The following is a 1,130,153-nucleotide window of genomic DNA, read 5'->3' on the forward strand; positions in this document are numbered from 1 at the left end:
AGGCACTGGGAGAAAGTGACTAGGCTTGAGCCGCAGGTGGTGTTTAACTCTGCAACACTTCCGTTGCCTGATGACACACCTGTGCCCCATTCAGTCACCGCCACCGCAAATCTCTGGGGAGTGTCTCGTGATGTCATGCTTTACTTTTGCGCTGCCAAAGGGTCACACACACACACACACAGGCACTCTGCCACTCCCATTGAGCATTGAGGGAGGAGCTGCCTTGAGCACTAGGCTGTTCAGAGCTGCAAAGGAACTAGCTGGTGGAGGTTTGGCTGCTCCTGTGGCCCAGAAGAGGAGGGGAAGAGAGAAAGTAAGGAAGAGGAAAAGACTGCAGACAAGTGAGAGACAGAAAGGTGAGCAGGAAAACCCGGAAAGCCAGTGCCAGCCTGTTTATTTATTTCTCTGTCTTCTCTTCTCGCCCTCTTTCTCTCCACCTGATTCAATCCATTGCTTTCTCTCTGTATACTTTGCCTAGAGGGAATAGTTGCCTCACTCTTCTTCATGTAAGACAGAGAAAGACGGACAGGGAGGCTGTGTCTACACAGTACATTTAAGGCAAAACCTGCCCCACCCACCCTCCAGGCTGGGAACTGTAGTTTTGTTAAGGGTGGTGGGAACAGCTGTGGGGAGTGAACTACGGTTCTTTGGAAAGGGGGAGCATGCTTTGTGTGTTTTGTAAATATACGACAGGCACGCAGTGTCAGTACACTTTGATTATCTTTATTGAATCAGTTTCCTCATTCTTTTTTGCCTAGGAATGGGCGGCAGGGGGTGGAAATCTTCCAGCACTTTGAGAGGCAGCTGATTTATTGTGGTCCATACCTGAGCCACAGCAAATCCTGTTAACAGCACAATCTTAGCTACGTTTACTCAGAAGGAAATCCTATTTGGTTTAGGATGGCAGCTGTAGCACTTTGAATACTCTTTTTAAATTTTTTTTTTAAAAAAACCTTTGCTGTCAGAGACACATCTAGCTACCCCTCTGGCATTTGCCTCTTAAATTTCTGTGTCCTCAGTTCTGTCCCCATTTTTTAATCTATCCCTCCCTCCCTCCACTCAACATTGCCATATCCCTCTCCCTATTCTCAAAGATTGAGATCAGGTAATACTTTTACATCAAACAGAAATGCAGAACCATCACCAGAATTATTATTATTATTATTATTATTATTATTATTATTATTATTATTATTCACAGTTTAGATATGTGCTAAGGCGATTTGCAGACATACAATGAAAACAGTATCCCCCCCTCCCCAGAATATTTATTTATTCCAGAAAATTTATACACCACTTGATTGTTTAAAAAACACACCAAAAAAAAAACCCCAACAACCCTCAAAGTGGTTTATGAAAAGATAAAACAAGGAAAGGAAGCCTTACTTTAAAACATACAAAACTTAAAATACTAAAGCGGATTAAAATTACCTCAGCTTTCTAATCCTCTGGGTGGACTTGTCCAAACAGGAGTGCTTTTAGCTGGTGCCGGAAAGTGTACTGCGAAGCTGTCTGCTTAATATCAAGTGGCAGGGAGTTCCAAAGCCCAGTCGTTGCCACACTTACAAAAGCAGAACAGATACTATGGGGGGGGGGGGGCTTAGCATTTATGTTTGTTATTATCCTGCATATTTATGTGCTCTCATATTGTAAACTGCCCTATGATCTTCGGATGAAGGGCGGTTCAGAAATTTATGGATAAATATTATGTAGGCACCTACAGTAGTGCCAATCCCGCCAACTGGAGCGGTCGGTTGGGCATGTGTGGGGCAAGGCGATCTTGTAAGTAAACTGCTCTCAAGTTATTAAGCGCCTTATATAATAACTGCAACACCTTGAAGAGTAGCACCCAGTTGCAAATCAGGAAAAACGAACACCTGAGGCCCAGCTAGACCTTTCTGCCCAGCTAGAAAAAAGCTTGCCTGAAACTATTGCTCCCAGAAGGTATAGATTGTGGGTGCAATCCTTGCTCCCCACAAATTGCACACCCTCCAAGTATCCCTATTTTCCAGGGACAGCTCTGGAAACCGTCCCGGTTTCCGATTTCCAGGAATGTCCCGCTTTTCCTTAGGACGTCCCTATTTTCACTGGAGAAATGTTGGAGGGTTTGCAGTTATGCAACCCCTGAGCCAAAGAGATAAGTAACTAGGCAACCTTTAGAAGGTATCTGAAGCCAGCCCTGTATGGGGAATTTAAAAAAAAAAAAGTTTTATTATGTTTTTGTTTGCTGGAAGCTGCCCAGAGCGCCTGGGACAACCCAGTCACATGGGTGGAGTATAAATCATAAAATTATTATAATTATTATTATTGTTATGGAATAGGATGTCCCTATTTTCATCGGAGAAATGTTGGGGGGGATGTTATTTATCATATTTATTATCAAGGAGTGCAGGAAAGCAAAGAAAAAGACATCTGAAGGCAGCCCTGTATAGGGAAGTGTGTTTTTTCCCCACAAAAAAGCCACATGTTTAATGTTTTATTATATTTTTATATATGTTTGAAGCTGCCCAGAGTGGGTGAGGCAACCCAGTCAAGTGGGTGGGGTATAAATTAAAAAAATATTATAATTATTTTTATTGTTATGGAATAGGATGTCCCTATTTTCATCGGAGAAATGTTGGAGGGTATGAAATTGGAGGGGTGGGGGCTGTTTCTCTCCCTCTCTCAGTCCTCACCCTCCTCGTCTCCCATCCTTGCTGTGTTCCAGCCAGCTGATGTGCCCATGCCCAAGTTAGCTGCAAAGGAAAAGCCTCTTCTATCGCAGTCCCTTCAGATGGCCCCTTGGTTTTTCCTTTGGTGGTTGTTGATGTTCCGGACATTCCTCGACCTTTCGGGTGGAAGGACGGATGGACAAAATTAGTGGCTCTGGGAGAGAGCCTCTAGGGATGGGGAGAGAGGACTGGGCTGGTTTGGCAGTGGGCTGTGTGCCCATGCGCACAGGACGAAGATGTGGAAGGAGCATAACTGTCAACTTTCCTCTTTTCTTGCTAGGAATCCTATTCAGAATAAAGGAATTTCCCTTTTAAAAAAGGGAAACGTTGACAGCTATGGGAAGGAGAGAGGGCAGGCAGGCATGTAGGGCACCAGCGCTGGGCTTCTCCCTTCCCTGCTTCGACTTTTCTGCAAGCGCATGATTTACGTCTCGGCAGAGACATAAGCCAGAAACTCCGTCCCTGACCTTTTGCTTCCCCGTGGGGTACAAACATGCATTAACTCTTCTTTCCCTGTAGTGACAGCAGGCTGGCTTGTCCCAGAAAGGCGAGGGGACGAGGAAGAGGAAAATGCAAATTGGCGGAATGCAAAATGCGCACCCGTTTATAACCAGTGATTACTTTCCAGCCACGGATTTGCCAACCTAACCCGCTTGGGGAGGGCGTGTGTGCATGCACCGCCCAAGTCCTTCAAATGGTGGCAAACCAGTGTGCCATGTGCCTGGCGAACCAGGGTGCCATAAGCTGCAAAACAGGTGCACCACAGATAGATAGGGCAGGACTCTGTGCAGGCGACTCAAGCAAGTGAGCCAAGCTGCATGTTACAGTGGTACCTCTGGAAGCGAACAGGATCCGTTCCAGAGCCCCGTTCGCAACCTGAAGCGAATGCAACCCGCGTCTGCACAAGCGCGGGCTGCGATTCGTTGCTTCCGTGCATGCGCGTGATGTCATTTTGAGCGTCTGCGCATGCGCGAGCGGCGAAACCCTGAAGTAACACATTCCGTTACTTCCGGGTCGCCGCGGAGCGTAACCTGAAAACGCTCAACCTGAAGCATATTTAACCCAAGGTATGACTGTATAAAGGGACACGGGTGGCGCTGTGGGTAAAACCACAGAGCCTAGGACTTGCCGATTAGAAGGTCGGCGGTTCGAATCCCTGCGACGGGGTGAGCTCCCGTTGCTCAGTCCCTGCTCCTGCCAACCTAGCAGTTCGAAAGCACATCAAAGTGCAAGTAGATAAACAGGTACCGCTCTGGCGGGAAGGCAAACACCGTTTCCGTGCGCTGCTCTGGTTCGCCAGAAGCGGCTTGGTCATGCTGGCCACATGACCCGGAAGCTGTATGCCGGCTCCCTCGGCCAATAAAGCGAGATGAGCGCCTCAACCCCAGAGTCGGCCACGACTGGACCTAATAGTCAGGGGTCCCTTTACCTTTATGACTCTATAGGGGATGGCAACACCTTCCCACCAATGTTTGTGTGTGAGTGTGTGTCTCCAAGGTCTCAGGCAGGGTCCGCCCAAGACCCATTCGGCTGCAGGTACCCACAGCTGGACTTCGCACCTTCTGCATGCAGGGACCTGCAGTATGTATAGTTTGGACTAGGATGGGGGAGACTTGGGTTCAAATCCACCGTCAGGCATGACCTTGGGGCTAGTTGCGGATTGTTGTGAACTCTTCGGGGAAAGGAACGGATAGGCATTTACCAAATTCTGCCCTCTACCACTGAACTCTAGCTCTTTGCTGTATAGAGCAGGTTCCAGGGGTGAGTGGTCTGTGCTGTGTTTATTTATTTGTTACATTTATTTATTTGCCCAGGTAGCTCAGTCAGTAGAGCATGAGGCTCTTATTCTCCGGGTCGTGCGTTCGAGCCCCACCTAGGGCAAAAATTCCTGCCTTGCAAGGGGTTCAACTAGATGACCCTCGGGGTCCCTTCCAAGTCCACAACTCTATGATTCTAATTCTGTGATTCTGTATCCTGCTCTTCCTCCAAATGGCGTCTGAGGCCTTTACAGGGGCAACTCCCTGGTTGCAGAACACTTTCCTCAGGCATTTCATTAGCTTTTGGAGAACTGTTTTAAATATTTTTTATTACAGTGGTACCTCAGGTTACAGACGCTTCAGGTTACAGACTCCGCTAACCCAGAAATAGTACCTCAGGTTAAGAATTTTACCTCAGGATGAGAACAGAAATCGTGTGGCAGCAGCGGGAGGCCCCATTAGCTAAAGTGGTACCTCAGGTTAAGAACAGTTTCAGGTTAAGAACGGACCTCCAGAACGAATTAAGTTCTTAACCCGAGGTACCACTGTACAGTCATTTTAAACCATTACCTCTGTTGTGTAATAGCGGTTGAGATCGTGTTTTTTAACTTTTCAACTTTTAGCTTTTCTGATGTGTAAATGTAAGATGTGGTATGTTGGCAATTTCTTTATTCTTTTGTGCTGGTTTGGCTTTTCACGTGGGTGATGTATACTGTATTCACTGCTGTTTTATATATGTGTGTGTGTATATATACAGTAGTACCTCAGGTTAAGTACTTAATTCATTCCAGAGGTCCATACTTAACCTGAAACTGTTCTTAACCTGAAGCACCACTTTAGCTAATGGGGCCTCCCGCTGCTGCTGCGCCGCCGGAGCCCGATTTCTGTTCTCATCCTGAAGCAAAGTTCTGTTCTCATCCTGATTTCTGTTCTCATCCTGAAGCACTATTTCTGGGTTAGCGGAGTCTGTAACCTGAAGCGTATGTAACCTGAAGCGTATGTAACCTGAGGTACCACTGTATATATGTACACACTCTTTTACTTAGTTTTGCATTTATATTACCTAGTGAATCTACATGATCAGGCAGCTAATAAATATAATGAATGGATATGTAAATAATACGGAACGACAGCCAACATTGCCTGAGTGGAAGTCCGCCTGTGCAATGGGACTTCCCGCTTTCACTGTCAGAGGCAATATGTTTCCGAATACCAGTTGCTGGAAACCGCAGAAGCATGGAGAGGAGCTGTTCAGCTGCTGTTCTGCTTGTGGGTCACCGTGAGAACAGGACTCTGTGGGAACAGGATTCGTTTTATCTTATATTCTTAGGATCTCACCCCATGTGCCTCCTTAAAATTGCTCCTGAGAGTCAGGAGCAGATTGTGGGGCACAGGTGTTGCCATGGGGGCAGGGGAGAGAAGTATATTATTATTATTATTATTATTATTATTAGTGCTATTTTTCTAGAAAAAGAGGTGCTGAAACTCAGTTCCTGTAGGTTCTCCCTGAAAAAAAACCCTGGTGGTTGTTGTTGTTGTAATGTATTATTATTATTATTATTATTATTATTATTATTATTATTATTATTACCCCGCCCATCTGACTGGGATGCCCCAGCCACTCTGGGTGGCTTCCAACATATAGGAAAGCATAATAAAACATTAAGCTTTTTTTTTAAAAAAAAAACCCTTCCCTAAAAAGGGCTGCCTTTAGATGTCTTCCAAAGGTTGCATAGTTAAAGGTAAAGGATCCCTGACCGTTAAGTCCAGTCGCAGATGACTCTGGGGTTGCAGCGCTCCTCTCGCTTTAATGGCCGAGGGAGCAGGCGTTTGTCTGCAGACAGCTTCCAGATCATATGGCCAGCATGACTTAGCCACTTCTGGTGAAACCAGAGCAGCGCATGGAAACGCCATTTACCTTCCCACCTATTTATCTACTTGCACTTTGACGTGCTTTCAAACTGCTAGGTTGGCAGGAGCAGGGACCGAGCAATGGAAGCTCACCTCGTTGCGGGGATTCAAACCACCAACCTTACGATCGGCAAGCCCTGGGCTCAGTGGTTTAGACCACAGCGGCACAAGAACCGTTTTATTTCAGAAGCAGTTCTTCATTCTGTTGGTGGATAGACAACGTCTGGTATCTCCCAAGGTGTTTTTGTGTGTGTGTGTTGGACATCCTCTTGGAAGCAATGTTGTCTGTGTGTGCGCACACTCGTGTGTGTATTTCCCACACATGCAATAGCATATGGTTGTGTGGGCAGTTGTTCACCTGACCTCCCATTGCTCATGTCGCTGCTGTATACAGGGATGGGAAACAGGAGTCAGGCAGCCATGAGGTCAGCGTGGTGCAAACACACCGGCAGAGCCAACCCAGTGTGTTTCCACTGTGTCGCCTCTTCCTTGTCCTACTCACCCCTTCTCCCGCCTGTTTCAGTATGACACAGGTGACCAGAAGCCAGGCCAATGCCCTCCCTCTGCTATCACATTATTGTTTAAAGCCCTAAATGACATAGGGCCCTAAATATCTAAAAGACCCCGCCTTCCCTATAGACGCTCTTGGTCTAAGGGGGCCCTCTTGGTGGTTCCCCCACCCATAAGAGTTCAGGTGTTGGTGGCCCCAATATTGTGGGACTCCCTCCCCTCAAAATTGCATCTGGCACCTTCATTATATCGTTTCCACTCTATGCTGAAGAAGACACATCTCTCTGCCTTAGGTTTTTGGGTTGTTTTTTTCTAGGATACATTCCATTTCTATGGCCCTAATTTGCTTTAACTGTTTTTAATATGGTGTAGCCTTATGAGGCTTTGCCCTCGGGTGGGGAAAAAGATTGCACCTGGGAAAGGGAAAATGGGAGTCAACAGACCCTCAAGGAATAGTTTCGGAGAAAAAGCTTTTATTTCTACCATCCATGAACTGGTAGAAGGAGCAAGTGTGATAACTCACAAAAGGCATGCACGGGTTCACAGTCATGTGCACAGAGCATATATACCCCTTCCAGTTCCCTCCCCTTTCTCCTCCTTTTCCAGGAGTCCTGCCCCATGAGTTCCTCTGAGCATGTACAGAAAGCTCCTGTCTTGGGACTCTTTTGGACTCTTGGCGCCCTTCCCAGGAAAGGGGGGTGAGAGCCAAGGGGACGAGGAGCCCTGGTGGTTCAGCATGTCCAAGATGTTGCAGCTAGAATGAGATAAAAGTCAGTTCTCAGGCCTGCTCTGACAGAGTCTATTCATTAGCTTTTTGAAGCCTTCTTATACTGATAAAAGAATAACATTTTGCCTATGTGAGAATCCACAGAAAAGCTGTAGCTGTGAATTTTTAGAAGACAAAAGGAATTTTGGACAGTTTTGAGGCCTGGGGTGATTTCACAGACAGGATTTGGGTATCCTGTCCCTTCAATGGAATTTTAAATCTCTGCAACCAGCCTTGGGACCTGATGGTGAAAGGTGGTACTAAATGGAAATAATAACAATACTGTAATAAAATGATAATAATGTACATATACAGTCATACTTTGGAAGTTGAACGGAATCTGTTCCGGAAGTCCGTTCGAATTCCAAAACATTCGGAAACCAAGGCACAGCTTCCGATTGGTTTCCGATTGCACAGGCGCACTGGAAACAATAGAATCATAGAATCATAGAGTTGGAAGAGACCACAAGGGCCATCGAGTCCAACCCCAATAGCGGAAGCCGCGCCGGACATTCAGCTTCCAAAAAAAAGTTTGAAAACCGTAACAGTCACTTCTGGTTTTTGATCATTCAGGAGACAGAACATTTGACTCCCAAGGCGTTTGGGAGCCGAGGTACAACTGTACACACACTGCCAACAGTTAATCTGGTAAAATTTGACCTGAGGTAAAAATTCTCTCCCGCCCTCCCACCAGGGGCAATACTTAGTCCCCTAGCCGAAAGGTGAGCAAATCTTTCACCCAAAGAATCTTCCAGAAGGAACTGAACACAGGGCAGGCGCGCATGTTTGTTTGTCTTTGAGGGTGTATGAGAGGCCAAGAGTACCATCGACATTTAAAACTTTCCTCTCCACTAAATCAGTCCACCACATCTGAAATGTCTCGCAAGCTGAGGCTGTCCGCGCTGCACTTAAAGAATGATGGAAATCAAACAACAGGATTAAAAGGAGGCGGGAAAACATTCCTGACTTCAGTTGGCCAAAATGGAGGCTCCAGGACACGAGCATATACGGCTTCCTGCTACCGAGTCAAACCATAATGCCCATTTATGATCTGGCAGCCATTCTCTGAGCAGGAGAGGAGACTTTGGATTTCATTTTAATTTGATCTGTTTTTTATAAGCTGCTCTCTTTTAAAGTCCCCAGGGCACCCCTCAGAAAGAATCCAATTTCCCTGCCAAAGGGGCTTCTATTTCCCCTTTCTCAGGGCGTTTGAGGATTAATTTGTTCTTGTTGTTTAGTCGTTTAGTCGTGTCCGACTCTTCGTGACCCCCTGGACCAGAGCACGCCAGGCACTCCTGTCTTCCACTGCCTCCCGCAGTCTGGTCAGACTCATGCTGGTAGCTTCGAGAACACTGTCCAACCATCTCGTCCTCTGTCATCCCCTTCTCCTTGTGCCCTCCATCTTTCCCAACATCAGGGTCTTTTCCAGGGAGTCTTCTCTTCTCATGAGGTGGCCAAAGTATTGGAGTCTCAGCTTCATGATCTGTCCTTCCAGTGAGCACTCAGGGCTGGTTTCCTTCAGAATGGATAGGTTTGATCTTCTTGCAGTCCATGGGACTCTCAAGAGTCTCCTCCAGCACCAGAATTCAAAAGCATCAATTCTTTGGCGATCAGCCTTCTTTATGGTCCAGCTCTCACTTCCATACATCACTACTGGGAAAACCATAGCTTTTAATATACGGACCTTTGTTGGCAAGGTGATGTCTACTTTTTAAGATGCTGTCTAGGTTTAGTGTTTCTTTATTACTTGTGTGAGGGGTGGGGTTTTGAACTTACTTTGTTTTGGTGAGGGAGCTGAAGGTGCGGGTGTGTTTCTTCCTTCCAACTAAACATTTCTCCAGTGTTCAGCAGCCTCCCCAGGTGCCTGCGCTTCCTGATCTGAAAAAGTCTGATGGGAGGGTTTCTCTCCCGTGCACCCAGGAAGGCTGCAGAGGGCAGACAAATGGGAATTTTTTAGACACTCACACTGTTGGCCACCTCAACAGTAAGATAAGCATAGTAGCAGCCAGTGGGGCGACACGGGTGGGATACTGCTGGTGGGGCTGCGTTGATTTTCTGGCTTCTCAATGCCATGCATCACTGCTGGTTATTGAGAGGGGAGCTGGCAGGAGAGAATTCAGCATGGTGCAAGCACAGCACCAGAAATGTCAATTCGGCTTGACTGCTGTGCCCACAATACAGAATGCAGTTGCAGCCATAAGCAGAAGGGACAAGATGGGACCATAGCTGTCAAGCGTCCCTTATTTGGCGGGACAGTCCCTTATCCCAGCGCCATGTCCTGCTGCTGTCCCTTATGGATGATGTCCCTTAAATAAGCTACTGAAGGTAATGGGGCCCTTTCTATGTCCAGCTGTCCTTTGTCAACAACAAATTGTTGCTGGTTTTTTTGTGTTGAATATATGCTATATGGTAATTTATGGACCTAATAGGTATCTAAAGCCATTTGCACGCAACAAAATATGTATTTTATCAAAGTAATTGTTGATCCCTTATTTTGGCTGCTGATCCCTTATTTTCGAGGCTGCTGGTCCCTTATTTTCAAATCTGTAAGTTGACAGCTATGGATGGGACCTCTCCCAAAAAGCACCCCCAAAGCTGTGGCAGCTCTCTACAGTTTTACAGGTAGAAGGTGTGTGTGTGTGTGTGTGTGTTTTATTTAAACAAGGACAAAAACTGGCAAATAACAAAGACACACATGATTAAAATACGCAGTTAAGCAATTTCATCTGAACATCTGAACATAAAAAAAGAAAAAGATCCGCCATTAAAACGTACAATAAAATAAGCCCATAAAAACAGTGAACAATAAAAAGAGTTAGAACAGCCATTAAAAGCAATAAAACGCAAGAGGTTCAGGAAATGGGGGGGGGGGAGGTGTGCCTGTCCAAACTGCTATGTCCTAAACAGATGAAGTCTCCTGGTTATTGGCAGGGAAGATGTTTCGCAGTGTTGCTGCTGCCAGTGGAAAAAGCCTATCTCTCTCTGACTACAAGCTGATAATCATCAGGTTGTGCAATTAACGTGGGTTTGGGGCTCTTTTTACCGCGAAGCGGCTTTTGAAATCCAAATGCACGCTCCATAAACGGGCTGCCTGGAAGAGGCTGTGTCCCCTGCCTCGTTTTGTAAAGTGTAGGGTTACTAAAGGCATAACACAACCGCCACACTGTTCTGCAATAGCAACCAGTGAAGTTGAGTCTGGAGAGAAAGAGGGGAGAGCAGGGGAACTTGCAGAATAATGACATCATACCATTCACTGAATGCCCCACCACCACATTAATTGGGGTGGGAGCGTAGCTGGTAAGAGGAGCCATGGGAAGACATGCGGCAACGCTTCATGTTCTGCTGTAGAAGAGCCTGGATGTTTATGACAAAACCTATTTATCTGTAGGATTTATTTGTAGGATCATAGCATTCCTTACCTGCCCACCCACCATCGGAGGTGGAAAGGAGCAGCAATGAAGGAGGCTTGCAAAGCATGGGCCTGGCTCATAGCAGTCAACTTTTCCCTTTTCTTGTGAGGAATCCTATTCGGAATAAGGGAATTTCCCTTTTAAAAAAAGGGGAACGTTGACAGCTATGGCCTGGCTATGTCACTGGGAACCCCGTGCAAGGGATTCTGGCCGGTGACATCCCATCTGTCAATCATATGGTCTCTTAACGACATCACACGATTACAAGGCGAGTTGTCCAGTCCACCTGTCAAAGTTGGCCAGTGGGATGAGGGCACTGGGCCCCAGGTCCAAAAGGGTTCTCCAGTCCTGCCTTGAAGTATTCTTTAACCAGCTTCGACCCCATTTTGCTTGGACAGTCATACCTCGGGTTACAGACGCTTCAGGTTGCATTTTTTCGGGTTACGGACCCGCTGAAACCCGGAAGTACCAGAACAGGTTACTTCCGGGTTTCGGGGGTCGCGCATGCACAGAAGTGCTAAATCGCGCTTTGCGCATGCGCAGAAACGGCGAATCACAACCCGCACATGCACAGACGCGCCGCTGCGGGTTGCAAGCGCTGCCAAGCAACCCAAGCATCTACTGTATTCATTTTTGGTTCACATTTGTCATGGCCAATGACTAGTAAAGGTAAAGGGACCCCTGACCATTAGGCCCAGTTGTGACCGACTCTGGGATTGCGGCACTCATCTCGCTTTATTGGCCAAGGGAGCTGGCATTTGTCCGCAGACAGCTTCCGGGTCATGTGGCCAGCATGACTAAGCCACTTCTGGCGAACCAGAGCAGCGCACGGAAACGCCGTTTACCTTCCTGCCAGAGCCGTACCTATTTATCTACTTGCACTTTGACGTGCTTTCGAACTGCTAGGTGGGCAGGAGCAGGGACTGAGCAATGGGAGCTCACCCCGTCGTGGGGATTCAAACCGCCGACCTTCTGATCGGCAAGCCCTAGGCTCTATGGTATAACCCACAGCGCCACCCGCGTCCCTCCAATGACTAGTAGAATAAAGTTATTTGGATTGTATTGAGAACCGGCTTCAACTCTCCACAGAGATGGTCTGGCTGGTTCCTTCACTGTTTTGCTGGTATGATTCCATCATATACCAGCAAATTCAAGCTATAGCATTTGGAGTAATGGAAGGGACATAGCTCACCAGTAGAGTACCTGGCTTTGCATATGGAAGATTCTAGGTTCAATCCCTGGTATCTTCAGGAAAAGCTGTGAGAGATCCTAGCTAGATATTCTGAAGAGCCTCTGCCAGTCAGTGTAGGCTAGGTGGACCAATGGCCAGACTCATCGTAATGCAGTTTTAAAAAAATGTTTGCCTGCCCGCCTCCAAAACAAACTGGAACAGCGGGATTTTTGTGGTCAGATAAGTGTGGGAAGATGCCCTTGAAAGTGTGGGGCAACCATGACATCACTCAGTGTCAAGTAACCTGCACGCAAACAAAAAAATAGCATTGCCATTTAACCTCTGCGTGAATTTTGTGCTGGCAAATCAGGGCGAACGGTCCGGAAACAGGATGTCTGGGTGAGGCCCCTGCTTAAAGACTTGAGGTCCTTGCCCTAGCCTTGGTTATCTGTCAGGACAACCAATGTTGTTTCACGGGCAAAAACCGGGCCAGAAACTAGAGATGGTTTGGAATGATTCCAGATCAAATGCCTGCGTGGCCATGAAGCATCTTCCACAGGCGGCCTTGATCTTATCCGCTTTCGTCAGCCTAACTTCTGGTGACTGGTTCTGTTTGGGCAGTCGGTGGAGTCCAGGAATAGTTGAATTCTCTTCCACCTGCTCCCTGCTATGTTCTGCAAGGGCAATGCTGAGTTGAAGAAGGAGGAGAAAACAGACAGGCAGTGGATGTTAGAATTCCTGATCTATGATTGCAGTCATGGGATTGTTGTCACCCCATGACTGGTTGTAAGAAGGCAGGGAGGTGGGACCCCAGGCTGAGGTTGGGGGGGCACCACCCCCATTTACCGTATTTTTCGCTCTATAAGACGCACCAGACCACAAGACGCACCTAGTTTTTGGAGGAGGAAAACAAGAAAAAAAATTCTGAATCTCAGAAGCCAGAACAACAAGAGGGATCGCTGCGCAGCGAAAGCAGCGATCCCTCTTGCTGTTCTGGCTTCTGGGATAGCTGCGCAGCCTGCATTCGCTCCATAAGACACACACACACTTTTCCCTTTACTTTTTAGGAGGGAAAAAGTGAGTCTTATAGAGCAAAAAATACGGTAGCTTAACCGACCAGCCTTCCCTGTTGCTGTTCATTACGGTTGCCTCTGACATAGGTGATATTCTGGAAAGCATTCGCGACAAGGAAAACGATGGTAATAAAGGGTGGGTGGACCAAGAGCAGGAGTCAGCAGACTTTTTCAGCAGGGGGCTGAAATTGTCCCACTGTCCCTCAGACCTTGTGGGGGGCCAGACTATATTTTGAAGGAAAAAATGAACGAATTTCTATGCCCCACAAATAACCCAGAGATGCATTTTAAATAAAAGCACACCTTCTACTCATGTAAAAACGCCAGGCAGGCCCCACAAAAAATCCAGAGATGCATTTTAAATAAAAGGACACCTTCTACTCATGTAAAAACACACTGATTCCCGAACCATCCGCGGGCTGGATTTAGAAGGCAATTGGGCCGGATCTGGCCCCCGGGCCTTAGTTTGCCGACCCATGACCAAGAGGAATACAATTCATCTCCACATGCCTTTCCATCATTGATGCCAAGACCCGGCCAGATAATTCTTTAATGAGCTTCTCTCAGATATTATCTGCCTTGGAGAGATTCCCAGCGAGAGAGCAAATGGATGGGATCCCTGCAGGCCATTGTCTGACAGCGTAATGCTCTGCGCATTTCCTCAAAAGTAATCCCCACCGATTCCAGCGGGGATTACTCCCAGGAAAGCAGGCATTGGATTGTGGCTTAAGTGAAGAGAGGAAGGTATTCAGAGCCTGGGTGGCTCAAAATTTTGAGGGGCTCAAAATAACATCTGTTTCTGACTGGCCTTTAGCCTGGCGATCTAGAGAGTGTGAAGACTTGACGTGTCCCCGTCACTCTTCCCATCATGCTCTGGAGTTCACAGGGGCCCTGTGGCAAAAATAAGAGAGACACTCATGTCTCCCTAGAGATAGGAAGCTTGACAAATACTGAATTAGAACATGTGCAGAGAACACTTTGGACGATTCTTTCAAATTGATGTGTAAAACCCACCCTTGCTCGTCTCTTTATCTCTTTGTTAAAGGCACCCCTATTTTCTGCAAAGTCTAAGACTTTCCTTGTTTTCATGTTTTGTATAAAGCGTTTGCATGACCCATCAGAGGGTGGCAACACGAGAACGGGGCCTTCTCTGCAGTGGCTCCCTGTTTGTGGGACGCTATCCCCAGGGAAGATCGCCTGCTGCCTTCATTATACACCTTTAGGCGCCAGGCAAAAATGTTCCTTTTTAACCAGGCCTTTGGTTGATCTGATTGACATCCTATGCCCTTTTAAAATGTGTTTTTTTATGGGGACGGAGCTATTGGGTTGTGGTTTTTATTAGGTATTTTGTGGTTTTATATCTTGATTTTATAACTGTCCTGAGACCCCTAGGTATAGGGCGGTATATAAACTCAATAGATAATGATGATGATGCCATAGAATTCTCTGAAATTGCTTCTACTATCCTTCGTCCTTCTCCCTTTCCCCCTCAATTCTCTCCATTGTTCTCCTTCCAAACTTTTCTTCCATAGCTCACCTGTTTGTAGGACTGGTTATGTTATGTATTGAAATTCTGACCCTGGCCACCAGGGGTATCGTGTATAGAGTTTTCACTCAGGTCCACGTCAGTTAATTTAGGCAGGAAACTCTGGGTTGTTGTTGTTTCAATGTTGACCGCCGGCTGCCTATAAAAGCAGGCCAGCGGAGCTGTTTGTAGGCTAGTAGTAGGGCTACTAGGGGACGCGGGTGGCGCTGTGGGTTAAACCACAGAACCTAGGACTTGCCGATCAGAAGGTCGGCGGTTTGAATCCCCGAGACGGGGTGAGCTCCCGGTGCTTGGTCCCTACTCCTGCCAACCTAGCAGTTCGAAAGCACGTCAAAGTGCAAGTAGATAAATATGGTAGGTACCACTCCGGTGGGAAGGTAAACGGCGTTTCCGTGCGCTCCTCTGGTTCGCCAGAAGCGGCTTAGTCATGCTGGCCACATGACCCGGAAGCTGTATGCTGGCTTCCTCGGCCAGTAAAGCAAGATGAGCGCCGGAACCCCAGAGTCGGCCATGACTGGACCTTTACCTTTACCTTTGATGGGCTACTGGACATTTAAACCAAAATAGCCATAATTTCTCTCTCTCTCTCTCACAGATGCTAAGCCCCCTCCAGAAATGTGGCTCCGAAGGCTGCCTGGTAGACTGCGATTTTTTCCCTTGGCACAGGAGCACCCTCCGAAGGCGGCACCAGAGCTTCGAGGAGTCGGAGTCCGGGGGTGACCAGGAGGCTCCCAGCCAGGAGAAGCCCTCCCCTCCCAGCATCCTCTTAGAGGGCGCAGAAGTGTCCACCTGCCTCCAGATCCCCCTGCAAGACCCCGGAGGGGTGTGGCGATCCCGCAGCGAGGGCCGCCTGGACCAAAAGGGGGTGCCGTGCCCAGGGGAGACCGAGGTGGTGGACAAAACAGGAAGCGGGTGGAGCTTGCCGTCCCCCAAGTCTTTGAGGAAAGAGCGACGCCTCAGAGGGAGAGTTGCAGCGGCCAAGCAGCACTTGAGGAATCTCTTCGGAGGGTCCAACAAAGTCAGTCGGCGGCCATTACTCCTCCTTGCACGGCACTGCCATGTTTCCAGCCCTTTTGTTAATAATAATAATAAAATTTTATTCATAACCTGCCCTTCCCAGTTCCGAAAACCAGGCTCAGGGCGGCTAACAACAAACTTAAAAACCTTAATTGATGCAACAAAAAACAGCATAAAATGCAGTATAAAACGTGAATAACAATAAATTCAGAATTCAAAAATCAATTTAGGGGGGAAATCCATCCAATAGACATTAGATGATCAACAGGGCTAGCTGGCTAAATTAGTCCTATTTGGGACAGCGAGGAGACCAGGGGAGAATTAGCTGTGGGATCCCAGAGCGGGTAATCTTCATAAAAAGGGGAGGGGGAGGGAAGGAAGGGGAATAAAAGATCAGACTAAGTTCAAATTAAAGGCCAGGTGGAATAGCTCTGTCTTACAGGCCCTGCGGAAGGAAGTTAAATCCTGCAGGGCCCTGGCCTCATGGGACAGAGCATTCCACCAGGTCGGAGCCATCACTGAGAAGGCCCTGGCCCTGGTGGAGGATAGTCTGACTTTCTTAGGGTCCTGGACCTCTAAACTATGATTATTCATGGACCTTAAGGTCCTCTTACTTGTTGCTTACTGTCCATCTTTCTTCTTTCCACAAACTCACCCGCCACCGCACACCACTTCCAGGAAAAACTGCGAGCCCAGATTCTATTTTATTTTAGCTCGGTTGTATAAATATTTTAGTGTCTTTGTTCCCAATGGTTTTAATCTCTGGAATTTCCTGCAGTGAAAAAAAAAGAGAGTGAAACAGAAAAGCACACCCTGAGGCTAAATAGAAAGCTGATAATTCATTACCAAGGAAGGGTTATGCCAAAGGGCCTGGGAGTCTGGACTCCTGGGTTCTCTAGAGGGGGACCAGAGACTAATAAGCAACGCAAAGGATCTGAGAGGCAAAGTCCTTTGTCTAGTAGGTTTGCTTGGCTATCTGACACGAACGCTGGTGCCATCGTAGCTTAACTGACTCCTGTGGCTGAGAGTACTGTGAGGGGATGGGGCTTTGAGACCTCTTGTGAGTTAAGTGACTCACTGATTGAATAATAATAATCAATACAATGGAACCTCGGGTTACAAATGCTTCAGGTTACAGACTCAGCTAACCCGGAAGTAGTACCTCGGGTTAAGAACTTTACCTCAGGATGAGAACAGAAATTGCGTGGCGGCGGCAGGAGGCCCCATTAGCTAAAGTGGTGCCTCAGGTTAAGAACAGTTTCAGGTTAAGAGCGGACCTCCAAAACAAATTAAGTTCATAACCAGAGGTACCACTGTAACAACATTTATATATTAAGGGGAATTGTTTTGGATGACTTTTACAGAGGGTCCATTCCCCCACCTTTAAATTTTTCGAGAACCCTAAATAATAATCATAATATGTATATCCCGCCCATCTGGCTGGGTTTCCCCAGCAACTCTGGGCGGCTCCCAACAGAACACTAACAACAGAATAAAAACTTCAAACATTAAAAACTTCCCTAAACAGGGCTGTTTTCAGATATCTTCTAAAAGTCAGATAGTTGTTTATTTCCTTAACATCTGGTGGGAGGGTGTTCCACAGGGAGGGTGCCACTACCAAGAAGGCCCTCTGCCTAGTTCCCTGTAACCTCACTTCTCGCAGGGAGGGAACCACCAGAAGGCCCTCGGCGTCTGGGCTGGACGATGGAGGTGGAGATGCTCCTGCAGGTATACTGGGCTGAGGCCATTTAGGGCTTTAAAGGTCAGCACCAACACTTTGAATTGTGCTCGGAAACGTACTGGGAGCCAATGAAGGTCTTTCAGGACCGGTGTTATATGGTCTCGGCGGCTGCTCCCCGTCACCAGTCTGGCTTTATATCTCAAGATATAAAGAGAGCCCTATGCATAAGCTGAGGTGACTCTAGCCCTGAATTTCAGTGAAATGCAAGGGGCAGCATAAAATCCCCTGGCCTCTGGAAGCGGTTGTGGGACCCCGGACACCTGGATCCCTTGGGGCATCACAGAACTTGAACTCTTGTTTCTGTTTTTCAGTCTCTGGCGTCGAGTGTGGAATCGGATCTGGGATCAGAAGGTGACAGCAACTGCCAGGCACAACAGAGGCAAAAACGCCGCCGGTGAGTTGAGTAGCTAAAAGCAGAGCTATAATCTGCCAGATCCTAGTTTAAATCTCACCTCCTCCTTCGACTTGCTGGGTAGCTGTACTACAGTCATACCTTGGTTCTCAAACGCCTTGCGACTCGAACGTTTCAGCTCCTGAACTCCACAAACTCGGAAATGAGTGTTCTGGTTTGCAAACATTTTTTTGGAAGCTGAACATCCGTCACAGTTTCCGCGGCTTCCAATTGAGTGCAGGAAGCTCCTGCAGCCAATCGGAAGTCACGCCTTGGTTTTCAAACGTTTTCGGAAGTCAAACAGACTTCCGGAACGGATTCTGTTCGAGAACCAAGGTACGACTGTATTCCTGAGCCCGCAGGATTTCATCTAAACCAGGTGAGGGCAGCCAATGGTCCTCAAACCATTGGTGAGTTAGGGCTCCAGCAGATTGAGCAAACGGGACCCAGTGGTCAAGAAGGCCGTTTCTGCATATGCTGTAGAGGGAAGTGAGGGGCATATGGGGTTCATCAACCTGGGAAGGTAGCCCATCTAGGAGAAGGAAAACCATGATGGCCTTAGAGGTCCCAGGCCACAGGGAGGTTAGGCTGGCCTCAACCAGAGCCAGGGCCTTTTCAGTACTGGCCCCGACTTGGTGGAACGCTCTGTCACATGAGACTAGGGCCCTGCGGGACTTGACATCTTTCTGCAGTGCCTGCAAGACAGAGCTGTTCCACCTGGTCTTTGGCCAAGGCACAGTCTGACCCCCTCTTTTGGTAATCCTCACAGAACTCTAGCCCAATGGACGCCATTAATTTGATTTTGAATTGATTTTAGAATGAATTGATTTTAGAATGATGTGTTACTTTTATTGTTAGCCGCTCTGAGCCCAGCTTCAGCTGGGGAGGGCGGGATATAAATAAAAATTTATTATTATTAGATGATGATGATCTTAAAACCCCACTGCTTTGTGGGAGATCTTCAGGAGAAGAAAAGGCTAAATCTTACACAAATTCAGAGCAGAGTCCCTAAGACTGTTAGATGGTGCCTTGTATCCCTCCTTCCGGCAACTCCTGCAGCCAAGTTGGTGCCAAATGTTATCATAATTTATAATGATAATTTATTATTTATACCCTGCCCATCTGACTGGGTCTCCCCAGCCACTCTGGGCGGCTTCCAACCAAATATCAAAATCAAATACAGAGCAAAATGTTGTTGCTCTGCTTTCCTTTGGGCCAGTGGCGTAGCGTGGGTTGTCAGCACCCGGGGCAAGGCAAGTAATTTGCACCCCCTAACCCTGAGTGAGCCAGGTAGAGGCAGAGAGCTGCGAGTGCGAGCGCGCCCCCCCCAGATGTTGCGCCCGGTGCGGCTGGCCCCCCCTGCACCCCTCCATGCTACGCCACTGCTTTGGACCACAACAGCAAGGCCAAGAGGGGAGTTTTGTCCTCTGGGCAGGCCAGGAACTCCAGACACACTGCCCAGGTTGCGCCCCAGGGAAGGTCACTTTGGTGATGCTAAGGCAGCAGATTGGCTTCACCTCCCGTAGGCACAGTCCATTGTCTCTCGAGACAGAACAGATGCAGACAACAATCCCCAAGACCCCAGATCTGTAGTATGGCAACGATAAATGCTAGCAGCCTGCCTTTCAAGGTTGTTGTAAAGGTGACCGAAAGAACGTATCTACTGAGAACCTTCAGCAGGGAAAGGTGCTATAAAATGCTAAATAGATTCTAACACCTATTGCTGATAAAGTTCCGATCTTGCCTTACATGTGAAAAATGGAGGTAATACTGTAGGTCCACTTTGTAGGACTTACTGAGATAACAGGATCAGGCCAATGGCTCACCTGCTCCAGCTTTCAATACTGTTTGTTGCCTGAACATGCCTTGGGTTGGACTTACTACTTCTTTTCCAATTGGTGCATGGCCCATAGCTTCCTGGTGCAATCCTGTAACCAATGTTCTGGTTTGTTTCCCACAAATACTTAACAATGCACTAACATCAGAGGAGCACCACAGAGCAACTAAGAAAGAGAAACAATGCGCAGATGGGCCAGTATAAATGCACCTCTAATGCACTCTTGTTGCATCAATGATGTGTTGCAGAATATCCTGGGGGTGTGGGGCGGACCTCACACCAATCTGAAGGTTGGCTTCCGCTGCCTCTATGCATTTGATTTACTTTTTCTTTCTTTCTTTTCAAAAGGAGGAAAAATAAAAGAAACTTCCTAAGGTTATGGAGCTCAGGGGGTAATGAAATCCAATCCCTAAGGTAATTTGGCTCTCTTATTCTAACAAGAATTGTATGAGTGTTTGTTTGTTTGTTTGTTTGTTTGTTTGTGAGGGGGGGGTGAGGCTTCAGTGGACCATACAGTTATTATTCTGTATCTCTGTCAGGGCCGGCCCTACCATTAGACAAAGAGATGTGGGAGATATTGGGCCAGGGCAGATTATCTTCCATGAATGCAGTTTTAACACTGAATCTGTAAGTGACTGTGGAGGCCAATTCTGGATCCACACGTCCTTCCACACTGGGGACATAGGTTTCCGGGCGGGAGTTGATCGTGGTGAGGGTTTACCAAGCGTGCTTTCCTCTTACTACATTTCTCCCCAGTGTGGTGTAGTGGTTAAGAGTGGTAGACTCGTAATCTGGTAAACTGGGTTCGCTTCCCTGCTCCTCCACATGCAGCTGCTGGGTGACCTTGGGCCAGTCACACTTCTCTGAAGTCTCTCAGCCCCACTCACCTCACAGAGTGTTTGTTGTGGGGAAGGAAGGGAAAGGAGAATGTTAGCCGCTTTGAGACTCCTTCAGGTAGTGATAAAGCGGGATATCAAATCCAAACTCTTCTTCTTCTTCTTCCCTTTCGTCCTGAGTTTGAGCCCATGACACCTTTGGTAAAGGCTGTTCTCCAACTGGAGCGCTCGCAGGCCAGTGTTTCCCAGTTGTCAGTGTTTATACTACATTTTTAAAGATTTTTTAGTCTATGATTCCATGGAAAGCTCTTAGTCCTGTTACTAAATACCTGGACAGAAATGGCAAAGGAAGGCATTTTTTAAATCAAGAGGTGGAGGGACGTGGGGAGGAGATGGATTGGTAATGGGGAAAATACATTTGTAATAAGCCAGCAATGAATCACATTGTTTTTCGTTTTTAATTTTTAATCCTTCTTGTTAATCCGTCCACTTAACCTCTTCTTCCAGGAAGAGCTATGGCCATTTAGATCTGATCTGGGGCCAAATCTCTTTTCAGAGTGGTCCGCGGTGCAGGGAGTGTGTGTTCGTCTTGATGTTGTCGATTATCTGCCTGATTTCTGCGAGTGAGTCTAGTAGAGTTATGGGTTGGCTGGATAGAGACGGAGATTTGAGCTGTGGTGCAGTTATCAAAACTGGCCCGTGGCTTAATGCTCTTATGAGGAGCGGCCCTCTTGAGACATCAATACGCATTACCTCCCTTGCCTCACAATGCAGCAAGCCAGCTCTGCTGCATTTAGGGTCATTCCTGGTTATTTTGCCAAGTGGGAGTCTGGATCTGTGCCCTGAAGTTCCCCTCGGAAGGCGCCACAGGAGTTCACAGAAGAATATCAGCGTTCCTTTAGTGCAACTACCACCAACCTGTGGCGAGGGAAGATGGGATCCGTAGTCCAACAACATCCAGAATGCCACAGGTTCCCCAGTCCATGCTGTGAAGAGTAGGACCTGGGAGGCCTTATACAACTCTGGCCAAATTGCTCCTGGGCTCAGAGGGCAGCAGGTTCCCAGTTGCTCAGACACTTTCTCTCTTATAGGCCGACTCCTGAGGAGGCGCAAGAATGGGCTGAATCTCTGGAAAAGTTACTGCTCCATCCATGTAAGTGTGCGGTTCAGAACCGCTAAAAGTCTTTAGAAAAGCTGCTACAGCATATTATGTTATTTTATTATTATTATTTTTATTATTATTATTATTAAATTAATAATATTATTATTGATTACATTTGCCTACTTCCCTTTATCCACATAGAAATACAATCCCTCCTGCTTTCCCTTTCCAAGAAACAAGAGCTGAAAATCTGAAGCAGAAAACAATTACCATATTTTTCGCTCTATAAGACTTGCCCAACCATAAGACGCACCTAGTTTTTAGAGCAGGGAAACAAGAAAAAATATATATTCTGAATCAAATGTTGTTGAAGAGGCTTTGCGCAGCTATCCCTGAAGCCAGAACAGCAATCCCTCTCACTGTTCTGGCTTCAGCGAAAGCAACGCAGCCTGCATTCGCTCCATAAGATGCACACACATTTCCCCATACTTTTTAGGAGGGACAAAGTGTGTCTTATAGAGCGAAAAATACGGTATGTACAGAAATTTCATAGAATCGTGGAATTGTAGAGCTGGAAGGGAACCTAAGGGGTAATCCAGTCCAGCCTCCTGCAATGCAGGAATCTCAGCTAAAGCATTTGCACCCTTTATTCCAATAAAATAATTTGGATTCCTTGAGGGGAAACCCCTGACTCCTCCATTCCTCTTCCCTGCAGATGGACGGTCTGTCTTCCACGCTTTCCTCAAGTCAGAGTTCAGCGAAGAGAACTTGGACTTCTGGCTAGCGTGCGAAGACTACCGGAAGCTGAGAGGCTGCGACAAACTCCAGGACAGCGCCAAGAAGATCTATGACCAATACGTCACCATCCACGCCCCCAAAGAGGTAAGAGAACTGGGCTCGATAAGCACGCTTCCAAAACTATCCTCGCCCAAAATGCCTTTTGAATGAGCTGGTCTTCTTTTCTGAGGTGGAGGCAGAGGGATGGGTGAGGTTTTCTTCATCAGGGGTTGGCCTAAGACATTTCGCCGTCTGAAGCAGACCTTGAAATGGCAAACACACACACACACACACACACACACACCTCTGTGCCAGGGAAGAAAGGGTCAGGGAAGATCTGCCTCAGGAACAAGAGTGGGGGAGAAAGATTGACATCGGGATCTGCTGTGCCGCAGAACTCTGTCGCCTGAGGCGGCCGCCTCACCTTGCCTCATAGGTGGGCCGGCCCTACACACTGATGTTGTGGGTAAAGTCCTGGACTAGGACCTGGGAGACCAGGGTTTGAATCTCCACTCACCCAAGAAGCCTATTGAGTGACCTTGGGCCACTCACTATCTCTTCTACCTCACAGGGTCGTTGTGAGGATAAATTGAAGAGGAGGAGAAGGGTGTACACTACCTTGAGGTGGAATATAAACGTATCATCATCATCTGGGGGGGGGGCGGGGAAGACATGTGCTTTGACTGTATGGTGTTGGATGTTAACTGAGTCACCAAATCATCTCCCTGCCAGTTCTCCACCTCTGCTCTACGTGTTAATCCGGAATTAGTAATTTATTTTTATTTTTCCCAACTCCCTGCTTGACGCTACCTTTTTGGCCACGCCTCTCGAACCCGACCAACAGAGGCTTGTTTTCAGTGCTCCAATTCTCCCCTGTAGCTATGACTGAATTATTATTATTATTATTATTATTATTATTATTATTATTATTATTATTATTATTATTTACACCCTGCCCCTCTGGCTGGGTTTCCCAAGCCACTTTGGGTGGCTCCCAACAGAATATTAAAAACACGATAAAACACCAAACATTAAATACTTCCCTAAACAGGGCTGGGACGCGGGTGGCGCTGTGGGTTAAACCACAGAGCCTAGGACTTGCTGATCAGAAGGTTGGTGGTTCAAATCCCCGTGACGGGGTGAGCTCCCGTTGCTCAGTCCCTGCTCCTGCCAACCTAGCAGGTTTGAAAGCACGTCAGAGTGCAAGTAGATAAATAGGTACCGCTCCGGCGGGAAGGTAAACGGCGTTTCCGTGCACTGCTCTGGTTCGCCAGAAGCGGCTTAGTCATGCTGGCCACATGACCCGGAAGCTGTACGCCGGCTCCCTCTGCCAATAAAGCAAGATGAGTGCCGCAACCCCAGAGTCGGCCACGACTGGACCTAATGGTCAGGGGTCCCTCTACCTTTAAACAGGGCTGCCTTCAGATGTCTTCTAAAAGTCAGGTGGTTGTTTATTTCCTTGAGATCTGATGGGAGGGCGTTCCACAGGGTGGGCGCCACTACCGAGAAGGCCCTCTGCCTGGTTCCCTGTGTGCTAGGCATTGTTTAAATCACTGTAGCAACAGCCATTTCATGGCATGTAACCTGACCGCTTCCATCTCATGTTTGCAGGTGAACCTTGACTGCCAGACCAGAGACGTCACAAATCGGAACATTTTGCTACCCACTCGTTCGTGCTTCGAACAGGCTCAGCGGCGCATATATGGCCTGATGGAGAAGGACTCGTATCCCAGATTCCTCCGTTCCCTCCTTTACCAAACCTTGTCACAGCCTGACAGACACCAACCCAACGGGCCTGTGTAAACCAGCCATATTTGCCTTTCGTTCTTTGGAGAGGGGGCCCGTCTAGGAGAGCAGGAACCAAAGACGAAGACCTCCTTCTTCCTGGACTTCCTCCGGCGGACTGTTTAGGATGTATGTAGCCCAAAAGCGGGAGAGATGGATTGGCCTGACGTTAACACCAATGCAGGCGAGGCTGTGGACTTGCCACCAGGGGCAGAAATCTTTCATAATATGGCACCCTGCGTGAGGCCAAAATGTGGCGCGCCCAAGTGGATCTTCTCAATTATGGATCTTCTCAGTTTTGCACCCCCTTGGCTCGTCGGCCTGTGTGGGGAAACGGCCCGCACCACCCTAAATCTGGCTCTGTTGCCACACCGGCACGCCAATCTTTTCGGGGAGGAAAGAGCATGGAAAGTTGGAGCTGGTGCCCCTTTGCCCATGGGCAGAACTTTTTGTGGACTGATGCAAAAAAAGTAATAATATTAGAAGCATAGAATCACTGACCATGAGCTGCGTGTGTTTTTTGTGTGTCTGCGATCCTGTTGCGACATTGGAATTTCCACATACAGTGGTAACTTGGGTTAAGTACTTAAATCGTTCCGGAGGTCCGTTCTTAACCTGAAACCATTCTTAACCTGAAGCACCGCTTTAGCTAATGGGGCCTCCCGCTGCCGCCGTGCCACCGGAGCACGATTTGTGTTCTCATCCTGAAGCAAAGTTCTTAACCCGAGGTACTATTTCTGGGTTAGCGGTGTCTGTAACCTGAAGCGTATGTAACCCGAGGAACCACTGTATTAGGTCGGAACAGGTCTATTGTCACCATTTGGCACCCATGGGCAGCTGCCAATACCCCAGGGGCTGACTAGTACACGCCCTGGGCACCCCCTTAGAAACAGCAACACGCCATTTACCTTCCCGCCGGAGTGGTACCTATTTATCTACTTGCACTTTGACGTGCCAAATACATCTGGCGATCGGCCTTGTTTTAAATTTCCCCAGCTGCCCTTGCCACAGCATTGCCCTGGGTCATTGTGGGAAATTTAAATGGTGGGCCTGTTTGTGGCAGCAGCGGGGCCTGGAGTATGAGGGCCCCTAGAGAGGGCATGACGCCAAAGGCCCCACTTCCCACATGATGCCCTCCAGACATTTTGAACTACAGCTCCTCAACTAGTATGGTCAGAGTTGTCGTCCCAAAAAATCTGAGAGGCACCATGCTGGGGAAACATAACCTCCTCTGGCCAGCTGCATCTCACCCGTGTCTTGAGCAGAAGGTCTTTTCCATCCCTCGGTTCTTGATTCTTATAACTGGAGAGGACAGGGACCGAAACCAGGGCCTTCTGGATACAAAGCAAGTACAGTGGTACCTCAGGTTAAGTACTTAATTCGTTCCAGAGGCCCGTTCTTAACCTGAAACTGTTCTTAACCTGAAGCACCACTTTAGCTAATGGGGCCTCCTTCTCCTGCTGCGCCGCCAGAGCACGATTTCTGTTCTCATCCTGAAGCAAAGTTCTTAACCTGAAGCACTATTTCTGGGTTAGCGGAGTCTGTAACCTGAAACGTATGTAACCTGAAGCGTATGTAACAAGAGGTACCACTGTACTCAGCTGCTGAATCAAATTATGGGCCCTTCCTGGTTCTCATTGTGGCAACGCACACTCTGGCCTGAGGCCTGCCGTTTGGCACCCAGGGAATCTTCCCTACTGAGAGGGAAGGCAAGTCTTCTAGCAAGGGTGGGAAACCTTCTCGCAACCTTAGGCAGGGATAGGTGAGGCGAGTGGTGAAACTGGGCACAGCAACTGACGCGGCACTTTATTTTTGTATAGCACAGACGTGTCTCCCCATCTTGGAGAGCAAGAGGCCCCCCCACAGTTCAAGGAAAGTTTCCAGCCAGGCAATAAGTCACTCAAGGAGAGGATGGAAGAAGCCTGGTGAAGGGCAGGGGTGACATCTATGGGGAGACCTGGGACCGAGCCCTCCCAGATTTTCAAGGAGCGGTCCGGGCCCCCTAAATATTCTGTGGCCTGTGGCAGGTCCCAACAAACTTACCCACAGCCATGGCAAGCCTTGCGGGGTCTACCAACAGACCCCACTGGGGCCCCACTGGGCCTTCTCTTAATAATAATAATAATAATATTTTATTATATATTATTATATATAATATAATAATGCCCTCCCAACAGAATGTCAAAAGCACAAAAGCACAATAAAGAAGGCCACTGGGCCTTCTCTTAATAATAATAATATATTATATTATTATATATTATAATAATGCCCTCCCAACAGAATATTAAAAGCACAATAAAACATCAAGCATTAAAAACTTCCCTGTACAGGGCTGCCTTCAGGTGTTTTCCAAAAGTCAGATAGTTGTTTATTTCCTTGACATCTGGTGGGAGGGCGTTCCACAGGGCAGGTGCCACTACTGAGAAGGCCCTCTGCCTGCTTCCCTGTAACCTCACTTTTCACAGTGAGGGAACCATCAGAAGACCCTCGGAGCTGGAACTCTGTGTCTGGGCTGAATGATGGGGTTGAAGACACTCCTTCAGATATACTGGACCGAGGCCGTTTAGGGCTTTAAAGGTCAGCACCAACACTTTGAATTGTGCTCAGAAACGTACTGGGAGCCACTGGAGGTCTTTCAAGACCGGTGTTATGTGGTCTCGGTGGCCACTCCCAGTCACCAGTCTAGCTGCCACATTCTGGATTAGTTGTAGTTTCCAGGTCACCTTCAAAGGTAGCCCCACGTAGAGTGCATTGCAGTAGTCCAAGCGGGAGATAACTAGAGCATGCACCACTCTGGCAAGACAGTCCGCAGGCAGGTAGGGTCTCAGCCTGCGTACCAGATGGAGCTGGTAGACAGCTGGCCTGGACACAGAATTGACCTGCGCCTAGTGGGCCTCTTACTGCCGTGCAATGTCACACACATGCACCCCCCCCCCAAAGTTGGGCAGAACCCAATGCATGTGGTGAAGGATAAGGCCTAAGGAGAAGGCAAGTTGCCTCGGAAAGTGGCATGGCCTAGGGTCCTGAGGGTCAAACAGAGAGGCCTGGAAGGCTGCATTAGTCCCCTATGACCTGAGGATCCCCACACCTGTTGTACATAGAGAGAAAGCCCTCTGGCCAGATCCTCAACAGGGTGGGAGCTTACATAGCCCTATTTCAAACCTGCTCAGGGATGGCTTTATTGTAAACAAAATCTGCCCTTCTTCCCTTATGGGGTATGCAAGAGCCCGTATAGAGTCCTTAAGTGGGTTCCCTATCGGTAGGAGAAAATAACAGAGGCCAACCAGAGAATATTGAGAAGAAAAGCAGCTAGTAAGCCTGATCTTTATTAAAGCTCTTGCAACAGGGTGCTCCCCTCACATGCAGGAGGACGGAGGAGAACCCAGAACAAAAGTGTGCATGCCTTTATATAGACATTTTAAATTCCCTTCCCTGGAGCTCAAGACCACCCCTCCATACATCATACATACATCACAGAAGGGGTGTAACCCAAGACCACCCCCCACAAACATCATACCTACATCACAGAAAAGGTGGTCTACAACAGAAATTTGAATGTTGTTGTTTTTCCTGTCTGCCAGGTTATCTGATAATGCGTTATCTGATTGCCTTTCCTGGTAGTCTGGCCATTCCTTTGAGATGGTGATTTCCCAATTCCTGAGACAATGGGAAGGTTCCCTCACCCCCTCCCTCCTTGCAGAGAAAACATTTGGTCAGTTTGGGAGTCAAAATGGTTTCAGGGCAGTCTTCCTGTGCTGCTCCTGACATGTCGTCCACATATCTATATGGTTGGTACATTTATGAACATTTATTATATATATAAGACCTTAAATTTTTTTATTACAGTGTCACTGTGGACCTGCAGCCTGAGGCTGTCCGTTTTCTGGAACTCTCTGCACTCGGTCTTCAGAACTCCCTTTAATTTTAACTTATTAATTCTGCAATGGTATAAATTGCTTGCTGGCCTGAGGCCATCAAAGCAGCGTACAGCAAGACAAAGGTAAAATAAAATAATAGCCATACATATTCTAAAAGCATTGCTACAGATGCACAATTAATATTTCATAAATGACCGGATCGCACTTCACATCATGATGTCAGGCGCCTGTCAAATTTCAGCCGGTAATTGATTCCAGTAGGCCGGTAGCTGCAACACCGAAAGCCCCATTTTGAGAACACGCAGTACACTCAGCAGCACTCCATCTGAGGAGTGCAGGGAAATATGGGGGAGAGGCAGTTCTTCAGGTAGCCTGGTTCCAAGTTGCTTTAGGGTCTTGACATGCAGAAAGGAATCAAGATGTACGCAACTCAGTTTCAGCAACTGGCGGGCGATTTGAAGTCTTTGGGTTATCCAGGCCAGGTACAAATCCTAGAAGCCTGGCCTTTTCCCTTGAAGACACAGCAATGCCATCTGTCTGCTGCACTACTGGCGTTAATTCTCGGCTTCCATCATGCGACCTCAGAGACTCTCATGGAAGACTGCATGCCAGGCAGGAACCTAAACAAGGACTTTATTGGCTGGCTGAACCAAGGACAAGGTAGACACAGGAAACTCCTGCTTCCACCTAGATTACAACGCCACCTGGTGACTCAAGTGTATAATGACGCTATCCACAAAGTCTTCATCAGAGTTTGAATATGGCCACCCATTAAAGCTATGAGCGCTCACTGGAAGGACAGATCGTGAAGCTGAGGCTCCAATACTTTGGCCACCTCATGAGAAGAGAAGACTCCCTGGAAAAGACCCTGATGTTGGGAAAGATGGAGGGCACAAGGAGAAGGGAACGAGAGAGGACGAGATGGTTGGACAGTGTTCTCGAAGCTACCAGCATGAGTTGGACCAAACTGTGGGAGGCAGTGGAAGACAGGAGTGCCTGGCGTGCTCTGGTCCATGGGGTCACGAAGAGTCGGACACAACTAAATGACTAAACAACAACAAAGGCCCCAAGATGAACCGAGCCATCGAGTAAAACTCTGCTGGATGCTATTTTTGAAAATGTGGAAGTCTTTCAAAGGTTTCACTTGCAATTTCCCCTCTCAAAACATACTTTACATAAACATCGTTGCACAGAGATCCACTAGGGGGCACTGCATGGTCACACACTAGGGCTAACCTGGGTTTACACTAGGATTATGATTCCAGAACAAGACAGAGAGGCAAAACGCCGATTGCTGTGTGTACACCGTTGTTATCTGCAGCAGCATGGATTATGTATTTACGTGCATCCTTAAAACACCCGTGTTCACGCAGGTGGAGGGTCCTTTGCTGACAGTCCATTCATGTATGCATGCTGGCTTGCACCATGGTGTCCTGTTTTGGGGCTGCTTCATAGCTGACACCTGTATACTTACAAGTGTAGGGAGGAGACGAGTGTTTGTAAAATGTGTACTGGAGACTCTGCAGGAAATGGTGTCAGAAGTGTCAGGGATTGAATCTGTGAGCTGGGAGACGTCAGGTGGTTGTTTGGTTTGTGTGCCACCAACTGGCCAAAGGAGAGAACTACAGGCAAGAAGCCTCTTAACGGTGATAGGCCTGCAGCAGGCTATGTGAGCTTGGCATCTTAACAACATTTCCAGCCCAGGTTCACTCATCAGCCCTAGCCAGCATGGTGAATGGTCAGGGATGATGGGAACTGTAGTCCTGCAACTTCCAGAGAGCAATACATTCTCCACCCCTGATTTTAGGACTTGCAGAGCAAAATTAAAGTGGTTCTGGAGAAAGCAAACGACCCAGTGATCTGAACCAAAGATTTTTGAATTTTATTGATATTGATGCAGCATTTCATGTTGCATTTTATGCTGTTTTATGCTGTTTTTAAGGGACGCGGGTGGCGCTGTGGGTTAAACCACAGAGCCTAGGGCTTGCCGATCAGAAGGTCGGCGGTTTGAATCCCCCGACAGGGTGAGCTCCCGTTGCTCGGTCCCTGCTCCTGCCAACCTAGCAGTTCAAAAGCACATCAAAGTGCAAGTAGATAGATAGGTACCACTCTGACAGGAAGGTAAACGGCGTTTCCGTGTGCTGCTCTGGTTTGCCAGAAGCGGCTTAGTCATGCTGACTACATGACCCGGAAGCTGTACACCGGCTCCCTTGGCCAGTAAAGCGAGATAAACACCGCAACCCCAGAGTCAGCCACGACTAGACCTAATGGTCAGGGGTCCCTTTACCTTTACCTTTTATGCTGTTTTTAAGTCGCATTTTAATCAATGTTTTATATTTGCTGTTAGCCGCCCTGAGCCCGGTTTTTAAACCAAGAAGAGTGGGATATAAAAAAATGTTGTTGTTGTTGTTGTTGTTGTTGTTGTTGTTGCTGTTATTAAAGGGCTTACATCCAACATTTCCCAAGCTGCAGCGCTCCAGAGGCTGTTGGACTCCAATTCCCATTAGCCCCAGACAGTATGGCCAATGGCTAGGGAAGATGGGAGTTGTTGTCCAGTAGCATCTGGAGTGCCCCGGGTTCGAAACACATGCATATAAGACCTCTCTAAGGACTCAAAGGTTGTTCTATCTCTGCAAAACACAACACACACACACACACACACACACCAGTTTAAAAATATTTTTAAATGACTGAACTTTATATAGTTGCAAAAAAAAAAAGCCATTTAGGTTCCTGTTTTGTGACCAGGCCTACAGAAAGGATTTGATCCTGTGAAAAAGAAGCATTAAAAGTCATATGTCGTTTGGTCCCCCAACCAATCCATTACAAAGCAACAGGTGGAGGTTGCAGCCCGTTTCTGCAAGACCAAGGACAGCTCAGACATTGCTCCAGCAACAGCCAGCAAGCTTTAATTAATGGGATCTTAGCTGGCATGGAGGACGCAGGTAGTGCTGTGGGTTAAACCACAGAGCCTAAGACTTGCCAATCAGAAGGTCGGTGGTTCGAATCCCCGTGACGGGGTGAGCTCCCGTTGCTCGGTCCCTGCTCCTGCCAACCTAGCAGTTCGAAAGCACGTCAAAGTGCAAGTAGATAAATAGGTATCGCTCCGGCGGGAAGGTAAACGGCGTTTCCGTGTGCTGCTCTGGTTCGCCAGAAGCAGCCTCGTCGTGATGGCCACATGACCCGGAAGTTGTACACCAGCTCCCTCGGCCAATAAAGCGAGATGAGTGCCGCAACCCCAGAGTCGGCCACGACTGGACCTAATGGTCAGGGGTCCCTTTACCTTTACCTTTAAGTTGGCATGGAGGACATAGAATCATAGAATTGCACCAACCCCCAGCAATGCAGGAATCTTTTTGCCCAAAAAGGGGCTTGAACCCATGACCTTGAGATTAAGAATATCCTGCTCGGTAGACTGAGCTATCACTGTATGTATCCCTGCCATGGGAAGCTGCTTAATACTGAATAAGACCAACAACATCTCTAGCCCAGAACTGCCTACAGCGGCTGCAGCTGCAGTTCTCCAGGTTTTCAGGCAGCGGGTCTCCTCCAGCCTGACTTGGTGATGAAAGGATGACACCTAGAGCCTTTTGTATGCAAAACAGAGGCTCTATCACTGAATGTTCTCCCTCTTCGGAAGCTAGCATTAGCTATGCGGGACAAGAAGCTACAGTTAGAACTGGATATGGAACAACTGATTGGTTCAAAATTGGGAAAGGAGTATGGCAAGGCTGTATTTTGTCTCCCTGCTTATTTAACTTATATGCAGAATTCATCATGCGAAAGGCTGGGCTGGATGAATCCCAAGGCGGAATTAAGATCGCCGGAAGAAATATCAACAACCTCAAATATGCAGATGACACAACATCGATGGCAGAAAGTGAGGAGGAATGAAAGAACCTTTTAATGAGGGTGAAAGAGGAGAGCGCAAAATATGGTCTGAAGCTCAACATCAAAAAAACGAAGGTCATGGCCACTGGGCCCATCACCTCCTGGCAAATAGACAGGGAAGAAATGGAGACAGTGAGAGATTTTACTTTCTTGGGCTCCATGATCACTGCCGATGGTCTGAAGCTCAACATCAAAAAAATGAAGATCATGGCCACTGGGCCCATCACCTCCTGGCAAATAGACAGGGAAGAAATGGAGACAGTGAGAGATTTTACTTTCTTGGGCTCCATGATCACTGCCGATGGTGACAGCAGTCACGAAATTAAAAGACGCCTGCTTCTTGGGAGAAAAGCAGTGACAAACCTAGACAGCATCTTAAAAAGCAGAGACATCACCTTGCCAACAAAGGTCTGTATAGTAAAAGCTGATCCATTCTGAAGGAAATCAGCACTGAGTGCTCACTGGAAGGACAGATCCTGAAGCTGAGGCTCCAATACTTTGGCCACCTCATGAGAAGAGAAGACTCCCTAGAAAAGATCCTGATGTTGGGAAAGATGGAGGGCACAAGGAGAAGGGGACAACAGAGGATGAGATGGTTGGATGGTGTTCTCGAAGCTACCAGCATGAGTCTGACCAAACTGCGGGAGGCAGTGGAAGACAGGAGTGCCTGGCGTGCTCTGGTCCATGGGGTCACAAAGAGTCGGACATGACTAAATGACTAAACAACAACAACATATTTTGGTCTGGAAATTCCATTGGGAGCAAAACAGGCTGCAAACTGTGCTACCATGATCCTCTGCAGGGGTCAGAAATTGCATTGCAGTTTTGTAATGCCTGTATGTCTGGAGTTGTGCAAATGCTGCAATTTCGCAGGTTTCCTTTCAAACCCACTCGTCTGCTTTAGAATTTCACTTCCCTTCAGGGTGTGTTATAAAAAGGATCCTTGGCAGGATCGGGGGGCAAATGTTTGGTTTGCTTCACATCTTAATGTCTATCTGCCTACTCGGCGCTTTCCAGAACAACAGGCAAAACTGAAATGCAAACTGAAATCTTTCAAAATGTGCACTTTTTGCAATGCAGTTTTCTCTGCATCTACAAAAATGTAGATATCAGCAGAAAACGTGCATTTAAAAAAAGCATAGACTCGTGGAAAATGCATTCACAAAATGCATTATGTTGAGGGTAATCGCTTGCAAAAATGTGTCTGTTGGGGCTAAAGGGCTGACAAATTTTCAGGACGTCTTTAAAAAAACACACACACAGAGAGACAGAGAGAAACTGATGTGGACCTGTGGCAAACTGAACTTAAGATGGGAGAGATGAGAAATTGCTGGAAACTGAAATAAAGAGATTCACCACTCCCTAACTCTGGAAGAGTTCCCTTGCAACCTATACATGGGATGCCAGAGATTGAATTCTACATACAAAGCGCGACGTTTGGCCCTGGGCTTAAGGCCTTCCCTCGAGTGCTTGCCGGCGAAGGGTGCCCCAGTCAGCTGCCAAGGCTATGTGCAGAGGAGCGAAATGGGAAAGGGGGCAGGTTACAGCCAGCACTGAGAGGCAGCTATGTTGCATTTTAGCCAGAGAGTCAGCAGCTCCTAAGCGTGAACTACATATTACCCTTGTGTTGCATCAGCCAGGCCACAGATGGGTGGGGAGCTGCCAATCGTAGGAGCATAGGAAGCTGCCTTTGAATGAGCCAGGCCATGGGGTCATTTAGCAGAGGCAGTACTGCGTACACTGGCTGGCAGGGGCAATCTCCATGGTTTTCAGACACAGTTCTCTCCTAGCCCACCATGGAGTTGAGGGGGAATAAGCCTATGGCCTTCTACATGCCAGGGCTGGATTAACCATTAAGCAAAATAAGCATGTGCTTAGGGAATCGTGGGAAGTGGGGGGAAGGGGCACCATGGAGATTTTCCATTGCTGGATTCTTCACATTAACAGTGACAAAATTGCTCAGCTGAACATTCGTTTTCTCAGCTGAGATATATAAAAAATCCCAACAGAACAACTATGTAGCAAGGCACGGGCTGGGTGCCTCATCTCTTCTGCTAAGTGTTGGAAGCAGATGTGTTACGTAAGATTTGTTTTGAGGATCTGATGAAAGACTTTGCAATTAGAAAAAGTAGCAGATTCCCCCCCCCCCAAATATAGATAAAAGTGTACAAAAGTAAACATTGTTTTCCACCTTACTGTTGGATTTGTTTAATTTTTAATTTTTTAAAAAAAATTACGGTTGAATCTTGTTTATATTTTGAATTAAGAACTTAATTCGTTCTGGAGGTCCGTTCTTAACCTGAGGTACCACTTTAGCTAATGGGGCCTCCCACTGCCGCCGCCCGATTTCTGTTCTCATCCTGAGGTAAAGTTCTTGACCTGAGGTACTATTTCTGGGCTAGCGGAGTCTGTAACCTGAAGCGTATGTAACCCGAGGTACCACTGTACATGAGGGCACCAAAATCTTTTAAGTGCTGCATGCGAAGCAGGTGACCTGCAACGGAGTTTATTTTTCTTCTCCTTTTCAAAGCTTCCTGACCGAGGAGGCGAGAGGAAGTGCAAAGCCCTTCCTCTTTTCTTGAAACTCACCCACCCGTTTTTTCCGTGGGAGAGAAGGAAAGAGCAACACGCTCAGAACCTCAAAAGAGGAGCTTTCTCTTTTCTTGCTCGCGACCTATGGGGCAGTTCTAGCTCAGAGTTTATTTATTCCCCCCCATTTGCACAGTCAGTCATCCTTTGAAGCATAGACCACCTACCTGCCAAAGCAACACACCCCAGTCTCTTCCCCCGCAAATGCCACCTCTCTATATACATCTGAAGTTGGAGGGCATGAGATTAGGGTAGCCTAGCACATAAATAGGGACGCGGGTAGCGCCGTGGTCTAAAACCACTGAGCCTCTTGGGCTTGCCGATCAGAAGGCCAGCGGTTCGAATCGCCACAACGGGGTGAGCTCCCATTGCTCGGTCCCTGCTCCTGCCAACCTAGCAGTTCGAAAGCACATCAAAGTGCAAGTAGATAAATAGGTACCTCTCTGGTGGGTAGGTAAACGGTGTTTCCATGCACTGCTCTGGTTCGTCAGAAGCGGCTTAGTCATGCTGGCCACATGACCTGGAAAAACTGTCTGCGGACAAACGCCGGCTCCCTTAGCCTGTAAAGCGAGATGAGTGCCACAACCCCAGAGTCGTTTGCTACTGGACTTAATGGTCAGGGGTCCTTTACCTTTACCTTTTTTTAGAACATAAGTGCTCCTTGCACTGTTGCGATGTTCTGTTCCATTCCTCCAGCAACCAGACAGTGAACGTCGCTGGATGAGTTTGACTTTAAGACATCCTACAGCGCTTCAGCCACATTCGTTGTAAGATTATTTGAAAAATGAAACTAAAATGAGGAGACCTTCACAGTAAGTTTTACTGGTGCACCTTGCTTTGAGGGGCAGCGAAAGACAGACTATTGTAGACTCAATGAAGATAGTGTACAGTAGGAAAATAACAGCTTTGTGGAATGAGAGAGGGCAGGGTGAAAACACAGATGCTGGCAATATACAAGAAAGAGGGTCCCTGTTTTCAGCTCTGACATGCTGGGAAATCTGGTGAGATGTCACAGCGCAGATACGGAACCTGCTTTCTGTCACAGAGTTGGTTTTCTTCTAGGCTAGTCCTCATGATATATATATTCACATATATTCACATTTTTGCACCCCACCTATTGTTCCATACATGGGGGTCCAGCCTGAGAGGTAGGTCAGTTTAAGAGGAATGGCTTATCTGAAGCCCAGCCCATTGGAGATTTGAACCCAGGTCTCCAAGTCCATGACAGCGTGTCAGCGGCTGTAGAGATGAGCTTGGGCAGGCATAGGCAAACTCCGGCCCTCCAGATGTTTGGCACTACAATTCCCATCATCCCTAGCTAACAGGACCAGTGGTCAAGGATGATGGGAATTGTAGTCCCAAACATCTGGAGGGCCGGAGTTTGCCTATGCCTGAGCTAGGAAGTGTCTTCATCCCCCCCTCAACCCCCTTCCCTGTCTTTGTGAAAATGGAATCCAAATGCAAAAAGGGGGGGGGCAAAATAAATTTGGCACACCCCTCCCCGCAAGATCTATGCAAAGATATTCAACCTGCATCAAACAGTCCAATGGCAGAATGTTTCAGCTTCTCTGGGGCCAGAATCCGAGCACAGCAGATACACAGTCCACATCAAGCACAGAACCTTCTTCCCCTCGCTAGGAATCTCCCATTCCAGTCCAACGAAAGTTCAGTCCTGTTCCACGAACGACTGGTCCCCACTCACCGCGCCATCCGTTCCGTCCTCTTTGTTTGGTTCAGGCCTGCAGTGGCTTCCTTGACTGACCGTTTCCTTTAGCTCTGCCACTGTAGCATAGTCGTTGTTGAGAGATGCCAAAGGGGCTGGGCAGGTCCCCCCATCACACTGCCCCCTATTGGAATCGGGGAGGTTCTGCAATTCGGCGTAATGCAAGCTACCTTCATCCGGATTGCCGGCCACACCCTAGTGATGGTGAAGTATACAGCAAGAGGTCACATCGGTTAGTACCAAAAGATGAGAAGAGCGGGCCGGTTAATTCGAACCGGAACGTGAAATTCAACCCCACCACTACCACCATACCTCCTCCTCCATCCTTGTTGGCCCCTGGGAGTTCCCTGGGCACAGTGCTTGGGTGATGGCAGAAGCCACCATTGGCAGAATTCACCTGTCAGGGAGGGTCTCAAGCCCATCTCTCCTTATCTCCCCCTGTGAGGGCTATGTTTCCCTCACCTGACCTCACAATAGGCATGGATTTAGTTCAGTTTTGGTTCTCTCGGTTTCCTATTTTTCCATTCAGTTCTCCCCATTTCTGAAGCAGTTTGTTTGTTTGTTTGTTTTACAAAAAAAAATCGCAATGAAAATTATTCAGCATTTTAGTGTGAATTTCTCCGAATGTGCACATTTTCTGTATGCAGCTTTGAGCGATGTACACATTTTTTTTTTTTTTTTTGCAAGCAATTCATCCTAGCACAGTGGTACCTCGGGTTACATACGCTTCAGGCTACAGACACCGCTAACCCAGAAATAGTGCTTCAGCTTAAGAACTTTGCTTCAGGATGAGAACAGAAATCGTGCTCCAGCGGCGTGGCGACAGCAGGAGGCCCCATTAGCTAAAGTGGTGCTTCAGGTTAAGAACAGATTCAGCTTAAGAACGGACCTTCGGAACGAATTAAGTACTTAACCCGAGGTACCACTGTATTCAGGGACACGGGTGGCGCTGTGGGTTAAGCCACAGAGCCTAGGACTTGCCGATCAGAAGGCCGGCGGTTCGAATCCCCGCGACGAGGTGAGCTCCTGTTGCTCGGTCCCTGCTCCTGCTAACCTAGCAGTTTGAAAGCACATCAAAGTGCAAGTAGATAAATAGGTACCACTCTGGCGGGACGGTAAACAGCGTTTCCGTGCACTGCTCTGGTTTGCCAGAAGCGGTTTAGTCATGCTGGCCACATGACCCGGAAGCTGTACGCCGGCTCCCTCGGCCAATAAAGCGAGATGAGCACCGCAACCCCAGAGTCAGCCACAACTGGACCTAATGGTCAGGGGTCCCCTTACCATTACCTTTACCACTGTATAATACATTTTTGCATGTTCCTTTCACCACTCATTTCTATGCGCACTTTTACTTTAAATAGATGCATTTATTTATTTATTTATTTATTTGTAAATATTGTTTGATTGCAGAACTGCATCCTGGGAGTAAGCCCTATGGAACTCAACAGGACTGACTCTGCCTAGACCTGGGGCTCAGCTAGACTGGTAAAGAAAAAGTGATTTATGCACGTTGTATATGAGATATAACATTGTGCCACCAGACAGAGATGCGCAGTCCCGTTTTCCTCTACCTGTTTTCCCTGTTGACATTTGCAACGCATTAAACTGGAGCGCTTCTCTGATGGGTCTAGATCCAGCCCTGGTTCGTATTGTGTTGTGCAATTGTGTGCACTCAGAAGTAACCCCCACTGAGTTCAACGGAACTTATTCATATTTAAGTGGAGTTAAGGTTGCAGCCTTAGTCCCTTGCCTGGAAGAAAAATATCTGTATTTGGGCCTTTGCTGTATCAGTTGATTTCCTCTCTACCCACCCACTTTCTGCAGCAAGTACAAATTTAGCCTTATCACCTCCACCACCACAATTCTGGTCACAGTTCAGCGGAATTCAGTTTCATCCCACTGCTCAAATTTTATGCAAATCTAAGTCCTTTTTCGGGTCGCGCACTTCTTCTGCATTTTTTTTTTAATCCAGCTTCCTCTGAGAAGCTAAACGTGTTTCTCTGGACTGTACCAGACTTTAGATGTGCTCTCATAGGCTTGAATTATTCTCCGGTCCTCTGGACAAAAAACCCCCACCTCTCCACATAGAAAAGCAGAAGACAGGAAGAAGGTTTTCAGCCTGGTCTCCTTCCTGACACATCAGTTTTCTACGTGTATAAATATTTCCCCTCCCCCCCCCTATTTAGTCATGAGAGCCCTTGTCTACAGTCCAAAATGGTACAGTCTCAAGAAGACACTGGCTGGTCATCACTAGGGACATATATAGGCACCTATTTTCCCATTCCACCTTGGATTTGTCGCATGCAGCGCTGTTTCTGTTCCGCTGCAGTTCATCTCCCACCCAAAATGACATTAGCCATATTGCAGGACGTCCTCATTTCACGCGCACAATTTCAACCATACGTGCTTAACGGCAGGCTGGTTGAAATAGCGCAAGTCTAGTCCCACGCAAGGTGGAGAGCTCTTTTTGAACCAGGTCCACTTGGGGGCAAGGTCCACTTGGCACACCAGTTCTGGAATGCTCCCTGAGATCACGCGGGACAATCTAAGATCTCACGTGAACATCCCTAGCCTTCCATTTCCATGGCAGCAGGTGGGCCCCGTGAGGCCCACTTGGCATGCCAGTTTTGGTAATGCTGGGGTGTTCCCTCCCCCTCTCACTCACTAGCCACAGGATACCTCCAAAGGTTTGACTACATGCTTAACCCTCAGAACCGAACCCTTGCCTAAGATGAGGGAACACTGTACATTATCAGCTACATAGATTACATTGTCATTAAGTTATTGCAATGAAAAGGAAATGCAATACAAATTGGGGGGGGGGGGTAGGACATAATTAAGTGTCATTTGTGGGCTGAAAGCAGCCACAACAACATACAGGTAAAAAAGGTAAAGGACCCTTGGATGGTTAAATCCAGTCAAAGGCGACTATGGGGTTGCAGCGCTCATCTCGCTTTCAGGCTGGGGGAGCCGGCGTTTGTCCACAGACAGCATTCCAGGTCATGTGACCAGCAGGACTAAACCGCTTCTGGCGCAACAGGACACTGTGACGGAAACCAGAGCACACAGAAACGCTGTTTACCTTCCCACCGCAGTGGTACCTATTTATCTACTTGCGCTGGCGTGCTTTCAAACTGCTGGGTTGGCAGGAGCTGGGACCGAGCAACGGGAGCTCACCCCGTCACGCGGATTCGAACCGCCAACCTTCTGATCGGCAAGCCCAAGAGGCTCAGTGGTTTAGGCCACAGCGCCACCCACGTCCCTACAACAACATATACACTGAGTTGGTTTCCAATTTCTGGACATGAGGCAAACCAGTGAACACTGGTTTCCACTCCAACATCGCTAGACACTACACTGAACTCAGGCCAGTGTGCAGCTCATGGGATGAGAACTATTTTTAAGACAAGCCATTTCAAAACCACAATTATCAGCTCTAACACCTTGAATTTATCTCAGGGATGACCATCTGGTATTGATAGAATTTAGAGTGTAGAGATGTTCCTTTAGCATTATGAAGGTTGGTGATGTGAGGGTTTGCCCTAGAGCCACATGGCCCAGGCAGTTCCAGAGGCCTAGGGCAGGGATAGCCAATGTGGTGATGTTTGGGGCAGGCTGGCTTGGGATGATGGGGCGTGGAGCCCTGACATCTATAGGACTCCACAATGCCCTAGAGGTTGTTGCGCAAGTTTGCCTTAGAAGCTCCGGAGAATAAAGTTCCTTCGAGCCATTCCGCATTCCTCCAGTTCGTCTGTGGATCCTGAATCTACATGCTGCAAATGTTTACAGTTCTTCCTCACCCAACCTCCTCTGCCCGCTTGGTGATTGTCTCTAAATCACACCATACTTACTTCTACAGGTTTTCGCTTCTTTCCTGCGAAAGAAAACAAAAACACTTGTTATACCCGAAGGAGCGTCTTCACCCCTATCGTTCTGCCCGGACACTGAGGTCCAGCGCCGAGGACCTTCTGGCAGTTCCCTCGCTGCGAGAAGCCAAGTCACAGGGAACCAGGCAGAGGGCCTTCTCGGTGGTGGCGCCTGCCCTGTGGAACGCCTCCCACTAGATGTCAAAGAGAACAACAACTACCAGACTTTTAGAAGACATCTGAAGGCAGCCCTGTTTAGGGAAGCTTTTAATCTTTAATAAATTATTGTATTTTAATATTCTGTTGAAAGCCGCCCAGTGTGGCTGGGGAAACCCAGCCAGATGGGCAGGGTATAGATTATTATTATTATTATTATTATTATTATTATTATTATTATTACCATCATCATCATCATCAGGACAAAAATTGTGAGGTGTGTTTGCTTTCATTTTATATTCTTCTTTCCTCAGGTTGTGCTTTTTTTTACAGCAAACAGCAGCCCAGGAAGCTGCCTTATAACCAAAACCCAGCCACTGCATTCTCCATAATCATCACACATCCACAAGCTTGGGAAAACCCCCGAGGTTTGCAGAAGTACAGAAATACTTTACATGCAGGCACGCAAAGCTCGCATAGGGTAACCACCAATTTTTCCAGGCAAAGTCACTGGGAGGAGCAACATTGTCAAGACATTCTGTTGCTCCCAAGGCAATTTACAGCCCCCACTTCTTAAAATGTGGTTGCATTGGGTCCCAGTAGCAGCTGGACTTTGTAGCTGCTCGCACGGTGATTTTCTGTGTATACAAAAGTGATCCTTAAAAGTATTTGACGAAGTGAAATATCTGATTTATAGGTCCCTCCAGAATATTTCTTTGGAATATTCCTCCCCCAATATTTCTCCCCCAAGAGCTTTTGACAATACAGTGGTACCTCGGGTTAAGTACTTAATTCGTTCCGGAGGTTCGTTCTTAACTTGAAACTGTTCTTAACCTGAAGCACTATTTCTGGGTTAGCGGAGTCTGTAACCTGAAGCATATGTAACCTGAAGTGTATGTAACCTGAATATGTAACCTGAGGTACCACTGTATATCACTGATGCAATATATGTATGTGAGTGGTAGATGTACACTGGGTCATCCACATATCATTTTGGTAGATTTGGTGCCATCCAGAGAGGTGCTTTTACCCTACATCTTCCCATAATGGTTGGCTGGTGGTCTCTGATTTTAAAGGTTTGTGCATTTTTGTTATAAATATATATAGCTGTAAATTGCTTTGGGTTTTGTTTTTTTTAAAAAATATAGTAGTATATAAATATTTTTTTATGAATAAAAACAACTCTAACCCAGAACATTTGTGGTGTGGAAAGCCGACAGGATTTCAGTAGGAAGTGGCAAGACATGCACTGATTGTGGAAACAAAGCAGTCTGCCATCCCACAAACACCTGCAAGTCTTTTATATGCATTGGAAGCCACCAAGAGTGGCTTATTATTTATATCCCAGACGGATGTGAGGGGTATAAATAATAAAATTATTACTAAATAAAATAATTACTAAAATTATTACTAAATAAAATAATTACTAAAATTAGCGTTGAAATAATTACTAAAATTAGCGTTGAATAAATTTCGTATTCTAGCAGGGGTTTTTTAGGTTGAGATATTTCCCTGTCCATATCTGTACAGTGGTACCTCGAGTTAAGAACTTAACTTCAGGTTACAGACTACGCTAGCCCAGAAATAGTACCTCGGGTTAAGAACTTTACCTCAGGATGAGAACAGAAATCGTGCGGCAGCGGTAGAAGTGGTGCTTCAGGTGAAAAACAGCTTCAGGTTAAGAACGGACCTCCAGAACAAATTAAGTTCTTAACTAGAGGTACCACTGTACTGTTTTGAATCTGTCATGGATGCCTTTGTTGAGATTTCTGCATCAAAGCAGGTTGATGATCTTCAGGTTTCTTTTGAACTCTACAATTCTATAATTTTAGAGCTTTTAATAAATTGCTTCATCACTTTTTCTTTGCTCGCCTGCGACCCTTGATAATATGATAAATAGCATACCCTCCAACATTTCTCTGATGAAATTAAGGACATCCTATTCCATAACAACAACAACAACAAGTAGTTTATGGTTTATACCCATTTGACTGGGTTACCCAAGCCATTCTGGGCAGCTTCCAGCAAACAAAAACATAATAAAACATTTTTTAAAAATTCCCCATACAGGGCTGTCTTCAGATGCCTTCTAAAGGTTGCCTAGTTACTTATCTCCTTGGTTCGGGGGTTGGATAACTCCATACCCTCCAACATTTCTCCAATGAAAATAGGAACGTCCTAAGGAAAAGCGGGACATTCTGAGATCAAATCAGAAACTAGGACAGCTTCTGTAAAACCAGGAATATTCCTGGAAAACAGGGACACTTGGAGGGTCTGAAATAATAAATACACAAAACAAAGGATGTCTGAAAGGGGGCCTGTATCTGTGTTCTGGTCCTCACCCTAGACCAGGAGATGTAGTTTGTATGGGCACAGGAGGCAGCTTTATGCTGAGTCAGATCCTTGGCGTACTCAGTTCAATATTGTCTACACTGACTGGCAGCCTCTCTCCGGGGTGTCAGGCAGGAAGCCTTGCGCAGGGAGATGCCAGGAATTGAATTCGGGATGTGATAGGAATGTTATGGTCTTAGATATATGGTAATGTTCATAAGTGTACCAACCAAGCACATACATAGATCAGCACAGGAAGGCCAACCTGGAACCATTTTGATTCCTAAACTGAGCAAATGTTTTCTCTGCAAGGTCAAACTGGAAAAGCCTCCCCATTGTCTTTTCCTTCACAAATCCTGTCTTAAGGGTATGTCTGTGTTTGAATAGGGTGTGAGCCTGTGACATGGCCCAGGAACTAAGTATTTATCATTACAAAAGACTGGCCAGGCTCCCCAGGCAATCCAATCAAGTAACCTGCCAAACAGGAGATAAACAATATTTAAATTTCTGTTTTAGACCGCCTTTTCTGTGATGTAGGTGTGATGTATGTGGAGGGTGGTCTTAGGTTACACCCCTTCTGTGATGTATGTATGATGTTTCTGGGGGTGGTCTTGATCTACAGGGTGGCAATTTCAAAAGTCTTTATAAGGCCTTGCGCGCCATTTTTCTGGGTCCCTCCTCTCTCCTGCGGGTGAGGGGAGCACCCTGTTGCAACAGATCAATAAAGGCCAAGCCTACAGGCTGCTGTTTTGCTCCAAGTAATCCTGGTTGGTGTCTTTGTTTTTGTCCAAGGGAGCTCTCAGATTTTTCCGTTAACAGGGACCTTTTGCATATGCGACCACAGAAATCTGTCCTTTCCCCCCAAGATCAGGTCTCTTCGAAACGCAAAGCCAATAAACTTATTGAGGTTTCCAAACTGTTGGGGACCGGGACTGATTTGAGGAAAGTATTCTCAACTTTAGAACAATTCCCCACTTCCCTACTCGTTTCAGGAACAGAGGTTTAGGACCTTGCAGGCTCTCCAGCGAGGACCAACGTCTCAGCTAAAAAGGTTTTGATTTTAAAAAAGGATGTCCTTTGTTTCAGGCAGTTTTTCTCTCCTGCCTTAGAGGCTGATATTTCGCAAGGAGATCGTTACCTCTTTTGCAGACCCGGCAGAGGCAGATGGAGAGGATCACGATAACCAGCAGCATCAGGAGAATGGCCGCTCCTCCTCCGAAGAGCAGCCACTTTGTGATTTGGCAGCGATCTGCGTAATTGGGAAGATGTGACGCCATCAGTGCCAGGGAGCCCAGTCCCCCCTCTTGCCCCCCCCATTCCTCTTGCCTATGATCCCACTCCTCGCCTTGGAACCAAAACTAGCTGTAGTTCGTGTCACCCCTCCTGAGGACGTAGGCCTGAGGGGGCTGGAGCAAGACCTCTTCCACCCAGCGCCCATTCCAGAGGGTGGCATGGCTGGGCATTTGCCAGGCCACACCAGCACTTCCACTTCCCACAGAGTATCTGGCGAACAGATGCCACCTAAGAAAATTCTTTCAGCCAGAGAGAGAGAGAGAGAGAGAGAGAGAGAGAGAGAGAGGAGGCAGTGCCAGCGTGTTCCAGAGTGGGGGTTTTGTTGTTGTTGTTGTTGTGTGTGTGTGTATACACATACACACACACACACACACACACACACACACACAGCATAGCTGTCAACTTTTCCCTTTTCTTGCGAGGAATCCTATTTGGAATAAGGGAATTTCCCTTAAAAAAGGGAAAACGTTGACAGCTATCACACACACAGTGGACGCCCGGGTTGTGAACGTGATCTGTGCGGGATACACGTTAGCAACCCGCAGCGTTTGCAACCCGCAGCTGCATGTTTGCGCATGCACTGGTTGCGATTCGGCACTTCTGCACATGCGCAAAGCGCAATTTAGCGCTTCTGCACATGTGCGACCACTGAAACCCAGAAGTAATCTGTTCCGGTACTTCCGGGTTTTGGCGCATCTGTAACCCGAAAAAACGCAACCTGAAGTGTCTGTAACCCAAGGTATGACTGTATGTATATATGTATGTGTATGTGTATGTATACACACACAGAGAGAGACACACACAGTGGTACCTTGGGTTACATACACTTCAGGTTACATACGCTTCAGGTTACAGACTTTGCTAACCCAGAAATAGTACCTCGGGTTAAGAACTTTGCTTCAGGATGAGAACAGAAATCGTGCTCTGACAGCGCGGCGGCAGCAGGAGGCCCCATTAGCTAAAGTCGTGCTTCAGAACAGTTAAGAACAGTTTCAGGTTAAGAATGGACCTCCGGAATGAATTAAGTACTTAACCCGAGGTACCACTGTGTGTGTGTGTGTGTGTGTGTGTGTGTATACACACACACACACTCACAGTGGAACCTCAGTTTTCAAAAGTAATCTGTTCCGGAAGACCGTTCAACTTTTGAAACGTTCAAAAACCAAGGATCACCTGGGGGCCGGAAAAATCCTTTGAAAAATTGGAAAAACACACAGCAGAAGCCGTTCAGCTTCTGAGGCACATTCGAAAAAGCAAGCAATTACTTCCAGGTTTCAGCGTTCGGCTTCCAAATTGTTCGGCTTCCGAGAAGCCCGAAAAACCAAGGCTCCGCTGTATTCGAGTTAGGACATTTTAAAATTCAGCTTTTGTGAAATGACAGTTATTTGCTATTAAAATGCACGATTCATCATGACGCTCTTTCATCTAAGTAAATGTGTGTTTGAATATTTAAAGGGAAGATTTAACACGTGCCCTTTCACGTGCCCTTTTGAGTTTGTTCTTTCCTTCGAGGAAAAATGCTTTTTGAAAAGTCCTGCCGCCTATCCCAAGCTCCTGTTGGATGAGCTCACACAGATTGCCTGATTTCTTTTTTCAAAGCAGTCGCAACACACACAATAGGATGTTTGCCTGAGCCAATCTAAGGCCTTGAGAAAATTACCTGCTCATCTCAGTTACCCTACCTCATCGTCAAAAGCTGCCACCCAAAAACGTATTCTCCCCATTTTCCATGCCTTGGTGACATAGGTGCCAACTCCCTGGGGACCTGGGTGCCTGGGCACCCACAAAATTCCCCATGAAGGGGCCGGGCACCCACAAATTTTGGTGCCGGGGCCTTGCACACTGATGGCACTCACAGCCCTGAGCACCCACGGTTGTGGGGCCAAACAGGCACTCCTGCTGGTGATGAGAGTATAGGTGAAGGGGTCCAAGCAGAGGAGGAGAATGAGTTTTGGGGTGTCTTCTCTCGCCTTTGTGGCTCTGACGTTCTGGGTAAAAGCACAACCCAGCTCAGGGGTCCATGGGAGGTGCAGTTTCCACAGCCCCTGGGAGAACGACATTTCCTATGGTGCCACCGACCCCATGCTGAGGCACAAAGCTGGAAGCAGTAGATTGTTAAAAGCCGCCAGGAATTGTAGGCCGGCGGATAGTAAACTACACTTGCCAAGATTCTTTGGGGGGAAGCCATGTGTTCTAAATGGGCATTAACGATACGATACAATATCTTTATTGTCATTGTCCCATAGAGAACAATGAAACTGAAAAATCTACGTAAGACATTCAAAACCCCCTAAAAACTCTGAAACCCCATTTTAAAATACAATATACTATAGAGACCCCTTATACTGCGTTTAGAACCAGAATTGCATTTGGGTAGAAACGGTTTCTCAGATGGCTAGTCCTGGTCTTTATAACCCTGTACCTTCTTCCAGAAGGCAGAAGCTAAAATAGATCATTTCCGGGCTGCATACTATCCTGCGCTATCTCTGCAGCTTTCTTATGGCACCTGGCAGCATAGATTTGCACCCAATTATTCTCTCTGAAGTCTTTACAACCCTGGACAGCATTGTTTTTCCCCTGACAGTGCAGCTCCCAAACCACACACACAAACCATAAGTTAATACACTCTCCACAGTACAATGGTAAAATGTCATTAACAGGTCCTTTGAAAGATTGTTTTTCCAGAGGATTCTCAGAAAATATAACCTCTGCTGTGCTCTCTTCATCAGGTCTTTGCTGTTTTCTCCCCAGGTTAGGTCATCTCTCAACTCCATTCCCAGAAATTGAAACCCCTCTGTCCCACCTCTGCCCCTGCCCCTTGAGGAACCTGCCTCAGTCTACCCAATGACAGGGCTGGCCCCGATCCCAACCTGTGGATGAGAACATTTGACACCAAGGGCTGAAATGCACCTACCGTCTCCTTCACAATGCAAAACAAGCATCGCCAGAGTAAGAAATGAGGTGTTCTAGAACGAAACAAAAGAGACAAGTCAAAGGCATGGGATTATTATTATTATTATTATTATTATTATTATTATTATTATTTATGGTAGTAGGGGGCAGGCTGTCTCAGAAAACATTTTCTGCTGTTATTGATCTATAATTAAGGAACTTGAGAGTCCCATGGACTGCAAGAAGATCAAAGCTCTCCATTCTTAAGGAAATCAGCCCTGAGTGCTCACTGGAAGGACAGATCCTGAAACTAAGGCTCCAATACTTTGGCCACCTCATGGGAAGAGAAGACTCCCTGGAAAAGACCCTGATGTTGGGAAAGATGGAGGGCACAAGGAGAAGGGGACGACAGAGGACGAGATGGTTGGACAGTGTTCTCGAAGCTACCAGCATGAGTCTGACCAAACTGCGGGAGGCAGTGGAAGACAGGAGTGCCTGGCGTGCTCTGGTCCAGGGGGTCACGAAGAGTCGGACACGACTAAACGACTAAACAACAACAACTTAAGGAACAACAGGGTTTCCCACTGGCAGATAAAAAGCATTCCAAATGTTCAAACTGCTTCATGTACAAAATCTCAGTAAACCCTCACAACTGCCTTGGAAGGCAAGTCAGTAACATAATCATCTCTATATTGGAGATTGTGGAAGAAAGGTAGCTGAAGCTGAGGAAACAATGACTCGTCTGACAGTCACCAAGCCTGTCTGAGATAATTTTGTACCTAGAATCGCAGCTCGCATGATTAACTGCTGCACTACATTGCTGAAAAAGTTACATGGGGTGTTTTATAACCACAACAACAACTCCAAGATATGTGTCCAATTTGCACAACGCATGCTCAGCTATCACAACTGGCACAGAACCGTAGAGTTGGAAGGGGCCGCAAGGGTCATCTAGTCCAACCCCCTCAATGCAGGAATCTTTTGCCCAACGTGGGATTCGAACTCACATCCCTGAGAGGAAGAGTCTCGTGCTCTGCCAGCTGGTCTGTACAGCAGCTACACAGCAAACTCAAGTGCTGAGTGCCACCAGAATTGCAGACAAGAACCCCCAGGGCTTGCTGAAGTACAACATAAAATAAAATAAATAATAAAATTAAAATTAAAATTAAAATTAAAATAAAATAAAATAAATAAAACTGTTGAGCTCACACAGCTCAGTCACTCCACTGCTCCAGCCCTCTGAACTTTGTAGGTGACTGAAGCCTCAGACATTTCACAGGAAGACTCACTGAAATCTCTCCCTGCCCCTAATATTGGTGTCTCTCTTCATTCACCCATTATTTTGCATGTTCTCAAATCCTCTGCCCTTCCCACCACTCTCTCACAAAAACAGGCCCTAAGTGGCTCACAGGTTCCATTCAATCCCCTCTTACCTTCTCCCACTTATTCAGTTTGGTCCCAAGGGCTTTGGGGCGTCTTCAACATCCCAAGCGCTCAGGCATCCGTCCTCGGCCGTCTCTCTTTGCTTTCGATCTGACACCTTCTTGTGACAGATGTCACGAAGCAGTGAGCTGCAACTTCTGCTTCCACCAGGAAATAGGGACCCAGCACACAAAACCAGAACTTACAGAGCAGATGTTTCCATTCGACCACTGGGGCAGAAGAAGTAGGGCTCAGAAGGCCCTCACTAAGGAGGACGCGGGCTCCACTCCCACAAGAGAGAAGTCTCAAGATTGCTATCTGAACTGTGAAAAACGCAGGCTTCGTGTTCTCAGGTTGAACTTAGCCAATCCAAGACAAAAACTGGGTTAACAAACCCAGTTTGAACGACAGTCGCCAGAAAAGCAATGGAATGAAATGATCAAGGCGGCCTGATGACTTTCCCCCCAGGGTGCATTGAAATGGGTGTTTGTTTGGGTTCTTTTTAATATATAATTTTTATTAAAATTTACATTTCAAAATGTTCATTTAAACAACCTTAAATCAATGACTCCCCTTGGTTCATTTTGCATACCACACATCCCTGAATATTTTACATGAACTGAACCATTCAGTAATCCATTGTTACATCCATTAAAATTTATTTACACGGTTGAATTTATCTTAGTGCTACCAGCGTTTTTAAACGAACACAATTTTCACCCATATATTCAGTAAACATTTTCCAGTCTTCTTTAAACGTATGTTCTTCTTCTCTTCTTCTATATGTTAAATTTGCAAGCTGCACGTATTCCATTAGCTTAAGTTGTCGTTCATCTTTCGATGGGACCTCGCTCGTTTTCTGTTTTGGGGCTGGCAAAACACAGACCGCAGTAGTGGTATACAGAAACAAACTTTTTTGACACCTGGGAATTTCCATCTGAATTATCCCCAGCAAAAAGGACTTTGGTTTTTTTGGTAAGGTACTTTTAATCTCCCCCCCCCCAATTCATTATATATCATTTCCCAATACTCTTTTACCTTTTTACAAGTCTTCTACATATGATAAAACGTACCCTTAACCTCATTACATCTCCAGCATTTATATGATTCGGACTTATACATTTTAGCAAGTCTAAAGGTAAAGGTAAAGGGACCCCTGACCATTAGGTCCAGTTGTGACTGACTCATCTCGCTTTATTGGCCGAGGGAGCCGGCGTACAGCTTCCAGATCGTGTGGCCAGCATGGATAAGCCACTTCTGACGAACCAGAGCAGCGCACGGAAACGCCGTTTACCTTCCTGCCAGAGCAGTACCTATTTATTAGACGAAGTGTGTCTGTCCATTGTTCTTCACTTTCATGAGGAACTTTTAAAAAAACAAATATTGCTGTTCAGCTAGGCACTTGATGGCTGAAAGACCAGCAGCCCTGTACATTAAGTCACTATTACTATCCCCATATCAGAGGTGGGAGGACTGAGGCTGAGACTAAGTAGCTTGCCCAAGGCCGCAGCCAGGATTCAGGGCACTGCAACAGTCAAACCTTCTTTATAGCTCAGTCTATTAAGCCACTATACAGCCATACCTCAGGTTACAGACGCTTCAGGTTGTGTTTTTTCGGGTTACGGACCACCAAAACCCAGAAGTACCGGAACGGGCTACTTCCGGGTTTCAGTGGCTGCGTATGCGCAGAATCGTGCTTTGCGCATGTGCAGAAGCACCAAATCGCAACCCGTACACAGTGGCGTAGCGTGGGTTGTCAGCACTCGGGGCAAGGCCAGTAATTTTCACCCCCTAACCCGTGGATTTGCGCCCCCTAACCCTAACCACCAGGCGTTGCGCCCGGTGAGGCTGGCCCCCCTGCACCCCCCACGCTACGCCACTGCCCGTACGTGCACAGACGCGCAGCTGCGGGTTGCAAACGCTGCGGGTTGTGAACGTGTATCCCGCACACCCACTGTACAACTAAGCTCTCTGATGATTTTTTTACATTCGTAAGCTACCACGTGATGCGGCAGCCATCAAGTGACGAACCACTGAGTGATAAATGGGTGGTGTGGCATGGTCACATTCATTGAACTGTGGCGGATAGGGGTTCATGTGGCTACTTTTGTTTTAAATTGCGGCCTACTAGAAGCAATGATGGGGCAGCCCACTATTCCATGAATCTCAACTACTATGGAATTATACTGCTCTGTGCTGCAGGTATGTGCATAAATCTGGGGGCCACATTCCACTCTGGGGGCAATAAACCAGTGGTGAGTGGGGCCAGAAGCAAAAGTGGGGGCAGCAAATACATACCCAAGTGTCCTGGAAAAGCCAGAACACCCTGTACTTTATCATGACAGAAGGGCGGCCATTTTGGTTGCTGTGATCTTGTGTGGTTTTGCGGCACGATTTCCCCGGGGAAAAGGTTGGCCTCCATGCCCCAGAAAACACCTTTTTGTGGGGAATGGGGGGAACCAGCTGGGGAACCTTCCAAGGAAAGAGGGCTCAGAGCCCAGGGAGTGGTGATGAGCGGTTAGAGGTATAAGACTGAGAAGAGAAGGTGTCAGAAGCTGAAGAGGTAACAGGCTTTAGTGAGCAAGGGGAGTCTGTGGCAGAGAGCAGTCTAGAACAAGAGGCAGAAGCGGAAGGAGGAGAGGGGAGAGGACAAGAGGCAGAGATGAGTCAGGTTGGTGAAGAGTCACGGGTGTCTCCCGCTCCTACTGCCACAAGCTCCCCTCCCCGCTTGTCTCCCAGAACCAGAAGAGGCATAAAAAGAGCAGAGGGCAGCTTGGCTGCATTCAGGCACAGTCTCCGATTGCTAGGGGAAAGCCCCAGAGAGGAGGGGACTTAGATGGCTGTGACAGCAGCTTATTGTAATGGAGTAAGACCCCTGAGAATGAGCTGCTCTCCTGACTAGGCCTGACATCTGACCAAGTTTGTGGAGATCGTATTTTTGCTAATAAAGTGTTAACTCCCACTTTGAATGGTGCGATTACTAACCAGCCTGCTCCCATGACACCTGCAGGAGAGAGATATTAAAAGAGCTGCCAACATTTTTCGACTCTCCTTCTCCTGAATTTCAGAACGTGGCACAATGCCGCTGCTTCAGTTTTCGCAGCAGAAGCTGAGATTTTGCAGAACGGAAATTGAGTAGGGTGGGGTCCACCACCACAACCCACACAAAAGAAGTCGGGGGGCTCGGACACCTGACAGGATGAGCGTTCTGCTTCGCTGGGCTGCATCACCCACAATAGCTGGGGTGGGGCAACAATGTCTGCTCCTCTGAGAATACCTCAAATAGAGAAGGCCCACAATTCCCTGGGGTAAACGGTGGTGGTGGGAGGCAGGTTATCACATTTTACTGGCCCAGTAAGAACTTCATTTCCCCCAGTAAACGGATGCCAGAAACCAAAAATGTGAGAGGTTTCATCCTCCTGCTAAGCATACAAGAATATAAAGACGTTTCTATAAAAGCATGTTTTTAATATACCCCTGCTTACTACAAGGCAGCCCTACCCAACCACATGCTGTTGGACTCCAACTCCCATCAGCCCCAGTCGGTGTGAGCAGTGGTCAGGGATGATGGGAATTGTAGTGCAAACATCTGGACAGTAGCAGGTTGGGGAATGCTGCTAAAAGCGTGTGGAACTCCCTCCCCACTGAGGCCTCCATCTGTACTACACATTTAAAGCAGAAATTGATGTTGTTTAGTCGTTTAGTAGTGTCCGACGCTTCGTGACCCCATGGACCAGAGCACGCCAGGCACTCCTGTCTTCCACTGCCTCCCGCAGTTTGGTCAAACGCATGCTGCTAGCTTCAAGAACACTGTCCCACCATTCTCGCCCTCTGTCGTCCCCTTCTCCTTGTGCCCTCCATCTTTCCCAGCTTCAGGGTCTTTTCCAGGGAGTCTTCTCTTCTCATGAGGTGGCCAAAGTATTGGAGCCTTAGCTTCAGGATCTGTCCTTCCAGTGAGCACTCAGGGCTGATTTCCTTAAGAATGGATAGGTTTGATCTTCTTGCAGTCCATGGGACTCTCAAGAGTCTCCTCCAGCACCATAATTCAAAAGCATCAATTCTTCGGCGATCAGCCTTCTTTATGGTCCAGCTCTCACTTCCATACATCACTACTGGGAAATTTTAAGGCAGAAATATAGCACTTTAAAACAGGCATGGCTTCCCTGAAAGAAACCTGAGGCCTGTAGTTTCTTAAGGGAGTTGTTAGGTGGCCCCTATTCCCCTAACAAAGCTACAATGGCCAGAGTGGTTTAACAGCCAACCGCTCTTCCAGGAAACTTTTATTATTGTCAAAGGATTATTGTATAATGGGGATCGGCAACCCAAGGCCCATAGGCCACAAGCGGCCCATGGGGGTTGTTTAACCGGCCCATGGACCCCCGCCACCTGCTCAGGGACCCCTGCCGCCCGTTCAGTTGGCTCCCATGCACCGTGCTAAACTGGCACGGAGCAGAGTGGGGACCGCCTTCTGTGACGCTGGCCGGCTTCCCATTGGCTGCAGGAAGCTCCTGCAGCCAATGGGAAGCTGCGCACGCCTCCTCCACACCAGAAGGAGCACCGGAAATAGCGTTTGCGGCTTGATGGAGAGAAATAAAACCATACAGACATCAGCTATTTCACCTTGAGGAAAGTCTCAATACAGCTATGGAAATCCCAAGTATCCTTTTACAGTACACTGGGTGGTGGCTGAAAAAAATGGAAAAAAATGTATTCACTTCAGGCACATCTTTTAAATTTTTTTATTCAGTATTTTTAAACAGGCCCCCTTCTCTCCCCTCCCTCTCCTTCCTCAGCCACACTTTATCAAGCGAGCTTGATAAAATGATTGGTCTAAGTATTACTTTAACCAAAAAGATCAGGAGTTATTTTCTTTGAATAGAGGGCAGTACAGTGGTACCTCGGGTTAAGTACTTAATTCGTTCCGGAGGTCTGTTCTTAACCTGAAACTGTTCTTAACCTGAAGCACCACTTTAGCTAATGGGGCCTCCCGCTGCCACCACACGATTTCTGTTCTCATCCTGAAGCAAAGTTCTTAACCCGAGGTACTATTTCTGGGTTAGTGGAGTCTGTAACCTGAAGTGTATGTAACCTGAAGCGTCTGTAACCCGAGGTGCCACTGTACTGTGTTTTCCCCTCATGTTACCTCTATTTTCAGTTTAGGGTTTTTCTTCTCTGGGAGATGCATTACCTTTGTGAAACAAACATTGCTTTCTCCAGTTTTTCTGTTAATGGCGAAGAATGGAAATAGAATAAAGTGTTACTGATTTTGAAAAAGGAAAAGGAAAAAGAAATCGTGTTTGCGCAGGCGTGTGTGCCTACCGCAGCGTCCGCGGGACCGTGAACCGGCCCAAGCCACAAAAACTTTGCCGACCTCTGTTGTATAACAAGAGGGGGGGGGGCAACTGTGATGTAGTGGTTAGAGTGATGGATAGTACTTTGGAAACCAGAGTTGAAACCCCGGTTAAGGCATGAAGTTCACTGGGCGACCTTGGGCCAGTCACCATCTGACCTACCTCACAGGGCTGTTGTGGAGAGCAAAGGAAAATCATGCACGCCACCTTGGGCTCATTGGAGTAGAGACGGGATAGAAATGTAATCTTAAATAAAATATGTTTCCTGCCTTCCTCCGTGCCAGCCGTAGGCTTCGACTCTTCACTCTCTCGGGAGGAAGGCTCCGAACAGCCTCCTCTGACTTTTTCCTCTCTTTCTCGCAGAAAACACAACCGAAAAAGTTTTGCAATCCGAGTTCAAGAAGCCCTGTACGGGTTAGTCTGACGTCACCCAGCAAAGCATGGGTGGAGAGCTTTGTTGTCAACTGCACAGCCCAGTCCACCACACGATTACTTGGAAGCGAGCCCCTCCTGGTGGGCTTCCTTCCTTCTTTTTAAAAATATTTTTTATTGCTCAATTTTCACATAACAAACTATCAAACCATATACAGTGGTACCTCGCAAGACGAAATTAATTCGTTCTGGGAGTTTTTTCTTCTTGCGAGTTTTTTGTCTTGCGAAGCACGGTTTCCCATAGGAATGCATTGAAAATCAATTAATGCGTTCCTATGGAAACCGCTTGCCGGGCTGGCGGTGCGGAGAAGGGCTTTTCTGCGCTTCTCCTCTGTTCCCCGAGCTTGCGGGGCTTGCGGTGAGGAGAAGGGCTTTCCTCCCCACCGCCAACATTCAGAACAGCATTCTGAATGTTGGTGGTGGGAAGGAAAACCCTCCTCCCACCGCAAGTCTTCAGGACAGGTCCGGGAACAGAGGGGAAGGCGCGTTGCGCTTCTCCTCTGTCCCCAGACCTGTTCTGAAGGCTGGCGGTCCACCACCAGCCTTCAGAACAGCCATCCGAAGGCTGGCGCGGGGAGAAGGGCTCTCCGCCCCACCGCCAGCCTTCGGAGGAGGTCCGAGGACAGTGGGGAAGACGCGCTGCGCTTCCCCGCTGTCCCCGGAGATTTCCCTATGGGCTTTCGTCTTGCGAAGGAAGCCCATAGGGAAATTCGTCTGGCGAAGCACCTCGAAAAACGGAAAACACTTTCTTCTTGCGAGTTTTCCGTCTTGCGAGGCATTCGTCTTGCAAGGTACCACTGTACATTATTTCCCCTCCCCCCCCCCACTAAGGACTTCCCTCAGCTCCACTCCCTGATTTCTCTTCACCTATTTTCTCTGCATATTATAAAATTGTACATACCCTTACATATCTATCCATCATGTTATCAACCAATAAAATTGTGTATGTTTATTCAAAACCTGCCAAGGAGTCCAGTTCATTTTGTTGTCTTTTTAGATAGTTTGTAAAAAGTTCCCATTCCTCCTTGAAGTCACACTTGCCCTTGTCTCGCAGTTTGGCCAGTTCTGCGTAATTCATCAATTTCTCTTGCCACAGTTCTTTCTTCGGGATTTCCTCATTCTTCCATTCTTGTGCTAACAAGAATCTTGCCGCTGTTGTAACATACATAAATAAATTCTTTGTTTTCCTTGTCCTACAATCCCTAACAAAAATGCTTCTGTTGTTTTTTTCCAAATGTCATTTTAAACATTTTTTTTTTCAATTCATTGTATATCATTTCCCAATTTTTTAAAACTTCTCTACACTCCCACCACATATGATAAAAAGTCCCTTCTTCTGGTGGGTTTCCTTCCACGTCAGCGCCATGCAGGGAGCTGCAAACTTTTGGTGACTTGAGTGCAAACAAGTCTAGGGTGTCCTCGGATTGTGCAGGAACTGGTTGTTTCCCCCAGGCCCCTTTGCCAGTGAACGTTTGAAAGGGCTACACCTAGGTTTCGTTTTAGTCTAGGACAGGCTTCCTCAACCTCGGCCCTCCAGATGTTTTTGGCCTACAACTCCCATGATCCCTAGTGAAATAAAAAAATTAAGGTCTTGTTGTTGTTGTTTAGTCGTTTAGTCGCGTCGGACTCTTCGTGTCCCTATGGACCAGAGCACGCCAGGCACTCCTGTCTTCCACTGCCTCCCGCAGTTTGGTCAAACTCATGCTGGTAGCTTCGAGAACACTGTCCAACCATCTCGTCCTCTGTCGTCCCCTTATAAATGTTCATAAATGCACCAACCAAGCACATACATTGATATATAAACCACATGTCTGAAACCCGACAGAAAGTCCTGAAACCCTTTTGTCCCTCCCAAATCGACCTCAAACATTTCTCTGCAAGGTCGAAGGAAAATGGAAAAGCCTCCCCATTGTCTCCTCCTTCACAAATCCTGTCTGAAGGGTATGTCTGTGTATGAATAGGGTGAGCCAGTGACCTGGCTCAGGAACTAAGTATTAGTCATTACAAAAGACTGGCCAGCTCCCCATAGTATCCAATCAAGTGACCGTTAACAGGTAACCTGCCAGACATGAGATAAACAAGGCACTCAGATTTCTGTTGTAAACCGCCCTTTCTGTGATGTATTTGGGGGGTGGTCTTGAGCTACACCCCTTCTGTGATGTAGGTATGATGTTTCTGGGAGTGGTCTTGGACTCCAGGGCGGGCAATTTAAAATGTCTATATAAGGGCGGGCACACCTTTGTTTGGGGTCCTCCTCCTTTCCTGTGTGTGAAGGGGCACCCTATTGCAGCAGTTTCAATAAAGATCAGGCTTACTAGCCGCTTTGCTTCTCAGTATTCTCTGGTTGGCCTCTGTTATTTTCTCTGACCGATGGAGAACCTACAAAGGACTCTATAAGGGCTCTTGTGCTCCCCATAAGGGAATAAGGGCAGATTTTTGTTTATTACACTAGCTAGCAGGGCCAGTGGTCAGGGATGATGGGAATTGTAGTCTCAAAACATCTGGAGAGTCGAGGTTGAGGAAGCCTGGTCTAGGAGAAGCCTTTGTTGTGCCAAAGATTTTAAAGAGCAGTTGGAAATGACAAGATTTTTTTAAAAGAAACATAGGCATGTGTTCCAAATATACAGGGATCGTCCTTACTTTTTATAACCTCAGTAATTTTTTGTTTTTTGCATGCCGTGTTGTTTCCTACAAGGCCTTGTAGAGTTGCTGCTCTTTTATATTCAAGTTCCATCTTCCTTTTTCCTCCTTTTTTATTTACCGGTATTTATGATTTTGAGGTTTATACCTTTCAATAATTCTACAGTCATTTTAACATTTCAAAACTTGACTTCCTTCCCCCCCCCCCTTTCTGAGGTTCCTTAGATTTATTTTTAATATTTTCTGCATACTTTTTCTTGAACCTAATTGGTTCATTTATTCCTCTACTTTAAATACATGTTCTTATGAAACTGCAGCTTGTTACAATAATCCTGCTAATGTTCTTGTCTGTTTTCAATTTGTTTGTGAATCTTCAATCAACCATTTCCATTCTTCTATAAAAAGTCTGTTATCTTGATTTCTTATTTTTCCAGTACGTTTGGCCATTTCTGCATATCAAGCTCCATCTTCCATCCAGGCCGCTAGAATGGAAATGTACAGGTTTGTGCATGCGTGGAATGCATGTTGTTTTTATTTTTATTTATTAAATTTGCATACCGCCCTTCATCTCACAGCATAAAAATACAAGATAAAAACACAAAATAAAGACAAGAACAAGAACGAAAACAAACCAATACCCCAATACCCCTATCCCTAAACATACACACAAACAGTAAGGGTGCCTTCAAGCTGTCACTATTTTGTAGGAGGAATTCAAGTGTCTTCTTATTTCTTTGGCAATCACTCGTAGCCAAAAATTTATGGAAGATTGTCTTCCATAAACACGGTTTTTACAATGAGTCCGTAAGTGACTATGGAGGCCAGTTCTGGAGCCACACATCCTTCCACAGTGGGGATATTGGTTTCCAGGCGGGAGTTGATCACAGTGTGGATTTGCCAAGTGTGTCTTCCTCTTAGCACGTTTCTCCCTTGCGTCCTGAGTTCGAGTGTCTTCAAAGCCCATGACCCCTTTGGTAAAGGCTGTTCTCCAACTGGAGCGCTCGCAGGCCAGTGTTTCCCAGTTGTCAGTGTTTATACTACATTTTTAAAGATTTGCCTTGAGTCTTTAAACCTATAAACCTCAAGTGTATACTGCTTGGTGTAAGGAAAGCAGATGAAAGTGCTTCGTCACCTTAGCGCAACAAACCAACTCCATCATTCTTTTTAAGCAGATCTTTTGCAGCTAGGAAAGATGTAGGAAATGCACAAAAAGTGCAGGATGAATGGCTGAGTCAATGGGAAGACATATAAACACACATCCCACAAGCAAATCAGGACAGATGCTCAACATCATATAACCTCCCCATGAACATTCAGTAGGAGTCTAACCTGTTAGAATTCCTGCTCCATGATTGCAGTCATGGGATTTTTGTCTATCACATGACGGTGTATGTTTTGACTCCACAGAGTGGGAAGTGATGGAGACGGGATGTTTGTGTTGCTGTGTTCCGTGAAGTGGGACTATTGTCCTTTGTTCTTTTTCTCTTTGCTGTCTGATGCTAGAGAGAGAGGGAGCCATGTTGCAGTGCTCCGTGTGTGTTTATATGTAAATAAAGTAGATTAGCCAAAATGCTGAGTTGCTGAGTTCTGTCACGCAAGGTGCGCAAACTCTGCGGATCCCTAAGTGTGCCGGTGCTGGTCGCTGTGATGGTCGGGCTGAAGAAAGCTTTTGAAGCTGCCGAACGATCCACCAGGAGGGAGGGAACATGCCAGTCGGGCATGTGTCTCTGCCAGGGTCCTACCCGAGTGTAGGCTGAACTCAAATAACTCAGGATGAAAGTGGAATAAGCATGTCATCTGGAGGGGCCCTAAGGAACCTTGCAGTGAATGGCCTGCCTCTAAGAAAAAACAACCACAGCTACTGAGCAGGAAGCAACTGCAGTTGTGAGGGGCCGTCAGCAAAGTGCCCCTTTCTTCCATCACCTACCCCCAGTGGCAACTCCAGGCAGCTAAAAGCCACCATTTTAAACTTCCCACAGTGCTTTGTCATCACTCGGGGCATTGTGACATTGGGAAACGTCAATTACAGGCTCCATTAAGGGGCAGGGCCTTACCTTTCTGAGCCCTCAGATTCAACTGTATTCCCCCCCCCCCCCCCGAGGTTTCCCAAAATTTTGTTGAGGTCAGTGAAATCAAATAAAATCTCAATCCATTCTATGGAGAACCTTGCAGGGCTTGTCATCTCTATTGCTAACATAATTTCTTAGAACAATTATGTCATATTTGTTGGTTTATTCGTGGTGTTTACATCCCACCCTTCAACAATCACATGCACGCACATGACAAATTTGTGCTATCAGTAGAGATGGCTGAGTATTGTGAAGATCTCCTCAGATTTGCTCAGGATTTTTCCAGGGCAGGGGTCGGGGGGGGGAGGGGGAGAAACTCAGGAAAAATCTGGTCCAGTTGGAAGACTCAGAAAGGTGTTGCTCTGTACCCCTAATGGACACAGCCTTTACCAAAGGTGTCATGGGCTTTGAAGACACTCGAACTCAGGATGCAAGGGAGAAACGTGCTAGGAGGGAGGCACGCTTGGCAAATCCACACTGTGATCAACTCCCGCCTGGAAACCAATGTCCCCACTGTGGAAGGACGTGTGGATCCAGAATTGGCCTCCACAGTCACTTACGGACTCATTGTTAAAACCGTGTTCATGGAAGACAATCGGTTACGAGTGATCGCCAAAGAAGAAGGATGTCGGATCCTTAGCAGGAATTGTCAGTATTGTCTATTGGGTTGGGACATCCAAGGATAGTCTAGCAATACAATTACTGAAACTATAACATCAAATTCAGCCTGTGTTAGGTTTGCTCAGTAGCAGAGGAGTCTACAGAAGGGTTAATTCTGCTCTGTTGATGAAGGTCCTCAGATTATAAAGGGGAGGACGAGTTCTACTGGATTGAAGGGGGAAAGGAATAGAGAATGGGTCGTGGGTTTTGTAGCTGCCTCTGCTGCTGTTGTCAATTCCTGCTTGTTGCTTTATATTTGCTCTGTCTGCGGTGCAATGGCCTCTTTTGTGGAGCTAGAATAAGGAAGAAAAGAGGTAACTATTAGCAGACTGGTTTTCCAAGTGCGCAGACTGACATAACCAAAACAACAACACCTGACACACGCGGAAGAATGAAGTATCAAATTGAGGTGCATGAAAACTTCCCATTTGGCCCATGGGACCATTTTGGCCAAGCCGCACCCACCTGCCCCACACAGCTGATATTCAGGGGGGTGGAAATGTATGTTCCAGCACACCACAGATCTGTTGCTGCCACCTACAACTCCCCACCAAGGCCTACAGAGCAGTCCTCTCTCCCTCAGAGCTGCCCTGCCACCACCTGGCTTAGTTGCCTGGCCTGAGTTAGTACAAATAGCCTTTTCTTGCCCAGCTGGTTGTGAAGCGGCATCACTCACCAGTGCCGTCCCACCCATGAGACAAGGTGAGGAGACTGCCTCAGGCAGCAAAATCCACAGGGGCAGAAGATCCCGATGTAGATATTTATTGCCCTCTTGTTCCTAATGAAGGTCTTCAGTCAACCCTTCTTTCCTGACCAGGAGGGGCATGCAGTTTTGCAATTTTTTAAAACCCTAATTAAGCATTAGCCTTCCCCTGAATGGATTCAGGACTGAGACTGAGTAGGCTGGCTAGTGTTAGAATTCCTGCTCTATGATTGCAGTCATGGGATTGTTATCTATCACATGACGGTGTATGTTTTCATTCCAGAGAGTGGCAAGTGACGGAGGCAGGATGTTTGTGTTACTGTGTTCCGTGAAGTGGGACTATTGTCCTTTGTTCTTTTTCTCTTTGCTGTCTGATGCTAGAGAGAGAGGGAGCCATGTTGCAGTGCTCCATGTGTGTTTATATGTAAATAAAGTAGATTAGCCAAAATGCTGAGTTGCTGAGGTCTGTCACGCGCATGATGTGCAAACTCTGCGGATCCCTAAGTGTGCTGGTATCCGTTGCCCCTTTCCCCTTCTGACGCTCTCTACGGTCCAGAAAATGCCAGCTTCTGCAGGGGGGGGGTCTGAGGTTACTCACATCTCTTCCCATAATAAAGACGTGTCACCAAAGCAGTGGTTGTAATTCCAAAGGTACAGAGGACAGCGCGCAGGAGAAGCCATATGAGGACCATAGTATCCTGTTGTGGTGCAGAATTAGACCCTGGAAGATTCCAAACACAGGAGAATGGGTTAAGACAGGGGAACACAAAGACATATAATCAAGACCATATAACACTGGTCCTGAAAGACCTCCATTGACTCCCAGTACGTTTCTGAGCACAATTCAAAGTGTTGGTGCTGACCTTTAAAGCCCTAAATGGCCTCTGCCCAGTATACCTGAAGGAGCATCTCCACCCCCATCGTTCAGCCTGGACACTGTGGTCTAGCTCTGAGGGCCTTCTGGTGGTTCCCTCATTGCGAGAAATGAGGTTACAGGGAACCAGACAGAGGGCCTTCTCGGTAGTGGCACCCGCCCTGTGGAACGCCCTCCCACCAGATGTCAAGGAAATAAACAACTATCTGACTTTTAGAAGACATCTGAAAGCAACACTGTTTAGGGAAGTTTTTAATATTTGACGTTTTGTTGTGTTTTTATTTATTTATTTTTGCAAAAATTTTATTAGTTTTTACAATATCAGCGACAAACAAAAACATAAAACAAACAAAACATAACAAACATAAATCATAACCTTATTGAAAATAACAGTTATTTACTTTGTAAACCAACTTCCTCGTTTCCCCTTAGTTGAATTTCATTGCATATCCTTATAACGGTTTTCCAAATCCCAATTTTAATACCCTTTAACTTAAACATTAACATCTTTAAATCTTCTCCTTCTTGTATTAGACATATTATTTTATCAGTTAACATAAATACAATCCTAAGCCCATTAAGTATCTGGACACTATTTCCAGTTATTTTAGCTTAACAAATTTAGCTAAATTATCATTAAATTTCTTCCATTCTTCGTGGTGCTCCTCCTCCTTCTGGTCGCGGACTCTTCCGGTTAGATCGGCTAGCTCCATAAAGTCCATCATCTTCATCTGCCAATCTTCTACTGTTGGTAATTCTTGAGTTTTCCACTTTTTAGCTAACAAAATATGAGCCGCAGTTGTGGCATACAAAAATAGATTAACATCTTTCTTGGGCAATTCTGAACCTGTTATTCCAAGAAGAAAGGCCTCTGGTTTCTTTATAAATATATATTTCAACATTTTTTTCAATTCATTATAAATCTTTTCCCAGAAGTCTTTCACCTTGGGGCAGGTCCACCACATATGAAAGAATGTTCCTTCCTTTTCTTTACATTTCCAACATGTATTATCACAATTATGATACATCTTTGCTAATTTTACAGGAGACAAATACCATCTATACATCATCTTCATAATATTTTCCTTTAACAAAGTACATGCGGTGAACTTCACCCCTTTCTTCCACAATCTTTCCCAATCCTCAAACATTATATTATGTCCTAAATCTCTTGCCCAATCTATCATCACCAGTTTAACTTGTTCATCTTTCGTGTGCCACTCCAGCAAAAGCTTGTACATTTTAGATAAGTTTTTACCTTCAGTATCTAACAACTCCATCTCTGTTTTGTTGTGTTTTTAATATTCTGTTGGGAGTCATCCGGAATGGCTGGGGAAACCCAGCCAGATGGATGGCGTATAAATATTTTTATTATTATTCACTTTCACTGCCGGTTCTCAGAATTACATACTACCAAAAGCTATTCAGGTCATCTTGATCTGGGGCACCAGACTGGGAGCCTGAATTGGACAATACAATCCACCCATACAAAAGTCAGGCCTCCTAGATTTCCCATCAGCTTACCTTTCAGGTCTTCTCTAAGCACGTGAAGCTCAGTCCCGTTCCCCGACGTCTCCTGGAATCCAGGGATCTTCACCACGCATCGATACACCCCCGAGTCGTAATGTCTCAGATCCCGTATCTCTATGTCGGCTCTTCTCTCCAAGAGGAAGGCCTGCTCCGAGGTGGGACTCACCCTTCCCATGAATTCCCGGGTGGTCTTTCTGACCTCCACCCCTGGCTCCTTCACCCACCGGAAGCTCCCAACCTTGGGCTCTGAGGTGGAGTTGTAGGAACAGTGCAAGGTGACGGAACCGCCTTCCGTGCCTTCTGCTGAGCTGGGCTGGGAGACCATGAGGAGTTCTTGAGCCTGGGAAGCTAGGAGAACAAAGATGGAAGAGTCAGGAGGTAAGGCAGGTGTCCCACCCCACACAGCACCGATGGCTGGACGGCAATTTGCATCGTCCCCAAACGTATGCCATGCTGGTCTTGGCTTATGGTCTCTCTATGCAATGGTCTTTGTGCTTCTCCTCGGTTGTCTCCCTTCTGCCAAATTTTAGGTCATAACAGCCTTGTATTTAATCACTCACCTGGTTACTAAAGGGACACAGAAATCTCCCTTTTACTGAGGGAGGGTGTTGGTTCATCTGGCTTAGCAGTATTTACAGCTGTTATGTACTGAGTTGAATAGGATCCAAAATGCAGCAGTCTGATTGGTCCTAGAACAATAGGATTCAGAATGCAGCAGTCTGATTGGTCCTAGAACAATAGGATTCAGAATGCAGCAGCCTGATTGGTCCTAGAAAAATGCAGCAGTCTGATTGGTCCGCAAGAGCCACCCAATCCAGCTCCAGGTGGAAGTGAATCTACAACCTGATTGGCTTACAGGAGAATCCCGGAATTAGCCAATCACGTGCAGCCCATTGTGTATATAATGTATATAAAGCAGATATTGTGGGGGAACTTTCATTCCTCCTCACCACTATGGGCTGAATAAAGAGCATGAAATCCACTCTCGACTCTGAGTATATTTCAACAGCTGTCCAGACTTTCAGACTGGGGTCTCTACCAGACCTCTCTGAAGTTGCTGAGCATTGAACCTGGGCCAATCTGCCTGCAAAGCATGCATACACACAACAACAACAACAACAACAACAACAACAACAACCACCACCATACACAATCCTAAGAGGCTGTTGGCCTTTCTTCTCTATTCTGGCTTCAGAGGGAGGCTTATCTTCTTATGGAGGTAGAAAATGAGTCTCTTAACAGGGTAGTAAATATTTCTGCATGCTAGAAAGGTTTGTGGGCTTGTTTACAAGGCTGGATTGCCGGGCGCTCAGGTTTCGTTCGGCCTTTCTGAGATTATTTACACAATGCGCTTTCAACAGGTGGAATGTGGCATACAAACATTGAGGATTATTATTATGGAGATCGAAGTAGGAATCTGCATTGAAATTTGAACTGTTGCTTTTCTGCATGTAATTCTTTCAACTGATTTTTTGTTTGTTGTTTGTTGTTGTTTTTGCATTGCGTTCGTTTTTATATATGCAATCGTTTTATATAGGTTTTAATTGTATTGTGAAATCACTTAAAGATGCCTCATAGGAAGCAACTCATAAATTTAAAAACAATTGCAGTCGTACCTTTGTTTTCAAACAGCTTAGTTCTCAAATGTTTTGGCTCCCGAACGCCGCAAACCTGGAAGTGAGTGCTATATATATATTATTTTTAGATAATAATTTATTAAATTTTAGGAATAAAAAATTAAGAAAAATACAAAAAGACAAAATCACAAAATACAAAAATACAGATATTAAACATAAAAAAGAAAAAGATAGAAAGAAAAAACAAAAATCCCTCTTTTTTAATCTCTCATCTTTGATTAACTTATTTTCCTGACTTCCTCACATCTCCCTTTTTTGTATCCCTTTTGAAATTTGATTCAGCAAATTCATCAACCCTATTTAATTTATCTATTTATCTATTATGACTCCAATCTTAACCTTATTGCTAGAACCCCTTCAGTTCAAATCAATGCCATCAACATAGGTTTGCGAACTATTTTTAGAAGGTGAGCGTCCAATGGGGCTTCTGGGGCTTCTGCAGCCAATCAGAAGCCACACTTTGGTTTCTGAACATTTTGGAAGTCGAACGGACTTCTGGAACGGATTCCGTTCGACTTCTAAGGTACGACTGTATCATGATAATAACTCCTCTTGCACAATGGGACTCCCCACCTCCCAGCGCATGCACCCCATGCCCTGCTAAAATCTTCAGAGTGTTGGACAGACCAGAACAGAACCCCTGGAACAGATTGAGGAATGCATGAGGGGAGGAAAGGGGGATAATTTCCTGTTGCGCCAGCAGAAATCCTTTCACTGATGGAATGTCCTATTATTAGGAATCTGTGCGCTTTTACTGTTTCGTGCAGGATCACACATCCAGACGGGGTTTGTGTGGGATTCATTTTTTGTGAAGAGGGCTATTACCAAGGCCACACACACACACACACACACCCTCAAAGCACATTCCCTTCCGTTCCATGTAGCTGTTGCCGAATTTGGGTTTGTGGAAGAAGTTTGCAATCATGACATGAGGATGGAACATGTGGGCAGGCTGTTGGACAACGTTATGTGAGGGGAAGTAGTCGACCAACTTCCTGTTTGACGGTAAAAAGGCAAACGTGGGTAAAGAAAGCAACCATGTGCAATCTATCCCTGCTTTTCTTTCCCTCTCTGTAGATCTGTCTTTGGCTCATGTGGATCATTTTAGCCTAGAAAGGGGTGCAGGAAATTTGGAAGGCCGGGAGCAGAACTGAATCCCATGCGGCAGCTTGTCTCAATAAAAGGAAGCCTTGGGAATGTATTGTGTGGGTATCGATTGAAGTGATAACCAGCTCTGTATTTTGTTATCTAACAGCTGAGTTTATCTCAGTGAAGACCTTACTTGGGAAATAAATACAACCCAGGTGGTTAAGAAAGCCCAACAGAGACTCCATCTCCTCAGAGTATTGCGGAAGAACGATGCCAATCAACGTTTGATGATCTCCTTCTACCGGTCAACAAGAGAAAGTGTCCTTTCATACTGCATCACCGTGTGGTACGCTGGTTTGACATCAACTGATAGGAAGTGCCTGCAGAGGGTGGTGAATACAGCACAAGATATTATGGGCTGTCCCGTGAATCCGCTGGATGAAATAGCGGAAGAACGTTGCCTCTGGAGAGTGAGGAAAATTCTCAGGGATGATTCACACCCTGGCCGGCACTTTCTTGATCTCCTGCCCTCGGGCAGAAAATATAGAAGCAGGATTAGTCGCGCCAACAGAGTAAAGAACAGCTTCTATCCGTGGGCTGTTAAGCTGCTGAATGAAAAGATAACAACAGGGCAACTGACTTTTGGGTTTGGTGTGTGTGTGTCAGTAAATGAGGGGAATTAAGACTAAGAGAGCTGAGTGGGGGGTGCTCGTGTAATCTCACTGTAAACCATAGAGCCTAGGACTTGCTGATCAGAAGGTCGGCGGTTCGAATGCCCGCAACGGGGCGAGCTCCCGTTGTTCGGTCCCTGCTCCTGCCAACCTAGCAGTTCGAAAGCACGTCAAAGTGCAAGTAGATAAATAGGTACCACTCTGGCGGGAAGGTAAACAGCGTTTCCGTGCGCTGCTCTGGTTCGCCAGAAGCGGCTTAGTCATGCTGGCCACATGACCCGGAAGCTGTACGCCAGCTCCCTCGGCCAATAAAGAGAGATGAGCGCCGCAACCCCAGAGTCGGCCATGACTGGACCTAATGGTCAGGGGTCCCTTTACCTTTACCTTTACAAGTGACAATAAAGTTTTTCAAATATAAAGATGTTTGACTGACTGGGGGGGATACCAGCTCCTAGCTACCACCAGCCTGTTTTCAGTGTGGTGGGAGAGGAGGGATCAGGCCAGTGGTCCTTCAGTCCGCCATTTTGTTCTCACAACAGCCATCCAAATCCCTGTGGGAAGCCTGAAAGCAAGACCTGAGCACAAGAGCGCACTGCCCCCTTGAGTTTCCCAGCAAATGTCACTCAGAGGCATACTTCCTCCCATCAGAGCCTCGCTAGTCACCACAAATGACTAGTCTTTTGGGTCACACAGCAGCTTTCATCTTAGACACCTTCCTGTTCTCCCCTCCCTCACGGTTATCTGTGGCTTAAATCCCTCACCGTTATTTAAGCCACCTATTTCAAATGGCCACACATCACGGGCTCACTTTTATTTTTGTTCTGAAACTATCCCTTGCTTCGCAGTTTTACAAGCCTGGCCGTGTGTTGTCGTGGACTTCTCTGTTCCGTATATAATGGAAGTTCCCCTGCAGCACTAAATATATATATATGAGTTTGAGGAACTGTTAGAAACACAGGATGGTGCCGCAAGAGCCGCTTTTACTCTGACCTCATTTGTTTATTCATTTGGTAGAATCCAGATAGGGACTTCCTATTTAACAATTATTATTATTATTATTATTATTATTATTATTATTATTATTATTATTATTATTATTATATCCCACCCATCTGACTGGGTTGGCCCAGCCACTCTGGGAGGCTTCCAACATATAAAAAAAAACACATTAAAATATTAAACATTTTAAAAAAACTTTCCCATACAAGGCTGCCCTCAGGTGTCTTCTAAAGGTTGTATAGTTATTGTTACAAAAGTTGGGTGCCTCTCTCTGCAAGAGCCCATGGCGTTCTCTAAATCCCCTTTAAAAAAACAGATTTTGATTTTGCTCCAGCCTTTTAAAATGCAGCGTTATTCGTTTTTATTAGGAATTATAGGTACCAAGATTCCATAGGTTCAGAAAATACTTTTTATGTATGCGACAACTGCTGCACGGATGTTCTTAGCCCAGAGATGGGAAGAAGAAACAGTCCCGACCAGCTAAGAATGGCAAACCAAGTTGATGGACCATGCAGAAATGGCAAAATTAAGTGGGAAGTTCAGGAACCAAGAGGACACAAACTTTTAAAAAGAATGGGAAATTTTATAATTTATTTAGGAGACCATTGCGAGCAGATGAAAACAAGAGCAGGATTTTAATCTCACTTGTAAGGTAACAAAGACTATGGATAACTCAGGTGGATTTTTTTAAAAAAAATGTGGATAAGAGATTGAAAAGCAGTTGTAAATGTTGACATTTGGACCCATGGAGGGGATGGGGGGAAGTCTTGAGATTCAGAGCAATCTCTTTGTTAAGTTGTGGGCGAACATATCAGACGACACAGCGATTCTTCCAAAGCAGCTCTTTATTTGTAAGCTGGAACAGAACTGAACTGAGGAGCTCAGTCAGCCTGCTTACATAGAGCTCCACTAGAATGCAACAGTAACCATATTCTGTAACTAGCCAATCACTGAACGTCACTTTCGATCCTTCATTTGCATACAAACTATCCAATCACTGAACGTCACTTTCGATCCTTCATTTGCATAACTATCTACAGTATCCCCCTGCTGGCTCAGGGTGAAAACTTCAGTACATAACACTCTTTATATGGATTTGTAATTGATTTTGTTATTAATTTATATTTTTAAAAATCAAATAAAATCTATTTTCAAAAAAGGGGGGGAAATGCATCATGATTGGGAACCACTTTTCAACGGTAGCTCTGCAAATACAGAACTCCAACTCCATCTTGCCATTTCATTCTGATCTTTAAAGCTGCCTATACACCATACATTTAAAACACACCGTTTCCACCACCAAAGCATACCGGGAAATGTCGTTTACCCCACACAGAGCGACAATTCTCAGCATCCTATGTTTCCTTAACATGATTTTACTAATCTAGATTTCCAAGATAGCCTACAAAAAAGAGAACCATAAAACAAATATAAAACAGATCAAAAACATCAGAAACCAAAGCAATTATCATAGCAACAGCAAAAAAAAAAAGCAGTAGATATAAAATCAGTTAAAATCCTGGTTAATCTTTTCCCCCCCTTTTTTTTGTAAAACGTCTGAAACATGGTTCTCTGGGCAATACAGTCAGGTGGTGGCATATAAATAACAGTAATTATTATCACTATTATTACTATTTACTATTATTTACTATTTACTATTTATTTATTATTATTTACTATTTTTATTATTATCATTATCATTACTAACATGAGTTTGACCAAACTGCGGGAGGCAGTGGAAAACAGGAGTGCCTGGCGTGCTCTGGTCCAGGGGGTCACGAAGAGTCGGACACGACTAAATGTAATTATTATTATTATTATTATTATTATTATTATTATTATTATTATTTATTTATACCCCGCCCATCTGGCTGGGCTTCCCCAGCCACTCTGGGCGGCTTCCAGCAAAGTATTAAAATACAGTAATACATCAATCATTAAAAGCTTCCCTAGGAAAGCTTACAGAGTGACAAGGATATTTAGAGAAGGATGGGGCCAGCTGGGGCAGGACACTCCGTGGGGCCTCCGAGGAGTCAGCCTGCCTCCTCCCACTCAGCTGCCCTACAGCTGAGGGGGAGGCAGCGGGCGGACCATTTGAAGGCAGTGAGAAGCCTGCGGGCACCCACGCCACGACATCACTCCCAGAAGAGACGTGTGGCTCAAGCGTACTGCAGGCCCTGCGGTGAGTGCCGCATGTCATTTTGTCAAACACCCTCAGTGGTGACACCCGGGGCGGTCCGCCCCCACTGCTCCCCTTCCTCCACCCCTGCTCCCAGTCACCAGTCCAGCTGCCGCATTCTGGATTAATTGCAGTTTCCGGGTCACCTTCAAAGGTAGCCCCACATAGAGCGCATTGCAGTAGTCCAAGCGGGAGATAACTAGAGTATGCACCACTCTGGCGATACAGTCTGCGGGCAGGTAGGAGCGTGCCAGGTGGAGCTGGCAGACAGCCGCCCTGGACACAGAATTGACCTGTGCCTCCATGGACAGCTGTGAGTCCAAAATGATGCCCAGGCTGCTCCCCCTGTTCCCCCCAAACAGTATTTCTATCTCGTCAGGATTCAGGTTTAAATGTACGGTATGTACTAGGGATGTCAGATACAGTGGTACCTCGGGTTAAGTACTTAATTCGTTCTGGAGGTCCATTCTTAACCTGAAACTGTTCTTAACCTGAAGCACCACTTTAGCTAATGTGGCCTCCCGCTGCCGCCACCGCGTGATTTCTGTTCTCATCCTGAAGCAAAGTTCTTCACCCGAGGTACTATTTCTGGGTTAGCGGTGTCTGTAACCTGAAGCGTCTGTAACCCGAGGTACCACTGTACACTAGGTTAAAAACACACCATCTCACAAACACACACACACACCGAGGTACCACTGTATTCACTCAACATCAGGACCACATTAACTTCATACAAAGGCAAGCAGGCATTTGGTGACACCAAATTTCAAAGCTGCATGTATCTATCACAAATTAACGCAACTTGCGTTCAGTTTGTGGTGCTTGGGTGCACGCTCCATTGAATCTGGTTAAACCTATTTTATGATATTGCTTTTTTGTTGTTGTTGCAATTTTATTTTGGTATAGTTTTTATTTTAGTTATTTCATTTAGGTGCCAGCGTCGTCAACCACAGAATCCTTTCATCTCCCAACAAGACCTTTTTAAGTAGAGATCTTTATCCCAGTCTGCCTCTGTTTTCATATATGGAATTGTTTTTAAACGTTTTATATATGAAGCTATTTTTGACAATTTTTACACTTTTCTTGTTTCATTGTAACAGGTTTGTTTTTCCTGCTGTAACCTGCCAATGGGGTCTTATGGCACAGGGAGATAAGTAAGTTTTGCATAGACCATTTACCAATTATTTTTAAAACAAATACCTAAGCAGCTTACAGTATAGGTTAAAACATAATAAAATAAAAAAAGGGAAAAACCCACATTCTGTAAGGCACAGTTAACAACTAAATAGAGAATCTTCCTTGGCACCGAAATAGATATTACACATAAAAACCTGCTGCAAAAATACACTTTGTTCCAACCAGCTTTCCCAGCTGAATAATTGGACCTCTACCATGTATGTCTATTCTTATTGTACATCACTTTCAGATGCTTGCACAGATGAATAAATGGTTGATAATATTTTAAAAAAAAATAATGACAAAAATACAAGGAAGTTTCAAACAGCTGAGGAGAATATCCTCTCAATATAAAGAAATAAAACAAAATGTTACGAATGAAAATCAGCACAAAACTTATATTAACTTTTCATTCTGCTTACTTCCCTCTGTCTGTAAAGTTAGGAGTAGCATAAATAAATAATTGATAAAATAAAATTCATTTTAATTTGAATACTGAAGACACAAAGACAATTGTTTACAGACTCACTGAAATTTGACCACCCAGAAATTAAAATTCTCATTCTGGAGGCCAAAGATACCAGTCAATTCTAGTCTCTTGCATCTGCCATCGTGGGGTTAGCAGAGGATCTGACAATTCTGATTGTTTCTTGTTTTTCTATAGTCTTAAATTCTGTTTTCCAAATTTCTGCAGCAATTGGTGTGTTAAAAAAATCCCCATGAGAATTCTTCAGCATTTCAGTGGGAATTTCTTCTAATAAGCATCTCATATACACATTTTCCCAAGAAATTCCCCCTAATATAATGTATGTTGGTCTGCTATTTTCACAAATATATTCATTTTAATGCAGGCTTTCCCCTAATATATGCAGTTTTGTAAGCACTGTCTGGCTGGAGAATTGCATCACAAAATTTGGGTCTTTGTGATTGTCAAAGGACGGCGGTGTTTCAGTTCTCGCACTGTTTTGGAAAGCACGAATTGGCTAGATTTAGCTTTTAATTGAAAGTGCATCCCTCCCCCAGAGAGTTGTCTTGCCCTGGGGGAAGGAGAGAGCTAGCTTTCAGAAAGGATTTCCCTACCACTGCTTCTATCTTGCCTCTATTGAACTAAATTGTTGCTGATTTGTGAGGTTATATGGAAAAGCTGTAAGTCTAAATCCGTACAAACAAACAAACAAATACATACAGGGCCTTCTCAGTGGTGGCTCCCCATTTGTGGAATGCCCTCCCTGGCAACATGCATTTGTTTTCGCTCATTATTGGCTTTCAGGAGTTGAGAAACATTCCTGCTTACCCAGGCATTTAATGGTCAGCTGAGAGAATGCGACTGTTTAAAGATGCTTTTAGACCTGTTTTAAGAATGTTTCAAGAATGTTATAGATGCGTTTGCCACCCTGGGTTCCTTTGAGAGGAAAGGTGGAACGTGGGTGGGCTTGCTCTGGCAGGGTGGAAAGCTGTGCTACTATATTTTGGGTTTCTGGTTCCCCCTCCTCCTCACTCCTGTGGAGGCTTTTTAGAGTTTCGCTGGTACCGTCAGAAGTAAGGAAGTAAAATCGACAAAGCTTTTTGCAGAAATAAACAAAAGACATAGAGGAAATGCAACAGCTATCTTCCTGGTAAATATTGCCCCAAACAGGGATAGGGAGCATGTAGCCCTCCAAATGTTGTATGGCCACAATTTCCATCCTCCTCATCGCCTGCCGACATGCCCAATATTCAGGTTTGAGGGGAACTGTAGTCCATTAACACCACACCACCAGGTCTGACTAGCAGAAGGATCTGAGAGAGGGATCTTTCCCAGCTCAGCCTGAGATGCCAGGGATTTAATCTGGGAGTATTGGGAAATAATTTATAATGAATTGAAAAAAATGTTTTAAAGTACTTTTCCGAAACAAAAAAACAGAATATTTTGTTGGAGATAAGTCAGATGGAAATTCCCAGGTGTCAAAACATGCTATTTATGTACGCCACTACTGCGGCCCATGTTTTGTTAGCCCAAAAATGGAAAATGAGCGAGGTCCTGACTAAAGAAGAACGGCAACTTAAACTGATGGAATATGCGCAGCTTGTGGACCTGACATATAGAATAAGAGAACAAGAAGAACATATGCTTGGAGAAGAACGGAAAACGTTTATTGAATAAATGGGGGGAACTGTGTACACTTGAAAACGTTGGCATTATTAAGATAAATTCAACAGTGTAAACAAGTTTTGATGGATGTATTAATGGAATACTGAATGGTTTAGTTAATGTAAAATATGCAGGGGTTTGCGATATGCGATTGAACCATGGAAAGAGAGGAAGGGAAGTCTTTGACATTTTAAGGTTTAATGAATATTTTAAATTGTGAAATAGAAAACTCAATAAAAATTACACACACACACACACACACACACAATAATAATCTGGGCTGCTCAGTGTACAAAGCACATGTTTATCGCTAGCCCTTGCTGTCCAATGTGCCTTTATTGAGGGTGCTTCTAGATTACCTGCTTATTGAGCATTAAGTCCTGATTTATTCGCAGGGAAGTTAGATAATAATCCCACACTTTCCCCATCACCTTCCCAAAGGTCCGGTTTTTGTGGGTGGGAGGGGAGTGGGTCTGTTGCGCACCCTCCAAATTTGCCAATATGTGATTGAAGCACCCCAAATCACTGCCTCAGTGCGAGAGATGGGAACGAGGCTCAGCTTTGCTGAAAGACAATCTCTGTCAGACATCTCCTGCCCCTGAACTGTTTCTGTGTCAGCTGGTTGTGATAAGAATTACTATTTTAAGAATTGGTGCCTGTTTGTTCCCCCCCCCCTTCCCTCCCTGTCTCTTTTCCCTCGTGTGTTGCATTTTGGGGGACAAACGCCGGCTCCCTCGGCCTGAAAGCGGGATGAGCACCGCAACCCCATAGTCGTCTTCAACTGGACTTAACCGCCCAGGGGTCCTTTACCTTTCTAACTTGCATTTTTTAGATTGTAAACCTGAGGGCAGGGACCACCTTGTTTAACTGACATTAGACTAAGTTTTAATTTATATATATATTTAACTGTTGCTATATCTGTATTGAGAGTGCCATGGACTGCAAGAAGAACAAACCAATCCATTCTGAAGGAAATCAGCCCTGAGTGCTCACTGGAAGGACAGATCGTGAAGCTGAGGCTCCAATACTTTGGCCACCTCATGAGAAGAGAAGACTCCCTGGAAAAGACCCTGATGTTGGGAAAGATGGAGGGCACAAGGAGAAGGGGATGGCAAAGGACGAGATGGTTGGACAGTGTTCTCAAAGCTACGAACATGAGTTTGACCAAACTGCGGGAGGCAGTGGAAGACAGGAGTGCCTGGCGTGCTCTGGTCCATGGGGTCACGAAGAGTCGGACACGACTAAACGACTAAACAACAACAACATATCTGTATTGTCCCTGTTATACCTAATTGCAGATTCAAATGTATCCCTCTCGTGTTTTATGACTTCCTTGATATTGTATGTGAGCTGGAACTGGTCTGTGACCGAAATAATAAAATTCATTCAACTGACTGTACGTAAGCCACTCTGGGGGCCTTTTAAGCCAAAGACCAAGGTATAAATGCTCTAAATAACAACCCTCTTCCCTAAAATTCTGTAGATTCCAAAGCCTTATCAAGTCCCACTCTGCCCTGCCAAAAAGCAGGGTCTACCCGCAGCGCCAGCCCCTCACACAATCCAGACCTCCGCCTGCCTCAGGTAGCCTGCCAGCTCCAGCAGAACAAAAACTTGAGAAATCAACTCAAACTATAAAAGAAAAGATAAAAAAATTCCCAACCAGTGAACAGATGAAATATTCCTTCCCTGTTGCCAAATAAACAGTGATCAGTCAGAGCCTGAGTACAAGCAAATTCCATCCACCAGTTCTATTCCACAGTGCAAATTCTAGAGTTGCAGGCTTTGTTAAAACACACACACACACAACCCTCTACTCTTGTGTCCAACAGCTGCCAGACATAATGAAGGTAAGTAAGCGATGCTTTCCTCGTCATATTATGTCCGCAATCAGGGGAGAAAAAATGCTTACCTAATTTCCATTTGTTATGCCTGCTGTTAAAGACACAGGAACAGAGCCAGCAAAAGACAGTACACACAATTACTATTTTTTAAAAGACAGTTGGCAACCCTAGAAATCTGGATCAGAACTGCCCTTCCTTGACTCTCCAGCCCCCTCGCCTAAAGCTTTTCCTTGTGAAACATCGAACACACCTGCCTTGCTTACCTGTGATCAGAGTCAACATCAAGTGAATCGCTTTCAGGTCCATGAGGCCCATCTGAGCAAAGCCGGTGGGTTGGTGGTAGTTGTGGACAGAAATGAAATTCCTTTTGGGGAAGGTGATAAGAGATGGGGAAGTAGGGCAGTTTCTCTTGTCTCTGAAAGATGCTGGTTGCTAGTCACTCAGGCCCGGTTGAAAACAAGGCTTCCTGTTTGTGGGGCAGATGCGGAGAGACAGCTTGTAGGTTGTTGCGATGGGGTGAAGATAGGAGAGGAAAGGGGTCTGGTGGGGTAGCGCAGAGACAGAAATAGGTGTCTCACACACACTTGTTATCTTTCCATAGTCTTCAGCCATCCTCTCATACAACCTGTGTTGTGAAAGTGTGCAATTCTAGGTTCTGGATCAGAACCTATGCTTCAAGAGCCTCTGCGCGCTTCCTGGGGATGATGATCTGTCCATTCTCTCAGTTTCTCCTTGGTCCAGTTTTAAATTTAATTCACATTTTGGCAGCAATTCGCAATCCCCCACCCCCCTGCAAAAAAAAACCATTACAAAACCTTCAGCATTTTGGTGCGAATTTCCTCTAGTAAGCACATTTTGTATGCGGTTTTGACTAATATACACATTTTTGCCAGCAATTTCTCCTAATACGGTGTGTTTTTATATGTTATTTCCACAATGTGTTCATTTTTAGGTGCACTTTAACTTAATATATGCATATTATTTTGCTCTCAAACCTTCCTTTATTTAATATGTGCATTTTTGTAAATACTGGACAACTGCATTGCAAAATTCGGACGTGTGAGAATTTCGATATTTGACTGTGTTTCAGTTCTCACAACACTCAATGGCCCAATTCCTATATTGTTCAGAATGGATAAAATTGTATCTGTAGGAGACCCTCACCTGTTGAACCCAGGGGTATGTAAGGACAATTATCCTGGTCCCAAGTTATAAACCCAAACCAGCACCTTGAGGTTAATAGATTAGGTTAAATGGCATACAAAAATGAATATACATGTACAAAAATGCTGTATTAAGATACTGGTGTGAATGATAAGGAGCTTTTCTTTTTTACAAGATCGCAAACAGATGTGGAAGTGTGTTGAGGATTGAATTTAAAATTGGGACAAGAAATTTGGAGAAACTGAAATGGGCAGATTCACCCATCTCTACTTAGAAGCAAGGCCCATTGAACTGAAGGAGATGATCCCCAAACAAGTGTGGGCAGAATTGCAGCTTTTCAAAAATTGTTTTTCGGATTTGTTAAAAACACAAAATTTGAAATATTACCAAATTTGTGCCAAGCTTCATTGCTTTGTTCAGTTTAGAGCTGTTCGGGGGGGGGGGGGAGGAGAGAAGGGAACCAAACCCCAGAAATGGATCCTTTCTTGAAACCACCAGTTCTTCTCCTTTTCAAAAGTGGAAAATGTTTGCTAATGTTTCTTGGTTACCTTTATATCCAGCCTTCCTTCCTTGGGAACTAGTGTGGTGACAAGTTTTGAAACACACACCATATTTTGGAACCTCGCCAACAGCCACCAGTGACACTTAGGGACTTCTCCAGGTTCACTTGTTTCTTGAGCATTCATCCAGATTTGCTTATGCAAAAAGCTTTTTTTTTTTTGGAGCAGGGACCAAGCAACGGGAGCAGGGACCAAGCAACGGGAGCTCACCCCGTCGCGGGGATTCGAACCGCCAACCTTCTGATCGGCAAGTCCTAGGCTCTGTGGTTTAACCCACAGCGCCACCCGCGTCCCTTGTATATCACCCATATACTAACCACAAAAGTCCATTATAAAAACAAAAGAATTTGTCGTGTTTTAATTCCGTTTCTAAACTTCATTTGTTACTTCCATGATACATCAAACACAGGCAAGCTCAGTGAAGTATGGCTTTATTTGGTATGCATAACATTTGTGTTGTATTCTTTCTGTATCAGGTTGTTTTTTGTTGTAGCATCTAATGAATTGTCTATAACACCACCCAGAGAAGACTTTGGATTTGATTTGATATCCCGCCTTTCACTCCCCTTCAGGAGTCTCAAAGTGGCTCACATTCTCCTTTCCCTTCCTCCCCACAACAAACACTCTGTGAGGTGAGTGGGGCTGAGAGACTTCAGAGAAGTGTGACTGGCCCAAGGTCACCCAGCAGCTGCATGTGGACAAGCGGGGAAGCGAACCCGGTTCACCAGATTACGAGTCTATCGCTCTTAACCACTACACCACACTGGCTCTCGAGTGGCTGGCGCAACCCAGTCAGATGGGTAGGATACAAATATAATGATGATGATGTACTTTATTTTGTGAGGTAATGGTTCTGAGCCCTGGTGGGGGCTTTTTGGTACTTCTTTTCTCTCTTTTTTATATTAATTCAGCGGGGTTTTAATGACTTAAAATCGCAAACTGCCACATTCTGCATTCATATTCTCCCCAGACATAAGAACAGATTAATTCCTTTATTCTTAGCAAGAATATTATTGGCACAATAAACAAGAAGAATTACTGACGAAAGAAGAATGGCAAATGAAATTAACGAACTATGCAGAATTAGATAAATTAACAGGAAGGATTCCAAACCTGCAGGACCAGAGATTCTTAGAAGACTGGAGTAAATATTTGAACTATCTGAGAAGCAATTGTAATAAACAGATTACGCTAGTAGAACTGCAAGAAGTTCTGTAAGGAGGAATATGTGACATATTGCAAGGAAGACTATGAAGAGAATTATTAGTTAATGATAATTAAAAGTAATAGAGAAATTAAGAAATGCAGAGCAAGTGATAAAGAAGGGAAAATCTTCAGAGGTTGTTGACAGAAGTCTAAAAGATTGTATAAAATAAGAAGTTATGTTAAAGGACTGTTGGAAATGATATGTTTTTAAAAAAACTAATAAAAATGTATATTAAAAAAAGTCCTTTATTCTTTGCAGCTGTTTTCTCCACCTTATATTCCACCAAAGCAAGAGTCTTAATTGGTTCAGGAGAGGCAGGCGGCATTTTGTAAGAATCAGAAATCGCACCCGAACACTCTTCAGTGGAACATTTTTATCTTGATCTGATCTCTGATTGTTCTGCAGCATGCAAGGCCACAAGAAGAGACTCTGAGACCACATTGCATCACAGCAGAGGGGTGGGGACTCTTGGGCTGCTAATTTTCACGCGTGTGGGAAAGAGAGAGAGCAAATGGTGTGCAACGTCCATAATCCTGAGCGCTATACCAGAAAAGTCAGGGGGGGGACACACGTTGCTGGTTTTGCACAGTTTGAGCATGAAAAAGAAGTGGGAGGTTGATAGCATGCAATGGCAACAGCACGAGAATTTCCACTCTGGGCAAGACTGATGACCCATCAAGTCCTGTAAAGATGCCACTGCGAATGCTGTTACTTGTTACAGCCAACCTAGCACCCTCCAGATGTTTCAGACTACAGGTCCCTGGGGCTGATGGGAGTTGTAGTCAAAAACATCTGGAGGGCAGAAGCTAGGCAAAGGCTGCCTAGAGGTGGCAGGGCTGGAACCAGAGATCTTCTGAAAGCAAATCAAATGCTCTGCTACCAGGGATGATGATAATAATAATAATAATAATAATAATAATAATAATAATAATAATAATAAATTTTATTTATACCCTGCCCTTCCCAGTTAAAAAACTGGGCTCAAATTTAAAACACTTACCATATTTTTTGCTCTATAAGACTCACTTTTTCCCTCCTAAAAAGTATGGGAAATGTGTGTGCGTCTTATGGAGTGAATGCAGGCTGCACAACTATCCCAGAAGCCAGAACAGCAAGAGGGATTGCTGCTTTCGCTGCACAGCAATCCCTCTTGCTGTTCTGGCTTCTGAGATTCAGAATATATTTTTTTCTTGTTTTCCTCCTCCAAAAACTAGGTGCGTCTTGTGGTCTGGTGCGTCTTATAGAGCGAAAAATACCGTAGATTTATGACAGGATGTCTCCCATCCCTACTTGAAGATGCTGTGAACTGAACCCGGAATCTTCTACCACTAGGGATGGACGAATCTGTCCATTTTCGTTCCCTCAGTTTGTCTTCATTCAATCATACTTTCAGTTCTCCACATTTCTGCAGCATTTTTATTTTACTTTAATCCTCGTGAAAATCCACCAGCGTTTTAGCACTAATTTCCTCCTGGCCAATATTTTTGCAATTAATTTCCCTGAAATGGAATGAATTCTGCATTTTTATTTGTTTCATGGTCTTTTATCCTCACAGCGACCCTGTGAAGCAGACTGTATTGAAATCCGAGCAAAGCAACAAAAGGAACGCCATGAGCACATTCAAGACTAACAAATTTATTCTGGTGTAAGCTTTTGGGGGCTAAAGTCCATCAAATAAATCATTCTTCGCAATCCACGAAAGCTTATGGAATACATTTGCTACATAGCCTCTGAAGCGTCACTTGACTATAGTTTCATTTCTGCTATAAGTCAGGGATAGTTGGCGGCCCCCTTGATTGAAAGGACACCAGCATAATTTTCTCAACGCCACACAAGCAGCCAGTGACAGAGAGGAGGGTCCTTAAATTCAGCACAACAGCGACAAATGATGGAGTCTGGGGCCCCTGTAAAGCAAATCCGCCATGACAATGAATTCTCAAAACCACATCTTTTTTGCCCTGGCTTCCTTCCTCTAAAGTCTAGAATAATGTTTAAAAAAGGCACTGCTTTTCCTTCCTCTTCGGTGTCTCAGGCAGGATATAATCAATAACTTTAAAAGAAACAAGGACATAGTCTTGTGAGGTTCAGTTTACAGAAGGAAGGAAGCCCTGAAAATTAAAAACTAGAGGCCAAATGGCTCTCTTTATGAGGGGGGGGGTGTCAAATTCACCAGGAAAACCACAATGGAGTAAAATGGAAATGGTCTGCACTGAATTCCGTGCCAAAATGCCTCCTTGCCATGTCCTTATAATCCCAGTGGGGTACTTTGTAAATCCATTTGTGTGTGTTGTGGGGAGAAATCATTTTTCTCATATGCAGCACTTTGTAAATCCAGGTTTGGTTGCTTGCTTGTGGTTGTTAAGATCCATGGCCCCTTCCTCAGGTTAATCCAGGCATCCACCACCGTCTTGGTCCTCCAGAGCAGTAGAGTTTTTCATTTTTATTATTGTTACTGGAGTGGTTTCTTTGAGTACAGTTTTCTGCCCCAACTGAAGCCTCTGACTCAGGGCATTCTGGGATAACACCTGGTGAATCAAAGTAGGCATTATCCAATCATCCTGATGTGATCTGAAGGAAGACTCACTGTCTGGGGATGAGTCACTAAGGCTTAGGAAGTTCTGAAAGTATGAATTGTGTGGGACACAGGATTCTTCCAGGTGGAGCTTTATTGTGGAATCAGTGGGTCCAATTCTTTTCCTTCCACCGCCATGGTTGCCCCTAGGCATTCTGGGATTTACAGTTTGCTGATGACTCTGGTCGTTCTCTGTGAAGGTCCTTAGCCACCCTCACAGGACAGAAGTTCTTGGGATGATATTTAAATTGCTTTTAATCTGCCACACAGACATGCACATAAATTAGTTTAAGAGGGAGTTGACAAGACGCATCAATAACTTCCCCACTGAACAACACACTCATTCGCAGATTGCACCAAACCGGGAGGGGTAGCTAATTCCTTGGAAGACAGAATCCGAATTCCAAATGACCTTAACAGATTGGAGAACGGGGTCCAAGCTAACAAAATGAAGTCCAGTAAGGTTCTGCCCTTAGGCAGGAAGAACCAGGTGCACAAATATAAGATGTGGGACACCTGGCTTACTAGCGGTACATGTGAAAAGGATCTAGGAGTCTTGGTGAACAACAAGCTCAACAGGTGTCAACAGTGTGATGCAGCAGCAAAAAAAGCTAATGCTATTCTAGGCTGCATCAAGAGAAGTGTAGTGTCCAGAACAAGGGAAGTAATAGGTAAAGGTAAAGGGACCCCTGACCATTAGGTCCAGTCATGGCCGACTCTGGGGTTGCGGCGCTCATCTCGCTTTATTGGCCGAGGGAGCCGGCATACAGCTTCCGGGTCATGTGGCCAGCATGACTAAGCCGCTTCTGGCGAACCAGAGCAGCGCACGGAAACACTGTTTACCTCCCCCCCCGGAGTGGTACCTATTTATCTACTTGCACTTTGACGTGCTTTCGAACTGCTAGGTTGGCAGGAGCAGGGACCGAGCACCGGGAGCTCACAGCTCACCCCGTTGCAGGGATTCAAACCGCTGACCTTCTGATCGGCAAGTCCTAGGCTCTGTGGTTTAACCCACAGCGCCACCTGCGTCCCTAGGGAAGTAATAGGTAAAGGTAAAGGTACCCCTGCCCGTACGGGCCAGTCTTGACAGACTCTGGGGTTGTGCGCCCATCTCACTTAAGAGGCCAGGGGCCAGCGCTGTCCGGAGACACTTCCGGGTCACATGGCCAGTGTGACATCGCTGCTCTGGTGAGCCAGAGCTGCACACGGAAACGCCGTTTACCTTCCCGCTGGTAAGCGGTCCCTATTTATCTACTTGTACCCGGAGGTGCTTTCGAACTGCTAGGTTGGCAGGCGCTGGGACCGAGCAGCGGGAGCGCACCCCGCCGTAGGGATTCGAACCGCCAACCTTTCAATCGGCAAGTCCTAGGCGCTGAGGCTTTAACCCACAGCGCCACCTGTGTCCCTAGGGAAGTAATAGTCCCACTCTATTCTGCCTTGGTCAGACCACACCTGGAATACTGTGTCCAATTCTGGGGGCCACAATTTAAGAAGGATGTTAAACTGGAACGTGTGTAGAGGAGGGCAACCAAAATGATCGAGGGTCTGGAAACTGAGCCTTATGTGGAACGGTTGAAGGATCTGGGTGTGTTTAGCCTGGAAAAGAGGAGACTGAGAGGAGATATGGCAGCTATCTTCAAATATCTGAAGGGCTGTCCCATGGAGGGCGGAGCATGCTTCTTTCCTCCTGCTCTGGAGGGTAGGACTCGAACCCATGGCTCCAAGATGCAGGAAAGGGGATTCTGACTAAATATTCGGAAAAACTTTCCGGCAGCAAGAGCTGTTCAGCAGTGGAATGTACTCCCTCAGGAGGTGGTGGACTCTCCTTCCTTGGAGGTTTCTAAGCAGAGGTTGGAGGGCCATCTGCCATGGAGGCTTTAGCTGAGGTTCCTACATTGCAGGGGGTTGGACTAGATGTCCCTTGGCATCCCTTTCAACTTTATGGTTCTGCGATTTAGTTTCCCCCAGTGTTATCTCTGGTCCATCAGCTTTTGAGGTCCATGAATAACCATAGTTTAGAGGTCCTGGGCCCTAAGGAAGTCAGACTACCCTCCACCAGGGCCTTTTCAGTGATGGCTCCGACCTGGTGGAATGCTCTGTCCCATGAGACCAAGGCCCTGCAGGATTTAACCTCCTTCTGTCAGGCCTGTAAGACAGAGCTATTCCGCCTGGCCTTAATCTGAATTCAGCCTGATCTTTTATTTCCCTTCTCTTCCCTCCCCCTCCCCTTTTATGAAGATCACCCGCTCTGAGACCCCACAGCTAATTCTCCCCTGGCCTCCTCGCTGGCTCAAGTAGGACTAATTCAGCCAGCTAGCCCTGGGGATTATCTAGTTGATTTTTGATTTTTATTGTTATTCATGTTTTTATACTGTATTTTATGCTGCTTTTATAATTAAGTGTTTAAAAGTGTTTTAAATTTGTTGTTAGCCACCCTGAGCCCGGTTTTTGAACAGGGAAGGGCGGGGTATAAATAAAAAATTTTATTATTATTATTATTATTATTATTATTATTATTATTACAAAACCCTGCAAGATTGGTGAACAAGAGGAGTTTATCCGACCTCCCACCCACAGGGCAACAACATCTCTAACATCTTGTACAACCTCAAAAACATTATACGCTGTCCCTTTATTCAGCCATAGCTGCATTTGCTTTCGGGCTCAGCCAAAATGTAGCTTTGTGACAGCCGGAAGACGCTGACACCTGCCGGTAAAATGTTAGAATTGCTGCCATATCTGTGCCACCATCTTTCAAAGGGAGAGGGGTAGAATCGCTCATGAAAGATGGAAAATAGCACCCTCTGTTGCCTCTGAATGAAGTTTTTCCATCTTCTTTTTTTACTCACCCTTTCTCCCTCCTCCTCCTCCTCCCTCTTCCCTCATAAGTCTCTCTCCTTGGTCTCCAACTGTCTAAAAAAGCAAATTTTTGCTCAAGTAATTTTGATGTATGGAAGTGAGAGCTGGACCATTAAGAAGGCAGAAAGCCAAAGAATTGATGCTTTTGAATTATGGTGCTGGAGGAGACTCTTGAGAGTCCCATGGACTGCAAGAAGATCAAACCTCTCCATTCTGAAGGAAATCAGCCCTGAGTGCTCACTGGAAGGACAGATCCTGAAGCTGAGGCTCCAATACTTTGGCCACCTCATGAGAAGAGAAGACTCCCTGGAAAAGACCCTGATGTTGGGAAAGATGGAGGGCACAAGGAGAAGGGGACGGCAGAGGACGAGATGGTTGGACAGTGTTCTCAAAGCTACGAACATGAGTTTGACCAAACTGCGGGAGGCAGTGGAAAACAGGAGTGCCTGGCATGCTCTGGTCCATGAGGTCACGAAGAGTCGGACACGACTAAACGACTAAACAACAACATTTTTGATGCCTGAGGTGGGGCAGACAACACCACTGCCTATCCAAGCCGAGGTCCACCAAGTACCCAAGTCTGAAATAATTTTGATACCCGAGGAAATATATTTCACAAGCACATCTCTCTCTCTCTGTAGCAGCAGGGGGGGGCGGGGAAGGATGGGGCAGGCCAGAATAATGAGACATTAAATAGCTAACATTCTGCTGCCTTTTCATGACACAAAGAATCAGCTGCCTGAGGGGGCCACTTCACTTTGTCCAATGGTAGGGCTAGACCAGCATTAAAATATTTTAAATACGGGGGAGAAAGAATATACGACTATGTGACTGAAATAGTTATGGAAAAGTGCATGTTTCTGGAACAAAGACAAATACAGTCCTACCTTGGATCTTAAACGCCTTGGCTCCCAAACAAATTGGCTCCCGAACGCCGCAAACCCGAAAGTGAGTGTTCCAGTTTCTGAACGATTTTCAGAGGCCAAACGTCCAGCGTGGCTTCCGTGGCTTCCGATTGGCTACAGGACGCTCCTGCAGCCAATCAGAAGCCGTGCTTTGGTTTCTGAACTTTTTGGAAGTCGAACGGACTTCCGGAACGGATTCTGTTTGACTTCCGAGGTACAACTGTATAGAATCCAGGAGAACATAATATGAATTGAAATACCAATCCAGAATGTCAAAGGAGTAGCAAGGAAAATAAAACCTTTAATAAGCATTTGTATATAGCATGGAATAGCATGGATATAGCATGGGATTGTATATAGAATTTGTATATAAGGCAGGAAGTGAATAATTTTATATTATTGGGTCTTGAATTCTATACATCTCAATTGGTTATTTTTGCTGATACAGAAAAATATGCATTATCAGTATCATTATTATCATAATCATTATTACCAAAACTATGGTTGAATATGACTTGTTATTCTTAACCAATAATTTACAGCACTGAAGCAAAATCTGGAAAAACAATTTTTAAACATTACATTTTTAAACAGTTCATTCCAAGGTAAACCTTTCTTGAAGTTATGCTAAACATTTCTACATCCTTCCCATTTGTTTTTGCTTCAAGTCCCCCAAGTGGGGGGAAATGGCAGTTTTCCCATCCTTATTCCCCTCCTGGCTTTCAAGCTGCCAGAAATCAAAATCCTGCTGGCAGGAATGTACATAGAGCAGGGATTCCCAAACTGTGGCACATGAGTTTCATTCAGGTGGTCTACACCATGCCCGTGTTAAATATTCATATTGATTCTTAATTGGGGTTTTTTTATTGCTTCTTTTATTTCTTTCATTTTCCTGCATTACGTCTTGAATTCTATGGGATGCAAATCTAGCCCAACACATTACAATTGCTACAACAGACAGACAAATCATTAGGTGACCCACCCAAAAAATTAGCCATTTTCAAGCAGTCAGTGGAGGGGCCAGGAAGTTGAGGAATTACTGTAGGTTAGAGGATGACGGCACTTACTCCAAGACTATACAGTGGTACCTTGGATTATGAACTTTATTCATTCCAGAGGTCCGTTCTTAGCCTGAAACCGTTCTTAACCTGAGGCGTGCTTTCGCTAATGGGGCCTCCTGCTGCTGCCACACGATTTCCATTCTCATCCTGGGGCAAAGTTCGCAACCCGAGGTACTACTTCCGGGTTAGCAGAGTTTGTAACCCAAAGTGTTTGTAACCCAAAGCGTTTGTAACCCAAAGTGTTTGTAACCCAAAGCGTTTGTAACCCAAGGTACCACTGTACACATATCTTTTAAATTCTCCCCCCCCCCTTTTTTGTATTTTTTCTTTTATTCTTTTTCTCTTTTTTTCTTTCCTCTGTAACTTTCAAAAATGCAATAAAAATGTTTTTTTTTATAAAAAAAGACTATACACGTATGGAAGCATATGTGACCTTTTCGCTTTGACGTTTGGATTTCCCCGCCTTCTTCACGACGACCTCTGAATAATTCAGATCTGCCATTGACTCTGCCTTCTTGTCCTATGGAAAGAGTTTAAAGAATCAGTGTCGTCATTTGTGAGCTTGCCCAGATGTTTCCTGAATACTGGTACAGCCACAACACCAGCCATTAGGCCTCTAGCTCCTTCGGATCAGCCTTACTACAATCACTGCAACTACAGTCAAACCTTGGTTGTCGAACGTAATCCGTTCCAGGAGATTGTTCGACTTCCGAAACGTTCGACAACCGAGGATCAAAGGGCGGTCAAAGTCAATGGAGAAAAAAGAAGAAGAAAAACCCTAGAAGCCATTCAGTTTCTGAAAATCGTTTGAAAACCAGAGCAGCTTTTTCTGGGTTTTTGGCATTTGGGAGCCAAAACGTTCCAAAGGGAGGAATTTGGCAGCTGAGGTTTCACTGTACAGTGGTACCTCGGGTTAAGTACTTAATTCGTTCCGGAGGTCCATACTTAACCTGAAACTGTTCTTAACCTGAAGCACCACTTTAGCTAATGGAGCCTGCTGCTGTTGCCGCGCCGCTGGAGCACGATTTCTGTACCCATTCTGAAGCAAAGTTCTTAACCTGAAGCACTATTTCTGGGTTAGCGGAGTCTGTAACCTGAAGCGTATGTAACCTGAATAGTATGTAACCCGAGGTACCACTGTATTGTTTTTTCCAGGGATGTGGGAGCAATAATGCACCCGTCCAGGGGTGGCAGAGAAATTTGGTTCTCATTTCATTGCCAACATACCTAATTCCCACTTCCTAAAACAATATGCAAAACCAAAAGATAGCCGTCCTTCTAAATTTGTTTTTCTCTGAATTTTGCAGTGCAGGTCTCCAGCCCAAAGATAGCCTGGATAGATCAGTTGGTTAGGTACTGTTAAAGCCAAGGTTGCAGGCCTGAACCCTGTATGAGGGTTGGTCTAGATGGTCCTATGGGGTCCCTTCCAACTCTAATATTCTATGCCAAGTGCCTTAGGGGAAGTGGCGTACAAAAATGCACTACACTGGGGGAGACCACTTGCAAAAAAAATGAATATACAGTGGTAAGGTAAAGGTAAAGGGACTCCTGACCATTAGGTCCCATCGCGGACGACTCTGGGGTTGCAGCGCTCATCTCGCTTTTTTGGCCGAGGGAGCCGGCGTACAGCTTCCAGGTCTTGTGGCCAGCATGACTAAGCCGCTTCTGGGGAACCAGAGCAGAGCACGGAAACGCCGTTTACCTTCCCGCCGGAGCGGTACCTATTTATCTACCTGCACTTTGACGTGCTTTAGAACTGCTAGGTTGGCAGGAGCAGGGACCGAGCAACGGGAGTTCACCCCGTCGTGGGGATTTGAACTGCCAACCTTCTGATGGGCAAGTCCTAGGCTCTGTGGTTTAACCCACAGCGCCACCCATGTCCCTTACAGTGGTACCTCAGGTTAAGTACTTAATTCATTCCGGAGGTCTGTTCTTAACCCAAAACTGTTCTTAACCTGAGGTACCACTTTAGCTAATGGGGCCTCCCACTGCCGCCACACCGCTGGCACACGATTTCTGTTCTCATCCTGAGGTAAATTTCTTAACCCGAGGTACTATTTCTGGGTTAGTGGAGTCTGTAACCTGAAGTGTCTGTAACCCGAGGTACCACTGTAGTTGCTCAAGGGAGCCGTAGACTTAAAAAGGTTGAAAACCTCTGGGCTAGAGACTACATCAGTTCTGCCTCACCTCTCCAAACTCCTCCCAGTTTCCAAACTTGCCCATCTATGCTAGCTAACAGTGTTTCAAGTAGAAGCCAGTCTGCAGATCATAGGTGTCAACTTTCAGATTTGAAAATAAGGGATCAGCAGCCTCACCTGTCCCGGGGGCAGTCTACGGGATATCCAACAATTTGGGATAGCAGCGGGAAGCAGCGGGAAACGGCGCTGGAATAAGGGAATTTCCCGCAAAAAAAAGGGAAGGTTGACAGCTATGCTGCAGATATCGGGTATCAGACCTGAGACCTTTGCCATGCCATGAAGTATCTGCAACTGAGCCACAGCCCTTCTGCATCACCTCCCAACCATATCCAGCTTGGAGCCAGGTTTCTGAGCGCTACCCTTGCAAGCCTGACTCTGTTTTTAAGCTCAGGGCTTACCTGACTCAGGCGTTTCGTCCTGGATCCTCTTGCTTGGCGGCGACCTGCAAATTCAGTTTAGTAAAATGTAGCGAGCGAGATGCAATCCGAACAAATTTTCCTCTAAATATAACCCATAGGAGGCCTATCCTTGGTTCCCATCTCTTTCCTAGCTGGTGCCCTCCAGGTGTTTTGGACGTCAACATAATATCATTTCCTTAATAACAATTTATTTAACTAAAACAACAACATTATAGCATATGTATCCATGTTTGTTAACTTGATGTGGTTAAATTTTTTTATTATTAAAAAAAACTTAGAGTTTTAGCACACATGAAAAACTTAAAACAAATCCTTATTTCCTGATGAATAGCCTTTGGACTACAATGTAACTTAAATAGAAAACTATTTTTAGAAAGATTTTTCCTCCAAAAGCATTTTATTTTAAAAATCCATTTTGAATCAAAAAAATCTGATTTAAATTTAAAAAATCCGATTTAAATTTTTAAAAATCAATTTAAAAAAAATCATTGATTTTTATCCACCCTGCCTTCAACCCCCAGGTCTGTCAAATGCTCATGTCTCTGGTTTAGAGACAAGCTCCAGTCACCAGGCTCACCTTGTCTGTTCCTACAGTAGAGCACTATCAGAGGAGAAACTACAAAAACCGCCAGGGCTGAGCTGAGGCCTGCCCAAAGCGCTATGGAATGTGTGCTATTTTCATCAGGTTTCTTAGGATCTCCTAGGAGAGAGAATAAATGGGGTATTATATCATCAAACGTCAGAATCAAGGTAACAAAATGTTATAAGGCACACTCACCCACATAGGTACACAGTGCCGTAATACAGGAAGACATTGTGAGAAAATTTCAGATTAAATTCAACAGATCCTGCTGGATTGTTGTTGCAGTTTCTTTTCTTTCCTTCTTTTTAACTTTAGATTTTCCTCCATGCCTTTTTATAAACTAGCACAGAAAATCTCTTGCCTCATTGCCGCCAACAAGAAAACACAGTCTTGTCCTTTGGCTTTGCATGGGGTTTTTCCCTCTCAGACAGAACAACCAACTGTCTATTTCTCATGTAGCACATGTTATCACGCCCTGAGAATGGCCTTTCCCCTTAGCAATTAGAATATTTGGGAACATTCAGTGACATCACTGCTGCCCATCCAATCTAGCGAAGAACCTCAAAGCAACAACCGGTCCTTAGAAACTGAAACTTACCCAGAATGCGGCAGCCAGACTAGTGACTGGGAGCGGCCGCCGAGACCACATAACACCGGTCTTGAAAGACCTACATTGGCTCCCAGTACATTTCCGAGCACAATTCAAAGTGTTGATACTGACCTTTAAAGCCCTAAACGGCCTCTGCCCAGTATACCTGAAGGAGCATCTCCACCCCCATTGTTCTGCCCGGACACTGAGGTCCAGCGCCGAGGGCCTTCTGGTTGTTCCCTCACTGCGAGAAGTGAAGTTACAGGGAACCAGGTAGAGGGCCTTCTCGGTAGTGGCGCCCGCCCTGTGGAATGCCCTCCCACCAGATGTCAAAGAGAACAACAACTACCTGACTTTGAGAAGACATCTTGGCCCAAGTATACTGGGCCAAGGCCATTTAGGGCTTTAAGGGTCAGCACCAACACCTTGAATTGTGCTCGGAAACGTACTGGGAGCCAGCGGAGGTCTTTCAAGACCTGTATTATATGGTCTCGGCAGCCGCTCCCAGTCACCAGTCTAGCTGCTGCATTCTGGATTAGTTGTAGTTTCCGGATCACCTTCAAAGGTAGCCCCACATAGAGTGCATTGCAGTAGTCCAAGCGGGAGATAACCAGAGCATGCACCACATTTGGAGATGGCTCTCATTTCTCCTCCTAGTCTCCTCTTACACAGGCTAAGCATACACGTTCCTCAAATATATCAATTCCTCACCCCCAACTTACTGACCACACCAAAAATCCAGAAGCACTACATCCCAGCACTTTCTACACAAGCGGCTTCCAGTGACAGGGAAGGCCTGTAGCTGAGTAATAGAGCAGCTGGATCTTTCCTGAAACCCTGGAGAGCTGTGCTAGTCACTGCAGATTACAATACAGTGGTACCTCAGGTTAAGTACTTAATTCGTTCCAGAGGTCCGTTCTTAACCTGAAACTGTTCTTAACCTGAAGCACCACGTTAGCTAGTGGGGCCTCTTGCTGCTGCCGCGCTGCCGGAGCCTGATTTCTGTTCTTATCCTGAAGCAAATTTCTTAGCCTGAGGCACTATTTCTGGGTTAGCGGAGTCTGTAACCTGAAGCGTCTGTAACCCGAGGTACCACTGTAAACTGATAATGAGCTAGATGGACAATCTCAGTAGAAGGCAACTTCCTATGATAAAACCAGCAACATCTGAGTCTAGCCCACTGGTTTCCTAATGAACCCATCCCAGTTCCTTCCTTCCTTCTGACCAACTACAGTGGTACCTTGGGTTAAGAACTGAATTCGTTCTGGAGGTCCGTTCTTAACCTGAAACTGTTCTTAACCTGAGGTACCACTTTAGCTAATGGGGCCTCCCACTGCCGTCGCACGGTTTTTGTTCTCATCCTGAGGTAAAGTTCTTAACCCAATGTACTATTTCTGGGCTAGCGGAGTCTGTAACCTGAAGCGTCTGTAACCTGAGGTACCTCTGTACATTCCTTCCACAGAGCCCAACCTCTTTACCTTTTGCAGCTTTAAGCACATGAAGCTCAGTCCCATTCCCCGACGTCTCCTGGAATCCAGGGATCTTCACCACGCATCGATACACCCCCGAGTCGTAATGTCTCAGATCCCATATCTGTATGTCAGCTCTTTTCTCCAAGAGGAAGGCCTGCTCCGAGGTGGGACTCACCCTTCCCATGAATTCCCGGGTGGTCTTTCTGACCTCCACCCCTGGCTCCTTCACCCACCGGAAGCTCCCAACCTTGGGCTCTGAGGTGGAGTTGTAGGAACAGTGCAAGGTGACGGAACCGCCTTCCGTGCCTTCTGCTGAGCTGGGCTGGGAGACCATGAGGGGTTCTTGAGCCTGGGAAGCTAGGAGAGTGGAAATGGGATGGGGGTGAGAGAGAAGGAAAGGCAGGAGTCCCAGTTGTTCACGGTCTTGACCAGTTCGCCCAGCCTAATCTCCCAGCATAGCTAAACTGTACAGTCTTAATGATCCCTGAATGAGGCACCATTGTTCACACACAACTTATTTCCAACACGGTCAAGAGGAGGAAATAAAACTCATGTGGCTATAAATCCAGTTGCATTAGACCACAGCAGGAATGAGGGATAAATTCAATTCAACTCCTCCTCTGCGTTCCGGAGGTGCATCCCCCTCAGTTCTTGGAAACCATATTTGGTGCTCTCAGAGTTAAAGCTACTGCTCATTTGTCCAGCATGGTCCAGCAGATTCTGCACCTGCAGAAACAGCTATACAGTTGCACTTGTTTGTGTAGGGACACACAATAGTCACAATTCATTGCAATATCAATTACAGTAGTACCTCAGGTTAAGTACTTAATTCGTTCCGGAGGTCCATACTTAACCTGAAACTGTTCTTAACCTGAAGCACCACTTTTGTTAATGGGGCCTCCTGCTGCCGCCGGAGCACGATTTCTGTTCTCATCCTGAAGCAAAGTTCTTAACCTGAAGCACTATTTCTGAGTTAGCGGAGTCTGTAACCTGAAGCCTCTTTAACCTGAAGCGTATCTAACCCGAGGTACCACTGTAATGTAATGTTTCAAATATTTTGTGTATCATTGAAGTCTGGTGAACCGTTGAAGCCTGGTGGTTAAATCTGACAAAGTATTACCTGTGGAAGTTCGTACCACAATAAATTTACGGGTCTTTAAACTGCCACAGGACACAACTTCACAAGCCTTGCTACAAGTGTTTAACGCGGCTAAACCAAAAAAGTCTGGTGTGGATTTGAAATATGTTATTAGAATCATGTAAGTGATAATCTGAAGGCAGCCCTGTTCAGGGAAGTTTTTAATGTCTGATGTTTTCTTGTATTTTTAATATTTTGTTGGGAGCTGCCTAGAGTGGCTGGGGAAACCCAGCCAGATGGGCGAGGTATAAATAATAATAATAATAATAATAATTATTATTATTATTATTATTATTATTATTATTATTATTATTAATTGTAGTTGCGTTTTTACAAGAACTGCCCTCTTCTATACGGCTATTAACAGAACAAGAGCTCTGTCCTCCCTCTCTCTTGGGCACCCTAACACCGGGGGAGCCTTGGAGCAGTCAGCAGAGACCAGGAAAATGCACATGTCCAAGAAAATGGAACATGAAATAGTCACTCCTTACCTGCCCATAGGATGAAGCAGAAGAACTCCAGAGGCATCATCGACACGAAGCAGTTAGGAATCGGTTTGAACAGCAACAAGGGCCAGCACAAAACCGAGTGCGCATAGTGTACACGCTTCCACCAGTAGCTTCCGGAGAAGGCGAGCGCATGGTGGAAAATGTGGTCTGGTGGCCGGAAAGAGGTGCTGCCCGTCCACAGGAAAACACAGCTCACATTTTCTATTCCGGGAGCCACTGCAGCAGGCGATCAATCCATCCCCCAAACCTTTCCAGCCCATCCATTGTCCCCCAAAGCTTTCCAGCTTTTTCTGTAGCTTGCAACCATAGCTCAGTGAACATGTTCTGTATGTACAACGTCCCACATCTGATCCCTGGCCTCTCCAGTTAAATTAGAGGCGGGGAACATGTTCCCCTCCAGAAGTTGTTGTTGTATAACTGTAATCCTCCCTGAACACTGAGCCATGCTCTCTGAGCCAAGGCTCTCCTGGAGAGCTGGGGCTGATTGGAACTGACACTCAAACAAGATCTGGAAAAGCCACGGGTTCACTAGCTCTTGAGTTAAAATGTCTCTAATAGTAGGGATGCGGGTGGCGCTGTGGTCTAAACCACAGAGCCTAGGGCTTGCCAATCAGAAAGTTGACGGCTCTAATCCCCACAACGGGGTGAGCTCCCGTTGCTCGGTCCCTGCTCCTGCTAACCTAGCAGTTCAAAAGCACGTCAAAGTACAAGTAGATAAATAGGTACCATTCCAGCGGGAAGGTAAACGGCGTTTCCATGTGCTGCTCTGGTTCGCCAGAAGTGGCTTAGTCATGCTGGCCACATGACCCGGAAGCTGTATGCCGGCTCCCTTGGCCAGTAAAGTGAGATGAGCGCCACAACCCCAGAGTCGGCCATGACTGGACCTAATAGTCAGGGGTCCCTTTACCTTAATAGTAGGGGGTGGGCAAATAAGTCCGTTTCGAGTTTCTCTCCGTTGATCCTTTCTCCAGTCTTCAATTCGGTTTTCCGCATCTCTACATCGGCTTGCATTTCGAAACCCTCATGTTTGAAGCCCTCGTGAAAAGTTGGCCTTTAAATGCAAAGTGAATTGAAATTTTCTTCTCCAGCCCTGGGAAAGGTGCTCTGCCCAAGACTTTCGGGTACGATTTGCAAGTCAGATTACAGTCACTGAGCTATAACGTTAGAGTGTCCCACCAGAACCAGGGAGACTTTGGCTCAAATCTCCAGTCAGCTGTGGGTGGGGTTTCGTGGAGCTTGTCAACATATTTCAGTCGCCTTCACAGCGTTGTGTTGATAATAAAAAGAGAGCAATGTTTGTATCAACAATTTGAATATTTTGTTTTATACTTTTATAAACCTCTTAGAGGTTTTTAATAATCAAGAGTAGTGCTTTTTTCTTTTAAAAAAATGTTTAGGGGTACTCTCATTTTCCTACTCATATTGAAATACTGCCCCTCAACGAGGCCAAACTTACATTCACAAAATGTTTAGGGGTATGTGAACCCCTGCGTACCCCCAGGAAAAAAGCACTGATCAAGAGACGTAAAAATCTTAAAGAAAAATAATTGAATGAATTAAATTAACCATGCTGATATTTTTTTTTATCCTGAGTCCTCCACACATGTCCTTGCCAGTATTTTGGGACAATCAGCAACCATCATCTTCATTTTTTTCCTGTGACCTTATGAGTCCGCTAAGCACAGTTTCAGGTGTTATTCAAGTACAGTACAATTCTCTCAGGAACTCCTCTGTGGCAAACTGACTCAAATCCCTCTATAAACAGGCACAGATTTCCTCCCCCTTCTTCTTTTTGCAATTTTCCTTGGGGAGGGAACAGTTTGCTGGCATTGCGCAAGCTCCCAACTGGGGAAAAATCACCTCATCTCTTCAGATTCTCTCTGCTCCACAGCTGTAGCTCTGGAACTTCAGAAAGTCCAGCCCTCCTTAGAAGAGGTTGGATTTGTGAGCAAGTACCGATGCGTTTCCTCAGCATCGTTCTTCCAGGGTCTTGTTCTTTGCCAGAGATGCTGGTTTTGTAATAACATACAGCACACTGCATCCACATCTGGAGCTGGGAGATTCCACAACTTCACCACTGGGTTCAGCAAGGCGGTTCTTATCTCCAGTGGCTTTCTGGTTCTGATCTACTTCCCTCCCAATTGCAAGATATGAGTCCCTCCTGTGTCCCCCACACAGCCTGCCCTTCTTTGGATTCGCAAGGGCTTTTTCAATTCCACAACCCCATCTTCCCAGAAGTGTGTGTGTGTTTGCTTGTTTGTTTGAGAGAGACTCTTAAGTGCAGGGTCCGTGAAGTCGCAACAGAGCAAACCACAGGGCTGAGAGAGACAGGAAAGGGTTCTGCCACCTTCCAGACCACAAACAATGGCTCTTTGCGTCCACCCGAGCAACTCTAAGGAGGAGTTTTGCGGTGGCCGCTTTGATGCTAAGAGGCAACAGGCCTCTTGCACGGACGGTCACGTCTCTCTCTAGCAGCGCCATCGAGACTAAACTCTCCCCTGGCAAGCGAATGCTGCTTCTGTTTCCTTCCAAACCGCAACGCTCGTACTTCTTTTCCTGCCCCCGCTTTTCAACTCATGAGGCCCCATCAATTGTGTGAAATTGGATTGCGGGCCCGACTTTATCAGCCACTTTCTTTTGTTCTAAAAGTACCTCAAGTGGATTCCTGACCAAATATTCACTTCCTTATTTATTTATTTATTGCTTAACTAAAGACCCGCTCTTAAAACGTCGACAGCTTGTCTTCCTGCTTCCGTGTACATTACAAACCTGCAGTTATGGGCTTGATTGATTGAGGTAGCTGATAGACTCCTTCATTTTTTATTTTTTAAAAAATAGGGCACACCCGTTGAAATTAATGGGGAAAATAGGCTGGACCTCATTGGAGATAACCCTTTTTATTGCCGCAATGAAACAGGTGCATTGTTCAGAAGTGAGCATCGTCATTGTTCATAATGAGAAGCTGGGGTTTCTCAAGAAGCTCATGTGAAGCTAGCAAGCTTGCCAAAATGTCTGGAACAAAAACAACAAAAGGGCAGTACTGTATTTTTTGCTCTATAAGACGCACCAGACCATAAGATGCACCTAGTTTTTGGAGGAGGAAAACAAGAAAAAAAATATTCTGAATCTCAGAAGCCAGAACAGCAAGAGGGATCGCTGCGCAGTGAAAGCAGCAATCCCTCTTGCTGTTCTGGCTTCTGGGATAGCAGCGCAGCCTGCATTCGCTCCATAAGACGCACACACATTTCCCTTTACTTTTTAGGAGGGAAAAAGTGAGTCTTGTAGAGCAAAAAATACGGTATTTTCAGATGAATTTTAGGTCACATTCACACTGTGCTTTTAAAGCGCTCTTTTATGACTTTGGCAGTCATGGCTTTCCCCCACCCCACCCAAGAACCCGGGGCACTATAATTTGTTTAGGGTGCAGAGCTACAATTGTTGGAAATGCAACAACAGAGATCATACAGCGTGCAGCTGAAGTGTTAATTCTGCTCACGATCATTTGTTAAGGTACCACATGCTCTGATTGAATGCATAATTCTGGTGGATTTTTCCTTCTATGTTTTAGTTCAGTGTTTCCCAAACTTGTGCCTGTTTGAGAACTACAATTCCCATCATCCATGACCACTGGTCTTGTTAGCTAGGGATGATGGGAGTTGCAGTCCAAAAAGCAGCTGGAGACTCAAGTTTGGGAAGCATGGTATTAGTTGAATGCTCACCGCTTTGTACAAAGCCTGACATAATATCAGAATTGTAGAGTTGGAAGGGACCTGAGGGTCATCTAGTCCAACCCCCAGGAATCTTTTGCCCTAAGTGGGACTCAAACCCACAACCCCAAGGGTCTCAAGTTATGCACTGTTTTATTCACTTTCCTCAGTAAAATGTTATCGAGACTTTTCTGCCTGGACTCTGACTGTGTGGCTCAAGTGACTTTGCTAACAGTGGCTGGTGGGAGTTGCAGTCTAAAATATCTGGAGAGCACCAGGTTGGGGAACGCTGCTCTGCCTAGTGTGGCAAAGAAATGGAACAGTCAGTGGGATTATCTAGGGGGAAAACAGGTTCGAAGAGATAATCTTACTGAAGCTTTGCACAGCAATCTGAGGGCAATTTAGGGGATTAAAGCTGCTTATATCCAGGAAGCAGAACAATAAAAATGACAGTTAAATACCAAATACAAAGAAGTGAGAGGACACCCATGCGCACAATGAAAGGGTAGGAAAGGGAGGAGCCTTGTTAAATAAATCATATTTATTAAATAATACAGAAAAACGAAGAGGAAACACTGAACAGATACGTGCTCGTCAAGCAGAAAAAGGAAACAAAAAATTATGAACACAGCAGCGTCACAGTTTATTGAGAGTTTTGCTGAAGGACATAATATGCCTTCGAATGTGTGCGTGTGGCAGTGATCTTTCAGAGTGTCAGTCCCATCAGCAATTTTGTTCTGGGCCATTTCACCTGCCTGTCTCAATCTTGCTTAGCTAAACTGACATTTCCGTGGTAATGGGTTGCATAGTTTGCTGCCATGATCAAAAGTTAGCATTTAAAGTACCTCAGTTATACTTTTCGAAACAATGCAAGAACTGAAACACAGCCGTCTTTCAAAATTCGCGCTTCTCTGAAGTTTGAAATGCAGTCCTCCGGCCTAGTAATGGGTACCAAAATGCCGCAGTTTTTTAAATTTGTGCATACCAGTGAAAATAAATGGCGAAAGTGTATTACGTTAGGGGGAACTGCTCCTCAAAAATGTCTATATTAAGCAAAACTGAGTTTCAAAGATGCACGGAGTACAGAAATGCCGATGAATTTTCACAACGAGTTGTTGTTGTTTTAAATTGCAGGCTGATGTGGGAATGTGTAGAACCAATCTTAAGGCTAGAATGACCACTCCCCACATTAAATGGGGGGGGAGCCCTTTGTGTGGTTGTGCGCAGCCCCCTGGACCCTATGCAGCACCATTAGCACAGGCTTGGCTTCGCCTCCCCCCAGGTAGGATACCTGGAGGTCTCCGCCTACCTCAGCCAGTTGCCCAATCCCGTCTGGGGAGGTGCTGCCAAGATGATCAGGCCAGGTAGGGGGAGGGATTACCTGCCCACCCAATAGGGGGAGGATTTTACCAGGGAATCATCAGTTGGCTCCAGAGCTTCTCCCACCCTACCCACCCTCAGTTAAGACTTCTTTTGCAGCTTAACCGTTTCTCCACAGGTACATGGGCGCTGCTACGTCAAGGTCGCTGTTGAAGGGCCGGAAAGGAATTCCCCTGCATTGGCAGGTTTGCCTTTCCCGTAGCCAAACGCCACAACTTTGGCGGTATCAGGCCTTGGGCAGAATCCTTTAGTTTATCTTCCCTGAACGGAGGGGGGGTGTTCAGCAGTGACCCATGCCCCCCCTTCTTCGTGGTGGCAATACCAGGGTTCCCCGTTAAAGGGGTTGTTTGAGGGGAGGCGTTGGCCGTACGCCTAGAGGTCGTCATTGCTCTCCCCGGCGGCGGCATAATGGGGGCGGGTTCTCTCTGCTTGAACATATGTTCTCCAGAGCCAGCCCATCCACCCCCCACACTGGATAACCCTGATGTTCCCCAGATCCCCGAGGGGGTGGGACTGGGAGGGATAAACGCCCAATGCCTGAGCCAAGGTCTACCCACATCTGAAACATAATAAAGTTGTGGCCAATTTTAATCCCATAGCACATTATCTTGAGTCGTTATTCCACACGGGGGCTGCCCAGGGTTTGAGGGACTCCGCCTGTCCCCACAAAAATGAAAGACTGAGAGAAACTGAAATCGACAGATTCACTCATTCCTATTACAGTGTCCAGGATTCCCCCCGCCTTAACTGATAGGCAACGTCTTTCACAGAATTTCCTGGAGAATATTGACCAGTGAATTGTTTAATATATCCCCTCCCCCCATGATTATGATGTTAAAGCTTAAAGGCCCAAAGAGTCTATAGAGTAAACACACACACACACACGTAAGAGAATGAACTTGAAGATAAACTAAAAACTGTTTAATGTTCTACCCCCAAAATTATCTTTATTAATGCTCAGTCCACTTGGAAATTATGAGGACGATTTTCAGCTGTTGTTCAGAGATTTTTGAACTAATTCAGTGAACTTCATTAAAGTGAACTAGTTCGTTCCAAGCACTGATATGTGGCAGTGGGTGGATGGATAGGATTTAACACAGGGTTTCTCAAACTTGGGTCCCCTGCTGGACTACAATTCCCATCATCCCTGGCCACTGATTCTGTTTGGAACTTCCCGTGTATTGACATCCGGTAGGCACTTTTGCTGTATCTTTTTGGCACCTGCTTAAAATATTTTCGTTTAGGCAAGCCTATCCGGACATCTAGAAATTAGCACTTGCCCTGCTAGCTAGGGATGATGGGAGTTGTAGTCCAACAACAGCCGGGGCCCCAAGTCTGAGAAGCACTGATGCAACCAGACAAATAGGCAAATGCAAAATAAGCAAACCGTTTTTCATGAGTGCCCACTTGTCATAATTATACCATCATTCTGTATTTTAAAAGCAAATAAGGGTTTCTTCATATTTGCCAGACACCCTGGGTATATGTAGAAAAATGTTACTTGGTTCTAAAATAAACAAATCCCAAAAGCCTCCCAGTGAGGGTTTATGCATGCACAAAGCCCTCTTGTTGGGAAAAAAACATGAGACTTGGTTAAATGTTTCTAGCTGAGGTGGCACTTAAGCCCAGCTGGCAGCACAAAAGCTGCTGGAGAACCTTCTGGCTCTGGGGAGAGGAGAGAGGTGACAAAATGGCTCATCAGGCCACCTCATTTAAGCTAAAACAACAAGAGTCTTAAGCTGTCAGTTAGGCACATCACTCAGCTAACGCAAACCCGGTTTTTGAACACCAGTGCTTTTTATTTACCTTGCCCCAGGGCACTTTTTGGTGGGATGGCGCAACAATCCAACCAAACTTCCCTCTGGTGAAGAAATAAGGTGATTTCAGAAGCTGGTGGGGAAGAGCTCCCACCCTAATCCATTGTCCTTGCAGCTTGCTTGGAGTAGGGCTGCCATATTCCAAGAGGGAAAAATACGGACAAAAACTAGATAGCTCCTCCACCATTGCCACTGCTGAGCCAAAACCAGCGCCAGAGCCCAAGTCACCCACACCAGTATGGGAGAGCAATCCTGAAGCCATTTTGACTCTCCCAGTGGCCTCAAATATTCCTCTGCAGTAAGGGAGGAAAATGGGGACAGCCCTCCCATTGTCTTTTTGCTTGCAAATCCTGTCTTAAGGGCATATTTGTGTATGAATCGGGTGAGCCTGTGACCTGGACTCAGGAACTAAAGTATTAACCATCGCAAAAGAATGGCCAGGTTGCCCAGGTAATGCAGTCAGTGACCATTATCAGGTATCCTGGCAGGCAGGATTTCTACTGGAGACCGCATCCTTCTGTGATGTATGTATGATGTTTTTTGGGGGTAGTCTTGGGCTACAAGGTGGGCAATTTCAAAAGTCCATATAAGGACTTGCGCACCATTGTTTGGGGTTCTCCTCCCTCCTGCGTGGGGTGAGTTCCTTTGATAAAGATCAGGCTTACTAGCCACTTTGCTTCTCAATATACTCTGGTTGGCCTGTTATTTTCTCCTACTGATAGGGAACCCACTTAAGGGCTTGCGCTCCAGAATACCACATCAGTTTTCTTATAACAATAAAAAACAGAGGACAATGGAAGACACAGATCGCCTACAAGTGCAGTACAGTGGTACCTCAGGTTACAGACGCTTCAGATTACAGACTCCGCCAACCCAGAAATAGTACCTCAGGTTAAGAACTTTACTTCAGGATGAGAACGGAAATTGCACGGTGGCAGTGGGAGGCCCCATTAGCTAAAATGGTACCTCAGGTTAAGAACAGTTTCAGGTTAAGAACGGACCTCCGGAACGAATTAAGTTCTTAACCCGAGGTGCCACTGTAATGGTAACTTGCATCAGTGTGCTTCAGAATGTGACAAGACAATCCTGCGGTGTTTGGGAGCCCTTCTTGCTAAGTGGGGATCCGGATGTCTGCCCCAAATCTCTACTCTGATAAAAACCCAACCACTGGTAGGGTTGTTATGATCTCAACCGCAACAAGGGAATTCTTCCAGGTGTGGCACTGTCTGTCATGACAGTGTAGGTTTTCACATCGTCCTAAGAAAGAGGTGGGGAACCTCAGGGAAAATTGGCTGCGAGTCCATTTTCCTCTAACTGCAACCACCCATCCTTCGTCTGACATCATTGGTGATGTCAGCTGATGGGCAGGAGGACAGGGTTTAATCCTGAACTGGCTGCAGGTTCGTGTTCCCAGCAGAGGACAGGCCCCCACAGCCAAGGCAGCAGAATTAAATCTGCTGAGCTACTTCAAAGAGACTGTTGCAGAGGCTTTACGGCAGCGCCTCCACTCTGGTTTGCTCAAATGAAGTAAACAGTCTTAAAGCAGTTTGCCAAATCTCTCTGAGGTAAAAGGTAAAGGACCCCTGACAGTTAAGTCCAGTTGCGAACGACTCTGGGGTTGCAATGCTCATCTCGCTTTACTGGCCGAGGGAGCCAACGTTTGTCCACAGACAGTTTTCCCAGGTCATGTGTCCAGCATGACTAAGCCGCTTCTGGCGAAACCAGAGCAGCGCACGGAAATGCCGTTTACCTTCCCACCAGAGCGGTACCTATTTATCTACTTGCACTTTGACGTGCTTTTGAACTGCTAGGTTGGCAGGAGCAGGGACCAAGCAACGGGAGCTCACCCCGTCGCGGGGATTCAAACCGTCGACCTTCAGATTGGCAAGCCCTAGGCTCTGTGGTTTAGACCACAGCGCCACCTGCGTCCCTCACCAAATCGCTCTACCCCTCTTTAAACATTGGTGGGGTGTTGTTTACAGGGACGGGGCACTGCTTCAGAGAATGGCTTGACCGAAGCTCCCCATTGCTGCTGCCACAGCTACTATGCAGAGGAGAGAAAAAGCCTGCATTTCGAAATGCAGAGGTTTCCCCTTCTGCCGTCTTACAGTGGCAGAAGCAGACAGTGAGGAATGATGGAGAGAAAACCTTCAGCTCTCCCCTTGAACATCTCTTTTATACCTCTGCAGGAGGCTGTTTGAAGGTGTGCCCTCGCCCCATCAGCTGATGGACAGTAGGAAAGCACAAGTCCCCCTTCCGTGATTCTCCAAACCTCATTTGAAATAGAATCACGGAGGGGGGTGGATGATTGAAAGCCCTCTACAAACTTTCCTGCATGAGGATGTTTGCAATGGGCTGTTTCAAAGCCCTGCAGTTGACTTTTAAGTCTCTACAATCAAGGCTTCAAAAGGAAGCGTTCCCTGGATGCCACAGACGGAAGGCCCTACCCCCTGTAAAGCCAGGGGTGGGGGGAGATAAAGATCTGGCTCTTTGGCCCAAAAATAGTCTCTCTGCCCACCACCATCTTAAGGAAACAATCAGGACCAAAAAGCAAGATTGGGACAGGTATGGACTGAATTCCACATATTGTTTTTAACCAACCAGCCAGTTCTTTGGCTGCATCCTTCTAGTAATCCTTTGCCGCAAGACACAGACCACCCCAATTTTGCTCCGTTCCATTCACAGCAGCTTGATTTTAAATGCATGTCCACAACTAAGGTCATTAGGTAAGGTAAAAGTAAAGGGACCCCTGACCATTAGGTCCAGTCGCAGACAACTCTGAGGTTGCGGCGCTCATCTCGCTTTACTGGCTGAGGGAGCTGGCGTACAGCTTCCAGGTCACTTGTCCAGCATGACTAAGCCGCTTCTGGTGAACCAGAGCAGCGCACAGAAACACTGTTTACTTTCCCGCCGGAGCAGTACCTATTTATCTACTTGCACTTTGACGTGCTTTCGCACTGCTAGGTTGGCAGGAGCAGGGACCGAGCAACGGGAGCTCACCCTGTCACGGGGATTCAAACCGCCAACCTTCTGATTGGCAAGTCCTAGGCTCTGTGGTTTTTAAAAAAAAGTAGAATAGCTCTCCTATATCATTTTATAGGATGCCATGCCAATCAGTGTGTAAACAATACTGAGCTAGATTTTAAAAGGGGTGTTGTAATATGTTTGCACAAAACATTCACCTGTGCAAAGGTCTGGATTGGGCCTGATGCCAGCTGCCAAAAGCAGTGAGACTGGCTCAAGCCTTCCTCACAAATTGCACACCAACGTGCATTAAGCATAATGCGTAGTTTGGCTTCTACGTACGCAAAAAGGTACTTTGGCCAAAAACGCCAATTAATGCAACTCTTCAGTGAAAAGGAAGTATTTTGCAGGATAATGGATTTGAGACAAAGTTGGCAAGGTCCTGTGATTCTTTACAACCCATACCTGGGAATGCTTCACAGGCAAACTGGGAGAACCAGTAAATCTTTGTAAGCAAAGAACCAGAAGGCTGAACTATCAAACAGGGCTCCTTTATTCTCGCAGTGTTGGCCTTTGGTGTTGATATGTCTATACCATAGCTGTCAAGTGTCCCTTATTTGAAGGGACAGTCCCTTATTCCAGCGCCATGTCCCGCTGCTGTCCCTTATTGATGGATGTCCCTTAAATGTCCCTTAAATGATGTCCCTCAAATTTCAAAGGAAGCAGCTCCTCTCCCTCCCTCCCTGCCGGCCAGGGAGGAGGGAGGCTCCAACTGTGTTGCTTGGCTGTGTTGCTCACCCAATAAGAAGTCTAAGAATGACTGGGAGCTTGCATGCCTTGTGTGTGGCTAGTTAATGCAAGCTGAGGAGGTTTTTGAATGCTGGACGCCATTTTGTTGCACGTGCTGCTGCAAACTTTGCAGTGCAAAGCCAGGCCGGGGAGCCATCTTAAGTTGAGGCTGCATAGGCCTTGTGGTGCATGTGATTCAGATTCTATTCAGTTGAACCTCTGGTTACAAAGTTGGTTGGACAGTGTTCTCGAAGCTACCAGCATGAGTTTGACCAGACTGCAGGAGGACAGGAAGACTGGAGTGCCTGGAACAGGTGAGGCTGCAGGTCCCTTATTTTGGCTGCTGGTCCCTTATTTTCAAGGCTGCTGGTCCCTTATTTTCAAATCTGTAAGTTGACAGCTATGGTCTATACTCACTATTAGCCTTCTTTAATTATTATTATTATTATTATTATTATTATTATTATTATTATTATTATTATTATCACTATTAGCCTTCTTTATATGAGAAGCAAATAAAGCATAAAACTGATCAATGTAATTGTAAATCAATCAATGTAAAGGTAAATAATTGCTAATATAAAGGCAAAGAATTGCTTAGAAGCATCTTATTCAAAAATGCCTCCCTTACTACAGAGGTCAGGTCACTGGGAGTCAAAATGGCTCCAGGATTGCTCTCCCATACTATTTCAGACACATGGTTGATATATTTAGATATGTGTGCATTTATGAATATTTATTCTATGTACGAGACCTTAAAATTCTTACACCATGATGATGCGTTTTCTCCTTGGGGGCATTATGTAAGGGGCAGGAGCGGGTCAGCAATAAATAAGTCTTTCTTAGAAGTAGCAAGGTCTGCTCAGGAGTGGCAGGTCTTGTGAGTACAGTAACTCTTTCAGTAGTTCTTGCACCTGGGAGGCAGTTGTGGAGACTAAAGGTGCCCCCCCCCCAGCTTTCTACAGCTGCCTAAGCCTCCTCCTTCCCTCCCAGGTCCTTCCCAAGTAATCAGAGACTCTGCTGCCTCAACTGCCATTGCTCCACCCTCTTCATGCCTCTACCTCCTTCAAAATGTGCACTTATGACCGTCCACACCCCGTGCCTAGAAAGCAGGGGTCCAAGCAGTTTTCCACTTGACCCATCCCTTTCCAAAGGGAAATCTGCCCCTGAAGGCAAACTCGAAGAAAACGTTCATCTGAAGAAAACCTAAACTGCTTTTGCTCTGATTGAGTGCTACAGAGCAATTTCCTCCAGGGGAAAGCAGTGGGACCTGGGGAAATACAGAGAATAATAATAATTTATAATAATAGTTTATTTCTTATACCCTGCCCATCTAGCCAGGCTTCCCGAATATTTATGAATTTCCTGAAAGGACCTACGATACACTGGCTTCCGATACGTTTCCAAGCACAGTTCAAAGTGTTGGTGCTGACCTTTAAAGCCCTAAATGGCCTCGGTCCAGTATACATGAAGGAGCGTCTCCACCCCCATCATCCAGCCCGGACACTGAGGTCCAGCTCCAAGGGCCTTCTGGCAGTTCACTCACTGCAAGTGAAGTTACAGGGAACCAGGCAGAGGGCCTTCTTGGTAGTGGCGCTCTCCCTGTGGAACACCCTCCCACCAGATGTCAAGGAAATAAACAACTATCTGACTTTTAGAAGACATCTGAAAGCAGCCCTGTTTAGGGACGTTTTTAATGTTTGATCTTTTATCGTGTTTTTAATATTCTGTTGGGAGCTGCCCAGAGCTGCTGGGGAAACCCAGCCAGATTGGCGTGGTATAAATAATAAATTTGTTGTTGTTGTTGTTACAGTGGACGCTCGGGTTGCAAACATGATCTGTGCAGGATGCACATTCGCCACCCACAACGTTCGCACCCCGCAGTGGTGCGTCTACAGACGCGTGGGTTGCAATTTGGCGCTTCTGCACATGTGCAAAGTGTGATTCAGTGCTTCTGTGCATGTGTGACTGCCAAAACCCGGAAGCAACCCGTTCCAGTCATAGTTGTCAACTTTTCCCTTTTCTCGCGAGGAATCCTATTCAGAATAAGGGAATTTCCCTTTAAAAAAGCGAAACATTGACAGCTATGCTTCCGGTACTTCCGGGTTTCAGCGGGTCTGTAACCCGAAAAAAACGCAACCTGAAGCGTCTGTAACCCGAGGTATGACTGCATTATTATTAGGACTTTTTTTAAAACAACAACAACATGTATTTGCAAAGTGATGTGGAAAGGCAGAGATCTGAACTGAAGACTGGGAGAAAAGGAAAAACTGAGAGATACCAAAACCGTCAGACTCACCCATCACTATTTGTAAAGTATCTCCCTTTCAGCTGGGAGGTTGTGGTGCTTTGTGGCCAAGCAGTAATGGTTTGGGAGAGAGGTTTTTCCTGGAATCCTTTGCCTGGCTGCTGTATGCGTAGGAGGAAATGGATTGAACAGGTGAGGGATTTCCCCTCTTCAGACTCAAGCTATTTAACTGGCAGAGCAGAGGAAGGCACAGGATCTCTTTTCTGCCCCTGCTGCAAAGCATGTTGCTTTCCGTGGGCATCCCTGTGCTCCTCTGCCTGGGCACCGTGAGCGGGTTCCTCCCCAACCACGAATCGGGGGGCATCGATTCGACAGTCTTCACAGATGCAGACATCACGGAAAAAGGGGTCCTGCGGGCTGTTGCCCATTACATGGAGACGAACCCACTGCCTGGAAGATCTCCCATGGCCCCGGGAGAGCTGGAAAACATGAAATCTCTGACGGCGACTGAACTGTTCAGGGCCTTTTTCAAAGGTAGGCTTGGGAAACAGGAGTGTGAAGACTAGAACTAGAAGGATTGCTTCTGCTCAGCCTATTCCTGCACAAAACCTCCTTTTCTATATCTCCGCCGCCTCTTTTCACTTGTCGCCCCCCCCCAGCTCCTTACCACCCACATGAAATTAGGCTGAGGTTCACAAGCGCCTGGAGGGGACGCAGCTTGCCCACCCCAACTTTTGCATAAGTCGGTGCTGGGGCTGTTTTAAAAAAGCCCTTCCATTTTTATGTACGGATTTCAAGGTTCGAAAACCAGTCACGCAATCTGTCCCCGTTTTCATTTTCTTTATATATACCGTATTTTTTGCTCTATAAGACTCACTTTTTCCCTCGTGAAAAGTAAGGGGAAATGTGTGTGCGTCTTATGGAGCGAATGCAGGCTGCGCAGCTATCCCACAAGCCAGAACATCAAGAGCGATTGCTGCTTTCACTGTGCAGCGATCCCTCTTGCTGTTCTGGCTTCTGAGATTCAGAATATTTTTTTTCTTGTTTTCCTCCTCCGAAAACTAGGTGCGTCTTGTGGTCTGGTGCGTCTTATAGAGCGAAAAATACAGTAGTTGTTTATTAAATTTTCCATTTTGCAATTTAAAGTACTCGTTTTACGTCCTTAAGACATCAATGGCTTCCCTTCTTCTCTTCCCATGGTTCGTTTTGCATATCATAAATCCTTGCATGTTTTACAAAAACTACACCATTCAGTATTCTGTTATTGCATCCTTCAAAACTTGTTTATACTGTTGAATTTATCTTCATGCTGCCAGCATTTTCCGCTGTGTACACAACTGTTTCCCATATATTCAATAAACGTTTTCCAATATTCTTTGAGCGTATGTTCTTCTTGTTCTCTTATTCTATATGTTAAGTCTGAGAGTTGTGCTTATTCTGTCAATTTAAGTTGTCATTCTTCTCCAATTCGGACCTCACTCGTTTTCCATTTTGGGGCTAACAAAACATGGGCTGCAGTTGTAGTATAAAAAGGGTAAAGGGATCCCTGACCATTAGGTCCAGTCGTGGCCAACTCTGGGGTTCCGGCGCTCATCTCGCTTTATTGGCCGAGGGAGCCGGCGTACGGCTTCTGGGTCATGTGGCCAGCATGACTAAGCCGCTTCTGGCAAACCAGAGCAGCGCATGGAAACGCCATTTACCTTCCCGCTGGAGTGGTACCTATTTGTCTACTTGCACTTTGACGTGCTTTCGAACTGCTAGGTTGGCAGGAGCAGGGACCGAGCAACGGGAGCTCACCCTGTCGCAGGGATTCGAACTGCCGACCTTCTGATCAGCAAGTCCTAGGCTGTGTGGTTTAACCCACAGCACCACCCGCGTCCCTGCAGTAGTAGCATAAAGGTAAAGGTAAAGGTACCCCTGCCCGTACGGGCCAGTCTTGACAGACTCTGGGGTTGTGCGCCCATCTCACTTAAGAGGCCAGGGGCCAGCGCTGTCCGGAGACACTTCCGGGTCACGTGGCCAGCGTGACATCGCTGCTCTGGCGAGCCAGAGCCGCACACGGAAACGCCGTTTACCTTCCCGCTGGTAAGCGGTCCCTATTTATGTACTTGCACCCGGAGGTGCTTTCGAACTGCTAGGTTGGCAGGCGCTGGGACTGAGCAACGGGAGCGCACCCCGCCGCAGGGATTCGAACCGCCGACCTTTCGATCGGCAAGTCCTAGGCGCTGAGGCTTTAACCCACAGCGCCACCTGCGTCCCTGCAGTAGTAGCATACATACCGGTAAATATGGTAAGCTTTTTTGACACCTGTCCCCTTTTTTTCTCGCACAGCTGACGTCTCTCCCAATCGATTAGTCAAAGCCATACAGGAACTCATCTCTGCAAATAATCAAGTGGAGGTCAACTATGCTGAAAACAGTAACTACTTCTTCCACTGTGAAAAGATTGCCCCAAGTAAGTGCCCTGGGGGAGAGGGGGGGTGGAGCAGCGTATGGGGTGATGTGGGGAATTGTTGTTGCTTTAAGAGAAACACTGAACTACTTGCTAGCACAGGTGAAAGGTTTTTAATTAGCCACGTTACCTACAACAGTCCATATTTTTAGAGCTCATGCTTAGTTTATCCGTATATTATTATTATTATTATTATTATTATTATTATTATTATTATTCCCCACCCTTCTGCCTGATTTCACCAGCCACTCTGGGCGGCTTACAGCACATAGAAAAACATAGTAAAACATCAAGCATTAAAAACATCCCTATACAGTGGTACCTCGGGTTACAGACGCTTCACGTTACAGTCTATGCTAACCCAGAAATAGTACCTCAGGTTAAGAACTTTACCTCAGGATGGGAACAGAAATCGTGCTCCGGTGGCGCAGCAGCAGCGGGAGGCCCCATTAGCTATGGTGGTACCTCAGGTTAAGAACAGTTTCAGTTTAAGAACGGACCTCCAGAATGAATTAAGTTCTTAACCCGAGGTACCACTGTATAGGGCTGCCTTCAGATGTCATCTAAAAGTTGTGTAGTTCTTTATCTCCTTGACATCTGACGGGAGGGCGTTCCACAGGGAGGGTGCCACTACTGCAAAGGCCCACTCAGTGTTCGGGTTGAGTGATGGAGGTGGAGATGCTTCTTAAGGTTAACAGGCCACTACTTACAGAAGATTTGGTTTGCCTAACTCAGGTTAGGAAGCTTCTGGCCCTCCAGATGTTCTGGATATTATCATCTCCAGTAACAGCAACAACAAGAATTTTATCATTTATACCCTGCCCATCTGGCTGGGTTCCCCCAACCACTCTGGGAGGCTTGTAACACATAAAAACAAAAAGGTAAAAAGGTAAAGGACCCCTGGACGCTTAAATCCAGTCAAATGCAACTATGGGGTTGTGGCGCTTATCTCACCTTCAGGCCAAGAGTGCCAGTGTTTGTCCGCAGACAGCTTTCTGGGTCATGTGGCCAGCATGACTAAAGCGCTTCTGGTGCAACGGGACACCGTGATGGAAGCCAGAGCGCACGGAAATGGTGTTTACCTTCCCGCCAGAGTGGTACCTATTTATCTACTTGCACTGGTATGCTTTCGAACTGCCAGGTTGGCAGGAGCTGGGACAGAGCAACGGGAGCTCACCCCGTCGCGGGGATTCGAACCGCTGACCTTCTCATCAGCAAGCCCAAGAGGCGCAGTGGTTTAGACCACAGTGCCATGGGAGCTGGAATCTAACCATACCTGGAGAATCCCTGGAGAAATTCATTCCAGGGAAGAGTACATGGCTTCCAGTTAGGCTTGAGACTTGACATTTCTCCAGTTTAGAAGTTAAGAGTTCAGAGGAGGAGGAATTCAGAGGAGGAACAGGGATATAAAAAGTTCCCCTGTGTTATCTATTCCCAGGTATAACGCAGATGCGAAACCTGAGGGACTCCATGCTAAGTAGCTTAAAGGAACCTGTGAGTTCATCAGATTTGGAATCGGCTCGACAAAGTGCTGGACAAGCTCTGCACATCCTTCAACAATTCTACAGTAACACCAACTGGCCTGAGCTGGGGAAAGGTGGAACATACGATCACCTCTGTAAGTCAAAATGGATCTGAAAACCCTCTCTTGTTTTCAAAGTTAAACATAAGAAGTACAGCAGTACCTTGGAAGCCGTTCCGGAAGACCGTTCGACTTCCAAAACGTTTGTAAACCAAAGCGCGGCTTCCGATTGGCTGCAGGAAGTTCCTGCAGCCAATCAGAAGCTGCGGAAGCCCCATCAGACATTTGGCTTCCAACAAAGCGTTCAAAAACCAAAACACTCACTTCCGGGTTTCGATCGTTCGGGAGGCGAAAGGTACGAATACCAAGGCGTTTGACAACCAAGGTACGACTGTATTACTTCAAAGAAATATAGAAGCATGCAATCCATTTGCATTCCAGGTCCCCAAACAATGCTATCCATAATCAGTATAAGAAATCCAATATCAACTCATTTGAGAGGTTTCATTGCATCCTAATATAAATATCTCCAATTGCATATTTTTTATTATATAGATCATTTGTTTAAAAATAAAGAGTTTCTTGCAATTATGGTAGAATTCCTCATTTTTTGCATCCTTTCATAACTTTATTTGTCCCTGACTGGATGAGTGAGCTTGATCATATGCAAAACTAGGCAAATACATTCAAGAGAGTCGGTGGGGATCTGCAAGACTGATCCAAATCACCTTTTGCATTTTTTTTATCTACCTGGTTTTTAAAACGGACATCCCTTTTTTCCACTCATGCTCTCAGATCACCATACAGAATCATCATAAACCTGCCTGAGCTGCCGATTGTCAGGTTTACATGGAATTCAGCGGAGTCTAAAGCTGTGTACCCACCATATATTTAAAGCACATTCCCCCTCTCCAAAGATTCCTGAGAACTGTAGTTTACTCACCACAGAGCTACAACTCCCAGCGCCCTTGGCAAACTACAGTTCCCAATATTCATTTTGGGAGGGAGACACACATGTGCTTTGAATGTATGGTATGTAAAGGTAAAGGTAAAGGGACCCCTGACCATTAGGTTCAGTCGTGGCCGATATAGAGCTCCAGTACAACGTAACTGTAACAATTTTCTAAAACTATCCAATCACTGAACGTCACTTTCGATCCCTTATTTGCATAACTATCTATAGTATATCCCTGCTGGCCCAGGGTGAGAACTTCAGTACATAACAGCGCTCATCTCGCTTTATTGGCTGAGGGAGCTGGCATACAGCTTCCGGGTCATGTGGCCAGCATGACTAAGCCGCTTCTGGTGAACCAGAGCAGCGCACGGAAATGCTGTTTACCTTCCCGCCGGAGCGGTACCTATTGATCTACTTGCACTTTGACGTGCTTTCGAACTGCTAGGTTGGCAGGAGCAGGGACCGAGCAACGGGAGCTCACCCGTCGCGGGGATTCAAACTCCCGACCTTTAACCCACAGTGCCACCTGCGTCCCCGTATGGTATGTACCCAGACTAAAATAGTTTTTTTTTCCTCCCGTTATGTTTGCCCTACAGTAAACCCAGCCAGTCCTGCTTTCCCTGTTGCTCCCGCTTCTAAGGAAACCTGCCGCGACTGCAGCAAAGATGCAAGGTAAGAACCCATGGGCACCCATAGGTGATGGTTGAGAGGGAGAAACAGCTGTTGTTCTATTGTGGCTGTGCAGGCAGAAAACAACAGAGGAGTGCCACTGATTTGTCTTGCTCCGTAGCACCTCAGAGTGCCCCTGGCGCATAAGTGAAAATTGTGTAAGTGGGGAGCACCCTTCAAATGGTAAACTTATTTCTAAGCAGTGCATTTTCCAACTTCCACGTTCTCTGTTTAACAGCAACCAGTTTGTGTGCGATGGAAACATCCTAGTGAACGACCTGCTGACAAGCGGGTACAAGTTGTCAGCATCATGCAGGCGTAAACCAAAAGGTAAGGCCAGTGATTTTCTTTTCATGCCATTGAAAAATGTATGGAGGACAGGTGGACACAAGAAAGGCGACTTCTGAGTTCATTGCATGTCTGCACCTACCTCCTACATGCTGACTAAGAGACAAGGACTTCTTGGTGGTGACTCCCTGGCTAAAGGAGTTTGCTTGCCGCCCAGTCAGCATGGCCAGTGGTCAAGGCTTGTGTCCAGCAACAACTTCTGGAGAGCCACGGATTCCCCACCACTGATGTGAAGACTAAAATGTCCACCTCGTTCCCATAACTGAAGCTGATGACCCTCACAACTGTGTTTCCCTAACTAATAATAATTATAATAATAATTTATATCCCACCCATCTGGCTGGGTTTCCCCAGCCACTCTGGGTGGCTTCCAACAAGACACTAAAATACAATAACCTATTAAACATTAAAAGCTTCCCTAAACAGGGCTGCCTTCAGATGTCTTCTAAAAGTCTGGTAGTTGTTTTTCTCTTTGACATCTGGTGGGAGGGTGTTCCACAGGGTGGGTGCCACTACCGAGAAGGCCCTCTGCCTGATTCCCTGTAACTTGGCTTCTCGCAGTGAGGGAACCGCCAGAAGGCCCTCAGTGCTGGACCTCAGTGTCCAGGCTGAACGATGGGGGTGGAGATGCTCCTTCAGTTATACTGGACCGAGGCCATTTAGGGCTTTAAAGGTCAGCACCAACACTTTGAATTGTGCTCGGAAACGTACTGGGAGCCAGTGTAGTTCTTTCAAGACTGGTGTTATATGGTCTTGGGGGCTGCTCCCAGTCACCAGTCTAGCTGCCACATTCTGGATTAGTTGTAGTTTCCAGGTCACCTTCAAAGGTAGCCCCACATAGAGCGCATTGCAGTAGTCCAAGCGAGAGATAACTAGAGCATGCACCACTCTGGCGAGACAGTCTGCGAGCAGGTAGGGTCTCAGCCTGCATACCAGATGGAGCTGGTAGACAGCCGCCCTGGACACAGAATTGACCTGCACCTCCATGGACAGCTGTGAGTCCAAAATGACTCCCAGGCTGCGCACCTGGTCATTCAGGGGCACAGTTATCCCATTCAGGACCAGGGAGTCATCCACACCTGCCCGCCTTCTGTCCCCCCAAAACAGTACTTCTGTCTTGTCAGGATTCAACCTCAATATGTTAACTTAAATGATCCAGCCTAGCAATTCTTCTTCTTCTTCTTCTTCTTCTTCTTCTTCTTCTTCTTCTTCTTCTTCTTCTTCTTCTTCTTCTTCTCCTCCTCCTCCTCCTCCTCCTCCTCCTCCTCCTCCTCCTCCTTTACATTTATATATCACCTTTATTTTACAAGGATCTCAAGATAGCGTACCTGGTTCTCCTCTTCCCCATTTCATTCTCACAGCAACCCTGTGAGGTAGACTAGGCTGAGAGATATTGGCTGGTCCAAGGTCACCCAGTGAGCTTCATGACTGAGTAAGGATTCGAACCCTGCTCTCCCAGGTCATAGTCCAACACTCTAACTATTACGCTGCACTGGCTCTTATGAAGAAGAAGAGTTTGGATTTGATATCCCGCTTTATCACCACCCGAAGGAGTCTCAAAGCGACTCACATTCTCCTTTCCCTTCCTTCCCCACAACAACCACTCTGTGAGGTGAGTGGGGCTGAGAGACTTCAGAGAAGTGTGACTGGCCCAAGGTCACCCAGCAGCTGCATGTGGAGGAGCGGAGACGCGAACCCAGTTCCCCAGATTACGAGTCCACTGCTCTTCACCACTACACCACACTGGCTCTCACTTATGCGTCCTCCATTCTCTTTCCTATATTCTCTCTGTAGGCAAATGTGGACATGGCGGAAGAAATGACCCGGCCGAAATGTTCCCTACCACAGGGGGGATCAACAAGGAGACAACTGACCCCCGGCTCTCCCCGCACTATCAGTTGCATCAACAAGCAGCTGAACTGGCCATACAAGCCACAAGGGACTTCTTTGTAGGAGATGGTATGGTTCATTGACCTTTCAGCACAGGGATAAATAAGACCTTTTTCTTCTTCCAGGCCTTTTATGACCTTGATATAGTTGCAACCCTTGTGGTGGTTTTAGCTCTTGTGATTTGTTTTGGCTGTGGCTGTCACTAAATTATGGGACTCCCTTCATCTTATGGTGTTTGTTGTGCTCTGAAGGCACGCTTGTGACACATGATATAGACATGGATCATTAGACACCACCTTGTTCCTGTAATTGTTTTAAACTGTTTCTTCGCGTAGCGTTTTAAACTGTTGTGACTTGCCCTGAGACCTTATGGTGAAGGGTGTGAAATAGATAAACAAACAAATAGGCCCATGGACCGATTCCTCACCCTGGACCTATCGCTTTTGTTCTTTTGCCCATAAAGGCCATGTCACCATCCACCATACCACTCTGAGACAAGGTATTGTCCAGTGAAAATAGGGAGGCCCTATGGAAAAGTGCAAGGGACGTGGGTGGCACTATGGGTTAAACCACAATCCCCGCGTCGGGGTGAGCTCCCGTTGCTCAGTCCCTGCTCCTGCCAACCTAGCAGTTCGAAAGCATGTCAAAGTGCAAGTAGATAAATAGGTACCATTCCGGCGGGAAGGTAAACAGCGTTTCCATGCGCTGCTCCGGTTCGCCAGAAGCGGCTTAGTCATGCTGGCCACATGACCCGGAAGCTGTACGCCGGCTCCCTCAGCCAATAAAGCGAGATGAGTGCCGCAACCCCAGAGTCAGCCACGACTGGACCTAATGGTCAGGGGTCCCTTTACCTTTATCTTTTAAGGAAAAGTGTATAGGCATAACCTGTTTTTCCTCCGTTGTGGGTTTTTGTTTTTTTCAGGGTACGGCCTGCTGGACCAGGTGGGCAGTGATACCTTTAAGAGGTTTTTCAACTTGGAAGGCTATTCGCTCACCTTTGTAATAGACACAACTGGCAGCATGTCGGAGGATATCCACCATGTCATAACCACCTGCAACAACCTCCTCCAGGAATTTTCCAGCTCCCCGGATAAACCCTTTAACTACATTCTTGTTCCTTTCAACGATCCAGGTGAGAGGGCAAAAAGGCAGAGCTGGTTCTTCCCACGCCAAGTCCGCTTAGTCTGAAATTGCCTGCCTTCCTTTGCTCTGCTTCTTTTCGGAGAATCCAAATAACATTGTTGCTCACCTGTTCTTTTCTTAAGTGACTTCAAATGATATTTTGGTTAAATTAATATACAGGCAACTCCCCCATTTGTGTGGGGGTTACGTTCTGGGTCATCATGCATGTCGGTGCAGCGTAAGCCCACCCCACCCCATTCTGCCCCCTCCCTGCCCCATTCCAGGACCATAAATGGTCACGCATGCCTTGGTTGCACACAAAATGGTCATTCCCATAATTCTGTTCCGCTTGGTATAAAGTGTAAAATTGCATAGGAATAGTTAAAAATGACTGCCAAGTACTTGCAGTTTATATATTGTGTATTTATATTGTGTGTTGTTTGTTGCGTGTCGAGGTCCCCAGGTCCACCCCAATAACTCACACATCACACAGAATTTTTGTTTAAGGTTTTTGGCATAATTTTGGCCACAACTTTATTAAAATACAAATTTGTGAGTGGTTGCTTAGGCATTGGTTGCGACTATCTGCCCCCACCACGGGGGACAGACTGACATTCCGCACGATGCGAAAGTCAGAATGGGGGAATACACTTGGGGGTTACGTGGAGCAGGGAACCTGCCCTCACCCCAAATGAAACCAGGAGCTCATTGCTATGGCCCGAGCCCCCTTGATAGAGTGGACAAGCAATAGTTAGCCCCCAATTCCTTTAACGGAATCCCTTGCAGCAGCAGCATTAGAGGGGCAGGCACAGCCAATCCATGCCCCTCAACCAACCAAACCATAAACCAGTGCCTAACCGCAACCTTACAAGTTGTGACGATTTGCTATGCAGTAGGCAAAAACCAAATGGCCCCAGCCAATCAGCCAGATGGACAAAATTCCTACCAGGCCCCCGCTCCAAAGCAGACGACCCCATGACAGGCATAGCAAGGTCAAAGCGAACAACCCTATTCTAGGGAGGGAGGGACGGGCAATCCGCTGCACGGGCGAAAAGAGGAAGTCCTAGCCTCGTGCAAGGAGTTTTAGCACTTCTGGCTGTCAATCAATAAATGGCAACATTAATTTCTTCCCAACAACAAGGGAAGCCCGAATCGCATCAGTGGCCAACGATCAGTTAGCCCGCCCCCAACTTTGGAGTGTCCTGGCAGCCCCCACCGCAACACGCTTTGTTGTTGTTATGTAGCATTACCTGGCATTAGAATTCTGTGGTTTCCGCAAAGCAATTTATGTCCTTCTTCACTAGACGTACCATATTTTTCGCTCTATAGGACGCACCTTGTTTTAGAGGGGGAGAACAAGAAAAAAAGATTCTCCCCCTCTCTGCTCAGCACCCCTTCAGCGAAGCGGCAGGAGAAACAGAGCCCCTTCCATTTCTCCTCCTGTTTGGCTGAAGGGGTGCTGCGCAGCTCTCCCTCTCTGCTGAAGCCAGGAGAGTCTTGCTCTCCTGGCTTCAGCAAAAAGTACCCAAAGCCTTCGAAGCACAGCGGGACCACCCACTGCACTCCGGAGGCTTCAGGCAGCTGTCCCTGAAGCTTGGAGAGCGAGAAGGGTCGGTGCGCACCGACCCCTCTCGCTCTCCAGGCTTCAGCGAAAACAACGTGAAGCCTCCGGAGTGCAGAGGGAGTGCTCCCTCTGCGCTTCAGAGGCTTCGCGTTGCTATTGCTGAAGCCAAGGAGCCTGCATTTGCTCCATAGGACGCACACACATTCCCCTTAATTTTTGGAGGGGAAAAAGTGCGTCCTATAGAGCGAAAAATACGGTAAATTGACCAAGCAAACATTGACTAATCACAAAAATAATATCAGGTTTGAATTCTTCTCACACACACACATCCAAAAAACCCGTATTTTAAGACCCCTTGTTGAAGAAATTTGCCGAAAGTAAGTTTCACCCCAAAAAATGACATACCCTACGTGACCCAGCTTAAGGTATGTCTCTGCCTGCCAGCTCTCCATTGCAGATACTCAGTCCCTCTCATATCTATCCCTGCAGATGTTGGCCCAGTCCAAGTGACTCAGGATGTGGAAGAGCTTAAGACCTTGATCTCTAACCTCAGACCTACAGGTGGCGGTGACTGCCCAGAGATGTCTTTGAGTGGCCTGAAGTTGGTTTTGGAGCACAGCTTGCCAAGGTAATAGACCTGGCCTTTCCCGCCTTATTCCTAACATAAATATTCCCGTTACCTTCATTCCTCCATTCCTAGTACCTTTGCTTGAGTACCTAGAAGTCACTCCACTCATTCTCCCTTGCGACCTGGAACTTCTTCCCAGGTCATCTCCTTGTGGTCACCTCTATTCTTTCAAATCCCCACCACCACCAGTTAAGCCTTCAAAACTCCAGTCCTACCCCACCTGCCCCCAACAACAAGTATGTATTGAGTGGCCATGTTCCAACAATCATATCTCCATTAAATAAGCTGGGGTCGGAAGAAGCCTCATGAACATGCGCATATCCCCTTTATGTGAACCAGAAAATGAACCAGTTAATTTCCCATTAACCTCTAGAACATAAGAAGAGGTCCACTGGATCAGACCAGAGGCCGATCTAGTCCAGCATCTCACTGCTGAACTATGGGAAGTCCAGACACAAGACATGGGCGCATTAGCCCTTCCTCTGATCCTGAATCACTGCTATCAGCCTCCAATAGCCTCAGGAATTTCTCTAATCTCCTTTGAACACTACCTCTTTGTTGTAGAGAATTCCATGGTTTAGCTATGCACAGCATGAAGAAGTCCTTCATGCCCCAACGCTCAGCTTTGTTTGATGGCCTCTTGTTCTGGTATCAGGGTGGGACCCCTCCAACGGGTAGAAAAACCGCTCTCTCTATTCGCTTTGGAACATGCCTTGGTATTACACCTACTTTGAACTAGCGTTTGATATCCTGACTTCTTCAGAAGGCATTAACTATCGGTTCGGTCAAAATGGAAAACTCTAGTTAGCTTCCTGATTTGTTCTCTTCCTTGCACAAAGGTCCAAGATCTACACCTTTACTGATGCTGGAGCCAAAGATGAGCACCTGAAAGATGAAGTCCAGGTCCTACTTGATTCATCCGGGTCTGAAGTGAATTATCTTCTCACAGGGTATTGCTCTAGCCGGAAACGCAGAAGTATGTATAGCTCTTGGCAAGCAATGAGAAAGAGGGCATTTTCATTGGTGGGAGAGTGTTCCACAAATAGAAGGATGGGATCCTTGAGAAATCAGCAGGCCCACCTCCCGACTTATGCCAATATAATTCTTCTCTGGTGATCATTCGTAGCCAAGTATGATGGTCTTCCATAAACACAGTTTCAACAATGAGTCCATAAGTGACTGTGGAGGCCAATTCTGGATCCACAGTGGTTTCCAGGTGGGAGTTGATCACAGTGAGGGTTTGCCAAACGTGCCTTCCTCTTAGCGCATTTCTCGTCCTGAGTTTGAGTGTCTTCGAAGCCCATGACACCTTTGGTAAAGACTGTTCTCCAATTGGAGCGCTCACAGGCCAGTGTTTCCCAGTTTTCAGTGTTTATACTACAATTTTTAAGATTTGCTTCAAGAGAATCTTTAAACCTCTTTTGTTGACCACCAGCATTACACTTTCCATTTTTAAGTTTGGAATAGAGTAGTTGCTTTGGAACACGATCATCAAGCATCTGCACAACATGACCAGTCCAGCGAAGTTGATGTTGAAGAATCATTGCTTCTACACTGGTGATCTTTGCTTCTTCTATTACACTGGCATTAGACAGGCGAACCTTATAAGCAACTGCTGCCAAAACACCCACTGTGGTTTGCCTTTCCTCCTGTGAACATAGAAGAGGAGGAGGCCAGGTTTTGAGACAAAAACTCCATCCTTCCTCTCCACAGGTGCTGCCGAAGAGGCTTCTGGGAGAAGTTATGCTAACATCTATGAAGAACTAGCTGCTTATTCCGGAGGCTTCTATGTGAAGACCACCAAAGGCGAACTCGACCAGGTCTTGGGCATCATGGAGCTGTCTCTGAATGCCGCCCCGGTTACGGTGGCCCATAAGCAATTGGATGGGTCTCAGTGCTCCTTCCCTGTGGATGAGACCCTCACAGAAATCACAGTCTCCGTCAAGAGCTTACACTCTTTGGATTTCACCATTACCGTGAGGCAACCTTCAGGTACAGCTTGTTCACAAAACGAAGCAGAGAGCTTTCCTGCAAAAGTATGGTGGGGGAAATGAAAATTGTGGAGACTCTTGTGTGGTTTGCCATCTCATCCTCCACACAAATAAGGGTGAACACCTTTCGGCCTGAGGGCTGTGTTTCCTTTTGGGCTACCGTCCAGGGACCCCACGTCAGCGACAGGCAAAGCGAGAGGAGAGCGCTGGCAGTAAATGTTACCTTTGTGCAGTTAAGAGAGCTTCTACACACATTCACAGGCCTACGTCTCTATCAACCGTCCAGGGAAATGAGGGGCATGATCAGAGTTCAAGAACATTTAAGCAAGAGGGGTGGGTACTCAAGGAAGGCATATCCTCCAACATATCTCTGAAGAAAATAGGGACGTCTTATTCCATAAGAATAATTTTATTATTTACACCCCGCCCATCTGACTGGATTTACCCCAGCCACTCTGGGGGCTGGCGGTGGTCCCACGAGACAACAGCTGCCCCAACCCCCAGCAACAACCTGTGACATCAAGAAAGGGAATACCTAGGTGCACAAATGGGTTTTTTAACCTGAGTGCCTCCAGTGCAAGTCTGACACTCTAGCCCAGGCATCCCCAAACTCTGCCCACCTGTTCGTTTTGGGACTACAATTCCCACCATCCCTGACCACTGGTCCTGTTAGTTAGGGATGATGGGAGTTGTAGTCCCAAAACACCTGGAGGGCCGAGTTTGAGGGTGCCTGCTCTAGCCACTCTAGCCACCTGAATCATACTGGGATCTTTAAATCAAACTGGCTCTTTGGATTTAAGGGAAACCTGGGGGGGGGGGATTATTATCATTTTGTTAAAAAAAAAAAGAAAGGAGAGAGAGGAGAAGAACATAACACTGTATTTATTTTTTAAAGAACTCATGTTTGTTTGCTGCAGGGTTTTCTTTATTATTAATCAATTAATTTTTATTATTTTATTATTAACTAATTCATATTTTTCCCTATTTCATGGGGGGACCCCCCACCCAAAGCATAATACAACAAATGTATGTTAAGGGGAAGGTATGTTGAGCATAACAACCAGCTGTGGTGCACATTCACCAGCCCTCATGGAGAATGTGCATACTTCCCAGTCAAATATACTGTATTTTTTGCTCTATAAGACTCACTTTTTCCCTCCTAAAAAGTAAGGGGAAATGTGTGTGCGTCTTATGGAGCGAATGCAGGCTGCACAGCTATCCCAGAAGCCAGAACAGCAAGAGGGATTGTTGCTTTCACTGCGCTGCGATCCCTCTTGCTGTTCTGGCTTCTGAGATTCAGAATATTTTTTTTCTTGTTTTCCTCCTCCAAAAACTAGGTGCATCTTGTGGTCTGGTGCGTCTTATAGAGTGAAAAACACGGTACATAGTCTTCAACAGGGCTTGGAGAACTTGCATTTATTGAGGGTGTGAAGCAGGGGCAGTAAAGAGTGTGGCCAGAAGAGAGGTTATTGACCATGGAGAGGGACAGACAAGGAGGACTGCATTTGTCCACCGGGCCTGACATTCCCCACCCCTGCTCTGCCCCTCCTGCAACCTTGTCTGTCTTGGTGTCATCCTGTGGCAGGTGTCTCACCGTCCACTCACACAGTGATCAACACAGCCAGCCACAAGATTGTGAAGGTGTCCCCCATCCCTGAGCGGGGCATGTGGACCGTGACTGTGTCTCCCAGCGGCTCCTACGAGGTGGAAATCGGGGGCAAGAGCTTGCTAGACATATCCTACCAGATTATGCAGAAGCAGAAAGAGTACGTGCTTCCGGTCCAGGGAAAACCTGTGAAAGGTACGTTTGGGGGGATTTGAAGCAGCCATAAAGTGGGCAGGATTATCTTATGTTGTGGTTTAAGGCTAAAGGAGCCGGCGTACAGCTTCCGAGTCATGTGGCCAGCATGACTAGGCCGCTTCTGGCGACCGAGAACAGTGCACGAAAACACCGTTTACCTTCCCGCCGGAGTGGTACCTATTTATCTACTTGCACTTTGATGTGCTTTCGAACTGCTAGGTTGGCAGGAGCAGGGACTGAGCAACAGGAGCTCACCCGGTTGTGGGGATTCGAACCGCTGACCTTCTGATCGGCAAGCCCTAGGCTCTGTGGTTTAACCCACAGTGCCACCCATGTCCCTGTTTAAGGCTTACAGAGCACCTAAAGAGTTGTACAGATAGTAAAGGCCAGAGGCTCTGGCTTCCTCCGCTATTGAGGGGGCCGACGTCACGCAATGTGTCAATGTAGCATGCGTCTAGGATTCAGCCCTTGTAAACAGCGTCCTGGGGGAAATTGCTGAAACGTACGGGAAAATCCAGATGTACGGCAACTCAGGTCAATAGTGTAGATTCTGGCGGTTTTCATTAAAAATAGCTCAAAAACTCAACAACTTTGGCCAATGAAAGCTCAACAACTTTTGTGTCTGGATTTCACCTTTTGGAATATGGCAATAATATGGCAACTCTAATGGCAACCCAGTGTTTATTTACTCCCCGATATTCCTCAAGAACTTCATTTTTGGCGAGGGGGCCAGATTTTGCAAAGCTCAACAACTTTGGCCCAAAGTTGAAATATGGCAGCCCTAAGTATGCACAACGTTACTGCTCGATATTGAGGGGGCCCAGCCCCCACCTTAAGAACTTGGGGGGGGGGCAGCTGGCATGTCTGTTAAGGGCGCTCCCAAACCTGTCATTAGCAGCATGTTTGCCATGTCCCATGCACTCATTTTTGGGTGTTCATCTGCATTACATTGAGCTATGGTTTAACCTGCTCATCCCCTCTCATCCCCGTTATGCAGGTTCCCTGTTTGCAGGCTCACGATCTAATAAAAAGGGGGTAGGGGACAGGTTGGTCTCCCCCTTTGCCATGATGTTCTTCCTGGAACACCCATGGGAGATGCTATCTCCCAGTGATCCTTTTTCCCCCCCAAAAAATTAGTCATTTTATAACACAAATAAACAATACAAACAGAAAAACAAACAATGCAAACGAATTCTTGTCTTATCCTTATTTTTTCTACACATTGTTAGGTGAGCTTCCCCAAGTCCCCCCTATCTGATTTTCATTTTACCTCATCTTTAGCAGTTTCATATATCATAATTTTTAACCATTTTTTATCACTTAGTTTTACCATAAAAATCTTCACATTTTATCACTGACAAATAATACTATTCTATTCTCTTCTACTTCTAACCCTACAGCCTATATCCACTTCCAAAGCTATTCTAAGATTTAAATATTAACATATTTTTTCAAATATTCTTTAAACTTCTTCCAATCTTCTTCCACTGTCTCTTCTCTATGGTCTCAGCGTCTCCCAGTCAGTTTGGCAAGTTCCATATAGTCCAACTATCTCCCAGTGACCCTTGGTCTGGATGAGCTCAGTGGAGATACTGAAGTGATAGGTGGAGATTTCCAAGGATGTTCTTCTAACTTCCTGCATCTTTGTTCCAGGCTCCAACTATACTGTCTCGCTGAGGCTGGTGGGTGGTGCTAAAGGTGCCCGGGTCCAGCACCTGGTCCCTATCTCTGGATTGGGGAACCCCCTAGACTCCATCACTTTGAACCAGACCTCTGATGCCCTTGGCAATGTCCTGGCTATTGCCCCTGTTTTCTTGCACACTCCGGTAAGTACCCTTTCCTCATGTCATTTGCTAAAGACTGGTGCCAGTTGCAGGGCCGGCTCTACCATTGGGCAAGGGCAGGACCTCAGGTGCAGAACCAAATGCAGCTTTCCAGTACTCCTACTATGTTACTACCAAGACCTTCCCGGACTAACCCAGAAACAAATGTCAGGACACGGGTGGCACTGTGGTCTAAACCACTGAGCCTCTTGGGCTTGCCGATCAGAAGGTTGGAGGTTCAAATCCCCGTGACGGGGTGAACTCCTGTTGCTCTGTCCCAGCTCCTGCCAACCTAGCAGTTCGAAAGCACGCCAGTGCAAGAAGATCAATAGGTACCGCTGCGGCAGGAAGGTAAACGGCATTTCCGTGCGCTCTAGTTTCCGTCACAGTGTCTCAGTAGCGGTTTAGTCATGCTAGTCACATGACCCAGAAAGCTGTCTGTAGACTAAGGCTGGCTCCCTTAGCCTGAAAGCAAGATGAGCGCCTCAACCTCATAGTCGCCTTTGACTGGACTTAACCATTCAGGGGTCCTATACACACACACACATACATATATATGATAAATAGGTAAAGGGACCCCTGACCGTTATGTCCAGTCATGAACGACTCTGGGGTTGTGACGCTCATCTCGCTTTACTGGCTGAGGGAGCCGGTGTTTGTCCACAGACAATTTTTCCGGGTCATGTGGCCAGCATGACTAAGCCACTTCTGGCGAACCAGAGCAGCGCACAGAAACGCCGTTTACCTTCCCGCCAGAGTGGTACCTATTTATCTACTTGCACTTTGACGTGCTTTCGAACTGCTAGGTTGGCAGGAGCTGGGACAGAACAACAGGAGCTCACCCTGTTGCGGGGATTCAAACCGCCGACCTTCTGATTGGCAAGCCCAAGAGGCTCTGTGGTTTAGACCACAGCACCACCTGTGTCCAATATATATGATACTACTAGGAAAAGAAATGGTCGGGTATGAGGGGAGCTGTAGTCCAATGACTTCTGGAGGGCCACAGGTTCTCCTGCCCTGCTTTAAAATATCTTTAACAATATTTCTCTCTCCTCTACCTTCCAGACCACGCTGCTGAGTGTGGAAGGCCTGTCTCCAGAGAATCTGCCCTTTTCGCGAGTCAGCAGCTACCCCATCAGCACGGAGTCCGTGCAGATTCTACCTGTGCCAGACCAAAACAGTGAGTATGGTATTCAAAGGCAGACTGCCTCCAACAATGGAGGCAAAGCATTAGCTCTCATGACCAGTAGCAGCCACCTCCAACGGTGAGATGATGATGGTGGTGGTGCTGGTGATAATAATAAGAATAATAAGAATACCAATTTATTATTTGTACCCCACCCATCTGGCTGGGTTTCCCCAGCAACTCTGGGCGGCTTCCAACAAAGATTAAAAATCTTCCGACAAAGATTAAAATGTCACACATTAAAAACTTCCCTGAACAGGGCTGTCTTCAGATGTCTTCTAAAAGTCTGGTAGTTGTTTATTTCCTTGGCTTCTGATGGAAGGGCGTTCCACAGGGTGGGCGCCACTACCGAGAAGGCCCTCTGCCTGATTCCCTGCGACCTCCCTTCTCGGAGGGAGGGAACCGCCAGAACGCCCTCGGAGCTGGAACTCAGCATCCAGGCAGAACGATGGGGGTGGAGACTCTCCTTCCAAGTGCTGAGAGGTGCTAGGTGCCCCCTATTCCCCCCCTCACATAGCTACAGAATGGTTTGACAACCAATGCGTCCTCCCAGGCTGAACGATGGGGTTGGAGACACTCCTTCAAGTATACTGGGCCAAGGCCCAGCTGCCAGTACCTGCCCATGTTCTCCTATCTATCCAGGCACAATGGCACCTGGCGAAAGCCTGGAGGTCTCTGTCATGGTGGTGAACGAAGGGACAGCTGCCGCCTTCTCCTTTAAAGTCTGGGATGACTTTGGTTTCCTGGAGAGCTTTACACCAACAGAAAGTTTCCTAAATTCGGGAGAGAGCGTCGTCCTCAGGGCAACCTTCACGGCGCCTTTGAAGAACAGCAGCTTTACTTCCAGGTAGGACATCGTCACTGTAATGGTCTGGAATATGAGTGGCAGGTTGAAGTGCGACCATGGACGAGGTGCCAACATTTGGGAGGTCTATGGGCAGGAAGCAGTCTGAAGACCATGGGTCTGAAGACCATGGGTAGGCAAACTAAGGCCCGGGGGCCAGATCCAGCCCAATCTCCTTCTAAATCCAGCCACAGACGTTCCAGGAATCAGCGTGTTTTTACATGAGTAGAATGTGTCCTTTTATTTAAAATGCATCTCTGGGTTATTTGTGGGGCATAGGAATTCGTTCATTTCCCCCCCAAAAAATATAGTCCGGCCCCCCACAAGTTCTGAGGGACAGTGGACTGGCCCCCTGCTGAAAAAGTTTGCTGACCCCTGCTCAAGACGGACCAACTTTGATGGTGTCAGTCTTCAGGGAATTCTATCCCTCCCCAGTAGCAGCAAGAAGCAGAGAAAAACAAGGAAGAGTCCTTACAAATGAGTTTATTCAGTGATCACAGCGAGAGACAAAGGAATGCAGCCTGACGCCCAATAATGGCGTTGCTCCAACTGAGTTCCTCCCCGCTTCCTTCCTAGCAACAGCTCTTCCCCTTACAGGAGCTGACAGGGGCTAATTGACTGTGACTCCTTTGCTCTTGCACTCTCAATGAACGCCATGATCTGGGAGAAGGGGGGGTCAGAAACATCTCCAGTGATAATGTGTCAGCTGGCTGCTCTGTCTCTGTCTCTCCCCCCCCTTCTCCCAACACCTCCCAACTCTTCTGTTTGCCTGTCTCTGAGCTGTGACCTTCCTCAAACCACTGCTGTTATTCAATACGGTGCTACCTTGGTTCTCGAACGGCTTAGTTGTCAAACAAATCAGCTCCCGAATGCCACAAACCTGGAAGTAAGTGTTCTTGTTTGCGAACGTTTTTCGGAAGTCGAATGTCCAGTGTGGCTTCCACTTGAGTGCAGGAAGCTCCTGCAGCCAATCAGAAGCCACACCTTGGTTTTTGAATGGTTTCAGGAATCAAACGGACTCCCGGAACGGATTAAGTTCGAGAACCAAGGTTCCACTGTACTGCCTTCCTCTTCTCTTGAAGCTTCAGGAGAAGGGGGGTGGTCTCCACCATTTATGTATAAGCTAAACAAGCTATAGCTTAGGGCCCCACTCTCTTGGGGGCCCCCAAAAAAATTAAAGAAAAAAACTGGATGTACATTTACAAAATATAAGATAAAAAACAAAAACAAAACCTACATACAGCAACACTGTTTTGTGTTGTGTAGGCTCCTATGACGTAAGGAATGGGCCCCGCCTGCTGGCCTGCTCCCTAAAATATCACTGGTTTGCTCATTTCTGTATATAGGGTGCCTACATTCTGCATGGACCAGTTGCATGGCAACATGAGCAAATGGCTTTAGATACCTGTTAGGTCCATAAATTACCATATAGCATATATTCAACACAAAAAAACAGTGACACTTTGTTGTTGACAAAGGACAGCTGGACATATAAATAGCCCCATTATCTTCAGTAGCTTAGGGCCTCATCAAACCTAAATCCGGCCCTGCCACCGTTCCTCTTCAATCTCGTCCCCTTCAGATATTCCCTGACAGATGGGCACAAACAGGTTACAGGTTGCTGTTGTTGGTTTCTGTTTGTGCCACTGTGCAGTGTTTGGAGTCACAAGACTCTGTTTTGCATACCAGAGATTCCAGGCTGTTGGAAGTCTCACGAAAGACAGGAGATGGATGTAATGTTACTGGTTTTCTGTTCCTTTGTTTTCCAGTTGCTCTCTGCTTTCACAGAGAGAGCATGTATATTTCTTTTCTGTCTGCGTAGCTAGAAATAAAGCATAGCGATGTAGCTCATATTTCTCGTCCTTCCCTGCATGCTGGATACTCTGTGTAATGGGGGGACGTGCTTAGATCCTCATCAAAGGCTCAGGTCATTAATCACATCGGAGGACTCAACTGGAAGAGTCGCTCAGTCGAACGCAAATCCGACAGCTGTATCCCAAATCAGACCATCAGTCCATCCAGTTCAGTATTGCTACACTGGCTGGCAGCAGATCTCCAAGGTTTCTTTTCCAGCCCAACCTGAAGATGATTGAGCCTGGGACCTTCTGAATGCAAAGCAACTGCTCTATTGCTGAGACACAGCTTTTCCCTTGATGCACTTTAGGGCCATAGGAAGCTGCCTCACACATCGTCAGGCCAATGGCCAGTCCAGGTCAATACTGGCTGCCCTGACCCACGGTGGCTCTCCTGGGTTTCAGGCAGGAAATATTCCCAGCCCTGCCAGAAGATGCCAGGGTTTCGCCCATGCAGAGTGAATGCTCTGCTGATGAGCAATGGCTCTTACCTGGCTGGGGGGGGGGGGAGCTGGTGCAAAGACTTGTGGATTCCCTTGGCAAGGAAAGGCCCTCCAGATGTTTATGGCTGCAACCTCCATTCGCCACAGCCAGCATGGAGAGTTATGGTCCAAAATACCTGGAGGCTGCCACGTTGTTGATAGCTATGCTGAACTACCCCTTCTCATCTACACTCCTTAAGGTAAAGGTAAAGGGACCCCTGACCATTAGGTCCAGTCATGACCGACTCTGGGGTTGCAGTGTTCATCTCGCTTTCTTGGCCAAGGGAGCTGGCGTACAGCTTCCAGATCATGTGGCCAGCATGACTAAGCCGCTTCTGGTGAACCAGAGCAGCGCACGGAAACACCGTTTACCTTCCCGCCAGAGCAGTACCCATTTATCTACTTGCACTTTGACGTGCTTTGGAACTGCTATGTTGGCAGGAGCAGGGACCGAGCAACGGGAGCTCACCCCGTCGCGGGGATTCGAACCGCCGACCTTCTGATCAGCAAGTCCTAGGCTCTGTGGTTTAACCCACAGCGCCACCCCTTACCCCCCCCCCCCCAAAATGCACTCTGTTCATCATTACCTAATGTTCTTTCAGCACCGCAACGTTCACAGCTAAAAGCTCAGCAACTCAAAACTACCTGAGACTGCCCATCACTGTCATTTCTGAAAATGATACGGTGAGTTCTCACTCCACGTTGATATTCACTAATACATGATAGTCAGTGAACAATTGCCTGCTGCCTAAGAATGTAAAAAGAGATGGTTTTCTGTTCTGCCCTGCTCACTGCAATTCATCTTCCACTGCCCAAAATTATGTTATTTGTCTCTCAGTCTGCTGAGGTGAAATTATGTAGCTTGCATAATCTGCGTAATTAATTTTGCAGGTTACATAAGTTATGTTGTCATCATGTTATTCCACCCCCATTCGTTTAAAATGCAAAGGAAACACAATCCAATCCAAATTGGGGGGTTTGTGGGAGGGACATAATCAAGTACATATTTTTGTGTGGACTGAAAGCAACAGCAGCAGTGAATACCAATCTTATTTGCTGGATTGGTTTTTGTTCCAGATATGGGACAAATAAGTGATTGCAGTTTCCGCTCCCGTTTCTATTATTGTGAGAATTCTCTTACATTCCTAAATGCCTCCCATTTTGAGAAATGTTGTTGTTTAGTCGTTTAGCCGTGTCCGACTCTCCGTGACCCCATGGACCAGAGCACGCCAGGCACTCCTGTCTTCCACTGCCTCCCACAGTTTGGTCAAACTCATGCTGGTAGCTTCGAGAACACTGTCCAACCATCTCGTCCTCTGCCGTCCCCTTCTCCTTGTGCCCTCCATCTTTCCCAACATCAGGGTCTTTTCCAGGGAGTCTTCTCTTCTCATGAGGTGGCCAAAGCATTGGAGCCTCAGCTTCACGATCTGTCCTTCCAGTGAGCACTCAGGGCTGATTTCCTTCAGAATGGATAGGTTTGATCTTCTTGCATTCCGTGGGACTCTCAAGAGTCTCCTCCAGCACCATAATTCAAAAGCATCAATTCTTCCGTGATCAGCCCTTTTTAATCCGTGTGGGTGTGTTTTTAATAAAAACCTGCATGCAAATTTATATTTAAACATACACACACATATGCATATATAAACATATATATATATATATATATATATATATATATATATGCATGTATTTAAATATATAATGGTTAAATACAAATTTGCATGCAGATTGTTTTTTTAAAACACACACACACATTAATGTGAAAATGGGACTTATGAACACATGTGAAACTGACATAGACAAGCAATATACTGATTGATCCATCTGCCGTTCAAGGGTTGCCAACGTGGTGCCCTCCAGACTATAATTCTCATCAGCCAATAGTCAGGAGTTGTGTGTCCACCAAGAGAGCACCATGTTGGCTACCCAATTCCCAGCAGAAAGTGGTCTTTACAGATGGCTACTCTTGGTTCTTCCTAACCAACCTGTGCTCCATCCAAACAGAAAACAGATGAGATCCCACCAAACTACGCGCTTCTAGACCTTTACATGCCTTGTGTAGCCAGATTCCAGCACAAGCCTACCTGCTCTCGGCACATTTGGAAAATGAGGTTCTCTGCAATGGATAATCACAGTGCTGTCACGGTCCAAATCAGTGCAAATCCTTCTGGTCTATCCTGCAGCCCACGGGGGACTGACGGCAGCAAGGAGGTCATCTGTCACTATCAGTATGTATATCCGGTTTCTAGAAATCTGATGGCATGGTGCAGAAAATGACCACTGATCATGGAGCCCCACAGCGGAGGCTGATTCCTGTTTTCCTCTGCTTGCTTGCTTTTTTATTATTATTTGCATTTTATTTATTTGTTAACATTCTTATATTACATTGGTAAATGTTGTCATATTACATTAGAGGACTTATAATATAATTTCCAACATGTATACAAAAATTATATACAAATTTTATATACCTAGAAAGAAAATGAAACAAAAAAAAAGAACAAAGAGAAAAAACAAAAACAATCCCCCCCCAAATCATATGCATACCAACACACTAGACTTCCTGTCTATCCCGTTGTATATTCCTTTTTTACAAATGAATGTACTCTTATTATTGTATATTTCTTTACATTTTATCTAATATTCCTATATCAATATGTGCTCTTAGTCTTATTTCTCTAATCAAATGCTAGCATAGATAGCGAACCTTTACAGTGGTACCTTGTGTTACATACGCTTCAGGTTACATACACTTCAGGTTACAGACTCTGCTAACCCAGAAATAATGCTTCAGATTAAGAACTTTGCTTCAGGATGAGAACAGAAATCGTGCTCTTCTGCGGCAGTAGAAGGCCCCATTAGCTAAAGTGGTGCTTCAGGTTAAGAACAGTTTCAGGTTAAGAACGGACCTCCAGAATGAATTAAGTTCTTAACCTGAGGTACCACTGTACCGTATTTTTGAACATATGTTTTATATCTATCCCACTTTTCCATAAATTTTTGTTTTGAATTGCCTTTCAAGGTATTTGTTAACGGTGCCATTTCAGCAAATTCTTGTAGCTTGTAATGCCAGTCCGCTATTGTCGGGGCTTCTTGTTCCTTCCGAGCTGCGGCCGTTGCATATAAGAATACCTCCTTAAAGGCCTTCGGGATGTCCCTGCCAACAATGCTTGCTTTCTTTTCAACTAATGTTAACAATATTTCCCAATATTTCCCCATTCTTGTATATAGGGTGGGGTTTTTTGCATATCGTGAGACCATGACCTCTGAATCACACGCCCATCACAGCTTCCCTTCCTCTCATCTTTGGTTTATCGGCCTTGTGTCTTCTTTTGTAGGTCGAACTGCTGTTCTCCTTATGCAGAATTCCTGATCAGCGATGAAAACGGGAACACAAACACTTTTACTGTAGACTACAGACGATCCCGTCCTGTCGCCGCCTCATAAACCTACAACAGGTATAACACGCAGCAGTTCTCCAATGTTTGGGGCAATGTTCCCTTCCTGTAACTGTAGGGATAGGGAAGGAACTCAGCTCAGGTTGCATTTAAAGGCTTTCCTTTAAATTCACGCTTTCCGAAACAATGCACACAAAACTGAAACACAGCTACCCGTCAGGATCCATACATGCCTGAATTTTGCAACACAGTTCTCCAAACAAAAAATGATGGCAGAAATGCATGTATTACAGTGGTACCTCAGGTTACAAACACTTCAGGTTACAGACTCCACTAACCCTGAAATAGTACCTCAGGTTAAGAACTTTACCTCAGGATGAGAACAGAAATCACGCGGTGACAGCGCGGCAGCAGCGGGAGGCCCCCTTAGCTAAAGTGGTACCTCAGGTTAAGAACAGTTTCAGGTTAGGAACGGACCTCCAGAACGAATTAAGTTCTTAATCAGAGGTACCACTGTATTAGGGGAAAGTGTATGGGGGAAGGGTACATGCAAAACATTCAAAAATATATTTTATTAGGGGGAACTCTATATAATGTAAAAACTGCACACAAACATGCGCATTGTTAAATAGTGGGAAAGATGGACGAAGGACACAGCTCTGTTAGATTCACAGCTCTTTATTACAGCAGTTAGAACTGCTGCTGGAGTCTGACTCAGTGCAGCCTAGCTTTCTGCTTTATATAATACTAAGTAACTTGTAACAGTAGGGACACGGGTGGCACTGTGGGTTAAACAACAGAGCCTAGGACTTGCCGATCAGAAGGTCGGCGGTTCGAATCCCTGCGACGGGGTGAGTCCCGTTCCTCGGTCCCTGCTCCTGCCCACCTAGCAGTTCAAAAGCACATCAAAGTGCAAGTAGATAAATAGGTACCGCTCCGGCGGGAAGGTAAACAGTGTTTCCGTGCGCTGCTCTAGTTCGCCAGAAGCGGCTTAGTCATGCTGGCCACATGACCCGGAAGCTGTATGCCGGCTCCCTCGGCCAATAATGCGAGATGAGCGCCGCAACCCCAGAGTCGGTCACGACTGGACCTAATGGTCAGGGGTCCCTTTACCTTTAACTTGTAACAGTAACAACTCCCAACTAGCTAACCAATCAGAGAGCGACAGTTCTCGATCCTTCATTTGCATACTGGTGGCCCTGAGTGAGAACTGCAGCTAATCTTACATAACACGCATATTAGGAGAAAAATGCACCAAATGCTGGTGAATTTTCATGGATTCAATAATCATTCACAAATCACTGCAAAAATGTGGAGAACTTAATTTAAGACTGGGGGGAAATGAGAAAGAAGAAGAATGGACAGTTCTGTTCTTCCCTATTAGATTATGTTGCAGCCAAGAACTAGGACTCCTTGGTTCTCAGTGAGAAGAATGGATCCCAATGGGACAGGGAATGGAAATCATTTGCTAGGCCTGCTTCCAAACTAGCTGTTTTCTTTGGAACTGATATCACCATTTGGACAGGGAAATAAGATAGCACGACTGCCAAAAGCATTGCACTGGCCAGGAGTGGGGATGCTCAGGCCCAAGAGCTGGAGGTGATCTTTCAAACCTTTCTACCTGGCCCCGAGAGTGTAGGTGCAGGAGACAAAATGTAAGTATTAAACAGGAGAATTCCTGGATGCTAAGATCCAGATTTGGGGCAAGCACTCTTTGGTGAGGGAACCCCAGCAGAGATTTGAAATCACTAAATGTACCGCGAGGTGAAGTGTGGAAATATAGGCTGTTAGACCAACTCACACGTTGAGATTCTCAGGTAGACGGAGGGAACACAGACATGTTTGCCTAGTCTCTCCCGAGGTGAACTAAACCTGGCAGGACAGCTTACTCTATGGTTTTAACCCCTTCATGCATTAATTAGAGTTAAGCATGTTGGTTATATGTTATCCCACAGACAGAAGCCAGTCCCCTCACTGGCCCTGCTTCGCCCCATACCTGCTTGCCTCGGGCTGATGGGAAATGTAGTCCAAAACATCTGGAGAGCACTAAGTTGGCAAAGGCCCTTATAAAGCATCGTCAGCTTCTCCCTTAACTGACTCTTTAACTAGATATTTCCTTCACTGTGGCCACAACGTTACCGAATCAGCTCTTGTCATTTTTTGTACTCTGCCTATAGGACCTTTTAAGATCAATTTGTCCTTTAAAAAAGAAGTATTAAAAAATAACAGTTGCACTATTCAGAGGGGGGAAGAATGAAAGAGCGATTTCTGGTAGTGGAAGAAGTGGGAGCTCTGCTGAATTGGAATTGCTTCTGAATGAACATATGTTAAGAACCAGCCCTTGGGAGTGGGCTTTTGGGGAGTGTGATTTGAAATACAATTGCAAGTCTAAAATTGTGGTTTATTTACAGGTCTAGTTGCTGCTGAATGACAAACAGCACAGAGGTCGTGTGGTATAATGGCGACTGTGCTAAACTAAGACATGGGAAACTAGGGTTCAAATCCCTTTATATAAATATAATAATCATTAAAAAAAAACATTAAAAGGAGTTAGTGCTTCAGAAATAGTGCTTCAGGTTAAGAACTTTACCTTAGGATGAGAACAGATATCGTGCAGTGGCAGAGCAGCGGCAGTGGGAGGCCCCATTAGCTAAAGTGGTGCTTCAGGTTAAGAACAGTTTCAGGTTAAGAACGGACCTCCGGAACGAATTAAGTACTTAACCCGAGGTACCACTGTACAGGTCTAGTTGCTGCTGAATGACAGCAGAGAGGCCGTGTGGTAGAATGGCGATTGTCCTAAACTAGGACTTGGGAAACTAGGGTTCAAATCCCTTTATATAAATATAATAATATTTTTTTTAAAAAAAAAATCATTAAAAGGAGTTAGTGAGGGAATAACTCCAAACGCATAAGGAGTTAGCAGAGGAACAGGAGGACTGGGAGTCAGCCGAGTTGCTATCTTTTTCTCTTGACAGAAGCTGTGTGCCCATCTGACTGGCAGAAAAATAAACAGAAGCAGCTTCTCCCATTGCTGCTTCTCTAGGTCACAGTTCAAGCTGCACCTGCTGAACACCTGCCTTGAACTATGGAAGAAGCAAAGGACATATGTGGCACCCCTAAAGTCCTCCCTGGGTCTGGGGATTCGAGAGAGGGAGGACACTTTTCATGCAGAATCTCTTATTTTCTCTTTCTCTCTCCTAACAGCTGAACTGCATTATATGACTATCACAAAAGGCAATAAGCTTTGGAGAGTCACATTTCTGGTTTCGTGGTGCCATTTGAATCGGGAAGGAGATACTATCCAGATGTTCAACTGCCAAGTGGTGATCCGGCTACATTGGCAGCCTCCATTACACCCACAGCCAAATAAAACAAACTTCAGAAAGCACTTGTGCCTGTGTTTACACTCACTGTTAAGAATAATGGGCATGTCTGCAGTCTATACTAACAAAGCATCCATCAGTTTGATGAGCCAGAATTTTGGGCCCATAGCATATACAGTGGTACCTCGGGTTACAGTTCTTCAGGTTACATACGCTTCAGGTTACAGACTCCGCTAACCCAGAAATAGTACCTCAGGTTAAGAACTTTACCTCAGGATGAGAACAGAAATCGTGCAGTGGCAGAGCAGCAGCAGTGGGAGGCCCCATTAGCTAAAGTGGTAACTCAGGTTAAGAACAGTTTCAGGTTAAGAACGGACCTCCGGAACAAATCAAGTACTTAACCCGAGGTACCACTGTATAGGTCCCTCCAAACGACCTGTTTATTAAGCGTTCCTCCTGATTTACTTGCACAAAGCTTACAGGGAACTTAAACTGCATCTGGCGGCCTTCATCTTGAGTTGTTTACAGAGGTTATACAACAATAAGCACCCCGGTTTTCTTGCTGGGTGTTTACACCATTTCTCATTAAGCATTCCTCCCTCCCATGCTTTTCAAGGCTCCCCCCCTTCACTTTCCAAACCATGGAAAGTCTATCTCTCTTTTAAAAGTGGGTTTGTTGTGCTGGGGCAACAGAGCACTTTAATTGCATAAACTTTAATTTTACACTATGTGCTTGCCTCTTGGACTGAGGACTGGTATTCCTGTGTGCACATATATATATCATGCTGATGTCAGAAGCAATAGCCAATCAGCAGCATCCCACATCCACCTTCTTCTGCAAAAATACAGAACCATTCTTTGAAGAGCTCAACCTTGAAGAACAGGTGTGTGAAACCTCAAGCTCAGAGTACATTTCCGAGCACAATTCAAAGTGTTGGTGCTGACCTTTAAAGCCCTAAACGGCCTCGGCCCACTATACCTGAAGGAGCGTCTCCACCCCCATCGTTCTGCCCAGACGCTGAGGTCCAGCGCCGAGGGCCTTCTGGCGGTTCCCTCATTGCGAGAAGTGAGGTTACAGGGAACCAGGCAGAGGGCCTTCTCGGTAGTGGTGCCCGCCCTGTGGAACGCCCTCCCACCAGATGTCAAAGAGATAAATAACTACCTGACATTTAGAAGACATATGAAGGAAGCCCTGTTCAGGGAAGTTTTTAATGTGTGACATTTTTATGTATTTTTAATCTTTGTTGGAAGCAGCCCAGAGTGGCTGGGGAAACCCAGCTAGATGGGCAGGGTACAAATAATTATTTTATTATTATTATTATTATTATTATTATTATTATTATTATTAGGGCCACCCTCAAGACCTTTCCTCAAGTCACACCCTCTGCCCAACTATAGCCTTGTTGACGACTTTTTCCTGTAAGACCTATTGCAGTCGTTAAGAGTCGTCAACAGGCTCATCACAGCTATCTGCCAATCACCCATTCCCACCACCCTTCTGAGTAATACCCCTCCCCACCTTCTCACTATATAGAAGGGTCTGGTGACTTCTGTTTCAGTGTATCTGAAGAAGTGTGCATGCACACGAAAGCTCATACCAAGAACTAACTTAGTTGGTCTTTAAGGTGCTACTGGAAGGAATTTTTTTTGTTTTGGCTGTGGGTTAAACCACAGAGCCTAGGATTTGCCAATCAGAAGATTGGCAGTTTGAATCCCTGCGATGGGGTGAGTTCCCATTGCTCGGTCCCTGCTCCTGCCAACCTAGCAGTTTGAAAGCACTCAAAGTGCAAGTAGATAAATAGGTACCACTCCGGCGGGAAGGTAAATGGTGTTTCCATGCGCTGCTCTGTTTCGCCAGAAGCGGCTTAGTCATGCTGGCCACATGATCCAGAAGCTGTATACCAGCTCCCTTGGCCAATAAAACGAGATGAGTGCCATAACCCCAGAGTCGGCCACGACTGGACCTAATGGTCAGGGGTCCCTTTACCTTTACCATAAGTGACTGTGGAGGCCAATTCTGGATCCACACGTCCTTCAACAGTGGGGACCTAGGTTTCTGGGCAGGAGTTGATCACGGTGAGGGTTTGCCAAGTGTGCCTTCCTCTTAGCGCGTTTCTCCCTTTTGTCCTGAGTTCGAGCATCTTCAAAGCCCATGACACCTTTGGTAAAGGCTGTTCTCCAATTGCAGCGCTCGCTTGCCAGTGTTTCCTGGTTAATGATGCCCTGTGTGAAGAAGCACTTCCTTTCGCCTGGCCCGATTCTCCAAGCATTCAGCTTCTTTGGGCATTATGAGAGGGAGGAAAACCTTTCTATAAATTCTCCAGGTTTTGCGACGTGGTTCTCCAGACATGCAGCAACCTCTGCCAGCAGACGGAAATTGACTGTTCTTTTAGGAAAACGGTTGTTGAGCTTTTTCAGAGCAGCCCTCCTGCAGGCGAGGAGACGCAGTGCTGCACACAAGCTCCTCTGCCCCCCAGAAACAAAGCACTCAAGGTGCAGCAGTCAACATAGACCCCCATGACGCCCTAAATGCCACCTCCCCCGTCTGACACAAACCACTCTTTAAGGTCGTATTTTTTAAATAAAAAAAAATGTTCATAACTAAACTACATGTCTGAAACCCCACAGAAAAGGTCCTGAACAAATTGACCTCAAATATTTCTCTGCAAGGTCAAAGTGGGAAACCTCCCCATTGTCTCTTTCCTCACAAATCCTGTCCTTCCTCACAAATCCTGTCTTAACGGCACATTCAAGATATGAACAGGGTGTGAGCCTGTGGCCTGTGGCCTAGATTATAATAACAAAAGAGTGGCCGAAACCCACATAATGCAACCAGATAACTTGCCAGACAGGAGATAAACAACGCACTCAGATTTCTGTTGTAGACCACCTTTTCTGTGATGTAGGTATGATGTATCTGGGGGGTGGTCTTGGGCCACACCCCTTCTGTGATGTATGTATGATGTTTCTGGGACTGTTCTTGGACTCCAGAACAATTTAAGGGCTTGCAAGCATGCTCTGGGTCCTCCTCCTCTCTCCTGCATGTGAGGGGAGCACCCTGTTGCAACAGCTTTAATAAAGATCAGGCTTACTAGCTGCTTTGCTTGTCAATATTCTCTGGTTGGCCTATGTTATTTTCTCCTACCGATAGAGAACCTACAAAAGGACTCTATATAGGCTCTTGGGTACCCCATAAGGGGGAAAGGAGCAGTTTTTTTCTCATAACACCTCCCCACCCTGCCCCCGGCTACCTATGCTACTGGCCATGTAATGTTTACCAAAATACATATACTATATACTAGGGCAAAGTGTGCTTAGAAATGCATAAATTTATGAAAATAACAGGGGGGAAAATGATTTATATCAGGGGAAAGTGCTTTGCAAAAAAGTGTGTAAATTAAGCAAGAGTACATACAAAAAGGCATACATTAGGAAAAACCAAACTACAATATTGATGACTTAAAATTTAATAATTACATGCTGATGTGGAAATGGGGAGAGTTGAACTTACGATTGGAAAAATAAGAAACTGAAACTCATAAAGTTGCCCATTCCTGTGTGGACATGACCTTAATCTTGAACTCACTTTGCTGTAAACATCTTTTTCCGAAGAACTGACTTGGCTGAAGACCTGCATGATTTTGGCCTCTTTTCGGGCCAAAATATCTGCAGGTGAAGGGCGTTTCACACTAAGCAGGGCCAAAGCCACACATTCTGATTAAGGCACACACTGCTATGCAATCGTGTTTGTTTTCCAAAATGAAAGAACTACAGGCACAAGGGACTGGTGGTATTCAGAGCTGCAGTTCGCAGGAACTGGGATTTCCCCCCTTTGCCTGCAATTTGTTAAAGGGACAGCAGCAAACGAGGCATTAGGCCTAATGTGTGGTTTGTCCCCAGGGGCAGAACCCAGAGGGTAGATTTAGAGCTTGAAATACACCTGAAATAATATTCTCTGCAAAGACATTAGTGAAGCCTGGGGCTGGAGTCTCATCTCTTCAAACTTTGCACAGACAAACATTGCGTGGCATGTTCCTGCCTCCCCCTGATGGAAATAAAGACACAAGACACCGTTAATTAGGTTAATGGGCAAGAAATGGCCACAACTTTATTGGTTACAGGCAAGAGCGGTATTGGCTTGGGCATTGGTCCTATTGACTATCCGGCTTCAGCCTGCCTGCTTGAAGTCCGGGAAGGGTCAACGACCAGTAGGGGGAGTCCTGCTGATGCACATCAACTAGGAACTCCCCTGGGGTCACCACTCGGGGGTGTGCCTTAGGCCCTCACCTCCATAGGCTTCGGATAGGGCCACGCCCCCCGGAATCCTTTATCGGGCTACCCTTCAATATGTGGGGCAGGTGATGGCGCTTCCTCCCCCCTCTTTCATCTACATAACAATACCCTTACCAATGCCTAACTGCCAAAGCCAAAGAAGTTGTGACAATTTGCTACGAGGTAGGCGAAAAGCCAAGTGTATGAGCAGCATTGCACCCAGAATCCCTTGCCATTGTATAACCTGTAAGAAGAACAGCAATGCAAATAAAGTCATAAAAATTAATTTTAAAACAATGCACATTTTACAGGACATTTGATAGTCCTGTTATATTTATTCATAGGAAATAAAAGGAAGGAAGGAAGGAAGGAAGGAAGGAAGGAAGGAAGGAAGGAAGGAGGAGGAGGAGGAGGAGTTTGGATTTGATATCCCGCTTTACCACTACCCTAAGGAGTCTCAAAGTGACTAACATTCTCCTTTCCCTTCCTCCCCCACAGCAAACACTCTGGGAGGTGAGTGGGGCTGAGAGACTTCAGAGAAGTGTGACTGGCCCAAGGTCACCCAGCAGCTGCATGTGGAGGAGTGGGGAATCGAACCCAGTTCACCAGATTACGAGTCCACCGTTCTTAACTGCTACACCACATGTCCAGAGGAGGGCAACCAAAATGGTCAAAGGCCTGGAAATGATGCCTTATGAGGAACGGCTAAGGGAGCTGGGCATGTTTAGCCTGGAGAAGAGGAGGTTAAGAGGTGATATGATAGCCATGTTCAAATATATCAAAGGATGTCACATAGAGGAGGGAGAGAGGTTGTTTTCTGCTGCTCCAGAGAAGCGGACACGGAGCAATGGATCCAAACTACAAGAAAGAAGATTCCACCTAAACATGAGGAAGAACTTCCTGACAGTAAGAGCTGTTCGACAGTGGAATTTGCTGTCAAGGAGTGTGGTGGAGTCTCCTTCCTTGGAGGTCTTTAAGCAGAGGCTTGACAACCATATGTCAGGAGTGCTCTGATGGTGTTTCCTGCTTGGCAGGGGGTTGGACTCCATGGCCCTTGTGGTCTCTTCCAACTCTATGATTCTATGATTCTATTCTATGATTCTATACACCACATTGACTCTCATTGTGGCACCTCTCCCTTTTCTATCTGGGAGATTCTGGTGAACGGTGGTTGATCAATAAACACAGGAATCTGCATAATTGACTCATCTAGCTCAGAAGAGACTGGCAAGGGTTTTCCAGGGCATCAGCTGGAGTTGTTTTCCAGCCTTATCTAGACATGCTGGGGATGGCACCTAAGATATGTTGCATAAGAAGCTTGACCCAGAGGTCCAGACCCATTGAGCTAGAGCCCTTCCCCAGATGGGAGTTGGGAGTCAGGTTTTCCCCAGAAATCCTATCTGTCTGCCAATAAGTAGGAGGGAGTAGACTGAATAGATAAGAGGTTCCAGTGCAGGCTCAGCTATTTAACAAGCTGGGTGAGGAGCACACTGCAGAACATCTGCAGAAGATGTGTTCCCTTCTCTCCCCCTCCACCCAGCTTCAAAGCATGTTGCTGCTCTCCCTGCTCTTCTGCCTGGACAACGTGAGCGGATTCCTCCCCAACCACGAATCGGGAGGTATAGATCCGGCAGTCTTCACAGATGCTGACATCACGACAGCAGGGGTGCTGCGGGCTGTCGCCCGTTACATGGAGAGGAACCCGTTGCCTGGGAAAAGACCTGTGGCCCCAGGAGAGCTGGAAAATATGAAGCCTTTGGACGCTACTCGGCTCTTCAAGGCCTTCTACAAAGGTAAGCTCAGAAGGCATGGGCGTGAAGACTTCTCCTTGACTGATGCAACTGGGCCTTGTGGCTTTTGCAGAGGATCGACCCTGCGCAGCCTTGCTAGGAATCTGACCTCATTTGCTGACCAGCAGGACCAGGAGACTTGGATCCACAAATGCTTGGTCTCATTGCTCCCATCTATGGCAGCTGACAGAGCCCAGGAGTCCTTGCGAACTGCTTTAACGCAGTAGACCTCCTGGCCCCTGGTAACAGACCTGAGAGTCACGGCTGCCAGTCTGAGCCTTTCCTCTTAAAAACCTAAAGGTCTACCTACCCTCCAGGTAAAGGGAACCCTGACCATTAGGTCCAGTCATGACTGACTCTGGGGTTGCAGCGCTCATCTTGCTTTATTGGCCGAGGGAGCCGGCGTATAACTTCCAGGTCATGTGGCCAGCACGACTAAGCTGCTTCTGGCAAACCAGAGCAGCGCACGGAAACGCCATTTACCTTCCCGCCAGAGCGGTACCTATTTATCTACTTGCACTTTGACGTGCTTTCAAACTGCTAGGTTGGCAGGAGTAGGGACCAAGCACCGGGAGCTCACCCTGTCGCGGGGATTCGAACCACCAATCTTCTGATCAGCAAGTCCTAGGCTCTGTGGTTTAACCCACAGTGCCACCCGCGTCCCTCCACCCACCCTAGAGATCTAAAAAAATCCTGGTTGTCAGCTTCCCACCCCTAAGTAGTCACTAAACCCCATTTATCTTAGGGGAGATTTGGGCATGTGGATCTATCCTACTATCCCATCAGATGTCAAGGAGATGAACAATTATACAACTTTCTGAAGACACCTGAAGGTAGCCCTGTATCATAAAGATTTTAATACAGTGGTACCTCGGGTTAAGAACTTAATTCGTTCCGGAGGTCCGTTCTTAACCTGAAACTGTTCTTAACTTGAGGTACCACTTTAGCTAATGGGGCCTCCTGCCTCCGCCGCACATTTCTGTTCTCATCCTGAGGTAAAGTTCTTAACCCGAGGTACTATTTCTGGGTTAGCGGAGTCTGTAACCTGAAGTGTCTGTAAGCTGAAGCGTCTGTAACCCAAGGTACCACTGTATCTAATGTTTCACTGTGTGTTTTTTTGCATCCTGTTGAAAGCCTCCCAGAGTGACTGGGGAAACCCTGTCAGATGGGCAAGGTATATGTTAAGAAACTATTTCTATTACTATTACTAGAAGGCTGTGTGAGTGCCTATAACGTCCCCATCCTTCTCATCCTATCCTTTTTCCCACTGTCAAACCTTAAAGCAGGGGGCACTTTATTATCTTATCTGTCTGGCCTGCATGCTGCCAAGCTCATCTTTTCCCTCACCCAGTTTTCTCTGTGTCGCCCCTTTCGCCCTTCTGTTTTTCTTTCTCCATGCCACCCCCTTTTCTTTACCTCTGCCACCTCCTTTCCCTTGTTTCCCCCCACCCCACCCCCCGTTCCTTGGTATTCCCATCAAATTAGGATGAGGTCCACAAGCAGTTCAGGGAGCAGAGCATATCCACCTCTGCTTGCGCATATAAGTGCCTCGGGGATCAGGACCACTTCGAAAAGCAGCTGCATTTTCATGTGCAGATTTGTGTGGTTCCAAACTAATGGGACCTTTCCCTTTTTTCTTGCACAGCTGACGTCTCTCCCAGTCGGTTACTCAAAGCCATGCAGGAACTTGTCGATGCGAACAATCAAGTGGAAACCGACCACAAGAAGGACAATAGCTACTTCTTCTACTGCGAAAAGATTGTCCAAAGTAAGAGGCGGTGTGGCTTTTGTGGGGTGAAGGTGCGCGGAGCGATGTTTGGGGTGATGTGTTGGGGGCTCAGATCCCCACAGAGAGCAGGACTGAACCCTTTGCCAATGAGCAGGACGTGCTATCCTTCTGTAGGGAACACACTGGCAAAGCAGACCCCTCTCCCCATCCCCAGACTTGTGGCCCTTGTGGTCTCTTCCAACTCTATGATTCTATGATTCTAAGTGTTTGGGGCTGTCAAACACAGCGGCAGGTCAGAAGGGGGGAATGGAGTGAAAAGGCAGGTGGGAAAGAGAGAGAAAGTGTGCAGTGGATGTTAGGCAAGCCAAACGGGGTGATGTCCAATGGCGATGAAAGCGGGCAACTGAACCCTTCGAGTTAGGTCCCATCAGCAGGGAGAATAGTTCTGCCTGGCATTGGTTCTGATTCCCCTGACTGTTGGGCCTTATCCACAACGTACAGCTAAAGCACTATTATGCCATCTTAGCAGTAATGGCTTGCCCCCCTCCCAGAAAGAATTCTGGGAACTGTAGTTTGCTACAGCTGCTGAAAGTTGTTAAGAGATCCATATTCCCCTCATAGTGCTACAGTTCCCAGAAGAAGACGGCCACTTTGGACAGCAGCTACTGTGAGCTGGGGTGCAAAGCATGTGCCACGAGGCCTGCCATGGAAGCCCATGAGGTGGCAGAGGAGGTTTCTTCACCAGATTAAAAGTACAGTGGTACCTCGGGTTAAGAACTTAATTTGTTCTGGATCTCCGTTCTTAACCTGAGGTACCACTTTAGCTAATGGGGCCTCCCCTGCTGCTGCGCGATTTCTGTTCTCATCCTGAGGTAAAGTTCTTAACCCAAGGTACTATTTCTGGGTTAGCGTCTGTAACCTGAAGCGTCTGTAACACGAGGTACCACTGTAATTCAGCTGCCAGCCTGGTGGGTTTTGAAACCATCTTGCCTACTAACTCGGTAGCAAAATGTCACATGGCAGCCTTGGGACTGCTCTAGCATCTTAGTCCAGCCCTGGGACTCAAGCTTTTGTGATTAGTTCTGCTCCCATTGACCAACGGAGACCCTGCACCCAAACTACAGCCTCTTGACCCACCCAGATGCCAGAACCGTTGAAATTACAAATCACCAAGTCTTTTAAAAAAAGTCCTCAAATACACCTTTAGCAAAAAACCTGAAGCTTTCCTCCTGGGGATAATTGGCGAAGAAATCAAAAAGGAAGATAAAACATTTTTTCAATACGCAACAGTGGCTGCCAGAACCCTCATAGCACAGTTTTGGAAAACGTCTAAAATCCCAACGATAATAGAGTGGCAATCTAAACTATTTGACTCTTTAGAACTGGCAAAATTGACACAGAAAATAAGAAATCAAAAAAGTACAAAATTTAATAATGAATGGGACAAATTTAAGTTATATATGGAAACAGAAATAAAAGGAAAATAAAAATGTTGATAAAAAACAAATATATATTTGAAAAATCACAGTAGGTATGAGATAACTCTTACTACATAAAAATTGCTTGAAAAATGAGACACTGCGGATAAAAAATATGATAACTTTATTCCGAAATCGAGATAAAGGGAAGTCGATGAGTGTTTGTCAATGTAAGTTGAGTTGTCTATATTTTTATTACATGTTTCGTTTTTCGTTTTTTCTTTTTTTCCCTTTTTTCTTGGCTGTGTAAGTATGTTTGTGATATGTATGATATGTATGTATGTTAAAAAGCAATAAAAAATATTTTAAAAAAAGAAATTACAAATCACCAAGTCTACAGCGAAGCATACCTCCAATCTTGGATCAAAACAGGGAGGGGTATCCTGTGGCCCCTCAAAGATTGTTGGCCTCTACCACCCATCAGTCCCTGCAGTCACAGACAGCGCTCAGAGGTGAGGGAAATTTGAGCCTCAGCAGCATTTGAAGGCCACAACGTCACCATCTCTGGAGAAAGAGGTTCCAGGGAAGAGGGAACAGCATCCCATTGGGAATCTGGTGTTTCTCGGGTTTAATAATAATAATAATATTTTTTATTTATACCCCGCCCTCCCCAGCCAAGGCCAGGCTCAGGGCGGCTAACAAGCAATAATAAAAACAAGTTGAATGTGTTGTGACAAATGGCCTGGTAGGCAGGCAAGAATATCTTTGAGAGATGTCTCACTTAGCTTCGCTGGAGCAAGCAATGCCTTGGCCAGCGTGAAGATCTCAGGCCCACAGTAGCTCAGGAATGTGGCCCTTCTTTTGCTGGCATCGGTGATCCCTTGAGCCACTGCGAAGAACTCGAAGCGTTCGACGTAGTCTTCCCACGTGTGGGGCTCTGATAGCTGGAAGGGCTCCAATACCCTTGGACTCTGCATGGTCCTGTGGGCAGGGTCGTCTTCTCAGCTGGCCAGTGAGCTACAATCCAGACTCCGAGGCAGGGCTGCGCTTAACCGCTCCTCAGCATTCCGGATCCCACCTTCGTCGCCAGTTGTTGTGACGTGGGATTTGTGATTTCAGCTCTCTTGACATAATATGCTGGAGACAGTTCTCTAGTAACACTTCTTTATTCAAGCAAACAAGACTGAGACTGAGGAGGGGAAAGCTACATTTATAGGGACAGGGAACTAACTATAGAAAGGATACATTTTGGAGGGAACAATATCAGGCAATCACAGTCCTGCCTTTTGGAGGAAACCAATAAGACAGAGGATCCAAATACAGCAGCTTAAATGAACCAATAGTAGCTGTACCCTCTGGAACCAAAAGGCAGTTACTTTACCCTAATGCAAATACAGACAATAATAATACAGACATAAAATCCTTTGACTCAATACACAACAGAATGAATACAACTTCAGGGGACACAGGAGAAATTGGGGCTTTCAAATTCTTCTATTTTATTTCTTTTTATTTAATGTTGATTTAAAGCATTTTTCTTCTTTTTTTCAAAGAAATTTTTATTCCATATAATCCTTTTTCCAACAGTCCTTATTATCACAGTATAATCCCTTTGACTCTGCCGAGTCTTGACTTCCCGCCCTCTCAGCAGCTGGTATATACGTCACATACTTATTGCATATATTATTGTCATAACTCTACTATTTTACGTTGAAGGTATTATTCCAGTCCTGCTAGTGTCTTTAAGCTTTTGCTGTTCTCCTTTAAATATTCAATAAATTTACTCCAATTGTTATTGTATCTCTGGTCCTCTTGGTCCCGGATCCTCCCTGTCAATTTGGCAAATTCTGCAAAAACTGTCATCTTCACCTGCCAATCCTGGATGGTTGGTAAATCTTGTATTTTCCATTTTGGGGCCAGTAGGATTCTCGCGGCGGCTGTGGCATACATAAACAAATTCTGATCTTTTATTTTAATCTCTCTTAAAATTCTTCTGATTGCCAGGTATAAGCCAACTTCGAAACCTGCAGAACTCTATGCTGGCCAGCCTGAAAGTCCCAGTGAGCTCGTCGGCTTTGGAATCAGCTCGCCGTAGTGCTGGAAAAGCTCTTCACATCCTCCAGAAATTCTACAGTAACACCAACTGGGTTGAGCTGGGGAAAGACAAACCTTACGAACACCTATGTAAGTCCCGATGGCAATGCAAAGATATCAGCTGGTGGGTCTCACCTCCCTGCTTGGGCTAGATGTTGATTTCAGATGGGAATCGTCATAAAATCTGTTGATTAAAATTTAAGGTTACCAGACATCCCTGTTTCCCGGGGACAGTCCCCAGATTTACAAATCAGCCCCCATTCAAAATCCATTGAAGTTGAAAAGTGTCCCCGGATTCATTGGGAAAAAATCTGGTAACCTTCGATTAAATCTAAGACAACTTAGAAAGCTCAAAAGAAGCTGATGATACTGAACCTTCCAAAAATTAAATTATTCCAGTCATGGTAAAATTACTCTCTCTCTCTTTTTTTTCTTCTTCTCTTTTTTTGCAATCATTAATGCTGTTGTTTGACCCTGCCCAGTTTGACCATCCTACAGAGTTAGACAAATTCATTCCAACTAGTCAGTGGGAATCGGCCAAGGGACCCAAAGAACCTTTTGCTTTTTTTACTGAGCCAATTTTTAAAACATATAGCCTGCTTTTTCCAGTTGTGGTCTCAAATAAGTTTACAGAAGCGTGATAAATCTGTCTGAGCTGCTGAATTACAGATTTAAGAGAAGTTCATTGTTGTTGTTTTGTAGTCGTTTAGTTGTGTCCGACTCTTCGTGACCCCATGGACCAGAGCATGCCAGGCACTCCTGTCTTCCACTGCCACCCGCAGTTTGGTCAGTCTCATGCTGGTAGCTTCGAGAACACTATCCAACCATCTCATCCTCTGTCATCCCCGTCTCCTTGTGCCCTCCATCTTTACCAACATCAGGGTCTTTTCCAGGGAGTCTTCTCTTCTCATGAGGTGGCCAAAGTATTGAAGCCTCAGCTTCAGGATCTGTCCGTCCAGTGAGCACTCAGGGCTGATTTCCATCAGAATGGATAGGTTGGATCTTCTTGCAGTCCACGGGACTCTCAAGAGTCTCCTCCAGCACCATAATTCAAAAGCATCAATTATTTGGCGATCAATTTATTGGTCCAGCTCTCACTTCCATACATCACTACTGGGAAAACCATAGCTTTGACTATACGGACCTTTGTTGGCAAGGTGATGTCTCTGCTAAAACAGCATCTTTCCCCCTTTCCTGTGTGTTCTACAGTAAACCCAGCCAGTCCTGTTTTCCCGGTTGCTCCTGCTTCTAAGAAAACCTGTGACAACTGCAAAAGGCTCCCAGGGTAAGTCTCATATTCTCCCCTCACCTCCTTCCATGGGCTTTGCTATGTCCTAAGCTTGGATCCTAGAATAGGCAGGTAGGATCCTAGAATGATACAACTGATTGGCTCGCAGGAGAAGACCAATCAGGCTCCAGGAGGGAGTTAATCAGCCTATTAGGCTGGTAGGTTCGTAGAATGCAACAACTGATAGGCCTGCAGGAGAAGACCAATCAGGCTCCAGGAGAGAAGCAGAATCAGCCAATCAGACGGGACTCATTGTGTAAATAATGTATATAAAAGCCTGAGGTTTGGGGGGAAATTCCATCACTGTTTTACAAGCTGCAATAAAGAGCATGAAATCACTACAGGACTCTATTTCAGGCTTACTGAGAACTGGTTGAACCCATTGTTCTATTGTTGGCGCATGAGCTGGTGGCAACAAAGGAGCATTACTCCCTGTGTAACTCTGTGGCACCTTAATTTTTTTCCTCCTTTCTTTTGTGGTCTCCCACTGAGAGAGAGGGCTCATCCATACTTCTTTTTGTGCTGTGTTTCTAAGTGCAGAAACTCCTCTGTTTATGCTCCTCAAACCCAAAGAGATGCTACGTCCCCTACCCGTTTGTGCCAAAAAAAATGTAAAGCGGATGAATTCAATTCGTAACTATTGTCTAAATAAACTCTACTTTTTAATCTTCCAGACATATGGTAAAACCAAATTATACTTAATGCGTCCCATGCTCCGAAAGTTACAAAATGACTTTTGCCATGTCACAGAATGAAAGAACTGTAGAGATGGAAGGGACTACAATTCCCATCATCCCTGACCACTGGTCCTGCTAGCTAGGGATCATGGGAGTTGTAGGCCAAAAAAAATCTGAAGAGCTGAGGTTGAGGAAACCTGATCTAGGCCAACAGTGTCAAGAGGGCTTTTAAAAAAATATTGTATTTCCCCCCTGAAAATTGTGGTGTGTTTTTTCTTGGGGGAAACAGGAAAAATTGTGGTTCCCCACCCCCCATGGCTTCAATACTTCCTGAAATTTTTTATCTGCTATTAAAACTCCAACTCCTGCCAGCCCCAGGCAGCAAGGCCAGTTGTCAAGAATGATAGGAGTTTAATCCAACAAAGTCTAAGGATCACAAGTTCCCCATCCCTGCCAAAAACACTGGCATATACCTTCTCTCAACTATTTAGTACCGTATTTTCCGGCGTATAAGACGACTGGGCGTATAAGACGACCCCCAACTTTTCCAGTTAAAATCTAGAGTTTGGGATATACTCAACGTATAAGACTAACCCTCTTCCAACGCACACCAAATAAATTTTTTTTTAAAAAAAGTCTCCAGTCCGGCTCGGAAATCCGCTCCACTTCCCAGTGGCCGGGGGCGCGCTTAATGCTGTTGTTGGTTCCCTGCCTTTGTTATGAGCCTTTCCTTTTCTTTTACTGTGGGGGCTGCTTGGGCTGAGGCAGCGGCCACGTGTCTAGTTGCTGGGGCAACACAAGGCCACCATTTTGGACCACGTGGTCTACTACCAGGAGCAGTTAGGGTCATTCTGTTGCTGGTGATTGGGGGGGCTTCTGGGGCCAATTTTCAAGCGTATTTCTGCTTCATCTAGAGAGCTTGGTGTCCACTGATTTAATTTGCTGTCGTTTTGTCCTTTGGTGGGGAGTTGCTGCTGTAGCCAGTGTATAAGACAACCCCCGACTTTTGAGAAGAATTTCCTGTGTTAAAAAGTAGTCTTAGGTAAAGGGTAAAAGGACCCTTGACCATTAGGTCCAGTTGTGACAGACTCTGGGGTTGCGGCGCTCATCTTCCTTTATTGGTCGAGGGAGCCAGAGTACAGCTTTTGGGACATGTGGCCAGCATGACTAAGCCGCTTCTGGCAAACCAGAGCAGTGCACGGAAATGCCGTTTACCTTCCCGCTGGAGCGGTACCTATTTATCTACTTGCACTTTGACGTGCTTTTGAACTGCTAGGTTGGCAGGAGCAGGGACTGAGCAATGGGAGCTCACCCCGTCGTGGGGATTCAAACCGCTGACCTTCTGATCGGCAAGCCCTTGGACACCACCCGCGTCCAAAAAGTCCAAAAGTAGTCTTATACGCCAGAAAATACAGTATTTGGAAAAAATGAAACCTAGTGCACAGCCCTTGGTCTGGTTGGATGATGATGATTTTATTAATCTTTAGAAAGTATATCAAATGTGGTTTGGGGTGAGTGGTCATAGTGCTGAGCAGCCTTCCCCTCCTCTCAAATAAATTACCGGTAATCAAAAAACAGTACATTTACCAACTTCCACATTGCTTGACAGAGGCCAGTTCTCATGTGATGGAAACATCGTGGTGAATGACCTGCTCACAAGTGGGTACAAAGCAGGACAGTGCACGTCCAAACCCAAAGGTAAGGCCAGAGATCATTGCTGGAGTTTGTTTTGTTTTGTTGCCAGTTGTCCCCCATTTTTGCTTTATTTTAACACATGCATAATAATACTACTAATAATAATAATATTTATTTATACCCCGCCCTCCCCAGCCAAGGCTGGGCTCAGGGCGGCTAACAAGCAATAATAAAAACAAATTGAATGAATACAACTTAAAACCAAAATTAAAATACAACATTAAAATATTGAAACCTCATCGCAGGAGGAGAAAGGAAAAGGAAAAGAAAGAGGGGGAGGGAATCAAACCTGAAACTCTTCTTAACCTGAAGCACCACTTTAGCTAATGGGGCCTCCTGCTGCCGCCGCACCTCCGGAGCACAATTTGTGTTCTCATCCTGAAGCAAAGTTCTTAACCCGAGGTACTATTTCTGGGTTAGTGGAGTCTGTAACCTGAAGCGTATGTAACCCGAGGTACCACTGTATATGTATAAACTTAATATAATACAATAAAATAATATAAAATATTATAAAAATATTATAAGTATTATAAAAATTATATATATGCCTGACGTACATAGATGCAACATTGCTCTGATCCAGTCCAGCTTATTCTTATTTCCTGCATTGTCTTTGTAGGCAAATGTGGACATGGTGGAAGAAACGATCCTCTGCAATATTTCTCTCCCACGGGGGGGATCAACAAGGAGACAAATGACCCCCGCCTCTCCCCACATCATCAGCTGCATCAACAAGCAGCCGAACTGGCAATACAAGCCACAAGGGACTTCTTTGTAGGAGATGGTATGGTTCACAGTCAAAACCATAGGGGCACCTACATTTGGTGGCAGAGTTCCAGCACCAGGGAGCAGAGAGCAGTCGGGGTCGTGGCTGGCGCACACCCTGGGGGCATGGCGTACCACCCGCAGGGGCATGGCACCCAGTGCGGGTGGGAGGCAGCCATGTTGGCACCCCACCAGGATCGTGCTGTCAGGGGCGGTGCACTCCCCCTGCCCCCCTCTTCCTCCGCTGGTGCCCACATTGTTGTCTTTTCAGCACAAAGCTCATCCTTTTTTCTGTCTTCCAGGCCACTTATGATCTTGCTTTTATTTTAGTCCTTGTAGCATGGTTGGTGGTTTTAGCTCCTGTGGTTTTGGGTGGTTCTTTTCTTCAGTTGTTGTGTTTTGTTTCTGTCCTTATGTGTTGCCCTTGTTTTTATGCTTTAGGGATTTTATCCTGGGTCAGATTTTTTTAAGGTATATGGGCCCTTTTTGCATGTCACCTTAAACCATGGTTAAAGGTAAAGGTAAAGGGACCCCTGACCATTAGGTCCAGTCGTGGCCGACTCTGGGGTTGCGGCGCTCATCTCGCTTTATTGGCCAAGGGAGCCGGCGTACAGCTTCCGGGTCATGGGGCCAGCATGACTAAGCCGCTTCTGGCGAACCAGAGCAGCGCACGGAAATGCCGTTTACCTTCCTGACGGAGCGGTACCTATTTATCTACTTGCACTTTGACGTGCTTTCGAATAGCTAACGGAGCTCACCCCGTTAAACCATGGTTAGCAATGATTAAAAGGTGAACAAACATCATGATGTCCGAAATAAGGGTGTAACTTACATAGAGGTGAACAGCGTACAGACGTATCACGAAAGTCAAACAGAATCCATTCTGGAAGTCAGTTCGACTTCCAAAGCGCAGCTTCTGATTGGCTGTAGGAAGCTCCTGCAGCCAATCGGAAGCCACAGAAGCCCCATTGGACGTTTGGCTTCCAAAAGAACATTAGAAAATCAGAACACTCACTTCCAGTTTCTGATTGTTCGGGAGTCAGAACATTCGACTCCCAAGGCGTTCGGATGCCGAGGCATGACTGTAATGTCCTGGCAACTGCTACTACTTAGGGGTTTCAACTGATACATGTTTTAAAAAGGTAAAGGTAAAGGACGCCTGACAGTTAAGTCCAGTCACGAACAACTCTGGGGTTGCGGCGCTCATCTCGCTTTACTGGCCGAGGGAGCCGACGTTTGTCCGCAGACAGTTTTTCCGGGTCATGTGGCCAGCATGACTAAGCCGCTTCTGTCGAAAGCAGAGCAGTGCACGGAAACACCATTTACCTTCCCGCCGGAGCGGTACCTATTTATCCACTTGCACTTTGACATGCTATCGAACTGCTAGGTTGGCAGGAGTAGGGACTGAGCAACGGGAGCCTACCCTGTCGCTGGGATTCTAGCCACCAACCTTCCGATTGGCAAGTCCTAGGCTCTGTGGTTTAACCCACAGCGCCACCCGCGTCCCTATACATTTTTACTTACCTTTAACATATTGTTACAACTGTTCTTTTATAGTACAGAGGAACAAGGGACAGAAGGAATCATGAGGGAAGTGGTGACTGGCCTCACAGCCACATTGTGTTGTGTGTTTTTTTACATAGCACACACAAACATTGTGATTTGCAATATATCACCATGTTGAATATTATGAAACCATGATCTGGACTTCAAACCGATTTTTGACAATGCATCCATACCTTGCCCAGCCCTACTGTGTTTGTGTGTGTGCTATACAAAAAATAGCCAATGCCTCTAACATAGCTCCATCCTTATTTCAGATATTTTGCTGGCGATATATCACGACGTTGAAAACCAGCTCTAGACATAACCTGTTTTAACTCTGCATTTCACTAGGGTACGGCCTCCTGGACAAGGTGGGCAGCGATACCTTTAAGAAGTTTTTCAGCCTGGAAGGCTATTCACTCACCTTTGTAATAGACACAACCGGCAGCATGTCAGATGACATAAAACAGGCCCAAACCACCTGCATTGAGCTCATCCGAAAGTATTCCAGCTCCCCAGATGCACCCTTTAACTACATTCTTGTTCCATTCAATGATCCAGGTGAGGATGCATAGCAAAAGAGTTGATTTCTCCCAAATGAGTCCACTTGGTCTTATAGCTATCAACTTACAGATTTGAAAATAAGGGACCAGCAGCCTTGAAAATAAGGGATCAACAGCCAAATTAAGGGATTTTCAGAGCACAGGTATGTTCAACTTCTGAGCCCCTCTGAGCCAAAGGCAGAAAGCCCAGCCAGTAGCCAAACGAAGCCTCATGCGGTGGTTCCCACAGCACAGCAACCCGGCAAAGGGGATGCAGCAAGGAAAACCACCGTCACCTCTCCGCTGGGAAGCGCTGAGCAAAGGCGAGTCCCCAGGCAACGCGGCCGATTTGATCGGCACAAGGCATGCAAGCTCCACCCCTCAGTCGTTCTTAGACTCCTTATTGGGTGAGCAACGCAGCCAAGCAACACAGCTGGAGCCACCCTCCTCCCTGGCTGGCAGAGAGGGAGGGAGAGGAGCTGCTTCCTTTGAAACCCGGGAAATATAAGGGACATCATCAATAAGGGACAGCAGCGGGACATGGTGCTGGGATAAGGGACTTTCCCGCCAAATAAGGGACGGTTGACAGCTATGCTTGATCTGGAATTGCTATCCTTTTTGCTCACTCTTCACAGTGAACCCAAACAGTGTGTGAGGGCCCACGGGAACTGTGGCCCTCCAGGTTTTATCAGAGACTACAACTCCCATCATCCCTCACCATTGGCCCTTGGTGGCTGGGGTGCTGATGGGAGTTGGAGTGCAACGAGAAGGGGAGAGTCGTAGCTGGTGGCGGCGGCTGCATTTATATCCCAAACGTCATCTTGAAGGAGCCCAGGGAATGATAAATTTGAATAATTGCTATGCTGCCCTTCTATAAATAAATAAAAAATTCAGGACAGCTTGGGAACGGAACAATGAGAAGTGTTATAAAAACAACCATGACATCGAAAGACAGCAATCAAAAGTGGTACAAAGCAGTACAGATCAAATGTGAAGTTACCCTGTAATCAAAAGTTTTCTGTGTTGCCCTCCTGTTTCTCAGAATTGTTTTGTGGCACTGTTTTTTAATAATAATAATAATAATAATAATAATAATAGCTCCAACTTTAGGCTGTCCAGTGCAGACTTCCTGAATGCTTTGAGGTTTTTCAGGACAACTGAAGTCGAAGCTTCTTGCTTGCAGCTTTTGCTTCTATCACTGTTCATAGATAGAAGGGGGCGCAGCACTACTGATATGCCCCTGAATTGCACCATAATTGTGACAGGTATTTTTAATGTATACAGTCATACCTTGGGTTACAGCTGCTTCAGGTTGCATTTTTTCGGGTTATGGACCACGGAAATCCAGAAGTACCGGAACAGGTTACTTCCAGGATTTGGTGGTCGTGTATGCGCAGAAGCGCTGAATCGCGCTTTGCGCATTCACAGAAGCACCGAATTGCAACCTGCGCGTCTGCAGACACAGGTTGTGAACATGCATCCTGCACGGATCACGTTCGCAACCCGAGCATCCACTGTATTTTGTTTCATTATTAAAATGTTATTGACCCCATTCTCCCGTAAAGGGGAAGGATAGAAAGTGAACTGAATAAATAAAATACTAGAGAGCAGGGATAGCCAACCTGGTGCCAGTGTGGTGTAGTGGTTAAGAGTGGTGGACTCGTAATCTGGTGAACTGGGTTCACGTCTCCGCTCCTCCACACACAGCTGCTGGGTGACCTTGGGCCAGTCACACTTCTCTGAAGTCTCTCAGCCCCACTCACCTCACAGAGTGTTTGTTGTGGGGGAGGAAGGGAAAGGAGAATGTTAGCCGCTTTGAGACTCCTTTGGGTAGTGATAAAGTGGGATATCAAATCCAAACTCTTCTTCTTCTCTCCAGATATTGTTAGACTACAACTCCCATCAGTCCTAGCCAGCACAGCAAATGGTCAGGGCTGGTGGGAATTGTAGTCCAACGTGGAGGGTGTAATATTGGCTACCCCTGGCTTGGGGTATGTCTGTATCTACAGCGTTCGGTTCATGTCTTCACAACTCTGTCCATCTCATATGTATCCCTGCAGGTGTTGGTCCAGTCCAAGAGACTCATGACGTGGATGAGTTTAGGTCCTTCATCTCTAAGCTCAAAGCTGATGGCGGTGGTGACTGCCCAGAGTTGGCACTAAGCGGTCTGAAGTTGGCTTTGGAGCACAGCTTGCCACGGTCTGCCCTTCCTTCCCTTATTCCCGAAACAAATCTTCTTGTTACCCTTGTTCCTCCAGTCCTACTACCACCTTGGCTTGAGTACCCAGAAGTCTGGTGCTCTCTTAAATCCCTTATGCCTTGGATTTCTTTCTTTCTTTCCAAACTTAGGTTCCAAAGTGGTAAATGTTTCTGAATTATTTGTACAGAAACACTGATGGCTTGATTAAGCCACATGGTAATAGTAATAATAATAATAATAATAATAATAATAATAATAATAATAATAATGGTATTATTTATACCCCGCCCACTCTGGGCGGCTCCCAACAGAATATTAAAAACACAACAAAACATTAAACATTGAAAACTTCCCTAAACAGGGCTGCCTTCAGGTGTCTTCTAAAAGTCTGGTAGTTGTTGTTCTCTTTGACATCTGATGGGAGGGCGTTCCACAGGGCGGGTGCCACTACCAAGAAAGCCTCTGCCTGGTTCCCTGTAGCTTGGCTTCTCGCAGCGAGGGAACCGCTAGAAGGCCCTCGGAACTGGACCTCAGTGTCTGGGCTGAATAATGGGGGTGGAGATGCTCCTTCAGGTATACTGGACCGAGGCCGTTTAGGGCTTTAAAGGTCAGCACCAGCACTTTGAATTGTGCTCGGAAACATACTGGGAGCCAATGTAGGTCTTTCAAGACCGGTGTTATGTGGTCTCGAGGGCCTCTCCCAGTTACCAGTCTAGCTGCCGCATTCTGGATTAGTTGTAGTTTCCAGGTCACCTTCAAAGGTAGCCCCACATAGAGCTTATTACAGTAGTCCAGCTTGAAGCATCCAGCTTAGACCTCCTTACTGGTAGTATTCACATGGTGGAATGGGAAGAACCAAGGCTTGATAACCGTTTCTCCAAAGGTTAGGAGGAATGGCCTAGTTAAGCCTGGCAGGGTACCTTACACTATGGTCCTAACCCCTTCATACATTTATTAGACTTCAGCATGTTGGTTGTATAATAATAATAATAATAATAATAATAATAATAATAATAATAATAATAATTTTATTTATACCCCGCCCTCCTTAGCCAAGACCGGGCTGAGGGCGGCTAACAACCAATAATAAAAACAAGTTGATTAAAATACAATTTAAAAGATTAAGATACAACATTAAAACATTAGGATGCAGCCTCTTCACAGGAGGAGAAAGGAAAAAGAAAGAGGGGGAGGGAATCAAACTGATTCTAAGCCAAAGGCCAGGTGGAACAACTCTGTCTTACAGGCCCTGCGGAAAGAAATCAGATCCTGCAGGGCCCTGGTCTCATGAGGCAGAGAGTTCCACCAGGCCGGAGCCAGTGTTGAGAAGGCCCTGCTCTGGTTGAGGCTAATCTTACTTCCTTAGGGCCCAGGACCTCTAGGGTGTTGCTATTTATGGACCTTAAGGTCCTCCGTGGGGCATACCAGGAGAGGCAGTCCCGTAGGTGCTTATCTAGGTCAGTAGGTGAGGCGGCTTATCCAACAAATTGCTCGCCTCCCTGTACAGCATACTGTTCAACCCTCTTCCATAAGATCCCTTTTCATCTTCTCCAGGTCTGAGATCTTCACCTTTACTGATGCTGGAGCTAAAGACGAATACCTGAAAGATAAAGTCACCGTCCTGATTGATTCCTCTAAGTCTGTGGTGAACTTTGCTCTCACGGGTTATTGTTCCAGCCGGAAGCGCAGAGGTACGTAAATCCTGGCAAGTAATATGTGTCAGCTTCGCCTTTGAGCCGGTGCCAACGACTGGGCTCAACCTCTTCTGCCCCGACTGGGCCAGGCGAGCTGGGAAGGCACTTCCAGAGACCTTCCACTGCGTGAGAGCAGGTCTAAGTGCAACGGACTCACAAAGCGTGTTCTCCTTCATGGAGAGCACGTGTTGCGGTGGGGGCCGATAAGACACTCCAAAGTTGTGGGGCGGGCTAATTGGTCATTGGCCACTGCTGTGATTGGGCTTCCTTTGTTGTTGGGAAGAAATTAATGTTGCCATTTTGTGATTGACAGCCAAAAATGTTAAAACTCCCTGCACGAAGAGTAGAGCTTCCTCTTTTCGCTCCGTGCATCAGATTGCCCGTCCCCCCTCCCTATATTTAGGGTTGTTCGCGTTGACCTTGCTATGCTTGTCATGGGGTCGTCTGCCTTGGGGCAGGGGCCCGGTAGGAATTTTGTCCACCTGGCTGATTGGCTGGTGCCATTTGGTTTTTGCCTACTGTGTAGCAAATCGTCACAACTTGTAAGGTTGCGGTTAGGCACTGGTTTATGGTTTGGTTGGTTGAGGGGCATGGATTGGCTGTGCCTGCCCCTCTAATGCTGCTGCTGCAAAGGTATTCCGTTAAAGGAATATAGGGGCTCACCATTGCTTTTGCCCGAACCCTGTCAAGGGGCTAGGGCCACGCAAGAGCCCCTGGTTGCATTTGGGGAGGGCTGAGGGCAGGTTCCCTGCTCCGTCGCTATCCCAAAAATGTATTCCCCTTTTCTGACTTTCGCAAACTTGCGGAATGTCAGTCTGTCCCCCCGCTGGGGGGCAGATAGTCGCAACCAGTGCCTAAGCAACCACTCACATTTTTTGTATTTTCATAAAGTTGTGGCCAAAATTATGCCAAAAACCTTAAACAAAAATTACGTGTGATGTGCGAGTTATTTGGGGTGGCTTGGGGACCTCGACAAGCAACTTTGAGCTGTGAGCACCAAAGTCAGCAGAGCACAGCAGATTATGAATCACACGAACGATGGCTCTGAAGTGTAACTTCTTTATTCTATTACAGCTACTGCAAACCAAAATAAACTAAAAACTAAAGATTAATGGATTATTCTAGACTGCATGAGTGTTACAGTTTCTTATGCAGCCATCTTATCTCTACACAGATAGCACTCAGACTCCCACAGAGTCAGGCTGGAGCGGAAGAAGCAGTGAGCAGATTCCTCCCCCTGCCTTCTGAAAACATCATGAGGTTCTCACAATGGGAGGGGTGAAATATCCACAATAGGAACAGAAAATGGGGGAGAAAATGAGGTGGCCTGTGGCCCAACAGCCATGTTAGTGAACTGGGGACGACTCCTTTGTAATCAGCCCACAAAAGTTAGGTGAAGGGAGCCCTGACCATTAGGCCCAGTCGTGCTGACTCTGGGGTTGCGGCGCTCATTTCACTTTATTGGCCGAGGGAGCTGGCGTACAGCTTCCGGGTCATGTGGCCAGCATGACTAAGCCACTTCTGGCGAACCAGAGCAGTGCATGGAAACGCCGTTTACCTTCCCGTCGGAGAGGTACCTATTTATCTACTTGCACTTTGACGTGCTTTCGAACTGCTAGGTCGGCAGGAGCAGAGACGAGCAACGGGAGCTCAACCCATCGCGGGGATTCGAACCGCCGACCTTCTGATCAGCAAGCCCTAGGCTCTGTGGTTTAACCCAAAGTTACTGCTCTTTAAAGGGGTGGTGCTCATCCCAGATAGGCTGGTGAAAGGGCAGGACAGGAGGGGTGTTTTTCTCTTCCTTTGTAGCCAGCACTGAAACCAACTGGGCAGGTGGAAGAAGATTGGAGAGATCTGCCCCTCCTTCATCTTCCCACTGACTTGCCTGCATGGAATTCCTAGTCTGTAATGGCTATGGGGAAATTTGTTCAATACAAGACCATCTGTGTGATCCAATCCCATGCTGCCTCCGTAATATATGAAGCGTGGATAAGGCAGGGGCATGTTGAAGATGTTGTTCTTTTTTCCTATCGCAGGGAACCTGTGGCCCTGCAGAACTTGCTCGACTCCAGCTCCCAGCAGCTTCAGCCAGCAGGGACAATGATCAGGATTGATGGGAGCTGCAGAGCAGCAACATCTGGAGGGCCACAGTTTTCCCAGCCATGCTAGAGCAACCAAAGTGAGCATGTCCTCCAAGTGAGCCAGGGCTTCATATATAGAAATATGTGGAAGCAGCCTTATGCAGAGTCAGGTCACTGGTCCACCTGACTCAGGTGTGTCACTGACTGAGAGCAGCTTTCCAGGACTTCCAGAGGAGCCCTGCCTGGACATCCCAGGGACTGAATTTTAGGCTTTTCGCATGCAAAGCATGCATGTTCTGTTTTGTTTTCTGGTCCTTTTGCAATACAGTGTGTTATGTACTGAGTTGGCGTTCGATTCCAAGTATATTTCACAGTGGAACCTTGGTTCTCGAACGACCTAGCTGACAAACAAATTGGCTTCCGAACACCAGAAGCCTGGAAGTAAGTGCTCTGGTTTGCAAACATTTTTCAGAAGCCAAACATCCGATGTGGTTGTCGGCTCATGTTTCAGGGGCACCTGCGCCAATCGGAAGCCACACCTTGGTTTTTGAATGTTTTGGAAGTCAAACGGACTTCTGGAACAGATTACACATTCAAGAACCAATGAACCACTGTATTGTGCCAGAGCTGCCAATTGTTTCTGTCATTGTTGTTGCCTGGTTTATCATTATGGTTTGTTTGTATCTTGGACCACTTCCATATACCTGCTTTTTTGCTTTTTTGGGGTGGGAGGGATGCCTGCTAGTTCAGAATTGTTATGTACTGAGTTGAATAGGATCCAAACTGCAGCAGTCTGATTGGTCCTAGAACAATAGGCTCCAAAAGGCAGCAGTCTGATTGGTCCTAGAACAATAGGATTCAGAATGCAGCAGTCTGATTGGTCCTAGAACAATGCAGCAGGATGATTGGTTAGCAGGAACCACCCAATCATGCTCCAGATAGAAGTGAATCCACAACCTGATTGGCTTACAGTAGAATTCCGGAATTAGCCAATCATGTGCAGCCCATTGTTCAAATAATGTATATAAAGCAGATACTTGAGGGGACTTTCATTCATTCCTCCTCACCACTATGAGCTGAATAAAGAGCATGAAATCACTTTGCGACTCTGAGTATATTTCAAGAATCTTAAGTGGATTTGATGCTATGGTGCCAAATAATAATAATAATAATAGACTGCTTGCAGTAAGGAATGTGGGAGCATCCCAAGTTGTCTGGATGTGAGCCTGGATGTCTTTTTATATTGTCTTGTTTTCTGTTGCATTGGCCGCCATCTAGAGGATTATTGCTTGAAGTGACTGATATATAGTGTCATGCTCATGCACAATGCAATCTGAACGCTGAGATTTAAGGAGTTCCACAGCATAATCTGGGTTGGTTTCCTTTGAATGAGGCTAATTGGGATTGTTTGTGTGGCTTGTTTGCTTCTTTACACATATACGCAGGCTGAGCATATAATGCAAAGGTTCACTGCACTCACATAACAACAGATCCTGCGCTCCCATTAGGTTTCTAGTAAAGGTAAAGGTACCCCTGACAATTAGGTCCAGTCGTGGACGACTCTGGGGTTGTGCGCTCATCTTGCTTTAAAGGCCGAGGGAGCCAGCGTTTGTCGGCAGACAGCTTCCGGGTCATGTGGCCAGCAGGACTAAACCGATTCTGGCGAACCAGAGCAGCGCACAGAAATGCTGTTTACCTTCCCACAAGAGCGATACCTATTTATCTACCGGCACTGCGTGCTTTCAAACTGCTAGGTTGGCAGGAGCTGGGACCGAACAATGGGAGCTCACCCCATCGCAGGGATTGGAACTGCTGACCTTCCGATCAGCAAGCCCAAGGCTCTGTGGTTTAGACCACAGTGCCACCTGCATCCCATTTCTTTTGTTGTTTAGTCATTTAGTCATGTCCTACTCTTCATGACCCCATGGACCAGAGCATCCCAGGCACTCCTGTCTTCCACTGCCACCCACACTTTGGTCAAACTCATGCTGGTAGCTTCGAGAACACTGTCCAACCATCTCGTCCTCTGTCGTCCCCTTCTCTTTGTGCCCTCCATCTTTCCCAACATCAAGGTCTTTTCCAGGGAGTCTTCTCTTCTCATGAGGTGGCCAAAGTATTGGAGCCTCAGCTTTAGGATCTGTCCTTCCAGTGAGCACTCAGGGCTAATTTCCTTAAGAATGGATAGGTTTCATCTTCTTGCAGTCCATGGGACTCTCAAGAGTCTCCTCCAGCACCATAATTCAAAAATCAATTCTTCTGCGATCAGCCTTCTTTATGGTCCAGCTCTCACTTCCATACATCACTACTGGGAAAACCATAGCTTTAACTATAAGGCTTCGTTGGACAGCCACTTTGCTTTCTTGCATTTATCCCATTTCTAGGGTGCTACAAATGAAGTCTTATGTCTCTTTCCAGACTCAGTGCCAGGAATCCCTGTCTGTTGCCCTTTTTTGTGCCCACACAGACATCTCAGTGATATGCCCTCCCACAGGGGAGGGCAAAGGAAGGGAAAGCCTGCCCCCTTCCAGAACGATCCCCAACTATTTGCTCTGGTGACAACAGATCTCCTGAACCTGACCATCTTTTCAGTTGTGCAATAGCCCATCCTTGCAGCCAAGGAGAATCTGCTGGACTCATGAGGTCACAAGAGCTGTGCTGCTGGGTCATGCAGATGGCCCATCTAGGGTAGCATCCTGCTCTCACACTGACCAGATGCCTATGGGAAGCACACAAGCAACAGGACCTTTATTACCTATTGTGATTCCCAGCAGCTGGCATTCAGACACATATTGCCTCCAACAAAGGGGGCAGTACATAGCAATCATGACAATCAGTCGGGGTCCAATTGGTTTGACTTTCTTTAGCGGCCTCTTTCTACAACCAGTGTCACAAAATTTGGGCAGGACCTTTGGGAGATCATTCAGAACCAGACCCATCTTATATTGTGTAATTATTATAAGCAACTGCTGCCAAAAGCTGTGGTTTGCCTTTCCTGCTTGTGGGATGTGAAACACAAGAGCAGTCAAGTACAAGATTCCTAGAGTGAACATGTTTACACATGGGGAGCAGGTAAACTTCCTGTTTCCTGCTGGGCTGGGACAGACTTCCTCTGCATGTGACTAGAGGTGGGCATGGCCTCACCTGTGCAGGTAACGACAAAAGCACAGGGCAGGGCAGCCATCTATCTCTTTGATTACATGCATTGAAGAAGCAACATCTGCTTAGCCAAAGATGCTCTCTTGGCCTCCAGCCAAGAGAGAACAAAGGAATTGTCTCCTTATGAGATAGTTTCCAGGTATATGTTACTTTTCTAAGATAAGTCTGCCTTCTGGGATCTGATTGTGAACAGAATGTGCGTGAGTAAACTCTTTTTATACTTTTACAGGAGACTGTGTCATGTCTTATCTTTTCTGAGGGAATAAGGGGGAAATACCAGAACAGTTATTATAGAGGCTTTAGCGAGCCTGAGCAAACGCATCCGCTGTGAGTTTAAAAAGGGGAATGTTACTCTGGTAAATTATGAACTTGTTTACACAAGTTGGAAAAGCTATAATCAAACGATATATCCTCTCCTGCATCCCTGAACATTCCCACACTGTTGTGAACAGAGAAAGGGAGGAGGCCAGGTTTCAAGACAAAACTCCATCCTTCTTCTCCACAGGTGCTGCTGAAGAGGCTTCCAGGAGAAGTTATGCTAACATCTATGAACAACTAGCTGCATATTCCGGAGGCTTCTATGTGAAGACCACCAAAGGTGAACTCGGCCGGGTCTTGGGCATCATGGAGCTGTCTCTGAATGCTGCCCCTGTCAAAGTGGTCCATAAGCAATTGGATGGATCTCAGCTCTCTTTCCCTGTGGATGAGACCCTCACAGAAATCACTGTCTCCGTCAAGAGCTTAAGCGCCTCAGGATTCACCGTTTTTCTACTGCAGCCTTCAGGTACAATTTGTTATAATGCAGAGGATGAAGCAGAGAGCTTTCCTGCAGGTGTATAACTGGGGGCAGGGGCTAGAATTCTGATTCCCGTGTAAGTCACCATCCTCTACATCAGGGATGGGGAACATTTTACAGCCGGAGGGTTGCCCTTCTAAGCCACTGTCATAAGCAAGCCAGCAGTAAATCACACCAGGCAAGTTAGAGTTAACTCTTTATTAGCAAAAACAGGAGTGTCAGGCCTAGTGAGCATAGCAACTCACCTCCGGTAGGTCTTGCCCCCCAAGAAGCAATCAGAGACTGCGCCTGCAAGTCACCAATCTCTCCTCTGCTCTTTTCATGCCTCTCCTGGGTCTGGGAGACCAGTGGGGAGGGGAGTTTGTTGCAGCAGGATGGGGAGACACCTGTGCCTCTTCCCCAGCCAGACTCATCTCTGCCTCTCTGCCTTCCTCCTCTCCTGCTTCAGTTTCTGCCTCTGATGCTGGGCTTCTCTCTGCCACAGACTCTCCCAGCTCACCAATCCCTGTTACTTTCTCAGCATCCGACACCGCCTCTTCCTAATCTTCTCCCTCTGAACCACTCATCATGGTCCCACCACCTCTCCCCGGGCTCTGAGCCTTCTTCTCTTGGGGGTTCCCTGACTGGTCCTTCCCAACATTCTTCTGTGTCCAACTAGTCTGTGACAGCCACATAGCTGTCGACTGTTCCTTATTTGGCGGGAAAGTCCCGTATCCCAGCTCCGTGTTCCACTGCTGTCCCTTATTGATGATGTCCCTTAAATTTCCCGGGTTTCAAAGGAAGCAGCTCCTCTCCCTCCCTCCCGGCCAGGGAGGAGGGAGGCTCCAACTGTGTTGCTTGGCTGCGTTGTTCACCCAATAAGGAGTCTAAGAACGACTGGGGGGTGGAGCTTGCATGCCTTGTGCCGATCAAGTTGGCCACGTTGCCTGCGGACTCACCTTTGCTCAGCGCTTCCCAGTGGAGAGGTGACGGTGGTTTTCCTTGCTGCATCCCCTTTGCCAGGTTGCTGCGCTGTGGGAACCACCGCTTGAGGCTTCGTTTGGCTGCTGGCTGGGCTTTCTGCCTTTGGCTCGGAGGGGCTTAGAAGTTGAACATACTTGTGCTTGGAAAATCCCTTATTTTGACTGCTGATCCCTTATTTTTGAGGCTTCTGGTCCCATATTTTCAAAACTGTAAGTTGACAGCTATGGACAGCAACCTTCAAAGGCCTACAAAACAATAGTGTGTGGAGCAATGAGTGGAAATGTTACCTACAGCAGCCTAGTCAATCATACACGCCTCCCTATCTTCCAACCAGACCAGCAAGGGACATCATCACAATTCAAGGACATTGCACAAACACTCAAGGCAGGTGCAAAGCAGGGGCAGTGAGGGGTGTTGTCTGAAGAGAAGGGAGTGGCTGGAGAGAGCTCTGAGGGTCAGGCATCTCTCCATCTCCTGCAGCCTTGTCTGTCTTGGTGTCATCCTGTGGCAGGTGTCTCGCCGTCCACTCACACAGTGATCAACACAGCCAGCCACAAGATTGTGAAGGTGTCCCCCATCCCTGAGCGGGGCATGTGGACCATGACTGTGTCTCCCAGGGGCTCCTACGAGGTGGAAATCGGAGGCAAGAGCTTGCTTGACTTTTCCTACCAGATTATGCAGAAGCAGAAAGAGTATGTGCTTCCGGTCCAGGGAAAACCTGTGGAAGGTACGTTTTGCGGGATTTGAAGCAGCCACACCGAGGGCAGGAGTATCTGATGTTGTTGTTTTTTAAGACTTAAAAAAGCACCTATCCTTTTCCAAGAGTTGTACAGAGAATTACTGAATGTATTTTCTCTCAAAATACAGTGGTACCTCGGGTTAAATACTTAATTCGTTCCAGAGGTCCGTTCTTAACCTGAAACTGTTCTTAACCCGAAGCACCACTTTAGCTAATGGGGCCTTCTGCTGCCGCTGCGCCGCTGGAGCACGATTTCTGTTCTCATCCTGAAGCAAAGTTCTTAGCCTGAGGTAATATTTCTAGGTTAGCGGAGTCTGTAACCTGAAGTGTATGTAGCCTGAAGCGTATGTAACCCGAGGTACCACTGTATACATTTTGATAATGCATTGGAGCCAATCAAGAATCCTGCAAACTAGCTTCAGATCTACACTTTAGTGTTGGGAAAACGCCTGGGGGTTCCTGCAAGCCCCCCCGAACTCCGAGCATCCTCCGATGTGCGCAGCACTGGAAAGGGTATGTCCCTTCTTCTCCAGGGTGCTCCAGCGACATAAATCAAATGATTTATGCACACATCATAGATCTAATCTACTATTTATTTACACACTATATACAGACAAAGGCGTAATAGCGCCCGTTCTCTCCAGCTCCGAGAGAACAAAACAGACAGAAATAAACGCAAAAGTACTGTGAAACGGTCCCCGCAGCGGAAGAGATAAGATGTTCCTCCTTTCCCAGACTTGTCCCAGACAGGCATGTGATTTACAACAATCTCATCTGCAGCACCGGCTGCATGAAATACTAACATTTAGTCCAAAAGATGCAGATGGTCATCATTTGCTAGATACCGCAGGAGGGGAGAGCTGCTGTTGTGGTCAGGTTCTGTTTGCAAGCTTCCGATGGGCCTCTGGTTAGCCACTGTGAGAACTGTACAGTGGAGCAGGTGGGCCCTTAGCCTGATCCAGGAAGGCTGTTCCTGTGTACTTCACATTGGACAAAGGTCAAATTCCTTAATCATCCCTGGTTTGGCACAAGGGCCTTTCCCATCACCTACAACCAGAGGTCCTTCCAACTGAAGATACCAGGGATGAATCCTTCTGTATTCGAGGCAGAACATCTACCACTGAGCTGTGGCCTTTTCTGCTCTCATTCAGTTGGCAAAAGCTTCTGAGCCTGATCACCTGCTATCTTGGTCTTACTCGCCACAGGTGACCAGCCAAGTGGGTAGTCTAAAATCTCTGCTGTTGCTGCACAGGAAACTACAACAGAGATGAGGTACAAACCAACCACACATTATATCCAGTAAAGAAAATTCTGCTTTCCAGACTGTGAAAAATACAGTGGTACCTCAGGTTACAGACACTCCAGGTTACAGATTCTGCTAACCCAGAAATAGTACCTCAGGTTAAGAACTTTACCTCAGGATGAGAACGGAAATTGTACAGCGGCAACAGGAGGCCCCATTAGCTAAAGTGGTACCTCAGGTTAAGAACAGTTTCAGGTTAAGAACGGACCTCCGGAACAAATTAAGTTCTTAACCCAAGGTACCACTGTACCCCAATTAGCTCAGGATGCAACCATAAGTCCCAAGAGGGGAAACCCAGGAACTCAGTGGGGACATTGCATTGATAGCGGAGGAAGAAAGACCAGAGGATCTCCAGTGAAACTAAACTGACTTTCTGCATTTTTGTTGCAGGCTCAAATTACACTGTGTCCCTGAGGCTGATGGAAGATACTAAAGGTGCTAGGATCCAGCGCCTGGTTCCTATCTCTGGATCAGGGAAGCCCATAGATTCCATCTCTTTGAAACAAGCCTTTGATGCCCTTGAAAGCCCCTGGGCAATTGCCCCTGTTTCCTTAGATAACCCAGTAAGTTCTCTCTCCCATGTTTTTAGCTAAAGAAGAGATGGGGAAATCTCCAGCCCAGGGTCTGATCACAGCCCTCCAGGCCTGAAGTGCGTTGCCAAGGCAACACTGCTACAGACACTGACAGGAGCGCTGACTTGGGCTCCAGGTTATGGGCGCCCAATGGTGCCCATGATGTAACATGACATCATGACATCGTGACACCATGACGTCGGGTTGCATCGGCAGCATAGCAGAGCTTCCAGGGCCTCATTTCCAATACCTCTGACACGACTTCCAGTTTCTACCACATTCGGAGGGTCTCAGATATCACTTCTGAGACATTGAAAGCCCAGTATACCTGAAGGAGCGTCTCCACCCCCATCGTTCTGCCCGGACGGTGAGGTCCAGCGCCGAGGGCCTTCTGGCAGTTCCCTCATTGCGAGAAGCAAAGCTACAGGGAACCAGGCAGAGGGCCTTCTCGGTAGTGGCACCCGCCCTGTGGAACGCCTTCCCATCAGATGCCAAAGCGATAAACAACTACCTGACATTCAGAAGACATCTTAAGGCAACCCTGTTCAGGGAAGTTTTTAATGTGTGACATTTTAGTGTATTTTTTGTCTCTGTGGAAGCCGTCCAGAGTGGCTGGGGAAACCCAGCCAGATGGGCGGGGTACAAATAATAAATTAATATTATTATAAATTATTATATTGCCAGGTCTCGGAGGCCATGTCCCAGGCCTTGCAAGACCTCCAACGTGACTTCCGGTTTCTATCAGAAGTCGTGTTCCGAGGCTTTGCAGGGCTTCGGACGTCATCTGGGAGGTTGTGTCGGGGTCTGACACGACTTCCAGTAGAAACTGGAATTCGTGTTGGAGTCCCGCATTGTGGGCACCCATCCCCCAAAAAATTCTGGGTGCTCCCTAGAGCTGGCGCCTATGGGCACTGAAATTTGACAGTTGGAAGGTTCAGTTCTTGGCAACCCTGAAATCATTAGCTGTGAGGATATGTGAGTGTCTTGAAATGTTTTTAGATGTCTTTGAGACAAGGTGGTGTAGTGGTTAAAGCGTTGGGCTAGGACCTGGGAGACCAGGGTTCATGATCCCTGCTCAGCTGTGAAACTCATTGGGTGACCTGGAGCATTCTCTCTCAACCTAATTTACCTCACAGGGTTGTTGTGAGGGTAAAATAGGATAGGTGATTGATTTACTTTTTCTTATTTATTTTCTGCCATTTCCTGCTCTGGGCTTCCTTGGAAGTAAGGGCAGGACAGAAATGTAACAGACGGATAAATACATGAACTAGCCTGCTACCCTCAGGTGCAGTGCAGGACACTTTTCGGTGGCCCGTGTTGAAGTAAGTTTTATCTGCCAATCTGTTGGGCTTTTCTATATGGAGGGAGTCACCATCTTGCCCTTTGCCTCAAGAAGCAAAACGTATTGGGCCACCCCTTCCTGGAGCCCAATCCGTTCCGTTACTGAGAGGGAGTGGGGGCCAAGGAGAAGCAGTTGCCCCTTCTCCTTGCTCCTGACACTTGCTCACTTTAGAAGTTCCCAGGCCGCAGCAGGTTCAGACTATGGCAACATGACAACAGGCCTTTTCTGTGGTGGCCCCCTGACTGTTGAATGCTCTCCCCAGAGAGCCTTGCCTGGCACCTTCATTACATGTCTTCAGGCACCAGGCAAAAACATTCCTCTTTACCCAGGCCTTTGGCCATTAAACAATCTATGGCCTGTTAAAGCTGAGGGGATGGTTGTTATTATAAATATTTTATAATTATGCTGTCTGTTATTATGTTTTATTATTGATGCTCCATAAAACGGGTTCTTTTTAAAATATTTTGCTTACGATTTTCAGGTTTATACATTTCAATAATTGCACAGCCATTTTAACATTTCAGAACTTGACTTTCTTCCCCCTCTTTCTGCGGTTCCTTAAATTTATTTTTTAATATTTTCTGCATATCCAACTTAATTTGTTCATTTATTCATCTCCTGTAAATACATACTCTTATAAAACCAAAGGTTATTATTTTGCCAATGTCCTTAACTGCTTACAACTTGTTTGCAAATATTCAATAAACCATTTCCGTTCTATAAAAATGGGTTCTATAATGTTGCACACCTCCCTGGGATCTTTTGATAAAGGGCGGTATATAAATTGAAATCATCATCATCATCAGAGTAAAGCAGGAATGGGAGAACCCTCCAGATGCTACCGGACTACAACTCCCATCAGCCCCAGCCAACATGGCTCCAAAGTCAAGGGTGAGGCGAGATGTAGTCGAATAACTTCTGGAAGGCCACAGATTCCACAGCTGTGCTGTAACAGATCCATAGCAATTGTTCTTTCTCCATTATCTTTTAGACTACCCTGCTGACTGTGGAAGGCCTGTCTCCAGGGAACCTTCCCTTTTCACGAGTCACCAGTTATCCCATCAGCACAGAGTCCGTCCAGATTGTGCCCCTGCCAAACCAAGAGAGTGAGTGTGGTTCTCTCCCCCTTTCCCATTGCAATGGAATAATAATAATAATAATAATAATAATAATAATAATAATAATAATAAATTTTATTTATATCCTGCCCTCCCCAGCCGAAGCTGGGCTCAGGGCGGCTAACAACAATCAAAATAGTCCAACATTCTAAAAACATTCATTATAAAATTAATTAAAATCAAATTAATGGCAACCATCAAGCAAAATTCTGTGCAGATTGCCAGAGGAGGGGGTCAGGCTGCGGCCTGACCAAAGGCCTGGTGGAACAGCTCTGTCTTGCAGGCCCTGCGGAAAGATGTCAAGTCCCACAGGGCCCTAGTCTCTTGTGACAGAGCATTCCACCAGATTGGAGCCGCGGCCGAGAAAGCCCTGGCTCTAGTTGAGGCCAGCCTAACCTCTCTGTGGCCTGGGATCTTTAGGATGTTTTTATTTGCAGACCGTAAATTTCTCTGTGGGACATACCAGGAGAGGCGGTCCCGTAGGTACGAGGGTCCTAGGCCGTATAAGGCTTTAAATGTTAAAACCAGCACCTTAAACCTGATCCTGTACTCCACCGGGAGCCAGTGTAGCTGGTATAGTACCGGATGAATATGATCTCGCAGCAAAGACCCCATAAGGAGTCTCGCCACGGCATTCTGCACCCGCTGGAGTTTCTGGGTCAGTCAACAAGCCAGCAGCAGATAGAATGTGGTAACGCTGGAGAAGCATCACAGGACCTATAATAAAGCAGAATAGATCCAAGGCAATCTGCAACATGCACACACCTCAGGTGCTTCCTCGCTGCTACCAATAGCGGTGGTGTTTCCTTGCTGCTACCACCATCCAAAAGCTGATAGCTGTCTACATTACTATTGCAGATATTAATATTGCACAGCTTTGAAGCAGGAGGATGCATAAAAACTGACTTCTCTTTGAATAAAAATGGTCCAGGCCCATAAATATGATTCAGAAGCTTTACTAGACAGAACTTGCTTCAAAACAAACAAAAGAACAAATAACGATAAATTCAGATTAGTCGTATAATATCATGTGCACGTCCAGCATAGTTTCCACCTTCTTAAAAAAATGAAATAATTCCAAACAGACCTAAAACCAGAGGTCTGTCTCTCACCACACAGACTCCATTAGCCCGGAGCTGTTTTCTCTTCAGGAGACCACATCCTTTGTTCCCTGTGGCTTCCAGAGAAAAACTCAATGGCCAACTCCCCAAAGTGGAGATTTGCAACTGAATACCTCTCTCACATGATCTAAAGTTAAACACCAAGCGAGAGCTAACAGAGAACACCAACAGTTAAGTATTAACCCATCTAGGCTCTCAGAGAGCTCTTCTTAGCTTCAATATTGCCCAATGGAATTTTCCAGTTAAACCTTCAGCAATATACATACAGGCATTTTCCATTTCAATGTGAGTTACACCAATATACTTAACAATTGCGAACATTTCTTCCTTTGTCTCCAGATGCAATGTTGCCTGGTGAGAGCCTGGAGGTCTCTGCCCTGGTGGTGAACAGTGGGCAAGCAGCTTCATTCTCTTTTGAAGTCTGGGATGACCAGGGTCTCCTGAGCAGCTTTACACCACCCAAAAAATTCCTAAACCCAGGAGAGAGCACCCTACTCAACGCAACCTTCACAGCAGCTTTAGGGAGTGACAGCTTTACCTCCAGGTAGGATGGCATTGCCCAAGTGCTAGGAATGAGAGTCTTGAGCGGTCTGGGAGATGATAGGAGTGGACGTCTGGAGTGAGGAGAGGAGGTGTCAGGTTTTGAGAGTTCTCTGGGTAGGTAGCAGCCCTCGGAAGACTTGGAATTACTGTACTTGGTACCGATTATAAGCTGCCTTATACTATGGTTGCCATATATCAAAGTGAAAATCCGGACACAAAAGTTGTTGAGCTTGCTTGGGGGGGGCAAGTTGTTGCCGTTTTTATGAATATGTCTTGCTCCAGGAGGTTACCATTGAAACTGCTGTTGAAAGGGAGGAGGGAAAGCTCTATTTTAGCAGTGGTTGCAGTGGACCCCCCCTTTTTTATTGATAGTCTGTCCCAGTGCTGTTCTTTGAACCTCTGAAAACCACAGGTACAACGATCAGTGCAGGGCTGCACATCATTTTGAACCTCTGAAAACCAGCAGCCTGGGGCTGTTTGCAAAAGGGCTTTCAAACAGCCCTGCACTGCACTTTGAAGTCCCAGCAATCGGTGCTTCAAAGCACAGCATCACCTGAACAGCACAATTACATCAAGTGATAGGTGGGAGACCCCACCCACCTGTCAAATTTGGCCCACCAGGGTGGGGAGATAAGGAGATAAGGCCCACCAGCCAGAAAAGGTTTGCCAACCCTTATCTAGATGAATATTGTCTACGCCAGGGGTTCCCAAACTGGCCTGTGGATCACAAGTTGCTTCATTCAGCTGTTCCGTGGAACATCCACATTAAATATACATATTGATTTCTAATTGTGTTCTTAATGCTTCTTTTCTTTCTAACATTGTATTTTATTGTATTACAATATAAAAAATAAAATGAGCAATAGAAATACAATGAAAAAGCATCTAGCACTTCCCATTTCAATTGCTACAGGAGGCAGAAAAATCCTTAAGTGGTCCACCAACATCATCACAATTTTAAAGCGGTAAAATGTACAGAAATGTTCTGGGAGCCACTAGTCTACATTAAAGCTCTTGAAGGTTTCAGACAGTGGACATTCACAGCCCTAAGAAGGGGGAGCAGAGGAAGATGGTACCAAGAGTCCAATGTTTTCTGAGCAAAGAATTAGGAACTGGTGGATCCAGATGACATACTAGTAGATGCGATGATGCAGCACAGCTAAGCTGGATTGTTGAGGGCAACAAAGTATAGATGCTAGACTGTCCCTTCTCATTTATACCTCCCCACCCCCACCCCTGGATATACACAGTCCATAATCACTGGGTGTTCTTTCAGCACTGCAACGTTCACAGCTCAAAGCTCGGCCGCTCAAAACTACTTGAAACTGCCCATCACGGTCGTTCCTGAAACTGCCCTGGTGAGTTTTCACTCCACATTGATTTTTCATGGCCACTGCTAATATCCATATACTGAATCCCAACTGAAGGGACACTCCGTTAATCACTGTGCCATCAGTTTATTCTTAACTTTATCTGTTCATTCTCTACCAGGCCCCGTTTATGGTTTATCTGAACTCTATCACACAATTCTTGGCTCAGAAAAGTATTTAATGTATATTTGACGATGAGGTATGTTTAGAAATGAATGCATTGAGATAAAATATAGATGAACACCTATGTATTTCAGGACAAATTTCCATTGTTGTTTGGAAAACCCTTCATGTGGAAATTGGGCTTGGCAGATTGATGAATGAACAGCATGTGAAACTGACAAAAATGGACTGAGTCTCTAGCTCAGGGTTGCCAATGTAGTGCCCTTCTGATTTTGTGGACTACAATTCCCATCACCCACAGCCAGCATGGCCAATAGTGAGGAGTTATGGGAGCTGAAGTCCAAAATATCTGGAGAGTACCATGCTGGATAAAATTAAGCACCTGCCCTAGTTAATGGTGGCATTTACTGGTGGATAAAGGTAAAGGGACCCCTGACCATTAGGTCCAGTCATGACTGACTCTGGGGTTGCGGCGCTTATCTCGCTTTATTGGCCAAGGGAGCTGGCGTACAGCTTCCGGGTCATCCCATTTACCTTCCCGCTGGAGCGGTACCTATTTATCTACTTGCACTTTGACGTGCTTTTGAACTGCTAGGTTGGCAGGAGCAGGGACCAAACAACGGGAGCTCACCCTGTCATGGGGATTCGAACTGCCGACCTTCTGACTGGCAAGCCCTAGGCTCTGTGGTTTAACCCGCGTCCCTTACTGGTGGATACTCTTTGGTATTTACCAACCAACATGTTCTCTACCCAAACAGGAAACAGACCAGATCTCACCAAACCACGTCCTCCTAGATTTTAACATGCCTTGTGCAGGTGGCATTCAGCACAGACCTACCTGCTCTCAGCTCACCTGGTACATGAGCTTTGCTGCTAAGGATGCTCAAAGTGCTGTCACTGTCCGTGCCACACCAGGGGGATCTCAACTATCTTGCAACCCACAGAGGGCTGGTGGCAGCAAGGAGGTCATTTGTCACTATCGGTATGTATGTCCACGGGGCTCCTCCTGATGACCTGTTAATACAGCATTTCCCATCCTGATTCACTTTGATGTTAGATTATTGAGCCTTTACATATTTGCGTCGAAGGAGGAGGCCCCATTCCTGTTCTCTGAGGATAAAGGTAAAGGGTAAAGGGACCCCTGACCATTAGGTCCAGTCGTGGCCGTCTCTGGGATTGTGGCGTTCATCTCGCTTTATTGGCCAAGGGAGCCAGCGTACAGCTTCCAGGTCATGTGGCCAGCATGACTAAGCCGCTTCTGGTGAACCAGAGCAGCGCACGGAAACGCCGTTTGCCTTCCCGCTGGAGCGGTACCTATTTATCTACTTGCACTTTGATGTGCTTTCAAACTGCTAGGTGGGTAGGAGCTGGGACCGAGCAACGGGAGCTCACCCCGTCGTGGGGATTCAAACCGCCAACCTTCTGATCGGCAAGTCCTAGGCTCTATGGTTTAACCCACAGTGATACCTTCAGTTTATTTCCTACACAGATAACCCCCAAATGAAGGCGAAGGGGGGGGGGACCAAGCAAGCCACTTGCAGAACGTTTTATGTGAAAAATCTCTTCTGCTTATGTAGTGTCAGAGAGCACACACCTAAAGCAGGGTCCTAGAGACCAGGGAGTGATGCTCTGGTCCTCCTACTAACAGGGCTGATGGTGAGGAACAGGGACAGAAGACAACTGGATTTGAGGTCCCGGCACTCCAGACTGTAATCAGGTGGTCTCCTTAACCAATTACACACCAGTGTCTTAAAAGACAGGGCCTTTTAAGTGTTGACTGCCTGCTAATGGAATGCCCTCCCCTGAAGAGGTCGCCTGGCTCCAGCATTGCCAGCCTTTAGGTGCCAGGTACAAACAGGCTTTTGGATCTCAATTTAAGCATGAAGTGGTGTGAAACTGGCCTCATTCGGTGTTTGCTTTTTAGTGGAGAGAGACTCAAGGCTCACCCACACTTAACGCTTGCCCCATGATTTCTAGCCACGAGTCTGAGAGGTTGTTCTCTCGTCCCCCCACTTTCCCCCAGGAAAACCTGCCGTTTACTGCTGAATCGGAACAAACGTCAGTCGGGTTTTCTGTGGAGAAACAGAAGAGTGGCTGAGCATTCCATTCATTCTTTTTCAATTTTATTATTCTCAGAATTTATTCTGTGTTGCAGATTTTAAGCATTTGGGGAACTTGTTCTGCATTTTAGCATTTTCTAAGTTGCTTTGGGATATTTTGTAAAAAGCAATGAATGGATGATAATAATAATAATAATAATAATAATAATAATAATAATAATAATAATAATAGACTTTACCCCTGAAGGAACACTCTTCCGTAGTCTCCCAAGACAGACAGATGCGAACAACAAACCAGCGGCCTCAGTTTGTTCTCCTGGGAAACTACCAGAGGTTCAACCCATGACAGGAACAACTACTGGCCATGATTCCCATCATATGTGAACACAACAAAATCAGCACAGAAGACAATCTACATACACAGTTTTTTTCTTAGGTTGTCAGATGTTGAGGAAGTGCAACAGATCTCTAGCTGTCCAACAGCCCCCTCTAGAGCTTAATTTGGGGAAACTGAACAGCAATGATACATACAGTATCTGGTTACAAACTTAATTCGTTCCAGAGGTCCATTCTTAACCTGAAACCATTCTTAACCTTAACTTTAGCTAATGAGGCCTCCCGCTGCCACCACACCTCCAGCGTGCAATTTCTGTTCCCATCCTGAGGTAAAGTTCTTAACCCGAGGTACTACTTCCAGGTCAGCGGAGTCTATAACCCGAGGTGTTTGTAATCCAAGGTACCACTGTAGTGAGAATTGTTCTGTTATCCCCAAAGCTTGTTGGGAGAGGGGTGAGATTTTCTCCCTCCAGTTGTTTCCAGGGCTCCAACCTCTTATTTCCCCCCCATGCATAGAGAGAGCCAGTGTGGTGTAGTGGTTAAGAGCGGTGCACTCGTAATCTGGGGAACCGGGTTCGCTTCCCCGCTCCTCCACATGCAGCTGCTGGGTGACCTTGGGCCAGTCACACTTCTCTGAAGTCTCTCAGCCCCACTCACCTCACAGAGTGTTTGGTGTGGGGGAAGAAGGGAAAGGAGAATGTTAGCCGCTTTGAGACTCCTTTGGGTAGTGATAAAGTGGGATATCAAATCCAAACTCCTCCTCTTCTATCAATTCACTTCCATACACACACCAGAAACAGTCGCAGAGTGTATACAGCTATCACATTCCTCCCACAATCACAAATTTTCCTCCCAACCCATGTAAACGGACGGTTTTTTGGGGGGGAGGGGGTGCTTTCAAAGCTAAATGCAGCTGTGCAGCTGTAGATTGAAAAGCAAGGGTTCAACCCGCCCCCCAAAATAGAGATGGTCCAGGCAGAGGACAGAAGGGAGGCTCAAACTCCCCCCCCCCATTCACTCCCTCACACCCAAGACTAGAGAGAGGGGAGGGAGAGGAGGGTGTCCAATTGGTTCTGCAGAAGAGTAAGAATAGCTTGAGACTGGTTCACATGGAAATCCAGTGAAAGAACAAAGTGTTCAGTAAAAAATAAATAAACCAAAAGAAGTCATCATAAAAGTAACCAGATGCCCCTGCTGCAAACTAATGTTTTATTCTGTAATATGTTCTTGACACAATTATAAATTTGTCCTCCTTTTTAGGTCCAGTTGCTGTACTCCTTATGCAGAGGTTCTGATCGGCGATGAAAACGGAAACACGGATACTTTAACTGTAGACTGCAGACAGACGCATCCTGCAGCAGCCTAGAAAAACGGACAACACTCCCAGGCCCCCTACTCCCTCCTTTTTGCAACCCCTTTGTACCCCCACTTTCACCTTCGTCTCGTTTTTTCCTTCCTCCCACCTTTCCACCCTGCTTTTTGCAACTCTCCCTTGCACACACATTCCCCGTTTCCATCCTCGCCCCCCTCACTTTCTGCAACACACACACACGCACCACAATCATAAATGCCACTGTGCCTTTGAGACAAACAGACTCAAGCAAGCAGGTCAGCTTAGAGAAGGTTAAGTTCGGCTGGTGGGCGTTGTACATATACGGGTGTTTGCTTGTTAATAATGTTATGTACTGAAGTTCTCACCCTGGGCCAGCAGGGGGATACTGTAGATAGTTATGCAAATGAAGGATCGAAAGTGACGTTCAGTGATTGGATAGTTTTAGAAAGTTGCTACAGTAACGTTGTACTGGAGCTCTATATAAGCAGGCTGACTGAGCCCTTCAGTCAGTTCTGTTCTGGCCTCTGAATAGACTGGAGCTGTTTGAAGAATTGCTGTGTTGTCTGATATGTTCACCCACAACTTAACAAATAAAACACCTGTTCTAAACGACTACACTGAATCTGGAACTTCATGTTGAAGGCAATACATAGCGCCGGGAGTAAAATGCATTGCATGGAGGTACTGTGGGGTATTTAAGGGCTCTGTCTCCATTGTCTCCCTCACACAAGGCAGCTAAGGAAAGGAAGAGAGAGACGTTTGAGTATAGCAAGAAGGGAGGAACAATGAAAGAGGATGATAGTGGCTGTTAGTACAGTCAGACCTCGGTTGTCAAACGTAATCTGTTCTGGAAGCCCATTCAGCTTCCAAAATTTTCGACAACCAAGACGTGGCTTCAGATTGGCTGCAGGAGCTTCCTGCACTCAAGCAGAAGCAGTGTCCAATGTTCAGCTTTCGAAAAACATTCCAAAACTGGAGCATTTATTTTCGAGTTTTCGGCGTTTGGGAACTGAAACGTTCCAAAACGGAGGCGTTTGGGATCCGAGGTTTGACTGTAGAAGTTTACTTAAATCTCGGTTGTTGTTTAAAACCGTGATTTTTCCTCTCAGTTCTCCTCCATCACTGCGTTATTCAAACTTCTACCATTGTTTTAAACCACAATTTTTTCCCTCTCAGTGTCTCAACTTTTTTGCTCCCACAGTCACAATCTGAATTTACTTTAGGGGCTTGGGCACTCTCAGAAAATTGGCCACATATGGTCTCTCCCCAGAGTATTTATTAAGTTTAGAAAGGGGAAGGGCCAAGAACATAATCAAAGAAAGACTCCGGGACATTGAAGCCCAAAATGACTTTAATCAACTTCCGATAACTTATAAACTATACAATTCCCAAAGGCCCCATCTAGCAAACTATCTCAAAGTTCTAGATAACGCTAAACACCGATGGGCATTTTCCAGGGCCCACTTTAACGCTCTCCCTTCAGCTCTTCTAGAGGGAAGATACAACAAAATACCGATCGAATAAAGATTATGTCCCTGTAACAGCAACGAAATCGAAACCATTGGGCATGTCATCTTATACTGCCCATTATATCGAGACTCAAGAAAAGAGCTGATCGAACCTATTCTGAGGAAAATACCTCGTAGTACAGACGACACCTATATCAGACACCTCTTAGCTGACAAAGAGCCCGAAATCAACAGGCCTGTGGCAAAGTACTGTTACATTGCAACAAGAATAAGACGAGCAATGATGTCAACAACGGAGTTCAAATTGTAAACATCGAAGGAATGATAATAAACAGTAGTGACACCTGAACTGAATTCTTAAAACCTTAAAAGTCGAAACCTGGTCATAAATATAAGCACCAATTCTGTGAATTGGCCATATTTCCACTGTTATTTGTAGCACAATACTACTTATAATGTCATATTTTTTATAAATTGCTTTCTGGTCATTGACCGTATTAAAGATATTTGATTTGATTTGATTTAGGGGCTTATCCACCCTAACCTTTCACTCCACTCTTTCCAGGCAATCTTTCCCCACAAAAACCCGCTCTTTAAAGCTGAATCAGAGCAAATGTCAGTTCGTGTTTTCCGTGGATTGACGTTTGCTCAAATTGAGCTTTAAGGAACGGGTTTTCAGGAGCTTTAAAGAACGGGTTTCCGCGAGGAGTCCGAGAAAGGCAGAGGCACTTGGACATGGAGTTTTAAATCATGGGCCATGCCTGGGAAGAGTAGAGGAAAATAAGTGTGGATAAGCCCTTGCTCTGCTACACCACCCTGGCTTCATACAAAACCAGGATTGTGATGAGACAAGCATAATTCAACCAGATCAAACATTACGGTGCTTTTCCATGTTTAATGATTCACCAGAATATACTTTACATAAAGAAGCCACGCTGTTCAGGTTAGCAACAGCACACCTTGAAATTGGCAGACTGGGGAAATCTCAGTCAAGCAGAAGGGGGCTTTTGGGGGCCACTGCAGAAAATTATCACTTATTTAATGTGGTTGGTTTTCTCTCCCAAGGCTTGGGGGTTATTCTGAAAAGATTGGGTAGTATTCAACTAAGTTTTACTAAGAGAAGACCCACAAAAATTAATGAACATGGTTAAGACAGGTCTATTTATTTCAACAGTAGTGAACCTGATGCAGACTGTGGTTAAAATAGGATGAAATTCACTTTTCCTGACTGTGAGGGTTATTACCAAGGCTGCTACTTTCAGTTTAGCAGGTAGAGTTGTTGTTGTTTTTTCCCCAGAACCACATCTCCATGTTCGGAAATACAGCTCTTATTGAAGACCAACCAACTTTTTGAAAATCACAGATAATAATAATATTTTTTTATTTATACCGACCTTCGGCACCAGTGAAATATACTCGGAGTCAAGAGTGGATTCCATGCTCTTTATTCAGCTCATAGTGGTGAGGAAGAATGAAAGTTCCCCCACAATATCTGCTTTATATACATTATTTACACAATGGGCTGCATGTGATTGGCTAATTCCGGGATTCTCCTGTAGGCCAATCAGGTTGTGGATTCACTTCCACCTGGAGCTAGATTGGGTGGCTCCTGCGGACCAATCATACTGCTGCATTGTTCGAGGACCAATCAGACTGCTGCATTCTGAATCCTATTGTTCTAGGACCAATCAGACTGCTGCATTTTGGATCCTATTCAACTCAGTACATAACACTTGCCCTTCCTGGTTTAAAAACCAGGCTCAGGGCAGCTAACAGCAAATATAAAACATTGATTAAAATGCAACTTAGAATACATAAAATGCAGTATCAATATCAATAAAATTCAAAAATTCAGGGGTCATTTTTTTGGGTGGGGGGGGACTCCAGTCAGTAGACACTGAATGATCAGCAGGGCTAACTGGCCAAGTTGGTCCTACTAGGGCCAGCAAGGAGACCAGGGAAGAATTTAAATGTGGGGTCCCAGAAAGGGTTTCTTCATAGAAGAGGAAAGGGAAAAGGGAATACAGGATCAGGCTAACTCAAACTGAAGGCCAGGCGGAACAGCTCTGTCTTACAGGCCCTGCAGAAGGATATCAAGACTTGCAGATGACCTGCCAAACATGGTCGCAACCCCAGGAACATAAATTTTGCTTCTCATTTTCATGTTTCTCATTTCTCATTTTCAGTTCAGTTCTCCACATTTCCTGATGAGTCTGCAAGTCAGCATTTTAATCTGCAAATCTCCTAATAGGCAGTCTTTTGAAAGCAGTTTTGCCTCAAGCTGTTGTTGTTTAGTTGTTTAGTCGTTTAGTCATGTTTAGTCGTTTAGTCAGAGCACGCCAGGCACTCCTGTCTTCCACTGCCTCCTGCAGATTGGTCAAACTCATGCTTGGTACCTTCGCGAACACTGTCCAACCATCTCATCCTCCGTCGTCCCCTTCTCCTTGTGCCCTCAATCCTTCCCAACATCAGGGTCTTTTCCAGGGAGTCTTCTCTTCTCAAGAGGTGGCCAAAGTATTGGAGTCTCAGCTTCATCCTTCCAGTGAGCGCTCAGGGCTGATTTCCTTAAGAATGGATAGGTTTGAACTTCTTGCAGTCCATGGGACTCTCAAGAGTCTCCTCCAGCACCATAATTCAAAAGCATCAATTCTTCAGCGATCAGCCTTCTTTATGGTCCAGCTCTCACTTCCATACATCACTACTGGGAAAACCATAGCTCAAGCTAGCCGTCCCTAATAGAACACATTTCCCCACAAATATATGCATTTTAACACACACTTTCCGAACCCTGATGTTTGGAATTTTTTCCAGTAGCACCTTAGAGACCGACTAAGTTAGTTATTGGTATGAGCTAACTAACTTAGTTGTTCTCTAAGGTGCTACTGGAAGACTTTTTAATTGTTTCGACTACGGCAGACCAACACAGCTACCTACCTGTAACTAGTTTGGAATTTTGTGCATGTTATTTGGTAGGAGAACTGCATCGCAAAATTTGGGGAAGTATGAACTTCAAAGAGAGCTGCGTTTCAGTTGTCTGTTGCTTCGGGGACTGCTAATTAGGTAATTTGAATTTCTCCTGTTTCTTCCCCTCTCTTCAAATCACGTGGTAGGCCCAAAACACAGGGCTGGTGAGCTACACTTGAGAGGATGCAGAGGTCTGGTGAACAACACACACTGGTGCTTCTCAACCGTTCAGTGACTGCAGCCTCAAAGATTCATAATCTTTTTTAAAGTTTCTTTTCATGTTAACTGGAGTTGATGGTGTTGACTACACTACGTTTATTAAATTTTAAATATTGCTTCCCACAAAAGGGGGGGGGGAGTCCCAGTGCAATTTGCAACCAAAGTAAAATTAAATAATTAAAAACATTTCACAATAATGTCTCATTAAAAAGGTAAAGGGACCCCTGACCATTAGGTCCAGTCATGGCCGACTCTGGGGTTGTGGCGCTCATCTCGCTTTATTGGCTGAGGGAGCCAGCGTACAGCTTCCGGGTCATGTGGCCAGCATGACTAAGCCGCTTCTGGTGAACCAGAGCAGCGCACGGAAACGCCGTTTACCTTCCCGCCGGAGTGGTACCTATTTATCTACTTGCACTTTGATGTGCTTTTGAACTGCTAGGTTGGCAGGAGCAGGGACCGAGCAATGGGAGCTCACCCCGTCGCAGGGATTTGAACCGCCGACCTTCTGATCGGCAAGCCCTAGGCTCTGTGCATTAACCACTCTCTCTGGCCACTTCCCTCCCTGTCCAACACATCAGCCCCCTTCCCGACAGACAGAACGGCGAAGAGATTCCCTGTGCACACCTCGCCTTTTCCCGAGGGCTCTGGGGGAAAGTCAGGCCCATGTGATAGGAATTTTGAGGTCTTAGATATATGGTAATGTTCATAAGCGTACCAACCAAGCACGTACATAGATCAGCACAGGAAAACCAACCTGGAACCATTTTGATTCCTAAACTGAGCAAATGTTTTCTCTACAAGGTCAAAGTCGGAAACCTCCCCATTGTCTCTTTCCTCACAAATCCTGTCTTAAGGGCACATTTAAGATATGAATAGGGTGTGAGCCTGTGACCTGGCCCAGGAACTAAGTATTTATCATTACAAAAAACTGGCCAGGAAATCCAATCAAGTAACCTGCCAAACAGGAGATAAACAACGACAGGAGAAAAACAACATTCAAATTTCTGTTTTAGACCGCCTTTTATGTGATGTAGGTGTGATGTATCTGGAGGGTGGTCTTAGGTTACACCCCTTCTGTGATGTATGTATGATGTATCTGGGGGTGGTTTTGATCTACAGGGTGGCAATTTCAAAAGTCTTTATAAGGGCTTGCGCGCCATTGTTCTGGGTTCCTCCTCCCTCCTTCGTGTGGTGAGTTGAGGACCCTGTTGCAACAGATCAATAAAGATCAGGCTTACTAGCTGCTTTGCTACTCAATATGCTCTGGTTGGCCTCTGTTAGTTTCTCCTACCAATAGGGAACACATTTAAGGACTCTATATGGGCTCTTGGATACCCCATAAGGGAAAAGGGCAATTTTTGTTTACAAAAATTGTTTACAACTAAGCTGAGCCACACACAAAAAACACACAGAGCTGAAAGAAGGCGTGGGAAAGGGCATTGCTCTTCCAACTTAATCTGCCCCCTGCGTGTCCTTTTCAAGGGAGGAAAAGGCGGCATCACTTTGTGGCTAAGGAAGTGGATGGGGGGGCAGAGGGTGCCACTGCACCCATGGGAACCACGCTGACAACCTCTAGCCGCACCAGTGCGACACAAAAGGTGCGAACAGTCAGGCGTGCAACTCAAAACGGCAAGCAGCCGAAGACCTACGGCAGCAAAGGTCGCCAACGCGGCGCCCGAGGACCAACCCCCGCCCAGACTGTGTTTCAGCCCCCAACTTCCTTTTGCTGAAGGGCAGCCTGCAACTTCCTCTCTCTCTCTCTCTCTCTCTCAGGCCTCCCACTTTGCAGCGCAAGCCCTCTCAGAGAACCTTTCCTCTCTCCTTCTCCACATGGTCTGTGCGAGTGTCAATGAGCTGTGTGGTTTCTCAGAGCAAAAGAGGAAGTCGCCTCCACATATATATTACAGACTGAAATATCTATATGCACACAGAGAAGGAGCAGGAGGGAGCAGCGGAGGAGGCGAGACATCAGTTCAGCAGAGAAGAAGTCGAGGGGAACCCTCCGAGGAAAAGGCAAAGAGGAGACCCATGGACCCCCAAGGTATCGGCTGCTGAGGAAACCGTCTTAGTCCAGCAAAGAGATCGTAACTGTCCAGGGTGCAGGAAGATGGGAGGCTTGTGGTGTATCCAAAGGTGAAGACTATTATCGAGAGAGAGAGGTTTGGATGCAGGAAATGTTAGCGACCATAAAGCAGAGAGGAGCATATAACCAGCAGAGGCACCGAAGGCAGGGCAAGAGGGAATCTGGAAATACATCAGGGAGAAGGAACAGGGCAGCAGCCTGCGAAGGAGATTGCAGCTGGGTTGCCAAACCTGCAGCTGCATCATACCTTTAAAGCACTTTCCCACCCCTCCCAAAGAATCCTGGGAACTATAGTTTACCCTTCACAGAGCTACAGTTCCCAGGATCCTTTGGAGGGGGTGGGAATGTGCTTTAGGCGCATGGTGTACACACAGCCTTCGTCAACCTGGTGCCCTCCAGACGACTCCTATTTTCCCCTGACCGTTGGCTAAGCTGGCTGAGGCGAGTTGTCCAAAACATCATGAGGGCACCAGGTTGGCAAACTCCGGCCTACCCTATCACACTGGGAAACAACGGGAGACAGACCAACACCACCTGCGTCCTCACAGAGCTGTGGTGAAAATAAAACTGGGAGACGAGAGAGAGAACTGGGTACATCCTTGGAGGAATATAAATATCTTTTGGGTTAATAAAACTTGGGCCGCCGCTGTTGCATACAAAAATAGGTTTTCCTGGGACCTGGGAGCCTCTGTCTGAATGATTCCTAGCAAAAATGCCTCTTTTGGGGAAAGTTGTTTTAAACATTTTTTTTTTTACCTCATTATAAATAATTTCCTTTAACCTTTTTACCCGCCCACCACATATGGGGGGAAAAAGTCCCCTCCATTTCTTTACATTTCGAACATAAATCTGATTCTATTTTATATTTCTTAGCCAGTCTGCTCAGGGTTAAATACCATCTATTAATCATTTTCATGTAATTTTCTTCCAGTGTGTAACATGCAGTAAATTTCAAATCATTCTTCCAAAGGTTTAGATCTATATTATGCCCTATGTCCATTGCCCAGTGGATTATTGAAGCTTTTATCAGCTCGTCCTGTGTTTACAATTTATACATTTTAGACAATATAGTTTATCCTTATTCTGTAATAAATCTCTCTCAGATTTGGTCCGGAAACCCATTTTTCTTATCTAGTTTAAACATATCATGTAATTGATGATACTGTAACAGGTTCGTGAATTGGCTCCTTAAATCTTCCACTGGTTTTAATCTGGATTCACTCCCTGAAAGACAGTCAATGAGTATTTTTAACAGTTGTTCACACATTCTTTTTCCTTGGCACTAGACAAGATGGTCACAATCAAATCTCCGGTATTTAATTTTTCAAGGGCAAATGCAGTTGAGGTGGGAACCTAAATCTGGTCCTATCAACGGGGGGTGGGGGTTGGCTTAAACCTTGCCAACATGCCATTTTCCTGATCTGAATTCTCCCCCTCCCTTGATACTTATGTTGCTGTGCAGAGGGGAAGTTTCCCCCCCGGTCCCCATTGCCTCATGTTTCCATACTCAGAACTCCAACGCACTGAAGCTGTCACTTGTGCATGTGTTGTCATCTGCGCATGCGCAAGGGCTGCCCGAACTGCACACACCTCTGCTCATCCACAGCTTCCCTTTTCTAATCGGAAGGAAGTGGGTTGTGAGGGAGCCAGTGTGGTGTAGTGGTTAAGAGCGGTGGACTCGTAATCTGGTGAACCGGGTTCGATTCCCCGCTCCTCCACAGGCAGCTGCCTTGGGCCAGTCCCATTTCTCTGAAGTCTCTCAGCCCCACTCACCTCACAGGGTGTTTGTTGTGGGGGAGGAAGGGAAAGGAGAATGTTAGCTGCTTTGAGACTCCTTCGGGTAGTGAATAAAGCGGGGTATCAAATCCAAACACTTTCTCATCTCTGCTGCATCACCCATGACAACCTCTGCATAAAAACCTACAGTGGTACCTCGGGTTACATACGCTTCAGGTTACAGACTCCGCTAACCCAGAAATAGTGCTTCAGGTTAAGAACTTTGCTTCAGGATGAGAACAGAAATCGTGCTCCGGTGGCGTGGCAGCAGCAGGAGGCCCCATTAGCTAAAGTGGTGCTTCAGGTTAAGAACAGTTTCAGGTTAAATATGGACCTCCGGAACGAATTAAGTACTTAACCCAAGGTACCACTGTATGCTTTAAATGTCTGGAGTAGGTGTGACTAAAGAAAAAACTGTGGGAGGGAAGTTCCATTTAATGTAATTTCTCCCCTTTCTCTCTCTCCCATCCCGAAGCATTTTTTTCAGCATGGCCGGTGATTGGGGGGGATGGGATTTGGAGTCTTCACATGAGCTACCCCTACCTTAGAGTGTACCCTAAACCGGTGCTCCCATCCCCCAGCTTTGTAAATGTCCCCCCCTCACTTTCCCCACCACAGCTGCGATGCCTCAATTTGGTAGCTGCTGCTGCTGCTGCTGTTTACCTATTCCATTTCCCCTTTGCAACTGAAGGAAGGCAGGGAACAAAAAAACTGAGTCAGGAAATTTGGGCTAGGTTCCTCTTTGGTTAGCCAAACGACACTGCGAACCAAAAGCAAAGCAGTCTACAGAAATTGAAACACATAACCGCCAGCACACATGCAAGTCAGGAAATTGTGTCGGAAAGAGGAAATGGCAGAAACTGGGAGACTCCAGAGATGTTCAACGGCCATAGTGAGATTAGGCCAGCGCCATCAATGTTCTCTTCTAGATGTCCACTGGAAACTTTTCTGTTTCAGAAGATCTATCCAGATGCCTGATTTTGTTCCATCTGCTCTTAAATTTGCTTCAGATGCTTTATTGCTTTTAGATCTACTTAACAGATTTCACGGGACACGGGTGGCGCTGTGGGTTAAACCACAGAGCCTAGGACTTGCCGATCAGAAGGTCGGCGGTTCGAATCCCCGCGACGGGGTGAGCTCCCGTTGCTTGGTCCCTGCTCCTTCCAACCTAGCAGTTTGAAAGTGCAAGTAGATAAAGAGGTACCGCTCTGGCGGGAAGGTAAACGGTGTTTCCATGCGCTGCTCTGGTTTGCCAGAAGCGGCTTAGTCCTGCTGGCCACATGACCCGGAAACTGTACGCCGGCTCCCTCAGCCAATAAAGTGAGATGACCACTACAACCCCAGAGTCGGTCATGACTGGACCTAATGGTCAGGGATCCCTTTACCTTTACCTAACAGTTTTCACATGTTTTAAATATTGTGGCATGTACCCCAATCTCCAAGCGGCGAGAGACTCCAGGGGTGGCTGTGCTTACCCTTTGTTCAATTTCCTTGGAATGAAGTGTTGTGTATTGAGTCAAAGGATTTTATATCTGTATTATTATTGTCTGTATTTGCATTAGGGTAAAGTAACTGCCTTTTGGTTCCAGAGGGTACAGCTACTATTGGTTCATTTAAGCTGCTGTATTTGGATCCTCTGTCTTATTGGTTTCCTCCAAAAGGCAGGACTGTGATTGCCTGATATTGTTCCCTCCAAATGTATCCTTTCTAGCTAGTTCCCTGTCCCTATAAATGTAGCTCTCCCCTCCTCAGGCCCCAGTCTTGTTTGCTTGAATAAAGAAGTGTTACTAGAGAACTGTCTCCAGCATATTATGTCAAGAGGGCTGAAATCACAAACCCCACGTCACAACATGAAGGTCAACGGAGAGTGCAGTGTCTTCTGGATTTATGGTTTCATTTACAACCTCAGCATAGGATAGAAAGTCTCATGGCAAGACAGTTCCTGCTTCCCCATTAGGTTCCCAGAGAGACCCACCACCACCACCAAGCCTTTGGGTCCAGCACAGAGCAAGACAAGCTTCTCTGTCTCCAGCTTCCAGCATCAGCCAATAGACATACACACAGTGTCTCTTCCAGTCTATTGTCCTCCATCTTAGGATAATGTAGCATCCAGTCAAGGGGAGGCAGGAAAAGGCACGCCCCCATTTGTCACTATGGCAACAGAGCAACATCTTTAGACATGGAAATGGCAGTGAGGCCATTGCCTTACAGAGACTCTTCTGACTGGTTCAGCAGCTTCTTCTAGTAATAATAATAAAAAATATTAATAGTAGTAGTAATAATAATAGTAATAATATTAATGATTCCAAACCTCACTAGGTACAGAATCGCAGGCCTGGAAGGGACCCACAGATATGCTCCGCACTGCCACCCCCAACCAACCCCAATACAGTGGTACCTCGGGTTACATACGCTTCAGGTTACATACGCCTCAGGTTACAGACTCCACTAACCCAGAAATAGCACCTCAGGTTAAGAACTTTGCTTCAGGATGAGAACAGAAATTGTGCTCCAGCAGTGCAGCAGCAGCAGGAGGCCCCATTCGCTAAAGTGGTACCTCAGGTTAAGAACAGTTTCAGGTTAAGAACAGACCTCCAGAACGAATTAAGTACTTAACCCGAGGTACCACTGTATGTTTCTATAGTTAATTATATTTTATTTCTTACCACAAAAGTGTTCGCCTCCCTGGACCCCTTTGGGAGGAAGGGTGGGATGGACATTTGATTAAAAAAAAATATTAGGGCAAAGTCAGGGAGATCATATAATCTTAAGAGTTGGAGGGTACCCTGGGGTCATCTAGACCAACCCCCTACAATGCAGGAATCTCAGCTAAAGCATATATGACAGATGGGCCTCCAAACTCTGCTTTAAAACCTCCAAGGAAGGAGAGTCTACCACCTCTCGCGGGAGTCTGTTCCACTGCCAAACAACTCTTACTCCACTCGCCCTATTATCTAGGGTTGGCATATTTCAAAAAGTAAAATTCCTGACATTGGCAGAGTTGTTGAGCAAGACCCCAAAATTGTTGAGCTTTCATCATCATCATCATCATCATCATAATAATTTAATATTTATACTCCGCCCATCTGGCTGGGTTTCCACAGCCATTCTGGGCGGCTTCCAACAGAATATTAAAATACAATAACCTATTAAATATCAAAAGCTTCCCTAAACAGGGCTGCCTTCAGATGTCTTCTAAAAGTCTGGTAATTGTTTTTCCCTTGAACATCTAGTGGAAGGGCGTTCCACAGGGCGGGTGCCACTACCGAGAAGGCCCTCTGCCTGGTTCCTTGCAACCTCACTTATCGCAGTGAGGCAACTGCCAGAAGGCCCTCAGCTCTGGACCTCAGTGTCCGGGCTAAATGATGGGGGTGGAGACGCTCCTTCAGGTATAATGGACAGAGGCCCTTTAGGGTTTTAAAGGTCAGCACCAACATTCTTAAGGAAACCACCAAAATTATTGAGCTTTTTTGGGGGGAACTCCCCCCAAAATAGCGATTTTAAGCTTTTGGAGCTGTTTCCGCTGCTTTTTCCATCGCATTGCCATACATCTGGGTTTCCCCCAACATTTGACAAAATCCCCCCCACCATTTTTACACCTGAAAACCAGGACATTAATGCCAACCATTAACCCTCTTCTTCACCTCCTAGGAGGAAAAGCGTTTGCAGTGTTAAAAGCCCAGCAGGAGGAATTCCTGGACTCCCTCAACAAGGTAAGGCATTACGGGTAAGGAGGCTGGAACCAATCGGGAAGCTGTTTCTCTGCACACAGCTCTTCACATACCTTATCTTCTCCAGCAGGGGTGGGGGGTGTTTAAGGCCAGGGGCCACATTCCCTTCTGAACAAACTTCTGCAGGGCGAGATGCAAGTGGTGGGTAGGGCCAGAGGCAAAGGTGGGTGGAGCACATAGCTGTCAAGTGTCCCTTATTTGGCGGGACAGTCCCTTATCCCAGCGCTGTGTCCAGCTGCTGTCCCTTATTGATGCTGTCCCTTAAATTTCCCGGGTTTCAAAGGAAACATACCTGTGCTTGGAAAATCCCTTATTTTGGCTGCTGATCCCTTATTTTTGAGGCTGCTGGTCCCTTATTTTCAAATCTGTAAGTTGACAGCTATGGTGGAGCAACCAATGTCATTGCTACCTTTATACAATTTCTCCCATCCAGGAAAACAGACAAGACATTATCAGATTCCAAGGATGCATTCCAGCCAAACCACACACAAAAACCCCACAATGAGGGTGCAAGGCAGAGACAGCAAAGGGGCTTGGACTAGGAGAGGGGGTGTGGTGTGGGGAGAATCCTGGAGCCCAGATGAAGAGGCTTGGAAGGTTGCATTCAGGGTCCAGGCCTGAGATTCCCCACCCCAGAGTCAAGCTCTTTGACAAATAGTTCCACAGCTTTGTAGAAGAAGGCGACTGTGGATAGCACTGACTGGCTAGCACATGTGACGTCACCATAATTTGCATGTGGACCCGCAGAGAGTCCAGTAGCCAGAGCAGTTTTACGGCTGCTTTAAAAAAAGGTTTTTGGTTCCCCATCCTCTCAAATAAGTTAAAATGATGAATGAGCAAGTAAGCAAGGCAGGCATACAGGGAGTTGTTAAAGTTGAGGGGAAGGGAAAACTGAGTGGCAGAATACATGCTTTGCATGGGGAAGGTGTGTGGTTCTAGCCCTGGTGTATCAGGTGAGACTGAGAAAGATCCCCATCTGATGCCCTAGACAGCCACTGCTGCCAGTCAGTGCAAGCAATGCTAAGCTAGGTGGACAAACGCTCTGACTTGACAGAAGGCAGGTTTCCTGTTAAATTATCTGAAATAAGCAGGCATCTGAAACATGGGGGGAGGAGCGAGGCTGACGGACGGATTAGCTTCACAGCATGCATGCCTGGTGTGCAAAACTAAATCCAGAAGGAAGCGGAGCTCCAGTGGCGTAGCATGGGTTGTCAGCACCCGGGGCAAGGCAAGTAATTTGCGCCCCCTAACCCGTGGATTTGCGCCCCCAACCCATGGATTAGCTCCCCCTTACCCTAACCCCCAGATGTTGCGCCCGGTGCGGCCGCCCCCCCCCTGCACCCCCCACGCTACGCCACTGGGGAGCTCTTACACTGTGGTAAAGTCTTAAATAAGTCAGTCTTCCAGGTGGAGGTGTCAGTTGCAAACCTGGCATCCAGAAATTTCCGCACGGTCGCAAACTGGACCCGAGCTGGTTGCAAAAACGCGCCTGGGGAATTTCTAACATGGCCAACAACATCTGGGGACCCCGGGGTTGACAAAAGGGTGGCCTGCACTGACTGGCAGCGACTCTCTAAGCTTCATCCCTCACCCTTCAGCTGGCTTGATGTTTCCTGCTCTCTTGAGGAGGTAACTCCCTTTTTTCCTGGCAGCTGTTGTGCATCGTGACCTTACCTACTTCAGTCACTAGGTGGCACTGGGAGCGGGTGGCGCTGTGGTCTAAACTACTGGGCCTTTTGGGCTTGTCGATCAGAAGGTCGGCGGTTCGATTCCCCACAACAGAGTGAGCTCCCGTTGCTCTGTCTCAGCTCCTGCCAACCTAGCAGTTCGAAAGCACGCCAGTGCAAGTAGATAAATAGGTACCACTCCGGCGGGAAAGTAAACGGCGTTTCTGGTTTCCGTCAGTGTTCCATTGCGCCAGAAGCGGATTAGTCATGCTGGCCACATGACCCAGAAAGCTGTCAGTGGACAAACACCGGCTCCCTCAGCCAGAAAAGCAAGATGAGCGCCACAACCCCATAGTCGCCTTTGACTGGACCTTCCTGGATCTGTTCATACCCTAATCAATATTTTCCCCCCGCCTTTCTACAGGAATTTATGGATGACCCCAAATACAGTACTGACGAAGACCTACCTGACAAATTAGCAATATTTAAGAGTGAGTGCCATCCATGGAGGACTTGAGGTTGCGGGAGGGGGTGTGGGATGGGGGGGGGAATAAGCCCCATGTTGTTGCAGAAATGGATAACGAAAAAATACTTTTGAGCTGCATCTAATTCTAGCCCTGCACAGAGGAGACCCTCCTGCATGGCACGGGGTTGGACTAGATGACCATCGGGGTACCCTGCAACGCTACAATTTTATGATAATAGACATGACTAATTTAGGTCTGCAAATATTAATGGGCCTATTCTGAACATGTACCCAACCAATATTCCTTTCTATGGCAACATGGTGTACCTCAGGTTACAGATGCTTCAGGTTACAGACTCTGCTAACCCAAAAATAGTACTTTAGGTTAAGAATTTTGCTTCAGAATGAGAACGGAAGTAGCGCAGCGGCAGCGGGAGGCCCCATTAGCTAAAGTGGTACCTCAGGTTAGGAACAGTTTCAGGTTAAGAACGGACCTCCAGAAGGAATTAAGTTCTTAACCCTAGTTACCACTGTAAATACATTCAGCATCAGGGCAACATAAACAAACTCCCATTTAACTCTGGGCTCATCTAGTCATGGTGGCAGAATGATTTAAGCAAGTCCCGCCCCCCTTTTTTTTTCCAAAATGCAAAACTGCACAATGCCCATTTGGTTTCTTTTTTTCCCCCTCCTGCATATAACACCCAACATCTCACAACAAATGTAACTTATACGTAGAAAACACAACCTGAAGAGAGGACACACATACTTTTGTAAACAAAAGAAAATATTTTATAATGATGCAAAATCTGGGTGGCAAACTGGTTTTGCTTGTTTGTTTCATAACCAGCCAGCTGCCAGCTAGCTGCCAGCTGCCCAAACTAAGAAATATATTTTCAAAGAAAATAAAAAAGAATGCAGACCCCAGGCCTGTTTGCTGATTCCCAAGCCCAAGGGTCAGCAAACTTTTTCAGCAGGTGGCCGGTCCACTGTCCCTCAGACCTTGGGGGGGCAGGCTATATTTTTTGGGGGGAAGGAAGAACGAATTCCTATGCCCCACAAATAACCCAGAGATGCATTTTAAATAAAAGGACACATTCTACTCATGTAAAAACACACTGATTCCCGGACCATCCGCTGGCCGGATTTAGAAGGCAATTGGGCCGAATCTGGCCCCCGGGACTTAGTTTGCCTACCCATGCCCAAGCCCCATCACCTGGCACTCTCAGAGGAGTCATTTGGGGGTGCTTTGGACAGGGCAGGAGGGCTGAACTTTGGCAGGAGCTACATCACTGTAGCCAGAGGAGAAATTAATGTCTCAATCATATGAACTGTTCAGCGCCTTGTAAGGCAGTGTTGAGCTTTCCTTCCCTGGAGGCAGTAGGGGCTGGTCCATTTTAGACTTCCTTCTTCCATTTCAGCCAAACCTCGGTTCTTGAACGGCTCCATTGCTGAGTGTTTCGGCTCCCGTATGCGAAAATCCAGAAGTATTCCGGTTTTTGAATGTTTTTTCAGAACTCAAACGGCTTCCGAAGCACGTTCCTCTTTTCCCCCCACTGAAATTGGCGACAGCCCTTCGATTTTCGAATATTTCAGAAGTCAAACGGTCTTCTGGAACAGATTACGTTCGAAAACCAAGGTTCCACTGTATGTGCTTTAGTGATAGGAATTTTCCTCCTCCTCTCCTGCAGGTGATGGGAGCACCCTGTTGCAACAGATCAATAAAGATCAAGCTTACTAGCTGCTTTGCTTCTCAATATTCTCTGGTTGGCCTCTGTTGTCTTCTCCTACCAATAGGGAACCTATGTAAGGACTCTATATGGGCTCTTGGATACCCCATAAGGGAAAAGGGCAATTTTTGTTTACAACAGATTCCATCTGCACCATACGTGTAAAGCAATGTCATGCCGCTTTAAACCGTCATGGCTTCCCCCAAAGAACTCTGGAAATGGTAGTTTGCTAAAGGTGCCAAGAGTTGTTTGGGAACCACCACCACCCCAATTCCACACAGAGATACAATTCCCAGAGTTCCCTGGTGTTATGTACTGAAGTTTTCACCCTGGGCCAGCAGGGGGATACTGTAGATAGTTTTCACTCAGGTCCACATATGCAAATAAGGGATTGAAAGTGACGTTCAGTGATTGGATAAAACAAAAAAAATTCCTTCCAGTAGCACCTTAAAGACCAACTAAGTTAGTTCTTGGTATGAGCTTTCGTGTGCATGCACACTTCTTCAGATACACTGAAACAGAAGTTACCAGACCCTTGGATTGGATTGGCTAGTGATTGGATAGTTACAGAAAATGGTTACTGTTGCGTTGTAGTGGAGCTCCATATAAGCAGGCTGGCTGAACCCTTCAGTTCAGTTCTGGCCTGTGAATAAACAAGAGCTGTTTGAAGAATCGCTGCATCGTCTGATATGTTCACCCACAACTTAACACTGGCGACGAAGGTGGGATTGATGGACATCAGAACACAGCCAGATGCAGCCACCCTCTGAGCTGAGCTGAAACACCGAGCGAAATCACTGAACAGAACCAATTGAGAGCTGACTGTTCTGGCTAGAGCACTGTGTTCCGTTCCATCCATTTAGTGCTTCTGCACATGCACAACCCCTGAAATCCGGAAATAACCCGTTCTGGTACTTCCGGGTTTCAGCGGGTCCGTAACCTGAAAAAAATGCAATTTGAAGCATCTGTAACCCAAGGTATGACAACAGAATAATCAGAAATTTAAAGCAAACCATCACAATAAAGTTCATCCAGCAATTACTATGCAAGGGCATGGAGGGTTAAGATCAGAAGCCTAATAAATTAGATGTGATAAGGAAGGTAAGGGAGCAGTTGGACATTGTCAAAGTAGAAGCAATGCAAGGAAGGAGAGAGGCTTTGGGATGTGGAAGCTGGCAATTCATTCCTGCATATTATAAGCTTTGGGAATTTCAGGACAGGTAATTAATTATATGCATTTATGAAGACATGAAATCAACACATTTAAAGAAAAGTAGAAAGCTCTAAACAAAAAGAAGAACAAGTCTGACACTAGACAAAGTATCTGCACCCTTCATTAATTGCTATTATAAATTATAATTTTATTTTTTATATTATTATTATTATTATTATTATTATTATTATTCCTGTCCTTCACGCTAAGGTCCAAGGGCAGGTTCCACCATTAAAACACAATATTGAAAAGCAAGTTTAAAACAACTTGCAACTTTACTAAGCCCTGCTTACATTTATACCTATTAATATTTTTTCTGGTTCTCTAATAGTAAAATGGTTTAGTTTTATAAAAGTTGTAAAATCAATTGTTTATAGATTTTTTAAAATAAATTTTTAATACGTAGATTGTGTATCGATTATATGAAATAAAATTTATCTTTTTAAAGAGAAAGAAAAGAATGAGGCAAGCCCATTGAGCATATATCTAGTAACAGCTTTTGGAGAGCTAAGACTAAAACCTCCATATTTAGTCACAGTATACCTTCAAGTAGAGTACTAGATGCTAGGAACCGGACATGAAGACCGAGTCCTTTCATTGCACCCTGTTTGTGACCTTCATAGGGGTACGTAGCTGGCCATAGTTGGAAAGAGGTATTTCAGACTGGACAGACTTTGCGTCCAATTTAGCAAGGCGGCTATTGCGCACTTACGTTAACCTGTTTGTTTTGTTTTTTTCTTTCCCCCACCCAGAGAAATACATGGACTTTGATCTCAATGCACAAGGAGATATAGGTGGGTGAATTGTGTTCATAGCATGGCTTCCTAGTTGTGTATGCACAAATTTCCGCACCAGAGACATTCCTGCTCCCTAGTTCGTTAATTGTCTTTATCTACAGCATTTTTAATGTTTTTGAAATATACTCAGAGTCGAGAGTGGATTTCATGCTCTTTATTCAGCTCATAGTGGTGAGGTGGAATGGAAGTTCCCCCAGAATGTCTGCTTTATATACATTATTTACACAATGGGCCCCATGTGATTGGCTAATTCCGGGATTCTCCTGTAGGCCAATCAGGTCGCGGATTCACTTCCACCTGGAGCTGGATTGGGTGACTCCTGTGGACCAATCAGACTGCTGCATTCTGGAGCCTATTGTTCTAGGACCAATCAGGCTGCTGCATTCTGAATCCTACTGTTCTAGGACCAATCAGACTGCTGCATTTTGGATCCTATTCAACTCAGTACATAACAGTTTTAATGTATTTTTAATCTTTTGTTGGAAGCCGCCCAGAGTGGCTAGGGAAACCCAGCCAGATGGGCGGGGTATAAATAATAAATTATTATTATATTATTATTTTAGCGCACTCTACGGCAGTCCACTTTAGTTATACAGGTTTGCTGTCTCCCTTCCCCCAAGATATCATGGCCTTGAAGCGCATGCTAGAAAAACTGGGTGCAGCCAAGACACACCTGGAGCTAAAGAAGATGATCACTGAGGTGACTGGAGGTATGAGCGAAACCATCTCCTACCGGGACTTTGTCCGTATGATGCTGGGCAAGCGATCAGCTATCCTTAAAATGTAAGTACCATTAACGCACAGTCCGGTCTCAAAGATATCAGATTTTTGCCCACGCAAAACTTGGGCTTGATTTCCTTACACCATCATCGTCATCATTATTAAATTAAATTTGTATTCCGTCCTATACCTAGAGGTCTCAGGGCAGTTCGCCACATAAAAATCACAATATAAAAACACAAACTACATAATAAAAACAAAACCAAAAACAACCCAATAATCGCCCAACACATTTCACAAAAGGGCATTGGATGTCAGTCAGGCAGGCAAAGGTTGAAGAGGAACGTTTTTGCCTGGCGCCTAAAGATTTATAATAAAGGTGCCGACGAACCTCCCCGGGGAGAGCATTCCACAGATGGGAAGCCACTGCAGAAAAGGCCCCGTTCTCATGTTGCAACCCTCCGGACCTCTCATGTTGGAGGCACACGAAGAAGGGCTTCAGAAGATGATCTCAGGGTCCAGGAAGTTTAATATGGAGAGCGGCGGCCCTTAAGGTATTACATGGAAGGCTGTGGTGTCTTAGCGATACAGTCATACCTCTGGATAAATACGCTTCAGGTTGAGTGCTCTGCGGCGACCCAGAAGTAATGAAGCACGTTACTTCCGGGTTTCACCGCTCGCACATGCGCGGTCAAAATGATGTCACACGCATGCGCAGCAGCAGCGAAACACGACCCGCACACACAGAGACGCACAGTCGCGTCTTATGTTCCATTCAGAATGCTAACAGGGCTCCGGAACGGATCCCGTTTGCATCCCAAGGTACCACTGTATATGGCTTTTATTATGGCATGTAATAAACATGGCGACTATGTTCTACTTTCACTGTTGGACACCGAGCATAAAGTGGAAGGGCTCACAATGTTAACTCTCCAATAGATCCTGCTTCCCCCATTAGGCTTCTAGGAGAGGCCCTGAGCTATACAGTGGTACCTCGGGTTACATACGTTTCAGGTTACAGACTCCGCTAACCCAGAAATAGTGCTTCAGGTTAAGAACTTTGCTTCAGGATGAGAACAGAAATTGTGCTCTGGTGGCGCGGCGGCAGCTGGAGGCCCCATTATCTAAAGTGGTGCTTCAGGTTAAGAACAGTTTCAGGTTAAGAACGGACCTCTGGAACGAATTAAGTACTTAACTCGAGGTACCACTGTATAGCTTTGGATTCAGCACAGAGAGCAAGTCAAGTCTCTGTGTCTCTCCCCAGCATGGTTCAAGACTACCAACTCCTTCACAGCCACTGCTCCCTGGTGAACTTGACTTCAGCTATTCAAACAACCCAAAAGTCTTGTGGTCCCTTAATAACTTGGTGTAAGCTTTCATAGACTCAAGCCCCCTTCATCAGATGCACCTGTAGAACCATTTGCAAGAAACAGTCAGCTATCCTGGCATTGGTAATCCAATTAAGACATGCAGCATGCTTAAAAAAAACACCTTTCTCTCAATTTAACTTACAAGTGATGACTCTGCCCCACTACTGATGTTAATACAACTGATGTTAAAAGGTTTAAAGGCCTGTCTCTTCAACATACATTTAAGCTCTAATTATCACTGACTGTATTTTTTTTTGCATCTCATTAAGGTTCAACTTCCACCATCCAATGCTGTCCTTTAAATACCTGTCAACTAAGATTTAAGTTTGTGGCATCTGACAAAGTTCATGAAAGCTCGTGTTATAATAAATTTGGTTTGTCTTTTAAGGTGTCACAGTTGTTTTCGCTTGCCACATTGGAAAAATCCAGCTGTTTTTGCTTGTCACATTGGAAAATCCAGCTGTTGAGTTCTCTCTGTGGTCCCCCCCTTTGGCCCCAAGTTAACATAATAAAGCCAAAATTTAACAGTGAGCTTGAGCCGTTAACTTAAAGGGCCTGGCCTGAACACTTTAGCAGTCCTTTTATATGCAGAATCCCACATTAGATATGAAAAGCAGCCTTGAGGTGGACCCCGAAGAAGACATCTGGAATAACCCCCGAGCCTCAGACTCTTCATTATCCTCAGGTGTTCAGTTGTGACTCCCCCCTCCATTACCCGACACACCTGGTGGGTTGGGGGGGAATTATCTGGTCCAACAGAGCTCGTTTTATTTTCTTAACTGGCTACTTGTCTGATTTAAGGAGGGGCATCTCTTGTGAATTCATATTTCCTTCTTATTTCTGCAGAATTCTGATGTATGAAGAAAAAGCCAAAGAGAAGGATGAGAAGCCAGCCGGACCCCCGCCCAAAAAAATTATTGCAGATCTTCCTTAAAAGATACCTTTAACTACATGGTTGGCTCCGGCCTCCAAGCTGTTACTGGAGCTCTTTGTAAACACGAGAGCCTTTCTTTTGGAAAAATGTCCTAGAATAAGGGGTTCGTTTGAAATAGTATTTCTGAGTCCTCCCACGGCAGAACTCTGCCTCATTGAGTGGTGGGGTGCGGGAGAAGGTATTTTCCCTGTAAGGTCATATGTGTTGTTCTACTTTTTACTCTCTCCATTAAAATATATATATATACTAAATTCCTGTTACAACTGCTGATCGTAATGCCAATAACGATGGTGTAGTCTCGTTCATGTTTACTCAGAAGTAAGCTTATTCCCACCGTGTGCATGGCACAGGCGTAGGCATATTCCGGCCCTCCAGATGTTTGGGACTACAATTCCCATCATCCCTAGCTAACAGGACCAGTGGTCAGGGATGATGGGAATTGTAGTCCCAAACATCTGGAGGGCCGAGGTTGCCTATGCCTGGCATAGCACAACTGAGGTTCCTGTGGCACTTTTTTAGGCGTTGTTGGACTTCATTTCCCATCAGCCCCAAGAACTGCAATCCGGCGACTTTGTGAAGGCCAACAGCTTTCTCACCCTTGGGAATAGCCCTAGGCTGAAAATTGCAATCCTGTGCACCAGCCTTTGCCAACCGGGTGCCCTCCAACTCCCATCAGCCCCAGGCATATTTCTGGAAGGATTCTAATAAATAATGGGACTAGTGCACAATTTGATTAAACACACACCTCTTCTACCCCACCGTGCACCCTGTGCCATCTCCAAATCTGCTCTTGAAAACCCTTGAGCATTTTATTTTTTACCCCGGCTTCTCAGATCGTGCAAATCTTTCGCCTTTTTGCGTATTTTATTTGTTAAACTTATTTGGTCACTTTCTTTTTTAAAAAACCAAGGTATCTCAAAGCAACATACAATATACATTTCCGAACACAATTCAAAGTGTTGGTGCTGACCTTTAAAGCCCTAAACGGCCTCAGTCCAGTATATCTGAAGGAGCGTCTCCACCCCCATCATTCAGCCTGGACACTGAGATCCAGCGCCGAGGGCCTTCTGGCGGTTCCCTCATTGCGAGAAGTGAGGTTACAGGGAACCAGGCAGGGGGCCTTCTCGGTAGTGGCACCCGCCCTGTGGAACATCCTCCCACCAGATGTGAAGGAAAAAAGCAGCTATCCTATCTTTAAAAGACATCTGAAGGCAGCTCTGTTTAGGGAAGTTTTTAATATTTAATGCTGTATTGTTTTTAACACTTGATTGGGAGCCACCCAGAGTGGCTGGGGAAACTCAGCCAGATGGGCAGGGTATAATTAATTATTATTATTATTATTATTATTATTATTATTATTATTATTATTATTATTATAACGCACACACATACATCCTAGATAGCATAAAAGAAAAACAATGTGGTAAGGAGAAATATGAAATGTAATCCTAAAAAAAAATTTAAAAAATCTCACCCACTCAAGGAGGCCACAGATAATTAAGAACCAAAGGCCTGGTGAAAAAAAGAAATGTTATGCGTACTTAAAACTGCACACCCATATATATTCAAACAGCTCCTAGGCACCTTTTAAGATTACATCCCAGGATCACTGCCATTATGGTCGGTTTGCTTTTGCAACACGTTGCGGGAATTCAAACCTCCAATCGCCCTTATTTAAAGAAATACAACCACTTTCTGCTTTGCAAAGAGTGAGGGAAAGAGGAGCCAATTCCACAGATCAGGAGCCGCCCCGCTATTGCAAGGATTACGCCGAATTTCCAGATTCCCTTTGCAACACCTGCCCGTTGAACTCCCTCGAACCCCCGCCCGCTTCTCTGTTTTCGAACTCCCTTCCTTCGGGGTTTTGCCCCCTTAGCCCCGCCTCCCGTGCAGCGTGTGAGGGCGTGGCTTCGCCGCCGCCGCCGGGGCCTGGGACCCGGATGGCCGTTTAGTCGGTGCTTAGACGCCGAGGCTGCCACATCGGGCCTTGGACAAATTACAAAGCAAGGGGGAGGGGGGGACAGCGTAATCCGCCTCCATCCTCCGCCTAGATTTCCCTTCCGCCCCCGGGAAGCTCGTATCCGGATAGAGCGGACCGAGCCCGATCAGACGAGGTGGGTATCGGCCTTGAGCGCTCGCAGGGCGGCGCTGGTGCGAGGGAAGAGGCTAGCTCGGCTCGAGCCGGTAGAGCGCTCAGGCTTCCGCCATCTTGTCCCTTACTTCATCCCCCTCGGCCGCTCTCCCCGCAGCTGAATCCGCGTCCATCCGCCCCTCGGGCCTCTCTCCCCGCTCCCCATGGCCAGCCGTGCCCTTCCCAAAGCGCTGCCCTTGTGGCTCCTGGCGGGTATTTGCCCCACTGGAGGGCAGTCGGGCTCCCAATGGCTGCCCTCCCCCGGGGTAGAGCTACCTACAAAGGGGAGAGAGTCTCTCTTCCTGACTCTCGCCTTGGGACCCCCCCCCCCGCAACCCGGGCTTGGCTGTTCACACGACGGCGGAACCTGCGGGTTGGGGGGGTGCCATTGTCGAGGGGGCGCTAACAGGCCTTTGGGGGTTTGAGGCTTCAGGTGGAGTTCAGTTGTGACCCCCCCACCCTCCATTACCCGACACACCTGGTGTTTTTGTGGGGTGGGGGGGTACGATTTATCTTAAATTTGGAGAGGGCCGTGAGTGAGGTGTGGAAATACAAAGGGCCAAAATGGTTCTGGAGCAGGTGGGGCTTTTTTAATGCGGGGGGGGGGGAGAGAATAATAAGGCCCAGATAATCGCCTAGTATCCATCTCTAGGGTAGTATTGAGGCTGTTTTTGGGGGTGCTGGGCTTCCCTTTTCCCTCCCTAACACCACACACAACATTTTATCTGAAGCCTCTAAAAGATTTCCCTTTTAGAACCTATGATGAAATCTAAATGGATATTTCAGGGGATAAAGGGCTGGTTTTTGTGTGTGTGAGAGAGAGAGCGCACAGAAATTTGAGGCTGAATCCGTCCATTCCTTTATCCCTTTGCATTTCGCCCTCTATATTTTGCATTAACTTGTATTTTGATTTTTTTGTGGTCTAAAATACCACAGGGGGACACTTTTCTACCCAGCATACCTACAGTATAGTACCGACATTTGAGATGTTGTGGCACTATTGGAATGAGGAGGTGAAGTTGATGGAAATCCAATTTTTTTATACATAAAGGAGTTTCTTTAAAATAAGAAAGTATTAGAAGCAGCCAAATGTTTTGGGGAGGAAAGGGGAGATGTGGTTTGATTGAAACTGGTGTGTGTGTTTAGAGCATGATACTGTAAGGTTTTTTCAGGTTTGCAGCTGTATATAAGCTATATCATTAATTTAAGGCAACCTCTGCCTTCAGGTTTGCTGTAATGTATTAAAACATTTTTCTCCCCAGGAAAAATCCAAATGTCGGAAGGGAGGGGTGGAGTAGGGGACAGGAGGTGTGGCCTTTTTTTAAAAAAAGAGAGAGAATGGTTTAAAGGCAGCAGCACTACTATTTGAAGAAGGCAGCTAAATCATCGTCTTCATTGCCTACGCTAGTACCCCGTGGGATTGAGAAGATACCCTAAATAAGGGCGATATTGAGGTAGTCATGAAGTTACAGCCGTGTTAATTGCGAGATGAACCGCTGAGTTATAAAAAACCCGTTTTATTGCAGCTGCACTTAAAAAAGCAAAACCTGTTAAGCAGGCAGCTTTTATGATGGTTTGGGGGTGTTGGTGAAAATCTAGACTACAGTGGCAATATCAGTAGTTGGGTGTTATTTAAATAGAAAATCTTATCTGTTTGGGGGTGATGAATACCTCTCTTTGAAGCTAGTATTGAGACTAGGGGTGTGCCTTTGGGAAAAGGGAGAGCAGTTTTTTCATCTAAAGCCTTGTTTCTTCTAGCACTCTCAAACACAGTGGATTGGAAGGAAAGATTGATGGCTTCTTGTTGTCTATATCCCCCCCCCTCCCTTTTTGGTATTTTTAATAGAACAGCCGGAATTAATTTAGCTTAAAAGTGGAGTTCAAATTTCCCAGCATTGTGGCAAGAGGGTGGGGTGATAGTGATTTGTAAAGGGTGTATAGTGACACACACTAAAAAAAGTCAGCTAATATGGCTCCCTTTCATTTCAGAACCACAAGTCTCAAAATGGGGTGGTTTTAAAAATAATGGGTGTGTTTATGCAGCAAGAAGGGGGTCCTCTTTCCCCCCTCCCACCAAAAGGCACAACACATACACCCCAAGAAAAAAATAGGTAGCTTTTTGACGAGTGTCTTAACTGGGTCCTTGCCAGGTTTACCCGTGCACAAAGAGAGAGAGCATGGCGATTCTGAGGAAAGGGTTAGAAATGAAATCTAGTTGCCAGGTTTCGCATTTCAAGACAAGCAAATTTGCTCTTCGACTGTGCCCTAAATATTAAGCCCTTTCATGCAGATTTACAGGGTTGCTGGTGCTGGTTGTGAGGAAGAGTGAGAGCGCCCCCCCTTTCAGTTCTCCCATAGGCTTAGATCCCAGTTTTTCCATGTTCATTTTGGGGTGCTAAATGCAAGGGGGAGGGATTGCTGAAGTGATGCCTATTTGTTTCTCTGCTTGATTCAGAACCACCCTTTTTATAAAATGGTTGTTCAAGGAGGACTGTCTCATCTGGTGCTTCCCTGTTCCGGTGATGGAATTTAGGGGGGGGTTGGGTTTTTTTTCATGGCAATTACTCCAAATTTCAGATTTATGTTTGCTAATTGAGCACATAGTGTTTTTTCTTCCTTAACATGGTTTCAAACTAGGAGTGTCTTCTTTGACTTTAGAAAGCTATTCCTCTCTAATGCAGCTTTGGGATTCTGCAGATAAATTGAATATACTGTATTAATAATTAATGGTTGCTGATTCAGTTTTTGGGTGGCTTTGAGGGGGGGTTGTGCTTGTGGGGGGGGAGGGTGTTTCTTCCTTTTTCCTCTCATCAGCCAGTTTTAAAAATCCTTAAATTGAGGTTTTAATGTCTAGAATTATTAAATGTGTGGATGTATAAACTCGTTTTAATCGTGTGGATTTACAATAAAAGAACAGCCAGTCCTCAGAAGGATGGGATGCAATCCTAGCAGAATGGGGTTGGCAATCTAGATTCCAGAAAGACCGTATAAATTAATTAAATAAAAAAAATCAGCTGCAACTAGTAGGGTGTGCTATTTTTAAAACTGCTATTGGCTTGTTTTTGCTCAGGTGCCATTATATCTGGTTGTGCAGTGCTGAGGGAATTGGACATCTTAGCTATGCATTATGTAGTGAAAGTACAAAGAGGGCGGTGGTATTACACTAAATGTCTCTTCAAAAGGCAATGCAGAACAGTTCATGAAAAGAAAATCCTACTAAAATAACATCAATTCATGATTATCTTAACTCTGATAACAGAACAGTAGTAATCTATCCTATCTATGGTCAGAATCCTCTGCTTTTTAGCATAAGGCAAGTGAAGTGGTCCAAATGTTCTTAATAGATGTGCAGTATTGGATATTTTCTAAGGTAATGTGCTCATACAAATTCATACATTTTGTTTTTGATATATGTAAGTCATTTGCAAACACAATTGCCCTGATGCATCTAATGGGCACCTGCATGGTCATATGGAGGCTGTGCAAATGGTCCCAGGCCTAATCCAACTATGGTTGGATATAAGAAAATAATGCTGAATAGCATTATTTGACAGAAGAAGCTGCGGGGGGGGGGGCTACCTTTAGAGCCTCCCTCTTTCCCTGAATACTTGATGGAGTGTGATTGCTGATTGCCTGACAGGCTGTGTACACATAATTGAATTATGGCCAGAACATCTTTTTACAGCATCGGTTGGCATAAATTGACTTTAAACATTGCATGATGTTTGATTAAAATTTTCAAATTTTTTTTACACCCAAATTTTGTTGTTTTGCTTTATGAAGCATCTTTGATTCACTTCGTCATCTTTAAATAAAACAATAAATTGTGGAAGGGAAGGTATCTCAGTACGGTGAGTTCTGTGGGAGTGTTTATAAATGAATATGATTCTAGGTGACCAATAGAGTGACAGTCATTATTGATAGTGCCCCCAGTAGTCTGATGATAGTACAGTACTCTTTCAAGCCTTTATTCTTTCAAGATGACACTTTACAGCTAGGACTTGTAATTAAGCATAATTATGATTTAGATGTTAGGAGGCCTTAACTGTGACATGTGCCTGGTAATGGATTAACCGCCACTGGAATCTTAAATGTATTCCTCAGTATATCTATTAACACAATGTGTCAAAGACTCGCCCTCCCCTTTTCCTGTAGCTGAGTTACATTTTTAGGATTGACACATAAAAAGCCAGAGGTGTACATCATAGCAAATGTTACTCATTCTGTAAAAATGATGAGTCAAAAGATATAATCCATCAGTAGTCTTGGTGTTAATTTCATTTGCAAACTGACTTGATAATGTTTGCTGTCCTGCAAAGTAATTTTTAAGGTTATATTTGGGGTGGGGTGGTGGTTTTGATGTATGTAGGTAAAACATTGGTTGTCAGTGGCATTAGATGCAGAATTCACTTTTTGATGGTAGTTTTGGTATCTAGTGGCCAGGAAGTTGAGTGTGTGTTGGACCCACTCACCCTTCCATTTTTACCCTGCTGTATTGGGTAGGTATAGGAGCTGCTTAAGTGTATTATAATACCCCATGACTTGGGTGGTGTGTTTGAGTAGCATTACCAAACATCTTCATGAGTTTTCCCATAAATTCATGGGAGCTAGCTCTTTCTCTGATAACGTGGTTGTGAAGTTCCTTCAGTTTGTGGTTTCAGTAAGCTATTACAGCTTCCATGCTGTAATGTGCCCATCAGCTTTTTCTTGCTGTGATTGGCAAAAAGATAAAAACACAATTAAAACCCAGCAGCATTAAGGCTTATTGTTGATAGAGCAGGTGGCTAATATGTTAATGCACCAGTGCATTCCAACTCCACAATTCTATGATTATATGTCCCCTAAGTTCTATGATAAAGAGGTTGAGTTGGTTCTTCATGGACTACATGCCATTTCTGAAACCAATTAACAACCTCATATACCATAAAAGCAGCTGATGTGTCTACTTGAGCTGTAATACACTGAACTGGTCCAAACCCTGTTGTTTGCAGTATGAAGGAAAAGCTACCTAGACCCAGAAAGCGCCTTTGATTGGCCATGCTCGCATGTGTAATTCTGTTTGCAAGCTGTATTTTGACATGCCACCAAACCATAGTTGGGTGTTGGTTTGCCATCAACCAGGCCTGGAAGCTTCTCCCCTCATGTGTGCAGTAATAGGAGGAGGACGTGCGCAGCTCAGCTCATTCTCATCAACAAGGGAAATGAATGGGGTTCACCGAAAGAGCTGATTACAGTGGTACCTCGGGTTACAAACACTTCGGGTTACAGAAGTAGTACCTTGGGTTAAGAACTTTACTTCAGGATGAGAACAGAAATCGTGCGGCGGCAGTGGGAGGCCTCATTAGCTAAAGTAGTACCACAGGTTAAGAACAGTTTCAGGGTAAGAATGGACCTCCGGAACGAATTAAGTTTGTAACCAGAAGTACCACTGTACTCCTTCAGTATTTCTAGTCTCGGGCCTAGAACTAGATTGGGACAGATCTTAGTTGCAAATAGCCACTGATGTGTTTAGAGTTGTAAAATTTCTGTAAATGTAGAAACTATTTTTGGGGTGAAGGGACTGGGAATTTTTGGGACAAATTGAAAAGGTGCAACGCTTCTTTATTATGTACCCTATACATATTGAAAGAACTTTATTCCTTTAGGAACATAGAATTATAGAACTGGGGAGTTGGAAGGGACCCTAAAGGTCGTTCTTCCACCCCTCTGCAATGCAGGAATTGCAGCTAAAGAATCCCTGAGGAAAAGCCACCCAACCTATGTTCAAAAACCTCCAACGAAGCAGAGTCCACCACCACCTGTGGGAGTCTGTCCTACTGTCAAACAGCTCTTACCATCAGAAGGTTCTTCCTAATGTTTAGTTGGAATTCCCTTTCTTGTAGTTTGAATCCATTGGTTTGGGTCCTCTGGAGCAGCAGAAAACAAGTTTACTCCATCCTCTCATGCGACAACCCTGTTCTATCACCTCTCAGTCTTCTTCTGAGCTAAACATACCCAGCTCCCTTAACCATTCCTCATAGGGCTTGGTTTTCTCCTCTGCATCCTACACATCAAAGCCCTGACTCACGTGCTCAGTGAGAGTCACGTCTTTCTCCAGGAACGAGACCACACAGTAAGCCAGCTGGGTGTGGAAGACAAAATGTATTTTGTATAACCTGGTTTGGCATCATGTGTGGTATATTAAAAGTAGTTCATTCTGACAATACAAGGGTACCCTGGTTGCCAAACTTAATCTGTTCCGGGAGTATGTTCAACTCCCGGAACCGTTCGAATACCAAGGCACGGCTTTCGATTGGCTGAGGGGGGCTTCCTGCACTCAAATCGGAAGCCACGGCAGATGTTCGGCTTCCAAAAAACATTCACAAACCAGAACACCTACTTCCTGGTTTGCAGCGTTCAAAAGCCGATTTGTTCGGGAGCTAAGCCATTCAAGAACCAAGGTACCACTGTAATTACAAATTACATTTTATTTTATGTTTTGGTTATAAGTGGAGCTGTAAGCTGCAGTTCAGTAAGAAGCCCAGCATCTCTTTGGTTTTGCCAGTTTGGGAGGAGAAGGCATAACACACACACCCCAAGCAACCAACATTATAGTAAAACAAATAATTCTGAAAATTACGTCGTCTTCAGTCTTTCTCAGTGTCAAGCAGAAATAATAATAGCTAAGAAAAGGAGGAAGGGGAAACAAAACTCAGATGAACGCTACATGAAATTTAATCATTCTCTTTTTCTAAGCTAGCTCTATCGGTTTCTGTTGTTTCATATTTGTCATCATATTTCTCTTGCAGCTCTAGAAAGGGAAGGTTTGCCCAGATTGAAACAAACTTCTCCCCTTTCGCATGTCAGTTTGTTTCTTGATTTGGTGTGAGTACTTCCAAAAATAGACCAGTTTCTTTCACATTCTGCAGAAGTTGGGTGAATCTGAAGGGGTTGGGTAAAGACCTTGCCACCATGTTGCAAGAGAGGTATGCTTGGCAGAATCCCTGACAGCATTCCTTGGTCAAATACCTGCAGTGTTTGAAAATACCTTTCCAACACTGAGTCCTAAGTGTGCTGCTTGTTTTGTCATCGAGGCAAGTGCAGGAGCAATGCTTTCCTCGCTTAACATTGCTGCCTTTGGATCATGGGTCCAACAGATGTGCAGCAGCGCTGAATTGGATGCCAGCAAAGTTATATTCCCCTGTACTTCCTCCCATTCCTAGTTCTTTGGAGCCTAGTCCAGAAGATCCACCAACAAGAGGGAGGCCACAGGCAGAGAGAGCATTGAATCCTCCTCCCTTTTCTTGTGACAAAGGGTGTGGCCTCCAAGAGCAGAAATGCATCTTGCCCTTGCATTTGAGAGTTGTAATCTCAGTTGTAAACTCAGGACTTGTTTGTCCTCAGTGTACAGGAATTGCACTAATCTGATACTGTACATGGGCTTGCATAAAAGTCTTCCTGTTACAGTTTTAGAAATTGGGGAGAGGGGGGCTAAATATATAAGCACCTAGTCTTTAAGAAAAAATAATCATTCATAAAGCAAATAATTTATTTTCCAATTTTTGAGGGGAAATGGGGTGTTTTTTTGCTGGTTTTGGGGGAGGGCATTTAGAAGTTTGCAAATCTTTTGTGACTCCAGGTTTTTAAGGAGTTAAATGGGCAGCAGTGTGATATTCTGATTAGGGACGTGTGTTTTTCTCTGTGACAGTTGCAATTTTGCATCTTTTCAAATGTAACTTTTCAGAATTGAGCCCCGGTTTTGATTGCTAATATGTAACTAGTCACCGGCAAGGCCATCTTAACTTCAGCCAAACCAAAATTCCAAGGTAAGGGTGGTGTTGAAGTGCTGAGTTTAAAAAAAAGTTAATTTATTCCCAACACAAACTGTATTTTGAGTTAACCATAGCTTGCATGACTTCACATTTCAAGATGCAAATGCTCCTCTTACGACATTTTAAATCTTTGCCAACTTTTGCAATGGCGCATTTGTTTTCCTGCCTACCTCCTGACACTCAAAACATGCAGTTCTGTGTGTTTGATATAAGCTAAATAAAATCACCCGAGATTGGCAGGTTGGGGAACAGAAACCCAGGTATACAAGCTAATTGCCAAATGGCACCTTACATCTAGGTTACAGAGACCACAATGGGATGTCTAAGTCCCTTTTTTGTATGGTTTTTTTTATTAATTTCATTTCTATGTCACTTTATATTTAAAGAACAAATCTCAAAGTGGTTTTATAACACATTCAACATCAAACAAAACAATCCAGAATAAAACAAATTCAAGCTTCGGGGAAAATATTTCAGATCCTTCTCTAAGCAGCATTTTGCTTTCCCCAGTTGCCTACCGGGCATCCAGAGATCTCCACTTGGCCGCAGCCTGGCTAGTTTCTGATGCTGTAGGAGAGGGATGGAGAGTTCTGTGGCCCAGCCAATGAAATCCTTCCCCCTAAAAAACAACAATATAGAACTTGGTGGGAGGCACTGAGAATTTGGCCTGCTCCTATCTGCATTGACTGCCTTAGAGTCTCTTCCTCAGTCACACTACAGTGCGATGGGGTTGTAAGAGTGGGGTGGAACATTAGCCATTGTTCTTTCTCTAAATTGGTGACTTCCGCTCCGTTTGCATGGTGTACTTACTGGGATGTTTGCGTTCGTGTCAAAAGCAGTTATTCCTACAATAGTAGCAGGCACAATATGGAAAGTAGTACAGTCATAGGTGAAGGTAAAGGGACCCCTGACCATGAGGTCCAGTCGTGGCCGACTCTGGGGTTGCGGCGCTCATCTCGCTTTATTGGCCGAGGGAGCCGGCGTACAGCTTCCGAGTCATGTGGCCAGCATGACTAAGCCGCTTCTGGCGAACCAGAGCAGCGTATGGAAGCGCTGTTTACCTTCCTGCTGGAGCGGTACCTATTTATCTACTTGCACTTTGACGTGCTTTTGAACTGCTAGGTTGGCAGGAGCAGGGACCAAGCAACGGGAGCTCACCCCGTCGCGGGGATTCAGATAGCCAACCTTCTGATCGGCAAGTCCTAGTCTCTGTGGTTTAACCCACAGCGCCACCCTCATCCCTAGTACAGTTGTAAAGGTAAAGGTACCCCTGCCCGTACGGGCCAGTTGTGTCTGACTCTAGGGTTGTGCGCCCATCTCACTTAAGAGGCCGGGGGCCAGCGCTGTCCGGAGACACTTCCGGGTCATGTGGCCAGCGTGACGAAGCTGCTCTGGCGAGCCTGAGCACACAGAAGTGCCGTTTACCTTCCCGCTATAAAGCGGTACCTATTTATCTACTTACACTTAAGGGTGCTTTCGAACTGCTAGGTGGGCAGGAGCTGGGACTGAACGACGGGAGCTCACCCTGCCGCGGGGATTCGAACCGCCGACCATACGATCGGCAAGTCCTAGGTGCTGAGGTTTTACCCACAGCGCCACCTGCGTCCCAATACAGTCATACTTCGGGTTAAATGTGCTTCAGGTTGAGCATTTTCAGGTTACGGTCCGCGATGACCCAGAAGTAACAGAGCGAGTTATTTCCAGGTTTCGCCGCTTGCGCAGACGCTCAAAATGACGTCATGTACGGAAGTGGCAGATCGCGACACACGCAGACGCGGGTTGCATTCGCTTCAGGATGCGAACGGGGCTCCAGAACGGATCCCGTTTGCACCCAGAGGTACCACTGTATAGACGTTGTAGGTGAATTTGGAGTAAAGGACTAGGGGTTGTGTGAGGCAAAAGAGCCCTTTTGCAATGCCAAGTGGATGCTTTCAAACTGCCAAGCCATCCAATAACTTGTTTATATAGAAGTTGAGAGGTTTTTGATTGTTTTGGCCCCCAAAGTTTCTTCCACTTGGAACTAGAGAGCAGGAAGGAGGAATATGAACCTCCCATGTACAGAAGCCCATTTGGCCTTTGCTTGCAAACCCAGCAAATGTTGTTTAATGTGTTTCTGCCATCATGGTGGTTAGGGTTCATTGATGGGATTCCTGTTACCTATGCCACCCTAGAAAACATTCCACAAATTTGGGATTAGCAGAAAGTGAAGCTGAGACTACCTTACACTCGCAGCCGCTGACTGCAGCTGCTTCCATGTTGATTAATTATGCTTTTTCTTCTGGGAGTGGTTTTGTTTGCTCTCCCTTTAATGGGCAGTTCAGTTGCAAAGTTATGCAAAGCCCAAACAAGCAGCCAGTAGTTGCCAGCTAGCTTTATGTATTTTCAATTTGATTGGTAAAATAAAATTTTAAAAAATCACACCATCTTGACCTTAAGTGGTCCTCAAGGCATTTAATAGCAGATGCATGTGGCACAGATCTAGAAATGCACAACATCCCAGTTTTAAAGCACCTTTGTTACTTTTTATTTATTTTTTTAAAAAATATTTATTACTTTTCCAACACTCCAAAAAAAATTAAACAAGACAATACAATACAAAAACAAAAACACTACATAACACTAACACATTAAACTAACAAAACAAAACAGAAACAATTTAAGACACATCAAACAATTTCAATATCTTAACTTTCATTCACTTGTTTCAACGACCTCCTCACACCTCCCTTTTTGTATTCCACTTCTGTTAATTGTTTCAGCAGTTCCTTTCCATCTTCCTCTGTTTTCTATCCTATAATTATCTTAACATATTCTAACCTTATTTTTCCCTTTAATACACTAATAATCTATTTGTACTTAATTCCTTGTAACATTTCTACTAAAGCCATATAACTTCATTCCAACATTTTTCTTTCATTAATTTTACAGTATTTCTGTAAATAGTCTTTAAACTTTTTCCAGTCTTCTTCCACCGACTCTTCTGGTCTCGGATTCTGCCAGTCATTTCCGCCAGTTCCATATAGTCCATCAACTTCATCTGCCATCACTTTTGTTACTTTTTAAAAGGCCACAGGAGTATCAACCAATGAAGAGAGATTTTTAAAAATCAAGGAAGTCAACCAGTAATTCCAAAGTCTAGAGGCCACAGATTACCGTATTTTTCGCTCTATAATACGCACCCGACCATAACACGCACGTAGTTTTTAGAGGAGGAAAATTTGCAGGCATGCCACCCGTAGGCATTTCCTCCATAACACGCACAGACATTTCCCCTTACTTTCTAGGAGGAAAAAAGTGAGTGTTATGGTGCAAAAAATACGGTATTTTCTAAAAGCCACAATTTATTGGGTCTGGAATGGCCATCCTAGGGGCCACGTTCCATAGAGCGAGCACTAAAAAATGGCGCTGCTCCTCATATTGGCCAGCCTTACCACCAAAGGCCAGGATTCCAGAGCAGAGTCTCGTATGATGACCTGATCCTACAAACAGGAATCCACAGGTTCCTAAGGTAAGCTGAACCAAACCCCCTTGCCATGGTCAAGGGGGCACCTCCCTTTGGTGTCTTTATAATATTTTGACTAAACTGTACCGGTTATGGTCTTTTGCTCTAATCAGTAAAAATCTGACTGACCAATTATCTCTCGCCTCTCTTCACAAAATCAGGGCAGCACCTTTTGGCTAAAACGCATGCATAAAAACGCAACAATACATAACACAGTAAATTGTGCCACGTGGTTGCCAACAATCTCTCCACTTGTTCGAACAGCTCAGGGTGAAACAGATCTGTCGTGAATATTACCCTCCCACTTTGTGCAACTACGACATCGCTCATATGATGGCATGTCATGCAAAAGGGAGGGCGGTGGGCCAAAAATACATGCAGTTCCAAAAGGCTGCCAGACCACACTCCGTTGTAAATGCAGGGTTTGCTCCAGTAACTGAAGAATAATGGCTTTGTGGGTTAGAAGTTGCTTACCCCCTCCCCACAGTCAATCATTTAAATTTAGACATAGTTTCCTAATGGTGTCATTGTGCAGCTTATGAAGGATGTGGGGATCTTTCCCATCAAGGACTTCTTGAAGAGCTTGGTCATCTCTATTTGTTCTGTTATCAGGGTAGACGTTCTGGCTTTGCAAACTATGAAATCTGATTTAAACATTAGAGGCTGAAAGAACATGGCTTCCTGTGGTTTGTTTCAGATGCCCTTCGAAGGAGATGGAGCTGCAGCTTAATGGAACAACTCATCTCAAACCTTGTTGGTTTGTTGTAGAGAACTGAAAGGATGCGCGCGCACACACACCACCCCTGTGTTCGCACCAGCTGCCTCTCCCACTGGCCCTTGCTTCTGTATCATCCCAAATTCTCCTTCCCCTCTGTCTCCCCAGCCCTCCTTGTCATGCCAAAGGTCCCCTGCTCAGGCCTGGCATCTCCTGTTAAATCATCTCAGGGAGCAGGCTGTGATAGACCTGTCTGCTGTTAGGCAGAGTAGACAATGAAGGGCTGGAGAAACTATAATGGCTTGACTCTGGGCTTAGCCACACTTAAATTTCAGGCACGGTCTGCACTTTAGAGCTCTAGGTCTGAGCACTTCGCCGCCAGAGCTTTTCCCCTCGAAACCTGCTCTTTAAAGCTCAATCGGAGCAAACTGCAATCCGTGGAAAACCCAAATTGATGTTTACTCTGATTGAGCACTAAAGAGCAGGTTTTTGCATGGAATTCTCCCCCCCCCAAAAAAAAAAACCCAATTCCCAGCGCTTAGACACAGCGTTTTGAAGCACAGATCTACAGGGGGGGAAAGGTAAGTGTGGATAAGCCCACTGTAGAAGGCAGTTTCTGCTCTATTCTGCCTTGGTCAGACCACACCTGGAGTACTGTGTTCAGTTCTGGGTACCATACTTTAAGAAGGATGTTGACAAGCTGGAACGTGTACAGAGGAGGGCAACCAAGATGATCAAGGGTCTGGAAAACGAGCCTTGTGAGGAACGATTGAGGGAGTTGGGTATGTTTAGCCTGGAAGAGAGGAGAAATTATAGCCATCTTCAAATATCTAAAGGGCTGTCATATGGAGGATGGTACAGGCTTGTTTTCTTCTGCTCTGGAGGATAGGATCCCAACAATGGCTTCAAGGAGATTCCAACTACACATCAGGAAGAACTTTCTGGCAGTAAAAACTGCTTTGTCAGTGGAACGGACTCCCTCAGAAGGTGGCAGACTCTCCTTGGAGGTTTTTAATCAGAGGTTGGATGGCTGAGTGTCAGGGATTTGTTAGCTGTGATCTGCCATGTATAATCCAGTTGAGATTCCTGCATTGCAGGCGGGCGGTCGAACTCTCCATTCTGTGATTCCTTGTTAAGACTGAATTCAGCTTAGGTAGCAGGCTGGGAAGGTTGTTGCAGGTCACACAGTATGTGTACCAGGCCATCTGGATTAACAGTTGGACACTAAATCAGGCAGCTTCATTACTCCCAACCTCTTCCTTGCCCTTTCTCCGTTGTCCTTGCAAAGTGTGTGTTCCACCATCAGAGTTGTTGTAGGACTGGTTTTATTGCTGCCTTCTTCCCGGTGAAAGTGGAAGCCTTTCAGTGTCCCAGGCAAGCTCCTGTCCTTGATTGCCCCCAACCTTGCGCCCGTCACGGAGATCTTGCATTCAGTTCATTTGTCGGTTCCTCTCAACTTCACTCCGAAGAGCGAACTAAGGGCATGTTCTGATGTTGTATTGCTTTAAATGATTTGTTACCATTTGGGGGATGTGGGAAAATAAGTTTTTAAAGTACAGCACTGTGTATTATTATTTTTAAAAAGATTCAAGTTTGCTGCTGGGGGGGGGGGAGAACCCTGAAAATGGCATTTTGTTAAATTTTAGGCTTTTGGGTTATTTAAAAACTTTAACAAAAGCAGTGAATCAAAGCCTGTTTCTCTATTCAGTAACATAGGAAGAGCCCTAGTCCAGCATCCTTTTGGCCTCAGCGACCAACCAGGTGTGTTTAGGAAGCCCACAAGCTGAACATAAGGTCAATGAGACAGCATAGGGGAAATATTTCACTTCTGAGGCAAGTATTACAAGTATTCTATGTAGGTTAAGGTGTGATAGGATGAAATCACTGTTCTCTCTCCTGACCCCTGTTTAGAGTGATAGGTAAAAGGTAAAGGTACCCCTGTCCATACGGGCCAGTCTTGACAGACTCTGGGGTTGTGCGCCCATCTCACTTAAGAGGCCGGGGGCCAGCGCTGTCCAAAGACACTTCCGGGTCACGTGGCCAGCGTGACAAGCTGCATCTGGCGAGCCAGCGCAGCACACGGAAACACCGTTTACCGTTTAGAGTGATAAGCTACATAAATTCCATGCCTGGAACCTGCCTTGTGATGTTGAACCTTTGGGAAGGTGTGCGACCCTCTTAACAACGCTGTAACATGCAGCTCTGTCTCTCTAGTTCCTCTGCTTAGCTGGTTAAGAGCTTCAAGGGGGAAAGTGAGAGTCCTGTTAAATAATCATGGGTGTGTATGTGTTGGGTGGAAAGAGACTCATTTAATCCTAAAACAATCCCTGACAGATGTTGCTAATCCTATTTATGGATGGGGGTTGGCTGTTCAGATATATTTGTCCAGGTGAACTGTGATGGAAAGAGACTTAGGTCAATTGCAAAAAAAATTGGAAATTAGTTAACAGTTATGAAACACAGATTTAACAACTGTGATTAGTTTGTCGCCAGCAATGTTATGCAAATATGTGTCGTCGGTATTCAAGTGGTTGAATAGTACTTGGCTTTTTAATTGGAACCCAAGGGGATAGCTCAGTGAATTTAAACAAAGTCCATAGCAACAGTTCCTTTAGCTTGTAAATGTGATTGTGGTTTTGATAAGGGAGTAAGCTGTTCTTCAATAAGCTTTGAAGGTCCTCCTCATTGGCCAGCCTCCCAGGTGACTTAGGCTAGCAGGTGCTAGAGAGAGGAGGGCCTTCTCAGTGGTGGCTCCTACCTTGTAAGAATTCCCTCCCAAGAGACAGACGTCTGAAAATGTATCTCTTCTCTGGTTTTTAACCCAAAGGTGGTATTGTATATGCTGCTGGTGGTTTCTCATTGTCCTTCTCTTAGGTTTGCTGGGCTTAGTTATATTTTAAATTACATTTTTCTGTAACTGAGTATTTTGAACTGGTTGTTTCAACATGATATGTGGATGGCAGGGCTGTGGCTTTTTAAAAACCCCTTTTTAATGGGGTAGTATATTGTTGGTTGCATGTTGTCCTCGGGAGACTAGACTTGAAAGGCAGTTTTGAAATACCTGAAAATAAGTAAATGGGGTGGGGTTACCTGAGCTCCTGTAAAACTAGGGAGAATGGAGCCCCATCCTGTGTTTGCTGCCAGGTGCTGCAATTGAAAGTGTGGGATGTTGCCTTCTTGAAGGCATTCCTGGCTTCATGGCATGTTTGACCCAGGGAAGTATTTATTTAAAGTACTTCCACTCTCCTTTCCACCTGGAAAAGGTTCACAGGTGGCTCACAATGATCACTAGTAAATCTGTCTGTGTCTTTAGGCTAGCAATCTAAAAGATACAGTGCAAAAGAGATCGGGGGGGCGTTCATGGGGTGGTCACCCCGCCCAGTTGCACTTCTCGGTCCAGCCTGGGTGCTCCTCTTTGTGACCATAGGAGATGTCTCTACTCCGCTTGAATGGGCTGCTCTGAAATAGAAGTGCCTCTCCCCATGCTTGCTCCGGATAACGTGTAGGGTCTGTACAGGAAAGAGCTTATTGTCACTTGGCTATTAAAAGAAGTGGCTGCCGATCGATGGGGAAGGATGGAGTTGGGACTATTGAGCTTTCGTCTTCTTACTCTCCCCAAACCTCTTCCCAACAGTGGCACGTTTCGCAGGGAGCCAGGAGGAACCATCATACTCAATGACCTTACAGCGCAATGTCAGATCGTTTGGGGCAAACAGCAAAGGGGAAGGATGGAAAAAAGTATTCGTCACTCAACTTGTTTGATACATACAAGGGCAAATCCTTAGAAACACAGAAACCCACAGGTAAAATGACCTATCTGTTTTTTGGGGGGGAGGGCAAGTATTTTCTTCTGAGTACTATTCTCAAAGGAGGAGGCGGTTGCCATGATGAACGTGCTTAGTCTCTGACGCCCCCTTGATGGCACTCGCAGCGCCCTGAGCGGCTGCTCCCTCCTTGTCTGAAACTACCAATTTGGGACTTGGCAAGAAAGCTCTCGGTAGTTGCAGCAGTTCATGGGAGGGGTGGGGTGGGTAAGGGAAGCTTTGCTGGGGGAGGGCGGAGCTTTCAAGAGGGTCCCAAGGACTGTGCCTGACCCCGCCTCCTCCTTCCCCTGCAGTTACTCCCCGCCATGGCTTGCAGAGTCTCGGTAAAGTTGCCATTGCCCGGCGCATGCCACCCCCTGCAAACCTGCCAAGCTTAAAAGCGGAGAACAAAGGCAATGACCCCAACGTCTCACTAGTGCCGAAAGACGGGACAGGATGGGCAAGCAAGCAGGAACAGCCAGACCCAAAGAGGTAAGAGGGAGCCAGAGGGGCGCGGAGACTGCTTTTCCGGGTGGTGGGGAGGAGGAAGGCACGTTCTCCACCAACCTTTCCTTCAACGGGCGTCTTCCTTCCTTCCGTCTCCAGTACCGATGCCTCGACAGCTCAGCCGCCGGAATCGCAGTCGCCGCCGGCTTCACAGACGTCTGCCTCAAACCCACCGAAACGACCCCCAACAGCCCCCGAGGTAAATCCAGGGCAAGAACTGCAAGCTCCCAATCAGATGCTCTCCTCTTCTGAACAGTCGTGTGTCTCAGCTTCCAGCCTAACAGATCCTAATGCTTTTTCTGCAAAGAGCCGCGGTTTCCTAGCTCCAGTCCCTTCTCCCCTCTGTTTGGCCCCAGCAGAAGCACCAGTTCTCTCCCTATTTAATCGCCATTCAGTCCATGCATGGGTGCAGTCCTAAAAGGAGGCAGGAGCTTATCAGAAGAAGGACTCTTTCAGGACTGGCTAAGAAGGACCTCCCATCTTTCCTCTTAGAAACAGCCTTTCTCCTGCTTCTAGATTGCAATTTCTGGCATGGATGCGCTATAGTTCCTAACTGATGGTCCAGATTTTGCATAGTTTTTTTAAAAAGTTTTTTTCCTGGCATCAAAGCTTTTGCAGAAAGTTGGGCTTCATTGTCGCTCACTCTGTGACTGTTTGGGACATCGTGTTAAACTATGGCTTAGCATTACGTGCCCAAGCCTCTGGATCACGTGCTTCCTCCTCCTCCTCCAGCACGTCTGTCATGAGATTCTGGAAGCCTGCAGTTGAGTGTTCAAGCTTAGTGAGACGAAGCGTTACTCACAGTTTTGGGTGCAGATCTAACATTACCCGTGCCTTATGAAAACAAGCTAGAATCATGAGACTGTTTGAAGTTGCCTTGTTTCCCTAAAACATTGCTAAGACTAATCACAGTTTGTCTGGGTTTGGGCATAGCGGGTAACTGTGTATAACAAAAGCTTCTAGCCTCAGTTGTGGGCACAATAGAAGAGGAGGAGAAGGTTGCCCATGAGTCCAAGGCCTGCTCATTAATCCAGGGGTTGGGAAACTCTGCTTCTTTCCCTGATTGCTGCCTGCCTTGTCCTCCTTTCTCTTGGGGAGAGTGAGACCAGGCACATTTGCAAGCCAGCTTAGAGGCCCAGCCACTGAGTGTGGCAGCTGAGACATGGCTTGGCCTCGGGGCTTGAGCGTGCCTGCCAGACTCTTCTCTCCTAGTAGTGCGGCTGCATCACTGCAGGCCAGATGAAACCAGACTTCAGTCAGAGCAGACAGGACTGATCCAGCCCAGAGGCCTCCCCAGCCCTGCTTTAAACCATAGTCTAGTGCTATATCAAAACAAAACCCATGTTAACAACTGCACAGCAAGGGGCAGGGCTGCCCCATAACTCCCTAGCCAACCTTGCTACTTTCTAGAACAGGAGAAGTCAATGTGCCCCCAGATGCTGTTTGGCTCCAGCTCTCGTCAGCCCTAACCATCACTGTAAATAGTTCAGGATGATAGACATTGTGGAGGGCACTGTGTTGGCTGCCCCTGTTCTAAGGGCATTTGAGCCACGCTTGGGTTGATTTGTGGGATGTGGGTGGCGCTGTGGGTTAAACCACAGAGCCTAGGGCTTGCCGATCAGAAGGTCGGCGGTTCAAATCCCCGCGACGGGGTGAGCTCCCGGTGCTCGGTCCCTGCTCCTGCCAATCTAGCAGTTCGAAAGCACGTCAAAGTGCAAGTAGATAAATAGGTACTGCTCTGGAGGGAAGGTAAACGGCGTTTCCGGATACTGCTCTGGTTAGCCAGAAGCGGCTTAGTCATGCTGGCCACATGACCCAGAAGCTGTACGCCAGCTCCCTCGGCCAATAAAGAGAGATGAGCGCCGCAACCCCAGAGTCGGCTACGACTGGACCTAATGGTCAGGGATCCCTTTACCTTTACCTGGGTTGATTTAACCGTGAGATTTGTGGGTTTTTTCTTAATGAATCAACGTGAACCTTTAGATTGTGTCAGTTTTGGAGCTCGCTTGACAAAAGGAAGCTGGCAAAAAGGTCAGTCGGTTTTGACTTCCCACTCCTCCTCATGTTTCAGAATCCCCCTACAGTAGCAAGCGGGGCAAAGTCCTGGGCGCAGGCCAGCGTTACCCATGGAGCGCAAGGAGATGGTAAGCTGTCTTCCAACTAATTTTGTATGACCTCAGACTTTTGGAGAGGTAAGAAACAGTATGTTTCAGCTCCCACACCATTTATTTTATTATTTAAAAAATTATAACAGCATATATATTTTTCGCTGCCCCTCCTAAAACATTGTACATCAAACTTCTTGGAAACAGCAGCAGAGAAAGCTGCACGTGTATGTCCCTGGAGAAGAGTATTCCAGAAATATGGGGCCACCAACAACAAGGCCCAACCCCTGGTGCTCAACACTCTGGTGTGCTGCCATCGCCCCAGATGTGTTAGAGGCCCTTGTAAAGGACCCGCCTGGGCTTTCTTTCTCTGTCGTCAAGGTGGAAAGGGATCAAGCCTACTGTCGCGATTCTCTCGCGAGGAATTTCCGACCCTGCAGGCGGCTGGCGACCAGGACAAAGCTGGCAAAGAAAAGGACACTACCGATGCGTCGTATGGGCCCGGACCAAACCTCCGCCCCCAGAGTGAGTGGTTTTGCTCAAGCATCTGTTGTTTCTGGGCCCCAGAGGAAGCTGGGGGGGGGGGGAGCATTGCCATTATCAACCATTTCCAGAAGATTTTCTCCTTCACATGGGGACATCTAATTATTATTATTATTATTATTATTTTATTTTATTTATTTATTTATTTATACATACATACATACATACCTTGCCCTCCCCGGCCAGAGCCGGGCTCAGGGCGGCTAACCACAGTAAAATTACAGTAAAAACATAATAGGCGGAAAAACCCAATTTTGAAATACAGGTTAAAATGCAATTTAAAATGCAGCCTCATCAAAAAGATAAGGGGAGGGAAACATAAGTGTCAGACTGAGTCCAAACCAAAGGCCAGGCGGAACAGTTCTGTCTTGCAGGCTCTTCGGAAAGATGTCAAGTCCTGCAGGGCCCTAGTCTCTTGTGACAGAGCGTTCCACCAAGTCGGGGCCAGTACTGAAAAGGCCCTGGCCCTAGTTGAGACCAATTTAACCACCTTGCGAACTGGGACCTCCACAATGTCATCATTTGTGGACCTTAAGGTCCTCCACGGGGCATACCAGGAGAGGCGGTCCCGTGGGGGGGAGGGGGAGGACAGACAAAACAAAGCCCCTCTTCACATATCACATAGTTAAAAATGGGATACTAGTCAAGGCTACTAGCCATGATGGCCACATGGAGGTAGACTCCTGTTGGAGGCAGTCCGCCTCTGAATGCCAGTTGCTTGGGGGAGGGGGTCGCACCCAGATTCTGCTTTCAGGGTTTCCATGGGCGTTATATTATCTGGTTGGCCCTTGTAAGAGCAGGATGTTGGCCACTGGCCTGGTCCAGTAAGACACATCTTACGTTCTTCTCTTCCGCCCAATCTCTTGCAGACGCTACCAGTTGGCGGGACGGAGGTGGGCGGGGCACTGACGGGGAGCTGGTGCCCGAGGACGGACGGGCTGGGGTTGGCCTGCAGCCCAACATCCCGCCTCAGTTCCCTCCCTACCGGGGGATGATGCCGCCATTTGTAAGTATATTGCAGAAGGGGAGGTGCCAAGTGACCTGGGCCACCTGCTTCCTTGTTTGAGGGCAGGGGAAACGGAAGAGAGAGGGAAACCCTCCAGTAACCAATTTCTCCCCTACCCCATCTCAGATGTATCCCCCGTACCTCCCGTTCCCGCCTCCATATGGGCCGCAGGGACCTTACCGCTACCCCACACCAGAGGCGCAGAGGTAAGAGGTTTTTTTATAAAAAAAAATTTAAAAATGTGATAATGGCAAGTGAGCTTTGTGGCAGAAGGGGAAAGTATATTAGAGGAGCAGGAGCAAGTGAGGGGAAGTGCAGGAGATTGCGGTCAACTCTGCGTAACTGGAGCCAGATGTTTTGGGTTCCATGTACAGTCGTAACTTGGAAGTCAAACAGAATCCGTTCCAGAAGTCGGTTCGACTTCCAAAACATTCGGAAGCCCCATCAGATGTTCAGCTTCCAAAAATAATTCACACTCACTTCCAGGTTTGCAGCGTTCAGGAGCCAAAACGTTCGAGAACTAAGCTTGTAATTGAACAGGTGGGCAACAAAGGGAAAGCGTGTGGTTGGAGTCTCTTTGACCCGAGCGGATCAATCAGAAACTGGAGGGAGCTGGAAGTGGCATCTGTGAAATAGTGGAGGATATAGAGGGGCAACTTTCCCTTCTCTATAGAGGAGACTTTCTCTCTAGGCTTCCTGTTGCACCATCAGAAGCAGACACTGAATCAGTAGAATGCAAGACTGTCTCCTGATTTCTCTGCAGCGTGGGATACAAATATGGCCTAGAGGCCGGTGCACCACAAAACCCTAATCTTCATGCCTGCCCTCTGACTCCATGTAGGAAAAGACTGGCTGTTACACAAGGGAAGGCAGATACTTCTTCGTAGTGTTTGATCCCCTTAGTGCAGGGGCAGGGAATCTGTAGCTCTCCAGCATTTCCTGGCATGGCTGGTGTTGAGGAATGGTGGGAGTTTTGGTCCTGCAGCGCCTGGAGTGCTGCACTGCACTGCTCTGCTGGGGTTAGAGCAACATTATTATTTAGATCAGCAGCACGGAAAGTCAGAGGTGTGACGTTTCTGTCGATCTCCGTCGTCCTGTCATCTCCAGGTTCCAGCGGCTTCCAGGACCCCGCCCTTCGCAGCCTGCAGCGCGCGTGTCAGAGCCTGTGAGCCGGCCCCCCGTCCTCAAGCAGGATGACCTGAAAGAGTTTGACGAGCTGGACCAGGAGAACGATGAAGGCTGGGCAGGTAATGGAAGAGCCTAACCTCAGAGCTACCCACAGGAGCCGGGACTCTTGAAAGCGTTTCTTCTTAATGGATCTGTCAGTCGAAAGACATCCTATTTGTCTCCCACAGGGGCCCATGAAGAAGTAGACTACACGGAGAAGCTGAAATTCAGCGATGAAGAGGACGGGAAAGAGTCTGATGAAGAAACCACTGAGAACCGGTAAGATTAGGCGGTGGTATGGCCAATAACCGAGTCTGTTCCACGCAGCTTGGTTTTGTGAGACGGGTGACCCTCACCCTTCCCTCCGGTGCCTGTTGCTGAGCTGCAGCCCTGAGCCACATGGGATCATCTTACAGAAAAGTCATTCTTGCCTGGCTGCAGCTACATCACAAGAATATCTGCGCATGCTCTCTCCTTGCTCCCTGCCCCCCGCCAGCTCTGAGCAGAGGGTGCAGGATCTAAACGGCCCCATTTGACACCTCTCTCTTCACCTCTGTCCCCAAGCAATGATGAGGCTTCCGGCCCGGAAAGCCAGTCGTCGGGCACAGACACCAAGAAGGCTGGAACTCCAAAAGAGGATCAACCCCTCGTCAAAGCAGCCTGGGCCGAAAACGCACGTCCCCCGGAAGGTGGCAAAGAACCGCCGCCACCTGCTGCTGCTGCTGCAGTCCGGGCACCGCCGCCTCCGCCGCCGCCACCTCCCAACCGGGGCAACTGGGGGCAACCCAATGACTTCCCGGTGAGTCTATGCAGGCTGCAGATCCTGCTTGAGAGCGCCTGCGGTTGGCAGCTGCTATTCAGGCGGGCCAAAGTGTGGAGAACCCAGGCCCAGGTCTCCTCATTCAAGGGGCGTACATTAGATTGCATTGGGTTTCCAGGTAAACCAGTGAAACGAATGTCAGTGTGGTGTAGTGGTTAAGAGCAGTATCTGGTGAACCGGGTTCGCGTCTCCGCTCCTCCACATGCAGCTGCTGGGTGACCTTGGGCCAGTCACACTTCTCTGAAGTCTCTCAGCCCCACTCACCTCACAGAGTGTTTGTTGTGGGGGAGGAAGGGAAAGGAGAATGTGAGCTGCTTTGAGACTCCTTCAGGTAGTGATAAAGCGGGATATCAAATCCAAACTATTCTTCTTCTTGTAAAAATAGAAAACTTCCTTAGCCGGAACAACGCACGTTGGCATCGTTATTTTGATTTATGCTCTGCTTTTCGGCTAAAATAAAATAGGCATTTGGGTGACACTTGGCATCAGCCCACTCTATCTCAGCTTTAACTAGAACTTCCATGCTGAGTTATTGAAGGGGTGAAGCCGTGAGGGAACAGAGCAGCTTCCATGCGGATGTTTCAATACTTGGATTTGAGCCTTTGGGTTTCTTAGTGAGGGGACACGGGTGTGAGCAGGGACAAACTCTGCTCTCCTCGAGGGTCTCTGGGAGTTGAGCTTCCAGCTCAGGTTTCCTTCCAGCGGAACAGCTTTGAGCGAGGGCTTCTCTCTCTCTCTTTGCCACCCAGGACCGCTCACTGCGGCCGCTCCCCCCAGAAGACGAGGACGAAGCCTGGCGCCAGCGGCGAAAGCAGTCCTCCTCGGAGATCTCTGCTGCGGTGGAGCGGGCCAGGCGCCGGCGGGAAGAGGAGGAGCGGCGCATGCAAGAGGAGCGGCGGGCGGCTTGCGCCGAGAAGCTCAAGCGCCTGGATGAGAAGTTTGGAGCTCCCGACAAGCGCTTGAAGCCCGAGCCTCCCAAGGAGCCGCCGCCTCCCGTCATTGTGGCCGCTCCTCCTCCCCCTCCCCCTCCAGCTCCCACCCCTGTGCCCCCCAACCCGCCGGCTGCCCCAGTCGCCCCCGAGGAGAAGAGGGAGAAAGAGGAGCCCGTGCTGGCCAGCAAACCTCACAGTGCTGTCGCGAGCAGCAGCGGCAGGAGCAGCTTGGACTCCTCCGGCGCTGGTAAACTTGGCTTTTATTTTCAGTGTTCTTATATAGATATATTCTAAGGTAGTTAGCAACCAAAGTGAAAAATCATCGGATTGAAAATGACAAGAAATGAGGAGGGGGGGAGCCCGAAGCATGCAATAAAAGGAAACAGGAAGGCAACTTTACCTGATCTGCCTGCAGACATGCCACATTGTGTTTCTCGTGGCCAAATGATTCTTGGCCGATGGTACAAATCTCCCATTTTATTAATTTATTGAATTTCTGCGTTGCCCTCCCGCCCCAAAGGAGCCCAGTGCTGTGTGTTGCAGCAGCCATTACGTGGCAAGCTGTCAGGTGATGTTGCTGTCATTTGAGTCATAGGGACACAGGAAGCTGTGTCGTCTTTATCCTGAGTTCTTACCATTGGGTCCACCTTTAGTACTGTATTGGCAGCGACTCTCCCAAGATGGACGCGCTGTGGGTTAAACCACAGAGCCTAGGACTTGCCAATCAGAAGGTCGGCGGTTCAAATCCCCGCGACGGGGTGTGCTCCCATTGCTCGGTCCCTGCTCCTGCCAACCTAGCAGTTCAAAAGCAGGTCAAAGTGCAAGTAGATAAATAGGTACCGCTCCGGCGGGAAGGTAAACAGTGTTTCCATGTGCTGGTCTGGTTCGCCAGAAGCGGCTTAGTCATGCTGGTCACGACTCGAAAGCTGTACTCCGGCTCCCTCGGCCAGTAAAGCGAGATGAGCACCGCAACCCCAGAGTTGGCCACGACTGGTCCTAACGGTCAGGGATACCTTTACCTCCCAAGATTTCAGCTGGGAGTGAGTCTGGCATAAGCTAGGTGGCCCAAAGGCCTGACCTGGCATCAGGCAGTATCCCACGTCCCTGGTAACAAGGTCCGTGGAGCATGCAGTCTTGCCTGCTGATTTGGTGGGTGGTGCATACAGGGCTTTGGGGATATGTGGCCCTCTCGCGCCGGGCTAGACTCTGAACTGCCATCATCCCTGACCATAGGCCAGGCCAGAAATTGGGAGTCCCAGCTTCCCTGTGGAGGGCTGCAGGCTCCCCATCCAGGGCTCCAGAGATCAGCAAGGTTGAACCCAGAGTCCGCCTGCTGCCTCACAAAGCCTGCCTTTCTTTTGTGTGTGTCTTGTGCATGTCTACTACAGCTGAGCCCGCTGTGGCTCCGCCTCCCAAGGAAGTCCCCGAAGTGCGGGAAGAGCCACCCACCTTGCCTGGTCCTGCTCTCCCAGCCGCTCCTGCCCCAGCCAAGGTGGAGGCCAAAGCCGAGACGGTCCTTCAGGCACGCCAGCCGCCTCCGGCTCAGACCCTCAGCTATTCCAAGTACCAGAAGTCATTGCCTCCACGATTCCAGCGGCAGCAGCAGGTGGGTGGAGGCAGGCGCCTGGGCTGGGCACTTGCTCCTAACAGGGGAAGGGTCGGTTGGGGTGGGGCCGAGATAAGGAAGCAACTTGGCTGAGGTTCCGTTGCAGTGATGAGTCTTTAGACTAGAGTCTCTGACACCCCCTGATGTCCTCGCAGCTACCTGAGCAACTCATAACTTCTCCATCCAGCGACACACATGTCACAGGAAGTGGGGGTCTCTCATTAGGGTCTGTTGAGGTCGCTGAAAGAGCCCTCTCTCCTCTTTGCCCCCCAACCCCCTTTTCAGGAGCAGTTACTGAAGCAGCAGCAGCAATGGCAGCAACAGCAGCAGCAACAACAACACAGCCAAGTCCAGTCTCCGATGGCTTCCTCTTCCCAGCAGCAGGCAGCAGGGGCTCCTCTGGCTGCCATGGGCCCCTCAGGCAGCGTCCATGCTCAGCCTGGGCCGGCAGGGCAGCAGCAACCCCAAGCCCCGCCTCCAGCGCAGCAGGCCCCGCCCAAAGGCATGTACCCCGGCTCCATTGGAAGGCCGCCCCCCATGCCGCAGATGAACTTTGATCCTCGCTGGATGATGATTCCGCCTTACATGGACCCGCGTGTGATGCAAGGGCGGCCCCCCATAGACTTCTACCCCCCTGGGGTCCATCCTTCCGGTAAGTAGAGCTGAAGAAAAGGAAGTCCAGGCTCGCCCAAGTGCAGCCTTTTAGAAGACTGTCGGAGCCGGTAGGCCTGACTCGCATCGGGTGTGTCTTCTGTTCACCCCTCAGGTCTTCTGCCCCGTGAGCGATCAGACAGCGGGGGCTCCAGTTCAGAGCAGTTTGAACGCCATCCTTCGATCCTCCGAGAGCGTGGCACTCCGCCGGTTGATCCCAAGCTGGCCTGGGCTGGAGACGTCTTCACCAATGCCCCTTCCGGTGCAGACCCGAGGCCTCAAACGGCATCCCTTCGGCAGCAGGAAGAGGAAGAGAAGGGCTTACGGTGAGTGAACGTCTGTTGGGTTGGCCAGGAGCAAGATCTCGCAGCGGGGGGAGGCTGAGGTTGTCCCATGTTCGTTTTAAAGTTCCTTTTGTTATTGGAACCATGTAGCAAGTCATGGAGGGCCTTACAGTTTCTTGACTGCTGTAATGAGAGTGGGATGGGCTCACTGTCTTGTGTCCTATCCCTAGCGGCTGAGGCTCTCCTGCCACTTGTGGCAGTTTGGAGTGACAGCTGACACTGCTTGGGGTTGTCAGTGGATGGCCCCAGAATAGAGGACCTTTCAATCACCCTTGCTCTCCTTCCTTTAGGAGCGAGACCCCTCCGGTTCGCCTGCGTGAGGCCATCACTCCCCAGCCCTACATGGGGAACTACCAGGGTTTCTCCGAAAACGGCAACCCTGCCTCGATGCACCGCTTCCCAGTGGATGAGCCGCCGCGAGCGGGTCCCCCTTGGCAGGCCACCATGGCTCTGACGGCACCCACAGAGGTGAGCAGAAATGGGCGCCCTGAACCGCCGGTCCAGCTGCCCCGCAAGAGCGAGGAGGAGCCCCAGCTGCTGCATCGTGATCCCCCAGAAGAGATCAAGGCGGTTGAGCCTCCCGTCATTCGGCCAGTGGTGGCTAAGAAGCCTCCCTCGGAGCAGCCCAAGGAGGAGCCTCTGGTCAAAGAGGAGGTCCTGCGGCGGATGGAGAAGCCCCCGCGGCAACAGCACGAATTCCACAAGCAGCCGCGGCGCGAGTCCAAGACGGAAACGCGCTGGGGGCCCCGTCCCGGCAGCAGCCGGAGGATTGAGGAGATTTCCGGGGACAAGGCCCCACGGCGAGCTGGGCCCATCAAGAAGCCGCCGCCTCCCCCTAAGGAGGCAAAAGACGAAAGCGAGGAGATGCGCTCCGCTGGGAAGGCCAAAGAGGGGGCCGAGGCGGCGGGCAGCAAACCCGAGCTCCCTAAAGAGCCTCCGAAAGCGGGCAAGGAGAACAAGGCCAAGCCGGTGGTGAACGGCGGAACAGTGATGCCACCCAAAGAGCAGCAGCACACTGGCACACTGTCGCCAAGCCGGCGGCGCCGGGAGCCCCCCTACGAGCGTGGCGGCTACGCCGGCCGGGGGCGGGCCAGGGGCCGAGGAGAGTACTTTGCCCGAGGGCGAGGTTTCCGGGGTGCCTATAGCGGGCGCGGGAGAGGGGGGCGCGGGAGAAGCCGGGAGTTCCGCAGCTACCGTGAACCCTTCTACCGGCTGGATGACGGCGTGGGCAAAGCGGCTGGGCCTGGCTCCACCTTCCGCCCGCGCAACGCCAGCGAGACACGCAGCGAAGGCTCGGAGTACGAAGAGATACCCAAGCGGCGGCGCCAGAGGGGCTCTGAGACAGGCAGCGAGACGCACGAGAGCGCCAGCGACGTGGCCCACTCAGACAAGGAGGTGACCAAGGAGCCGGCCCCCAGCCATCGCAGCCGGGCCCCTCCTGTGACTTCTGCCATGGCCCCCTCCTCCCAGCACCCTGGCTTGCCTCGCTTTGCCGACAAGCTGCCTCCACGCCTCTCAGACCCTGGCACCCGTGGCGGGCGTGTCTTCACCCCTCGCGGCGTTCCCTCACGCCGGGGCCGAGGTGGTGGCCGTGCGCCCCCTGGGGGGTGGAGCCCTCCTTCTAAGCCCCAACCCAATAAGAAGCCCGAGAAGCAGCAAGAGGCGGTTCTGGAGCCGCCGGGCAAAGAGAAGGCGCCGTCAGGCCCCCCAGCAATGGCCCCAGAAGAATCCGGCGGTTTCCAGGCCCCCTTAAAGCAGCAGCCACCTCCGCCGCCTCTTGGCCCTGGCTCGGACCGTGGCTTTGACCGGCCACCCCGGCGCCGGCGCCACGGGCGTTCGCAGCAGCAGGACAAGCCGCCCCGGTTCCGGAGGCTGAAGCAGGAGCGCGAGAACGCGGCCCGACTCAACGGCGAGCAGAGGGCCGGCCAACCGTTCTCCCCGGCGCCTGCTGCCCCGCTCCCTGAGGAATCGGCTGCCCGGCGCGTGGCTGGCACGAAATCTCCCGACTTGTCCAACCAGAACTCGGACCAGGCGAATGAGGAGTGGGAGACGGCTTCGGAGAGCAGCGACTTCACAGAGCGCCGGGGCGGCGGGGAGAAGGAGCCGGCGCCCGGCGGGCCTCCCCCCACCGCCTTCCTCAAAGGTGGCTGCTCTGGAGCCCCTTCGGTGGGCGGGCGGCCCTCCAACAACGAGCTCAGCTTAGCCCAGAGGAAGGAGATGTCCAAACGCAGCTTCTCCAGCCAGAGGCCTGGCATGGACCGGCAGAACCGACGCTCCAACCCCGGCCCAGGAGGAGGAGGCAAGGCTGGCCGCGGAGGGAGCGGTGGTGGGCGCAGCGGAGGGGACAAGAGGAGCTGGCCCTCTCCCAAGAATCGTAGGCAAGTACTCGGAGGAGAAAGCCCAAAAGATGGGGGGGGCAGGGGATTGGTAGACAAAACTGGAATGGCAAAACACAGGTGGCATTTGGCTAATAATAATAATAATAATAATTAATATCCCGCCCTCCCCAGTCAAAGCCAGGCTCAGAACGTCTAACAACAGTAAAAATAGCACAGTTTACATAAAATCACAATCAATTGAAAGACATTCTAAAATCAATTCAGAATCAAATTAATGGCAAACGTTGGGCTAGAGTTCTGTGAAGAGTTGCCAACGGAGGGGGTCAGGCTGTGCCATGGCCAAAGGCCTGGTGGAACAGCTCTGTCTTGCAGGTCCTGCGGAAAGGTGTCAAGTCCCGCAGGGCCCTAGTCTCTTGTGACAGAGCGTTCCACCAGATCGGAGCCACAGCCGAAAAAGCCCTGGCTCTGGTCGAGGCCAGCCTAACCTTCCTGTGGCCCAGGATCTCCAAGATGTTTTTATTTGAAGACCGTAAGGTCCTCCATGGGACATACCAGGAGAGGCGGTCCTGTAGGTACGAGGGTCCTAGGCCATATAGGGCTTTAAAGGTTAAAGCCAGCACCTTAAACCTGATCCTCTACTCCACCGGGAGCCAGTGCAGCTGGTATAGCACCGGGTGAATGTGATCCCGCAGCGAGGACCCCATAAGGAGCCTTGCCGCGGCATTCTGCACCCGCTGGAGTTTCTGGGTCAGTCTCAAGGGCAGCCCCACGTAGAGCGCTGTGTGAAGTATTATTTCACCCAACAAAGTCCACCTTTGCAATGCGACTTTCCTCCGCCTAACTTTCCTGTTCCTCCAAACCTCCAGAGCAGATATAGGGATTGGGGAGTCACGACACGTGAGTTGGCCTCGTTCTGTGCGTGCAAAAGCTTGTGTGAATTCTGTCGCTTGTTTCCCTTCTCCGGTAGTATTCTTTTAAAGCATATTTGTGGAACGTTATGCCCCACTGTCATTTGGCCACAAAAGTTAACAAATCTTCAGCCCCTTAGTGGTAAAAAACAGAGGAAGGAATCTAGTTTGACCAGGGGAAATTGGGAACAGACAGGGCAGTCCTACATAAATTCCGTAAGAGAAATGGTCACCATCAAAAACTGGGAATTTTGAAGATGACTTGTTGATGGAGAGGGAGGGAGAAACAGCCCAGGATATCCCCGGTCGGCTGCCATAATGTTTCCGGCTTCCTCCTCCTCCTCTAGCCGGAACACCGATGACCACTCTCCGGGCCTGAGCCTTCCCCCAGCACCCACCACCAGCACAGTGTATCGTTTGGACCGCGTTATCCACAGCGACCCAGCTGGCATCCAGCAGGCTCTGGCTGAACTGGGCAGCCGCCACACAAAGCCAGCCTCCCCTGGCCCTGCCCAGCCTCCCTTCCTGGGGCCTGGAGGCAGCAACTCCTCTGCCCTCCCACTGCGACGCTTCGAGAGTAGGAACAGTGGCAGCGCAGGTAATGGGCAGAGTCTGTGCTTAGTAACCAGGGAATCTGGATTTCTTTGTCTTTGAAGTGACTAAATTCATTCTTGGCGATCAATTACCGTATCTTTTCTGTCTATTAGACGCCCCTTATTTTGGGGGACTCCAATTTCAGAAAATGGGGGGAGATGTATCCGTGCATAAGACGCCCCCAATTTCTTGCATTATTTGGGGGGGGTACCTAGTCTTATACATGGAAACAGACAGTAATTTGCCCATTGGTCATTATCTTACTTGGCTCAGTTGACCTGCGTGATGGGACACATGACCAGTATCTGTGCTGAGTGTGTTAATCAGCTCTTCCATTGCTCTAGGGGCTGCAGTTCTTTCAAGATGCCCGTCCCTCTCCCCAGTCCCCCACAAGGGACTTTCTAGGAGCTAACAAATGCTGCATCGGTTCTCCCAATGCACAATACAATCTTACATTTCCAAAGCTAAGCAGGGCCCGGTATGGTTTCAGATTGGATGGGGGGCTGCATGTTGAAATTCTTGCATTGCAGTGGGTTAGGGTCCCTTCCAACTCTGATTCTAAGATCGGCTGCTAATGGGCTTTGGCAGGTCTTGTTGAAGTGTATTTCCAAGTGCTTCTGGCCTCGGCAGGGACCAGATGCCTGCTCCTTCCCCACTGCAATCCCATTTTGCTGTTTTTTTTCCATCCCCCCCAATTCAGACTCTTGCTTCCTGGACAAGAACCAGCTGCTTCTCTCCAGCAGTGCCCCAGTGAAGGAGTCCAGTGCATTGGGTGGCTTTTCTGCAAAGCGCCGGGAAAGGCCCCGGAAGCAAGACCTGCTACAGCAGGTAAGCGATTTTCTCTTTCTATGTAATCGCGTGGCATGAAGCAGAAGGAAGGTTGCAGCTGCAGCAGCTCGAATACTCCTGGCCAAGGGATGGAAAGATCAGGAGGCTCCAAAAATAACAGATTGGCAGATTACAGGAATTTGTAGAGATGGCTCAATTGACTAGCAAACTCGGAGGAAACTCAAAGCAAAAATTTGCGGGGAAATGGGATGGTTATAGAAGATATGTTCAAAAATACAATAATAGTTTTGACTCCGTGCTTGCATTCGAGTGACGAAGTAAAAGGAGGTGGATAACAATTAAGGATTTATTATGTTTTCTGAATGTATTGGAAAATTTCTATGGAAAGGTTTATTGTTTCGTGTACATTCAATTGTAAGATAAAACATGTGAAGGAACTTGGCAGGAAGTCAACATATTTATTTTCACTATTATCATTATTTTCTATTTTTTCTGTGTTTGCGGGGGGGGGTGTTTTGTATGGAATGTTTGGGAGGAAATAAGACGGTAAATAACAAACAAAATATTGATGTTTGTAATTTTTATTTCTCAATTATACTTTGTGGTAGTATGGTTGCAATTTTTTTGTAACATAAAATCATTCAATAATTTTTTTTTTTTAAAAAAGGAAGCTGCCCAGCTTCTCAGTGTCTCACCTCTATCCCCTCTCAGGAACCCATTCCCTTCCCCAGTGGCCCTGGCTTCTCGGCCCCCAAAGAGGAGACCCCCGGCGAACCTCGCAGCAGGAGTGTTCCGGTGTCCGAGGGGCTTGCCCCACAGATCTGGAACCAGCTGAATTCCAGTGAGTGATTGCAAGCATGCGGGGAAGAAGGAAAGGCCATGCTCCTGGGGCAGGCTGGGAAATCAGAACTGGCAGTGAGAGGGAGCAGCTCTTGGGATCAGGGAAGAGAGAGCAAACGTTCCTGGTTCAGAGGTGCCGCTGTGTTTTGTTTCATCAGACTCCTCCCGAAAGAGCTACCGCCCTGCCTCTGTGGAGCCCTGGATCGACCCTCTGAATGCCTTTGAAGAGGTTGCTAGTACGGAGGTGAGGTCCGTTGAGATGGGATGGATCAGGTGCATGCTCTGCAGAAGCTCCCTTTCCAGGGCGGAGCCGGGCTTTGCCGATGAGGGAGCTTTCCGAGCACAATTCAAAATGTTGGTGCTGACCTTTAAAGCCCTAAACGACCTCGGCCCAGTATACCTGAAGGAGCATCTCCACCCCCATCGTTCTGCCCAGACACTGAGGTCCAGCGCTGAGGGCCTTCTGGCGGTTCCCTCACTGTGAGAAGTGAGGTTACAGGGAACCAGGCAGAGGGCCTTCTCAGTAGTGGCACCCGCCCTGTGGAACGCCCTGCCATCAGATGTCAAGGAAATAAGCAGCTATCTTGTTTTTAAAAGACATCTGAAGGCAGCCCTGTTTAGGGAAGTTTTTAATATTTAATGCTGTATTGTTCTTAACACTTGATTGGCTGGGGAAACTCAGCCAGATGGGCGGGGTATAAATAATAAATTATTATTATTTTGTGTCCCCTAACTCTGTTTGCTGACTCTGCATTGTCCCTTGCCCAGATGAGCCTGTCTGACAGCGGGGTGGACCTCAGCAGCGACTCACAGGTCTCCTCGGCCACCTGCAGTCAGCGCAGCTCTCCCGACGGGGGTCTGAAGGCCACACCAGATGCTGGGGCCAAGCGCAGCGGAGCCATCGGCAAAAGCACCGAGGATGCAGCCGCCGCCGCCGCAGCCGGACCGGAAGGAGCAGAGCCGAAAGAGCAGAGGAGGCGGCCCCCGCCATCCAGAGACTCCAGTCTGCTGAAGGAGAAGAAGGTACACAAGTAACTCTGGGGTGTCTCCACATCTTGAGTTAGCACTGATATAACACATGCAGCTGCATTGGTTTCCGTAATGCAGCAGTGGCCAAACTCAGCCCTCCAGCTGTTTTGGGACTACGACTCCCATCATCCCTAGCTAACAGGACCAGTGGTCAGGGATGATGGGAATTGTAGTCCCAAAACATCTGGAGGGCTGAGTTTGGCCACCACTGCCTTAATAGTTTCCTTTACTGGATTGGTTCCACCCCACCTTGTTTTACTGAAACAGCTCTCCCAAAGGCTTCTGGTGTGGGTGTGTGGGTGTGTTGTGCTGACTGACGTGTCCTCTTTTGGCTCTTCCACTGCCCTTCCCATGAATGCCACCTCTTGACACAGTTAATTCTGCCATCCTGATTGGGCTTCTGAAATCGCCTCTTCTCCTGGCTCAGCCCCCGCATTTCTCTCTTGAGCTCTTCTTTTCATTTTTGCTCCAGTTAGGAGTTGGTCCTCTGCCTTGGTTCGGCATTACAAATGGGGATCTGTGAGAACTGCAAGGCTGTTAGGAGGATTCCCACCTTCCAAAGATCCTTTTAGCAGCATAGAAAGCATCGCCCCTTTACAGCCACAACAGCTGCATCCTGCTCCACTTTTCCAGAACAGCTTCCCCTGCCCTCTTCTTGCTAGAAAGGAGTCCACATGTTGGTGTTTTCAAGGAATCTTATTGTGGGGTGCATTGGCAGCCAACACGGACCATGCATCTCAAGTTCTTCTTGGGATTCTTTCAGGCAACTTCTATTCCTCTTTCTGAAAGTATATTCAGGAGGGGTAGCATAATTGAAGGGCTTGCAGGTCTCTGCGCTTAAAATTTTATCGAAGCAAAACTAGCCCAGGCTTTTAACCAGATTGAATTCCATTATATACATAAATCATTTTCACATTTTCTCCTAATCTTGGGGAACTGGCAACAATCCAGGCAGGGAATGTAAGCTTCCACCCCCTGAAATCCTGCACTGATTTTGAAAATAGTACCAGGCATAATAGGGACGCGGGTGGCGCTGTGGGTTAAACCACAGAGCCTAGGACTTGCCGATCAGAAGGTCAGCTGTTTGAATCCCAGTGACGGGGTGAGCTCCCGTTGCTCAGTCCCTGCTCCTGCCAACCTAGCAGTTCAAAAGCACGTCAAAGTGCAAGTAGATAAATAGGTACCGCTCTGGTGGGAAGGTAAACGGCGTTTCCATGCGCTGCTCTGGTTTGCCAGAAGCGGCTTAGTCATGCTGGCCACATGACCCAGAAGCTGTACGCTGGCTCCCTCGGCCAATAAAGCGAGATGAGCGCCGCAACCCCAGAGTCGGCCACGACTGGACCTAATGGTCAGGGGTCCCTTTACCTTACCAGGCATAATTCTCCCCCTTACATACCTTCATGCCTCTCTTTGCACTCATAAATATGTGTTGTTTTTTAAGTGCTTTCACTTCAGCTGCGAGCATCAGTTGGTGCTAAACAAATGTGAAGTAATAGCGGCAGCACTTCCCCTCAACCCCCTTCCCCCCCCCAAAAGAAAACACCTCTGGAAAGTGAGCCTGGATACTGCCCTCTGGCTAAACTGTTTGCCACCCCCATGGTCTCAAAGGGCCCATGAGTTTCACCACCCCTCCTCCTCCTCCTCCTGCGACAGGTGAGCAGCTCCCCTGAGCCGCTGCCCCGGGACCACCCTCCCCCGGGTGCTATTGGCACAGAGCGTTCCCAGCGAGTGGAGAAAGCAAAAGACAACAGCACAGAGGGTCTGGGGGCGATGACGTCCGAACCGAACCCCCAGCTCGAGCCCCCCGGGGCCTGCCCCCCCATCCAGTTTGGCGCTAGCGATAAGGTAAGTGCCAAGACGCATGTCCTTTGCAGTCCCTTCTCGTGGGAGTCCCAGACTCAAGATTCAAATCCCCTCTCCCTGGTTTTCGCCCCCTTCAGGATGCTGACCTTCGCTTCATGGTGAACGAAGGGCCGAAGCCAGACAAAGAAGAGCTGCACCAGGGACTTGCCGAGGGGGTAAGTGAGGAAGACCTCCCAGCGCTGATTTGGGGCTCCCTCTTCTCTTCCCACCCCACCCCCTTTGAGTCCAGCTTACAGGGCTGCAAAGGAGCTTGGCTTTGCTAGCTGGGCAGTGGATGACCTTGCATTCCAGCTGGGGGGCCTGTTGTAGTTTCTGCATGTAGGGGCTGATCCTCAGCAGTCTCTTGGATCAAGATGCAAAATCTATCTTAAACTGGCTTCTCTTTTGAAAGGCCAGTCTTGGCCAGATTCCTGGATGAGAGCAGGGACATCTCTCTTCCCCCCTCGCTGTTGCTGCCCATCAGTCCACTGCATATTATTAATATTCCCTTCCCCTCATCCTAACCTTTATAAAGATCTGAGGAATGAGATCATTACCCCACCCTTACTTACCTTCCCAGGCCGCCCATCTGCGGCCACATTGTTCTTTCTTTTATCAGATCAAAATGATCAGGCAACAGCAAAGGTTGCTAGGTTTATGGAGGGTGCAGTGAGATTAAGGGCCACTATCTGAACGATAATCTTGGTCATTTGATTGCCCTTTTAACCCATTGTTGTTTTTTTAATTGTATATATTGCTTGTTTTATGTTGCTATGGCCATTGGCTAATGTGGATAAAGTTTATCTATCTATTATCCCCTCACCCTAAGGTGTCGGGGCCGGTTACAGCATGCACCTTTTTAAACCACGTATTCCACAAAAGATAAAATCAGAAAAGATACTGATGTACAAGCGATATTGGGGCTTGATTTCTGCAACCTGTTGTGCATGGGATTTCCCATGGCAGTTTTCCCCAAAACGTCTGCAGGTTAAAAATGCAGCTGTTAGACCTGGGTGATACGGAATATATTTTGCCGGATTTACTGTCATTTCAGTTTGCTTCTGCGGGGTGCAGGGGGTTAAACTGTTGATATGATTTCTCTATTAGTATATTTTTTTGCACACGGCAAGGTAGAGTTTAAATCTGTACGAGGGAAATAAACATTTGGTTCGTTTAGAGAGGAAGCCTAGAGCTTGGTTGCCTCCAATGACTCCCCTGCCTCCTCCCTCTCCGCAGCTGACCTCGGCCCCCAGGGAGTGGGAGCTGCTTCCGCCGGCCCCTCCCAGCCACCGAGCTTCCCCCGAGGCGCCTCCTGGCCGCGGCTGCGAGGCCCGGCCGTTCCCCGTAGCCCCAGCATCTTGCCTGCACAGCCTCCCAGCAGACACTTCCGTGTTCTCAGGTATGGAGGGGCATTTGGAACGGAAAGGGAAGATTGCTCACGTTATGGGGCTCCCAGCCAGAGCAGTGGTTGACTGTGCTTCTTCCTCCCAGTAGGTGAGAGGGGCCAGGGTCAGCGGCTGTACCCGGAGCTGTTTTACGGGAACCAGGTACCTATCTTGGCAGATTGGGCAGAGGAGGGGCGCCTCATGTGTTGCTCTGGGGCCTCGGGCACAGCTCAGGGGGAATGGTTTTAGCTTTCCCACCTCCTCTGAAAGGTTCCTTGCATCCTCTTTCTGCAGGTCCAAACTGCCCAGCTGGAGTCCCAGCTTCACGGCGCGAGTGGGGGCAGCAGCTACCGACCGAGCACCCCTTCTCTGCACACCTACAGGTAAAGGCAGGGGGCATATGGGGCTCTGAGCTCCCCTTGTGGCAGGGATGATGATAATAATAATAATAATAATAACAATAATAATTTATTTATACCCCACCCATCCGGCCGAGTTTCCCCAGCACTCTGGGCAGCTCCCATTCGAGTGTTAAAAACAATATAGCATTAAATATTAAAAACTTCCCTAAACAGGGCTGCCTTCAGGTGTCTTTTAAAACTTATTTCCTTCACATCTGAAGGGAGGGCGCTCCACAGGGTGGGTGCCACTACCGAGAAGGCCTTCTGTCTGCTTCCTTGTAACCTCACTTCTCGCAATGAGGGAACCGCCAGAAGGCCCTCGGCACTGGATCTCAGTATCCGGGCTAAACGATGGGGTTGGAAACCCTCCTTCAGGTGTACTAGACCAAGGCCATTTAGGGCTTTAAAGGTCAGCACCAGCACTTTGAACTGTGCTCGGAAACGTACTGGGACCCAATGCAGATCTCTCGGGACCAGTGTTATGTGGTCTTGGCGGCTGATCCCAGTCACCAGTCTGGCTGCCGCATTCTGGATTAATTGCAGTTTCCGGGTCACCTTCAAAGGTAGCCCCACATAGAGCGCATTGCAGTAGTCTAAGCGGGAGATAACTGGGACATTCACCACTCTGGCGAGACAGTCTGTGGGCAGGGAGACACCTCAGAGCCTCTGCAGCATGGCATGCATTCCCACCCTGTCTTTTGTGAGAAGCACTTTGGGTCTGGTCCACAAAGGTGATACTGTACCCATCTTTGTGCGGGTCACTATGTGGAAGATGAAGCAAGCTTGTTTTCTGCTGCTCCAGGGGGTGGGACCCAAACCAGTGGATTCAGGTTACAGGAAAGGGGAGATTCCGACTAAACATCAGGAAGAATTTTTTGGCAGTAGGAGGAGTTTGACAGTGGAGCAGACTGCCACAAAAGGTGGACCCTCCTTCCTTGGAGGTTTTTAAGCAGAGGTTGGATGGCCGTCTGCAGGGATTCTTTAGTCATGTATAAACTAGTTGAGATTCCCGCATTGCAGTTGGAGTCCCTTCCAACTCTACAATTCTATGGCAAGAGCGAAGGCAGCTCAGGTAGCAGGCTGAAAAGCTCGTTGCAGGTCACAGTATGTGCACTAGGCCAGCTGGGCAGCACCAAATCGGGCGGCTTCAGAGGTTCATCAGCCCAATTTCTTCCTCCTTGGACTACTTGGGAAGGTGGTGGACTTAGGAGCCAGTGTGGTGTAGTGGTTAAGAGCGGTGGACTCGTAATCTGGGGAACCGGGTTTGCTTCCCCGCTCCTCCACATGCAGCTGCTGGGTGACCTTGGGCCAGTCACACTTCTCTGAAGTCTCTCAGCCCCACTCACCTCACAGAGTGTTTGTTGTGGGGGAGGAAGGGAAAGGAGAATGTTAGCCACTTTGAGACTTCATCAGGTAGTGATAAAGCGGGATATCAAATCCAAGCTCCTCCTCTTCTTCCTTTGTTGGAGGTTTTTAAGCAGAGATTGGGCGGCCACTTGTCAAGGATTCTTCAGCAGCGAATCCCTGCATTGCAGGAGTTGGACTTCCATCTCTGATTCTGACCTGTGGCTTTCTTCCTTCACTAGGTCCCAGCACCTGTACCTCCAGCCCAGCCCAGCCCCCACTTCTCCTGCTCAGACGGCCGGGGGCGCTGTCTTGCCCAGCTCCGCCTTGCTTTCGGGGGTGGCCCTCAAGGGGCAGTACGTGGAGATATCGGCCCTGCAGGCGGCGGAGCTTCCCAAGCTGCCAGCCACAGGCCTGCTGTACCAGGCTCCCCCTCCTTCCTTCATCTACAGCTCAGCCTTCTGCAGCAGCCAGCTGGCTCCAGAGCAAGCCCTGCTTCAGGTACTAGGCGTTGTGGTGGGCGAATTAACTGAAGGGCAGGTCTTCTGGGAACTGGGGGTGCAGAGGAACCCCGGATTTCTGGAGGCAGGTTGGAGAGGATGAGTTTTCAATGTGGCACAAATGGGTGGGAGCCGGGAGAGAGAGCAGGGCAATGGGGAATTCAGGGAGGGGCGGTCACGTTTTGGAAGCCAGCAGCTCTCCCCTCATGCTGTGTCTATAATAGTGGGCAGCTTGGGACGCGGGTGGTGCTGTGGGTTAAACCACAGAGCCTAGGGCTTGCCGATCGGAAGGTCGGTGGTTTGAATCCCCGCGTTGGGGGGACCTCCCGTTGCTCGGTCCCAGCTCCTGCCAACCTAGCAGTTTGAAAACACGTCAACGTGCAAGTAGATAAATAGGTACCGCTCCGGAGGGAATGTAAATGGCGTTTCCGTGCGCTGCTCTGGTTCACCAGAAGCGGCTTAGTCATGCTGGCCACATGACTTGGAATCTGTACGCCGGCTCCCTCGGCCAGTAAAGAGAGATGAGCGCCGCAACCTCAGAGTCAGCCACGACTGGACCTAATGGTCAGGGGTCCCTTTACCTTACTCTTCATAGGCAAGTAGCTTTGTGCCTAGGAGCCAAGCTTTCTTTTCAGTTGGCTCGCTCTGCAGCTCCAGAGCCACAGATGTGAGGAGTGTTGCCAGTTACTGAGGATCGTGGACCGCGGGCTTCTAAATACCAGTTGATGCGAATCACGAACAGCAGAACGTTCCTGCCCTTAGGTCCTGTGTCACGGACTGGTTGGACGCAGAGAATTGGTAGGAGGCCCCAGCTTTGGGACCCCCAAAGGAAGAAGGCTCAGAGCTCAGGGAGTGGTGGTGGGACAACAATGAGTGGTCGGAGGGAGAAGACTGGGAAGAGGAGTGTTGAAGAGGTAACAGGGAGCAGAGAGAATTGTTGGCACAGAGAGGTCCAGAACCCAAAGCAGGAGAGGCAGAGAGGTGCCAGACTGGTGAAGCCAGGAGGGTCTTCCCCTCCTGCTACAACAGACCTGTTGGTCTCCCAGAATCAGCAGGGGTATGAAGTGGGAGGATCAGAGGCAGATGGGTCGACGTAGTCTCAGATTGCTTCGGAAGGACCCAGAGAAAGAGGACACTTAGAGAGCTGTGGAGAGGCAGGGACCTGTTGTCTCCATAACTGCCCCCTAGGAGCAAGACTTATTGAAGAAAGTTGCTGTGCTCCCGAGGCCTGGCACACTTCAGCAGATCCTGTTCTTCTGATAAAAATCACTCTTGTGTGATTTGCTGCCAGCTAGCCTCTGACACCCTGCTTGTCGGTTTTCTAGAGCCATTGGCTTTATGGTGGACCTTGGAACTGATCCAGGAAGGCTCCGATGTTGAGCTTGCATTCAGAAACCTTTGATGCGATCAAAGTGGGCCTCCTCCTCTGGCCCTTCAAGAAATGGACTGTGTTGGGAGTTGCCATCATCGTGTCCCTTCTCCCTTGCAGGTGCGCCAAGAACTTGCATCCCCCTCCGAGTTCTACCCAGCCGCCCTGGGGCAAGGCAGCCAGAGCAACTTCCTGACTGCCCCAGGCCCTGGCCAGCAGGTGAGCGAAGCACCGTCTCTTTCAGCCCAGCTCCTGGACCAAAACTGTCCCAGGATTGTAATGCAGCCCCTGTCTTTCTCTCTCTCTCCCTCCCCTCTGTCCTGCCCTAGGTCCTGTTGCCCGTGGTGGAGCCGCCGCAGCTGCCCCCCGTGGTGAACTTTGGCTCCTTGCAGCAAGCGCCACCTTCTGCCCCCGCCCCTCCGCAGCCGCCGCCTCCCCCCATGCCCCTGGTGTCCGTGGCCACCCAGGCTCTGCGGGCGCCTGGGCAGCTAGCCGGGCGCCTCGTCTCCCCAGCCGTGCGAGCCTTTCCTCACGGCGGAGTGGGCCGTAGCGAGGTAAGGAAGAGGGCTGGTGGGCTGGACTCTGCTCCATGGGAAAGACCTCCCCACCCGCTGGTTCTGATGTAGGGTTTCTTTTTCCCCCCACCAGCTCCACGCTCTGGAAATGAAGCCGCTACAAGATTACAGGAAACTCAATGGCCTGGGGTCTCCAGGGGCCCGGCCCTCCTCTGGGGGCAGGTGAGTGTTCTGTGTGGGGCAGAGCTTTGGAGACAGAGGAAATGTCCTGGAAACAGACTAAGGCAGGGTTCAGCAAACTTTTTCAGCAGGGGGCTGGTCCACTGTCCCTCAGACCTTGTGGGGGGCCGGACTATATTTTGAAGAAAAAATGAACAAATTCCGATGCTTTTTAAATAAAAGGACACATCCTACTCATGTAAAAACATGCTGATTCTCGGACTGTCCGCAGGCCAGATTGAGAAGGCGATTGGGCCGGATCTGGCCCCCGGGCCTTAGTTTGCCTACCCATGCTGTAAGGTCTCCAGTTATCAAGACTACCCCCCCCCCATGCTGCCTGGGGGTGCTGGCGCCCAGTTAGTATGTAGCAGACTCATAAAAGGACGACGACTGGGCCCATCTCACATTTTGTGGAGTGGACCCACATTGCCTTGAGTCAGCCAGGAAGCATAGAAAGGCCTTTCCCTAAAGCATCTTCCTGTTACTGGTGCCTTCTCTTGGCAAGTTCTCCGAAGTATCATTTCCGTTAAAAGTAGTAAGTGTCGGGAGATGGTTCCTGAGCAGCGAGAGAGAAGTGAAATGGCCCCTTTGGCTGCCTCGTCACGGAGACTTTTTCTCTCCCCTCAGGCCTTTCTCTGGAGGCTTTGGTGCCAGGCTGAAGTCCCCTGGTTCTGCCTACGGTGGTATCTTCCGTGCCCAGCGCTTTGAGGTCTACCAGCAGGTGAGGCCGCCATACAGGACTTGGTGGGATCGGGATTGAGAAACGGAGCCCGCTTTTTAAGGCAATTACAGTGGTGCCTCGCAAGACGAAAAGAATCCGTTCCGCGAGTCTCTTTGTCTTGCGGTTTTTTCGTCTTGCAAAGCAAGGCCATTAGCGGATTAGCGCTATTAGCGCGCTTAGCGGATCAGCTGATTAGTGGGTCAGCTGTTAAGCGGCTTAGCTGATTGGGGGAAAGGGGGGGAAAGGGGAAAAACCCCGCAGGAACTCGCAAGACATTTTCGTCTTGCGAAGCAAGCCCATAGGGAAATTCGTTTTGTGAAGCACCTCCAAAACGGAAAACCCTTTTGTCTAGCGGGTTTTCCGTCTTGCAAGGCACCACTGTATCTGGGTGGGGGTTTCAGGAAGGCAGCGACCTTCCTCCTCTCATGGGCTGTGTGTGTTCTGTTCCCCAGTCGGACATCCTGCGCTGGAATCCCCGCTCTTGGGAGCGAGCCGCTCCACCGCGTGACGGCACGCCAGCACGCCGCCTCGAGCCAGACGTGCGCTCCCACACTGACAAGCAAGACCCCAGTCTCTCCGGCCACCACTAGCCCAGGACGCTGAACCCTCCCCTTTTCGATTCTGTTAACTTCCTCCCCCCTCTCCTCCCCAAGATCGCGGGAGGGCTGTTTGCAGGGGTTTGTTCCTCTCCCCCCCCCCCCCTTGGTGTATCCTGAATACGGGGTGTCTCCTTAAACTCCTTTTCTGTTTGTATGGGGGGGTGACACTGGAATTTGCCCCTTGGAGTAGGGGTGTTAGACACTTAGTGGGTGCTCAGAGTGTAATTTGGGAGGGGGGCAAGGATCAGGATTTTGGGAGGCTCCCTGCTGAATGTATTTTTGCTTATTTCCTTTGGTTTCACCTGAGTTTATTTTTCTGGTAGGGGGCTCTGTTGCCCTTTGATCTGAGGGGGGAGCAGCTCTGAGGTTTGGAGTGTAAATATATATAAATATGAACGTGTCGGGGGGGTCTCTCCTCTTCCCTCTTCTATTTATGGGGGCAGGGGGAGGTGAGACTGGGAGCCTGTCTCCTCTCCTATTTGTTCCCCCGAGTTTGAAATAGGAAGCATTGAGTTTTTAAAAAGGTGGTCGAGCTGGTTTGTTTAATAAATAAAACCAAAAAAGTTGTTTAAAAAAACCAATAAAATAAAAAGTCAGACTGTGGGTTTTTTGGATTGTCATCTTGCCTGCCGACTTCCTCAGCGTGCGGAAACTTTTCACTCCATGGAAAATGAAGCCTGGTCAGGGGAAAGAATTAGTTCTCTGTATCATGGGGATTTTAGAAATTACAGGTGCCCGGGACGGTGCTTTGTGAAAAATATTGTCTTGGCAAAGCACTGGTAGTGACACTGGAATTCCATATTATCAGAGGCACGAAAGGTTATATAGAAACTGCTTGTAGGCAGCTCTGCTTCTTGAGCACTTCCATTCTCCCAATCCCTACTGGTGGGGGGGGGGTCAAAATTGCAACACACAAGCCTTCAAAACCATTCTCTAGAAAGTTTGCACATTAGGCTGGCCAGCCTCCATTTCTGTAGTGATTAAATTAAAGGTCTACTTAGTTGTGCCGCTAGAAAAAGGTAACTTCCAAGGACGGTTATTTGCCTTCACCCACACACCTAGACTTTTTTTAAAAAGCATCATGTTGTGTACCTTCCTGATAAACGCATGCTTTGCAGCAATTCGTATAACCTGGATTAAATCAGTTGTGCAGCAGCTATTCTTGCTGGAATGTGGATGGTGGCTATAAAGCAGACTTGGCCCTCCAGCTGTTTGGGGACTACAACTCCCATGATCCCTAGCTAACAGGACCAGTGGCCAGGTATGATGGGAGTTGTAGTCCGAAAACATCTGGAGGGTTAAGTTTGCCTGTGCCTGCTCTAAAGTATTAAGGCTATCAGTGGGTACCAGTCCGGGTGGCTAAAGTGCCCCTCCGCCAGGACAACCAAATGCCTCATTACCAGCCACTAGAGAAGAGCAGCACACCTGGGCTCTTCAGAGGCTCCTATAAGAACCTCCAGGCCATGAGCCTAAATTGGGACAGCGAGGTCATTTTCAGATAAACCACACCCACCCAGTTTCCTATGCCTGACAGCGGCAGTAGGAAATCTCAAGCAGCAGGAGCATGCCTCTACAACAGAGCGAGGGAAGAACGGGAGCAGCTCGACTGAATGTCAAAGGATCTGTTGCAGGCACATTCTCCAGCCATGCATACAAAAGGAAGACAGTTCCTTTGGGTCATGGGCAGTAAGTGACCGATTGACAGATGGCCTACATTGCTTGGCAGAATCGGTTGTACTGGGCAACGACATTTGACACTTAAGCATTTAATCTATTCCCGAAGAGAAGGAAGCTGCAGGGATGTCGGTTGAAGAAGAAAATCCAGTCTTGCGGCCCGTTTTTCACGTTGTGGCATCAGTTTGCTACTTGCTTTTTTTAAAAAAGGTCTTTATAAAAAATTGGCGGCCGCCTTGTGCAGATTTTCCCCAATACAAAAATCTGTGTAAGTACGTTTCCCTTTTTCTGTGCTATTTTTCACATATACCACTTTTATCCATACTTTCCCCTCATACACACGTTATCTGCTTGGAGACAGCTTTTCTTTAAAAATCTCTAACTGAACCAGATGGGCCTATTCCAGCACGTTCTTAAGTTCTTACAAGTTTTATTCCGTTCCTCATTGCCACGTTCAGACCACGCACAAGACAAAAACAAGTTCAACATACAGTGGTACCTCGGGTTACATACGCTTCAGGTTATAGACTCCGCTAACCCAGAAATAGTACCTCGGGTTAAGAACTTTGCTTCAGGATGAGAACAGAAATCGTGCTCCGGCAGTGCGGGAGGCCCCATTCGCTAAAGTGGTGCTTCAGGTTAAGAACAGTTTCAGGTTAAGAACGGACCTCCAGAACGAATTAAGGTACCACTGTACTACTTTGCTGTGAGTTTTAAAAGGAAAGATTTTTTTAAAATCTGGTTTAAATGGAAATGAGATTTACTTTTTTGGGAAAAAAGGCTATTTTAAAACAATAGGTGTTAAAACATTATTTGAGAAGTAACCTGGTATCCCAATATCACCAGAAGTTTGGCACAAATGGGGTGCAAAGGGAAGAGGTGCCTGTCCACCCCCAGCGTGGAAATGCAACACTCTTCCTCTGGCGACACCCAGCATGCCAAAGCTTACTAATTTTACTTATTTATATCCCACCTTTTCCCCCAAGGAGCTGAGGGTGACATACATGGCTCTCTCCTCACCCTGAGACAGGGTACGTGAGAGACAGTAACGGGCCGCATGGTGGCTCAGTAGGTATGCAAACCCTGATCTTTCCTATCGCAGTCCAACACAGTAACCGCTCGCTATACCCCGCTGCCTTAGACATGAAGTGTTCAAAGCACCCTCTTGTTAGCCCTACAAGTTTTATCTTTCACCTGAATCAGTGTTAAGGTGTAAAAGCTTTTCCGTATTATAACCGATCTGACAACTTCACTCAGGAATATTTATATTCCACCTAAAAAGAACTTCATTTTTATTTGATGCTTTACTGAGGGAGGGTAGCACTGGGCCAAGCGGCGCAGAAAGAACAAGAAAGGACAATTGTATGGTCTCCTACATGGGAGAAGTCTTATCAATTTGTGAACCTTGCAAACTGCCATAGGTGATAGTTACAAGGAAGCGTCTATTTGGGAATATTGTAAAGCGATTCCCTTTCTAGGTTGTTGTGGGGTTTTTTTTTTTAAAAAAGGAAAGCATGTAAATATATATATACACACATAATACATATATGAGATGTAAGGTTTGGTTGTTAAGAACGAAATAGTGTTTTTTTTAAAAAAACCTTTCATTGGTTTTACTTGTATATTATTAACACGGCTGTTGAGGAAGCGATATCAATGGTAAAGATTTAAATCGGCCTTTTCCTTGGCGACTTAAATTGCCGGTTTTAATCAATTCATTCTGTAATGCAAGATTGATGCACTTGGCTGCAGTCGCCGGACCACGAAGCAACTCAATATCCCACCAGCCAAAAGAGCACTTTGAAAACACACAAGCACCACCAGTCCCTGGACAAGTGGCTTTATTTACTGATTCGGCAGCAACTCGAGCACTCCGCTGGGGGAGAAAGGTCACAGCAACCAGAAGACGGGGTTGGGAAGGGGGGACGTAAGTTGGGAAGGAACTTAAATATTTGGCCTGAGAAGGGAGTGGCTGTCTGCATCGTGCACAAAAAAGGACAAAGAGGTGAGCCCCAGAGAGCGGGCCTCCCTATCCAGGAGGGTTTGGGGGCAGTGACCATTACAAGTCCTCGGCCACAAAGGCTTGTTGGGCGTTGGGGAACCTCTGCGGGGTGAAGCTGGGATCAGCTTGCAGCCGCTTCTGCAGATCAGATTTCAGCTGAAAGAGAGAAGAAAAAGGAGAGTGAGGGGCAGGAGTCCGGCTGCTCCAAATCGCCTGGACAGATATCGTATTTTTCGCTCTATAGGATGCACTTTTCCCCCTCCAAAAATGAAGGGGAAATGTGTGTGTGTCCTATGGAGCGAATGCAGGCTCCTTGGTTTCAGTGATAGAAACGCTGAAGCCTGGAGAGTGAGAGGGGTCGGTGCGCACCAACCCCTCTCGCTCTCCAGGCTTCAGGCAGCTATCCGCAAGCCTTCGGAGTGCGCCCCCAGCCCCGCAAGCTCTGGGAGCGGTGGCAAGGCTGTGTGCAACCTTGCCACTGTTCCCAGGCCTGTTCTGGGGTCGGGGGAATCTCGGACTGCCCCCGCCCCAGCCCCGTGGCTAAAAACGAAGCCTCTCCGGCTGGAGAGGTTGCGTGCTGGTAAACAGGAAGCCAAGACAGCCAGCAGGATGTATCCCGCTCGCTGTCTTGGCTTCTTTGCTCTTTGGGGCGGGGGGGGATATTTTTTTTTCTTTATTTTCCCCCCCTAAAAACTAGGTGCACCCTATGGTCCGGTGTGCCCTATGGAGCGAAAAATACGGTAGGTGTCATACAGCCCCCATTGGGGTATAAAAGCAGAAACTAAGGCCTCACCCACCAACAGACCCCCGTCCTCACCTGCTGTCGGTAGCCCTCCTGCAGCGCTGGCTCTGCCAGATCTCTGCTCAGGCTCTCGGCGCTCGTCAGAGGTTTCACGCCTGCTACTTTGGCCGCTTTGTTGACTGCCTCGGACAGAAGGAGCTGGGGACCATCCCCCTGCATAGTCTTCCAAGAGAGGGAAGAGACAGGTTTAGGGTTCCACGCTTGCGATTAGGTGCTGGAGCGGCAGGTAAGCCGGAGCGGAACCTGTCTGCGCTATGCGATCAGCCAAAAAGCACAACAGAGATTCACACACAGACTTCCTTCATCAGTGGATCAACCCTGCTACACACACCCAAAGGATTAGGGGAAGTTCCCACAAGGCAACTCTCCCCAGCTCTGAAGCAAGGATGAATGAAAGCTCACATGACTAGAGGCCAGAACCAATAAGAGCCCTGCATCACTATTGTGAGTCTAGTTGTAAACATCCAGGTCTGGGATGTGCTGAAATTATGGAAGCAAGCGTTAGCCCTCGCTCAAAGTTGGGGTTTGAGAAAACCGACTTCCAAAACTTTTGCTTTTTTTCATTCGTCATGTCTACTAGAGGAAGAGAGGATTTTGCATCCTTATTAATGATACCATTTCCTTTCCATCATTTATTTACTCCTTGAATTTCTTTACTGCCCTTCCTCTGAGGATCACAGGGCAACATGAAAACCACAGAAAAATACGTAACACAGTAACATCATGAAAGAAGAAGTTAGAATTCCCAAGGGAAGGGACGTTGGGTGGGCATCACAAAGGGGAGAAGACTAAAAGGGAAAGAAGCGAGGAGTTTCTCAAAACAAAAACCAAGAACATCTGCAATGAACTGGGGACATGTCATGTCTCCCAAACCAGAAGGAGCTCAAGTCAGATTTAAATCTGCCTCCACTCTACACTTCCCATTGGTGAAAATTGTCCACCATAGTCAGAGCGAAAAATAAATATTTCTTTCCCCCCAGAAAATTCACCACCTCCATATCCCATCAAAACAAAAGAGGTTTAAAGACTGTCTCAAGGCAAATCTTTAAAAATGTAGTATAAACACCGACAACTGGGAAACACTGGCCTGCGAGCGCTCCAGTTGGAGAACAGCCTTTACCAAACGTGTCATTGGCTTTCAAGACACTCAAACACAGGACAAAAGGGGAAAACGTGCTAAAAGGAAGGCACGCTTGGCAAACCCTCACCATGATCAACTCCCACCCAGAAACCTATGTCCCCACTGTGGAAGGACGTGTGGATCCAGAATTGGCCTCCACAGTCACTTACAGACTCACTGTTAAGACTTTGTTAGTGGAAGACATGTTAGAATTCCTGCTCCATGACTGCAGTCATGGGATTGCTGCCTTTCACATGACGGTGTATGTTTTGACTCCACAAAGTGGGAAGTGACAGAGACAGGATGTTTGTGTTACTGTGTTCCATGAAGTGGGATTATTGTCCTTTGTTCTTTCTCTTTCTCTGATGCTAGAGAGAGAGGGAGCCATGTCGCAGCGCTCCGTGTGTGTTTATATGTAAATAAAGTAGATTAGCCCAAATGCTGAGTTGCTGAGGTCTGTCACGCAAGCTGTGAAGACTGCGGATCCCTAAGTGTACCAATGTCTGTTGCCATCGGTCGCTGTGATGTCCAGGCAGAAGAAAGCTTTTGAAGCTCCCGAACAAAAGACCAGGAGGGAGGGAACATGCCAGTCGGGTATGTGTCTCTGCCAGGGTCCTACTTGAGTGTAGGACAAGACAATCATACTCCGCTATGAGTGATCGCCAAAGAAGAAGATGATCCCATCAAGGGAAATGAAATCGTGGACTTGCAGAATTGGAAGGGACCCATAGGACCATCCAGTTCAGCCCTCTCCAATGCAGGAAGTGCTGCTTTAAGCCCCTGGGGTTGGCCACATGAGGAGAACCTGCTGTTTAAGAGAGGCTGGGCCGCCTTTGTCGTTTCCGTGGGGCAGAAGGGCCCTCTCACCTTGCGCCGCTTGGCCGGCATGCCGCTCAGGTAGGCGTCGCTGAGGGGGGGCTGCTGCTTCAGCTTGCGCTGGCTCTGGATGTCCTCCCGGATGATGGGCACCCACTCCTTGCAGACGAGGAGGAGGGAAGAGGAAAGCATTGAGGGACCCGTTAGCAACTCCAGAGAGTTCTTTCTCCCCGCCCTCCCCCGGTTGCCGCCCGCTTCCGCCCCAGACCACTCACAGGGGGCACGGCAGCTGCCCAGGGCTCTGCGTCGGGGGCGGGCGGCTCCCCTGGCTGCGGCTCCTCGTGCTCCGGCTCCCCGTGCTGCTGGGGCATCGCCTCCTCGGCCGTTGTGGCCGGGGCCGGGGACGCGGCGCTGTCTCGCTGCGAGGAAAGGGAGGAGAGAATGGGAGCAGGGCCCAAGCAGGGTGCGTCTGACAGGCATATATCCCCGGTGTTTCAGGCAGAAAAGGGGATTGGCCCAATAGGCAGCACTTCATAATAATTAAGTTTCTCCCCATATACCAGCAAGTTGCAAAAGGACAAGCCTCTGGTTCAGACACACACATTGAGCCTTGAAGGTCCGGGGAGTGGGGAGGCAGCCTTCCATCTGCTATATGGGAACACTTCTCATCTATCTCTCTGGGTTCTTACAAAGATCACTGGCAGCAGCGCATGCTAAGGGCTTTGTATATTATTTTATTTATATGCCACCCATCCAACTAGTTTTCTCCAGTCACTCTAGGCAGGAGCAAAAAGGCACAATAAAACACCAACTATTAATAACTTCCCTGTACAGGGCTGCCTTCAGATGTCTTCTAAAAGTCTCCTTGAGGGCGTTCCACAGGGCAGGTGCCACCACCGAGAAGGCCCTCTGCCTGGCTCCCTGTAACCTCACTTCTCACACTGAGGGAACCGCCAGAAGACGCTGGGAATCATACCCTCTCCCAGCTCCACAGCACCCTGACACATTCAAAGAAGCCTGGGGCTCCTGGCTCCCACTCCGTACCTGCAGGGTTTCAGAAGGCTGCTCTGCAGCCTGAAGCTCCATCGGCTCTTCTGGTACAGGCTAAAAGGATGGGAGAAGAGAGAGAGTGCATTCAGAGGCCTTGGTGGCGATACCCAGCACCCACAACAGAGTCACGGTCTCCCCACACGCCTCCCCTCTGATCTCCCAACAAACAAGTCCCACCGGGATGTGGGCCACAAAACAATCTGACCTGGCTCCTGGTGGCCCTACCAAATCTTAGCCAAAGGAAAAATGAAGAAGGCGAGAGAAACTGCAGACAGCACCCCGCAACTGCTCTCTCCTTGGGTTTTGCATGGAATGTCTCGGCTGTGCACTGGCCCCCGGTGGAGTACAGGGTCAGGTTTAAGGTGCTGGTTTTAAAGCCCTATGCGGCCTAGAACCCTCGTACCTACGGGACCGCCTCTCCTGGTATGCCCCATGGAGGACATTAAGGTCCACAGATGACAACACTTTGGAGGTCCTGAGCCGCAAGGTGGTCAGATTGGTCTCAGTAAGGGCCAGGGCGTTTTCAGTACTGGCCCTCACTTGGTGGAACGCTCTGTCACAAGAGACTAGGGCCCTGCAGGACTTGACATCTTTCCGCAGGGCCTGCAAGACCCTGACCTTTGGTTTGGACTCAGTCTGACCCTTATGTTTCCCTCCCCTTATGGTTTCGATTTATGGGCTACTATTAAAATGAGGCTGCATTTCAAATTGTGTTTTAACCCGTATTTTAATAAACTGGGTTTTGTTTGTTTCCCCCTAGGGTCGCGGGTGACGCTGTAGGTTAAACCACAGAATCCCTGCTGCGGGGTGCGCTCCCGCTGCTCGGTCCCAGCGCCTGCCAACCTAGCAGTTCGAAAGCACCTCCGGGTGCAAGTAGATAAATAGGGACCGCTTACCAGCGGGAAGGTAAACGGCGTTTCCGTGTGCGGCTCTGGCTCGCCAGATGCAGCTTTGTCACGCTGGCCACGTGACCCGGAAGTGTCTCCGGACAGCGCTGGCCCCTGGCCTCTTAAGTGAGATGGGCGCACAACCCCAGAGTCTGTCAAGACTGGCCCGTATGGGCAGGGGTACCTTTACCTTTACCTTTAATGGGGTTATGGGCCAAAATGCTCAACACTCGGGAGACCTGGTCCAGTGTCTCCTCCACAACAGAGGAGCCTCCAAAAAGGTACGGGAAACTAGGGTTTAGTGCCTGATTCCCCCCCTGCCTCTCTATCCGATTCCAGGAGTCTTACCTGTGGGGGGTCGCCCATCCTGCGGACATACTGTAGTATTTGATCCTCTGTGACGGGCATGTGCTCCAGGATGACCTGCAGCCGCATGCTCATCATGGTGGTGAGCCAGCTCACCAAGGAGGGGTTCATGTCTGCCGACATCCGCCTCTGCCGCCCAGGCGGGCCAAGAAAGAGAAAGAGACACAAGGATGTCAGGACCCCAAACTCCCATTCCAAGCCAGCAGCCCTCAGTGAACGAGACGGCATCGCAACCTCAAAATTAGCCAGGGCAACAAGTCCTTTGGGACAAGTTAAGTGAGTTGGCAATAAACAACTCACAAATTTAACTGTTTCAATGAAAAGAGTCATTAGGGCTGAAGAAAGTGGGAGACCAGCTGAGATCATCCATTTGTTTTCCTAAGGTACTTCATGACCAACACAACTCCGATACAGTGGTACCTCAGATTATGAACTTAATTCGTTCCAGAGGTCCGTTCTTAACCTGAGGTGCGCTTTCGCTAATGGGGACTCCCGCTGCCGCCGTGTGATTTCTGTTCTCATCCTGGGGCAAAGTTCTTAATCTGAGGTACTATTTCTGGGTTAGCAGAGCCTGTAACCCAAAATGTTTGTAACCCGCGGTACCACTGTACTGGATTAGCTGTACAGGCCCTGTGCAATACAGTGGTACCTCGAGTTAAGTACTTAATTCGTTCTGGAGGTCCGTTCTTAACCTGAAACTGTCCTTAACCTGAGGTACCACTTTAGCTAATGGGGCCTCCTGCTGCTGCCACGCCGCTGCTGCACAATTTCTGTTCTCATCCTGAAGCAAAGTTCTTAACCCGAGGTACTATTTCTGGGTTAGCAGAGTCTGTAACCTGAAGTGTCTGTAACCTGAAGCGTCCGTAACCCGAGTTACCACTCTACAGAACAAAGTATGCTGGACTCTGGCTGAGGAGACTGGGATTGTTACCTATAATCCCCACTCAGTTACAAAGCACACCGGTGAGACTCTGATTCAGCTGCTCCCTGCCAGGCCAGCCGACCTTATGAGATAAATTGGGGTGGCTGACTTCCATACTTCATTCAACCGATTTGGTTCTCCAATTTTTCTGTACTATTTTTAACAAGATTATCATTGGGCAGACATTAAAGAAGGGTTAAACAGACGCACTTTGAACAGTGAAGGGCTTTATAGGGCCTTCCATTCACCAGCAGCACAGTGCAGATGCTAGTTCCTTGACCATGTTTCAAACACCCAATTTCAATCGTCTCACCCCTGGGCACATCCATATTAACTTATGCTTGCAGAATTCCAAACAGGACTTCCAGCACGCAGCTCTGCCCATGCGATCCCGACGCTGTTGTTGGGGGACGCCACAACTCGCGGGCTTCCTTTTCTCGCAACTCTTCCGTTGGCTCTAGTACCTCCCCAAAACTGCCCTGCATCAGCCCTACATCCCCTGAAGATGGGGAACGTCAGCGGAGCACAACTCATCACTCACAATGCGGTCGTTGATGACAGCAGTCAGGGCTCCCTGCTCCCCGCGCAAGCAGTAGAGGTTCAGCGCCAGGCACTCGAACAGGCCCTGGTTGCACAGCTCCAGCAGCCGATACCCAAAGGTATTATCTGGAAAGAGAAAGGAGATGGATGCTGGAGGGGGGGCCAGGAGGAGAGGCAGCCCCCTCCAGAAAGCTCGCGGAACTCAGCCCACTCCCTTACCAGTGCAATGGAGGATGTGCATTGCAATGCGGTTGAATTGTTCCTGCAGGAACTCCAGGTTGGTGCGGGTGATGTCAACGCCATCTTGAACTCGGACGGAGGCCTAGGGGGGAAATGGGAGGCATCAGAGACGAGGGGGAAGGGGGAAGTCGGGGCTATATAGCTTTTGGGCAGAAAGGTAAAGGTAAAGGGACCCCTGACCATTAGGTCCAGTCATGGCCGACTCTGGGGTTGCGGCGCTCATCACGCTTTATTGGCCAAAGGAGCCGGCATACAGCTTCCGGGTCATGTGGCCAGCATGACTAAGCCGCTTCTGGCGAACCAGAGCAGCGCACGGAAACGCCGTTTACCTTCCCGCCGGAGCGGTACCTATCTATCTACTTTCACTTTGTGCTTTCGAAGTGCTAGGTTGGCAGGAGCAGGGACCGAGCAACGGGAGCTCACCCCGTCGTGGGAATTCGAACCGCCGACTTTCTGATCAGCAAGTCCTAGGCTCTGTGGTTTAACCCTGCATCTGTTCTTGTCACATGTTGGCTGCCTACCATTGTGGAGGCTAGACCAGGGTCAGCAAACTTTTTCAGCAGGGGGCCGGTCCACTGTCCCTCAGACCATGTTGTGGGCTGGACTATATTTTGGAAAAAATAATGAACAAATTCCTATGCCCCATGAATAACCCAGAGATGCATTTTAAATCAAAGCACACCTTCTACTCTTGTAAAAACGCCAGGCAGGCCCCACAAATAACCCAGAGGTGCATTTTAAATAAAAGGACACATTCTACTCATGTAAAAACACGCTGATTCCCAGACCGTCCGTGGGCCGGATTTAGAAGGCGATTGGACTGGATCTGGCACCCGGGCCTTAGGTTGCCTACCCATGGACTAGACATTTTCAGATCAAACTATTAACCAAAAACAAAAACCTCAGGGAGGAACTCAATCTCCCGCTTTGACAATTGTTCTGTTAGTGCAGGGTTTCCCAAACCTGAGTTTCTGCTGCTTTGGAGTACAATTCCCATAATCCCTGACCACCACTGGTCCTGCTAGCTAGGGATGCTGGGAGTTGTACTCCAAAAACAGTTGGAGACCCAAGTTTGGGAAAACCTGCATCAGTGCAAGAATTTCAGCTTGACAATTGGAATGATCCCCTCTCTTGTCCATCCACCTGGTGCAGGTCTGGGGCTTTGCCACACAAAAACAGCAGTAATCAATACTATGGTCAAAGAGACAGACAAGGAATACCTAGCAAAACTTGAGACAAAGTTATGTTTTGTTTTCCCCACAGAAGACCCAACCTAACCCATCAGAGGTGGGGAAGATCTGGAGGGTAGAATGACTCCTTTCCCTAGAGAAGGAGGCAAAATTTTGAAGACCCTGTGATGGCAAGAAATACAAATGCTGGAAATGTAAAGAAAAAGAAGGAACCTTTCATCAGTTGTGGGGTATGTAAAGTAATTAAAAATTTCTGGGAGATGACTTACAAAAAAATGTTTAAAATAACTTTTGTTAAAAAAAACCAGCAGCTTTTTTATTAGGAATTATAGGTACCGAGATACCAAAGGACCAGAAAATACTGTTCATTTATGCGACAACAGCTGCACAGATACTACTAGCCCAGAGATGGAAGGAAGAGACAACCCTGACCAGAGAAGAAGGGCAAACCAAGTTGATGGGACTATGCCGAAATGGCAAAATTAACTGGGAAGCTCAGAAATCAAATAGACAATAACTTATAAAAAGAATGGGAAAAGTTTATAATTGATTTACGATACCATTGTAAGCGGGTTAAAACACTGGCAGAATTTTAACCACACTTGGAATGTAACGGAAAGTTATGTATAATTTAGAAGGATAAAAATTTGGGTAAGTGTTGATATGCAGTTGGAAATTTTACCATTAGGACCCACGGAAGGGATGGGGAGAAGTCAGGAGATTCAGAGCAATCTCGATATTTGGATTCTGAATTGGTTTTTGTTGTACAGTGGTACCTCGGGTTAAGTACTTAATTCGTTCCAGAGGTCCGTTCTTAACCTGAAACTGTTCTTAACCTGAGGTACCACTTTAGCGAATGGGGCCTCCTTTCTCTTCTCATACCGAAGCAAAGTTCTTAAACCGAGGTACTATTTCTGGGTTAGCGGAGTCTGTGACCTGAAGCGTATGTAATCCGAGGTACCACTGTACTTTTATATTTTTGAAAATCAAATAATAAAATTATTTTAAAAAGAAAATAAATACAAATGCTGTCTCGGGTACCATCTAATCATTTCAGTAACCAAGATGCCTGAGCCCATCTAAATCCTGCCCCAAGTCTCCACAGCCCACAAACACCTCGCAGGAGGAAGTGGAACTTACAAAACTCTCGCGAATGTACTCCTCCAACCCGTTGATCAAATTGTATGTGGCCATCTGGAAAAGCCGGAAGAGAGAGGGAACTGTTAGCAAGCACCACAGGAATGGACTCAAGAGGGGAAGGAGGGGAGGTTGCACCTGGAACTAGGGGCGGGTCCACTCACCCGAACGTTGCGCTCAGTGGGCTCCTGGCCATGCAGGTACTCCTCCCGGAAGAAGCGGCTGAGCTGGGGCTGGATCCGCTGGAGGGGCTGGAACTGCCCGTGCAGCAGCATCACCATGTCGACCATGGAGAAGTTCTGGCAGATGAGGGAGAGCAGATCTCCAAAGAAGCCTAGAAAAGAGGGACACAAACCTTGGAAGCTGACCCTCTGCTTAACCCGAATGGGACGGGAGGACGCAGCAGTGGATGGAAACCCCGGGAGAAAGAGAGAACAGAAGGCGATATTAACAACTCCCTTGCCCTGCCCTGGGATTTCCCCAGGGAGAAAGAGCCTCACGGCACTTCTGCCCGGCTGGAGGGAAAGGAGCAATGTCAGCTGGGAGAGGAAGTCCTTCTAGCAAAAGACGCCTCTATGGGCTATTGCTGGCAAGGAGCTCAGGCAGGAGAGTGGCCAAGAGGCAGAGCTGCAACCCAGCTTGTCCCGTTTCAGCCAGGAGCTTGTTCTCAGTCAGCCTAAGGCAGGGGTCAGCAAACGTTTTCAGCAGGGGGCCAGCTCACTGTCCCTCAGACCTCGTGGGGGGCCAGACTATATTTTTTGGGGGGAAGAAAGAACGAATTCCTATGCCCCACAAATAACCCAGAGATGCATTTTAAATAAAAGCACACCTTCTACTCATGTAAAAACACACTGATTCCCCGACCGTCCACGGGGCGGATTGAGAAGGCGATTGGGCCAGATCTGGCCCCCGGGCCTTAGTTTGCATACCGCAGGGCCTAAGGCAAGAAATTATCCCTTTGCCTCATGATGAAGCATAGCTGCCATGCAGAGCAACACAGAGAGAGGAACTGAAACTGAAAAAGAAATCCGCCCCCCTCCTCCTTGGGCAACGGTGGCAGACCAGGGCCCCAAAGTCCAGACCAGTGTTTCCCATCATCCTGAGCGAGCAAGACCAGTGGTCAGAGATGATGGGAATAGTAGTCCAAAAACAGCCGGAGAACCAAGTTTGGGAAACGCTGGTCCAGACTGTGGGAAGTTGTGGGTGACGGATATCCAAGAAAAAGGAGGAGCAAGGTTTGCAAGGGGTTCTAGAGAGGGTAGTGACCGGAGAGATCAAAAAGGTCAGCCTGCCTCTCCCAACTGGGGCAACCAAGACCCCAGAAAACAGGAGGAGACTTTGAATTAGTCAGGGGGCAGAAGGCAGCCTTCTCCAAACCAGTACGTTTCTGAGCACTATTCAAAGTGCTGGTGCTGACCTTTAAAGCCCTAAATGGCCACCGCCCAGTATACCTGAAGGAGCGTCTCCTCCCCCATCGTTCAGCCCGAAAGCATTGGTTGTCAAACCATTCTATAGTTATGTTAGGGGGAGAATAGGGGGCACCTAGCAACTCTCAGCACCCTGAAGGAGCTTCTACACCCCCATTGTTCAGCCCAGACACTGAGGTCCAGCTCCAAGGGCCTTCTGGCAGTTCCCTCATTGCGAGAAATGAGGTTACAGGGAACCAGGCAGAGGGCCTTCTCGGTAGTGGCACCCGCCCTGTGGAATACCCTCCCATCAGATGTCAAGGAAATAAACACTATCTGACTTTTAGAAGACATCTGAAGCCATCTGAAGGCTGTTTCGGGAAGCTTTGATGGCCTACTGTATTTTAATATTTTGTTGGAAGCTTCCCAGAGTGGCTGGGGAAACCCAGCCAGATGGGTAGGGTATAAACAATAAATTATTTTTTGTTTTCTCTTTTTATGATGTATGCTCTATTTTTTGCGTATCTTTGTTATCTTTGTTTTCTCTTTTTATGATGTATGCTTTTCTATGTTTTTTTTGTAAAACTTTAATAAATGTCTTATAAAAAAAATAAACAATAAATTATTTTTATTTGGTTTTCAACATCATGATATATCACCAGCTAAACACTGAGGTATATATCACGATGTCTGTAATAAGGATGGAGCTATGTAGAGGCTCTGGCTGGCTTCATGGTTTTCCCTGCTTTGTGATTTTTGCACACAATTGATTGCCAGGTCCAAAATTAGGAAGCCAATAGCACAATATGGACTTCAAACCAATTGTTGTTGTTATTATTAACCGGCAGCCCCCCCCCAGTGCAAGGGGGGCACACCCAAGACCTTCCTTACCCAGGGCCCCTTCTGTGCCTGGCTCAAAGATGTTGCTGGTGCCGCTCAGGCGCTGGATGAAGTCCGCGATGCTCTCGGTGCTGCCCTGCTGGGCGCTGAGCGACCCCATCATGGACGACAGCACCCCTTGCACCACGCTGGTGAAGAATTCGGGCGGCAGGGAGTCTGCCGAGGCGCCGCCACGGACGTTGCTGCTCCCGCCCCCCAAAGGCGGCTCCATGCCGCTCTGGGGAGCCGAGGGCGGGGGAGGAGGCGGTGGCGGGGAGGCCGCTGGCTGCGGGGGAGGCGGGGCCTGCTCCGGAGGGTGGGGAGGAGCCGCCCCCATCTGCGTCGCCTGCGGAGAGAAGGGGGGGGGGAGTGAGGCTGGGGAAAACGCATGCAGATGCAGGTCACAGTGAAGGCAGGGATGGGCCAAAAGATGGCAGGTCTCTGGGTGACACGAAGCACATCAAGCAAGGGCTTTGGATAAAGGTGAAGGTAAAGGGACCCCTGACCATTAGGTCCAGTCCCAGACAACTCTGGGGTTGCGGCGCTCATCTCGCTTTACTGGCCGAGGGAGCCAGCGTACAGCTTCCGGGTCAAGGGGCCAGCATGACTAAGCCGCTTCTGGCGAACCAGAGCTGCGCACGGAAATGCCGTTTCCCTTCCCGCCGGAGTGGTACCTATTTATCTACTTGCACTTTGACGTGCTTTCGAACTGCTAGGTTGGCAGGAGCAGGGACCGAGCGACAGGAGCTCACCCCGTCGCGGAGATTCGAACCGCCGACCTTCTGATCGGCAAGTCCTAGGCTCTGTGGTTTAACCCACAGCACCACCCGCCAGCCTTTAAAGGATATACAATTTTCAAGTATCTCAAGGGCTGTCACATGGAAGAGGGAGAAAGCTTAGTTTTCTCCTGCTCTGGAGGGTAGGAATCGAACCGAGGGCTTCAAGTTACAAGGAAGGAAGCTCCGACTAAACGTCAGGAGAAAATTTCCGACAGCTCTTGCTGTCGGATACTGGAGCAGTCTCCCTCAGGAGTTTGTGGGCTCTCCTTCCTTGGAGGTTTTTAAGCAGAGGTTGAATGGCCATCTGTCAGGGTTGCTTTAGCTGAGATTCCTGCATTGCCGGACTTGATGAACTTTGGGGTTCCTTCCAATTCTATGACTTTGCTCCCCTAAATTACACAGCTTAAATGGGCGCTGGGGGTAACTTGGAGCAGATTTTCGTGCAGAAGGACCGGGTTTGGCTCCGTTTAAAAATGCCACGCACTTTTATTATGGTTGTGAACCGCTTCAAGGCTTTTTCTAGCGGGGAGCGATATATGGATTCAACAGACAGAACCCAAAACCCAGTACAGTGGTACCTCGGGTTAAGAACTTAATTTGTTCCTGAGGTCCGTTCTTAACCTGAAACTGTTCTTAACCTGAGGTACCACTTTAGCTAATGGGGCCTCCCGCTGCTGCCACACAATTTCTGTTCTCATCCTGAGTTCTTAACCTGAGGTATTATTTCTGGGTTAGTGGAGTCTGTAACCAGAAGCATCTGTAACCCAAGGTACCACTGTATCTCCTGAAAGTATGCCGGCAGACCCTTCCTCCCCTGAGAGGAAAGATGGAAGAGGGGCTGATATGCTGCCACCACCACCCACCCCCTGCTGAAACCGCCACTCCGGGGAATGAAGCGAGGCTGGAACCAAGCTTACCTGGAGGAAGTCTGTCATGCCTTGCAGGAAAGCCGGGACGCCAGGCATTGCCACGGTGATGGTGGGGGAACCCAGGCCGGCCACACCGGCCATGCTGGAGCCGGCTGCCCCCAGGATGTTCCCCAGCAGCTGAGAGAACTGGAGCTCCGCGGCGGCCGCCGTCGGGGGCTGGCCGGAGGGGATGGGCCCTCCCGGAGCACTGGCCGAGCTGCCCCCTGCAGCGGTGGTGGCGGTGTTGGTGGTGCCAGCGCTGGCCGAGGCTGTGGGAGGGGAGGCAGAATTGCTGGTGCTGAAGGTGGCTTGGGCGCTGACAGAGGAAGAGGTGGAGGAGGAGGAGGAGGAGGAGGACGAAGAAGAAGGTGAAGTCCCGCTGCCCTGAGCTAGGAAGGAAAAACGAAGAGGTCTGCTACGTCAGTGACCAGGCAAGGGCACGGGAGCATTTGAGAAAGAGGAAGACAGATCCATCACAGACTCCTGATTTTAAAGGTTTCCTTCCGGCTAACTTGCCTGGACCACACACCAACCACAGCTGGAGTGCTCTATCTGTTTTCCAAAACAGGGTGGAGGGAAGCCAAACCCATGTGTTTAGGCCTACAGAGACCACACCATCTCACAGCAGAAACAGCCAGGATTCACAAGTGCCAAGGCTGCCCTTATGCTACATAGGGCTTTCAGGAACAGAGAACAAGTAGGGAATGTCTACTTTTCTTAAAGAGAAAGAATGCAAATCTATGCTTGGAAGCGCGTAGGAAACCTTGCCTAATCATGGAAACCAGAGGAGCTGAACACGGCTTACGGGAACTGGAGGCGGGGCTCTCCCCATCAGATTTTTCTCCTACACACAGTTTTTTAATTAGTTTGTAAAAAAACTAGTGAGGCTTTGAAAAAGGCACTTGGGCAGAAGCCTGTGGGGAAAATTAAATAGCAAAACACTCATCCTTTCCAACACCCTTGAGATACATTTTTCTTTTTTCCTCTCCTCCCAATTACCAGCTAAAACAGAATTATGGAAGTGTCTGAATTGCTGAATTTATATAGGTTGCAGAATTCAGCATTTTTTGTTTCAGAATTTAAATTTTCATAGCCTGAAGAACACATGGTCCTTAGCTATTGCTCTTGGGTCTGAAATTTGCAATTACCAGCACATCTTGAAATCACTGTTTGCATGTATTTTTTATTTATGAATAGATGTATTTATTGTTGCCACCAATAAACAGTCTGAAAGAGTTTGAAATCTTAATATAGGATTGAACAATGAAAATAACCAAAACAGCGCTGTTTGCATGCAAACCTCCATTGGACAAAGTCAGCACCCTGCCCTCTCTCTCTCTCTCTCTCATTCTCTCTGTGTCACACACAATCCCCTATGCCATTAACCATTCCAGAAGAAGAGTTATGTACTGATGAGGTCCGACTGCCATTAAGTGATCACTGCAAGACGACCCACCCACAAGTTTCCATTCCAAACACTACAAAAACGTCACCCCGCACTTCCCTACCCCCCTTCCCTCTGCCTCTTGCCACCTACCAACTATAACCGGCTGCATGAGGAGCTGCCCCACCAGCCCGCTGATCATCTGGGCCAAGGAAGCATTCCCCCCGAGGCCAGGGCCCTGCAAGAGAGAAAGAGATTCGGTAGAAGACGGCCGACGGGGAACAGAGATCCCCTCTTGGAAAAGATGCTCCCCTCTGCCCTGGTCCTCACCCCTTGTCCCGGTGCCTGGGGTGACCCAGGGTGTGTGGGCCGCACAGACGGAGCAGAGGGCCTGGCGATCACGACACGCGTCGGAGCCGACTGGAAACTGGGGACCTGCTGGCCTAGGGAACAGGAAAAGGCAGGTAGAAGTCCGCCCCGTTGAAAATCCGGGCCCTAGAGCTGCTGCCACTCAAGTGTATTCAATAAACACACAAGACGTAACCGGCTGTACTTTTGAATAAATAAGGTATAATATTCACTGCATCAAATTGTAGAATTCAACGGAAGTTCAAGCATAAGATCCATACATGTATAATAAGTATCTATTCCACCTGTCTGCTCATAGAGTCCAATAATCCACACGAAGGGCTGTTACAGTTCCACATAAAGATTTTAGCCACACTGGGAGCACGTTTCGAGCCCATAGCTACACCTTGTTTTTGAATCAAGTACTTCAAACCAAACCTAAAGAAATGATTCGACAGAACTAAGTCTAGAATCTCCATTAAAAAATGCACTGGTAGTAAAATGAAAATCAGATAGGTGGGACTTGGGGAAGCACACTTATCAATGTTTAGGAAAACAAGGCTATGACAATAATTTGTATTGTTTGTTTTTCTGTTTGTGTTCTTTATTTGTGTTATAAAATGAATAAAAAATTTGGGGGGGGGGAAATAAAAATAAAAAATGCACTGGTGGAGAAGACCGATTATGATCAACTAGCAATTCTTGGATTAGAGATTTTACTGTGTCCAAATGTACATTAGTGTATAAAGACACATCCCATGTAGCAATTACCGTATTTTTTGCTCTATAAGACTCACTTTTTCCCTCCTAAAAAGTAAGGGGAAATGTGTGTGCGTCTTATGGAGTGAATGCAGGCTGCGCAGCTATCCCAGAAGCCAGAATAGCAAGAGGGATTGCTGCTTTCACTGCGCAGCGATCCCTCTTGCTGTTCTGGCTTCTGAGATTCAGAATATTTTTTTTCTTGTTTTCCTCGTCTTTTAGAGCGAAAAAAATGGTATACTATGGCAGTGACATGTAAATTTTTGATGAGGGTCAAGGGCTTTGATGGGCCAGCGATCTGGTTCAGACTACAGCAGCTTCCTGCGTACTGACGACAACACGGAAGGGGAGGGAAAGAATCAACCGTTCCCACCCCCAAAACAGGCTCCTCCGCTGTGTTTCAGCGCCCTCCCGTGCCGTTACCTGTCGCCGCTGATGCAGCCGCTGCCATGGCCTGCTGGGTGATCTGATGGGCGACAGCCTGCATAAACTCTGGCGGGAGGCTGGGGAGCGGCATGTGAGCAGTGCCACCTTGGGGGGGGGGGAGAGAACACAAAAAAAACACAGGGCAGGCTCAACCGACAGCCCACAGCCACGATGTGCAATCTCATACAAACCCCTCTCTCTCCCCCCCCAGCTTCCGTTCTCCCTCCTTACCCATTCCTTGGGGATGCCCAGGGGGTCCGGCGGGTCCTGTGGGTGGCACTCCGGCTGAGCCGCCCCCACCCATCGGGGAACCTGAGTCTGGAAGGATGAGAGAGGCAAGCAGAACTTAAAATGGCAACAAGTGTCACAGACTCCCCCGCCTCCTCCCAGAGAAACTGAACGGCGCAGGATCCCACATGTGAACCTATGCTGTGTGTGTGTGTCAGCTTTGTTAGGAGAGATCTGCGGCACTGCGGCATCGCTCCCCCTTGAGTCCCCACTTTCTCTCTTCTTCTGCTCCCCCTTTTCTCCTGGGTTCTTTCCCTCCTTGCTACCTACGCAGAACTCAGCCAATCAGAGACCTCTGGGCCTAGCCCCACCCCACCCCAGGCCAGAAGACTACGCTGGAAGGCCCTGGGCACTCTTCTAAACCTGGGCAACTTTAAAGGTAAAGGGACCCTTGGCCATTAGGTCCAGTCGTGGCTGACTCTGGGGTTGTGGCGTTCATCTCACTTTACTGGCCGAGGGAGCCGGCGTACAGCTTCCAGGTCATGTGGCCAGCATGACTAAGCCGCTTCTGGCGAACCAGAGCAGCGCAGGGAAATGCCGTTTCCCTTCCCGCCAGAGCAGTACCTATTTATCTACTTGCACTTGGGCACCTTTAGGGAAGCTTTGAATGTTTAACAGGTTAGTGTATTTTAATATTCTATTGGAAGCCGCCCAGAGTGGCTGGGAAAACCCAGCCAGATGGGCAGAATATAAATAATAAATTATTATTATTATCATTACAAATGACCTGATAAGCCAATGCCAGAAAGGAGCCAGCATACCCCAGAAAAAGAAAGGCTCTTTGCCCTCCCCCCCTTCTCCAGGGCCCCACAATCCGTCTCTCTCCCCCCCTTTCGGCTCCCCAAGAAGGAACCTGGGCAGCGCTTACCCTGTATGTTCATGTGCATCATGACCACCGGTTCGACCGTCTGGTGAGAGATGCGGATCACGCGGGGGTGGCCTGTCTGGGAGGCCTGAGTCTGAGTCGGGGTGACCACCGGGGAAGACGAAGGAGGCGGCCCTTCGGATGGCTGCCCGGCCTCGACGGGGCTGGAAGTGCGGGGCTGGGCGGCGGGGGCAGCCGGGGAAGCAGCGGAGCCTTCTGAGCCGGCCGGGGCCCCACGAGCGCCGTTGCCTGTCATGGTGACTGTGGTTCCAACGTTGATCTGGAAGAGAGAGTGAGAGAGCAGGCTGCAGGGGCCGCTGCTCCTTTCCGTTCTCCCTCACTGAGCTGGCCAGCCTGCAGCGGATGCCTCAACCAGAGAAGGCAAAAGCGCAGCTGCCGCCGCCACCAACCGCCCAGCCACAAGCAGGGAGGGCACTCACCTGGATTGGAATGGCAGCCTGCTGCAGCACCATGGGGGCTGTGTAGTGGGACATGGGCCGCACCACGTGGAGGTGGCGGGGGGCGCTGCAGGAGAGGTTGCAGCGCAGGTCGGAGAGCGCCACAAAGGTGTTCCCCAGGAGGCGCAGAGACTCCCCCACCAGGTTGATGATGCGCTGGTCCTCTTCGCGGCCCTCCGTCTGCCAAACGCAAAAGGAAGTAGAAAGTGAGCGGCCACAGGCTTCGGATTCCAGCAGGAGCGGCACCAGCAAGTCTCCGCCAACCCCATCTACACCCAGGCTGAATCCCACCTCCCAGCTGAAACCTTTCCTGGCTGCTAAGTGCACTACAGAGGGCAGGACAGGAACGCCTTGTAATATACCGTATTTTTCGCTCTATAAGACGCACTTTTCCCCTCCTAAAAAGTAAGGGGAAATGTTTGTGTGTCTTATGGAGCAAATGCAGGCGGGAGGCTCTGCTCAGCGCTCCCTTTAAAGAGCTGCGTGGAGCGTGTGTGCAGCTCTTCGGGACTTTTCCCCAAGGAGGGAGAAGGGCAGCCCTCTTTAAAGAGAGCGCAGCTCTTGGGGGAGCCTTAGCCACGCGCAGCCTCTCCTGGGCAGGGGATGAAGGCTCCTCTTGCCCGGGAGAGGCTACGCGCGGCTAAACAAGAAGCCAGGACAGCGAGTGGGATTGCAGCGATCCCGCTGGCTGTCCTGGCTTCGGGTTTAGTCGCGCGAAGCCTCCGCAGTGCACGGGGAGCCTTCGTCCCCGTGCCCTGCGGAGGCTTCGCACGGCTATCCCTGGCTTTTGCGGGAGGTGGGGGAAGGGACAGAATGCACGGCTCTTGCGGGAGGTGGGGGGAAAGCCAGTAGGCTTACTTTTACTAAAGCCAGGAGGGCAAGAGGGATCGGTGCGCACCCATCCCCGCTTGCCCTCCTGGCTTCATGGATAGCCCCGCAAAGCCTCCTGAGCAAAGATGGAGGAGCGTTCCCTCTTAGCTCAGGAAGCTTTGCGTTGCTTTCTTATTTCTTGTTTTCCTCCCCTAAAAACTAGGTGCATCATATGGTCCAGTGCGTCTAATGGAGCAAAAAATACGGTAACAGGCTAGAAGGAAAACAGGAAGTGGGGCAGGTAGAGGCTAACAAGGAACAGAGCTCAGCTTTCGAGAAGGGCACCTTAAAAACGACCAGGACAGTGGTCTGGTGAATGGGGTGCAAGGACCTAACTCTGCAGCGCTGCTGAAGCAAACCAGGTGCGAAACTGGCTGGTTCTCTAATTAGGAGCCCCCTGGGAGCCCCATGCAAGAATGGTCACCAGTGGGGCCGGGTGGCTCCCTCCTGGAACAGTGGCGGAAAGCCCCAGGCACTCTGATGCAGTGAAGCTGGCTTGCTGTTGTCTTCACTTCTGAGATCTACACAGCAAGGCACAGCGCAGCACACCAAGCTAGCCGCCTCCCCCACTACTCGCTCCCCTTCCCAACAAACAAGACTGTCCAAGAAACATATCAAAGATAATCGTCCATTGTCTCAACCGCAGGGATAGGGGACGAGCAAACCAAACACTTGCCAAAATTCGGCCCCAGAACTTCCTCTGGGTCCAGCCCAGAAATATACAAATCGCCCTAACATTTCTCAACAAGCCTCCACCGGTCAGGATCTAGAAGACAAGCAGCTACCAAACACTGATCCCCAGACAGGTGTGAGTCCCAGGATTTGCCGTATGAGTAACACACTGCACAGAAAACAAAGTGTTGGGGGGCAGGGGGGGACATACCCAACCCCCCACGAGAAAACAGAATGAGATTCCGATCACTGCTCCCTGATCTGGGATGCCGCGACGCACACCTCCGAGTTCGCCCTTACGTTATTGTTGTAGTCTGCGGTGCTGGCCGTTCCAAGGATCTCCTCGTATCTCTGGAGGAAGGGCTGAAGCCTGCTCTCCACCCCGCGGAGCTCCCCTAAGACCTCCACGTACTCGCCTGGGGACGGGTGGCTGTGGGGAAGAGAGAAAAGGTGCTCAGATGATGCTCAGGCCTCCTCGATGGTGATCACCTGGCAGAAGCAACAAGGCCTCCCTTCTGAGCTCACCCATCTACTCCACTCCACCCTCCCCTTTTGCACCAGCCACTCTCTTGTTTTGGTGACCCCGTCCACCACCAACACGCAGCAGCAGCTCCCCCCTTTGAATGCCAGGCCACAGAAGCCAGCCGGGACCCCATTCGCCCTCCCTGCCCCGTATGCCAGCTGCTCACTTGGGCGCAGCAGCCTCAGCGGTAGGGGGCGGCTCTGCCCCCGATGGGGGCGTCTCCTCAGCTGGTGTGGGCTCACTGGGAGGCTCAGACTCGGCTCCCTCCATGGGCTCCCGTTCGGTGGGGCTGGCAGATGCCGTCTCCTCAGGTCCCGATGCAACTTGGCCATTGGTGCGGCCCTAAGAAAAGGAGGAGCACGGGAGGAAAATGTATTCCTTTACGCAACAGCAGCGGCCAGAATATTGATCGCAAAGAATTGGAAGGGGGAGAAAATACTATCATTATTAGAATGGCAAAGCAAGCTCTGTGAGTTTGTGGAAATGGCAAAATTGACGGGAATCGTTAGAGGCCATTCAAATCAGAGAATAATTAAAGAGTGGGATGGAGCGAAGGAATACATGAAAAAATATGGTTCCGGAACTGGAATGTTAGTAGATAATGTGTAAAACGTGCAGGGGTAAGCAAGGAAATAATAAAAGAATCAACTGAATAATTATTAAACTACAACAACACAAGAAGATGGAAGAAATGAAAAGAAATACTGAGATCACGGATGGGTGAAGGGGAGTGGGGGGTATAGGGGAATTTATAAACATTTCTAATATAATATTTCTAATTACGTTGCATTTCTAATTTACGTTGCAAAGGGAAGTCTATAGCAATTAGGTATATTTTAATCTAGTCAACTATGTAATAGGCTTATGTTACAAAACGAATATGGATTTTGAATTTGATGTTTGTAATTCTTTTTTGGTTTTGGAATAAGGTTAAAAAAAAGAAAAGAAAAGGAGGAGCACGTGGCGGCTGAAGCCCAGAAGGAGGTGTCCCTGCCCCACTTCTAAGTTGTTGCTATTATTATTATTAATTCAAGTTATATACCGCCATTTGTCAAAAGATCCCAGGGAGGTGTACATTAAAAACACATTACAAAGCACAATAATAAAAGCATAACAACAGATAATAATAAAATAAGTAGATTAACAACTGCCTCTCCCCCAAGCTTTAACAGGCCATTGGTATATTCCTGTCTGCATACACCCCTCCCGCCGCAAAAAGGTTTCAAAGGCCGGCTCACCTCTAGTCGGTTCAGAATGCCCTGGACGTCCCGCAGCATATGCTGAGCCATAACAAGGCGGACTCGAGGCTCGCTCTGGAACGAGAGGAGAGGAGAGGGGACCCCAATCAAACAAAGGGCCTCACCTTGCCAGAGTCCCTTTCCCCCACGTCTCTGAATCAGAACCATAATCCCCCTCCAGCCCCCTTACAGAGCTCATGCCATAAAGGAAAACAGGCTCATTTAAGACCAAATGCCATGCCCCTCCTATTCCATCTTCTGCTCAAAGCAAAAAAAAAAGGGGGGTGAACTCAGAGGGCCAGACCAAAACAGGGTTCAAGAGCCAGAATGTGTGTAGTCTTCAGATTGGATTCACCCAACCTACACCCTGCTTTCCCCAAACTGCCACCCTCCTGAACCTCAGAGATCCCCTTCATAGAACAGAGTGAGAGGTGTCTTAGGTCCCAACCAGGCCCAATATTGCCTAGTCTGACCAGAATTAAATCTCCTTGGTGTCTCAGCAAGAGGATCTTGCACATTATCTGCTTCCTGGGCCTTGTAACTCAGGGATGGGGAACCTCTGGCCCTCCAGTGTTACTGGACCACAACTCCTCTCACCCCTGACCACTGGACAGGCTGGCTAGGGCTAATGGAGCTGGGGTTCAACAACACCTGGAAGGCCACCAGCTCTGTCCTAACACGTGATGCCATGAAACTGGAAAGTTCTGCGTGCCAAGGAGATGCTCTAACAGTCAGCTGCAGCCCATTCCCGTGCCAGCAACTGCCAAGTCTAACTTCAGGGATAGGCAACGCTGCTAGCAATGTCGTGGGAGGGCCAGCGCTTTCTCAGCGGTGATGCTGGCCCTTTGAAATCCTTCCCCTAGAGACAAGCCTTTAGGAAGCCCATAAATGAGCTTTATCTTCTTTTCTTGCAACAGGCACCTGAAATGTGTTTTCTTCAACACAGAAGCAATTCATGACCATTCATTCTTTGTTTCTTTTTGCTGCAGTTTTAACTTCATGGTCCGAACGACAGCGACAGGCACACAGTGGTTTCAGTAGCATTATGCAGATTTTAGGCAGGGGTTGCTGATGTTGTTTTGGTAACAGCAATATTTAAAGACTTAAAACGCCCTCGGAAGTTCATTTTGCGATTCTCCTGGGAGTCACCGCAAACGGGCCGCCAAGAGCATTGAACCCACAGATTTGGGACACCATCCTTTGGATGTGCTGCCAGTGGAAACGTCTACGGAAAAGAGATGGTGGGAGCCAGGCGGCTGAATGGCCTTCACACAGGAAAATATCCCTGATAGAGGAAGCCCCAGACTGTCTCATGACTAGTGAAGTAAGAACCACAGATTTCAAACATGAATTTAGCAAGAGTCATGCTCTGGAGTCCTGCTGGGCTCTTGTGAGATGCTGAGCAGAGGTGACATCTCTGTTCATAAAAATTCTGGCATCTAAGGATAAGCCCCAGACCATGTCCAGAGTTCCAATGTTTCAATGGGGAAGAAGTCTTCAAAAAAAAGGTTTAGAACAAAGTGCCCCCAGCAAAGCCTATCCTTTATTAAGGTAATGCTACATTCCTTGTTCAAAGCCTGGACTGCTTCCGGGCACCTTTGCCCTCAGCCTGGCCACCTAGGGCGGCAATGTCTAGATCTATAGGTAGCTTGCCACTTACACAAGGGCAGTCTTGAAATCATAATATTTGGCTACGGTGAAATAAGAGGCTGGCTGTCAACTGACCAGCAGTCAAAGCGTGAACCCCAACAGCAACGTAGGACTCCCCAAAATTTTGGGAAGGCGCCCAAATTAGTTATAAAAATGGACAAATCAATTTACATCACCAGCAGTTCCCTTCACGGAAAATTAAACACACACACCCAAATCAAACATCACAAGATGCTACTGAATTAAATCATTGTTGTTACGCAAACACAGACGTGCACACACACACACACACACACCCGACAGAATATGTACAACCTTAAGTCAGTAAATCCCAGTCTTCCCACCCCACTTGTACCTGTATGGGAGCCTGGTCCATATTTATATGAACATCCACAGACGATCCATCGCTCTTTGGGAAGCGGGGTTGGGGGGAGAGAAAAGGAAGAGACAGAGGGGGAGGAAATTAAAGAAACAAACCAAAAATAAAGGAGCGGGGGCGGGGGGAAAGAGGATGGAAGAGAAGAGAGAAATAACAAAATGGAGCAGAAAGAAAGGCAAGGAAATCCAGGAGAAAACAATACCGCCATCAAACCACGGCTCCCCCCCCCCCCAGCCCTCAGGGTCTCTTCTGACATTACACAGCACTTGAAAGATACTGCCCCACAGTGCTGGCTGCACCGAGACTGGAGTCTGATTTTTCACGAGACAAACTTGGTCAACACACACTGCTAAACCGTATTCAAACGTTACTTCCAAGTCTCCATGTGCTAAAGTAAATGCTCTGCCCAGGCTATCCAGAGTCTGCACCACAGAAGGCAGGCACTGGAAATCGTGACTTTCTCTGCTAGTCACAAGAACCAGCACTGAGGTCTGGAGAACACCAACCAAACCCTGCCTGCAAACTGACCATCTGATTCCACTGCCCCTCGGCTTCTCAGTTCACCAGGCGCTTTTAAGCTTAACTGTCACAGCCCTAAGCGCTAGAAATGTGTGTTTTGTTAAGAAGGAAACTGGGATTCTCAGGGAGCTGAACCTGGGGGCAAAAGCACATGTTCTGCATTCTCTGGGCTCTTGAGAGTTCACAGGTTATGCAAGCTGCAGCGTTATCCCAAGCTGCACAAAGACGGTCAGAGGGAAGCAGATGCAAGCCTGACCAAAACTGGTTCATCCCTATATGTGTGTGTTTCGAAAGGCAGGCAGGCATGCACTTGGGCTGCAATCCAGTGCACACTTACCTGGAAGTAAGCCTCAAAAGGGAGTGATTCTGAAGCTTAGGACCGTGCTGTGAGACACCGATCCAAGTCATAAATCATTTTGAAAGACCTCATTCGCCAGCCGGCCAGCACACCACCGTCTGAAGTGCACTAACAAGCACGCGTCATTTCAGAAGTGGCCCTTGCCTTGCTTCCTGGGTGGCCGCTATCCTGTCACCACTGGACAAAACCACCACCCTCCCCACGTCCCCCGCAAGTCCGGCTAAGGTCATGCATGCTGCCCACACAAGCCAACAAGCCAGCTGCTGTGGGAATACAATGAAAGGTGCAAAGCCAGATAGGGATTTGTCCCCGATGAGACCCTGTAGAGACGCCGCTTCTCCTTCCGATTACCAGACCTTTAGAGGTCTCTCCCAACAGTGGCGTAACGTGGGTTGTCGGCACCCGGGGCAAGGCAAGTAATTTGTGCCCCCTAACCCGTGGATTTGCACCCCCTAACCCGTAGATTTGCGCCCCCTAACCCCCTAATGTTGCGCCCAGTGTGGCCGGCCCCCCCTGCACCCCCACGCCACGCCACTGTCTCCCAAGCAGCAGGAGAAAATGTTGCCATGGCTACTCTAAGCGGTTCCCTTGCTGATCCTGTTCCTTGCCCCCTCCCTCATCAGCTGCTTGCAAAAGGGCAAGAGGACCGGGCAGAAGGATGCATTCCTTCCTGCTAAATCACGAAGTGCCTGGGGTTAAGAAAGACAGCTCAGGTACAGCACAGCGCCCTCTGCCACTGACTGCATGAAAGCGGACCCAGCTACTAAGCCCCCACCACCGTGTTTGCCCCCCTCCCCACGTAGCGTTAACACCAGCAAATTCCTCCCCTTTTTATTGGGGGGGGGGAGAGAAGCACTAAAAGCATTACGGGGAGGCACAACACTCCCCCTTCCCCTGCAGTGCAGCAGCCTCTGGCTAAAACTCACTTGCGTGGGTGGCTGCGGGTCCATAATGCTTACTGGTAAGTTGAAGGTTCCCACCATGACGTAGCTGTTGGCATTGCGGTCGTGCACAGTTGGGCCCGTCACCCGGGGGCCTGCTCCGTTGTGAGGGACGGAGGACGAGCCGGCTCCAGAAGGGCCCCCCAAGGAGGGCGACTGGGTCTGAGGAGGCGCACGCTCCACCAGGTGGATGACTTTGCCCCCGACATCTGGCACGGAAGAGAGGACAAGCGTGAAGGTTTTGTCAAAAGGGCAACCGCCTTTTGTCCTCCCGGCAGCCCTCCAAAGCTGAGGAGTCAAAGAGCAGGTCTTGGGTTTCAACAAGGAATATCAGCATGGGCCTTCGACTGGCATACTCACGCTCTTTGAGAAGCAGGTCTCTTCAGGGGTAAAGATGCACGTAATGGGGAAATGTACATAGGAAAAGCCCAGACAGTTCCCTTTTTTAAATGAAAAGAACTTTCGCTGGGTGTATTTTAAGCAGAGAAGTGGCAGAGAGGGTGCCTAACCCTCTCTTCCGCCAGTCGTTTTCTGCTTGTCCTTATCTACTCTTAGACTGTTCTGCCCTCATCCAGGCCCACATTTCAGATGCATGTTTATGAAGATAAAAACATGCATGGAAACCTGCTAGGCAAAACGGCAGCAGCAACAACAAAACACGGGAGCAAGTATTAAGAGGGAAAACAGCTAAGCACCTCCTTCGCTGTTTAAAAATTGCAGCCTCCTCAGGCAGTTTTACATGTGTGCGTTTTTAAATTTTGGTGCTCGGTTGCGCACAGTGTGACTAACGGCAGCACACGCTAGATCAGCCAGCAATTGTGAGAGCCCTCAGAAGTAATTATGAAACAAGGAAATTATACAACGTTCCTATTCAATGCTGAGCTTGCTCAAGGGCCTTTTCTGAGTGAGGACAGCAGGAGCCAGCACTTTTCAGCGTCCCTCACAACTTAACATTTTATCCATGCCCCCCTCCCCCCCGCCCCAGGCAAGAACTCCTCAGGCCCTCCCCCCTCAAAGCCCCACTCACTGTATTCTTTCAACTTCTTGTCATCCTGAAGGACTCTCCCTTGATAGATGAGACGCTGCTTTTCCGAGGGGATGCTGACTGAACCTGCAATGTGCTCCTTAAACTCCTTCACTGTGATCTACAAAGCAGAAACAACGGCACTGAGAGGACGTAGCAGGGCAACCCCCCACTGCTCATCAGTCCTTGGCCTCTGCTCCATGTCAGTATTAGTCAAATTGAAGCACGTGAACGTAAGCAGGTACTCGCTTGGTGTTAAATAAGGATCAGGCAGACTCAGCAATGGAGAATAAGAAGGTGAAGTTTATTGCCAGGCAATAAGGACCCAGTTTGGAATCTCTTCCAAAAGGAACTGGGACCCCGATTGACAGAAATCCACAGGTCTTTATACCTGAGCAGATAGCAAATCATAGATCATGAGACAACCATGAGGCAGTCACGATATTGCCAGCGAAAATTAGCCAATTAGCAAGCTTCTTTCCATGCTACCAGCTCCTGGTCAAGCACGGAGTTCTAGTTCTGCTTTCCGTTGCTTGCAGTGACGCTCTGTCTAACCTCTCCCCCAGTTATGACAGGACAGGGAGTTTGGAGATTTTGTGGTTTTGCTCTTCCTGTTCTGTGGATTAATTTAGCCTGTATCTGACGGGATTTTGTACCAGAATCTGATTCACGTCTTCCCCTTGTCCAGGGTACACAGATGTTTTACGGGAAAGGTCGGCTCCTAATTTTGCTGTTTCAAGCAGTATGCAATTAGCTAAGGCACAGCTTCCCTTTGATTCAAAATGGATTATAAAATACTGTAAGCCCTGATTATGTGTGAGCATATATGAATATATTGATTACTGATAACTGATTATATGGATAGCATTGTTATTCTAAAGCACCAATGCTGCAGCAAGCAAAGGCTATAGCGGCCAGGTCTGCTGCTTGTGGCTGGAAAGCCAAACAGGAAGTTTGTGACTGTTGCCATGGGAACAAAGGGGCAGTCCATTCTGTACTGAGCACCGGATGTTAGCTCAGTGGGTTTGTCATATGACCTGTACAGGATGTACATGGGTGGAGAGTGGACTTTCTCTCTGTTTGTTGAAGAGAGCAGACATCTTTACTGTATGACTGCTAAAAGACACAAATAAAGACATGTAGATACGTTTCTGACTGTGTCTGATTCCCCTCCCTGGGGATATGCAGGGAGGAGGAGAAGGAGGAGAAGCAGTTGGTGTGTTTTCCTCACAGCCTGAGGAAAATCGCCGGAACGGACCTCGTATGTTTATTCCTGCCGGGAGTCGCCGGAGGGAGGTCTAAGGAATTCAGCCGGTGCCTGAACAGATAGGCACATACCTCTGATCGGGCTAGAATTCTAACAGTGGTAGCAGACGCCGGTTGCTGTTTTCATCGACCTCTGCATCAAGAAGTGGCCTCCATGGAAGCCTGAGGTGAGAAAGCTGATCCTCTGCAGCCAGAAGCTGACCAGAAGAAGCTGACAGCCAAGCAACGGAGCCCAGGTATGAGATTTTCGGGCTTAGAAGTGTGAATGCAGATTGATTTATTCTCTGCTTCGAGGGAGCAAGGTTTGAGAAAAACAGCTCCGAGAGACAAGAGCTCTGCATTCCAAGCATTCCTGTGGTTTCCTGTTCAAGGGAAGGAATGCTGTTGCTTAGCAACGAAGGCCATGCCTCAGAGAGGAGAAGTGAAAGTTAAAATGGAATGTTTTGACTACACAGTCTGAAGAGCTCTTGGAAAATTCCAAAGCAGCTAGCGTTCAGAGCTGCCAGGTGCACAGAGTGTAAACAAGCCAGCTATTGGATTTTAGAGGCTTGTGTTTGAGAGTCAATGCAAGGACTCAAAATGGATGCCAAGAGGGGGGGAGGCCTGCCTACTCCAGACCTCTTGACCAGTGACAATTATGCATCTTGGTCTATTAAGATGAAGGCCTTGCTGCAGAATCAGAGACTGTTTGAGGTGATTGAAAACCCCATCCCTGCAGCACCAACGCGTGCTTGGGAGTCACAGGATGTGAAGGCCAGAACGGCTATAATTCTGTGCGTGTCAGATTCGCAGCTGATCCACATACAAGATTTAGACCACGCGAAAGATGTTTGGGACACGCTGAGAAGGACACATCAGAGAGATGCAGGTTCTTCAGCGTTGCTGTATTTTGAGAAGCTGACCAACCTGAGGCTTGCGCCTGATGGAGATGTTCAAGCGCACCTGACGGAAATGAAATTTCTGCGTCAACAGATGGTGGAACGCAATTTCCGTCTGCAGGAGGAAGTGTTTTGCTTCATGGTGATCAACAGTCTGAATCGGACTTACAAAACGGTTGCCAGTCAGCTGGGGTCTCTCCCAGCAGCGGATCTCACTTCGGAGAGGGTCTTTGCCGTGGTTCTTAATGAACATGACAGACTTGCCGCCCTGGAAGTGAAGGACAAGGGGAGACAAGAACGGAGTTCTGACACCCCCACTGCTGAAGCTACTGGAGAAAACGCTGTAGCTTTGAACGTTGTCCGATGTTACAATTGTGACCAGACTGGGCATCTTCAGCGGTACTGTAAGAAGCCACGTCGGAACAGAGGAGCTAAGGCGAGCTCCACAAAGTCTGAGGCGTCAGACAAAGGTCACACCAAGCCAAAGGCAAAGACTGCAAAAGCTTTGATGTCGCTAAAAGCCACACCAGAGGTGGGAAACTTCTTTGTCCTAGACACGGGCGCGACGGTTCACATGACAGGACACAGAGGACTATTTTCTACGTTTGAGAAGCAAAGCTTCGCTGTGCAACTAGCCAACGGTCAAGAGCTTGAAGCGACCGGAATTGGGACTGTGTATCTTAAAAGTCTGAACTTGACTATAAACAATGTTTATTTGGTTCCAGAGTTGAAGTTCAATCTGCTCAGCGTTTCACAGATTGCCAAGAAGGGACTAAAACTGTCCTATGATGATCAGAACTGCAAGATCTACAAAGATGGAGAGTTGTATCTTTCTGCCAAAGAGAAAGATGGACTGTATTTGTTGACTTTTGATCAAAGTGATTACATGGAATGTAATTCTTGTGATTCTAACATGATTTCTTTTACAGGTGTAGCCAAGAAGAACACCAAGCAGGTCACCTCGAGGGTCGACAAGGCATTTCAGCGGGTGTATGCTGATGTGATTGGTCCTTTAGCACCATCTAGAGGCAATGCAAAGTATTACCTAATATGTGTTGATTCTTTTACAGGTTTTGTCTGGATTTATCTTTTGGAGAGACCGAAAGAAGCCTTAGAAAGGTTTAAAGAGTTTTGTGACAAGGTTAAAAATATGCATGATGCTGACATAGATTGTCTTTGCACAGATGAGAAGCCAATTTTTCTTTTACAGGTTTGCCAGAGGTTCCTGAAGAAGAAAGGGATAAGACACAAAATTGCTAGTTCCGAAGAAGCTTGGAACAAATGTGTTTGTGTTAGGGTGAACAAAGAATTGCAAAAGGGAATGGAAGCGCAATTGCTTAGTTCACATCTGCCACATGAGTACTGGGCTGAGTCACTAATGTCATATTGTTACACGTGGTTGAGAAAGTTTTCAAAAGAGGTGGGAAGTTCTCCTTTTGAGAAACTGTTCCACAGGAAACCTTCTGTTGCCCATTTCAAGGTTTTTGGGTCTCATGTGAGAACAGAAGCTCCGGGTGGAGTAAAGAATGCCAGAGGCATTTTTGTGGGTTATGAAAAGGGTCTCTACAGAGTAATTTTGTCTGAATCTGGTCAGGTGATTCTCACAAAATTTCTAGAGAGTGCTCCTGAACAGGAGAGAGTGATTGTTCACACATTTCCCACAGGTGATAATGATTCTGATGATGATGATGATGATGAGTTTGATCTTATTGAGTTCAGTAGTACTGATGATGACAGCGATAGCTCAGACAGCTCAGTTGTCACGGTCATTGAGAGGAAATCTCAGATAATGACTAGACCTTCAGAAGAGGAGGATGAACCACTGATTAAGCTTAGTACTGGTTCTCCAGAGAGTTCAAAGGCTGAACCAGAAAGCAAAGAAGAGCAGCACCTCTTACGTAGGTCTGAGAAAGCAACGAAGGGTGTACCACCCAAGAGGTATTCGCAAGAGTTTGCTAACTTAGCTGTTGCTGTTGTAAACGACCAAGGTCAGATTGAAGCTGTGTCTGAGTCAGAGACAAAGGCACAACAGAGAGTTGTTAACCAAGGTAATGCAGAAGCACTCATTCCTTGGAAGTCACACAACCAGAGAGGTACATTGGTAAAACCAGTGGCGGGTAGTTCCAAGGGTGGAACTGAAACAACAGGGAAATGTTATAAGTATAACAACTGTTTGTTTTCTTCTCTGGATGACGCTTTGCTCGCAGCACGCATTGATACTTTAGGGGGAGTATGTTATTCTAAAGCACCAATGCTGCAGCAAGCAAAGGCTATAGCGGCCAGGTCTGCTGCTTGTGGCTGGAAAGCCAAACAGGAAGTTTGTGACTGTTGCCATGGGAACAAAGGGGCAGTCCATTCTGTACTGAGCACCGGATGATAGCTCAGTGGGTTTGTCATATGACCTGTACAGGATGTACATGGGTGGAGAGTGGACTTTCTCTCTGTTTGTTGAAGAGAGCAGACATCTTTACTGTATGACTGCTAAAAGACACAAATAAAGACATGTAGATACGTTTCTGACTGTGTCTGATTCCCCTCCCTGGGGATATGCAGGGAGGAGGAGAAGGAGGAGAAGCAGTTGGTGTGTTTTCCTCACAGCCTGAGGAAAATCGCCGGAACAGACCTCGTATGTTTATTCCTGCCGGGAGTCGCCGGAGGGAGGTCTAAGGAATTCAGCCGGTGCCTGAACAGATAGGCACATACCTCAAAGTCGGGCTAGAATTCTAACAAGCATAGGGGTAGCCCTTCTTCCTTGCCTCAAAATAAATAACAAACCCTCCAAACAGCACACTGTTACTACATAAGTGACAGTGGCAAAAACACCCTATTCAACTACCCTAAATGATCCAACGCCATACCAGTAGAGTTCCACAGGAGCAACAGGACTTGTGCTCGTTCTCCCCTGTAATGGATATATGGGGTTGCTCGTGCGTAAGTTGCCGCCACTCCTGGCTAGGTGGCCTGGTTAAACCTTTCCTGGCTGGACAGCCCCTCACTTCGTGGCTGTTCAGTCGCTGGCAGAATCCGACAGTGGGCGTTTCTTCAACCTTTTCCAACATAAAAGTTGTTTGACGCCCAGTCTCCTCCTACTCTCCCTGTGCGGAAGTCTTCTGCGCAGGGAGGGCGTGGGTAGCGGAGGACCTGTGCTCTCCCCGCTGGTGTCCAGTGAAGAGTCTCTGAGCCTGCTCTCTGCTTCCCCCATTGGCCCCCCTCCATCCCTGGTGTTGCGCTGATTTTCTTCCCCAACAGGAGACCTGCCTCTCTCCCTACTTGTCCCCTCTCCAGCATCGTCGTGGAGCCTCGCCTCCTCCTCTCATTCCGATGGCAGTTCCCTGACATCCCCTATATGCCCACACACCCCAAATCTGCTGCAGAGGATACCCCGGTTCCCCACAGCTGATTATGAAGATGTGCTGGAGGAGACAGCAGAAGAACTTCTGCTGTGCTCATAGAAACCAGTTGCACCAGCAGTGCTGTGGCATTGGATATGGCCCTGTCACAGGATAAAAACTACTAGAACTGAGCTTGAGATGGCCATTCTGGAAAGGAAGAATGCAATGTGGAATGGGTCGCTAAAAATTAATCAAAAGGTTTGACGCCATCGCTTGTGGGTTGAATCGAGACAGGGCTTTTCACCACACTACATGTGTTGTGACAGCTCGTCAACGCCAGAATATCTACACCCCTCTTTTTAATTCTCCAGAGGCCTCCCGGCTTGTGTTTTCCCGCCTACCAGCCCCTGCCACTTCTCGGTCAGCAACTGGACCCAGGAATCCTCAGTTGTTCCTCCAAGGCATGAGCACTCCAGACCCCACCGCCCAGTAGATACAAATGTCCTGCCACAGTTACACCAGAGCACCTTAATACAGTGGTACCTTGGGTTAAGAACTTAATTCATTCTGGAGGTCCATTCTTAACCTGAGGTACCACTTTAGCTAATGGGGCCTGCCGCTGACTGCGGCGGCGCAATTTCTGTTCTCATCCTGAAGCAAAGTTTTTAACCCAAAGTACTATTTCTGGGTTAGTGGAGTCTGTAACCTGAAGTGTCTGTAACCCGAGGTACCACTGTAATTACCCCTCACTACCCTTCCACCTTCTGGCTGCAACCCCAGCTAAGGCCTTCTCACCTCTTCTTCCACTGTGAAAGTCCTTGTCTGAGAGTCCAAGGTTTTAACCATCACCTCAAGGTTCTCTGGTTCCGCCATGATGCCGCCTCAAAATCTTCCTTAGCTACTCCTGCAAGAAGAGGAAACATAGCAATCTGATTCTTGGCCATTGTAAGCAAAGAAGTACAATTGTGAAGGCATCAGAAACGAAATAGACTTAGGGACTGCTTCAAGAAGTGGCAGAAGGATATATCTAAATTTGTCTGGCAGGGCAAAAAGCCCAGGATAAAATTTAAGATTTTAACTGATGCGAAAGATAGAGGGGGCTTTGCCCTGCCAGACCTAAGACTTTATTATGAATCAGCAGCATTTTGCTGGCTGAAGCAATGGCTACTTCTGGAGGATACAGACATTTTGGACTTGGAAGGATATGACAATAGTTTTGGTTGGCATGCATATTTGTGGTATGACAAGGTAAAGGTGTATAAAAGTTTCAAAAACCATATTGTAAGGAAAGCACTGTATAATGTTTGGAATAGATATAAGGATTTATTGGAAAGTAAAACCCCCAGGTGGTTGTCACCAATGGAAGCAAAGGCAGTGAAAAAACTTAACATGGACTCTAATTGGCCCAAATACTGTGAAATCTTAGAACAAGATGGTGAAAAGTTGAAGCTTCAAAGTTTTGAGAAGCTAAAGCATAAAGTTCGAGATTGGTTACATTATCGTCAGATAAATGAGACATTTAAGCAGGACAGGAAACTTGGCTTTCAGAAGGAGAGGTCAAAGTTAGAAACAGAATTGCTAGAATCCAATACTAAGAATCTATCTAAAATGTATAATTTGCTGCTGAAATGGAATATACAGGATGAAACGGTGAAATCAGCTATGATTAAATGGGCACAGGATATTGGTCATGATATTATGTTTGCTGACTGGGAACAGTTATGGACCACGGGAATTAAATTTACGGCATGTACTGCCTTGAAAGAGAATATAATGAAAATGATCTATAGGTGGTACATGACCCCAGTCAAGCTTGCAAAGATCTACCATTTGCCCAATAACAAATGTTGGAAGTGTAATGAGACTGAAGGCACTTTTTACCATCTTTGGTGGACCTGCCCAAAGATTAAGGCCTACTGGGAAATGATCTATAATGAAATTAAGAAAATCCTTAAGTGGACATTTGCAAAGAAACCAGAGGCTTTCCTCTTGGGCATGGTCGGCCAATTGGTACCAAAGAAAGATAGGACATTCTTTATGTATGCAACTACAGCAGCAAGAATCCTGTTGGCAAAGTATTGGAAGACGCAAGAACTACCCCCTCTGGAAGAATGGCAGACGAAGGTGACTGAATACATGGGACTGGCAGAGATGACCGGCAGAATCCGTGACCAGAGGAAAGAGACAGTGGAAGAGGACTGGAGAAAATTTAAAATATATCTTAAAAACTATTGTAAAATTGTGGACTGATAAGATGTCAAGGGGTGAGAAACAAAGAATTACAGCTGTAAATGTTAAATCTTAAGTAAATTTAAAAGAGACCTGATTAAAATTGACTGAAGGGTTGCTTGAAAATATGATAAAATAAGGATGTGGTGAAAGGAAGGCATGGGGAAGTCAAATTTTTGTTGTATGTTTTTGATGTGTGTGTTTTGTTTTGTATTGTCTTTTATTTGTGTAAAAAACCAATAAAAATATTTAAAAAAAGAAAGAAACGAAATAGACTTAGGAAGGGGTGGCTTTCCCGAATAGATCTTCAGCTGTTGGGTATTTTTTTTAAAAAAAGGTAATATACAAAAATATCCACAAAGAACAATGCTGGCTATATGACGTTAAAGAGTACAGCTTTAAGTATGTGCAATAGTACAGTTTATATGTAAAAAAAAAAAGGAAGATAAAGTGATTTCAAATTGTAAGACAATGTAAATAAAAGAAGCAATAAAAATACGATTAAAAATCTCTCGGCATCTAGCAGCGTATTACAACTGCTACAACCATTAAGTGGTCCATCAAGACCCTCAGCAATTTTCAAGTGGTCCATGGGGTAGGGAGTTTGAGAACCAAGAGACAAATGTCATTTTGTCACATATACCGTGGTACCTCGGGTTAAGTACTTAATTCGTCCTGGAGGTCCATTCTTAACCTGAAACTGTTCTTAACCTGAAGCACCACTTTAGCTAATGGGGCTTCCTGCTGCCACCGGAGCACGATTTCTGTTCTCATCCTGAAGCAAAATTCTTAACCCGAGGTACTATTTCTGGGTTAGTGGAGTTGGTAACCTGTACCATATGTAACCCAAGGTACCACTGTTTAGCATACCCTTAACTGGCAGACAGCAGAGCCTCTAGCATTTCTAAGCAAAGCTCTGCTTGCTCTACTTTGTGCTACATTTGAACTTTGCACACACGTACAAAATGTCAGACCAAATACTTTTGGCTGTACACCCACGCATGCATATCTCCCTTTCCAAGGATAACCCTTCATGGCTCTGATTAACTGGGCTCTAGTCCGCAAATGTTTATACCACAAGGAATCTGTATGTTCTGTTGTCTTTCCCCTTCCTTTTGTGACACCGCTCACCCCTACTGGTTTACTTATTACTGATACCTATGTCTTGACTGGCTTAAAACAAAAGGTACGTGCACTCTGCGTTCTAAGTATTTTGCTTCCATGTCTACCAAAACATTATCATCACTTGCATTCTCTGCAACAATAGCACGTGGAACGACATACAAAGTATGAAGTGCAAAATTCCAAGCTAGACAAGCATTAACCACTCTCAGGTTTCTTTGCAGGCTTCCTCAACCTCGGCCTACAACTCCCATGATCCCCAGCTAGCAGGACCAGTGGTCAGGGATGATGGGAGTTGTAGTCTCAAAACATCTTGAGGGCCGAGGTTGAAGAAGCCTGTTTTATTGAATGCCTTGGGACTGAAAAGGAAGAAATGTCCCTCAAAAGTTGCAGTGTGTTTCTAACCCTCCTGCGCTAGGTTCCACTGTGTTAACATGTACAAGACTGTGCTGAAAGTACATCTCTCTTCTTCAGGAGGCAGGGGGTACAACTAACACCTATACAAGCTTTACAGGAGTCCACAATGCTACCAACCCACCAGTCTACATATGGGTATGTTTGACATTTGTGACCTAAAAGAAAGAACACATCAATGTGGTTCCTTGTGTGGAAGAAATTCTAACTTTTTACGTGTTTATAAAAATTCTATACCGTCCTTCATCCAAAGAAACAAGAAATGTTATGAATTCCTATGAGGAAGCGTAAGAAACCCATTGACCACAATATTAAAAAAAACAGCAAATGCAGACTGCAGCTAAGCACATCAATGGCCTTGCTGCTGTATAAACATGACTAGGATTGGGGGTGTTCAACCTTGGGTCTGCCTAACATGGCGCTAACTTTGAGTTTCCAAAGACTGATAATGTTTCCCACTCCTTTAGCCTTTCGCTTTCCTTTCTGTACCATTTACAAAGCATCTCACATGCAACAATCCCTCTTCCAGGAAGGATTAGGTTCAAATCCCTGCTCAGCCAGGAAGATCATTGCACAGTATAATGTGCATAGCCTTATGTGCACCTAAGATAAATATTTTAGGACCAACCCTATTCTCATGATTGTAATCTGTATTAACTGTTTTAATGTATTTTTAAATTGGGACCTCGTGGTGAAAGGCAGATAATAAATCAAATACAGTGGTACCTTGGTTTACAACCATAATCTGTCCCAGAGCTCCGTCTGTAAACCAAAACAGGTTGGTACCCAAGGCACACTTTGGCCAATGGGGCCTCCCCCAAAAAATTGTTCAGAATCCCCCCAAAAATTGGTTGTAATCCAAAAAAAAGGTTGCAAACTGGTACACGCACTTCCGGGTTTGACATGTTTGTAATCCAAAACGTATGCAAACCAAGACGTATGCAAATCAAGGTACCACTGTAATAATATTAGTGCAAGTCACAGTCTCTTAACTTATCCTAAGAGCCTGGGGAAAAAGCTATGATCTTTCCTCACTTCATCTCTACCTCCCTGAGCTGTTTTATTTATCAGACTTATGCATATTCTATCATGTGGACTCAGAGCATGTTACAGCAAGCTTTCCAAGAGAGATGTTTTTCTTGTCAATAGGCTCACAATTAGGGTTAAAGATAAGTAACATGCATTAAAAACAGCATTTTATAAACAAGCAGAAGTTTAATTTAGGAACTTAATTTTATCCAACGCCACAAACCAAAGATGGATAAGAAAACTGCTAACTGTCCTCCAGGGTACAAGCAGAAATTGGCAAGCCTCTCCTATAACTTGAACACGGCAAGCCGCTATTTTATTTATTTAAGCATTTTCCTCCATCATTTGGGTACTTGCTCACCCCTATATGCCTACCTTCTACTTTTATTTGCTTTCAGGCTCATGAAACCTGGCAGTCTTTGCTCCTAAAAGTTACAGAGTTCTTGTAACTACCAGCTGGGGAGCCAAACCCAAACTAGTCACCTTGTTTCAAAAGGTGCTGGGCTGTGGCACGTACAAGGCAGTTTACAAAGGGAACCTGGAACGCCACCAGCTGATACCACAGTTAGCAAAAGAAAGCAAGAGCAGAGCATGTGATCCAGCCACTTACATGGAAAGCCTCACAGCAGCAGAACCCCTCCCCGCCATCCCTTGGTTACATAAAAAGGTAAAGGGACCCCTGACCATTAGGTCCAGTCGTGACCAACTCTGGGGTTGCGGCGCTCATCTCGCTTTATTGGCCAAGGGAGCCGGTGTACAGCTTCCGGGTCATGTGGCCAGCATGACTAAGCCGCTTCTGGCGAACCAGAGCAGCGCACGGAAACGCCGTTTACCTTCCCGCCGGAGTGGTACCTATTTATCTACTTGCACTTTGACGTGCTTTTGAACTGCTAGGTTGGCAGGAGCTGGGACCAAGCAACGGCAGCTCACCCCGTCGTGGGGGATTTGAACCGCCGACCTTCTGATCGGCAAGTCCTAGGCTCTGTGGTTTAACCCACAGCGCCACCTGCGTCCCTCTTGGTTACATACACCAGAACAATAAGCTGAAACAGATGTCAGATCTCAGGGCCTGATCTGAAGTTTCTTGGCCTCCTTTCTCAGAGGATTGTGTGACGTCGCAAGGAAAGGAACCTGGTTCAAGAAACCAGGCTAATTTCTACCTGGCTTGGGTCCTTTTTCTCCATTAGCTTGCGACGGAACCTACATCAACGGAGTCTATCCTCACAGAACTATCCCTTGCTTCACCTCACAGCCCCAAGGATCCACACACATGCAGGTGGCAGGATCTGGTCCTCAGGAGACCTGGCAACTATGTATCCTCGTGCCACCACCCAGAGCTTGCCAGCCATAGGAAGCAGAAACATCCTCCCTTTTTCTTTTTCCTCCTCCTCGCCCCCCCTCTCTCTATATATAAACACACACACACATACATACACGCTGAACCACATATTTATTTTTCAAACCTGCCCTCCGTCCTCTCCGCTTCACGTCCGAGAGGGAGCCAATTCCAGCACAAAAATCCTACTTCCGCTCAAATGCAAGGACACTTCCGGTCAAACAAACGACCGTCCAGAAGTCGAGCCACTGATGCACCATAGAGATAGTAATGGAGGGGAAATGAAGACGAGTCCCGTCCCCCCGCCACGGTCGTCTCTAAATCAATGAGCCGGCTTTTCACACTTAACGTCCAATGCAAATAATAATAATAATAATGATACAGGCGCCGTCAGAACAGAGATGCCGAGTGGCCAAGCAACGCCATTACAAGAAAGCTTCGTGCCGCAGTTTCTATATAGCTCTATACTTTTGTAGCTCTACGCAACTCACTTGCCTCTCTCTCTCTCCCAAGATGGCGGCACTTCCGCTTCCCTCGGCGACCAGAGGGAAAGGAGGGGGCCGGTCTACGGGATTACCGGAATCTTCCCGCTTCTTGTCCCTTCTCAAGAAATTCCTTTCTGCCTCCCCCGCACCCCTCCGGGTCTACAAAGCTCTGAAGCGGCCGTTGGTGATGAAACCGCCGCCGGCCTCGCGCCTGGAGCGTCTCCTTCCTCCTGCGCCGTCGCGTTCCCCGGCTACTCGCTACGACGCATGCGCGAGTGGCCCGACAGGACTATTTACGTTTCGCTCTTCCGTTTCCCGGCGTATAGCTGGCTATCAAGAGTGCCTGCTTTGCTTTACTCGCAAGCGGTCTCCATGACCGCCTTCACGGTTCTGGTTCCCTCATTCCACAATTTGGGTCGGGATGTGCTTTAAAACAATTCCCCGTATCCGAACGGAGGCTTTATTGCTCCTAAATAAATGCTTAAAAGAGCGAAGTGGGAGGAGCTTAATGAACTCGCGCCTGCGCCCTGCTCTCCTGACGTCAGTACGTTACCCTTATGACGCAGCTTCCGCCTCATCAAGCGCCCGGCCGTGAAAGGTAACTCATAAGAGGAAGTGAAGCGCGCTGCGGAGTTTGAAGTTGGCGCAGGACAAACACCCGGTGGTGAAGCCGGTTTAGCCGCCATGTTGGTTACAGGCACGGGAATCTGCGTTGTCCGCCATGTTTGTTTAGGGCATGCTCCCCTTGTAACCCGAAAACCAATCCTGTCGCCGCCATTTTTGTTTACCTTGTTTCCTAGCAACAGTATCCGACCTGAACAAAATCCCATTTACCTAGGAGCAAGCCTCGTTAAATTCATTTGGGAATTACTTCTGCCTGGACATAGTTGGAATTCTCCTGTGTGTGAATGTAATGCAGGAAGTCCAAAATATGGGGCGCACAGACAGGCAGTCCTTGCATATTATCCCATAATAACCAATAGAAAGCACCAAAATCCTTTTTCATTGGGATAAGATGAATGCCTTTAGGGGAGTCTCTCTTGGAGGCATTATCTTTAGCTGAGGCAATTTTTTGGAGGGGGGCCTTCTCGGTGGTGGTGCCCCAGTTTTGAAACTCCCCTCTAGGATACAGTTTCCTGAAGACCTGGTTATTTGCCCAGGCTTTTGAGGGAATCTTCTGACAGCATCCATGCCTTCAGTAGGCTAGTTGTGGTGTGCCTACCTTGTTTTTAATAGCCGTATTGCAAATTTGAAACTGATTTAGTTGTCACCGTCACTAAAACTGTTTAATTAAATAAATAAATAAATATTTTTTTTTAAAAAAAGTATAGGGATTCCCACCCAGCGTGAGGTAGTGTCCCCTAAATAGGACTTTTGGTTAAGTAAAGTGAAATCTACTTTTTTATCTTTTTTTGGAAAAATTCATATTGCAGAAACACCTCTCTCTTCCTTCCCCCATGCATGCTTCAACAGCTGTTTTCAACAAGTGAGGTTCTCCGCATTTGTATGCTATGAAAAGTTGTACCGGTATTTCTTCCAGTCGTGTAAGATTAGGATGTCTGTATGTATGCATGTAATGACGGGATCTGGTCTACAAATGAGCAATCCGTCAGTTTCCATCTGCTACCAACTCAAGGGGGACGGACAGCTATTCTCTCAGCACCCTATTTGCCATATGGAGACAAAAATGATCTACCTTACAGGGTTGTGGTAAGAATTACAATATAATGTACGTGAAACATCTTGAAAAGTTTTGCATAAACTTCCTAAGTTGTCTAGAAACTTACCTGCCTTAGGTAACTAATACAATAATAATTATTAAATATTATTATTATTATTAGGCAGCCCTTAGCCACTTTGTGTGTGTGTGTTAATAAGGCTTGACCTCAACACTTGCTGTACTCAGATTTGAAATCTACATGGGTTGAAACCTATATAAATTCATTTGAATAAGCTAACAAGTAATAACTTATGAGGTACAGCCCATATTCTCTCCAAATCACTGCCACAGTTTTTGCCTATGCACTGTTTCCCACAGCAAGGCGTGGGTGTTGCCTGTCAATCACATTTTAAATCCACCCACCCTTGCTATTGGCTGAGCTGTTCTCATGTCATAATACACTGAGTCAATATGTACCCTCAGTTTAGAGTCTGAAACTCATTAGGCCTTGAGGCAGCAGATGCAGGAAGCAGCTGCATGTTGTGATACATCTGTATGTGTAACGTAGCCTGCACAAAGGATGTTGCCATGTTTCTAACTTTTTACATGAAGGGACAGGCATCCTTTTGTCCTTTGCCTCAGGCAGCATAATATATTGGGCCATCTTTGTATTGCAGAACAATATACCCTATTTTTTGTTCTATAAGACGCACCTTTTCCCTCCTAAAAAGTAAGGGGAAATGTGTGTGCGTCTTATGGAGAGAATGCAGGCTGTGCAGCTATCTCAGAAGCCAGAACAGCAAGAGGGATTGCTGCTTTCACTGCTCAGCAATCCCTCTTGCTGTTCTGGCTTCTGGGATTCAGAATATTTTTTTTCTTGTTTTCCTCCTCCAAAAACTAGGTGCGTCTTATGGTCTGGTGCGTCTCATAGAGTGAAAAATATGGTATCTCTAATAGGACTATATATATTCCCGGTTGATGGTGACCTTTCCCTATTTGTGGAATACCCTTTCTGATGAAATGTATCTGGCTGCCCCATTATAGTGGTACCTCGGGTTACATACGCTTCAGGTTGCATACGTTTCAGGTTACAGACTCCGCTAACCAAGAAATATTGCTTCAGGTTAAGAACTTTGCTTCAGGATGAGAACAGAAATCGTGCTCCTGCGGTGCGGCAGCAGCAGGAGGCCCCATTAGCTAAAGTGGTGCTTCAGGTTAAGAACAGTTTCAGGTTAAGTACGGACCTCCGGAATCAATTAAGTACTTAACCCAAGGTACCACTGTATTAACATTCAGGAGGAGTTTAAAAACTTTCCAGAGAGAAAATAACTTGGCTAACAGAATTCTTATCAGCCACCGATACACAAGAGGAATTATATGGACACATTCCCCAAAGGAGACTGTTTGGAAAACATTTCTCGGGAACTTAGGACTGACTAGGACATATTTGAGAAAGATGTGAGGTCGAAAAGGATCTATAGCTGGTTGTTCTGCAGTGTTACTGTTCAGTCATTTTTTTTACATTTGTTGGTCTCATCGCTTATTGTGCTTAATGCATAGGAACCCTCGGGGCATATTAATTATACTGTACGGTTGGCAAAAAAAAGAGCAGAAGTGCTTGGGAGGCAGAGGATTCATGAGCTCAGAAACTGAGCAGGCAGTCAGGGGTAAAAGGTAAAGAGATCCCTGACCATTATGTCCAGTCATGGCTGACTCTGGGGTTGCGGCGCTCATCTCGCTTTATTGGCCGAAGGAGCCGGCATACAGTTTCCGGGTCATGTGGCCAACATGACTAAGCCGCTTCTGGTGAACCAGAGCAGCACACGGAAACGCCATTTACCTTCCCGCCAGAGCGGTACCTATTTATCTACTTGCACTTTGAGGTGCTTTCGAACTGCTAGGTTGGCAGGAGCAGGGACCGAGCAACAGGAGCTCACCCTGTCGCGGGGATTCGAACCGCCGACCTTCTGATCGGCAAGCCCAAGAGGCTCAGTGGTTTAACCCAACGTGCCACCCGCGTCCCACAGGCAGGTAGGGGAAGACAAGCTAAAATGCACCTGATATTAACTGACCAGGTATATTTGTGGATCGAACCGCACATAGCAGGAGAAAACCAATCCCCCTTCCAAATCAATTAAATTTAACAGGGTCACTGGAGTGGCCAAACTAATCTAGAGGAAATCCCTATTTGATATCAAATATGTGCTTACTTGCTTATAATTATAGACTACGCTTCAGAGTAGTGAACACAGTATAAAACAATGAAACAATAAATGAATCCTCCTCAGACCAAGACAAGAAATCAGCAGCAAGTGTTTGAATTCCCCTGCCCACTTATAGACCTATTCCCAAACTGCTATGTGAAAATATGTGTTTAAGCTGTCATCTAAAAAAACAGTCAGGGGAAGAGGGAGTTCCACAAACGGGGGGCTACCACAGAGAAGACCTCCTGCTTCACCCTGTAACAGGCCAACCCTGCTGTTGGGACCACACAAAGGGAGGTATGGGAAGAGGCACTCCATCGGGTAATGATTATCTCTGTTTTCCCGCAATAACATCCCCATCATCAGAAACACTGCTTCCTTTGTTTGCTCTCAGGGCCCCCGGTTATGCTTGGTAGGGTCTTTCTGGATTTCAATCTCTGCTTCTGCTGTGAGGCACAGGCTGGACTCTAGACCCCAGAGAGCTAAACATTTAACAGGCAGGGGGCAAAGGTGAGCCTTGCAGGATGTTCTTTGCAGAGGTGGATTCTCCAAGTGAATTGCCTGCCGTTCCCGCAATGGAGGGTCTGTGGTGCTATCTCTTCTACTTCTACGGAGTCCTTGTGGACGCTCTCTCCTTGTGTGAGGGTCCCACGAAGCTGCATGCCAGCGAGCTGAACCGAGATCAGGTAGTTGAAGCCGATGGAGGGCAGCTGGGGTTGACAGCAGGCGGATGCCTCTTAAATGTCCTGAAGGAGCGTCTCCACCCCCATCGTTCAGCCCGGACACCGAGATCCAGCCCTGAGGGCCTTCTGGCGGTTCCCTCATTGCGAGATGTGAGGTTACAGGGAACCAAACGGAGGGCCTTCTCGGTGGTGGCGCCCGCCCTGTGGAACGCCCTCCCTTCAGATGTGAAGGAAATAAGCAGCTATCCTATCTTTAACAGACATCTGAAGGCAGCCCTGTTTAGGGAAGTTTTTAATATTTAATGCTATATTGTTATTAACACTCAATTGGGAGCCGCTCAGAGTGGCTGGGGAAACTCAGCCAGATGGGTGGGGTATAAATAATAAATTATTATTATTATTATTAAAATGCTTCTGTGTTCAAGCAGGTAGAACCCTTGAAGAACGAGGAGACCTTCATCCAGCATTTGGGAGGCGGGAAGGCAAAATGCACATTATTACTATCACTATTGATCCCACTATTATTTTTCCATCACAGTGGAATCTTGGTTCTCGAATGCCTTGGTACTCAAACATTTCGGCTCCTGAATGCCGAAAACCTGAAAATAAGTGTTCCAGTTTTCAAACGTTTTTCAGAACCCAAAGGTCTGATGTGGCTATCAGCTATTGTTTCTGGGGCTCTTATGCCAATCAGAAGCCACGCTTTGCTTTTTGAACGTTTCGGGAGTTGAATGGACTTCCGGAACGGATTATGTTCGAGAACCAAGGTACCAGTGTATTTTTTTATTGCCCCCCTAGTAGCAGGTGCATTCTTTTTTTGAACAATGAAAGCAAAGTATACAAATGAAAATTAAGAACCTGAGGAAAAGCATGCTGGAACGGATAAAAGATCCATCTAGTGAAGGGATGGGGAAACTGTGGCCCTGCTGTTCTGACTCCCAACTCCCATCAGCCCCAGCCAGCAAGGCCAAGGGTGAGGGATGATGGGAGCTGTAGTCCAGCTACATCTGGAGAGCCACGCAGGATCCCGTTCCCTGATCTAGTCTGTGCCTTCTTGTTTCTCATTGGTGCCACCTGGAAAGCATGCAAGCAGGACACAACTCCTGCCCCTGGGGGAGACCCAGAGGTGGTTTATCAGAGGAAGAAGAAGAAGAAGAGTTTGGATTTGATATCCCACCTTTCACTCCCTTTAAGGAGTCTCAAAGCGGCTAACATTCTCCCTTCCCTTCCTCCCCCCCAACAAACACTCTGTGAGGTGAGTGGGGCTGAGAGACTTCAGAGAAGTGTGACTGGCCAAGGTCACCCAGCAGCTGCATGTGGAGGAGCGGAGACGCGAACCCGGTTCCCCAGATTACGAGACTGCCGCTCTTAACCACTACACCACACTGGCTCTCAAGGATTTAAGGGAGTGCATCAGCTTTGGTCGTGCTTGCACGGAGCCTCAGGGGCACTGCAACTATTGTGTAGGATGGAAGGCAAGAGGTGGGGGTGGCGAATTTAGGCATTCCTGCTGAAAGTTGAGACTTCCACTGGTTTCAGGGGTCTCGCAGGAGGTGGAAAGGGGGAGAAAGTCTCATTGTGCAAGCAGACCTCATTCTGTACACACGTACATCAATGAGTGTCATGTTTAATTCCACCCCCTATTCGTCTGCTTTTTTATTATTTTAATCAGGTTTGGGGGGGGGCTTTGGGGATTTGTTTGCAAAGTGGCTGTTTCCTGCATTTATGATTTATAGCCAACTAACTTTTACTCAGAGTAGACCCATTAAAATTAATGTGCCTAAGTTAGGCATAGCCATTAATTTTAATGTAAGGCTGTCATATGTCCAGAATTTCCCAGACATACCTGAGATTTGTCCAGGAGAAATTTCCGAAAATCGGTAAAATGTTCGGGAAGAACCAGGCGTATGGCAACCCATGTTGGAAGTGTTGAATTTTTTGCCAAATTTCCTTTAAAAAAATAGCTAAAAAATGTCATTGGAGGGGGGTGAGGGGAAGCTCAACAACTTTTGTGTCCAGATTTTCACTTCTTGAAATATGGCAACCCTATTTTAATGGCTCTCCTCTGAGTAGGACTAACAGTGGCCATGACCCTTTGTAGGTGGGGGTTTTTAGCATCACCATTTTCTTCTTCTGTGAAATGGGTATTTTGTGGTGCCCGTTATACATTATCAGGTTTTGAAATGTGCCCTGGGCCCAAGAAGGTTGGGAACACCTTGGCAAAGAGCCACCCAAGTTAAAAGACACACTTTTTGCATGTAACATGTAGTTTGGCCCAAGGCCAAGACATTTTGGCATCTGAGGCGGATCACAAAAGGTGCCCCCACCCGCAGCCAGGGAAGAAGGGATGAGTGAAGGTCTACACCAGGAACAAGGGAGAAATTAATTGGGAACAAGGGGGAAGTAAAGATCTATCCAGTGGTACCTCGGGTTAAGAACTTAATTCACTCTGGAGGTCCGTTCTTAACCTGAAAATGTTCTTAACCTGAGGTGCCACGTTAGCTAATGGGGCTTCTCGCTGCCACCGCACGATTTCTGTTCTCATCCTGAGGTAAAGTTCTTAACCCGAGGTACTATTTCTGGGTAAGCAGAGTCTGTGACCTGAAGCGTCTGTAACCCGAGGTACCACTGTATTGAAAACAAGGTGTGGGAATCAAACCAACCTTATCCAATGGTTGGAGTGAGAATTAAAGGTCATGTCACTTCAGAAGAAGCTGGTGAAGCAGCCTTGGAGGCTGAATCTGCTGCCCCTGTGGATCCTGCCACCTGAGGCAGCTGCCTCACCTTGCCTCATGGGTGTGCTGGCCCTGCTTTGTCCCCAGGTGTGACTCAATTCTCCCCTTTGCAGTATATCGGCAGGTGGTTCTTCATTGCAGCAGCTGCGGCATCACCTTCCTCACTGGAGACGTTCGCCAGCACTGACAGCAGCATCTTCAGCATGACACAAACCAGCAGCCCAGAGCGGTTGCAACTGGAGGCTGCCATCCGACTGTGAGTTCCTTTTCCCTTTGGCCCTTTCCCCGCAAAACACACTACTTTCCCAGGGAACCAAGGCTGAGCTAAGGCTCTCTAGGGCCGGTGTGGGGAGCTAACAAAGAAGAGTGTTTCTCGAGCATGTGCAGAGCGCAGGACTCAAGATGTTTCGACAAGGCAAAAGATCCAAATGGGACTCTCTACGTAGGACTCCCCACCCGCTCTGTGGATACCTAGAGGGGAGGGGGAGTTCAGAGATTTTGTAGGAAAGGATCCCCCAAGTTGGTAGTGTTGTAGAAAAAATTGGGGTTGGCTTTTTCACTCCAACTCCCCTCAAAGGATTCAGTGTCCCCTAAGTCCGTTATCGGTCAGACAATTGAATCCCGTTGCTTGGTCCCTGCTCCTGCCAACCTAGCAGTTCAAAAGCACGTCAAAGTGCAAGTAGATAAATAGGTACCACTCCAGCGGGAAGGTAAACGGTGTTTCCGTGCACTGCTCTGGTTCTCCAGAAGCGGCTTAGTCATGCTGGCCACATGACCTGGAAGCTGTATGCCGGCTCCCTCGGCCAATAAAGCGAGATGAGCACCGCAACCCCAGAGTCGCTCGCGACTGGACCTAAGGGTCAGGGGTCCCTTTACCTAAGTCCCTTATCGGTCAGAGAGAAATGGGTGGAAGCAGGAACCAGTCTGAGCAAGGAAGATATTTATTTTTCTGTTGCAACAGTGCCTCCCCCCTTCCCGCTCCACTTTACAAGGAGGCAAGGACACAGAACAAGATGTACAAGAACTTTTAAAGGCTTTAGAAATTGCCCAACCCCTTAGCCAAAGACCAGCCAAAAGCATCACACGAGCATCACAGAAGGAGGTGGGTCTACAACAGAAATTTGAGGTTGTAACTCATCTCCTGTCTGTCAAGGTACCTGAAAATGTTTGCTGGCTATTGTTTCCTGGCTAGTCAGGGCTATTCCTCCCAAATGGTAAATACCTACTGAATACATAGCAGATTCTCTTTTGACAGGTCTGCTTTGCCTTTAACAAATACCGGTACTTGCCAGACCAATTTGCAGGATCTGCAAGTGAAAGAAAATATTGGAAAAGGTTTCCCAAGATGAGAGGAAATGGCTTCGGGATTGCTCAAATGAACTCTAATGAAGTGTAATTTTCTCAGGGCATATTTCCTAAATTTTGAAAGGCGACAGATTGGTTTTCTGTGAAGTGTGTTTCCCCAATGTGTGTGCACCCTAATTTTTAAAATAACAGTAGACACCCCCAGACCTTGCAGAAAAATACTGGGAGGAGGTCACACCAAAAAAGGCCAAGTCCATGCACTGGTACTTACAATGGAAGAACCAACACCGGGAGTTGGCATCATTGGGCATTTGCCAAGGCCCCACTGCCACTCTGGAGTTGCCTGGCTTTGCTGTTGTTGGCTAATCGCCTATGTTTTCTGGACATGCATCATCCAAAGCCTTCTGCTGTGCCCCTGAAGGTGCGCAGTCTGGGAGTCATTCTGTACTCGCAGCTGTCCATGGACAGTTGTTCACCAACTCCATCTGGTACGCAGGCTGAGACCCTATCTGCCCACAGACTGTCTCACCATAGTGGTGCATGCTCTAGTTATCTCCCGCTTGGACTACTGCAATGCGCTCTATGTGGGGCTAACTTTGAAGGTGACCCGGAAACTACAACTAATCCAGAATGCGGCAGCTAGACTGGTGACTGGGAGCGGCTGCCGGGACCACATAACACAGGTCTTGAAAGACCTACATTGGCTCCCTGTACATTTCTGAGCACAATTCAAAGTATTGGTGCTGACCTTTAAAGCCCTAAACGGCCTCGGTCATATATACCTGAAGGAGCGTCTCCACCTCCATCGTTCTGCCCGGACACTGAGGTCCAGCATTGAGGGCCTTCTGGCGGTTCCCTCGCTACGAGAAGCCAAGTTACAGGGAAGCAGGCAGAGGGCCTTCTCGGTAGTGGCACCCGCCCTGTGGAATGCCCTCCCACCAGATGTCAAAGAGAACAACGACTACCAGACTTTTAGAAGACATCTGAAGGCAGCCCTGTTTAGGGAAGCTTTTAATGTTTGATGGACTACTGCATTTTAATATTTTGTTGGAAGCTGCCCAGAGTGGCTGGGGAAACCCAGCCAGATGGGTGGGGTATGTATAAATAAATAAATAAATAAATAAATATTCATTTTCTTGGGGGGGGGGCATATCACTGTCCTTCCATAGCCCTTTTCTTCCATCTGTCCAAATCACTCTTTTTTCAAGGAAAAATCTAGATGGGTACTTTGCCAAAGATGCATGTTGTAGCTATGAGAAATCCTGGTTTTTAATTGAGTGTATTGTTACGTCAGCTGGAGTGATATTGAAAAATATGCAGAATTTAAAAATAAATTAAGAGGTAACATGTTAAGAGGCCCCCCAAGGCCTCTCAGTTGTCTCTGAGTCCCTGCCTTACGAAACCTACCTCAAAGAATCCATTACATTTGGCTGTTTAACCATCCATCCATCCATCTCTCTCTCTCTCTCTCTCTCTCTCTCTCTCTCTCTCTCTCTCTCTCTCTCTCAGGAAAACAGGCCAATGTATTCCCAGATCATGGATTTACTTACTTAAGGAGCAGAGTGCTGATCTGGCTACAGAAGGTAAGGCCGAACGTCCTTTTCTAATGGCCCCTTTGATAAGCCCACTCTCAAAGCTGAGCTCAGAACAGGACTTGCCCTCTCAGGAAGCAGAGAGAGGAGCGTTGCAGGTAGGGAGCAGCAGCAGCCAGGTGTTTAGGGGGCAGGACTGCGAGTGTCATGTGGCCTGCAGACTGCATATCTCAGGAACAGCTGAAGACACTGCCCCTGTTGTTGTTTTTCCGAAGTAGTCCTTTTTATTATTTGCTGTTCAAGTCCTTTTGTGTTTTGAAAGTGGTAACGTTCCTGTTCACAGGGATTAAGTTAAACTACAGTGGTACCTCGGTTTACATACTTAATTCGTTCTGGAGGTCCGTTCTTAACCTGAAACTGTTCTTAACCTGAAGCACCACTTTAGCTAATGGGGCCTGCTGCTGCTGCTGCCGCACCGCGGCTGCGTGATTTCTGTTCTCATCCTGAAGCAAAGTTCTTAACCGGAGGTACTATTTTTGGGTTAGCGGAATCTGCAACCTGAAGCGTATGTAATCTGAAGCGTCTGTAACCAGCGGTACCACTGTATTAAGAAAATTCTACAGTGGAATGAGAACTCCTTACAATCGCCCTCTGAAAATAAAACATTCACTTGTCACCTAGCAGAGACCTGGAGCTGAAGCAGTAAGAGCAAAAATCCACATTTCAATTAGGTGGAGAGGTGAAAAGCGAGATAAGCGCCACAACCCCAGAGTCGGCCACAACTGGACCTAATGGTCAAGGGGTCCCTTTACCCTTTACATTTACTAGGCCTGGGGTGGCATTAAATCCTGCTGCGTTTGGCTACGTGCCCCAGTTACCCAGAGGGAACTAGGGTGCGCAGCCAGACTGAGCAGTCCTGCTTCACTGTCTACGTGCTTTGCCTCCCTGCAAAGTGAACTACCTTAACGTGAGTTGAGCTTCCAGGATATTGATAAAGGTAAAGGGACTCCTGACTGTTAGGTCCAGTCGTGGCCGACTCTGGGGTTGCGGCACTCATCTCGCTTTACTGACCGAGGGAGCCGGCGTACAGCTTCCGGGTCATGTGGCCAGCATGACTAAGCCGCTTCTTGTGAACCAGAGCAGCGCACGGAAATGCCCTTTACCTTCCCGCTGGAGCGGTACCAATTTATCTACTTGCACTTTGACGTGCTTTCGAACTGCTAGGTTGGCAGGAGCAGGGACCGAGCAACAGGAGCTCACCCCATCGCAGGGATTCGAACTGCCAACCTTCTGATCGACAAGTCCTAGGCTCTGTGGTTTAACCCACAGCGCCACCCTCAATTTACCTCTGCATTCAGTTGATTGAATTTGTTTGGTATGTACCTCAGCTTGAGTAAATGGGTTATATTTTTCACCCGCGTTCTGAAGTGGTACAGTCCTGGGAAGGCTGCACCATGGAAATCTGTGCATCCCATCTCTCTTGACCTATGAACATGTTTCTTTCTCTCTGACTTCCCCACTCCAGGCCGCCCTCACATGAGGACAGAGCTGTTCTCTGGCAAGTGCCCCGACTCCATCATTGTCCAGGAAACAGACCGAGACTACCAGAGGATCCTTCTGTATTGTGAGTCCTTCATCCACAGATGTCTGAACTGGGGTGCTTGATTGGGTTAGGGCAGGGGTCAGCAAACTTTTTCAGCAGGGGGCCAGTCCACTGTCCCTCAGACCCTGTTGGGGGCCGACTATATATTTGGGGGGGGGGGAATGAACGAATCTCTGGGTTATTCCCACAAATAATCCAGAGATGAGTGTCCCCAAATATAAAATCATAGAAAACGGGAGATACATAGCCGCTCCAGCAACATATCTCTATTTCCTCACATCCAGAAACGCAAGAAGGCCTTTCACGCTTGCTAGAAGCTCAGCCTTGCCCTCACCGGTTCTGGAAGTCTCCTATAGAAGAGTCCTGTACGCACAGAGACTTTGCGCCTGCCCATTAGGGGAAATAGGAAGTCCCAAACATATATTTTAGTTTGATGTCCTTTTTATGCTGAGATTCGTAGAGACACCATTGATCCATTGCTGAAGAGGCTCGCCGATCTTTCAGGCAAGTCTAACCCAGAGATGCATTTTAAATAAAAGCACACATTCCTCTCATGTAAAAAACACCAGGCAGGCTCCACAAACAACCCAGAGATGCATTTTAAATAAAAGGGCACATTCTACTCATGTAAAAACACGCTGATTCCTGGACTGTCCATGGGCCGGATTTAGAAGGCGATTGGGCCAGATCCAGCCCCCGGGCCTTAGTTTGCCTACCCATGGGTTAGGGTAACGAATCTTGGAATTGAAATGTCCTTGCATCTGAGCTGCGCTTGTCCTCTCTCCCCAGCCCGAGTCCTCCACCCTGCTGAGGGCTGTATTTCTGATTTCAAAGGCAAAGCTTCCTGCCTTGACATGAACGAATTCCTGCTTATACCCAGGACCCAAGGTAGGTATTACTAGTGAACTGGGTGGTGCTTTACCTGTTGTTGCAGCTTTTCCACGTTTAGCATCTCTCAGATGAAGGGTGGCCACAAATGCATCACCCCAAAGAGAAGACAAAAGAAAACACAGATAGGTTCGCTTATACAGTGGTACCTTGGTTCTCAAACTTAATCCGTTCTGGAAGTCCGTTCCAAAACCAAAGCGTTCCTTAAACCAAGGCGTGCTTGCCCATAGAAAGCAATGCAAAACGGATTAATCCATTCCGAGCTTTTAAAAATAACCCCCCCAAAACAGCAATTTAACATGAATTTTACTATCTAACGAGACCGTTGATCCATAAAATGAAAGTAACAATTAATGTGCTGTACTACAAAATAAATAAGACAGTATTGTAGATGATAAAAATTAAAATTAAATGACAGTCATTGTTTGGGCAGGGTTTTTTTTTTATCCATTTCTGCAGTCACACAATAAGTAGCTGAACTGGGCTCCACACAGTGGCAAAAACAAATTAAACGAAAAAGACTCAAAAACAAAAATGCAAAAAAAAATGGTAAAAAAAATAAAGCGCCAAACTTAATCTGTTCTGGAAGTCCATTTGACTTCTGAAATGTTCGAAAACCAAGGCACAGCTTCTGACTAGTGCAGGCACCCTGCAAACAATAGCCGACAGCTGCATCAGACATTTGGCTTCTGAAAAGTGTTCGGAAACTGGAACACTTCCGGGTTTTCGGCATTTGAGAACCAAGGCGTTTGAGTACCAAGGCGTTTGAGAACCAAGGTACCACTGAATATGGATTGATGCAAACTTGGAAATAATTATTAGGATTTAGATAGCAGTACTGTACAACATGTCTCTCGCCACGGTGGGGAAGACCACACAGTCTGTTGCCCAGGTAGTAACAGCCGATGGGCAACTTCAAAGCCCCCTCCCCATGCTTCTTTCTTTTGCACCTCCAAACTGGATTTGGACTGGGGAGCTCTTCCGATGGAGGACTGTTTCAAACAGAGGACTGTCCTTTGCAATTTAGGGCACCTAGTCAACCTTAGTCAGATGTGACTGCTCCTTTCTATAGAGGCTGTTTCCTCTGTAAAATCAAGATTGTGTACCCCACACTTGCCCTAAGCAAAGCGATATCTTGTCATTATAGCTCAGCTACGACATCCCAGAGTTAGAAGAGAGCAACATTTCTTGTCCGTGACACACCCGGCTATGAAAACAACTTCACATTCCCTTCCCTCGCTCTGCCCTGCAGACTCAAAATGCACTTCTGGATTTCAAAGACCGGAGTCACAACTAACTTTGCAAACGTTTGTGTACTAATCATCATTGGCCTTCTCTCTTTCAGGTGCCTGTGAATTCCAAGCATTTTGACCTCAAACTCCTTGGGTAAGATAAGCCATCCTGTCCCCAACTCGAATACATATTTAACTTCCCTACTATCCTAAAATCACCATCTCCCTGTGGTATGAGTCAAAGCTTAGGGTGCCTAATAGTAAAGAAATGTCCCTGATCCTATAGCTCAGGGTTGGCTTCTAGATCACTCTTTTTTTTCTTATAATAAATTTTATTAGATTTTATAAAGAGAGATACAAAGACGGTGATCAAACATATTTTTTGGCTAAACAAATACGCTGATCTAGGTAAAATTAAAATATAGATCGAGAGGAAAAGAAGGGGGAAAGAAAGAAAGAGAGAGAGACAGAGAGAGAAGGATTAAAAGAGAGAGAAAATAAATAAACAAGGTTAAGAAACTAAAGCACTTCTGGTTCTTCATCTGTCAGCTATATATAAACAATATTCAACTCATCTGCTCCAATATAACACTCAGCACAACTACTTTTTATAAGCAAACATTCTCTTCAGCCTTCAAACCCAAATGTCATTAGTCATACCTTGGAAGTTGAACTCCTTGTGACTTGAATGTTTTGGCTCCCAAACGCCGCAAACCCAGAAGTGAGTCTTCTGGTTTGCAAATGTTCTTTGGCAGGTGGCGCTGTGGGTTAAACCACAGAGCCTAGGACTTGCCGATCAGAAGGTCGGCAGTTTGAATCCCCGTGACAGGGTGAGCTCCCGTTGTTCAGTCCCTGCTCCTGCCAACCTAGCAGTTTGAAAGCACGTCAAAGTGCAAGTAGATAAATAGGTACTGCTTCGGCGGGAAGGTAAACGGCGTTTCCGTGCGCTGTTCTGGTTCGCCAGAAGTCATGCTGGCCCCATGACCCGGAAGCTGTACACCGGCTCCCTCAGCCAATAAAGCGAGATGAGCGCCACAACCCCAGAGTCGGTCACGACTGGACCTAATGGCCAGGGGTCCCTTTGCCTTTATTAGGCAGAATTGTAATTAGTAGCCCCAATTTGCTCACGTTCATTAATTTTAATGGCGCTACTCTTGAGTGGAACTTAGTTCAATGCCACCCATAGGAAGCTACCTCATTCGGAGTCAGACAACCGGCCAAGCTAGCTCACTGGCTAGCTATGGCTTTCCAGGGTTTCAGGCAGGAGACAATCATAGCCCTGGCCTGGAAATGTTGGGGACTGAACCTGGGACCTTCTGCATGCAGGGCAGCTGTGCTGTCACTGAGCTACAGCCCTTCCCCAGCTTGCAGGCGAACGTCTGTGGCTCAGAGATATCAGCCTGCCCCTGGAATGCAGGGTTGCGTTGTGAATTCTTCTCCAGGGTGTGTTGTTCTCTGGGTCACAGCCTCAAGTTCACGCAGGGGAAACCAGGAGGGCCTTAGCAAAAGCGCCAGAGCTCAGTCGGTAGAAGTGTTCAAAATTATGAAGAGCACGGGGGCAGAACCGTTTTTCTCCATCTCTCAATACTGCCGGAACAAGGGCTCATCAACTTGAAGCTGAATCTCGCAAGCTTCAGGCAAGAGAAAGGGCATTTTGCTCCCAAAGGAAGTAGCGATGATGGGCAGTGACTCAGGGTGGTTGTGAAAGAGGAGTAGACGAATTCATGAAGGATGAAGCAATCAATGGCTACTAGATGAGGCTCAAAACATTTGTGTCAGTACACGTTTAACGCTGCACCATGGTTAGGTGGGGAAAGACAGAGGAGGGGAGATTTGCATACAAAGCCCAGCAGAAAAAGGATTGTACAACAAGCCTCCAGGGCGCTCCTGATCTCGTAACAGACGCCGGGAGTCACCAACAGGCAATTTTGCTTTTTTGGTATCTACTTGCCAGATCCAGTTCCTCAGTTGCTCACGAAACCAATGAAATAGGAAACCTCAGATTCTTTCAGTACCAACCCTCATTTATTCCTTCCTTTCTTGTTTTCACCTCAGCTTTGGACCCGCTGCGGCAGGACTTAACCGTACACAGAAGTCCGTTTGCCTCACTCACTGCGGAAATGGGTGGTTTTACACGTCCTGCGGTGTTGAATAAAATTCCTTTGAGCCAAAAGTGAACTTCCAGGTCTCAGACCACACACTTCCTCAAGTGCTTTTGCCTGGCTGGAATTGTCCCTGAACTGCGGAAACGCCTCTTGCTTGTCTGCATGGAGAGGTGTGTGCTTGTGTGTGTATGGATAGAAACCCAACTTTTGTGTGGCTAGAATGCAGGAAACACGGGACACGGGTGGCGCTGTGGGTTAAACCACAGAGCCTAGGACTTGCCGATCAGAAGGTTGGCGGTTCAAATCCCCGCAATGGGGTGAGGTCCCGTTGTTCAGTCCCTGCTCCTGCCCACCTAGCAGTTCGAAAGCACGTCAGAGTGCAAGTAGATAAATAGGTACCACTCTGGCGGGAAGGTAGACGGCGTTTCCGTGCACTGCTCTGGTTAGTCATGCTGGCCACATGACCCGGAAGCTGTACACCGGTTCTTAAAAAAAAGGGGGGGGGGATAATGCAGCAAACTGCACCAAACAGAGCACAAGACTTAATTGGCAGGGTTCGAGCCCCCATGTTGGGCAAAAATATTCCTGCATTACAGGAGGTTGGACTAAACGATCCTTGTGGTTCCTTCCAGCTCTATGATTCTGTGATTGGTAACATCAGTTGCTCCTCCCATTTTTTGTCTCTGGCCTCACCCACTACTAGCATGGTCCCCACAAAGGAATTCGGCCAAAAGTACCGTATTTTTCGCTCTATAAGACGCACCAGACCACAAGAGGCACCTAGTTTTTGGAGGAGGGAAACAAGAAAAAAAATATTCTGAATCTCAGAAGCCAGAACAGCAAGAGGGATCGCTGAGCAGCGAAAGCAGCAATCCCTCTTGCTGTTCTGGCTTCTGGGATAGCTGCGCAGCCTGCATTCGCTCCATAAGACACACACACATTTCCCCTTACTTTTTAGGAGGGAAAAAGTGAGTCTTATAGAGCAAAAAATACAGTATGTTCACCCCACCACCCTGCTATAGTATTTTATTGCATACAATTCCATACAATAAAACACAAAACAAGAAAATAAAAGAAGCAATAAAATGCAATTAAAAATCGGTACGAATATTTCACATGATGTATGAACTGCCTCTCATGTTCCACCACAAATACACACACATACACAGTGTTAATGAATGGAGTTTGTGGGCCCTGCTGTAAATCCCAGCTGAGCTATGAAAAGTGAAAGCAAGCCCAGCTGAAAGCAGGAGGGGCGGGAGGCAGGGACCCACAGTGCAAACTCCAGAGGAATGATGAACCCCTTTCTTCCCTCTCCTCCAGTAAAAACTGCCTGATTGCTGTCCAGGCTTTGTCCAGTTGCCATTAGAACTAGCAATACACACAACTGTAGGTCACTCCGGTTGCAACTGAGAATCGCAGAGCCTCGCATTGTTCTTTGAAGTTTCCCTTTTATTTAAATATATAGATATATAGATATATTAACACAGGTTGGAAAAATAAACGAATCCAAATCAACAGTGTTTTAAACTGTTAAAACAGCAGTCAGGATATAGAGACACAGGTTAGTTTATGCAGTTCTCCCGCCTGCGGCCACCTCCTATACACAACCAATGTGTTCCCAAGTAAAACAGGGTAATTTGGTCCCCACCCCGCCCCACCCAATGAAGAAAATAACCACTATGCTTCCAAAATCACAAACGGCAACACACTTTCTCAGGCACCGGGGAACATCTAGAGTGGTGCATGACCAAACAGGACAGGGAAGAGGTATATTTTGGCTCTCAAGGAGTTGCAGAGATGTACCGTTTTGTGGAGACACAGAGGCACCTCCTGCTGTTCATGAAGCACACACAATTATTATTATTTTCTCTTGATCTTCCCTTCACTGGCAAACTCCTCACAGTTTTCATAACAATGCTGCCTCGGGATGGAGCCTATTATAATTCTAGCGTCTCCCTCCCTCCAACACAGAATAGCACAGCCAGCAGTGCGATGATACGGGTGCATAACGTTTCAGCAGGAACATCGCAGGCAGCTACTGGCTAGTATGTGTGACGCCACTCACACCCCTCATCTTGAGATTGATTCGTACGCAATATAAATTTGCTGAGGAATTACTAGGTATCCCAAATAAGCACTCTGGTAATCCCAGTAAGCGAGACGGCGAGGTTTTGTTTTTGTTTTTAAGAGCACAGTGTTGCATTGAAACCAACATAAGAAGTCAGTCACTACTAAGAGGGTGGAACGTCACATTATGTGGAAAAAACGCAGGATTTCCAGCTTCGTCTGTTCCTTTTGGCACGTGTGCAGACAGGACACTTCCAGGGGAGGCAGGTGGAAGGCTTTAACCCTTCCTCGAGTTGCTCGTTCTCAAAATGGCCTCGCGGAATCCTTGTCACCCCCAACTCTGGCTCAGTTTGGTTGAGGAAAGAATGAGGTTTTTTTGTGGGGGGTGCAGTTGCAAGGGGAAATCAACAGATACCAGAATACTACCAAGAAAGTTGTCACAAATTCACATTCAATGATAGGTTTGCCAAGGAAGTTCTGCCTTCAAATGTTTTGGGGACTCACCCATTATAAGACTCAGTCATTTCAAAATATTTCCTTGACTCCCCTCTCCTTTCAAAAACAAGATGGGTTCCTAATCAGTTGTACAAGCGTCAGAAATCCTGTTCTGCCTGCTTCCGAGGTGTGGAGAGCTCTCTAGATCCAGCCCCGCTATAGTCCGTTCTCTAGATTAGCCCTTCTTCCGTTCGGGACATTTCAGTGGGTGGAAGGATGGCTTTGGCCCACAAGGATGGAGAACCTGTGGCCTTCCAGATGTTGTTGGACTACAGTTCCCATCATTCCCAGGTCACAGTCAGGGACGATGGGAGTTGTAGTATTAACAACAACCAGACGCACAAACAGAAGAATTCCGTAAGACTTTGTGCTAAGGAAGGATGTTTATGCTGGTGGGTTTCGTTTTAGGCTAGCTTGCGCCGCTCTGGACTGAATTAAAAAAACACAACAATATAGACCTACTCCGATGTAGTCAAGTCAATCAATTTGAGGAAACAGCTAATTCCCCTGCTAGGGCACAACTTAATTGGTGGCTCTACAGCTTCAAGTAAACTTCTTGGGGAAAATAGGGCGAAGGACAAAAGTAGACATTCCAGTACCACAGCTATATATCACAAGATGGGGTTTTTAGGAGTCCCTCGAGGCCATAGTATCACAGAAGTGTCACATCCACGATTGCTGCTAGTGGTCAGCCTAGTTAGTCAGCTACAAGAGCCCTGAGATTACGGTGGGGACATTGTCCGAAGCACCCTCCCCTTTCACTGCTCTCTGGAACGCCAGGTGAAAAACTGTACCTGGATAGGAGACCAATGTGATGTGTTCTAACTGTGGAAGGGGCTAGCTGCTGTTTGCCTCAGAGGGCCTCCCCTGAGGGCTTTCCTCAGCATTAGGGAGCGACAAAGAGCGATGGCCATTGCGATGGCCTTCTACTCATCCCTCAGCAAGAGGGGAAGATGTTTGTAGGTGAACGTGAGGGAGAAATTAAAAGGGTGTCCACTTCAGATCTGGCACACAGAGAGACAAAGATCTAGCACATGACCCTGGGCAAAGGGAACCGTTTCCTCTTGAGTTCCTATCTGAGATTCAGGGGTGGGGAGCCTGCGGCCCTCCGGACTACAACTCCTATCATTCCTAATTACTGACCGTTCCGACTAGGGCTGATGGGAGTTGGGATTCCGACAGCATTTGGGAGGCCAAAGCCCTGCTCTTCTTCCTGGAACAGGAATGCACACCACAAAAGCAGTGTTTGCCGGCACCCGCAGTGGCAGGCCAGAAGTTTGAAAGGATAGAGAAGGCATTCATTCTGCCTCAGAACCGGAACGCTTAACTTTTTTATTCTCGCTCGAGGCAGATGGCATGGGACATTCTGGCTCTATCCGGACAAGAGAGGGGTTTCACTTGAAAGATATCACATGGGTATTAGACAAAATTCAGAGAAGGAAATGAATCTGAGAAAGCTTTTACAGGAAGGGTTGTGCACAACACATTTTTGGGGAAAGGCCTTGAATCCCGAGGAAGTTTCCTAGATGAAATGGGAGTGTTTCTGCTGAAAATGAGATTGCAGCTTGCTCTGAATGTGGTTGCAATGTAGAATTATTTCCTGCAACCATTTTTTTAAAAAATGAATGATCCGATTTGCCGCTTTCTTGTCTATCACAACATGGAGATCAAGTGGATCTCAAGGAGCTAGAAGGAGGGGGGTGATCTAGCGGGGAAAGGGGACATCACAAAAGGGATTAATGAGAAAGAGGGGGATATGTTCTAGGTTCCAGAGACATGAAATCAAAGCATGTTTTATACATCACTGCTTGCGGCTAACAGAGGAGTGTTCAGGGGAGAGGTTAAACTGTATTTATGTTTGTGGAAGGAGAGAGGATCACTCAGTGAGAACATCTGGTTTGGGGGCATTCTGGGCATGCATCAGAGACCGTGGATCTTGAAGGGAAGAAGGAGGGGAGAGACAGAAATGTAAGATATATAACTTGGAAAAGACCTGACTGTGGACCTCACGTAGCTACATCATAGGATGGATTCCACACAAGAAGGTGGTGTTTGCTTTAGGAGATCACAAGAGACATACATGATCCCGACAGAACTGAAGAATGAAGTGTGTTGTGCTGATCTGGAAAGATGTGCTGACCTAGGAATGTGGAGGCCTTGCCAGAAACGAGGAAAGGAATAATGTTCCTACGAACACAACTGCCACATCCACTCCGGTGGTCCCTAGTTCCAACGGCAAGCCTGGCGCAATATAAACTTCCCATCCCCTGGCAAGAAAAACACAAACAGGAACTTGGAAGAGAGGCTGATTGGGCCTATGGCTGGCAGCCAGGATTGCAAGCCTGAACAGGTAACCAAGCTTCCCGCAGGTGAACATTAATATTCTGGGAAACGTGGGTCACCTTCTTGCGAGGCAATAGGGCACACCTCAGGTGTGTGGTAAAGGTAGACATTTGTATCCCTGCGCGGCTCAAGCACACCTGGGCCGCTGAGAGGCATGCTGAGATCCTCTCTCAATCACACCCAGATCCTTTGGGCAACACATGGCCCACACTGATCTGGTAGCATAAAATCTCAATATTGCTGAAGTTGCTTGGGCTGGGTATCAATAAAACAGGGCAAAGAACTAGACTCTCCTGCTGCTGGAAAAAGTTCTAGATGCTGGTGAGGAGCAGGTGGAATCTAGCTGAAATTCCAGGCTCAGAACTGCTTATCCCTGAGGTTTGGGACGGAGGGGAAGATCAACTTTCTAAACAGCCCACCTTGCCCCTTCAGAATAAGCTAGGGAGAGACAGTCCGTTTCTAACAGGGAGTCCTCAGTAGTCCACCTCCATCCAGATTCCTCCTCAGTAGTTTTACATATTTCCTGATACTGCCCTCCAGAAGTTCCTGAACTTCAACTCCCATCAGCCCCAGCAAGCCCAGGGAATAACCAGGGATGATGGGAACTGTAGTCCAACCATCTCTGGAAGGTTCCATGATGGGTACCCCTGCTCTAAGTTGTGGGAGGCTTTCATGACTTTCTGGAATCTTCCTCCCCTAGATTAGATGTCATACCAATTAGAACACTTCCTGCCAAACCCCAGTCCTCCCATTGGCTCCTTTGAATCCTCTTGTACAGGTACAATAGGTCTCTCTCCTGGGAACTGACCCATAGCTCTCAAATCCACCCCGCCCTAGCCTCAGATAAATCCACTCTCCGGTCCCAGTTAAGATAGGAGGTTCTTCATCCCTAGTACCCACTCGCCCCAGCCTGAGACGGGGGCAAGAAGATGCAATGTGGCATCTACTGGCCCTTCCCAGATCAATTCCCCTGCCCTCTCCCTACCACCCTCCAAAGTGATTGTCCAAAGCCTCTTGCCCTCACCTGCTGGGCCACCAGAGCAGAAAGCTGCACTTGCTTGCTGTTCAAGATCAAAGCACAACTCCCAGTGTTCTAGACAACTCACACTGGGTCTAGGGACGCCTCTGCTAAAACGAGGACCCCACTGACTGATGAAATCACCAGTCTTTGCAGATTATAGGAACTGGTTATGTGCGGATCACCCCAGCAACGCTTCTTCAAAACTGCCCGCCAAACATGCTCTACAGAGGCATGTCCATGACCCTGTCAATGAACCCTCGAGTCCCCTCACCTTCCCGCCAAATCTAGTTCCCAAGATCCACTGGGGGCAGGCAAGACAGGAAAACCAGGTTCAGACTGGTTTGGATGTGGAGTGCACCCCCCACCCTCGTGCCCCTGATTTCTTCAAGGCCCCTCTAGGTGGGAATAGTTGTGATGGTTTCCCCTCCCTTTGCTCCCCAAAAAGCCATTCACAAATGCGCACTGGGACCACCTGCGTGGGGGACAGGACATACACACATACATATGTTTTTGCAAACATACACCCGCCGCACAACACTCTCTATTCCCTCCTCTTTTGTGCGTGTCTGTCCAGCCATCCTAAATGGGGACCACATCAGCTGCGCTCTTTGGCTTCCATGACCCAATTCTACCCCGAATAGCCGCAGGAGGCGGGCCACCAGAGTCTTCCTCCTTATAGCGGCGGCGACTGCTTGCCTGTGCCGGCTGCTGACAGTTCCTCTTCCTTGGCTGGGTCGGGGCCAATGGGCTCTTTCTCCTTTGGGGGCTCTGACCCGCCGGCCTGGATACTGACACACAAGACCAGGGTCTGCAGGAAGCCGTAGAGGCAGGCAAACTGCACCAGGTACTCCTGGACCAGCCACAGGGCCAAGTACATCCCGTAAGCGGTGACTAAGAAGCAGGCAAAGCCGTGAAGCCAGACCTTCAGAGGGCCCCCGAATCCCAGGATATCCAAAACCAGCCGGAAGGCCGGGGACGAGGCACAGAGCAAACTCACCACGCACAGGTCAAAGAGGTGACGGGTGAAGTTGAAGCAGATCTGCAAGTTCTCTGGCGATTCGACGGATGCTTTCGGCGGCGAGAGGTGCTGAGGTATCCCGGCCAATAGGGAGCTCTCTCCAGCAGCGGAACTTTGGCCCCAGCCAATAGCGCCCAAGAGGCGTCGGCCGCTCCACCATCTTGGTTTTGGGGGCGCCGTGCTTTCCTCCAGCTCCCCCTGCAATTCCTCCTCTTCCTTTTTCACGTCCTTCGCCTTTCCTCGTCGCCAAGGCAGTCCAGGGAGCCACGACTTGGCTCTGCTGAGGAACATGGCGCAGGGAGAGGGTGCACGGATATATTATTATAATATAGATAAATAGATGTAAACAAACTAAAGAGCAGGTGTGGGAGCTATACACCCAGAGCAACCAAAGTTCACTTGGGACCCAAGGTTCTCGAAGATCAGCTCCCTGCCACGAAGAATACGGCCTAGCATGGCATTTTCCACTCCTCCTGCTCACATCTGCTGCTTCAGACGCCAAGGCTGGTGGCTCAGTCTTCAAGGAAACCACAATTGTGGGTTATCCATAAATCTTGGCTCTTCCGGGCTTGGAGCTGTCCTAGATGCTGGCTGCCCAGAACATGAATCTCCTGTGTCCAAGCAAATACATATGTTGGAGAACGGTTTGCTCACACAGAGGGAAGAACTTCCTGCCACATCACACTGATTTTTTCAACACTCCTGGCAAACCAGCCCTCTTAAGGCATGCAGGTCCGCTTCCCCAAATGGGCATGGTGGGTTCAGTTCCCTGTTTCCAAAAGGGTGTATTTGTGTCTCCCAAAATAAATAAAATCTCAGCTTCTTATTAGTTCAGGGGCTCCAAAGACTCGCATCATGCTGCCTCAAATAAAAGATGGGATCTTTCGCTCCAGAACAGCCTCCCCTATGAAAGAAAGAAAGAAATTTTCAGTCAGCGAACTGACCGCAGGGGGGACAGAATGGCAATTAAGGGGAGATATCTGATTTAACCTACTTCTTATCTTGAAAAATGGTGGTAATAGTGACCCGTGGGCTTGTTGCAAGGGTGAACATGGTTTTAAATGCTGAAAACGGAAGACTAAAAGGCGAATAAACTTTTAATTCTCATCCTTCATGAAGATTTTCCGTCTAGCTAGCAGGAAATGTTATGGACCCCCAAATACTGACAAGGTCCTGATATTAGCTGTGGGTTATCGTCAACTAAGTTTTACTCAGTGTAGAGACACTGAAAATAACATGAGTAACTTAGAGCCATTCACTTCAATGAGCCTACAATGAGTAAAACTAAGTGAAACGTAACTGAATACCACACTTTGTTCCCTGGTAGTTTCTCCAGGGAGATTATCATTAAAAAAAAACAACTGAACACATGATCAGTTTCCAAAACACTGATTCTCACCAATTCTCAATACTGATTTTATCCAATAATAAAATTATTGTTTCATTGATCATGTTTGTATCCTCACCCTTCACCACAGCCTCCCAGGGCAGGCTACACAAATCACAAAAAAGTGTTGAGTACAGTGGTACCTCAGGATACATACGCTTCAGGTTACAGACTCCACTAATCCAGAAATAGTGCTTCAGATTAAGAACTTTGCTTCAGGATGAGAACAGAAATTGTGCTCTGGCGATGCGGCAGTAACAGGAGGCCCCATTAGCTAAAGTGGTGCTTCAGGTTAAGAACAGTTTCAAGTTAAGAACGGACCTCCGGAACGAATTAAGTACTTAACCTGAGGTACCACTGTACTTGGTGATGGAACTCTTGAGAAAGACCTCTCCTGTTGACCATAACACACAGGCCAGTTCCGTTATAGAGAGAGGCGTTCCTTCAGATAATTGGGGCCCACATCGTTTAGGGCTTTCCACAGACCCCATTCCAAGTGCTGGTTTGGACCTATAAAACCTTAAAACAGAACCACAATGCCTCAAGGAACGCCTCTCTCCATATGAAACAATCCAGTCTCTCCTCGTTCATCATCTGAGGCCCTTCTTCATGTGCCTCCTCCGTGAGAGGTCCAGAGGGTGGCAACACGAGAACGGGGCCTTCTCTGCAGCGGCTCCCTGTTTGTGTGATGCTGTCCCCAGGGAGGCTCGCCTGTCACCTTCATTATACAACTGGATATATCAGTTGCAGCTTCTAAACTGTCTTTAGGAGCAGCCTCAGGGACAGCAGACTGCAATAATCCAACCTGGAGGTGTAACCAGAGAATGGGCAACTGTGGCAAAGCAAGACCAAAATGCAGCCCTTTGCCCAAGTGAGCTTTTGCAGGCAAGGCAGTGATTAAGAGCCAGTTTAAAATCAAATTATTATCCTGGATTCGACTACTTCAGAATGCAGGTAGCGGGGACCAATCTTGAAAGCACTGTGTGCGTGTTCCTACATGTAAAAAAGCAGCATGCTGGGAAACAGTTCAAGCTCGCCTTCTCTGTATTTGTCCATCTAACAGGAGGATTTTCAGACCTAATTTCCAGCAGTGGTACGCTCCAAAAAACCCGAAAATCCCTTTACATCACTCGAATCTGCTGTTTGCATACATTGACCCTAATCTCTGTCTCAGAATACAAATGCATTCTATCAGCCACTCCCAATCCCTTGATTGCTTTGGAATTCAATTGCAAAACTCCAAAAAAGGGTTTTGTACCTCCAGAATTTTGATTTCCCCTATCTTAGGTTGACCTATCTTAGTTTCTCTCCCCCCCCACCCCCACCCCAATAATCTCTTTTGGATGGCATGAACCCAAAATGTGCAATTAGTTGAAAACAAGCAGATGGATATCCACCATCTGTAGCCACAAAACAAGATCTGCATGGCGTAATAGATATTTTGCAACACCAAGCCGAAACCTGTTTCTATAATCGTCTATGCATTTCTGCTGCTGTAGGGGGAAATATGCCAACCAGGAGCCCTCAAGACGAACAAAAACCTCATTTAAACTCTCAGAAAAGTGACTTCCCCAACCTGGTACTGGCTGAGGCTGATGGGAACTGTAGTCCAAAACACCTGGAAGGAACCAGTCTGGGGAAGGCTCCCCCTTAGTGCATAAACAAACATGGCGGCCCTCCAGATAGGTATTAGTTGGACCACAACTCCCATCAGCCCCAGGCAGTGTGGCCCACAGAAAGGGATGATGGGAGCTGGAGTTCAATGGCATCAAGGGTTAAATACATCAGCTACCCCTGAATTACCTGGGGGGGGCAGGAGACAACATATATACCACTCTAAGTTTCCCATTATCCAACAGCTTGTATGAAACTAGGGGTCGGAGGTGAATTTAGGGGAGCCCGACTGGTTCACCCACACTGGGCACTGATCCGAGAGGGCGCCGCAACAATGACAAAAGAGATTGGGAGGGGGGATTTGGGTGTCATGCAGGGTGCTGCAGAAATGTTAGAGCCCAAAGTTCGCCACTGCTAGGGGTTCACGAAGAGTGTCCCAGAGCACCTCAGAAGAGCTGCCAATGAAAGAGAATGCCTCTGAACATGTTCAGAGTGCTTTCCTGTTCACCACTGAATAACCACAACTCGTGCTTGAGGCATGACTTTCACGCACCGCCAGATTTTCTAGCCAATCCATGTCAGATATGCAGCAGCTTGCCTTCTTTTAAAAAACTGACTTTGGAAAGCCTTGATTATCTCTCGTATTCTGCTTATTATAATGGCTGTTGGCTCTGCTGGTTCATCTTTTATCTCAGTTGTCTCTTACGTACACTGATCTTACATATGTTAATGGGGTTGTGGCCCCTCCAGCCCAAGTCAAGAGTTGGAACTACAGTGGTAAAGGTAAAGGGACCCCTGACCATTAGGTCCAGTCGTGACCGACTCTGGGGTTGTGGCACTCATCTCGCTTTATTGGTCAAGGGAGCGGGCATACAGCTTCCAGGTCTTGTGGCCAGCATGGCTAAGCCACTTCTGATGAACCAGAGCAGTGCACGGAAATGCCGTTTACCTTCCCGCCAGAGCGGTACCTATTTATCTACTTGCACTTTGACGTGCTTTCAAACTGCTAGGTTGGCCGGAGCAGGGACCGAGAAACGGGAGCTCACCCCGTTGCAGGGATTCGAACCGCCAACCTTCTGATCGGCAAGTCCTAGGCTCTGTGGTTTAACCCACAGCGCCACCCGCGTCCCTAGCTACAGTGGTACCTCGGGTTAAGGACTTAATTCGTTCCAGAGGTCCATTCTTAACCTGAAACTGTTCTTAACCTGAAGCACCACTTTAGCTAATGGGGCCTCCTGCCGCTGCCGCGCCACCGGAGCACAATTTCTGTTCTCAACCTGAGGCAAAGTTCTTAACCCAAGGTGCTATTTCTGGGTTAGCGGAGTCTGTAACCTGAAGCGTATGTAACCTGAAGCGTCTGTAACCCAAGGTACCACTGTACTGAAATGAACGATTGTGGCTAAACTTGGGGCCAACGGTTTCGATGGACCTGCTAGCACGGGACACAACAACCCTTTGCAGAAAATGAGAATGAACGAAACAATCATAAAAATGGCTTCACAACCACCCCACAAGCACAAAATACTTCAGGCACATGGAAGACGAATCAAACCTCAAAACATGCGTCTCTGTGTGTTCATGAAATGGCAAGGCTGCACCTTCGGCTGTGGTAATATTTGTGCGAGACAGGAAGCGAGGATGTGCTTGGGATTCCTCGTGAGCCACTTTCCGATTGAGTCTGGTCTAGGTGTAATTATGGCGCCATATGCTCTGGTTGGAGGATCCCATTCCCACCAGTGTGGTTTTTATTCGGCTTAGAGGGGATTGTGCCTGAGGAGATGTCGGTTATTAAGAGCGGGAGCCTCATGGCGGGGAAGATTTCTGGCGTTATATGTCATTCGCTCTCTGCAGCTCTGGAGTGTGCAGCAAGCATGACTTTTGCGAGACTAATCGGAAAAGGTGCCTCAACCGGAAAAAGGTGCCTCAACATGTGTACATTTATAGCATAATAGTCTCTTTATAGAAGCATCCTGTATCGACTGCTTTTAAGTTCTTAAAACAATCAATGTGTGTGTGGGGGGGGGGCTATCCTCTGCAGTGCTGTGCAATAAGGATACTTGGGATTTTATATAAGGCATTTCAAGAAAGCAAGATATCTCTCACAACACATTGAACTCTGCAATGTTTCAAACCGTGTGTGTTGGGGGTTGTCAACCAACATCTGGTCTATTTATAGATTTCATGAGATTCCAGGCGGAGGGAACTGCCTTCTTAGGCCTTTATTGCAAAAAAATAATAATACTCCCCCCTCCCTTCTAAATTAAAGAATCCTTGCAAACCCTCACTTGAATCCTAATCGATGCAGCCACGCACACCAAAATAAAAGCAAATCCCCCCCCCCAAGAGCTGCTCCCTTAACTCAAAGATTCCTCCCTCCCCAGGGAATCTGTACACCCCCCTCCCTAAGCGACTGCACCCAACGATCCTAATTAGGGCCGATCTCCCGATCACCCCCACCCCCCAAAATAAACCCCTCCAGGAATATCCACCACCCACTTGGAGAAGAGACCGCAGCGCTGCAACACGCGCCCTCCCTTCCACACGCACACGCGTTTAGCACGTACCGGGTGAGATCCAGAGAAGCGATGCCTCCCGAGCAACTTTTCCCCCTTCCCCTCCCTACGGATTTCTTTCTCCTTCCCTTCCGATTTCAGCTTTTTATCTTGCAGAGTAGGGCGGTTTGATTTCATTCCTTTCCTCCACCTCCCCTGGAAGGTAGCAACGCTCTTCTTTTTAATGTCCCCTACCTTGTTTTTTTAATATATAAATATATATGTGTGTGTCCAAACTCCAGCAGAAGAGGGACTTTCCGGAGGATCTTTGGCCCCGCCGAGCAAAGGGAGAGAAGGAAGGGGAGAGACTTAGCCCAGCCCTAGATGGAGAAGGAGGGGGAAGGAGACGGGGAGGGGGGAGAAAGAGAGAAGTCTCTTCCTTGGGATTTTCTGGTAGGACTGGATTAGGAGAAGCGCCACCCCAAAGGCGGGAGGAGCCTCTAGGGAGGGGTCAACTGGGAAGGAGGGGCTACCTGGGGGGTGGAGGAAGTGGGAGAACTGGAAGGGCGGACTGGGTGTCGGAGGGAGCGGGAGGGGCTGGGAGCTGGCGCAGCCCGGACTCCTGGGTTCCCTGCGAGGACGCCATGATCATTATGGTTTCATTCATTGCTGTTAGTCAAATGCAACAGTCCCAGAGGCAGTGGGAAGTGGGGTGTTGAAATTACAGTCTCAGGCAGGGGTCAGCAAACTTTTTCAGCAGGGGGCCGGTCCACTGTCCCTCAGAGCTTGTGGGGGGCCGGATTATATTCTGAAATGAAAAGAAAAAAATGAACGAATTCCTATGCCCCACAAATAACCCAGAGATGCATTTTAAATCAAAGCACACATTCTACTCATGTAAAAAAACATCTGATTCCCGGACCGTCCACGGGCCAGATTTAGAAGGTGATTGGGCCGGATCAGGCCCCCCGGACCTTAGTTTGCCTACCCATGGTCAGGTATAGAAGGAATCCTCCAAAAAACAAAAGTTTCAGGTTTCAAAAGGATTAGTCCTGTAGTTCCCAACCTTTTTTTTTTTTTTAGACATGCCCCATCTAAGCATCTCTAAAAGTCTGACACACACACACACCCCACCCGGTTTGGCATATAATTCTTATTATTCAAAAAGTGAACTCCTGTTCACGTGGAGGAAGCCTAAAAGGCCATTAACTGTTAATAACTCGTCGTTCTCGAATTGCACCCCCTTAAAAATCAAATTGCCCCCCTGTGGGGTGGGTGCTCCACGTTGTGGAACCATGGGATTAGGCTGTAGTAGTAGTAGTAGTAATGCGGTTTGGTTGAGGGGGAGGGGAGCAAGAGCTGAAGGCTCCTAAATTTTAGGAAGGAGCTGGTGGGAGCCAGGACTCCTGGGTTCCCCTAAGAAAGGGCTGGGTGGGAGCCAGGATTCTCCTAAGAAAGAGCTAGGACCATGGCAGTAGAAGTCTTTATTATTTCTTAAATTGGTATACCACCCTTTATCTGTAGATTTCAGGGCAGTTCAGATACAAAATAAAAATACAATAAACAAAACAATAATCCCCCTCCCAAGTAAAGCTTGGATTAGTTCCGGTGGTGAAAGTTTCTAAATTAGAGGTACAGAAACTCAGAGTGGCTTGTAACCAGTAAGCAACCAGCTAAGACCTGCTCACCATTTGAGCTTCCCTGGCAGATTGAAGGTGAACAATAGTCTTGATTACCTTCCTCCCAAGGCAAGTGGGAGCGACCTAGCTAAGCCTGGCAGGACAGTTTACTCTATGGTCTTAACTCCTTCATGTATTAATTAGACTTAAGCATTGGTGGGTGTATGAGGCTGGTTATCCCACATTGTTTTCTGGTTCCTGCTTGCAGTCTTCCTTTAGGCATCTGTTTGATTACTGTGAGAACACAATGCTAGATGAGGTAAGCCTTTGGCCTGATCCAGCAGACCTGTACAGTAGTGATCAGTTGGGATTGCTATGAGGAATTATAGAGTAAGCCATCTGTGTCAGCAATGAAAGCATTGCGTTGACTGGGTTTAAACTATTTTGATATGATTCTTGATCAATCCACACCTCTGCATCCCTGTTCCATTTCTCTTTCTTGACCAGTCACATACACTGCCCGTTGCTTCGCCAGGCAGGCATCCTGGGTCATCAAAGACAGTGGGCAGTTTCTTTGATGTAGCTTTTCTGATATGTTAATCTTAGGATGTTAATCTTAGGGCCAGGAAGCAGATCTCACCTGAAGGTGATAATGATCTCTGTCTTCCTGGGCATCCTTCTTATCATGTGTATTGTTTGTTTATGACCTCAGGGGTTGCCAAATGCACTCCTTTGTAGTTCTGTTTTGTTTACCCCAGAAATATGTGTGCTTAATTAGTTTTGGTAGTTTAACTTTGTCCCCATGTGGGTTTGTTGAAATGCTCAGAAGAAATCTGATTGGTTCTTACAAACACTCTGTAAAAAGTTCTTTTGTGAATAAGACGACCTGGGCCGAGGGGTAGAGGCAGGGATTATTATACGCACCCTTCCCAGAGTCTTGCTGGTTCAAGCCCCTGTGTGTATTCTTATTAATCAGAGTTCAATCCTTCCTTTACTTTGAGAACGCCTCACAGATCTTTGTTTATGTAATGAAAAGTCCATTCCCCCAGGAAAATACCAAGGTTTGGAGCCAAAAGTCATGGGTTCTCATAGGAGAAGCTGGACTGATAATAGAGTTGCCATGCCAAAAGAGTTTCTGTCTCTTTAAACCTTACAATTTGAGGCACACATTGTGAACCCCTGGCCTTCCAGATGTTGTTGAGCCATGCTGGCTGACAGGGCTGGCCCACCCATTAGGCAAGGTGAGATAACTGCCTTGGGCATCAGGATCCATAGGGGCAGCAGATCCCAATGTAGATCACTATTTCTCCCTTTGTTCACTCACTCCTTCTTCGCTGGTGGGGAAGGGGTGCCATTTTGTGGTTCTCCTCAGGTACCAAAATGTATTGGGCTGGCCCCGTTGGCTGAGATTTATGGGATTTGAAGTACATCATGGGTTCCCTTGTCCCTGCCATAATTGTTCATATATTAATCACTCTGAGGCTGCAGTTCTAAGCATAGTGGCATTGACTTTTGAGTAAGCGTCGTTTACAATAGCCTATTTATTTTGAAAGAAGTCACTTTGGAACAAATAGCCAGGCACCTATCGAGGATTTACGGCACCCATTTTATTTTTTAATTTTTTTAAAAGTCTGCTGGGTTCTGCTAAAACCAGCCAGAAAATATCCATGAACTCTTACCGTACCTTTTAAGTGCCAAGTCAGAACTAGTTCATTTCCTCATGCTTTTGGCAAGTGCTGCCTTAATGCAGCTACTAATCCATTTCTACAGTGTGAGTGTTCTTTATGGTCTATTAATTTTATCAGAAAGGCATGTCAGATTGCGAACTCCCTCAAGGGGGCAGAGAAGCAGGGTATAAATGTTTTAAATAAATAAAACGCATGTTTGTGTTTTCGGCAGCCACCTATTGGACGTTGCCAGACATAGCTGAATAAAAGGAGATGACAAATGGGCAAAAAAAGGAGGGGAAAGACCCTGTTCTGAGACAGAGAAAAGACGTTATTCTTAAAAGCACATCTCTGTAGGAATATCAAAAGGAGATCCATTACCAATTCAATGAACAGATACAAGAGCTGCAAAGAATTTTTACAGGATCCCACCTCTCTTCCCTCAGGGATCAGATCAGAGATGCTATATTGTCCCCTATTAAATAGTTTTAACTGGGGGTACGATCACAAGGGACAAGTAAGGTATTTAAGGGTATTAAAAGCATGAAGAGCTGTTTTAATAACCCCAGTGGCCTTTTTTCAGGCACTTGTTAGGTCAGCACCGAAATGTATAGGGGGCCCTGCAATCACTGCGCATGCTATTTTTGGGGAAGGGAAGGGGGGGCGATTCTGTTGCTATGGTAACCGCCTACCTTGAGGCCTTTCCCAGCCTAAGCAGAGCTGTGTTACTGTAATTAAGACAAACCCCTGTAATAATCACCTTTTAACAGCTTTGTCTGCAGGCCTGAACTGGCCATTGGATAGTTCTGGCAAATTCCAGAGGGGACCAGTCTCCCTGGGACTTTTATGCTCAGGAAGCAAATAATATCACCTTTAAAAACACACCTGATTCGCAATTCCTATGGGGGTTGTTCAAACTGTGCAGGACCACAGCCAAAAGTGGGGTACACTCTCAGGTTCTCACTTGGAGAAGGAAACAAGGATGGCCGAGTGTGAAAGAAGCAGTTTGGAAATTATGATATAATGTAAACTGCTAAAGATGAAGTATAATGAAAATCAGATAGGCAGGACTTGGGGAAGCCCACTTAACAATGTTTAGAAAAATAAGGATATGACAAGAATTTGTTTGTATTGTCTTTTCTGTTTGTTTTTTTGTGTTATAAAATGGAAAAAAAATTGTGGGGGGAAGCAGCAGTTTGGGGGATTAAATTTTCGGTGAATGTCTTTGTTTCTGTGGAGTCTGCTCCGTAATGGTTTGGAAAGGGGCAGAATCATCTTTTTCTTAAGTCAGTAGCAGGGGAATGGAGAAAAGCAGTGAAATGCTAACTTCAAGCAGCAACACACAATGAGGTTGGAAGGAAAACCCATCTGGGATACTCTTCCTTTATTTTTGATAGTTGTCAGTGGCATTTTGAAGCAACTTTTACAGACTGAATTAAGTAGACGCATTTAAACCAATGACATGAGAATCTAACCAATTGTTTACCTTCCAGCGTTTAATTTTTTTTAGTATGTTTATTTAGGATGTGAAGCCTTACACGTATTAAATCAAAATTAAGCCATGACTTTTTGATTGCACCTGCTGTCCATCTCCTTTTCATGCTGAAAAAGCTCCTCTCCTCCTATACTCGAGTGAGGGTCCTTTCAGGCTGCTGCTCCTTCCTCCTCCTCCACCTTAGCTGTCGGAAGCCCGAAAGCAGCCACCACCAGCCACTGCCTCTTAGCAGCACCCTGGGGGGGGGGAGAGAAGCCCCCTCTGCCGTGCACGCGTGCACGCATGCGCGCACACACACACACACACACACTGGCCCACCAGGTGGTTTGGTGAACCGGCTTATACTCAAGTCAATAAGTTTTCCCAGTTTTTTGTAGTAAAATTAGGTGCCTCGGCTTATATTCGGGTCAACTTATACTCGAGTATATACGGTTATTTAAGCACTAATAAGCTGGTTGACGCTGGCAACCAGTAACTGACATTTCAATCTAGGTGGGGTGGGGGGCTAGAGGGCAAGCCCTTCATCCCTTCTGTGCCCAGCTTAGCTTTTGGGAGCTTACAATGTAAGGTCGATCTAGTGTCAATTAAGTTCGCTTTCAGCACACAGGCCTTACAGCACAGAGCATTAAGCAACTGATTAGACAAAACCTAGTATTTTGTCCTGCTTCATTTGCTGTACTTTTCCGTGTAGGAGAAAAGGGTTTGTTATTTTAAAAGTATGTTTAAAGTAAAGGTAAAGGGACCCCTGACCATTAGGTCCAGTCGTGACCGACTCTGGGGTTGCAGCGCTCATCTCGCTTCATTGGCCGAGGGAGCCGGCATACAGCTTCCGGGTCATGTGGCCAGCATGACTAAGCCGCTTCTGGCGAACCACAGCAGCGCACGGAAACGCCGTTTACCTTCCTGCCGGAGCAGTACCTATTTATCTACTTGCACTTTGACGTGCTTTCGAACTGCTAGGTTGGCAGGACCTCACCCTGTTGCGGGGGTTCGAACCGCCAACCTTCTGATCGGCAAGCCCTAGGCTCTGTGGTTTAACTCACAGCGCCACCCGCATCCCAAAAGTATGTTTAACTCCGGGCTAATCTCCCCCCAAAAAAGTTCAACACCCCCCCCCCAATTTTCTTAATTTGGAGTCCCCCAAAATAGGGGCATATTATTCACAGAAAAATATGGTATATTTATTTTAAAAATTATTCTGTGAGCTATCCTGCGAACTTTAAGAATTCTTTCAAATAATGTCTCACACATTCAATGTGCATGTGTATCTTTCCAAGAAAACAATTCTCTCTCTCTCTCACACACACACATCTAACCCAGAGAGAGGGGGGGGAATGCCCCCCATACAAGAGATCCTCCTATCCTAAAGAATGAAGCCACACCAGCAAAAGGTTACTCACAAGACTAGTTTAATTCAACACCCATAAGAGCTGGGCTCCTTTATTACCAAAAAAATAATAGGGTCTCAAAGGGGGATGGGGAAGAGAGAACAAGCCACAACTAAAACATTATCAATCTTTCACTACTAGTTTACCTGCCAAGAAATATCAACTTTAAACAGGGGGATTAATTTTAACATGCAGACAAAATTAAAAAGTGATAGGGCATACATAACACACACACGCACATATACGGAAAACAGTCTTTTTAAAAAATGATGAACGGGCGTACGAAAAAATGTTTTGTGTTTTTAGTTCCCCATCCAAGGAATTCCCCCCCCCCCTATAAAACAAAATGTACTTTTAAATGTCAGGTATCACGGAGCACCCCCAACTAAACTCCCCTTTCGTACTTCCCATCATCACAGAGGCAGATCACTGGTAGTATTGATGTATGGGTGGAAGGGCGGGGACAGAGCAATAGGTGGAGTCCCAAAATCTTGTTGGCAGGCAGGCAGTGGAGGTCCATCTGAAAGGAAGTCTCATGCGGAGGCTCCAGCAGCAGAACCTTCTTTGTCATCTGAGTGCCAAGTTGAGCAAGGAGACTTTTGCCCTGAGGGAGTGCAGGATATCTGCTGATGTCAGCCCCAACTCCCCACTTTGCACAGCCTAGTGATAGATGCTCCTCTATCCCTGCCGCAGGAGTGGGGTGTGGTTTGAGTGTTCCAGACTTGTCGGTCACCTCATTCTCCATCGGATGAAATTAAAAACGTGAAGCTCCAGGGAAGCGGAGGAGGTCAGGAATTTAAACCAAGGGCAACATAAAGAGGCAAAGCCCCCTTTATCGGGTCTGTTCAACTGAAAGAGACAAAACACGTTAGGCGGAACATTGCAAACAAGCATAGGCTGCCCATTCAATTCTAATGTTTCCAGCATCTTTCAGTCTTCTGCAGAAAAGTGTCCACTATTACCAAACTAAGTACTTCCCTCCCCAATTCTACATGGCAAACAGCAACTCCCACTGAGCCAGCGGTCTGTTCACAGTGACTTCCAGAAGCTCAGTTCATAAGGCATTTTTTCCTCCAAGTGTTCTTTGCTTTCTCATACGGCTCATCAGATTCCTCAAATTTAGATTGAAGTGGAGAGCCCTCAGAACATCAAAGCACCTGGTTCAAAGGTTCAATCCCTGGCATGTACACCACCAAGGCTGGAAATGGCCTATGCCTGAAAAATGTGGCCAATAGGTGTGGACAATACTAAGCTAAATGGACTAATGGCATAAAGCAGCTTCCCAACATTCAGTCAACTTATACCTCCCCTTCAGGTCTCAAATTTCCTGCTTGGCCTCCAATAACGAGCTCCTCCAGCAGTCTAAATCTCCCCTGCTCATTCCAACCGCCATCAAAGGTCTCAGGCTGCACTTACTGTAGGAAGAGATGTCAATCTCATCAGGCAGCTCGCTGATGTTCACCTCGAAGCGGTCCTGCACTTCATTCAGGATCTTCGCATCATTCTCATCCGAAACAAAAGTTATCGCCAGACCTTTCGTGCCAAAGCGCCCAGCACGAGCCACCTACGGAACCCACAAAGGAGAAGATGGGTCCAAGTGCCTGTGGAAGTATTTCCCGGTAAACTGGTACCTTGGGTTAAGTACTTAATTCGTTCTGGAGGTCCGTTCTTAACCTGAAACTGTTCTTAACCTGAAGGCCACTTTAGCTAATGGGACCTCCTGCTGCTGCCAGAGCACAATTTCTGTTCTCATCCTGAAGCAAAGTTCTTAACCCGAGATACCATTTCTGGGTTAGCGGAGTCTGTAACCTGAAGCGTATGTAACCTGAGGAACCACTGTACTTCTCCAAAAGGAGGCTGTTCTCTCCAATGTCAAGTACTGAAAGCAAGAGGTACCGGGGCACGTAAAAACCCACCTTTGCCACGGGTGTTGCTCAGGGCTTGAAGAGACATCAAAACAAGTCAGAGACTCTAGTCTGAGCAAACTCATCAGCGCAACACCGCCTTGGACTTTTCTATCCTTTCGAACTTGGGCCTCAAAGCTGAGGTTTGGAATCTACTTTCTCGCTAGCCTCACACTCACCCGGTGCAGATAGGTGTCCGAATCCTCTGGCATATCATAATTGAAAGCAATGTTGACCCGCTCAATGTCCATGCCACGACCAAAGAGATTGGTGGCCACCAAGATACGGCGCTGGAAATCTTTGAATTGCTGGTATCGAGACAACCTGCGAGGCCAAGAAAATAAAGTGATTAATATCTCTAGGCCCCCTAGAAACCCCACCTCTTAGTAGAACACCAGAAAGACAACTCCCACCCCTTTGTTCTACCCTACCAGACAAAACTACCCTTTCAAATAGGAGGCAAAAAAACAAGACAAAGACGCACACAAATGGCCTACATCAAACATGAGCTATGCTTCCACCTCTCTCCTGGAACAGGGAGGACAAACAACTGAAGGAGGATGCTCTCTCACACAGGACTCGCTGCTTGCTTAATGCAAACAGTCCTGCCTTCTGGAGTGACTGAGAGGAGGAAGCCAACCAAGCAGTAAGACAGCCACCGTACAGAAAACACAACTCCCACACAGCCCACCAGACGTGACTGTCCTTAAAAGGCTCACATTCCCTGGTTACGAACTAGACTTTCAGCTCCTAATCAGCCTATGAAAAATTTTGTCCGCTAACCCCTCCAATGACTAGGTGTGTAAGATCACACTGACCCAAACGAGCATCTTGCTAAATGTAAGGATTGGTCTCCCAGCTCCAAAATGTCAAGCGCAAGAAAATGTTTCTCTGTACCCACCCCATCCCAAAGATTCAGATGCCAAGAAAGTGGATGTCTGCATCAACTTTACCCAGATGATTCGCATTAATAGTGTTTTCTTGTCCCGGACCCCACTCGTTAAACATCATCTCCTGCCAACAAACTACAAGAGGAGGAACTTTTATCTATGTCTCAGCAATGTAGCACAGTGACCATTGCTCAGAGCTTAGAAAAGCATCACCGAAAGAGTCAGAGACTCTAGTCTGAAGCAAACTCATCACAGCAAATGAGCCACCTGCATCTCGACCAGCAACCCCGTGTCACAGTTCTGTGTCCTTCTCACCTCTCTTCCTGGGGCATACCCCTGTGGATGGCGATGGCCGGGAAGTTCTGTTCCACTAGCAGCTGAGCCAACGCGATGCAGCGCTGCACGGACTTCACGAAGATCACCACCTAGATGGGAAAGCGACGTGTCACTCCTACACCTATTCACAGCTACCCCTTGATAGCGAAGGGATGTCGGTTTGTTATGTTCAGCGCACGCCTCCTGCAAAGTCCCCTCTCGAAAATGGTCGGAGCGGGCATGGAGCCTGCACTCATAGGAAGCCATGAAGGCAGAACCCAACTTCTCCACCACCAGGTTATCCCCAAGGCGGGTCGCTTTGTGGTCGTCATGTGGGACAACATTAAGCTTTTAATTTCAGCCCGTGGGACTCAGATCAAGCGTCTAGCTAGGAAAAGGATCGGGGAAGCAGAAGCAGGCTTCCCTCATTCTACCAAGTCAACCCTCTTAACCTTTAAAGGTGGACTGGACATTTCAAGTTCTGGTCCCTCCCACATCGCGAGAAACCCTGACCCTGGGGCAGGGTCTACTTCCAGAAGGCACCTGGTTGAACTCCAGCACATCAAGCAGGTCAAAGAGCTTGCGGTTCTTCTCGTTGTCTTTCAGTTTGACATAGTACTGCTGCAGACCATGCAGCGTCAGCTTGGTCTCGTCATCCACGAAGATCTCCATGGGCTGAGGAGCAAACCCAGGGCCGGTTAGACCAGGGCAAGGCTGACCTGGGCTCGGAGGGAGGGGGTGGGTCAGGGTAGACAAGAAGCACAAAACGGGCACAGGAACAGCTTTCCTCGCCGCATACACGGCCCTACGTTCCCTTAGGAAAGATCAGAAAAATGAAGGGACACCCCACCCCCCCTTCCGCTTTCAGTAAATCTTAAGAAGCCAAAAGCTTCCATCCAAAGGATCCTGGGAGACACTTCTCCCGGCTCAGCCATGAACATTCCCTGCAAAGCATTCTGGGGGAAAGGCTAACACTGCCACCTCTTAAGATTCTCCTCCTTTACAAAGCACTAAACATTAGCCACTTTCAAGATTAGGCAGGGTATCAAATGAAACACAAGACTCAAATGCCTTCCTTTGCGATTTCCTCCCAATCCTCCCAAAAAAGGAAAAGCAACAGCAAAGGAAAGAAGTCAGTGCGTGTTGAGCAATTTCAACCACCTAAACCATTCTGGCCTTGCGCATCCCTCACAGGCTTCTTCCTAATAGCAAACAGGGGCTCCGGGTCCAGTCATGTACCACATCCCCTGCAATTTCCAACTATCTAGTTACCCAAACTCTGGTGCTTGGAACAAAGGGTCAGCGAAGTACAATGGGAAACAGATTCCACATGGCCCATTGCCTCCCAGAAACTCATCTTTCCACCTGACCCCACAGACCCACTATCTGCCTCACAAATCCTATTCATTTCAGGATTAATTTGGCATTCGGACAGTCGCTACCTCCAGCCATGATTTGACGGCTCTTTTTTTGCAGGGGGCAGGGGAAGCAGTTTACTTCCCTCTCCCCCAGCAGTGAGGACCCTCAAGACAATCCCTTTCCCACATGGCACAGGGGTGGGGACGGGGACAGAGAAGAAAGGGGTAATAGAAAATAAAACAGCACGCTTTTCCCAGTTCAGAACAAAAAAAGGATAAAACTTCTCCTCCAGGTCGCCAGGCACGTCTGTTCCACTGGCTGCTGCCGGTCCCTTGGATCCCTCGGGGAGTCCTTCGCCGCAGGTCTCCAGAGTGCCAGCCAGTGAGTGGGCAGGGCAGGGCAAGGAGGGCAGGATTGTGTGTGTGCGTGCGTGCTGCCGGTGCGTGTGTACCCGAGCGTAATGCATGGGGGTGAGGAGCCAAGAAAACTACACTTGCCTGGGTGTGAGGGGGCCAGGATCTTCTGAACGTGGGTGTGTGTGGGCCAGGATCTTCGGAACACGGTGCTGACCAGCAGGTGGATCCCACGCTGAAGGGAGTGCAGGGAATACAGGATAAAGAGCAGGGGGGCGCCGTGTATTCTGCGCCACCCGCCAAGTGTGGAGGCGGGAAGAGGATCCTTCTGGAATGGATCCCCTCCATCGCTAACGTGGACGCTATCTAGGTCGTGTGTGCCAGCTGGGTAGAGGATGATCATAGTGTGCGGATGCTCTCTAGCCCTTTTGGGAGAGGCCTCTCGTTCGTGTGTGCAAATATGCGGCTGGCTAGCGTAACCCGAATGATCTTCCGGAAGGTATGTGCCCTACAAGTGCCTTAGGGGGACTGGGGTAGCCGGTGGGCGGCAGCGGTGCAGCCCAGGGTGCTGTAGGCAGTGGTGGCGGTCTAAGCTCTGGCCCCCTGCTCCTTCCCTGGACAGGGAGGAAGGGAGGCTGGCCGGCCGGCCAGGTGGATAAAGAAGGTAGAAGGGGTTTAATTACGTCTTGCATGAATTTGCGGCACACAGGGCGGATTTCCTTGCTGAGTGTGGCACTGAACATCATGACCTGCTTTTCGTGCGGGGTCATGCGGAAGATCTCCTGGACGTCCCGGCGCATATCTGCGAGGAAGAAAAGGACCAGAGGGTTAGAAATGGCTCTCTCCAGGAATGTGCCACCCCAGAAACCCAATAGGTCTCCTCTCCTCCACTGCCAGACCATATCCACATAAGGAAGTTATTCTCACAAACACTTAATAGCTCTTATGGTGCTTTTTTCCCAGAGGACTGAGAATTCATGATAAGAGTATGGGCAACTTTTTAAGGGGTATATGCCCATACGTTACTGTCTGCCTGTCTATCTTCTGTTGCTTCAACTGGCCAATACAGTGGTACCTCGCAAGACGAAATTAATTCGTTTTGCGAGTTTTTTCGTCTTGTGAATTTTTCGTCTTGCGAAGCACGGATGCACCCTGGGTATTAACGGTTTTAAGAAAAAGGAAACAAACTTGCAAGACGTTTTCGTCTTGTGAAGCAAGCCCATAGGGAAATTCGTCTTGCGAAGCAACTCAAAAAACGAAAAACTCTTTCGTCTTGCGAGTTTTTCGTCTTACGAGGCATTCGTCCTGCGTGGTACCACTGTAACTGTACTACTGCTTTACGATTTGTATCGTAAATCTGTATCTGATATAATCTGTATAATCTGTATCTGACGCTGTTTGTACATTCTCTGGATTGGCTCCTGACTTGCACTCTGTAGCGTTACACTCACACAATGCTTTGCTGGAAGAAGGGGGAGGCAAGACAGTTTGCAGAGATTCCCCCTTCCCCCAGCAGTCCTCCCTCCCTACAGAGCAGTAGTGGAAGCATTAGCAAAAGAACTTCCCCAGGTTCCTTCAGCAAGAGCCTCCACTGAAATAACAGCCCCTTCCACAACGTGCTCAGAAGGTTAGCATTCTTCCTCTTGTTCTGGAAAACACAGCTTCTAAGAAGTCAAAAGCATGGACACTCGGCTGACCCAAGCATTACCTTCCTTGCTGTCCAACTACTAAGCCCAACCCACATGGATCACATGCACACAGCTCCTCACCAAGCTGCTCAAGCATCTTGTCACATTCGTCCAGGATGAAGTGCTTGATGTGCTTGAGGTTGAGGCTCTTGTTGCGGGCCAAGGCCAGGATGCGGCCCGGGGTCCCCACCACAATGTGGGGGCAGTTCTTCTTCAGCACCTCTTCGTCCTTCTTGATGGACAGGCCCCCAAAGAACACCGCCACCTGGGGGGGAGGGAGAGGGAACTCTCAAATAAAGGCTGGCAGCCAGGAGAGACAAAAGCCCCACAGGTGCAAAAATGGGTAAAAATAAATGAAAACAGAGCGCAAACTCTGTCAAATAAGTAACTGACGGAAACTGCCTCCAGTGTTACTTTCATCCCCAAAGCCATGAAATCGTCCAAACCTCTCCCACCATTCTCTTAGGCATATTTTCTACTGTTCACTCCCATGCAGGCAAAACACTGTACAGTAGTACCTCGGGTTAAGTACTTAATTCGTTCCGGAGGTCCGTTCTTAACCTGAAACTGTTCTTAACCTGAAGCACCACTTTAGCTAATGGGGCCTCCTGCTGCGCCGCCAGAACACGATTTGTGTTCTCACCCTGAAGCAAAGTTCTTAACCCAAGGTAGTATTTCTGGATTAGCGGAGTCTGTAACCTGAAGCGTATGTAACCCGAGGTACCACTGTACGTGGACTTGAGCAGGGACAACAGCTGTGGCAGCCCTTCGCCTCTCACCTTGACACTGGGCATGTACTTGGAGAAGCGCTCATACTCCTTGCTGATCTGGAAGGCCAATTCACGGGTGTGACACATCACCAGCACCGACACCTGTGAAGAAAGGAGGAAATATATTTATATTATATATATTTTAAGAAGCCCCTGCTGATTACTTCCGTCACTCTAGCAGATTCTCATTCAGGTCTGTTTAAGCTGGCAGGCTGTCATGCTGCCTCCTCAACACCCACCCACCATTTTGAAAAACTGCTTTCCTTTCTGAAACATACCTGACCAGTGACTGGCTCCAACTGCTGTAGTGTAGCAAGAACGAAGACGGCAGTCTTGCCCATGCCAGATTTGGCCTGGCACAGGACATCCATGCCCAAGATGGCCTGTGGGATACACTCGTGTTGCACTGCATGGAGAATATGAAAAAGTACGATGAATACCTCCTGGCAGGTCAGGGATCTCAGAAGCACTTACATTCAGCCCTCCTTTGCTAACGTTCTGAAATATCCCCACCAGACAAGGCACCCGGGCTCACCTTCAGAGGGGTGTTCAAAGCCACAATCAACAATGGCACGCAGCAGCTCTGGTTTTAACAGGAAATCCCGGAAGCCAGAACTGTGGATGGAGACATAGGACCCCTTGACATCTTTCTTCGTTGGGACGTCCACCCCATCTCCAGCTGCCTGATTTTCCACCTCATCATCTTCGTAATCCAGAAGTTCATTGTCAACATCGTTCTCAGTCATGGTGATGCCTCTCTCTCTCTCTCTAAAAAACAAAAGGAAGACTTAGCATAAAATTGCGTAAATAGTACGGCCAAACAATATAAGATGTAACAGACTGACAATTACAGTGGTGCCCCGCAAGACGAATGCCTCGCAAGACGGAAAACTCGCTAGACGAAAGAGTTTTCCGTTTTGGAGGTGCTTCGCAAAACGAATTTCCTATGGGCTTGCTTCGCAAGACGAAAATGTCTTGCGAGTTCCTGTGGGGTTTTTTTCCTTCCCCCCCTTTTCTAAGCCGCTAATCCGCTTAAAGCCGCTAATCCATCAATGGGCTTGCTTCGCAAGACGAAAAGAACCGCTAGACGAAGAGATTCGCAGAACGGATTCTTTTCCTCTTGCGAGGCACCACTGTATAACGATTGACTCCACTGTATAACGATTGACTGTAAGCAAGTGCAGTTATCATTCACAATATCTTGGTTGGTGAAAACACAACCTTCCTACTTAAAGCTTATGTTAATTAACACCTGTATTGTTTGAAGAAGCCCTTGTCTTGCTTCAGGCCTCAACAAACACAACCAGATTTACAGGTTCAGAGCAAAGTCCCCCTTTGAAGTTTCTTTGCTGAATAATTCAACTTTTAGGTCAGCGGCAATGTGTCCTGGAAGATTACAATGTTCTTCCATTGGTTATCTGGATCCTTCTGCTGCCTGCACAGGGCAGAAAGGATGTTCTCTACACAAAATAATAACTGGGCAGAAACCTGACATCAAAAATTGAAAGATTCATGCTGTACACTTGTCTGTTCCTTTGCCACCATCTTTTCTTATATTATTATTACAGCTGCACGTATGCAAGTATTTTTATCTGCCCCTTTTATCACATTTAGAAACCAGAATATTTCAGTTTTCGCAGGACACTGTGGATAACACCTTACCTCCGAGATTTTATTTTTTTTAAATAGCTAACGATGCATATAGCTCTAGTCTTATACCACATTAAATCAGAATCTCTTAGAAAAGCACTTGGGTCTGTCACAACTAGAATAATTTGCATTCTAAAGGGAATGAGGATAAGATTCACAAGGGCCTCGTATGATTTTACTTAACATGAGCCTCCTTTATGAGGGCCAGATTGTTCATAAAGAACATGCATGAAGTACTCGAGAAGAAAGGCAAACCCTCTGAACAGCACTTAAGTCAGTTACAGGGACTCTGCAGCTCTCCAAATGTTGCCGAGAATCCACTTTCCATCAGCTCCAAGAAGGATGGCCAAGGGTCAGGGATGATGGGAGTTGTTGTCTAGCAACACCCGGAGGGTGACACATCCCACCCGCAACTTTTATGACGTGCATAAAAATTACTGATATGTTTTCATATACCACAAACACCCATGGCATACTTAATTTACCAGTGTTCATGGTGCCATGATAGTATACTTTCTTGCTATTTCTGCAACAGAGCAATATGGCTATTTCGCTGGCAGATTTTGGGAAAGTAAATATAAGGGGTGCAAGCGGGACCCCCTAAAAGTTGCATGCATTGCATTTGGACAGCAACAATCCTAAACTCACTATGCCCTGAAAGCTAATAACCCCAATCAATCCCTCCTCATCACCTAAGCCCATGAAAACATGCCTCCATGCACTTGGCTTTGTAGCTTTACATTTATGCTCATAACAGACAAGTTGGGCACCCTGAAAACACATGCTGCTATAGATGAGCATCCTCACTTCACCTCTAAGGGGAGGGCAAGAAAATGAGGGAGCCAGACACACACACACACACACATTTCCCCATTTCCAAATCCATGCAGGAGCTTTCTAAGATACTGGGATTCTCAGATCCAAGTACCATATACCACACCACCTGCAGCACAAAAGATAAGAGAATGGCACCAGGAAACTGAAATTTACAACTCCTAAGAGGATTCCCATTCTTGAGGTGCTGCCTGAAGCACAGTTGCAGCACCAAGCAAGAAGGGATTCAAGAACAGCCACCTAAAAAACCTCCTAGATAAATCTCACTCACCAGCACTGAGTCAGAATGGGTGTGTTGTTGTCTTTTTGATGGAATTTCTTGTTGACTCTTCCCTCACGCCTTTCCTGCACAACAGCAGCTTTTTCTTCTTTTATCCTACAAAATCCACCTTAAAAATAGAAAAAGAAAACCTCTGCATTTCAGCACTGTAAATTCCCAGAGAAACCCTCTCCTGCAACAGCAATTTAGTGTTCTCCTGTAGCGCCAGGAGAATACACTCCACGTGGGCAGGATCCCTAAAGATATTACACCCACTTGGCCCTGTTCAGACCATACAAAGGATGAACCCAAAAAAGTTATGGAGAGAGTTGCAGCTTCCGAGTACAAGTATGGCAAACTGCACTAAAATCACTCTCCCAAAACAATCCACTGCATATAGCTCCCTTTTGGTCCCAAACGTAATCTTAAAAAAGAAAAATAGCTGGATCTCCTGCCCCACTTGTCATTCATTGCCCTGCATTTTAATCTGTTCCATTGCAACCCATCTCATTATACCCAGCGAAGGTCAGACCACCTAAACCTGCACCCTCCCCAAATAGCAAACATGGGAAAGACTCCTAGAATATTTAATCTGCAAACCTGCACGAACTGCATGAATGAATCCCCCAGCAAGGGGCACGTTTGTGGCTGCATCTCAAAACCCCGTTACGTGAGGAAAGGGATCCCACCCGTCTATTCTCTAGATGCAATTTCCCCCTCCCCACAATTACCCCATAATCGTCTCATCATGTACAGAGCGCTATTGAGAAAAGGCCGTTTGGAAATTGGGGGCGGGGGGGGGGCGGCTAGACACACCAGAATTAAAACCCTCTGTATTTCTAATTTCTAATTCTGAGCTAAAAAGGAAGGCACAAGGGGTCTCTCTATCCAAAGGACCACGCTTGGGAGGCCTAGTTAACGCCACAAGGAGGATGTTTCCCGATTACGAACAGCTCACGGGGAGCAGCGCGCAAAAGAAAAAGGGCGCCATCTTAAAATTCTACTACTTAGCATTGCAATGGCAGGGGATAAGGCACCCCCCCCGCCCACTCCCGACTCAATTTTTGGAGGTCCAGACGGGAAAGCGGCCCCCCCAAAAAACGAACCATCGGTAGAAAAATGCCTGGAGAAACGATATCTACCCTGATATGGGGCGGATGGCACAACCGAGGGCGGATGGAGGCGCGATTGTCGGGGAGCACCTTACCTTCTACGAAGGGGAGGAGTCGAAGAGCTACGCTGAACAGCGACCACAGCAGAAAGTGCGCAGCTTCCGGTAAAGGGGAAGGAGGTCACCGGAAGCCCCGGGTGGGAATCTGTCGCGAGGACCCCGCGGGTTTCTCGCGGGGCTTGTCTAATTGAGAGCCTGACTGGAAATTGGTTAATTTCAAACAGGTCTTCTTGGGGTTGTGAAAATTCAAATAAAAGGCTGCTGCTGGTTTCTTTTCGCCTAGACGCTTGCTTGCCATTTTTTTCCCACAGCAGCAACGGGGCAGAAATGCAACTGGAGCAGTTTCCCCCCTAACTTGCTGGGAATCTGCACCCTGCTGAGTTGCATAACTGCCGTGCAAACTGTTAAGATCGCAAGAGGAAACAAGTAGTAACAAAAGAGGTTCCCACACGGACGCCTTCTTTAGTTTCAACCTTTCACAGTGTTATAAGAATTCTAAGGTCTCAAATATAAATATTCATGAATACACACATATCGAAATATATACAAACCATGTGTCGTGAAATAGTATGGGAGAGCAATACTGAAGCCATTTTGACTCCCTCAAATATTCCTCTACCAAGGGGTCTGCAAACTTTTTCAGCAGGGGGCCGGTTCACTGTCCCTCAGACCTTGTGGGGGGGGGGCGGACTATATTTTTTTGGGGGGGAAATAAATGAATGAATTCCTATGCCCCACAAATAACCCAGAGATGCATTTTAAATAAAAGCACACATTCTACTCATGTAAAAACCCCAGGCAGGCCCCACAAATAACCCAGAGATGCATTTTAAATAAAAGGACACGTTCTACTCATGTAAAAACATGCTGATTCCCAGACAGTCCGTGGGCCAGATTTAGAAGGCCCCCGGGCCTTAGTTTGCCTACCCATGCTCTACAGTAAGGGAGGCAAATAGGAAAAGCCTTCCCATTGTCTTTTGGCTTACAAATCCTGTCTAAAGGGCGTATTTGTGTATGACTAGGATGAGCCTGTGACCTGGACTCAGGAACTAAAGTATTAACCATCACACAAAAAATGTCCAGGTTGCCCAGGTAATGCAATCAGTGACCATTATCAGATATCCTGGCAGACAGGATTTCTGCTGGAGACCACCTCCTATGATGTATGTATGATTATTTTGGGGTGGTCTTTGATTAATGAGTTGGGCAATGTCAAAAGTCTTTAAAGGTTCCTGCAGAGGGTCTCTCCCTCCTTGGAAGGATAGGGAACTCTGTTGCAACAGAAAAATAAATAAATATCTGCCTTGCTTTCCACTGGATCCTGCCTCCATCCATTCTTCTCTGACCAATCATGGACTTAGGGGACTCAAAGTCCCATGGGGAGTTGGGGCTGCAGAAGCCAAACCCCAATTTATACATCAATTGGTGTCTCAGAGCTACAACATAAACGGTCACATTCTTCCTATGTTCACCTTATTTTAAAATGTTGCCTTAAATATACAGAATCAAGGCTGTGGACCAGTTTGACTCGGCATTGTCTACACCAGGGAGAACCAACTAGGGCGCCCTTCAAATGTTATGGGGCTTCAATTCTCACAAGCTCCTGCCAGCACGGGCAGTGATCAGGGCTGGAAGGAGATCTAGCCCAATAACAATGGGAGGGGTAGTTTCTGCCTTGCACCTTGCACGCATAGAAAGGCGAGCAAACAAAGGCATCAAACAGGTGCAACAAGCCCCCTGGTTATGACCTCATTCTCCTGGGTGGGACGTCGAAGCACACTGCATTCTTGGTTCTGCCCCAGATTAGTCTGCTTATTTCTTTTGGAAGTTTGGAATAAGGAAGATTTAAGAGCAGGGGCCCTCGCAGACTTCCAACTCCCATAATTCCACGTGGTGTTCTCCACGCGGTCTCAGTGGCGTAGCGTGGGTTGTCAGCACCCGGGGCAAGGCAAGTAATTTGCGCCCCCTAACCCCTAACCTGCTGCCGCTGCCAGCTTCTTCTTGCTGCTGCCTGGTCTGGTCTGGTGTGGTTCTCTCCCCCGCTCAGCGCTACGCTGGGCGGCCGCTGCACTGTCCCTCCCCCAGATAGTCCCTCGCTCTCTCTCCGCACCGCACACCTGGCACCCACCCCCTCCACAGTGGGCGGCGACCCGGCGGCTCGGATCGGATTCGCACAGCCAGCACTGCAGTGAGAGAGAGTGAGTGAGCCAGGTAGGGGCAGAGAGCTGCGAGTGCGAGCGCCCCCCCCAGATGTTGCGCCCGGTGCGGCCAGCCCCCCTGCACCCCCCACGCTACGCCACTGCACGGTCTGCTTTCTTTCATTAACGTGAAGATTGCATGCTTCGTTCCTGAGAATAAACCAATTATTTCCTCTTGAAACCCGCTTCTTTTAGAATTTCTCTTGCTGTCTGGATGGAGACATGTCTAAAGTCTTGTTTCTGCGACTTCTGAAGTTCTGTAATATAAAGGCTTTTGCTTCTTCGTAAAGTGCCGTTCATGCGGTTCACTTTGTAGGGGACACATGTTAAAAACTGGATGGGAGCGAATACAACTCAGGACAGATCCAGTTGAAATAGCTTCCACAATGCTTCTCTCCCCATTCCCATAGCGTCATGGTTTTATGAGAGCCAGTGTGGTGTAGTGGTTAAGAGTGATAGACTCGTAATCTGGTGAACCGGCTTCGCTTCCCCGCTCCTCCACACGCAGCTGCTGGGTGACCTTGGGCCAGTCCCACTTCTCTGAAGTCTCTCAGCCCCACTCACCTCACAGAGTGTTTGTTGTGGGGGAGGAAGGGAAAGGAGAATGTGAGCCGCTTTGAGACTCCTTTGGGTAGTGATAAAGCGGGATATCAAATCCAAACTCTTCTTCTTCTTCTTATGCAGGATTAGTATTCAGGTTTAAATATCACAGTAGACCTGTTCCATTCTCTCGGCTACACACTTTTAATACTGCGATGATTATGAGGGGTTATCATTTTTTCCTCTCTCCTTCTGTGTTGGAACTCCTATCTGGGGACTTCCCTGGTTTTTTTCTGGCCCGTGTAAGACCAGTCTGGATAGTTAGCCTTGGTGAAGACTTGATGTTTTTATCCCCCCAAAAGTTTTTGATTGAGTTTCCACTGAAATGAGGCTGCATTTTAATGTTTTAGTGTTGTACTTTAATCTTTTTTTAAGCTGTATTTCAATCAATTGTTTTTATATTTGGTGTTAGCCGCCCTGAGCTCGGTCTTGGCTGGGGAGGGCGGGGTATAAATAAAATTTGTTGTTGCTGTTGTTGTTGTTGTTGTTATCTTACATAGTGAATTATCTTACATTAATTGAATGGGATATGTTCCCAGCTTTAGGACTGCAGCTTTAGGGTACAACCCCAATTTGAGCTATTAAGGCGATAGGCTATGACTCTTGTCTTGCCCCTATAGCCAGTGACTTATCTCTCCAATATGGGCTGTGTGTACATTTTACCTTGAAAGCACCTTCTTTCCCCTCAAATAAGTCTGCATGGCTATTGTAACCTGCCCATGAGACCTTATGTTGAAGAGCAGGTACCAAGCCGTATCAATAAAATTTTAAAACAAACAAATACTAGTCACATTACTTCACCTGCTGACACTGACCCATCTCCCTCAGATACCAGGGGGTCTCGCTCCACAGATGTATAATAAGCACTTTTTAATCCATTTCAACCATAATGACACTTTTTATTAATCATGTTTGGAAGTGACTATTGAAACGTCCAGTTGTACATTTGTGGGGAGGGCGGGACCAGGAAGGAGTCCTGGGGTACAACACTAGCAGAACAAAAATGAGGAGCTACATTTTCGTCACACGTACAGACACCAGCAGGAAGCGAGGGGCCACTCCCAATAACCCCTTTGCCCCAGTTTTCTCAACACACCCCTTCATGCCACGGGGTGCAGCAAAACAGAGAGAGGAACCAAGAACTGCGATGTGGAAAGTGGTGGACCCATTTTGTAGGGCTCAGCTAAGGGGACCTTACTGCCCTTAAAAATATATATATATTGTGGGAACAGAGAAACAGGGAACTATGCAGAGACAAAATAAAGCTTTTATGGAGCAGGGGTATGGAACCTCAGGCCCTCCACAGTCCCCTATATGCGCCTCAGGGTTTTTTTCAAGCTACACTCTGTCTTTTGCTTTGCTCCATGCTTGAATGTTTTTGCCTGACTGGAATTTGCCCTTGGTTGTGCCTCTTCTTTGCCTGTCTAGAGAGATGTGTAGCTCTGTAGAAACCTGTGTTTTTTTGTGGCTGGAATGCAGCCTATTGTACGAAGGCAAAAAGTCAGTTGCTCTGCCCCAGTTTTGCCCCAGAAGGTTGCCCACAAGAAAACATGGCCCCCAGTTTGAATAATCTTCCTTACTCCTATTGCTGATAAAAAGTTGAGAGCATCCGTAAAACTGAGTAAATTTTCCTGCCGCCAGCTTGCTGTTTCAGTCTGGGGATAATGGAACGCTGATAACCATCGTGTGCTATTTTCAGCCTTAGATATGAGATATGATAGAAGTATTTTAAAAAAAAAAAATTGGTGTGGGATTATAGGAGCACAGGAAGCTGAAACGTGCTGGAGATTGGGAGGAACAGAGGTTCTAGGAGCATGTAAAGTTAGAACTTGAGGCAGTGGTGCTGTCAGAGTAGGATTCTAGGGAACATGTTCTGTGCTCCGCTCACCAGAGTTTGGCTTACCGTATTTTGAGTGAAGGCACATGACTCGCCCCCAACCAAGAATTCTGGGAACTGTAGTTTACCCCTCACAGAGCTACAATTCCCGGCCCCATGAACAAACCTCAGTTTCTAGGTTTATTTGGGGGATATCACGAGCTTTAAAGTCATATGCCTAAGAACCAGGCAGAGGGCCTTCTTGGTAGTGGCATCCACCCTGTGGAACGTCTTCTCATCAGATGTCAAGGAGATCAGTAACTGTACAACCTTTAGAAGACATCTGAAGGCAGCCCTGTAAAGGGCAGTTTTTAAATATCTGATGTTTTATTATGTTCTTATATGTGTTGGAAGCTGCCCAGAGTAGCTGGGAGCAACAATGATTATTAAAGTGAAATCATCATCATCTAAAGAGTTCCTGAAACACCATTAAGGGCCGAGATAAAATTATTTAACTGCACCACTGCTTTTAGGAATCAGGGGCATTATATGTGTTTGATGCTGGTCAGTAAGGTCCCCTCGATGGCAACTGCAGGCTGGGCCGATGGGTCCACTAGGCAGCTATGCGGTAATTGGGGTGTATTTGGGGTCGCACGTCCCAAACAATGGTGAGAAGCTGTCGCAGGACTCGATCCTTGCCCCGGGCCTGTCCTCCCTGCATCGCCTGCAGTTTCTTGCGGGTTTGGGCTTCCACCTCAGCAGACAGGTTCCCTTGCGAGCCCAGAGCCTGTGGGCGGGAGAGAGAGGCAACAAAGTTAGGAATTATGATAGCACCTGAAGGAAGGTACAGGTAAGGAGTGAAGTCTATCTTGACGTCATAGCCATGTCTAAACAACAAAAGTGTCAACTTCCTTTAGAATTTCGTCCTGGAGCCCAAGGAAGTTCATTTCTTGTGAGGTCAGCGTCATCCGCCAATCAGATATTCCAGCACTGGGATGGAAGAATTCGGATAGTTATCAGCCAGGATATCTATATGAGACTTCAGTGTTTAGAGGTGCCATGCCATTGGATTGAGAGGGTGCTGGGGAACCACCAGAGTTGGCCCTACCATTAGGCAGAGTGAGCCACTTGCCTCAGGCGGAAGGTGAGCGGCAGCGAGTGGTGGCAAGGCCCTAAAGGACAGGGCTGGTATGTGCCACTTGCAGCCTTCTCTAAGCTAGCTTGCTACCCATGCGTGTTCTGGTGGGTGCTGTCCTGTTGCCAGTTGCCAAAACATGGGCTGTCTTGAACACCTCAGGCCCACAGAGGCTGAGGAGTAGCCCCGCTTATGCTCCTCAGACCCTTCCAGCAGCTCGTTTGCTTGGTGGAAGCAGGCAAACTGAGCGAGGTAGGAATCCCATGATTCAGAGGTTGGAGGAAATGGCATTAGAGGCACGAGTGAAGCCGGCGTGGAGGGCAATGGATGGAACACAGTGCTCTAGCCAGTACGGTCAGCTCTGAATTGGGTTCTGTCCAGTGATTTCGCTCAGTGTTTCAGCTTAGTGAGTGTCCGAATCTGGCTGTGCTCTGATGTCCATCCAATCCCATCCTCGTCGCCAGTATTAAGTAGTGGGTGGACATAGCAGACGACACAGAGATTTCTCCAAGTGGTTCGTTATAGTAAGCTGGAACTGAACTGAACTGAACAGCTCAGCCAGCCTGCTTTTATAGGCAGCCGGCGGTCAACATTGTAAGAACAACACCCCAGGGTTTCCCGCCTAAATTAACTGACGTGGACCTGAGTGAAAACTATATACAGTGGTACCTCGGGTTACATACGCTTCAGGTTACATACGCTTCAGGTTACAGACTCTGCTTACTCAGAAATAGTACCTTCAGGTTGAGAACAGAAATTGTGATCCGGCGGCGTGGCGGCAGCGGGAGGCCCCATTAGGTAAAGTGGTGCTTCAGGTTAAGAACAGTTTCAGGTTAAGAATGGCCCCCCGGAACCAATTAAGTACTTAACCCGAGGTACCACTGTACACAATACCCCCAGTGGCCAGGGTGAGAACTTAAATACATAACACCACTCCAGATCTGCGTAAGGTTACTTCTGAGCCTTTTCTTCTCCTGAAAATCTCCCGCAAGGCGCTGGAGGTTTAGGATCAGCGTTTTCCTTCTGCTAGATGGGCTCCTTTCCTGTTGTTTATTTACTTTGTTTCAAGTCACATCTACTTATATGTAACACCTTTAAACCAAAGAGATACAATTTTATCCTTTATTCAGCTGTCTGACAGCTCAGTTGACAGCTGTCAAACTCCAATTCCTTCAGGCTAGGTTGATGCAGGACGCTCCCAGGTCCAGGGGGGGGGTGTCACAAAAGTTTCCAAAATTCGCCTCTTCCCTCCAGCACAACTTAAAAAAAATAAAAGCTTATTCTCAAAAATTAATGGAATCTCTTATCAGTCTCAATAGACACAAGATCTTTTTTTCCGATCTTAGGTTTTTGCTCCTTGCTTCCAATTGCCTGTATGAAGGGGGGGGTGCGGACTTCCCTTTAGCACATCCCCCCCGATCGCCCAATTAAAAAAAATTTTTTTTTAAGTCCAAATTTCCTTCTACTCACGGGGGTGTTTGTTTCCAGTCCAAATTTCAGGTAGAAAGTTGACGTTCTCCGGTGAATGGCTTGCGGCTTCACTCCACTGAGATAGCGGTTTACTCTCAGCACCACGCCACCCCCCGTACCTTCTCCGCAGCCTTTAAAAAGGCTCTTCGACTGTCGGGGGGGGCGCTTAAGGTGCCCGCTGAGTCACCAAGTCCGCAGGTATCAGCACCTGCGGTTTCTGAGGGTCCCCGCGTCGCCGGCGCGGCAAGACCCGTCCTCAGTGGAGCCGATTCCCTCCGGAGCTCGGAGGGAATCCGCCATTACACCGATCACGTCAACAAAAGGATTGTTGGCGTAGAACTTTGAACAATGGCAACCCCCCTAGGGGAAACTAGTGACATTACAATGGCTGCAGAAGGAAAATTATTAGCAGAAATAGAGAGAGCTTTCTTTCTCGTGGGAATCTTGCAAGAGCAGACCATGGAAATGGATAAACAACTTACGTCCTTGAGTTCTAAAATAAGCAATCCTGTTGAAGGAACTAAAGACTTGTTTTTGAAAGTCCCCGCAGTCGAACCAGAAAGGATATCCTTGGAGTTGGTGGAAAAGGAAGTCGGAGGAGGGAAAGTGTGGACAAAAAATCTTGAACAGAAATCTATGCTGCCAGGAAACAAAGAAACCCTTTGGATTACAAAACTTGAACAGACGAAACTGAGGAGAAAAGTTAAGGAAGAAGTCCCCGGAAACCATGGAATTTTGAAATTTAAAGGAATAAAGAAACATAACTGGGACTTCCTCCTCTTTTCTGGCCTTGATTATTTGGAGCTTGGGGGATTTTTGGTAGAGTCCTGGCAACAAGTTTCCTTAATGAGGTTTGAATTGGGAGAAGACGAAGCAATCGTGACAGACATCCTTCGAGACCTGAAGACCAGCAAAGAGGACTATTGGCAGAAAAGCCTGAGAGAGACTGAAAAGGACTTAAGAGCGGTGGATGTAAGGAATCCTGGCTAGGAGTTTAATGAGAGGAGAGTTATTTGGGAAGGGACAGATACCCGGGCAGGGAGGGAGGGGAAAACAGATTCTTAAAAATTTTAGAACTTTTGGTTATTGTAAATTTGACTCATATTTTAATATAAAAAAGGGGAATTTATGGTATAAAAATTTCGATTGATCTTAGAAAAAGGATTTATTGCATATAAGAGAATAGGATAATAATATTGGGCCTAATACGGAGAATTAAATTGGAGAATAAGGAGAATAAGTTTAAAGAGGGAAATAAGAACTTGCTGATTTAAACAGGGGAAGTGGGATGTATGTGGGGGGGTGGGGGGAAGTCATATGTGTTGTTTGTCTTTATAAAATGTGAAAACCCAATAAAAATTTATAAAAAAAAAAAAGATGGGCTCCTTTCCCAGGTTGACGAGCCCCATCTGCCCCTCACTTCCCTCCACGGCACATGCAGAAAATGCTTTCTTCACCGCTGGACACACTGTTGGTCATGTCTGCTCACTACACATCTCTGCATGCATGGGAAGTCTCTAATCATGCATTGAGAGCCAGTGTGGTGTAGTGGTTGAGAGCGGTAGACTCGTAATCTGGTGAACCGGGTTCGCTTCCCCGCTCCTCCACAAGCAGCTGCTGGGTGACCTTGGGCCAGTCACACTTCTCTGAAGTCTCTCAGCCCCACTCACCTCACAGAGTGTTTGTTGTGGGGGAGGAAGGGAAAGGAGAATGTAGGCCGCTTTGAGACTCCTTCGGGTAGTGATAAAGCTGGATATCAAATCCAAACTCTTCTTGAGGGGTTGAGACCCATCAGCTGCTCTCACCTGGTTTAGCCGGCCAATCAAACCCATTCCTGGGGGGTGGCTGCCGTCACATGCTGACAGCTTCTAGGAAGTGAGAGCTGGATGCACGGTGGGGACCAAAAGTGGACAAACCACCCCAGAAGGACCATGACGTTTTCTCCACTAGAAGTACTACCCCTCTGTAAGATTCAGCTGCCAGTTTAACTGGCTTCTCTATGTGGAGCCCTGGGGTAGCCAATGTTGTGTCTTCTAGATATTGGGATAAAACTCCCCTCGGCCAGCATGATCGGTAGCCAGGGACGATGGGTGTTTTGCTCTAGGTAAAAAAGGTAAAGGACCCCTGGACGCTTAAGTCCAGTCAAAGGCAACTCTGGGGTTGAGGCGCTCATCTCGCTTTCAGGCCGAGGGAGCCGGCGTTTGTTCACAGATAGCTTTCCAGGTCATGTGGCCAGCATGACTAAACCGCTTCTGGTTCAATGGGACACCGTGATGAAAACCAGAAATGCCATTTACCTTTCCGCCACAGCGGTACCTATTTATCTACTTGCACTGGCGTGCTTTCGAACTGCTAGGTTGGCAGGAGCTGGGACCGAGCAACGGGAGCTCACTGCGTCGTGGGGACTTGAATCGCCAACCTTCTGATCGGAAAGTCCTAGGCTCAGTGGTTTAGACCACAGCACCACCAGCATGGTCTAAACCATGCTCTAGCAACATTGGGAAGGGATCACATGGCTATAAGTAAAGGTAAAGGGACCCCTTACCATTAGGTCCAGTCGTGACAGACTCTGGGGTTGCAGCGCTCATCTCACCTTATTGGCTGAGGGAGCCAGTGTACAGCTTCTGGGTCATGTGGCCAGCATGACTAAGCCGCTTCTGGCGAACCAGAGCAGCGCACGGAAACACCGTTTACCTTCCCGCCGGAGCGGTACCTATTTATCTACTTGCACTTGATGTGCTTTCAAACTGCTAGGTTGGCAGGAGCAGGGGCTGAGCAACGGGAGCTCACCCCATTGCGGGGATTCGAACCGCCAACCTTCTGATCAGCAAGTCCTAGGCTCTGTGGTTTAACCCACAGCGCCATCCTAATCCATCTCTGCCCTAATCCATCTCTGCCAATAAGGAGGTCTGGAAAACGACCCTTAACGGGCTACCCAGTCCTCTTTTACATAGGGAGCTGCCTTACACCCTTGGTCCATTCAGCTCTGTATCATCCACAGAGGCTGACAGAGGCTGTCTAGGATTTGGGACATCTTCTACCTGGAGATGACAGGAATTGAACCGGCCACCTTCTGCATGCAGACCCAATGCTCTGTCACTGGCTACATCTAGCACAACTAGTAAACCATTCTCTTCCCTCTCCCACAGCCATCCATTTTGCCTGTGCAGCGGCCTCTTAGAAGGTAAACAGCCTCCTTCAAACCTGCCCCATATGCTCTGTACCACCTTAGAACAGGGGCTGCCCTGAATTCTTCCCTGAGTATATCAAAAATTTCTGTGATGAGCAAATAACGTTCGTTGGCTTTCAAGAAGCTCTGTGAAATTACTGTTAGAAATATTGTTTTAAAAATATGATGTGATTAAGAGTATTTGAGTGCAATATAATATTGGGAAATGTGAGACGAGGATAAAAAATAAACGGAAAATTATCAGACAAGCTGAGGGAAGTTCTGGAAAAAAGGGTTTAAGTTAAAAATGGATGTATAATTTTGTAAAAATGTTTTTCTTTATGGAAAATCTAATAAAAATATTTATAAAAAAAAAAGAATTCTTCCCTTTCCCAACAATAACCCTTGCCTGATCCCCAAATTCCGAATTTTAAGTGGGAGGGGAATCACGAAGGTTACCCTATACCATTTGGAATCGCTTCCCCACCCCTCTGACGCTGCTGTTCCTGTCTGCCTCTTCCTCCCGTGACTCATCCTCCATCCTCAGTTCCCCCCACCCATTAAAAAAAAAAAACCCTCACGAAATCTTACCGCCTGCTGCTTCTGCTGGAACTCTTTCTCACGCTCCAAGCGGTATTGCTCGATTTCAGCCTGGGCTTCTTCTTTGGCCTGCTTCAGCCTCCGGGCCTTCCCTGGGATGGAGGTGGCGAGACAGACATTGAAGGTCAGGTGGAAAGAACATTACCTGTCTCTCCAGGCCTGTTTTTTTTAGGGTTGCTCTTGCCCTGGGCAAGAGAAGGAAACTGGGAAATGGATCCAAAGGGCACTCAGTCCCCCCCCCAAAAAAAATTCTAGTTCATTCTCCTCTGTGATGCCTGCACAGCAATCCTTTATCAGAGAACTCAGGAATTCTGGTCCTCCTCAACCCCCCACATCTCCCCCCCCCAATAAAACAGAAGCCCCCTCTCACGTTTCCGAGCCTCTGCCACCTTTTCGGCAGCTCTCTTCTCAGCCTGCAGCAGCTGCTGGATTCCCTGCGTCTGGCTGGCCATGGTTCCCTAGCAATGATGCTCCCAAAACAGCTGATCTTCTTGCATCCACTGAACTGGGTACCACAACATCCAAGGGAGGCAGCGCGAGGTCCTAGTGCCCTCCTTTTTCTGTGCCGTCCTGTTGGCACTCTGCAGTCCTTAACTGCTACAGATGGCCAGATTGCAAGGACTTCTGCCGCGTGCTTTTATATCGGAATGCGCACGCATTCACGCTTCTGAGATCCAGCACCGAGGGCCTTCTGGCGGTTCGTGCATTGTGAGAAGTGAGGTTACAGGGAACCAGACAGAGGGCCTTCTTGGTAGTGGCACCCACCCTGTGGAATGCCCTCCCATCAGATGTGAAGGAAATAAGCAGCTATCTTATCTTTAAAAGACACCTGAAGGCAGTCCTGTTTAGGGATGTTTAGGGAAGTTTTTAATACAGTGATACCTCAGGTTACATATGCTTCAGGTTACAGACTCCGCTAACCCAGAAATAGTGCTTCAGGTTAAGGAATTTGCTTCAGGATGAGAACAGAAATTGTGCTTTGGTGGCGCGGCGGCAGCAGGAAACCCCATTAGCTAAAGTGGTGCTTCAGTTTAAGAACAGTTTCAAGTTAAGAACAGACCTCTGGAACGAATTAAGTACTTAACCCGAGGTACCACTGTATTTAATGCTGTATTGTGTTTAACACTCCATTGTGAGCCGCCCAGAGTGGCTAAGGAAACTCAGCCAAATGGGCAGGGTATAAATATATTATTATTATTATTATTATTATTATTATTATTATTAGTCACAATTTTAGAGCAGGATTTAATCATGTTCCCGGTCAATTCTGGGTTGTGCAATTATAGACGGTTGGGAGGTTTCGCACCACAAACTAAAATATCAGACTTTTTTTGCAGTGAGGAAAGCCAAGGGCAAATGCAGTGGGAAGTGTGGGATGAGTCACAGAATTGCAAGGTTGGAAGGGACCCTGTGGGTCATCTAGCCCAGTGTTTTTCAACCACTGTTCCGCGGCACACTAGTGTGCCGCGAGATGTTGCCTGGTGTGCCGTGGGAAAAATTGAAAAATTCGAAAGATTTAAAAATAAAGTGTTTTATAATTTTTCATATTTCTGTTTACTTACTATTTCATAATAAAGTAATTATAAAATACATTCTTTGTGTTTATTTGATTCCTATTCAAGAGAATTACTTTATTTATAGTCAATATAGGCACAGAGTTAATTTTTTTAACATTTTCTAATGGTGGTGTGCCTCTTGATTTTTTTCATGAAACAAGTGTGCCTTTGCCCAAAAAAGGTTGAAAAACGCTGATCTGACACATGCCTTGACACATGCATTGATGCGACATTGTCTAACCTCTTCACAAGCCAGATAAATATCTGATGTTGCCTAACTTCCTCGCAAACCTTGTACCAGCAAATTGGGTGGGTGGGTGTGGTTGACAAACAGGTTATTTGGAAGCAACCCCCACCTTAGGCAGCTTGCCAGAGCAGGGAGAGTCAGCTTTAGATCCCTGCATTGCCAAAAAGCTCGCTAGGGGGCCTTGGCTGGTCATTGCCACTCTGCCTCTCCTACCTTGCAGGGCGGCTGTGAACTTAAAAGGAGGGGAGTAGCTTGCACTTTGCTTCGTGCTCCCTTGAGGAAAGAAAGTGTGTGATAGTATGAAAGCAATCCATCAAATTAAGCACCATTGCCTTGTCTCCTTAAGAGAGCAACCTAGATCTCTGCTAGGTAAAGGGACCCCTGACCATTAGGTCCAGTCGTGACCGACTCTGGGGTTGCGGCGCTCATCTCGCTTTATTGGCCGAGGGAGATGGCGTACAGCTTCCGGGTCAGGTGGCCAGCATGACTAAGCCGCTTGTGGCGAACCAGAGCAGCACACGGAAACGCTGTTTACCTTCCCACCGGAGTGGTACCTATTTATCTACTTGCACTTTGACGTGCTTTTGAACTGCTAGGTTGGCAGGAGCAGGGACTGAGCAATGGGAGCTCACCCCGTCACTGGGATTCGAACCACCGACCTTCTGATCGGCAAGTCCTAGGCTCTGTGGTTTAACCCACAGCGCCTGCTGAAGCACAAATCAAGAAAGGCGCAGTCTCAATAAACAGGACGCCTGAAACTGCCGCCTTGTCATTTCCAAGGACTGCAAGACTGACCTTTGCCCCAACGCTGCCTGCTCATCCACTTATAGGATCAGAAGGAAGTCCGATATAAAAGTTTATTTATTGTATTTATTTCTTAAGAGTACTCATAAACTGCCAGCTCGTAAATCTATTAATGGCGGCGTCCAATAAAAAATTAAAACGTCGTTCAGTTATAAGATCATAAAACGCAGGACAAAGGAACAACACAGAACCAAACGACTCCTCTAAAACAACCAGGTGGCAAAACAAAAACGTTTTCAGCAAGGTATCAGAATTGTAGGTGCCCGTTTCTATTTAATAAACAATTTGTTAATCCTCTTTGAAAGATGTCCAGGTTTGTTGCTGTGGTTATGTCCTGTGAAAACTTGTTCCATAGTTTAATTATGGAAGCACTTCCAGTTCCTTTGTCCTGAATCATTCAGCTTTGTTGGACGTCCACAATGTCTTGTTTCACCAGAACCAAAAAAAATTGCAAGTGTGCTTCACGGCAATTCTACCGGTTAAAACTAGCTGATTCGGTAAAATCGGTTAAAACTTTAAATTCAACATAGTTGCTGATTAAAGCGTGAGGCATCAGGACAGTGTGGCCTGGTTTGCTTGCTGCCTTTGTTCCAGGAATTGGCCTCGATGACGTAAGTTAAGATTGTTGAAAAGAGCTCAGGAAACAGTTAACGCTTAACTACCCTGCCTTACCTCCTGTTACCTGTTCTGTAGGCAAAGTTACACATTTATCTGCTTCAAGAGATAGTGAGGAGTGCCAGCCTGCTATACGGAGGCCCTGTAATTGACATCATCAGTAAAATAACACCAGGTGCTATGTCATGCTGGTTTGATCCTGGCAATATAGCTTAGATGGCTTTTGTAAAGGGATTAGGCTCGATAAATGTATCTATCGGTCTTTCTGTGGCCATACACCACGAGGTGCCATGGTCAGAGGCAGTTTATCACAGAATTGATTGCTCGGTTTTATTATACAGTGGTACCTTGGTTGTGGGTTAAACCACAGAGCCTAGGACTTGCCGATCAGAACGTCAGCGGTTTGAATCCCCGTGACGGGGTGAGCTCCCGTTGCTCGGTCCCAGCTCCTGCCAACCTAGCATTTCAAAAGCACATCAGAGTGCAAGTAGATAAATAGGTACCACTCTGGCGGGAAGGTGAACGGCGTTTCCGTGCGCTGCTCTGGTTCGCCAGAAGTGGCTTAGTCATGCTGGCCACATGACCCGGAAGCTATACGCCGGCTCCCTTGACCAATAAAGCAAGATGAGCGCCGCAACCCCAGAGTTGGTCACGACTGGACCTAATGGTCAGGGGTCTCTTTACCTTGGTTTGCAACCGTTTCGGATTACAACCACGTCAAACCTGGAAGTGCGTGTCCTTTTTTATTATTATTATTACAACCCATTTTGGGGGGGATTACAAACCCCCTTTTTTGGAAGCCCCATTTGTGAAAGCACACCTTGGGTTACAACCTGTTTTGGTTTACAACCAGACCTCTGGAACGGATTGTGGTTGTAAACCAAGGTACTACTGTATGTTCCGATGGATAAACGAGACGCCCAGGTTTCAAGTTATGGATGCTGGGGTTGAACGACAGGAAGTGGCCAGCTTGTGAACTTTCCAGGGGTATCTGGCTGGCTGTTTACATCCAGTTTTTGGGTGCTCCTTCTCACAAGAAATAAGTTTTTAAAATTTGACGGAGACGATAGGTTAAAGGTGCATCAATTAATTTATTACTTCGTCGCAAAACTTCCCAGCTTTCCTCTTTCCGGTTGATCCCACAAACAAACCAATGTATATTAACCGTGTGCTTCTTCATCAGTCTGCTTTCGTCGTCATCAGTCTTCCTCTTTCCAACCCACCCCATCCCTACCCCTCGCCTTCGCAACCTCCACCCACCCAGAAATTCAATAGCAGCATCTGAAATCAGGAGTGTTTCTGAGGTAGAACGGCAGCCCCAACGTCACTGTGGGGAAAGGAATGGCTTGGGCCTGCACGGCCCACTAGGAAGGCTTGTAGACTGTATTTTTCTGCCAAATGCCCTTCGAATCGCTGCCCCGAGCCCTCCCACCCAACGTTGCTGATTTCTCCCCACAAATTCCCTTCTATCCTAACCCAGCAGTCGCAGAGCTTCAAGTGTGACTACAAGGCACAAGGGGAGAGGGGATGGCCGAGGGCCCAAAAGTGTGGTCAGAGTTCCCCGTTGATGCTGATCTTGACCACGGAGACGCTCTCAGTGGACTGGAAGCGCCCCTTCTCATAGATGATGAAGAGGCTGTGAGCATCTTCCGGGGCAGGCCCATCCAGGGACGTCATCGAGGAGTAACCGCTGGCGCCGCTCCAGATCTGCAGGGGCTCCTTCCACCACGAAGAACCGTTGGTGAAGCTCCAACGTAGCGTCATGTTCACCCCTAGGCCAGAGGGAAGAAAGAGAAAGTATGGTCGTGTTCACCTGACAAAAAGGTTCCTCATCAACCAGGCCTCGGGCTGATTTTGTATACCTGAAGGAGCGTCTCCACCCCCATCGTTCAGCCCGGACACTGAGGTCCAGCTCTGAGGGCCTTCAGGCAGTTCCCTCACTGCGAGAAGTGAGGTTACAGGGAACCAGGCAGAGGGCCTTCTCGGTGGTGGCGCCCACCCTGTGGAACACCCTCCCATCAGATGTCAAGGAAATAAACAAGTATCTGACTTTTAGAAGACATCTGAAGGCAGCCCTGTTTAGGGAAGTTTTTAATGTTTTTAATATTCTGTTGGGAGCTGCCCAGAGTGGCTGGGGAAACCCAGCCAGATGGGCAGGGTATAAATAATAAGTTATTTATTGTTATTATTATCATTATTTTGCTTATTTATCCATTATGTTTGTACGACACTCTTCATCTAGAGATCACAGGGCAGTTCACAACATTAAAATACAAAAGGAAGATACAAAATATATAATCAACAAAAGCAAAGCTAGCTAGTAAACACCCCCTCACACGACAGGACCTCAACCTCTTATTCCCATGAGGTGGGAGGCTTGAGCTCTCCAAGCAAGGGTGTCCCAAATTTGGGTTTGCGGCTGTTTTTTGGGACTACAGTTCCCATCATTCCTGATAGCTAGGGATGATGGGAGCTGTAGTCCAACAACAGCCGGAGACCCAAGTTTGGGAAACCCTGCTCCAAGCTATATGGGAGAACACACAAAGCTATTTTGTTTAACCACAATCACAGCCAATGCTAAGGCATAAAATGTATAAACAATACAAGAATGTATTGGCCGTGCTACAGTAAGATTTTCTCATTCCTGTCCTTCCCTTCATTATGTTCCTCCTTGTATTAGATTTCAAGTGCCTTGGAGTCAGGCACCTAACTCTTTATGGAAAAACTAAAGGAGCAAAGTAACATGCGGACGCGGACGGCACTGCAATGATAGCAGCTATTCAACTACACAACAACAAGTTAACTGAACACACAAAACATACCACTGTAGTGAAATGGCTTTGGTTTTATCAGGTTCTTAATATTCTGTTGGGAAAAGCCCAGAGTAGCTGAGGCAACCCAGACAGATGGGCAGTATACAAATAATAAAATTATTTTTATTATTGGAAATCCAATGAATATAATAAAAATAATCAAAAATAAAAATAATGATTTGTGTTGTTTTTTTTAATGCATGGCAAAAATCAAGTGACCTTTTGAATGTGTTCCAGGAATTTTTTGGGGGGGGATTAGTGGTTTTGTTTTTGTTATGTATTTTGTGTTTTTTTATACAGTGGTACCTCGGGTTACAGACACTTCAGGTTACAGACTCCACTAACCCAGAAATAGTACCTCAGGTTAAGAACTTTACCTCAGGATGAGAACAGAAATCATGAGGCGGCAGTGGGAGGCCCGATTAGCTGAAGTGGTACCTCAGGTTAAGAACAGATTCAGGTTAAGAACGGACCTCCAGAACGAATTAAGTTCTTAACCCGAGGTACCACTGTATTGTGATTTTATGCTGTGAACCGCTCCAAGATCTACAGATAAAAGGGCTCCGGTGAAGTTTCTTCTCTTGGCTCTTGTCAAATCTTGCGTTCTTTCAACCAAGAGCATTCTTCAATTTAGAAGTGCAGCGCTTATAAAGTAAAGGTAAAGGTAAAGGTTGGTCCAGTCAAAGGTGACTATGAGCTTGTGGTGCTCATCTCCACCTTCAGGCTGAGGGAGCCGGCGTTTGTCCACAGACAGCTTTTTGGGTCATGTGGCCAGCAGGACTAAGCAGCTTTTGGCGCAACAAGACACCATGACGGAAACCAGAAACGCCTTTTACCTTCCTGCCTCACCTGTACCTATTTATCTACTTGCACTGGCGTGCTTTCGAACTGTTAGGTTGGCAGGAGCTGGGGCAGAGCAACAGGAGCTCACCCCGTCACAGGGATTCGAACCGCCGACCTTCTGATCGGCAAGCCCAAGAGGCTCAACCTGGGAGGACTAGTTGCACCATCAGCTTTGTAGCAGAGGCTGGAAACATTTGTCCCAGCCCAGGAACTGAGTCTGCCATGTTGTCTGCCGGAAGCCACCCCTCTTCCAGCCACACGGAGCCCCTTCTCTCCCTGTGACACACAGATTCCCCCTCACTCACGCCGCTTTTCATGGGCCGGGTTGCTGAAGAAGACGAGGCCGGATTTGACAAGGGCTCCGGCAGCCACTGCAGGGTCCACCAAGGTGTCGTCAAACGTCACGTTCTCCAGAGGGAGGGTGTCGCAGGCGTCGTAGCTGCGAATCACAATGCGGCAACTGCAGTGGTAAAAGTTCTGGTTCCTGGCGTTGATCACCACGGAGCCGTCAGGAAGCTCATAGGGCTGCAAGTAGGTAATTTGGGGAGGGAAGGTGAGAGGGCAGATTTTGAAGGGAATCAGAACATTTCCTAGCTCTGTTCTGAGGGCTCCACTCCACGTGCTCCACTCCCCAATATTTATTTATTCATTCATTCATTCATTCCCCGCCCATCTGGCTGGGTTTCCCCAGCCACTCTGGGACGCTTCCAACAAAATATTAAAATACAGTAGTCCATCAAACATTAAAAGCTTCCCTAAACAAGGCTGTCTTCAGATGTCTTCTAAAAGTCTGGTAGCTGTTGGTCTCTTTGACATCTGGTGGGAGGGCGTTCCACAGGGCGGGTGCCACTACCGAGAAGGCCCTCTGCCTGGTTCCCTGTAACTTGGCTTCTCGCAGTGAGGGAACCGCCAGAAGGCCCTCGGTGCTGGACCTCAGTGTCCAGGCAGAATGATTGGGGTGGAGACGCTCCTTCAGGTATACTGGGCCGAGGCCGTTTAGGGCTTTAAAGATCAACACCAATTGTGCTCAGAAACATACTGGGAGCCAATGCAGGTCTTTCAAGACCGGTGTTATGTGGTCTCGGCAGCCGCTCCCAGTCACCAGTCTAGCTGCCGCTTTCTGGATTAGTTGTAGTTTCCGGGTCACCTTCAAAGGTAGCCCCACGTAGAGCACATTGCAGTAATAATTGATTATTTATACACCATTCTACATACCACCCTTTATCCAAAGATCTCCAGGGAAGGTTCTTAGGAACGCTTCCTTCGCACTGTTTAACATATTAAAAACAGATGCTAAAACTGGGTCTGCTTAGCTTCGGAAAGAGAACACTGAGAGAAGGTATGTTGCCACACTTTTATTGTGGTTGTGAATCGATTCAAGGCTTTCTCCAGGGGGTTGGGACTAGATGAATCTGGGCGTCCCTCTACAACTCTACAATTCCACAATTCTGCTTACCACAGCCAGGGCTTCCAAACGACGCAGCGACAAAACTCGCTGCTTGTTTCGTCCCTGCCGCTTGCAGGATTGTAGCTCAGGATCACACTCACCTGGCATTCGTCGGGATTGAAGTCACTGAGCAACTTCACCTTGCCATAAGGGATCCCATGCAAGGGCTGCCGCCCGTATCGCCAGTTTAAGCCGTGGTCGTCGCTGAGGAGGCACGAGATCCCGTCCTGCAAAAGTGTCCCGTGGCCACAAACGATCAATCGCCCCTTCTTGGGCTCATAACGTTTCTGAAAGGCAGAGGTGACCAAGTGGGAGTTAGGCCTATTCCCTGCAGTTATTCTTGCATGCACACGGCACTGCTTCAGTCCTCTGGATGAGGGTCCTACAGCCTTGTTTCCTGGCTACCAGCAGTAGCGCTGAGTGGAAGCAGCAACACGTAGCCACAAACTGACCCAACCCCTGCCACCCTCCAGGCTCCTAAGATTTTAGCAAGCCTTGCCATGGGCTGTTGAGCATATCTCCAGCAGCAATGAGGTCTAGGAACTTGCCGTTTTGTTAAACGCAAGTTGAGATTCTCCAGAAGTTGAACATTTAGTATTTACTTAATTAATTTAAATTGTCTCTGTGCCAGTGTGTTGTTTTTTTTTAAAGGGTGCTTTACAGCCTAAATTAAACTGTTGGATAAAGGACACTCCATACCTGTGGAATCATGGGAGACACAAAACCATGGTTATTAAATTAACAAAGACATTCGGTGGAAAGACACTATGCCCATGGCTGAGGGTAATTGTTTGAACCCTTCCAAAGGATATGGGGGGGGGGGAGGAAAAATCGTATGGGAAATTTAAAAATTGGAAGGAGATAATATAATGTATGTAAAAATCCCAATATAATTTAAATTAACTACTTTCTTTCTTTCTTTCTTTCTTTCTTTCTTTCTTTCTTTCTTTCTTTCTTTCTTTCTCCTTCTCTCTCCCTCCCTTTCTCTCTCCCTCCCTCCTTCAAAACACCACCCATAAAACTGTCATTCATATTATTATAATAACTATGATTTATTTGCTGCCCATCTGGCTGGGTTTCCCCAGCCGCTCTGTACAGCTTACAGCAAAATATAAAAACATCTGAAGAAGTGTATCTGTGCATTTGAAGAAGTGTGCATGCACACGAAGGCTTATACCCAGAACGAGCTTAGTTGATTTTTTTTTAAAAAAAATTTAAAATAAAAACACAGTGAGACATCAAACCTTAAAAACTTCCCTAGATGCCTTCTAAAAGTCAGATAGATGTTTATTTCATTGACATCTGAAGGGAGGGCGTTCCACAGGGCGGGGGCCACTACCGAGAAGGCCTCTGCCTGGTTCCCTGAAATTTCACTTTTCACAGAGAGGGAACCGCCAGAAGGCCCTCAGAGTTGGACCTCAGTGTCTGGGGGTGGAGATGCTCCTTCAGGTATACTGGACCGAGGCCGTTTAGGGCTTTAAAGGCCGCTTACCTGAATGCCATAGCCTGGTCCCGGGGCAAACATGGTTGTGCCAATGTCCTCAGAGAGGTTCCGGGGGATGCTCCATGTGACGCCGTCGTCGCGGCTGCGAATGATCATGGTGCTGGCCGTGGGGCATTTGTTGTAGTGAGCGCAGAGCGTATAAACCAGGAACACCATGTCCTTTTCAGAGTCCACCACAACCGCTCCCAGGTTGAGGCCATCTTGCAGGGAACCGTCGTCAACTATGAAGGACGTCGGCGTCCAGGTGGCGCCTGGAAGAGACAGGCCGGCATTATTATGAGAAACGCGCCTGAGGCGCTGCACAAAACTCTGGCACGTGTGAGGCGTGAGCCTGCCTTTGCTAACTTTGCGCCTTCCAGAAGTTTCCGTGCAGGCTGGGTGCCATAGGAGTTGTAGTCCAAAGCCCCTGAGCGGCGCCGGGTTGGCAGATACTGGCATAAGCTTTCACGGCAGATCTAGAAATTAGCCAAGCGCATTTTGTGACCGGTGTGGGCCCAATTGTGACCACGTGGAGATCTCTGATTTTCCATCCGCCTTGGCCCTCCAGCTTTCTTAAGCAGCTAAGCAGAAAGGGCTTATTTGTGGAATTTATATCCCAGCGGTTTCTCCAAGGAGTACATGGTTCACCTGCCCTCCACTAATCCCTACAATGACCCTGTGAGGTGGGTTAAGAGGCTGTGACTCTGAGGACCTGGGAGATCAGGGTTCGAATCCCCGCTTGGCTATGAAGCTCACTGGGTGACGTTGAGCCAGTTGCTGCCTCTTAACCTACCTCACAGGGTTGTTGTAGGGAGCAAGACGGTTTGAACATATAATAATAATAATAATAATAATAATAATAATAATAATAATAATTTATAAATTATACCCCACCCATCCCCAGCCACTCTGGGCGGCTTCCAACAAAGTATTAAAATACAGTGGTCTGTTAAACATTAAAAGCTTCCCTAAACAGGGCTGTCTTCAGATGTCTTCTAAAAGTCTGGTAGTTCTTCTCTTTGATATCTGGTGGGAGGGCGTTCCACAGGGCGGGCGCCACCACCGAGAAGGCCCTCTGCCTGGTTCTCTGTAACTTGGCTGCTCGCAGTGAGGGAACCGCCGGATGGCCCTCAACGCTGGACCTCAGTGTCCGGGCAGACAGGGGGTAGAGACGCAATGGGGGTAGAGACGCTCCTTCAGGTATACTGATCCTGGTCTGACTGCACTACCTACTGATCAGTTTCCAGGCCCAATTCAAAGTGCTGATTTTGACCTATAAAGCCTTAAATGGTTCAGGACCGCAATACCTCAAGGACCGCCTCTTTCCATATGAACCCACCATATGAACCCTGCGATCATTTTCTGAGACCCTCCTTCATGTGCCTCCTCCTCGAGAGGTCCAGAGGGTGGCAACACAAGAACAGGGCCTTCTCTGCAGTGGCTCCCCACCTGTGGAATGCTCTCCCAAGGGAAGCTCGCATGGTGCCTTCATTATACACCTTTATTTGCCAGGCAAAACGTGTTTTTTTAAAATTTTAATTTATTTAAAAAAAAATTATTTGATTGACATCCTATGCCCTTTTAAAATGTGTTTTTTCGGGGGGGGGCTTTTGGGTTGTTTTCATTTTTTATTATGTATTTTGTTGTTTTATATCTTGATTTTATTCTGTGAACCGCCCTAAAACCCCCAGGTGTAGGGCGGTATATGAATTCAATAGATAAAATAATACAGTGCACCCTCCGGATATGAACTTAATTCATTCTGGGGGTCCTTATGTACCCTGAAAAGTCTGCAACATGAGGCACCGTTTCTGCGCATGCGCAGCGCGATGCAGCCCTTCTGTGCATGTGCAAAGCGCGCAGAGTGCTTCTGCCCGGACACTGAGGTCCAGTGCCGAGGGCCTTCTGGCGGTTCCCTCGCTGCGAGAAGCCAAGCTACAGGGAACCAGGCAGAGGGCCTTCTCGGTAGTGGCGCCTGCCCTGTGGAACGCCCTCCCACCAGATGTCAAACAGAAAAACAACTACCAGACTTTTAGAAGACATCTGAAGGCAGCCCTGTTTAGGGAAGCTTTTAATGTTTAATAGTTCCAGTTACAGATAGGTAGCCGTGTTGGTCTGCCATAGTCAAAACAAAAAAAATTCCTTCCAGTAGCACCTTAAAGACCAACTAAGTTAGTTCTTGGTATGAGCTTTCGGTATCTGAAGAAGTGTGCATGCACACGAAAGCTCATACCAAGAACTAACTTAGTTGGTCTTTAAGGTGCTACTGGAAGGAATGTTTAATAGGTTATTGTATTTTAATACTCTGTTGGAAGCCGCCCAGAGTGGCTGGGAAACCCAGCCAGATAGGCGGGGTATAAATAATAAGTTGTTGTTGTTGTTTTTGTTGTTGTTGTAGTAAAGTAACCCGAGGGTCCACTGTAACAACAACAACAACAATTAACAGAGGAGGGGAGACCAGTTATGCTGTTTTTGGAGGGGAAAAGTGGGATATAAATGCAGTAAATAATAATAAAAAAATTATAAGTAGGTGGCTTCCCTTAAAACACACACACAAAATTAAACAGCCCACCCCTGAAATTGTGCTCCAGCACTCGCAGCTCCTTAGGGGTCTGCGGACACCCTTGTCTTCCAGCCCCCTCCCCACAGGCCTTGCTCCCCTCAAACCTTTGTCCAGCGACCTGCGGAGGGCTATAAACTTCGCCCCGGTGTCGGAGGCAGAGTGCTTCCTGGCTTCGGAGAAGGCTAAGAGGGTGCCCTGTGGCGTCGCCGCGATGAGGGGGACTCTGAAGGTGTTCACCTCCCCAATGACGCTGCCGCTCACCCATAGGAGCTGCTCCATCGTGATCATGGGCTTCACCTGCCGAGACACAAAACGCAGAAGGGACTTTCAAGGGAGAACGGGTTTTTCCAACGTCCCCCGCAAGAACCGACTGTTGTAAACAAAAATTGCCCTTTTCCCTTATGGGGTATCCAAGAGCCCATATAGAGTCCTTATGTAGGTTCCCTATTGGTAGGAGAAGATAACAGAGGCCAACCAGAGAATATTGAGAAGCAAAGCAGCTAGTAAGCTTGATCTTCATTGATCTGTTGCAACAGGGTGCTCCCCTCACCTGCAGAAGAAGAGGAGGACCCAGAAAAATGGCGCGCAGGGCCTTATAAAGACTTTTGAAATTGCCACCCTGTAGATCAAGACCACCCCCAGAAACATCATACATACATCACAGAAGGGGTGTAACCTAAGACCACCCCTCAGATACATCACACCTACATCACAGAAAATGCGGTCTAAAACAGAAATTTGAATGTTGTTTTTCTCCTGTCGTTGTTTATCTTCTGTCTGGCAGGCTACTTGATTGGATTGCCTGGGGAGTCTGGCTAGTCATTTGCAATGATAAATATTTAGTTCCTGGGCGAGGTCACAGGCTCACACCCTATTCATAAATGTGCCCTTAAGACATGATTTGCGAGGAAAGAGACAAGAGGGAGGTTTCCCACTTTGACCTTGCAGAGAAAACATTTGCTCAGTTTAGGAATCAAAATGGTTCCAGGTTGGTCTTCCTGTGCTGATCTATGTACGTGCTTGGTTGGTACGCTTATGAACATTACCATATATCTAAGACCTCAAAATTCCTATCACACGACAACACAGCCATTTGCAAAAGTGAGGGCTCGGTGCGTGGCACAGGTTTTGACCACAGTAAGCTTCGCCCAATCAAAGTGAGAATTTGTTTACAGCAATTTTTTTAAAAAATATTTAAACTTACATTTCTAAAAAAAAAACCAGAATTTTTTCTATTAGGAATACTACCAATGGAAATATATGTGTGTGTGTGTGTATATATATATATATATATTTGCTTTCGTAGATTTTCATATATATATATATATATGACCATTGTTTATGTACGCAGTTATGGCAGCCAGAATAATAGTGGCAAGAAATAGCAACACCGTAGAGGTCCCAGGCCCTAAGGAAGTTAGATTAGCCTCAACCAGAGCCAGGGCCTTCTCAACACTGGCTCCGGCCTGGTGGAACACTCTGTCTCATGAGACCAGGGCCCTGCGGGATCTGATTTCTTTCCGCAGAGCCTGTAAGACATAGTTGTTCTGCCTGGCTTGGAATCAACTTGATCCCCTCCCCCTCTTTTTCCTTTCCTTCTTCTGTGATGGAACTCCTATTTGGGGACTTCCCTGGCTTTCTTCTGGCCCACGTAGGACCAGTCTGGATAGTTGGCCTTGGTGAAAATTTGACGTTTTCACCCCCCAAAAGTTTTTGATTTGAGTTTCTACTGAAATGAGGCTGCATTTTAATGTTGTACAGTGGTACCTCAGGTTAAGAACTTAATTCGTTCTGGAGGTCCGTTCTTAACCCGAAACTGTTCTTAACCTGAAGCACCACTTTAGCAAATGGGGTCTCCCACTGCCACTGGAGCATGATTTCCGTTCTCATCCTGAAGCAAAGTTCTTAACCCGAGGTACTATTTCTGGGTTAGCAGAGTCTGTAACCTGAAGCGTCTGTAACCAGAGGTACCACTGTATTTTAATCTAGTTTTTAAGTTGTATGTTAACCAATTGTTTTTATACCTGGTGTTAGCTGCCCTGAGCCCGGTCTTGGCTGGGGAGGGCGGGGTATAAATAAAATTTATTGAAATGTCAACGCACATTTTAAAATGTAGAGCAAAGCACCTCTTGCTTTAATAATAATAATAATAATTTTTATTTATACCCTGCCCTCCCCAGCCAAGGCCGGGCTCAGAGCGGCTTACAAGCAATAATAAAAACAAGTTGAATTATTACAACTTAGAAACAAAATTAAAATACAACACTGAAAGATTTAGCCGAGGGTACAGTTGAAGGAAGGTGAGGACAGGTGACCTCACCTAGGTCCGAAACCCTGTGCACAAATGGAATGAATCATCAGTTACAGCCTCGATCATTCCATCACCGAATTACTGGCTGGCTTTGTGTCAATAACTCAAAGAGCGCCAGTGACAATCTGCAATCGTACGTTCCCAGCCCAAACCATTACACCTGAGTCCACGCCAGGAACTTTTTCTGGCTGCAATGTGGGCTTCAGATTGTAGTGCTGGCCCAAGTATACCAGCCTGTACCTTCATGGGACGAGCAGCCTGTGCCTTCCTGGGATGAGCCTTTTTAAGAAAAAGGCTGTCCAAAGAATGAGAGGGGGGAATGAAGGAAGGTGAGGACAGGTGACCTCACCTAGGCCCGAAGTCACCCTCCACCAAAGCAGGCTCAAAGCTTCTCAAAGCTTTTCAAAATCATTTTCTCAGCAGCTAAGCACCAGAAACATTCCGCTTTGCTGTAACAAAAGGTAGGGAACACAGTCCATTGTTTCTCAGGCCTTTCTGATGCCTTCTGGCCTTGCTAAAGAACCACATTGCAACTTGCTTTCTGTTCGGGAACCAGGCCAGAACAAGAGATTGAAACATATCTGAACACACTGAAACCCCTTTCCTGGGAAGAGTCCAATAGTCCCAAGACAGCTTTCTGTTCATGCTCAGAGGAACTCATGGGGCAGGACTCTGGAAGGAGGAGAAAGGCGGAGGGAACTGGAAAGGGGTATATATGCTTGTGCACATGACTGTGAATTTCGTGCATGCTTTTTGTGACTTATCACACTTGCTCCTTCTACCAGTTCATGGATGGTAGAAATAAAAGCCCTCTCTCCGAAACTATTCCTTGAGTGTCTGTTGACTCCCACTCCCCTTTCCCAGGCGCAATATTTTTCCCACCCGAGGGCAAAGCCCCATAAGGCTACACAGTGTGCTAGCAAATGTGAAGCTTTCCACGCCTTCTTACACATCCTGTGCCATTTCCCTGCTATTTTCCATCCCACAACTGCTGTTTTCTGCCAGGCATGTGATCAGAGGTGCCGATGAGTCATCGGCAGTGAAGCTAGGAGGCAAGCGCTCTGCGTCCTTGATTGTCACACTTCAAGTGAGCCCACATCTCTCTCTCTCTGTGTCCTTTGACTAAATCGACCTCTTACCTGCCTGAACCTGGAATGTGTCAAGTTCAATGTCAGGGGAGAGAGTTCTTGATAAGCCTGTTCCCCTGACATGCTTTCCAAGGGAGGAGCAGAGAGCGAGGGCATTCATCTGTCTCAAGAGACAATGGAGTGTGCTTCCGGGGGTGAAGTCAAACCACTGCATTCCCAGGACCAAAAGGACCTCCCTGGGCACAAGTATGGAGGTCCTGGGCTGGCCAGATAACAAGACTCCTCTTTCGGCCTCGATGTGGTTTTGTTGTTGTTGTTTAGTCGTTTAGTCGTGTCCGACTCTTTGTGACCCCATGGACCAGAGAACGACAAGCACTCCTGTCTTCCACTGCCTCCCGCAGTTTGGTCAAACTCATGTTTGTAGCTTTGAGAACACTGTCCAACCATTTCATCCTCTGTCATCCCCTTCTCCTTGTGCCCTCCATCTTTCCCAACATCAGGGTCTTTTCCAGGGAGTCTTCTCTTCTCACGAGGTGGCCAAAGTATTGGAGCCTCAGCTTCAGGATCTGTCCTTCCAGTGAGCACTCAGGGCTGATTTCCTTCAGAATGGAGAGGTTTGATCTTCTTGCAGTCCATGGGACTCTCAAGAGTCTCCTCCAGCACCAGAATTCAAAGACATCAATTCTTCGGCGATCAGCCTTCTTTATGGTCCAGCTCTCACTTCCATACACCACTACTGGGAAAACCATAGCTTTTACTATACGGACCTTTGCTGGCAAGGTGAAGGCAGTGATCCATGAAGGGGAGTGGAGGTTTAGGGTGAAATAAAAAATTGAAAGATAAATGTTCATAACTGCATATATGAACCACATGTCTGAAATCCCACAGAAAAAGTCCTGAAACCATTTTGTCTCTCCCAAGTTGACCTCAAATATTTCTCTGCAAGGCCGAAGGAAAATGGAAACGCCTCCCCATTGTCTCCCCCTTCACAAATCCTGTTTTAAGCCTACGTCTGTGTATGAATAGGATGAGCCTGTGACCTGGCTCAGGAACTAAGTATTTGTCATGACAAAAGACTGGCCAGGCTCCCCAGGGTATCCAATCAAGTGACCATTAACAGGTAACCTGCCAGACAGGAGATAAACAAGGCACTCAGATTTCTGTTGTAGACCACCCTTTCTGTGATGTATCTGGAGGGTGGTCTTGAGCTACACCCCTTCTGTGATGTAGGTATGATGTTTCTGGGGGTGTTCTTGGACTCCAGGGCGGGCAATTTAAAATGTCTATATAAGAACGGACACACCTTTGTTCGGGCTCCTCCTCCTTTCCTGCGTGTGAGGGGAGCACCCTGTTGCAACAGCTTTAATAAAGATCAGGCCTACTAGCTGCTTTGCTTCTCAATATTCTCTGGTTGGCCTCTGTTCTTTCCTCCGACCGATGGAGAACCTACAAAGGACTCTATAAGGGCTCTTGTGTTCCCCATAAGGGAATAAGGGCAGATTTTTGTTTTTTACAAGGGCCAGAGTTCTCTTTCCCAAGCTGATCAGCCCCATCTGCCCTTCGCCTCCCTCTGCAGCACGTGCAGAACTTGACCGATGGACCTTTGAACCTTGAAAATATTGCCGTTTTGCAGTCCTGCAAAAGGCAGCATTAGGTGGGAGGAGCTGTAGCTTCCGGGTAGTGATCGTCTGCAGAAGGTCTTAGGTTCAGTCCAGGCTCAGACTCCCTGCCTCAAACCCTGGAGAGCTGCTGCCAGTCCGAGTAGGAAATACTGAGTTACATGGAACAACGGTCTGACTCTTTGTGTAAGACAGCTCCAGATATTTCCATGAGACGTCCAGCCAATGCTCAGCACATGTGCTTCCTGCGGTTGCTGATAGGAGCAAGTTAAACCCGTGATTTTCCTGTTTGGCATCAGTGGGGCTTCAAAATGCTTTAATGATATAATAATAATACATTTTATTTATACCCTGCCCTCCCCATCCAAGACCAGGCTCAGGGCGGCTAACACCAGGTATAAAAACAATTGGTAAACATACAACTTAAAAACAAGATTAAAATACAACTGCCTCATTTCAGTAGAAACTCAAATCAAAAACTTTTGGGGGATGAAAACGTCAAATCTTCACCAAGGCCAACTATCCAGACTGGTCCTACATGGGCCAGAAGAAAGCCAGGGAAGTCCCCAAATAGGAGTTCCATCACAGAAGGAGGAAAGGAAAGAGGGGGAGGGGATCAAGTTGATTCCAAGCCAAAGGCCAGGCGCAACAACTCTGTCTTACAGGCCCTGCGGAAAGAAATCAGATCCTTTACTGTGGCTGGATCCTAACCAAGTTTTTGTATGTTAACAACAAAGGTATTGACCACCCCAGAAAAGACAGAAGGGCTTCCATGCTTCGTCGAAGGACAGAATTTGCCTTCCAATATGTTTTTTTTTTTTTTAAAAAAAGTTATTCATCCCCATTCCCATGCCTATTGCCTTATGATAGCACACACAAATTCCAATTTTTTAAGCCACGTTAAATGTAACTGGCATAAGCAAGTTATTTATCAACGCTTTGTGTCTTGGCTGAATAGCTTTCTTTGACGGAAGCCTAATAAGGCAAGCGGCACATAAGAGTGATTTGATTTCACAGCCCAGATTCTTGTCTGTGATCATGATCTGCTGGGCACGTGGTTAACCGTTCTCACGCAAAAGTCACTGGAACTTAGATGTGCATTATGCTAATTCATTAATTAACTAAATTCATATGTAGCCCCTTCATCTGTGGATCACAGGACGGTTTATGGTATAAAAACTGCAAAAAACCCACACTGCATAATAACAAACAAAACACTATCCCACCCCATTCCTTAAAGTATCGTGAAATATCCTGTCCCCATTTCCATTTGGGAAAACTTGCAGAGTGTTAGCATCATTGTCTTTTATGCTAACCGTGATTTGGCTTTTTTCCCAGTGTCAGGGCATAAGTAGCCAAAATGGTGAAACAGAGAAGTATCAGCAGGCTTGGTTAAACCACTCCGGACATTGCAGCTCCCGGAGGAGAACAGGGGTTCTCCTATTAACTCCCAGCACTCTTAACGAACTAGTAAAAGGTAAAGGGACCCCTGACCATTAGGTCCAGTCGTGACCGACTCTGGGGTTGCGGCGCTCATCTCGCTTTATTGGCCGAGGGAGCCAGCATACAGCTTCCGGGTCATGTGGCCAGCATGACTAAGCCGTTTCTGGCGAACCAGAGCAGCACATGGAAACGCTGTTTACCTTCCTGCCGGAGAGGTACCTATTTATCTACTTGCACTTTGACGTGCTTTTGAACTGCTAGGTTGGCAGGAGCAGGGACAGAGCAACGGGAGCTCACCCCATTGTGGGGATTCGAACCGCCGACCTTCTGATTAGCAAGTCCTAGGCTCTGTGGTTTAACCCTCTTAATGAACTACACTTCCCAGAATTCCTTGAGGGAAGGACATGACAGTTTAAAGTGGTATGATACTGGTTTGAGTGTCTAGTACAGACAGGTCCGTTGCGTGTGGAACCTTGAAGAGAAGCACTCCGTATACAGCAACATTTTGTTGCAGGTTTATCACCTATTCATTGCCGAGAAAGCAGGGGAAGAGGAACGACAAAGTCTGCAGCGACGGTGTGTTGTTTGTTTAAGTTTTAATTTTGGAAATCTGCCCACCCCAGTCTCATTGCTAAGCCACAGCTTGTTTAAAAGTTGCAGTAACTGGGAACATCTACTTGGCACTGCTCCGACATCTGTTTGGCACTTCAGAAGACGGCCCGCGTACTTGGGAGCAGTGCAGCCAAGGTTGGGGTCAACTCGACATTTCCCTCCCACAAAATAAGGAAGGAACCGGCAGTTATGTGGACAAATTGAGGAGGAGGGCAAGCAGAATGGCCACATCGCCAAGAGGTGCAACCAGGGAGAAACCGCCTGCTGCCTTCTCCTGAGAACTTTGCACCAGAAATAATAATAATAATAATAATAATAATAATAATAATAATTTATTACTTATACCCCGCCCATCTAGCTGGGTTTCCCCAGCCACTCTGGGCGGCTTCCAACAAGAGATTAAAAATACATTAAAACTTTTCAGATACAAGGAACAGTATACCTTATTTATCTAAGAACACAGCCGGTTACGTCTTGTGTGTTTATTGAGTCTCTCTCTCTCAGCCTAGCCTACTTTGCAAGAACGTTGTGTGAGGATAAACTTGGGGGCGGGACAGCAGGAGAAGAACCGTGTACAGTGGTACCTCGGGTTAAGTACTTAATTCGTTCCGGAGGTCCTTTCTTAACCTGAAACTGTTCTTAACCTGAAGCACCACTTTAGCTAATGGGGCCTCCTGCCGCCGGAGCCCCATTTCTGTTCTCATCCTGAAGCAAAGTTCTTAACCTGAAGCACTATTTCTGGGTTAGCGGAGTCTGTAACCTGAAGTGTATGTAACCCGAGGTACCACTGTATGCTGCTTTGAGCTCCTGGGAGGAAACACGGTTTATAAATGCGGAAACAAAAATGCCGTTGATAGCATCTGGCACCATCAAATGTCTTGATTCAGGGGTGGGGAATCTTAAGTCCAATATTGAGGGACACAAAGATGCCATTACAGTCCCGGCCGTTGCTTTCACCTTAACCGGCTATATGCAGGGGGAAGAGCTGGGCTACTGACTGCTGTTAATTGGGGGGGGGGGGCTGCCGCTGTGCTGTTTTTATTCTGATTGTCTGAATGTTTTTAATAATCATAGAGCTGGAGAGCTGGAAGGGACCCAGATGGTCATTCAGTCCAACCGCCTGCAATGCAGGAATCTCAACGCAACAGATCACATTCAAGGATCACCGGGCCGTTTACAATATAAAAACTTGGAAATGCAGAACATAGTAATATACAAACAAAAAGGCCATAGGTTGTTTAATTACCCAAAGGCCGGGTTCTACAGGAATGTTTTCATAATAAAGGCATCCTTGGGAAAAGCATTCCAAAAAGGGGGAACCACTGCAGAAAACTAATACACACACAGAGTTTTGATTCTATTGTTTTGAAGTATTTCCGCCGCCCCTTTATGATTTTAGCTGTTCTTCTTTTATCTGTAAGTCATCTTGAATCTCCATCAGGGAAAAGGCAGGGGATAAATAAATATTTGACAACCCCCACCACTACCCAAAAGGCAGAATAAGCATGTGCAAAGCAGGGGCTTGCCATATATATATATATATATATATATATATATATATGCAGGTTTTGGTGTCCTCGGGTGTCTTCCCGTGTAAAAGTTGGGGTGTCTAGGCGACGTTTCGACGAGGTCTCACTCGTCATCTTCAGGCTGGTGCTTTCGGCTTCTTGTTACTGGAACAGAGCAGGATCTCAGTGTTTGAGTTCCTATAAATACTGTTGAGGGGGTGTGGTGTATAGCCTCCAATGTTCTGGGCAGAGAGGAAGTTCCCAGGCTAGTGTGCCTTTTCTTCTTTTGTTCCTTAATTACTTGAGGGATATCTTGAGTGATTTCTTGAGTGATATCCTGAGTACCACTTAGGTGGGTCATTAGGTGTGGATTAGTTGCTAAAGTTTTTGTGTCTTGACCTCTTGAACTTTGTGAAGAGTTTTTCTGAGAAGATGGCTGTACTGCACTTAGTTGTGCTCTGGCTTGGCTTCGTGTATAGGGGCGAGCTGTGGTTTTGTGGCCTGTGTCAGCCAGATCTGTGTAGGGATTGCAGGGGGGTGCAGCATCCGGAGGTGCCACCATGGTTTGGCTACTGGATGGTGTCTGTAATTTATCTGTGGAGAGGGTCTGGGTTTGGGTCTGGTGTGGTTGATTGGTGATAGCGTTCTGTGTGCCTCTGGATCTGGTGTCAGTTTTTGTGGGGAGGGCTAATTTCCAGATGTCTGGCAAGCGGGATGTGTCGTCACGCTTGTTCATGTTGTGAGGGTGTTTCTCTATCTCGATGGCTTCCATGATTATTCTCTTGTGGTGATGTTCCATGTTAAAGAGCAATTTGGAATCTGCAAAATTAATTTCGTGTCCTGTTTCTTTCATGTGTTGGAAAAGAGAGGAAGTTTTTTCTTCTTTTTTGACGGCATTCTTGTGTTCTGCGATACGTGCATTTATTCGTCTGTTTGTTTGTCCAATGTACGTGGCTGGGCAGACTTTGCAGGGTATTTCATAGACCCCTTGGTTTTCCAACTGGATTTTATCCTTGGGGTTTCTGAGGATATTGGCTATTTTTTGGTTGGTGCAAAAGGCTGTTTTGATATTGTGTTTATGGAGGATTTTGCTAATTTTATCTGTAGTGCCCTTGATATAAGGAAGGAGGGCCATGCCATTGTTTTCTTCTGTGTCTTGGTTTTTGGGGGGTGTTTCTTTTTGGATTAGCTTCGTAACCCTGTTTTGCTGGTATCCATTGGCAATTAACACATTTGAGAGATTCTGTAACTCAGTTGTCAAGTGGTCTTTGTCAGCCAGGCGTTTGGTTCTGGAGATGAGAGTCTTGGCTACGGAGTTTATTTGTGCAGGGTGGTGGTGTGATTGTGCATGTAAGTAGCGGTTGGTGTGTGTTTTTTTCCGGTAGATAGTGTGTCCTAGGGAGCCATCAGGTTTTTTGTAGATTAGGACGTCAAGGAAGGGAAGTTGGTTGTTGGCTTCTATTTCCATAGTGAATTGTATTTTGGGGTGTAGGCTGTTGAGATGTGTGAGGAAGCTATCCAGTTTTTCCTTCCCGTGTGGCCAAATTACAAATTTGCAATCCCTACACAGATCTGGCTGACACAGGCCACAAAACCACAGCTCGCCCCTATACACGAAGCCAAGCCAGAGCACAACTAAGTGCAGTACAGCCATCTTCTCAGAAAAACTCTTCACAAAGTTCAAGAGGTCAAGACACAAAAACTTTAGCAACTAATCCACACCTAATGACCCACCTAAGTGGTACTCAGGATATCACTCAAGAAATCACTCAAGATATCCCTCAAGTAATTAAGGAACAAAAGAAGAAAAGGCACACTAGCCTGGGAACTTCCTCTCTGCCCAGAACATTGGAGGCTATACACCACACCCCCTCAACAGTATTTATAGGAACTCAAACACTGAGATCCTGCTCTGTTCCAGTAACAAGAAGCCGAAAGCACCAGCCTGAAGATGACGAGTGAGACCTCGTCGAAACGTCGCCTAGACACCCCAACTTTTACACGGGAAGACACCCGAGGACACCAAAACCTGCATTCCTGTACCCGTGAAAATCTACGAAAGCATATATATATATATATATATATATATATATATATATATATATATATATATATATATTTCTTTCTTTCTTTTGGAAAGAATTAGGAGTATAGCATCTAGATCAAGGGAAGTAATAGTGCCACTGTATTCTGCTCTGGTCAGACCTCACCTGGAGTACTGTGTCCAGTTCTGGGCACCACAGTTCAAGAAGGACACTGACAAACTGGAACGTGTCCAGAGGAGGGCAACCAAAATGGTCAAAGGCCTGGAAACGATGCCTTATGAGGAACGGCTAAGGGAGCTGGGCATGTTTAGCCTGGAGAAGAGGAGGTTAAGGGGTGATATGATAGCCATGTTCAAATATATAAAAGGATGTCACATAGAGGAGGGGGAAAGGTTGTTTTCTGCTGCTCCAGAGAAGCGGACACGGAGCAATGGTTCCAAACTACAAGAAAAAAGATTCCACCTAAACATTAGGAAGAACTTCCTGACAGTAAGAGCTGTTTGACAGTGGAATTTGCTGCCAAGGAGTGTGGTGGAGTCTCCTTCTTTGGAGGTCTTTAAGCAGAGGCTTGACAACCATATGTCAGGAGTGCTCTGATGGTGTTTCCTGCTTGGCAGGGGGTTGGACTCGATGGCCCTTGTGGTCTCTTCCAACTCTATGATTCTATGACTTGATATTTCAGAAAAGGCATTGAAGTAGGTCAACATGGCAGGAGATTGGGAAATCAGAACTTCCTTATACTCCGCATCCCCCCTCCCGCGTTTCTAGCACTGATTTTATTTTATTTTATACTTCCGTATAGGGTGGAGACACACCATAATCTCTTTCTTTTTTTTATTTGTTTAGGGCCTCCAAAGCTTTCCATCCGGTCCGGACCGGGGGAATGGAGAGAGGCACAATACGTGGCCGGACCGGTTGGGTTCAGTGGGTCTGAGGACCCAACGACATGCCCCAGCTAAGCCTTCCAGTTATGTGGGGTTATGAGGCTGGGGAGCAGAGCAGATTGGGCGGAGGACAAAACAAAGACCCCCCCCCCGGGACATTTCCAATCGTACCTGATCAGGGGTGGCCACCCCGCGCGTTTCCCAGCAGCAGAGCCCCAGAAACAGCAGCGGCCGTAGGCAGAAACCCGGCCTGGCCCAAGGGTGGGATCTCCTCCGGGGATCACGTCTAGCACCCATTGCTTCGGCCGTCAGGATCCCCTCTTCCGCATCCACCCGGGCCGCTTCCCCTTTAAGCGCGCCGCTGGGACCGAATGTTGGGTTTAAACTGTAGCAACCCGAGGGAACTCCCGGGCCGCCAGCCGCCCTCTGATTGGCTGGCTTTGGAGAATGGAACGCAGAAGGCCGGCTTCAAAGGCAGCACGTGACCATGCCATGACCTTAAATACCGTAGAGATAGGGAAGGAAGCCAGGTTAGAGACGCCCATTCTCCTTTTTCAGAAAACAAACATATTTATTAAAAAAATAAAAACAGGGATTCTAGCTCCGCCCACTTGCCGGCTTCTTAAAGGGACAGGACTAAAATGAGAGGAAGCGAGCTCAAGAGAGGCGGTGTTGGAGAGGATCGAGGAACCGAAACGTCCCAAATGCACGTTCTGAGAAATGGTTTGCGGGTGAGGGGAAAGGAAACATATTCATTGCGGGCAGCTATATTAGGTGTGAAGCTCCACATCAAAAAAACCAAGATCGTGGCCACTAGTCCCATCACCTCCTGGGAAATAGAAGGGGAAGAAATGGAAGCAGTGAGAGATTTTACTTTCTTGGGCTCCATGATCATTGCAGATGGTGACAGCAGTCACGAAATTAAAAGACGCCTGCTTCTTGGGAGAAAAGCAATGACAAACCTAGACAGCATCTTAAAAAGCAGAGACATCACCTTGACAACAAAGGTCCATATAGTTAAAAAAATGGTTTTCCCAGTAATGATGTATGGAAGTGAGAGCTGGACCATAAAGAAGGCCGGTCGCCAAATAGTTGATGCTTTTGAATTATGAGAGTCCCATGGACTGCAAGAAGATCAAACCTCTCCATTCTTAAGGAAATCAGCCCTGAGTGCTCACTGGAAGTACAGATCCTGAAGCTGAGGCTCCAATACTTTGGCCACCTCATGAGAAGAGAAGACTCCCTGGAAAAGACCCTGATGTTGGGAAAGATCAGCACAAGGAGAAGGGGACGACAGAGGACGAGATGGTTGGACAGTGTTCTCAAAGCTACCAGCATGAGTTTGACCAAACTGCGGGAGGCAGTGGAAGACAGGAGTGCCTGGCGTGCTCTGGTCCAGGGGGTCACGAAGAGTCGGGCACGACTAAACAACAACCACAACAAATATTAGGTGTGAGGGCTAAGTGGAACCTCCAGCTCTAGCAGCAGTATACAGTACATCTGAATGCCAGCACAGACAGCACAGGAGGCAAGTTTCCTTTGCACCTGGCCTGCATGCTTCCGTAATTCATTCTGGACAGCTGTTATCAGAGAACAGTTGCTAGAATAGGACCCCCCCCCCTTGAACCTGATGTAGCAAAGTAAAGGTAAAGGGACCCCTTAACATTAGGTCCAGTCGTGACCGACTCTGGGGTTGTGGCGCTCATCTCGCTTTACTGGCAGAGGGAGCCGGCATACAGCTTCCGGGTCACGTGGCCAGCATGACTAAGCCACTTCTGGCGAACCAGAGCAGTGCACGGAAACACCATTTACCTTCCCGCCGGAGTGGTACCTATTTATCTACTTGTACTTTGACGTGGTTTCGAACTGCTAGGTTGGCAGGAGCAGGGACCAAGCAACGGGAGCTCACCCCGTCGCGGGGATTCAAACTGCTGACCTTCTGATCGGCAAGTACTAGGCTCTGTGGTTTAACCCACAGCACCACCCGCGTCCCACTATATAGCAAGACTCTTATATAAAATAGCATATTGTAATCAGAAAATCAAGGTGGCATTCTTGCATGCATTTCTTTTGGGAATTACCAGCTGAATTTGTGGTACTTCTGAGTATAAAAACAGGGGTCAGCAATTTTTTTCAGCCGGGGGCCAGTCCACTGTCCCTCAGACCTTGTGGGGGGGGCCGGACTATTTTTTTTTTTTGGCGGGGGGTAAATGAACAAATTCCGATGCCCCACAGATAACGCAGAGATGCATTTTAAATAAAAGGACACATTCTACTCATGTAAAAACACTGATTCCTGAACTGTCCACAGGCCGGATTTAGAAGGCGATTGGTCTGGATCTGGCCCCCGGGCCCTAGTTTGCCTACCCATGGTGTAAAACATGTGTAGTATCAGGCCATAAAGACAGGGAACCTGTGGCGCTGCAAATGTTCCTGGAATATAATTGCCTTCATCCCCTTGATCTGGACGCTGTAATTCGGTTGACGCAGGCCAGAATGCCATTGGCTTTTTTTGCTGCTGCATCTCACTGTTGACTCATGTTGAGCTTGTGCTCCACCAAGACCTGAAGATCCTTTTCACATGCACTACAGGCCATCTTATATTTGTGCAGCTGGTTCTTCCTGCCTAGGTGCAGAACCTATTTGTGGTGTAGTGGTTAAGAGCAGTGGACTCGTAATCTGGTGAACCGGGTTCGCTTCCCTGCTCCTCCACCTGCAGCTGCTGGGTGACCTTGGGCCAGTCACACTTCTCTGAAGTCTCTCAGCCCCACTCACCTCACAGAGTGTTTGTTGTGGGGGAGGAAGGGAAAGGAGAATGTGAGCCGCTTTGAGACTCCTTAGGGTAGTGATAAAGCGGGATATCAAATCCAAACTCTTCTTCTTCTTCCTATTGACATTCATTTTCTTAGTTTGGTCCCAGTTGTCCCATCTGAATTTTGAATCCTGATTCCGTATGTATGTACTGTAGATATGCAAAGAGAGACATAATCTCTGTTGAAGCAGAAGGGACCAGACTGAACATCTAATCAGAGAGAGTTTTTGGGTCGGTTTTCATGGGTGAAGAGTCTTATTTTAGCTGGGTCACAGGGCATAGGCTGAACAGGGCAGAACACCCCAGATTTAGACAGTGGCATCTGCACCTACAAGGAGCAGGTCAGTCGTGATGTGGAAGACCTTCCACTGGCGGCCTAGAGAGCCACCAACAGAATCATAGAGTTGGAAGGGACCCAAGAGGCATCTAGTCCATGGCAGGAGAGAGTGAGTATATAAATACTGGGCTCAAAAGACAAGTACCAAACAGGAGGCCACTTCCTGCCTGACAGATGTTATTGGGCTCCTCTGGGCAGGAAGGATAGCTGCTTGCACTGTACAAAGCAAATTAATGCCAGTGCACTGGAAGATCTAGGGGATCTCATCTACCCCTTTAAAGGTAAAGGGACCCCTGACCATTAGGTCCCGTCATGACCGACTCTGGGGTTGCGGCGCTCATCTCGCTTTATTGGCCGAGGGAGCCGGTGTACAGCTTCCGGGTCATGTGGCCAGCATGACTAAGCCGCTTCTGGCAAACCAGAGCAGTGCACAAAAACACCGTTTACCTTCCCACCGGAGTGGTACCTATTTATCTACTTTGCACTTTGAGGTGCTTTCGAACTGCTAGGTTGGCAGGAGCAGGGACCGAGCAACGGGAGCTCACTCCATCGCGGGGATTCAAACCGCCGACCTTCTGATCAGCAAGTCCTAGGCTCTGTGGTTTAACCCACAGCGCCACCTTTAAGTGCATATAAAAGGTAACAGGCTCACTTCCAAATTGAAAACGCATAGAAAAGCTCAAGATACACATTAATCTACCCACCCGTAGGTGAGGAATCATATGATTATATGCTGCCTTAGAGTTTTTAATTTGATTTAATTTGATTCAACGCATGTAATTAATTATTAATATTATTTTCGGTTGCTATCTCTGAGAAACGTAGAAAATAACAGGATATATTTATCCGAGAGTCTTCAAACTTACATGACCCTTTAAAAATTAGGTAAGGAATCAAATGTTATATAATACTGTTTTATAATTTATGACTGTTTTATAATCTATGGTAACTTAGAATTTAAATGTATTTTCATGTAATATTTGATACTTCTAGCTGATGAAGGTGAATACATCGAAACAGGGCCCTGTCCTGGTTTCTGATCCGTAATGGACTTCTGACTTCTACTCAATGATTGAAACTAAGACCTTCACATCGAATCTGACTATTGACTAACATGAACTTGTCTCTACTCATAAACTCTCATTTCAAATTCTGTAATGAATTATTGTGTTATACATATCTTTATGAGTTTGTAATCTGTTAGTGTTTGTGATCTCTATTTGAGTTTGTAATCCTTGTCAAAATACATACTTTTGAATGGATCAGTTTTTGTTAAAACTGATTATTTATTTGTGAGTAGGGACTACTCCCACTATTGAAACTAACATTGGCCTGAGTTCTTGGTGTGTTTTTTCTTAGTGTACTGGAAGAAGCAAAGATCACCAGTGTCGTTATATGGCTTTAGCAGAAATGTTATAAGGAACTAAGTACAAATAGATTGTTAATGCATTAAAGGGAAAAAAAGGTTAGAATATGTTAAGATAAATTACAGGACAGAAAACAGAGGAAGATTGAAAGGAACTGCTGAAACAGTTAATTGAAGTGGAATACAAAAAGGGAGGTGTGAGGAGGTCGATGAAACAAGTGAATGAAAGATAAGATATTGAAATTATTGGATGTGTTTTTAATTGTTCCTGTTTTGTTTTGTTAATTCAATGTTTTATGTAGTGTTTTTGTTTTTGTATTGTATTGTATTGTTTTGTTTAATTCTTTTTCTTTTCTGTAATCTTTAAACTGTTAATAAATATTATTTAAAAAAACAACAACAAAGATCACCAGTGTCAAAGCAATTATTCCTCAACATCAACTTTGTTGGATCGGTCCTGTTGTGTGCATGCCTGATTATTGTCTTCCAAAGCAACTACTCTATTCCGAACTTAAAAATGGTAAGCGTAATGCTGGTAGTCAACAAAAGAGGTTCAAAGACTCTCTCATGGCAAATCTAAAAAAAATGTAGTACAAACACTGACAATTGTGAAACATTGGCCTGTGAGTGCTGCAATTGGAGAACAGCCTCTACTAAAGGTGTCGTGGGTTTGGAAGACGATCAAACTCAGGACAAAAGGGAGAAACGTGCTAAGAGCAAGGCATGCTTGGCAAATCCACACCATGATCAACTCCCACCCAGAAACCAATGTCCCCAGTGTGGAAGGACGTGTGGGTCCAGAATTGGCCTCCACAGTCACTTACAGACTCACTGTTAAGACCGTGTTTATGGAACACAATCTTACTTGGCTACGAGTGATCACCAAAGAACGAAGTAGAACTAAGCTGTTGTGGGATGCATCTCCGTTGCTAGTGTCTTTCAGGAGGTGGTTACATACATCCCTTGTCCCCAGAACGCATCTTGTCCCCAGAACGTATCGTCTTCAGAACATATCAGCGAGCCAAGAAGAAATGCTTTTAATCAAGCTCCAATGTAATTTTCTGAGACACCAGAGATCGACACTCATACATACACGGCCACACACACACTGCCAGGAAGGAATTCCTTGTGGGAACATCTTGGCTCTGGCTGTTCTTAGATGCGCAGGTTTCCCACAGTTCTCCGGCATCCAGAGATCAAGCTAAGAGATTGCACAAGGGGCTCCCTCCTCTCTTATCCACGGCCTCCCGTCAGTCACGTCACGTCAGTCAGGGGTCCTGCCAAGATGCTCTCTCGCATTGGGCCCACGTTAAGTGCAAAATATAAATCTGTTTCATAAATAATAATTAAAAAATTGTTTTTTGCTGGAAAAGGTCCTGTTTCTTCACAACGATGCTGGTGGCTCAGGCAGGCATCCTGTCCCCCGTGGCGATAGCCCCAAGCAGCATCCATTCATTTTAGGCACAGCTGTTGGTTTGGTGGCAGACAAGTGGCACGTCCTTAATCATCAGCCAGTCGGAGGAGGGTGCCGGAGGTCGTGGGCACGCTAGAGGAGGAGAGAATGAGGTTAAAAGCAGGACAGAATAAGAAGAGGCCTAGCTGGATCAGGCCAGGGCCCATCTAGTCTAGCATCCCGTTCTAGTGGGGTAAAAAGGTAAAGTGACCCCTGACCATTAGGTCCAGTCGTGGCCGACTCTGGGGTTGCGGCGCTCATCTCGCTTTACTGGCCAAGGGAGCCGGCGTACAGCTTCCGGGTCATGTGGCCAGCATGACTAAGCCGCTTCTGGCGAACCAGAGCAGCGCACGGAAACGCCGTTTACCTTCCCGCCGGAGTGGTACCTATTTATCTACTTGTACTTTGACGTGGTTTCAAACTGCTAGGTGGGCAGGAGCAGGGAACGAGCAACGGGAGCTCACACCGTTGCGGGGATTCGAACTGCCGACCTTCTGATCGGCAAGTCCTAGGCTCTGTGGTTTAACCCACAGCGCCACCTGTGTTCTAGTGGGGTAGGAGAGATGAAAATAACGCCCATGTATTTCACACCTAGAAACCAATGTGCCCCTTTGGTTTCAGATACTACATGGGTATAACAAGTCTACCTTCAGATGTCTTCTAAAAGTCTGGTAGTTGTTTTTCTCTTTGACATCTGGTGGGAGGGCATTCCACAGGGCAGGGGCCACTACCAAGAAGGCCCTCTGCCTGGTTCCCTGTAACCAGGTAAGGACGCAGCTGCAGAAGCGCAAATCTGCTCCTAAGTGAAAGCAACTCCCAAGCATTCCTTTGCAAGCAAGGCTTGCTGTCCCTGCTGATGACAGAGAGCACCTCTGATGACATCAGGTGTTTGGCAGGTGGGTGGCATCACCCACCTGCCCAAATGGCCCTGGGGGTAAGAGAGGTTGGGATCCAGGTCACCAGCCCAGAAAAGGACCCCACTCCCTTGTATGTAGGATTACAGCCTTGGTTGGCTGCCCAAGGGCAGGATCAAGCTCTACAGCAACAGGCTGAGCTCCAAGGCAACACAGTGGTGCCTTGCAAGAGGAAAAGAATCCATTCCGCAAGTCTCTTCGTCTTGCGTTTTTTTCGTCTTGCGAAGCAAGCCCATTAGCGGCTTAGGGCTATTAGCGGCTTAGCTGATAATCGGCTTAGCGGCTTAGCAGATCAGCTGTTAAGCGGCTTAGCGGATCAGCTGTTAAGCGGCTTAGCGGCTTGGGGAAAAGGGGGGGGGAAGGGAAAAAACCCCGCAGGAACTCGCAATACATTTTCGTCTTGCGAAGCAAGCCCATAGGAAATTCGTTTTGCGAAGCACCTCCAAAACGGAAAACCCTTTCGTCTAGTGGGTTTTCCGTCTTGCAAGGCATTCGTCTTGTGGGGCACCACTGCATTTGGTTTTTCACAGGTGGGAGCGAGAGCAGAAATCTAGTACCAGTCCACCAGCTGGGCTCCAATAAGGTCGTGGATGTGGTAAGCAAGGCCCAGCTTCACGGCGCTTGGAGCTCGGCGGTTCTGCAGGTCAGACAGCAAAACCTCCTTGTATTTGGCCTTCTGGATCATGCTCAGCACAGCTCTCCTCCCTGGGAAGACCGAGAGACACACACAACACAGATCAGTAGGTTGCTGCCGTCAGAGGTGTCCCAGCTTTTGCCGGGAGCAGGGAAACGAACTAACCTTTGATGAAGCATTTGACAAAACGACCTGCTCCAGGCACTGCCAGCCACCAGCTCCCTGCATCCCGGACGGTCAGGACTCCGGCATTCACCAGCTGCCTGAACATGAAACACAGGAAGGAGAGAGAAATGTAATTCCCCCCATTACGACTTGCCCCTTTTGTACCAAGATGCAGCCGCTTCTGGGACTGTGGAAAGCCGGAGATAACGGGAGTCTAAGGAAAGCGTTGCTCAGTGATGCTATCAGGAGAGGACTTCAGGGAAAAGGTCCTGTTCAGTACAATGAGCAGGAGTGTCCCCAAACACAGCAGAGCTGGCTTACTGCATTTTGAAGTAACGTACAGTGGTATCTCGTGTTAAGTACTTAATTCATTCTGGAGGTCCGTTCTTAACCTGAAGAACCACTTTAGCTAATGGGGCCTCCTGCTGCCACCGCGCGATTTCTGTTCTCATCCTGAAGCAAAGTTCTTAACTTGAGGTACTATTTCTGGGTTAGCGGAGTCTGTAACCTGAAGCGTATGTAACCCGAGGTACCACTGTACTTCCCATTATGGAGAGACCAGGAAATGTAAGACAACTGAATCCAGAGTTCAAAATGATCAAACCACACCACTAAGTGTGTTTGAGGATCCCGGTATGAGCCACTGTTTCTTCTTCTGAGGCACCTGGACCTCAGCTCTGGGCAAGACACTACCTGTTACTCAACAGTCTCCATGCAAGTTAACAGTCAAGTATGATGGTCCAAGCCGTTTGTGTTATTATTTTTGTAAACAGCTTTGAGGGCTTTTGTTTCTGTTTGTACAATTGTAGCCATAGAATTGTACACTTGGAAGGGTCGTCTCGTCTAACCCCCTGCATTATGGAAATATTTTTGCCCAGTGTGTAACTCGAACCCACAACCCTGAGATTAAGAGTCTCATGCCCTTATATACAGTACATTACTATATTCTTAAAGGGTGTCTGCTGTGGCATGCACAGTCATGTCACAGAATACTTCCCCTTGCCCCCAGGGAACTGGGTTGTTTAACCCCTATGATGGGATAATGAGCTGCTTGCGCGTAAAAGCTGGATCCCGCTGGGGTTTGGCTGGTCATCCAAACCCAGGCACTAACGGAGCTCCCCCAAAGCATGACTCCGCTAGTCGCTGGTAGAATCTGACAGTGGGCGGCTACGGAACTTACGCCAACATAAAAGTTGTTTGACAGACATGCGCCTTCGTGACTCTCTGCGTGACAGTTTCCGGCGAAGGGATGGAGTTCCTAAGGGAGGTCTAGTAACCTCTTCACTGTTTCCACTGGAAGTGTCCCAGAGCCCTTCCTCCGCAGTGACTCTGGCACTCCCCCTGCTGGTTCCCTCCGCTGCTGCAGAGTCTCTCCTATTCTGCTGGAGCCTGTCCACCACTTTTTCCTCGGATGACAGTTCCCTGACATCCACCTCCCCCCCAGGGCCCCCTTCACACCCCCCCACCTCCTCTCCCACTGGCGGTGAGGGCGGAAAGCCCCTGAAGGAGCTCTCCTCGTCATCCGAGGATTCAAACACTTCTAACCAAGGCGTACCGTCTCTCTCCCCGTCTTCCTCTTCTTCGTCGGAGTCGGCTTCCTCACCCACCCCTGACTCTGGGAACCCTTCAAACTCTCCTTCCTCATCGGTGGTCCCAAAGTGTTCCCTTCTAAATCGTGCCACGGGTTGCGGTTTTTTTGGAAAACGCTGGTGAAATGTTTCTATTAAAACCTCGTCCTTGACTACCTCTGCTGGTACCCAAGTGTTTTCCGACTCTACTTCCCCCTCCCATTCTACCAGATATTCCACCTGATTCCCCTTCCACCTGGAATCAATGATTCCTGCCACGTTCATGTCGCGTTCTCTCTCTTCTATCACGGGCGCTTGGGTGGCCTCTCTCTCACGCTCCCCCCACTCCCGTCCCTCTCGGTACGGCAACAGTAATGACCTGTGAAATACTGGATGTAATTTCATGTGACTGGGCAGTCTGAGTTTGAATGCTACTGGATTGACCTGCTGTATGACCTCAAAGGGTCCCAATCTTTTGGGTCTCAACTTCTTACTCCCCCCTTTGAACGGTAGACCTTGGGTTGACAACCACACCCGGTCTCCCACCCTTATGGTTTCACCTTCCCTCCTATTTCTGTCTGCTTGTTTCTTATATTCCTCCTTGGCTCTCTCTAAGTTAAGTTGGAGCTGACGGTGAATCGCTTCCATCTCTTCAAAAAACATTTCCGCCGCCGGCACGCTCCACCTCTCCCCTCCCTCTCCTGGGAATGCCCGGGGATGGCACCCATAGTTTGCCAGGAAAGGACTCATTCCTGTGGACACATTCTCCGCGTTGTTGTAGGCAAATTCGGCCAGCGGTAGCTTATCTACCCAATCATTTTCTCTGTCCTTTACATAACACCTCAGGTATTGTTGTAAAATCCCGTTTGCCCTTTCCGCTTGCCCATTAGTTTCTGGGTGTCGGGCAGTGGAGAAATTGAGTTCTACTTGCAGTAAGCTCATAAGTTTCCTCCAGAACCTGGAAGTAAATTGTTTGCCTCTGTCACTGACCACCCTCAAGGGGGCGCCATGCAACCTGAAAATATGCTCTACAAACAACTTGGCGGTCTCTTCCGCTGTAACCGCATGTGAACATGCTATAAAATGACACATTTTGGTTAATAGATCTACCACCACCATGACAGCTGTTTAGCCTTTGGATTTTGGCAGATCCGTCATAAAATCTATGGATACTGCCTCCCATGGCCTCTCTGGCGTGGGTAAGGGTTGTAATAGCCCCGCTGGCGCCACCCTCTCTCCTTTTGCTCGCTGGCACCTGTCGCAACCCCTGACATATTCCCGCACGTCCTCCCTCACCTTGGGCCACCAAAACTCCCTGGTAACCAACCACATGGTTTTGTGCTGTCCAAAATGCCCCGCTGTGGGGCTGTCATGCAACTGCTTGAGTACTCTCCCCCTCAGTTCCCCATCTGGTATGTACAGTGCCCCTTTGTAATATAACGCCCCGTTCTTTTCTTCAAACCCCCCTGTGTTCTCTTCTGTCCTCCTGAGTTCTCTGAGTTTCTCTTGGGCGTATGCATCGTTCTCCGTCCCTTCCATCAGTTCCCTTTGCCCCACCAATGCCGCCCCACACACCCAGCGGTCTTCAGATATTACATGCCTTGCCTCAGGCGCTCCCTCCCCCTCTAAGTACTCAGGTTTCCTGGAAAGGGCATCCGCTCTCACGTTCTCTGAGCCTGGCACGCAACGAATCTCAAAGTGGAACTTGGAGAACTCCTGAGCCCATCGCACTTGTCTCTGGTTCAGCACTCGAGCTGTTCTCCAATATTCCAGATTTTTGTGGTCAGTTCGGACTTGAACCTTGTGTTGCGCCCCAATCAGCAAGTGCCGCCATTTCCGGAATGCTTCATGAATGGCGAGCAGTTCTCTGTCGTACACCGTGTAGTTCCTCTCGGATTTGTTCAATTTTCGCGAAAAGAATGCACACGGTCTCCATTCAGACGTATCCTTTCCCGGCTGGAGAAGCACGGCCCCCACCGCTCGGTCTGACGCATCAGTCTCCACTCTCATTGGTTTTTGTAGATCCACGTGCAGAAGCTGCTCTTCCGACGCAAACGCCTGCTTTAGGCGTTCGAACGCCTGCTGCGCTTCTTCCGTCCAAACAAATTTTTTTTTGCTACTAAGACAATCCGTGATGGGCGCAGTCAAATGGGCAAAGTTTTTGATGAACTTCCTATAGAAGTTTCCGAAGCCCAGGAACCTTTGCACGTCCTTCTTGGTCTTTGGTGTTTTCCATTCCAGTACCGCTTGAACCTTGCTGGGATCCATGGCCAATCCCTTGTCAGACAACCGGTACCCCAGGAATTCCACCTCCCTGGTATGAAACTGACACTTCTCCAGTTTCACCCACAGCCGGTTTTCTCGAAGTTTGCTCAGTACCTCTCTTACATCTCGCACATGCTGCTCCTCATTCTCTGAGTACACCAGGACGTCATCTAAGAACGCTACGCAGTTCTTGTAGAGCAATGGCCCCAGGACGTGATTCATGAATGATTGAAAACAGGCGGAGCCTCCTTGTAATCCGAAGGGCATAACGAGGTACTCAAAGGCCCCCAAGGGGGTGAACATAGTGGTCTTCCACTCATCCCCCTTCCTCACACGTATCAAGTTATATGCCCCCCTAAGGTCCAGCTTGGTAAAAATTTTCCCTTTTCTCACCTGTGTCAGAATGTCATCAATTCTAGGCATAGGGAAAGTCACTGGTTCTGACACTGCATTCAGGGACCTGAAATCACACACAAGTCTGGGCTTGCCCGTGTGTTTCTTGTCCACAAAGAACACTGGACTGCCCCCCACCGCTCGTGACTCTCTGATGAAACCTCGCTTAAGATTCTTGTCAATGAACTCCCTTAACTCCTGCATCTCACTGTCTGACATTGCATACAGCTTGCCCACTGGCAATTGTGCTCCTGGGAGTAAGGTGATTTGACAGTCAAAGGGTCTGTGCGGGGGCAGTTTATCTGCTTCTTTTTCGCTGAATACGTCAATTAAATCAGCGTATTGCGGTGGCACCTTCCCCTTGCCCATCACTTCCACCCCTGCTAGAGTGGCCCTGGCACCTGCCTGCGCCTCTCCCTCCTTGCAGTGTTCTAGGCAATGTGCTGATCCAAAGGAAACCACTCTCTGATGCCAGCCTACTAGCGGATCGTGTAGTGCCAGCCAGCTCATTCCCAAGATAATAGGGGCTCCTCCCAAGGTGGCTACGTTAAACGCAATCAGTTCTGTGTGCCGTGCCACCCTCATTATCATAGGTACAGTCTGTTGGCTCACTTCTCCTCCCAACAGCTCCCTCCCATCAATTGTGGTAACCTGCAAAGGCTTACTTAATGGGATAGTCTGTATCTGATGTTCCGCTGCAAACTCCTTACTCATGAAATTACATGAGCTACCTGAGTCCAATAGCGCTTTTATCTTTAGTGGGTGTCCGTTTGCCAGTTCCAGCAACACCTCTATCACAAGCGCTGGTCTTGGAGGTTCCGGCGTGGGCACGTTCACTACTCCCTGGCCTGGCTGCTGTGCCCTGATGTTGGCAACCAGGCGTTGGCTTTTACTTGTTCCTTCATTTCTCCCTCCTCCTTCCCCCCAACAGTTCCTGCCATCCCTTGCCATTCCTTCCTTTGCGGACAGACTCTGGCAAAGTGACCTGGCTGTTGGCAGAGATAGCATCTCTTGCCGCTCTTTCCCTCCTTCTTCCGCTCTTCCCTGGTGTTTGAAACTGCGCGCGCGCGCGCTGTTCCCAGTTCCATCGGCTCTGCTGGCGGGAAAGGCTGCTCCGGAATCTCTGGAATGCGGAAATCCTTCCAACGTTCCCCCTTTTCTTCCCGCTTTTCCATAGCTCTAGCTTCCTGGCGTGATCCTATGGACAGCGCTGCTTTAGTCAGCTGATCCATAGACTCCGCCCTAGGTGCCCGGGAAAGTTCATCCTTCACTGACGGAGACAGACCTTCTTCAAACATCATCTGAATAGGTTCACTAGCAAGGTCCCACCCCAGTCTGTGAATCAGCATGGTGAACTCAGTCCAGTACTCACGTACAGATCGGCTCCCTTGTTTACATGCCATTAACTTCCTGCGCACCACCCCCTGCTCAATCTCGCTGGAAAACATCAAGTCCATGGCGCGAAAAAACTTCATTGTGTCCTTTAAGATTTCGTTATTGGCTGCCATCAGGGGCCGAACCCAGTCCCTCGCCCCTCCCTCTAGATGGCCAATCACGTACGCCACTCTAGAGTTCTCATCGGGGAAGTCATCAAACAGTAGATTGAGAGCATATTGCATCTCTGTCCTAAAGGCTTGATAGTTCCTGGGATCCCCCCCAAATTTCTGCACCAATCCAGGCACCCTTCTGGCAAGTGGGGTGGTTTTCCCCTTATCTGCATCTTGAGCCCTCCTCTCCTCTAGCCTCGCCGTTTGCAGTGCGAGCTGGACCTCCAACGCCCTATACCTTTCTTCCAGGCTTGGACCTGCTCCCGCTCCTCCTCCTGCTCCGGCTGGTTCGCTCATGATGCCCTCTGCTTGCACAAGCTGCTTTCGGAGACTGTCAGATTGCTATGATGGGATAATGAGCTGCTTGCGCGTAAAAGCTGGATCCCGCTGGGGTTTGGCTGGTCATCCAAACCCAGGCACTAACGGAGCTCCCCCAAAGCATGACTCCGCTAGTCGCTGGTAGAATCTGACAGTGGGCGGCTACGGAACTTACGCCAACATAAAAGTTGTTTGACAGACATGCGCCTTCGTGACTCTCTGCGTGACAGTTTCCGGCGAAGGGATGGAGTTCCTAAGGGAGGTCTAGTAACCTCTTCACTGTTTCCACTGGAAGTGTCCCAGAGCCCTTCCTCCGCAGTGACTCTGGCACTCCCCCTGCTGGTTCCCTCCGCTGCTGCAGAGTCTCTCCTATTCTGCTGGAGCCTGTCCACCACTTTTTCCTCGGATGACAGTTCCCTGACAACCCCCATACAAAATTATGCAGATTTAAACCAATCAGAACGAATTCAATCGATTTACTAAGATTCATTATAACTGGACACAGAAAAACCTCAAAGAGGAAGTCCAATCTTCATACCCGGCCCTCAGAACACACTCTACTCTGACTCCACTCTGGGGAAAACTTTACTCACGTGATTTCCGCATCACTGAAGCCAAACTCTCTCAGCATCCTTCTTTTGTCGAAACTGATGTCGGGGCAGGAGCTGAGGACAGAATCCAGGAATTTCCTAACAGTCCTGTCAAAGTCCTTCCCAGACGTAAACTCTAGCACCTGTGGGAGAAAGAGCCGTCACAATCTCTCCCCGCTTCTGCAATGCCCCTCAACTCATCACATACACACACACACAAAGGACACAAGACCTTGGATTTATAGTTGTCTGTGAACGCCACAACAAAAGTGTCTGCATCGAAACCATGCTGGAACATCCGGATCCGGCCCTCATCTTTCAGCTGGCTCTGGAGAAAGAGAGACAGAGGGAGGAGAAGGTTTTATTTATTTTAACCAGTCTATTTCAAACGCAAACTCTGAAGGTGAAGAACTGGAGGCAGGAGGAGGAGAGATTTGTCTATCTATAGAGACACCTCATTTTATCGAAATCATGGTAGGGTGTGTGCATGTGTGCATGAGAGGAGGAGGAGGTTTATAGGTTTCCCATAGGATCCTTTGGTTCTTTATTTATCAAACACCCCATATCCTGGGGAACCTCAGGTCCAGGGGAGTGGGGGGCAAATTCAGCCCTCCAGATTCCTCTGCCTGGCCTCTGAACTGAGGAAGGAATCACCTACCAAGTGCCTGTCGACGGTCGTTCGGTCTTTGACGAGGCTGTAGATCTGGTGTTTCAGAATCAAGGGTGGCAGAAAATCCTCAAATAATTTGCGGGGGAAGAGAGAGGCCAAGAACTGGAGTGCAGATTCTACTGCCTCGGGGCCTTCTAGGGGAGGAAACATAAAAAGCTGGCATATTTCTGCAGCGCTCTGCCTCATGCCATCCAGAACTGATGGCACTCACCTCTCACTCATCACCCCCCCCCCATAAGTCCTCTCAAGCGCACCTCCTCATGCAGAGAGAGAACTCTGATGCCTCACCCCACAACACTTCCTCCATCCTTACCCTGTTCGAGAGGGTCCGATCCGAGAACCAGCCGTCGTTTTTTCGCCTGGAATGTATCCGAGATGAGCTGATGCTTCCGCTTCATGGGGCTGGAGGTGAGGGCTAAAGATGGGAGACAGAGTCATTATGCTACCTGCTCCAGGTGTGTAGAACTCTCTGGTCCTCTAGATGCTGCGGAACTACTGTATTTTTCGCTCCATAAGACACACTTTTTCCCTCCTAAAAAGTAAGGGGAAATGTGAGTGCGTCTTATGGAGAGAATGGCGCTGCGCAGAGAGAGTGAGAACTGTGCAGCGCCCCTTCACGACGCGCCTGTCAGCGAAGCCGGAGGAGGAACAGAAGGATCTCCTTCTGTTCCTTCTCCAGCTTCGCTGAAGGGGTGCTACGCAGTTCTCCCTATCTGAGAGGGAGAACTGCGCAGTGCCCCTTCAGCGACGTGCCGCCCTGGCTTCTGCCTTAGCTGTGCGCAGCCTCTTCGGGCAGGGGGAGCCTTCATCCCGCTCCCCTGAAGAGGCTTGGCGCGGTTATCCCAGAAGCCAGAACAGCCACACGGTATCCCAGAAGCCAGATCCCTCTTGCTGTTCTGGCTTCTGGGATTCAGAATAATTTTTTCTTGTTTTCCTCCTCCCAAAACTAGGTGCGCCTTATGGTCTGGTGTGTCTTTTGGAGCGAAAAATACGGTACAACTTCCATCAGCCATAGCCCAGGGATGATGGAAGTTGTAGTCCAGCAACATTTAGAGTGCCACAGGTTCCTCACACCTGCCACAGACCTTTGCTAGCCTTCATTCCCCAGCCTCACCCCCCTTCAATACTGAGGGCCATTTCAGAGACCAGTGTCTTCCTCCTTCTCAGCCTTAGTCATAATGGTCCTCCCCTTCTTCCAATATCTTTCTGGGTGCTCTGCAATGAGCTACAACCCCCATCTCTTATCCACCCCAGAAGGTCCGTTGGCATTCATTCTGGTCAATATCTCACAATCCTATTGTCCTCAGAATACCCTTGATGCTGCAGATTGCACACAACCCACAACTTTTACTGCCCTGGCACCTCAGTATAAGGCTGACAGCATTCATACTGGCAGGCCCTGTCTCCTGTATAATTAAGTACTGGCTGGCATCTGGAAGTTAAGGAGGAAAAGCTCATCACTTCCCTGCCATGCCCTGAAGAACTTCAGTTGCTTAATATCTGCAAGTCAAGCAACTTCAAAAGCACAGGGGAAGTAAAACAAGTTGGGTGTGGATCACACCTATGCTGATCAAATAGTCTGCTCATCCAACTGGATGCTGTATGCTTTGCATATGAGTGATTCAGGTTTCTGCTTTTTCTAGCCTGGCTTCATCATCTGGCTTCAATTTTGCCTTTGAATGTTATTGTCGTCTTCTCTGTATGCAGTGTGATAAATGGCTTTATATTAACAGTACCCACCTGTAGCATCAGTTTCCCCTCCCCCCTTCATCAGTACTGTATGTGTGTGTGTCCCCAAACACCAACCCAGTTAGAGGGCTACAGCAAAGCAGGCTCTGCCCCATGCAAGCTAAAGCCACAACCAAACATTTAATATTTTCTTTTTAAAAACGTTATTATCAAAATTTACAAATATCTTTAAAAGAAAATGTATTTCCATGACACATCTATCTGTTTTGAAATCACGATATTCTGTGATAACCTTGGATAAATTTATTACAACACAATTGTTTTCTTGGGAGCAGAGTCCACTTTATTAGTAGTAGCTGTATCAAAGGGCAGTTCACTACACAAAATGGGAAACCAAAACACACTTAAAAAACAACAACCCAGAAACACCACCCCCACAAACACATTATTATTATTGTGCAAACCCACTGCTCTTGCGTAAGAGGAAAAGTACAGTGGTACCTCTGGTTATGTACTTAATTCGTTCTGGAGGTCTGTTCTTAACCTGAAACTGTTCTTAACCTGAAGCACCACTTTAGCTAATGGGGCCTCCTGCTGCCACCGCAGCATGATTTCTGTTCTCATCCTGAAACAAAGCTCTTTACCCGAGGTACTATTTCTGGGTTAGCGGAGTCTGTGACCTGAAGTGTATGTAACCTGAGGCGTATGTAACCCGAGGTACCACTGTACTGTAGTTCCAAAAGTGAAGGTGTAAATAGACTAGTGAATTATGGAAGCAAAATCTGCTGAAATGCCACGAGTTGCATCCAAGACCCGCTCAAGAGGAGACCCATTGAACCAAATAGCCCTAAGTTAGTGATGCCCATTGATTTCCTTGAGTCCTCCCCTCTTTCCCACCCCCTGGATCCCCCTCCTCCATTTAAAGCACCCCCGACTCACAAAGCGACCCTCGGAGTCTCTCGCCTGCCAGTCCCCGCTTCCGGCCAGAGCTGCCTCTGATGACGCCGCCGCAGCTTCTTCCTCTCCAAAACAAGCCACTCCAAGTCCCCACCCGGGTCGGCAAAGCTCCTTGCCGGCCGCCTCCGGAAGATGACGTCACTCCCTCCAACCCCGCCCCTTTGACACGCTCGCCGGCTGCCCGCCATCTTTATTCCGGGCGGGACGAAGCCGCCATCTCCATCGAGAAACAGGGAACGAAACCGATCTGGCGGCCATTTTGGACATGGGAAAGAAACCGGCTTTATCCGCGGGAGGCAGAAGGAGGGCCGCGCTCGCCACCTGCCGGCCGCGCTTTGCGTGGCCCCTCCTGGGGGTGTTTGTGTATGTGGGCAGGAAATGGGAAGGGCGTTGACTTCGCCTCCCGACTGGCGCCCTGTGATGACGCCATCGCCGCGCGGCCTCAGGAGCCGAAGGAACGGAGCGCAGCGATTGTTTTGAGCAAGATGTCGGGCGCCCGGGTCTTGTTTGGCTGGTGACACAAAGGAGAAGCGCGAGCTGCGTCGCCGCCTCTCTCTCCGCGGCAGCGCGAATCGGCGGTGTCCTGCGATGACGTCACAGAAGGTAAGTACGGGAGCCGGGAGGGCTCAAAAAATGAAAGGCTGATTTTTTTAAAATTTATTTTTTATGGGGGGGGGTGTCTTTTCCTGACGGCAAGAGGAGGAGAGAGAGGTCAAAAAGCATCTTTGGGCATCTCCCCCAAGTGGGTGCTGGTGTGAGCAGGACTCCTGGGTCCCTTGCCCAAGAGGAAAGTGCGTGTGAATGTGCTGCGCGCATTCTCCCGGGGGGAGCGCGCCTAGGTTTTGCGGCTGAAGACTGCGGGGAAGAAGGAGGAGGAGAGGTGAGCTGAGGTTCCCCCCGCGGCCCAGCATTTGACATTCGGAGGATATGGTGGAAACTTGCATGGGAAAGGAGAAATGGCGGGAAACGAGGGGCGGAAGCAGCCTCCGCTTGGGTTGCTGGCTGCACCGCCAAGCCGTCGCGTCTGCTTGGCGTGCAAGGAGGTCCGGGGGTTCAACAAGCCCCTGGACTCGGGGGGCTGGGCTGCCGGTACCCCTGGAGAGCCGCTGCTGCAAGTCCGTGTGGCAGGCAGTTCCCGACCCCTGGATGGAGGAGTGGCTGCATGACCACTAGCATCCATTGACAGCCTTATCTAATAATAATAATACGGTGGTACCTCGGGTTAAGTACTTAATTCGTTCTGGAGGTCCATTCTTAACCTGAAGCACCACTTTAGCTAATGGGGCCTCCTGCTGCCGCCGCGCCGCCAAAGCACAATTTCTGTTCCCATCCTGAAGCAAAGTTCTTAACCTGAAGCACTGTTTCTGGGTTAGCAGAGTCTGTAACCTGAAGCGTATGTAACCTGAGGTACCACTGTACAGTGGTACCTCGGGTTGCGCTGTGGGTTAAACCACAGAGCCTAGGGCTTGCCGATCAGAAGGTTGGCAGTTCGAATCGCCGTGACGGGGTGAGCTCCCGTTGCTCGGTCCCTGCTCCTGCCAACCTAGCAGTTCGAAAGAATGTCAAAGTGCAAGTAGATAAATAGGTGGGAAGGTAAATGGCGTTTCTGTGCGCTGCTCTGGTCTCACCAGAAGTGGCTAAGTCATGCTGGCCATATGACCTGGAAGCTGTCTGCGGACAAATGCCGGCTCCCTCGGCCATTAAAGCGAGAGGAGCACTGCAACCCCAGAGTCATCCCGCAACGAGGTGAGCTCCCGTTGCTCGGTCCCTGCTCCTGCCAACCTAGCAGTTCGAAAGCACGTCAAAGTGCAAGTAGATAAATAGGTACCGCTCCGGTGGGAAGGGAAACGGCATTTCCGTGCGCTGCTCTGGTTTGCCAGAAGTGGCTTAGTCATTCTGGTTACATGACCTAGAAGCTGTACACCGGCTCCCTCAGCCAATAGAGTCGTCCGCAACTGGACCTAATGGTCAGGGGTCCCTTTACCTTACCTCGGGTTACATACAGTTCAGGTTACAGACGCTTCAGGTTACAGACTCCTCTAACCCAGAAATAGTACCTCAGGTTAAGAACTTTGCTTCAGAATGAGAACAGAAATCGCGTGGCGGCAGCGGGAGGCCCCATTAGCTAAAGTGGTGCTTCAGGTTAAGAACAGTTTCAGGTTAAGAACGGACCTCCGGAATGAATTAAGTACTTAACCCGAGGTACCACTGTAATAATAATAATAATAATAACAATTATTATTATTATTACTATTATTATTATTTATTTATACCCAGTCCATCTGGCTGAGTTTCCCCAGCCACTCTGGGCGGCTCCCAATCGAGTGTTAAAAACAATACAGCAATAAATATTAAAAACTTCTCTAAACAGGGCTGCCTTCAGATGTCTTTTAAAAATAAGATAGCTGCTTATTTCCTGCTTATCTTATCAAACAATACTTCCCTGCTACTGGGAGAAAGTGCCCCTTATAATGCAGCCCAGCATTGCGACTGGGCTGTCAGAAAGGATTGTTGTAAGGGCATCAGAGATGTTCCCACAGGGAAGTGGATAGCTCTGTCGGTAGAGCCGGAGACCCTGTCTCAGGGTCATGGGTTTGAGCCTCACGTTGGGCAAAAGATTCCCTCATTGCAGGGGGTCAGGCAAGATGACCCTCAGGGATCCCTTCCAACTCTGTCAGTCTATGATATAAGTAGGCTGAGTTCGCTCCCTGGTGTTGGAACTCGGAGTATGTTTTTATTTCTTTGAATCTCTCTCCCCCCCCCCCCCCGGTTTCCAGTGGACATGTATGTAAAATAGTGTTAGCTTTTATTTTTGTAACCTGCCGTGGGTAGGCTTTGCCTTGAAAGGCATAGTGTAAAATTTTGAAAATAAAAAATTAAAATGTGAAGTATTTAATAAAAAGCTCTGTAGGAGAATACCTGTGTGATAGCTCATGAGACTCTTTAATCTCAGAGGTTGAGTCCCATGTTGGGTGAAAGATTCTTACAGTGCAACAGGTGGGACGTGACCATTGGTCTTGCTAGCTAAGGTTGATGGGAGTTGCAGACACAAGTTTGGGGAAGTCTGAACTACCGTATTTTTCGCTCTGTAAGATGCACTAGACCCTAGTTTTTGGAGGAGGAAAACAAGAAAAAAATACTCTGAATCTCAGAAGCCAGAGCAGCAAGAGGGATCGCTGCGCAGTGAAAGCAGCAATCCCTCTTGCTGTTCTGGCTTCTGGGATAGCTGCGCAGCCTGCATTCGCTCCATAAGACACACACACATTTCCCCTTACAGTCATACCTCGGGTTGAATGTGCTTCGGGATGAGCGCGTTCGAGTTGCACTCTGCGGCAACCTGGAAGTAACGGAGCGCGTTACTTCCGGGTTTCGCCGCTCGTGCATGCGCAGACGCTAAAAAATGATGCCATGCACATGGGCAGAAGTGGTAAAACGTGATGCGCAGATGCACCATCGCGTCTTACGTTGCATTCAGGATGCGAACGGTGCTCCGGAACGGATCCCGTTTGCATCCTGGGGTACCACTGTACTTCTTAGGAGGGAAAAAGTGCGTCTTATAGAGCGAGAAATACAGTGGATGATCTTCGTGATCCCTTTCAACTTGGCAACTCTGTGAATTTAATAGCAAAAGGCCCAGAGTTTAGAAGTCCCCTTCGCCCCTGACCATTTAACATGTGCCTTGAGAGAGGATTCCCAAACTCACTGTTTGTGGGTGCGACTTATATGTGCTGAAGGATGCGATTTCTGAGCGCATGTTCTTGTTGAGAGGGGTAAGCAGAGCATTAAAGAAAGCAGCAAAAAAGAAAATTGCGTGTGCGCCCGCTGTGCCCCGTTTTAGTCACGCGGTTATCTGACCACACAAGGGCATCTTTTTCGGAGTGTTTTACTATCTTTTTCCCTTGTCGATTGCAGTCCCTGATGAAGACCGCTCTCGACAGCAGGACTCATGACCGGGAGGACGACGCGCCCAGAGACTGCAGCGCCAAGCGCCAGAGGAGCGATGCCAAGGCTCCCCTCACGTTGCCCGTCACGCCGTCTCGCTACGATGCCCCTTTCCCCTTTTACCGGCGGCCGGCTCAGCTGGGACACTTTTCCCTGGACGCCCAGCGCTGTTACCACGGGGACGCTCGCCGCCTGCGCTACTATGCCCCGCCCCCTGTCGAGGGCCCCTCCCCCGGCTTCGACCTGCGCGACGGCTACCGCGACCGCTATGTGAAGCAGGATGAGACCGTCCGCGAGGGGCTGGAGCACTTGCTGAGGTGGATCACCCATAACCGGAAGCAGCTGCAGACTGAGGACAAAGGGTGAGGAAGGGCACGATTCTCGGTCTGTCTCTCCTTCCTTTCTCTCCCCGCATAAGAGAAAGGAAGGGTTAATGGAGGATAAGGTTATCGGGGACTAGTGTATATCATAGCTGTCAACTGTCCCTTATTTGGCGGGAAAGTCCGTTATCCAGTGCCGTGTCCCGCTGCTGTCCCTTATTGATGATGTCCCTTAAATTTCCCGGGTTTCAAAGAAAGCAGCTCCTTTCCCTCCCTCCCTGCTGGCCAGGGAGGAGGGAGGCTCCAATTGTGTTGCTTGGCTGCGTTGCTCACCCAATAAGGAGTCTAAGAACGACTGGGGGGTGGAGCTTGCATGCTTTGTGCTGATCAAATCGGCCGCGTTGCCTGGGGACTCGCCTTTGCTCAGCGCTTCTCAGCGGAGAGGTGACGGTGGTTTTCCTTGCTGCATCCCCTTTGCCGGGTTGCTGCGCTGTGGGAACCACTGCTTGAGGCTTCGTTTGGCTGCTGGTTGGGCTTTCTGCCTTTGGCTCAGAGGGGCTCAGAAGGCGAACACACCTGTGCTTGGAAAATCCCTTATTTTGGCTGCTGATCCCTTATTTTCGAGGCTGCTGGTCCCTTATTTTCAAATCTGTAAGTTGACAGCTATGGTATATATATGGACTATGTTTCGCCTCCGCCATTCCGGCAGTGCTCTGCTTACGTTGTTAGGAAGCTGCTTCTTATTTCGTTTATTTTTATTTATTAAATCTGCGTGCTGCCCTTCATCCAAATAAGCAGCTATCTTCTCTTTAGAAGACATCTGAAGGCAGCCCTGTTTAGGGACGTTTTTAATATTTAAGGCTGCATTGTTTTTAACACTCGATTGGGAGCCGCCCAGAGTGGCTGGGGAAACTCAGCCAGATGGGCGGGGTATAAGTAATAAATTATTATTATTATTATTTATTATCCATAGATCTCGGGGTGGTTCACAACATAAAAATGCAAGATAAAAGCACAAATAATAAAAACAGAATTTATTTATTTTTTTCAAAAAAAAAAACCCAAACACAAGTCAGACCATCTAATACAGTGGTGCCTCACAAGACGAAAAGAATCCATTCCGCGAGTCTCTTCATCTAGCGGTTTTTTCGTCTTGCGAAGCAAGCCCACTGACGGCTTAGCGGATTAGCGCTATTAGTGGCTTTTAGCGGCTTAGCGGATAAGCGGCTTAGAAAAAGGGGGGGAACGGAAAAACCCCCGCAGGAACTCGCAAGACTTTTTCGTCTTGCAAAGCAAAGGAAATTTGTTTTGCGAAGCACCTCCAAAACGGAAAACTCTTTCGTCTAGCGAGTTTTCCGTCTTGCGAGGCATTCGTCTTGCTGGGCACCACTGTATATAGCATTGCCTTGCCTTGACTGGAAATGGCTCCCCAGGATCTTGGGCCAATCCACGTGGTCCTTTTAAATCGGGAGGTCAACGATCAGACTGGGGACCATGCACCTGTAATGCGGGTGCTGCTTTGTTGAGTGATGATCTTTCCCTCTGTGTTTTGCCTGGCGCCTAAAAGTGTGCAAGGAAGGCACCCGGTGAGCCTCCCTGGGGAGAGCACTCTGCAAATGGGGAGCCACTGCAGAGAAGGCCCATTCCTGTGTCGCCACTATCCATACTAATAAAATAATGATGAGGATGATGTCACCCGTCTGACTGGGTTGCCCCAGGCACTCTGGGTGAGTCCCAACAAAAAAATAGTAAAATCACAATTAAAAAGGTAAAGGACCCCTGGGCGGTTTAGTCCGGTCAAAGGCGACTATGGGGTTGCGGCGCTCATCTCCCTTTCAGGCTGAGGGAGCTGGTGTTTGTCCACAGACAGCTTTCTGGGTCATGTGGCCAGCATGACTAAACCGCTTCTGGCACAACGGGACACCGTGACGGAAACCAGAGCGCATGGAAATGCCATTTATCTCCCCACCACAGCGGTACCTATTTATCTACTTGTACTGACGTGCTTTTTAAAAAAACCAAAACGAAATGAAACATTTTTATTAAGTTTTCCATTTTAACAATCCAATCCAATCCAGTCACATTCAATCTTCCAAATTATTATACATATCAAATAATCCAAATATTCGGGGGAGCTCTGATCATCTCATATTTCTACTGCTTTTCATAGTCTGTACTGGCGTGCTTTTGAACTGCCAGGTTGGCAGAAGCTGGGATAGAGCAACGGGAGCTCACTCCGTCGCAGGGATTCGAACCTTCGATCGGCAAGCCCCAAGAGGCTCAGTGCTTTAGACCACAGCGCCACCCGCGTCCCTATGTCCCACATCTGACTGGGTTGCCCCAGTGGCTCTCAACAAAAAAGTTAGTAAAAGCACGATATGACAGCGCACGCTGAAATCTTCTTTGAACAGAGCAGCCTTCAGATGTCTTCTTAAAACCATATGCAGAGTGGTGTCTGCAGGTCCCTATGTGCCCATTAGGGCTTCCTTGGTGATCCCTGCTTTCACCAGAGTTTGACTTTGTCGGCCTTAGAATACAGAGGAACGGCCCCTGCAGCTCGTGCTTTGCTCTTTTTAACGGTTTTGTCTCTCCCCGCTTTGCAGGCGGCCGCTGAATGCCGACTTTGTGACGTGGCGGGGGCATCTCACCAAAGTGCTGACCACGCCCTACGAAAATCAGGACGGTTGGCTGCTGGCGGTGAGCCTCTTCCGCGGGACACTGTACATCAGCGAAGTTGAGACGGAGGCCGCCCGGAGGCAGCGGGAGCAGCGCACGGACCTGCTGAAAGAGCTCATGTACATGGGCTACAAGTTTGAGCAGTACATGTGCTCTGGTAAGGATGCCAGAGGCCTCTAAACCATAGCTCTCAACCGTCCCTTATTTGGCGGGAAAGTCCCTTATCCCAGCGCCGTGTCCCGCTGCTGTCCCTTATTAATGATGTCCCTTAAATTTCCCGGGTTTCAAAGGAAGCAGCTCCTCTCCCTCCCTCCCTGCTGGCCAGGGAGGAGGGAGGCTCCAACTGTGTTGCTTGGTTGCGTTGCTCACCCAATAAGGAGTCTAAGAACGACTGGGGGGTGGAGCTTGCATGCCTTGTACTGGTCAAATCGGCTGCGTTGCCTGGAGACTCGCCTTTGCTCAGCGCTTCCCAGCAGAGAGGTGAGGGTGGTTTTCCTTGCTGCATCCCCTTTGCCGGGTTGCTGCGCTGTGGGAACCACTGCTTGAGGCTTCGTTTGGCTGCTGGGCTGGCTGGGCTTTCTGCCTTTGGCTCGGGAGTTGGTTGACTAAAATCCTTTATTTTGGCTTCTAGTCCCTTATTTTCGAGGCTGTAAGTTGACAGCAATGCCTGGTCTGAGCGTACGGCTCGGTTTTGGGCAGCGGTATTGAGAGCCAATGTGGTGTAGTGGTTAGCGTGTTGGACTAGGACCTGAGAGACCAGGGTTCAAGCCCCCACTTGGCCACAAAGCTCGTTAGGTGACACTGGGGCAAGTCACTTTCTCTTGGCCTACCTTACAGGGATGTTGGGAGGATGAAATGGAGATAAACACGTACGCCGTCTTGAGCCCCGTGGAGGAAAGGTGGGATAGAAATGTAATAAATGAATCAAAATTGGAGCTTTTCAATTTAGAGCCGCGGTTCTTAAACATTTTTCCTCTGGGCCACACTTTCAGAATAAAAATTTGCTCGTGCCTTTGCAAATTTTTAAGCGATTAAGAAATACATTGGAAAACACAACTAGGATTGTCCTCGGCCTCACTTTATGCTCTCATTTTGATATCCATATTTTGCAAATAAAAACGATTATTTCTATACTGTACTACATTGAAATGTTGACATGTTTGATGGTCCTTGAATTTCGCCACCATGCTTACCATCCTCTGCTGCCATGCCCTTTGAGAACCACGGTTTTAGAGTAAAGCTGAATAATAATAATAATAATAATAATAATAATAATAATAATAATAATAATAATAATAATATTTTATTTATACCCCGCCCTTCCTGGTTCAAAAACCGGGCTCAGGGCGGCTAGCAACAAATTTAAAACACTTAATTGTAAAAGCAGCATCAAATACAGTATAAAAACATGAATAACAATAAAATTCAAAAATCAATTTAGGGGAAATAAGCATTAGATAATAAGTTGTATTTAGGGGCATAAGATGGGTAGAAAAAGGCTGCATGGGGTGGAAAAGTGGATGTGCCTTACTCATCATAAGAAGATCTTCAGGTTCATCCCCTTTAAGCCTAAGGGTGAGAGACGCAGGATAAACACAGGAAGGGAGTTCTTTAGTGCATAGTTGAACTATGGAACTCATTGCTGTAAGATGCAGTGATGGCTGCCAACTTGGATGGCTTTAAAAGATCAGACAGATCCACTTTGTGCCTCTTTGCCTCTGGAGAACACTCACTCTCAACCGTGGTCCTCAAAAGGGCCTGAACAAATCCAAGAACCAATGAATGAGCTTAAAATATACTTCTAACCTGTTGAATTACAGAGGCGTCGGAAGTTGTGTGCTGTGTCTTTTGCTAGGGAGTTTTTTCCCCTTTCTCGAATGCGAAGCGCCCAGAAGATGAGAGTAATTCTCATCTTCTTCTTGTGAGAGCCAGTGTGGTGTAGTGGTTAAGAGCGGTAGTCTCGTAATCTGGCGAACCAGGTTCGCGTCTCCGCTCCTCCACATGCAGCTGCTGGGTGACCTTGGGCCAGTCACACTTCTCTGAAGTCTCTCAGCCCCACTCACCTCACAGAGTGTTTGTTGTGGGGGAGGAAGGGAAAGGAGAATGTGAGCCGCTTTGAGACTCCTGAAGGGGAGTGATAAAGCGGGATATCAAATCCAAACTCTTCTTCTTCTGCTCCAGATACTCCAGACGGGACTCCAGATCCGACGGGGGTGGTGAACACAAACGAGGCTTTCTGCATCGTGATCCGGACCCGCCTGGGAACCCACTCGCTGCTGTTCTCGGGAGAGGTGGACTGCACGGATCCCCGGAGCCCCTGGCCAGACCCTCCAAGCTGTTACGTGGAGCTGAAGACCAGCAAAGTCATGCACAGCCCAGCTCAGAGGAAGAGTTTTTACAGGTGAGGTGGGCGGGGAGATGAAAAGCAGGGAAACTATGTAGTCTTCTCCCTTTCCACAAAAAAAACCCCAGGTACTGCAAAGACGTTCCGGAACTGCAACTCCCATCATCATCATCATCACAAATTTTTATTTATACCCCACCCTCCCCAGCCAAGACCGGGCTCAGGGCGGCTAACAACCAATAATAAAAACAAGTTGATTAAAATACAATTTTAAAAAGATTAGAATACAACATTAAAACATTAGGATGCAGCCTCTTCACAGGAGGAGAAAGGAAAAAGAAAGAGGGGGAGGGAATCAAACTGATTCTAAGCCAAAGGCCAGGTGGAACATCTCTGTCTTACAGGCCCTGCGGAAAGAGATCAGATCCCGCAGGGCCCTGGTCTCATGAGACAGAGCGTTCCACCAGGCCAGAGCCAGTGCTGAGAAGGCCCTGGCTCTGGTTGAGGCTAATCTAACTTCCTTAGGGCCTAGGACCACTAGGATGTTGCTATTTATGAACCTTAGGGTTCTCCATTGGGCATACCAGGAGAGGCGGTCCCGTAGGTATGAGGGTCCTAGGCCGTGAAGGGCTTTAAAGGTCAAAGCAGCACCTTAAATCTGACCCTGTACTCCACCGGGAGCCAGTGCAGCTGGAAAAGCACTGGGTGAATATGCTCCTATGGCAGAGACCCTGTGAGGAGCCTCGTTGCAGCTTTCTGCACCCGCTGGAGTTTCTGGGACAGCTTCAAGGGCAGCTCCGCGTAGAGCAAATTACAGTAGTCATGACTATTGTCCATGCTGCCTAGGTTCTGATGGAAGTTGGAGTTCAGCAATGCCTGGAAGTTCAGGGATTCTCCCCCCTCGCCTTAAACAGGCTTCTGCCTTCAACCAGCCTAGCCATAATGCCACCCAGGCCGTTTTTCCGGAATGCAAACCTACCATTTCTCAGCTCCTCTTTCTAAGACTCAGAATAAGGTGCAGGAGAGAGTCCCGGCCTGTCTCTACAGCAAAGTTCAGGGGATCTTACTAAGATTTTTTTAAAAAACGTGTGCTTGCTGGTGGCTCTCTAACCCTTAGTAATTTCTCCCCAGGAAGATGTCTTCAACCTTTTAACCACTTTCTCAGTCAGAGGACTGGACCTCTTACTGATTTGTTGTTAGCAGAGGGCTGGTCTTGCAGCCTGCATGCAGGCAGCTGCCTGACCGTGCTGGGGAAAAGGACGTAGGTCTGGGTGCTATCTCGGAGTTGCCGCCAAGACCATATAAGACAGTCAGGGGGTTTGGGCTGGGTGTCCATCAGTATGCAGATGATACCCAGCTCTACCTCTCTTTCAAATCAGAACCAGTGAAGGCGATGAAGGTCCTGTGTCAGTGTCTGGAGGCAGTTGGAGGATGGATGGCGGCTAACAGATTGAGGTTGAATCCTGACAAGACAGAAGTCCTGTTTTGGGGGGACAGGAGGTAGGCAGGTGTGGAGGACTCCCTGGTCCTGAATGGGGTAACTGTGCCCCTGAAGGACCAGGTGTGCAGCCTGGGAGTCATTTTGGGCTCACAGCTGTCCATGGAGGCACAGGTCAATTCTGTGTCCAGGGCAGCTGTTTATCAGCTCCATCTGGTACGCAGGCTGAGACCCTACCTGCCCACGGACTGTCTTGCCAGAGTGGTGCATGCTCTGGTTATCTCTCGCCTGGACTACAGCAATGCACTCTATGTGGTGCTACCTTTGAAGGTGACCCGGAAACTACAACTAACCCAGAATGCGGCAGCTAGACTGTGACTGGGAGCAGCCACTGAGACCATATAACACTGGTCTTGAAAGACCTACATTGGCTCCCAGTATGTTTCCGAGCACAATTCAAAGTGTTGGTGCTGACCTTTAATGCCCTAAACAGCCTCAGTCCTGTATACCTGAAGAAGCGTCTCCACCCCCATCGTTCAGTCCGGACACTGAGGTCCAGCTCTGAGGGCCTTCTGGTGGTTCCCTCCCAGCAAGAATTGAGGTTACAGGGAACCAGGCAGAGGGCCTTCTCAGTAGGGGCACCCACCATGTAGAATGCCCTCCCACCAGATGTCAAGGAAATAGACAACTATCTGGCTTTTAGAAGGCATCTGAAGGCAGCCCTGTTTAGAGAAGTTTTTAATGTTTGATGTTTTATCGTGTTTTTAATATTCTCTTAGGAGCTGCCCAGAGCGGCTAGGGAAACCCAGCCAGATGGGCAGGGTATAAATAATAAATTATTATTATCTGGTTTTCAGCATCATGATATATCACCAGGTATATACCATGATGTCTGTAACAAGGATAGAGCTATGTAGAGGCACTGGCTGGCTTCATGGTTTTCCCGCTTTGTGATCTTTGCACAACACACACCATGATTCGCAATATATTGCCAGGTCCAAAATTATGAAGCCGATAGCACAATATGGACTTCAAACCGGGACAATATATCACCCAGCCTTAACCGGGACAATATATCACCCAGCCTTAATGGGATGATGGCCTAAATAAGCAAGGGACCAGTGGCTATTTCGGTGTTAAAGGGATCCTGATCATTAGGTCCAGTCGTGGCCGACTCTGGGGTTGCGGCGCTCATCTCGCTCTACTGGCTGAGGGAGCCGGTGTACAGCTTCTGGGTCATGTGGCCAGCATGACTAAGCCGCTTCTGGTGAACCAGAGCAGCACACGGAAACGCCGTTTACCTTCCCGCCTATTTATCTACTTGCACTTTGACATGCTTTTGAACTGCTAGGTTGGCAGGAGGAGGGACCGAGGAATGGGAACTCACCCCGTCGCAGGGATTTGAACCGCCGACCTTCTGATCAGCAAGTCCTAGGCTCTGTGGTTTAACCCACAGCACCACCCGCGTCCCTTTTCGGTGTTAGTGGACTACAACTCCTGCCATCCCTGGCCATTGGCTATTCTGCATGGGGCTGATGGGAGCTGGAGTCCAGCAACATCTGGCGCGCCTTACGGGGTTGTATCCTACAAAGAACCTCTGTCTTTGCAACAGGACTCTCTCCCCCCAAAAAGGCTCTCCCCCATCCACTTTAAGAGGTTGGGGGAAATCCCCAGAACAGATTTCTTTTGGGGGGGTGGCACATGAGGCAAGGCAAAGGAAGTTGCTGACTTTGTTGGACGCAGCCCTTAGTCTCCACCCCAAGACAGGCCTCGGGTCTCTTTCTGAGCGTAGTACTTGGGGAGGAAGACGGCCCAGCGCTCGTCAGATCTCAAGGAGGGCAGCCAAAGAGGACGTCGGGCAGAGGGATTGGATGAGCCAGCTTCTCTCTTCTTCCCAGGCACAAGATGATCAAGTGGTGGGCTCAGTCTTTTCTGCCCGGAGTGTCTCGGATCGTGGCCGGCTACCGGGGGCCAGATGGCTCCATCGTGGAACTGGAGACGTTTGAGACGATGAAGATCTTCCAGCTCATTAGGGTGAGTCCAGCCCAGTCCAGCCAGGCTGAGATCGTGGATTCCTCCCTTTCATCCTAACCTCTCCCGGCTCCAAGGGAAAAGGTGGGGTGGGTTGGTGCACTAATTCTTCCTCCAGAGCGGCTCTCTATAAGGGTTCAACGGGTGATCGATGGTTACAGGGAACCCCTGTGAAACTGCGCTCTGAGCGAAAGTGCATCTTCCACAGAGGTTGCTGTAAGAGCCAGTCAGCTGGCAGACTTCAGGCTTGATGAATTGCTTGCTCACTCCCAAGGTATGCCGGGACAAAGCAGTAGCTTAGGTATGGAAGCACCGGTGGTCAGGTGCACACTTAAGCACTGAAAACACACACCTGCTCCTCTCGGGCATTGGCTTTCAGCACCAGAACTGTGTCTGAGGAAGGCTGAATTAGAGGGACCAAGGAGCCAGACTCTGCCTAAGGCAGTTCCAGGTTGTATCACCCCTAAAATAACCTCCCTCCTTCCTCCTGGGCAGGAGGACCCGGGCTGCTGGAAGCCGGCGGTGTGCATGAACTTTTGCGCAGCGTTCCTCGGCTTTGTGAAGAAAGTGGTGACCGAAGACAATCCGAAGTAAGTATTCATGGCGGCCGAGGCCAGTGGGAGTTTGCAGTCCAAAGGGGGAGCAGGCTGATGATGGCCGGTTAAGTAGAGGAAGAAAACGAAATGGGAAGACTAGAGTGAGCGTGGGGCTCCTAGCAAGGGAGAGCAACCTCTTGACTATTCCGCATGGCCTTTAATTTGAATTCAGCCTGATCTTTTATTTCCCTTATCTTCCCTCCCCCTCCCCTTTTATGAAGATCACCCGCTCTGAGACCCCACAGCTAATTCTCCCCTGGCCTCCTCGCAGGCCCAAGTAGGACCAATTCAGCCAGCTAGCACTGGGGATTATCTAATGCTTATTAGATGGATTTCCCCTAAATTGATTTCTGAACTTTGAATTATATTGTTATAGTGGTACTTCAGGTTACATACGCTTCAGGTTACATACGCTTCAGGTTACACACTCCGCTAACCCAGAAATAGTACCTCAGGTTAAGAACTTTGCTTCAGGATGAGAATAGAAATCGTGCTCCAGTGGCACGGCAGCAGCAGGAGGCCCCATTAGCTAAAGTGGTGCTTCAGGTTAAGAAAAGTTTCAGGTTAAGAACGGACCTCCGGAACAAATTAAGTACTTAACCCGAGGTATCACTGTATTCAAGTTTTTACACTGTATTTTATGCTGCTTTGACAATTAAGTGTTTTAAATTTGTTGTTAGCCACCCTGAGCCCAGTTTTCGAACCGGGAAGGGCGGGGTATAAATAATATTTATTTATTTATTATTAGCCTCCCTTTCAGAGGAACCTCACGTTGTACCTGCTGCTTTCTTCTTTGTCCAGGTTGGTCCACCTCTTTGCCTGGGAGCCTGGCCACCCTGTCTCCTTCACGGTGCACCGGGACTCCGAGCACACCTTCCTGCCCGACTGGTACGTGGAGGCGCTGAGCAGCGAGAAGCCCTCCACTCCGCACATCCCAGACTGATGGGCTGCAGCTGGAGGGAGACGCTGGATTTTTTTGTATCTTGAGTGGGCAACGCAGGGTGGGTGGTTAAACACACACATACACACACAGCAGACACAAGGAGGCTGGCACCTGGTGCTCAGAAAGTCAGGGAGGGCCCGCTACCCCCCACATCATCACAATGAAGGAGGGACAGGGCAATAAACTATTATCGTAAACACAAACGTCTCCTAGCAGTGCTTAGTGAAGGGATTGCGTCTCTCTCTGGTTTATCGGTAAGGGCTTCTTTAAGGACAGTGGGGATAGAGGGAGGTGGTTTGTCAATACAGTGGCACCTCGGGTTACAGTCGCTTCAGGTTACAGACTCCGCTAACTCAGAAATATTACCTCGGGTTAAGAACTTTGCCCCAGGATGAGAACAGAAATTGCGCCGTGGCAGCGGGAGGCCCCATTAGCTAAAGTGGTACCTCAGGTTAAGAACAGTTTCAGGTTAAGAACGGACCTCCGGAACGAATTAAGTTCTTAACCTGAGGTACCACTGTAAGTAAGTTTAATCTGTGGCAGCTCTCATAAGGGAATAAGCCTTTGTCTGGTTCCACACAACGGTCTTCAGATATTTAAAAAGCAGTATTGCGTCTTCCCCCTCAGCCTTCTCCAGGTTAAACATGCCCTTCAACCTTTTCTCACAGGGCTTCCCTTCCATAAGATTGTATTTATTGCCCTCCCATGAACCCAACTTGTCCACATCCTCCTTTTTTAAAGTAGTATCTCCAGCAGTGGACCCAAATGAGACTCCAGACAAGGTCTGAGTAGTGCAGGATAAGAGTGAAACACTCGCTTCTGTTAATGCAGCCTCAAATCACATTCACCTTTTTTGAGTGCTGTCCAGCTTATTATAATAATATAATAAAAAATATTATTTATTCCCCAGCCACTCTGGGCGGCTCCCAACAGAATATTAAAAACACGATAAAACATCAAACATTAAAAGCTTCCCTAAACAGGGCTGCCTTCAGATGTCTTCTAAAAATCAGTTTTATATTTCCTTGACATCTGATGGGAGCTTGGAACAGACTTTGCAAGATAGAGATCCTTAAAAAAAAATAGAAATAAACTGCTGCTGTCAAACCAGGTTACCCCCAAGCCCCACATCCCGAAGCTGTATTCTCTCTCTCTTTAAAATTATTCATTGGATTTTTCCTAAATGAGGAACTTCTGTTTTTTGGTTGGTGTTGGGAAGAAATAGAGTTGTGGCCTTTATATAAGACTTCTGGGACCTGATAGCTATGGAAGCCCAGGAAGAGGAGGAGCAGGAAACGCGCACCTTCCATGCATTTAACTTGTGTGCATTCAGCTTTGGCAATTTTTTTTTAACAACAAAGATAGAAGGGGGTGGGCATCTGGAAAAAAAGAATTTGGCAATCCCACTCACCTTTGTGTTTTGACTATATGTGATTTTGGCTTTAGGCTGACTTTTAAATCCCTAAATCAGGCATAGGGAAACTCGGCCCTCCAGATGTTTTTGGGACTACAATTCCCATCATCCCTGATGTTAGCTAGGGATGATGGGAGTTGTAGGCCAAAAACATCTGGAGGGTGAAGTTTGCCTATGCCTGCCCTAAATGGCCTTGGCCAGGTATACCTGAAGGAGCATCTCCACCCCTATCATTCAGCCTGGACATTGAGGTCCAGCTCCGAGGGCCTTCTGGTGGTTCCCTCACTGCGAGAAGTGAGGTTACAGGGAACCAGGCAGAGGGCCTTCTCGGTAGTGGCGCCCGCCCTGTGGATGTCAAGGAAATAAACTACTACCTGACTTTTAGAAGACATCTGAAGGCAACCCTCTTTAGAGAAGTATGTGATGTTTGATCGTGTTTTTAATATTCTTTTGGGAGCGATCTCCAGAATGCAGCCCCTGTGCAAGTTGAGAGTCACCAGTGCTATGCATGGGCCTCTGTCGCCAACAGACCCTAACCCAACACAGCCTCACCCTTTGCATGTGTCAGAAAGAAATTACCCACTCCCCTTAAGTCAGCAAAAAAAATTAATATTTTATTGCGTATACCTGCAAGACGCATTACAACTTTTCAGACGTCGGGAACAGAGAGAGGTGCATTTTGAGGGGGGTGGGAAGAGCCAAAGGTGCTCCCCCCTTCCTCACTGGGTGTAGAGGCTGGCAGCAAAGACAATGTCCCTCTTGATCATGTTGGAGGCGGCCTCCATCTTGGCGTGGAGCGTCGGCTCCCCGGTGACGCGGGCCGCGTTCCGCATCTCTCGGCAGGTCTCGTCCAGGCGCTGGATGCAGCGGACGATGATCCCTTCCTGCACGTCTGTCAGGCGGGCGATCTCAGCAAACGGCTGGCGAGGGAGGAAAGGAAGGAAGTTGCCTTGCAGGGGGTTAAGCTATTGCAGGGGTCAGCAAACTTTTTCAGCAGGGGGCCGGTCCACTGTCCCTCAGACCTTGTGGGGGGCCGGACTAGATTTTGAAAAAAAAATGTGAACAAATTCCTATGCCCCATAAATAACCCAGAGATGCAATTTAAATAAAAGGACACATTCTACTTATGTAAAAGCACGCTGATTCGCAGACCATCTGTGGGCCGGATTTAGAAGGCGATTGGGCCGGAGTTGTAGTCCAAAAACAGCCAGAGACCCAAATTTGGGGAAACCCTGGACCAGTTGATCCTTGGGGTCCCTTCCAAGTCTACAATGCTAAGACCCCTGCAGTGGGGTTGGGCAAATAAAAACCGGGGGGAAAGGGGCGAGGTGGTTGGGGTCTTACCATGCCGCGGGCCCATTCGTAGACCACCTCCACCAGCCCAAATTTGTACTGCTCCACAAAGTCCTCCACTGACTCCTGGAGGCCGCACTTGCGCTGCAACAGGGCGATCTCTTCGGCCACCGACCGGATGTGCTCTATGCCCTGTAGGGGGAAGGGTGGGTCATGAGAGCCGGACTCTGGGAGCTGCTGCCAGGCCCCCACATTTACGTCCATGCCCCTGGCTGGCTCTATGGGGCTTCGGCTTCTCCTCACCGCTGCCCCTTCCCCCCGGCTCACCTTCTGCAGGACGGAGGGCAGCTGGGGCTCCACTCTGGTGCGGACCTGGCAGACGGTGCAGCTGAGCAAGGCCACAATCTCCTCGGGCCGCAGGTCGGTCAGGGCGTTGTCCAGCAGCAGCTGGGTGAGCAGCAGCTCGTGGTTGCTGATCTGGCGGGCCACGCTGCCTTTCAGCTCCACGGCGCCGCCTTCGTTGATGTAGCCCAGGGAGCGCAGGACCTGGGGGGGCAGACGGGGCGCAAGGTGACCGAGGGGGGAGGGAGGAAACAGCAGGACAGGGTGGGGCTGACACACACACACACACATCTATTTTGAACACAACCGGGGGCATCTCTGGGTCACTGGTGGAAGTCCTTGGATCAAATCTATGCTTCCCGGTGCCATAAGAAAGCTGCAGAGATAGCGCAGGATAGTGCACACCCCGGAAATGATCTCTTCCAGCTTCTGCCTTCTGGAAGAAGGTACAGGGTTATAAAGACGAGGACTAGCCGCCTGAGAAACACTTTCTATCCAAATGCGATTTTGGTTTTAAACGCTGTGTAAGGAGTGGCGCTGTGGGTTAAACCACAGAGCCTAGGACTTGCCGATCAGAAGGTCAGCGGTTCGAATCCCCACGACAGGGTGAGCTCCCGTTGCTCGGTCCCTGCTCCTGCCAACCTAGCAGTTCGAAAGCACACCAGTGCAAGTAGATAAATAGGTACCGCTCCGGCAGGAAGGTAAACAGTGTTTCCATGCGCTGCTCTGGTTCGCCAGAAGCGGCTTAGTCACGCTGGCCACATGACCTGGAAGCTGTACGCCGGCTCCCTCGGCCAGTAAAGCAAGATGAGCGCCGCAACTCCAGAATCGGTCACGACTGGACCTAAAGGTCAGGGGTCCCTTTACCTTTAAGGAGTATATTGTATTTTAAAAACAGAGTATGAGTTTTTAAAGGGCTAACCAGGTTGGGGTAGCTGGGATAGCAGGCTTGTTGGTTTTGAATCTCTTACGTAGATTTTTATTTATTTTTTCAGTTTCGTTGTTCTGTATGGGACAATGACAATAAAGATTATCGTTATCGTATCCTTTTTGGGGTCTCCGTGAGGGAGCAGCTCTTACCTGGACCCGCTGGTGATACTCGGGCAGCAGCAAGAGGGATTGGTCAGAGAGGAGGAAGCGCAGCTGTTCCAGCTCCTCCATCACCTGCTGGCGCTCCCTGAATCGCACAAACTAGAAGGAAAGAGGAAAGAGAGAGAGAGAGAGATCAAGCCTCGCCTGATGCTGGGAAAGGGAACTTGTGGCACTTGCATTGCTGCCGCTGGGACTCCAATTCCCATCAGCCCCCTACTGGGATAGGCAACAGTCAGACGGGCTGGGAGGTGTAGTCTTGCCGCACTCAGAAGGCCAAGTGTCCTCCCCACCTCCCACGTTTCTTCACTGCCTCTGGATGTGGGCAGATAAAAAGAGCTCAAGAACCATGTGTGCAGCGCTGCGCTTGTCTGCTGCAATTCTTTTTTTGAAAAAGAAAGAAAACCACACTCGGCTCCACCCATGTTCTGTGGCTTAAGGATCACAGAGTTGGAAGAGACCCCGAGGGTCATCTAGTCCAACCCCCTGCAATGCAGGAATCTTTTGCCCAACGTGGGGCTCGAACCCACGGCCCTGAGATCAAGAGTCTCATGTTCTACCAACTGAGGTATTCCTGGGAATTGCAAAAATTATGCATGTTGAAATGCGGTTGAGGTGCTCTCTCCCCTTTTTCTTTCCATTTTGAAATCCTTTACAGTGGTACCTCGGGTTAAGTACTTCATTCGTTCTGGAGGTCCGTACTTAACCTGAAACTGTTCTTAACCTGAAGCACCACTTTAGCTAATGGGGCCTCCTGCTGCTGCTGCCGCGCCACCAGAGCACGATTTCTGTTCTCATCCTGAGGTAAAGTTCTTAACCCGAGGTACTATTTCTGGGTTAGCGGAGTCTGCAACCTGAAGAGTACATAGCCTGAAGTGGCTGTAACCCGAGGTACCACTGTATTATTTTATTCACATAATATACATTCTTTACAGCAAACAACTCCAAAATAAAATCATATGTAACAAAACCATAAGCCTCATGTTTTCATTTACACTGATCTCCTCTCCAAACGTTTCCCTTTCTTTTAAAGGGAAATTCCCTTATTCCGAATAGGATTCCTCGCAAGAAAAGGGAAAAGTTGACAGCTTGATATTTCTTGCTGCTTTCTGCTTTCCTTATTTAAATCTCTTAAATCCTATACCAATCTTTAACAATTTCAGTTAATCCCTTCACCTCCCTCCCCAACAACCCAGTACTCCCCTCCACCCGCGTGTGATCTTCTTTACCTACTATTATTTTTGTTACTGTTGTGTTATTCACTTTGTTTGTTATTCCATCCTATCTCCCCTCTCTTTCCCAGTGGCTGTTACAGAAGCTTCTGGGCCCAAATTACCAAATTCTGGCGTTCACATGTTAGCTTCTCCTCCGAGGGCTCGGTTAGTTCGTCCCGGGCCAGTGTAAAACTCTAGGCTTAAAAAATTAAATTAAAAAACCTTGCACAATGGGAAGCTTAATTCTGCAGCTGGCATGAATTATTTGGGAATGGGGTTAGTAGGCCAAAGGCTGACTTTATATGGCCCACAGAGATGAGATGGCACAGAAAAAGAGAGAGAGAGGGAGGGAGGACTAAACAACCCTGTGCTGCTTCACACTGCCCACATTTTGGGGGGCGACTCCTCCCACCAATTGCTGTGGCCCCCGGATTCACTCTTCCTGTGGGTCAATGGAAGAAAAAGAAAATGTTGCCTCACTCAATATAGTTCCAAACAGTCTGATACATTTTACTTCTGCTAGTCCCAGGTGGGCCAAAGCGCCATGCAGGTCAGTTCCACACCTGCAGACTATTTTTGTGTTGGTGCCTCAGGAGACAATGGAAGAGAGAGAAGTCAAATTGTCTGGAGAGCTACAGCACCTGCTGCAGACGATAAGTCAATTTATGCTACTGCCCGCAGCTCAGCGGGTACAGCATGAGACTCTTAATCTCAGGGTTCTGAGATTAAGTACTTCATTCGTTCTGAAGTTGGGAAAAAGACCCCTGTATTCCAGGGGGCTAGTGTCAGGAGTTCAGCCTACACTCGAGTAGGACCCTGGCAGAGACACATGCCCGCCTGGCATGTTCCCTCCCTCCTGGTCGATCGTTCGGGAGCTTCAAAAGCTTTCTTCTGCCCGAACATCACAGCAACCGATGCCAACAGACACTGGCACACTTAGGGATCCGCAGAGTTTTCGCAGCTTGCGTAACAGACCTCAGCAACTCAGCATGTTGGCTAATCTATTTACATATAAACACACACAAAGCACTTCAACATGGCTCCCTCTCTCTTTCTAGCATCAGACAGCAAAGAGAGAAAGAACAAAGGACAATAGTTCCCACTTCACGGAACACAGTAATACAAATATCCTGTCTCCGTCACTTCCCACTTTGTGGAGTCAAAACATGTGAAAGACAACAATCCCATGACTGCAATCATGGAGCAGGAATTCTAACAGCTAGGTGGCCCTCCACGTCTTGCCCAAATGGAGGTGACAGTTGATTAAGCCATAGGCCGCTCTGTATGGAGGAAGAAAAGGTATTCTCCTTTTATTCAGCCTCATCCCAAATGTGGGACGTCGGCACCCCTGCGCCCCACTTTCCTTTGCTCCTGAGGAGAGCGGCCCCAGCCAAGGGCGGCCTCCTTAGAAAGGAGAGTGAGAGAGGCTTGTGCTCTGGAGCTCACGGACGACGAAAGCAGAGGCGCAGCTCGCTCCCTCCCGCAGCCGAGCTCCGGCTGGAAGGGAGGAGCAAAGGCCACCTGGCCCATAGTGCAATTGACTGAAATCCATCTAGCAATCGACCAGGCGATCGCGGTCAACGCATTGGACATGCCTCAACTACAGTGGTACCTCAGGTTAAGTACTTAATTCGTTCCGGAGGTATGTAGGTAACCTGAGGTACCACTGTATACGATTCTATGATTCCTCCATGGACTTCATTTACCGCCTGCCTGCATTCCAAGAAAAGCGAGAAGATATTCCCAAGCTCTTTATGATCACAAAGACTAGAAGTTCTTACACACACACACACCCTTTATTTCTGCGCCTATGGCCACTTGCCATGTTTCTCCTGCGCTCGTGTGGAATCCCGGAAGACACGGCATCCTTGGGGATTGGGGAGGCTCAAGGGGAGGCTTAATCTCCCCCTTCCTGCCACCCCAGCCCTGCTGCATTGGTTCCCGCTCCTGCCCCCACTCCGCGACTGACCTCCGCGTGGAAACGGGGGCTGTGCACGCACTGGAACCCCAGCAGCGCTTCCTCCAGGCGACATGCCTTCACCACCCCTTCCACCACCTCCAGGTCCTTCAGCTGAAGGTCGTTCACAGGATCCAAGAGGGGCAGGCCCTCGGGGGAGCCCTCGGCCAGGCGCAGCAGCTCCTGGGTGGCTGTGGCAGCTGAAGGCCCGGGCGGATCATTCCTGCAGGGAGAGAGAGCGTGGAGGTAACGCTCCGCTTTGCGAAGGCAAACCCTGCACCAGACATGCAACTGCGTGTCAAGGAGCGTTACGCCTAAAAAACCAGGGTTTCCCCCCTGACCTTTTGTCCTCTCACAATTTTTTTGTTAGACCTATCGCTTGGCTGGAGCATGACCGGGAATGCAGACGGAATCAAGTACAGTGGTGCCCCGCAAGACGAATGCCCCGCAAGACGGAAAACCCGCTAGACGAAAGGGTTTTCCGTTTTGGAGGTGCTTCGCAAAACGAATTTCCCTATGGGCTTGCTTCGCAAGACGAAAATGTCTTGCGAGTTCCTGTGGGGTTTTTTTCCTCCCCCCTCCCTTTTCCCAGGCCGCTAAGCCGCTTATCAGCTGATCCGCTAAGCCGCTTAACAGCTGATCCGCTAAGCCGCTTATCAGCTGATCCGCTAAGCCGCTTAACAGCTGATCCGCTAAGCCCGCTAAGCCGCTAATAGCGCTAAGCCGCAAATGGGCTTGCTTCGCAAGACGAAAAAACCGCAAGACGAAGAGACTCGCGGAACGGATTCTTTTCGTCTTGCGAGGCACTACTGTACCGTGGTACCTCGGGTTAAATACTTAATTCGTTCTGGAGGTCCATTCTTAGCCTGAAACTGTTCTTAACCTGAAGCACCACTTTAGCTAACGGGGCCTCCTGCTGCTGCAGCGCCGCTGGAGCACAATTTCTGTTCCTATCCTGAGGCAAAGTTCTTAACCTGAGGTACTATTTCTGGGTTAGGAGAATCTGTAACCTGAAGCATATGTAACCCGAGGTACCACTGTATTGGGGGGAACATTTTAGGGAAACACCTGCTGACACGTGTATTTGCTAATGCTGGAAATGCGCTTAGATGGAAATACGTCATGTTCAGAGTGGTTTCACTACGGTTTCCAATTGTTGACTTCTGCTAATAAAAGGAGCCTCTACAGAGCTAGCCGGCAGCTTGTTTGGAGCATGCTTGCCAGTGTGCTTCTGTGCAGCTCACCTGCATCCAACCTCCTATCGTCTCCGTTATTCCAACGAGAGAGATAGAAAGAGAGGAAGGCATGGAACATCTTATTCTGCCTGATCTCTCCTTGCCGCAACAAACAGTAAACCCACCGAGTGTCTCTGGAGCTCTTGTGGTCTAAGGGCCTTCCCACAAACATCCAGTTTGCTCCTCCTTCCCCTCACCCCCAATGTACATCAAAATAAAACCTGAGCACGAACCACTAACATGGGCTTAGAAGTTCCTTGTCCTGTGAGCAGCAGCACGAGGGTTGCTATAGCTGCTGTTACCCTTCATCAAACAGTTACAGTGGTGCCTCGCAAGACGAAAATAATCCGTTCCGCGAGTCTCTTCGTCTAGCGTTTTTTTTCGTCTTGCAAAGCAACCCTATTAGCGGATTAGCGGATTAGCGCTATTAGCAGCTTAGCGGCTATTAAAGGCTTAGTGGCTTAGCGGCTAAAAGGCAATTAGCGACTTAGCGGCTATTAAAGGCATAGCGGCTTAGCGGTTTAGCAGCTTAGAAAAAGGGGGAGAAAGCAAAAAAAATCGCAAGTCTTGCGAAGCAAGCCCATAGGGAAATTCGTCTTGCGAAGCGCATCGAAAAACAGAAAACCCTTTCGTCTAGCGGGTTTTTCGTCTTGCGAGGCATTTGTCTTGTGGGGCACCATTGTAATTAATGAAATCTGCATACTGCCCTTTTAGTCGAAGATCTCAGGGCAGCTTACACGCCATAAAAATACACGAGGTAAAAGCACAAATTTTCCAAGAAATGACAGGCCAGCTGGTATTTTTGTTGTCTTGTGTTTATCGTATGCAAAAAAAACCCCTGCAGTTTTTATAAGAGTATGTATTTAAAACAGATGAATAAATGAGTAAATTAAGTTAATTTGGAATACTGTGGTACCTGTTATTCTAAAGCACCAATGCTGCAGCAAGCAAAGGCAATAGCAGCACAGTCTGCTGCTTGTGGCTGGAAAGCCAAACAGGAAGTTTGTGACTGTTGCCATGGGAACAAAGGGGCAGTCCATTCTGTACTGAGCACCGGATGTTAGCTCAGTGGGTTTGTCATATGACCTGTACAGGATGTACATGGGAGGAGTTTCTCTCTGTTTGTTGAAGAGAGCAGACATCTTTACTGTATGACTGCTAAAGACACAAATAAAGACATGTAGATACGTTTCTGTCTGTGTCTGATTCCCCTCCCTGGGGATATGCAGGGAGGAGGAGAAGGAGGAGAAGCAGTTGGTGTGTTTTCCTCACAGCCTGAGGAAAATCGCCGGAACGGACCTCGAGTATGTTGTTTCCTGCCGGGAGTCGCCGGAGGGAGGTCTAAAGAATTCAGCCGGTGCCTGAACAGATAGGCACATACCTCTGAACGGGCTAGAATTCTAACAGTACCTTGGTTCCCAAACAGCTAGGCTCCTGAACAAATCTGCTCCTGAATGCCGCAAACCCAGAACTGAGTGTTCCGGTTTGTGAACGTTTTTCAGAAGCCGAACGTCTGACGCGACTTACGCATCTTCTGATTGGCTGCTGGAAGCTCCTGAAGCCAACTGGAAACTGGGCTTTGGTTTTCCAACAGTTTCGGGAGTCAAACGGACTCCCAGAATGGATTACGTTCAAGAACCAAGGTACCACTGTATGCAGAAAATATAAAAAATAAGGAACCACAGAAAGAGGGGGAAGGAAGTCGAGCTTTGAAATGTTAAAATGATTGTAAATGTATTGAAATGTGTAAAAATTGAAAATCACAAAATCATAATATCATATGCAAAAAAGGAATAAAACGTATTCTTTAAAGAAAAATTAAAAATGACCACAAAAATGGTTCCCATTGCATTTTTTGTTTTGTTTAAAGGCACTGTTATGTGTAAGGAACACTTTGTCCTTGTAGGGCCGGGCCAAAGCTTTTGACGTCTAGACTCAAAACACAGGTTGTGGAGGGATGGATGTCTCTGCCTCTTCTTCTGAGGCCAGATCATGAGATGTGGAAGTGTGGGAGGAGGGTGGGCAGGGGAACAACAACAACAACAAAATGTTTATTTGGCTTTACGCCCATCATGAAACACAACACAACACAACACAACAAATCAAATAAAACAGCGGACTAGTACAAACCACAAGTAGTATAAAACAGTTCGCAACTCACAAGGACGGATATTAGCCATTCATAAGGAAAGTTTAAGATTAAGATTAAAAAATTTTGGCACTACACTAAAATCAATATCTGATGTCATTATAGAAAATTCTTATAACTATCAATAATCAGCTAACATTCCGTTCCGTCTCTTGTGCGAGAGGACGGCTGTTAGGAATTTGGCAACCTAGGGTAATATAAAGATCCACATCTTGAAGAACCCAGGCAAGCTGTAGGTCTACTGGTTTGTCAGCCATAGGCTGGATTATGGGGTTTAGTATACTAGCACGGGCTGAACTGTACAAAGGGCAGATAAACATAACATGATGTAGAGATTCAGATGTTTTCATTTCACAAGCACACAGGGACTTGGCCCTTAGTGAATCTATGTCTCAGCACGTTTGTTGGAAAGACATTGAACCTAGCTCTAATGAAGGCATATCGGTGAGATGCGGCCACAAGCGATGTTAAGTAGGACGGAGCGTGGTAGGTAGGGGCAGGGGAAGACGAGGAGACATGAGAAGCTTCCTGGAGAGCAAGAAGCTCTCCTATTTCTGTCCCCCGCACCCACCCAAAGTACTTTACGCAGTTCTGCTACAGCTGCGAGGACTCGCTCTCTGCCACCCTCCAACACTGAGCATGATCACCTTAGACACAAAGGATGGGGGAACCTGAGGCAATCCAGGTGTTGCTGACCTCCAGCTCCCACCCTCCTCACCCGCTGGCAGGGCTCCTGTCTCACCTGAACCTGGGCATCTGGCGCTTCTTGAAATCTTCCAGGATGCGCTCAGCATTGACCCGCAGAGTTTTGTTGGTGATACCGAAAATGTCTGATGGGCCCAGTTTCTTTATAGTATGTCCGCAAGGGCCTACGTGGGATGGAAATATATATATATATATATATATACATCCATATATTGCAACCCTCCATCGGCTGTCCCAACCCAGAACACAGGGCCAAAATCAACCATTTGCACAATTATGGATTCCTAAATGCATTGAATGAATGAATGAATGAATAAATTTATTACGGTCACGGACCAGAAAAGCATAAAAAAAAACAATAGTTTACAAAGGGAATAATGGTGTCAATTAAAAATTATAAAATTATGCATAAAAGCAATACACATATGCACACACACCCACCCACACACACATATATACACATATATGCACTACAGTATATGTATAGACTTAAAAAATGAAGGGGCTTGTCCAGGGGTCAAGTCTTTTACTTTTTTACAGCTAATGCCCTCCGCTTGATCGCAGCCGCAGAAAATTTGGCCACTTTCAGTGTTACTTCTGGGTTTTTATCTCCTAGTAGGATTTTCAGCCGCTGAGATTCAGATCGACCTGGAAATTTCTGAACGATAGGGGAGATAAACAGTGACCTGATATCCCCGTAAAGGTCGCAGTGTAACAACACATGTGAAGCCGTTTCCACCTCTTTCAGACCACATGGGCAAACTCGTTCAGCATAGGGTGTGCCCTCGTATCTGCCCTTTAGTAAGGCAGATGGCAGTACATCAAATCTGGTAAGGGTAAACGCCCGCCTGTATTTTGCGATTTGTAGATCCAGCAAATATGGTGTTAGATTAAACCCTTTTCCATAATCTTGGATAGCTGGATATTTATCTATCTTGCTCATATGGTCCTGAAGCTCTACATCTCCTATTCGCTGGCTCACTATCCTTTTAGCCTTTTCGAAACCTGAGGCTATAAGTTCTTGTGGGGAAAGCCCCAGGCCCTTCAATTTTTCATAAAGCGACAATCTCCATTTAGACTGGAACGGGTCTAGTAGAGTCAATGGAGCCACTCCCACTGGGAAAAATATGAGTTTTAGCCAGAAGTGAATCTTCAGGATCCATATCCTGGCATTAATAGGGAGTTGACCTACCTCCAGCCTGATGGCTGTGTTGGAGACACAGGTAGGTAACCCTAGTAGGGAGCGGTAAAATTTAGTTTGTACAGATTCCAGGGACTTGAGTTTTTGACAATTAAATATCTGGGTGCCATACATCAATTGTGGAAGTATTTTTGCAACAAAGACCTGGGAGGCAGCAGGAACATATTGACCTCCTTTTCTGTAAAAGAATCTTATGATAGCTCTGGAAGATCTTTGCGCATTTACAATAGAATTCTTAATCTGATGGCACCAGGATCCCTTCTCATCAAAAATTATTCCAAGATATCTAAAAGATGTTACTTGCTCAATAGGTTGGTTATTAATTTTCCATTTATGTCGGCGTTTTCTCTTGGAGAACACCATAATTTTTGATTTAGTGTAATTTATTATCAGGTGTTCAGCTTCGCAATACTCTGTAAGAGCTCGTAAAAGTTTTCTTAGACCCACACAAGAGAAGGAAATAAGTGCCGCATCATCTGCGTACAAAAGGACTGGGATTGGTATATTATTTAGGTTTGGGGGATGAGTACTTGCTTCCTCCATCTTTCCGACTAAGGAGTTTATATAGAAGTTAAATAGAATAGGAGCAAGAACACAGCCTTGCTTGACACCATGGAAACTTTGGATTTCCTTTGATAGGTTCCCATAACGGTTGCATCTAACACGGATCCGAGTATTTTCATGTAGACTACGGATAAGAAGCAAAAGACGTCTATCGATGTTTGTGGCATTTAATTTTTCCCAAAGTCTGTGCCGGGGTATCAAATCGAAAGCTGATTTGAAATCTATAAAGGCTACATAGAGGGAGCCTCCTTTCTTTGAGGTGTATTTCTCCACTAGATGTTGCAATACCAGTCCTTGGTCTAGAGTTGATCTATGTGCCCTGAAACCAGCCTGGGCTTCCTTTAGGATGTGCTCCTGTTCCAGCCAGTCCGCAAACTTTTCACGTAAGTGAGTTGCATAAAGTTTGCTAATGATGCTTAAGAGACTGATTGGTCTGTAATTGGCTGGATCAAGTTTACAGCCTTTCTTGAATATGGGAACGATGATTGCCAATCCCCAGTCCTCTGGTATTATTGCTGTTTGATCTATGCTGGTGAATAGGGTGGCAAGGACTGGGGCCCACCAGTCAATATTGGCTTTGAGAAGCTCAGGAGAGATATTATCTGCTCCCGGGGCTTTTCTGTGTTTGAGTGCCTGAATAAGCCTCCTGATCTCCGCAACCGACACCGGAGGCCACTCATCACCTGCCGTGTCTTAGTGGCTGTGTCAAAGGCAGAGCTGAATATGAAGATTGGAAAAATGCCTCCCAAGTCCCTGCAGGTATGGTATACTCCACTTCTGAGGAGGTAGATCGCACTCCATTTGCTACCAGTCTCCAGAAGGTGGCCGAATCTCTCTCTCTGGATGCATCTATTAGGCATTTCCATTCTCTTTTCTGTGCCAGGAGTTTTTTGTTTTTGATCAAGATTTTATAATTTCGTTTATCTTCAAACCAGACCGTGGGGAGTTGGGGTAAATTGGCAGATCTATAGTTCTTGTATTTTTTCAGTAAGTTTAGCTTCATGTCCTGACATTCTTGATCAAACCAGGATTTGGAGTTTTTATATACTGAGGATTGCCTACTTGACCTGTTCCTTTTTTCCTTCAGGGAATCTTGAAGGAGTGAAATTAACTCCTGAAATAAATTTATCTTTAATTCATGGCTTGAGGAAGTTATAAGGTTTTCTCTCTTAGTGAGGAATTCCTTTGAGCATAGCCTACTTGAAATTTCCTTACGCAGTTCATCTGTCCATCTGATACGAGAATATCTGAGCTCCAAAGCTGTAGGGCTCGAATGTTCGATTTTCTCAGCGCAGGATAAATCCTTTCCCGCAGCTACGAGTGCACTTAATGGCAGATGGTCACTGTCTAAGCGCTCCTCCACTTTGCATTCCAGAACTTTGTTTTGAAGATCATACGACACGATTATATAATCAATTGTGGAGGCGCCATTGTTAGATATAAATGTGAATTCTCCGACCTTCTCCCCCTCTGTACGGCCATTTAGTATAACCAAGTCCAACTTGTTGACCAAGTGTAATAGGCATAAGCCGGCATAATTGCAGCCTTTATCCTTTGAGATTCTAGCTGGTATTGAGTGGGCTTCCTCTATAATGGGGGCTGTTTCATGGAAATGGGCATACAAAGCCTCATCAGATTGTCCAGTTCTGGCATTTAGGTCGCCTGCCACCACTACAGAGGCATCAGGAAATTGATTTGATAGTTTGTCAAGATACTGTTCTAACTGAGCCCAAGTATTTCTTATCAGTCTTTTCTCTCTTTGTGGGGGTAGGTATACGTTAATCAGCAGCAAGCTGTGGGTTCTCCACTGTACTTGCACAGCTGTGGCCAGATGGTCTAGTGGGTCTAGTTTTTTAAATATGGCCCTTAGCCTTGTTGAGATTAAAGTAACTAACCCACCTTTAACTCGCCCCCCTCTAGTACTTAAAAGACCTGGGAGGGAGAATGCAGAAAAGCCATTTAACTCCACTTCACTTGTGCTCCAGGTCTCCTGGAGAAACACAATGTCATGTCTCTGGATATATTTAGCAAAGGATTGGTCAGAAACCCTCTTTTGCCAACCTGCAATATTCCAAGTTAGCAAGGCAAGGTTGCACGTTGTCTTGCCAAAAGTTGATCTTAGTCAATTTGCCTTTGAAAGATTTTTAGGGCCTATCTTTTTATCTATTGGTTGAATTTCGTTCATTTTGGCAATGTCCATAGATGTATCATCGCCCAGGTACTCAATGGAATCAATTGAAGGGTGCAGCGTGCTAACATTAGTGATCAGTACTCCTTTTTTTGGCGAATCTACCTTGAGGTGTTCTATTTGTCTGATACCAAGTTCATCCTCATCCAGGTATCTCATGCTGGTCCAAGAGCGCGTTGTGGTTGTCATAGGGATGGTTTCCTTCTTAGATGGTAGATTGTTGCTGTCCCTTACGCACTGTGTTAGATCTGTTGCTGTCAGGTTTATCTCTGCAGCTGCAGAGGTATTATAAAGGTAGTCTTTCATGGTTGCCATAGGGATGGTTTCCTTCTTAGATGGTAGTTTATCCCTTGCGCACTGTGTTAGATCTGTTGTTAACAGGTTTATCTCTGCAGTTGCAGAGGTATTATAAGAGTAATCTTTCATGGGGTCTGTCTTGGCTTTTTCAGAGAGGTTCTCTTTCTTTAATTGGTCCGTTGCCGGTTCTTTCTCTCTTACTTTTTCCTGAGCATTCATCTCTGTTAGCTTATTTCTAAGGGTCTCCAATCTTCTCAAGATCTCAGATTGGGCAAGGAAAGGCAACAATCCAAACTGATTTATTAATGCCTTTTCTTCTGGCTGCGACATCTGTCACCCCATTGATGGCCAGGGTTGATTCGGCTGATCTGGCTGGCTAGGCGGGTGTCCCCTTCCTCCCTCACCGCTCCTCGTGCGTCCCTCCCTAAATGCATTGCTTATGTCTCAGCGAACTTCTTTTAAAAAATAAGTTTCTGGTTCTCTTGAACTAAATTATTGCCAGTGACATTTGAAAAAGGCTGTCTCCTCCTATCAAGCCCTCCTGCTTTTCTCCTGCTAGTTTGAAAAGAGTTCTTTGGAACGCTTAACGTGCACACACAACTTGGAATGTTATCTCACACTCGGTATTTATTACCCCTGCTATGCAAAAATCTCCAAATGAATCCGAACTTCGTTGTCTAAAATCCCTGGTAGAGGACAAGGATCCTGAGGTCACGTTAAGGGTAGCCAAATTCTGTGCGATTGCCATAAAACTTAGGGAACAAGCTGTGCTATCATAATGATTAAGGTTTTAAATGATAATTTTAGGTTGTATGTTATTGACTAAGTTTTAATTTATATATTTTTTAACTGTTGCTATATCTGTATTGTCCCTGCTATACCTAATTGCAAATTCAAATGTTTCCCTATCGTGTTTTATGACCTCCTTGATATTGTATGTGGGCTGGAACTGGTCTGTGACCGATATAATAAAATTCATTCATTCATCCATCTCACTTTGAGTTCCTTGTGGGAATGCAAGCAGATCTGTTCACAACAGGCAAAAATGATGCTTTGCTCCCACCCCTCTTATTTAAAGGTCAGCAAAAGGGAGATCAGGATCTAGTCTGGGAACCTTGCAGTAGATCAGCAAGGATTTACAACTCCCTCTGTGTTATCTTATTTTTTTAGCAGCGATAACAAAAGGCTTTCCCTTCCTTGTAAGTTAGGATGCTGAGATGAAGAAATCTGTATGGGTAAGGGGAAGACCAAGAGTGATTTTGTGTGTGAAACAGCTGCAAATTTAGTTCTGGTATTGTTGTTGTTGTTTAGTCATTTAGTTGTGTCCGACTCTTCGTGACCCCATGGACCAGAGCACGCCAGGCACTCCTGTCTTCCACTGCCTCCTGCAGTTTGGTCAAACTCATGCTGGTAGCTTCGAGAACACTGTCCAACCATCTCATCCTCTGCCGTCCCCTTCTCCTTGTGCCCTCCATCTTTCCCAACATCAGGGTCTTTTCCAGGGAGTCTTCTCTTCTCATGAGGTGGCCAAAGTATTGGAGCCTCAGCTTCAGGATCTGTCCTTCCAGTGAGCACTCAGGGCTGATTTCCTTCAGAATGGAGAGGTTTGATCTTCTTGCAGTCCATGGGACTCTCAAGAGTCTCCTCCAGCACCAGAATTCAAAAGCATCAATTCTTCGGCGATCAGCCTTCTTTATGGTCCAGCTCTCACTTCCATACATCACTACTGGGAAAACCATAGCTTGAACTATATGGACCTTTGTTGGCAAGGTGATGTCTCAGGGTTCTTAGTTAAAAAAGAAGAAGATGCAGAATCTGCCCTGTAATATAAAACCACAAACCTCGTTTCCCCAAAATCAACCCCTATTTCGCCTTACCCTCTGGAAGGAAGAGCTTGGTGTGCAGAAGGTCATCAGGAAGAGGCACCTCTGGAGGGGAAGGGAGACCGGCCTCCTTGCAAGCAGCCGCATCCCCCTCTGACAGCTTTTTCTCGCACATCACCAAAGTGCTGAAGGATCGGTTGGCCGCGTCAGAGGAAACCTGAAGTCAAGAACCCGGGAATGTGATTTGCAAAGGGGAGTAAACAGGTTGCCTTTTCCTTGTCTGGCCTCCGGCCTAAACAACCATCCATGGGGTCGTCACAGTTGAGGTTGTGCATCCCTTGGCAAAAGGGGGCCAGAGACAGAGGGCAACTGCATCGGATCTGACGCTGCTTAAGTGTGACCCAAGTTCTGCAGAGTGCTAAGGAGATCCGTGGAGGAAAGCTGCAGATGCTGTTAAGACTCCACCACCCATCAGTCCCAACTAGCACGGCCAATAGTTGGGAATGATGGGAATTGTAGTCCAGCAGCAACACTGAATCCTCATCCCTATAGTCTGCTCTTCTTTTATTCTACCACAGGGGTCAGCAAACTTTTCCAGCAGGGGGCCGGTCCACTGTCCCTCAGACCTTGTGGGGGGCCAGACTAGATTTTGAAAAGAAAAAGAAAAAATGAACAAATTCCTATGCCCCACAAATAACCCAGAGATGCATTTTAAATAAAAGGACACATTCTACTCATGTAAAAACACGCTGATTCCCGGACCGTCCACGGACCGGATTTCCAAGGCGATTGGGTCGGATCTCGTCCCCAGGCCTTAGTTTGCCTACCCATGTTCTACCACAATGCTGATTAAATGCAGACTGACTTCAGCATCAAACCAGCTTTCTATCCGCCCTACCTCCAAATTCTGCTTACCACCCCGCTGGAAGAGTTTTGGGGAACTTGCTCACAATTTTGTGACATTTGGGCTGGGTCCTAATACCAGCTAACATTGAGTCCCCAACTGCAAATTGCCCCCCTCCCCCGTCTAAATAGCTCAATGTTGCTTCCTTCCTCTTCTGTTAAAGAAAGTTAGATCCTGCCTTAGTGAATTTGTCAATCCATTTGTAGGCACTGTGTTGTTTATATACCTGCAGAAAGCTTTTTATTATTATTATAGCAAGCCTACACAGACATATAATTTAGTCTATGATTTAAAGGTTTTGTTGATTTTGCCTTGCATATAGTTGTCTAAACAGTTTGGGGGATTTTAGCAGCATTTCTTACGTTTGCACTTCTTACAGAGTCTATAAGTCTTCCTAACTCTCTCTCTATATATACTGTATCTTTTGCTCTATAGGACGCACTTTTCCCCCTCCAAAAATTAAGGGGAAATGTGTGTGCGTCCTATAGAGCGAATGCAGGCTGTGCGGCTAAGCCCAAAGCCAGAACATGGAGACGGAGCACTGCACAGCACTCCATCTTGCTGTTCTAGCTTTGGGTTAGCTGCGCAAAGCTTTCGCAGGGCAGCGGGGTGCCTTCACCCCGCTGCCCTGCAGAGGCTACGAAGGCTGCACGAAGATGGGGGGAAGGCTGCAACACTTCCCCCCACCGCCAGCCCCACAAGCTCGGGGGGCAGCGGGAAGGCGGCACGCCGCCTTTGCGCTGCTCCCCGACCTAGTCTTTGGGGCTGGCGGTGGGGGAAAGCAGCGCTTCCCCCTGCCAGCCCCAAAGAGCAGGTCGAAAGGAGCCCAAAGGAACTTCCGCTGGGCTCCGAAGGCCGCACCTTGTTTCAGAGGGGGAGAACAAGGAAAAAAAAATTTTTTTTCCTGTTCTCCCCCTCCTATGGTCTGGTGTGTCCTATGGGTCCAGTGTGTCCTATAGAGCGAAAAATACAGTATACACATATATGATATGTTTGTGTATATATATACTTGTGTGTGTGTGTGTGTGTGAGAGAGAGAGAGAGAGAGGGAGAGAGAGAGAGAGAGAGAGAGAGAGAGAGAGAAAGTTGCTTGAGCAATAAAGAACATCTTCTGTATGGAAAACCAAGAATCTAGTCCTCATGCTTGAGGAGACAGTTTACATGCCAGGGTTAAAAGTCTGGGCTTTTGGGTGCAGTGACTGAACAAGACTCAGTCATGAGTCTCAATGCCCTACATATCATCTTCAGATCCTTGACTTTTCCAAGCCCAAATCTATCCATGAGCAAAACCAACCAACCAGCCAATACACAAGAGCATGTCTTATTTATCTTTCTTCTTGTAAAAAGCTTAGAGGTGGGTTTTTTACCATCAAGCGATAAAGAAGTGTTATAAATCGATCAATCTACACCTATGAGCACTGAATTTGGGGTTCTTTAGCACATGGTGCTGGAGAAACTCCCCCACTTACCTGCAAGATTACCCCCAGGGCATTTCGGTGCTCTTGATTTTTCACGACAATCACCCGTCCCACGGAAAGGGCCTTCAGTCCATTCATTGACTCCATGACTCGCCTCTGAAAGTGAGAAACAGCTAGAGGACGACCCACACGCAAACAGCACCCTTAGGTCACCATAACTGAAATTCTAAAACAGAAAGACCTCGTGCTCTGCTTCCAAGTTTTCTTCCAAAGTAGCCAGTCCTGTATCCACAACTTTGAGGAGTAGGAAGGATGCTGGATCCAAACCCCTCCCTGCTACAAAAAGTCTTTCTCCTTCCTATAGACATAAGCCAGGTCAGAGGAAGGTAACCCTCGGTCCCTCTTTCCTCAACATGCTTTTAAATCTTGAGACCTTCGGCGAACATTCAAAACAGAACCAAACTGTAGTCTTCTTGGTTGCAGAGGTGAATGTGCAACAGCAACTTAGCACAGCAACGAGGGAACCTCCTTTGGCAAAGTTATATACATACTGTGTGTGTGTGTGTGTGTGTGTGTGTGTGTATAAAATTAGATTTTCTGTTTTACAATTTAATATACTCATTTAAGGTGGCGCTGTGGGTTAAACCACAGAGCCTAGGACTTGCCAATCAGCAGGTCGGTGGTTCAAATCCCCGCGACAGGGTGAGCTCCCGTTGCTTGGTCCCTGCTCCTGCCAACCTAGCAGTTTGAAAGCATGCCAGTGCAAGTAGATAAATAGGTACCGCTCCGGCAGGAAGGTAAAACGCCGTTTCCGTGCGCTGCTCTGGTTCGCCAGAAGCGCCTTAGTCATGCTGGCCACATGACCCGGGAGCTGTACGCCGGCTCTCTCAGCCAGTAAAGCGAGATGAGCGCCGCAACCCCAGAGTTGGCCATGATTGGACCTAATGGTCAGGAGTCCCTTTACCTTTATACTCATTTAAGCAACCTTACATTATCAATGACTTCCCTTCTCTTTCCGTGGTTCATTTTGCATACTATAAATCCCTGTATACTTTACATGAACTAAGCCATTCAGTATTCCATTGTTACATCCATCAAAACCTATTTACACTGTTAAATTTACCTTTATCATTTTCAAGTGTACACAATTTGCCCCCATATATTCAGTAAACATTTTCCAATCTTCTTTCAACATACGCTCTTCTTTTTCTCTTATTCCATATGCTAGGTCTGCAAGCTGGGCATATTCCATCAGCTTAAGTTGCCATTCTTTTTTAGTTTGGGCCCTTTTGGCAAAGGGGGCAAAGATCCCACGGGTTGGTCTATTTCCCCATGTCCAGGTGTAAGTGCCGTTGCTTACATGGCATTGTTTATGCCAAAGAGGGAGACACTGAGGTCTAGCTCTGAGGGCCTTCTGGCAGTTCCCTAGCTGCGAGAAGGGAGGTTACAGGGAACCAGGCAGAGGGCCTTCTTGGTAGTGGCACCCGCCCTGTGGAACGCCCTCCCTTCAGATGTGAAGGCAATAAACAACTATTTTACTTTTAAAAGACAACTGAAGGCGGCCCTGTTTAGGGAAGTTTTTAATGTCTGATGTGGAATTGTTTTTAATATTTGGTGGAAGCCACCCAGAGTGGCTGGGGAAACCCAGCCTGATGGGCAGGGTATAAAATAATAATAATAATAATAATAATATCAGGCTTCGGGTTTGTTTGAAGAACAAAGGGACTTTAGTAAAAACAAGCAAACAAACCTTCAAGGGGACACCCACACGACCCAAAACAGCCCAATGGAGACTAAGAACACTCAGTAGCCATGGAATACCAGCAGACTGCGGGCATTTTGGGGTGGGTGGGAGAAAACTCAGGTGGGAGAGAAACGGAATGGAGTATCTTGAGAAGGGCCTGGCTGACATGGCTGGCACAGTACGCACTCACACTACAGCCTTGTGAGCAGTTTTAAGCTTGTGCCCCTAAAAAAAGGGGGAAGAGATTATCCCTCTCGTCACCACCTCCTGATCCTCAAATGTCTCTCCTCCTGGATGAGACCTGAAAACTCCAAGTCGGGAGACAGCGGAAGAAGATTGGAAGAAATTTAAGGACTATCTTGGGAAATATTGCAAAATTAATGAATGTTAGAATGATGTTGGTTTAGAAATTAAGTGGTTTTCAGCTGTAATGATTAAGTAAAAAGAAAAGAAAGGTTGAAAATTAAATGAAAATTAAGGGAGAGGATTTGTTGAATTAATAATTAGAAATTGGAATACAAAAAGGGGAGGTATGAGGAGGTCGGGGAAGTAAGTTACAAGAAAATAAGGGAATGAAACTTTACTTGTTTTTAAATAGTTTTTAGTTTTGTATTTTGTTTTTTATATTTGTTATTTTTTGTGTTTGTGTTTTGTTTTTATTACTGTTTTTTTTGTGTATAACTTTTGAAACTTCAATAAATATCTTAAAAAAAAGAAAAAGAAAACTCCAAGTCTGGAAGCGCCAACACACTCTTCTTTCCCTTCCTGTTCCAAGGGGAGCCAAGGCGTGAGGCTGCCTGATCCCTCTCATTGAACAAAGCAAGCCATCCTATCCCAGTGCGTCTCATGGGGAACACTGCAGCTTGAGTATTCTACCTTGGACAGACGCGCCAACAGCACCACCTAGAGGCACTGGGCGATACTGTCTAGCCCACGGGTCCATCAACTGCAAAACTACGGTCACTCTCTGCACCCCCGTTCTCCAGATTCCACCCCCCCCCAAATCAGCACCTGTATGAGTTCCCGGGTCTCCTGTAGCTCTCGGACCACGTGATAATACTCCTCTAAGTCTCCAAGCTGTCCCGACAGATCTGATACTTCCATGTTGGCCAAGATGCAGCTCAGCTGGGCAATCCTGTGTTCGTGGACCTAGGAGGGAAGCGGGTCAGGGAAGGTGAAGCGATGTGAAGAGGGAAAGCCCCAGACTCTCCCTAAGAGAGGCGGAGCGGGTGCAAGACATAAGGGAGCCTGAACAGACAGCACCCGCAGGTTAGCGGAAGAAACGTTCTTGGCAGACAGAATGCTTCTAGTTTCATTCCCTGGCAGCAGGCAAGGGGAAAGTCTCTCCGGAGAGCCTTTGCCAGGCAGAGCAGACAACACTGGGCTAAATGGACTAATTGCCTGATCCACTTCTAAAATTCTCACGTGTACACCATGCTGATCTTCAATCAGCTGCCTTCTGGTTTCTTCCCCACGTTCCTTTGGCTTCTTACACACAGTGGACGCTTGGGTTGCGAACGTGATCCATTCACAACTCGCAGCATTCTCAACCCATGTCTGCGGACTCGTGGGTTGCGATTTGGTGCTTCTGCACATGCGCAAAGTGTGATTTAGTGCTTCTGCGCATGCGCGACTGCCAAAACCCAGCAGTAACCCATTCTGGTACTTCCGGGTTTCGGTGGTCCGTAACCCAAAAAAAACGCAACCTGAAGCAGCTGTAACCCGAGGTATGACTGTATTTGCGTGCAAACCTCCATCAAACACAGAAGGGGAGCCTGCAGCCCTGCCAACGTTATTGGACTCCCAAGCCTCCCATCAGGCTCAGCCAGGATAGCCAGCCAGGAATTATGGGAGTTGTTGTCCAGCAACATCCAGGGGACCACAAATTCCTAGCTCTGATCTACAATTTCCCTCTTATTCCTCCGCTCCTCCCATACAGCTTTGGACCTGTAGGTTGTCTGTCTGTCTGTCTGTCTGTCTGTCTGTCTCTCTCTCTCTCTCTCTGTCTGTGTGTTTAAGATCCTTAAGTTCTGGCTGCTGCCCAACTCACGCCCTGGAGTTTCCAAGTGTCCTCAGGTCAGATCTGGTTATGACACCCGTCCTTTCTTCTGCTCCCCAGGGTGCCGCATACTGGTTGGGCACAGAGGGATGGTGGGAGACCCCAGCTGGGGAACCATCAAGGGAAGAAGGCGGCACAGTGACCAGGGAGTGGTGGTGGTGGGACGACCATGCGTGGTCAGGCAGAGAAGAGGGCACAGACTGGGAAGAGTAGGGTTGGAAGCTAAAGGGGTAACAAGGCTTTGTGAGCTGAGAGGAGTCTTCGGCAGAGAGAAGTTCAGAATCAGTAGAGGCTGGAGAGGAGGGGTGTGTGCAATGAGTCTGGCTGGGGAAGACGCACAGGTGTCTCCCCTCCCTGCTTGTCTCCCAGAACAAGTAGAGGCATGAAAAGGGCGGAGGAGAGATTGGTGATGCACAGGCAAAGTCTCAGATTGCTGGGAAATAAACTGGGGTGGGGGTGTGGACTTAGGCAGCTGTGGGGTCCTTCAGTCCCAGTACCTGCTTGATGAGAGCAAGACCTACTAGAGATGTCAAGAAAAAGAAGGTTCATTTTTTCATATGTGGTGGGAAGGTAAGAAGGTAAAGGGTTTCTGGGAAATGATATACAACGAATTGAAAAATATGTTTAAATATACGTTTGTTAAAAAACCAGAAGCCTTTTTGTTAGGAATAACAGGAAGAGAGATAAAAAGATGTGATTATAAACTGTTTCAGTATGCAGTTACAGCGGCAAGAATACTAATGGCCCAAAAATGGAAACAAGAGGAACTACCGACCTTGACTGAGTGGAGAATGAAACTTATGGATTATGCAGAATTGGATAAAATGACTGGAAAAATTAGATATCAGAAAGATCACAAATTTATTGAGGACTGGGGAAAGTTTACGGAATATCTGAAAACTGTATGTGATGAACAGACAACGCTAGTGGGTTTTAAAGAGGCTTTGTGATAAACCAAGGTATATTGTAAGAAAGAAACTGAGATGGTGTTGGAATTTCTAGCCCGTCCTGAGGTATGTGCCTACACTGAAGGGCGTCGGCTGAATTCCTTAGACCTCCCTCCGGCGACTCCCGGCAGGAAACAACATACTCGAGGTCCGTTCCGGCGATTTTCCTCAGGCTGTGAGGAAAACACACCAACTGCTTCTCCTCCTTCTCCTCCTCCCTGCATATCCCCAGGGAGGGGAATCAGACACAGACAGTAAACGTATCTACATGTCTTTATTTGTGTCTTTTAGCAGTCATACAGTAAAGATGTCTGCTCTCTTCAACAAACAGAGAGAAACTCCACCCATGCACTTCCAGCACAGGTCATATGACAAACCCAATGAGCTGACATCCGGTGCTCAGTACAGATTGGACTGCCCCTTTGTTCCCATGGCAACAGTCACAAACTTCCTGTTTGGCTTTCCAGCCACATGCAGCAGACTTGGCTGCTATAGCCTTTGCTTGCTGCCGCATTGCTGCTTTAGAATAACATACTCCCCCTAAAGTATCAATGCGTGCTGCGAGCAAAGCGTCATCCAGAGAAGAAAACAAACAGTTGTTATACTTATAACATTCCCCTGTTGTTTCAGTTCCACCCTTGGAACTACCCGCCACTGGTTTTACCAATGTACCTCTCTGGTTGTGTGACTTCCAAGGAATGAGTGCATCTGCATTACCTTGGTTAGCAACTCTCTGTTGTGCCTTTGTCTCTGACTCAGACACAGCTTCAATTTGACCTTGGTCGTTTACAACAGCAACACATAAGTTAGCAAACTCTTGTGAATACCTCTTGGGTGGTACACCCTTCGTTGCTCTCTCAGACCTACGTAAGAGGTGCTGCTCTTCTTTGATTTCTGGTTCAGCCTTTGAACTCTCTGGAGAACCAGTACTAAGCTTAATCAGTGGTTCATCCTCCTCTTCTGAGGGTCTAGTCATTATGTGAGATTTCCTCTCAATGACTGTGACAACTGAGCTGTCTGAGCTATCGCTGTCATCATCAGTACCACTGAACTCAATAAGATCAAACTCATCATCATCATCAGAATCATCATCACCTGTGGGAAATGTGTGAACAATCATTCTCTCCTGTTCAGGAGCACTCTCTAGAAATTTTGTGAGAATCACTTGACCAGATTCAGACAAAATTACTCTGTAGAGACCCTTTTCATAACCCACAAAAATGCCTCTGGCATTCTTTACTCCACCTGGAGCTTCTGTCCTCACATGAGACCCAAAAACATTGAAATGGGCAACAGAAGGTTTTCTGTGGAACAGTTTCTCAAAAGGAGAACTTCCCAACTCTTTTGAAAACTTTCTCAACCACGTGTAACAATATGACATTAGTGACTCAGCCCAGTACTCATGTGGCAGATGTGAACTTAGCAATTGCGCATGCATTCCCTTTTGCAATTCTTTGTTCACCCTACTACAGACACATTTGTTCCAAGCTTCTTCGGAACTAGCAATTTTGTGTCTAATCCCTTTCTTCTTCAGGAACCTCTGGAAAACCTGTAAAAGAAAAATTGGCTTCTCATCTGTGCAAAGACAATCTATGTCAGCATCATGCATATTTTTAACTTTGTCACAAAACTCTTTAAACCTTTCTAAGGCTTCTTTCGGTCTCTCCAAAAGATAAAGCCAGACAAAACCTGTAAAAGAATCAACACATATTAGGTAATACTTTGCATTGCCTCTAGATGGTGCTAAAGGACCAATCACATCAGCATACACCCGCTGAAATGCCCTGTTGACCCTCGAGGTCACCTTCTTGGTGTTCTCCTTGGCTACACCTGTAAAAGAGATCACGTTAGAATCACAAAAATTACATTCCATGTAATCACTTTGATCAAAAGTCAACAAATACAGTCCATCTTTCTCTTTGGCAGAAAGATACAACTCTCCATCTTTGTAGATCTCGCAGTTCTGATCATCATAGGACAGTTTTAGTCCCTTCTTGGCGATCTGCGAAACGCTGAGCAGATTAAACTTCAACTCTGGAACCAAATAAACATTGTTTATAGTCAAGTTCAGACTTTTAAGATACACAGTTCCAATTCCGGTCGCTTCCAGCTCTTGACCGTTGGCTAGTTGCACCGCGAAGCTTTGCTTCTTAAACGTAGAAAATAGTCCTCTGTGTCCTGTCATGTGAACCGTCGCGCCCGTGTCTAGGACAAAGAAGTTTCCCACCTCTGGTGTGGCTTTTAGCGACATCAAAGCCTTTGCAGTCTTTGCCTTTGGCTTGGTGTGACCTTTGTCTGACGCCTCAGACTTTGTGGAGCTCGCCTTAGCTCCTCTGTTCCGACGTGGCTTCTTGCAGTACCGCTGAAGATGCCCAGTTTAGTCACAATTGTAACATCGGACAACGTTTAAAGCTTCAGCGCTTTCTCCAGTAGCAACAGCAGTAGGGGCGTTAGAACTCCGTTCTTGTCTCCCCCTGTCCTTCACGTCCAGGGCGGCAAGTCTGTCATGTTCACAAAGAACCACGGCAAAGACCCTCTCCGAAGTTAGATCAGCTGCTGGGAGAGACCCCAGCTGACTGGCAACTGTTTTGTAAGTCCGATTCAGGCTGTTGATCACCATGAAGCAAAACACTTCCTCCTGCAGACGGAAATTGCGTTCCACCATCTGTTGACGCAGAAATTTCATTTCCGTCAGGTGCGCTTGAACATCTCCATCAGGCGCAAGCCTCAGGTTGGTCAGCTTCTCAAAATACAGCAACGCTGAAGAACCTGCATCTCTCTGATGTGTCCTTCTCAGCGTGTCCCAAACATCTTTCGCGTGCAGTAAATCTTGTACGTGGATCAGCTGCGAATCTGACACGCACAGAATTATAGCAGTTCTGGCCTTCACATTCTGTGACTCCCAAGCACGCGTTGGTGCTGCTGGAATGGGGTTTTCAATCACCCCAAACAGTCTCTGATTCTGCAGCAAGGCCTTCATCTTAATAGACCAAGATGCATAATTGTTACTGGTCAGAAGGGGCGGAGAAGGCAAAGCTCCCTTCTTGGCATCCATTTTGAGTCCTTGCATCGACCCTCAAACACAAGCCTCTAAAATCCAATAGCTGGCTTGTTTACACTCTGTGCCACCTGGCAGCTCTCAACGCTGGCTGCGTTGGCATTTCCCAAGAGCTCTTCAGACTGTGTAGTCAAAACATTCCATTTTAACTTTCACTTCTCCTCTCTGAGGCATGGCCTTCATTGCTAGGCAACAGCATTCCTTTTCCTTGGACAGGAAACCACAGGAATGTTTGGAATGCGGTTTCTCTTTTGACTGGAGCTGTGTTTCCCATCTACTGGTCCCCGTGAAGTAGAGAATGAATCAATCTGCATTCACACTTCTAAGCCCGAAAAACTCATACCTGGGCTCCGTTGCTTGGCTTTCAGATTCTTCTGGTCAGCTTCTGGCTGCAGAGAATCAGCCTTCTCACCTCAGGCTTCCATGGAGGCCACTTCTTGATGCAGAGGTCGATGAAAACAGCAACCATCCTCTGCTACCACTGTTGGAATTTCTAGCCCGTCCTGAGGTATGTGCCTACACTGAAGGGCGTCGGCTGAATTCCTTAGACCTCCCTCCGGCGACTCCCGGCAGGAAACAACATACTCGAGGTCCGTTCCGGCGATTTTCCTCAGGCTGTGAGGAAAACACACCAACTGCTTCTCCTCCTTCTCCTCCTCCCTGCATATCCCCAGGGAGGGGAATCAGACACAGACAGTAAACGTATCTACATGTCTTTATTTGTGTCTTTTAGCAGTCATACAGTAAAGATGTCTGCTCTCTTCAACAAACAGAGAGAAACTCCACCCATGCACTTCCAGCACAGGTCATATGACAAACCCACTGAGCTAACATCCGGTGCTCAGTACAGATTGGACTGCCCCTTTGTTCCCATGGCAACAGTCACAAACTTCCTGTTTGGCTTTCCAGCCACATGCAGCAGACTTGGCTGCTATAGCCTTTGCTTGCTGCCGCATTGCTGCTTTAGAATAACAGATGGAAGGTTATTACCAAATTGGCAATACTACATAGAAAATGTGTAAAGATATGAAAAATGGATGATTGAAGGAGGTACTGGTGGAAGTTCAAAAACTGTAAATTGGTAAACATGGTTGTCAAAATTATTTGTTAAAGAAAAACTTAAAAATTTATATATAAAAAAAAAAGAGAGCAAGACCTACTAGAGATGAGTTACTGTGCTCATTAGGCCTGACATTCCTGTGCGGAACGTATTTCTGCTAATAAAGATTTAACTCCAACTTGCACGGCGTGGTGTGACGAGCTGCCGGCTCGCTTCTGACACCCACTCTCTCCAGAGACCTACCTTGCTGTCCTTCCGGGTGTGGAACTCGGAGAAGCTCCTCTTCATCATGTCCTCCACACGAAGGGCTTCTACTCTCAGCAGGTTGAGGATCATGGTGTAGGTGAGGCGGAACTGGGACTGCAGCTGGGTGGGTTTGCCCTGGAGGGAGAGGAAGTTGGGAGAGGAAGGCAGCAAAGCTGTTTTCCCCAAATGCCCTTGCTCTCACAGGTTTCGCATCGGGGACCTCTGCCTTGCTGCTATGACAACAGGATGCTGGATTAGGGGGGGCTACAGGGCTCTTCTTCATGACCTTAAGGCCCTTCTAGAAAGCCTATATACCAACAAGCAGTAATAATAATAAAATTAACAATATTAATAATAATTTATTATTTCTACCCCACCCATCTGGCTGTGTCTCCATTGCGGTTTTGCAGGCGCACAGAAAATGGCACCGAGAGCAGTGAATTCAGCTTCTGGAGAATCCCTGTATCTGTTTAAAAACAGCAGCCAAGTTTCTAGCTCTTATCGATGAAGGGAAGCAATGCCTGCTACTATCTCCAAAGCTAGAGAGAGATGGCTGGCTGATACTTCTAGGGCACAAGAGAAAGACACTGATGCCAATTTCTTTCTCTTGTGTTGTGCACAGGTAAAGGTAAAGGGACCCCTGACCATTAGGTCCAGTAGTGACCGACTCTGGGGTCGCGGCGCTCATCTCGCTTTATTGGCCGAGGGAGCCGGCGTACAGCATGACTAAGCCGCTTCTGGCGAACCAGAGCAGCGCACGGAAACGCCATTTACCTTCCCGCCGGAGTGGTACCTATTTATCTACTTGCACTTTGACGTGCTTTCGAACTGCTAGGTTGGCAGGAGCATGGACCCAGCAACGGGAGCTCACCCCGTCGCGGGGATTCGAACCGCCAACCTTCTGATCGGCAAGTCCGAGGCTCTGTGGTTTAACCCACAGCGCCACCCTTGTGTTGTGCATAAACTTTGGCTAAATGAGGATGATTGCGAGAAGACTCAAATCAGTCTTGGTATGTTGGTGGATTATGCCAAATGGTAAAAATCAGCAGAATTTACGCAGAGTGAAAACAATACAGGTTTACTCATCTCGCAGAAAATTCACACAAGCATAGAAATGGCTTTTAAAAATGGATTGTGCTAAATAAACTATTTACTTATTGCATTTATATCTCACCCTTTCCTACAAGGAGGTCCAGGAGGAGCACATGGTCCTCCTCCTCCCCATTTTATCCTCACAAGAACCCTGTAAGGTAGGTATGACTGAGAGTGAGTGACCGGCCCAAAATCCCCCAGTGAGCTTCATGCTCAAGCGGAGATTTGAACCTGGTCTTCCAGGTCCTAGTTTAACCACGTAGATCAGCTAAAGTACAGTGGTACCTCAGGTTAAGTACTTAATTCATTCCAGAGGTCTGTACTTAACCTGAAACTGTTCTTTACCTGAAGCATCACTTTAGCTGCGCTGCCAGAGCACGATTTCTGTTCTCGTCCTGAAGCAAAGTCCTGAACCTGAAGCACTATTTCTGGGTTAGCGGAGTGTGTAACCTGAAGCGTATGTAACCCGAGGTACCACTGTAGCTAAGAGCAACTTCCAAGGTCAGAAACCTCTAAATACTAGTTGCCAAGACCAAAGAGATTCTGGTTGTCCTGCCCTCCTTGCAAGCTCTGGATTACATTTAGGCTCGACCCAGAAGGAAAGCTCTTACGATACGTTATTTCAGCCCTGACACTTCAAAGGACACCCCATTGCAGAATAATCTGGCGCAACAGGGATGGGAAACGGTTTGTGTGTGTTTGTGTGCCTAACTCACCAACATCATCCGGTGAAGATCAGCCATCTCAGGCGCTTGGTTTTTGCACAAGATGATCACCATCCCCGTGGTGTCGAGACCTCGGCGTCCAGCTCGGCCTGCCATCTGGATGTACTCAGCTGTGCGAGAAAGAAACATGCACTTAGATGTTAGAATTCCTGCTCCGTGATTGCAGTCATGGGATTGTTGTCTATCACATGACAGTATATGTTTTGACTCCACAGGGTGGGAAGTGACGGAGACAGGATGTTTGTGTTACTGTGTTCCGTGAAGTGGGACTATTGGCCTTTGTTTTTTCTCTTTGCTGTCTGATGCTAGAGAGAGAGGGAGCCATGTTGCAGTGCTCTGTGTGTGTTTATATGTCAATAAAGTAGATTAGCCAAAATGCTGAGTTGCTGAGGTCTGTCACACGCAGACTCTGCGGATCCCTAAGTGTGCCGGTGTCGGTTGGCATCGGTCGCTGAGATGTTCGGGCAGAAGGAAGCTTTTGAAGCTCCCGAATGAACGACCAGGAGGGAGATAACATACCAGTCGGGCATGTGTCCCTGCCAGGGTCCTACTTGAGAATAGGACGAGCTCCTGTCATTAGATGGTTGAAACTGCGGTCAAAAGGGGCTCTTCAATAAATAATGGTTGCCAACTAGGAATCTATCCAGGCGGAAAACAGTTCCTGCCTCAGCACCTGGGGTGAATGGCAGCTTGCCACCAGGTGAATCAATGAGCAACACCAGGTCCGTATCTTGCTGCTGATACTAGACTTGCCGCTTGTAAGGTGAGACCGGCAGCTGGGAGCTTAATGCACGTCCCCAGTCTTAACATATGGCCAGAAAAGAAGATGAGCAGCCACCACAGATCTGGCCTCACTCCTCTTTCTCCTGCAGCAATACAGCCAAGCTATCGCTGCTTGGGTGCCCACCATGAAAGCTATCAAGAAGAGCTTGTTCATCCCGGATTGGAACGGAGTCAGAGGAAGCTGCGCTGGGAAAAAGACAGTTGGAAAAATATATACAGTGGTACCTCGGGTTAAGAACTTAATTTGTTCCAGAGGTCCGTTGTTAACCTGAAACAGTTCTTAACCTGAGGTACCACTTTAGCTAATGGGGCCTCCCGCTGCCGCCGTGCGATTTCTGTTCTCATCCTGAAGCAAAGTTCTTAACCTGAGGTACTATTTCTGGGTTAGCGGAGTCTGTAACCTGAAGCGTATGTAACCTGAAGCGTCTGTAACCCGAGGTACCACTGTACTAACAAAGCAGTATTCGACGGATGAAAGTATATGATGTCTTCCGGAGGCGGCGCGAAGGGTAATGGCTGCCCTTTCCTAACCGGGAAGGGAGCTCCGCTCGAAAACGGGTCGTCCGCTACATCGGAAAACTGCAGGCGGCAGAAGCCTGCAGTCTTGGGACCCGGCGGGCGCCAGGAGCTGCCCCCAAAACGTTGAAGGAACCCCGTAAGGGGCTCCAGATCGCGGAGGAGGCAGCGGCGCTGAGGGTCGTTCTGCAATCGGCGGAGAGAAGCCGCGAAGCTGTTGCCGGTGAGCGCTGACCTTTCTTCCTGGATTTGGCACTTTGAAAAGCAGCAACCCGTGAGTAACAAAGACTTTTAATCAATTTGAGACTAAAAAGCAACTGAATTTGGTTGAAAGCGGAGGACGAAAAGAAAAAGGAAGTCCGTCTTCCGCTGTCACTGAACTTCAAAGCAAAGAGCTGGAGGAGTGGAGGCTGAAAGTGAATCTTTCATTAATTGGATCTGAGCATTTATTGAACCTCATTTAAAGGCAGAAAAGGAGTTTAAGCATTGGATTTATGTGTTAGCATGGACTGTGAAATCTTCCTCTGTTGAAGTTACAATTTAAAGAAGAAAACCAGGTGCTGGAACTGCCTGGTAACAGTAGCAGTCAGTTTGCAGACTCAAGTATTTTGATACATAAATTGGAAAAATTTGAGAGGTCTGGACTTTGTTACTTTATAACACCAACTGAAGTACCAGCAAGCACTGTTTTGAGACATTGTGTTTTTATAACACCAACTCTGCCAAAAATTTAACATTTGAAGGCTTTTGGACATTAATTTCATTATCTTTGGGTATTTCTTCCTGAAAGACATTTTAAGCTCCCCCTAGAGGTTTTTGAACTTAACAGCAGTGATATTGTTTTACTTTCTATTTCCCGGCCTGCTGGCTGAGTGCTGTCATCTGGGCCGTCTTTTTCTCATGGGAACAACTCAGCTTGACCTTGACTACCAGATAAACTTGGAATGAGTGGCGCAAAGAAAAAGGAGACTAAAGAAAAAGAACAAAGACCAAGAACGAGACAAACAACCTTAGCCTCAACTTTACAACAACGCAGATCGTCTGTGCCTATTTTGCACTCTGAGGAAGAAGCTGCCTCCTTGCCACAGGCAGGGGGAGGAGAGACAGAGGAATTACAACTGGAGGATATGGCTTCAGGATCAGCTGCTTCTATCTTAGAAAAAATTTATGAAAAATTGGAATCTTTGGATAAGAGAGTGGAATCTTTGGACAAAAAGGCTGATGAACAAACATCGAAAATAGATCAGAACACAGAATGTTTAAATAGATTAACTGGACAAGTGGCACAGAACGTTCAAACGATTGCAAAATTGGAGGAGGCTACAGGGGAGAACAGGAAATTGGCTGAAGATACTAGCCAAAGACTTGGAAAGTTAGAAAAAGAGGTGAGACCACTCAACAAACAAGTAGGTGAACATCAGACCTATCTTTCGATGATTGAATTGAAAAATAGGGAGACCAACTTAAGGATAAAATCTGTTTCCGAAGTAGAAGAAGACAACCTGGCTGAGTTTTTGACCAAAATATTTTCCAAGCATTGGAACCTTGAGGAGAAAGATTTTAAAATCACATCAGCTTTTAGACTTGGAAGACTGATAAGAAAAGACAAGCCCAGAGCCTGCTTGATAACAGTGAGATCAAAGGAGGAGAGGGACAAGATTTTGGGCCTACACTACAGAGAATCACTGGACATTTTGGGCAAAAGAATTGAAATTTACAAGGACATTCCTAGACAGCTTTTGGATTTGAGATCTGAGTATTTGGAACTAGCAAAACTACTGAGGAGCAACTCAATCATCTTTAGGTGGGACTTTCCTCAAGGATTATCTTTTACTTTTAGAGGGAGGAAGATTAAAATTAGAACATTGGAAGACAGAGACAAATTTCTGAACCAGTACGGAGAAGACCTTCATAAAGGACTTGGATTACTGCCGGAGCCTGGAGCACCAAAGGAACCGGCACCCTTGGATCCTGAAGATCCAGAGAACAAGGTACCACCCCCTGAAAAATAACCAGATCTATCCAGGATGTCTCTGCAACTTCTGAGTTGGAACATAAATGGCTGCAACATTCCGGAAAAAAGGAAGAAAATCTTTCATATATTAAAAAAGGAACAATTGGACATTATTTGCTTGCAAGAAACGCATGTGACTAGGCTCCACAGAAAAGTATTGGTAAATAAAAGACTTGGCCAGGAATTTATATCTTCAGATAGAGTAAAGAAGAGAGGGGTGGTGATATATGCAAAAGAGAGCCTTTCACCTAAATTATTATTTAAAGACGAACATGGCAGAATCTTGGCAGTCGAAATACAACATCAAGGAGAAAAAATTATGCTATTAGGAATCTACGCACCAAATGAAGGGAAATCGGAATTTTATAAGAAGTTGCATGAGAGCATGCTGGAATATCTGGACTTTGACAACATCATTATGATGGGAGATATGAACGGGATTGTATCAACTAACATGGACAAGTCGCAAAGTCAAAAAGTTACTAAAGATGGCAGACTACCAAAGACCTTTTTTGAAATGACAGACAATATGGACTGGATTGACATTTGGAGAACGAGAAACCCCTTGGGAAAAGAAGGAACATTCTTCTCTGAAGCCCATCTGACTTGGACAAGAATCGACCAAATATGGATTACTAGAGGTCTGGCACCTAAGGTCAGGAAAGTGGAAATCTGCCCAAAGACCTGCTCCGACCATAACGCTTTGAAAATGGATTTGACATTGTTACCAACCGGTTCCTTTCGATGGAAGATGAATGACAACCTATTTAGAGATCAGGAGATCATTAAGAAGGCCCAAAAAGTTTTGAAAGACTATTTTGAAATAAATTTGAACACAACGGTGGAAAAAAGAACAATCTGGGACGCAAGTAAAGCCGTGATGAGAGGGTTCTTAATACAACAGAATGCTATAAAGAAAAGGAAACAAAATGAAAAGAAAGACAAGATTTTGGAGAAAATTAAAGAATTAGAGAAGAAGTTAAGAATAAACCCGAAGTCACAGCTGATTCTGAGAGAAATTAAACTTCACCAGGCACAATATTCTAAACTGATAAATCAGGAAATAGAATGGAAGATTAAATCAATGAAACAAAAAACGTTTGAATCGGCAAATAAATGTGGGAAACTGCTGGCTTGGCAATTGAAGAAGAGACAAAAATTGAACATAGTAACAAATTTGGAAATTGAAGGAAGAAATATTCAGAACCCCGTGGAAATTAGAAAATCCTTCCAGAAATATTTCAAGAAACTATATACTCAAGGGCCGCAAAATGAGGCTGAGATTGAACAATTTTTTTAAAAAAATAGTCTTAAAAAATTTACACAAGAAAATAGACTACTCCTGAATAGCCAAATAACACGACAAGAAATTGAACATGCCATTCAGAACATGAAATTGGGCAAATCTCCAGGGCCAGACGGCTTGACCTCCAAGTACTATAAGACAATGAGTGACTATTTGATTCAACCTTTGATGGAGGTCAGCAATGAAATCCTGGAGGGAAAGAAGGCGCCGGAATCGTGGAAGGAAGCTTTTATCACATTGATACCAAAATCAGAAACTGAAAAAACACAACTTAAGAACTATCGCCCCATCTCCCTTCTAAATGTGGATTACAAAATATTTGCTGATGTTTTAGCAGGCAGACTTAAAAGAGTTTTAAATGAAGTAATTCATAAAGACCAGGCCGGCTTTCTCCCAGGTAGACACATGTTTGCAAACACAAGGAACATTATTGACATTTTGGAACTTTTGCAAACAGACATAAACACTAAAGCAGTGCTGATTTTTATAGACGCGGAGAAGGCCTTCGACAACATCTCTTGGAAATTTATGAAGGGAAATTTAAAAGAAATGGGAGCGGGGCGGGGTTTTGAAAATGGGATTGATGCAATATATTCAGAACAAAAAGCTAAATTGATAGTTAACAATGTGGTAACGGAAGAATTTAAAATTGAAAAAGGAACACGACAAGGCTGCCCGATTTCCCCTCTGTTATTTATTTCAGTTTTGGAGGTGCTCCTGAACTTGATCAGAGGTGACCGGTTGGTGCAGGGGATTCAGGTCGGAGCGAAACAATATAAACTTAAAGCTTTTGCAGATGACCTAGTTTTGACACTGCAGGAGCCAGAATCTAGTACGAAAAGAGTATTACAACTGATACATGATTTTGGTCAGGTGGCGGGATTTAAGCTAAATAAACAAAAAACGAAGGTGTTAGGGAAAAATATGACAGATACAGAGTCAGAACGGTTTCAGAGAGAAACAGAATTATCATTGGTGAAAAAGGTAAAGTACCTAGGGGTCAACATAACAGCCAAAAATCTGAGTCTATTTAAGGACAATTATGAAAAATGCTGGTCTGAAATTAAGAGAGACTTGGATAGCTGGGCAAAATTGAAGCTTTCTTTGTTGGGCCGAATTGCTGCTATTAAGATGAATGTATTGCCAAAGATGTTGTTTCTGTTCCAAACATTGCAAATTGTGGACAAAACGGAGTGTTTCCGGAGGTGGCAGAGAGATATTTCCAAATTTGTCTGGCAGGGCAAAAAGCCCAGAATTAAGTTTAAGATATTAACAGATGCGAAAGAAAGAGGGGGCTTCGCCCTGCCAGACTTAAGGTTGTACTATGAAGCCGCAGCTTTCTGCTGGCTAAAAGATTGGCTACTTCTCGAAGACACTGACGTGTTGGATCTGGAAGGCTATAACAATGCTTTTGGTTGGCATGCATACTTGTGGTATGATAAGGTTAAGATCAATAAGGCCTTTAAGAACCATATTGTCAGAAAAGCAGTGTTTAATGTCTGGACAAAATATAAAGACTTATTGGAAAATAAAACTCCAAGGTGGCTCTCACCTTTGGAAGCTAAGGCCCGAAAAAGAACCAATATGGAAGCCTATTGGCCAAAATATTGGGAACTGTTAGAAAAAGACGGAGATAATTGGAAATTGCAGAGTATGGAGAAAATGAAGGATAAAGTGCGAGACTGGTTACACTACGCTCAGATTAAAGAAATTTTTAAAAGTGATAAAAAGCTAGGGTTCCAGGTGGAGAAATCGAAGTTGGAAACAGAATTGTTAGAACCTAAGACTAAGGTACTTTCAAGAATGTATAACTTGCTGTTGAAATGGAATACACAAGACGAAATGGTTAAGTCGGCTATGATAAAATGGTCACAGGATATTGGGCATAACATTATGTTTGAAGACTGGGAAAGGTTGTGGACCACTGGGTTGAACTTTACTGCATGTAATGCTTTGAAAGAAAATATAATGAAAATGATATACAGATGGTACATGACCCCAGTTAAACTTGCCAAAATATACCATTTGTCTGATAATAAATGTTGGAAATGTAAAGAAAATGAAGGAACATTCTTTCACCTCTGGTGGACCTGCCCTAAAGTGAAGGTCTTCTGGGAAATGATATATAATGAGTTGAAAAAGGTATTTAAGTATACCTTCACCAAGAAACCAGAGGCCTTTCTTCTGGGCATTGTCGACCAGAAGGTGTTAAAGAAGGATAGAACATTTTTCATGTATGCAACAACAGCAGCAAGGATACTACTCGCTAAGAACTGGAAAACTCAAGATCTACCCACACTGGAAGAATGGCAGCTGCAACTGATGGACTATATGCAACTGGCGGAGATGACTGGCAGAATCCGAGACCTGGGAGAAGAAAGGATCGAAGAAGACTGGAAGAAATTTAAGATTTATCTACAGAAACATTGCGATTTAGTGGAATACTAAGAAGGATGCTTGGTTATGAATAATTGGCCATCACTAAACTGGACTAGAATTTGATGATAAGAGAGATTAAGAGAAACAAAAATTGTAGGAGAATTATTTTATTGTATTTAAATAAGTGGTTATAAAATTGAAAATAAGATGATAATTTGCTTGACAAAAACTTATTAATGATGTAAGTGGGAGCGGGGGATGTGAGGAAGTCTAAAGATGTTATGAAATTTTGTAAAAACAAAGTAACGCTGTTTATTATTTCTGTATTTCTTTTATTAAAAACTTCAATAAATATTTATTAAATATATATATATATATTCTGCTGAAAGCTTGCCAATGTCAATAAAGACATCATTAAAAACTGAAAAAAAAAGAAAGTATATGATGTTTGACACGACTGCAAATTGTGGACTCAGGGACGGGAATTATAAAGCATCAAAATCGAGATGTGGAAAATATGGAAACAACGAGGAAAGAGGCAGTACTGAGATGTGGAGATATGCTTCAGAGATCCAGACCGTGGGGAGATCTGAAAAATTAATAATTATAATTTGGACTATAATTTTTTTATTTTAGTTTTTTATTTTAATTGGAGTATTATGATTGGATATATTAATTGGATGTTTTTTATTGGAAAATCAATAAAAATGATTTTTTAAAAAAAGAAAGAAGAAGCGCTTGTTCAACAGTGGAACAGACTCCCTTGGAAACTCTGCTTCCTTGGAGGTTTCTAAACAGAGGTTGGGTGGCCAGCTGTCCTGGATGATTTTAGTTGAGATTCCTGTATCGCAGGGGGTTGGACCAGATGACCCTCAGGGTTCCTTCCAACTCTACAACTCTTTAAAAAGCTAGAGAATAAAACATGGGTAGAAAAATCCATGGAGGAACGGGGGGGGGGGTAGGGAAATGATTAAATATGGAAGGAAAGTAAGCATTAAGGCCGGGGAGGTACCGTATTTTTCACCCTATAGGACGCACTTTTCCCCCTCCAAAAATGAAGGGGAAATGTGTGTGCGTCCTATGGGGCGAATGCAGGCTTTCGCTAAAGCCTGGAGAGCGAGGGGGGTCGGTGCGCACCGACCCCTCTCGCTCTCCAGGCTTCAGGAAGCTATCCGCTAGCCGTGGGAGACCCAGCTCTCCCAAGGCTAGCGGAGACCTTGCCGGCACCCAGAAGCTTGGGGCGCGCTGAGCTCCGCATGCCCCAAACTTCGGGATTAGCTCAGTGCTCCGCTAGCCATGGGAGAGCCGTGCGGCTCCCACAGCTAGCGGAGACCTTGCCGGCAGCCAGAAGCTTGGGGCGTGCTGAGCTCTGCACGCCCCAAGCTTCGGGATTAGCGCAGAGCACCTGGGGGGGGGGGGAAATAATTTTTTTCCGTTTATTTCCCCCCCCCAAAAAAACTAGGTGCGTCCTATGGGCCGGTGCGTCCTATGGGGCGAAAAATACGGTACTTTGCCACTGCGGTCTGCAAAACAGGTGCACGTGAAAGTTGCCTGCCCTCCCTCCGCTTTCCCTGTTACCTGGAACCAGATCCCGGAAGTTTGTGCCGTCGTGTTTGCGGATCGAATCAAAGACCACTGTCCTTGCCGGCATGTTCACCCCCATGGCGAAAGTCTCAGTGGCAAAGAGGATCTGAATCAAGAACGACAGAGAAAAATGGGTGTCAAGTTGCTCCTTATGTTTGTCCCCTGCCCAGTGTCAGCTTCGCCTTTGAGCTGGTGCCAACGACTGGGCTCTTCAGCCCCAACTGGACCAGACTGGACCAAGCGAGCTGGGAAGCACTTCCAGAGACCTTCCACTTCAGGAGAGCAGGTCTAAGTGCTATGGACTCACAACTGTGAGCATCAAACTCAGTGCCAAAGTCAGCAGAGCACAGCAGAGTATGAACTACACGAACGACGGCTCTGAAGCATCAAGTCTTTATTCTTTTACAGCTACTGCAAACTAAAAAATAAGCTAGAAACTAAACACTGGACTGCATGAGTGTTACAGCTGCTTAAGCAGACGTCTTATCTCTACACACGGAACACTCAGATTCCCAGAGTCAGGCTGGAGCAGAAGAAGCGATGAGCAGATTCCGCCCCCTCCTTTCTGAAAACAATGTCAGGAGATTCTTGCAATGGGAGGAGTGAAATATCCACCCCCACCCCCAACCGTTCAGTTTCTTTTAATTTTTTTTTTTTACATTTTCATCTCGCCTTGCCTGCAAGGAACTCAAGGTTGCATGTAGGAGGTCCCCGTCCTTTCATTCTCACCTTGTGGACATTATTATTATTATTATTATTATTATTATTATTATTGACCCCACCCATCTGGCTGGGTTTCCCCAGCCACTCTGGGTGGCTCCCAACAGAATATTAAAAACACAATAAAACACCAGACATTAAAAAATTCCCAATACAGAGCTGCCTTCAGGTGTCTTCTAAAAGTCAGATAGTTGTTTATTTCCTTGGCATCTGATGGGAGGGCGTTCCACAGGGCGGGCGCCACCACTAAGAAGGCTCTCTGCCTGGTTCCCTGTAACTTCACTTCTCGCAGTGAAGGAACCGCCAGAAGGCTCTCGGAGCTGGACCTCAGTGTCCGGGCTAGACGATGGGGTGGAGACGCTTGTGGCCAAGTGGGAACAGGAACCTGTGTCCACTTCAGGTAATATCCACACTTTAAACCGTCATGACTTCCCCCCAAAGAATCCTGGGAAATGTTAAGGGTGAAGTGTTGTTGGGAGACTCGCTCACAGAGCCACACCCTCCACAAACTACAGCTCCCAGGATTCTTTGGGGGGAAGCCATGACTGCTAAAAGCGGCGTAAGAGTGCAGATGTGACCTCAGTCACACGGCGGCACCTCTCCAAAGTATAAGCTCAGAGAGCTCCTCCGAGACTTGGTGTTCAATATAAAGGACTATCAAAAAAACCGGCAGAGAGGAATTGAAAGAGAATTAAGAGCCTCGGGCGTGAGGTCTCCAGGCTGATAGTTGACAGACAGATGGACATTTGTTGGGGATCGAAACCGGGAAAGGGTGTGTGTGTGGGATTTTGGGAATCCAAAGGGTGTACAATTATATTTTGTTTCTTTTTACTTTGTTTCGTTACCAGTATAAAAACTGGGAAATTCGTGGAAGGGAACTTGGACCGACTTTAGAAAAGGGTTTAAAGAATGAGCGTTGACGTACAAATTGAGGTTTATAAGTTAAAATTGGTTAATTAAAACGAATTAAATATAATAAGGCAAAATTTGGGGACAAGAACTTGCTGAGCTAATAATTGGAACTGGAATACAAGAAGGGGAGGTGTGGGGAAGTCAGGGAAAGGTGTTATTGAAAATAAGGAATGTAAATGCTATGTGTTTTTAATTTTTCTTTTGTTTTTCTTTTTCTTGTTTTTTGAAAATTTCAATAAATATCTTTTAAAAAAAACACAAAGTATAAGCTCAGAGGACTCACCTTGACAAGGCCTTTGCTGAACAGCATCTCCACCACTTCCTTCAGGATGGGCAGAATGCCGCTGTGATGCACCCCAATGCCTCGCTTCAAGAGATCCACCATATGAAGGACCTGGAAGAATAGCAACCGGGCTGTTAAAACGCTGTTAAAAAAAGACAAAGCCCAGCAGCCCCTTCCCTATTGCTTCCAGGAAGCTCGTCACCATCTTGGATTTCTCTACTAAGAGGCTATCAAGAAAATCCTTGGAAATAACGTCTATACAACTCTGGCGGCCATCTTGATGCTTAGGCTTGCGAGACAACTTGGGTAGTGGCGGCCATTTTGAAGTTTTAACCCAGGCCTTTGAGGGGTGGTGGCTGTTGAAATCCACTCTAATCTGCTGCCAATCCGCTACAAGTCCAAGGTGCTGGTACAGTGGTACCTTGGGTTAAGAACTTAATTCGTTCTGGAGGTCAGTTCTTAACCTGAAACTGTTCTTAACCTGAGGTACCACTTTAGCTAATGGGGCCTCCCGCTGCCGCCACTGCGCAATTTCTGTTCTCATCCTGAAGCAAAGTTCTTAACCCGAGGTACTATTTCTGGGTTAGCGGAGTCTGTAACCTGAAGCGTCTGTAACCTGAAGCATCTGTAACCCAATGTACCACTGTACTAATGTATAAAGCCCTTAACAAAATAATAATACACTCCATGCCTCACGCTGGCAAAGACAAAGGGTGGTCTCCAATGTTAGTTCTACTCAGAAAAGACCCGATGAAATTAAGGGCTATGGCTCACTTTGGTTTTTTCATTTCAATGGCTCTACCCTGAGAGGAACTGAATTGGATGCAACCTGAAGTACACTGTCTCTTTCTTCCTCCTTCCTGGTATCTACTCCACCTCTTGCAAGCCATGTTTTCCACACCCAGTTCCTTTCCCACTTAACACAAAGAGGCCACAATGCTCTACTCTGCCTTGCAGAATTGATGAGACAGGACAGCCTCTTGAGATAACAGCAGGCATTCAATATCTGCATTTTCTGGAAAGAAGACATTTTCATTCCAACAAGCTTTCTCAATAGGTCTCTGGCATAGGTGTCAATTGTGTGTGTGTGTGTTCTAAACTCAACTTCCCATTACTTTTTGTGCTGTTGTTGTTAAACAGCTCTTTTTCATTATAATTTTTTAACAAGTTACATTCTCCCAAGAAGGGAAGAGCACCGTTCTTGGAGGTACTGCAATACCTGGTTGATGGATGGAGTGGATGGGGCAAGCCCTATTCCATCTCCCAGCACGAAAAATCCGTTTAACGTACAGTGGTCCCTTGGTTCCCAAATGGCTTAGTCATTGAACTAATCGGCTCCCAAATGCCACAAACCTGGAAGTAAGTGTTCCGGTTTGCGAACGTTTTTCGGAAGCCAAACGTCCGACGTGTCTTTGTAGCTTCTGATTGAGTGCAGAAAGCTCCTGCAGCCAATCGGAAGCCACGCCTTGGTTTTCGAACGGTTTCGGGAGTTGAACGGACTCCCAGAATGGATTAAGTTCAAAAACCAAGGTACCACTGTACAGTAGTCCTCAGATGACATATCAGATATTAAACTGATAAGAACAGGTGCAACCCCTTGATCTTAGTCAAAAGGCAAAGAAGCAGTATGAAATCAGCTTTTAAAAATTCTATACAGTGGTACCTCGGGTTAAGTACTTAATTCGTTCTGGGGGTCCGTACTTAACCTGAAACTGTTCTTAACCTGAAGCACCACTTTAGCTAATGGGGCCTCCCACTGCTGCTGCAGCGCAATTTCTGTTCTCATCCTGAAGCAAAGTTCTTAACCTGAAGCACTATTTCTGGGTTAGCGGAGTCTGCAACCTGAAGCGTATGTAACCTGAAGCATATGTAACCTGAAGCATATGTAACCTGAGGTACCACTGTATTCTACAACTCCTTGGGACATATGTGGAAGGCGATGAAAATATACAACTGAAGCCACTATCTAGCAGTCAAGGTGTTAAGGCACAGCTTTTCCTCCCTGGGCAGCGAAGCTGTTTTGAGGCCCGGTTCCCCTCAGCAACCCTAAAACTGAAGAGACACCTTCATGCCAAGAGGCCCAGCGCCCTGTGGGCATTGCCGCAAAGCCAACCACTGGCTGCCCCACTCTCTGACCTGAGGCAGCTGGCGGTCTGTGCCCTTCAGGCGGGAGATGCACTTCTGGAAGAAGACGTGGATCTCGCTCTTCTCGTTCGTGGTGGTCAGGTTGACGGTGGTGAGCATGGAGGCGTTGTCGTCGCAGCGGTTGCGGGAGAAGGTGAAGGCCACCACGGGCAGCTGGTCCTTCTTGCGCAGCATGTCGATGAGGGAGAGCCAGATGTTCTTGTCCTGAGGGAAACGCCACAGGTCAACGTTGGCTTGGGGCCTAGGACGGCATCCTGGACTACAAGTCCCATCAGCCTCCGCCACCATGGCCACACTCACCTATCTTGCTTTTTAAAAAAATATGCTTTTTATTAAGTTTTCATTTTAAATACACCAACACCAACAAACAAAAATATCAAGTCTTTTTACATGTATCTTACGTTGTGCTCCATAGAGCCATTGACTTCCCTCCTTCCCTTCCGCAGGTTTTCTTATTCCAATCTTTAATTCACAGTTTCATTAGTAAAAGACAAAACCATGACATAAGATTTATTTCAGTCCTGCTAACGTCTTCAAATTTCTACAGTTCTCACTTATATAGACCATAAATTTACTCCATTCTTTTTGGTACTTCGTCTCCTCCTGCCTGCGAATCCTATGGGTCAGTTTTGCTAGTTCCGCGTACTCAACCAACTTTGTCTGCCACTCCTTTACAGTCGGTATCTCCTGTGTTTTCCACTTTGGGGCTATCAGAACTCTGGCTGCTGTCGTAGCATACAAATATGGTCTTTGGTCCGTCTTCTTAATATCCTCTCCTATCAAACATAGCAGTAGTTCTTCAGGCTTTTTTGGGAAAGTATATTTAAACATCTTTTTAAATTCATTATAAATCAATTCCCAAAACTCTTTCATTTTGTCACATGTCCACCACATGTGGTAAAAATCACCGTCCTTTTTGTTACATTTCTAACAGATTTTGCTACTCGTCCTATACATTTTTGCTAGTTTGGTGGGAGTAAGATACCAGCGATAAACCATTTTCATTACGTTCTCTTTTAAAGTAGAGCATGCAGTAAATTTTAAATTCTCATTCCAAAGTTTGACCCATGCATCATATTCTATACAGTGGCGCCCCGCAAGACGAATGCCTCGCAAGACGGAAAACCCGCTAGACGAAAGGGTTTTCCGTTTTGGAGGTGCTTCGCAAAACGAATTTCCTATGGGCTTGCTTCGCAAGACGAAAATGTATTGCGAGTTCCTGCGGGGTTTTTTTCCTTTCCTCCCTTTTTCCCAAGCCGCTAAGCCGCTTAACAGCTGATCCGCTAAGCCGCTAATCAGCTGATCCGCTAAGCCGCTTATCAGCTGATCCGCTAAGCCGCTTATCAGCTGATCCGCTAAGCCGCTAATAGTGCTAATCCGCTAAGCCGCTAATGGGCTTGCTTCGCAAGACGAAAAAACCGCAAGACGAAGAGACTCACGGAACGGATTCTTTTCGTCTTGCGAGGCACCACTGTATTATGCCCAAAGTCTATTGCCCATAGGCCACACTCACCTATCAAGGTGGCCTGCCAGAGGATTGGGGGCTCAGAATCCCACACGCCAAAAGGCACCCCCACCCTTGTTTTTAAAAAGCTACGCCAAAGGAGAAGTGGTGACATTAGGTCCTAATGAACCCATTCTCCATTGCCCTTCCCGTTACAACACACATCAGCACTGGGTCATTTTATGTATTTATTGATGCCGGGGGCGGGGATAGACCTATTTGGTGTTTCGCAACATTCCGACTAGTTGCAGGGCCTTAGCCAGACCTAGCAGAGTACACACAGAATCCACGGAAGCAATTGGCGACTTGGCTGCAGACAGGATAGATGAAGCAGGAACCAGGAACTTGTAGTTAGGTGTTTATTATATACAGTGGACTATTTACAGGAACAGAACAGGGGTCTTTAGCTAGCTCTCTCTGACACAACTCACAACTCCTACACTGACACACAGAACTCTGAACCTCTGAACTCTGAACTAACACATTCCAGTTAGTAGGCCATTAATTATCACTCCCTTGAGAGAGCTTGACCAATCAGGGAGCTGTCTCCATGTCTCTGTTATCACCAGGCAGACTTACTCCTTCAGATTGCCTTCTGGCTGTCTGCCAAACCTTAATTGACTCTGTGTGAGTAGCTGAACGTACACAGATTCCCAACAGGCCAGCATCAAACTCCCTCCCTCCCAGGTCCTCAATGAACCTGGCCCAGCATACCTGGCCTGCCCCAGCCCCTGGGTGCATGGGCTGCTTGGCCCCAAAGGTCTGGGAATGCTTGCTGGCCCGCTCCTTCTTGGCATCCACAGCATCGTAATACCTGGAGGATTCATTTGGACGGGGAGAAAGGGGCGAGAGGAAACACGACCAAGGCGTATAAAGTTACACATGGTGTTGGAGAAAGGGGACAGAGGTTTTTCTCTCTCAGAAATACTCCAAGTCATCTAGTGGAGCTAAGCATTGGACGGTCAACTTTTTTTGCTGCCTGAGGCAAAGGACAAGATGGCCGCCGCTCCCAGTTCCAGAGCTCAATCCTGAATCTTACTTCAATACTGGCAACAGGACAGCACCCCTCGCCCCACCACGTCCGTGGGGAGAAAGTTCGCTCAGGGCAGGCTGTGAGTGGCACATGCCATCTCTGCCCTTCTGATGCCTTGCCACCATTCCCCCAACCATCCCTGAGCATCTGCCGCCTGAGGCAACTGCTTCACTCAGCCTACTGGCAGGGCCGGCCCCACGGAGGGTTCAGGCCAGCCAAAGGAAGGATTCATTCATAAAGCACACCAAGTTTAGGGGTTTTAGACAAATTAATGGAGAGAGGCCACAGCTACCAATGGCTACTGGTTATGATGGCTATACAGTGGTACCTCGGGTTACATATGCTTCAGGTTACAGACTCTGCTAACTCAGAAATATTACCTCGGGTTAAGAACTTTGCTTCAGGATGTGAACAGAAGTAGTGCTTTGGCGGTGCGGTGGCAGCAGGAGGCCCCATTAGCTAAAGTGGTGTTTCAGGTTAAGAACAGTTTCAGGTTAAGTAGAGACGTCCGGAACAAATTAAGTACTTAACCCGAGGTACCACTATATATCACAAGCCAACATCAGGGGTAGAATACCAGAGTTGTTGGGACTCGCAAGCGGGGAAAGAGGCTTTTGTGCTCAGGTCCTGCTTCCAAGGTCCTGCTTGTCTCAGGCAGGAAGAGAGTGTCTTGGGCCGGGGTTGGAGTAAACCTAAGGCCTTGTTAACAAGCCAACCTTATGCCAGCGGTAGCCAATGCCACGCCCTCCTGGCCTTCCTGGACTACAACTCCCATCATCCTCGTCCGTCGGCCACACCGGCTTCCCTTCCCTGTCCTAAATGTTTTACGAGGCCATGCCCCTGCCATTTAGATGGACTAAGGGAGCTGCTTCTGGAGACAAGATCTGGGGTACCATTAAAGTGCAGTTATTGGGCTTATTACACTTTTGGCCACCAAGGTAGGGTGGGGACTGCCATTTGGCTTCCCACCAGCCGCCGAGACGCTCTGCCAGCGCTTCAGCCCTCACCCCTTGGTCAGGAACGTGCCGCGGGCGTCAACCAGCAGGAAGAGCTCGTTCTGCGTTTTCTGGCTGTTGCCTGTGTACAGGTAATGTTCCAGCGGGACGGGGCGCTTCAGGGTGCTGATCACGTAGATTTTCTTCCTCTTGATCCTCCTGCAAAGAAAGAAGGGTGCCTAGCATGGCTGAGTTGCAAGCTTCCTGCTTGCAGACTCTCCCATTTCCCCCAGCTCACCCATGGCACACCTCCACATGGCAGATGCTGGCATGATAGACATGGTGGTACTGCAAGGGGGTGGAGCCCTTCTTTATCCCTTCTGGGCCACCTTCCAATGGGAGACAGGCAAGCCAGGGGTGGGCGGGGCAAGGCAAAGTGGGTGGGGCAACAAATGCAGATTTTCCATTTGGAAAATCCAGCTGGTTTCTAGATGTGCTCACAAATACCGCTCTCTGTCTTCCATACGGGCAAGCAAGGCATGCAAGAGCTGTCCCAGAAACTCCAGCGGGTGCAGAATGCTGCAGCGAGGCTCCTCACGGAGTCCCTGCCATGGGAGCATATTCACCCAGTGCTTTTCCAGCTGCACTGGCTCCTGGTGGGGTATAGGATCAGATTTAAGGTGCTGGTTTTGATCTTTAAAGCCCTTCACGGCCTAGGACCCTCATACCTACGGGACCGCCTCAGCTGGTATGCCCCACGGAGAGCCTCAATGTCCATAAATAGCAACACCCTAGAGGTCCCGGGCCCTAAGGAAGTTAGATTAGCTTCAACCAGAGCCAGGGCCTTTTCAACACTGGCTCTGGCCTGGTGGAACGCTCTGTCTCATGAGACCAGGGCCCTGCGGGATCTGATTTCTTTCCGCAGGGCCTGTAAGACAGAGTTGTTCCGCCTGGCCTTTGGCTTGGAGCCGATTTGATTCCCTCTCCCTCTTTCTTTTTCCTTTCTCCTCCTGCGATGAGGCTACGTTTTAATATTTTAATGTTTCAGTATTTTAATGTTGTCTTTAAGTTGTATTCACTCAACTTGTTTTTATTATTGCTTGTTAGCCGCCCTGAGCCCGGCCTTGGCTGGGGAGGGCGGAGTATAAATAAAAATTATTCTTATTTTTGACAGAGTTTAAGGCCACATCCCAGGCAGCGAGAAGCACTTAAGGAGGGTGTGGAGCAGCTCCCATCAAGGGTGGGACCTGGTGAGGGTGTGGGTCCTGTGAAAAGTCCCTAGGCTGCTGCTGTTGCTGAAGTTTCCCATCCCTGCTGACAGGGGTGAGCTTGCAATAAATTGCACCAAGCAGGTTGGAGTGACCTCTTTCATTAGCAAAAACACAACCTCCACAGACTTGGCAGGATGTCAGGCCTAATGAGCACAGCATTATAGAAGAATTTGGATTTGATATTCCCCTTTATCACTACCCTGAGGAGTCTCAAAGCGGCTCACATTCTCCTTTCCCTTCCTGCCCCACAACAAACACTCTGTGAAGTGAGTGGGGCTGAGAGACTTCAGAGAAGTGTGACTAGCCTAAGGTCACCCAGCAGCTGCATGTGGAGGAGCGGGGAAGCGAACCTGGTTCCCCAGATTACGAGACTACCGCTCTTAACCACTACACTACACTGGCTCTCATCTTTGGTAGGTCTTGCCCCTATGAATAATTTGCTGAGACTGTAGGGCCCCGCTTCCCCACAGCTGCCTATGTCTCCTCCTCTCCAGGGTTGCCCCCAAGCAATCTGAGACTGCATGTCACCAACGTCTCCTCCACTCTTTTCACGCCTCTTCTGGTCCTGGGAGACCAGTGGGGAGGGGAGCTTGTTGTATTAGGAAGGGGAGACTTGAGGGCCTCGGACACAAGGTTGCCAGGTTAATGAGCTAGATCGACGTGATAATAAGGACTGACAAAACCAGGAGGAAGGGACGTTGGATGAAGATTGGACTTGTTTGTATTTCTTTTCCCTACCATTAGAACTGTTTTATAAAATTGATGAACATTAGAAAAATGTTGGGATGAAATTACTTGGCTTTAGCAAAAATGTTTAAAGGATTATGAAAGAATGTTATGGTTATGAGAAGCTGGTAAGGACAAGATTTAAGTTTTAAGCTTTAAGATTTATCTTATTATAGAAAGATAAGAGTAAAACAGCTTAGGGTAATGTAATGACAGAATATTATGAAATATGGAAAGGATAATTAATAACTAGGATACAAAGAAAGGGAGGAGGAGGAGGTCTAAGAAAGAAGGTGATGACAGATGAGGATGTGGAAATAATGAATTTGTTATTTCTTCTTTTTTTTAAAATGTTTTTAATTGTTTGTGATGTATTGCTGTATTTCCCTCCTCTTTTTTCCTTTTGCTTGAATCTGGATCTATATGGTGGGAGGGGTTTGTCTTTTTTCTTTTTTTAATTTGCTAATTATTTTTATTTTGTACTTTGCTTTGTCTCTATTTTATTTTGTAACATTTTGAAAATTCCAATAAATATCATTTAAAAAAAAAGAAGGAAGGGGAGACACCTGTGTCTCTTCCCCAGTAAGACTCATCCTCTGCCTCTTGGCCCCCTCTTCTCCTGTTTCAGTTTCTGTCCTTGATTCTGGACTTCTCTCTGCCAGCTCTCCTAGCTCACACCAAGCCCTGTCACCTCTTCAGCTTCCAACCATCCTCTCAGTCTTGTCCCTCTTCGCCTTCTGCCAATTGTTGTCGTCCCACCACCACTCCCCGGGCTCTGAGCCTTCTTCTTTTGGGGGTTTCCCTGCTGCTCCCTCCCACCAATCCTCTGTGCCCAACCAAACATGACATTGGCTGTACCACTTACTATTTACAGGACCGCCTCTCCTGGTCTGCCCCACAGAGGACCTTAAGGTCCATGAATAATCATAGTTTAGAGGTCCCGGGCCCTAAGGAAGTCAGACTATCCTCCACCAGGGCCAGGGTCTTCTCAGTGATGGCTCCGACCTGGTGGAATGCTCTGTCCCATGAGACTAGGGCCCTGCAGGACTTCCTTCCGCAGGGCCTGTAAGACACAAGCTATTCCGCCTGCCTTTCAATTTGAACTTAGCCTGATCTTTTATTCCCCTTCCTTCCCTCCCCCTCCCCTTTTTATGAAGATTACCCGCTCTGGGATCCCACAGCTAATTCTCCCCTGTTCTCCTCGCTGGCCCAAATAGGACTAATTTAGCCAGCTAGCCCTGTTGATCATCTAATGTCTATTGGATGGATTTCCCCCCTAAATTGATTTTTGAATTCTGAATTTATTGTTATTCATGTTTTATACCGTATTTTATGCTGTTTTTCGTTGTATCACGATTAAGTGTTTTAAATTTGTTGTTAGCCGCCCTGAGCCCGGTTTTCTGAACCAGGAAGGGTGGGGTATAAATAAAATTTTATTGTTATTATTACTATCCTTTAATTCGCAGTTTATTGGGGTTTTGGTATTCAATTAAAGCACTATGCTCCTTTATTCTCTCCCCAGCCCAGTCCCCTCCATCCCTCATCCCTCCCTCTTCCTAGAACCATAGAACTGCAGAGTTGGAAGGGACCCCCAAGGGCCATCTAGTCCAACCCCCTGCAATGCAGGAATCGCAGCATCGCTATTTTCATTTCCAACTGCACCACTTCTTACCCTATCCAGTCAGCAAACTCCAGGGTGTTGGGGACGGTGGCACTCAGCAAAATTATGTTCACGTGGTCTGGCAGCATGATGAGAACCTCTTCCCAGACAACCCCACGCTGCAAGGGAACGGAAGAAATTAAGAAGACCTCTGCTGCGTCAGGCCCACGGCCTATCTGGTCCGGCATCCTGCTCTCACAGCAGCCGACCAGGTGCCCGTGCGATGGCCGCCAGAAGGACCTGAGTACAACAACAAGATTCCCACCTCCCCCTGTTTTTCCAGGTTCCGTCCAGGCCTTCGCCATCTCTATTCTGGACTGTACCAGTTCAGAGTGGGACGCAGGTGGCGTTGTGGGTTAAATCACAGAGCCTAGGACTTGCTGATCAGAAGGTCGGCGGTTTGAATCCCCACGATAGGGTGAGCTCCCATTGCTCAGTCCCTGCTCCTGCCAACCTAGCAGTTCGAAAGCACGTCAAAGTGCAAGTAGATAAATAGGTACCACTCTGGCGGGAAGGTAAACGGCGTTTCCATGCACTGCTCTTGTTAGCTAGAAGCGGCTTAGTCATGCTGGCCACATGACCCGGAAGCTGTATGCCAGCTCCCTCAGCCAATAAAGCAAGATGAGCACCGCAACCCCAGAGTCGGCCACAACTGGACCTAATGGTCTGGGGTCCCTTTACCTTTACCAGTTCAGAGCACAAGCGGGAGGATGAACTCTTCCCCACCGCCATGTCAAACAACTCTCCGCAAATGGAATAGTAGTACATCAAGGAGAAGGGCTTTGTAGCCAAGCAGCGGACCACATGCTTTTGTAGAAGAGGTTGGATTTGATATCCTGCTTTATCACTACCCGAAGGAGTCTCAAAGCGGCTAACATTCTCCTTTCCCTTCCTCCCCCACAACAAACACTCTGTGAGGTGAGTGGGGCTGAGAGACTCCAGAGAAGTGTGACTGGCCCAAGGTCACCCAGCAGCTGCATGTGGAGGAGTGGGGAAGCGAACCCGGTTCCCCAGATTACGAGTCTACCGCTCTTAACCACTACACCACCCTGGCTCTTGTATGCAAAGGGGCCTAGGCAGGGTTAGAAGAAGCCACATCAGAAACCCTGAAGAGCCACTTGCCGTCAATGCAGACAATAATGAGCTAGAAGGAGCAATGCTCAGATGAAGAACAAGGCAGCTACCTATGTTTCTAGGAAGGCTGAGGATGGGGAGAGGAGCTGTAGGCTCTGATTTGGGTGCAGAATGCAGTCCCTGGTAGCCGGTCCCAGGTTCAGTTCCTGGCATCTGCAGGCAGGGCTAGGAAAGACCTCAGACCCAGGAAAGCTGCTGCCGGCCCGTGCAGACAATACTGCCTCGACTTGGTACGAGGCGGATCCTGATGTTCCAAGCCCTGCTCCCCTTGGCGTGCGCATTTCCTCACCTCTGAGTCGTTGATGTAATGCACTTCGTCAAAGATCACCCACTCCAAGTCTCTGAGAACATCCGAGCCGTTATAGAGCATTGATCTGGGGTTTTTGGAAAGAGAAAGGGATATTGCAAGGCCAGGACTCCTGAACAACAGCGGAACAAGGGCTGGCGGGCCGGACCATAGAATCATAGAATGGTAGCGTTGGAAGGGAACCCCCGAGGGTCATCTAGTTCAACCACCTGCAATGCAGGAATCTCAACTCAAGCATCCCATCCAACCTCTGCTTAAAAACCTCCAAGGAAGGAGGCTCCTTCAGCCTCCTGAGGGAAGCCCATTCCACAGACCAGATTTTGGGGACCATTAGAAAAAGGTAGAAAATGGTTGATATTTAATGATAATGGTAATCATACGTTTCCGAGCACAATTCAAAGTGTTGGTGCTGACCTTTAAAGCCCTAAACGGCCTCAGTCCAGTATATCTGAAAGAGCGTCTCCACCCCCATTGTTCTACCCGGACACTGAGGTCCAGCTCCGAGGGCCTTTTGGCGGTTCCCTCACTGCGAGAAGCCAAGTTACAGGGAACCAGGCAGAGGGCCTTCTCGGTGGTGGCACCCGCCCTGTGGAACGCCCTCCCACCAGATGTCAAAGAGAAGAACAACTACCAGACTTTTAGAAGACATCTGAAGGCAGCCCTGTTTAGGGAAACTTTTAATGTTTAACAGACCACTGTATTTTAATATTTTGTTGGAAGCCACCCAGAGTGGCTGGGGAAACCCAGCCAGATGGGCAGGGTATTAATAATAATAATAATAATAATAATAATTAGTAATAATATTTAATAATTAATAACAATAATAATAATATAGGATGGGTCTAAAGAGTGACATTTGTCTTTTACAAGAGCTCCTTTTAAACCAAGGATTGCCAGCATTTCTGGGCACATTTAGAAACCCCTCCCTATTTATACCCCAAATCCTCACCGAAGGATCTCCGTCGTCATGATGAGGCACGAGGCATCCGGATGCAGCTGAACGTCCCCCGTCAACAACCCCACGTCCCCAAAGGTGTTCTTGAAATCCCGAAACTTCTGGTTGGAAAGAGCTTTGATTGGGGAAGTGTAGATAGTGCTGCAGAAGGAGCCAGGGAAGAAAATAAAGAGCTTTAGAAGTTCAAAAGGAGGGGACTCTGGATTCCAGCATACCCTGGTGGGAAGGTAAACGGTGTTTCTATGCGCTGCTCTGCTTCGCCAGAAGCAGCTTAGTCCTGCTGGCCACATGACCCAGAAGCTGTACGCCGGCTCCCTCGGCCAGTAAAGTGAGATGAGCGCTGGAACCCCAGAGTTGTCCGCAACTGGATGTAATGGTCAGGGGTCCCTTTACCTTTACTTTTACTAGGTAATCATAGGCAATTGCTTGGGACAGGAGTCTGTTTTACTACTTTCCCTCCCTACGTGAGTCAATAAAAACGGATATTTTGTCGTCCTAGTTCTTATCTGACCAAGGCCTCACAGGCTCAACCCTAGCAGGTTCAATACAGTGGTACCTTGGGTTACATACGCTTCAGGTTACAGACTCTGCTAACCCAGAAATAGAGCTTCAGGTTAAGAACTTTGCTTCAGGATGAGAACAGAAATCGTGCTATGGCAGCGCGGTGGCAGCAGGAGGCCCCAGTAGCTAAAGTGGTGCTTCAGGTTCAGAACAGTTTCAGGTTAAGAACGGACCTCCGGAACGAATTAAGTTCTTAACCCGAGGTACCACTGTATTTTACATAACAGTGTTCATTTGGGCATGGAGGGCAGCTAAACACTGTAAGAGCTACTGTGGTATAGTGGCTAGTGTCAGACTACAACCTGGGAGACAAGGGTTCAAATCCCCCCTCTGCCATGGAGCTAGCTGAGCAACCACGGGTCCGTCGCTACCTCTCCGCCTGACCTACCTCACAGGGTTGTTGTGAGGAAAACTACATACTTCTCCTCCTCGAGCTTCTTGGAGTACAAATGTTAATTATTATCATTCATAACAGGCACTCTCACCGTGTCATGTGCTTCTGGGACAGAGCAATGGCGTATTCCGCCACCACGGTCTTTCCGGCAGAGGTGTGGGCAGCCACAAACACGGAGTCGTGCTTCTCCAAGTGGAGAATCGCCTGCTTCTGGAAAACGTCTGGTTCAAAAGGCCACTGAGGAGCGGGGAGAATGAGAGAGGAAGTCACACAGGGGGACAAAGTTTAGCGTCATCAGTCCTTGGCCCCACCCCCATCGTTCAGGCCGGACACTGAGGTCCAGCGCCGAGGGCCTTCTGGCGGTTCCCTCATTGTGAGAAGTGAGGTTACAGGGAACCAGGCAGAGGGCCTTCTCGGTAGTGGCACCCGCCCTGTGGAACGCCCTGCCATCAGATGTGAAAGAAATAAGCAGCTACAGTGGTACCTCGGGTTACATATGCTTCAGGTTACATACGCTTCAGGTTACACACTCTGATAACCCAGAAATAGTGCTTCAGGTTAAGAACTTTGCTTCAGGTTTAGAACAGAAATCGGGCTCCAGCGGTGCGGCAGCAGCAGGAGGCCCCATTAGCTAAAGTGGTGCTTCAAGTTAAGAACAGTTTCAGGTTAAGAACGGACCTCTGTAACGAATACAGTACTTAACCCGAGGTACCACTGTATCTTATCTTTAAAAGACATCTGAAGGCAGCCCTGTTTAGGGATGTTTAGGGAAGTTTTTAATATTTAACGCTGTATTGTTTTTAACACTTGATTGGGAGCCGCCCAGAGTGGCTGGGGAAACTCAGCCAGATGGGCCGGGTATACATAATAAATTATTATTATTATTATTATTATTATTATTATTATTATTATTATTATTATTATTAGCCCCACCTTTCCTCTCCCCGCTTGGCCATCTGAGCTGCCATCGTACCTTGAAAGCTGGATCAGGAATTCGCTTGTAGAAGTCGTCCACGGGGGAGCTGACGTCCACTGGGATGGCCCACTGCTCTTTGGGGGGCTCGGAAGCCGCAGCAGGGGCCGGGGCAGCCTGTGGGGCTGATTTAGGGGCGGGCGTCACCTCCTGAGAGGAAGGCAAAGAGGAGACAGGCAGCGTAAAGGAAGCCAAGGATGGGAAAAGGGAATCGTCCACCCACCCACAGACCCAATAAAAAGGGAGGGCTGTGTACCAATGCTGTTTCTATTCAGAGCCACCATATCCAGTAGCCTTGTCCTTCCTTTTGTCTGAATTTGGCTAGAGCAACGTTGGCTCCTGTGTGGCAGCACCCTTCGCAGTTCTTTCCCAGGCCAGAAGCCTGCTGCATCTTCTGCCAGTCTTCCCTCACCTCTTTAGACAGAGAAACCCACCTGCCACATGCCTGGGCACCTGCCAACATCGCCCCAAGATCCTCCCATCCCTCTGTAGGAGTGCAAATATCCAGAGTGTGGGGTCAGGTGGGATTAATATGAGGAATTATAAAATATGCATTGAGCCATTGTGTCCGCTGTGAAAGCATGGCGTTGACTGGGTTTAACTCACTGACAATAATTTCTGATCAAATCCCACAACCCTCTGCATCTCTGGCCATTTCCTCTACTCTCCTTTTCTCTTGCTTGACAAGTCACGTACACAGCCCACTTGCCAGCTGCTTCACCAGGCATCCATCCTGGGCTGTGAAAGATAGTGGGCAGCTTCTTTGATGTAGCCTTTCCGATATGTTAATCTCAGGATGTTGATCTTAAAGGTAAAAGTAAAGGGACCCCTGACCATTAGGTCCAGTCGTGGCCGACTCTGGGGTTGCGGCGCTCATCTCGCTTTACTGGCCGAGGGAGCCGGCGTACAGCTTCCGGGTCATGTGCCCAGCAGGACTAAGCCGCTTCTGGCGAACCAGAAGGTGATAAAGATGCTTATCTCCTTGCCATCCTCTCCTGTTTACTCCTGTGTCTTTGTAGTTAAAAGAATTTCTTTTGATCTGACTTTGTCCCCACGTGGAGTTTGTTGAAATGCTCAGAAGAAATCTGATTGGTTCTTACAATGTCTCTGTAAGAAGTTCTTTTGTGAATAAAATGACCTGGGCCAGGGGGTGGAGATACAGATTATTATATGCACCCTTCCCAGAGTCTTGCTGGTTCAAGCCTCTGTGTGTATTCTTATTAATCAGAGTTCAATCCTTCCTTTACTTTGAGAATGCCTCACCCTCTCCGCACGCAGGTGTCCCTACCTTGAGCACCAGCTCCTCCAGGCTGTTTGTTCTCTGCAGCGGCGCCGGTTCTGCCGGGGGCGCCTCCTCTCCCTTCGCCCCTTTCCCCTTCTTCGTCCTCTTCCTCCCTTCCTCGGCCTTCTCCTTCCCTTCTTCGTCGCTGGAGGCTCCCAGCTCAAAGGTGTCCAGGGCCCCCAGCAGGTGGGTCAAGTTCAGCAACCCTGGGGAGGCCTTGAGCTCTGAAGTGGGGGGTGAGACACACAAGCAAGATAGGTTTCGGCAGGGGTGGGGAGAGCAGCTTTTGGGCTCAGCAATCCAAGGAAAAGTTTGCAACTGGCTCAGTGGAAAATATGCCGTGGAAATGTGTGTTTCATGCGAGGGCAAACCTCTCTACAAGGCTTGCTATGGTCTTTCAGCTCATGTTAGGGCAGAGACAGTGACTGGGCCAAGCTCCAAGGGAGATGGGGGATTTGAACCCCTAGCTCAATGCTCTTACTGCTTTTGTTTCTTTGTATATCACCCTTTATCCAAAGATCTCAGAGCGGTTCACAGCATACAGTATATAAATATAAAACTCATAATCAAAACAAAACAATAACCCCAAACATGTATAAAAGGATATACAGGATGTTTAGCCAGAGACCTGGTTGAAAAGGAACGTTTTCGCCTGGCGCCTAAAGGTGTATAATGAAGGCACCAGGCGAGTCTCCCTGGGGAGAGCATTCCACAAACAGGAAGCCACCATAGAAAAGGCCCTTTCTCATGTTGCCAACCTCCAGACCTCATGTGGAGGAGGCACACGAAGAAGGGCCTCAAATGATGTTCTCAGCTCTGGGTAGGTTCATTTGGAGAGAGGTGGTCTTGCCCCAGGGTAGCCTTACAAAAGCTGCTAGACGACAGTTATCATCATCTCCGACCATTGGGCCATACCAGATGGGGCTGATGGGAACTGGAAGTCCAACAACATCCAGAGAGCGCCATGCTAGCTGCCCTTGTTCTAACCACTACACCACACTGTCTCCCAGCCCCCAAGCCAGCCTCCCCACCAGTCCTAATCATCTCTCTACCGGAAATGAGGTTACCTTGTCTGGCGAACTCCACCCCCTTCTTCCAGCCTGGTGGGACCGTCAGCAAATCTGAGGGAAGAAAGAAAAAGCAGGAAGGGACATGGGCTTGAAGACAGGTGCCACGTATCAACAGTGAGCCCTGAGAGAGGAGAGAGGCCCCAGAATCTGCAGGGATTGTCCTTATTTTTATTGATCTTATGTCAACTGTGCTCTAGCCTTACTAAAGGTAAAGGTAAAGGGACCCCTGACCATTAGGTCCAGTCATGACTGACTCTGGGGTTGCGGCGCTCATCTCTCTTTACTGGCTGAGGGAGCCGGCGTACAGCTTCCGGGTCATGTGGCCAGCATGACTAAGCCACTTCTGGCAAACCAGAGCAGCACACGGAAACACCGTTTACCTTCCCGCCGGAGCGGTACCTATTTATCTACTTGCACTTTGACGTGCTTTCGAACTGCTAGGTTGGCAGGAGCAGGGACCGAGCAATGGGAGCTCACCCCGTCACGGGGATTCGAACCGCCAACCTTCTGATTGGCAAGGCCTAGGCTCTGTGGTTTAACCCACAGTGCCACCTGCGTCCCTTCTAGCCTTACTAGGGTGATGTTTTTTGCTATCAAAGGCCACCTGGTTGTGATTTCAAGAAGAGGTAACCCCATAGCCTACCATGTTCTCTCCCTATCTTCCCACCCTACATAAATACAGCAGCGTCTTCAAGCCTCACCAAGGCTGCTGCAGAGGCATTAACAACAGCAACCCAGAACCGGCTGGGATCTTAAGAGAAGGTGCACCATTGCGGCTATTGCCTAGAACAGATCCAAGTACCGTTCTCAAAATCAATGTCCTCTTCCTGGTCTTCTTGAGTCTTGATCTGTTCAAGGCTGGGTTCGTCCATCCCACCTAGAGAGAGGTTGAGTTAAAACAATGCACTGCGGACAATTAAGAGCAAAGCTGCATGCATGGCAATAATTCTGCAGTCAGAAGACTCAGAATTCTGCAACTGAATTGCACAGTAGGGCTGGGCGATATATTGATATATCGCCAAAAACTGGTTTGAAATGCGTATTATGATAGTGTAACCAGCAATATACTGCAAATCATGACTCTGTGTGTGTGTGTGTGCGCGCGCGCTATGCAAAAATCACAATGCGGGGAAAACCATGAAGCCACCCAATGCTTCTCTCGATTCCTGCAGTCCCTGTCAAGTTTGTTGGCACAGCTTTCTCCTGACTCCTACACAGAATAGCGAATCACTGTTAGAATTCCTGCTACATGATTGCAGTCATAGGATTGTCGTCTATCACATGACGGTGTATGTTTTGACTCCACAGAGTGGGAAGTGACGGAGACAGGATGTTTGTGTTACTGTGTGCTGTTGAGTGGGACTATTGTCCTTTGTTCTTTCTCTTAGCTGTCTGATGCTAGAGAGAGAGGGAGCCATGTTGCAGCGCTCCGCGTGTGTTTATATGTAAATAAAGTAGATTAGCCAAAATGCTGAGTCGCTGAGGTCTGTTACGCAAACTGCGAAGACTCTGTGGATCCCTAAGTGTGCCGATGTCTGTTGGCATCGGTCGCTGTGATGTCCAGGCAGAAGAAAGCTTTTGAAGCTCCCAAACGATCGACCAGGAGGAGAGAACATGCCAGTCAGCACAAACAGGAGACCTGTACCTGGCCAGAAGGGGTAATTGGTAGCGCTGCCTCGGAGAGCCTCGACTGGGGGGCCGGGTGCTCGTTGGAAGGAAAGAGAATTTTTGGCCGACAAGCCCATGTTGTCCACAAGTGCCTGAAATGGAAGGGGGAGCAGTGTCAAGACCAAAAGGTGCATGGCCAGTTCCCCGCTCTCCCAACAATTCTTAAATTCCTATAGACTGTATTCTCAATTCAAGACAGCAAGTACAGTGGTACCTCGGGTTACATATGCTTCAGGTTACAGACTCCGCTAACCCAGAAATAGTGCTTCAGGTTAAGAACTTTGCTTCAGGATGAGAACAGAAATCGGGCTCCGGCAGCGTAGTGGCAGCAGGAGGCCCCATTAGCTAAAGTGGTGCTTCAGGTTAAGAACAGTTTCCGGTTAAGTACGGCCCTCCGGATCGAATTAAGTACTTAACCCGAGGTACCACTGTATACAGGTGTCCTCCCCACTTATGCAGTGGGTTATGTTCCAGAGTCGCATGCGCATAAGTGAAAATGGCAGTAGGTGGTAAGCACCCTCTAAAAAGCCCCTAAAATGGCGGCTTTCTCCTGCTTTTGTCACCTGTTAGGCGGGAAGGCTGAACCGCCAAAACATAGCCCCACTACACCTCTGGTCTCGTTGGGGTTTCCTCCATCATCAGTGATGTCACAAAGATGCCACTCTCTCTCGTCATTTCCTGGTTTGAATCTATCTATTTATTTCCCTGCGCTGCACATATACCTGGTCATGGGGGGTGGGGTTAAAAAGGTAAAAGGTAAAGGACCCCTGGTTAAGTCCAGTCAAAGGTGACTATGAGGTTGCAGCGCTCATCTCACTTTTCAGGCCGGAGGAGCCAGCGTTTGTCCACAGACAGCTTTCTGGGTCATGTGGCCAGCAGGACTAAACTGCTTCTGGCGCAACAGAACACCGTGATGGAAACCAGAGTGCATGAAAACGCCGTTTACTTTCCCACTGCAGCGGTACCTATTTATCTACTTGCACTGGCGTGCTTTCGAACTGCTAGGTTGGCAGGAGCTGGGACAGAGCAATGGGCGCTCACCCTGTCGCAGGGATTTGAACCGCCGATCTTCTGATTGGCACGCCCAAGAGGCTCAGTGGTTTAGACCACAGCACCTGTATCTAGTTGCAAGAGGAGCAAAATGATCAAGCGGTTGTTTAAGCTTGCAATTCTTCCTTGGAGCAACAGGGGGCCGGGGTGGGCAGCAGATCGGGACATGTACCATAGCCTGGCTGCTACCATGGAGGTGTCCAGAGATTTATCACAAGGGTGGGGGGAAGATGTGGCTTGGCACAGGCCCCCAATTTGGCCCGCGAGACTGCTTTCCCCAAACTACCCCACACCCGCCTTCCACCAGGTATGTTAGCCCTGGTTGGCTGAAGCATATTGAACCACCCACCTGCCCCAACAAGGCGGGAAACCCCTTTCTGCCCAAGGAATGCACTCACTTCAGGACAACAACGCAGTGGGTGGGGCCAGGTAAAAAAGAGGGCGGAGCAATGAGTGTGCATTTGATCTTCCTACAGCAGGCTAGTTTTCGCACACGGCTCACATGCCCTTCTCTAGCCTTCTCTCAGAGTTTAAGAACCAATTCCAGCCAGTCGAAAACACTCAGAGGGGTGCAAAGCAGGGCTGGTTAGGGGGTGTGGGGAAAATTCTGAGGGCCAGGCAGAGAGTGCCGGAAGGCCACCTTGAGTCTCTAGCCCTACGACTCCCCACCCTTGCCTGACAAAATGATATTCTGGGGTGAACACCGTTCCTCACCTCTCTGAAGCCCAGCAGCTCTCCTGTGGTGGGGTTGCGCTCAGCCTGAAGCGTGGAATGCACGGGGGTGACGTCCACCTCAAAGAGCGACTGGATGTCTTTCTCGCGAGGCCAGAACCTTCCTCGAGAAAGTAGGCAGGATTTGGGGTTTTTTTTGAAAAAAACAACAAGACCAAAAACATTCCCAGATCCCACACCACCAAAACTGCCGCCCCAACCAGAGAACACACGAGTAATTGCTCCTTTCTGGAAGGAGAGACCTCAGTTTAACACAAGGGAGAGATGGCTCCGCGGCCGCAGAGAACCTCACCTGTGAGACCTTTCGAAGTGGTGGATGGGAAGCCAGTCTGGGCTGCTGAGGAAGCGCTGCTCCAGTTCAGAGGCCAGATCCTGAGCGTGAGGGGGTAACCCGTGAGGCAGCTGCAAGGTGGGATGGGGGGAAAAGGTGCAAGTGTCATTCCTAGATAGTAGCGTCTATGAAGCCAAGGTAACTTGCAGTGGGTCACATCCTGACGTAAAACAGGTCGTACCCTTGCAGCCACCACGATTATGCTCTCAAAGACTGGCCAGACGTTTTAAGTCACAAAATGTCATCGAAAAGATGGGTGGGAGGGAGAAAAAAGACAGGCATGTATGGGGGGGGGATTAAACTTTTTTTTAATTGCTTGACATTTCACTTGATTGGTTGGTTGCCGTAACTGACCAGCCTCCACTGAGCAAACAAAGAAATAAAGAGTGGAAACAATGCAAGAAACCGAAATGCTAGAATTCAAGTTACAAGAAGGGAGATTCCGACTCAACGCAAGGAAGAACTTTCTGACAGCAAGAGGTTTTTTGACAGTGGAACGGTCTCCCTCGGGAGGTTGTGGACTCTCCTCCTTTGGAGGTTTTTAAGCAGAGGTTGCATGGCCCCATGTCGTGTATGATCTAGTTGAGATTCCTGCATTGCAGGGGGTTGGACTAGACCCTTGGGGTCCTCTCCAACTCTAGAATTCTACAATTCTATGAATTCTTGCATTTGGATCCCACTTTTATTCTGTCATAGCATGAGGTTCCCAGGAGGCCACTCATTCAGTTACTGATCAGACCCGGGCCTACTTTGGCTGCCTCACATGCAGGAGCCAGGGGCTGCTTTAAAAATAAAATTTTAATGGTTTTCCAGAATTTTAAGATGTGCAGCTGGTGGCTGCTTATTTTTGTTGTTGTTGTTTAGTCGTGTCTGACTCTTCGTGATCCCATGGACAAGAGCACGCCAGGCACTCCTGTCTTCCACTGCCTCCCGCAGTTTGGTCAAACTCATACTGGCAGCTTCGAGAACACTGTCCCACCATCTCGTCCTCCGTCGTCCCCTTCTCCTTGCGCCCTCAATCTTTCCCAACATCAGGGGCTTTTCCAGGGAGTCTTCTCTTCTCATGAGGTGGCCAAAGTATTGGAGCCTCAGCTTCACGATGTGTCCTTCCAGTGAGCACTCAGGGCTGATTTCCTTCAGAATGGATAGCTTTGATCTTCTTGCAGTCCATGGGACTCTCAAGAGTCTCCTCCAGCACCATAATTCAAAAGCATCAATTCTTCGGCGATCAGCCTTCCTTATGGTCCAGCTCTCATTTCCATACATCACTACTGGGAAAACCATTGCTTTAACTATACGGACCTTTGTTGGCAAGGTGATGTATTACCATTAAGAAAATTCCTCTCTCGTTCCAGGGTTGGAAAGGGGCACTCCTTACCGTGGTTAGCGGGAATCTGTCTCCATGAGGCCCTTCCTCTTGGGTGATGAGCTCAAAACGGCCGGCACATCCAACCTCCAGAATGGAGAGGGGTAACTCCAGAGGCCCCCTGGGGGGCAGGACTAGCAGGGAACAAGGAGATAAGGACATTTTGAAATTCACTATCCCATTTTCAGTCGCTACTCCCACTGACCCCAGTGTAACTTTCAAAGAGGCATAAGGCTGAAAGGGACCTCAGAGGTCATTGGCAACTGGAGCATGCTGGTTTGAGGGATCATTTCTTCATATTATTATGAAATATCAATAAATATATTTTCACACACACCCCAAAAAAGAATGCAACTACAGGACCCTGAACTATGGCTATCCATCCTTTGCTTAAATTACCTCCAGGAAAGGCAAAGTTTACTGATGCAAAGGTCAGATTCCTTTGGTTTTATTTGACGAAAAATAGGTGTGCCACTTTTCCAAACAAGCTCAGAAGCATCTCCAGCAATAAAAGCCCATTAGGACATACAATATTTCAACAAAACCATATAATAGTATCTTATTATCATCCGTTTTATTATCTGGCTTATTGTTTTACAACCTATTATAAACATCCCTGGTGATTTGTTGTTGTTGTTGGCATCTATCTCTCTTGAGAGACAATGGAGTCATAGCTGTCAACTTTTCCCTTTTCTTGCGAGGGATCCTATTCGGAATAAGGGAATTTCCCTTTAAAAAAGGGAAACGTTGACAGCTATGAATGGAGTGCACTTCTCAGGGTGAAAGGCATCATGAAAAGGGGCAGAACGGGGCAGAACGGAACCCTGGCACAAAACGAGGATTGTCTGTACTAGATAACTAGATTTTCATAACTTTGCTTTTATCTGTTTTTATTTATCATTATTACTTTATTCACGTTACTTAAAATATTCTTTGTTTTCTCTCTCTAAAAAAAATGAATAAATTAATAATGGCCTTATATAAGCATGAGCAAATATAACTAATTTTTACTTTCCCTCAACTTTTCCCCATTTTCAGTTGGCTATGTAGCTTTCGACGCAGGTTAAAGCCTCAGCGCCTAGGACTTGCTGATCGCGGTTCGAATCCCTGCGGCGGGGTGCACTCCCGCTGCTCGGTCCCAGCGCCTGCCAACCTAGCAGTTCGAAAGCACCTCCGGGTGCAAGTAGATAAATAGGGACCGCTTACCAGCGGGAAGGTAAACGGCGTTTCCGTGTGCGGCTCTGGCTCGCCAGATGCAGCTTTGTCACGCTGGCCACGTGACCCGGAAGTGTCTCCGGACAGCGCTGGCCCCTGGCCTCTTAAGTGAGATGGGTGCACAACCCCAGAGTCTGTCAAGACTGGCCCGTACGGGCAGGGGTACCTTTACCTTTACCTTTATGTAGCTTTCAAGACCTGGTGCCTGAGCTTGCTCAGTTTTCCCTTCTGTGCTGTGTCTTTTTTATGTTGTAAGCCCGCATGGAAAGAACCGTCTTTGTTTTAAATCTGTGTACAGCACAAAGCAATTTATATTACTTATTTTTCTGCTCTGCTTTCGTTTAGACCACATCAGTGAGCCTGGGGGGGCGGAGGGGTGGGGAGGAGGGAGCCTTGTCGTCTGGGCAGCCCAGGACCTCCATTCACACTGCCCAGGCTGGCGCCCCAGGGAGGTCACTTTGGTGCTGAAATTGAAGCAAAAAAACAACGCTGGAGGCAGCAGTTATGAGTTCCCGGGCGCTGTGATTCTCCAGAGGTTTGAAAACACGCCATTGTCTCTTGAGACAGATGGATGCCAACAATTCATTTCATAAAAATTACACACCACTTGACTGTTAAAAAACAACAACCCTCTTCAGGTTAACTAATGATGAAACAGTAATATTGAGGGGAAATTCACAACCCTCCTTTAAAATATACGAAAGCTGAAATACTAAAAAAGGAGAAAGGCTAAAATTGCTCCAGCTTTTTAAGCGTCTGGGCAAGGCTTGATTTAACAGGATTGTTTCCAGCAGCCTCCGAAAAGGTCCCGTCGAAGGCGCCTGCTTGATCTCAAGTGGCAGGGAGTTCCAAAGGGGAGGCGCTGCCAAAGTTCTCTCACCTATCCTCTCCATCTCCATCGCCACTTCCACAGCTCGCCCAGGGGCGTGGCCAACCCCTAACCCGGAAGTGCTCCTTCAAGCCCAACCTGGTGAGGGCGGAAGCTTCGGCCACACGGCTGAAAGCAACTCCGAAGGCGTTGCTACTCGGCCGGGCGGAAGCCGCTGAAAAGCGGAAGCGAGCGACGACGCGGACACGGGATTGGTCGAAATCCAGTCAGAGGCGGAGCGCCGGGTTGGAAGAAAGCGGAAGCAGCCGTTGGAAGAGCAGCCGGGGTTCCGTTTGGTTCCATTTCCAACGCAGGCGGTGCGCGCTCACTGTTATCCAATGGCGGCTGGACATGCAAATTGCAAACGTTGTCGCCTCTGCGTCGCACGCATGCTCAAACTGTTCGCGTTTCGAACGTTTCCGCCCTGCTGCGCAATTCAGCCAATGAGCGGCCGATATGTAAATCGCTCCTGAAACACGCTCGCGCGCCGCCAATTCGGCCGCCTTTCCAATCAGCCAATGGGCTTCGCGTTGCCGGGTGGCTTATGCAAATAGACGTAGAGACTTCCTCCCGCTGCGTGGCTTGTCCCAGAGGCGTTCTAGAGAAGGCTCGCGCGACAGGGAGAGGACGCGGGAGCACCTGGTGAGTGGGAGGCCGGAGGAGGGATGTGATTGGTGCAAAGCGCGTTGCATTCCAAGGTCTCCCCAGTAAATAAGCAGGCAGGAAAACGAGTGTAAGGGAAGAAAGGGTCGAATAGGCCACAACATTTATTGGTTTGCATGCTTAGGCATTATAGGGTATGCTGGGAGTGGCTTCTAGAGTCAACCTAACCTGGGGGTGGGTGGGTGAGGGTGCTATGGCTGACAAATAATAATAATAATGGTAATAATTTTTATTTATACCCCGCCCTCCCCAGCCAAGTCCGGGCTCAGGGTGGCTAACAAGCAATAATAAAAACAAGGTGAACGAATACAACTTAAAAACAAGATTAAAATACAACATTAAAATATCAAAATGCAGCCTCATCGAAGGAGGAGAAAGGAAACAGAAAGAGAGGGAGGGAATCAAATTGGCTCCAAGCCAAAGGGGTGACACCCCCCAGGATTCCTATTTCTGGGTCCCTTTATTGGGATACCCTTTTGCATGCAGGGGCAGGCAGAGGCTGCAACCTTCCTTCGTTACAAGACTTAAGGCTTACTCATTGTCTATTGCCACTGGAAACCAAAGGCAGGGACTTAGTTTGGCAAAAAAACAACAACATGTGCATATGCGCGCGCACACACAAACACACAGGCTGGGAGCCTTAATGGCGCCCCTCTGGAAGCTTCACTCTGGGGCAAGCAAACCCTGGCTACCCACCTCCCGTCAAAGGTGGGATATTCTTGCAAAGCCAAGCTGCATATGTGCTTGTACAGTGGTACCTCAGGTTAAGAACTTAATTTGTTCCGGAGGTCTGTTCTTAACCTGAGGTCCCACTTTAGCTAATGGGGCCTCCCGCTGCCCCCGCGCAATTTCTGTTCTCATCCTGAAGCAAAGTTCTTAACCCGAGGTACTATTTCTGGCTTAGCGGAGTCTGTAACCTGAAGCGTCTGTAACCTGAGGTACCACTGTAGTTGGCATGACCCCATTTCTGCACTTAAATATGTCTTCCTTTTTAAAAAATGAAAATGGAATATGGCGCCTGGAATAAGGTGTGGGATTCCCTCTCCGCCAGAGGTGAAACTGGCGCCTTCGTTATGTAGTTTTTCCTGACTGCTGGAGACACACATGCTTTTGACACTTGAAATGCATCTTTTTTTTGTACCTTCCCTATTCTCTGGGCTGCTATCAGTTTTAAATATTTTTAAAAAATATTGCGATCCTGCTGGATCAGCTGACAGCCCATCTAGTCCAACATCCTGTTTTTACATGGGCTTATCAGAATTCTGGGCTAGATGGGCTGTCTATCAGCCTGATCCAGCACAACCTTCTTAGGTGGCGTTATTTGTTCTTGCCTATATGGAGACCCTATCTGCAATCCCCTTTTCTCCACAACCATTTAAAGGTGTTGGAGGAAGAAGCCATGTTGCACTATGGACCCAAGTTGGTTGACCAACCCACAAGCTGCCGCTGATGGCCTATTTTGTTGTTTTCCCTTTCCAGACGGGGACTTTGCTTATCAGCCATGATTGTCTTACCCCCGGGACTGACAGATGAAGAGGAGGCACTGCAGAAGAAGTTTGCCAAACTCAAGAAAAAGGTCAGACTCCTTTTCGCCGATGCCAAGGGGGAGATTCCACCCTAGGTAGGCCAGGCTGAATCAAGTTGTTGTTGGCTGTTCATGGCCGTTGGTCCACCCAGTCCCAGTCAGCGTGGCCAACGATCAGAGACAAGAATAGAAAGAAGCTTTCTGGATCATGTAATAGAATCGTAGAATCGGAAGGGACCCCAAGGGTCTGTCAGGAGTTCAGCCTACATTTGAGTAGGACCCTGGCAGAGACACATACCCGACTGGCATGTTCCCTCCCTCCTGGTTGATAGTTCAGGAGCTTCAAAAGCTTTCTTCTACCCGAACATCACAGTGACTGATGCCAACAGACATTGGTACACTTAGGGATCTGCAGAGTTTGCACACCTTGCGTGACAGAGACCTCAGCAACTCAGCATTTTGGCTAATCTACTTTAGTTACTTATACACACACACACGGAGTACTGCAACATGACTCCCTCTCTCTCTAGCATCAGACTGCAAAGAGAAAAAGAACAAAGGACAATAGTCCCACTTCATGCAACACAATAACACAAACATCCTGTCTCTGTCACTTCCCACTCTTTGGAGTCAAAACACATACCGTCATGTGAAAGACAACAATCCTATGACTGCAGTCATGGAGCAGGAATTCTAACAGGGTCATCTATGCAGGATTCAGTCCTACTCGAGTGTAGGCTGAACGCATGCATGACAGATGGCCATCCAACCTCTGCTTAAAAACCTCAGAGGAAGGAGAGCCCACAACCTCCCAAGGGAGATCGTTTCACTTCCTGCCAGAAAGTTCTTCCTGACACGTAGTCAGAATCTCCTTTCTTATAGCTTGAAGCTCTGGGTTCAAGTCCTACCCTCCAGAGCAGGAGAAAACAAGCTTGTTCCCTCTTGCGTGTCATGGGGCCCATCCAGTCCAGCATTCTGTTCTCACAGTGGACAACAACAACAACAACAACAAAATAATAATAATAATAATAATAATAATAATAATAATAGTAATAATAAATTTTATTTATACCCCAGCCAAGACCAGGCTCAGGGCGGCTAACAACCAATAATAAAAACAAGTTGATTGAAATGCAACTTTAAAAACAAGATTAAAATACAACATTAATAAAACACTAAAATGCAGCCTCATCACCGGAGGAGAAAGGAAAAAAGAAAGAGAGGGAGGGAGGGAATCAAATTGATTCTAAGCCAAAGGCCAGGTGGAACAACTCTGTCTTACAGGCCCCGCGAAAAGAAATCAGATCCCGCAGGGCCCTGGTCTCATAAGACATGCGTCTAGGATGATAGGGAGTTTTAGCCCAGCAGGGTCACCTGTTAGTAGATGACGGCAGAAGCAGACGGGATTAAAGGGAAGGGAATGGCAGGAAATAGGTTTGGAGATGCCATGTTAAATATGGTTGTTGTTCCTCCCCAGAAAAAGGCCCTCATGGCCTTGAAGAAGCAGCAGAGTTCAACCAGCCAAGCCAGCCAGGGAGGAATTAAACGCTGTAAGTCGGACTTCCACCAAGGGAGGTGGGTGGAGTGGAGTAGGGTCCACCAACACTTGGGACATTCTCTTGCATTTCTTCCGCCCGCTTTGCAGCCATCTCTGACCAGCCGGTCGTGGACACGGCCACAGCCACGGAGCAAGCCAAGATGCTCGTGAAAACGGGGGCCATCAGCGCTATCAAAGCCGAGAACAAGAACTCGGGGTTCAAGCGCTCTCGCACTCTGGAAGGGAAGCTGAAAGTAAGGGGAGCTAAGTGGGTGGAGACTAGGGCTGGGGGGTGTCTGGTTGCCAACGTTGTGATATATCACCAGCTAAACATCGCAATATGCCAATGTATCACGATGTCTGAAATAAGACAGAGGCATTGGCTGGCTTCACGGTTTTTCCTGTATCACACACGCACACACACATCATGGTTTGTGTTATATTTTGCCAGGTCAAAAATTATGATTCCATTAAAAAAAAAGTATATTAAGTATAAATTAGAAAACATACATAGTTACAACAAAAGAAAAAAAATACATATAGCGAAGGAAAAAATTAGAGAATACTTTGTCTTTTTTCATATTTACAGTTATTTATACCTCTATAAAATGCTTTTCACAATAAAGGAGTGAAATGAAAGATAAGATATCAGAAAAGTGGGGGGGGGAGAACAAAGGAAAAAATAAAGAAGTAAAAGAAAAAGATTATAGTTGAAAATTTTAAAAAGTAGATAAGTATTCACTATACATAGCCATTTCCCATCTATATTTATATTCAACTGTATAATTTCATCTTGTCCTTATCAACCTTAAATAAAGTGTTGTTGTTTTGAAAAAGAAGGTCAAAATTTATGAACCAATATCACAATAAGGACTTCAAACCCGTTTTGGACGACATATCGACATATTCCCCCAGCCCTCCTAACAGAGACTGTGGGGAAGGGGAGTGGGGTTGTCTTCAGCAGGGCCTTAACATCTTGCTTCTCTTTAGGATCCCGAAAAAGGACCAGTCACAACTTTCCAACCTTTTCAGCGCAGCATCTCTGCAGACGACGATTCTCAAGAGGTACCTGGCATTTGGGTTCCCGGCTAGAGGAGGGAAATGGGGTGGGTTGGCATAGAGCGAGGCAACCCTGCTTGCTCCTCCGCCTTCGCTGGTTCACGGGGGCACCCCAGGGCAGCACAATTTTTTTCTGCATCGTTTATGGAGCTCCCCTGTTCAGCTGCCTTTTACTGACGCAGATCCATTGGCCCATCTAGCTCAGTATCTAGTAACAGATCTAGTAACCATCTAGTAACAGATTGAGGTTGAATCTTGACAAGACAGAAGTACTGTTTTTGGGGGACAGGAGGCGGGCAGGTGTGGAGGATTCCCTGGTCCTGAATGGGGTAACTGTGCCCCTGAAGGACCAGGTGCGCAGCCTGGGAGTCATTTTGGACTCACAGCTGTCCATGGAGCCGCAGGTCAAATCTGTGTCCAGGGCACCTGTTTACCAGCTCCACCTGGTACGCAGGCTGAGACCCTGTCTGACCGCAGACTGTCTCGCCAGAGTGGTGCATGCTCTGGTTATCTCCCACTTGGACTACTGCAATGTGCTCTATGTGGGGCTACCTTTGAAGGTGACCCAGAAACTGCAACTAATCCAGAACGCGGCAACTGGACTGGTGACTGGGAGTGGCCGCCGAGACCATATAACACCAGTCTTGATTAAGATCTACATTGGCTCCCAGTACGTTTCCGAGCACAATTCAAAGTGTTGGTGCTGACCTTTAAAGCCCTAAACGGCCTTGGTCCAGTATATCTGAAGGAGCGTCTCCACCCCCATTGTTCTGCCCGGACACTGAGGTCCAGCGCCGAGGGCCTTCTGGCGGTTCCCTCACTGCGAGAAGTCAAGTTACAGGGAACCAGGCAGAGGGCCTTCTCGGTAGTGGCGCCCACCCTGTGGAACGCCCTCCCACCAGATGTCGAAGAGAACAATAACTAACAGACTTTTAGAAGACATCTGAAGGCAGCTCTGTTTAGGGAAGCTTTTAAGGTTTGATGTACTTCAGTATTTTAATATTTTTTTGGAAGCCACCCAGAGTTGCTGGGGAAGCCCAGCCAGATGGGCGGGGTATAAATAAATTATTATTATTATTATTATTATTATTATTATTATTAATTATTTATTACTGTCCGCGCTGGTTGGCAGCAGCCCACCAGGGTTTCAGGCAAGGAGTCTGGAGGATCGGACGTGGGGCCGTCTGCATGCAAAACATTCTCTCCCACAGAGCTGTAGCCTTTCCCCCAACATGCAAGGATGGGTCCATGGGAACTGCGGGTGCTGTGGGCCAGGTTCTGTGATGGATGCCAGCCACTTTTCATAGTGGGAAGGGGCCATGTGGTCCAAGTATGCTCAGAGCTGCAACTGGAAGACCCACAAGTATCCAGGAGAGCTCAAATCAAGCTTCCTGCCTCCAGATTTTACTTTCCACACCGTCAGAGGCAGTATGATTGCCATTTGCTGGAAATATCAGGAGAGGACGGTGCTCTCATGCTCAGATCCTGATTGCGGGTTTCCCTTAGGCCAGTGTTCCCGCAGAACAGTAACTACCACAGAGATGTCAACATTTTCAAAAGTAGGAGGTCCATGGCCTGGCTTTTGAAAAACAAGGGTTGCACAATACTTAGGGAATTGGGAACAGCTGCCTTAGACAACTGGTTGGCCAACTGGGAGCATAGCTGTCAACCTTTCCTTTTTTTGCGGGAAATACCCTTATTCCAGCGCCGCTTCCCGCTGCTATCCCAGATTGTTAGATAATCCCGTAGACTGTCCCCGGGACAGGTGAGGCTGCTGATCCCTTATTTTCAAATCTGAAAGTTGTCATCTATGACTGGGAGAGCAGATTGTTGGGCTAGATAGGGTATTTGGTCTCACCCAGCAGGGCTGATCTCGCGTTCCCAGGATGTAGCCAAAGGGATCGACGCTGAAGAAAGCAAGGACACCGTTTTGAGTTCTCCATGAGCTCCACCCCAACCCCTGTTAAAGCCACAGTTCAGCCAGTCATCCATGCTTGTAGCTGCCACATGACATTGTGGAACTGATGAAACAAGAAGGAACTAGATCCCAAAAGGTCTTTGGGGTGGCGAGAGAGAGAGCAGGGGTGTTTGTTTTTAGCTACCAGATGTTTCTTGTTTCAGCCCAGGGCTACTAGCTGCTAATTTTAATACAATGACTGATGTCTTTTTTTAAAAAAATGTTTTGTTTCAGTCACGGCGTCCCCAGAGGAAGTCTCTCTATGAAAGGTTGGTTCTCTTCATAATAAAATCTAGATGATTTGACCTTTCGATATTTGTTTTAGCTTGTAGGATCAGGCCAAATCCCAGAGCACTCCAGCAAACAGTGTTTGGGTTGTGGCAGTTTAATAATTATGAAGCTCCCCACTCCTACTCTGATCTGTTGATCCCTTCTCAAGGGATAAATGGCCTTATCGCTTAGGCCTTTGAAGATCTATTTGTTTCAAATGACACATAATAAGGAGCATTTCACTGATTACGCTGCTGGTTTCTCAGTTTTTTGGTTGCTTGTTGTGCTGGTTCGAAGTGCATTTTCAAATTATTTATTAATGGCAGGTAATTTTTGGCACTGGCGGTGGTTTCGAAATGTGTTTTTAAAAATGATTACAGTGGTACATCTGGTTGCGAATGGGATCTGTTCCAGAGCCCCGTTCACAACCTGAAAGGAACGCAACCCGTGTCTGGGCACACAGGGGTCATGATTCACCACTTCTGCGCATGTGCACGATGTCATTTTGAGCGTTTGCGCATGCACGAGTGGCAAAACCCAGAAGTAACCCTTTCCGGTACTTCCGGGTTGCCACGGGACGCAACCTGAAAAGACGTAACCTGAACCGAACGTAACAAGAGGTATGACTGTATCTCTATTTTGAAATGTTTGGTATTTGGTGACTGAGAGCGGCCGCCGAGACCATATAACACCGGTCTTGAAAGACCTACACTGGCTCCCAGTACGTTTCCAAGCACAATTCAAAGTGTTGGGGCTGACCTTTAAAGCCCTCGGTCCAGTATACCTGAAGGAACGTCTCCACCTCCATCGTTCTGCCCGGACACTGAGGTCCAGCTCCAAGGGCCTTCTGGCAGTTCCCTCGCTGCGAGAAGCCAAGTTACAGGGAACCAGGCAGAGGGCCTTCTCGGTAGTGGCACCCACCCTGTGGAACGCCTTCCCATCAGATGTCAAAGAGAAAAATAACTGAAAGCCGCCCAGAGTGGCTGGGGAAACCCAGCCAGATGGGCGGGGTATAAATAATAAATTATTATTGTTATTTATTATTTGTAACTTGCGGTTTACAAATCGCATTGTATTATTGAAATTGTGATTTGACGGCGCACATTCTTTAGATGCTGCCTTCAAAGTGAAATAAAAATGGGTATAAATGACGCCTCTCCCGTTCCATGCTCTTCCCCAGCTTTGTGAGCTCCAGCGATCGCCTGCGGGATACAGAGAAGGATCTAGAAGTGGGCAGGGATCCGGACAAAGAGCCAGACCGGGGGGAGAACCTCCGCAATTTCGAGTGGGACTATGACCGTGATCGCAGCCGGGACCGGAGCAGAGAGCGCGACAGAGACCGGGATCGAGACCGGGACAGGGATCGGGACCGAGACAGGGACAGAGACAGAGACAGAGAGGGCAGCTTCCGCCGTAAGGACTCCTTGGGGGCAGGGTGGATAAAAATCAATGATTTTTTAATAAATAAAATCAGATTTTTCAAATTTTAAATGGTTTTTTTTAAAATTTAAATTGGATTTTTAAAATACAATACTACCTCAGGTAACATATGCTTCAGGTTACAGACTCCGCTCTCCTCTTAACGACCCCTCTAACGACCCTTAAGAAACTACAGCTCCCAGAATTCTTTGGGGGAAACTGTTGCTGTTCAAAGTGCTCTCATAGCGCTTTAAATGTAGGGTGTGGGTGTGACTGGATATTACGATCTCACGGAGTTGCTGGCATCAGGTTTTGAATACAGTGGTACATCTGGTTACGAACTTCTGGAGGTCCGTTCTTAACCTGAAACTGTTCTTAACCTGAGGAACCACTTTAGCTAATGAGGCCTCCTGCTGCCGCCGTGCAATTTCTGTTCTCATCCTGAGGTAAATTTCTTAACCTGAGGTACTGTTTATGGGTTAGCGGAGTCTGTAACCTGAAGCATCTGTAACCTGAGGTACCACTGTATCACGTGAGCCAGTTGTGAACTAGGATACATAGAGTCCCCAGGAAGGGTAGGCAAGGTTTCAAAGGGGTTATGGCATCCGGCTAGGTTTAAGAGGGCTTTGGGGCAACAGGAGTGTTTTCTGACCTGTCAATCTTCCTTTCCTTACCCAGGTTCGGATTCATTCCCGGACCGACGTGCTCCGCGCAAAGGGAACACGGTGTATGTCTACGGGGCAGACATGAAGCAGAGCATGCTGCGCACCGCTTTCTCGGCCTTCGGGAACATCATTGATCTCTCCATGGACAATCCCCGCAAGTGAGTGGTGGGAAGGAAGGCAAGGTTGGCCCAAGAGGCAAAGCTTGGGCCAGATCCACGGGGGGAAACATGCAAACGACACCTCACTCCCATATGGACATCTACCAGGAAAGCCACCCAGGGTGACTGGAAGAACCCAGTTAGATGGGGAGGGTACTACTACTACTACTAATAATAATAATATATTGAGGGCAGAGCGGTGCTTTTCATGCAGAAGGTCACAGGTTCAATCCCTGGCATTACCAGGTAGGCTGGCGCCTGACATCTCCACTATCTGGAGTTGCATTCCTAGGGAGCATTGGATCTGGACTGTTTTCTCGCACTGATGCCACATCCTGTATCAGTATCAATGAATTTCAGGAGCCAAAATGCCTTTCCTGTGTAGCCTGTGCAGGAGCAGCGATCAACATTCTACTTACCGTATTTTTCGCTCCATAAGACACACCCAACCATAAGACGCACCTAGTTTTAGAGGAGAACAAGAAAAAAATATATTCTCTCCCTCTCTGTGCAGCGCCTCTCCAGCGAAGCAAAGTCAGAACAGCAAGAGGGATCTTTTCGCAGCGAAAACAGCGATCCCTCTTGCTGTTCTGGCTTCAGCAATAGCCACGCAGCCTGCATTCGCTCCATAAGACGCACACACATTTCCCCTTACTTTTTAGGAGGGAAAAAGTACGTCTTATAGAGTGAAAAATATAGTAATTGTTGTTGCTTGTCTTCACTTGCCCCACCTCACTGCCCTGCTCATGGTTGTGAAGAATATTCCTACGTTATGAATGGTTAATAATAATAATAATAATAATAATAATAATAATTTATTATTTATGCCTTGCCCATCTGACCAGGTTTCCTCAGCCACTCCGGGCAGCTCCCAGCAGAATATTAAAACACCATAAAACATTAAAAACTTCCCTATACAAGGCTGCCTTCAGGTATCTTCTAAAAGTCAGATAGTAGTTTATCTCCTTGACATCAGATGGGAGGGCGTTCCACAGGGTGAGTGCCACTATCGAAAAGATCCTCTGCCTGGTTCCTTGTAACCTCACTTCTCGCAGTGAAGGAACTGCCAGAAGGCCCTCGGAGCTGGACCTAGGTGGCTGAACGATGGGGTGCAGACACTCCTTCAGGTAGACATGGACGAGGCCATTTAGGGCTTCAAAGGTCAGCACCAACACTTTGAATTGTGCTCGGAAACATACTGGGATCCAGTGTATATCTTTTAGGACCGGTCTTATGTGGTCTTGGCGGCCGCTCCCAGTCACCATTCTAGTTGCCGAATTCTGGATTAGTTGCAGTTTCAAAGGTAGCCTCATGTAGTCCGCATTGCAGTAGTCCAAGTGGGAGATAACTAGAGCATGCATCACTCTGGCGAGATAGTGCGCAGGCAGGTAGGGTCTCAGCCTGCGTACCAGATGCAGCTGGTTGACAGTTGCCCTGAACACAGAATTGACCTGCGCCTCCATGGACAGCTGTGAGTCCAAAATGACTCCCAGGCAGCGCACCTGGTCCTTCAGGGTCACAGTTACCCCATTCAGGACCAGGGAGTCCCCCACACCAGCCTGCCCCCTGTCCTGCCAAAACTACTACTGTCACCATTAAGAAAAATAGATAGGAATAGGCCAATATATATTATGTAGTCTGTCCCTGGATAAAGCGAATCTTCTTTAAGTTCTCAAAGCTCAACCAAGATCAAAATTGTCATCTGAGCTAAGCGTAGGTGTAACTGAGAATCACAGTCACGTCTGTCATTTGAAAAATAAAGACGTTAGAGCTATCCTGCCTAGAAATGGCTGCCAGACATTCCGTTTCAGTGACCACAACCTTGGTTAGGAGCCATTTGGCGCCTAGCTTACATATATGAGTTTCTGATGCTGCTGGTAAGGTAAGACAGCCAAGAAGACAATGCCTTTCCCTAGAGAGCAGCCGTTAACCCTTTTCTCTCTCCCTCCTCAGCTGTGCTTTTGTCACCTATGAGAAGATGGAGTCTGCGGACCAAGCCATTGCTGAGGTAACTGCCACTGCTTTTCCCCTCTGAGTTGCCTGAAATGTCCAGCGCCGAGGGCCTTCTGGCGGTTCCCTCACTGCGAGAAGTCAAGTTACAGGGAACCAGGCAGAGGGCCTTCTTGGTAGTGGCGCCTGCCCTGTGGAACGCCCTCCCACCAGATGTCAAAGAGAACAACAACTAACAGACTTTTAGAAGACATCTGAAGGCAGCCCTGTTTAGGGAAGCTTTTAATGTTTGATTCATTACGGTATTTTAATATTTTGTTGGAAGCCGCCTAGAGTGGCTGGGGAAGCCCAGCCAAATGGGCGGGGTATAAATAATAAATAATAATATTAATAACAATTATTATTATTATTATAAATGAGCCTAGGGGAAAAAAGGAATGGGGTGATACCCAACATTAGTCATTAGAATTAAGTCCATGGGTTTTCGTGAGTCTGCCCTGGATGCAGAGGAGTGATGGGAGACCGCATAGGCTCAGAGCCTGGGGATTGGTGGTGGGTCTATGACACGTGATCAGAGGGAGAAGAGAGAGAGGACTGGGGGGAGAAGGAGGTGTCGGGAGCAGAAGAGGCAACAGGGTTTTGTGAGCGGGAAGAAGTTGTGACAGAGTGGGCAAGACTTGGAAGCAGGGGAGGAGGCAAAAATGGTTCTATCAATCTTTAAGGTGTTTCAGGGCTCTCTGGGCCATGGATCAATTTCCGTAGAAATGGATTAAGGCACCCCACCCCCTTGCCTCCTTAACAGCTCAACGGAAAGGTGGTGGAAGATGTCCAGCTGAAAGTCAGCATTGCCCGCAAGCAGCCCATGCTGGACGCAGCCACCGGCAAATCGGTGTGGGGGTCTTTGGGTAAGTGCCGGAGGAGAGGGGTCTGGAATGGGGAGGCAGGAACCAAGTTCCAAGACGATGGGAAGTGGTTTGAGTGTTGGTAGTGGGGGATATGGAACTCAGGGATCTCCCAAGCTCCCGTGTTTTGATGAGAGGAATCGGAGAGGTAAGTGGGGTCAGATTCCCAGAGAGGTGTGTGCTAGTAATAGCAACCAGCAACTTTCAGTCTGCCAATAATATATCCCACTCGCTTAAAAGGGTTTGGGGGCCTGGGAGTCCACCACCAGTTGCCCCAGAATCTGCTTCTTTTATCGTCTTCAGAGGTTCAGCTGGGTAGTGTGAGAGAAGCTGGTCACCTTTGCCTTGTTGTGATCTGTGATCCTAGATGTCCCTCCCCTCTCTCTCTTTTCCAGCTGTGAAGAATAGCACCAAGGGCTCTCACCGGGACAAGCGATCCCAGGTCGTTTATAACGAAGACATCTTCTGAGGCCTGTGGGACAATCCCCATTTCGAGCGGTGGTGTGTTTCTTAAATGTTTGCTTTTTGTTGTTGTTGTTGTTAAGATGTGTAAATAAACATTGGCTGTGTCTTCGAAAAAGCACCGTATCGCTTCTCTCCAAGTCTGTACCTCAAAATGCAGCTGAGCCCGTGGCGGAAAGACTTATTCTATAATGCACCTGGCCACGGAATCAGGAAGGCAAGCTGTAGTAAGAGAACAATTGTGATGGCCGCATCTTAGATGATGCTCAAAGATTATTAGGCAGATTTATGTAGGATAGACGCTATCGGTGGTTTGGTATGAGGGAAGAGTTCCTGTGGCACATTGGTGTCTCTTTTTTTGAAAAACAACATGTTTTGATGTCTTCAATTTCATCTCTTTGTTTGATTTAAAAACTTATTTGAGAAAGGGGGAGGCTTGGGATTGTGAGATTGCTGAAGTCTAATCGGATATAAACTCGTAACTGGGGTGAAATACTCACAGCTATCCGAAAGACACCAGTATCACAGAAGAGAGCTATTTATCCTTTTTCTTTGTATAATGGAATTTAATATACAATTGTTAAAACTGCATTCACTTTACAGGATTTCAAGATACGCATTCTATTTACACAAACCACCCCAGGTGTGAGGTGGAAGAGGGGGTGGGAATTGGGGAGAAGAGTCTACAGGAAATCCAGTCCTTCGTCCCGGAGCTCTTCTTTGAGCCAAGGCAAGACCTTGAAGAGGTTGATGTGAAAATCCCTGGCATAGGCAGGGGACATCTCATGGCGATTACGGCCAGTTTCGCAGATAGGCAGTTTCCTGTTTCTACAAACGTCAACCACGCCCCAGCTGATCACGCCCACCTGCAGGGGGGAAAAAAGAAGAGGCTGGAGTGAGACTACCAGGCATACCGCACAGTGGTACCTCGGGTTACAAACGCTTCAGGTTACAGACTCCGCTAACCGAGAAAAAGTACCTCGGGTTAAGAAATTTACCTCAGGATGAGAACAGAAGTCGTGCGGCGGCAGCCAGAGGCCCCATTAGCTAATGTGGTACCTCAGGTTTCAGGTTAAGAACGGACCTCCAGAACGAATTAAGTTCTTAACCTGAGGTACCACTGTATTGGCCTGAATATAAGCCGAATCTTTAAAATTTAAGGGGGGGGGAGAAAAAAACACAATACCTGCCACCGCAACCCGCTGTGTCCCCCCCCAGGCAGGCACCCCCCCAAACAGTGGCTGGGCAAGAAGAGACATTCTATGGGGGGCGCATAGCTCGCCTCACACTGCGCCAGGCGGGTGCCCCCCACTCCATTAACAGTGGTGAAGCAGGCAGAGGAGGATTGCGTGGCAGCGCTGCTGTGGCAGCCCCCGGCGGCACTCACCGTCCCGCCGCTCTCGGCAGCGGGCGGGACCCCCCCATGACAATGGAGGAGCACAGCAGGCAGCGTGAAGTGGCAGCACCAGCGGCCGCCCACGCGCCACCCCTGCGAGGGAGTGGGGTTCACTGTATGTCTGTTTCAGCAGCAATATTGGGCTTTTTGTAATGTTGCGGATATTGTCAGCTTTGCCTTTGAGCCGGTGCCAACGACTGGGCTCAACCTCTTCTGCCCCGACTGGGCCAGGTGAGCTGGGATGGCACTTCCAGAGACCTTCCACTGTGGGAGAGCAGGTCTAAGTGCAACGGACTCACAACTTTGAGCTGTGAGCACCAAAGTCAGCGCCAAAGTCAGCAGAGCACAGAATTACACGAATGACAGCTTAACTTCTTTATTCTTTTACAGCTACTGCAAACTAAACTAAACTATAAACTAAGGCTAAAGGAAGCTTCTGGACTGCGTGAGTGTTAGATCGTTATGCCGTCATCTTATCTCTAACACTCAGACTCCCACAGAGTCGGGCAGAAATGGAAGAAGCAATGAGCAGATTCCACCCCCTGCTTTCTGAAAACATCATGAGATTCTTGCAATGGGAGGGGCAAAATATCCACAAATATAAGCCGCACTTTAACTTTTCACAGTCAGAATTTGGGGAAAACAGTGTGACTTATATCTGGGCCAGTACGGTATTAGACAGGAGCTGTCTCTTGTCTTTTCAGCACAGATCTTTGCTGCCTTGTATCTGTATTGGAATTGTTTTTAGGCCTTTTAACTGCTGTATCGCTTTGCCGTCTACGGGTTCCATTGGGAGAAAGGGATGGATAGTAATGGGATAAAGTGAAACAGCTGAATGTGCAGCTTGCTTTGACCTTCAGGGTTTGCTATCAAAGAGAACCAAGCCTTGCAATTACTTTTCTGCGATTACTTTTCATGCCACATTTGTGTGGTGCAGCTGTAGAATTGGGGAACACAAAACCCTGCCTATAAAGAACACCAGGAACTGGCAAGTCATTTGGAACCGGTGGCATGGCTTGGGGTCCAGCGGAGAAGCCCGGTGCCAGTTGGAGTCCACGCTTACCTGGATATAACGTTGCCTTTTAGGAATGATGAGGGGACCACCAGAGTCGCCTGGAAGCAAAAGGAAAGGGAATTATCAGAGGGTGTGTGATGTTCAAGTCTGAAGCTATATACAAGTACCAGAGTTCCAGTTCTACTCAATGAGGGGACTATAGTTAAGGAGACCCTCTACTCCCCTCCCAGAGCTACAATTCCCAGAGTCCCCTGGGAATAATAATACAGTGGTACCTCAGGTTCCAGACGCTTCAGGTTACAGACTCCGCTAACCCAGAAATAGTACCTCAGGTTAAGAACTTTGCTTCAGGGTGGGAACAGAAATCGTGCGGCAGCAGCAGGAGGCCCCATTAGCTAAAGTGGTGCTTCAGGTTAAGAACAGTTTCAGGTTAAGAACGGACCTCCAGAACAAATTACGTTCTTAACCTGAGGTACCACAGTATTTTAATATTCTTTTGGAAGCCGGCCAGAGTGGCTGGGGAAGCCCAGCCAGATGGGCGGGGTATAAATAATAAATAATAAATTATTATTATTATTATTATTAGGTAAAGGTACCCCTGCCTGTACGGGCCAGTCTTGCCAGACTCTAGGGTTGTGCGCTCATCTCACTCTATAGGCCGGGAGCCAGCGCTGTCCGCAGACACTTCCGGGTCACGTGGCCAGCGTGACAAGCTGCAACTGGCGAGCCAGCGCAGCACACGGAACGCCGTTTACCTTCCCGCTGGTAAGCGGTCCCTATTTATCTACTTGCACCCGGGGGTGCTTTCGAACTGCTAGGTTGGCAGGCGCTGGGACCGAACGACGGGAGCGCACCCCGCCGTGGGGATTTGAACCGCCGACCATGCGATCGGCAAGTCCTAGGCGCTGAGGTTTTACCCACAGCGCCACCCGCGTCCCTATTATTATTATTAATGATATTTATTATTATTATTATTACCACAGTATAATAATTTATTATTTATATGCTGCTCATCTGACTGGGTTACCCCAGCCACACTAGGTGACTGGGAAAAAGGATTGACTTAAACCACTGAGAATTTTAGCGCTCTGAGGAGAACACAGGATTCCTTGCAACTCTCAGCCCCCTTTGGGTTCCGGAGAAGCCACCAATGTGTTAAATGATGTCACGCCGCTTTAGATATGTGGTCTTACTTCAACGTGGGCAATGGGGCAGCTTCTCCCAAAACATACATGGGCAGCTATCTGCTTCCGCAAGACCACCAACGGTGTCTATGAAAAGATTTACACATCGCCTGGCAAGACAGGTGAACTAATGCTAGTGTACTGGAAGAAGCAAAGATCACCAGTGTAGAAGCAATGATTCTTCAACATCAACTTCGCTGGACTGGACTGTGGATGCCTGATTATCATCTTCCAAAGTAACTACTCTATTCCAAACTTAAAAATGGAAAGTGTCACGCTGGTGGTCAACAAAAGAGGTTCAAAGACTCTCTCAAGGCAAATCTTTAAAAATGTAGTATAAACACTGACAACCGTGAAACACTGGCCTGCGAGCACTCCAGTTGGAGAGCAGCCTTTACCAAAGGGGTCATGGGCTTTGGAGACACTCGAACTCAGGACGCAAGGGAGAAACGTGCTAAGAAGAAGACACGCTTGGCAAATCCACACCGTGATCAGCTCCCACCCGGAAACCAATGTCCCCACTGTGGAAGGACGTGTGGATCCAGTCACTTACGGACTCATTGTTAAAACCGTGTTTATGGAAGACAATCTTACTCGACTACGAGTGATCGCCAAAGAAGAAGACTTCTGCAAGAAGCAGCAGAGCCCAGACAACTAGAGGGGTATCCTTACTGGACTTTATTCTCTGGGGAAAGAAGCAAGCACGTTCAAGTCCTGAACTGTCCCCCTAAAAGCGATTCACGCTTTTCTGCGAAGGCAGCCTTAGTGTGAAACTCGAAGCAAGTCCGCACAGGCAGCCCTGGCTGTGGTTCCTGGGGTGTCCTAGGAGGAGGGCCTGTTCCTCACCTTTGCAAGTGTTGGGGTCCACTTCAGGGTCAGCGCCCCCTGTGCATAAGAAGCGTTCAGTCACCACCTGGGAGACGTCCGTGACGTTTACGTACTGGGAAGCTTTCTTGGCGTCTGCTTCACAACCAGTTTTCTGGGGGGAGAGGAGGAAAGGTGGGTTTACTTGCTAGTAGGGCTTATCCACATTATTTGGTTTTACAAATTTAAAATGAAAATAATACCACAACACATCCACAGTTATAAGATTCCTCCAAATCTCTGGACTTCCCACCTTCCCCTCCATGCATTCTGCTGTTAAACCTTTTCTACCTCGTATTTACGGGACCGCCTCTCCTGGTATGCCCCGCAGAGGACCTTAAGGTCCATGAATAACCATAGTTTAGAGGTCCTGGGCCCTAAGGAAGTCAGACTATCCTCTACCAGGGTCAGGGCCTTTTCAGTGATGGCTCCGACCTGATGGAATGCTCTGTCCCATGAGACTAGGGCCCTTCAGGATTTAACCTCCTTCCGTCGGGCCTGTAAGACAGAGCTATTCCGCCTGGCCTTTAATTTGAATTCAGCCTGATCTTTTATTTCCCTTCTCTTCCCTCCCCCTCCCCTTTTATGAAGATTACCCGCTCTGATACCCCACAGGTAATTCTCCCCTGGCCTCCTCGCTGGCCCAAGTAGATTTCAACCAGCTAGCCCTGGTGATTATCTAATGCTTATTAGATGCATTTTCCCCAAATTGATTCCTGAAGTTTGAATTTTATCGTTATTCATGTTTTTATACTGTATTTTATGCTGCTTTTACAATTAAGTGTTTTAAATTTGTTGTTAGCCGCTCTGAGCCCGGTTTTCTGAACCGGGAAGGGGAGGGTATAAGTGAAAGTTTATTATTACTTATTATTTCTACTGCATCTTTTTTCAATAACTCCATGACGTCCATAGTTCTCGTTACATCTACAAGTGTTATTGCAGTCTTGCTAGTGTTTTCAACTGCTTACAGTGGTCTTCAAGGTAAATTTAAAGTTTTTCTCATTCCTCATTAAAGTTTTGGTCTTCCTAGTTCCTGAGCTTTCCAGTCGGTTTTGCCATTTTGGCATAATCCAACAATTTAATTAGCCATTCTTCTTTCCATCCCTAGGCTTACAACATCCGTGCACCTGTCGTCACATATATTAAAAGTCTTTTCTGCTCCCTTGAAATTGTTTAATATAACTTTTATTTTTAAAAAAACCAGATGCTTTTTCTATTAGGTGCTAAAATTCCAAGGGCTTTCCCACATTTCCTCTGGTCCTGCGGATTTCCATTGGAGGAAACTGCTCTTTAGCGCTCAACCAGAGCAAATGGCAACTTGAGTTTTCCCAGTGTGGTGTAGTGGTTAAGAGCGGTGGACTCGTAATCTGGGGAACCGGGTTCGATTCCCCGCTCCTCCACCTGCAGCTGCTGGGTGACCTTGGGCCAGTCACACTTCTGTGAAGTCTCTCAGCCCCACTCACCTCACAGAGTGTTTGTTGTGGGGGAGGAAGGGAAAGGAGAATGTGAGCTGCTTTGAGACTCCTTCAGGTAGTGATAAAGCAGGATATCAAATCCAAACTCTTCTAAAGGGCAGGTTTTCCCTCAAAGGAGCAGAGCAAGGGGAAAACACTCGGGCCCTTCTTTCTAAGCACATGGAAGTGGGGACAAAGTGAAGCAACCTAGAGGAGACATCAAGGACTCCGGACACCAAATTATCTCTAGCACCCAGCTCTCACTATGCTTCTTTCCCCCCACCAACAGTCCGATTACATTATGTTTCTCCATAATATTATTTTATTGAGGCCAAAGGCAACCAGCACATTGGAGGGAAAGCAAAATTAAATTCTGCTCACTGGTGCTTAGGGCTCATCCAGGCCTCCTTTTTGTGTGTCTTTTTTTTTTAAAAAAAATTAAATTTCCAAAGATCATATAACATATATTCTTGTGTTATACAATATTTTGGTCTTCCATCAACTACATCAGAAGATTTTTCAATTTTATCACTTAATCTGCATTTCATTAATTTCACTATTACTTTTTACTAATCCTTAAATAATAATTTCTATTCCTAAATTTTCCCTGCAATATTTCACATATTCCTCCTTACAAAACGTATTGCAATCCTACTAGCGTAATCTGTTGATTACAGTTGCTTTTCAAATAGTTCACATATTTACTCCAGTCTTCTGAGAATCTCTGTTCCCTCCGGTTTCAAATCCTTCCTGTCATCTTATCCAGTTCAGCATAGTCCATTAATCCTTTTTGTGTCTCGAGGCACGGGTCTGTGCTTTAAAATGCTCTAGCTCAGCGCTGCTTTTTTTGCCCAGCAAAAATATCAACAAAAACATCCGTAAAGGTAAAGGGACTCCTGACCATTATGTCCAGTCACGGACGACTCTGGGGTTGCGGCACTCATCTCGCTTTATTGGCCAAGGGAGCCAGTGTACAGCTTCCGGGTCATGTGGCCAGCATGATTAAGCTGCTTCTGGCAAACCAGAGCAGCGCACGGAAACGCCGTTTACCTTCCCGCTGGAGCGGTACCTATTTATCTACTTGCACTTTGACGTGCTTTCGAACTGCTAGGTTGGCAGGAGCCGGGACCAAGGAACGGGAGCTCACCCCGTCGCGGTGATTCGAACCACCAACCTTCTTATCGGCAAGTCCTAGGCTCTGTGGTTTAACCCACAGCGCCACCTGCGTCCCTAGAGCCTAATACTCTTATGCATAAGACTCAGAGTTGTGGGTTTGAGTCCTACATTGGACAAGGATTCCTGCATTGCATGGACTAGTTTGGCAGGAGCAGGTCCATGAACTGCTAGGTTGGCAGGATCAGGGACCGAGCAACGGGAGCTCACCCTGTCGCGGGGATTCGAACCACCAACCTTCTGATCGGCAAGTCCTAGGCTCTGTGGTTTAACCCACAGCGCCACCTGCGTCCCAGAAAAACATCCCTACTCAAGGCTAAAATAACAAAGCGTAGCAAACCAGCAGCGATTAAAATTTGCAACCAGAGGAAGCCTGTTGAGATAAAACAGGCAAGCAGCAATGAGTCTCTCCAGGGAGACAATTCCACAAGGCAGAAGTGGAGAGTCTTACAGCAGGCATGGCCAATCTGGTAGCTTCCTGATGTTGGCGGACCACAACTCCAACCATCCGACCATTATGCCAGCCGATGGGAGTTGGGACTCCAATAAGGTCTGGAGAGGACAACATTGGCTACCTCTTTCCTGAGGATTAATGAGAGTCATCACTTGCGTTCGCATATTTTTTATAAGACGCCTGAATATTGCTAGTGGTCCCTGGGTCAAAAAGGGGTATCCTGGCGCAATTCTCCCCTCTCACCTTTTCACTGTTCCTGATTTTCACTGTCCTGCGAGACAGCCCCTTGGCCTGTTCGTCCTCGTGTTTACAGTCGGTCACAAAAAACGACGGGATGTTCCCAATGGTCAGGAGCAATTCCTCTGGGGGAAAGAAAAGAGCACAGAGAGGTTGGGTCCTGCTGTTGAAAGGGGAAAAGATGGGCCCGGGGGCTTGATCCAGTGGGTCTCCTCTTAACATGAGGTATACTGGGAAGGCTAGAAACTGGGGGTGGGTGGGTGGGGGAAAGGGAAAAAAGAGAGTACCCGGCACGGGTCAGGATCATGGGTGGCCAGCCTTTGGGGCAAGTCTGCCACAACTCCAGGCAAATCAAGGATGAGACAGAAAATAATAATAATAATAATAAGCCAGCTCACGCCCTCTTTGCTAGGCATGCCACAAAGTCTGCTGCTTGTACTACCTCTGTGGCACCTCTGCAGTAGGTTGGCCATTCACACAAACAGACCTGCTCTTCTTACCATGATCCCTGCAGGTGGTCTGTGGGTGCGGCTTCCTCATAGCCCGGGTGGTCCCAGCCGTACAGGGGAGGCAGATTGGCCTGTGGGGAGGAATCACCAGAGAGAAGTTAGCAGAGCACCCGCACCGGCCCTGGAGAAGGACCTAGAACTTTCCTCCTCATCAGGATTGTTTGCAGTTTGCTCCGGCAGTGTAAAAGCCCCCTATTGTTTGCCTTTGGTTACCGCCTCGCCTCTTCCCTAAAACCAAATGCCTGCCTGTCATGGGACATACCTCACTTCACAACCAAGGATTAAATTTGCACCAGAGCTCAGACCTCAGAGAGTTGATAGGACATCGGCAGGTAATGTCGGGGATCAGCCATAAGGTGCAAATAGACAAAAGTGTTCCTGAGGTGGTGCAGAGTGCATTTCCCTCACTACAAAATAACAACAGCAAGGAAGGCTGCAGAAGCTTAACAACGAGAAAATTATTATGGCCCAAGTTGCGTGTCGAGACCCCGCAGCCACCCCCTCGTTGAAAATAACTCACACAAGGACACAGATATTAGGTTTATGTTATTGGGCAAATTTTGGCCACAACTTTATTGAATTACAGAAAGTGAGCGGTACAGTGGTACCTCGCAAGACGAAAGTAATCCTTCCGCGAGTCTCTTCGTCTAGCGGTTTTTTCGTCTTGTGAAGCAACCCTATTAGCGGATTAGCGGATTAGCGCTATTAGCGGTTTAGCAGCTATTAAAGGCTTAGCGGCTTAGCGGCTAAAAGGCTATTAGCGGCTTAGCGGCTTAGAAAAAGTGGGGGGGAAAGCGAAAAAAATCGCAAGACTCGCAAGACGTTTTTGTCTTGCGAAGCAAGCCCATAGGGAAATTCGCCTTGTGAAGCGCATCGAAAAACGGAAAACCCTTTCGTCTAGCAGGTTTTTCGTCTTGCAAGGCATTCGTCTTGCGGAGCACCACTGTATTGGCTTAGGCATTGATTGGACCTGACTATATCTGACTCCTGCCCATTGTCCAGTAAGGGTAAGCCACCGGTAGGGGGAGCCCTCCAGCTCCCCCTGGTGTTCCCGTCGGGGTTGTGTCAAGGCCTTACCCCCCAGCCGGGCTTCGGAGAAGATCAACACCCCTGGATTCCTTTAACGGAATATCCTTAAGCATGGAGGGGCAGGTAATGGCCACACCTCCCCTCCCCCACACAAGGTCAAACAATGCCTAACCGCAACCCTAACAAAGTTGTGACGATTGCTACGAGGTAGGCGAAAACCAAGTGGCCAGTGCCAATTTGCCAAGTGGGAAAATTCCTACCAGGCCCCTCGGACAACCAAGGAGACCAACCGAAGTCATAGCAAGGTCATAGCCTAACCTGCAAAATAGGGAGGGAGGGCGGGGGATTGAGGAAGCGAGCCAAAGAGGAAGTCCTCTGGCTCGCTCCTCAGTTTAAACGGCCCCGGCCACGCCCACTGGCCAACAGATTGGCTGGCCAGGTCCACTGGAACTCCTCCCCACTGGGAAGTGGAGCAGATTTTGCAGACTAGAGCCCACAGCATCAGATGTAAATGTCTCTAACCCATGAAAGGTGTCAGTATCCAGCCTGACCACAACTTACTATCATTTACTTATTATTAAGGACCAGTAGCTTGCTTTTAAATATTTAAAAACCACACATTTTCAAGATGCGACACCACAATCTCCTATCCCTTGTGTTTTGTAAAACTGCACCTGAACCTTGCTTATTTGCTGCTTATTGTTTCTTGCTTGGGCCTAGAACACAGATATTTCGCTCAGGCACGGGTGTGAGTCTCCCTTTTAATCGGAGACCCAATGGAAAACCGACATTTTCTCTGTCTCCACCTCACCTTGCAGAAACAGAGGGTGTGACTTTTTTGGCGAGTTTCACCAGGGCGACATCATAATCATAGAATTCAGGGATTCCACGATCTTTTAGCTTCCCAATCTGGTACAATGGGTGCGATCGGACTGCAGCCACTTCAAAGCGCTGATTCTCACCTAGACGGAGAAGGTGAGAATTAAATGCAGATTTCCAGTAAACCCTGCTGCCTGCAGTGCTTGTCACCAGGTGATTGTTATGTACTGAGTTGAATAGGATCCAAAATGCAGCAGTCTGATTGGTCCTAGAACAATAGGATTCAGAATGCAGCAGTTTGATTGGTCCTAGAACAATGCAGCAGTATGACTGGTCTGCAGGAGCTACCCAATCCGGCTCCAGATGGAAGTGAATCCACAACCTGATTGGCCTACAGGAGAATTCCGGAATTAGCCAATCACGTGCAGCCCATTGTGTAAATAATGTATATAAAGCAGATACTTTGAGGGGACATTCATTCCTCCTCACCACTATGAGCTGAATAAAGAGCATGAAATCCACTCTCGACTCTGAGTATATTTCAGTGATCAAAAACATGCCCTCTGATTTCTGCTCACCCGGTTCCTGTTAAAAAGGCACAAGAGGAAACCACAACACGTTTTCTGTTATGTAGTGAAGTTCCCCCTGGGCCAGCAGGGGGATACTGTAGATAGTTTTCACTCAGGTCTGTAGATAGTTTTCACTCAGGTCCACGGCAGTTATTTTAGGCGGGAAACCCTGGGTTGTTGTTGCTACAATGTTTGATAGCTGGCTGCCTATAAAAGCAGGCCAGCTGAGCTGTTTGCTGTTCAGTTTTCTGTTCCAGCTTACAAAATAAAGAGCTGCTTTGGAGAAATCGCTGTGTCGTCTGCCATGTCTACCCACTATTCTACATTTTCCCTCTCACACACACACCCTCTCTGGGAACTCTGGTCCTTCCCAGCTTGGGAGAATTTGGCTTACCTAACGTGACTTGGATCTCCTCAGCTCTGTCAACTATGGTGAAGCAGTGGGCCGCTGTCAAGACGTAATACTCAGAGACAAGGGCTCCTTTGCAGTGTTCAAATCCCCTTCCAGCGCGCTTTGATTTGAAAGAGGAAAGCAGAACAGGCAGGTAAGAACAACACCCAGACGGATCCTTCTATCATGTATGGTGGCAATGCAATAAAATCAAAACGTTCTGGGAAGATATCCATTTAGAACTCGAAAAGATGTTAAGAAACTCCTTTAACATTAAGACAGAGGCATATTTACTGGGTATTATTGACAAGGGTTTTCCTAAAAAAAATATGATATTTTTCTCTACGCAACAGTGGCAGCGAGGGTTCTTATAGCTACAATGTGGAAAAGTGGAAAAGTTCCCTCAAGACAAGAGTAGGTCCATAAAATGCTGAATTATGCTGAATTAGATAGTTTATCTGAAAAATTAAAGAACAAACCAAGGAAAGATTTCATTTCAAAATGGGAAGTATTTAAAATATATTTGAAAATTAATAATACTGACCTAGAAACCGTAGCGGCATTTGAATAACTCCAGCAATATCGTTCGTTTTAACATATTTTGAACGTGATGTGAGATGGCAGTAATAACATGTATGGGCATTAAATAATGGTAATTTGATTTATGGAGTAGATAGGAAGTCGGGTTTATAAAGAAGAGACCATTACAGTTCATTGATTATGAAACTTACATTAACTCTCTATGTAAGGTGCGGCTGATGGTACTTTCACTATGGTTCATTTTGTCCTTTTTTGTTGTGTGTTGAGCAAATAAAATAATAATAATAATAAAGAGCAACACCCAGACAACCCATGGCACAATCCTATGCATGTTTATGTGGAAGGAACTCCCACTGGGTTCCATGGAGCTTATATTTTCTGGTAGGGTGCATAGGATTGCAACCGTAGACAAGGTCAAGAAGGCCATCACCTCTGCCTTTAAAGCCACACAAGTCCAGCCAAGAAAAAGCAGAAGGCCGAAATTCAACAGGTGGACCTTATCGCTATCACAGAGAGTCAGGGATGGGGAAACTATAGCTATTGAATTTCTGTCAGCAGTTGAAGGAACAGAGGACCAGCCCCATGGAAAATATGTGGCATTCCTAAACTTGGCTTGTTGGATAGCGTGAGCTCTATATGTCCACCTGGGGTGAAAATGAATCCTGGTGCCCACCACCACACTGTATCTTGTACAAGGCTAGGGCTTGGATATTACAGTGGTGCCCCGCAAGACGAATGCCTCGCAAGACGAAAAACGCGCAAGACGAAAGAGTTTTCTGTTTTTTGAGTCGTTCCGCAAGACGAATTTCCCTATGGGCTTGCTTCGCAAGACGAAACGTCTTGCGAGTTCTTATGAGTTTGTTTCCTTTTTCTTAAAGCCGCTAAGCCACTAATAGCCGTGCTTCGCAAGACGAAAAAAACGCAAGGCGAAGAAACTCGCGGAACGGATTAATTTTGTCTTGCGAGGCACCACTGTATGTTGTTTCCTCGTGGTTAGGTCACCCCTGTTCTGTCTGAAGTGGTACAGTCCAGAATCCTACCATTGTAGCCTTATGAGGCTTTGCCCTCGGGTGGGAAAAATATTGCGCCCGGGAAAGGGAAGTGGGAGTCAACAGAAACTCAAGGAATAGTTTCGGAGAAAAGGCTTTTATTTCTACCATCCATGAACTGGTAAAAGGAGCAGGTATGATAGTTCACGAAAAGCATGCACCGGTTCACAGTCATGTGCACAGAGTTTATATACGCCTTTCCAGTTCCCTCCCCTTCTTTCCTCCTTCTTCCAGAGTCCTGCCCCATGGGTTCCTCTGAGCATGAACAGAAATCTGTCTTGGGACTATTGTGGACTCTTGGCACCTTTCCCAGGAAAGGTGAGTAAGAGTGGTTCAGCATGTCCAACCGAATGAGATAAGATTCGTTTCTCAGGCCTGCTTTGAACAGAGCCTATTCATTAGCTTTTTGAAGCCTTCTTGTACAGATAAAAAGTAACGGTTTTGCCTTGCAACAGCAGAGCAAATGAGCAGATGCTTAGCTGCTGAGAAAATGATTTTGAAAAGCTTTGAGAAGCTTTGAGCCTGCTTTTTTGGGGGGGAGTGACTTCAGGCCTAGGTGGGGTCACCTGTCCTCACCTTCCTTCACCATCTCTTCCTATTACCTCATTCTGCATAATACTGTATGAATCCCCTCCAACATTTCTCTGATGAAAATAGGGACTCCATCACTTCTCGGATAAAAATCGGGACATCCTATTCTATAGGTGGTGCTGTGAGGGATGCGGGTGGCGCTGTGGTCTAAACCACTGAGCCGATCAGAAGGTCGGCAGTTTGAATCACCATGACGGGGTGAGCTCCCGTTGCTTGGTCCCAGCTCCTGCCAACCTAGCAGTTTGAAAGCATGTCAAAGTGCAAGTAGATAAATAGGTACCGCTCCGGCGGGAAGGTAAACAGTGTTTCTGTGTGCTGCTCTGGTTTTGTCAGAAGCGCCTTAGTCATGCTGGGCATATGACCCGGAAAAACTGTCTGCGGACAAACGTCAGCTCCCTCAGCCAGTAAAGCGAGATGAGCGCCGCAACCCCAGAGTTGTTCGCGACTGGAGTTAACTGTCAGGGATCCTTTACCTTTTTATTCTATACGCTCCATCATTTCTCCAATGGAAATAGGGACATCCTATTCCATTCTCTCCAACATTTCTCCAATGAAAATAGGGACATCCTAACATACCCTCCAACATTTCTCTAACAAAAATAGGAACGGCCTAAGGAAAAGTGGGACATTCGAGGATCAAATCGGATATCAGGACGGCGTCTAAATCTGGGACTGTCCCTGGAAAATAGGGGCACTTGGAGGGTCTGCTGTATGTAGATTTGGACAAAGAGGTGCTGTGCAGGAGGTGGCTAGAAAGCAGGCCCTGTGGTTGCTAAGCAACCACACCATACTTCCACCCAGCAAGTTTCACAAGAACCCTCCTTAGTGATGGGGGTGCCACGGGATGCCCCAGCTGGCACTATGCTTGGGTCGAACCTTCTCTGTCTACTCAGAGGCTCCAGAAGCCATGAACCCAAACCAGATATCCATCAGACCGCCACTAAAGAACCAGATCTCCATCAGATTGCTACTGCAGAAAACCCTTGTCTCCTCGTTTGTTCTGCTCTCACCCGGATGCTGATTGTGACGTGCCAGGGATTCTTCTCTTGGTCCCTCGCTTGCGTGTGCTCCTTGGCCAAGCCACACATGGACAGAACCTGACTCTCATCTGAAAAGAGAAAGGGATGTCACCTTCGGCTCCCCAGGAGAGAGGGGCCTCGTGGGTTGAGAAGGAGGCAAAAGGGTCAGGACTCCTGGGTTCTTCTGGGAAAGGAAACAGTGGGGACTGACAGGAGGAGGCAGCTGAGAGCACCAGTTTCCTGGTTATACATTGAGCCAGTGTTGAGGGGCTGCTAAAGGGCACAAGAAGTACTGGATGAGGCCAAGGGCCTGACATGCTGCTTTCTACAACAGCCAGCCAGGTCCTTCTCTGGAAGGCCCAGTTCCCTAGTTCCACGTAGCCATCATGGCTAATATTTTTCACGTATGATTCTAATCCACTCAAGCTACTGGCTATTATGGTACTTTCTGTTCAAGCTGAGTAGCACTAAGACCCGTAGGAGTGGCCAGTGTCGTGTAGCTGCTCTCAAACATTTCCCAGAATCCTCTGCAATGATGTGGAAAATGGGCATTTGAGTTGGCCTTTGAGGAACTTATCTTTGCTGTGTCATAGATACCAAGGATGAGGAATGGAGAGGAGGCTGAGAGTCAGATATTTCTGGGAAAGGAAATGTTGAAGGACAAGTCGGGGGAGTGCCGAAATCCCTGAAATGGAGGTTCGCCTTACCAATCATTTCTTCAAAGGCATCCCGTACTTCATCGTAGTCTTTGAGCTTGAAGACGTGTCTTTCGCCGGGCTTCTGAGACGCCAAGGCGTTCACATTCTCTATGGCGACCATGGACCCGATACCAAAGATGTAAACGTCTAGGCACAAGTGGGGGTGGAAGGCAAGGGTGAGTCAAGAATTTCTAAGTCTCCCACATGAGGAAAGGAAAAGAAAAGAAAAAGCACCAGTATGTGACAGGGCAAAAGACCTTCCTGTGCCACAGTAGTTCATGGAAGAAGTACCTCTGAAATAAGGGAGCCTCTTTGATTCTATGCCCTTTTCGTAGTACGACTTATGATTCCCTTGCAAAAGTATAAATTCATCCCCTAGCGGACTGTGACCCTGAACTACAGATGCAAAGTATTTGTTCCTCCTGTGCATGTGAAAACCAGCATATGCAGCCAAGGACACATGGTAACAAGTCAAAGAGATAACTGTTCAGTTTCTGTTAATTGATTCTCATGGAAACTTACAGATTCTGGCTTCACACAATTAACTCAAGGCCGTGTCAATTTGCTCTTGGCAGAAAGCCCAGGTCAGCTTGACCTAGAAACTGCTTACTCTGATTGGTTAACGACCAGCATTCAACTCTTAACTAGGGATTGCTAGCTCAGTTTGATGTGAGGTGTGTTAGGAGTGGAAGTGCTGTGTATGGTTTTGAGAGAGAGAGAAAGAGAGGATTTATTTTGCTTTTATTTGTATGCAGAAACTCTGCTGGTTTTATTTTCTCCTTTTTAATAAATCCTGTAAATAGTTATTCTGAGTCTAGCTGACTAGTCATTACTGCCGCAACTAGCTTCTTCGCTGTGCAGGAAAACTCTGCTACGTTTGGGCTAAAGCCAATAGGGCTATGCCTGACCCTTCAAAGTTCCAAGAGGTTATGGGTATTGTGCTGCCAGCCTGAGTTGCGGTGGTGTCAGCATCAACGGCGTTGGTTCCAGTAGTTCCAGAAGTTGTTGTTCCTGGCTGGTTCCTGACCGTGGTGAGCTGGTGACGCAGCGGACAGAAGGACAACAGCTGCAGCGTGTGAGTGCTGGGTGCTGTGGTTCCTGTTTTCTCTCTCGGTGGTCGTGAGTAGCTGGTTCCAGGTTCCAGGGACATCGCTCTCAAGATGGCCTCACAACCAGTTCAGATGGCTTTTGAGCGTCTGAATGACTCCAATTACTTGCTGTGGTCGGAACGCATGCAGGCAGTGCTGCAGAGGGATCGTCTCTGGCAAGTGGTGAGTAAGTTTCCTGCGAAGCCTGATGATGAAGACCTTGATAAAGACCAAAGAGCAAGGGCCACAATTGTCTTGGGGCTGGAAGATTCCCAGTTGCCGTATGTGAGGGGAATCAAGACAGCTAGAGGTGTGTGGCAAGCACTTAAAGAACTCCATGTGCGTGAGACAGCGGTTTCCAAGCTGTTCATTCGCAAGGCATTGTACAAGGCAATGTTACAGCCTGGGGTTACAATGCAGGAACACCTACACAGTTTACAGTTAAAGTTTACTGCGCTACAGGAAAGAGACTGTGCGTTAGACCAGCAGGAGAGGGTGGCTATTATTTTGAGTTCTCTCCCGGAAAGCTGGGATAATTTAGTTTTGTCTCTAGAAGGCATACAGGAGCATGATTTATCAGTCAGTTACGTTACTGGGTGTTTGATTGAAGAATGGCAGAAGAGGCAAGAAAGGTCATTTGCTGCAGAGGCTTCTACAGGCAGGCGGTTTGGAAGGAGTTCTCATGCCGTGCCAGAGGTGAAGCAAAAGCAGCGTACCGGTGATGAGTCAGCGTTTGCTGTTAGGCGTTGTTTCCGATGTGGGTCTTCAGGGCATCTAAAACAACAATGTCCGGAGTTGGTCAAGTCTCAGTGGCCGGTGCAGGAGCAGAGACGAGATCAGCAGCAGCAGCAGCGGAAAAAGAAATTCTTCAAACGAAAACAGTCAGCTCAGCTGGTGACCGCCGAGGTCAAGATTGCTGATGAGAAACAAGCTGTCTGGGTGGTCGATTCGGGAGCTTCTCGGCACATCATAAATTCAGATGAATTGTTTGTTTCCAAGAACTCAGCACAGCGCAGCCAGGTGGCTCTAGCAGACGGAAGTACTTCCGAAGTGATTTCAGGGGGTGCAGTTTTTGTTCCTTGTCTTCGTGAATGTCTGCAAAATGTACTTTGTGTGCCTTCATTAAGGAGCAATCTGATGTCTGTAGATTGTTTGCTAAAAGCTGGGTTTAAAGTGTATTTTGAAGGAGGCAGTTGCATTATTAAGAAGGCTGGTGAGATTTTAGGCACTGCTAAATCAGAGGGAGGCTTGTTTTGGCTTAAAGCAGGATCTCAAGTTGCAGCAGTAGTCAGTAAATCTCAGCCTGCAGTGAATAACAAAGCTATACATGACAACTGTGTGCACTTATTGCATAGGAAAATGGGGCATGCTTGCTGGAAAAGTGTACTAAAAATGTCTGAATTGGCTGATGGGGGTAATTTAAAGAGTTGTAACAAGTACCTTGATTGTAATGTTTGTAAAAAGGTTAAAACCCACAGAGTCTCTTACCCCAGAAGTGACAGAGTTAGTGAGTCACCGCTACAGCTGGTTCACATGGACGTAATTGGTCCATTTGCTGTAAGCAGGGGTGGATCGCGTTTTTCACTAACAATTGTGGATGACGCCACACGTTACTCTTGGGTTTTTCCCATGAAGAATAAGGGTGACGTGTTCACTAAGTTTAAAGGCTGGGTGGCATCTGTGGAAAGATTTCTGTCCATTAAACTCAGAAGGATTCAGACGGACAGAGGTGGCGAATTTATGTCAAATGCCTTTAGAGATTGGTTACAGAAGCGTGGCATTGGGCATAGAAAAACAAACGCTTTTTCCCCAGAGGAGAATGGCGTTGCAGAGCGAAAAAACAGATCTTTACAGGATATGATGTTTGCCATGCTTGATGATGCTGATTTGCCCATGTCTTATTGGGGGGAGAGCATGCTCACCGCGTGTTATCTCCAAAATAGGCTCTTTCATCAAACAATAGGTACAACTCCGTACTTTAAATTGTTTCAGAAAAAACCCAAAATTAACCATTTGCATGTGTTTGGATCAAAAGCCTGGGTATTAATTCCAAAACAAATGAGAAAGAAGGGAGATCCTAAGACCAAACAGTTAGTGTTTGTGGGTTACCAGGAGCTTGGAAAAGGTTTCCGCTTTGCTGAAGGGACAAATGGCATTGTGATCTCCAGGAATGCCAGTTTTTGTGAACATAGTGGCTGGGAGAGACTACATGCCAATACTGAGGTTTGGTTTGAACCTTCCCAGGAGCTTCATGACTCTGAAGGTAAACATAGAGAATCAGAGTCTGAGGGGGAGGAAAGTTCAGATAAGAGCTCTCAAGAAAGTGGAATTAGCCAGAGACCAGTTGCTAAGCAACAAAAGAGAGGTCGTAGTTCTGAGGAGGAAAGTGGGTCAGAAGAAAAATTTTCTCCCAGAAGATCTAAAAGACAAAACAAAGGAGTGCCTCCGGTGCGTTTTTCTCCTGATACTGCAAATGTTTTTAGTGTGATTGCAGAACCCAAGAGTTTTCAGGAGGTGTTAAAGTTACCAAAAGAGGAGGCAGAGCGCTGGAAACAGGCAATGGAGGAAGAGATGTCCTCTCTGAATGAGCACAAGGTCTTTACACCAGTAGCAGCGCCTGAGGGGGCAAAGATTGTAGGCTGCAGGTGGGTGTACAAACTTAAACCTCTGGTGACAGGAAAGTACAAATACAAAGCTCGTTTAGTGGCTCAAGGATACTCTCAGAGGCCTGGAAAAGATTATGACGAGACTTTTTCCCCTACTGCTAAGGGGGACAGTGTAAGGCTGATTCTAACGCTTGGAGCAAAGAGAAAACTCCTGTTAAACCATTTTGATATCCAGACTGCATATTTACATGCATCAATATCAGAAGACTTGTATCTAGCCGAACCGCCTGGTTATGAGACAGGTTCCAATAGAGTGTTGAAATTAAACAAAGCTCTATATGGTCTCAAACAGGCTGCAAGATCTTGGAACAAATGCTTCCATGAGGCCTTAGTGTCATTTGGTTTCAAGCAGAGTACAGCTGACAATTGTGTTTATGTACGTGGTACAGGCAGTGATCAAGAGTTTGGTCTGATTTATGTAGATGATGTATTGTATGCTTGCAAAACAGATAAACAAACTAAAAGGTTTGCCAAGCAATTGTCCAGTAAGTTCAAAGTGAAAGACTTAGGCCCGGTTAGGACATATCTAGGGTTGGAAGTGTGCTGGGCCCAAGATGGCAGCTGCCTAATTAGTCAGCAGAACAAAATTAAACAACTACTGACTACATACAGAATGCAGGATTGCAAAGGGGCAGTGGTGCCTATGGATCCAGGTTTCATAAAAACACTTCATACAGATGAGAGTCCTGAATTTGAACATCCTGATGTATTAACTAAACCATTGGCAAAGATAAAGAACAAGCAAATGTGCAAGGGTTTAGGTTTGCTGGGAAAATAATCTCCTACATAGGTGTTATTTGATGTTAATTGTCCAGCAGAATCTGTGAGGGGGTGTTCAGTTTCTGTTAATTGATTCTCATGGAAACTTACAGATTCTGGCTTCACACAATTAACTCAAGGCCGTGTCAATTTGCTCTTGGCAGAAAGCCCAGGTCAGCTTGACCTAGAAACTGCTTACTCTGATTGGTTAACGACCAGCATTCAACTCTTAACTAGGGATTGCTAGCTCAGTTTGATGTGAGGTGTGTTAGGAGTGGAAGTGCTGTGTATGGTTTTGAGAGAGAGAGAAAGAGAGGATTTATTTTGCTTTTATTTGTATGCAGAAACTCTGCTGGTTTTATTTTCTCCTTTTTAATAAATCCTGTAAATAGTTATTCTGAGTCTAGCTGACTAGTCATTACTGCCGCAACTAGCTTCTTCGCTGTGCAGGAAAACTCTGCTACGTTTGGGCTAAAGCCAATAGGGCTATGCCTGACACTTCAAAGTTCCAAGAATAACGTCTCGCCAAACACTGTCGCTCCATGGATTCATAGACCAGTGTTCTTCAGCCTTGTCCTCTTTGTGATGGTGTACACCCTGAATTGATTTATGCCAACTGTAATGCTCTCTCTCTCTCTCTCTCTCTCTCTCTCTCTCTCTCTCTCTCTCTCTGTGTGTGTGTGTGTACATGCACACACAGTTTCATTGTATTGCACAGTTATATTGTTTTATATGGTATGCAGGGTAAATGCAGCCTGCAACCCACAATTGGTGGCTAAACATTTGCTTGACGAAAAAAATAATAATAATCACCTTAAATGATAGTAGTGGGAATGACCAAAGCTAATGTACAGGCAAGATATATCATAGCATGAATGAAATATCGGGAATTGTAGATTTGGAAGGTAAAATGAGTCAAGATGAAAAGTAGCCATCAGTGGCTCAGCCGGTAGAGCATGAGACTCTTATTAATCTCTGGGTCGTGGGTTTCAGCCCCACATTGGGCAAAAGATTCCTGCATTGCAAGGGGTTGGACAAGGTTGGACAAAGCCACTTCCGAGCTGGAGGGGTGGGGTTGCGGGCTTCACGCCCCCTCCACGTGCGCGGGGGGCTGGCTCTCAGCTTCCACACAATTGGGGGAATCCCTGGCCGCGTCATCCCCTGGCCAGCCAATCGGCTGGCCTAGGGGCGTGGCCTGCACTATTTAGTGGGGATCTCCCTCTTTTGGCTGTTTCAGCTGCTCTGGTTTCCCATCCTCCCGCCCGTTAGGTTTTTCTTTCCGATATTGCTATGGACCTCGGTTGGTCACTGTTAAGGGGCCTGGTAGGATTTTTTTCCACTTGGCAAATTGGCTCCAGCCACTTGGTTTTTCGCCTAGGTAAAGGTAAAGGGACCCCTTCCCACCAGAGTGGTACCTATTTATCTACTTGCACTTTGACGTGCTTTTGAACTGCTAGGTTGGCAGGAGCAGGGACCGAGCAATGGGATCTCACCCCGTCCGGGGATTTGAACTGCCGACCTTCTGATTGGCAAGTCCTAGGTTCTGTGGTTTAACCCACAGTGCCACCCGCGTCCCTTGATGGTTTTTCGCCTACCTCGTAGCAAATTGTCACAACTTCTTTTGCTTTGGCAGTTAGGCAATGGTAAGGGTATTGTTATATAGATGAAAGAGGAGGAAGTGCCATCACCTCCCCCGCATATTGAAGGGTAGCCCGATAAAGGATTCCGGGGGGCGTGGCCCTGTCTGAAGCCTATGGAGGTGAGGGCCTAAGGCACGCCCCCGAGTGGTGACCCCAGGGGAGCTCCTAGTTGATGTGCATCAGCAGGACTCCCCCTACTGGTGGTTAACCCTTCCCGGACTTCAAGCAGGCAGGCTGAATCCGGATAGTCGGTTAGGATCAATGCCTAAGCCAATACCGCTCATTACCTGTAACCAATAAAGTTGTGGCCATTTTTTGCCCATTAACCTAAATAATTGTGTCATGTATCTTTATGCGGCAGCTAAACTGGTGACTGGGGGGCGGCCGCCGAGACCATATAACACCGGTCTTGAAAGACCTACATTGGCTCCCAGTACATTTCCGAGCACAATTCAAAGTGTTGGGGCTGACCTTTAAAGCCCTAAACGGCCTCGGTCCAGTATACCTGAAGGAGCGTCTCCACCCCCATCATTCTGCCCAGACGCTGAGGTCCAGCGCCGAGGGCCTTCTGGCGGTTCCCTCATTGCGAGAAGCAAAGCTACAGGAAACCAGGCAGAGGGCCTTCTCGGTAGTGGCGCCCGCCCTGTGGAACACCCTTCCAGCAGATGTCAAAGCGATAAACAACTACCTGACATTCAGAAGACATCTTAAGGCAGCCCTGTTCAGGGAAGTTTTTAACGTGTGATATTTTACTGTATTTTTGGTTTCTATGGAAGCCGCCCAGAGTGGCTGGGGAGGCCCAGCCAGATGGGCGGGGTATAAATAAATAATAATAATAATAATTATTATTATTATTATTATTATTATTTATTTCCACTGGGGGGAGGCGGGAACTCGCCACGCAACTCTGGAATTCTATGAAACCATTCTCTAATGGTGGTCTAGGTCATTGCTGCCCTTTCCAATCACCCCCCTGCCCCATCCGCCCCCCCAAAGCCCAACATGAATCATTGTTATGTGACGTGTCTTACCCAAGAAGTCATTACGAGCGGGCTGGCCAGGAATATTGAGGAACTCCTTGATTCTCCCAATGACAGGAACAGGGGTCCCTCCCATGTTGTAGTCTCCTGGGATGAGGGGAAAGGGAGAGAATTTGGTGAGCGTAGAAGAGATGGTACTGGAATGCCCTCCAGCTTTTGGAGGGAAAGACTACAAGGCCATAATTAAGGGAGCCCTGTTGGATCAAACAAAACTCCACTTTCAACAGTCTTGTGTTTCCGGCAGGCCCCTAGGAAGCCCACAAGCAGGTCTGGAAGACAACACCCCTCCCCTTTTGTTTGTGCCCCCCCCCCCAGCATCTGGTACTAGGAAGAATAGGGTCCCTGTTAAGCTGGAAGTTCTGCTAAATGCCATTGTTTGGAACCGTTCGTCCCCCCCCCCCAATACTTTTAATTGCTTTTTTGTAACAACAACAAATACAACAAATACATTCAAAAATTTGTATGTCTTCTTATTTACCCTGTGCCTTATTGCGCCCAGCCTTCCTTCCATCCCTTCAACGGTTTTCATGTCTCAAATCATTTCTTACAGTTTCTTATTTACACTCCATCCACATCACAAGATTTACACTAATCCTGCTACAGTTTTTAAATTCTTACAATTACTCCGTATATATTCAACAAATTTACTCCAATCCTTTTCAAACTTTGCTTCTTTTTGGTTCCGGATCTTATAAGTCAATTTCGCCAATTCTATGTATTCAAACATTTTTGTCTGCCACTCCATTAAAGTTGGGATTTCTTGGGATTTTCATTTCTGAGCCACTAAGATTCTAGCGGCGGTCGTTGCGTGCATGAATAGTTTGTAATCTTCCTTTTTTAATTCATCCCCTGTTATCCCTAGCAAAAATGCTTCTGGTTTCTTTGGGAAAGTGTATTTAAATAGTTTTTTCATTTCGTTATATATCATGTCCCAATATTTTTTCATTTTTTCACATGTCCACCACATGTGAAAAAATTCACCGTCTTTTGTTTTATATTTCCAACACATTTTATTACTTGTTTAGAACCGTTTTGAAGGGAGTCTTGGCCAACCGTCTCGGGGACACCTTACCCTTAGGTCCTTTAAAAACAGGCCAAAAACATTGGTCCCTGGATAGAGAGATTTTCTCAAAGACAGGATTTGGGGGTAAGCCCCACCCCCACCCCCTTGCCATCCAATCATGTTGCAGTCACCTAGGAATAGAATAGCACACATGCTCAGAGCCAATTTTTGTGGACCCATTATGGGTAAAAAGAAGAAGGAAAGGCAGCAAGCCTTTTAAGTAGAGGTATTTCCCAGCTTGCACCTGTACCGGAACTGTTTTTAAAAGACATTTTATCATGTATGTGTTTGCTGGGAACTGGGCTTCTTTGGGAGGAAGGATGAAGGAGAAGAGTTTGGATTTGATATCCTGCTTTATCACTACCCGAAGGAGTCTCAAAGCGGCTCACATTCTCCTTTCCCTTCCTCCCCCACAACAAACACTCTGTGAGGTGAGTGGGGCTGAGAGACTTCAGAGAAGGGTGACTGGCCCAAGGTCACCCAGCAGCTGCATGTGGAGGAGCAGGGAAGCGAACCCGGTTCCCCAGATTACGAGTCCACCGCTCTTAACCACTACACCACACTGCCTCTCCAGTGTGGTGGGATGGGACAGAAATTCAAAATAAACAAAGCAATTTCTGAAATCAATGTTCTAATAATTCTTTTTAAAAGGAGGAGGAAAGGTGGCGATGCAGCTAACATTCCCCCTTCCTTACGGTCTCACCGTCAGTCAAGAGGAGGATAACATGGCGGGTGGTGGTGGCAATAGGAGCAGGATCCAACCCTTCCCTCAGTTGGTCCTCTTGCTGGTTGATCATCATCTTATAGACAGCATCCAGACCTTTGTAAATGTTGGTTCCAGGCTTTAGCTTGTGTTCTGCAGGAAGAAGAAGAAGGATTCAGCTCATGGCAAACAACCCACTAGGTCAGGGGTCTGCAACCTTTAAGACAAAAAGAGCCACTTGGACCCGTTTCCGAAGGAAAAAAAAACTGGGAGCCGCAAAACTCGTCATTATAAAAATAACTTTTTGTCACTTTTTTATTATTTCTTTGTTTGACCCCTCAGAATTACTCCTCCTCATAGAAATAAATGTTAAATTAACAAATTACCTTTTGTGTGTGTGTGTGTTCTTCACTCCCCTTCAATGCAGTGACCAGCGTACATGTACAATGTAGTGGGTGGGCGGGAAGGTGACGTCGGGATGGTGCGTGACTAATGCATGCACTGCCCCCATGCGACGTCACAGCCAGTACAGCGCCCGCCACAGTGGGGAGTGTCGGGGCGCACAATGCGCCTCCTCCCTCACTAGTATCCACCCCGGAGCCGCGGCAAAGGTGTAAAAGAGCCACATGCGGCTCCGGAGCCACGGGTTGCAGACCCTTGCACTAGGTGGACAGCTGAGGAAAGCCTCAGTAGGCCTCAGGGGCTTCCTTGTAGGGGAAAAAAAAAACAGGCCTCTACAATTAGCGATGGGCAAATGTGCCAATTTGGGTTTCTCATTTTTCCAGGCTTCAGTTCCACATCACTTCATGGAAAATCCCCTAAAAATGCATACTTTCTCTTTGCCAAGCAGTTCCCCCCAGTATAATGCATTGCCGTACATTGTTTTCACGAAGAAAGATGCATTTATACGCAAAACTGGCCCTAGCAAATGCACTATTGTACACTACTTGGCCAGAGAACTGCACTGCAAAATTCAGAGATTATTCATAGAATTGTAGAGTTGGAAAGGACCACAAGGGTCGTCTAGCCCATGCAATGCAGGAATCCTTCTCCTATGTAGGACTCAAACCCACAACTCTGAGTCTTATGCATAAGAGTCTTATGCTGTAGGGACACGGGTGGCGCTGTGGGTCAAACCACAGAGCCTAGGACTTGCCGATCAGAAGGTCAGCGGTTCGAATCCCCACGACGGGGTGAGCTCCCGCTGCTCGGTCCCTGCTCCTGCCAACCTAGCAGTTAAAAAGCACGTCAAGGTACAAGTAGATAAATAGGTACCACTCCGGTGGGAAGGTAAACAGTGTTTCCGTGCGCTGCTCTGGTTTGCCAGAAGCGGCTTAGTCATGCTGGCCACATGACCCGGAAGCTGTACGCTGGCTCCCTCAGCCAATAAAGCGAGGTGAGCGCCACAACCCCAGAGTCGGTCACGACTGGAACTAATGAACAGGGGTCACTTTACCTTATGCTCTACCAACTGAGCTATCCTAGAGAAGTATGAATTTCTAAGGGCGGCTGTGCCTTAGAGAAGAAGAGTTTGGATTTGATATCCCACTTTATCACTACCCGAAGGAGTCTCAAAGCGGCTAACATTCTCCTTTCCCTTCCTCCCCCACAACAAACGCTCTGTGAGGTGAGTGGGGCTGAGAGACTTCAAAGAAGTGTGACTGGCCCAAGGTCACCCAGCAGCTGCATGTGGAGGAGCGGGGAAGCGAACCCGGTTCCCCAGATTACGAGTCTATCGCTCTTAACCACTACACCACACTGGCTCACCACACTGGCCTTGGTTTGTGTGTGTTTCTGGGAAGCGCAAACCAAACAGGTTTACCTTTAAATGTGAACCGAGCCAAAATTCAGTCAAACAGGCTGCTTCTATGTTGATAGAAAAGCAGTTGTGGGACGTTGAAGCAGTCTGGAGCCATTTGCTAAATTCACTTGCCAAATATTCCCCCTCCAGGCAGCTATTTGTCCCCCAAAGGTACAGTAAACCTTCCAACGGTGCACAACACCCCCCCCCAATTCTCCTGCCCAGCCCCCTAACCACCTCCCTAGCAGAGGTCAGGAATGCAGCTTACCATTATATTTCAGGGCCTCCAGCTGCTCAATCACCCAGGAGGCATCATTGCTCTTTGGGTTGGTCGTACTCAAAACCTCTTTGCTGTGGGTGGCAAAGGTGACGATGCCGTACCGAGGGAAAGTGTCATAGCTGGATATCTATATCGAGAGGACAGAGTGTCAAGAGAAAGAGGAACCTTCATGGCAATAGTTGTTATTATTATTTTTTTTTCAAGCTGCACATTTCAGGTCAATAAACACACAAGACGTAACCGGCTATACTTTTGAATAAATAAGGTAGACTGTTCGTTGTATCTAATTGTAGATTTCAACAGAAGTAGCTCATAAAGTTCAATGAAAAAAGCGGAAGACCCAGGGGATCAGTTCATTCTCTAATCAGTTCATGCATAAGGTCCATATATGTGAAAGTGTCTATTCCACCTGTCTGTTCATAAAGTCCAACAATCCACATGAAAGGTAGTTACAGTTCCACAGAATCCTTTCACAGTGTCTAAGACAAGGATTTCCGGAATATTAGCCTTGTTTCGCTGTCCTGGGCTTCATCAGTAGTAAAGGTAAAGGTAAAGGGACCCCTGACCATTAGGTCCACTCGTGACCGACTCTGGGGTTGCGGCGCTCATCTCGCTTTACTGGCTGAGGGAGCTGGCGTACAGCTTCCGGGTCATGTGGCCAGCATGACTAAGCCGCTTCTGGCGAACCAGAGCAGCGCACAGAAACGCCGTTTACCTTTCCGCTGGAGCGGTACCTATTTATCTACTTGCACTTTGACGTGCTTTCTAACTGCTAGGTTGGCAGGAGCAGGGACCGAGCAACGGGAGCTCACCCCGTCACGGGGATTCGAACCGCCGACCTTCTGATTGGCAAGTCCTAGGCTTAGTGGTTTAACCCACAGCACCACCTGCGTCCCTCTCATTAGTAGTACAAGCTCATGTATGATATCACAGGACAGTGGATCTTATAGCATAGTAGTAGCTGTTGAAATCTACAATTTGATACAATGAACAGTACTTTATTCAAAAGTACAGCCGGTTACGTCTTGTCTGTTTATTGAATATGTTTAACGTAACCATAGGTTTGTTGTTGTTTTGCACAATTCAGGTCAGCAGACAGCTTTCGTGGTGAGTTCCATCTCTGAGGACAACCAGAAACCATTTCAGGAGAGGGAGGGATGAACTCAGTTAACCATATTCTACCTCAGTGTAGAAATTACAGGGTTAGGGGCTGTTACTTTGTGCTGCGTTCCTTCCAAAACCTGGAAATTACTAGGTTCTCACTCTGTTCACCTCCCCAAACTGTTGGGTTCTGCTTGCAAGGTGCCAGGATTCTGGTTTCTTCTCCTGGAAATCCCAACAGTCAGATTCCAGTGGCTGCCTTCCTTCCCCCATCTCTGTTACCACAGCAAGTTTAGCAGACTAAAATTTGTGCATCGAGAGCATCATCTAGCTTGCATTAGCAGCATGTCTGAGTGCTTACTTGGTCAGCTGATCCCAATGGCCAATCCCTGCCCACCCGGCCCTATAAAGCCCTAGCCTCAGAAGCTACTCCCCTCAGTACAAGAGCATTGTCTTTTGAGAAAGTATCCATCTGTCTCTCCCTCGGCCTTTCCTGGAAAAAACACTGGAGCTGCAGCATGGCTCCCAGCTCAACTGATCCTGCAAATAAATGAATCTCTCTAAAATAGATTTTCACTGACTGCATCTTCTACATGATTATTTTTTAAGGAAACCAAGTTCTTTCTTTTTATGTTGTTTGGAACTCTTTTTATTCTTTACTTTTACTACTAATGGATGTCGGCTTGTTTGCTATAACTACCAAACTCTGTGAGTAAAATCTCCACTTATTTGCAAAGCTAAGTTCTGTGATTTATTCTAGCCTAAGTATTTTCATTGGATATGTCTTTTTAAACGTGGATGAGGGCAGATGTAAATCTAACCAAGTTTTAATGTGCTTGGAGCAATTGCCATTGTGCTAATGCTGCTACAAAACAGTAACAATCTCTCTTCCAAACCTCTCTCCAACTGACTATATATCCTCTTCTGGGGCCTTTGTCCTGGAACTCACCCCCCTCTTATGAACCACTCACCTACTCTGACTTTTGGCCTATTTGAACTAACTGTTGGCTCCTCCTCCTAGACTCAGAACCCAGATGCCTGGAGCCTGGTTCCTTTCCTCCTTCCCATTCAGCTTTGCTCCTCACCAAGGTTTCCACCCAGATCTGACAACTTTTTGTTCCACTGATGATCCTAGTCAATAGAGTAGGGGCTTTACAGCAGACCTCTGCTTCTACACTGATCCCATGCTGCTCTTCTTGGGGAAGGGGAGAACACAGAAAGTTTCTCAGCCTACCACACCTTCTCGATGAACTTGATGATTGCATCCCGAGCTTTGCGAAATGTTGGCTGACCAATACTCCGGGAGGCGTCAAGGACAATGTAGATATTCATTGAGCCATCAACCTCAATCTTGATTTTACGCTTCCCTGTAGCAGCTGTGGGGAGGAAAGAGCCACAAGAGGGGAGGTATCAGCAAAGGTTAGCAACCCCCCAAAAAAAATTAGTGGGAAGGAACGAACCAAACAGCCCACTGAGGACTGAACATGCTCAGTGGTCATGGGATCCCAAATGTTTGATGCAAGGTGTGTGTGTGTGTGTGTGTGTGTGTGTGAAAACTGGAAAGGCAAGGAGGGAGAATAGAAACAACTAACTGAAATTCTGAACAACAGCACTCCAGACTACATTTTGTTGCAGGTCGTACCCCTTGTTTCCTCTGAGCTGTCTCGGTCCTACTCAGAAGGAATCCATTGAGGATAATAGACACTGCTAACTTAGGTTCATGGATTTCAATGGGCCTAGTCTTTTTTTGGGGGGGGGACGCGGGTGGCGCTGTGGGTTAAACCACAGAACCTAGAAGTTAGCGATCGGAAGGTCGGCAGTTCGAATCCCCGCGACGGGGTGAGCTCCCGTTGCTTGGTCCCATTGCTCCTGCCAACCTAGCAGTTTGAAAGCACGTCAAAGTGCAAGTAGATAAATGGGTACCGCTCCGGCGGGAAGGTAAACGGCGTTTCCGTGCGTTGCTCTGGTTCGCCAGAAGCGGCTTAGTCATGCTGGCCACATGACCCGGAAGCCGTACACTGGCTCCCTCGGCCAATAAAGCGAGATGAGCGCCGCAAACCCAGAGTCGGCCACGACTGGACCTAATAGTCAGGGGTCCCTTTACCTTTACCTACTCTTTTTTAAAAATGTATTTTTATTAAAGATTTTCTTGATTTACAAAGATATGTGCAATCTCTCTCTCTCGTATATCCCCCCCCTTGTAACATTTTTTCTTTTTTTTTTTTACAAATCGGTTTCATTTGTTGAGACATTAGGAAGAATAGGGGGAAAGAGGTGGAGGGCGAAAAAGATGAGTGGGGGTGCGTCAGGTGGTGATGTTTCTATTTTACTTAATATATGTGGCATAAAAAAGGGAAATTCCCTTATTCCGAATAGGATTCCTCACAAGAAAAGGGAAAAGTTGACAGCTGTGATATGTGGGTTTTTGTGTCAGCGTTTCTTGTGCAGGTTCTCTGCTGTTCACTTGCGTTCCTTTGGTGGTGAGAGAGGCAATGGGCCTACTCTTTAGTAGAACTTCAATGGATAGTAAGCCTTCAGACATTAGGGTTGCTGCTTACGTGGGTCAGGCAACACCATCCAGACCTAAGAATAACTCCCAAGGTTTGCAAAGGTACAGGGAAATATTACAAGAGGGGGGGAAAGAATTTGCCATGTGCAGCACTGTTTTTGTTCCGCTGCAACTCCTCTTCCTGTCCACCGTGAAGAAATGAGGTAACTTACGTAATTAATTACACAATTGTGTCAATTAAGTAAGTTACATTGTGATTATATTATTCCATCCCATTCGTTTCAATGCAAAGGAAACACAATACAAGTGGATAAAACCCCCAAATAAATAATGTATCATTTCCAAACTGAAAGCAGCAGCAGCAGCAGCAGCAACAAGAAGATCATGTTGGCTGAATTGAGCTCCATTCAGGGCATAGGATAAGTAAGTAAACATTGAAAATTTCTGCTCCCATTTCCTCTTTTGGTTGAATTCTACAACACTCTCTAGGTGGGATCTTCTGCCTCACAGGAGTAGTGGACGCTCGGGTTGAGAATGTGAGCTGTGCAGGATCCACGTTTGCAACCCACATCTGTGCACGTGAGGGTTGCGATTCGGCACTTCTGCGCATGCGCAAAGCACAACCGCTGAAACCCAAAATTAACCCATTCCAGTACAGTGGTGGCTTGCAAGACGAAATTAATCCGTTCCGTGAGGCTCTTCGTATAGCGGTTTTTTCGTCTTGCGAAGCAAGCCCATTGACAGCTTAGCGGATTAGCGTTATTAGCGGTTTAGCGGCTTTTAGCGATCAGCTGTTAAGCGGCTTATCAGCGGATCAGCTGATAAGCGGCTTAGCGGCTTAGGAAAAGGGGGGGGAAGGGAAAAAAACCCGAAGGAACTCGCAAGACATTTTCGTCTTGCGAAGCAAGCCCATAGGGAAATTCGTCTTGCAAAGCGCCTCCAAAACAGAAAACCCTTTCGTCTAGCGGGTTTTCCGTCTTGCAAGGCGTTCGTCTTGCGGGGCACCACTGTACTTCCGGGTTTTGGTGGTCTGCAGCCCCAAAAAAGCAACCTGAAGCGGCTGTAACCCGAGGTAAGACTGTACTGCTGTTTGCCTTTGCTCAGCTCACACCCTGCTTATACATTTGTCAAAAAGAAACCATTGCAAACACACCTAATAAAACTATAGAGGAAAGGAGTACCATCTCAAAATAAGCAATGTTCCTAGTGCTGTTTGCTCCAAAGGAAATTTGGTAGCCCCTTCCTAGGTTATCTTACCACTCAGGAAAATGGGGAGCATCTCACAATGTGGTTGTCCCACACCTGCAAATTGGACCAGGGGTATCCTTGCACAAAACCCCACTTTGCTCCCAGATACTTACAAATATTTCTGTTGGAATCTGCAGACTCGACCACTTCAGTGAGGGATGAGATGAACTTGGAGGAGACCTCTTCTGGAGTATCAAAGGTGAAAGGATCTGGGGAGGAAAAGGGGGAGAGAGGGAATTAGCAATCTGGAGTGTTAAGAACTTGTTCGCGCAAGGAGATTCTGAAGCCAGCTTGAGCAAACTTGATGAAAAGGATGAAGGTCAAAGGATAGGGGCCTCTGATCTCGCCAGATATGGTTGGCTTCCCCCCACCCCATCCCATGAATCAGACAACTGATAGGTAAAGGTAAAGGGACCCCTGACCATTAGGTCCAGTCGTGACCGACTCTGGGGTTGTGGCGCTCATCTCGCTTTATTGGCTGAGGGAGCCAGCGTACAGCTTCCGGGTCATGTGGCCAGCATGACTAAGCCGCTTCTGGCGAACCGGAGCAGCGCACAGAAACGCCGTTTACCTTCCCGCTGGAGCGGTACCTATTTATCTACTTGCACTTTGATGTGCTTTCAAACTGCTAGGCTGGCAGGAGCAGGGACAGAGCAACGAGAGCTCACCCCGTTGCAAGGATTCAAACCGCTGACCTTCTGATCCGCAAGTCCTAGGCTCTGTGGTTTAACCCACAGCGCCACCCGCGTCCCCAGACAACTGATAGTTACCCCAAAACATCATTCCCTTGCATTTGCAAAATGGAACTAGAAACACAGTTTGAAATGGGATTCCAGTTCTGATGTGGATGCAAACTGCAGTTTGTTGGATTTGGGTTTCATGGTAAACTACAGTTTGCTCAAAACCAGGAAGGGAGGAAGGAAATTAGACTTGCATGAGGGTAGGAGGGAAGTCGGAGCACATGAGCCTGAAGCACATTCATGACTGGCCATTACATGAGATCCATGTCAACCTTCAATGCATGAACAAATCTGAAGTGAAAGCTGGTTATTCCCCAGTATAATTTATTTTTGGTAACCTTGGGTTGCCATATTTCAGGAAGTAGAAACTTTTGTTTTGGGTCAGTTGTTGAGGTGTTTTGTTTTGTTTTTGCAAAATCTCCCCCCAAAATACCAGTTTTTGATTACTATTTTTTGAAAAATTTGGCAAAAAAACACACTTCCACAATAGGTTGCCATACGTCCAGGTTTTCCCAGACATTTAAATCAGCTGACGGAAATTCCGCCTGGATGTGACTTTTGGCAACCAAATCCCAGCATTGTCCTGGAAATTCCAGATGTATGGCATCCCTAACATGGTCACAGTTCTTGGTCCACTCCTCCAGGATTTAACCTCCAATTCCAGACCACATATGTTTCCCCCAGCTCACTTCTACATTCCGGTTCCGATCCACTCCAGGCTCCTGATTCTTGGCAAATCCGCTCTTTTGATCCCACAAAAGAGAGTCCTCTGTCACAACTGTAGCGGATTCGATCTTCAATTCGATATTGGGTGCCATCTTTTTGGGCACCGATGGGGATGCCAGGGTTGGGGCAGTGGCCCGCTAGGTAGGAGAACAGAATCACAGTTATGTAGCTGTTGCTATAAAGCAGCCAGAAAATTAAAAGACACCTGCTTCTTGGGAGAAAAGCAATAACAAACCTAGACAGCATCTTAAAAAGGAGAGACATCACCTTGTCAACAAAGGTCCATATAGTTAAAGCTATGGTTTTCCCAGTAGTGATGTATGGAAGTGAGAGCTGGACCACAAAGAAGGCTGATTGCCAAATAATTGATGCTTTTGAATTATGGTGCTGAGGGAGACTCTTGAGAGTCCCATGGACTGCAAGAAGAACAAACCTATCCATTCTGAAGGAAATCAGCCCTGAGTGCTCACTGGAAGGACAGATCCTGAAGCTGAGGCTCTAATACTTTAGCCACCTCATGAGAAGAGAAGACTCCCTGGAAAATACCCTGATGTTGGGAAATATGGAGGGCACAAGGAGAAGGGAACGACAGAGGATGAGATGGGTGGACAGTGTTTTCGAAGCTTGAGTTTGACCAAGCTGTGGGAGGCAGTGGAAGACAGGAGTGCCTGGTGTGCTCTGGTCCATGGGGTCACGAAGAGTCGGACATGACTAAACGACTAAACAACAACATGTTTTTGTGTCTCGGAACTGCTGTATGCATGCAACAGTTATCTGCCAATGCCCAAAACTCTCCCAAAGTTGTAGACTCCCACTTCTCTAGTTATTCACAGTGCCTGTTATTTCAGGAATCCTCATATTCAGCATGCAGCAAAGTAAGCCAGTGCCGCCAGGCCACTGTTCAATATTATAAAAGCTAAAAGCAGCTGAACACTTTTAAACAGATTTGCAGTCAACCTCTTGTGAAAAATAGTGTGACCTGCAGCAAAGTTGCATTCTTTGCAAGGATCTCAATCTAGAGATGCACGTTCTTGCAAGGGCTTACCTTACCAATTGCGGCTTGCAGAGGAGCAGAGTTTGTGCAAGTTGCATTGGTTTCATATAGTGACTCAGGTCTTGACTGACCACACAGAAGGTGCCAGATGGATAGAATCGAAAGACGGAAGCGAAGAAAAATGAAACCCCTCTCTCCCCAAAAGGAGAAACTGGCAGAGTCTGCCAGTAAATGCACGCTAAACTCACCTCCATCATCGCATATGGTTGTCTCTCCACTCCATTTCCCATTGGGGAGGCAGGTGCGATTACGTGACCCTCGCAGCGTGTAACCCTGGTAGCACTCAAACCTCAGTTCCTGGCCTACATTGTAGGACCTCTGGCGGGGCTCATATAGGCCATTTTCGAAATCCAGAGGCCTGGAGCAGGTGATGTCTGGAAGGAATAGCAAATGTCAGTAAGTAGGATCTAGTAATTGGTCTGCATCCTCTCACCAATCAAATCTCCTCCCCACCCCCCATACAATCCTCAGATTCTGCCATATGAAGCCAATCCTGTCCTGGTCCTCTGAGCATAGCTATCAACCGTCCCTTATTTGGCAGGAAAGTCCCTTACCCCAGCGCCGTGTCCCGCTGCTGTCCCTTATTGATGATGTCCCTTAAATTTCCCGGGTTTCAAAGGAAGCAGCTCCTCTCCCTCCCTCCCTGCCGGCCAGGGAGGAGGGAGGCTCCAATTGTGTTGCTAGGCTGCGTTGCTCACCCAATAAAGAATCTAAGAATGACTGGGGGGTGGAGCTTGCATGCCTTGTGCTGATCAAATCGGCCACCTTGCCTGGGGACTCGCTTTTGCTCAGCGCTTCTCAGCGGAGAGGTGACGGTGGTTTTCCTTGCTGCATCCCCTTTGCCGGGTTGCTGCGCTGTGGGAACCACCGCTTGAGGCTTCGTTTGGCTGCTGGCTGGGCTTTCTGCCTTTGGCTCGGAGGGGCTCAGAAGTTGAACATACCTGTGCCTGGAAAATCCCTTATTTTGGCTGCTGATCCCTTATTTTCGAGGCTTCTGGTCCCTTATTTACAAATCTGTAAGTTGACAGCTATGCCTCTGAGGCCATCCCAGCCCCAAATGCTATTTGAAAAGTTGGAGAAAGCTCAAGTTGCAATTCTCACAGCGACGTCTGATGCGCTACATCAAAGTCAAAGGCCATCGGGACACCAGTAAAAACTCAGGGTGCCTCCAGACATCAGGAGGGACATACCAGAACTTGAGGTTTGCACAATTCAAAGTGGATCAAAAGGCTCTGTTGTTGTAGCACAACAAATCCATTTATTAAAAGAAGTGGGCTTTTTGCAGTTTGGTAAGTGACAGTGAAATGTATTAAAGATTGTGTGATAAACAAGCGATAAATGGGAAGATGTGCTAGCAAATCAGAATGGAACCTCAATAAAGACTGGATATACTCTAACCACTGTGTAAGCTTTGTGCAAGCAAGCCAAGAGGAATCCTCAATAAATAAGTTGTTTGGAGGAGCCGCCAGATCTTATCAGATGGGCCAACTTTTCTAGCAGCCCACAGTCTTAAGTCTTTAACTGCAGCTTGAACTGTAGATATTAGCAGGTGCTGCAATGCATATCTCCACATCAGAGAAAAGTTTCCCTGTTGGTGCTGCTTTTGGCAGAACCGTGTGCTGTTAAAAGGCACAGGAGCAGGCCAAGGTCAATGTCCCCCGATCAGTTGGCAAAGATTAATATTCACCATATGAAAATAATGGATAAAGGTAACTTTTGTGGAGGACTAGCCGTGGCAAAAACAGAAAGTGAGAACAGATGCATTTGCCCTACAAATGTCTAGATGAACAATAAATTGGCATATTTGAGTGCTCTATCGTACTTCGGCAACTGGCCTTGGAGACGCGGCTTTTCAGTGCATTCTGCATGGGGCTCCATGTCCCATCGTACCGGCAAAACCGGTAGTCTGTAGGGTACGGGTATTTCCCATCTGGGCACTCATATTTCAGCACAGTGCCGTTTTCCAGTACGGTGTACTGTCCCCCAGCAATCTCAGCGGTTTGGGGGTCACAGGCATTATCCGCTGCATCTGAGGGGAAAGGGAAAAAAGCAGAAAGTTAAAAAGAAGAAAAAAGGTTCAGATCACCACTGACAGCCCACACGACCTGCTTGTGCACATCAAAGTGCAGACATTGCTCCAGCTGACTGAGATTTCTTAACATGCCAAAAAGAGACACTCATAAGTGGCAAGATTTTGCTTTGGAGTCTGCCTATGGTATCTGCCATTATTTTACTTCTGGGCATACCTGTCAACTTTCCCATTTTTTAAAGGGAAATTCCCTTATTCTGAATAGGATTCCTCGCAAGAAAAGGGAAAAGTTGACAGCTATGCTTCTGGGGTTGCTAATAATAATAATAATAATAATAATAATAATAATAATAATAATAATAATACAATAAAGGATCAAACATTAAAAGCTTCCTAATAAGGGCTGCCTTCAGATGTCTTCTAAAAGTCAGATAGATGTTTATTTCCTTGACATCTGATGGGAGGGTGTTCCACAGGGTGGGCGCCACTACCAAGAAGGCCCTCTGTTTGCTTCCCTGTAACCTCACTTCTCGCAATGAGGGAACCGCCAGAAGGCCCTCGGAGCTGGACCTCATGGGGCTGAATGATGGGTGTGGAGATGCTCCTTCAGGTATACAGGACCGAGGCCATTTAGGGCTTTAAAGGTCAGCACCAACACTTTGAATTGTGCTCGGAAACATACTGGAAGCCAACCTGGTGCCCACGGGCACAAAGGTTTTCCCCTGGTGCCCACAAAAGCTTTGGAGCTGCACACATAGTTGCTGCCTCCATCTGGAAATACATAATCATCAACTTTCTCACCAGTTTAGAAGACACCATAAATGATATGGAAATATAAGAGGTGGCAGCTTTTTTGATCAATCAGTCACTATACATGAGGGAACATGAGGAGAAACAGGCCCAGGCCTTGTCCCCGGCCTCCCAGCATAATTCACAGCTGAGGAAACCACAGGATCCTGCCCTTCCCAAATCTGAATTCACCATTCTGCTATCTACCGATCACAAGCAGGCACACAAAGACTCAGATGGTGCAATGTTGATTTATTCTCGTTGGGAAATTCGCAAGAATCGCAAGAGCTCCACTTTTGGTCCCTGACCGTACAGCTTAGTGTATTTAGTATAATGGCTAATCCGAGACTCTGTTTATACAGACACATTTCCTGAAGTCAGCTATCCAGCCCCCAACCCGAAACATCGCCTGGAACTACCTGGTTTCTATGGTGTTTGTAACCCTATGGCTAAGCTGCACCACTCCAGAATCCATGTGCACAGATAAGTAGCGTAACAGCTAGAACCTCTCTCCCTGACATCTTGTATTTTCCACGGAGGGAATTGCATTTATGGGAGAGTATTCAAGTATTTGGGACGCGGGTGGCGCTGTGGGTTAAACCACAGAGCCTAGGACTTGCTGATCAGAAGGTTGGCGGTTTGAATCCCTGCGACGGGGTGAGCTCCCATTGTTCGGTCCTTCTCCTGCCAACCTAGCAATTTGAAAGCACGTCAAAGTGCAAGTAGATAAACAGGTATCGCTCTGGCGGGAAGGTAAACAGCGTTTCCGTGCGCTGCTCTGGTTCGCCAGAAGCGGCTTAGTCATGCTGGCCACATGACCCGGAAGCTGTACGCCGGCTCCCTCGGCCAATAAAGCGAGATGAGCGCCGCAACCCCAGAGTAGGTCACGACTGGACCTAATGGTCAGGGGTCCCTTTACCTTTACCTATTCAAGCATCTAAGCCTCCACTTGCAATCTGAGGTGCTGTGGCCACATATAAGTTTATCACCTCAATGAGAACTAGTCTCTTTATGCTCCAGTGGAAAGGAAACCTGCACTGGACCACAACATAAGACAAAACATAACAAGCCAGTATCCTGTTCTCACAGTGCCCAACCAGCTTCTTCTGGGAAGCCTACAAGCAGGTCCCGAGTTCAAGAGTTCCTCTTTCCACTTGTGATTTATCTGCTATTCAGTGGAGGTAGAACAAAGCCGTTGTGGCTAGGAAGCCACTGGTAACCTGATCCTCTATGAATTTTTTGTAAACCTGCAAATGCTACAAAAATCGTAGGCTAAAAGCACTTTGATGCAGGAATTAAACTACAACTCACAACGCGTGTCAAATATACATGTGGATTTTTGCAGGGAGTACAAACCTCCCCAGGACACGGACACATAAATCAGGCATGTATTTTATCATCCCAGACAGGTGGGTTGCATTCCAACTTTCTACACCCAAATGCTCCCCTGCAGGAATTTTGTAACATTTGAAGTGGCTCCGAGGCCTGAGTGGAGCTAAAATGTACACTTGCGTTTTTCCTGCTTTTCCAATTTTGCCCCTCAAAATTTAAGTGTGAAGCTTTGGATTCAAATTTCAAAAATAAAAACATGCTAAGTACATGCAAAATCTGAGCGTTCCACCCAACAACCCCTTGATTATTTTGCCGAGCTTCATATGTGAAATCAGACAAATTGCTGGATAATGAGTAGCATTGAACGCCAGCTACCAGAGACTCAATACTTTCAAAAATCACATAAATTGTCGACATTGGGGAAATGAGTATTCAGAAAATATCTGGCAAATATTTAGCATCAACATTCATCATAGGATTTCCAAAAGGGCTTTGAATTCTTTTCAGCTGCTCTGCATCGAAGCAAATATCCTGAATGAATTATCCCGAACAGCATTATCTCAAAGAGAAATTTCCAGGTAAGAGGGTCAGTAGTTGTGTTAGTCCGTAGCAGCAAAACCAACATATAAACACATTTCTCTATGACGATGTCACGAAGTTTTGAGTACTAAAGTCCATTTCACCAGCTGCATCCGACAAAGTGTGTTTAGTCCACAAAGCTTCTGTCGTGATTTTGTTTTCCAATGTCCCCATGAGAATTAATCAGCATTTTAATGCATCTCTCTCACGTTTTCTGTGTACACCATTTTACAAATCAATTATCCCTGACTTAAATGCATTTTTGCATAATCGCATTTTACACTGCAAAATTTCAAGAAGCAAGGATGGCTGTGTTTCTAGTTGTGTATTCGGAAACTCTGAATTAGGTAGGCTTGATGATGACTCAATCAAATACCACCACCACCACCCAGCATTCTTAACCATCGTAAATAAATACATGCGTTAGTCTTTAAGGCGCCACAGGTCTCTTGGTTGAGGCTGAAGGAGTTCTGGCCTCAAGGCACCACTGACTACAATTAGGCACTGTGTGAAATTCACAGCTCTCATATGCAATTTGTGCCTGGCTGTGACAGCTTACCTGTATAAAATGCCCCGAGGGCAATGAGAATGCAGAACAGCTGGTCCAAAAAAAGCTGCATTTCTGGTTCTCCCTGGTCTGTTGTCTTCCTGCCTCCTAGCAGCTTCTGTTTGGGCAGCACCGCTGCAGTCCAGCTACTTGTGAAATTTTAGGCGATCCGCTCCACTTGCTAGATGCTGGTCTCTAGCCCCACCCCGAGAAAGCAGCTGAGTTTTGGGAAATGGCAAAGTCCATGAAGCAACTCCAAGGCGATGGGTGGGGGTGGGGAGAAGCAAGAATATGTTGTGGCTGCAGGTGGACAGGAATCCAGATAGGGGAAACCCAGAATTGTCTTGAAGTCAGGAAGGGAGTAAAGCCAACTAGGGGAATTCCCAGCTTGAACACATAGGAGACTTTCAGAATGTGGACATTCCAGGGGATTACTGGGGGCTGGGGTTAGGCCAGGTCCCCAGCATTGCTAGGCGATGGGATTTCCCCCCACAGTCATGATCCAATTCCTGCTCCTCCCCCTGTATTTGCATTTTCAGACACCGCAATATTTACCCACTTCTAAACTTCCTCGTTTTTTTGGCGCAAAAGAAGGGGAAAAGATTGCTAAAGAGGCCTATCTCTGTTAAGTGACTGCATGAAGGAAGTGGGCAGCGATGGGTGTGGAGTTTCGATTCTTTCAAATCAGGGTAAATATGTAACTCCCAGATTTCTGCTAGGGTTGCCAGGTGGCCACAAGAAGAGGGGAAATATAGTCTGACCTGCTCCAGGTCTGAAATGAAGAGAATGTTGTTGTTGTTTAGTCATTTAGTCATGTCCGACTCTTCATGACCCCATGGACCAGAGCACGCTAGCCACTCCTGTCTTCCACTGCCTCCCGCAGTTTGGTCAAACTCATGCTGGCAGCTTCGAGAACACTGTCCAACCATCTCATCCTCTGTCGTCCCCTTCTCCTTGTGCCCTCCATCTTTCCCAACATCAGGGTTTTTTCCAGGGAGTCTTCTCTTCTCATGAGGTGGCTAAAGTATTGGAGCCTCAGCTTCACGATCTGTCCTTCCAGTGAGCACTCAGGGCTGATTTCCTTCAGAATGGATAGGTTTGATATTCTTGCAGTCCATGGGACTCTCAAGAGTCTCCTCCAGCACCATAATTCAAAAGCATCAATTCCTTCGCGATCAGCCTTCTTTATGGTCCAGCTCTCACTTCCATACATCACTACTGGGAAAACCATAGCTTTAACTATACGGACCTTTGTTGTCAAGGTGATGTCTCTGCTTTTTAAGATGCTGTCTAGGTTTGTCACTGCTTTTCTCCCAAGAAGCAGGCGTCTTTTCATTTCGTGGCTGCTGTCTCCATCTGCAGTGATCATGGAGCCCAGGAAAATAAAATCTCTCACTGCCTCCATTTCTTCCCCTTCTATTTGCCAGGAGGTGATGGGATCAGTGGCCATGATCTTCGTTTTTGTGATGTTGAGTTTATAGCAGGTTAATTAGCAGGCACAGCAGCTCTTCATTGTGTAGAGCAGGGTTTCCCAAACTTGGGTCTCCAGCTGTTTTTTGAACTACAACTCCCATCATCCTTGTGATAAGGGATGATGGGAATTGTAGTCCGAAAACAGGTAGAGACCCAAGTTTGGGAAATCCTGGTGTAGAGTGAAAGCTGTCCTTGCTAACTGCTGCACCTCAACCCGCTGCTGAAGGTACTGTGGTACCTCGGGTTAAGTACTTAATTCGTTCCTAACCTAAAACTGTACTTAACCCGGAGCACCACTTTAGCTAATGGGGCCTCCTGCTGCCGCCGCGCTTTCAGAGCATGATTTGTGTTCTCATCCTGAAGCAAAGTTCTTAACCTGAAGCACTATTTCTGGGTTAGCGGAGTCTGTAACCTGAAGCGTATGTAACCTGAAGCATATGTAACCTGAAGCGTATGTAACCTGAGGTACCAGTGTACATAAGAACTTCAGAGGCGCATCCTGGATCAGGCCAATGACCCACCTCGTCCAGCAACCTATTGTTACAGTGGTCAACTAGATACCTCTGGGAAGCCTGCAAGCTGGACCTGGGTGCAACAGCACTGTGATTCCCAGCAACTGGTATTTCAGAGGCATATTGCCTCTGACCGTAGAGGTGGGACATTGTGGCTAGCAGGTGTTCAAAATCCCAGCCCCACAATCCCTCGAGAATGCTAAAAAGAAATCCTGGTTTCCTGATCCCACCGGTGTGAAACCCACTTCCCTCCTAGGGAATTCATGCCTTCTTCAATATAGCATTTGATGCCAGATCTACCCACCCATTTAAGAGATTTATTGGCATAGTATAGAACATGTGGGCTTGTATCCAGTGTTATTCCTACTCAAAGCCACGGATACCCAAGTCGTGAAGAAATACAGAGGGGCCTCTTAAGCAACTTCCTCATCCACAGAAACAGCAACATGCCTCTGCTGCATAACAGGTACTCACTGAGGGCCACCATTTTATGTTAGATGCAAGCTATCCTATTTTTCCTCATATTTTTTACTGGCCACATAGCAAAAGATTATTTGTAATGGAAAACATTGCTTGCAGGGGCAGACTTTACTTTAGGATTTTTCCATTATAAATATTATTGTTTCTTTTTAAAAAAACCTCTCTCATTAAAGAACTTTTCTTACTATTAAGTTGTGGGTGATTCTTGAAACAGCTCTTGTTTACTCACAGGCCAGAACAGAACCAAACTGAAGGGTTCAGCCAGCCTGCTTATATAGAGCTCCACTACAACGCAACAGTAACCACTTTCTGTAACTATCCAATCACTGAACGTCACTTTCAATCCCTTATTTGCATATGTGGACCTGAGTGAAAACTATCTACAGTATCCCCCTGCTGGCCCAGAGTGAAAACTTCAGTACATAACACTTACTGTGTGTGTCTTGTTTATACAGTGGTACCTCAGGTTACAGATGCTTCAGGTTACAGACTCCGCCAACCCAGAAATAGTACCTCGGGTTAAGAACTTTGCTTCAGGATGAGAACAGAAATCATACGGCAGCAGCGGGAGGCCCCCTTAGCTAAAGTGGTACCTCAGGTTAAGAACAGTTTCAGGTTAAGAACAGACCTCCGGAACGAATTAAGTTCTTAACCTGAGGTACCACTGTAATTGTTTTGATTCAATGAATTCGTGATGGCAATCAACAATATCTCTAAGAATGAGAGACAGAATATATGTTGCTCTGTAGCCCTACACCTTTTAGTGAAGGATGTGGGTGGCGCTGTGGTCTAAACCACTGAGCCACTTGGGCTTGCCGATCAGAAGGTCGGTGGTTCGAATCCTTGTGACGGAGAGAGCTCCCTTTACTCCGTCCCAGCTCCTGTCAACCTAGCAGTTCGAAAGCACGGCAGTGCAAATGGATAAATAGATACCGCCACGGCGGGAAGGTAAACGCCGTTTCCGTGCGCTCTGGTTTCCGTCACGGTGTCCCGTTGCACCAGAAGCGGTTTAACCATGCTGGCCACATGACCCTGAAAGCTGTCTGTGGACAAACGCTGGCTCCCTCGGCCTGAAAGCGAGATGAGCGTCGCAATCCCAGTCGCTTTTGACTGGACTTAACTGTCCAGGGGTCCTTTACACCTTTTAGTATCCCGAATATTCCTAGTCCTAGTCGAAACACCCATGAATATTTGAACAGTGAGGTTAAGAACCTTCTGCTATCCCATGTAGTTTTTGACACACACACACACACACACACACACACACACACACACACACACTTTCAAATCCCTCTCACCTGCCACAGCCACATCATCAAAGGAAGGCATTGAAATATGAGGAAACCTGAAAGGGGAAGGAGGTGGCACTGCAGTGGGTGGGTGGAGTTCCCAGCATTGGCAAGGTGTTGGGGGTTCTTTACTTCTAAAATGAGAGTTGCCAGGGCTGTAAGTCTGCCATCAAACTATAGCCTCAGGCTTTGAGCACCTTCACCTCTGATCCCAGCAATGGTTGACATGGCGAATGCTGAGGTGCCCTCACTCTTTTGGTTTCACATACATTAGACAGCATCTTAAAAAGCAGAGACATCACCTTGCCAACAAAGGTCCGTATAGTTAAAGCTATGATTTTCCCAGTAGTGATGTATGGAAGTGAGAGCTGGACCATAAAGAAGGCTGATCGCTGAAGAATTGATGCTTTTCAATTATGGTGCTGGAGGAGACTCTTGAGAGTCCCATGGACTGCAAGAAGATCAAACCTATCCATTCTGAAGGAAATCAGCCCTGAGTGCTCACTGGAAGGACAGATCCTGAAGCTGAGGCTCCAATATTTTGGCCACCTCATTAGAAGAGAAGACTCCCTGGAAAAGACCCTGATGTTGGGAAAGATGGAGGGCACAAGGAGAAGGGGACGACAGAGGACGAGATGGTTGGACAGTGTTCTCGAAGCTATCAGCATGAGTTTGACCAAACTGCGGGAGGCAGTGGAAGACAGGAGTGCCTGGCGTGCTCTGGTCCAGGGGGTCACGAAGAGTTGGACATGACTAAACGACTAAACAACAACAACACATTAGAGGTGCACCCAGGCACTGAAATCAGATTCCAAGGCTGCTTTTACACTAATTTGATCTGGAGTTGACACTTAACAAATGGCTCAGTGGTAGACCATCGGCTCTAAATGCAGAATATCCCAATTCAATCCCTGGCATCACTTGGTAGAGTTGGAAAATATTCCCTCACGTCACTGTAGACAATACTGAGTCGTATGAACCTATGGCCTGACTCTGTATACTCCCTATGCTCCTATGACTGCTTCTGTGTTTTCTGTGATGTCCTCCGGTCTGTTTGTTTTTCTCCCGGATCCGCTTTCTGGTGATATTTTTAAAATGTCAATTGCAACTCCAGTAGTTGTTTGCACAAAGTGGCGAGACGTTGTTTTGTTCAGTGGGTAAATATGAGGCTGATTTCTATATAGCAGAAACTGAGTCTGACAACTCAGTTTTTCATCTTAGTTCATTCTAATGATAATGATGATAGTAATGATATATATATATATTTAATACCCTGCCCATCTGGTTGGGTGGCACATATAAAATAATAAAATAAAATCAAGTATCAAATCAGCCGGCTGTTCATCTATGGGCAGCTCTTCCTGCTGTCTTTCATTGTTGATTTAGGAAATTCTGCAACTACTACCATGTTAAGTGGGGAATTAGTCCCCCTTCATAAGGGACGCGGGTGGCGCTGTGGGTTAAACCACAGAGCCTAGAACTTGCTGATCAGAAGGTCGGCAGTTTGAATCCCTGCAACGGGGTGAGCTCCCGTTGCTCGGTCCCTGCTCCTGCCAACCTAGCAGTTCGAAAGGACGTCAAAGTGCAAGTAGATAAATAGGTACCACTCCAGTGGGAAGGTAAATGGCGTTTCCGTGCGCTGCTCTGGTTTGCCAGAAGTGGCTTAGTCATGCTGGCCACATGACCCGGAAGCTGTACGCCGGCTCCCTCGGCCAGTAAAGCGAGATGAGCGCCGCAACCCCAGAGTCGGCCACGACTGGACCTAATGGTCAGGGGTCCCTTTACCTTTACCTTTTACCATATAAGCACACAGAAAACCTAGTCTTCAGGCACATAGGAAATAAATTTATTTTATTTGAATTAAGGTTAATAGCATGAAAACCTTATAAAATACTAGCATTACAATTCTAAAATATTGATTATTGATGCAGAGTTGAGAAGCCCCAATTAAGTCAGAATTACTTGAATCAGCAAGACTAGCATTGGGAACCAAACAAAAGGCATGAGCCCTTCACCATGAAAGAGCAATTGATTTATGTCCATTCCCCCCCTCTTCAAATGAGTGAAATGTTTCTAACGTTTCTCACTTTTTAAAGAAAAACAAGACCTCATTCCACAAAATATCCAACTTCATTAACGGATTTGAGAAATCAAACAACCAAAATACATTGCAACTATTATTTAAACTCAAACCAAAATAATTTTAGCAACATCTGACAGAACTACATCAAAAACAAACAACTGCTATTTTTTAAAAAAGCATGTCTGGGATAGAAGCGACGTGGACATATTATCTAAACCTAAATAATACAGGAAAGTGTTTGGTTCACATTTGAACATACTGCAAGTATCCGTGTGAAAAACAGCTTTCGCTGTGAACACGACTTGTTATACTAAGCTATAAATGTGTTTTTATTAAGACGGGCCACTTCAAGGTTTTATCTTTATAATAAGAGACATAAGCATATTATCTCAACATAGGAAATGGGGAGTAGAGATGTACCAGTCTGGTATAAAAGGCTGGCCTGTCTCAAAGAAAATAACCTATAAAGCCTGTTCCAACTGCTCATGAACAAGCTGAAATGGGTGGAGAAATGGGAATATTTTCCACAGTGGACTGGCAATGAGAGTTTTCAGAGCTACAATTCCCTTTAATTAAAAGCTCTCTCTTTGCAGATTCAGGCCCTTCTATTGCTTCCTGTAAAGGTAAAGGGACCTGTCAGAGCCACCCGTCTGGTCCCAGCTCACAAGAGACCCAATTCCAATCCGGTTTATTTACAGAAAGTCTTTATTGAAGATCATGGTTGCGTTTACATTCCATCTTTGTGACTCTACGTCTGTACCGTTAGATCGCTGAAGTACCCTCTGAATCTGTCCCGCCTCGGCACCAATTTAAGAGGCTTGTGCTGGACCACCTCTTCCTCTCCTTCCTTTTCCGCAGGGTCTTTCTGCCCCCCTGGGTTCCCCCTCGCCGGGACTCGCCCGAGGCTGAATCCTCTGACGCCTCCGCCCCCCTCCTTCTCGCTTTGGGGCCGGGCTCCTCCCCAGGGCTCTCCTCACTTCCGCGCGCCTCTACATTTGAACTTGGCGCGCGTACGTTGCTTCTGACCTTTCTCTCGACCGCTACACTGCTCCCGGTGCTACTCTCCACCCCTTCCGGCTGAGCGTCCTGCTCCGATTTTCTCCCCCTGTCTCCTTCACGCTCTGCTCCCTCTGACACCCTGGTAACTCCACCCCCTTCACTCCGTTCCGGCTGAGAAGCTGGCTCCTGTGTCCTACTCCTACTGAGGCTTCTCCCTTTGCTCCCCTGTTCCTCCCTGCTTCCCCCTTGGTCCCCCTTTGGTCTGACCAGGGGGGCTCCCTTCTGGGAGTCTTCTGACTCACTGGACAAACTCATGGACGATCTTTGGTCATCGTCATCCTCCTCCTCATCTCTCTGGGATTCTTCCCCCTCGCTCTCTGTCTCCTCCCCCATCTGCTCTTCTCTCCCTGAAACCCTGACATCCATCCCCCCCTCGAAGCCCCCCCTTCCCCCCTCCCGCTCGTCGGGTGCAGGTCGTGGAAGCTGCGGCTCTTCTGGTGTGGATTCGGGATACAGGTCGTCTACTTCAATGTCCTCTGCTGGCAGTTCTGTGTATGTGTATTCGAACCCGGGTTCTTCACCCAACGCGGTCTCAGTCTCTTCACCCTTTGCTACTTCGTCTGGTGCTGCCCGCCAAGGACCCATCATCCACCTCTTACGCCATTCCTCCTCTGGTTGCTCCTCCCACCAATAAGGGGTTTCCGTGTCCACCCCCGAGCACGATCCCCTGGGCGGGCTTGAATCTGGTGTTCCCTCCTCGGCGGAAGAAAAGCCCCTGAACGTGGCATCTGACAATGTGGGCGTGAAAAGCCAGTCATCAAAGTACTCAGCTGGCATGGGTCTATGTGGGAAAAGTGCATGGAACTCATCTTTCAAAAGGGGTTCGTCTAACGCGTAGCCTGGCACCCAACTATTGGCAGTGGCTGGGGTGCCCTCTCTGGCGAGAAAGTATTCAACTCCCTCTTCCCCCCATCTCGAGTCCAGTATCTCTGTGACCTCGTTGAGTGGTTCGGCCCTAGGCGACCCCCCCCCTCTTGGGCGACTCTTTGCGCGGGTCTGGTACTGTTCCTGACTCTTGAAACCTGTGTGGGGCTTTGTAGGGAGTGAGCACCGACCTATGAAAGACCGGGTGCACTCTGGAGCCTTCTGGAAGGGCCAGGCGAAATGCTACAGGATTGATCCTAGCCTCAACCTGGTAGGGTCCTAGCTGCCTGTGTTCTAGCTTCTTCTTGGCTAACGATCTGGCTGGCATCGCTTGGGCCGCTAACCATACCCAATCCCCCACCTGGATGTCCTCTCCCTCCCTTCTGTGCTTGTCCGCCTGCACCTTATAGGCCTGTTTGGCCAGCTCCAAATGTCTCCGCAGCTCCTCGTGCACCTCTTGCAACTCTGCTGCGAACTGGTCGGCCTCTTGAGGCACCTCCCCTCCCGGTGCCATAAGTCTCGGAAAGGTTCTGGGATGACGGCCATTGTTCGCGAAGAACGGTGTCACCCCGGTCGATGCGTGCTTTGTGTTGTTGTAGGCAAACTCAGCCATCGGCAGGTAGTCCACCCACGCTGCGGGTCGCTGATTGGCGTAACACCTCAGGTACTGCTGCATGATCGCGTTGACCCTCTCTGCTTGGCCGTTGGTCTGCGGATGTCTCGCCGACGCTAGGTTGATCTTGACATGCAGGATACCCAGAAGCTTCTGCCAGAAGTTGGAAACAAATTGGCGCCCCCTGTCGGACAGGACGGACTGCGGTAGTCCATGCACTCTGAACACGTGGTCGATGAAGAGTTTGGCGGTCTGTTCTGCCGTCGTCACCTTGGCACAAGGAATGAAGTGCGCCATCTTGGTGAACAAGTCCACCACCACCAGTACCGCCGTCTTGCCCCTGGAGCTGGGTAGGTCAGTAACAAAGTCCAGTGCTACCCTCTCCCACGGCTGCTGTGGCGTTTCCAGCGGTTCCAACAATCCCGCCGGCTTCTGGTGTACTGGTTTGGACCTCTGACAGGTGTCACACCTGGCGACGTAATCCACCACCTCTCCCCGCATCTGGGGCCACCAAAAGTCCCTGGCCACTAATTCTAGTGTCTTCTCCTTGCCGAAGTGGCCCGCACTGGGAGCGTCGTGCAATTGCTGCAGAACCTTTGCGCGCAGTTCGTCGTTAGGCACATAAAGGGCACCCTTGCGAGTTAAGAGTCCGTCCCGCAACTGGAACTCATCGCCGCTTTGCGACCCGTTGCGTAGCTCCTCCATCTTGGACTGTGCAAATTGATCCGCTTGCAACGCGCGGCGCACTGCGTCCAGGTCGACTGTGATGGCAGCGCACGCCCACGCCTGCGGTGCGAAAATGTGCTTCGCTGCAATTGGTGTCGTCTCCTCCAGGTATTGCGGTTTCCTGGATAGTGCGTCTGCTATAACATTTGAGTCCCCCGGGATGTATTCTATTTTGAAGTCGAAATCCGCAAAGAATTCTGCCCAGCGCATGTGTCTTTGGGTCTGCAGCTTTGCCGTTCGCCAATACTCTAAGTTCTTGTGATCCGTGCGGACCTGCACTGTGTGCTTGGCTCCTATGAGGAAGTGCCGCCACGCTTTGAAAGCCGCATGAATGGCCAACAGCTCCCTGTCCCATATGGTGTAGTTCCGCTCCGTCTTGCTGAGCTTCCGGGAGTAGAAGGCGCCCGGCCTCCAATTGCCTTGCGGATCCTCCTGCAGAAGGACGGCTCCCACCGCTCTGTCTGACGCGTCGGTTTCCACCCTCATGGGCCTGCCGGGATTCACGTGTAGTAGCTGCTCCTCGGAGGCGAAGAGGCTTTTAAGCTTCCGAAATGAGCGCTCTGCCTGTTCCGTCCAAGCGAACTTCTTCTTCTTGGAACTGAGGGTGTCCGTGATTGCTGCCGTCTCCTTTGCAAAACCTCTGATGAATTTGCGATAAAAATTGGCAAATCCGATGAATCTCTGGACCTCCTTCCGATTGTGTGGGCTTTTCCAGTCCAACACCGCTTGGACCTTGACTCTGTCCATAGCCAGCCCTTCGTCGGACAGCTTGTAGCCAAGGAAGTCCACCTCCGTCACATCAAACTGGCATTTCTCCAACTTGGCGTACAGCCTGTGCTCCTTCAACCTCTGTAGGACTTCCTTTACATCCTTCTCGTGAGCTTCCGGCGATTCCGAGAAGATCAGGATGTCGTCGAGAAAACATACACACTTCTTGTAGAGGAGTCCCGCCAACACATGATGCATAAATGCTTGGAAAACGTGGCTGCCATTTTGGAGACCGAACGGCATAACTCTGTATTCATACGTGCCTAGAGGCGTGAACATGGCAGTCTTCCACTCATCGCCCTTCCGGATGCGGATGAGATTGTACGCTCCACGCAAATCCAACTTGGTGAAGATCTTACCCTTCCTAACGGTCGCTAGGAGGTCGTCAATCCTGGGCATGGGGAAGGCCTTGGGCTTAGTCAGCCTGTTGATGAACCGGTAGTCCACAACCAGTCTTTTTTGGGGCGTGTCCTTCTTCTTCACAAAGAAAACAGGACTGCCTCCCACTGCTTTGGATTCCCGGATGAACCCACGCTGCAGATTATGCTCTATGAAGTCCCTGAGCTCTTGCATCTCGTCCTCAGACATGGAATACAGCTTTGCAGTTGGCAGCTGCGCCCCCGGCACCAGGTCGATCGCACAGTCGTAAGGCCTGTGAGGCGGCAACTGGTCAGCTTCTTTCTCGCAGAAAACCTCCAAGAATCCTTTGTACTTGTGAGGCACTGCCTGCACCATGCCCAGTTGCAGCTGCTGCTCGGCCCCCTCCTCCTGATTGGTTTGGATGCAATGCTGAGCACAATACGATGAGCAGAAGGTGATTTGCCGCTGGTACCACGCTACAGCGGGACTATGCCTCTCCAGCCAACTCATGCCCAACACAATGGGCGTGTCTGACAGGTGGGTGACATTGAAGCTAATGACTTCTCGATGATTTCCAATTTGCATCACCATGGGAGGCGTCTGCTGCACAACTTGCCCTCCCAGCAATTTTCTGCCGTCCACTGTGACCACATTCAGAGGCGTTGTTGCAGGCAGGAGTGCTATGCTATGCTGCTTGACAAATTGTATTCCCACAAAATCCGCATTGCTTCCCGAATCGATCGTGATGGGAACCTCCAGGGATTGTCTACTTGGCAGCTGAAGGGTTGCAGTGAGTTGCACTGCTGGCTTGGGTGGCAAAGGGTCTGTGCGTTGCAAGGATGCTGGGGACTGTTCTACAGATCCGCCTGGCTGAGCCCCAGTAGCTCCGCTTCCAGCCAGGCACTGTCGTTTCCCTGAGGCTGCTCTCTGTGCACCACTTCCGCTGCCACTGTTGCTAGAGCTGCAGTGTGCTTTTGGAGCCTCTGGGGGCACTCCTTGGCCATATGCTGTGCACTGTCACAGATGTAACATTTCCTGGTCCCTCTAGGAGGCTTCGCCTTCACTGCACCGGAAACAGGGGCTCTGGATGGTGTCTGAGCCCTAGCACCACCAATTTCCATCGGCTCTTCTCCTTGCCTCCCCAAGGGCGAAGGGTGCGTCCGGCTGAAGTCCCTGGGGACAAAAGGGGGGGTTCTCGCTGGTGCACGCGCCTGGGGTCCCTCCCCCTCGTGCCACGGACGCCCCTCATGTCGTATTCCAATAGCCAAAGCCCGTTGCACTAGGTCTTCTAGGGTTTGGGGTCTATCTCCCCTGGCGATCTCATCCTTGACGGGGGGGCTAAGACCTTCCCAGAAAAGATCTCTGGCGGGTTTACTATCCTTCTCCCAGCCCAATGCCGTCAGTAATGCAAAGAATTTAGAATGATATTGACGTACAGTGGCTTTGCCTTGCCGCAGTCCGTGCATCTGCTTGCGAGCAATATCCACATCCACAGAGGACTGGAAACAAGCATCCATCGCTTTAATAAACTCATCAGAATCGCGGCGGGCAGGGCCATCTTCGCGCCACAAATTGCGCAGCCAAGTCCTGGCCTCCCCATGCAGATGCGAAATTATGAACCCCACTCTCTCCTCCTCATCTTTAAAATCATGACGGAGCAAATGCAGTGCATACACGACGTCTGCCCTGAAGTTAGGGTAGTCTTCTAGGTTGCCATTAAAGTGCGTAACCAGGGCGCCCCCCCACCGTCCAAGTGCAACGCCCTCCGATCTGGACCCCGGAACCCCTGCCCTGCTTGCCTGCTCCCACCTTGTTCGCAGGTCCTGGCAAGTCTTGTCCAGTTCGTCATTCTTCTTCTGCGATGCAATGACTGCAGCTGTGAGTTCGGTAACCTGATTCCTCAGCGTAAGCAGCTGTTCCTCCGCGCTCATGGCTGCTCCCGTTGGTGAGCTTTGCAAAAAAAAATTTTTGCGTTCTGAGAGGGTACTTACTGTCAGAGCCACCCGTCTGGTCCCAGCTCACAAGAGACCCAATTCCAATCCGGTTTATTTACAGAAAGTCTTTATTGAAGATCATGGTTGCGTTTACATTCCATCTTTGTGACTCTACGTCTGTACCGTTAGATCGCTGAAGTACCCTCTGAATCTGTCCCGCCTCGGCACCAATTTAAGAGGCTTGTGCTGGACCACCTCTTCCTCTCCTTCCTTTTCCGCAGGGTCTTTCTGCCCCCCTGGGTTCCCCCTCGCCGGGACTCGCCCGAGGCTGAATCCTCTGACGCCTCCGCCCCCCTCCTTCTCGCTTTGGGGCCGGGCTCCTCCCCAGGGCTCTCCTCACTTCCGCGCGCCTCTACATTTGAACTTGGCGCGCGTACGTTGCTTCTGACCTTTCTCTCGACCGCTACACTGCTCCCGGTGCTACTCTCCAGCCCTTCCGGCTGAGCGTCCTGCTCCGATTTTCTCCCCCTGTCTCCTTCACGCTCTGCTCCCTCTGACACCCTGGTAACTCCACCCCCTTCACTCCGTTCCGGCTGAGAAGCTGGCTCCTGTGTCCTACTCCTACTGAGGCTTCTCCCTTCGCTCCCCTGTTCCTCCCTGCTTCCCCCTTGGTCCCCCTTTGGTCTGACCAGGGGGGCTCCCTTCTGGGAGTCTTCTGACTCACTGGACAAACTCATGGACGATCTTTGGTCATCGTCATCCTCCTCCTCATCTCTCTGGGATTCTTCCCCCTCGCTCTCTGTCTCCTCCCCCATCTGCTCTTCTCTCCCTGAAACCCTGACAGGACCCCTGACCATTAGGTCCAGTCGTGACCAACTGGCGAAGCAGAGCAGTGAACGGAAACGCCGTTTACCTTCCCGCCGGAGCGGTACCTATTTATCTACTTGCACTTGGACGTGCTTTCGAACTGCTAGGTTGGCAGGAGCAGGGACCGAGCAACGGGAGCTCACCCCGTTGCGGGGATTCGAACTGCTGACCTTCTGATCGGCAAGTCCTAGGCTCTGTGGTTTAACCCACAGCGCCACCCGCGTCCCTGGGATTGCTTCCTGTGGAACATGGCAATGGAATTACTTACAAATAAACCCTTAATTTATCGATTTATGAACTATGATCTCCTCCCTTCTCTTTATTTTTAGTTGTGCTACAGTGAAATAGTTTTATAATATATAGCCAAATTTTTGCTTTATAAGCAATGAAAGGAGGAAAAATGAGAGGAAGTCAGTAACTGAAGTCTGCACAGGAATATGTATTGTGAGAGCAAGAACTGATATCAAGGGACAAATAAGAATCACTATTCAAGGGACAATAAGCAGGCTCTTCATCAGTAATGACACTGTCCTATGCAACAGGAAGCAACAAAAGGGGCAGAACCAACAAGCAGGAAGATTTTAATTCACATTGGAAGGGCTCTTTACTGAGTGAGAATACAGTGGTACCTCGGGTTAAGTACTTAATTCGTTCTGGAGGTCCGTTCTTAACTTGAAACTGTTCTTAACCTGAAGCACCACTTTAGCTAATGGGGCCTCCCGCTGCCGCCACTCAATTTCTGTTCTCATCCTGAGGTAAAGTTCTTAACCTGAGGTACTATTTCTGCGTTAGCAGAGTCTGTAACCTGAAGCGTATGTAACCTGAAGCGTATGTAACCCGAGGTACCACTGTTACTTGACTAAACATAAGAGGTGATTTTTACATTGGCAAGGAGCAGGGCTTTTTTTCAGCCAGAACTCAGTTCCAGCACTTCTCTGATGGGCATCATTGCCATTCTAAGAGAACAAGGGAGGTGTTCATGGTGAGTCCCGGCACCTCTTTTTGTAGAAAAATAACACTGGCGAGGAGCATTGCATTAAGTGCTATGAATAATCACTGGTTTAATCTATTTTTAGAAGAATGTGAAATAGCAGTGCCCATGGAATCCGCAACTCAAGGCTACAAACTGATGAGCCCTGCCACAAATTAAGTTCTGATCCTACAGCCAGGGGCATAAACAACACAAACATACCACACATAATCAAGATAATTTTATAATAAGCGTCCAAGGGACTGACATTTTAGCAAACACTCCTGGGCAACAGTGAGTTTGTCTTGGTGGCTCATTCCTTCGGGATAAACCTCAAGGATTGGCCCAGGTGTTGCCTCAGCCAGTCCTGCACACCAAAGAGACTAATGTAGAAATCTCGTGGTTTATGGTTCGCTGGAGGGGGGTCCCGAATTGTTTCCCGTGTCTCCCCATCTTTCTTCTTCTTCCTCTTCTTTTCACAAGGGTTATATGTGCCCCAGCTGATCACGCCCACCTGATCAGGAGAGGTAAGCAAACTGAGTCAAAAGACAAAACGGCAAATATGCAATTCGCAGCGGCAAAGATACAAAAGCTTATTGCGACCCAAAACACTACAACAGCCCCCTATGAAAGGGGCGAGCAGGAAGTAGGCTGGGATCTATTTCTTGGTAGATCTCTGGATCTTGCTTAAATCAATTGGGGCAGGGCGAAGGGAAGAGATATCCGCTCCACTTCCCAGTGGGGAGGAGTTGCGGTGGACCACGTGGCCACCCACTCCCCACCGGGGGGGGGGGACTTTCTCTTCCCTTGCCTGGAGGATCCCGGCCACATCAGAGCCCGGCCAGCCAATCCGCTGGCTCGAGGGGGGCGTGGCTGGGGCCGTTTAAACGGAGGAGTGAGCCAGAGGACTTCCTCTTTGGCTTGCTTCCTCAATCACCCTCCCTCCCTCCCTATTTGCAGGTTAGGCTATGGCCTTGCTATGGACTTTGGTTGGTCGTCTTGGTTGTCCGAGGGGCCTGGTAGGAATTTTTCCACATGGCAAATTGGCACTGGCCACTTGGTTTTCGCCTAACTCGTAGCAATCGTCACAACTTTGTTAGGGTTGCGGTTAGTCATTGTTTGACCTTGTGGGGGGGAGGGGAGGTGTGGCCATTACCTGCCCCTCCATGCTTAAGGGTATTCGGTTAAAGGAACCTGGGGGTGTTGATCTAGTCCGAAGCCCGGCTGGGGGGCTAAGGCCTTGATATGACCCCGACGGAAACGCCAGGGGGAGCTTGAGTTGGTTAGCATCGACAGGGCTCCCCCTACTGGTGGCTTACCCTTACTGGACTTCCTGCACAATGGGCAGGAGTCAGATATAGTCAGGTCCAATCAATGCCTAAGCCAATACCGCTCACTTTCTGTAATTTCAATAAAGTTGTGGCCAAAATTTGCCCAATAACACAAACCTAATATCCGTGTCCTTGTGTGAGTTTTTCCCAACGAGGGGGTGGCTGCGGGGTCTCGACACACAAGTGAAAAGCTTATGCAATGGATTGTGTGTCAGATTTTTAAAACCACTGCCCCATACTAGATCTCAAGAAAAACAGCAGGGTCAGGATACATTTATAGGTTCACTTACTTGGAAGAGTCTCTCCCTCCGTTCCACAAATAATGATCCTCCGGATTCACCTGAAAAAAGGAAGAAAGGATTAAAAGCTGACAGAAGCTCCACTATCTCTAGACAGAAGAGAAAGTTCACATTTCTTCAAATAGAAGAAAGTTTTAAAAGTTTTGTTGAGCTCCCCGCCCCCCCTGAAATGAAGTTTTTGAGCTATTCTTATGGAAATTTGCCAAAATGGGGTGCCATATGTCCAGATTTCCCCAGACATCGAAGCGATTTCTGCCCAGACACTGTCTCCAACAGCCAAATCCCGGCTATGTCTGGGAAATTTCGGACGCATAGCAATCCTATTCAACCACAAAAATGCCACGGACCACCTGAATGAAGCTTGCAGGCCACTGGCGGTTCGTGGGACACGATTTGGGAATCTCTGCTTTGAATGGAAGTTGTCCCAATGTCAGCTGCTGGATTCTATACTGGAAAGAGAATCCTATACAGTGGTGCCCCGCAAGACGAAATTAATTCGTTCCGCAATTTTTGTCGTCTAGCGAATTTTTCGTCTTGCGAAGCACGAAATCCCATAGGAATGCATTGAAAATCAATTAATGCGTTCCTATGGTCAAAAAAAGTCTAAACAAAGCCAAATTTGGTACAACAACAGTTTATTAACTGCTCTTTAAAGTCACACATACTGTAAAGAGCAGTTCAAAAACTGAAGGGAAAATAAATTAACTTTATAAACAAAACATGTCTTTGTTTTTAGACGTCGCGAGACGTTTTTGTCTTGCGAAGCAAGCCCATAGGGGAAATTCGTCTTGCGAGGCAAATCGAAAACGGAAAAACCTTTCGTCTAGCGAGTTTTTTGTCTTGCGAGGCATTCGTCTTGCGAGGTACCACTGTACTTAAGAAGGATGCACATATCCAAGGTTGCCAGCTTCATTAAGATCAGGGGTGGGGAACCTTTTTTACCCTGAGAGCCACATTTCCTCTTGGACAACCTTTTGGAGGGCCATACGTCAGTGGTAAACAGGGCCAGAGGGAAAAGAGGGTGGAGCAACAGATGCAAATTTTAACCTTTGTACATTGGAATAGCTTCTACACATCCATGCTCCCTATAGTGTAGTGCCAACTGTAGGGAGCCAAGGTGTCTTGGGACCCCTTGATATTTGTTTGAAGAGGCCCTGCCCCCCACAATGTTGAGGGGGTCAAGCGCACGCATTTGACCTCCTCCAAAGGACATGACATCACAGAAGGCTGTCCTGGCCTGTGCAGTGTGGGAGACGCCGTGGGGACCGGTGCGGCCTAGCAGAAGGCTAAACCGGCCTGCGCCCCATGCCCTGGGCCCACTCAATATTAGGGGCTACCAGGCGCCTCTGCTCATACACCACACTTTTTCCTCCATCCAGACAAACAAAAGTTCAAGGACACTTTCCAGTCAGACAAAAGCTCTTGAGCAGGGTGCGAAACCGGTGGCCTAGGGGTGCAAGACAGAGAGGCTTGGAGGACCACATTTGGACTGAGGTATCCAGCCCCCGAATCAGATGAAGGAGCTTATTGAAAACTTCTTGTAAGGGCTCCCCCACATTTCTGCTCATCCCGTGTCTTCTGCAGAAAACTTGATGGACATTTGTTACGATTCTGTGGGGTAAACAGCAGGTTATCCCAGGGAAAGCAGTGAGGCAACAGAGAAACGTTATACCTGGAAGAAGCAGAAGTGTCGATGAGGCCTTACTCTCTCCCTGCTCTGCTTAACCAGGGATGCTTCACCCTCCCCATGTAGAGAAGAAGAAGAAGAGTTTGGATTTGATACCCCGCTTTATCACTACCCGAAGGAGTCTCAAAGCGGCTAACATTCTCCTTTCCCTTCCTCCCCCACAACAAACACTCTGTGAGGTGAGTGGGGCTGAGAGACTTCAGAGAAGTGTGACTGGCCCAAGGTCACCCAGCAGCTGCATGTGGAGGAGCGGGGAATCGAACCCAGTTCACCAGATTACGAGTCCACCGCTCTTAACCACTACACCAAACTGTAAGCAAAATGACCTTTGCAAGTGGCAGCCTCGACAGCTCTCCCTCCTCCACTACACAGGAATCTGTCCGTCACCACTTCAGAGGCATCAGTTCCTTCGGAAAACATTTTCTTGTCTTGAAGAGCTGCGGAAATGCATGTTGGGCGCTGTGGGAAGCAATGAATGAATCGATTTAATGGCGGAATTGCTACCCAGGCCATAATAGTTCACTTCCGGTGCTTTGAAAATCTGCATGCAATCAGCAAAGAGACAATGAATTGTCTCGTCTTCTTTTGAGACAGGTCTTATCTGAAGTACTCTGGATGAATTAATCCAGATTAAATCCGTACACAGACATTATTACCGTATTTTTCGCTCTATAAGACGCACCAGACCACAAGACTCACCTAGTTTTTGGAGGAGGAAAACAAGGGAAAAAAAATTCTGAATCCCAGAAGCCAGAACAGCAAGAAGGATCGCTGTGCAGTGTAAGCAGCAATCCCTCTTGCTGTTCTGGCTTCTGGGATAGCTGCGCAGCCTGCATTCACTCCATAAGACGCACACACATTTCCCCTTACTTTTTAGGAGGGAAAAAGTGAGTCTTATAGAGCAAAAAATACGGTAATTTAGTTCATTTAGTTCATTCATAGTAATGCTGCACTTTTTATGATCCTTCATGGATCACTGCCTTGCCATGGTGAAGGGGCTTGAATAGCTCAGAGAAGCTTTGAGCTATGCCGTGCAGGGCCACCCAAGACAGACAGGTCATAGTGGAGAGTTTTGACCAAACGTGATCCACCTGGAGGAGAAACCGGCAAGCCACTCCAGTATCCCTGCCAAGAAAACTCCATGGAGAAAGACAACAGGCACATAAAAGTTATGACGCTGGAAGATGAGCCCCTCAGGTCGGAAGGCGTCCAACATGCTACTGAGGAAGAGCAGAGGACAAGTACAAGTAGATTCAGAGCTGATGAAGCGGCTGGGCCAAAGCCAAAAGGTCGCTCAGTTGCGGATAGGCCTGGAAGCGAAAGGAAAGTCCAATGCTGTAAAGAAAAATATTGCATAGGAACCTGGAATGTAAGAACCATGAACCTGGGTAAGTTGGATGTGGTCAAAAATGAGATGGCAAGAATAAATATTGACATCCTGGGCATCAGTGAACTAAAATGGACTGGAATGGGCAAATTCAGTTCGGATGACCATCATATCTACTACTGTGGGCAAGAATCCTGTAAAAGAAATGAAGTGGCCCTCATAGTCAACAAAAAAGTGGCAAAAACTGTACTGGGATGCAATCTCAAAAAAGATAGAATGATCTCGATATGAATCCAAGGCAGACCTTTTAACATCACAGTAATCCAGGTTTATGCACCAACTGCCGGTGTTGCGCTCCGGAGGCTTCAGGCGGCTATCTTTGAAGCCTGGAGAGCGAGAGGGGTTGGTGCGCACCTCCAGATTGCCTCGGGTTCCTTTTGCTTGTGGGGCTGATGGTGGGGAAAGCCGAGCTTCCCTCACCGCCAGCCAGTCCCTGCTTATTTAACTTATATGAGGAATTCATCATGCGAAAGGCTGGGCTGGATGAATCCCAAGCCGGAATTAAGATTGCCGGAAGAAATATCAACAACCTCAGATATGCAGATGGCACAACCTTGATGGCAGAAAATGAGGCGGAATTAAAGAACCTTTTAATGAGGGTGAAAGAGGAGAGCGCAAAATATGGTCTGAAGCTCAGCATTAAAAAAACGAAGATCATGGCCACTGGTCCCATCACCTCCTGGCAAATGAAAGGGGAAGAAATGGAGGCAGTGAGAAATTTTACTTTCTTGGGCTCCATGATCACTGCAGATGGTGACAGCAGTCACGAAATTAAGAAACGCCTGCTTCTTGGGAGAAAAGTAATGACAAACCTAGACAGCATCTTAAAAAGCAGAGACATCACCTTGCCAACAAAGGTCCATACAGTTAAAGCTATGGTTCTCCCAGTAGTGATGTATGGCATTGAGAGCTGGATCATAAAGAAGGCTGATCGCTGAAGAATTGATGCTTTTGAATTATGGTGCTGGAGGAGACTCTTGAGAGTCCCATGGACTGCAAGAAGATCAAACCTATTCATTCTGAAGGAAATCAGTCCTGAGTGCTCACTGGAAGGACAGATCCTGAAGCTGAGGCTCCAAGACTTTGGCCACCTCATGAGAAGAGAAGACGAAGATGTTGGGAAAGATGGAGGGCACAAGGAGAAGGGGACAACAGAGGACGAGATGGTTGGACAGTGTTCTCGAAGCTACGAACACGAGTTTGACCAACTGCGGGAGGCAGTAGAAGACAGGAGTGCCTGGCATGCTCTGGTCCATGGGGTCACGAAGAGTCGGACACGACTAAATGACTAAACAACAAGAAATGCTGTACTTTCTACGGCTGATCTGAAAGCATTATTGCTAGGGATTTCCCTCCAGTTGAAAGCTGAGATTTTCCATTGGTTTTCTCATAATTAAGAGTGAACAATTTCATGCTCTACAGCACAGTGTGTTCACTTTCCATTCCCATATGCTTGCCCAATTTTACTCTTCCCAAAAGAGGTTCTGATTCAGAATTTCTTTCTGCCCCCATTTCAGCCTCCTGGCAACATCTGCTTTGGACAGAAAGAAAAAACCCCTCTCACTACTTCCCTGCCAGCAATGATTGCATAAGCCTCACTTGCTGGAGTATCACGCAGAGAGGCTGCGCGGCAGGAAGCAAACACTTCTATGCTTCTTTCTTTATTTCTTTGCCATGGAAAGTCAAACTTGAAACGGTCCCAGATAACAGTGTAGTTTTTGACATTCTAATCATCATCTTTGGTGCCTAGGCTGAAATAATAAAAAATCTACCTAGGATACAATCCATAAAACCTATGTAGAAATGTAGAATTTCCAAAAACATGAATATGGTGCGTATTCAGTTTTAGGAGAAAATATGCTCTTGGCAGACGGATTGCACTGCTGGACCTAATGCCCAAGAAGTCCGGTATGATGCAATGTTTGAAAGTTTTCTCTGAGAAACATCAACTTCTAAGAGTGTTGCAATACTGCCATCACTAGCAGCTGTGAAACTTGGCTCTCGACAGAGTCGAAGCAGCGTGAACTGCTTGCGACCATATCATCTTGAAATATTGCTTTTAAAAGTATACTTCAAGAGTGTTTTTGCTTTTTGTTTCAGGCTTCTAAAAAAACCACCCAGACCAGACCCTCAGAAATAATGCAGCGCCCCCCAGCTCATACATCCCATCTTCAATTGGCTTTCCCATCTCCATTTTTTACCCAGAATTCCACGGGCAGGAAATGCCATGCTTACACTTCTCCTTGTCTTGATCTGTACTCCCATCCTCTTGTTGTCTAAGGATATGAACTGGGCATCCACTTCCTCCAAACTCAGCAACTGTAGCTCTGCAAGGTATGAAGCTTTGTGTGACTGTGTGCTTGAAAATGTCTGAGTTTTCTGCCTGGGGAGCGAGGCCCAGCCACCTACTTGCTTACAGGAGGGAAAGTTGACCTAGAATCATAGCTGTCAACTTACAGATTTGAAAATAAGGGACCAGCAGCCTCGAAAATAAGGGATCAGCAGCCAAAATAAGGGATTTTAGTCAACCAGCTCCTTTCCTTTCCCCCATAAGAGTCAATCGAAGGAGCCTCCAAAACAAATCCAAAAGCCCCCCCCCCACGAGATCGCCGCCTGCCATTGTACTCAACCAGCTCCTTTCCTTTTCCCTCACCATGTGCCCCTGCTCCAGACAGACTTTTCCCCCAGCAAGGGTGAGTGGGCCATCGGTAACGTATCCATCCGATTCCGAGCACAGGTATGTTCAACTTCTGAGCCCCCTCTGAGCCAAAGGCAGAAAGCCCAGCCAGCAGCCAAACGAAGCCTCAAGCGGTGGTTCCCACAGCGCAGCAACCCGGCAAAGGGGATGCAGCAAGGAAAACCACCGTCACCTCTCTGCTGGGAAGCGCTGAGCAAAGGCGAGTCCCCAGGCAACGTGGCTGATTTGATCAGCACAAGGTATGCAAGCTCCACCCCCCAGTTGTTCTTAGACTCCTTATTGGGCGAGCAACGCAGCCAAGCAACACAGCTGGAGCCTCCCTCATCCCTGGCCGGCAGGGAGGGAGGGAGAGGAGCTGCTTCCTTTGAAACCTGGGAAATTTAAGGGACATCATAATCAGGGACAGCAGTGGGACACAGCACTGGGATAAGGGAGTTTCCCGCTAAATAAGGGACGGTTGACAGCTATGCCTAGAATCAAATTATATGGCAGAGATCAAGTGGGTCATGCGCATTGTTAGGCAAGAGAGCAACTCCTGGGATCCTAGGACAGGTATGGGACATAACACCAGCGTTATCAAAGGCCACGTCTGCACCACAGATGTAAAGCGGTATTATACCAACTTAAAACACTTGTGGCTTTCCTCAAAGAATCCTGGGAAATGTAGTTATGCTGAAAGTAGTTAGGGGACCCCTATCGCCCCCCCCCCACATTCCTAGTGTGGTTTAGCAATTAGTCCTTTTTCCCAGGGATCTCTGGGAATTTTCAATGCATTCCCTCGCCACTTTCCAAACTGAAAAACCTCCCAATTCTTTTTACAAAGGGGATTGCTTGCAACAGAGCCTTTTAAGTGACTTTCTGTGTAATTGCAGAAACCTTAACTTCCCTAGTATGTGCAAGAATCTTTCCTGTGTAATACTGATGCTTCTGAGCCACTCTGAAAAGGAAGAGGCTCAGTGGAAGAACATGTGTTTTGAGTGCAATCCCCGGTGACTCCAGCTACAGCTGGGGACGACTTCGAAACCCTAAAGAGACACTGCTGAGCAAGAGGGACCAATGGTCTGGCTCTGTGTAAGGCAGAGTTCCGACACAAAAGGAAAAGGGATCGCGGCGGAGGAGGAAAAACGCAGCATCAAGTAGGGCTGGGCAAATATACATTTCAGTTGCTCTCAATTCCTTATTTTTTTCCCAATCTTAAGTTTGGTTCTCCACATTAGTTAGCAATATTTTAAGTCCTTGTGAAAATTCCTGAGTTTTGGTGCAAATTCACCCATTTTTTGTATGCAATTATTTCTAATATACACATTTTCACAAAGCAATTTCCCCTGATCTAACACATTTTTTGTGTGTCGTTTTCACCAACATATGCATTTATATGCACACACTTCACTCTAGCATATTAACGTTTGTACACACGACTTGTCCGTAGAACTGCATTTGCAAAATCCAGAGAAGCGCAAATTTTGAAGCGTAGCTGCGTTTGGTTCACGTATTGTTGCCTGTTAGGTCAGTTTGCCTTTAAGTGCAAACGGAATTGAAATTCTCCCCCACCTGCAATCTCAGGTATCAGCTCTAAGTCCTTCTAATGAACAGGTGAGAGATGAAAACAATGGTGGAATACAATCAAAGAGCCAAAGTTGTCATAGCATGGCTCCCATAAGCTGACAGCTGGTGCAAGGAGGAACTTGGCTTACCAGCAGAGGATATCACAGCCTCTTCCTCATTTCTGTTTTAGCAAAACTGGGCGTGGTTGTTCATTGTTTGATGGTGTCATGGGAGCCGATTGAAACTAAATCCTTCAAAGACAGAGGTCCTCTGGCTGGGTCGGGATGGCATGGGGATGAGGGACCAACTCCCTTCTCTTGCAGGGGCCCAATTAGTGCCAGTGCCTTCTGTTAAGAGTTTGGGTGTAATCCTTGACGCCTCCCTTTCCAAGGAGGTGCAGGTTACAGCAACAGCCAAGGCGACATTTTTTCATCTTCGCCACATTAAGCAGTTGGTCCCTTACCTTTCCTGCCCCGACCTGGCCACAGTGATCCATGCGGCGGTCACCTCCAGGCTTGACTACTGTAATTCGCTCTACACGGGGCTGCCCTTGAAACTGTCCCACAAACTCCAGCGGGTGCAGAATGCTGCAGTGAGGCTCCTCACGGGGTCTCTGCCATGGGAGCATATTCACCCGGTACATTACCAGTTGCACTGGCTCCTGGTGGAGTATAGGGTCAGGTTCAAGGTGCAGGTCTTGACCTTTAAAGCCCTTGGTGGCTTAGGGCGCTCGTATCTATGGGACCACCTCTCCTGGTATGCCCCACAGAGGACCTTAAGGTCCATGAACAATAATAATAATAATTTATTATTTGTACCCCGCCCATCTGGCTGGGTTTCCCCAGCCACTCTGGGCGGCTTCCAACAAAGATGAAAGATACACTAAAATATCACATATTAAAAACTTCCCTGAACAGGGCTGCCTTCAGATGTCTTCTGAATGTCAGGTAGATGTTTATCGCTTTGACATCTGATGGGAGGGCGTTCCACAGGGCGGGCGCCACTACCAAGAAGGCCCTCTGCCTGGTTCCCTGTAACTTGGCCTCTCGCAGTGAGGGAACCGCCAGAAGGCCCTCGGAGCTGGACCTCAGTGTCCAGGCAGAACGATGGGGGAGGAGACACTCCTTCAGATATACTGGACCGAGGTCGTTTAGGGCTTTAAAGGTCAGCACCAACACTTTGAATTGTGCTCGGAAACGTACTGGGAGCCAATGTAGGTCTTCCAAGACCAGTGTTATATGGTCTCGGCGGCCGCTCCCAGTCACCAGTCTAGCTGCCGCATTCTGGATTAGTTGTAGTTTCCGGGTCACCTTCAAAGGTAGCCCCACGTAGAGCGCATTGCAGTAGTCCAAGCAGGAGATAACCAGAGCATGTACCACTCTGGCGAGACAGTCTGCAGGTAGATAGGGTCTCAGCCTACGTACCAGATGGAGCTGGTAAACAGCTGCCCTGGATACAGATTTGACCTGTGCCTCCATGGACAGCTGTGAGTCCAAAATGACTCCCAGGCTGCGCACCTGGTCCTTCAGGGGTACAGTTACCCCATTCAGGACCAGGGAATCCTCCACACCTGCCCGCCTCCTGTCCCCCAAAAACAGTACTTCTGTCTTGTCAGAATTCAACCTCAATCTGTTAGCTGCCATCCATCCTCCAACCGCTTCAAGACACTCACACAGGTCCTGGGCCCTAAGGAATAAAGACTATTCTCCACCAGGGCCAAGGCCTTTTCAGTGATGGCTCCGACCTGGTGGAATGCTCTGTCCCATGAGACCAGGGCCCTTCAGGATTTAACCTCCTTCCGTCGGGCCTGTAAGACACAGCTATTCCGCCTGGCCTTTAATTTGAATTTAGCCTGATCTTTTATTTCCCTTCCCTTCTCTCCCCCTCCCCTTTAATGAAGATCACCTGGTCTGAGACCCCACAACTAATTCTCCCCTGGCCTCCTCGCTGGCCTAAGTAGGACCAATTCAGCCAGCTAGCCCTGTGGATTAGGGACGTGGGTGGCGCTGTGGGTTAAACCACAGAGCCTAGAACTTGCTGATCAGAAGGTCGGCGGTTCGAATCCCCGTGACGGGGTGAGCTCCCATTGCTCGGTCCCTGCTCCTGCCAATCTAGCAGTTCGAAAGCACATCAAAGTCAAGTAGATAAATAGGTACCACTCCGGTGGGAAGGTAAACGGTGTTTCTGTGCACTGCTCTGGTTCGCCACAAGCGGCTTCGTCATGCTGGCCACATGACCCGGAAAGCTGTACGCTGGCTCCCTCGGCCAATAAAGCAAGATGAGCGGCACAACCCCAGAGTCAGGCACGACTGGACCTAATGGTCAGAAGCCCCTTTACCTTTACCTTAGCCCTGGGGATTATCTAATTGATTTTTGAATTTTGAATTTTATTGTTATTCATAATTTCATACTGTATTTTATGTTGATCTTATAATTAAGTGTTTTAAAGTTGTTGTTAGTCGCCCTGAGCCCGGTTTTTGAACCGGGAAGGGCAGGGTATAAATAAAAATTTATTCTTTTATTATATTGTTTGTGTGGTTGGGAGGAGCTGGGCTTTCAACCTGTGTCAATAGCTGCTTCCTCCATGGTTCAGTTCTCCTAGTAAGGAGATAAGACGGCTTGCTAAATCTGGCCAATGACCCACCTAGTCCAGCATCCCGTTCTCACAGTGGCAAGCCTTACCTCTGAGCCTTGACCCTTCCCCCAAATGGGTGGCCGTTGGGGGAGGCACTCACCGTGGTCCTTGCATGTGGCGCCTGGCTTCATCTTCAGGGCTCTGTTGGCACCTTCCGTGCAAGGAAGACAAATTGGCCTGCAGAGAAGACAAATATTTCATCATCATCATTTTTAATTTGTATACCGCCTTTCTATCTTACAATACTCAAGGCGGTTTACAAGCTGAACAAAATATGTACATCTTATAAAAATCTAATGCAATACAAAAATGTGATAATAAAACATAACTTTAAAATAGGCAGCCTACATCAAAATAGCAACATTCAACCATCAATTAGAATAGTATAACATAATAATAACATATAAAAGTTAAACAGAAATCCACTCAACAGTTACAATAATATCTAAACTATAATCAATAAAACAACGGCAAGCCACAGTACATAAAACAAACCAATACACATTGAGAAGCAGAAGGTGGGGCAAGGCAGGTAGAAGGAGGCCTTGTCTGATGGAGTCTCTCCCCTCACCATATTTGCCGCCAGCTTGGGAGCTTGAACCCTCAAAAGAGATGTGGAAAGGGAAGAGGGGGACTGGAAGGACCCCCAGCAAGGACAACATCAAAACGGTGGAGATGGCATGGTCCTCATGGTCTACTTTGCTTCCCCCATGACTGGCCAAAGAAGAAATAGGAAAAACAGCACCCAGTGGCCAATTTCTGGCAGACTGCTCAGCACTTTTTATAGGATGGGATCCTTGCTGGACTTTAGCATGAATTGGCCACACACTTGGGTTCTTGAGTGGCTGGGGAAACCCAGCCAGATGGGTGGGGTATAAATAAATCATCATCATCATCATCTTCCAGGAGAGCATCAACTTGTAATAATGTAATCCTGGTTATGTTCTGAGATCACTCAGTGTAAACTCTTGCTTTTTAAATGCAGGCTACGATACTGGTTCACGGAGATTGTGATCCCCACAAGATTGAGAGCCTAAGCATGGCTTAGGTCACCCACAGCATACATTTAAAGCACTCTTATGCTTTATCCTGGGAACGGTAGCTTCTTAAGGGTGCTGAGCTCACAGAGCTACAATTCCCGGCACCCTTCACAAACTACAATGCCCAGAATTCTCCATGCCTGTAAAAACTGCACAAAGACCGCTTGACATCTATGGTGTGGATGTGATCTTAGAGGACAACAGAACTGCATCTCTTCCTTCTATATTCCCTCCTTTGGTGGAGGTTCATAACCAAAGGCTGGATGGCCGCCTAGCAGGAATGCTGTCGTACTGATCATCCCGCAGAGGGTATGACTAGATGGCCTTTGGGGGTCCCCTACAACTCTGATTCCCGCTTTTAACACTGTTTGCGCCTGAAGTGGTTTTTGGGTGGTCACACTGCTTCGTTTCCAATCAGTAACGGAGCCCTTCGTCTGGCTGAATCTGCCCTGATATGGCACATTACCTGATTCTCCCGCCAAACTGCACGGGTTTCTCTAATTCGAGTAAGGAGAGATCATAGTCGTAGAATTCCTGGACCCCCTGAGCCACCTTGGCTTTCACGTTGAACAATTCGTGGTCGATCCGCCTCTTTATTCGCAATTTGGTCCCTCCTCTAGCTAGGGAGAGAAGAGTGAAACATCTTCAGTGTCTGTTTTCACCCCAAAGCACGCCCCTCTTCCCCAACGCCGTGGCTGGAGAGTATTGGGTGAGATTCCGTAGCCTTGAATTTGAATATGAGCGAACTCCATTTCCCATCCCCACCCGCTCTCTTTGCTATTGTGTTTTCTTTATAGAGCGTTGCAATAAATCATCGCCGCACATTGGAGACAAGCCTGCCTGCCTGTCTTTCTCAGAGAGCACTTTGAGCCCCGGATCGCTCTTGACCTGATGTGAACTGAATCCAGAGCTTTCTTGATCCAATCTGGATCTGTCTCGAATCGGCCTGAAGTGGTTCAAGCTTCGACCAGATCAGTTGGACGTGTCATCTACGGTAATTACCACGCCTTGCTGCCAACAGAGCAATCGATGGGACTTTCTTCTGGGTATAGGATCACAGCTGGAGCATGCATAACAGAAATGACCACATATTTCCCCCCATTTACCTCCTCCACTATTTCCTCTTTGCTGCTGTTGAGTTTTAGATTCAAAGTCCGCTGAGAACTATCCTCTTGTATTCCTAAAGCACCATGAATGAGGACAGTCGTCTATCTGATGTAAGAATCAGAGACCCAAGGGTGTACATTTTGATTTGATTACATTTCAAATATGAATTGCATTTAACCTGTTAGAAAGATAGAACGCTTCACTGAGTAGTTTTATGTCTAGTTCCTCTGTGACTATACCTTACAACTGCTGTGCTCTCTAGGCCATAAACAAGAAATCCTATCTAACCCTGAAAGTTACTGCTGATGTTTTTCCAAGCTTGTTTTGGTTAACATTGGAATGTGAGCCCAATCTCTTTTTGAGACTTCCTGTAGGCTCAGGGACAAACAGAAGAGGTGAAGGAGTGAGACAGAGAAAGAATGGAAACAAGGTCGGATCACAGGCTTGGTTACCACGGCAACATGTGACATCCATGACCAAAGATGGCCAAATGACCTAGGCATTTGTGGGAATCCCAAGGTAATGGGAAGATGACATACATGTTTTCTACCTAATGACCTGTGAACTTTCTTGACAGACAAAAAGGGAGTGCTTTATGTTTAAGAATGTTTCATGACTAACTTTGTGTGCTATACAGTGGTACCTCGGGTTAAGTACTTAATTCGTTCCGGAGGTCCGTTCTTAACCTGAAACTGTTCTTAACCTGAAGCACCACTTTAGCTAATGGGGCCTCCTGCTGCCGCTGCGCAAACGGAGCATGATTTCTGTTCTCATCCTGAAGCAAAGTTCTTAACCTGAGGTACTATTTCTGGGTTAGCGGAGTCTGTAACCTGAAGCGTATGTAACCTGAAGCGTATATAACCCGAAGTACCACTGTATACGCTTTTGCTCTTCTTAACTGGCACACGAGCTGAGCTTTATCCTCTTGCAACAGAAATAAACGTTGGTCCTAACCGGATGCTGGACTTGAAAATAGGTTCCTTGGTTCTGTGGATTATTTAAAATGTGGTTTCTCGCCTGGGTAACAGGCAAGGTGGTGTCGAATTTGAATTCTTGTGGTATTCCAGCAAAACTAACCGGAAGAATACGAAATCAAAATGATCGAGTTTTTAAGAAAGAATGATTTCTTAAAATCATTTATAGAAATGATTTCTTGAAATCATTTATATTTCCAGTCATTTATAGAGTATGTACAAAATAATTGTAAACAAATTAACACGTTAGAGGGCTGAATATAAAAACATGCAGTGGTTAAAAAAAAATCTATATGGAACATAGGGGATAAATAATAAATTGGTTTAATTTGGAACTGCAGTAAAATATTATGAGAACAAGGAACCACAGAAAGAGCGGGAAGGGAGTCGAAATAAGATATACCGTATTTTTTGCTCTATAAGACTCACTTTTTCCCTCCTAAAAAGTAAGGGGAAATGTGTGTGCGTCTTATGGAGCGAAAGCAGGCTGCGCAGCTGTCCCAGAAGCCAGAATAGCAAGAGGGATTGCTGCTTACACTGCACAGCGATCCTTCTTGCTGTTCTGGCTTCTGAGATTCAGAATATTTTTTTTCTTGTTTTCCTTCTCCAAAAACTAGGTGCGTCTTGTGGTCTGGTGCATCTTATAGAGCGAAAAATACGGTATATGATCAACTGTTCGCTTTTCAAGTTTTTTGAATTTTTGTATGCTGTAAAATTAATTATAAAAGTAAAATCGAATTCTTACCACATATCTAGCTACACACATACACATATATACATTAGGGGCAGCCGTACCTGCTTGCTACCCTCGCATGCTGAAAGCAACCATACTCTCATAGGCTGAGTTTTTATTTCTTCTATACAAGCCAAGGGGGTCTTCCTTGCTTTACACAGCCAGCCAATTGCATTTTTGCTGCCTGAGACTGAGACCTGAGGCAGGAAGGAGTGTCTCTTCTCCTCTTTGGCAGCAGACGTACAACAATAATTAATTAAATACCTAGCAAACTGCTGCCCTTTGACACCACCCCGAATCAGCTGCCCAAAATGGCTCACGCACTCTGCCCTTTAATGGAAGGGCCGGCCCTATCTCCAGAGCTCCCCTAGAGCAGAAACACAAGTTAGAAACACGTTCTGCTTTTCCTTTTGCACCTTTTTCCAGAATGACGGTCCATCCCGCTGTGTTGTTGTATCTGCTGAAGCAGTGAGCGGACGTTAAGACCCACGTCTTTGAAATCAGGGCGCCCCGACAAGAAGGTTCTGTCAGTGTCTACAATGAAGAGTGGATTAGGTTGGTTTCATCCAGGTCAGACACTCCCAGCATTAGGGATTAACAATACAGTGGTGCCCCGCAAGACGAACGCCTCGCAAGACGGAAAACCCGCTAGACGAAAGGGTTTTCCGTTTTGGAGGCGCTTCGCAAAACGAATTTCCCTATGGGGTTGCTTCGCAAGATGAAAAAATCTTGCGAGTTTCCGCGGTTTCCCCCCGCTTTTTCCCCCTTTTCCTAAGCCGCTAAGCCGCTTAACAGCTGACCCGCTGATAAGCCGCTTAACAGCTGATCGCTAAAAGCCGCTAGACCGCTAATAGCGCTAATCCGCTAAGCTGTCAATGGGCTTGATTCGCAAGACGAAAAAAACGCTAGACGAAGAGAATCGCGGAACAGATTCTTTTTGTCTTGCGAGGCACCACTGTATCATAAAGGGTGTGTGTGTGTGGACAGAGAGCAGCCTCTACTCACGTTGTATTGGAGGAGCACATGCCATGGGTTCTTCTGCTCCCAGCTAGCGCTGTCAGAGTTGTTCGCCAAGCCACATATATCATGAAGATCTCTGGGATCTGAGAGCATTGGAAAGGGAAGGGGAAAGAAAACCTGGTCATTTTCATCATGCTCACGTCATTTTCTTACTCTGCTTTTTTCAGCCTTTCTCATAATAGCATAGGAAACTGGGATAAGCAGTCAAACACAACATTTCCTGTTTGCTAGAGTGGCCATGCAGGGGAATGTTGGTCCAGCCAGTTGAACTTCCTGTTACACCTGGTCTGGAGCATCCTCCCTTTGCATGTGACCAGGTAGGTGGGCGTGGCCCTTCCAGACCCCACAAAAGGTCCAGTCACGCAGCCACCTTCCTCTTTTGATGCCTTTTCTCCTCATGGACTGCACTGCTGCCTCTCAGTCAGCAGCACATAGGCTTGTCCTTACGAGGACGTAAGCCACACTGTCTCTGTAACTATAAGCTAAAGTCTGCCTTCAGGGATCCAACTGTGAACTGAATGTGAGTAAACGTCATATTACTTTTAAAAGAAGACTGTTTTAGGAGGGATCTTACCAGGAATAATAGAACTTAAGAGATTCTAACGAATCTGCAACTAGCTTCCTGCTGTGTAAAGATGGAAATTACTGTATGAATAAACTCACTAACGTGAGTTAGGAAACACAATATTTAATCAATATATCCTCTCCTGCTACCTACAACATTCCCACAGAAACTATTTAAACCAAGCAACAACACCGAGTCCATTTAGTTCAGTAATGTCCAGACCAGGGTTGGGTGAACCTTTCTGGATTAATTCTGGCAGATGGATGGGGCCGGCCACCTGTCAATCACCTGAAGTCAGCTGCAAGGAGCTTTGAAATCCTGAAGTTGGGACTTCAAAGCACCTGGCAAGGTGCTGCTAAAACAAAGCCCCCCCCCCCCGTTTTAGCAGGCAATTCCAGGCAAAGTCCTTCCACCAGGAAGGGGTGTGAATGGAATCCAGCCAAACTGAGCTGGATTTAACCCCTGCTCATTGGTTGCTCAAGGTTGTCACATGCCAACACTGGGCCTGACTGGAAGTGGCAATCCAGGAATACAGAAGCTAGCTACTTTGGGATTACAATGGGTGATGTCCCATTGTTTTATTTTTATTTTTTTATAAGATATTTATTAAGGTTTTTAAAGATACAAAAAGATAAATCAAGAAAAACATCCTTTTAAACAAGAAAGATAAAATACAAAAAAAAAGAAAAATCAAAAAGAAAAAACAAAGAATTAAATTCCATTCAGCAAAAAAAAGAGATCAAAATAGAAAGAGAAAAAAAAGATACAGCAAATCTTTTCATTACTTTCCTTTCATTGGCTTATTTCCCTGACCTCCTCACACCTCCCTTTTTTGTATTCTAAGTCAATTATCCATTTCAGCAAATCCTTTCCCTCTTTTCAAATTTTTGTCCTGAAAATTTATCTTGGTATTAATATAAATTTACTTTCCCCCCTTTCAGCAATTAACAGTCTATTTTTCTTAAATCTTTGTTACATTTCTGCTAAAATCACATAAATTCATTCCAACATCATTCTAACATTCATTAATCTTATAATACTTCTGTAGATAATCTTTAGATGTCCCATTGTTTTATACCAGGAGGAGAACGGGTTCTTTAGATGGGGACCCGCAGTTGCCTTTGGAAACAAGTTTGACAATTGGGCATGCTCATTGAACACAGCATGCTTCCTCTCTTCCCTTCCTCTTGCGCTGGCTGTACCTTTGTTTAGTGTTAAAACCTGCAGACCCGGCATCCCCAGATGGTCTCCGTCTAAGTATTAACCAGGCCTGACCCTGTTTCGCTTCCAAGGTTTGACCCCCGTCTTTGTTGAGTGCCAGAGAACATACACACCCAGGACATCTTCAAAGGCTGCCTTCAGTTCCTTAAGGTCATTCAACTTGAAGGCGTGCCTCTCGCCCGGTTTTTTGGACGCTATCTCATTCATGGCGCTCCAATCTACGTCAACAGTTCCAACTCCAAATGCATAGATATCTGAACGAAAGAGGGAAAAGAGACAGAAAGCGTTGCTGGACATCCCGGAAGCAAAGTCCAAAATCCCATCACCGGTGGAGCTTAACTCTCAAAAATTCATGCCACCAGCCACGAGTTGTTTTTGTGTTTTAAACTGTTTTTAATTAGCGCAGATGATGGCTCAGTTGGTTAGTGCGTGGTGCTGATAATGCCAAAGTTGCAGGTTCGATTCCCCGTTGGGGCAGCTGCATATTCCTGCATTGCAGGGGGTGGACTGGATGATCTTCAGGGTCCCTTCCAACTCTACAAATCTATGATTCTGTGATTTTATTTGTAATACGCCTTGAGGTGGTGGTTCAGAAGGCGGTTCATAAGTGTCAAATTGAATTTTATTATTATGGTCACAGACCAGTTCCGGCTCACTTACAATATCAGGAACATCATAAAACACAACAGGAACACACTGAATTGCAATTTGGTATAACAGAGACAATTCAGATATAGCAGCAATTAAAAATATATATTAAATCTTGATCACTAAAATATAACCTAAAATTGTCATTTAAAACCTTAATCATTTTGGTAGTACAGCTTGTTCCCTAGGTTTTATGGCAGTCGCACAGAATTTGGCCACCCTTAGCGTGATCTCTAGATCCTTGTCCCTGTAAGTTAATTGTAACTACGTATAATGTCCCAACTGGCCTTCCAAGTGTTGTTAAACCTGGGCATCAAGCTGTGGTGCAGTTAGGCTGTTTTAGACTCTGGACTTAACAGTCTTTTGCTCTTTGCTGACTTTATGTTTATCATTAAGGCTTCACGTGCAACATACTTGAGCTCATTCTGCTGAGTGAAGCCCCTTGGACATTGGCCCTAATTTCCCTTCCCTCGAATTTCCTTGTTGAGGGGAATTCCAGAGGACCAGGAACCTTCTAGCGGCTCTTTCTAAACTGTGTTCTCAGGAAACACAGCTGGGTTTCCTCAGAATCTAATCAGGGCTCAGCGAGATAAGCTTTCCTGAAAGCATGCCAACCAAAACCGCAAGTCAGATTCCTCCCTGCTCAACAACTTATCCCAGGAGCGTTGGCTTGCGAGGGGGATTGTGGAAGGGGGGCAATGTTGCGTGCGGTGCAGTGCGTGTGACATCACTTGTGTGATGTCGGGAGGAGCTGGGATGGAGCCAAACGCAGCAGCAGCGCTCTTTCAATGGCCGGTGGCTCCTTCTGCTGCCACCATTGGTGGGGGGCTGTTTTGACCAGGGGTCAGAAACCTTTTTCAGCCGTGGGCCGGTCCACCGTCCCTCTGACCATGTGGTGGGCCGGACTATATATATTTTTTTTGGGGGGGGTGAAAGAATTCTTATGCCCCACAAATAACCCAGAGATGCATTTTAAATAAAAGCACACATTCTACTCATGTAAAAACACCAGGCAGGCCCCACAAATAACACAGAGATGCATTTTAAATACAGTGGTACCTCGGGTTACAAACACCTCAGGCTACAAACACTTCGGGTTACAGACTCTGCTAACCCAGAAATAGCACCTTGGGTTAAGAACTTTGCTTCAGGATGAGAACAGAAACCGTGCAGTGGTGGCGCGGCGGCAGCAGGAGGCCCCATTAGCTAAAGTGGTGCTTCAGGTTAAGAACAGTTTCAGGTTAAGAACGGACCTCCGGAACGAATTAAGTCGTAACCTGAGGTGCCACGGTAAAAGGACACATTCTACTTATGTAAAAACACACTGATTCCTGGACCGTCCACAGGCCAGATTGAGAAGGCGATTGGGCCGCATCTGGCCCCTGGGCCTTAGGTTGCTTACCCCTGGTTTTGACCTTGCTTCCCATCAGCGGTAGGAGGAGGAAAAGGAGCTGGTCGCTGCAGCCACACTGCGCTTGTCTCTGCACTCAGCCTCCTCCACCTCCTGATTTTTGGGGACAATAGGAGGATCCGGCCCCCTCTCCAAAATATTGGGGGGCCCAAAAGGGCTCAGCCTCCATCAGTTGGCACCCCGTCTTCTCTTCAAAAATATGTAAGGATTCCGTGAGAAATGCATCGTATTTCTGCCCCAGCCAAGCACATTCGTTTCTGATACGAGGAGAATGTGGAGAATGTGTATTCGTAAGGAATTGGGGCACCTTTGTTTTTGGTTTGTAATAAACAAAAATCTGGCCTTATTCCCTTATGGGGGACACATGAGCCTTTATAGAGTCCTTTGTAGGTTCTCCATTGGTAGGAGAAAATAACAGAGGCCAACCAGAGAATGTTGAGAAGCAAAGCAGCTAGTAAGCCTGATCTTTATTGAACTGTTGCAACAGGGTGCTCCCCTCACACGCAGGAGAAAGGAGGAGGACCCCGAGCAAAGGTGTGCCTGCCCTTATATAGACATTTTAAGTTCACTTCCCTGGAGCTCAAGACCACCCCTCTATACATCATACATACATCACAGAAGGAGTATAACCCAAGACCACCCCCCACAAACATCACAGAAAAGGCGGTCTACAACAGAAATTTGAATGTTGTTGTTTTTCCTCTCTGCCAGGTTATCTGATAATGCCTTATCTGATTGCCTTTCCTGGTAGCCTGGCCCTTCCTTTGAGATGGTGATTACCCAATTCCTGAGACAATGGGAAGGTTCCCTCACCCCTCCCTCCTTGCAGAGAAAACATTTGGTTTGGGAGTCCACATGGTTTCAGGGTGGTCTTCCTGTGCTGGTCCACATATCTATGTACAGTGGTACCTCAGGTTACATACGCTTCAGGTTACAGACTCTGCTAACCCAGAAATATTACCTCGGGTTAAGAACTTTGCTTCAGGATGAGAACAGAAATTGTGCTCCAGCGGTGCGGCAGCAGCAGGAGGCCCCATTAGCTAAAGTGGTGCTTCAGGTTAAGAACAGTTTCAGGTTAAGAATGGACCTCCGGAACTAATTAAGTACGTAACCAGAGGTACCACTGTACGTGCTTTGTTGGTACATTTTATGAACATTTATTATATATATATAAGACCTTAAATTTTTTATTTCAGGTTCATTCATCGCTTCTGGCATTTGCATTTACAAGCCAGACTTATAACAAAATGGTGCAAGTGTGAAGTACTGCAGTGCAGGATTCAAGCCACTTCCATTCATCACATACACCCAACCCCCAGCAAGTCAGCATTTGGGGGTCACTGAGCATGTTCTAGGCTGAGACTCCCTCCCCATGACCCCTGTTACTAGGGTGGCCATGTGTCCTCTTTTTTCTGGGACACGTCCACTTTTTCAGGGGTTAGAATTTCTGCCCGGGTAGATTTTTTAAAATTTGCCAAGATGTCTCTGGCTATACTTTCTGGAGGAGACATAGACGTAACTAGTGGCTGAAGACTTGCTTTCCTCTTCTCTTCTCCTGCCCCCCCAAGCAATATATCACAGCTTCTATAGCCGTCATATAGGAAGGGTATTTAAAATGAGAGTCGTCATAGTGCTTTCTTTTTTCTCTCTCTCTTCAAAATATGGAAAAACCTACTTTTAGCTGCATAAGCACCAAGGTTCACAGCTTGGACATCATAAGTATTAGGAAACCGTATTGCGGAATGACCCATGCAATGACCCTAACGCAAGTCCCGTGAAAATGGGGAGTTGCCTGTAGAAAGTTTGTCAACCCAAGATGGGTGTTTTTCTGTGGGTGTATCTTGACACAATATCCTGCACTGGCTCCCAGTGGAGTACAGGGTCAGGTTTAAGGTGCTGGTTTTGACCTTTAAAGCTCTATGCGGCCTAGGACCCACGTACCTATGGGACCGCCTCTCCTGGTATGCCCCGCGGAGGAACTTAAGGTCCACAAATAACAACACTTTGAAGGTCCTGAGTTGCAAGGTGCTTAGATTGGTCTCAACTAGGGCCAGGGCCTTTTCAGTACTGGCCCCGACTTGGTGGAACGCTCTGTCACAAGAGACTAGGGCCCTGCGGGACTTGACATCTTTCCGCAGGGCCTGCAAGACAGTGCTGTTCCACCTGGCCTTCGGTTTGGACTCAGTCTGACCCTTATGTTTCCCTCCCCTTATGGTTTTGATCTATGGGCTACTTTTAAAATGAGGCTGCATTTTAAACTGCATTTTAACCTGTATTTTAAATTGCCCCCCCCCCATTACAGTATGTTTTTACTGTAATTTTACTGGTGTTAGCCGCCCTGAGTCTGGCTCTGGCCGGGGAGGGCGGGGTATAAATAAAATTTGTTATTATTTCTGCCATCAAGGTTCCTGTTCCTGTTCACTTTCTGCCATCAAGGTTGTGTCATCTGCATATCTGAGGTTGTTGATATTTCTTCCGGCAATCTTAATTCCGGCTAGGGATTCATCCAGCCCAGCCTTTCGCAGCACCCTCCTTTTAACCAGCACTCAAGTGAAGTAGGTTTATGTAACTTACCCAGGTAGTCTTTCCTGTTTGCTCTCACGTTCAAAAAGTCTTCTATGCTGCGCACGGCCTTTGTGGGGGAACCTCCCATATTGGACTTCCCTAAGAGGACAAACAAAACCACACAAACAAAATCAGGCAGCGATTCCCACATTACATGCTGTAGCACACTGGGGTGTCACAACGAGAAATCATTAAAAAGGCTCCAGTGTGCACTGGCTGAAGCTGTATATTCTAAATAAATGCAGAAAGAAAGCCAGCAGGGTGTAGGGGTTAGACACAGCGGTTCTCAACCTGTGGGTCCCCAGATGTTGTTGGACTACAACTCCCATCATCCCTGAGCTCTGGCCTTGCTAGCTAGGGGTGATGGGAGTTGTAGTTCAACAACATCTGGGGACCCACAGGTTGAGAAAGGCTGGGTTAGAGTGTCAGACTAGATCAGATTAAGGAAATTTTTAAAAGTGATAAAAAGCTAGGATTCCAGGTGGAGAAATCGAAATTGGAGACAGAGCTGTTAGAACCTAAGACTAAGGTACTTTCAAGAATGTATAATTTGCTGCTGAAATGGAATACGCAAGACGAAATGGTTAAGTCGGCTATGATAAAATGGGCACAGGATATTGGGCATAACATTATGTTTGAGGACTGGGAAAGGTTGTGGACCACTGGGTTGAATTTCACTGCATGTAATGCTTTGAAAGAAAATGTAATGAAAATGATATACAGATGGTACATGACCCCAGTTAAACTTGCCAAAATATACCATTCGTCTGATAACAAATGTTGGAAATGTAAAGAAAATGAAGGAACATTCTTTCACCTCTGGTGGACTTGCCCTAAAGTGAAGGCCTTCTGGGAAATGATATATAACGAGTTGAAAAAGGTGTTTAAGTATACCTTTACCAAGAAACCAGAGGCCTTTCTTCTGGGCATTGTAGACCAGAAGGTATTAAAGAAAGATAGAACATTTTTCATGTATGCAACAACAGCAGCAAGGATACTACTTGCTAAGAACTGGAAAACTCAAGATCTACCCACACTGGAAGAATGGCAGATGCAACTGATGGACTATATGCAACTAGCGGAGATGACTGGCAGAATCCGAGACCTGGGAGAAGAAAGGATTGAAGAAGATTGGAAGAAATTCAAGACCTATTTGCAGAAATATTGTGAATTAGTGGAATGTTAAGAAGGATGCTTGGTTATAAACAATTGGCCATCATTAAAATAGATTAAGAATTGATATTTAAGCATGTGGTCATAGATTTGGAAATAAGATGATAATTTGCTTGACAAAAATTATTAAAGATGCAAATGGGAGCGGGAGGCGTGAGGAAGCTCAAGAATATTATGAAACTTTGTTAAAACAAAGCAATAATGTTCATTATTATTGTATTTTCTTATTAAAAAACCTTAATAAATATTTATAAATAAAAAAAAAATAGAGTGTCAGACTAGGAACTGGGAGAGCAGGGTTCGAATCCCCGCTTGGCCATGAAGCTCACTGGGTGACCTTGGGAGTCAGTCACAGCCTCTCAGCCTAGCCTACTCTGCAGGGTTGTTGTGGGGATTCAGTGAGGAGGGGTGAACCATGAACACCACCTGGAGCTCCTTGCAGAAAAAAAGAGGGGATAAATAAATAAATACAGTGGTACCTCGGGTTAACTTAATTCGTTCCGGAGGTCTGTTCTTAACCTGAAACTGTACTTAACCTGAAGCACCACTTTAGCCAATGGGGTCTTCCGCTGCTGCCGGAGCACGATTTTTGTTCTCATCCTGAAGCAAACTTCTTAACCTGAGGTTTTATTTCTGGGTTAGTGAAGTCTGTAACCTGAAGCGTCTGTAACCTGAAGCGCATGTAACCCGAGGTACCACTGTAAAATTAAAAGAAAGGGGAAGGGGAAGGGAGGAAGGGAGGAAGGGAGGAAGGGAGGAAGGGAGGAAGGGAGGAAGGGAGGAAGGGAGGAAGGGAGGAAGGAAGGAAGGAAGGAAGGAAGGAAGGAAGGAAGGAAGGAAGGAAGGAAAATGCAGTCCTACATAGGCTATCAAGAGGAGAGAGGGGCAGCACTGCTCCTGGGCAGAGATGGTGATGCTACAGACAGCAGAAGAGCACAAGAAGCTGCCTTATCCCAACTCAGGCCACAAGTCCATCTAGCTCAGTATTGTCTACACTGACTGGCAACAGCTCTCCACTGTTTCAAGGAGGGGAGATTCCCAATCCTACCTTGAGGTGCCAAGGATTGAGCCCTTGCTAGAGGTTCCCCCCCTTCCCATGCATGCTGGAGTCCTAGGATGGAGGACTCCATTTGCACATTTTATGCCTCTCTCCACTTGCTCCCTGCAGAGGCAGCGATGAACTGGGGCACTGGGGTGCAGTCAGGTGGTGGGGGAGGCTAGGAGGGATGGGTGACTGTGCACTGAGATTTCTCTTCGTTTCTCATTTCCCCCCCAGTCCTAACTTCAGTTCTCGACATTTCCGCATCAAGCGGCCATTTTGATAGTCCTTGCGAAAACCCCTCACCGTTTCGGTGAGAATTTCTCCCAATTTTTGTGTGAGGTTTTGCCGAATATGCAAGCTTTTGCGGAGCCATTTCCCCTCACGTAATGCATTTTTGGACGGTCGTTTTCTGCAGTTCATGCACACAGATGGCACTTTACCCATGTATATGTATCTGTGAGCAAGTTACTCGGCTGCAGAACCACAAAATGGCTGTGTCTCAGTTTGCATATTGTTTCAGAAATTTGCAAATTGGGTAGATCCACCTTTAACTGTGAACCGAATCCAGTTTCTTCCTAGTCTCTACTTGGGGCCACAATGATCACCTAGTAGTTCGCAGGTAATAATAATAATAGTAAATTTTTATTTATACCCCACCCTTCCCACTTTAAAAACCGGGCTCAGGGCGGCTAACAACAAATTTAAAATGCTTAATTGTAAAAGCAGCATAAAATGCAGTATAAAAACATGAATAACAATAAAATTCAAAGTTCAGAAATCAATTTAGGGGAAATCCATCTATTAAGCATTACAGTGGTGCCCCGCAAGACGAACGCCTCGCAAGACGAAAAACCCGCTAGACGAAAGGGTTTTCCGTTTTGGAGGCGCTTCGCAAAACGAATTCCCCTATGGGGTTGCTTCGCAAGACGAAAAAAATCTTGCATCCCCCCGCGGTTTTTTTCCGCTTTTTCCGCCCTTTTCTTAAGCTGCTAAGCCGCTTATCAGCTGTTCCGCTGATAAGCCGCTTAACAGCTGATCGCTGGAAGCCGCTTGACAGCTGTAGCGCTAATCCGCTAAGCTGTCAATGGGCTTGCTTCACAAGACGAAAAAAACGCTATACGAAGAGCCTCACGGAACGGATTAATTTCGTCTTGCGAGGCACCACTGTAGATTATCACCAGGGCTAGTTGGCTGAATTAGTCCGACTTGGGGCAGCGAGGAGGCCAGGGGAGAATTAGCTGTGGGGTCTCAGAGCGGGTGATCTTCATAAAAGGGTAGGGGGAGGGAAGGGAAGGAAAATAAAAGATCAGGCTGAATTCAAATTAAAGGCCAGGTGGAATAACTGTCTTACAGGCCCAACGGAAGGAGGTTAAATCCTGAAGGGCCCTAGTCTCATGGTAGGCAGAGGGACTGAGCTCTCTGGCTTCTGTGCAACCTTCCTCCTATTATGGGAAGGGAGGGAGAAGGTATCTCCCCATTTCTCCTCACCGTCTGTGAACAGGATGATGGCGTGACGGATTTTGTCCCACGGCACTTTGGTAAACTCCTTCTCATTAATCATCATCTGGTACACGGAGTCGAGGGCATCTTGAATGTTGGTTCCTGTTGCGTTGCCGTGGTCTGCAAGAGGATGAAGAGGAAGAAGAGGAAGAGTTTGGATTTGATATCCCGCTTTATCACTACCCGAAGGAGTCTCAAAGCGGCTAACATTCTCCTTTCCCTTCCTTCCCCACAACAAACACTCTGTGAGGTGAGTGAGGCTGAGAGACTTCATGTCTGCATGTGGAGGAGCAGAGACGCGAACCTGGTTCCCCAGATTACGAGTCTATTGCTCTTAACCACTACACCTCACTGGCTCTCAAGATGGCATTGGCATTGGTTATTAATTTGTTCTACACCTCTTTCAAAACTCAGGATGCCTTACAAAGCAGAAAGGGTGGGCAGTGCATTGAAATGTAAAGTAAATGCAAGATGTTGAAACAGCAGGAGCAAATCAAAGGAGCTGAAACAACAGCAGGTGAGGGGGGGGGAATCCCAAAATTTAGGCACTAGTCACATCAGAGCCGTCTTTCCCATAGGGCTTAGTGGTGCGCTGCGCCAGGGTGCTGGCTTCTCAGGGGTGCCCTAGCGAGTGGGGGAGCTGCGCAGCTTTGCCATGGCCTCCCCTTTCCCTGCAATCCTGCCAGCTGCGCCTTGCCAACCATATGGCTGGCGGGTGTGAAGCTTGCCTCCCAAGCTTTCGCGGGAGAAGAGTGATCCCTGCAGAGGCTTAGGATGGAACCTGCGCCCCGCCAACTATAGTGCTAAGGTAAAGGTAAAGGGACCCCTGACCATTTGGTCCAGTCGTGACCGACTCTGGGGTTACGGCGCTCATCTCGCTTTATTGGCCGAGGGAGCCGGCATACAGCTTCCGGGTCATGTGGCCAGCATGACTAAGCCGCTTCTGGCGAACCAGAGCAGCACACAGAAACGCCGTTTACCTTCCCGCCGGAGCGGTACCTATTTATCTACTTGCACTTTGTGCTTTCGAACTGCTAGGTGGGCAGGAGCAGGGACCGAGCAACGGGAGCTCACCCATCGCAAGGATTCGAACCGCCGACCTTCTGATCGACAAATCCTAGGCTCTGTGGTTTAACCCACAGCGCCACCAGTGGTAGCTTGGGTTAAGAACTTAATTCATTCTGGAGGTCCGTTCTTAACCTGAAATTGTTCTTAACCTGAGGCACCACTTTAGCTAATGGGGCCTCCCGCTGCCGCCGTGCAATTTCTGTTCTCATCCTGAAGCAAAGTTCTTAACCTGAGGTACTATTTCTGGGTTAGCAGAGTCTGTAACCTGAAGCGTCTGTAACCCGAGGTACCACTGTATATGGCTGGCTGGCGTGCAGCTTCCTTCTCAAGACTCCCTCACCCCACACCCCCAGGCTTCCCTCCGTGAAAGTAGCATTTATTACTACTTGTGAGGAGGCAGTGGCAAGATGAACATTTGGGAGCGCTGGGCAGATCTTTGCACCCCAGCGCCTCATACGCTAAAGACGGCCCTGAGTCACATGTGCCTTGAAGACACATTTTCACCACCATGAGAAAAACCTGACACATTTGCTGGGCCCTGAGTTTCAGAAAATACATTTTGAACGTTCAGCTGCTCAAAAACGGGATCGGTGGGTAAGAATCCCTCTCAGCACCTTTGTAGTTCATCTCATTTTGAATCTTCTCAATAACAATTTCTGTATCTTCAGCTATATCATCCTGGATGTTGACGATGGTCTTGGGCCGGCTGGCGTAAGAGATGACAGAGAACCTGATAGGAACATCAAAGCTGGCAATCTGGGAAGGGGAGGAAAGGAAGAAGAAACAGGAAAACAGAGGAAGAAGGAGAAAGAGGGGCAGAGGAGGTAAAATGTGATTCGATGGGTTCATGTGATTATTATTTTTATCACGGCCTTCAGCCTAAGGTCCAAGGGTGAGTTACAAGAATGAAACACAATATTAAAAACAGCTTGAAACAACATAAATTACCACCAAAAGTGTATTTCAGTGACAGATAAATAATATATATTCATTTCCTTTCAGGGAGAATCTTTTTATTTGTCTTCTGGAGAAAAATCCACCATTTCTGGTTTGGTGTAGTGGTTAGCGTGTTGAACTAGAATGGGGTTGAGGCCATGAGCTCCTTGGAGGAAAAGATGGCATATAAATGTAACAACAACAACAACAACAACAACAATTTTATTAATTATGTTCCGCCCATCTGGCTGGCCTGCAGCATATATAAAACAAAGTAAAACATCTAACATTAAAAACTTCCCAATACAGGGCTGCCTGCAGATGTCTTCGAAAAGTTATGTAGTTCTTTATCTCCTTGACATCTGGTGGGAGGGTGTTCCACAGGGCGGGCGCCACCACCGAGAAGGCCTTCTGCCTGGCTCCCTGTAACTTCGCTTCTCGCAATGAGGGAACCAGCAGAAGACCCTTGGCGGAGGACCTCAGTGTACATTTATAGATTTATAAAAATATAAATAAAGGCATGGTTATGTGACTGCTGTAGTTTCCTCTCAAGGAAGTCCTACAAACAGGATTATCATTCCCCAACTCCATCCATTGCTTAGTTACCCAGAGTGCCTTGAAGGAAGACTCCTAATGAACTGGATAATATTTATTTTTTAAAAAATTATATGCCCCTGCCTTGCCTTCATAGTTCAAGGCAGCTTACAAAAAAACCCAGTAAAACACAACGCTGTGTAAACGGAACTATATATAAAAGGAGGAGCAGAATCGAAACTAGCAGTAAAGCAGTTTAAAAGCAAACAGCAGTAAAAAAAGGCAAAAACAACCCAAGAGAAGAGACACCAGAGTAAAAACAAACGGTGATAGCAAAGGGGTGTGCAGAGTTGCTAAATGCCAAAGGGGCATTTTAAGTAGGAAGTTCTTAACGCTGCAGAAAAATGTCAGCAAAACAGGGCAAGGCCAACCTTCCCAGGTATATGAGATCCAAAGTCTGGATGTGGCAACAGAGAAGGCCCTTTCTTTGCTTTTAGATAGGCTGAAACTTTGCCACAACAAATAAAACAACCAAAGGCTTAACAGCCCAGTTTGTATTTTTGCCTGGTTGCCTTCTCTTTCCTTCCTGCTCTGACCAAAGAACCTAGTCTTCAGCAACAGTGCCTCAGATTAAGGGGGTCTGGCCCTAAGCGAGCCCCCCATTTTCTGGCAACACCTTTGCCCCAACCAAATGTGGGCTTATGGGTGTGGGGTAAATTTTATTCCATCGACATTTAAAAGCGACTCTACCTCATTGCCCACTTTCCGAAACACCGCCATCTTCCCAAATCCACACTTTCCCCATTTTTTTGCAATGTGCTTCTTCAGATAAATGACGAGTACACAAATGTATGTATGTGTGGAGGAAAACATGTGTTGTCGGTGAAAATGACATCAGGGGAAAATTGTGTTGCAAAAAGGTGAAGTTTAGGAGGAAATGGCGCTAAACCTCTGACAACTTTTTCATGACGACTAACATGCCACAAACTGATATGGAAAACTGAAATTAAAACCAGGGTGGAGAGGAATAGAAGCTAAGAGAAATTGAAATGGACAGATTTGCCCAATTCCCGGGACTTCCGGAGGCGGCGCGAACGGTAATGGCTGCCAGCTCCTGACCGGGAGAGGGTAGCTCCGTCGAAACGGGTCGCCCGCTGCGGCGAAGCGGGGACCCATCCAGAAAAACCACAGGCAGCAGAAGCCTGTGGTCCTGAGACCCGGCGGGCGCCAAAAGCAGCCCCTAAAACGACGAAGGGACCCCGTAAGGGGCTCCGGACCGCGGAGGGGGTAGCGGCGCTGTGGGTCGTTTCGCGATCGACGGAGCGAAGCCGCGTTGCTGTTGCCGGTGAGCGCTGACCTTTCTTCTTGAAATTGCTAACTCTGGAAAGCAACAACCCGTGAGTAATTTGGACAATACACTTTTAAAGCTTCTAAAATTGTGAATTTGGCTGAAAGCGGAGTGACGATAAACAGGAAGTCCGTCTTCCGCTGACACTGAACTTGAAAGTAAAGAGCAGGAGGAGTGGAGACAAAGAGTAACGTTTTGCATTGACTGATCTGGCATCTATTTATTGTGGACTGATAAGATGTTAAGGGGTAGGAAACAAAGAACTACAGCTGTAAATCTTAAACTTCAAGGAAATTTAAAAGGGACTTAACTAAAGACTGATTGATGAGTTGCTCGAAAAATGGTAAAACAAGGATGTGGCGAAGGGAAGGCATGGGGAAGTCAATTTTTGTTGTTTGTTTTTGATGTTTGTGTTTGTCTTGTATTGTCATTAATATGTGTAAAAACTAATAAAAATATTTAAAACGATCTGGCATCTATTTAAACTGTTTTTCCTGGCTGATTTAAGGACTCTAAGTGGCTGATTTTTGGATCTATATTAAGACAAGGATATCTTTCTTCTGCTGACCTATTGGATTACAAATAAAAGTAAGAAACCCAGGTACTGGAGCTGCCTGAGCAACTGAGCAGTCAGTCTGCAGATTTTGGTTACTTTGAATCTGAACTTTGGAACATACTGAGTTTGAACTTGTTACTTTGAAACACTTGCTGTCTAAGCACTTTTGGAAACATTGTTTGGCTTTAAGTATCAACTCTGCTAAAATCTATCTTTGAGAAGATCTTTGGATATTAAATTAGATTTACTAACTTTAATTGGATTGGACTTCCTCCCCAAAGACATTCTAAGCTCCACCTAGAGGATTTTGGACTCACAGCAGTGACTTTGTTTTACTTTCTCTTTCCCGGCCTCCTGTCTGAGTGTTACCATCTGGGCTGTTATTTTCTCATGGGAACAATTCAGTTTGACCTTGGTTTTTAGATAACTTTGGAATGAGTGGAACAAGAAAAAGGGGAAGAACCAGACAAACAACTTTAACTTTACCGACAGTCTCACAGCGTAGATCATCTGTGCCTGCTTTGCCTACTACTTTGCCTCCTGAGGCAGAAGCGGCTTCCCTGCTACAATCAGGGGAGGGAGAAATTGAGGAATTACAACTGGAAGACATGGCCTCAGGAGCAAGTGGCACTATTTTGGAGAAATTTTTTGAAAAATTGGAGGCTCTGGACAGAAAGGTTGACCAGCAATCAGCTAAAATTGACCAAAATACAGAAAGTTTAAATAGACTAACTGGACAAGTGGCACAGAATGTTCAATCTATTGGAGAACTGAAGGAGGCTGTAGGTGAAAACCGGAAATTGGCTGAGGACACTAGCCAAAGACTGGGACAGCTCGAAAAAGAAGTAAGACCACTCAGCAAACAAGTAGGAGAACACCAGATCTACTTTTCTATGACAGAACTTCGGAACAGGGAGGCCAATTTAAGGATACGCTCAATACCAGAAGTGGAAGAAGGTAACTTAACTGAGTTCCTTACCAAAGAATTCTCCAAGTTTTGGAACTTAGAAGAAAAAGACTTTAAGATACTATCTGCTTTTAGGCTTGGAAGACTTATAAAGAAGGAGAAGCCCAGAGACTGTTTGATAATATTGAGATCAAAGGAGGAAAGGGACAAGATTTTAGGCCTGCACTACGGAAAGTCACTGGATATTTTGGATAAAAGAATTGAAATTTATAAGGATATTCCTAAACAGCTGTTGGATCTTAGATCAGACTACTCGGAATTAGCAAAATTGCTAAGGAGCAACTCAATCATCTTCAGGTGGGAGTTCCCCCAAGGTTTATCGTTTACTTTCAGAGGGAGGAAGACTAAAATTAGAACGCCGGAGGACAGAGACAAGTTTTTGGCGGCACACGGAGAAGATCTTCACAAAGGACTTGGATTACCCCCAGGGCCTGAACCTCCGGGGGATCCTGCACCCCCGGATCCTCAAAAATCCGAGAATAAGGTACCCCCACAGCAAGAATAACCAGATTTATTCAGGATGTCCCTGCAACTTTTGAGCTGGAACATAAATGGCTGCAACATCCCAGGAAAAAGGAAAAAAATCTTTCACATCTTAAAAAAGGAACATTTGGACATTATTTGTTTACAGGAAACACATGTGACTAGGCTCCACAGAAAAGTGTTAATAAATAAAAGACTTGGTCAGGAATTTATATCTTCGGACACAGTAAAAAAGAGAGGTGTGGTAATTTACGCAAAAGAGAGCCTTTCACCTAAATTTCTGTTTAAAGACGAGCATGGAAGAATTTTGGCGATAGAAATACAATATCAAGGAGAAAAAATTCTGATATTAGGAATTTATGCTCCAAATGAAGGAAAATCGGAATTTTACAAGAAGTTGCATGAGACTATGCTGGATTATCTGGACTACAACAACATCATTATGATGGGAGATATGAATGGAGTTGTATCAACTAACATGGATAAGTCACAGAATCAAAACATTTCCAAAGATGGGAGACTACCAAAGACCTTTTTTGAAATGACAGACAATATGGACTGGATTGACATTTGGAGAGTGAGAAACCCCTTGGGAAGGGAAGGAACATTTTTCTCTGAAGCCCAACTGACTTGGACAAGAATCGACCAAATATGGATAACTAGAGGTCTGGCACCTAAGATCAGAAAGGTGGAAATCTGCCCAAAGACATGCTCCGACCATAATGCACTGAGAATGGACATGACATTGATTCCAACCGGTTCCTTCAGATGGAAGATGAATGATGGCCTGTTTAGAGATCAGGAGATTACCAAGAAGGCCCAAAAAGCTTTAAAGGATTATTTCGAGATCAATATGAACACCACAGTGGAAAAAAGAACTATCTGGGACGCAAGTAAGGCCGTGATGAGGGGGTTCCTGATACAACAGAACACGGTAAAGAAAAGGAAACAAAATGAAAGGAAAGATAAAATTTTGGAAAAAATTAAGGAGTTAGAGAAGAAGCTAAGATCTAACCCGAAGTCCCAGCCGATTCTGAGAGAAATCAAACTTTACCAAGCACAATATTCTAAACTGATAAATCAGGAAATAGAATGGAAAATTAAACTAATGAAACAAAAAACTTTTGAGTCGGCTAACAAATGTGGAAAACTGCTAGCTTGGCAGTTGAAGAGGAGACAAAAGTTAAATACAGTGACAAATCTAGAGATTGAAGGAAGATGTATCCAGAACCCCGGAGAGATTAGAAAGTGTTTCCAGAGATATTTCAAAAAATTATACACTCAAGGGCCACAAGATGAAATTGAGATTAAACAATTCTTAGAGACAAATGGATTGGCAAAATTGTCAGAAGAAAACAGATCAATCTTGAATGGCAAAATAACACGACAAGAGATTGAGCAGGCCATCCAGAACATGAAACAGGGCAAATCACCAGGACCAGACGGGCTGACCTCCAAGTACTATAAGATACTGAAAGACTACTTGATACAACCACTGATGGAGGTCAGCAATGAAATTCTAGAGGGGAAGAAGGCGCCAGAATCGTGGAAGGAAGCTTTCATCACATTGATACCAAAATCGGAAACTGAAAAGACACAGCTTAAGAACTACCGTCCCATCTCCCTTTTAAATGTGGATTACAAAATATTCGCAGACGTTTTGGCAAGTAGATTCAAGAGGGTTTTAAACAAAGTAATTCATAAAGACCAGGCAGGCTTTCTCCCAGGTAGACATATGTCTGCTAATACAAGGAACATTATAGATATATTGGAGCTTCTACAAACAGACATAAATACTAAAGCTGTTTTAATTTTCATAGATGCGGAGAAGGCCTTTGACAATATATCCTGGAAGTTTATGAAGGGGAATCTAAAAGAAATGGGAGTGGGCCGGGGATTTGAGAATGGGATTGATGCAATATATTCAGAACAAAAGGCTAAATTGATAGTTAACAATGTGGTTACAGAAGAGTTTAAAATTGAAAAAGGAACACGACAAGGCTGTCCGATCTCCCCGTTATTATTTATTTCGGTCCTGGAAGTGCTCTTGAACATGATTAGAGGGGACAGGTTGGTGGAAGGGATACAGGTCGGAGCGAAACAATATAAACTTAAAGCGTTTGCAGATGACTTAGTTTTGACATTACAGGAGCCAGAATCTAGTACGAAAAGAGTACTACAACTAATTCAAGACTTTGGTCGGGTGGCGGGATTTAAACTAAATAAGCAAAAAACTAAGGTGTTGGGAAAGAATTTGACAGATATTGAGTCGGAACGGTTTCAGAGAGAGACAGAGTTAACTGTGGTTAAGAAAGTCAAATACCTAGGGGTAAACATAACAGCAAAAAATCTGAGTCTGTTTAAAGATAACTATGAAAAATGTTGGTCTGAAATTAAGAGAGACTTGGATAGCTGGTCAAAATTAAAACTTTCATTGTTAGGTCGAATAGCTGCTATCAAGATGAATGTATTGCCAAAAATGTTGTTTTTGTTTCAGACATTGCAGATTGTAGATAAAACGGAGTGCTTCCGGAAGTGGCAGAAAGATATCTCTAAATTTGTCTGGCAGGGCAAAAAGCCCAGAATTAAGTTTAAGATACTAACGGACGCAAAAGAAAGAGGGGGCTTTGCCCTGCCAGACTTAAAGTTGTACTATGAAGCCGCAGCTTTCTGCTGGCTAAAAGATTGGCTACTTCTTGAGGACACGGACGTGCCGGATTTGGAAGGTTTTAACAATGCATTTGGATGGCATGCATACTTATGGTATGATAAGGTTAAGATTAACAAGGTCTTTAAGAACCATATTGTCAGAAAAGCAATATTTAATGTCTGGACAAGATACAAAGACTTATTAGAGAACAAAACACCGAGGTGGCTGTCACCCTTGGAGGCTAAGGCCCGAAAAAGACCTAATATGGAGGCCAACTGGCCAAAATATTGGGAAATACTAGAAAGAGATGGAGACAATTGGAAACTGCAGAGTTTAGAGAAAATGAAAGATAAAGTGCGAGACTGGTTACACTATGCTCAGATCAAAGAAGTGTTTAAGAACGATAAAAAGTTAGGATTCCAGGTGGAGAAATCGAAATTGGAAACAGAATTGTTAGAACCTAAGACCAAGGTACTTTCAAAAATGTATAACTTGCTGCTGAAATGGAACACACAAGACGAAACGGTTAAATCGGCTATGATAAAGTGGGCCCAGGATATTGGGCATAACATTATGTTTGAGGATTGGGAAAGGTTATGGACCACTGGGCTGAACTTCACAGCATGTAATGCTCTGAAGGAAAATGTAATGAAAATGATATATAGATGGTACATGACCCCAGTGAAATTGGCTAAAATATACCATTCGTCTGATAATAAATGTTGGAAATGTAAGGAAAATGAAGGAACATTCTTTCACCTCTGGTGGACCTGTCCTAGAGTGAAGGCCTTCTGGGAAATGATATATAATGAGTTAAAAAAGGTGTTTAAGTATACCTTCACCAAGAAACCAGAGGCCTTCCTTCTGGGCATGGTCGGCCAGAACGTGTTAAAGAAGGACAGAACATTTTTCATGTATGCTACAACGGCGGCAAGGATACTTATTGCTAAGAACTGGAAAACCCAAGATCTACCCACACTGGAAGAATGGCAGATGCAGCTGATGGACTATATGCAATTAGCTGAGATGACGGGCAGAATCCGTGACCTGGGAGAGGAGAGGGTTGAAGAAGACTGGAAGAAATTCAAGATTTATTTACAAAAGTATTGTAATTTGGTTGAATCTTAACAAGGAAGTCAGAGTAGAAATAACTGTCTACCATTAAATTACAATTTTATATTTGAGTTTAACCTAAATATTGGATTTAAGATCATAAACAAGATGATAATTTGCTTGGAAAAATTTGTTTGTAACGATGAAAGTGGAAGCGGGAGACGTGAGGGAGTCCACAATAGAATGAAAGGATGCTATGAAACTTATTTTGTTTGTTAAATATGCATTTGTATGAAAAAAACTCAATAAAATATTATAAAAAAAAAAAAAGATTTGCCCAATTCCCGCATGGGTTTGGCCTACAAGGCCTCTGAAGATTAGATTAAAAAGTAGGCAGGCTCTGACAGGAGAATACCATCTATTATTATTATTAGTAGTAGTAGTAGTAGTAGTAGTACAATCCATGCACACCCTGCGTAAATGGGCTTGAGGGGAACTAGAAATCAACATTGTACTAGCAAACGGACCTAAAAGTACAAAGTCAACACTTTTGCAGCTATCATTAAAAGTTGCAAAAGCAAAGAAGCACGGGACTGAGGGAGAAACCTTTGGAATAACATCAGGATATCAGCTCCGCGCAAGGCATGACGGATAGCAGCAACAACTGGTAAAGATAGACATAATATTTTTCAAGGACAGGAAGAAACAACATGGACAGAATAAATACCACACGCAGGAGGAACAAGGATGTATGAGATCTTCACTTGTAGACAAACAAATCATTAAATGAGTCAATACGAATAGAAGTTATAAATATTGCAGCTGTTGTATAAGGGATTACTATTATGACTGGAATTAATAAGATTTTGGAATACAGAAATAAAGTAAATAATCAAACCATCAATTCTAGCTGTGGGGGCCCACCTAATTAAGTAATTTGATATTTGAATGATTGATATTGGGAATTTTAATTTGGCATTGATATAATGAGGCTATTATTGGATTATTGTAATTGAAAACTGATTTATTTTTTTAAAAAAAGTACAATGTCGCATTCGTACAAACCTACCCTGGTGATTATGACCTCCAGACACTGCTTAGAGATGTTGAAGTTGGGTTCAGTTACGCTGTGAGATGCATCCACAAGGAAGTAGACATATAGGAAGCTGTCTTTGGAGAGTATAAGCCGTCGTCCTAATGAAGGAGCTATTATGGGGAAAGAGAAACCATCAAAACCATCAAAATTTGTGGAACCCCTCACCGCAGATCAGTTGGTTATGTTTATTCAGTTTGTAAGCAGCTTCTCACATGAGAAACACAACACCCCAACATTATTTCACACATTCCAGAGCTGAGAGACAAACTACACATCGCTTTAAATGAATCGTCACATTGGTGGGTTTTTGTTTTCATTTAATAGCAGCTGCGAGAACCCACTTCATAGCTGTTAACTTACAGATTTGAAAATAAGGGACCTGCAGCCTCGAAAATAAGGGATCAGCAGCCAAAATAAGGGATTTTCGAAGCACAGGTATGTTCAACTTCTGAGTCCCTCCAAGCTAAAGGCAGAAAGCCCAGCCAGCAGCCAAATGAAGCCTCAAGCGGTGGTTCCCACAGCGCAGCAACCCGGCAAAGGGGATGCAGCAAGGAAAACCACCGTCACATCTCTGCTGGGAAGCGCTGAGCAAAGGTGAGTCCCCAGGCAACACGGCCGACTTGATCAGCACCAGGCACGCAAGCTCCACCCACCAGTCGTTCTTAGACTCCTTATTGGGTGAGCAACGCAGCCAAGCAACACAGTTGGAGCCTCCCTCCTCCCTGGCTGGCAGGGAGGGAGAGAAAGGAGCTACTTCCTTTGAAACCCGGGAAATTTAAGCGACATCATCAATAAGGGACAGCAGCGGGACACAGCACTGGGATAAGAGACTTTCCCGCCGAATAAGGGACGGTTGACAGCTATGACCCGCTTATCCAGACCCGCTTATGGCCCTGGCGGAGGGGAGTTTACTCTTCTTTCCAAGCTGTAGTTTCGATCTGAATCTGGGGCTCCCATGGCTGATATTTTAAAACACACACAGCTGTAAGAATGCAAGGATGCATGTAATAAGATGTGCAGTTTGGCCCTGAAAGTAAGTTTGGGGTTAATGCGCCTGGCATAAATTCAAATTAAGCCCTGAAGATGCCTCTCCTGGCAAAAATGAACCACAGACGCAAGCAGAGGCTCACCATAAAATGATGCTACGTTTCTTTTATTCGGAAGGTTTCTAGCTTGCTTTCCGCTAAAAATAATCCCAGCTGGAGTACAATTGCACAAATCAGAGCTACACAACTTCTCCTGACTTGGATGAAATGGAGGAATGCAGCTGCATGTCATCAGCATAGTGGTAACGTTTCACACCAAAAATATACAGGGGAACCTCGGAAAATTAGAATATCGTGGAAAAGTTCATTTATTTCAGTAATTCAACTTAAAAGGTGAAACTAATATATGAGATAGACTCGTGACATGCAAAGCGAGATATGTCAAGCCTTTAATTGTTATAATTGTGATGTGCAGCTGATGAAAACCCCAAATTAACAATCTCAGAAAATTAGAATATTAAATGAAATCAGCAAAACAAGGACTGCAAATAGACCAATATTGGACCTCTGAGAAGCAGAAGCATGCATTATGTACTCAGTACTTGGTTTGGGCCCCTTTTGCATCAATTACTGCCTCAATGCGGCGTGGCATGGATGCTATCAGCCTGTGGCACTGCTGAGGTGTTATGGAAGACCAGGATGCTTCAATAGCAGCCTTCAGCTCTTCTGCATTGCTTGGTCTCATGTCTCTCATCTTTCTCTTGGCAATGCCCCATAGATTCTCTATGGGGTTCAGGTCAGGTGAGTTTGCTGGCCCATCAAGCACAGTAATCCCATGGGCATTGAACCAGGTTTTGGTACTTTTGGCAGTGTGAGCAAGTGCCAAAGTTCTGCTGGAAAATGATGTCAGCATCCCCATAAAGCTTGTCTGTGGAAGGAAGCATGAAGTGCTCCAAAATCTCCTGGTAGATGGATGCAAATCAACAAAGACTATAGAAACTTCACACTGGACTTCAAGCATCTGGCACTGTGTGCCTCCCCATTCTTCCTCCAGACTCTGGGTCCTTGGTTTCCAAATGAGATGCAAAAGCTGCTCTCATCAGAAAAGAGATTTGGGGAGCCATGTCATCAGCGGGTGTTGGCCCACTGTGCTTCATTAATTCCATGATATTCTAATTTTCCGAGTTTCACCTGTATTTTTTAAAAATAAAAAAATTGGCCAGTAGCATGCACATGAAAGCTAATACCAAGAACAAACTTAGCTGGTCTCTAAGGTGCCACTGGACAATTTTTTAATTTTATTTATTTCTACTCCATCAGACCAACACAGCTTCCTACCTGTTTCACACCAAAGTATATCATGGGGAGAATATCGTGGGGAACTTTGTCAAAAGCCGTACTGAAATCAAGATACACTATGTCCACAGCGGCCTAATCCACCAAGTTTGTAATTCTTAACAAAGTAGCCAAGAAGGATTGAGAAGGCTGATGGAAATACAGTGGTACCTCGGGTTAAATACTTAATTCGTTCTGGAGATCTGTTCTTAACCTGAAACTGTTCTTAACCTGAAGCACCAATTTAGCTAATGGGGCCTCCTGCTGCTGCCGCGCCGCCGGAGCACGATTTCTGTTCTCATCCTGAAGCAGAGTTCTTAACCTGAAGCACTATTTCTGGGTTAGCGGAGTCTGTAACCTGAAGCGCATGTAACCTGAAGTGTATGTAACCTGAAGTGTATGTAACCTGAGGTACCACTGTAACCCCACGGAAAGCACCCCTTTAAAATAACATGTGACTCTCTGTCTCTGCTCCGAGTCCCAGCTTGGCCTACAGAAACTACATCGGGGCTCAGACTTGCCTGCAGTGGTCTCAGACGGGTCAGGACCAGAAGATGACACGTCGCTCAAAACTTCAGTAAACGAGGCTCCAAATTCAGCTCTGACATCTTCAGCCCTATCGTAAGAATAGGGAGCTGTAAGGAAAGAGAAAAGGGTTTGGGGGTGCTTTCTGTCACCGTGAGACAAGACGGCAAAGGTGTCGAGACTTGTTCTCCAAAAGGGGTGTGGGGTGTACGTGATATAGAAAGAGCATAGACAGAGCCTGCCCTGCTGTGCACAGGAAATCACATTATAATGAATTAGACGGATGGCTTTCAACCTTTCTGAGTCCACAGCTCCCTTGACCAACCACATTCTTTCTGCAGTTCCCCTGTGGCTCCCCCTGCGGAAGGTGAAGTAGAGGCTGTTATGTTTTCAGTAGTTTGTGTTTGTCTGGACTAAGGATTGTGAGCTCCAGTGTTCTGATTCGATACATGATATCCAATCACAAAACATTTCAGGATTTGGGCCTCTGCCATTGGCCCTTAAACTCCGAGTCATGATTCGCAGCTTGGAAGTTTAGACAGCCAATCACGTTGGGAGTGGCCCTGGCTTTCCGAAATGTAAATAAGCAGTTGAATTGCCCCTGTTATCCAGGTATGTACTGTCGTTCAATAAAGGTTCTTTCTGTTATCGCTGTGTCTTGCCTCGTGGGATCCCACCTACACTTCAGAGGGAATATCCGGAAGAAGGGAATTTGAAAAACTAAGTAGTTTTGTTTAACAAAACAAAAAAAAGATTAAAGGAAGGGACATATGAGAGAAGAGCAAGAGAAAAAGGATACAGGAAGCCAGGGGAGACAGAAGATGGTGTGTGTGTTTGTGTGTGTGTGTGTGTGTGTGTGTGTGTGTGTATTTGTGATGCTTACCTCTACAACTTGGCTCAGCTCCTGACCATTCACCCTCTGGAGTGCAAACCCGCTGGGAAGACCCCACCAAGTCCAGGCCACTCTGACACTGGAAGGAGACCCGGTCGCCAAGACGGTTGCGCCCCCCTGTAGCAATTGCCCCTGGCGGGATGGCAACGCTTGGGCAGTGGCCCGCTGCAGAGAAGATGTGCATAAATGAAATGAAAAGAAACACAGGATACGTGGAGTTATATATCATATGGCAAGCACCACCACAAGCAAAGCACATCTCCAACTGCATATTGCAGCAAATTCCATGGCCCAAAACCAACTATGAGCCAAACTACCTATTATGTTAGTCACACCATTTGCCCTCAAGTTATTACAAGGGAGCACTGTGTAGGACGCGAGTGGTGCTGTGGGTTAAACCACAGAGCCTAGGACTTGCCAATCAGAAGGTCGGCGGTTCGAATCCCCGCAACGGGCTGAGCTCCCATTGTTCGGTCCCAGCTCCTGCCAACCTAGCAGTTTGAAAGCACAAAGTGCAAGTAGATAAATAGGTATCGCTCCGGCGGGAAGGTAAACGGCGTTTCCGTGCGCTGCTCTGGTTCGCCAGAAGGGGCTTAGTCATGATGGCCACATGACCCGGAAGCTGTACACCAGCTCCCTCGGCCAATAAAGCGAGATGAGCGCCGCAACCCCAGAGTCGGTCACGACTGGACCTAATGGTTAGGGGTACCTTTACCTATTGTGTAGGAGAAAGGGTTTTTTAACCCACTGTGGTCCCAATCCAGAGAGAGACCCCATGATGGCTATTTGCACGTTGGGAGTAGGGGTGGGAATTGTCCATTTGCTCCAAGAGGAGCCCTCCTCCATACAAACAGAAGGCGCAGGGGGGGGGCAGTGTGGATTGAGGCTATAGCAGGGGGCAAAGAGTTAAAGCCCACCTATATTCATGCTAGGCTTCCCAACTGGGTCACTGGATTTTTGTCAAAGAAATATATTGTACTCAAGGGCAAATGGTGTGAAAAACGTAACATGTAGTTTGACCCTAGTGTTGTCATCCTAAACACATCTAGTAGGGCGTACACATCTCATGAGAAATGTTCTTTGCAACTTCCCCATGCACCTTTCAAAAACATGTGGATGGGTTGGGCTGGGCCTGATTTTTGAATTTGAAATGAAGAATTTGGTCATCAATGTGTACACCATATTTCATTTTTTTCCTAGTCATATATGCAACCAAGTCACTGCATTCCAAGCAAACAGAAAATCCCAAACATCTGAACTAATTCAGTTCTCTAATGATGCAAAATGAACAAGGCATACACACACACACACACATATATACATACATATATATATATATATATGCAAAGCTCAATTAGGCTATTTAACACAGAAGGTGTGTGCATGGTACATGTGCATGTGTGTGTGTGGTCGAGGTGGGAGAGGAGTATTTAAGGATATACCTCCGTCCTCACAAACTGGAGAAGTCCCGTTCCAGCGTCCATTGGGCAGGCAGTGCCGCCTGGAGGAACCCAGGAGCTGGTACCCATCTGAACACTCAAAGCTGAGGACGGCACCCACAGGATGCAAGCTTCGCCGCGGGCCAAAGGAGCCATTTTCAAAGGACCTCTGCGGAGGACAGCTTATCTCTGCAAAGGAGGAAGGACAAGGACAGAGCACATGGATCAAGGCTGTCGAGGCCCAGAATCCAAAATAATGCCAGAGCAGGCAGATTCCACATTGGCGTCAATTATCCTTTTGCAATTACCAGGAAGCAGAATTAAAACTGCTGTTCCACACAATACTTAATACAGTAGTACCTCTGGTTGCGAACGGGATCTATTACAGAGGCCCGTTCGCATCATGAAAAGAACGCAACCCGTAGCAGCGCATCTGCGCACACGCAGGTTGCAATTTGCAGCTTCTGCGCATGCGCGCAACATCATTTTGCACTTCTGCGCATGCGCGAAACCCGGAAGTAACCGTTTCCGGTACTTCTGGGTCGCTGTGGGATGTAACCTGAAAGAATGTAACATGAAGCGGACATAACATGAGGTATGACTGTACAGTGGTACCTCGGGTTACAGACGCTTCCGGTTACAGACTCCGCTAACCCAGAAATAGTATCTCGGGTTAAGAACTTTACCTCAAGATGAGAACGGAACTCGTGCAGCGGCAGCAGGAGGCCCCATTAGCTAAAGTGGTACCTCAGGTTAAGAACAGTTTCAGGTTAAGAATGGACCTCCAGAACGAATTAAGTTTGTAACCTGAGGTACCACTGTATCAAGCTTTCATTCTCCTGCAAAGCCCTTCTTCATAGCCAGGAGTCTTCTACGATGTGTACTCAGTATTTAAGTCCTATTCAGCATGAATTAGAAGTTTCCTCTTTCAGGATATGCCCATTTTGTTGCTTCCCTTTTCAACACAGTGGGAGATTAGTGGTGAACTGCACTTTATGAGTCCGCTTCTGTTCTCTGTTGGGGAGGAGGAAATTACCAGTCTGTGTGTGAAATTACCCTTTCAACCTTTCTTTTTCTTAACAGCACAGCACTATTTTGCTAGTGCTGAATTGTCTCCCAAGACAGACAGATGCCATCATCATATTTATTATTATTCTTTGACGATCACTTGTAGCCGAGTAAGATTGTCTTCCATGAACACAGTCTTAATGGTATGTCCTTAAGTGACTGTGGAGGCCAATTCTGGATCCATACGTCCTTCCACAGTGGGTACATAGGTTTCCAAGTGGGAGTTGATCATGGTGAGGGTTTGCCAAACATGCCTTCCTCAAAGCTTGTTTCTCCCTTTCTCCCTGAGTTCATGTCACCTTTCGTCAAGGCGATTCTCCAATTAGAGCGCTCGCAGGGCATTCTTTCATCCTGAAGCTGAGGCTCCAATACTTTAGCCACCTCATGAGAAGAGAAGACTCCCTGGAAAAGACCCTGATGTTGGGAAAGATGTAGGGCACAAGGAGAAGGGGACGACATAGGACGAGATGGTTGGACAGTGTTCTCAAAGCTACCAGCATGAGTTTGACCAAACTGTGGGAGGCAGTGGAAGACAGGAGTGCCTGGAGTGCTCTGGTCCATGGGGTCACGAAGAGTTGGACACGACTAAACGACTAAACAACAACAACCAACAATACTACATTTTTAAAGATTTTGTTTTCCACCAATATTTCACCTTCCATTCTTAAGTTCGGAATAGATGGTTATTGGGTAAGTTCGGAAGATGGTAATCAGGCATCCAAACAACATGTCCAGTCCAACGAAGTTGATGTTGAAGAATCATTGCTTCAACACTGGTGATCTTTGCTTCTTCCAGTACACTGGTATTAGTTCACCTGTCTTCCCAAGTGATGTGTGAAATTTTCGGAGACACCGTTGATGGAATCTTTCGAGCAGTTGGAGATGGCGTTTATAAGTGGTCTATGTTTCACAGGCATACAGTAAGGTTGGTAGTAGAATAACTTTGTAAACAAGCATTTTGGTTTCCCTGCAAATGTCCCGGTCCTCAAACACTCTGCACTTCAGTCAGGAGAAAGCTGCACTCGCAAAGCTCAGGCGATGCTGGATTTTGGCATCGATCATCGTCATCAACACCAACATCATAATATGGGCACTGATCGCTGGAGATATCCACTCTCCTTTCACCGACGCTTCCAAAAAGGTGTAACGTGGGACCTGTGTCTCCCTCTGCCCCATGACAATTCCTGGGTGATGCATTCTGGGATACCTCAGGAAATGCCATCTCTCGCTCAAGCGACGTTAACAGTCATGGCTTCCCCCAGAGCATCCTGGGAACTGTTGTTTACCTCTCATAGAGTGCTACAATTCCAAACACCCTTAACAAATGACAGTTCCAGGGTTTTCGGGGGAGGAGGAGCCTGTATAAACCGGTATAATAGTGAAAAATAAGATGTGCCGGTGTCCCCATATTTGGGTTCTGGAACCGATCCACCACCTTCTCCAACCCCACACACTAGCACCCAGTTCCCAGCAGATTAAGTCCAAGGAAATGCAACCCTCAGTACGAGGCAATAACACATACTTCTATCTGATTACAGTGGTACCTCAGGTTAAGTACTTAATTCATTCTGGAGGTCTGTTCTTAACCTGAAACTGTTCTTAACCTGAAGCACCACTTTAGCTAAGGGGGCCTCCTGCTGCTGCCGCGCCGCCGGAGCACGATTTCTGTTCTCATCCTGAAGCAAAGTTCTTAACTTGAAGCACTATTTCTGGGTTAATGGAGTCTGTAACCTGAAGCGTATGTAACCTGAGGTACCACTGTACTCCATAAGCCCTCCAGAAAACCCCAAAGTAGCCAGCAACGCTCACTTACTTCGACACAGTGCTTGGCTGAGGGGGCTTTTGCCTGAGGAACGCATTGGAGTCCACTTTCCGTCTGACTGGCAGATCCGGCTTCGGGTTGGATAAGGATAGCTGCCATCTGGGCAGGAATAGGTGAGGATGCTTCCTGGGCGAAACCCATCTGAGAGTGACACGGTGCCACCTCGGATAGACACAGACTCTGGGCACGATGGAGTTGCATCGAGGGCCGGTTCTTGTGTAGCTACGGCTGTGAAGGATAGGAAATGGGCGTCAGCTGCCTGGATTTAAAACCGCTTTAGGATTCCAACCCTCCATCAGGCTGCACTCTGAACCTGGAGTAAGTAGTGCTACTGATTTTTCGCGTTGGGCTTCAGCCTACGAAGCTGTTAGGAAGAGCTCTGCCTCAGATCAAAACACAGGTCCCTCGAACTTTTCAGGGATATTCCTGCTGCTGTTTTGACAGAAGGGAGCATTCAGAGAAGTGATTCTGCAAAGAAGTGAAGTGCAGCTCAATACATTTTGCCACTAGTTCTGCTACAGGCATAAGGTAAAGGGACCCCTGACTGTTAGGTCCAGTCGCGGACTACTCTGGGGTTGTGGCACTCATCTCACTTTATTGGCCGAGGAAGCTGGTGTACAGCTTCCGGGTCATGTGGCCAGCATGACTAAGCCGCTTCTGGCGAACCAGAACAGCACACGGAAACGCTGTTTACGTTCCCGCCAGAGCGGTACCTATTTATCTACTTGCCCTGGTGTACTTTCGAACTGCTAGGTTGGCAGGAGCAGGGACCGAGCAACGGGAGCTCACCCCGTCGAGGGGATTCGAACTGCCGACCTTCTGATCGGCAAGCCCAAGGACCAGCCTTATTGACTACCGTTCCCAGATCTTTCTGGACTTTGTCCACAGTGGAAAAGAGGCACCTGTTTTGTCAAAACTAACTTGACCTTAAAAGTTTAGTAGTTTCATGTTTGTGTATCAAATTTTAGGTTTTTGGGCAATTTGATGTACCAAGAATATTAGTTTGCCAATTGATGATGCACTCTTCTATCGTCTCTCGAGACAGATGCCAATAACAACAGGGTGGGGTTTTTTTGACAGTTTGATGTACTGAGAAAATTAGTTTGCCAATTAGTGCAGTACTAGACTTTTGATCGCCTAGAACAGTGCATTTGAAATGATCTGCAAAAACAAACAAATAAAAAAGAATTGACGGTGCCACTTTGGGGTTGCCCTGTTGTTGTGGCTCTCTTTTCAGTAAAGGAAACATATTTACTGGTCATAATTGGGCTGTGCACACACCACACATTTAAAGCACATTTCCCCCCAAAAGAATCCTGGGTTTATTAGTTTATTAAGGGTGCTGGGAATTGTAGTTCTGTGAAGGGTAAACTGCAGTTCCCAGGATTCATTGGGGAAGGATATGTGATTTAAATGTATAGTGTGCACACAGTCTAAATCTAATTTTACCAATCATCATCATCATCTTATTATTTATACCCCGCCCACTCTGGGTGGCTTGCAGCATATATAAAACATAGTAAAACATCTAACATTAAAAACTTCCCGATACAAGGTTGCCTGCAGATATCTTCTATAAGATGTAGTTCTTTATCTCCTTGACATCTGATGGGAGGGCATTCCACAGGGCGGGTGCCACTACCAAGAAGGCCCTCTGCCTGGTTCCCTATAACTTCACTTCTCACAGTGAGGGAACCCCCAGAAAACCCTTGGCGGAGGACCTCAGTGTTTGGGCTGAACGATGGGATGGAGACACTCCTTCAGGTATAACTTCAAAGCACATTTCTGCCCTCAAAGCATTCTGGGCACTGTAGTTTGTTGATTTAAGGGTTGCTGGGAATTCAACTGTACCTCTGCCGGGGTGAATTACGATGCCCAGAATTCTTTGAGTTAAAGAGTGTGCTTTGAATGAGCTTTAAAGGTATAGCCACCACCGAAGTGCCATTGAATTCAGGGGAAGGGAGACTTCAGAGCAAATCAAGGGAGATTCGCATTGTAAAAAGAAAGAAAGAGTGGAAAAGGGAGAAAAACCGAAAGGAGCCAAAGTCCATTAGAAAAGCAGGGGCAGCAAGGAATAAAAGACGCTAGAAAGAGAAAAGAGCTTTTAGTGTTGTCAATTTATTAATCGCCTCTTAAAGCACTGCAGTGGGACACGGATGGCGCTGTGGGTTAAACCACAGAGCCTAGGACTTGCCGATCAGAAGGTCGGCGGTTCAAATCCCTGCGACGGGGTGAGCTCCCATTGCTCGGTCCCAGCTCCTGCCAACCTAGCGGTTCGAAAGCACATCAAAGTGCAAGTAGATAAATAGGTACCACTCCGGCGGGAAGGTAAACGGCGTTTCCATGCACTGCTCTGGTTCGCCAGAAGCGGCTTAGTCATGCTGGCCACATGACCCGGAAGCTGTACACCGGCTCCCTCGGCCAATAAACCGAAATGAGCGCCGCAACCCCAGAGTTGGTCACGACTGGACGTAACGGTCAGGGGTCCCTTTACCTTTTTTAAAGCACCGCAATGAACAAAAACAGTTAAGAAATGTGAAAGCATGGAATATATTTTAAGCCTTTGGAGAAAGAGAGCTTTTAAAGGAAAGAACATCAGGACATTTGGGATAAAAAAGATGTTTTAGGGAAAACCCCAGGTTTAAAAAATGGGGAATTCTTTTAAAGAAGACAGAAATGAGGGGTGGGCGGGCGACAGCCTCTGACCCCCGTCTCTTTCTCCCTCCCGCGCCCCATTGCCAGTGCCCCCCCTACCTGGCAAGAGGGCGAGGAGGGCGACGAGGAGCAGAGGCGCCGTCATGGTGCAGCCGCGTCCGAGGAGCCCGGCGTCCCCTCCTGCCTCCCAGGCAAGCGCTGCAGATCGGGAAATCCCCGCTGCTGCCCAAACGCTCCTGCTGCTGGGAAACGTCCCGGTCACTTTCGGACCCGCCTTCCGAGTGAGGAGAAAGGGGGATTGAGCAAGATCGCCGAAAGCTGCTACTCCCGGCCGCGATCGCAATGCCTGTGGCTGGCTCGATTCCTCTTCCTCATTCTCCATCGCCGCCTTTAGGTTTATACTTATATGCCGCTGCTGTTCCTAACGACGCAGGAAACAAACAGGCGCAAACCTGCCGGCACATTTTCTATAGTAGCTAAAGCCCATAGTTCGCTAACTCACAAAAACATCAAGATAGGGTTGCCAAGGTTATATAGGGTCAGACAGTGCTTTTTTTCCTGGAGGGACGCAGGGGTACACATACCCCTAAACATTTTGTGAATCTTTGTACTTTTGTCCATTTGCTGTATTTGTTTTCCCCGATTTGAACTATAAAACGGTGATTTTCTTGAGTCGAAATGAGAGTACCCCTAAACATGTTTAAAGGGTGTGTGGGGGGAAACACTGGGGTCTGATATCACTGGGATTCGGCCTTCAGAAACAGGGTCTGGCGGAAATCGCTGATATTCCCAGGAAAATCAGAGTTTGTTGAGATTTTGTCCAAAAAAAGTTCAACAACTTTTGTGTCCGGATTTTCACTTTTTGAAATATGGCAACCCTTAAATAATTTTAATATTTGCACCCCATCCCTCTGACTGGGTTGCCCCAGACGCTCTGGGAAGCTTCCAACACATATTAAAGCATAGTAAAGCAATAAACATTTTAAAAACTTCCCTATACAGGGAAGAAGGTTGATCGCCGAAGAATTGATGCTTTTGAATTATGGTGCTGGAGGAGACTCTTGAGAGTCCCATGGACTGCAAGAAGATCAAAGCTATCCATTCTTAAGGAAATCAGCCCTGAGTGCTCACTGGAAGGACAGATCCTGAAGCTGAGGCTCCAATACTTTGGCCACCTCATGAGAAGAGAAGACTCCCTGGAAAAGACCCTGATGTTGGGAAAGATGGAGGGCACAAGGAGAAGGGGATGACAGAGGACAAGATGGTTGGACAGTGTTCTCGAAGCTACCAGCATGAGTTTGACCAAACTGCGGGAGGCAGTGGAAGACAGGAGTGCCTGGCGTGCTCTGGTCCATAGGGTCACGAAGAGTCGGACACGATTAAACAACAACATACAGGGCTGCCTTCAGAATGCGGTTGCCCTAAATGCAAAGGCATTGTTCTCTTCTTTCCTCCTGGCAGCAGTGTTTCTGTGCCCCTAAATAAGTGCTTGACAGGTATAAATCCAACAGGTGTAGCTTTTTCTGTGGGATGGTTCAGAGACGAAGGTGCCATGCCCTGTTTTGTTTCTGCCAGCATTAGCATTTTGGAAGATGCAGGACCCTGGCTGAAAAAGACAGGGAGCGATGGGAACCCTAATTTGGGGAAGGTGGGAAAGGGCAGACTGGGAGTTGCAGTCCTGTAATACCTGGAGGGGCCAACGTTGGCTTCTCCTGGCCAGCACAACGCAGACAGGGCTCCCCCATGGTGAAGTGGTTGTTGCTGCACCGGAGCATCTCAGCAAGGGCTGCGCATCGTTGAACTATGGAACTCACTGCCACAGAATGCAGTGACTGGGGTGGTTTTAAAAGAGGGTTTTAAACCTGCTTGCAGGTTTCCCACAGGCATGCTGTTGAAAAGGATGCCGGACTAGATGGGCCATTGGCCTGATCCAGCCCAGGGCTCCTCTCATGCTCACTGTAAATAAGCGTTCTGGGTTAACTGCAGAAGCAGCCCACTCCATACCTTTAAAGCACAGCCCACTTCCCAAGATTGCTAGGACCTATAGCTTGTTAAGGGTGCAGGGAACTGTAGCTATACTACAGTTCCCAGGATTATTGGTGGGCTGGGGTTGGGATGTGCGGCATGTATGCAGCCCAGGACCCTCAGTTTCTCTTCAGATTGTTGCAGGGATATTCCAAATGTTGTGTTATCACACCCTAGTGGGCAAGGTTGGACTAGCAAACAGGCACAGGGCTGAATAATATTTTCACCTCAAGGGTTGAATTCCGTTCCCGACAACCTTTCTGTTTTTTTATAAAATATTTATTAAGATTTTCAATAGTAATACAATGAAAAAGAAAAAGAAAAAAAATTACCAAAAATACAAAAATAAAAATAATTAAAAACACTCAAAGTTTCCATTACTTATTTTCCTTTGACTTATTTCCCGGACCTCCTCATACCTCCCTTTTTTGTATTCCAATTCAGATTGTTAGTTCAGCAAATCCTTACCATTAAATTTTTACCTATTTCTAAACCTTTTTTTCATATTCTCTTAAGCATTACAGCTGGAGGCCACTTAATGTCTATCTATCATTCTAACATTCATTGATTTTGCAATATTTCTGTAAATAGTCTTTGAATTTCTTCCAATCTTCTTCCGCCGACTCTTCTCCCTGGTCTCGGATTCTGCCAGTCATTTCTGCCAATCCCATATAGTCCATCACCTTCATCTGCCATTCTTCCAGAGTGGGTACCCGACAACCTTTCTGAGGGACAGCAGGAGAGAGGACAGCGGTGGTGGGTCCAGAAGGAAAACCGGGAGGAGCAACGAATGTAAATTTTACTTTGGCTTGGTTCTATACACTTCCCTCTCTGTCCTCCGTCCAGGCAAGCAATGGGCATTGCTAGAGTTCAAGGATGCAATTTGGATTGGCGAAACCACTCAAGGAGGAGGCAAAGCAGGGGTGTCTCAAGGGCCAGAAAGAGGGGTCTGGAGGGCCGCATTTGCCTCTGTGGGCCTGAGATTCCCCTTCCTTGGGGGCAGCACATAACTGAAAGAAGTCCATTGTGGAAGCAGTGCTACTCAACTATATGTATTAAAATGGTGGCCAGTACTTCCGCTCCCCCCACAAAACAATTTACTCCAATTTCCCCTCCAATTTACTCCAATTTTCCTTTCGTTATTGGTAACTAAAGCCAGCCTAGTTTGGCACTTTTTGCCTTGTGCAGCTGGCATGAGGTGTGCTGCTGTGATGGCAAAACATGCCCTCTGCAAACAACCCCCTCCCCACTTTGATTTCCCGTAAATCTGTGTTATTTTTGCCAGTTTACTAAGGCAGGGGTCAAGGCTCTGTCCCAGCCTTCCCAGCATATCTAATCTTTCAAAGGTCCAAGATCTTCCCACCCGGGTAAAACCATTGGCCCTTCCCATTCTAGTTAGGCAAAAACGAAAGTTTGAGATGTTGACATATTTTAAGTGTACTTTGTGGTTTTATTCTGCATTTTTATGCCCTGAGATCTTCAGATGAAGATACAACTAAATAAATGACGGATAGGCTCACAATTCAGCTGTGTTGATTGGGGAAGAAAGAAAGAAAGAAAGAAAGAAAGAAAGAAAGAAAGAAAGAAAGAAAGAAAGAAAGAAAGAAAGACATCAAGGGCTTATTGCAACCAATTCAGGGATATCCAATACCGCTGTTTTACATTTTAATTAGAATTGGAAACAGGTCACAAACCAGCAAGGAGCTGTGGCCCATGACAAATGGCACAAAAAATAATTTCCTGCTTATTAATGGGCAGAAGAGCTCCTAAAATATGTGAACAGCTCATAAAACATAACGGCGCTCCTGACTGCATAATGTATACATTTAAGGGGTATGTGACAAATTTGTACCAGCTGTTTTACCCACAAGACACTCTACCCTCCCACCAGATGTCAAAGAGAAAAACAACTACCAAACATTTAGAAGACATCTAAAGGGAGCCCTGTTTAGGGAAGCTTTTAATGTTGAATAGGTTATTGTATTTTAGTGTTTTGTTGGAAGCTGCCCAGAGTGCCTGGGGGGACCCAGCCAGATTGGCGGGGTATAAATATATTATTATTACTATTATTATTATTATTATTATTATTATTACTACTACTACTACTGGTAAGTGCCCTAGTTCAATGGCGGATCATCATTCAGAAGGTCCCAGTTTCAAGCCCTACCATCTCCAAGTAGGGTTGGGGAATATTCCCTGTCTGAAAAGCTGGAGAGCTGCTACCAGTCATAGAATCGTAGAATTGTAGAGTTGGAAGGGACCACAAGGGTCATCTAGTCCAACCCCTTGCAATTCAGGAATCTTTTGCGCAACGTGGGGCTCGAACACACAACCCGGGGAATGAGAGTCTCCTGCTCAGTGTAGACAACGCTGAGCTAGATGGACAGTTTCCTATGTCCCTGATGGGTGGGATACCACAAATGAGTCCTGTCAGCAGAAGCCCTGTGCAAGGACTCCCCCGAAATTGACCCTGAAAGACCGGGCAGGGGAATTGACTTGGAAGCGAAAGACTATCAGACCTTTGACCTAGCGAAGGGGAGAGTCGCAGTGGCGTAGCGTGGGTTGTCAGCACCCGGGGCAAGGCAAGAAATTTGCACCCCCTAACCCGTGGATTTGCGCCCCCTAACCCAAACCCCCAGATGTTGCGCCTGGTGCGGCCGGCCCCCCCCCCGCAACCCCCCATGCTATGCCACTGGAGAGTCGCTCAGGAGTCGTTGCCAGTAAGCCTTCCCACAATGACTGCCTAAACACACCCCGTATATTTAAAGGAACTGTAGTTTAAGTGTGCTGGGAATTCTAGCTCTGTGAGGGGTGTGTAATGGATTATTTGGGGTGTGTAATGTGCACACAGCCACTATTTGGTGGCGCTGTGGGTTAAACCACAGAGTCTAGGACTTGCCGATCGGAAGGTCGGCGGTTCGAATCCCTGTGACGGGGTGAGCTCCCGTTGCTCGGTCCCAGCTCCTGCCAACCTAGCAGTTTGAAAGCACGCCCCAAGGTGCAAGTAGATAAATAGGTATCGCTCTGGCGAGAAGGTAAACGTTTCCGTGCGCTGCTCTGGTTCGCCAGAAGCAGCTTAGTCCTGCTGGCCACATGACCCGGAAGCTGTACGCCGGCTCCCTCGGCCAATAAAGTGAGATGAGCGCCGCAACCCCAGAGTTGGTCACGACTGGACTTAATGGTCATGGGTCCCTTTTGTTGGTTTCTGTTTCTCACTGAGCAGCTGCGTGGAGTCGCAGGACTCTGTTTACATTCCAGAGACCTTGCAGTCTCACGGGAAAGGGAGACGGGATGTGACGTTAGTGGTTTCCTGTTTCCTTTGTTCCTTTGTTTGGTTGCTCTCTGCTTTCATAGAGAGAGGATGTTTTTTCTGTTCTGTGTAGTTTAGAAATAAAACTCTTTACAATGTAGCCCAACCTTCTCTGTGCTGGGAACCCTGCTGGATAGAATGTGCTTGAGGCCTTATCAAAGGCTCAGGTCATTAAACACGTCGGAGGCGATTTCAAAGGCTCAGCTCGGAGGAAGATGAGGCCTTATCGTCTTGGCCGAATGGAGATTCCGACACCTTTACCTTTACCAAGCATAAGAAGCCAGACTTCCCCAGTGTGGTGTACTCTAGTGGTTAAGAGCGGTAGACTCGTAATTTGGTGAACCGGGTTCGATTCCCCGCTCCTCCACGTACAGCTGCTGGGTGACCTTGGGCTAGGAGGAGAGTGGAGAATGTGAGCCGCTTTGAGACTCCTTAGAGTAGTGATAAAGTGGGATATCAAATCCAAACTCCTCCTCCTTACTAAATAGACATTTCGGGGAATAGTTACATATTGAGGCACTTGGAACAGTTTGTCCACTTCTAAGGACTGCAGTTTAAGGAGACTGACAAACTGACAACATGTCCAGTAGAGGGGGGAGACTGAAGGAGCCAGACATTGCTTTGGCCGGACAAGAGACAATTAACAGGCGATATGAAAGTCACCTTCAAATATCTGAAGGGCTGTTGCACAACGATGGAGCAAATTTGTTTTATGTTCCCTTGGCGCGAGGGCCCAAACCAATGGGTTGAAATCAAAAGAAAAAGGATTTCAACTAAACTTCCTGACAGTATGGGCTGTTCAACAATGAGAAGCAGGCTGGTGGTGGACCTTCTTCCACTAGAGATTTGTAAGCAGAGCCTGGAAGGCCACACCTAGCAGGGTTGCTGTAGGATTTCCTGATTTGGCCATGGGGTTGGATAAGATGCTAACATGGCTCAGTTGGTAGAGCATGAGACTCTTAATCTCAGGGTTGTGGGTTTGAGCCCCATGTTGCATTGCAGGGGGTTGGACTAGATGACCCTGGGGGTCCCTTCCAACTCTACAATTCCATGATCACTGGTAGGATTCTCTCTCCTCACCACCCTGTGCTGGTGCCAGGCTATTTTGTGTCCTAGACCAGGCTAACTACTTACACCCCACTAAAAAAATAATAATAATGCTAACTGCAATTTTCCGAAACAGGCACCTTGTTAGGAAAAAAAGTAATGAAATTGGTAAAACATGAATTTATTTTAAATTGCAACAAAAAGTAATGCAGCAACGTTCAAATATCTTTCTCGAGTGCAAAAGAAAATTTTCCAGCACACAGATCCATTCTGGAGAATCTTGCGTACTGTGCTGTTAAAACTCAAGTGTCTCAAAAATTTCCATCTTGGGCATATCAAAAAATCTATTATTTGAGGGGACTTTCCACTCCTTCGCCCTTAATTCACTGATGCAATGCAAGCTATCACTATTTTTTTAAAAAATGCTTTTTATTAGATTTTCACTAGTTACACAGCAAGCATTATTTTTTTAATGCTTTTTGGTAGATTTTCATTAGTTAGAGTTATATATTCCAGTCCATATTTTAACATATATATTTTGTGTGTGTGTGTGTGTGTATAATCCAAACAATATCCATGTTTTTTCACCAGTGATTTCTCACCACCTCATTGCAGCTTCTTCTATCCTACTTTTCCTTTCCATTGTGTTGTTTACCTTTGTTATCTTTTTAACACACAATAAACCACTTACTTGCTGACCCCTGATCTTAGCTAATTTACTGGGGGTCATGTACCTCCTGTGCAACATTTTCATGAAATTTTCTTTTATCGTGTAGCAGGCTGTAAATTTTGTCTCTTTTTGCCATAGTCGCAATGCAAGCTATTATTATTATTATTATTATTATTATTATTCAATACTACTACTAATAATAATAATAATGTCTGCGGTTTGAGAAACCGCTCAAACCCTAAAATAAAAGCAAAACATCATCGGAAGTTCCTGAGCGATAGAATACTATAACGAAAGCCCGTCCGGGCGAAGAGCGGCACCCGAGGCGGCTTATAGGAGGTGGCAACGTGGCTCAAGCGCCGCTCCCGGGAAGCCGCGAAGCCTCCTGTTTCCAGAGGAGGGCGGGGATTGGTTGCCAAGGTGACTGGGGGACCGGAACCTCGCTCCTCCCGCCAGGCTCCTTTCGCGGCGTCGCGCGTTTATGACGCCACGGGCCTTAAAGGGGAAGAGGGCGAGGATTCCCCCCTCCCTTCTCTTAAAGCGCCCGCGCAGGGGATTAGCAACTTGTCCCACCGTGCAGCCAAGTAGTTTCTTTCGCTTCTCCCCCTCCCGCAACACGCCGCCCCTCATTGGCTTTTAATTTTTTATTTTTTTTCCCCTTCCCCTATGTGGAGGACGAATATTCCTCCCCTTTCCCCGGCCGCCTGGCCCTTTAAGGAGGCCCCTTTAATTCCTTTCTCTGGCTCTTGCCTCCTTGTTTGGCCATTCGGGGCCCACCCCTTCTCCTCCAAGAGAGGGGGAGCAAGGCTGCAAGGTGAGGAGGGGGCAGGGGAAGGAGGGGGGCTGGGAAACTCAGAGGTGGGGTGGGGGGGGCCAAGGGGGCCTCTTTGCCGCTTGCTCGCGAGGAAGAAGGGAACGTGCAAAAGGGGGCAGAGGAGGGTAAGCCAAAGAGGAGGAGGAGGAGGGTGGGGATGGTATTGTCTGCTCCCGGCTGTGAATGGGAAGTGGGGAGGACTTGCAAAAAAAAGGGGGGGAGGGGGCGGGTGGTGGGGGAAAAAAAGAGAAAAAGAAAGAGCTCCTTTGCACTTGCTTGCTAGCAAAGGGGGTGTGTGAAAAGAGCGGGCGGTGGGCGTTTCGAAATCCTTGCAGAAAGGCGCTTTTTTCTCTCCATTTGGGGGGAAATTTTAAATAGGAGAAAATGCACGTGCTGCTTGTGCAGTGGTACCTCGGGTTACAGACGCTTCAGGTTACAGACGCTTCAGGTTGCAGACTCCGCTAACCCAGAAATAGTGCTTCAGGTTCAGAACTTTGCTTCAGGATGAGAACAGAAATCGTGCTCCGGCGGCGCCCCCAATTAGCTAAAGTGGTGCTTCAGGTTAAGAACAGTTTCAGGTTAAGTACGGAGCTCCGGAACGAATTAAGTACTTAACCCGAGGTACCGCTGTATTATCGCGGGAGCGTGGGAAGCTTTATTCCTTGCCAAAAACCAAAAAAACCACCACCGGGGTGCAAAGGAAGGAGCAGTGTTGGTGCGCCTCAATCGCCTTAGCTCGCATCACCACACTGGATGGGTGTGAACGGGAGAGCTGGGGAGGGGGGAGAGGTAGGTTTGCAGGCCGTTTCACATGTTGCGTGTAGGAGATTTTCCAGCGTTTGCTTGCAGGTGCCTCGGAAACCCATTAGCTTTGGAGAAACGCAACCACCCACCCACATAATGATCCGTATAGATTTTAATCACTTTCTCTCTAAACCCCCCCAATCGCTCACGTGCTTTTTCTGTGCAAAACTTGAATGCAGCAAACAGCATTTTTTTAAAAACAACAACAACATTTGTGGAGTTAATTGCATCTCTCTGCTTGCACGTGCATCTATTTCACAATGCGTTCATGTGCTGGAAAGCCCAGCTCAGCTTCTGGTTCCCAGCAAATGAACTCTCTTTGAACACACGGTTCAGCCTCTTATGGGCTGAAAGATGAGATGGAAGTGTAAGCGTAAGTTTTCAAAATCACAGTGGTGACGGACCTACATCTGCGCCTCTCTTTTTCAGTGTAATGTGTGAACTAAGATTTGGAAAGGGAGGCCAGATAAATGGGTGTTACTGTACTGGTGCACTGATCTCAAAAGAGGAAGTTAAAGAAAATGATGAACATCTTCATATACAGAACTGCCTTTTTTGTCCGCTGAGACGTTATCTGGAGAAAACAGATCGGGCCTCATTCTCTTTCACCCTGGTTACATCCAGATTAGACTACGTGTGCTCTGTGTGGGGCTGCTATTAAAGGCGGCTTGAAAATTCAAGCATCACCTGGCTGCTTGGCAGGCCAGTCGATGGGAGCATATAGCACAAATTCTGTACTGGTCTTTCCAGGCCCAGTTGAAAGTGCTGGTGGTTCCCTTTAAAGCTCTAAATGATTTGAGACCCAGGTTATCTGAAGAGCTGCCTGCATCTTGGTCCTTTGTACTGGCTTTTCCAGGTTGTAAAATTTTCCAACTTCCCAACCACCTGCTGCTCGCGGCAAGCCGTAAAACAGGGTGTCCTACAGGACTGGCAGGAGCTGAGCTGGCCCAGAGTCTGCTGCATCTCAAACCCAGTGCTGTCATTTGGCTGATGTAGCCTGGAGCAGACTTTTGCCCAAACAGGAACGAATTAAGTACTTAACCCGAGGTACCACTGTATTTTAATCTTGTTTTTTAAGTTGTATTTCAATCAAATGGTTTTTATTATTGGTTGTTAGCCGCCCTGAGCCCGGTCTTGGCTGGGGAGGGCAGGGTATAAATATTATTATTATTATTATTATTATTATTATTATTATTATTATTATCTGTTCAGCCACTGTGAGAACAGGATGCTGGACTGTAAGGGCCAATGGCCTGATCCTGCGGGCTCTTCTAATGTTCCTAATTGCCTCTCGGCCCAAAGGCTGTTGATCCTTCAATACTGCAGCACCACATTTTCCTCTCTTTGTTTTCAGTGTCTCGGCCTCCTGCCCACCTGGGCCTGCCTCTTCCGCGTCTTCCGTCCCTCTCCACGCACAGCCTGACCCTCCTCTCCTTCCCGTGAGGACTGATGGCATCTGGCGTCGAGCTTCTTCGCTTCCAGCTGCCCGGCCACGAGGCGGCCACCCTTCGCAACATGAACCAGCTCCGCTCGGAGGAGCGCTTCTGCGATGTCACCATCGTGGCCGACAGCCTCAAGTTCCGGGGCCACAAGGTCATCCTGGCTGCCTGCTCCCCTTTCCTGAGGGACCAGTTCCTCCTCAACCCTTCCTCTGAGCTCCAGGTCTCCCTTATGCACAGCGCCAAGATCGTGGCCGACCTGCTCCTCTCCTGCTACACCGGCGCCCTGGAGTTTGCCGTCAGAGACATCGTCAACTACCTGACCGCCGCCAGCTACCTGCAGATGGAGCACGTGGTGGAGAAGTGCCGGAATGCCCTCTCCCAGTTCATCGAGCCCAAAATCAGCCTCAAGGAAGACTCGGCGAAGTACGGAGGCCACCGGAGGTCCAAGTCCCCCAGCGTAGTGGGCTGCTCCACCTCGTCCCGCAAAGAACATTCACGCAAGAGGTTTGCTGAAGAATCTGCTTTCATCTGATCTTTCCACCCCCCCCCACCCCCCAAAAAGTCTGCAAAAATAATTGTTGTTTTTTTAAAAGAATATTTATTGAAGTTTTCAAAAAATTATAAAACATAAAAACAACCAAAAAAGAGAAACAAAAAGAAAACAGAAATAACAATAAGATAAACATACATACAAAACAAAAAACAGGTATAATTTCATTCCCTTATGGTCGTATAGCTTACTTTCCCGACCTCCTTATACCTCCCCTCTGTATTCCAATCTCTAATCAAGCCAATTCAGCAAATCCTTCCCCTAATTTCTGATTTAATTTTTAATCTTTCTTTTCTTAATTACATAATCATTACAGCTAGAAACCCCTTAATTTCTAAGTCAACATCGTTCAAACATTCAATAATCTTGCAATGTTTCTTAAGATAGTCCTTAAATTTCTTCCAATCTTCTTCCGCCGTTTCTTTTCCCTGGTCACGGATTCTGCCGGCCATTTCTGCCAGTCCCATATAGTCTATAACCTTCATCTGCCATTCTTCCACGGTGGGTAATTCTTGTGTCTTCCAATACTTTGCGATAAGTATTCTTGCTGCTGTTGTGGCATACATAAAAAATGTTCTGTCCTTCTTTAACACCGATTGGTCTAACATACCCAGGATAAAGGCCTCTGGTTTCTTCAGAAAGGTATATTTAAGTACCTTTTTTTATTTCATTATAAATCATTTCCCAGAAGACCTTAATCCTTGGGCATGTCCACCAAAGGTGAAAGAATGTACCTTCATTCTCTTTACATTTCCAACATTTATTATCAGGCAAGTGGTAAATTTTTGCAAGCTTGACTGGGGTCATGTACCACCTGTAAATCATTTTCATAATATTTTCTTTTAGGGCATTACATGCCGTAAATTTAATACCGGTGGTCCACAACCGTTCCCAGTCCTCAAACATAATGTTATGACCCACGTCTTGCACCCACTTGATCATAGCTGATTTAACTGTTTCATCCTGTGTATTCCATTCCAACAGCAGATTATACATTTTCGACAAATTATTAGTTTTGGGTTCTAACAATTCTGTTTCCAATTTTGATTTTTCCACCTGGAAACCTATTTTCCTATCTAGCTTGTAAGTCTCCACTATTTGGTAGTAATAGAGCCAGTCTCGCACTTTATCTTTCAATTTCTCATAACTCTGCAATTTCAATTTATCCCCTTCTTGTTCCAAAATCTCCCAATATTTTGGCCATTTAGATTCAATATTAAGTTTTTTAACGGCCTTTGCCTCCATTGGGGACAGCCACCTTGGAGTTTTGTTTTCCAACAAATCCTTATACTTGATCCAGACATTGTACAATGCTTTCCTGACAATATGATTTTTGAAAGCTTTGTATCTGAAGAAGTGTGCATGCACACGAAAGCTCATACCAAGAACTAACATAGTTGGTCTTTAAGGTGCTACTGGAAGGAATTTTTTTTGTTTTGAAAGCTTTATGAGCTTTAACCTTGTCGTACCACAAGTAAGCATGCCACCCAAAAGTATTGTTAAAACCTTCTAAATCCAAAATATCTGTATTCTCCAGAAGAATAATTGGTCCACTTGAGCTCATGTTACCCGCCTTAATCAAGTTCCTTCCTGAAAGAAGAAATAAAATAAAAAAGAAAACTGACTTTTGGGGAAGGTTCCCTGCCTGGTTGCCTGGAGGTGATTTCTTGCCCACCACAGGTGACCAAAGCAAGCGGTTTAATGATAATATTTGTTTAAATGTGGAGTAAGAAATGCTTTGGGTAAGTAAGGCAATAGCACCATTTTCTGGTAGCCAGTGAAATAAGCACACCTTCTGCTTTAATTTTCAATTAATCTGAGCTAATTAATCTGTTTTGACTAAACAAACACCTGCTCAGGATCGCCAGTAGTAAGCAGGCAAGTTTCCCAGTGCGCTAATTCCAACCTATAGATATGGGAGATGGTCGGTAGCTCAGTGGTGGAGCACAGGTTTTCTGCGTGGTAGGTTTTGCATTCAGTGACCTGACTTCTTGACCTAGAAGTAGTGCTGGGAAATTTCCTCTGCCCCAGACCTTGGAGAAATGCAGCCAATTAGTGGAAGGTGAAGGCAGGGCAGGGAGGTTCTCCCAGGGTGTGAGGCTGGAGGAAGAGGGGTAAGATCCCAGGTGGGAGGGTTCACTTTTCTGTGTGTGGAATAAGGATTAAGATATAGTTGCAACAGAGGGCCTGGTGTTTGTTTTTTATTCTTCTCATTCTTTATTCTCTTGTTTATTCTTGCTTCTTTCCTGTTACGTTGAGAATTCATGATAAAAATTTATTTTAAAAAGAGAAATGCAGCCAATCAGAACCATTGGCCTCAAATCCCTCCGACTGTATCATGCCTGGCAAACTGTGCCTGATGAGAGTTAATAGTCCCAGCAACATCTGAAGGGCCAGAGTTTCCCCACCCTGGCTTAGATCAGTCAACAGTCGTACCTTGGTTTTCGAACAGCTTCGTTCTCGAAGGTTTTGGCTCCCGAATGCCGCAAACCCGGAAGTGAGTGTTCCGGTTTGCGAGCTATTTTTGGAAGCTGAACGTCCGACGGGGCTTCCACAGCTTCTGATTGGCTGCGGGAGCTACCTGCAGCCAATCAGAAACCGCGCTTTGGTTTCCGAACGTTTTGGAAGTCGGACGGAATTCCGGAACAGATTCCGTTTGACTTCCAAGGTACGACTGTATAAGGGATTCCTCGTGATGATTCTCTGCCACCGTTGCACTAATTTGTGTCTTTGTGGCTGGCAGGTCCATGCCGCGGCCCATCAAGCTGGAGTTCCCGATGGAGGAAGACCTGGAGATGAAGGCGGAGGACGAGGATGAGGAGCAGGACGACGACTACGGGGACGACGACGCCGTCTCCGACATCTGCATCGTGAAAGTGGAGTCCGCCCTGGAGGTGGCGCAGCGGCAGAAGAAACAGCAGGCCGGCACCACGTGGAGCAAAGATATGTCCCCGCAGCAGAGCTGGAGCAAAGAACCTTCTCCCCAGCAAACTTGGGGCAAAGAGTCTTCTCCGCCACCCGGCTGGAGCGAGGACGCATCCGGAGACCAGGAAGAACCTCAGGTCAACTCGACGGTGGCGGAGGCCATGGGCTCCCCTCCAGAGTCGACCCCGGAGAAGTCCCAGCAGGGGGTGGTGAAGGCTTCCTACAGCCTCTCGGAGGACGCTGAGGGTGAAGGCCTTCTCATCATCCCCGGCGGAGGCTACTTGGAGGAGACCAGCGAGGCGGCGGCCGTTGCAGCAGAATGCCAGAGCAGCGGCGGAGGGATGGGGCTGGTGTTGGCCGGACTGAGCGGACGGCCTTTCTCCACCTTCCCTTCGGCAGGGAGAGGCGGCGGTTCGGGGACGCCGGGGGGAGGCGGCGGCGGCTCGCGGATAATCCGCTGCACCAAGTGCGAGGAGGTGTTCCAGGGGGTGGAGAAGCTGGTCTTCCACATGCGGGCGCACCACTTCATCTTCATGTGCCCCCGCTGCGGCAAGCAGTTCAACCACAGCAGCAACCTCAACCGGCACATGAACGTCCACCGCGGCGTCAAGTCGCACTCGTGCACCATCTGCGGCAAGTGCTTCACCCAGAAGTCCACGCTGCACGACCACATGAACCTCCACAGCGGCGAGAGGCCGTACCGCTGCTCCTACTGCGACGTCCGCTTCGCCCACAAGCCCGCCATACGGCGCCACCTCAAGGAGCAGCACGGGAAGACCACGGCCGAGAACGTCATGGAGGCCAACGTGACCGAAATCAACGTCCTCATTCGCTGAGGGAGGAGGAGGAGGAAGAGGCGGAGTTGTGGCGGCAGGAAGTGGAAAGGGAGGGGACTCCTGAGCTCCAAGGGAGGGAAGCGGGGGTGTAGCGGTTAGAATGTGGGGGCTGCGAGCCAGGAACCCCTTGAGGGTTGTTTTTGGGGGGTAGGGACTAGGTTTAGTGTCTTAGTTTGCTAGAGGGATGGAATTCCTGGATTATTCGGAAGGGAATGAGGGTGGGCAGGGATAGAGGATTAGAGAAGGGTAAATCACGTGGGAAGCTTTGCTCCCGAGTTGCCTGGGAGGTGTGGGGAGGGGGTCTAGTTAGTCAGGGGAGGGAGCTGTGAGGATACCGGATTGCTTGGATCTGTTCTCTTCTTCCGCAGTGCCCCATCCCTCTGTCCTTTGTGCCCAGTTACCAGAAACCACTACCTCTTTTATAGCCCGGACCTATCTCAGCAGCCAAAGAACTACTTTAAAAGGCCATTGAAGAAACAACACGGTGTCTGTAGGGAGGGTGAGTTGCATTAAGAGACAGCAAGCACTGCCCTGAGCCTGTCCCCCTTTGTCTTTCAGTAACTACACAGAGCAGGGTGGGTGCAAATTCACCCAGGAGCCTGCAGAGGGGAGCCAGATGTGGCCCTAAGCCTCCCAGTGACTGTAGCTGTGACAGGGAAATTGGCAGTGATCTTGTTTTCCCATGTCAATTCGTTGCGAGAGCCAGACCCCTACACACACACACACACACACACACACACACAAGTCTCTACTGTGTAGTTTGACTTCAGAAATCTTGGGGCACATTTTGATCCAAATACTGAGAAGCCAGTACAGTGGTACCTCGGGTTACATACGCTTCAGGTTACATACGCTTCAGGTTACAGACTCCGCTAACCCAAAAATATTACCTCGGGTTAGGAACTTTGCTTCAGGATGAGAACAGAAATCGCGCAGCGGCAGCGGGAGGCCCCATTAGCTAAAGTGGTGCTTCAGGTTAAGAACGGACCTCCGGAACGAATTAAGTACTTAACCCGAGGTACCACTGTAATTCTGTGAGGAACTGTTGGAGGGGGGCGGGACGGCAAGACTTGAGCATATTCTGCACCGTGTAAGTATGGAATCTCAACATTCAATACTTTAAACAAACAAGGAAGTTACTAGTCTTTATAGCTGTGAACATATGTTTGGAATCTGATAGCAGCAGTGACAGGAAGCTGGAAGAGCGCCAGGAGGCGGGACTTCCTCTGATCAGAGAGTGGACTTCCAGGGCAGATCTCCTCACTCCTTTCGATGGCTAGCAGCAGCAAAAAAATGAATGACGCAAAAATAAACCAGTGAAGCCCTTTGCTTTGTATGAGTCTGCTCAGGTCACAAGGTCTTGCTTTCCTTGGTGCAAAATGTGGATTGACCGCTACGTCTTTTTTTCAAAGCACAGAGAATAGACATAACGCTGCGAAGAAGGAAACATTGAGAAACCCAATGTGAGATACAGTCGTGCCTTAGTTTTCAAACAGCCTAGTTCTCGAATGTTTTGGCTCCCGAACAATCAAAACCCAGAAGTGACTGTTCAAAGTTTGCAAACTATTTTGGGAAGCCGAACGTCCAATGGGACGTCCATGGCTTTCGATCGGCTGCAGGAGCTTCCTGCAGCCAATCAGAAGCTGCGATTTGGAAGTCGAACGGACTTCCGGAACGGATTCCATTTGACTTCCAAGTTACGACTGTATTGGCTAATGCAGGGATGGGAAAACTTGAGGCTCGTGGGATCTCTTTTAAAAAAGGAGGTAGGATCCCAAAGTCCACTGACCAGAGCCAGATGCAAAATAGTGGATCTGAGCAAGAAGCCAGTTAGGAACGTACAAAGATCCCTCCTGGATCAGACCAATGACCCATCTGCCTCCGTATCCTTCTCTCACAGTGGCCAACTACATGCTGTCCCCCATGAGCCATAAATTGGGATGCAATGACCTGCGTATACAAGTGGGTTGCCAGAATCCCTCCTTACTTCTGCTAAGAGCCCTTTATAAAAACGTAGTGGGAGGAACAGAGCTGTCTGTCTCAAGATTTAGGGCAGGGGTAGGCAAACTAAGGCCCGGGGGCCGGATGCGGCCCAATCGCCTTCTCAATCCGGCCGGCGGAAGGTCCGGGAATGAGCGTGTTTTTACATGAGTAGAATGTGTCCTTTTATTTAAAATGCATCTCTGGGTTATTTGTGGGGCATAGGAATTTGTTCATTCCCCCCCCTATAGTTTGCCCCCCTACAAGGTCTGAGGGACAGTGGACCGGCCCCCTGCTGAAAAAGTTTGTTGACCCCTGAATTTTAGGGCATTGCAGGCGGTTCCCCTGCACAGGGCACCGAGCGGGGGGTGGCAAAATTGTGAAGATCCATAACTGAGAAGATGCATTTTGGGGAGTGCCAAATTTTATGAAAGGTGACCAAAGTCTTCCCCTTGCCAGGCTAGTAAAACAATTTTCAGGCCGGTAGCTTTTGTGGATGTGTTTGCGATGAAGGCGAGTCATGCTGAATACTAAGAAAGAACGAGTGCCAAATAAATGCAAAAAATACTGTTATTTGGTCCAGAAAAGGGCAAGCAAGGCACATTTATAGGTGTCCTTCCAAGGCCAGGCCAATACATTGTGCTGCCTGAGGCAAAGCAGCAGGCAAATCCCTCACCCCCAAATAAAGGTACATAATACCCAAGGCCACCAGCCAAGTTATTTTGGCAATTTGAGGCTGAAAATCCCCCATGCTTCTCTTCCTCCTCCTTGGCAGTAAAAAGCCCCCAACGGTAATGAAGTCCGTTGATAACAACCTGTTAGCTTTTCATTACACCCGAAATTTGCTGCCTCACTGTCTAACGGTAGGGCTGGCCCTGAATACATAGGAAGTTGCCTTATACCAAGTGAGACTGCTGGTTCAATACAGTGGTACCTCGGGTTACATACGCTTCAGGTTACAGACTCCGCTAACTCAGAAATATTACCTCAGGTTAAGAACTTTGCTTCAGGATGAGAACAGAAATTGTGTGGTGGCAGCAGGAGGCCCCATTAGCTAAAGTGGTGCTTCAGGTTAAGAACGGACCTCCGGAACGAATTAAGTGCTCAACCCGAGGTACCACTGTACTATCAACATTGATTGTTGTTTGTTTGCCAGGAAAGTTGACAAGAGGATGTTATTTTCCCTATCTGGAGATGCCTGAGATTGTACCCAGGAACTTCTGCATGCAAAGCATATATTCCGCTACTCAGATGTGGCCATTCTTTGTTTCCACTTCGGCCCTGCATGTGCTTTGTGCTAAATTATATATACGCACAGGTACACACACGAGTGTGTATATATAATATCAAAATTCTGAGCCATGGAAAGCTGGATCTTGCAACCTGTATGGGATGTGCACGGGTATCACTGCCTTATATTTGATCATTCATTCTGCTAATGAATAACTTGGGGTGGGGTTTGTAGAGAGTGAAGCCCTGCACCGAGTCCTTTAGCGCTTCCCACAAGGAATCCTGCCAAACTGCTGCTCTGGTTTCTGAAATATCGGCAACACTGTTCACTTTCAAGCATGTCACAGCTTTGAGGACTAGAAACTTTCCTTTTTCAAAACCCGTAACAGGAACTGAAATTCTCAGGACACTGAATTCTGTACATGGTACCAAAATGCCAACCGCGGGATACTCAACGGTTCTTGAATCTGTCCCAGAGGCAATGGGGGGTGGTGAATTATCTCCTTGAGGTGGTAATGGCTCTGATCTCCAAGACCCTTAACTAGTGTCTTTTTTCTCATTAAAACTTTTTTTTCTAAAAATAAATCAATAAAAGAAACTATAATTTTGTTGTTGTTGTTGTTGTTACCTGTTTCAGCGGAGGGGGCAGGAAGCCCTAATTGTAAAAGAAGTAGAAGAAGAAGAAAAAGCACAAATTATTAAATTATTAATGCCCTAATTGTAAAAGAAGTAGTAGAAGAAGAACTATCACAAATTATTAAATTCAGGGTGCATTAGGGTGTATGTATGCATCAAGAAGGAGGGACTTGGGAAAGATGTGAAGAAAAGCGGGGTTGGACTCCCTTTCAACTCTACAATTCTATGAGGTACAGTCGTACCTTGGAAGTCAAATGGAATCCGTTCCGGAAGTGTGTTCGACTTCCAAAACGTTCAGAAACCAAGGTGCGGCTTCTGATTGGCTGCAGGAAGCTCCTGTAGCCAATTGGAAGCTGCAGAAGCCGTGTCGGACGTTCGGGTTCCAAAGAATGTTTGCGAACTGGAACACTTCTGGGTTTGTGGCGTTCGGGAGCCAAAACATTTGACCCGCAAGGCTTTTGGGATCCAGGGTACGACTGTATAAGAAGGTCCATTTATCCCTGCCAAATTCCTGTAGGAAGCATATAAGCAGGGCCTGAATGGGACGGCTTTCTCTTTTATCAGCCGGTAAAGAGGCAGCAGTGAGGCAACTCTTTAAAAACCCACCTGGGCCCAGAAGAAAATGACAACTACCTCCTTGGTGCAAATATCCCCTCCGTAGGCACGGTTCCTGAGAAGGTGGTGGCTGTTTAACTTCAGACAATCTTCGAGGAAATAGATAATCTCGGTCCATTTCAGTTTGGTTACTACCATAGATTGGAATTGAAATAAACCCGGCCACTCTGACAGATGATTTGTATTGCAAAAGGGACTGGTGCTTGATCTCTCAGTGGCTTCCGATACTATTGGTATCTTTTGCTCTATAAGACTCACTTTTTCCCTCCTAAAAAGTAAGGGGAAATGTGTGTGCGTCTTATGGAGCAAATGCAGGCTGCGCAGCTATCTCAGAAGCTAGAACAGCAAGAGGGATTGCTACTTTTACTGCGCAGCAATCCCTCTTGCTGTTCTGGCTTCTGAGATTCAGAATATTTTTTTTCTTGTTTTCCTCCTCCAAAAACTAGGTGCGTCTTGTGGTCTGGTGCGTCTTATAGAGCGAAAAATACGGTGTGTCGCCGTTACCTGCAGGATCATTATGAGAAGCTGGCATGGGTGGGGGGTTCTGCTGCCAGCTCAGCTCCATGGTGCTTGAGTTGTGGGGTTCACCCAGCGTCCATCTTGCCCCTCATGCTGTTGAATAGCTGCATGAAGCTGTGTGGCGAGGTCATCAGAGGTTTTGGAGCTGGATGCCACCAGCCTGTGGATAACGCCAGCTCTTTTGTCTCCGAATTGCTGAAATCAAGCAAGGCTTTGACAAAACATAGACCAGTACTTGAATGCGCTGATGGCTGGGTGAGATTCAGTAGACCACAACTGAATCCTTCAAAATGGAGGCGCTCTGCACTGGTGACCCAGGAGTTGGGCTCCCAATTCCTGATGGGGGGATAGCCCTTCGCTTGAAAGTAAAGGTATGTAGTCTGAAACATGTGTTGCCCGAGACACAAGCAACTTCAGCATCAAGGAGTGTCTTTTTCATAGCTATAGCTGGTTCACAAGATAAAGTTGTCATTCCTCTAGGGTTGCCATATTTCAAAAAGTAAAAGCCAGAACACCCTGAAACTTGTTGAGTTTTTTTTAGTAAACGCCCCCCCCCCCAAGTTGTGGAGCCAAAACAGTTTCTCAGTTGCCTAAGATTCAAGGCGAAGCGCTGGCTTTCACAAAATTCACCCCAGACGTCAATTCTGGAAAATCCAGACGTAAGGCAGACCTAACAAAGGCAGCCTATCATGCCCTGGTAATCTCCTGACTAGATTACTAGAATGTACTTTTATGTAGGGTTGCCCTTGAGAATGGTTTGAAAGCTTCCAGCTAGCGCAAAATGCTAGCTGATAATGCAGTGTTATCGCTCTGGTCTTGAGAGAACTGCACAGGCTAACAATTTGCGGCAGCAAAAATAAAAATAAAAAAGAGAGCTAATGCTGTATCGACAGAAGTGCAGTGCCAAGCTGAAGAGAAGTAATAGTACCATTAATATTCTGCCTTGGTCAGACCACACCTGGAATGCTGTGTCCAGTTCTGGGCACCACAATTTAGGAAGGATGTCGACAAGCTGAAACATGTGCAGAGGAGGGTGACCAAGATGATCAAAGGCCTTGTGAGGAATGGTTGCTGGGTATATTTTGCCTGGAAAAGAGGAGACTGAGGGGAGATATGATAAGACATCTTCAAATATCTCAAGGGCTGTCATGTGGAAGAGGGAACAAGCTTGTTTTCTCCTGCTGTGGAAGGAAAGACCTGAACCAACGGCTTCAAGTTACAAGAAAGGAGATTCTGGCTAAAGGTCAAGAATAACTTTCCGTGGGATGGACTCCCTTGGGAGCTTGTGGACTCTCTTTCCTTGGAGGTTTTGAAGCAGAGGTTGGATGGGCACTTGTCATGGATGCTTTGAGTTCGGATTCCTGCATTGCAGAGGGTTGGACTAGATTACCCCTGGGTCCCTTCCTATGAATCTATGATTTGGGTTGCGCACACACCATACATTTAATAATAAATAATAATAACAAATTTTATTCATACCCCGCCCTCCCCAGCCAAGACCGGGCTCTGGGCGGCTAACACCCGATATAAAAACAAATTGATTAAAATGCAACTTAAAAACAAGATTAAAATACAACATTAAAACACAGCCTCATTTCAATTGAAACTCAAAAACTTTTTTGGGGATGAAAACGTCAAGTCTTTAAAGCCCTGTTATACCTCTTTAGCTGTCATGGAAAACCTTGTACAGATAGGTAGCCGTGTTGGTCTGCCATAGTCAAAACAAAAAAAATTCCTTCCAGTAGCACCTTAAAGACCAACTAAGTTAGTTCTTGGTATGAGCTTTCGTGTGCATGCATGAGCTTTTCGTGTGCATGTGTATCTGAAGAAGTGTGCATGCACACGAAAGCTCATACCAAGAACTAACTTAGTTGGTCTTTAAGGTGCTACTGGAAGGAATTTTTTTTGTTTTGACTATGGAAAACCTTGGTAACTAGCTTGTTAGGTGTGTTGACCTCACAGAGCTACAACTCCCAGCCCCCTTAAACTGCAGTTCCCAGGGTTCTTCATGACTGTTGAAAGAGGCATGATAGTGTTTTAAATGCATGAGGCAAGTGGAGCCAAATTCATGGCGCCGACAATGGCTTATAAAACCCAAAACAAATTAGGACGAGGAGAATCCGTATGGTGTGTCTACGGCATGTCACTCGCTGTCTCTCACTCTTGACCCACCTCTCAGAGTTATTGTGAGGATAAAATGGGGAGAACCCAGTATGCCACCCTGAGGGTATAAATGGAATAATATCTGAAGGGCTGTCCGTCTCTGAAATTAGAACTGAAACCCACCTCATTGTTCCACAGGTTTCTCACAGGAATCTTGACTGACCGCTGTGAGAAAAGGATGCTGAACAGATCCATTGGCCTAATTCAGCAGGCTCCTTTTATGTCCCTATGGTGATATAAAATGAACGCAAATCCTAATCCCACTGACCTGGGAGTAGATAGATCCCATTGAATTCAGTAGGCTTGATCGCAGTGTTAGACATCAACCAACAATTTGCAAACCGCCCCCCCCCCCCGCTGTTGTTCGCCCTCCCATCAGATGTCAAAGTGATAAATAACTACCTGACATTCAGAAGACATCTTAAGACTTCAGGGAAGTTTTTAATGTGTGATATTTTAGTGAATTTTTGGTTTCTGTGGAAGCCGCCCAGAGTGGCTGGGGTACAAATTATTATTATTATTATTATTATTATTATTATTATTATTATTATTATTATTATTCACTATGTACCCAGATGAAGATTTGGTTTGATTTATTGCATTTCAGTTGAATCCCAAAGTGGCTTACAAACAATAAATAACAACCACATGATAAGACATAATAGACCGTCACAAACACAACATAATCATGTAAAATTGTAATTGAAACTGAATTGAAATACTTTATCGTCACTTGTACAACTTGTATACGGTGAGATTACACGAGCACCCCCAACTCAGCTCTCTTAGTCTTAATTCCCCTCGTTTACTGACACACACACACCAAACCCGAAAGTCAGTTGCTCTGTTGTTATCTTTTCATTCAGCAGCCTAACAGTCCACGGATAGAAGCTGTTCTTTACCCTGTTGGTGCGACTAATCATGCTTCTATATCATGGGTAGGCAAACTAAGGCCCAGGGGCCGGATCCGGCCCAATCGCCTTCTAAATCCAGCCCGCGGATGGTCTGGGAATCAGCGTGTTTTTACATGAGTAGAATGCGTCCTTTTATTCAAAATGCATCTCTGGGTTATTTGTGGGACCTGTCTGGTGTTTTTACATGACTAGAATGTGTGCTTTTATTTAAAATGCATCTCTGGGTTATTTGTGGGGCATAGGAATTTGTCCATTATTTTTCTTCAGAATATAGTCCGGCCCCCCACAAGGTCTGAGGGAGAGTGGGCCAGCCCCCTGCTGAAAAAGTTTGCTTGACCCCTGTTCTATATCTTCTGCCCAAGGGCAAGAGATCAAGAAAGTGCCGGCCAGGGTGTGAATCATCCCTGAGAATTTTCCTCACACTCCTGAGGCCCTCAATGTCATCCAGCGGACTCACGGGACAGCCCATAATATCTTGTGCTGTATTTACCACCCTCTGTAGGCACTTCCTATCAGTTGATGTCAAACCAGCGTACCACACTGAATAAGGAACAAATCATCAGTTGCACCCGTTGCAATCTGTATAACACCACAAACAACGCAGCAATTGAAAAATAAGCCAAACATCGCAATTACAGCAAAGTCCTATGGTTGACAACTCAGTACGGCGTTTATAATCTCTAAAACAATACTAACAACAGAATAGCCAATGGAAAAACACACACAAGCTACGCGCTGTCAAGTATTGCACAGTAGCATTTGGTTTAGCCTAATAAGCGCACGGCCCCAGTGTGGGTTTCTGCAATCCCTTGCTGCTGATTCTGTTTTATTGCCTCTTGTGGCAGCGAGTTCCACAGATTCACCATGTGCTGCATGATGAAGTCCTTCCTCTTCCTCTGCCTTGAATCGTCTTACAACATTCAGCTTCACCCGATGTCGGTAGTGGGAGAGACTCTTAATCTCACGGCCAGCGTGGGTTCGAGCCCCACGTTGGGGGGAAAAAAATTAAATAAAATTCCTGCATTGCAGGGGGTTGGACTAGATGACCTTTGGGAATCCCTTGCCTAATATGATGAAGGCCGGTTCGGAATATTTTTAAATAATAACCCTGCGCCCACAGCCCTCAGATCCCTCCTGTGAGAGGAGCATAGCTGTCAACCGTCCCTTATTTGGCGGGAAACTCCCTTATCCCAGTGCCGTGTCCCGCTGCTGTCCCTTATTGATGATGTCCTTTAAATTTCCCGGGTTTCATGTTCGCCCGGCTCGGGAGGGAAGCAGCGGGTTGGGGTCCTCCACCGCAAGAGAGAGAGAGCGCACGAGCTGCCGCGTCTCCGTCTCTCCCTTTTCCCCCTCAGGGGTGTGTCGTGAGGAAGCTGCTGGTCCCTTATTTTCTGTAAATTGACATCTATGGTTGCGGATGACTCTGGGATTGCGGCGCTCATCTTGCTTTAAAGGCCGAGGGAGCCGCCGTTTGTCCGCAGACAGCTTCCGGATCATGTGGCCAGCATGACTAAGCCGCTTCTGGCAAAGCAGATCAGCGCATGGAAACGCCGTTTACCTTCCCGCCGGAGCAGTACCTATTTATCTACTTGCACTTTGATGTGCTTTTCGAACTGCTAGGTTAGCCGAGCAACGGGAGCTCACCCCGTCGCAGGGATTCGAACCACTGACCTTCTGATCAGCAAGCTCTGAACCCACAGCACCACCTGCCTCCTGAAGGCAAGTTAGTTAGGCCTAAAGAAACTGAGGCGCCAATAAACACCCCACTGTCACAATACTGCATTAATGCAATATATTCATCAATTTTGTCTGCCCCTCTTCTTTGGTGGGAGTTGTAGACCCTTAGGATCATCTAGCCCAACCCGCTGCAAAACACAGTCAGTGGCAGCCAAAGCAGCATGGCTCCATCAGTGCCGGATTTCTGCATAAGCTAAGCCAAAATCCCTTATTTGGGCTGCTGATCCCTTTTTTCCGAGGCTGCTGGTCCCTTATTTTCCAATCTATAAGTTGACAGCTATGGAGAGGAGAGAGGCAGGGGGTTCATCTGCGCGCCATCGCCCCCTCCCTCCTTCCCTCCTTCCCTCTTTGTCTGGGCTGAGCCGAGCGAAGGCGCTGCCCCTTTAAGGGGTTCCCTCCCCCTCCCCTTTCACTCTCCCCGCGCCCGTGACGTCAGTGCGGGGCCGGCTCTCCTGCTGCTGCTGCTGCTGCTGCTACGGCGCGAGGCCATGGAGGCTGCGGGAGCGGGACCCGCGCAGGTTGGGGACGCGGATGGCGGAGCGGGAGACGGCGGGGCGGGGGGGGGGGGCTTCTTTGCAAAAATATTTATTTCTAAATATCAGGAGAGCGGGGAGGTTTTCCGATTGCCACCGGCCTCCCATCACTCGTGGCCTCCCCCCTTTTTTTTTTTTTGGCTCCCCATTGCAAACTGGGAGGGGCTTCCTTCACATTCGGAAATGCAAAAAAGCAAAAAAAATTAAAAATGTTGCATTGATCCGGCGGGCGCGGGGCGTCGTTCCCCACCCGATCCGATCCCGGGAGGAGTGGTCGTGATTTGCGATGGGGAGGTGGGGGGCGATCGCGCTGGTTCGGAGCAGCCGCCGTCTCTCTCTTGCAACGAGGAAGGGAAAGGGTGAGGAAGGATTACTTCGGGGCGGGGGAGAGGAGAGTAATGTCGGGATCTGTCGGGGTGGGGGCGGAAGGACGGGCTTTCGTCCTTCTTTGACATCTGAGCCATCCCTTCTCGGCATATGCTCCCTTATTTCCTTCCCGTCTGACCTATGCCCGCATTTGCAAGCTACCCCACGTTGCAACTCGTGGCTTTCAGCCCCTGTTTCAAACAGATCCCAACTATCCTCCCCCAAACGCCCCCCTCTCCCCCAACCTTCTAACTAGAAGAGTTTGGATAGATTCAATCCTCTCTCTCTTTGTTGGGGACTTAATTTCGCAGAGAGATCCTATTTCATGAGAAAGTGAGGGAACCTCCAGATTGGACATTTTCTTCCCAGTATATAGTAACAGTACATCCAGTGTGGATTTGCGCTGCACTGTCCACACAGATGGTTTTATTTAATCAGTCGCTCTGCAATGCTTCCCTTATATCATTATTGCCACCTGGAAGGGCAATCTATTCACTTTACTGCTACCAGAATGAGGACAAAAGCAAAACAACTCCGAAATATTTGCGGAATGAAAAGTTACAGGATTTCAGCAGGAAGCTGTGGGACATGCACAGATGGGGAAATAAACTCTCTGCCCTGAAACTTTTGCAGCCACAAACAGTATTGAAAGTATAACCATCATGAGCACAGATAATCATACATACTCAAAACAAAAAAAATTCCTTCCAGTAGCACCTTAAAGACCAACTAAGTTAGTTCTTGGTATGAGCTTCCATGTGCATGCACACTTCTTCAGATACCTGAAGAATCTGAAGAAGTATCTGAAGAAGTGTGCATGCACACGAAAGCTCATACCAAGAACTAACTTAGTTGGTCTTTAAGGTGCTACTGGAAGGAATTTTTTTTGTTTTGACTATGGCAGACCAACACGGCTACCTATCTGTAACTGAATCATACATACTGTATTTTTTGCTCTATAAGACTCACTTTTTCCCTCCTAAAAAGTAAGGGGAAATGTGTGTGCGTCTTATAGAGCGAATGCAGGCTGCACAGCTATCCCAGAAGCCAGAACAGCAAGAGGGATTGCTGCTTTCACTGCGCAGCGATTCCTCTTGCTGTTCTGGCTTCTGGGATTCAGAATATTTTTTTCCCTTGTTTTCCTCCTCCAAAAACTAGGTGCGTCTTGTAGTCTGGTGCGTCTTATAGGGCGAAAAATACGGTAATCTGGAGGGACCCTTGTTTAAAACCATCAAACGCACGTTCTTATCATGATATCATGGGCTGTCCCCTGAGCCTGCTAGATGACATTGCAAGGGATCGATGCCTTAGGAGAGCGAGAAAAATTATCACGGACGAATTACACCCCGGCCAGCACCTTTTTAATCTTTTACTCTCTGGCAGGAGATAATAGAAGTATAATCAGTCGTACCAACAGGCTAAAAAACAGTTTCTATCCGTGGGCTGTTAGGCTGCTGAACGAAAAATAATATAGTGCAACTGACTTTTGGGGTTGGTGTGCTGTGCGACACACAAGATCGAGTGTTTGTGTGTCGGGGGAGGGAGGCTCGGTTAATTTCATCGTACACTGGTTGTATATTGACAGCAAAGGTATTATTATTACCGTATTTTTCGTCCCATAGGACGCACCAAGTTTTTTGGGGGGGAAATAAAGGGGAAAATAATTTTCCCCCCCCAGGCGCTTGTGGGGCCGGCAGCGGGGAGAAGCGCTCTTCTCCCCGCTGCCTGTCTGCAGACCAGGTCCGGGGACAGCGGGAAGACGCGTCTCCCTGCCGTCAGCCTCCAAACCACATCGGGAGACAGCGGGATGGCGGGGTTCCACCTCCCCGCTGTCCCCCGACCTTGTGGGGCTGGCGCTGCGGCTCTCCTGAAGCCTGGAGAGCGAGAGGGGTCGGTGCGCACCGACCCCTCTCGCTCTCCAGGCTTCAGCGAAAGCCTGCATTTGCCCCATAGGACGCACACACATTTCCCCTTCAATTTTGGAGGGGAAAAAGTGCGTCCTATAGGGCGAAAAATTGTTGTTTATTATAATATCCATCATGCTTTAACAGTCAAATCCCTCTTCCCAGAGAACTCTGGGATTTGTAGTTCTCTGAGGAGAATAAGGGCCTCTTAACAACCCTCAGCGCTCTTAACAAACTACAGTTCTCGGGGTTACTAATAAAATGGAATTCAGTCTGAGTTTTTAATCTCTGCTTTCGCCCCTCCTCCCAGGCTGTGACAGGGGCGGCGTCACTGGTGGAAGTGAGACCGGACGAAATAGGTAGGTTTTTGTGCCAGCCTGCCTTGGGGAGGGAGGGGGTTTCCTGGTTTTCTTCTTAACAGCCCACCCACATTTGAAGCCTGCTGGTCCCAGAGCCATCCTATAGCATGGGACTGTGTATGATCCATGTAGCTCGTATTTTCTATATGCTGACTGGCAGCTGTTCAAGGCAGGGGTCTTTCCCCCAGGAACTGAAATACAGTGGTACTTCGGGTTACATACGCTTCAGGTTACAAACTCCGCTAACCCAGAAATAGTGCTTCAGGTTAAGAACTTTGCTTCAGGATAAGAATAGAAATCAGGCTCTGGCGGCACAGCGGCAGCGGGAGGCCCCATTAACTAAAGTGGTGCTTCAGGTTAAGAACAGTTTCAGGTTAAGTACGGACCTCCGGAACGAATTAAGTACTTGACCTGAGGTACCACTGTACAGAGCCAGGATCAAGGTCCTTGTGTTCATTTACAAAGCTATGAACTGCTCCAGGGTACCCTGGAGACCACCTGATCCCAGCTGGATCACCGAGATCATATTCAGGAGTAGCGTCGGGCCTCCCCTCGAAATTGCGAGGCTCACTGGACATTAACGCGACGGTTAGCGTCGTCAGCCTGGTCTGGTGGAATCCAGCAGTCTCCTTCTATTTTAACCTTTATCCATTTGCTGAAAAATTTTCTGCGCTGCCAGCTTCTGTAGAAAACTAGGAGAGCAGCTTCTGTAACAGTCAGCTGAAGATGTGTGGTTTTAAATTTCCACGCGGTTTTATTTTGTCATGGTTGTCAGCCGCTCTGATACATTTTAACAAAATGCGGTGGACAAGTATTTTTTAGGAATACAGTGGTACCTCGGGTTACGTACGCTTCAGGTTACAGACTCCGCTAACCCAGAAATATTACCTCAGGTTAAGAACTTTGCTTCAGGATGAGAACAGAAATTGCAGGGTGGCAGTGGGAGACCCCATTAGCTAAAGTGGTACCTCAGGTTAAGAATCTTCCCTCTCTCCACCCCCTTTCTTTTTTCTTTCTTTTTTCTTCTCCCCCTAATGCCTCAACAAATGAAACAGATTTGTAAAAACGCTACGTGGAAGAAGAAGAAAAAAAAAAAAATACGAGGCACTACACTTCTGTAAAACAAGAAAATCCTTAATAAAAAATATTTTTTTTTTTAAAAAAAGAACAGTTTAAAGTTAAGAACAGACCTCCAGAATGAATTAAGTACTTAACCCAAGGTACCACTGTAGATAAATAACATGATCTGCATGCAGTGTGGCTTCTCTGCCACTGAGCTATGGGGGTAGGGCATTGGAATACAGTGGTACCTTGGGTTACATACACTTCAGGTTACATACACTTCAGGTTACATACACTTCAGGTTACACACCCCACTAAGCCAGAAATAGTGCTTCAGATTAAGAACTTTGCTTCAGGATGAGAACAGAAATCGTGCTGTGGCGGCAGCAGGAGGCCCCATTAGCTAAAGTGCTTCAGGTTAAAAACAGTTTCAGGTTAGGTACAGACCTCCAGAACGAATTAAGTACTTAACCCGAGGTACCACTGTAATGCATGGAGCTGTCTTAAACCTAGTACTGTCTGCATGTAGTATTGTCTGCACTGGCAGGCAGCAGCAAGGACTCTTTTCTGCATGCAGGGCAGTTTCTCTGCTGCTCAGCTAAGCGTGTGTGTGTCTATGTGTGTGTCTCCTGCTCCAGGCGTGGTGTCGTCCAGAGATGGCCCCGATCCCTCTTCGGGGTCCTTGTCTCCTCGGAAACCCAAAAGTAGCTTGGGGGGAGCGGGAGATAACCCGCTGGGCTCCAGCAGGAATGGTGAAGAGGGAGCACGAGCGCAGATGACCGGGAGCAGTAAGGAAATGGGCAGGATGTCGCCCGAATCGGGGGGTGTCTCTGCTGGCCCAAACAGCAGCCCTAGTCCAGGGAATAAAGGCCTGCCAGGTGAGGTGGAAGGGAGCTGGGATGTGTGGCAGCAGGACTGGATTTAAACTGCTGGTTTTGACCCATAAAGCTTTTTGCATGGCTCAGGACCTCAGAACCCCAAGGGCTCTGAGAAATAATAAATTATTATTATTACTACTACTACTATTTATTACTTGTACCCCACCCATCTGAGTGGGTTGCCTCAGGCACTCTGTTTTAAGTATTTAAAAAAAACACCAAAATTTAAAATTTGCTTTTCAAATTCTTTTGAACAACCATCAGAACATTCATCTCTGTTGACTTCCCACCCACCGTTCCATGTTTTTCTTTTCCTCCCTTAAAATGCTTCTATGTTGCTTCTATTTTACCCATTTGTACGTTAATTAAAAAATTTTAAACTACCACTTCTCATCTGTCTGCTGCCGTACTTCAAATCCTGCGTACGTTTTAACACGTTCTACAAAATATTTCCGTTCTTCGGGGAACTTTTCTTCATTCTGTTCTTTTAATTCTCACAGTCTGGCCATCTCAGCAGATTCCATCACCTTCATAAGCCGTTTTTTCTTTCGTTGGGACCCTGTTTGGACTGTGTTTTTGTGCTTTTGTCTTGTGTTTTTGTCTTGCGAACCGCCCTGAGACCTTGCAGCGTATATAAATCTGATAGATAAATAAATAAAACCAGGCAAAACGGTTAAAGGCCGCTCGCTTCTCTTCCTCCGTTTCAGGACACGCCGCCAAGACCTTCCCATCGTCCCCTAGCAAAGCGGGTGGGACCAGCCGGGCAAAGATGTCCCTCACCGGAACCAGCAAGTCGCCAACATCTATCCAAAGTTTGGCCATGCGTCTGCTGAGTATGCCTGGGTCGCGACTTCCTGGGGAATCTGGGACTCCCACAGCAGAAGTCCCAGCCCCAGTCCTGACACCGACCCCTGCTCAGCCTCCAGCCCCGACCGTGGAAGAGGCCAAGCCAAAGGTTCACCGGGCCCGGAAAACCATGCCCAAACCCAACAGTGGACAGGTAGGGAGCACGGCTACCTTCTTGCTAGGTACCAGACAAAAACCTCAATGTATACCCAAGCATTTGGCCCTTAACCCGACGGGTGTTCGAGATATTTGTCACCTCTTTCTGCTCATCTGTTTAGCAAGGCAGGTTTAGATTTCGACGTTTACATGTACAGTGGTGCCTCACAAGACGAAATTAATTCGTTCCGTGAGGCTCTTCGTATAGCGGTTTTTTTCGTCTTGCGAAGCAAGCCCATTGACAGCTTAGCGGATTAGCGCTATTAGCGGTTTAGTGGCTTTTAGCGATCAGCTGTTAAGCGGCTTATCAGCGGATCAGCTGATAAGCGGCTTAGCGGCTTAGGAAAAGGGGGGGAAGGGGGGGAAATCCAAAGGAACTCGCAAGACTTTTTCGTCTTGCGAAGGAAGCCCATAGGGAAATTCGTTTTGCGAAGCGCCTCCAAAACGGAAAACCCTTTCGTCTAGCGGGTTTTCCGTCTTGCGAGGCGTTCGTCTTGCGGGGCACCACTGTATTGGAGATTTTTTTTTTTAGGATTATGGTTTATATGGTTTAATCCTTCTCTTTCCGAAGGTCCCCGAAAAGCGAGTCTCTGAGATGCTGCATTTCCGAGTCTCTGATGACCTCAGGAGCATTGAAGAACCAGGTATGGCTTGGTGCGCTCCAGATATTTTCAACTGCAAGTTCTGGAGGGTCGCAACACCAGAATGGGCCTTTTCTGTGGTGACTCCCTGCTTGTGGAATGCTCTTCCTAGGGAGGCTTGTCTGGCGCCATTGTTATATAGCTTTAGGTGCTAGGCCTTTCCTCTGTAACCAGGCCTTTGGCCTTTAACTATCTGTGGCCTTTTAGAAGTGGGAAGGATGATTGAAATGTATTTGTCTTTCCTCTTGGTTTTAATGTTCCTATGTGTAGGGTTGCCATATGTCCAGGAACATCTGGACGTACGGCAGCTCAACAACTTTTATCCGGATTTTTACTGTTGGAAATATGACAACCCTGATCTATGTGGGAAGGGACGCGGGTGGCGCTGTGGTCTAAACCACAGAGCCTAGGACTTGCCAATCGGAAGGTCGGCAGTTCGAATCCCCGCAACGGGGTGAGCTCCCGTTGCTCAGTCCCTGCTCCTGCCAACTTAGCAGTTCAAAAGCATGTCAAAGTGCAAGTAGATAAATAGGTACCGCTCTTGCGGGAAAGTAAACGGCGTTTCCGTGCGTTGCTCTGGTTCTCCAAAAGTGGCTTGGTCATGCTGGCCACATGACCCGGAAGCTGTACGCCGGCTCCCTCGGCCTGTAAAGCGAGATGAGCTCCGCAACCCCAGAGTCGGTCACGACTGGACCTAATGGTCAGGGGTCCCTTTACCTTTAATCTATGTGGGAGGTTTGGGTTATAAGTACCGTATTTTTTGCACCATAACACTCACTTTTTTCCTCCTAAAAAGTAAGGGGAAATGTCTGTGCGTGTTATGGAGGGAATGCCTACGGGTGGCATGCCTACGGATTTTTCTCCTCTAAAATCTACGTGCGTGTTATGGTCGAGTGCGTGTTATAGAGCGACAAATACGGTAATTTTCTGTTGCCCTGAGCAAGATAAAGGAACTAATATTAAATAATGATGATGATGATGATGATGATATTGTAATCCTAAGCTTCTGGGAGACAGCAGGTTGATTAAGGCTCCTTTGGAGTCTGTCAGAATTATATTTCCATTTCCCCTGCTTTTCCTTCCAAAGAGGAACCTGCCAAGCGTAGAAAATATGATTATATGGCTGATGCCCTGCACAAAAGGATGCCCCTCTCTCTCCAGCGGTCAAGTCCCAGAGCTACAACTGAGGTACGACTCCTTTTCCCCTTCTTTGCTTTTCTTCAAAGGTTTGTAAAAAATAAACATTCAGATTATGTCAGGTTCTGATCAGGGCTCTCTATCAATAGAGTAGAGAAATCTTAACTGGTCAATCTGACCATTTGTGGTGGATCTGCGGGGCAATCCTATGCATGACTACTCAAAAGTAACATTGAATTGAATGAGACTTGCTCCCAAGTTGGTGTGTACATAGGATCACACACAGAGGCCCACACTGAGAAGACCCTGCAGTTCCCTCCCAGAGTGGTTTAGCAATCAAGCCCTCTTCCCAGGGAACTCTGGGAAACGTAGCTCTGTGAAGGGAATAGAGGGCTCCCTCAGAAGTCTCAGCACCCTTAACAAACTACAGTTCTCATGATTTTTGTGGGGGAACCATGACTGTTTAAAATGGCACAATCGTGCTTTAAATATATATTACAGATGTGAAACCAGTCTTTTGAATTCCCTTCCTGAAAGGTTTTTCTGGCCATTGTCTTTTTTTAAAAAAATAATATTTATTACTTTTAAACCTTGCAAAAAAGAAAAAGAAGAAAGAAAAAACAATACAATATATAAACAATACACAACGCAACATTAACACATTAAACTAAACAAGACAGAGCAAAAACAATTTAAAAAACATACATCATACCGTTTCAATACCCTCTCTTTCATTCCCTTGTTTCATCAACCTCCTCTCACCTCCCTTTTTGTTTTCCACTTCTATTAATTGTTTCAGCAATTCCTTTCCATCTTTCTCTATTTTCTGTCATATAATTAACTTAACATATTTTAACCTTATTTTCCATTAATACTTATTTATACTTAACTCCTTGTAACATTTCTACTAAAGCCATATAATTTCATTCCAACATTCTTCTAACACTCATTAATTTTACAGTATTTCTATAAATAGACTTTAAACTTTTTTCCAATCTTCTTCCACCGTCTCTTCTCCCTGGTCTCAGATTCTGCCAGTCATTTCCGTCAATCCCATATAGTCCATCAACCTGGTGATCTTCTGTCCGAGGCTCTTAACTCCATTGTCTGTGTTTTGTTTGGAGATTTTTTTATTTTTTATTTTTGGTGCCCAAGGGCTCGTAGGGGAGGGCCTCTATAATTTGTCCTGGCCTTTTAGTTTGGCATAGTTTTACGCTGCCATTTCTAACTTGCTGATTTGTAACCCGCGGTATCTTTTAAACTGTTGCTTTATTTGGTATTCCTGAGCTTTTGCCGTGCATAAGCCGCTCTGAGCACTACGGTTAACGAGTGACTAACTATTAACCACCAGCGCATAAACATTTGTTCCTTCCCAGATCACTGTGACGGAAGAGATGACTGCTCCAGCCACTGCCTCGCAGGAGGAGAGGAGTCAGGAATGGGAGACCGAGGTGGGGGATGACTTCAGCCTCTTCTACGACAGCTACTCTGTCGACGGCCATGCTGATTCCGACAGCAAGGTAATGCCAAGCAAGACGGGGCTTGTCTCTCATAGGGCGGGTGGCGCTGTGGTTTAAACCACTGAACCTCTTGGGCTTGCCGATCGGAAGGTCGGCGGTTCTAATCTGCGCGACAGGGTTAGCTCCTGTTGCTCTGTCCCAGCTCCTGCCAACCTAGCAGTTTGAAAGCACACCAGTGCAAGTAGATAAATAGGTACCACTCTGGCAGGAAGGTAAAGGGCGTTCCCATGCACTCTGGTTTCCGTCACAGTGTTCCGTCACAGGTTTAGTTATGCTGGCCACATGACCCGGAAAGCTGTCTGTGGACAAATGGTGGCTCCCTTGGCCTGAAAGCAAGATGAGCGCCGAACCCCATAGTCGCCTTTGACTGGACTTAATCGTTCAGGGGTCCTTTACCTTTTACCTTTTGTAGGGCTGAGTGGTAGGTAAGAACATAAGCAGAGCCTTGCCGGATCAGACAAAAGGCTTATCTAGTCTCGTAATCTGGGGAACCGGGTTCGTGTCTCTGCTCCTCCACTTGCAGCTGCTGGGTGACCTTGGGCTAGTCACACTTCTCTGAAGTCTCTCAGCCCCACTCACCTCACAGAGTGTTTGTTGTGGGGGAGGAAGGGAAAGGAGAATGCTAGCCGCTTTGAGACTCATTCAGGTAGTGATAAAGTGGGATATCAAACCCAAACAACTGTTCTCACTTCATGGAGTCCCTCAGGGCTCTCATCTTGTAAGGCCCTTCATCCGACCTGCTTTGTGCTTCTTCTTTGAGCACTTTTGCCTTGCTGGAATGTGCCCTTGAACTCTGGCTTATCTGAATGGAGAGATAAGGGCGTAGGAAGCCCATTTAGCTCAGTGTTGCCTACACTGTCTGGCAGCAGCTTTCTGAGATTTCAGGCAGGGAGATGGTGGGGATCGAGCCTGCGACCTTCTGCATGCAAAGCAGATGCTCTTCCGCTCAGCTGCAGGCCTTAATACCTGAGAGATGCAGGTGCGTGACTATAGAAGCCTCTGCCTTTTGTGTGGCTTGACTGTATCCTATTGTATAAGGAAGGATTTCTCAAACTTGGGTTTCCCGCTGTTTTTGGAGCACAACTCCCATCATCCCTAGCTAGCAGGATCAGTAGTCAGAGACATTGAGAATTGTAATACAGTGGTACCTCAGGTTAAATACTTAATTCATTCCGGAGGTCCATTCTTAACCTGAAACTGTTCTTAACCTGAACACCACTTTAGCTAATAGGGCCTCCTGCCTCCGCCGCACATTTCTGTTCTCATCCTGAGGTAAAGTTCTTAACCCGAGGTACTATTTCTGGGTTAGCGGAGTCTGTAACCTGAAGCGTCTGTAACCTGAAGCATATGTAACCCGAGGTACCATTGTAATAACAACAACAACAATAATAATAATAGTAAATTTATTACTTATACCCCGCCAATCTGGCTGGGCCACTCTGGGCGGCTTCCAACAGAATATTAAAAACATAATAAAACATCAAACATTAAAAACTTCCCTAAACAGGGCTGCCTTCAGATGTCTTATAAAAGTCAGATACAGTGGTACCTCGGGTTACATACGTTTCAGGTTACATACGCTTCAGGTTACAGACTCCGCTAACCCAGAAATAGTACCTCGGGTTAAGAACTTTGCTTCAGGATGAGAACAGAAATCGTGCTCCGGTGGAGCGGCAGTAGCAGGAGGCCCCATTAGCTAAAGTGGTACCTCAGGTTAAGAACAGTTTCAGGTTAAGTACGGACCTCCAGAACGAATTAAGTACTTAACCAGAAGTACTACTGTAGTTGTTTATTTCCTTGACATCTGAAGGGAGGGCGCCACTACCGAGAAGGCCCTCTCCCTGGTTCTCTGTAACCTCACTTCTCGCAGTGAGGGAACCGCCAGAAGGCCCAAAACCAAAAATTGTAGTCCAAAAACAGCTGGAGACCCAAGTTTGGGAAACCCTTGTATAAGAGCTGCATCTGTTGTTCTGATCGCCTTTGCCTCTGGTCATGCGGCCTTCAGAAATTTGCCTGCAAGGGAATTTGGCCCTCTGGTGGAGAAATGTTCCTCATCCCAAGTCTGGATTGCCTGAGGTATAGATGCTCTGTGGCTTCACAGAAAAAGGATGCCCCTTCTGGATACACATAAGACACCCAAATGTTCAGAATATTTGCCCTGAGAAACTGACCGCTGGTTTTCCTAGGTAGCAAAGGACCATTAGGGCTGTGTGAGCCCGTCCTGTAGTTGTTTCCACAGTGAGTGACATGTGCCCTTCTCCCTCTTGACTGCTGTAGACGTCTCCTGTTCAGCATCAAAAGCACAGATTTCTGAATTCACGCTGTCACCCCCCCCTTTTTTGCCTGACAGTCTGATGCAGATGTTGCTGGAGAGCATATGAGTGAGGAGGAAGAAGAGGAGGAAGAGGAAGAGGAGGAAGAAGAAGAGGAGGAGGAAGAGGACGACGAAGATGACGACGAGGAAGAAGATGAAGACGAAGAGTCGGGTAACCTCTCTGACAGGGTAAGTTGAGGCTTGCCTTTCCATGTTTTTAAATTCTTTCTTCTTTTAACCAATCTTCCACAACCAGGTGCCCTCCAGATGTTTTAGACTATAACTCCCATCAGCCCCGGCCAGGAGAGCTAATGGTCAAGGATTAAGGGAGTTGTAGTCCAACAACTTCAGGGCAGCTAAAGGGCAGGGGAAACTTGTTTTCTCTTTCATTGCGTTCTAAATTTTAATTCCCCCCCTCGTTGTCACCCCACACACTATACATTTCATTCCATTCATTTTTGTTTTTACCCTCTTCTTGCCTCCCACCCCGTTTTTCTTCCCTTTTCTCTATAATTTGTTTTTCTGCATTCACATTATTCGCTCCCTTTCCAGTTACAATCCTGTGCCTACCTGTGAGTAAGTCCCATGGAACTCTGTGGAAGCTTAAACCCTGAGTAGACATGCAGTCGGCTTGCTGTATGCAAGCCTGATTGATTGTTAACCCTCTCTGGGACAAGGGAATAGCGGACAGGTTTCCTAACAACTCTCAGCACCCTTAACAAACTGCAGTTCCCAGGATTCCCTTGGGAGAAGCCACGGCTGTTTAAAGTGGTATCAGAGTTGTCAGGAGCCAGCCAGCAATAAATCACAGGGTGTAAATGAAGTTACTGTATTTTTCGCTCTATAGGACACACTTTTTCCCCTCCAAAAATTAAGGAGAAATGTGTGTGCGTCCTATGGAGCGAATGCAGGCTCCTTGGCTTCAGCGATAGCAACACGAAGCCTCCGAAGTGCTTTGCGTTGCTTTCGCTGAAGCCTGGAGAGCGAGAGGGGTCGGTGCGCACCAACCCCTCTTGGTCTCCAGGCTTCAGGGATAGCCGCCTGAAGCCTCTGGAGCGCAGCGGGAACTCGCTTTGGGTTCCTTTTGCTGAAGCCGGGAGAGCAAGACTCTCCCGGCTTCAGCAGAGAGGGAGAGCTGCGCAGCACCGCTTCGGCGAAGCGGGAGGAGAAATGGAAGGGTCTCCGTTTCTCCTGCTGCTTTGCTGAAGGGGCGCTGAGCAGAGAGAGGGAGAATTCCCCCCCCCTTCTCCCCCTCCTATGGTCCGGTGCGTCCTATAGAGCGAAAAATACAGTAACTCTTTATTAGAAGAAACAAGGTTTGCTCTAGGGTGCCAGGCCTAATGAATAGAGCAACTCTTCTCGGTAGGTCTTGCCGCGTGGCATACCTGTCAACGTTTTCCCTTTTTTTAAGGGAAATTCCCTTATTCCGAATAGGATTCCTCGCAAGAAAAGGGAAAAGTTGACAGCTATGCCCTGTGAGGCAGTTGTGGGGACCGCTGCCTACGTCTCCTTCTCCCCTGGGTCCTTCCCAAGTAATCTGAGACTCCGTCACACACCTGTCTCTGCTCCTCCCTCTTCATACCTCTTCTGGTCCTGGGAGACCAAGGCGGAGGGGAGCTGGTCGCAGCAGGAGGGGGAGACACTTTGACTTCTTCACCAGCCTGACTCAGCTCTGCCTCTTGGCCCCCTCTCGCCTCCTGCTTCAGCTTCCGCCTCTGATTTTAGATTTTCTCTTCCTCAGCTTCTTCCTGCTCACTTAGCCCTGTGACCTCTTCAGTTTCCAACACCTCCTCCTCCCAGTCTTCACCCTCTGACCACTCATTGTCGTCTCACCACTTCTCCCCAGGCTCTGAGCCTTCTTCCCTTGGGGGTTACCCAGTTTAATAATAATAATAATAATAATAATAATAATAATAATAATAATAATAATAATAATATCTTTATTGTCATTGCCCCCTCTCAGGGACAACGAAATTTCAACCGTGTGGGGTGATTGTGGCCTCAGAATACTACTACTACTACTACTACTACTACTAATATATTATTTGTACCCTTCCAATCTGGCTGGGTTTCCGCAGCCACTCTGGGCGGCTTCCAACAAAATATTAAAATACAATAATCTGTTAAATATTAAAAGCTTCCCTAAACAGGGCTGCCTTCAGATGTCTTCTAAATGTCTGGCAGTTGTTGTTCTCTTTGACATCTGGTGGGAGGGCGTTCCACAGGGCGGGTGCCACTACCGAGAAGGCCCTATGCCTGGTTCCCTGTAACTTGGCTTCTCACAGTGAGGGAACCACTAGAAGGCCCTTGGCGTTGGACCTCAGTGTCTGGGCAGAACGATGGGGGTGGAGATGCTTCTTCAGGTATACTGGACTGAGGCCATTTAGGGCTTTAAAGGTCAGCATCAACACTTTGAATTGTGCTCGGAAATGTACTGGGAGCCAGTGTGGTTCTATCAAGACTGGTGTTATGTGGTCTCGGCCGCTCCCAGTCACCAGTCTAGCTGCCGCATTCTGGGTTAGTTGTCATTTCTGGGTCACCTTCAAAGGTAGCCCCACATAGAGCGCATTGCAGTAGTCCAAGCGAGAGATAACTAGAGCATGCACCACTCTGGCGAGACAGTCTGCGGGCAAGTAGAGTCTCAGCCTGCGTACCAGATGGAGCTGGTAGACAACTGCCCTGGACACAGAATTGACCTGCGCCTCCATGGACAGCTGGGAGTCCAGAATGACTCCCAGGCTGTGCACCTGGTCCTTCAGTATAAGGCAGCTCCTTATATGTTCCTAAGTGGAGAAGCCAGATGTGGAACTCAAAGCCTCCCGATCGAACGACAGCACCTTCCTCAGACCGTTTTCTCACCCTGCCCCTTTTCCTGCTCCAGAGTGCAGCCTCCAGCTCCAAACGAAAGGCCCGGAAGCGCTGGCGGAACGACAGCCCCTGGGTGAAGCCGATGCGCAAACGGAAGCGCAAAGAACCCAACCCCAAGGATGCCAGAGGTGAGTGCTTGTCTAATGGCTCCAGAGCCACGACCTGGGATGGGAGGGAGAAAGTTGGGAAGATGAAGCCACAACGAGAGCAGGACAGTGGTACCTTGAGTTACAGATGCTTCAGGTTAAGGACGCTTCAGGTTACAGACTCCGCTAACCCAGAAATAGTACCTGTTGGAATTCTGCCTGGGTCAGAGGAACAGCTTTACAGTAACAGTACCTCGGGTTAAGAACTTTACCTCAGGATGAGAACAGAAATCACATGGCAGCAGCAGGAGGCCCCATTAGCTAAAGTGGTACCTCAGGTTAAGAACAGTTTCAGGTTAAGAACGGACCTCCAGAACAAATTAAGTTCTTAACCCGAGGTAGCACTGTACCAGTAAGACATGGTTAGGGAACCTCCAGGTGTTGCTGGACTCCAACTCCCATCAGCCCCAGTCAGCATGGCCAGGGACGATGGAAGCTGTGATTTCACAACATCTGGAGGGCCACAGCTTTCCCCCCTTTCCCCCCTTGTAGCGCTAAGTAATACAAAACCCATGATGTGGTGTGTTGTATATTGGCCAGGCCCGTCCAGTGTATCCTCACAGCCCTTCTGTCTCTCTCAGCCGAGGCTGTGCTGCTCCGTCTGTAGCCCCAGACGATGTTAAACCGCCATTTCCCAGAAGTCCTAGACAGCATGGCCAATGGCAATGGATGATGGGATTTGTAGTCCAACGATATTTGGAGGGCCTCCGTGAGGCTTGACATCCTTGCAGTGGAATTTGGCATGATTTTTTTAAAAAGATGAAGTGCAGAGGCACCTGGCAGGCTGGAATGGTTGTCTTCCCTTCCCTTCTGACATTCCTTTTTCTCTTTCTCCCTCTCCAGGGCTGAATGGTGGCCCAGCAACCACACAGAGCGAGTACACGGAGGTGCCTCTTGGCTGTTTGGAGCTGCCCAACCAGGGGGCACTGTCCCCCAACAATGCCGGTGCGTCCAAACCCAGCTATGAATTTGTGGGTTGGGTGGCTTTGAGCAAGCCTTGTTCACTACTTCCTTGTTCGCCTCTTGCGCTCGCTGGGACTGATGGGAGTTGTAGTCCATCTGAAGGTCGCAGGAGGTTGACCTAAGAGAAGTTTTCATGCCTGTGTCCTCCACAGTGGATGGAGCTTAAGAGACTTTGCCTCAGTTTAAAATAACCTCTTTTAACACTGGGCAGGCTGGTGATCAGGAAGCGATGGTGGCAACAGGCCCCTTCTTAGGAGACTGGAAGATCTTGACCACTGATAGCAAATGCAGAATGAGGTCTCCTTGCTCCTCAACCCAACTGGGTATCCAGTAGACTTCATTTAGGAATTGCGATGTCTTCATGCAAACTCATACCCAAGTTTTCAAAAACTGATTTGTCTTGTTGCTCTGTGTTTATGTGCAACTAGTTTTAATTTGTCTTTGAAAGCAATCTTAACGGCCTGGGTCGCCCCAGAATAGAAGGCAAGGAGAATTGTTAAAAAACTTATTTGAATATTATTCACATCCATTGGCTATAAATAGGAGACATCAGGGCAAAACTCTTTACCGTTAGGCAAGTTGAGGTGGTTTGCCTCAGGTGTCAGATTTTACTGGTTCTGCCTCAAGATTCATTTTGAAAAGTCACTCACTAATTGTCATTTTTTTATATTGATACTGTTATTTTCACAAACTGAGGAGACTTAAAAAACCCCAAACAGAATTCAAGTGAAGTTCTTGTTAAAGGGATATAATTATTTAAGATGTCTGTCCTTTTAATGAGAACTGTTCTGCTCTATAGTTTGGTACTGTTATTCTGACAAATTGAGGAGGCTTTTTTTAAAAAACCAAAAAAACCCCACCCCAAGCAGTATTCAAACATAGTTCACATTAAAAGGATATAATATGTTGTTGTTGTTGTTGTTGTTGTTGTTGTTGTTGTTGTTGTTATTCTTAATACTCCACCCATCTGGCGGGGTTTCCCCAGCCACTCTGGGTGGCTCCCAACAGAATAATAATAATAATAATAATAATAATAATAATAATAAAGCGATAAAACGTCAGACATTAAAAACTTTAATGCCATTAAATAAACAAACAAACAAATAAATAAAATAAATCATTACTTATACCTCACCCATCTGGCTGGGCCTCCCCAGTCACTCTGTGAAACTCCCAACATAATAAAAACACAATAAAAACTTCCCTAAACAGGGCTGCCTTCAGGTGTCTTCTAAAAGTCAGATAGTTGTTTATTTCCTTGACATCTGATGGGAGGGTGTTCCACAGGGCGGGTGCCACTACCGAGAAGGCCCTCTGAATATTATTAAAGATACCTCTCCATTTAACGAGAACCGTATTATATTCTCCGTAATGTACATTTTAAGTATTTAGGAGGATTAAATTGATTGGAATGCTAACGCCAGTGAAGATGCCATTTTAAAACTTTGCTGCTCACGTGCATTAAGATCGCTCCACGAACATAAATAGCTAGCTTAAAAGTGTTTTCAACCTCAAGTGCCAAACGCCATTTCTGTAAAGGGTTAATAGAGGAGGGTTTTGGATGCAACTTGTGCGACCAGGGGATGGTTGCAGCATCCAGGGAGAAGGCTATGCAGTAGAGGCAGGGTTTTGTTTTGTGAAAAGCAGCCATTTCTGGGTCCTATTTCCTCCCCTTTTTCTTTCCCGCCACAGGGGTGTCGAATGAGACGAGTTCTCTGGAGACGGAGCGCTTTGAGGAGTTGCCCCTCTGCTCCTGCCGCATGGAAGCTCCAACCATTGAGCGCCTCAGCCAGCAAGCTGGAAATCAATGCATGGCAACTGAGAGTGCAGATGGAGAGGTAGGAAAATAGGGAAAATCTGGAAGAAGCTGTTATTGAACATATATTAGAGGCCTCGTCCTCCTCCTTTTGCCCCGTTACAACCCCAGAGATCCATTGCAGGCCCTTCATTTATTATAAAGCATCATCGTTTTTCCTTTTAGCAGCAAACTCAGGTGACGAGTGCCAACAGAAATGGAACTCAAGTGCAGCCACTGAGGAAAATGAGAGGGAGGTATCGGCTGCTCAGGGCTGCCCCAAAGTTTGCATGTGCATATATATATGTATTTTGAAACAATTAAACCTTAAGGGGACAGAACAAAAAAACAGATCCATCAGCAACCCAGTGAGGACGACTTATTCTCAGTTGTTACAGAATGCAGAGCTTCAGCTGGAAAAGAAAACCAAGGGGGTGTTTGTGGAAGAGTGGAATGATCTTGTCTGGAGGAAATTGTTTGCGGTGGCCAGCAGGCCAGAAATGCTTTTAATTACTGTAGTTAAAAAACCGGCTGTCTGGAACCCTGAATGGGAGTGCCCTGTTAGGAAAAGGATACACTGCAATGTTTTGTTCCAGGTTCTAATGGTTAAGCATAAGAATCACTAGCGATGGTGATGAAAGCGATTACTATTGTTATTATCGCCATCGTTATCATTATTACCTGTGCATGTCATGCATCAGGTTCAGCCGATCAGGAGACATATCTCTCTCTCTCTCTCTCCCTCTCTCTCTCTCGGACTCAAATGGAAGAAGAATGGCAAAATGTCTCTGAAAGGTGTTGTGCATGTACACAGAAACACAGACGCTGATTGATTGATTGATTGATTGAGAGGAGCATTTGGGCATGTGAGCAGTCTAAAGCAGTATTGCCCTGCCTCACTGTGAGTCGTAGGCCGGAGAGAGCAAGAGAGCGACCATCTTGTTTGCTTATTCACAGCTGAACGGCTGCAGCAGCAGCATCTTGAAGCGGGAGACGATGCGTCCCTCCAGCCGCGTTCCCCTCATGGTCCTGTGCGAGGCCCACCGAGCCAGGATGGTGAAGCATCACTGCTGCCCTGGGTGTGGCTACTTCTGCACCGCGGTGAGGAAAGGAAACCCGAAGGAGGGTGTTTGGTTTGCAGGGCTTGCTAGCAAGTCACAATTGGGGAGGCATCGCCAGAACTCATGAGGCGTCTGAGAGGAAGATCGTGATTCCAGATTGCGCCTATCTGTGCTGGGCCCTGGCGAAAGAACATAGTATGGCCTCAAAACAGATGAAGCCACCACATGTATTATTATTATTAATTAAATTTGTGTACCACACAGACCGGCAAGTCTCAAAGCTAGGTCTGGGTCTGGGTCTGGTCTGTGCCCAAATGGATGATCCTTTGAGAATCCCATGATGAAAGAAACGTGGAATATAAATGTTGCTGGCAGTTGTTGTTTTTTAGGGCTGAGGGAATAAAAGTGTAGATGAGAACATAGCTGGATAAGGCCAAAGGCTCATCAAGTCCAGTATCCTCTAGATGCTTCTGGAAAGCCAGCAAGCAGGTGCCCAACTTGCGAGTCCTACCAACAGGTATTCATGTTGTGAACCGCCCTGAGATCGATGGGTATAGGGTGGTATACAAATTTAATCAATAATAATATTCGGAGGCGGGACGCGGGTGGTGCTGTGGGTTAAACCACAAAGCCTAGGACTTGCCGATCAGAAGGTCGGCGGTTCAAATCCCCGTGACGGGGTGAGCTCCTGTTGCTCGGTCCCTGCTCCTGCCAACCTAGCAGTTTGAAAGCACGTCAAACTGCAAGTAGATAAATAGGTACCTCTCCGGCAGGAAGGTAAACGGCGTTTCCGTGCGCTGCTCTGGTTCTCCAGAAGTGGCTTAGTCATGCTGGCCACATGACCTGGAAGCTGTACGCCGGCTCCCTCGGCCAATAAAGCCAGATGAGCACCACAATCCCAGAGTCGGCCACAACTGGACCTAATGGTCAGGGGTCCCTTTACCTTTAATATTCAGAGGCATGCTGCCTTTGACAGTGGAGGCAGACCTGCCATGGCTGATCCAGCCTTATCTTCCCATGAATTTATCTAATCCTCTTTTTAAGCCGCCCAAGCCAGTGCCCATCTCGGCATCTTGGGGCAGTTTAATACTTGGAGCCAGACCAGGGGCAAGCCAAGGTCCCTTGAGGCCTGTTGTTGAGGCTCAGGTCTGAGCTGCAGCAGCAAGGGCCAGGCTTCCAATATTTACACTAGGCCCTGTCAACCCAGAGAGGTTTCTTACATCTTGACAGTTGCCAAGGCCCTTTGCTTCCCACCCTTGTTTGCTGCCTTTGTCTGGAGAGGGCTCTGGGACACTTCTGGAAGCTCAGCCATCGAGCTCAGGAGTTTCCTGAGGACTCCCGTACCTACAGGACCGCCTCTCCCGATATGCCCCACAGAGGATCTTAAGGTCCATATATAGCAACACCCTAGAGGTCCCGGGCCCTAAGGAAGTTAGATTAGCCTCAACCAGAGCAGGGCCTTCTCAACAGTGGCTCCGGCCTGGTGGAACGCTCTGCCTCATGAGACCAGGGCCCTGCGGGATCTGATTTTTTTCCGCAGGGCCTTTGGCTTGGAATCAACTTGATCCCCTTCCCCTCTTTCTTTTTCCCTTTCTCCTTCTGTGATGAAACTCCTATTTGGGGACTTCCCTGGCTTTTTTCTGGCCCATGTAGTCTGGACAGCTGTATTCTAATCAATTTGGTGTTAGCCGCCCTGAGCCCGGTCTTGGCTGGGGAGGGCGGGGTATAAATAAAAATTTTTTTTTTATTTTTTATTATTATTATTATTATTATTATTATTATTATTATTATTATTATTATTTATTTCCCTTGCCCCTTTCGGATCCTTCACGGCCTGTTTTCCTGCCCCAGGGCACCTTTTTGGAGTGCCACCCTGACTTCCGCGTGGCCCATCGCTTCCACAAGGCCTGCGTGTCGCAGCTCAACGGCATGATCTTCTGTCCGCACTGTGGGGAAGATGCTTCTGAGGCCCAGGAGATCACGATAGCCAAGGCGGACACCTCCACTCCTGTCCCCATTCCACCTTCTCACGGCCAGGGAGCTCCTGAGAGCACAGGCCGTGCTGACACTACCCAGCCCAGGTGAGACCAATGCTGGCCAGCTAGGAACCAGGACCTCTGGCTCCTCAGAAAAGGAATAATGCGGGCTTTTCCTTGGTGACTTACGTTTTTAGGCATTAAGCCTAAAATAAAACATTGTACAAAACATTTACAGTATGCATTTATTTCTCATCTCTCTCAGAGATGAGAAATAAATGCATAATTGTATTTTTTAATTTTTTTAAAATTAATTTTATTAAATAATACAAGAATATAAAAAACAAAAAACAAATTTCAATCACATGCATATATACATAATTATTTTCATATTTCTAGCAATGTTTAGAAAAGAAGGAAAAAAGAAAGATTAGACAATAGAAAAATATTTACCATAAACAATGCATAATTGTAGCAAAGAGCTATGATTCCCAGAGTTCCCTGGGAAGAGGGATTGTTAAACCACTCAGGGAATTGGAGCTCTGTGAGGGTTCTCCTAATAGCACCAGTAGAAAACTACAGTTCCCAAGATTTTTTGGGGGTGGGTGGGGGGAAGCAAGTCTGTTACAGGGGTGTCATTGCACTTTAAATGTACAGTGGTACCTGAGGTTAATTACTTAATTCGTTCTGGAGGTCTGTTCTTAACCTGAAACTGTTCTTAACCTGACGCACCACTTTAGCTAATGGGGCCTCCCGCTGCTGCCGCGCCACCACTGCACGGTTTCTGTTCTCATCCTGAAGCAAAGTTCTTAACCTGAGGTACTATTTCTGGGTTAGCTGAGTCTGTAACCTGAAGCGTATGTAACATGAAGTATATGTACCACTGTGTAGTGTATACAAGATTATTTCACAGGTCTGTGTGATCTCCTTTCCTCAGTGCTCGGATGCGGGGGGGCTCAAGCGTAGAGCCCCCGCAGGACGATATGGCGGGTCTCGGCCCAGGGATCGACAGTGCGGGGCCACGGCTGACCCTACCAAACGGGGCAGTACTGTCCGCTCAAGGCCTGCCTCCAGGGCCCGGCCGGGAACAACTGGAGCGAGCCCTGGTGGTGCAGGAATCCGAGCGGTAAGTGAAGCGCTCTCTCTCTCTCTGTTTTCATGGAAGCAAGACTGGCTATTATTGGGACGCGGGTGGTGCTGTGATCTAAACCACTGAGCCTCTTGGGATTGCTGATCAGAAGGTCGGCAGTTCAAATCCCCGCAACGGGGTAAACTCTCGTTTCTCTATCCCAGCTTCTGCCAACCTAGCAGTTCGAAAGCACACCGGCGTAAGTAGATAAATAGGCACCTCTGCGGCAGGAAGGCAAACAGCGTTTCTGTGCACTCTGGTTTCCGTAACAGTGTCCCATTGTGCCAGAAGCGGTTTAGTCATGCTGGCCACACGACTCGGAAAGCTGTCTGTGGACAAAGGCCGGCTCCCTCGGCCTGAAAGTGAGATGAGCGCCGCAACCCCATTGTCGCCTCTGACTGGATTTAGCCATCCAGGGATCCTTTACCTTTATTACTGTTTTTATTGTATTGGTGAATATTTATTAACTTCAAGCAGTGTCGTGGGGTTTTACAGTAAAGCAGATTAGGAGCAATTTTAAAGATGTGCTTGTGAGGCAAAGGCATCGGCCTTCCTCTTATTTATTTTGTCATATATCGGCTGCATTTATATCCCACCTTTTTCTCCATGGAGCTCAAGGGCACTCGCATGGTTCTCCACTGGGTCATTTAATCCCTGCAACAACCCTGTGAAGTAGGTTAAGCTGAGAATGAATCACTGGCCCAACGTCACCCAGTGAGCTTCCTGGCCAAGTAGGGGTTCAAACTGTGGTCTCCCAGGCCGTAGCCCGACACTCTAACAGCCACAACACACTGGCTCCTTTGTGATCTCTCTCAGGCGCAAGAAGCTGCGTTTTCACCCCCGCCAGCTCTATCTCTCGGTCAAGCAAGGGGAGCTCCAGAAAGTGGTCCTGATGTTGCGTAAGTTCCTCTGAGCATCCTTTTCTCTCATCCTCTGCGTTGTAGACATTCAGATGGGGAGGCTAGTGGCAAAAACAAGCATACAGTGGTACCTCAGGTTAAGTACTTAATTCGTTCCGAAGGTCCGTACTTAACCTGAAAGTGTTCTTAACCTGAAGCACCACTTTAGCTAATGGGGCCTCCTCCTGCTGCTGCGCTGCCGGAGCCCGATTTCTGTTCTCATCCTGAAGCAAAGTTCTTAACCCGAGGTACTATTTCTGGGTTAGCGGAGTCTGTAACCTGAAGCGTATGTAACCTGAAGCGTCTGTAACCTGAGGTACAACTGTACTTTAAAAAATTTAAAAAGGCCTGGTTTTGACCTCTAAAGCCTTTAACGGCTCAGGACTTCAGTACCCCCCAGGACCACCTCTTTCCATATGAACCTACCTGGACCCTGAGATCATTTGAGGCCCCTTCTTCGTGTGCCCCCCACCCCACCCCACAAGAGGTCTGGAGGGTGGCAACACAAGAAAGGGCCTTCTCTGCAGTGGCTCCCTGTCTGTGGAATGCTCTCCCCAGGGAGGTTCGCCTGGTGCCTTCATTATACACCTTTAGGCGCCAGGCAAAAACATTCTTCTTAAACCAGGCCTTTGGCTGATTGATATCCAATGCCCTTTTAAAATGTGTTGGGGTAGTTTTTTTGTTTTTATTATGTGGTTTTATATTGTAACCTCCCTGAGACCTGTGGGTATAGAGCAATATACAAATTACATAAAAATTAATTAATTATGACTGGATTATAATTAATTAACAGAGTATCCTCATAATATGGCTAAGAGGTGGTTTGGGAATGCTCTCGTGGGCTGCATGCTTTAAAACATTTCTACAGTGGAACCTCGAGTTGCGAACCTGATCCGTGCGGGAGGCACGTTCGCAACCCACAGCGCCGCGTCTGCGCACGGACGGGTTGCGATTCGGCTCTTCTGCATCTGAAGGCAGCCATTGTTTAGGCAAGCTTTTAATGTTGGATGCATTACTGTATTTGAATATTTGGTTGGAAGCTGCCCAGAGTGGCTGGGGAAGCCCAGCCAGAAGGGCGGGGTACAAATAATAAATTATTATTATTATGCGCAAAGCGTGATGTGGTGCTTCTGTGCATCCGCAAGCGCCGAAACCCGGAAGTAACCCGTTCCGGTACTTCTGGGTTCGGCGCGGTGCGCAACCTGAAGCATCTGTCACCCGAGGTACCACTGTATAGTGGTGCCTCGCAAGACGAAAAGAATCCGTTCCGCGAGTCTCTTCGTCTTGTGGTTTTTTTGTCTTGCGAAGCAAGCCCATTAGCGGATTAGCGCTATTAGCGGCTTAGCGGGCTTAGCGGATCAGCTGATAAGCGGATCAGCGGATAAGCGGCTTAGCGGATCAGCTGTTTAGCGGCTTAGCGGATCAGCTGTTTAGCAGCTTAGCGGATCAGCTGTTAAGCGGCTTAGTGGCTTGGGAAAAAGGCGGGGAGGAAAAAAAACCCCGCAGGAACTCACAAGACATTTTCGTCTTGCAAAGCAAGCCCTTAGGAAATTCGTTTTGCGAAGCACCTCCAAAACGGAAAACCCTTTCGTCTAGCGGGTTTTCCGTCTTGCGAGGCATTCATCTTGCGGGGCACCACTGTATCTGTTTTTGCAAACTGTGTCTCAGCATCCATCAATTTCAGTAGGCAGCGTATGAAGACGTCTAGGGCACAAGCGTTGGGGACCCATGAGTGCATGCAAAACCCCTCTTGCCTGGGGAAGGGCCGCAGCTTAGTGGGCAGTGGACCCAATGGTCTGACTCTGTATAAAGCAGCCTCCTCTGTTCCCTTGGGGTTTTGTGAGCTCTCAAACGGAATGCGCACAGACCCCTGACGGTTTCGAGGAGGACCTTGTGGAGAGAGCAGTGAAAAGACAGGTTTCTTTCCCAGTCTTTCAATGCCTCTTCATGCCCAAGGACTGAAATCCGTGTTAGGGAGATTAGCGACTTGCTTTTTACAGCCGCTTCTGCATGCGCTTGGGAAGTAGCCCTGAGGCGTCCTGCTTAGCAAGTTGCTTTATCTCTCTCGGCTCCCAGACGTCTGCCCTTCCTTTCCAGTGGACAGCTTGGACCCCAATTTCCAGAGCGAGCAGCAGAGCAAGCGATTCCCGCTACATGCCGCGGCGCAGAAGGGCTTCCTGGAAATCTGCCATGTCCTGCTGCAGGTGCGACACGTGTGTGTGTGTTTGTGTCGTGTGTCTGTGCATTTTGTTAGTAAAATTCAGCTCCGGTCCTCCGAGCTGATACGGCTCATCTTCACTTGAGCCCAGCAGAGTATAAAACACGCAGAGTCCGCAACAGAAGGATGAGGCAGGTATGGCTACATTGCTAAGCTTTATTTCTAAGCTATGCAGAGAGCATACAAATCTACATCTTGTCTCTGTGAGAAGCAGAGAGCAACTCCAACAACGAAACGACAGAACAAGGAAACAGGAAACCAGTAAACGTCACATCCCGTCTCCCTTTCCCGTGGCAATCCAACAGTATCTGGACTGTGGAATGAAAACATAGTCCTGTGACTACCAGCACTTGCTCAGTGAGGGAAACAGAAACTAACACATTTGGGCCTCTGCTGCCTTTCTAGCCTCTCCTGAATACAAGCTGAACTCTTTGCCCTGAACTCCCATCCCCACAATTTGCAACTGGAACAGGAAAGAAAGAAACATAAACCAGGGTGGATTTAAATCAATTTGATTTAAATCACACTTTAAATCACTAGTCAGTGATTTGATTAAAAAAAATTTTTTTTACAGAAAGACTCATGCCTGCTGGTATAATCTCAATATTTACAACCAGATGAAGATTTCATTTTTGAAATAATAAATTTTCAGAGTAGTTTTTACAGTTATATTAAAAATTACTGATTTGGTTATACAGTGGTACCTCGGGTTAAGTACTTAATTCGTTCCGGAGGTCCATTCTTAACCTGAAACTGTTCTTAACCTGAAGCACCACTTTAGCTAATGGGGCCTCCCGCTGCCACCGCGCCACCAGAGCACAATTTCTGTTCTTATACTGAAGCAAAGTTCTTAACCCGAGGAAATATTTCTGGGTTAGCGGAGTCTGTAACCTGAAGGGTCTGTAACCTGAGGTACCACTGTACTGTTAGAAATACGCAGAACGATAATTATGAAATTATTGTGAGGTTTAATAAGTTAACTGTTTATATCTGGACAATTTTTCTGCTGGAAGGAGAAAAACAATCATTTTCTTAATAGCAATTTAAACAATTTATTTAACTAAAACAATAACATATGTATCCGTGTTTGTTAACTGATGTGGTTAAACAATTTTTTAAAACAACAACAACCGTAGACTTTGTTTTAACACACATGAAAAACTTAAAACAAATCCTTCTTTCCTGATGAATAGCACTTGGACTATAATGTATCTTAAATTGAAAACTAGCTTTAGAAAGGTTTTTCCTCCAAAAGCATTTTATTTTAAAAATCCAATTTAAATATAAAAAATTCTGATTTAAATAAATAAATAAAAATGGATTTTATTTATTTAAAATCATTGTTTTTTATCTACCCTGAAATAAACATCATGACAGCAAAAAGTAAGAACAAACAAAACTCCATGGCCAGTTGTCATTGGCAAGAATATTCCATCCGTTTGATCTGTATAACTATCTGCAGTTTTGCCCCATCTTATCTTCCCAATCCTTTTTCTTCTTATATTCTTTAGCCTTCCCTTCACCAACTCTGCCACCTTCAGCCACTCAAACTTTTCTAATATCTCTGCCCATCCTTCCTCGATGACATACAAATTAGGTCTATCTTTGTTGGTTGACTAAACTAGGCCTTTCCTACAAACTAGGCCTATCCTATCCTATGAACTAGGTGAGCCTATCCTATGAACTAGTTGACTTAGTCAATTTAGTGTCTGGCTAAACTGTTTAGTGTGACATGTGAGCTAGGTTTGGGCTTGCACAGTGGGGAATATACAAGCCCTTTTTAACTTTTCTTCTTCTTCCCCAGGCTGGTGCCAATATAAACACGGTGGACAAGTTACGCCGGACCCCGCTGATGGAGGCTGTCGCAAACAACCACGTGGAGTTAGCGCGTTACCTGGTCAAAAGGGGCGGCTGCGTTTACACTAAGGTCAAGAAGAGAATTATTATCTGTGTGGATGAGAGTGGGGGAGGCGCCCCTCTTAGAGGGATATTTGGGCTGTTTGTGAGAGGGTTTCATTGTAGGGGCAGAGATGCCATTTACTGTATTTTTCGCTTTATAAGATGCACTTTCCCTCTCCTAAAAAGTATGGGGAAGTGTGTGTGCGTCTTATGGAGCGAATGCAGGTTCCATGGCTTCACGTTGCTTTCGCTGAAGCCAGGAGAGCGAGAGGGATCGGTGCCACTGGTACCACTGAATCGGTGCCACAGGTACCACTGAATTGATGTGTTTGCCACCACTGGATTCCTTCAGGATGAAGGAATAAATCAACCACAATAAATAAATTTCTGCTGGTTTTTATCATCCCGGTGGTGCCACTGCAGGAGGATGATGGCTCTACCTGTCTCCATCACGCTGCCAAGAATGGAAACGTGGAGATGGTCAGCTTGCTGCTCTCCACAGGGCAGGTGGACGTCAACGCCCAGGTGAGTATAGGGCTCGTTGCAAGTGGAAATTGGGGCGGACTTGCATTGTTCCCCCTCCCCCCTCCACATCTTGGTCTGTGCATGTTTATTATTTTGTGGCACTTACACACTCACACATATCTCTGTGTAAATAGTCGAAGCTGTGTACGAGGGAGCAAAAATATTTAAAACAGATTTATTGAAAACAGCAGTTCTACAACTATTTTTTGTGAAAACACACACTGAAGTACAGCAATGCTTAAAATGAATTATTTAGGTGGTTTGTAAACTGCTTGGTCAAAGAGCTCTTCATGCGGTACAGAAATGAAATTGTAATTAAAGTATAGATACTGTATTTTTCGCTCTATAGGACGCACTTTTCCCCCTCCAAAAATGAAGGGGAAATGTGTGTGCGTCCTATGGAGCGAATGCAGGCTCCTTGGCTTCAGCGATAGCAACGTGAAGCCTCCGAAGCGCAGAGGGAGCGCTTCCTCTGCGCTCCGGAGGCTTTGCGTTGCTTTCGCTGAAGCCTGGAGAGCGAGAGGGGTCAGTGTGCACAGACCCCTCTCGCTCTCCAGGCTTCAGGGATAGCTGTCTGAAGCCTTTGGAGCGCAGCAGGAACTCCCTGAAGCCTTTGGAGCGCAACGGGAACTTGCGGGTTCCTTTTGCTGAAGCCGGGAGAGCAAGACTCTCCTAGCTTCAGCAGAGAGGGAGAGCTGCGAAGCGGGAGGAGAAATGGAAGGGGCTCCGTTTCTCCTGCCACTTCTCTGAAGGGGCGCTGAGCATAGAGAGGGAGAATTTTTTCTTCTTCTCCTCCTCTAAAACAAGGTGTGTCCTATGGTCGGGTGCATCCTATAGATCGAAAAATACGGTAAAATCCACAAACTGGTTTAAGAAACAAGTATGCCTGAAACCATCATTGTTGAGGACAAACATATAAAAAGTAAAAACAAACAAAATGAATATCGGTAACTAAATCATGTTTGGGTAGCCTCCCTCACTGAATAAAGGTTTTCTGCAAGTGTCTAAAGCAATGCCTCATGTCATAATAGACATTATAATTATTTATTTGGGAGAGATTTGCTTTGTTCTTGCACTGGAGGTCCAATTCTCAGCAGGTGAAGGGAAAGTCCTCTTGATAGAACTGTATCTGCAAGATAGATCTGTATCTGGCACCTTGACCTTGAACTTGCCCCAGCAGCTAATTGGCAGGCAATGCAATTCTCCCAATAGCACACAACCGCCTTTTGAGCCACAGGCCTTCTGTTGCCATCACACAAGCCTCCTCTCTCTCTCTTTTCCCATGTTTAGGATAGCGGCGGTTGGACCCCCATTATCTGGGCTGCTGAGCATAAGCACATTGAGGTGATCCGCATGCTTCTCACCCGTGGAGCCGACGTCACGTTGACTGACAATGTATGTGAGTTTTTGGTCCCCTGGCTCCCGTGCAGGATGAGCTCAGGCCTGCAAAGCTGGCGCAAAAGGAAAAGTGGGTGGGGCTTGCTCTAGATTAACTAGAGGTTGCGTCTGCACGTGCTCAGAAACAAGGGGGCCAAATGGACTGTACCACTTTGGCCTGCAGGTGGGGAGAGGGGTTATATAATAAAAATAATAAAAATAAAAATTAATAATAATAAAAATTAATAAAAATAAAAAATAATAAAAATTTATTATTTATACCCCGCCATCTGGCTGGGCCTCCCCAGCCACCCTGGGCGGCTTCCTACTGAATATTAAAAGCAATACAGCATTAGACATTAAAAACTTCCCGAAAGAGGGCTGCCTTCAGTTGTCTTTTAAAAGTAAAATAGTTGTTTATTGCCTTGACATCTGCTGGGAAGGTGTTCCACAGGGCGGGCGCCATTACCGAGAAGGCCCTTTGCCTGGTTCCCTGTAACCTCACTTCTCGCAATGAGGGAACCGCCAGAAGGCCCTCGGCACTGGATCTCAGTGTCCGGGCTGAACGGTGGGGGTGGAGACGCTCCTTCAGGTATACTGGACCGAGGCCGTTTAGGGCTTTAAAGATCAGCACCAACACTTTGAATTGTGCTCGGAAACGTTATGGGGTTGTTTTGTTTTTATTCGTGATTGTATCATGTATTTTGTGTTTTTAATTTTTCATTTTTATGCTGTGAACCACTCTGATATCTTTGGATGAAGGGCAGTAATAATAATAATAATAATTTATTATTTATACCCCGCCCATCTGGCTGGGTTTCCCCAGCCACTCTGGGCGGCTTCCAACAAAACACTAAAATACAATAACCTGTTAAACGTTAAAAGCTTCCCTAAACAGGGCTGCCTTCAGATGTCTTCTAAAAGTTTGGTAGTTATTTTTCTCTCTGACATCTGGTGGGAGGGCATTCCACAGGGCGGGTGTCACTACTGAGAAGGCCCTCGGCGCTGGACCTCAGTGTCCGGGCAGAACCATGGGGGTGGAGATGCTCCTTCAGGTATACTGGACCGAGGCCATTTAGGGCTTTAAAGGTCAGCACCAACACTTTGAATTGTGCTTGGAAACGTGCTGGAAGCCAGTGTAGTTCTTTCAGGACTGGTGTTATATGGTTTCGGCGGCTGCTCCCAGTCACCAGTCTAGCTGCCGCATTCTGGATTAATTGCAGTTTCCGGGTCACCTTCAAAGGTAGCCCCACATAGAGATCATTGCAGTAGTCCAAGCGAGAGATAACTAGAGCATGCACCACTCTGGTGAGACAGTCTGTGGGCAGGTAGGGTCTCAGCCTGCGTACCAGATGGAGCTGGTAGACAGCCGCCCTGGACACAGATTTGACCTGCGCTTCCATGGACAGCTCTGAGTCCAGAATGACTCCCAGGCTGCACACCTGGTCCTTCAGGGGCACAGTCACCCCATTCAGGACCAGGGAGTCCTCCACATCCAACCACCTACTGTCCCCCCAAAACAGCACTTCTGTCTTGTCATCCTCAACCTGTTAGCCACCATCCATCCTCCAACCGCCTCCAGACACTCACACAGGACCTTCACTTATCAAATTTATCACAAATTTAATAATTATTAATAATATTTTTTAGAAGAAAATGTGCATTCACGTTTTTAAAAAGCACACAACTCTCTGCCAATAGAAAGCACTGGAAATGTTCTAGCCTACCTCTTAATGTGCTGGTTTTCTGTTGTTTTTAATGTGGGTGAGCATTCCATAAATGTGACCCCCATCCCACTTGAAGCCTTGAGTGGTACAGTCCACCCAGTCACCTCAACGTTCTGTCACCCCCTTCTGCTGCACTTGTGGTTCTGACCCTGAAGCCTGTTGCTTTCTAACAAGTGGGATAATCAGTTCAACTTGCATAGATCTGCATGGGAGAAATGCATATCCATCGTGACCTAGTAGCTGTTTGTAAAACAGAGCAAAGAGGAGAATTGGGCTCCGGAACTCCCTGGTGTAAGACTTTTTATTGCAGCTCCATGCGTTTCAGAGATGAACACTAGAGCGACGTGAAACGTGTGCAAGTTTTTGTTTTTTTTAAATAAGATTTTATTAAAGCTTTTTCATAACACAAGAAGATAAAAGAAACCAGTCTAAATAAAAACAAAACCAGAGAGAGAGAAAAAAGAAAATGCCAAAGGAACACCCAAAATTAGAAGAAAAATAAAAAGGACTTCTGATTTTAATTCTGTCCGTTACATAAAATAAATTATTCAAAATATTCACTCAAGAACGACTCCCAACTGATCTACTTTAAGTTAGGCAAGCATGCACGTTCTTAAAATTTAGAGAAGCCCTGTTCTTATCAAGTAACTATAGCTTGAAAAAGCACCAGAAGGAATCTTCATTCTCTCAGCGCGCCTGCTGAACGCGTAGAGCTACAATCAAAAGTCTCTCCTAGTGTTCTCTTTGCTCTGTTCCTTTATGCTGCCTTTCCTCCCTTGCAATAATAGTAACCCCCCCCCCAGACAGAATCATATCCTCCTGTAACTCCTCCCTCTTCTCCCAACCAGGAAGAGAACATTTGCCTGCACTGGGCCTCCTTCACGGGGAGCGCGGAGATTGCGGAAGTCCTGCTGAACGCCCAGTGCGACCTCCACGCGGTCAATTTCCACGGAGACACGCCTCTGCACATAGCCGCGCGGGAGAGCTACCACGAGTGTGTCCTGTAAGACCGGCCAGGGTTCCCTTCCGCATTGCAGGGGGGTTGGAGGCAGGCTGGGCGCCACGACACCTTTGGCTCTAATCCTCTCTTCCTCCCCCTGTGCAGCCTCTTCCTGTCCCGGGGGGCCGACACTGAAGTGCGGAACAAAGAAGGGGACACTCCCTTGGACCTGACCTTGGAGAACTCGGAGGTGTGGTTTGCCCTGCAGCTGAACCGCAAGATCCGGCAAGGGATCATGAACCGCTCCGTGCGCACTGAGCGCATCATCAGCAGGTGCGTTTGAGGTCGTGTCTGTTTGAGGGAAGGGGGTCTGCCACCAACCCCTCCCTCCTGGACAAGGTGGTGCTTGTATGGCTGTCTCTGTGTGGACCTAGCAGAGAATTGCATCCATTCTGTCTCAGCAGCAGCAGCAGCAGCAGCAGTAGTAATAATAATAATAATAATAACAATAAAGTGGTACCTCTGGCTGTGAACGGGATCGTTCCGGAGGCCCGTTCGCAACCTGAAAAGAATGCAACTCACGTCTGCGGACGTGCGGGTCGCGATTCACCGCTTCTGCGCATGACATCATTTTGCGCGTCTGTGCATGGGCGAACGGCGAAACCTGGAAGTAACCTTTTCCGTTACTTCCGGGTCACCGCGGGACGCAACCTGAAAACGCACAACTTGAAGCACTACTTTAGCCTCCTGCTGCCGCCACGCCGCCAGAGCACAATTTCTGTTCTCATCCTGAAGCAAAGTTCTTAACCTGAAGCACTATTTCTGGGTTAGCGGAGTCTGTAAACCGAAGCGTATGTAACCTGAGGTACCACTGTACTCAAAAAGACATCACTTTGGCTGCGCACACGACATACCTTTAAAGCTCTCTCTCTTTCCAGGGACGTAGCCCGTGGCTACGAGAACGTCCCCATTCCCTGTGTCAACTCCGTGGACGATGAGCCCTGCCCAGAGGATTACAAATACATCTCGGAAAACTGCGAGACTTCCACCATGAACATCGACCGCAACATCACCCATTTGCAGGTACTTCCATTGGCTGGGCAACCTGGGCTTCGTAGCGACTGCCCTCCTTCCAAAAATAAAAACAGTTTCTGAGACGAAAAGGGACAGTTTTAAAGAACAAAACATTTTTAGCAAGGAGCCGGAAAAGGCTATCGCTGTGCTAATCTGGAATTGGACATCTGATTTCTTAAGGGGGCCGGTGTTAACCATCCCCAGTACCTTGTGTTTAAGGGGGCAGTGCTGGAGGAGTAGGGGACAGGGGAGGCTTTGCAGGGGCCATGGGGAAGATCTCAAGGGCGCCACATTGGCAAAACCCCTCTTGTAGTGCCTGCTCCAACCTCCTCCTTTGCCTCCCCAAGTTGGCAAGGCGGTACACCTGGGTTGGCCTGCCTGTGGGCTGCAGGTAGAGTTTGGATTTGATATCCCGCCTTATCACTCCCTTTAAGGAGTCTAAAAGCGGCTCACATTCTCCTTTCCCTTCCTCCCCCACAACAAACACTCTGTGAGGTGAGTGGGGCTGAGAGACTTCAGAGAAGTGTGACTGGCCCAAGGTCACCCAACAGCTGCATGTGGAGGAGCAGGGAAGCGAACCCGGTTCCCCAGATTACGAGACTACCGCTCTTAACCACTACACCACACTGGCTTTGCCCCAGGTGGGGGCTGGTACCTCTCCCTCCCCTTGTGTGGCATCCATCTCACACCTTGTCTTTTCACATTCCCAGCATTGCACCTGCCAGGATGACTGTTCCTCCAGCAACTGCTTATGCGGGCAGCTGAGCATCCGCTGCTGGTATGACAAGGTGAGTGACTGAGGGAGTATAAGTGGCTTGAAAGCTGACCTGGAAAGGTGGAAACCTTGAAATGTCAGGAAAACTACTAGGTGGAGTATATAAACTGGCACCCCCTTTTTTTGTCAGAGTGGGATATGGTCTCCGTTTGGTTGAACCGGAAGGGGGCTTTGGTGCTTAGATTCATTTGTGGAATTCTCTCCCCAAAGAGACCTTTTAGCAACAGCTGAAAGGGTTTTTGATTTCGTGTTCATTTGAACAGCATCAATATTATGATGTGGTGTGGTTAAAACTGTTCTTCACAATGTTTTTGTGTGTGTATCATATTTGTTTACCTTGGTTGTGAATCCCTTATATATTTATATAGCAGGAAGTGATGTATATAAAGGTAAAGGGACCCCTGACCATTAAGTCCAGTCATGACCGACTCTGGGGTTGTGGCGCTCATCTCGCTTTATTGGCCAAGGGAGCCAGCGTACAGCGTACAGGTCATGTGGCCAGCATGACTATGCCGCTTCTGGCGAACCAGAGCAGTGCACGGAAACGCCATTTACCTTCCCACCAGAGCGGTACCTATTTATCTACTTGCACTGGTGTGCTTTCGAACTGCTAGGTTGGAAGGAGCAGGGACTGAGCAACGGGAGCTCACCCCCTTGCGGTGATTCAAACTGCTGACCTTCTGATCGGCAAGTCCTAGGCTCTGTGGTTTAACCCACAGCGCCACCCGCGTCCCTCAGTGATGTATATACATTGAGTAAAATTAAACTCTTCCCTCCTGGGTACTTGGAGTTTGGGGAACACACTAGCAAAGCGCACCTCTTCCCTCCCATGGATCACCTTTGGCAGGTGGGCAGGATTGTCTACCTGACTTTGTCATGGTGTCGGGTGAGTGACAGGTAGGTTTCTCCTGCCCACCTGTGTCAAACGTTGGCCAGCAGTGTGAGAGAAAGTTCTGGCCCAAAAAGGCTCCTCAACCCCTGATCTAAGGCCAGGGTGAGGAACCTTTCTTTTCTTTGCAGGGCTGTCGACCCACGGGAAAAGTCAACTGGGTGCTGGTGATTTTGGTAGGCAGAGCCAAGAGTGGGTGGGCAAGATTAGGCCAGATGTGCGCCAGGGGTCCCTGGTGTCAACTCCATCTGCTCAGTGCCTGGCCACTGTCAAATTACCAGGCCCTGGAGAACATCAGGGAACCCTTTGCAGGGCAAACGGGTTTCAAGGTGTACTTTCAGAGCTCCTCCGCAGACACGTCAACAGGAAACAGTTCCCTGAAGATAACAGACCACTGTCCCATGGGCAGAGTTTCCATTTTGCGGTCAAAATCCCTGGAGGGATTTTGTCCACACATGTTGACAGGGAAATCATTCTGCCCGGACACTGAGGTCCAGTGCCGAGGGTCTTCTGGCGGTTCCCTCGCTGCGAGAAGCCAAATTACAGGGAACCAGGCAGAGGGCCTTCTCGGTAGTGGCACCCGCCCTGTGGAACGCCCTCCCACCAGATGTCAAAGAGAAAAATAACTACCAAACTTTTAGAAGACATCTGAAGGCAGCCCCCTTTAGGGAAGCTTTTAATGTTTAATAGGTTATTGTATTTTAGTGGAAGCCGCCCAGAGTGGCTGGGGAAACCCAGCCAGATGAGCGGGGTATAAATAATAAATTGTTGTTGTTGTTATCTCAATATCTCAGGCAAGCCCTATTTTAATCTCTGGCTATAGATTCGAAAGGCAATAGGGAAACGGCAGCAGCGTTGCCACAATATCTCCTCCGCCAACTTCCTTACCCTCTCCTTCCCGTTCTTCCCCCTCTTGCAGGACGGCCGTTTGCTGCAAGAGTTCAACAAGATCGAGCCGCCCCTGATCTTCGAATGCAACCAGGCCTGCACCTGCTGGAGAAACTGCAAGAACCGTGTGGTTCAGAGCGGTATCAAGTGAGTCCTTTTTTGTTGTTGCTGCTGTGTTCAGAACCTCTAAAACCATGGAAAGGGGACACAGGCCCCACCGCAAGTTTCTGCGTGTCTCTCTAGCCTGCTGGAAACCAGTGTCCTTCTGTTCTCCCTTCACCTCAGGGTCCGCCTGCAGCTCTACCGCACAGCCAAGATGGGATGGGGTGTCCGGGCATTGCAGACGATTCCCCAAGGAACCTTTATATGCGAGTGAGTTGGTGCTGGAGGAAAGCTTGCCTTTCCCTTTTCCCCGACCCCGAGGCTCCAGCTACATCTGGAGAGGCGTTGGGGTTGGTGGGTGGGTGGTAAGGAGGGAGGCAGAGAGGCCCTCCTCTCCAAACTTTGGGGTTTCAGTACTAGACTTTGCCTGCTTCAAGGAGCAGCTGCCCAGCAAAGCCCCTCTCTCACATCTCCCACGTTTTCCTGCCTGAAGGTATGTGGGGGAACTGATTTCTGATGCAGAAGCTGATGTCAGGGAAGACGACTCGTACCTGTTCGATCTGGACAATAAGGTGAGGCTATCCAGGCTCCCGGGTGAAATCTAGACACACACAAAAACACTGTGGAAATGCTTTTTAAAAAAGAGAAAGTTTGGAAAAATATATTGAATTTGCACACCATCGCCATTTAGTGTCACGTTTGCATAATGCACTTAAAGCACACTTAAAGCGTCATTGTTTGCAGCTATATAGGTTTGCCTGGGTGGGAGTTGGGTATCTGAAGAGAGGGATCCTCTCTTAGAAAGGAAGGGCCCCAGCTCAGGGAAGCAGATCAGGGTGAACCTGAGTTAAATTGGTCAACGTTTAGGAATTGAAAGTGCTAGGTCTTGCAACCCGGGTTCCCTCACTGCGAGATGTGAGGTCACAGGGAACCAGGCAGAGGGCCTTCTCGGTAGTGGCAAGGAAATAAACAACTATCTGGCTTTTAGAAGACATCTGAAAGCAGCCCCCTTTAGGGAAGCTTTAATGTTTGATGTTTTATCGTGTTTTTAATATTCTGTGGGGAGCTGCCCAGAGTGGGAGGGGTATAAATAATAGTAGTAGTAGTAGTAATAATAAATTATTATTATTATTATTATTAGCTGTTTCAGGGTCATCAGCAGGAAATTTCCAGGGAGGTGGTGGCATAAAACACTGGAGTGGGGGAGCAGGCTAGTTTCTCACCCCCAAAATGAGTAGACGAGTGCCTGCACATTTTGCCCCAGATCTCAGCTTCTACAAATGCTAGAAACTTCCTTTTTTTTCTTAAAAAGAAAATCTAGGAATCTGGGGATTATAATTCCTTGGTGGAGGGACTCCCCACCCACCCTTTATGGTGGATGCCCCAGGTCTCTTTGGTCTTGGGTGGACGTAAAGCCCTGGAAACTGTCCAGGTTCCCCCTATGTCTGATCTCCCTCCCTCTACACCTTGCAGGACGGTGAGGTTTACTGCATCGACGCACGTTATTACGGGAACGTCAGCCGCTTCATCAACCACCTGTGCGACCCAAACATCATCCCCGTGCGGGTATTCATGCTTCACCAGGACCTGCGTTTCCCACGCATTGCCTTCTTCAGCAGCCGGGACATTCAGACCGGCGAAGAGCTAGGGTCAGTGGAGATAAGAGACCTTGATTGAGCCATTTTCCCCCTCCACCCTTTAGCCAAAAAAGGCTTGCAAGAAAAAAAACATCATCACCAAGACAGTCCTTCCCTTTAAGATTCACAAACTTTTTTTTAAAAAAGATACGACACGTGAGGAAATAGGAAGAGGAGGGAAGAGGAAAACACCAGTTCAGGCACAGGTTGTCAAGGGTTAACAGTTAATGCCGATCTTGGTGGGGGTTCTGGCTGTCTTTCCCTTGATGAAGAGCAGTCCCTCCCCTCTCCATCAGTCATGCTAACCCTGTTTCAGCACAAGGGCCTGGCTGAGGGTTGACCACCTCCTTCCAAGGGCTACCTGCCGATGGCAGGTGTGTCAAAAGTATGCAGGTATGCAGACACACACACACCCCACTTTCAGCATGGTACCCATGGATACGCATGGGCCTTTGGAGGTTATTCCTGGCCTCTGCAGGCACCTGTAAGGGACGCGGGTGGCACTGTGGGTTAAACCACAGAGCCTAGGACTTGCCGATCAGAAGGTCGGCGGTTCAAATCCCCGTGACGGGGGGTCCCTGCTCCTGCCAACCTAGCAGTTCAAAAGCACGTCAAAGTGCGGGTAGATAAATAGGTACCGCTCCGGTGGGAAGGTAAACGGCGTTTCTGTACACTGCTCTGGTTCTCCAGAAGTGGTTTAGTCATGCTGGCCACATGACCCGGAAGCTGTACGCTGGCTCCCTCAGCCAGTAAAGCGAGATGAGCGCCGCAACCCCAGAGTCGGCCACAGCTGGACCTAATGGTCAGGGGTCCCTTTACCTTTACCTTACACGAACCTGTCCCTCGCCCCCCCCTTCTGGAATTAGGCTTGAAAGAAACTTTCATTAGCCAATATGAGTGGGTTTTCCCCAAGCCTATATTGCATTTCAGGGGCAATTCCAGCAGGTGGGGCTCACAAGTAGGGGGAGTCCTGGCACATTTATAGTACCCACTCTCCCTACTTGGCGGCTTGGTATGTTCCACCTCCACCCACTGTGGCTAACACCACCCCCAAGTTGCTGGTTCTGTGGCCTGCAAACGTGTCCACGGCTGACCCCGAAAGGTTGGCAACCACTTGCTTCCAGCTACAGTGGACACTCGGGTTGTAAACGTGATCCGTGCGGGAGGCACGTTCGCAACCCACAGTGGCACATCCGCGATTCGGCGCTTCTGCGCATGCGGAAAGCGCTATTTAGTGCTTCTGCGCATGCGTGACCAAAACCCGGAAGCAACCAGTTCTGGTACTTCCCGATTTCAGCACGTCTGTAACCCAAAAAAACGCAACCTGAAGCATCTGTAACCTGAGGTATGACTGTACTTAGATACACCAGTGCAGGGTCAGTGCCTGCTGTCACAAGGTGAGGCTCCTGTCTGCCCCCACAGAAACTTCACCCTGTGGTGTAGTGGTTAAGAGCGGTAGTCTCGTAATCTGGTGAACTGGGTTCGCTTCCCCGCTCCTCCACCTGCAGCTGCAGCTGCTGGGTGACCTTGGGCCAGTCACACTTCTCTGAAGTCTCTCAGCCCCACTCGCCTCACAGAGTGTTTGTTGTGGGGGAGGAAGGGAAAGGAGAATGTGAGCCGCTTTGAGACTCCTTAGGGTAGTGATAGGGACGCGGGTGGCGCTGTGGGTTAAACCACGCAGCCTAGGACTTGCCGATCAGAAGGTTGGTGGTTTGAATCCCCATGACGGGGTGAGCTCCCGTTGCTCGGTCCCTGCTCCTGCCAACCTAGCAGTTCGAAAGCATGTCAAAGTGCGGGTAGATAAATAGATACCGCTCCGGTGGGAAGGTAAACGGCATTTCCATGCACTGCTCTGTTTCGCCAGAAGCGGCTTAGTCCTGCTGGCCACATGACCCGGAAGCTGTACACCGGCTCCCTCGGCCAATAAAGCGAGATGAGCGCCGCAACCCCAGAGTTAGCCACGACTGGGCCTAAAGGTCAGGGGTTTACCTTTACCTTTTAGGGTAGTGATAAAGCGGGATATCAAATCCAAACTCCTCTTCTTCTCTTCTTCCTCCTTTCCCTCTTCCCCTGCTCTGCCCTCCAGGTTTGACTACGGCGACCGCTTCTGGGACATCAAGAGCAAATACTTTACATGCCAGTGCGGCTCAGAGAAGTGCAAGCATTCGGCCGAGGCCATCGCCCTGGAGCAAAGCCGCCTTGCCCGCCTGGAGGCGCACCAGGACGGCCTCCCCGACAGCAGCAACCTCCCTGCCACGCAGGCCTGAGCCGGGCCCAGCTGCCAGACCTGGGTGTCGGGACCCTTCCTCTCCCCTCCTTCTCCAGCCGGCTGCGGCCTGCTCTCCTACGGCAAGTGAGATGGAAGCGCAGGAGTTCCTCCTTTCTCCCCCACACCTTCCACAAAGAGGAAGAGTTTGCCTGGAAAGAAACAGTCCGGCTGGCAAAGGAGGACTGAGAAAAACTCTCTCCTGTTCCAGGGAGGTGAAAGCCAAAGGAGCCTCTCTGCTTTGGTGCAAAACCTTTCCAGACACAATTGGACTACATCCCCCATCAGCCCCAGCCAGCATGGCCAGCGGCAAGGGATGATGGGAGCTGTAGTCCGGCCACATCTGGAGGGGCGAAAGGTCGCCAGCCCCTTGGACAGAGCAATGGATGGCCTTTCAGAGATGGCTACACTGCATCTTGCTGTGGGGGTTGGGAGGCCGCAGCGTCCCCATCTCTGGCCTGGAGAGGGCAGAGGTCAAAGGTTGCATGCGCAGCTGGAGGCCTTGGGCCTGATGCGCATAGCCAGGCCAGTATAACTTCTGAGCCACCTACACTTTTGCATCCTTCATTGCCAACTGGGGAAACCTTTGCACACGGGACTTTCCTCTTTGGTGCTCGTTGCTTGTGCGCAGGCACCAAAGCGGGGCCACACTTTGAGCCCTGCGCCTGGGGCCGGCGGTCTTCTTCCTTCAACAACCACACGCCGCAAGTAATCGCCTGACGCTGACTCACGGACAGGCCCGCCAAACAGGCTCCTGTTTGTGAGGAAAGACTCTGGGGGATCAGACCCCCATCTTGCAGTGTGGTTGTTGACGGAGGACAAGCCGACATCGAGCAGTGAGGAGCCTGAGGGTTGCATTCAGATATAACGCTGCCTCCTCCTGGTGGGGTGGTGTATGCGCGTGTCGCTGTCCTGCTTTCTGTCTGATGCGCCATGTCAGCTGAAGGGGGGGGGGGATGTTTTTTAGTGGCCTTTTTCTTGTTTGGGGGCCAAGTTAATGTTTACCTTTTGTGCGTGTGTTGTGTGCGTGTGACACAAGTTTCAGTGAGAAGAACTGGAGCCAAGGTTTTTCCAAGCTCGGTGATGCCCGTGACGGTCCCATAGCTGTATCTCCTTTCAACCTCTGGAACAGCAGAAGTATTGATTCAGTTTTGAGGGGCCAGCCTTATCTTTCTCCCTCTCTATCTTCTCTCTTTTCTATGGGTTTTCACAATTTTGTTTTTTAAACTGTAATTTTCTGGGGCCATAAAAACCAATAAACGTTGGCATCTGGCAATTTTTTGATACAAACTTGAAGCAATGGTGTGGTTTTTCCCCTTCTTGACTCATTCCTGGCTAGGGAATGTGTGGATAAGAAGCATCTGAATGCTCGTTTGCAGGTTTTTGTAGCTCTCTGGATTTGGGGGGGGGGGGCAAGGCCTTGTCTGTGTAGTCACACGACCTTGCAGACGTCCTCTGAGAATCCCAGAAGCTCAGCAAGATCCCCACCCATCCCTCAAAGTTCATTGGAGGATTCTGTAATAAACAAAATCTGCCCTTATTCCTTTATGGGGACACAAGAGCCCTTATAGAGTCGGTTGTAGGTTCTCCATTGGTAGGAGAAAATAACAGAGGCCAACCAGAGAATGTTGAGAAGCAAAGCAGCTAGTAAGCCTGATCTTTATTGAACTGTTGCAACAGGGTGCTCCCCTCACCCGCAGTAGAAGGAGGAGGAACCCAGAACAAAGGTGTGCCTGCCCTTATATAGACCACTCCTCCATACATCATACATACATCACAGAAGGGGTGTAACCCAAGGACCCCCCCCCCACAAACATCATTCCTACATCACAGAAAAGGCGGTCTACAACAGAAATTTGAATGTTGTTTTTCCTGTCTGCCAGGTTATCTGATAATGCCTTATCTGGTTGCCTTTTCTGGTAGTCTGGCCATTCCTTTGAGATGGTGGTTACCCAATTCCTGAGACAATGGGAAGGTTCCCTCACCTCCTCCCTCTTTGCAGAGAAAACATTTGGTCAGTTTGGGGGTCAAAATGGTTTCAGGACGGTCTTCCTGTGCTGCTCCAGACATGTGGTCCACATCTCCATGTACATGCTTGGTTGGTACATTTATGAACATATATATATAAGACCTTACATTTTTTATTACAATTCCAGAACTCAGGCCCATCCAGTGGAGCAGAAGTTTGGAAGGTTCAAAGAAGATAAAAGAAACTACTTTTCCCTCCACACGGCGCATAATGGAATGGACAGTAGCAATGTCCGTTATCCTAAATGGCTTTACAAGTGGGGTTAGACAAATTTGTGGCAGATCAGGCGGTCAGTGGCTACTAGTCACAAATGCTATGTTCCCCCTCCACTGTTCGAAGCAGTTTGCCTCTGAATATTAGTTGCCAGGAGTCACGAGTTGGGGAGAGGGCTGTTGGTTTAGATAAGCCTTTGCAGCCTCATCCATCTTGTGTTGACGGAAGAGGACGTCATTTTTTGGCCTGCCAAGGTGGAGTGCCTGCAACCCAGTTTTAACAGAGGGCCCTAGTTTCATTTGAAAAGGGGGCAGCAAGCATCGGCCCTGTCTACTGACTTCCCCCATGCAGGAAGCTAGAGGTGGGCAAAGGACTCTTCAAAGCCCCATCCCACGACGGGAAGAGCAAGAGAGGCTTTGACAGGAAGAACCTGGCTCTCTCACGAAGCATCTCGGCTGCTCCTGGCACCAGCCAAGGCAGAGCTAAATGGCAGGGAAGTGGTGAGGGGCAAAATTAAAAGGGAAGCCTTTGCTAAAGCCAATCTTGCTCTGCATGTCTGTGTGGTTTTGAGTAGGGGGAGAGGAGAAAGAGGCCTTTGCTGGTGTCTCCATTTATAGAAACAATGGTTGAGGTACATCACAGTGCATTATTATTATTATTATTATTATTATTACTCCGCCCATCTGGCTGAGTTTCCCCAGACACTCAAGGCGGCTCCCAATCGAGTGTTAAAAACAATACAGCATTAAATATTAAAAAATTCCCTAAACAGGGCTGCCTTCAAATGTCTTTTAAAAATAAGATGGCTGCTTATTTCCTTGACATCTGGTAGGAGGGCGTTCCACAGGGCAGGTGCCACTACTGAGAAGGCCTTCTGCCTGGTTCCCTGTGACCTCACTTTCTGCAATGAAGGAATTGCCAGAAGGCCCTAGGCACTGGATCTTAATCCGGGCTTAATCACTGGATCTTAATCAGTCCGGGCTGAATGATGGGGGTGGAGATGCTCCTTGAGGTATACTGGACCGAGGCCATTTAGGGCTTTCAAGGTCAGCACCAACACTTTGAATTGTGCTCAGAAACGTACTGGGAGCCAATGCAGATCTCTCAGGACTGGTGTTATGTAGTCCCAGCGGCCACTTCCAGTCACCAGTCTAGCTGCCGCATTCTCGATTAATTGCAGTTTCCGGGTCACCTTCAAAAGTAGCCCCACATAGAGCGTATTGCAGTAGTCCAAGCGAGATATAACTAGAGCATGCACCACTCCGGCGAGACAGTCCATGGGCAAGTAGGGTGTCAGCCTGGGAGGCCAGATTCAGATAAGCAGCCCTAACTGTTGGCTAGATTTATTTATTTGAATTTGCGTCCCACGTTTGCATGTAAATATGTTCAAAGCATTTCACAACACAGGAGAAATGAAAATCTGCACATCATCACAATAGCAATGAGACCCAAAATCATTTTAAAATTGTAACACAACTTAGCAAATAATTTGATTACAAGCACGTTACGGCGTTTCAAAGTCATCATCCTGAAACAAACTGTAAATCATTAAAAGTTATCAATGAATGACAGATACAATATACATTTCAATGCCATTGCAGGCCGAAAGCAATATAACCAGCAACCCATTGCATGACAGCACTATATTCCAAGTGATACAGGAACATAGCAAAGGTTATAAAAGATGTAGACCCTTCACAGAATAAAATCCAGACCTGCCTCTCAGAGGAAGAAAGGAAATTTGCAGGGAAACAGGTCCACTTGTGTGTATGTGTAAGTGATCTCACAGGTATTTAGTGTTCTGATATATAGAACGTGGCTGTGAGCCATTTTCACAGGTCGCTGACTCCATATTCCCTTCATAAGAATGTATTAGTATTATTTATTAAATTTGCATGCTGCCCTGTCCCCTGTCATAGCTGTCAACTTACAGATTTGAAAATAAGGGACCAGCAGCCTTAAAAATAAGGGGCCAGCAGCCTTAAAAATAAGGGACCAGCAGCCAAAATAAGGGATTTTCAGACCAGAGGTATGTTCAACTTCTGAGCCCCTCCGAGCCAAAGGCAGAAAGCCCAGCCAGCAGCCAAACGAAGCCTCAAGCAGTGGTTCCCACAGCACAGCAACCCGGCAAAGGTGATGCAGCAAGGAAAACCACCGTCACCTCCGCTGGGAAGCGCTGAGCAAAGGCGAGTCCCCAGGCAACACGGCCGACTTGATTGGCACAAGGCATGCAAGCTCCACCCCCCAGTCGTTCTTAGACTCCTTATTGGGTGAGCAACTCAGCCAAGCAACACAGTTGGAGCCTTCCTCCTCCCTGGCTGGCAGGGAGGGAGGGAGAGGAGCTGCTTCCTTTGAAACCCGGGACTTTCCCGCCAAATAAGGGACGGTTGACAGCTATGTCCCCTGTAGATCTCGGGACGGTTCACAACGTAAAATGACAATATGAAAAAGCACTGTAGAATCTAGACTTCTGCAGTCACGCCACCAGTCCATTTTGCTCAGTACTGTCTACATGGACAGCCATCTTGGGTTGCAGAAGAAAGGCTAGCCCAGCCCTTCCCACACGGTGCCTAGGGGCTTGCTAATGTTCCAAGCAGAAGACAAGTTTCTCAACCTCCCTAGAGGTGATGGTTTGGACCACACACACAAAAAAACACACACACAAACACCTGGCTTTCTGCCTGCAATGGGTGGGCACCTCATCCCTTAACTACATCCCTTCCTTGAACTGTGAGCTGTGAGTGCTATTTGCTACCCCAGCCTTGCTGCCCAATTGCCCTCCACAGTTGGCGGCTGTTTTGATGCATCTCCTGGGCAGATTGTTTTGAATTATCTCCAGCATCCTCCTGTTTTGCGTCTTCTCTTGTATTCCCTGAGGTTAAGTGAGTTACAGGATTACGGCCCAGGCTTTTTCTCAGCCAGAACTCGACAGAACTGAGTTTCTGGCACCTCTCAGGTGGGCGCCTTTGCCATTCTAAGAGAACAAGGGAGGCATTCGTAGTGAGTTCCAGCATCTCTTTTTCTAGGAAAAAAACACTGATTACAGTCCGTGTCAAGAGTTGGCAATTATGGGCTTGACGTAATTCCAAGCTCCATGTACATTTAGGTGCCAACAGGAACTTACCTTGACATAGGAGCTAGAGCTGGTTTTTATTGGTGACCGTAAACTGCTTTGTGGAGGAAGTTCCTCAAAGAATGGGGTTGTGATTGCAAAAACAAATAGCGGTTTCAGGCAGTTTTGTTGTCTGTGGCAGGGAAAGAGTTAACCCCCCTCGTTTCTCCATCTCCCTCCCTTGGCTGCTTAGGCCAACACCCCCACCCTTGTGTTTAAAAAACCGAAACAACCTGGGTGTTAGTTGCGTTCTCTCAATTAACATCAGCTAATTCTGGGGACACAGGTGGCGCTGTGGGTTAAAGCCTCAGCGCCTAGGACTTGCTGATCGCATGGTCGGCGGTTCGAATCCCCCGGCGGGGTGCGCTCCCGCTGCTCGGTCCCAGCGCCTGCCAACCTAGCAGTTCGAAAGCACCTCCGGGTGCAAGTAGATAAATAGGGACCGCTTACCAGCGGGAAGGTAAACGGCGTTTCCGTGTGCGGCTCTGGCTCGCCAGATGCAGCGATGTCACGCTGGCCACGTGACCCGGAAGTGTCTCCGGACAGCGCTGGCCCCTGGCCTCTTAAGTGAGATGGGCGCACAACCCCAGAGTCTGGCAAGACTGGCCCGTACGGGCAGGGGTACCTTTACCTTTACCTTTTAATTTGCCTTTGGGTGGAGCCTAAATCTGGTATGTTGTGAGGAAAGAGTTCACCTGAATAAGTTTCCGCTGCTTACCTTGCTGCCCCTGGTTGATGAGAGCTTGTAAACAGATTAAAGCTGATTTAATAAATCTTCTGTATCTGGACCGAGTGGCCAAGTTGCCTCTTTGGGATAGGAATGGAGTTTGGGGCTGCTCCTGGATCCATCTTTTGTCACCGGAGGCTCAGTGTGCCTTTTACTTGAGAGACACCCCTATAACAGTGTGTACAACCTGCTTCTTGGGAGAAAAGCAATGACAAACCTAGACAGCATCTTAAAAAGCAGAGACATCACCTTGCCAACAAAGGTCTGTATAGTTAAAGCTATGGTTTTCCCAGTAGTGATGTATGGAAGTCAGAGCTGGACCATAAAGAAGGCTGATCGCCGAAGAATTGATGCTTTTGAATTCTGGTGCTGGAGGAGACTCTTGAGAGTCCCATGGACTGCAAGAAGATCAAACCTCTCCATTCTGAAGGAAATCACCCCTGAGTGCTCACTGGAAGGACAGATCCTGAAGCTGAGGCTCCAAGACTTTGGCCACCTCATGAGAAGAGAAGACTCCCTGGAAAAGACCCTGATGTTGGGAAAGATGGAGGGCACAAGGAGAAGGGGACGACAGAGGACGAGATGGTTGGATAGTGTTCGCGAAGCTACCAGCATGAGTTTGACCAAACTGCGGGAGGCAGTGGAAGACAGGAGTGCCTGGCGTGCTCTGGTCCATTCTGTGCCGGTTCCTCCTCTAGGTGGATCACGTTTGGTCAAAACTCTCCACTATGACCTGTCCATCTTGGGTGCCCTGCATGGCATAGTTCATAGCTTCTCTGAGTTATTCAAGCCCCCTCACCACAGCAAGGCAGTGATCCATGAAGGGGGCACGTATTATTAGTAGTAGTAATAACAACAACAACAACAACAACAACAACAACAACAACAACAACAATAATAACAACAATAATAATTTATTAGATTTCATACCTGTGTGGGAGAGAGACCAGGATACAAACACTGACACAAGTTGAGGGTTGCAAAATTGTTGGGCTAACTTACTTCACAAGGTTTTTGCTGGGGATGCAACTAACATACGGAAATGTTGTAACCTCCAGTGTCTCTACAGTGGCACAGAAGGGGAAACAGGGTTACCAGCTTTTCTCCGCTGTTGAGGAGAATCTGCAGCTGGCAAACTTCTCCCTTCGCCTTTTCTTTCTGGCAGGGATCCAGTGGCTTTTGAAAGCTAACTTTGCCATACAGATAAATGTGGAGGTGCACATTGGGGGGGGGGGAGCTCCTCCTCCTCCTCTGTTTCTTCTATAACATTTCGCTTGCTTTTCCCTATCAGATTGAGACTGTAAGTTCCTTGGGAGCTGGGACCTGTCTTGTGTTGCTTATACAACTTGATACAGTCAAATTCCAAACCTTCTGGATATTTTGGGTCGTCTTCGTTCTCCTTAATTCCTCTTTTTCATCCTGATTTCCTCTGGACTTTAGAGAAAGCTGGGATAGAAATACTTTTAATAAATAGGACACTAAGCAAGCTTGTGGTGCAGGAAATATTAATGGCTTCTGCACATGGACAAGGGAGCCATCAGTAAAAATCAATACAAATCTTAGATTCCCCTCCCCACAAAAGCCTGGCCCCCCCTAACCAAAATCCTGGCTGCACCCATGTGCTGTCTTAGTAGACCCTGTTCCATATTTTGGGAATTAAGAACGGCATCCCTTGGAGGAGGGAGAGTGGCCACCTGACTTTTCGGCTCTGGATCTGACCCACCTCAGCTCAGTATACCCCTAACCCCAGGAGATCAAGGTTATTGTGGATGTTCTTTCGCTTGGGAACAAGGAAGCTTTTTTTCAGCTTCACTGAGTGACAAACCCCAAAATCGGTTTGAGTTTCTGTTAAAGTGATACCTCGGGTTACAGACGCTTCAGGTTACAGACTCCGCTAACCCAGAAATAGTACCTTGGGTTAAGAACTTTGCTTCAGGATGAGAACAGAAATCGCATGACGGCAGCGGGAGGCCCCATTAGCTAAAGTGGTGCTTCAGGTTAAGAACAGTTTCAGGTTAAGAACGGACCTCCGGAACGAATTAAGTTCTTAACCCGAGGTACCACCGTACTCAGTTTGTGAGCCACCGCAAAACATGAGATATTCTCTGCAAAATGCTGCAAAAATATTTTTCAGGGGAGTTTTTAGTGTTTGATATCCTATTGTGGTCTGACTAAAAAAAAATTGTTTGGTTTTTGGGGTGATACCTCCCTGTTTGAGTATCAATTAGTTTGGGGGCTGCTGCAAAACACGGGGTTTTTCTCTGCAAAACTGCTGCCAAACCTTGTCCACGGTTTTTTTTTGGGGGGGGCGGGGCGGATCCCTAATGTTGAGCTTCCGAGTTGTTTTTTTCCCGGGAAAACTTTGGAGCACGTGGAATGAGGCTGAAAATCAGGGTGGCTGGGTGGGGGGTCCCGAAGAGCAACGAGAGAGGAGGGGAGAAGGAGGGTGGAGGAGATCGCGTCCAGCCTCTGGCCGGGTCAAGGCGCCGCGCTGCCGGCGGCAGGGGGCGTGGCGTGGGCGTGGTCGCGCGCGCAGGGGGCGTGTCCGGGCTGAGAGGCAGGTGAGCGCAGCCAGCAGGTGTGTCTCTCCCGCGCCAGGCAGGGCGGCGGTGATGTCAAAGCGGGAGGAGGGAGGCTGGCAGGCAACTGCTAAGCAACAGGTTCCAGATCAGAATCTCCCTTTCGAAGCATTCTCCAGTTCTGGGATCAGGTGGCTCCTGGGGAGACCGAGTCACCCCCTGGGCCATGGGGAGCCAAGCCGTCAGCCCCTATGGTGAGTCCATTGGGGGGGGGGGAAGGGGCGGTGGTCCCCAAGCTTCAGGACTTGGGGGGGTGTTGTGATGGTGGGTGGCAAAACGGGGGAGACCCCTTCCCTTTTAAATCTGGAGAAATCGGCTTTGTGTGAGCGCGCGTGGAGTGTCTGGGGGGCAGGATGGAGGTGGGGGGGGCAGGGAGGGGCGGGACACCCACCTGTCGTCATCCCCTCTCTGCCTGGCTCAGTCGGAATGAAAGGTCTCCACAACAGTTGTAAATTACTTTCTTTCGACCCCAAGTGCTCAGAAAAAAATCTTTATACAGTTTCTAACCTAAGTATTTTTTACTTATTTACTTGATTAAGAGTCGGGGGGGCAGCTGCCATGCCCCTGCCCCCCTGGCTACCCAAATGCCCCTCATCCACCATCTCTGAGATCTTGTGGGGCGGGGGGGGGGGCTGTATTTGTCTTAGATCAGGAAACGGTTTCGGAGGATGGTGAGTTTGGTGGCTTTTGAAAGGGGAACACAGCATTTTGGGAGAGGCTTTCGCGCCGGATGTGTTGGGCCACTTGGGGAGAAAGTAGGAAACACTTTTGGGTGGGTTTCAGAAACTTGAACACAAATCAGCAAATGACACGTGCCCTTTTGTTTTTGGTGGGGAGTTAACTGAGACAAGCCAGGCTCACGTGAATGTTTTATTTTATGCGTTTAATTGGTCCGGAGGAGTAAATGGAAAAGCCACTTCCTTGTTATGGGCTCTTTGGGTCGGATTCAGCTCAAGCCGCTTCCAGGGTCCAGGAATGTGTGTTTTGCCTGTTTGGAGAGGGAGTATCGGATCTCGGTTTTTGCATGCACGGTTGATATATTTTATTTGTATAGCGCCGTCAGTGGCGCGTGAGAAGTTCCCTGCCCCGAGGAGCTTAAAATCAAGCGTTTGACAAAAGGGGAGGGGGGGATCGTGGGGCGTGTTAGCACAGGCGAGGGGTAATGTGCTCAGTTCAGATCAACGTCCCCAGGCTGAGGGGACATTTAAACTTGGTTCTGCTTCTAAACTGGAGTGGGTGGGAAAAGAAAATGGATTAAAGCATTCTGAGATACCCTGGGCTACATGATGGAGTAAAAGTTTTGCCCAACTTGGGTCTCCAGCTGTTTTAGGACTACAACTCCCATCATCTCCAGCTAGCAGGATCAGCGGTCAGGGATGATGGGAACTGTAGTCCCAAAACAGCTGGAGACCAAAGCTTAGGAAACACGAATGTAGCCTATAGTGGTGTTGTGAAGGTGCATTGGTAGAGGGAATGCTTTTCCTGTAAGAGGGTCTCTGGTTGAATCCCTGATATCTTCAGCTGAAAGAACCGAATAGCTGGGATTCGAAACCCCAGAGAGCGACTCCCCCCCCCAACCAGAATAGATAGCTCCGGACTTAGGTTGACCAGGAGTCTGGCTCTGAAGAACAAAGCAGCTAAAAAATAAGTGGCATTTTTATAGTGCTTTAGAATACTCAACAGAATGCCATCTAGGTGGTTCTCTTGTGACGCTTACAACAACCTTGCAAGGGAGGCTAGTGTTTCAGGTGGGAAGCTGAGACCCACAGAGGGGGAGACTTGCCAAAGGCCTTGACTTCATAGCAAGAGGTAAGATTTTAACTGCAGGGCGGCTCTTTCCGATTTGTAGCTCTCTCTCTTATTGCTGCACAAACTTTCACAACCATGGAGATACTTAAGGGACTGTCACAATTTACTCTCCCTGTTTGGTTCTATGTAAGAAGGGAAATATAGGGATGCGGGTGGTGCAGTGGGTTAAACCACAGAGCCGAGGGCCTGCCGATCAGAAGGTTGGCGGTTCGAATCCCCGCGACGGGGTGAGCTCCCATTGCTCGGTCCCTGCTCCTGCCAACCTAGCAGTTTGAAAGCACGTCAAAGTGCAAGTAGATAAATAGGTACCGCTCCAGTGGGAAGGTAAACAATGTTTCTGTGCGCTGCTCTGGTTCGCCAGAAGCGGCTTAGTCATGCTGGCCACATGACCCGGAAGCTGTACGCCGGTTCCCTTGGCCAATAAAGCGAGATGAGTGCCACAACCCCAGAGTCGGCCATGACTGGACCTAATGGTCAGGGGTCCCTTTACCTTTAAGAAGGGAAATGCACCCTCTGCTGTCTGCAAGGGAGAAGTACGGCTAGCACCACCAGGAAGCCCTTTTTGCTTATTATATATTGCACTTCAACTTTTGTGGAGGGGTAGTAAAAAAATAAAAGAAAGCCTAACGTGATAATTAAAAGGAAAGAAATGACAGGAATAGGTGGGCCTTTGGCCAGATTCAGCAGGGACTCTCCTTACGTACATATGTAAAATTCAGAATTATGAATTCAACAATCTCTTGCAAACATGGCAGGTCTGCCTTTCCCTGTGAGTCTTGTGGCACCTTAGATATGAACAAACACCATTAGGGCATAGGTTTTGTGGGATAGAGTTTGGTTCATCAGATGTGTTGAGTTTAAACCATCTTTGGTTGGTGTATAGGCACATGTTTGGAAACAGTTGTAAGCTGTGAGGTTAGAGGGAAATGAAAGGTTCCATCTGCGTTGAACATTTGAAGCTGTATCACCCCACTTTTAAAACAGTCTTCTTTGGGGCTTCCCCTGAAGAATCCTGGGAACTGCCACTGAGAGTTGTTCGGAGACCCCTCACAAAACTGCCGTTTCCCCCGAGTGGTTTAACAGCCAAATCCCTCTTCCCAGGAATCATAGAATCATAGAGTTGGAAGAGACCCCAAGGGCCATGGAGTCCAACCCCCTGCCAAGCAGGAAACACCATCAGAGCACTCCTGACATATGGTTGTCAAGCCTCTGCTTAAAGACCTCCAAAGAAGGAGACTCCACCACACTCCTTGGCAGCAAATTCCACGGTCGAACAGCTCTTACTGTCAGGAAGTTCTTCCTAATGTTTAGGTGGAAGCTTCTTTCTTGTAGTTTGGATCCATTGCTCCGTGTCCGCTTCTCTGGAGCAGCAGAAAACAACCTTTCTCCCTCCTCTATGTGACATCCTTTTATATATTTGAACATGGCTATCATATCACCCCTTAACCTCCTCTTCTCCAGGCTAAACATGCCCAGCTCCCTTAGGAGGAAACTCTGGGAGAGCAGTAGGGGTCTCCTAACTCTTGGCACACTTAGCTATAGCTTCCTGGATTCTTTTGCGGAGAGGCGTGACACTTTAAAGTGGTTTGATACTGCTTTGAATGTGTAGTGCTGATGGGCCCATAGTAACAATTTCCGTTAGAGCTGTGGCCGTTTACAACATTGAGGATTGTGCTTCCTGCGCCAGGTGGACATGAAAGCTGATGCCACGACAAAACTGGCTGGCCTTTAAGGTGCCACAAGTCCTTTTGTTTGTCCTGTTGCAACAGGCTGCTTTGCTGGAAATCATCCCACTTCTGAAAACCTTTGGGTCTCCTCCTGCTTTCAAGTTTTCCACAGCTGACCGCATGACATTGTCATTGAAAGGCCGGCTGTGTTTTCCCCAGGCTTGCCATTCTTGGGAGAAATCCATTAAAAAAACCACAAAACCACTTGGCAACCAGTAATTTATCGTTATTTTTATATCCTGCCTTTCATCTAAGGGGCTGAAGGTGATTCCCACCTCCCTATTCTGTTTGCACAATGAGCCTGCAAAGTGGTTAAGGCTGAGAGATGGTGATTGGCCCACAGTTGCCCAGTGAACTTAATGACTGATTTGAACCCCAGTCTCCCCGGTCCTAGTTCAGCACTCTAACCAACAAACCACACTGGCTCCGCCTGTCTGTGATATCTGATTTTTTTTTTTTTTGCAATATCAAGTTCCCAACATCATGCCTTCTTCATCTTGATACCATTTCTTTTGGGGGAGGTTCATACCCAAGACTCAGTAATCCCCTCTGTCTAGCTAACAGCATGACAACGGACCCCTGGCCATTATGTCCAGTCGTGGCCAACTCTGGGGTTGCGGCGCTCATCTTGCTTTAGTGGCCAAGGGAGCCGGCGTACAGCTTCCAGGTCATGTGGCCAGCATGACTAAGCCGCTTCTGGCGAACCAGAGCAGCACACGGAAACGCCGTTTACCTTCCCGCTGGAGTGGTACCTATTTATCTACCTGCACTTTGACGTGCTTTCGAACTGCTAGGTTGGCAGGAGCAGGGACTGAGCAACGGGAGCTCACCCCATTGTGGGGATTTGAACCACCGACCTTCTGATCAATTGCTGTACTCAATTACAATAATGTTAATTATTTTAACATTATATCTCTTGCTGAGTCGCCTTCTGTTAATGAAAAGAGAGTAGAGTGTCAGGCTGCGTGTATAAAGTTAGCAAATAAACAGCTACTCCAGGAAATCAACAGTCTACGTCATAAGTTGTTTCAAGGCATAATAGTTCAACGTTTAACACCAGTTGCGTGGTAACTGGCTATAAAACACTTACACAATATTGCGAGTTGAAGTTATCCACTTCAGGCTCCTTCCTGATCCTGGATTCCACAAATGCCTCTATCATAGCTTTCCTTTCCTAGAAACCATCCTTGGAATTTATAGTGTGAGGGCAGCATAGCCATTCCTATGAATAATGATTTTGGGCGCATTTTGGCAAGCACCCCCTTGGCAAACACTAATATTTTGGAGGAGAAATGCAGGTCTTTCTGTTGTCACTTGGAAGGAGGAAACCAGGAAGTGAGAGAGTGGACGGCTCACTCTGAATGTAAGCAAGCAAACAGTAAACAGGAGAGTCATTTTGAAGGAATCATTTATATAGCTTCCCAACTTTTGGTCGTCATCTTGGGATCAGAGTTCAGGGAATAGGCCAAGAGCCGTGGGGGGGAAGGCATGGGGCAGAATGCTAGCATCCCTCCCTCCTTATGTGCCTTCCCTTTCTTCCTCTGGAGCAGCGGTTCTCAACTTGTGGGACCCAGATGTTGTTGGACTACAACTCCCATCATCCCTGAGCTCCAGCCTTGCTAGCTAGGGGTGATGGGAGTTGTAGTTCAACAACATCTGGGGACCCACAGGTTGAGAAAGGCTGCGAGTCTGAAGGAATTTTGGGGAACTTCCAAAAGACCTGTTTGCTGAGCAATCCATCCTGGTAGGTTTGTGGTGGAGGTTAGGGTGAGGGTTACATCCAAGCAAAAGTTATCTTGCACTTTTCCTGTAAAGTGTTTTACTCATCCTGTAAATCAGGGGTAGGCAAACTAAGGCCCGGGGGCCGGATGCGGCCCATTTGCCTTCTCAATCCGGCCCCCGGATGGTCCGGGAACCAGCTTTTTACATGAGTAGAATGTGTCCTTTTATTTAAAATGCTTCTCTGGGTTATTTGTGGGGCCTGCCTATTGTTTTTACATGAGTAGAATGTGTGCTTTTATTTAAAATGCATCTCTGGGTTATTTGTGGGGCATAGGAATTCGTTCATTATTATTATTTTTTTCTATTTTCTTTCAACAATACCTCTTAAAGTTTTACAGTGCTTCTTGGAACCCCACTAGCATTGTTTGCACCTCACATATATTTTTCAGATAATCTACAAATTTTTCCCCAATCCTCGATGAACTTTTGGTTTCGGGCATATCTTATTTTCCCAGTCAATTTGTCCAGTTCCGCATAGTCAGTCAATTTCATTCTCCATTCTTGAATCGTCAGTATTTCCTCTTGTTTCCATTTCTGGGCCAATAAAATTCTTGCTGCCGTAGCTGCATACTGGAAAAGTTTACAGTCTTTTCTTCTTATTTCCTTTCCTGTAATCCCTAACAGAAAGGCTTCTGTTTTCTTAACAAAAGTGTATTTTAACATCTTTTTCAGTTCATTATATATTGCTTCCCAGAAGCTCTTTACTTTCTTACATTCCCACCACATATGGTAGAATGTTCCCTCTTTTTCTTTACATTTCCAGCACTTGTTACATGCTTTATACATTTTTGCAGGTTTTTAAAACTTTCATTCGGCAGAGCATGAGACTCTTAATCTCAGGGTTGTGGGTTCGAGTTCTGCGCTGGGTAAAAGATGGGGTTGGACTAAATGACTCTCGGGGGGGGGGGGACATGTATCCTGGATCTTGTGGGGGGGTGTTGGGGCAGGCAGTGGTCCTATGGCAAAAGGCTGGAGTGTTTATCCAAGAGGGTGTGTAGCTGAACAAGATCTAAAAGGTGAATAAGGCGGATATTTGCTCACCTCAGTCCAGACTGAGACAAGGAAGAACAGCAGCCTTTCTGGCAAACTATAAAATCAGTCAAGGTTATTATGGAAAGGGCAGTTTCCTTCTTCAGGGAACAAAACTCTCTTTAAATGGAAGCAGGAGATAAGCTAGCTTTGATTTTTGTTTTATTTAACTACATGTATATACATGCTGGAACGTAACAAACACTTCCGGTTAGTTTACCAGAAATATTGACGTTATCAATGAAAAGCAGTTGAAAACAAGCAATTTAAAAACATTTGAAGAGCAATTAAAACCAGCAATGGACAAAAAAGACATTAAAACGTGTCAACATGGTTTGCTTTTGTTTTATTATGTATTTTGGATTTTCATGTTGTATTTTCCTGTTGTGAACCACACTGAGATCTTCGGATGAAGGACAGGATACAAATTTAATTTTTTAAAAAACAGTGAATAAAAATGATAATAAAATAATAATATATGGGCTAAGTTGTTTTAAGCAGGTACCGAAAAGTGTTCAGTGAAGATGCTCGCCATATATCAAAAGAAGGGAGCTCCAGTGTTTCTGTAGATGGTAGTTTCTCCAGCTTCTCTCTGGAGCTTTGGTGATAGGGGTTAAGTTGCCAAAAGGCAGTAGTCATTGCCACAGCTTGTGGCAGTGAGTTCCATAGGAATTTGTGCACTGTGTGAAAAAACCCACCCCTATTTTATCTCCTCAAAAATACTGACAAACAATTTCACCAGGTGACACCTGAGTACTTAATAGTGGGAGAAATTTCTTCCTCTTCCCCCCCCCTCTCTCTCTCCCCCCCCCCCACTATTCTGAAAACCTGAAATATGATGACCAGCTGTGATCTCTCAGTGAGATGAGGTAGAGACTCTGCACGAGCTCAGAGGTACCTTCTTCTTTATTGTGCCCCATGTTATTTAGAGTTAAGTTTTATAGCTCTGAATCTCTGCACCTTTGGGAACAGAATGCCTCAGAATAAAATATCGGCCATTAAAAATAGAGTGATTTCACCTTTCTTGGAACCCAGACACAAAACACACCGGGGTTAACATGGCCATTTGCACCTGCCACATCACCATCAATGAACAGGGAGCTTCAGGGCTCCTCCTCTTCCAGACAATTCATTTATTTAGCCTTCATCCTGATTTGCGGTGCCTCAATGATGCACAGCCTTTGTTGAGCATTCGTTCCAGTTTGTTCACAGGGCGGTTATATGGCACGGAGCATTCATGCATCTCTTGGTTACTCATTCACCTGTTCCACACTTCACAGTGGATTCCCCTGCCGTGTTCCAAACTGCAAAAAGTCTACTTTTTGCACTTTTTTTGGATTTTTTCACTAGGGGGGATAGAGTGCTTTAAATGCACCAACTTAAACCTCCTGTATGCGCTTGGCTCACTCCTGCAAAATACCTGAAACTTTGAAGACACCTGTCACGGCCACCCAGGACGGGTCCCAGCTCACGAGAGACCTCACTCCGTTGCAGTTTATTTACAGGAAAAGTTTATTGAAGATTTCTGCTTCTCGTACAGTTCAGCATCGTGGCCGTACGTCTGTCACGTTAGACCGCTGAAGTCCCCTCTGACTCCTCCCCTCTTCCACACCAACTTAATAGCCTGGCTCTAGACCACCTCTTCCTCTCCTTTCTTTTCCGCAGGGTCTTCCTGCCCCCCTGGGTTCCCTCTCTCCGTGACTCGCCTGAGGCTGAATCCTCTGCCGCCTCTTCCCCCCTCCTTCTGGCTTTAGGGCCGGGCTCCTCCCCTGAGCTCTCTCCACTTCCGCGCGCCTCTACGTTTGAACTTGGCGCGCGTACGTTGCTGCTGACCTTTCTTTCGACCGCTACACCACCCCTTGTTCTGCTCTCCACCCTTTCCGGCTGAACACCTTGCTCCAACCCCCTTTCTCTGTTCTCTCCTAATCCTGCTCCCTCCGAGAGGCTGACGACTCCACCCCCTTTTCTCCGTTCCGGCTGAGACGCCTCTTGCTGCGTCTGTCTTCCACTGGGCTCCTCTCCGCTTCTCCCTTCTCCTCCCTTTTGCTTGATTAAGGTAACCCCCTTTTGAGAATCCTCTGACTCGCTGCTCAGACTCGTGGATTCCCTCAGAATTCCGTCATCTTCTTCCTCATCCTTCTGCCCCTCCTCCCACTCGCTCTCCGTCTCCTCTGTCATCTCCTCCTCTCTCCCAGAAACCCTGACATCCATCCCCCCCTCGAAGCCCCCCCTTCCCCCCTCCCGCTCGCCGGGTGCAGGTTGAGGAAAACGTGGTTCTTCCGGGGTCGGTTCAGGATACAAGTTGTCCACTTCAACGTTCTCCTCTGTCATCTCCGTATATGTGTGTTCGAACTCGGGTTCCCCACCCACAGACCTCACAGTCTCTTCCTCCATCACTGCTTCTCCTGGCGCTGCCTGCCAAGGACCTACCATCCATCTCTGACTCCATGCCTCCCTTGGCTGATCCACCCACCAACAAGGGCCTGTCTCCTCCCCCCCCAGTCTCGGATCCCTGGTCGGGCTTGTTTCGGGCGTATGGCCCTCGGGTGAGGAGAAACCCTCGAACGTGCTGTCTGACAAAGTGGGCGTGAAAAGCCAATCATCAAAATACTCCTCGGGCATGGGCTTGTGCGGAAAAAGTGCATGGAACTCCTCCTTCAACAGGGGTTCGTCCAACGCGTAACCCGGCACCCAGCTATTGGCAGAGGCCGGAGTGCCTTCCCTGGCTAGAAAATATTCAACTCCCTCCTCCCCCCATCTCGAGTCCAGTATCTCTGTGACCTCGTTAAGAGGTTCCGGTCTTGGCGATTCCCCCCCCTCAGGCGCCCTCCTACGTGGCTCTGGGAGTGCTCCTGACTCTTGAAACCTGTGTGGGGTTTTGTAGGGAGTGAGCACCGACCTATGAAAGACCGGGTGCACCCTGGAACCCTCCGGAAGGGCTAGACGAAAAGCCACCGGATTGATCTTAGCCTCAACTTGATATGGCCCTAGCTGCCTGTGTCCTAACTTCTTCTTGGCCAATGACCTGGCCGGCATCGCGTGGGCCGCTAACCACACCCAGTCCCCAATCTGGATGTCCTCTCCCGCCCTCCTGTGCTTATCGGCCTGCACCTTATACGCCTGTTTTGCCAGCTCCAAATGTCTCCGCAGCTCCTCGTGCACCTCTTGCAACTCCGCTGCAAACTGGTCGGCATCTTGAGGCCCCCCCCCTCCTGGTGCCGCAAATCTCGGGAAGGTTCTGGGATGACGGCCATTGTTCGCGAAGAAAGGCGTCACCCCGGTGGATGCGTGTTTCGTGTTGTTGTAGGCGAATTCAGCCATCGGCAGATAGTCCACCCACGCCGCAGGTCGCTGGTTGGCGTAGCACCGCAGGTACTGCTGCATGATCGCGTTGACCCTCTCCGCTTGACCGTTGGTTTGTGGATGTCTCGCCGATGTCAGGTTGATTTTGACGTGCAAGATGCCCAGAAGCTTTCGCCAGAAAGTGGAAACAAACTGGCGCCCCCTGTCGGACAAGACGGACTGCGGAAGTCCATGCACTCTGAAGACGTGATCGATGAAGAGCTTTGCGGTCTGTTCTGCCGTCGCCACCTTGGCACAAGGGATGAAATGCGCCATCTTGGTGAACAAGTCCACCACCACTAACACCGCCGTCTTACCTCTGGAGCTGGGCAGGTCCGTAACAAAGTCCAACGCTACCCTCTCCCACGGTTGCTGCGGTGTCTCCAGCGGTTCTAGCAATCCCGCCTGCTTCTGGTGCACTGGTTTGGACCTCTGGCAGATATCACACCTGGCGACGTAGTCCGCCACCTCTCCTCTCATCTGGGGCCACCAAAAGTCTCTAGCCACCAACTCCATCGTCTTCTCTTTGCCGAAATGGCCTGCACTAGGGGCGTCATGCAATTGTTGCAGAACCTTGGCTCGAAGATCGTCGGTGGGCACGTAAAGGGCACCCTTACGAGTCAAAAGTCCATCTTGCAATTGGAACTCATCGTTGTCTCGCGACCCTCCGCGTAGCTCCTCCATCTTGGACTGTGCAAACTGATCCCTTTGCAACGCGCGTCGCACCGCGTCCAGGTCGACTGCGATGGTAGCGCACGTCCACGCCTGCGGTGCGAAAATGTGCTTTGCTGCGATCGGAGCTGCTTCCTCCAAGTATTGCGGCTTTCGGGACAGCGCGTCTGCAATAACATTGGAGTCTCCTGGGATGTATTCTATTTTGAAGTCGAAATCCGCAAAGAACTCCGCCCAGCGCATGTGTCGCTGGGTCTGTAACTTAGCCGTCCGCCAATACTCTAAGTTCTTGTGATCCGTGCGGACTTGCACCGTGTGCTTGGCTCCTATTAAGAAGTGTCGCCACGCTTTGAAAGCTGCATGAACGGCCAACAACTCCCTGTCCCATATGGTATAATTGCGCTCCGTCTTGCTGAGCTTCCGGGAGTAGAACGCACCCGGTCTCCAGTTGCCTTGCGAATCCTCTTGCAAAAGAACGGCCCCAACCGCTCTGTCTGACGCATCGGTCTCTACCCGCATGGGTCTGCCGGGATTCATGTGGAGCAGCTGCTCTTCGGAGGCGAAAAGACCTTTAAGCGTCCGGAAGGACCGCTCCGCTTGTTCGGTCCAGACGAACTTCTTCTTCTTGGAACTGAGGGTGTCAGTGATAGCCGCCGTCGCGTTCGCAAAACCTTTAATAAACTTGCGGTAAAAATTGGCAAAGCCGATGAACCTCTGGACCTCTTTCCGATTTCGAGGGCTTTTCCAGTCCAACAGCGCTTGAACCTTAGCCCTGTCCATGGCCAGTCCCTCGTCGGACAACTTGTAGCCAAGGAAATCAACCTCTCTGACATCAAACTGGCATTTTTCCAACTTGGCGTACAGCCTGTGGTCCTTCAGCCTCTGCAGGACCTCCCTCACGTCCTTATCGTGATCCTCCGACGATTCCGAGAAAATCAGGATATCGTCGAGAAAGCAGACACACTTCTTGTAGAGGAGACCTGCTAGCACGTGGTGCATAAATGCTTGAAAAACGTGGCTGCCATTTTGGAGACCGAAAGGCATGACTCTGTATTCGTATGTGCCCAGAGGGGTGAACATGGCGGTCTTCCACTCATCTCCTTTCCGGATGCGGATGAGATTGTAAGCTCCACGTAGGTCCAGCTTGGTGAAAATCTTGCCCCTCCTGACGGTCGCTAAAAGGTCGTCAATCTTGGGCATGGGGAAAGCTTTGGGCTTAGTCAAGCTGTTTATGAACCTGTAATCCACTATAAGCCTTTTTTGGGGCGTGTTTTTCTTCTTCACAAAGAACACAGGGCTGCCACCCGCTGCTTTAGATTCCTGGATGAAACCTCGCTTGAGGTTATGGTCTATGAACTCCCGAAGCTCTTGCATCTCGTCTTCCGACATGGAGTACAGCTTGGCAGCAGGCAGTTGCGCCCCTGGCACTAAATCAATCGCGCAGTCGTAAGGTCTGTGAGGCGGCAACTTGTCAGCTTCCTTCTCACAGAAAACCTCCAAGAAGTCCTGGTACTTGTGAGGCACTGTTTGCACCATACCCAGATGCAACTGCTGCTCGGCTTCTCCTCCCTGATCGGTCTGAAAGCAATGCTGAGCACAATACGATGAACAAAAGGTGATCTGCCGCTGGTACCACGCAACCGCGGGACTGTGCCTCTCCAGCCAACTCATGCCTAACACGATGGGTGTGTCCGATAAGTGGGTGACATTGAAACTAATAAGTTCTCGATGGTTGCCAATCTGCATCATCATGGGAGGGGTTTGCTGCACCACTTGCCCCCCCAGCAACTTCCTGCCGTCTACCGTGACCACGTTTAGAGGCGTCGTTGCAGGCAGGAGCGCCATGTTGTGCTGCTTAACGAACTGCAGTCCCACGAAGTCGGCGTTGCTTCCCGAATCGATCGTTATTGGAACCTCGAGGAGTCTCCCATCAGGCAACTGGAGTGTTGCTGTGAGCAGAACTGCCGGTCTGGGAGGCAAAGGGTCCACGCTCTGCAGTGATGCTGGGGGCTTGTCTACAGATCCGCCTGGCTGAGCCCCAGTAGCTCTGCTTCCAGCCAGGCACTGTCGTTTCCCTGAAGCTGCTCCCCTGGTTGCACCTCTGCTGTTACAGTTGCCAGTGCTGCAGTGTGCTTCTGGAGCCTCTGGGGGCACTCTTTCGCCATATGGTGCGCACTGTCACAGATGTAACACTTCCTGGTTCCTCTAGGAGGCTTCGCTTTGGCTGCACCAGGGACAGGGCTCTGGGATGGCTTCTGAGCCCTAGCACCACCAATCTCCATTGGCTCCTCGCTGTCCTTCCCCATTGGCGAGGGGTGCGCACGGCTGAAATCCCTGTGCACAAAAGGGAGAGTCCTCGCTTGCGCACGCGCTTGGGACCCGTCCTCCTCGTGCCACGGACGTCCCTCATGTCGAATTCCAATAGCTAAAGCCCGTTGCACCACGTCTTCTAGGGTCTGGGGTCTGTCCCCCCTAGCGATCTCATCCTTGATGGGGGGGCTCAATCCCTCCCAAAAAAGATCTCTGACCGGCTTACTGTCCTTTGGCCAATCTAAGGCGGTGAGCAATGCAAAAAATTTAGAGTGGTATTGGCGCACAGTCGCTTTCCCCTGCCTCAGCCCGTGCATTTGACGGCGCGCAATGTCCACATCCACAGAGGATTGAAAACAAGAATCCATCGCTTTGATGAACGCAGTTGAATTGCGACGGGCCGGTCCATCTTCGCGCCACAGATTGCGTAGCCAAGCCCTGGCCTCCCCATGCAGGTGCGAAACAATGAACCCCACTTTCTCCTCCTCATCTTTAAAATCGTGACGGAGTAAATGCAGTGCATATACGACGTCCGCTCTGAAATTGGGATAGTCTTGCAAGTTGCCATTAAAATGCGGAACCAGGGCACCCCCCCTCCGTCCAAGCGCAATGCCCTCCGCTCTGGAACCTGGGGCCCCCGCCCTGTCCGCGTGTTCCCACCTTGCCTGCAAATCCTGGCACGTCTTCTCCAAGTCGTCATTCTTCTTCTGCGAAGCAATGACTGCCGACGTGAGAGCGGTAACCTGATCCCGCAGTGCAACCAGCTGCTCCTCAGCGCTCATGGCTGCTCCCGTTCGTGAGCTTCGCAAAAAAAAATTTTTGCTTTCTGAGAGGGGACTTACTGTCACGGCCACCCAGGACGGGTCCCAGCTCACGAGAGACCTCACTCCGTTGCAGTTTATTTACAGGAAAAGTTTATTGAAGATTTCTGCTTCTCGTACAGTTCAGCATCGTGGCCGTACGTCTGTCACGTTAGACCGCTGAAGTCCCCTCTGACTCCTCCCCTCTTCCACACCAACTTAATAGCCTGGCTCTAGACCACCTCTTCCTCTCCTTTCTTTTCCGCAGGGTCTTCCTGCCCCCCTGGGTTCCCTCTCTCCGTGACTCGCCTGAGGCTGAATCCTCTGCCGCCTCTTCCCCCCTCCTTCTGGCTTTAGGGCCGGGCTCCTCCCCTGAGCTCTCTCCACTTCCGCGCGCCTCTACGTTTGAACTTGGCGCGCGTACGTTGCTGCTGACCTTTCTTTCGACCGCTACACCACCCCTTGTTCTGCTCTCCACCCTTTCCGGCTGAACACCTTGCTCCAACCCCCTTTCTCTGTTCTCTCCTAATCCTGCTCCCTCCGAGAGGCTGACGACTCCACCCCCTTTTCTCCGTTCCGGCTGAGACGCCTCTTGCTGCGTCTGTCTTCCACTGGGCTCCTCTCCGCTTCTCCCTTCTCCTCCCTTTTGCTTGATTAAGGTAACCCCCTTTTGAGAATCCTCTGACTCGCTGCTCAGACTCGTGGATTCCCTCAGAATTCCGTCATCTTCTTCCTCATCCTTCTGCCCCTCCTCCCACTCGCTCTCCGTCTCCTCTGTCATCTCCTCCTCTCTCCCAGAAACCCTGACAACACCCTAAGCAAATGCTGTACTTAAATAAATGCAGACGCAAGCAGGAAAGAATTGGATCATTGCTTTTGTGGTTCTTATGGGGAAACATAGCCAGTCAGATGCATGCCCAGAGTGGTTTGGTATGAGGAAACCCAAGCCTTTTTAAAGGTGTTCTACACTGTTTCCGCTTGGTGTGGTCACACTTGTTTATTTGATGCTTTCCTATCCTTCCATTGTCCTCCCTGCTGAGTTCCACAAGGGGAAAGGCCGAGTGTTCAAGGGGACGGTGGAGGCGAAAGAATGAGTTGGCTCTGACCTGGCAATGGCTCTGGCTCCAGCCACTGTTGCATACCCTCCAACATTTGTTGTTGTTTAGTCGTGTCCAACTCTTCGTGACCCCCTGGACCAGAGCACGCCAGGCACTCCTGTCTTCCATTGCCTCCCGCAGTTTGGTCAAACTCATGCTGGTAGCTTCGAGAACACTATCCACCAATCTCGTCCTCTGCCGTCCCCTTCTCCTTGTGTCCTCCATCTTTCCCAACATCAGGGTCTTTTCCAGGGAGTCTTCTCTTCTCATGAGATGGCCAAAGTATTGGAGCCTCAGCTTCACGATCTGTCCTTCCAGTGAGCACTCAGGGCTGATTTCCTTCAGAATGGAGAGGTTTGATCTTCTTGCAGTCCATGGGACTCTCAAGAGTCTCCTCCAGCACCAGAATTCAAAAGCATCAATTCTTCGGCGATCAGCCTTCTTTATGGTCCAACATTTATCCGATGACAATAGGACGTATTCCATAATAACAATGTTATAAGAAAAACTGCTCCATTTCCCTTATGGAGTATTCCAGAGCACATATACAGTGGAACCTCGGGTTACAAACGCTTCAGGTTACAGACTCCACTAACCCAGAAGTAGTACCTCAGGTTAAGAACTTAACCTCAGGATGAGAACAGAAATCGTGCGGCAGCCACAGGAGGCCCCATTAGCTAAAGTGGTACCTCAGGTTAAGAACAGTTTCAGGTTAAGAATGGACCTCCGGAACGAATTATGTTCTTAACCCGAGGTACCACTGTAGAGTCCTTAAGTGGGTTCCCTATTGGTATGAGAAATAACATAGGCCAACCAGAATAATTTGAGAAGCAAAGCAGCTAGTAAGCCTGATCTTTATTCAAGGAACTGTTGCAACAGGGTCCCCACTCACCCCATGCAGGAGGGAGGAGAACCCTGAACAATGGTGTGCAAGCCCCTATATAGGCTTTTGAAATTGCCCACCCTGTAGCCCAAGGACCCCCCCCAAAAAAAATCATACATACATAACAGAAGGAGGCAGTCTACAGCTGAAATCCTGTTTGCCAGGATACCTGATACAGTGGTGCCCCACAAGACGAACGCCTCGCAAGACGGAAAACCCGCTAGACGAAAGGGTTTTCCATTTTGGAGGCGCTTCGCAAAACGAATTTCCCTATGGGCTTCCTTCGCAAGACGAAAGCCCATAGGGAAATCTCTGGGACAGCGGGGAAGCGTAGCGCGTCTTCTCCACTGTCCTCGGACCTCCTCCGAAGGCTGGCGGTGGAGCGGAGAGACCTCCTCCTGCCGCCAGCCTTGGGATGGCTGCTCCGAAGGCTGGCGGTGGGGCGGAGAGACCTCCTCCCGCCGCCAGCCTTCGGATGGCTGTCCTGAAGACTTGCGGTGGGAGGAGGGTTTTTCTTCCCACCGCCAACTTTCAGAATGCTGTTCTGAATGTTGGCGTGGGGAGGAAAAACCCTCCTCCCACCCCAAGCCCTGGGAACAGAGGAGAAGCGCTGCGCGCCTTCCCCTCTGTTCCCGTACCTGTCCTGAAGGCTTGCGGTGGGGAGAAAAGCCCTTCTCCGCACCGCCAGCCTGGCAAGCGGTCTCCATAGGAACACATTAATTGATTTTCAATGCATTCTTATGGGAAACCGTGCTTCGCAAGACGAAAAACTCGCAAGAAGAAAAAACTTGCGGAACGAATTAATTTCGTCTTGCGAGGCACCACTGTAATAGTCACTGATTGCATTACCTGGGCAGCCTGGCCATCTTTTGTGATTGTTAAAACTTTAGTTCCTGAATCCAGGTCACAGGCTCACCCTATTCATACACAAATACACACCCTTAAGACAGGATTTGCAAGTGAAAAGACAATGGGAAGGCTGTCCCCATTTGCTTCCCTTACTGCAGAGGAATATTTGAGGTCGCTGGGAGAGTCAAAATGGCTTCAGGATTGCTCTCCCATACTATTTCAGACACATGGTTCATATATTTTGACATGTGTGCATTTATAAATATTCTATATGTGAGGCCTTAAAATTCTTATAACAACAATAATCATTTTATTATTTGTACCCCGTTCTTCTGACTGGGTTGCCTCCAGTCATTCTGGGCAGCTTCCAACATATATAAAAACATAATAAAAAACATTAAACATTAAAAAAACCTTCCCTGTACAGCCTTCAGATGTCTCCCAAAGGTTGTATAGTTACTTATCTCCTTGACTCCGGGGTTGCATAACCCGACACCCTCAAACATTTCTCTCATGACAATAAGGGATGTGGGTAAAACCTCAGCACCTAGGACTTGCCGATCGCATGGTTGGCGGTTCGAATCCCCGCGGTGGGGTGCGCTCCCGTCGTTCGGTCCCAGCGCCTGTTAACCTAGCAGTTCGAAAGCACCCCCAAGTGCAAGTAGATAAATAGGGACCGCTTACCAGCGGGAAGGTAAACGGTGTTCCGTGTGCTGCGCTGGCTTGCCAGTTGCAGCTTGTCATGCTGGCCACGTGACCTGGAAGTGTCTGCGGACAGCGCTGGCTCCCGGCCTATAGAGTGAGATGAGCGCACAACCCTAGAGTTTGGCAAGACTGGCCCGTACAGGCAGGGGTACCTTTACCTTTACCTTTAATGAAAATCGGGGAACTTGGGTGGCGCTGTGGGCTAAACCACCGAGCCTAGGACTTGCCGATCGGAAGGTCGGCGGTTCAAATCCCTGCAACAGGGTGAGCTCCCGTTGCTTGGTCCCTGCTCCTGCCAACCTAGCAGTTTGAAAGCACACCAGTGCAAGTAGATAACTAGGTACCGCTCTGGAAGGAAGGTAAACGGCATTTCCGTGCGCTGCTCTGGTTCACCAGAAGCGGCTTAGTCATGCTGGCCACATGACCCGGAAGCTGTATGCCGGCTCCCTCAGCCAATAAAGCGATATGAACGCCACAACCCTAGAGTCATCCGTGACTGGACCTAATGGTCAGGGGTCCCTTTACCTTTAAGGAAAAGCGGGATGTTCCGGGATAAAACCAGAACCTGGAAAGTAGAAACACTTGGAGGGTCTCCTGTTGGCTGTGCTGCCTTTTCACATACCAGTCACCACTGTATTAATGGATATGACCAACTTGGGCACATTAATTTAAGTAGCAGCTGTGAGTTGAGAGGAAATGGTGTCTTTTTCTTGTTTTTGTTAAATGTCTAGGAAGCAGAGCCCCTTGGCGATGGACTGCCAATTGCGCAGAGATCTAAAAACAGGTCCCAGTCTACTTTTACACTCACTGTTGGGTTATATGGTTCCATGAAAATTGATGGTGTTGTGGCTTGAGAGAGGCTTTCCTGAAAGCTGTATCTTTTGTCATAAACCAGAGTATGCAGACCCTAACCATCTGAATATATGCTGCTCCTCACGCCACCAATGTACTGAGGACAAGCCCAGAGCAATTCTGCCCTGAGAGGAAAGGATGTTTCTTGATCTCTTTCTCTCCAGGAATGTTCAGGGTGAGGCTTCATTACTGTGAATGGCCTTCGGACCTTAGGGATGCAATCCCAAACCATAAAACACTTGAGCATCCCTCAAGGCAGCCATTTAAAACTGCTCAGGGACAGATGTAGGTTTGAAGGTCAGGTGCCTCAAAGCAGAAGGCCCCAGCAGCAGGGAGCTGAGGGTAGCCGCCATCTTGATTTATCATCTGTACCCTGGAGCTAATTTACGGTTGCCCCATGTCCTCTTTTTCCAGGACACATCCTGTTTTTCATGGGCATGTAAAATGAGAGTAGTAATAGCGATCCATAGTTAAAAGTAGAAGTTGGCAAATGTGTCCTCTTTTTTTGCTCTTCAAACTATGGCATCCCTACCTGTACAGTGGTACCTTGGGTTACATACGCTTCAGGTTACAGACTCCGCTAACCCAGAAATATTGCTTCAGGTTAAGAACTTTGCTTCAGGATGAGAACAGAAATCATGCTCCAGCCGCACAGCAGCAGGAGGAGGCCCCATTAGCTAAATTGGTGCTTCAGGTTAAGAACAGTTTCAGGTTAAGTACGGACCTCTGGAACGAATTAAGTACTTAACCTGAGGTACCACTGTATTATGGAAAATTCAGATGGTGACTAGACCTAGCTGAGGCTATTCAGAACCAAAAGATGTTTTTCAAAGGGATTCTCAAAGCAGGTTTGGACAACGAGCCTGACAGCAAACCAAGGTTTCGACTTCCGAAAACATTCGAAAACCAAGGCACAGCTTCCAGTTGGCCGCAGGAGCTTCCTGCACTCAATTGGAAGCTGTGTCAGACGTTCAGCTTCCAAAAACGTTTGCAAACCGGTGTTCGGGAGCCGAAACGTTTGAGTCACAAGGCGTTTGAGAACTGAGCTATGACTCTACTGACTCTGGCTGGCGCTACCCCTAGGCAGAGTGAGGTAGCTTGGTTGCCAGTAAAGCTCAGCAGGGACAAATTTGACTCAGTGTGTACTTAAAGGTGAACCTATGCAGTTTGCATTGTCCAAAATAAAACGCGGGCTGACATACAGCCACTCTTTACAATTCACGCATCTCCAAATTCCGGTTCTCCGGCCAATTAACGTGTACCAAAATGCCAGAGGAAAAAGTGGGCACAGAAACACATGTAAGCAATTTTACATTTGTGTTGTAGGCTAGTTTCTAAACATACGCACCCCTCTGCCTCCTCCATCTCTACGAGCAAGAGGCATTCCTGGAGTCCGAGGACACATTCCAGCCAGGCAAAAGTACTTGAGGATATGAGGAGTGTGACTTGGAGAGACGGGGCATCATCTGGGAGGAAGATTGAGGTTCCTCACATGAAAAAAAAAAGCCTGCTAGTTCAGTCTGAGGGCCCACCTAGGCCAGGATCCTGCTCTCACAGTGGCCAACTAGGTATCCCAAAGCGAAGCCCAGAACCAGGACCTGAACATAACAGCCTGTCTCCCCAGATGGCTGAGCAGACTTTATTTAGTTTGTATATTTATGCTCTCTTGGTTATATGACTTGAACACTAGCAGAATTAACCCTTACCTGCCCACTGAATGATCCCAGCTGTTGTGCTTTCTTCCGCCATTTTATTACAGTGGTACCTCAGGTTCGTTCCGGAGGTTTGTTCTTAAGCTGAAACCGTTCTTAACCTGAAGCACCACTTTAGCTAATGGGGCCTCCTGCTGCCGCCGCGCTGCTGGAGCACAACTTCTGTTCTCATCCTGAAGCAAAGTTCTTAACCTGAAGCACTATTTCTGGGTTAGCGGAGTCTATAACCTGAAGCATATGTAACCTGAGGTACAGTGGTGCCTTGCAAGACGAAATTAATTCGTTCTGCGAGTCTCTTCGTCTTGCGGTTTTTTCGTCTTGCGAAGCACGGCTATTAGCGGCTTAGCAGCTTATCGGCTATTAGCGGCTTAGCGGCTATTAACGGCTTAGCAGCTTTAAGAAAAAGGAAAAAAACTTGCAAGAACTCGCAAGACGTTTCGTCTTGCGAAGAAAGCCCATAGGGAAATTCGTCTAGCAAAGCGACACAAAAAGCGAAAAACCCTTTCGTCTTGCGCGTTTTTCGTTTTGCGAGGCATTCGTCTTGCGGGGCACCACTATATATGTCCCCTCTTTTCTTGAATGAATGCGTTCAGTCCTTCACGAATCTGGACACTCCCTTTTTAAAGTCGTCTAAGTTAAGTAGGTGAGGAACTTTACAATGTACAAACCTAGAGTTTAGTCCTTAGCTGAACCGGGCTTAATCTATGCACCGGTGACCAGGTATTGACCCTTGAATTGTAGAGCTGCCTGCTGCAGGCCACGTCTCTGACAACAAACTTGTCAGACCAGAAATCTGAGTGTTTCCCCTGCTGAGCAGCCTGCAGAGGGAAAGCCTTCCTCTCTAGGGAAAGCCTGGAACGCTCATTGCCCTGCTGTGCCCATTCATTTTATGCATTTGCAGTCAACAGCAAACTAATGACCGCCCATAGCATTCCTCTTGCCGTATTGTAATTACTATGATTTATTCCTCCTCTGTATGATAAATGCAGTGTGCTGGAGTTGCGCAGGGCAATCGCAGGTCAAGGGGTAAGGGATTACATCCTGTCGTCAAGTCTTGGGGGGGGAAGGGGGAGGGCTTGAATCGGTGGGGCTTACAATCTGATCCTGCCTGCATTGACTACTACAATATGCCACATGTGGGGCTGCCCTTAAAGTCAGCATAGAGTGGGGGTCAGAAGGAAGCCGGCAGTAAATCACACCGGTCAAGTTGGAACTGACTCTTTGTTTATCTTGTGATTTAAAAACAACAACAACATGGCGTCTGGGAAGATGGCGTCCCGGATTTTGGCTTCAAAGTGTTCAAATCTCCTTGTGAGAGATTTGTGGGATTTCCTTCTATGCTTCCTGGATGGAGGCAACTGTTTCCCTTATGCGCTTTCTGTGAAGAGAACCTCCTTCACAGAGGGAGGGAAGGAGCACTATGCCTCTTTGCAAAGGATTACTACAGATTGCGGCTACTGTGTGTGTGTGTGTGTGTGTGTGTGTGTTTGTGTGCGCGCGCTCTGCTTCAAAACCCAGCAGTGGGAGCGACCTGGATGCAGAGCAAGCCCTAATACAGGCATGTTCAAAGTCCGTTTCGGGGGCCTAAATCTGGCCCGCCTGTCAGTTTAATCCGGCGCCTGTGGCAGTTTATTTCCTGGGGTAAAATCCTAAAAAACCCTCAACAACTTCAATCCTAAAAAAAGCTCATTCCTAAAAAAAATCAACAACTTTGGTTAGCCCTTTGATTGGCCCTCACGGGCCTTCACTTCATCAAATCCGGCCCTCTTTGAAAAAAGTCTGGACACCACTCCCCTAATACAACACCGGTCCTGAAAGACCTACATTGGCTTCCGAGCACAATTCAAAGCATTGGTGCTGACCTTTAAAGCCCTAAACGGCCTCGGTCCAGTATATCTGAAGGAGCATCTCCTCCCCCATCGTTCTGCCTGGACACTGAGGTCCAGCGCCGAGGGCCTTCTGGCGGTTCCCTCATTACGAGGAGTGAGGTTACAGGAAACCAGGCAGAAGCCTTCCCAGTGGTGGCGCCCACCCTGTGGAACACCCTCCCTTCAGATGTCAAGGAAATAAATAACTATCTGACTTTTAGAAGACATCTGCAGGCAGCCCTGTTTAGTGAAGTTTTTATCATGTTTTTATTATGCTGGGAATTGCCCAGAGGGACTGGGGAGGCCTGGCCAGATGGGTGAGGTATAAGTAATGAATTATTATTATTATTATTATTATTATTATTATTATTATTATTATTATTAATTTATTACTAATGCAGACCTACCCAAAGGCTGCCTAGAAATGTCCCTTCATCCAAAATGTAGCTGTGAAGCTCTTAATAGGAGAATCTCATACCAGGCATATAACGGAGAAGGCTGAACTGAGAATCTCATGGAAGGCTTCCCATGGCATTTATTTATTTTAATTTATTGTTGTATGTGGGAAGGCCCCTGTTTTGATCCCTGGCGTCTCCAGCTATGGCTGGAGAAAACCTCAGGACCTGAAACCCTTGAGAGCTGCTGCCGGCCAGTGCAAGCAAAACTGAGCAACGGTCGGACTCGGTATAAAGCAGCTTCCCACGTTTCCTTAGCCGATGGTTTTGATGTTGGAGCTTCTTGTATTTATCAGTGATGTTTTTATGTGTTGCGATCCGTCTTGGGGAGGGCTATGCGCCCTGAAAAGTGTATTAGCAAACCAGTTAAAATAAATGAGTATTACTCCACACCTATTGAGAGCCCTTGACTGAGTCTTGAGAGTCCCATGGACTGCAAGAAGATCAAACCTCTCCATTCTGAAGGAAATCAGCCCTGAGTGCTCACTGGAAGGACAGATCGTGAAGCTGAGGCTCTAAAAACCAAAACAACCTGGGTGTTAGTTGTGTTCTCTCAATTAACATCAGCTAATTTGCCTTTGGGTGGAGCCTAAATCTGGTATGTTGTGAGGGAAGAGTTCGCCTGAATAAGTTGGCTTCCGCTGCTTACCTTGCTGCCCCTGGTTGATGAGAGCTTGTAAACAGATTAAAGCTGACTTAATAAATCTTCTGTATCTGGACCGAGTGGTCAAGTTGCCTCTTTGGGATAGGAATGGAGTTTGAGGCTGCTCCTGGATCCATCTTTTGTCACCCGGAGGCTCAGTGTGCCTTTTACTTGAGAGACACCCTTATAACAGTGTGTACAACCTGCTTCTTGGGAGAAAAGCAATGATAAACCTAGACAGCATCTTAAAAAGCAGAGACATCACCTTGCCGACAAAGGTCCGTATAGTTAAAGCTATGGTTTTCCCAGTAGTGATGTATGGAAGTGAGAGCTGGACCATAAAGAAGGCTGATCGCCAAAGAATTGATGCTTTTGAATTATGGTGCTGGAGGAGACTCTTGAGAGTCCCATGGACTGCAAGAAGATCAAACCTCTCCATTCTGAAGGAAATCAGCCCTGAGTGCTCACTGGAAGGACAGATCCTGAAGCTGAGGCTCCAATACTTTGGCCACCTCATGAGAAGAGAAGACTCCCTGGAAAAGACCCTGATGTTGGGAAAGATGGAGGGCACAAGGAGAAGGGGACGACAGAGGATGAGATGGTTGGACAGTGTTCTCGAAGCTACCAGCATGAGTTTGACCAAACTGCATGAGGCAGTGGAAGACAGGAGTGCCTGGCGTGCTCTGGTCCAGGGGGTCACGAAGAGTTGGAAACGACTAAACAACAACAAATCTCTGGGTTATTTGTGGGGCATAGGAATTTGTTCATTATTATTTTTTCAAAATATAGTCTGGCCCCCAACAAGGTCTGAGGGACAGCGGACTGACCCCCTGCTGAAAAACTTTGCTGACCCCTGGGTTAAGGGGACACCACTGGCAGCAGTCCTTGCAGGTGATCATTGAACGTTTGCATGTGGGTATCAGCTTCCAAGTTTGGCACAGTGCCAAAATGAAAATGCCCAGGTGTGTGTGCTATATGCAAAAGACCCCAGGAGCTCAGCCAATACCTGAGGGTTGATGTCATTCCGGGGAAGAAGCTTATTTTAGTGATGTTTTTGTATTCCACATCGGCGGCTGCTATAGTCTTTTCTTGCACCTGACGCCCTCCATGGCTCTGATTACAGTGGCTATTTCCTGGTTTGAGTTTTACAGCTCTCCCTCGCTTATCTCTTGCTAATTGAGTCTAATAGCTTCGCTATCAGCACTGCCATTGAACTCCTCCAAGTGAATTTGGGCACGCCCCAAATTCTGCTCCATCTACTTAGGAAACCGGACAATTCCAGGCACTGGGTCTTTCTCAGAGGATATGGCTATCAATGAATAATAGCCATGAACGCTTTTCTCTGCCTCCACAGTCCGAGGCAGTAATGTCTGTGAGCACCAGTTGCTGGAAACCTCGGGCCGGGAGAGTGCTCTTGTGCTAGGGTCCATTTTCCTACAGGCAACTGGATCATTCCCAGTGAGGTTTGGCTTGGCTGTGACAATACTTCCCCGCAGATTAGGGGTGGGTATCCGTGAAGCTGAGGCTCCAATACTTTGGCCACCTCATGAGAAGAGAAGACTCCCTGGAAAAGACCCCGATGTTGGGAAAGATGGAGGGCACAAAGAGAAGGGGACGACAGAGGACGAGATGGCTGGACAGTGTTCTTGAAGCTATTGTGAGATTCTATGTGCCCAGAAGCCTAATAGCATGGGTAGGCAAACTAAGGTCCACGGGCCGGATCAGGCCCAATTGCCTTCTGGATCTGGCCCGCGGACGGTTTGTGCAATCCTTCCCCAAAATAGCTCAACAATTATGGGCAATGCACCCACCGCACGCACTCTCCTCCTCCCTCCAATGGCAATGGGCAGATCACTGCCGCTTTTTTTATACTGGGAGTAGATCGCAGTCTCTTGGGAGTTGGACATGCCTGGTCTAGAGGACACCATGTTGGCCAGCCCTGGATTTGAGGATTACAGAAAGGAAAACAGACCAGAAGCGGCATGAGTCTCAGCTCAGGGAGGTGCCCGCTTTGTCCAGCAGCCAGATGAACATGCAAGGATGGGAGATGCTCCTCCCCTAAGGCCAGAGGCATTAATAAAAACAGGGGTCAGCAAAATTTTTCAGCAGGGGGCTGGTCCACTGTCCCTCAGACCTTTTGGGGGGACAGACTATACAGTCATACCTCATGTTATAGACGCTTCAGGTTGCGGACCGCTGAAACCCAGAAGTACCGGAACAGGTTACTTCCGGGTTTTGACAGTCTAGCACGCACAGAAGCACTGAATCGCAACCCGCGTGTGAGCAGACGCGCCACTGCAGGTTGCGAATGTGCATCCTGCATGGATCACGTTCATAACCCGAGCATCCACTGTATTTTTTTTGGGGGGGGGGAAATGAATCAATTCCTATGCCCCACAAATAACCCAGAGATGCATTTTAAATAAAAGGACACATTCTACTCATGTAAAAACACGCTGATTCCCGGATTGCCTGCGCCCCGGATTTAGAAAGCAATTGGGCCGGATCCGGCCCCCGGGCCTTAGTTTGAATAAAAAGATCACGTTCCCAGTGAGGGATAAGGAAGCAATCCTTCCACCGGGCCATATTTGCATGGCAATTTGACACTAGGGGAAATAAGGCAAGTATATAATCTGGAGAAGATGCTTCTCGAGTTGCCTGGGTTGTACAACCACCAGGGACTCTGGACATTCAGGGAAGGCTGTGGTTGCTTACCAACCAGTATTTGTTGCATCCTATTGCACCGCATAACAGGCCGGCCGCTAGCCCAGGAGCCCAGCCTTGGCTTGAATTAGAACCATCCACCTTCTGGAAGCAGCTGGTTGCGGCAACTTGGCTAGTTTCTCCTCAAAGGAGGGAGCCAGTTTTTCAGTTTACGTGCAACCAGGCTGCCTGCTGAAGTTATTCTCTTTTTGTAGAATGGCAAGCTGCTCTAGGGCTCCCCTGCTGTGTTATTATGCTGCCTCCAGCGACCTTTGGGGAAGGTCAGGCAGTCAATGAATAAAGCACAGCTGGTTGGGATTCATACCTTTCGAGAAATACTTTTCTTTTCTTTCTTTTTAATTTTTTTTATTTAAGAATTTCAACATAACAATTTACCCAAAAATTATTTTTCGCTCCATAAGACGCACCAGACCATAAGACGCACCTAGTTGTTGGAGGAGGAAAACAAGAAAAAAAATATTCTGAATCTCAGAAGCCAGAACAGCAAGAGGGATCGCTGCGCAGTGAAAGCAGCAATCCCTCTTGCTGTTCTGGCTTCTGGGATAGCTGCGCAGCCTGCACTTGCTCCATAAGACGCACACACATTTGCCCATACTTTTTAGGAGGGGAAAAGTGAGTCTTATAGAGCAAAAAATACGGTACGTCATCCTCATTCCCCTCCCATTTTCCCCCTCCCCCCCAAAGAAAAACCCACCCTCCCCTCCCCGGACTCCCCTCTGCTCCTCTCTCTGTTTTTTCAGCACATATTATTCTCTGCATATTATAAAATTGTAAAGATCCTTAATTTATCTATCTATATGTTTACCAATAAAAAGTTTGTGTATGTTTGTTCAAAACCTGCCAAGGAGTCCAGTTCATTTTGTTGTTTCTTTAAGTACTTTGTAAAAGGTTCCCATTCTTCTTTAAAGTCACAGTTGTCCTTATCACGTAGTTTGTGTGTCAATTTCACCAATTCCACATAGTCCATCAATTTCTCTTGCCACAGTTCTTCGGTCGGGATTTCCTCGTTCTTCCATCCTTGCGCTATTAAGACTCTTGCCGCAGTTGTCGCATACATAAAGATGTTTTTCAGTTTCCTTGGCAGGTCTTTCCCTACAATCCCTAACAAAAATGCTTCAGGCTTTTTTTTACAAATGTTAATTGTAAAATTAAATACTTTTCTATAACTGACATGGTGAGGGGAAAGAATGTTGCTCCAAAGGCTTTGCGGTGGCTCTGGGTCCGAACAGTAAAACCTACGTAAACCCATGGATGGCTCCGTTGGTAGAGCATGAGGCTCTTGATCTCAGGGATGTGGGTTCGAATCCCACGTTGGGCAAGAATATTCCTGCATTGCAGGGTGTGGACTGGATGAACCCTGGGAGTCCCATCCAGCTCTCCAATTTTATGATTCCATAGTCTCCACATTTCTTGCTGGGACATAGTAGATATTTCCTCCTGTCCTCGATTTACCCACCCACACCCATCTCTCTCTCACCAGGGGACAAGTTGAAACATGACCCGACTTTCCACGGCCCCATCAAAAATAGGTAAGAAACGCTTTGCGCATGGGCAGGTGAATTGGCTGCAATCTGGAGTACTTGTGTGGTGTCTTTGAAAGTGGCTGGGAGGCAAGGTGGCCTAAGAGGAGAACAGGCAGGCTTAGGTTCCAACTGCAGGGAACCTGTAGCCACAGCTGTCAACTTGCAGATTTGAAAATAAGGGACCAGCAGCCTTGAAAATAAGGGATCATCAGCCAAAATAAGGGATTTTCCAAGGAGCACAGTAATGTTCAACTTCTGAGCCCCTCCGAGCCAAAGGCAGAAAGCCCAGCCAGCAGCCAAACGAAGCCTCAAGCGGTGGTTCCCACAGCGCAGCAACCCGGCAAAGGGGATGCAGCAAGGAAAACCACCGTCACCTCTCCGCTGGCAAGCGCTGAGCAAAGGCGAGTCCCCAGGCAACACGGCTGATTTGATTGGCACAAGGCATGCAAGCTCCACCCCCCAGTCGTTCTTAGACTCCTTATTGGGTGAGCAATGCAGCCAAGCAACATAGTTGGAGCCTCCCTCCTCCCTGGCCGGCAGGGAGGGAGGGAAAGAAGTTGCTTCCTTTAAAACCCGGGAAATTTAAGGGACATCATCAATAAGGGACAGCAGTGGGACACAGCGCTGGGATAAGGGACTTTCCCACCAAATAAGGAACAGTTGACAGCTATGCCTGTAGCCCTTCAGATGTTGCCAGATGACAGCTACCATCATCCCTGACTAGGAATGTGGGATTATTATTATTAGTAGTATTAGTATTAGTATTATTATTGATTTTCCATTTGCAGCTCGGTCTATCCAACTGACCCTTTCTGGAACAATACGGGAACTGAAACGCAGCCATTTTGCTCAGTTCTCCCTTACTCGAATGCTATGATGCTGTTCTCCAATCAATGTTTATAAAAAACCCCCCACATATATTAGGGGAAAGTGTGAATAAAACTGAAAAATTTCCCATCCATTTATTTGATTGCGTTTATATCCTGCCTTTTCCTCCAAGGGGCTCGTTCGTGGTTCTCCCCTTCCCCATTTTTTCCTCACAACAACCCTGTGAGGTAGTCAAAACAAAATTTAAAAATTCCTTCCAGTGGCACCTTAGAGACCAGCTAAGTTTGTTATTGGTATGAGCTTTCGTGTGCATGCACACTTCAACTTCAGTGTGTGTGCACACGAATGTTCATACCAATAACAAACTTAGTTGGTCTCTAAGGTGCTGCTGGAAGGAATTTTTTTATTTTGTTTCGACTACGGCAGACGAACACAGTTCATAGCTGTCAACTTTCAGATTTGAAAATAAGGGATCAGCAGCCTCACCTGTCCCGGGGACAGTCTATGGGATATCTAACAATCTGGGATAGCAGCGGGAAGCAGTGGGAAACAGCTGGAATAAGGGAATTTCCCGCAAAAAAGGGGAAGGTTGACAGCTATGACACGGCTACCTACCTGTAACTAAACCTGTGAGGTAGGTTATGCTGAGAGGTTCTGACTGGCCCAAGGTCGCCCAGTAAGCTTCATTGCTTTGTGGGGATTCGAACCCCGAGGGGTTAAATACAGTGGTACCTCGGACTACAAAGACCTCAGGTTACAGACACTTTGAGTTACAGACTCCACTAACCCGGAGACAGTACCTTGGGTTAAGAACTTTGCCCCAGGATGAGAACAGAAATTGTGCGGCGGCAGCGGGAGGCCCCATTAGCTAAAGTGGTACCTCAGGTTAAGAACGGTGTCAGGTTAAGAACGGACCTCCAGAACAAATTAAGTTTGTAACCAGAGATACCACTGTAAGGAAGGCAAGAACTGTGTACAGTCGTACCTTGGTTGTCGAACGCCTTGCAACTTGAAAGGTTTGCCTCCCGATCGCCGCAAACCCAGTAATGAGTGTTCTGGTTTTCGAATGTTTTTGGGAAGTCAAACGTCCGACTCGGCTTCGGCGGCTCCTGCAGCCAATGGGAAGCCGCGCCTTGGTTTTCGGAAGTCGAACGGACTTCTGGAACAGATTCCGTTTGAGAACCAAGGTATGACTGTATGCCGCATTGAGCTCCTTGGAGGGAAAGGTAAGATATAAATGCAAGAAATAAATGAAGATAAAATAAAGGAGAGCAAATGCTGATTGCATTCCCTGGACTGATTCACATGCCGGATATGGGAACATTGGCAATTTTGGCTCCCCGTCTCCTATATTCTCCAATATCCCTAGTGATGACTCAGTTATGTGAAGAAAAATTGCCCTCTAGCCCAGTGGTGTGCAGTCAATGGAATAGGGGGACTAGACTAGTCCCTTAAATGTTCCCCTGGCTCCTCCTTCCCAAACCCTACGGAAAACTTCACCGCACAACACTTATCTGGCCTGTCTAGAAGAGAAGAAGAAGAGTTTGGATTTGATATCCTGCTTTATCACTACCCGAAGGAGTCTCAAAGCGGCTAACATTCTCCTTTCCCTTCCTCCCCCACAACAAACACTCTGTGAGGTGAGTGGGGCTGAGAGACTTCAGAGAAGTGTGACTGGCCCAAGGTCACCCAGCAGCTGCAGGTGGAGGAGCGGAGACGCAAACCCGGTTCACCAGATTACGAGACTACCGCTCTTAACCACTACACCACACTGGCTCTCTTGTTTAGAGTAATTCTCCCCTCGTTTTAATTGTTTCTTCCAGGGTTGGGCCTTCAAAGGAATTTAAGCTGTCTAGTTCAGGCAGCTTCCTTCGTCACCCAGGCGTTCTCCAGATGTCCTAGACTACAACTCCCATCAAGCTGGCTGGGGCTAATAGGAGTTGTAGTCCAGAACAGCTGGAGGTTGCTGAAGGCTGAGCCTAGGGTGAGTGTTTTTGGGGTCCAAGCAGACTCCTCCACCCCCATTTCTGCTATTCATACGTGTCTTACCACCGTCCTTCTGTTCCAGGAGCTGTACTGACATTATCTGCTGTTTTATCTTCATGGTTTTCATCGCTGGCTACATTGTGGTGGGGATTCTGGGTAAGTAGTGCTAAAAGAGACAGGGCTTGGAGATTTGGGCAAGGAAGGTGGAATCAAGTTGGGAGCTATTGTTTCGCCAGGCAGAAGCAGTTTGTCTGGAAGCTCTGCCAGCTTCAGGACATGACATGCGAACCAAATTCACTCAGGTTGTTTTCTTTCTTTCTTCTATTTTTTTAAAAAAATTAAAATAGATTTTATTGATACATCAAAACAACAACGATAAAACAGAAATACAAAATGAAAACAATATATAGCAATAAAAAAAATTAAAAATTAAGGTAAAGGTAAAGGTACCCCTGCCCATACGGGCCAGTCTTGCCAGACTCTAGGGTTGTGCGCTCACCTCACTCTATAGGCCGGGAGCCAGCGCTGTCCACAGACACTTCCGGGTCACGTGGCCAGTGTGACAAGCTGCAACTGGTGAGCCAGCGCAGCACACGGAACGCCGTTTACCTTCCCGCTGGTAAGCGGTCCCTATTTATCTACTTGCACCCGGGGGTGCTTTCGAACTGCTAGGTTGGCAGGCGCTGGGACCGAACGACGGGAGTGCACCCTGCCGTGGGGATTCGAACCACCGACCTGGCGATCAGCAAGTCCTAGGTGCTGAGGTTTTACCCACAGCGCCACCCGCGTCCCTAATTAAAAATTAGATAATGACAATAAAAGTTACAACCAACAAAACTTAAACATTTACACCACATAAATATAACGTAAAGTTTTGACTTCCTTCACCCTGATGCCAGCTTTTTAATTTATTTATTTTCAACTGTTTCCTTTGTGAATTATTGTTATGATTGCCTCACATACATAACCTAAGAGGCATAAACCGTCTTGCAGAAATTAATCAAACACTCAGGTTGTTTTCGTTTGCACGCTTGATTTTGGGCACAATCTCTGTTCAGTGCCAGCGGAAGTAAATAAGTTGCAAAGCGCTGCCCTTTGTGCTAAGACGCGTTTTACCATTTACAGACACCGTAATAGTAAGAGTCTTCAGCATAAAAACAAAAAACTGCAGTGTTATGGGCTAGAAACTTGCTGTGTATTTTACTAATGCCCCGAGACCTGAAAGAATATACTATATTGATCCTTGACACAGACCCTCCAAGTGTCCCTATTTTCCAGGGACGGTCTTGGACTTACAGAAGTTGTCCTGGTTTCTGATTTGATCCCGGAATGTCCCACTTTTCCTTAGAATGTCCCTATTTTCATCGGAGAAATGTTGGAGGGTATGGAATAGGATGTCCCAAGGCTTTTTTTCCAGCTGGAAATCACCGGAACTCAGTTCCGGCACCTCTCAGGTGCCATTATAAGAGAACAAGGGAGGTGTTCATGGTGAGTCCAACACCTCTTTTTCTATGAAAATAGCACTGGCCATTGTCCCGCCTTTGAGTCCACCCCTAACCAACACCACCTCACAGCGCCTCTGTAAAAATGCGAGCGCTTTTCCTCACTTATCCTTTGTTTCTTCTCAATCCTAGCCTGGCTATACGGTGATCCCCGGCAGGCTATTTATCCCAGGAATTCAACTGGAGCATATTGCGGAATTGGCGAAAACCGGTAGGTACAGAAACCCACGGGAAAGAAGGGGGAACCAATTGTGAAGGGTGCATTGTCACGGGGAGCGTGTTTAGTAAGCACACAAGGCTGGAATCCATGGCCAGAAACGTACCTTGGCCTGGCAGAGCCATTTTCTTCCCCCTCCTTTTCCTCATCGACTTATCTTGTTTTTAGTTTTTGCTTCCTTCTAACATTCGTGTTTCCCCTTTTGTCAACAGTCGAGTCTGCTGCTTCACCTTTTTCTTCTTCATTTTATGCATTTGATGTGTCCTTTTCCCGGTCTCTTTCTTTACATGACTTGCGCCCACCTCCTTATTGGTAAAACCTATTTGGTGTTTCGCAACTTTCTGACTAGTTGCAGGACCTTAGCCAGACCTAGCAGAGTAAACGCAGAATCCATGGAAACAATTGGCAACTTAGCTGCAGACAGGATAGACGAAGCAGGAACCAGGAACTTGTAGTTAGGTGTTTATTATATACAGTGGACTATTTACAGAACACGGATCTTATGCTAGCTCTCTCTGATACGACTCACAATTCCTGCACTGACACACAGAACTCTGAACCTCTGAACTCACATATTCCAGTTAGTAGGCCATTAATTATCACTCCCTTGAGAGAGCTTGACCAATCAGGGAGCTGTCTCCATGCCTCTGTTATCACCAGGCAGACTTACTCCTTCAGATCGCCTTCTGGCTGTCTGCCAAACCTTAACTGACTCTGTGTGAGTAGCTGCACATACACAGTTTCCCAACACCTCCCCCCCCCGAAATCCTTTTTACTGTGCATTCATGATGGGGGAGTTGGGAGGAGAAATTGAAGGTGAATCTATGAAACGTTCACTTTCCAAAACAGTATGAGAACCCGGAAGCACATCCGTCCTTCAGAATTCTCCCTTATCCAAACTTTGCCATTCAACCGATGCATAATGATGTGTCACTTAAATACCATACAGAAATGCATTATATTAGGGAAAATCTCTTGCTAGTCAAAAAACGCATCTCGAAAATGCATTTGTTAGGAGAAATTCACACTAAAATTCACACTTTTTTTCAAAGAAAATAAAAGAAAGAAAATTGCACATGGCTGCAGAAGTGTGGAGAATTGAATTTGAGATTTTTTGTTGTTGTTTAGTCGTGTCTGACTCTTCGTGACCCCATGGACCACAGCACGCCAGGCACTCCTGTCTTCCACTGCCTCCTGCAGTTTGGTCAAACTCATGGTGGTAGCTTCGAGAACACTGTCCAACCATCTCGTCCTCTGTCGTCCCCTTCTCCTTGTGCCCTCCATCTTTCCCAACATCAGGGTCTTTTCCAGGGAGTCTTCTCTTCTCATGAGGTGGCCAAAGTATTGGAGCCTCAGCTTCACAATCTGTCCTTCCAGTGAACACTCAGGGCTGATTTCCTTCAGAATGGAGAGGTTTGATCTTCTTGCAGTCCATGGGACTCTCAAGAGTCTCCTCCAGCACCATAATTAAAAAGCATCAATTCTTCAGTGATTAGCCTTCTTTATGGTCCAGCTGTCACTTCCATACATCACTACTGGGAAAATCATAGCTTTAACTGTACGGACCTTTGTCGGCAAGGTGATGTCTCTACTTTTTAAAGTAAGGAATTTGAGATAGAATGGGAAAATTCAAGAATCAAAACAGATATTTCCTTCCATCCCTAACTTGTGATGATTTGTGCTCGTTGATGGTATCGGGGTGGTTGTACATGATCCAACTTTCAGTATTAGCTGCATCTGCACTATATGTTAAAAGCACCGTGATACCAGTTTAAACAATCATGGCTCCCCCTAGAGAATCCTGTAAACTGTAGTCTGTCAAAGGTGCTGAGAATTGTTCCCCTTGCAGAGTTGCGGTTCTTAGAACTCCCTGGGAAGAGCGATTGGCACTGGGATACCTCAGTTGGTAGAGCACAAGACCAGAGTGTGGTGTAGTGGTTAAGAGCGGTGGACTCATAATCTGGTGAACCGGATTCGCTTCCCCGCTCCTCCAGGTGCAGCTGCTGGGTGACCTTGGGCCAGTCACACTTCTCTGAAGTCTCTCAGCCCCACTCACCTCACAGAGTGTTTGTTGTGGGGGAGGAAGGGAAAGGAGAATGTTAGCCGCTTTGAGACTCCTTCAGGTAGTGATAAAGTGGGATATCAAATCCAAACTCTTCTTCTTCATCTCAAGGTTGTGGGTTCGAAACACACGTTGACCAAGAGATTACTGCATTGCAGGGGGCTGGGCTAGATGACCCTCGTGTTCCCTTCCAACTCTACAGTTCTATGATTGTTAAACCACTCTAGGGTGCATTTAAACCCATTTTTGTCCATGCCCCAGCCCCAGTGGATGTTGCCCCTCCCTGCCATTTGCCCTGGGAAGAAAGCTTCTCTCAGCCCTTGGCCCCTGAACTGTTGACTCTGCCCCTGCCTAAGATACGGCCTCCCCTCATGGAATACTTCCATACTGCTGAACTAACAGGGAGGATAAGAGCAGTGTTTCCCAACCTTTTTTGGGCAAAGGCACACTTGTTTGATGAAAAAAATATCGAGGCACACCACCATTACAGCCCCATGACGTCAGCGCGCAGCGTCACGCCGGGAGGGACGCACGAAAGTGTAACCTTCAATTTTTTTCCCTCCCCCTTGCCGGGGAACCTCCAAGCTTTGGGGGGTGGGGGGGGAGGAGGCAGCAAAGCGAGGGTCTGAGGGACCCTAACCCTAACCCTCACCGATCACCCGGGAAAGCATGCGAACGAGGAGCCCCCGTGTCCTGCTCCCGGCAGCGGACGGCACAAAGCGAGGAGGCCTGGACAAGGCAGCATGCTCCCCGCTCTCGCTGCATTGGGGCTTTTCTCCTCCAGGCCGCTTTCGAAGTCCCCTTCTCTGCTCCCAAGAGCCGGAGCCGCTGCTTCCAGGCCCTGTCCGAGCCCCGACTTGTGGCCTCACTTCGAGGAGTGTCTGTTGCTGGGGACAGGGCTGTATCCCCCTCAGCCGCCGCCTCGCTTCCTTCCAGGAGACCCGACGGCTCCCCCTCTCCCGCTCGCCCTTCTGCGCCCGCAGCAGACCGAGACCTCCCCGCCCCCGCCCGGCTCGGCCCTACCTGGGCGCCTCCAAGCCCGGCCGGCTCCGCGTCGCGCTCCACGCCGGGCAGCTGCAGCAGGGGCTGCGCGGGGGCGCGCGGCGGCCCGGCTGAGCGCGCCCCGGAGCCGCCGTGCCGTCGCTCGCGAGTCCCTCCGAGAGCCCGCGGGACTGACTCCGGAGTCGCGAGGCGGCGCGTCGCCCAGGGAAGGGGCGGCTTCCCACAAGCGCGACGACCGAAAAGAGCCCAGCAGAGCGCGCGCCCCGGAGGACTTGGGGGGGGTCTGTAGGGCATCAGTGGCCCCCAGAATTCTGCCCGCCCCTCGCCCCATTTGATCCAGATTTACCCTCTGGGGAGAGCGAGCCCCGGCCCACCAGGGGGCGCCCTCGTTCCGTCCTCCGGGAAGCAAACGCCCTCGCCCGCCTCCCTCCAGGCAACATCTCGCGGCACACCAGGCAACATCTCGCGGCACACTAGTGTGCCGCGGAACACCGGTTGGGAAACACTGGATAAGAGGAGATATGGTACAAAAAGTGAATAAGGAGTGGGCTATCTTTAAGGAATACATCAAAATTTATGTGGGAAAAGTAGAATTTCTGACAGATATTGAGTGAATCCAGAGTGAAAGGAGAGCAAAGTCAAGATAGAAGAAGAGATTAAAGAAATAATGAAATGTGTTTAAGCTACAGTCGTACCTCTAGATACGAACGGGATCCGTTCTGGAGCCCCGTTTGTATCTAAAAGTAAACGTAACTAGCGACGGCGCGTCTGTGCACTCGTGCATCGCTTTTCGCCATTTCTGCGCATGCGCGCGACGTCATTTTGAGCATCTGCGCATGCGCAACCATTGAAACCCGGAAGTAACGCGCTCCGTTACTTCCGGGTTGCCGAGGAGCGCAACTCGAACACGCTCAACTCGAAGCGTCTTCAACCCGAGATATGACTGTAGTTGGAAAAATAAAGTAGCGTAACAAGAATGGCTGGAAGTCAAGTCACTTGGTGGGTGTCCGTGTGGGGTAGGTGTGTAGGTATGTTGATATGTACAGTACAGTGGTACCTCGGGTTAAGAACTTAATTCATTCTCGAGGTCTGTTCTTAACCTGAAGCACCACTTTAGCTAATGGGGCCTTCCGCTGCGCCACCAGAGCACAATTTCTGTTCTCAACCTGAAGCAAAGTTCTTAACCCGAGGTACTATTTCTGGGTTAGCGGAGTCTGTAACCTGAAGCGTATGTTACCTGAGGCACCACTGTATAGGTAGGTATTATATAGAGTAAAGTAGGTATGTTTTATGTTTTGAAAATAAGGTGGTGTGTTGTGTATGGGTATTGTGTAAACGTATATGCAAGTGTTTTATATGTTAATAAAATTTAAATAAATAAAAAAAGAAAGAAACGAAAAAGATACGGCCTCCCCTCACCTCCCTACCCTCTTAATTATTTAATCTGGGTTTGGTTCACTCTGTGTGTGTGTGTGTTTTGCAGGGGCAAACCTTTCGTTTTCTACCTCAACATTATGAAATGCGCCACAAGCTTCAACGTCATATCAGCTGCGATGAGCGGATTGCAGTGCCCTACTCCGCAGGTAAGAAGAGTGGGCGGGCTCAGGAGGGGTTCCTGAGATGGAGCTGGCTGTAGCAGGAAGCGCTTCCTCATGTCCATTTTGTTTCTGTTCCCTTCAACTTTATCTGCCCACTGCCGATTTTCAAATTCCATTACATCAGCCTTCTTTCCGGGCACTGCCAAGTGCCAACGGGGGACTGAACCCAAGTCTTCTGCATGCAGAATGCGCTCTTTCCCACTGAGCCACAGCCCTTCCCTTGTGCGCTATGCTGATGATGATTATGGCAGGAAAAATGTGTTGGTGTGCTCATCCTTTATATTTGAAGACGACTCTTCTATCTCTTCTATTAATAATAATAATAATTATAATTTTTATTATTTATACCCCGCCCGTCTGGCTGGGTATCCCCAGCCAATCTGGGCTGCTTCCAACAAAACACTAAAATACAATAACCTATTAAACATTAAAAGCTTCCCTAAACAGGGCTGCCTTCAGATTTCTTTTAAAAGTTTGGTAGTTATTTTGCTCTTTGACATCTGGTGGGAGGGCATTCCACAGGGCGGGTGCCACTACTGAGAAGGCCCTCTGCCTAGTTCCCTGTAACTTGGCTTCTCGCAGTGAGGGAACTGCCAGAAGGCGCTTGGCACAGGACCTCAGAGTCCAGGCAGAATGATGGAGGTGGAGACGCTTCTTCAAGTATACTGGACCGAGGCCGTTTAGGGCTTTAAAGGTCTCACCAACACTTTGAATTGTGCTCAGAAACGTACTGGGAGCCAGTGTGGGTCTTTCAAGACCGGTCTTATATGGTTAAATACAATGGTACCTCTGGTTGCGAATGGGATCTGTTCCAGAGGCCTGTTCGCAGCGCGGGTTGCGATTCGTTGCTTCTGTGCATGCGCGTGACATCATTTTGCGCATCTGGGCATGCGCGAGCGGTGAAACCCGGAGGTAACCCTTTCTGGTACTTCCGGGTCGCCATGGGACGCAACCTGAAAAAAACGTAACATGAAGCAAACGTAACATGAGGTATGACTATAGTGGGAATAATAAATCTTGTTGAATATCCATAACAAAAGGGGGGGGGAGGAAAGGAATGAAATAAGAGCAATAAGAACTTAGGATTCATAACCTGACGGATCCCAACAGTTTGAAATATTACAGACTTGGAGGCTCTGGTCTTATTTAAAGACATCACCAACCAAACATGGGCCAAAGCATATTAACCTGCGTACATAAGAAAAAGAAACGGAAGGTCAAGATGGCTGAGAAGAAAATACAATCTAAAATAACTGTTACTGCCAGGTCCCAAGGTAGGAGACACTCAACAGCAGAAATTGATCCCAATGCAGATCTGAAAGATTTGCTAGTTAACATGGACAAAAATATAAATGATAAACTGGATTCAATGAACAATAAGATTGAACAAATTTTTAAAATAATAATAATAGATCTTCAAGGTCAGATAAAAGACCTGACAATAAAATATAAGGAGCTAGACAAAACAGTTCAGGAATTAAAAACCAAGACAAATAAACAAGAAGAAGTTTCCAAAAGGATTCAGAACGACAATAAAGACCTGAGGAAAAATCAATAATAAAGTTATAAAATAATAACAAGGAAGTCACACACAGGTGGAGGGAAGACACAGGGCAAGAAATAAGAAATGGATAAATGTGGGTACATAATGAAATGTGAAAATGTGAATTTATGAATATAATGTATATGTATCATTATGTAAAGATTTCATATATGCATTGCAACATTAAAAATAAAATAAAATAAAATATGATTATGGCACAGAAGTAGGGCCATTGTAAAAAGCTGGAAACCCTAACTGCCAGAGAGGGCACAACCAAGAAATTGAGAAGTTGGGCGCCTTGACTTCTCCCAGACTCCAGACGTGACAATTGGAAATTCTGTCAGATCAAAGCAATCGATAATCTTGACAAACCCTTCCTTTCCCTCTCTCCAGATCTGTGTCCCGTCCTGCCCTTCCAAGTTCTGGGCGGTGCCTCCGCAGATTATCCGAAAGGATAAACCCGAGGACGTATGGAACCAGACCCTGTGCCAGCCAGGGATTAACCTCACGACGACCAGCCTGGTAAGTTGGCACCTTTTATTACGGCAGGTTAGTTCTTCACCCCCACCCATTTCTCCACTCAGCAAGTATACAGGCCGTAAGAAGAGATCCCCGCTGGATCAGGCCTGTGGCCCATCTAGTCCGGAGTCTTGTTGTTGCAGGGCCCAGTCAGATGCCTTGATGGAAAGCCCAAAAGCAGAACCTGAACATATCAGCCCTCTCCTCCTTGCAATTCCCAGCAGAAGTATATTCAGAGGTCTTCTTCTTTGGCAATCGCTTGTAGACGAGTAGGATTGTCTTCCATAAACACTGTTTTAACAATGAGTCCGTAAGTGATTGTGGAGGCAAATTCTGGACCCACACGTCCTTCCACACTGGGGACATAGGTTTCCGGGTGGGAGTTGATCACGGTGAGGGTTTGCCAAGCATGCCTTCCTCTTAGCATGTTTCTCCCTTGCGTCCTGAGTTCGAGCGTCTTCAAAGCCCATGACACCTTTGGTAAAGGCTGTTCTCCAACTGGAGTGCTCGCAGGCCAGTGTTTCCCAGTTGTCAGTGTTTATACTACATTTTTAAAGATTTGCCTTGAGAGAGTCTTTTGTTGACCACCAGCATTACACTTTCAATTTTTAAGTTTGGAATAGAGTAGTTACTTTGGAAGACGATCATCCGGCATCCGCACAATATGACCAGTCCAACGAAGTTGATGTTGGAGAATCATCGCTTCGACACTGGTGATCTTTGCTTCTTCCAATACACTGGCATTAGCTCGCCTGACTTCCCAGGTGATGTGTAAATTTTTTCGGAGACACCGTTGATGGAATCTTTCGAGGAGTTGGAGATGGCGTTTGTAAGTGGTCCATGTTTCACAAGCATATTCAGAGATATACTGCCTCTCACACCAGAGGTGGAAAATAGACGTTGTGGCTAGTAGCCATGGAGAGCCTTAGGTAAAGGTAAAGGGACCCCTGGCCATTAGGTCCAGTCGCGGCTGACTCTGGGGTTGCGGCGCTCATCTCGCTTTATTGGCCAAGGCAGCCGGTGTACAGCTTCCGGGTCATGTGGCCAGCATGACTAAGCCGCTTCTGGTGAACCAGAGCAGCGCACGGAAATGCCATTTACCTTCCCGCCAGAGTGGTACCTATTTATCTACTTGCACTTTGACGTGCTTTCGAACTGCTAAGTGGGCAGGAGCAGGGACCGCGCAACAGGAGCTCACCCCGTCACAGGGATTCGAACCACGACCTTCTGATCGGCAAGTCCTAGGCTCCCCACAGCGCCACCCGCGTCCCTGGAGAGCCTTATAGTCCCCTTTTAAAGCCATCCAAATTAGTGGCCACCGCTGTCTCTTGTTGGGAGTGTTTGCCTTGGTTTCCTGCTCTCCTTCTGGATAGGGATGGAGGAAATATTTGATTCAGCACACATTTAAAGCCGGATCTGTCACATTCTGACTTTCCAAAACAATACACGAACGAAACACGGCTATAGCCTTCGAAAATTGCACCTGCCTGAATTTTGCAAAGCAGTCCTCCAGCCAAACAACATTTACAAAAATGAGGGATAAAGGGTGTATAAAAATGAAGGTATTGGTGAGACAAGCATGCAAGGTCGCATCATAGGAAGGGAAGTCGCTTGCCCGAAGTGTCAACGTTGCATAGAATAAATGGGTTAATTAGGAGAAATTTGCACTAAATTGCTGGCAAGAGCCATGTTGGCTGAAAGATTTTTAGATGGTGGTGGTGGGGATATCTTGAATGAATGAAACTGCACCAGAAAGCAAGTTTTAACTTCCTGTTTAATTCACAGAGTGTGTCAGAAATTCTCAACCTGCAACTTTGTCCAGAATTCACTGTCCCGTCCGAGCCAGGTGAGCACATAATCAGGGTTCAGTCTCCTCACAAGCCCCCAGTCCTTTGACTGATGTTTCATCTACCTTGATGAGCGGCACAGGAAAGAATTCTGCTGGGTCTTTCGTTGCTTCAGCACTGCTAAAAGGAAAAGCAATGCCTAGCAAAAAAATTCCCTACTGTACAACTTTCAGTGGGGCTTGGACCCTCTCTGTACCCTGGGACATCATGAGGAATTTTAATTTACTGGGGCAAAAGAGTGAAGCGTCCTTAGACCACATGGGTGACCAGAACCTCTGGGAAATATAGGGTCAAATGGTCTAACTCTGTATAAAACAGCTGTTTATGTTCTGGGGAGGTGTTTGGGAGCGAGGACTTCTCGATTCAAGGAAAATATTGCAGTTCATGTTTGAAATATGTACGCATGGTCTGTGTGTGTGAATTTCATATGTGTTTGAATTTGCTACTGTGATTTTATAATTTATTCAGCCAAGAATTCGTACCAAAGAGCCAGTGTGGTGTGGTGTCATGGTTAGAAGTGGACTGACTAAGGCCCAGGTTCACTTAAGGGACCTTGGACCATTCACTCCCTCTCAAGCTAACTTTCCTACCTTGCAGGGTTGCTATGAGGATTTATTTTTTTTAAAGATGAAATAGAGTGTGAGGTAATAACTCAGTGCTCCCATGTGTTCTGTGAATAGAACGGATTGATTTCTTCTCAAAGCTTTTTGTGTCTTACCCCACGCTTTCATTAATATTTCGTTGTTTGAATACCATTAAACCAGGGATCAGCAAACTTTTTCAGCAGGGGGCCGGTCCACTGTCCCTCAGACCTTGTGGGGGCCGGACTATATTTTTTGGGGAAAAGAGAACGAATTCCTATGCCCCACAAATAACCCAGAGATGCATTTTAAATAAAAGGACACATTCTACTCATGTAAAAACTTGCTGATTCCCGGACCATCTGCAGGCCGGATTTAGAAGGTGATTGGTCCGGATCCGGCCCCTGGGTCTTAGTCTGCCTAGGTAAAGGTAAAGGGACCCCTGACCATTAGGTCCAGTTGTAACTGACTCTGTGGTTGCGGCGCTCATCTCGCTTTACAGTGGTGCCTCGCAAGACGAAATTAATTCGTTCCGCAAGTCTCTTCGTCTTGCGAGTTTTTCGTCTTGCGATGCACGGTTTTCCATAGGAATGCATTGAAAATCAATTAATGCGTTCCTATGGAAACCGCCTTCCCCCGACCTCTTCTGGCGGGCGGCATTTTAAAATCGCCCGGGACAGCGGAGGACTTCTCCGCTGTCCGGGGCGATTTAAAAGCCCCTGGGAAGGCAGGCAGGGGGGACAAAGACTTTTGCCCCCCGCCTGCCTTCAGAAGAGGTCCAGGACAGGCGCGGACCTCTCCGCAAGCAGCGGGAGCGCTCCTTGCGGAGAGTTGCCAGCGCGCCCAGGCTTCGCGGCCCCGCCGCTGGGCTTCGGGATATCGTTCCGATGCCGGGCGGCGGGGGGAGGCTTTCCCGCCCCGCCGCCTGGCATCGGGACGATGCCCCGAAGCCGGGCGGCGGGGGGAGGCGTTCCTGCCCCGCCGCCCGGCATCGGGACGATGCCCCGAAGCCGGGCGGCGGGGGGAGGCTTTGCCGCCCCGCCGCCCGGCATCGGGACGATGCCCCAATGCCGGGCGGCGGGGGAGGCTTTCCCGCCCCGCCGCTCGGCTTCGGGACATCGTTCCGATGCCGGGCGGCGGGGGGAGGCTTTCCCGCCCCGCCGCCCGGCTTCGGGACATCGTTCCGATGCCGGGCGGCGGGGGGAGGCTTTCTCGCCCTGAAGCCGGGCGGCGGGGGGAGGCGTTCCTGCCCCGCCGCCCGGCATCGGGATGATGCCCCGAAGCCGGGCGGCGGGGGGAGGCTTTGCCGCCCCGCCGCCCGGCTTCGGGGCATCGTCCCGATGCCGGGCGGCGGGGGGAGGCTTTCCCGCCCCGCCGCCCGGCTTCGGGACATCGTTCCGATGCCGGGCGGCGGGGGGAGGCTTTCTCGCCCCGCCGCCCGGCATCGGGACGATGCCCCGAAGCCGGGCGGCGGGGGGAGGCGTTCCTGCCCCGCCGCCCGGCATCGGGTCGATGCCCCGAAGCCGGGCGGCGGGGGGAGGCTTTCCCGCCCCGCCGCCCAGCTTCGGGACATCGTTTCGAAGCTGGGCGGCGGGGGGAGGCTTTCCCGCCCCACCGCCCGGCATCGGGACGATGCCCCGAAGCCGGGCGGCGGGGGGAGGCTTCAAAAGCCGTCCGGGGGCTTTTAAATCGCCCCGGACAGTCCCGGGGCGATTTAAAAGCCCCCGGTTAGGCAGGCAGGGGGGGCAAAGACTTTTGCCCCCCGCCCGCCTTGGGAAGAGGTCCTGGACCTCTTCCGAAGGCGGGCGGGGGGCAAAAGTCTTTGCTCCCCCCTGCCTGCCTTTCCGGGAGAGCGGAAAAGGCAGCGCTGCCTTCCCGCTCTCCCGGAAAGGCAGGCAGGGGGGAGCAAAGACTTTTGCCCCCCACCCGCCTTCGGAAGAGGTCCAGGACCTCTTCCCAAGGCGGGCGGGGGGCAAAAGTCTTTGCCCCCCCTGCCTGCCTTCAAAAGCCGTCCGGGATAGCGGGAAGCGCTTCCCTGCTATCCCGGACCGCTTTTAAAATGCTGGCGGTGGGGAGCAAAGCCTTTCGCCCCCGCCGGCCTTCCTGGACCTCTTCTGAAGTCCGGAGGGGGGGAAAAGGCTTTGCTCCCCACCGCCAGCATTTAAAAAAAGGTCCCCGAGATTTCCCTATGGGCTTTCGTCTTGCGATGCAAGCCCATAGGGAAAATCGTCTAGCGAAGCGTCGCAAAAACCGAAAAACCCTTTCGTCTTGCGGGTTTTTCGTCTTGCGAGGCATTCGTCTTGCGGGGCACCACTGTACTTGCTAAGGGAGCCGGCGTACAGCTTCCAGGTCATGTGGCCAGCATGACTAAGCCGGTTCTGGTGAACCAGAGCAGCACATGGAAACGCTGTTTACCTTCCCGCTACTTGCACTTGGACGTGCTTTCAAACTGCTAGGTTGGCAGGAGCAGGGATCGAGCCATCGGAGCTCACCCCGTCGTGGGGGTTCGAACTGCCGACCTTCTGATCAGCAAGTCCTAGGCTCTGTGGTTTAACCCACAGCACCACCCACCATCCTTTTAGTTTGCCTACCCATGCGTTAAACAATGCCTTGACCACTGTTCATGATTACAGTGGTACCTCGCAAAGCGAATGCCTCGGAAGACGAAAAACTCGCAAGATGAAAGAGTTTTTCATTTTTTGAGTTGCTTCGCAAGACGATTTCCCCTATGGGCTTGCTTCGCAAGACAAAATGTCTTGCGAGTTTGTTTCCTTTGTCTTAAAACCGTTAATACCAGGGTGCATCCGTGCTTCGCAAGACGAAAAATCCGCAAGACGAAGAAACTCGCAGAACGAATTAATTTCGTCTTGCGAGATACCACTGTATATTTTATAACATTTGGATTCGGCACATAATTTGTGTTCTGTACTGATATTTTCAACTGCCCCCCTGCCCCAAAGAGAGGTGCCTCCTCACACTGCCCCACAGGGGCCTGGGAAGAGGATGCCCCCAGTTTTAGTGGCCCAATGGAGACTGGCCAAAGGTGAACATGAAGCCAGTACCTTACCTTGGGAGGCAGCAGTGGGCATTGCCACACCTGCATGGTGGAAAGGCTCTCCTTCGGCACCAGGTACTCACCTCCTAGGCAGGCCTTGCACACAGCAAGCACAAACAACAATCTGTCCTTATTCCCTTATGGGGGATACAGGAGCCCTTATAGAGTCCTTTGTAGGTTCTCCATTGGTCAGAGAAAATAACAGAGGCCAACCAGAGAATATTGAGAAGCAAAGCGGCTAGTAAGCCTGATCTTTATTGAACTGTTGCAACAGGGTGCCCCTTCACACACAGGAAAGGAGGAGGACCCAGAGCCCAGGTGTGCCCGCCCTTATGTAGACATTTTAGATTGCCCGCCTTGGAGTCCAAGACCACCCCCAGAAACATCATACTTACATCACAGAAGGGGCGTAGCTCAAGTCCACACCCCCCCCGATACATCATAACTACATCACAGAAAGGGCGATCTACAGCAGAAATCTGAGTGCTTTGTTTACCTCCTGTTGTTGTTTACCTCCTGTCTGGCAAGTTGCCTGTTAATGCTTACTTGATTGGATACCCTGGGGAGCCTGGCCAGTCTTTTGTAATGATAAATACTTAGTTCCAGGTCACAGGCTCACCCTATTCATACACAGATATACCCTTAAGACAGGTTTTGTGAATGAAAAGACAATGGGGAGGCTTTTCCATTTTCCTTTGACCTTGCAGAGAAAACATTTGGTCAGTTTGGGAGCCAAAATGGTTCCAGGACTGCTTTCCTGTGCTGCTTCAGACATGTGCTTTATATATTTATGTACGTGTTTGCTTGGTACATTTATGAACATTTATTATATATATATATATATAAAACCTTAATTTATTTATTTCAATAAGAAGGGCAAGCGCAGCACGTGCCTGCTTGCCTGGCCTCCCGCTGCTCTGTCCATTCCCTTGCCTGCCTGCTTGCTTACTCCAAAGCCACCTCAGCTCCTGGCAACCAGCACCCCCTGGCCAGCCCCAGAGGCACCGTTCACCTGTGGAGCTTGTAGCCAGGGCTGCTGCAATATACAGCTGTGCAAGCCTTTGGGAGGCAGAGACGCAAGAGGGCATCAGAGGAAGGAGGGAAGGAAAGAGGGACAGAGGCCAGTGTTGCCCTCGTCCAGTGCTCAGAATGGGGCAGAGTTTTAGGCATGGCATCAAAATCTCATGAACACCACCCTCCAATATGGCGTGTAATTGGCCCCAAGGCCTGGGTTCTTGCCGGTGTGAGGACAGCAACGCTAGGCCCGCTCTGCCGATGTCCCGCGTCTTCAAGAATTGACCCTAATCTACGTCTATTTCTTTTTACAGTACTGGGCCGTTGCTTCCCTACTTTTAACATCTCTCAAGCTGAATCCTTCAATGTGGGCGGGATGGATAAAAATAAAACTCTGGACAATATCAAGAATGGCACAGAGTAAGTCCTTTGACTCCCTGGGCGAACTTCAGTGAATTCCTGGTTAAGTTGGGTATTGGGATTTTTGTTAGGGATTGTAGGAAAAGACCTGCCAAGGGAAAAAAAAAAATTATGTATGCGACAACGGTGGCAAGAGTCTTAATAGCACAAGGATGGAAGAACGAGGAAACCCCAACAAAAGAACAATGGCAAGAGAAATTGATGGATTATGCAGAACTGGCAAAATTGACATACAAACTGGGAGACAAGGACAACTGTGTCATAATTCCTGCTCCGTGATTGCAGTCCTGGGATTTTTGTCTATCACATGACGGTGCATGTTTTGACTCCACAGAGTGGGAAGTGACGGAGACAGGATGTTTGTGTTACTGTGTTCCGTGAAATGGGACTATTGTCCTTTTTTCTTTTCTCTTAGCTGTCTGATGCTAGAGAGAGAAGGAGCCATGTTGCAGTGCTCCGTGTGTGTTTATGTGTAAATAAAGTAGATTAGCCAAAATGCTGAGTTGCTGAGGTCTGTCACACAAGGGGCACAAACTCTGCGGATTCCTAAGTCTGCCGGAGTCGGTTGGCATTGGTCGCTGTAATATTCGGGCAGCAGAAATCTTTTGAAGATTTCTGACCAGGAGGGAGAGAACATGCCAGTCGGGCATGTGTCTCTGCCAGGGTCCTGCTCGAGTGTAGGATGAGCTCCTGACAGCCTCTCCTGGGAGCCTGATATAAATAATAATAATAATAATAATAATAATAATAATAATAATAATATATTTATTTATACCCTGCCCATCTGACTGGGTTTCCCCAGTCACTCTGAGCGGTTCCCAACAGAATATTGAAAACACAACAAAACATCTAACATTAAAAACTTCCCTAAACAGGGCTGCAATATAAAGTCAGATTGTTGTTTATTTCCTTGACATCAGATGGGAGGGCATTCCACAGGGCGGGTGCCACTACCAAGAAGGCCCTCTGCCTGGTTCCCTGTAACCTCATTTCTCGCAGTGAGGGAACTGCCGGAAGGCCCTCAGAGCTGGGCCTCAGTGTCCAGGCTGGACGATGGGGGTGGAGACCCTCCTTCATGTATACTGGGTCAAGGCCGTTTAGGGCTTTAAAAGTCAGACCAACACTTTGAATTGTGCTCGGAAACGTATAGCACTGGCGTAAAGCTGCTTCCTAATTTACAAATGCCCTAGGCCAGGCATGGCCAAACTTGGCCCTCCAGCTGTTTTGGGACTACAACTCCCATCATCCCTAGCTAACAGGACCAGTGGTCAGGGATGATGGGAATTGTAGTCCCAAAACAGCTGGAGGGCCAAGTTTGGCCATGCCTGCCCTAGACAGTCCCTTTTTCACCTCCTTAGTGCCAAGACCCCCTTTGCCCTCAACGTTTGTTTTCTGGCTCCTCTTCTAGTGGCGCTGTGGGTTAAACCACGGAGCCTATGACTTGCCGATCAGAAGGTCGGCGGTTCGAATCCCCGCAACGGGGTGAGCTCCTGTTGCTCGGTCCCTGCTCCTGCTCACCTAGCAGTTCGAAAGCATGTCAAAAATGCAAGTAGATAAATAGGTACCGCTCCGGCGGGAAGGTAAACGGTGTTTCCGTGTGCTGCTCTGGTTCGCCAGAAGTGGCTTAGTCATGCTGGTCACATGACCCGGAAGCTGTACGCCGGCTCCCTCGGCCAATAAAGCGAGATGAGCGCCGCAACCGCAGAGTCAGTCACGACTGGACCTAATGGTCAGGGGTCCCTTTACCTTTACCTCCTAGGTCCCCCCATTCTCATAGCTACCTTTTTGGTCCCTTGTCTCTGCAGACAGCTGTTGCAGTCTCTGGGTGCCAAGAACCTTGGGCTGAAGATCTTTGAGGATTTCACGCGGTCGTGGTACTGGATCTTGATGTGAGTGGCTGAACAAGTTGAGAGGGAGTAGCTTTGTGGAGGAGAGGCCAGCCACGATTTGTGCATTACTGCATACAGCCTGAGGGTGGCTCTGGAGGCTGAAGGTGTATATGGCAACGATCTTCAACTAGGAGTCCCCAGATGTTATTGGACTCCAACTCCCATCATCCCCAGCCAGCTTAGCTGAGGGTCAGGGATGATGGGAACTGTAGTCCTACAATGACTGGGGGGACCTGAAGATTGGCAGGAGTACAAAAGGCCTTCAGAGAAAGCCCGCCTCCCCTTAAAAAGCCCAGCAATGATTGGCTGCACTCAGTGGTGCTGGCCAAGTGGAACGGCATGGCATGGAATGCTGGAAACTGAGTGGGAGGCAGGCCGGGATGGAGTATTCGGAGGAGGGTGTGTGGCTGACTGACCGCTACCCAGCTGCGGCTGGAAGTGGTGGTTAGATTTGGGGTTGGCTGGGTGAGTGCATTTTTCAGCAGACGCGGGGAAATCATCTCTCTCTTCCCTTGTCTTCCTTCCCTCCAGAGGGCTGCTGATTGCCTTGGTACTGAGCCTTGTATTCTTGCTGCTGCTACGTTGCATGGCTGGGGTTCTGGTGTGGATCCTCATTGTTGGGGTGCTGGTCGCCGCGGCCTACGGTGAGTAACGTGGTGGGGATTGGCCAAAGTGGAGGAGCCAAAGCGAAGAAGGCCACAAGCCTACATCTCCCTGATTTTCCCCGAGGAATCCTGGGAGGTGCAGTTTTCCCCTCACAGAGCAATAATTCCCCAGCGTCCTTAACAAACTACAACTCCCAGGATTCTTTGGGGGATGCCACTCAATTTAAATGTGCACTGAATGTGCTTTAAGTGCGTGGTGCTGTTGACATCTGTCTGTCTCGGGAGACCATGGAGGAGTGCGCCTTTGGAAGTGAAGTCAAACCGTTGGAAGATTGCAGAGGCTGCTGTGACTGTAGAGACCGATATGGGAGAGACATGTTTTGTTGTAGCTGGCGCAGATGAAGGCGTCCGGTTGTGCTGTTGCAGATGCACTAGGGCATTTCTTCTCTCTGTACTCCTCCCAGGGGTCATTCCTCCTCTGGCCACCTGACTCTCTGTCACCAGGCCCTGCGGTCATCTGCATGGGACATTGATTGATTGATTGATTTTTACAATATAACATAATGATATGTTTTACAGTGGTACCTCAGGTTACATACGCTTCAGGTTACAGACTCCGCTAACCCAGAAATATTACCTCAGGTTAAGAACTTTGCTTCAGGATGAGAAGATAAATTGGGCTCCAGCGGCGCGGCGGCAGCAGGAGGCCCCATTAGCTAAAGTGGTGCTTCAGGTTAAGAACAGTTTCAGGTTAAGAACGGACCTCTGGAATGAATTAAGTTCTTAAACCAAGGTACCCAAGGTGTTTTTATTTGTGTTGGCAGCCATTCAGTGTGGCTGGGGCAAGCTAGCCAGATGGGCGGGGTATAAATAATAAAATTATTGTTATTATTATTATTCCCACATGGCAGGGTTAATGTTGCCAGCCTTCCTGTCATGTATGTTGTGTGGATTCTTCTTTATCCCACATGAATTTGTCTGTTTCCGATCTCCTCCACACAAAGGGAGGGCAAGGGATGAGTTGGGGAGCATCAGAAGCCGAGAACTTTTACCTGAGAGAAATCTTTTTCTTGGAAGGTGGGAAGTCCAAATTCCCAGGGCGAATTAAAGCCCTCGATTTGAGCAACGACAAAAACCTCATCTCTTCCGTATACAGTCGTACCTCGGAAGTTGAATGGCATCCGTTCCGGAAGTCCGTTCCGTTTCCAAAATGTTTGAAAACCAAAGCGTGGCTTCTGATTGGAAGCTCCTGCAGCCAATCAGAAGCTGTGGAAGCCCCATTGGACATTTGGGTTCCAAAGAAAGTTTGCAAACCGGAACGCTCATTTCTGGGTTTGCGGCGTTCAGGAGCCAAAACATTCGACTCGCAAGATGTTCGGGATCCAAGGTATAACTGTATCGGTCTCTACAGCCTCACAGGCACTATAATCTCCAGCAGCGGAGAGGCACATGCCTCTGTTGTCTCCCGAGACAGACGGGTGCCAACAACAACTCAAGCAGGCTGGCTCTGTGTGTAAAGAGCATTGCCAGGACAATTAACAACAGGGGCCGTTCTCCTTTTTTTTAAAAAAACCTTGTATTATAAATAAATATATATTATTTTGTACATTAATGCTGGAGACTGAACCAGATACAGTGGTACCTCAGGTTAATAACTTAATTCGTTCCAGGGGTCCGTTCTTAACCTGAAACTGTTCTTAACCTGAGGTACCACTTTAGCTAATGGGGCCTCCCGCTGCCGCCGTGCGATTTCCGTTCTCATCCTGAGGTAAAGTTCTTAACCTGAGGTACTATTTCTGGGTTAGTGGAGTCTGCAACCTGAAGCGTATGTAACCTGAAGCGTATGTAACCTGAAGCGTATGTAACCCGAGGTACCACTACTCTGCTAGCAAACGATAACCCTGGAACACAGGATGCCTGCTGACTATTGAGTCAGACCATTAGCCCACCCAGCTCAATATTGTCTATACTGACTGGCAGCAGCTCCCCAGGGCTTCAGGGAGAGGACATTTGCCAGCTCTGCCTGGAGATACACTTGGGAACTGAAGCCTAAGGAACATTGTCCATGCAAAACAGATGCTGCCCCACTGGACCTACTTCCATACAGAGAGAGCACTGTCGGGACAATTCAGAGCAGGCCCTCTCTTCCTTATTAAAAGCCTTTTATTATTATGTTGTTGTTTAGTCCGACTCTTCGTGACCCCATGAACCAGAGCACGCCAGGCACTCCTGTCTTCCACTGCCTCCCACAGTTTGGTCAAACTCATGCTGGTAGCTTCGAGAACACTGTCCAACCATCTCGTCCTCTGCCGTCCCCTTCTCCTTGTGCCCTCCATCTTTCTCAACATCAGGGTCTTTTCCAGGGAGTCTTCTCTTCTCATGAGGTGGCCAAAGTATTTTAGCCTCAGCTTCAGGATCTGTCCTTCCAGTGAGCACTCAGGGCTGATTTCCTGCAGAATGGAGAGGTTTGATCTTCTTGCAGTCCATGGGACTCTCAAGAGTCTCCTCCAGCACCATAATTCAAAAGCATCAATTCTTTGGCGATCAGCCTTCTTTATGGTCCAGCTTTCACTTCCATACATCACTACTGGAAAATCATGGCTTTAACTGTACGGACCTTTGTTGGCAAGGTGATGTCTCTGCTTTTTAAGATGCTGTCTAGGTTTGTCATTGCTTTCCTCCCAAGAAGCAGGCGTCTTTTAATTTTGTGGCTGCTGTCACCATCTGCAGTGATCATGGAGCCCAAGAAAGTAAAATCTCTCACTGCCTCCATTTCTTCCCCTTCCGCTTGCCAGGAGGTGATGGGCCCAGTGGCCATGATCTTCGGGGGTTTTTTTGATGTTGAGCTTCAGACCATATTTTGCACTCTCCTCTTTCACCCTCATTAAAAGGTTCTTTAATTCCTCCTCACTTTCCGCCATCAAGGTTGTGTCATCTGCATATCTGAGGTTGTTGATATTTCTTCCAGCAATCTTAATTCCAGCTTTGGATTCATCCAGCCCATATAAAATATTGCATATTATCGCTGGGGACTGAACCTGGGGACCTCACCTGACCTACAGCCCTTCTCCTGAAAACTATTCCTGTTTTCTGGAAGGGAGTGGGGGAGCGTCTATCTCGGAATCTCCTCTCGGCCTAGCTGATAAAGCCTCATCTTCCTCTGAGCCGATCCTTCAGAATCGTCTCCGACGAATAATTAACGACCTGAGCCTTTGATGAGGCTCCAAGGCACATTCTTCAGCAGAGTTCCCAGCACAGGGAAGAGACGAGAGGTTTGGGCTACATTGTAAAGAGTTTATTTCTAAGCTACGCGGTCAGAAAAGACATCCTCTCTCTATGAAAGCAGAGAGCAACTGAACAAACGAACAAAGGAAACAGGAAGCCACTAATGTCACATCCTGTCTCCTATCCCGTGAGACTGGAAGGCCTCTGGAATGTAAACAGAGTCCTGTGACTCCAAGCAGCTGCTCAGTGATAAGAACAGAAACTAACACTCTATCGATCTCTGCCTCTTTTGCTTTCCAGGGATCTACCACTGCTATATGGAGTACCGTGAGCTCGACCAGAAAGGAGCCACCATCAAGAACATTGGGTTCACCACAGACGTGGGCGCCTACCGCAGCGTCAAGGAGACGTGGCTGGCCGCCAGTAAGTCTGGGCGGAGGGGAGCGGGCAGGAAAACGGGTGTTGGAAGATGGGCAACCCTGGTCTAAAAAATCCAAAGCTTAGTTATGAGAAAGCTTAGTTCCCAAAGCTTAGTTATGAGAGTGGCCAAGGTGCGAATCTCTTTCTCTCGCCTCCAGTGATCATCCTCTGCGTGGTGGAAGGCATCATGCTCCTCACCCTCTTGTTCCTGCGCAAGCAGATCCTGATCGCCATCGCTCTCATCAAGGAAGCCAGCAGGTAAGCGAGTCTCTGTAAGGCCAGTGCGTGCGGAGCCTCGGTCCCGGGGGCCAAATGCAGACCTCTGTCTGGCCCTTGGGACCCTCTTCCCAAGCCACACGCCCCTCTCCCTCGGCCACACCCCTCGCCAGCCCTGCTTCACACCTTCCTTGAGAGTTTTTGCCTGGCTGGAATGTGTCCTTGAGCTCTGATTGTTAAGTTGTGGGTGAACATATCAGACGACACAACGATTCTTCAAACAGCTCTTGCTTATTCACAGGCTAGAACAGAACTGAACTGAAGGGTTCAGTCAGCCTGCTTATATAGAGCTCAAGTGCAACGTAACTGTAACAATTTTCTAAAACTATCCAATCACTGAACGTCACTTTCGATCCCTTATTTGCATAACTATCTACAGTGTCCCCCTGCTGGCCCAGGGTGAGAACTTCAGTACATAACACTGATAGTGCCTCTTTCATATTGCCTGGATGGAGGATATAGAGAGAGAGGCACACAAGAGGAACTAGTTTTCTGGGCACGGGTAAAATAGGTGTTGTTGCTCCACCGACTTCTGCCTCCACTGAGAGAGGGAAAGCAAGCAACCAACCTAGCCCCTTCCTCTCTCTTTTTTTTAAAAAAAATATTTAATCATTTTTTCGATACAAACAACAACCGCAAAAGACACATACAACAAAAACCATAATAACAATAATAGCACAGTTTGACAATTCAGATTTGAATACACTGATATACCTATGACTACACCTTTTTAAACATAATTTCCCCACCTCTCTCTCCTCCCCCTACTTCCCGCCACTATCCGCCTTATCGCTTAAATATTCGTTTCAGATTTCTTCATATTTATATTTATCCATTCTTATTTTGCGTCGACATGCAATTCGTTTGTATGTAGCTAATCTGTCCATATTATCAATCCATGTGTAAGTAAGTTCTTTAATTTCTTTAATCTAATTAAAGGGAAGACCCGTGTTTGCTTGGGCTCCTAAAAAGAAGATGGGGAACAGTAGAGGGGAAACACTGCAAAATCGTACAAGCAGAGAAGGTGTAAAGGCTATATTATGGGTTCTAACTGGTTTGAAGTGTCTCTGGAGAACTGTACTACAGACGAGTTTGATTGAAGCTGCAAACCTGGGTTTACAGAGTCTTGTTCTCTCCTGCAGAGCCATTGGATACATGATGAGTTCTCTTTTCTACCCGTTGGTGACCTTCGTCTTGCTGGTGATATGTGTGGCCTACTGGGGTATTACTGCTCTGTATCCTTTATTAAGAGAAGACTTGTGACTTGCAAGTGTCCCGGGGGAAACCCGGACATCTCGTTTTGTTTTTAATTGTGAGAGAACAACTTCCATTTTGGTAGCTGTGATCTTGCCTGTGATCTTGCAATGCGATTTCCCCCTGGAAAAAGCGCTTTTTGGGGGCCCACAATCTTGCATGGCACCCCCAAACACACATCTTTGGGGGCTGTGCCCTAAAAAGTGGGGTGTTAGTTGTGGGGACAGCAACTGAGTATGCTCTACAGCCATGGAAAGTTGACTGGCTATTGGGGCAAAGATAGCACAAAATGGAATGATGAGGCTTGAACCCTAAATATAAGCAGTGCACTGCGCCATTTTGTTTTTAATGGTTTGAACTTCGTGGTTCCTGTTGAATTGCTACCAAGCTTATGGCCAGTGTGAGAGCCAGTGTGGTGTGGTGGTTAAGAGCGGCAGATTCGTAATCTGGGGAACCGGGTTTGCATCTCTGCTCCTCCACATGCAGCTGCTGGGTGACCTTGGGCCAGTCACACTTCTCTGAAGTCTCTCAGCCCCACTCACCTCCCAGAGTGTTTGCTGTGGGGGAGGAAGGGAAAGGAGAATGTGAGCCACTTTGAGACTCCTTCGGGTAGTGATAAAGCGGGATATCAAATCCAAACTCTTCTTCTTCTTATGCCATTATTGGGAGGAAGGGAAGCTACAAATAAGCTGCCTACACACAGTGCCTTTTGAAGCACATTCGAAGCATGTTTACTCCCCTCAAAGAATTCTGGCCACTGTAGTTTGTTAAGGGTTGCTGGAGCTGTCAGTCTGTGAGGGGTAAACTACAAGTCCCAGAATCCTTTGAGGGAAAGTTTGCTTTGAGTGTGCTTAAAAGCTATAGCGTGTACACAACCATAGGACAAGTACATGAATGAAGAGAACAACCTTGCATTTCAATACTTGGCTGGTGTTTGACAGGAAGTCATAGCAGATATGTAATATAGTGGTACCTCAGATTAAGTAATTAATTCGTTCCAGAGGTCCGTTCTTAAGCTGAAACTGTTCTTAACCTGAAGCACCACTTTAGCTAATGGGGCCTCCCGCTGCAATTTCTGTTCTCATCCTGAAGCAAAGTTCTTAACCTGAAGCACTATTTCTGGGTTAGCGGAGTCTGTAACCTGAAGCGTATGTAAACTGAAGCGTATGTAACCCGAGGTACCACTGTGCTACTTGGCGTTTGATAGCTAGTGTATAATGGCGGAACGTAGCAGTTCCTGGTGACAGCTTCAGAGATTTTATATCCTAACACCTAGTAAAACTAAGGCAACAACATCCTGAAACCCTCCTATCCTCAGGTAAGAACGTCAGCTTCCAATTTTGAATCACAAAATTCGTGGCAAGCTTTAGAAATGTCCTTGAATTTTCAAGTTCAGCTCTTCACTGCTTCCCTCTCTTCAGGTTTTTGTTCCCAGTAGGGAAATTTCTGTGTCCTATGTACCACAAGTGTTAAGTTGTGGGTGAACATATCAGACAACACAGCGATTCATCAAACAGCTCTTGTTTATTCACAGACCAGACCAGAACTGAACTGAAGGGTTCAGCCAACCTGCTTATATAATGCTCAACTACAAAGCAACAGTAACAACTTTCTGTAACTATCCAATCACTGAACGTCACTTTCAATTCCTTATTTGCATATGTGGACCTGAGTGAAGTATATCTAAATATCTAAAGTATCCCCCTGCTGGCCCAGGGTGAGAACTTCAGTACATAACACCAAGGTCTTAAACAGTTCCGCACTGAAGATGGCAAAATGTGAGGGTGGTGCTGGGGAGGCCCCCGTTATTCCTTTTTCTTTGTATATCTTCTTCCCTTGACTACTCCCCACCTTCAGATATCTCGCCACCTCTGGAGCGCCCCTCTATCGCATCGCTCCCAAAAATGACAGTTCCCCAGACTGCATAGGGATCTCTGGGAACGAGAGCTGCAGCCCAATGGTGAGTCACAAACGTAGCTGAAGGATCTTGGAACCCAGATCTACCTCTCTGACTAGAGGGGATGGGGGATCAGTTTGATTTGGTACGCATTTAAAGTCATTTCCACTTTCTGAAACACTGTGTGGAGCGAAACACATCTATCCTTGGAAATTTGCACTTTTTTGAATTTTGTCAACCAACTAATGCTTGCAAAAATACCTATATTAGGAGAAGGTGTGCATAAAAACGAAGTTACCGTATTGTCCCAAATAGAAGCCTCACTTCTTTTTTTTCCAAATTCTGACCATGAAAAGTTAAAGTGCGGCTTATATTCGTGACCTTACAAAAATGGTCTTTTACGGTATTGCTGCTGAAACAGACATACGGTAAATTGGAACAAGAAAATGTTTTATTGCCGATTTGCGAGCTTGAGTGCCTGTGGAATTGTAGCAATTGAATAGCAATTTGTGATTTTGGCGATTGTACGGTCGTTTTTGTGGGCTTGCAAGATCAAAGGCTTAAATTGGCTCGGAGTTACAATTCTACCAACTGCAGCGATTTTCAGCCTGTAACCCAATTTTAAGGGAGCGACTTATATTTGGGTATTGTCTTTTTTTTCTTCCCGCCCCCCCCCGAATTTTAAAGGTGCGGCTTATTTGTGGGTGCAGCTTATATTTGGGCCAATACAGTATTATGGAAAGTAATATGCAAAAAAGTGCATTGGGTTAGGGAAAATTGCTTGCAAAATTACATTATTCAAAACTGAATACAAAAATGGGCTTATTAGGAGAAATGTGCATTAAAATGCGGACGAATTTTCATGAGTGTTTTTAAAGAAAAAAATTTAAACCCATGAACTGCTACAGAATGTGGCAAACTGAATGTAAGATTGGAAAACTGAGATACTGAGAGGATCAAAATTAGCAGATATATCCATCCCTGCCCCTGACTAGCCCTCCAATTCTGGGCTGCTTTGGTGTCTCATCTCGTGTGGACATGCCAGTGTGGTGTGAGAGCCAGTGTGGTGTAGTGGTTAAGAGCGGTAGTCTCGTAATCTGGGGAACCGGGTTCGCTTCCCTGCTCCTCCACATGCAGCTGCTGGGTGACCTTGGGCCAGTCACACTTCTCTGAAGTCTCTCAGCCCCACTCACCTCCTAGAGTGTTTTTTGTGGGGGAGGAAGGGAAAGGAGATTGTGAGCCGCTTTGAGACCCCTTTGGGTAGTGATAAAGCGGGATATCAAATCCAAATCCAAACTCTTCTTCTCCACTTAGGGTTTTAATGGGGACAATTGTGGCCATTTTGGCTTCATAGGCAACAGAAAATGGAACCCAGAACCTAAATGACATGGTACAAAAATATCTTCTTCTAAGTTCTTTGTCTTGCTTGGAGGGGCCAAACCACACTGATGCTAGATACTTAGGGATCCTCACATAAGATCTTTCGGGAACTCAGACAGCCCTGCAAGATCTTGCATAAGCATCCCAGAATCGAAGCCCTGAGAGGGCTTAAAAGCTCTTTTTGTGCCAGGTCCGCTGGATTGTGCTCTACCTTGCTGCGAGGTGGGGAAGGGGGTAAGGCCCTCTCAACATGGCAGCTCTGGAAGCCTGTGAGATTTCAGGAGAGCATCCCAGAGCCCTCATTAACATGTGCAGTTTCAACTGGCTAGCCTTCAGCTGCCTAAGGTTGAAATCGTGCAACATATACACATGTGGATTGTACTATGCACACTGATATCTCAAGTTCCTCCAAAAGCCCGAGTAAATAAATCCAATTGTGCTCCCCAGCACTGTACAGTGGTGCCCCGCAAGACGAACGCCTCGCAAGACGGAAAACCCGCTAGACGAAAGGGTTTTCCGTTTTGGAGGCGCTTCGCTAAACGAATTTCCCTATGGGCTTGCTCCGCAAGACGAAAATGTCTTGTGAGTTCCTGCGGGGTTTTTCCCCTCTCCCCTTTTCCTAAGCCACTAAGCCGCTTATCAGCTGATGCGCTGATAAACCGCTTAACAACTGATTGCTAAAAGCTGCTTAACAGCTGATTGCTAAAAGCTGCTAAACCGCTAATAGAGCTAATCCACTAAGCTGTCGATGGGCTTGCTTCGCAAGACGAAAAAACCGCTATACGAAGAGCCTCACGGAACGGATTAATTTCGTCTTGCGAGGCACCACTGTATTTTAAAGTGTGTCTTCAATTCTGGGGGCAGCAGTTCTGTACTTCCTATTAATTTTGTGGTGGTATCTTACTCGGACAATAGACTGTGAGGTAAGTTCAGTAGAGAATAGTGAAATAAGTTAGGGGGAGAGAGACGAAGAGAGGTAAGGAAGTGTGAGGTAAAAAGCGAGGTGAGTTAGAAAAGGACTGGCTGGAAGTTCTTCTCAGAGATCTGAGCCCAGGTCTCCCTGCTCCAAGTCCAGTACACCATCTCCTGTACAACCCTGGATTTTATATTTCTGCCAGTGTTCAAAACGGATCCTGTTTGGCTGTGGAGCAACTTGTGGGGCTCTGCTTGGCTCTCCTTTTCGAGAGCAGCCATTTCCATGCCCTGGTATTAAGAGCACCGTTCCCTGCTTTCTTCCTCCAGACATTCAATGCCTCCACCTACTGGCCCTGCCTGGTGGATTGCATCTTCTTCAAATACAACGATGAAGGTCTCTTTCAACGCAACCTCTTCAACCTTCAGATCTACAACTTTGTGGGCTTCCTCTGGTGCATCAACTTTGTCATTGCCCTGGGGCAGTGTGTGCTGGCGGGGGCCTTTGCCTCTTACTACTGGGCCTTCAAGAAGCCCCAGGATATCCCGGCCTGCGCTGTGTGCAACGCCTTCGTCCGGACGTTACGGTGCGCATCTTGTGTGGGGATTCCCATGTGTCTGGCGGTGGGCAGGGAAGCAGAGGATCTGGCCCTCACCCTGCTGCCGGCCTTGCATTGTGCCAGCATCTCCCTTGGGAATTGGAACATAGGAAGCTGCCTTCGACTGAGTCAAAGCTTTGAGTCCATCTAGCTCAGTGTTGTTTGCATGGTGGCTAACAGATTGAGATTGAATCCTGACAAGACAGAAGTACTGTTTTGGGGGGACAGGAGGCGGGCAGGTGTGGAGGATTCCCTGGTCCTGCATGGGGTAACTGTGCACCTGAAGGACCAGGTGCGCAGCCTGGGAGTCATTTTGGACTCACAGCTGTCCATGGAGGTGCAGGTCAAATCTGTGTCCAGGGCAGCTGTTTACCAGCTCCATTTGGTACGCAGGCTGAGACCCTACCTGCCTGCGGACTGCCTCACCTGAGTGGTGCATGCTCTGGTTATCTCCCGCTTGGACTACTGCAATGTGCTTTACATGGGGCTACCTTTGAAGGTGACCCGGAAACTACAACTAATCCAGAATGCGGCACCCAGACTGGTGACAGGGAGCGGCCGCCGAGACCATATAATACCAGTCTTGAAAGACCTACATTGGCTCCCAGTACGTTTCCGAGCACAATTCAAAGTGTTGGTGCTGACCTTTAAAGACATAAACGGCCTCGGTCCAGTATACCTGAAGAAGCATCTCCACCCCCATCGTTCAGCCCGGTCACTGAGGTCCAGCATCGAGGGCCTTCTGGTGGTTCCCTCACTGCGAGAAGCCAAGTTACAGGGAACCAGGCAGAGGGCCTTCTCGGTAGTGGCACCCGCCCTGTGGAACGCCCTCCCACCAGATGTCAAAGAGAAAAATAACTACCAAACTTTTAGAAGACATCTGAAGGCAGCCCTGTTTAGGGAAGCTTTTAATGTTTGATGTATTACAGTATTTTAATATTTTTTTGGAAGCCGCCCAGAGTGGCTGGGGAAGCCCAGCCAGATGGGCGGGGTATAAATAATAAAATTATTATTATTATTACACCGAGTGCCAGCAGCTCTCCAAGGTTTCTGGGAAGAAGTCTCTCCCAGCCCTACTGGGAGATGTTGGGGATTGAACCTGAGACCTTCTTCCTACGAAGCAGAAGCTCTACCGTTGAGCTATGGCCCTTCTACTATTGGTAGGCTCACACATGGCTGTAGGGTTGCCTGCCAACTGGAGGGCGAGGGAACCACCCAGCCATCGCTCATTTATATAGGGGTGGTTGTCAGAAACTGTATTTGTTTGTTTGTTTATTATTACTATTATTAATTAAATTTGTATATGGCCCTATACCTGCAGGTCTCAGGGCAGTTCACAGGAATAATAATAGTAATAATAATAATATTTGGAAATCATTTTTATTAGTTTTACAAATACAAAGTTATAAACAGAGAATCAAAAAGTATATCCATACACAGAAATTCCTCTAAATCCCAGGACTTCCCCCCACCCCCTCCATGGGGTCCCATTATAAACATTTAATACTGCATATTCTTTCATACTCCAATGTTTATATCAAACCATATTATCCATGGTAATCTTTAAACTACAAGTGAGATCAAAATCCTGCTAAATGCTTCCCTCTGCTTACAGTGGTCTCCTAAATTTCCCCCGTTCTTTTATAAAGCTTTTATCCTTTTGGTTTCTGAGTTTTTCAGTCAGTTTTGCCATCTCGGCCCATCTGACTGCAATGCCCTAGCCACTCTGGGTGGCTTCCCCAATATCTCGAGGAACGGCTGGGAGATACGCTGTCTGACATTCTCAGGATCTGCTGCTACTCAGTGCAGACACTTGACATCTCACTCTGCAAACTGGGGTGGAGAACCCCTCAGGCCCTCCAGGCCTCTCTGCCTGACCTACAGGGCTTGTTCCAGGCCATAGCCTAACTGGCCCTGCTGATGCACACCCTCCTTGAGTCCTTTTTCCTGGTTTGGAATGTGTCCTTGAACTCTATATAAAGCTTGCCTGCAAAGAGAGGATTGAGTGAGCGTTGAAACTAGCCTACCAGACAAAGGGAACATTTATATTCATTGCTCCGCCCTCTTTTCTCTCTGGCCCTGCCCACTGCTGGAATGTGGCCCCTGGAAGAGAATGCAACCCCCTGGACTAGCTGAAAATATTTGCTCATCCCTCCTCTATTTAGAGCAGCTGGCATTGTTTGTTTGGGGAGTTGTAATACAGTGGTCCCTTGGTTCTCAAACTTAATCCGTTCCAAAACCAAAGCGTTCCAAAACCAAGGCACGCTTTCCCATAGAAAGTAATGCAAAACAAATTAATCTGTTCCAGACTTTAAAAAACAACCCCTAAAACAGCCATTTAACATGAATTTTACTATCTAACAAGATCATTGGTCCATAAAATGAAAGCAATAAACTATGTACTGCAGTCACACAATCAATCAATCAGTCAGTAGCTGAACTGGGTTCCACACAGCCACCAAAACAAAACAAAACGAGCTGCGAAAACAAAAATGCAAAATAAATAGCAAAAACAGACAGATCTCATTGTAACACTCAAAATGGAAGTGTGGCACTCAAAACAGAAGTGTAACACCCAAAACAGAGCATGTTCGGCTTCCGAAAAAAGTTTGCAAGCCAGAGTATTTACTTCTGGGTTTGCAGTGTTTGGGTTCCAAGTTGTTTGAGTACCAAGGCATTTGAGAACCAAGATACCACTGTACATGAAAACGTAAACCTTGGATAAGAGCAGCAACCTCAGCCTTAATTAGGAATGGTGTCAAAGTCTGGGGTTCCTTGTCTTCACCCAGAAAGGCAGCTCCACCTTACAGGACCTCTCCTCTCTCTCCGCAGATACCATATAGGATCTCTTGCTTTTGGATCCCTCATCCTCACTATCGTCCAACTGATCCGCATCGTGCTGGAATATATGGACCACAAGTTAAAAGGCAAGTGATGAATAAACCAGGCAAGAAGAGCAGGAATAAATACCAGTAACGATCAGAATAACCGGAGTCGGGATGCCCAGTGTCCCTGGAAGTAGGTTAGCACTAAAGTCTTTCACAATCTGACAGGGTTTCAGAGCTGGTCTCTTATGTTGCTGGCCCTAACATTAGGCAGAGTGTAGCAGCTTCATAGATTTATTGAATTGTAGAGTAGGAAGGGACCTAACGGTCATCTAGTCTAACCCCCCTGCGATGCAGGAACCTTTGAAGGTTTTCAGACTCTTCCGGTAATTCGATTTACTGTCGCTGCTTTGTTAACTAGTGGGGTAGGAGAGCGGGGGGGGGGGGGAACCACTTCCGGCAACCAATGTGCCCCTTTGGGTTTCAGATAGTACGTGGATAGACGAATATAAAAAGCCCGGGACACATTTTCACAGCCCTCTAGCGGCTAGGGCGGCTCATTTGCCAGAAGTCATGTATCTAGCAATAACTCTGGAGTTGTACACAGTGGTACCTCGGGTTAAGAACTTAATTTGTTGTGGCGGTCTGTTCTTAACCTGAAACTGTTCTTAATCTGAGATACCACTTTAGCCAATGGGGCCTCCTGCTGCCGCTGCACAATTTCTTTTCTCATCCTGAGGTAAAGTTCTTAACCCGAGGTACTATTTCTGGGTTAGCGGAGTCTGTAACCTGAAGCGCCTGAGGTAAAGTTCTTAACCCGAGGTACTATTTCTGGGTTAGCGGAGTCTGTAACCTGAAGCGTCTGTAACCTGAGGTACCACTGTACTCAATTTTGACAAACGAAACCTCCTAGAGCAAAATATACATCAGTATGACCCCCCCCAAAAAAACATGACCACAAAATAATAATAAATAATTAAAAACAAAACATTCATTTACCCCCTTTATGAGGCATCCTTAAGGCGTAACTGTAATTTTAATACAGAAGTACAAGAATGCAAAAAACAAAAACCAATTTCAAATACAGCGGTGCCCCGCAAGACGAACGCCTTGCAAGACAAAAAACCCGCTAGACGAAAGGGTTTTCCGTTTTGGAGGCGCTTCGCAAAACGAATTTCCCTATGGGCTTGCATAGAGTTAATGCTAAATACGTGGCTTCTGGTAAATGAGACACCGTAGATGTGGAAATTTGAGTCCCGGGCTCTTTAGACTCTCCTACCTATGTACTATCTGAAACCAAAGGGGCACATTGGTTGCCAGATGCGAAATACATGGATGTTATTTTCAGCTCTCCTACCCCACTAAACTGGGAAGAGCCAAGGGGAGCGTGTCCTTTTCAGACCCCAGCTGCCTAATTCTCCTGTGGCGTTTGTAGGTTCCGGGAACAAGGTTGCCAAGTGCCTGCTTTGCTGCATGAAGTGTTGCTTTTGGTGTCTGGAGAAGTTCGTCAAGTTCCTCAACAGAAACGCCTACATCATGGTAAGACTTGCAGGTGGGCCACCTAGGAGATCAGGGGTCTTAACGGTGGCGCTTGGGAGAGAAACAGATGGGGACGCCCGCAGGGGAACAGGAGCCGAGGGAAGTGGCTTAAGAGCCACTGTGATGCGTCTGGGGGTGGGAAACCGGGGTTCAAAGCCCTGCTACACCTGCTCCCACAACACTCAGGTCCTGCTTGTGGCCAGCATACCACTGTGAGAACTGGATTCTGGGTAAGATAGGCCTTTGGCCTCACCTAGCAGAGATCTTCTTCTGTGCTTGCAGGACCCCTGCACAAACACGGCAAACAGTGCCCCCCTCAAAACTACGGCTTGCATAAGAGCCAATTCATCAGGGCCAAGGGTTCTTTGGTCCCCCCAATAAATCCCCCCATTTTTTTTATTAGTTTTCCAAAAAAAAAATTAAGCAAACAAACAAACATCTTAACTATACTTGATCCAATCTTAGTAACATTGTTAAGTGACTTCCTCAAATCCCCCTGGCTGAATTTCAGTGTATATCATTATAACAGTTTTCCAATACCAATTTTCTCATAAAATTACCTAATCATTTAACATCTTTCTTTGTTTTCATTTTGACTTTAAACATATTATTCTCTAACATCACATATTTAAACCTATCTTGTATTTGGAAGTTTTTCCAATTAAGTTATCTTAACATATTTAACTAAATAGTCTTTAAATTTCATCCATTCCTCCTGGTACTCCTCCTCCTTCTGGTCGCGGACTCTATCAGTCAGATCGGCTAGCTCCAATAAAATATTTGAGGGGGACAGGGCCCCCAAAGTTGATGGGCATTGCCAGTGACACTTTTTATACTACATTTTTAAAACTTTGCCTTGAGAGAGTCTTTAAGCCTCTTTTGTTGACCACCAGCATTACACTTTCCATTTTTAAGTTCAACAACAGTGGCGGCACTGTGGTTAAAACAAACCAGGTCACCTTAGAAACCATGGTTTGGAAAGTGCAGTTGGCTTTTCAAAGCCTCCATGGTTGACACTGATTATTTATTTCCAAACCACTTCTCAGGCAAGATCAGTTCCCAAAGTGACTTACAATTAATACCCACTGAAACATACAGTACATCGGACTATGTGAAATATTGCAGAGAAAAGTATGAAGAGAATTATTAGTGAAGGGTTATTAAAAGTAATAGTGAAATTAATGAAATGCAGATTAAGTGATAAAGATGGAAAGATCTTCAGGTGTGGTTGATGGAAGTCCAAAACACTGAATAAGATAATAAAATGTGTTGTTTGGAAATTTTACGTAAAAATTAATATATATATATTTTAAAAAGAAACATACAGTACATCAGGGAGATGTTGCAGTGTTTATGAGAGTTGTGTTTCTGCTCCCTGAACAGTGGTGTTACAACCCCCAGGCTCTTTCCTCTAGCAAAATAATAATTGATTGGGAATCGGTGGTGGAGTGTGGATTGTGGAACCCCGTAGGCTGTCTAGGCTGGGGTGTGTGGTTCTATATGGCCATCTTAATCCCAATAAAAACTTGGGGGCAGGGGGTGTGGTGCTGTTGAGGGAGGGGAAGGGCATAGTCCTACACAGTGGCATAGCGTGGGGGGTGCAGGGGGAGCCGGCCACACCGGGCGCAACATCTGGGGGTTAGGGTTAGGGTTGGGCGCAAATCCACGGGTTAGGGGGCGCAAATCCATGGGTTAGGGGGCGCAAATTACTTGCCTTGCCCCGGGTGCTGACAACCCACGCTACGCCACTGGTCCTATATCCTTGCAAAAGACTGAGCTTACTTCCTTTGTCTCTTTCAAACCCTTCCCCTCCTCAGATTGCCATTTATGGAAAGAATTTCTGTGTGTCGGCCAAAAATGCATTCATGCTTCTGATGCGCAATGCTGCCAGGTAATGGGGTGAGAGGGTGGGATCAGCAAGGACCAAGAAGAAGCAGAGATGAAGGTGGACATTCCTGGTTCGAACCTCCCCTTTCTACCCCTGCAGAGTTGTAGTCCTGGATAAAGTCACGGACCTGCTGCTGTTTTTCGGGAAGCTCTTGGTAGTTGGCGGAGTTGGCATTCTGTCGTTCTTTTTCTTCACTGGGCGAATTCCCATCGATAAACCCGAGTTCAAATCTCCCGTCCTCAACTACTATTGGCTGCCCATCCTGGTATGTGTAACTGTGCCCATTTCTTGGGCCTTCACCTTTTCTCTCTCAATCTCTCTCTCTTTTTCCTGGCCCATTTTAAGGCAATTCTGCACCGTTCCAATCCAATATGGCGGCTAAAATGCACAGATTTGCGTTAGTTTAGCTAAAAAGTAGTACAGACCCCCTCCAAAAACACACACACCAAAGTTGCTGACAGAAAACTGCAAGGAATTTCTGGGAGTGAAGACTCTTGCTTGTCTCAAGGAGGATCCTTAGCTCAGGAAATGCTTTGTATTTGCTTTGTTGGACAAATGGCCTGAGGAGAGGCTAATCTGTGGCCTTCTGGATCTTGCTGACATCCAGCATGGCCAATGGCCAAAGGTAATGGGAGTTGTAGCTCTGCCAATTCTGAAGGGCTACAAGTTAGTCAACTTAGTAGCTTCTTGTGTCGCTTCACAAAATAATAGCAGAAACCGTTAAAGAAAGAATATGAGTTGTCCCCAACAAACTGGGCGCTTTCAAAATATGGTGGGCGAGAATATTGTGAACTACCCAGTGCCCTCAAGCAGATTTGGACTACAACTCCCATCGTCCACATCCACCGTGGCCATCTTGGACGAAGCTGATGGGAGTTGTGATCCAAAACATCTGATTCCAGTGCTGGAAGTCTTGACCCTCTCACCTCATGCCATTCCTCCCCCTTTCTCTCTCTCTCCGATTCAGACTGTTGTGGTAGGCGCCTACTTCATAGCCCAAGGTTTCTTCAGCGTCTACAATATGTGTGTCGACACGCTGTTCCTCTGTTTCTGTGAGTAATTTTTATTGCCCTAATTATACTCAACTGCACACCTGGGGCCCTGCAGGTGTTGCTGGACTCCTGCTCCCATAAGCCCCAGCCGGCATGGTCCATGGCCAGGTATAATGGGAGTTGTAGTCCAGCAATGCCTGGAGGGGCTCCCCTCTCCACAGATTAACCACTCGTTTGCTAATCTGATGGGACCTGAGGCAATACTTTCCTTTTCCCCTGCAGTGGAAGACCTGGAGCGGAATGACGGCTCCGAGAGCAAGCCGTATTACATGTCCAAGTCTCTCATGAATATCCTCAACAAGAAGAACAAGAATGGCAAGGCCAAGTAGAAGAAAAATTGGTGTTACTGGTCCACATCATTTCTTGCTACAGTATATCGCTCCCTGGCTTTTAGGCCCCAGGCCTGTCTCAAGAGCACTTTAACATATCCCTTCCCTTGCTTTCCTTTCCAGTGCATTTTGAACACATTTCAGCCTTTTGGGCCTTGCCACTCTTGCCTCACGTTGTCTTGCTCCGTGTCGGCCATATTGATTTCTTAAACGGTGCCATATTGAGAAGACATTCTCCTCCGCCTCCTCCTTTACTGGCCATCTTATTTTAGAGCCCACCTTTTAAATGAAGGCAGCCATTTTAACATGTTGCCCTTCCCTCTGGTCCGCCCATTTGGGGTTGTATCCAGTCAAGACGTCCTGTTCATCCCAAGGGGTGCTGACTTGCCCCACACATCACACGATGTCACGTGGTGTGTTCTGCCCAGCATGCAAGCGCTCGTGTGCCAGGCTGGGCTGGTGTTCCATCGCCACTGCCGCAATGCCAGTGCTTCCCCACACGTTGATTTTGTGCCAGTGCCAACGTTTCCCTCCACGCTGGTGTTTTGCTGCCCATCTTGCCTTCCAACCCTGCAGACATCTTCATGAGAAGCCATCCCACTTCCTTTTGGCTTGGGCCTCGTCACGTCCAACGCAGCGAAAAAGACGTTTGGCCGATATTTGCGATGTTCCCCCGCCAGATATCTTGCTGGATTTTATAGGCCACAGTAAAACAAGTGTCCTTTCCTTTAGGGCTCAGCTGATGTTCTTTCGCGGGCTATGCAACTTCTCAGTAAACAGCATTTTCCAGGTCTGTGTGCCATTCTCTGAGTTAAATTGGGTGATCGGGAAGCACTCGGGAGAGCCTCTTCTAAAAACCTATCACACAGAGAGGCAGTCAGCTTTAGCTGCCTACGGTGTGGTAAGTGTTAGACTGTTCCCCCGGGTTTTGCAGTGAGGAGAAGTAGACAGTGAGGTGGCTGGAAGCTACGATTGATCCCAACTGGTTACAACTACTCCATGGCAAACTTTTCAAACAGCTTATATAACTCCCATCTGCACAGCTGTCAACCGTCCCTTATTTGGCGGGAAACTCCCTTATCCCAGCGCCATGTCCCGCTGCTGTCCCTTATTGATGATGTCCCTTAAATTTCCCGGGTTTCATGCTCGCCCGGCTCAGGAGGAAAGCAGCAGCTCGGGGTCCTCCACTGTGAGAGAGAGCGCGCACTGGCGCTGTCATCCTGGCGTGAGGAGTTTCATCACCCGAGAGAGAAGGGGGAAGGGAGAGAGACTCTTGCCCACACCACCCGCGAGCCTGGAGGTGGCAGCGGTGGCGGCGGCTGAGGAGGTGGCCTGAGGGAGGAGGAAGAGGAGGGGATCGGGAGGGACGCAGAAGGGCGCCGCCGCAACCGCCTCATGCCGGATTGCCAGCATTTGTCAATCCTACCAATGTATGTAACTCTTTACAATAGCAAAATCCCTTATTTTGGCTGCTGATCCCTTATTTTTGAGGCCGCTGGTCCCTTATTTTTAAATCTGTAAGTTGATAGCTATTCCCATCTGCCATCCTGGTTTTTCAGGCCCAATTGTGCCAATTCCTGATTACATCGTTCTCTTTCAGAATATCTTGACCTTTTTCTTTTTTGCTTTGGCATTGGCCGCACGTCCAACAAAGAGTGGTGCTTTCAAATCGAGTGAAACAAATGGGCTGAATCACACTTAGCTCTGCCTTGCACGGTGATCATTTTGTTGCCTAAGTGCCTTCATTGACAAATTGGGTCATCCTTTTCCCACTTAATTTCCCGGTGATTTTGTGCCAATTTATTGACTCCTAAACTATTTTGGCCCCGGTCCACTTCCTGTCAGCCATTCTGTTTGGCTGGGGAGTTTTTTATTCAAAATGCTAAAAATGTACTGTACATAGACTTTTTTTTCTTTCTGTACAAAAATAATAATTTTATAGAAAGGATACAAATTTATTAAAGCTGATTTTAAGTAAACCGCATTGTCTCTCTTATTCATGTAAGCGAAGGATTATATTTGCTTATATTCTTCTTCTTCTTCGGCGATCACTCGTAGCCAAGTAAAATTGTCTTCCATGCATATGGCCTACGATACTGCTTAATTGGCAAGTTGTTGAGGTTTTTTTAACCCTGCTTTTCAGCCCAGTTCCCAGTGGCACCCACCCTGTGGAATACCCTCCCTACAGAAATTCAAATATGTGCTGGTGTGGAGAACTCCAGTTTAATATGAATGGGCTGGAAGGTGGATAAACAGCTACTGTATTTTTCGCTCTATAGGACACACTTTTCCCCCTCCTAAAAAGTAAGGGGAAATGTGTGTGCGTCCTATGGAGCGAATGCAGGCTCCCTGGCTTCAGCGATAGCAATGCGAAGCCTCCGAAGCCTGCGCTCCGGAGGCTTCGCGTTGCTCCTGCTGAAGCCAGGAAAGACTTGTCTTTGAGGCTGGCAGTGGGGGAAAGCAGCGGTTCCCCCCCACCGCCAGCCCCACAAGCTTGGTTGAAAAGCCCGCAGGAGCCGTGCGCTCTTTAAAGGGTGTGCCGCTCCTGTGGGCTTTTGCAGGAGATTGGGGAATTCCTCCACCTCCTGCCATAGCAGGGAGAAGGTCTGGGAGAAGCGAAGAGGCTGCTGCTCCCAGAGCTAGGGGGGAGAATCATATTTCCCACCTTGATTTCCCCCTCTGAAAACTAGGTGCGCCCTATGGTCAGGTGCGCCCTATAGAGCAAAAAATACGGTAAATAATGCTCAAATGTGGACAAGCCTGCAAACCAGCCTCCTTTTCTGGGAAGCATGTGAGCAGGATTAGAGCCTAGCTCTGCTCTCCCCTCCTGCAGGTTCCTGCAACTGGTATTCAGAAGCTCTCACCCCTGCCAGCATCAGAACAAAAAGACTTCACACTGTGTTAGATCACTTTTGTATTATTATTTCAAGCAGTGCATTCCTAAGAAACAGCTCCTGTTGCATGAAGCCTGCACTCCAGCATCCGACTATTTCCAATAACTTCACACCCAGATTAAAAACACAATCGCAATCAGTGTTCCCTACATTAGCTCCTCTTCCCCAGGAATGAAACAGAAGCTCACCATGCAATACACCCTTTCTTAAAATAAAAACTGGCAACTCCCCCAGCCCCCGCAGTTTTATCTCTCTCTGTCCAGTGCTTCCGCTGATCAAGTATAATTTCATTCTGTCCAGCATCTCTTCAATTTCTGGAGCACTTGAGGTCAGTCAGGGGCAAGGCTCAGAGAGCAGGCCGGAGGCAGGAGAGTCTGGCCTGGAACTGGAAAGAAGCAAAACTGTCAGAGCTGTTTTTCTGCACAAGAGCACTCTTCCCCACCTGAATTTCCCAGCCACTAGTGTTCAGAACGGGGACGCAGGTGGCGCTGTGGGTAAAACCTCAGCGCCTAGGGCTTGCCGATCGCATGGTCGGCGGTTCGAATCCCCGCAGGGGGGTGAGCTCCCGTCTTTCAGTCCCAGCTCCTGCCAACCTAGCAGTTCAAAAGTACGTCAAAGTGCAAGTAGATAAATAGGTACCGCTTTATAGCGGGAAGGTAAACGGGGTTTCCGTGTGCTGCGCTGGTGCAGGCTCGCCAGAGCAGCTTCGTCACGCTGGCCACATGACCCGGAAGTGTCTTCGGACAGCGCTGGCCCCCGGCCTATAGAGTGAGATGAGCGCACAACCCTAGAGTCGGACACGACTGGCCCGTATGGGCAGGGGTACCTTTACCTTTACCTTAGTGTTCAGAAGCATTACTGGTAGAGCCTCTTTTAAAGCCATCCCAAGTTGGTGGCCAGAGAACAACACAGTTTATCTAAGCACTGTGTGAAAAAGTCATTTTTTCTGTCTTTTGCCCTGAAGTCCCCAACTTTCATCCTCACCCAGGTTCTCGTGTTATGAGAAGCAGGCGCATCTCGACAGATCGCTGTTAATTCAGTGACAGCAAAAGCAAGAGCCACAACCTCTGGAAGTATTTTAAGTCTGTGTGGCGTTTGCCCTCCTATGTGTGCGACATCATACTGGGTTCATAGGGAAAGGGTTAACTAATTGTAAAATGACTAATCAATGGGAACCCAGTGGGCAGAGTTAACGGTGTATAAGATTTAAGCACAGAGGTTTTTAGAGAGTTAGAGTTGTTGAGAAGACAGTCTGGAGTTAGGCAAGACCGAGAAATTAAGTCTGTGGGTTGGCCTGTGTGAGAGAGGGAGAGAATTTGTTAAGAGGAGTCAGTCAAACAGTTGAGATAATCAGTCAGAAGGTATTAGGAAGGTGTTGTTGTTTAGTCGTGTCCGACTCTTCGTGACCCCATGGACCAGAGCACGCCAGGCACTCCTGTCTTCCACTGCCTCCCGCAGCTTGGTCAAACTCATGCTGGTAGCTTCGAGAACACTATCCAACCATCTCGTCCTCTGTCGTCCCCTTCTCCTTGTGCCCTCCATCTTTCCCAGCATCAGGGTCTTTTCCAGGGAGTCTTCTCTTCTTATGAGGTGGCCAAAGTATTGGAGCCTCAGCTTCACAATCTGTCCTTCCAGTGAGTGCTCAGGGCTGATTTCCTTCAGAATGGAGAGATCTGATCTTCTTGCAGTCCATGGGACTCTCAAGAGTCTCCTCCAGCACCAGAATTAAAAAGCATCAATTCTTCGGCGATCAGTCTTCTTTATGGTCCAGCTCTTACTTCCATACATTAGGAAGGTATAGGCCAGTAAAGAAACTAAAGTTAAGATACTGACAGGAATATTATCTGAATATTATCTGGCAGCGGGGAAGCGAGCACAGTGGTGGCACAGGGATCAATAGACCATTAAATGTCCGGGGATCCTGTGTGATCGCCACAGTCTATTACCAATCTCTGAAGCTGACTAAGAGCTCTGTGGCACCGGGGGCCACCACGTGGCGCATTGGAAGATGGCCGACAATAACATCTCTCCGACCCATACGAGGTAATTAAGAGGCTGCTATGGGAAGTATGCAGTTTTGCTGCCCCCCCCCCAAGGAGATGGGGGGGACTGCCTTGCCAGCGGTGTCCATAACGCACCCCCGGATTCGAAAGAAGGGGGTGCCGGTCACTTGGCGCGAGCCCTCGATGAGGTCGGCTCTTCCTGACGCCGGTTCCAATCAGCACGTGCTGGTTTGCTTTAGCTCGAAAATATAATTGGAAACATATAATTGGAAAGAAGCTAAAGCACATACATCAAGCAAAGTCCGGGAGATAAGACTGCTGATTAATGGATCTCTGTGACCGGAGTGACGGATGGGACAAATAAATCAAGTGATGAACCACCATTAAGAGACTGGTATGTTTGGAGTGAAAAAGAAGGGGGTGGAGGAAAAAACTTTTCTTTTCTTTGCCTTATGTGAATATTAAAAACTCTCCACCCCAGAAAGAAGATCGTTGCGTTTTATTAATCACAAGCAGGAATTCAAGAACTGTGTGGAGTGGATTATAGATAAAGAGATGATTGGTAAACAACGGAGAACGGAGGAAAATTTTATGATGCAGTTTTAAATGGCGTCTCACTAAGATAAGCTTGTCTAAGAAAGAAAGACAGGGGGGGGAGGATCAGGACCATCGGAATGTGAATGATGATTGGAATGTGATCTTAACCTGACAGAGCCCTCCTGATATACTTGGCAAGCCTGAGAAAATTAAAGGACAGAACGAAGATAATTTTTTTATGGAAGCGTGGAATGGAGGCTGTCCCTAAGTGATATGATCTTTGTGTTCCGGTGTGAAATGAAATTAAGAAAGATCTGGAGGTATGGGGAAGGTTGAAACTATCCTTTTGGGGAAGAATTTCAATGATTAAGATGTCAGTGCTACTTAAGATGTTATTCTTATTTCAGATGATTCCAATACTAAAAGGAGTAACGATTTTTAAGGAATGGCAAAGAATAATTTCAAGATATATCTGGCAGGGCAAAAAGCCGAGAATTAAATATAAATTATTAACAGATGCAAAAGAAAGAGGAGGCTTTGCCCTGCCAGATTTGAAGTTATACTATGAGGCATCATGTCTTTGCTGGTTAAAAGAATGGATAAAACTTAAGAATACAAAATTATTGGATCTAGAAGGATTTGATAACAGATTTGGGTGGCATGCGTATTTATGGCAAGAGAAGAAAAAAGGTCACAAATCGTTTGAGAATCATATTTTCCAGAAATCGTTAATTGAAGTATGGGACAGATATAAAAATATTTTAGAAATGGGGGTACCACATTGGTTATCCCCATTAGAAGCCATGGGAGTCAAGAAAATTAATATGAGGAGTGATTGGATCACTTATGGAGACTTGGTGGTGAAAGAAGGAGGGAAATGGAGATTGAAACCATATGAGCAAGTAAAAGAATATGTATATGATTGGCTGCACTATCATCAGATAAGTGATATCTTTAAAAAAGAGGTGAAAGAAAAAGGGTATAAAGAAAAAGACTCGAAATTTCAAACAGAAATTGTTAACAATGATTGTAAGATACTTTCAAAAATGTACAAAATCTTACTGGAATGGCACACGATGGATGAGGAAGTCAAAGCAGTAATGATTTACTGGGCCAGAGATTTAGGATATAACATAGATTTGGAAGATTGGCAAAAAATATGGAACGAAAATTTAAAGTTTACAGCATGCATTACATTAAAAGAAAATGTGATGAAAATGGTTTATAGATGGTATATGACACCAGCTAAATTGGCAAAAATGTACAAAACTAGCAACAAATGTTGGAAATGTAAAGAGAAAGAGGGTACATTTATTCACATGTGGTGGGAGTGTAAGAAAGTGAAGGGGTTCTGGGAAATGATATATAATGAGTTAAAGAAAATGCTGAAATATAGCTTTGTAAAGAAACCAGAAACCTTCTTACTGGGAATAACCAAAAATCAAATAAATAAGAGAGACTGTAAGCTTTTTCAGTACGCAATAACAGCAGCGAGAGTACTGTTGGCCCAAAAATGGAAACAAGAAGAATTACCAACTTTGGAATATTGGAGAACAAAACTAATAGACTATGCAGAACTGGACAAATTAACTGGGAAAATCAGACTTCAAAGAGACCACAAGTTTTTAGAGGACTGGGGAAAATTCAGAGAATATTTGAAAACTGTATGTGAGGAACACACAACGCTAGTGTGCTTTAAAGAAGCTTTGTGAAAAAAAATAAGGAATATTGCAAGAATGTAAATGAGTATAAAATATTTTATTGATAGGCGATACTACAATTAAGGAATGCGAGGATAGAAAATTAATTATGGATGATTGTCAGAGGAGTTGAGGGAAGTTCAATAAGTTAAAATATGTGATGTGATATGTGGTATGAACAGAGATGTTATGGAAAATTCAATAAAAATCTATTTAAAAAAAAGTGATATGATCTTTGGAGAGTGCAAAACCCACACAGAGGATGTCTGTTTTTAATCCGCTTGTGAAGATTATCAGAGATCGCAAAGAAAGGAATATATGATAACAACAAGAAGATGAAGAAAGTAATAAAGGACTATCTGGATTGAACTGGATAGAACTGTTTAATTAAAGCAGCAATATAAGTGATGTTTGGATCCGTTCGGAGCTTGATGCATGGGTACCCCCAATCAAATTAAAAAATTTGGCTGTATAATTTGGAACTAATGTGATTTGGATAATGTGATGTGATTGGCCTGTTAATAATTTTTTTTTTTTTTTTAAGAGAGTTCTGTGGCACCTTTAAAAAAAAGATGACGATGAAAGCTGTGATCCTGCACCTGCTTATCTAGGGGCATACCTCAATGAGACTTACTTGTGAATAGAATCGTAGTGTTGGAAGGGACCCCATGAGTCATCTAGTCCAGCCCCCTGCATTGCAGGAATCTCAGCTAAAGCAGGTGGGCATCCAACCTCTGCTTAAAAACCACCAATGAAGTCTGGATCCAAATTACGGTAAGTTACTCATAATAAGGTGACATTGAAAACCAGTTAGTAAACAGGCAGAGAGGCAGCCCGGTCCATGCACTCTGTACCAGCACACTCTGATCGGCTCATGTGACGCTTACGATCAGGTAGCCGGCAGGTGTCAGGTAGAAGAACAGGTCAGTGTTTGAGGACAAACATGCCGTTTGGGGAAGGGCGATTGCTCAGTGGTAAGCGAGTCTGCTTTGCACACTGAAGAGCCCAGGCCCAATCCTCAGCATCCCCAGGGCTGGGAAAGGCTCCCCCCATCTGAAAAAATGGTGCTTCCCTGCCAGCCAGTGCAAACAGTACAGGGGTACATGGACCACCTGGTCTAACTAAGTATGCAAGGTACTTCCCTATGCTCCTTAAAGCAGCCTCTCTTCTGAGACTGCTGTGTATGCACTACGTGGCCCTAAGGTAAAGGGACCCCGGACTCTAAGGTCCAGTTGTGGACGACTCTGGGGTTGCGCGCTCATCTCGCTTTACTGGCCGAGGGAGCCAGTGTACAGCTTCCGGGTCATGTGGCCAGCAGGACTAAGCCACTTCTGGCGAACCAGAGCAGCACACGGAAACGCTGTTTACCTTCCCACCGGAGCGGTACCTATTTATCTACTTGCACTGGTGTGCTTTCGAACTGCTAGGTTGGCAGGAGCAGGGACCGAGCAACGGGAGCTCACCCCGTCGCAGGGATTTGAACCGCCGACCTTCTGATAGGCAAGCCCTAGGCTCTGTGGTTTAGACCACAGCGCCACCCACGTCCCATAGGTAGCCTTCCCTAACTCTCAAGCAACACATGCAGGGTGTGGGGTGCATCCTGGTCAGAAAGAAGGTAAAGGTAAAAGACCCCTGGTCCAGTCAAAGACGACTATGGGATTGTGGCGCTCATCTCGCTTTCAGGCTGAGGGAGCCAGCGTTTATCCACAGACAGCTTTCCGCGTCATGTGGCCAGCATGACTAAAACGCTTCTGGTGAACCAGAGCAGCGCATGGGAATGCCGTTTACCTTCCCGCCAGAGCAGTACCTATTTATCTACTTGCACTGGTGTGCTTTCAAACTGCTAGGTTGGCAGGAGCTGGGACTGAGCGACGGGAGCTCACCCTGTTGCAGGGATTCGAACCACCGACCTTCCGATGGCAAGCCCAAGGAGCTCAGTGGTTTAGACCACAGCACCCTGGTATTATTGCCTTGCAAGTAGCGTAACACAGCTTCTCTGAATAAGGCACGCTTGTGGATGCTTCGGGCTCCCAAACAATTTGAAGATGCTGGAGCAAATGGCAGCACAGCTGTGCCTGCCAGGGCTGATGGGAATCATGGACCAAAACATCTGGAGGGGGGCTGCAGCAGGTTGATGCAGCAGAATGTCTGCCCCCTCTTGCTTCTTTTGAACCTGCTCCACTGGGGCTGCAGCTGGGTGCTTTTTTCCCTCCCTCCTGTCTCTACTGCTCTGTTACCTCTTCTGGTTTTGGGAAAGGGCTGTAGCTCTACACTAGAGGAGCCACTTTGCACACAGAAAGTCCCAGCTTCGATCTATGGAATCCACAAGTACGGCTTTGAGAGAATTCGGCAGTGTAGACAATACCAAGCTAGATAGACCAAGATAGACTTGGTATAAAACGATCGCCAGTGTTCAAATAAGAGTCCGGTGCAGGTTCAGTTGGTTTTGTACACATTAAATTCATTTTTTTGTGGGGGGGTGGAGATCAGCTTGTGCATGTCAAGCAGCAAAACATCTTGAGCTGGTCTTGAGCTCTGCTATAAAAGAGCAGCACCTTCCCACCCTGACCCTCCGTACCCCTCCCAGCCACGTACTTTCTCTGCCTGGCACCTTCTTCAGCCAGAGCTCCTGCAACCTCTGTAGGACCCGGTCCTTCTCCTCTGCCTCCCGCAAAGCTTCCTGCCAGGGATGAAATAAATAATAATAATAATTTATTATTTGTACCCCGCCCATCTGGCTGGGTTTCCCTAGCCACTCTGGGCGGCTTCCACCAAAAACCAAAAATACACTAGGATTTCACACATTAAAAGCTTCCCTAAACAGGGCTGTCTTCAGATGTCTTCTAAAAGTCTGGTAGTTGTTCTTCTCTTTGACATCTGGTGGGAGGGCGTTCCACAGGGCGGGTGCCACTACCAAGAAGGCCCTCTGCCTGGTTCCCTGTAGCTTTGCTTCTCGCAATGAGGGAACCGCCAGAAGAGATCGTGATGTCAGAAGCAGCTGTCAGACGCATCATCACCAAGGCCATGGGCATGTTTGGGGGAGTGTGTCCCATGGGCAGTGGCGGAGAACCCTCTCCGGCATCCGGAGCAGTACACACCGCCCGGTGACATATGTGCAATGTCCGTACGGACTGCACATGTGCGGCATACCCTACGGACTGCGCATGTGCGGCAGCCCATACAGTTGCCGTGCGAGAGGCAGCGTGTACAGACAGTGCGCTACAGCTGGGGGGAGGCAGGGGCCATCTTGTCACACACACCCCAGAGTGGCATCTGGGGCGGCCTGCCCCCTCCTCCCCCCACTTCGTACGCCCCTGGCCATTGGTGACACCCCCTCCAGTCAAGTCTCTTTCCCATCTCCATATCAGCAACCCCCACCTCCAGGCAAGAGAAAGTGTGTGTGTGTGCGCGTGCACAAACACACACACTTTTCTCTGAGCTAAGGGATCTGGGTAAATGTCAGGTCCAGAAGAATTAATCTAAGCTCTGAAAAGCACAGAGAGTGGAAAGAGGAAGTGGGAAAGAGCGGCACTTCTTCCAACTTCCTCCTTTGGCTCTGTGTAGTTTCCAAGGAAGAAGGTGTTCTTCCCTCACTGCCTTGTTTGCAAGGGGGCTGTGTGTGTTCGTGTGTGTGTGTGTGTGTGTGTGTGCGCGCGCAGGGGTGCCAACTTGAATAAAATATTTTTGGGGGGATAGTATGCCCTGCTCCACATAATAGATGAGAAGACACAGCACATTTGAATGACAATGTCCTTGAATTGGGGGGGAGGGCGGGCAGGTGGGCTGTGCCCCTCAAACATTTTATTGGGAGGAGGGAAAAGGACCTCAGCCCCTAGGAGTTGGTGTGTGTGTGTGTGTGTGTGTGTGTGTGTAATTATGGGCACCCATAATTCCACACACATAATTATGGGCACACTGGCGCTCCCTGTAGCTGAGCCTGCTCCATCAAAAAATGTAAGGTAAAGGTAAAGGACCCCTGGATGGTTAAGTCCAGTCAAAGGCAACTATGGGGTTGGGGTGCTCATCTCACTTTCAGGCCAAGGGAGCCGGCGTTTCTCCGCAGACAGCTTTCCGGGTCATGTGGCCAGCATGAATAAACCGCTCCTGGCGCAACGGGACACCATGATGGAAGCCAGAGTGCACAGAAATGCCGTTTACCTTCCCGCTACAGCGGTGCCTATCTATCTACTTGCACTGGTGTGCTTTCAAACTGCTAGGTTGGCAGGAGCTGGGACCGAGCAACGGGAGCTCACCCCTTCACGGGGATTCGAACCGCCAACCTTCCTAATATCGGCAAGCCCAAGAGGCTCAGTGGTTTAGACCACAGCGCCACCCGTGTCCTGACGTCAAAAAGTGTAATCCCTATGTCAGCCACTAGATGTTAAGCAAGGAATTAACCCAGGCAAATTCCATGTGGCCAAACAGCTTGCTAGATATCAGAGCAGAAGAAGAAAACCAGCTTTGAGGACGGGCAGTAAATGTTAGGATGAGCTGAGCAATAAGAAAGAGATTCTTATTGTTGTATTTACTCAGATTTCTTTTTTGTTTTTAAGCTTTGCTATTTTCTTCCTGCCACTGAAGCTGGAAAGATAACAATTAAAAGGATAGCCGTGTTGGTCTGCCATAGTCAAAACAAAAAAATTTCCTTCCAGTAGCACCTTAAAGACCAACTAAGTTAGTTCTTGGTATGAGCTTTCATGTGCATGCACACTTCTGTGTATCTGAAGAAGTGTGCATGCACACGAAAGCTCATACCAAGAACTAACTTAGTTGGTCTTTAAGGTGCTACTGGAAGGAATTTTTTTTTTGTTTTAATTAAAAGGCTGGTAAACAAAGGGAGATCAAGCCTGCAGGGAAGAGCTTTTCACAAACCTTGCTAATGAAATATTTAATTTGGATCTATTTTTAAAGTTGGAGGGCGGAGAAGGAAGGCTCCACTTGCCAGCTCCATTTAGCGGGGGAAATGCAACAGAAAGAAGCATAGCGCGATAATAATGTAATAATGTAATGTAATGTAACAGCAGGCAGAGGGCTGCAAGTACCGTACATTTCCTATACAGTCATACCTCATTTGCTTCATGTTATGTTCTTTCAGGTTACGTCCCGCGGCGACCCAGAAGTACCAGAAAGGGTTACTTCCGGGTTTTGCCGCTCGCGCATGCGCAGAAGTGCAAAATGACGCCATGCGCATGCGCAGAAGCAGTGAATCGCAACCCGCGCATGCACAGATGTGCTGCTGTGGGTTGGGCTCTTTTCATGTCGCGAACGGGCCTCTGGAACGGATCCCATTTGCAATCAGAGGTACACTGTACACAAATTGTAGTCACAGGATTTTGAGGCTCTAAGGGAAAGTCTGGCAGGTCCACTCAAGGCTCTTGACCTGCTTTTCCAGTCTGGAGCACCCTAGCCTCTTCTCCTCCCAAGAGGCCTTTTTTGAAAACAAAAAATGCTCACCTCCAGGACCTGCTCCTTCACTGCCTCCATCTCCTGCAGTCGCGCAACTTCTGCGCGATGCTCCTCCAGAGCTGCAGCACCCTGCGTGAGCTCTGCCTCTGCCTGCGTCAGGCGCCTGCGCAGCTTCTCCGCTTCCTGCGCCCGTTCTCGGGCATCCTGCAAATGGCGGCGCAGCTGCTCCTGCAATGAGATGGAGAAGATTGAGAATCCTGGCCTTTCCGTTATTGTCACCTGGCTGACGTAGGACAAACTTCAGGCTTGTGGGATCTGCTTTGTTGGTTGGCTTGCGACAACCCTAAGGCCTACTAACGAACCTGAGTCAGGTGCAAAAGAGTAGGCAGGAGAGGGGTAAAGGTAAAGGTAAAGGGACCCCTGACCATTAGGTCCAGTCGTGGCCGACTCTGGGGTTGCAGCACTCATCTCGCTTTATTGGCCGAGGGAGCCGGCGTACAGCTTCCGGGTCACGTGGCCAGCATGACTAAGCCGCTTCTGGCGAACCAGAACAGCGCACAGAAAGGCCGTTTACCTTCCCGCTGGAGTGGTACCTATTTATCTACTTGCACTTTGACATGCTTTCAAACTGCTAGGTTGGCAGGAACAGGGACCGAGCAACGTGAGCTCACCCCGTCGCAGGGATTTGAACCGCCGACCTTCTGATCGGCAAGTCCTAGGCTCTGTGGTTTAACCCACAGCGCCACCCGTGACACTTGGGGTATAGATAATAATTAATAATAATAATAATATAAAAGGATGTCACATAGAGGAGGGAGAAAGGTTGTTTTCTGCTGCTCCAGAGAAGCGGACATGGAGCAATGGATCCCAACTACAAGAAAGAAGATTCCAGCTAAACATTAGGAAGAACTTCCTGACAGTAAGAGCTGTTTGACAGTGGAATTTGCTGCCAAGGAGTGTGGCGGAGTCTCCTTCTTTGGAGGTCTTTAAGCAGAGGCTTGACAACCATATGTCAGGAGTGCTCTGATGGTGTTTCCTGCTTGGCAGGGGGTTGGACTCGATGGCCCTTCTGGTCTCTTCCAACTCTATGATTTTATGATTCTATTATTATTATTATTATTATTATTATTATTATTATTATTATTATTATTATCTTTCCCCTCTCCATTTTGCTTTCTACTGGCTTGGTATGTTATTTATTTTTGTTGCGAATTACTTTTGCATTTATTGTTTTACAAAAGTTCCTCAAGTGAGTATTAAGTTGAATGAGTAAATAATCTATATATATATTCTGGAGATAGTTAAGATCCCACAAAGTACCCCTGTGTGCTCCTTCTCATTCCTACCTGCAGCTCCTGTTCCGTGGCAGAAGCCGCGTTTTCCACAGCTTCCAGGCGCCTCTGCCACTGGGCTCTGATCTCCTCCTGCTCAGCCAAAGACCGGGCCAGCAAGTCTTCCTTCTCCTGGATCCTCTGGAGCAGCCCTGGGGCAAAGTCGGGGCTGCCGAGGGAATTGGCAAGCGCCTTGGGTGGAGAAATAACAACAACAACAACAACAATAATAATAATAATAATAATAATAATAATAATTTATTTATATCCCGCCCTCCCCAGCCGAAGCCGGGCTCAGAGCGGCTAACAACAGTAAAATGATGAAACATTCTAAAATCATTTCATTATAAAATTAATTCCAATCAAATTAATGGCAACCATTGGGCTAGAGTTCTGTGAGGATTGCCAAAGGAGGGGGTCAGGCTGTGACCTGGCCAAAGGCCTGGTGGAACAGCTCTGTCTTGCAGGCCCTGCAGAAAGATGTCAAGTCCCGCGGGCCCTAGTCTCTTGTGACAGAGCGTTCTACCAGATCAGGGCCACAGCCGAAAAAGCCCTGGCTCTGGTTGAGGCCAGCCTAACTTCTCTGTCGCCAAAGAATTGATGCTTTTGAATTATGGTGCTGGAGGAGACTCTTGAGAGTCCCATGGACTGCAAGGAGATCAAACCTCTCCATTCTGAAGGAAATCAGCCCTGAGTGCTCACTGGAAGGACAGATCCTGAAGCTGAGGCTCCAAGACTTTGGCCACCTCATGAGCAGAGAAGACTCCCTGGAAAAGACCCTGATGTTGGGAAAGATGGAGGACACAAGGAGAAGAGGACGACAGAGGACGAGATGGTTGGACAGTGTTCTCGAAGCTACCAACACGAGTTTGACTAAACTGCGGGAGGCACTGGATGACAGGAGTGCCTGGTGTGCTCTGCTCCATGGGGTCATAAAGAGTCGGACACGACTAAACGACTAAACAACAACAACTTCTCTGTGGCCCTGGACCTCCAAGATGTTTTTGTTTGAAGACCGTAAGTTCCTCTCTGGGGCATACCAGGAGAGGTGGTCCCGTAGGTACGACAGGGACACTAAGGTCTTGCTGGAGAGAGAAAGTAAGGGTGTGACAGGGGACAGCTCCACACCATGCATTAAAGCACATCCAATGTGTGCTTTAATCACATGACATCCCCCACCCAAAGCACCCTGGGTAAACTGTGGTTTGTTAAGGGTACTGGGAATTGCAGCTCTGTGACGGGGGAAGCTGCCATAGCCAGGATGCTTTGGGATAAGTCATGTGCTTTAAATGAATGGTGTGCCTGCCCATGTATCTCTCTGTCTGCTTTCCCCAAGAGATAAACCTGCACACCCAATCATCTATATGTCCATGCCTTTGCAAATGTTCCTGATGCAATGAAGATGGCTGATACCACTTAGAGACTCTTGTAATTAAGTGATAAAGGTAAAGGTAAACCTGCCCGTACGGGCCAGTCGTGTCCGACTCTAGGGTTGCGCGCTCATCTCCCTCAAGAGGCCGGGAGCCGGCGCTGTCCAAAGACACTTCCAGGCCACGTGGCCAGCGTGACGAAGTTGCTCTGGCGAGCCAGCACCAGCGCCGTGCACAGAAACGCCGTTTACCTTCCCGCTATAAAGCGGTACCTATTTATCTACTTGCACTTAGGGGTGCTTTCGAACTGCTAGGTGGGCAGGAGCTGGGACCAAATGATGGGAGCTCACCTCATCGCAGGGATTCGAACCGCCGACCTTATGATCAGCAAGTCCTAGGCACTGAGGTTTTACCCACAGCACCACCCGCATCCCTAATTAAGTGATACTGATATATTAATTATATAATTAGAATTAATCATCGAACTAAAAGAAGTAAATAGCATGGAAAACAAGTACCATATGAGGACCTCTCAGATATTGGAAGGGCTGCCACACAGGAGAAGGGATTTTTTTTTTTTTTTTTTTGCAGGAATAGAGATTATGGACCTCAATTAAAGGTAAAGGGACCCCTGACCATTAGGTCCAGTCGTAGCCGACTCTGGGGTTGCGGCACTCATCTCGCTTTATTGGTTGAGGGAGCCGGTGTACAGCTTCCGGGTCATGTGGCCAGCATGACTAAGCCGCTTCTGGCGAACCAGAGCAGCACACAGAAACATTGTTTACCTTCCCACCGGAGTGGCACCTATTTATCTACTTGCACTTTGACGTGCTTTCGAACTGCTAGGTTGGCAGGAGCAGGGACCGAGCAACGGGAGCTCACCCTGTCATGGGGATTCGAACCGCCGACCTTCTGATCAGCAAGTCCTAGGCTCTGTGGTTTAACCCACGGTACCACCTGCGTCCCTCAATTACAGGAGGGTAAATTTCAGTTGAACATTGAGAGAAAGGTTTTGGGTCCCCTCCAGACCTCTGTTCCATTGCGTTCATGATGGTTGGTGCTCACGATGGTATCAGGGAGATCGCACATTTGCGTCGCACGTGTTAAATATCAAAAATCCTGTGGCATTCTAGCACTGCCAAGGAAGAGAGGCAATGAGAACTAGAAACCTAGCAGTAGCTACCTCCACATCCTTGGTGCTGCTGGCGAGCGCTTCCTGGAGGGCTTTGATTAAGGCTTCCTTCTCCTTCAGGGCCAGGAGCAAAGTTTGGTCCCGCTGCTGCCAGGATCCGCGGGTCGAGGCGGAGAGAGATTCCAGCCGCTGGATCTCCCGATCCTTCTGATGCAGGACCTCGCGCAAAGCCTGGGGGAAGAGGGGCAATTGCCAAGGGTAGACAAGACAAGAAGAAGAAGAAGAAGAAGAAGAAGAAGAAGAAGAAGAAGAAGAAGAAGAAGAAGAAGAAGAAGAAGAGGAGGAGGAGGAGGAGGAGGAGGAGGAGGAGGAGGAGGAGGAGGAGGAGGAGGAGGAGGAGGAGTTTGGATTTGATATCCCGCCTTTCACTCCCCTTCAGGAGTCTCAAAGCGGCTCACATTCTCCTTTCCCTTCCTCCCCCACAACAAACGCTCTGTGAGGTGAGTGGGGCTGAGAGACTTCAGAGAAGTGTGACTGGCCCAAGGTCACCCAGCAGCTGCATGTGGAGGAGCAGGGAAGCGAACCCGGTTCCCCAGATTACGAGTCCACCGCTCTTAACCACTACACCGCACTGGCTCCCCAGAACAGGAGAAAGCAATATTATTTTCACGGATCCTCCTTTGTCCTCGCAGAAACAACCGTGTCATTCGAGGTGCCGTCTCTTAGCAACCATAGAATCCTGACTGCTAAACCCAGCAAACTTTTTGTATCCGGGATTGTCTATCTAACCCTGCAAGAATCCAGATTAATTACCCCCAGCAAACAATGGACTATTTTTTTAAAAAAAAAAGTTTCCAAATGTCACATGGTTTTCTTAAAAAAATTAACATACTAGAAGGAAAGATGTGAAAAGCAAACGAGACAAAGTGAGAACACAAGTTAGTGAAATGGGCTGCTTTTCCCATGATGCCGCGCTGCTCTCCACATCCTTCTTAAAACACAAAGCAAAGGCCTACCCTACATTTATCTGAAATGTCAGGTCAATGTGCCTTTGCAGCCAAGAAGGCTAGAAACTTAGTTCTTGGTTGTTCGTTTGCTGAAACCCAAAAGTCCCAAGCTATCAGGGTTTATCCAGAATTCAATTCGGAAAGAAACATAGCCCAAAATTTAAAAAAATAGATATATACATATACATACGTATATTCATTCATATGTACATTCATTCATACATACATACATACATATATATACATAAAATAATTTATTATTTATACCCCGCCCATCGGGCTGAGTTTCCCCAGCCACTCTGGGCGGCTCCCAATCAAGGGTTAAAAACAATACAGCATTAAATATTAAAACTTCCCTATACAGGGCTGCCTTCAGATGTCTTTTAAAGTGAAGATAGCAGCTTATTTCCTTCACATCTGAAGGGAGAGCATTCCACAGGGAAGGCGCCACTACCGAGAAGGCCCTTTGCCTGGTTCCCTGTAACCTCACTTCTTGCAATGAGGGAACCGCCAGAAGGCCCTCAGTGCTGGATCTCAGTGTCTGGGCTGAACGATGGGGGTGGAGACACTTCTTCAGGTATACAGGACCAAGGCCATTTAGGGCTTTAAAGGTCAGCACCAACACATTGAATTGTGCTCGGAAACGTACTGGGAGCCAATGCAGATCTCTCAGGACCGGTGTTATGTGGTCTCGGTGGCCGCTCCCAGTCACCAGTCTAGCTGCCGCATTCTGGATTAATTGCAGTTTCCGGGTCACCTTCAAAGGTAGCCCCACAGAGAGCGCATTGCAGTAGTCCAAGCGGGAGATAACTAGAGCATACACCACTCTGGTGAGACAGTCTGTGGGCAGGTAGGGTCTCTGCCTGCGTACCAGATGGAGCTGATAAACAGCTGCCCTGGACACAGAATTAACCTGCGCCTCCATGGACAGGTATATTTAAAATCACCAGCCTTGCCAACAGGAGAGGCCAGGACTCAAATTAGTTTTCCCACTGTGTTGCAGTTCAAATAACTTCCCACCATATTGTCCTAAGTTTTGGGCCCCTCCTCCCTCGATCACAGTACCCCTCTCTCCGTTCATACATGCAGGGTTTCCTCTCCTGTGCGGAGGGCAGTGCCAAGTCTTGCCAGGTCGGCGTCTTTGTCCTTCAGCGCCTCTTGAAGGTGCCTCACCTCACGGTGCACAGACTCCAATGCCAGGAAGTGACCGGACAAGGTCTTCTGTCAGGACAAAGAGAAGGAGACAAAATGAAGACTCCCCAGGAGCTGCCTGACTCTGCCTTACATATGGGATGGGAAGAAGACAGATCAGGATTGATTCCCCATCTGTGGAATGCTCTCCCCAGGGAAGTTCGCCCGGCGCCTTCATTACACACCTTCAGGCACCAGGCAAAAACGTTCCCTTTTAACCAGGCCCTCAGTTGATCTGTTTGACCCCTTATACTCTTTCAAAATGTGGCTCTTTTCTGGGGGGTGTTATTAGATATTATATATGTTGTGATCTTTTCTGTGAACCGCCCAGAGACCTACGGGTATAGAGTGGCATATAAACTCAATAATTAATTCATTAATAATATTTGTAGATCCCCGGAGGACTGGCAGTAGATCAGCAGGGAGTTTGGATTCCCAAGATCCAAAGTCTGATGCAGCAAAAAACCGTGCCAGATTGATCCATACGTTTAAAGCAGATTAACAAAAATTTAATGCACATGACTTCTCCGCAAACAACAACAATTTATTATTTATACCTCACCCTTCTGGCTGGGTTTCCCCAGCCACTCTGGGTGGCTTCCAACAGAATATTAAAATACAATAGTCTATTAAACATTGAAAGCTTCCCTAAATAGGGCTGCCTTCAAGTGCCTTCTAAAAGACTGGTAGTTGTTTTTCCCTTTGACATCTGGTGGGAGGGTGTTCCACAGGGCAGGTGCCACCACCAAGAAGGCCCTCTGCCTGGTTCCCTGCAACTTGGCTTCTTGCAGTGAGGGAACCACCAGAAGGCCCTCGGCGCTGGACGTCAATGTCCGGGCAGAACAATGGGGGTGGTATTGCTCCTTCAGGTATACTGGACCAAGGCTGGGATGAACTGTAGTTTGTTTAGGGTGCTGGGAATTGTTTCTCTGAGGGGGGGAACTACAATTCCCAAGATTCTTTGAGGGAAGCCAAGTGCGTTACATGCGCTTTGAATAGATGGCGGGGATGCGGCCTAACAAATTTCTTGCGGCGCAAGGTTTCATGGGTCGCATATGCATTTAAAACACTCTCACGCCACTTTAACAGTCCCTGCTTTCCCCCAGAGTGTCCTGGGAGATGTAGCTGGTTAATGGTGCTGACCGCACAGACCTCCAATCCCAAGCACCCTTAAAACTAAAGTTCCCAGGATTCTCCATGGCTGTTAAAGCGGAAATTGGATGTGTGGATCGGGATCCTCAGTGATCAAGGTCCTATTTCTGGCTCCATGCACTCCCGTTACCTCTAAGGCCTGGTCTCTCTCCTTCAGGCGATGGCCCATTTGATTTATCTGGGCTTCCAGCATGGAGGGCTTGACTCCCGGAGGGCCAAGAGACTGCAAGAGGATAAGACAGTCCTGGGGAAGAGAAAGAGGATGACAGAGAGAGAGAGAGAGAGAGAGAGAGAGAGAGAGAGAGGAGTTTTATGCTGAGGAGCTGAAACCCTTTCCTATGTCCTACCCATTCCCTTTTAAAAATTATTTTATTTATAATCTTCAATTTCATACATTTCAATAACTCTGCAATCATTTTAACTTCTATGCTGCTTTTTATTTTATTTTATTTATGCTTGTCAGGTCCATACATTTCTCTAATGTTTACAATCATTTTAATATTTCAAAGCTCGACTTCCTCCCCCCGCTTTCTGTGGTTCCTTAAAATTATTTTTAATATTTTCTGCATATCCAAATTAACTTAATTTATTCATTTATTCATCTGCTTTAAATATATATAGTCTTATAAAATTGCAGGTTATTACAATAATCCTGCCAACGCTCTTATCTGTTTACAGTTTGTTTGTAAATATTCAATAAACCATTTCCATTCTTTTATAAAAAGTTTGCTATCTTTGTTTCTTATTTTCCTAGTACCATAAGTTTCACCATTTCTGCATATTCCACAAGTTTTCGTATCCATTCTTCTTTTGCTGGGACTTCTTCTTTCCATTTTTGGGCAAGTAACATTCTTGCTGCTGTAGTCGCATACATGAATAAATTTCTATACAGTCTAGGTAGTTGTGTCCCTATACAGTGGTACCTCGGGTTACATACGCTTCAGGTTACATATGCTTCAGGTTACTGACTCCGCTAACCCAGAAATATTACCTCAGGTTAAGAACTTTGCTTCAGGATGAGAACAGAAATTGTGCTCTGGTGGCGCAGGAGGCCCCATTAGCTAAAGTGGTGCTTCAGGTTAAGAACAGTTTCAGGTTAAGAACAGACCTCCGGAACGAATTAAGTACTTAACCCGAGGTACCACTGTAATTCCCAAAAGGAAGGCTTCTGGGTTGTTGCTTTTCTACAAATGTCATTTTAAACATCTTTTTCAATTCATTATATATCATTTCCCAGTAAGCTTTAACCTTACTACAAAAGCCACCATGTCCTGCCCATTGCCATTTGAGGTATTGGAAGGGAAGAGGTGCCTATGCCTTAGTTACCTTTGGGAGGGAAATAGTTTCTGAAACTGAATCCATCCTTATGCCTGGGAGCTCAAAGCAGCACACAAAATCATGCACATTTTAAGCCTCACAACAACCCTGTGAGGTAGGTTAGGCCGAGAGCACACCACCGGCTCAAGCAAGCACAGCAAGCAGGGGGAGAATTTGAATCGGGGCAACTTTGGTTCTCAAAAGAGGCAAAAATCCAGCTTTTGACGCTATTCCAAAATTCAGTTCCCTCTCTATTCTCAATCTAGGCATGCAAGAGTCCTTATAAAAGGTCAAGGAGACATTCCAGCAAGGGGTAAAATCACTCAAGGGAGATGCAAATCAGGGCTGGGGAGGAGCATTGGTCTGAGGAGAGTCCTGAGGGCCACTCAGAGAAGAATGGAGGGCCACTTAAGTTCCTCACTGCTACTTCAAAAGTTCATGACAAAAAATCCCCACCTCTCTCCCACAGCCCAAGAACAACAACTTTGGTTAAAAAAAATGGCAGGGGGAGGGGGAGGCCACTGAAACAGCACAACATCAGCGCCAAAATGCCTCAGAGAATAAAAAGGTCTTTGCCATAAAAATGGAATGTTCCACAAATACAGGACTAATCCCCTCAAAAACCCTGTTCTTGCACTGCTGTCCTTTGAATGTCTCTGGAGGGTGGCACCCAAAGAAAGGTATCAGTAAAAAAGGTAAAGGATCCCTGGACGGTTAAGTCCAGTCAAAGGCGACTATGGGGTTGCGGAAGTCATCTCGCTTTCAGGCCGAGGGAGCCAGAGTTTCTCCACAGACAGCTTTCCGGGTCATGTGGCCAGCAGGACTAAACCGCTTCTGGTCCAACGGGACACCGTGACGGAAGCCAGAGCGCACCATTTACCTTCCTGCTGCAGTGGTACCTATTTATCTACTTGCACTGGCATGCTTTCGAACTGCTAGGTTGGCAGGAGCTGGGACAGAGCAATGGAAGCTCACTCCGTCACAGGGATTCGAACCGCCGACCTTCCGATAGACAAGCCCAAGAAACTCAGTGGTTTGGACCACTGGGCCACCCAGAGAAAGCTATCAGAGAACCACCAATAGAGGGTCTGAGGAGACCCATGCAGGAAAAGGTATTAGGGGTTGTGACAAAAAACAGCAGTCCCAGTAAGGTTCCCCCATTTCTGCATAAGAAGAGCCCTGCAGGATCAGGCCCAGCCAGTTTCCTGTTCTCACTGTGGCTGACTGGATGCCTCCATGGGAAGCCTGCACCTCCAATTCATCCTTTTCACCCGCTTGAGAGATTCGGATGGGCCACTCTATCACAGCATGGGATGCCAAGGTTTTTTTTCTCTCTCTCCTCACCTGTAAGGCCCTTTCCTTGCTCTGCAGACACCTTGCCAGCCACTGAATCAGCCGTTCTTGGCTACTGGCGGCCTTCACCTCCGGTGAAATCCCAGCCTCCTAATATTTGGGAATGAAACGAAACAACAGTTTTGAACAAATTCTGAGGTAGGCGCAAGAGGGCAGGGAAGGGAGCAAAAAGGAAACAGTGGCCAGGTCCTAACATCAAGAGACAGACGTGGCATCCTGCTTTTCACTGAGTCAGAACTGAGTGCTTTTCACTGAGTTTATTCAGCTCAGTACTGTGAATTCTGACCGGCAGCAGCTGTCCAGTTTTTCAGGCAGCAGCTTTGCCCAGCCCATAGCTGTCAACTTACAGATTTGAAAACAAGGGACCAGCAGCAAAAATAAGGGACCTGCAGCCTCTCCTGTTCCAGGCACTCCAGTCTTCCTGTCCTCCTGCAGTCTGGTCAAACTCATGCTGGTAGCTTCAAGAACACTGTCCAACCAACTTTGTAACCAGAGGTTCAACTGAATAGAATCTGAATCACATGCACCACAAGGCCTATGCAGCCTCAACTTAAGATGGCTCCCCGGCATGTCTTTGCACTTCAAAGTTTGCAGCAGCACGTGCAACAAAATGGCGTCCAGCATTCAAAAAACCCCTCAGCTTGTATTAACTAGCCACACACAAGGCATGCAAGCTCCACCCCCCAGTTGTTCTTAGACTTCATATTGGGTGAGCAACGCAGCCAAGCAACACAGTTGGAGCCTCCCTCCTTCCTGGCCAGCAGGGAGGGAGGGAGAGGAGCTGCTTCCTTTGAAATTTAAGGGACATCATTTAAGGGACATTTAAGGGACATCCATCAATAAGGGACAACAGCGGGACATGGCGCTGGAATAAGGGACTGTCCCTTCAAATAAGGGACACTTGACAGCTATGGCCCAGCCTGACCTGGAAACACCAGGGACTGGGGCCTTCGTAATGCAATGCAGATGCTCCATCACTGAGCTAATATGCTGCCTGAGGGAAAATAAAAAGGTGATCCCCGTCTACTTTCCCATATTCCAGCTAAGCTGGCAGTACATTCTTACTTCAACACTAGAGATAGGGCAGCACCCTTCACTGCCTCTACTAGAAACAGGAACAATGGCCTAGCTTAGCAATATCACACCACCACTTGCTCAGGGCTGTCCTGAGAAGAGAACCCCATAATAGTTGTTATAACAGGTAAAGGTAAAATGGTAAAGACTCCTGGGCAGTTAAGTTCAGTCAAAGGCGACTATGGTGTTGAAGCGCTCATCTCACTTTCAGGCCGAGGGAGCTGGCGTTTGTCCACAGACAGCTTTCCGAGTCATGTGGCCAGCATGACTAAGCCGCTTCTGGCACAACGGGACACCGTGATGGAAACTGGAGCGCACAGAAACACTGTTTACACCACTCTGGCGAGACAGTCTGCGGGCAGGTAGGGTCTAAGCCTGCGTACCAGGTGGAGCTGGTAGACAGCTGCCCTGGACACAGAGTTAATCTGCGCCTCCATGGACAGCTGTGAGTCCAGAATGACTCCCAGGCTGCGCACCTGGTCCTTCAGGGGCACAGTTACCCCATTCAGGACCAGGGAATCCTCCACACCTGCCCACCTCCTGTCCCCCAGAAACAGTACTTCTGTCTTGTCAGGATTCAACCTCAATCTGTTAGCCGCCATCCATCCTCCAACCGCCTGCAGACCCTCACACAGGACCTTCACCGCCTTCACTGGTTCTGATTTGAAAGAAAGGTAGAGCTGGGTATCATCCGCATTCTGATGAACACCCAGCCCAAACCCCTTGATGATCTCTCACAGCGCTGCATGTAGATGTTGAAAAGCATGGGGGAGAGGACAGAACCCTGAGGCACCCCACAGGTGAGAGCCCAGGGGTCTGAACACTCATCCCCCAACACCACTAACACGGCACAGGAGGAAGGAGTGGAATCACTGTATAACATGGCCCCCAGCTCCTCTAGGCAGTCTTAGAGAGACAACAACAGCTAACAAAAGCAGCTGCCGGCCAGTGCAGACAATCCTGAGCTAGATGATGCCAAGGTCTGACTGGAGAGAAGGCTCCAGAGCTCCCTATGCGCAGCTTGCAATTTGGGAGCGAAGCAAAGGCTGCCATGGACAGTTTTTGTTAAGTTGTGGGTTGACATAGCAGCCGGCACAGCGATTTCTTCAAGTAGCTCTTTATTTTGTAAGCTGGAATAGAACTGACTGCAAACAGCTCAGCCAGCCTGCTTTTATAGGCAGCCGGCTGTCAACTTTGTAACAACAACAGCCCAGAGTTCCCGCCTAAAATAACTGCCGCGGACCTGAGTGAAAACTATCTACAGACCTGAGTGAAAACTATATACAGTATCCCCCTGTTGGCCCAGGGTGAAACTACACTACATAACACCTTTCCCTCCCCTGCCCCAAAACAAAATGGCTCTACCGGCTTCACGTCCTCTCCCAGCTTCTCCTGAAAGCTCCTGAGTTCTTCTTCGGCAGCCTCAAGGCGCTGCTTCAGGTTCTTGTATGCCCCTTGGAAATCCTGTTGCAGCATCTGCTGAGCCTGGAACTAAGGGAAAGAAAACAGGGTTAGACCGGGAGGATTCCTGGGTGGCAAGATCTATGCGGGTGAGAGGGCTTGCCAGGCCTCAAGTCCTCACCCAGGGGTGTGCCTCCTACTTAGGGTCCCGTGGGGCAAGGGACGAATAAAACCACAAGTTTTGGGGCCAGAATCAAGCAGACAGGCTACTTTTGTGTTGGATACTCTCGCCGCATTTCCCCACCAGAAACTGCCTCTTAACTTCTAGGCTCCTCCAAAGAGCATTGCTCTTTCCAGTGTGGTGTCGTGGTTAAGAGCGGTAGACTCGTAATCTGGTGAACCGGGTTCGCTTCCCCGCTCCTCCACATGCAGCTGCTGGGTGACCTTGGGCCAGTCACACTTCTCTGAAGTCCCTCAGCCCCACACACCTCACAGAGTGTTTGTTGTGGGGAAGGAAGGGAAAGAAGAATGTTAGCCGCTTTGAGACTCCTTAAGGGGAGTGAAAGGCAGGATATCAAGTCCAAACTCCTCTTCTTCTTCCCATCTCCATTTTACCCACACGAGAACCCTGCAAGGTAGTTTCGGCTGAGAGGAAGCATCTGGCCCAACATCAGCCATGGCTGGGTAGGAATTTGAACCCAGTATACACCATGGTTTGCTTCAACAGTTCCTGGGTTATCTCAGAAATGAGCAGACAAAGAATGGTTTATTTCATGGGTAGGCAATCTAAGGCCCGGGGGCAGGATCCGGCCCAATCGCCTTCTAAATCCAGCCCGCGAATCAGCGTGTTTTTACATAAGTAGAATGTGTCCTTTTATTTAAAGTGCATCTCTGGGTTATTTGTGGGGCATAGGAATTTGTTCATTTAAAAAAAGAAATAGTCTGGCCCCCCACAAGGTTTGAGGAACAGTGGGCCGGCCCTCTGCTGGAAAAGTTTGCTGACCCCTAGTTTATTTCCTCAAGGTTTGTTTTGTTTCCCCTCCCAGCTGGTTCTACCTCTTTAGTTTGGTGGATGTTTAGGAGGTTCATGCACCAATAACAAACCACAGCTACAGGTTGTGGTTTCTGGTATCAAACAAACCATGGTTAAATCTGACATCCACACACGCAACACTTGGGCTAAACAAACCATGGCTTATGCCATGGTCTGGCTGGATGCAGAGGAATGGTGGAAGGTACCAGTTGGGGGACCCCCAAGGGAAGAAGACTTAGAGCCCAGGGAGCGGTGGTGGATTGATGATGAGTGGTCAGATCAAGTAGAAGGAGCAGACTGGGAAGAGGAGGGTTGGAAGCTGAAAAGGCAACAGGGTTTAGTGAGCAGGAAGAAGCTGCGGCAGAGAGCAGTCCAGAAGCAGAAGCGGAATCAGGAGAGGAGGCAAGAGGCAGAGATGAGTCAGGCTGGTGAAGAGTCCAGGAGGTCTTCCCGCTCCTGCTGTGACAAGGTCCTCTCCCTACAGTCTCCCAGGACCCGAAGAGGTATGAAGAGAGAGGAGCACAGACAGGCAAGACGGCAGATTGCTTGGGAAGGACCCAGGAGAGAAGGAAACTTAAGCAGCTCTGGGAAGGTGGGAATCTTTAATCCTGGCCTCATAGGGCCAAGATCTACCAAGAAGTATTGCTGCGCTCATTAGGTCTGGCTCCCCTGAGCAGGCCTTGTTTCTTTTAATAAAGAGTTAACTTCATGTACTCAGTGTGATTTATTGCGGCCTGGCTCCCTGATAGCTTAGCTCACAAATATGCCACACCATTAAAGCAGTTTTGCTGCATGGATCCTTGAGCAGGAATGATTTAAGCAGAGATCCTCACCTGCCTGCCTCTCTTTCTGCCTCTTACCTTCGGCTCCAGCGGCAGGAACTCATCCACCATCTCTTCAAAGGCCTCCTCTCCCAAGGGGCTCTCCCTCCGAGGAGTGGGCACGTGCCTGTTCCTGGCCAGCACCGGGATCTTGCTGCCCGCCGGCACCCGCAGCTGTTTCCTCTCGATGCCCCTCAGTGCCCTCAGAGCCTCCCACGCCACATCCAGCTCCGGAAGAGTGTCCAACGACAACATAGAGCAAGATTCAGCGTCTCCCAAGCTCTGCGAGCGGAGCGAGGCACGGGATCCGGCGCGGTGGACCGTGGGCATGCTCTGCGACTTATCCCGGCAGAGGGGGAAGCCGGGAGACAGCACCCCCAGCCGCCTGGGGGTCCGGCACACCCACTCGTAATCCGAATCCTCCACCCGGAGCCCGTGGCAGCTGCGGCACTGCCGCGACCGGCAGGGCGTCCCCGGGCTGCTGCCGTCGGCGTCCCCGGCCCAGCACTCATACTGAGAGAGGGCCATGTCGTCCTGCAGGAGGCGCTGGTAGCGCACGTGGGGCAGATCCGCGATGCTGGCGGAGATCTCTTGGCCCACGTAGGAGAACGTGGCGCCGGCATCCTCCGGGAAGCGCTGCGCGTGGATGTGGCGGAGGGTGCGAGCCAGCTGGTCTTTCTCCGAGAGCAGGCGCTGGAGGCGGTCGATGGAGAGGGCTTGCACCCGGGCAATGACGGTGTCAAAACGGTACACCCGGCCTAAGGCCTGGGCACATTTCCCGCACAAGAACTCCCCCCGCCCGTCACCGCGCTGGGGAGGCTCCCGGCTGAGGACGTAGGACAGCACCACCTGTAGGTCAGGGCGCGAACTGCCCCCACTGCGGCTGAAGAGCCATCGCCGGTGGTTACCGCGAAGCGCCGTGCCGCAGAGGCGGCAGAAATTGTTGAGGCTCTCCATGGGTTCAGAGGCGAGTGGCGGCGGAAAGAAATCCTGCGCTCTTCTGAGCCTCCATGTAGTCCCTGGCAGCTGTAAATCACTGCAAGAGCTGCAACTTCTGTAACTTATCTGTATTCAACATCCTGCTCAGGCTAAGCCAAATAATGCTTCTGGATTGGTTTTTCTGGATCTTCAAAGCCTGTATTTCATTCTCTCCAAAATTCTAATTGTAGCTTCCTTACTACGGTGTTCCGTTCCTGTCTTAGTCCAGATAGTACCTGGGGCTTTTGTTTCTGGAGCACTCAAGATTTCTGGATCTGGGCCTCTTAAGGTCTAGTCTGCCTCCCCAGTGGAAATCCAAAAGCCAGGTTCTAGTTTCTCGGCTTCAACTCTGAGTAAGACGACAACAGAAATACCTACTGATGGATCAGCTTGGCTTCCTCTGTTCACGCTCCCAATGGCTCGTATCATTTATCAAGATCGTTGCTTGCCAAATTCATCCAAATGCAACATGCCAGAAGCACCTGCAGGCAAAGAATATATTTTACAAATACACACCCAGGATTAGGAACAAAAAAACCAGACCAACCAGAAACTTCATGAACTAAAAAACCGTCTGTAATTTCCCAGGAAGGTGGAGGGCTGAGGTGGGGGGAAGAGAGTGCATTCTTTCTACTCTCCACCCAGAGCTGTGAAAGCACGCAAACGCGATATTTGCACACAGAGTGTAACACACCAAGTATTCTCATGTTTTTCCGAGAGAGGGGGAAAAGAGCATGGTTCTAGTCTTCCTGGTTTTTAAACTGCTTTAGAGATTACAACTTGACGGCTGGAATCAACGCAAGTTAATAAACAGTATAAATTCAACAAGGATGTCACCACTGGCATACATTTATTCTGACAGCGGAAACAGTTTTATTCTTGCTGTGAAACTAGGCTTTGTCATAAGGGAGGTGTACACATGTGAACCAAATGCACACCACTTAAATCCCAGGTATGAAACCCAAACGTACTTGTCTAGCCTCTCAAAGACTGGGAAAGTGCTCCTCTTTAGTGGAAAGTGTGACTCCCAAGGAGCACATATATATATATGGAGTTTTATTTATATATTAACATTCTTATGTTACATCGGTAAACATTATCATACTACATCACAAGGCTTATTATAATATAATTTTCAGCATGTATACAAAGTTTATATACCTAAAGGGGAAAAAAGGACAAAAAACTATTCCAAAATCATATATGTACCAACACTTTGGACTTCCTGTCTATCCCGTTGTATATTCCTTTTTTACAAAGCAAAATACTCTTATTATTGTATATTTCTTTACATTTTATCTAATACATTCCTATATCAATATGTACCCTTGGTCTTATTTCTCAACTCAGTCTCTCTCCAACGTCAATCGAATGCTAGCATAGATAGCAAACCTTTACTGTATTTTTGAACATATATCATATATCTATCCCGCTTTTCCATAAATTTTGGTTTTGAATTGCCTCTATATGAGCCTTAGAAACCTGGATTTTTCAGCCCGTTTTTAATTGCTGCTGAGTAACATTTTATATCATTGAAGTCACTGAAACTTTGATTTCTGGTCTTATTGAAACTGATTTTAGCTTGCTGCTGCTTCAGTTAATTGTTCTGCGCTTGTGTGTGTGTGTATTTAATTGTTTTATGACTTTATTTTGTTAACAGCTTTTGTCTTGGGCAGCTTTAGGAGGGGATTAGACAAATTCTTGGGAGGAAAATACTCTCTGCATTCCCCCCCCAGTAGCAGAGGCAATAATGCTTTTAAATACCAGTTGCTGGAAACTACAGGAGAGGAATAAAATAATCAGAATTGTGGAGCTGGAAGGAACCCTGAGGATACTTTAGTCCAGGCCCCTGCAATGCAGGAATACACAGCTGTCCCTTACGGGGACCGAACCTGCAACCCTGGCGTTATCAGCACCTCACTCTAACCAACTGAGCTATCTAGGATTGTGAGAGTTCTCTTGCGCTCAGGTCCTGCTTGCTGGCTTCTGACACAGGCAGTCAGTTGGCCACTGTGAGAATAGGTTGCTGGACTAGATATTGGCCTAACATGAGTCTTGTTTGTGAGCTTCCCATAGATATCTGTGAGAATAGGATGTTGGGCTAGATCATGGGTAGGCAAACTAAGGCCCGGGGGCCAGATCCGGCCCAATCCCCTTCTAAATCCGGCCCATGGACGGTCCGGAAATCAGTGTGTTTTTACATGAGTAGAATGTGTCCTTTTATTTAAAATGCATCTCTAGGTTACAGTGGTACCTCAGGTTAACATACGCTTCAGGTTACATACTCTGCTAACCCAGAAATAGTATCTCAGGTTAAGAACTTTGCTTCAGGTTGAGAACAGAAACCGTGCTCCAGCGACGCGGCAGCAGCAGGAGGTCCCATTAGCTAAAGTGGTGCTTTAAGTTAAGAACAATTTCAGGTTAAGTACAGACCTCTGGAACGAATTAAGTACTTAACCCGAGGTACTGTACCACTGTATTTGTGGGGCCTACCTGGTGTTTTTACATGAGTAGAGTGTGTGCTTTTATTTAAAATGCATCTCTGGGTTATTTGTGGGGCATAGGAATTCGTTCATTCCCCCCCCCCAAAAAAAAATATAGTCCGGCCCCCACAAGGTCTGAGGGACCTTGTTTGCTGACCCATGGGCTAGATGTTCCTTTGCCCTGATCCAGCAACGCTCTTCTTAGGTTCTTATCAAGCAGTGTCTCCTTGTGAAAAGCTCCCTTTCCCCAGGCACGACAGGTGGGCTGCTCAAGAAAGCAGAAGACAGACGTCTCTGGTGCCGGGAAATCCAGCTCTAAACTGACTGTGCACACACTGTACCTTTTAAGCATCTTGCTTAATAATCCTGGGAACTGTAGCTTGTCCTGTGCAGAACTACAGCTCCCAGCCTTCTCTGGGGAAAGTTATGTGCATTAAGCATCTGGTGTGTATGTAGCCTCAGTCTCTGGATCAAGACGTCCAAAAGGGGACCAGGGGAAAAACAGGGACAGATGGCGATTGATTTTTTTCAGAGGCAGGAAGGGAGAGTAATAAATCCATACACACAAGAGACGCAATCTTCTCACTCCTGGAAGCAGCTACCCTAACCAAGGATATAAGGACAGGACAGATCGCTTCCCTCAAGCTTCCCTCAGCTTACAAAGCCAACCAGAGATAGCAAGCAGGATTTGTGGGGCACCTTTAAAAACAAAAAACCCGTCCATTTTTTAAATCATGGAATATTGTTTTGCAGGCCTACGGACCCACATGCTATCTGACTAATCAGGTTGCAGCCCATAAAAGTATCAGACCCTTGTCCCTTTGCTTGTCCAGGATTTCTGCCCCAAGAAACCAGTAGCAACCACCTTGCTGGAATTTTGCCTTCCCCCCCCCCCCAAGCCCACAGAGCCTAGGACTTACTGATCAGGAGGTCGACAGTTCGAATCCCCACGATGGGCTAAGCTCCCGTTGCTCGGCCCCTGCTCCTGCCAACCTAGCAGTTTGAAAGCACGTCAAAGTGCAAGTAGATAAATAGGTACCACTCTGGTGGGAAGGTAAACGGCGTTTCCGTGCGCTGCTCTGGTTCGCCAGAAGCGGCTTAGTCATGCTGGCCACATGACCTGGAAGCTGTACTCCGGCTCCCTCGGCCAATAAAGTGAGATGAGTGCCGCAACCCCAGAGTCGGCCACAACTGGACCTTTACACTGACTGGCAGTTGTTCTCCAGGGGAATGCAGTAGATTGAACCTGGATTGTTCTTCATGCAAAAGCATGTTCCTCTAAGCTACTGCAGCCCATCTGCTCCTGCTGAGGTCCCTTCTTACCTGGGGAGCCTTCCTGACCAACTTCCCTCCTCCGCAGAAGAGGACCCAGGAGTCCTGGTGAGGCATATTGTTTCTCCAGCGTGGACTTTGCATTCTACAGTTTCGCTCTGTACTGATTTGCTCCCTCGGCCATTGCAGGCGTCTCTGGGCCACCTCCCCTCCACCACGCACCTTTCGACCCCAGGCTGCTGTGCTTACCTGTGCGGGGAGGCTGGCCGCTTCCCTTCGCCCTCCATTAGCTGTGACACATCATCTCTCCCTTACCTGCCGCTGCTCCACCCCGAGCAAAGGGCAGCCAGCACACCTGGCGGACACCTGAGCCCGGAGCCCCGCCTCCAAGGGAGGAACGCCCACACTCAGGCATCCCGGACCGGTTCTTCCTTACCGGAGCCTCTCCAAGCCCTCATCAGGCTTCCCCTCCCCACGTGCAGGGAGAATTTGAGCGCTCTGGCTTGCTCTTCTCCCTTCACCCTGTTGTTGTTTAGTCGTGTAGGACACTTTGTGACCCCATGGACCAGAGCACGCCAGGCACTCCTGTCTTCCACTGCCTCCCACAGTTTGGTCAAACTCATGCTGGTAGCTCTGAGAACACTGTCCAACCATCTCGTCCTCTGTCATCTCATTGTGCCCTCAATCTTTCCCAGCATCAGGGTCTTTTCCAGGGAGTCTTCTCTTCTCACGAGGTGGCCAAAGTATTGGAGCCTCAGCTTCAGGATCTGTCCCCCCCAACAGGCAGAAACCCACCAGGTGAAGCCTTCCTCGTCGCATCTCCACGCCAGGAGAGCAAGCTGCACCCGGCCAACTTCTGCCTGCCTGCCTGCCTGCCTGACCAAGCACAGAAACTCTCTCTGCAAAGAGGACGCTAAAATCGAAGTGCCCCACTTTCCCAAGAGCCCGGGCAATCCTGGCTCGCAAATCCCCCCCCCATAGCCTTCGTTGTTGTTCTAAATCGCAGGCGTCTTCTAAAGCACATCCGAACCCCCTAAAAAAAAGATTCCTGGGAATTGTAGATTACCCATCGCAGAGCTACAGCTCCCGGCGCCCTCAAACTACAGTGCGCAATACTTGTGTGTGCGCAACGCGCGCGCTTTAAATGCATGGTGTTCCAACTTCCATTAAAAGTAACCCATTTCCCCCTTTTTACGCACGGCGTTGCTACAAATCAGAGCACTCGGGGGTCCCGCTAGAAGATCGGCCCAGAGAGAGGACAGGAAAACCTCTTTCTTTCTTTCTGTCTTTCATTCTTTCTTTTTGTGCTTGGCTTACCTCGTTTCTCTGCTATTTTTCTCCGGACAAAGTTCGTCCCCGTCCTTTTCCCCTTTAAAGGGCATCTTCTCCCTCGCTCTCCCCTCCCCTCCCCTCCCCTCCCCCCCCCCCCCCGCGCTGCTAATTGCCTTGCGGGAGAGGTTTGCAGCCAACAAGCCACTTAAACGGACCATGTGATGGGGCGCGCTAAAAGGATTTGCCCGGGCTAATCCGCGCCTCCGTCTGGCTGCCCAGCTGGAAAGGTTGCTTGTTTTCCCTGATCCTACCTCCCTCCCTCCGTCCCTCCCCTCCCGGAACCCCGCGGAGCAGGAACTGGAGCAGGACGCCTGGGTTCTCCCTTCGGAAGGCTCCGAAAGCCACAACTTCAGAGCTGAAACCTCTCCATGGAGCGGGGAAAGGGGGCACACTCTGCGTTTCCATACCCGGTCGCTAGGGGGCAGCGGTGCCGCGACGCCGCTTGGTATCCTCACCGAGGACTAGTGACTTGACCTGGAGGCAGGATCGGGCAGGGCGTGGGGCCGGGACTTTGTGCCACGTCGCACCCTTCACTCGTGTTGACATTAGCTCCAGCCACGTAAGCCGTCGGCCCTGAATTCTCCCACGCCCAAAACTCCCGTGCGAAAGCGCCATTCATTCGGAAAGCAAAGGGAGCCGGGTGCCCGCGTGCAATAAATGTTGGAAGAGAAGCCCAGTTTCCCTCTTGGCCTCCAGCGAACTCAGGAGTCCTGGATTCCACCACGGGCGCTTCCCTCCTGTCTGTTTAGAGATCAGTGTAAATTCTATTCACGCTGGACTTTCCTGCTTTTTACGCATGGGTTGCTACTATGGAATGTGACAAGCAAAAAATGGCCACTGGCTTCTAAAACTAATCCACTCCCGCAGGGCAGGGAGCCAGGACGCCTGGGTTCTCTGGGAGAGGAGGGACTGGGGAAAGTTAGTCACGGGGTTAGATCAAACTCATTGTTCAGGTGAAGGGCTGGGAACCATTTCGGAAAGCTTCCTCGTTTAATTATTTTCCTTTTCATTGCAGTTATAAAAAGTGCAGAATGGTGATTCGTCCGTTAAAAAATACATCCATGCACTGGAGCCGGTGGCTTGGGAACTGCCTTCCTGCTCTCAATTTAAAGTTCTTTTATTCATCAATTAATGCGGCAGCACTGTAGCTGGGTGGATTGTATAAGAGGCAGCATGATGAGCAGGTTAGAGCAGGTGAGATGTTGCTGAACTACAACTCCCACCATCCCTAGCCATTGGGTTAGGTTTGCTGGGGCTGATGGGAATTGTAGTTCAACAACATCAGGATGACCAAAGGGTCCCCTGCCCTGGGCTATGGCCAGGGAGGTAAAGGTAAAGGGACCCCTGACCATTAGCTCCTGTCATGGCCGACTCTGGGGTTGCGGCGCTCATCTCGCTTTATTGGCCGAGGGAGCCGGCGTACAGCTTCCAGGTCATGTGGCCAGCATGACTAAGCTGCTTCTGGCGAACCGGAGCAGCGCACGGAAATGCCATTTACCTTCCCGCCAGAGTGGTACCTATTTATCTACTTGCACTTTGACATGCTTTCGAACTGCTAGGTTGGCAGGAGCAGGGACCGAGCAACGGGAGCTCACCCCATCGTGGGGATTCGAACCGCCGACCTTCTGATCGGCAAGTCCTAGGCTATGTGGTTTAACCCACAGTGCCATCCGCGTCCCAGATGGCCAGGGAGAGCCAGGTTCAAATCTCCACTCAGCGACGAAGCTCACTGGCCCAGCTTCGCCAACCTGCTGTTCTCTGGATGCTTTGGACTACAACTCCCATCGGCCGTATTGGGAGTTGCCGTCCAGAACAGGTTGAGGAAAGCAGGGGAAGCCACACTCCCAGCCTAAGCTAAGGGTTGCTTTTAACCACCCCACTTCTTTCCCTTTGGGGATTTTAGGAGAGGTGGGAATCCAGAATGAGGTTTAAAATGTGGAACACACACGAAGACAGTTGGTGATCCTAGACCACCATCTAGTGGACCTGGAGAGTCACTGACACCCACCAGCCTGGATAGCTCAGTTGGTTAGGGCAGGGGTCAGCAAACGTTTTCAGCAGGGGGCCAATCCACTGTCCCTCAGACCTTGTGGGGGTCCGAACTAGATTGGGGGGTGGGGAATGAACGAATTCCTATGCCCCACTGTAGCCTTATTGGAGTTCACCGATTGGGTCTGCGTTGCTCCGGGACAGGAGGAAGGAAGTCAAAATGACACCGAGGTTGGTTCAAAGAAAGAGTTTATTCTGCTCTCCGGATAGCAGAAGGCACCTGCGTGGTGAGTCCACAGCAAGTACAAAGAAATGACAGGTTTCATGCAGTTTATGTATCCTCCAGGCACCCTCTCACTCCTCCCCTAGGAGCCCAACCACGTCAGCGTACGTACACAGGTTGACATCACATATGTTCCTGCTCTGGTACTCTCAACCATAAAGGGATCTTCCTTCCTGTACTTCTGAGCATAAAAGGATATTCCTGTTCCTACTCCTATCTTGGAGCAAAAGGTCACTACTTCCGAGAACATGCTCTGGCGTTAGTCCCAGACTTGGGTCTCCCTGTAATTTGTGGTCAGAACATAATATATGTCTGTGTCTGTTCTACTGGTAAAGTCAAGGCCAGTCGTGCCGTCAAACTGATAAGGGAGAGAGCTGTGTTCTTGTTTTGCATTTGCTCAATGGCTAAAGTTTATGCATTTTAGCTAAGGAGAAATGGGGATTTTGGTGCAGTTTAAAAACTGCCTGCACAGTCAGTTTTGGGGTTTGGGAAACCCATTCCTTCACCACAAATAACCCAGAGCTGCATTTTAAATAAAAGGACACATTCTACTCATGTAAAAACACCAGGCAGGCCCCACAAATAACCCAGAGATGCATTTTAAATAAAAGGACACATTCTACTCATGTAAAAACATGCTGATTCCCGGACCATCCATGGGCTGGATTTAGAAGGCGATTGGGCCGGATCTGCCCCCAGGCCTTAGGTTGCCTACCCATGGGTTAGAGCGTGGTGCTGATCATGTCAAGGATGTAAATTCAATCCCCATATGGGGCAGCTGAATATTCCAGGTGATCCTCTCTTCCAACTCTAGGATTCTATGTGCTATTTACTCCCGATTACTTTAAAGCACAGGTATTGACCGGGAGGGATGCGGGTGGTGCTGTCGGTTAAACCACAGAGCTTAGGACTTGCCAATCAGAAGGTCGGCGGTTCGAATCCCCGCGATGGGGTGAGCTCCCGTTGCTCGGTCCCTGCTCCAGCCAACCTAGCAGTTCAAAAACACGTCAAAATGCAAGTAGATAAACAGGTACCGCTCCGGCGGGAAGGTAAACGGTGTTTCCGTGCGCTGCTCTGGTTTGCCAGAAGTGGCTTAGTCATGCTGGCCACATGACCCGGAAGCTGTACGCTGGCTCTCTTGGCTAATAAAGCGAGATGAGCGCCATAACCCCAGAGTCGGCCATGACTGGACCTTATGGTCAGGGGCTCCTTTACCTTTACTATTGATCGGGAAGCAGAACCAGGCCCAAACATCCTTCTGCCTGGGGAAGGGGGTGGAGATGGTATACAAGCCCTCCTCCCCTCCCCACCCCATTCCATGTGCAGGCAATGGGGGGGGGGGAGACCCTTTGAGTGTTGGTGGACTCCAAGTCCCATCAGCCCCACCCAGAAGGGTCAAGAACCAGGGATGCTGGGAATTGTAGTTCTGCAACATCTGCTGCACAAAATCCGCAGCCAGGCCCTTCGGGTGCAGGTGATGGGACACTGTGGCCCAGGGTGGCAGGCAACTTGGTGGACTCTAAGAGAGTAGGAAGCATTTGGAGAGCAACAGCTCCTCCGCCTATAGTGAAGGATGCTGGGAGTTGTAGTTCTATAACTGCTGGAGGGCCACAGGTGGGCCATAGCATAAGCCCAAGCAAATTCCATCGCTTTGCACGAACCTTCAATTCCCAGCATTTCCAGGGAGGGCTGGGGGAGGCTTCTTTCTGAACCCCTGGAGAGCTGCGGCTGCCAGTCAGTGTAGACAATACTAATCTCGATGCAGCGATCCGACTTGGTAAAAAGGCATTGTTATAAGAATTTTGAGGTCATATATGTAAATGTTCATAACTGTATATATAAACCATATGTCTGAAACCCCACAGAAAAGGTCCTGAACAAATTGACCTCAAATCTTTCTCTGCAAGGTCAAAGTGGGAAACCTCCCCATTGTCTCTTTCCTCACAAATCCTGTCTTAAGGGCACATTCAAGATATGAACAGGGTATGAGCCTGTGACCTGTGCCCTAGATTCAAGAATTAAATAGTTATGATAACAAAAAGAGTGGCCAAAACCCAGATAATAAAATCAGGTAACTTGCCAGACGGGAGATAAACAACGCACTCAGATTTCTGTTGTAGACCGCCTTTTCTGTGATATAGATATGATGTTTTGGGGGGGTGGTCTTGGACTCCAGGGCAGGCAATTTAAAATGTCTATATAAAAACGGACACACCTTTGTTTGGGGTCCTCCTCCTTTCCTGCATGTGAGGGGAGCACCCTGTTGCAACAGCTTTAATAAAGATCAGGCTTACTAACTGCCTTGCTTCTCAATATTCTCTGGTTAGCCTCTGTTATTTTCTCCTACTGATAGAGAACCTACAAAAGGACTCTATATGGGCTCTTGGGTATCCCATAAGGGAAAAGGAACAGTGTTTTTTATCTCATAACAGCAGCTTTTTATGTTCCCCCCAGCCACCTCTTTCCCCTTTTCAAGTGACTCCTCAGAACACAACACACAGAAATGCACATTTTCTTCTTGGGAACAAATTGCTTTTATTCATATAAATACAGAGAGACTTTAGATGCCAGGGAAGGCAACCAGCCTCCTTTGGCCACATAAGTAGGCCATGTGTAACCCCATTGACAAAACTGCGCCTGACCCTAAGGCAGAGGAAGAATTTCTCACAGGGTTGGGGTATTTTTTGGAGGAGACGAACTCTGCCTGCTCCCCCAATCAGACAAGCCATGCTTAGAACTTACCAGCAATAAATAAGGTTCTTTTAAACCATAAATATGTAAACAGTCCCAGCGGGCAGTAAGGGAACTCCAGGCCGAGGAATTTATACTCATAAAAGTTCAATGGAACATGTAAAAAGGTAAAGGCAGAACATTAAAAAAAAGAGGGCAGTTGTGAGGTAAGGCCCAAAGCACAGCTAAAATGAGAGTTGGACAAGCCAACCAATTGAATAGCAGCTCTCACTTTGAGCTGCTTTTTAATTCTTCAGAAATGCTACGTGAATGTTCATAGACTTTTATGGTTCCTTTATCGCCTAATGTTTTCTTGCTGCAGAGAGCAGTTGACGAAAAACCATTTCTTACATCCCTGTCACACTGTACATCTAAAGCATATTTTTTTATCGCCTTTAACCGTCATGGCTCCCCCCCCAAAGAATCCTGGGAACTATAGTTCACCCCTCACAGAGCTACAGTTCCCAGCACCCTTGACAAACTACAGTCCCCAGAATTCTTTGGGAGAGCCTAAAGTTGTTAAAATGGTGTGAGGTGTATGTTGTGACCTTGGTGACATGATGGGGAAACCAGCCAATCGCTTCCCACGTGTGAGTTTTCAGTTCAAACCTGCAACGGTCGTATCCCTCACACCTCCTGAGTCTGGCCTTGCAGGGGAAAAGAAATGTCTCGACTAAATGTAGCAAAGTGTACTTAGGGAGCAAACCCCACCGCTCTAAAAAAGAAAATAAAAGTTTCCTTTTGTCTTCACTCTAAACCAGGCATAGGCAAACTCTGGCCCTCCAGATGTTTGGGACTACAATTCCCATCATCCCTGACCGCTGGGTCCTGTTAGCCAGGGATGATGTGAATTGTAGTCCCAAACATCTGGAGGGCTGGAGTTCGCCTATACCTGCTCTAAACTGTACCTAATTTTGCAGACACAAGCTACAATGGACCTAAACAGAAGAGGGGGGCATGAACCTCATATAAGACAGCGTGAGAAATGCAGATTATATTAAAGCCTTTCGGGGATGCAAATAAGATTTAGAAAGAAAGAAACCACACAGGCTGTAATAGTTCCTCTAAGTCTCATACATCATGTGCTATTCACAGATATGTGCTTTTAGAACACGGGAAAATGGGAAACAATAGCTTTACATTGTGGGGAAAACTCACTTTTTTATCATTTTCATGCACTCTTCTCACTTGCTCTTGAGGATGCAATGCCAGGATCGCCTGTTCTGCAAATGGTCTCCTCTGCTCATCCTCTCAAGGAACTTAATGGGAGGAATTGAATGTCCCGAGACAAAACAGATGCCAACTCAACGTTGCACTAAAATCGATGTGTCCCAGCAAGCATTTTGGCCAGTTGGAGCAATCGCTGCCTCTTGTGTGCTGTTTTATTTGACCTCTCCGCTGCCGCCACCCCAAGCCAATTTTGAGGGTGAATAGAGGGGGAGCACAATTACAAAAACCGAAGCCCACGCACATGGCTTTTGCTGATGGGACTCATTAGCTGAGTCATTCCCACCATTGTAACTAGGCTGGGATAGCTCAGTCGGTAGAGCACGAGACTCTGAATCTCAGGGTTGTGGGTTTGAGTCCCACATGGGACAAAAGATTGAGAAAAATAGGGCTGTAGTGTCTGGATTGCGGTTAGAAATGTGCATACCCTTTGGAGTGTGTCTTCAAAGCAGCCCCCAAACTGCAGCAACCCCAATTTGAAAGGAGTTTCAGCAGCTGGTCAGAGGTAACTTATGTCACGCTGAGGACACAAGCAAGTACCAGATTCATGCTGAGCAGCCAGCAGATCTCCTTGCCACACAACCAGATCACCCCACCCTCACAATCCTTCTGGAAGTGGGATGGGCAGTTGTGTAGGGAACTCCTTGCCACAGACTCGCCACCCAACTCAGGGTAGTCCACAACTTGCCACCCTAGGAGCAAGCCTGTGTGAACCCCCACCAAACTCCTGGAACGATGAACTGGTCTAGCACCTCTTTCCTCCAAATCCAGATATGGGAGGCAAGCAGATAGGATAAAACAATTTGGCCCTGTCTCTGCATCAGGCATGATTGGACAATCACTGGACAAACCACCCCTTCTAAAGGGACACGAGGCAGGAGGACCAGATCCTAAATTTGAAAAACATGACTTCCCTACAAAGAATATTGGCACCCACCAAGCTACAATTCCCAGCACCCTCAACAAACCACAGTTCCCAGGATTTTTTGTGGGAAGCTGTGTGCTTTAAATGTACGTTGCGGCAATGGCCGCTGTTCCAGAAGTCTTACTTTTAAATCAGGAGGTAGGCCTAGATGACAGAAATTAAAGGGGTGAGATTCTCTGTCCTGACTCGTACACATTCCAAAGGAAAGGTTTTCAGGTGTAACAACAGCACCTGCACTTCCAATTTTAACAACAACAACAACAAAAAGCATGCCTTGGCCATCAGAAATTTGGGGGACACTTACTTCTACTAATTCAAGTCAGATCCAAAATGTGTACTGCTTCAGCTTTCCATATGATAAAAATAAATATTCATGCCAAAAGCATTTCCTTAATCCTTATCCTATATTATCTACATGGCAAAAATAACCCAAAAAACCTTCAAGACACTGCATGTGAGAATGCAAAAAAATATAAATAAAATCTTAAGCTTCTACAGAACTATGAAGTATTGTAACAATGCTGCTAACATCCACACTAGTGGCTAGTAAATTATGAACTCCTCAAAACAGCCCCCACTCCCAAGTTCTGTTAATTTCACACACAAATGTCCATCAATTTTTCTAACTATTTGAGCCTCAAAATAATAATAATTATTATGATGAACATTTCTGAAGGTGAAGTCCTGAAAACAAAGTACAATCTGAAACAAACCCAAGTGACTTCGTTGGGGCTATGTTCACATGTGGAAAAGAACATGCTTTGCAAAAACAACAACCCCAAATGTGTATTTTTAAAGAGATCCTTATTCTATTATTAGGACCTCCAGTCCTTGGCACTTCCCGCTAGAAGGATCTTAAGACCTTTGCTAAAACTGGACAGCTGCATGAGAAGGCAGTGCCAAATGTTTGCAACCGAGTGCCAAGGCTTTACCTCAGCAACCGTGTCCCAAAATGCAATGCTTTACTCTCTGCCGCCCCCCCTCCCCGGGTGAAGGAAATGCATCCATTCACTTATATCAGGGGTCAGCAACCTTTTTCAGCCGTGGGCCGGTCCACCGTCCCTCAGACTATATTTTGGAGGGGGGGAAATGAACGAATTCCTATGCCCCACAAATAACCCAGAGATGCATTTTAAATAAAAGGACACATTCTACTTGTGTAAAAACACACTGATTCCCAGACCATCCGCAGGCCAGATTGAGAAGGCGATTGGGCCGCATCTGGCCCCTGGGCCTTAGGTTGCCTACCCTTCACTTATATGGAAAAAGGAATGGGGCACAAACAAGAGCACCACTGTCAGTCTGCCCCACTGTCCGCCTGCTCTCTGCCAGCCCAGACCTGCCTTCTTATTTACAACCAGAGGGTGGCGCTGCCTGTCAGCTTCCACCTGCTTAGTGCTGCCCCCTATAGGACTCGACAGGGAGGAGGATGGGGACAAAAGTAGAGTTCATTGGTTCTGCCTGCCATTGGCTCTGGCGCCACCTACTGCCGGCCTCCCTCCTTCCTGCCCTATCGGTCCCAATATCAACCAGCCACCACTGGAACAAGGATTTTTGCACCTTAAGCAAAGATGGTTGTTCGGTGCAAATGTAGCCTTCTTCTGGTGCTCGGACAGCAAACCGAAAATGCTATTCACGCCAAGGGAGAAAATCGGAGGAAGTCCTCAGTACCTCACAGCAATCTGGCACCTCAGATATCATCAGCTCCACTAGCTGCACTTTTACTTTGGAATACAGTGATACCTCTGGTTAAATACTTAATTCATTCTGGAGGTCCGTTTTTAACCTGAAACTGTTCTTAGCCTGAAGCACCACTTTAGCTAATGGGGCCTCCTGCTGCCGCCGCACCGCAAGAGCACAATTTCTGTTCTCATCCTGAAGCAAAGTTCTTAACCCGAGGTACTATTTCTAGGTTAGCAGAGTCTGTAACCTGAAGCATATGTAACCTGAAGCGTATGTAACCCAAGGTACCACTGTAGTGAGGATTTTCCTCAACTCTACAAACTACCTTGCTTGCCATACGTTACAGCAAAACCCAAAGTTTTGCACCTTTCGGCTGATTTATGCAAATAATTTTTTTAAAAAAAAAATAATCCAGGCAGCCTGTACAAGCAAACTCAAACTTTGCATGATGAAATCTGAATATTGCCCATTTGCTTGCTAGCTGGGCTATATAAACAGCTCTGGTCATCACCTCATCAAAGGAAGAACGTCAAAACACATTAAGAGCCAGGTGATCGACGTAGCAGACGGAATGAAAGGGAGGGATAAGGAGTCTGGGTGGCTTGACTTCCGATTGCAGGCCTGTGTGGGTCACATTTCTAGATGTTCCCCTGCTAAAAAGCCCCTTCTGTAGCATGCAGGCAGCTAAGACAACAGGTAAAGCGCTAAGCTAAGCATTTCTCTCCAGTGTACCGGTTTACTACATAAAGGATTTGTGTGTTTCTTTTATGTGGAGAAACCTTTAAAAACACAGCTTCTCTCCATGCTGCTAGAAGTGGAGCAGTCTAGCGTTCCATTCTCTCATTCCACATAGCATGTAAAACATTTCCAAGAATAATTATCGCCCTCAAGCCTCACCAAGCGCAGCTGAAAGTGAACCCTGTCTTGTCTTCATTTCCTTTTTCATTTCCTTTTCCAAACTCCAGCTGAGTATACACTTTGAGGCACATTCTTTTCTGCAGTTTGCTAAGGGCTGCTGGGAATCGTAACTCTGTGAGGGGTAAACGACAGCGCCTGTAATTATTTGAGGAAATGAATGTGCTTCACATAAGCACAGCCTGGATCCACAGTCAGCGTTAAACCTGAGTCCTATTGCATTATGTCCTATTGTACCTTGGTGATAGTAAGAGTTAATACTGTAGCAGACGGGTGGGGAATCTGTGGCCCTTCGCATCTTGGGGGACTCCAACTCCCATCAGCCCAAGCAGCATGGCCGGCAGTCAGGGAAGATGGGAGTTGTAGTTCCAAAACATCAGAAAGGGCACCAGTTTTCCTTCCAAGAAATGAGGGTACCTTAGCAGATGCTCCCCCAAAATCAGCCAGCAGCTGCCTCTTAACAGCTGTCACTGGGTGGTTTAAGCACATATTATTTTTAAAAAAATATAGACAACAGAGCAAACGACGAAGTTTCTGTCTACACTGATTTCTGTTGCTAACCTGAGTTTCTGAGAATGTGCTTCAAAAGGAGGAGGGGAAATATACACATTTCTAATAAATACATATTGCCTTTCCATTTAGTCAATAATTTAAAATATTTGTCTTGATCTATGATTGGAGGACTAAGCTCTGAAGCCCCTTCCAACATTGTGGTGCAAACAAAGAGACTGAAGCAAATTACTGAAAAAATTGCAAGCCTGAACCATTAGATGATTTTGTGGTGACGCCTACATGGTTAAAATTTGAAAATGCCAGGGAACTGGAGTTTTGGTAAAATACTACAAACTGGCCCATCTTCTCTCTTGAAATGTCAAAGCAGAAATCTCCACTTATCTCTGCAAAATAATGTTAGCTTGTTGAAACTTTCCCACAATTAGTTTCTGTCACCTTTCTGGAAGTTTAGTCTCCATTAGAAAGAGTATTCAGATTTTTGCCAGAAAGAATGTGATGTCTTTTTTAAAAGTCCAATTGAAAAGGCATTTTCTAAATCCAACCTTTTCAGTGTTAGAATTTCAAAGAGAAATTTGGCCAGCTTCCACAAGGCATAGATTTCTGCAAGAGGTTCGGAACCGAGAAATATGAAATAGGAACATTGCATTTAAACGTAATACATTTCCTGTTTTCAGTCTCTTTGTTAAATTCAGCACCAAAATCCCACCCCCACACACAATTCTTCTCAAGTATTTGATCCTGCTGAATTGTCCTTTTGCGGTTTTTCCTGCAGCTTTCATAGCTCAGAGCTGCCAAAAATTAAAAAATGGCACAATCATTTCCTGCCCTGCAGCCCCCTGGAACCCCCCAAACTGCTCCCAGTCTTCACCAAAAGGTCCTGCAGGAAAAAAAGGTTTCTTCCACTATGAAAGAAAATATCAACCATCCTAAAAATAAAAACGAAACAAAAAAGCTATAGGTAACAAAAGCGGGGTTTCTTCTCGGTTGGGAAGAAATGCCAAGATGAGGTACCACAGCGCATCTCGGTTTAGGACACTCTCCTCCTCTGCCAGCTTCTCCTCAAGTCCCCGCCAGCTACGTCAACCATTTGGCAATGCAAGTGTCATAAACTGTGAGGTTGGAATGCCAGTTTGTGTGGGTGACGCCTGGCATTTTGTAAAAAACGATGTCGCCTCGAGCGTCCAGAGTCTTCAAGCCAAAGGTATCCAGCAGGTAGACCTGAGAGAAAGGAGAAAGGAGGTCATTTAAACTCCTGCTCAAAAAATAAGAATTTAAGAAAAGGCCCTGACATGAAGCTGAAGACAAAACCAGTTGCGTTGGATTTTTTAACCAGTTAATATGTCGCTTGGTTGTGCCTTTAGATTGCAATGCGCAAGAGACACGTACCTTTCCACGGGATTTTGAGGTCCTGGTTCTTACACACATGTTTTAACTAGGCCACGAATGCTTTGAGTTTCCTCTGATATTTCAAATCCAGAAGCATCCCCCCCGCCAGACTTCAGGAGCCATTTTGAAGGTCTTATGGAAGAAAACCAGCCTAGAAATATTTATTTTCAAAATCTAGGCCTTCAGGTAGATTGATGAGGAGCGGACTTGCAATTGACGGGAACATTCTAAGATATATACAGTGGTACCTTGGTTCTCAAACTTAATCCGTCTGTTCGACTCCAGAAACGGTTGAAAAACCAAGGCACGGCTTCCGATAGGCTGCAGGAGCTTCCTGCACTCAAAGGGGAAGCCGCGTCAGACACTCAGCTTCCAAAAAACGTTCGTAAACTGGAACACTTACTTCTGGGTTTGCAGCGTTCGGGAGCTGATTTGTTTGAGAGCCAAGCCGTTTGAATACCAAGGTACCACTGTGTGTGTGCATTTAAAAATATCAATGGAAATCCAAGTTAAAAACAAGTTATTAAAAATTCAAAACATCCTCCTTTCCCAATACCAACTTCCTTTCCGAGTAAACAAAAAAATACATTTATTTTGACATGCTGATGCCCCCGGCTCTGTCCCCCCAATTAGGCAGTCTAGCCTCACTCACCGGCTGTGATGTCATATTTCTCACATTCTCGTTATCATCATAGAAGGCAAACAGACTGCAGAGAGAAGAGGGAAGAAAAAGGTTTCATTACAAGGACAGTGCTTGATCCCCCCCCCCTCTCTCTCTCTGTCTCTCACACACACACACGGCTGAGATCCAACCCCATGACCTGAAACTCTTAATTAAGAACCGCTGCCTGTGTTTGCTTTCTTCCTCCTCCCTCCCCAATCCCTTTTCCTTTCGTGTCACATCTTTCAAATTGTAAAGGCTGAAAGCCACACTGGGAGTCTTTCTTGGCAGGAGGCCGGAGCGAAAATGCTTCAAATAAACAAATTCTGTGATAAGACCCATATGAAAAGTATGCACCTGCAATTTTATCCAGACTAATAAGTCCATGAAAAGTTACCAGCTTGTCACCTACAAATGTTTAAGTTAATCTTTTGATGCCTAAAAACAAAGAATAAATTTATTTCCTATTGATTTTTTGGGGGGGGGGTGCATTGAAAGTTTCCCTCCCTATTTGTCAGGAGGCAATTCCTATCTGCCATGGGTGAGAAACAGTTTTGCTTATTACATGCCTGCTGCAGTCCTGTTTTGTTTGCTGGAAGAAGAAGAAGAAGAAGAAGAAGAAGAAGAAGAAGAAGAAGAAGAAGAAGAAGAAGAAGAAGAAGAAGAGTAGTAGTAATAGTAGTAGTTTGGATTTGATATCCCGCCTTTCACTCCCCTTCAGGAGTCTCAAAGCGGCTCACATTCTCCTTTCCCTTCCTCCCCCACAACAAACACTCTGTGAGGTGAGTGGGGCTGAGAGACTTCAGAGAAGTGTGACTGGCCCAAGGACACCCAGCAGCTGCATGTGGAGGAGCGGAAACGCGAACCCGGTTCACCAGATTACGAGACTACTGCTCTTAACCACTACACCACACTGGCTCTCTCTTGCTACACTCTACAGCAGTTTGAATATATTCTCCCTACATTGGAGCACCTACCACTACAATATTACTGGACATTGACTATTGCGCCTTTGTCACGGTGTTCCCTGACAGCAATTTATTACGCTTACTATTTCTTGTTTATGAACTTTTGCATAACTATGCATATATTATATGTGGGTGCTTATGATTTATGACCTAACTATTGATAATACATTATTAGCCACGTGCTGCGTTTGGATTTGAGCAGTACGGGATATAGCATGCAGGTTGTAAAATCAACACCCTGCAATATTTCAAGGTTTTTGTTTCCTTTTGCAAAATTCAGTATATTTCAGGGCAGCATCACCAGCACTTTTTTTAAAAAAATGCCCACATGTATCTACATGGCAAAAATAACCCAAAAAACCTTCAAGACATTGCATGTGAGAATGCAAAAAAATATAAATAAAATCTTAAGCTTCTGCAGAACTATGAAGTATTGTAACAATGCCCACATCTATTAAGGGATTTCGCCACCTAACAGAGAGGCACTGTGGCAGTGCTGAATTACTCTCTCTCTCTCTCTCTCTCTCTCTCTCTCTCTCTCTCTCAAATATTTATACCTAACAAAGGAAGCTCCCTCATATACTGAATCAGACCATTGGGTTCATTTAACTCAGTATTGTCAACACTGCCCAGGATCTGAGAAAGGTGTTTCTCTCAGCCCTGCATGGAAATCCTGGGGCTTGACTGTTTTATTCCAAAGCACAGGCTCTGCTACTGAGCTACAAACCTGCTCTACCTACTCTCAAGGCAGCTTATCTGAAATACAACAAAGCAAGCAATGAAAGTTAGCATACAAGACAAAATCAACATCTTTTTTTTTCTTGTTCTCCCCCTCAAAAACAAGGTCCGCCGGGCTCTGCAGGCTTGCGGATAGCTTCCTGAAGCCTGGAGAGCGAGAGGAGTCGATGCGTTCGCTCCATAGGACGCACACACATTTCCCTTTCATTTTTGGAGGGGGAAAAGTACGTCCTATAGAGCGAAAAATACGGTATATCCCAACAAAAGGGGAATGGTTAAGTAAACTATGTGAGTACCTGGAGTTAGCAAAACTGACAGATTTAATAAGGCATCAATCAAAAATTAGAATTCAGAAACAATGGTAATGCTTAAACGGATATTTATACAAGCCGGGCTCAAATATGAAAGTTTGGTTGTGCCTAGACTAACCTTATGAAGAATATAGAGAACATAAAGATTTGACTGATTATGAAAGAATCTAAAGAAGGGAAATGATTGAAGAACAGATGTGAAGGTGAGCGTGATAACTAAGAGACGTGCGGTGAATGCGGTGGAATTCTTTTATAATATTTTAACTAAGATTTATATATTGTAATGTTTGAAGCACGAATTTGGTAATATTATTGGTTATGAAAAGTATTTTCTTTTTTTCAGTTTGCATTTTGGAAAACATGTATATAAATGTGTTTACAGTGTTACGTATTGTTTTGGGTTTTTTTTTCTTTTCTTGTAAAATTCAATAAAAATTAATAATAATAAAAAATTAGGATACAATACTGGGGGGGGGGGGCGCAGGGGCCGGAACCAGCAGCAAAGAAAGCGTACACAGTACCAATGGCCTAGGAATACAACAGCTATTCTGCCCGGCACCTAAAAAGCATTACGGCAGGAGGCCAGAGGAATAGGCAGCCCTATCTCACTTCAGAACGGGGACTTTCCAAAGCTGGCCCTCCAACAAAGATCTCAACAGTGAGGCAAGTTCGTAATCTGGGCTGTGTGCTTTGATTCACAAGCCTAAAAGCCTTATGGCCTTATCGGCAAGTCCGAATGGCGTCTCTGCATTGATGAGGTGAGGTAGGGGGAAGAGTGACAGAGAAGGCAGAAAGCTGTGCTTGGAGACAAAAGACTTATCCTCATTTATTATCAGTTTATTATCCTCCTCGACTGTTGGGGCATAAGCAGGCGAATGAGTCAGCAGACAGGCTGGAGAGAAATCAAAACAGCAGCGGGACCGAGAGTTTTCACTCTTACACATGAAGGAAACTAGAAAGGATCCTGCACAACACAGAAGTGAGAGAAGTGGTTCTATCTGGTGCTAATGGCTAAATTAATAAAACACAGTACAGTGGTACCTCGGGTTAAGAACTTAATTCATTCCGGAGGTCCGTACTTAACCTGAAACTGTTCTTAAACTGAAGCACCACTTTAGCTAATGGGGCCTCCTACTGCTGCAGCGCCACCGGAGCACGATTTCTGTTCTCATCCTGAGGTAAAGTTATTAACCCAAGGTACTATTTCTGGGTTAGCGGAGTCTGTAACCTGAAGCGTCTGTAACCCGAGGTACCACTGTAAAAGAAATCCAGAGTCTTCATTTATTCATATTACTGGGACTTTAAACTGTATTTAACGCACACACCCAATGCATAAACATAGCTCAGGAACACTCTCCTCTACCCCTGCGGTTTTTAAGCAGAATTTGGATGGCCATCTGTCAGGGATGCTTTGGTTGAGATCCCTGCATTGAGGGGGAGCTTGGACTAAATGACCCTCAGGGTCCCTTGCAGTGTGGTGTAGTGGTTAAGAGCAGTAGACTCGTAATCTGGTGAACCGGGTTCGCGTCTCCGCTCCTCCACATGCAGCTGCTGGGTGACCTTGGGCCAGTCCCACTTCTCTGAAGTCTCTCAGCCCCACTCACCTCACAGAGTGTTTGTTGTGGGGGAGGAAGGGAAAGGAGAATGTTAGCCGCTTTGAGACTCCTTAAAGGGAGTGAAAGGTGGGATATCAAATCCAAACTCTTCTTTATGTTGTTGGGCTCCAACTCCCATCAGCCCCAGCCAGCATGGCCAATGGTGCAGTATGATGGGAGTTGTAGTCCCAGAAGGGTAACAGATAGCCTGTCCCTGATCTACTTCATCAAGATCTGAATCTCCGCCTCTCCCCTTTATGGCTTCCAGGTGCCATAAGAAAGCTGCAGAGATAGAACAGGATAGTGCGCACCCCGGATGTGATCTCTTTCAGCTTCTGCCTTCTGGAAGAAGGTACAGGGTTATAAAGACGAGGACTAGCCGCCTGAGAAACACTTTCTATCCAAATGCGATTTTGGTTTTAAATGCAGTGTAAGGAGTCTCTATGGGAGTATATTGTATTTAATTATGGGGTATCAGAGTTTTTAGGGAGCTAACCAGGTTGGGATAGCTGGGATAGCAGGTTTGTTGGTTTTTGAATGTCTTATGTAGATTTTTTCCATTCCGTTGTTCTGTATGGGACAAAGACAATAAGATTATCGTATCGTATGTATGGAAGTGAGAGCTGGACCATAAAGAAGGCTGATCACCGAAGAATTGATGCTTTTGAATTCTGGTGCTGGAGGAGACTCTTGAGAGTCCCATGGACTGCAAGAAGATCAAACCTCTCCATTCTGAAGGAAATCAGCCCTGAGTGCTCACTGGAAGGACAGATCCTGAAGCTGAGGCTCCAATACTTTGGCCACCTCATGAGAAGAGAAGACTCCCTGGAAAAGACCCTGATGTTGGGAAAGATGGAGGGCACAAGGAGACGGGGACGACAAAGGACGAGATGGTTGGACAGTGTTCTCGAAGCTACCAGCATGAGTTTGACCAAACTGCAGGAGGCAGTGGAAGACAGGAGTGCCTGGCGTGCTCTGGTCCATGGGGTCATGAAGAGTCGGACACGACTAAACGACTAAACAACAACAACAACAATCGTATCGTATCTCAACCTGGGTGAGAGGGTCTTCTTGCGGCTTCCAAAAGCTCACCTGGACTGCCATGGCGTGATTACACCGTCATCTGGACCCCCAATCAGAACCATCTTTCGGATTCGCAGGAAGTTTCTCTTCCAGGCTGTATTGGGAGAGAGAGGCAAAAGATTCAGAAATCTGGTCACAAAAGTCACTGTGGAATCTCTTCTCCTTTGTCCCATGTTCTTCTCCTTCCTCTGCCCCTGACAGACAACAACCGATCTCTCCTCACTCTGAATTCTCTGAGATGTGGACCTGAGTTCATCTACATAATTTGCTCCTGTAAGAGGTAGTGATGGCCAGCAACTTAAATTTTATTATGGCCTCGCAAATTGGTGTGGGAAGGTGGGGACAGAAACAAATGAGAAACTGAAAGAAAGCAAAACTGATAGATGTGCCCATTTCCTACTGATCTCACAGCGCTTTGCTGTTTAGAAGTCTTAAGGCAAACTGAGGTAAAAAAAGAGGAATAATCTGTGACGACTTGTTTACTGGCTCTGCTCCCGTACTTATATTTCGTTCAAATATTTGTCACTTGCCTTTCTTCCTATGAAGACCCGCAAGACAGCTTGAAGTATAAAAACTAGATAGCAGGTGATTAAAATAAAGCAAAACGGGGGGGGGGGGGATACCCAGTGAAAAGTCATAAAACACAACACACACACAGCACAGTCAGCAAGCAGTCTGTGGCAGGAATCCAAGATCCAACTGCATCAGTTCCAAAAAGGATTGGCAAAACAAAACACAGAAAGGTTTTTACAAGCCTTTCTAAAGCTGCCACAGCTGAACCGGCCTGGCAAACCTTTCTGGAGAATTCCAGCAGCCTGACATATAAACTTTTAGCAAGCAAGGATTCCCCCACCCCCCACATTTTAACTCTCCATTTTGGGAAAAGTTTAACTTGAGGCAGCAGCATTCGAGCAAACAGAAGAACACTCCATCTTCAAAACGTCGTGCTCGGTTGCCAGATGTTGTGGGCCAATAACTTGTTAAATTGCTGTGTCAGGATGCTGGCAAGGCCTTTTTTTTTTAATTAATAAAACAGACCTACCCTATTCAACCTGAGACTTGGCCTGGTTGTAACACTTCAGAGGCAGTAAAAGACTATGAGGACCACAACGGTTAAGGGCAGGACAGGGGAGGCAGCCATGTTTATTCTTCATGGATCAACTGGAATTGGGGGGTGTCGGTGGTTATTATTATTATTATTATTATTATTGTTAAGTTGTGGGTGAACATATCAGACGACAAAGCGATTCTTCAAACAGCTCTTGTTTATTCACAGGCCAGGACAGAACTGAACTGAAGGGTTCAGCCAGCCTGCTTATATAGAGCTCCAGTACAACGTAACTGTAACAACTTTCTAAAACTATCCAATCACTGAATGTCACTTTCGATCCTTCATTTGCATAACTATCTACAGTATCCCCCTGCTGGCCCAGGGTGAGAACTTCAGTACATAACAATTATTATTATTATTATTATTATTATTATTATTATTATTATTATTATTATCATCAAAGCACAACACTCTTGCAGGTGAAGGAGAAGAAGCAGACACTCTATCATGGCAGACACTTTTCTCTCAACTCAGCACTGACATGGGAAGTGAATCAGAATAGGGAGGAAGATGTTTGAGAAAGAAATTGGGGAGACACCTGAACGAACAAACGTGGCACCCACCGACATGACTAGTTTGGCCCTAAGAGGATAATTTGTAAGCTAGGAAGCCCCCGTTTCAATTTTCTCTTCAGCCATTGCTTCGCTGTGGGTGTGTATTTAGCGACAGAGTTCTCCTTCCACCTCAGGAAGGAAAGTATGAGCAAGACTATAAACATTTAAACATATGTTTAAAGAAGGCTGGAAAACGTTTATAGAATATAGGGAGGAAAACTGTGCTTATTTGAAAACGTGGGCAGCATTAAGATAAACTCAACAGTGTAAATAGGTTTCGATGGATGTAATAATGGAATACTGATTGGTTTAGTTTATATAAAATATGCTGGGATTTGTGTTTTGGAAAATGAACCATGGAAAGAAAAGAAAGGAAGTCGTTGGTGTTTTAAGGTTGTTTGAATGAATTTTCTAAAATGTAAAATGTAATAAAAATTATAGAAGGGGAAAAAAGAAATTACGAGGAAGACTGCTTGAGAGACCTAGCTGACCAAAGATTAGCAACGCAGAGCTAAGTCGCCCAGGGCTGTGGGGCTGTATGGACAGGGTTGCCGGGATAAGACAAGCATCAGCTGAAAGTGGGGATGTGGGGTAGGCCTGCCGAGTGGGGCTAGCCTACCACTCCCCCTTTTACATTGGGAGCTGAGGAACAACGCCACTTTATTACCTGTTGCATTGGGGTGGAGCCTCTCGTCATTCAACAGAGCCAAGAAATTGCTGTTGTTGAGGTAAAGATCCCGATGGTGTGGATCTGAAAAAGGGAGAGAAATCTCGTTTGCTTTCTACACTGGCCTTTTCCCACAGAACCCAGGAGACAGGCTCCAACTCCTCCACCTCCTTATTTTTAATATAAAAACATAAAATAAATATTTTTTAAAAAACCAGTCTCTTTTGGGGGGCACGCACGACACAGCTTTAGATTTGAACATAGCCCTGGAACTTATTTTTATTGGCAGGTTTTATTCTGGAACAAGCGTAGCAGTAGCAAGAAGCCATGACTGACTCAAGAGCATACGCAGAGTGCATTTCCCTGCAACGGAATAATTTTTATTTATTTTCTCTACCTCCCACCTCCTTCTCCAAAGAGCTCAAGGTTCTTTCCCCAGCTCTTTTAATCCCCACAACAACCCCGTGAGGAAGGTTAGGCTGAGAGGCAGTGAAAGGCCCAAGGCCACTCTGTGAGAGCTTCATGTCTGAGTGAAGATTTGAATTCTGGTCCTAGTCTGACAGGGGACACCGGTGGCACTGTGGGTTAAACCACAGAGCCTAGGGCTTGCCGATCAGAAGGTCAGGGGTTCGAATCCCCACTATGGGGTGAGCTCCCGTTGCTCGGTCCCTGCTCCTGCCCACCTAGCAGTTCGAAAGCACGTCAAAGTGCAAGTAGATAAATAGGTATCGCTCCAGCGGGAAGGTAAACGGCGTTTCCGTGCGCTGCTCTGGTTCGCCAGAAGCGGCTTAGTCATGCTGGCCACATGACCCAGAAGCTGTAGACCGGCTCCCTCGGCCAATAAAGCGAGATGAGCGCCGCAACCCCAGAGTCAGCCACGACTGGACCTAACGGTCAGGGGTCCCTTTACCTTTACCTAGTCTGACAATCTAACCACTACAACCATGCAGACTACTCCCAGAGACCAGGGATCCCAACGTACAAAACCACTCTCCTTCTCCAACCCATCTACCCAAATTTGCTTTGTATTCATCATTCCTGGCAGATCAGTGGTAGTGACCCACTGGTTCACAACCCCCATTATACTCGCTGGCCCTCCAAAAGAGGCAGATTTCGAGGAGCGCAACCGGCTCATCGGGTACGAGCCAAGAGGATGCTACAACAACGATGATCGACGGGAACACGAAAGGCGGGAAGGATGGCCAATTCACGCATCGCACAGGGCACCACTGAAACTTTAAGCTGAAAGTCTGCCACTGCCTTCAAGCCACAGCTACCTGCACCTATACCAGACCTGACACAGGACGTCAGATGTGGGGCAGGTAAAGATGCATCTCAGCCAATCACCTGATCGCTGGCACTGCCAAAGAGTTATGGACATAACTTGAATCCAAAATAAGAGGAGCATTGCTAAACAACAACAACAACAATTTGTTATTCATACCCTGCCCATCTGGCTGGGTTTCCCCAGCCACTCTGGGCGGCTTCCAACTGAATATTTAAAACAATACAGTGTCAGACATTAAAAACTTCCTTAAACAGGGCCGCCTTCAGTTGTCTTTTAAAAGTAAAATAGTTGTTTATTGCCCTGACATCTGCTGGGAGGGCATTCCACAGGGCAGGCGCCACTACCAAGAAGCCCTCTGCCTGGTTCCCTGTAACCTCACTTCTCGCAGCGAGGGAACCGCCAGAAGGCCCTCGGCGCTGGACCTCAGTGCCCAGGCTGGATGATGGGGGTGGAGACGCTCCTTCAGGTATACAGGACCGAGGACGTTTAGGGCTTTAGAGATCAGTACCAACACTTTGAATTGTGCTCGGAATGTACTGGGAGCCAGTGTAGGTCTTTCAAGACCGGTGTTATATGGTCTCGGTGGCCACTCCCAGTCACCAGTCTCACTACCACATTCTGAATTAGTTGTAGTTTCCGGGTCACCTTCAAAGGTAGCCCCACGTAGAGCGCATTGCAGTAGTCCAAGCGGGAGATAACTAGAGCATGCACCACTCAGACGAGACAGTCTGCGGGCAGATAGGGTCTCAGCCTGCGTACCAGATGGAGCTGATAAACAACTCTACAATAAATGTCTTTGACCAGTCAAGTAATTAGTCTCCTAATACAGTATTAATGTATGGAGATGGAAATTCAAAAGGAATCCGTGTTCATCCTCTAATCTATTTCCTTTTTAGAAACTCCCTGGCTCCTAATTAACTCCCATACACCCAAAGTCTTATTTCGCACTGTGCAATTCTTTTTCTTTTTACAATGTGCATAATGTGTTTAGATATAAATTCGGATTAACCCTGGTGGAGTTGGAACACAGCCATTGTGGCTAGTAGCAGCCATGGATATCCTCCGTGAATTTGCTTAATTCTGAGCAAAGGGAAGTCTGGGAAAAGGAAAGTCACTTGACAGGAGAGAATTGTAGAATTGGAATGACCCCGAGCGTCATCTAGTCCAGGAATGCAGAAGAAGAAGAGTTTGGATTTGATATCCCGCTTTATCACTACCCGAAGGAGTCTCAAAGCGGCTAACATTCTCCTTTCCCTTCTTCCCCCCCACAACAAACACTCTGTGAGGTGAGTGGGGCTGAGAGACTTCAGAGAAGTGTGACTGGCCCAAGGTCACCCAGCAGCTGCGTGTGGAGGAGCGGGGAAGCGAACCCGATTCACCAGATTACGAGACTACCGCTCTTAACCACTACACCACACTGTCTCTCAGGAGATCACTTTTGCAGGAATCACTTTTGAATAATCCCTGACAGATGTCCCTCCAACCTCTGCTTTAAAAAACCCCCAATTTAATATAATTCATATAATGCTCAAACATCAAAAAGTCTAAGTTTACGTGAAAAGGATACACAGCCCAGGCCTCAGTACAGTGGTACCTCGGGTTACAGACGCTTCAGGTTACAAACTCCGCTAACCCAGAAATAGTACCTTGGGTTAAGAACTTTGCTTCAGGATGAGAATAGAAATCGCGCAGTGGTGGCACGGCGGCAGCGGGAGGCCCCATTAGCTAAAGTGGTACCTCAGGTTAAGAACAGTTTCAGGTTAAGAACGGACCTCCAGAACGAATTAAGTACGAAACCAGAGGTACCACTGTACTGAGGTCGAACAAATGGATCCTGGTTAGCTCCTGCAACTAAGACCACTAAGAGCCAGAAGAAGAAAGCAAATGCCAGATTATCTTCAAAGTGTCACGAGATTCTGTTGTTGTTACTGCAACAGAGTAACATAATTTATTATGGCATAGGTTGGACACTTCACCAAACTGCGGGAAATCTCACAGCTGCCGATGACTCACACAAGTAAGCCAAGCCACATACTATTTGAGGTCACTGGTTTTTCTGGTCTGGAGGGCAATGCCTTTATGACATCTAAATAAGAGCATAAACATGAGCAATGACCATCTACGGAGTAATTTCAGGGCAAGTTTAAGCAATCCCAATATCCTGCTTCCTGGTAGTGGCAAATTTCCGGTGTTCCAAAAGACAGGAAGATGGATGGGAAATCCACAATGGAGCCATCAGAGATAGTCCCTAAAGGGTTAAAAGTATTAGCTGGGACATCTCTGCTTCTTATTTGTCCTCAGCCACAAATGGTCCTCGCAAGCTGTGCTCTCTCTCTCTCATCCTCAAGGATACCAATTCGAAATATGGGGATGATAACCTGGCCTACCTTACAGGGCCGTTGTAAGCACTGCCAAAATAGCGTAAGCAAAAGCTGTTTTGGCAAGTCAAATTGTCAAATAACAGGTGGTGGTGGAGGAACAGGGATGGTTGTGGATTCTTCTTGGGCCGTTTTCTGTAGATTCTCCCATATTGATAATAGTCACCACCATCATCATATATATAAACATTGAGGTCTAAACACTCATGCAAGGCATATTGCATGTATGCAATTTACATTCTTGTAAATTGGGTATGTAAATGAGAGCTACTGGGAAGCCTCAGAAACCCCGGGGCTGCCGGGATAGCTCAGTTGGTAGAACATTTCCATTTCCTCGGTCCACTATATCTGAAGGAGCATCTCCACCCCCATCATTCTGCCCGGACACTGAGGTCCAGCGCCAAGGGCCTTCAGGCGGTTCCCTCACTCCGAGAAGCCAAGTTACAGGGAACCAGGCAGAGGGCCTTCTCGGTAGTGGCACCCGCCCTCCCACCAGATGTCAAAGAGAACAACAACTACCAGACTTTTAGAAGACATCTGAAGGCAGCCCTGTTTAGGGAAGCTTTTAATGTTTGATGCATTACTTTATTTTAATATTTTGTTGGAAGCCGCCCAGAGTGGCTGGGGAAGCCCAGGCAGATGGGCGGGGTGTAAATAATAATTTTTTATTATTATTATTGACATGAGACTTGTGGGTTCCATCCCCACGTTGGGCAAAAGATTCCTGGACTAGATGACCCTTGTGGTCCCTTCCAACACTTCAGTTCTATGATCTGTGATCTCGGTAGTAGCAATAATAGCAGCAGCATCAGCAGCAATCTCACCATTCCAGTAGTTACAGATTGAGAAATCCTGGCCCAACTGCGTGTAGCATAAACGGTACAGGTTGGATTTCATGTGCTCCGGGAAGAGCCACTTCAAGTACTTGGTGTCTGAAATGACAAAAGGAATCAAAGGAGAGTGAGCAGAGGCTTTTGTTTCCCCATCTGCAGTTCTTACCGTATTTTTCGCTCTATAAGACGCACCAGACCACAAGACACACCTAGTTTTTGAAGGAGGAAAACAAGAAAAAAAATATTCTGAATCTCAGAAGCCAGAACAGCAAGAGGGATTGCTGTGCAATGAAAGCAGCAACCCCTCTTGCTGTTCTGGCTTCTGGGATAGCTGCGCAGCCTGCATTCTCTCCATAAGACCCACACACATTTCCCCTTACTTTTTAGGAGGGAAAAAGTGAGTCTTATAGAGCAAAAAATACGGTATTTATTTCATTTATTTCATCCATGCTTACCATGAGACACACCTAAGCGAATTTACAAGATAATGAAGGAACAGTTACATATACAGTGGTACCTCGGGTTACATACGCTTCAGGTTACAGCCTCCACTCACCCAGAAATAGTGCTTCAGGTTAAGAACTTTGCTTCAGGATGAGAACAGAAATCGTGCTCCGGCAGCGCAGCGGCAGCAGGAGGCCCCATTAGCTAAAGTGGTGCTTCAGGTTAAAAACAGTTTCAGGTTAAGAACGGACCTCCGGAACAAATTAAGTACTTAACCCAAGGTACCACTGTACAGTGGACGCTCGGGTTGCGAACGTGATCCTTGCGGGAGGCACATTCGCAACCCACAGTGTTTGCAACCCGCAGCGCCGTGTCTGCGCACACATGGGTTGCGATTCGGTGCTTCTGCGCATGTGTGACCGCCGAAACCCAGAAGTAACCCTTTCCATAGAATCATAGAATCATAGAATAGAATCATAGAGTTGGAAGAGACCACAAGGGCCATCGAGTCCAACCCCCTGCCAAGCAGGAAACACCATCAGAGCACTCCTGACATATGGTTGTCAAGCCTCTGCTTAAAGACCTCCAAAGAAGGAGACTCCACCACACTCCTTGGCAGCAAATTCCACTGTCGAACAGCTCTTACTGTCAGGAAGTTCGTCCTAATCTTTAGGTGGAATCTTCTTTCTTGTAGTTTGGATCCATTGCTCCGTGTCCGCTTCTCTGGAGCAGCAGAAAACAACCTTTCTCCCTCTTCTATGTGACATCCTTTTATATATTTGAACATGGCTATCATATCACCCCTTAACCTCCTCTTCTCCAGGCTAAACATGCCCAGCTCCCTTAGCCGTTCCTCATAAGGCATCGTTTCCAGGCCTTTGACCATTTGGGTTGCCCTCCTCTGGACACGTTCCAGTTTGTCAGTGTCCTTCTTGAACTGTGGTGCCCAGAACTGGACACAGTACTCCAGGTGAGGTCTGACCAGAGCATTTCCGGTACTTCCGGGTTTTGGCGCGTCCATAACTAAAAAAAACGCAACCTGAAGGGTCTGTAACCCGAGGTATGACTGTATGTAAAAACAACAACAGTGAAAAAAAGGCATATGTAAAATCTTTTTTTTTAAATATACTTTTATATAGAGAGGGGTGAGAGAGAAAAGGATCAAGCAGCACTCAAGCTTGCTCTTGTTGTTGAGTCGGAATCTACCTTCTTGTAACTTGGAAGCCATGGGTTCGAGTCCTATTCTCCACAGCAGGAGAAAACATGCTTGTTCCCTCTTCCATGTTGACAACCTTTGAGATTATTTGAAGATGGCTCTCCTATCTCTGCTCTGTCTCCTGTTTCCCAGGCTAAACATACCCAGCTCCTTCGACCGTTCCTCATAAGGCATGGTTTCCATGCCCTTGATCATCTTAGTCGCCCACCTCTGCGCACGTTCCAGCTTGTCAACGCCCTTCCTAAATTGTGGTGCCCTGAATTGGGACACAGTATTCCAGGCGTGGAATCACTGGCTTGCCCTTGCCCCACGACTTACCTCCATATTGCCCCATCTGTGGGGAAGAGAGAGAGATGAAGGTGTCCACGTTGTGGTCGGGCGTCGTGGAGAGGAGAGCGCGGCAGATGAGTCCTCCTGGAAGACAGAGGAAGGGGGGTCATATTTTAGAGGAAGAAGAACCCTAGTCCCACATCATGTCAACCTTGTTTGACATCGCTCCATTTTTTCAAAAAAAAAAAAATTATTACAGGAAACACACACACAAACCCCAAACTGGTGGTCACTGCTCAGTCTTGTGGGGTCTCTTTACAGGTGAGAAGGAAGATCTTATGAAGACCCTAAAATATAATGTACTGTATTTTTCCGTGTATAAGACAAGCTTGTTTTACAGTGGTACCTCGGTTAAGTACTTAATTCGTTCTGGAGGTCCGTACTTAACCTGAAACTGTTCTTAACCTGAAGTACCACTTTAGCTAATGGGGCCTCCCGCTGCCGCCGCGCGATTTCTATTCTCATTCTGAAGCAAAGTTCATAACCCGAGGTACTATTTCTGGGTTAGCGGAGTCTGTAACCTGAAGCGTATGTAACCTGAAAAATACGGTATTTCCCAGAGTAATCAGAAAATGATAATCTCTGCACAACACTGAGAAAAACCCAGGACAATGGATTTAACACCAGCAGCGGGATGGAGCAATGGTCCAATTCTGTATAAGGCAGGTCCCTGTGTTCCTGTGACCAGACAATGGGCCACTGGCTAGACCCAGAAAGAGCATCTGAAGCCCTCGGCTCACACATACCTTGGGAGTAGCAGATGAGATGGACTCCATCGACAGCATTCTGCATGATGGGGTAAATGGCTTGCCGGAAACCTTCCACTTGCATCCAAAGAGGCTTCAGGCTCTCGGTGTGGTCAAACAAATCAATGACTGTGACGTTGGTACCCGGGTGGGTCTGCAAGGAAGTAGCGGGAACAGAGAGAGGGAGGGAGGGAGGGAGAAGAAATTCAAAAAGGGCTGAAAGCTCAACCTCTCTTGTAGCACCCAAGGCTTAAGGTGGGCTGCTGCTGCCCCACCGAAAATACGGTTCTTAAGTTTTCATGGCTAGCACTCGCAGCTCACATCATGCCAAGGCTATCTCCACACATGCATAGGAACTACTGTTCTGCTAAGTCATGGCTCCCCCCACCCCCCCGGCTGCAAAGAATTCTGGGAGCTGTAGTTTGTTTCGGGAGCAGAAAGTTGTTGTTGTTGTTTACTCATTTAGTTGTGTCTGACTCTTCGTCGCCCCGTGGACCAGAGCACGCCAGGCACTCCTGTCTTCCACTGCCTCCCGCAGTTTGGTCAGACTCATGCTGGTAGCTTCAAAAACACTGTCCAACCATCTCATCCTCTGTCGTCCCCTTCTCCTTGTGCCCTCAATCTTTCCCAACATCAGGGTCTTTTCCAGGGAGTCTTCTCTTCTCATGAGGTGGCCAAAGTATTGGAGCCTCAGCTTCAGGATCTGTCCTTCCCGTGAGCACTCAGGGCTGATTTCCTTCAGAATGGATCGGTTTGATCTTCTTGCAGTCCATGGGACTCTCAAGAGTCTCCTCCAGCACCAGAATTCAAAAGCATCAATTCTTCGGCGATCAGTCTTCTTTATGGTTCAGCTCTCGTTAGTAGACTCCTTTCCCCCCCAAACAGAACTATAGTTCCCAGAGCAGTTCAGCAATCTATCCCCTCTCCCAGGGAACTCTGGGAATAGGAAACAATTCAGGAACGGAAATGAACAAATAAATTAAGAGTAGGATTAGGCAGTGGCGTAGCGTGGGGGGTGCAGGGGGGGCCGGCCGCACCGGGCGCAACATCTGGGGGTTAGGGTTAGGGGGCGCAGATCCACAGGTTAGGGGGCGCAAATCCATGGGTTAGGGGGCGCAAATTACTTGCGTTGCCCCGGGTGCTGACAACCCACGCTACGCCACTGGGATTAGGTAGAAAAAAGCACAGGCAGCGTGAGTTTGTCTGCCCGTGCTATGATGCCCAATCCTCTTGCCTAGTTTAATCGTGCCTTATATCGCTGGCAGAACCCTCACATTTTATAGGGAATTGGCAGCCGCAAAGCAGAGTTCTGCTACCATTACTGCCTAGCTGTGCCCCAAGACTCCACAAGGCAGTGCCCACATGTGGCATTGTGCAACAGCCGCTGCAAAGTCCAAAGTTATCAATGCATGCTTAAGGACTAGAAACCTGTGCATTAAAGCGGTGGTTTAGCATGGGTTGCCAGTGCCCGGGGCTGCACGTAGGGGGTGGGAGGGAAATGGATGTAGCAAGCATGCATGTAATAGTATCCACGTAACTCAGGAGATCACAGCTGCAGAGATAAGAAATGAAAGAGTCGTTCCATTGTTCCATTGTCTGGAGAAGTCGCTTCCTGGTTCGCATGTGGACGCTGGTTTCAATGGAGCCCAGCGACGGAAACGTGCAGCTGCATTGAGGCAGCACTGGGTGTTGAAATTTTGCACCCATAACAATTTTGCAAGGGACGCGGGTGGCGCTGTGGGTTAAACCACAGAGCCTAGGGCTTGCTGATCAGAAGATTGGCGGTTCAAATCCCCATGACGGGGTGAGCTTCCGTTGCTCGGTCCCTGCTCCTGCCCACCTAGCAGTTTGAAGGCACATCAAGTGCAAGTAGATAAATAGGTACCGCTCCGGCGGGAAGGTAAACAGCGTTTCCGTTCGCTGCTCTGGTTCGCCAGAAGCAGCTTAGTCATGCTGGCCACATGACCCGGAAGCTGTGTGCCGGCTCCCTCGGCCAATAAAGCGAGATGAGTGCCACAACCTCAGAGTTGGCCACAAGTGGACCTAATGGTCAGGGGTGCCTTACCTAACAATCCGAGGCAACTGCCTCTAAGCTATGCCACTACATTAAAAAAAACAAGCAAACATTCGGGAAACTACATCCCATTCTGCATTTCCACGGTGTAATGCCACATACAGAGTGAGTGAGTCTTGCAAATGCTTTATCTGACTGGTGACCAGGGGCCAGTTAAGAACTCTCCTAGCCTTGTGGTTCTATTTCTGCAAACGAATTTGAGACAAGCAAGCACTCAGGAGTTGCCAGAACTCCATGCTTCCTCTTTCACTACCCAGGTAACTTGCCATTCCAGCCTAACCAGTGAATCCCAGTGCAGACATCAGCCTGCCATACAGGGATCTTTGCAACGGCTCCACCTGTGATGGCTCTGAGTCACACAGGGCCTGGCAAAGTAAACAACAACCCACCCCTGCCTCTTATTAGGAGAGATGTTTACACAATTATCCCTCCCGTATTAACACTGAGAAAAAGAGAGGTGGGGTGAAATCAGGGAAGAGGGCGAAGCATAAAGCCAGTTGGGTGTAGCCGCTATCTCAAGGGTGGGGAATCTTTGGCCCTCCAGATGTTATTGTACTGCAACATCTGGAGGGCTAAATGTTCCCTAACCCGGGTGAGCATGACAGGCTAGGATAGGGGAGGACCCAGTGTGGTGTAGTGGTTAAGAGCGGTAGACTTGTAATCTGGTGAACCGGGTTCGCGTCTCCGCTCCTCCACCTGCAGCTGCTGGGTGACCTTGGGCCAGTCACACTTCTCTGAAGTCTCTCAGCCCCACTCACCTCACAGAGTGTTTGTTGTGGGGGAGGAAGGAAAAGGAGAATGTTAGCCGCTTTGAGACTCCTTAGGGTAGCGATAAAGCGGGATATCAAATCCAAACTCCTCCTCCTCCTGTTTTGCCTTAAAACTTAACGGTGTGACCTTGAGCTAGTCGTTCTCTCTGTCTCAGCATGGAATACCTCATAGGGTTGTTGTTCTGAGGCATGGAATCACATTTGTTGTTGTTTAGTCATTTAGTCGTGTCCAACTCTTCGTGACCCCATGGACCAGAGCATGCCAGGCACTCCTGTCTTCTACTGCCTCCCGCAGTTTGGTCAAACTCATGCTGGTAGATTCGAGAACATTGTCCAACCATCTCGTCCTCTGTCATCCCCTTCTCCTTGTGCCCTCCATCTTTCCCAACATCAGGGTCTTTTCCAGGGAGTCTTCTCTTCTCAAGAGCTGGCCAAAGTATTGGAGCCTCAGCTTCACGATCTGTCCTTCCAGTGAGCACACAGGGCTGATTTCCTTCAGAATGGAGAGGTTTGATCTTCTTGCAGTCCATGGGACTCTCAAGAGTCTTCTCCAGCACCAGAATTCAAAAGCATCAATTCTTCAGCGATCAGCCTTCTTTATGGTGATGTCTCTGCTTTTTCAGATGCTGCCTAGGTTTGTCATTGCTTTTTCCCCAAGAAGGCGTCTTTTAATTTCGTGACCGCTGTCACCATCTGCATTGATCATGGAGCCCAAGAAAGTAAAATCTCCACCCCAAAGATCCTTGGGGCAAAGGATAGTACTCTCCCAGAAGTACTGTGTCTAGTTCTGGGCCCTACAGTTTCAGGTGTGCAGAGAAGGGTGACCAAGACGATCAAGGGCATGGAAACCATGCCTTATGAGGAACGGTCGAAGGAGCTGGGTATGTTTAGCTTGGTAAAGATGAGACAGATATGATATGATATGAGATATGATAGCCATCTTCAAATATCTTAAGGGCTGCCTCATGGAAGATGGAGCAAGCTTGTTTTCTCCTGCTCTGGAGGGTGGAACCCGAACCAATAGCTCCAAGTGAAAAGAAAGGAGATTCCAATTCAACATCAGGAAGAACTTCTGGTGGTAAGAGACATTCAACAGTGGAGCAGATTCCCCCAAGAGAATCTGCTTCTTCAGAGGTTTTTCAGCAGAAGTTGCATGGATACTTGTCATGGATGTTTTAGCAATGATTCCTGCATTGCAGCCGGGGTTGGACTGGATGACCCTCAGGCCCCTTGCCTCCCTATAATTCTATGATAAAAGCCTAAACAAGATACCGTATTTTTCGCCCTATAGGACGCACCGTCCCATAAAGCGCACCTAGTTTTTTTGAGGGGGAAATAAAGGAAAAAAAATTATTTTCCCCCCCCCCAAGGCGCGGGGCTGGGGCTGGGGAGGCCCGAGCTTCCCCCGACCCCAGCCCCCAAACAGGCAGCTCTCCGCAAGCCATGGGAGCCCAGCGCTGGCTCCCGCTGCTTGCGGAGAGGTCCGCGAAGCCTGGACGCGCTGAGCTCAGCGCACGCAGGCTTCAGCATGCAGGCGGCTCTCCGCAAGCAGGGGGAGCGCTCCCGCTGCTTGCGGAGAGGTCCGCGAAGCCTGCATTCACCCCATAGGACGCACACACATTTCCCCATCATTTTTGGAGGGGGAAAAGTGCGTCCTATAGGGCGAAAAATACAGTATAAATAAATAAAATAAAGATCTGGGACTGAGCAAGGAAGAAGGGTGGCACCAGGGACTGGAAACTCCTGTTCCTTTCCTCCCTTCCTCTTGTGAAATTACACAGGTCTTCCGCAAAAAATAAATAAAATAAAAACCCCTTGTTTGTCTGCCCTGCAGCAGATGAGTGGCATATATGGTATGCATCAGAGTCACAAGAGGTTTGATGCATCCTGCATGTACGCTTCGCTTAAACAACTGAGGATTCGTGTTGGGTTGAAATAACGACAGACAGGTAGCGAGTGTCATCTGGGAGCCATCCTCTCAAGCTTCTTTTATTGATTATTACAACATTGCCACATATGTGCTTATTGCTGATTGGTTAACAACAAGTACAAAGCAAAGGTTGCATTAATCACCAATAGATTAAAGACTGGGAAAGGGAACGCAGAACTAGACAGGCATGAAAACCTCCTAATTAAATTATAACCAATGATTAATATAGTAAGACTTAAAACAATTACTAATGATTGATATAGGAAGCTTAAAAGAGCATAACAAGCACGTTCCGTAGATGTGATCAACTATGCATATAGGAACAGGTCAAAGGACAATGTTTTCCTGAACTCAGTGTGAACTGAACATTCTAAAGTGGTGAGTGAATGTTTTAGTATTAGGATGGTTTGTGCAGCATTATGTACAGAAGCAAAGCTTAGGAGCAAGACTTCCCATCAGGCCACAGTCATGTGCAAGACTCATAGCATCCCATCAGATTCGTTTGCCAAATCCCAAACTGAGAGCCCTTTTGAGAAATCAAAGATCCAACGAAAGCATCCAGCTTCGTGACAGGCCCATTAGTTTTAGTGATATGGGTGTCCGGCGATTCCGTGCGCTGCTCTGGTTCACCAGAAGCAGCTTAGTCATGCTGGCCACATGACCCGGAAGCTGTCTGCGGACAAATGGCGGCTCCCAGATGAGTGCTGCAACCCCAGCGTCGTCCACGACTGGACCCAATGTTCAGGGGTACCTTTACCTTTTAAGATACATGAACTATTCTATTCCCACTTCCCACATTCATGCCAGGAATTCTGGTCCTCAGCCTCACCTCATTGATGAACACCAACAGCTGCCGGAAGTCGGAAGGGCTGTCAAACAGGCCATGGACCACGATGATGGGTTTGTAAGAGGCGGTGAGTGTGAACAGGAGGAAAAGGAACAGGATACATAATGGAGCAAGTAGCCCAATATAGCCTTGGTGCTGCCGCATGATCCCACCAGCTAGACAAGAGAGAAAGAGAGAGATGAGGGTTAGGGCTAATGGGACCTCCCTGTGCAATTTCTCCTTCTTCTGCCTAACCTTCCTTGTCTCCTTACTTGATCCTCCGTTGTGGAACCCAGACTGACCTCCAGGACCCCTCACGTTCTCCTCCTCCCTTTGCAGCCAAGAGGAGGATTTCTGCCAAGATGATTTTCACAGAATCCAACCTTCGTCCTGGGATGCCCCGCGGAGGACCTTAAGGTCCACAAATGGCAACACTTTGGAGGTCCCGAGCCGCAAGGTGGTTAGTCTGGTCTCAACTAGGGCCTTTTCAGTACTGGCCCCAACTCAGTGGAACGCTCTGTCGCAAGAGACTAGGGCCCTGCGGGACTTGACATCTTTCTGCAGGGCCTGCAAGACAGAGCTGTTCCACCAGGCCTTTGGTTTGGACCCAGTTTGACCCTTATGTTTCCCTCCCCTTATGGTTCTGATTTATGGGCTACTACTAAAAAAAGGCTGCATTTTAAATTGTATTTTAACCCATATTTTAATTTACTTTTTAATTTCTTTTTTTCCCTTTCCTATTATGTTTTATTGTAATTTTATTGGTGTTAGTTGCCCTGAGCCCGGTTCTGGCCGGGGATGGCGGGGTATAAATAAAAAAATATTATTATTATTATTAAGAACCAGGAATACAGTGGTACCTCGGGTTAAGTACTTAATTCGTTCCCGAGGTCTGTTCTTAACCTGAAACTGTTTTTAACCTGAAGCACCACTTTAGCTAATGGGGCCTCCTGCTGCCACTGCGCAGCTGGAGCACGATTTCTGTTCTCACCCTGAAGCAAAGTTCTTAACCTGAAGCACTATTTCTGGGTTAGCGGAGTCTGTAACCTTAAGCGTATGCAACCTGAAGCGTATGTAACCTGAGGTACCACTGTACTGGTTTGCAACAAACTGCAATCGGTTGCTTAACAAGCCCAACTTTAAACCAGGGTTTATGAAGCCAGGTTGTTCAAACTGACTAGTGGTTTAGTAAACCTGGTTTGCCCGTAAAGCTAAGGCTTAGTAGTAGTAAACTGTGGCTTAGCATTACGTACTAACACAGCCTAAAGCACTAAACTGTGGTTCAGCACGGCATATGAACACCGCCTGTATATTCTATGAGTCTACGACCTGTTCAACCCACACACCTCTCTCTGCTGGGTCATGACCCAGAAACCACGCCAATGCCTTTATAAAAGTTCTGCAACCTGTCACCTCCCATTTGCCACACACGGCCTTGTGAACCCTGGCAAATATCACCCTAAAGTTATTATTATCTTGTTTGTAAAGTGCTTTCAATTATTCGCATGTCATCATATTGTAAAATAGGCAATATTATTTCCATTCTGCAATCCAGCCAGATGGGTGGGGTATTACTATTATCAACAACAACAAGGAGTTGAAAGAGACAGCAGTTTACTGAAAACCACCCAGTGGCTTGATGGACAGAGATGTTATTTCATCACTGCTTTCATGTGATTGCAGTTTAAGTATTTCTATTGTAAAAATGTTCCAGGATCATTTACTTTAATGGAATAAGCATTTCCAGGGAAGGTATCAAAACTGTATCTTACCCAAAGCACACACACTGAAATCAACAAACATGACTAAGTTAGGTCCATTCATTTAAGTAGGTCTACCTTGAGTGAGAGGGACACGGGTGGCGCTGTGCTCTAAACCACAGAGCCTAGGACTTGCCGATCAGAAGGTCAGCAGTTCAAATCCCCGCGATGGGGTGAGCTCCCATTGCTCGGTCCCAGCTCCTGCCAACCTAGCAGTTCGAAAGCACGTCAAAGTAGATAAATAGGTACGGCTCCGGTGAGAAGGTAAACGGCGTTTCCGTGCACTGCTCTGGTTGTCCAGAAGCGGCTTAGTCATGCTGGCCACATGACCGGGAAGCTGTATGCCAGCTCCCTTGGCCAATAAAGCGAGATGAGCGCCGCAACCCCAGAGTCAGTCACGACTGGACCTAATGATCAGGGGTGCCTTTACCTCTTTACCTTTACCTTGGCTGAAACTTAATTTAATAGCAAATCTGTGCTTGGGCTGCACCACTGAAGCCTGCCAGCGAGGGAATCGAGGGAGCAAATGCTCCTATGTACAGAAACAATTATGCTTACAATGAAATCTAGGTGCCAGAGGGAAGGGTTCTGGCCTGCCCTCTTCCTGGCATGCTAGAACTCTGCGTGCAGGGACTTCATGTTTTGTAGTCATTAACTGCAGTCATGAGATATTTCCCCTGTCCGTGCAAACTGAAATGGTACTGCCCAGACACAGGTTTAGCACTTCAGCGTGAATCAGAGCAGCCTACACTGACTGGCAGCAACTCTCCAGGGCTCCTGGCAGAGGACATTCCCAGCCCTTCCTGGTGCTGATGCCAGGAACTGAACCCGGGACTTTCTGCAAATTAAAGCGCCAGCCCTTCCCAGTTTCACAAGGTATTATTGCTCTTATTGAACGAAAAACGACACGAAGCGTATCCTCGTTAACACATCACCTAATTATCTTGTATTAGTATTTGTCTGCTGCCCTTCCCCTTATGTCGCTGGGAGGTGCACCAAAATCAAACAAACAAGGGTACATGACACCAGTCAAGCTTGCAAAAATTTATCATTTGCCCGATAATAAGTGTTGGAAATGTAAAGAAAATGAAGGTACATTCTTTCACCTTTGGTGGACGTGCCCAAGGATTAAGGCCTTCTGGGAGATGATCTATAATGAATTGAAAAAGGTATTTAAATATACCTTCTTGAAGAAACCAGAGGCCTTTCTCCTGGGCATGGTCGGCCAATTGGTGCCAAAGAAGGATAGAACATTCTTTATGTACGCTACAACAGCAGCAAGAATACTCATCGCAAAGTATTGGAAGACACAAGATCTACCCACCTTGGAAGAATGGCAGATAGACTATATGGAACTGGCGGAAATGTCTGGCAGAATCCGAGACCAGGGAGAAGAGTTGGTGGAAGAAGATTGGAAGAAATTTAAAGACTATTTGCAGAAACATTGTAAACTTAATGAATGTTAAAATGATGTTGGATTGAAATGAAACGGCTCTAGCAACAAGGTTAAAAAGAATATGTAAAAATGGATTGATAATCAGATGAAAATACGAAGTTATAATATGTTAAGACATAGAATTAAGATAAAAACAAAGAGGGAAAGGATTTGCTGAATTAACCATGTGAACTGGAATACAAAAAAGGGAGGTGTGAGGAGGTAAGGGAACAAGTAAATGAAATATAAGACATGAAAAGATTGATCTGTTTTTAATTGTTTTTTTATTCTTCATGTATTTTGTATTTTTCCTTTGTATTTTTGTACCTTTTTTATTTTTTTATTCTGTAACTTTTTTCTGTCTGTAAAACTTCAATAAATATCATTTTCAAAAAAAAAAATCAAACAAACAAGAAGTTCATAAAAGCTATTTCAACTCAGGGGACAGCATACTTAAAACAACATGCCAACGGAAGGAAACTGATTTTTTTCCCAAACCATTCTACCCCCTCCCAAAATTCTCCTTCATGGGACTCTCCTTCCTTGGAGGTTTTTTAAACACAAGGTTGGATGGCCATCTGTCAGGGATGCTTGAATTGAGATTCCTGCATTTCAGGGGGTTGGACTAGATGACCATTGGGCCCCCCTAAAAATAAATAAATAATAATAATAGTAACAACAACAACAACAACAACAACAACAATTTATTATTCTTTATGCCCCACCAATCTGGCTGGGTTTTCCCCAGCCACTCTGGGTGGCTTCCAACAGAATATTAAAATACAATAGCCTATAAAACATTAAAAGCTTCCCTAAACAGGGCTGCCTTAAGATGTCTTCTAAAAGTCTGGTAATTGTTTTTCTCTTTGACATCTGATGGGAGGGCGTTCCACAGGGCAGGTGCCGCCACCGAGAAGGCCCTCTGCCTGGTTCCCTGTAAAGTGGCTTCTCACAAGAAGTGAACCACCAGAAGGCCCACGGCACTGGACCTCAGTGTCCAGGCAGAACGACAGGGGTGGAGATGCTCCTTCAGATATACTGGGCCGAGGCCGTTTAGGGCTTTAAAGGTCAGCGCCAACACTTTGAAATGTGTTCGGAAACGTAATGGGAACCAGTGTTGCTCTTTCAAGACTGGTGTTATATGGTCTCGGTGGCCGCTCCCAGTCACCAGTCTAGTTGCTACATTCTTGATTAGTTGTAGTTTCCGGGTCACCTTCAAAGGTAGCCCCACGTAGAGCGCATTGCAGTAGTCCAAGCGAGAGATAACTAGAGCATGCACCACTCTGGCGAGACAGTCCGCGGGCAGGTAGGGTCTCAGCCTGCGTACCAGATGGAGCTGATAAACAACTCTAGAATTCCAACTCTACAATTTTATTATTCTATGAAAAGCTGGGCAGAAGACAGATGTCTTTGCCTGTCATCTAAAAGATTGGAGGGAGGTGGCCAGGTGCATCTCATTGGGTATTCAGGGCCACCACTGAAAAGGCCCTTCATCCTGACCCCCACCCCACCTGGTCCACACTGGCATTTTCACCAATCAGCACTGCAAAAAAGGGTCCTATACAATGAAGAAGAAGAAGAAGAAGAAGAAGAAGAAGAAGAAGAAGAAGAAGAAGAAGAAGAAGAAGAAGAAGAAGAAGAAGAAGAAGAGGAGGAGGAGGAGGAGGAGGAGGAGGAGGAGGAGGAGGAGTTTGGATATGATATCCCGCCTTTCACTCCTCTTCAGGAGTCTCAAAGCGGCTAACATTCTCCTTTCCCTTCCTCCCCCACAACAAACACTGTGAGGTGAGTGGGGCTGAGAGACTTCAGAGAAGTGTGACTGGCCCAAGGTCACCCAGCAGCTGCAGGTGGAGGAGCAGGGAAGCGAACCCGGTTCCCCAGATTACGAGACTACTGCTCTTAACCACTACACCACACTGGCTCTCAATGAAGCATCCTTCTAGAAGCCAGATCATTGGATCAATCAGCTCTGCTTTCACTGTGGAGTCTTTCAACCCTGCAATTCCCACGTGTTTGAGGCCCAGGAGTAGTCTGCAATTTGCCCCATAATTATAATTTTAAAAACCTAATTGTTGTCCTCTTCCCTCACGAACCAGGCAACTGCAGGAAGGCAAGTAGAGATCCTAAGATGCATTACATTTGCATATACATTTCTCTCATGCCGGTGCCCTTCCCATTTGGAAGGCAAATAAGGTCAAAGTTTGCACGATCAGCCAGCAGTTTCGTCACAGAGATGCAAATTTGTTATGGATGTACAGTAGGTTCAGACAGTCAAGCAGTTGTATAATTTCACACCAGTAAGGACGGCACAACAGTCTCGCATACCCATTACATACACATGAATTTAAAATTGCTGTTTTAATCTGTTGCGCCCTCTTTGTCTCTTGTCATCTGCTTAACTAGCTCTTCCCACGGTTTAAAATTTGGCACAGAACTCCACCGCTCCATAAGTAACATACGGTGTGATCCACACTAAAAAGGAAACTACAGTGGTGCCCCGCAAGACGAATGCCTCGCAAGACGAAAAACCCGCAAGACGAAAGGGTTTTTCGGTTTTTGCGACGCTTCGCTAGACGATTTTCCCTATGGGCTTGCATCGCAAGACGAAAGCCCATAGGGAAATCTTGGGGACCTTTTTTTAAATGCTGGCGGTGGGGAACAAAGCCTTCCCCCCCCCGGACTTCAGAAGAGGTCCAGGAAGGCCGGCGGGGGCGAAAGGCTTTGCTCCCCACCGCCAGCATTTTAAAAGCGGTCCGGGATAGCAGGGAAGCGCTTCCCGCTATCCCGGACGGCTTTTGAAGGCAGGCGGGGGGAGCAAAGACTTTTGCCCCCCGCCCGCCTTGGGAAGAGGTCCTGGACCTCTTCCGAAGGCGGGTGGGGGGCAAAAGTCTTTGCTCCCCCCTGCCTGCCTTTCCGGGAGAGGAGTGCTTACACCAGGGGTCAGCAACCTTTTTCAGCAGGGGGCCGGTCCACCGTCCCTCAGACCACGTGGTGGGCCGGACTATATTTTGGAGAAGAAGAAAAAAGAACGAATTCCTATGCCCCACAAATAACCCAGAAATGCATTTTAAATAAAAGCACACATTCTACTCATGTAAAAACACCAGGCAGGCCCCACAAATAACCCAGAGATGCATTTTAAATAAAAGGACACATTCTACTCATGTAAAAACACGCTGATTCCCAGACCGTCCGCGGGCCAAATTGAGAAGATGATTGGGCCGCATTCGGCCCCCGGACCTTAGGTTTCCTACCGCTGGCTTACACCAACAGAAAAAGCACAATAAGGTGGGTTCAATTATTTGTCCCTCCCCCATTTTATCCTTACAACAATCCTGCGAGGTAGGTTCAGTGGAAAGAGGGGGAAGGGGAGAGTTATACTGGCTTGGGGTTATGCAGTTTGACAGCCAAGTGGGAAATTCGAGTTCAGGCTCCCCGCAGTCTGAGGAGCTCCTAGCCACACTGAGGTACCCAAACAGAGAAAGCTGGGCTCATCTCCCCATTCAGACATGATGCTCACTGGATAGTCCCTGAGCCCACCAGCTTCTTAGAGACTAAGCCATGCCACGTGTAAGGTTGTCTCAAGAATAAAGGGGGCGCCAAGAGAGAGAGCTGTTTGCTGTCCTAGAGATAGTGTGGTGCAGTGGTTAGAGTGCACCACACTAGGACCTGGCAGACTGGGGTTCAAATTCCGACTCGTCCATCAAGCTCTCAGTCCACCCTACCTCACAGAGTTGTTTTGGAAATTAATCAAGGCATGAGAAGAACCATTTACGCCACCTTGAGCTGCTTGGAGGAAAGGAAGGGATATTGATATAATAATAATTAAAGATAATCAGTCAAAAAACAAGCACAACTGCTAGATAAGTGCAAGACTTAAAAGCTGGAGCCCGGCAGTCAGAACTGGACCTGTTTTGAAGATAATAATAATAAATAATAATAATAATATCTTTATTGTCATTGCCCCCTCTCGGGGGCAACGAAATTACTTGGCTGCTCCATCCACCCAGGTAGGGCACTCCACACAAAATCAAAACAACTATAAAAACACTAATTAAAACAATACAGTATAATACAGCAAGGAAGATTAGATGACTTTCAAAGTCCAGGCTTCCCATTCAGGGCTGAGATCGCTCAGGAGAAGAAGCTGTTCTTAGGACGGCTCATTCTTGTCTTCATCGTCCTGTATCTCCGTCCCGACGGCAGGAGCTCAAAGAGACAGTGACCAGGATGCGATGGATCTTTTACTATGTCCAGTGCCTTCCTCTGGCACCTTGTGGCATAAATCTGCTCTAAGGTGGAGAGTGGGCAGCCAACAGTGCTCTCTGCTGCCTTAACAACTCTGCACAACCCCATCCTGTCCTGGGTAGTACAGCTTCCGTACCACACACATAAGCCATAAGTGAGCACGCTCTCGATGGCACAGTGATAGAAGGCAAGCAGCAGTTTCTGCGGAAGATGGTTTTTCCTTAGAATTCTCAAAAAGTACAGTCTCTGCTGCGCCTTCTTCACAAGCCCCCTTGTGTTGACACTCCAGGACAGATCCTCTTGTAATTCAATGCCCAAAAATCTGAACGTTGTTACCCTCTCCACACAGACCCCATTAATCAAAAGTGGCTGGACATTGCTCTAATAATAATAATAATAATAACAATAATAATTTATTATCTATACCCCGCCCATCTGGCTGGGTTTCCCCAGCCACTCTGGGCGGCTCCCAACAGAATATTAAAAACACAACAAAATATCTAACATTAAAAACTTCCCTAAACAGGGCTGCCTTCAGATTATCTTCTAAAAGTCAGACAGTTGTTTATTTCCTTGACATCTGGTGGGAAGGCGTTCCACATGGTGGGTGCCACTACCGAGAAGGCCCTCTGCCTGTAACTTCGTAGTGAGGGAACTGCCAGAAGGCCCTCGGGGCTGAACAATGGGGGTGGAGATGCTCCTTCAGGTGTACTGGGCAGAGGCCGTAAATAATAATTCACCCAAGCGTGTGCAGAATCCCTCACCACTGAGTCATGGCGCAAAACATTTGGCACTTCACCTGAACACCTTTCGCAACAAAGGCTGCAGTTTCTCAGCCAAAAGCAGAGGGGACCTCCACCCCAAGCAAGTCTGCCAACCATCAGAGGTAATGGGAGTTGTAGTCCGACAACATCTGAAAGTCCACATCTGCCCCTGTTTTGCCTGCAAACCCTGGATTTCCAGCACCTCCCCTATTAGCTGACGAAGGCCTGGCAAGCAGCCACAGGAAGCACCTGAGCATCTCTTAGGAAAGGCGGCAGGTAGCTTCAGAGATGCAGGTGCTCCACTGGGGTTTCAAGGAGTGGGTTGCCTTGCTTCCAAGGAGGAAGGTGCCCCAGATCCTGGGCTTTAGTTATCCCTGAGCCCTTACCTGGCCGAAGGCTGTGTGGATGACACACTCCTGAATCGGGAACTGCTTGCTCAGAGAGGCATCGCCCCAGTGGCCGGTCCTTCTGGCCACCTTCCCAGTTTCTGGGGATTATGAAGATGCCTCCTGGTCCAGCCTCCTCCTTTCAGCCAGTAGCAACACAAGGAGGTGGAGATAGAAGCTGCCTCAGGTGTTCTGGCCCTGGGGTGTTTGTTCACTGCACTGAGGAGCACAGGAAGGGCAGTGGCTAGAGTAGGATACAGGAGAGTCCTGAGTTCAAATCCCCGCTTGGCCACAAAGTTCTCTGGGTGACTTTGAGCCAGTCACTGCCTCTCTCTGTTTACCTCACAGAGATGTTGCAATGGGAAGAACTGCGTACGCCACATTGAGCGCCTCAGATAAAAGGTGTGATACAGTGTTGGAAATGTAAAGAGAAAGAAGGTTCTTTTTATCATATGTGGTAGGTTAAAGCCTACTGGGAAATAATAATAATAATAATTATTATTATTATTATTATTATTATTATTATTATTATTATTATTATTATTTATACCCCGCCCTCCCCAGCCAAGACCAGGCTCAGAGTGGCTAACACCAGTTATAAAACAATTGTTTGAAATACAACTTAAAAAACAAGATACCCAGAAGCTTTTCTTTTGGGAATTATAGGGACAGAACTATTTATATTGTATAGAAACTTATTGATCTATGTGACTACAGCGGCAAGAATGTTACTTGCCCCAAAATGGAAAGAAGAATAAGTTCCAGCAAAGGAAGAATGGATACAAAAACTTATGGAATATGCAGAAATGGCAAAAGTTGCCGGAAGAATAAGAAATCAATATAACAAACTTTTTATAAAAGAATGGAAATGGATTATTGAATATTTACAGATAAACTGTAAACAGATAAAAACATTGGCAGGATTATTGCAATAACCTGCAGTTTTATAAGAGGTTATATTTAAAGAAGATGAATAAATGAGCAAATTAGGTCAATTTGGATATGCAGAAGATACTAAAAATAAATTTAAGGAACCGCAGAAAGAGGGGGAAGGAAGTCAAGTTTTGAAATGTCAAAATGCTTGTAAAATTAATGAAATGCATAAACTTGAAAAGCATATTTTTAAAAAAAGAGAGAGAGAGAGAAAGGGTGTGATATGAATTAATAAATTAGGATCAGTCACACTGGGCTAGAGACTGCAGGCTGCAATTGAAGGGTGACCATCTCTGAATGGCCCCCACCTGGAAACAGACCCTGCAAATAAAGAACTAGCACCCACCAGTCGACTCTAGGTTTTTAGCTCTCTGTGTTCCTATTTATTATTTTGAAAAGAGCGCTGTGTTTTAAAAGTGTGCCTGTGAGCCGATTCAGAAGGAGAGGGGCCAAAAGGCAATCCTAAAAAAAGGATTGTATAAATGCATGAAGTCAGGCCTTTGCAAAACTTTTCTGAGGCCTGGGGCAGGAGTCTTGAAAGAATAAAGTTATAAACTAAAAAAAAAAACAACAACAACAGCCCAAACAACTCAGCCATTAGAGGCTCAGGGGAAAGGGGCTGTCACCCGCCTCTGCATGGGCCTGTCAGGAAGAAAAACTGTTTTTAGCACTCAACTTGTAATGAAAAGTGCTAAAAGGCAGGGTGAAGAACAAACGTGAGATGCGGGTGGCGCTGTGGATTAAACCACAGAGCCTAGGGCTTGCCAATCGGAAGGTCGGCAGTTCGAATCCCCACGACGGGGTGAGGTCCCGTTGTTCGGTCCCTGCTCCTGCCAACCTAGCAGTTCAAAAGCACGTCAAAGTGCAAGTAGATAAATAGGTACCGCTCCGGCGGGAAGGTAAATGGCCTTTCTGTGCGCTGCTCTGGTTCGCCAGAAGCGGCTTAGTCCTGCTGGCCACATGACCCGGAAGCTGTACGCCGGCTCCCTCGGCCAATAAAGCGAGATGAGCGCCGCAACCCAAGTCGTCTGCGACTGGACCTAATAGTCAGGGGTCTCTTTACCTTAACCTTTAGAACAGACAAAATAGCCCAGCCTACCCCTCCTCTGTTCTAGTTGGTTTATTTATTGACGTGTTAGAGAACTTTCAAAAACCAAAGAAAAACACACATTGTAAGAAAATTTCCTGCAGTGCTTAATAAAGCTACAAAGGATGCCTCCATAATGACGGAGACTTTCTTCAATTGTTGAAGGCCTTTTCTGCTCTATAATATTAAACACCACCCAAGAACCTGCATAAAGATACAGTGGTATCTCGGGTTAAGTACTTAATTCATTCCGGAGATCTGTTCTTAACCTGAAACTGTTCTTAACCTGAAGCACCACTTTAGCTAATGGGGTCTCCAGCTGCCGCCACACCGCTGCTTCACAATTTCTGTTCTCATCCTGAAGCAAAGTTCTTAACCCAAGGTACTATTTCCGGGTTAGCGGAGTCTGTAACCTGAAGCGTCTGTAACCTGAAGCGTTATGTAACCCGAGGTACCGCTGTAATTGAATTCCCTCACTCTCAATAACGGGAGCCTCTGACCCTTCAATCTAGCATCCATAATTGCCAAGGAGCCAGAAGCAAGTTTGAGTCCAGCCTGTTCGGTTTAGCATAATGTACAAAAACCACCCCAAATAGCACAGGAGTCTAGATTTGTTTCCCAGCCCTTTGGCAAACCTGAGCTACTTTTCTAATTACTTGGGAGGGTGTGTGCGTTTCTGCTCGCCTCCACTTGCTCTACCTGCCAATACCCCTCTCCAGCCCCACCTGGATTCGCTCTGCTCCCACACGGCAGGCCAGGCTCCCCGTGCACAAAAAAGGAGCTGCTCTGAACATGCACAGAGTGCTTTCCCCTCCCCCGCTGGGTAAAAGGCAGTCAGCGATTGGACGGGAAGAGAGCAGGCTCTCTCGTGCATTTTGTCGACCTTCACTCCCCAACCCCATCCTTGTCTTTAAAACCTCGTAAAAGAAGTGTGACTGCAATCTAGTGCAAATACAGTACAGAGAGACATGTTGTCAGTTGCGAGCTTGCTTTACATAGGGGACTGCGCAGAAATAAGATTACCCAACTAAAGCGGTAGCCTCTTCTTTCCCTTCTTTGTGCAGAATGAAGCTAATTAATATTATGATTAGCTAATATTATATTTAGCTGATCTACTTTACATGCCTATTTGGGCGGAATATCAGACAGACACGCATGCTAATGTCTTTGAACTTAGCCTGATCTTTTATTCCCCTTCCTTCCCTCCCTCTCCCCTTTTTATGAAGATTACCCGCTCTGGGATCCCACAGCTAATTCTCCCCTGGTCTCCTCGCTGGCCCAAATAGGACTAATTTAGCCAGCTAGCCCTGGTGATCATCTAATGTTTATTGGATGGATTTCCCTCCTAAATTGATTTTTTAATTCTGAATTTGTTATTCACGTTTTATACTATATTTTATGCTGGTTTTTGTTGCATCAATTAAGTGCTTTAAATTGTTAGCTGCCCTGAGCCCGGTTTTCTGAAAAATTTATTATTGTTATTGTTGTTGTTGTTTAGTCGTGTCCGACTCTTCGTGACCCCCTGGACCAGAGCCCGCCAGGCACTCCTGTCTTCCACTGCCTCCGGCAGTTTGGTCAAACTCATGCTGGTAACCTTGAAAACACTATCCAACCATCTCGTCCTCTGTCGCCCCCTTCCCCTTGTGCCCTCCATCTTTCCCAACATCAGGGTCTTCTCCAGGGAGTCTTCTCTTCTCATGAGGTGGCCAAAGTACTGGAGCCTCAGCTTCAGGATCTGTACTTCCAGTGAGCACTCAGGGCTGATTTCCTTCAGAACGGAGAGGTTTGATCTTCTTGCAGTCCATGGGACTCTCAAGAGTCTCCTCCAGCGCCAGAATTCAAAAGCATCAATTCTTCGGCGATCAGCCTTCTTTATGGTTCAGCTCTCACTTCCATACATCACTACTGGGAAAACCATAGCTTTAACTATACGAACCTTTGTTGGCAAGGTGATGTCTCTACTTCTCAAGATGCTGTCATTGCCCTTATCCCAAGAAGCAGGCGTCTTTTAATTTCGTGACCGCTGTCACCATCTGCATTGATCATGGAGCCCAAGAAAGTAAAATCTCTCACTGCCTCCATTTCTTCCCCTTCTATTTGCCAGGAGGTGATGGGAGCAGTGGCCATGATCTTCGTTTTTTTGATGTTGAGCTTCAGACCATATTTTGCGCTCTCCTCTTTCACCCTCATTAAAAGGTTCTTTAATTCCTCCTCACTTTCTGCCATCAAGGTTGTGTCATCTGCATATCTGAGGTTGTTGATATTTCTTCCGGCAATCTTAATTCCGGCTAGGGATTCATCCAGCCCAGCCTTTCGCATGATGGATTCTGCATATAAGTTAAATAAGCAGGGAGACAAAATGCAGCCTTGCCGTACTCCTTTCCCAATTTTGAACCAATCAGTTGTTCCATATCCAGTTCTAACTGTAGCTTCTTGTCCCACATAGGGATTTCTCAGGAGACAGATGAGGTGATCAGGCACTCCCATTTCTTTAAGAACTTGCCATAGTTTGCCGTGGTCGACACAGTCAAAGGCTTTTGCATAGTCAATGAAGCAGAAGTAGATGTCTTTCTGGAACTCTCTAGCTTTCTCCATAATCCAGCGCATGTTTGGAATTTGGTCTCTGGTTCCTCTGCCTCTTCTAAATCCAGCTTGCACTTCTGGGAGTTCTCGGTCCACATATTGCTTGAGCCTTCCTTGTAGAATTTTAAACATAACCTTGCTAGCGTGTGAAATGAGTGCAATTGTGCGGTAGTTGGAGCATTCTTTGGCACTGCCCTTCTTTGGGATTGGGATGTAGACTGATCTTCTCCAATCTTCTGGCCACTGCTGAGTTTTCCAAACTTGCTGGAAACTTGCATATTGAGTGTATTATTATTATTATTATCATGTGCAATATCTTGACTGCCCTCGTAAAAACTTCAGTCTTCTCTCAACATCGTAAAAGCGGGGTGGGAAGTTCCAGATGCTGTGGAACTACAACTCCCATCAGCCCTGACCCATGGGCATGCTAGCTAGGGCTGGTGGGAGTTGTGTGGATTCGCTACCCCTGATGGACTTTTACAGAAAAACCTGTGCTACTCGACATAGGAATGGACTCCCTTGAAAGTTGGTGGACTTTCCTTCGTCGGAGGCAGTACAGTGGTACCTCAGGTTACATACGGTTCAGATTACAGACTCTGCTAACCCAGAAATAGTACCTCCGGTTAAGAACTTTGCTTCAGGATGAGAACAGAAATCGCATGGCAGCAGCAGCGTGAGGCCCCATTAGCTAAAGTTGTGCTTCAGGTTAAGAACAGTTTCAGGTTAAGAACGGACCTCCGGAACGAATTAAATACTTAACCCGAGGTACCACTGTATTCAAAATCCCCAAGGGTCATGTTGCAACCATGAGGAAATAACAAAAACAAGAAGTTATTATTTATACCCCGCCCATCTGGCTGGGTTTGTCCAGTCTCAGGTAGGATGTGCCAGCTTAAATGTCCGAATCACCTTTGTAGTTGACCGCTATTTTATCTAGTTCTTTTCTCCTGATCTTCTTAGCTGCCAATGCATATAGTGCTACTTTATTAAGTTACGAAGTCATCAGTATCACTCAGCAGCCATTTCACCCTTTCCACTCTGTTCAGGTGTGTTCCATTCATAAGCAGGGGTTTTATAAATCAGTCTCTTGGTTCTATATATAGCGGGCATTGCAATAAATAGTGGTTCAGGTCCTCTAGCCAAGGTTGCCCACACAGACAAAGTCTCTTCTTGTACAGTTATACCTCGGGTTACAGATGCTTCAGGGTGCGTGTTTTCGGGTTGTGCACCGCACTGAACCCAGAAGTACCGGAATGGGTTACTTCCAAGTTTCGGAGCTCATGAATGTGCAGAAGCGCTAAATCATGTTTTGCGCATGTGCAGAAGTGCCGAATCACGAACCGTGCGTGTGCAGACGTGGCGCTGTGGGTTGTGAACACTGTGGGTTGTAAACATGCCTCCCGCACGGATGACGTTCGTAACCTGAGCATCCACTGTACTGTACTTTGCCATACTGACTATCCACCACCACCGAGGGCATCAATTTAAGGAATCCTAATTCTGTAAAAGCGATTCTTAGTACGGTGTTTGCCCAGTCACTCTGGGCGGCTCCCAACAGAATATTTAAAAAACACAATAAAACATTAAACACTAAAAACTTCCTTAAACAGGGCTGCTTTCAGATATCTTCTAAAAGTCAGACAGTTGTTTATTTCCTTGACATCTGGTGGGAGGGCGTTCCACAGGGCGGGTGCCACTACCGAGAAGGCCCTCTGCCTGGTTGCCTGTAACTTGGCTTCTCGCAGTGAGGGAACCGCCAGAAGGCCCTCGCTGCTGGACCTCAGTGTTTGGGCAGAACGATGGGGGTGAAGACGCTCCTTCAGCTAGATCTCTGGATGCCACGTTGAGCAACTAACATCTCCATCTGGCTAGTGACGCTGCACTCAAAAGGCATGCGTCTTGTGCCATGGGGCTGAGCCTCAGCCCCCCTCCCCACATCCTGAGGGAACTGATGAGGCCTGGCGGGATGTTGTCCCCAACTGCCAGTGTGGTGCAGTGGTTAAGAGCGGTGGACTGTTAATCTGGGGAACCGGGTTCGCTTCCCCGCTCCTCCACATGCAGCTGCTGGGTGATCTTGGGCCAGTCACACTTCTCTGAAGTCTCTCAGCCCCACTCACCTCACAGAGTGTTTGTTGTGGGGCAGGAAGGGAAAGGAGATTGTTAGCCGCTTTGAGACTCCTTCGGGTAGTGATAAAGTGGAATATCAAATCCAAACTCTTCTTCTTCTTCTGCAGGGCTTCTCCTAGATATCATGCCAGGCCAGGCAGTGTTGAGAGACTCCGCACAGACCTGGTCGGCCTCTCCTTCATCACGCATGGAACATGCAATGCTCGTGACATCATGTGCGCTGCATCCCTAATGCCACCCCCCCCCCAATGTCAGGCACAACTCGGCACCCGTGGCCTTGTGTTCCTGCGCTGCCCTGCGGATCAGCTGGCTCACGGGGCAGCAAACTTTGCTTCTGCGCTGCTGTGTGAGCTGCAATTGGCGGCACACTTTCTCGAGGGTAAGAAAGCCCCCCTGGAGGTGGCAGGGGCTTGCTTCCAAGCAAATAAATATCAATAATAAATTTAATTGGGGGGGGAGCGCCTAGACTTTCTGTTGTGGCGACCGTAACCTAAGGTGTCCCTTGGCGATTAGCTTTTAAACCTGAGTTTTTAACCTGTCGTGGATGCTTTAGCCGAGATTCCTGCATAGCCAGAGGTTGGAATAGATGACCCCAGGGGTCCCTTCCAATTAAACAGAGTAGGCATGATTCTATCCTGCCACCCATTTGCCCTTGTGGCCTCAGCAGCCAGTCCTCTGGGACAGACCGAGAGAGCTTCCTCTCTGCTCCCTTATAATTGCTTTCTTTGCTGGCATCTGGCCATGTTGCCAACCTCGGTGACTCACCCTCCAATTAAAGTTACTGCCACAGGAACAAAAGCCTGAGAAGAACGCAGAAGACAGAACGCAGAAGAACTCCTGGCAGTTAAACAGATCATAACAGAAACTTATAAAAAGTCACACAGTGACCAGGTAAACTTCTTCCGTAATTGCAGAAGGAGAAAGGGCACCAGGCAAAGGGTTACAAGGCATGGGGAACCTCAAAGCCAGGGTGTGGGTGGGTGTCTGATGCGGCCCTCCAGACCTGCCTATCTGGCCCTTGAGACTTTGTACAACCTGCATCTCCCACTGGCTTCTTCCTCTACTGACTATACCTGGAAGGAATGCATCTTTGAACTTCGATAATCCCTCTTTACTTGTTTGAATGGAGAGTAGAGCATGTTTGGCATCTCCCACCATGTCTATGTGGCCCCCTGAAGGTTGCGCACGATGGGATGTGGCCCTCCAAGCTGGAGAAGGTTACAGAAAAGGAAGCCAGGCTTATTCCCAGGTAAATGGTTTTAAGATTGCTCTCTAAGTGGCAATAATAATAATAATAATAATAATTTCTCCAGCCACCCAGGGCAGCTCCCAGCAGAATATTATTAATAATGATAAAAAGTGATATGTTGCAGAAATTTATGTACAGGTTGAGGGGGGTTGCCTCTCCAGCAGATATCATGCACATGCAGCCCACTACCAAAATCAGCACAATCACTTTTGTGACTTTGGTGATTTGTCCCCACAAAACACTTCATCACAGTTTCTTCCTATCTATTCAAAGGGCCTTTGCTGAGCGATACCAAACGTAACAATTCACCGATAAATGTATCTATGTACTGGCTCACTGGGAAAACTTCATAAATTCATATAGACATGTGAGCTCAGCTACTCAGCAGCCCCTCTGCCTGAGTGATAATCCCTGGCATCCTGATATCTGAGTGCCAGACAGGTAGCCATTCCAGAAATAACTAACCCAGATGAAGACAAATGGGTATGATTAACTTGGCTGGGAAACAGGGAAATGTAAATATCTGTTTTGTTACACTTGATGGGTGTTTGGTGGAGGGCAAGGAGAACCGTGATTACTGCCACCAGACCCCCCCTTTCACGATGTAACCATGATGTATGAGTGATGTAGTTTGGGAGGGTGTAACATGGGGATTAGCAGCTAATAAAAATTTGGGGGCTCTTTTGTTCTGTGCTTCCATCTTGTTCCATCTTGTGGTAGGTAGGAGTCCTGTCAAGACAGTCTTCAATAAAGACCAAGCCTACTGGCTGCTGTTTTGCTCTGGCATTCCTGGTTGGTGTCCTTGTTTTTTGCGCAAGGGAGCCCTCAGATTTCTCCGTTAACAGATAAAACATCAAACATTAAAAACTTTCCTAAGCAGGGCTGTCTTCAGATGTCTTCTAAAAGTCAGATAGTTGCTTATTTCCCTGACATCTGATGGGAGGGCATTCCACAGGGCGGGCGCCACCACCGAGAAGGCCCTCTGCCTGGTTCCCTGTAACCTCCCTTCTCGCAGGGAGAGAACTGCCAGAAGGACCTCGGAGCTGTATCTCAGTGTCCGGGCAGAACGATGGGGGTGGAAATGCTCCTTCAGGTATACTGGGCCGAGGGGAAAACTACAACCTTCCAAGCTGTCCCACTGTTGAACTGATTTTACTGTCAGAAAGGTCTTCCTGATGTTTAGTCATAATTTCCTTTCTTGTAACTTGAAGCCATTGCTTCGAGTCCTGCCCTCCGGAGCAGGGTATTTGTAAGCCAACCAGGGAGCCTTTGGGGCATTAAAGCAGGATGCGTTGCTGCTTTTTAAAAATGCTACTCCCATATAATATGCTATTACTAAAACGTTCTAATCTCAAAACAGCCATTACTAATTTATGAGAATATTTTTATCCTGCACCTTCCGTTCCATTCCATCCCCCAGAATAATATCATTAAAATGCTAACAATATTAAAAATATATGAACAATTCAAAACCCCAGAAGAAAGAGCCTAGCAAACAGTACCAAAAAAAAAGACCAGCACTACACTAGGAAAAACATGCATCTTCCCAAAAGCATATTTCTTTTAATAATGACCCAGAAAGACTACGCTAAATATTTATATGCAAGATAGATTTTTTTGCTAAGGCCCTGAATCTTTAGCAGAATAGCCCTATACATGTCTACAGTTGTACCTTGGTTTTCGAACAGCCTAGTTCTCGAACGTTTAGGCTCCCAAATAATCAAAACCTGGAAGAGACTGTTTCAGTTTTCTAACGTTCTTTTGGAAGCCAAATGTCCGATGAGGCTTCTGTGGCTTCTGATTGGCTGCGGGAAGCCATGCTCTGGTTTTCGAACATTTTGGATTTCCGGAACAGATTCCGTTTGACTTTCAAGGTACGACTGTACTCAGAAGCAAGTCCCACTGAGCCCAAAGAGGCTTGCCCCCAAATGAGTATAGAATTGCAGCCTCAACCTCTTGTTGAAATAAACATCCTGATATAGGAACTTGGGAAACTGCCTCAGACAGAATCAGGCCCATTGGTCAATCTAAATCACTGATTAGGGTTCCAGGCAGAATGCTGGAGATTGTACCTAAGATGTTTTGCAAGCAAAGATTCTCAACCACTGGCCTTTCTTAGGCAGGAATAAACAGCTTCACAGATATAAGATGGGGGACAACTAGGGGTCTTAGTAGACCACAAGCTGAACGTGATAAATTATTATTATTATTATTATTATTATTATTATTATTATTATTATTATTATTTACTTATACCCTCCCCAGCTACTTGGGCAACTTCCAACAGGATATTAAAAACACAGTAAAATATCAAACATTAAAAACTTCCCTAAACATGACCCAGCAGTGCAATGCAGCAGCAAATGAAGCAAATGCTATTCTATTATTATTATTATTATACTTTAAAGTATTTTATTTTTAATTTCCTCAGTTTGCATTATCACCAACACAAAATTACATCTTTCGTTCAAAACTTCATCTCCTCGGCCCTTCTCCCCCCCCCCCGTTCTGCGGTTGCTAATGCAATATCTTTTACCTCTGCATATCAAACTCCAATTTATTTTTCTAATTATCTTGCATAGTTCATTAAAGTTATTCTCACTGCACGATGTTAAGTCAACACTACCAACGACTTTTAAGTTGCGTACAATAATTTTTCAAATATTCTGTAAATATTCTAGGCCGCATCAACAGAAGTACAGTGTCCAGAACAAGGGAAGTAATATCCCCACTCTATTCTGCCTTGGTCAGGCCACACCTGGAATACAGTCATACCTCAGGTTAAAGACGCTTCAGGTTGCATATTTTCGGGTTTCGCAACACGCTGAACCCGGAAGTACTGGAACGTGTTACTTCTGGGTTTCGGCACCTGTGCACGTGCAGAAACACTAAAATGTGCTTTGCGCATGCACAGAAGACCAAATCATGACCCTCGCATGCACAGACACAGCGCTGCAGGTTGTGAAAGTTGTGAATTGAGAACATGCATCTCGCACGGATCACGTTCACGACCCGAGCGTCCACTATACTGTGTCCAGTTCTAGGTGTCACTATAAAAGAGTCAGCAATATCAAAGGCAACACGATGGCCAGAAACAAGAACAATGTGAAAAACTTTATGGAATTATTCGAAACATCAAAACTAACAAACTGAAGTCTCTGAAAGTCCTTAAACGAATCACGGCGCCAGACTTTACCTGGCGGAGAGCAAGCTGTGAAGCTTTGTATAATCAGCAAATGTCCAATTCTGATGTCCAATTCTGAACGGTATTTCTGGATAACTACTGTTTTGTTGAATTCTTCATCAGCCAATTAGTTCAACACTTGTAAGTACATAAAAGAAGCAGGGCTTTTTTTGCAGCTGGAACTCACCAGAACTCCGTTCATTATTAGAGAACGAGGGAGGCGAACATGGTGAGTTCTGACAGCTCCTTTTCTAGCAAAACAGCACTTTTAAGAAGGAGATTGAGAAGATGGAAGGTGTGCAGAGGAGGGCAACCAAGAGGATCAAAGGTCTGGAAAGCCAGCCTTATGGGGACCGGTCATGGGAGCTGGGTATGTTTACCCTGGAAGATGTTTAGCCTGAGAGGAGATAGGATATCTTCTTCAAATATCTCAAGGGCTGTCACATGGAAGAGGGAGCAAGCTTGTTTTCTCCTGCTCTGGAGGGTAGGATCCAAAAAACAGTCAAGATACAGTCATACCTCGGGTTACAGTCGCTTCAGGTTGCGTTTTTTCGGGTTAAGGTAAAGGTAAAGGTACTCCTGCCTGTACAGGCCAGTCTTGACAGACTCTGGGGTTGTGCGCCCATCTCACTTAAGAGGCCAGGGGCCAGCGCTGTCCGGAGACACTTCCGGGTCACGTGGCCAGCGTGACAAAGCTGCATCTGGCGAGCCAGAGCCGCACACGGAAACGCCATTTACCTTCCCGCTGGTAAGCGGTCCCTATTTATCTACTTGCACCCGGAGGTGCTTTCGAACTGCTAGGTTGGCAGGCGCTGGGACCGAGCAGCGGGAGCGCACCCCGCCGCAGGGATTCGAACCGCCAACCTTTCGATCAGCAAGTCCTAGGCGCTGAGGCTTTAACCCACAGCGCCACCTGCGTCCCTTTTTGGGGTTACAGACTGCCAAAACCCGGAAATACCGAAACAGATTACTTCTGGGTTTTGGTGGCCGCGCATGCACAGAAGCACTAAATCGCGCTTTGCGCATGTGCAGAAGCACCAAATTGCAAACCGCGCATGCGCAGACGCGCCACTGTGGGTTGCGGACACTGCAGGTTGCGAACGTGCATCCCGCACGGATCACGTTTGCAACCCGAGTGTCCACTGTACAATGAAGGAGATTCTGGCTAAACATCAGTGTAGCAGGAACCCCCCCACCCCAATCATTCTGTTTGTATAAACTTCACACACACACACACACACTCACACACTACATACGCCACATTTCTGTTATAAATTCATAGAAAATCAACCATACATCGGATTTGCACTGTTGCATTTTTATTTTACTCCATATGACAAGAACTAACAAAGGGGGGTGACTTAGTCCTGGTCAGCCATAATCCCTTCCCCTCTCAGCACATACACAGAAGCCCTGCCCATGCCGACCCTGATGATCCCAGACAGAAGACAATCAAGATCACAAAGAACTTGCATATGGGAGTGGATTCAGCATGGACTGAAACAATGGGCTGAAAGGACAATGATCAGATCTTCCCTCAGGGGGCAGGAAACTGCAAACTCCCCTTTGTCTCCATGGGGAAGGGGGAAGGGAGGAACCAGCCAGGTGACAAGACACTCAAGTTACCACCAACTCCTCCCTCAACCCCTCCTTTCTGTAATGTAAGCATGATGTTTCTGGGGGTGGGCTTGATCTAGAGGAGGGGAATTTCAAAAGTTTTTATAAGACCTTGCACACTATTCTTCTGGGTTCTTTCCTCTCACCTGCACGTGAGGGGAATACCCTGTTGCAACAGTTCAATAAAGGCCAAGCCTACAAGCTGCTGTTTTGCTCCAAGTTATCCTGGTTGGTGTCTTTGTTTTGTCCAAGAGAGCCCTTGGATTTTTCCTGTAACATCAGGAAGAACTTTCTGAGCTGTTCAACAGTGGTTCAACCTTGGGAAGTTCTGGACTCTCCTTCCTTGGAGGTCTTTGAGCATAGGTGGGAGGGCCATCTGCTATGGGTGCTTTAGCTGAGATTCCTGCATTGCAGGAGGTTGGTCTAGATGACCTGTGAGGTCCCTTCCAACTCTACAATTTTACGATTCTATGCATCTCAGATGGGGTGAGGTGGGGACAGGGCGTATGACAACCACAGCCTACAAGCAGCCTCTTGTGGGTGGGATGCAGTCCTCTGCACCCTCAGTTCCCGAATCACTAAAAGGCTAAAGAAGCACCTCAAACTGGGCACAGAATCAAAACGGGGTTGTGTTTCTATGCTTTGCACACACTCTCATTTCCTAGCATCAGTGGCACAGCGAAAGGTTCAGCCACTGCCCCCTCTCCTTGCCAGTCTCTTGCCGAAATCAGTGGCACTTCAATTTGCTTCCTTTTGCCCGAATCGTATCTGTTCCCTTCCAGTGAAACATTACACCCAGCTCAGCAGAGCCGCGCAACAGTAAACAAGACAGGGCGAGGAGCCACACGCCAAATTAACAGCAACAACACACCCGCCAAACACACACCGACATGGAGAAACAGTGAATCAGCCACACAGATTCAGAAGCAAAAGGGGGGTTGCAGGCAGCGAGCGAAGCCCATTTCCAGATTGTCCCAAAGAGAAAGCATAAAATAATTAAGTGTTAAGATACTTATTCTTGGGTGGGAGATGGAAACAAGACACCACCAGGGTGCCAGAAAGCAAACACACAGAAGAACCCAGTAGGATTTGCCCTCCCTTAATTTGGGTTTTGTTTTGTTTTTTCCATTTCTAGATGTTAGTAAAGGTAAAGGTAAAGGGACCCCTTGACCATTAGGTCCAGTCGTGACCGACTCTGGTGTCACGGTGCTCATCTCGCTTTACCGGTGTACAGCTTCCGGGTCATGTGGCCAGCATTACTAAGCCGCTTCTGGTGAACCAGAGAGGCAAGGAAATGCCATTTACCTTCCCGCCAGAGTGGTACCTATTTATCTACTTGCACTTTGATGTGCTTTCGAACTGCTAGGTTGGCAGGAGCAGGGACCGAGCAACGGGAGCTCACCCCGTCGCGGGGATTCGAACTGCCAACCTTCTGGTTTAACCAACAGCGCAACCCGCATCCCTTTTCTAGATGTTGTTACTGAACTACAACTCCCGTCAAGGATCCTGAGATCACGTTAAGGGTAGCCAAATTCTGTGCGATTGCCATAAAACTTAGGGAACAAGCTGTGCTATCATAATGATTAAGGCCTTAAATGATAATTTTAGGTTTACAGTCATAGCTCAGGTTGAAGTAGCTTCAAGTTAAGTATTTTTGGGTTCTGCTCTGCAGATTCTCAAAATGACGACCCGCGCACACACAGCCGCGTCTTACATTTACTTCAGGATGCGAACGGGGCTCCGGAATGGATCCGTTCATATCCAGAGGTACCACTGTATATTAGTGACCAAGTTTCCTGCTTGGCAGGGGGTTGGACTCGATGGCCCTTGTGGTCTCTTCCAACTCTATGATTCTACGATTCTAAGTTTTAATTTATATATATTTTTAACTGTTGCTATATCCGTATCGTCCCTGTTATACCTAATTGCAAATTCAAATGTATCCTCATCATGTTTTATGACTTCCTTGATATTGTAGGTGGGCTGGAACTTGTCTGTGACTGAAATAAATTCGTTCGAACTACAACTCCCATCATTCCTAGCCATTGGGTATGGTTGTGTGAGCTGATGCAAAATGTTGTTCAGCAGCAACAAGATCCTTTTTAGATCTTTTAATTGTTTTATAATGTGTGCATCTGCCGCCCTGGGCGGCTTCAGGAGGAAGGGCGGGATAAAATAAATTTAAATAAGCACATAATATTTTATACTATTAACAGCATCTGGAGGCCCACTGGTTCCTGGCCCCTGCCCTAGTCCCTCCCGAACCACTTCCTTCCAGACATTTCACACGCAGGCTTGTTCAGTCAAGCTGCCATTTGTCAGGAACTCCCTGCCAATATGGCAACGCTGGTAGAATCATAGAGTTGGAAGGGACCCTGAGGGTCATCTAGTCCAACCCCCTGCACTGCAGGAAGATGCAGCTGCCCCATACGGGAATCAAACCTGCAACCTTGGCGTTATCAGCACTGTGCTCCAGCCAACTGAGCTATCGAGGTTCATTTTCCTTTCGTTAGCGCAGCATCTCTCAATCTGCTCTTTAGCTGTGGTCACTCATCTTCATCATCCTCGTTATTTAATGCATTTTTATCCCACCTTTTAATCCAAGGAGCTCTCCATCTCTAGATTATCCTCGCAACAAGTCAGGCTGAGAGACTGTGTCTGGCTACGACATGGAGGTCGGATCAGGCCCAATCGCCTTCTAAATCAGGCCCACAGATAGTCCGGGAATCAGCATGTTTTTACATGAGTAGAACGTGTCCTTTTATTTAAAATGCATCTCTGGGTTATTTGTGAAGCATAGGAATTTGTTCATTTTCTCCCCAAAATATAGTCCGGCCCCCCACAAGGACTGGGGGCCAGTGAACCGGCCCCCAGCTGAAAAGGTTTTATGACCCCTGGGCTACGAGGTCACCCAGTGAGCTTCATGGCCTTATGGGAATTCAAACCCTGGTCTCCCGAGTCCTAGTCCAACATCCTAACCACTATACCACACTGAACCGAATCATGCCAGAGGTTGGAATAGATAACCCTTGGAATGACCCAACTCTGAGATTCTATGCCAAGTGGTGCTTCCAAGCAAAGTTCAGCCAGCATTGCAAGTGTACATAATATTCTGAAGTTCATTTTCTTGCATTTATGTCCCCCGCTTTCTTTCATCGTGGAACCCAAGATGGTGTTCATGCGGTTACCAAGGAGGTCATGCACCCAGGCACTGACCAGACCCAACGATGCTTAGCTTCAGAAAGGTGAGGGGGACCATATGTCTTCAGACTGCCAAAATCTCTTCTTAAAAAAAAGTAAAGGACCCCTGACAGTTAAGTCCAGTTGCGGACGACTCTGGGGTTGCTCACTTATCTCGCTCTATAGGCTGAGGGAGCCAATGTTTGTCTGCAGACAGTTTTTCTGGGTCGTGTGGCCAGCACGACTAAGACGTTTCTGGTGAACCAGAGCAGCGCACGGAAACGCCATTTACCTTCCCACCGGAGCGGTACCTATTTATCTACTTGCACTTTGACGTGCTTTCGAACTGCTAGGTTGGCAGGAGCAGGGACCGAGAAATGGGAGCTCACCCCCGTCACGGGGATTCAAACCGCCGACCTTCTGATCAGCAAGCCCTAGGCTCAGTGGTTTAGACCACAGCGCCACCCCTGTCCCCAAACCTCTTCTTAGTAGGTATAAAACCAATTGCAACACACATGCTAGAACAATTCCATCAAAATATTGCAACATCCATAAATTAAAATGTGCAATAATGCAACCCCATTAAGATGGAACAACAGTTAAAACAGCAATTAAAATTATCATATCATATCCTGGGTGCCAGTTGAGGGGGGGAGGGGGAGTAGGATTGCAGTATTTTCCCACCAACAAAAATATGACTCTTTAAACATTAGTTTACGGCAGTCAAAAGAGGAGATTGGGGCAGAGGTGTTCAGTTGCCTCTTCCCATGCATGTGTCCCAATGACCACATAAACAACTTTATAATAAAATAATAATAATAAATTTATGCCCTGCCCATCTAGCCAGGTTTCCCCAGCCACTCTGGGCGGCTCCCAGCAGAATATTAAAACACGATAAAACATCAGACATTAAAAACTTCCCCAAACAGGGCTGCCTTCAGATGTCTTGTAAAAGTAACATAGTTGTTTATTTCTTTGACATCTGATGGGAGGGTGTTCCACAGGGCGGGTGCCACTACTGAGAAGGCCCTCTGCCTGGTTCCCTGTAACCTCACTTATCACAGTGAGGGAACCGCCAGAAGGCCCTCGGAGCTGGACCTCAGTGTCTGGGCTGAACGATGAGGGTGGAGACGCTCCTTCATTTATTTAGGTAAAGGGACCCCTGACCATTAGGTCCAGTCGTGAGCGACTCTGGGGTTGCGGCGCTCATCTCACTTTATTGGCCAAGGGAGCTGGCGTACAGCTTCCAGGTCATGTGGCCAGCAGGACTAAGCCACTTCTGGCGAACCAGAGCAGTGCACGGAAACACCGTTTACCTTCCCGCCGGAGTGGTACCTATTTATCTACTTGCACTTTGATGTGCTTTCAAACTGCTAGGTTGGCAGGAGCAGGGACCGAACACTGGGAGCTCACCCCGTCACGGGGATTCGAACCGCCAACCTTCTGATCGGCAAGTCCTAGGCTCTGTGGTTTAACCCACAGCGCCACCCGCGTCCCTTCATTTATTTACTGTTCAGGCCAGTCATTTCCTCTCAGCCTAACCTACCTCTCAGGGGTGTCGTGGGAAGTAAACGAAGAGCGAAGAGCCATGCATGCCACCTTGGGCTCCTTGAAGGAAAAAATGGGGTATGAATGCACTAAGTCAGTAAATAAATACTGCTGTAGCACAGAGTACAGAAAGTGGCCCCGGAGTAAGTCTTTAGCTGCAAATACTCTGCTTGAAAGTACATGAGCACAAATCGCATGCAGGTGTCTCAGGAGGAGCAAAAAAGGGCAAAATCATAGCTGTTCTTTTGTGCAAAATAAAACAAAGTTACGAAAAAGAATTTCAATGTGCAAAATTTATACTGCTCACAGTGCAGGATCTTGTTTTTTCATAATGCAGGACTGATGTAAGATGCTTGTTATTTTTTTTAATGTGTAGGGAATTTAGGTCCATAACCACAAATGGCCACAGAAATGTTGCGCAGTTGGTGTGCACCAATTGACGCAAGACAACCCCCAAAACCCCATGCAAAACCAGTGGTGGCAAGAAAACAGGTGCAGTCCTGTTAAGTTCAAAAGTTATTTTATATATTCAATTCAGGAATTAGAAACCAATGTTCCAAGTACCGGTCAGTCACCCCAGTTTCTTCACACTTATGGACAAAACACCAATGTTGCTGGACTCCAGCTTCCATTATCTATAGCCACTGGCTGGGGCTAGTGGGAGTTCAAAAACATCTGGAGGGAGGGACATGGGCCCCTTTACTCTCTACCAAGTAGAACGCAGCGAACATATTTTTCCTGGTTTCTCAGTACGTAAGACTTTTTAAAGATGAAAGCTGAGAATGCACACTAGATATTATAGCTTGGCATTTTGTTGAGGGGCCCAGTCCCCCACTGTCAGGGACTGGCTGAAAGAGGACGACTGGTGAGAGGCACCAGCTGGGGACCCCCAAGGGAAACCCCAGAGGAGGAAGGCTCAGAGCCCAGGGATTGGCGGCGGGACACCAAGGAGAGGGGGGAAATTGGGAGGAGGTTCTAGATGCTGAAGGAGCAACAGGGTTTAGTGAGCAGGAGGAATATGTGACAGGGAGCTGTTCAGACTCTGAGGCTGAAGCAGATGAGAGGAATCAGGATACTGCTGAAGAATCCAGGGGGGTCTCCGTCTCCTGCTGTGACAAGCCCACCTCTACCCTGGTTTTGAAGAACGTGCTGAATATTGAGGAGGGCAGAACAGAGGCCAGAGGGAGGCAGTTTGAGAGTGCTTGAGAAACATCCAGGAGAGGAGGAGCCTTAGAAAGGCTGGAGGGCAGGGACTTGCTCCACAGGGCAAGACCTACTGTGAAGTGTTGCCGAGTTGTGTGTCGTTTCCTTGAAGAGTTAACTTCACCGACAAGTGACCTGCTGCATCTGACTCCAGCCTTGACACCCACATGGCCACAGCTCTGGGAAAAGTCCTTCCCATCTCGTGGGAAGTTTCCCAGGTCAGATCCCAGAGTTTCCCCCATACGTCTACATTTGTCACTGACAAATTCTGGACTCGCCAGTTTTTGGAGTTGTTTTTTTGGGACTGGGATACAATCGCATCCCACCAAATTCAGGTTGCACAATTATAATTGCTTGCAACATGGAGATAGGCTGGATGTTTTGCAACAAGGCAAGTGATGGAGGACATGCACTGGGAGGTGTGACCTGGGTCTGATGCAACTCGTCACCTAGGCTTCCTGCCAGCAAATCAGTGTGCATGCTCAATAAACAGGTTGTCTGGAAGTGCCCTCTCTTAGGGTGAGGAGGCAGCTAAGGTTGAGCAGATGGGCCATGCTGCAAAGAAGAGGTGGATTAAAAGTCCCAGAAAGGACAGAGGGAACACAGGAAACTGCTATTGGTCCATCAGACTCAGTAATGTCTACACCAACTAGCAGTTCTTAAGATTTCAGGCAGAGAAATTCTCCCAGCCATACCTGGGGATGGAACCTGGGACTTTATATGTACCAGGCAAGAGCTCTACCACTGAGCTATAACCCTTCTTCAGAAGGTGCATCATGATTCACAGACCAGTTCATCATCAGTTCTATAAAAAGGAATCCATTTTTCCCCCAGGCCAGAAATCCCTGCTTAAGAGGCAAGAGAGTATCTCTACAAAGACTTATTTGTTCCTAAAGGTGCAAGAATGGAATAGCTGACCAATCCTCAGAAGAGAGGGGAAGGAGAGGAGAAGGAAAAGCAGGGAAAAGCACATCACACATTTAAAGCACACTGCTTCTTACAAAAGAATCTTGGGAACTGTGGTTTGCTACGGGTGCTGGGAATTGTAGCTCCATAAGGGATGTGGGTGGCGCTGTGGGTTAAACCACAGAGCCTAGGACTTGCCGATCAGAAGGTCGGTGGTTTGAATCCCCGCAACGGGGTGAGCTCCTGTTGTTCAGTCCCTGCTCCTGCCAACCTAGCAGTTCGAAAGCACGTCAAAGTGCAAGTAGATAAATAGGTACCACTCCAGCGGGAAGGTAAATGGCATTTCTGTGCGCTGCTCTGGTTCGCCAGAAGTGGCTTAGTGATGCTGGCCACATGACCCGGAAGCTGTATGCTGGCTCCCTCGGAAAATAAAGTGAGATGAGCGCCGCAACCCCAGAGTCACTCACGACTGGACCTAATGGTCAGGCGTCCTTTTACCTTTACCTTAACAGATAAACTGCAGTGCCCAGGACTGTTTGCGAAATTTGTGTGCCTTAAGATTAGGGTGTGTACGCAACCTAAGCTAAGGCAAGTGAAAAACACAGTAATGAAGGTAACTACTGAGCAGCGCTACCTCACCATTTGGAGAAGGGAAGAATTTCCTAGTGGGGATGCAGAACCTGTTAGCACTGCAAAACTTGACTTATTTCCTCTCTCCTGTCCAGCCCCTAAACATACATAATACAAAGGAACAGCTTCAAAGTCACAGGCTGTTGGCCAGAGCAGTAACTAACCCTACCGAGCCATTGCATCCAACTAGTTTTTGGTTTTGCTGTTGCCGAAATGCCGGTGTGTTCCTTGCTCTGAGCTCCTTTGGGAGGAAAAGCGGCGTATAAAACCGATGCACAAATGCAACACAACACTCCCCAAAAAAGATGAATATCTCTCTCTCTCTCTTTCTCTCTCTCTCTCACACACACACACCCAAAGCCACAAAAATTAGCGAGATCCTGTGAAAATCCAACGCAGGCACCAAAAGAGCCGCACGGCTGAAGCATTCCTGAGATTGCAAGCAGGGTTTTCACCAATGGATCGGAGCAAAGCGCGATTCTGCTCTTTTCGATTTGACCAGCAGCCAGACGTGCAGGCGCTAATGTTGCGAAGAGCCTCTCTTGCGCACCAAGCTGTGGTTCAAATAAATAACTATAGCAGGCGGCCGGCTCGGCAGAGAACGAAAGCAGATGCGAACAAAAGCCCTCTTCCACTTTTCCTTCGGTAGGCACGGAGTTATTTGCCCCGCCGAAACGACTATAGCCGCCGCCGCCCCTCCATTTCTTTTGCGCCTTTTGTAAATTTGCAAAGAATTAACGCTGGCAGGAAGAAATCCGCCCTTTCTTTCCCCAGCGATCGAGAAACTAAGGCGTCCCCTCTCCACCCAACCTCATTGCAAAGCCATAATATATATACATATATAAGAACTCCGGGTCATAAAAGCCGCTTGCGCTCCTGTATCTTTAAGGGCTGCCGAGCGGGGAAAATTCCACCAGGTTCGCCTTCTCTAGCCGGTGCAGTTAGGAGAAGGGGGGTGGGCGCTGGGGAGCCACCCCCCGGAGGAAAAGTCCTCTCTGTATGTGCAACTCTTCAAAAATACAGTATCCATACCTGAAAACCTCAACGGAGGCCAAAAGGAAAAGTCGACGCGACCCTCCCGGCTCCCTTGCAGGCCCTTCTCCAGCCACAGCAGATCCGTATGAATGATCTCCGCTGCGGATCCCCGATCAAGCCCCATTCAGCATCAAACCCAAACCCATTCCCATCCTCGCCCCACACGCTCCCAGCTTAAGATCGTGGAAGAATTCGCCACCCCGCCTCTCCTGAATGGGATTCCCCATCTGTAAACCCCATTAATTCGCAAACTTTTATTTATTTTTCCCCCGCCGCCTTGCAGTTCACCGGACCGTGCGCCCCACCGCCGCCCATCGGATCTTGCCTGGATCAAGACACCGGCCGCTTCCCTGCCCCCATCCGCCAGCTGATCTCTTCTCTTCTCTCTCTCTCTCGCTTTTTCTCTTGTTGTTTATTTCCCCTCTCGTGCTGGAGCGCGCGCGTCAGATCCGGGGATGCTCCCCCGCCCCCGGCGACCGCGCAGGCGTCCCTGGAAACCAAATGTGGCAACGTTCTATTCCCACCCCCGCTCCATTCATCGCGAAACTGGCGCCCCCTAAAGAGAGGAAGAGACCGAGAATCAGATGGGGGGCTGGGGGTCAAGCCGGAATCACAACCCCCTCCCTCCCTCTCTGTGCTAGAATGTTCTCGGACATCTGGATTTGCAACAATAATACTGTAATAACAAAAAAGGGCTAATTTGCCTCTTATGAATGCAAACCTCCGGTGTCCCAAAGCGTCGGCTTCCAGTGCCTGCAAATGAAGGCTTTGATTTCTACCAGTTGCCAGTTAGGAAGCTCAGACTGAAAGGGGAGCCGCACTAAAAGAAAGCTCTTGACCAGGGGTCAGCAAACTTTTTCAGCAGGGGGCTGGTCCACTGTCCCTCAGACCTTGTGGGGGGCCGGACTATATTTTTTGGGGGGGGGATGAACAAATTCCTATGCCCCACAAATAACCCAGAGATGTATTTTAAATAAAAGGACACATTCTACTCATGTAAAAACACGCTGATTCCTGGACCATCCGTGGGCTGGATTTAGAAGGCGATTGGGCCGGATCCGGCCCCCGGGCCTTAGTTTGCCTAGCCATCCTTTTGTTTGTTTGTTTTTAAGATTTTTATTAAAGTTTCAAGTATTTTATAAAAACTAAATTAAACAATACAATAATACAAACAAACAAACAAAAATAAAAACAAGTATAATCTCAGTTATAATCTCAGTCCCTTATTTTCTTATAACTTATTTCCCCGACTTCCTCATACCTCCCCTTTCTGTATTCCAATTTCTAATTTATTAATTCATCAAATCCTTTCCCTTTGCCTACCCATCCTTTTGAACCAACCAACCCCCCCCCCTTCTTTTAGTTTTAAAACCTAATAATCCCCGGCAATGTTCCCTCATGCATAAATCCTATTAACATTAATGGCATTTGCTCTCAAATAAGGGTTGCAACCAAGTACTACTGTCATGTGCATTTGCTGCGGGTGCTGAGGCCGGGGCTAAGCGTTGAGGCAGCTGGTTGGTCATTTTGAGTATTCTGTACTAGGTGGGCCATTGGCCTGATGCAGCAGCCAGGTTACTCTCTTATCTTCTCACCTACAGCTGTATCCTATGTAAACCACTGGAACAGACTCTTGCCACACGTTGACACTTCTGCAGAAAGTATTGCGCCAGCTTCCAGCTGGCCAAGTTAAACGATTTAAGTGCGAGTTCCTTTTTCTGGTGCACACAACCCTATAGAGCTTAGGACCTAAAAGATCACCTGCACTCTGCAGGAGAGGGTCTCCGGGAGATACAACCTCATCAGGAGACCCATCGATATGGAGGCCTTTCATATGGTGACAACACCTGCCCCTGGGAACTCCATCGGATTATATTGATTTATGGTTTACTTCCTACATTTATTTCCCACATATATGGTACATGCTAAGGGACCACTTCAGCCCTGAGTGCTCACTGGAAGTAGTGATGTATGGAAGTGAGAGCTGGACCATAAAGAAGGCTGATCGCCGAAGAATTGATGCTTTTGAATTCTGGTGCTGGAGGAGACTCTTGAGAGTCCCATGGCCTGCAAGAAGATCAAACCTCTCCATTCTGAAGGAAATCAGCCCTGAGTGCTCACTGGAAGGACAGATCCTGAAGCTGAGGCTCCAGCACTTTGGCCACCTCATGAGAAGAGAAGACTCCCTGGAAAAGACCCTGATGTTGGGGAAGATGGAGGGCACAAGGAGAAGGGGACGACAGAGGACGAGATGGTTGGACAGTGTTCTCGAAGCTACCAGCATGAGTTTGACCCAATTGCGGGAGACAGTGGAAGACAGGAGTGGCTGGCGTGCTCTGGTCCAGGGGGTCGCAAAGAGTCAGACACGACTAAACGCCTAAACGACAACAACAACAACTAATTACTTTGTATCTGGCTCACATAAAAGGACAAAAAAGGAAAGGGCTGTAGTTCAGTGGTAGAGCTACTACCTTGTATGCAGAAGTTCCAGGTTCAGTCCCCTGCATCTCCAGCTGTCGAGATTTGGAGAGAGCCTTTCCTGAAACCCTGGAGAGCTGCTGCCAGTCAGTGTGGACAATGCTAAAGTACATGAACTGATGCTCTGCTTCAGATGGTCTTTTTTTAAAAAGTTCCATTAAAAAATTTGAAGAGTTGCAATTCTGCTTGAGGCAGCGAAATGTGTTAGTAAATATTCATAAACAACACAGAGAGATGATTAAAAAAAATCCATCTCGCCTGCAGTCTCAGAGAAGATCTAGGCCATACACTTTTTTAAGAGACAATGTGGTTAGAACAATTACAGGGCACTGCTACGCATCCCTGTTCAGAAGAAAACTCCATGTTAAGTGTTCATAACAATATTGCAGTCTCCAGGTACCAGCCCTACATGCGTTCACATGGCAGCAAGCCCAGTTTGACACAATAAGAATCATATCCAAGTAAACATTCAGTCTGGAAGAGGGACCGCTGTCTGATGTTTTCTGTTCAAACCGTGGGCCGATCATGGACTGTTATTATGATTATTTTACTATTAGGCTGCCTATCATTTCTCCTAAGCAAAAGTGATATTCCCTTAGGTAGGAGCTGAGTTCCCCCCAACACTTAACCTGGTGACATGTGACTTTGTTTGCTAGGGAAACAATCCAAAGCAGTAAGGGCTTGTCAAGTGGGAAATGTCAAAGTGGTGGTTGCTCAAGGAGCTGTCAAGGGGAAAGGGAGCCTTCTGAAGAAGCAAGAGGGAAAAGGAAATGTTGCCAAATGGGTTGAATTTGGCAGGGCTAAAAAAAGAAATAAATCAGTATGTCGCTATCTGTCAGGGAACTGCCATCGGAGAGTCAGGTGGTGGAAGGGCTCAAGGAGGCTAGGAGACCTTCGGATGCTGAGGAAGGAACCAGTAGGGGGAGAGGGAGAGTTCCTGCAGAAACTCAATCGGAGGAATGGCTCCAAGATGTTTCCAGTGAGAACAGCGGGGAGGGCTCAGGACCTCCGCTGGGGACGCCCACTCCGCGGAGGAAACTGTCACGCAGAGAATCCATAAGGAGAGTTTCCGTCAAGGAACTCTTATGTTGGCGTAAATTCCGGAAGCGCCCACTGACGGATTCTGCCAGCGATTGAGGTAGCCATGCACCCATGGCTCCGCGGACTGGGAGAGTTTAGGAACTGATGGCAAAACTTGGAGGGCTTAAAGGCTTACGCACGAGCAGCCCCCTTTTCCCATTACACTATCTGTACTTCTTTGCATGTCATTTTCCTCTGAACCCACAGCTTACAACTTACCCACCACCAGACAGGTGTATCTATACCTGCAAGGGGGAAAGACTGTATAGTTCGGTGGTAGAGAATCTGCTTTGCAGGCAGAAGGTCCCAAGTTCAAATCCCGGCATAGCTAGGTAGGGCTGGAAGAGAATGACTGGAAATCGTGGAGCCATGCTGCCAGTCAGTGTAGGCTATACTGAGTTAGATGCACAAGTGGTTTGAGCATAGCTGTCAACTGTCCCTTATTTGGTGGTAAAGTCCCTTATCCCTGCGCTGTGTCCCACAGCTGTCCCTTATTGATGATGTCCCTTAAATTTCCCAGGATTCAAAGGAAGCAGCTCCTCTCCCTCCCTCCCTTCCGGCCAGGGAGGAGGGAGGCTCCAGCTGTGTTGCTTGGCTGCGTTGCTCACCCAATAAGGAGTCTAAGAATGACTGGGGGGTAGAGCTTGCATGCTTTGTGCTGATCAAATCGGCCGCGTTGCCTGGGGACTCGCCTTTGCTCAGCGCTTCCCAGCGGAGAGGTGACGGTGGTTTTCCTTGCTGCATCCCCTTTGCCGGGTTGCTGCGCTGTGGGAACCACCGCTTGAGGCTTTGTTTGGCTGCTGGCTGGGCTTTCTGCCTTTGGCTCGGAGGGGCTCAGAAGTTGAACATACCTGTGACTGGAAAATCCCTTATTTTGGCTGCTGGTTCCTTATTTTCAAATCTGTAAGTTGACAGCTATGGGTCTGACTCAATATAAGGCAGTGTCCTATGTTCCTGTGGACTGTTATTGCTGGCATCCATCTGTCTGGAGAGACAATGGAGTGTGCCTCCAGGGGTGAAGCCAAACCAATGAGTTAGAAGGACCAAAGTGATCTCCCAGGGGCTCAAGCCTGGTCAGTGTGTATGGAGGTCCTGTGCTGCCCAGGTGACAAAACCTCTTGGCCTCACTGATGTGGTCCAAAGGGAAGCAGAGCAAGATGTCTCGCACTAGCTTGGCTGCAGGAGTTCACAGGAGGGGTTCAAGGCACCATCTAACTGTCTAATAATAATAATAATAATAATAATAATAATAATAATAATAATAATAATAGATTATTTATACCCCGCCCATCTGGCTGAGTTTCCCCAGCCACTCTGGGCAGCTTCCAATCAAGTGTTTAAAACAATACAGCATTAAATATTAAAAGCTTCCCTAAACAGGGCTGCCTTCAGATGTTTTTTAAAGAGAAGATAGCTGCTTATTTCCTAAACATCCGAAGGGAGGGCGTTCCACAGGGCAGGCGCTACTACCAAGAAGGCCCTCTGTCTGGTTCTCTGTAACTTCACTTCTCGCAATGAGGGAACTGCCAGAAGGCCCTCGGTGCTGGATCTCAGTATCCGGGCAGAACAATGGGGGTGGAGACGCTCCTTCAGGTATACTGGGCTGAGGCCGTTTAGGGCTTTCAAGGTCAGCACCAACACTTTGAATTGTGCTCGGAAACATACTGGGAGCCAATGCAGATCTCTCAGGACCGGTGTTATGTGGTCCTGGCGGCCACTCCCAGTCACCAGTCTAGCTGCCGCATTCTGGATTAATTGCAGTTTCCGGATCACCTTCAAAGGTAGCCCCACATATAGCAGCGCATTGCAATAGTCCAAGCGGGAGATAACCAGAGCATGCACCACTCTGGCACGTCTTAGGGTTTGTGTCAGGTTTACTCCTCAGCCACTCCTTCTCCTGAAGGATCAGAGTTTTTCTTCTGCTAGATGGTCTCCCTTCCCAGCCTGAGGAGCCCCATCTGCCTGTCACTTCCCTCTGCAGCACATGCAGAAACTGTTGGACCCGCTTTTGGTTGTGAAATAAATAAATTAAGGTCATATTCATATATATATATATATATATATATGCTTTCGTAGATTTTCACGGGTATAGGAATGCAGGTTTTGGTGTCCTCGGGTGTCTTCCCGTGTAAAAGTTGGGGTGTCTAGGCGACGTTTCGACGAGGTCTCACTCGTCATCTTCAGGCTGGTGCTTTCGGCTTCTTGTTACTGGAACAGAGCAGGATCTCAGTGTTTGAGTTCCTATAAATACTGTTGAGGGGGTGTGGTGTATAGCCTCCAATGTTCTGGGCAGAGAGGAAGTTCCCAGGCTAGTGTGCCTTTTCTTCTTTTGTTCCTTAATTACTTGAGGGATATCTTGAGTGATTTCTTGAGTGATATCTTGAGTACTACTTAGGTGGGTCATTAGGTGTGGATTAGTTGCTAAAGTCTTTGTGTCTTGACCTCTTGAACTTTAACATGGAACATCACCACAAGAGAATAATCATGGAAGCCATCGAGATAGAGAAACACCCTCACAACATGAACAAGCGTGACGACACATCCCGCTTGCCAGACATCTGGAAATTAGCCCTCCCCACAAAAACTGACACCAGATCCAGAGGCACACAGAACGCTATCACCAATCAACCACACCAGACCCAAACCCAGACCCTCTCCACAGATAAATTACAGACACCATCCAGTAGCCAAACCATGGTGGCGCCTCCGGATGCTGCACCCCCCTGCAATCCCTACACAGATCTGGCTGACACAGGCCACAAAACCACAGCTCGCCCCTATACACGAAGCCAAGCCAGAGCACAACTAAGTGCAGTACAGCCATCTTCTCAGAAAAACTCTTCACAAAGTTCAAGAGGTCAAGACACAAAGACTTTAGCAACTAATCCACACCTAATGACCCACCTAAGTAGTACTCAAGATATCACTCAAGAAATCACTCAAGATATCCCTCAAGTAATTAAGGAACAAAAGAAGAAAAGGCACACTAGCCTGGGAACTTCCTCTCTGCCCAGAACATTGGAGGCTATACACCACACCCCCTCAACAGTATTTATAGGAACTCAAACACTGAGATCCTGCTCTGTTCCAGTAACAAGAAGCCGAAAGCACCAGCCTGAAGATGACGAGTGAGACCTCGTCGAAACGTCGCCTAGACACCCCAACTTTTACACGGGAAGACACCCGAGGACACCAAAACCTGCATATATATATATATATATATATATATATATATATATATATATACACACACACACACACACACACACACACATATATAAAGTTCATAAATTTACCAAGCAAACGCGTACATAAATATATAAACCACATGTCTGAAGCAGCACAGGAATGCAGTCCTGGAACCATTTTGACTCCCAAACTGACCAAATGTTTTCTCTGCAAAGTTAAAGGAAAATGGAAGAGCCTCCCCATTGTCTTTCCCTTCACAAAACCTGTCTTAAGGGTGTATCTGTGTATGAATAGGGTGAGCCTGTGACCTGGCTCAGGAACTAAGTATTTATCATTACAAAAGACTGGCCAGGCTCCCCAGGGTATCCAATCAAGTGACCATTAATAGGTACCCTGCCAGACTGGAGATAAACAACACACTCAGATTTCAGCTGTAGATTGCCCTTTCTGTGATGTAGGTATGATGTGTCTGAGGGTGGTCTTGGACTCCAAGGCGGGCAATTTAAAATGTCTATATAAAGGCGGACACACCTTGGTTCTGGGTCCTTCTCCTGCGTGTGAGGGGAGCACCCTGTTGCAACAGTTCAATAAAGATCAGGCTTGCAAGGTGCTTTGCTTCTCAATATTCTCTGGTTGGCCTCTGTTCTTTTCTCCGACCGATGGAGAACCTACAAAGGACTCTATAAAGGCTCTTGTGTCCCCTATAAGGGAATAAGGGCAGATTTTTGTTTATTACAGTCGCATCCACTCAGTCTGCCAGAGCCTGCCTTTGCATGCAAGAGAAGTCACTAACTCACCAAAGGTTTGAGACTCACCTGAGGATTACACTTCATGTGCATGTTGGACTCTAATCAGTGAAAGCAGATGCCATAATGACATCTGCTAGTCTTTAAAGTGCTACATGACTCTGCTGTTTAACACTGTGACAGATGAAACACTGCTATTTTGCTATAAACTGTTCCTCATCCTTCTTCTTCTGCTCCTTTGGTGATCACTCGTAGCTGAGTAAGATTGTCTTCCATGACAAACGTCTTAATTGTGTGTCCGTAAGTGACTGTGGAGGCCAATTCTGGATCCACACGTCCTTCCACAGTGGGAACATAGTTTTCTGGGTGAGTGTTCAGCATGGTGAGGATTTGCCAAGCGTGTTCCTCATCCAACACTCTCAACCATACTTTGTTTAACAAACCACAAGTTAAACACAAGTCGTCCCACAAACAATCAAACATACCGAAATATACTCGGAGTCAAGAGTGGATTTAATGCTCTTTATTCAGCTCATAGTGGTGAGGAGGAATGGAAGTTCCCCCAGAATGTCTGCTTTATATACATTATTTACACAATGGGCCCCACGTGATTGGCTAATTCTGGGATTCACCTGTAGGCCAATCAGGTTGTGGATTCACTTCCACCTGGAGCTGGATTGGATGGCTCCTGTGGACCAATCAGACTGCTGCATTCTGAATCCTATTGTTCTAGGACCAATCAGACTGCTGCATTCTGAATCCTATTGTTCTAGGACCAATCAGGCTGCTGCCTTTTGGATCCTATTCAACTCAGTACATAACACATACCATGGCTTGTTTCTCCAAATATTTTTTGTGTGTTCCAGCTGCTCATGCCTTTGCAAACTTGTAAACATCTGGGGTTGGCTAGTCAGAACAAACCATGGTTATGGAAAGGTGTCTGGTTCGCACATGACACCAAACCATAGCTAAAACAAACCAAGGTTCATAGGCCAGCAACAACTCTATGGTTCTTCGGTTCTGTGTTTTGAGGGATCCTAGAATTTCATAGAAGCTTCTCTGGAGGTGGGGAAGCAGTCTGGAAGAGAAAGATCCACCATGATTAAAATATATTGTTGTGCGAATCGCAAGAGAGTTTTGGGTGTGTGTTTGATTGTGGCAGCTTCTGAGTTCACACATGCTGACAGTGAGGCTGAGCAGGCCTTGCCAGTGCCTTGCATGTACTGACTGCACATTCCATAGAACGGTTCCACAATCCCCTGCAGCTCATGGCGGTTTAATGCCAGATGTTTGCTGCTTCTGAAAAGCACCTCTCCTCCCCCCCTGGGAGTCAAAATGCAACAATAGCAAACTAAACAATGAATGCTTTTGAATCCTCCAGATTACCTGTTTTTCAGCACGCATCCTGATTCATTTGGAGAGAGATTAGATTATGCTGGCTATTTAATGAACATCCATTCTGATTTGTTTGTGGGGAGGTTAGATTACATTGGGGGAACTGACATTGCATCAAGCATTATCCCTCCCACACTTCCCAGTGATTGTTCCTGTCTCTTCCTTTATCAGCGATCTTTTGGGGAAGCTGCTGCGTTGCACAAGACCAGTCGACTGTAATTTCACATCTGGAATTTGCCTGTTGAGTCCCATCCCAAACCAGAGACAATCTGGAAGAGGAAAGAATGAAAGCCAGTCTTTATTGCACATTCATTCTGATTTGCTTGCAGGGCAGTTATATAACAAAAAGCGTTCGTTCCAGATTCACTTGAGGGCAGGGTGTCTCCCCATGAATCATTCATTCATCCCAGACTTTTCCATCACTTTCTGAACTGCACCAAGCTCGTGGCGGCAGAGCACTTTAGTACATGTTAATTGTGCAAACCTACAGCTCCTGTTTCTGCTTGAATCCCTCCCACAAAATAGTGACAGGAGGCACCATTTGTTGCCCTTGCAACAAATCTGCTGTGTGAGGCAGCTGCCTCCCTCTGCCTAATGATAGAGCTGGCCCAGTGTGTGTATGCATGTTTGTGTGAATTGCATCAGCCGGAAGGCCTGCCTGAGGCCTACTGGGTTTGGATATAATTATTGGGCTATTGGCGCCATCGCTTCCCACATGGCTGTTTTATTTCTATAGCTATACCTTTGCCTGTTTGCATATGCTCTGCTCCATCCTTCCCGCATATTATTTGCTGCCTGTTCTCCTCTCCAATGTGCCCCTCCTCCTCCACCTCCTGCCTTCGGGTATCAGCAAAGTCATGAAGCCACAAAAGAGGGTGATGCTACAAATTCAGCCTGATGCAAAGCAGACAATATCCAGGGTCCAGAAGACCTATTGAATCATTGCAAACAATATCCTTTCCTCTCTCTGTGCAGCCCTTTCCTTCAGGGAAACATTACTTGTCAAATGTAGCTGAAATATTCAGTTTGGCATGCCTGCCTTTAAAAGAAACAAACAAAAAAAAAGTCTGCTCTAATTTAATCAGTGCATGTTTTTATCTTCTGCGCACCTCACATATTCTGTTTCTTCTGCTTTTGATCTGCTAAGGAATGTTTCTTACTTTATTTGGAGAAGTAAAGGTCTGGAGCCCAAGACAAATTATTTTAAATCTCTCCATTCCTATTAGCTTACTCAGAGAAGTAGGTCACACTGAGCTAAATATGCATCACTCTCCAGTTAGCATGAACAGCAGGAGTGGGGATTTCTTTTCCAGCTCAAGGGCCACATTCTGTTTTAGGGTCCCTGAGGGGGAGCACATTTCAGTAGTAGGCAGAGCCAGGGGCAAAAGTGAGCAGAGCAATGGATTTGCCCTTCTACAACAGACCTCACCAGAGCTTTCCAAACTGTGTGTCGTGACACGTGTCAGCTGCAGCGTGTCACACAAACGCTCCTCCCAGGGCTGGAAAGGGGTTAGTTTAAACTGTTTTGCTGCTGTTGTAAACAAAATCTGGTCTTGTTCCGTTATGGGGTACACAAGAGCATTTATAGAGTCCTTTGTAGGTTCTCCATCGGTAGGAGAAAGGAAGACTGAACAGAGAATATTGAGAAACAAAGCAGCTAGTAAGACTGATCTTTATTGAACTGTTGCAACAGGGTGCTCCCCTCACATGCAGGAAAGGAGGAGGACCCCGAACAAAGGTGTGCCTGCCCTTATACAGACCATTTAAATTCCCTGCCCTAGAGCTCAAGACCACCCCTCCATACATCATACCTACATCACAGAAGGGGTGTAGCCCAAGACCACCCCTAGATACATCATACCTACATCACAGAGAAGGTGGTCTACAACAGAAATTTGAATGTTGTTGTTTTTCCTGTCTGCCAGGTTATCTGATAATGCCCTATCTGACTGCCTTTCCTACTGGTCTGGCTATTCCTTTGAGATGGTGATTACCCAATTACTGAGACAATGGGAAGGTTCCCTCACCCCTCCCTCCTTGCAGAGAAAACATTTGGTCAGTTTGGGAGTCCACATGGTTTCAGGTTGGTCTTCCTTTGCTGATCTACGTACGTGCTTGGTTGGTACATTTATGAACATTTATTATATATATAAGATCTTACATTTTATTATTACAGCCTTAAAATTATTATAACACTGCAGAAAGGGAAGGTATGAGGAAGTCCGGAAAGTAAGCCATAAGAAAGTGTAAATTGAATTTATACGTGTTTATTGTTTGTATTTTTTTATAATGTCATTTTTCTTTTTTGTTTGCTATTGTGCTTGGTTGGTGTGTGAAAAATCTGTGGAAACTTCAATAAAAATTTATTTAAAAAAAAATTATTATAACACTGGTAAAACTGAATGACTGCGCTGTGAAATGATACATGTCTAAAACATGTGTTCCCAACATGAAAAGTTTGGAAAGCTCTGGACTACACTGTAGCCATGCAAAAATAAAAGACAAAAAAAATACATAAGTTTCTATGTACCTCTCTCAATCCTCCATTTTGGTAAGCAAGAGGTATTATCATCACAGTCCAAGGACACAGTTATGGTAGAAAGGTAAAAAAGGTAAAGGACCCCTGAACGGTTAAGTCCAGTCAAAGGCGACTCTGGGGTTGCAGTGCTCATCTCCCTTTCAGGCCGAGGGAGCTAGCGTTTGTCCACTGACAGCTTTCCGGGTCATGTGGTCAGCATGACTAAACCGCTTCTGGCGCAACGGGACACCGTGATGGAAACCAGAGCGCACAGAAATGGCATTTACCTTCCCGCCACAGCAGTACCTATTTATCTACTTGCGCTGGCGTGCTTTCAAACTGCTAGGTTGGCAGGAGCTGGGACAGAACAACGCCCATTGCAGGGATTCGAAGCACTGACCTTCTGATCAGCAAGCCCAAGAGGCTCAGTGGTTTAGACCACAGCACCACCCGCATGGCAGTAAGGGGTCAGATAGGCCGGGGGGGCATATTCAGCCCCCAGACTGGTGCAGTGACTTGGCTTATGAGCTCTGTTATTATTGTTGTTGTTACTATTTATTTTTCAGTTTATATACCGTCCCTTATCAGAAGACCCCAGGGCAGTGTACGGTATTAAAAACACATTACAGAACATCAATGAGAAAACCATAATTAAATCCATAATGATAGACGGCCTAATAGTAAAATAATCATCATAATAACAGTCTATGATTGGCCCACGGTTTGAACAGAAAACATCAGACAGCGGTCCCTCTTACAGACTGAATGTTTACTTGGATATGATTCTTATTGTGTCAAACTGGGCTTGCTGCCATGTGAATGCATGTAGGGCTGGTACCTGGAGACTGCAATATTGTTATGAACACTTAACATGGAGTTTTCTTCTGAACAGGGATGCGTAGCAGTGCCCTGTAATTGTTCTAACCACATTGTCTCTTATAAAGGTGTATGGCCTAGATATCTTCTCCGAGACTGCAGGCGAGATGGATTTTTTTAAATCATCTCTCTGTTGCTTGTGAATATTTATTAACACATTTTGCTGCTTCAAGCAGAATGGAAACTCTTCAATTCTTTTAATGGTACTTTTTTTTTAAAGGAACATCAGAAGCAGAGCATCAGTTCATGTACCTTATCGCTTCTCGGCCTTTTGGCTAAGATCAAGTGTGTAGTTCATGTACCTTGGCATTGTCCACACTGACTGGTAGCATCTCTCCAGGGTTTCAGGCAAGATTCTCTCCAAATCTCCCCAGCTGGAGATTGGACCTGGAACTTCTACATACAAGGTAGTAGCTCTGCCACTGAACTACAGCCCTTCCCTTTTTTTACCTTTTATGTGAGCCAGATACAAAGTAATTCGTTGTTGTTGTTGTTGTTTAGGCGTTTAGTCGTGTCCGACTCTTCGTGACCCCATGGACCAGAGCACGCCAGGCACTCCTGTCTTCCACTGCCTCCCGCAGTTTGGTCAAACTCATGCTGATAGCTTCGAGAACACTGTCCAACCATCTCGCCCTCCATTGCTGGAATGTAAACAGACATGTGACACGTAACAATCCCATGTCTGTTCCTTAAGGTGGAATGGAAGTGTCAACAAAACCCACCACCCCTTGCAAATTCCCCTCCTTTTACACCTCACCAACATTCCAGATCCATTTGTTTTGTTTAGTCGTTTAGTCGTGTCCGACTCATCGTGACCCCCTGGACCAGAGCACGGCAGGCACTCCTGTCTTCCACTGCCTCCCACAGTTTGGTCAACTCATGCAGGTAGCTTCAAGAACACTGTCCAACCATCTCGTCCTCTGTCATCCCCTTCTCCTTGTGCCCTCCATCTTTCCCAACATCAGGGTCTTTTCCAGGGAGTCTTCTCTTCTCATGAGGTGGCCAAAGTGTTGGAGCCTCAGCTTCAGGATCTGTCCTTCCAGTGAGCACTCAGGGCTGATTTCCTTCAGAATGGAGAGGTTTGATCTTCTTGCAGTCCATGGGACTCTCAAGAGTCTCCTCCAGCACCAGAATTCAAAAGCATCAATTCTTCGGCGACCAGCCTTCTTTATGGTCCAGCTCTCACTTCCATACATCACTACTGGGAAAACCATAGCTTGAACTATATGGACCTTCGTCGGCAAGGTGATGTCTCTGCTTTTTAAGATGCTGTCTAGGTTTGTCATTCCTTTCCTCCCAATAAGTAGGCAGAGATGAGTTTTTCCTACTTGCACTTGCAGGGCTGCAGTTTGAGGCATGGCCACAAGGACCCGTTGGAAAGCTCAGATCTTGCCATATATATACATACAGTGGTACTTTGGTTCTCAAACTTAATCCATTCTGGGAGTCCGTTCAAATCCTGAAATGGTTCGAAAACCAAAATGTGTCTTCCAATTGGCTGCAGGAGTTTCCTGCAGCCAATCAGAAGCCACCGAAGCCATGTTGGACGTTCAGCTTCTGAAAAACCAGTGGTGTAGCGTGGGGGTGCAGGGAGGGCCGGCTGCACCGGGCGCAACATCTGGGGATTAGGGCGCGCAAATCCACGGGTTAGGGGGCGCAAATTACTTGCCTTGCCCGGGTGCTGACAACCCACGCTATGCCACTATGAAAAACATTCGCAAACCGGAACACTCACTTCTGGGTTTGGTACCACTGTATACACACACACACACACACAAACACAACCTTAGCTGCTGTCCCGTTCCCCCCCTCCCATTCCACCAAGCCACGTTTTGCCTCTGAAAAATTAAGGATGGTTCAAAGTTTAGTCATGCACAGCCTCTGGAAAATTGAGGCAGTATATCCTTACACTGCCAGAAACAGGAACAAAATAAAAAATAAAAAATGTTCCTCTGACTCAGCTTCTCCAAAATCAGTTTAAGGGCAAGATCTGAGCTTTTCAATGGGTCCTTGTGGCTATGCCTTCATATAGCAGCTTGATCTGGAGGAGAGATCAGATTTTATTTAGTTAATTTATACACTGCCCTATACCCAGAGGTCAGGGCGGTTCACACAATGATGAGGGTAGGGCCTGGACTGACTCCAGCTGCAAAAGCTGAGACTGCTGAACAGATTATTGGGCTGGGGTATTGTTTAAGATTTTTTTGTTGGGGGTGGGGCTGTTGCTGTTTTTGACATTATTTTTTTGGTATCTTTAGGTCTTACAATTTATGTGGGAATTGCACAACTCGGTTGCATTTTTTTTAATGTTTTCTTTATTGTTCATCACTTCTTTTGCCATATCTGTCTTTTTTCCATGTTGTAAGTAAGCCGTCTTGAGCATGGTTTTTAACTACGGAAAGGCAGCGTACAATTAAAATTCTGCGAACCTTAATATTCTGCACAAGCCTGGAAACTTAATTCAGCGGCGCGCTGAATTGTATCCCAGGAAAAGGTTGCAAAGCCAATTTCGCATCCTCTTGCGGCTACAATGTTGAAGCCCCGCCTGCAACATTCTTTCGTCGCTCCGCTGGAAGAGATTTGCAACACGCTCCGTTCCTTCGCGGACAAAAACATATCTTCCCCCTTGTAGCAAAAAACGCCAGTTGTTTTTATGGCTCAGAGATCAAATGCACAGCAAATCCCAGGACTTTAGAAGATGCATTTGGTGTGGGGAGGAGGGGGCACGCGGAGAAAGCCCCACCCCCATTTCCCAACCATCCTCTTCCTCCCTCCTTTGCAGGAAATGACAAATATGTGCACCCGGGTCAACCAGCCCTCCTGCCTCGCCCCCACCTAAACCCTCCCTCCGCCCCCTAAGACTGCCCTGCGCACCCCATAGCTGCTCAGGAGGGCGCATGGGACTGCGGCGATGGGCAGGTGGAGGCTGATGTGGCGGGCTTGGGGGCGCACGAAGCCCCCGGGACTGAGATCCGCGGTGAGTGGAAAGCCTCGCTTTTTTTAAAAAAAAGAGAGATGCGTGCCATCCCGACGAGCGTGGGCGGAGCCCGTTGTTTTGCAAACACGCTGCCCGCGTGCGGATGTGCGGGGAGCCGCGTCTGCAAGATGGGGAAGGGGCGGTGCGCGGGGAATCGTCTTTGCGCGCAGACTTGGGTGGGAAATCCCGGGGAGTTTGGGGGGGACGGGACGACTCTCTCCTCACGAGGAAGCCTATGCACGGAGTCGGATCGAGTTGGGAAATGGAGAACCCTGCACCCAGCCCCAACCCCCCCCAAAAAAACCTCCCCACATTTGATAGTGGGCGCTAGAGGGAAGCGCCGTTTGTTTTGCAAAGCGTGCGCGCCCTCGGGGCTTCCATATGGCGAGCGTCTGCCTGCAAGGGGAGGAAAGTGGACGGCTCTTGCACAGAGGACGAAAGTTAGCACGAGTTTAGCCTTCAGATGATCGCAGCGCCCGTGAGAGTGGAGAGGCCCGGAGAAACTGCAGTGGGTGGAGAGAGGCCCTTAGGATACAAACGGGTGGGGCCGCGCCAGACAGAGCAAAACCGCAAAACTCTTATTTAAAAAACACCAAAGCAAGGCCATTTGCATCCTGCCCCTCTGAACATGGTGCCACCTCTTTTTCCAGTTCCTCCCGCTCCGCCATTGGCTTCATGTGTTGGAAGGCGGCGCATGCACCTTGCATTTAAAGCACATTCCACCAGCGCCCCCAGGATCCTGGGAAATGCAGTTTACCAGTTGCGGTACTACAGTTCCCAGACTCCTTTTCTAAAAATGATGGTTCCTAAGATTTTTTTGGGGGGGTGCTTTTAAAATGTGATTTGCACGCACCCAAATATTCCTGCTAGGCCTTGTCTAGTTCAGGAATGGGGGACCTCAGGCACAGTTGCTAAACGCAGTTCTCCAAGCATCGTTTTCGGGCCCTCGGGTCTCTTTCCCTTCTCACTGGCCCTCCTTCCGTGTTTTGCTTGTCTGGATGAAGAGTTTTGGGGCATGCAGAAACATCTGGCTTTTGTGTAACTGGGATGTACCCAACTGCACAACAGAAAATGTAAACAGACACATTTTTGCCTCTGAAAAGTGACCCCTGGAATTTGCCCTCTCTGAGTGGCAAAATTTCTCAGCTCCTGATCTAGTCCCAACATCCTGTTGCCGCAGTGGCCGGACAGAGGATGCCTCTGCCATAGAATGACCGCAGGCAGGACATGGGGACAACAGTCTTTTCCCACCTCCGTTCCCAAGCAGCTGTCAATAAGAGGCAATGAACTCTTAAAGGTAAAGGGACCCCTGACCATTAGGTCCAGTCGTGGCCGACTCTGGGGTTGCGGCGCTCATCTCGCTTTATTGGCTGAGGGAGCCGGCGTACAGCTTCCGGGTCATGTGGCCAGCATGACTAAGCCGCTTCTGGCGAACCAGAGCAGCACACGGAAACGCCGTTTACCTTCCCGCCGGAGTGGTACCTATTTATCTACTTGCACTTTGACGTGCTTTTGAACTGCTAGGTTGGCAGGAGCTGGGACCAAGCAACGGGAGCTTACCCCGTCGCGGGGATTTGAACTGCTGACCTTCTGATCGGCAAGTCCTAGGCTCTGTGGTTTAACCCACAGTGCCACCCGCGTCCCTCAATGAACTCTTATTCCTCACTATAACCAGACTTCTAAGAATGTGTGCCCACATCCATCCCCTTTTGTTTTATCTACAGTCTACTCATTTAAAACCCCCCTGTAAAGATTCCTGGAAACTAGTTTGTTAAGGGTGCTGGGAATTGTAGCACTGTAAAGGGTGGAACTCACAGAGGTTTAACAAGCAACCCCTCTTCCCAGGGAACTCTGGGAATTGTAGTTCTCTTGAAGGCATCCTGACACCTTTGAGTGCCCTTAACAAAACTACAGTTCCCAGGATTATTTGAGGGGCAGGGGAGCTGATTCAAGCGGTATGATACTGCTCTATAATGCAGAGGGGGCCTTGGTCAAACTCAAAGTAGACCCACTGAAATTAGTGGTCATGACTGACGTAGGACCATTAATTTAAATGGGCTTCCTCGGCATAGAACTCATTGTTGTTTGTGCTGTGCATAGATGCTGAGGGCAGAGCCATGCCTTATGGAGGGTAGGGCAAGAGGCAGGGCTTTGTACATGTTTTGTCTTTTGGGGTCGGCAGCACAATTAAAACCTATTTGTGGGAATTTGCCCTTGGGGAAATCTCAGCAGCCATTGAAGATATTTGTTGAGTGGAGTGTTAGAAACTCAGATACAGAAGCTAATTGCCAAATGGTACCTTAAACCTGAAGGGATGCGGGTGGCGTTGTGGGTTAAACCACAGAGCCTAGGACTTGCCAATCAGAAGGTCGGCGGTTCGAATCCCCATGACGGGGTGAGCTCCCGTTGCTCGGTCCCAGCTCCTGCCAACCTAGCAGTTCGAAAGCACATCAAAGTGCAAGTAGATAAATAGGTACCACTCCGGCGGGAAGGTAAATGGCGTTTCCGTGCGCTGCTCTGGTTCGCTAGAAGCAGCTTAGTCATGCTGGCCACATGAACCGGAAGCTGTATGCCGGCTCCCTCGGCCAGTAAAGCGAGATGAGCACCGCAACCCCAGAGTCGGCCACGACTGGACCTAATGGTCAGGGGTCCCTTTATCTTTACCCTTTACCTTAAACCTAGGTTATGGTCACCGCGCTGTAATGTCTAGGTGCCTTTTTTTCACAGTGAAATTTTTTATTCATGCTGTTGTTATTATTTTTCGCTATATTTTTTAAAGAAAAAAATTCAGTGCGGTTTATAACGGATCAAAACATCAAATAAAGCAACCCAGGAAAAAAAATCAAATTCAAGAATCAATAAAAAAAATTCAGATCCTTTTCTACGTGACATTTTACGTTTCCCAGCTTTATATTTACAGTGGTACCTCAGGTTAAGAACTTAATTCGTTCTGGAGGCCCGTTCTTAAACTGAAACTGTTCTTAACCTGAGGTACCACTTTAGCTAATGGGGCCTCCCGCTGCAATTTCTGTTCTCAGCCTGAAGCAAAGTTCTTAACCTGAGGTAATATTTCTGGGTTAGCAGAGTTTGTAACCTGAAGCTTCTGTAACCCGAGGTACCACTGTATAGCTGTCCCATAGCATAAGGACTCTAGGAAGCCAGTGTAGTGTAGTGGTTAAAGTGTCAGACTAGGTAACCTGGGAGATCAGGGTTCAAATCCCCACTCAGTCCTGAAACTCACCGGGTGACCTTGGAGTCAGTTGCAGCCTCTTAACCTACCTCACAGGGTCGTCGTAGGGATTATCTGAGGAAGGGGTGTGTGAACCATAGACTCCTTGGATAAAAAGGTGGGCTATAAATGCAGTAAATGGATGGATGGCGGCTAACAGATTGAGGCTGGATCCTGACAAGACAGAAGTACTGTTTTTGAGGGACAGGGGGCGGGCGGGTGTGGGGGACTCCCTGGTCCTGAATGGGGTAACTGTGCACCTGAAGGATCAGGTGCGCAGCTCGGGAGTCATTTTGGACTTGCAGCTGTCCATGGAAGAGCAGGTCAATTCTGTGTCCAGGGCAGCTGTTTATCAGCTCCATCTGGTATGCAGGCTGAGACCCTACCTGCCCACAGACTGTCTCACCAGAGTGCTGCATGCTCTAGTTATCTCTCGCTTGGACTACTGCAATGCGCTCTATGTGGGGCTACCTTTGAAGGTGACCTGGAAACTACAACTAATCCAGAATGCGGCAGCTAGACTGGTGACTGGGAGCGGCCGCTGAGACCACATAACACCGGTCTTGAAAGACCTACGCTGGCTCCCAGTTCGTTTCCGAGCACAATTCAAAGTGTTGGTGCTGACCTTTAAAGCCCTAAGCTGCCTCGGTCTAGTATACCTGAAGGAGTGTCTCCACCCCCATCGTTGTCCCCGGACAATGAGGTCCAGTGCCAAGGGCCTTCTGGCGGTTCCCTCGTTGTGAAAGGCCAAGTTACAGGGAACCAGGCAGAGGGCCTTCTCGGTAGTGGCACCCGCCCTGTGGAACGCCCTCCCACCGGATGTCAAAGAGAACAACAACTACCAGACTTTTAGAAGACATCTGAAGGCAGCCCTGTTTAGGGAAGTTTGTAATGTTTGATGCATTACTGTGTTTTAATATTTTGTTGGAAGCCACCCAGAGTTGCTGGGGAAACCCAGCCAGATGGGCGGGTTATAAATAATAAATTATTTTTATTATTATTATTATTAGTAGTAGTAGTAGTAGTAAGGGGCTAGCCAGATGGAGACGTCAGCACCCAGAAATCTCCTTGTGGCGCCTGGGGAATTTCTGACCCTGCTTGGGTGGGAGTGACTGTTCTTTTGACTCTGCCCTTTCTTCCCTTCCAGACACTCCACTGCAGGCATGCCTCATCCTTCCCGCTCCCTCGCCAGCCCTTGCCGTCGCTGGCAGAGACCACGGCCCGGTACCTGCGCTCCTTGGAGCCGCTGGTGAGCCCAGAGGAGCTGGAGCAGACGCAGCAGCTGCTGGCCGAGTTTGGGGTGCCAGGCGGAGAGGGCGAGAGGCTCCAAGCACGACTGCAGCGCCGGGTGGACCGCATGGAGAACTGGGTAAGGAAGGGGGACCTGGGGCTCAGCAGAGAGACCCCGCAAAGCAGGAAGAAGCTGCCGCTGGCAGTGGGGCTTCCTAGCAGAGCTCTTAGGGCAAATTCACGGCATACATTGAAAGTGCTATGCTACCACGTTAAGCAGCCATGGCTTCCCCCCCAAGGGATTCTGGGAACTTTAGCTTCATTATACACCAGGCACCCCCAAACTCGGCCCTCCAGATGTTTTGGGACCACAACTCCCACCATCCCTAGCTAACAGGACCAGTGGTCAGGGATGGTGGGAATTGTAGTCTCAAAACATCTGGAGGGCCAAGTTTGGGGGTGCTTGTTATACACCTTTAGGTGCCGGGGAAAACTGTTCCTTTTTAACCGGGCCTTTGGTTTTCGAGAGTAATTGCTTCTGTTTTTGAACGCGCCTCAGAAGTCGAACAGCTTCCGCTGCATGTTTTTCAATTTTCTCAACGGGTTTTCAGATGTTTCGGAAGTCAAATGTTCTTCCGGAACGGATTATGTTCGAAAACCAAGGTTCCTCTGTATACCTGGTACCTCAGGTTAAGTACTTAATTCGTTCCGGAGGTCCGTTCTTAACCTGAAACTGTTCTTAATCTGAAGACCACTTTAGCTAATGTGGCCTCTCACTGCTGCCGCATGGCCGGAGCCAGATTTCTGTTCTTATCCTGAAGCACTATTTCTGGGTTAGTGGAGTGTGTAACCTGAAGCGTATGTAATCTGAAGCATATGTAACCCGAGGTACCACTGTATTTTGTAATTTTATGTTGCGAACTGCCTTGATATCTACAGGTATAGGCGGGTACACAAATTTAAACAACAACAACAACACAGTTTCCAGAGTGGTTTCACAGTCACTGGGAATGCAGGGGGTTGTACCTCTGGAAGGGGAATCGGGGTCTCCTAACAGCTCTCAGGACCCTAAATAACAAATTACAGATCCCATAATTATTTGGGGAAAGGCATGGCTGTTTTAAAGTTGGTGCCGTAGCTGCTCCGTTAGGACGGACAGGGCACGGCCCAGGAGCAGACCTTGATAATCTGCCACCTGTGCAGATTACCTTCCCGCCACAGCGGTACCTATTTATCTACTTGCACTGGTGTGGTTTTGAACTGCTAGGTTGGCAGGAACTGGGACAGAGCAGTGGGAGCTCACTAACATTGAGCAGATTCGAACCACCGACCTTCAGATTGGCAAACACAAGAGGCTCGGTGGTTTTGAAAACTCACCATGAACACCTTCCTCAATGGTGCCCATCTGAGAGGTGCCGGAACTCAGTTCCTGTTACTATTTCGTGGAAAAAAGCCCTGGTGGAGGGGGGGGTGACACATCAGGGCAGAGAGAAGTGTTGTATTTCCTTGCCCTAACTGTATCCCATTAATTCCAGATCACAGACTGGTGGGTTCAGTCAGCGTACCTGGAAAGCCGCCTGCCGCTGGCTGTTCACTCCAGCCCCGCTGTCGTGCTGCCCAAGCAGGATTTCAATGACTGGAAAGGACAATTGAGGTAAGGAAGGGGACAGTGGATGGGGGATGGAAGGATACTCAAAACTGGTGGGGAATTTTGGCAGTCGGTGGGGAAGCTGCCCTGGTTTTAGGCTGTTCAGGTTCCCTGCACAACCCACTTCTGAGGTCCAGCTCCGAGGGCCTTCTGGCAATTCCCTCCCTGTGAGAAGTGAGGTTGCAGGGAACCAGGCAGAGGGCCTTCGCGGTGGTGGCACCCGCCCTGTGGAACGCCCTCCCATCAGATATCAAGGAAATAAACAACTATCTGACTTTTAGAAGACATCTGAAGGCAGCCCTGTTTAGGGAAGTTTTTAATGTCTGATGTTTTATTGTATTTTTAATACATTGTTGGAAGCCGCCCAGAGTAATAGTAGTAGTGGTAGTAGTCCAGAGTAATAGTAGTAGTAGTAGTAATAATAATAATAATTTATTATTTATACACCACCTATCTGGCTGGGCTTCCCCAGCCACTCTGGGTGGCTTCCAACAAAATATTAAAAAACAGTAATGCATCAAACATTAAAAGCCTCCCTAAACAGGGCTGCCTTCAGATGTCTTCTAAAAGTTTGGTAGTTATTTTTCTCTTTGACATTTGGTGGGAGGGTGTTCCGCAGGGCGGGTGCCACCACTGAGAAGGCTCTCTGCCTGGTTCCCTGTAACCTCACTTCTCACAGCGAGGGAACCGCGAGAACGCCCTTGGCGCTGGACCTCAGTGCCCGGGCAGAACGATGGGGGTGGAGACGCTCCTTCAGATATACTGGACCGAGGCTGTTTAGGGTTTTTTAGGGTGACTGGAGAAACCTAGCCAGATGGGTTCTGTTCATCCAGGGGGAACCTTTGGCCCTCCAGAGTTTTACTCCCAACTCCCATCAGCCCAAGACAGCAGGGCCAGTGGTCAGGTGTTGTGGGAGTTGTAGTTCTTCAACACCTCGATGGCACAGGTTCGCCACCTCATGTTAATCCTGTAGCAGCAGCTCTTATTTAAGCTGCCCGTGTGAACACACCCCTGGCTTGAATCCGGGTTGTCACACAACTGCTTCAGGCTGAGTCACGGTGTTTAGAAATGAGCTCACCCGGACACCGAACTAGTTAAGCATGATGTAAAACGAAGTATAATTACAAAGTGGGTGGTTGGCAATTAACCACAGCTATCCCTGCAGTTAATAAACCTGTTGCTGGCGGCAGATCAAAGTGGACCAGGTGACCAAACCTGTATCCTTATGATGGCTTCTTGGGAAGGAACAATTGTACTGGGGGTATAGCTCAGCGGTAGAGCATTTGACTGCAGATCAAGAGGTCCCTGGTTCAAGTCCGGGTGCCCCCTCTTTTGGGAGGAATTCACATTTTTAATCCTTCCCTAGACCCAGTGTTTCAGGTTAGTTAAAATGTATAATTGTTTTTCCTTTGGAAAATATTGCAATAAGGGCCACGACAGGCCCCATATTCCTTGTTCAAGGCCAGTTCTCCCGTGTGTGTGGAGAAAACACCTTTTACATTTTTGGTTCTTCAAATCCCCAACACCTCCTCTTGTGGGTAAAATCTTGAAATACTTTGGCAGGTAATTTTGTCATTGAACAGAACATCTGAGTGATACCAATACAGTGGTACCTTGTGTTATGAATGGGATCAGTTCCGGAGGCCCATCCATAATGTGAAATTCCTGCAACTCGAAGCGCTGTACCTGTGCAGGTGTGAAGCGCAATTTAGTGCCTCTGCACATGTGCGAGCGGCGAAACCCAGAAGTAAACCGTTCCGGTCCTTCTGGGTTGCCGCGGGACGTAACGCAAAAAGACGCAACATGAAGCGGCACAACATGAGGTATGACTGTATATTTTGCTGTCGGAACTGGAGCAGCAATTCGGTGTCCCCACATGTCAAGGCACATAGCCCTGAAGGGCTGGTCATTACTACTACTACTACTACTACTACTACTACTACTACTACTACAGTGGTACCTCAGGTTACAGGCGCTTCAGGTTACAGGCGCTTCAGGTTACAGACTCCGCTAACCCAGAAATAGCACCTCGGGTTAAGAAATTTGCTTCAGGATGAGAACAGAAATCGCGCAGCGGTGGCGCAGTGGCAGCGGGAGGCCCCATTAGCTAAAGTGGTGCTTCAGGTTAAGAACGGACCTCCAGAACAAATTAAGTTCTTAACCCAAGGTACCACTGTAATTATTATTGTTATTCTCTGTCCATCTGACTGAGTTTATGTTGGCCTCTGTGGCAGAAAATCCCCATGGCAGTAAAATCCCCATGGCAGTAAAGCTAAAAAAACATACCTCCTTTCGCCTAACAGTAGGGTCGGCCCCATGGAGATACTCTGAGGCCCGGTGTGACTGTGGGGACAAGCCCCTGTCTTTTTCTGACCTGGCGAGAGTTGAGGGGAAACTGCAGCTCACCAATGAAATTTGAAAACCCTCAAAAAGAAGCAAAATATTTTGCTACCGTCCTACTTTTTCTGAACTGATTGTGAGGTCTGGGTGATGCTTCATCCTTGCATAGCTCAGTTGCTTTGAGCGTGGTGCCGATAACACCAAGGTAGCAGGTTCAATCCTTTGTGGGACAGCTGCATATTCCTGTTTTGCAGGGGGTTGGACTAGATGGCCCTTAGAGTCCCTTTCAGCCCTACATTTCTATGGTTCTTCGGGTTCAGGGGGGAGGTTGGGGGTCTTGACACTTTTGCTCTTTTCTCAACAAAATCAGTAACACTGGTACCGGAGATCCCACTACAGTGGTACCTCGGGTTACATACACTTCAGGTTACAGACGCTTCAGGTTACAGACTCCGCTAACCCAGAAATAGCACCTCGGGTTAAGAAATTTGCTTCAGGATGAGAACAGAAATTGCGCAGCGGTGGCACAGTGGCAGCGGGACGCCCCATTAGCTAAAGTGGTGCTTCAGGTTAAGAACAGTTTCAGGTTAAGAACGGAACTCCGGAACGAATTAAGTACTTAACCTGAGGTACCACTGTACTAATAATTGCCCATCATCTGTGGCTACAGGAAGTGTTGGGTGTGTTCTCCACTTGCAGATGGAAGGCAAACAAACATAGGTGTGTGTGGTCCACGCTTTGTGTCAACGGAGGCTGTGCCCTGGAATATGCTCCCAAACCCTTTGCAATGCAAGGGGTTTGTTGCCTACCAGTAAAGCTGCTCTGGGAAGATTCCCTGCAGATGGAATATTCAAAAGCAATTACTCATAAATATATGGCAGAGAACAATGTGGCAAAACCAGTATCCATAACTAAGCTTCAGGTGAGGCACATCTGTGTGCTGGGGGTATAGCTCAGCGGTAGAGCATTTGACTGCAGATCAAGAGGTCCCTGGTTCAAGTCCGGGTGCCCCCTCTTTTTAATTTTTAGGAGGGATTTTGTTGGATTTCTCACCTTCCCTTTCCTTAAAGGTTCATAGTAAATAAAATTCAGGAGTAACCTCCATACTAGGAACATATGGGAAAGTATCAGGAAAGCGATCTCACATCTTTCAATATTACTTTCTATATTTCTACCCTGCTTTCTTGGCAAAATGTCCACAAGGCAGCTTTCAACAAAATAAGATCAAAACACAGTGTAAAAGCAAACAAACATTAGAGATCATTAAAGGTTAAAACAAGCCGGCTTACCCAATAAATATGTGCTTGTATACTATCAATAAATATTTACAGCATTCAGTGAAGTTGGGAGGGAGTCAGATATTTACATGGGTGCCCACCGGGAGGGCAAGGGGGGCAGTTGCCCCCTGCCCTAGATGAAACATAATCCCCACATTCCCAGCTTTCATTAAAAATAAATAAATCTAGAATTTGTAGATCCCAGGATATGGGACAAAATGCTCAGACACAATTAGGGACATTTGTTGATGTTGTTGTTGTTTAGTCATTTAGTCGTGTCCGACTCTTCGTGACCCCCTGGACCAGAGCACGCCAGGCACTCCTGTCTTCCACTGCCTCTCGCAGTTTGGTCAAACTCATGCTGGTAGCTTCAAGAACACTGTCCAACCATCTCGTCCTCTGCTGTCCCCTTCTCCTTGTGCCCTCCATCTTTCCCAACATCAGGGTCTTTTCCAGGGAGTCTTCTCTTCTGATGAGGTGGCCAAAGTATTGGAGCCCCAGCTTCAGGATCTGTCCTTCCAGTGAGCACTCAGGGCTGATTTCCTTCAGAATGGAGAGGTTTGATCTTCTTGCAGTCCATGGGATTCTCAAGAGTCTCCTCCATAATTCAAAAAGCATCAATTCTTTGGCGATCAGCCTTCTTTATGGTCCAGCTCTCACTTCCATACATCACTACTGGGAAAACCATAGCTTTTACTGTACGGACCTTTGTTGGCAAGGTGATGTCTCTACTTTTTAAGATGCTATCTAGGTTTGACATTGCTTTTCTCCCAAGAAGCAGGCGTCTTTTAATTTCACGACTGCTGTCACCATCTGCAGTGATCATGGAGTCCAAGAAAGTAAAATCTCTCACTGCCTCCATTTCTTCCCTGTCTATTTGCCAGGAGGTGATGGGAGCAGTGGCCATGATCTTCGTTTTTTTGATGTTGAGCTTCAGGCCATATTTTGCGCTCTCCTCTTTCACCCTCAATAAAAGGTTCTTTAATTCAATTAGGGACATAGGAACTGCCATATACTGAGTCAGACCACTGGGAAACCCTACCAGATAGGCGAGGTACTGCATAAATAAAATAAAATTGTTATAATACTATTATTATTATGGTCCATCTAGCTCTGTATTGTCTACACTAACTGGTAGCAGCTCTCCCTAGCAATGCCAGGAATTGAACCTGCAACCTCTTGTTTGCAAGGCAAACACTCTGCTCCTGAGCTGCAGCCCTTCCCCTGTACTTCTCATTGGTAAGAAATTAGCCTGTTCCCCCTTTTAAGGGTTTTACTTTGTACCCCTCCCCCACAACACCAAGAACAAAAATTCCCATGGGTGCCCATGCAGACATTTCCATTGCACATCCCGGGAGCCACAACTGAGAAGTTCACGTATCAGATGACAAGTGGAACTAGGGTCCTAGGAAACCATTCAAAGCTCAGAATCAGTCTGGGAAGCAGCAAAACTAGACAGAGGAGCAGTGCAGTGTGCTCTGAATGGGCAACACCCATTATGGCCTCTGCGATTGAATTTTGGTCCAATTGGACAGTCTCCGATGGAAGACCACATTACCTACAGTTCCATGTCTGGAGGGCCAAATATACACCTGAGGTGTATATTTCTAGGAACCATATTACTTTTGTGATTTTGAGGTGTCTAAAGCTGCTTTTAACCCTGTGTCCTAGTGTTGTAACCCACTCTGGGACCTTAGGATGAAGGGCAGTAATTGATGATGATGATGATGATGATAATACCAGCAGACTAAGAGGTGCCTGATTCAAGCTCAGGTGCTTCCCATCTTTTTAAAGGCACACCTGCATCTATCTTTCTTTCTTTCTTTCTTTCTTTCTTTCTTTCTTTCTTTCTTTCTTTCTTTCTTTCTTTCTTTTAAAATTTATTTAATCATTTTTTCAATACAAACAACAACTGCAACAGACACATACAACAAAAACCATAATAACACTAATAACACATTTTGACAATTCAGATTTGAATACACTGATATACCTATGACTACACCTTTTTAAACAATATTTTCCCACCTCTCTCCTCCCCCTACTTCCCACCACTATCCGCCTTATCGCTTAAATATTCCTTCCATATTTCTTCATATTTATCCATTCTTAATTTGCATCGACATGCAATTCATTCGTATGTAGCTAATCTGTCCATATTATCAATCCGTGTCCTCAATGGAATCTTTTTGCTGCTCTCCCAATTCATCAAAACAAGTTCTTTTGCTTCTAATATAGCACGGTACATCCATTTTTTTTGACCCCTTGTAATCTCCCACATTTCCAGAATATAATTACGTCTATATCTTTCTTTTTCCATGACCTCAAAAGCTCATGGTGGGTAACACTTCTTTCTAGAAACATATGATTGGGCAAATCCTATATCCACAATTAAAAGTTCTTAGAGATAACTCAGTTCCCTGTCTGTTGAAGGAGGTAGCTCAGTGGTAGAGCATTTGACTGCAGATCAAGCTTTTCTTACCCCCTCTTTGTGGGGAAAGGAGGAATAAATCCTATCTGGGTGTTATAACCCCCTACATATAGAGAATAGGGATGCAAGTGGCGCTGTGGTCTAAACCACTGAGCCTCTTGGGCTTGCCGGTCAGAAGGTCTGTGGTTCGAATCCCTGCGACGGGGTGAGCTCCTGTTGCACTGTCCCAGCTCCCGCCAACCTAGCAGTTTGAAAGCACGCCAGTGCAGGTAGATAAATAGATACCGCTGTGGCGGGAAGTAAACGGCATTTTGGTGCGCTCTGACACTCGTCACAGTCCTATGTGTGCCAGTAGCGGTTTAGTCATGCTGGCCACATCACCCGGAAAAGTGTCTGTGGACAAATGTCGGCTCTCTCGGCCTGAAAGCAAGATGAGCGCCGCAACCCTGTAGTTGCCTTTGGGTGGACCTAACTGTCCAGGGGTCCTTTACCATTTACCTTTACCGACATACAGAGAGAGATTTAAGTTTTTTTAAACTAAAGTTTTCAACAGGCATTTAAAAGTTGAAGCTGCACCTTTATTAGCAGTGTCCCACAGTGACCTGGGTGCTCTCATGTGTGCTTTAGCTGAGATTCCTGCATTGCAGGGGTTGGCGCCGTGGTCTAAACCACTGAGCCTCTTGGGCTTCCTGGTCAGAAGGTCGGCAGTTCGAATCCCTATGATGGAGTGAGCTCCTGTTGTTCGGTCCCTGCTCCTGCCAACCTAGCAGTTCAAAAGCACACCTGCGCAAGTAGATAAACAGGTACTGCTGCGGCAGGAAGGTTTCCGTCACGGTGTTCCGTTGCACCAGAAGCGCATTAGTCATTCTGACCTCATGACCTGGAGAGCTGTTTGTGGACAAACGCCGGCTCCCTCGGCCTGAAAGCGAGAAGAGTGCCACAACCCCATAGTTGCCTTTGACTGGACTGACCTGTCCACGGGTCCTTTACCTTTTACTAGATGATGCTTGGTGATCCCTTCCAATTCTACAGTTCTAGTATTCTTTGACATTAAAGGCTCAGTTCCCTGTTGTCAAATTACACTTGCCATCTCAGGGAAAACCAGTGATGCTCTGGGAGATAATCTCAGGGATCAAGCTGGAACTTAGAGATTAAGGTACCCAGGACGTACCTCGGGTTACAGCCGTTTCAGGTTGCATTTTTTCGGGTTACAGACCGCCGAAACCCAGAAGTAGTGGAACGAGTTACTTCCGGGTTTCAGCGGTCACGCATGCACAGAAGCGCTAAACCGTGCTTTGCGCATGTGCAGAAGCACCGAATCACAACCCTCGCATGCACACACATGCAGCTGCGGGTTGTGAATGCTGCGGGTTGCAAACATGCATCCCGCACGGATCATGTTCGCAACCCGGGCGTCTACTGTATGTTGTTCAGGGCTTTGTAAATTAATCCAAGGACCTTAAACCTGGCTCAGTATTAGATGAGCAGCCAGTGCAGATACTTTAACAACGCTGTCACACGTTGTTGGTCAGATGTTCCTTCAGCAACTCAGCCACCACATTCTGCACCAGCCAGAGCTTTTGAGCCGGACCCAAGGGCAGCCCCACATAGAGCACATTACAGTAGTCCAGCCTCAAGGTTCCAAACACATAGACTAGCTGTGTCCTCCAGCTGTTTGGACTGATGAGAGTTGGACGTCCTAAACATCTGGAGGCCACCAGGCTGCTCCAGAAACCCTTTGCAATGCACAGATTGATGTGGAAGCGTTGCCTGGTAGGTATAATGTTTGCAGTGGTTAGTCATAAGTACACAGTAAGAGAACTATGTGGCAAAACCAGTATCCATTAGAAGGCTTCCTGGGCAGACATGCCTATGTGCCGGGGGTATAGCTCAGCGGTAGAGCATTTGACTGCAGATCAAGAGGTCCCTGGTTCAAGTCCGGGTGCCCCCTCTTTTTAGAGGAATTTGTTTCTGGTTTGCCATCTGTGGTGGGTAACATGGGAGATGTGTGGTGGGTAAAATGGGAGATGCTTTTAATGAAATTTGATGTAGAACAGAAAGATCAGTGATGGTAGAAAGGTGATTTCCCCAACTTTACTCATCTTCCCCTGCCTTGTGCAACAATAGGAAGTGTAGATAGTTTTCCCAGGTGTCCTCTCTGCCTGCAAGCAGATGATGGTTGGGCCAGGACTCAACAACCTTTTGCAACACAGAGATTAGCAGGAGGTGGTTGCTCAGCAGGAAATAAATGATGATGTGGCAAAAGTTGCCTATAGGCAATTAAAACCATTAGTCGTAAGTACACAGTAGAGAACAATGTGGCAAAACCCGTATCCATAAGAACGCTTCCTGGGCAAACATGTCTATGTGCCGGGGGTATAGCTCAGCGGTAGAGCATTTGACTGCAGATCAAGAGGTCCCTGGTTCAAGTCCGGGTGCCCCCTCTTTTTAGTGGCAGGTGGGGCTCTGCTGTTCTCCTGCCATCCCAACATCACAGGTTCCCGCTGCTTACCGAAAGGGGAAGGTGCGCAGAGCTCAGCGCATTGCATGGTGGCAAATGCATCAAATTCCCTCTGTCACCATGCTCTCTGCTCCTTACTCCTGAGCTGCCAGCCTACTGTTCTGTTGTCACACTGCAGTTAGTGTGGCCATCTATCAGTGACCATACAAACTGCAATGTGACGACATCCTTACATTTTTATTATATGGTTTTCTCACCTTTATTGATCTTCCTCCACCATGTGCAGATATAGGGTGTTTAAGCTGCTTTTCTCAGACGTAATCTCAGTTTGCAAGGCGATGGTGGGCCCAAAGAAATACCTAGTGCACTGTGTGAGCTGACTCTGCTCAAGAACCCAGAAATTAGCAGCAGGTTGTTCCACAGAAGAAAAAAATGATGCGAGCACAGTTTCCTGTATGCAGAATATTTAAAATCATTAGTCGTAAGTACATGGTAAAAACTATGTGGCAAAACCAGTATCCATAAGAAGGCATCCTAAGCAGACATGCCTTTGTGCCGGGGGTATAGCTCAGCGGTAGAGCATTTGACTGCAGATCAAGAGGTCCCTGGTTCAAGTCCGGGTGCCCCCTCTTTTTAGAGGAATTTGTTTCTGGTTTGCCACCTCCTCACATTCTCCAATAGCTTGTGCTGGGTAACCTGGTAGACGGGTTTAAGGAAATAGAGGCTGCAACCATTTTATGCGCATCCGAAATGTGCGTAACCATGCACATAGCTCCAAACCCAGATGTGACCCCCCCCCCATTTTTAAAGGGGCTGGTGAGGAAGTGCAGCTGGTTCTGCCTTGCTCTCCCAGCTTCTCAGCATTGCATTACTATCTCCCCTTCATTCCTCTCCTCCCCACCAGTGGCAGGAGGAATTTGAGACACTTCTTTCTCTTGTCTGCCTCCCTCAAATGCTGGCACCCTGTCCTCTTCTAACACTGCAGTTCACGGGGCCACCTGTTGGTGACCATTCAAATTGCAGCGTGGTGACATCCTTACAATTTTATTATATACTACGAAAAAAGAACAGTGGTAGTTATATATATCCCTCTATCTATCTATCTATCTATCTATCTATCTATCTATCTATCTATCTATCTATCTATCTATCATCTATCTATCTATCATCTATCTATCTATCTATCATCTATCTATCTATCTATCTATCTATCTATCTATCTATCTATCTATCATCTATCTATCTATCTATCATCTATCTATCTATCTATCTATCTATCTATCTATCTATCTATCTATATGCCCACCTTTACTGATCTTCTCCAGCCATGTGCCACTAGAATAAGTGCAGGTAGGGTTCTCATATGTAACAATCAGTACGCGGGGGGTTATTTTTGGGCCTAAAGCTGCGACCTCCGTGTGAGCTGACTCTGCTCCAGAACACTTTGCAAGACAGAAATTTGCGGGAGGTTATTCCTCAACAGAAAGCTTGATGTGGAATGAGTTGCCTGTAGGTAGGGCGTTTAAAACCATTAGTCGAAAGTGCTTGGTAGAGAACTATGTGGCAAAACTGGTATCCATAAGAAGGCTTCCTGGGCAGACATGTCTATGTGCTGGGGGTATAGCTCAGCGGTAGAGCATTTGACTGCAGATCAAGAGGTCCCTGGTTCAAGTCCGGGTGCCCCCTCTTTTTAGAGGAATTTGTTTCTGGTTTGCCACCTCCTCACATTCTCCAATAGCTTGTGCTGGGTAACCTGGTAGACGGGTTTAAGGAAATAGAGGCTGCAACCATTTTATGCGCATCCGAAATGTGCGTAACCATGCACATAGCTCCAAACCCAGATGTGACCCCCCCCATTTTTAAAGGGGCTGGTGAGGAAGTGCAGCTGGTTCTGCCTTGCTCTCCCAGCTTCTCAGCATTGCATTACTATCTCCCCTTCATTCCTCTCCTCCCCACCAGTGGCAGGAGGAATTTGAGACACTTCTTTCTCTTGTCTGCCTCCCTCAAATGCTGGCACCCTGTCCTCTTCTAACACTGCAGTTCACGGGGCCACCTGTTGGTGACCATTCAAATTGCAGCGTGGTGACATCCTTACAATTTTATTATATACTACGAAAAAAGAACAGTGGTAGTTATATATATCCCTCTATCTATCTATCTATCTATCTATCTATCTATCTATCTATCTATCTATCATCTATCTATCTATCATCTATCTATCTATCTATCTATCTATCTATCATCTATCTATCATCTATCTATCTATCTATCATCTATCTATCTATCTATCTATCTATCTATCTATCTATCTATATGCCCACCTTTACTGATCTTCTCCAGCCATGTGCCACTAGAATAAGTGCAGGTAGGGTTCTCATATGTAACAATCAGTACGCGGGGGGTTATTTTTGGGCCTAAAGCTGCGACCTCCGTGTGAGCTGACTCTGCTCCAGAACACTTTGCAAGACAGAAATTTGCGGGAGGTTATTCCTCAATAGAAAGCTTGATGTGGAATGAGTTGCCTGTAGGTAGGGCGTTTAAAACCATTAGTCGAAAGTGCTTGGTAGAGAACTATGTGGCAAAACTGGTATCCATAAGAAGGCTTCCTGGGCAGACATGTCTATGTGCTGGGGGTATAGCTCAGCGGTAGAGCATTTGACTGCAGATCAAGAGGTCCCTGGTTCAAGTCCGGGTGCCCCCTCTTTTTTTAGAGGAATGTATTTCCAGGTGTTGCCAGCACCTTGTTTTCCGCAATAGCTTGTAATGGGAAACCTCATAGATAGTTTTAGTGGAATACGATGAAACTGAGACTGTGCCCCTGCTGGCATTGCGCACCATCTCCTCCCCACCAGTGACAGGAGGAATTAGAGACACTGCTTACTCTTGTCTGCCTCCCTCAGCTGTTGGCTTCCTGTCCTCTTCTCACACTGCAGTTCATGGGGCCACCTGTTGGTGACCATTCAAATTGCAGCGTGGTGACATCCTTACAATATTACTATATACAGTACTATGAAAAAAGATTAGTGGTGGTTAAAAAAAAATACAATTGCCCATCTTTACTGATCTTCCCCAGCCATGTGCCACTAGAAGAAGTGCAGGCAGGTAGTGTTCTCATATGTAATAATCAGTTTGCCGGGGATTGTTCTTGGGCCTAAAGTTGCGACCTCCGTGTGAGCTGGCTCTGCTCTAGAACACTTTTCAACTCAGAGATTTGCGGGAGGTTATTCCTCAGTAGGTGATGCGGGTGGCGCTGTGGGTTAAACCACGGAGCCTAGGACTTGCCGATCAGAATGTCGGCGGTTCGAATCCCCGCAACGGGGTGAGCTCCCGTTGCTCAGTCCTTGCTCCTGCCCACCTAGCAGTTCGAAAGCACGTCAAAGTGCAAGTAGATAAATAGGTACTGCTCTGGTGGGAAAGTAAACGGCGTTTCCATGCACTGATTTGGTTCCCCAGAAGTGGCTTAGTCATGCTGGGCATATGACCCGGAAGCTGTACGCCGGCTCCCTCGGCCAATAAAGCGAGATGAGCGCTGCAACCCCAGAGTCGGTCACAACTGGACCTAATGGTCAGGGGTCCCTGTACCTTTACCTATTCCTCAGTAGAAAGCTTGATGTGGAATGAGTTGCCTGTAGGTAGGGCGTTTAAAACCATTAGTCGAAAGTGCATGGTAGAGAACTATGTGGCAAAACTGGTATCCATAAGAAGGCTTCCTGGGCAGACATGTCTATGTGCTGGGGGTATAGCTCAGCGGTAGAGCATTTGACTGCAGATCAAGAGGTCCCTGGTTCAAGTCCGGGTGCCCCCTCTTTTTAGAGGAATTTGTTTCTGGTTTGCCACCTACTCGCTTTCTCTAATAGCTTGTGGTGGGTAACCTGGTAGACGGGTTTAAGGAAATAGAGGCTGCAACCATTTTATGTGCGTCCAATATGTGCACGACCCTTCACATTGCTCCAAACCCAGATGTGACCCACCCCCATTTTTTAAAGGGGCTGGTGAGGAAGTGCAGCTGGTTCTGCCTTGATCTCCCAGCTTCCCAGCATTGCAGGCCACTACTGTTTCCTGAGAGGGGGAGGTGGCAGGGATCTTGGCGCATTGCATGGCGCATGAGCATTTGATCAGTAGGCAGCGGCACAGTGTAGGGAAGTGGCGTCTCATGCTCATTCCCCCAAACGGCTGAAAGAAAGAAGCCTGTGTATTAAATGGCAGGCTTTTTTCTCTTGCTTCCAACAGCAGCAGGGCAGGAGGACGAAGGGGAGAATTACTATCTCCCCCCTCGTTCCTCTCCTCCCCACCAGTGACAGGAGGAATTTGAGACAGTGCTTACTCTTGTCTGCCTCCCTCAGCTGTTGGCTTCCTGTCCTCTACTCACACTGCAGTTCATGAGGCCACCTGTTGGTGACCATTCAAATTGCAGCGTGATGACATCCTTACAATTTTATTATATACTACGAAATAAGATCAGTGGTAGTTATCTATCTCTATATGCCCACCTTTACTGATCTTCTCCTGCCATGTGCCACTAGAAGAAGTGCAAGTAGTGTTTTCATATGTAATAATCTCATATGTAATAATCAGTCTGCGGGGGATTATTGTTGGGCCTAAAGCTGAGACCTCCGTGTGAGCTGACTCTGCTCCAGAACACTTTGCAACACAGAGATTTGCAGGAGGTTATTCCTCAATAGAAAGCTTGATGTGGAATGAGTTGCCTGTAGGTAGGGCGTTTAAAACCATTAGTCGAAAGTGCATGGTAGAGAACTATGTGGCAAAACTGGTATCCATAAGAAGGCTTCCTGGGCAGACATGCCTATGTGCCGGGGGTATAGCTCAGCGGTAGAGCATTTGACTGCAGATCAAGAGGTCCCTGGTTCAAGTCCGGGTGCCCCCTCTTTTTTTAGAGGAATGTATTTCCAGGTGTTGCCAGCACCTTGTTTTCCGCAATAGCTTGTAATGGGAAACCTCATAGATAGGTTTAGTGGAATACAATGTAACTGAGACTGTGCCCCTGCTCGCATTGCTCACCATCGCCACCCATCCACTACCCCCTGCCAAACCTGTCGGCATGCAGAGGGCCGGGAGGCCAGCTGGCTAGCCCTGGCTGGACCGTCTCCTTCCAGTCTTCCCGATGCGAAGAACATTGCTGCTGCTCCAACATAAATCAGCGACCCGGGCTTCAGAGCCAGGGCACACTATCAGCAGATAGAACTGTGCACACAGAATAGGCATGAGGCTTGTGGAAGCATACTACAACTACAGATTTATTAATCATAAATCAGGACAAAGAAACATGTTGTCTCTCTCATGTCGTCTCAGAGAGAAACAAAAGCAAAAGCTATACACACAATGGAAGTTCCAGGCATAATGTGCTGGAATGTAAACAGACATGTGACACGTCACAATCCCATGTCTGTTCCTTAAGGTGGAATGGAAGTGTCAACAAAACCCGCCACCCCTTGCAAATTCCCCTCCTTTTACACCTCACCAACATTCCAGATCCATTTGTTTTGTTTAGTTGTTTAGTCGTGTCCAACTCTTTGTGACCCCGTGGACCAGAGCATGCCAGGCACTCCTGTCTTCTAGTGCCTCCCGCAGTTTGGTCAAACTCATGCTGGTAGCTTCGAGAACACTGTCCAACCATCTCATCCTCTGTCGTCCCCTTCTCCTTGTGCCCTCCATCTTTCCCAACATCAGGGTCTTTTCCAGGGAGTCTTCTCTTCTCATGAGGTGGCCAGAGTATTGGAGCCTCAGCTTCAGGATCTGTCCTTCCAGTGAGCACTCAGGGCTGATTTCCTTCAGAATGGATAGCTTTGATCTTCTTGCAGTCCATGGGACTCTCAAGAGTCTCCTCCAGCACCATAATTCAAAAACACCAATTCTTCGGCGATCAGCCTTCTTTATGGTCCAGCTCTCACTTCCATACATCACTACTGGGAAAACCATGGCTTTAACTATACGGACCTTTGTCGGCACGGTGATGTCTCTGCTTTATAAGATGCTGTCTAGGTTTGTCATCACCTTTCTCCCAAGAAGCAGGCGTCATTTCGTGACTGCTGTCACCATCTGCAGTGATCATAGTTCACCCAATCTACCAGCCATCTTCTGACATGCCGTAGTAGCTGCCGAGGCAGTTCAGGGCAAACTCCATTACTCTGTCTACTCTCCAACACTGCATATTGCTGCTGTTGACCAAAAGCGGGCATGTGGCATAGACCAATCCCACGGTCTTGCCAACACAAAGATATGTCAAACATTCAGTGACTTCTCACCTTCATTGCCCCTACTACCGAGAGAAAGAAGCCTGCAATTCATGATTCAGAGGTTTTCCCCTATCAATTTCTGTGGCAATGGGGGGTCCTCTCCCCACCCCACCAGTTGTGGTCGCATGGGGAGCATGGCGCAGCTTAGACCTTCCTCTTTTCACTACATGCTGCTGCTGCTGGCTGAGGAAGAGGGGAATGGAGAAAGCTGTGAGGAGGGGGCAGCAGCAGCCTCAGTCTGTCCTGCCTATTCCATTGTCTCTTGCCTGGGTTACACCCCGACAGCCTGCCTGAGCTGCCCACCTGCTCTTGTTTTCACCCTGCAGTTTGTGTGGCCCTCTGCTGGTTGGCCATACAAACTGCAGCCTGATGACATCCTTACAATTTTGATATATACTAAGACAGAAGAAGATCAGAGTTTCCTGTAGGTAGAGCATTTAAAGCCATTAGTCATAAGTACACAGTAGGAGAACTATGCAGCAAAACCAGTATCCATAAGAAGGCTTGCTGGGCAGACATGCCTATGTGCTGGGGGTATAGCTCAGCGGTAGAGCATTTGACTGCAGATCAAGAGGTCCCTGGTTCAAGTCCGGGTGCCCCCTCTTTTTAGAGGAATTTGTTTCTGGTTTGCCACCATCCTTCTTTCTCCAATAACTTGTGGTGGGTAACATGGATTTCATGAAAAGTGGTGTAAAATAAGATCAATGGTGGCACAGAGATAGCTTCTCCACATTTAGCTCAGTGGTAGAAAATTTGAATGCAGATCAAGTGCCTGATGTGTGCAAAATGGTAGTAGGACTTAATTTATGATGTAAATAAACCTGTTTATAGAAAGATACGGGGCATATCTGGTGCCCTTACATAGATTTCTTAGTGATTAAAAACCTATGTTCTGGTATTTGACTTCTGATCAAGGAGTCTTGGTTCTAATCTGGTGCTACCAGCTCTCTCTTTTGTATTTAGCATAATTATAGTTTTGTGAATTTTACAACACCACCATTAAACATTACCTGGGCAATGTAATAATTATTCCTAATTGAATAGTTAAATTCAAAATGCTAAAGAGAGGCTGAGAAGGTACAAGGGTTTAAAATTGTATTTATACTAGCTCAGCTATGTTGTGAGCTGATCAGTAAAGGCTTTGCCCCCTTGAAAAGTAAGGTATAAATACAGTCCTTAAAAACATCTCTCTTTGTTCAAAAAATCTCTCTGTGTGGAAATAAAAACAACCGTTTTCCTCACTCTTCTGGTGAGTTTTGAAGGAAAGTGTGATTCTGCTCTCTGAAGCTCTGAAACACATAGTTGCGCATAAAGCACAGATAAGCTTTGTTTCCCAAACTTTCTAGATTTGAATCACACTTCCCTGCTCCTGAATTATAACTGGAGGCATGCTTCACTCCATGGGTAGGCAAACTAAGACCTGGGGCCCAGATCCAGACCAATCGCCTTCTAAATCCGGCCCGCGGACAGTCCGGGAATCAGCATGTTTTTACATGAGTAGAATGTGTCCTTTTATTTAAAATGCATCTCTGGGTTATTTGTGGGGCATAGGAATTCATTCATCCCCCCAAAAAAATATAGTCTGGCCCCCACAAGGTCTGAGGGACAGTGGCTAAAAAAGGCCCCTGGCTGGAAAAGGTTTCTGACCACTGCTTCACTCTCACACTGAAAAATAATTACCTTTTCTAAAAAGTATAAAAATAATAAGGATCACCCAGCTTAGCTTGGTGGAGAGCTCCTGAGAAATTGGAAGCTTTCTTCCTCAATCTTTTCCCCCTTTTGGTTGGTCAGTCATAATAACAAAGGCAATGATTTTATTAAATAGGGAATCTATTTTAGCGTGTTTAAGGGGTATTGTGCAGCCCAGGACCCACGGTGCATGAATACTGGAGCTTGAGGCTTCTCTATGAAGCGTTTAACCTAAGATTTTATTTTTATCTCTCCTTCATGTAGGTTTGCTGCAAAGCTCATTGCTGGCGTGTTGGATTTCAAGGCAAAGATTGACCAGTGAGTATTCTGGACTAACATAATCGGGTACAGAGAGAGTGTCACATGCAGGACACAACCTGCTGGTGTGAGATGTAAACATAGGGTATCTTCAGGTGTGTGTGTGAGAGGAGAGTCTACTGTTTCAGGGCGCTATTGGGTGTGCATTAGACAGCTATGGCTGTTGCCACTGTGGTCTTGACACTGGCAACCTCAGGACTGGATTACTGCAACGTACTCAATGTGGGGCTTCCCTTGGGCTTAACCCAGAAGAATTTAGTACCTCGGCTCTACAACCAGGCAAACAAACACACAAACAAACCAAAACCTCACTTAGATAAATTAAAACCAAGGGGAGGAGAAATACATTTAAAACATCTTGCCCGCTTCTAAAAGGCCACAGATTAAACTTTAAACTAAGTCCAAAGGGCTGGTTCTAGAGGGAAGTTTTTGCCTGGCACCTAAAGATATATAATGATGGCACCAGCCGCGCCTTCCTAGGGAGAGGATTCCTCAAGCGGGGAGCCACTGCAGAATAGGCCCTATTCTCGTGTTGCCCCCTCCCGACCTCTCATGGAGGAGGCACACATAAAAGGTCCTCAGAGGATGATTGCAGGGCTGGGTCAGTTCCTTGAGGTCCTTTTAACATTTAAAGCATAAACAACTTGAGACCTGGGTATCTCAAGGATAGCCTTGCCCTGTACATGCCTGCCTGGAAACTGCTCCTAATAATGTGGTACTGCTGAGAGTACTCCGTGTCTCAGAGGTGAGCTTCGTATGCAGCAAAAGAGGGGGGCTTTTAGTGTTGCAACTCCAAGCCTCTGGAATTGGTTACCAGCTGAAATTACCGTATTTTTCGCCCTATAGGACGCACCTAGTTTTTTGGGGGGGGGAGAAATAAAGGGGAAAAAATTATTTCCCCCCCAGGCACGGGGTTGGCGCGGGGGAAGCCCGAGCTTCCCCCGACCCCAGCCCCCAGAAGAGCCTGCTATCCGCAAGCCTAGGGAGCCGTGCCGGTCTCCCCAGGCTTGCAGACAGCTGTGTGAAGCCCGGGCGCGCTGAGGCTTCCTAATGCAGGCAGCTCTGCGCAACCCTCCGGACGCCGGCGCAGCTTGGCGCCGGGCTCTGGAGGGATGCGCAGAGCTGCATGGAGCCCGGGAGGGTAGGCAGCAATGCACGACCCTCCGGAGGCCGGTGCTGCCGGAAGGTCGCACAGAGCTTCCTGAAGCCTGGAGAGCGAGAGGGGTCGGTGCGCACCGACCCCTCTCGCTCTCCAAGCTTCAGCGAAAGCCTGTATTCGCCCCATAGGACGCACCCACATTTCCCCTTCATTTTTGGAGGGGAAAAAGTGTGTCCTATAGGGCAAAAAAATACGGTAGGCATTTTGATATTTAGAAGAAGAAGAAGAAGAGTTTGGATTTGATATCCCGCCTTTCACTCCCTTTAAGGAGTCTCAAAGCGGCTAACAATCTCCTTTCCCTTCCTCCCTCACAACAAGCACTCTGTGAGGTGAGTGGGGCTGAGAGACTTCAAAGAAGTGTGACTGGCCCAAGGTCACCCAGCAGCTGCATGTGGAGGAGCGGAGACGCGAACCCGGTTCCCCAGATTACGAGACTACCGCTCTTAACCACTACACCATACTGGTGTAGTCACTACACTATTTAGGTGACTACAGAAGACATTTTTGTTGAAAAAAGCGTTTCCCCAAGGGGTGACCCAGTCATTTATGGAGCAACTGTGTAGCTGAAAGAAAAAAATGTTCTGTTGTTTTTAGAACTTCTAAAGAAGGCTGTATCGTTTTTAGAGTTTTCCAGAATGGCTTTTTGGAACTTGGTGTTTCAACTTGGCGGCTTTCTGCTGCGAAACACTCTATAAATTTGTTAAATAAAATAAGAAGTGGTCCTCAAGAGCATATATATGACGATAAAGGCTAATGCGTATATTGTGGCATAAGCTTTTGTGGACTGCCTTGTCTAAAACACACTCCATATCACCTCTACTGCCCAAAGCAGCAGCAACAACCTTACAAATTGAGATTTGAAGGGCATTGACTTGTTTATCCCTCTTTTCCCCCTTCATGCCAGCCAGACCCTGTTAGTCGAATATTCCCGAGGCTACCCTCTCTGTATGGAGCAATATTCCCGGATCTTTGCCTCGTGCAGACTTCCAGGGCCGAAACACGATTCCGTCTTGCTGCCTCCACCTGGCCGAAGACCGCCCACCTACATCACGGTAGTCCGCAACTTCCAGGTAACTATCGCTGTCCCGCTATACAGTGGTACCTTGGGTTATAGACGCTTCAGGTTACAGACTCCGCTAACCCAGAAATAGTACCTCAGCTTAAGAACTTTGCTTCAGGATGAGAACAGAAATCACGTGGCAGCAGCAGGAGGCTGTTCTTAACCTGAAACTGTTCTTAACCTGAAGCACCACTTTAGCTAATGGGGCCTCCCGCTGCCGCCGCGCAATTTCTGTTCTCATCCTGAAATAAAGTTCTTAACCCGAGATACTACTTCCGGGTTAGCGGAGTCTGTAACCTGAAGCGTCTGTAACCTGAAGCGTCTGCAACCCGAGATACCACTGTTTATATTGTTTCCCAGTAAGCTTAAACCTTACTATAAGACGGTGCTTTTTATGCTTCCTGCAGTTCTTCCAGCTTGAAGTGTACAACAGCGACGGGACGCCTCTCACTGTCGACCAGCTGCACTGGCAGCTCCAACGAATCCGTGCGCAGTCTTGGAAGACCGATAAGGAGCCCCTGGGAGTGCTGACTAGTGACCACCGACACACATGGGGACAGGCCTATACCACTCTCATGAGAGGTATCTTTGCGTGTGCATGCTGTAGGGAGACTGGGTCAGCTATAGAATTATTATTATTATTATTATTATTATTATTATTATTATTATTCAATTTGGCTGGTTTCCTCAGCCACTTTGGGCGGCTCCCAACAGAATATTAAAAACACAATAAAACATCAAAAACTTCCCTAAACAGGGCTGCCTTCAGGTGTCTTCTAAAAGTCAGATAGCTGTTTATTTCCTTGACATCTGATGGGAGGGCGTTCCACAGGGTGGGTGCCACTACTGAGAAGGCCCTCTGCCTGGTAACCTCACTTCTCGCAGCGAGGGAACCGCTAGAAGGCCTTCGGAGCTGGACCTCAATGGCTGAACAATGGGGGTGGAGATGCTTCTTCAGGTATACTGGACCAAGGCCATTTAGGGCTTTAAAGGTCAGCACCAACACTTTGAATTGTGCTCGGAAACGTACTGGGAGCCATGTAGGTCTTTCAGGACCGGTGTTATACGGTCTCGGCAGCCACTCCAAGTCACCAGTCTAGCTGCCGCATTCTGGATTAATTGCAGTTTCCAAGTCTCCTTCAAAGGTAGTCCCACGTAGAGCGCATTGCAGTAGTCCAAGCGGGAGATAAACAGAGCATGCACCACTTGGGCGAGACAGTCCGTGGGCAGGTAGGGTCTCAGCCTGCGTACCAGGTGGAGCTGGTGAACATCTGTCCTGGACACAGAATTAACCTGTGCCTCCATGGACAGCTGTGAGTCCAGAATGACTCCCAGGCTGCACACCTGTTCCTTCAGTTGCCCCATTCAGGACCAGGGAGTCCCCCACACCTGCACGTGACAGCGTGCTCTTAATCCAGTTTTCCAAGACCTCCCCAGTGTTAACACTTAACTGTGGAGTCTAAGAAGGTTAGCCAGGGGTCAAGCATTAATGTCTACACCAGGCCAGCGTGAAGAGCACTCTCTGGTGGGCCGCTTCTTCAAAACAACACATTGGTCAGCTTGCGAGCGCAACGCTCCTTCTCTGCTGAACCGCAGCACTGGCATAACCTTCGTGTTTCGCTTTCCTCTCCCTCCTTGCCACCAGACAAGCTGAACCGGGAATCGGCCCGTGCCATTCAGCGCAGCCTCTTCACCGTCTGCTTGGACGCTCCCGTCCTGAAAGTCTCGGATGCTCTAGCGAGCAGCCGCCTGGCGGCACAGATGCTGCATGGCGGAGGCAGCTACTCAAATAGCGGCAATCGCTGGTTCGACAAGACTCTGCAGGTGAGGAAGACTTCAGGGTAAGGGGGGGGCTACTCCTTTTGAAAGCCTGGAGGAGGCAGCGCCGCTGTGGTCAGACTAGAGGTGTTTGGAAACTGGAGCTCTCTCTCTCCCCCCCCCCCGCCACCCCCATGTCTTGGTTCAGGTAGGGAAGGGCTCACAAGGCAGAGCATATATAGAGCGCCACATAAAAGGGTAGCATTATTTTTGTCGTGCTTTTTTTGGAGAAGGAGGGAAGCAACTAAGGCTCCTTCTGCACTGTACATTAAAAGCAGTATCATCCCAGTCGTGGCTTCTTCAAAAGAATCTTCGGAATGGCATACCCAATATTTATCCAATAAAGGTAAAGGGACCCCTGACCATTAGGTCCAGTCGTGGCCGACTCTGGGGTTCTGGCGCTCATCTCGCTTTATTGGCCGAGGAAGCCAGCGTACAGCTAATGGGTCATGTGGCCAGCAGGACTAAGCCGCTTCTGGCGAACCAGAGCAGCGTATGGAAGCGCTGTTTACCTTCCCGCCAGAGTGGTACCTATTTATCTACTTGCACTTTGACGTGCTTTCTAACTGCTAGCTTGGCAGGAGCAGGGACTGAGCAACGGGAGCTCACCCTGTCACGGGGATTCGAACCGCCGACCTTCTGATCGGCAAGGCCTAGGCTCTGTGGTTTAACCCACAGCGCCACCCGTGTCCCACTCTGATGAAAATAGGGACGTCCTATTCCATTATTATTATTATTATTATTATTATTATTATTACCCTGCCCATCTGACTGGGTTGCCCTCCTGTATGCGCTTGGCTCTCTCCTGCAAAATACTTGGCAGTTTGGAGACACCCTAAGCAAAGGCTGTACTTAAATAAATGCAGAAGCAAGCAGCAAGCAGGAAAGAATTGGATCGTTGCTTTTGTGGTTCTTATGGGGAAACATAGCCAGTCAGATGCATGGCCAGAGTGGTTTGGTATGAGGAAACCCAAGCCCTTTTAAAGGTGTACTATACCATTTCCACTTGGTGTCATCACACTTTTTTATTTAATACTTTTCTATCCTTCCATTAGGGTCGTGGGTGGCGCTGTGGGTTAAGACACAGAACTTAGGACGGGGTGAGCTCCCATTGCTCGGTCCCTGCTCCTGCCAACCTAGCTGTTAAAAAGCACGTCAAAGTGCAAGTAGATAAATAGGTACCACTCCAGCGGGAAGGTAAACAGCGTTTCCGTGCACTGCTCTGGTTCGCCAGAAGCAGCTTAGTCATGCTGGCCACATGACCCGGAAGCTGCACGCCGGCTCCCTTGGCCGATAAAGCGAGATGAGCGCCGCAACCCCAGAGTTGTCCGCGACTGGACTGAACCGTCAGGGGTCCTTTACCTTTGCCTTTACCTATTCTTTATCCCAGGGGTGGGGGAACTTTTTCAGCCCTTGTAAGAAACCTTATCGGGACTATGTACTGAGGATGGGCCAGGCCAGGATCCAAAATTAGGTGTTGACAATGTAGATAATAAAAATTGCCTGCTGTGACTCATTGAGCAAAGGTGAAGAAACCTCTGGCCTTGCAGATGTTGTTGGAGAGTGACTTTCATCAACCCCAAGCAGCAAGGCCAGTGGTCAGGGGTGATGGGAATTGTAGTCCGGAAACATCCCAAGGGGGCAGAGGTTCCTTGCCTCTGTTTCAAGATGGAAGCTCTCGTAAGTCCTTTCTGGCTATCACACCCTCTCTCTCTCTTTGTCTTTTCTTTCCACATGTTTGCCTTCTCTTGCTCCCCACCCCATGCTCCCAGTTTATTGTGGGAGAAGATGGCTCCTGTGGGGTGCTTTATGAACAAGCTGTTGCTGAAGGACAACCAATCGCCACCATCATAGACCACGTCCTTGACTACTGGTAATGCCCTCACCAGGAGCGCGGAAGGGATGTGGGGCTTGTCAGATTCAGGTCCAGTAGAAGGTTTTGTGCAGTGGTGATACTGAGGAAGACATAAGCATATTTCTGTTTTTTAAAATTGTTCTAAAGATGTTGGGTGCTCCAGCTCTCTTAAAAATTACTGTGAGGAAGTTTAGGAGCCTTAATATATCACAGGATTAGGGAGGTGCACTGCTAGAGATGTGAAGGTCTGGATGTAAAAACAGAAAAACTGGGGGAGATTGTTGAAGGGTCCTCAGAGGGCAGCCCCTGAGTTTCATATGAAAATGAATAAATATTGCGTGCCCAGCACTGGTTCCTCTTTTGTCGAAAGCTGCCCTGTGCAAGGGGAGGACTTCCTGTGTTCTTCAACACTGGGAGGCAGATGAAAGATGGGAGTTGGAACTTCCTGTTTTGAGAAAGCCTTTTTTAAACTATTTTTTTTTGTCCATTATGCAATGATCTGAGGAACTCGCAGTCCTGGCTACATTTGAACATATTTCATATAGACACCAGTTTTGTGTGGATACCAGTCTGGATATTTGGAAGGTTTATAGTACCTTATATGCTGAATTTAAGATGTTATTGATGGTGGTTTTATTCATAATGTGAACTGGAATGCCAATGGGATCTGAAGTCCCAACAATATCAGGAGTTTGTCTCCCTTGCCACAGGAAGACAAACAAACATGGGTCTTTTAACCCATCACTTTCTTTTTAATGCATTTTTTCTGTCTCTTTCCTCCCCAAATGCCAGCAAAGATCCTGTCCCAGTCCGCGCCCCACTGATACCTCTGCAGTTGCCCAAAAAACTCTACTTCTGTTTCACTCCGGAAATCAAACGCGACATTGAACACGCCAAACAGAACCTGGACATGTGAGTGTGTGTGTGTTTGAGAGTGGTGTCACAATCAGAGTGGGATTTGGGCAGAAGGAGGAGAACCACAGCCAAATTAGAGACAATGCTGTGGTCTCGTTCTTGAGCGTTTCCCAGTGTGAAAACCAGGTCCATCTTGCTCCTTGTGTTGGGTTTTCATTCAGAGCTCCCTGCAACAGAGAACACAGTGATTCTTGTTTCTCCCCATTAAGCCTTGTTTCTCAGTTTCTGAGTCGCAGAGACCTGGTTGTCACAAGGAGAGCAGAGTGTTCTTTTGTACCAAACAGATGTTTTTTAGGGGCAGGTTGAGATGAGGTTAAGCCGGAGCGAGGGAGGCTGGCGCTGTACAATGTGTCCCTCTGTTTGCTATCCACCACCTCCATTTGCATATGAAAGGGAAGCTGCAACTTACCAGAGATGTGCAACAGAGGCCTCTTAGGAACACAGGAAGCAGCCCTCTTCCATGAGAACAGAAGAATCCACAGCTGGATTAGGCCAAAGGCCTATCTAGTTTGCCATCCTGTTTTGAAAGGCACCAAACAAATACCCATGGGAAGCCCACAAGCAGCAGCTGAGCGCAACAGTCCTGTGGTTTCCAGTATTCAGAAGGTGGTTTATCATAGCCTAAGACCTCCAGGTATAGGGCAGTATATAAATAAAAAATATATAAAAAATTATGGCTATAATAATAATTTACTATTAATTTACCACTCTGGGCGGCTTCCAATCGAGTGTTAAAAACAATACAGCATTAAATATTTAAAACTTCCCTAAACAGGGCTGCCTTCAAATGTCTTTTAAAAATAGGATAGCTGCTAATTTCCTTCACATCTGAGGGAGGGCGTTCCACAGGGTGGGTGCCACCACCGATAAGGCCCTCTGCCTGGTTCCCTGTAACCTCACTTCTCGCAATGAGGGAGATAACCTTACCCTCCATGAATTTGTCTAAACCTCTTTCCAAGCCATCCAGCTTGGCCATTCTGCCTTTTGTGGGAGCGACTACCATCGTTTAACTATGTGCGGTGTGGAAAAAGTATTTTCTCCCCCCCCCCATCCCGAATCTTCCCACGTTCAGCTTCCTCGGATATCTCCGTGTTCTAATGTTATGAGAAAGGGGCAAAAAACATCTTCCTATTGACATCTCCCCTCCCTCCCCACCCCGCCTACTTGCCTCTCCCCCCAAAAAAATTCACACATACCCTTTGATCATTTTGGGTCATTCCCATGTCCGATTGTTGTCCATCTAGTCTCACAGCATTGTGTTGTCTGGATAGCAGTGGCTCTCAGGGTCTTGGGCTGCTATAGGCAAAACCTGGTCCCAAAGGGTTCAGAGCTTTGAAGTTTAGTACCAGAAACCCTAGGGACATGGGTGGCGCTGTGGGTTAAACCACAGAGCCTAGGACTTGCCGATCAGAAGGTCGGAAGTTTGAATCCCCACGACAGGGTGAGCTCCCGTTGCTCGGTCACTGCTCCTGCCAACCTAGCAGTTCGAAAGCATGTCAAAGTACAAGTAGATAAATAGGTACCGCTCCAGCGGAAAGGTAAACGGTGTTTCCGTGCGCTGCTCTGGTTGGCCAGAAGCAGCTTAGTCATGCTGGCCACATGACCCGGAAGCTGTATGCAGGCTCCCTCGGCCAGTAAAGTGAGATGAGCGCCGCAACCCCAGAGTCGGTCATGACTGGACCTAATGGTCAGGGGTCCCCTTACCTTTACCAGGAACCCTGTCAGTTCTGGGTGCAGAAACAGCACAATTGACGCAGAATACTAGTGGCAGAATTTTGCACTGGGTGAAGATTCTACCATGCTGCACTGTGGCATTTAAGCTGGCCTTGGAAGATGGTAGGATAAGGTACATAGCAAGGGGGTGTGTGGCATAGCAAGGGGGTGTGTGGTCAGGCAGGCAGGCTGTAAGCTGCAGCTGAGGGTTGTTGGCTAATCAGTCTGCCTCCCTTTTCTCTTTTATCACAGACTCATCACCGACCTGGACATCAGCTGTTTCACTTACTGCGGGTTTGGCAAGGAGCTTCTCAAACGCCTAAGGCTGAGCCCAGACTCTGTCCTGCAGGTGGCACTGCAGCTAGCCTATTACAGGTGAGGTGACTGCCTTGACAGGTAAAGGTACAGGGACCCCTGACCATTAGGTCCAGTCGTGACCGACTCTGGGGTTGCGGCACTCATCTCGCTTTATTGGCCGAGGGAGCCGGCATACAGCTTCTGGGTCATGTGGCCAGCATGACTAAGCCACTTCTGGCGAACCAGAGGAGTGCACGTAAACGTGGTCCCTATTCCCGCCAGAGTGGTCCCTATTTATCTACTTGCACTTTGATGTGCTTTCGAACTGCTAGGTTGGCAGGAGCAGGGACCGAGCAACGGGAGCTCACCCTGTCACGGGGATTCGAACCGCTGACCTTCTGATCGGCAAGGCCTAGGCTCTGTGGTTTAACCCACAGTGCCACCCGTGTCCCTTGACAGGTAGAATTATAGTATTGTAGAGCTGGAAAGGGACCCTTGAGGTTCATCTAGTCCCAACTAGCTTTCTCAAACAGGGATCGATCCTGCAAGCTTGGCGTGATCAGCACCATGCTCAGACCGACTTGAGCTATCCAGGAGTGAAACCAGCTTTAGGGAATGTTAAATGGAAGGTGCTGTCCTGTTTTTCCAGGAAGAGGTGCAAGCTGGCATCAGACCAGTTAAGGCTAAAGGGAATAATGTGCTTTTGTGTACCGTATTTTTCACTCCATAAGGCGCACCGGACCATAAGACACACCTAGTTTTTAGAGGGGGAAATCAAGAAAAAAATTATGAAGCCTGTCCGCTTCTCCCAGAGCTTCTCAGGGCTGCCAGGGAAACCCGGGCAGCCTGAGTCCCCCCCCCCCCCCCAGCCCCAAAGAGCAAAGAAGCCAAGACAGCGAGCGGGATCCATCCCGCTCAGTCTCTTGGCCTCTGCCATAGCCACGCGCAGCCTCTCTGGCCGGGAGAGGCTGTGTGCGGCTAAGGAAGCTGAGACCCCGCTCGCTTCCTTAGCCGTCGGAGAGGGTGCGCGCGGCTATGGCAGAGGCCAAGAGAGCGAGCAGGATGGATCCCGCTCGCTGTCTCGGCTTCCTTAGCCGTGCACAGCCTCTCTCCTGCAAAAGCCCACGGGAGCCACGCACCCTTTAAGGAGCGTGCGGCTCCTGCGAGCTTTTCTACGAGGAGGAAGAAGGGACTGACTGGCCGTGTCAGTCCCTTCTCCGTCCTGGGGAAGAGCCTCGCGGAGCTTGTGCGTGGCTCTTGGGGGCTTTTCCTGCCTGCCTCCCCCCTGCATTCGCTCCATAAGACGCACACACATTTCCCCTTAATTTTTAGGAGGGAAAAAGTGCATCTTATGGAGCGAAAAGCACAGTATGTGGGATTGCTCATTTGAGGAAGGGCAGGTTGTGTGCATTGCGCAGAAGGGCTGTGTGTTTGTGTCGTTGTGCCTGACTGCTGTGCCTCCCTTAGGGCACATGGGGAGCTGTGCGCAACCGCCGAGTCGGCCTCACTCCGTCGCTTCCACCGTGGCCGGACGGAGACCATTCGCTCCACTACCTCTGCTGCACTGGCCTTTGTCCGAGCTATGGCTGACGACGACTGTCAGGTATCCAGCGCCTGCTTCCTAAGGACAAGAGTGGACCGCAGTAACTTTGGATATGATGAGTTGTGGCTAGAGTGTTGAACCAGGACCTGGGCATAGCTGTCAACTTTTCCCTTTTCTTGTGAGGAATCCTATTCGGAATAAGGGAGTTTCCCTTAAAGAAAAGGAAACGTTGACAGCTATGCACCTGGGAGACTAGGCCACACTAACACTGTGCACTTCAGGCCTATTTATATAATACATCATCAATGGCCATGGCTTCCGGCCCTCTCAGAGAGAGAACCAATGGGAAGTGTAGTTTGCTAAGGGTGCTGAGAGTTGTTAGGAGACCCCTCTTCCCCTCACAGACCTACAATGCCCAGAGTTCCCTGCAAAGAGAGATGGATTGTCAGGTGATTCCACTGCCTTGAATTTGGGGAGTTGGGGTGTCTTGGAAAGAGGGCATTCTCTGTGGCAGACCCTAAGTTGTGGAATCCCCACCCCCAGAGGTGCATCTGACACCTTCATTATCTAATAATAATAATAATAATAAATAATATCATGTGTACCCTGTCCACTCCAGGCAGCCTCGCAACAAAATATAGAAACACAGTAAAATCGTACGCAGTTTTGCAAAGGATGCCCTTCTTCACCCCTGACCTTTGACATCCAAGATACATATATATTTAGGTCCCAGACTATTCTCTTGACTACAATTTATTTTGTGAATTGTGTTGTTGTTTTTTAATTGTTGTAAGCCACCCTGCCACTTCATGGTGAAGGGCGGATAAGAAATCTAATGCATTGGATGGTATATTCAACTAAATTTTATGCAGGGTAGACGTGTTCAGATGAATGGACCTAACTTAGTTACATTCATTAATTTCGGGGTGGGTCTGTTCTGAGTATAACCTAGTAATAAATACAGTGGCACCTTGGGTTACAGACACTTCAGGTTACAGACTCTGCTAACCCAGAAATATTACCTCAGGTTAAGAACTTTGCTTCAGGATGAGAACAGAAATCGCACAGCGACGGCGCAGCGGCAGCAGGAGGCCCCATTAGCTAAAGTAATGCTTCAGATTTAAGAACAGTTTCAGGTTAAGAACAGACCTCCAGAACGAATTAAGTTCTTAACCCGAGGTACCACTGCAATGATAATAATGTCAATAGGCAAATGCCACTTCTTCTTCTTCTTCTTCTTCTTCTTATTATTATTATTATTTGTGTGAGAGAGACTTGGAACTTCCTGCCCTCCATCTGTGATCCATTTCGTCCTCTTCTGCACACTAGGCTCCGGAAAGATTGTCTTTGCTGAAGAAAGCAGTCGAGGTTCACAGCACCCTCACAGAGCAGGTAACAAAATCCCCTGTACAGGAGTCGCTTGGTTGCATAAAGAATAGACACAGGAAGCACTTACTGCCTACTTTTACAGCTCACTTTGAATGACTAATTTCCCCTCCCTGCTTTTTCCCTGACCCTTTCCTCTTCTTTGTGTGACTTGTATTTTTATTTAGCCTGCAAGACCGTCACCATGCATGTTCTCTCTTTCTCTCTCTAATTGATGTGAGCGGCAGTGGGATACACGAATCGTCTGAAAAGTGAGATTACAAAAATGTAACCAACAAACAAGGGACTCAGTGAGGAGTTCTGCTGGACTTGTGTCTTCCTGTTGGTAGCGAATGGGAAGCTCGTTGTCGAAAATTCTGCTACAAGACAAAATGGCGGCAGGATTTGTTATGTACTGAAGTTCTCACCCTGGGCCAGCAGGGGATACTGTAGATAGTTATGCAAATAAGGGATCGAAAGTGACGTTCAGTGATTGGATAGTTTTAGAAAGTTGTCACAGTTGCGTTGTAGTGGAGCTCTATATAAGCAGGCTGACTGAACCCTTCAGTTCAGTTCTGTCCTGGCCTGTGAATAAACAAGAGCTGTTTGAAGAATCGCTGTGTCGTCTGATATGTTCACCCACAACTTAACAGGATTCTTTCTTTAAAAACACATAAAGTGTGTTTCTTGTTGGGAACTAATCTGGCACTGAGTGAAAGAAGGCCTGATTTTGTGTGTGTTAAGAAAGAAAAGAAAACCCTGTTATGTGTAGGCCCGAGCCCTGAGGAACTGCAGGTGACAATTAGGGCGTAATTAGATGAAACAGTCAATCTTTGACTGGATCCCTTCTTACAGTATTTGAAAAGAACAAAAAGGGTTTGGTGGGTGGGAGCAAGGGGGAAAGGAATTTAGACCAGCTCCACACTGCTACAGGAAGTGCGTTTAAATGATTTTGCCTGTGCTGTTTTTCTGATTTGATTTCTTCTCCGCACCCTTTCCAAAAGATTGTAGGTTGTGAATCTCCAACTGTGACATCTTAGATATATTTAAAGCTCCTCTTGACACCCTGTGATGACATGGTGGTGGTTGCAGGAGAAGCTGTTTTTAGGTGGGTGGAACGAACAGCACAATAGCAGCCCGTAGTGACAGAGCACAAGTATTGCAACGCCAAGGAAAGTGCGGAGGAAAGCCATGGTTTGCCTTGTCCCAAGTCCAGGCTCCTTTTTTAAGAACACAAGAGCCCACAGGTATCAAGCTATAGAAATATAAGTATACACTATTGTTGGATAAGCAAGATCACCATTCCTTCTCTAGCTGCGTCCGGAACGCATGCAAGCTTTGGGGGGTGCCTTGGAGCAGCGTCATCACGATGTCTGCTTCCCATTGAGCCCTGGGAAATCCTCTGTCCTCTGATTCTTTTGCAGGCTCTGGCTGGGCAAGGCATCGACCGCCATTTGCTGGGAATGAAGCTGGAGGCCATTGCCGATGGCTTCCGGGTGCCGGAGCTTTTCATGGACACTTCCTACGCTGTGGCGTCTCACTGGAAACTCTCCACAGGACAGGTAGAGCTTGCTAGGCCTCCACATTCCTGTGTAGCTGATGATCAGAGTCCTTTACGTCTTCCTTTCATCCTCCTGAGAGCCAGTGTGGTGTAGTGGTTAAGAGCGGTAGATTCGTAATCTGGGGAACCGGGTTCGCGTCTCCGCTCCTCCACATGCAGCTGCTGGGTGACCTTGGGCCAGTCACACTTCTCTGAAGTCTCTCAGCCCCACTCACCTCACAGAGTGTTTGTTGTGGGGGAGGAAGGGAAAGGAGAATGTTAGCCGTTTTGAGACTCCTTCGGGTAGTGATAAAGCGGGATATCAAATCTAAACTCTTCTTCTTCTTTGAGTCCCTAATTATATGTCCCAATGACATTTATTTATAAAAATACTTATGTACAGCAATTTCCTTTAAAAATAATTTAAGTGGTATATATTCACCATTGGTCAACAGTCCAGTGGTTCCCATCATCCCTGACCACTGGTCCTGCTAGCTAGGGATGATGGGAGTTGTAGTCCAAAAACAGCTGGAGGCTCAAGTTTGGGAAACAATGGTCTACACTGACTGGCAGTGGCCCTCCAAGGTTTCAAACTGGGCTCTGTCCCAACCGTACCCAGAGAGGCTAAGGATTCAACCTGGGACCTTTTGCATGAAAAATATGTGTCATACCACGGAGCCGTGGCCCTTGTGTTGTGACTTTTCAAGCGCCTCCTCACACGTGAACCTCCTTGGTTGCCAAGGCCTTCTGGAAAAATTCTGCTCTGGGTTTCATTCTTAGAATCTGTGGGTGTGTAGAGCAGGGCCTTGCCAGTGATGGCACCATGATTGTGGGATGCTCTTCCCAGGAGGCCTGACAAGCAACATCCTTTAAAAAAACAACACCACCACCTCAATTCTTATTACAGTTTAGTCATACCTTTTCCTTATGGAGCATGAGGCAACATTTAAGATTCTCTTCGCTTCCTACCCTTGTTCTAGCCAATATTGTGAAGAAGGTTCAGTTGAGAGGAAGTGGTCAAACGTCACCTAGTTAGCTTCATGGCTGAGTGAGAATTTGAATCTGGTGCTCCTCCGACACAAGACTTTTCCTGCACCAAGTGGAAAAAAACATGTTTGTTCCACCAGACAGAATCGGAGTGTTGCTATTGAGGCTGGTGCTTACTAGTGAAGACCTTTGTTTGTTTGTTTTACTTCCTTTGTGGTTTGTGGAATATTGTTGTTTATGTCATTCCTCGGTCCAGTATACCTGAAGGAGCGTCTCCACCCCCATCGTTCTGCCCGGACAGTGCTGAGGGCCTTCTGGCGGTTCCCTCGGTGTGAGTAGCCAAGTTATAGGGAACCAGGCAGAGGGCCTTCTTGGTAGTGGCACCTGCCCTGTGGAACGCCCTCTCACCAGATGTCAAAGAGAACAACAACTACCAGACTTTTAGAAGACATCTGAAGGCAGCCTTGTTCAGGGAATCTTTTAATGTTGAATAGGTTATTGTATTTTAATGTTCTGTTGGAAGCCGCCCAGAGTGGCTGGGGAAACCCAGCCAGATGGGTGGGGTATAAATAATAAATTATTATTATTCTCATCTTCATCATCTTAATGTAGAAAAACAGCCAGTACTTTAAAGAAAAAGAAGTAACAAGGGATGGCGATGATCTGCTGATCACATTTTATTTTTTCTCCCTCAGGTAGCTGCCCGCACGGATTGTGTGATGTGCTACGGGCCACTGGTCCCCGACGGCTATGCTGTCTGCTACAACCCTCTGCCTACCCATGTTAACTTTGCTGTCACTGCCTTCAATTGTTGCCAGGAGACCAATGCAGAGCATCTGGCTGGGAGCATCCAGAAGGCCCTGGATGATGTGGGAGCTTTGCTGGGGAACTGGGGAGTTGGGAGCGATCAAAGGCAACCTTGAGAAGACACTCCATATCTCGACGTTTCCTCACCTTGGACCTGAGAGAAGATCCTCTCTGCCTCAGGCCAACGCTTACCACCCATCATTCCAAACACCTCAGGCCCAAAATCTGTGCTCTACTACGCCTTTATGCCAAAGCTTGTTATCCTCTAGCCTTTTCTTATCCAGAATGCCCTTTGTAACACTCCAGAGGGGGGGAAGCAGCTTTTTTTCCTACACAGTCTTAATCCGAAGCCAAATCTAATTTATTTCCACGTGGAATAATGAAATAAATGATTCTTTCAGGAAAATGCTTGTCTTTCATGTTTGGGGAGGAATGAAAAAGAACATGGCGGACACACATGCATGGTGCGGTTCAACAGTGTTGAAGAAATGGATCAACTGTCTGTAGGCTCACAGGCATAGCTGTCCACTTACAGATTTGAAAGTAAGGGATCAGCAGCCAAAATAAGGGATTTTCAGAGCACAGGTATGTTCAACTTCTGAGCCCCTCCGAGCCAAAGGCAGAAAGCCCAGCCAGCAGCCAAACGAAGCCTCAAGCGGTGGTTCCCACAGCACAGCAACCCGGCAAAGGGGATGCAGCAAGGAAAACCACCGTCACCTCTCCGCTGGGAAGCGCTGAGCAAAGGCGAGTCCCCAGGCAACGCGGCCGATTTGATCGGCAAAAGGCATGCAAGCTCCACCCCCCAGTCATTCTTAGACTCCTTATTGGGTGAGCAACGCAGCCAAGCAACACAGCTGGAGCCTCCCTCCTCCCTGGCCGGCAGGGAGGGAGGGAGAGGAGCTGCTTCCTTTGAAACCCGGGAAATTTAAGGGACATCATCAATAAGGGACAGCAGCGGGACACAGCGCTGGGATAACAGAGTTTCCCACCAAATAAGGGACGGTTGACAGCTATGTTCACAGGGCAAGTCCCTCCTCTCTGGGCCCGTTTTCCTATCTCTGTAATGGGAACATGGCCCCGGATTTCTCAAGGGAAAAGTGTACCCTCAAAGGATGCTTATTGCCACGCAAGTCATCTGAACACATTTTGTATCTCCGTCTTCTCGAAATATGAAACCAGCTGCCGTGCTGACAGTAATTCTTCACAGCTTCTTAACGGGCAGTTTTCTTCAAGCAAGTTCTTGTGCCATCTCTCTGTTTAGCAAGAGTTAACCAGCAAGTTTCACAAAGGTGGTGCAACTCTTGAGCAACCCCCAATTCCTCTCCTCAGAGCTCAAATTTCTAGAGTGGTTTAATACGCAAGTCTCTCTTTATAGGGAATTCTGGGAACTGTATCTGCGGGAGGGCAATAGGGTGTCTCCTAACTATTTTCAGCACCCTTAGCAAACCCAAGGCTGTGTAATGTGCTATGACTCTCTTAAAAGGGGATAGTGCAGATGTGGCCTATGTGTCAAAAGTGGATTACAGTGGTACATCAGGTTACAGACGCTTCGGGTTACAAACTCCACTAACCAGGAAGTGGTTGCTTCAGGTTAAAAACTTTGCCCCAGGATAAGAAGGGAAATCGCACGCCAGTGGCAGCAGGAGGCCCCACTAGTGAATGTGGTACCTCAGGTTAAGAACCATTTCAGGTTAAGAACAGACCTCTGGAATGAATTAAGTTCTTAACCCGAGGTACCACTGTATAGGATTACAGGGTGGTGCTGTGGTCTAAACCATTGAGCCTCTTGGGCTTGCCGATCAGGTTGGTGGTTTGAATCCCCGCGATGGGGTGAGCTATAAAAGGATGTAACATAGAGGAGGGAGAAAGGTTGTTTTCTGCTGCTCCAGAGAAGCGGACAAGGAGCAATGGATCCAAACTACAAGAAAGAAGATTCCACCTAAACATTAGGAAGAACTTCCTGACAATAAGACCTGTTCGACAGTGGAATTTGCTGCCAAGGAGCGTGGTGGTCTCCTTCTTTGGAGGTCTTTAAGCAGAGGCTTGACAACCCGTATGTCAGGAGTGCTCTGATGGTGTTTCCTGCTTGGCAGGGGGTTGGACTCCATGGCCCTTGTGGTCTCTTCCAACTCTATGATTCTATGATTCCCATTGCTCGGTCCCAGCTCCTGCCAACCTAGCAGTGTGAAAGAACGCCAGTGCAAGTAGATAAATAGGTACCGCTGCATCAGGCAGGTGAATGGCATTTCTGTGCACTCCGGTTTCCATCACGGTGTCCCGTTGCACCAGAAGTAGTCTAGTCCTGCTGGCCACATGACCTGGAAAGCTGTCTGTGGACCAACGCCGGTTCCCTCGGCCTGAAAGCGAGATGAGCGGCGCAACCCCATAGTTGCCTTTTACTGGAATTAACCATCCAAGAATTAACCTTTTTCGTTTTTACCTTATAGGGTTATACTTTGATCTTAATTAGGAATGGGGACGAACATGTCCCAAGTATTCTGTTTGCAGCCGTTTTGCTGTCTGCTTACTGCAACTTTGCACATCACAGCAAAAGGCAGATTTCTGTGTCTCCAAAGCAAGTCAAAAATACCTATTTTAATCTTTTTTTGCACATTTGGATAGCTTCCCCCCACCTTTATTTTTTTGTCCTTAACGCGATGTAAGGCATGGCACATATTCTGTGGTGAGGATGCACTCATCCAGGGATGAACATGCATGTGTAAAAACAGATCAGTGTAGAGTGATCAAGTGTTATTGATTCATTTATTTCCTGCCTTTTTGCCTGATGGGACACAAATGTGAAGCAGCCCACAGTTGTCCTTCAAATGTAAAAGCCATGCATAGTCAGCCTGCAATGGAAATGCAAAAATCCGCCATTGTTGTAACATATGAAGCACTGCAATGAAAGAATTTCAAGTGGATTGGCGAAATCTTCCTTCAAAATTATAGGAAGGGCTTTGTATGCCAGCTTCAATGTTTCCTTCATTTGGTTTTTATTTTCAGTATAAACAGGACTGTTTTCATACCCAATCGCGCGCGCTCTCTCTCTCTCACTCACACACACACCACTTTTAATTCTTCTGTAAGATGTGAAGGAAAAAGGAAAACCGGGACATTCTGGGATCAAATCGGAAACCGGGATGGCTTCTGTAATTCCAGGACTGTCCCTGGAAAACCTGGAGACTTTTGAGGGTATGCAATCCACAAGGGAGGGACGCGGGTGGCGCTGTGGGTTAAACCACAGAGCCTAGGACTTGTCAATCAGAAGGTTGGTGGTTCGAATCCCCACAATGGGGTGAGCTCCCGTTGCTCTGTCCCAGCTCCTGCCAACCTAGCAGTTCGAAAGCACGTCAAAGTGCAAGTAGATAAATGGGTACCGCTCAGGCGGGAAGGTAAACGGCGTTTCCGTGCGCTGCTCTGGTTCGCCAGAGCATGTTGGCCACATGACCCGGAAGCTGTACGCCGGCTCCCTCGGCCAGTAAAGCGAGATGAGCGCCGCAACCCCAGAGTCTGCCACGACTGGACCTAATGGTCAGGGGTCCCTTTACCCTTTAAGAGGTGGAGGAAAAAGGAAAACCGGGACATTGTGGGATCAAATCAGAAACCGGGATGGCTTCTGTAATTCCAGGACTGTCCCTGGAAAACCAGGAGACTTTTGAGGGTATGCAATCCACAAGGGAGGAAACAGCAACAGGTCTCCGCAGTTCTGACAAAGACACAAAAGACAACCTTGAAGGAGTTCGTGTTCGTTTATTTTTCACAGGTATTTCTCCATTTCATTTGTAGGAAAAACAAATCGAGGAAAGCTGCTGAAAGAGATTTGAGGCAGTGGCACTTTGTGGAGCTGCTGCGTGTGGGGAGAGGAAGGAGAGGGATTCGCGGGGGGGGGGCATGAGCCCCAGAACTCTTTTCTTTCTTGGCATCCTTTGCCCACCCCTTTTGGCAGCCCCCAAACAGGAAGCGGCCCAGAGGAAGAAATGGGGAGGAGGGGGCAGGTCTTCAAGGCCCCCCAAAGCAGCTAAAGAGGAGGGTGCATTGCTCAATATACACAACAGACATCATATTACAAAAACACCTCACTCAATTAAAAAAAGGGAGGAAGAACGTGGATGTTTCCATACGTAGAGGCCTTCTCTATGAGCACTTCGCAGATTCCTTCTCCTGTTCGATGGCTGAAAGAGAAATAGGAACTATTAGTGCTCTGGCAAGTGTTAAACATTACCCAGGCGTGTTTTGCGACTGGAATGGGTCCAATTGCAACCACATGGAGATCCCTTAAGAGGCAGTGAGCTGCATGACTGAGTGGGGACTTGAACCCTGATCTCCCCCTCGATAACCACTATACCACACTGTCTTCCTAGAGTACTTCTGCTATGGGGCAGCTTTGTAAGTTAAGTGGGTAAATGAATATGGGTAAAGAAAAATGTCATTTGGAGAAGCTTGAATTTGTTTGGATTTTTTATTCAATGTTTTAATGAGTTGCCAACAGTTGGGCAATTTTTTTTCTTTAAATTATAAAGCAGTACGGAAATGAAATGAAATGAATAATAACTCCACTGGGTGGGGGAAATGGCACCCAGGCATTGGGGTGACCGTAATCTAGATTATTAACCCTGATAATAATCTTTATTAGTTTTCAATTACAACAAGCCAATAGCCTCATTATAACAATGCCAAATTAATAATACTAATCACTGAGATGCCAAATTATACAATTTAGGTGTCTCCCCACATGCCGGTATTAATGGCTTGATGATTTTCTTTGTTTCTGCATTCCAAAATCTTATTAATTCCAATTATGCTCCAGTCCAAATACCAGTCCTTTATATCGCAACTGCAGTTTATATACTGTGCCTGTGTTTCTAACGATATGAACGGATTGCTTATAGATTTAGACTTTAGATGAATATATTGACATTTGGTACGAGCTTATACAGCATATAGTATGTTGCTAATAATCGTGTATTAGGACAATATTATATAATAATGTATTGAAATGTAACTGATTCTACACAATGGGTTATACCATGGGTAGACAAACTAAGGCCCAGGGGCCGGATCCGGCCCAATTGCCTTCTAAATCCGGCCCACGGACAGTCCAGGAATCAGCGTGTTTTTACATGAGTAGAATGTTCCCTTTTATTTAAAATGCATCTCTGGGTTATTTGTGGGGCCTGCCTGGTGTTTTTACATGAGTAGAATGTGTGCTATTATTTAAAATGCATCTCTGGGTCATCGTATTTTTCGCTCTGTAAGACACACCAGACCATAAGACGCACCTAGTTTTTGGAGGAGGAAAACAATAAAAAAAAAATATTCTGAATCTCAGAAGGCAGAACAAGAGGGATCCCTGCACAGCGAAAGCAGCGATCCCTCTTGCTGTTCTGGCTTCTGAGATAGCTGCGCAGCCTGCATTCACTCCATAAGACGCACACACATTTCCCCATACTTTTTAGGAGGGAAAAGAGAGTCTTATAGAGCAAAAAATACGGTATTTGTGGGGCATAGGAATTCGTTCATATATATATATATATATATATATATATATATATATATATATATTCAAAATACAGTATAGTCCAGCCCCCAACAAGGTCTGAGGGACAGTGGACTGGCCCCCTGCTGAAAAAGTCTGCTGACCCCTGGATTATACTATACATTTCTTATTGTACTGTTTGTACTCCCCCGCCCCACCAATTTTCTTTCATCACTTATTTCGAATACCTGAAATTATTTTTTTAAAATACTACTACTAATAAAAAGTGGGTCTTTGGGGGCATGGAGGCCTCACTCAGCCAGCCACAAAGTGCAGAAACTTTTTTTCAGGTGGGGCGCTGAGATGCCCAGACATGCTCAGCTCCTCCTCAGCAGCCAGATTCCTGTCGGATGATGTCGACAGAATGCAGCAGCAGCAGCCCCTCTGCTGCCACAGGGTACTCCTCCTTCCTTACCAGGAACCAGAAGTAGAGGAAAGAGGAATCCAGTTTTATCTGGAGCGCCAATCCCTGGGGTGGGGCTGCTGAAGGCAGAACAAGCCCGGCCAGGGGTCAGGCAGCCAAGGCGCTTCTGTGGGACTCCCAAGCAGCACCAGTCTGCCCTGGGCTTTCCCAGCAGCACCAGACTCCGGTCAGACCCTGTTCAGTATTGCCTACACTCTCTGTGGTTCCAGGCAGGGACATCTCTTGCCCCCCACCCCCCAGAGATGCCAGTGAATTGGGCGAGCTGCGTGGGCCCTTGTTTGAAGCTGCAACCAGCTGCCCCACCAAGCCATCGTGGGTCAAGTTTGCCCTTGCAGAGCTTCCGCCTGCAAACTGATTGTTAGTTTCTTTTTTCCTCCCGGCTGTAGGGAAACCAGTTACGCCCGCAGGGAACGCTCCGTCCCAGGAAACACTTACTCTCCTGCGAAGGAAGCGTGTTCTTCTCCTCCGTGTTGGTTTTCTTCAGCTTCTTCTTATCAAACTTCTCCACTTCGGAGAGGTCGGGTTTGTCACACATCTTGGCCACAAGGAAGCGAGACGACAACAACTTGAGAACTGCAAGAAAGCACAGACACTTCCGTTAAGGGTGGGGTGGGCGGAGAGGCAGCACCCAAATGGCAGAGAAAAAGGCAACCCCCCATTACACACACACACACACTTACTTAGAAAGTAGGCTTTATTTCACCCGGGTCAAAGGCTTGGGCATGGGTAGACAAACTAAGGCCCGGGGGCCGGATCTGGCCCAATCCCCTTCTAAATCCGGCTCGCAGATGGTCCAGGAATCAGAGTGTTTTTACATGAGTAGAATGTGTCCTTTTATTTAAAAAGCATCTCTGGGTTATTTGTGGGGTCTGCCTGGTGTTTTTACATGAGTAGAATGTGTGCCTTTAAAGTGGTACCTCGGGTTAAGAACTTAATTTGTTCCAGAGGTCCGTTCTTAACCTGAAACTGTTCTCAACCTGAAGCACCACTTTAGCTAATGGGGCCTCCCGCTGCCGCCGCGCAATTTGTGTTCTCATCCTGAAGCAAAGTTCTTAGCCTGAGGTACTATTTCTGGGTTAGCGGAGTCTGTAACCTGAAGCATATGTAACCTGAGGTACCACTGTATTTAAAATGCATCTCTGGGTTATTTGTGGGGCATAGGAATTCGTTCATTTTTCCTTTTCAAAATCTAGTCTGCCCCCCCCCCCAAGGTCTGAGGGAGAGTGGTCCAGCCCCCTGCTGAAAAAGTTTGCTGGCCCCTGGGCTTGGCACTCGCCATTTAGATAAGACATGAACACCTGGCACATTTGTTCTTAAAGGGCATAAAACGTCCAACATTATTTGAAATCATAGAATTGTAGAGTTGGAAGAGTCATCTAGTCCAACTCCTCGCAGGGACAAATCTCAACTAGATCGAACAGAAGACCATTCAACATCTGCTTAAAAACCTCCAAGGAACGAGAGCCCAAGGGAGTCCGTTCCACGGTCAAGCAACTCTCGCTGTCAGAAAGTTCTTCCTGATGTTTAGGAATCTCCTTTCATGGCGCTTGGAGCCACTGCTTCGAGTCCTACCACCCAGAGCAGGAGAAAACAAGCTTGTTCCCTCTTCCACATGACAGCCCTTAAGGTATTTGAAGATGGGTGTCCAATCTCCTCTCAATCTCCCCTTCTACCCTCAGGCTAAACATAAACTGCTCCTTCAACTGTTCCTCACTTGATCATCTTGGCTGCCCTCCTCTGCACATGTTCCAGCTTGTCAACATCCTTTTTAAATTGTGGCGCCCAGAACTGGACACAGCATTCCAGGTGTGGTCTGACCAAGGCAGAATAGAGCAGCACTATTACTTCCCTTGATCTGGAAATTATACTTCTGTTGACACAGCCTAGAATAGCATTCGCTTTTTTTGCTGCTGCATCACACTGCTGACACATGTTAAGCTTGTGGTCCACTAAAACCCTAGATCCTTTTCATGCGTACTGTAAGGTGTGTCCCCCCATCTTATATTGGTGCAGCTGGTTTTTTGCCAGCCACAGTGTGAGACGGGGAGGCTGCAGCTGGTCCACAAAGCCCCTATATTCAATAGCCTTGTGCCTTTGTTGCTCCTGCTGCCAAAAATGTTTTTTTATTTGATGTTTTTCATTCAAAGGAATCCCAGAGTGGCTTACAAATAACCAGCATGATAAAACGCAATAGAACATATGCGATGAACAAATTGATACAGCATTTATAATCTATAAAGCAATGTTATAATTAATTAAGACTAAGTACTGTTAAGTCAATACACACACTCTCCGTGCCCCTGTGACTCATATTTCGTTCTATTGAGCTCGATAAAATACACATAAATTCAATGCCCTGCCAAGGTAGCAACTCCCTTTTGAAGGAGGGGCAGCGCGCAGGTGAAATCAAACACCCTCAAAGGCAAACAGAGTCTCTCCCCCCTCAGTTTTTTTCCACTGGAAACGGCTCTCTTTTTCCTGCTCTGGAGGACAGGACTCGAACCAAGGGCTTCAAGTGACAAGAAAGGACATCAGAACTTTCCGACAGTAAGAGCTGTTTGCTAGTGGAACAGACTCTCTGGGAGGTTGTAGACCTCTCCTAGGAGGTTTTAAAGCAGAGTTGTGTGGCCACCTGTCATGGACGCTTCAGTTGAGATACCTGCATTGCAGAGGGTTGGAATAGATGACCGCTGGGTTCCCTTCCAACCCTATGATTCTGTGAAGGCTCCCAGATCTGGAGGGTGGGGCAAGGCAGGTGGAAAAAGCCATTATGTACTGTGCAACACAATATCTCTCCCCTCACTATTGACATAGTTAAGTCATCATACTATTACAAGCGTTATCAGGCTGGGAGCAACATACTGCAGAGGTTGTTTTCCCCCTAAAAAAAACCTATTGTTCAAGGTGCATGTTGTTCGAAAGTTCTGCACTGTTCCTCCTCCCTGGCTGCTCCCGTTGCCCGACGGCTGATGCGAGTCAGTCCGGTCGTCTGAATGCAAGCTCGTGCTTCTCTCCCTCCAAACAAGCAGCACAAGTGCTCGATGGCCCCCAAACCATCGCTTACCGCGATGTGATCCCAACCCAAACTGCAAAACAGGCATGCACCATATTCACCGGACACACCCACAGGATCCTGCACCTCGCAGGAGCAAGGGAAATGCTTAATCCCCCGTGCATCCAGGTCAACGTCGGACAAGCATTTCGGAAGCGTGTGCATGCCGCCCCCCTCCCTCGCCATAACGCGCCCGCCCCAAGGGATCCCACCCAGCGCCGCGCCCAGGGAGATCAAAGCAAGGAGAGGCCCCTCCCCGGGCTTTGCAACCCCCCCGCCACGCGCCCCTCGACGGCACAGCCCCACAGCCCCGGACACAAAGCTCCGGCCACCGCCCCTCTTTCTCCGCGCTACCTTCAACTGTCTGCAGCCCTCGAACTGATCCGCACCGCGCTCTCCGAAGGCAACGTGTCCGGGGCGGCCTTTTATAGCTGGCGTCGAGCCGCGCGGCACGCCGGGAAGTGTAGTCCCCGAGCTTGGCTGGGCTGCGGCGGCCGCGGCGGAGAAAACTACGCGCCCCAGGGTTGGACGGGGCGGGCCCGCCTCCTCCCCCCCCCCCGCTCCTGGGGAGGGCATGCCCGAGCTGGCAGAGGCAGCACGTGGCCGCCAGGAAGCGGGGCCGATAAGGCAGGTGGGGTTTTTCTGAATGCCCAACCCTAGCGTTGAAAGGGGACACCAGGAGTCATCTAGTCCAACCCCCAACCCAATGAGAAACCTTCCCTCGGAGGTCTTTGCCTTCCAGTCCCTGCCAGCCCACTCTAGGTCCAGTAGCGAGGATGTGGCGCCCCTCTGTCGCCCCCAGGAAATCACCCCGACGGCTCGATGCGCGCTGTCGTGCATGGTGCCCCCGGGCAACGGAATGGTGACAGCGCCTCTCCCGCCCGGGAAAGTCGCCTTTGCCCAGACACGTGAACTGTTCCAGGTAGCCCCCGATGCGTGTCCTCTGAGTGATCCCTCTCCGCCGCCAAATGGATTGTCATCTGATCGAAATGACAGCACGGCTGAGCTTTCCCGTAACCTTGCTTGGTTCCTCGACCCTGCCACACTCAGTGGCGTAGCGTGGGTTGTCAGCACCCGGGGCAAGGCAAGTAATTTGCACCCCCTAACCCGTGGATTTGCGCCCCCTAACCCTAACCCCCAGATGTTGCGCCCGGTGCAGCCGGCCCCCCCTGCACCCCCACGCTACGCCACTGGCCACACTTACTCGAAAGTAAGCCCCAAGTGACCACTGAGTAAACAGGACATGTTTGTCCGTGCTGTTAGCGCTCCACCTGCATTGAATCGTTGTTGCAGTAATTCTTACAACAGCCTTGCGAGGCCGGCCTGTCTCGATGGCTGGTGTTCTTCCTAGCAACACCTGTCAGATGTCTGCTGACTCCCCCCCAGCCAACGAATTGATTAATTTTTAGGGCGGGATAGATGGGCGAGTTTTGAAATTGTGACAAGGGGCCCATTTCTGACTGCCAGGTACAATACTACCTCGGGTTACAGATGCTTTAGGTTACATACGCTTCAGGTTACAGACTCCGCTAACTCAGAAATATTACCTTGGGTTAAGAACTTTGCTTCAGGATGAGAACAGAAATCGTGCTACGGCGGCAGCAGGAGGCCTCATTAGCTAAAGTGGTGCTTCAGGTTAAGAAGAGTTTCAGGTTAAGAACGGACCTTCGGAACGAATTAAGTACTTAACCCAAGGTAAAAAGGTAAACTGTATTAATTGTGTGCTTTTGCAACTGCTGCTTTGAGCGCCAACCAGTGGCAGAATGTGGGAGCTCTGAAGCCAGGACTTTGATTATTATTTTCCATATCAGCATACAGTAATGATTTCACATTTTGAATTTAATTTATTTACAGGTAATTATTCGAAAAGTTTCAGGTAATTATTCGAAAAGTTCTTTCTACTGAATCAGTTTAATTCATGCCATTAGTACAGAGATACAGCTCACTTAAAAAAGCAAGGTTTACTGCATTACACATAACGATTTGTGTCTGTATACTGTGGTGCCTCGCAAGACGAAAAGAATCCGAAGCAAGCCCATTAGCGCTATTAGCGGCTTAGCGGGCTTAGCGGATCAGCTGTTAAGCGGCTTAGCAGATCAGCTGATAAGCGGCTTAGCGGCTTGGGAAAAAGGGGGGGGAGGAAAAAACCCCCGCAGGAACTCGCAAAACATTTTCGTCTTGCGAAGCAAGCCCATAGGAAATTCGTTTTGCGAAGCACCTCCAAAACGGAAAACCCTTTCATCTAGTGGGTTTTCCGTCTTGCGAGGCATTCGTCTTGCGGAGCACCACTGTACTAAATAACTAGGTACGCATGTGGGTGCATATATCTGCAGCAATAAGTACAGGCCCACTTCATCAGAAGAGTCAGAGGTGAGTTTGGCTTATCAAAGTCTTCAGTGTGCAAATTAATTCAACCATTGCATTGCATTGTTTGTTCCTTGCTGCCTCGGTTTGTTAACAGTGGAAGCCCCCTTGTGTTTACTCAGAAGAAAGTGGCAGTGTGTTCAAAGGGACTTCCCCTTATGCTTGTTTAGCACGGCAGCTTAAATTAATTAATACCCGCATGCAGCAAGTTTTTCCCTCCAGCTAGAGCTCACCTGGCACTTCTCAGGTGGGTTCAGGCACTTCTCAGGTGGGCACCATTCCCATTCTAAGAGAATGAGGGAGGCATTCATGGTGAGTTGCGGCACCTCTTTTTCTAGAAAACCAGCACTGCCCGCATATAGTACAAAAAGGAAGAACCTGAGGTGTGGACCTCCAGTTTTGGTCCTGCCTAAACCCAGGCAAGCACCTGTTCCTCAGAGGCAGGTCCCCATCTCAATGGGAACCACTTCTGATGGTGCTGAGGACTGCAGTTGGAGGCACAGACTGGATTGAGGAGAAGGCCTTAGGTGGCAAGATCAGCAGGTGTTTCTCCAACAGCTTCAGGTTTCTGCAGAGGATTCTGCGACCTGTATTTTCCACCTGCTGTTTTGCTCTAGAACTGAGTCTCTTCCCCACCTCACCCCAAGATTAAACATTGCCCTTGTTATGTACTGAAGTTCTCACCCTGGGCCAGCAGGGGGATACTGTAGGTAGTTCAGGTCCACATATGCAAATAAGGGATCGAAAGTGACGTTCAGTGATTGGATAGTTACAGAAAGTTGTTACAGTTACGTTGTACTGGAGCTCTATAAAGCAGGCTGGCTGAACCCTTCAGTTCAGTTCTGTTCTAGCTTACAAATAAAGAGCTGTTTGGAGAATCGCTGCGTCGTCTGCTATGTCTACCCACAACTTAACAGTCTTCCATACTGTTTTCCTCTCCCTGCCTCCCCTACGGGGACCTTTCCTCTCTGGCCTGGCCCGGAATAATGTCCCCCGCTCTGGGAAGGCCTTAACGGGATGGGATAGGGGCTCCTAGCCCCTGATGTCCACAAGCAAGTCATAGATGGCTGTGGTGAGGCCCCATGTGACTCCGGCCCGGAGGATGAGCAGGGACCCTCCTCTGTAGAGGAGTGTGGCTTTCCTGCCCCGAGCCCTCCAGACGGCTGCAGCCGCCGCCGGGAGTCTGAGGGCTTCCTCCTTCCCCACCTGAGACTGCACGTTGGCGATGAGGACGCTGAGAGGGAAGAGGAGGAAGGAGATGGCGGTTCCGTTCACGCTGCCCGACACCAGGGCCGGGAGCCAGCGGGGCAAGCCCCTGTCAGACAGGCCATCGCGGAGGGGGTCCTTGAAGGAGAAGTAGAGGGCACAGCCCAGGCCATTGCGGGTCAGGATGAGGCTGAGGCCTCGGTAGTAACCCAGGGCCAGCCTCTCCTTGGGGGCGTAGGAGTTGAATTCCTCCAGGATGCTCCAGGTGGTGGGGAATCTCCTCACGGTCCGCCCGTCCTGGAGAACGTTCTGGACCCTCTCGAAGGGCCCAAAGGCCAGCGCTTCCAGGAAGCCCGAGAGGAGGCCTGCGAAGGCTCGGTCTCTCAGCGAGTAAGGCCCGGGGGAACTGTCTGAGAAGGCCCGGAGGAGGTTGTCGTGGGTGCCGTACATCAAGGCCCCCTGCAACGTCCTGGCCAGGAGCGGCGGGGCAATGCCTCGTGCAAAGCTGGCAAGGCCCTCCTGGCGCAGCTGGCTGATGGCCTCCGTGATAGACAAGGCATGGAGCTGCTGGCGAAAAATGGTCTTGTAGACGGGGAAGGTCACCAGCGTGGTGGCGAAGCTGGAAGCAGCTCCCACGGCACAGCTGGCTGAGCTCCATCTTTTGTGGTGATTCTCCTCCATCTTCTCGGAGTTCCTGCTGGGAGTCTTCCTCTTTTGGACTGCAAGATTTAGAAGAGAGAAATAATAACAACAATAATGTTAGTATTTGTACCCCACCCATCTGACTAGGTTGCCCCAGCCACTTGGACAGCTTCCAGCATATTTAAAAACCAGAGTGCACAGAAACACCGTTTTTCTTCCTGCCACAGGGGTACCTATTTATCTACTTGCACTGGTGTGCTTTCGAACTGCTAGGATGGCAGAAGTTGGGACAGAGCAACGGGAGCTCACCACCATCGCACAGATTCAAACTGCCAACCTTCCGATTGGCAAGCCCAAGAGGCTCAGTGGTTTAGACCACAGTGCCACCCGCGTCCCGGTTGGGAAAGACATCCCCCGCCCTGCGCATGAGACCCTGAAGAAACATTGCTTCCAGTCAGTGTAGACAATATTGGGGTAGGTGGGCCAACACCCTGACTGGGCAAGATGGTGTCCTAGGTTCCTATGAGACTTATATGACTAACATGAGGGGTCTGTCACACAGAGGAGTAGCCGGGGGGGGGCGTGAGAGAGATGCCCCCCTTAAATGAAGCAAAGCAATTAAAAATACTTAACTAAAAGTAGAAATTGTAGAAAGATTCTGACAGATTTTTCTGAGCATGTGGGGTCAAAAGAAAGTAATTTAAAACAACTCTTGTTGAGACATATCATTCTGAATCTGCTAGACAGAGCCAGTCATAAGATGAGTGTCCTGCCTTTCCCTAACATAAATACTGACTATGCCCCTTCATAAGAAGCAGGGCTGGGGGAGAGGAGGGAAGCAATGGCTCTGTTGTGGCCTGGAGCTTTTATCCTTCTCCGATCTGCAGTAATGTTGCAGGAGGGCTCACTTTCTTCTCGGAAAGGTGATGCTAAGGGGTTTCTGGCCGGGGAGCAGAATGCTGCACTAGATGAGCCACTGGCCTGATCCAGCCTTAGATCTCTTCTTCAGATCTGCTCTACCACCTCATTTGGCTGCATGCGTAGATCAGGCCTCACATGAATCAACTGCAACACTGATGGGAGCCATTCTGGCAGAGCTTCCTGCAAAATGGGGTGGGGTTGCGTTTGCTGAGTCTCCTTAAGGCTCCATCAGTCTGCAGGGGATCACCTTTTGTTAGGAGGTCCCATCACAGAGGGTAGGCAGATCCCAACCCCCCCTCCACCCCCCAATCCTCTGGACAGCAGCCTCTGAAAGCCCCACATTTTGGCAGAGGGTGATGCATCAGCACCGGCCTTGGCTCGGGTACCTGAATGAATCTTCTCCATCCTAAAGGCCCCAAGTGATGCTCAGAGGTGCAGTTCTTCCTTGCAGCGCTCCAAGGAAACAGCAGCCACAGGCCAGGAGATCTGTCCCCTTGCCATCCTCCTCCCTTAACACTCTAGCTCACTTACTCTATTCTTCCAGGTGCCAGGGGGGGGGCGGGGTTGCAGAGAGAGAGAGAGAGAGACGCCTCCCACTTCCTTTCTCACAATAAGCTGCTGCTGCTGTCTGTGCGGTCCATGGACTTCCGGCTGCCTGTGCTCTCCTGCTCAGCAGCCAAAGATGCATTCGCTGCATCCTTTGGCGTCAGGAGAGCCCAACCTCTTCTTGCAACGGAGCGCTGCAGCTTTGCAGAATATTAAGCAGCTTTGCAGAAAATTAAACGAAAGGCTTCTCTCCGCCGCTTCCCCCAGGCCCTGCAAGACAACGCAGAAAGTGGCTACTAGCTCCCATGTGCGCAGCCTTTCGCAGTCTTTCCTTTCGCAGTCTTTACAGAACTTAAGCTTAATGGTTGCCATCAATTGGATTTTAATTAATTTTTATAATGAAATGTTGCACTATTTTATTGCTGTTAGCCGCCCTGAGCCCGGCTTCGGCTGGGGAGGGTGGGATATAAATAAAATTTATTACTATTATTATTTTGAATGAAATTTTGAATTGCAGAACTGTCCACGAAACATTAAGCAAAAAACACAGCACCACGCGCTCTCCATCAGGAGCCACAATGATTTTCTCCAGTCAATACCTGGGTTGCTTTGGATGAGATTCCTGCACGACACGGGGTTGGACTAGATGAGCCTTGGAGATCTCTTCCAACTCTACAATTCTATAATTATTTTCCTTATATGTTATTTTATTCTAGGGCCACTGTGCCTCTGTGAGTGTTGTACAAAACCACTCTTGATTGGGGGGGGGTCGCTGTGGAATTCAGGAAAGTCCCCCCCATTAAGAAAGTTATATGCAGGATTGGAATTGCCCAAGAAAGACGTTAGATTGTTTTTGTATGCCACACCTGCAGCAAGAATTTTGTTAGCCAAAAATTGGAAATTGCAAGAAATACCAAGAGTGGAGGAATGGCAGATGAAGTTGATGGACTTTTTGGAGCTGGCTGACCTGACTGGAAGGATCCGCGATCAGAAAGAGGAGGCATATCAAGAAGATAGGAAGAAATTTAAGGATTATTGAGCTAGATATTCTAATATAATATAAGTAGAACTGTTTGTAAGTACCAAATTGGCCTAGGAGTAAAATGTGTTGAATTGTATAACATTATGGATTGAAATTATCATTAAGAGAAAGAAAGGTAGCAATTTGAATTAAGTTTTTTAGAAAGTGGATATTGGAAAACTGCTACAATGAGATTTATGGAAACTCAGTTGGGGGGGAAGTGAGGAAGTCACTTAACAATGTAAATTAAATAGGGCTTCAAACAGTTAGGCATTTATATGTTTGCTCGTTTTTTTCTTTTCAATATTGTAATTTTTTTTCTATGTGTGTTTGTTGTAAATTTGGAAAACCAATAATATTTTTTGGGGGGGGGGGAAAGAAAAACAGAAAAGAAAATTATATGCAATACTAGGGAGCCCTTGGTGTTGACGTGGAAAGTTAAATCCACCGCTATCTGGCTGGAAGTGGGAGGGAGGGGGAAGGCTGTTTTGTTTGGGGATCGGATCACTCTTTTGCAACCCATTTGCCCCCCCCCCATGACTCCCAAGCCTACAGCGAGCCGGGAGAAGGGAGGAGTAGCATCGCTGGGAGTTGTTGTTCTCTTTGACATCTGGTGGGAGGGCATTCCACAGGGCGGGTGCCAATACCGAGAAGGCCCTCTGCCTGGTTCCTGTAACTTGGATTCTCGCAGCAAGGGAACTGCCAGAAGGCCCTCAGCGCTGGACCTCATTTATTTATTTGGTTTTTCAGATTGAAATTTTACCTCACATATCCAGCACACAACATAAAAGTCCAAGGAATCTCTTGGACTTCCCTCCTCCCCTTTGTGGGTCCTACTGTTAATCTTTTCCTCCTGCATCTTTTATAATAATCCAAATCTTTTATCTCTCCATTGTATCCAAAATTCACCATTAAACTACAAGTGACCTTCCAATCCTACAAACAATTTTAACTGTTTACAATAAAATAAGTTATAAATTTTCCCCATTCCTTATTTAAAAAATTGTCTTTCTGATTTCTGATTCTTCCGGTCATTTTAGCCATTTTGGCATAATCCATCAACTTGATCTGCCATTCTTCCCTGGTAGGGACTTTATCTTCTTCCATCTTTATTTAAGCTCCCTCTTTATTTAATTCCAGCATCCTCTTCTGGCAGTGGCCAACCAGACCCCAATGGCAAGCAGGTGTGAGAGGCAAATCTACAGTCATGCTTCAGGTTAAAGTTGCTTCAGGTCGAGCATTGCACTCCGTGGCGACCCGGAAGTAACGGAATGCATTACTTCCGTGTTTCGCCACTCGCACATGCACAGTTGCTCAAAATGACGTCACACACATGCACAGAAGTGGAGAATTGCGACCCGCGCAGACATGGGTCTCTTCAGGATGCGAACGGGGCTCCGGAACGGATCCCGTTCGCATCCAGAGGTACCACTGTATACCTATCGTCATCATCATCATCATTATCATCATCTAATAATTTGTATACCACCCTTCATCCAAAGATCTGAGGGCAGTTCGCAGCATAAAAACACAATATAAAAATGCAAAATACATAATAAAAACAAGAGCAAAACAAATCAGAAGGCGATTAGGCCGGATCTGGCCCCCAGGCCTTAGTTTGCCTACCCATGGTCTAGAACAGTGTTTTTCAACCTTTTTTTGGGCGAAGGCACACTTGTTTCATGAAAAAAAATCACGAGGCACACCACCATTAGAAAATTTTTAAAAATTTAACTCTGTGCCTATATTGACTATATATAAAGTAATTCTCTTGAATAGGAATCAAATAAACACAAAGAAAGTATTTTATAATTACTTTATTATGAAATAGTAAGTAAACAGAAATATGAAAAATTATAAAATACTTTATTTTTAAATCTTTTGAATTTTTCAATTTTTCCCACGGCACACCAGGCAACATCTTGCGGCACACTAGTGTGCCGCGGAACAGTGGTTGATAAACACTGGTCTAGAACACACCCTTTGTGTGCTGTGGGACAGGAAGAAGAAGAAGAAGAAGAAGAAGAAGAAGAAGAAGAAGAAGAAGAAGAAGAAGAAGAAGAATTTGGATTTGATATTCCACTTTATCACTACTCTAAGGCAGTGGCATAGCATGGGGGGTGCAGGGGGGCTGGCCGCACCGGGCGCAACATCTGGGGGTTAGGGGGTGCAAATTACTTGCCTTGCCCCGGGTGCTGACAACCCACGCTACGCCACTGCTCTAAGGAGTCTCAAAGCGGCTAAAATTCTCCTTTCCCTTCCTCCCCCACAACAAACACTCTGTGAGGTGAGTGGGGCTGAGAGACTTCAGAGAAGTGTGACTGGCCCAAGGTCACCCAGCAACTGCAGGTGGAGGAGCGGGGACACGAACCCGGTTCCCCAGATTACGAGTCCACTGCTCTTAACCACTACACCACACTGGAAAGGCTCAGTGGCATATACAGTGGTACCTCGGGTTACATACACTTCAGGTTACATACGCTTCAGGTTACAGACTCCGCTAACCCAGAAATAGTACCTCAGGTTAAGAACTTTGCTTCAGGATGAGAACAGAAATTGTGCTCTGGCAGCGTGGCGGCAGCAGGAGGCCCCATTCGCTAAAGTGGTGCTTCAGGTTAAGAACAGTTTCAGGTTAAGAATGGACCTCTGGAACGAATTAAGTACTTAACCTGTACAGGTACCACTGTATGGCAGAAAAGTGCCAAGTTCCAGAATCAGGTAACAAGCCTGAGTGGAAAGGCAACCACTGCCAGGGTCGACAGGCTTGTGGAAGGCGCAGAGCTCAGTGAGGGTTAAGTAAGGGGTCTTACTTAACACGAGTCCAAGGTGTGATATATCAGCAAAAAGAGCGAATGCCATTCTAGACTGCAGGTCAAGGGAAGTCACAGTACTGCTCTGTTCTGCCTCGGACAGACCACACCTGGAATGCTGTGTCCAGTTCCGGGCGCCACAATTTAAGAAGGATATCGACAAGCTGGAATGTGTGCAGAGGAGGGCAACCAAGATGATCAAGGGTCTGGAAACCGAGCCTTATGAGGAACGGTTGAAGGAACTGGATATGCGCAGCCTGGAAAAGAGAAGACTGAGAGGATATAGGATAAGGTAAAGCTAAAGGGACCCCTGACCATTAGGTCCAGTCGTGGCCAACTCTGGGGTTGCGGCGCTCATCTCGTTTTACTGGCCGAGGGAGCCGGCGTACAGCTTCCGGGTCATGCGGCCAGCATGACTAAGCCGCTTCTGGTGGACCAGAACAGCGCACGGAAATGCTGTTTACCTTCCCCGCTGCAGCGGTACCTATTTATCTACTTGCACTTTGACGTGCTTTCGAACTGCTAGGTTGGCAGGAGCAGGGACTGAGCAACGGGAGCTCACCCCGTCATGGGGATTCGAACCGCCGACCTTCTGATCGGCAAGTCCTAGGCTCTGTGGTTTAACCCACAGCGCCACCCGCGTCCCTTAGGATATAGGATAGTCACCTTCAAATATCTCAAGCACTGTTACATGGAAGATGGAGCAAGCTCGTTTTTCTCCTGCTACGGAACTCAGGACTCGAACCAAGAGCTTCAAGTTACAAGAAAGGAGATTCTAACTAAGCATGAGAAAGAACTTTCTGTCAGTGGACGGACTCCCTTGGGAGGTTGTGGACTCTTCCTTCCTAATAATAATAATAATAATAATAATAATAATAATTATTATTATTATTATTTATTTATACCCCGCCCATCTGGCTGGGCTTCCCCAGCCACTCTGGGCGGCTTCCCAAAATATATTAAAATACTGTAATACATCAAACATTAAAAGCTTCCCTAAACAGGGCTGCCTTCAGATGTCTTCTAAAAGTCTGGTAGTTGTTATTCTCTTTGACATCTGGTGGGAGGGCGTTCCACAGGGAGGGCGCCACTACCGAGAAGGCCCTCTGCCTGGTTCCCTGTAACCTCCATTGGAGGTTTTTGGCTGGATGGCCCATCTTGCATGGATGCTTTACTTGAGATTCCTGCCTTTGCAGGGGGCTGGACTAGATGACCTTTGGGGGGTCTTTTCCAACTCTACAATAATAGAGCATCTGCTTTGCATGCCGAAAATCCCAAGTTCGATCCCTGGCATCTCCCGCTGCTGCCAGTCCGAGCCGACAATATGGAGCTGGGTGGGACCAATAACTACAACGCAGCTTCCTGTATATATAAATGTATGTCAGAGACCCTTTAAAGTCCTCCTGGGTCTGAAAGCGAGCTATCCCGCACCGCAGGAGAAAAACACCCGAGAGGTGGGCTCCGTGGGTTGCCCGTGAAGCCGCCTGGCCCTTTAACTCCCCCCCCAACACACCCCACCCGCGCGCGCCTCTTTCTCGCTCCATCGCCCCCCATCATCTTCGCAGGGACAGCAAGAGCCGCGTGGCTCGTCCGGGGAAGGAGGGAGAGAGAGAGAGAGAGGGAGGGAGGGAGGGAGGCAAAGCAAGGCAGAGACAGGAGGAGACGGCGAGGGAGGCTTTTCTTGGTGGGGGGTGACGCAGAGAGCTTTCTCTCCCTCCTCCGGTGGGTCTCTAACCCCCCCCAACCCGCCTCCACAACAGACACAGAGGGGCAGCCACGTCGAGAGCAGCGGCAGAGATGTCTTCGGAGAAAACAGGTGAAGGAAGGGTCTGTTATAATAAAGAATGCTGCTGGTGGGGAACGATCAGGCGGGGATCGGGCCCGCCTGGGTAGCTGGGCGCAAGGTGGGCGTTTGGGGGGGTTAGGGAGGGGGGGAAAGATCAGATCTGCATCAGAGGGAATGGCACATGAAGATGGTTTTTACATATATATAGCGTGTGCCATTCCCTCTGATGCAGATCAGATAGATAGATATTGGGTTTTTTTTCCTTTTGCACATGTGCCCATCAAGCTGTGTGTGGGAATTATCCCTCCGTGTGTGGTGCTGTGGGGGTCCTGCGAATGCTGCGCGTTGTGCAGAATGGAAATATTCGGGTGCGATGTTCTGTCCACGGATGCAGCTTGCAGAGGAGAAATTTGAGAGGGCGAGGGAGCATGGGTCCGACGTGAGGAGCGGAGCGCAGTTCTTGCGCGGGTGCCTGCCTGCAGAAGGCTTCTTCCTCTCACAACCATGCCTGCCTATCACTCGGTTGCTGGGATTTGTGCCGCGGAGCTGTTGTGGAAAATGCCTGTGTGGTTGTGTTGACAGGTGTGCAAAGGAGGGGTGCAGAAGCTGAAGGACCTTTCCAAAGGCCAGGTTGTGCAGTCAGCTGGGGCCTGTAGATTGCATCAGGGCTAGTCCTGCTCAGAGCAACCCCATTGAAATGAATAAATACAGCTAACAAAGGCCCGTTAATTTCTGAGAAAATGAGAGTTCGCCTCAACTGTGTGTGTGTAATGTGCTTGCAATTATTTGGTGTTTTTTCCCCTCCCTCAAACATGCACAGAAAGGAGGATATCTGATGTGCTGGAGAGTTGGGTGGGCTTGTGCATTGATCAGATGTTTCCACAGAGGTCACTGGCACAGGTTGCATGTGCAGTGGGTGAGGGATGCCAGATTCCATGTGCGAGGTGTGAGACTGTTTAGCAGGAGCGCTGTGCCGGGGGGGGGAACTGTGTGCGCATCACTTTGTGATGTCATCTGTTATGTGTCTTGGTGTTCGGTGTGTGTGTGTGTGTGTGTATCGTGCAGGGTGTGAAATGGGAGTTGGGATCCGGCAGGTACAGAGAGCAGAGGGATTATGCCACTGATATGACATGACCTGACAAGCGGAGCCACTTCTGTTTATACTGCCTCGCCAAATATTGCCTTGAGGAATGTGCCTCTGAATTTTTGCTGTGGAGAGAAGGCTGTATTTATGTATCGTATGTAGTTTTTTTGAGTGTGGGGGTACACAACGGGGTTTGAGGTGTGAGCCGCACAGCGTCTCTGTGTTAGTAATGGTTTCGGGGTAGGTCTGTTTGCTTAGGATTCTATCTTTGGGGCAGAGGGTGTAGAGGTCTCTGTGGGTCCCAGTGTTTGTGTAGCTTGTTCATCCAGAGGCAGAACAAGGGTGGCCAAGGAGGTGCCCTCCAGATACTGGACTCGGGCTGCCACCAACCCAATCCAACATGGCAAATGGGCAACATCTAAAGAAGCGCTTTCCTTTGATATAGAAGGAATGGCGTGGGAATTAAGGAGAGGCTCAAGTGCATCCAGAATTCATAAGACTATCTAAAGCGCTTTCCTTCATTGTGACTCTGCTAGCATCTAAGAAAAGGAAGGGATGTGGTATGAACCTTTGGTCAATCAGACAGAATCATAGAATTGTAGATTTGGAAGGGACCACGAGGGTCATCGAGTCCAACCCCCGGCAATGCAGGAATCGTTTTGCCCAATGTGGGACTTGAACTCACAACCCTGAGTTTAAGGGTCTTATGCTCTACCAGCTGAGCTATCAGAACTCAATTCTCTCAAGATTCTTCCTTTTTTGTTGTTGTTGTTTAGTCGTTTAGTCGTGTCCGACTCTTCGTGATCCCATGGACCAGAGCATGCCAGGCACTCCTGTCTTCCACTGCCTCCCGCAGTTTGGTCAAACTCATGCTAGTAGCTCTGAGAACACTGTCCAACCATCTCGTCCTCTGTCGTCCCCTTCTCCTTGTGCTCTCCATCTTTCCCAACATCAGGGTCTTTTCCAGGGAGTCTTCTCTTCTCATGAGGTGGCCAAAGTATTGGAGCCTCGGCTTCAGGATGTGTCCTTCCAGTGAGCACTCAGGGCTGATTTCTTTCAGAATGGATAGGTTTGATCTTCTTGCAGTCCATGGGACTCTCAAGAGTCTCCTCCAGCACCTTACTTGTCAATATTACACACACACACACACACACACACACACACACACACTCCCTGTGCACCGCTATCATGTAAGCATAGCTCCCTCTGGCCTTTGCATTTCCCCATCATTTGCAAAGGAAGTCGGACCACAACCTCCAAAACACAAATTCTCTGACACAGCTTTTGCATGTTCTTTTATCCTGTCATGAATGATCTGATACTTGGGTTATGTATGGAGCCTGGGGATGAATGCGGCCCTCCATGCCTCTCTACTTGGCCCTCAGAACTCTCCAGAGGCCACACACCTCTCCTTAGGCCGCATCCCTCACTTGCCCTACTTCACAGTATCCAGGAGTGCTTTGTCTTGAAGGTGCTCTTGATATCTGACAATGGCTTTTGTTTGCCTAAGTCAGAGCTTTCCAAACTGTGTGTTAGTGTATTGGCTGCAGTTGTGTCATGCGAACGCTCCCTGCGCTCCTCCCGGGGCTGGAAAGGGGTTTAGTTTAACCTTTGGTTTGCTAGTAGAACTGAATGTCGCGAAATAATGCGTATCTAAAAAGTGTGTCCCCCAACATGGAAAGCTCTGGCCTAGATGGAAATTAGCCCACTGTACAAAGGTAAAATTCACATTCCTTCCTCCACCCGTTTCTGTCTCTGGCCTTGTCCGCTATAGGAATGTGGGCCCCAGAAAGTTCCCTAGAAGGGAGAGCGGCTCCTGACACCTGTCAGTACTAACACAAAGCCCATAATCAATGCAGATTGACAGAAATCCAACACACCGCATCCTAGTCTACAAATGTATTTCATGCATGTCGCACTTATGCAGCCCACGACACCATACACAAACACATGGGCATGGACACGCACAAGTATTTTCCACAACTGTTCCTTAACTTGCAGGTGCACACATGCAGCAGCCAGAAGCTGAAACTTCCACAGAGACACACTCACTGCTGCCACTCTAAAAGGGCTCCTTAAGAAATCCCTTCTGTTTTATGCCCCACCAGAACTAAAATTCCCTTACCGGAACTAACAAGGCAATTTAACATACTTACCAAGGATGTCAGCCCATTTGAACATGCGCATCATTCCAGAATGACATGCCAGGGTCACGTGGGTGGTTTTATGGACACCTACGTGACCCTACGTCCCACACTTACACAACAGTGTGTAGGAAATTTGCAAGCAGGCACTATACTGCCAACCTGGGTGTAGGGAACTTTAGGCTTTGCAGCCGATACAGCTCCAGGGCTCTCCATCAGCTGCTTGGAGATTTCCTGAGGACAATCCCACACCCCGCCAGCCCTGCCTTGCACCTTCCTTGAGGGTTTTTGCCTGGCTGGAATAGGTCCTTGAACTCTGACGATGGGTCTTGCTTGGCTGGGTGGAGGGATAGAGAAGACCATGTGTGTCTAAGTGTGCGGTGTGTAGAAACTACACTCCTGTAGGAAGGTAAACTTATTGCTCCACCCATTTTTGCCTCTGGCCCTGCCCACCGCTGGCATGTGGCCCTCAGAAGCCTGGCCAGAAGGGAATGTGGCCCTCGGGTTGCAAATTTACCTCATGGCCTTGTATAGCCTTCCTTTCTCCCACACACATACACACTCTGCTATTTCCTGTTTGCATACGTATATGTATGCGTTCTATGTGGGGCTACCTTTGAAAGGTGACCCGGAAACTACAACTAATCCAGAATGTGGCAGCTAGACTGGTGACTGGGAGCGGCTGCCAGGACCACATAACACCGGTCTTGAAACACTGGCTCCCAGTATGTTTCTGAGCACAATTCAAAGTGTTGGTGCTGACCTTTAAAGCCCTAAACGGCCTCTGTCCAGTATATCTGAAGGAGGGTCTCCACCCGCATCGTTCTACCCGGACACTCAGGTCCACTGCCGAGGGCCTTCTGGTGGTTCCCTCGGTGTGAGAAGCCAAGCTACAGGGAACCAGGCAGAGGGCCTTCTCGGTAGCGGCACCCGCCCTGTGGAACGCCCTCGCACCATATGTCAAGGGAAAAAATAACTACTGTACCAGACTTTTAGAAGACATCTGAAGGCAGCCCTGTTTAGGGAAGCTTTTAATGTTTTAATGTTTGATGCATTACTGTATTTTAATATTTTGTTGGAAGCCACCCAGAGTGGCTGGGGAAACCCAGCCAGATATTCCATCATCATCATCATTATTATTATTATTATTATTATTATTATTATTATTATTATTATTACCCTGCCCATCTGACTGGGTTGTCCCGGCCACTCTAGGTGGCTTCCAACGTATATAAAAGCATAATAAAACTATACAGGGCTGCCTTCAGAAGTCTACTAAAGGTTGTATAGTTTCTTATCTCCTTGGCTTGAGAGTTGCATACTCTCCAACGTTTCTCCAATGAAAACAGGGACATCCTAAGGAAAAGCGGGACATTCCGGGATCAAAAAAGAAACCAGGGTGGCTTCTGTAAATCTGGGACTGTCCCTGGAAAATACGGACATTGGAGGATCTGTGCACACCCATTTTTCTGAGACCAGTGCATTATAGCAGCTGAGACAAAGAATTGCATGCTTGGGAGTCCCCAATTCAGACGTCACCTCTTGGCCACCGACTCATCAAGGCTGCCATCTTATACGCATTTATTGTTAAACTCTCCCACTGAGCTCAAAGGGACTTACTTCTGAATCCTAAGATTGTACGCCAGGGGGGCTTTTAGCAAAACGATCTCTCCGCCTCGCTTCCAGAGACATATTTGCCTACCTCGCACCGCTGTTGTAAGCACCGCTGAACATTTAAGAAAAGGCCTAGGCCAATACAAAGGGCTTAATTCCACCAAAGTTAAGCACTTCAGCCCATCGATTGTACGGCAAGATGCTTCGGCACGTGCCCACCGCTCTAATTGGAATCAATACGGCTTAGAAGAGCTTAACATTTCCTGGATCATGCCCCTTGTACTATTATTGCTCATTACGGATTGACGGATGAGATATTCGGAAACAGGGTGGGGGAGAACGGGTGGCTTTGTTTGCTAATGGTTTCGGTCCTGAAGGGAATGCGAGGTTAATAAAAAAGACCTCGTCCTTTGCTGGCCCTGAAACGTTAGCAGCCATTGAGCTGTTATGCCCCATTTAACCTTTACGAATTTTGGGGAATCTTACAAGCCGGTTTATCCTCGCCACCACAACCAACCTGCCTAGGAGAGAGATGCTCTCGGTTTTAAAGGCCAGTAACTGACGCCATGGGAGAAAATGACCTGCCCAGGTTGTGTGGGGGCCGAGACCGGGCATCTGAATCCCAAGAAACCTCTCCATGTGCCACTCACTCATTCATCTAACCCCCCTACAACCTTCCCCCCCACACCCCATTTCTCTTCTCCCCCCCAGGACACTTCTCCCTTCTCCCTCTATAAATAGAAAGCAGGCAGGCACAAACAAAGTGACCTAAAAAACCCATAACGGGAATTTGTTCACCCTCTGGAGGGATGGCCTACTTTGGAGAGGGTGTGTGTGTGTGTGTGTGTGTGCATGTGTGAGAGAGAGCATGAATAAAGATCTATTTTGTGTGCTCTGTGTGTAGAGAGGGCAGTTGTATGACCCCCAAAGTGGATCATATATATTTACCGCACTGCAAAACTGTCAGTGTGCAATTGTGTGTCGGTGCGTGTGGGTATGTGTTGTGTACCTGCCCTCCTTTTTTGCACACTCATGGGACCGCCTCTCTAAAAGATGCCATGGGGGGGACAAACACATCGCCAACGTAATTTAATGCAGAACTGCTATTTGAAGGGAAAGGGCAGCTGGGCAAAAATACCCAGAGCGTAATGACCGGTTAGGGATGTGAATGCGGCCGCAGGGCCAGCCTGTGATTCAGCGACGTGAGGCAGCTGCCTCAGGTGGCTGATTTTGGGATGCTGTTAAATAGGGCAGCAAATTGCTGGAGATCTCGTTTGTCATTCTGTTGGTAGTTCCTAGGTTTCTAGGGCAGGGGTGGGAGGGGATTTTTCTCAGCCTGAGGGCCGAATTCCCTTCTGGCCAACTCTCTGAGGGCCACATGTCAATGCTGGGTGGGTCTAGAAACAGAAGTGAGTTTTTAGCCAAAGTGTTCAGTAGATTTCCGCTTGCGCAATTGTCATCATCTTCTCGCTTGCGCCATTGGCCCATCTATCTCAGTACTGCGTGCACTGTTTGGCAGCAGCTCTCTAGGGTTTCAGAAGGGGGGCACTCTCAGCCCCACCTGGAGATGAATTTGGGGCCTTCTGCATTCATATCAGATGCTTTTCCACTGATCCACACTCCTGTTCTGAACCTCAGGCCCAAAGGAGGGCCTGGGTGCAGGGATACCAAAGAAGGATCTCAAGCGGGTCATGAAGAATTAAAGAAGATGTTGAAAATATCAATAATAAAAAACCCCAGAGATATATCTCCTTGGATTGATAGGGGAAGAGATACCACGGGGGCGGTGGGGGGGGGAATATTCTTATATGCAAGTACAGCAGCTAGAGTAGTGATTGCTGCTAAGCGGAAGTCACAAACTCTACCCTTAAGTGAGGAATGGATTTGTAAATTAAATGAATACTTAAGTCTGGCAAAACTAACAGCTATTACAGTGGTACCTCAGGTTATTACATACGCTTCAGGTTAAGTACACTTCAGGTTACAGACTCCGCTAACCCAGAAATAGTGCTTCAGGTTAAGAACTTTGCTTCAGGATGAGAACAGAAATCGGGCTCCGGCACAGCAGCAGCGGGAGGCCCCATTAGCTAAAGTGGTGCTTCAGGTTAAGAACAGTTTCAGGTTAAGAACGGACCTTCGGAACAAATTAAGTACTGAACCCGAGGTACCACTGTAGTCTGCATTTCACAAAGCCACTATACCACTGTATAAGAAACCAATTGAATCAAAAATGTTAAAAGGACTGGGGATGTTTTGATGAATATATATGGCAAAATATTGCTCAAAAAAAGATATGCCTAGATTGAAATGTAAAGTATCTGAGGGAAGGTAAATCAGTAAGGAAAGATGATAAGAATATATAGTAGATTTGAGAAGATTGTAAATGCAAATATAAATGTAATCTCAGAATGTAGAGGAAATCGAGTGGGGGGAGGGACAAAAGAATATTAGGTTTGATTGATGGATAGATGGGGGGATGTGGAGGATGTGGTGATGGCTTTGGTTCATTTATATTGTGAGGTAATATGGAAAAAACAGGAAAAAATTGTATGGGGGGGGGGAATGTATCAGAATGATCAGTTCTAGTGCTTTATTAAAGAAAGGCCTAGACGTTCTGTAATAGCAAAGCAGCCTGCCAAATCCCTCAGCCTTTATAGATGTGGGGCAGACACCGCAGCGAGGGGGTGGCTTGTCCGTTCCCAAGCAAACATTCATACCGTACATTCTTTATACACAAGCAGCATATGTCACATTGGACAGGTACTTCTCATCGCTTCACCTGACCAGATGAGGGCATAGGTGGCACATACCCAAATCTTACAGATAGTGCCCCTTTCTGGGCACAGAGCCCAGCACCTCAAGCCCCCAGATAAGGATAAAGCAAGCCGATTAGCGGATATAAAAGCAAGTGAATACAGTGGTACCTCGGGTTAAGTACTTAATTCATTCCGGAGGTCCGTACTTAACCTGAAACTGTTCTTAACCTGAAGCACCACTTTAGCTAATGGGGCCTCCTGCTGCTGCTGCTGCCGCGCCTCTGAAGCCCGATTTCTGTTCTTGAAGCAGAACAGAAGAGTTCTTAACCTGAAGCACTATTTCTGGCTTAGTGGAGTGTGTAACCTGAAGCGTATGAAACCCGAGGTACCACTGTGCAATCATGATCTCGTTGCTACAACAACTACCAGTTACCGTAATCATGGGGATATATCGACTACCAAGATGGGGTTTGCGGAGCTTCCGGAAGAGTTCAACACAAGCCCTTCCTTCTAAAGTTATCACTGATTTTCAGTGGTGCTAGTTTCTGAATAAAATGCTCTTAGAACATGTGCTGCAAATAAGATTTCAAGGCCGCAGGCTGCAGCAAGTATCACACATATGGACTGAAACAGGAAGACTGTCAGTCATGATTTTATGTTTCTGTCAAAGAGAACAAGAATGGTGACAACTTCATATTTTCTCTCCCCCCCCTTTTTTTTAAAGGAGGGTGCCTAAAATTCCTTTTAGTTTCTTCTTATTGCAATTTTCCTTTCTAAGCCAATGAGGGGTGCGTTGTTGTTGCTTTTTAAAAAGTTATTGGGCCAAGGTTGTCAGTGCCAGATAATACCCTTTTAAAAGCACATTAGAATTTAACATGTCGACAAAGGTGTGCCAGAACCCCCATAAAATAGCAGGCAATGAGCCAGTTCAGTCCTCAAAGGCACCGGAAGCGACATTATTGTGCTGAAGAGCAAGTTGCCGTTGTGATCAACGGAAGCATAAATGCGCATTGAAGGCACGATTAAGGTCCCCTGTTTGCTATAGTAAGCTGAATCAGATTAACCTCCTCATTAAGGGAAACTGTGCCGTGGAATACTTTAGGTGCAGCTGAGTAAATGGCGCTGTTAGTCAGGAAATAAGCTGAGCTTGACACAAAGTAGTGAGCTGGTGGGCAAAAAATGGAATATACAAACTGAAGGGAACGTAGGCAGCTCAGCACTCCATCCTAAAATCTAACAATACAGAGTGATCATATCATACTGACAGACACACACTCATATATATATATATGTGGCAAGCAAAGTTAATGCAGGCAGCACGTTGGAAAGAGCCACAAATAAGTTTAATAACTAATAATAATGATGATGATGAGAAAACAACAAAGGATTAATGAGAGCCAGTGGTGGTGTAGTTTTTAGAGTGTCAGGCCTGGGACCAGGGTTCAAACCTCTGCTCTACTCAGCCATGAAACTCACTGGGTTAACCATAAGAGCTAGTCAGAATCTTTCAGCCTCAAGGATAAAATGCGGAGGAAGAGAACCATGTTTTCCCCCTTGAGTTGGAAGATATATATATATTTTTAAAATATATTTATTAGGTTTTTACAAAAGGAGAAACACGTAACAAACACAAAGGTAAAAAGAAATAAAACATAATCAAAGATACATATAAAACAAATCAGAACAATAGAATACAGAAAAGAAAGAATCCACCCAACCAAATACAGAACATAAAAGCTCCAGCTTTTAAAATCATACTTAATTAGCTTCCTTTCTTGACTTCCTCACGCCTCCCTTTTTTGTGTTTCTCTTTCCCCAATCAGATACAGCAAATCCTTACCCTCTTTCAGATCTCATTTCTAATTATTAAGTTCATTCTATTATGTCTCCAATCTTTCCTCCTTATACTTAAACACCTTTAAAATGTTATTTACTTTCGACATAATATAACTTTAGTCTTTCATCCTTTTCTGCTACATTTTTACATACTTTTTTAAACTATATCACTAATGCCATATTATTTCCCAATCCAATATTGTTTTAACATTCATAAACTTTGCAGTGTTTCTGCAGATAGTCTTTGAACTTCTTCCAGTCCTCTTCCACTAATTCTTCTCCCAGGTCTCGGATTCTGCCAGTCATTTCTGCCAACTCCATATAGTCTATCACTTGCATCTGCCATTCTTCCAAGGTGGGCAAATCTTGTGTCTTCCAATACTTTGCGATGAGCATTCTTGCTGCTGTTGTCGCATACATAAAAAACGTTCTATCATTCTTTAACACCAATTGGCCGACTATGCCCAAGAGAAAGGCCTCTGGTTTCTTAATTGAGTTGGAAGATATAAATGTAATCAATACATGTCAATCTGATGTGGCAAGGAGATGGTGCCACAGGTCAGTCTGGCTGCAGTGCTCAGGAGCAACGGCCACGGGGGCTGCCCCTGCACCCCATCACCCCCAATATCTGCCACCTGCCTAACAGAAGGGACGGCCCTGCCTCAATGCCACTGTCCTATTTGCACCTCGTTGGCCCATCTCCCTGCTCCTTTCGGGCGAAGCAGGTGCCAGAGCGTGGATTTAGGCCCCGTGCAGATGTTGGTAACTTCCTTCCTTCTTGCACAGGGTTCTATACGGCTCCCTGGCAGGACTCTTAGCACGGGCCTGAAGCAGGGTTCCTTTTCGATCAAAGGGAAAGAGGTAAGGGGGAGATTGCCGTGCATTTAGGGGCTCAGGTAATTTACGGGGCTTGATATGACCGCGAGGAGCCACCTCGCCCGAGAGCACGGGGAGAATTCAGGCCAGGAACTGTGGGCTGGAGAACATTAGTGTTCTGCCAGAGGAACAGCGAACATGTTGGAGGGATGTAATTGTAGGTTCTTGCAGGACCAAAGTACCCACCCACAGACCCTGCTGAGTTTTTGTGTGATTTGTTGCTCCAGTTTTGCTTCTTTTCAATCAGCCTGTGCTGCAGCCGGGCATTCCTGCAGCATCTCTGCATGGGATGTGAACTCACCGTCCAACTCTTCCTGATAAAGGCACGCTGACTCTCAGGGGAGGCTGCTTGCTGCATCTCTGCATGCATCACTGTGCTGGGCCTTGCCTCCTTTCAGTCAGAAAGCACACCCTTAGTCCATAGCTGTCAATTTACAGATTTGAAAATAAGGGACCAGCAGCCTCGAAAATAAGGGATTAGCAGCCAAAATAAAGGATTTTGCTTAGCTTATGAGTTCCATTGGCCCTTCCCTGCCCGAGAGGGAGGGAGAGAGACTCTTGCCCACGCCACCCGCGAGCCCGGCATGAGGCGGTTGCGGCGCCGCTTCAGCCACTGAAGTGCCGTCCTTCTGCGTCCCTCCCCATCGCCTCCTCTTCCTCCTCCCTCAGACCGCCTCCTCAGCCGCCTCTGGCTTCCCTGGCAGTGTGGCGGAAGTCTCGCAAGAGAGGGGCCGCCTGCCCGCCCGCCGCCACCTGTCTCCTCACAACGTGCCCCTGAGGGGGAAGAGGGAGAGACGGAGACGCGGCAGCTCGTGCGCACGCTCTCTCTCGCAGCGGAGGACCCCGAGCCAGTGCTTCCCTCCCAAGCCGGGCGAGCATGAAACCCGGGAAATTTAAGGGACATCATCAATCCGGGACAGCAGCGGGACCCGGCGCTGGGATAAGAGAGTTTCCCACCAAATAAGGGACGGTTGACAGCTATGCCTTAGTCACAGGCAGACTCAGGGGATGGGTTCCTCTGGAGCCCATATCATTCTTAGATTTATATATCAATAACTTTCTGCAGTTTTATCCCTGTGACAGCCTTGGGAGGTTATCTTAGGCTGAGAGATAGTAACTGGCCCCAAGTCACCTTGTTAGCTTAGGAATTTGAACATAGGTCTCCCCAGTTTTAATCTGACCCCCTAACATAGAGATTGAGAACCTGTGGGCCCTATAGATGTCACTGGACTACAACTCCCATCATCCCTGCCCCTTGGCCATGCTGGCTGAGGCCTGATGGGAGCTGGAGTCTAGCAGCACCTGAAGGGTTAGACCCTGCGACACACACCCTTCCCCCGCTCTAATGGCAACCACACCATGCTGTGCGACAGCATTAATGAAAAGTCACAATGAATGCTCACGTTGCTCATTTGCAATTTAATTGGGAATGTATTGTTATAGGGGGTTTTTCAGCGGGTGAGGCTAAAACCTATAAATTAATAAATGGTAGGATTTTGCATACAGTGGTACCTTGGGTTAAGTACTTAATTCGTTCTGGAGGTCCGTACTTAACCTGAAACTCTTCTTAACCTGAAACACCACTTTAGCTAATGGAGGAAAGTGGCCTGGGGACTGAGGAGGAAGGGTTGGAGAAGCTGCCACCCCTTGAATAAACAGCCGTGGGGAATGTTAGGCAAACAATGGCTCTTTGTGCAGCTAGGACAGTTGTCTCCTTCAGGATCACTGCCGGGGCGGGCGGGCGAGGCAGAGCGCTGATACCAGGCAGCTGTTGACAAATCCCTCATGTTTTTGAGGCCAGGGCCAGGCTGCAAATGTCGAAGAGTGGGCTCTCCAGGACAATGGGCTCCATAGCTGCAGCCAAGAAGGGTTGAGCTACCAGCCCTGTGGATGTTGAAACCTTAAAGTTCAACAGTCAGGCTCCTAACTTTTATACCAGGCCTGGCTGATCCAGAGGTTTCATATTGCCTGTTGGAAGAGAGTTATTCTGAGGCCCGAGCGCACCAAAGTCATGCGCAGAAGGGCCACAGCTCAGTGTCAGAGCATCTGTTTGCATGCAGAAGGCCAGGCCTCAGCTTCAATCCCTAGCACCTCCAAGCAGGATTAGAAAAGGCTCGCTGTCTGGACAAATTCATAGAGGATAAGGCTATCTCCATGGCGACTGGTCACAGGCATCTGGTTGGCCACTGTGAGAACAGGGTGTTGGACTAAATGGGCTGCTAGCTCTTCCCAGGCCCTTATGAAGCCATGGAGAGCTGCCGCTAGTGGTTGCCAAACACTTTCCCTGTCTACAGATCACTTGAAAATAGCTGAGGGTCTTGCCGGACCACTTAACTATTTGTTCTGCCTGTTGTAGCAATTGCAATGCGCTGTGCTAGAGGCGGCATAGTTCCTAATTGTCTTTTTATTACTTCTTTTATTTCTTACATTACCATTTGCAGTCCATGGATGTAAGAAATAAAAGGAGAAATAAAAACATTAATAAAAACAATTAAAAATATTTTTTATGTTTGATGCAGATATACCACGGAACATCTTGAGGAGCAATGGGGGTCCACAGACCAGTTTGGGAACCCCTGGTGTGTAGACAGTACTGAGCTGGGTCTGAATCAATATAAGGCAGCTTCCTATGTTCCTATAAGGTGGGGGTGTCTCAGCATACCCTCCAACACAGCGACGGCAAAGTATGGGATGCAGTCTTCCCGGACACCATCTTCCATTTTTTATAATCACACTAGAACGGCAGCGATTTTGGATTCCATGATCTCGCATGATTTTGCACCACAATTTTCCCTGGAAAAAAACGCTTTTGCGGGGGGCATGGTGCCCAAAACACACGTTTTTGGGTGCCACACAAGATTATAGCCCAGGGGGAGCCTTTTTCTGGGGCAAATTGTTGTGTGAAATCACAGCAACCAAAATGGCCACCGTTCTCTCACAATAAAAAATGGGATGTTCCCAGTTTTTCCAGGACACTTGCTGGGTATGTTCCAGTATTGTTGTAGTGCAGCTCCCATCGGCCCCAGGAAGCAAGGCGAATGATCAGGGAGGACGGGAGTTAGAGTCCAACTACCTCAGGAGGGCTACAGTTCTTCCATTCCTGTCATACAAGGCAACTCCATGTTCATGTGAGCCTCAGGCACTGCAGTCTTAGTGGACCATTGAGCAGCAGACCCCTGAACCAGTGACCAGGACGCAGCTGCTATGCCTGCTTGCTACTCCTTGTTGGCATGTCTTGGTGGTTGTGTGGCTCAGCTGGGAAAACCTAAGAACAGCCCTTTGGGCACATGTGGATAGAGTGCATGGAAGGCTGAACAAAATGGCGGCAACTGGCTGCCATTTCAGGAGGAAGCGGCAAACACCCAAGCCAGGCCTGTCGAGGCAGCACATTAGGCTAGTTCCCTGCCTCAGGCCAAAGACATTTGTAATTCAGTCTCCCCAGGGTCCCTGACATACACTCTCCACTGCCTGCCTCTTTTTCCCTGGTTCCATGCGACAGTCATTTTCCATCGATCCACTTCGCTTTTCAGTCAACTGTGATCTCCAAAAAAACAACTTGCATTGATTAAAGTGTGAGACAGAGGCCCTGCCCTCAGGCTTGCAAACTGAAAAGACACACAGAACGGAAGATCGTAGCTTAGGGAAAGGCAGAGAAACGAAATTAGTTAGCTAATGCTGGAACAAAGGCAACCTGCTTATTCAGCATCCATCCTAATTTGCCTGTTCAAAGTTTACATGATTGTTAGTCTAGATTAGATTTCCTCAAACTTGGCCCTCAAGATGTTTTTGGCCTACAACTCCCATGATCCCTAGCTAGCAGGACCAGTGGTTAGGGATGATGGGAATTGTAGTCTCAAAACATCTGGAGGGCCGAGTTTGAGGAAGTCTGGTCTAGATCCAGTCTTTCGAAAGCATTCATTCTTATTTGTTTACACGGTGGTTATATGGCAAGGAGCATTCATCCTGATAGACCTGCAGGGCGTTCCTACATCTTACTGTTAGTTATAGTCATTCATTCATCCCACATTATGCAATGTCTTTCTCTGTCACTTTCTAGACTGCAAAAAGGCCCCTCCTGACTAGTGCTTGCAATCAATGCAATAATAATATGTTAGTGGTGGATTTATGCTGGACAGTCCACCCAAAACTGGGATGTTAATCTTCCGGGACGCACTCCCACATGAGTCATATGACCCATGACTCACTCTTGCCCCCCAAGTGTTTTTTTGGGGGTGACAGCGCAGCGCGATAGCACAGCACCCAAAATGGCCGCCACAATCTCACAAGAAAAAACCAGGATATCCTGTTTTTCCCCAGGACACTTGGCAGGTATGCCATCCTGCAGTTCTGCCGTACTTCCCCAATGGTACTGTATCATTGACTTACTGCAAGCAAAGCACTCCAAGGCTTTTGCAGGTGCAAATGATATTGAAAGTGTGGCTGTTTATAATGCCCCAATAATATCCTGAGCACAAAGCATGAGGAATGCTTATTGGAAAAAAGGGACATCTGGAGGGGCCCTTAATTGTGCAAACCTAAAGCTTGGGTCCCTCCTGCAAAATACAGACTGTGAATCGTCATTTCTGGGCTTTGTTCAATATGACAGCATGGTGTGCCCCTTATACATCAGCCTGGTAAGATGCAGTCACATTGCATCTCTCTGATGAGTGCTTTGATGTTTAGCTGGGCTTCCACCAGCGTTAGAACTTATTTGAGCTAAGAGAAAAGCATTACATAGGTCTGGTACCTTTGTTCCAAAAGCTGTTTTCACCAGTCATCTGAATGCCAGAATGGGGAGAATGTGTATCAGATTTGGAGGCAACATGAAGCTCAGACGGATTGCAAGCACATTGGTGGACGAGATTTGAATTCAAGACAATGTTGCTGGATACATTCAGTGAATGTGCCTTTGTTTGGTTGCCGAAATGGAGGTTTCGTGGAAAAGGAAAAGACACAAGTAGTCCTGTTTGGGGGTTGTTGTTATTGTTTTGGGGCAATCCCTTACCAGCTAAGTCCAATAATTAAAATTATGCTGTGCTGCTGGGTGTATATTGATGCTCCTTTAACATATTTTCTTTGTGGTCCCCCCCCCATGTTGTCTTTTCCTTCCTCCTTAGGACTCCCCGACTCCGCTCCCCACACCTCTCCTCCCCCCTACAATGCCCCTTTGCAGCCGCCTCCTCCACCCCCGCAAGATGCCCCCATCCCCGGCTATAGCGACCCCCCTGCCACGACCGTCCACTCAGGCACTGCCACATTGCCCCGGCTCGGAGGGGCTGCTACCCTGCCCCGCCCTCCCCCTACATCAGCCACCCTGCCGCGCCCGCCACGCCACCATTCCGCCACCCTGCCGCGCCTCCCCCCGGATCCTTACATGCAGGAAACTCAGTTCAATGGAGCCCCTCAGGGCTACGTCGTGCAGACTCATCCACCGGTCGGGACCCTACCGATCGGAGGCTATATGCACCCGGGATACCCCGTCCAGCTGCAGCCGTGCACGGCATACCTTCCGGTCTACCCAGTAGGGGCGGTGAGTTGTTTATGGTAGTGGGCAATCTGCAGGGCTTCTTATGGGTGTGATCAACTTGCGGGCAACTGCACTAGGAAATCATTAAATAATTTAATTCATACTTGGAATTGGGGAGAGAGAGCTGGAGAGTTCTTGTGGCCTGTGAAGAGACCCTTCCCGGAGCCCAAAGGCGACATCAGTGAGGGCAGAGAAAAGGCTGGATGCGCAGCAGGGCTTTGCTTATGCTGCTCAGCCTTCCCCCCTAATAGCTGAAATTTGGGGCAGCGCAGCAGCCACAGCCACCAATTTCCCTCGCATTCTCCTGCCCACAGCTGTCAACTTTTCCCTTTTCTTGCAAGGAATCCTATTCAGAATAAGGGAATTTCCCTTTAAAAAAGGGAAACATTGACAGCTGTGCTCCTGCCTCCTGCTTCAATTCCAGTTGTGTCTAGTTTTGCTACACTATTTCTGATCTGGATTGGAGAGAGAGTGGCAAAGAGGGCATTTAGAGGGGGCTCCCCACTTACACAATTTTCACTTATATATGTGGGGTGCCAGAACAGGTGGGGAGTCACCTATATTATGAGTTTTTGCATGCTATTGTCATTAATTTATGCATTTTTAGGCACACTTTAACCTGCATTTGTGTGCACGTTATCTGGATAGAGAACTGCACTGCAAAAATCTGGAGCAAAGTTTGAAAGGTGGCTGTGTTTCAGTCTGTGCGTTGTTCTGGAAAGTGTGGTTTTTGACAGGTTTGCCTTTTAAATTATGATTATGATTTTATTTATAACTTGCTCATCTGGCTGGGATTCCCCAGCCACTCTGGGCGGCATTTGTGGTTGTTTAGTCGTTTAGTCGTGTCCGACTCTTCGTGACCCCATGGACCAGAGCACGCCAGGCACTCCTGTCTTCCACTGTCCCCAGCAGTTTCGTCACATCTAAAAACATAAGTGAATATCTAAGAAACCTAACCCATCCCTAGAACCTTGTCTTCCACCGGCATCCCGAAGTGGTACAGTCCTGGAAGTGTTTATTCACATATATTGTACCATTCATGTGCCTGGTGGATTACAAACAGCAGTTAGGCCGGGCCTATGCTTTCCATAGTTAAAGCTATGGTTTTCCCAGTAGTGATGTATGGAAGTGAGAGCTGGACCATAAAGAAGGCTGATCGCCGAAGAATTGATGCTTTTGAATTATGGTGCTGGAGGAGACTCTCAAGAGTCCCATGGACTGCAAGAAGATCAAACCTCTCCATTCTGAAGGAAATCAGCCCTGAGTGCTCACTGGAAGGACAGATCGTGAAGCTGAGGCTCTAATACTTTGCCCACCTTATGAGAAGAGAAGACTCCCTGGAAAAGACCCTGAAGTTGGGAAAGATTGAGGGCACAAGGAGAAGGGGACGACAGAGGACGAGATGGTTGGACAGTGTTCTCGAAGCTACCAGCATGAGTTTGACCAAACTGCAGGAGGCAGTGGAAGACAGGAGTGCCTGGCATGCTCTGGTCCTCGGGGTCACAAAGAGGCGGACACGACTAAACGACTAAACAACAAACAATGCTTTGCGAGGGGTTTACAATATGAAATCCACCTGAATGCTTTAGGCCACCTTTGACACTTCCGGAGAGAAGCAAAATGGGGATTCCTTCCTCCCGTGACACCGGCTTTTCTCCCCTCTTGCTTGCAGGCCTACCCTCAGGCCAACCCTCCACCTCCACCATCTCTGTCCCCTACACAGATGACCCCCGGCATCGCCATCCTGGAACCGAGGCGCCCGCCCCACGATTACCTTCCCATCGCGGTCCTCACCACCATCTGCTGCTTCTGGCCCACAGGGATCATTGCTATCATCAAGGCCGTGCAGGTGAGCAGCTGAGGAAGAGAAGAGGGGAGGTACAAGAATCATAGAAGTGTAGGCTTGGAAGGAGCCCTAGTCCAACTTCCTGCAACGCAGGAATCTTTCGGGGCTCAAACTCACAGCCCTGGGATCATGAGTCTTATGCTCTACCAACTGAGCTATCCGTATAAGGCCCTGTTCAGCTCAGGACCAGGTTACTGGAGGGACTGCCTTATCCCTTATAAACCCAGATTGCTGCAGTCTATAGGAGAGCTTCTCCTGCAAAGATCTCAGAAACCTGCTATGCAGTTACTCAGAGTAGGGCTTTTGGTGGGGTTGGCTCTGTTCTGTGGGAAAGCCTTCGCAGTAGCGTTCCACTCCTTCACCCAGACATAATCACCCGGACTATAGGTGTCAAGTTGTGGGTGAACATATCAGACGACACAGCGATTCCTCAAACAGCTCTTGTTTATTCACAGGCCAGAACAGAACTGAAGGGTTCAGCCAGCCTGCTTATATAGAGCTCCAGTACAACGTAACTGTAACAACTTTCTGTACCTATCCAATCACTGAACGTCGCTTTCGATCCCTTATTTGCATATGTGAACCTGAGTAAAAACTATCTACAGTATCCCCCTGCTGGCCCAGGGTGAGAACTTCAGTACATAACAATAGGGGTGAACTGGCTCTGCAAGGCTGCACGGTGTCCTCTGGAGGGCCCACCTGTTAAGAGAAAACATGTGAAAGAGACTGTATCTGAGCCTGTGTTATTTTATCCCCGATGGGTTGAGTGTCCAAGGGCAACCTGAACGGGGGTGGACGTCTATACATCAGTTCGTATGGTGCGAGCCCAGTTCTCTTGTTAGGGGCACATCGGACCCGAAAGAATGCAACTGGGAGCATGTCTGGCCACGGTGTTCCGGTTTCTTGAGTCAATTTGGCAAGTTGGTTCTTCAAGGTTCGATTCATTCCTTCAACCTTCCCTGAGCTCTGGGGCCTCCAAGCTGTATGCAGTTTCCAATTAATCCGTAGAGCTTGGCTCACCCCCAGGACGAATTGGTGTATTGCTGGGCCATTATTGCTCCTGGCAGCCCGAACCTTGGTATGGTTATTTCTTGCCATTCCTGGAGGGGGGCCTTCTCCCCATACCGCTGGGGGTACACGGATCATTCTTATGAGCTTCAAATCCAGGCCCTCCTTTTCTCTATTATCCCCCATTAAGGCTGCCGCCAGTCTCCAAGCATTTTCTCTGGGCACCATGAGAGACATAATTCCTGTGCCTGCAAAGATACGACCGACACTTACTATCTGCATTCTTCCGATACAATGGAAGACGTAACACTCCTGTTCCAACAGGCTTCCTCAGCGGGGTGAATGGGTCTTTACCACAAGTGTCTACTTTGTTGGGGTTTCAGTCTAATTTAAAATGTATTTGCTATTTCTGTTGGGGGCGGATTTGCATTAGCAAACAAAAGCAAAAACCTAATGCTATTCTAGGCTGCATCAACGGAGGTATAGTGTCCCACTCTATTCTGTCTTGGTCAGACCACACCTGCAATGCTGCGTCCAATTCTAGGCACCACAGTTTAAGAAGGATGTTAACAAGCTGGAAGGTGTGCAACTAAGATAATAAAGGGTCTGGAAACCAAGCCTGATGAGGAATGGTTGAAGGAGCTAGGTATGTTTAGCCTGGAAAAGAGGAGACTGAGAGAAGATATCCTATCATCTTCAAGTATCTCAAGGGCTGTCACCAGGGCCGGATTTAGGTTTGATGAGGCCCATAGCTACTGCCTCTCCAGAAGCCCCATATGATGTGTTTTGTGCTGTTGAACCAATCACACAACATTCATTCCCTACTAATAAATCTTAAAATATAAATCTGGGGGCATTAAATGAAATCCGGGGACATTTCAGGGATGGATTTTGTCCAGGGACAGATTTGTAAATCCAGGGACTGTCCCTGGGAAACGGGGACGTCTGGTAACCATAATTAAACAACCTCCAATGAAGGAGAGTCCACCACCTTCCGAGGTAGACCGTTCCACTGTCAAACAGTCTACAATCTACAACCCTCATCATTCCTTGGCAGCTTAGCCAATGGTCTGGATTGATGGGAGTTGTAGTTCAACGACATCTGGGGACCCGTGGTCGCGATGATCACGGCTGTCACAAAACCCTGCTGGGTAATGCAGTCAATGGGTTTGAATAGGGTGGCAACCGACACCGTTGCTGTTGAAGGTCTTAATCTTGTCACAACGGTAAATCCTGTCCCATGTTGTGAGCGGTAAGCCACCCTTTTTCATCCGCAGAAACGTGCTGAAGATTTTGAGGAATATGCAAGCAGTTAAAATGGGGGGAAAGGACACAGTTTTAATTCCTCAGGAACATATGCTCGGCGCACTCCCTGTTCACGTCTGGCTGGCACCCCTCACCTCCCACACGCGCACACATTTTGTACTCAGTCGCATCGTTCTGTGCTCTGGAAATAATCCCGTGCTTGAGAGGAGGCTGGCAGCCATTTTACCAAGCTGGAAGAGTGCGAGGTTTCTTGCCTCCAGCTGAGGTGCCGAGTCCATCTCTGCCTGCCTGCCTTCCCGCCCACCAGTAAAGGATAAATAACATGTAACTCTGGTGCTTGGCGGCCGCTGACTCCTACTCAGAGAGAAAAGCGTTCTGGGAACATGCTATGAAGATGACAATGTTGGGAAAGTGCTCGTGGAGCGATTTCTAAAAGCTACAAACTGGTTTTTGCTACAGTCCTTAATGGAGTTAACTGTTGGTTAAACCACCTAGCCTAGGACTTGCCGGTCAGAAGGTCAGTGGTTCGAATCCCCGCGACGGGGTGAGCTCCCGCTGCTCGGTCCCTGCTCCTGCCAACCTAGCAGTTCGAAAGCACGTCAAAGTGCAAGTAGATAAATAGGTACCGCTCTGGCAGGAAACGGCGTTTCCGTGCGCGGCTCTGTTTCGCCAGAAGCAGCTTAGTCATGCTGGCCACATGACCCGGAAGCTGTACGCCAGCTCCCTCAGCCATTAAAGCGAGATGAGCGCGCAACCCCAGAGTCGTCCACGGGGTGCGGGGTGGGGTGGGGGTAGATGTCAGTGATGGGTGGGGCTACAGGCAAAAGTGGGTGGGGTGACAGATGTGACTCTTCCCATTGTAATGTAGGCAACATCCCAGTTATGTATAGGTAGACCTTCCAAGTATCCCTATTTTCCAAGGGACCGTCCCAGATTTACAGAAGCCACCCTGGTTTCTCACTTGATCCCAGAATGTCCTGCTTTTCCTTAGGACATCCCTATTTTGATCAAAGAAATGTTGGAGGGGACATCTCTATTTTCATTGGAGAAATGTTGCAGTTTGCATAGGTCAAGGAGTTTCCACACATACACCTCTCTCTCTCCAGGCAAGTATAAGGAATTCTCACAGTTCAGTGCCACATTTCAGGCAAAGGAGGCCATGGAGCAGGGCTGGTGAGGGCTGTGGCTTGGAGAGAATCCTGAGGGCCACATAGAAAGACCTGGAGGGCCGTATTTGGGCCACAGGCCCAAGACTCTCCACTCCTGGTTTAAGCATTTGAACACAATGGGGTGTGTTTCTTAGTATAACTTACTGCTGATAAGCATTTCAATTCCACCCTCTGTGTTTATCACTTGTCCTGGCCTCCCCTTGTCCCTCTTCTTTTTAATTTCCTTTTACACATTTGAGGCCCAGTTTCCACACCGGCGTAGTTCATTCTCTTTCAAGGTTAAGATATCCGGAGCTGAGTGGCATGCTCAGAAGGATCACAGGAAGTTCCAGCCAGACTATTTATTTATTAATTGTTCCGTAAAACACAGGCCTCCGGACAACTTGCAGAGAATTAAAAACAGCTTTTGAAAGTCAAAAATATAAATAAAGTACCGCAAAGATGCCATAATAAAATCCATAACCAGCACAGAGAACAAAACCCATAGACAACCACAATCAATTAACTGTGCTATTTGGAAAGCTGAAACCATATTTAAAAAATAAACAACCCTTAAAACAGTCCAGGGGATAAAAACAGGGACAGGGAAAAGATGAACAGTCTAACAGAGGCTAACAAAAAATGGGAGGATATTAAAAGGGCCTGGGAGCTCTCCCCCTCACCCCACTCTGACCACCCCCAAATCTATTGCAGAGTCCAGGGGAACCCCCAGAACAGGTCATCCTATGCCCTTTTAAAATGTTTTTTTTGGGGGGGGGTTGTTATTGGATTGTTGTTTTTATTTTGATTATGTATTTTGTGGTTTTATATTTTGATTTTATTCTGTGAATCGCCCTGAGACCTCTGGGTATAAAGGTAAAGGGATCCCTGACTATTAGGTCCAGTCGTGGCTGACTCTGGGGTTGCGGCGCTCATCTCGCTTTACTGGCCGAGGGAGCCGGCGTACAGCTTCCAGGTCATGTGGCCAGCATGACAAAGCCGCTTCTGGCGAACCAAAGCAGCGCAGGGATACGCCGTTTACCTTCCCGCTGGGTACAGGGCGGTGTATAAATTCTGTCAATCAATCAATCAAATAATTGGGTTGTATGTCTTGTAAGCTGCTCAGAAGCCTGTTTTGGCATTAAGCAGCACACGAAATAACCATTCTCCTCTCACTTCTTCAGGTGCGGACTGCGGTTGCCCGCGGCGACATCGTATCAGCAGAAATTGCCTCACGAGAGGCCCGCAACTTCTCCTTCATCAGCCTGGCTGTGGGCATCGCGGCCATGGTCTTGTGCACTATCCTCACTGTAGTGATCATCATTGCTGCCCAGCACCATGACAATGACTGGGACCCCTAGCGCCCGGCAGCCTTGCCTTCCGACTCCTCCTGTGCCCCTGGCAACTGGTGTCAACAGCCCTGGAAGGAAACCGACCACACACCCCGGCAACCATTGCTCCCAAGGATGGTCCTTGGCAACCGTCTCCCCTGCGGTCCTTAGCAACTGTCTCCTCCCCCACCGCCAACAATACTCGGAATGCCTGGCAACCGTCTCCCACAAAGCTCTCGGCAGTATTCTCAGCAAAATGACTTCCGGAAGACAATATTCAGACTGAATGCTGACACACCCGAGGGGGCCCGTCAGCTGGAGCTCCTCGCAACGAATTTTCCATCCTGGCGGTTTTTAGATTTTTTATTTTAATCCAGAATACTTTGCTTGCTTCTTTCCTTCCCAAAGAGTAGGCTCCGCTCTCTTGTGCCCATGGCAACAGCTGCCTTCCTTTTGCTGCATTCTGCATGCATCCTACTGCCCGTTTAACAGGACAATGCACCGCACCTGTGTATTCATTAAGCATCACTCCTTTGTATCCACAATTGCTTTCTGGCAGTTTCTCCCTTCCTGCGTTACAGCCTTGCAGGAGGAGGTGGAGTGACCGAATATTGGGGGCAGTTTGAACCTCTTACCTCCCTTTTATTTTGTTTCCCATCCAAATCCACCCTTCTTCTCTGCACTAAATAATACAGCCTTGCTCTGTTGTCTTTTAGCTCTCTGTTTTAGATAGGAACCCCTTCTAAAATAGGTCGATTCCCAAAGCATTATTCAAGATAGCGGTCAAATATATTCATGTGCAGTTAGGAAGCCATAGCCTTCCCTTCACCATTTCATTTGCGGATCTGCTCCTAGCTGCCCAGGCCTTCTCAAGGTTTCTTTGAAGAATGCCCTATATTGCTTAAAAGCATATCTTTTTAAAATACCTCTCCATTTCATATGGCTCTTCTTTTTAAAAAATTCCCATCGCTAAAGAACGTACGGGGAAAAAATTGAGAGTAGGAGAAAGAAATCTCTTCTCCCATGTGGTGGCAGGGGGAGTGATGGCTATTAGAGCTGGGCAATACCTGGTTTTCAACATTGTGAAATTTATCGGTTTTAGACCCCTAAGCAGTAGCAGTTGCCAGGACATTACCCCGTTCACCTCTACATAGTTACATCGTTATTTCAGACATCATGATATATCAGTATATCACAATGTTTACCTGGTGATTTATCACCATGTTGAAAGCCAGACCTAACACACACATCTTGATTCACAATATATTGCCAGATTATGGAACCGATATCACAATATTATTTTATTATTTATTTGTTGAATTTATATACTGCCCTATACCAGGTCCCAGGGCAGTTATGGACTTCAAACTGGTTTTGGACGATATCCCGATATATCACCCAGCCCTGGAGTTTATATAAAGAAGAATCATAGAATTGTAGATTTGTAAGGGACTCACAAGGATAAATCTATTCCAACCCCCTGCAATGAAGGGATCTTTCACCCAATGTAGGGCTCAAACCCACAATCTTGTGATGAAGAGTCTCCTGCTCTACTGACTGAGCTATCACACAAAGCCTTGTATGTAGCCAGTTACAGTGGTACCCCGGGTTACATACGCTTCAGGTTACATACGCTTCAGGTTACAGACTCCGCTAACCCAGAAATAGTACCTCAGGTTAAGAACTTTGCTTCAGGATGAGAACAGAAATTGTGCTCCGGCGGCACATCAGCAGCAGGAGGCCGCATTAGCTAAAGTGGTGCTTCAGGTTAAGAAGAGTTTCAGGTTAAGTACGGACCTCCAGAACGAATTAAGTACTTAACAAGAGGTACCACTGTATTCGGATTCCTTCCCACTCTCTTCTCAATGCTTGGGGGTAGATTAAAATATAGCCATCTCTTAGCCACATTGCTTGCCTTACAAGCTGGGTTTATAGAGGTAATAGGTAAACGTAAAGGGACCCATGACCATTAGCTCCAGTCGTGGCCGACTCTGGGGTTGCGGCGCTCATCTCGCTTTACTGGCCAAGGGAGCCGGCGTACAGCTTCTGGGTCATGTGGCAAGTATTACTAAGCCGCTTCTGGTGAACCAGAGCAGCGCACGGAAACGCCATTTACCTTCCCGCCAGAGCGGTACCTATTTATCTACTTGCACTTTGACGTGCTTTCGAACTGCTAGGTGGGAAGGAGCAGGGACTGAGCAACGGGAGCTCACCCCGTTGCGGGGATTCGAACCGCCGACCTTCTCATCAGCAAGTCCTAGGCTCTGTGGTTTAACCCACAGCGCCACCGCCTCCCCTATAGAGGTAATAGTCATTTAAAACTTTCATCTGGAGAGCAAGGCCATTCCTTGGCTGCCATATGAAAAACATACCACAACCACTTTTAGTTAATTTTTATTTGTTAAAAAGCAGAAGAAAATAGGTGGAGAAAGAGAAAGGGCAAAATATGGGGAACCAGCAGCAGAACCTCAAAAAACAGGGTGTGACAGTGGTATTTCCAGTGTGCAGGCAGAAGCCAGGGCAAGACTGCAAAAAAGGCATTTCAACTTGTTCGAAGTCACCCAGTGAGGCCTAGTCTACGGTTTGCAAGCACTGCAGCTGCGGGGACTGCATTTCCCTTTTTAAAAAAACAAAACAAAACACCAAACTGATCCCCTACCTTAACGACACTTTGTAAATAGAGCCCATGTGATGTAGTGGTGAAGCGTATTTATCTTTTTTAATCCTGTTCTTCAACCAAAAATGACTCCCAAGCCCCAGAGCGGCTTATAAGTATCAGTGATAAGACTAAGAGTAGTTCACATATATGAGTATTTGACTTGGCTACAAAGCTTCCTGCATGACCGTCTCGCAGCCTGACCTACCTCACAGGGTTGTGGTGAGGTTTAAACAGAGGGACCATGTATTCTGTCCATAGCTCTTTGAAGGAAGGACGGGATTTTTAAAATAGAAAATGTAACAAGCAACAGGAGAAGAGATGGACAAGACCTTTCTTATGGAAGACAGGTTTCTATCGGGGCTTCCTGATAGACAGGACTTCCCAAACTATGGTCCACAGACAACCAGTGGCCCTTCATTCACGGGGTCTGCAGTATGTCTGTGGATTTGTGTTTGAGGTTGGGAGACGGCACATCCATCATATTAAAAAGCCATGTTGCTTTTTAATTTGCGTTTTAATCACTGCTTTTCTTTCTTATGGCTTACTGTATTGCACTTTGAATTCTACACAACAAAATAAAACACAATATATAAGAAATAAAAGCAGCAACAAAACCAAAACAAAACCCAGCCTTCCCTAGAAATCATACAGTATCTAGTGTGGCACTACGCTGGGATTAAAAAGGTTGTGGAACTCCTGTTTTATTTACAAGGAGGTTTGTAAGCAGACTTTCAAATAGGGCATTCCCCAGCTACGATCTGAAACGGGACAGTTCACTCTGTCTCTTCGTTGTGTACAGAGCCAACCTTAGAGACAGTCAGCATATTGTGCTAAAAAAGGGCAGAATTCTGGACTATAGTCTGCTGGTCCAGGATGGGAGAACTACCGTATGCTAAACCTTTCACGCTGATGGGCTAGCTTACTAAATGCAGGGAAGGGTGGGGTGTTTTTTTAGGGGTGGGGTGTTTTTAAACATGGTATTGTACCACTTCATTCAGTATGACAAGTCGATTGGCTCCAAGGGACATTGAGAAAAATTTAGCATATATGAGGCTAGACATGGGCACAGAAGTTTGAGCATATGTTGAATGGCTCAGGAGCTGCAGGGCATAATTAAATCTGGGTATTGGCTGTTCGGCTTCTCATTTCCAGACCGCCCGCCCTGCCCCAGACTCCACCAAACCCCATATTCCGTCACATGAGCTCCCAATTCATTCCCCGCACACTCACTTTTCTTTAATTGGATGTTGGACTCCGTTATTTATTATCTCTCTGTTTGCAAGTGACTGGTTACAGAATCTCTCTCTCTCTATATATATATTACTTAATAAAGACATTTGATTGATTCTCAACATCCTACCTGGCTGTATTTTTAAACAGCATTAGCTACCAGCACCCCAGTTTGCTCTGCGTGGGACCCCTTGCCCTTTACTCGACAATGGGGATAGATGCCAAGCCCCCCCCTTGTCACAACCTGGCCCATCTATTCCTCCTGGATCCTGCCTGACCTCAGCTCCTCTCGGTGTCTTGGCAGATTGTGTACGAGCCATGCCAGAAAATCCAGAATTTCCTCTCCCCCGCCATTCACCTCACCTCCTCTCTCTCTTTCAAAACCCAGTGTTCCCGCCCCCCTCCTCTCCCCATTATTTCCCCTTGGTTTACCGTCCGCCGATATGGACTTCCCAAGCTCTGCTGTCTCTCAGGAGACGGTTGCTTAGGAACAGCAAGAGGGGTACGTATGGATTCAAAGCAGCAGCGTGTGAGACAGCCCACGGTAAAGGGATGTTGGCTGCAGGGGAGGCAAACGGGAAGATATGGTAACAGCAAGGGAGAACTGCGGGTTTTCTGAGCAGCTTCTCTTGGCTACATCAGAACGCCCGACTGGAACCCATCACTCAGGTCCCACCAGCAACGCACCATCATTTCAGGGTCACGCCAAGGTTTCGGCTTGGGATTGCTTGAAACACCCCTTCTCCACATCCCAAATAATCTACCACATAGGGGAGGGAATTACGGCATCTTATGAGCGGCTGGTATGTTTGTACAGTTTGTTTCCAGAATTTTGCTTTTCGAAGGATTTTAGGGAAAGAGGAGGCTGTGCTAAAGAGCATGAAGATAAGGGAGAGATGGTCTGTAGGGCAAAATAAGTCTGTACGCGCTGCCCCCTGAAAGAAAGAAGCACTACTTATTCAGCTCTGCAACTATGGGATGATTCAAAAACACCACCAAAAATTGAAGCCCTATGCAGTTTGAAACCCTCTTCCCAGTCTTCCTTCCAAGATTGTACCAAGTCCATGTGTTTTCACACTAAGTGGTTTTGCAGTCACAAGGTCTAGAAACTTGTCATTACATTTTTCTTTTTTTTAAAAAAAATGAAAGCTCTGTATGAGATGAGGGGTAACATTTTGAAGGTGTTGACTTCTAGGCAATATTTCTAGTAAAATCATGTGTCTGATGTAATCCCAGCAGCGCAGAAAACAGAAACGTACGTGGCGTTGGGCAGTGATATCGCTAAACAGGTCCCCCCCTTTTTTTAATTGCTGAGATTTCACCAGCCCATACATTTCCATCCATAAGGGTTGCAAACGTGCTCATTTTTAAAATAAAAGGAAGACAGCAGTCTCTGCACCCAGCCAAATTCCATGCTGGGTGCCAAGATCTCTATCTGTGTACTGTTTTGTGTGGCTGCACAGAAATTAGGCTTTGATCTCCCACACAAGGGTTTGTGTCTCCACTCGAATGGACTTAAGAACAGAAGCATAGCCTGCTGCATCAGGGCAATGGCCCACATAGTCCAGCATCCTAATTCCACAGTGGTCAACCAAACGTCTATGGGAAACCCCAGGAAACCCTGGTGGTTTCCTCCAACTTGTATTCAGAGTAACCATCATTCACGTCACAGAGAAGGGGGAAAAATGGGGCAGGGGATAACCCATTCAGGGAAGCAAACCGGGTACTTTCAGAGAGTTTTGGACTACAATTCCCATCAGCCCCAGCCAATGACATGAGAATCATGGGAGTTGTAGTCTGAAACACATGGAGAGTACTGCATTCGCTACACGTGCTCTATAAAAGGGCAAGGTGAAAAAAAAACATACCACAAAGATCAACATCAGCAGCACTGCCTCACTTGGTCCAGCGCCGAGGGCCTTCTGGTGGTTCTCTCGCTACGAGAAGCCAAGTTACAGGGAACCAGGCAGAGGGCCTTCTTGGTAGTGGCACCCACCCTGTGGAACGCACTCCCACCAGATGCCAAAGAGAAGAATAAGTACCAGACCTTTAGAAGACATCTGAAGGCAGCCCTGTTTAGGGAAGCTTTTAATGTTTAATAGATTATTGTATTTTAGTGTTCTGTTGGAAGCCGCCCAGAGTGGCTGGGGAAACCCAGCCAGATGGGTGGGGTATAAATAATAATAATTTTTATTTATACCCTGCCCTCCCCAGCCAAGGCCGGGCTCAGGGCTGCTAACAAGCAATAATAAAAACAAGTTGAATGAATACAACTTAAAAACAAGATTAAAATACAACATTAAAATATTGAAACATTAAAATATTAAAATCCAGCCTCATCACAGGAGGAGAAAGGAAAAAGAAAGAGGGGGAGGGAATCAAATTGGCTCCAAGCCAAAGGCCAGGCGGAACAACTCTGTCTTACAGGCCCTGCGGAAAGAAATCAGATCCTGCAAGGCCCAGGTCTCATGAGGCAGAGCATTCCACCAGGCTGGAGCCAGTGCTGAGAAGGCCCTGGCTCTGGTTGAAGCTAATCTAACTTCCTTAGGGCCCAGGACCACTAGGGTAAATTATTATTATTATTATTTTTATTCAGGCAAACATTTTCTGCATGGCTCGGGCCAGCTTGGCATCCCGCGCCCTGATCCGCTCCATGACTCTTTCCAGTTCTCTCCGGGCTGCCCGGTTCCCCGGTTCCACCTGCAGAACCCCCTTCAGATCCTGCGCCGCCCCCTCCAGGTCGTTCATGGCATCGTGAGCCAGGCCCCGCCGGAAGAGGGCCTTGGTGTTGGCCGGCTGCAGGGCCAGGGTCTTGGTGCAGTTGCAGGCGGCATTGGCTGGCTGGTGCAGCCTCAACTGGCAGGCAGCCAGGTTGGCATGGAGCTCGGCTTTGATCTGGTCGTAGTCCGGCGGCGGGGCAGCTACGACCAGCAACCGCAAGGCCCTGGCATAGCGCCGTGCCGCGGCGGCAACGTCCCCTGCCCGGTACAGCTCCCCGCCCCGTTCTTTGTTGCTGAGGACCAAGTCCCACTTCTCGGCGGCGCTCATCTCCCAGGAGTCTTTGGCCTCCGTGAAGCTCGCTAACCGGATGGCCACGGTGCCTCCCGCTGCCAACCTCGCCTCGGCCTGCTCCCCGGCCAGCATCGTCTCCAGACAACGGTCCACCACCCCGTCCCACTCGGCGTCACCGCCACCCAGCTCCACTTCAGCCCAGCGGTGGGTTGGGTAACTCAAGGGCGACCCTGGCTCGGCTTCGAGGAAGACCTGGCAGAGGGAGCCTTCCTTAGGCTTATCTAAACCCGTGCCCGTTTCCAGGACCAGTTTGACGAACGTGCCGTCCGGGCAGGCCCAAGGGACGTCCCTGCCGGCTGGGTCCCGAGGGGGCAGGTTCTCTTTCAAGTCCTCTCCTTCCGCCTCGGCCCCGCTCCCTGTCTCTCCTCCACTCCCAACAGATGCGCCACGGCTGCTCCCTTGGCCGACGGCTGACCCCTGGTTGGGTTTCTTGCCGGGCGTCTTCTCGGTGACCGGTTCTGTACTTGCCATCATGTAATCAAACTGTTGCCAGCTTTGGGGATGCGATGCTCCCGAACGCCAGCGAGGGAAGGGCAGGGCGTTAAGGAGCTGTTCGCCAGGAGGCAATCCGGCCTAGTAACAGCGAAGAAGAAAAAGCAGAAAATGGCGTTGAAAAGAATGGGCAATTGCACCGCCTTTGCCTTGCCTCCCCAGACGCCTCTGAGACCCAGTGTGGGGTATGGCAGTGGGCAGAGTTGTTACCTTTCCACCCCACTCCAAATTCCAGCTCAGCCAAGGATTCCTTGTGTGGCTCTGGTCGATGCCAACAGTCTTCCAGCTTCAGTTCCTCATCTGTAAAATGGGAACAGCGGCAGCTTAAATCACAGAGTCGTTGTGAGGACAAGCAAGCTAGGACTATAAGAAGCATTTTTTTCTAAATGTGAAGGGGAAGTTTGGGCATTTGTCCAAATTAAATGCCGCGCACTGCTTGACCACTGCCTTTCGCTAGTAGTGCCAGAAAGGCCCTGCCGTGTTTGTCAACCTTCTAGGGCTCCCATTTTCTCCCGAGCCACTAGAATGCGAGCGACCATTTGATGACATCACAGCAAGTCAACCAATGGCTGGGCAGGGCTTGTCTTTGACAGCTTCCCTCGTTATGAAGATTACATACACCCAGCTGTCCCCCAGAAACTGGCTCCAAACACAAAATAGATTTAATACACCACATAAAACAGAACAAATGAGGTTCTCAAACAATTCAGCACCCCATCTCTCCTTCCGCCAAAAACACACCCATGCTGCAATGACCTTCCTGACAGAGCAGCAAAACGCTTAATTATCTTTTTAGCCTGTGAAAGTCCCCCAATATTTCACGCTTCATCCTATGTCTCACGATTTCTATTTATTCCCCCCCCATCATTATCATTGCCATTAATCTGATTGGAATTAATTTTATAATGAGATGATTTTATAATGTTTTATCATTTTACTGTTGTTAGCCGCTCTGAGCCCAGCTTTGGCTGGGGAGGGTGGGATATAAATAAATTATTATTATTATTATTATTATTATTATTATTATTATTATTATTATTATTATCATTATCAACCATGCTCTCCTCTCCTTACCTCAGTTGCTCAATACTGGTCCTCAACACTGAATGGATGAGCAGGGCATATGCTTCAGCTTCTCCCTCAGTCACACACTCGTTTATCTAGCCCCCTCCACATTCCCCCCTTCCTCTTCTTCCTCTCCCCCCACAAAACGTCATTTCCTCAGCAACCACCTGTCTTAGCAACCATTGTAAGCAGAAACCTTCCCTCAGGAGATGCTAGGAGAAAAGGCAGGCCGGCAAGCAGGGATAATTTATTTATTTTGCCAGAAGCCAGGGGAGACCTCCCTGACTACCCCACCCTCGCCGCTATGAAACAGGGGACTCCCCTTCCAATTTATAGGAAGCCGCCCCTTTTCCTCTTGGCATCTTGTCTATGCAGCTTTCAGTCGCCTGCCAGAGAGAAGCTGAGGTTTTAAAAAAAAGCCACAATATTCACGGAAAGGATGTGAACTCACAACTTCCAAGCTCTGTACCAGAACCCTCTGTCAGAAATACAGGTAATATGAAAAATGCCATACGTTTTAAGCCTGCCCTGGAAAGCTGACAGTATCATTCTGCTGCTTTCCAGCATGAAAGGTTTGTTTCGTTTCTTTTTTTAAAAAAATATAGTACATATACATTAATGCCAGGACAGGTTAAGTCAGAAAGACAGGAACTTCAATGCTGATCGGAAACCCCACAAGTCATTTTAAAAAGAAAACGAGAAAAAAGGCTAAGAAATATGGACATGGGGCAGGAAGATGCCTGGAAACTCCATAAACGACTATGGAAGATACGCTACATTATTATTAGTTATTTGATTTCTTACCTGCCCTTCACCATAAGGTCTCAAGGCAGGTTATGGCAATTTAAAAATACAGTACTAAAAGCAAATTACAGCCCCAAGAAGGGACTCATGGGTTTTCTGAGATGGGGTAGAAAAGTCCTGTGGCATTTTAGAGCCTAACAATTAATCCTAAGCCCCTTAAAAGCCTTTGTTGCTTTGCTGCAACGGATCAACAAAGCTACCCCACCCCCAACCTTGCAGTAGAGGTAATAAAACTACATTTCCCATAATGCCTTTCTTTACTCTTCAACTCCACCTCCTTCCTGCCTGCCTTTTATAATCCAGTTTATGCAAGGGGTCTATAGCAGAACTTCCAAGCTGACCGGCACTCTCCTTCCTGAAGATGGTCTGACTTATAATTGGTGGTATGTATAGGGTCTGCAAAGGGAGCCCGGACTCCTGGGTTCCTTTAGAATCGGGAGGGGGGGCCACATTGTGTGCAGGCAGAAAGCTAGTAAGTCAGTGCTCACTAGACTTGAGGCTGAATTCCTGGGCAGGACCTAGTACATATATATATATTCATTTTAACATATTAATTAGCATACATACAACAAAACTTCACTTCCTATACAATCTTTTTGGACTTCCATCAGCACCTCTGATGATCCACCATTCTTATCACTTCTGCACTTCTGCATTTCTTAAATTCACATTGCCTTTAATTATCTTAACTAACAATTCTCCTCTTTACCAGTTTTTGCAATAATTCAAATAATTCGCCTCACAAAACTTCTTGCAGACCTACAAACAGGAGCCAGTACCAGCCACACAGATGTGTCCAGCTCCTCCAGGGAAATAACAGATCGCTAAGTATTTTCCTCTCTCCAATTCAGTTTGCCGCTATGTGGCTAGGAGAATAGCAGCATCGCTGCGCAACGAGGATCTGGGGGAGCCTGTGTTGGCGTGCAAGAATGGGGTGTGCCCGCTGGGTAAGTGACACCCCCCACCCCAGCCTCTCTCCCTGCCAGCTGTAATCTTCTGGAAGATCCCCCTTCCAGGAAATGGTGCCTCTGCTTAAGCCCCTTCCTTAAACCACCCCCTAAAAAAAGAATCACAAAACCTTTTATGTAAATCCCTTAATCTTTGTCTCATTTGGACCCCACCCCCCTTGCAACCAAACCCAAAACGCGTGTGGCTTCATCTGCTGCTCTCAGTGAATCCTTCCCCCTGCTGCCGCCACCCCCCCGTTGCTTTTTGCATTGTCAATTTTTTATTTCGTTTGTTGTCCAAAATCTTCCCAGACAAGACCTTCTTTCATATTCATAACAATAAAAAAATTCCTTCCAGTAGCACCTTAAAGACCAACTAAGTTAGTTCTTGGTATGAGCTTTCGTGTGCATGCACACTTCTTCAGATACACTTCTTCATATTCATAGTGTTGCTTGGGGTTGGGGAATACAAGTGCTTTTCATGCCTTACTATGAGGCAGAGTGTGGCAGTTGCCCCGGGCAGCAGATTTCATCTTATTTACTAAAGGTGTTTAAATATGGCTTAAATTACCGAAGTCTCTAAACAGTGTGCATAAAAGTTATTAAAAAAAAAACACAATAGTTACAACTGATCATCAAAACAGAAAATGTCAGCTGTAGGAGAAAGGTCTTTTTCAGTCCTGGGACAGCTCAGTCGGTAGTGCACAAGGAGACTCTTAATCTCAAGGTCGTGGGTTTGAGCCCCACACTGGGCAAAATATCTCTCTATTGCAGAGGGTTTGACAAGACAACCTTCGTGGTCTGTTCCAACTCTATTCTATGATTCTAAGGTACCTGAAAGAAGAAGAGGTCTTTGCCAGGCGTTCAATTGGAAGGGGGCTTGTATAATCTCAGCTGGGAGGCAGCTCCACAGAATCGGGCAAATACAGGTGAAACTCGAAAAATTAGAATATTGTGGAAAAGTTTGTTTATTTCAGTAATCCAACTTAAAAGGTGAAACTTTTATATGATATTGACTCATGACATACAAAGCGAGATATGCTTCTACTTCTCAGAGGTCCAATCTTGCTCGATTTGCAATCCTTGTTTTGCTGATTTCATTGAATATTCTAATTTTCTGAGATTGTTCATTTGGGGTTTTCATCAGCTGTACGCCATGATCATCACAATGATAACAAAGAAAGGCTTGACATACCTCGCTTTGCATGTCATGAGCCTATCTCATATATTAGTTTCACCTTTGAAGTTGAATTACTGAAATCAATGAACTTTTCCACGATATTCTAATTTTTCGAGTCTCACCTGTAATACTTAATGCAGCGCTTCTGGTGGAAATGAGCCATGCATCTGAGCCATGGGGGGCCACCAGCAGCAACTCCTCTGAAGATCTCAGCGATTTGGGCAGGGATATGGGCACAAATGTTGGAGGATAGGGAGAGGCACCGTGGTGTTGGACGATAGCGCTGTCCCTCTCCAGGTATCTTGTTATCATTCTCCTGGCATTGCCAAGGATCAAGTAGATCAGGGATGAGAAGCCTGTGGCCCTCCAGAACTTGTTTGACTACAGCTCCCATCATCCCTGACCACTGTCTAGGGCTGAAGAGAGCTGGTAGTCCGAAACGTTTGGAGGGAACCAGGTTAGTAGTTCTGGATCAGCCTTTGCTAACTGTCAAGAGCAGGAATTAATATCAGCATTCCTGACAGCCTGGACAGCACCCACATATCTTATTGTTGTCTTTTCTTACAGGCAAGCAAAAAAGCACAATGCCGCCATCTACTAGCTCCCCTGTCAGCCAAGGGGCAACCCCCCCTGCTGCCACAACAGAAGTTGGGATCCAGAAGCCACATTCTTGATGGAATAAAATGAGGGATGGCAGAAGGAGAATGACGGTCCGTTTGACAACTCCTGTGCACGCAGGAATCGAACGGACCTGAGCATCCTTTAGCCTCCCCTCCACCTCACCGTTCTAAATCTGCTTAAATAAAAGAAGCACTTTGCGTGCTCTAATACACCAACTCGTTGTAAGAAGCATAATTTGGGAGTTGGTCGGTATGTTTTGCAGGAGATGGTTGTGAAACAGAATGGGATCCACAATGTTTTTCTCTATTGGGAGCATTTTTTTTTGGCAGTCTCATACGCGCAGGTTGGGGCAGGAAATGGGATGATGAAAGGAAAATAGAAACCCAATAAAGAACATATCGGTATACACACACACACACGCAAAGGTGAAAAGAACAGTATTTTTCCTCTTCAGCTATCCTTCCACAGAAGCCATATATCTTTCCGGTGCAGTCCATTCTGCTGTCAAACCGTTCATGATGTCAGGAAGCATCACCTAACACTTAGCCAAAATCTGCTTCCCCACAGTTTCCACCTCATTGGGTCTAGTCCTGCCCTTGGGTACAACAGTGAACAGTTCCGCTCCACAGTCCTTCAGATACTTGAGGGCTGCTCTCATGCCTCCTTTTAATATTTTTTTATCCAGACTAAACATAATCAGCTCTTTCAACTGTTCCTTGTAAGGCTTGCTGCATACACCCCCCCATACACTTAAAACACATGGTTTCCCCAAGCAATCTTGGGGACTGTACAGTGGTAACTCGGGTTACATACGTTTCAGGTTACAGACTCCGCTAACCCAGAAATATTACCTCGGGTTAAGAACTTTCCTTCAGGATGAGAACAGAAATCGTGTTCCGGCAGCGTGGCAGCAGCAGGAGGCCCCATTAGCTAAAGTGGTTTCAGGTTAAGAACGGACCTCCGGAACAAATTAAGTACTGAACCCGAGGTACCACTGTAGTCTGCATTTCACAAAGCCACTATTCCCCAGCATCCTTAACAGTTCCAATGATTCTTTGGAGGAAGCAACGTGATTTAAACATGATTGTTACTGACGTTATTTATTGAATTTCAATCACCTATCTCATAATGGTGAGGGTGGGGTGATCAGAAAGGGCTTCTTTGACTTTTGGTTGGTAGGACCCTTCGGCATCATGAACAATCTCCAGATTTTGATATTTGTCCAATTGAGGATATCCACATTAATACATACTCTCCAGGGAATTGACAGGGTTATGCAGGGTGCGGCTTAACTAAGCACCCCCCCCCCATATTTTATTCAAGTAGGCTCCCTGAATCCACTCTTTCCTAGGAAAATCTTTGCTGTCTAAATTTGTTCTGCTGCTGGAAAAAATGTTGCAACCTTAGGAACTGGCTGCTTCTGCTGGAATATAAATAAAGGGGAGGCGAAGCATTTCTTTGGAAGTCTGGATTTGATGGTGGATAAGAGAGAGTAGTAAAAGCAAAGGAAACCTGGCGTTATTTCATTCCCCGCCCTTTGATAATATCATAGCTACATCTATGGCATATCATGCCAAATCAGTTGTGCTGTGGGGCAATGAGGTCACTCATGGCAACCTTCCCTTGACTAGTCGATAACACCCAATTCCCTGATGCGCCTCTGAAAAAGTTTGCCACAATTTGTCCTGCTGTCCTGGCAAAACAAGGGACTAAATAAAATTGCAAATGTCACATCCGCTTTGAGGTTTTGTTTCATTTTTACAATAATAATAATAATAATAATAATAATAATAATGTATTATTTAAACCCCGCCCATCTGGCTGGGCTTCCCCAGCCACTCTGGGTGGCTTCCAAAAAAATATTAAAATACTGTAATACATCAAACATTAAAAGCTTCCCTAAATCAAGCAGCATACAAATTTTAATATAAAATAAATAAGGAAATGCCATTTTAAACCTGGCATATTTTTTTCTTTTTCGCTTTCATATAAAATATTTGTATTGGGGTTTTTTCAAAAACAAAAAGGATGGGTTTAAAAACATATAAATGAATAAATGGTTCCTTGTGCTCCTAGCATCTTTAAACATCAACCATCGGCAGCGGAAAGCTTTTCTCTTTTTCGACTCCCTAGCTCCATACAAGGGGGAAAGTGCTTTGTTAAAATACCTGTGCACTAGACTGCTTGTTAAAAAAGACGCAAATAGAGCCAGAAAGATGCATGAATAAAAACGACAGAAACCTTTAGGTGCAATATAATATAAAATGCGCCTTACTATCCTTAAAACACCCGTGTGAGAGAAATGATGCTGTTTTCATGTTACAAACAGGAAATTGAGACTAAGAATATGCCACTTATCCAACATTTTTCAAGGGCCAAGAGGCCTAATAATAATAATAATTCTTAAAAGGATTAGAAACCCCTCGTTTAAAAAATACAGCCAAACTACAACTCCCATAAGCACTTGCGCGTCAAGGTATTTTCCCCCTTTCTATACGCATGCGCTCTTCTCCCTAGATTCTATACATGCACAAACGCAGCGCAGCGCCTGAAACCTCTATTTTATCAGTGCGCGTGCGCCGAGTTAATACATACCCACCTCATGGAATGCGTTGGCGCAGCGTGGTGCCGGCTCAATCCTTCGCGCTGGAATTTCAAGGCGTCCGGGGACAAGCGCCGCGCAGTTTCCCCACTGCGCATGCGTCCTTCGACCCAAGCGCGGCTCCGTGAGGCATCCCACAAAACCAAGCGGACATTCAAAAGAAAGAAAACCACGTTTCGTAGTGCGCTTGCGCGCTGTTTTGTAGCAACCGCCGCGCGCAAGCGCACTCGCCGCTTCCGCCTTCTCCGCGTGCGTTCCGGCTCGGTACAACTTCCGTATCATCCTCCTCCTCCACTGGTGGATATTCCGGCCGTGACCCGCCTCTTGCTCGCTCTGGTTGGCCGAGGAGGCGAAGGAGCCGGCGTCCTATTGGGCGCTTCTGTTGTTATGGCAGCGGGGGGGGGGGCGGGAGCTGGAGTCGGCCGTGTACCGGGAAGGCGGAAGGAAGATGGCGGCGCTGGCTTCGGAGCTGCTGCTGCTGAGCGACTCGAGCCGTTTCCGCGCGGATAACCTGCTGAGCAGCGAGGACTGGGGTGGGTGCTCGTCGGGGGCGGGGGGGGAGCCGGGGGCGGAGCTTGTTTGGGGTGGGCGGAGCGTGGCTGTTGGGGAAGGGGCTGCAAAGGCGAAGGAGTTGGGAGGGAAGGAGGATCCTGCGCTACCTTAGCCCACAGTTTAAACAGGTGCGCGACAGGCCCTCTGCGTCTCCGCGAGGCGGAGGGGCGGAGCTTCACCTGGCGGGTGCCCACCTGCCATGCACCTGCCGAAGGAGGCTCTAGTTCATCCCCCTGCATAGCTGTCAACGTTTCCCTTTTTAAAAGGGAAATTCCCTTATTCCGAATAGGATTCCTCGCAAGGAAAGGGAAAAGTTGACAGCTATAGCCCCGTGCAACGCAGGAGTCTTTCACCCAACGTGGGACTTACGACCCTGAGATCGAGCTGTTGTAAGCAACTACATACATTGGTAGGATTGACTGAAAACTTGTAGTACAAATTTGAACTATGAATTGACAAAGCATTTATAAAAATAAGAGTTGTGATAGAGATGCAGAGGGGGAAACCATTACATTAAGATCCACAGTATGGGGGGAGGGAAGTCAGAAGGTATTGTATGTTTATGTTTTTAATTCATTTACAGATAGGTAGCCGTGTTGGTCTGCCATAGTCAAAACAAAAAAAATTCCTTCCAGTAGCACCTTAAAGACCAACTAAGTTAGTTCTTGGAATGAGCTTTCGTGTGCATGCACACTTCTTCAGATACCTATCAGATACCTATCTGAAGAAGTGTGCATGCACACGAAAGCTCATACCAAGAACTAACTTAGTTGGTCTTTAAGGTGCTACTGGAAGGAATTTTTTTGTTTTAATTCATTTGTTTATGTAAAATAGGAAAGTGCAAAAATAAAAATTATTTAAAATAATAATTTTTTTTGAAGTGTCTCATGCTCTACCGACTGAGCTTATGCTTCAGGGATGTGTGAGTTGTTGCCTTAACAAAGATCCGGGGGTTCACAGGTCCCCACCTCCCACAATGCCATCCATCGTGTTCGGGACACGTTGACTTTAGTCTTTGAAATACCACAAGGCTGCTTGTGCTTTGTTTTTGTTCTTTACCTGTCATAATAATGTAGTTGAAGCCAAAGGCACCTGCTGTGAGGTAAAGGACAAACCATGTGTGGCCCTTTATTATTATTATTAACAAAATACAATGTGCAAACAACATCAGTGAAAATTGAAAATATACACGCTGTGAAATGAGGGGAAAATCTTTAAAATATATTAGGGGATTCAGTCAAACTGGCAAAAACATGCTTATTTGTATTACTGTGGAGTGAGTTGTTTATGTGGCTAATCACCAGAATCTAGAATTCCAGAACGGTATTATAAGGGGGAGCAGCTCTAGTTGTATTTGGGGAGAGCCTTGCTTAATGCATACACCCACAGATGTGCTTGGTATGGGCTGTAAGTGAAAAAGGAGAGCAGTAAAAGGTAAAAACATGTTTTGAATCTGTTACTTGCCCTACTGACTGCCCCTTCCCATCCTCCCCGCAGATGCAGGTCTGTACAGCTGCCTGGAAGACGATGGGGATGTGGCAGCTGAGCTCTTCCCCTGCCTCGAACGCAGCATTGTGGATGGTGGCTGTGCCCATTCCCTGGTGAGAGCTGCTTCCTCTCACATGCCTTCCTAGAAAAGGCTTTTTACTTCCTTGTGATCCCTCCCATTGCATAGCAGCATGCTCTTCTCACCTCCTGTTTATCTTTCATCCACTCCCTGCTACTTAACATCAGTCCTTAATGCTGTTTGTCTTGAGGACCTGCTCACCCTCATTCCTGTTGCTACATCTTCTGAGGGCACATGCATGCATAATGGGGCTTGTGCATAATATAGGGAAGCTTTTAATGTTTAATGCATTACTGTATTTTAAAATTTTGTTGGAAGCCGCCCAGAGTGGCTGGGGAAGTCCAGCGAGATGGGCAGGGTATAAATAATAAATTGTTGTTGTTGTTGTTGTTATAGGACAGTGGTGGCGAACCTTTTAGAGACTGAGTACCCAAACTGCAATCCAAAACCCACTGATTTATTGCAAAGTGCCAACACGGCAATTTAATATGGGATAATAATGATTGTCTGCATGCGCACTTAAAAATAAATATACCATAATAAAAATGTGGGGAGGATTGGCAGGAATGTTATGGAGCTTTTTTTGGGGGGGGGGAGGGACGAGGGATATGCAGATAAACACTAACACACATGGACAACACTTCCTGTAGCAGGCTGAAGCTACAAATCGTCTCAATGCTCATCAGCAGCAGGAAAAAAAACCAACCCTTAACACAGCCACAAGTCACATGTAATATCGCCACTGACTATCTTCTGCTCATGGCAGCAAACAACCCAACCAGTCACGGTGTGGGGGGGGGGGAGTGGTGTGGCCGAATGTCAGCTGGTTGGCGGGTGTGCAAATCCCCCAACGCTGCTGCGGCCGGCGCGTGCTATAGGGAGTGTTTCCTGCCCACAGTGCTGGGAGAGGAGCGGCTGCCCACTTTGCCAACCCCCAGGAACGGCCCTGCTGGGGCGATGGCGCGTGTGCCAACAGAGAGGGTTCTATGAGTGCCCACTGGCACGTGTGCCATAGGTTCACCACCACTGATATAGGATGGTGTGAGCTGGGTTTGCATCATCTGGGAGATCCAGGTCCCTTATCTTCACAGTGAAAGGGGCATTTTCCTCTTTAGATTGCATGTACTAGATTTATCTATGTTCACCTTGGTCCTTGAATAAGCTGCCCAGATGTGTACTACCAAATCTGTGACGCCAAGCCACATCTCCCGCTACAAGTTTAGCCCACTCTTGCCCTACAAAACTATAAACCCCATACTTGTTAATAAGCTACACCCACAATAATACCCTCAAATTCCCACCTTTCACTGGCTTGTTGCCTGTCTGCTGTGCATGCATATTAATATATATTCATTCAGGATGTACAGAAGGCGAGAAGGGAAGCACTCCACCATCTCTGCTAAAACACTAACAATGTGTGGTTCATCTTCTCCCTGAAATGTTTCCTTTACAGTGGAAATGGAATGTTGTAACATTAAGGATTGATGCACGAGTTTGCATTTTTCTTCTCCCCGTATAATTCCTTTTTCTGTTGCATCATTTAGATTGTAAACCTGAAGCCTTATTACTGATCTTTGCAAGCTGCTTTTTTATGGCCAAAGAGTGGGGTGAAAATGCTTCACAGAAAGACACACACACAGATCAGTTTTGTTTTCTCTCCTAACTCTCTTGGCAGCAGTTCAGTGATGGGTTCGACCTGGACATGGAAACGGTGCCCCCGGACCCACCTTGGGACCCACTGCACGACTCTCTCTTCCCAGGTAAGTACCTTTGTGAGATTGTGGGAGGGCTGGTGAGAGCCTGAGAGATGCAGAGCTGTATATATATGGTAGGATGATACAGTATACAAGTGTGTGGACCAGGTGCACGGAGACGAGACCCACATTAGGCTAGGTTGTCTTTGTGAGTTAATGCAAATAATGTGTCAGCACTCTTGGTGGAGGTGCACACACTGCATGGACAAGAGCCCAGGTCTGATTCCCCTGTCTCTCCAGTTTAAAAAGGTCTCAGTGAAACATTGGAGAGTCACTGCCAGTCAGAGTCTAGAATATTGAACTAGATAGAACCCATAGACCAGTTGGTATAAAGCAGCCCCATGCTACAGAGGGAGATCCCTTTCTTCCAGTTTTGAGGGGTAGAGGAGAAGGCTGTTGCCTTCATGCCCTCGTCATGGGTTCACCAGAAACATCTAACTGGCCACTGTCAGACAGCAGGTTAGATGGGTCATTGGTCTGTTACAGCAGGATGGTTGTTGTTTCTGAGCCTCAGTATGGTTTGAACAGCCTAGAATTAACATGGAGCAAAGTTTTTTTCCTCCCATATCCTGGACCACCTAGTTAAAGTTTCTGACCTCAGACGGAACATTTTATATTTAATGTCAGCAACTAAACTGGCTGCTGGGTAGAGCAGCAGAAGGGGCGAGAGGGCCTATTGCTTTCACTGATCTCCCCAAGCTCTGCCCCACCAGCTAAGGCTCAGAACCACAAATAACCTGCGGCTTGCGTTTGGCAGTTTCCCTCTTCTTCCTGAAGGCAGCCTGGCAGGGGTTAAGCTGCCCTTTGCCATTGGACAGCAATCTAGCCCATTTCAGGGCTAGACTGGGCTTCTTGGTAACAAGGAGCTTCTCTTTTCCTTGGCACCTCCCAGACAGACAAATACGTGTCCAGCATTTATTTTCAGTGCAAACTTCCCAGGGGGCACAGAGGAGATAAGTTTGAGCTGCTTCTTTGTTTTCATGGTTGAAGTGGCTGGCAGTGAAAACATGTTAGTGATTTGTTCTCCTTCTTCCTTTAGAGCTGCAGGTGAAGTCGGAGCCTGTCTCCCCCGCCTCGTCGCATTGCTCTGATTCCTCTACGCTGTCCTCTTCCTCCTCCTCCTCCTCCTCCGCTGATCTCTCAGGGCAGGTATGCTTGTCGGATCTCTTGTTACAGTAGAATCTTGCCTCCTGCCCCTTAAGCTCTTGTGCTCAGGCCTGCGTTTTTCTCTCGCAGGCCCCTGGCCAGGCCGATGTGATGGGAGTGAAGACCGAACAACCCCCCACCCCTCCGTGCATGTATGGAGATGTGCTACCCCCCCACTTTGGCACGGTGCAGATCAGTGTTGTCCCGGCTCCTGAGACAGGTATGTAGAGGATGAGAGAGAGTGAGTAGAAATAGCAAGTGCCTAGGGAGAAAGGAGAGGACGCGGTGGCGCTGTGGGTTAAACCACTGAGCCTCTTGGGCTTGCCGATCAGAAGGTCAGCGGTTCAAATCCCTGCGATGGGGTGAGCTCCCGTTGCTGGGTCCCTGCTCCTGCCAACCTAGCAGTTCGAAAGAATGTCAAAGCTTAAGTAGATAAATAGGTACCGCTCCAGCGGGAAGGTAAACGGCGTTTCCGTGCGCTGCTCTGGTTTGCCAGATGCGGCTTAGTCATGCTGGCCACATGACCTGGAAGCTGTACACCAGCTCCCTCGGCCAATAAAGCGAGATGAGCACCACAACCTCAGAGTCGGCCACGACTGGACCTAATGGTCAGGGGTCCCTTTAGGGAGAAAGCGATGCAAATTAAGTCAATATGAGACTCCTGTGGCAAAAAATTGGGTAATTCAGTTTAACCTAATACGGTGCGCTTCAGAAAAGCGGCTTCACTGATCAGCTTGTTCTGTTACAGGGAAACCGGCAGCTTCCAATAAAGCCGACAGCATTCTCAGCCGGAAGCCCCCCATTCAGCCAAAGCCAGTTGTGGTCACCACTGTCCCAGTGCAGCCTGCAGCCACGTCCAGTAAGACCATCTTATTGCAGCCTGTACCTGTGTCCCAGCCACAGGCTATCAACCCAGCGATTTCAGGTAATGCTTTTGCCGGCTGGAGGTTGTGATCCAGAGCATATGAAAGACCACAGACTGGGCAATGCAGAAATAGAGAAAGGTTCGGCTAATAGGAGCCTGCTTGAACCCAGGTTCCAAGTGCAGCCGAACACGCTGTACTAGGGGGTACGCAAGTCCTCTTTTCAGATTTCCCTAATGTTAAATGGGGCACCCAGGTGCACAGTTGCACCCTTGAGGGCTTCCCTTGGCATCCACCGGCCCTCTGAGCCCCCCTTGGTTATCAGGTCGTCGGGGTGGTTGCCATTTTTCTCCTTAGAAAAGTACATCTTCCGCAGAAACTGCTGCTTGCCTTCTATCACTGTGCCATTGAGAGCGTGCTCACTTATGGCTTATGTGTGTGGTACGGAAGCTGTACTACCCAGGACAGGATGGGGTTGTGCAGAGTTGCTAAGGCAGCGGAGAGCATTGTTGGCTGCCCACTTAGAGCAGATTTATGCCACAAGGTGCCATAGGAAGGCACTGGACATAGTAAAAGATCCATCGCATCCTGGTCACTGTCTCTTTGAGCTCCTGCCGTCGGGACGGAGATACAGGACGATGAAGACAAGAATGAGCCGTCTTAAGAACAGCTTCTTCTCCAGAGCAATCTCAGCCCTGAATGGGAAGCCTGGACTTTGAAAGTCATCTAATCTTCCTTGTTGTATTATATTGTATTGTTTTAATTAGTGTTTTTATAGTTGTTTTGATTTTGTGTGGAGTGCCCTACCTGGGTGGATGGAGCAGCCAAGTAATTTCGTTGTCCCCGAGAGGGGGCAATGACAATAAAGATATTATTATTATTATTATATTATTATTATTATTATTATTATTATAGAGCTGAAGTTGGAAGAATGCCTCTCTCCTCCCTTCATTTTTCAGCTCTCTGTGCTTTTTAAGGCTCACTCACTTCATTGGAGCTGGCGTTCTCCTTCAGAGTGTGCTTTCTCGGTCTCTTGGGAGGGGGCTGATCACAGGGAGCGGGCAGAGAAGTGACTTGGGGCCACCTTGCTCAAAAGCCCAAATGTGCCCACGAGGCTGAAAACCTTTCAAACTGTTTTTATGTTACTTTTCATTGTGTTCTTTTGCTGCTTTGTTGTTTGCTACCCTGGGGTCCGTTGGGAGGGAGAGCAGTATAGAAATTTAATAATGAATGAAAAGAACCTTTTTTTGTGTGGGGCAAAACTACAATGTATGTGTGGCATGGATTTATAGGACCTTGCTTTCTTTTTTAACCTCAGTTCCAGCACAGAGCGTTGTGATTTCCCAGTCTGAGCTGCTTCATCTCCCCGTCTCTGGGCTGATCAAGGTTCAGTCCCCTTTAAAGGAAAGTCTCCCAGCAAAACCAACTCCCTCTGCCCCAAAACCAGAAACCAAAACTATTGTCCCGGCGCCGACGCAAATAGGACCCTGCAACCAAGAGATCGACGTAAGTACCTTTTGGCCCCCTTCTTTCTGCTGCTCCGGGGTTCACCGGTCCTGTCCTGGGACTTCTCCTGAACACATGTGACGGGGTGGTGGTTATATGGTTGAACATTATGGCCACATATGTGCTGTGTGTTTGTATTTGTGTTTGTATGCGCCCTGGAGAGCCTCAAGGTCCATAAATAGCAACACCCTAGTGGCCCCGGGCCATAAGGAAGTTAGATCGGCTTCAACCAGAGCCAGGGCCTTTTCAACACTGGCCCCGGCCTGGTGGAACGCTCTGCCTTATGAGACCAGGGCCCTGCGGGATCTGATTACTTTCCGCATGGCCTGTAAGAAAGAGTTGTTCCGCCTGGCCTTTGGCTTGGAGCCAATTTGGTTCCCTCCCCCTCTTTCTTTTTTCTTTTCCTTTCTCCTCCTGCAATGAGGCTACATTTTAATATTTTAATGTTTCAGTATTTTAATGTTGTATTTTAATTTTGTCTTTAAGTTGTATTCATTCAACTTGTTTTTATTATTGCTTGTTAGCCTCCCTGAGCCCGGCCTTGGCTGGGGAGGGCAGGGTATGAATAAAAAATTATTATTATTATTATTATTACCCAATAACAATTGGAAGACCACAGCATCCCCGTCTCTGTTTTAAAGCGAGAAAGTAGCATTCCCCATCCCCTTTGCTAATTCCCCAAAGATCAAGGTACTTAAAAGGCAGCAGCGGATGATCAAGAACCGTGAATCGGCCTGCCAGTCGCGGCGGAAAAAGAAGGAATATCTGCAAGGCTTGGAGTCTCGGCTGCGGGAGGCCCTGACGGATAACGAGCGGCTGCGGCGGGAGAACACGCTCCTTCGCCGCCGGCTGGACTGTGTCCTCAACGAGGTGAGTGCCTGCCGGCCAGACCTGCACCTTTGTTGGGTCCCTCACACACCCCGCACCATGTGTGCCTGCATATTTGTCCACCCGCATTACATCCACATCTCAGCAATCTGTTGATTACCAGCAGGACTGCAACAAAATGCTGCAGTGTAGCTTGGCCTCCTAACAGGAGCTCTCCTGTTCCGGATGTCAGCCAGTGACACTCAGCACTTCCCGCGGCTGCCAAGCCTGCCTGCTTGGTTCTCACTGAGCTGATTTTCAGGCTGGTGGAGAGGTGGGATTGCCCCGTTAGATTTTAATTTTTCCAATTCTTTCTGTACTTCTGCAAACCTCGGTGTTCCTTTGAGCAAGCATGAACCTCTCTCGTTTCTCTGCAGTCCCACTTTAACTCCATGCCTGTTGGCCCTCACCACCTGAGCTCACAGTATGTTTCTGAGCACAATTCAAAGTGTCGGTGCTGACCTTTAAAGCCCTAAACGGACTCGGCCCAGTATACCTGAAGGAGCATCTCCACCCCCATCGTTCTGCCTGGACACTGAGGTCTAGTGCCGAGGGCCTTCTGGTGGTTCCCTCCCAGTGAGAAGTGAGGTTGCAGGGAACCAGGCAGAGGGCTTTCTCGGTAGTGGCACCTGCCCTCTGGAACGCCCTCCCACCAGATGTCAAGAGAAAAACAACTACCAGACTTTTAGAAGACATCTGAAGGCAGCCCTGTATAGGGAAGCTTTTAATGTTTAACAGACTATTGTATTTTAATATTCTGTTGAAAGCTGCCCAGAGTGGCTGGGGAAGAGCCTGCTATTATAGGGACTGATTATGGTACAACAGGAGAGAAACTCTGCCTGACTGCCTCTTACACGTTTGCTTGGGCAGTTGCAAGACTGCACATGAGTCTCACTCTTCAGATGGATGGAGTTTGGAGTGAACATGTGAGAACCAGAACGCGAGGTCATCCTAAGGAGCCTGGCAGCGTGGTTTTCATTCTTCCTGTTCTGCCTCTCCTTGCAGGAGAAAATAGGGAACATATGTCGTGGCCCTCTTCCTTTGTGGACTTAAGACTTCCTCCTTTCCCATATATGCCTTCCCTCCTGTGCTGGGCAGGGGTGGGCTCTTCATAGCTGCTGAAACGTATCACTTCTGCATCTATAAATGCCTCGCCAGCACTAAAATGCTTACACCTCTTCTGGGGAGGTGTCATTATATTTATATTTATATTTATATTTATATTTATACTTGTATTTGTATTTGTATTATTTACCACCCTTCATCATAAATTCCAAGTCCTCCCCTCCCAAATACAATATATAATAAACATTAAGACACAAACAGGAAACTAAAGCAGCAGTAAAAACCATTCTAGTGCTTAGTTACCAATAATAATAATAATAATAATAATAATAATAATAATAATAATAATAATAATAATAATAATTTATTTCCCCAGCCACTCTGGGCGGCTTTCAAGAGAATATTAAAATACAATAGTCTATTAAACATTAAAAGCTTCCCTAAACAGTAAAATGAGTTTTTTTCACAAGTTTGGATCCAGTGGCTCAGCTGCTAACATCTCCATTGTTTTGTGAAGAACAGCAGTCCGCTTTCAAAATAATCGCTGTTTGGTTCTGTTTGTCTTGAAATCCTTAAATATGCCATTTGGATGCAAGTGGTTAATAGAGAGCTGCTCTTCAGTGACGGGAACCTTTGTCTAGATGTTTTCTAGTTTGTCTCCCTCTGTACGAGATGTCGGCTGGGCTGTCTACCAGTACCATGCAAGGCTACGATACGATGATGCCTACTCTCCAAATGGGAGCCCCAAACTTTCACAATCCCATTGGAAGGGACACAGAAGGGACACAGTTGACATCCCTTGGCTAAATAATAATGATTTGGGCACTGCAAGGGCAGTGAGACTTCTTTTTTTAAAAAAAGTTTTTATTGTTAAAATAATTCAGCTTTAATACACACATATTGCAAATATACAAGCATACAAACACACATTTTATACAATCCTTAAAAATGTTCAAACATACCTACACTCAATCCCACGGATAATTCCTTTTCCCATCACCGTCCACCACCCCTCACCCTTTTTGTTAGACTTCCAATCTACTCAATTGCAATTTCTTTCCACTTCTATTACTTTCTTTCACACACCTTTAACCTACTTTCATGCTTCTTTCTCTATTACACATTGTTACCCGTCTTATTTAGTATTTCAGTATTTAAAACGGAACTTGTTTATTCTAATAGGAGTTCTGATTTTTCGATATGGTTTTGCAAGTATCCTTTAAACACCTTCCAGTCCCTGTCTATCCTCTTTTGAGATCCTTCCAATTTCTCCCATTGTTTTGGATATATTGTAGCACTCCAATAATTTGGTAAGCCACTCTATTTTTTTGTTGGTATAATACCAAGTCTCACTGCCAGGAAAAATTGGAAAAGTGGTATTATACCAGCAGTGAGATTTCTAAGTGGGCGACATGCCTCTGTGGCCATAACCACTTGTTCCTTGCCTTCTCCCTGCAGAACAACGAGCTGAAATTTGGCTCTGGCAACCGGAAAGTCATCTGCGTCATGGTGCTGCTGCTCTTCATAGCTTTCAACTTTGGGCCTGTCAGGTGAGGCTTCAGAGTGCTTGCAGGTGTCCCTCCAGTCCCACAATTGGGGAATGAATGACTTTGCTAGGCAGTCCTTGTCTGGGAGCCTCTGAAGTTGGCAAGGCCCCAGGGAAATTGGTTTCACTCGTAGGTGGTGAAGCCGGCATGTGTAGGCTTGCTGGATGTTTGGCAAAGTTCAGCAGACTGGATAGGGAAGCATATTTCCTGGGTTGAAGTTGGACTAGAGCCCTGAAAGCTCTCCCCGCCCCGCAATTCTTGTAGGCAACTCTCCTTTTTTGCATCATGTTAAGGAAGGAGTCACATGCTGTGACTCAGTGCGCTGTGGCCTAAACCACTGAGCCTCTTGGGCTTGCCAGTTGGAAAAGAGGCGGTTCAAATGCTCACGATGGAGTGAGCTCCTGTTGTTTTGTCCCAGCTCCTGCCAACCTAGCAATTAAAAAGCATGCCAGTGCAAGTAGATAAATAGGTACGAATCCGGCGGGAAGTTAAACGGCGTTTCCATGCACTCTGGCTTCCGTCACGATGTTCCGTTGAGCCAGAAGCAGTTTAGTTCTGCTGGCCACATGACCCAGAACTCTGTCTGTGGACAAACGCTGACTCCCTTGGCCTGAAAGTGAGATGAGCGCCGCAACCCCATACAGTGGTACCTCGGGTTAAGAACTTAATTTGTTCCGGAGGTCCGTTCTTAACCTGAAACTGTTTTTAACCTGAAGCACCACTTTAGCTAATGGGGCCTGCCGCCGCTGCTGCGCCACCACGCAATTTCTGTTCTCATCCTGAAGCAAAGTTCTTAACTCAAGGTACTATTTCTGGGTTAGCAGAGTCTGTAACCTGAAGCGTCTGTAACCCAAAGTACCACTGTAGTCACCTTTGACTGGACCTAACCATCCAGGGGTCCTTTACCTTTACAGATAGGTTCATAGATATTTTAATGAAATAAAAACGATAGTAAAGTAAGACCTCTTTGGTAGAGTGTCCCTAAACCCCTCTAGGGAACTTAACTCCCCGTTTCCATCTCTCCAGCATCAGTGAGCGCAAGGCGGCAGACGTGGAGCTGCCGAAACAGGAGGTGGAGGCTGGCCCTGGCCGGAGGCACCTTTTAGGCATCGCAGAGGAGACCCACGACACTCCAGAGGAGGAGCAGGAAGAGCGGCAAGAGGAGGCCCCAGCCAGGCTGAGAAAGGCACAATTCCGGTAAATTTGGGGGGCAGGCAAGAGAAACATCAAGGTGGTGAAGAGAAGAAGAAACAACCTGCCCATGCATCTCTCTGTTAAAATTATTTTGGGGGCCCTGGCAACCAGGAAGAAATCCTTGACTGTGTTTGGATGTGAAGCTAAACCAGGGGTGAGGGTCCTCAGGCTTCGAGGGGCCCAACAATAGCCCTCCATGCCTCTCTGACGGCCCCATTTGACTCTGCCAACTCATACTCCCCTCCCCAGGCCTTCCTTTATTTACTTATCACATTCCTGCCCCACCCATTTCTCCCAAGGAACTCAAAGGTGACGTTGGAGGTTTCTGAGCAGAGCTTGGATGGCCATGAGTCATGGATGATTTAGTCGAGATTCCTGCATTACAGATGTATGGTGTCAAATGCAAAGTTGGCTTGGCAGGACTGCAGCCAGCCCACTTCACGCTCTTCTTGAAACATGTGGTTTTGCTCCAGGCTGAGCAGCGACTTACAGATTGTGCGACTCCCAAATCACCATGTGCTCTTCTCAGCTCTTCCTCAACCCTTGATTTCCTCTCTTGGCCAATCTCTATTTAAAATTCACATTTTCTTCTCTCTCCCTGCCCTCCCCCCCATGCCTTTCTCTCTTCCTCCACCCCAAGAAATCTGTCGGCTCCCTTCTCTGACATGAAGGACCTGATGCTGAGGGACTTGGACAAGTTGTTCCTCGCTTCCGATTGCCGCCAGTTCAACCGCACTGAATCCCTCAGGTGGGTCCTGGGGCAGGAGAAGGAAGGGGGGGCTAAGTATTTTTTGGGGGGACTCTTGTGAGCATCGAGGCCTGGGAACATTGTAGGTGACCCTTCTGCCTGCCTCCTCTTCCCCCCTACAGACTGGCAGACGAGCTCAGCGGCTGGGTCCGCCGGCACCAGATCAACCGCAGGAAACCCTCACAGTCTCGCAAAGCAGCTCAAGCCAGCCAGGTGTGATGTCGATCGTGGGGAGGCAACTGTTTGGGCAGGGAAATGGGGGGTGTAGTGGTGATAATCCCTTGTGGGGCTAGATAAGGGCACCAGAATCTTACTGTGGTTTGCCAACAAGGTTGAGGGCAGGGCCAGGGGCTCTGTTGCTTCGCAGCCTCTTCATATCCTTGCTTTCATTTTTCATTTCAGGAAAAACCACCAAAGAAGCCCCCTAGCCCCTCCCGCTACGTGCCCGCCAGCCCCCCCAGGCACCCTGAGAGGTAAGCGGCTTCTGCACCGAATTGTTTTTTTGAGTTAGCTCCCCGGTTCGATGTGGAAACACTTTCGCTCACCCTGCCCCTCTGGCTTACAAGCTAACCCCACCCCTCCCAACACACACAAGGAAAAGGGAACAGGGAGGGAAGAGGAAGAACTCAAACTCCAGCACCAATTCTTAAGTTCTCATAATGACCAGCCGGCACACCTAAGGGGTAGGAGGTGCGCGATTGAGCTGGCATCTCACAGCAGAACGGATGGGGTGAGCCCTGCTTCCCATCTCTCCCCCAGAGACTGGCTAATGGAACAGCTGCCTCCAGGGCTAAGGGAGAGGAGGCCTGGTGGAGCCTCTTCAAATTGGCTCCTTGCTTCGTTGCTGGAGACTCCATTCTTGTGTCCCGTGACAGTGATGAGGTGAAGGGAGCCCTTATGTTTGCAAACAGATCTCCTTTCCCCCTCCCCCTCCTCTGCCTTTCCAGGAATTCCCTCAGTCAGCTGCAGGTATACCAGCACCCTGACCACACGGAACACGACTTCATGGACGCAATTGACCGCCGCGAGGATACTTTCTACGTGGTGTCCTTCCGCAGGGTGAGTAAAGAGCGGCTTGTGGGGCACTGAGCGAGTTGCGCAGGCAGTGCGGTGCCCCAGATTTTGCATTGCACAATGTTCTCCTTCAGGCATGTGGCTCCAGAGAGAGAGCCAGGAAGAAAGCAGTAGAGGAAGGAAGCCCTTTCAGACTTGGGCAGAAGATTACAGGTTGCATAAAGGGACACTGGGGCAAAGATGCAAATGGAGAATCTTCCCGTCTTGGAAGCCACAAGGCAGGAGTGCCTAACCTGTGGCCCTTCCTGTAGTTGCTGAACTACAACTCCCATCAGCCCCTTCCAGCATGGCGGGCGGTCAGGGATGCTGGGGCTGTCCCCAGGCCACATCCCTTTCACAGCCATATCCCGTTCCTACCTCTGCTTTGCACCCATCTTTTAATTTTTTTTTTAATAGCTGGGATAATAGAATTGTAGAATTGAAAGGGACCATGAGAGTCACCTAGTCCAACCCCTTTCAATGCAGGCGTCCGGGATGATGAACACAGCTCCTTTTGCTGGCATTTGTGGAGTCTGGGAGCCAAACGGGGCGAGGTTGTCAGGGCGTGTACTTGAACTCCAGCACACCCTGGGTCTCTTAATTCATACATCAGTGATGATTTTGTCATGAAATCCCACTCAATATTGATCCAGAGCAGAATTCCGACTTATAGTTAGCAGAGTAAAAACACGTTGCAGGATTCCAGAAAAATAGACCAGAGGCAATTGTATTTCATCCAGCCGAGCTTTACTGCTACTGGAGGCAAATGAGCATAATGGTCACAAATCCAATACATTCAGGCCTGGCACTGTCCATAAGAAATCCAGTTGCAGCAGACTTAGCTTAAACTTACTGTCAGGGGCTCAGGAGCAGCGGCACAGGGGAGAGAGGGAATGGAGAGCGAAGGGGAAGAATCTGAGGGAAGCGTAGGGGAGTATGACAGTGACCCGAGAGATTCCATGAGCTTCTCCAGCGAATCATTCCCAGAGGGGGGCGCCGATGGCCAGGGCAAGGGGAGTCCCAGGGGGGACGCACCAGAAACAAGAGGCCAGCGGGGACTCCCAAAGCAGCAGCTGGAGATCAGGACCAGCTCATCCACCAGAGCGTAGTGAGGGGGAAGAGTCCCATGGATCAGGGCCAGCGTCTCCCCCAGCAGGGAGAGAAGATGAGTCAGAGCTGGCCACGCCTCCATCGCAGAGTGAGGGAACGGAGGGGAAGTCAGTTTCAGCTAGCCTCCCCGAAGGGGAAAGCAGTGATAGGAGCAGTGTAACGGTCAGGAGGAAGGTGGCCGGCTGGGCGCGCGCGCCAAGTTCAAATGTACAGGCGCGCGGCACAGCAGGAAACCAGGATTGGGAACCAGGTCCTAAAGCCCGCCGGAGGGAGGGGGAAGACTCAGGGGAATCAGCGTCAGAAGAGTGTAGAAGGGGCGAGACCCCAGCGGACAGGCGGACCCAGAGGAGAAAAGAGCAAAGGAAAAGGTGGAGCAAGGCTAGAGTCTTAAACTGGTGTCTGGGGGGAGGAGATTCAGACGGAGCTTCAGGGGTCTAGAGTTTGAGACGTAGAGCTGCGCGCCGCGGCTTTGAAATCGAAACTGAACTTCAATAAAGACCTTTGTAAATAGTAACGAACTGGCGTTGGTCCTTTGTGAGCTGGGACCTCGGGCAGCTCTGACATTTACAATAACTTCTAATAAGTCTATGTACAGAATACCACACTAGAAGGAAAAGAGATAGAATGAGAAAGTGAAACCCAGGCTCCTTCTGGCCTTACCATTATAGTCAGTATGGCCTTGACAGAAGAGAGAACAGAACCAGTTTAGGCCAGCTGTACTCAGCTTCTCTGAAGGAACAACCCAAACATAAGGAACCTTTTGTTTGCTTCTTTCACACAGAGAAGCTTCCAGAACCCTCTTGAATTAAGTAAAATAGGAAAGATCATCAGATCAATACATACTTTCTGCACAAATAAACGCAAACTGACAGATTTCCCCCTCCCGTCTTTTCCCCTCTTTTAACCTTAGGATCACTTGCTGCTGCCTGCCATCAGCCACAACAAAACCTCCCGTCCAAAAATGTCACTGGTGATGCCAGCCATGGCTCTCAACGGTAAAGAAAGAAAAGAAAACGTGCGGGTAGACTTGAGGACTTTGTGTCGAAATGTTTTGTGTGAGATGCAGTCCCTGACTATACCTGCATCTGCATCTCCATATCTATATATATGTATATCCCTATGGCGCTGTGGTCTAAACCACTGAGCCTCTTGGGCTTGCCGATCGGAAGGTCAGCGGTTTGAATCCCTGCGATGGAGTGAGCTCCCATTGCTCTGTCTAAGCGCCTGCCAACCTAGGAGTTCGAAAGCACGCCAGTGCAAGCAGATAAATAGGTACCGCTGTGCCGGGAAGGTAAACGGCATTTCCATGCGCTCTGGTGTTCTGTTGCACCAGAAATGGTTTAGTCATGGTGGTCACGTGACCCGTAAATCTGTCTGTGGACAAACGCTGGCTCCCTTGGTCTGAAAGTGAGATGAGCGCCGCAACCCGATAGTCACCTTTGACTGGACTTAAGCGTCCAGGGGCCCTTTACATTTACCTTTTTTTACTTATATTATTATTATTTTTAGGATGCAGGTGGCGCTGTGGGTTAAACCACAGAGCCTAGGGCTTGTCGATCAGAAGATTGGCGGTTCGAATCCCCGCGACGGGGTGAGCTCCCGTTGCTCGGTCCCTGCTCCTGCCAACCTAACAGTTCGAAAGCACGAACTGCAAGTAGATAAATAGGTACCTCTCCAGCGGGAAGGTAAACGGCGTTTCCGTGGGGTGCTCTGGTTCGCCAGAAGCGGCTTAGTCATTCTGGCCACATGATCTAGAAGCTGTACACCGGCTCCTTTGGCCAGTAAAGCGAGATGAGTGCTGCAACCCCAGAGTCGTCCGGGACTGGACCCTTTACCTTTACGTCTACCTTTACCTATATTATAAAATTTATACCAGTAGGTGCCATGATGGGTTACAATAATATGCTAATATACAGATAGAGCGGGAAAGACGACAATTCTCATCCCCTCCAGAGGGAGGGTCTAAATTCTACGAAGCAAATATGAAATAAACAAATAAGAATCGCCTCCTTGCATTGTTTTCTTTCTCCCCCAGAGAGCCTGTACAATTCGTCCCTGGGCTACGAAGTGATGATGCAGATAGACTGTGAGGTCATGGACACCCGCGTCATCCACATCAAGAGCTCCACAGTGCCTCCCTTCCTGAGGCGGCACGACGCCGCCACCCGCGACAACCGCACCCACCCTTCTTCCCCGCCGGCCTTTTCCGGGAGAGCGACGGCCCGCCCGGCCTTGCGGGCCCCCAGGCCCACCTTGCCCTCAGGCCGGCGGCCCCCGCAGCGCACCCTGTACCTCGGGGAGCACGGGGGAGGGGGCTAGAAAAGGGAGGCCCCCCAACCCGACGACACCGGGGAGAAGAGCCCCCTTAACGGAAAGTGGGGGCCCTCGCGCCAGGGGAACGGACCCGCCCCCTCAATGGAACTCCTGCTCGTGTCGAGAAACGGGCTATGCCACTTTTGTCACCTGATCTCCGGCTGCCTCCAGGAGGGGTCAGTGGGGATTGGATCCTGCGGTTCGGGGGGCTGGGGGCTGGCACCTCGGCCACTGCCTCCCCCCTACAACGCCCCCCCCCCGTGTGGCCCAGTTGAGACTTTCTGTGCGCCTCTGCTGCCCCCTGATGGCTGAGACTAAGGAACCTGTGCTTTTGGGTAAATGTGGGAGAGTGAGGAAGGGTGTCTATTTTAAACTACTGTCTCCAATCGTGCGTGTGTATGTATGTATGTAGGAGAAGGGCAAAGGGAAGTTTGCAAAATGCAGTGTGTGTGTGTGTGTGTGTGTGTGTGTGTATGTATGTATAGACTCCCCTCCCAGTTACTCTGATGGCACTTAGATCGGCCCCCTTTGGATCCTCCTTGTGTTGTTTTTTTATTTTTAAAAAAGGATAAATAATAGCTGCAAAATAAACTTAATATGTGACCAGAACCGTTTTTTCTTGCTTTTCCCCCCTTCCCCCTGGTTTTCAAGCACCACAATAAGGCGACTCATATTGTCTGAACAAGAGAGCTGTGTCCCTTATTGCTGGCAACTGATGCTGTGGTGGAATAGACAGAGGCACAGCGTGGTCCAGACGCTTCTCTTCCTGGTTTTGTCTTGTTGTTGCTGTTAGTCATTTATTCGTGCCCGACTCTTCGTGACCCCATGGACCAGAGCACACCAGGCACTCCTGTCTTCCACTGCCTCCCGCAGTTTGGGCAAACTCATGCTGGTAGCTTTGAGAACACTGTCCAACCATCTCGTCCTCTGTCGTCCCCTTCTCCTTGTGCCCTCCATCTTTCCCAACATCAGGGTCTTTTCCAGGGAGTCTTCTCTTCTCATGAGGTGGCCAAAGTGTTGGAGCCTCAGCTTCAGGATTTGTCCTTCTAGTGAGCACTCAGGGCTGATTTCCTTCAGAATGGAGAGGTTTGATCTTCTTGCAGTCCATGGGACTCTCAAGAGTCGTTTCCAGCACCATAATTCAAAAGCATCAATTATTTGGCGATCAGTTTATTGGTCCAGCTCTCACTTCCATACATCACTACTGGGAAAACCATAGCTTTAACTATACCTTGCTTTGTTGGCAAGGTGATGTCTCTGCTTTTTAAGATGCTGTCTAGGTTTGTCATTGCTTTTCTCCCAAGAAGCAGGCGTCTTTTAATTTTGTGGCTGCTGTCACCATCTGCAATGATCATGGAGCCCAAGAAAGTAAAATCTCTCACTGCCTCCATTTCTTCCCCTTCTATTTGCCAGGAGGTGATGGGCCCAGTGGCCATGATCTTAGTTTTTTTGATGATGAGCTTCAGACTATATTTTACACTCTCCTCTATCACTAGATTTGCCTAATTTTTTTAGGTGTAATTTGTTTTTGTTTTTCTTTTAAGCGCATTGGTTTTTATCTGTATTTTCTTATGAACGTTTTGTATTATGTGAGCCACTTAGAGAGCTTCCCCCCTCACCTACAGTATTATAGTTGGAAGAGACCCTGAGGATCATCTAGTCTAACCCTCTTCAATGCAGAAAAATACGCAGCTGTCTCATACGGGGATCGATCCTGCAACCTTGGCGTTATCAGCACCACGCTCTAACCAGCTGAGTTATCCAGGCAAAAACACTTTAATGAAGTGCTTCACGCATCTTGTTAACTAAAACACAATTCCATCGTGGGGTTTCAAAATCAGACGGGTAGTAAAAAATCAAACTTTTTTTTGGAAATTAAAATAGTTGGCAACTGGGTGGAGCCTTTCTCAGGGTAGGGAGGGGCAGGGAAAAGCCTGGTGCTCACATACGTGACTCACATGCCCGTCCAGAACATGTCTAGACTCCCAGTGGCACATAAACTGGGAACCATGTTGCAGGAGTAGGAATGCATAGAGGTGAGAGCTGCCAGCGGACAGGTAGCAAGTCAAGGATTTTTGAAATAAATTGATTTCAATCCGCTGCTATTGCTCAGTGATCAGGGGTTGTACTTTAATATTTTAGTGTCAGGGCGCCCACTGGCATCATATGCCCACGGCTGCGTGATGTTTCTTCCTAGAACTATAAATAGGGTTTTGTGTACATACAAGAGGTTGTGTTCAGTGTATCCCCCTGGACCACCATATCTCATAAGGTCTGGATGGGTGGTAAGGCCAGATTGGATGGTCTGTCCCTAGAGGCTGATGGAACCTCATGGATTCCTGAACGCCTGGGGCAGTTCTGCGGCAGCGGAAAGCCAATGCTTTTAACCAAAGCGTTCCTTTTGTTGTGGATCAGTGAGACGGGTGGTTAGTTCAATAATAATAATAATAATAATAATAATAATAATAATTTTTATTTATACCCCGGGCTCAGGACGGCTAACACCAATAAAATCACAGTAAAAATGTAATGGGGGGGGGGGAATACAGTTTAAGATACAGTGGTACCTCGGGTTACATACGCTTCAGGTTACAGACTCCACTAACCCAGAAGTATTACCTCAGGTTAAGAACTTTGCTTCAGGATGAGAACAGAAATCGTGCTCCGATGTCGCGGCGGCAGCAGGAGGCCCCATTAGCTAAAGTGGTGCTTCAGATTAAGAACAGTTTCAGGTTAAGAATGGACCTCCAGGACGAATTAAGTCCTTAACCCGAGGTACCACTGTATAGGTTAAAATGCAATTTAAAATGGAGCCTCATTTTAAAAGTAGCCGATAAATCAAGACCATAAGGGGAGGGAAACATAAGGGTCAGACTGAGTCCAAACCAAAGGCCAGGCGGAACAGTTCTGTCTTGCAGGCCCTGCAGAAAGATGTCAAGTCCCGCAGGGCCCTAGTCTCTCGTGACAGAGCGTTCCACCAAGTCGGGGCCAGTACTGAAAAGGCCCTGGCCCTAGCTGAGACCAATCTAACCACCTTGCAACTTGGGACCTCCAAAATGTTGTCATTTGTGGACCTTAAGGTCCTCTGTGGGGCATACCGGGGGGGCGGATCCACACGCCCTTCCACAGTGGGGACTGAGGTTTCCGGGCAGGAGTTGATCCCGGTGAGGGTTTGCCAAACATGTCTTCCTCTTAGCACATTTATCCCTTTCGTCCTGAGTTTGAGCATCTTCAAAGCCCACAGCACCCTTATCTCTCATGTGATTGGCTGCCTGTGAGTCATGTGACAGAGGCATTCCATACTGTTGTTACTGTTATTCAAATTGTTTTCATTTGTGAATTGTTCTCCCCTGGGAAGCTTGCCGGGCACCTTCATTAATCATCTTTAGGTGCAAGGTAAAAATGTTCCTGTTTAATCAGGACTTGGGCTGACTGACATCTCATATCCTTTTACATGTTTGTGGCAGGAGGAAGGGGGTTATAGATTTGTTTCTGTTTTTATTATGCATTTTGAGTTTTTATCGTGCATTTTTGTTCTGGAAACCATCCTGAGATCTTTGAATGAAGGGTGGTATAATAATAATAGCATTTTCATTCTTGCCAACTGCGACCAAACTCACTCATATTCATTTCTCCCCAGTTACTATGTAAGTTCCTTGGGAGAAGGAACTATGGAATAATTAGAACCATTGAACCATATTTTGCTAATGAAGCTCAAATACAAGTGAGGCGCTGTGTTTTAAAAAAAACCAGAATGTATTATTAGTATTTCTCATTATATCCCTATAAGTGAAAGGGCTTGACTAGGCTGCCTTTTGAGGAAAAGGTCCGGAAATCCAAAAGGAAACAGAGACTCTGGCAATCTTGAGTTCTACCCTGCAGCGACCTCAGCCTGGCCTGGTCCGAAAGACGGTTGTGCTGCAGCAAATGAGACCATTTTAGAATCATCTAGTCCATTAATAAATCACTGATCTGATGGTATTGCAGCCACCCTGTTAACATCTTTTCAATTTGGTCGTATGGTTTGAGCTTTATCCCTTGGGCTGTTTTCCTAGTAATATCCTCATATGTTACTCTTTCCCCTTCCATGTTTGCTTTTTTTGTTGTTGTTGTCAGCACCTCAATTATTAAAGGACGACAAAAAGAGAAATGGGTTCGAAGATAAAAAATTGAAATTCCAAATCGAGTTAATAGACTGTAAAGATAAAATTTTATCAAGAATGTATAGCTTATTGCTAGAATGGTATACAAAAGATGAAGAAGTAAAGTAATCAATGATAAAATGGGCAATTGATATTGGGCATAACATTGAATTGGATGCGTGGAAAAGATTATGGAAGGAGGGTTTGAGATTCACAGGATGCATGGCTTTAAAGGAAAACTTGCTAAAAATGATGTATAGATGGCATTTGACGCCAGTAAAATTAGCTAAAATGTATAGGAAAAAAGAAAGAAAGTGTTGGAAATGTAAAAAGGCAGATGGCGACTATTTCCATATGTGGTGGACCTGAGATAAGGTAAAAAAAAAAAAGGGAAGCAATTTATAATGAACTCAAAAAGATATTTCGATATACTTTCCCCAAAAGACCGGAAGCGTGTCTATTAGGCTTAATAGGAACAGAAATTAAAATAGAAGATCAGAATTTGTTCATGTATGCTACAGCTGCCGCGAGGACCCTTCTGGCCCAAAGATGGAAAGTACAAGATATACCAACTATTCAGGAGTGGCAGGCGAAGTTGACAGAATATGCAGAACTTGCCAAACTGTCAGGGAGGATCCGGGACCAGGGAGATCAAAGATACCAAAATAATTGGAGTAAATTTATTGAATACTTAAAGAAGAATTGTAAAGAGGTCAAGACACTAGCAGGATTGACATAATACCTCCAACGTATAATAGTACTAATTTGATAATGATGTGCGTGATTGAAAGAGGATAAATATACCAGTTGTGGGGAGGGAGGGAGGTCGCGACTCGGCAGAGTCGAAGGGAATGTATGGTGCTATTACAATTTGTTGGAAAAGAATATGCAAGGAAAACAATAAAAATTCACTTGGGGAAAAAAAGAATAATCTAGTCCAACCCGCTGCAGTGCAGGAACCTTGTGCCCAAACTCGAACCCATGACCGAGATTAAGAGTCTCGTGGTCTACCAGCTGAGCTATCCCAGGAGTACAACAGCCATTGCATCGGTTCTTTGCATGCGGACATTTAAGTTTAGGTTCAGGAGGAGCAGCGGAAGAGGTGCAAACACTGCTACACATGAGAAGGAACCAAACTGTCTGCTAGCTTGTTTTTCTCTAAGCCAGTGTTTCCCAACCTTTTTTGGGCAAAGGCACACTTGTTTCATGAAAAAAATCTCGAGGCACACCACCATTAGAAAATGTTTAAAAAATTAACTCTGTTCCTATATTGACTATATATAAAGTAACACTCTTTAATAGGAATCAAATAAACACAAAGATAGTATTTTATAATTACTTTATTATGAAATAGTAAGTAAACAGAAATATGAAAAATTATAAAATACTTTATTCAGTGCGCAACCTGGGCCTGTTTGGCTGAACACAAAGCTGATATTCTGGCTGGAATCGAAGAAAGACACACACGTAGCTCTTCGTCAACAGCTCTCAGTCTCTCTCTGTATTTAGTTTTTATAGCAATCATGCTTGAAAAGCTCAACTCACAGAGATATGTAGTGGAAAATGGGAGCAATGTCAAAATAGCTTTGTTTGCCAGAAGGGGGAACTCCTTGGCAGTTTCCAACCAAAAACTGTCCAAAGGTAGATCAGCAAATCTTAGCTTGAAACCACAATTTTGTCTCAGTTCAGTTAGTTCCTCCTGCTCCTGTAAAGTCATGTCCATTCCACCAACTGATGCTGAGCTATAAGGGTCCCTAACCCAGTCAAGGCATTCAGTGGAGACTGAAGAGAAATAAAATGACAACTTCCCCTCGAGAGTTTTTAAATGTTTACCTATTATCTCACACAGTGCAGCAGTGTGAACACCTTGCCATTGCTTGGTGAGTGTGAACATTTCAATAGAAAAATGACTTTCTTACAGCAGCACACAAAAATTATTCTAGTTCATATAATAATAATAATAATTTATTATTTATACCCCACCCATCTGGCTGTCAAATCAGCCATTAATTTGTATGTGGCAGAATTGCTAGTTAGCACAAACACACCATTAAAATTGACAAGGTGCTTCCTATTCTGGAGAGTGCTTGTGCAGACCAGATTATGATACAGGTGGAGGGGCTGCCTCCCTGTTGCAAACTTTTATTCAGCAGGCACTCGCTGGCTTTGCCAGATGCTGCACCTGGCCCCTAGAAAAGACTGCCAACGTTTTTGTTTGTTTTAACCAGCCCCTAGCTCCCATGCACATCAGCGCAGCTTGATCTGAAAGAAGTAGCTAGCGATCTTTCTTTTTCCGTGCCAAAAAGCACCCAAACTCTCAGTAGCTGCCCTTCTACAGATCCAGCTGTTATTTTTTTTTAAAAGGAGGTTAAACCAGGCCAGGGAGGTTTCTCTATCTCCCCCCGCGCTTGTAATCTTTTACCACACTTATTTGAGAGTAAGGTCCACCAAACCCGAAGGAAAGTGACTCCGGCGCGAACACGCATAAGCGGTGGAGAATCTCGTGCGAAGGGGTCAGAGGCAAGAGACAGGGAGAGAGAAGCAGACACGCGTCCCCGCAATCGCGGGGCTGTGGGTGGCTGTGGGTGTGGCGGTGGCAGCACGGCCGCCCTTATTCCCCCAAAGCCCTCAGGGGAAGAGCTGCATCCCCCCGCCAAACACGAGCCACTTCTCCGCCCCCCCAGCTCCCGCTGCCTTTCCTGCCCCCTCGCTCACCAGTGCCAGTTGTTGACGTTGGTGGCATCCGCGCGCTGCTCCACAATCCAGCGCGGATCTCCCTCTCCCCACTTGGCCATCAGCGCCTCGCTGAAGGACTCGCCGCTTCTGCCTCTGCCCGGCTGGCTGGCTGGCTGGCGAGCGCCCCTCGCCCTCGCTCTCTCGCCGCGCGTCTGGAAGCTACTAGAAGCGCCGCCGGCAGCCGCGCCACTTCCCAGCTTCCGGCAGCCGCCGGAGAGCTTCCTTCCGTTGCTCCCGCCGCCGCCGCTGCCGCTCCTTACTCCCCCAGTACAGTACCATAGAGGGGCAGATCTATAAGCGTAACATACGACTCGCCCGCCTCCCTCCCACGGCACACCAGGCAACGTCTCGCGGCACACTGGTGTGCCGCGGAACACCGGTTGGGAAACACTGCTCTAAGCAATAAACGCAACCTAACAGCTAGTTCACTCTGATCTCCCTTTAAACCAAAGGTGTTCTTCAGCTGCAGATCAGACGAGAGTCGTCATAAAACACACCATTTAGGAAACATAATAATAATATTTTTTATTTACCAGTTTACCCCGCCCTCCCCAGCCAAGGCCGGGCTCAGGGCGGCTAACAAGCAATAATAAAAACAAGTTGAATGAATACAACTTAAAAACAAGATTAAAATACAACATTAAAATATTGTTAACATTAAAATGCAGCCTCATCACAGGAGAAGAAAGGAAAAAGAAAGAGGGGGAGGGAATCAAATTGGCTCCAGGCCAAAGGCCAGGCGGAACAACTCTGTCTTACAGGACCTGCGGAAAGAAATCAGATCCCGCAGGGCCCTGGTCTCATAAGGCAGAGCGTTCCACCAGGCCGGAGCCAGTGCTGAGAAGGCCCTGGCTCTGGTTGAGGCTAATCTAACTTCCTTAGGGCCTGGGACCACTAGGGTGTTGCTATTTATGGACCTTGAGGCTCTCCGTGGGGCATACCAGGAGAGGTGGTCCCGTAGGTACGAGGGTCCTAGGCCGTGAAGGGCTTTAAAAGTCAAGACCAGCACCTTGAACCTGACCCTGTACTCCACCGGGAGCCAATGCAGCTTGAAAATGCTCCCATGGCAGAGACCCCATGAGGAACCTTGCTGCAGCATTCTGCACCCGCTGGAGTTTGTGGGAGAGTTTCAAGGGCAGCCCCACGTAGAGCGAATTACAGTAGTCAAGCCTGGAGGTGACCATCGCATGGATCACTGTGGCCAGGTCAGGGCGGGAAAGAGAAGGGACCAACTGCTTGATGCGGCGAAGATGGATAAATGTCGCCTTGGCTGTTGCTGTAACTTGCGCCTCCATGGAAAGGGAGGCGTCAAGGATTACACCCAAACTCTTAACGGAAGGCACTGGCACTAATTGGGCCCCCGCAAGAGAAGGGAGTTGGTCCCTCATCCCCATGCCATCCCGACCCAGCCAGAGGACGGGACATAAAACACTTTAGTGAATTTTGGGCATGAGCTTGATTGGAATGAAACCACGATGATCTTATAACCCTTCAAAAGCTGTTGTTGCTTTCTGTTTTGTTTTGAAAAATGCAAGCCCATCGCGGACCCTTTTTAATATTTTTAACAGCAGGGCTCTCGATAGCTTTGCGTTTGCTCCTAAATCACAGGCGAGGGTGGCGCTGGGGGAACTACAGCTCCCAGAATCCCCTCTGCTTGCTTTTTGTGCGGGGCAGACGCAAAGGAGGGAGCGAGAAAGATAGGGGGGAAAGAGGACTACAAGTCCCAGCAGCCAGGGTCAGGCTGCCTGAATCCCAAGAGATCTAGCGGAGACCTTGGATCTGGGGGTGGGGAGGTTGGGGAGCGGAAAGGGATCTGCTGGGAGTGGGGTGCGGTGGGGTGGCGCACCCCCCAACCTTGGTGAATTGCATCCTGGAGGAGCCTGTGCGCAATTTAGCCAATGCAGGTGAGGGTCCAGAAAGAGGGGCGCTTGCCTTCCTGGAGAAGGAGGGTGGGTGGGGTGGGCTCCCATCTTTCCTCCCCCTCGCCCCACTTTTCTGATTCTGTCTTAGATTTCGAGGATGGTGAATCTGGAAGCGGTGTGGGGTGGAGAAGGGAGCGGCTGCAGGGCTTTGGGGTTTTCCTTTGTTTCCTCTCCCGCCGCCGCTCCCCCCACAAACCCCAAACCTTGGAAAGGTGGAAGAAGAAGAATGGGGGAAGCGAGGCAAAAACGGAGGGCAGGAGGAGATCACGGCTTGCTTGGGCGCCTGCTGCCCAATCCCCTTTTTAGCAATCGAACGAGATGTGAAGGAATATAAATACTATGGAATATAAAGGAAAGGGGAGGAAGAAACAGATTTTTAAAAGCAAAAAGAAGTCGGATCATCCAGCAATTCTGCAGCCCCGCTGGGTGCCCCTCCCCCGATTTTTCCGGGCTGCAATTCCCACCATCCCTGACCATTAGGGGTGGTTAGAGTTGGGGGCACCAAACAGCATCTCGCGGCCCACAGGGTAGTAGCAGGACTTTTTTAAAACAACAACTTGGTTTTTAGTTTGCGTTTTCCAGTTTTATTGTGTGCCTCGCTCCTTTAACTGGAGAGCTGTGTCAGTGTCCCTGGGATCTCTTCATAGCTGTCAACTTTTCCCTTTTCTTGCAAGGAATCCTATTTGGAATAAGGGAATTTCCCTAAAAAAATAGGGGGAAACGTTGACATCTATGGATCTCTTTGGAGTGGCTAAAAAAATGGATTGCAAACCAATCAATATGGTGCACCGAAAGCAGGATCCACCCAGTCCTGGTCTCACAGTTGCCAACCCAATGCCCCCAAGCAGGACCCGGGTGCAAGAGCAGTCCCTTTGCTTGCGATTCCTTGCAACAGGTATACAGAAGCATGCTGTCTCTCCGACAGTGGAGGAAAGACGTAGCCGTTGTGGCTAGTAGCGTCCTCCTTCTTGGCAAGGATGTAAGTCTGTTGCAGCTAGCACAGCAAAAAGAGTCTCAGGGTGCCTGAAGCCATGGTGGCAGAAGTTTTTGCGGACTGGAGTCTGCGCTGTCCGATGCAGGAAGCGCTCTGCTCAGTTGGGCGATGGATTTTGGTTTTTAGTTTGTGTTTTCCTGTTTTATTGTGTGCCTTGCTCCTTTACCTGGAGAGATGTCTCAATGCCCCTGGGATCTCTTTGGATGAGGGTGCTCAGGGCCACCGACCCTGCTGTTAGGGCGACTGAGGGGGCCGCCTCAGGGCAGCAGGTGAGGCGGAAAATGGGGCAGAACTGTTGGGAGGATGGAGTTGAGCAAGCGCCATGTCGCCTGGCTTGCTAGCCTCAGGTGAGGTGGAAGAGGCTGCTGTCCTCTCGCCAGCACTGAAGCAGGATTCGGCTGCCTACGTGGTCAGCTTCTGCCAGCCTGTCCCTTTGCCTCAAGCTGCAAAATGTCTTGGGCCGGCCCTGGGTGTGGAGGAAAAAGGGTAAATGGTGGCTTTCCCCTCCCACCCCCACCAAGCTACAATTCCCAGAGTGGTGCAACAGTCAAATCCTCTTCACATGGAACTCTGGGAACTGTAGCTCTGAGAGGGGAATATAAGGGGGGTCTCTTTTTCCCATCTTGCATTTGACCTCAGAAAATTCAATGTAATGTTGAAAAATGAGATCCCCCCCCACCTCCTTAATACTTGAAATGAACCACTTTTTCTTTGGTTTTTTAACTTCTACAGAAGACAAAATGAGGGTCATGTTTCTGTCCGGATTGTCTCCTCCTTCCAGAGAGTGGGAAAGAGCTGCAGCTGAGCCAACTCAGGTAAGACGTCGAGGGCCCAAAGTCCTTCCAAGTGGAAGTGATTGGGGTACAGTCATACCTCATGTTATGTTTGCTTCATGTTACGTTCTTTCAGGTTACGTCCCGCGGCGACCCAGAAGTACCGGAAAGGGTTACTTCTGGGTTTCGCTGCTCGTGCATGAGCAGAAATGCAAAATGACGTCACACACATGTGCAGAAGCAGCAAATTGCAACCCGCGCATGCGCAGACGCGCCACCGCAGGTTGCGCTCTTTTCATGTTGCAAACGGGCCTCTGGAACGGATCCCGTTTGCAACTAGAGGTACCACTGTACATGGAAAAATACCCTTTTAACTCCATGGAAAAGTGGTTCCCATTGAGGGATTGCGCATCTGGCTTGCATGCACATGATACAATACACTATTCGCTCTACACAGGGCTGCCCTTGAAGCTGTCCCAGAAACTCCAGTGGGTGCAGAATGCTGCAGCGAGGCTCCTCACGGGGTCTCTGCCATAGGAGCATATTCACCCAGTATTTACCAGTTGAACTGGCTCCCAGCGGAGTACAGGGTCAGATTTAAGGTGATGGCTTTGACCTTTAAAGCCCTTCACGGCTTAGGACCCTCGTACCTACTGGACCGCCTCTCCCGGTATGCCCCACGGAGAGCCTCAAGGTCCATAAATAGCAACACCTTAGAGGTCCCAGGCCATAAGGAAGTTAGTTTGGCTTCAACCAGAGCCAGGGCCTTTTCAACTCTGGCTCCGGCCTGGGGGAACGCTCATGAGACCAGGGCCCTGCAGGATCTGATTTCTTTCCGCAGGGCCTGTAAGGCAGAGTTGTTCCGCCTGGCCTTTGGCTTGGAGCCAATTTGATTCCCTCCTCCTCTTTCTTTTTCCTTTCTCCTCCTGTGATGAGGCTGCATTTTAATATTTTTATGTTTCAGTATTTTAATGTTGTATTTTAATTTTGTCTTTAAGTTGTATTCATTCAACTTGTTTTTATTATTGCTTGTTAGCCGCCCTGAGCCCGGCCTTGGCTGGGGAGGGCGGGGTATAAATAAAAAATTATTATTGTTATTGTTATTTTAACCCAATGGCAATTGGAAGGCCGCAGCATCCCCGTCTCTGTTTTAAAGCGAAATCGTATTCGTGTTTGGGAGAGTAGCATTCCCCACCCCCTTTGCGGGGTATAAAGAAAAATTATTATTATTATTATTATTATTATTATTATCATTACTTTCAACAGTCATAGGATCCACCAAGGATCCTGGGAACTATAGTTTGTTAACGGTGCTGAGAATTGTTAAGAAACCCCTCCTCATCTTGCAGAGCTACAGTTCCCAGAGCTCTCTGGGAAGAAGGATCGATTGTTTAAACCACCCTGGTATATAAATACTATGGAATGAAATATAGAAATGTTTGCAGCCTTTCATTTTCTCTCTGCGGGTGAGAGCTTTTGAGGCTGAGACGAGGATTCTTCTTTCTTCCAGAGGCTGGTGACTTTCAGAGATGTGGCCGTCTATTTCACAGAGGCACAAGGAGCACTGCTGGACCCAAATCAGAGAGCTCTATACAGAGAGGTCATGATGGAGAATTATGAGAACGTGACCTCCTTAGGTAAGGAACTTTGCTTCCTTTTTTTTGTTAAGCTAGGGAGAAAAAACTCCTGCTTTCTGATAGTCCTTTGCGGGAAGAGGAGGGCTTTTAATTTTTTGAACATCTTTTATCAAGGGTTTCCGGTTGCAAAGCCTGTCCTCATCACTCGTCTGGAACAAGGAGAAGCTCCCTGGGTACCGGATCCTCGGAACTTAGGCAGCAGGTGCTCAGGTGAGATGTTAGGGCATGCCAACAGGCAGATAGTCCATGGAGGAGTGGCTCCATCACCCAGACATGGCCAGCCATGAGTCTCAGCCATTACATTCGGATGTGTTGCCTCTTCTTTGAAACACTTGCTTGCTCTGTGTGGGGAGGGAATCCCACAACTTTGGGGCTGCCACAAGGAATACCCTCTCTTGGGTCGCCCCAGCCACCAGACCTCTGAACTACCCAAAGGGCTCCCTCCCTCTTCGGATCTTAACAGGGTCTTCAGGGAAGGAGACAGTCTTTCAGATATTTAGGGCCTAAGTCGTTTAGTAGCCACGAAGAGACTTATTTTTCTGTGAGTTTGTCTAAGCCTGTTTTAAAATCACCTGATTTGGCGGTCTGGTGGCCACCACTTTCTGTGGCAAAAATTTACCTCAGGAAATTTACAGCTTATTTCCCCACAACTCACCCTGATTGACTTTTCTATGATTCTTCCTCTTCTGGAGTTGAAGGTCAGTCCTGTCAGTGTCCCCCCCCCTTCTCACCCCCTTCCAGGTGTCTTGAGGAAGAAGAACTCGTGCCGCAAGTGTGGGAAATGCTTCTCCCAGAAACCGGATCTCGTCATACACCGCTTGGTCCACATGGGAGAGAAGCCTTTCAAGTGCTTGGAGTGTGCGAAGTATTTCGTTCACCATTCGGAGCTCGTGAAACACCAGCGGGTCCACACAGGGGAGAGGCCCTTCAAGTGCCTGCAGTGCGGGAAGTGCTTTTCGCGCCAGTCCGTCCTCGTGAATCACCACAGGATCCACACGGGGGAGAAGCCCTACAAATGCCTGGAGTGCGTGAAGTGCTTCACCCAGAGATCGCAGCTCGTCAGGCACCGGAGAGTTCACACGGGAGAGAAGCCCTACAAGTGTCCCGAGTGCGAGAAGTGTTTCGCACGCCACTCGGTCCTCATCAACCACCAAAGGGTCCACACAGGGGAGAAGCCCTACCAGTGCTTGGAGTGTGCGAAATGCTTCGCACGGCAGTCCGTCCTCGTGAACCACCAGAGAGTCCACACGGGGGAGAAGCCCTACAAGTGTCAGGAGTGCGGGAAGCGCTTTGCTCACCAGTCGAACCTCGTGAACCACCAGAGGGTCCACACGGGCGAGAAGCCCTACAAGTGCTTGAAGTGCGGGAAGTGCTTCGCCCAGCAGTCGGACCTCGTGAAACACCGGCGCATCCACACGGGGGAGAGGCCATACAAGTGCTTGGAGTGTGGCAAGTGCTTCGCCATCCATTCGGACGTCGTGAACCACCAGCGGGTCCACACGGGGGAGAAGCCTCACAAGTGCCAGGAGTGCGGGAAGTGCTTCGCTCAGCGCTCGGCCCTGGTGAGCCACCAGCGAGTCCACACGGGGGAGAAGCCCTACAAGTGTATGGAGTGCGAGAAATGCTTCTCTCAGCTGTCCAACCTCGTGAAGCACCAGCGAGTCCACACGGGAGAGAAGCCCTACAAATGCTTGGAGTGCGGGAAGTGTTTCGCTCGGCACTCGCACCTCCGGGTTCACCACAGAGTTCACTTGAGAGCGAAAGCCAGCCAACGCCTCAACGATCTCGAGAGCTTAATGGAGAAGGGGAGCCTTATTCAGTATCAAATAGCCAGCACTTAATTGAAATTGAAATACTTTATTGTCACTTGTACAACTTGTATACAGTGAGATTACATGATTACATCACGGGGGAGCAGGGAAACTGTTTGTGACATCACGGGTGCTAGCCAGTTGGCGCTGTCTGCAACTGCCCTTTCCCTGGCTCCAACTTTTTGGAGCTTACGTCCCAGGCTAAGAGAATAAACACATTTATATTGAAGGCAACAGAGGCCCTTGCCAGTCACCCCACCACTCTGAAATGTTTGTATCTGTCCTTGTTACTAGGCTGTAACGGTGTGGGAGAAATCAGGTATGTACTCTTTCGATTCTGAGTGTCCGGCTCAGGAGTGAAGTTACTGCGGAGGGCTGCCCCCATTATCCTTGAATATCTGGTAGGCTTTATCGCTGTGAAGCCTCGAGTACCCAAAGGAGTAGCCTCAGTATCTCCTCTGTAAAGTTGCACCTTCGTTTACTGAACATCTCCTTAAGCCACACCTATGTTCCCATCAATCACAGAAGCTGCAGGAAGAGTAGAATTTCGGGAATCAGGGCCAAATGCCTTTCTTAAAGAAAATTATAAGCTGCTTTTGTGTAGTTGAGAGAAGAGGAAAGATTTCAGCTGAACGTACAGCTATATATAACCAAAGCTGTTCTGATCTGTGATGCTGGCTTTAAAATGTTCTGTTTGGCAGTTTTGCGACCCAAAGCCCAATGTCGGGCACTGTCGCGTTAGGGTTTGAATCGGAATGGTACAGTAGGGGAAAGCACTTCAGTTTTCCAATTAGCACTGTTGTCGTTTAAATACTTTGGTTGTTGCTGCTTAGCAGCCTAGTTTATGCTCAGTTCTGTGTCTCTAAGGCGAGATAATGCTTATGAGCATCTAGCTATGTATATTATGGTTTGCAGCGTTCTGTCGTACTCTAGAGCAGAGATGGTGAAACTCCACACACAATACACACACACACATATACACATTGAGGTCCACTTTCTCTTGAGGGTGATCTGTTGGGGGCCACATCATGACAGCAGTGCTTGCATGGGGCCAAAGTCTGTGATGTGTGGAGCCAGAGCTCAAAGTGGAGTATCAACCTTTCAACTCCATTCAGCCGCAGCTAAGCATGGCCAACGGTCAGAGACAAAGGGAGCTGTAGTCTGGAAACATATGGAGGGTACCAGGGGGGAATCAACAGAGCCCAGAGCTTGTCTTGCTCAACCATTACATCGTCTGTGTCATACACAGTTCTAGTTGTTACCTTCCACACATCTGCGTAGGTGCCGTTTGTTTATTTATTTAGGCTTTATTTTATGTTCGACAATGATCTATAATTGTATACAGCGTATGTATCTTGCCACTAGAGTCCTGTTTGATAGCACTGTTTTGGAGAATCTTGTATAACCTTCTCCTTTTTGGGGAAAAAAAAACCAATAAAAGTTATTTAAATTTTAAAATTAAACCAGAACCTGGAGCAGGCTTTTATGCAGATACAGATAGGGGCAGGCTTGGTTCTTAATAGCTGGGAGGGTCATCAGGGACAGGAAGGAGGTTTGGCTCCGGTTCCTAGCAGTGTTTCTGAAATTCTGGTTGCATTAAATGTGCGGTCACCATGCGCTTCTGAAAGGAAAAGCAGTATCCCATGAGGAGATTGCAGCTGCCAGGAGAGAACCTCTCTCTCTTAGCCCAGATAGTAGGTGACTGCACTTCACAGGGATCCCATAGTGGTGGGTACAGAGTGGGTGGATTTGGGGGTATAAAATATGCACAGACCCCTTCTCAGGGATCCCATTTAAAGCACTATTGCACCGCTTTGAACAGTCATGGCTTCCCCCAAGGGATCCTGGGAACTGTAGTTTGTTAAGGGTGCTGAGTGTTGTGAGAAGACCTCCCTATTCCCCTCACAAGGGCTACAATTCCCAGAGCGGTTTAACAGTCAATCCCTCTGGGAACTGTAGTTCTGAGAGGGGGAATGTACTCTCGGTACCCTTAACAAACTATAGCTCCCATAATTATTGCGGGGAAGCCATGACCGTTTATAAAGTAGTTTTATACTGCTTTAAATGTATGGTGTGTGAGCATGATCTCTCTCTCTCTCTCTCTCTCTCTCACACACACACACACACACACACACACAGAGTCCATTTTGCGCCCTTCAGCAGAGTCTAATGATGTTTATCTCCGGCCTGAAGCAGAGCCAAAATGGCGCCCTTCCTCGCCCTCCCAGGGCGAACACTTTGAAAAGTCTTCTTGTACCATTAAGACCCCAGTTCTTGCCTTCATCTCTCCTTCCCGGCCGCCTCATGCAAGACCAGCCCTGGCTAAACCACCATTTTACATGACAGGATTTTTCTCACTAACCCACCAGAATAAACTGACATAAAATTTTGGGGGAGGGCATGTTGGAGGAGAGGTGGGCTACAAATATAAAAAGTTAAAAATGATGGTGATGTTAAATGAATTATTTATTTATTGGCTACTTAGTTGAAGGCCAAGTTGGAAAGTCAGTTTGGAGCTTAGAAAGCTCTTTTTTTTCATAGGAACTAGCTCAAGTTCAGTGAGTCCAAAAGGGAACTTATCCCAGTTCAGTGTCTTCCCTTTGCAAAACAAACTAGTTCAGTCCACAGTTCAATTCCAGTGCGCCTAAAGGATCCTTGACCAAAAAGAATCTCAGCATTCAGGATGCTACAGGCTGCTGTGCTGAAGAGTGAGATATAGTTTAAGAAGACAAGGTGTGAATTGTTTATTTTGTTTTGTTGAAACAATTAACGATTGTAAAGGCCCAAGGAGTCTAGAAGAGTCAAAAACGCACGTAAAAGAAAGAAGTTGAAGCTGAACTAGACATGGTTCAAAGTTCTACCCCCAAAACAAAATTCACGTTCTCTTCCCCCGGGGATTATAGGGACGGCTTTGGAGATTTTTGAACTAATCCAGTGAACTTTGAGAAACCGAACTAGTTCATTCCTAGCACTTGGAAAGTTCGTTTCGCGGCTCACCATTCTGTACATCTGTACCAGTCATGGCTCTTTGCGTTGTGTTTATGAACTTCATTTCCCCCCTATGTTTGGTTTGTGCTGCATGTTTTGTTCCAGCTTGCAATTTATGTGAAGTTTGCCTTCGATAATTTATAATCCTATAATACGCTGCGTTTATTGATTTGATATTCCACTGCATAGAAACAGTATGTATGTGCGTGTATACGTGCAATATTTCATTGCTTCTTGCTCTTTTGTGTTTGGCGTGGCTCAAATTACGCTTTAAAGCTTTCTGGGGTTTTTTAAACAGGCTCAGAAATTTCTGGCATTTTTTCTTTTTTAAAACACAACCTCATAGTATTAATCACTACAAAGGGCTGCATTGAACGCTGGAGTTTTGCTTATGCAATGGAACTTCCATTTCCTCTCCTTTACACCTTGCGGGGGGGAAATAATAACCTGACTTCCCCATCCCTTGGGAGCTGATTTTGAGGGTGCTGGTGTAGGGTTTGGACAGGAGAAGAAGTAGAAGTTTTGTTGTACTCGTGGAAGTCTGCTGCTTGAGCACTGCTGCAAGTGCTGGATACAGCCCCTAGGCACTGACAACTGGAAAGAATTACCGTATTTTTCGCCCCATAGGACGCACCTAGTTTTTTTTGGGGGGGGGAATAAAGAAAAATTTTTATTTCCCCCCCAGGTGCACGAAGCCGCGCAGCTCTCCCACGGCCAGCGGAGGGCTGTGCGAAGCCCGAAGCTTGGGGTGTGCTGAGCTCAGCGCGCCCCAAGCTTCTGGGTGCAGGCAAGCTCTCCGCTAGCCGTGGGAGAGCTGCGTCTCCCACGGCTAGCGGATAGCTTCCTGAAGCCTGGAGAGCGAGAGGGGTCGGTCTCCAGGCTTCAGCGAAAGCCTGCATTCACCCCATAGGAAGCACACACATTTCCCCTTCATTTTTGGAGAGGAAAATGTGTCCTATAGGACGAAAAATACGGTAAGCGAGAATCAATAGGCACAACCCAGCCTAATTTAAGCAATTCCAAATCTCATAGCGAGAAACATGAAGCTGCCTCATAGTCAAACCTTGAATCCATCTGGCATGGCATGGTCGTAACTGATTGGCAATCCGTGCAAAGCATGAGCTTTGCACTTAACTCAGATAGGTAGTTCCGTCAACAGAGCATGAGACTCTTAATCTCACGGTTGTGGGTTTGAGCCCCAAGGTGGGGGCGGGGGGGGGCAGATTCCTGCCTTGCAGGGGGTTGTTGACCCTTGGGATCCCTTCCTATGATTCTGTGATTCTACAGCCTCTCATTTGAGCAGTGGGAGAGTTTGGAACAGTTAGTTGCTTAACGCTGGCGGTCAAAATCGAAGGGCACTCAAAAGTACTGTACTTGTCAGGATCGTGTGCAATGTTAAAGTAGGGTTGACATACATGTGGAATTTTCCAGACGTGGCCCATGTCGGTAGTGTAGATTTTGGCAATTGGCATTAAAAATACTGTAGGTCAAAACCACTTTTTTAAAAAAAATTGCAAAAAAAGTTTTGAAAACTTTGCCACAAATAACTTTTGTGTCCTGAGTTTCACTTTATGAACCATGGCAACCTTAGTTAAAAGCTTTGTTGGTGTTGTTAAATAAAAGAAGGAACTTATTAATTGGTTTAATAGATAGGAGGATTTATAAGAGCAGTTGGCATTTGATATGCATAATAATCTTGTGGTTAAATGTTGGATAAAAAGACTCCAGCAAATTAATATTGGATATGTATGCATCATTCTGTAAATGTTTTCCACATTTTGATTACTGCAGTCATTACAATCGTGAGGAGAGAGATGGCAAATTAGGGACCTGTGATGATGAATTAGTGGTTGATGTAATATAATTATATTAATTTATCACGTTGGTTTTTTAAAAATAAATATTTCTTAATTGAAGTACGGTAGGTATTATATTTTGAGTATTGTCGTGTTGTGAAAAATCAGTTTTATTGGATATATTCAACTGATTCAGAGCGCATGTTTACTGAGACAAACATCCCACTGTGTTCAGTGGGATTTGTTGTCTAGTAAGTGTGTTTAGAATAGCAATCTCAAATAAGATTCAGTGTTTGCAATCTGATTGATAGAGCTAATAGCAAATTGCAGTTAAATTTCATAGGATTATGCAAGGAGAGAATAATGAGTGCTCTGGATGACAAAATTAGTTTATGAATCCCATATCCTTAGAACTACTTTGTAAGAATTCTGTAGATTTTTTAATATTAAATGTAAATATAAAGTAACTCTGCATGGAAAAGAACAAGGACAGAAATATTTCATCACACTTCTTGAATAAAACTGAAAAATATTCTAAATCAGCAGAACACATTTGTGGGATGATACCTTTGTTTAAAAACTGAAATGACTTCAAAATTAAACATAACTAAGACACATGGTGTTTCTGTGTCGGGAGGTGGGGTTACAAAAACAAAAAACGAGCAGTGTATAAATCACCATTTATGAATGATATATATTGCAAATAAAGGGGGGGAAATGATAAAAATATTAATCAGTATTACATAGGTGGAAATAGCCCATAGCCTGGTTAAAATAAAAACTGAATAGGCTAAAAAGATGCAGATATAGGAACGAATGATATTCCACAAGCTTGAATTAAAAATTAAGAAATACTGGAGGAAAATAATTTAATCAAGTAACGTTAGATAGAATTGATAAAATGGAAAATAAAGATGGGGGGAATGTCCCCTTCCACCTCCGAAAGATCCAAAATAAATGGGAGGTAGCATGTTATAGTTAAATCAAAATCACGGGTTGATGTGTTATTAGGCGCCCCCAGAGTCACTTGAGAAATTCAGGGGTAACATTGGGGTTGTTGACCCACCTTCCTGACCTTTCTTCTCTCAACTTCCTTTGGGTGGTGCCAGAAAGACCTGGGATTGCTCCTTCTTGGTCAGTGGCCACTTGGCTCACAAACTGGTGTTTGCAGGCTAGACCTCTGCCCTAAACAGTCAGGCTTCCTGGCATGCGAGGAAGTGGCCCTGTTGCAGCAGTATGGGGCCACTCCTTCCTTTTGCTCCCCTTCTTCGGTGACCCTGTTGTTTTTGCTCTGTTTGTCAAGGCGAAACGGGCATTGTGGCAGACACTGTCATCATGCGTCCTCTGTTCTGGTGGGTCATGGGGGCTGACCAGTGTCAATTGCCATCAGACCCCAACACTGGAGGCGAGTTTGCCGGTTGCACATTCAGCGAGCGCTCCTCCTTCTCCCGCTCGTGGTGGCCTCAAATGGAGTAACGACTGGCGCCTGGGCAGTGAAACTACAACAGTTGTTCATAGGAATGTCAGAAGAGCTGTGCCGGAACAGCCCAAGCGCCCATGAAGTCCAGCATCCTATTCTCACAGTGGCCATTGGGAGCCCACAAGTTGGTACCCTGATCACAGCTGTGCTCCCCTTCCTTGCAGCTCCTCGCAGCTGGTTTTCAGAGGCATAATTTCTCCGACAGTGGAGGTAGAACATAACTATCCTTCTGGCTCCAACAGCATAGATCTAGTGTTCATATTTTAATACAAGACACTTGTAATCTTTAAAGCAGAATAATATTCTGGAGGTTTTGAGAATAATTTGGGCTTGCTGTAAGCTGATTGAATGAATGAATGAATGAATACTCAGAATAAACTCAGTATATAGGGTACTTATATATTGGATCATTTACGTGAGTGGGTAAGAAGAATGCATTAAACGATGTAACCTGATTGGATTTTTTTCTTACCCGGGGGGTTTTGTGATGTCTCTCGTCTTTGTGTAATGTATGGATAAACGTAACTTTTCACGTTAACGGTTAATAAAAGTTTTAACATATATTCCTTGTAATCAATAAAGGAACTTCCAAGTTATCATAAAACTGTTGTATTTTCACTTTATCTTTTCATTTGACTATGTTCATTATCCCGGAACTTACAGCACAAGCCTTAAAAGAAAAAAGAAGAAAGTTCATGGGAAACAACTCTAGGATTCAGTATTTATTTACGGCATAAAAATGTATACCACTTGATTGCAAAACAACAACCCACCAACAACTTCAAAGCAGTTTGAATAAAAAAGGATAAAACAACTCTTTAAAAAATTGATATCAACAATAAGATAAAAAGCTGAATAAAACACGTTAGCATTCTACATATCTGGGTAGGCATGCAGAAGCAAAAATGTTTCCAGCAGGGACTGAAAAGAGTTCCATGAAGGCATCTGCCGCGCTAAAAGATTGATTCCTTACCAACCTGGAGCAAGTATTATATGGTACCCGTAACAGTGCCAGTTCTGTCGATCAAAGTGGTCCGAAGTTGTTAATAAGGCTTCTTTGCCTGATCCAGCAAGGGCCTGTTTATTTCCTTCCCCCCCTCATATAATTTTATTGCAGCTTTAAAATCATAAGGGAAGGGGGGGGGAATAAGAAAGAAAAGAGAGAAGATACCAGGGGAGGGTGGGAGAAGAGCATTAAGAAGCATCAGCGCAAACATGGAACATGAGTACGGCGGAATATTGTTGAGGTTTGACAAATATTTCATAGAATCTCAGAGTTGTAGAGTGAGAAGGGACCCCAGTCTAGCCCGACCCTCTACGATGCAGGACTTTCCAGCACATTTGGGGGGGGGAAGGAAATTCTGCAGTAATTAGCAAGGCTCTGTATATGCTTTCATCCCTAACGTTATATTTAATTTAATTGTTTTTTAATTATTGTTCACCCTCCTCCCAAATTTTCAGCTGTTCTTATTTTTATCTGTCAGAGGGGAAAGGCGGGGGCTACTTTTAAAATGAGGCTGCTTTTTAAATTGCATTTTAACCTGTATTTTAAATTGGGTCCGTCCCCCCACCTATTATGTTTCCATTGTAATTTTACTGGTGTTAGCTGCCCTGAGCCCGGCTTTGGCCGGGGTATAAATAAAATAATAATAATAATAATAATAATAATAATAATAATAATAATAATAATAATATACGATATCGTTATTGTCATTGTCCCATACAGAACAATGAAATTGAAAAACTACATAAAACATTCAAAATCCCCTAAAAACTCTGAAACCCAATTTTAAAATACAATATACTATATTTATTATTATTATTATTATTATTATTATTATTATTATTATTATTATTATTATTATTATTATTAAACAAAAACAACGTTAGGCTGCCCCCCCCCTCCCACCACGCAAGAACTGCCAAAAGCAAAGCACCAATTCGGGTTTCCAAAGCGCCAGCTGCGAGCAGAGCAGGGAAACGAGGACTACAATTCCCAGAAACCCCCTTAGCCAAACGTAACCGCGCAACGGAAGAGCCCGGGGCCAAAGGACTACAATTCCCAGCGGCCACTGGGCTTCCGTGCGCCCCAGCTTAGAGGAGCCCGGATGAGGGATGCGATGGAATTGTCAGGAGCGACGCCGAGGAAGCGCCCGCAGGAGCCCCGCGAAGGCGCGCAAGGGGTGGGTGGGCGGGCTGGCTTTGGGGGGACCCTGGAGGGGCGAAAGACCCGTCATGGAGCTGGGAGGAGGAGGAGGAGGCAGAACTCCTCTTTTTTGCAAAAAGGCTCCTCTCTTTGCACGCCCTGCCATTGTTGCTGGATAAGTGCTTTCCGGACTGAAAAATAAAATTAAAGGGAGGGGGGACATACCAGACAAAGAAGGCAAATAAGGCTCCCAAAGGAAGTAGCTGAAATGGCTGACTAATGCCCGTAGCTTTTCTGGCTGGCAAGGAGGGGTCCTTGCCTGCACACTCAATAGGTTTCCATCAACCTGTTGCCTGTTGTCTCTCCACACTCCCATGGCAACCTTGCCTGGGAGACTGTCGGTCTGCACTTTAGGGGTGGCTGCCTTCTTGGTCCCGGAAGAGGATAGAGATAGTCAAAAGTCTTTTTTATTTCTTTTTTTAAAAGAGGGTACCTTTTATCCAGAAGGCTAGTGTGGTTAAGAGTGTTGGACTGAGACGAGGGAGATTGGGTACCCAATGGCCTTGAAGCTCGCTTGGCTATCCCATGATCAGACATGTTCATATTCTCTCTTTCTTTCTCTCCTCTCCTCTGTTCTCTTCTGCTCTGTTTTCTCTCTGTCTCTCTCAGCCTGACAGGGTTGTTAACTGAGATCCCACAGCTAATTCTCCCCTGGTCTCCTCGCTGGCCCAAATAGGACTAATTTAGCCAGCTAGCCCTGGTGATCACCGAATGTTTATTGGATGGATTTCCCCCCTAAATTGATTTTTGAATTCTGAATTTATTGTTATTCATATTTTAATACTGTCTTTTATACTGTTTTTTGTTGCATCAATTAAGTGTTTTAAATTTGTTGTTAGCCGCCCTGAGTCTGATTTTCTGAACCGGGAAGGCGGGGTATAAATAATTTTCAAATTATTATTATTATTATTATTTGGCTGGGGGCGGGGAGAAAAGGGGAAAGTGAAGTAGAGGATGCTCTGGGAACAAGTGGGGCGAAGAGGGTTGCATGTATGTGGCTCTGTCTTGCTGGCATCCCCAATTTTGATAAGCTGCCCTTTGGTTCCCCGCAGAATGCAGAATGATGTCGGCGCTTGAATCCGGATTATCCCCCCTTTCTGTAGAAATGGCCAGGGCAGCAGCGGAGCTGGCTCAGGTAAGGAGGAAGGCTCTGCGATGGGGAAGGAACAGGCACCTATCGCTGCTGCCATGGACTTGAGAGTCCGGTCCCGCTGGGTTCAGCAGGATGTGTATGACAGGCAACTGACCCAAGGCTGGTCCCTTCCCGCTGCTGTGTCTGCTGGACTCTAACTCCCATCATCCCCCCGACTATTGACCAGGGCTGATGGGCACTGGAGTGCAACATCTGGAGGGTGCCAAGTTAGGACAGGCTTTTCCAGAGCATAGGATTGGGCTGGGGGATGCCAAGCAAGCGGCCTTATTTTCTGCTGGGGCTCAGAAATACAGTGGTACCTCGGGTTACAGACGCTTCAGGTTACAGAAGCTTCAGGTTACAGACTCCGCTAACCCAGAAATAGTACCTCGGGTTAAGAACTTTGCTTCAGGATGAGAACAGAAATCGTGCTGTGGTGACGTGGCGGCAGCAGGAGGCCCCATTAGCTAAAGTGGTGCTTCAGGTTAAGACCAGTTTCAGCTTAAGAACGGACCTCCGGAACGAATTAAGTTCTTAACCCGAGGTACCACTGTACAGGCTCTGCTGCTCGCCTGATCTACAGAGCTATTGGCACAGGATAGGAGAACCATGTTCAAAAGAATAAGAATTGGGTGAAAAGTTCCTGCATTGCTAAATGGTCCTTGTGCTCCTTTCCAACTCTTGTGATTCTAACTCCCATTAAAATAGAAGATGTTGGGTAGGGAGAATCCAGCCTCCTAAGGCCAGAAAAGGCACTTGCCTTTTGTTCCCCGCCTGCAATGTTGAGGTTTACTTATCCTCTCTGTCAGTGGTAAGCATATTTAATGTAACAGTGTACATACTAAAAGTGACCTAAGTTTTCCTTTGGCCGGTGCTTATAATAGCCCAAATGACACCTGCCTGTCCAGTAGCAAAGGGCTTAGAACCGGCATAGGCAAACTCAGCCCTCCAGATGTTTTGGGACTACGATTCCCATAATCCCTGACCACTGGTCCTGTTAGCTAGGGATGATGGGAGTTGTAGTCCCAAAACATCTGGAGGGCCGAGTTTGCTTAGAATGCGGAATGTTACCCATACAAAGAAGTTGTTGTAAAATCACATTTTTTAAGCTAACATGCCACAAATCTTTTCAAACTATTCACTGACTAACTGATTACATTTAAAAAAACAAACCTGAAACGTCGTTCAGTGGGAACTAGACAGAACCCTTTATTCTTACAGAGTCCGGTGACTTTTGAAGATGTGGCTGTGTATTTCACGGAGAGCCAAGGGGCTCTGCTGGATCCAGACCAAAGGGCCTTGTACAGGGATGTCATGATGGAGAACTATGGGAATGTAACCTCACTGGGTAAGGAGTTTGTAGCCTCGATGGAGAGGCCTGATCCTCGCTGAGGCTGTCAAGCTATATCTGCACTATATAAGATGGAAGCTCATCTGTGGAAATTCTTCTTATGCACCCTTGAAGAGCCTCTGAGGAATCTCAGATTTCCGCAGGACTCAGTTTGACTAGCACTATTTAAGGAATTATGACAAGGCGCTGTGCGATAAACCACAGAGCCTAGGACTTGCCGATCAGAAGGTCGGCGGTTCGAATCCCCGCGACGGGGTGAGCTCCCATTGCTGGGTCCCTGCTCCTGCCAACCTAGCAGTTTGAAAGCATGTCAAGGTGCAAGTAGATAAATAGGTAGAGCTCCGACAGGAAGGTAAACAGCGTTTCCGTGTGCTGCTCTGGTTCGCCAGAAGCGGCTTAGTCCTGCTGGCCACATGACCTGGAAGCTGTACGCCGACTCCCTTGGCCAATAAAGCAAGATGAGCGCCGCAACCCCAGAGTCGGTCACGACTGGACCTAATGGTCAGGGGTTCCTTTACCTTTACCTTTACATCAAGTATTCTCTGTCGGCCATGAAGGAGGAGCAGGAAGAAACTTAAACACACAGCAGAGTTCCCAAAAAATAGAGCGCTTTACTGGTACTGAAGGCAAATGAGCATAATGGTCACAAATCCAACACATTCAGGATTGGCACTGTCCATAAAACATCCAGTTGTGGCAATTACAATAAAACTCACAATACTTATAATAAGTTTAAACTGTAACACTATAGCAAACAGAAACAGAACACCAGAACAAAGGAGACAGAAAAGAGAAAGTGAGTGAGGCCCAGGCTCCTCCTGGTCTTAATATTATAGTCAGTATGGCCTTGACAAAAAGATAACAGAAGCAGTTTAAATCAGCTGTACTCAACTTCCCTGAAGAAATAATCCAAACAACAGAAACCTTCCTGTTTCTTTCACATAGAATGAAACTTTCTAGAACCCTCTTGAACTAAGCTGTATAGGAAAGATCAATGTTTTCTGTACTAAGAAATACAAACTGACTCTCTCACATTGCCTTGCCTACAGGATTTCTGTGCCCAAAGCCTGAACTCATCTCCCAGATGGAACGAGGAGAAGAACTCTGGGTACCCGAATCCCAAAACAGAGGTGAAGCAGGGATCCTTGATGCCTGCTCAGGTAAGTTGTTGGTGATAAAAAAATGCTCAGCCAATTGATGTTCTCCCCTTGCCTCCCTTTTAGTGATTGTCTGGAACACTCCTTCCCCCTTGTGCATTTATTTATTAATTAAATTTCTTATCCACAATATCCCAGGGCGAGTTACAATAATAGAGTCACAAAAACAAGTAAGGCTGTTCCAACCAAAACATAACAGTAGAGATTCAACAAAGTCATCACCATCCATTTCTTAAATCACTTCTAAACCACCATCTCAAGATAATTGAGATAATTGTCATACAGGAGGATTAAAAAAAATTAAACCACAAAGATAACACATACAGTGGTACCTCGGGTTAAGAACTTAATTTGTTCTGCAGGTCTGTTCTTAACCTGAAACTGTTCTTAGAGGTGCCTGGCGTTCTCTGGTCCATGGGGTCACGAAGAGTCAGACACGACTAAACGACTAAACAACAACAACAACACATGTTATTGATGTTCTTTATGAGCTTCCCTCCCTCCCAGGCCCATTTGTTGGCAATGATTTATTTACTCTATTCTATTTTTAACAGGATTTATGTACCGCTCTTAATCATCCACAAACTCTATAGAACATAAAACGTGGGTTCTCAGGAGGTTATGGAGTTGTCCTTCGTTGGAGATTTTTAAGCAGAGGTTGGATGGCCATCTATCAGGGATGCTTTAGCTGAGATTCCTGCATTGGGCTGGGGTGTTTGGTTTTCTTTGTGGAGCGCTGCTGCTTTTTTGTATTTTAGATTTAATTGTGATTTATGTGGGAATCGTTCAGTTTGGTTTTGTATTTTTTAATGATTCATTTATTGATTTTGACTACTTTTGCTATGTCGTGGGTATGTATTTGTTTCATGTTGTAGGACACCTTGAGCACGGTTTGAACTGTGGAAAGGCAGCGTACAGATAAAATTACGCAGGCGTGTATGTATGTACAGTGGTACCTCGGGTTAAGTACTTAATTCGTTCCAGAGGCCCGTTCTTAACCTGAAACTGTTCTTAACCTGAAGCACTATTTCTGGGTTAGTGGAGTGTGTAACCTAAAGCATATGTAACCTGAAGCTTATGTAACCCGAGGTACCACTGTATATGTACCGTATTTTTTGCTCTATAAGACTCACTTTTTCCCTCCTAAAAAGTAAGGGGAAATGTGTGTGCGTCTTATGGAGCGAATGCAGGCTGCACAGCTATCCCAGAAGCCAGAATAGCAAGAGGGATTGCTGCTTTCACTGCGCAGCAATCCCTCTTGCTGTTCTGGCTTCTGAGATTCTGAATATTTTCCCCCCTTGTTTTCCTCCTCCAAAAACTAGGTGCGTCTTGTGGTCTGGTGCCTCTTATAGAGCGAAAAATACAGTATTCGAAAGGGATTGGAGTAGATGACTATTGGAATCCCTTCCAGCTCCACAGTTCTATGATTCCATTCATTTAGAACATGGACTAAGAAATCCTCCTTTCTCCTACCAGGTGACCCTCTGGAAATGGAAGCGTGCCCTCGGTGCGGGAATCGTTGCGGCGTCATGCCCCAGAGAATCTTGGTGGGCAAGAAATCCTTCCGGTGTCTGGTGTGCGGGGAGTGTTTTGCTCGGCAGCCGGGCCCCGTTGCGACCCGTGCGGGAGAGAAAACCTACAAATGCCAGGAATGCGGCGATGGCTTCGAACAGCACGCAGCCTTTGTGAGCCACTGGAGGGTCCACACCGGAGAGGAGCCGTACGAATGCCTGGAGTGCGGGAAGTGTTTCCCTCAGCCCTCGTCCCTCGTGAAGCACCGGCGCGTCCACGCGGCGGCCGGCGGGCCTCGCCACACGTGCCTGGAGTGCGGGAAGGGCTTCGCTCAGGAGTCGTCCCTTGCGGCCCACCAGAAAACCCACCTGCAGGAGAAGCCCCACAAGTGCTTGCAATGCGGGGAACACTTTGCCGACCACCCGGCCTTCGTGAGGCACCAGAGAGTTCACACGGGGAGGAAGCCCTACAAGTGCCTGGAGTGTGGGAAGTGCTTTGCAGACAGGTCGCACGTCGTGGCGCACCAGAGAGTTCACCAGGGAGCCAACCCCTACAAGTGCCTGGAGTGCGGGGAATGTTTTGACCAGCACTCTGCCCTCGTGAGTCACTGGATGATCCACACCGGGGAGCAGCCTTACGAGTGCCTGGAGTGCGGCAAGTGTTTTCCCCGGCCCTCGGCGCTCGTGAAACACTGCCGCGTCCACACCTCTGAGAAGCCTTACACGTGCCTGGAGTGCGGCAAGTTCTTTGCGCAGCAGTCGGGGCTCGTGAAACACCAGCGCATCCACACGGGGGAGAGGCCCTACGCCTGCTCCGAGTGCGGGAAGTCTTTCGCCGACAGCTCCTCCCTGGCCAGGCACAAGAGGGTCCACACGGGGGAAAAGCCCTTTGCCTGCTCCGAGTGCGGGAAGCGCTTTTCGGACCGCTCCAACGTCTTGGCTCACAAGAGGGTCCACACGGGCGAGAGGCCCTACAAGTGCCTGGAGTGCGGGAAGTGCTTCTCCCACCGGTCGCACATTGTGAAGCACCAGAAGTTTCACGTGAAAGAGAAGCTGTCGGCTGCGGGCAAGTTGCCTTGTCCTGGAGCAGTCAAACAAGAAGCGCTCTGAATCTCGGGTGAGGGTCATTCCATATCAAGTGATCCAATTTTTAATAATTTTTTTTGCCATCCAATTTTCTTTATTTTTTAAAATATTTTTATTAGGAATTTCAACATAACAATTTATCAAAAACATATCCTCCTCCTCCTCACACTGAGAGCCAGTGTGGTGTAGTGGTTAAGAGCAGTGGACTCGTAATCTGGTGAACCGGGTTCGCTTCCCTGCTCCTCCACATGCAGCTGCTGGGTGACCTTGGGCCAGTCACACTTCTCTGAAGTCTCTCAGCCCCACTCACCTCACAGAGTGTTTGTTGTGGGGGAGGAAGGGAAAGGAGAATGTTAGCCCCTTTGAGACTCCTTCGGATAGTGATAAAGCAGGATATCAAAGCCAAACTCCCCCCCCCCCATTTTTTCCTCCCCCCTCCCCCCCCGACATCCCTCAGCTCCTCTCTCTGGTTTTTAAGCACATGCTATTCTTTGCATATTATAAAATTGTAAATCCAATTTTCTTAAAACTTTGTACACTCTGTACACTTGTTGAATGAGCAAAACTATTTTAAATCTAAACTTTTAATTCTTTCATCTCGTCCCTTTTTTGACGTATGAAGGTTTGGAATTTCAAAAAATTGACAATTTTGATCATGCCCTACTACACAAAAACTTTAAAAGCTCAGCCCAGAATGGAGATATTTCAAAACTAAAAAATATCAATCTCTTCAGAAGTTTAATATGATGTGGCACATGATGGATTTCCTTTCAATTTTAAAATTAAGCTAAAAAATTTTAAGGTTATTTTTAAAAAATCAATATGATTAAGATTCCCCCACCCCAAAATGTATGGAAGATTTCATATTTCTAAGAGCTTCCTGCAAAATTTCATGTTGGGATCTCAATGACATCACAGTTAATAAAAATATTTTGTACGTACCTGTCTGCCTTATTGGATTAAATTTAGCATAAGTGGGTTTTCTTGGAGTAAAATATAGCAGAATAAACAAGACCTTCAGGCATTTCTTTAAAAAGTTATTTAGTTAAAAGCTAGTCAGGCTTTTCTTTTAAAAATGTATTTCCAAGCAGAACGATAGCTTGCTGAAATCTGGGATCTTCCCTTATACAGTGGTACCTCGGGTTATGTACTTAATTTGTTCCGGAGGTCCGTTCTTAACCTGAAACTGTTCTTAACCTGAGGTACCACATTAGCTAATGGGGCCTCCCACTGCTGCCGTGCTGCCGCCGCGCAATTTCTGTTCTCATCCTAAAGCAAAGTTCTTAACCCGAGGTACTATTTCTGGGTTAGCGGCGTCTGTAACCTGAAGCGTCTGTAACCTGAAGCATCTGCAACCTGAGGTACCACTGTACTACTTTTAGGAAACTGAAAGCAATATAAAATGGTAAGGTAAAAGTCACTGAATCACTTGACATGGAATGACCCATGAGAGTTGTATTTCCCTATTAACAAATTGCCTAGAGAGTTTTGTGCAGCACTAAGCTTGGAAATGTGAACCCATGTTGGACTGCCACAGTTCTAAATTCTGCACTGGGGAGTTCTCTCAGGTGAATAAACTCTTGAAGCACCTGAGTCCAGAGCTGGTTGCATTGAACAGTGCTTTTTCTACGGTCCTGAATTTGACGTGAATTGAGAGATTTGTGCTTAGGACTGACGTGCATCTGATTCCTCCAGTTTCTCCAGTAACATCAAGTGAAAAGAGATCAGTGGTGTGACATTACTGCACTTGACATTTCCCTGCCTCCCATAATAATAATAATAATAATAATAATAATAATAATTATCATCATTAATCGCTTCCTGCGAAGCATCTTGAAGCAATTTCACAAGTACAATTAACCATATTATTTTTATTTATTAACTTTCGGTCCTGTCCTCCCCTTTCCCAAAGGAGCCCAGGGCAGCATCCGTCAAAAAAAGCTAAAGCGATTTATTTTAAAATACAAAAATAATTTTAAAACCACACATGTAAAACAACTGCACACGTAAAAGCAATTAAAATATTATGCAGGCATCTCCCCACCTAATGCAGGGGTTACGTTCTTGGGTACTGTGCATAAATGTGAAATTACGTGTCGTGGGGAACATCATTTGAAAAGCCTGCAAATACCTAGAGCTCTTTAAAACCTTTAAAAAAAAAAAAAACTTTTCAAAAGCCAGCAGCACTTACCAGACTGGCCTGAATGGTGACTCGGATTTTCTGCATCGCTGGAGGACATTTGAAATGACGACAAGTGGGGTAGACTGATACGCCAAAGTGCCTTGGTGTGAATTTTGTGTCGTTTTTGCCCTTTTCATGCCTTCTTGCAGTTTAAATTAGTTTATTTAATTAGGTATCTGAAGAAGTGTGCATGCACACGAAAGCTCATACCAATGACAAGCTGCAAAACTGTGAGCTGATCCTCAAAAAAACGGGGCTTTTCCCCTTTCCAAAAGAAGCTGCACAACTGTGATCTGACCCACCCACCCCCCAAAAAACGGGGCTTTCTCCATTTCCTCCTCTAAAAACTAGGTGCGTCTTATGGTCAGGTGTGTCTTGTTGTTGTTTAGTCGTTTAGTTGTGTCCGGCTCTTCGTGACCCCATGTACCAGAGCATGCCAGGCATGCCTGTCTTCCACTGCCTCCCACAGTTTGGTCAGACTCATGTTTGTAGCTTCGAAGACACTATCCAACCATCTCGTCCTCTGCAGTCTCCTTCTCCTTGTGCCCTCCATCTTTCCCAACATCAGGGTCTTTTCCAGGGAGTCTTCTCTTCTCATGAGGTGGTCAAAATATTGGAGCCTCAGCTTCACGATCTGTCCTTCCAGTGAGCACTCAGGGCTGATTTCCTTCAGAATGGATCGGTTTGATCTTGCAGTCCATGGGACTCTCAAGAGTCTCCTCCAGCACCAGAATTCAAAAGCATCAATTCTTCGGCGATCATCTTTTTTTATGGTCCAGCTCTCACTTCCAAACATCACTACTGGGAAAACCATAGCTTTAACTATACAGACCCTTGTTGGCAAGGTCATGTCTGCTTTTTAAGATGCTGCAAGTATGTCTTAGAGAAGGAAAAATACAGTCTCTAAGGTGCTACTGGAAGGAATTTTTAAATTTTATTTTATTTTATTAGTTCTGGGTCAGAGAGTTATAGAACTTGTAGAGTCAGAAGGGGCCACAAGGATCATCTAGTCCAACCCCTTCAACGCAAGAATCTTTTGCCCAATGTGGGGCTCGAACCCTTGACCCGGAGATCAATAAGAGTCTTGTGGTCTACTGATTGAGCTATCCATACAGGAAAAGGAGATGCAGCTGACTAGCAGGTCCTCCCCTCACATCAGTGTCTAATTTGAGCTTTAGGGCAGGAGTGAGGAACCTCCATCTTTTTCAGAAGTACTACAACTCCCATAATCCCTGTCTTCCAGCTGTGTTGACTGGGGCTGATGGGATCTGGGAGAGCACCAGCTCCCCTTCCTCTGCTTTTTAAGGGAAGCTGACTGAGAAGCAGTTCATTCTGGTCGTAGGAGTGTATTTGGTGTGGGGCAAGGGGAGCTTAGAAGGATATAAAACCCAATGTGCCGCTACTATTGATAGGAGAAGCTGTGGAAAAGGTTCTAGTTTGCTGAAGGCGATGAGCCGTGCATAGATTGTTCAGGCCCTGGCAATTTAAAAGGGTGTGTCGTAAGCCCACAAGGGTGGCTGCCTGCCTTTGCAAAGTGCTGTCGCCTTTTGATAACTTGAATAAATTGGATGTATCGTTTGGGACACCTGCAGGCAACTCAACTGCAACCTTTTAAAAAAATCTCCCCCTCTGTTTGACTGACATAATTTTGCTTGTTTGTTTAAATCAACCTGGTGTCTTAAATTCTCGACTTTTTTTTTTTTACTAGTCTACCCACACATGTAAGTAATTTGTAGCAAATCGACATCCAGAAAAATAAAGAACTCAACACTTCCCTGCCTCCTTAAATATAGAGGCTTCCCTTATTGGCCACAAGATAATGTCTCTTTGAGACTGGTTTTAAATCAGATGAGTACTATACATAGTTCCTTATGTTTTAGTGGAGGTGGGGTAGTTTGTTCTTGAAAATATAACGTGCATTTAGCTTTCCTTATTTTGGCATTTAAAATGTTTACATAAACTGAGTTTATTAGCATATGTTACATCTACTTTCCTTGTTATTAATGTAGGTTACCTTTGCTTTGTATCAAAGGATGCAAAGCTTTGAATTTATGTTGTGTCTTTCTTTGCTCCCACCTGAATTAAAATTAAGAAGCACTAACGATGCGAAATTCGGATATTTCCATTTTGTTAATTCTTACTGAACGGCCCTTGTGCATGTTGACTCAGAAATAACTCAATGTGCTCAGTGGAACTTACTCCCAGGTGTGTGTGTGTATTTGACTGCACACTTCAGTATACTGAAAGCTGTACCACTCAGCCCAAGACAGATTTTTTCTATAGGAATGTTGAACTTGAAGTGACATAGGCATGTGGCCATGAAAATTTCTGGCTGAGTCTTCAGCTGCACACCTGGCAGGTAAGGTTCTTCCGTTCTTTTCACACGACTTCTCTAAACCAGATAAAGGGAACCTTTCGCCAAATCGTTTTTATTTGTTTTCCAAATTTTACCAGATCAGCTGCAAATTAACACAAATTTAATGCAATTTCTCCAAAAACTGGTTTCTTGCTCTACGTTCTTGATGTGTCCAAAATTTCCTTTTGTTGCTGCTTTATTTTCCTAGTTGTTTCTAGTTCACATTCTTTACAATTAATATTACATTACATTAGGGATTTTTTGTTTTTAAACTTATTTATCCTTAACCATCAGCTGTCCGCTTGCCAGTTCCTGCACATACAATATTTTAACATTTACAATATCTACAAGTAGCACCTTAGAGACCAACTCAAAAGTGTACATGCACATGAAAGCTCATACCAATAACTAACTTAGTTGGTCTCTAAGGTGCTACTGGAAGGAATTTTAAAATTATTTTATTTTATTTTATTTTGACTACGGCAGACCAACACGGCTACCTACCTGTAACTAGTATCTACAAGTGAGGTTGCTCCACAAATTATCGATCCACAATAAATCAGCAATCATCATTTCTAAAATAAATTCCTTTACTCCCTTCTGCATGTCTAAAAGCCCAATAGTTCACTTTTACTAGATGTTTTTTCCTTTTCTTCCTATCTGCACAGTCCACTCTGTCAAAGATTCTTTCCTCTGTTCATTCTAAAATAGGAATTCCAAAGTTGACCCTCTGGCTCCGTATTTTCCCAGGCACCTTAACAGCCAGCCCATAATAGCAGCGAGGAGGCAGACTGTATTTCCTAGAAAATCTTTTTAACAGTTCAATCTTTGGTCGCCCTCCTCTTAAACCAAACAAACCCAGGCTGATGTCTTTCCTTTGAAATTTCCCAGCTCGCCTCTAGAAGGGTACTCCGTTTCTTGCTGGCCTTGTTCCATCACATTCTCATCAACATTTTCCGATGCTCCAAACTTGTAATTTAACTGTTCAGTTTAATTATTGGAGATAAATATGGAGATACAATGGTACCTCGGGTTAAGTACTTAATTCGTTCCGGAGGTCCGTACTTAACCTGAAACTGTTCTTAACCTGAAGCACCACTTTAGCTAATGGGGCCTCCTGCTGCTGCCGCGCTACTGGAGCACGATTTCTGTTCTCATCCTGAAGCAAATCTCTTAACCTGAAGCACTATTTCTGGGTTAGCGGAGTGTAGCACTATTTCTGGGTTAGCGGAAGCGTATGTAACCTGAAGTGTATGTAACCCGAGGTACCACTGTAATGGCAGCGGTCTACCCTGCACGATTGGTGTGAATATTTTGCCTAGTTTCATGCCCTCCGCTCCCCTCCAATAAAGAGAAGGGAACTTCCTTTTCCCCCTCCTATGGTGGAAAGTGCCCCTAGGGCAATGGTTTTAAAATGATTTAAGAAATCCAAAAGCTGCTTTTTATACACAGGTAGATCCTTGGGAACAGAGTATGGTTAAGAGCATGGTGCTGATTCTACCAAAGTCGCAGGTTCGATCCCCACGTGGGACAGCAGCATATTCTGCATTGCAGGGGGTTGGGCTAGTAGGTGATGCTCAGGGCCCCTTCCAAAACTGATTCGATGTGGTCTTTCAAATTCAGGCTGCGTGTGAATGCGCGCGCGTAAAAATGAGGACCCAAAATGAGGATTCCTGCATTTCCCAAGACCGGCAGGAAGTGGTCTTGTGGGGGGCGGACGGACGCAAACGACGCCGAAAGAAATCCTCCAGGAAATGCAAATTCTTAGGCTAAGAGACTAGTGGTCCAAACCTCTGCAGGTTGGTGAAACCAACCCGAAGGGCTGAGATTCCGGGATAGAAGAAGCGGGGTGTGCAGCTTCGAGGGAACGTCTGAATGATTCTTCGGGTGGTGCAGATGCAGGTCAGTGGCGGCGGGGAAATGGGAGGCGCGGTGGGGAGAGAGTTTCGGTTTCTGCAGGAATTTAGGAGCGAATTAGGGACGCGTTTTTCCTCGGCTGCGCCTGCCCGAGTTGGGCACAACTCGAGCGGGTTCGGGAGGAAGAAGCCCGTGGCTGTGCGCAGTTCCCACGACCTCAAAAGGTCCGGGTGTTCGCTCTGAACGTGTGCGCGTGTTACGCGCGCGGGCGGTTCCCAGTAACTCGTCTCCCTCCTGCGCAGCCATTTCTTAAACGAGGCGGGATGGCGCGCAATTCAAATGGTGGCCTCTTAAGAAGCCGCAGCCGAGACTGACTTGGTTTCCTTTGTGTTCTTTAGACAAAGGGTGGTGCATAGACTTTAGCAACGGTGATAAATATAATAATAACAGTTAATAGCAACGGCATTGCTAGTGGTTCCGGCTGGGGCAACGCAGTCAGATGGGTAGAGAATAATAATAATAACTGCAGCTTTGCATGCTGGACGTTTGGATGTCCCAGTCTTGAACCCTTAGCATTTTTAGTGAAGGATTGGGTAGGTGGTATCTCCTCTGCTAGTCAGAATGGATAATTCCGGGGTTGGAAGGACAACTATTCTGACATGTGTAAGACAGTTTCCAATGTGCCACCAAGCCTCTACAGTGGTACCTCGGGTTACAGGCGCTTCAGGTTACAGGTGCTTCAGGTTACAGACTCCGCTAACCCAGAAATAGTACCTCGGGTTAAGAACTTTGCTTCAGGATGAGAACAGAAATAGCGCGGCGGCAGCGCAAGACCCCATTAGCTAAAGTGGTACCTCAGGTTAAGAACAGTTTCAGGTTAAGAACAGACCTCCAAAATGAATTAAGTTCTTAACCCGAGGTACCACTGTAGTGTATTATGCGGGGAGCAGGGGCTGATGGGAGTTGTAGTTCAAAGCATAAGGAAAGATCCAAGTTGGCCAAGGTGGAACTAGAGGAAAGAAGCAAACCATGGTTTACTTGGGCATTTGAAAAGGAATTGGACCCCCCCTCCCGTACTCACTCGCGCGCTCTCTCACACACACAGGGGCTCCCAAATTTTGGTCACATCTATGCCATTCATTATAATTGATTTGCCGATCAGAAGTTTGGTGGTTCGAATCCCCATGACGGGGTGAGCTCCTGTTGCTCGGTCCCTGCTCCTTCCAACCTAGCAGTTTGAAAGCACACCAGTGCAAGTAGATAAATAGGTACCGCTCCGGAGGGAAGGTAAACGGCGTTTCCGTGCGCTGCTCTGGTTCTCCAGAAGTGGCTTAGTCATGCTGGCCACATGACCTGGAAGCTGTACGCCGGCTCCCTCGGCCAATAAAGCCAGATGAGCGCCGCGACCCCAGAGTCGTCCGCGACTGGACCTAATGGTCAGGGGTCCCTTTACCTTTACACCACTCATTATCATTATACATCGCCCATCCCTGAACAGCACTCTGATAAGTAAAGGAAATGACACCATCACTGCACATTATGGGCCAACCCTCCCAGGTTGCCACCATCCCTGAATTTTAGGCATCACTATGGCTAAGTCCCAGCCAAAAGAAGAGAACAACCGAGGCCTTTTTCTTCCTGTAGAGTCCAGTAACTTTTGAGGATGTGGCCGTGTATTTCACTGAAGGACAAGGAGGTTTGCTGGATCCATATCAAAAAGCCTTGTACGCTGAAGTCATGATGGAGAATTATGAGAACTTGGCCTCGATAGGTAAGCATATTGATTCCTCTTCTGGTGGAGGCTGGATGATTTGCAAGGAACCTGTGCGTTTGTCAACGGCATCTCTTCTCTCCCACCAATCCTTTACATTTTCAGGAGAGTTGAGTTTATTTCAGTTGGTCAGACTTCCATTTGCTTTCTTTCTCCAGAATGTAGAGAGCACTTGGAGACAGGTAGCATGGAAATATGTTGCTTTATGCTTCTGTCAGCAGCCTCTTTGGTTTCTGCGCTGAGATCTACAGGCAATGGTCATGGGTGGTCTGTAATAGTGAAATCTATCTCTCCTGGGGTAGCACAGCTGTTGTGGTAAAACAAAAAAAAAAATCCTTCCAGTAGCACCTTAAAGACCAACTAAGTTAGTTCTTGGTATGAGCTTTCGTGTACATGCACACTTCTTCAGATACACTGAAACAGAAGTTTCCAGACCCTTCTATATAGTGAGAAGGTGGGGAGGGGTATTACTCAGAAGGGTGGTGGGAATGGGTGATTGGCAGATAGCTGTGATGAGCCTGTTGACGACTCTTAACGACTGCAATAGGTCTTACAGGAAAAAGCAAGGGGTGAGAAGGTGAAAAATGGCTTTGTCATGTATAATGAGATAAGAATCCAATGTCTTTGTTCAGACCAGGTGTCTCCATGGTTTTAAGTTTGGTAATAAGTTGCAATTCAGCAGCTTCTCTTTCCGGTCTATTTCTGAAATTCCTTTGTAGTAAAACAGCTACTTTGAGATCTTGTATAGAATGTCCTGGGAGATTGAAGTGTTCTCCTACTGGTTTCTCTGTCTTGTGATTCCTGATGTCAGATTTATGTCCGTTTATTCTTTGGCGTAAGGTTTGGCCTGTTTGTCCAATATAGAGAGCTGAAGGACACTGTTGGCATTTGATGGCATACACAATGTTAGACGATGTTGTGGTAGTTAAACATCAGTGTGGTGATTTATTTATTTTGTGCACCGCTTCTTATTTGAAGAGGAATGTCTAATCAGTTTACAAATTACCAAAAATCAGTATAAGAAATTCTCGCAGTGAGGGAACTGGCAGAAGGCCCTCAGAGCTGGACCTCAGGCTGAACAATGCGGGTGGAGACGCTCCTTCAGATATACAGAGCTGAGGCCATTTAGGGCTTTAAAGATCAGCACCAACACTTTGAATTGCGCTCAGAAACGTACTGGGAGCCAAGGTAGATCCTTTAGGACCAGTGTTATATGGTCCCAGCAGCCACTCCCAGTCACCAGTCTAGCTGTAGTTTCTGAGTCACCTTCAAAGGTAGCCCCATGTAGAGCGCGTTGCAGTAGTCCAAGCAGGAGATTACCAGAGCATGCACCACTCTGGTGAGACAGTCTGCAGGCAGGTAGGGTCTCAGCCAGCATACCAGATGGAGCTAGCAGACATCTGCAGCTTTTTGAAAGGAGCTGTCTTGTCTTCTGTTCTCTCCCTTCAATGATAGCAGGAACCAGGAATCTGCAGCTTTCCATGTGTTGTTGGTCTACAACTCCCCAAAATCTCTGGCCATTGGCCATGTTGGCCGGGGTTGATGAGAGTTGGAATGCCACATCTGCACAGGTTCCCCATCCCCGAATTTAGGAAGTTTCCACCAAACTACTCACTCTTTTGTTCCTTCTTGGCAAGGATTTTTACTGGCTAAGCCACCTCTCATCTCCCAGCTGGAACAGGGAGAACAGCCCTGGGTGCCGAGTACTCAAGTCTTGGATGCATCAGGGATGTCGGACACCGAGTCAGGTGAGAAGTTAGGGGAAGCTGGTGGAAAAAACACACACACACACAAAACCATTTAGGGATTACCAGGAACTCTTAATTGCCTCTTGAGAATTGGCTCTTATATATGAGCCATTTTGTTCCAAGAGAGAGTTATAATCACCCAGAAGACATTGCATCCCTATGGTGGAAGTCTTTTAATTCCTTTTGCCACCTCAGCTTTGCTTATCTACAAAGTTTATTCCACACTGAAGAAGAGAACTGTCAACACCTCCGTAACAGCCACTGTACCTCCCCTAAGCTGTGGACCACTTCACAGTTCACAGTTTCCAGTTGACATTGTCCCTTGCCATGTTATAAGAATCAGTATACAGTCATACCTTGGTTCCTGAACGGCTTAGCTGCCGAACAAATCAGCTCCCGAACGCCAAAAACCTGGAAGTGTTCCGGTTTTTGAACGTTTTTCGGAAGTTGAACATCTGACATGGCTCCAGTTACAGATAGGTAGCCGTGTTGGTCTGCCATAGTCAAAACAAAAAAAATTCCTTCCAGTAGCACCTTAAAGACCAACTAAGTTAGTTCTTGGTATGAGCTTTCGTGTGCATGCACACTTCTTCAGATACACTGAAACAGAAGTTTCCAGACCCTTCTATATAGTGAGAAGGTGGGGAGGGGTATTACTCAGAATACCCCTGTAAGACCTATTGCAGTCGTTAAGAGTCGTCAACAGGCTCATCACAGCTATCTGCCAATCACCCATTCCCACCACCCTTCTGAGTAATACCCCTCCCCACCTTCTCACTATATAGAAGGGTCTGGTAACTTCTGTTTCAGTGTATCTGACATGGCTTCCGCTTGAGTGCAAGAAGCTCCTGCAGCCAATTGGAAGCCACGCCTTGGTTTTTGAATGGTTTCGGGAATTGAACGGACTTCCAGAACGAATTAAGTTCGAGAACCAAGGTTCCACTGTATTACTTATTTTTTATCAACTATTTTATCCTGGCTCCCATTTAGGAATATTTGTCTTGGTTAGTGAGAGGTGAAAACCCTAAGGTTGGATGGCCATCTGTCAGAGATTCTTTAGCTTTCTCATAAAATCACAGAGTTGCAAGGGACCCTAAGGATCATCTAGTCCAACCCCCTGCAATGCAGGAATTTGCAGCTGACCCTTACAGGGATCAAACCTGCAACCTTGGCGTTATCAGCACCATACACTATCCTGCTCCTGCATTGCAGATAGTTGGATTAGAAGACTTTTGGGGTCCCTTCCAACTGTACAGTTCTATGATTCTATGGTCTGATGTCTTAATGCTTGCTTTTAAAAAAGAGCGGAGGGGAGTGAAGTTTTTCCCCTGACACATTACTTTTCTATGTGCAAGAAGTTTATTTATGGAGGAATATTAAAACATTTCATTCTCAGCCTGTAATCAGTTCAGATGGCGTCCAGTAACAGATAAATTACATGGGACTGCTGGTTCCTGTAGTTCACAGAAAGGCGCTGAACGACCCACACATGTGTATGGTGAAGTAAAAATAATTGAGCAGAACGAAATAATAATAATAATAATAATAATAATAATAATAATAATAATAATAATAATAATAATAATATACCCTACCCATTTGGTTGGGCTTCCCCAGCCACTCTGGGCAGCTTCCAACAAAATATTAAAATACAGTAATGCATCAAACATTAAACGCTTCCCTAAACAGGGCTGCCTTCATTTTATTTTTATTTATTTTTATTAAGTTCTTAAAAAAAACACACAAAAAAATACAAAGTGAAGGAACAAAAACATACAAATAAGCGACAAAGAAAAAGAAAAAAGACATAGCAACCCATAGAGAAAGAAAGCAAACGCAAAACAAACCAACATCAATTTATAACATAACATTAATTGACTTCCCTCCATCTCGGTTTTGGGCTATATCACCACAGTATCTTTCTGCGGTATCTTCTTACAACCTCTATCTATACATTGCAGGTTTTATGTTACACCTACTGTGATTTTAATATTAATATTAAAATACAGTAATGCATCAAACATTAAACGCTTCCCTAAACAGGGCTGCCTTCAGATGACTTCTAAAAGTCTGGTAGTTGTTGTTCTCTTTGACATCTGGTGGGAGGGCGTTCCACAGGGCGGGCGCCACTACCAAGAAGGCCCTCTGCCTGGTTCCCTGTAACTTGGCTTCTCACAGTGAGGGAACCGCCAGAAGGCCCTCGGCGCTGGACCTCAGTGTCCGGGTAGAACGATGGGGGTGAAGACGCTCCTTCAGGTATACTGGACTGAGGCCGTTTATCAACGACAGATGATAAATCATTGTTCACGGACACCCCACCAACCAATTTCAGTTTCTTGCACATCTTCATGTATTGTTTCCTTCCTTATTATTTTACTGCCTTCCTTTCTTTCCTTCTCAAGTTCAGAAGTGAATTGTTGTTTCTCCTTGCAGGTGATGCTGAGAGACGGCCGTTGTGCCCTGTGTATGGGAAAAATCTTCCTCAGATCTGCCTTATCGAACAGCAGAAATGCCACACTGGAGAAAAAACCTCACGGTTGCTTAGAGCATCAAACATGTTCTGTCGAAAAACCACAGTTTCTGAGCGAACGTGTAAACCGCAAAGGAGAGAGGTCCCCCTGAGCCACTGGCGAGTTGTCACTGGAAAGAAGCCCTATCAGTGCTCAGAGTGTGGGAAATGTTTTCGCCAGCAGTCGCAAATTATAGCACATGAGAGAATCCACACAGGGGAGAAACCGTATGGATGTTCTGAGTGCGGAAAACGTTTTCGCCAGCAGTCGCACATTATAGCACATGAGAGAATCCACACGGGGGAGAAACCGTATGGATGTTCTGAGTGCGGAAAACGTTTCACTCAGCAGTCGCAGGTTCAGGCTCATGAGAGGATCCACACAGGAGAGAAGCCCTATCGTTGTGGGAAGTGCAGGAAGCGTTTCTCCCAACAAACACACCTCCTCAAACATCGGAGTCTTCACACAAGAGAGGAAGCCCTATAAATGCATGAAGTGTAGAGAGTGTTTTGCTTAACGCTTGTGGCTTTTGATCCGCCAAAAGATCCACACGGCAGAGGGTATGCTGCGACCAGGCATGAGAAAATTGGCTTGGTGGTATTCTCGCATGGCGACACCCAGCCGAGGAGAGGGGTGCAACGGCGCAACAGCACTTTCCCTGGCGCCGCTGGGCCAGCCCTCTGTTTTGCTTTCCCACAGGATAAATCCCCAACGGAGAATGAATCACGAGCGACAGTGGGTTTTTCTTTGGGAAAGCAGGTTGCAAACAAACTGTATTATAACAGATGTAAACTAGGAGTTTTGGTTCTTCTTCTTCCACTGAAATGTAACAAACAGTGCTGTTGCTTATTATTAAAATGAGTACGGTTTCAAGTTTTAAGCTGAATGCTGTTCAGGTTACTTTCTTTTACACATCTTCCATAAATCAGTCTTCTCCACACATACTTCAGGAATTTAGGATTTTAACTGGACTGTTTCCTTACAGATCCCCAAACCATCCTTTGCCTCAGAATCACTACAGTGGTACCTCAGGTTAAGTACTTAATTTGTTCCTGAGGTCTGTTCTTAACCTGAAACTGTTCTTAACCTGAAGCACCACTTTAGCTAATGGGGCCTGCCGTGCCGCCGGAGCACGATTTCTGTTCTCATCCTGAAGCAAAGTTCTTCACCCGAGGTACTATTTCTGGGTTAGCGGAGTCTGTAATCTGAAGTGTATGTAACCTGCCTGAAGCATATGTAACCCGAGGTACCACTGTACTGCCCTTTCCTGTCAGAGTATTCCCTCTGAGGACCCTTTTCCCGTGTGGGACTGTGTCTTTTCTGTTTTAACAGTGTGCTGTGATTCAGAACCTGAGAGCATATACTGTCAGTTCTTGACTCTCCTCAGCTCTACCCCATATCAGAACAAACTTTCCTGACAATCCCCCTCACAGACTGAATGAATCCCTCACACCTTTTCTCACTCCGCTCCAACTGCCTCCCATGGAACTGGCCAATCAGGAGCTGTTGCTAGGTAACAGTTTGCTGGCAGGGAAAAAAAAACCAACACTCCATGACTCAGCCTGCTCAGTAAACAAACTTTGCCATCCCAAGTTGCCACCAACTCTCCTCTCTGCCCCGGAGTGTAGCTGCAGCTGCCAGCATTGGACTGTTGCACCAGAAAGCTGCCTCCACAGCTCCCTCATGCGCTGGAGCCAGGCTCCGATGAGGGAGCCTGTTGTGGGGGTGCCTGGTCGCACCCCCTCAAAAAAAATGCACCCGGGGCCACAGACCCACAGCCTCCCCCCAAGCTACTGTGATAGGAATTTTGAGGTCTTAGTTATATGTTAAATGTTCATAAGTGTACCAACCAAGCACGTAGATAGATCAGCACAGGAAGACCAACCTGGAACCATTTTGATTCCTAAACTGAGCAAATGTTTTCTCTGCAAGGTCAAAGTGGGAAACCTCCCCATTGTCTCTTTCCTCACAAATCCTGTCTTAAGGGCACATTTAAGATATGAATAGGGTGTGAGCCTGTGACCTGGCCCAGGAACTAAGTATTTATCATTACAAAAGACTGGCCAGGCTCCCCAGGAAATCCAATCAAGTAACCTGCCAGACAGGAGATAAACAATGACAGGAGAAAAACAACATTCAAATTTCTGTTTTAGACCACCTTTTCTGTGATGTATGTATGATGTTTCTGGGGGTGGTCTTGATCTACAGGGTGGCAATTTCAAAAGTCTTTATAAGGCCTTGCGCACCATTTTTCTGGGTCCCTCCTCTCTCCTGCGTGTGAGGGGAGCACCCTGTTGCAACAGATCAATAAAGATCAAGCTTACTAGTTGCTTTGCTTCTCAATATTCTCTGGTTGGCCTCTGTTATTTTCTCCTACCGTTGGAGAACCTACAAAGGACTCTATGAGGGCTCTTGTGTCCCCCATAAGGGAAAAGGGCAATTTTTGTTTACAACACTATTCCACAGGCTCCACAAGAGAGAGAAACCTCATAAATGGAGTGTAGGAAAAAGTTTTTATTGATACTTTGTGCTCCTCAGACACGAGAGCAGGCGTCCTCAACCTTGGCCCTCCCAATGTTTTTGGCCTGCAACTCCCATGATCCCTAGCTAGCAGGACCAGTGGTCAGGGATGATGGGAATTGTAGTCTCAAAACATCAGGAGGGCCGAGGTTGAGGAAGCCTGCATTAGAGAGTCCACACAGGAGAGACCCTGCAAATGCCACAAGTGGGAAATAGTTAAATCAGGGTGCAAGCCTTTTGGAAAATCACATCAAGCTCCACACAGGTCAAAAAAAATCCCCATGAATGCTTGGAATGTAGGGAAATTTTTGGTGGTACCTCAGGACTAGAGAGCTCACACATGGGAGGAATCCTGTAAATGTTCAGAAAATCAAAAAAGTTTTGCTCAGAGTTCCCTAGTGGAAACCCAACTGAGAAGTCACTCTTTTTTTCTGCTTTTTTTCTGCTGCTTTTTCTCTGCGTTTCTGTTGTTCTTATTATATTGATTTGTTTGACCAGATTCAATTAAAAATATATAAAAGAAAAGAAGACTTTGAAGAATGTTTTTAAAGAGAGAATTCAAAGTTTAAGTGAATTACAATGTTTCAGTTCAGAGAGTTTCAATAAAGGTGGGGGCTATTGGGCTTTTCTTTGTTATTATATTATGTATTTTTGTGTTTTTATGTTATAAACTGCCCTGTGATCCTCAGATGAAGGGTGGTATAGAAATTATAAAATAAATAAAATTCACTCAGGAGACAAGCCCTTCGGCTGCCTGATTGACAGTTTGTTTTGAGGCAAAATTCAGAGTCTTGGGTGACTTGTCTTGTTCATATTGTACAGATATTATACATCTTGGCATTTGTGCTCTATGCTGTAAATCTCTCTGTAGTCTTTTGATGAAGGACAGTATATACATTTAATAATAATAATGTACTTTAAATGTATGGTACATACACAGCCACAAGTGCTCTCTTAATACGATCTTTATGGAAGTAAGGGAGAAGGGATGGTTATCATTCCATTTTGTGTTGGATTATTCCAGGCACGCTAGAAATATTCCAGTTGTTTCATGAATTTGATGAACTGGAGTCTAGTCCACAAAAAGCGTATCATTGCCTCCATAACCTGTGTCCAGGCTGTGAGTATTGTTGCACTTAGGTAGCCAAAGCAGCACTGCCTATGCACAAAAATGGTAAATTACTGAGCCTCTTAGGCTTGCTGATCTGAAAGTCTCCATCATTCATCTGGTGGCAGATAGCCATTTTTCTTCTCACGCTTTCCAACACTTAATTCTCCACGTGCCAGCAGAGGTCACCCAAGTTCCACTTGGATAGCTTTCTGTTCCCTGGTTGAAGATAACGCAGAAATGCAGCTCTGTGTAGGCAGGGGTGTTTGCAGGAAATATGTAAAATTGCAATACTCGAAGCTACCAGCATGAGTTTGACCAAACTGCAGGAGGCAGTGGAAGACAGGAGTGCCTGGCGTGCTCTGGTCCATGGAGTCAAGAAGAGTCGGACACAACTAAACAACAACAACAAGGAATTTTCTGTACACGATGATGGCAGAAAATTTTACAAACTCTGCATAACCTTTGATATTCAGTGGAGCAGGACTTTTAAAAGCAGGTTTTCCAATTCCAAAGTCCCAAACCCATCAGATATCCCCCCCCCCACATTGAATGATGGTAGACGACATCCCCATGTTGAGCAATTCCCACTTGTGGAATGCTCTCAGAAAGGCTCATTCGGCACCATCATTATATAGCTTTAGGTGCCAGGTGTTATAGGAACTCTAAGGTCTCTTTCTAAAACAGTACAGGAGAGCAATCCAGAAGCCATATTGGCTCTCCTAAAAAAACTACAGTCATACCTCATGTTACGTCTGCTTCATGTTACATTCTTTCAGGTTACATCCTGCAGTGACCCAGAAGTACCGGAAAGAGTTACTTCTGGGTTCCGCTGCTCGCGCATGCGCAGACGCGCAAAATGACGTCACATGCATGCGTAGAAGCGGTGAATCACAACCCGCGCCTCCACAGATGCACCGCTGCAGGTTGTGTTCTTTTCATGTTGCGAACGGGCCTCCGGAATGGATCCTGTTCGCAACCAGAGGTGCCACTGTAAATATTTCCTCTGCCTCCTTGATCCCCTTAGGCCAACCCCCACCTCCCTTACCACCAAAGGAATACAGTGGTACCTCCGGTTCTGAACTAAATCCGTTCTGGAGGTCCGTTTGTAACCGGAAACCGTTCTTAACCTGAGGTGCGCTTTTGCTAATGGTGTCTCCTTCTGCGAATGCGCCTCGGGTGCACAATTTCGGCTCGCATTTGGGGGCAAAGTTCGCTTCCAGGAGCACGTACTTCTGGGTTAGCAGAGCTCATTACCCGAAGCGTGCGTAACCAGAAGCGTTCGCAAACAGAGGTACCACTGTACGAGTGAATATTAAAGAGAACCCGCACAAGCGACGCTGACACAAAACCCCACACTAAGTGGGGTTGAAGCATTGCCACCCCAACTCACCATGCTCCCCTCCACCTCTTTCCCCCTTTTCTTCCCAATGTAACACTAATGTCTCAACAAATGAAACTGATCTGTAGAAAACGTAATTTGGAAAAAAAGAGACATTGCGCATACTTTTGTAAACCAACAAATCTTTAATAAAAATAAAAATGTGTTTTAAAAAATAATTAAAAAAGAACATACTGAAAACTGAATCATTCTGATCCATGCATTCCAATAGCAACCCTGACATCCTAAAACATAGCTATCCATTGAAATGTGCATTTATCCAAATATTGCAGTGCCATTTCCCAAGCCAAACCTATGCTCACAATAATATGTTTATTGGGTGAAAGTGCTCAAAAACTGGCAGCGTGAAAATGAATATTGTTGTGAAAATAACATACAAAGATGCATTATGGTAGGAGAAATATATTGGGGGGGGAAATGTGTACATTGGTCAAAACTGCATATAGGCATGTGTTTATTAGGAGAAGTTGGCACTAAAATGCTTTTGACAGTCTTCTGGATTGACCCAAGAGCCAGGCAAAATCATTGCTGTGGGTGGTGCCCAAAGCTATTCAGAGTATACCCTTTGAATACTCAAATAAACATCGCCAACTTTGTCAAAGGGGTCTGCTCAGTTGGGTAGCACCCCTTGTACAGAACTGGGCTGAAAAGGAGGTGTGGCATCGTGAATGCCACATGGGCCAGCCAATCATTCTGCAGCAACTTATGGCTCCTCAGGGCTGAAGTAACCTTGTGAGTTTAATCCTGCATTTTGGGTGGTGTGGGTGGTTGCCCTGAACAGGGCCCTGAGCTGAAGGGGGGTGCAAAATTGAGAATGCCCGCAATTGAGAAAAACCATTTGGGGTTGGCAGATTTTGAGCTTGCTTAGGGCACCGTGTTACTAAAGGTTGCCAAAGCCCGCCCACTGCCGGGGAGAAAGGTTTGTCAATGCAGTGAGTTTATGCCCATCTGTTTCCACCCTTAGGCAGAGAGTTTCAAAATGCCTTTCTTGCTCACGTAAAAGAAGGGCTGGAGGGTCTCTCCAGAGAAAGAGGCTTCTGAGAATGAGTGGAGAAGGGCTGCTGTATCAGCATCGTAAAAGGACACCCGTCCCCCTTCACAGTTCAGGGCCACTCGGATCCTCTTGGGCTCCCCACCCAGAATCGAAACAGGGTGCCCATTGCGGGTGGAGACCCTGTGCTGATCACTCCACTTCCCTATGCGCCAGAACCCTTCCTTAGGACCCGGGATGAACTCGCCTTTCCTCTTCACAGACTCTCTGGCTACCCCCACGGCCCATTCCCCCTCGCTCCCCACAGCCACTTCCCAGAAACGCCTGCCTTCCCTGAACGCCTCACGTCCCAGCACATAGTATTGGTAGTCGAATCTCTTTGGGTTGTTTTGTATGTCTTGATGCCTTTCTCCCTTCCTCACACTCTTGAGATCTGCAGACAGGATGAGCAGGGAATGGGCTGTTCCTGGATCCAAAGTTACGTTTTCTGCAGGGGGGGATCAGGGGAGGGAAGAGAAGACCAGCAACGTCAGCCGGGAGATTGGATTGTGTCTAAACATATGGCAGGGGAAAGCGCTTCCTTATTTTGTCAACAAGGCTTCAATGCCGGCCCGCCCAAGAGGCGTGGTGAGGCAGTTGCCTCAGGCCAGCAGACTCCTGGGGGCAGCTGCACTGTAGGGCTGGGCGATAAAATCAAAATATAAAACCACAAAATACATAATCAAAATAAGAACAACAACCCTAATAACCCCCTCACTCCCCGAAACCACATTTTAAAAGGGCATAAGATCATCGCAACATTTAAAGTAAGACAATTAACAAAGCCACTTGTTGGAAAGACCATGATGCCAGAAATGCCTGCAGGAATATTTATTGGCAACCAAATTGGCTGGGTGCCTTTCTGATGTGCAGTTAAGCTGCATCCTAACTGTTTACTGGTTCTTTGTTTAGGTTTCCTGTTTTCTTTTCCCAAGCAGAGATAATAATGTGTATGTGTGGTGTCAGCTCCCTAAAAAAAAGGTCAACAACTTTGGGGGGGGGGAATCTTTGCACCACGGTGCCGGATATGCTTAAGATGGCCCTGTGCACCAACCACAAGCTGCGCCTTGGTTTTTGAACATTTCAGAAGTCAAACGAACTTCCGGAATGGATAAAATTTGGCGCTTTTGTTTTTGCTATTTATTTTGCGTTGGGTTTTTTTTAAAAGGCTTTTTTTGGTTAATTTGTTCTTGTGACTGTGCGGAACACAGTTCAGCTACTGATTGATTGATTGATTGATTGTGTGACTGCAGAAATGGATTTTAAAAAGCCCCCCATCCAAACAATTACTATAATCAGTGCAGGTAATACAGTGTTTCCCAACCGGTGTTCCGCGGCACACTAGTGTGCCGCGAGACGTTGCCTGGTGTGCCGTGGGAGTCACTAAGGCTTGTGCGGGCAGACACGTCTCTGGCCGCGGGCGTGTTTTGTGTGTGCGCTCGTGGGGACGCCGGAGCCGCCTTGCTTGTGGGTCGGGAGCTCCGTCGGAAGAGCGCACTCCTCGGTGTCTCTCTCTCTCTCTCTGCCTCCGCCCCGCGGAAAGCCTCTGCCTAACTTGGGTCTCCTCGCTGGCGCTGGCCACACACACTCACTCCAAAGTAGGACACGGCGCCATCTCCCCCCCCCCCCCGTCGAACTGCAAAGGAGAGAAGAGGCTGGGCTGGGAAGCGGAGGAGCCCTCTGGATCCGCGCGAGGAGGAGGAGGAGGAGAACGCAATCTGCACGGACGCTTAGAAAACAAAACAAAAAAATATGGGGGGGGGACATGCTCGTTCTTAAGCTGGGCGGGGGAGTGTCTGTGGATCGCGGCGCCCGCCCGCAGGAATCTCTGCGCGCGGTGCATAATTCATGGGCAGAAGGTTACCTATTCCTTCCCGGGCGGCGGGAGCAGCAGAGCGAGCGAGAGAGAGAGAAGCAGGGAAGCACCTCCACCCACCCCGCGCCCTCCTTCCCCCCCGTGCGCACGCTTGGGCTCCGATCACGGGAACGGACGGGGTGGGGGGATGGACGGTGGCGCTTAGCCGCCTCGGAGCCAAAGGGGGCAGCCGCCCGCCCGCCTGCCTCCCTCCGCCGTGCGTGCGTGCGTGATGACTGCCAGCTTCCAGGGGCTGCTGTTTTGTCACTGGTGTCACTGACGCGGGAGGGGGAGAGGTGCGCCGTTTAGACGGGCAAAACGGCCAGGAAAAGGAGGTTTGCACAAGCATTACAGAAGTTGCACCCAAGGTGATTGCGGGGCGGGGTGTAGTTTGAAGGACGATCTTGCTTTCGGGGGCCCAGGAATTTCCCATCTGCTTGCTGTTGGCGGGAACGGGGGGGGGGGGCTTTTTGGAATCAGCCAGTCATTTTAAAGTGCTTCCCGACAGAGACAATTTTTGGGTCGGGAGGAAGGGGGGGCTGTGGCCCAGGTTGCGCACTGAATAAAGTATTTTATAATTTTTCATATTTCTGTTTACTTACTATTTCATAATAAAGTAATTATAAAATTCTTTCTTTGTGTTTATTTGATTCCTATTAAAGAGAGTTACTTTATATATAGTCAGTATAGGCACAGAGTTAATTTTTTAAACATTTTCTAATGGTGGTGTGCCTCGAGATTTTTTTCATGAAACAAGTGTGCCTTTGCCCAAAAAAGGTTGGGAAACACTGAGGTAATATATATATATATATATATATATATATATATGCTTTCGTAGATTTTCACGGGTACAGGAATGCAGGTTTTGGTGTCCTCGGGTGTCTTCCCGTGTAAAAGTTGGGGTGTCTAGGCGACGTTTCTACCGGAAAAAAACACACACCAACCGCTACTTACATGCACAATCACACCACCACCCTGCACAAATAAACTCCGTAGCCAAGACTCTCATCTCCAGAACCAAACGCCTGGCTGACAAAGACCACTTGACAACTGAGTTACAGAATCTCTCAAATGTGTTAATTGCCAATGGATACCAGCAAAACAGGGTTACGAAGCTAATCCAAAAAGAAACACCCCCCAAAAACCAAGACACAGAAGAAAACAATGGCATGGCCCTCCTTCCTTATATCAAGGGCACTACAGATAAAATTAGCAAAATCCTCCATAAACACAATATCAAAACAGCCTTTTGCACCAACCAAAAAATAGCCAATATCCTCAGAAACCCCAAGGATAAAATCCAGTTGGAAAACCAAGGGGTCTATGAAATACCCTGCAAAGTCTGCCCAGCCACGTACATTGGACAAACAAACAGACGAATAAATGCACGTATCGCAGAACACAAGAATGCCGTCAAAAAAGAAGAAAAAACTTCCTCTCTTTTCCAACACATGAAAGAAACAGGACACGAAATTAATTTTGCAGATTCCAAATTGCTCTTTAACATGGAACATCACCACAAGAGAATAATCATGGAAGCCATCGAGATAGAGAAACACCCTCACAACATGAACAAGCGTGACGACACATCCCGCTTGCCAGACATCTGGAAATTAGCCCTCCCCACAAAAACTGACACCAGATCCAGAGGCACACAGAACGCCATCACCAATCAACCACACCAGACCCAAACCCAGACCCTCTCCACAGATAAATTACAGACACCATCCAGTAGCCAAACCATGGTGGCACCTCCGGATGCTGCCCCCCCCTGCAATCCCTACACAGATCTGGCTGACACAGGCCACAAAACCACAGCTCGCCCCTATACACGAAGCCAAGCCAGAGCACAACTAAGTGCAGTACAGCCATCTTCTCAGAAAAACTCTTCACAAAGTTCAAGAGGTCAAGACACAAAGACTTTAGCAACTAATCCACACCTAATGACCCACCTAAGTGGTACTCAGGATATCACTCAAGAAATCACTCAAGATATCCCTCAAGTAATTAAGGAACAAAAGAAGAAAAGGCACACTAGCCTGGGAACTTCCTCTCTGCCCAGAACATTGGAGGCTATACACCACACCCCCTCAACAGTATTTATAGGAACTCAAACACTGAGATCCTGCTCTGTTCCAGTAACAAGAAGCCGAAAGCACCAGCCTGAAGATGACGAGTGAGACCTCGTCGAAACGTCGCCTAGACACCCCAACTTTTACACGGGAAGACACCCGAGGACACCAAAACCTGCATTCCTGTACCCGTGAAAATCTACGAAAGCAAATATATATCTATATATATATATATATCTACAACACTGTCTTTTTTATTTTATTGTACAGTACATTGATTATTGCTTTCATTTTATGGATCAATGGTCTTGTTAGATAGTATAATTCATGTTAAATTGCTGTATTAGCGGTTTTTTGTCTGGAACGGATGAATCCATTTTGCATTACTTTCCATGAGAAAGCGCGCCTTGGTTTTGGAACGGACCTCTGGAACGGATTAAATTTGAGAAGCAAGGTAACACTGTATCCGGTTTTCAAGGTCACGATATATCACCAGCTAAACATTGCAATATACTGATATATCACAATGTCTGAAATAAGGATGGAGCTTGAGCTGGCTTCACGGTTTTTCCCACATCGTGATTTTTGCTGGCACCCACTCTTGAGATTCACTGCCCCCTACATGAGGCAAAGGAGTGTTTGAGCTGGCAGAGTTAACAGAGGCAGCCGGAAGTGAAAGAAGCATTGGCTAGCTCTCCGGCTTTTCCTTCCCTGTGTTTTTTGCATAGCACACATACACACATCATGATTTGTGATATATTACCAGGTCAAAAATTACAAAACCGATTATCACAATATGGATTTCAAACCAGTTTTGGACAATATATTGATATATCACCCAGCCCTACCCACCTGCTCCTAAAATGTCCAGGATAAAATGTCCAGGACAAGACCAGGTTTCTGCCTCCACATCCTGCACTGCCTCCCTCATTTTATGAGATTAGGAGTTAAAGGTAAAGGTAAAGGGACCCCTGACCATTAGGTCCAGTCGTGGCCGACTCTGGGGTTGTGGCACTCATCTCGTTTTATTGGCCGAGGGAGCCGGTGTACAGCTTCCAGGTCATGTGGCCAGCATGACTAAGCCGCTTCTGGCGAACCAGAGCAGCGCACGGAAACGCCGTTTACCTTCCCGCCTATTTATCTACTTGCACTTTGATGTGCTTTCGAACTGGCAAGAGCAGGGACCGAGCAACGGGAGCTCACCCCGTCGTGGGGATTCGAACCGCCGACCTTCTGATTGGCAAGTCCTAAGCTCTGTGGTTTAACTCACAGTGCCACCCACATCCCATTAGGAGTTAGATTAGGAGGAATTAATGGAGCTCCAGCCCCAGCAGAGTTGCCGCCTTCCTTTTTTGGTTAAGAACATCCCTGACAAAATAACAAAGAAACATCTGCGAGGTCTTGAAAGGGAACATGTCTGGACTCATGGCTAAGGAGGATATAATCTTATTGTCTGTGCATGAAGAAAAAAACACAGCTGAGTGAGTCACAGGCAGAAGAGGACACACAACAGAATTTGGGTTCTTTGAGCTTAAAGCGTATGGGGGGAGATCTCTCTGATGTGGGGCAGTGGATCCACCTGCCGGATCGTTTAAGCTGTTTGCTGCCACCACCTATGTTCTGCCAGTCTTTATTGGTGAACGGACACAGATATGAGAACGTGAAATGCGTCTCCAATGACCCCCTTCTGAAGGAGACCTCTTGGAGCTCCTCGCCCCAAACAGACTTGGAAATTTACCTTTTCTCAGCTGAAGTCCTGACCGCAGAGATTCTGGAGAAGGAAAGGGGAAACAGAGACTCAGTGCCACACCACCATTCCTGGTCAGAAATCTGGTAATGATAACATGAGCCTTGGTAGCTCCATCAGTAGAGCGCGAGACTCTTAATCTCAAGGTCACGGGTTCAAGACCCATGTTGGGCAAAAAATTCCTGCTTTGCAAGGGGTTGGATTAGATGACCCTTTAGTGGAATTGCGGAAGAATTGGGATTTAGGAGCTGGAGCTGGCCTTGTGCAATTAACCTTTCATTCAATACTGACCTAAGCTGGTCCTTGGGCCTCCTTGCAGCTGGAAGGAGGGATTCTATGGGTAGTCTAATATTGTGCCCTTGTAAAGAGGGAGATGTGGCTGTTTGTTGGCTGTTTAGCTCCTCTGTGTTAACAGCTTGTCGATTGCCTGCCTTTTTGTTTGACCTTGGGTGAGGATTTGCATTTTTGTATGTGAGTCTAAAGTCCTATTTTTGCTCAATAAATCCAGACTTTCTCCTCCACCGGTGGTTTGTCGTTACTTCAAATATCCATTAAGAATTAACCCTTTTGCATTTGTCCCCTACAATTCGATGAGCTCACAACATTATAGCTAGGGGTGGCCAACATGGTGCCCTCTAGATGTTATGGACTGCAAGTCCCATCATTCCTAGGAACTGACCATGCTGGCTGGGGATGATGGGAGTTGTGGGCAAAAACATTGGCAAGCCACCATGTTGATTCTCATTGCATACATCAGGGCAGGGGCGGTGCCTGGACCTACAAACTTGGAAAAACAGGGACCCCCCACTCACAGATCTCCCCAGAAACCTCGAGGAGCTGTCAAATCTCAGCTGAACCTTCCTGATCCTGAGAAGGGGAGAAGGAGTTTCAGCTGTCCCTTTTTTGGCTGCAAATTCAGCTCCCCAGACTGAGAAGGTAGATTGAATTCCCAGGTTTTTGAGTGGGGAGTTAAGGCTTGCTGCCATTGGAGGACGGCCTTATCTTCAGCCATGCCAGGTCCCAGGGTCAATCCCTGGCCTATCCAGGGAGGGATGGAAACGCCTCTTGCCTGAACTCCTGGAGAGCATCGGTGTAGACAATATAGAGGGACCCAGAGTTGGGACGATGTGAAATCATCCCCCCATCCCACTGTTAAACAAGGCTGGATGCTGAAGCCCATAGCATCTACAAATGAGCAGGATGCAGTTGTCCAGACTATGTTTGAGCAGAGCCCTTTCTGCAATTCAATATATTTGCCTTTTCATTGCCTAATTATTCTATTTCCCAGCCTTGCTCACATTACAAATGACCTTGAGGCATTTGGGCACAATTTGTAACATGAACCTTGCAGCTCTTTTTCATTACCTGTGAATTTTTTCATGACACCCATCAGGAAGGGATTTATATCGCAGAAGTCCCAGATCCTCCACTTCAGGGCAGGAGGAAAAGCCACAGGAGGAACCGCCAAGTTCTGCTTTGCCCGAGACCTGGGGGAGAAGATCATCATCAACCCACCATCCTTCCAATGAAGAGTAGCTCTCTGTAAAGCCACGTGCCTTATGAGGAACGGTTGCAGGAGTTTGGCATGTTTAACCTGGTAAAAATGAGACTGAGAGGATATCTTCAAATATCTAAAGGGCTGTCACATGGAAGATGGAGCAAGCTTGTTTCCTCCTGCTCTGGAGGGTAAGTCAAGAAGAAGAAGAAGGAGGAGGAGGAGGAGGAGGAGGAGTTTGGATTTGATATCCCGCTTTATCACTACCCTAAGGAGTCTCAAAGGGACGCGGGTGGCGCTGTGGGTTAAACCACAGAGCCTAGGACTTGCCGATCAGAGGTCAGTGGTTCGAATTCCCGCAACGGGGTGAGCTCCCGTTGCTCGGTCCCTGCTCCTGCCAACCTAGCAGTTCAAAAGCACGTCAAAGTGCAAGTAGATAAATAGGTCCCACTCCGGTGGGAAGGTAAACGGAGTTTCTGTGCACTGCTCTGGTTTGCCAGAAGCGGCTTACTCATGCTGGCCGCATGACCCAGAAGCTGTATGCTGGCCCCCTTGGCCAATAAAGCGAGATGAGCGCCGCAACCCCAGAGTCGGTCGCGACTGGACCTAATGGTCAGAGGTCCCTTTACCTTTACCTAAGGAGTCTTAAAGTGACTAACATTCTCCTTTCCCTTCTTCTCCCACAACAAACACTCTGTGAGGTGAGTGAGGCTGAGAGACTTCAGACAAGTGTGACTGGCCCAAGGTCACCCAGCAGCTGCATGTGGAGGAGCGGGGAAGCGAACCCAGTTCAATTTTGATTGACAAACATTTTGATTGAACCCAGTTCACCAGATTACGAGTCCACCCCTCTTAACCACTACACCACACTGGCTCCCACACCACACTGGCTTCAAGTTACAAGAAAGGAGTTTCCAACTAAGGAAGAACTTTCTGACAGTAAGAGCTGTACGACAGCAGAACAGACTCCCTCAGGAGGTGGTGGACTCTCCCTCCTTGGAGATTTTTAAGCAGAGGTTGGATGGATATATATGTACTATATGAGTTAGTTGAGATTCCTGCATTGCAGGGGGGTGGACTGGATGACCCTCAGGGTCCCTCAGGGTCCCTTTCAACTCTGCAGTGTGGAATCTTAATTAGAATCCTAGCATCACAGAACAGATCAGTTCCTCCTTGCTGGTGAGGACCAGGTCCAGGATAGATGATCCCCTTGTTGCTTCTTCCACCTTCTAGAAAACGAAATTGTCAGCAAGACAATGGAGGAATTTGTGGGACCTTAATTTCTTGTCAGCATTTGAGTTCCAACAGATATGGGGGAAGTTGAAATCTCCCATGACCACTATATAGTAAGGTCACTGTTGTTTCTCTCTCCCCCTTAACATAGTCCTATAGTTTTCTACGCCTGAGTTGGGTCTGCTCCCCGGCAGTGATCCTAGGTGATCTTTGTGCTTACCTCTGTAAGAAGCTTCTGATATCCTAGAGGGAAATAAAAAGGGAGATTCAGTGAAGACATTTCCCTGTTGTAACATGGAGTGGGTCTATTTCAAACGCTCAACAGCTGAAGCAGAAATATATATGTTATATATATATATATATATATATATATATATATATATATATATATGCCAAGTGCAAAACCAAACCTTCCCCATCAAATATACACACATCTATATAATCGTAAGATAAGTGAATCAAATGGCAAAGTACAGCCATTTATGCAGGGGCAGGTTTTTGTTTTGTTTTTTAATGCATGTTTGGTTTAAAAGTGAGTTTCAGGCTAGAAAGTGTTGAAGACTAGGATAATGTGTACCAGTTCAGCCTTCCTCCCCTGATTGGCTACTTTTTTATGTGGGTGGGGGAGAGTTCTAAAATGGCATCTCCCTGTTTGTAATGTGAATTGGTACACTCGACTCTATCACTTCAGAACCAGACTTTACCTGCAGGAGTTGGCTTGCTGGCTGCTGAAACTTCTCCTGCATCACCTTGATGCGGTTTTCAAGAGAAGAGAGCTTCTCTGACAGCCTGGCCAGGTGTTCCTCGCTTTTCCTGGCAACCTCCTTCTCCACCTCTGCCATCCGGGCCAGGAGATTTTTCTCTAGTGCTTCCAGAAACTGTCGTAGCCGTCTGAACTCAGCCACCATCTTTTCCCTCTCTGTTTCTGTTCGTTTCTGCAACAAACACAGTGGTACCTCGGGTTACGGACGCTTCAGGTTACAGACGCCTCAGGTTACAGGTTACAGACTCCGCTAACCCAGAAATAGTACCTCGGGTTAAGAACTTTACCTCACTGGAATGAAGTAATGTGGTATTAGCAGAAATGATACAAAAGATTAGGTAAAAATTGATTTTTTAACTGTTGTAAGACCAGAATGTAAAATTATACTATATTAGGATAAACTATTAGGATAAAAACAAAGTTGGAAAGGATTTGCTGGAATATTTAATTGAACTAGAATACAAAAAAGGGAGGTGTGAGGAGGTCAGGGAAATAAGTTAATGAAAGATAAGACATGGAAAGAGGGAAATGTTTTTAATTGCCTTTATTTTTCTGCATTTTGTATCCTTTGTTTTTTTTCTCTCCCCCCCCCCCCATTTTTTCTTTCTCATTTTTGTAATTTTTCGAAACTTTAATAAATATTATTTTTTAAAAAAAGAACTTTACCTCAGGATGAGAACAGAAATCACGTGGTGACAGCGGGAGGCCCCATTAGCTAAAGTGGTATCTCAGGTTAAGAACGGTTTCAGGTTAGGAAAGGACTTTCAGAACGAGTTAAGTTCTTAACCCGAGGTACCACTATAAAGTGAAAAGGTGAGAACCGCGGGTGAGTCTCAGGAACCAAGAGTGAGGCTTTTCAGAGTCAAGAGATCAGTTCTGAAAGTTCCTTTGGAAAGGCACATCTGACATTCGCACCAATATTCAGAAGCAAGCTTACAAACACTTCTCACCCCATGCTATTTCATGTTCTGTGGGAAATCAGGCCATTATAAATAGTAAGGGGGTGCATTAGATAACACCCCCCTCTCTCACACACACACCACTTTCTGGATTTCAGACAGCGATTCTGAAATATATGGCACTTTCCCACACCCCGGGAAGAGCAACACTTACAAGCAAGTCTCGGCTTTCCTTCTCAAAGTTTGCTTTAACTGCCAGAGTTTCCCGCGTCTCCTTCTTCAGAATTTGTATCCAGCTGCAGAGTTGATCCTGAAGAGAAAACAGTTTGGTTCCTTTCTTTAAAAACAAACGTTTTAGTATACAGATAATAGGCAAGTTAAATACAGTGGTACCTCGGGTTACATACGCTTCAGGTTACGTACGCTTCAGGTTACAGACTCCGCTAACCTAGAAATGGTGCTTCAGGTTAAGAACTTTGCTTCAGGATGAGAACAGAAATTGGGCTCTGGCGGCGCGGCAGCAGCAGGAGGCCCCGTTAGCTAAAGTGGTGCTTCAGGTTAAGAACAGTTTCAGGTTAAGTACGGACCTCCGGAACGAATTAAGTACTTAACCCGAGGTACCACTGGAGTATGCTTGGGTCACCCTTCTGCATCCCAGAATTTGGCCCCTGTGAAGCAGCCCAGGATCTCTTACTGGAGATTTTTAATTGTCTGGCTTGTGTGTATGTAGTAAAACATTTTTTTTCAAGTCTCCCTTGTGCACACCTATGTCTCCCCACTGCACCCCAAATCAAGACCCACTGCCTTTTCCCACCTTGTACTCCTGGGACGCCTCCTCTAGAGGAACCACCTCGTGTTTCTTGTGCTCCTTGGATCTGTCACACACAACACAGATGGGGGCTTCTTCCTCCTTGCAGAAGAGCTTCAGGGGCTCCTGGTGCTTCTCGCAGATCTTCCCCTTTCCTTCTGCCCCACTTTCCCCTGGAAGGGAGACTTTCTCGGCTACTAGTATTTCCACAACATTTTTCAGTGGCCGATTGGGGATGAGGGTCCTGTGCTGAATGGTTTCCCTGCAATGAGGGCAGGAAGCCTCTCCCTCGGATTCCCCCCAGCACTGGATCAGGCAGGCTCGGCAGAAGTTGTGCCCGCACTCCGGGATGATCACTGGATCCCTGAAATACTCCAGGCAGATGGGGCAAGTGGCTTCCTCGCAGAGATCCTGCACGGGACCCCCAGATGCAGCCATGATTGTTGCCTCGCCCGGAAGAGAGAGCTTGGATCATTTTTCTTTGCTTTTCGCGCGCGAATGGATGTGTTTCCATTTCCTCGCCAGGAGGAGATTCCAGGGGGTGACTCAAAATTTCCTTGCACTGCAGATGTGGAGTTAGAAAGGAGATCTGGCATATTGCTTGCCCCACCCAGGAAACTCAAGCAGGGTGACTCAGGATCTCTGCTGCCTTTGAGACGTGGATTTAAGTCTTTGATATGGAAATTCATTTTTAAATCTTTCCAGCTTCAGGGCACAATGTTCAGCCTCCAAGGAGCATCGCAGCCCAACCCTCCACTACGATGCATGTTCTCACAGGACAATTGGAGACCCCTCAGCAGCCACCGACTGGAGAATTTTTAAGCTGTTTTCAGGTCCAGCTTCTTCCCGCTTTTTTTACATCCACTGATCCTATCTCCAGTCTGTCCATCCTCTCAGAAAAATTAACATGGATGGAATCATTTATCTTTCTTTTTTATTTTTTGGTGAGGGGAAGAGTTCTCTCTCTTTTTACTTGTGATTTTTTAATCTTTATATACAGTGGTACCTCAGGTTAAGTACTTAATTCATTCTGGAGGTCCGTTCTTAACCTGAAGCACCACTTTAGCTAATGGGGCCTCCTGCTGCTGTTGCGCCGCCAGAGCACAATTTCTGTTCTCATCCTGAAGCAAAGTTCTTAACCCGAGCTACTGTTTCTGGGTTAGCGGAGTCTGTAACCTGAAGCGTATGTAACCCGGAGTACCACTATACTGCTGAATTATTATTGTTCGGTGGCTGACACATTCCTCATAAAATTCTTTAAAAATCAGTTTTTTTAAAAATTCAGCTTTGATGCTCTGAACATTTTCCTCTGACATTTCATTTGATCCATGCTGAAGTGAGGGTCCCCTTCTTAATTTGGGTCTATGTTCAAGTGTAAATATGAAGACAAAACATTTGAGGCCATTACAGATCCACCCAAAATTGTTTTCTGTTTCATATTTTGGATTATTGTGGATTATAATTCCTGCTGTCTGTGTGTTGACATTTTGCAGAAGGGTCTGTAACTGAATAAAATGCTGAGGGGACAGTTATGAAAACTTTTTGGAGTGGTTGTCCTCAGGCCCATAGCCTGCCTAATAGTTCCAGGAGGACAACAAAAAAGTAGCACAAGCAGCAGTTTAACCCAACGGACACACTAATGTTTATGTTGTTTTCATTAAGTCAATATTAATGAGGGTTATGATAATGATAACTGTAACCTGCACAGCTCGAGAGTACTATACCAGGCCAAATGGGCATCCCAAAGTGGGAAAGGGAGAGGGATCCTGAGGGATCCTGACCAGGGCTTCAACAGAAGTGCCAGTCATATCAGCCGGAAAATCCTCCAGCCTCTGAGGGGGGACCATTCTCATGGGTGCCCCACCTCTGCAGAGGGGAAATGGTGCTGAAAAAGCCTAATTTCAACAGGAAGTGATCTGACCAGAACAACAGACTGAGGTCAATATCTCCCAGTTTCTGATCACTCTCTTCCTGCCCAGTCGAAAAGACAAGAGCCAGAGTGTGACCTGCGATATTCATCAGCCCAACAGCATGTTGGGACAGCCCCACGGTTGTCAAGGTAGCCATGAATTCCTGAGTTGCCACCCCCAGAGCCAGTCACCTCAACATGGATGTCGAAGCCCCCCAGATGCAGCAGTCTGGGAGCCCTCAATGCTGTCACCAAGACTGGCTCTGCCACTCAGGCAGGGAGACTGCGGGCAGCAAGCCAGCAGAATCCCAAATCTGTCCCAATTAATTACCCAGTGCCAGGAACGAACACTGTAGATCCCTATTCATCTGGAGAGAGAAAGAGAATTTCTCTAGACCACAGCAACCCCCCACTCGCTGGCTCTCAAGTCTGCCCTGATCCTGCACTGAGTAGCCAGGTGGGCACAACTGGGCGAGACCAACTCCACCTTGTTTATCCATCCAGGTCTCAGGAATACACCCCAGACTGGCCTCCTCACCCACAATCAAGTCATGGAGGAGAGGAACTTTATTAACAGGCAACCTAGCATGAACCTCAGTAGTCATGGTCCTCAGCGCTGGCTGATAGGATAGGGCTGGCTGTTCCTCAGGTCGGAGGGAGGCCTGGCACACGTAACACCCCCCACCTGCCTCTGCTGTGGGTCCCTGATCCTTCCCCCCCCCCCTGTCTCCTACACCATACTTTCCTTTGAACAGGGCAGGATTTCTGTGGAGTTGGAGATGTCCAGTCTAGAGCGGAAGGAATGAGGCATCACGGGGGACACAGTGGAAACCTGTTGGGGGGTGGGTATCCTCAGACCCATAGATTGCCTAAAAACTCGGGGGGGACGGACTTCCGGGATAGCGCGATCTGGTAATGGCGGATTCCCTCCGAGCTCCGGAGGGAATCGGCTCCGCTGAGGACGGGTCTTGCCGTGCCGGCGACACGGGGACCCTTAAAAACCGCAGGCGCTGAAGCCTGCGGACTTGGTGACTCGGTGGGCACCTTAAACGCCCTCCCCGACCCGCGAAGAGCCTTTTTAAAGGCTGCGGAGTGGACTGGGGTGCGGCGCGGTGCTGAGAGTCCATCGCTACCTCGGCGGAGCGAAGCCGCGAGCCATGGCTGGAGAGCGCTGTCTTCCTTCCTGAAATTCGGACTGAAATAAAGAACCCGTGAGTAGAATGGAAATTTGATATCAAAATTTTACCTTGGATTGGAGTACGACCGGGGGATGTGCTAAAAGGAAGTCCACACTCCCCCCCCCCACAAAAAGATTTAAGCAAGGAAAAGAGCACTGAGGTGGAAAGACTTTCGTGCTTAGAAAAACAACTTGCACGAATTGGATTAAAAAGTTATTGCGCTGGAGAGGAGAGAGGAACTTGAGAAGTTTTTTGTGTAATTTCCCCCCCCCCCCATTCTGGACCCGGGAGGGTCCTGTGTGTGAGCCCGAGGAAAAGGAGAAAGAAAGTTTGACAGCTGTCAAAAGAGCTGTCAAACGGGCAACTAAAGGCTGGAATTGAGAGACTTAGAAAATCTCTTTTGGATTAAAGGGGACATATTGTATCTGAACTGATTGGAAACAAAGTATTTGTGAATAACAAAATAACGAACTGTTGGAAAGGAATGATTGGACTGGTAATCCCCCTAGAGGGAACAAAAGATACTGCAATGGCTGCAGAAGGAAAATTACTGGCAGAGATTGAAAGGATGTTTTTTCTCGTGGGAATTCTACAAGAAAAGACTGCAGATATGAGTAAACAACTTGTGACCTTGAATCAGAAACTGTGTAACTCTGCTGATGACAATAAGCTGGAAAATAACTTGGCAGCCGGAACAGAAGAGATAGTTTTGGAAATAGGGGGAAAGGAAGAAGAAGAAGGAGAGGACGTTCAGATGGAAAGTACCAACCAAAAGCCTGCAGCTTCAGAAAATAAAGGTGATGAACAGGACCAGTGTACCGTAAATTTGCAAAAGGAGAGAAGGACAAAGGAAGAAGCCCCTGGAATATCTGAAATACTGGAATATAAAAGAATAAACAAGCATGGTTGGGACTTCTTCCTCAAGTTTGAGTATGGGAGACTGGCAGACCCGTGGCATCAATTGCTATGGACTGACTCGGTGGAAGGAAAGAACAAGTATGACTGGAACCTTTTCTTTGAGTTTGAACATTGGAGATTGGCAGATCCTTGGCAGCAACTGCTATTGACTTTGGTGGAAGGAAAAAAGATGGAGTTTGGGATACAACTCCTTCGAGAATTGAAGGCCAACAAGCAACAAAATAGACGGAGAGGGACTAACTGGGGCTTGAGGGCCTCGGATGTGAGAAACCCGGGCTGAAACTGAATTACAGAATAGAAATGTGGAAAGGGACAGAAACTGGGCCAGGGGGGGAGGGGGAGAGTAGAATAGTAAGAATTTTTGAGTTATGATTTTTTGATTTGGAATGTTTTGTTTAAAATGGGAGGATTCGTGTGAGAGAAGAAAGCTCGACTTCAGAGAAAGGAATTAATGTATAGAAATTTATAAGTAAAATTTGAGTTTAACAAGAGATGTTAAAGAACAGAGGATAACAATATAATAGAGAGAAGAGGAAATAACTTGCTGAATTAACTATTAAAATTGGAATGTGGGAAGGAGAGATGTGGGGAAGTCAAGGAAAGAGGGTAACGAAAATTATATATGCATTGTTTTTTGTGTTTGGTGTTTGTGTGTGTCTGTTTATAAAAATTTGAAAATTTAATAAAAATTATTAAAAAAAAAAAAAAACTCGGGGGGGACGGACGGACACAACATGAGTTTGACCAAACTGCGGGAGGCCATGGAAGACAGGAGTGCCTGGCGTGCTCTGGTCCATGGGGTCACAAAGGGCCGGACACGACTAAACGACTAAACAACAACAATCTGATTGTTCACTACAAAGCACCTTGAAGAAAATAATTGTATGCATGGGAATGTACCCCCCACCCCCTGAAATTCTCTAGTCTGGATTGTCATTCAGAACCTCTGGCAGAGGCTCCTCATTGTCAGAGGGGATTTTGTTACCTCGAGGCCCAAGACCTACGTGGGGGGTTACATTCCTGGGGTCAGCATTTTTGTTGTTTAGTCGTGTCCGACTCTTTGTGCATGCAAGGGCAATATTGCATAAGTCAGGAAGACCCTCGAAAATGCCCCCCAAGCAACCATCCTTACTTGTCCGAAGCCAGAGATCTTGACCTTTCTGGAAGCCAGTAAGCAAGGTGGACTTAGAAATTCTTTTCCCCACTGCCAAAGCCCCCACCCCAATTGCTTTCTGGGCCCTGGAGACTCCTGAGAGAGCTCACACAGTCCCTTCCAACAGTGTTTCCCAGTCTCTCGCGTTCTTTCCATTTATTAATTTGTGTTTTGAGGAAGGCAATCTGTACTCAACTAGCAAACAGGTCTCTTTGGATATAGAGATTTTGCTGAATTGCCACATAAGCTTCCCTGAGGAGTAGCAAAAAAGAGGGATTTTGAAACTTCCATCTCCCTGGCCAGTGGAGATCTTGGAGGAGGAAAAGGGAATCTGAGAGCAGGATTGAGGCTAAGAAAGGTTTTAAGTGATGCTCTTTGCATAATTCTGATTTTATTCAGAAAAAATGATGGTACTGTCTCTAGAAATCTTAAGTCAGAGTTGGGAGTTAGAGAGAGAACTACATTGAAACAGGAATGTGTGTAGGGTTAGTTCCTATGTTTTTCCTATGTCTGGGGATTGACAGGGGACCCAATCAATCAGTGTCATTTAAAAGCTGGCCCAGGAATAGAGAGCTGCATCATGATTGACGCAAGGGATGGCCAATCACAGTTCTGCAAATATGGTTTCTCAAGTGCTTGTAAGCTCAATCTTGAAGGGAAGACTGAATAGGTCATAATGGCAATGAATATACGCTTGCCTGTCTGCACCCTCAAGTCAAGAGAGTCTCAGGTTTTCGTTTTTCCTCACGTAAAACAAGGGCTGGAGGGTCTCTCCTGAGAAGGAGGCTGCAGGGAACGTGTAGAGGGGGGCTGCTGTATCAGCATCGTAAAAGGACATCTGTCCCCCTTCACAGTTCAGGGCCACTCGGATCCTCTTGGGCTTCTCACTTGGAACAGGGGCCTCAATGGGGTCGTACCCAAAGACCCAGTTCCCGAAACACCAGATCCCCTCCGTAGCATCAAAAGACACAACCCCCTTCCTCTTCACAGACTTCCTGACCACCCCCACCCCCCACCCCTCCTCTCTTCCCACAATGACCTCCCAGAAATGTCTGCCTGATGTAAAACCCTCACATCCCAGCACAAAGCCATGTGTGTCAAATCTCTCAGGGTTGTCTGGCAGGTCTTGATAGATGTCTCCCTCTCTCACACTCTTTCGATCCTCAGACAGGATGAGGTAGGGATTTGCTGTGTCTGGATCCAAAGTTACATTTTCTGTGGGGGCAGAGGAGGAAAGAGAAGAGAAATGACGTCAACTGGGAAGCTGACTCTTTGTTAGGCACCTGACAGAAACAGAATCCCCTCTGATATGAACAGGGACTCCATGGCTCTGCATTCGAGAGAGGGATGTCCATCAAGTTCTTAAAAATGCTTTTTGAAACATTTGCAGTTCTTCCAAGGGTACGGAGTACTTAGCACACATTATCTACATAGAACCCTTGCAAAGACCCTGTAAGTTGAGTCAATCTTACTATGCCCACTTTTCAGATGGGAGGACTGAGGCTGAGAGACAGTGGCTTGTCTAAGTCCACCCCCACCCCCCACAGTTCATGGCAGAAGGAAGTCCAAGCAGGGACTCCCTGATTCACATCTTAATCTTCTACCTCACATCACAGACCACGCTTGACATACCAGGTAAAACTGGCAGCAAGTCCTCTCGCTCTTTTCTAACCAGTTTAATGTTTAATGTAATGTTAGACCCCATCCTTCCAGGTAGTTTATAATCAGCAAATAAGTGATTAGGTTACCCGGACTCCCCTTGTGTGAAATGTCCTGCTTGGGATTCTTGAAAGCACATCGTAGAATCGTAGAGTTGGTGGGGACCCCAAGGGTCATCTAGTCCAACCCCCTGCAATGCAGAAATCTGAATTAAAGCACCCACCACAGGGCCCCCCCCCAACCTCTGCTTAAAAACCTCCAAGGAAGGAGAGCCCACCACCTTCTGAGGAACTCCATTCCATGTTCTGCAGTGTGGGCCTTTGGTCTGTTTTCCCCTGGCAAAGTATGAGCAGTCAGCCAAGAACTAACTTGATTATCGCTTGTGATTTGGTAAGAGTGATGCAGAAAATGGATAATTCTTTCTTTCAAATTGACATCTATTACATTTTGTGTGAGTCTCTGTCCACCCCCCCGCCGGTTCCCCAGACCTGATTGGCTATATGATTAATCTTTTTCTTCACTGTTCCTCACATTTATGGGAAAAGTGGGCAGTGGAAGCACAATGAGAAGCCCATTTAGAAAGTGGTCAGGCGGGTGGACATTAGGAAGAAGATCTGCTCTGCAGTGCCATCGTCCCCCCCCCGCCCCGCCCCCGGGTTAGTCAAGTGATTTCTTTTTAAAGACACACATTTATACAGCTGCCTTTGGAGATTAAGTGTGATGTGGGATGTTGCCACTGCTGCTATTAGTCCTTTTTTAATGTAATGGGTTTTTCTTGTTTTTTTTGTCTTGATTAGCGTTTATGCATTTTACTCACTGCTGTTGTCTAAAAGAATCCCAGAATATAATTTTGAAGATAAGTAAGAGATAAGTAAGAGATAAGTCACTGCCTTGCCCTGGCGAAAGGGCTTGAATAACTCAGAGAAGCTATGAGCTATGCCATGCAGGCACCCAAGATGGACAGGTCATAGTGGAGAGTTTTGATCAAACGTGATCTACCTGGAGGAGGAACCGGCAAGCCACTCCAGTATCCCTGCCAAGAAAACTCCATGGACAAAGACAACAGGCATATAAAAGTTATGACGCTGGAAGATGAGCCCCTAAGGTCGGAAGGCGTCCAACATGCTACTGAGGAAGAGCGGAGGACAAGTACAAGTAGATTCAGAGCTGAAGAAGCGGCTGGGCCAAAGCCAAAAGGACGCTCAGTTGTGGATATGCCTGGAAGCGATAGGAAAGTCCAATGCTGTAAAGAAAAATATTGCATAGGAACCTGGAATGTAAGAACCATGAACCTGGGCAAGTTGGATGTGGTCAAAAATGAGATGGCAAGAATAAATATTGACATACTGGGCATCGGTGAAATAAAATGGACGGGTGAATTCAGTTCGGATGACCATCATATCTACTACTGTGGGCAAGAAACCCGTAAAAGAAATGGAGTGGCCCTCATAGTCAACAAAAGAGTGGCGAAAGCTGTACTGGGATGCAATCTCAAAAATGACAGAATGATCTCGATACGAATCCAAGGCAGACCTTTTAACATCACAGTAATCCAAGTTTATGCACCAACTACTGGTGCTAAAGAAATTGAAATTGACCAATTCTATGAAGACTTACAACACCTTCTAGAAATGACATCAAAGAAGGATGTTCTTCTCATTATAGGGGATTGGAATGCTAAAGTAGGGAATCAAGAGATAAAAGGAACAACCGGCAAGTTTGGCCTTGGAGATAAAACCAAACAGAGCAAAGGCTAATAGAGTTCTGTCAAGAGAACAAGCTGGTCATCACAAACACGCTTTTCCAACAACACAAGAGACGACTCTACACATGGACATCACCAGATGGGCAGCATCGAAATCAGATTGATTATATTCTCTGCAGCCAAAGATGGAGAAGCTCTATACAGTCATCAAAAACAAGACCTGGAGCTGACTGTGACTCAGATCATCAGCTTCTAGTAGCAAAATTCCAGCTTAAACTGAAGAAAGTAGGAAAAACCACTGGGCCGGTAAGATACAATCTAAATCATATCCCTTATGAATACACAGTGGAAGTGAGGAACAGGTTTAAGGATTTAAACTTGGTGGACAGAGTGCCTGAAGAACTATGGATGGAGGCTCGTAACATTATACAGGAGGCAGCAACTAAAACCATCCCAATGAAAAGGAAATGCAAGAAAGCAAAGTGGCTGTCCAACAAGGCCTTGCAAATAGTGGGGGAGAGAAGGCAAGCAAAATGCGAGGAAGATAGTGAAAGATACAGGAAATTGAATGCAGATTTCCAAAAAATAGCAAGGAGAGACAAGAAGGCCTTCTTAAATGAGCAATGCAAAGAAATAGAGGAAAACAACAGAATGGGAGGAACCAGAGATCTGTTCAAGAAAATTGGAGATATGAAAGGAACATTTCATACAAAGATTACCATAATAAAGGACAAAAGTGGAAAGGACCTAACAGAAGCAGAAGACATCAAGAAGAGGTGGCAAGAATACACAGAGGAATTATACCAGAAAGATATGGATGTCTCGTACACCCCAGGTAGTGTGGTTGCTGACCTTGAGCCAGACATCCTGGAGAGTGAAGTCAAATGGGCCTTAGAAAGCACTGCAAATAACAAGGCCAGTGGAAGTGATGGTATTCCAGCTGAACTATTTAAAATTTTAAAAGATGATGCTGTTAAGGTGCTACACTCAATATGCCAGCAAGTTTGGAAAAATCAGCAATGGCCAGAGGATTGGAGAAGATCAGTCTACATCCCAATCCCAAAGAAGGGCAGTGCCAAAGAATGCTCCAACTACCGCACAATTGCACTCATTTCACACACTAGCAAGGTTATGCTTAAAATTCTGCAAGGAAGGCTCAAGCAGTATGTGGACCAAGAACTTCCAGAAGTGCAAGCTGGATTTAAAAGAGGCAGAGGAACCAGACACCAAATTGCAAACATGCGCTGGATTATGGAGAAAGCTAGAGAGTTCCAGAAAGACATCTACTTCTGCTTCATTGACTATGCCAAATCCTTTGACTGTATTGACCACAGCAAACTATGGCAAGTTCTTAAAGAAATGGGAGTCTCTGATCACCTCATCTGTCTCCTGAGAAATCTCTATGTGGGACAAGAAGCTACAGTTAGAACTGGATATGGAACAACTGATTGGTTCAAAACTGGGAAAGGAGTACGACAAGGCTGTATATTGTCTCCCTGCTTATTTAACTTATATGCAGAATTCATCATGCGAAAGGCTGGGCTGGATGAATCCCAAGCTGGAATTAAGATCGCCAGAAGAAATATCAACAACCTCAGATATACACTAAACAACAACAACAACAAAGAGTTTCCTTTATGCTGCCACCTGCTGCCCCTTTCCCAGCTCTTATGATTCCCTTTTTGTGATGTCCAGGATCAGGCCAGATTGGACTTCTGTCTTCCCACTGAGCCTTTGCCAGTGGTCTGTGGTGTAATTCTGCCCTGCTATTTTAAGTTTACTCAAGTTTCTCTAGTTTAAGCAGAGAAGCCATGTCTCCCCTCCGATACAAAAGCTGAGGGAAGACCCCCATTTGCAGGGAAGCCGGACCACTAGAGTTCACACTCAGGCAGCCCCCAGCTCCCTCCACAGACATCAGAACCCATTCACCTTCTAGCCCCCAAAGGTTGTTGCAGCCATTTTCTGAGGTATTGTGTTTGTGCATTTCCCACTCTTACACCTTACTCTTACATATAAGGAGTGGGGATCTTGTCTGGCTCAAAGGGATACTTCCCCCTCATGTGGCGGGAGCCTTTGGCTTCACACCACCCAGGTGTCTTATGGAGATTCAGCACAGAAAAGCCAGCCATCCTGGGCTGGGGGCTTCCTAAGAGTCTGCAGGATCAGGCGAAAGGCCCCTCTAGCCCAGCATGCTGCTCTCATGGAACAGATGCCTCTGGGAAATAAGGGGAAATACGGCATAGACAAAGAGGTGCAGTGGCCTAGTCTTTTGAGAAGCAGATCCCCTCTCTCCCGAATTAGTGTCTCTGTTTGACCCGGAAATGTACCTTTTCGCAGCTGCAGTCCATATTCCACAGTGTCTGGGAGAAAAGAGAGAACAGAAATTTAGCATCACACCATCATTCAGATAACAAACCTGGAATGAACAATATGAGCTCATGAGATAGTAGCCAGGTGTTGTGGACTCCAAGTCCCATCATACGTAACCACTGGCCACGCCGGCTGGAGATTATGGGAGTTGAAGTTAAAAGTATCTGAAACTTGCCATACTGACTATCCCCTGCATAACCAGGGCAGGGGTGATGTCAAAGGTCAGGCATGCCCAAATCTTGGGAGGAGGAGCAGGAGCCCCCAGAAGATCTCCCCATCAGCAACAAGGTCCAGACATCGCTGTTCCAGGACAGGAGGCCTCAGTCCCCTCTGCTCCTGGACAGCCCTCTCCTTCACTCCTTCTGCCCCCCTTTACATCAATCTCAGGGCCAAAGGAACAGGAGAAATGCCCCCCAAGTGAGATGTGTGAAAGCACCCAAAGTCTGGCTGAGAGATGGGAAGAGGTCAAGGACAACTTTTTACAGACACTCACCACTTGAGGGAGGCTTACACTCCTGGGGTGACCACTGTCATTTTCCTGGCACTGCTAATGACTTGGAGCCTTTCATGTACAATTTCAAATATCTAGTATAGATTCCTCACAGGCCTTCTTTACTACCTCTGAATTTCTTCATGACAGCCTCCAGGAAGGGATTTATATCTTTGAAGTCCCAGATCCTCCACTTCAGGGCAGGAGGAAAAGCCACCGGAGGATCCTCCAAGTTCTCCTTCTCCTGAGACCTGGGAGGAGGAGAGCAAAGTCAAGTCACCATCTTTCCAATGCAAGGAGATTTCTGACAAGGCAGGTGTCTCATCCTGATGATAAAGGCACCATGGATATATCATGAAGACTTGGGAGCAGGGTTTTCCTATGGCAAGAGGGAGCATCAAGGTGACGTCTGAATCTAGAAAGTATCTAAGAAGTTGAAGAAAAACCGATAACACCTGCTTCCATAATACATGGGAATAAATATATGAATATGAGATTGAAGGGAAATAAGCTGATATATGCATATCATTTTTATGAAGAAAAGTGAACAATACTTGGTCCCTACGCAGAGATTTTAGGACTACATCAGGGAAGTATTCCAAATGATTAAAATTATTAATATTTTGTAGCCCAGTGGTTACAAAATAGAGAGAACTATTAGAAACTAAAGCTGTATTTTCTCAGCATGGAAGATTTTCAAAATATGAAGCTGTTTGGGGACAAGGCTCTCGGCGGCTGCTCTTCACGATGGCTGAGTCAAAGCAGTGGTGCCTCTGAACCTCAGGAGGGGAGTGTCCACTGGGGCTCGGATCCTGATCACGGGTTTCCCACAGGCTTCTGGTTAAGCACTGTGAAAACAGGATGTTGGACTAGATGGGCCACTGGCCGGATCCAGCAGGGCCCTTTCTCACCTTCTTATGTCTGAGGAAGAACCTGCAGAAGCCAGAAATACACGGGATATTTAAAGGTATGTTATAGTGAAGCCCCTTTGGAATGTCTCCCTTTTCTGTATCTATTGCAGAGGAAATGAATCCATCAGGGAAAAGGAAGAAGTATGTAATGGGGGGGGGGGAGGAGGAACGGCTTCCTTGCTATGATTCTTGATGAGACCAATAGCATCAGAATAAGGCAGGGGTTTTTCCATCACTTACCTCTGCAAGAAGCTTCCAATATCCTGGAAGGGAAGAAAGAAAGATGTCAGTGGAGCCGTTTCTGCAGTCAGTTATAAATACTAAGCAGCTGAGTGGCAACTGCTGGGAATCACAGGTTTGGAGAGCACTACTGTTTTTTAGGCTTCCCAGAGACCTCTGGTTGGCCAATGCAAGAACACAATGCTAGAATGAAGGGGCCTCTGGTTTGATCTAGCAGGGCCCCTTCTGAGACCCCAGGACTGACGCCTTTCACCCTTCATGTACTCTTTTCATGCCAGCAACATTTTTATGTGACTAAGAAATGCCTGTAGTCTGAAGCATCACACTCCACCCTCTCACATCAGGATGAGGCCTGACCTGCAGGAGTTCACTCTCTGGTTCCTGAAGCTTTTCCTCCATCTCCCGGATGAGGCTGTCAAGAGAGGAGAGTTCCCTGGAGAGTCTGGCCAGGTGCTCCTCCCTTTGGGCTGCAATCTCCTTCTCCACCTCTGCCATCTGGGCCAGAATACGTTTCTCTTTTTCTTCCAGAAACTGGTGCAGTCGCCTGAACTCAGCCACCATCTTTTCCCTCTCTGCAACTGTTTGTTTCTGCAGCAAAGAGGTTGAAAGAAGAGAACAGTGGGCCAATATCAGGCATCTAGTCTGCTCTTGCAGGATAAAGAGTCAAGTTATCCCAATTCCCTTGGAAGGGAACGCCTGACATATTCAGCAGAGAAAGAGCTTCATAAACACAAGCCCACCCCCTCCTTTAAGTGGCCTTTCATGCTCTGTGAGAGATAGGGCTGTTCAAAAAGAAACCACTTTCCGTATTCCATATTCATTGCCCCGAAGACCTTAAAAGAAACAGTGATGCTTACAAGCAGGTCTTGACTTTCCTTTTCTGCGTCTGCTTTAAACACCAGAAATTTTTCTCTCTCCTTCTTCATGTTGTCTAGGCAGCTGCTGATCTGATCCTGAAAACAAATCAAAATCAAAGTTTGCTTGCTTTTTTCCTTCTTGGAATTCATAATAACAGGAAAGTTGAATCATCTGCTTGCTCCTTGCCCCAAAGACTGTGGTCTTTGCCTTTGTCGTCCAGGGAGCCTGTGGCGCAATGGGTCAGTGTGTCTGGCTGTTAACCAGAAGGTTGGTGGTTCGAGCCCAACCAGGGCAGAATTCTTGCATTGCGTGGGGTTGGACTAGATGGCCCTCAGGGTCCCTTCCAACTCCACCATTCTGTGATTCTATCCCTGCCTCCTCCATTGCTCCTCCCTCCAGCCCTTTCCTAAGGGAGCTGCTTCCAGAGGATGAACTGGGGTGAGTTACTCCTGCAGGGGGACATTGGGGACACTCTACCATCCCAACGAAAGGAAAAAAGAAATGTTTATTGCACAGAATTTCAGAAGTTTAGTTACTCTTTGGCTGCCCGAGGGGAGAATACATTAAAGCGTTTTCTTGCAGGACCCCCTTCTCTGTAGCTCTTTCACCCTCACCATCCCCAAACGAAACCCAGAGTGTTTCCCCACCTTGTACTCCTGGGACGCCTCCTCTAGAGGAACCACCTCGTGGCTTTTGTGCTCCTTGGACCTGTCACACACCACACAGATGGGGCTTTCGTCCTCCTTGCAGAAGAGCTTCAGGGGCTCCTGGTGCTTCTCGCAGATCTTCCCCTTTCCTTCGGCCTCCTTTTCACCTTGAAGACGGAGTTTTTCCAAAACATTTGCCAGCGGCCGATTGGGGATGAGGGTCCTGTGCTGAAGGATTTCCCTGCACTGAGGGCAGGAAGCCTCTCCCTCGGATTCCCCCCAGCACTGGATCAGGCAGGACCGGCAGAAGTTGTGCCCGCACTCCGGGATGATCACTGGATCCCGGAAACTCTCTAGGCAGATGGGGCAAGTGGCTTCCTCGCAGAGATCCTGCACGGGACCCCCAGAAGCAGCCATGGCTGCTGCCTCGCCAGGAAGAGAGAGATGCTTTCGTTTGCTTTGCTCTTCGTGCGCGAATGGATGTCTCCGTTTTCTTTCCATGAGGAGATTCCAGGGGGTCACTCCAGATTTCCCTTCCGCTCCGGAGACGTGGCGTTAGCAAGGAGATCTGGGGTTCTGCTTCCCCCACCCGGGAAATTCAGGCAGGGAAATTCAGGATCTCGGCTGCCTTAGAGACGTGAATTGCAGTAGAACAGGGTCTCTGCGACATTGAAATTTGCTTTTTCAAAGAGAAGGGGCAGAACTGCTTGCTAAATCAAGGAGCCAGGCGCCTAGCAGAGGAAGAGAAAACCTCTTCCCTTCCGGAGTTGCAGGAGTGAACTCTCTGTGGGCGGAGGGATGTCGCCCGCGTGATTGGTAGTCCTAGGCGCGTCACTCTCCCCGGCCGGCCAATCGGAGTGGCCGGGGGGCGTGGCTGCTTGCCTTTTAAACAGGAGTTTAAATTAACATGAACCATGGAAGTTTTTTATTTTTTATCTTTTGGTGTGGGGGAAGTGTTTTCTCTCTTTTTACTTGTGATTTTTTTATCTTCATAAAATAGTATTAATAAATAATAATAATAATAATAATAATAATAATAATAATAATAATAATAATAATAATAATACTGTAATGGAATAATAAAGTATTATTGTTTGGTGGCTGATACATATTCCTCATAAAAAAAGAGAACACATGGCTTTTTTGGGGGGGAATTTCAGTGTTGATGCTCTGAGCATTTTCCTCTGATGTTTCATTTGATCCAAGCTGAAGTGAGGGTTCTCCTCTTAACCTGGTGTGCACCTGGCGATATGCATCAGGCCAGCAACCTCTTGGAACAGCCCCACGGTTGTCACGGCAGACGTGAATTCCTGAGTCGCCACCCCAAGAGCCAGTCGCCTCAACATGGAGGTTGAAGCCCCCCAGATGCAGCTGTCTGGGAGCCCCCAACTCTGCCCCCAAGACTGGCTCTGCCACCGGGGCAGGGAGACTGCTGGGGAGCGAGGCGGGTGGGAAACCACCAGAATCCCAAATCTGTCTCAATTACTCAGTGCCAGGATCAAACACTCTAGATCCCCATTCAGCTGGAGAGAGAAAGAGAATCTCTATACAGTGGAACCTCAGGTTAAATACGCTTCAGGTTACAGACTCCGCTAACCCAGAAATAGGGACGCGGGTGGCGCTGTGGGTTAAATCACAGAACCTAGGACTTGTCAATCAGAAGGTTGGAGGTTCGAATCCCCATGACGGGTTGAGCTCCCGTTGCTCAGTCCCTGCTCCTGCCAACCTAGCAGTTCGAAACCACACCAAAGTGCAAGCAGATAAATAGGTACCGCTCCGGCGGGAAGGTAAACGGTGTTTCCATGCGCTGCTCTGGTTCCCCAGAAGCGGCTTAGTCATGCTGGCCACGACCCGGAAGCTGTACGCCGGCTCCCTCGGCCAATAAAGTGAGATGAGCGCCGCAACCCCAGAGTCGGTCACGACTGGACCTAATGGTCAGGGATCCCTTCACCTTTACCTTAACCCAGAAATATTACCTCAGGTTAAGAGAACAGAACAAATATTACCTCAGGATGAGAACAGAAATCGTGCTCTAGTGGCGCGGCGGGAGCAGGAGGCCCCATTAGCTAAAGTGGTGCTTCAGGTTAAGAACAGTTTCAGGTTAAATATGGACCTCCGGAATGAATTAAGTACTTAACCCGAGGTACCACTGTAGGCCACAGTAACCCCCCCAGCTGGCTCCCAAGTCTGCCCTGATGCTGCACCAACTCCACCATGTTTACCCATAAGGCCTCAGGAATAGACTAGACCAGGCTGCTCATCCACAGTCAAGTCATGGAGGAGAGGAACTTTATTCACAGCCAACCTGGCAGGAACCACAACATATAGGAGATCAGTTCCTCCGGCTGGAAGGGCTGGCACACAGCACCTTCGCCACCTTCCCTCTGTGTGCCATTTATCCTTTTCCCCCTGTCTCCCACACCATACTTCCCTTTGAACAGGGCAGGAGATCCGTGGAGTTGGAGATGTGCAGTCCAGAGCGGAAGAAAGGGCTGAAATGTCACAGGGGACAGAGCACAGGATCCTGCTCAATGAAACCTCCTGGTGCAGAGGCAGTCTATCTCTGAATAAGCTGAAGATGTGGAGGTGAACAACAGGAAAGGGATTTTGGTCTCAATCCCTACGTCTCACCAACTTTAAAAGGGCGTGTAAGCCAGTGGCCAAAACCACATGTGTGAAGGTCTTTCTCTAGTGAATCACCAAAACCTGTGAGCTAATCCTTTTTATCTCTAGGAAATAGAGAGCACTCCTATATCTATACAAGAGTAAGTTCAAAGGGACTTCTCCCAGGGAACCGGGCACAGCGCTGTAGGCTCAATTTCCTCTTTGCTCCACAGAGCTCAGAAGAGATTAGAAAGATGTGCTGCCTTCCCTTCTTCCAATTTCAGAATTGCCTTTCAGGTGACTATGATAAAAATGTGGAATTAAAATGCCTCTCCCTGTTTTTATGCCCCATCTGTTTGACACTGGTTGCAATGCTTCTGTTGAAAATGGGGTGGGGAACTATTGCAATTGGCATTCTTTTGAGTTTCCCCCCTTCCATTTGCCCACAACTGTCTCTGTGTTAAAAAGTAGGGTGTCTATAGGACACCTGCTCTCTCCCTGACCTGGCAGATACGTCTGAGACTCCCTTCTCTCCTGGTGGTGGGATTCCCACAAATAAAGGGATGGGAAGACTTCAGACTTGGAGGGTTGACTTTCATTTTTAATCAGAATGCTGAGATCCAGAAATGGACCCAGGTGCGAAATATGAGCTCATGCAGGGAAGCCCCTGAAATCTGCCACTCACTCAAACGGGATTGACTCCTCCTGCAGACATTCAGGGTCAATACAGGAAGGCCTGAAGAGAAGCTATAACATATAGAGGAGCTGTGCAGGGAGGGCTTTCAAGCAAATCTCTGAAGGGACCCTTGTTAAGATTTCACATTCTGAGTGCACAGTGTGTTGGACTTGGGATGCCAAGGCCCAGGTTCAAACCTATTAGGCCATAAACTTGAATGTTTCTCCTTTTTCTAAGTCTCTTAGCTCAGCCTCTTCTACCTCACAGGGTTTCTCTGAGGATAAAACAGGATATCACCCTCCTAAAGCCCCTGGAGGAAGTGTCACGTGGAACAACAAAGGAGCAACAAGAAGTACAATCTTTAATAGAATCAAACACGTTAGCACAGGAAACATATCCCCAAATACTTTCAGGCCCATTATACAAAAATATAAGAAGAGGGGATCTATAAAAATACAGATGAGTATCTGACTGTTCACTACAAAGCAGCTTGGAGAAAATAATTGTATACATGGGAATTTACCCCCCACCCCCTGAAATTCTCTAGTCTAGATTGTCATTCAGAACCTCTGGCAGAGGCTCCTCATTGTCAGAGGGGATTTTGTTACCTCGAGGCCAAAGACCTACATGGGGGGTTACATTTCTGGGGTCAGCATTTTTGTTGTTGTTTAGGCGTGTCCGACTCTTTGTGCATGCAAATGCAATATTGCGTAAGTCAGGAAGACCCTCGAAAATGCCCCCCAAGCAACCATCCTTACTTGTCCAAAGCCAGAGATCTTGACCTTTCTAGAGGCCAGTAAGCAAGGTGGACTTAGAAAATCTTTCCCCCACTGCCAAAGGCCCCCCCTTGCTTTCTGGGCTCTGGAGACTCCTGAGAGATCTCACACAGTCCCTTCCAACAGGGTTTCCCAGTCTCTCGCTTCTTTCCATTTATTAATTTGTGTTTTGAGGAAGGCCTCCAGGGTGCAATCTGCACTCAACAAGCAAACAGGTATCTTTGGATATGGAGATTTTGCTGAATTGCCGCATAAGCTTCCCTGAGGAGTAGCAAAAAAAGGGATTTTGGAACCTCCATCTCCCTGGCCAGTGGAGATCTTGATGGAGGAAAAGGAATCTGAGAACAGGATTGAGGCCAAGGAAGGTTTTAAGTGATGCCCGTGCATAATTCTGATTTTATTCAGAAAAGATGATGGTATGTGTGTAGGGTTAATTTTTTCCGAAGTTTGGGGATTGACAGGGGACCCAATCAATCAGTGTCATTTACAAAGCTGGCCCAGGAAGAGAGAGTTGAGTCATGATTGACATAAGGGGTGGCCAATCACAGTTCTGCAAATACAGTTTCTCAAGTGCTTGTCCGCTCAGTCCTGGAGACTGAATGTGCCATGATGGAAATGAATATACGCTTGCCTGTCTCCACCCTCAGTCAAGAGAGTCTCAGGTTCTCTTCCTTTTTCACATAAAAGAAGGGCTGGAGGGTCTCTCCTGAGAAGGAGGCTGCTGAGAATGAGTGGAGAAGGGCTGCTGTATCAGCATCGTAAAAAGACACCCGTCCCCCTTCACAGTTCAGGGCCACGCGGATCCTCTCGGGCTCCCCACCCAGAATCGAAACAGGACGCCCATTGCGGGTGGAGACCCTGTATTGATCACCCCACTTCCCTATGCGCCAGAACCCTTCCTTAGGACCAGGGGTTAACTTGCCTTTCCTCTTCACAGACTTTCTGGCCACCCCCACGGCCCATTTCTCCTCGCTCCCCACAGCCACTTCCCAGAAACGTCTGCCTTCCTTGAAGGCCTCACGTGCCAGCACATAGGCATATGTGTAGAATCTCTCAGGGTTGTCTGGCAGGTCTTGATAGACTTCCCCCCATCTCACACTCTTTTGATCCTCAGACAGGATGAGGCAGGGATGTGCTGTGTCTGGATCCAAAGTTGCGTTTTCTGTGGGGGCAGAGGAGGAAAGAGAAGAAAAACAATGTCAACTGGGAAGCTGACCTTTCTTTAGGGCACATGACAGAAACAGCATCCCTCTGAAATGAACAGGGATTCCATGGCTCTGCATTTGAGACAGGGATGTTCAACAAGTTCTTAATTAGGATTCTTGAAACATCTGCAGTGCTTTCAACGGTTCGAAGTACTTAGCACACATTATCTACATATAACCCTTGCAACGACCCTGTAAGTTAAGTCAACTTTACTATGCCCATTTTTCAGTTGGGAAAACTGAGGCTGAGAGGCAGTGGCTTGTCTAAGGCCACCCCACCCCCCCAGAGTTCATGGCAGAAGGGAGTCCAAGCAGGGACTCCCTGATTCACACCTTAATCTTTTACCTCACATCACATGACAGACCATGCTTCACATACCAGGTAAATCTGGTAGATATTTTCACCCTCTTTGTAACTACCATTCCAATTTCAGTTACATATTTAATGCGATGTTATAGCACATCCTTCCAGGTAGTTTATAAAAAGCAAGAAAGTGGTTGGGCTTCCCTGACCCCCTTTTTTGTGTGAAATGTCCTACTTGGCATTCTCGACAGCGCATTGTAGAATTGTAGAGTTGGAAGGGACCCCCAGGGTCATCTAGACCCCCTGCAATGCAGGGATCCCAATTAAGGCATCCACCACAGGGGGCCCCCCAACCTCTGCTTAAAAACCTCCAAGGAAGGAGCGTCCACCACCTTCTGAGGGGCTCCCTTCCATGTTCTGCAGTGTGGGCCTTTGGCGCGTTTCCCCCAGGCAAACTATGAGCAGTCAGCAAAGAACAAACTTGATTATTGCTTGTGGTTTGGTAAGCGAAATGCAGAAAATGGATAGTTCTTTCTTTTAAATTGTCATCTATTACATCATTTATATGAATGGCTTTCTTTTCATAAGAATTGCGTTGATGCATTTATTGTTGCAATCCCAAGATAAAGGTCGACACACACACACCCTTATTAAAGCCAAACCCAGTAAAACCTAGGAAGTGCCATTCCCACCTGTCACCTTCAACGCAAAGACCCCATCCTGGCTCCCCAGACCTGATTGGCTATATGATTCATCTTTTTCTTCACTGTTCCTCACATTTATGGGGAAAGTGGGCAGTGGAAGCACAATGAGAAGCTCATTAAAAAATTGGTCAGGCTGGTGGACATTAGAAAGAAGATCTGCTCTGCAATCGCCCCCCCCCCCCCGTTATGGAATGTTAGTCAAGCGATTTCTTTTTAAAGGCACACATTTGTACAGTGGCCTTTGGAGATTAAGTGTGATGTGGGATGTTGCCAGTGCTGCTATTAGTCTTTTTTTAATGTAATGGGTTTTTCTAATTTATTTATTGTATTGATTAGCCTTTATGCATTTTACTCACTGCTGGCGTCTAAAAGAATCCCAGAATATAATTTTAAAGATAATAACAGTTTCCTTTATGCTGCCATCTGCACACCTTTCCCAGCTCTTATGATTCCCTTTTTGTGGTGTCCAGGATCAGGCCGGACTGGACTTCTGTCTTCCCATTGAGCCTTTTCCCCTGGTCTGTGGGGAAATTCTGCCCTGCTCTTTTAAGTTTACTCAAGTTTCTCTAGTTTTAGCAGATAAGTCATGTCTCCCCTCCAATACAAAAGCTGAGGGAAGACCCCCAATCTTGCAGGGAAGCAGGACCCCTGGAGTTCACACTCAGGCAGCCCCCAGCTCCCTCCACTGACACCAGAACCCATTCACCTTCTAGACCCCAAAGGATGATGCAGAAATTTTATGAGCTATTTGTGTTCATGCATTTCCCACTCTTACACCTTACTCTCACATAAAAGGGGTGGGGATCTTGTATGGCTGAAAGGGATATTTCCCCCTCATGTGCCAGAAGCATTTGGCTTCACACCACCCCTTTGTCTTATTGAGATTCGGCTCAGAAAAGCCAGCCATCCTAGGCAGGGAGCTTCCTAAGGGACTGCAGGATCAGGCCAAGAGCCCCTCTAGCCCAGCATGCTGCTCTCACGGAACAGATGCCTCTGGGAAATAAGGAGAAATAAGGCATGAATGGAAGAGCTGCAGTGGCCTGGTCTTTAGAGAAGCAGATCCCCTCTCTCCCGAATTAGTGTCTCTGTTTGACCCGGAAATGTACCTTTTCGCAGCTGCAGTCCATATTCCACAGTGTCTGGGAGAAAAAAGAGAACAGAAATTCAGCATAACACCATCATTCAGACAACAAACCTGGAATGAACAATATGAGCTCATGAGATTGTAGCCAGGTGTTGTGGACTCCAAGTCCCATCATACGTAACCACTGGCCACGCCGGCTGGAGATTATGGGAGTTGAAGTTAAAAGTATCTGAAACTTGCCATACTGACTATCCCCTGCATAACCAGGGCAGGGGTGATGTCAAAGGTCAGGCCTGCCCAAATCTTGGGAGGAGGAGCAGGACCCCCAGAAGATCTCCCCATCAACTAGGTCCAGACACCCCTGTTCCAGGACAGGAGGCCTCAGTTCCTTCTGCTCCTGGCTGGCTCCTGGACAGCCCCCTCCTTCACTCCTTCTGCCCCCCTTTACATCAATCTCAGGGCCAAAGGAACAGGAGAAATGCCCCCAAAGTGAGATGTGTGAAAGCACCCAAAGTCTGGCTGAGAGATGGGAAGAGGTCAAGGACAACTTTTTACAGACACTCACCACTTGAGGGAGGCTTACACTCCTGGGCATTCTGCATAATCACCCCAGGTGACCCCTGTCATTTTCCTGGCACTGCTAATGTCTTGGAGCCTTTCATGAACAATTTCAAACATCCAGTATAAAATATTTTCAGCTCTTCTTTACTACCTCTGAATTTCTTCATGACTCCCTCCAGGAAGGGATTTATATCACAGAAGTCCCAGATCCTCCACTTCAGGGCAGGAGGAAAAGCCACCGGAGGATCTTCTAAGTTCTCCTTCTCCTGAGACCTGGGAGGGGAAGAACAAAGTCAAGCCTCCATCTTTCCAATGCAAGGAGCTTTCTGACAAGGCAGGTGTCTCATCCTGATGATAAAGGCATGATGGATGTATCATTAAGACTTGGGAGCAGGGTTTTCCTATGGCAAAATGGAGCATCTAGATGACGTGTGGATCTAGAAAGCATTGAGGAAGTTGAAGAAAAACCAATACACACCTGCTTCCATAATACATGGGAATAAATATATCAATATGAGATTGAAGGGAAATAAGCTGATATATGCATATCATTTTTATGAAGAAAAGTGAACAATACTCGGTCCCTACGCAGAGATTTTAGGACTACACCAGTTTTAGTGAAGCATTTCAAATGACTAAAATTATTAATATTTTGTAGCCCATGTGAGTGTTCAGAACTTAAATGGTTAAGGGTTCTGAGTGTGCGTCACATTCCGACGTCAGCTGTTAGAAGCTGGGAGGAGACAGAAGCTTTTAGAAGCTAAGGAGGAGGAGTTTTTTCCTGTACCTTCACTTCTCTCTGTGTATCTGTGAGAGAGAGACATGGCTGCTAGCAGCCCAGGAGAATCTGAGAAATGCTGAGCTGTAAATATTCTGCTGCAATAAAGGACTGATAAATAAATAAGCACACTAACGCTTCGTGTGTTTGGATGGTTTTGAAGCAACAGTTGTTTTGCTGCGTTTTACTCTGCAAACTTGCGGCTGCCGGAGGAGGACCTGAGCAGAGGTCGCGACGGAAGAGTGCCGGACAGCCATAGAACGAGTTGCGCTTAATTGGGGCCGTAAATCAATTAAGCCTAATTATTCTCAGAGGTTATGGACCTAATTACCGCTTGTAAAACTGTTGCTGGAATGCTTTGAAGTCAGCTGGGTCAGCTGGAGAACGCTACCGAAAGCGGAGGTCTGCGTTCTGAGTTTTGCCTGATGCTGCATTCTGAGGCAGAGGAGCTGACGCTGAGAAGCAGCTGAGAGCTAAAAGCAGCTGGAATCGTTACTCCAAGCAAGGGAAAGCCGGAGGAGCTGGATATGCTCAGAGCATGCGTTGATGAATCGCTGAAGCCTCATCTGGAGGGCGTTGGATCGGCCCATGCCGCCTGGCAGGCGCTGAGGAGTGTGTGTGAAAGCTCAGCGGGAGCCAGGCCAGGGGGGGCTGAAGGATGCCCAGAAAGCCCAATGGGGGCTGGGACAGTGTTGGAGAGCTGTTGTAATGCTTCTACACGTCTGTGTGATGGACTGGGTCCTGGAGAGGCTGGACTGGCAGGCCCTGTTCCCGATGGATTGGCCTCTAGGAGCGCTAGTGAGCAGATCGGGGGGGCGAAGAGTTCCAAAGGCAAGTTTAAAGAACTTTCCACTTGTGCTGAAGCGAAGGGCAGCTTCGGGGGGGCCAGGCTGGTGGGAGGCGCCGTTCCAGAAGGAGGAAGGCCAGGCCAGCTGGCAGCAGCCCCGGGCAGTGTTTTTCCACTGGAGTTCAACGTCTGCGTGGCAGTAGCCCCCACCGGAGCAGAGAGCCGAGGCAGGATGTTTGCAAGGACACTTCCCATGGGAACCAGGCGGGTTTCCATGGCAACAGGCCTGGCCAGCCAGGCAAGCGTGCAGGTGGCCGTGGGAAGCAGCAGGAAGAGTCTTATCAAGTCTCTGCTAGCATGGCATTGTTCGAAGACGGCCGAGTGGAAAATTTCGAGCTCAGCCTTGTAATCGACTCTGCAGCTAACCGCAACATGGTTCCAGAGACCCCTGCAGTCGAGATGTGGAATTGCACGGCAGTTCCAGAGGGACAAACTGTTAAGTTCGCGAATGGACAGAGATCGAAAATCACTAAGTTCGCTAATGCCTATCTTTCTGTTTTGCAGGAGACGGTGGATTTTTGTGTTGTTCCAGGGGTTCATCACTGTTTGTTATCTGTGCCTTATTTGTTAAATAAGGGGTTCAAAGTTTGTTTTGAAAACGATGTTTGCACAATCTCCAGAGGGGGGAGGTTACTGGCCAAAGTGCGGAAGGGACAGAATGATCTTTTCATTCTTAAGACGTCTCTTGGGAGTGAGGGGAAGGTTGAGAAAGCACAAGAGTTGCGTGCTACAGTTCCCAACCAGCGTACTACAATTCCCGGTCATGTCACATGTGCTTGTGCATGGCATCAGAGAACGATTCACAATCCTTTAGAGGATTTGCAGGTGTTACCTGAGGTCGCTGCAGGTTGTAAGATTAAAAATTGTGGAAGTGCCATTAATTGTGACACTTGCAAGCAGGCAAAGGTGAGAGGGTGCAGTTACCCAAAGGTGGAACGGGTTGCCACCAAACCTTTTGAGCTGGTACACATAGATCTGTCCAATTCTGTCAGGGAACAGAGTCTAGGGGGGGCCAGGTATCTGCTGACTTTTCTGGATGATTTTTCGCAGAATTCCTGGAGTCATGGTCTCAGATCCAAGGAGGATACAGCACAGCTGATCAGGAGCTGGATTGAGGGGGTGGAACTAAGGTTCTCCACCAGAGTGAAAGCGATCATCAGTGACAGAAATGCTAAGTACACTGGTTCTGCTTTGCAGAAGTTCTTTCATGAGAAAGGGATACGTCACACAGTTACTTCACCCAATCAGAGGGGGGTGGCAGAGCTGAGGAGTGGAGCTCTGGTTCAGGCAGCACAGGTGATGCTTACAGAGTCTGGGTTACCTCCACAGTTTTGGCTGGAGGCGGCTAAAGCCGTGTGCTTCACCTGGAATAGGACCTACAATTCGCTGGTAGGTGACACTCCGTTTTCTCTGTTGAATGGCCGCAAACCCCAGGTTCACTTTCTGCGCAGGTTTGGGTCTCCTGCGATTATCCCTGTGCCTGAGGCTTTGCAAGGGCCAGATGGAGCCAAGTTCCAGAAAATGATCTTCTGTGGGTATGAGCCAGAAGCCCGTGCATGGCGGTTTGCTTACCCTTCAGGTGATCAGAGTAAGGTGCTGATCAGTAAACACGCTGAGTTCTGTGAGGAGGATGTAAAGTCAAAGACTCCTGTCAGGCGTGATGTTCTTTCAGAATGTCTCTCTGATCCAGAAGACAGTTCTGATGAAGAGGAAGAAGGGGCTGAGGCTGCTGATGACGACCAGGTCACTGACCAGGGTCAAGAGCAGGATGTGGCATCTCCACAAGTTGTTAAGAGAGTGCCCAAAAGTGAGCCTAGTTCTCCTGTGAGTGTAATGGAGAGGATTCGAAGACGCTTTAAGTCAGAGGGGGAATCCCGTGGTGCAGAGGACACACCTGCTGATCAAAGTGAGTCAGGGGAAACTCCTGAGTTTGTGCCTAGGCGGTCCAGTCGCACAACAAAGGGTATTCCACCTGAGAGGTATCAGGCCACAGGTGCGTGGGTAAGTTTCGCACAGTGCGATTCTGAGTGTTGTGAGGTTGTTCCACAGATACCCAACAGGTACGCCAAGGGAGGGCACAAAGCATTGGGGAAGGAATTGATCTCACAGAGTTTTGCTGAGGATGTTCCACAGGTGCAGTCGGAATCCAACGCAAGGGGGTGTGTGAGTGTTCAGAACTTAAATGGTTAAGGGTTCTGAGTGTGCGTCACATTCCGACGTCAGCTGTTAGAAGCTGGGAGGAGACAGAAGCTTTTAGAAGCTAAGGAGGAGGAGTTTTTTTCCTGTACCTTCACTTCTCTCTGTGTATCTGTGAGAGAGAGACATGGCTGCTAGCAGCCCAGGAGAATCTGAGAAATGCTGAGCTGTAAATATTCTGCTGCAATAAAGGACTGATAAACAAATAAGCACACTAACGCTTCGTGTGTTTGGATGGTTTTGAAGCAACAGTTGTTCTGCTGTGTTTTACTCTGCAAACTTGCGGCTGCCGGAGGAGGACCTGAGCAGAGGTCGCGACGGAAGAGTGCCGGACAGCCATAGAACGAGTTGCGCTTAATTGGGGCCGTAAATCAATTAAGCCTAATTATTCTCAGAGCCCAGTGGTTACATTTAAAGTAGAGAGAAATTAGAAATGCTGTATTTTCTCAGCATGGATTATTTTCAAAATATGAAGCTGTTTGGGAACAAGGCTCTCGGCGGCTGCTCTTCACGATGGCTGAGTCAAAGGCAGTGGTGCCTCTGAACCTCAGGAGGGGAGTGTCCACTGGGGCTTGGATCCTGATCACGGGTTTCCCACAGGCTTCTGGTAAAGCACTGTGAAAAGAGGATGGTGGACTAGATGGGCTACTGGCCGGATCCAGCAGGGCCCTTTCTCACCTTCTTACATATGAGGAAGAACCTGCAGAAGCCAGAAATACACGGGATATTTAAGGGTATGTTATAGTGAAGCCCCTTTGGAATGTCTCCCTTTTCTGTATCTATTCCAGAGGAAATGAATCCATTAGGGAAAAGGGAGAAGTATGTAATGGGCGGGAAGGAGGAATGGCTTCCTTGCTATGATTCTTGATGACACCAATAGCATCAGAATAAGGCAGGGGTTTTCCATCACTTACCTCTGCAAGAAGCTTCCAATATCCTGGAAGGAAAGAAAGAAAGATGTCAGTGGAACCATTTCTGCAGTCAGTTATAAATACTAAGCAGCTGAGGGGCAACTGCTGGGGACCACAGGTTTGGAGAGCACTACTGTTTTTCAGGCTTCTCAGAGACCTCTGGTTGGCCAATGAGAGAACATGATGCTAGAATGAAGGGGCCTCTGGTTTGATCTAGCAGGGCCCCTTCTGCGACCCCAGGACTGACGCCTTTCACCCTTCATGTACTGCTTTCTTATCAGCAGCATTTTAATGGGGGGGGGGGGAGGACCAAGAAATGCATGTAGTCTGAAGCAGCCCACTCCACCCTCTCGCATCAGGATGAGGCCTCACCTGCAGGAGTTCACTGGCTGGTTCCTGAAGCTTCTCCTCCATCTCCCGGATGAGGCTGTCAAGAGAGGAGAGTTCCCTGGAGAGTCTGGCCAGCTGCTCCTCCCTTTGGGCTGCAATCTCCTTCTCCACTTCTGCCATCTGGGCCAGAATACGTTTCTCCTGTTCTTCCAGAAACTGGCGCAGTCGCCTGAACTCAGCCACCATCTTTTTCCTCTCTGCACCTGTTTGTTTCTGCACCAGAAAAAACAGAAAAAGGAAAAGTACTTAATTCGTTCCGGAGGTCGGTTCTTAACCTGAAACTGTTCTTAACCTGAATCACCACTTTATCTAATGGGGCCTCTTGCTGCTGCCGCACCGCCAGAGCAGAATTTCTGTTCTCATCCTGAAGCAAAGTTCTTAACCCAAGGTACTATTTCTGGGTTATCGGATGTAACGGCTATGTATGTAGCGTATGTAACCTGAAGCGTACGTAACCACTGTATAGCATTTTTCATCTTAAAGTAGTAACAATGGTTCTTACAAGCAGGTCTTGGCTTTCCTTTTCTGTGTTTGCTTTAAATACTAGAATTTTCTCTCTCTCCTTCCTCACATTGTCTAGGCAGCTGCTGATCTGATCCTGAAAAGAAAACAAAATCCAAGTTAGGCTGTGTTATACATTAACAGGCAAGCTGAATCGAATGTTTGCTCCCTGCCCCACATCCCTGGGTCTTTTGCAGAGGTTCCCCTTTTTCATCCCAGAGGAGGCAAAAATGAGGCCGCCCTATACATGGGGGGTTTGCTATTTCTCCCCTGCACTGAACACACCTTCAACATCTCCCCCCTCCTTTTTATTAAATTAATCCTAGATGTTGTAATCTTTCCTCCCAGGGGAGTTACTGCAGCCTGAATTCAGGGGGACACTGGGCACATTTTAAATCCCTCAAAAAGAAAATAAATGTTTATTGTATAAAGTTTCAGAAGTTTAGTATTATCAGGCTGCACAAGTATCCTTTTGGGCTGCAAGTGGGGAGAAGACATTACATTTTAAATTTATTATTATTATTATTACCAGCCCCTTGTCTGCAGCTCTTCCACCCCCAAGAAAGACCCACTGCCTTTTCCCACCTTGTACTCCTGGGATGCCTCCTCTAGAGGAATCACTTCGTGGCTTTTGTGCTCCTTGGATCTGTCACACACCACACAGATGGGTCTTTCGTCCTCCTGGCAGAAGAGCTTCAGGGGCTCCTGGTGCTTCTCGCAAACCCTCCCCTTTCCTTCTCCCTCCTCTTTCCCCTGCGGATGGTTGAATTTCTTAATTATTTCCACAAAATTTGCCAGCTGCTGGTTTCTCCTGATGCTGCTTTGCTCCACCGTTTCCCTGCACTGAGGGCAAGAAGCCTCTCCCTCGGATTTCTCCCAGCACTGGATCAGGCAGGATCGGCAGAAGTTGTGCCCGCACTCCGGAATGATCACTGGATCCCTGAAATACTCCAGGCAAATGGAGCAAGTGGCTTCCTCGCGGAGATCCCGGACGGGACCCCGAGTGGCAGCCATGGCGGAGTCACCAGGAAGAGGGAGCTGGTTTCGTTTTCTCTCTTTTCCGTCTGCAAATGGGCGTGTTCCCTTTCCTGGAAATTCAGCTGTGATCACTCAGGATCTCTGTTGACTTGGAGTTGGGTGGAGCTCCGAGCCGCTTTGATATGGTGGAAGTATATAGTTTTATATATTTTATTTTAAATGTTTTATTTTAAATGGAATGCTCATTCTTGGTGGCTGCTCTTTTAAGGAACCATTTCCCCGTGGGAGCTGGTGGAGTTGGTTGTTGTCGTTGTTTAACTATCAGCATGTCAGACTCAGGCTACTTTGCAAGCTGATGAATGAACTGCCCCGCCCCCCCCGCCTTGCTCCATTGACATCTTCTTTCTAGTTAGCAGCCCCCACATACAGAGGAGAAACAGCGCAGCCCTCCATCCCGGTGCCCGTTTTTAGTGAGTCGTTTTGACAGCATCGTCGGTGTCTGATAATGTGCAATAACCTCTGGACTCAGCTAAATGGTATCCAGATATTTGCCAGTCACTGCAGGGCACCTATTAACAGGGGGTACTTTCAATTAAACCTGTTTTCTCAATGAATGCAGCCCTTTGTCAGTGAAACATCACTTTGTTATGAGAATTTTAAGGTCTCAAATATAGAATATTCATAAATGCACACGTATCTAAATACTGTATATGAACCATGTGACTGAAATAATACGGGAGAGCAATCCTGTGACCCGGATTCAGAAACTAAAGTATTAACCATCACAAATAAATGGCCTGGCTGCCCTTTCTTGTTTCCAACTTCAAGCTTCAAATGGGGTGGGCTGATGTAAGCTGAACAACATCCCTGTTTCCTCTCCATCCTCCCCGCTAAACCAATGAATCTTCCTGCAGTCCAGGTGAATTTTTAAGCTGCTCTTCAGGTCCAGCTTCCTCCATTTTTTCCCCATCCACTGATCCCATCTCCAGTCAGTCGATCCTCTCAGAAAAATTAACATTATCTATTATGTACTGAGTTGAATAGGATTCAAAATGCTGCAGTCTGTTTGGTCCTAGAACAAGAGGATTCAGAATGCAGCTGAAAGTTACAATAAGGTATGAAACAAGGTAACAAATTGCTGACATTGTTAATATAAAGAATGCAGATCTGGAAGGTGTGGGGAAGTCCAACAGGGATTTATGGACAGTTGAACTATTATATATTCACAATCTTTTTTGTATCTTTTTGTTTAAAAAAAAATCTGTTTCTTGTTTTCTTTTTGTACTTTTTGGAATGCATAAAATTATGAAAAGAAACGCAATAAAAAATATTAAAAAAAAAAAGAATGCAGCAGTCTGATTGGTCCTAGAACAATGCAGCAGTATGATTGGTCCTCAGGATCCACCCAATCCAGCTGCAGATGGAGGTGAATCCGCAACCTGATTGGCCTACAGGAGAATCCCAGAAATAACCAATCACGTGCAGCCCATTGTGTAAATAATGTATATATAGCAGATATTTTGGGGGTACTTCCATTCCTCACTACTTTGCGTGGAATAAAGAGCATGAAATCCACACTCGACTCCAAGTATATTTCATTAACCATGGAATCTTTTATCTTTTTTATTTTTTAGTGTGGGGGAAGAGTTCTCACTCTTTTTACTTGTGATACTTTTTATCTTTATCTACTGCTAAATGATTATTGTTTGGTGGTTGACACATTCCTCATAAAATTCCTTAAAAATCACACTTTAAAAAAAATCAGTGTTGATGCTCTGAACATTTTTCTCAGACGTTTCATTTGATCCATGCTGAAGTGAGGGTCCCCTTCTTAATTTGGGTCTATGTTCAAGTGAATGAATGAATGAATTTATTAATACGGTCACAGACCAGCTTCAACACACACAATATCACAGATCATAAAAAATCAGAAATACAAGGGACAATATGACAATAACAAGGATTTAAATATAAAAATTAAAATTAATTGTTAGCGTGCCCCCTGTAATTAACATTTAGGGGATTGGACATTATGGGATACCACTTGCTTCCTGCGATTGATTGCAGACGCACAGAATTTAGCTACATTTAATGTAGTCTTGGGCTTCTTGTCCTCTAGCAGTAGTTTTAGACTATGGTGTTCCAATTCTTTCCTAGACTTATGCAAAACAGGTGTAATCAAAGTCAAACGTATATCCTCATAAAGACGACAACGTAATAGTACATGTGAAGCAGTTTCAACTTCCAACGAGCCACAAGGACAGACCCGTGCTGTGTATGGTTTACCCTCAAATCTGCCCTGAAGTAAGGCAGAAGGGAGAACGTTAAATCTGGCGAGGGTAAAAGACCGTCTGTATTTGGGTATCTGAAGACCTGACAGATAGTTAGCCGGAGAGAAACCTCTCCCATGGTCCCTTATTGCTGGATGTTTGATCATTTCGCTCATGTGGCATTGTAATTCTACGTCCCAGATACGCTGGCGAATTGTAGTCCTAGCTTTCTCGAAGCCTGTCGCTATCAGGGTCTGCTGTGGGATCCCCAGGCCTTTAAGCTTTTCCAGCAGTGTAGCTTTCCATCTGGATTGGTAGGTATCTAATAAGGTTAAAGGTGCCAGCCCAACCGGGAAGAAAATAAGCTTTAGCCAATAATGGATCTTCAGTATCCATATCCGAGTACTGATAGGAATTTGCCCAACCTCCAAACGGACCGCTATGTTGGATACGCAAGAGGGGATCCCCAGCAGGCAACGGAAAAACTTAGTTTGAAATGCCTCTAAGAGAGTAAGGTTTTTAAAACTGCAGATCTGGGATCCATATAACAATTGTGGTAGTATTTTGGCAGCAAAGACCTGGGAGGTTGCCGGTATGTGTTGGCCCCCTTTCCCATAAAAGAATCTTATTAACGCTTTGGTAGATCTCTCTGCATTTGCAATAGTATTATTAATCTGAAAGCGCCAGGAGCCCCTTTCCTGAAAGGTTACACCCAGGTATTTAAAGGTTGCTACCTGTTCTATTGAGCGATTGTCTATTCTCCATTTGTGCCTCCTCCTTTTTTTAGAGAACACCATGACTTTGGATTTGTTGTAGTTAATTGTTAGTTGTTCAATGCTGCAGTATTTGGAAAAAGATCTCAGAAGTTTTCTTAGTCCAACACAAGAAAAAGAAATTAAAACTGTGTCATCCGCGTATATAAAAGGACCGGGAGGGGCGTACCAGCCAATTTGGGGGGATGGGCATTTTCTTTCTCCATATTTCCTACTAGCGAGTTGATATAAAAGTTAAACAAAGTAGGCGCAAGGACACACCCTTGCCTAACCCCCTGATGGATTTGGATTTCCTTGGATAGGTGGCCCTGTCGGTCACACCTTACCCGGATCCGTGTATTTTCATATAGACTGTGGATGAGATACAGTAGGCGTTTGTTTATATTTGCGGCGCTTAGCTTTCCCCAAAGCCTGTCCCTCGGTATTAAATCAAAAGCAGATTTGAAATCTATAAAGGCCACGTATAGGGAACCTCCTTTTCTTGATGTATATTTCTCCGCAAGATGTTGCAGAACAAGGCCCTGGTCTAAGGTTGACCGATTTGCCCTGAAACCCGCCTGTGCCTCTGAAAGAATGTGGTTTTGTTCCAACCAGTCCACTAACTTATCGCATAGGTGGGCTGCGTACAATTTGCTAATGATACTTAGGAGGCTAATTGGCCTATAATTAGCCGGATCTGATCGGCTCCCTTTCTTGAATAAAGGGATGATGATTGCTAATCCCCAGTCCTCAGGGATAGTGGCCGATTGATCTATGCTGGTAAATAGGGCAGCTAGCACAGGGGCCCACCATTCAACATTAGCCTTAAGGAGTTCCGGTGTAATGTTGTCTACGCCAGGTGCTTTTCCAAGTTTAAGGGATTGGATGAGCCTATAGATCTCTTCAGTTGCTACTGGGGGCCATTTGGCGCCAATATCACTCGAGGCTGGGGGCATGGCCTGCAGATGTTGATTTGATGTATATAAAGATGTAAAGTAAGCCTCCCAAGTCCCAACTGGTATAGTATAATCAATTTCAATCGGGGAATCTTGCCAACTTTTCGCAACTATTTTCCAAAAAGTGGCTGAGTCTTTCCTTCGAGAGGCCTCCAATAAACGTTGCCACTCCCCCCTTTGGGCCTGAAGCTTTTTCTTTTTAATCAGATCTTTATATTTACGTTTGGCTTCGAACCATTCCGCAGGAAGCAGGGGTAAGTTCGCTGATTTGTAGTTCCTGTACTTATCCAACAAAGAGCGCTTCATAGCAATACATTCCTGATCAAACCAGGGTTTGGATTTGTTAAGGAATAAAGATTGGCGCGATGTCTTTTTTTGGGTCAGGTGGGGTTGCAAAAGTGAAATCAGATCCTGGAACAAGATTATTCTAGATTCAGAACATGGTGAGTTTAAGAGATTATCTCTTCTCATGAGGAATATGTTCAAGTGTAAAAATGAAGACAAAACAATTGAGGCTATTGCAAATCCACCCAAATCTGTTTTCAGTTTCATATTCTGGATCCTTGTGGATTATGATTCCTGCTGCCTGTATGTTGATATTTTGCAGAAGGGTCTGCAACTGAATAAAAGGCTGAGGGGACAGTTCTGAAAACTTTTGGGGGTGGATGTTCTGGGAGGAAACCAAAAAGTAGCATGAGCAGCAGTTTATCCCAACGTACACACTAACATTTTTTGTTGTTTTCATTAAGCCTATATTAATGAGAATTGTGATGATAACTGTAACCTGCACAGCTTGAGAGTACTATACCAGGGCAGATGGGCATCACAAATTGGGAAAGGGAGAGGGATCCTGAGCTATCCAGATGTTCACAGATTGACCAGGGCTTCAACAGAAGTGCCAGTCATATCAGCCAGAAAATCCTCCAGAGCCACTTGGATCCGTCAATCTCTGAGGGTGGACCATTCTCATGGGCGCCCCACCTCTGCAGAGGGGAAACGGTGCTGAAAAAGCCTGATTTCAACAGGAAGTGATCTCACCATGACAACAGACTGAGGCCCATATCTCCCAGTTTCAGATCCCTCTCTTCCTGCCCAAGCTCCAGTGTCACCAGCGATATTCATCAGCCCAACAGCATGTTGGGACAGCCCCACAGTTGTCAAGGCAGAACTGTTTCTGGGGCTGCTCAATGAAACCTCCTGGTGCAGAGGCAGTCTACCTCTGAATCAGCTGAAGCTGTGGAGGCGAACAGGAAAGGGCTTTTGGTCTCAAACCCTTTGTCTCGCCAACTTTAAAAGGGTGTGTAAGCCAGTGGCCAGAACCATATGTGTGAAGAAGTCCTTTCTCTAGGCAATCACCAAAACCTAAGAGCTAATCCTGTCATCTCCGGAACTTATCCCAAGAACTGGGCACAGGGCTGTAGGCTCAATTTCCTCATTCTTCCACAGAGCTCAAAAGAGATTAGAAAGATGTGCTGTTTTTGCTTCCTCTTCCGAATTGAGAATTGCCATTTGGGTGACTATGATAAAAATGTTGAATTAAAATGCTTCTCTCTGCGTTTATGCCCCATCTGTTCGGCACTGGTTGCAATGCTTCCGTTGAAAATGGGGTGAGGAACTATTGCAATTAGCATTCCTTTCATTCCCTCCCTTTCATTTTCCCACAACTGTCTCTGTGTTGAAAAGTAGGGTGTCTATAGGATACCTGCTCTCTCACTGACCTGACAGATATGGCTGAGACTCCCTTCTCTCCTGGTGGTGGGATTCCCACAAATAAAGGGATGGGCAGACTTCAGACATGGGGGATTTGCTTTCATTTCTAATCCGAATGCTGAGATCCAGAAATGGACCCAGGTGCGAAATACGAACTTATGCAGGGAAGCCCCGGAACTCTGCTCCTCACTCAAACAGGATTGACTCCTCTTGCAGACATTCATGGTCAACACAGGAAGGTCTGAAGATGAGCTTCCATATATAGAGGAGCTTTGCAGGGAGGGCTTGCAAGCACATCTCTGAAGGGAATCTTACACTTAAGATTTCACATTCTGAGTGCACAGTGTGTTGGACTTGGGATGACAATGCCCTGGTTCAAATCCCTTTCGACCATAAACTTTAATGTGTCTCCGTTTTCTAAGTCTCTCAGCTCAGCCTCTTCTACCTCACAGGGTTTCTTGGAGGATAAAACAGATGTTATGAACAAAAACTGTCCCTTTTCCCCTCTGGGGTATCCAAGAGCCCATATAGAGTCCTTAAGTAGGCTCTCTATCAGTAGGAGAAAATAAAATAGGACAATCAGAGAATATTGAGAAGCAAAGCAGCTTGTAAGCATGATCTTTATTAAACTGTTGCAACAGGGACCCCACTCACCACAAGCAAGAGGGAGGAGAACCCTGAGCAATGGTGCGCAAGCCCTTATATAGACCAGGGGTCTAACCGGCCCATGGTGACCTCTGCCAACCCCCGCTGCCCACTCTTAACGGCACGTCACAGGGCCCGAATTCTGGGTCGATGGCACCTGTGCACCGGAAATAGTGTGCGTGCGCATACTCCAGCCTATCCTCTGACGGATGGAGCATGGACCGGCCCATCGTCCGATAAACTTGCCGACCCCTGATATAGACTTTTGAAATTGTCCACCCTGCAGCTCAAGACCCCCCCCCCAAAAAATCATACATACATCACAGAAAGAGGCAGTCCCCAGAGGAAATACATGGGGGGGGGCGGTCTAATACAGAAATCCTGTCTGTCAGGAAACCTGATGTCACTGGTTGCTCTGTTCTCTTTTCAGAACTTCTGACAGAGGCTCTTCATTCTCAGAGGAGATTTTATTACATCGAGGCCAGAAACCTAAGTGGGGGTTACATTTCTGGGGTCAGCATGCAAAGGCTATATAGAATAAGTCAGGAAAACTCCCAAAAATGCCCCCCAAGCAACCATCCCTACGTGTCCGAAGCCAGAGATCTTGAGAGCTTTATGCAACTTTTCTGGAGGCCGGTGAGAAGGTGGACTTGGAAACTCTTCCCCCCACTCCCAAAGACCCCCCCCCCGGCCTTCTGGGCTCTGGAGACTCATCAGAATACAGGAGCAACAAGAAGTACAATCTTTAATAAAATCAAACAAGTTAGCACAGGAAACATACCCCCAAATTCTTCCAGGCGCCTTATACAGAAGGATAAGAAGAGGGGATCTCTACAAATGCAGATAAGTATCTAACTGTTCACTACAAAGCACCTTGGAGAAAATAATTGTATACATGGGAATTGACACCCCCCCCCCAAATCTTCCAGATTGTCACCGTTCTCTTTTCAGAACTTCTGACAGAGGCTCTTCACTGTCGGAGGGGACTTTGTTACATCAAGGCCCAAAACCTACGTGGGGGTTACGTTTCTGGGGTCAGCATGCAAAGGGAATATAGTGGAAGTCAGGAAGCCCCCCCCAAATGCCCCCCACTTGTCTGAAGCCAGAGATCTTGTCCTTTCTAGTGGCCGGTAAGCAACGTAGACTTAAAAACTCTTCCCCCCACTGCCAAAGCTCCCCCCCATTGCTTTCTGGGTTCTGGAGACTCTGGTGAGATATCACACGGTCTCTCACCCTCTCTTTCCATTTATTAATTTGTGTTTTGACGAAGGGCTCCAGGCTGCGATCACACAAGTAAGTTGCGTGTGAGTTTTGGGCCGACTGTACACAACTAAAAAAACTGGTCTCTGATTTTGTTGAATTGCCATATAAGCTCCCCTGAGTAGCAGCAAAGAAAGGAATTTTGGAACTTCCATCTCCATGACAGTAGAGGCTTGGGGGGAGGAAAAGGAATCCGAGAGCAGGATTGAGGCTGAGGAAGGCTTTAAGTGATGCCTGTGCAGAACTCTGATTTTATTCAGAAAAGATGATGGTATTGTCTCTAGAAATCTCAAGTTGGAGGTTGTAGAGAGAACTACATTGAAACAGGAATGTGTGTGGGGTTTCTGTTTCCTAAATCATTTTCTCGCTTCTTTCCTCCTTTGCACCTCCTGCACCAACAGAAACAGCTGATTCCCAAGGGAGAGAGAACATGCAAGTTTGGGGACTGACAGGGGACCCAATCAATCAGTTTCATTTATAAAACTGGCCAGAGAAGGGAGAGTTGCATCATGATTGACACAAGGGATGGCCAATCACAGTTCTGCAAATAAGGTTTCTTCTTAAGTGGCTGTCAGCTCAGTCCTGAAGAGGAGACTGAATATGTCATAATGGCAATGAATATACACTTGTCTGTCTGCACCTTCAGTCAAGAGAGGCTCAGGTTCTCTTTCTTGCCCACGTAAAACAAGGGCTGGAGGGTCTCTCCTGAGAAGGGGGCTGCCGGATATGCGTGGAGAAGGGCTGCTGTATCAGCATCGTAAAAGGACACCCGTCCCCCTTCACAGTTCAGGTTCACTCGGATCCTCTTGGGCTCCTCACTTGGAACAGGGGCCTCATGGGGGGAGCAGAACTTGTACCCACCGCCCCACTTCCCCAAACCCCAGATCCCTTCCCTAGTATCAAAGTGCACAACACCCTTCCTCTTCACAGACTTTCTGGCCACCCCCACACCCCATCTCTCCTCTCTTCCCACAGTGACTTCCCAGAAATATCTGCCTTCCTCGAACGCCTCACATCCCAGCACATAGCCATATGTGTCAAATCTCTCAGGGTTGTCTGGCAGGTCTTGACACACTCCTCCCCAACTCACACTTTTTCGATCCTTGGACAGGATGAGCCAGGGATGTGCTGTGTCTGGATCCAAAGTTACATTTTCTGTGGGGGCAGATAAGGAAAGAGAAGAGAAACGATGTCAACGGGGAAGTTGGCTTTTCTTTAGCCACATGACAGAAATGGCATCCCCCATGAGATGAACAGGGACTCCAGGGCTCTGCATTTGAGACAGGGATGTTCATCAAGTTCTTAATAATGATTCTCGAAACACTTGCAGTTCTTTCCCTACCCCTACGGTTGTGATTCGTGGGTTTCCACTAATTTTATTTTGATTTCAAATGTGATTTTGAACTGTATTTTAACTAATCATGTGATTATGTGTTAGCCGCCCTGAGCCCAGTCTTGGCCGGGGATGGCAGGGTATAAATAAATATTATTATTATTATTATTATTATTATTATTATTATTATTATTATTATTCCAAGGGTTTGAAGTACTTAACACACATTACCTACATAGAACCCTTGCAAGAACCCTGTAAGTTAAGTCAATCTTAGCATGCCCATTTTTCAGATAGGAGGACTGAGGCTGACAATGGCGTGTCTAAGGCCACCCCCACCCCCACCATTCATGGCAGAAGGGAATCAAAGCAGGGACTCCCTAATTCACATCAATCTTTTACCTCACATCACATGCCAGACCATTCTTGACAGGCCAGGTAAAACTGGCAGCAGGTGCTCTCACCCTACTTGTAACCACCACTCAAGTTTTGGTTACATATTTAATGTAATTTTATAGCCCATCCTTCCAGATAGATTATCAAAAGATGAACAATACTCAAAAAGGTATTTCTGGGCTCTGATTGACACTCCCTGTCTAAAATGTCCTGCTTGGGATTCCTGAAGCAAGAACAAACATGATTATCTCTTGTGTTTGGTTAGAGCAATGCAGAAAATTGATAGTTCTGTCCTTTAAATTGACATCTATTACACAGTTGACATGAATGTCTTCCTTTTGCTATGACTTGTTTTAATGCATTTATTGTTGCAATCCCAAGACAAGGGGCCTTTATTAAAGCCAAACCCAGTAAAACCAAGGAAGTGCCATTCCCACTGTCACCGTCAATGCAAAGACCCCATCCTGGCTCCACAGACCTGATTGGCTGTATGACGCACATTTATGGAGTGGAAGCATCATGAGAAATTCATTTAAAAATTGGTCATTTTATGTGTTAATATGAATAGAAGTTATAAATATTGCAGCTGTTGTATAAGGGATTATGATGATGACTGGAATGTCACTGAAATCGATAAAATGTTGGAACACAGAAATAAAGAAAATCATCAATTCTAGCACCTTAAATAAGTTATATAATTTGGTATTTGAATGATTTACATTAGAATTGTATTATAAATTGGTATTGTTATAACGATGCTATTATTATAATTGATTTTTTTAAAAAAAATAAAAATTGGTCAGGCTGATGGACATTGGAAAGATGATCTTCTCTGCAGTCCTCCCCCCCCTCCTGCCACCTTAAGGAAAGTAAGTCAAGCGATTTCTTTTTAAAGATACACAGTTGTACAGAGGCCTTTGGGAATTAAATGTGACGTTGGATGTTGCCAGTGCTATTAGTCAATTTTTTTTGTGTGAAACGTAATGGGTTTTTCTAGTTCATTGTTGTATTTATAAGCCTTTATGCATTTTACTCACTGCTGTTATATTTAAAATTATGTTCTGGGATTCTTTTAGACAAGAGTTTCCTTTATGCTGCCTTCTGCTGCACCTTTTCCAGCTCTTATGATTCCCTTTTTGTGGTGTCCAGGATCAGGCCGGACTGGACTTCTGTCTTCCCACTGAGCCTTTTCCCACGTTCTGTGCTGCTATTCTGTCCTGCTCTTTTAAGTTTACTCAGGTTTCTCTAGTCCGCCATCATCTCATGTCTCCCTTTCAATACAAAAACTGAGGGAAGACCCCCCATCTTGCAGGGATGCTGGACCACTGGAGTTCACACTCAGGCAGCCCCCAGCTCCCTCCACTGACACCAGAACCCATTCACCTTCTCGCCCCCAAAGGCTGTTGCAGCCATTTTCTGAGCTATTTGTGTTCGTGCATTTCCCACTCTCACATAAAAGGGGTGGGGATCTTGTATGGCTCAAAGGGATATTTCCCCCTCATGTGCCGGGAGCCTTTGGCTTCACACCACCCCTGTGTCTTATTGAGATTCGGCACAGAAAAGGCAGCCATCCTGGGCTGGGGGCTTCCTAAGAGTCTGCAGGATCAGGCCAAGAGCCCCTCTAGCCCAGGATGCTGCTCTCACTGAACAGATGCCAAGGGGAAATAAGGCATGGAAGGAAGAGCTGCAGTGGCCTGGTCTTTTGAGAAGTGGATCCCATCTCCTGAATTTGTGCCCGGGGAAATGGCTGGGAAAACCCAGCCAGATGGTCGGGGTATAAATAATAAATTATTATTATGATTAAAAGTACCTTTTTGTGGCTGAAGTCCATATTCCACAGTGTCTGGAAGAGAAAAGATTTACCAGAGATTTACCATCAGACCATCATTCAGATAACAAACCTGGAAAGAACAATATGAGTTCATGAGATTGTAGCCAGGTGCTGTGGACTACAAGTCCCATCATCCCTTACCACTGGCCATGCCAGCTGGAGATTATGGGAGTTGGCAGTTAAACCTACCTGAAACCTACCTTAAACTGAAACTCTCCATGCTGGCTTTCCCTGCATAACCAGGGCAGGGGTGATGTCATGGTTCAGACCTGCCCAAATCTTGGGAGGAGGAGCAGGACCCCCAGAAGATCTCCCCATTAACAACAAGGTCCAGACATCCCTGTTCCAGGACGGGAGGCCTCAACCCCTCTGCTCCTGGCTGGCTCCTGGACAGCCCCCCTCCTTCCCTCCTTCTGCCTCCCTTACATCAATCTCAGGGGCAAAGGAACAGAGGAGATGCCTGAAAAGCTGTAGGTGAGGCTACTTGGGAAATAGGTGAGATGCGTGAAAGCACCTAAGGCCTGACTGAGAGAAGTGAAGAGGTCAAGGACAAATTTTTACAGAGAACCTGGAACTTAAGGGAGGGTTACATTCCTGGAGATTGTGTATAAAGGCAAATTGAGCAAAGTCAGAAAAACCCCAGAATCACCCCTGCCATCTGAGATCTCAAGACGGCCCCATGAGATTTCGCAGGAGACTCAGAGCCCAGTAATCATGGTTGAGGTCTTAAAAGTGATTTGCGTGGCGGCTAAACGCTTCATGGCAAGAACTTTCAAGCCCTTTACCTTGCTGACTGGAATCTGGGAGGCTCCCCCAAGATCTCACAGGAGCTTCCAAAGCCCAGCAAGAAGGGTTTATCCTCCTCTTTCAGTTGCATAAAAAAAATCAGTTGTGAGTCATCTACATAGGAAAGTGTGACTTTTAGATATTGAAAAGGAATAAACATTCCATTTTCCTGGCACTGCTAATGACCTGGAGCCTTTCATGAGCAATTTTAAATGCCCAGTATAAAACCCTCACAGCCCTTCTTCATTACCTCTGAACTGCTTCATGACTCCCTCCAGGAAGGGATTCATATCACAGAAGTCCCAGATCCTCCACTTCAGGGCAGGAGGAAAAGCCACAGGAGGATCCTCTAAGTTCTCCTTCTCCTGAGACCTGGGAGGAGAAGAACAAAGTCAAGCCACCATCCTTCCAATGCAAGAAACCTTCTGACAAGGCAGGGGTCTCATCCTGATGATAAAGGCATGATGGAGCATTTAGCTGACATGTGGATCTAGAAAGCATCTAAGACGTTGAAGGAAAATCGAAAGACACCTGCTTCCAAAATATACTGAAGGAAATATATGAATATGAGATTGAAGGTAAAAAAGCTGATATATGCAAATTATTTTTTTTTAAAGAAAAGTGAACAATACTGGGTCCTTACGCAGAGATTTTAGGACTACACCAGTTTTAGTGAAGCATTTCAAGTGCTTAATGAGCAAAAAAAAATGGATTTGGGATGTGCATTTCTGAAATATAAAGAAGTTTAGAATGCTTTAGAATGGCTTTTGCAATTAACATTATAAATGTATTTTAGCACAGTGATAGATTTTAAAAATGGAGAAAATATTAGAAATTAAAGCAATATTTTCTAAACATGGCAGATTTTCAAAATTAATGAGTTTTTGAAGTTGTCTGGAGGACAAGGCTCTCAGAGGCTACTCTTCATCATGGCTGGGTCAAAGGCAGTGGTGCCTCTGAACTCCAGTTGCTGAAACCACAGGAGGCGAGTGTCCTCTGGGGCCCGGATCCTGATCGCGGGTTTTGCACTGGCATCTGGTTAATCATTGTGAAAACGGGATACTGGACTAGATGGGCCACTGGCCTGATCCAGTAGGGCCCTTTCTCATGTTCCTATATCTGGGGAAGAACCTGCAGAAGCCAGAAATACACGGGATATTTAAGGGTAAGTTATAGTGAAGATATTTACAAGCCCCTTTGTGATGTCCCCCCCTTTTGTATCAATCGCAGAGTAAATGATTCCATCACAGAGAAGGGCCTTCAGAGATATGCAATGGGAACAGCTTTCTGTCTGTAATTTTACAGTAGATGGGACCAATAGCTACCACAAAAATGTGTCCCTGTTTTTGTCTGTGAGCTTGTGGAATGAAGGATGGAGTCCTAAGCTATTTCTAGAAGGAGGAATTGGAGAGCGAGTTTCTCACCCGTTAAACAGGAACTTTTGTAGCATCAGAATAAAGCAGGGGTTTTCCATCACTTACCTCTGCAAGAAGCTTCCAATATCCTGGAAGGGAAGAAAGAAAGATGTCAGTGGAGCCACGTCTGCAGTCAGTTATAAATACTAAGCAGCTGAGTGGCAACTGCTGGGAATCACAGGTTTGGAGAGCACTACTGTTTTTTAGGCTTCTCAGAGACCTCTGGATGGCCAATGCAAGAACATGATGATAGAATGAAGGGACCTGTGTTTTGATCTAGCAGATCCCTTTTGTGACCTCAGGCCTTTCACCCATCATGTACCAATTCTTTTCCTTGCAGCAGCTTTTTGGGGGGTGGGGGCTAAGACATGTTATCCTCCTGCTTGTACTATGAAGCAGCCCACTCCCCCCTCTCACATCAGGATGAGGCCTCACCTGCAGGAGTTCACTCGCTGGTTCCTGAAGCTTCTCCTCCATCTCCTGGATGAGGCTGTCAAGAGAGGAGAGTTTCCTGGAGAGTCTGGCCAGGTGCTCCTCCCTTTGGGCTGCAATCTCCTTCTCCACTTCTGCCATCTGGGCCAGAATACGTTTCTCTTGTTCTTCCAGAAACTGGTGCAGTCGCCTGAACTCAGCCACCATCTTTTCCCTCTCTGCACCTGTTTGTTTCTGCAGCAAAGAGGTTGAAAGAAGAGAAGAGTGCGCCAACATCAGGCATCTAGTCTGCTCTTGAAGGATGAAGAGGCCAGTCAACCAGATTTCCCTTGGAAGGCCACTTCTGACATATTCAGCAGAGAAAGAACTCCGTAAAAACTTACAAGCCCACCCCCTCCTTTAAACGGTCTTTCATACTCTGCAGGAGATCAGACCGTTCAAAAAGAAATCTCTTTCTGTATTCCATATTCTTTTCCCACCAGATATTGATTCTAGACTATAGCACTTTTTCACCTTAAAGTAGCAATGATACTTACAAGCAGGTCTTGGCTTTCCTTTTCTGTGTTTGCTTTAAATACTAGAATTTTCTCTCTCTCCTTCCTCACATTGTCTAGGCAGCTGCTGATCTGATCCTGAAAATAAAATAAAATCTAAATTGGGCTGCATTACAGATTAACAAGGAAGCTGAATTGTATGTTTGCTCCCTGCCCCACATCCCTGGGTCTTTTGCAGTTTCCCCTTTTTCACCCCAGAGGAGGCAGAAATGGGGCCGCCCTATTTCAGAGCTGAGAAACATGGGGGTTTTGCTATTTCTCCCCTGCACTGAACACACCTTCAACATGTCCCCCCTCCTTTTTATTAAATTAATCCTAGATGTTGTAATCTTTCGTCCCAGGGGAGTTACTGCAGCCTGCATTCAGGGGGTCACTGGGCACACTTGAAAGCCTTCAAATAGAAAATAAATGTTTATTGTATAAAGTTTCAGAAGTTTAGTATTATCAGGCTTCACAAGAATCCTTTTGGGCTGCAAGTGGGGAGAATACATTACAATTATTATTATCATCATTATTATTATTACCAGCCCCTCTTGTCTGCAGCTCTTCCACCCCCAAGAAAGACCCACTGCCTTTTCCCACCTTGTACTCCTGGGACGCCTCCTCTAGAGGAATCACCTCGTGGCTTTTGTGCTCCTTGAATCTGTCACACACCACACAGATGGGGGCTTCATCCTCCTTGCAGAAGAGCTTCAGGGGCTCCCGGTGCTTCTCGCAGACCCTCCCCTTTCCTTCTCCCTCCTCTTTCCCCTGAGGATGGCTGAATTTCTTAATTATTTCTACAACATTTGCCAGCTGCTGGTTTCTCGTGATGCTGCCTTGCTCCACCCTTTCCCTGCACTGAGGGCAGGAAGCCTCTCCCTCGGATTTCCCCCAGCACTGGATCAGGCAGGATCGACAGAAGTTGTGCCCGCATTCATGAATGATCACTGGATCCCTGAAATAATCCAGGCAGATGGAGCAAGTGGCTTCCTCGCGGAGATCCCGGACGGGACCCTCAAAAGCAGCCATGGCTGCTGCCTCGACAGGAAGAAAGAGTTGGTTTCGTTTTCTCTGTTTTCCGTCTGCAAATGGGCGTGTTGCCTTTCCAGGAAATTCAGCTGCGATCACTCAGGATCTCTGCTGCGTTGGAGTTGGGTGGAGCCCCGAGCTGCTTTGATATGGTGGAAATATATATATTTTATTTTACATGTCTTATTTTAAATGGAATGCTCATTCTTGGTGGCAAGGAACCATTTCCCTGCAAGAGCTGGTGGAGTTTATTGTTGTTGTTTACTATCAGCACGTCAGCCTCAGACTACTGTGCAAGCTAATGAATGAATTTCCGCCTCGCCCCGCCTTGCTCCATTGACATCTTCTTTCTAGTTAGCAGCCCCCACATACAGAGGAGAAACAGCCCAGCCCTCCATCCCGGTGCCAGTTTTTAGTGAGTCGTTTTGACAGACTCGTCGGCGTCTGATAACGTGCAATAACCTCTGGACTCAGCTAAATGGTATCCAGATATTTGCCAGTCACACCACGGGGCACCTATGAACAGCAGGTGCTTTCAATTAACCCTTTGTCAGTGAATTTTAAGGTCTCAAATATAGAATAAAGATTCATAAATGCACACATATCTAAATATATGAACCATGTATCTAAAATACTACGGGAAAGCAATCCTGAAGCCATTTTGACTCCCCCAATGACCCCAAATATTCCTCTGAAGTAAGGGAGGAAAATGGGGGAAGCCTTACCATTGAGTATTGCTTGCAAATCCTGTTTTAAGGGCATATTTGTGTATGAATAGGGTGAGACTGTGACCCGGATTCAGGAACTAAAGTATTAACTATCACAGAAGAATGGCCAGGCTGCCCTTTCTGGTTTCCAACTTCAAGTGTCAAAGGGGGGGGGGGGCTCATGTAATCTCAAACAAAATCCCTGTTTCCTCGAGGGTAAGGAATTGCTGAATTTGATTGTGTAAAGGGGAACACAGAAAAGGGAGATGTGAGGAAGTCAGGAAAGAGGGTTATAAAGATAATAAGCAAAAAATTAGATTTTCTTTGTTCTTTGTTTTTTCTTATTTTTTCTTATTTTTTTATTGTACCTTTTTGTTCTGTTGGATTGTTCTGTTTTATATTGTCTTTTTCTACTGTTTTGTTGGATTGTGATTATATAAAATCTTAATAAATATCTTTATAAAAAAACAAAACAAAATCCCTGTTTCCTCTTCATCCTTCCCTCTAAACTAATGAATCTTCCTGCAGTCCAATGGAATTTTAAAGCTGCTCTTCAGGCCCAGCTTCTTCCATTCTCCCCCCCCCCCCATCCACTGATCCCATCTCCAATCTGTACATCCTCTCAGAAAAATTAACATTAACCATGGAACCTTTTATATTTATTTTTTATTTTTTGGTGTGTGGGAAGAGTTCTTACTCTTTTCACTTGTGATACTTTTTACCTTTATATACTGCTGAATTATTCTTGTTCGGTGGGTGACACATTCCTCATAAAATTATTTTAAAACCACACTTAAAAAAAAATCAGTGTTGATGCTCTGAACATTTTTCTCTGACGTTTCATTTGATCCATGCTGAAGTGAGGGTCCCCTTCTTAATTTGGGTCTATGTTCAAATGTAAAAATGAAGGCAAAACCATTGAGGCTATTGCAAATCCACCCAAATCTGTTTTCAGTTTCATATTCTGGATCCTTGTGGATTATGATTCCTGCTGCCTGTATGTTGACATTTTGCAGAAGGGTCTGTAACTGAATAAAAGGCTGAGGGGACAGTTCTGAAAACTTTTTGGGGTGGATGTTCTGGGAGGAAACCAAAAAAGTAGCATGAGCAACAGTTTATTCCAACAGAAACACTAACGTTTGTGTTGTATTCATTAAGCATATATTAATGAGGATTATGATGATAACTGTAATGTGCAGTTGAGAGTATACCACAAGGCCAAATGGGCTGCACAAAGTGAGAGAGGGATTGTGAAGGATATAAATAATAATAATAATAATAATAATTACGTATATCCTGAACTATATGGATGTTAGACCAGATGTTAGACCAGGGCTTCAACTGGATGTTTGACCAGATTGACCAGGGCTTCAACAGAAGTGCCAGTCATATCAGCCAGAAAATCCTCCAGAGCCACTTGGATCCATCAACATCTGAGGGTGGACTATTCTAATGGGTGTCTCTCAACTCTGCAGAGGGGAAAAGGTGCTGGAAAAGCCTTATTTCAACAGGAATTTAGCATCCTGCTCAATGAAACCTCCTGGCGCAGAGGCAGTCTACCTCTGAATAAGATGAAGCTGTGGAGGTGAACAACAGGAACGGGCTTTTGGTCTCAAACCTTTCGTCTTGCCAACTTTAAAAGGGTGTGTAATCCAGTGGCCAAAGCCATATGATGTGCTGTGTGAAGAAGTCCTTTCTCTAGGCAATCACCAAAACCTGTGAGCTAATCCTTTTGGTCTGTATCCAGAAAATAAAGGGCACTCCTATATCTACTTAGAGTAAAGGGCATATCCATGGGAAGTGGGCGCAGGGCTGAAGGCTTAATTTCCTCTTTGCTCCAGAGAGCTCAGAAGAGATAAGAAAGATGTTCTGCTTTGGCTCCAACAAATGTTGGAAGTGTAAAGAAAAAGAGGGCACATTTTTTCATATGTGATGGAATTGTAAAATAATTAAAAATTATTGGGAAATTATATACAATGAAATGAAAAGAATGTTTAAGATAACCTTTAGCAAAAGACCAGAAGCTTTCTTGTTAAGCATCTTAGGTCAAGATTTGCCAAAAGAGAAGCAGAAAGTTTGTATGTAGGCCCCAACTGCGGCTGGGATGTTGCTAGCCCAAAGATGGAAAAACAATAAAGTACAAACTAAAGAAGAATGGCAAGAAAAACTGATGGAATACGCTAAAATGGCAAAACTAACTGAAAGACTTCGAGACAAAGACAATAGAGAGTTTAAGAAAGATTGGGAACCAATTATATCATACCTAAAGAAATAATGTAAACAACAATACAGTGGTACCTCAGGTTAAGAACTTAATTCATTCTGGAGGTCTTCTTAACCTGAAACTAATGGGGCACGATTTCTGTTCTCATCCTGAAGCAAAGTTCTTAACCCGAGGTACTATTTCTGGGTTAGCGGAGTCTGTAACCTGAAGCGTATGTATCCTGAAACGTATGTAACCCAAGGTACCACTGTATAAGAAAACAAAATTTGTGCTGCTTTGGTTTCTTCCAATTTGAGAATTGCCATTTGGGTGACTATGATAAAAATGTTGAATTAAAACGCCTCTCCCTATTTGTACACCACATCCGTTCGGCACTGGTTGCAATGCTTCTGTTGAAAGGGGGATGGGTGAACTTTTGCAATTAGCATTCTTTTAGTTTCCCCCCTTCCATTTGCCCACAACTGACTGTATGTTTAAAAAGTAGGGTGTCAATAGGATACCTGCTCTCTCACTGACCTGGCAAATATGGTTGAGACACACTGCTCTTCTGGTGGTGGGATTCCCACAAATAAAGGTATGGGCAGGCTTCAGACTTGGGGAATTTGCTTCAATTTTTAATCGGAATGCTGAGATCCAGAAATGGACCCAGGTGCGAAATACGAGCTTATGCAGGGAAGCCCCTGAAATCTGCCCCTCACTCAAACTGGATTGACTCCTCCTGCAGACATTCACAGTCAAGACAGGAAGGTCTGAAGATGAGCTACAACATAGAGAGGAGCTTTGCAGGGAGGGCTTTCAAGCACATCTCTGAAGGGACCCTTGTTAAGATTTCAGATTCTGAGTGAACAGTGTGTTGGACTTGGGATGACAAGGTCTGGGTTCAAATCCCTTTTGACCATAAACGTTAACCTGTCTCCTTTTTCTAAGTCTCTCAGCTCAGCCTCTTCTACCTCACAGGGTTTCTCTGAGGATAAAACAGGAGATCACCCTCCTAAAATCCCTGGAGGAAGTGTCATGGGGAATGGATATTAAACTGTTGAGTTTGAAACAAAATAGGAGTAACAAGAAGTACAATCTTTAATAGAATCAAACATGTTAGCACAGGAAACATATCCCCAAATTCTTTCAGGCCCGTTATACAAAAATATAAGAAAAGATGATTTCTAAAAATACAAATAAGTATCTGACTCTTCATTACAAACCACCTTGGAGAAAATAATTGTATACATGGGAATTTACCCATTGTCATTGTCCTCTCCTCAGAACATCTGACAGAGGCTCTTCAGCGTCAGAGGGGATTTTGTTACATCAAGGCCCAAAACCTGCGTGTTTCTGGGGTCAGCATGCAAAGGGGATATTGCATAAGTCAGGAAGACCCTGGAAAATGCCCCCCAAGCAACCATCCCTACTTGTTCGAAGCCACAAATCTTGAGAATTTTATGTAACCTTTCTTGCTGGAAAGCAAGGTGGACTTAGAAACTCTTTCCACCACTGCCAAAGCCCCCGCCGCCACCACCCATTGCTTTCTGGGCTCTGGAGGCTCTTGTGAGATCTCTCACAGTCCCTTCCAACATTATTTCCTAGTCTCTCACCCTCTTTCCATTTATTAATTTGTGTTTTGATGAAGGGCTTCAGGCTGCGATCACACAAATAAGTTGTGTGTGAGTTTTGGGCCGACTGTACTCAACTAAAAAAACTGGTTTCTGATTTTGTTGAATTGCCATACAGTGGTGCCCCGCAAGACGAATGCCTCGCAAGACGAAAAACCCGCTAGATGAAAGGGTTTTCCGTTTTGGAGGTGCTTCGCAAGACGAATTTCCCTATAGGCTTGCTTCGCAAGATGAAAACGTCTTGCGAGTCTTGCGATTTTTCCCCTCCCCCCTTTTTCTAAGCCGCTAATAGCCTTTAACAGCCGCTAAGCCGCTAAACCGCTAATAGCGCTAATCCGCTAATAGGGTTGCTTCGCAAGACGAAAAAACCGCTAGACGAAGAGACTCGCGGAACAGATTCTTTTCGTCTTGCGAGGCACCACTGTGTAAGCTTCCCTGAGTAGCAGCAAAAAAGGAATTTTGGAACTTCCATCTCCATGACAGTGGAGGCTTCGGGGGAAGGAAGGGGAATCTGAGGTTTTAAGTGATGCCTGTGCAGAACTCTGATTTTACTCAGAAAAGATTATGGTATTGTCTCTAGAAATCTTAAATCAGACTTGGGGGTTGGAGAGAGAACTACTTCGAAACAGGAATGTGTGTGGGGTTGCTGTTGTTTCCTAAATTATTTTCTTGCCTCTTTCCCCCTTTGCACTGAGAGAAATAGCCCGTTCCCAAGTGAGAGAAAACAGGCATGTTTGGGGACTGACAGGGGACCCAATCAATCAGTACAATTTACAAAGCTGGCCTGAGAAAGGAGAGTTGCATCATGATTGACACAAGGGATAGCCAATCACAGTTCTGCAAATACGGTTTCTCCTTGTTCCTGTCAGCTCCAACCAGAAGAGGCGACTGAATATGTCATGATGGCAATGAATATATGCTTGTCTGTCTGCACTCTCAGTCAAGAGAGGCTCAGGTTTGCTTTCTCACTCACATAAAACAAGGGCTGGAGGATCTCTCCTGAGAAGGGGGCTGCCGAGAATGAGTGGAGGAGGGCTGCTGTATCCGCATTGTAAAAGGACACCCGTCCCCCTTCACAGTTCAGGGCCACTCGGATCCTCTTGAGGGGCAGCTCAACTTGGGGGGAGAATAACCTGAACAAACCGCCCCTCTTCCCAAAAACCCAGATCCCATCCCTAGGACCAAAAAAGAGAAAACCCTTCCTCTTCACAGACTTTCTGGCAACCCCCACCACCCACCCCTCCTCTCTTCCCACAATGACCTCCCAGAAATGTCGGCCTGATGTGAAACCCTCACATCCCAGCACATAGGTTTGTGTGTCAAATCTCTCAGGGTTGTCTGGCAGGTCTTTACGCACTTCTCCCTCTCTCACACTCTTTCGATCCTCAGACAGGATGAGGCGTGGATTTGCTGTGTCTGGATCCAAAGTTATGTTTTCTGTGGGGGCAGATAAGGAAAGAGAAGAGAAACGACGTCAACTGGGAAGCTGACTTTTCTTTAGCCACATGACAGAAATAGCATCCCCCATGAAATGAACAGGGACTCCATGACTCTACATTTGAGACAGGGATGTTCATCAAGTTCTTAATAATGATTCCTGAAACATTTGCAGTTCTTTCAAGGGTTCAAAGTACTTAACACACATTATCCACATAGAACCCTTCCAACGTCCCTGTAAGTTAAGTCAATCCTGGTACAGTGGTAGCTCTGGTTACGTCCACTTCATGTTACGTTCTTTCAGGTTACGTCCTGTGGAGACCCGGAAGTACTGGAAGGGGTTACTTCCAGGTTTCGCCTCTTGTGCACGCACAAACGCGCAAAATGACATCACGCGCATGTGCAGAAGCGGTGAATCACGACCCGTGCATGTGCAGACGTGCCGCTGCGGGTTGCGCTCTTTTCATGTTGCGAAGGGGCCTTTGGAATGGATCCTGTTCGCAACCAGAGGTACCACTGTATACCCATTTTTCAGATGGGAGGACTAAGGCTGTGAGATAGTGGCTTCTATCTCTAGCTCAGCAAGCCCCTCTAGCCCAGCATGCTGCTCTCACAGAACAGATGCCTCTGGGAAATAAGGGAAATGAAGGCATGGACGGAAGAGCTGCAGTGGCCTAGTCTTTTGAGAAGCGGATGCCCCTCTCCCAAAGTTCTGGCTCTGTTTGACCTTGAAATGGCTGAGGAAAACCAGCCAAATCGGCAGGGTATAAATAATAAATTATTATTATTATTAAATGTACCTTTTTGCAGTTGAAGTCCATATTCCACAGTGTCTGGAAGAGGAAAGGGAACAGAGATTTAGCTTCACACCATCTTTTAGATCACAAACCTGGCAACAACAATATGAGCTCATGAGATTGTAGCCAGTGTGGTGCACTCCTGATGTTGTGGACTACAAGTCCCATCATCCCTAACCACAGGCCATACCAGGTGAAGATCATGGGAGTTGCAGTTAAAACTATCTTAAACTCTCAATGCTGGTTATCCCTGCATAACCCTGGCAGGGGTAATGTCAAGGTTCAGGCCTGCCCAAATCTTGGGAGGAGGAGCAGGACCCCCAGAAGATCTCCCCATTAACAACAAGATCCAGACACCCCTGTTCCAGGACGGGAGGCCTCAGCCCCAGTCCCCTCTGCTCTTGGCTGTCTCTTGGACAACCCCTCCCTACTTCTGCCTCGCTTACATCAATCTCAGGGCCAAAGGAACAGGAAAAAATGCCTGAAAAGCTGTAGGTGAGGCTGCTTGGGAAATGGGTGAGATGTGTGAAAGCACCTAAGGCCTGGCTGAGAGAAGCGAAGAGGTCAAGGACAACTTTTTACAGACAATTCACAACTTAATGGAGGCTCATATTCCTGGGGATTGTGCATAAAGGCAAATTGTGCAAAGTCAGAACGATACCCGGAATCACCCTTTGCCATGAGACTTCGCAGGAGCCTTTCAGAGCCCAGTAAGGTGATTTGCATGGTGGCCAAACCCTTCGTGGCAAGAGCTTTCAAGCCCTTTACCTTGCTGACTGCAATCTGGGAGGCTCCCCCAAGATCTCGCAAGATCTTCCAGAGCCCAGCAAGAAGGGTTTATCCTCCTCTTTCAATTGCATAAGAAAAATCAGTTGTGAGTCATCTGCATAGGAAAGTGTGACTTCTAGATATTGAAAGAGAATAAATAAGCGTTCCATTTTCCTGGCACTGCTAATGACCTGGAGCATTTCATGAACCGTTTTAAATGTCCAGTATAAAATATTTTCAGCCCTTCTTTACTACCTCTGAATTTTTCCATGACTCCCTCCAGGAAGGGATTTATATCACAGAAGTCCCAGATCCTCCACTTCAGAGCAGGAGGAAAAGCCACAGGAGGATCCTCTAAGTTCTCCTTCTCCTGAGACCTGGGAAGAGAAGAACAAAGTCAAGCCACTAGCCTTTCAATGCAATGAGCTTTCTGACAGGGCAGGGGTCTCATCCTGATGATAAAGGCATGATGGATATATATCCTGAAGACTAGGGAGCAGGATTTTCCTATGGCAAAAGGGAGCATCTAGATAATGTGTGGATCTACAGAGCATCTAAGAAGGTGGAGAAAAACCGCTACACACACCTGCTTCCATAATATATGGAAGGAAATATATGAAGATTAGATTGAAGGTAAAGAAGCTGATGTATGCAAATTAATATTTAGAGGAAAAAATTAACAATACAAGGTCCTTAGAGATTTAGAACTACATCAGTTTTAGTGAAGCATTTCAAATGATTAAAATTATTAATATTTTGTAGCCCAGTGCTTACATTTAAGTAGAACGAAATATCAGAAATTAAAGCTGTCTTTTCTAAACATGGGAGATTTTAAAAAATTGAAGTTGTTTGGGGAACAAGGCTCTCCGAGGCTGCTCTTCACGATGGCTGAGTCAAAGGCAGTGGTGCCTCTGAAACCACAGGAGGGGAGTGTCCTCTGGGGCTCAGATCCTGATCACGGGTTTCCCACAGGCTTCCGGTTAAGCACTGTGAAAACAGGATGTTGGACTAGATGGGTCGCTGGCCGGATCCAGCAGGGCCCTTTCTCACATTCTTATGTCTGAGGAAGAACCTGCAGAAGCCAGAAAGACACTGGAAATTTAAGGGTAAGTTATAGTGAAGATGTTTACAAGCCCCTTTGGGGTGTTTCCCCTTTTGGTATCAATTGCAGAGGAAATGAATCCATCACAGAGAATGGCCTTCAGAAATATGCAATGGGAATGGCTTCCTGTCTGTGATTGTAGATGGGACCAATAGCTACAAATGACTAAGAAAACATGTCCCTGTTTTGGTTTGTGATCTTGTTAAATGGATGGTGGAGTCCTAAATTATCTCTGGAAGGAGAAACTGGAGAGTGAGTTTCCCACCTGTTAAACAGGAACTTTTGTAGCAATATAATAAGGTTTTCCATCACTTACCTCTGCAAGAAGCTTCTGATATCCTGGAAGGAAAGAAAGAAAGAGGTCAGTGGAGCAATTTCTGCAGTCAGTTATAAATAATAAGCAGTTGAGTGACAATTGATGGGAATCACAGGTTGGGAGAGCACTACTGTTTTTTAGGCTTCCCAGTGACCTCTGGTTGGCCAATGCAAGAACAGAATTCTAGAATGAAGGGGCCTCTGGTTTGATCTAGAAGGGCCCTTTCTGCAACTCCAGGACTCAAGCCTTTCACCCTTCATGTACCAATTGTTTTCTTTACAGCAGCTTCTTTGCGGGGGGGTGGGGGCATGTTATCCTGCCTGTAGTCTGAAGCATCACACTCCACCCTCTCACATCAGGATGAGGCCTGACCTGCAGGAGTTCACTCTCTGGTTCCTGAAGCTTCTCCTCCATCTCCCGGATGAGGCTGTCAAGAGAGGAGACTTCCCTGGAGAGTCTGGCCAGCTGCTCCTCCCTTTGGGCTGCAATCTCCTTCTCCACTTCTGCCATCTGGGCCAATATATGTTTCTCTTGTTCTTCCAGAAACTGGTGCAGTCGCCTGAACTCAGCCACCATCTTTTCCCTCTCTGCACCTGTTTGTTTCTGCAGCAAGGAGATTGAAAGAAGAGAAGAGTGGGCCAAAATCAGGCATCTAGTCTGCTCTTGCAGGATGAAGAGGCCAGTTATCCAAATTCCTTTGGAAGGCCACTTCTGACATATTCAGCAGAGAACGAGCTTCATAAAAACTTACAAGCCCACCCCCTCCTTCAAATGGTTGGAGATCAGGCTGTTCAAAAAGAAACCACTTTCTGTATTCCATATTCTCCCCCCCCCCCAAGATATTGATTCTAGACTATAGCACTTTTTCACCTTAAAGTAGCAATGGTGCTTACAAGCAGGTCTTGGCTTTCCTTTTCTGTGTTTGCTTTAAATACTAGAATTTTCTCTCTCTCCCTCCTCACATTGTCTAGGCAGCTTCTGATCTGATCCTGAAAAGAAAACAAAGTCCAAGTTGGGCTGCGCTACACATTAACACAACAACATTAACACAACTCCCTGCCCCACATCCCTGGGTCTTTTGCAGAGGTTCCCCTTTTCATACCAGATGAGGAAGAAATGGGGCTGCCCTATATCAGAGCTGAGAAACATGGGGGTTTTGCTATTTGTCCCCCACACTGAACACACCTCCAACATCTCTCCCCTCCTTTTTATTAAATTAATTTTAGATGTTGTAATCTTTCCTCCCAGGGGAGTAACTGCAGCCTGAATTCAGGGGGACACTGGGCGCACTTTAATCCCTCAAATGGGAAAACAAATGTTTATTGTATAAAGTTTCAGAAATTTAGTCTTATCAGGCTGCACAAGATCTCTTGTTGGAGGATTCCTTTTGGGCTGCAAGAGGAGAGAATACACTACAACATTTTATATTTATTTTTTATTTTGCAAGCCCCTCCTGTCTGCAGCTATTCCACTCCCCAAGAAAGAACCGCTACCTTTTCCTACCTTGTACTCCTGGGACGCCTCCTCCAGAGGAATCACCTCGTGGCTTTTGTGCTCCTTGGATCTGTCACACACCACACAGATGGGGCTTTCGTCCTCCTTGCAGAAGAGCTTCAGGGGCTCCTGGTGCTTCTCGCAGACCCTCCCCTTTCCTTCTCCCTCCTTTCCCTCTTTCCCGCCCAGATGGCTGAATTTCTTAGTTATTTCCACAAAATTTGCAAGCTGCTGGTTTTTCCTGATGCTGCTTTGCTCCACCCTTTCTCTGCACTGAGGGCAGGAAGCCTCTCCCTCGGATTTCTCCCAGCACTGGATCAGGCAGGATCGGCAGAAGTTGTGCCCACACTCATGAATGATCACTGGATCCCTGAAATACTCCAGGCAAATGGAGCAAGTGGCTTCCTCGCGGAGATCCCCGACGGGACCTCGAGTGGCAGCCATGGCGGAGTCACCGGGAAGACGGATCTGGTTTCGTTTTCTCTCTTTTGCGTCTGCAAAGGGGCGTGTTCCCTTTCCTGGAAATTACTGTACTCAGATGCGATTACTCAGGATCTCTGCTGCGTTGGAGTTGGGTAGAGCCCCGAGCAGCTTTGGTATGGTGGAAATAAATTTATTTATTTCATTTAAATGGAGTGCTCATCCATGGTGGCTGCTCGTTTATGGAACCATTTCCCTGTGGGAGCGGGTGGAGTTTGTTGTAGTTTTGTTTACTATCATCACGTCAGGCTCAGACTACTTTGCAAGCTGATGAATGAACTGCCGCCCCCCTCCCCCGCCTTCCTCCGTTCACACTCCTCTTTCCAGTTAGTAGCCAATAAATACAGAGGAGAAACAGCCCAGCCCTCCATCCTGGTGCCAGTTTTTAGTGAGTCGTTTTGACAAAATCGCCCACGTCTGATAATATGCAATAACCTCTCGAACCAACTCTGCAACCTTTGCAAACAGCTCAGCTAAATGGTATCCCGATATTTGCCAATCACACGGCACACCTGTTAACAGCAGGTGCTTTCTCTTAGCCCCATTTTCTCAATGAATGCAGCCCTTTGTCAGTGAAATATCACTTTGTTATAAGAATTTTAAGATCTCCAATATAGAATAAACACTCATGAATGCACACATATCTCCATATATATACCATAAGCCATTCTCCTTCTCCCAATGACCTCAAATATTCCTCTGCAGTAAGGGAGTCAAATGGGGAAAGTCTTCCCATTATCTTTTTGCTGGCAAATCCTGTCTTAAGGGCATATTTGTGTATGAATAGGGTGAGCCTGTGACCTGGGTTCAGGAACTAAAATATTTACTATCACCAAAGAATGGCCAAGCTGCCCAGGTAAAGCAATCAGTGACCATTAACAGGTATCCTGACAGAAGGATTTCTGCTGAAGACTGCCTCCTTCTGTGATGTATGTCTGATATTGGGAGGGGGGCTGGTCTTGGGCTACAGGGTGGGCAGTTTCAGAAGCCTATATAGGGGCTTGCACACCATCATTCTGGGTTCTCCTCCCTCCTGCATGGGGTGAGTGGGGACCCTGCTGCAACAGTTCCTTTAATAAAGATCAGGCTTACTAGCCGCTTTGCTTCTCAATATACTCTGGTTGGCCTGTTTTCTCCTATCGATAGGGAGCATACGGAGTGAGCTCCTGTTGCTTTGCCTCAGCTCCTGCCTACCTAGCAGTTCAAAAGCACGCTGGTGCAAGTAGATAAATAGATACTGCTGTGGCGGGAAGGTAAACAGCGTTTCCATGCAATCTGACTCCTTGCAGAAACTCCCTTGGCTAAACTCTCTCTCTTTTACCCATTCAAGAACTGGGGCATGGATGGGACCCCCAGCCACAGCCATGGTGTGTGTGTGTGTGTGTGTGTGTGTGTGTGAAATTTCACTCTCTTTTGCCCATTCAAGAAGTGGGGGGGATTTTCCTTTCCAGGAAATTGCAGCTGGTGACATTCTGGTCTCTGCTGCCCCCTGCAGGTGTGAAGGTAGCTGGACCTCAGACCCTCTTATGGATTTTAAAAATGTTAAGAATGGTAGTGGGAAAGATGGAAAAATGTCGCTTCTGAAGTCATAAAACATAGGATGGATGCTAGTGGATTTTTAATCTGCTGTACAGCTCCTGGCTTTCCCCCACTGATCCCATCTACCACCTGCCCATGTGGAAGAGAACTTTTATTGAAAAAGCTTTTATTGTCATTCCTTCTGAAAATTGAAAAGTTCCTTCACGGGCAGTATTTTATGATCTATTTCTTTTTTTGTTTTTTTACTTGTTGTTTACCAGTATGGCATTATTGCACTCTTCAGTGGTTTATAGGCATTCCTAATAAAAATGTGAAAATATTTTTAGGTGTCAGGCGAAAACACTCCTCTTCAACCAGGCCTTTGGCTGATTAATCTTCTACAGCATTTTAATGTGGTCTTTTTTTGGGGGGGGACTATCCTGGATATAAACATGGTGTAGCAAGAGAGGGCAGCTCACTTCCCAAAAGGACACCTTTCCCCTTCCTTATTCTATAGAACCATTCCAATATAGCTTTGAGAAATGCTCAGGTTATGGGTGGCAGAGAGCCCCAAGCATGAGCCTTCTAGGACTTGGGGGATTTGCTTTCGTTTTTAATCAGAAGGCTGAGATCAAGAAATGGACCCAGGTGCAAAATACGAGCTTATGAAGGGAAGCCCCTGAAATCTGCCCCTCACTCAAACTGGATTGACTCCTCTTGCAGACATTCAGGGTCGACATAGGAAGGTCTGAAGAGGAGCTACAACACAGAGAGGAACTTTGCAGGGAGGGCTTTCAAGCAAATCTCTGAAGGGACCCTTGTTAAGATTTCAAATTCAGAGTGCACAGTGTGTTGGACTTGGGATGACAAGGCCCAGGTTCAAACCTATTTGACCAAAAACGTTAACGTGTTTCTTTATTCTAAGTCTCTCAGCTCAGCCAATTCTACCTCACAGGGTTTCTCTGAGGATAAAACAGGAGATCACCCTCCTAAAATCCCTGGAGGAAGTGTCATGGGGAATGGATATTACAGTGGTGCCCCGCAAGACGAATGCCTCGCTAAACGAAAAACCCGCAAGACGAAAGGGTTTTCCGATTTTTTAGCGGCTTCACAAGACGAATTTCCCTATGGGCTTGCTTCGCAAGACGAAAGCCCATAGGGAAATCTCCGGGGACAGCGGGGAAGCGAAGCGCCGCCTTCTCCTCTGTTCCCGGACCTGTCCTAAGGCTTGCGGTGGGAGGAAGGTTTTCCTCCCCACCGCCAACATTCAGAAGGCTGTTCTGAAGGCTGGCGGTGGGAAGAAAAGCCCTTCTCCCCCGCCAGCCTTCAGAAGAGTTCCCGCCTAGGCTGCGGATAGCAGCCTGCTGCCCCGCGCGAGGGGCGCTCTTAAGCAGAGCGCCCCTCGCGCGGGGCAGACATTCGCCTCTTGGGGAGCCCTGTAGGGGAAGTCCTGCAGGGCTCCCAAAGCTGCGAATGTGTGCCCCGCGCGAGGGGCGCTCTGCTTAAGAGCGCCCCTCGCACGGGGCAGCAGGCTGCTATCCGCAGCTTGGAGAGCCCTCTGGACCTCTTCTGAAGGCGGGCGGGGGGCAAAAGTCTTTGTCCCCCCTGCCTGCCTTCCCGGGGGCTTTTAAATCACCCCGATTTTAAAATGCTGGCGGGCGGCAGCATTCCTATGGGAAACCGTGCTTGGCAAGACGAAAAACTCGCAAGACGAAAAGACTTGCGGAACGAATTAATTTCGTCTTGCGAGGCACCACTGTATACTATTGAGTATCAGACAAAATAGGAGCAACAAGACATACAATCTTTAATAGAATCAAACACGTTAGCACAGGAAACATGTCCCAAATACTTTCAGGCCCATTATACAAAAATATAAGAGGAGGTGATCTCTAAAAATACAGATAAGTATCTGACTGTTCACTACAAAGCATCTTGGAGTAAATAATTGTATACATGGGAATTTACCACCCCCCCCTGAAATTCTCTAGTCTAGATTCTCATTCAGAACCTCTGACAGAGGTTCCTCATTGTCAGAGGGGATTTTGCTACATCAAGGCCCAAGACCTATGTGGGGGGTGACATTCCTTGGGTCAGCATTTTTGTTGTTGTTTAGTCGCGTCCACCTCTTCGTGTATGGAAGGGCAATATTGAATAAGTCAGGAAGACCATCAAAAATGCCCCCCAAGCAACCATCCTTACTTGTCCAAAGCCAAAGATCTTGACCTGTCTAGTGGCCGGTAAGCAAGGTGGACTTAGAAACTCTTTCCCCCACTGCCAAAGGCCCCCCCATTGCTTTCTGGGTTCTGGAGACTCCTGTGAGATCTCACACAGTCCCTTCCAACAGTGTTTCCCGGTCTCTCACGTTCTTTCCATTTATTAATTTGTTTTAAGGGCTCCAGGGTGCAATCTGCACTCAACTAGCAAACAGATCTCTTTGGATATGGAGATTTTGCTGAATTGCCACATAAGCTCCCCTGAGGAGCAGCAAAAAATAAGGGATTTTGAAACTTCCATCTCCCTGGCCAGTGGAGATCTTGGAGGAGGAAAAGGGAATACAGTGGTGCCTCGCAAGACGAAATTAATTCGTTCCGCAAGTTTTTTCGTCTTGCGAGTTTTTCGTCTTGCGAAGCACGGTTTCCCATAGGAATGCATTGAAAATCAATCAATGCGTTCCTAAGGAAACCGCCTTCAGTCCAGGTCCGGGAACAGTCTGTCCCCCGACCTCTTCTGAAGGCTGGGGGGGGGGGACAAGGGCTTTTCTTCCCACCCCCAGCATTTTAAAAAACCCCGGGACAGCAGAGGACTTCTTTTTTTAAAATGCTGGGGGGCGGCAGCGCTGCCGCCCACCAGCATTTTAAGATTGCCCCGGACAGCGGACTTCTCTGCTGGCCCGGGGCGATTTTAAAGCCCCCGGGAAGGCAGGCGGGGGGGAGCAAATACTTTCGCCCCCCGCCAGCCTTCAGAAGAGGTCCTGGACATCTCCGGGGGAAATCTCCGGGGACCTCTTTTAAATGCTGGCGGTGGGGACCAAAGCCTCCCCCCCCCCGCCAGCCTTCAGAAGAGGTCCAGGACCTCTTCTGAAGGCCGGTGGGGGGCGAAAGTCTTTGCTTCCCCCCGTCTGCCTTCAAAAGCCGTCCGGGATAGCGGGAAGCGCTTCCCTGCTATCCCGCACCGCTTTTAAAATGCTGGCGGTGGGGAGCAAAGCCTTTCGGCCCCCGCCGGCCTTCCTGGACCTCTTCTGAAGGCCGGAGGGGGGGGAAAAGGCTTTGGTCCCCACCACCAGCATTTAAAAGAGGTCCCCGGAGATTTCCCTATGGGCTTTCTTCTTGCGAAGCAAGCCCATAGGGAAATTCGTCTTGCGAAGCGCCTCAAAAAACGGAAAACCCTTTCGTCTAGCGGGTTTTTCGTCTTGCGGGGCACCACTGTATGAGAACAGGATTGAGGCTGAGGAAGGTTTGTTGTCCAGTGAAAGTTGGCATCATGATTGACGCTTGTCTGTCTGCACCCTCAAGTCAAGAGAGTCTCAGGTTCTCGTTCTTCCTCACGTAAAACAAGGGCTGGAGGGTCTCTCCTGAGAAGGAGGCTTCTGAGAATGAGTGGAGGAGGGCTGCTGTATCAGCATCATAAAAGGACAGCAGTCCCCCTTCACAGTTCAGGGTCACTCGGATCCTCTTGGGCTCCTCACTTGGAACAGGGGCCTTACGGGGGACGTACCCTCCGTCCCACTTCCCGAAACCCCAGATCCCGTCCGTAGGACCAAAAGTGGAACCACCCTTCTTCCTCTTCATAGACTTTCTGGCCACCCCCACCCCCCATCTCTCCTCCCTTCCCACAGTGACTTCCCAGAAATGTCTTCCTGCTGTGAAACCCTCACATCCCAGCACATAGCCATATGTGTCAAATCTCTCAGGGTTGTCTGGCAGGTCTTGACGCACTTCTCCCCATCTCACACTCTTTCGATCCTCAGACAGGATGAGCCAGGGATTTGCTGTGTCTGGATCCAAAGTTACATTTTCTGTGGGGGCAGAGGAGGAAAGAGAAGAGAAACGATGTCAACTGGGAAGCTGACCCTGTCCATGGCTCTGCATTCGAGACAGGGGTGTTCATCAAGTTCTTATTGATGATTCTTGAAACATTTGAAGTTCTTTCAAGGCTTCAACGTACTTAACACACCCTATCTACATAGAACCCTTGCAACCTCCCTGTAAGTTGTCAATCTGAGCATGCCCATTTTTCAGATGGGAGGACTGAGGCTGAGAGACAGTGGCCACCCCCACCCCCACCATTCATGGCAGAAGGGAGTCCTAGCAGGGATTCCCTAATTCACATCAATCTTTTACCTCACATCACATGGCAGACCATGCTTGACAGGCCAGGTAAATCTGGCAGGTGTTTTCACCCTCTTTGTAACCCCCATTCCAATTTCAGTTACGTATTTAATGTAATGTTATAGCCCATCCTTCCATGCAGTTTATAAAAAGCTAGAAAGTGGTTAGCCTTCCCTGACTCCCCTGTGTGATGTGTCCTTCTTGGGATTCTTGACAGCGCATCATAGAATCATAGAGTTGGAAGTGTTGGAATCCATGGTTTGCATGCAGCTTTGCAAGTTGGCAATTACCATCTCCACAGCGTGGGAAGACAGAGCATGAAAGGAATCTGCCGAGAGGTAAGGAGACCCAGCAACAACCCAGTGATTGGCTGAGGTCCCTTATGTAGTCATGACCTATAACACTGGTCTGAGTGAGTGTTAGTGTGGTGTGGTTAGTGCTGAGGAGCTGCTGAGAGTGAAGAAGTCGTAACTTGCAGATAGACTTATATGTTTGCTGCTCTAAATAATAAAACAACAAGAATCAAGTTACTAGTGATCAGTTTTTGATCCTGTTTGTCATCCTGCCTGGGCAATTTCAAGAGTTGCTCAACAATCGCTGCAGCACTCTGCTATATTCTGCTAAATTGTGCAACAGGCAAAAGCACTTCAAAGCTTCACTGGCTTCAAAGTTTTAACAGGAAGGGACCCAAGGGTCATCTATCCAACCCCTGCAATGCAGGGATCCCAACTAAAGCACCCACCACAGGCGGCCACCCAACCTCTGCTTACAAACCTCCAAGGAAGGAGAGCCCACCACTTCTGAGGGACTCCCTTCCACGTTCTGCTGTGTGGGCCTATGGTCTGTTTCCCCCAGGCAAACTAGGAGCAGTCAGCCAAGAACAAACTTGATTATCTCTTGTGGTTTGGTTAGAGTGAAGCAGAAAATGGATGCAGTGCACGCTCGGGTTGCGAACGTGATCCGTGCGAGATGCACGTTCGCAACCTGCATCTGCATTTGTGCGGGTTGCGATTCGGTGCTTTTGTGCATGCGCAAAGCATGATTTAGCATTTCTGCGCATGCATGACCGCCAAAACCCTTTCCGGTACTTCCTGGTTTCGGCAGTCCGCAACCCGAAAAAATGCAACCTGAAGCGGCTGTAACCTGAGGTATGACTGTAGTTCTATCTTTTAAATTCACATCTATTACATTGTTGATATGAATTGCTTTCTTTTCCTATGAATTGTGTTAATACGTTTATTATTGCAAACCCAAGATAAATATGCCAAGTAAGAGTTTCCTTTATGCTGCCATCGGCTGCTCCTTTCCCAGCTCTTATGATTCCCTTTTTGTGGTGTTCAGGATCAGGCCAGACTGGACTTCTGTCTTCCCACTGAGCCTTTCCCCTGGTCTGTGGTGTAATTCTGTCCTGCTCTTTTAAGTTTACTCAGGTTTCTCTAGTTTAAGCAGAGAAGTCATGTCTCCCCTCCAATACAAAAGCTGAGGGAAGACCCCCCATCTTGCAGGGAAGCCGGACCCCTGGAGCTCACACTCAGGCAGCCCCCACCTCCCTCCACTGACACCAGAACCCATTTACCTTCTTGCCCCCCCAAGGTTGTTGCAGCCATTTTCTGGGCTACTTGTGTTCGTGCATTTCCCACTCTTACATAAAAGGGGTGGGGATATTGTATGGCTCAAAGGGATATTTCCCCCTCATATGCTGGGAGCCTTTGGCTTCACACCACCCCTGTGTCTTATTGAGATTCGGCACAGAAAAGCCAGCCATTCTGGGCTGGGGGCTTCCTAAGAGTCTGCAGGATCAGGCCAAGGGCCCCTCTAGCCCAGCAAGCTGTTCTCACGGAACAGATGCCTCTGGAAAATAAGGGGAAATAAGGCATGGAAGGAAGGGCTGCAGTGGCCTGGTCTTTTGGGAAGCGGATCCCCTCTCTCCCGAATTTGTGCCTCTGCTTGACCCGAATTGACTAGGGCAATCCAGCTAGATGGGCAGGGTATGGATTTACAGCAAAATATTATAAAAAAAAATAGGTAAACAATTGTTATTACCATTAAAGGATGTGATGAACAATATTTTGCATAAAGGAAAGATTCCATTGACATGGAAGGAAGCATATATGACATTATTTATTTATGTATTTATTATTATTATTATTATTATCATCATTATTATTATTATTAGCAGTGCCCTCAAATTAATACTTGGGACTTTTTTCAATTAATTTCTGCAAAATAATTTTTGGTAAAAACAGAAAGAGTAAGAGATAATAAAAAACTAAAAAGGAGACAGTTTACCAAAAATTGAAGAGAGAACCATGTTGAGGATGAAGGAAGTCAATTGGAAGAAAAGAAGAGTTGAAATATGGTATATATATACCATACGTTAATATGTTTTATTTGTAACTTTTTGTTCTGTTGCTGTTTCTTTAGATTTGGCGTTACTATTTTTATGTTTAGTTTGATAAGTGTGTGTATGTGTTGCAAAATAATGAATAGAATAAAATAAATAAATAAATAAATAAATATTGTTATTCTTAAATGTACCTTTTTGCAGCTGAAGTCCATATTCCACAGTGTCTGGAAGAGAAAAGGGAACAGAGATTTACCATCACACCATCATTCAGACAACAAACCTGGAATGAACAATATGAGCTCATGAGCTTGTAGCCAGGTGTTGTGGACTACAAGTCCCATCACCCCTAACAACTGGCTACACTAGCTGGAGATTATGCGCGTTGCAGTTAAAACTATATGAAACTCTCCATGCTGGTTATCCCTGCATAACCAGGGCAAGGGTGATGTCAAAGTTCAGGCCTGCCCAAATCTTGGGAGGAGGAGCAGGACCCCAGAAGATCTCCCTATTAACAACAAGATCCAGACACCTCTGTTCCAGGACAGGAGGCCTCTATCCCAGTTCCCTTTGCTCCTGGCTGTCTCTTGGACAGCCCCTCCCCCCTCCACATCAATCTCAGGGCCGAAGGAACAGGATGCCCGAAAAGCTGTAGGTGAGGCCACTTGGGAAACGGGTGAGATGTGTGAAAGCACCCAAAGCCTGGCTGAGAGATGTGCAGAGGTCAAGGACAACTTTTTACAGACAATTCACAACTTAAGGGAGGGTTACATTCCTGGGGATTGTGTATAAAGGCAAATTGAGCAAAGTCAGAACAACCCCCGGATTCACCCCTGCCATCTGAGATCCCAAGACGGCCCCATGAGATTTCGCAGGAGCCTTTCAGAGCCCAGTAAGGGCTTAAACGTGATTTGAGTGGTGGCTAAATGCTTCATGGCAAGAACTTTCAAGCCCTTTACCTTGCTGACTGGAATCTGGGAGGCTCCCCCAAGATCTCACAAGAGCTTCCAGAGCCCAGCAAGAAGGGTTTATCCTCCTCTTTCAATTGCATAAGAAAAATCAGTTGTGAGTCATCTACATAGGAAAGTGTGGCTTCTAGATATTGAAAGAGAATAAATAAGTGTTCCATTTTCCTGGCACTGCTAATGACATGGAACATTTCATGAACCATTCTAAATGTCCAGTATAAAATATTTTCAGCCCTTCTTTACTACCTCTGAACTGCTTCATGACACCCTCCAGGAAGGGATTTATATCTTTGAAGTCCCAGATCCTCCACTTCAGGGCAGGAGGAAAAGCCACAGGAGGATCCTCTAAGTTCTCCTTCTCCTGAGACCTGGGAGGAGAAGAACAAATTCAAGCCACCGTCCTTCCAATGCAAGGAGCTTTCTGACAAGGCAGGCGTCTCATCCTGATGATAAAGGCAAGATGGATATATCATGAAGACTTGGGAGCAGAATTCTTCCTATGGCAAGAGGGAACATCTAGATAATGTGTGGATCTACAGAGCATCTCGGAAGGTGAAGAAAAACCGCTACACACACCTGCTTCCATAATGTATGGAAGGAAATATATGAAGATCAGATTGAAGGTAAAGAAGCTGATGTATGCAAATTAATACTGTATTTAGAGGAAAAATTAACAACACAAGGTACTTAGAGATTTAGAACTACATCAGTTTTAGTGAAGCATTTCGAACGATTAAAATTATTAATATTTTGTAGCCCAGTGCTTACATTTAAGTAGAGAGGGATATCAGAAATTAAATCTGTCTTTTCTAAACATGGAAGATTAAAAAAAAACTGAAGTTGTTTGGGGGACAAGGCTCTCAGCGGCTACTATTCATGATGCCAAAGGCAGTGGTGCCTCTGAAACCACAGGAGGGGAGTGTCCTCTGGGGCTCGGATCCTGATCACGGGTTTCCCACAGGCTTCTGGTTAGTCATTATGAAAACAGGATGCAGGACTTGATGGGCCATGGCCTGATCCAGCAGGGCCCTTTCTCACATTCTTATGTCTGAGGAAGAACCTGCAGAAGCCAGAAAGACACTGGAAATTTAAGGGTAAGTTATAGTGAAGATGTTTACAAGCCCCTTTGGGGTGTTTCCCCTTTTGGTATCAATTGCAGAGTAAATGAATCCATCACAGAGAGCGGCCTTCAGAAATATGCAATGGGAACGGCTTCCTGTCTGTGATTGTAGATGGGACCAATAGCTACAAATGACTAAGAAAACATGTCCCTCTTTTGGTTTATGATCTTGTTAAATGGATGGTGGAGTCCTAAATTATCTCTGGAAGGAGAAATTCCCACCTGTTAAACAAGAACTTTTGTAGCAATATAATAAGGTTTTCCATCACTTACCTCTGCAAGAAGCTTCTGATATCCTGGAAAGAAAGAAAGAAAGATGTCAGTGGAGCAATTTCTGCAGTCAGTTATAAATAATAAGCAGTTGAGTGACAATTGATGGGAATCACAGGTTGGGAGAGCACTACTGTTTTTTAGGCTTCCCAGTGACCTCTGGTTGGCCAATGCAAGAACAGAATTCCAAAAAAGAAAGGGCCCTGTGGTTTGATCTAGAAGGGCCCTTTTTGCAACTCCAGGACTCAAGCCTTTCACCCTTCATGTACCAATTGTTTTCTTTGCAGCAGCTTCTTTGCGGGGGGTGGGGGCATGTTATCCTGTCTGTAGTCTGAAGCAGCACACTCCACCCTCTCGCATCAGGATGAGGCCTCACCTGCAGGAGTTCACTGGCTGGTTCCTGAAGCTTCTCCTCCATCTCCCGGATGAGGCTGTCAAGAGAGGAGACTTCCCTGGAGAGTCTGGCCAGCTGCTCCTCCCTTTGGGCTGCAATCTCCTTCTCCACTTCTGCCATCTGGGCCAATATATGTTTCTCTTGTTCTTCCAGAAACTGGTGCAGTCGCCTGAACTCAGCCACCATCTTTTCCCTCTCTGCACCTGTTTGTTTCTGCAGCAAAGAGGTTGAAAGAAGAGAAGAGTGGGCCAAAATCAGGCATCTAGCCTCCTGTTAAAGGATGAGGAGGCCAGGTATCCAAATTAACTTGGAAGGCAACTGCTGACATATTCAGCAGAGAAAGAATTTCGTAAAAACTTACAAGCCCACCCACTCCTTTAAATGGTCTTTCATGCTTTGTGGGAGATCAGACCATTAAAAAATAAACCTCTTTCTGTATTTCATATTCATTGCCCCCCCCCCCCCATATTGATTCTAGACAATAGCACTTTTTCACCTTAAAGTAGCAATGATACTTACAAGCAGGTCTTGGCTTTCCTTTTCTGTGTTTGCTTTAAATACGAGAATTTTCTCTCTCTCCTTCCTCACATTGTCTAGGCAGCTGCTGATCTGATCCTGAAAAGAAAACAAAGTCCAAGTTGGGCTGCGCTACACATTAACACAACAACATTAACACAACTCGCTGCCCCACATCCCTGGGTCTTTTGCAGAGGTTCCCCTTTTTCATACCAGATGAGGAAGAAATGAGGCTGCCCTATATCAGAGCTGAGAAACATGGGGGTTTTGCTATTTGTCCCCCACACTGAAAACACCTCCAACATGTCCCCCCCGCCTCTTTACTAAATTAATCCTAGATGTTGTAATCTTTCATCCCAGGGGAGTTACTGCAGCCTGAATTCAGGGGGACACCGGTGCACTTTAATCCCTCAAAAAGAAAAATAAATGTTTATTGTATTAATTTTTAGAAGTTTAGTTGTATCAGGAGAATACCTTTTGGATACATTACAATATTATCATCATTATCATTATTGGATCCCTAGCCCAGGCTATTGTTCCATCCTGCCTAAAGTCCTCTACTATCGTTCCAATAGCAAAAAAATCTAACCCGGAAGATCTGAATGACTTTCGTCCAGTAGCACTCACACCTATAATCATGAAGTGCTTTGAAAAGCTGGTACGAAATTATGTCATTGCCTGTTTACCAGAGGGACTGGACACATTCCAATTTGCTTATAAAACGAAAAGATCGACAGAGGACGCTGTGGCGATTGCCCTCCATGCCGTTCTTGCACATTTGGAGCAGCGGGGGGGTTATGCCAGACTGCTTTTTTTAGATTTCAGCTCGGCATTTAATACCATTCTACCACAACGTCTGGTGTCTAAACTGGAAGATCTGGGGCTCCCATTATCACTTTGTGGGTGGATATCGGCCTTTCTGTCAGACCGCACCCAGAGGGTTCGGTTGGGCCCTTATACCTCTAATACACTTAAGACTAACACAGGAACACCACAGGGATGCGTACTTAGTCCGCTCCTTTATATTCTCTACACGTACGACTGTGTCACTGCTCACCCTAGTAATAGGGTTGTCAAATTTGCAGATGACACAACCGTGATTGGGCTCATCTCTGAAAGGGAGGGTGAAACGGACTATAGAGATGAGGTGGAGCGGCTGACAGAGTGGTGCAGAGCTAACAACTTGCTCATAAATACAAGGAAGACAAAGGAGCTTGTGGTGGACTTCAGGAGACAGAAGAGCAATGTCCAGCCACTTTTGATTGATGGGGTCTGTGTGGAGAGGGTAACAACGTTCAGATTTTTGGGTATTGAATTACAAGAGGATCTGTCCTGGAGTGTCAACACAAGGGGGCTTGTGAAGAAGGCACAGCAGAGACTGTACTTTTTAAGAATCCTAAGGAAAAACCATCTTCCACAGAAACTGCTGCTTGCCTTCTATCACTGTGCCATCGAGAGCGTGCTCACTTATGGCTTATGTGTGTGGTACGGAAGCTGTACTACCCAGGACAGGATGGGGTTGTGCAGAGTTGTTAAGGCAGCAGAGAGCACTGTTGGCTGCCCACTCTCCACCTTAGAGCAGATTTATGCCACAAGGTGCCATAGGAAGGCACTGGACATAGTAAAAGATCCATCACATCCTGGTCACTGTCTCTTTGAGCTCCTGCCGTCGGGACGGAGATACAGGACGATGATGACAAGAACGAGCCATCTCAAGAACAGCTTCTTCTCCAGAGCGATCTCAGCCCTGAATGGGAAACCTGGACTTTGAAAGTCATCTAATCTTCCTTGCTGTATTATATTATATTGTTTTAATTAGTGTTTTTATAGTTGTTCTGATTTTGAGTGGAGTGCCCTATCTGGGTGGATGGAGCAGCCAAGTAATTTCGTTGTCCCTGAGAGGGGGCAATGACAATAAATATTATTATTATTATTATTATTATTATTATTATTATTATTATTGAAGCCCCTCTTGTCTGCAGCTCTTCCACCCCCAAGAAAGACCCACTGCCGTTTCCTACCATGTACTCCTGGGACGCCTCCTCCAGAGGAACCACCTCGTGGCTTTTGTGCTCCTTGGATACATTACACACCACACAGATGGGGCTTTCGTCCTCCTGGCAGAAGAGCTTCAGGGGCTCCTGGTGCTTCTCGCAGACCATTCCCTTTCCTTCTCCTTCCTCTTTCCCCCACAGATGGCTGAATTTCTTAATTATTTCCACAACATTTGCCAGCTGCTGGTTTCTCCTGATGCTGCCTTGCTCCACTGTTTCCCTGCACTGAGGGCAGGAAGCCTCTCCCTCGGATTTCTCCCAGCACTGGATCAGGCAGGATCGGCAGAAGTTGTGCCCGCACTCCGGGATGATCACTGGATCCCTGAAATACTCCAGGCAGATGGAGCAAGTGGCTTCCTCGCAGAGATCCCGGACGGGATTCCGAGTGGCAGCCATGGCGGAGTCACCAGGAAGAGGGAGCTGGTTTCGTTTTCTCTCTTTTCCGTCTGTAATGGGCGTGTTCCCTTTCCTGGAAATTCAGATGCGATTACTCAGGATCTCTGCTGCGTTGGAGTTGGGTAGAGCCCCGAGCAGCTTTGGTATGGTGGAAATAAATTTATTTATTTCATTTAAATGGAGTGCTCATCCATGGTGGATGCTCGTTTAAGGAACCATTTCCCTGTGGGAGCGGGTGGAGTTTGTTGTAGTTTTGTTTACTATCATCACGTCAGACTACTTTGCAAGCTGATGAATGAACTGCCGCCCCCCCTCTCCCGCCTTCCTCCATTCACACTCCTCTTTCGAGTTAGTAGCCAAGACAAACAGAGGAGAAACAGCCCAACCCTCCATCCTGGTGCCAGTTTTTAGTGAGTCGTTTTGACAAAATCGCCAGCATCTCATAATATATAATAACCTCTGGAACCAACTCTGCAAACGGCCTTTGCAAACAGCTCAGCTAAATGGTATCCCGATATTTGCCAATCACACCGCAGGGCACCTATTAAGAGCAGGTGCTTTCACTTAGCCCCATTTTCTCAATGAATGCAGCCCTTTGTCAGTGAAATATCACATTGTTATAAGAATTTTAAGATCTCCAATATAGAATAAATGAATGCACACATATCTCAATATATGAACCATAAGCCATTCTGCTTCTCCCAATGACCTCAAATATTCCTCTGCAGTAAGGGAGTCAAATGGGGAAAGTCTTCCAATTATCTTTTTGCTGGCAAATCCTGTCTTAAGGGCATGTATTTGTGTATGAATCGGGTGAGCCTGTGACCTGGACTCAGGAACTAAAGTATTTACTATCACAAAAGAATGGCCAAGCTGCCTGCAGTCAGTGACCATTAACAGGTATCCTGACAGAAGGATTTCTGCTGAAGACTGCCTCCTTCTGTGATGTATGTCTGATATTGGGAGGGGGGCTGGTCTTGGGCTACAGGGTGGGCAGTTTCAGAAGCCTATATAGGGGCTTGCACACCATCATTCTGGGTTCTCCTCCCTCCTGCATGGGGTGAGTGGGGACCCTGCTGCAACAGTTCCTTGAATAAAGATCCGGCTTACTAGCCGCTTTGCTTCTCAATATACTCTGGTTGGCCTGTTTTCTCCTATTGATAGGGAGCATACGGAGTGAGCTCCTGTTGCTTTGCCTCAGCTCCTGCCTACCTAGCAGTTCAAAAGCACGCTGGTGCAAGTAGATAAATAGATACTGCTGTGGTGGGAAGGTACAGTAAACAGCGTTTCCATGCAATCGACTCCTTGCAGAAACTCCCTTGGCTAAACTCTCTCTCTTTTGCCCATTCAAGAACTGGGGCATGGATGGGACCCCCAGCCACAGCCATGGTGTGTGTGTGTGAAATTTCACTCTCTTTTGCCCATTCAAGAAGTGGGGGGATTTTCCTTTCCAGGAAATTGCAGCTGGTGACATTCTGGTCTCTGCTGCCCCCTGCAGGTGTGAAGGTAGCTGAGCCTCAGGCCCTCTTATGTATTTTAAAAATGTTAAGAATGGTAGTGGGAAAGATGGGAAAAGGTCGCTTCTGAAGTCATATAACACAGGATGAATGCTGGTGTATTTTTAATCTGCTGTACAGGTCCTAGCTTTCCCCCACTGATTCCATCTACCACCTGCCCATGTGGAAGAGAACTTTTATTGAAAAAACTTTTAATGTTATTCTTTCTGAAAATTGAAAAGTTTCTTCGCGGGCAGTATTTTATGATCTATTTCTTTCTTTCTTTTTTACTTGTTGTTTACCAGTATGGCATTATTGCACTCTTCAGTGGTTTATAGGCATTCCTAATAAAAATGTGAAAATATTATTAGGTGTCAGGTGAAAACACTGCTCTTCAACCAGGCCTTTGGCTGATTAATACTCTACAGTGTTTTAATGTGGGGTTTTTTTTGGGGGGGGGGAACTATCCTGGATATAAACATGGTACAGCAAGAGAGGTCAGCTTACTTCCCAAAAGGACACCTTTCCCCTTTCTTATTCTATGTTGTTGTTGTTGTTGTTTAGTCGTTTAGTCGTGTCCGACTCTTCGTGACCCCATGGACCAGAGAACGCCAGGCACCTCTGTCCTCTTATTCTATAGAATCATTCTAATATAGCTTTGAGAAATGCTCAGGTTATGGGTGGCAGAGAGCCCCAAGCCTGAGCCTTCTAGGACTTGGGGGATTTGCTTTCGTTTTTAATCAGAATGCTGAGATCAAGAAATGGACCCAGGTGCGAAATCTGAGCTTCTTAACGGAAGCCCCTGAAATCTGCCCCTCACTCAAACTGGATTGACTCCTCCTGCAGACATTCAGGGTCAACACAGGAAGGTCTGAAGAGAAGATACAACACAGAGAGGAACTTTGCAGGGGGGGGGCTTTCAAACATATCTCTGAAGGGACCCTTGTTAAGATTTCACATTCTGAGTGCACAGTGTGTAGGACATGGGATGACAAGGCCCAGGTTCAAATCCCTTTTGACTATAAACTTTAATGTGTCTCCTTTTTCTAAGTCTCTCAGCTCAGCCTCTTCTACCTCACAGGGTTCCTCTGAGGATAAAACAGGATATCACCCTCCTAAAACCCCTGGAGGAAGTGCCATGGGGAATGGATATTATACTATTGGGTATCAGACAAAATAGGAGCAACAAGACGTACAATCTTTAATAGAATCAAACACGTTAGCACAGGAAACATGTCCCAAATACTTTCAGGCCCATTATACAAAAATATAAGAAGAGGTGATCTCTAAAAATACAGATAAGTATCTGACTGTTCACTACAAAGCATCTTGCAGAAAATAATTGTATACATGGGAATTTACCCCCCCCCCCCGAAATTCTCTAGTCTAGATTGTCATTCAGAACCTCTGACAGAGACTCCTCATTGTCAGAGGGGATTTTGCTACATCAAGGCCCAAGACTCTTCATGTATGGAAGGGCAATATTGAATAAGTCAGGAAGACCATCAAAAATGCCCCCCAAGCAACCATCCTTACTTGTCCAAAGCCAAAGATCTTGACCTTTCTAGTGGCTGGTAAGCAAGGTGGACTTAGAAACTCTTTCCCCCACTGCCAAAGGCCCCCCCCCATTGCTTTCTGGGTTCTGGAGACTCCTGTGAGATCTCACAGTCCCTTCCCTCTCACGTTCTTTCCATTTATTAATTTGTTTTAAGGGCTCCAGGGTGCAATCTGCACTCAACTAGCAAACAGGTCTCTTTGGATATGGAGATTTTGCTGAATTGCCGCATAAGCTTCCCTGAGGAGTAGCAAAAAATAAGGGATTTTGAAACTTCTATCTCCCTGGCCAGTGCAGATCTTGGAGGAGGAAAAGGGAATATGAGAACAGGATTGAGGCTGAGGAAGGTTTGTTGTCCAGTGAAAGCTGGCATCATGATTGACGCTTGTCTGTCTGCACCCTCAAGTCAAGAGAGTCTCAGGTTCTCTTTCTTCCCCACGTAAATCAAGGGCTGGAGGGTCTCTCCTGAGAAGGAGGCTGCTGGGAATGTGTAGAGGAGGGCTGCTGTATCAGCATCATAAAAGGACACCTGTCCCCCTTCATAGTTCAGGGCCACTCGGATCCTCTTGGGTTCCTGACTTGGAACAGGGGCCTTATTGGGGATGTACCTTCCATTCCACTTCCCGAAACCCCAGATCCCGTCCGTAGGACCAAAAGTGGAACCACCCTTCCTCTTCATAGACTTTCTGGCCACCCCCACCCCCCATCTCTCCTCCCTTCCCACAGTGACTTCCCAGAAATGTCTTCCTGCTGTGAAACCCTCACATCCCAGCACATAGCTATGCGTGTCAGATCTCTCAGGGTTGTCTGGCAGGTCTTGACGCACTTCTCCCTCTCTCACACTCTTTCGATCCTTGGACAGGATGAGGCGGGGATGTGCTGTGTCTGGATCCAAAGTTACATTTTCTGTGGGGGCAGATAAGGAAAGAGAAGAGAAACGACGTCAACTGGGAAGCTGACCCTGTCCATGGCTCTGCATTCGAAACAGGGGTGTTCATCAAGTTCTTATTGATGATTCTTGAAACATTTGAAGTTCTTTCAAGGGTTCAATGTACTTAACACACTCTATCTACATAGAACCCTTGCAACTTCCCTGTAAGTTGTCAATCTGAGCATGCCCATTTTTCAGATGGGAGGACTGAGGCTGAGAGACAGTGGCATGTCTAAGGCCACCTCCATCTCCACAGTTCATGGCAGAAGGGAGTCAAAGCAGGGACTCCCAAATTCACATCTTAATCTTCTACCTCACATCACATGACAGACCATGCTTGACAGGACAGGTAAATCTGGCAGCAGGTGCTCTCACCCTCCTTGTAACTACCATTCAAGTTTCAGTTACATATTTAACATTATATTATAGACCATCCTTCCAGAGAGTTTATGAAAAGCAAGAAAGTGGTTAGGCTACCTCGACCCCCTTGTGTGAAATGTCCTGCTTGGGATTATTGAAAGAGCATTGTACAATTGGAGAGTTGCAAGGGACCCCAAGGGCCATCTAGTCCAACCCCCTGCAATGCAGGAATCTAAATTAAATCATCCACCACAGGGGGCCACCCAACCTCTGCTTCAAAACCTCCAAGGAAGGAGAGTCCACCACCTTCCGAGGGACTCCCTCCCATGTTCTGCAGTGAGATACAGGAGTCCCTGCATTAGATGCCTCTGGGAAATAAAGGGAAATAAGGCATGGACGGAAGAGCTGCAGTGGCCTGATCTTTTGAGAAGTGGATCCCATCTCTTCCGAATTTGGAAAATGGCTGGGGAAACCCAGCCAGATGGGCAGGGTATAAATATTATTATTAGTAGTAGTTGTAGTACCTTTTCGCAGCTGAAGTCCATATTCCACAGTGTCTGGAAGAGAAAGAGGAACAGAGATTTAGCATCACACTATCATTCAGACAACAAACCTGGAATGAGCAATATGAGCTCATGAGATAGTAGCCAGGTGTTGTGGACTACAAGTCCCATCATCCCTAACCACTGGCCACGCCAGCTGCAGATTATGGGAGTTGCAGTTAAAACTATCTGAAACTCATCCTACTGGCTATCCTGCGTAAGGTCATGTCAAGGTTCAGGCCTGCCCAAATCTTGGGAGGAGGAGCAGGATCCCCCGAAGATCTCCACCTCAACAACAAGATCCAGACATCCCTGTTCCAGGATGGGAGGCCTCAACCCCAGTCCCCTCTGCTCCTGGCTGGCTCCTGGACAGCCCCCCTCCTTCCCTCCTTCTGTCCCCCTTACATCAATCTCAGGGCCAAAGGAACAGGAGAGGTGCCTGAAAATCTGTAGGTGAGGCTACTTGAGAAATGGGTGAGATACGTGAAAGCACCCGAAGCCTGGCTGAGAGATGTGCAGAGGTCAAGAACAACTTTTTACAGACAACTCGCAACTTAAGGGAGGGTTACATTCCTGGGGGTTGTGCATAAAGGCAAATTATGCAAAGTCAGAAAAACCCCAGAATCACCCCTGCCATCAGAGATCTCAAGACGGCCCCATGAGATTTCGCAGGAGCCTCTCAGAGCCCAGTAAGCAAGGAGGATGGCGTAAATGTGATTTGCGTGGTGGCCAACACCCTTCGTGGCAAGAGCTTTCAAGCCCTTTACCTTGCTGACTGGAATGTGGGAGGCTCCCCCAAGATCTCGCAGGAGCTTCCAGAGCCCAGCAAGAAGGGTTGACCATCCCCTTTCAATTGCTTAAGTAAAATCAGTCATCTACATATAAAAGTGCGGCTTCTAGATGTTGAAAGAGAATAAATAAATAAAACTTCCTGGCTTGGCTAATATTCCATATGACCTGGAGCTTGTTATGAACACTTCTAAACATCCATTAAACAATCGTTTCAGCCCTTCTTTACTACCTCTGAATTTCTTCATGACTCCCTCCAGGAAGGGATTAATATCACAGAAGTCCCAGATCTTCCACTTCAGGGCAGGAGGAAAAGCCACCGCAGGATCCTCTAAGTTCTCCTTCTCCTGAGACCTGGGAGGAGAAGAACAAAGTCAAGCCACCATTCTTCCAATGCAAGGAGCTTTCTGACAAGGCAGGGGTCTCATCCTGATGATAAAGGCATAATGAAGACTTGGGAGCAGGGTTTTCCTATGGCAAGAATGTGGTTGATGTGTGGATCTAGAGAACGCCTAACGAGTTGAAGGAAAACTAAAATATACTGAAGGAAATATAGGAATATGAGATTGAAGGTAAAGAAGCTGATATATGCAAACTATTTTTTTGAAAAAAGTGAGCAATACTGGGTTGTTACGCAGAGTTTTTAGGACTACACCAGTTTTAGTGAAGCCTTAATGAGTAGAACAAAATAGATCTGGTACGTGCATTTCTGAAATATAAGGAAGTGCAGAATGATTTAGAATAGTTTTTGCGATTAACATTAGAAATGTATTTTACCACAGTGGTTACATTTAAAAATGGAGAAAATATTGGAAATTAAAGCAATATTTTTTAAAAATGGAAGATTTTCAAAATTCATGAGTGTTTGAAGTTGTCTGGAGGACAAGGCTCACAGCGGCTACTATTCACGATGACTAGGTCAAAGGCAGTGGTGCCTCTGAACTCCAGTTGCTGAAACCACAAACTACTACAAAAATGTGTCCCTGTTTTGTCTGTGATTTATGAAATTGACAATGAAGTTCTAAACTATCTCTGGAAGGAGGAACTGGAGAGTGAGTTTCCCACCTGTTAAACTGGAACATTCATAGCATCAGAATAAGGCAGGGGTTTCCCATCACTTACCTCTGCAAGAAGCTTCCAATATCCTGGAAGGAAAGAAAGAAAGAAAGATGTCAGTGGAGCCATTTCTGCAGTCAGTTATAAATACTAAGCAGCTGAGTGGCAACTGCTGGGAATCACAGGTTTGGAGAGCACTACTGTTTTTTAGGCTTCTCAGAGACCTCTGGTTGGCCAATGGAAGAACAGAATGCTAGAATGACGGGGCCTCTGGTTTGATCTAGCAGGGCCCATTTTCTGACCCCAGGAATGAAGCCTTTCACCCTTCATGTACGGTTTTCCTTCCAGCAACATTTTTATGTGACTAAGAAATGCCTGTAGTCTGAAGCATCACACTCCACCCTCTCGCATCAGGATGAGGCCTCACCTGCAGGAGTTCACTCGCTGGTTCCTGAAGCTTCTCCTCCATCTCCCGGATGAGGCTGTCAAGAGAGGAGAGTTCCCTGGAGAGTCTGGCCAGCTGCTCCTCCCTTTGGGCTGCAATCTCCTTCTCCACTTCTGCCATCTGGGCCAGAATACGTTTCTCTTGTTCTTCCAGAAACTGGTGCAGTCGCCTGAACTCAGCCACCATCTTTTCCCTCTCTGCATCTGTTTGCTTCTGCAGCAAAGAGGTTGAAAGAAGAGAAGAGTGGGCCAAAATCAGGCATCTAGTCTGCTCTTGCAGGATGAGGAGGCCAGTTATCTGAATTCCCTTGGAAGGCCACTTCTGACATATTCAGCAGAGAAATAAACCTCTTTCTGTATTCCATATTCTTCCCCCTCCCCAGGTATTGATTCTAGACTATAGCACTTTTTCACCTTAAAGTAGCAATGATACTTACAAGCAGATCTTGGCTTTCCTTTTCTGTGTTTGCTTTAAATACTAGAATTTTCTCTCTCTCCTTCTTCACATTGTCTAGGCAGCTGCTGATCTGATCCTGAAAATAAAATAAAATCTAAATTGGGCTGCATTACAGATTAACAAGGAAGCTGAATTGTATGTTTGCTCCCTGCCCCACATCCCTGGGTCTTTTGCAGAGTTTTCCCTTTTTCATCCCAGAGGAGGCAGAAATGGGGCCGCCCTATATCAGAGCTGAGAAACATGGGGTTTTTGCTATTTGCCCCCCACACTCAACACACCTCCACATCTCCCCCCTCCTTTTTATTAAATTAATCCTAGATGTTGCAATGTTTCCTCCCAGTGGAGTTACTGCAGCCTGAATTCAGGGGTCATTGGGCACACTTGAAATCCCTCAAATAGAAAAAGAGATGTTTATTGTATAAAGTTTCAGAAGTTTAGTTTTATCAGGCTACACAAGAATTCCTTTTGGGCTGCAAGTGGGGAGAAGACATTACATTTTAAATTTTTTTTTAATTATTACCAGCCCCTTGTCTGCAGCTCTTCCACCCCCAAGAAAGACCCACTGCCTTTTCCCACCTTGTACTCCTGGGACGCCTCCTCTAGAGCAGTGTTTCCCAACCTTTTTTGGGCAAAGGCACATTTGTTTCATGAAAAAAATCTCGAGGCACACCACCATTAGAAAAAGTTTAAAAAATTAACTCTGTGCCTATATTGACTATATATAAAGTAACTCTCTTTAATAGGAATCAAATAAACACAAAGAAAGTATTTTATAATTACTTTATTATGAAATAGTAAGTAAACAGAAATATGGAAAATTATAAAATACTTTATTCAGTGCGCAACCTGGGCCACAGCCCCCCCTTCCTCCCGACCCAAAAATTGTCTCTGTCGGGAAGCACTTTAAAATGATTGGCTGATTCCAAAAAGCCCCCCCCCTTCCCGCCAACAGCAAGCAGATGGGAAATTCCTGGGCCCCCGAAAGCAAGATCGTCCTTCAAACTACACCCCGCCCCGCAATCACCTTGGGTGCAACTTCCGTAATGCTTGTGCAAACCTCCTTTTCCTGGCCATTTTGCCCGTCTAAACGGCGCGCCTCTCCCCCTCCCGCGTCAGTGACACCAGTGACAAAACGGCAGCCCCTGGAAACTGGCAGTCATCACGCATGCATGCACGGCGGAGGGAGGCAGGCGGGCAGGCGGCTGCCCCCTTTGGCTCCGAGGCGGCTAAGCGCCACCGTCCATCCCCCCACCCTGTCCGTTCCCGTGATCGGAGCCCAAGCGTGCGCACGGGGGGGAAGGAGGGCGCGGGGTGGGTGGAGGTGCTTCCCTGCTTCTCTCTCTCTCGCTCGCTCTGCTGCTCCCGCCGCCCGGGAAGGAATAGGTAACCTTCTGCCCATGAATTATGCACCACGCGCAGAGATTCCTGCGGGCGGGCGCCGCGATCCACAGACACTCCCCCGCCCAGCTTAAGAACGAGCATGTCCCCCCCCCATATTTTTTTGTTTTGTTTTCTAAGCGTCCGTGCAGATTGCGTTCTTCTCCTCCTCCTCCTCCTCGCGCGGATCCAGAGGGCTCCTCCGCTTCCCAGCCCAGCCTCTTCTCTCCTTTGCAGTTCGACGGGGGGGGGGGGAGAGATGGCGCCGTGTCCTACTTTGGAGTGAGTGTGTGTGGCCAGCGCCAGCGAGGAGACCCAAGTTAGGCAGAGGCTTTCCGCGGGGCGGAGGCAGAGAGAGAGAGACACCGAGGAGTGCGCTCTTCCGACGGAGCTCCCGACCCACAAGCAAGGCGGCTCCGGCGTCCCCACGAGCGCACACACAAAACACGCCCACAGCCAGAGACGTGTCTGCCCGCACAAGCCTTAGTGACTCCCACGGCACACCAGGCAACGTCTCGCGGCACACTAGTGTGCCGCGGAACACCGGTTGGGAAACACTGCTCTAGAGGAATCACCTCGTGGCTTTTGTGCTCCTTGGATCTGTCACACACCACACAGATGGGGCTTTCATCCTCCTTGCAGAAGAGCTTCAGGGGCTCCCGGTGCTTCTCGCAGACCCTTCCTTTTCCTTCTCCCTCCTCTTTTCCCCCCAGATGGCTGAATTTCTTGGCTATTTCCACAACATTTGCCAGCTGCTGGTTTCGCCTGATGCTGCCTTGCTCCACTGTTTCCCTGCACTGAGGGCAGGAAACCTCTCCCTCGGATTTCTCCCAGCACTGGATCAGGCAGGATCGGCAGAAGTTGTGCCCGCACTCCGGGATGATCACTGGATTCCTGAAATAATCCAGGCAGATGGAGCAAGTGGCTTCCTCGCAGAGATCCCGGACGGGACCCCGAGTGGCAGCCATGGCGGAGTCACCAGGAGGAGGGAGCTGGTTTCATTTTCTCTCTTTTGCGTCTGCAAAGGGGCGTGTTCCCTTTCCAGGCCACATTGCAGGCTAATGAATGAATTGTCGCCCCCTCCCCCGCCTTGCTCCATTCACAGCTTCTTCTTCATTGAAAAAACAAAAAATTCCTTCCAGTAGCACCTTAAAAACCAACTAAGTTAGTTCTAGGTATGAGCTTTCGTGTGCATGCACACTTCTTCAGATACGAAGATTTTTTTCTTCATTGAATTTTTATACCGCCCTATACCTGGAGGTCTCAGGGCAGTTCACAGAAAAAATCACAACATGTATAAAAGAATAAAAACAACAACGCAATAATATTTTAAAAGGGTCTAGGATGTCAAGCAGATTAACCAAAGGGCTGGTTAAAAAGGAACCTTTTTGCCTGGTGCGTAAAGGTGTATAATGAAGGTGCCAGGCAAACTTCCCTGCTGGGGAGAGCATTCCACAGACACGGAGCCACTGCAGAGAAGGCCCCGTTCTCCTGTTGCCATAAGAGGAATGCAGCCCTTTGTCACTTTATTCACAGAGGACATGAACCAAACAAGTGACTCCTTTGGGAAAGCTGCCTGGGGGAGGGACAAAAGGCGGGCTTCCTCTCCCGAGTGACCCAACAGCAAGCCAATCAGTGCTGTGTCGAAAGCTGGTCTGAGAAGGGAGAGTTGCACCAGGACTGACACAAGGGCTGGCCAATCTCTGTCCTGCACATGTGGCTTCTCCTTGGAGTTAAAGAAGGGCTGGAGGGTCTTCTCCTGAGAAGGTGGGTGCTGGGAATGCATGGAGAAGGGCTGCTGGATCTGCATCGTGAAAGGACAGATGAGAGTTCAGGGTCCCTCAGATCCTCTTGGGCTCCTCGCGCAAGGACAGAGCAGGGTCATCAGGAGGGAAGGAGGGGCCCTATTCTCCTTCCCATTTCTCCACCTCCCAGATCCCATCCTCAGGACAAGGAGCCAACTTGACCTTCCTTCTCACAGCCCAATGCCCCTCACTCCCTACAATGACCTCCCAAAAATGCCTGCCCACTGTGAACCCCTCTTGCCCCAGCACATGGGGACATGTGTGTCTAATCTCCCAGGATTCTTGGGGAGATCTGGATGCGCACTCCATCTCTCACTCTCTCCTGATCCTCAGACAGGATGAGGCAGGATCCAAAGTTGTGTTTTCTGGGGGGCAAACAAGGAAAGAGGACAGAAACAGCAGGAGCTCAGAGATGAGCTTTTCTATAGACCCATGACAGAAATTTCATTCCCGCTCAAGGCCCTGCGTTCGGGATGCTCCACAAGTTCTCAGTAATAATTCTTGAAACCAATTGTTCTTTCAAGTGTTCCAAAGCACTTCAAGCACATTATCAGCACAGAATCCTTACATGGACCCTGTATGTTAAGACACTTTTATCGTCCTCATTTTTCAAGCGGAAAGTCTGAGGCTGACAGAACATGAGGCCCCAGTTTCCAACTCCCCCCAGAACTGGCTCAGGCAGGCTCTGCAAAAGTTGTGCCCACAATCGGGGATGATCTCTGGATCCCTTGAATACTCCAGGCAGATGGGGCAAGTGTCTGCCTCACAGAGGTCCTGCATGGATGGGACCCCCAGCCGCAGCCATGGGGCGGGTGTGTTAAATTTCACTCTCTCTCTTGCCCATTCAAGAATTGAAGCCGGTGACTCGTGGTCTCTGCTGCCCCCTGCAGTTGTGAAGGTAGCTGGACTTCAGAGCCTCTTTCATGTGGATTTTTAAAACTTTAAGAATGGTAGTGGGAAAGATGGGAAAAGGTCGCTTCTGAGGTCATATAGGATGAATGCTGGCGTATTTTCAATCTGCTGTACAGCTCCTGGCTTTCCCCCACTGATCCCATATACCTCCTGAATATGTGAAAGAGAACTTTTATTGAAAAACCTTTTATTGTCATTATTTCTGAAAATTGAAAAGTTTCTTCACAGGCAGTATTTTATGATCTATTTCTTTTTTATTTGTTGTTTACCAGTATGGCATTATTGCACTCTTCAGTGGTTTATAGGCATTCCTAATAAAAATGTGAAAATATTTTTAGATGTCACTCCTCTTCAACCAGGCCTTTGGCTGATTAATACAGTGGTGCCTCGTGAGACGAAATTAATCCATTCCGTGAGGCTCTTCGTATAGCGGTTTTTTCGTCTTGCGAAGCAAGCCCATAGGGAAATTCGTTTTGCGAAGCGCCTCCAAAACGGAAAACCCTTTCGTCTAGCGGGTTTTCCGTCTTGCGAGGCGTTCGTCTTGCGGGGCACCACTGTACTCTACAGTGTTTTAATGTAGGGTGTTTTTTGGGGGAGGGGCGGGGACTATCTTGGATATAAACATGGTGTAGCAAGAGAGGTCAGTTTACTTCCCAAAAGGACACCTTTCCCCTTTCTTATTCTATAGAACTATTCCAATAAAGTTTTGAGAAATACTCAGGTTATGGGTGGCAGAGAGCCCCAAGACTGAGCCTTCTAGGACTTGGGGGATTTGCTTTCATTTTTAATCAGAAGGCTGAGATCCAGAAATGGACCCAGGTGCGAAATACGAACTTATGAAGGGAAGCCCCTGAAATCTGCCCCTCACTCAAACTGGATTGACTCCTCTTGCAGACATTCAGGGTCAATACAGGAAGGTCTGAAGAGGAGCTACAACATAGAGAGGAGCTTTGCAGGGAGGGCTTTCAAGCACATCTCTGAAGGGACCCTTGTTAAGATTTCAGATTCTGAGTGAACAGTGTGTTGGACTTGGGATGACAAGGCCCAGGTTCAAATCCCTTTTGACCATAAACATCAATGTGTCTCCTTTTTCTAAGTCTCTCTCAGCTCAGCCTCTTCTACCTCACAGGGTTTCTCTGAGGATAAAACAGGATATCACTCTCCTAAAATCCCTGGAGGAAGTGCCATGGGGAATGGATATTATACTGTTGAGTTCCAAACGCCACAGGAGCAACAAGAAGTACAATCTTTAATAGAATCAAACATGTTAGTGAAGCCTTATTTACCTAGGGATCCATCAGCCACGCCATCCCCGGACCTTGGAGGGAACAAAAGTACCAGGAAAGCAAAATCTTCTTTGGAGAAAAAGAGTTTATTGAAATCTGTGCACAGAGACAATCTGTGCACAGAGACAACCAGCAGGATAGTTCCTGAAAACTGGCTGTGTCGCAAGACACTTCAGCAGACTTTCTTATACTTTTCTGAACACTCTCCCCCCTCCCATATCTTCTCAAAAACTTCCCCAATCAGCTGGCAAATGTTCAACTTATTCCCTTATATGGCACATCTATATTGCTTGCTAAACACATTTTATTGCTTGCTAAACATTCCTGTCTTTCTGCTAGCTAAGCACTCCCCCCCTCCCCTCTTGCTTGTACGTGTCTTTTCTCATCTTTGCATTAGTAAGCATAAGGCAGGAAAAGGGGCCTCTTTAGCAGGCCTGGTTAAATCTGCAGACAGCAGCTATAATGTTCTTGCAAGCTAACAAGGCAGGAAATGGACTTTTGACCTGCCAGCCAAATTTAGCAAACAGTCACTGGCGGTGTGCTAACTGTCTGGCCAAAATTTGCAGAAGTAAGATTAGCACAGGATTAGCACAGGAATTTACTGCAGATAGTATTTGAGAGCAACCTTTCTTAGGTACAGAGTACAAAGCACAGAAAATATTGAGAGAAACCTTTCCCATCTCCCTTTACTAGCGCATGAAACATATCCCCAAATTCTTTTAGGCCCGTTATACAAAAGGATAAGAGGAGGAGATCTCTAAAAATACAGGTAAGTATCTGACTCTTCATTATAAACCACCTTGGTGAAAATGATTTTATACATGGGAATTTACCACACACATATACCCCAAAATTCTCAACATTGCCAATGTTTTCTCCTCAGAATTTCTGATAGAGGCTTTTCACTGTCAGAGGGGATTTTGTTACATCAAGGCCAAAAACCTGCACAGGGGTTACGTCTCTGGGGTCAGCATGCAAAGGCAATATAGTGTAAGTCAGGAAGACCCCCAAAACGCCCCCCAAGCAACCATCCCACTTGCTTGAAGCCAGAGATCTTGAACTTTCTAGAGGTCAGTAAACAAGGTGGACAAGGTGGACTTAGAATCTCTTTCCACCATTGCCAAAGGCCCCCCCCCCATGCTTTCTGCGCCGTGGAGACTCTTGTGAGATCTCACACAGTCCCTTCCAACAGTTTTTCCTGGTCTCTCACCCTCTTTCCATTTATTAATTTGTGTTTTGACAAAGGGCTCCAGGCTGAGATCAGGCTGAGTAAGTTGCACATGAATTTTGGGCCAACTACTCAACTAGCAAACAGGTCTCTTGGGATACGGAGATTTTGCTGAATAGGCTTCCCTGAGTAGCAGCAAATAAAGGGGATTTTGGAACTTCCATCTCCCTGGGCAGTGGAGACCTTGGGGGAGGAAAAGGGAATCTGAGAGCAGGATTGAGGCTGAGGAAGGTTTTAAGTGATGCCTGTACATAATTCTGACTTTATTCAGAAAAGATGATGGTATTATCTCTAGAAATCTTGTCAGAGTTGGAAGCTGGAGAGAGAACTTCACTGAAACAGGAATGTGATTAGGGTTGCTGTTGTTTCCTAAATTATTTTCTTGCACCTCGTGCATCGACAGAAGTAGCTGATTCCCAAGGGAGAGAGAACAGACAGGTTTGGGGACTGGCAGGGGACCAAATCAATCAGTGTCATTTACAAAACTGGCCCAAGAAAGGAGAGTTGCATCATGACTGACACAAGGGATGGCCAATCACAGTTCTGCAAATAAGGTTTCTCCTTAAGTGCCTGTCAGCTCAGTCCTGAAGAGGAGACTGAATATGTCATAATGGCCATGAATATACACTTGTCCGTCTGCACCTTCAGTCAAGAGAGTATCAGGTTCCCTTTCTCCCTCACGAAAAACAAGGGCTGGAGGGTCTCTCCTGAGAAGGGGGCTGCCGAGAATGACTGGAGAAGGGCTGCTGTATCAGCATCGTAAAAGGACACCCGTCCCCCTTCACAGTTCAGGGCCACTCGGATCCTCTTGGGCTCCTCACTTGGAAAAGGGGCCTTAAGGGGGGAGCAGAACTTGTACCCACCGCCCCACTTCCCCAAACACCAAATCCCTTCCCTAGTATCATAATAGAAACCTCCCTTCCTCTTCACGGAATTTCTGGCAACCCCCACCTGCCATTCTTCCTCTCTTCCCACAGTGACCTCCCAGAAATGTCGGCCTGACGTGAAACCCTCACATCCCAGCACATAGGTATATCTGTCAAATCTCTCAGGGTTGTCTGGCAGGTCTTGACTCACTTCTCCCCTTCGCACAGTCTTTCGATCCTCAGACAGGATGAGGCGTGGATGTGCTGTGTCTGGATCCAAAGTTACGTTTTCTGTGGGGGCAGATGAGGAAAGAGAAGATAAACAACGTCAACTGGGAAGCTGACTTTTCTTTAGGTACATGACAGAAATAGCATCCCCTCTGAAATGAACAGGGACTCCGTGGCTCTACATTTGAGACAGGGATGTTCATCAAGTTCTTAATAATGATTCTTGAAACATTTGCAGTTCTTTCCTTACCCCTACAGTTATGATTCGTGGGTTTCCACTTAATTTTATTTTGATTTCAAATGTGATTTTGAACTGTATTTTAACCAATCATTTGATTTATGCATTTTCCTCACTGCTGTTATTTTTCAAATTATATTCCAGGATTCTTTTATACAAGTAAGAGTTTCCTTTATGCTGCCATCTGCTTCACCATTTCCGGCTCTTACAATTCCCTTTTTGTGGTGTCCAGGATCAGGCCGGACTGGACTTTGTCTTCCCATCGAGCCTTTCCCCCCAGTCTGTGCTGTAATTCTGTTCTGCTCTTTTAAGTTTACTCAGGTTTCTCTTGTTTTAGCAGAGAAGTCATGTCTCCCCTCCAATACAGAAGCTGAGGGAAGACCCCCATCTTGCAGGGAAGCCGGACCCTTGGAGTTCACACTCAGGCAGCCCCCAGCTCCCTCCACTGACACCAGAACCCATTCACCCTCTAGCCCCCAAAGGTTGTTGCAGCCATTTTCTGAGCTATTTGTGTTCATGCATCTCCCACTCTTACACCTTTCTCTTACATAAAAGGGGTGGGGATCCTGTATGGCTCAAAGGGATATTTCCCCCTCATGTGCCAGAAACCTATGGCTTCACACGACCCCTGTGTCTTTTTGAGATTCGGCACAGAAAAGCTAGCCATCCTGGGCTGGGGGCTTCCTAAGAGTCTGCAGGATCAGGCCAAGAGCCCCTCTAGCCCAGCATGCTGCTCTCACGGAACAGATGCCTCTGGGAAATAAGAGGAAATAAGGCATGGAAGGAAGGGCTGCAGTGGCCTGGTCTTTTGAGAAGTGGATCCCATCTCTCCTGAATTTGTGCCCGGGGAAATGGCTGGGAAAACCCAGCCAGATGGGCAGGGTATAAATTATTATTATTATTATTATTATTATTATTATTATTATTATTATTATTACTACTACTACTATTAAATGTACCTTTTCGCAGCTGAAGTCCATATTCCACAGTGTCTGGAAGAGAAAAGGGAACAGAGATTTAGCATCACACCTTCATTCAGATAACAAAGCTTGCAAGAACAATATGAGTTCCTGAGATAGTAGCCAGGTATTGTGGACTACAAGTCCCATTATCCCTAACCACTGGACACGCCAGCTGGAGATTGTGTGAGTTGCAGTTAAAACTATCTGAAACTCACCATACTGGCTATCCCTGCATAACCAGGGCAGGGGTGATGTAAAGGTTCACGGCTGCCCAAATCTTGGGAGGAGGAGCAGGACCCCCAGAAGATCTCCCCATCAGCAAAAAGGTCCAGACATCCGCGTTCCATGATGGGAGGCCTCAACCCCAGTCCCCTCTGCTCCTGGCTGGCTCCTGGACAGCCCCTCCCTCCTCCTGCCTTCCTTACATCAATCTCAGGACTAAAGGAACAGGAGAAATGCCTGAAAATCTATAGGTGAGGCTACTTGAGAAACGGTTGACATGTGTGAAAGCACCCAAAGCCTGGCTGAGAGATGTGAAGAGGTCAAGTACAACTTTTTACAAGTACTTTACAAGTACAACTCGCAACTTAAGGAAGGGTTACATTCCTGGGGATTGTGCATAAAGGCAAATTGTGCAAAGTCAGAAAAACCCCAGAATCACGCCTGCCATCTGAGATCTCAAGACGGCCCCATGAGATTTCGCAGGAGCCTCTCAGAGCCCAATAAGCATGGCAGAGGTCTTAAAAGCAATTTGTGTGGTGGCTAAACCCTTCATGGCAAGAGCTTTTAAGCCCTTTACCCTGCTGACTGGAATCTGGGAGGCTCCCCCAGATGGGGCCGCACCCCATCTAGAAGTGTGGCTTCTAGATGTTGAAAGAGAATAAATAAACAAACCTATTTTCCTGGCTAATATTCCCTATGACCTGCAGCTTGTTGTGAACACTTCTAAACAATCGTTTCAGCCCTTCTTCATTACCTCTGAACTGCTTCATGACTCCCTCCAGGAAGGGATTCATATCACAGAAGTCCCAGATCCTCCACTTCAGGGCAGGAGGAAAAGCCACGGGAGGGTCCTCTAAGTTCTCCTTCTCCTGAGACCTGGGAGGAGAAGAACAAAGTCAAGCCACCATCTTTCCAATGCAAGGAGCTTTCTGACAAGGCAGGGGTCTCATCCTGATTATAAAGGCACCATGGAAATATCATGAAGACTTGGGAGCAGGGTTTTTCCAATGGCAAAAAGAAGCATCTAGCTGACGTGTGGATCTAGAAAGCATCTGAGAAGTTGAAGGAAAACCGAAAGACACCTGCTTCCAAAATATACTGAAGGAAATATATGAATATGAGATTGAAGGTAAAGAAGCTGATGTATACAAATTAACTTTTTGGAAGAAAAGTGAACAATAATGGGTCCTTTCGCAGAGATTTTAGGACTACATCAGTTTTAGTGAAGCATTTCAAGTGATTAATGGCAAAACAAAATAGATCTGGTATGTGCATTTCTGAAATATAAGGAAGTGCAGAATGCTTTAGAATGGCTTTTGCAATTAGCATTATAAATGTATTGTAAAGGTAAAGATATTTACAAGCACCTTTGTGATGTCCCCCTTTTTTGTATCAGTTGCAGAGTAAATGAATCCATCACAGAGATGGACCTTCAGAAATATGCAATGGGAACAGCTTCCTGTCTGTGTTTGTAGCTACAAACTACCACAAAAATGTGTCCCTACTTTTGTCTGTGATTTTGTGAAATGGACGGTGGAGTCCTAAGCTATCTCTGGAAGGAGGAACTGGAGAGTGAGTTTCTCACCTGTTAAACAAGAATGTTCCTAGCATCAGAATAAGGCAGGGGTTTTCTTAAAGCAGCAGATTTCCATCACTTACCTCTGTAAGAAGCTTTTGATATCCTGGAAAGAAGGAAAGAAAAAGATATCTGTGGAGCCATTTCTGCAGAGAGCCCTGCGGTCAGTTATAAATACTAAGCAGCTGAAGCAGAGAGAGTTTAGCCAAGCACAAAACAAAAGAACCCCAATAAAATACACAGTGCCACATAATTTTGGAATAACCATCAAATGGCAAAAGTCAGCCACTCCAGTGATGACGAATAAATGGTCCCTTTCTTCTCTTTTGACCAAGACACCCAAACACCTGAGAGATTTAATCCCACCTCCCTGATCTGCCATTTTGCCCTGCAGCGCATGCTGGTTCCGTGTTCACCTGCGACCAGTCGGTTCACTGATTTGTACATCCCACACCTAATCATATCCTATGAACCACCCTGAGACCTGTCGGTATGAGGTGGTATACAAACTTATTTAAAATAATAATACAGTAATAATAATAATAATAATAATAATAATAGGTCACCTGCTCTCTGGCTGGACCCAAGACAGCATCTGAATGAAAAGGTGATGCAATGTCGATTTGTTTTTGTTTGTTATTATTTAGCTTTATTATGCTTACACACCAACAAAATACACAAAATGTTATTCGTTACAAAGTACAAAGTGCCAATTTGGAATGCCTGTGTTGGAGGCAGGAGGTTATCGGTTGTATTCAACTCGCTTTTACTCAGACACACTGAAATTAATGAACCTATGATAGTCATCCCCATTAATTTCAATCAGTCTACTCTGAGTAAAGGTTAATTGAATACAGAGCTCCATTCTGTGTGAGAATGTAGATATGATTGACTGCACTGAATTTCCACTGAAGCGCAATTAAAGTTACCGCCCTTTGATCTCCCATAGCCCTGACTGACGCAGAGGAAATTAACCTTGGAAAGTAAGACCAGAAGAGAAAGCGAAACTGTGGAAATGAAGGTGCTTTTAAGACTAGAATACATCAAGAAAAAGAAGAAATAGCTGGAAAATTAATATCTCACACAGGAAACTTACTGGACATAAACGCCTCTTTGCAAACATAAAGGTTAGTACGTGTGTAACAATGAATGAAGGTCAAGAAACCTGTGGCTGTCAAATCAGAGACTAAGATCAGAATGATGATAATTGGATTAATCAAGATTATGAAAGCAGTATGAAATAAAATCATTTGCATCCTGAAATCCAGAACCTGGGAAGTCATCCAAAAATGTTTTAATTTGGCTTATGAATTGGTTGTTGTTGTTGTTTAATTGGCCTGAGGTTTGATTTAGCAGGGCCCTACTTGCCAACCCTGGGGGCTCAGGGGTGACGATGTGAACAAAATATTGGGGGGGGGGGAAGCAGATAAGCCACGCCCCACATAATCAATCACAAGATGCAGTACAAACACTCCACTTCAAAAGAAATGTCCGTTAGGTTTTTTTGGGGGGGGGGCTGGCCTCCTCAAATATTTTATTGGGGCGTGCAAGGGACCTCAGCCCCTCAGAGTTGGCTCCTTTGCCAGGGCTGACACCTTTTTCCATCCATGTACTGCTTCCTTCTTTTACAACACTATTTTTATGTTTGGGATAACTAAGAAATGCCTGTAGTCTGAAGCAGCCCACTCACACCCTCTCACATCAAGACAAGGCCTGACCTGCAGGAGTTCACTGTCTGGTTCCTGAAGCTTCTCCTCCATCTCCCGGATGAGGCTGTCAAGAGAGGAGAGTTCCCTGGAGAGTCTGGCCAGCTGCTCCTCCCTTTGGGCTGCAATCTCCTTCTCCACTTCTGCCATCTGAGCCAGAATACTTTTCTCCTGTTCTTCCAGAAACTGGCGCAGTCGCCTGAACTCAGCCACCATCTTTCCCTTCTCTGCTTCCATTTGCTTCTGCAGCAGCAAAAACAGAAAAAGGAAGAGAACATATCAGGAATATAGTCTAATGTTGAGGATGAAGAGACCAGTTATCAGAATTCACTTGGAAGGGCAAGTCTGCCACTTTAGAGATATCACACCAGCAGGAAAAGAGTTTCATAAAAATCTACAAGCCCACTCCCTCCTTCAAATGGTCTTTCATGCCCTGTGGGTGATCAGACTGTTCAAAAAGAAATCTCTTTCTGTATTTCATTTTCCCGATTTTGATTTAAGACTACAGCACTTTTTCACTTCCAAGTAACAAGGATGCTTACAAGCAGGTCTTGACTTTCCTTTTCTCCATCTGCTTTAAACACCAGAATTTTCTTTCTCTCCTTCCTCACATTGTCTAGGCAGCTGCTGATCTGATCCTGAAAAGAAAAGAAAATTCCAAATGGGTTGCTTTTTCTCTATCTTTTCTCGGCATTTTAGTATACATAATATCAGGCAACTGAATCCTATGCTTGCTCCCTGCCCCACATTCCTGGCTCCTTCCGGAGGTCCCCCTTCATTCCTGCCACCTGCCTTGCCCCCACCTTCCAGTTCTAGGAGCTTTCAGGGAAAGCTTCTTCCAGAGGAGGAACTGTGGGGGACATACAAGGAAATTACTCCCTCGAAAAAAAAGAACTGTTTATTGAATAGTTTTCAGAGGTTTTAAGTTTCACAAGGCTGCACAAACGCTCCTGCTAGAGGGGGTGGGGACAATACATTATTTCAAGAGTATCTTGGCATCATTCCTGCATTGACAGAAGTACTGTTTTTGGGGGACAGGGGGCGGACGGGTGTGGAGGACTCCCTGGTCCTGAATGGGGTAACTGTGTCCCTGAAGGACCAGGTGCGCAGCCTGGGAGTCATTTTGGACTCACAGCTATCCATGGAGGCGCAAGTCAATTCTATGTCCAGGGCAGCTGTCTAACAGCTCCACCAGGTACGCAGGCTGAGACCCTATCTGCCTGCGGACTGTCTCGCCAGAGTGGTGCATGCTCTGGTTATCTCCCACTTGGACTACTGCAATGCGCTCTATGTGGAGCTACCTTTGAAGGTGACCTGGAAACTACAACTAATCCAGAATGCGGCAGCTAGACTGGTGACTGGGGGCAGCCACTGGGACCACATAACACCGGTCTTGAAAGACCTACATTGGCTCCCAGTACGTTTCCAAGCACAATTCTAAGTGTTGGTGTTGACCTTTAAAGCCCTAAATGGCCTCGGCCCAGTATACCTGAAGGAGCGTCTGTCATCCCTGTTGGTGTCACCTCAAATTGGGCATAGAAGGTTTTCAGCTCTCCCACCAAGGAAGCAGTACTTTCTACCACTGATGAATTTCTTGATTTATAACCAGTCAAATGTAGGACTACCTGCCACATTTGTCTAGTATCATGATTTCTCAGATGGTCCTCAATTTTTCCTCTGTACTCCGCTTTTGCTTTCCTGATACTCCTCTTTAAGTTCACTCTTTCTATACCATACAATACCTGGTCCCCAGTTCTAAAAGCAGAGTTTCTGGCCTTCAATAATCTCCTAACCTCTTCCGTCATCCAGGGCTTCCTATTCGGATACAACTTAACATACTTTTCCCTGGTGACATTTGCTGCGCAGAATCTAATATAATCCGTTGATGTAGAAGTTTCTAGATCTTGATGGTTGAACATATTCCAGTCAGTCTCCTGGAAACAGTCCTGCAGCTGCTGAGAGGCTCCCTCAGACCACACCGTAACCATCTGTGTTTGTATCTGGCCTTGTTTCCCGACGGGTGTGTATACTGCTGTCAGAAGCAGGGACACATGATCTGAACCACCGAGGTGCGCCAAGGTCTTGACCTCATATGTCCATCTAATGTTCGTATACACCTTGTCAAGAGTATTTTCTCCCCTTGTTACACACTTAATGTGCTGATGGGATTTTCGGAGTACAGCCCTCACATCTGTGTGATTGAAGTCCCCCGCAATAATGTGCACTGCCTCCGGGTATCTGCTCAATTTAGCATTGATGTTTTCATGCATACTACTCATGGCCCTGCATGCATTTGCAGTTAACACCATTGTTGTAAATTCCCGGTGAAGATAGAAAGGTCTGCATTTAATCGTCAGAAATTCCACATCCGGAGAACAGGAGGTATCCAACTTGACAGGGTCCGTACACCAGTTTTGATTTACAAACACACACACACACACACACACACCTTGCCAGAATCCTGTGTCCTGTCCCACATTGTAAAACCTTGTAATTCAACAGCTGTGTCCAGAATAGCTTACATTACACTTATACCGAAAACAGAGACTGAAAAGACACAGCTCAAGAATTACCGCCACATATTGTTACTTAATGTGGATTACAAAATTTTTGCAGATATTTTGGCTAAAAGATTAAAAAAGGTGTTAGTAGAAGAAATTCATAAAGACCAAGCGGGCTTTCTCCCGGGCAGACATTTGTCTGACAACATGAGGAATATAATTAATATTCTAGAAAAAGTACAAGTGAATATCAATACTAAGACAGTCTTGATATTTGTGGATGCAGAGAAAGCTTTTGACAACATTTCTTGGAGTTTTATGAAGAAGAATCTACAGGGGATGGGGGTAGGTCAAGGTTTTGAAAATGGTATAGGTGCAATTTATTCAGAACAAAAGGCAAAATTAATTGTGAACAATGTAGTGACAGAAGAATTTAAGATTGAGAAAGGGACACGACAAGGTTGCCCAATTTCTCCATTGCTCTTTATATCGGTCCTTGAGGTTTTGTTAAATATGATTAGAAGGGACCAAGAGGTTAAAGGTATACAAGTGGGAGCTAAACAGTACAAACTGAAAGCATTTGCTGATGACTTAGTCTTGACTTTACAGGAGCCAGAATCTAGTACCAAAAGTGTATTGGAACTGATTCAAGAATTCGGACAGGTAGCAGATGAAAACTAAGGATTTAGAAATATGAAAAAGGATTTAGAAATATGGACAAATTTGAAGTTATCATTGTTAGGCCGAATTGCTGTGATAAAAATGAATGTGTTGCCAAGGATGTTGTTTTTGTTTCAAACATTGCAAATTTTGGATAAGATGGATTGTTTCAAGAAGTGGCAGAAAGATATTTCCAGATTTGTTTGGCAGGGCAAGAAGCCTCGAATAAAATTTAAGATATTAACTGATGCCAAAGAAAGAGGTGGATTTGCCCTGCCAGACCTTAAACTTTATTATGAATCAGCTGCTTTTTGCTGGCTGAGAGAATGGCTGCTTCTTGAAAACACTGACATGTTGGATTTAGAAAGCCTCAATAATGCATTTGGCTGGCATGCATATTTGTGGTACGATAAGGTAAAAGCACATAAAGCGTTTAAAAATCATATTGTTAGAAAAGCATTGTTTGATGGATAAGAAAACCCCAAGATGGTTGTCACCAATGGAAGCGAAGGCACAGAAAAAACTCAGTATGGAGGTCAAATGGCCGAAATATTGGGAAATTCTGGAACAAGATGGAGACAAAATAAAACTGCAGAGCTTTGAAAAATTGAAAAACAAAGTGCGAGATTGGCTCCATTATTACCAAATAATGGAGGCATACAATTTGGACAAAAAAGTTGGTTTCCACGTGGAAAAATCAAAATTGGAAACAGAATTGTTAGATTCAAAAATTAAGAATTTGTCAAGAATGTATAACTTGCTGTTGAAATGGAACACTCAGGACGAAATGGTGAAATCAGCTATGATTAAATGGGCACAAGACATTGGACAGAACATAATGATGGCTGACTGGGAACAGTTATGGACCACAGGTATGAAATTCACGGTATATAATGCCCTAAGAGAAAATTTAATGAAAATGATTTATAGGTGGTACATGACACCAGTCAAGCTTGCAAAAATGTATCATTTGCCCGAAAACAAATGTTGGAAATGTAATGAGACTGAAGGTACATTCTTTCACCTTTGGTGGACATGCCCAAGGATTAAGACATTCTGGGAGATGATTTATAACGAAATGAAAAAGGTATTTAAATATACCTTCCTGAAGAAACCAGAGGCCTTTCTCCTGGGCATGGTCGGCCAATTGGTGCCAAAGAAGGACAGAACTATTTTTATGTATGCAACAACAGCAGCAAGAATACTCATCGCGAAGTATTGGAAGACACAAGATTTACCCACCCAGGAAGAATGGCAGATGAAGTTGATGGACCATATGGAACTGGCGGAAATGACTGGCAGAATCCGAGTCCAGGGAGAAGAGTCGGTGGAAGAAGACTGGAAAAAGTTTAAAGACTATTTACAGAGATACTGTAAAATCAATGAATGTTAGAAAAATGTTGGAATGAAGCTATAAGGTTTAGTAGAAATGTTGTAAGGAATTAAGTATAAATAGATTATTAGAGTATTGAAGGAAAAAATAAGGTTAGAATATGTTAAGATAATTATAGGATAGAAAACGAGGAAGATGGAAAGGAATTGCTGAAACAATTAACAGAAGTAGAATACAAAAAGGGAGGTGTGAGGAGGTCGTTGAAATAAGTGAATGAAAGATAAGATATTGAAATTGTTTGATGTGTTTTAAATTGTTTTTGTTTTGTTTTGTTAGTTTAATGTGTTAGTGTTATGTAGTGCTTTTGTATTGTTTATTTTTTTTTGTATTGTTTATTTTTTTTTGTAGTGTTTAAATTGTTGGAAAAGTAATGAATATATATATATATATTTTTTTAAAAAAGAAAAGCTGAATTTAACCATGTCTCTGTGAGTATCAGCACACAACAATCCCGGATGTCTTCCTCCACTCCTACACGAGTTTGTTTGCCAATGACCTCACATTAGCGTAAAAGGTACTTGGAAGAGGTTTGCATGTTGTTTTCTTATCTTCCTTATCTTTATTCTCTCTTTCATTTGACCTTGTCCTCTACAGCCTCTCTTCTCCTCCTCCTTCTACTCCAACCCTGGTGAATTATAATTTCTGGAATCTCGCACGCCCGAAGCTGCTCCCACACAGCACAGTTTCTACATCTGTATCTTCTGCTACTTCTGTCCGTATACAACAGCATTTTGTATCAGCTATAAATAATTGGTCCTAACAAACCCTGACTCCCCTCCAGGGAGCTCTCAGCCGCAGCGTCTGCACGCGCCGCCATCTTGGATAGGATTTCCAACTACCAGACATTCAGAAGACATCTGAAGGCAGCCCTGTTCAGGGAGGTTTTAAACGTGTGACATTTTAGTGTATTTTGGGCCTTTATGGAAGCTGCCCAGAGTGGCTGGGAAAACCCAGCCAGGTGGGCGGGGTACAAATAAATAATAATAATAATAATAATAATAATAATAATAATAATAATTGCATGGGTTTGGACTAGATGATCCTTGGGTCCCTTCCAACTCTAAGATTCTATGATCTTGCGGGCCTGGCTATTCCATCCCCCAAGCAAATCCAGAGCAGAGGCGTAGCATGGGCCAGCCTGGAGGGTGCCTGTCGTGAGCTGTTGGGTCCTTCGCGCAACGTCTTCCATCTGTAGGGCAGATAAGGACTAACAGGCCACGCATAGCTTTGGCAAGTCTCACAAAGCAGTGCTGGGCTCGCAGTGTGCTGTGAGACTTGCACCCCTCAAAGCAGGGCAGCATCGGCCACGTTGGTTGGCCAAGTTCCCCACTGCATGGCTGAGCAAGCAGCGCAGTGCCCCCCCTCTTAGCCCCAGTTACTGGGGGTCGCTCCACTGGCACAACTTGTCCCCATGGGGTGCGGCATGCCCCGGGCACCAGCAAGGAACTCTCCGCCACTGATCCAGAGTGTTTTCCTACCTTGTACTCCTGGGATGCCTCCTCTATAGGAACTGCCTCGTGGCTTTTGTGCTCCTTGGCTCTGTCACAAACCAGGCAGATGGGGGCTTCATCCTCCTTGCAGAACAGCTTCAGGGGCTCCTGGTGCTTCTCACAAACTCTCCCCTTTCCTTCTGCCTCCTTTTTTCCGCCCAGAAGGCTGAATTTCTTAGTTATTTCCACAACATTTGCCAGCTGCAGGTTTCGCCTGATGCTGCCTTGCTCCACTGTTTTCCTGCACTGAGGGCAGCAAACCTCTCCCTCGGATTTCCCCCAATACTGGGTCAGGCAGGATCGGCAGAAGTTGTGCCCGCACTCCGGGATGATCACTGGATCCTGGAAATACTCCAGGCAGATGGAGCAAGTGGCTTCCTCGCAGAGATCCACGACAGGACTCCCAGAAGCAGCCATGGCCACTGCCCCAGGGAGAGAGTGTTGATTTCGTTTTCTCTCCTTTCCGTCTGCAAATGTGCGTGTTTCCTTTCCAGGAAATTCAGACTCAAATGTGTCCAGATCTCTGCTGATATGGAGCTGTGGAGTTAGCTCGAGCAGAGAGCCTCTTCCATGTAGAGGACATTACCGTATTTTTTGCACCATAACACTCACTTTTTTCCTCCTAGAAAGTAAGGGGAAATGTCTGTGCGTGTTATGGAGGGAATGCCTACGGGTGGCATGCCTACGGATTTTTGTTCTCTAAAAACTACGTGCGTGTTATGGTCGGGTGCGTGTTATAGAGCGAAATATACGGTAATATCTTTATTTTAAAAGGAATGCTCTTGGCGGCTGCTCGTTTAAGGAACCATTTCCAGTGAGAGCTGGAGAGAAGTGAGTTTTTGTTTTCCCTAACGTCATGTGAGCCTCAGACTACTTTTAAAACCGATGAATGAATCCTAACTGCATCGTCCCCACAAACTGCTCCACTTCCAGCTCTTAGCCTCGATGTAAAGAGAAGCACCCAACTTTCCATCACGGTGCTTATTTTTAGTGAGTTTGGACAAAATCGCCAGCCTCACTGATAACACGCAGTCCTTGATCTAACACCATTGTTTCACACCCACCTTTAACTGATGAATGAGTGGGAAAGGACCTAAAGAGAGGCAAATGCTTTTAATATTTATGGGTAGAGACTGGGTCATTTTGAAAGGTCTGAGAAATAAGATTCTGATTGGCTGGGGGTTCTAGTCTATGGAAGGGGGGGGAATAAGTGAGAGTGGGGACAAAGCACATGGGTTTTCTAGTCAGAACAGATTTAGTTGACCCCATGATCCATCATATGAAAGAATGTTTAAAATCTGGGTAGATATAATATATGCATTTGCAGTACTGAATCTGGGAGCAAGCCGTTGTGTCGAATGACAGCCTTTACACTGTCTTGGCAGTGAATCTTTCCTCCTGAGCAACCAATAAATGAAACCTAGGTGTCTGATCATAGGGATTTCTACCTTGAGCTTCCTTACCTGGCGAAGCGTCCTGCAGGCCAGAGTGTGGGCTTTCTAGGCAGGGTGGCCTTGAAGCTCTGCCACATCCCTTTTTGGGGGAAGTTTGGCTTTGTCCCCCAAGAGCATTTCTCAGCAAAAGCTTATCTGGCAGCAAAGAACTGGCTCGGTTATTGTCTCAAGGGCTGTTTGCACACACGCGTGTTCATCGCATGCTTCCTCAGTGCTCAATGCCTGGCAGCTTAACACGCAACCTGACTCCACAGGGAAGCATGGAGTCAGGGGTGGTGTGCATGTGGCTCTTGTGGCGACTGATTCATCACAAGCCTCCATGAGACGCTGCCGTCGTCCAGTGAGGGACAGACCTCTGTGAAGCAGCTTGAAGTACCTGGATTTCCTTTAAGGCTGTGGCTCTAAGCATATTTATTTGGGAACAAGTTCCATTGCGGGAAGGGGACAGAGAAAAGGGACAGCCCACGCCAATGTCTTTGGAGGGTGGGGCAAATAGTCTCAAGATCTTAATGCTCCCACTTGAATTACTTGTGAGTTGGGCAGGTGAGCTTTTAACCAAAGCTGGCAATCTGTTGAAAGTGCTGTGTGTGTGTGTGTGTGTGTGTGTGTGAGAGAGAGAGAGAGAGAGAGAGAGAGAGAGAGAGAGAGTGCTGCATTGATGTGCCGTTGGGTCACTAGACATGGGAACTACAATGTCTACTGAACATGCATGAGATGAGAATGAATTCACAGTAGGTTCCTGTGGAATGCCCTCCCATCAGATATCAGATAAACAACTTGCCCTACAATCCCTAACAAAAATGCTTCTTTTTTTTTACAAATGTCATTTAAAACATTTTTTCCAATTCATTATATATCATTTCCTAATTTTTTTTAGCTTCTCTACATTCCCACCACATGTGATAAAAAGTCCATTAATGAGTTATTTGAAATTCGACAGATCACTCTCCTTCCCAGGCCAAGAGGGAAAATGGCAAACACAGGATATTTATTGAGTCAGTGTGATTTTTGCAGTTGCTGTTGAAATTGCAAAACAATGAAGCACAGGACAGAGCAATGGAGAACTTCTGAAACAACAATGGGATATTAGCACCGCCCAAGGCGGAAAAGATAGAGCGAATGTGTGGTCCCTGGAGCTGACTCCCCGGAGCGCAGGGGCAAAAATAGCAAAAATAAGATCGGGCGGGCGGGCGGTGGGAAGGCGGAAGCTGCTGCTTTCCTGCATTCTGCCTCAGGGTCTTACTGCCCACCCGCTTCTGTTGCTGCGTTTGCTCAAACTCAACAAAGAGCAGGGAATCCCCTGCCCTCCTGGCAAGCAGAGGGTTAAGGAAAGGATCGAGTCCTTCCTTCTAATTCTTTCCTAGTCACACTGCGTGCAGGCTCCAGCCCACCACCTCCTCCTCTCCGTGCTCTAGGGACTCGCAGGCAGCCGAAAAACATGCAGGTGGGAGAGAGAGAGGGCTGGCTTGGGGGGGGACTTTTGCCTTCCTTTCCTCCCCCCCACCCCGTTAAACTCCTCCCCTGCATTCTTAGCCAGCTGCTTCTCCGCACACCCCTCTTGTGCTTCTTGTCCCTTCTGTGTTTTTCCTTCCCTCCCCATTTAAAACGTGGTGACAAAGCACGGATCCACATGGATCCTCAGGATTTTTGCATTGGGTCACCCCAAATTCACCATCAGATCACATTACATGTCCATGGCTACAGTCTGTACCAAAAAAATCACGCACCCACTGTTGCCTGGGGCTGCAATGGTGCAAATACGTGGTTACAAAGCATGGATCCACAGGATCTTTGCACTGGGTCACCCCAAATTCACCATCAGATCACATAGCATGTCCATGGATACAGCCTGCACCAAAAAAATCATGCACCCACTGTGGCCTGGGGCCACAATGGTGCAAAAACGTGGTTACAAAGCACGGATCCACATGGATCCTCAGGATCTTTGCATTGGGTCACCCCAAATTCACCATCAGATCACATAGCATGTCCATGGCTACATCTTGCACCAAAAAAATCACGCACCCACTGTTGCCTAGGGTCACAGTGGTGCAAAAACGTGGTTACAAAGCATGGATCCACATGGATCCTCAGGATTTTTGCATTGGGCTACTCCAAACTCACTGTCAGATATTAAAAATCTTTATAAAATAAAGAATTAAATACATACAGAATGTTAATTTTCAGTTTCGAAATATTAGTACTAGTTTAGTACTGTATTTCTATATTACTATAGTACTGTATTAGTTATTTTCAAATACTTAAATATTTTTAGGGTGTAAGACCCAATTAAAGCCCGTTATTTACATACAGTATTACAGTATTTACATACAGTATTAGGCATACTGTATTAACTTTATTAACTGTATTAAAGCATTAACTTTGAGATATTATTTTTATTTAATGAACCCTCAGCCTTATTCAAAGTAAGCTTAAATTAGCTATTTCACTTATTAATCAAAGTGCTATTACTGTGCGACAGCAATATTTTATGTTTTATTCTTTTAATGATAGTTTAGAATTTATTTAAATATCATTTCAGTCTTTTCAGAGCTATATATTCACTGCTCTGTAATAGTCTATAAGCATAATTGTTACTGTAAATTAAATTAGCTTTTTACGAAAATACCGTGCGTGTTTATGTTTTGTTTCTTTTTTCAAAGCCAAAAAGTGTTTCAGGCTTGTCGAGTTTCCCGGAGTGTGGAGTTATAGAGAGTCGAGTTTTCGGGGTTCTAATGTTGATCATATGACTCTAAAATACTTTAAAAAAACTTTAAAACTCACTAATTTTCATCTAAAATTTAGAAAACTTCCCGGGGCAGGACCCCGGTATGGCCCCCCCCCAATATTTTTTATAAGTCGGCGCCCCTGCTCTCGGGCTCGTCACCTGGAACAAGGGCCTTACAGGGAGAGCAGAACTTGTACACACCGCCCCACTTTCCCAAACCCCAGATCCCTTCTGTAGGATCAAAAGAGAAATCACCCTTCCTCTTCACAGACTTTCTGGCAACCCCCACCCTCCATTCTTCCTCTCTTCCCACAGTGACCGCCCAGAAAGGTCTGCCTGATGTGAAATCTTCACATCCCAGCACGTAGGTTTGTATGTCAAATCTCTCAGGTTTGTCTGGCAGGTATTGACACTGTTCTCCCTTTCCCACACTCTTTCGATCCGCAGACAGGATGAGCCAGGGATGTGCTGTGTCTGGATCCAAAGTTACGTTTTCTGTGGGGGCAGATGAGGAAAGAGAAATGAAACAACGTCAACTGGGAAGCTGACATTTCTTTAGACAGAAATGTAATTCCCTCTGAAATGAACAGGGACTTTGTTAACTGTATTCAGGACTAGGATGCTCCACAAGTTCTTAATAATACTTCTTGAAGCATCTGTGTGGTTTTGGGGGCGTTGTGCCATCAAAAGTCACCCTCCTATTTTCTGGCAACAAAAGCACTCCACACGCATTATGTGCCCAGAAACCTTACACAAACCATGTCAACTTTATTATGCCCATTTTTCAGACGGGAGGACTGAGGCTGAGAGTGGCCTCTTTACTCATCAAAGCAGGGACTCCCTGATTCACAGCTCAATCTTTTCCCTCACACGACACACTGTGCTTGAAATGCCAGGTAAATCTGGCAGCAGGCCACAGCAGAGAACACACCCGTCTCATGGCAAGCACCCAAGTTCAGTTATGTATTTAAAGGATGTTTTACCCCACCTTTCCAGGCAGTTTATAAAAAGAAAAAACACTGACACCCATAAAACTTTCTCTATGCTCTGCTGCTTATGAAAGCGACTAATCTCCCATGAACTTCTCTGTGTGAAATAGGAGAACACTTCAATCTCCCAGGACATTCTATACAAGATCTCAAAGTAGCTGTTCTATTACAAAGGAATTTCAGAAATAGACTGGAAAGAGAAGCTGCTGAATTGCAACTTATTACCAAACTTAAAACCATGGAGAGACCTGGTCTGAACAAAGACATTGGATTCTTATCTCATTATACATGACAAAGCCATTTTTCACCTTCTCACCCCTTGCTTTTTCCTGTAAGACCTATTGCAGTCGTTAAGAGTCGTCAACAGGCTCATCACAGCTATCTGCCAATCACCCATTCCCACCACCCTTCTGAGTAATACCCCTCCCCACCTTCTCACTATATAGAAGGGTCTGGTAACTTCTGTTTCAGTGTATCTGAAGAAGTGTGCATGCACATGAAAGCTCATACCTAGAACTAACTTAGTTGGTCTTTAAGGTGCTACTGGAAGGAATTTTTTTATTCTGTGTGAAATGACCTTCTTGGGGCTCTGAGAGTGAATCAGGAGGGGCTCTGATTTGAAGAGCAGATGTCTGGTCAAGTGGCTGAGATTGGACATATTGGGGAGAAAGTCATGGAAGCTCCCTGTCCCTAAGAAGGTTGCTGAATTTCTCTCATCCTGTTGCAACTAAACCATAAAAGCCTGACATCTGAGGCCTGGGCTGTGCAGCCCTCATTTCCCTGCCATTGACATCAGTATCTCTTCAACTTCTAGCCTTCAAAGGTTTTCATGGCCATTTTCTGAGCTATTTCTGCTCATACACCAGTTTGTCCCCCACTTTTGCTCCTTTAAACCTTACTCTTAACCAACTCTCTTAAATTGAGCATTAGAGGGTCTTGCGTTGGTGTTGACCTTTAAAGCCATAAACGGCCTCAGCCCAGTATACCTGAAGGAGCGTCTCCACCCCCATCGTTCTGCCCGGACGCTGAGGTCCAGCCCTGAGGGCCTTCTGGCTGTTCCCTCATTGTGAGAAGCAAAGCTACAGGGAACCAGGCAGAGGGCCTTCTTGGTAGTGGCACCCGCCCTGTGGAACACCCTAACATTAAATGTCAAAGAGATAAATAACTACCTAACATTTAGAAGACATCTGAAGGCAGGCCTGTTCAGGGAAGTTTTTAATGTGTGACATTTTAATGTATTTTTAATCTTTGTTGGAAGCCACCCAGAGTGGCTGGGGAAACCCAGGCAGATCGGCGGGGTACAAATTATTATTATTGCGTGCCTCAAAGGGATATTTCCCCCTTGTGTGCAGAGACCATTGGGCTTCACACCACCCTTGTACCTCAGTGAGATTCAACACAGAAAATCCTGCTGCCTTGGGCTGGGTGCTCCCTCTCCTTCCCTCCTAAGCACCTGCTTTCACACAACCATATTTCATTTCCACTCCCTTGCATGGCTGGTCTATTCAGGACAGGAGGAAAGATTTTCCCTCAGAACTTGTGTGGTGTTGAGTCTGGGAGTCAGAGCAGGAGAGCGTCAGGAGAGTCTGAAGAGCTAGTGGAGACCTCCTTCATAGGCTTGGCAAAGTGCCCATGTGCCTTTTAATTGTTATTCTGAAGATTTCTGGCTAAATTGCTAAGAAAGAGCTGGAAGGTGACCAGGAGAATGTCTTTCTTCCCTCACCAAATTCTAGCTAAAGACAACGTTATCCAGATGTCTGTGCATGAAGGAAAACTACGGTAGTTAGAGTCTACGGCAGAGGAGGAGACAGAGGGAGGGGAGTTTTGGCTCTGTCAGTTTACAGCATTTAGTTGTGCTGGCTGCCTCTCTCTCTATTTGTCAAACAGTGGACTTGCCTGTGGGGAATGTTGAAGCTCTGCTCAACTTACTGATATTGATAAACTCAAATAGGACAAAAATGCATTAGCTTTGATATCCTTCAAAAGATCATTTGCTAGGCAAAAACATACCTCTTTGGCTTATTAAGCACAATGACAATAATCCACCAACAGCATACAAATCAATATGGCTAATCTGATCCAAAACGCCCACCCACCCCACTCACACACGAAAACAAAGATCACCACAGCCAACCACAAACAAACAACCACACCCTAGGCCAACCCCAACCTCTCTCACCACCAAAGGAACACAAGTGAACAGCACAAGCGACGCTGACACCAAACCCTACATACATTAAGCATAATAGAAACATCGCCACCCGACCCCACCCCCACCCCTTATTTCCCCCTAATGTCTCAACAAATGAAACTGATTTGTAAAATTGTTACATGGAAAAAATATGAGACACATTACACATACTTCTGTAAAACAAGAAAATATGGAAAAGGTGATGTATCGTTGGTACATCACCCCTGTGAAATTGCAAAAAATGTATAATACTGGAGACAAAAGGTGTTGGAAGTGTAAATCTAAAGAGGGAAGCTTCTACCACATGTGGTGGAAATGTGAAGAAGTTAAAAAATTTTGGGATCTACAACGAACTAAAGAAAATATTTAAATACACCTTTGTCAAAAAGCCCGAAGCCTTCCTTCTGGGAATGATCGGAGAGGATTCTGTTAGCACAAAATTGGAAAACCCCAAATACCCTGACTGTTAAAGATTGGCAAATTAAATTATTTGAGTATATGGATCTGGCAAAAATGACGCAGAACATTAGACAACAAAAAGGTACAAGGTTTATCGACAATTGGTCTAAATTCATAACATATATGGAAACAAACTCTAGAGATATAAAAACCCCCAGTAGGTTTAATATAACCCTTGCGTTGTGTTTACGTTAAAAAATGAAAAACTGCAGAATGGATTTAATATTCACATAACCCAAAACCGAGATGGAGGGAAGTCAAACTTTATTTATTGTTAATTAATGTTTGTTTTTTTGGTTGGTTTAGGTGTTTTATTTTGGTGGATGTTTTCTTTTCTTTTCTTTTTTTAGGTATGTGTTGGCTATTTTTCTATTTCTTTCTTTGCTGTTGTTTGGTTATAGAAAATGAACAAAAAGAAGTTTTTTAAAAAAGAATTTTTAATTTAAAAAAATTGTGAAAAAAATAGGATACCTGCTTTCTCACCGACATGGCAGATATGGCTGAGACTCCCTTCTCTCCTGGTGGTGGGATTCCCACAAATAAAGGGATGGGCAGATTTCAGACTTGAGGGATTTGCTTTCATTTCTAATCCGAATGCTGAGATCCAGAAATGGACCCAGGTGCGAAATATGAGTTTATGCAGGGAAGCCCCATAAATCTGCCACTTACTCAAACGGGATTGACTCCTCCTGCAGACATTCAGGGTCAACACAGGAAGGTCTGAAGAGGAGCTACAACATAGAGAGGAGCTTTGCAGGAAGGGCTTTCAAGCACATCTCTGAAGGGACCCTTGTTAAGATTTCACATTCTGAGTGAACAGTGTATTGGACTTGGGATGACAAGGCCCAGGTTCAAATCCCTTTTGACCATAAACTTTAACGTGTCTCCTTTTTCTAAGTCTCTCAGCTCAGCCTCATCTACTTCACGGGGCTTCTCTGAGGATAAAACAGGATATCACCCTCCTAAAATCCCTGGAGAATGTCATGGTGAATGGATATTAATACTGTTGAGTTTGAAACACCACAGGAGCAACAAGAAGTACAATCTTTAATAGAATCAAACACGTTAGCACAGGAAACATATCCCCAAATACTTTCAGGCCCGTTACACAAAAGGATAAGAAGAGGTTATCTCTAAAAAAAATACAGATAAGTATCTGATTGTTTGCTACAAAGCATCTTGGAGAAAATAATTGTATACATAGGAATTTACCCCTCCACCCCCACCCCCCACCCCAGAAATCCAGTCTAGATTGTCACTGTTCTCTCCTCAGAACGTCTGACAGAGGCTCTTCACTGTCAGAAGGGATTTTGTTACATTGAGGTCCAAAACCTGCACGGGGGGGGGGGTACATTTCTGGGGTCAGCATGTGAAGGCAATATAGCGTAAGTCCGGAAGACCCCCGAAAATGCCCCCTAAGCAACCATCCCACTTGTCTGAAGCCAGAGATCCTGACCTTCCTAGAGGCCAGTAAGCAAGGTGGACTTAGAAACTCTTTCCCCCGCTGCCAAAGCCCCATTGCTTTCTGGGCTCTAAAGACTTTTTTGGGATCTCAGAGTCCCTTCTAAGAGTTTTTCCTCATCTCTAGCCCTCTTTCTATTTAATAATTTGTGTTTTGAGGAACGGCTCCAGGCTGTGAATATTGCGCTGACTGTACTGAACTCACAAAAAGGAGATTTTGCTGAATTGCCACATAAGCTTCCCTGAATAGTAGCAAAGAAGGGATTTTGGAACTTCCATCTCCATGACCAGTGGAAGAATTGGAGGATGAAAGGGAATCAGAGTTCAGGATTGAGGATGAGGAACGTTTTAAGTGATGCTTGTGCATAATTCTGATGTTATTCAGAAAAGATGATGGTCTATAGAAAACTTGTCAGAGAGAGAACTACATCGAAACAGGAATGTGTGTGGGGTTGCTGTTGTTTCCTAAATTATTTTCTTGCTTCTTGCACCTCCTGCACAGACACAAATAGCCCATTCCCAAGGGAGAGAGAACAGGCAAGTTTGGGGACTGACAGGGGACCCAATCCATCAGTATCATTTACAAAGCTGGCCTGAAAAGGGAGAGTTGCATCATGATTGACACAAGGGATGGCCAATCACAGTTCTGCAAATAAGGTTTCTTCTTAAGTGCTTGTCAGCTCAGTCCTGAAGAGGAGACTGAATATATAATAATGACAGTGAATATATGCTTGTCTGTCTGCACCTTCAGTCAATAGAGTCTCAGGTTCGCTTTCTTGCTCACATAAAAGTAGGGCTGGAGGGTCTCTCCTGAGAAGGGGGCTGCTGTATCTGCATGGAGGAGGACTGCTGTATCGGCATCGTAAAAGGACACCCGTCTCCCTTCACAGTTCAGGGTCACTCGGATCCTCTCGGGCTCCTCACTTGGAACAGGGGCCTCATGGGAGGAGGACACCTTGTACCCACTGTCCCACTTCCCCAAACCCCAGATCCCTTCCGTAGTATTAAAATACAATTCACCCTTCCTCTTCACAGACTTTCTGGCCACCCCCACTGCCCACCCCTCCTCTCTTCCCACAGTGACCTCCCAGAAATGTCTGCCTGCTGGGAAACCCTCACATCCCAGCACATCGCCATCTGTGTCAAATCTCTCAGGGTTGTCTGGCAGGTCTTGACACTCTTCTCCCTCTCTCACACTCTTTCGATCCTCAGACAGGATGAGGTAGGGATTTGCTGTGTCTGGATCCAAAGTTACGTTTTCTGTGGGGGCAGAGGAGGAAAGAGAAGAGAAACGATGTCAACGGTGAAGCTGACTTTTCTTTAGGTACATGACAGAAATAGCATCCGCTCTGAAATGAACAGGGACTCCAGGGCTCTGCATTCGAGAGAGGGGTGCTCATCAAATTCTTGAAACATTTGTAGATCTTTCAAGAGTTCAAAGCACTTAACACACATTACAGTGGTACCTTGGGTTAAGTACTTAATTCGTTCCGGAGGTTCATTCTTAACCTGAAGCACCACTTTAGCTAATGGGGCCTCCTGCTGCCACCGGAGCACGATTTCTGTTCTCATCCTGAAGCAAAGTTCTTAACCTGAAGCACTATTTCTGGGTTAGTGGAGTCTGTAACCTGAAGCGTATGTAACCTGAGGTACCAGTGTAGTAGTAGTAGTAGTAGTAGTAGTAGTAGTAATAATAATAATAATAATAATAATAATAATAATAATAAAATGTACCCTTTTGCATCTGAAGTCCATATTCCACAGTGTCTGGAAGAGAAAAAGGAACCAAGATTAGCATCACACCATCATTCAGATAACAAACCTGGCAACAACAATATGAGCTCATGAGATTGTAGCCAGTGTGACTTCTTGATATTGAAAAAGAATAAATTAAAAAACCTTCCATCTTCCTGGCATGGCTTATATTTCGTATGATCAGAAGCCTGTCATGAACACTTATAAACATCCATTATAAAATACTTTCAGCCCTTCTTTACTACCTCTGAATTTTTCCATGACTCCCTCCAGGAAGGGATTTATATCACAGAAGTCCCAGATCCTCCACTTCAGAGCAGGAGGAAAAGCCACAGGAGGATCCTCTATGTTCTCCTTCTCCTGAGACCTGGGAGGAGAAGAACAAAGTCAAGCCACCACCCTTCCAATGCAAGGAGCTTTCTGACAAGGCAGGGGTCTCATCCTGATGATAAAGGCACCATGGATATATATCTTCCTATGGCAAAAGGGAGCATCTAGAGAGCACCTAACAAGATGAAGGGAAACTGACACACACCTGCTTCCAAAATATACTGAAGGAAATATATGAATATGAGATTGAAGGTAAAGAAGCTGATATATGCAAATTAATTTTTTTTAGGAAAGTGAGCAATACTGGGTCCTTACGCAGAGATTTTAGGACTACACCAGTTTTAGTGAAGGATTTCAGGTGATTAATGAGCAAAACAAAATAGGTCTGGTATGTGCATTTCTGAAATATAAGGAAGTTCAGAATGCTTTAGAATGGCTTTTGCAATTAACATCATAAATGTATTTTAGCACAGTGGTTATATTTTTAAAAATACAGATAATATTGGAAATTAAAGCAATATTTTCTAAACATGGAAGATTCTCAAAATTTATGAGGGTTTGAAGATGTTGCAGGTGTTTAGGGGACAAGGCTCTCAGCAGCTACTCTTCATGATGGCTGGGTCAAAGGCAGTGGTGCCTCTGAAACCACAGGAGGGGAGTGTCCTCTGTTGCTCAGATCCTGCCCATTGGTTTCCCACTGGCATCTGGTTAATCATTGTGAAAACAGGATGCTGGACGAGATGGTCCACTGGCCTGATCCAGCAGGGCACTTTCTCACATTCTTATGTCTGAAGAAGAACCAGCAGGAGCCTGAAATACACTGGATATTTAAGGGATGCGGGTGGCGCTGTGGTCTAAACCACTGAGCCTCTTGGGCTTGCTGATCTGAGGGTTGGCGGTTCAAATCCCTGCAATGGGGTGAGCTCTTGTTGCTCGGTTCCGGCTCCTGCCCACCTAGCAGTTCGAAAGCACGCCCAAAAGTGCAAGTAGATAAATAGGTACTGCTCTGGCGGGAAGGTAAATGGCCTTTCTGTGCACTGCTCTAGTTTCGGTGTTACATTGCGTCAGAAGCGGCTTAGTTATGCTGGCCATATGACCCAGAAAAGCTGTCTGTGGACAAACGCCTGTTCTCTCGGCCTGTAAAGCGAGATGAGCGCCGCAACCCCAGAGACGTTCTTGACTGGACTTAACGGTCAGGGGTCCTTTACCTTTTCTTTAATGAATGTTCCCGCTTTTCTGTATATATTCCGGAGCAAATGAATCCATCAAGGAAAAGGGAGAAATATGTAATGGAGGGGAACAAGGAATGGCTTCCTTCCTATGATTCTAGATGAGACCAATAGCTACAAATGACTAGGAAAATGTCTCTTTATTTTTGTCTGTGATCTTGTGGAATGGACGATGGAGTCCTAAGCTATCTCTGGAAGGCGGAACTGGAGAGCGAGTTTCCCACCTGTTAAACAGGAACTTTTGTAGCATCAGAATAAGGCAGGGGTTTTCCATCACTTACCTCTGCAAGAAGCTTCCAATATCCTGGAGGGAAAGAAAGATGTTAGTGGAGCCGGAACACTGTCATCTGTTTCTTGTAGTTATTTCTGCTGTTGTCATTATCAATTTTGTAAACCACCCTATACCCGCAGGTCTCTCGGCAGTTCCCCCAATAAAAACACAACATAAAATTCATAATAAAAACAAGAGCAACCAAATAATCCAAATTGTATTCAGGCACAGCCCCATCTACAACCCCCAAGCTATGTACCCACTCCTTCAGAGGAAGTGCAACCCCTTCAAGAGCAGCCCATCTCCCACCCATCCGGTCTAGGGAACCACCCACTAATAGTTCCTCAGTCTTATCTGGATTGCCTTTCAATTTGTTGACTCTCATCCAGTCTGCTAGAGAGACAAGACACTGGCCCAGCACTTCTGCTGCCTCAGCTGCAGATGTAAAGGAGAGTCACCAGCATATCGCTGACAACATGCTCCAAACCTCCAGATGACCCCAGTTAACAGTACTAAGCAGCTGACCAGCATTGACTGGGAAAGAGAGGTGGGCAGAGAGCTACTGGTTTTTAAGTCTTCCCAGAGACCTCTGGTTGGCCAGTGCGAGAACACGATACTAGAGTGAAGGGACCTGTGGTTTGATCTAGCAGATCCCCTTTTGTGACCCCAGGCCTTTCACCCATCATGTACCAATTCTTTTCCTTGCAGCAGCTTTTTGGGGGGTGGGGGCTAAGACATGTTATCCTCCTGCTTGTACTATGAAGCAGCCCACTCCACCCTCTCACATCAGGATGAGGCCTCACCTGCAGGAGTTCCCTCGCTGGTTCTTGAAGCTTCTCCTCCATCTCCCGGATGAGGCTGTCAAGAGAGGAGAGTTCCCCGGAGAGTCTGGCCAGCTGCTCCTCCCTTTGGGCTGCAATCTCCGTCTCCACTTCTGCCATCTGGGCCAGAATACGTTTCTCCTGTTCTTCCAGAAACTGGCGCAGTCGCCTGAACTCAGCCACCATCTTTTCCCTCTCTGCAACTGTTTGTTTCTGCAGCAAAGAGATTGAAAGAAGAGAACAGTGGGCCAAGTTAGATTAGCCTCAACCAGAGCCAGGGCCTTTTCAACACTGGCTCTGGCCTGGTGGAACGCTCTGCCTCATGAGACCAGGGCCCTGCAGGATCTGATTTCTTTCCGCAGGGCCTGTAAGACAGAGTTGTTCCACCTGGCCTTTGGCTTGGAGCCAGTTTGATTCCCTCCCTCCCTCCCTCTCTTTGTTTTTTCTTTTCCTTCTCCTCCTGTGATGAGGCATTTTAATGAGGCATTTTAATATTTTAATGTTTCAATATTTTAATGTTGTATTTTAATTTTGTTTTAAGTTGTAATCATTCAACTTGTTTTTATTATTGCTTGTTAGCCGCCCTGAGCCCGACCTTGGCTGGGGAGGGCGGGGTATAAATAAAAAATTATTATTATTATATCAGGCATTTAGTCTGCTCTTGCAGGATGAAGAGGCCAGTTATGTAAATTCAACTAGAGGGCCACTTCTGACATATTCAGCAGAGAAAGAGCTTCATAAACACTCACAAGCCCACCCCCTCCTTTAAATGGTCTTTCATGTTCTGTGGGAGATCGGACCATTAAAAAAGAAACCTTTTCTGTATTCCATATTCTTTCCCCCCCAGGTATTGATTCTAGACAATAGCACTTTTCCACCTTAAAGTAGCAATGATACTTACAAGCAGGTCTTGGCTTTCCTTTTCTGTGTTTGCTTTAAATACGAGAATTTTCTCTCTCTCTTTCCTCACATTGTCTAGGCAGCTGCTGATCTGATCCTGAAAAGAAAACAAAATCCAAATTGGGCTGCATCACACATTAACAGGCAAAATGAATCGTATGTTTGCTCCCTGCCCCACATCCCTGGGTCTTTTGCAAAGATTCCCCTTTTTCATCCCAGATGAGGAAGAAATGAAGAGGCCCTATTTACCCCACACACTGAACACACCTCCAACATGTTTCCCCTCCTTTTTATAAAATCAATCCTAGATGCTGTAATCTTTCATCCAAGGGGAGTTACTGCAGCCTGCATTCAGGGGGACACTGGGCGCACTTTAATCCCTCAAAAATAAAAATAAATGTTTATTTTATTAAGTTTTAGAAGTTTAGTTGCATCAGGAGAATACCTTTTGGGCTGCAAGTTGAGAGAATACATTACAATATTATCATTTTCATTATTGGAAGCCCCTCTTGTCTGCAGCTATTCCACCCCCAAGAAAAACCCTCTGCCTTTTCTCACCTTGTACTCCTGGGACGCCTCCTCTAGGAACCACCTCGTGGCTTTTGTGCTCCTTAGATACATTACACACCACACAGATGGGGCTTTGGTCCTCCTTGCAGAAGAGCTTCAGGGGCTCCTGGTGCTTCTCGCAGACCATCCCCTTTCCTTCCCCCTGCTGTTTCAACCACAGATGGCTGAATTTCTTAGTTATTTCTACAAAATTTGCAAGCTGCTGGTTTCGCCTGATGCTGCTTTGCTCAACGTTTTCCCTGCACTGAGGGCAGGAAGACTCTCCCTCGGATTTCTCCCAGCACTGGATCAGGCAGGCTTGGCAGAAGTTGTGCCCGCATTCATGAATGATCACTGGATCTCTGAAATAATCCAGGCAAATGGAGCAAGTGGCTTCCTCGCAGAGATCCCGGACGGGACCCTCAAAAGCAGCCATGCTTGCTTCGCCAGGAAGAGAGAGCTGGTTTCGTTTTCTCTCTTTTCCGCCTGCAAATGGGCGTGTTCCCTTTTCCAGGAAATTCGGATTTCCGGGAAACTCAGGATCTCTGCTGCCTTGGAGTTGGGTGGAGTCCCGAGCAGCTTTGATACGGTGGAAATAAATATATTTATTTATTTTAAATGGAATGCTCATCCATGGTGGATGCTCGTTTAAGGAACCATTTCCCTGTGGGAGCTGGTGGAGTTTGTTGTAGTTTTGTTGACTATCAGCACGTCAGGCTCAGACTACTTTGCAAGCTGATGAATGAATTGCCGCCACGCCCCCCACTCCTTGCTCCATCCATATCCTCTTTCTAGTTAGCAGCCCCCACATACATAGGAGAAACAGCCCAGCCCTCCATCCTGGTGCCAGTTTTTAGTGAGTCGTTTTGACAAAATCGCCCACGTCTGATAATATGCAATAACCTCTCGAACCAACTCTGCAACCTTTGCAAACAGCTCAGCTAAATGGTATCCCGATATTTGCCAATCACACCGCAGCGCAACTATTAAGAGCAGGTGCTTTCACTTAGCCCCATTTCTTCAATGAATGCACCCCTTTGTCAGTGAAATATCACTTTGTTATAAGAATTTTAAGATCTCCAATATAGAATAAACACTCATGAATGCACACATATCTCAATAAACGAACCATGAGCCATTCTGCTTCTCCCAATGGCCCCAAATATTCCTCTGCAGTAAGGGAGTCAAATGGGGAAAGTCTTCCCATTATCCTTTTGCTGGCAAATCCTGTCTTAAGGGCATATTTGTGTATGAATAGGGTGAGCCTGTGACCTGGCTCCAGGAACTAAAGTATTTACTATCACAAAAGAATGGCCAAGCTGCCTGCAGTCAGTGACCTTTAACAGGTATCCGAACAGAAGGATTTCTGCTGGAGACTGCCTCCTTCTGTGATGTATGTCCGATATTTTGGGGGCTTGGTCTTGTGCTACAGGTGCACAGTTTCAAAAGTCTATATAGGGGCTTGCACACCATCGTTCTGGGTTCTCCTCCCTCCTTCACAGTGGCGTAGCGTGGGTTGTCAGCACCCAGGGCAAGGCAAGTAATTTGCACCCCCTAACCCGTGGATTTGCGCCCCCTAACCCTAACCCCCAGATGTTGCGCCCGGTGCGGCCGGCCCCCCCTGCACCCCCCACGCTACGCCACTGCTCCTTCAAAGGGTGAGTGGGGACCCTGTTGCAACAGTTCCTTTAATAAAGATCAGGCTTCTTAGTTGCTTTGCTTCTCAATATACAGTGGTACCCTGGGTTAAGTACTTAATTCATTCTGGAGGTCCGTTCTTAACCTGAAGCACTTTAGCTAATGGGGCCTCCTGCTACTGCCGCGCCACTGGAGAATGATTTCTGTTCTCACCCTGAAGCAAAGTTCTTAACCCGAGGTACTATTTCTGGGTTAGCGGAGTCTGTAATCTGAAGCGTATGTAACCTGAGGTACCACTGTACTCTGGTTGGCTTCTGTTATTTTCTCCTACCGATAGGGAACCCACTTAAGGGCTCTATAGGGCTCCTGAATACGACTTCTGTTCTCATAAGGGAAGAGGAGCTACAACATATACAGTGGAACCTTGGGTTACATACTGTCCTCCTTATGAACACTTTGGGCAACAAGCTCCGCTAATCCAGAAGTAGATGCTCCTAGTAGCGAACTTTGCCCCAGGATACGAGCGGAAATCATGCGCTGGCAGTGGGAGGCCCCCTTAGCGAAAGCATGCCTCATGTTAAGAACAGTTTCGACTTAAGAACGGACTCTGGAACGAATTACGTTCGTAACTCGAGGTACCACTGTGGAGGAACTTTGCAGGGAGGGCTTTCAAGCACATCTCTGAAGGGACCCTTGTTAAGATTTCACATTCAGAGTGCAGAGTGTGTTGGACTTGGGATGACAAGGCCCGGGTTCAAATCCCTTTTGACCATAAACGTTAACGTGTCTCCTTTTTCTAAGTCTCTCTCAGCTCAGCCTCTTCTACCTCACAGGGTTTCTTTGAGGATAAAACAGGAGATCACCCTCCTAAAACCCCTGGAGGAAGTGTCATGGGGAATGGATATTATACTGTTGAGTTTGAAACACCACAGGAGCAACAAGAAGTACAATCTTTAGTAGAATCAAACATGTTTAAGTGCATGAAACATATCCCCAAATTATTTTAGGCTTGTTATACAAAAAGATAAGAAGAGGGGATCTTTAAAAATACAGGTAAGTATCTGACTCTTCATTACAAACCACCTTGGTGAAAATAATTTTATACATGGGAATTTACCACATACACATAACCCAAAATTCTCAATGTTTGCCAATGTTTTCTCCTCAGAGCTTCTGACAGAGGCTCTTCATTGGCGAAGGGGATTTTGTTACATCGAGACCCAAAACCTGCAGAGGGGTTACGTCTCTGGGGTCAGCATGCAAAGGCAATATAGTGTAAGTCAGGAAGACCCCCGAACACGCCCACCAAGGAACCATACTGCTTGTCTGAAGCCAGAGATATTGACCTTTCTAGAGGTCAGTAAACAAGGTGGACTTAGAAACTCTTTCCACCATTGCCAAAGGCCGCCCCCTAAATGCTTTCTGCGCCGTGGAGACTCTTGTGAGATCTCACACAGTCCTTTCCAACAGTTTTTCCTGGTCTCTCACCCTCTTTCCATTTATTAATTGGTGTTTTGACAAAGGGCTCCAGGCTGAGATCACAGAAGAAAGTTGCCAGTGAGATTTGGGCCAACAACTCAACTAGCAAACAATCTTTGGATGTGGAGATTTTGCTGAATTGCCACATAAGCTTCCCTGAGGAGTAGCAAAAAAGGGGGGGATTTTGAAACTTCCATCTCCATGGACAGTGGAGGTGTTGGAGGATGAAAGGGAATATGAGTTCAGGATTGAGGCTGAGGAATGTTTTAAGTGATGGCCATACATAATTCTGATTTTATTCAGAAAAGATGATGGTATTGTCTGTAGAAAATGTGTCAGAATTGGAGGTTGGAGAGAGAACTACATCGAAACAGGAATGTGGGGAGGTTTGCTGTTGTTTCCTAAATCATTTTCTTGCTTCTTTCCCCTTTTGCACCTCCTGCACTGACAGAAATAGCTGGTTCCCAAGGGAGAGAAAACAGGCAAGTTTGGGGACTGACAGGGGACCCAATCCATCAGTATCATTTACACAGCTGGTCTGAGAAGGGGGAGTTGCATCATGATTGACACAAGGGATGGCCAATCACAGTTCTGCAAATAAGGTTTCTCCTTAAGTGCCTGTCAAGCTCAGTCCTGAAGAGGAGACTGAGTATGTCATAATGGCAATGAATATACGCTTGTCTGTCAGCACATCAGTCAATAGAGTCTCAGCTTCGCTTTCCTGCTAATGTAAAAGAAGGGCTGGAGGGTCTCTCCTGAGAAGGAGGCTTCTGAGAATGAGTAGAGGAGGACTGCTGTATCAGCATCGTAAAAGGACACCTGTCCCCCTTCACAGTTCAGGGTCACTCGGATCCTCTTGGGCTCCTCACTTGGAACAGGGTCCTCATGGGGGGAGAATAACCTGTGCCCATTGCCCCACTTCCCCAAGCCCCAGATCCAACCCCAGATCCCTTCCCTAGGACCAAAAGAGAAAACCCCCTTCCTCTTCACAGACTTTCTGGCCACCCCCACCCCCCACCCCTCCTCTCTTCTCACAATGACCTCCCAGAAATGTCGGCCTGATGTGAAACCCTCACATCCCAGCACATAGGTAAGTGTGTCAAATCTCTCAGGGTTGTCTGGCAGGTCTTGATAGATGTCTCCCTTTCTCACTCTCTTTCGATCCTTGGACAGGATGAGGAGGGGATTTGCTGTGTCTGGATCCAAACTTATGTTTTCTGTGGGGGCAGAGGAGGAAAGAGAAGAGAAACGATGTCAACGGGGAAGCTGACTTTTCCTTAGGCACATGACAGAAACAGCATCCCCACTGAAATGAACAGGGACTCCATGGCTCTGCATTCGAGAGAGGAATGTTCATCAAGTTCTTAATAAGGATTCTTGAAACATTTGCAGTTCTTTCAAGGGTTCACACATTATCTATATAGAACCTGACCCTGTAAGTTAAGTCAATCTTGGCATACCCATTTTTCAGATGGGAGGACTGAGGCTGAGAGACAGTGGCTTGTCTAAGGCCACCCCTACCCCCACCATTCATGGCAGAAGGGAGTGCAAGCAGGGATTCCCTAATTCACATCAATCTTTTACCTCACATCACATGGCAGACCATGCTGGACAGGCCAGGTAAATCTGGCAGCAGGTGCTCTCACCCTCCTTGTAACCACCACTCAAGTTACAGTTATATATTTAACATTATATTATAGACCATCCTTCCAGAGAGTTTATGAAAAGCAAGAAAGTGGTTAGGCTACCCCGACCCCCTTGTGTGAAATGTCCTGCTCGGGATTCTTGAAAGCACATTGTAAAATTGTAGAGCTGCAAGGGACCCCAAGGGTCATCTAGTCCAACCCCCTGCAATGTAGGGATCCCAAAAAACATCCACCACAGGGGGCCCCCCAACCTCTGCTTAAAAACCTCCAAGGAAGGAGCGTCCACCACCTTCTGAGGGACTCCCTTCCACGTTCTGCCGTGTGGGCCTATGGTCTGTTTCCCCCAGGCAAACTATGAGCAGTCAGCCAAGAACTAACTCTATTATCGCTTGTGGTTTGCTTAGAGCGATGCAGAAAATGGATAATTCTTTCTTTCAAATTGACATCTATTACATTGTGTGTGTATGTGTGTGTGTGTGTGTGTGTGTGTGTGTGTGTGTGTGTTTTAAAGCCAAACCCAGTAAAACCTAGGAAGTGCCATTCCCACCTGTCACCTTGAACGCAAAGACCCCATCCTGGTTCCCCAGGCCTGATTGGCTATATGATTCATCTTTTTCTTCACTGTTCCTCACTTTTATGGAAAAGGTGGGCAGTGGAAGCATAATGAGAAAATTAGTCCATTTAAAAATTAGTCAGGCTGGTGGACATTAGAAAGAATATCTGCTCTGCAGTCCTCTCACCTGCTCCCCACGTTATGGAAAGTTTGTGAAGCAATTTCTTTTTAAAGACACACATTTGTACAGCGGCCTTTGGAAATTAAGCGGGATATTGGGTGTTGCGAGTGCTATTAGTAAAAAAAAATTGTTAAATGTAATGGGGTTTTTTCTAGTTTATTGTTGTATTGGCTTGCCTTTATGTATTTTACTTACTGCTGTTTTCTAAAAGAATCCCAGAATGTACTTTTAAAGATAAGTAGGAATTTCCTTTATGCTTCCATCTGCTGCACCTTTTCCGGCTCTTATGAATCCCTTTTTGTGGTTTTCAGGATCAGGCCAGACTGGACTTCTGTCTTCCCATTGAGCCTTTCCTCCTGGTCTGTGCTGTAATTCTGTCCTGCTCTTTTAAGTTTACTCAGGTTTCTCTAGTCCGCCATCATGTTGCAGCAGAGAAGTCACAATACAATACAATACAATAGCTGACTGAAGACCCCCATCTTGCAGGGAAGCCGGACCACTGGAGTTCACACTCAGGCAGCCTCCAGCTCCCTCCACTGACACCCATTTACCTTCTCGTACCCAAAGGTTGTTGCAGCCATTTTCTGAGCTATTTCTGTTCATGCATTTCCCACATATGAGTAAACCTTACTCTTACATAAGCTCTCCTAAAAGGGCTGGGGATCTTGTATGGCTCAAAGGAATATTTCCCCCTCATGTGCCGGCAGCCTTTGGCTTCACACCACCCCTGTGTCTTATCGAGGTTCGGCACAGAAAAGCCAGCCATCCTGGGCTGGGGGCTTCCTAAGAGTCTGCAGGATCAGGCCAAGAGCCCCTCTAGCCCAGCAGGCTGATCTCATGGAACAGATGCCTCTCGGAAATAAGGGGAAATAAGGCATGGATGGAAGAGCTGCAGCGGCCTGGTCTTTTGAGAAGCAGATCCCATCTCTCCCGAATTTGTGCCTCTGCTTGACTTGGAAATGGTTAGGGAAACCCAGCCAGATGGGCAGGGTATAAATAATACTTATAATTATTATTAAATGTACCTTTTTGCAGCTGAAGTCCATATTCCACAGTGTCTGGAAGAGAAAAGGGAACAGAGATTTAGCATCACACCATCATTCAGATCACAAACCTGGCAACAACAAATATGAGCTCATGAGATTGTAGACAGGGTGGTGCACTCCTGATGTTGCGGACTACAAGTCCCATCATCCCTAACCACTGGCCACGCCAGCTGAAGAGATTCCAGAGCCCAGCAAGAAGGGTTTACCGTCCCCTTTCAATTGCATAAGTAAAATCAGTTGTGAATCATCTACATATTAAAGTGTGACTTCTACATATTGAAAAAGAATAATAATAAAAAACCGTCCATTTTCCTGGCAGGGCTAATATTCCATATGACCTGGAGCCTGTCATAAACACTTCTAAACATCCAGTATAAAATACTTTCAGCCCTTCTTCATTACCTCTGAATTTCTTCATGACTCCCTCCAGGAAGGGATTTATATCTTTGAAGTCCCAGATCCTCCACTTCAGGGCAGGAGGAAAAGCCACCGGAGGATCCCCTAAGTTCTCCTTCTCCTGAGACCTGGGAGGAGAAGAACAAAGCCAAGCCACCATCCTTCCATTTCAAGGAGCTTTCTAAGAAGGCAGGTGTCTCATCCTGATGATAAAGGCACCATGGAAATATCATGAAGACTTGGGAGCAGAGCTCTTCCTATGGCAAAAAGGAGCATCTAGAGAGCACCTAACAAGATGAAGGAAAACCGACACACACCTGCTTCCATAATATGCTGAAGGAAATATAGGAATTTGAGATTGCATAGATAAGCTTCTTTACCTTCACATTATTTTTTTTAGGAAAGTGAGCAACACTGGGTCCTTACGTGGAGATTTTAGGACTACACCAGTTTTAGTGAAGCATTTCAAGTGATCAATGAGCAAAACATATTGATCTGGTATGTGCATTTCTGAAACATAAGGAAAATCACCCTTCTGAGTAATACCCCTCCCCACCTTCTCACTATATAGAAGGGTCTGGTGACTTCTGTTTCAGTGTATCTGAAGAAGTGTGCATGCACACGAAAGCTCATACCAAGAACTAACTTAGTTGGTCTTTAAGGTGCTACTGGAAGGAATTTTTTTTTGTTTTGAATAAGGAAAATCAGAAAGCTTTAGAATGGCTTTTGTGCTGCTGGAATGGCATTTGAAAGATAAAGTAAATCGGTTATGATACACTGGGCCAAAGATTTTGGATATAATATACAGCTAAAAGAACGAGAGAGCTTGTGGAAAGAAAGAATAAAATTTACAGCATGTAATGCTCTGAAAGAGAATGTGATGAAAATGATGTATAGGTGGCATATTACTCCCGTGAAATTAGCTAAAATGTATAAGACAAGTAATAAATGTTGGAAATGTAAAGAAAAATGAACTTTTTATCATATGCGGTGGGAATATAAGAAAGTAAAAAGCTTCTGTGAGTGTAGATGGGATCAATAGCTACCACAAAAATGTGTCCCTATTTTTGTCTGTGATTTTGTGAAAATGGACGATGGAGTCCTAAATTATCTCTGGAATGAGGAACTGGAGAGTGAATTTCTCACCTGTTAAACAGCAAAATTCATAGCATCAGAATAAGGCAAGGGTTTCCCATCACTTACCTCTGCAAGAAGCTTCCTATATCCTGGAAGGAAGGAAGGAAGGAAGGAAGGAAGGAAGGAAGGAAGGAAGGAAGGAAGGAAGGAAGGAAGGAAAGAAAGAAAGAAAGAAAGAAAGAAAGAAAGAAAGAAAGAAAGAAAGAAAGAAAGAAAGAAAGATGTCAGTGGAGCCAGTTCTACTGTTATCAATTTTGCGAGAACACAATGCTAAAGTTAAGAAGCCTGTGGTTTGATCTAGCAGCACCCTTTTGTGACCCCAGGCCTTTCACCCTTCATGTACCAATTGTTTTCTTTGCAGCAGCTTTTTTTTAGGATGGGGGCTAAGACATGTTATCCTCCTGCCTGTAGTCTGAAGCAGCCCACTCCACCCTCTCGCATCAGGATGAGGCCTGACCTGCAGGAGTTCACTGGCTGGTTCCTGAAGCTTCTCCTCCATCTCCCGGATGAGGCTGTCAAGAGAGGAGACTTCCCTGGAGAGTCTGGCCAGGTGCTCCTCCCTTTGGGCTGCAATCTCCTTCTCCACTTCTGCCATCTGGGCCAGAATACGTTTCTCCTGTTCTTCCAGAAACTGGTGCAGTCGCCGGAACTCAGCCACCATCTTTTCCCTCTCTGCAACTGTTTGTTTCTGCAGCAAAGAGGTTGAAAGAAGAGAACAGTGGGCCAAAATCAGGCATCTAGTCTGCTCTTGCAGGATGAAGAGGGCCAGGGGTCAACAAACTTTTTCAGCAGGGGGCTGGTCCACTGTCCCTCAGACCTTGTGGGGGGCTGGACTAAATATATATATATATGAAGGAATTCCTATGCCCCACAAATAACCCAGAGATGCATTTTAAATAAAAGCACACGTTCTACTCATGTAAAAACACACTGATTCCCAGACCATCCATGGGCCAGATTTAGAAGGTGATTGGGGCCTGCTCCGGCCCATGAGCCTTAGTTTGCCTACCCATGACTTATCCAAATTCCCCTGGAAGGGCATGCCTGACATTTTAGAGTGATTACGCCAATATTCAGCAGGGAAAGAGCTTCATAAACACAAGCCCACCCCCCTTTTTAAATGGTCTTTCATGTTCTGTGGGAGATCAGGCTGTTCAAAAAGAAACCACTTTCTGTATTCCATATTCATCCCCCCTCCCCCCATATTGATTCTAGACTATACCATTTTTTCATCTTAAAGCAGTAACAATGGTTCTTACAAGCAGGTCCTGGCTTTCCTTTTCTGTGTTTGCTTTAAATACGAGAATTTTCTCTCTCTCCTTCCTCACATTGTCTAGGCAGCTGCTGATCTGATCCTGAAAAGGAAAAAAAATCCAAGTTAGGCTGTGTTACACAGGGAAGCTGAATCGTATGTTTGCTCCCTGCCCCACATCCCTGGGTCTTTTGCAAAGGTTCCCCCTTTTCATCCCAGAGGAGGCAGAAATGGGGCTGCCCTATATCAGAGCTGAGAAACATGGGGGTTTTGCTATTTATCCCCCACACTCAACACCCCTCCTTTTTATTAAATTAATCCTAGATGTTGTAATCTTTCCTCCCAGGGGAGTTACTGCAGCCTGCATTCAAATAATAAATATTTATTATTTATAGTTTCAGAAGTTAAGTCTTATCAGGCTGCAAAAGATTCTTGCTCTATAACTCCTTTGGGGCCGCAAGTGGAGAGAATACATTACAAGATTTATTTATTTGCAAGCCCCTCTTGTCAGCAGCTATTCCACCCCCACCCACTGACTTTTCTCACCTTGTACTCCTGGGACGCCTCCTCTCTAGAGGAACCACCTCGTGGCTTTTGTGCTCCTTAGATACATTACACAAGACACAGATGGGGCTTTGGTCCTCCTGGCAGAAGAGTTTCAGGGGCTCCTGGTGCTTCTCGCAGACCCTTCCTTTTCCTTCTCCCTCCTTTCCCTCTTTCCCCCCCAGATGGCTGAATTTCTTGGCTATTTCCACAACATTTGCCAGCTGCTGGTTTCGCCTGATGCTGCCTTGCTCCACTGTTTCCCTGCACTGAGGGCAGGAAGCCTCTCCCTCGGATTTCTCCCAGCACTGGATCTGGCAGGATCTGCAGAAGTTGTGCCCGCACTCCGGGATGATCACTGGATCCCTGAAATACTCCAGGCAGATGGAGCAAGTGGCTTCCTCGCGGAGATCCTGGACGGGACCCCCAGAAGCAGCCATGGTTGCCTCGCCAGGAACAGGGAGCTGGTTTCCTTTTATCTCTTCCTTTTAGCAAATGGGCGTGTTTCGTTTAGGAACTTCAGAAGTTGGCTGTAGCTCCGAGCCGCTTTGATATGGTGGAAATATATATTTTTATTTATTTTAAATGGAGTGCTCATCCTTGGTGGTTGCTCGTTTAAGGAACCATTTCCCCGTGGGAGCTGGTGGAGTTTGTTGACTATCAGCACGTCAGCCTCAGACCACTTTGCAAGCTGATGAATGAATTGCCGTCTCCCTCCCCCGCCTTCCTCCATTCACACTCCTCTTTCGAGTTAGTAGCCAAGACATACAGAGGAGAAACAGCCCAGGCCTCCATCCTGGTGCCAGTTTTTAGTGAGTCGTTTTTACAAAATCGCCAGCGTCTGATAATATGCAATAACCTCTGGAACCAACTCTGCAAACGGCCTTTGCAAACAGCTCAGCGAAATGTTATCCAGATACTTGCCAATCACACCGCAGGGCACCTATTAAGAGCAGGTGCTTTCACTTAGCCCCATTTTCTCAATGAATGCAGCCCTTTGTCAGTGAAATATTACATTGTTATAAGAATTTTAAGGTCTCAAATATAGAATAAATACTCATCAATGCACACATATAGGAATATATGAACCATGTGTCTGAAATAGTACGGGAGAGCAATCCTGAAGCCATTTTGACCCCAAATATTCCTCTGCAGTAAGGGAGAAAAATTGGGAAGGCCTTCCCATTGTCTTTTTGCTTACAAATCCATTCTTAAGGGCATATTTGTGTGTGAATAGGGTGAGCCTGTGATTATTTATTCATTCATTCCATCCAAGTCATAGAGGATACAGCTTTAAATGGCTATGATTCATGATGGCTATAAACCACCTCCAGGATCAAAGGGACCATTCCTCCCAATTCCAGTCTCTGCAGAGCAGAAGAAGGAGAAAGCGCTCTTACTTACTTGCTTATTTATTTCATAAAAAATTATACACCACTTGTTTTGTAAAACAAAAACAAAAAAACCAACAACACCAGTTTACAGAAAGATAAAATCGGGGGGGGGGGGGAGAGAATAAAATATACCAGAAGTTAAACTACTAAAACTTATTTTCTAAGCATCTGGGTAGGCTTGACGAGGCCAGAATGTTTTTAGTAAAGGTAAAGGGACCCCTGACCATTAGGTCCAGTCGTGGCTGACTCTGGGGTTGCGGCGCTCATCTTACTTTATTGGCCAAGGAAGCTGGCGTATAGCTTCCGGGTCATGTGGCCAGCATGACTAAGCCGCTTCTGGCGAACCAGAGCAGCACATGGAAACGCCGTTTACCTTCCCCCCGGAGTGGTACCTATTTATCTACTTGCACTTTGACGTGCTTTCGAACTGCTAGGTTGGCAGGAACAGGGACCGAGCAATGGGAGCTCACCCCGTCATGGGGATTCGAACTGCCGACCTTCCGATTGGCAAGTCCTAGGCTCAGTGGTTTAACCCACAGCGCCACCCGTGTCACCCAGAATGTTTTTAGCAGGCACCAAAAAGAACACAGTGAAGGCACCTGCTTGATATCAAGAGGCAAGGAGTCCCAAAGTGTAGATGCTGCCGCACCAAATAACCAGGTTCTTACAAATGCAGAACTGGTGTCTTGTTTGTGGGCCCCCCGTAGGTTTCCGGCTTCCAGGTTCCGCTTTGGTTTTTAACCAGAATGTTAAGGTCAGCCAACCAGAGACAGGGGCACAACTGTGGCTTCGCCAGGCAGACAGCATATGCCCAACCCAGAAATTTGTGATCAGGACCAGAATCAAGCTTGGGTGTCTATGGACACAAAAATTCAGTCCTGATTCCCTTTCCGGTTTCCTCCCAGCGAAAGATTCCTGCATCGCACAGGGTTGGACTAGATGGCTCTTGTGGTCCCTTCCAACTCTATGATCCTATGAATGTACAGTGGTACCTCGGGTTAAGAACTTAATTCGTTCTGGAGGTCCGTTCTTAACCTGAAACTGTTCTTAACCTGAAGCACCACTTTAGCTAATGGGGCCTCCCGCTGCCGTCATGCGATTTCTGTTCTCATCCTGAGGTAAAGTTCTTAACCTGAGGTATTATTTCTGGGTTAGTGGAGTCTGTAACCTGAAGCGTCTGTGACCCGAGGTACCACTGCAAATTCTTTTTGGGGTGGGACAGGGAGTTGTTTATTGGCAGCTGCCTGAAAGGAGATGCTCTCTAGGCAGCAGCTCCTCCCATCTATGGTTTCCTTCAGACTGCTCAGGACATGCCACACAGCCTCTATGATGATTACTGTCCTTGGCTGGCCGGCTTATCTTTTCTTAACCTGAAAGGTAATAGTGAGACTCCACTTGATGTTTCTTGGTCCTTCCCACAGCTTCAGATGTTCCCAGCTCTGCAGTGGCTTCTGCTCCTCCTCAATCCTCTTCTACAATTTCTCACCATAGAAGAGGAGCTGCAAGGTTGCTTTTTGAGAGGTGCAGAGGTGTTGGAGATCTGCAATCCAGGCAGAAGGCAGAGCAGAATTAATTTTTGTTTCATTCTGCTGCAAAGGACAATAGTGATCATTATCTGTGAAATGGGTCTAAGCAAGCACGTCTCTCTCATCTCCCACTAGAAACTAAATGCCCAGCATTGTTCCTTGTACTTTTCTCACCCAGGGAAGGAACTATCCCTGGACGACTATGGGACGGAAGGCAGAAAATAAAGAGAATGAATAAAATTATGTGGGATGGCACAGAATGATATCTCCTTCATCTGTGCCCAGAGACTGAGGCTTGACACAGAGGGAGGAAAGGGATGTGATAGGAATTTTATGGTCTTAGATATATGGTAGTGTTCATAACTGCACATACATAGATCAGCACAGGAAGACCAACCTGGAACCATTTTGATTCCTAAACTGACCAAATGTTTTCTCTGCAAGGTCAAAATGGAAAAGCCTCCCCATTGTCTTTTCCTTCACAAATCCTGTCTTAAGGGTATGTCTGTGTTTGAATAAGGGTGTGAGCCTTATCATTACAAAAGACTGGGCAGGCTCCTCAGGCAATCCAATCAAGTAACCTGCCAGACAGGAAATAAACAAGGACAAGAGAAAAATAAATATTGAAATTTCTGTTTTAAGACCACTTTTTCTGTGATGTATCTGAGGGGTGGTCTTAGGTTACACCCCTCCTGTGATGTATGTATGATGTTTCTGGGGGTGGTCTTGATCTAGAGTGTGGCAATTTCAAAAGTCTTTATAAGGCCTTGCACAGCATTTTTCTGGGTTCCTCTTCCTCTCCTGCGGGTGAGGAGTGTTGCAACAGATCAATAAAGATCAAGCTTTCTAGCTGCTTTGCTTCTCAATATTCTCTGGTTGGCCTCTGTTATTTTGTCCTACCAATAGGGAACCTATGTAAGGACTCTATATGGGCTCTTGGATACCCCAAAAGGGAAAAGGGCATATTTTTATTTACAACAGGGACATACCTGAAAGACCCAGAGCAGTCCTTGTCCCAAGAGTTTAAGATGACTGACAGTTCAAGGAAGGCTGTCTTCTCTTCCATTTCCATTTGCTAGATGGTGGAAGGAGATAAGGGAGTCAGGATGGATAATATACAGTATTCAGGTTCTGCAACATCAAGGGGCCACATCATTCAGGAGGATTCCCTGGGAAAGGCACTTTTAAATTCCCTACAAAGGTCACAACATTAATCAGGGAAATAACTTTCTAGAAGCTTCTGGGTGCCCAACCTTGAAATTCCTGCAGGAGAAAGGGGCAACCCCAAATAGAAGCAAGGTGGCCTTGTGTGCTTAAAAAACATCCAATCCTTTCTGGATTTATCCCCCCCCCCACGGTTTATTATTGTTAGACTCGTACTTTTTCACTTCCCAACATGAGCAACACTTACAAGAAGCCCTTGAATCTTCTTTTCCCTGTCTGTTTTTCCCCACTTCCAAATGCTGCCTGTCTCATCGCCTCCAGGTTCTCCGCAAGAGCGTCAATTTGATCCTGAAGAGAAAACATAAACCAGTTTGTGTTTTTTTTGGTTCCTTTATTGTCTTATTTCTGAAGTGAAATCTGAGGGGCAAAGTTGAATGGCATGCGTGCTCCTTGCCCTCACATTCCTGTGCTTTTTTACAGAGATCTCCTGCAACCTTCCAAATCCCCTTCCAAATCACTTACAAGCTCGTCTTGGCTTTCCTTTAAGATGGCTGCTCCGTATGCCAGAACCTTCTCTCTTTCTTGACACAAAATCTCCTCGGGACTGCAGAGTTGTTCCTGGAAAGAAACATGAGTTGTACTTTGGTTCTTTTTTTCTTTTTCGGTTTTTTCAGTATTTATGATATCAAAATTGAGAAAGTGAGAGGGAAGTTGAATGCAATGCTCGTGACTTAAGTTTGATGGAGGTCTCTTGCACCTTCCATGTCACATTGTAGCATTCAACATAGAATTGTAGAGTTGGAAGGGACCCCGAGGGTCAGCTAGTCCAACCTCCTGGTATGCCCCGTGGAGGACCTTAAGGTCCACAAATTACAACACTTTGGAGGTCCCGAGCCGCAAGGTGGTTAGATTGGTCCCAACTAGGGCCAGGGCCTGGGCCTTTTCAGTACTGGCCCCGACTTGGTGGAACGCTCTGTCACAAGAGACTAGGGCCCTGCGGGACTTGACTTCTTTCCGCAGGGCCTGCAAGACAGAGCTGTTCCGCCTGGCCTTTGGTTTGGACTCAGTCTGACCCTTATGTTTCCCTCCCCTTATGGTTTTGATCTATGGGCTACTATGAAAATGAGGCTGCATTTTAAATTGCATGTTAACGTGTATTTTAAATTGGCCCCCCCATTATGTTTTTATTGTAATTTTTACTGTTGTTAGCCACCCTGAGCCCGGCTCTGGCCAGGGACGGTGGGGTATAAATAATAATAATAATAATAATAATAATAATAATAATAATAATATTGCAGGGATATGCGGCTGTCCCATACAGGGATCAAACCTGCAACCTTGGAATTACCAGCACTAAGCTCTAACTCAGTGTTTCTCAACTGCGGGCCATATGGCCGCTTGGGGACCCTCATGATATTTCAAACAAGGCCAGAAAAATGTTGAGAAACACTGCTCTAACCAACTGAGCTACCCAACTGGGTTAGATTGAATAAGTTAGTGGGGTTTAACACTCCTTGAAATGAAATCCTGGGGAAGGGCATCGTTGCTGATTTCTTGGGGAAATAACAAATTCAAGAAAGAGAGAACAAGAGGCCTGCGTCCTCTTCTCACACTGACCAATCAAATGCCTCTGAGAAGCCTATTGGAGATCTTTGAGGGCGTCAATAAGCTAATAGATATAGGTGACATACTGTACTTGGACTAATGTGCGGAATTTGGCAGCCATGTTGCTCACCAGGGCAAGACGGTTTGAGCATATTGTACCCATCTTGGTCCGACTGCACTGGCTGCCAATTAGCTTCTGGGCCCAATTCAAAGTGCTGGTTTTGGACTATACAATGGTACCTCGGGTTAAGAACTGAATTCGTTCCGGAGGTCCATTCTTAACCTGAAACTGTTCTTAACCTGAAGTACCACTTTGGCTAATGGGGCCTCCCACTGCCGCTGCAGCACTATTTCTGTTATCATCCTGAAGCAAAGTTCTTAACCCGAGGTACTACTTCCGGGTTAGAGGAGTCTGTAACCTGAAGCGTCTGTAACCCGAGGTACCACTGTAAAGCTTTAAGTGGCTCAGGACCGCAATATCTCAAGGACTGCCTCTCCCCATAGGGACCAACCCAGACTCCAAGATCATCATCTGAGGCCCTTCTTCATGTGCCTCCTCTGTGAGAGGTCCAGAGGGTAGCAACACGAGAACGGGGCCTTCTCTGCAGCGGCTCCCTGTTTGTGTGATGCTCTCCCCAGGGAGGCTTGCCTGGCGCCTTCCTTATAGACTTTTAGGCGACAGGTGAAAACGTTCCTCTTCAACAAGGCCGTTGGCTGATTAATACTCTTCATTCTTTTAAATGTTTTTTTTTGGGGGGGTGCTATTTAGTCCTGCTGGCCACATGACCCGGAAGCTGTACGCCGGCTCCCTCTGCCAATAAAGCGAGATGAGCGCCGCAACCCCAGAGTCAGTCACGACTGGACCTAATGGTCAGGGGTCCCTTTACCTTTACTTTATTCTGAATATAAATAAACATGGTGTAGCAACAGAGGCCAGTTTACTTCCCCAAAGGATACTTTCCCCCTTTCTTATTCTACAGAACAACTTCTAATATAGCTATGAGAAATGCTCTGGTTATGGGTGACAAATACAGTGGCACCTCTGGATGCGAACAGGATCCGTTCTGGAACCCCGTTCGCATCCTGAAGCGAACGCAACCTGCGTATGTGTGTCTGCGCGCGGGGGGTTTGCGATTCACAGCTTCTGTGCATGCGTGTGATGTCATTTTGAGTGTCTGCGCATGCGCGAGCAGCGAAAACCGGAAGTAATGTGTTCCGTTACTTCCGGGTTGCCGCGGAGCGTAACCTGAAAACGCTCAACCTGAAGCATATTTAACTTGAGGTATGACTGTAGTCCCAAACTTAGGGCAGGTGTGAGGAGAATCTCTCTCCAGCTTCTCTGGCCGTGGCCAGAGTTGCTTGACCTTGGCTGTAATTGTAATTCAGCAACTCTGGAGGGGTGGGACTTCCTGTTCTTATTCCGTACCCTCCAACATTTCTCTGAAGAAAATAGGAGCATCCTAGTCCATCACAATAATACAGTGGTACCTCGCATTACATACGCTTCAGGTTACATACGCTTCAGGTTACAGACTCCGCTAACCCAGAAATAATACCTCAGGTTAAGAACTTTGCTTCAGGATGAGAACAGAAATCGTGCGGTGGCAGCAGGAGGCCCCATTAGATAAAGTGGTGTTTCAGGTTAAAAACAGTTTCAGGTTAAGAATGGACCTCGGGAATGAATTAAGTACTTAACCCAAGGTACCACTGTAGTAATAAATTTATGATTTATATGCCACCCATTAAACATTAAAAAACATCCCTATGCAGGGCTCCCTTCAGATGTCTTTTAAAGGTTGTACGGTTTCTTATCTCCTTGGCTCAGGGGTTGCATACCATCCAACGTCTCTCTGTTGAAAGTAGGGACGTCCTACCATACCCTCCAACATTTCTCCGGTTAAAATAGGGATGTCCTAAGGAAAAGTGGGACATTCTAGGATCAAACCGGGACAGCTTCTGTAAATCCGGGACTGTTCCTGGAAAATAGGGACTTTTGGAGCGCCTGCCATTCCACTTAATGAAATACTCCACCTCCTTACCACAAAGCTCACTGGAGCATTCCTTTTATGGAGACACTGCAACATTTTGTTGCAGGACTTGCTTGCCCATAGCTAGTAGAATATTACTAGAATAGAAAACGTGATTTCCTACCTTGAATATTTCAGGCGCTTCATCCAGAGGAACAACCTTGTGTTTTTTGTGTTCCTTGGCTTTGTCACAAATCACACAGATGGCGGTTTTGTGGTTTTTACAGAAGAGTTTCCGGGGTTCCTGGTGTTTTTCGCAGAAGCTCCATGTTCCCCTCTGACGTCTGGAGAGATCCTCAGCAAGACCCCCAGCAGCCATGGCTGCCTCCGGCACAAGAGTTACTTTTTTCTCTGCGGTCTTTTGTTAAAAACGTATTTCACAAACTGGGTGTTCCCTTTCCTGGAAACCAGGTGACCGGGGATTTCTACTTTGTGTTGCACCTCAGGTGTGTGTCAAAGTCCACAGCCAAAGTGAAAGTTTAAACAATTATTAAAAAAAAGAATGTGCAAAGCAAACTCTTAGTTGGCAAGGACATTCTGCAACTTTGATTCAGTACCAGGAAGAAACCTTTGATTTAGTTCCAGGAAAGAAATAGGAGATAAGACGTCTCCTTAACTCTAAATTATTTGGGGCATTCCTCACAGGTGCCCCGGGTGACATTTCAGGCTCAGTTAGCTGTAATATCAAAGATGACATTTGGGGGTGCTATTTCTCTAAAATGCATGTGGAATTTAGGGAGTGGAAAACCAAGTTCCTCTGGATTTTAATGATCTTCCAGAGTGGGATGCAGTAAAAACCAAGACACCACAAAAGGTGTTGAGCTGCTTCTTTTTTTAAGGAAACCACCAACATTGTTGAGCTTTTTAAAGGCAATTCCCAAAGTTGTTCAGCTTCTATTCCCTTTTTATTCTGATATATGATAGCACTATAGTAGTAGTAGTAGTAGTAGTAGTAATGTTTTTTTATGCTCCGCCCTCCCCGCCCAGGACCAATAAAATTACAATAAAATATAATGGGGGGAAAGCAGTAACCCAGTCTGAAAGAAAGACTTGATCAGGCCTCAAGCTCAGACCATGATAATGTCTGAAATATGAGAGGGGTAGCTGAAAGATACTCGGAGTCGAGTGTGAATTTCATGCTCTTTATTCAGCTCGTAGTAGCAATGATGAAACTTTCCCCAAAATGTCTAGCTATTTATACATTATTTACACAATGGGCCCCACATGATTGGCTAATTCTGGGCTGCTCCTGCAGGCCAATCAGGTTGCTGATTCACTTCATCCAGGAGCCTGACTGGCTGCTCCTGTAGGCCAATCAGGTTGCTGATTCACTTCATCCAGGAGCCTGATTGGCTGCTCCTGTACGCCAATAAGGTCGCTGTTTCATTTCCATCTGGAGCTAGATTGGGTGGCTCCTGCGGTCCAATCAGACTGCTGCATTCTAGATCCTTTTGTTCTAGGATTCAGCTCAGTACATAACAGTAGCTAATTGTCAGAAGATACAATATGGAGGAGAAATTTGGAACCCAGGATGTGTCTTGACTCTGAAGAGAGATCTGGCATGCTGAGAAGCAAACAGTTGGATGCTGTGGAGGAGGAAAGTGGGCCTTCAGAAGAGCCCCCCCCCCCCCGCCTAGACTCTAGATATTCTATAATAATAATAATAATAGAGAAAATGGGGCTAAGTGAAAGTACCTGCTGTTAATAGTTGCCCTGTGGTGTGATTGGCAAATATATGGATACCATTAGCTGAGCTCTTTGCAAAGGCCGTTTGCAGAGATTGTTCCAGAGGTTATTGCACATTATCAGACGCCGATGATTTTGTCAAAAGGACTAAAAATTGGCACTGGGATGGAGGGCTGGGCTGTTTCTTCTCTGTATGACTTGCATAGCTGTCAACCTTTCCCCTTTTCTTGCGAGGAATCCTATTCGGAATAAGGGAATTTCCCTTTAAAAAAGGGAAATGTTGACAGCTATGATGACTTGGCTACTAACTAGAAAGATGAGTGTGAATGGAGCAAGGCGGGGGAGGGGGACAGCAATTCATTCATGAGCTTCCAAAGTGGTCTGAGGCTGACGTGCTGATAGTAAACAAAACCACAACAAATTCCAACAGCTCTCGCAGGGAGGATGAGCATTCCACGTCAAATAAACAAATAAACAGATATTTCCACCATATCAAAGCGGCTTGGAACTCCAGCCAACTCCAAGGCAGCAGGGATCCTGAGTAATCGCATCTGAATTTCCTGGAAAGGAAAACGCCCATTTGCAGACACAAGAAAGAGAAAGCGAAACCAGCTCGCTCTCTCACACTCACTCTCTTCCTGACGACTCCGCCATGGCTGCATCTGGGGGTCCCGTGAAGGATCTCTTCGAGGAAGCTACTTGCTCCATCTGCCTGGAGTATTTCACGGATCCAGTGATCATCCCGGAGTGCGGGCACAACTTCTGCCGAGCCTGCCTGACCCAGTATTGGGGGAAATCCGAAGGAGAGGCTTGCTGCCCTGAGTGCAGGAAAACAGTTCAGGAAAAGAACCTCATCCCCAATCGGTCGCTGGCAAATGTTGCAGAAAAAGCCAGAATGCGGGCAGAAACAAAGGAAAGGGTCTGCGAGAAGCACCAGGAGCCCCTGAAGCTGTTCTGCAAGGAGGAGAAAAGCCCCATCTGTGTGGTGTGTGACAGATCCAAGGAGCATCAAAGCCACAAGGTGGTTCCTCTAGAGGAGGCTTTCCAGGAGTACAAGGTGGGGAAAGGCAGTGGGTCTTTCTTGGGGGTGGAAGAGCTGCAGACAAGAGGGGCTTGCAAAAATAAAAATGTTGTAATGTATGCTCTCCACTTGCAGCCGAAAAGGAGTTTTCCAGCAAGAGATCTTGTATAGCCCCATACAACTAAACTTCTGAAGCTTTATACAATAAGCATTTATTTTTCTTTTTGAGAGATTAAAGTGCACCGCCTGAATGCAGGCTGCAGTAACTCCCCTGGGACGAAAGATTACAACATCTAGGATTAATTTAATAAAAAGGAGGGGGGAGATGTTGGAGGTGTGTTGAGTGTGGGGGACAAGTAGCAAACACCCCATGTTTCTCAGCTCTTGATATAGGGCAATCCCATTTCTGCCTCGTCTGGGATGAAAAAGAGAAACCTCTGCAAAAGACCCAGGGATGTGGGGCAGGGAGCAAACATACGATTCAACTTGTCTGTTAATGTGTGATGCAGCCCAACTTGGACTTTGTTTTCTTTTCAGGATCAGATCAGCAGCTGCCTAGACGATTTGAGGAAGGAGAGAGAGAAAATTCTAGTACTTAAAGCAAACACAGAAAACGAAAGCCAGGACCTCCTTGTAAGCACCATTGTTACTTGAAGGTGAAAAAGTGCTATACAGATCCGTGCAGGAGGCATGTTCGCAACCCGCAGCGTTCGCAACCTGCAGTGCCACGTCTGCACACGTGTGGGTTGCAATTTGGAGCGTCTGCGCATGCACAAAGAACGATTTAGCGGTTCTGTGCATGTGCAAGTGCCGAAACCTGGAAGTAACCTGTTCCAGTACTTCTGGGTTTCAGCACACCAGTAACCCCAAAAAATGCAACCTGAAGCAACCCGAGTTATGACTGTACAACTAAAAATGTATGATTGATTTACCTATTTTGTGCTTCTGCGCATGCACGAGCGCCGAAACCCGGAAGTAACCCGTTCCAGTACTTCCGGGTTCAGCGCAGTCTGCAACCCAAAATGCGCAACTTGCAGCGTTCGCAACCCAAGGTATGACTGTAGTCTAGAATCCATATCTGGGGGGAAATGAAAATGGAATACAGAAAGAGGTTTATTTTTGAACAGTCTTATTTCCCACAGAGCATGAAAGACCATTTAAAGGAAGAGGTGGGCTTGTGTTTATGAAGTTCTTTCCTTGCTGAATACTGGCGTAATCTCTCTAAAATGTCAGGTGTTCCCTTCCAGGGGAATTGGGATAACTGGCCCTCTTCATCCTGCAAGAGCAGACTAGATGCCTGATTTTGGCCCACTGTTCTCTTCTTTCAACCTCTTTGCTGCAGAAACAAACAGGTGCAGAGAGGGAAAAGATGGTGGCTGAGTTCAGGCGGCTGCGCCAGTTTCTGGAAGAACAGGAGAAACGTATTCTGGCCCAGATGGCAGAAGTGGAGAAGGAGATTGCAGCCAAACGGGAGGAGCACCTGGCCAGACTCTCCAGGGAACTCTCCTCTTTTGAACACGCCATCTGGGAGATGGAGGAGAAGCTTCGGGAACCAGCGAGGGAACTCCTGCAGGTCAGGCCTCATCCTGATGCGAGAGGGTGGAGTGTGATGCTTCAAACTACAAGCAGGAGGATAACATGTCTTAGCCCCCACCCCCCAAAAAGCTGCTGCAAGGAAAAGAATTGGTACATGATGGGTGAAAGGCCTGGGGTCACAAAAGGGGATCTGCTAGATCAAACCACAGGTCCTTCACTCTAGTATCGTGTTCTTGCACTGGCCAACCAGAGGTCTCTGGGAAGCCTTAAAAACCAGTAGCTCTCTGCCCCCCTCTGTTTCCCAGTAAGTGCTGGTCAGCTGCTTAGTATTGATAACTGGGGTCATCTGGAGGTTTGGAGCATGTTGTCAGCAATATGCTGGCGACTCTCCTTTACACCTTCCAGTGGAAGTGCTGGACCATTGTCTTGTCTCTCTAACAGACTGGATGAGAGTCAACAAATTGAAAGGCAATCCAGATAAGACTGAGGAACTATTAGTGGGTGGTTCCCTAGACCGGATGGGTGGGAGATGGGCTGCTCTTGATGGGGTTGCGCTTCCTCTGAAGGAGTGGGTACATAGCTTGAAGGTTGTAGATGGGGCTGTGCCTGAATACAATTGGATTATTTGGTTGCTCTTGTTTTTGTAATAATAATAATAATAATAATAATAATAATAATAATAATAATAATACCTTTAAAGCCCTATATGGCCTAGGGCCCTCATACCTATGGGACCGCCTCTCCTGGTATGCCCCACAGGGGAACTTGCAGTCTTCAAACAAAAACATCTTGGAGGTTCCAGGCCACAGAGAGGTTAGGCTGGCCTCAACTAGAGCCAGGGTTTTTTTGGCTGTGGCTCCGATCTGGTGGAACGCTCTGTCACAAGAGACTAGGGCCCTGCAGGACTTGACATCTTTCCGCAGGGCCTGCAAGACAGAGCTGTTCCACCAGGCCTTTGGCCAAGGCACAGTCTAACCCCCTCCTTTGGTAATCCTCACAGAACTCTAGCCCAATGGTTGCCATTAATCTGATTTGAACTGATTTTATAATGAAATGATTTTAGAATGTTGTATCATTTTACTGTTGTTAGCTGCTCTGAGCCCGGCTTCAGCTGGGGAGCACGGGATATAAATAAAATGATGATGATGATGATAATAATAATAATAATTTATTTATACCCCGCCCATCTGGCTGGGCTTCCCCAGCCACTCTGGGCGGCTTCCAACAGAATATTAAAATACAATAGTCTATTTAACATTAACAGCTTCCCTAAACAGGGCTGCCTTCAGTTGTCTTCTAAAAGTCTGGTAGTTGTTTTTCTCTTTGACATCTGGTGAGAGGGCGTTCCACAGGGCGGGCGCCACTACCGAGAAGGCCCTCTGCCTGGTTCCCTGTAACTTGGCTTCTCGCAGCGAGGGAACTACTAGAAGGCCCTCAGCACTAGACCTCAGTGTTCGGGCAGAACAGTGGGGGTGGAGATGCTCCTTCAGGTATATTGGACTGAGGCCGTTTAGTGCTTTAAAGGTCAGCACCCACACTTTGAATTGTGCTCGGAAATGTACTGGGAGCCAGTGTAGGTCTTCCAAGACAGGTGTTATGTGGTCTCAGCAGCCGCTCCCAGTCACCAGTCTAGCTGCCGCATTCTGGATTAGTTGTAGTTTCCGGGTCACCTTCAAAGGTAGCCCCACATAGAGCGCATTGCAGTAGTCCAAGCAAGAGATAACCAGAGCATGCACCACTCTAGTGAGACAGTGCACAGGCAGGTAGGGTCACAGCCTGTGTACCAGATGGAGCTGATAAACAGCTGCTCTGGACACAGAATTGACCTGCGCCTCCATGGACAGCTGTGAGTCCAGAATGACTCTGAGGCTGCACACCTGGTCCTTCAGGGGCACAGTTACCCCATTCAGGACCAGGGAGCCCACCCCCTGTCCCCCCAAAACAGTTATTCTGTCTTGTCAGGATTCAACCTCAAACTGTTAGCTGCCATCCATCCTCCAACCGCCTCCAGACACTCACATAGGATCTTCACCACCTTCACTGGTTCTGATTTGAAAGAGAGGTTGAGCTGGGTATCATCTGCATATTGATGGACACCCAGCCTAAACCCCCTGTTGAAAAGCATGGGGGAGAGGACAGAACCCTGAGGCACCCCACAAGTGGGAGCCCAGGGGTCTGAATACTCCTCTCCCACCACCACTTTCTGAACACGGCCCAGGGGGAAGGAGCGGAATCACTGTATAACAGGGGCCCCACCTCCCAGCCCCTCTTATTATGAATTTTATGTTTTTATATAGTGATTTTATCTTGTCAACCGCCCAGAGGCCTGCGGTTAAAGGGTGGTATACAAAATTGATAATAATAACAAACTGATCACAGTGCTCTGTGCAAAACTGACTCCACTGAAATCTTTCTTTCTTTCTTTCTTTCTTTCTTTCTTTCTTTCTTTCTTTCTTTCTTTCTTTCTTTCTTTCTTTCTTTCTTTCTTTCTTTCTTTCTTTCCCTTGCTCCAGGATATTGGAAGCTTCTTGCAAAGGTAAGTGATGAAAAACCCCTGCTTTATCCTGATGCTAGGAACATTCTTTAACAGGTGAGAAACTCACAGTCCACTCCCTCCTTCCAGAGATAGTTTAGGACACCATCGTCACTCACATAATGACAGACAAAAATAGGGACATGTTTTCGTCATCATTTGTATCTATTGGTCTCATGTACAACCATGGGAAGGAAGCCGTTCCTCATTCCTCTCCATTGCGTATATCTGAAGGCTCTTCTCTGTGATGGATTCATTTACTCTGCAATTGATACTCAAAGGGGAGACATTCCAAAGGGGCTTGTAAATATCTTCACTATAAGTTTTTCTTAAATATCCAGTGTATTCCAAGCTCCTGCAGTTTCTTCCCCAGACATAAGAACATGAAATAGGGCCCTGCTGGATCAGGCCGGTGGTCCATCAAGTCCAGCATCCTGTTTTCACAGTGCCTAACCAGATGCCAGGATCTGAGCCCCAGAGGCCTCTCCCTTCCTGTGGTTTCAGCAGAGGCCCCACTGCCTTTGACCCAGCCATCGTGAATAGTAGCTGCTGAGAGCCTTGTCTCCCAGACATATTCAAACACTCATGAATTTTGGAAATCTTCCATGTTTAGAAAATGCTGCTTTAATTTATTTTCTTTTAAAAAAATAATTTGCATATATCAGCTTCTTTACCTTCAATCTCATATTCATATATTAGCTTCAACATGTTTTGGAAGCAGCTGTGTGTCGGTTTTCCTTCAGCTTGTTAGGATCTCTCTAGTTCCACACGTCATCTAGATGCTCCCAAGCCATCATGCCTTTATCATCAGGAGGAGACACCTGTCTTGTCAGAAAGCTACTTACATTGGACGGCTGGTGGCTTGACTTTGTTCTTCTCCTCCCAGGTCTCAGGCAAAGCAGAAATTTAAGGACCCCCCTGAGGCTTTTCCTCTTGCCCTGAAGTGGAGGATCTGGGACTTCAGTGATATGAATCCCTTCCTGGAAGCTGTCATGAAGAAATTCAGAGGTAGTAAAGAAGGGCTGAAATATTTTATACTGGATGTTTAGAAGTGTTCATGACAGGCTCCAGGTCATACGGAATATTAGCCATGCCAGCAAAATGGAAGGTTTATTTATTTATTCTCTTTCAATATCTAGTGGCCATACTTTCATATGCAGAAGTCGCAACTTATGCTGCTTTTACTTCTGCAATTACAGCTTTACGCGGAACGCTAAATAGGCTTCCGAGGCTGATTGTAAATCTTCCAGCTAATTACAACTTGTGTGCTGTGTTATCAAGATGGCAGCCTGGACTCCTGACATCTCCTGAAGGTTGTTGCTGATCTTCTGGGGGTCCTGTTCCTCTTCTAAGGTCTGAGCAGGCCTGAATCTTGACATTGCCCTGCCCTGGCTTACGCAGGGATAGTCAGCATGGCAGATTTCGGATAGTTTTAAATTACAATCTCATGAGTTTGTATTGTCGTTACTAGATTAGTAATCAAGACAGTGGCATGATGCTAAAACTCTGTTCCCTTTTCTCTTCCAGACACTATGGAATATGGACTTGAGCTGCGAAAAGGTAAATTTCAGGTTTGAAAGGAATGATGAAATCTGCTTCTCAAAAAATCAGGCTACTGTGGATTCCCCATCTGTCACCCCCCAGTCCCTGTTTGCACTTTCCATGTCTCCGTTACAGGTTTTTGTCACTTTCAGGAAGTGATCAATTGTACCTAGGGTGTTATACTCCTCCAATTTTATTGTCAGTGAGAAGTGTTGGTGCTTTGCTGGCACCAGTCGTCCTCCGGACATCCAGGCGCAACATACATCCGAAAATGCATGCACGTAGTCATTAGCAGAGTTAGCCTAAGCTAAGACCAGGGCAATGTAGCATCAGGGTTTAGTGATTTATTTACAAGATCAAAACAAAGAACAGAACCATCATGGTGCGTCTCTTCTCCTCCGAGAGAGAGCAACAAACAGACAGGAAACAAAGGACAGAATTAGGAAGTCATAGGACTATCTTCCGTTTCTCATGCTTCCAAAGAATGGAATGTCAACACACAGAGCATGTGGTCTAGTAGTCACGCACACACTGCAGCATGGGAGAGAATGAAACCACTGACACAAAGAGGTTTCCTTTTGAAGGATATCATTGGAGGTTTATGGCATCTCATCCTTTTTGAGTTTTCTGATTTGCCAATATCAACAGATTGACAGAGCTTAAACATTCACAACAGGCAAGTCCACAGTTTGGCATCAGAGGGAGGCAGCCAGGACCACCGACATGCTGTCACCTGACATAGCCCAAACTCCATTCCCTCTGTCTCCTCCTCTGCCATACACTCAAACGTTAGTTTTTATTATTGACAGACTCCTAATAACAGTGGGACACGGGTGGCGCTGTGGGTTAAACCACAGAGCCTAGGGCTTGCCGATCAGAAAGTCGGCGGTTCGAATCCCCGCGACGGGGTGAGCTCCCGTTGCTCGGTCCCTGCTCCTGCCATCCTAGCAGTTTGAAAGCACGTCAAAGTGCAAGTAGATAAATAGGTACCGCTCCAGCGGGAAGGTAAATGGTGTTTCTGTGCGTTGCTCTGGTTCGCCAGAAGCGACTTAGTCATGCTGGCCACATGACCCGGAAGCTGTACACCGACCCCCTCAGCCAGTAAAGTGAGATGAGTGCCACAACCCCAGAGTCGGTCATGACTGGACCTAATGGTCAGGGGTCCCTTTACCTTTACCTAATAACACTGTCTTTAGCTAGGACTTTTTTTCCTGCTTGTGTGGTGGTGGTGGTGTGGACATGCCTCCAGTCACCTTCTAGCTATTTCTTTGTTATTTAGCCAGAAATCTCTGTAACAACAATAACCTGGCAACTTTTCCAAGCCTCTTTTTATGTATGTGAGGAACAGAGATGAGAAAGATGAATCATATCAATCTGGTCTGGGGAGCCAGGATGGGGTCTCTGTATTGAAGGTGACGTGTGGGAATGACACTTCCTAGGTGTTACTGGGTTTGGCTTTAATTTGTTGTTGTTTAGTCGTTTAGTCATGTCCGACTCTTCACGACCCCCTGGACCAGATCATGCCAGGCCTCCCGCAGTTTGGTCAAACTCATGCTGGTAGCTTCAAGAACACTATCCAACCCTCTCGTCCTCTGTCGTCCCCTTCTCCTTGTGCCCTCCATCTTTCCCAACATCAGGGTCTTTTCCAGGGAGTCTTCTCTTCTCATAAGGTGGCCAAAGTATTCGAGCCTCAGCTTCCAGTGAGCACTCAGTGCTGATTTCCTTCAGAATGGAGAGGTTTGATCTTCTTGCAGTCCATGGGACTCTCAAGAGTCTCCTCCAGCACCATAATTCAAAAACATCCATTCTTCGGCGATCAGCCTTCTTTATGGTCCAGCTCTCACTTCCATACAACACTACTGGAAGAACCATAGCTTTAACAATATGGACCTTTGTTGGCAAGGTGATGTCTCAAGGTGAAGGCGTCTTTTAATTTCGTGACTGCTGTCACCATCTGCAGTGATCATGGAGCCCAAGAAAGTAAAATCTCTCACTGCCTCCATTTCTTCCCCTTCTATTTGCCAGGAGGTGATGGGACCAGTGGCCATGATCTTTGTTTTTTGATGTTGAGCTTCAGACCATATTTTGCGCTCTCATCTTTCACCCTCAATAAAAGGTTATTTCATTCCTCCTCACTTTCTGCCATCAAGGTTGTGTCATCTGCATATCTGAGGTGGTTGATATTTCTTCCGGCAATCTTAATTCTGGCTTGGGATTCATCCAGTCCAGTCTTTCGCATAATGAATTTTTCATATAAGTTAAATAAGCAGAGAGACAATATACAGCCTTGTCGCACTCCTTTCCCAATTTTGAACCAATCAGTTGCTCCATATCCAGTTCTAACTGTAGCTTCTTGTCCCACATAAAGATTTCTCAGGAGACAGATGAGGTGATCACAGACTCCCATTTATTTAAGAACTTGCCATAGTTTGCTGTGGTTGACAACAGTCAAAGGCTTTTGCATAGTCAATGAAGCAGAAGTAGATGTCTTTCTGGAACTCTCTAGCTTTCTCCATAATCCAGCGCATGTTTGCAGTTTGGTCTCTGGTTCCTCTGCCTCTTCTAAATCCAGCTTGCACTTCTGGGAGTTCTCAGTCCATATACTGCTTGAGCCTTCCTTGTAGAATTTTAAGCATAACCTTGCTAGCTTGTGAAATGAGTGCAATTGTGCGGTAGTTGGAGCATTCTTTGGCACTGCCCTTCTTTGGGATTGGGATGTAGACTGATCTTCTCCAGTCCTCTGGCCACTGCTGAGTTTTCCAAACTTGCTGGCATATTGAGTGTAGCACCTTAACAGCATCATATTTTAAATAGTTCAGCTGGAATACCATCACTTCCACTGGCCTTGTTATTTGCAGTGCTTTCTAAGGCCCATTTGACTTCACTCTCCAGGATGTCTGGCACAAGGTCAGCAACCACACTACCTGGGGTGTACGAGCCATCCATATCTTTCTGGTATAATTCCTCTGTGTATTCTTGCCACCTCTTCTTGATGTCTTCTGCTTCTGTTAGGTCCTTACCACTTTTGTCCTTTATTACGGTAATCTTTGTACGAAATGTTCCTTTCCTATCTCCAATTTTCTTGAACAGATCTCTGGTTCTTCCCATTCTGTTGCTTTCCTCTATTTCTTTGCATTGCTCGTTTAAGAAGGCCTTCTTGTCTCTCCTTGCTATTTTTTTGGAAATCTGCATTCAATTTCTTGTATCTTTCACTATCTCCCCCGCATTTTGCTTGCCTTCTCTCCCCCAATATTTGCAAGGCTTCGTTGGACAGCCATTTGCTTTCTTGCATTTCCTTTTCATTGGGATGGTTTTCATTGCTGCCTCCTGTATAATGTTGCGAGCCTCCATCCATAGTTCTTCAGGCACTCTGTCCACCAAATCTAAATCTTTATGTATTGTTATGTATTCTTGTCCTTTTTATAAACTACCTAGAAGGATGGGGTAGAACATACTTTAAATATGTAACTGAAGCTGGAATCGTGGTTACAAGGAAGGTGAGAGTACCTGCTGCCAGATTTACCTGGCCTGTCAAGCATAGGCTGTCATGTGATGTGAGGTAAAATATTAAGGTGTGAATTAAGAGTCCCTGCTTGGACTCCCTTCTGCCATGAACAAGCCACTGTCTCTCAGCCTCAGTCCTCCCATCTGAAAAATGGGCATACTAAGATTGACTTAACTTACAGGGTCGTTGCAAGGGATCTATGTAGATAATGTGTGTTGAGTACTTTGAATACTTGAAAGAACTGCAAATGTTTCAAGAAACCTTACTAAGAACTTGGTGAACATCCCTGTCTCGAATGCAGAGCCATGGAGTCCCTGTTCAGAGGGGATGCTATTTCTGTCATGTGCCTAAAAAAAATTCGGCTTCCCAGTTGACGTCGTTTCTCTTCTCTTTCCTCATCTGCCCCCACAGAAAACGTAACTTTGGATCCAGACACAGCACATCCCTGTCTCATCCTGTCTGCGGATCGAAAGAGTGTGCGAAAGGGAGAAGTGCGTCAAGACCTGCCAGACAACCCTAAGAGATTTGACACACAAACCTATGTGCTGGGATGTGAGGGTTTCACATCAGGCAGACATTTCTGGGAGGTCACTGTGGGAAGAGAGAGGGGATGGTGTGTGGGGGTGGCCAGAAAGTCTGTGAAGAGGAAGGGTGTTTTCTCTTCTGATCCTATGGAAGGGATCTGGGTTTTCGGGAAGTGGGGCATTTTGTTCAAGTTATTCTCCCCCCAAGTTGAGCTGCCCCTCAATAGGATCCGAGTGAGCCTGAACTATGAAGGGGGACGGGTGTCCTTCTACGATGCGGATACAGCAGCCCTTCTCCACGCATTTCCAGCAGCTTCCTTCTCAGGAGAGACCCTCCAGCCCTTGTTTTATGTGTCCGCCAAAAGCCACCTTAGCACTCTCTGAGGGTAGAGACAGACAACGTTCCAGGTTCGGTGCTAAATATGCTTCTCTGTGCCACCTGTCCTAAATCAGCAGAGCGATGCGCAACATCAAAGCGCTTCAGAAGCTCTGACCCAGACAACGAAGGCAGTAGCTCACAGATTCAGTTAATTACAGACAGAAGTACAGTGGTGCCTCGCAAGACGAAATTAATCCGTTCCGTGAGGCTCTTCGTATAGCGGTTTTTTCGTCTTGCGAAGCAAGCCCATTGACAGCTTAGCGGATTAGCGCTATTAGCGGTTTAGCGGCTTTTAGTGGATGAGCTGATTAGCGGCTTAGGAAAAGGGGAAAAAAACCCGCAGGAACTTGCAAGACATTTCGTCTTGCGAAGCAAGCCCATAGGGAAATTCCTTTTGCGAAGCGCCTCCAAAACGGAAAATCCTTTCGTCTAGCAGGTTTTCCGTCTTGCGAGGTGTTCGTCTTGCGGGGCACCACTGTATTTTACCATCGGGTCATAAAAGCTTAATGGTTCCTGTTATAAGAATTTTAAAGTCATATATTAAAAAAATTAATGTTCATAACTGTATATATAAACCACATGTCTGAAACCCCACAGATTAGGCCTCAAATATTGACCTCAAATATTTCTCTGTCTCTTTCCTCACAAATCCTGTCCTCACATATCCACATTCAAGATATGAACAGGGTGTGAGCCTGTGACCTGTGACCTAGATTCAGAAATTAAGTAGTTATAATAACAAAAGAGTGCCCAAAATACAGATAATGCAATCAGGTAAGTTGCCATACAGGAGATAAACAACGCACTCAGATTTCTGTTGTAGACCGCCTTTTCTGTTATGTAGGTATGATGTATCTGGGGGGTGGTCTTGGGCTACACCCCTTCTGTGGTATATGTATGATGTTTCTGGGGGTGGTCTTTGACTCTAGGGTGGGCAATTTAAAATGTCTATATAAGGGCGGACACACCTGTGCGGATATATATCGATCCTCCCTGATCGATAGGGCCGCGATCTCAGACAGCTTTACGATCCCAATCAATCATTTACAGCGGTCCGGCACACTTCTTCACAGCTGCGCCACTGTTGCTCCCTTCAGGTCACGGCTTAGCAGAGTTGAACAGCGGTGTAAAGCAATCTTGCTCCGTGTAAGCACACATAGACAGGTTCGTCTATTTACAGCTCTTTATTAAAACATTTTAGCATCAAAGACCGGGGCTTCTTTCAGCCATATCCAAAGGCACGTCTTTCTCTCACAGATACACAGAGAGAAGTGAAAGTACAGGAAAAAACTCCTCCTCCTTGGCTTCGAAAGCTTCTGTCTCCGCCCAGCTATAAGCTGACGTCAGCAGGTGACACACACCAGGGAATTTAACCAGATAAATTCTGAACCATAACACCCCCCCTTGTGTCCCTGCGTGATACCTGTGCAACATCTTCAGTAACACCTTGTGAGATCGATCCCTTCCCCAATGCCTTGTGCCCTCCCTTGGCAAACCTGTTTGGCATTTGTGGAACCACCTCACAACTCTCAGAATCGCACTGTGCGAAACTTACCCACGCACCTGTGGCCTGATACCTCTCTGGTGGGATACCCTTAGTTGTGCGACTGGACCTCCTAGGCACAAACTCAGGTGTTTCCTCTGACTCACTTTGATCAGCTGGTGTGTCCTCTGCATCATGGAATTCTCCCTCTGACTTAAAGCGTCTTCGAATCCTCTCCATTATACTCACAGGAGAACTAGGCTCACTTTTGGGCAGTCTCTTAACAGCCTGTGGAGATGCCCTATCCTGCTCCTGACCCTGGTCAGTGACCTGGTCGTCATCAGCAGCCTCAGCCTCTTCTTCCGCCTCATCAGAACTGTCTTCTGGATCAGAGAGACATTCTGAGAGAACATCACGCCTGACAGGAGTCTTTGACTTTACCTCCTCCTCTAAGAACTCAGCGTGTTTACTGATCAGCACCTTACTCTGATCACCTGACGGGTAAGCAAATCGCCATGCACGGGCTTCTGGCTCATACCCACAGAAGATCATTTCCCGGACTTTGGCTCCATCTGGCCCTTGCAAAGCCTTAGGCAAAGCGACAAGCGCAGGAGTCCCAAAAGTCCGCAGAAAGTGAACCTGGGGTTTTCGGCCATTTAACAAAGAGAACGGTGTGTCGCCTACCAGTGAGTTGTAGACACGATTCCAGGTGAATGACACAGCCCTAGTAGCCTCCAACCAAAACTCAGGAGGTAACCTGGCTTCTTCCAGCATCACCTGTGCAGCCTTAACCAGAGCTCCACTCCTCAGCTCTGCCACCCCCCCTTGCTGGGGTGAAGTAACTGTGTGGCGTATCCCTCTCTTCAGCAAGAACTTCTGCAACGCAGAACCAGTGCACTTAGCATTTCTGTCACTGATGATAGCTTGAACCCTGGTGGAGAACCTCTGTTCCACCCCCTCAATCCAGCTCTTGATCAGCTGTGCTGCATCCTCCCTGGATTTGAGACCGTGAGCCCAGGAATTCTGCGAGAAATCATCCAGAAAAGTTAGCAGAAACCTGGCCCCCCCCAGACTCTGTGCCTTGACAGGACTGGACAAATCTATGTGTACCAGCTCAAAAGGTTTAGTGGCCACACGTTCCACCTTTGGGTAACTGCACCCTCTCACCTTTGCTTGCTTGCAAGTGTCACAATTAATGGCACTTCCACAATTTTGAATCCTACACCCCGTGGCAACCTCGGGCAGAGTCTGCAAGTCCTCTACCGACCCATGAATTGTTCTCTGATGCCATACGCATGCACATGTAACATTATGAGCGGGAACTGTAGTACGCTGGTTGGGAACTGTAGCACGTAACGCTTGTGCTTTCTCAACCTTCCCCTCACCCCCAAGAGACGTTTTAAGAATGAAAAGATCATTCTGTCCCTTCCGCACTTTGGCCAGTAACCTCCCCCCTTTGGAGATTGTGCAGACATCATTTTCAAAACAAACTTTGAACCCCTTATTTAACAAATAAGGCACAGATAACAAACAGTGATGAATCTCTGGAACAATACAAAAATCCACCGTCTCCTGTAAAACAGAAAAATAGGCATTAGTACATTTGAGAACTCTAGTTTTCTGTCCATTTGCGAACTTAATAGTTTGTCCCTTCGGAACTGCCGTGCAATTCCACCTCTCGACTGCAGGGGTCTCTGGAACCAAGTTGCGGTTAGCTGCAGAGTCTATTACAAAGGCCATCCCGGAATCTTTCACTCCGCCGTCTTCAAACACTGCCATACTCGCAGAAACTTGATAAGACTCTTCCTGTTGTTTACCACGACCACCTGGCTCAGCTCCACGCCTGCCT

General features: G+C 47.2%; 43 protein-coding genes and 9 long non-coding RNA genes across 80 annotated transcripts; 25 read left to right on the top strand and 27 right to left on the bottom strand.

Annotated features, from left to right (window-relative positions):
- Positions 1–208: 208 nt before the first annotated feature.
- Positions 209–24,837, top strand: LOC309365036 (regulator of G-protein signaling 3-like). Its single transcript, XM_081903141.1, has 7 exons — positions 209–356; positions 15,451–15,873; positions 17,925–18,007; positions 20,190–20,255; positions 21,769–21,830; positions 22,495–22,661; positions 24,168–24,837. Exons 2-7 carry the CDS (start codon positions 15,451–15,453, stop codon positions 24,357–24,359), a joined length of 993 nt encoding a protein of 330 aa, XP_081759267.1. The 5' UTR covers positions 209–356; the 3' UTR covers positions 24,360–24,837.
- Positions 24,838–35,501: 10,664 nt separating this feature from the next.
- LST1 (leukocyte specific transcript 1) lies at positions 35,502–48,569 on the bottom strand. The gene is made up of 5 exons (XM_081903457.1): positions 48,394–48,569; positions 46,983–47,034; positions 43,914–44,024; positions 40,274–40,296; positions 35,502–36,617 (listed from the first exon to the last, which is right to left on the bottom strand). The coding sequence occupies exons 2-5, from the start codon at positions 47,008–47,010 to the stop codon at positions 36,366–36,368; spliced, it is 414 nt and encodes a 137-aa protein (XP_081759583.1). The 5' UTR covers positions 47,011–47,034; positions 48,394–48,569; the 3' UTR covers positions 35,502–36,365.
- A 9,880-nt stretch (positions 48,570–58,449) lies between these two features.
- LOC309365174 (natural cytotoxicity triggering receptor 3-like) lies at positions 58,450–74,768 on the bottom strand. Its single transcript, XM_081903380.1, has 4 exons — positions 74,628–74,768; positions 62,636–62,989; positions 60,836–60,958; positions 58,450–59,827 (listed from the first exon to the last, which is right to left on the bottom strand). The coding sequence occupies exons 1-4, from the start codon at positions 74,677–74,679 to the stop codon at positions 59,766–59,768; spliced, it is 591 nt and encodes a 196-aa protein (XP_081759506.1). The 5' UTR covers positions 74,680–74,768; the 3' UTR covers positions 58,450–59,765.
- Positions 74,769–85,091: 10,323 nt separating this feature from the next.
- Positions 85,092–91,622, bottom strand: LOC309361122 (natural cytotoxicity triggering receptor 3-like; the record flags this gene model as incomplete). The annotated part of the gene is made up of 5 exons (XM_081896076.1): positions 85,092–85,212; positions 87,289–87,332; positions 87,887–88,009; positions 89,960–90,310; positions 91,583–91,622. The coding sequence occupies 5 exons, from the start codon at positions 91,620–91,622 to the stop codon at positions 85,099–85,101; spliced, it is 672 nt and encodes a 223-aa protein (XP_081752202.1). The 3' UTR covers positions 85,092–85,098.
- A 13,138-nt stretch (positions 91,623–104,760) lies between these two features.
- LOC309364394 (von Willebrand factor A domain-containing protein 7-like) lies at positions 104,761–132,420 on the top strand. Its single transcript, XM_081901580.1, has 18 exons — positions 104,761–105,039; positions 106,837–106,959; positions 108,395–108,574; positions 110,030–110,105; positions 110,341–110,432; positions 112,245–112,409; positions 113,263–113,472; positions 115,516–115,654; positions 116,494–116,630; positions 117,368–117,646; positions 119,231–119,446; positions 121,100–121,272; positions 122,335–122,449; positions 123,098–123,302; positions 126,237–126,318; positions 127,639–127,862; positions 128,973–129,092; positions 132,237–132,420. Exons 1-17 carry the CDS (start codon positions 104,787–104,789, stop codon positions 129,079–129,081), a joined length of 2,778 nt encoding a protein of 925 aa, XP_081757706.1. The 5' UTR covers positions 104,761–104,786; the 3' UTR covers positions 129,082–129,092; positions 132,237–132,420.
- A 5,607-nt stretch (positions 132,421–138,027) lies between these two features.
- On the top strand, positions 138,028–173,632 carry LOC309364391 (von Willebrand factor A domain-containing protein 7-like). The gene is made up of 17 exons (XM_081901573.1): positions 138,028–138,420; positions 140,063–140,185; positions 143,569–143,748; positions 144,868–144,943; positions 147,233–147,321; positions 147,938–148,102; positions 149,980–150,189; positions 152,231–152,369; positions 153,925–154,061; positions 159,807–160,085; positions 161,572–161,787; positions 163,493–163,665; positions 166,008–166,122; positions 167,595–167,799; positions 169,075–169,156; positions 170,050–170,273; positions 172,948–173,632. Exons 1-17 carry the CDS (start codon positions 138,138–138,140, stop codon positions 173,051–173,053), a joined length of 2,802 nt encoding a protein of 933 aa, XP_081757699.1. The 5' UTR covers positions 138,028–138,137; the 3' UTR covers positions 173,054–173,632.
- A 5,874-nt stretch (positions 173,633–179,506) lies between these two features.
- AIF1 (allograft inflammatory factor 1) lies at positions 179,507–194,410 on the top strand. The gene is made up of 6 exons (XM_081903365.1): positions 179,507–179,713; positions 185,183–185,244; positions 187,354–187,420; positions 191,091–191,132; positions 191,756–191,918; positions 194,072–194,410. The coding sequence occupies exons 1-6, from the start codon at positions 179,701–179,703 to the stop codon at positions 194,157–194,159; spliced, it is 435 nt and encodes a 144-aa protein (XP_081759491.1). The 5' UTR covers positions 179,507–179,700; the 3' UTR covers positions 194,160–194,410.
- A 1,660-nt stretch (positions 194,411–196,070) lies between these two features.
- PRRC2A (proline rich coiled-coil 2A) lies at positions 196,071–237,799 on the top strand. The gene is made up of 32 exons (XM_081903488.1): positions 196,071–196,273; positions 211,953–212,121; positions 212,436–212,613; positions 212,728–212,827; positions 214,700–214,772; positions 215,115–215,258; positions 216,146–216,282; positions 216,409–216,488; positions 217,390–217,529; positions 217,638–217,728; positions 218,014–218,248; positions 219,019–219,448; positions 220,590–220,807; positions 221,093–221,459; positions 221,574–221,784; positions 222,093–224,180; positions 225,397–225,647; positions 226,344–226,471; positions 227,144–227,273; positions 227,431–227,516; positions 228,041–228,295; positions 229,955–230,146; positions 230,242–230,319; positions 231,380–231,542; positions 231,638–231,690; positions 231,823–231,911; positions 233,516–233,774; positions 235,263–235,361; positions 235,472–235,696; positions 235,791–235,879; positions 236,504–236,597; positions 237,050–237,799. Exons 2-32 carry the CDS (start codon positions 212,010–212,012, stop codon positions 237,185–237,187), a joined length of 6,933 nt encoding a protein of 2,310 aa, XP_081759614.1. The 5' UTR covers positions 196,071–196,273; positions 211,953–212,009; the 3' UTR covers positions 237,188–237,799.
- Positions 237,800–240,694: 2,895 nt separating this feature from the next.
- Positions 240,695–279,191, bottom strand: BAG6 (BAG cochaperone 6). Of its 9 annotated transcripts, none has more exons than XM_081901395.1 (26): positions 278,722–279,191; positions 272,888–272,996; positions 266,620–266,737; positions 265,578–265,801; positions 263,751–263,804; positions 261,746–261,820; positions 260,674–260,849; positions 260,285–260,414; positions 258,425–258,622; positions 257,988–258,264; positions 257,063–257,149; positions 256,829–256,936; positions 255,629–255,741; positions 255,452–255,536; positions 253,924–254,303; positions 252,240–252,573; positions 250,107–250,276; positions 249,946–249,999; positions 247,595–247,697; positions 247,377–247,501; positions 245,896–246,042; positions 244,655–244,714; positions 243,886–244,029; positions 243,662–243,769; positions 241,690–241,836; positions 240,695–241,028 (listed from the first exon to the last, which is right to left on the bottom strand). In XM_081901395.1, the coding sequence occupies exons 2-26, from the start codon at positions 272,963–272,965 to the stop codon at positions 240,930–240,932; spliced, it is 3,594 nt and encodes a 1,197-aa protein (XP_081757521.1). In that variant the 5' UTR covers positions 272,966–272,996; positions 278,722–279,191; the 3' UTR covers positions 240,695–240,929. The 9 variants fall into 9 exon arrangements, 8 of the variants coding, with proteins under 8 accessions (XP_081757521.1, XP_081757523.1, XP_081757522.1 ...); XM_081901397.1 differs by having other exon boundaries at positions 272,888–272,990; positions 278,714–279,191; XM_081901396.1 differs by having other exon boundaries at positions 278,714–279,191.
- Positions 279,192–280,240: 1,049 nt separating this feature from the next.
- APOM (apolipoprotein M) lies at positions 280,241–294,722 on the top strand. Of its 2 annotated transcripts, none has more exons than XM_081903382.1 (7): positions 280,241–280,417; positions 286,103–286,245; positions 288,804–288,877; positions 290,352–290,450; positions 291,219–291,317; positions 292,663–292,703; positions 294,605–294,722. In XM_081903382.1, the coding sequence occupies exons 1-6, from the start codon at positions 280,271–280,273 to the stop codon at positions 292,686–292,688; spliced, it is 588 nt and encodes a 195-aa protein (XP_081759508.1). In that variant the 5' UTR covers positions 280,241–280,270; the 3' UTR covers positions 292,689–292,703; positions 294,605–294,722. The 2 variants fall into 2 exon arrangements, with proteins under 2 accessions (XP_081759508.1, XP_081759509.1); XM_081903383.1 differs by lacking the exon at positions 280,241–280,417 and adding an exon at positions 283,121–283,257.
- A 669-nt stretch (positions 294,723–295,391) lies between these two features.
- LOC309365473 lies at positions 295,392–407,931 on the top strand. Its single transcript, XR_014166180.1, has 2 exons — positions 295,392–295,648; positions 407,512–407,931. It is a non-coding gene; the product is annotated as an uncharacterized lncRNA (long non-coding RNA).
- Positions 296,086–307,533, bottom strand: LOC309365163 (uncharacterized protein C6orf47). Its single transcript, XM_081903364.1, has 2 exons — positions 307,167–307,533; positions 296,086–302,505 (listed from the first exon to the last, which is right to left on the bottom strand). The coding sequence occupies exon 2, from the start codon at positions 301,890–301,892 to the stop codon at positions 301,257–301,259; it is 636 nt and encodes a 211-aa protein (XP_081759490.1). The 5' UTR covers positions 301,893–302,505; positions 307,167–307,533; the 3' UTR covers positions 296,086–301,256.
- Positions 313,268–324,620, bottom strand: DDX39B (DExD-box helicase 39B). Of its 5 annotated transcripts, none has more exons than XM_081902943.1 (12): positions 324,493–324,620; positions 323,304–323,415; positions 321,078–321,308; positions 320,821–320,948; positions 320,552–320,644; positions 319,854–320,037; positions 318,768–318,886; positions 316,916–317,047; positions 316,373–316,482; positions 315,347–315,491; positions 314,680–314,827; positions 313,268–314,112 (listed from the first exon to the last, which is right to left on the bottom strand). In XM_081902943.1, the coding sequence occupies exons 3-12, from the start codon at positions 321,286–321,288 to the stop codon at positions 314,096–314,098; spliced, it is 1,287 nt and encodes a 428-aa protein (XP_081759069.1). In that variant the 5' UTR covers positions 321,289–321,308; positions 323,304–323,415; positions 324,493–324,620; the 3' UTR covers positions 313,268–314,095. The 5 variants fall into 5 exon arrangements, with proteins under 5 accessions (XP_081759069.1, XP_081759067.1, XP_081759066.1 ...); XM_081902941.1 differs by having other exon boundaries at positions 321,078–321,304; positions 323,298–323,415; XM_081902940.1 differs by having other exon boundaries at positions 323,298–323,415.
- Positions 328,989–335,990, bottom strand: ATP6V1G2 (ATPase H+ transporting V1 subunit G2). The gene is made up of 3 exons (XM_081903473.1): positions 335,815–335,990; positions 335,436–335,536; positions 328,989–329,857 (listed from the first exon to the last, which is right to left on the bottom strand). The coding sequence occupies exons 1-3, from the start codon at positions 335,894–335,896 to the stop codon at positions 329,684–329,686; spliced, it is 357 nt and encodes a 118-aa protein (XP_081759599.1). The 5' UTR covers positions 335,897–335,990; the 3' UTR covers positions 328,989–329,683.
- NEU1 (neuraminidase 1) lies at positions 339,738–359,745 on the bottom strand. Its single transcript, XM_081903277.1, has 6 exons — positions 359,497–359,745; positions 347,920–348,112; positions 345,262–345,524; positions 343,871–344,056; positions 342,628–342,847; positions 339,738–340,438 (listed from the first exon to the last, which is right to left on the bottom strand). Exons 1-6 carry the CDS (start codon positions 359,620–359,622, stop codon positions 340,218–340,220), a joined length of 1,209 nt encoding a protein of 402 aa, XP_081759403.1. The 5' UTR covers positions 359,623–359,745; the 3' UTR covers positions 339,738–340,217.
- Positions 364,854–377,137, bottom strand: WHR1 (winged helix repair factor 1). Its single transcript, XM_081903472.1, has 8 exons — positions 376,986–377,137; positions 374,671–374,772; positions 374,346–374,491; positions 373,920–374,015; positions 373,691–373,830; positions 367,007–367,104; positions 366,765–366,912; positions 364,854–365,386 (listed from the first exon to the last, which is right to left on the bottom strand). The coding sequence occupies exons 2-8, from the start codon at positions 374,753–374,755 to the stop codon at positions 365,341–365,343; spliced, it is 759 nt and encodes a 252-aa protein (XP_081759598.1). The 5' UTR covers positions 374,756–374,772; positions 376,986–377,137; the 3' UTR covers positions 364,854–365,340.
- On the top strand, positions 377,372–392,642 carry DXO (decapping exoribonuclease). Of its 2 annotated transcripts, none has more exons than XM_081902977.1 (7): positions 377,372–377,606; positions 380,916–381,307; positions 383,869–384,098; positions 386,123–386,342; positions 389,622–389,757; positions 390,250–390,344; positions 391,152–392,642. In XM_081902977.1, exons 1-7 carry the CDS (start codon positions 377,592–377,594, stop codon positions 391,291–391,293), a joined length of 1,230 nt encoding a protein of 409 aa, XP_081759103.1. In that variant the 5' UTR covers positions 377,372–377,591; the 3' UTR covers positions 391,294–392,642. The 2 variants fall into 2 exon arrangements, with proteins under 2 accessions (XP_081759103.1, XP_081759104.1); XM_081902978.1 differs by lacking the exon at positions 377,372–377,606 and adding an exon at positions 377,683–377,883.
- On the bottom strand, positions 393,296–455,857 carry SKIC2 (SKI2 subunit of superkiller complex). Its single transcript, XM_081901374.1, has 29 exons — positions 455,707–455,857; positions 453,624–453,745; positions 452,207–452,316; positions 451,897–452,014; positions 450,110–450,224; positions 449,267–449,341; positions 448,462–448,515; positions 447,401–447,618; positions 446,113–446,262; positions 445,231–445,376; positions 444,179–444,325; positions 443,212–443,296; positions 441,801–441,907; positions 438,204–438,350; positions 436,878–436,977; positions 434,651–434,863; positions 432,515–432,625; positions 430,594–430,705; positions 422,009–422,127; positions 420,198–420,335; positions 413,842–413,979; positions 411,138–411,242; positions 408,819–408,981; positions 402,729–402,855; positions 398,615–398,825; positions 395,423–395,533; positions 394,328–394,546; positions 394,052–394,192; positions 393,296–393,627 (listed from the first exon to the last, which is right to left on the bottom strand). The coding sequence occupies exons 1-29, from the start codon at positions 455,723–455,725 to the stop codon at positions 393,427–393,429; spliced, it is 3,822 nt and encodes a 1,273-aa protein (XP_081757500.1). The 5' UTR covers positions 455,726–455,857; the 3' UTR covers positions 393,296–393,426.
- On the top strand, positions 445,788–587,179 carry LOC309365315. 2 transcript variants are annotated; one of them, XR_014165999.1, is made up of 2 exons: positions 445,788–445,804; positions 584,337–587,179. It is a non-coding gene; the product is annotated as an uncharacterized lncRNA (long non-coding RNA). The 2 variants fall into 2 exon arrangements; XR_014166000.1 differs by lacking the exon at positions 445,788–445,804 and adding an exon at positions 540,222–541,074.
- Positions 456,234–468,382, top strand: NELFE (negative elongation factor complex member E). Its single transcript, XM_081903136.1, has 11 exons — positions 456,234–456,336; positions 457,837–457,933; positions 459,360–459,432; positions 459,528–459,673; positions 460,410–460,484; positions 462,670–462,704; positions 463,886–464,118; positions 464,803–464,947; positions 466,901–466,955; positions 467,700–467,802; positions 468,195–468,382. The coding sequence occupies exons 2-11, from the start codon at positions 457,859–457,861 to the stop codon at positions 468,266–468,268; spliced, it is 1,014 nt and encodes a 337-aa protein (XP_081759262.1). The 5' UTR covers positions 456,234–456,336; positions 457,837–457,858; the 3' UTR covers positions 468,269–468,382.
- Positions 463,000–507,378, bottom strand: CFB (complement factor B). 2 transcript variants are annotated; one of them, XM_081901772.1, is made up of 18 exons: positions 506,959–507,327; positions 503,493–503,699; positions 501,859–502,044; positions 500,580–500,753; positions 499,264–499,359; positions 496,633–496,769; positions 494,281–494,419; positions 492,212–492,364; positions 490,437–490,532; positions 483,262–483,399; positions 482,546–482,643; positions 479,359–479,476; positions 478,388–478,538; positions 476,539–476,618; positions 476,045–476,163; positions 472,703–472,835; positions 470,721–470,770; positions 468,807–469,127 (listed from the first exon to the last, which is right to left on the bottom strand). In XM_081901772.1, the coding sequence occupies exons 1-18, from the start codon at positions 507,017–507,019 to the stop codon at positions 468,945–468,947; spliced, it is 2,319 nt and encodes a 772-aa protein (XP_081757898.1). In that variant the 5' UTR covers positions 507,020–507,327; the 3' UTR covers positions 468,807–468,944. The 2 variants fall into 2 exon arrangements, with proteins under 2 accessions (XP_081757899.1, XP_081757898.1); XM_081901773.1 differs by lacking the exons at positions 468,807–469,127; positions 470,721–470,770; positions 472,703–472,835; positions 476,045–476,163 and adding an exon at positions 463,000–463,289 and having other exon boundaries at positions 476,518–476,618; positions 506,959–507,378.
- On the top strand, positions 513,239–520,537 carry LOC309365340. The gene is made up of 2 exons (XR_014166029.1): positions 513,239–513,418; positions 519,974–520,537. It is a non-coding gene; the product is annotated as an uncharacterized lncRNA (long non-coding RNA).
- Positions 521,171–569,335, bottom strand: C2 (complement C2). The gene is made up of 18 exons (XM_081901654.1): positions 569,038–569,335; positions 566,275–566,511; positions 563,397–563,582; positions 561,946–562,119; positions 561,059–561,172; positions 558,190–558,326; positions 549,208–549,349; positions 547,514–547,645; positions 543,820–543,909; positions 539,300–539,440; positions 537,386–537,483; positions 536,797–536,914; positions 534,033–534,186; positions 532,627–532,703; positions 527,884–527,975; positions 524,588–524,720; positions 522,566–522,615; positions 521,171–521,458 (listed from the first exon to the last, which is right to left on the bottom strand). The coding sequence occupies exons 1-18, from the start codon at positions 569,318–569,320 to the stop codon at positions 521,258–521,260; spliced, it is 2,559 nt and encodes an 852-aa protein (XP_081757780.1). The 5' UTR covers positions 569,321–569,335; the 3' UTR covers positions 521,171–521,257.
- ZBTB12 (zinc finger and BTB domain containing 12) lies at positions 576,469–584,325 on the top strand. Of its 2 annotated transcripts, none has more exons than XM_081902692.1 (3): positions 576,469–576,804; positions 578,963–579,554; positions 582,344–584,325. In XM_081902692.1, the coding sequence occupies exons 2-3, from the start codon at positions 579,058–579,060 to the stop codon at positions 583,359–583,361; spliced, it is 1,515 nt and encodes a 504-aa protein (XP_081758818.1). In that variant the 5' UTR covers positions 576,469–576,804; positions 578,963–579,057; the 3' UTR covers positions 583,362–584,325. The 2 variants fall into 2 exon arrangements, with proteins under 2 accessions (XP_081758818.1, XP_081758819.1); XM_081902693.1 differs by lacking the exon at positions 576,469–576,804 and adding an exon at positions 576,856–576,929.
- Positions 587,180–593,577: 6,398 nt separating the features above from the next.
- EHMT2 (euchromatic histone lysine methyltransferase 2) lies at positions 593,578–632,208 on the top strand. 3 transcript variants are annotated; one of them, XM_081901378.1, is made up of 28 exons: positions 593,578–593,673; positions 596,269–596,317; positions 598,018–598,257; positions 598,965–599,257; positions 599,831–599,903; positions 600,988–601,088; positions 602,414–602,557; positions 604,908–605,060; positions 607,753–607,867; positions 608,729–608,830; positions 610,541–610,686; positions 611,601–611,744; positions 613,556–613,785; positions 614,618–614,806; positions 615,626–615,708; positions 617,785–617,912; positions 619,731–619,853; positions 620,249–620,350; positions 621,641–621,745; positions 624,303–624,457; positions 624,560–624,727; positions 625,333–625,477; positions 626,179–626,256; positions 628,052–628,167; positions 628,306–628,392; positions 628,616–628,694; positions 629,596–629,771; positions 631,846–632,208. In XM_081901378.1, the coding sequence occupies exons 1-28, from the start codon at positions 593,644–593,646 to the stop codon at positions 632,024–632,026; spliced, it is 3,735 nt and encodes a 1,244-aa protein (XP_081757504.1). In that variant the 5' UTR covers positions 593,578–593,643; the 3' UTR covers positions 632,027–632,208. The 3 variants fall into 3 exon arrangements, with proteins under 3 accessions (XP_081757504.1, XP_081757505.1, XP_081757506.1); XM_081901379.1 differs by having other exon boundaries at positions 617,806–617,912; XM_081901380.1 differs by lacking the exons at positions 593,578–593,673; positions 596,269–596,317; positions 598,018–598,257; positions 598,965–599,257; positions 599,831–599,903 and having other exon boundaries at positions 600,969–601,088.
- An 8,639-nt stretch (positions 632,209–640,847) lies between these two features.
- SLC44A4 (solute carrier family 44 member 4) lies at positions 640,848–707,710 on the top strand. The gene is made up of 21 exons (XM_081903490.1): positions 640,848–640,879; positions 667,425–667,473; positions 670,364–670,437; positions 671,916–671,994; positions 676,548–676,647; positions 678,599–678,727; positions 680,510–680,570; positions 685,536–685,641; positions 687,447–687,530; positions 688,062–688,174; positions 691,661–691,783; positions 691,939–692,038; positions 693,199–693,291; positions 695,168–695,270; positions 697,830–698,086; positions 700,931–701,025; positions 702,359–702,462; positions 704,280–704,353; positions 704,450–704,615; positions 705,318–705,402; positions 705,625–707,710. Exons 1-21 carry the CDS (start codon positions 640,852–640,854, stop codon positions 705,729–705,731), a joined length of 2,130 nt encoding a protein of 709 aa, XP_081759616.1. The 5' UTR covers positions 640,848–640,851; the 3' UTR covers positions 705,732–707,710.
- A 922-nt stretch (positions 707,711–708,632) lies between these two features.
- On the bottom strand, positions 708,633–737,499 carry LOC309364518 (uncharacterized protein). Its single transcript, XM_081901986.1, has 11 exons — positions 737,436–737,499; positions 732,493–733,913; positions 730,564–730,689; positions 728,116–728,214; positions 725,585–725,698; positions 724,195–724,332; positions 722,156–722,335; positions 719,618–719,794; positions 718,320–718,499; positions 715,461–715,545; positions 708,633–709,010 (listed from the first exon to the last, which is right to left on the bottom strand). Exons 2-11 carry the CDS (start codon positions 733,408–733,410, stop codon positions 708,955–708,957), a joined length of 2,073 nt encoding a protein of 690 aa, XP_081758112.1. The 5' UTR covers positions 733,411–733,913; positions 737,436–737,499; the 3' UTR covers positions 708,633–708,954.
- Positions 737,500–747,758: 10,259 nt separating this feature from the next.
- PPT2 (palmitoyl-protein thioesterase 2) lies at positions 747,759–801,007 on the bottom strand. The gene is made up of 9 exons (XM_081903456.1): positions 800,893–801,007; positions 770,696–770,868; positions 765,093–765,246; positions 764,335–764,430; positions 762,348–762,455; positions 757,858–757,941; positions 755,535–755,619; positions 750,822–750,876; positions 747,759–750,001 (listed from the first exon to the last, which is right to left on the bottom strand). Exons 2-9 carry the CDS (start codon positions 770,855–770,857, stop codon positions 749,858–749,860), a joined length of 888 nt encoding a protein of 295 aa, XP_081759582.1. The 5' UTR covers positions 770,858–770,868; positions 800,893–801,007; the 3' UTR covers positions 747,759–749,857.
- A 14,647-nt stretch (positions 801,008–815,654) lies between these two features.
- On the top strand, positions 815,655–854,168 carry LOC309364595 (carnitine O-acetyltransferase-like). Its single transcript, XM_081902236.1, has 14 exons — positions 815,655–815,826; positions 820,203–820,424; positions 821,821–821,939; positions 838,650–838,703; positions 840,767–840,932; positions 841,330–841,504; positions 842,568–842,746; positions 844,513–844,613; positions 845,388–845,507; positions 847,476–847,598; positions 848,988–849,123; positions 850,393–850,455; positions 851,853–851,990; positions 853,651–854,168. Exons 1-14 carry the CDS (start codon positions 815,761–815,763, stop codon positions 853,876–853,878), a joined length of 1,890 nt encoding a protein of 629 aa, XP_081758362.1. The 5' UTR covers positions 815,655–815,760; the 3' UTR covers positions 853,879–854,168.
- A 3,324-nt stretch (positions 854,169–857,492) lies between these two features.
- On the bottom strand, positions 857,493–860,320 carry LOC309365251 (thymosin beta-15A homolog). Its single transcript, XM_081903485.1, has 2 exons — positions 860,158–860,320; positions 857,493–857,934 (listed from the first exon to the last, which is right to left on the bottom strand). The coding sequence occupies exons 1-2, from the start codon at positions 860,255–860,257 to the stop codon at positions 857,897–857,899; spliced, it is 138 nt and encodes a 45-aa protein (XP_081759611.1). The 5' UTR covers positions 860,258–860,320; the 3' UTR covers positions 857,493–857,896.
- A 4,347-nt stretch (positions 860,321–864,667) lies between these two features.
- SLC25A53 (solute carrier family 25 member 53) lies at positions 864,668–868,706 on the bottom strand. Its single transcript, XM_081899459.1, has 3 exons — positions 868,294–868,706; positions 865,069–867,063; positions 864,668–864,779 (listed from the first exon to the last, which is right to left on the bottom strand). The coding sequence occupies exons 1-2, from the start codon at positions 868,310–868,312 to the stop codon at positions 866,171–866,173; spliced, it is 912 nt and encodes a 303-aa protein (XP_081755585.1). The 5' UTR covers positions 868,313–868,706; the 3' UTR covers positions 864,668–864,779; positions 865,069–866,170.
- A 5,093-nt stretch (positions 868,707–873,799) lies between these two features.
- Positions 873,800–897,066, top strand: PRRT1 (proline rich transmembrane protein 1). Of its 2 annotated transcripts, none has more exons than XM_081903272.1 (4): positions 873,800–874,100; positions 889,498–889,910; positions 891,631–891,756; positions 896,360–897,066. In XM_081903272.1, exons 1-4 carry the CDS (start codon positions 874,082–874,084, stop codon positions 896,534–896,536), a joined length of 735 nt encoding a protein of 244 aa, XP_081759398.1. In that variant the 5' UTR covers positions 873,800–874,081; the 3' UTR covers positions 896,537–897,066. The 2 variants fall into 2 exon arrangements, with proteins under 2 accessions (XP_081759398.1, XP_081759397.1); XM_081903271.1 differs by having other exon boundaries at positions 873,803–874,100; positions 891,580–891,756.
- On the top strand, positions 881,118–882,834 carry LOC309365513. Its single transcript, XR_014166220.1, has 2 exons — positions 881,118–881,841; positions 882,185–882,834. It is a non-coding gene; the product is annotated as an uncharacterized lncRNA (long non-coding RNA).
- An 891-nt stretch (positions 897,067–897,957) lies between the features above and the next one.
- LOC309365311 lies at positions 897,958–899,842 on the top strand. Its single transcript, XR_014165995.1, has 3 exons — positions 897,958–898,089; positions 898,334–898,443; positions 898,818–899,842. It is a non-coding gene; the product is annotated as an uncharacterized lncRNA (long non-coding RNA).
- Positions 899,843–899,880: 38 nt separating this feature from the next.
- On the bottom strand, positions 899,881–909,197 carry FKBPL (FKBP prolyl isomerase like). 2 transcript variants are annotated; one of them, XM_081903178.1, is made up of 3 exons: positions 908,787–909,197; positions 904,170–904,259; positions 899,881–904,040 (listed from the first exon to the last, which is right to left on the bottom strand). In XM_081903178.1, exon 3 carries the CDS (start codon positions 903,939–903,941, stop codon positions 902,988–902,990), a length of 954 nt encoding a protein of 317 aa, XP_081759304.1. In that variant the 5' UTR covers positions 903,942–904,040; positions 904,170–904,259; positions 908,787–909,197; the 3' UTR covers positions 899,881–902,987. The 2 variants fall into 2 exon arrangements, with proteins under 2 accessions (XP_081759304.1, XP_081759303.1); XM_081903177.1 differs by lacking the exon at positions 908,787–909,197 and adding an exon at positions 905,034–905,662.
- On the top strand, positions 906,061–908,791 carry LOC309365270. The gene is made up of 3 exons (XR_014165938.1): positions 906,061–906,211; positions 906,680–906,775; positions 908,523–908,791. It is a non-coding gene; the product is annotated as an uncharacterized lncRNA (long non-coding RNA).
- A 2,362-nt stretch (positions 909,198–911,559) lies between the features above and the next one.
- ATF6B (activating transcription factor 6 beta) lies at positions 911,560–929,072 on the top strand. Of its 3 annotated transcripts, none has more exons than XM_081901980.1 (16): positions 911,560–911,711; positions 913,228–913,331; positions 914,973–915,057; positions 916,091–916,200; positions 916,288–916,417; positions 916,946–917,122; positions 918,379–918,566; positions 919,251–919,436; positions 921,957–922,048; positions 923,072–923,242; positions 923,880–923,987; positions 924,110–924,200; positions 924,390–924,460; positions 924,935–925,046; positions 927,061–927,145; positions 928,186–929,072. In XM_081901980.1, exons 1-16 carry the CDS (start codon positions 911,627–911,629, stop codon positions 928,467–928,469), a joined length of 2,079 nt encoding a protein of 692 aa, XP_081758106.1. In that variant the 5' UTR covers positions 911,560–911,626; the 3' UTR covers positions 928,470–929,072. The 3 variants fall into 3 exon arrangements, with proteins under 3 accessions (XP_081758106.1, XP_081758107.1, XP_081758108.1); XM_081901981.1 differs by having other exon boundaries at positions 914,976–915,057; XM_081901982.1 differs by lacking the exon at positions 916,946–917,122.
- Positions 929,073–931,803: 2,731 nt separating this feature from the next.
- On the top strand, positions 931,804–942,560 carry LOC309364886 (uncharacterized protein). Of its 2 annotated transcripts, none has more exons than XM_081902861.1 (5): positions 931,804–931,859; positions 938,990–939,072; positions 940,541–940,667; positions 940,782–940,877; positions 941,409–942,560. In XM_081902861.1, the coding sequence occupies exons 2-5, from the start codon at positions 938,998–939,000 to the stop codon at positions 942,506–942,508; spliced, it is 1,398 nt and encodes a 465-aa protein (XP_081758987.1). In that variant the 5' UTR covers positions 931,804–931,859; positions 938,990–938,997; the 3' UTR covers positions 942,509–942,560. The 2 variants fall into 2 exon arrangements, with proteins under 2 accessions (XP_081758987.1, XP_081758986.1); XM_081902860.1 differs by lacking the exon at positions 931,804–931,859 and adding an exon at positions 937,059–937,245.
- Positions 942,561–942,569: 9 nt separating this feature from the next.
- LOC309365307 lies at positions 942,570–947,974 on the top strand. The gene is made up of 2 exons (XR_014165991.1): positions 942,570–946,075; positions 946,446–947,974. It is a non-coding gene; the product is annotated as an uncharacterized lncRNA (long non-coding RNA).
- LOC309365324 lies at positions 946,978–955,925 on the bottom strand. Its single transcript, XR_014166009.1, has 2 exons — positions 955,696–955,925; positions 946,978–948,963 (listed from the first exon to the last, which is right to left on the bottom strand). It is a non-coding gene; the product is annotated as an uncharacterized lncRNA (long non-coding RNA).
- On the top strand, positions 950,822–957,611 carry LOC309364770 (uncharacterized protein). 2 transcript variants are annotated; one of them, XM_081902660.1, is made up of 5 exons: positions 950,822–950,925; positions 952,001–952,083; positions 953,302–953,428; positions 954,481–954,591; positions 956,065–957,610. In XM_081902660.1, the coding sequence occupies exons 2-5, from the start codon at positions 952,009–952,011 to the stop codon at positions 957,207–957,209; spliced, it is 1,458 nt and encodes a 485-aa protein (XP_081758786.1). In that variant the 5' UTR covers positions 950,822–950,925; positions 952,001–952,008; the 3' UTR covers positions 957,210–957,610. The 2 variants fall into 2 exon arrangements, with proteins under 2 accessions (XP_081758786.1, XP_081758785.1); XM_081902659.1 differs by having other exon boundaries at positions 950,832–950,929; positions 956,065–957,611.
- Positions 957,612–963,375: 5,764 nt separating this feature from the next.
- LOC309365095 (zinc finger protein 621-like) lies at positions 963,376–970,495 on the top strand. Of its 3 annotated transcripts, none has more exons than XM_081903241.1 (4): positions 963,378–963,625; positions 965,225–965,351; positions 966,989–967,099; positions 969,533–970,495. In XM_081903241.1, exons 1-4 carry the CDS (start codon positions 963,599–963,601, stop codon positions 970,093–970,095), a joined length of 828 nt encoding a protein of 275 aa, XP_081759367.1. In that variant the 5' UTR covers positions 963,378–963,598; the 3' UTR covers positions 970,096–970,495. The 3 variants fall into 3 exon arrangements, with proteins under 3 accessions (XP_081759368.1, XP_081759367.1, XP_081759369.1); XM_081903243.1 differs by having other exon boundaries at positions 963,380–963,522; XM_081903242.1 differs by lacking the exon at positions 966,989–967,099 and having other exon boundaries at positions 963,376–963,625.
- Positions 970,496–974,744: 4,249 nt separating this feature from the next.
- Positions 974,745–1,003,874, bottom strand: LOC309364840 (zinc finger protein RFP-like). The gene is made up of 8 exons (XM_081902791.1): positions 1,003,002–1,003,874; positions 986,548–989,180; positions 985,948–986,043; positions 984,776–985,006; positions 984,292–984,314; positions 982,709–982,830; positions 981,335–981,367; positions 974,745–976,117 (listed from the first exon to the last, which is right to left on the bottom strand). Exons 2-8 carry the CDS (start codon positions 986,977–986,979, stop codon positions 975,600–975,602), a joined length of 1,455 nt encoding a protein of 484 aa, XP_081758917.1. The 5' UTR covers positions 986,980–989,180; positions 1,003,002–1,003,874; the 3' UTR covers positions 974,745–975,599.
- LOC309363218 (uncharacterized protein) lies at positions 992,059–1,015,265 on the bottom strand. Its single transcript, XM_081899324.1, has 14 exons — positions 1,014,702–1,015,265; positions 1,014,118–1,014,213; positions 1,013,598–1,013,828; positions 1,013,229–1,013,251; positions 1,008,645–1,008,766; positions 1,007,955–1,007,987; positions 1,005,289–1,005,797; positions 1,000,580–1,001,131; positions 999,932–1,000,027; positions 999,432–999,662; positions 999,075–999,097; positions 998,053–998,174; positions 997,391–997,423; positions 992,059–992,914 (listed from the first exon to the last, which is right to left on the bottom strand). The coding sequence occupies exons 1-14, from the start codon at positions 1,015,128–1,015,130 to the stop codon at positions 992,415–992,417; spliced, it is 3,000 nt and encodes a 999-aa protein (XP_081755450.1). The 5' UTR covers positions 1,015,131–1,015,265; the 3' UTR covers positions 992,059–992,414.
- A 7,758-nt stretch (positions 1,015,266–1,023,023) lies between these two features.
- Positions 1,023,024–1,030,495, bottom strand: LOC309364848 (zinc finger protein RFP-like). The gene is made up of 7 exons (XM_081902799.1): positions 1,030,017–1,030,495; positions 1,029,417–1,029,512; positions 1,028,884–1,029,114; positions 1,028,515–1,028,537; positions 1,027,284–1,027,405; positions 1,026,227–1,026,259; positions 1,023,024–1,023,842 (listed from the first exon to the last, which is right to left on the bottom strand). The coding sequence occupies exons 1-7, from the start codon at positions 1,030,443–1,030,445 to the stop codon at positions 1,023,334–1,023,336; spliced, it is 1,443 nt and encodes a 480-aa protein (XP_081758925.1). The 5' UTR covers positions 1,030,446–1,030,495; the 3' UTR covers positions 1,023,024–1,023,333.
- A 196-nt stretch (positions 1,030,496–1,030,691) lies between these two features.
- Positions 1,030,692–1,055,910, bottom strand: LOC309365365. The gene is made up of 2 exons (XR_014166057.1): positions 1,055,749–1,055,910; positions 1,030,692–1,030,909 (listed from the first exon to the last, which is right to left on the bottom strand). It is a non-coding gene; the product is annotated as an uncharacterized lncRNA (long non-coding RNA).
- On the bottom strand, positions 1,035,514–1,055,374 carry LOC309361134 (uncharacterized protein). Its single transcript, XM_081896089.1, has 14 exons — positions 1,054,863–1,055,374; positions 1,052,845–1,052,940; positions 1,052,308–1,052,538; positions 1,051,935–1,051,957; positions 1,050,788–1,050,909; positions 1,049,768–1,049,800; positions 1,046,416–1,046,916; positions 1,040,910–1,041,394; positions 1,040,300–1,040,395; positions 1,039,779–1,040,009; positions 1,039,407–1,039,429; positions 1,038,244–1,038,365; positions 1,037,224–1,037,256; positions 1,035,514–1,036,423 (listed from the first exon to the last, which is right to left on the bottom strand). Exons 1-14 carry the CDS (start codon positions 1,055,289–1,055,291, stop codon positions 1,035,927–1,035,929), a joined length of 2,922 nt encoding a protein of 973 aa, XP_081752215.1. The 5' UTR covers positions 1,055,292–1,055,374; the 3' UTR covers positions 1,035,514–1,035,926.
- Positions 1,055,911–1,058,469: 2,559 nt separating the features above from the next.
- LOC309364855 (zinc finger protein RFP-like) lies at positions 1,058,470–1,065,285 on the bottom strand. Its single transcript, XM_081902810.1, has 8 exons — positions 1,064,859–1,065,285; positions 1,063,498–1,063,518; positions 1,062,902–1,062,997; positions 1,062,448–1,062,678; positions 1,062,087–1,062,109; positions 1,061,197–1,061,318; positions 1,060,158–1,060,190; positions 1,058,470–1,059,248 (listed from the first exon to the last, which is right to left on the bottom strand). Exons 1-8 carry the CDS (start codon positions 1,065,264–1,065,266, stop codon positions 1,058,749–1,058,751), a joined length of 1,434 nt encoding a protein of 477 aa, XP_081758936.1. The 5' UTR covers positions 1,065,267–1,065,285; the 3' UTR covers positions 1,058,470–1,058,748.
- A 4,476-nt stretch (positions 1,065,286–1,069,761) lies between these two features.
- On the bottom strand, positions 1,069,762–1,082,059 carry LOC309364849 (E3 ubiquitin-protein ligase TRIM7-like). Its single transcript, XM_081902800.1, has 7 exons — positions 1,081,360–1,082,059; positions 1,075,870–1,075,965; positions 1,075,340–1,075,570; positions 1,073,705–1,073,727; positions 1,072,800–1,072,921; positions 1,071,821–1,071,853; positions 1,069,762–1,070,686 (listed from the first exon to the last, which is right to left on the bottom strand). The coding sequence occupies exons 1-7, from the start codon at positions 1,081,786–1,081,788 to the stop codon at positions 1,070,178–1,070,180; spliced, it is 1,443 nt and encodes a 480-aa protein (XP_081758926.1). The 5' UTR covers positions 1,081,789–1,082,059; the 3' UTR covers positions 1,069,762–1,070,177.
- Positions 1,069,762–1,106,871, bottom strand: LOC309363219 (uncharacterized protein). The gene is given in 17 exon segments (XM_081899325.1): positions 1,069,762–1,069,917; positions 1,091,145–1,091,913; positions 1,092,388–1,092,420; positions 1,092,654–1,092,775; positions 1,094,249–1,094,271; positions 1,095,042–1,095,272; positions 1,095,961–1,096,056; positions 1,096,518–1,096,542; positions 1,096,544–1,097,209; positions 1,100,323–1,100,842; positions 1,103,031–1,103,063; positions 1,103,454–1,103,575; positions 1,104,651–1,104,673; positions 1,105,042–1,105,272; positions 1,105,844–1,105,939; positions 1,106,383–1,106,406; positions 1,106,409–1,106,871. Coding segments are annotated over 16 exon segments (3,165 nt in total). The 5' UTR covers positions 1,106,820–1,106,871; the 3' UTR covers positions 1,069,762–1,069,917; positions 1,091,145–1,091,404.
- A 2,144-nt stretch (positions 1,106,872–1,109,015) lies between these two features.
- On the bottom strand, positions 1,109,016–1,116,484 carry LOC309365218 (E3 ubiquitin-protein ligase TRIM7-like). Of its 2 annotated transcripts, none has more exons than XR_014165933.1 (5): positions 1,116,413–1,116,484; positions 1,110,986–1,111,081; positions 1,110,711–1,110,811; positions 1,110,289–1,110,374; positions 1,109,016–1,109,313 (listed from the first exon to the last, which is right to left on the bottom strand). XR_014165933.1 is itself a non-coding variant. In XM_081903446.1 (5 exons), exons 1-4 carry the CDS (start codon positions 1,114,412–1,114,414, stop codon positions 1,110,323–1,110,325), a joined length of 444 nt encoding a protein of 147 aa, XP_081759572.1. In that variant the 5' UTR covers positions 1,114,415–1,115,738; the 3' UTR covers positions 1,109,016–1,109,313; positions 1,110,289–1,110,322. The 2 variants fall into 2 exon arrangements, 1 of the variants encoding a protein (XP_081759572.1); XM_081903446.1 differs by lacking the exon at positions 1,116,413–1,116,484 and adding an exon at positions 1,114,220–1,115,738.
- LOC309364876 (zinc finger protein RFP-like) lies at positions 1,116,434–1,127,007 on the top strand (the record flags this gene model as incomplete). The annotated part of the gene is made up of 7 exons (XM_081902847.1): positions 1,116,434–1,116,838; positions 1,117,340–1,117,435; positions 1,118,145–1,118,375; positions 1,120,852–1,120,874; positions 1,121,758–1,121,879; positions 1,122,399–1,122,431; positions 1,126,330–1,127,007. 7 exons carry the CDS (start codon positions 1,116,434–1,116,436, stop codon positions 1,126,824–1,126,826), a joined length of 1,407 nt encoding a protein of 468 aa, XP_081758973.1. The 3' UTR covers positions 1,126,827–1,127,007.
- Positions 1,127,008–1,130,153: the final 3,146 nt, after the last annotated feature.

Source organism: Podarcis melisellensis, assembly GCF_964234715.1.
Source record: "Podarcis melisellensis genome assembly, chromosome: 2".
In the NCBI taxonomy this organism is placed as follows: domain Eukaryota; kingdom Metazoa; phylum Chordata; class Lepidosauria; order Squamata; family Lacertidae; genus Podarcis; species Podarcis melisellensis.

What these genes read in the sequence shown, in the direction of transcription:
- LOC309365036 (XM_081903141.1), top strand. Translation starts at nt 15,451, where the DNA reads ATGCTAAGCCCCCTCCAGAAATGTGGCTCCGAAGGCTGCCTGGTAGAC. An exon ending in TCTTCGGAGGGTCCAACAAA is followed by an intron (nt 15,874 to 17,924) that starts GTCAGTCGGCGG and finishes TCTGTTTTTCAG; the next exon opens with TCTCTGGCGTCGAGTGTGGA. An exon ending in CCATCCACGCCCCCAAAGAG is followed by an intron (nt 22,662 to 24,167) that starts GTAAGAGAACTG and finishes TCATGTTTGCAG; the next exon opens with GTGAACCTTGACTGCCAGAC.
- LST1 (XM_081903457.1), bottom strand. Translation starts at nt 47,010, where the DNA reads ATGCTTGTTTTGCATTGTGAAGGAGACG. An exon ending in TTTGCATTGTGAAGGAGACG is followed by an intron (nt 44,025 to 46,982) that starts GTAGGTGCATTT and finishes CCAATTACGCAG; the next exon opens with ATCGCTGCCAAATCACAAAG. An exon ending in CTGCCGGGTCTGCAAAAGAG is followed by an intron (nt 40,297 to 43,913) that starts GTAACGATCTCC and finishes TTTCTTTCGCAG; the next exon opens with GAAAGAAGCGAAAACCTGTA.
- LOC309365174 (XM_081903380.1), bottom strand. Translation starts at nt 74,679, where the DNA reads ATGGGCCTCATGGACCTGAAAGCGATTCACTTGATGTTGACTCTGATC. An exon ending in GCTTAGAGAAGACCTGAAAG is followed by an intron (nt 60,959 to 62,635) that starts GTAAGCTGATGG and finishes GGAATCTTCCAG; the next exon opens with GGTCTAATTCTGCACCACAA. An exon ending in TCTTTATTATGGGAAGAGAT is followed by an intron (nt 59,828 to 60,835) that starts GTGAGTAACCTC and finishes TCCTTATTCTAG; the next exon opens with CTCCACAAAAGAGGCCATTG.
- LOC309364394 (XM_081901580.1), top strand. Translation starts at nt 104,787, where the DNA reads ATGTTGCTTTCCGTGGGCATCCCTGTGCTCCTCTGCCTGGGCACCGTG. An exon ending in GGACTTCTTTGTAGGAGATG is followed by an intron (nt 112,410 to 113,262) that starts GTATGGTTCATT and finishes TGTTTTTTTCAG; the next exon opens with GGTACGGCCTGCTGGACCAG. An exon ending in TGTTCCTTTCAACGATCCAG is followed by an intron (nt 113,473 to 115,515) that starts GTGAGAGGGCAA and finishes CTATCCCTGCAG; the next exon opens with ATGTTGGCCCAGTCCAAGTG.
- LOC309364391 (XM_081901573.1), top strand. Translation starts at nt 138,138, where the DNA reads ATGTGTTCCCTTCTCTCCCCCTCCACCCAGCTTCAAAGCATGTTGCTG. An exon ending in CTTCAAGGCCTTCTACAAAG is followed by an intron (nt 138,421 to 140,062) that starts GTAAGCTCAGAA and finishes TTTCTTGCACAG; the next exon opens with CTGACGTCTCTCCCAGTCGG. An exon ending in GTGCACGTCCAAACCCAAAG is followed by an intron (nt 147,322 to 147,937) that starts GTAAGGCCAGAG and finishes TTGTCTTTGTAG; the next exon opens with GCAAATGTGGACATGGTGGA.
- AIF1 (XM_081903365.1), top strand. An exon ending in CAATGCACAAGGAGATATAG is followed by an intron (nt 191,133 to 191,755) that starts GTGGGTGAATTG and finishes CCTTCCCCCAAG; the next exon opens with ATATCATGGCCTTGAAGCGC. An exon ending in CGATCAGCTATCCTTAAAAT is followed by an intron (nt 191,919 to 194,071) that starts GTAAGTACCATT and finishes TTATTTCTGCAG; the next exon opens with AATTCTGATGTATGAAGAAA.
- PRRC2A (XM_081903488.1), top strand. Translation starts at nt 212,010, where the DNA reads ATGTCAGATCGTTTGGGGCAAACAGCAAAGGGGAAGGATGGAAAAAAG. An exon ending in GTCTGCTGAAGGAGAAGAAG is followed by an intron (nt 228,296 to 229,954) that starts GTACACAAGTAA and finishes CTCCTGCGACAG; the next exon opens with GTGAGCAGCTCCCCTGAGCC. An exon ending in AGTTTGGCGCTAGCGATAAG is followed by an intron (nt 230,147 to 230,241) that starts GTAAGTGCCAAG and finishes CGCCCCCTTCAG; the next exon opens with GATGCTGACCTTCGCTTCAT.
- BAG6 (XM_081901395.1), bottom strand. Translation starts at nt 272,965, where the DNA reads ATGGCGGAACCAGAGAACCTTGAGGTGATGGTTAAAACCTTGGACTCT. An exon ending in ACCCGCAGCCACCCACGCAA is followed by an intron (nt 263,805 to 265,577) that starts GTGAGTTTTAGC and finishes CGCTTCCCAAAG; the next exon opens with AGCGATGGATCGTCTGTGGA. An exon ending in GCTGAGGCTGCTGCGCCCAA is followed by an intron (nt 260,415 to 260,673) that starts GTGAGCAGCTGG and finishes TCTTCCCCACAG; the next exon opens with CCACCCGTCCCCAGGCGAGT.
- APOM (XM_081903382.1), top strand. Translation starts at nt 280,271, where the DNA reads ATGTATGCATGTAATGACGGGATCTGGTCTACAAATGAGCAATCCGTC. An exon ending in ATCTACCTTACAGGGTTGTG is followed by an intron (nt 280,418 to 286,102) that starts GTAAGAATTACA and finishes TCCCCTTTGCAG; the next exon opens with TATATCGGCAGGTGGTTCTT. An exon ending in CCAGAGGATCCTTCTGTATT is followed by an intron (nt 290,451 to 291,218) that starts GTGAGTCCTTCA and finishes CTCTCTCCCCAG; the next exon opens with CCCGAGTCCTCCACCCTGCT.
- LOC309365163 (XM_081903364.1), bottom strand. Translation starts at nt 301,892, where the DNA reads ATGTTCCTCAGCAGAGCCAAGTCGTGGCTCCCTGGACTGCCTTGGCGA.
- DDX39B (XM_081902943.1), bottom strand. Translation starts at nt 321,288, where the DNA reads ATGACTGAGAACGATGTTGACAATGAACTTCTGGATTACGAAGATGAT. An exon ending in CTTTGAACACCCCTCTGAAG is followed by an intron (nt 320,949 to 321,077) that starts GTGAGCCCGGGT and finishes TTCTCCATGCAG; the next exon opens with TGCAACACGAGTGTATCCCA. An exon ending in CGGACACCTATCTGCACCGG is followed by an intron (nt 314,828 to 315,346) that starts GTGAGTGTGAGG and finishes TGGGTTCCGTAG; the next exon opens with GTGGCTCGTGCTGGGCGCTT.
- ATP6V1G2 (XM_081903473.1), bottom strand. Translation starts at nt 335,896, where the DNA reads ATGGCCAGCCAGACGCAGGGAATCCAGCAGCTGCTGCAGGCTGAGAAG. An exon ending in GGTGGCAGAGGCTCGGAAAC is followed by an intron (nt 335,537 to 335,814) that starts GTGAGAGGGGGC and finishes CCTCCATCCCAG; the next exon opens with GGAAGGCCCGGAGGCTGAAG. An exon ending in TCCAGCAGAAGCAGCAGGCG is followed by an intron (nt 329,858 to 335,435) that starts GTAAGATTTCGT and finishes TCCCGCCCACAG; the next exon opens with GCTCTGGGCTCGCAAGGGAA.
- NEU1 (XM_081903277.1), bottom strand. Translation starts at nt 359,622, where the DNA reads ATGGGTGCTAGACGTGATCCCCGGAGGAGATCCCACCCTTGGGCCAGG. An exon ending in GGGTGGCCACCCCTGATCAG is followed by an intron (nt 348,113 to 359,496) that starts GTACGATTGGAA and finishes GTGTCTCGGCAG; the next exon opens with GTGAAGCCCATGATCACGAT. An exon ending in GACCAGGCTATGGCATTCAG is followed by an intron (nt 344,057 to 345,261) that starts GTAAGCGGCCTT and finishes TCTGCCTTTCAG; the next exon opens with AAACGTTATGAGCCCAAGAA.
- WHR1 (XM_081903472.1), bottom strand. Translation starts at nt 374,755, where the DNA reads ATGAAGCGGAAGCATCAGCTCATCTCGGATACATTCCAGGCGAAAAAA. An exon ending in ATCGGACCCTCTCGAACAGG is followed by an intron (nt 374,492 to 374,670) that starts GTAAGGATGGAG and finishes TTCCTCCCCTAG; the next exon opens with AAGGCCCCGAGGCAGTAGAA. An exon ending in CGACCGTCGACAGGCACTTG is followed by an intron (nt 374,016 to 374,345) that starts GTAGGTGATTCC and finishes CTCTTTCTCCAG; the next exon opens with AGCCAGCTGAAAGATGAGGG.
- DXO (XM_081902977.1), top strand. An exon ending in CTGCAGACTGAGGACAAAGG is followed by an intron (nt 381,308 to 383,868) that starts GTGAGGAAGGGC and finishes CCCGCTTTGCAG; the next exon opens with GCGGCCGCTGAATGCCGACT. An exon ending in AGATCTTCCAGCTCATTAGG is followed by an intron (nt 389,758 to 390,249) that starts GTGAGTCCAGCC and finishes CCTCCTGGGCAG; the next exon opens with GAGGACCCGGGCTGCTGGAA.
- SKIC2 (XM_081901374.1), bottom strand. An exon ending in AGTATCACCAGCGGGTCCAG is followed by an intron (nt 394,547 to 395,422) that starts GTAAGAGCTGCT and finishes CTGCCCCCCCAG; the next exon opens with GTCCTGCGCTCCCTGGGCTA. An exon ending in TGCCCTCCGTCCTGCAGAAG is followed by an intron (nt 394,193 to 394,327) that starts GTGAGCCGGGGG and finishes TTCCCCCTACAG; the next exon opens with GGCATAGAGCACATCCGGTC.
- NELFE (XM_081903136.1), top strand. Translation starts at nt 457,859, where the DNA reads ATGATTGTCTTACCCCCGGGACTGACAGATGAAGAGGAGGCACTGCAG. An exon ending in AGGAAGTCTCTCTATGAAAG is followed by an intron (nt 462,705 to 463,885) that starts GTTGGTTCTCTT and finishes GCTCTTCCCCAG; the next exon opens with CTTTGTGAGCTCCAGCGATC. An exon ending in ATCGGTGTGGGGGTCTTTGG is followed by an intron (nt 467,803 to 468,194) that starts GTAAGTGCCGGA and finishes TCTCTTTTCCAG; the next exon opens with CTGTGAAGAATAGCACCAAG.
- CFB (XM_081901772.1), bottom strand. Translation starts at nt 507,019, where the DNA reads ATGCAGCTTTTTTTGGACCAGCTGTTCTGCATTCTCATTGCCCTCGGG. An exon ending in GGAGGCCCTGAAATATAATG is followed by an intron (nt 492,365 to 494,280) that starts GTAAGCTGCATT and finishes TTCTTCCTGCAG; the next exon opens with AACACAAGCTAAAGCCTGGA. An exon ending in TGCCTTTGAAGAAATGATTG is followed by an intron (nt 482,644 to 483,261) that starts GTAAGGCGAACC and finishes TTCTCTTTTCAG; the next exon opens with ATGAGAGTCAGGTTCTGTCC.
- C2 (XM_081901654.1), bottom strand. Translation starts at nt 569,320, where the DNA reads ATGGAGAATGAGGAAGAGGAATCGAGCCAGCCACAGGCATTGCGATCG. An exon ending in CCCGTCTGAGACCACTGCAG is followed by an intron (nt 558,327 to 561,058) that starts GCAAGTCTGAGC and finishes TCCCCATAATAG; the next exon opens with CTCCTTCATTAGGACGACGG. An exon ending in CATCATCCTGTTCACAGACG is followed by an intron (nt 543,910 to 547,513) that starts GTGAGGAGAAAT and finishes TTGTCCTCTTAG; the next exon opens with GGAAGTCCAATATGGGAGGT.
- ZBTB12 (XM_081902692.1), top strand. Translation starts at nt 579,058, where the DNA reads ATGGCATCTGGCGTCGAGCTTCTTCGCTTCCAGCTGCCCGGCCACGAG. An exon ending in AAAGAACATTCACGCAAGAG is followed by an intron (nt 579,555 to 582,343) that starts GTTTGCTGAAGA and finishes TGTGGCTGGCAG; the next exon opens with GTCCATGCCGCGGCCCATCA.
- EHMT2 (XM_081901378.1), top strand. Translation starts at nt 593,644, where the DNA reads ATGGAGGCTGCGGGAGCGGGACCCGCGCAG. An exon ending in CGGGAGCGGGACCCGCGCAG is followed by an intron (nt 593,674 to 596,268) that starts GTTGGGGACGCG and finishes CCCTCCTCCCAG; the next exon opens with GCTGTGACAGGGGCGGCGTC. An exon ending in AGCTACCACGAGTGTGTCCT is followed by an intron (nt 624,458 to 624,559) that starts GTAAGACCGGCC and finishes CCCCCTGTGCAG; the next exon opens with CCTCTTCCTGTCCCGGGGGG.
- SLC44A4 (XM_081903490.1), top strand. Translation starts at nt 640,852, where the DNA reads ATGGGGAGCCAAGCCGTCAGCCCCTATG. An exon ending in CACGGCCCCATCAAAAATAG is followed by an intron (nt 667,474 to 670,363) that starts GTAAGAAACGCT and finishes CTTCTGTTCCAG; the next exon opens with GAGCTGTACTGACATTATCT. An exon ending in CTGATGCGCAATGCTGCCAG is followed by an intron (nt 704,354 to 704,449) that starts GTAATGGGGTGA and finishes CTACCCCTGCAG; the next exon opens with AGTTGTAGTCCTGGATAAAG.
- LOC309364518 (XM_081901986.1), bottom strand. Translation starts at nt 733,410, where the DNA reads ATGGAGAGCCTCAACAATTTCTGCCGCCTCTGCGGCACGGCGCTTCGC. An exon ending in TGGGAGAGGACGTGAAGCCG is followed by an intron (nt 728,215 to 730,563) that starts GTAGAGCCATTT and finishes CCCAAATATTAG; the next exon opens with GAGGCTGGGATTTCACCGGA. An exon ending in GCAAGGAAAGGGCCTTACAG is followed by an intron (nt 725,699 to 728,115) that starts GTGAGGAGAGAG and finishes TCTCTTCCCCAG; the next exon opens with GACTGTCTTATCCTCTTGCA.
- PPT2 (XM_081903456.1), bottom strand. Translation starts at nt 770,857, where the DNA reads ATGCGGCAGCACCAAGGCTATATTGGGCTACTTGCTCCATTATGTATC. An exon ending in TGTTGGTGTTCATCAATGAG is followed by an intron (nt 765,247 to 770,695) that starts GTGAGGCTGAGG and finishes ACTTCCTTGCAG; the next exon opens with ACCCACCCGGGTACCAACGT. An exon ending in GAAATATGACATCACAGCCG is followed by an intron (nt 750,002 to 750,821) that starts GTGAGTGAGGCT and finishes CCTTTCTCTCAG; the next exon opens with GTCTACCTGCTGGATACCTT.
- LOC309364595 (XM_081902236.1), top strand. Translation starts at nt 815,761, where the DNA reads ATGGGCAGGTGGAGGCTGATGTGGCGGGCTTGGGGGCGCACGAAGCCC. An exon ending in CCCCGGGACTGAGATCCGCG is followed by an intron (nt 815,827 to 820,202) that starts GTGAGTGGAAAG and finishes CTTCCCTTCCAG; the next exon opens with ACACTCCACTGCAGGCATGC. An exon ending in CTATACCACTCTCATGAGAG is followed by an intron (nt 841,505 to 842,567) that starts GTATCTTTGCGT and finishes CCTTGCCACCAG; the next exon opens with ACAAGCTGAACCGGGAATCG.
- LOC309365251 (XM_081903485.1), bottom strand. Translation starts at nt 860,257, where the DNA reads ATGTGTGACAAACCCGACCTCTCCGAAGTGGAGAAGTTTGATAAGAAG. An exon ending in CACGCTTCCTTCGCAGGAGA is followed by an intron (nt 857,935 to 860,157) that starts GTAAGTGTTTCC and finishes TTTCTCTTTCAG; the next exon opens with CCATCGAACAGGAGAAGGAA.
- PRRT1 (XM_081903271.1), top strand. An exon ending in CGGTCTACCCAGTAGGGGCG is followed by an intron (nt 889,911 to 891,579) that starts GTGAGTTGTTTA and finishes TCTTGCTTGCAG; the next exon opens with GCCTACCCTCAGGCCAACCC. An exon ending in CTATCATCAAGGCCGTGCAG is followed by an intron (nt 891,757 to 896,359) that starts GTGAGCAGCTGA and finishes TCACTTCTTCAG; the next exon opens with GTGCGGACTGCGGTTGCCCG.
- FKBPL (XM_081903178.1), bottom strand. Translation starts at nt 903,941, where the DNA reads ATGATGGCAAGTACAGAACCGGTCACCGAGAAGACGCCCGGCAAGAAA.
- ATF6B (XM_081901980.1), top strand. Translation starts at nt 911,627, where the DNA reads ATGGCGGCGCTGGCTTCGGAGCTGCTGCTGCTGAGCGACTCGAGCCGT. An exon ending in GTGGCTGTGCCCATTCCCTG is followed by an intron (nt 913,332 to 914,972) that starts GTGAGAGCTGCT and finishes CTCTCTTGGCAG; the next exon opens with CAGTTCAGTGATGGGTTCGA. An exon ending in TGTCCCGGCTCCTGAGACAG is followed by an intron (nt 916,418 to 916,945) that starts GTATGTAGAGGA and finishes GTTCTGTTACAG; the next exon opens with GGAAACCGGCAGCTTCCAAT.
- LOC309364886 (XM_081902861.1), top strand. Translation starts at nt 938,998, where the DNA reads ATGAGGGTCATGTTTCTGTCCGGATTGTCTCCTCCTTCCAGAGAGTGG. An exon ending in CTGCAGCTGAGCCAACTCAG is followed by an intron (nt 939,073 to 940,540) that starts GTAAGACGTCGA and finishes TCTTTCTTCCAG; the next exon opens with AGGCTGGTGACTTTCAGAGA. An exon ending in CTTAGGCAGCAGGTGCTCAG is followed by an intron (nt 940,878 to 941,408) that starts GTGAGATGTTAG and finishes ACCCCCTTCCAG; the next exon opens with GTGTCTTGAGGAAGAAGAAC.
- LOC309364770 (XM_081902659.1), top strand. Translation starts at nt 950,851, where the DNA reads ATGAGGGATGCGATGGAATTGTCAGGAGCGACGCCGAGGAAGCGCCCG. An exon ending in CGAAGGCGCGCAAGGGGTGG is followed by an intron (nt 950,930 to 952,000) that starts GTGGGCGGGCTG and finishes GGTTCCCCGCAG; the next exon opens with AATGCAGAATGATGTCGGCG. An exon ending in CAGCAGCGGAGCTGGCTCAG is followed by an intron (nt 952,084 to 953,301) that starts GTAAGGAGGAAG and finishes TTATTCTTACAG; the next exon opens with AGTCCGGTGACTTTTGAAGA.
- LOC309365095 (XM_081903241.1), top strand. Translation starts at nt 963,599, where the DNA reads ATGATTCTTCGGGTGGTGCAGATGCAG. An exon ending in TTCGGGTGGTGCAGATGCAG is followed by an intron (nt 963,626 to 965,224) that starts GTCAGTGGCGGC and finishes TTCTTCCTGTAG; the next exon opens with AGTCCAGTAACTTTTGAGGA. An exon ending in TGAGAACTTGGCCTCGATAG is followed by an intron (nt 965,352 to 966,988) that starts GTAAGCATATTG and finishes CTTCTTGGCAAG; the next exon opens with GATTTTTACTGGCTAAGCCA.
- LOC309364840 (XM_081902791.1), bottom strand. Translation starts at nt 986,979, where the DNA reads ATGGCTGCATCTGGGGGTCCCGTGCAGGATCTCTGCGAGGAAGCCACT. An exon ending in CAGCAAGCCAACTCCTGCAG is followed by an intron (nt 984,315 to 984,775) that starts GTAAAGTCTGGT and finishes ATTTCCCTCTAG; the next exon opens with GATATCAGAAGCTTCTTACA. An exon ending in TGTCATGAAAAAATTCACAG is followed by an intron (nt 981,368 to 982,708) that starts GTAATGAAAAAG and finishes TTCCTTCTCCAG; the next exon opens with AATCTCTGCGGTCAGGACTT.
- LOC309363218 (XM_081899324.1), bottom strand. Translation starts at nt 1,015,130, where the DNA reads ATGGCTGCCACTCGGGGTCCCGTCCGGGATCTCCGCGAGGAAGCCACT. An exon ending in AGGCATCCCAGGAGTACAAG is followed by an intron (nt 1,014,214 to 1,014,701) that starts GTGGGAAAAGGC and finishes TTTTCTTTTCAG; the next exon opens with GATCAGATCAGCAGCTGCCT. An exon ending in AGTCATGAAGAAATTCAGAG is followed by an intron (nt 1,007,988 to 1,008,644) that starts GTAGTAAAGAAG and finishes TTTTTCTCCCAG; the next exon opens with ACACTGTGGAATATGGACTG.
- LOC309364848 (XM_081902799.1), bottom strand. Translation starts at nt 1,030,445, where the DNA reads ATGGCTGCTTTTGAGGGTCCCGTCCGGGATCTCCGCGAGGAAGCCACT. An exon ending in AGGAAAGCCAAGACCTGCTT is followed by an intron (nt 1,029,115 to 1,029,416) that starts GTAAGTATCATT and finishes TCTTTGCTGCAG; the next exon opens with AAACAAACAGGTGCAGAGAG. An exon ending in TGGACTTCAGCCACAAAAAG is followed by an intron (nt 1,023,843 to 1,026,226) that starts GTACTTTTAATC and finishes CTGCCCCCACAG; the next exon opens with AAAATGTAACTTTGGATCCA.
- LOC309361134 (XM_081896089.1), bottom strand. Translation starts at nt 1,055,291, where the DNA reads ATGGCTGCCACTCGGAATCCCGTCCGGGATCTCTGCGAGGAAGCCACT. An exon ending in AGTCATGGAAAAATTCAGAG is followed by an intron (nt 1,037,257 to 1,038,243) that starts GTAGTAAAGAAG and finishes TTCCTCTTCCAG; the next exon opens with ACACTGTGGAATATGGACTT. An exon ending in TGGACTTCAACTGCAAAAAG is followed by an intron (nt 1,036,424 to 1,037,223) that starts GTACATTTAATA and finishes CTGCCCCCACAG; the next exon opens with AAAACATAACTTTGGATCCA.
- LOC309364855 (XM_081902810.1), bottom strand. Translation starts at nt 1,065,266, where the DNA reads ATGGCTGCCACTCGGGGTCCCGTCCGGGATCTCTGCGAGGAAGCCACT. An exon ending in AGGAAAGCCAAGATCTGCTT is followed by an intron (nt 1,062,679 to 1,062,901) that starts GTAAGTATCATT and finishes TCTTTGCTGCAG; the next exon opens with AAGCAAACAGATGCAGAGAG. An exon ending in CAGCGAGTGAACTCCTGCAG is followed by an intron (nt 1,062,110 to 1,062,447) that starts GTGAGGCCTCAT and finishes CTTTCCTTCCAG; the next exon opens with GATATTGGAAGCTTCTTGCA.
- LOC309364849 (XM_081902800.1), bottom strand. Translation starts at nt 1,081,788, where the DNA reads ATGGCTGCTTCTGGGAGTCCTGTCGTGGATCTCTGCGAGGAAGCCACT. An exon ending in AGGCATCCCAGGAGTACAAG is followed by an intron (nt 1,075,966 to 1,081,359) that starts GTAGGAAAACAC and finishes TTTTCTTTTCAG; the next exon opens with GATCAGATCAGCAGCTGCCT. An exon ending in CAGACAGTGAACTCCTGCAG is followed by an intron (nt 1,073,728 to 1,075,339) that starts GTCAGGCCTTGT and finishes CCTTCTTTCCAG; the next exon opens with GATATCAAAAGCTTCTTACA.
- LOC309365218 (XM_081903446.1), bottom strand. Translation starts at nt 1,114,414, where the DNA reads ATGGCTGCTGGGGGTCTTGCTGAGGATCTCTCCAGACGTCAGAGGGGA. An exon ending in AAGCGCCTGAAATATTCAAG is followed by an intron (nt 1,111,082 to 1,114,219) that starts GTAGGAAATCAC and finishes GTTTCTTTCCAG; the next exon opens with GAACAACTCTGCAGTCCCGA. An exon ending in AGGAAAGCCAAGACGAGCTT is followed by an intron (nt 1,110,812 to 1,110,985) that starts GTAAGTGATTTG and finishes TTTTCTCTTCAG; the next exon opens with GATCAAATTGACGCTCTTGC.